This window comes from Lepidochelys olivacea, assembly GCF_965140295.1.
Source record: "Lepidochelys olivacea isolate rLepOli2 genome assembly, chromosome: 11".
Taxonomy (NCBI): Eukaryota; Metazoa; Chordata; order Testudines; family Cheloniidae; genus Lepidochelys; species Lepidochelys olivacea.
Genome location: NC_140421.1, coordinates 67566340 through 68685787, shown reverse-complemented (window position 1 = coordinate 68685787; position 1119448 = coordinate 67566340). Strand labels below are relative to the sequence as shown.

Below are 1119448 nucleotides of genomic sequence, written 5' to 3'. Positions count from 1 at the left end.
ACTGATAAAGCTTGAGGATGACTCTAAACTGGGAGGGGTCACTAACATTTGGAGGACAGGATTAGAATTCAAAATGACCTTGATAACTTGGAAAATTGGTCTGAAAGCAACATGATGAACTGCAATAAAGAAAAGTGCAAAGTGCTACACTTAGGAAGGAAAAATCAAATGCGCAACTACAAAATGAAGAATAACTGGCTAGGCAGTAGTACTGCTCAAAAGGATCTGGGGCATAGAGTGGGTAAAAAACAGAATATGAGCCAACAATGTGATGCAGTTACAAAAAAGGCGAATATCATTCTAGGGTGTATTAACAGGACATATTTGTAAGACACGGGAGGTAACTGTCCCGCTCTACTCAGCACTGGTGAGGCCTCAGCTGGAGTGCTGTGTCCAGTTTTGAGCATCACGCTTTAGGAAGGATGTGGACAAACTGGAGAGAGTCCAGAGGAGAGCAACAAAAGTGATGATAGGTTTAGAAAACCTGAACTATGAGGAAAGATTAAAAAACTGGGTATGTTTAGTCTTGAGAAAAGAATACTGAGTGGACCTGATAGCAGTGATCAAATATGTTAAGGGATGTTATAAAGATGACTGTTCAGTTGTTCTCCAGGTCCGTTGAAGGTAGGACAAATACTAATGGGCTTAATCTGCAGCAAGGGAGATTTAGGTTAGATATTAGGAAAAAGCTTTTGAATTGTAAGGGCAGTTAAACTCTGGAATGAGCTTGTAAGGGAGGCTGTGGAATCCCCATTGTTGGAGGTTTTTAAGAACAGGTTAGACAAACATCTGTCAGGGACGGTCTAGGAAGTGTACTTGGTCCTGCCTCAGTGCAGGGGGCTGTATGAGATGACCTATCAGGGTCCCTTCCAGCCCTACATTTCTATGATTAGGGAATGACTCACAATAGTGAAGATGTGCATATGCGTAAATGTTTAAAGGGGTATGGCTTAAATAGACAAGTTAGAGGCAAAGAGAAGTGATGTGATTTACCCAGCATCACACAGGAATTCAGAAGATTTTAGAACCCAGCTTTCCTGATGCTCAATCCAGCATCCTGTCTATGGGATCAATTGCCTCTCAGATTTATGGTGACTTCAGAAAGGATCATTACTAGCATCACCTGTTGGGTTATAGCATGGAATGCTAGAGTTAAGCTAAGCATTTCTTGACTGTATGTTGTTCAAAAGCTGCTCCACACTAAACAGGCCACCAGCTTTCAGTAGCTAATTAACAGAGGTTTATTTAGCAGCTGTGCTGCGGAAAAGACTAGCTAAGTGTAGTCCATGGTAACCAGAGAGGCCCGAAAGCTGTAATTATTTTACAGTTCCTCTATCCATTGTCTATCCCTGCGCAAGTGTGCCGGCACCCAGTGCCGAGAGGCAAAACAACAGCTGGGGTTGGTTCGCTACGCGGTGTGCTTCACCCAATAATCACAACGGGGTGGAGAAGCAGAAAAGTTTATTTGAAGCTTCAGAAAGGTACAGGGAGAATAGAATCTCAAATCCTGCACACAGAGCAGGAAGTTACACAGGCTTTTATACATCCTTTCTTCAGCATACTTATCCAATAACAAGCCGCCCTAAGTATCCATATAGCCAGCCAATCCAGTTATCAGCTAGTTCCCTTGTTTTTTGTATCATTTGTTAAACTATACATAAAGCTGCTTTATTCAGCATTTTTCTTCCATATCTGCCCTGTTTGGCCTTGTTTAGTTTCAGGCAGTCTGACTCTGCAACATATTGTTGCAGATCCTCAGCATAACTGCTGCGAGCGCCTCCAGGGGGGGGCCAAGGATACTTGGGCCTAGTACGCAGAGCTGCTGCAAGTGCCTCCAGGCCGGGGGTGGGGGGGCAAGGACACTTGGGCCTAGTGCGAGGGGGCTTCATCGACACTCGTGGTCTTCCATCCCCTCGAGTTACCTAGTGGCCATGCCCCAGTGTCCCCAACACAAGCAATTCTTGTGATTCTACCTTCAGTTTATCCTCAGCAGTTGATAGTGACTCAACTCCTCTTTCATTCATCAGCATAGGCTGACCATTCTGCTAGCTGTCCTTGGCACGTCTGGCAGCAGGATCACAAATACAACTGTGGTGACTAGCTTGTCAACAGCTGAGTGTTGCTCTTCTAAAGCAATTTAGGCCAGAATTTTCAAAAGCACTCAGCACCCACAGCTGAGACCAGATTTTCCGAAGTTCAGCTTCTGTTTATGCACCAAAATAAGCGCAGAGGAGCTGAGCATCCAAAGTGAAGAGCTGTTTGGAAAATAGGCGCATACTTTTGTAGAAAACAGTACAGACTAGATAACATCTACACTTGCTGTTGGAGGAACTGCTACTGACTTCCTGAGGTCTCTTCCAACCCTGATCTTCTATGATTCTCACAAGACAGGCAAAGCATGTAAAGAACAAGAGCGTGTGCTAAGCAACAGTGCCACCTGTGGGCATACTGCCGTCCGATATTTTTTATGACACATTCATCTTTGGCGCTTTTAGGTCAGTTTGATTTCTGGGTCTGCTTCCAAGAAGAAAGCCACTTCTATGTAACCCTTCTGCCCGTCAGAGTTGGCAGCAACAAGGGCCGGGTTCAATATCTAGGGGATCCATTCCAATAACACAATGCAAACCGGCTCGAGCCCCCACCCAGTGACCTGGGACAAATATATACCACCCCCGCTGGGCACCTCCAAGAGGCAATACTTCCCCTCTCGCAAGCACAGAGTCTGAGTGTAGCAAAAAGCCTTTTAATAACAGAGAGAAACAATGTGGCATTATGTTGGGGAAACACCACCAACAGGATTCATAACACAACCCATGAGCAAAAAAACCCACCCCAAGCAAATTGGGGCATGCCCCTTTCCCTTTGGTTCTTGAGTCCAGCAACCCCAAATCACCCAAAGTCCCAAAAGTCCAATGACCCAAAAGTCTCTGTCCCTGGTCAGGGCAGCCCCAGAGTTCGAAAGTTTATCTGCGGAGCTTTACCTCCCAACCTGGGTGGAGATGGGACGGGGGTAAGAGGCACCTTACATGATCTGAAGCTGACCGCCCCACAGCTCCATAGGCCTTCACTTCGCTCCGCTCCGCCAGCCGCCCCACGAACTCTTTCGCTCGGCTCCGTGGCCCACAAGCACCTCCCACCGTCCCACGAACTGCTCCACCAGCCGGTCCACAAACTGCTCCGCGTCTCACCAGCAGCTCCTGCCGTCCTACAAACTGCTCCACCAGCCTGTCCACAAGGCACTCCAGCCCTCCCGCAAACTGCTCCACACTATCTCTTCAGGCTCCCCCACTACTTAACACAACGCTCAGTGATTTCAGCTCTTAGTCAGTTCAGCTCTTTGGTGAATTCAGCTTGTAGTAGGGGAGCCTCAGTGCTGGTGCACCATTAGCCCAAAGTGAGCTCAGCAGCCTGTAACTAGACTCCTAACAGAATCAAAATTAGCTCTGATATTCCACAGTGGAGAGAGGAGGAAGTGCAATTAGCATGGAAGGCCCTCACCAAGGGGCCCATGCCACCACGTATTAATACTTGTCCCCAGCCTCTCTCAATTCACAGAGTTTAATGTTTAAAACCCATGACCCTTGCCTAGCGAGTGCCACTTAGTTGATGGTGAGTCCCTCCATCATAACAAAAGGCCCAGTACAGTTCCAAGCACAGTTCCCATAATCAGGGTAATAACAATTTATTCTTCCTGCCCCAATAACAGAGACACTGGGGATCCCACAGCAGCCAAAGTGACCATTTGGGCAGCTATGGCCTCATTCTAGGCGGGGTGGGTGTGCCTATGCAAATGAGATTGGCCCCTGAAGTTCTTTTCCACAACTTGCCACGCCTCACCACCAGATGTCAGGGTGGAGCTCATCCTGCCACTGCTTACATCTATTTTCAATTGTGCTAGCGTACCATCCGATCCCCTAAAGAGGTGGTAGTGGTGGGGAGAATGGGACAAGGCAGGATGTACTAAGCCAAACCTGTGTTCTTCCCGCCCCCCACGCAAAAATGGGCTAAAAAATTGCATCTGAAAAACAACAATTCAGTCATCTAAAGCACCAGCAGGTTAGTTATGAAAAACAGCCCCATTAGAAAAGGGTAGGTTGTTTAAATGGCCAAATTGAAAAAGGCACAGTTGAAAGTAATTTGGTTCCACCGCCTTTAGTTTTGCAACAAAGAAAAAGCACCTTGCCCAGAATTCTTTTTTGGGAGCTCAAAAACAAACAAAAAGGCAGTTTTGTAATTATATTTGTCCACTAAGTGCAGAGACCTCAAACACCACCCCTCACTGAACGGAGCTGAGGCAGGTGCTAATTATTTCCAAGCTGCAGAGTTTTGATGCTAATGGTTCTCATCTCATGGTTCCTAACTTGTTTGTTGCATCCCACGGATTAGTGAAGGAGAAAAATTGTAGCTCAAATCCCTCCAGGGTGATTTGTTAGCTTGGCTTTCGCATTACCTTCCTACACACTCCGTTATTTTATTTTAAATTCCATGAGCAGAAGTCATCGCTATACACCAATTTGTATGCAGTGGTCGGAAGGGTTTTTGTTCTGAAGTCATTTGATGCTAACGATAAAGCTGGCGATAATTTGTGGGGCATTTTTTTTTAAAGATAAATAATTACAAACAATTACATTACAAATGACTTGTTAGGATTCAGCCTGTTTACTGTTTTAACACCCTCTCTCTGTAGGAGCCTTCACCCAGTGCAAAAAACTGCTGCGGTAATTCTGAATGCAAATTGGAAGCACAAAAAGGAAAGCGCTAAGCGGGGTTTAAAAATAAGAGCCATTATCTCTTGTTTTCCTTCAAAATGGAGCAAATGGCCATGGCTGAATAACCAGGCCACAAGTATCTTCCCGCAGCCTGCATCTCAGAACAGCTATGGAACTACTCCACAGAAGCTGAAGTAGTCTCCATGAGCAGTGATGCGCCCCACCTATGGGCAGAGAGGATGGAAGGACTGTCCCCTCGGTGCGGTGACTGATACTTCCTAGGACCAGAGAGCCATAAGCAGCAGTAGGGAACAGGAAGTAAAGTGAGGCCAAACTATGGGTCTGATGAGCCACGTTTCTTTTCCAGAATGAACTTAATACATTCAAGGGGTAAAATTCTGGCCCCTTTGAAATTAATGGCAAACCTTCCATTGACTTCACTGGAGCCAGGAATTCACCCATAGAGGTTCAGACCAGCAAAGATCATTGTGATGATCTAGTCTGACCTCCTATAGACCACAGGCCACAGAATTTCACCCAGATTATTCAGTGTATTGTAGTATTGATTATTTTCTTCTCCGTTTTTCTTGCACTGAAGAAATGAAGAAAGTTGTTGAATATTAGCCACATAATTGTGCCCTTGGAGAAATATCCAATGACATGCTAGAGCGGAGTCGGTTTATCAAAGGGCAGAATGTGGCTGTATTTCATTGACTAGTTTAATGGAGTTAAAATCTGACATTCTAAGGACAGAATCCTGTACATTTTTATTGATGGTATATAGCATTTAGCTAGGGAGTCTGATGATAGCAGGATTTTTTCACCCAATGCTTAAAAGCAAGGTAAACTTTGGCAGAATCTGCAAAATGATGGTTTGCTTCCAACCAAAGTTAGTTGACCCAGGCTGAGCACACTGGTACAGAAAAACACAATTAAAGAAAACATTGAAAAAAACAGGCCTTAACCCAACTAAGAACAGATTAATCACAATAGGTCCGATAAGCATCTTTTAAAGGTAACCTGGGGACTTTCTCTATTCCAAGTCTATTCCTAAAGTGCTAAAATCCTGCAGCCAAGCACCATCAAAAACTATTGGATGCACAGGATTAGGTGGTTAGTGACCACTTATTGCCTATAGTCTTAAATTTAGATAATAAACCCTTCACGACAGGGACTGCCTTTTTTATAGTATTGTACAGTGCCTAGCACAATGGGATCTGAGCGCTAGGTGCCACCTTTATACAGGAACAAAGTTAACAGACATGCCTGGAAGTTAGGAGTCCTGGGTTCTATTTCCAGTATGCATCCGATGAAGTGAGCTGTAGCTCACGAAAGCTTATGCTTAAATAAATTGGTTAGTCTCTAAGGTGCCACAAGTCCTCCTTTTCTATTTCCAGATTAGGCACAGAGTTTCTGTGTGAATCCTGGGCTAAATTCTACCCTGATTGTAAGTGCACTGAAATTACTGTCAAGTATCCGAGGGGTAGTCGTGTTAGTGTGTATCCACAGAAACAACGAGGAGTCCGGTGGCACCTTAAAGACTAGCAGATTTATTTGGGCATAAACTTTCGTGCATTAAAAAACCCACTTCTTCAGATGCATGGAGTGAAAATTACAGATACAGGCATAGATATATTGGCACAAGAAGAGAAGGGAGTTACCATACAAGTGGAGAACCAGTGTTGACAAGGTCAATTCAGTCAGGGTGGATGTGGTCCACTCCCAATAATTGATGAGGAGGTGTCAATACCAAGAGAAGGAAAATTGCTTTTGTAGTGAGATTACTGGTGTTACAGCAGGGATAAGCTTAACCTTCTGCATTTTGTGTTGTATTCATAGTTTAGATTTTCTCCTCATTTTTCCAGAGCGTCACCCAACACTTTCTCTGTTCTATACATATTTTCCTAAACAGGGCTCAGTCTCATTACAAAAAAAGAAAAACTATACCAATTGCCCATCTTCTCACAGACAGATAAGTGCTTCTGTTCTCGGCAGAGATTTGCATAGCATTTCCAGGGAAGCCTGTCCTTTTCTTACTAAACCACTCACCTGCATAATTCCTGTGTGCTGCATTTGCAAACAAAGCCTCATCTTCAGCCCACTGAAATCAATGGAAAGACTCCTATTAACTTCAGTGAGCTTTGGATCAGCTCATAGAGCACCTCCATCAACCCCATATCTGTATGACGGGGAGTCATGTTTAGTCAGACAGTCCCTAAGGGTATAATAATATAGGCAGATCATGGAAGCAAGCAGTGCTGGCCATGCTTTGCTTCTAGTTCCCAGAGCAAAGGGGAATCCCCAAGGAAAGCTATCAGACAAGAAGTGTCAGCAGCAACCTACAAAACCAGTAGCAGCAATGGGAGGTGATAAGGAAAATCTAACCTGCAATAAAAGGGACAGAACCTGCTCTACTTGCTGTCACTCAACAGCATGGGCGTGCATCTTGCTCTTTCTGGAGTCTTCAGTATGGGGAGTAGTTGTCTAAGCAACTGCCCATGAAATTACCAGATACTGAAAGAGATGTCAGTGGCTTCAACAGTTTACAAACTCTGCTAGACCAGTTTTCTGACCCGCTGGCATTTAGACTGACTCACAACCCTGAAATTCACGTTGTTACAAGGCTGAAAGGAGACTGAACTAAACAGGGTCCCAGTGACGCAACAGAATGCCTGATGTCATCTGATACAGCAGCTACGGGATAGAGTAGAAACTATCTTCTCTCTGCCCACGCTCTCCAATCCTCTCCTTGCCTTTCCAACTAACAGCATGATCAATTTTCCTGTCTCCACTGCCAGAAATTGAGCTGTCATTTTTGATCAGCAACTCTTGTTTTTAATCTACTCCCAGTGTTGCCAAATCTTGTGGTTCGGCTGTAAGTCTTGTGATATTTGGTGTGTTTTTTCCCCTTAAAGTTTCAGCTTTTAGAGTCATATGAATACATGAGAATCTTAGGCTTCCTTTTTAGAAGAGTGTATTTCTAGCCCTTGCGGCTGCAAAAAGAAGTTTGAAAAGATAACCCCAAAAGGTTCAAAAACCCAGTAGATGAATAAAAAGATAGCTTATAGTTCATAAGCTGCAACATTATTTGAAAACCCATGACATGATTTTCAAGGCCCAACTGATGATTTTTGAAGCGTGCCGACGCCACTCCTCCCATGCATGTATCTCATGAACGCTGTATACATCCTCAAGCTTCTTACTCCTGGCAGTGCTAACATGTTAGTTTTCTGCCCTCAGCCTTCGCAGCGCTACCCGCCCTAGTCTACCCAATTCCATGCGTCGGCTTGCTCTGAATTATGCCGCACACCTAACTTTGTGATCTACCTTCCAACTCACAGACTTACCTCCCTGTGTTGTTGCTTTCAGGTTTGTACCTGTATTTTCACTTCGTCCGACTTCTCACACGGACACATACCGCTCTTCCCTCAGCACTCCTCACTCTCTTCCTTCCTTCAGTTTTTCAGAACCTGATCAGAGTTCAGATGCAGAGGGCTGTCCCTAAACCTCATGCTCCAACTCTGCTTATTGCTTGTCTCATTTTCAGTTGAAATCCCCTCTTAACCCCTTACTCCTTCGCATTTGATATTTTACGTTTTATTTCTGTCACTTCCGCCTAACGATACTGACTTTCCACCTCTTCCCCATTCCGTAGGCTGGGATGGAATTTGGATGGGGCGCTACCAGTTTGTTGGTTTGGGCTGGTCTTTCAATTGCGTTTTTCGCTGTGTACGTCATTGTTTCCTCTGCAATCCTTGCCCAGCGAGATGATAGTACAGGTATTACGCAGATAAATATAAGGTAAGGCGATGCAGTGCTCAGGATTAGAAATGGACAAAACCAAGAGGGTTTTGCGAAAGTCTTGTCAGTCAGGTTTTGGTTTGGTTTCAGGCCTCATTATTCTTTGCTGATGGTAGCGCCCACTATATGCTAGGAGCTTTCTAAATGTGCAGTTCTCCCACTCCAAGATTGGGCCCTGGGCTACAGTATCCTGTGTGTTAGGGCTTGTCTACAAGTACAGCGCTGCAGGGAAGATAGTATCTCTGCTGAAGGGAGAGCTTCTCCTGTCAGCGTAGGTACTCCACCTCCCCAAGAAGCAGTAGCTATGTCGATGGGAGAAGCCCTCCTGTCAACGCAGTGCTGTCTACACTAGGAGTTCAGTCGGTATGCCAGGATTGTTGATTTCCACACCCCGAGCAACATAGTTATACTGACAAAAATTTGTAATATAGACCAGGGCTTAGTCATTCTTATCCTGACTTCTTTCCTTTGGTAGTCTTAGATCAATGGTGAATTGAGTGACCAAACAGCGTTCTTAAAACGAGAATATTGTTTATATTAATAGTAGAAACAAAGCTTTAAAAGGGGTTTTTTAAAACGCAGTCTGCATGCATGTCTATTTTACCTAAAATCTTACTTACCATCCCTTCATGGTAACCTCAGCCAGCCTAACTTCTTCAGACAGCTCCAGTAGATGTCATCTGTCTCAGTCTGGTTCCTTCAACAACTCCCCTCCCTCCACTGCTTGAGACAGAGTCCTTTCAAAGGCCACTATAATTATTTTGATCTCTTGTGTTCCTGTCTAGACTTTGGCTCTTAACAACTCTCAAATGTTTGCTCCTTTCCTGCTTGTGTTTCCTGACTGTCCCCATTAAACTAAATCAATATATTCAAACAGTAACCGTCCCAGTAACCAATCAACCTACCGTATTCATAAATTATTACCGAGCAGCTCCAAACCCATCACAGATGGTCCCTTCCCAGAGTGGCTCACAGTTTAAGGCAGACAGACAAGAGACAGGTGGGCTGAGGTTATGGGGAAGAGAACAGGGAATGATGGATGTAATTTGCCTAAGTCAATAAAATTGTTCAAGAAATGCAGGAAATGCAACTATTCTTATAGCTGGTTAAGCAAAACAATTAAAACATTCAAAATATTTGAGCCAGCTCTTGAAGGCGAGAGGATTCCCTGTAGACAGTGTGGAGAAAGTGAGCTTGTCAGAGGGCTCTAACTGCGGAGAGGGCAGGGGCTTTTGGGGTGAGCTCAGGGAAGTCTTACGATGCACATGGGACTGTGCCTAAGAAGGCACAGAGGTGGTGGTGGGAGAAGCTGGCATGTAGGCAGAGAAGGCTGGGAAGCAACACAACGCAACAAGGGCAAGTAAGCAGTAAGGGTGACGTATAATATGGATGGACAGTACTGTGTAGTAACTGCCGTATATACTCGTTCATAAGCTGAATTTTTTTAGTAAAAAAGGGAAGCACCAGGGAAGGGGGTCGGCTTATGAACGCGTATAGAGGGGGAGAGGTGGGACACAGCCCCCTCCCCAAAAAAGAGGGGGCAAGGAGAGGCAGCAGAGTCAGAAGGGAAGAGGCGGGGCCAGAGTCTCTCCGCTTCTGGCCATGCTGCTCTCCCCACAGCCTCCAAAGCAGCTGCCGCTCCGGCTGGGCCAGAGACATCCTCCTCTGGCCCGCCCCAGGTAAGGTGGGAAGGAATGGGATGGGGAGAGTGTGGGGGTTCCAGGCTAGGGGTGGGGCGGGGAGGGGTTACATGGGGAGGGGTTATGTGGGGAGGTCCTGGGTTAGGGGTGGGGTCATGTGGGGCGTGGTCACAGGGGTTACTCTCCTGACCCCCTGCTTCTCCCCACTCCCCAAAATTTCCCCACCAGTTGGTGCTCTGGCCTGTCAGGGTAAGCCGCTGGTGGGCCGGGACATTTTGTTTACTTAGGTTTACCTCCGTGCCTCCGGACGCTCGAGGTAAACAAACTGTCTCGACCCGCCAGCGGCTTATCCTGATGGGCCAGGAGCCAAAGTTTGCCGACCCCTGAATTATAGGGTCAGTTTATGAATGGGTCATAAGAATTTTCCATTTTTACTTATCCATTCTGGAGCGGGGGGGGGTGGCTTATAAACGAACCGGCTTATGATCGAGTATATACGGTACTTACAAGGAATTTATATATGGAAGCCTCACTTATAATGTAACTACTCCAAATTTCTGTTTTACTCCTCATGTGCGTAGCACTGTGGGATGCACTGTAATAAGGCCTATTCCAGTTTTTCAAAATAAATCTGTCATCCAAAGTTAGCTCCACCATCAGGGTGAAGTTGAAACTTACCTCTCAGATTTTAACATGCATATTAATCGACTCACTTTAAATTTAAAAACAGTACTAGACCAAAAAGACACAGATGTTATTCAAATTAGCAACAACATGTACAAGGTAAAACAAGACTTGAATAACCTTATTCATGATGAGGTATGAAATACTGATTTCCCACACTTGGATAGAAATTGCACTTAAGGCTTTGCTTGTATTACAAGGTGTATAGTTTTGGCTGTGTTAATTATGTATTGCCACTTACACAGTTTATTAAAACTCTTTAAATCACTTATAAAGGCTCTCACCACTGGTCCCTCTATTAATTTGGCAAAGCTGTCTCCTTGACTATTACAATCATCAAGATGACAAGCAGGGGCCTGTTGACCAATATATGCTGGCTAGCATATATATAATAATATTAATAACGTGTAATATCTGCACCATATATGTATTAAGTATGCATTAAGCACAAATAGCATTAAGCACAAATATTATAGCAGTTATATAGCCTAAATTGGCGTATACATTTCCTATAATCCTATTCACTTATGCTAAGTATCCTATAACACCTTGCATTAGCTGAAGTAAGCTTTGGCGTAAGTAGATAGGAAAGTCAGGTCCAGAATATATGAGTATTTTACTATGGCAGCAGGTAGGGAGTTATTCTCACGGGCCTGTACTGGAATGTCCCAAAAGGAGAGGACAAGACATATGAATGTCTTTGCCAAGATGATCAGTGCCGCAACCCTGTGCTCTGGGTGTTCCTAAACCTCTGACTGGTAGAGGCTGGGATGGGACAACAGGGGATGGATAAGTTGATAAATTGCCCTGTTCTGTTCACTCCCTCCAAAGCATCTGGCACTGGCCACAGTCGGAAGACAGGATACTTGGGTAGATGGCCCATTGCTCTGATCCAGTACGTCCCTTCTCATGTTCTTGTAAAGCCTAGTTTTACCCTAGTACAAACCTAGGAGGTGCCTTCACGTCCACTGATACCTAGAATATTCAGAAAAACAAGGTAGAAAGTCGATTGGTTAAATCTAGTTTCTGATGATGTACCTGGTAAATTTTACTTCTAAACGTGTAGGTTAAAAAAGATGACTTAAGAAGTGTAACTCTGGGAGCACACCGTCTATGTAAGGTGAACGTAGCAATGCGGCACAAGACGGCATCCCGGAGACTGGTATCATATAGAACCATTTTCCTGTACTATATTATTATGGTCTGAGGTTGGTTATTTGGTCTCTTGGGTATATTTCCTATTGAACCAAAATGTGGTCAGGCAATTGACTATACAATTTATCAACAGGTTTGATAGCGCTTTGGTGCTGGTGAAAATATGCTTTAAGCCAGGGGTCTCAAACATCCGACTGCAGAGTTATTTGCTGTGGCCTGCCAAGCTCCCTTCCCCTCCCACCCCCCCGGAGTTATTTCCTGTCCCCGCCAAGCTCCCCTCACCCGCCTCCCCCCCTGCAGCGCTCCGCATCCACGCTCCTCTGCCTACCTCCAGGCGCTTCCCACCACCAAACAGCTGTTTGGTGGCACTTAGCGCTTTCCAGGAGGGAGGGCGGAGGAGCAGGGAGTGCGTGCTCAGGGGAGGAGGCGGAGAAGAAGTGGGGCAGGGATTTGGGGAAGGGGTTGAAATAGGGACAGGGAGGGGGTGGAGTTGGGGTGGGGACTTTGGGGAAGGGGTTGGAATGGGGGCGGGGAAGCAGTGGGAAGAGACGGGGCAGGGGCGGGGCCTCATGGAAGGGGTGGAGTGGGGGCAGAGGCAGAGGGGCAAGCATTTGTATCTTTATATGAAAAGGTGTCAGTGATGCGGCCCTCGGGCCAATGTGCTAGTCCTCATGTGGCCCTCGTGGTAATTTCAGTTTGAGATCCCTGCTTTAAGCCAATGTGATAGTGTATGAAGGATTCAAAGAGGGGAGTTACATGGTCATACTGATGCACAATAGATGCACATCTTTCCATAGAGTGAAAGATGGTGGTTGTTGTTGTTTTTATTAAGGAACTATGTTCTGTCCATCTGTATTATTTAATGTAGGGCCTGATGTTGTTCCACTTAGAGTCAATGATAAAACATCCACTGAGTCACTGAGATGTGGGATCCAGTCCTTAGAGTTCTCAGAAATCAAGGAAAATCTGATACCACTACCAGCTAATTAAATAAGTGCATTGATTTCCCCAGTTAGGCAATTAAAAACATGAAATGCTGCATTGCTAATTTCTTTCTTAAAATTAATTTTACAAATGTTTGTTGATTCAAATGAAAGGAAAACTGTATTGCTCAAAAGGAAAAGGCTTTATTTGGTAAAAATGCTCCAAAATTTGAGAATATGTTCTTGCAGTCTGCAGATACTGGTTAGTTTAAATCCAGTGCAAATAATTTAATTCTGTTTCTCTACCTATTTTTTACACCATCCCACAATAATACATTCTGCATGGGAAGATATTAAAGGGGATGATGGCAATTTGGGATGTTTCCCAGTAACTTTTATAATTCTTAATAACTATTAGGAATAGCTCCATCAGATTCATATCCCAGTCATCAACAGCCTGAAAGACAGGTCACAGCCAGGCTTGTCTGCACCTGTGGATGGAACTAATGTGTCTTTGCACATGGTTGACTGTACAACAAAGAGTCAAACACATACTCCTCATAGGCACTGACTCTGTGGGTGCTTCAATGATCTTTTTTCCACAAGGAATATGGAGGAGACTCATCAACATTCCTGGAGAAAAACATCTGCTAATCCACCCATATTGGTTAACAGGTTTAACCCCTTTCTTGATAAAACCATTAGGCCCTCTCACTTCATTGCAGATAATTGTGGAGTGCGGGGGCAGGGGGGCACTACGGGAGCAGCTAATATAGTGCCATTTCCAGCTGACTGACAACATTAGAACTTGGAGCCCACACTCCTCTCAAGCATAAAGGAGACTGTCATAAATATAAAGGGAAGGGTAAACCCCTTTAAAATCCCTCCTGTCCAGAGGAAAAATCCTCTCACCTGTAAAGGGTTAAGAAGCTAAAGGTAACCTCGCTGGCACCTGACCAAAATGACCAATGAGGAGACAAGATACTTTCAAAAGCTGGGAGGAGAGAGAAACACAAAAGGTCTGTGTCGGTCTGTGTGCTGCTTTTGCCGGGGACAGAACAGGAATGGAGTTTTAGAACTTTTAGTAAGTAATCCAGCTAGGTATGTGTTAGATTATGATTTCTTTAAATGGCTGAGAAAAGAGCTGTGCTGAATAGAATGACTATTCTTGTCTGTGTGTCTTTTTTGTAACTTAAGGTTTTCCTAGAGGGATTCTCTACGTTTTGAATCTAATTACCCTATAAGGTATCTGCCATCCTGATTTTAGAGCGGTGATTCCTTTACTTCTATTAAAAGTCTTCTTGTAAGAAAACTGAATGCTTTTTCATTGTTCTAAGATCCAAGCGTTTGGGTCTGTGGTCACCTATGCAAATTGGTGAGGATTTTTACCAAACCGTCCCCAGGAATTGGGGTGCAAGGGTTGGGAGGATTTTGGGGGGAAAGACGTGTCCAAACTACGTTTCCCAGTAAACCCAGATAAAGTTTGGTGGTGGTAGTGGAAATCCAAGGGCAAAGGGTAAAATTAATTTGTACCTTGGGGAAGTTTTAACCTAAGCTGGTAAAAGTAAGTTTAGGAGGTTTTCATGCAGGTCCCCACTCTGTACCCTAGAGTTCAGAGTGGGGAAGGAACCTTGACAGAGACATAAAGGAATTATCTGTCTTTCACATCCATGGCAGAGCCGCTGAACTGTGATCAAGTATCAAATGCATCTCAAGGCAGCCGATCAAAGGCAGCATCCAAGCTAAGACTGGATCCCAGTGTTTTCAACTCCTGAAGCTATTACCAGCTTCTTACCTTAATTGATGAGGAGGTGTCAATACCAAGAGAGGGAAAATTGCTTTTGTAGTGACCTCCTCGTCAATTATTGGGAGTGGACCACATCCACCCTGACTGAATTGGCCTTGTCAACACTGGTTATCCACTTGTAAGGTAACTCCCTTCTCTTCATGTGCCTGTATATCTATGCCTGTATCTGTAATTTTCACTCCATGCATCTGAAGAAGTGGGTTTTTTCCCATGAAAGCTTATGCCCAAATAAATCTGTTAGTCTTTAAGGTGCCACCGGACTCCTTGTTGTTTTTATGGATATAGACTAACACAGCTACCCCACTGATCTTTGAGTATGGTTTCTCAACCATTTATACACCCACCTTATGGTATTTTCATCTAGACCACGTTTCTCTAGTTTGCTGATGAGAATGTCATGTGGGACGGTGTCAAAGCCTTACTAAAATCAAGATATATCACGGCTAATGCTTCTCCCAATTCACTAGGCCAATAACCCTGTCAAAGAAGGAAATTAGGTTGGTTTGGCATAATTTGTTCTTAACAACTCCATGTTGGCCATTACTTATTACCCTGTCTTCCTCTAGGTCAGTGGTTCCCAAACTTGTTCCACCGCTTGTGCAGGGAAAGCCCCTGGCGGGCCAGGCCAGTTTGTTTACCTGCCGTGTCCGCAGGTTCGGCCGATCACGGCTCCGAGTGGCCGCAGTTTGCTGTTCCAGGCCAATGGGAGCTGCTGGAAGTGGCGCAGGCCGAGGGACAAGCGGCAGAACGATTTTGGGAACCACTGCTCTAGGTGTTTACAAATTGATTGTTTGTTTATTTGTTCTAGTACTTTACCAGGTATTGAAATTAGGCTGACTGGTTTATAGTCCTCTAGGTTCTCTTTGTTCCACTTTTTAAAGTTAGGTGCTGTGTTTGCCCTTCTCTAGTCAACAGGAACCTCACCCCTCCTCCATGAGTTCTCAAAGAAAATCGCTAGCTCTTCTGACAGTGCTTCAGCTAGTTCCGTAAATACCCGAGGACGAAGTTTGTTAGGCCCTGCTGACTTGAATACATCTAACTTATTGAAAAATTCTTTAATTTGTTTGTTCCGTATTCCGGATTGTATTCCTTTCCCCTGGTTGATAATCTGAATTGTGTGAAGTATCTGGCCTGCATGCTGTCTCACAGCACCATGCACCAACAACTGGTATCCCCTCACTTCCTCTGTTCCCTTAATATTCTTCCATGCTGCAAAACCTACTGTGACTTAGGTCACCTTTCACTCGGAAGGCTCCCAGAGTGCTTTAAACACTTGGTTCTGATCTGGCAATGGGGCTCTTGCTCGGCCAGTTCTCACTGAAGGAGAATGGCCTAACACAAAGCATCACTGAAAAGTATCTTCCCTTTGGTTGGCAAGCTACTCTGAGTGGAAAAGCAGCAAGCACCATAGTGAAGAACAGTGGTCACAGTCATCAGGGTAAAAGCTGAATTGGTTAAAAACATAACCTGATACAAAGAGGCCATGAAGAAAGTAGGCTTCCTACAAGAGCTGGTATGGAATCACATTTTGCATTGACATTTGTAGAGGGCTGGGTGAGGCATACATAAATCATTTGTTGGTTCATTATGCCTATTTTTGTCATCATGAGTAGACCATTATAAGTAGGCTTGGAAGGATTCGATTTTTATTGGTACATGTCAGTCAATGTTGGCTTCACCGCACATGCACAAACGGAAAACAAATATTTCCATCAATAATTGAAATGTACAAATAGGCAAAGTAAGAAAAATGCTGCTTTAGAACTTCTTAGAGTTTGTTTTAAGGATATGTACTTCGTATAATTTAACGTGATGCTGAGAATTGGTGTCTTAGCAGTTGTAGGGCTTTTACTTTTTGAATCTCAACATCTAATGTAATTAAATAATTGTCTGCCCCCCTGCCTCCCTCCCAAATTTCCCAGAGCTATGAAAATTTAAATAGATAAAAATAGAAAAAATGCTTAAAATAAACATTGGTATTATCCATTAAAATTATAAAAATAAAAATCAAATTCTGCTAAGCTGAATGATTAGACCATGATTTTTGCAAATTTACTTTGTTCAAAATTATTGGTTAAATTATTCCTACAAGTAATTCTGGATTGGCAACTTCTTTGAGAGCAGTTCATTACAAATCAGCATTGTGCACATAGGCCACATGGTATGTTTCTGCTTCCTATTGTATATGGGTAACTCTTAGACTCAAATTTCTGTTGCAAATGCTGGTGATCATGAGTTCAGTATTTCCAGCTCCAAGCATTCAAAAATCAGGCCAGCAAAACCATGAGATTGGCCTAAATATTTTAAGATTTTAAAAATGTCATATTTTTTTTTGCTTTCTGGTATTTGAGACTTTAGGGTTCACATTTTCAAACTTTTCTCTGCAACCAATAGGGCTAGAAACTTACTTTTTCTTTTAATGGAAGCTGACGTTCTCACTTAATTAAATGACTCCAGGAGTTGGGGCTTTAAGAAGAACATCAAATATTGCGAGAGTGGGCAACAGTGCAAATTCAGAATTTGTTTTATCAGAATATTGTGCACTAATTGCTTGGCGTTCCCTTTTTCAGTAGCTTTCTGCCAGTGCACTCACTGGAAGAGCGTTTGCTGACAGGGAACACTTCAAGAAGTGCAAAATAAACTTGGTTAAAAATTCAGATGCATATTTGGAGCTGTTTTGTTTTCAATATTCACCCTTCTTTAGCTGCTAGAATATTCCTGATGCTCTCTGCTAATCTGGCAACTCACGTAAGAGTTATTTTTCTTAAATGGAACAGTACTGCACTTAACAGGGCTTTAAAACTGGACACTCAAAATCACTTTTTCCCCTCCCTCTCAGAACATCCCAGGTCCTCCTGGTTTTGCGGGTATTCTGTCTGATGGAATAATTTCTACAGGCGTAGAACAGTCCCATAGACAGCTCTGATAGTCTTCTTTGGCTTTTTCCATAATGTCTTCCACAGGCACCTGCGCTGAGCAGTTGGAATGAGATGTCACCATCAGTATTTTCTTTGTAATCCATATTGATTTTGATAATTGACAACAGAGTCCAGGACAATGGAAGTAGCATGGATAGGATGCTGCTTTTACAAGACTTGCCCTAGTCCCACTCTCCAATATCCGATCTCTCTATCTATGATAGACTAGCAGACTCAGCTGCCGGCAAGATATCTGCAGCTCCCTCCCAGTAATAATGAACTTGGGGTGGCATCTGCAGGTACTCAAGAAACAGCTTGAATCTACAAAGGAAAAGCTTAGGGGTAGAATTGCATTTTTTTAAGCGGTTGCTGAATGCAATATTTTACTACCTTCACAGTGGGCATTGCAATGTAGGTACTTTAAATCCAGATACTATTCATTAGCCATGTCTGTTTAGAATAACATCTGGCATCAAAAGAGAACACAAAAAGAAATCTGTTAGCTCAGCAATAAAATACAAGGCGTGCCATGCTAAAGATCACTAGGCCAGATAGATCATTTAGGTACAAAGCTGTAGGCTGATTTATGCAATCATTTGAAGGTGGTGATGTTCCGTGACACACTCCCTGTCATAGATAATTACCTTTGAAGATATTTTTGAACAGCAAACATATTATTACATACAAAAATACAATTCCATAACCCAGGATAAATTAAATTAAATTATGCACATAGTAAGAATTAAGCCTTTTAAAACTAAGTTTTCTTGCGCTAGACAGAAGCTGGTCTTAGAACTGATTTTCTTTTTGGTTTGTTGCTTATTTGGTATCTGTTAGTTTTCCTGTATGGAATAGAAATGAGCAACGCTCATTGTGCTTCTGCGAAAAGGAGTGAAGTCAAGAATACAAGCTAGCCCAAGCAGCCCAATGCACATCATTTGGTCAGGTGACCTGTGGCTTTCAGAGTCTTGTATGAGTTACACTACAGTCCAGAGTAAGAGAAAGGTGCCAGAGACTTTTGAATATGATCACTGTTTTAGAAGTAAAGGAAGCTAGATTCTGTGGTTTTACAAGGAACCTTCCCTAACTGGAACTACAGCTTTTAAAGATGTTTTATGCTGCTCCAGCCCTTTTACATGATGTATAGGGGCTGTAGTGTGGACAAGGGTCTCACTCCAGAAATTTAAGGCTTGGTTCGTCACTGTGTTACTCCAGTTTTACCCTGGAGTAACTTACACTGGTCTCCAAATAACTAGCTTTTGTTAGGGGACTTGAATCCACAGAGTGATTTGAAACTATTCGAGCAGAAGAGAGCCACTGGGAATATCCCACCCCAGAGCATTTTTTCAGTATTTCCAGATCCATCATGATTTAACTGAGCTTAGTGCAAGATTAAGACAAACTGACAGTTACTGCTCTAGAAAAGATACGCTGGATAAGACAGTCCTTATGGAAGCCCATTTCTAAAATTTGCCAACTACATCTTAATATCAGGGGTTCTTAAATTTGGAAGAAGAACTAAACCTTAATTATATGGGAGATGGGTGGTATGCTGCATTCAAATAGGTTTCATCTATTTCATATTATTTATAACACTCGTACATCTAGATTTCTTCATACTGTATATCTCATGTCTGTGCAATGGCCTTCTTTCGTAAGAAGTACCTCCACTCGGTGTCAGATGACTGTCAAGAAGAAATATCTCCATACTGTATGCTTTGGTTATGCAATAACTTCTGGGAAGACGCCATTTCCCAGATCTGGGGCATAAAATCATTGTGATCTCTGTTTCCCCTGAAAGATCTTCACTGTAAGTATCTCCTCAGTCTCAGGGCAGTACAAATGGAGGTTGCTGCTTTTACTGTCTATTTTGTAATGAGCTTGCACATAGCACACGGGCACGCTATGAAAGCACAGGCGTGAGGGCCCCATCCTGAAACCAGTTAAACATGTGAGTAACTTCACTCCCACAGATTGTTCCATTGACTTTCATAGCACTAGTCATATGAGTCACGTTACTCATGTCCTTAAGCGTTTTCAGCACCAGGCCCCACAATTGGAAGTCAGCCATCGACGGTGCCTTTTAAAGGATAGATTATTCTTTAGGCACAACTCTGAGCAAGAAGTGGTACCTAAACTGCACCTCCCCAGAAGCAGCTCCTGGAGGGGTGCCACAAAAATTTTCAATTAAAAAAATTCATTTTCATTTACTTTTTTCACTGAAATTTCGATTTTCAGTGGAAATTTGAAAACTAAAATATTTTGACTTGGAAATGCCACACTGGTGCCTTATGGGAGTTGTATTCTGGGTACCTTAAACTCTCATTCTCCTCTAGAGGTTGGGGCCTGGGTTCCTTGGCTGGACTACATCTCCCATGATGCACCATAGACTCCCCCCTCTTGGAGAGCAAGTCACTGGCAATGGTGCACAATGGGAAAGGTAGTCCGGGAGCGAGCCCAGCTTATAGGGGAGAATGGAGATGTCAGGCAATTGAACTACAGTTCCCATGAAGCACTGTGGCAGCATTTCCAAATAGAAATATTTTAGTTTGGGGGCATTCCATTTTTGGCAACAAAAAAAGTCAAAATTTTCCAGAGAAAGTGGATGATTTCACAAAAAATTTTACTGTGTCAAAACCCCAATTTTCTATTGAAAAAGGTTCTGTCCAGGAGTCATTGTTCCTCAGAGGCACGATTCCTTCCAGCTTCCCGTTTGTACTGGGAAGGGGGACTGGGTTGTAATTTGCTGTTGGCCATTACCAGGAGCAAAACACCCCCTATACATGACTCAGTCACCCTGGCTGGTACACTGGGGAGGCGAGGGAGTTGAAGTCAAGGGTCCTGCCACTCCCTGACTACCTGCCCTTGGAGAGTGGAGGAAACAGTGAGTGCCCTGTGCTCACACCCGCATGCTCTGATGCAAAATCCAGGTGTCTCACAGAGGTGCTCAACTGGGATTCTTACTCCCCTGCACAAGTGCATAGTCCTAGTCACAGTCTCGGCCTTAATCCACAGTGTAATCTTGCCAGGGATCAAGAAGATTACACAGGTGTTAGCCTTAGAAAATTAGGCCTCAGCTAACTCGTGCCAAGGGACCCAATATCCTGGGTGAACTCTCCTCTTGCATGAGTTCCGACACCAGAAGAGCCTCTGCTTGCTTGTGGATCATGATACAGACTTTGAATGTTTGGCTTCATATAAAACAAAACAGGTGGCATGAGCAAGGCCTGCGTGTGGCAAAAATCTGGGACATTGGTCTCATGCTGGGTCCTCTGCTGAGGGGTGAGTTTTATCCATACTAATGATCAGTGATTTTCTCAGGTCATTACAGCTGGTCAGAGACAGGGCTAGAACAGAATCTGGGTCACCTGCTGACTCCAAGGGCATGTCTACACTGCAACTGCAAGGTGTGGTTGCAGCACATGTAGACAGACTGATCTAGCTAGCTCAAGTAACCATAGCAGTGTATGCTATCTACATATGCTGCGGTCACACCTCCCAAGTGCAGTGTAGGCATGCCCCAAGTCCTGCTCTCCTCTCCGTTACGCCATACTGCCTTCTCCCAACACACTGTGTTTCCAACCCTTCGGGGGTGAACATGCTTCTCTCTGGGAAGGATCGGTTAGTCCCTGGGGAAGTATTTTATCTGATTTCACCAGACTAGGCGCTCTTTCCTGCACCACTAAACTGACCCCCACATTTGCCAGGCCGGCACAGGGCAGTTTCTGTGGTGCCTTGCTGGTTGCTCAGGGATCCAGGTGGTGCAGTTCCCTTGGGGTGCCTGGCCTCGGGCCTCTGTCCAGACACACATGTCGGGCATGTGGTGATGGGTTCTGAAGGTCTTGTTTCATCGTGTGGAAGAGGGGGTTCTCCTGATCCTGGGGGGCCGGGCCCCAGATCCAGGTCAGGTGATGGCTTGGATCTTGCCTGGGATGCACGCTTGTGGTTGGTTCTTGTTAACTAGACTAGAGTTTGTTGGCGAGGGGAGAGCAGAGAGAGTGTTGGTTGGAGTATCGGTGTGCATGCAGGCTTGCATTTGGTTCTTGAGGCACACAACAAAAACACTAACCCAGGAACCTATCCTTGCAACAAAGCCTGTTGCCAACTGTGTTCACATATCTATTCAGGGGACACCATCATCGGGCCTAATCACATTAGCCACACTATCAGAGGCTCGTTCACCTGCACATCTACCAATGTGATATATGCCATCATGTGCCAGCAATGCCCCTCTGCAATGTACATTGGCCAAACCGGACAGTCTCTACGTAAAAAAATAAATGGACACAAATCAGACATCAAGAATTATAACATTCAAAAAGCAGTCGGAGAACACTTCAGTCTCTCTGGTCACTTGATTACTGACCTAAAGTCACAATTCTTCAACAAAAAACCTTCAAAAACAGACTGCAAATTAATTCCAATTCAGCAGTCTCTCATTGGAAACTGGACACCATTAAATTAGGCTTGAATAAAGACTGGGAGTGGATGGGTCATTACACAAAGTAAAACTTTATTTCCCCATGTTTATTTTCCCCACCTACTGTTCCTCACAAGTTCTTGTCAACTGCTGGAAATGGCCCACCTTGATTATCACTACAAAAGGTTTTTTTTTTTTTTTCCCCTCCGCCCCCTCTCCTGCTGGTAATAGCTCACCTTACCTGATCACTCTTGTTACAGTCTGTATGGTAACACCCATTGTTTCATGTTCTCTGTGTATATAAAATCTCCCCACTGTATTTTCCACCGCATGCATCCAATGAAGTAAGCTATAGTTCACGAAAGCTTATGCTCAAATAAATTTGTTAGTTTCTAAGGTGCCACAAGTCCTCCTTTTCTTTTTGTGGATACAGACTAACACGGCTGCTACTCTGAAACTTCACATTTACCCTTGTAACTCCCACTTTGAAACCTTCCCTTCACACCACACCACAGACCTCTATGACCTGAGTCAGAAGATGGATTCCAGTGTCTTGGAGGGGTAGCAGGCAGCTCTCCTCTGTAGATGAATTAAAGAGGGGAGATGCATACCACTTGATGAATAGTGGATGACATTAGCATTGCTTATCTATAGTTTAGAGACCTGCTTGAAACACCCTCTGAATGGGAGCAAACCTTCCAACCACAAGCATTTATATTCACGCTCCCCATTCACCTACAGTGCCTAAAGGCCTTTGTGAAATGATCTGCATACACACATCCTCTTGCAGTGGGTGAGCTCAAGCTTTGGGAAGTTGTCATGCAGCTTAAACTTGTGCAATTTGCACTTAGTCATCAGTATAGTCCATTACAGTTTGCAAATAAGGGTGTGTGTTTAGATAGCTAATTTTGTAATAGCACCCAGCTACCATGGTGATGGACATCTAAGAAATCATTCTAACAACAACAACTTATAAATGCCACATATCTGCACTCAGTGTTGTTGTAGCTGTGTGGGTTATTACAACAATCTGTAACCTACTAACAGCCCTCTCCAGCTGCTTCTCCCCCAACCCTCTTCAACCCTATAACGGGAGGGGTATTCACCTTGAACAGTCCTTTGAAATGTGTTAACTACTTATGCTAAACAATCTGTTCCACCTTGTATTTAGCAGTGACGCTCCTGAGTTAAAAGAAAAGGAGGACTTGTGGCACTTTAGAGACTGACCCATTTATTTGAGCATAAGCTTTCGTGAGCTACAGCTCACTTCATCGGATGCACCCTGAGTTAGTTTCCCAGACCTGAAGAAGAGCTCTGTGTAAGCTGGAAAGCTCATCTCTGATCCAATAAAAGATATTACCTCACCCACCTTGTCTCTCTACATATCTGCACCACATTTTGACAGACCAGTTTTTTTCGAAATGCAGTTTTAGCTGTTAGAGGGTCAAATGGCTTCATGAGCCATATCACATTCACTAGTTCTTTTGGTGATGGATTTTCATATCTGGGAGTTTTTTTCCATATATCCCAGTCCTTCACTCTAGAAAACAGCCTCTAGAAAGTTCCACCTCCACGCAAACTAGAGGATAAAAAGAGGTTTTATTATCCAGTGAAATGTGTCCATACATATAATGTATCCGCTTTGATCTGCACAAATCCATATTTTGTTTGGCTTTGTTACAGTAACCACACTCTTACCCTAGTTAGATGGTTTCTGTATTAGCTCAATAACATCTAATTTCACCACCCGTTCAATTCCGCTTCTACTCGTGCGAGACCCTTAGTGCGAGACCCTTGGGATCAAGAAATGAGCTTTGTGGTGGTTTTTCTATTCTAGCAGCTTGGACATACGGTGCCTTAATCTTTTGAGCGCGTTTCCTCGCTGCTTCTGTGCTTGATTAAGCTATATGGGCTTTTCCAGTAATTTGACTGCAGCAGCACTGTAACAGAAATACCAGTGTGGCTGGTTACAGATGCCATTAAGTTTCTCTTTGTTATATCAACATCCTGCTGAATGGAGCTGGCTTCTAATTCACTGGGCCATGGTGACAAGACGGTAAAATTCTTTTCATTGTAAAAGGTTGTTAGAGAAAAAAACATTTTTTACTTTGGCTGGTAATTTGATTTGGCTGATGTATGTATTTTTGGAGGCACGCTGGGATCAATAGAAATGTGCTGTATTCTATCTTTGATGCAATCACGTCCATTGGATACCTAATCAATTTCTTTAAGAATACTTTTCTGGAGGCAAGTTACACTTGCTGACCCGTTTGATCATCAGTAAGGCGTAAGTTTTGACAGGAGAGTAATTAACTATTGGAACAATTTGCCAAGGATTGTGGTGGCCATTTTTAAATCAAGAGTGGACGTTTTCTAAAAGATCTGCTCTAGGAACTATTTTGGGGCAATTCTCTGGCCTGTGGTAAACTGGAGATCAGACGAGATTATCACAATGGTCCCTTCTGGCCTTGGAATTTATGAATCTGCAACTCACACCCCTCTGCTACCCGGCTACATACATCGGACTTCCTAAACCACTATCTCAAGCTGCGTTGAGGGTTTTCTGCCCTTATGTAGATGTGTGCACTACCTGGACTGATTTTGTGCCCAGTATATGAAGCAAGGTTAAGTTTCTGTTTAACAGTGGGTGTTCCCTAATTATTTTGTACCGAATACACTTTCTGTGATTACGTTACACTTAGCTCCAAGTATCTGTTGTGGAATACACTCTTTATTCATTTATTTCCAATGCCCCAAAGCAATCTCTTGCCTAGCCTTGCCTAGCACATTTGTTAAAAGACTTCATAAAGAACTCTATCTCTGAATCAGCACTATCAGATCTTTGTCCTCCACCCCTATGTTGATGGATATATTTTATATTTGTGTGTTTTTTTTTGAGGGGAACACACTTTTATAAGAGGCTTTTATTGTAGGCATGACACCACACGCCTGATAGCGATGAAGACCTTTGGGTAATGTTGAAAACTCCTCCATATTTCTCACAAGCAAATCTGGCTTTTGCCACTTAAGCCATGTACTAAGGGTGTGGTGAAATCTCCATGACTGGCAACTTTTAAATAAAGATTGGGTGTTTCCCTGAAAGACATATGCTCTAATTCAAACAGGAATTATTTTGGGGAAGTCCTATGGCTTGTGTTACACAGTGGCCCTCTCGGGCTTTAGAGTAGATGAAACTATGAATTTCTTTACCCTTGTAGTCTGTCTGTATGTTTTTTAATTAAATGCAGTTCAGTTTTTTTGATTGCTTACTGCCACTTTTATTTGGGAACTATCATTCTATGCAATGAGGAGAAAGATAGTCCAGAAGAGGATCTTGATAAATGGAGAGATGCGTTGGAGAGACATGGCCTCAAAATCAGCAGAGAAAAAAATAGAATATATGGTATGTAATTTGAATAATGTAAACACTGAAGAATTAGCCCTGAAACTAGATAGGCAGACAATACCAAAAATGCAAAGTTTCAAGTGTCTGGGTTCCAGAATCTGGGGAAATGGGGAAACCGAGGACAAAATTAGAGCTAGGATAAGAAGTGCCTGGCACAAATGGAGAGAGAGCAGTGGTGTAGTATGTGATTGGAAGATACCAGTAAGATTAAAAGGAAAAGCCTATAACCAGTGGTCCATCCCATTTTAATGTATGGTACTAACGTTGGGTAAAAAAGAAGAAACATGAGCAAATCCACAGAGATGCGAATGTTGATGGATGAGGGGTGTCAGCAAGAAAGAGCATGTGAGGAATGTGCATGTTAGAGCTCAAAGTAGGACCCCATATGAAAATATGGGGGAGTGCAGGCTCTGATGGTTTGGTCCTGATAACGGTGTGGGTAAGACAGTCCAACAGATCAAGGCTGAAGGAAAAAGACAGAGGCCAACCCAAGAAGTAGTGTTGGGATGTCATAAAGGAAGATATGTTCACATGTGTTGTGATAAAGGATACAGCATTGAACTGAGCACTTTGAAGGGAGAGGAGTCTTAGAGTGGACCCCATTTGCTGGGATTTACACAAGGAAGATGATGACTTTCATTTTGGAAGCAGTTTTCACCGGCCCTGCAAATATCACTCGGACCGTCCCTGAACACAGCTGTTGCCTGGGACACACCTACTCTTGTTTTTGCAAGCTTTTACAACACAGAGACTTTACCATGGCAAAGCCTCAGGCCATCTCTTTGTATTTAAAGGGGACCCTCTGGGACTATAGAAGTCTCAAAGCCCCTGAAATGACCGTATCATCTGGCCAAACAGCCAACTGCCAGGGCTCCAACACCTTCTGATACAACCCCCACCTGGTGTGTCCTCCCTTCCCCTCATCCCAGCATATCCCACATTTCCATAAGAACTGGAACACTCCAAAAAGGCTTTTCGGGAGCTGGTTCTGCCTCCTCATCTGACTTCTCCATCCTTGCTATCGCTTCACAAGCTTCTCTTCCAACCAGCCCTCCAACGATGCCCACCAGGCCCCCTGCTGATGGCACTGAACCCACACTAGAATCATACTCTGGGTAAGACCCTGTTGGTCACTCAGAACCTGCTGCATCTTTTGCAGATAAAAATGAAAATTCAAGGTCCTAAAAAGACCACCTCTGGGTGTTTCATCTCCAAGCCTCCATGTTCCACCTCTCGACAGACCAGAGACCTCTTAATGGATGGATACATCTTCCATCCCCGCAACAAGAGGCAAAACAACCCCATCCCGTTCCCCATTCACTGGGCTGAGGGTGGCATGCACGCTCTGAGCAAGTGAAGGAAGAGCAGAAGCAGGAACTGATGTATCATTCACACTCTGTAGACCAGGGGGGCCAACCTGGGGCTCCGGAGCCCCATGCGGCTCTTCAGAGGTTAATCTGCGGCTCCTTGTCTAGGCGCCGACTCCAGGGCTGGAGCTACAGGGGCCAACTTTCCAAGGTGCCGGGGGGTGCTCACGGCTCAACCCCCGGCTCTGCCATGGGCCCTGCCCCCGCTCCACCCCTTCCCGTCCCTTCCCCTGAGCCTGCCGTGCCCTCGCTCCTCCCTCTACCCCCCCACCCGAGCCTCCTGCTGGCCACGAAACAGCTGATTGGGAGGTGCGGGGAGGGAGGGGGAGGGAGGTGCTGATCTGCGGAGCTGCCGCTGGGCGGGAGGCAGTGGGGGCTGGGGCTGGAGGGACCTGATGGGAGGCTGCTGACCTATTACTGTGGCTCTTTGGCAATGTACATTGGTAAATTCTGGCTCCTTCTCAGGCTCAGGTTGGCCACCCCTGCTGTAGACTATGGAGGGTCCAAGCCAGCTCCTCCATTGTTCCATCACCCACTCGCCCAGCTCCAGGGCCCTTTCCCAATTCTGTCTTGCAGTTGCTCCTTGCAAGCAGAACTCTGCCCCCCACCTTCCTGCTGTCTACTGTACAGTCCTTCCAAAGGAGGGAATGCTGGATCATTGCCACCCCGTCCCACTCATCCCCCAACCATAATGCCTTACTCTTTGTCAAATTAACATGGCTCCTGACAGTTGCTCAGACTACTGGACGTAAGTCCCCAGCCTGTCATTCTCCTCACGGTTCGTGACCATGACTGATGTCATCCACAAAAGCTACAACCTGAGGGAAACTGACATTGACATGGACCTGGCCCTGGCCTTCTACCCCCCGACCCCCAACTCCACTATCTGATGCTAAGAGTCTAACAGTGGGATCCACGGAGAACCCCATGTGCTTAAAGAACAGCCCAAACCTCAGGGGGATTGCCTTCTGCCCAAGCCAGCCACTAACCAAAGGGTAGATAATCACTCCCTTGCACGGTATCTGCAGCCAGGAGATACAGGACTGGGGATCCCATAGTGCTGTAGTACATCACACAGATACTCATGCCACACTCGATCAAAGGCCTTGTTTTGATCCAGGGACTACATGTACCCTCACCACGCACCTGCTGCCCCGCCTCAAACACCTGCCGAGGATTACACACTGAGTCTGTTAGCAGCCTGCCCTTGTCTGCACTGGCCTGGGCTAAAGGATCAGGGTTGGAGCCACCTTACCAAGCCTCTTCAGGAGCACCTTTGCTAAGATTTTATAATCTGTATTCAAGAAGGTGAGAGATTTTCAAGTTTTCTAACAACCACCCGTCTCCCCATTTGGTCAGCAGGATCAACAAGCCCTTGTTAAATGATCTCTCCAACTCCTACCTACTCAGTGCCTGATTAAACACAGTGGTCAACACCCAGGTGAAAACCTCTGGGAAAATCTGGTGCAATTCACTTGTCAACCCATCTGTGCTGACCAGGAAGAGGGTGTGGTCAAAGCTGGGTCTGTGAGGGGATCCTTCCCATAAAGAGTGACTACTCTGAGACTCTGCAGCCTCTCTTGAGGATATAACACAACCCTTCTTTTAACTCCACCATTTCTCTACCCAGGGCCTCCTCCCCCCATCTTCCTGCTCCGTCTGTGCCAAACAGTCAGTATCTCTCCATTTTCTGAATCTGCCTGTTGTTGGCAAGATTCCTGAAAAACCGCTTCATTTCCTCCTTCCTATTTAGCCACCGGCTCGCCAAGGAGGGGTATGCCTCAGTTACGGTCTCTGAATTCCTAAACTGAGCAAGGAAATGAAAACCCAGGCCTCTTCCCCTTGCTCACCCAGTCACTGCCACTCATTACTTCCATGAGCCTCGGATTCAACTTCCAAATTCCCTTCCCAAAGCGAATGACTGTATCCAAATGCCAAGTGACCTGCACCAAGAAATGATCTGAAACCTTCAATGCAATGGTCCTAAACCCTACACACTTTACTCCCTTCTGTATGTACAGTCTATCAGTTCTAGTCCCCCTTGCCCCTCTAAAAACATGTGTATCCACCACCCTTCTCACTTCTGGGTTGAGGTGTCCAAATCCCCTTTCCCCACCTGGTTTAAAAAGACTGCCTTCACCACCAGCAGCAGAGCAGGCTCTCCCAAGGCACTGGTGAGTTACTGAGCACCAGCACCCCACCACCATGCTTGCTGCTCCCTCCGTCATCCACCTGAGTGGCTCCTGCCAGACCTTGTGACTCAAACTCCACCATCAGGGCGGACAGAGAAAGCGGCCCAGCTCATGCCCCTCTCCTCCTTCCACACTCCCTAGCTTTGCCTGGTTCTGTTGTTTTTCCTACGCCACCATGTTCAATGACGCCTGCTTGTGGCTTTTACTACTGTCCAGCTCTTTGCCTTCTCCTGGGTCTTTTCCCCCAACCTTTCCAAACTGCCTGCCCTCCTGAATCCCAACATTCTTCCCTGTCCTCTAATATGCTCCCTGCTCTCAGAAGTCTTCTGGTCTACTAGCTGCAAGAACTCCTCCTGGTGGGGCAGGCTCCCTAGAGAAGCCCTTCTCCCCACCCCCAGACTTGGGAGAGAGGCCCCTTCTCTCCTGTCCCAGCCCTTCTGGATTGGCCCAAACTACTCTCCATACCCTCTGCTTTATGCCCTTGCACTTCTGCAATGCCTCCTTCTGTCCTCCTCCCTTCTCTTCTTCCTTTTTCTCCCCTGCTCCTAAATGAGAGCCTAACAGGAGGGATTCAGGCCTTCCTTGCAAATCCCCTGGGTGTCCTCCCTGGAGCTGCCGAGCAAATGTAGCCTGCCCTGACTCAGCAGCCACCTTGCTCCTCTCATCCAGGTTCACAACTAGTTCTCTGAAAGGGTCAGGGGCCTAGCCTACCTCTGACAGGATCTACAAGGCTAGGGGAATGAGGCAACTTCAGGTTCACCTGGGACTAGTTAACACCTTGTGTTACTGGGAGCAGGTAATTAGGCAGGAAAGCACCTGGGTAACATAAAAGAAAACTGCTCCCAGGGGGTCCTCATTAGAACCAAGCCTTCTGGGGAGAGGAACAGTCCCCAGGGCACAGAAAGAGAAAGCTGCTAAAGAGAGGGCTTCTCAGGAGGAAGCTGGTGAGCGGGACTCCCCAGCAAAGGAAGAATGCTCCTCAGTAGGGGAGTTCCTGGAAGGAAGGGACTGTAGATGGTATGTCTCAAAGAAACTTGACTCTGATGAAAGACTTCACCTGGTAACAGCAGATGCCCAAGATTAGAGGAATTAGATGCTGTCTTGAGGAAGGGTCCTTGTGGCTTGGCTTCCATGCAGAAACTTGGCTCCTCTTTACCTAGTGCCAAGAGGTCCCTAACTCCAGAGAAGGGTTCTGGGTCATGAAGGCCTCACTGGTAAAGGACCACCTTGTCTGCAACTGGGGTTGACAGACTAAGGTTAACTTAGACCCTTCAGATAGAGATGCTGAAGGGGAAACCTATTTGTGTAATGTTCTGCCATTGGACTCGCCTAAACTAGAGTGCTGAAGGGGTGCTGTTTGGGGAAAGTGAGGCAGAGCTGCAAAGGTGGTGCTGTGCTGGGTATCCTGGAAGCATTCCAGGGGTGAGGGGCCCCATTACAGGGGGTAGATAAAGATTACACTCCTTGCAAATAGATGGCGGTAGCTGCTAGTCATAGAAGTAGCTGTGTCTTGTTGAAGAGCAAATGAAGGTGGATTTGACTTGGGAGCTGGCATCCAGTGATAAAGAGCTGACCAGCCAAGACTGGTGACTGTGCAGTAAAGCCAAGCAATCAAGCGTATTATTTATTTTGCCTGGCCCTGCTTAATAAGCCTCTGAAGCTTTAAAGGGTCGGCTTTTCATAAGTGCTCAGCTTTGGTGTCACTCTGACTGGATTGGAGTTACCATTAACTTCAGAGGAATAGCCAATAATGAGCACACATGAAAATCCCACCCCAGATTTTTCAATCCTGGGTGCCTGAAATGGAAGCTTGGATAGTCAGCACATTTGAACATGTGGCCACTTTGTTTTAGATGGCCACGTTTAGGCACTCAGGTTTGAAAGCGTTGGCCTAAAACTCTCCCTCAGACCGAGGGCTTCTTCTCTAAGGCAGAGTTGATTGGAATCACTCTAAAAAAGAGCAGCTATCCGAGAGCTTGATCCCACAGCCAATGCTACAGCTCCCTTTTCTCTCCTGTGTGATGGATGCTTCATGGGGGAACTCTTACAACTTCCTTTTAAGAGAGAGAATTAAAAGGAACCCATTATTTTGCCCCCAAAACATAGGAAGACACCTGGTCCAGTGGCAGTGTGCTACCATTGTGGACCAAGCTGTTCCAAAGTGACTGGTGATTTTGGTGGCCTCCATTCATGGGTGCCTAGGGCGAAACATTTTAAGGGGCTTGACTTCAGAAAGTGCTGAGCACCTGTCCTCAGATAATCAGATCCCTTGCAACTGTCTCAGCTGGACACCTGAGGCCCCAAAGCCATGAGTCACTGTGGGGAAAAAGCCTCTGATTCCCATAGGGGAGACTTACAGTGCCAGACACTTGCTGTCTGCTCACAAGGAGCTTGGAGTGACGCATCAGGCCCCTTTATTCATCCTCTGAGGGGAAGGAGTGCCTTGGGTTGCCCAGCAAAGCCTTTTATGCTAAATAGCAAGCAGCGTTCCTGCTCCGGTAGCATAAAACTCTCACGCCTCTTCAGCATCAACTAAGTGATTGCCCCGAGAGATCAAATACTCCTGCAGAAACCTACCCTGCATAGGAGGAAGACAGCAGATTGAAGGTGGCTGCAGGTCCCTTAACTTTGATTTTCCTCATTGCTGCAAGGGCATTTAATACTAATGAATCAACTCTTTCGTTGCTGTGCTCTGCTCCATCCTCTCTGCTGTGGTAGAAATGATCTTGGTGCTGTGCTGTCTGGCACATGGGATATCTTTTTGAGCTCAGTCCTGCAGGCAATCCTGCCCCAAGCCAGCACAGCACTTAAGCATGTGCTTAACTTTTAAGTATGTGAGTTGACCCAGAGCGCTCAGCACCTTGTGGCGCTGAGCCCTAACTGAATCTTTCCCTAAGTCACTGGTAGATTATGCAGCAGTCAGAGGGTTAATGCTTTTTGCAAAGAATGTAAGAATGTAGAGAGACTTTTTTTGTGCAAATAAGATGTCTGCCATTGTATAATGCTGAAATCTGATCGAAGACGGTGTCAAATCCAAGTGAAAAGAACAATGTACACTGTACATTGGCCAAACCGGACAGTCTCTATGCAAAAGAATAAATGGACACAAATCAGGCGTCAAGAATTATAACATTCAAAAACCAGTCGGAGAACACGTCAACCTCCCTGCACACTCAATTACAGACCTAAAAGTTGCAATTATTCAACAAAAAAAACTTCAAAAACAGTCTCCAATGAGAAACTGCAGAACTGGAATTAATTTGCAAACTGGACACCATTAAATTAGGCTTGAATAAAGACTGGGAGTGGATGAGTCATTACACAAAGTAAAAACTATTTCCCCATGCTAATCTTCTCCCTACTGTTACTCACACCTTCTTGTCAACTGTTTGAAATGGGCCATCCTGATTATCGCTACAAAAGTTTTTTTTCTCCTGCTGATAATAGCCCACCTTAATTGATTAGTCTCGTTAGAGTTGGTATGGCAACCCCGTGTGTGTGTGTATATATATTACATTAGTTCCAGGTTAAGCAGTTCCCTTTCCCTGGGTAACATAACAGGGACTATTCCAGAACACTCAGGAACTTTCTAGAGCTAATTAAGGCACGCAGGCTAATTAGGACACCTGTAGCCAATTGAGAAGCTGCTAGAATTAATTAAAGCTAATCAGGACACCTGGCTTAAAAAGGCTGTCACTCCAGTTAGTGAGGTTTGTGCGTAAGGAGCTGGGAGTGAGAGAACTTGCTGCTGGAGGACTGAGGAGTACAAGCATTAACAGACACCAGGAGGAAGGTCCTGTGGTGAGGACAAAGAAGGTGTTGGGAGGAGGCCAAGGGGAAGTAGCCTAGGGAGTTGTAGCTGTCGCCCAGCTGTTCCAGGAGGCACTCTAGACAGCTGCAGTCCACAGGGCCCTGGGCTGAAACCTGGGGTAGAGGGTGGGCCCGGGTTCCCTCCAAACCTCCCAACTCCTGGCCCAACACAGGAGCTTCCACCAGAGGTGAAGGTCTCTGAGCTGGTCCCCGACCCACATGGTGGATCAGCAGAAACTGCGGGGATTGTTCTTATTCTTTTTTTCCCCATGCTATATTCAGTTTTCAGAAACTTCAACCCCTCCTTGGCCGAAGACCCATCTTTCTCAGCTTCCAAGAACTCTGGCCTCTTGTGTCTGTCTAGTGATGGGTGCCAAAGATGGCTTGTCTTTACTTATATCTTCCAAAGTTCAATGCCTTTTTTCAAGAGGCAGGATGCTGTTTTCCCCTTCCTGTGTGCTTCCATTCACCTATCTGTCAATGGGGCTTCCATTATTTTGATTCAACCATAGGAGACAGGTACATATCTCCACCCTGTTTGGCCACAGACTGCAAAATATAGATCAAGGATCAATATTTCCTCATACAGTGCTAATATAGGCATTGTACCATGATATTAATCACCATAGTGTCAGTAGCTTTCAGAAAAGACCTCTCTCTACGCTTTTATAATACAGTAATATTGTATACAGTCAGTTAATTCAATTGCTTATCACGTGTGGTTCCGCCCCCACCCTGCATCTTTATAGACCAGTAAACCTTTGCAATGTATTCTTTGAAGATTAAAACCGAGACCCAGTGTCTCTCTCCTGCTGGGCATAGATGCCATGCTGTCTCCTTCCCCACTTGTTAGCTTGATTTCTTTGTTTGCCTGATAGTTGTTGGATCTTCATTGTCTCTGCCTGACAACTATTCAGAGAACCAAATACACATTCCTTTGTCTAGGGCAGATCTGTTTACCAATGCCCTCTGACATACCTGGCTTACACACATTTTAGTCCTCATTCCAGCATGTATCCATAACTCTTAATACACACTACATACATGCATCGTGCCAGGATATTAACTATCACTGAGTTATTAAGTTTCCAACGATGCCTCACAAGGCACGTTTTGTACAAAGAATATTACAATCGTGTGTAGGCTGTGAATTTAGGGATAGTTAGGGTCACTTCCACCTTACTACATGCTCTCGTGCTCTGACACGTGTAGTGTTGGCTCAGTCCTGCAAGGTGCTGAGCACTCTGCTGCTGCTCCAACAGAGAACTTAAGAACATGCTCGGCCTTTGGCATGAACACCAGTGAAGACCACTCAGTAGTTTTTCATTCTGTCCTACTTGGGCTTGCTAGCTCTCTAGGGTATGCCTACCATGCAAGTGGTGGTGTGATTGTAGCTCAGATAGGCAACCAGTGCTAGATTTAATCTAGTTAGCACAGGCAACACTAGTAATGTAGATGTGGCAGCATGGGTTAGCAACCTGAGTACACGCTCCCTGGGAATCCTAGGGACCCTTAGTTTCTCACTACTTTCCAGTGCTATCAGTCCCAAACACATAAAGCTACATTATTTAGGGCCAGTAGGCAAGTATATGGAACATGAAGATGCTCATTTGCATTCACTAGTTTATGCACAGACACCTGTATTTGCATGAATAAAAACTTCCCAAACAAAATCCAGATGCGTGAATGTTTGTGGGAAAGCAAACTAAGACAAACAACTGTTTGGATGAGGAACTATCGTTTTGTTCTGGGTTTGTACAGCGCCTTGCACAATGGGGTCCTGGTCCATGACTGGGGCTCCTAGGTGCTACATAATATAAATAATAGTAGTAATTAAAAAAGGTGCACACCTGGATTATGCTGAATCATGCTTCAGAACTCACAAATGTGTTTGCAACTCGCTTTCCCCACTCCTTGCGCATCTCCATGTTCACAGGAACAGATTCTGCTTTTCACTCCCGTGTGAGTGAAATTGGAAATCAGAATCGGCAGTTTGCACTTGAACCCAGAATGGCAGAAACGTCATTCTCTTCTGCTCTTCAACAAGTTACCCTCTGGCTGCCTCCCACAGGGAGTGTTTGAGGACTCAGTTCAAAAAGGAATGAAGGAAATAAATTTGCTTGAGACAATTATTATCCTAATCACAATGTTCTTTTTAAATAAGTGTTTGAGTAAATACCAAAAGGGAGCAATTAAACTCTTGCCTCATAAGACCTTGGCAAAGCGCTGAATGGTGAAGCCATAACTCCATTCCCTTTCTGGAATTTATTCAGCTCGAGAGTAATGGAGTCAGATTGGTAAATGGCAATCGGACAAGAAGAAGTTTGCCATGCTAGAGTCTCATTCACATCGTTAAAATTAGAGTTGTATTCCCAGTGTTAGAAAATGCTGTTGAAACACACACACAAATGATACTTTTCTACTCACAGCATAGAGTAGTGGGCAACTTGTGCACAGATTTGGGAAGTGGGGACTAGAGCTGGCTGGGTAACATCTTTTGGACAAAATGTTTTTTTTGTGTGTGTGAAAAAATGTGGATTCCCATTTCCCAAAACATTTTATGAATTTGTGTTGAATTCATCAAATTGTTTCGGTCAGGGAAAAAAGATCCCCCAAAATCTAAATGTTTCATTTTGACATTTTCGTTTGGATTTTTGTATTTGAAATGACATTTGGTTTTGAATTTTGTTTTTATTTAAAAGGTTAAAAAAATCTCAAAGAGGGAAACAAAATGTTTCATCTCAGTTCAAACCAAACATTTTGTTTGCCCCGAAACACTTTTTTTTTTTTTTTTTTTTTTTAACTTTTTCATGTCACAAAATTTTCATTTCAGGTTGACTCAAAATAAACGTTTTCCACAATTTTTCAGTTTGAGCAGAGAACCAAAAAGAATCAGTTATTTGCCCAGCTGTAATGGGGACTTTTCATCCTCTTCCTAATTGTTCTGTGACTGGCCAGAGGTATGTTCTTTAAGCTGTCTGAGCCTCTGTTTCCCCTTCCCATCCTTTGCCCTGTCTGTTTACATTGTGAGCTCTTCTGGGCTGTGGTCCCTTAAAGTCTTTGGAGTATCTCCTTCACAGTTCCTGAACGCACACACTCCTCCTCACAGCATTCCGAACCTCTGCAGGGAAGGCGCATCACTTCTGCAGGCAACAGCTCCATCTTTGTTATTTCAACGCCATTGGCTTGTAGTTGCTCTGCTACCTCTTCCAGTTGTTTCTGGCCATTAGAACCGGCTCCAAAGTAAGGAGAGGGGAGGGCCTTTTTAATTGTCATCTTGGCTTTGCAAGTCACAAAGCTGGCTCAAGTGTGGCAGAAATATCTTTTTCACCCCACGTGAGTTCCCAAATTTTCTAGTGAGAGGAGAAAAGACCCATTGGCCCAATGATAAAATAAAAGGTGGGGGACAGGAAATGAGGCTCAAGGCAGGCTTTGCATGTTGAATTCACCCCCTGTTCCATGACATTATTATAAAGTTCTCTTTTATTTCAGCAAGTGTGAAATGTGGGTGTCTCAGTGACAATTAAACCAGCTCATTAAGCGATGCTAATAACTCATGGGCAAGGCTGATTTGTCCCTTCTGTTGCCCTATCCCATCCTAAATGCATCCTTCCATTTTGCCAGCTAGCCCAAAAGAGCTTGGTAAGACTGTCTGAGTTAGGTAGGGGGTGACTCCTGCTGAAAGAGATTCGAGGCGAGAAGTCGTAACCAAAATTGCATGCACGTTGCCTTGGAACAGGCAGTCAAGATTGTATTGTGATTATTGTTAGAGGAAAGAAAGAAAGAAACTAAAAATTCTGCAGCTTATTCCATGGTGTTTAACTCTGCTTCCTTCCCCAGACCTGAAGAAGAGCTCTGTGTAGCTTGAAAGCTTGTACCTTCCACCAACAGAAGTTGGTCCAATAAAAGCTATTACCTCACCTACCTGGTCTCTGTCATATCCTGAGACCTACAACAACACTGCAAACTGTGTTTAACTTCTCCACTGAGTAGCTGGGGTTCTCTCCCCATTTATACATGCCAAAATTCATAGAGGCCAAGGCCACAATGGTGTTAGTATGTGTTGGCGTTACGTATTATATGTGTAGAGTTGGATGTAGGCAGTTGTAGGTTATGTTCTCATTTTAGGGCGTGTTTGACAATGTTGCCTTGTCTGATCAAATCCAGTTTCATTTATTGTTTTGTTAGGGTCACCACAGAGCTTTGTGCTTGGACCCCCAGGAAGTTAGATCCTCAGCGGGTGTTAACCACCTGAGCATCTGGCCTGTTGTTTTGAATATTCTTCTGCAGGAGGATTAAATGGAACACTGCAAAGTGCTATGCTACGACTCAGCGTGATGGAAAACTGGGTCAGACTTTTTGTCAGCCCACAGACCACTTTCCTTTAAGGACAATGAAAACACTGGGGAGCTGCTAATGCATTCAGACACTGATCAAGGGCAATCAGGCTATTTCAAATCACACCTATGACCAGGCTCTAATCCCTGCAGTGAAGGTGTTTTGTTCAACCCTGAACAGTAGAGAAATGAGATATTACACACAGGATCTCAAGGTTGGCCTGGTAATCCAGTGACATCGCAATGCAGAGGACACATCCTAGCTGGGCTGGGGAATGTACGGTCGCAGCCCAATCAAGCCCTGAAGGAGAGGAATAATAATACTTTGCACTTACATAGCATCTTCCACCCCAGCACCTCAGCTCTCTTCACAAGCATTAATTAGTTAAGCAACAGGACTGGGATGTAGGCGTTACTATTCCCGATCTATAAGTGGGGAAATGGAGGTACAGATGGAGTAAACTACTTCCCTAAGGTTAGATGGGAAGTGTTGTGACAGAGGCAGGATTAGACTCTTGTATCTTCTGACTCTTAGGGTGGGATGGGGGAATGGGGAGCCTCATAATCATAGTGGGTTTATAACCATATTTGGTAAATCAGTGGAGCTGGTTGGAAAATGTTTTTTGTCTCCCATGGAAAATTATGATTTTTTTTAAAAAGAGGAAAAGTACCCAAAACTGGAAAAAATGTCCAAAAACTGTTGGGGAAAAAAATCCCCAAACTACTGGATACCGGGAAAAAATTGACCAAAATTTTAATATTTTTTTCAGTTTTTGGCTGAAAACTTTCTGGGTTGGGGTTTTCCAGTAGGAGGTTGAAAGTTTTCAAGGAAAGCTGTTACTTTCTGCAAAACTTCTCATCTTGTCAAAAATCATTTTTCAACAAAAAAAAGTTTCAGGAGAAAATTTTCACCCAGCTCTATGTCAGATCTAAAGCGTAGGCTCTCCCCTCCAAATGTGACTGTCACCTAAATATGAACGCTGGCCTGCTGACTGGTTAGAGAATGCTGATAGACATAAGCACAGTGCATGGTGAAGGCTAAGCTTATGAAGAGTAACAATTTTACATAGAGCCTTCCCTAGGGAAGCATCGCAAGCTGGTTTTCTTGTTGACCCTCATATGGGAACCATTCTTGCAGCTCTATGGGGAGTAGAACAAAGGGGCACATCTGCACTGCGGGGGAAAAAACGACCCTGGGGCAGCAAATCTCAGAGCCTCAGGCTCTGAGCGTGGCTGGCGGGTATTTTTTGGGTTTTGTTTTTCGGAGACGTAACCTGCATCCTGCACTAGTGACACAACACAACCGTTTTTAGGAGGGGAAATGGAAAAAAAACCCTATTGATTTTCCAAGGGGCGCAGCCAGTTGAGTTAGGAGACGTCTCTTGGAGTATGGATGCTGCAGATATTATTATTACTACTTAGTATAGCCACAGTGTGGAATAAAGCTGTGATAAGCATAGTGCTCTACTGACCGGGGACAGCACTCCATGCTTAAATGCAGTAAAGGCAAGGATTTAGACAATTGTTATCGCATTGTCACACCTGATACGGAGTCTGTAGTACTCATTATTTCAGGGAAGAGTCCTCTCTGAAGTGGAAGGATTTGGCTGAGCTCTTGAGCTTCAAATTGGCTTCCTCTTGGGAAGGGGCAGGTCCAGATTAGCTGCAGCCTGGAGGTAGTTTTGATTGGCACCAAGACCGGCTGAGGGGGAGAGGGGGCATGAGTGATACTGAATGACACCTGTATATAACAAGGAATAAACAAGCAGAATCTTACAACAACTAGACACACAAACCATCGAACTGGAAGTTGACACAATGTTGCTTGCTGGATTTCTGGCCTTGTGCATTATAAGATGTGCTTTTATAAGGTGGTATATCTAAAATTTATCACCAGAAGTGTACACATTTTAAAGCAATACAGATTAGGATTAAATATCCTGTGTCAATTCATTTCTCTCTCAGCAAGGAAACAACCCACTCCTGGAGCTAAATCCTGTCTAATCTACCTATTTACCAATCCATTTCTACAGCACTCATCACCATGATGAGTGACAGTGGAAGTAATTAACCACTGGAACAATTTACCAAGGGTCATGGTGGATTCTCCATCAATGACACTTTTTAAATCAAGATTGGATGTTTTTCTAAAAGATCTGCTCAAAGAATTATTTTGGGGCAGTTCTCTGGCCTGTGCTATACAGGAGAACAGACTAGATGATCACAGTGGTCCCTTCCAGCCTTAGAATCTGTGAATTTATGCAACTTCCTGACGGCTTAGAAGCTCCCACAATACTACATCATAGCTCTGAGTGTGTATCAGTTTGGAACTGTACAGCTGATTAGTGGCTGACTAGAAAGAGAGAGAGATGTCATACTTTAATGTGCTTGCAGTGTTCTTTTAGCCATGTTGGTCCCAGGATATGAGGGAGACGAGGTGGGTTAGGTAATATCTTTTATTGAACTGGTGAAAGAAACAAGCTTTTGAATTCTTGGAAATTTGAAATCTTGTGTCTTCCACCACCAAAAGAGACAAACTCTCTCATACTTCTAATCTAACAGATATGGAAGACTATCTTTTAATTCAAGAGCTAGAAGCCTGTGGTTTTGGTAAGAAGGGACTTTCATGGTTATGAACACTGTGTGAGGTATCCAGATCATGTGGTGATTGGTGTAGTACAAAAATGTCAATACATAGATGGGTCCTATTCCCAAATCCACATTTATTCAGGTCGCTAACAATCGTAGTGACTTATATGTAAATGTGGAGATGAGCAAAACTTGATGTGGTCTTGGTTTACTTGGTAGACTTGCTTGACATATAGACTTTGCAAAACTAAAACAAGGAGTATTTCAAATCCAGCTCCCATGGAATCCCAAGCCCCAGACTTTAGGAGAATTCAGATAACTGATTTTGATTATGGCCCAACTTTATTTCTAAACCTCACTGATTAGGTTATGGTTTTGATTGAGTGAGAGGGTATGTGTGTGTCCCATTTTACCTGAAAATCCTCAAGATTTTGTAGTAACAATGATTTCAGGTCAAAGATTTTACTCTCAACTTTTCTTTAGTAGTGGCCTTAGACTATAATAGATAAATCCCACTCACTGTTTAACTGCACTGCTGTTCTCCCAACTCCTGACTATGGGACTGAGTTGTAGCTATTTGAGAATGAACTCAGCCTTACAAGGCAAGGTATCCAAGTATATGTGTGTGCAGTTGCCCTCTTTTACATAGAATCAGAGCTGCTCAGATCCTCCCACTGGCTGAGCTGTTGAGCTATTCCAACAGTGGTTGAATTTTACAGGCAATGGATGTATTTTTCCATCCTTACCATTCTTATAATAATTTCCGTTAAATTGAGATTTGATAGAGAACCCCCATGTATACACAGCTAATCTGACTTCAGCTAAGCAGAGAATGCACATTTCGCTGCTGCTGGTTTTGACTCCCAGCCATTGCGTGTGTATTAAAGGAGGGCAGAGAAATATGATCCGTCATACGGGCCTGGCAAGCAGCCGAGTCATGAATTTTTTATGACACCTCTTCTTCAGGTGCTATGTGTGGGCAGATAGGTAGTTTCATCAAGGCATGTAGCAACTTCAGCAGACGCATCTTGGAATGCCACCCATTTTATCACTCAGGGACTGAACAAAGCACAGTTAAGAGAGACTGGATATTATAATTAACATAAGCCACTACAGGCTGCTGCGTCTGTCTCCGCACCATTAGAAGAATAACCTGTTGCCTTTGCTAGGAGCTATTGCAGTGGAGAAGGGAGCTAGATTTACTGAGAATACAGCAGCTATGAGTGGCTGAGGTAGCTGCTCCAAAGCTATGCTGTGGGGAGGAGGAAGGGGCTCGTATGCTGGACGCAGCAAATCTGGTTGGGTCAGAGCATAAATTTTGGCTTTCTGAGACTGAGGGGAGAAAGAGGAAGCGGCTCGTCTGCTTTTGCTTGGGCTCTCCCAAGGATGGCTTCACTCTTTCAGCACTTGCGGATCCTGCTGTGGAAAAACTGGCTGAGCGTCAAGAGGCAGCCTGTGAGTATGAAAATGAAGCTGCTGGAGGGGTGAGGAGAGAGAATGAGGCAATGGAATGGAGGGAAGGGGAGTTCAGTAGTTTTTAAAGCCTTTGGGAGCAAGTGACAGGTGTAGAGAGAGGAGGAGGACTGGAAGTGAAAACTTGTATTTTTGCATCAGCTGAAGTCAAAGGCTCTGATCCTGCATCGGGATCCACCAGTATGGACCCTGGGCATACAGGTGGAGTTCCATGGAAGTCAGTGGGGCTCTACAGGGGTCCAGAGGTCCATGCTGGGAGGACCTGATGCAGGAACATGGCCATATCTGGTATTTTCACTGTCTGAACTAAGGACTTGATCCTACCGCTAGCTCCAGGTGAGCAGAGTGCAAGGTACAGAAAAGGGCAACAAAATGATTAGGGTCTGGAACAGCTTCCATATGAGGTGAGATTAATAAGATTGGGACTTTTCATCTTGGAAAAGAGACACCTAAGGGAGGATATGATTGAAGTCTCTAAAATCATGACAGGTGTGGAGAAAGTGAATAAGGAAGTGTTCTCAGAACACAAGAGCTAGGGGTCACCAAATGAAATTAATAGGCAGAAGGTTTAAACAAACAAAGGGAAGTATTTCTTCACACAGTGCACATTAAACCTGTGGAACTCTTTGCCAGAGGATGTTGTGAAGGCCAAGACTATAACAAGGTTCAAAAAAGAACAAGATACATTCATGGAGGATAGGTCCATCAATGGCTATTAGCCAGGATGGGCAGGGATGGTGTCTCTAGCCTCTTGTTTGCCAGAAGCTGGGAATAGGCGACAGTAGATGAATCACTTGATGATTACCTGTTCTGTTCATTTCCTCGGGGGCACCTGGCATTGGCCACTGTCGGGGACAAGATACTGGTCTAGATAGACCTTTGGTCTGACCCAATATGGCCATTCTTATGTCTGCAGCTAATTCTAATTCTGTCAAAAGAATGCTGCTAAGGGGAAACTTCTTGAGGATGGTGAACATGGGGCCATTTTGGCCCCAAACTCTAAGGAACAAGGACTTGTCTATAGAGAGAAACTCAGAATGCATTTCCTCCCATGGTGCACCCAGCAGCCCTGCAGATCTTCCTAGCCTCCTCATAAGCAGCAGTGTTTATTCGTCTCTCATTGATTCTTGTGCTGCTCCCAACACCCTGGCCTGCAATTACGTTGCAGGAGTTTACATTAGGAATACCGTGTGTGTGTGTGTGTGTGTGTATGTGCACAAGGTATTCTTAATTAAACAACATGCATCAGAGACTTGATTGCAAGGGAGGAGGAGAAAGTGGGTAATAATATAAAAGGACTATTTTCAGTGACATGTTGGTGTTCTAAATAGCACAGAGATGAAAAGGCATGTAAATCAGTTGTCTGTACAGGCTCAAATGTTGCTGAATGCTGAAACTGTGCAAATAGCCGCTGAATGGGAAGGAGCATTTTCCTGTGTCTGGTTTGGTGGAGTTGTTTCCCCCATTGGACAATGCAAAGACTCTCTGTCCCACTCCTAGAAATCAGCTCTGCTGTCAGTTACACGGGCGTAAGTCCACATGCCCCATTGCCCTTGCTGGAGTTCCTCTGATCCATCCTCCCTCTGATGGTGTATCTCAGAGACGAATCAGGCTCCTAGGCAATGGGCCTAACTCTGGGTTTTCAGTAAAGAGAACATTTCATCACCTTTTGGAAAACTGTGTGGATAATATCTTTTTTTAAAAATTGTGAATATTATTGAAAAATATGTTTAAAATGGGTCGGCTTTGAGACAGTAAAAGAATCCTCTCATGCTTTGACTTCTGGCGTAATATCCACCATCCCAGGAACTTTTACACTCCTGCCATTACTATTATCTAGCACTATCTCAAGGTGTATAACATTATCTCCATCTAAGAGATGAACCTTCCTGTGTTTCGGTATTTCCAAGTGAATCACCTTAAGGTCATTTTGCAATTCTATTGCCCTTATAAATACTACCTGGTTTTTAATAGTGTACATATAATAGTAATACCCAGGTTTTATCATCAGTAGATGTCAAAGCACTTGGAGGTCACTATTCTCATCTCCACTTTACAAATGAGGAGGCTCAGAGCAGCGAAGTGATTTGCCCAAGCTCACCCAGCAGCAGAGTTGGGAGTAGAACCCTACTTTTCCATATCCCTGTTCTAGCTACTAAGGGCTTTTCTTCACTACAGCTGCTGGTTAATCTAAGCTATGCAATTTGAGTTACGTTGGTAGTGTAACTCAAGTCGACGTAGCTTAGATCTACTTACCGTGGGGTCCACACTATGCTATGTTGACGGGAGAAGCTCTCCCGCTGACATTGCTTCTGCCTCTCGTTGAGGTGGAGTACAGAAATCGATGGGAGAGCGCTCTTCATCGATTGAGTGTGTCTTCTCTAGACCGGCTAAATCGATGTCGCTGCATCGATTGCAGCAGTGCCAATTTTGCTCATAGTGAAGACGAGCCTGAAGCAACACGGCCTCTCAAAACAAGACAACCACTATTTACAGCATACTATTTATGATACATACCTATTGGTACTTGTACTTTCTAACCAAGTTCTGGTGCTCACCAATACCACCAATATAACAAATATGCCTTTATTCCTGTTTTATAGCTTTGGTCGTTCACCTTAATTTCCTGGCCTTTGATTGTTTTTATAATCCTGGCTATTGTCCGAATCAAATTCCCTCCGGAACCACAACCAAACTGTAAGTAACTGGAACATTTCTATATCTTTGGGATTTAGTTCCCATTTCAGTGACGGACATATTACTTTTAAGTATTTGGTTCCTTTACATGTACAATTCTTTATAGTTTCCAGATGAAATTTCCTTAGGTACAGAATGCTGCATACAAAATGTCTGCTTTTCTGAGGTTATTTTTGTTTACAGGTCTTTCATATTATCTTCATAGTTAGAAAGTGGGGTTTACACATGTTCCCCATTGAGATCTTCTCGGGTACTACTCTAATGGGGGGCAATATAACCCCCTAGATAAACAAAGGGAGAGAGGGCAGTATGAGACAATCAGCCTGCTAAACCCAGGGTTGTGAGTTCAATCCTTGAGAGGGCTATGTAGGGATCTGGGGCAAAAATTGGGGATTGGTCCTGCTTTGAGCAGGGGGTTGGACTAGATGACCTCCGGAAGTCCCTTCCAACTCTGATATTCTGTTCAGCAAAGAAAGTAAGTACAAAGCTATTGGCCTGTGCTGAGATCCACAAGGGTATTTAGGCTTCTAACTTCCACTGTAATCAGAAGTTAGGAGCCTAAATACTTCTATGGATCTGGGCCCATACCCTTAGCTGGTGTAAATGGGTGAAAGAGATCTGCCTCTTTATGCCAGCTGAAGATCTGGTCTTAAATGTATTCCATTTGGTTTGCACATAACCAGTGTTGCCAACTCTTGGGATTTTATCATATGATGAGCAATATTTGCTGTTTTGTTGTAAAGCTTCACCTCTGGGAGTCATGTGACTATGTGGTCGGCTTTCATTTTTGTAAAAAAGTAGGTTTTTAGTTCTTGTAGTTGCAGAGGAACACTTGGAAATATGGGGTGAAATCCTCCTCCCTGCTGTGGCCCTGTTACAGCACGGAAAAGGACTGTAGCCCTGTAAAGGGCCCTAAAACCCCTGTATCTGGCCAAAGCAGGATTCCTTTGGTGCAGCCACCACAGAAACAGCCATAAGTCTGCCGGCTAAGGACCCCCTTGCAAGTTGTGATGTAGTGTGCATGGCGGGAGTAGGACAAGGAATATGAGAGAAATGTCAGGGGCAGGGCTACAGCACCCCATGCTTCCTGACCAGCTGTAGTGCATATTTTTAAGGATGCAGTCACTAAGCGTAGGTAAGGAATTGTTTACAATCACATTGCGATGGACAGATTATTACATGTAGCTAGCACAGTCAGGAAAGAGAATAAGCTGCAGAGAGATAGAACGAGCTTCTCAGACACCAACTTTTGTATGCTTAAAGATTCTCACGGAAAACCTCAGTTTAAGAACATAAAAGTACCATGAGATCTGCAACTATGTCCAGTCAAGACTAACACAGCTCACATCTTAATATCAAATTCTCCATAGGACAGGCTCATATGCAATCGACAGATCTGGAATAATTCAGTAACCAATGTTCAATAATGAATAAATAGATTGTGAGATTTTTGGGGTAAGGAGTATCTTTTTTTTGCATATCTGTACAGCGCCTAGCACATACTGATGCCTCTAGCTGCAACAACAGTACACATTGTAATAATAATGTGCTGTTCACAGATAATTCAGGAACAGAAAAAGAGCTGAAATGGGTCAGGTACATTATTTGCTATGCCTAGTAAAATATTCACTCTTGGAGTGGAAAAATTAACTAGTTGGTACAGTAACTATGGAAAAAACATCACTCTGCGCCATCCAGGCAGCCCAGATGGTTTTACAGGTCATGGGAACGTGTACAAGATAGAATCTATCCCTAAGGGCTCAAGCCACTCAGTCTGCCGAGGAACATAAATTAAACTCCTCGCCCTGACTGGCACTTGCCTGACCCCACCAAACCTTCCTGTCCCTCTCCTCCACCTTTTTATTCTACTCCTTTCCTTTCCTTTCAGTTGCCCCCTCACATCTTTCTATTCTCAGTATATGCTCTCCCTAGGAGACTGATCCCTGTCTTCTATTCAGTGCATGATGTCTTGAAAACCACAACCAGATTCAAACAACTGTTTGATATTCTTACTTAGCTGCCCAGTTACAATGCACCCATCACTGTAATGCCAAGTGCAAGTACATCGCTCTCCAGTTAGACCATAAGCTCCGCTCTTCCAATGACATGGACTTTCTGAGGAATCGTGCTCGACACAGTTTACAAAGGAGATGTCACTGGGCTGATTCACAGCCTGCTTCGCCGAGGAAAGGCCTGTGCACAAAGCAGAACCATGCACTGTGTGCTCTTAATGTGTCAGGAGCGTACCTCATTTCTGCCCTGAAAGGGTTCCTCATCTGGGGGCCCTCCATGAAGAATGCTCTCCTCCCTGCCCCACTTTCCATCATCCAGCATGTCTCTGGTTTTGACACTTGTAATCTCGGGGGTAGGGTCTAGTGCAGAGAGAAAGATGATCCTTGTGCTGAAAGCCAGTCTTGAGTCTAAGCTCTGCCCAGACACATTTGTATTGTAATGTACAAAGCGGGAGGACTGTGCTACCCATGAGCAAGGACCGGGTGGGTGGACACTGAAAGCCCACCGAGTATGGAACTCCCATTGGCCTCAGAGGGGAGTACTGCTTGCAGGATTGGGCTCTAAGTTAGTAACTCAAGAGGGAGATGATAAGGCATGAGATAATGATTATCGGATTAATACTGGAAAATGCCACACCTCCGTTTAAAAGTAGAGGTTATACAATTTGCCTGTGGCACATGAGCCAGGATTTACCTAGGGTCCTACTAGTGTAGCAGAAGCAACAGATACATATATTACATTTTTAAAATAACAGACATTTAAAAAGCCCTGAACAGTTTCACTCTGGGGCTAGGAAGAGAGAAAGAAAGAACCCCAGGTGACAGATGCGAGTCACAAAGGCGCATCTGGAAAGCGCTCAGGTACTACAGAGAGGACGATCATATCTGAACACGAGTAGAACGGATCCTGCAAGGTGCTGAGCATCCTCAACTCCCATTGACTTCATGGGTGGTACAGGGGAAACCTGCACTTCCAATGCAGCATCATTCATGGGGTGAAATCTTGGCCCCACCGAATGGAAGTTTTGCTGCTGATTTCAATGAGCCAGGATTTCACTCATGATCCCTAAATTAGCTGGTAAAATGAGCTTCCAGACACTAAGGGCATGATCCTGTGTTTAACGTTAAGCTCATGAGTAATCCCATTGAAGGCAATAGGACTAAACGTGTGTTTAAAATTAAGCACGTGCTTGAATGCTTACGTGGGTCGGGGCTTTGCTTCATGTTCTCTTCTATATTGGAAAGCTTTGATAAAAGGTTACATTTTTGATCATTTTGAAGTTTTTCTTTTCACAAACGATACTTTAAAAAAACTTCTTGTGACACAGGAGGGAAGAACCTTTGCCCCAGGGCAAAGCAGATCACAAACACCCTGAAGGACAGCACGCAGACAAGTCAATAACTGCTACCTAAGCAGCCCAGGTGGCTATAAATTGCACCAAGGGATGAGTCTGCCTCAGGATCAGCTGGCTAGATTGGTTCTTTAAGGCCACCTTTGCTCCCTGCCCTGGTTCCCTTGCCAAGCACAGTTCAACCGAACCTGAGAATTGGAATCTATAGTTTAGAAAACTTGTTTTGCGTTTTCAGACTAGTTTACCTCGTTCTCCCGCTAAAGAATTTGGCAACCCCCATCACATTTTTAGGGAGCTAGTTCAGGGCTCATTGATGTTGCAGGTTTCCTTCTCTCTTTGCTGATACAAAACTGTCACGCAGGGACGGCCGATAGAGCTAAGCCCTGGCCTCTCTGTGGGACAGGGTGCCAGTTAGTATCGGTTTTGATGGTGACTTTTGCTATGTGGAGACCTGCCCATTAGGCACTGGATTGAGATCACCACAACGAATGGTTGGTATGAGGCTACCAGCAGACTGTGCTCAGGCAGAAGACCAAGTGGGAGCCAGCTGGCCACAGATGGCACTAAGAAAAGGAGTACTTGTGGCACCTCAGAGACTAACCACAGATGGCACTGATATCGTGGCTGTGAAAATGAAGGGAAAAAGCCTTAGTTAGAGTGGGAGTTCTAAAGAGTCGGCACCGACCTCACTCTGCTCCCATTGAAGTCAATGGTAAAACTTTTATCAGTTGGTGACGCCTGCTTGTTTCTCCTGGGCCAAGTTCAGTCTTGACTTTTGGAGAGATGCCAACAACTCTGTTGTCAATATGTCACAATACACTAAACTGCTGGCAGCAGAGACCAGCTGGTAAACATTTTTAATGAAATCCTTTTCCCTGTATTCATGTGCAATATCTTATTACCAGATTCATAAAGCTAGGGATGGACCAGTCAGTTATTGGGTCATTCAGCAGATAATTCTGAAGTTGTTTGATTTTTTTAATATGTATATTTGGTGTCAGAGCTACATTTCGGAGAGATGCCAATGGCTCTTATGTCAGTTGTCCTTAAAGGCCACATAGTTGTCACTAGGGCAGAACTGGTCAATATTTTAACAAGACTCTTTACCCCATGTTGATAGTGTTGGGGTAATGCCTCATCACTCAATGTACCGGTAAATAAAGGAGGGATAAGCAAATGAGATTTGGTAAAATAGGAACAACCTCAGTCTTCTATCCAGAGCGAGATTCAGATATTTTCTAAGGATTGAAGGAATTCATTTAACTTTCTTTCCATTTCTGTGCACTTCAGTATTTTCTCATTCAGCCTGTGAGAGGCCTGCTCCAAGGCCCTGGATCTGAAAACCCCAAACTTTAGGAAATTCTGGATCTTGTTTAGTGTCTGGCCCTCATGCTTATAATGGAGTAAATTGAAACCTCATATTCATACTGGTACTTTTAGCTGAATAGTTGCCTTTAATTTGGGAAGGTTCAGATCTTGACTCATCTGGATCAGTTGATGCTACCTAGTTGATACTAGACATGGGTGTATAGATTCAGATAATATAAGGATTTTGATCCCGTTCAACTACCATTGAAAACCTCAAACCAAATCTTTTTTTGGATATTCTACTTTTCTTTCATTATATTTCACTTCTGCCACTGTTCCGCATTTCTGGGTTTCAGCTGGATGTGGAAGTGCCAAAATAAAATTAGAGAGGCTGTTCTTGTACAACGTCCAGCCCAGCTGGAAGCAGATGAATCTTGTTTCTGTAGATCCAACATGTCAGGATTCCCTGGATAAGGTTGGGAGAAGCATCCACGTGGATGGGCAAATATTTGAACAAAACTTCCAATTTTTTCTTTAGCTTTCCCAATTGCACTCTAATAAACAGTCGGATGCCAGGCCCGGAGGTTAATAGTTGCATTTGGTACAGAGTTTTGTCAATTTATTCTTCACAATTAAGTTTTAGTCACCAATTAAAGGGATAAACATGGATTTGGGGAAAGACTGGGAAGTTCTGAGGAGCTTTCAGGTCACACAATGAAATCTTCTAAGGAAGATGGCAGAAGTACCACTGGAACGATATATCCATTAAAAAGCAATCAGACAGTAACTACAGTCCTGGCAGGGGGAAGGAAGAAGTTGAACAAGGAGGAATAATTCAGTAGTGTAAGAAGAAGCACATAATGCACCAGTCTGAATTAAAAGCTACACGTTCTCATATAGTCCATGAGAAGGCAAATAAGCAAAAATGGACTCGCTGGAACAGCGGTATTAGGTTAGTGGTTTCTAACCTCTCCTCACTCCCTAGCCCCCTTTTATCACCTCATGATGTGCCCTGGCACAGATTCTCAATAAGACCTGAATATAATTGGTAATTTGAGAAGAGGGTGAGGTGAGAATTATTAATGGGTTACCCCAATTCCTGGTTATAAACTAAATAGAAGAGGTGGTGTAGGTTGCAGAGCCAAGAGTGCAACGATATATCTAGAAGTAGCCCTAGCCTGTATCAAATGAATATTTCTCAATGGAGGAACATGAGGTAGAATCTGTGCTTGTGAAAATATGGGGGAGTGTGTATTACCAGCGTCCTGATCCAAACAGTGACGGTGTGTATGAAACACTGAGAGAGCTTAGAGAGGCTACAACAGCAAACAATGGCTGATGTGAATGTAACCGCCAAGTTATGAACTGGCTTAATGTTGGTTTGGGGTGTGGTTTATCTGAAGCTGGGAACAACAAATTCTGGAGCTTCACCAAGCAGCACTGGGCTGGAGGCACGGAGTTGATGGTTTTCACAAAGGGTGTAACATTAGCCACTGGAGTCATGTGTCATGAGACAGGGGTCTTGATCTTTATCTTCCTGACCATGGCCATATGACTGGGCCAGGAAATAAAGTCACAGTTCCTTGCCAGCATAAGGGAGGGACGTGATAGGGATGGGAGCACAGAGTGAGAGAGGGAATGGTGTCTGGGGTAAGGGAGAAGATGGCATGCGCAGCAGATTTAAACATTTTGTGTGGAAAAGTCCAACAAGGTCAATTTTCATGTAAATATTTTTACTATACATTTTGTAAAATTTTAGTAACTACTGTATAAACGACAATAGACATCTAATGAGTTCCGAATGACAAAACACCATTCGGATTAAACACAGTGCTTTTTAATGAACAAATTTATCCACAAATACGTTTAATGCACTATTTGGCAGGCTGAGTGTTCTATGGAGTCCACGTGTCTTATGTATGGAGCATGGGAGGACCTGATAAGGTTTATAATATGATGGCATGATATGGCAAAGTTGAGAGTAAGAGAAGTTTCTTACCCCAAGAAAGTGGTAGTTCTGTGAGGAAGGGAGAGAGGGCGGATGGACCAAAAGGTCATAAAAGTTGCCTGAAACAAATAAAGAATGAATAGGGGGAGGAAAAATATTCTTAAATGGCAAGGAGCAAACATTTTTAAGGCCTGAGAAGTAACCATTCAGACTCCATCCATCTTGTAGTACAGAATATAAACGTTGGCAGGTGCTGCAAGGTAGAAGATGAATACAGAGAACGTGAAGTGAAGCACTAAAAACCAGAAATACAGGATGTAGACACGTAAGATGAAATTAATTAAGGACAGCAGTAGTAGGAAGCCAGTGAGTAAGTTAGCAGAGCAGATTCAGTCCTGGTATAAATTGGCGTAACTTCCAAATGGGAGTTGCATATTCTTATGCCAAGGCTGCATTTTAACCAGGGTTGGAGAATGCCCAATCAAAGAGAATAAGGAAAAGGTAGAGAAGTGTATTGGTCAACAGATTACATGCCAGATCCTCAGCTGGTGTAAATCAGCTTCTCTCTGTGGGTTTACAACCAACTGAGCCTCTGGCTCTATGTTTGTCATTAGCATTTACCATTATCTCATGCTCCTGTGCTGGTTTTTCCCGTACAAAAATTAATAAGTAAAGGAGACAAACCTCTGGAAGTTTAAAGTAGAAAATGCAAGATATGTAAGTTTGATTTCCTTTGCCTGGTGTTGGTAATGATGGCCCTGATCCTACAAACACTTAAGTGCTTGCTTACCTTCCCTCACATGAGCAGTCTCATTGACTTCAATGAACATTCTCGCATGAATATTGTTAAGCATGTCATGTTTGCATCTCAGGGATCATGGCTGTATTCCTCTGGGCCCCAATCCTGCAAGAGGACTCCTGTGCTCATGGGAAGCGCCAATGAAATCAGCAGACCAAATCCTCATCTGATGCAAATCCGTGTAACTTTAGTGGCTTTAGTCTAGTAGAACGGGTTGAAAAATTTTCGATGGAACAGTTTTCCATCAGAAAATGCCGTTTTGTCAAAACCGAAACATTTCATGAGAACATATTGATTTTGACAGACTTTAAGGTGGAAAAGTGTCAAAATGAACCATTTTGGCTTTACTGTTTTAATAACGTCAAAACATTTGATTTTGATATCGTAGAAAAGTTTCTTTTTAGACTTTGTTGTTTCAAGATATTTTGATTAAACTTTTATATCCTATTAAAATATTAATTTTAATGTTTTATATATAGTCGATAATAATTTGTAATGTTTCAGCATAATCAAAGCAAAGTATTTTCATTCAATCAAAATGAAACCTTTTGATGGTTCCAAATCAATTTTTTCTTTTGGAATTTCCATTCTGCAGGACATTTCAAATTTTTTGACTTTTTGTTCCAATTTGGAAGTCAAACAACTGTCAAAATGTTGGAATTTCCTGGGGAATTGGCATTCCAGTGCCCAATCAGCTCTATAATCGAGCTATACTGATTTACAGCAGCTGCAGATGTGGCCTACTATCTCTCTCTGTGGGTGCGGACGCCTACCCAGATGAATCCAGGCGTAGGTCTGCATCTCATTGCGCTGTGAGTTTTGTTTGGTTGGGATTTATGTACTTTTCTTTAAGAGTTAGTAAAGAATTAAGAAACCTAAAGCAGTTTTAGAGAGGGAACATGGTTTTGCCTGAGAGGGGTGTGAATGCGCTGGCTTTCATTGCTAGCAAAGGCAGAGTGCCATTGGATGTCTTATTAAAAAGATCAGACTCTGGCTTCTGAACCACATTGTCAGAGTGGGTGAATCCACTTGGACACGAAGATGCTGCTGTAAACTGCCCTCATCGCAGCAGGGGAAAGACTAGGGCAGGCGTTTCCTTGGACGTGTTGCTGCACGCTTTCAGTGACAGCGAAGGGCTGCCACTGCTTTACATTGTTTCCCCCACAAAGCCAGGGGTTCTGTGAGGTACAACTCCTGCCCTGAGTGCCCCTTGGGGCTGGGGGCTTACCAAAGGCCATATGGCCAGCCAGAGGCAGAGTTGAGGGTGAAAGCTCAGAACTTCCTGGTTTCTGCTCTGCGATGGATGTGGTGATGCTTTGTAACCACCTAAGAATACTGGTATGGAATCTGGCTACTAAGGGCATGTCTACACTATAAACTTAAGTCGACCTATGTTAGGTTGACTTACAGCCACCGGCGGTGATTCATCTGCCCGCACTGCCTTTCTTCTGTCGGTGGTTCGTGTCCTCACCAGGACCGCTTCCACTGACTTAAGAGGGGCAGTGTGGGGGGCTGAGAGACCGGGCTCTCGGCTCTGCGCGCAGCTCCCTGCCAGTAGCCCAGCTTCCAGCTCCCCACCAGGAGCCTGGCTGCCCCATCTCGGCTCCCTGCTCCCCACATATAGTTTGTTGTTTTAAGATCTGTTTTCTCTGAAATCCTTTTGTCCCAAATAAATAATACTTGCCCTTAAGAAGGCCGTTGGTTACCACGGTCATTGCCCCAGAAGGAAATGAACTGCGGGTACTGAACAGAAGCCGGGTCTGCTGGGAATCCCGGTTAATCACAGGGGTTGGTGGCCTGGTCTAAGAGTGGGAGAATGGCATGATTCCATCCTGAGAAAGGTGACAGCTAGAGGGATGCTCTCAGAGAGACCAGGAGTGGTCAGAGGTGGATGAGGCACCATTTGAAGAACTTGTCCTGCTTGCCTGGTAACACGCTCCACTGGCATAAAGAGACTGTAAAGATGGCAGGGAATGCCCCCAGTGCCAGGGGCTCTCTGGGTGGCAGAGAGCTGCCAGGGCAGCTCTCTGTAACCGACCCTTGCAGCTCCAGCATAGAAGACCTGCTAGAGGCGAGCTGGGGGAACGAGTAGATACGGCAGCTGCGCATCACATTCCAGCTGTGCTGGGCCGCAGTACAGTCCTTAGTTACCCCTAACCTTGTGGCTGCTGTAACTTACCTGGGGAGGGGCTGCAAGTCAAGGAGGTGCAAAAACAGCTTCAAGGCACCTTTGCTGTCCTCTCCCCATTTCTACACCAAGGTCCAGGGTAGTGGACTGTGCCTTTAAGGGAGCAGATCAGCAATGGCACACATCAGGAAAAACAAGCGGCTGGATCCAGGGCAGTTGCAACAAGGATCTGTTTGTTGTAGCCGCCAGCAATGGCATAAAGTGGGTGGAATACAGCCCACAGCTGGTGCCTTTGCGACATTGATATGAAGGCAACCAGCCTCTCCGGGTGCTGGTGTGCGAGTCACCATCATGGCTGAAACACTGTGGATTGACCTGGGAACCTGCAGAGCTAAATGCACGAACCACTACACCTTGAGCTAAAGGGCCCAGGCTCTATAGGTGGGGGCAGCACAATGTATCCTCTGTGGATTGTCACAGCAGGGCCCTGTAACACACACTGCCCCGAGGGTTACCCTTGCAGATGAAAACCTGGGTCCTGGAATGCAAGGAAACCGTTCTCTTTAGATTCCCTGGATTTAAATGTATTTATCCCATTGACTCAGAGCCAAGTATGTTCCAAGTGTTTGCTATGTTGCTAACACTGATGTTACCACTGGGACCGTTCAGGCTGTCGTTTCAGCTTTGCAGGCATTGCTGACCGCTAATACACTTAATAGGTCTAATGCTCGGGCCCAAAAAAGAGATGGAGAGAAAGTGGTGAGCAGATCAGGAAAAGGTGTGACTGGTCGTCTGTTGTGGTTAAAGGAGAAGCTAATCAATTGCCACTACAGGCCACACAGAGTTTCCAGGTGGCTGACTCATTTCCGTATAAGAAATAAGAGCAGCCTTCTTTGCCAGGTGTTTTTTATTACTTGTGCATCTCTTCTCATATGCTGTGATTAAATTAAAGAGCTTCAGGATTTACTAGAGGTGCCGTCACTGAAAATAAGGGTCTTTAATGAGCCATGTTGGCTGGCAAAGGGCAGGGCAGGGCAAACTGTATTTAAAATGCTGGCCTCTCTAATCACATAGACCCCATTAAATACCATTGAGGATCTGGGTCTTTGGATATGACTACACTGCAGTGAAACATCCGAGGCTGGCCTGGGTCAGCAGGCTTGGGCCTGTGGGGCTATAAGATGTCAGTGTAGATGTTCAGGCTTGGGCTGAAGCCTGGCTCTGGGACCTTCCTGCCTCACGGGGTCCCAGGACCCAGCCCGACCCCAAACATCTACACGACAGATTTACAGTCCCACAGCTCGAGCCCTGTGAGCCTGAGTCAGCCGACATGGGCCAGCCACGGGTGTTTTGTTGCAATACCCTTAAGCTCAATTCTGGCCCTGGCTATGGGCTTGCACAAGGGAGGAAGGGGACATAAAGGCACCCACTCACTCCCCTGGGCTGGCTACATGGATGATGGATCACTGAACACGGGATGTGGGAGAGTGGGAGGAATGCAGCCACTGTGAGGCTGATACTGCCTTTCCCAAACAAGTTGAGGCCAATGGACAGGCATTGGTAGCTCCATCCCCCTTTGTGCCTAGATCAGCACAGACGAGCCAGCACACTAGGGGAAGCCGTCTGGTTCCAGATCTGCTCCTGCACTGCCCCATCTGTGAAGCTTGTAGCAAAAGCCACAATGGAGTCATTACTTCACTGGGAGCTGGATACAGAAGCCAGTGGTCCTGCAAAGAGGTTGTCCCAAGCAAACCCTGAAGATCCACCCTGTGATTATGGATGTTTAGCCATTATGCTGGAGCTAAGTCCTGCCTTTCAAAAACAGGAACTAGCCATCACAGTTCTATGGCTTTTCTTATCTTTTATATATTCATCTTTTTCCCATTTCTCAAAAGCTTGTATTGTGTGTGTACTGACAAAAACCTTAGTAAAAATAAGGAACACTGGTTCCCATTTACACTAAGGCCCCTTGTCATGGTTCTGGCAGGCTAAAGGAGCCTTAACATAGGCAGACATGTCCTTCACAAGTACCAAATGAGAATCAAGCCAAAGCTCCTGAGCTTAGAAAATCATTATAGATTCAAATGAAGAAAACACCATGTCACAAGAATTAGATTAAAAAAAAATATTTTTTTCAGGTTATCTAGCTCCTCGGAACCTCCCCAGCGCTGGTTTTTTCCCATTCCTACAAACCTTGCTCTGTGATTCAGATGCCAAGTGCAAGGACACACCATACACACCAGAAGATCTGTTACCAAGACTTCCTGGCAACTCCCCTCTCAGACGGTAAGGGAATATGAAACTGCCTTGTTGTTATTGGCTATGGAGCCAGCCATTCAGTGACGTGTGGGGGCAAGCATGCATGCAATTTCTGTGCATCGCTCTCAGTGAGTGGTAGACCAGTTCTAGGCACTACAGTGCTTTAGAAACGTGTGTAAGAATGGGCAAATTGCCCACTGGGCACGTTAAAAATGTTTCTATTAAAATAATTATAGAAGGAGCTGGCACCAACATTATAATTCCCTGATGCTTTCCACGATAAGAAAATCTTCCAACACTCAATGCACACACACACACACATGAGGGCTGAAGTAAGGTTGCCAGAGAAATACAGGGGTGGCGCAGATCCCCACTGCAGGGGTTAAGATTTTACGAGCAGGACCTCTGTGCACTCATCTTTTGTCAATATTCCCTAAAGCAGCGGTTCTCAACCGGGGGCCCCTGGTGGGCCACGGGTGGGTTTCAAGGGATCCACCAAGCATGGCTGGCATTGGACCCGCTAGGGGCCAGGGCAGAAAGCCAAAGCCCTGCCATGCAGGACTGCAGCCGAGGGCCTGCAGCCCCATCACCTGGAGCCTGAGCAACTTAACTTTATGGTGCCCCCTGTGACGTGGGCCCCTGGACAATTGCCCTGCTTCCTACTCCCAATGCCAGTCCTGGCTTTTCTATGCAGAAAACCAGTTGTTGTGGCACAGATGAGCCATGGAATTTTTATAGCATGTTGGGGGGGCTTCAGAAAGAAAAGGCTGAGAACCCCTGCCCTACTTTGAGCCCTAAAAGATGCTCTTGGTAAATCAGCTCTCCTAGCTCAGAATGATGATCTATCACCCGAGGCGGGTGGGCCAGATACTCAGCTGGTGTAGATGATCTGTCATTCCATTGAAATCAGCAGAACTTTGCTGACTTACACACATGATGATCTGGCCCAGTACCTCTGGGGTGACACTGGGAACTTTGTGTTAGAGTGACTACTATCATTTCTACTGGGCTAGTGTCTAGAGGCCCCAACCAAGAGCAGGGAACCATTATGCTCCGCATTATACGAACACACTGTAAGGGTGTGTCTACACTGTAGGGTGAGCCTGGGTCTGTGGGTCTCAAGTCATCAGGCTCGGTGCTTCTAAGCCTGCGCTTGAGTGTTCACACTGATAGTGACCCTGGGTTTAGAATTTCTGAACCCTGATCTCACACCCTCGATCACACGTCCCCACTGCCCTTCACAGACCAGAGCCAGACCAGCCTATCCCAGGTTTCTTAGTGCACTCCCCAGCTGTAGCCCTTTGTTCGTGGTGCACTGTGGGAAAACTTGACTGTCCATTCCGTGGCACTGTACCAGAAACCATCTCAGCCTGTCAACACATCCAGCTGAGCCATCTTTCGGGTCTGCATGCTCCCGGCAACCAGAGCCAGCAACATGGATGAGGCCCCATTTGAAGAACTTGTCCTGCTTGTGCTTGCACTCCTGTTTCGGGAAATGGGCAGAGCACGGCAGAAGTACCCTAAGTAACAGTTCTTGCACTAAAAAGTTTGCTACCTAGGTAGTAGAGCTGGTCGGAAAAGCTCTGATGCAACATTTCATAGAGACGGTTTGATTTTGTTGAAATTGTGATGGAACCCAGGCAGGGCTCTGATGGAATCCTGCCTGCCAGGTTTCTGAAACCTGCCTCATTTCCTCACCTGCCCAGCTCTTTGACAGCTGAGAACCTGAAAGCACTAGGAACCCGAGCTCCGAAGCTCTTTGGCTTCTCAATTCTCTGCAGTTTTCCTGACGGGCAGCTGTGGAGTGGGTTCTCAGCGCTCCCAGCTCTCTGTGTGTTTATCGAGTTGCCTGATAGGGAGCCAAGACCCAGGAAGTCTTGGGAGCTGCAATTTCCAGGGGAGCTCGGGGGCAGACCACCAGGGGAACTGCCCTAGAACTGGAGCTCCATCCCCTTTCACCTAGAATTTCAAAATTTTGGGGTTTCGTTCCAAATGGGAATGAAACCAAATCTGAAAATATTGAAATCCTGCATGAAACAGAATTCCCTTTCTCCTCACAGCTCTGCTAAATAGACCAAGCGCTGGACTTGCCTGAGGTCCCCTAGCAGATGAGTAGCAGAGCAATGAATAGAGGCCTGGTCTCTCGATTCCCGGTCCACTGCTCAATCCGGTAGACCAGGCCGCCCTTGCTGTTTTGGCAGTCATCATTTGTGCTTCTTAAAGAAGGTGGTTAATTAGGGATCAAGAAATTATAACTCTCAGGCCCAAAGTTGTTTCAATTGTTGCCATTCCTCCTAATTTGTCTTTTATTGTTTTGTGGAAAGAGTGCCAGATAAGGTTTTATTTTCCCAGCAGAAAATTTTGACAAATGTGGAAAAAAACTTGAAAACTCAAAAACTGATTTAAAAAATAATAATAATTTGGCAACTGAAAACCAAAATATTTTGGCCAAATTGTAGCACCCCTGCCTCCTCCCCCCAGTCATTTGGATTGTTAATCAGCTTCCCTGTCACTGGTAATGTTTATACATTGCTTTGTACAATATAAAACGAGTGTATCTGTATGTGCTCATGCATTTGTGTATGCACGCTCGCATGTTCATTGATTAGATGCTTAATTTATCCATTTTACAGGCTGTGAAAGCCTAACTGAAAACTGTAGGGTATGTGATATCAGCAAAAGGGTTACTTGGAGCAAAACAACATCCGGAGGTCTCTGATTTCAGTTATGGCTCTAGGGTAGGATCAGCCAATGGGAATTTGTTTTGATTACGTAACACTTCTATCTTGGTGTTTCACTGGCTGGATGTGTTGCCACTAGACATTTTTCTGGAGGATTTTAGGGGAGTCACATTGAGAAAACTAAGAATTTGTCTCCTATTATGCAGCTTGGTTAAACTTGTCATTTTGCTAACTTACCTCTGAACTGTTCATTTCTATTGCTCCAAACACAGTAAATAAGCCAGTTTCTCAGCTTCAGTTCCATCTCACTTCCGGAGCAATTGAATGTCATCTGGCTGCTGCTAGCCAGCTGAGATTTCCCTCAGTGAAGTGAAACTGGTTCCCATGCCAACACCCTTCTCTCCTCACTCCCACCCCCAGTTTAGGAGATGATTCACAGGATGGAGGTAGAGCTCTGGTACCCTATGGTGATTCTCAAGAGGAGTATAGTCCCTTAGTGAGCACAGCCTGTTGTCTTAATTTAGAGTAGCCCCTAGGTTGCTTTAACTTGCAGTAGAGCCTGGGCAACTGTAAAATCAGGGAAACACAATCAGCTCCTTGGTGTCCCATCCCGGTCTTGTGCCGAGCATGTCTTGGGCAAAGGACAGAATCTGGCGTGATTATGTTTAGCCCTTCATTCAAATACAGGACATTAGATAGAGATTGGACCTAATTAATGCCAGATGTAATTCAAATGTAGTCAGTGGGGCTACATAAGGGGTGAATTTGGCCTTCTCTTTGTATTCAGTATCTGGGCCTGCCACTGGAGTCAATGGTACTGAACCAGAACTTCAGCGCAAACTTCAGCGTAGCATGAATCAAAACCCCTCATCCAACCAGCCCTGAAAGTCAGCTCCAGCTTTAACCTGAGACCATCTCTAGTTTAGCATAAGTTCAGTTTTAAGCAACCGTATGTGGAGTTACAGGTCTTGTCTCTTTCTTTATAGGAGAAAACAGAAAAGGTCATCTAACCTGGGGAAGGCCATCCATCCATCACCGCAGAGTGCTGAGGTTCCAAAAAGCAGGAACGCTTCACGAGGTATGTTATTCAATTCTATTAGTGTTTAGAGAGCTCTCGGTGTGCTGCATGGAAAGGTCTAATCTTTTAAAGGTTCATCTTTTAAAGCTCTCCTGACAGAGATGCAATTCCTAGAAGAGTGCTGTTGAAATGATGGATATGTTCTCCATGGCCGCTTGAGTGTACTAGTGCTATTATTTTAAACTCGTGGGAATAATCACAAATAAATGTCTTTACAAAGCTCAAAAATTTCTTAACCCCTTAGGGATCAGAGGTTAGGCCCTCCTAGAGCCGAATCCGGTGTTGGAATGTGGCCAGAACACTAAAGTTTTCTTCTAAGGAATGCCATGAGATCTTTGATGCCCACTAGGGCCATCCAAATATTTCATAAATAAAAATGCATGTAACTAATATTGCCTTTTTCCCTGTTCAGAACTCGTCCACAAACTGACTATGATTTTTGCAAATTTCTTATTCAAAATTCTTCAGCAGATAATTTCTGTGAATAATCCTTTCCCTGTAGCTCATTTGTGGCAATGTGAATATTTAATCTTTGAGATGTTTTCATTGGTCACAAGTTTCTCTTTCACTGAAGGAGTACTGTATATCTTAGGTTTCAAGTATAAATAATCATAATTATTATTATACAATATGTGCTAGGAGTTTCCCAAACATTCAGGATGGACATCTCTGTTCCAAGGAGCTCTAATTCAATTATGAATTCACAATTCACATTCTGTAATATCTATTACGTATTCATAATGACCAGAGGTGGTCAGGAAGGCTTAAGTTTTACATCTAATTCAAAAAATTACAGGTCAGATGTAAACTGGCATAACTGCATTGATTTCATTGAACAATATAGTTGCGAACATGTGAATGTATACAAATTAGGTCTGTCAAGCAAGTAAAAACATTAATTGTGATTAATCGCACTGTTAATAACAGAATACCATTTATTTAAATATTTTGCATGTTTTCTACATTTTCAAATATATTGATTTCAGTTACAACACAGAATACAAAGTGTACAGTGCTCACTTTATAGTTATTTTTGATTACACGTATTTGCACTGTAAAAAACCAGAGAAATAGTATTTTTCAATTCACCTAATAGAAGTAGTGTAGTGCAATCTCTTTATCATGAAAGTTGAACTTTCAAATGTAGAATTATGTACAAAAAATAACTGCATTCAAAAATAAAACAATGTAAAACTTTAGAGTCTACAAGTCCACTCAGTCCTACTTCTTGTTCAGCCAAATGATCAGACAAACAAGTTTGTTTACATTTGCAGAAGATAATGCTGTCTGCTTCTTGTTTACAATGCCACCTGAAAGTGAGAACAGGCATTCTCATGGCACTGTTGTAGCCGGCATCACAAGATATTTACATGCCAGATGCACTAAAGATTCATATGTCCCTTCATGCTTCTACCACCATTCCAGGGGACATGTGTCCATGCTGATAATGGGTTCTACTCTATAACAATGCAAAGCAGTGTGGACTGACGCATGTTATTTTCAGTATCTGCGTCAGGTGCCACCAGCAGAAGATTGATTTTCTTTTCTGGTGGTTCAGGTTCTGTACGTTCCACATTGGAGTGTTGCTCTTTTAAGACTTCTGAAAGCATGCTCCACACCTCGTCCCTCCTAGATATTGGAAGGCACTTCGGATCCTTAAATCTTGGGTTGAGTGCTGTAGCTATCTTTAGAAATCTCACATTGGTACCTTCTTTGCGTTTTGTCAGATCTGCAGTGAAAGTGTTATTAAAATGAACAATATTTGCTGAATCATCATCCAAGGCTGCTATAACATGAAATATATGGCAGTATGTGGGTAAAACAGAGCAGGGGACATACAATTCTCCCCCAAGGAGTTCAGTCACAAATTTAATTAACACATTTTTTTTAATGAGCATCATCAGCATGGAAGCATGTCCTCTGGAATGGTGGCCGAAGCATGAAAGTGCATACCAGTATTTAGCATATCTGGCACGTAAATACCTTGCAATGATGGCTACAAAAGTGCCATGCAAATGCCTGTTCTCACTTCTGGTGACATTGTAAATAAGAACAGGGCAGCATTATCTCCTGTAAATGTAAACAAACTTGTTTGTCGTAGCAATTGGCTGAAGAAGTAGGATTGAGTGGACTTGTAGGCTCTCAACTTTTACACTGTTTCGCTTTTGAGTACAGTTATGTAACCAAAAAAAAAATCTACATTTGTAAGATGCACTTTCACAAAAAAGAGATTGCACTACAGTACTTGTATGAGGTGAATTGAAAAATATTATTTCTTTTGTAAAAAGAAAAGGAGTACTTGTGGCACCTTAGAGACTAACCAATTTATTTGAGCATGAGCTTTCGTGAGCTACAGCTCACTTCATCGGTATGCATCCGATGAAGTGAGCTGTAGCTCACGAAAGCTCATGCTCGAATAAATTGGTTAGTCTCTAAGGTGCCACAAGTACTCCTTTTCTTTTTGCGAATACAGACTAACACGGCTGTTACTCTGAAACCTATTTCTTTTGTTTATCATTTGTTCAGTGCAAATATTTGTAATAAAAAATAATATACCTTTTGATTTCAATTACAACACAGAATACAATATATATGAAAAAGTAGAAAAACATACAAAATGTTTAATAAATTTTAATTGGTATTCTACTGTTTAACAGTGTGATTAAAACTGCGATTAATCACAGTTAGTTTTTTTAATCACGATTAATTGTTTTGAGTTAATCATTTGATTAACTGCGATTAATCGATAGCCCTAATACAAATAGTTCTAAGAATGTTGACTTCAGTGCAGCCATGCCGATTTACATTTACAGTTGAGGATGTGCAGTATACCTCAAGTAGGATAATAAACAGTGCCACCCGGTGAATCACTGAGTTCACTTCCTGCAGTGCTTTGGTGTTCCTTAGAGATGTCCCACCCAACCACAGGCCCAGCCTGACCTCCATTACCTAGTAAGACCTTGTAAGATGACTCCACCAGTGTGATGACTGCAAGACTGAAGACCCAGCATGAAAGTAAATGTGAAGACCCAATAAAACATTCAAATGGATGAGTTTTAAAAGGTTACAAAAGGAAAATGTGACCCTTAGGATTTCATTAGATCAGATAAATCCCTTAAATATTTGATATTGACATACGTCGTTGAAGATGGAGTAGTGACTAGAACTTTTTGGGAAATAGTTTTCATGAGAAAATGCCACTGTTGAAGCCAGAACTTTTTACAGAAATGGGTTGGTTTCGACCAGTTTTTCAAGTTGAAAATTTTGGGGGGGAGGGGAAAGGAATGAGACTGTCGACATGTTTTGTTTCGACATTTTTGAAAAAAGAAGTTCAGCTTTTTTGGTTTGAAATTAATTTTTGTTTTAAAATTTGAGCTAATTATTGTAAAAATGAGGTGTAATGGTCAAAATCAAAACAAAACATTCTGAAATGATCAAAATGAAATGTTTTGAGAGCGAGCACACCTGATTTAAAAAGAAAAGTTCGGTTCGCAACCAATGTCAAAATTATTACTTTTTGTCCCAGTCTGGGAGGAGAAATGTTTTGATACAATTTTTGTGCAATGGGAAAACTGTTTTCCGCCCTGCACTGTTACTAATCACACAAGCAAAGACGTAGCGTTGCTAATTGTGCTATTGCATGAGGTGGTTTACTCGAGAGGTTAAGAATCATGGTCTTATTTGTGTCAGAACATTACATTAAGTATAGTGTTTGAAAATTCTCATTATTACAGCGATATTGGATTCAGTAGCTAACCTGAAAAGCACCTTGGAGGACATTTCATCACCGTCCAACTTGAGTTCCAGAATAAACGTGCTCAACAAAATTCTAAGTTTGGGAAAGGTAATTTTTGCACCCGTGGCGCAGTGCCGTGGAATGAATTTGTTTTTGTTTAAATAACAGAGTTTTAAGCGGAATGGGGCCGATTCCTAGCTGGTGTGAATTGATTTCAATGGAGTTATGATGATCGTGACGCCAGCTGACAAGCTGCCCCTATCCTTTGAACATGTATTTTATTTTAGGAAAGGGAAGATAGTTACGGAGGATGGGTTGTTAAGTGACTATGGTAAATTTACAAAAAGAAAAGGAGTACTAGTGGCACCTTAGAGACTAACCAATTTAGTTTTCCTCTAAACATAACCAGCAAGTATTATGTTAGACATCCAAATTACTTTGCCACTTCACAGATTACCAAATACCAACAGACCATACCCTGATATACGAGCACAGGACTTTTCTATTTTCTTCAAAGCAAGGGCACTCCATGAGGCAAAATGTATATCCTCTTTCACATTCAACTAAAATACCATGTCACAGTCATTGCGATCATAGTCAGCATTTGCCAACAGCTACCACACGGTGGTTTCAGAGATGCCCCAATATCCGTCTGTGATAATAATTGTTTAGGGATGTGAGCTTTTTGTCAGTTAATGTACAACACTATTCTCTGGACTTTGTCACCCTTTAATTGATGAATTATAAACTATAATGAATATATTAATGTTTTTATGTTACGGCCCCAATCATGCAAACACTTACCCATGTGCTTAACTACAAGCGTGTGAATAGACTCAGAGAAGTCGGTGGCACCATTCACATGTATAAAATTAAAGTATGTACATAAATGTTTGTGGGATCAGGGCTAAATTGTTTAACGTAATTACCACCAGTCACAATTCCTTATTGCTTTGATTAAAGTCACTGTCAGGAAAACCCTGTTTTTATCACCACTAAAGTTAAATTTCCCTTTTAGGTGCAGACACAGGATTCATCGGCAGCAAACATCAAAATTGTTATCTGTGAGATCCTGTCACCATATATAGCCTCTTCTGATCTCCCCTGGGAAAGCATGGGAGCAAATGTTCACAGGACGTTTTGTTTTACCAACTCGTCTCTTTTAGAGTCATTTTTCCAAGCATTCAGAAGTCAGATATCTCAGGTGACTAGCCACCTCCTCTTGTCTTGTCTTGAGAATATTAATAATGGCTATTATTATTCTGATTGTTGTATTGGGGTAGTGCCTGGGAGCCCTCCTAATGGACTAAGATCCCATGTACAAGGTGCTGTACAAACACACAACCAAAAGATGGTCCCTGCCCTAAATAATTTGCATTCTAATTCCTTAGGAACAAGGATAATGTAATTGCTTATGGGTCACATTCTTCAAAGCATCTATTGGAATGAAGCACTCAATGCCCATTGAAAAGCAATGAGACTTAGGTGCCTAACTTACTCCCACTGGTGTTTTAAAAATTTCCATAATAAAGATGGTTTGTTTCCTCCTGTTATTAGTCTGCCTGCTTTAGTAAATATAGGGATCTGCTGAGAATATTAGTAGATTTTTAAGGCCAGAGAGATCATCATGACCATCTAACCTGACCTCTTTCATAGGAGCCATATAATTTTACACAATGTCAATCCCAATAATTTGTGAAAGAGCATATCTTTCAAATGGCCATATAATTTATCACTCAAAACAATTATATCTTAAATAAAGTGTATGCTCCCTATTTATCAGGACAAGGGCTGGTTTTCACTTGTCTTGCCTTCTCATTCTCAGTCTCATACAGAAAGCTAGACTAGGTGACACCCATGAGCAGAGTTCTCCGAACGAATCGCCTGATGGAGTCACAGCCCGTGCTGCACAGATGCAAAGTCTTTAAAACTAGTTAGACCGCAGGGATCTTATGCTTTGACGCATTCATACTCCAGCACTGAGATGCGTCTAATAAAGGAATCCTGGTCACGGCACTCTGCCACTTAGAGCCAAATGGTCGGCTGATGTAAAGATGCTGCTTTGTTGACTTACATGGATTTCTCCCTGTTTGCACCATCAGGGAATTGGGCCCATGTTATTTTCTCACCCCCCCCCCCATGGTTCTCGTTTTACCACCTGTCATCTTCCCTACGTCCATTGTTTTATGATCTCTGCTGTAGAACCTTGTTGTTCTCGGTCCACGAGGGAATCCGCAGAGAGGATTTCATGAAGGAGAACAAGTTATTCCACCACGCTGTGCTCATCAGTGACTCACCGCGGAAGGACTAGCTAGAGCTGGACTCCTCCCAAGACCTGTAACAGCTTAAACAATCGCTTGAAATGGAATTTAGATAGGCTGGCCAAATTCATCCATGGTGTAAACCCATTCATTTCAGCAGAGTTACACTTGGGAGGAATATGATCCATTGACACAACTGTAGGTACAATAGGCAGAATCACCCAGATATGAGATCTGCTGAATGCCTGCGCAGGGGAATAAGGAGGCGTGTGGAACCTCCTTGCCTACAGAGTGTACCTGCATTGCCAGATCCTAAGTGGAGGGAAATCAGTTGCCAATGGACTGCTACCCTCCCTGCCTGCACAGGTTGGTGAGGAGTGGTTTGTCAGGTGTGTGGAATGAGCAGAACCCCATAAAGCACCAGGCAGCACAACTAAACTGTCTTAGAGGGGGTCGTAAACTGTGCTAGAAAAAGGGAGGGGGCATCTTACTTCCCCACAGAGCAGAGATTGAATTGTGACTCCATGTGACCCCAATCTGGTTCCTTCTCATGCTCTTGGGTCATTGCAGTTGTGTGTTATCCCTTGCTGAGGCTGGATTGTAAGGGTACAGCCTCGCTCAGAATAAATAGCGTACTCAGCCCACAATTGTATTACATTCAAAAATATTTTCCAATTTTAATTTTCATACAACTGGTAAAGGCCTTCCAAAAGTGTCCTGGGGTTACCAGAGTTTAAAATGCTCTGGTACGAATTCTAGATAGCTGTACCCGTTTGTATGTGCAATGTGAATATTTTGGTTATGTGGTGCAGCTAGTTAACAAATATTAAATTCTTCTTTACCCCTTAAATAATTTTATCTTGTTTTTATGGTTTAAGTTGCAGCAGGACCCTCAGTACCAGATGATGTTTGTCAAAGAAACCGTCTCGTTCCTGTCACTCATTTCACGAGTGCAGAATGATACCTCTCTGTGGCATTTCCTCTTGATGGCCCCAGATGTGGTCCAAGGCAGTCTGAGGATGAAGGATATATTTGCTTTTCTTCAAAACACAAACAGGTAGGAGAACAGCAGGGATGGGAAGGGCGCTGACGGTAGGGTGGTTATGCTTGTTATTGAGCAGCCAGTTGTGATGTGGCAACTCAAAGCAACAAAACCTGAGTTTTGTTGGTGCAGGGCTATCTTACTATATGTCTGAAGGTCTCTAAGGATAGTGGGTAAAACAGTGACTTTCAGTGAGACTCGAGCCCCTATGGGTACACAGCCCGCAGAAGTGAGCCTTTCAGCCTGAGGTTAACAGACTTGTGTACTAAAAACATCACTGCAGACATTCCAGCTTGGGCTGGAGCTCGCCCTCTGAAGCCCACCCGGACCTGCAACTTCAAAGTTCTGTCTACATGGCTAATTTTAGAGCACTAGCACAAGCCCTGCTAGCCCAAGTCTGTCAACCTGGGTTGGAGGGCTTGCTCCTATGGGTGGTGTAGACATACCCGATGTCGCTAAATCACTTGTGAAAGTGACTCCTGTGCCACTCAAGCACTTTTGCAAATTTTACCCAGTGTCAGCTGGCTGTCAGCCTGTTCTGAGGCATAGTCGGTATGCAGCTATCATTACCATGTGGAAGTTGAAACGCTAGGTAACTGACTGTCCAAAATGTCAGATGAAGACAAATCCTTTCTTCAGTGCTCTGCGATAGATTTTTGATGATGATATTAGCTAACCAGCTCCTTCCAGAGGATCTCGGGGCCAGATGCGCTGGTATACGCTAGCGGCTTTGTACCACTCTCTGAATTTGGCTTAGAAGAAATCTTAAATGAGGTTTATGGTTACTTCGCATTGCTACATTGGCATCAAGCAGCCAGACCAGAGAGGTGAATCTGGCTTTTAGAGTTTTGTGGCTTTGAAACTATAGCTCTAGGTAGGAAGAAGTACCTTTGGCATGATATTTGTTGCTCAACAGTTACAGAGAAAATGGAGGGGACAAAACAGAGACTCAGACATAGGCTTTATTGCCCCGATTGAAACCTTTGACACTATCTTCAACTAGGATTGTGAAAACTTTCCTTAGTGGGCTCAGTCCTGAAGTCCTTTCCCAATTCTTACTCAGACAAAACTCCCATCGAAATCAAAAGGACTTCAGGATGTGCCCCAAATTGGGGTATCAGGAGAAATTTGTGCAACTCATCCACTGGCTGTGTGACCGAAAGCTGGATAGTGTATCTGCAGAGATCATTGTCTCTGGTCCACTTTATAATATCCAATGGAGTCAAACCACGTATCTCTTTGCCAAGTCTCTTTCCAGCAATGATTGATGGAGATGAGGCTGGCAAGCTGTATTTAATATCAAACACCTGCTAAGCTCCTTAACTTGAACAGTTTGAAGACCCTTACAGAAGTTGCCAAGAGGGTTGGTTGTGAACCTTTTTATGGAGCTGATTGTGATCTTGGAGGACTCACTCTTGCTCATCATTAACAAGAAGCAGAGGAAACTAAAAACAATCCAAGTGCCATTAGTCTGGAGAAAACTGAGATAATGTCCTAACCTGCGCTTGGGGACGCACATGTAAACTCTAGTATCCCGATCCTCAGTGGAGCCACTCTCAATGTGATAACAGATTTCACTTCCTTTGAAGGGGTTTTGTCAATGCTACTCTTTTTAATCAAGGAGTTACCTGTGAGTGTCCACATTCATTAGATTGCTGCTTCCAGACCTGTAACCAGGACTATATCACGCAAGAAGACATAACATTCACTATGCTATTCCATCTCACAGGGACATGTTATCACCTGTACATCAAAGAGCTGTGCAGAATTTTGTTCGTGGCACCTTGGAGCTGGTATACCTAGAAAGTGGCATGATAAATGCAACAATAAAGGGTTTCTGCAAAGAACTTGCACAAATACAATTCGAAATTATGATTATGAAAGTACGTCTTAGCCAGACTGGGCATGTCCTCTACAGGAAAGATGAGGTTCTCAAGAAAATATTAAACAGTAATCTTTTTATAGGTGAATGATCAAGAGGCACACAAAGAACCTCCATCCATTGTGACGTTGATATTAACGTATGGGAAGCTGCTGCACCAGAGCAGAGCAGTCAAGTAACATCTTGTGCAGAAAGTTTTGGAGTAAATTTTATTACCCCACAGGAGAAACTGAGGCCTTGCAAGCAAAGAAAACAAGAATTATGGATAGGGTTGCCAATTTTGATTGGACATATTCCTGGAGGTTTCATCACATGACGTAATAATTAATTAAAGATTAATCTTTAATTCCTGAAGACTCCAGGACAATCCTGGGGGGCTTTGGCAACCCTTATTATGGACACACCTAGTAAGCATTCCTGTTTTTTAAATTTTCCTGCCCAGCCAGGAAATTAATAATTGGACTCTTCAGCTACCTTCAAGACCACAAAAGTTCTTGCAAAACTATTCAATGTCGAAATAAAAGACAAACAGTTTCTATTTCTACTACCTACTCCTTTACAAAATTTTTGCTCACTTTTGGCAATCCATAGCATCTAGTGCCCTCACTATTCCTTTCCTGATGCTTTTGGCACAATGAGTCAGGTGCAATTTTTATGCATGTCCCTGCAGCTCCTTCCCCTTTTGAGGCTCTTGCTGCTTACTCTTTCTAATGTGCGCCTGGGCAGAATGAAAATATTCAGGTTAACAATGAGGGGAGAAAACCTATCCAAGAACATTACAATAAATATGGAGATGCAATAAGCAGCATACTTCGTCCTTGCTCTGGGGCCATTCTTGCAAGGCAGTATGTGTTCGTCCACACAGTACAAATCAGCTCTACTATGCTGTTTGCATATCTCTTGCAGTATGTAAACAGGGCAGCAGTTGTAACTCCACATGCAATGCTGCACTGCAAAATGACTCCGCACCTACCATAAATTTTATACATGCAGAACATAGAGGGCCTGATCCAGTGCCCATTGAAGTCAATGGAAAGCGTCCCAAAGATTTCAATAGTCTTTGATATATGCCGTGTTGTTGTAGCTGTGTTGGTCCCAGGTTATTAGAGAGACAAGGTGAGTGAGATAATATCTTTTATTGGCCCAGCTTCTGTTGGTGAGAGACACGAGCATTTGAGTTTATGCAGAGCTCTTCTTCAGGTCAGGTTCTTCAGGTTTTTCAGGCCTGCGTAAGCTTGAATGCTTGTCTCTCTCTCTCACCAACAGAAATTGGTCCAATAAAAGATATTACCTCACCCACCTTGTCTCTCTAATGGTCTTTGAATCAGATCCATAAGACTGTGAATATTGAATAGCTATTTTAATGGATACCACTGTAATACAATCAACCTAAGTGACAGCTTTTTCTTTTCTAAAAGAGCCCTTGTTTCCCTTCGGTCTGAATGTTTTAGAGAAAAAATGAATTCTCTGAAATGGCCACACGTTTCCCATCCATTTATCTTGTCTTCTGTGGATTCCCACTTTATCTTGATCCTTACCTGCTCTATTTCTTAGTTTCTTTCAGGATAAAATTCACCCTGCACAGTGCACCGCCAGGACTGTGTGTCACTTTTGTCCTACTTATGCCTTATTTTGAGAAGTTAAGTAGTGTATAGGTTTTGCTTGAGCTTCTTGATAGGAGTGAATGTAATGAGTGTAAGGTGTTACACATTTCTGCTATTATACTGCTATGGGTTTCCTTCAAAGCCCTTTGTTAGCATTTTGTGCAGGATCAAACACATAATTAAACATAAGGGCAGCGTCTTTTTTGTCAAGTATTTTAAGAATGGTATGCCGCACTCCAGCTATTTTCCCCCGGTCTTTTGTTTCTCTCTGTAAACCTGGAACTACAATTTGTTATCATTGTTTTTCCCCCGTAGTGCTCTGATGGCATCTCAACAGATTTCTCCTCCAGTAATGAGTAATGATGGAATCAAACCTATCCAAAAAAGGGCTTTGCGTCTTTTGTATTCCCAGAACTGTTCAGAACAAGGTAAGATCCTTCAAACTAGCTGTATCTTTGTTGAAAAACTGCAGTACCAAGGAGAAACATACTGTGAGCTTGTAGGCAACCGGACCAGTCCTGTGCCATTCAGCTTAATGAATTGTCCCTTCAACTTTTAACAAATCTAAATAAATAAATAAAATGTCTCATTGCCAATGGAAACTTAAAACTCTTCCTCAATTAATCTGCTGCTACCAAAAAAGATATGTTTTTACAGCGTGATAATTAACATGAATTAGCTTTCTCAGTGTAATATCTTAGTGGAGACAAAGTGCCGTAGTTTTTACCTCAGTGTAACTAGGCACGGTCAACCCCAGGTGGAGAGTATGGTATTGAACTCAGGTAACTATGTAGAGGTGAAAACTGCAGTGCCTTGTCTCCAGTTGGACTTTACAGTGAGATAGCTATCTCAAGGTAGTTGTCTTGCATTAAAAACAAACTTATTGGCAGTGAAGGCAAAGCCTTTGAAACTTGTAGGGTATAGTCAAGTGGGATTACATGAGTGGTCAGGAGGGAAATAAAACATATTTTATATATACATATACAAAATATGCTATTCTCCATGTGCTCCTTTACCTAGTCCTAATCAATTTTCTGTTGTCTTGTTCAGTATGATTCATGGATAGTAGATGTTGGCATTGATAAGGAGGTTGTGGGATTAGTACAGGGTGGAATTCCATGCTTAAGGTGTGGTCTGGAAAAAAGCATGAAGTCAACTGGTGGGAGAAACAGACAGGGGAAGAGGTTCGAGGTCGCAATGATTGCAGAGCAGAGGGTATGGGAGGTGGTGCAAACAGAGATAAGAACAGACAACTGAGGGAATTGTGAAGGGCCTTGAAGATGAGCACAGGAAGCTGAACAAGCAGGCAACATCAAGTTGTATTACTGGCAGCAAGATTCTGGTAGTGCTAATGGAGTACCTCTGCTAGCAGCCAGATGTTCATGATCCCAAGGTGTTCCTCATATGGGGAAAACATAGATAGGGAAACCAGGACACTTATTTAGCTGCTTAAATATAGATTTAGGTGCCTAACTTTAGACATCCAAGTTTGCAAATATAACCATAATTTTCAGTTCAGTTTCCAAATTAACATATGCATCTTCTTTATGCTTCCATTGTAGGCAAAAATAACAGCTCAACAGTGGCTGATATTTGCAATCTCTCCATTAACTGGAAAGACAACCAAAGTTTGGTATCTCAGATGGAAGAAGTTTGGAGGTAAAAAAGGACTTACAGAACCATGGAAAATGACAAAAATATCATTGAATCTGCATTTATGTTTTCACTTAAACTGATTTCATATTTTCTAAAACACTTTTCTTTCTTTTTAGAAAAATCAAATTACCGGAGTTTGATGGAGAAGACTTCAGAAGAGCTATTTTCTCAAAGGATTTAGAAAGCATACAAAAGTCCCTATATCTTTTAAAGGGCTTCCAACAAAATTTTAATAGAAACAAATCAGAAAACGTAAATCCATTCACAGATGTTGAGAATGAAACCATTCAGCGATTGTATGAAATTCTGAAGTTGGGAATGAATATCCCCTTTGACAATAAATTAAGGAAACCATTAAGTAAAGAAACAATTGATGAAGTCTATAACTTCACATCTCTTCTACTTCAGAAAGACTTTTACGGGACTTCTATTTTCAATACAGCAGCCCATTGGAAAGAAATTCAAAGTGCTTTTAAATTAGCTACAGTGATTTGGGATCTAGAACTTTTAAATAAGATTAATTTTAATACAGTGAAGACATGGGATATCATCAAAATGAAGATATCTCATAGGATTTCATCATTCCCTGAAGACATTAAAAACTCTATCTATACAATGCAAGAAATCCCATCTTTGTTTTCAGATTCTTTTCTTAAACCTACTATCAATGAAGTCTTTCAGGAGCAGTACTTTATTTTCCAGAAAATCTTTACTAATGTGATGAATGTGAATATGATGAGTCAGTACTATCTATTGAGAAACGTTTTTGAATTTATGCAGATAATCCAAAATTCCACTGATGAAGATCTGTGGAAGGAGCTGAATGCCAGTTGGCGTACTGTTGAAAAACTAAGATCCACGAAATGGAACAACACTGACATCATTGCATATGGGCAGTTTTTAGATATATTTCACAACCTTTTATATACATTGAATAATGGGTCAGATGTTCTTTTCAATAAAGAATTGGAACAGCTGACAGAATTTGCTACCCAAACGTTACAAGAGTATGGTGGAGAAGCCTCCACGGTGGCCAATATCTCAATGACCATAGAAGCCATACAAAAAACCCTGTACGTATTAAAAGATTTGCAGCAAAAGTTTAATATTAGTCCATTAGAAACTATTGATCTAGTCTTTAATTTTAACAATAAAAACACTGGTAGATTTTTGGAAATATTGAGGGCAGGAATGAAAATCCTTTACGACAACAGATTGGGCGAAGCTTCCGACAAAGAAAAAATTGATGCTGTCTATAATTTCTCGCATCTGCTACTTCAAAAAGAATTTAACAAGACTTTCTTACAGCACAATACTTCACTGGAAACAAAAGTGTTGGATCTCTTGCATTTAGTCTTGACTCCCTTTCTCGTGGAAAATAACAATCGTAATGAAAAGCCACAGAATTGCTCTGTCCAAGACATTCTTCACATAATTCTTCAGATGTTGCTTAAAAATGTCACACTAAGTGAGTCCTTACCAGGAAGCCATTGCAAATTCCTGTTTATTTCCATGGATATTCAGACCAGAACAATGGAAAATCAAACATTTACTGAATTGTTTCAGCTTGCAGTAAGAAACCTAGAGCAGACTCCAGAATTTGCTAGCATCTTCAAAAACAATAATGAATATTTTTCAAGGGAGCTGTCATGTATCATCCAGTCATTACAATTTTCTTTTAGTTTTCTTTCAAACTTAAATACTGTCTCTAACTTTAAGAATCTTTGGATAGAAGAAAAGTATCAGACTCTGACAGCCATCTCTAAGGAGCTTCCCCAGAGTAATGCAACGTGCCTAGTACCAGCCTTTCAGAATCTGGATAGTGTAGTTAAATCTTATCCTTTAAACATTTTGATTCCTATTATTTTGAATGAAACAGACTTGAAGTCACAAAATTTCTCTGGCAGTTCACTGGACTGGAATAGGTTGCCTTTGTCTACTGCCAGTCTTCTGCCAACTGTTCCCCAGTGGAATGCCAGTATATATGAATTGGTACAGATGGTCCAAAATGCCTCCAACCAGCCTGAATTGAGACTTTTCTCAAGAGTCTGTAAGAGCATTGGCAATCTGATGATCAGCAAATGGAACCTGACAGAAGTGGATTCCAGTGTGAAACTATTGGAAATACTGAAAAAAGCTCTCAATGTTGTTGACATTGGATTAGCTCCCAGAAAAGCAAAAGCACATCAGTTCCTTCATAACTCTAGCTTGGGAATGAAACCCGCAGATTTGGAAGGTATATTTAGTTTGTTAAAACACTTCCTCAACTCAACTTCTGCCACAAAGAACAAACCTGACTTGCAGAGGATGTTTAAAAGATTTGCCCCATCAAATGAGATCCCCGCTGAAAGACTTTTCTATACTAATCCCTATTCAGAGGAAACGCAATGTTTTTTAAACTTAACTAGAGTATTTTGGTATAAACTCATAAATAAAGAGCTTTTATCCCTCCAAAAACTCCTTGCTACCATGGCAAAGGTGAACATAATTCAGCATTACCTATTGATCTCTTCCCTGCCTAAACTAATGCAGTATATCCAAAATTCCACTGATGGAGCTCAGTGGAATGAGCTCAACAGTTACTGGCACATTGCTGAAATACTGCGGTCCATGAAATGGAGCAGCACCGATGTGATTGCCTACAAGTCACTTTTAGATGCATTGCAAAAAGATTTACATACAGTGAAAAATGGCTCAGGTCTCCATTTTAGTAACGAATTGGAGCAGTTGATAAAACTTGCATCCCAAGAGTATGGTGGAGAAGACGCCAGAGAAGCGAATGTCTCAAAATATTTGCAAGCAGTACAAAGGAGTATATTCATTATAAATGACTTGCAACAAAAGTTTAATATCAGTGAATTGGAAACTATTGATCGATGGATGAATTTTGACAATAACTCCACCCAGAGATTGCTTGAAATATTGAGGGTGGGAATGAAAATCCTTTCTGACACCAGATTGGGTGAAGCATCCAATAAAGAAAAAATTGATGCTGTCTATAATTTCTCACACTTGCTATTTCAAAAGGAATTTAACAAGACTTCCTTACAGCACAATACTTCATTAGAAGCGAAAGTGTTGGATCTCTTGCATTTAGCTTTGAGTCCCTTCCTGGAGGAAGGTAACAATGACAACAACAAGCCACAGAACTGCTCTGTCCATGACATTTTTTACATAACACTTCAGATGCTGTTTAAAAATGCCACACTACGCGAGTTCTTACCAGGAAGCCATTGCAAATTCCTGTTTACTTCCATGGACATTCAGACCAGAACAATGGAAAATAAATCATTTACTGAATTATTTCAGCTTGCAGTAAGAAATCTAGAGCAGACTCCAGAATTTGCTAGCATCTTCAAAAACAATAGTGAATATTTTTCAAGGGAGGTGTCTTGTATTATCCAGTCGTTACAGTTTTCTTCTAGTTTTCTTTCAAACTTAAATACTGTCTCTCAGTTTGAGAATCCTTGGATAGAAGGAAAGTATCAAACCCTGACAGCGATCTCTAAGGAGCTGCCCCAGAGTAATACAACGTGCCTACCACCAGCTTTTCAGAGTATGGATAGAGTATTTAATTCTCATCCTTTAAGCAGTTTGATTGCTTTTATTTTGAACGAGACGGACATGAATTCACAAAATTTCTTGAGCAGCTCAGTGGCTTGGAAGAACTTGTTCATTCTCTTCAGTGATGTCCAAGCTGATGTCCAGCGGAACTCCAGCGTGTATGAACTGCTACAGATGGTCCAAAGTGCTGCCAGCCTCTCTGAATGGAATAATTTCTCCAGAGTCTGGGAAGCAGTTGACAACTTGCTAAGCACCAAATGGAACCTGACCAAAGCGGTGGGGTATGTGAAGCTGCTGGAAGTGATGAAGAGGGATCTGGCTGACAGCGAATTATCTCCAGGAATAATAGAAGCTGCTTATTATGTTCTTAAGAAACTGAACTCTTCTGATCTGCCAATTTTATTGAAAACGGACCTCAACCCAGAGTCCGCCCCTAACAGAGCTGATTTTAATACTGTATTGGACAGTGTTGCTCATCCTTTCAGTGTTATGGCAAAAACCCTTTTCAATAAGAGCCTGACTTGGAATGAAGGAGAACAAACCCTGTTTCCTAACAATTTGGTCGCACAGTAAGTTAATTTATTTCCAATTTCATAACTGTCACAATTTCTTGTAGAATCTACAATGACCTCTGGCTTCCAGTTTATTTTATTTGGCTATTAAAGGAGCAACATTACACTGAAGTTACATGAGCTACACCTAGCTAGGGACATAAAATACAATAAGAAAAGGTTCTATAAATACATTAGGAGCAAGAGACATATGAAGAAAAATGTAGGTCTCCTACTTACTAGGGAAGGATCGCTAATAATGAATGGCATCAAGAAGGCTATAATGTTTAATATGCCTGTTTTGCTTCAGTCTTCACTAAAAAGGTAAATTGTGACCAGATACTCAACACAATTAATATTAACAAGGGGGAAGAGCCGCAAGACAAAATAGGGGAAGAATAGGTTAAATAATATTTAGATAAGTTAGGTGTATTCAAGTTGGCTACAACTGATGAAGTTACCCAAGGGTACTTAAGATACTGGCTGAGGCAATCTCGGAATGATTAATAATGATCTTTGAGAACTCCTGGAGGACAGGTGAGGTCCCAGAGGACTGGAGAAGGATAAACGTAGTGCCTATCTTTAAAAACGGGACCAAAGAGGACCTGGGGAATTATAAACCACTCAGCCGAAGTTTGATACCTGGAAAGATACTGGAACAAATTGTATTAAACTGTCTGTAAGCCCAAAGAGGATAATAGGGTTATAAATAATAGCCTACAGAGATTTGTAAGAACAGATTATGCCCAACCAACCTAATTTGCTTCTTTGTCCCTAGTGGATAGTAAACACAATATATCTTGATTTTAGTAAGGCTTTTGTCACCTTTCCACATGACATTCTCATAAGAAAAACTAGGAAAGCATAGTCTAGATTAAATTGTTACAAGGTGGGTGCAAAATTATCAGAAAGACTGGACACAAAGAGAAGTTATCAATGGTTCGCTATCAAACTTGGGGAATGTGTCCAATGGAGTCCCTCGGGGGCTGTTCTGGGTTCAGTACTATTTAATATTCTCATTCATGACTTGGATAATGGAGTGGAAAGTATGCTTGTAAAATTTGTGGATGCCCACAGGTTTGGAAGGATTGCTAGTGCTTTGGAGGAGAGGATTAGAATTCAAAACAACCTTGACAAATTGTTGAATTTGTCTGAAATCAACAACATGAAATTCAATAAAAACAGGTGCAAAGTACTGCAGTTAGGAAGGAAAAAATCAAATGCATAACTACAAAATGGGAAATAACTGGCTAGGCAGTAGTGCAGCTGAAAAGGATGTGGGGGTTACAGTAGGTAAATAATTGAATATGAGCCAGCAATGTGATACAGTTGCAAAAAAGGCTAACCTCATTCTGGGTGTATTAACAGGAGTGTCGTACGTAAGAAATGTGAGGTAACTGTCCTGCTCTGCTAGGCACTGGTGAGGCCTCAGCTGCAGCATGGCGTCCATTTCAGGGTGGCACACTTTAGGGAAGCTATGGAGAAATTGGAGAGAATCCAGTGGAAATCTACAAAAATGATAAAAGGTTTAGAAACCCTGACCTATAAGGAAAGGTTTAAAAAATTGGGCAAGTTTAGCGTTGAAAAAGAAGACCAAGGGGCGGACCTGGTAACAGTCTTCACGTATGTTAAGGGCAGTTATAAAGAGGATGGGGATCTATTTTTCTTCAAGTCCACTGAAGATATAACAAGAAATAATCAGCTAAATCTGCAGCAAGGGAGATTTAATTCCGATATTAAGAAAAAGTTCCAGTTATAAGGGTAGTTAAGCTCTGAAATAGGGAGCTTGTGGAATCTTTGTCATTGGGGGTTTTTAAGAACAGGTTGGACAAACACCTATCGGGTTGCTCAAGGGTTATTTGACCCTTCCTCTGTGCAGGGGGCTAGACTAGATGGCCTCTTGAGGTCCCTTCCAACCCCCCATTTCTCTGATTCTGTGTCTGAGACCTACCGCCCTTATTTATGGTTCCAATCCACACAGACATTGAGAACATGGGGGTGAGGAAGATTTCATAGTCACTAAACCATACGAACACTGGGAGATTTTCAAAAGTGCTCAGTGTTGGCCTATCTCTGTTCCCATTGAAGTCAATGGGAGTTTTAACCATTGGCTATAGAGAGAGAACAACCAAATGCTAAATGCTTTTGAAAAATCTCACCCTAGGGAAACTAAACTCCTTTGCCTCTTCCCCCTAGTTAAATGACTGCCACCTGCTTCTTAGTTTTCCCTACTGTGCCTTTAAAATCAGTCACTTTCATTCAAATGAGTGACCATTTAACATACATTTCCTTTTGCTCATTGTCTCAGAGTGAATTTCTGCAGAGGACTTCTCCTGTTGTTGGTGAGATAATGGCAAAAGAGATCAATGCAGTAAAAAGCAGGAGCATCTTCAGTGATTAAATATCACAGACTAGATCCTCAACTGATGTAAATTAATTGACTTCACTGAAGTGATGCTGATTTACACCATCTGAAGATCTAGCCCTAGTGCTGCTGACAGGTTACTCAGTAATGCCCCTTGTTTCTTTTAAGCCGAAAAGGACTTATTCCAGTCTTATTTTTCAGGTTTCTGGTTTTAGAATTGGAAAATGCCATCTTACAGGTGTCAGCCGATAACATTTACAAGCCATACTTGATCTGTTTAATGAATGTGAGTGGAAGGCAAGACAATGAGTTGACAGGTAATAATTATTTCATTAACTCTGTGGGAGTTATCTGGTAATGTCTTAAGCCTATCTTTTTAAAATGCTGCGTGTAATGACATGAAGAAATGGTGCTGCGTGTTATCAGTGTGCTTGAAAGTCCATTGGAGCCATGAGAGCTCAGCACCTCTGAAAATGAGGTCCCTTTTGATTCGTCTCATGGATTTTTATTTTTTTGGTCCTTAGATGTGTCACGGTATCAGTGTAATTTGTCCACTCCAGTAATCATAAAAACATGGAACACTCTTCCCTTTGTGGTTGCATGGCTAGTAAAATGTATGCTGCTGACTCCTCAATAGTGAGTCCTTAGTAAAATCAATCTGGTATTTCCTCCTCTGCTGTGTACTGCTGCAGCTTCTACAATCCTTTAAAGTGGCAGCCATTATCCTGAGAGCTAAGCTTCCATTGGTATAATGGTGTTTCATATGGACACGCTTGGTACATACTTACAGCAGCGCCGGAGTTGCTTGTTTGCCTCACATACGAGGTGTTACCGACTCACTAGGTCTCGTATGCTTTCATGAGTGTTGTTTCCATTATGGGGTATGTTTCTGGATTGGGGGGGGGCGTTATCTTGAAGGTGATCTCTGAAAAATCTTGGCAGACTCATTAAGGGTTTTAGTAAAAGGGCTGATGCAGATTACTTCCCCCAGAGCAAGAAGGAAGCAAGGACCAGCCTGTGACTCTCGGTTCCTACCCTGCTCCTGGGCAATGCTGCTATGTGAGGGCTTCTCGGGATGTCGTTTTATGGCTGTCTCCTGCCATGCCTGTCCTGGGGGAACTCTCTGGCTGCAACAGGGGCTCTTAGAGCCCCTTTATATCACTCTGTCCCTTTAATGCCATGTCGTAAAAGGGTCCAAGTGGGGGTGAGGCTCTCACAAGCTGGACTATAGGGGTACAATCCAGGCCTGAGAGCATGACTGCAGAGGTGCTAAGCACCATTTGAACTCAATGGGAACTGCGTGCACTCAGCACCTGAGGAAAGCAGGCCCCTGAAGAGGAAGTTCAGTTTTCCATTGTGCAGGGTTTCTGTAAGATCTTGTGTGTCATCTAAAGTAACTTATTTTCCCTTGCAGAAAACATAACACGTCTTCTGAACCACGGTCAGCTAGAAGAAGCTCCTTTCACTCAAAATGGCATCTATGAGAAACATGCATCTATTCCAGAGATCCTACAGTCAAAGGTAAGTCTGCTTAAAATGCTGACTCAGAGGAACCCCGCACTGATACTACATCAGTGTGCAATGAAGCGTTCAGGAAACCAGCATATAGAAAACAGTTTTTAAAACACCTGACGTGAGCTAGAAATGGAGCTCGATCTTACTGCAGCTGCCTGTGCTTTGGGGTTACCATTACCCAGGTCAGAGAACACTCTTTCCCACATGGTCAGTGCAAATGCCCCATACATGTTTGGGAGCAAAGGGAGGTGCTCAGAGTCTGCCCAGACTGACTCCGAACTACAGTGGTTTTCATCACCCCTCTGGAAGAGGCAATCAGTGCTGTGTGGCTTGTGACTGGCAGTTCATTTCCTTGTTGGATGGATGGAAGGTTTATCCATATTTTTAAGGCTCAAGCCACTCGTGAGACTTTCATAAGTGCTTAGTGAAGTTAGGGGCACCATTCCCATGAGACTTGTGGCCCTAACTCCCACAGGTGCATTTGAAAAATCATGCACGGGGAGATTTTTCAAAGGCACAAATGACAATTCAGCACTTAAGTCCCACTGAAAGTCAATGGGAGTTAGGCATCTCTAACTGCCACTGGAAAATCTTCCCTGTAACTAACAAGACGTGCACCTTTGGCGTTCTGCTGGCATATTCCTGTCTATGATTGCTTGTCTCATTAGATTGTAAGCTCTAACGGGTAGGGACTCTCTCTAAATATGTTTACACTGTACCTAGCAAGGCAAGTCTTTATGCTGATTGGGGTCCCTCAGCACAACTGGAACAATAATATAATAATAATTAATAATAAATAATTAACAAATAAGAGTTTTCATTGCTGGAGATCCTGTCCCAGGAATTAGTTAGTGCCAGGGTTGGCATTGTAATGCCAGTGTATCATCTTTTCTTGTGCTGATATGTCTTTCTTGAAAATAAAAATAGCCAGTTTTTCCCCAGACCACTCTGGAAGGGCACAGCAGAAACACGGGTTTCAGAGCCTGAGCTCCAGCCTGAATGGTAATGTCTCTGCTGCTATTTTGAGCCTTGTGCTGCTAGCCACACAAGCCCGAGTAAGTTGACCCAGGCTCTGAAACCTGCTGCCACAGGATTGTGGGTTTTTTTTTTCAAAGTAGATTGACCCAGAACTTGCAGACCAAGAGGAGAGTGGGCTAGAGTAACTGTCTACCACCATGCCTACAATAGGGGACTCCTCCGTGGCTGCAACCAGGGTTTCTTTATGCCACTGTAGCTCTTTAAAACAGTATCAAGGAACCAGAGCAGGTGTGGGGCTTTCACCACAGGTACCTGAAGTTAGTGTCCTATATTTAAGTTTAAACACCTAAATATTATTGAAGGGGTCACAGAGCACACACTCAGAATTATTTACAATGCTTAACTTTTATTGAAAATATATGAGAGAAGTCAAATACACTGTGCAAAATCACAAAAGTGGTGTAATGGACATCATGATGTAACACTGTAGTTAATTGTTTCTCTTACAACAGCACCTATAAGCCCCAGTGAGCTAGGCACTGTACAAACACATAGTAAAAGATAATCCCTCCCCTAAGGACTTTACAATCAAAATAGACAAGGCAGATAAAGGGTGGGAGGGGAAGCCAGAGTCAGGAAGAGACGTGACTTGCTCAAGGTCACATAAGACAGCAGCAGAATTAGGAGCTGAGAATTCCAGGTCAGGTCCCTGGACCTTTCTGCCTCTCCAGGGCTGGGAACAGTCACTGTGAATTTCAGTTCATTTTAAGACCTTTTGAACTAAAGGGCTCGAAAGCTGAATCCTGAATAAAATCAAAGCAATGTCTATATCCTTTAGCCTAAAGACCACTTCTGATCATCCTTTTCTTTAACTTGCGTCTGTCTCTCTTTTTTTAATTTAAAGACATCTCGCCTCCGAAGCATGATAAAACTTCTTTGTGACTACAAGAGCTTTAAATCACTGCAGCGTATCTGTCAGCTCCCTACTGTTAGCTTTGAAGCACTGTGTGAACAAAGTCAATTTCATGAGAAGCTCCTTCACAGCTTTGAGTTAAGCAATCACCTTATGACAGATGTAGTTCATCACAACAGGGTTTTTCGAGAACTTGGAGATATACTGATTGGGGATCCCACCAAAATCCAGTCACAAATGAATTGGTAAGGACTTCTCTAAGCTCTTCTACACCAGTGTTTCTTCCTGAAATTATTAATGTGGACCCTTTTATTTTCTTTTAATGTTCCCATTTTTTAAAATTTAAGGATTCAAGAAAATGTAGCGCAAATTGATTATTTTCAAGATATCCCGCGGTATATGGCTATAATGAGTTCCATGATGAATACCACTGAGAATGCAACAGCTTCTCAAAAGCAAGGTAGTTTTACCTGTTTACTTTAAAACCTTGGTTTATAAGAATGGTCGCTAATTTACTTGTTGCTGTTGGCCTTTCTGAGGCAAATTTCACAGATTGTCTTATGAAAGCTATATGGTGACGGAAGTAAGCATGTGCTATGTCCATTGGCTTCTTTTCTAGGACAGGCTGTAGGCCTACGGAAGTCAGTTACAAAACTCCTAATGAGTCAAAGTTGCTGGCTCAAGCCGTCAGAGGTCCGAAACGTATGTACAGGCAAACTGTGCTCGGTGCAGGCCCCAAAAGCTATGGCTCCAAAAATCCCTAGGTCTGCCAGAGGCTTACAGATTGACAAATGGTCCATCCAAATTCAGACATGTTTGAGCACACGGTAGTGCTCCTCTCAGCCAACATGCACAACATCTTCAGTCTGGGCAAAAATGTTTCTCTTCCGCTGTCTTAACATAGGTGCTCTGTGCATAGATATATAATAGTTCTGTAAGTATGGAGAAAACCATTATATCATTTTTTGGTTTTTTATTTTAAAGAAATGCTAATGGCTATGTTTAAAAATGTCGACCAGCTCAAAGAGGAGCTCAGAAATGAAGCAGGAATGTCCACAGCAAGTATCAAAGCCCTGATGGAAATGCCTCTCCCAGAAAACACAACTCAGGTAAGTTTTATCCTAATTCTAGCTGAAGGTCCCTTTAAATTGGGCACTCAAATAATTAAATCCAGGGGCTATTAATGAAAGCAGCTCAGCAACTCTCTGCTCCTGTGGGAACGCAGAGGGAGATACATGATCTTTAAGGGACACAAACTCTATAGTGCTTTATAGATCAAAATAGACACCCTGAGTTGTAACTGAAAGAACTTTGTAAGCCAGAGCAGCCTCTGGAGACCAAGAGCAGTATGTTCTTTGACTGACACGAGTAGCGGGTGGGTAGTCACATAGTGGGTGATTGCTGAAATATTTAGCTAGTGCATTGTGCATTGCAGTAATCCAGTTCAGTGGTCACAAATGCGTGGATATTTTTGGTGAGGTCCACACTGCAGAGAAACAGTGGCAATGCAGATGGAAAAGGGCATTTCTGGCCACTGATGCCACCAATAATTACAAGAGCTACCCCTGGGATCCAAAATGTCCTTGCAGACAATGAATCTCAGCTAAGGATGGACACGCTATCCTCAATGATTCGGCTCCAAAGACTTCTTCCCCTAGCCCTGCCTCAGAGCCTCACCATCATCTTGTCTCGTTTCAGTCTCAAACAGCTCACTTTTATCCAACCCCCAGCTTTGTCAATCACTGGGAAAGTTAAGCTGTCGGGTCATTTCAGCCTGTGCAAAATGTGTTAAAGCACTACCATTCTGCTTTGATTCTCCATGCAGGAATAATAGGGAGGAGAAGGTATGTTTCTTAGTCTACAGCATTGGAAAGTGATGTTGGGGAAGAGTTTAGAAGCAGTAGTTTAACCCATGCATGTTGGAGTAACCTAATAATGTACCAATCTCCTGCTTTTTGTGCAAATACAGCTCGTTTCTTGGATTCTCCAGCTGGAGTCGTGTGACGTCCGTTCCATCGACCCAAAGCTAGACGCAGTAGTAAAGGAGTTCTGCAACCTATCACTCCCAGAAAGGACCCGCCAGTCTTACATTCTGGGGGTCATATTCTTACGTCACTTAGACATTTACAATTTTCTGTACAAGGTTTGTGTTGGATTTTTAGAGCACTTTTCTGGCTTTTATTAGCTACTGTAGCTAAGATCCTCATCTGGTATACCTGTACTGGTATGGAGCTAGGCTGCTTCCCACCAGCTGAGGATCTGGCCTTGTGTATGAAATAACAAATAATGTTATATTGCATACCTATGCTGACATATACATTAAGACAACTGTCCATTATAGAGCCAGCTGGTGTAAATTGGCATGCCTCAGTTGTAACCATTGGGGCCACACTGATTTACAGCAACTTAGGACCTGGCTCACAAGCTACTCTTGCCTGGTACACCATCCAACCATCCTAGCCTAGGTCAGGATGTGAACCCAGGTTCCAATGAATACAAGACACTGGGCTAAGGCTCACTGTACCAATTAGCTATCCCACTAAATCCAAAACTGTAAAAGGTTCTGTGATATTTAATTGCCCAATCCATAATAATGTTGCAATTGCTGTTATGGCCAATCAAATATTCAATATGTGTAACTACGGTTGGTGACAACCATATGCTAAAATAGGTATGATTCGTCAACAAGTATGTTTTCGATACACCTTTAACAATGCTGAAATAATTGTCCTTCTGAACAATGCAATCAAATGAGAATGACAGTGAACTTGGCTCTGTAGTGATTGACACAAGGACATAAGAACAGCCATACTGGGTCAGACCAATGGTCCATCTAGTCCAGTATCCTGTCTCCAATAGTGGCCAGTACCTGAGCTTCAGAAGGAGTGTACAGAACAGGGCAATTTTGGAGAGATCCCCCCCTTCTTCCCCTCCCAGCTTCTGGCAGTCAAGGTTGTCCTGAGCATGGGGTTGCATTGCTGTCCATCTTGGCTAATAGCCACAGGTGGATCTAAGCTCCATGAATGCATCTAGTTCCTTTTTGAACCTGTTATACTTTTGGCCATCACAACACCCCATGTCAGTGAGTTCTACAGGTTAATTGTGCACTGTATGAGAAATAACTTCCTCTTGTTTGAATTAAATCTGCTGCCTAGTCATTTCATTGGGTGGCCCATGGTTTTTGTGCTGAGGGTCTTCTACTGTATTCCAGCCATCCTCAAAACAAACTTTCCCACATTTTAACTGTTCAGAGCCAGGTTCTTTAGAGCTATACCTAAAGTTCCAGAGTGGAATTTTCAACAAGTGGATAAGTGACTTGGGAGTACAAGTCCCATTGATTTCCTATGGGATTTGTGCTCCTAAGGCACTTAACCACTTTTGTAAATCCCACCTCTGACCCCAAAGAATTAGTGCTAGATAGGTGTGTATATGCTGACAGTTATTTTCTTCCTTCCTCTGTCTTCTAGATGTTTTTCCCCAAAGAACTGCAGAAATCAATGGACAAGATGTTAGGCCTCCTGAAAGAGATGGAACATTTCAGGAACCAGGTGGCATCTGGCATGCGCCCGCTGTTAGAAGCCATTAATTCATTCAAAAAGCTACGGCAGTCTAGAAATGTGCCCCTCTCCAAGGTGTGTATTAGCATGGGAATGGTCCTGAGCTAAAATGCCTTTGGAGTACTTACACAGTGTTGCCCGTAGGATCTCTAAGTACATCCAGGGAAGTAGCTAGAGGTCAGCAAGTCTCTGTCAGGGTACCTAGAATGTTCTTGTTTGGAATGACATAGGTAGCAGTCACATGGTCAATATGGGCAAGGGGAGGAATGAAAACACAAAAGACTTACAGCTATGTTGAAGTGGGGTAACTAAGAAGGAGATTAAAGGAGACCTGCAGCCACATTGAAAAGACCCAACAAGAGGATAGTAAACACAGCACGAGAGCAGGGGTGCTGGAACAATTCGTATGGGGTGTGGGTGCTGAAACCAAACAGTGAACTCTCGATATGATAGAAACCACTTCAAGCCAGGGGGTGCGGCAGCACCCCTAGTTCCAGCACCTATGCTTGAGAGTGACACGGCAAGAGCCTGATCGGGCTGCTTCCCTGAGACCCCACTGCTTCCTCCATTCCACACCTCACCCCCAGGTCCCCGCTGCTCGCGGCATCCCTCCTCCTTGGGATGGGGGAGTGAGGAGGAGGGGACGTGGAGAGCCAGCGGCTAGTGGACTGAGGAGGCTCGGCCCGGCACTGGGGCTGGTCTGGCTCTTGGGGGGTTGGCGGCTTGGCTCAGCCGGATGCTGGAGCCGGTAGCTCGGTGGGGTGGGGGCCCTTCAGGAGTGGGAGGAGCTAACGCTTGGGTGGCCGGCAGCTTGGCCCGGGCTGACTCTGGAGCGGGGGTGGAGGATGGCCCAGCGCTGGGGGAGGCCAGCGGCTAGGCCCGGCACTGGTGCCAGCCTGACTCTGGCAGAGGTGGGGGTCGGGGCAAGGGGGCCGGTGGCTCGGGTTGGCTCTGAGGCTGGGCTGGCACACAGGGAGGCTGGTGGCGCAGCCTAGTGCTCAGAGGGGGGGAGTCAGGAGGGGCGGAGGCTCGGCCTGATGTGGCTGTGGTGGGCAGACAGGGGCTTCTTCTTTTATGGTGGAAGGGGGGGTTTGGGGCTCCAGCGTGTCTGCGGGGGGGGGGCGGGCCTTGGGCAGAAGAGGCAGGGCTCGCGGGTTCCCCAAAACAGGGGTTCACCCGCTACCATGGGCCTGATCCAAAGCCAACAGAAGACCATAGAAAGTCTCCCATCAACTTCAGTGAGCTTTGGCTCAGGCTGTAATCACACTTATCATTGTGATTACACTTATCAGCCAACTGGCTGGTCATGGTACCTTACGCTATCCCTAGGGCTGGGTAACCATCCTTCTGCAGCTCATCTCTTGTCCTGTCATTATGCATCTTTTGCATTATGGGAGTAAATCTTGCTCTACATACTCCAGGGAATAAACCACCTTGAAATTAATGAGAGTTGAGGATGCTCTGCACTTTACAGGAGACCTCCAGCATGTCTCAAGATTGGGTTCTCAACTCCTTTCTATAAATTTGCCAACCGCTAGCACATATCAGCACAAAGTATCCTTTGATATTTATGCTTTTCATTCATATTTATGCATAAGCATGCAAAGGACCAAGCCAGATAGTCTCAAGGTTTTCCAAGTAAAGTCCCTTGTTTTGTACACAGATGAACTCTCATCCAAAAGCCAGCATAAATGTGGTTTACTTCTCCCACTGAGATAAGATGCTTTAAACATGCAGGTGTGTCTTTTTGCTTTTGTTTTTTGTCCCGTAGGCATTGTTTAAAACAACCAACATAACAATAGCTCATGGATCATTTAAGTCCATTTCGAAAGCTCTCTGCAATGAGGAAATCACACCCTTGTTTTTTGAATCTTTGCTGCCTAATTTTGGAGATACAAAAAGACCTAGTTCTTCTATCCAGGATGAAAATATACAGAAAATAATGCGGAAATATGGCATTCCCCCGGATCCCAGTGAGTTTGCGGTGAAAGACGCGCCACAAGAGAAAACACTGAAACTATTCGCTTTCTCAGAGAATGTAGTTAGACTTAAACAGAAGGTCAGCTTAAAAATGTGTGGGCTAGATTCTGTTCTCTTTTGCACTAATTGTAAACTGGCGTAACTCAGTTAACTTCAATGGAGCTTCCCTGATTCATCATGAGAATCACTCCCTTCCTCCCACCCCCCGAGCTGGTTGAAATTTTTCAGACAAAACTTTTCATTGAACAATTGCTTGCTTTTTTTTCATGAAAATTTTGTGAAAACCTGTGTTGACATCTTTAAAATTTTTCATTACTTTTTCCCTTGCATCTTTCTGATGCCACTAGCTAAATGGGGTGACAGTTTTTTGGTTATTGAAAACTCTGGGTTTTGGTAAAGTAAATGTTCTTTTCGTGGGTTCCTTTCTAACCTTGAGAAACAATTGGAAAAATATCTTGAAATTTTTTGCAGTTTTTTAAAAAAAGGTTTTGAACAGCTCTAGCCCCTACAGGTTTAGCGGCACACAAATGCTTCAGACCAAATCCTCAGCTGGGTTAAACTGGCAAAGCTGCATGGAAATCAATGGTGCTATGCCGACTTCCACCAGCTGGTTATTGTATCAATTCTTTGTGGAGCACTGATTGATTGATCATGGAACTGTAATGTTTCCTGATGTAGCAGTTTGTGTGGAATGTGATGTATTATTTTGTGCAAGATGCTGCATGATATGACAGCTTGGGTTGGGGTATCCCTGCCACTTCTGCAAGTGGAGACGCCTTGGAGCTGGCAGATCCCGGTGGAGAAGTGGGGAATGCAGCCTTCATGGCATTGTCCCTCTCTTCCCCCAAGCCTGCAGTAGCCCGTCTGTGGGAATCAGGCTCCAGAAGCCAGGTGGGAGTCGATGTGGCTGGGGGACACAGCTGCTTTCCACAACTCTACGGGAACTCATGAAGTCCCTTTTCTCGACATAGGTCTTGCTCCTCTAGGCATCTGTCTTTTCCATTTTATGTAACGAAAAAGAGCTGCTTGTTTGTTTGAACACTGGGACAGAAACATTTGGGAGCTGACCCAAGCATTTCTGATTAGATCCAGCGAGCAGCTGTTCTGGGCCAAACCCTCAACTGGTGCAAATCTGCATACTTCTGTTCAATGGAGCTGTGCTGATTTACACCCGCTGAGGATCTGGCTCACTATGCTTATGGGTGACTTATTTTCATAAAGTTTAAAAAGGCTTCTGAGTGGAGTAGGGTGGCGGCTTAATGTTCCCTCATCTCCCAGTTCCTGTGGTGGGCTGGTTTTAGGACTTGACAGGTCAATGCTTTCATCCTAATGTGTCATTTTTCCAGCTGCACTAACATTATTAGCTCCTCCTCATTCACAAAAGTCCATTTAACCTTAAAGCAAAAAACGCTCTGCTAGAACAATGAGAATCTTGTTGTCTTGATTTCAGCAACAGGAGACCTTGGGGTGGATTAGCTCTGTCAAGAGGTATTACGTCAGTCAGTGCAGAGAGGGTTATGCAGACATTAATCGGACACAGCAACAAAAATACTCTTGGGGAGTTTTGTGCGTCTACTTTATTTGTGCTATTTGGTTTTTTTTTGCCTTGCAGCACCTTTCTGCTTATCGTTTTATCTGGATTTGGTTAGTACCTCTACTGGAGCTTTAATATGGTCTTTCCTCAAACCTATGCTGTTTGGGAAGATTCTGTATACACCAGACACCCCAGAAACTCGAGCGATCATGGAAAAGGTATGATGTTGTGAATAATGAGAGGGGCTCCGGTCAAGCAAATCCCAATGAGAGAGCTTCTTGTTGAGTCTCCAGCGCAGGCTGGCTTTTTGGAGAAGTAGCAGAATACTGTGCTGCAAGTATTAGACTTGGTTGATAACCCCCTCCCGGGAGAAAAATGAATCTTGACACATTACTGTAGAACATAGCTGATGTGGTCTCAAACTGGGGGTAATCTAAGGCTTCGAAGACTCTTTGAGACGAAAGAAGAATGTAGATCAGTCATCAGCAAAGAATTGTTTAATGCATTTAAATTCAAAATGGGAGTGAGGTACTGATTGTGGGGTGTTGGTTGGGACCAACTGAAATTACGGAAGCTGGATCACAATTTGGTGAGTATTCAGAGCTCGGGGTTTGCTTTGGACCCATCGCTGATTGGGTTATCCCTAAAAATAATGAGGTTAGATAAGCTTGCAAACCCTTCGGAACTTGTTTCCAGTGCGCCGTAGCTTTGTATTTCTGTTTGTGGGAAGGCACTGCAGAGAGAATCCTGATCTCCAAGAAACGAAAATACAAATGAAAGTGAAAGGCAGCAAATTTAAAACTGGGGAATAGGAAGCGTGATTTCACACAATGCACAGCCTCTGGGGCTCTTTGAGACCAGCTTTCATTGAGGCCAAGAGCTTAGCAAGATTACAAAAAGGACTGGACATTTAGACAGATACCAAGAATATCCAGAATTATAATAGAATGTAAAAACAAATTATGGTGAAACCCTGTGTCCATTGAAATCAATGACATCACTGACTTCCATGGGGCCAGGATTTAACCCCAAGAGTTTTGGAAGTGATGGAGACACTCACTCTTCAAGGCATAAACCAACCTCTAATGAATGGGGGTAGGAAAAATATTTCCCTGTGCTCAGATTATCCCATAACGATCTACTGCAGGGGTTTCTTGCCCCATAATCTGAAGCAGTTGATGCTGGCCACAGTCGGAGACAGAATGTGGGACTGAATGGACCCCAGGTCTGATACATTCTGGTGATTCCTATGGTCTACAGGTCAATTGAAACATAAAATTGTTAAAGAGACAGCGACGATTTGTAATCTACCCTTTGTGACTGTGGTCAATAGTTTCCTTTGCATGAAAAATCCAAGCAGCACTAGAAATGTGAGGGGCATTACGGGGTTTGGAAGCATTTCTCTGCAAAAGGCCTTAGACCCAAATGAGTCCTGGCATAAGCAGCAATATCTTCCATTAATCATAGAATCATAGAATATCAGGGTTGGAAGGGACTTCAGGAGGTCATCTAGTCCAACCCCCTGCTCAAAGTAGGACCAATCCCCAACTAAATCATCCCAGCCAGGGCTTTGTCAAGCCTGATCTTAAAAACTTCTAAAGAAGGAGATTCCACCACCTCCCTAGGTAACGCATTCCAGTGCTTCACCACCTTCCTAGTGAAAAAGTTTTTCCTAATATCATTACTCCTCATTCTGTCATCTGCTACCACTGAGAACAGTCTAGATCCATCCTCTTTGGAACCCCCTTTCAGGTAGTTGAAAGCAGCTATCAAATCCCCCCTCATTCTTCTCTTCCGCAGACTAAACAATCCCAGTTCCCTCAGCCTCTCCTCGTAAGTCATGTGTTCCAGTCCCCTAATCATTTTTGTTGCCCTCTGCTGGATGTTTTCCAATTTTTCCACATCCTTCTTGTAGTGTGGGGCCCAAAACTGGACACAGTACTCCAGATGAGGCCTCACCCATGTCGAAAAGAGGGGAACGATCACGTCCCTCGATCTGCTGGCAGTGCCCCTACTTATACAGCCCAAAATGCCATTGGCCTTCTTGGCAACAACGGCACACTGTTGACTCAGATCCAGCTTCTCGTCCACTGTAACCCCTAGGTCCTTTTCTGCAGAACTGCTGCCTAACCATTCGGTCCTAGTCTGTAGCGGTGCATGGGATTCTTCCGTCCTAAGTGCCGGACTCTGCACTTGTCCTTGTTGAACCTCATCAGATTTCTTTTGGCCCAATCCTCTAATTTGTCTATGTCCCTCTGTATCCTATCCCTACCTTCCAGCGTATCTTCCTTTCCTCCCAGTTTAGTGTCATCTGCAAACTTGCTGAGGGTGCAATAATCCCTGCCATCCTCCAGATCATTAATGAAGATATTGAACAAAACCTGCCTCAGGACTGACCCTTGGGGCACTCCACTTGGTACCAGCTGCCAACTAGACATGGAGCCATTGATCACTACCCGTTGAGCCCGACAATCTAGCCAGCTTTCTATCCACCTTATAGCCTTAATGTCAATGGCAGTTGCTCTCCCTTCATCAGGACTGACTTTGGTCCTTCATCACAGCGCGCTGTGTAACCCAACAGGAAAATATAGAGAGTTTTGTGACTGCACCAAATTACTGCTTTGTGCTAACTCGATAAGGAGCTGAGGTCAATAACCTTTAGTAGCTTCTGAAGGAGTTTTCAGGGAGGAAAATGGTTGATTCTTGATTAACAGAACTGGACTTTTATTCTTAGACATAGAGGAAGTCTACAGTTAAAACACTTTAAGCTTCTCCCGCCGACATAGCACTGTCTATGCAGGGGGTTAGGTTGCTATAAACTACGTCGCTCAGGAGTGTGGACTTTTCAAACCTCTGCATGACGTAGTTATAGTGATATAGGTCTGTAGTTTAGACGAGACCTTCGTCATAATACTTAAGGCCCCAATCCAGCAAAGCATATAAGCAGGTGCTGAAGTCCAGCTCTATTCAGCAAAGCCCTGAAACATAGGCTAAACGTTAAGCACCTACATGTGACTGAGGCATGTGTTGAAGTTAAAGACATGTTAAAGTTAAGCACATGCTTAAGCATTCAGCAGAACAGGGATGGACTGCTGAATCGGGGCCTAAAGAAGGAAAAACTTGCTCAATGTCATGTGAAAGGACCATGGAAATATTAATTTAGCTTTTTGTAAACAGGTCAAATGGATTTATTGTATGTGTTTGTTTTGATTTGTTTTTTTAAGTCTAATGCAACCCTGAAGCAGATGGCTGATCTAATGCAAAAGTCCCAGGAATGGCTGGACAAGTCACCGTTGATCATGAATTCACTGACTACATTAAACGAAACAATTCCAGTTGTCAAGGTATTATTATCTCACAGCTAACAGGGTTCCTTTGTCGCTCAAGTTAACAGAAGGCTGGGGGCAGATCCTCTCTGATATAAATTGTCATAGCTCTATTGACATCCACCAACAATACAAACACCAAGAGATTCTAAAGGGGCACCTTTTCAGAGCTAAACCCTCCTTCTGAAATGCTTACAGTACTTCCTCTAAAACTTCCAACACACTGAGGACTGATGGTTGGCCATACAAAGGGGAGAATTCTCTTAGGTTTGTAAATGCAATTGCCGTCTGCTTGACGTAGCAATCAAAGCTGGGTGACTCATCACAGGGCTCACCCCAGCCTGAGATACCAAAGAAGTGGTTCTCCTCAGGAAGCAGAAAAGCTGGGATAATACCTAGTTCTCCTCATTAGAAAAGTGCTGGAGAGCCTAGAGGATGAACGAATGCCATTCTGCCTTTGTAGCTCAATGAGGAAAAATATTTAAATATCAAGGTAAAACTTCAGACTCTCTCCATGAGGAACAAGTCACTGTTCAAACCTGGAAAGCTGTAACGTGCCTCCTCTTTCTACTCACTCTCCGTGCTTAAGTTACTTTGAGGCACTTGGAGGTTACTTTGAGTTACTTAAGTTACCTTAGCAGCAGTGATTGGCTTCTTTTTGGTGAAGAAACAGAACACAGCCTGTTATAGAAAGGATATCTTGGGAACACAGAGTAAATATTAACTGGTCTCAGTGGGAGAAATTCACCACAGTGTATATGGCATAGCTGGACTCCTGGAAAATCCAGGACGGAGCGGGTGAGAGTCAGCGATGAAACATTCTCCACTGAGCGGACTCCTTTGTGGAATGAGCTATTAGAGATTCAGCTAAGCTCAAACCTGAAGGCCTGAAGCTCATTTACACGCAGGCCACTGTGCTCTGACAGCGTACAGCGCCCTTACAGGGTCTGTCTACACAGCATTCTGGAGCCCGCGGGTTCGAGCCTCCCAGGAGGGTCGACAGACTCGGGCTAGCACGGCTCATGCTAGGGTTCTAAAAATAGCTGTATAGACGGGGCTGGACCTTGGGCTCTGAAGCCCAGGGAGAGGGGTGGGCTGAAGAGTCCAAACCACAGCATCTAAGCACTGGCTGTATGTCTAGTTTCAGAGCGCTAGGGTAAACCACACCTGCTGACCTGGGCTGGGACGCTTGCTCCTGCGGGCTCCAAAACTGCAGATACACCAAAAGTTGGTAGAAATTACATTTGCACATACTTTAACGTCTCTGTGTCACTAAGCATCCAGGCCTAAGTGCTTTCCAGAACCAGTCCGATGCCCAGTGAAGTCAATGTGATCGTTTTCCGTTGGATCAGGCCCTTAGAGAGCTGTAAGACTGTCACTGGCTAAAGTTTTCTCTCCGTAACTGAAATCAAGTGAAGAGAGGAGGCTCAAGAAGGGCGTAAGTAACATGGAGGGGATCCAAACAGGATGAATGTCACTATCTCTCTCTCACTCTCATTTGATAGAATACCCTGCAGAATCCATTTGTGCAAGTTTTTATCAAACTCATGGTGAAGCTGGATGCTGTCAAACTGCTGAGCGAAATAAATGAACTGGGTAAGTTGCTAGTCATACACCTCCTATTTATATAACAGTGCTCAGAACATCACAACTGCCTCACTGCCTTAGACCATTGGTGTAACGATTCCTGCTGGCCAGTAGCTGATGCATTAGTGCCAGTCAAGCTCATCCATAGTGTATATTTGCCTGGAAAGATTCCTCCTTCACCTTCTTAAAATATCAGCATATGTCCTGAGCAATGTGGTTTGAGTGCCCACATTATGGATGGATAAGACAGATGGGGGGAGAAAGGGAGCATTGAGCCTTGTTTTAGGCATAGAGGGATTAAGGCATAGAGGGATTAAGTGATTTAGCCAAGGGCACACAGGAATTCTGTGGCAGATTTTGCCTTGAAGTGCAGTCTCCTGAGTCCCAGTCTTGTACCTTAGCCCAATGCCACTCATCCTCTCCATAAATATGTCTTATGTGGCATCCAGTGTGTAACACAAAACACATTATCAGATGCATAAGCCAGTCTTTTAGCTGTGGGATCCCTGAAATGTAACCTGTTACTATGTTGTTGTTTTTAAAGAAGCTAATGTCAAACCAATATTTTTAAAAAAGGTAAACAGGATGATGCAGATCAGGCCAGTTAGCCTGATAGTGATCCCAGGAAAAATTTCAGGAAGGCTGATGTGGGATATCATCAGTAAAGAATTAAAGGACAGTAGCATAATTAATGCCAATCAACATGGTTTTATGAAAAATGAACTTGTCAAACAAATGTACCTCATCATAAACTGATCACTAGTTTGGTCGAGAAAGGTAACTGTGCTGAGATAATAGATTTCTGTGAGTCATTTGACTTAGTCCTGCATGACATTCTCATAAAAAAAATTAACACTATACAAAATTCCTGTTTTCCATATTAAATGGATTAAAACCTAGTTAAATAATAGATGTCAAAATAATTGTAAATGAGGAATCACAGAACCCTAGAAGTATAAGACTGGAAGGGACCTTGAGAGGTCATCTAGTCCAGTCCCCTGCACTCAAGGCAGGACTATATAAAAACAAGACCATCCTTGGCATGTGTTTGTTAAAAACCTCCAATGATGGAGATTCCAGAACCTCCCTAGATAATTTATTCCAGGGTTTAACCACCCTGACAGTGAGGAAGTTTTTCCTAATATGCAACCTAAACCTCCCTTGCTGCAATTGAAGGCCATTGCTTGTCCTATCCTCAGAAGGTAACGAGAACAATTTTTCTCCCTCCTCCTTGTAACAACCTTTTATGTATTTGAAAACTATTATCATGTCCCCTCTGTCTTCTCTTCTCCAGACTAAATAAACCCAGTTTTTTCAATCTTCCTTCACAGGTCATGTTTTCTAGACCTTTAATAATTTTTTGTTGCTCTTCTCTGGACTTTCTCCAATTTGTTCACATCTTTCCTGAAATGTGGCACCCAGAACTGGACACAATACTCCAGCTGAGGCCTTATCAGCACGGAGTAGAGCAGAAGAATTACTTCTTGTGTCTTGCTTACAATACTCCTGCTGATACATCCCAGAATGGCATTCCCTTTTTTTGCAACAGTGTTATACTGTTGATTCATATTCAGCTTGTGATCCACTATAACCCACAGATCCCTATTCACAGTACTCCTTCCTAGGCAGTCATTTCCCATTTTGTATGTGTGCAACTGATTGTTCCTTCCTAAATGGAGTACTTTGCATTTGTCCTTATGAATTTCATCCTATTTACTTCAGACCATTTCTCCAGTTTGTCCAGATCATTTTGAATTTTAATTCTGTCCTCCAAAGCACTTGCAACCCCTCCCAGCTTGGTATCATCCACAAACTTTATAAGTGTCCTCTCTATGCTATTATCTAAATCATTGATGAAGATCTTGAACAGAACTGGACTCAGAACTGATCCCTGTGGGACCCCACTTGATATGCCCTTCCAGATTGGCTGTGAACCACTGATTGATTACTCTCTGGGAGTGGTTTTTGAACCAGTTACACACCCACCTTATAGTAGCTCCATCTAGGCTGTATTTCCCTAGTTTGTTTATGAGAAGGTCATGCAGGTACCTACTTGGAGAATAGACTTCTGATACCAGACGACTCTTTAATTGATCAGAAAAAGGCTTTAAAAGCTCCAATGGTTGGAAGCTGAAGCTAGAAAAATTCAGACAAGAAATAGGGTGCAAATTTTTAACAGTGAGGGTAATTAACCATTGGAATGACGTGCCTAGGGATATGATGGATTCTCCATCACTTGATGTCTTTAAATCAAGACTGGATGTCTTTCTAAAAGATAAGCTAGGGCTCAGACAGAAGTTATGGGCTTGATGCAGTGTTTACTGGATGAGGTTCTATGACCTGGGCTACGTCGGAGGTCAGACTAGATGATGATAATGGTCATGTTCCAGTACCGGATATGGACTGGCAGCAGAGCCTGCTTATACACATGTGACGTGTTCATCATAAGTTCCTTTAATGCTCTGCCAGGTATGGCTGAGGTTTCTTTAAATCAATGGTCACCAACCTGTTGATCCCGGAGCCTCGGCCAGTCAATCGCAATCTCCGGGCCGCTAAAAGTCCAGTGGGTGCAGGGGCTCAGCCCTGCCTTCCTTGGCCCCACGCCACTCCCAGAAGCGGCTGGCTGCTGGCATGTCTCTGCGGCCCCTGGGGGAAGGGGAGGGTGAGACGGCTCTGTATGCTGCCCTCGCCCCTTGCACCATCCCCGCAGCTCCCATTAGCTGGAAACCGACCATTGGGAACTGCGGGGGTGGCGCTTGCAGGTGCGAGCAGTGCACGGAGACCTGCTGCCGCCCTCCCTCCAGGGGCAGCATGCAGAGATATGCCAGCAGCCAGCTGCTTCTGGGAGTGGCGTGGGGCCACAGCAGGCAGGCAGCCTGCCTGAGCCCTGCTGTGCTGCCTGTCCTGCCTGGAGCCTGCACCACGCCGCCCCATGCCCAGCCCAGAGCTCTCTCACAGACCCCACATCCCGACCCCTTGCCCCAGCCCAGAGCCCCCTCCTGCACCCAAACTCCCTCCCTGAGCTTGCACCCCAAGTCCCTGCCCCAGCCCGGTGAAAGTGAGTGAGGATGGGAGGAAGGACTGGAGGGAGCAGGGCCTTGGCGAAGGGGCGAGGTAGATCCTGGGTTGATCTTAAATTCAAAATGTGATCTTGTGTGTAAAACGGCTGTAAATGAACACGGTGCCACCTAATGGCTGAATAGTGTAATATGGGTTAGCATTCCATTATAATTATAGTCCCTTCCAGCCTCAAAATTTATGAAAAATAGTCTTAAAAACCATAAGGCCTAGTTTAAATGACTCCAATCCTGAATGTTAGTCAAATAGACATTGCAAGAGAATCTCTGCAGTAAATTGTATTAATCCCCTCTGGCCACCAGAGGACACTGTTCAGACATAATTATTCACCCAAATAGTGAATTGGAAGCCTGATGGGAAGTGATTTTAATAATTCACTCACATCAGAACTGGAGTTTTGCTTTAAAGTTTTCAGGTCTCTCAGGTCCCCCTCTCCTCCCTACTCCCTCAGTGGAGTAATGTAGCAGCCACTTTAATAACATAAGAACAGCGATACTGGGTCAGACCAAATGTTCATCTAGCCCAGTGGCCAATGCCAGGTACCCCAGAGGAGATGAACAGAACAGGTAATCATCAAGTGATACATCCTGTCGCCTATTCCCAGCTTCTGGCAAACAGAGGCTAGGGACACCACCCCTGCCCATCCTGGCTAATAGCCATTGATGGACCTCCATGAACTTATCTAGTTCTTTTTTGAACCCAGTTATAGTCTTGGCCTTCACAACATCCTCTGGCAAGGAGTTCCACAGGTTGACTGTGCATTCTGTGAAAAAAATCTTCCTTTTTAAACCCGCTGCCTATTAATTTTATTTGGTGACCGCTGATTCTTGTGTTCTGAGGAGTAAATAACACTTTCTTATTTACTTTCTCCACACCAGTCATGATTTTACAGATCTCTATCATATTCCCCCCCGCCCTTAGTCGTCTCTTTTTCAGGCTGAAAAGTACCAGTCTTACTAATCTCTCTTCATACAGAAGTCGTCCCATACCCCTAATAATTTTTGTTGCCCTTTTCTGAACCTTTTCCAATTTCAGTATATCTTTTTTGAGATGGAGCGACCACATCTGCACTCAGTATTCAAGATGTGGGCATACCATGGATTTATATAGAGGCAGTATGATATTTTCTGTCTTATTTTCTATCCCTTTCTTAATGATTCCCAACATTCTGTTTGTTTTTTTGACTGCCACTGCCCATTGAGTGAACGTTTTCAAAGAGCTATCCACAATGACTCCAACACAGCCCTTGTTTGTGCGAGTGGAAGCTGATGTAGATCAGGAGTGAGTCTAGCTCATTGCAACCCATATCAGCATGCTGTTTAGAATGAAATGAGTGCAAATAGTCACCTATTGGGTGCAATCACCTGTCCTAACTGCAGCAAAACCATCATACTTGTGGCCGCTGTTCCACATTAGTTACACTGCATTATGTAGTCACAATGTACAACAGCCAGAAGACAGCAGTACTTTTATTGGCTGCATTAACAGGTCTAATACACACAGCACCATGGCAGACCTACCTCCTACTTGACGGGCTTGGATAAAATAGATTGTGTTCACCACTGAGCTAAAACAGATCAGCAGACATGGCGATTACACTGAAAATCACTGGACGTGGAACGAATGGAGAACATCATACACAGTTTAAAAAACCAGCAGATTAGCAGTAACCTCTGGTTTGAAATGGTTGTCACATTCCATAGTTGACATTCTCCCAAAGACAAACTGATGAGCGTGTAAAAAATGATTAACCTAAAAATTGGGTCAACCACATGCATTCATTGCACTGATAAATGCAGAATAATATTTTACGATTAATGTTTAGTGTGATTGTTTTTTTCCATCGTTATTAGCAGTAACAGCATAATGAAGTGATGGTTCTTTTGCTTCATTCCCTTCCCCCTCACCCCAGATGATATAAGGTTGGAATTGCAGAACAACGCTGACATCATCAATCAACTGAACACATTATCTACCCTGGCAGTAAATGTATCCTCCTGTGTGTCGTTTGATCGCATTCAGGTGGCAAAAAACAGAGAGGCGCTGGAAATGGTAGCTAAAGAGCTTTTTTTGAGGAATGAACTTTTTGGAAGTAAGTGCCATGTTCAGTTACAGAAATGCCCATGTAATTAATGAATTAACCCTTTTTTACCCTGTTATCATGTGCAGTAGCCAAAGTGCAGTTCATGAGTCAAGTGCTATACCCAGAGTTCTATACTAGGAAAACAATAGGTCCCAGCAAACAATGCTCAACCTGCAATCTTCAGCCAATCAGCCATGACATATTGCATGGCCATGCCTCCTTATCACAGATGAGAGTGGGCTACAATCTGCTCCTTTTCATGCAGATAGGTGTAGGTAGCCCTTGGTATCCTGGCAAGGTGCCAGTAGGGTCTTCTGTTGAGCCACCTTGGGAACCCCTGGTGAATCTCCAGGATACAGAGCTGTCCTCCAGATAGGCCTGTAGAGGGAAAGGGATATGTAAAGCAAGTAATATGAAGAGACCACACCTTTCTTTAGCAGATCATACTGTTCTTAAAATGCTTTAATGAAACCAAATAGTAGCCCATTATTGTAGGAGACATATATTAGCAGATGAGAACTACATTCGTAAAAGTCAGATGAATTTGGCCCATTAATATTTGGCTATCATATCAAGTAGGGAAAAAGAAAGGATCTTATGTGTGTCCTTCGTTTAATTTTTAAAGGAATTGGAATGCGAGCTCAGGACTTTCTTGAAAGTCCCATAAACTGTTCTTTTTTAATATCCCATAATTCAAGCCACCATTAAAAACATCTCCCTTATCAACAGAAACTCTACTAACCTTAATAATGTGATGTATCAGTAGTTATTAAAACTGATTTCTTGTACCTCTATCATACATGAGATTTGATAATCTGTATATGGAATATTTATAGTTTTCCTAGTCGGGTTAGATCTAAGACCAAGGTTTTCCAAAAGTGACTAGTGATTTTGGGTACCTCCAATACTGAGTGCTGATGTAGGAACAACTTAAAAGGGTCTGCTTTTCAGAGGGTGGGTTCTTGGCACCCAGAATCACCAGTCAGTTTTGGAAATGTCAGCATAAATACAGTGTGAGCAACAACAGCTAACTCTGCTTTGACATGCGTGATAGTGACAACAAATTGCATATCTAGCTGAGCAGTAGGCTCTTCAGTTAAAAGACGGTTGGGTTTTAATATGCAAAAGGGTTATAAAAATGAGGAGTTCAGATTTGATACTTATACGTGGCACTATCCTACTGCAACCATTGTTGACTGAAAAATAAATTTCACTTTGTTTTCTCAAGGTGTCATTTTCAATCTACCATCAAGCAGTAACAGACAGAGGAGAGCAACTCCCGACAGTCTCTCCCTTCCTCCACTAGTCAATTATACCATCCGAATGAGCAGCAGGATTTCCCAAACGACAAATAGGATCAGGGAGAGGATCTGGACCGTGGGCCCACATAATTCAACCTCGCAGAGCCAGATCTACAGCCGAGCCTTTATCTATATCCAGGACAGTATCGAGAGAGCAATCATTGAGTTGCAGACTGGGAAGAGTCCAGAAGAAATAGCTGTTCAAGTCCAGGCCACTCCCTACCCCTGCTACAATAAGGACATGTAAGTTCATGAGCCCTCAGGAAGTCAGCAAATCCATACCCTTGCACTGAGGCAGGACCAAGTAAACCTAGACCATCACTGAGAGGTGTTTATCTACAGTGTTCGTAAAATCCTCTAGTGATGGGGATTTCACAACCTCCCTTGGAAGCCTGTTCCAGAGCTTAACTACCCTTCTAGCTAGACATTTTTTCCTAATATCTAACCTAAATCTCCCTTGCTGCTGATTAAACCCATTACTTCTCATCAATGACAATGACTTGCAGAACGTGTTATACATTAGCAGGATAATTACAATGGTTGGGACTTACCGGCTTCCTCAAAGAAGAAAAGAAATGAAAAGATTTCTCCCATGAAAAGAAAATCATAATAGAAAAGGAAAATCTATATGAAGATTTAAAGAAATATTATTTTGTTTTAAAGGATCCAGGATGAGACTCTGGCCTTACCGAAATCAATGGCAAAACTCCCAGTGACTCTAGTGGGGTGAGGATTTCACCCAGAGTGCCTTGTCTCATCATTGTACTATAAATATGTGAATCGTCATAATTCCCATAGGTACTACTGTAGGTGAAAATTACTACCTCCATTTTAGAGACAGGGAAACTGAGGCATAGTGAGTCACTGGCGGAGCTGGGATTAGACTTCAGGAGTCTTGGCCTATTTCAGTAGGTGTATAAATCCAGATAGTAGCTTAGATAGTAGCTGAGTAGCAGATAGTAGCTTATCTGTTGAGGAAAAAAAAAGTCCCTAAGTTTACGAGCCTAAATATGAGCTTTAAGTTACTTGATATTACTTCAAGTTGCGGTATTTATTTTTTGTTCCAGCAATTCCAGTTTAGACACCATTCATAGTGTACAGTTCTGCTACATATGCCTCTCTCTCTCAGGGGTTGCAAGAGCTATAGAGGAGATGAGGTTGTAACTCTCCTCTCAACAATGTTGAGGGGAGACAGATGAGATTCCAGTGCACTGAGCAGTCAGGGTTAACTGCCTGCTATACCAAGTGGTGCAGTATGAATGGTGTATGAACCAGAGTGAGTCTTGATAAACAGACTGGCACAGGAGTGAGGAGTTTTGGATTCTGCTCACCTTGAGCCAGATCTCAGTGGGCGTAAATCAGCATAACTCAGCTGACTTCAATACAGCCATGCCACTTTATACCAGCTGAGGATCTGGCCCCTGGGTGCGACAGTTATGATAAGAAATGGGATCCTGGGTCTGTGATGTCTCTGAATTATTACAGGGACCAGAGGCAGCATCCAAGCTGGGTAAACACATGTGTGAAAAGCCATTTTCAATGTATTTTACAGCAGTGAGGGATGTTCAGCAAATTGCACTGTTGGCTTGGACACTCATTCTACAGAGGGCAGTATAACTGACTCCACTCGGGCAGACCAAAAGAGTTGGGCAGGGACGGTGTCCCTGGCCTCTGCTTGCCAGAAGCTGGGGATGGGCGACAGGGGATGGATCCCTTGATGATGACCTGTTCTGTTCATTCCCTCTGGGGCACCTGGCACTGGCCACTGTCAGAAGACAGGTTACTGGGTTAGATGGACCTTTAGTCTGACCCAGTATGGCCGCTTTTAATGCAGGACATTTCATTCTCAAAGCATGAGGTTGTGCCACCTGAACTAAAAAGCTAGCTGCATCCTGTAGGGCACTTGTTAACCTTATAGGTCGATCAGCCGAGAGAGAGAGAGTTGTATTCTCCTAATGTAGGTTACAATAGGATAATTCACATGCAAAGGTCTGCCACCTTATTGTGACTGTGAAGTGGTCAGGAATAGTTCAGACAATATGTCAATTATTTACAGCAAAAATACAGATTATTATTGTTAAATCATTGTGTACTATGATGAACTATTTCCTGGAGGCACTCATTATTGAGCTGTAAGCTGCTTTTCTCGCACTCTTGCTGCCAAGAAAACAACTCACCTTCACAATTCTCTTTCCCCCACCTGGAAAGTTCAGAAGATGAAATTTCATTCAATCATTAAAATACCCAGGAGCTGTGGAATGACGCTGCAGTAGAAGCTGCTATAAAATCAACATTCATCAACTGATACCGCTTAGTTACCATTTTACAGGCAAAGTTGTGGCAATCTCATATGTCATTGTACCGTAACATTTGGAAACTGCTGAAATTTGGAGACCTGGTTGACGTTCTTTTTAGTTGAAAAATGCAGTTTCATCTAAATCAAAACCTTTCATGAACGTGGGTTGATTTTTATGACGTCTTTGAGTTTCCAACTATAACAATTCAGAACAAAATTAAATTTTAATTTCGCTTGAAATAGTTTCATTTGAGACTTTTTGCAGAAATAGTACTGGCTTTTTTCATCAGAAAGGGAACATGCTATATGTTCCTTAAAATTAATCTACTGTGGAAAATCAATCAGGTAACAATCTTGTTTTCAAATACAGTAGGCTCAATTTACTACCACCACTACTTCCTTTTGAGTGGAAGGAAAGTCCCCTGGCTAACGCATAGGGATGAGGATCAATACATGTGGATTCTAATACCAGTTCTGTCACAGTCTGACACTGGGCAAGACACTTGGGTCACAGTTTGCAAATGTGGGTGTCAAGTCAGGCACCTGAATCCATATGTAGGCAGGGAAATAAGCAGCCTGATTTTCAGAAATGGTAATTATCTGCCGACTGTATTGACTAACTTTATTCGGAGTCATGAATTCCCAGCACTTTGGATTTAGGTGCCTAACTTTAGGCGTACAGTTTTGAAAATGTTGGCTTTAATTTCTCTGTGCTACAGTTTTCCCAGCGGTTAAAATCAGACGAATAATACTTACATGGTAGCAGGGTAAAAAGGGTTAATTCATTAATATTTTTAAACTGTTTGGAAGGTCCTATGTAAGTACAAAATATCCTTATTCTAATAATTATACTCTACATTTAAAAATATGAGCATGGTTTTCCTCTGCAAAGAGTATTAGTTTGAAAAGTATATTCTTCATAAATCCCAATCCAGCACATTTTCTATTCAGCTAAATCCTGCATTTGTCTTTTACAGGTTCTTAAGCAGTGTGACCTACTCTCTTCCATTTGCTCTGATGGCTGCTTGGTCACTGTTTATAGCTGCTTTTGTGAAAAAGCTTGTTCAAGAGAAAGATCTAAGGCTATATGAGGTACAGTAATGAAATTATGACTAGATTTTCTATCTAGAAGATAATGTGACATTGACTGGAGCAACATAAGTGTTAAAAGCCCCGTTTTCAATGTATAAAATGCACATGTTAAACATGTAAATGTATGGAGTCAATGAAATGAATGAATTGTAGTTGAAGGGAAATCACTTACTTTCTTTGTTAAAATGAGAGCTGGCGGCTGACAGAGTTTCTGCAAATAAACCAACTCCTGACAGAGTTTCTGCAAATAAACCAACTCCTGCTGCGTGTTTCCATTTAGGTGGGTGGGGATGACAAGCTGTCGATGTGTTGTTAGTGGTTTTATTCAGTGAGGAATGGGGGACAGCTATATGAAACGTTCAACCTAAAATCAACTTATATACAGCCTGGTTCAAGTTTAACCTGTGTTTCTGAACGTGCTGCAATGGTTTGCTGGAACTGCTCTGTTTGTGTAAACTGTCTTGCAAATCTTCTGTTATCTTGACTTTTTCCTGAAAGGTCGCTCAGGGCAATCTAGTCACATAAGTCTCATGGCTCGTCTCTTGTGTTCCTGATTGGACCCATACCCCGTGTGATCAGGAGGGGTTTGCAAACTCAGGAGACACAATGTTCCCTGGGTATCTAAAGGAGAGGCTGAAATTGGGGCAGGCCCCCAGCCAGTACAATGCCCCAGGTGTTGTATTTTACATCATCTCTTGCGAAAGAGAGCTCTTGGCTCATTGCGCCTACCAGAGGGAAAATAATAGCATTGAAAGCAAAGTGAAGTTCTTTTCCCTGCCATAATTTAATTGGATTTTCAAAGTGAACATGGACTACAGCCTTGAGAGCCAAAGAGCTTTTGCAAGCCTAACCCTCAGCAATCAACAAGAACTCAGACAGATCTGTTCCTGTTACCATTCCCATGGAAACAGCTGCTGGATCACCAAAAAATGTCTTAAACTAATGGACACTTACAAAAATTGAAGGAAATTTCATGAGTTCTTTTCTTAAAACAACCCAAAACCAATTAATTGATTGATCTAATTGATCGCAGCTTTCATGCCATTTTCCACAGGAACCAGAGTAGCGGCAGGCTTGTTAGAAATGTAACCAGTCGCATCAGTTATAGAAAAGAGCTGTAAATGTGGTTTCTCTTGCAGCACATAATATTCTTAGGCTACTAAAGCTGAGAGGGCCAGGTTCACAGCTGATGTAAATGAGTGAGCCTTTGTTGCAGCAGTGTCTGTTTATACCAGGAGGCTCTGGATTTCTAGTGTTAGGTAAGAGGGAAATGAGGAAATTGACTTTTTCTTTTACAATGAGGTCCTTGGTTGAGATTTTAAAAGTGTCTTTGCAGTAAAACCACTCAATAGTCTTTTAAAATATACTCAAAATGTTTTAGAAAAGCAACGAATACTATAGGCTTATACGAGAGGCTAATGTTAGTATTTGCGTTGGATTTTGGGGGCCATGTATACCTTCTGGGACATGTCACTCTTTTACTGGACTGTTCTGCAAACACAGGATAGTCCGAAGATGCAAATTTGCTAGGCTACACTGGTTTATAAGTAGAGCATATGCCAATATTAGAGAGGGCATGCTCTAATTTCATGCACTATCCAGAGTGTGAGAAGAGAGAGAAGTATTTCAGTGACAAGTATATAATCAGAAATATCTCTTAATAAACAGCTGTCCCTTTTCTGCCTTCTTTTCCATAGTACATGAAGATGATGGGTGTCAACTCCAGCAGCCATTTCATTGCCTGGTTCATTGAAAGCGCCACCTTCCTTCTAATCACAGTCATGTTTCTCATCATTATACTGAAAGTTGGCAACATCCTGCCCAAAATCAATGTGGTGATTCTGTTCCTGTACCTCATGGACTACAGCCTCTCCATCATAGCCATGTGCTACCTCATCAGTGTCTTCTTCAACAACACCAACATCGCCGCCTTGGTTGGCAGCCTTATCTACAGCCTCACCTTTTCTCCCTTCATTGTGCTGCTGGTAATTGAGAATCATTTGAGCTTTTCAGTGAAGAGTCTGCTGGTAAGTTTTTTTTCTCATTAAAATAAAGGGGTGGGGGTGTCTGGCAGCAGACATTTGCTTCTGGTGCTCCCGAGGGTCACAAATGAATGTGAGCTGAGTGGCTTCATTCTAGACTCTGCTTAGGGACATCACCAAGCCACTGCACAACGTGACACAAGGTAGAATTCTCCAGGTTCTGATCAAGAGCTACCCACAGCTAGACTAGCAAGGCTGTTATGGATAGAAATGAGGGATTCTGTCAGCGCTTTAAGGGAAGGTTGCTGACTTCATTACACCTGGCGCTGCCAATTCGGTGATTGCACAAACCTCAAATTCCCCTTTACATAGCAATGAAACCAGACCTCAAGAATTATAACGTAATGCTTGCTCCAAAAGAGAAAAAACAAGATCAGATATCAGTTCCTTTCTGAACTGAGATATGGAATAAAAGGATTTAGCAGGAGGGGCAAAACATCTCACTGGCTAACGCATCTCTGTCCTGCAATGGAAACCTCAGATCCTGCACTCCATTGGGATCCCACAATGTAAAGCAGTTACACCCAAATCTTCAAATACATTTAGGCTCCTAATGTCCACTGCTTTCAATTCAAATTGGGAGCCTAAATACCCCTGGGGATCTGGGCCTTAGTGTCATTTTGGCATACGGGAGTACCTTTCTCATTGCTTGGACTGTATAAAGTCAAGGTATTAGTCTCATAAGTAAAAACCTCTGACTGGAGACAAAATTTTCTCTGGAATCATAGATGTTTAGGTCCCAAAAGCAAAATTCATTGCTTGCATGAGCAAACATAAGTCCACAGAATTCAGTGGATTAATTTTGCCCCGTGCTTCAAGTAATTCTGACTGACTGATTAACTTGCAAAGTTGCAATTTTTCAAAATTTTGTATCGGCCAAAATCCTCTCTTTGTGAATACTGCTTGCGTAAGATATTGAACTGTCTGATTTTTGTGTACAAATGCATGTTTTTGCACAAAGAAGCAACTGCATATGCAAAATCATAGGGGCACTTTTAGAGACCACCACTGAAAATTTTATCAATAATGTGTTTGATCCAGTGCTCACTGAAGTCAGGGGAAAGATTTGCTGCCACATCTCTGGCCACTGGATCAGGCCCAGTGAAGGTTTTTTTGTGAATTCTTCAGTAATTTTGTTTTCCAATTTGTTCCACAGAGCCTGTTGTCCCCAACTGCATTCAGTTATGCAAGTCAGTACATTGCTCGTTATGAGGAACAGGGCATAGGTAAGTAGGGGACATATGAAACTAAGTTTTGCTCCTTCATGACGGTGATACTTCATCAACATATTTCACACTATATTCTCTATATCTTTACTACAGGCCTGCAATGGGACAATATGTATAGCTCACCCATGTCTGGCGACAATACTTCTTTTGGCTGGATGTGCTGGCTAATTCTGATAGACTCTTTCATCTATTTCATTCTGGGCTGGTACATTAGGAATGTTTTCCCAGGTAAGAATGCCAAGTATTACAGGCGACTGCCACACAGTCTCCCTTGAAAATTATAAATCAGCCCTGGCGGATTCCAGAATTCATGGGAGTGGGTAGATCTGTCCTCGGCAGCGCCCTCCACTTGTAGATCAAGGAGGCGTGATTTGCTTTTTAATTGTATGTGACACACAGTAATAGCTTAGGGGGTGTCCCTGGGTTCCAGTTGTGACTGGGTATCTGAGAGGTGTAATGAAACTGTGACAGGGTGACGCAGCAGCCCAGAAAGGGTTAGGGGGTCCCTGCCGGTCACATGGCTAGGTGGGCTATATAAGAAGCTGTGCTGGGAAAGGCTGCGTATCTTTTCCCCTGGCTGATGGAAGCCAGGGAAAAGCCTTTGGGGATGTAGCCAGTATTTGTCAGCATAGGAGCCGACTCCGTGGGTGCTCTTGGGCTGGAGCACTCACGGGGAAAAATTAGTGGGTGCTCTGCACCCACTGGCAGCCAAGCTCCTCTCCCCCCCCCCCTCCCTTGAGCATGCCATGTCCCCGCTCCTCCACCTACCTCCCAGCGCTTCCCCCTGGCCGCTACCAAACAGCTGTTTGGCTGCTCCGGGGGTGGGGAGGGAGGGAAGGAGCGGGAACATGGCGCGCTCAGGGGAGGAGACAGGGAAGAGGTGAGGCCGGGGCAGGGATTGGGGAAGGAGTCGGAATAGGGGCAGGGAGGGGGCAGAGTTGGGGCAGGGACTTTGGGGAAGGGGTTGGAATGGGGGCAGGGGTGGGGGCAGAGGGGGATCAAGCACCCACCAGTGGGAGCAGAAGTCGGTGCCGATGTTTGTCAGTGGAGTTGTTTTATTTTGTGTCCTACGGCTCCTTTCATTTCACACAATAACTCATGCCCTGAGGCAAGGGGCTTTAAAGGACTTGGATGTGGTGTTTGTTTCCCTTCCCTGGCTGGTGAAATGGTCTATCAGTGTACAGACACCTACAGTGGGCCTGGGAAGAAAAGTAAAGTGCTCCTTCCATCTGACTATGAAATTACTCAGGATAATATATTACACAATACTTCCTACTATGCAAGCGGAGAAAAATCCTATACAGGAGTTACCAATCGTACACGTGGGCATCAAGGCGAGGATAAACTCCTCCGGACTTTATCTTTGCTATTCACCAGTGCGCAGTCGCAGCCAGTACTTTCTGTAAGATGTCAACGAGCATACACTTCAATTTGCTTCTTTCCTCCTTTTTCCTTTTGTTTATGGTTGCAGGAAAATATGGCATGGCTGCCCCATGGTATTTCCCATTGCTTCCCTCCTACTGGGCCGAAAGCTACGGTGACAGACCATTATGGAATGAGAAGAGATGCGGACTCCTCTTCACCAAACTCTTGCTCAGAAAAGAGGCTGCATTCGCCAGTAAGATGTGTACGTGCCTACTAGAATTGTTAATGATGGTAACCCCGGCAAGCGCTATATGAAGCTAAGTTTACAACGGGGGCGCCATGTCGTGTGTAGGCAATGTTTGTCCAGAGGAATGGACAGTACAGGAATGGACTTGTTAAATACTTAACAAGTCCATTCCTGTACTGGAGAGATTGCTGGTTGCAGTGGTAGCCCAGTTGTTAAATGTAAGGGATAACTCTGAAACCTTTCCTTATCTAAAACCAGAATGACCGGGTTAAGTACACCCGCTCTGCCATGTCTATGTGCAAACTTGACACTGGCCCATGCAATCTTAGAGGGGTGCAATTACTTAGTTTGGGCATGCAAATGCAGGTTTGCCTTTGACAAAAGGGATGCCTGTATTTAAAAGCTTGCTAGGTTTACCTAAGGTACATAAATATGGTTTGCTTGAAGAAAGGGAGTACTTGTGGCACCATAGAGGCTAACGAATTTATTTGAGCGTAAGCTTTCGTGAGCTACAGCTCACTTCATTGGATGCTCACGAAAGCTTATGCTCAAATAAATTGATTAGTCTCTAAGGTGCTACAAGTCTTCCCTTTCTTTTTGCGAATACAGACTAACATGGCTGCTATTCTGCAACCTGTCACGGTTTGCTTGGTATTTTTAGCATGCCCTATGCGTGTTTTAGGGAATACCTTCAATTCTGGAAAGCTGAGCTAATATTATTTAGTTAACTACAAGCTTAACAAAAAACCCCTTACATTGACGTCAGGGAGTGATGGATCCAATCCCACAACTGCTATCAAGCCTAGTGCTTACTGCCTTGAGAAATCATATGAAAACCAGTTAGACTATTCTCACTATGCTTTGTAGCAAGTGTTTTCAGGATCAGGACCTAAGGCGTTATCTCAGACAAGTGGCAAGGGATTAAGGATGGCAGGACATAATTCCATGTCTGTTTCTTTTTAATCAGTTTGTAACATAAATTTCTTTAGTTTGTCTTCTTCAGAAGCATCTGAGCACAGAGCCAGGATCTGCTGAGTTTTAGTCCTCGCTTTTACTCCCTCTGGGGCCTAGGGCAAGTCACTTCAGCTCTTTGTGAGGCTGTGTCTACACTGGAAGCCTTACAACAGCGCAGCTCTATCGCTGCAGCTGTGCCACTGTATGGTTTCCCATGTAGCCGCTCTGTGCCAATGGGAGAGAGCTTCATTAATTTAATATATAATTGAATTAAACCACCCCCAATGAGCGGCGGTAGCTATGTCGGTGGGAAAGCGTCTCCCACCGACACAGCTCTGTACACACCGGTGCGCCTGTCGGTGAAAATTACGTTGCCTGGGGGTGTTTTTTTCACACCCCCGACCGACAAAAGTTTTACCAATAAGAGTGCTAGTTTAGAGAGAGCCTCAGTTTCCTTGTTTGTACAATGTGTTTAGCACTGTAACCCTTCCCTACCTTCCTGATAGGGGTGTTGAACAAACTGATTGATTAGTGAAGACGGGTTAAACGCTTCGTTCTTATATAATGCTTCTCGTGTTCATAAAGTGCTTATTATTTCAAATAATGGCTTTTTATAATATGAACAGGAATAGCAGCAGCTAAAATAATGAGAGTACAATGCAGACAGTTAAATTAGCATCATTATTACTACTAATGATAATAATTAATTTTTACAAAAAAGTGCCTAGAGGCCCCAACCACGATTGCTCCCCCACCCCCAGCGAGGCCTAATGAGAGACAGTCCTGGTCCGAAGGAGCTCACCCTTCAAACAGACAAAACAGACAAGACAGACAAAGGGAGGTGGGCGGGGGGAGAGAAGTAGTGGAAGTGTCTTGAGCAAGGTCATGGACAGGTCAGTCATCAAACCATGAATAGAGCCCAGGCAGGGGCGGCGAGTTACATGGGCCCATGGTGCCCAGGCTCCAGCAATATTCAGGGCCCAGGGGCCCAGCTCCACCAATGTTTGGGGCCAGGTCTCTCTCCCAGCCCCACCTGCTGCCCCCACGCATCTCCTCCAAGTGTCTCCCGGACCCCACTTGCTGCCCCGGGCGCCTCCCCTGGACCCCAGAGCATCCCTGTCTCAAGCTGGTGGTTGCCCCCTGCAGCTCCACCCTGTGCTCTGCTGTGCTGGCTCCAGGCATCAACTGCTGCCGCAGGGTCCTAGTGACCCCCTTTTAGGGCCAGGGCAGGCTGACCCTGACCCTGCCTTTCCACCTCGGACCCTTCTTTTTTCTTTTAGGTACTTAGACCTATTCTGGGCACCACCAAAAATTATACAAATGTGCCGCCCCGGGTGTCTTGACTCCCAGTTAAGTACCCTGCCACTCGACACACCCTCCCTCCTCAGACAGTTGTGTATTTATTGAGCATTATTTGCGTTAGGTGGCATGGGCATGGGGCCACTTATAAACTGATTAATTTTTACTGGTATGTGTTGTTATAAGCTGTAGAGAGACAAGGTAGAGGAGGTAAGATCTTTTATTGGAACAACTTCTGGTGGTGAGAGAGACAAGCTTTCGAGCTACACAGAGCTCTTCATCGGGTCTGGGAAATGTACTCCGAGTGTCACAGCTAAACACAAGATGGAACAGATTATTTAACATAAGTAGTTCACACACATTTCCAGGGGCCATTCAAGGTGAAACGGCCAATTGACAACCCTCCAGTCACAGGGAGGAAAGGAAAGGGTGTGAGGAAAAGGCAGCTTGTCGGGAGGTTGGGGAGGGGGCGGTTGTGTGGATTGTAGATTGCTGTAATAAGCCATAAATCCACTAGTGCCTCTGTTCAGCCCGTGATTTTTAGTGTCTAGCAGAGTAATGAATGTAAGCTCCCAGGCTCGTCCTTTGAAGGTGCTGTGCAGGTTTCCTTTGAGGACGAGGACTGAGAGGTCCGATATAGAGTGATAGTTTTGTGAGAAATGTTCAGCCCAGGTGACAGGGTGTTTTTTCTTTTCTCATTTTCCTGTGAGAGTTCATTGGAGAGTGCAGTGATTGTCTGGTTTCACCCACATTGTTGGTAGTGGGGCATTTAGTGCACTGGATGAGGCACATCATATGTGGTGATAGGCATGTGTAGGACCCATGGACCTTGAAAGGTTTGTTGCGGGAGGGTGTTGATCATCATAGCAGTGGAGCTGTCTGCAGGTTTGGCATCTGTTGTTCTGGCAGGGTCTGGTGCCGCTTTGAGTTGCTGTGTGCTGGTCTCTGGGAAGCTTGCTTCTGATGATGAGTCTGGAGAGGCTGAAGGTTGTTTGAAGGCCAGAAGAGGGGCTTCGGGAAAGATGTCTTTTAAGATGTAGTCCCCATCGAGTAGGGGTTGTAATTGTTCAATGATACCCTGTATGGGTTCCAGTGTGGGGTGATAGGACCAACACATCTACAGCACCACATACAATCATGGAAGTTTGAAGCTGTAGGAAGTTAGAGGGAGAAATATTGGAAAGTTCAAAAATGATGCAAATACCAGGGAATGTTCCCAAGTTTTCAGCTGACAAGAATGTATTTCTCTTTACTGTTCTTTATAAAAAGCCCTATACCTTTTCTCGATAAAAAGGTCCATAGCCACATATATAAAGTCATAAGTTATCTCTTCTGGTTCTTTTTTTAGATGTCAAAAGTGCCCTTCCTCCTAACCTCGAGCCTGAACCCCCCAACCTCACCGTGGGAGTCTCTCTTCATGGAATAACAAAGACCTATGGCTCCAAAGCTGCCGTTGAGAACCTCAGCCTGAACTTCTATGAAGAAAACATCACCTCCTTGCTGGGGCACAATGGAGCTGGAAAAACAACGACAATGTATGTCTCTCTTGAAGAGTGGTTATTAGACGCTGCGTCAAATGGGTCTGTGTTGCGAGTGGGGATGAGTGAAAGAACAAATGGGAGTTCTCAGTGTTATAAGGTCTGGATAAGATGTCTTCTTTGATTTGGTCTTTTTGTAATTATCGTACATGGTGTACCTTGCCCCTTGTCCATCCCCCCTGTGATAGATAAGGGTGTTTTTCTACTTTGGAGTCTGACCGTACTGGTTTAGAGCATTTTAACAGGGGAAAGTGATCTCTCCTGATATCGAGGAAACAGAATTAAAAGCCATAATAGTCATTGGGTGCGTCCTAATCTAATGGAATTCCTATAATATTATATAGCACAGCAGTGACTGCAAGTTCCATGGCACTTTGGTGCCCATGGCAACTTGCTCTCAAAAGCAGCGGTTGATTGGCTCATATCCCAGGCTGCAGCAGTATTGGGAAGAAGCTTAATGGCTGCGTATTTAAATGAAAAGCAAATGAGTCTGCTGGGCTGGGAAGAGCAATGGGTTAATCTATTTTGGCCTTTCAGTTCTGCCAGGTTTGCATGTTTTCATTATTAGGATTTTAAAATAATGAATCTTAGAACAGACCTGTAGGACTGGATTTCCCCTGCGTCCAAGCTGTGCTCAGCACTAGGGTGGGATGATGAGCCCCCCAGGAGCTGTTTACACCTCCGGCGCTGTGAACTGGTCTGTGGAGAATCCAGGCATGCGTAAAAGCAGCAGGAGTTAGAGCAGCCTAAGGAACCCTACATCACAACAAGAGCAATGTAGCACAATGGAACTCCACCCCACAATTGACATCCATCCTAGCTCCCCAAACATGTCCTCTGTGGTGCACTAGGCTGGGGAATGACTGTTCCAGGAGCAGCTCCATCAGTCACACAGGTGCCTAGGTTAGAGAGTATGAAACCCAGAGTTCTCCATTGTAAGCCCACCTCTCTGGAGTCCTATGCTGCAGACTTAACACAAGGCCCTCCTTCCCTTCCACAGCACCCCAGCATTAGAGCGATAGGCACAGCATACCAAACCTTGCAACAACTGAAAGGCCCAGGAATGACGAACATGTAGGTGTTACCCGGACAGTACATTAAGCTGATAAGTAAAGAGATCCCTAGGAGGACTGAACCCACAAAGGCAGACACACCTTATGACTCTGGATTACTAATTCATCCTGTATCCGCCGAGGAGATCACAGAGAGAGATAGTGTGAGAATAATCATAGTGACTTTCTGGAACTTGAGAGCTCTGGCAAATTCTGACGGGGATGAGCAGGGGTCACAGGTTCCTTTCTTTTCCTTTTTTAAATGCAATTAAAGGAGGGTTTGGAGTCCCAAGGGAATGAAGAGCTCTTGCTCAGGGCTTAGCAGCAGCTGGAAAGGCCAAGGGGCAGCTTGAGAAATAGCTTCTCCTTTTAAACCCTACAGGAAGTCTCTGAAAGCGACCTATATTGCATTAGTAGTCATTCTGGGGAGAAAGTACTTTCCTCAGTTCCACTGGGTATTACTGGGTAGGTAATTATTTGCCTGAACTAACCTACTGGATGGAGACCTGAACTACATGAGGTGCTCACTGTAGGTATTTTGTCTGGAAGTCTACGATTTGCTCTTTTTCTTGCTAAGAATGGCAGTGAACTCAGTGAACTCTCACTTTCAAAGCCAATGTGGTTACCAGCAATTTGGAGGTCACTAGATAGTGCAGCTAAAACTCTCTAAAATTTAGAGTGATCTTCACAATGTGGTTTTTCAGTAACTAAACAGCAGCTCAGGGGTCCATATTTATCTAAGTGTGGGGTAAGCCCGGTAGCCTGATGGCAGAGCAATGTGCTTCCACAAAGAGGATCTGAGTTCAGAACCTGAGCTTTGGCCCCTTGACTCTGGGCCATCAGACCCTGAGCGTGTTGCTGTTATAGAATAACCCTCTTATGGGCTCCCCAGCAAAGACACAGAGCTGACAGGCTCTGAAGGGAACTGTCTTGTCCTCATTGGCGGAAAGGAGCGTTGCCATGATGTGGAGCCTTTGTGAATGGCAACAGGGGAGGGATAAAAAGGTGAAGTGGGGATACCTCTTGCTCCCTTTCTCTTTACCTGGCTGCACAGGTCAGTCCAGTCTTTCCTCATGCTGTAGGCCCCCAGAGCTGTCTGGGACTTGCCCTTGGCAGCTGGAATGTGGCTGCCTTGCACTAAATCAAGGAGAGTTATATTAGGAGTCCCGCTAGGGGAATTCTGCTAGGCGCTCAGCGAGCCCCTGGGGAAGAGAATCTCCGCATTTGTTTACGCCATTTTCTTTTTTCTCCCAGATCTATTTTGACAGGGCTGTTTCCTGCATCATCAGGCACGATATTTGTTTATGGCAAGGATATCAGAACCGATCAGGACCTCATCAGGAAGAACATGGGTGTCTGCATGCAGCACAACGTGCTATTTAGTTGCCTCACTGCCAAGGAACATTTGCTGCTCTATGGCTACATCAAAGTCCCGCACTGGAGTGAGCAGGAGCTGGATGAGGAAGTGAAAAGGTCTGATAATGCGGATGCCACACTCCCTCAGCATGTGTCACCTACAGTGTTCTCGCATGTTAATGCAGAGTATGGCTGTAATAGTCACCACAAGTGGTTGGACTCAATGCAGGAATCACTGGGTAAAATTCTACAGCCGGTGTTAAGCAGGAGGTCAGGCTAGGTTACTATAGTATCCCTTTTGGCCTAAAATCTTTGGAGCTAGGAAAACATGGACCCTGTCCCAAGGAACTTACAATCAGCTGTAGATATTCTTCTTGATGAGATTCCCCAGTATGGTTCCAGGTACTTTGCACCACTCCAGAGACAGAGCTCCAACGAGCCAGCTAAAATGGGATTAGAGCTGCTTTGTGTCACCAAAACATGCAAAGACCAGGAACCTACCAGTGAATCTGGCACTTTGTGTTCTCCAGCCGCAAGATCCTGCCCTTAACCTTGACATGTCAGATGGAATTTTTGAAGCATCCTAAAAAACACCCCCCCTGTGTCTGAGCTACATGTTAAACTATCGTGCTGCATTATGACAATTCTGCGTGGCAGTTCATGCCTGAGCAGTTTTTCATTTGTGTTAATGTTGCTTGATGCATTCAGATTCCCTTCCTTTTGCTAAATAACTGAACTGCAGCCTTTGGGGGCTTTTTTGCGTTTTGAAGGACTCTGAAGGATACTGGCTTGTACAGCCATCGTCACAAACTAACTGGCTCCCTGTCGGGAGGGATGAAAAGAAAGCTGTCTATATCGATAGCTCTCCTTGGTGGATCAAGGGTCGTGATCTTGGATGAACCAACCACTGGTGTGGACCCATGCTCTCGGAGGAGTATTTGGGAGATTATATCGAAAAATAAAAAAGGTACTGCAAAGATACTCGGGGTAGCATTTTTTAAATGCACCCAAGTGATTTAAGCTCCTAAGTGGCTACATCACTTTTGAAAATGGGGCTTAGGGTCCTTTGTTGCTTTTGAAAACATTACCCAAGATTCTTACACATGAAAATCCAGCAGCAGTAGCCACAGTTAGAAATGGGGGCCCTGGCAGGTAAAAGTTGCCCTTGCTGCTAATGGCAGGATTAGGGTTGGTTGGAAAATGGTTGGATGTTCAAGAATGGGTACGGACAGGCTTGGCCAAGCAATTGTGTCCCTCATCCAGGCTCTGATCCAAAGCTCATTTAAGTGAATTAGAGTGTTCAGTGGGTTTTGGACCAGGTCCCCAGTCCTTGAAAAATATTTCCAGAAGAATTATAATACATTTATCAAGGAGGGAGCAGTTTTCTCGAAGTCTTAATTATTGTAACAATTTCATGAAAGGGGCCTGACTGACAGTCCACATGATTCATGCCCGATCTTGTACTAGCACCCAAGTGACTAGTCTGAGGGCTGAATGGTTCAACCAGGCCAGAATCCTTCTCCCTGGGCTATGAAGTAGCAGCAGGACTGCTCCCTGGGCATTACTCCAGCCACAGGGATGGATGAAGCTCCATAGCCCAAGCACCTCTGGATCTATAGCTGGTGGAAGATCCATTGGTACCACCTTTTTCTGCCTCTCTAAAAACCTCCATGGACTATGAGATATGGAGACCACAAAGAGCTGGGCTTTATGGGGAATAGGGTCTTTTGAGACCCTCGATGGGCTCCTGTTATCTTCCGCTAAATTCACTTTGAAAAATTAACTCTGCCATAGTGCTTAGGGGAGCTTTCAGTTTCTTCCTAATATTGCCTCTTAATCAACTCCACTATTAATTCTAGACATGTACATATGATATTCAATGCACTGTCTGTAGCCCTCATTTGACTGTCTTTTGCCTGTACCACATATTTCAAAATCTCCATTTATTCTATCATGTGTCTTTTGTTTTGTTTTCATATGCATTTTCCAGGCCGAACAATTATTCTCTCTACCCATCACTTGGATGAAGCGGAAGTTTTGAGTGATCGAATTGCGTTCCTGGAACATGGAGGACTCAAATGCTGTGGGTCTCCATTCTACCTCAAAGAAACGTTCGGTGATGGATACCACCTGACTCTCACTAAGAAGAAGGTTTGTAACTGTGTTGGGAACTGAAGAGGTTTAGGCTGAAATTTTCAGAAATAACGAGTGGTTTTGGTTGCCCAATTTGAAATACCTTCAAGGGGCCTGAGTTCCATCGTAAACAGAATTGAGAAGAGAGAGGCAAATAACGGCATCCCATGAAAATCAAGCACACTGTGGAAAGGTTGGTAGAAGGTGTTATCTACATGGTGGAAATTGACCAGAATAGCTATTCTGGAATAATTCTCATGTATGGACCCTTTTTCCAGATTAAAAATGATATTAGTCCAGAATAAAGTCACTTTTATTTCAGAAGAGTTCCCACTTGGGGAATTATTCTGGAATAGCTATAGTGGCCAGTCTGAGTTTCCCCAGACATGCCATAAGTGGTGGAGTGAATCAAAATGAAACCTTGAGTCCTGATTCAGCACTTAATCACACTGGGAAAAGATAAAGGGTTTATGGGTAGGGTGACCAGATGTCCTGTTTTTAAAGGGACAGTCCTGTTTTTTGGGACTTTTTCTTATATAGGCACCTATTACACCCCCACCCCCGTTCCGTTTTTCCACAGTTGCTGTCTGGTCACCCTATTTATGGATGCCTTCCAGTCACATGGCTGCTCAGGTGGGGTACAAAAGGAACAGGAAGCTGAGTCAAAAGGGGAATTTAGGGGAAGGGTGAGTCTTCTCTCCTCCTCGCTGTCTAAAGCAGGGAAAGCCTCTGGGAATCTTGGCCCAGTGTTTCTCAGCTTTCTTAGCTTGCAGTCATGCTTATCCATAAAGTAAGCTTGAAAGAGATTAAGCAGATGAAGGTCCCACATTCAAAATCAATGGGAGTTGTGGCCCTGATCCTTCTTGATGCTTTTGAAAATCTCAGCCTCGGCCAATGGGGCTTAAGCACTTGCTTAAAGTTAGGCACGTGCTTGAAGTGCTTTTCTGAAAGGGGGCCTTTGTGTGCAAGGTTTTAGTCTGATGTGCTAAGGGACAAGAAACAAAATAGTGGGATGTAACCAGAAAATAGAGAAATTTCCCAGTGGATGGGGGTGGGGGATTTCCTTGGCCATGGCATCTCCACTTCTGATTACCAAGTAGCTGCTCTTATTACTCCTGAGGGCATTCTGTGCCAAAAATTAAAAATTCTGCCCCAGAAAAATAAAAATTCTGCACACAATATTTTAAATTTTTGCAAATTTTAATTGTCAAATAAATGTGGAGACTCCAGCATAGCATTGGGTATCACTGGCTGCACAGAGGTGGGAGATCATTGTGCAATGCCCACGGGACATGGACTCAGCGGTGAGACCGCACCCAACCCTGACACAGCTCAAGGACTGGGGTTACCCCAGAAACACCCCAGAGCCCTGCCCCTCTGTGCCAGGTGCACCAGGCAAGCTCAGCAAGGCAGGATCCAAGTGTGGAGGGGCTTAGTGTGGGGGGATCCAGGTGTGGGTTGAGAGGGTTCTGTGTGGGGCAATCTGGGTGCGGGTGGCTCAGTGGGGGATCCAGGTGCAGGGGGGATCTGGATGCACAGGGACTTGGTGGGGGGTTCTGGATGCAGTGGTAATGGGACTCTGCAGGGGTGTCCCGGTGAGGGTGGTTGGGGCTCAGTGGGGGAAGGGTGTCTGGATGCGGGTGGAATAGAGCCCAGCAGAGGGGGTATGGGTGTGGGAGGCTCAGTGGGGGGTCCAGATGCAGCTGGTTCAGGCTCGGTAGGGTGGGGATCTGTGTGCAGATGGCTTGTCTGGGTGGTCCAGGTGCAGAGGGAGTGGGGTTTATTGGGGGGGGTTCTGAGTGCGGGGGTGAGGCTTGGCAGGCGGGTCTGGGTATGAGGGGGTCAGGATGCATAGGGGTTGGGCGAATGGGGGAGCAGCTCCCTGTACAGGAATCCCTCCTCCTGCAGCGGAGGAGTGATGGGTGCGGGAAGCGGGGGGGGGGGCTGAGGGGGAGTTTGCAGAGCTCCCTTCAGCTGGGGGAGAAATCTGGTGGTAGATCTGACCCAGCCCCAGATGCTGTGCAAGGGAAGAGGAAGTCCCATCCTCCACAGCCCAGCCGGGACTAGCAGCTGAGCCCGCAGGGTAGGAGCCATCAGCCAGGTCTTCGTCAGTCCCTCCTCCTGCCCCACAGTGATTTACCTCTCTGCTGGCTGCCCTAGGCCCGCAAAACATACTGCTGGGGAGGGTTGCATGACTGCTCTTGGTGCTTTGCTTTGCGTCCCTGTTAGGAAGTCATTTTTCTGTGGGGGAAGCAAAGAAATCTATACGGGACATAAATTCTGTGCATGTGCAGTGGTGCAGAATTCCCCCAGGAGTAAAGTCTTACAGAGGTTCTGTGTTCCTTCTGACAATGAGACCTTCAGTCTCCTCACTCCACGCTCTGCGCCTGTGTTGCGGTCTATGATGGTTTACCAGAGTAAGCCATACCATCCACAGAGAGAGCTGGCTGTCAACCCTGCTGCTATTTATAAATGATACTGGACCAGCTAAACCCCCCATGGCCCAGGGGCTGAGTGCTGGGCCAGCTCAGGGAGGAAGAGACTAACAAGGGGCAGAGGCCTTGAATTTGCCTTAGAGCAGAGAGTTCTCTAACTAGGCCATTGACCCACCCTCTTTGCCCCCCTGAAAGCTGAAACACAGACGTCCTCCATTCGAAAAGAGGAATAGGATATCATGGGAGGTTAAAGGCAAAGCTGCCTGTCGAATGTAAATTCAGCAGTTGGGAGAGAGTCCATGGGAAATGTCGTCCCTGGAGCCGAGTGTTCTGCCACTTCACAGAAGAAGAAATCTGCTATTGATACTATGGTATCATCAGAAGCCCTGCCAGGTAGGGTGCTTTGCAGACACTTAGTGAGAGCCACTCCGTGCCCCAAAGAGGTCACAGTCTAAATAAATAAGAGAGACAAAGTGAGCAGTATTAGCTCCATTTTACAGGTGGGAAATGAGACACAGAAAGCGTAAGGCTCAGCTCCTCAGAGGGATATAGGTGCAGAACTCCAATTTAAATCAATGGGAATTAAGTGCCTACCTACTTTTGAAGATCTGGGTCTAAAGGTATGTCTACACTGCAGCGGGGAGCGAGCCGCCCAGCCTGGGTACACAGACTAGCACGAGCAGGCTGAAAATAGCTGTGTGAACATTGCAGCTTTGGCAGAGACACAAGGGGCCGGGTGAGTTAGAGCTCAGGTGGCTAGCCTGAGTCTCTGCTGGAGCTGCTTCGTACACACACAAACAACAAGGAGTCCTTGTGGCACCTTAGAGACCAACAAATTTATTTCAGGGGAGGGATAGCTCAGTGGTTTGAGCATTGGCCTGCTAGGGTTGTGAGTTCAATCCTTAAGGGGGCCATTTAGGGATCTGGGGCAAAAAAAAATTGGGGATTGGTCCTGCTTTGAGCAAGGAGTTGGACTAGATGACCTCCTGAGGTCCCTTCCAACCCTGTTATTCTATAAGTTTTCGTGGGCTAGAACCCACTTCATCAGATGCATGGAGTGAAAAAATGTAGGCAGGTATAAATATATAGCACATGAAAAGATGGGAGTTGCCTTACAGTTGGCGCTCAGTGTTAAAGAGGCCAATTCAATTAGGGTGGATGTGGCCCATTCCCAACAGTTGATAAGAAGGGAATGGGCCACATCCACCATGATTGAATTGGCCTCATTAGAACTACAAAAAGTAATTTTCCCTCTGTTGATATTTACCCCTTCTTGTCAACTGTTGAGAATGGACCACATCCACCCTAATTGAGTTGGCCTCATCAGCACTGACCCCCCATTTGGTAAGGCAACTCCCATCTTTTCATGTGCTGTATATTTATACCTGCATACGTTTTTTCAATCCATGCATGAAGTGGGTTTTAGCCCACGAAAGCTTATGCCCAGATAAATCTGTTAATCTCTAAGGTGCCACAAGGACTCCTCGTTGTTTTTGCTGTTACAGACTAACACGACTACCCCTCTGAAACCTATCATACACACAGCTATTTTGAGCATGCTCGTGCTTGTCTGTCTACCCAGGCTGGGCAGCTCACTCTCAGCTGAAGTGGAGACATACTCTAAGTGACTTGCCCAAGGTCAATCAAGTCTATGGCAGAGCTAGGCCTTGAACCCAGATCTCCTGCAGCCCAGTCCAGTGCCTCAGCTGTAAGACCATTTCATCTGCCTTTGATAAAATTGGAATCTCGTGTCTTGAAGACGGTTCACATAACACTCGCAGATAAAGTCGTGGGTTAGGAGGCTGGCACCCCTGACTGATATTTGATCATCAAGAAACATCTTCTTTTCCTAGTGTCCAAACCAGAACCTGGCAGAGGAGTACAACACCTCAGCAGTGACCTCCCTGATCCAGTCACACCTCCCAGAAGCTTATCTCAAGGAAGATGTTGGTGGAGAGCTTGTGTATGTGCTTCCACCATTCAACTCCAGAGTCTCTGGAGCGTATCAGTCTCTCCTGAGGGCTCTAGATACTGGCTTGAGTGATCTCCACATTGGCTGCTATGGCATTTCAGACAGCACCGTGGAAGAGGTATGAGTTTAAAATCTTTTAGTTTTAATTAAATGATATGGAGAGTCTGTGATTAACTTTCCCAAAGATCTATAATTCTGCTTTGGGGCCAACCAGTGACACGACTGGGTGGGAATGGTGTGGTGTTGGTTTTTGGTAGGTTAGTCGGCTGGTGCCCCCCTCCCCCCCCGCCCACTGGGTTTTGTGTTTTGTTGTAGTTCTATTTTTTTTAAAGTCCAGCAATGAGAATGTTCTGGCTCACCAAAAAATTCCCACCTTGCTCAGTGTTTTTCAGTATCTTCCCAGGAAAAAGAGATGATGGGCCGGGGGGAACGGGAGTGGTGCTGTGCTACTTAACTTCTTTTGGCAATCCCAATGAATCAGGGTGTTTCGGCTGAAACAATCAGAATGAGAGAGTTCATAATATCTACATTTTGTATGTTGTCCATTATGCTTCAGGGTGAACACCATATAGGCCACTCAGAATGACTGTCTCCGTCTGTCTGTCTGCAAACCCACAGAGAAAGTGCTGCATCGTTTCCCATTCAGAAGCTTTAGTTCACTAACATAAATGTTTTCAGATGAAAGAGTAAATTCTTCAGAAACTGATAGGGGCTGCTGGAGAGGCATTGGTCCAGGTGCCCAGTCTGACCTGTTGGACTCTAACCCCCAGAAAGTGTGTTTTCTCTATCCTAGCCAAAGTCACTGTGAGGCTAGTGTTGAGAATCTGCTGACATTTCTTGTGAAGAAGATTTATTTCCCACTGCTGAATCATTAACTCCCACCAAACACAGGCATTCAGCGAAACATAAAGAAATTTTAAATATTAAGGGCTAGGTTATCACAGCCCTTTCCTGGCAGTGCAGTAAGGGGGCAAAAGGCCACCATTACCCCCTTGAACAGATCTCCTGGACTTGTCTTCACTGCAAAGTTAATTTGACTTAACATGGGTGTTGCCCATCCCCACAAAACCCCCTAACTTGAGTGCTTTTAACTTGGCTGGACCAAGAGGCTGTGTCTTCAGTAGGCAAAAAGGTGTGTTCTTAAGTTAATTAACTTGAGGTAAAATCCTAGCAAGGACAAAGTAATTTGTGGTTTTCACATGGGTCAGCAGGTCAAGTTAAAAACTAGGCTTCCCAGTAATCCTTAATGCGACTTGCTGACTTGTGTGAAAGTCACAAATTGCCTAGTCTTCACTACAATTTCACCTCAAGTCAAGAACACACCATTTTTGCCTAGTAAAGACAAGACTGAAGCGGGTATAGGGTAAAACCTGAGGGAACGCAACTTTTCAGTTGACAACACAACCATTCTGCCGTGCAGATACAGCCTACTGCCACGCGAGTGCTGTTAGTCTTCCAGTGCCTTTCCACAATTCCCCCCATGTGCCCAGACAAGTTCTTCTGTAATTCACTGGGAAAAAGTGTAACAGCAGCACTAAGAATCATGGGATGTGTCCCCAGAAGTCAGAGTGCCACACATAAGTCAGTGCAGACACAGCAACTCGAGTGTTATTTCACAGCATGGCCTCTCACTCGAGTGTAGATAACTCGGGATAACTCCGCAGTGAAGGAAGGCCCTCTCAGTGGGGTGAGCAAAGGCTTCTTGCTCAGTACGCCCCACTGCAAGTGAACAGGCAGAGAGGGAACCTGGGTGGGTGGAGACTCACTCACTAGCCAAAGTAGCTGATAGGGTGCACAGTGGAGAGGAAGCCACTCCATCAAAAGCAGCAAATTTACACCTCACCCAGAGCAAGGAGGACAGCAGGGAGGGGACTTTAATTCAGAGGGGTGTCTCTGAATCTCACAATGTCTCACGAAGGCCAGGGGCACAATTGGATGATAAGAAGACAAGCTGAATGGTTGTTCTGTTTTGTTGTTATGCTAGGGAATGATTGTAACTTGGAATATTCTTCTCTTTTGTTTTCTTGTCCTGTAGGTATTTCTTAACCTGACTAAAGACCTGGAGAAAGACAAACAGCATGATCCTGGATTGTCCCAAGAGGCCAGTGGACTAATGGACACCAAGGAGATGTCTCTGAGCACGGATAGCGTCACTGAAAGAGATGGTACTCATTTAACGTGATTTTATTCCCAATTTATACCAAGTGTAATTAATGACAGCTAGGCTCAGCAGTGAACACACTGTCTCCTTTCTTTGGTTAAATACAGACCAAACTTCAGCCAACCAATCATCATCTGTCCAATACAAGTACAGTACATAATAGTTTTATAATAATACTGGTTTCTAATTGTCTGAATCACAAAAAATGTTCTCAATATATTTTTTTACCCACCTTCTGATAAATAAGTCCTTCCTTAGAACACAGGATTGGGATTCAAGAGAACCAGGTTCTATTTCTGGTTTGGTCCTTGGCCTGATGGGTGACCGTGAGTAAGTTACATCACCACCCTATGACTCACTCTTGTCATATGTAAATGGAGACAATTAAACTGACCTCCTTTGAAAAATGCTTTGAGCTCCATTGATGAAAAGTGCTAGATAAGAGCTGGGTATTATTATTATTATTTAATCCAGTCAAATACAGCTCTCGGTAAAGATGCAAATGTGCATCTGAGTGTAAGCACTGTAACGGATGCAGATGATTATTTATAAAAATTAGACCAGCCTCAAAGAAACTACCTGGAAAGACCTTTAATTTTGTGTAGCACAAACGCAGCTAGGGGAGAGTGAGCTGGTTTCAGTTTCTTTCTGTCATAACCATGCTGGCAGATTAGAAACCTATCTTTTTGCTTGTAAATGGACCCTGTAAGATAGAGAAGTAATTGAGGAGATACAGGCTAGGTATTAGAAAAAACTTTTTTTTTTTTGGATTTATAATTTTTTATTAATTTTTCCAAATACAACAAATATACCAAAATACCAGCTTCATCCTAATACACAAAGTAAGTAAAGAGGGGTAGATTAAAGGGAGGGGAAGCAACATGTCTATCTTCAGGGTCTGCATTCATCATAGACCTCTAAAAAGTCAGCCCAAATAATTTTGGGGATGCCAGAAGCTGGGAATGGGCAACAGGAGATGGATCACTTGATGATTTCCTGTTCTGTTCATTGCCTCTGGGGCACCTGGCATTGGCCACTTTCAGAGGACAGGATACTGAGCTAGATGAACCATTGGTCTGACCCAGTATGGCCGTTCTTATGCCCCTTCTGCGGAATGCCAGTTGTTAGGAAAAACTTTCTAACTATAAGGATAGTTATACACTGGAATGGGTTACATAAGGGGGCTGTGGAATTCTGGAGGTTTTTAAGAAAAGATTAGACAGATACCTGGTCTAGGTATACTTAGGGTATGTCTACACTGGAACGCTCCCGCAGCAGCACTTTGAAGTGCGAGTGTGGTTGTGCGCGGGTGCTGGGAGAGAGCTCTCCCAGCGCTCCTCGTAATCCACCTCCACGAGGGGATTACGCTCCCAGCCTGTCTACACTAGCCCTTTAAAGCACTCAGACTTGCTGTGCTCAAGGGGGTGTTTTTTCACACCCCTGAGCCGGCAAGTTAGAGCTCTATAAAATGTAAGTGTAGACAAGCCCTTAATCTTACCGTAGTGCAAAGGGCTGGACTAGATGATGTAGGATTAAGTATAAACTCAATTCCAGCCCTGCATTTCTATGATTTTATGTCCCTTCCAAAGGAGAGCACTGAACATTATTTGCTTGGTCCTGTATTATATATGTGGTAATATTTCATTCATGACAAAGAAAACTCTGATGGACCAAATAGAGAAGAATATCTGGTACAAGCATTTGTCTCCATTTTTTATGTATTCTGTGCAATTATCCATTAGTTTACATGGCAGTTCCTATGCCTTGTTCCTTTTCTTCATTTGCAATTTTCAGATAAGTTTTATTATTGATTTGTGTGTCTAAGAAGCTATTTATTAAATGATGAAAACATCAAACTTGCAAATATGAACAGCTGTAAGTTTCCTATGCCAGTTACAGTTGTACATGTAAGCTATTTGTGTTTTGCCGCTAGGGTAAGGAATGAGGAAGGATGATTCAGTGGTTAGTGCACCCCCCTGTGAATTGGGAGACCTGGGTTCAGTTCTGTGCTGTGGCATTGCTTTCCTCTGTGACCTTGGGCAAGTTACATTGGCCCAAATCCTGATTTGAACAGAAGTTAGGTGCCTAAATACTTTTGAGGACCTTGGTCTTAGTCACACGGTGCCTCAATTCTCTGACTGTAAAATAGGGCTAATAGCACTTCCCTACCTCACAAGAGTGCTGTGAGGATAAATACATTAAAGATTGTGAGGTGAGCAGATAGCACAGAAGGAGGGGGGCAGCATATAAGTATTTAAAACAGGTAAAAGGCTCACTCCCTCTCGCACATAGGCAGGCGTCTGTGAGAGAGAGGGGTGATGTAGTGACCTGATCTAGGAATGCCTGAGTTCTAATCCCAGCTCTGGCCTTGGGTAAATAATTTAGCCTCCCAGCTCCAATTCTCTCCATCTGTAAATGGGAACAGTAATATTTACATACCTCACAGAGGTGTTGCGGGGGGGTTGATTCATAACTCTGAAGTGTTTTGACAATGACAAGTGCTAAGTGGGGTTCTCTTTATTATGCACAGACCAAGTCCTGGTTAGATCAAAAAAGGTGACCGGTTTGCCACTGCTGCTCAAGAGGACAACAGCCGTTTTCATTAAGAGGTTCCACCACACCCGACGGAACTTGAAAGGCTTTTTTACTCAGGGCATCCTACCCGTGATCTTTGTGACAGTAGCCATGGGCCTCAGCACATTGAGAACTGAGGTGGCTGAATACCCAGAACTCCACCTTTCTCCCTCCCTGTATGGTTTCTCAGGGCAGGCAGATTTCTTTGGGTAAATCTCTCTTTTTTCATTATTATTAAACCTGTTTTACTGATTGTTTATAAAATGGCAGATTGTGCTGTCAGGAGAGTGACTAAGCAAATCCAGTGGAAAAGTGTTACACAGAAAACCATGTAATAATAAAGTCATATTCCTAGCTTGTCTGCCTGGGAGAACAGTTTTGCTAAACCCAGCAATCTGAGAGCTTAAAAAAATAGCTTGAATAACTTAAAATCTCTCCCTAGGAATTAACTCGGAAGTATGTGCTCCAAGGTTTTAATGGTATTTGTCATTGAAATCCACTGCTGACAGCAGCCATCTTGCCCAAAGGGATATATTTCACTTCCTTTTTGTAATAAGAAGAGGGGGTGTACCTATTCCCAACCCTTGGGCCTTCAGCTCCAGGCTACTAGATTATAGGTCTGGGACTGAATTCTAGCTCCCAACTCATGTTGTGGGCCCATCTGCCTCTCTCTTCCCATCTTCATAAAAAAGCAGAGGCTCCATTATCTAGGCCTCACTTAACCAAACCTCTCAGTTACCCAAAGGTTAGTCATGTCTCCTCTCCCACCCCACCCCTGAGGTTTGATTTCAGTACGTAAGCCCTTCCCTATTGAAGCCTGGGGATCTTCCTAACCATAAAGACTTAATTATGCTTAAAACCAGCCCTTGACTTCTCCAAAACCTCACCCAAATTAATGTAATGTGCAGCTTTCTAATTCAATAATGAAGTTTCCTGGCTGTCTCCAGTAGACCTGGTCTTTCAGTTAGGAATACCAAATTCAGCTCAAGCCTTCTCCCCGCTGCCTTGTTGCTCTTAGAGTTCTTACCTTAGCACTGCTCATGTCCTCTTCTTCTAGCCAACTGCTATCTGGGTGGGGTGGGGAGGCAGAGCTACCTGCCTCAGTGAGTCAGCAGAACTCACGTCCTCCATTCCCAGCATGACCTATTCCTGCTAACAGGGTGGGTGGTTTAAGGCAAACACTGCCAAATGGATGGATTTGGAGGGAGGCTCTTCTTTGAGCGGACTAGAGTTTTTTGGCTTCACAGAAGACGGGGGGAATTGATGGAGGTGAGAATGTTGACATGTACCTGTTCTAACTACATTACCTGAAACCACAGTAGATGGCTCTCATTTGGAACGAAATTCAGAACTGCCATAATCGTATACGCCATAGCGACCCCTCCCACCCCCTAGGCCTGAATTCAGCAAAACACTGAGGCATGTATGTAACTTTAAGCATATGAGCAGTCCTGTGGAAGCCAGTGGAACTACTCTTATCCTTAAAGTTACACATGTGCTTAAGTACTTTGCAGCACCAGGGCCTAAAATAATTTATTTCCAATCCTTATTTCATGCAGTGGATGGGTTTTTACTACTGGGTCCATACTGCAAGTATCTTGAACACTTCTCTCTTTCTTTGTTAAATCTTAGGAACTTTAATGAGACCACAGATGCTTTAGTTGCTTCGATGCTTTCTTTCCCTGGAACAGATAACACATGCTTGAATGAAAGCAATTCGTAAGTAGTTCTTCATCTCCTTCCTTTTAAATTCCTAATCTGCAAAAAGGAAATGACATAAAATTAATAGCTGTTGGGTATTAATAACATCCTTTGATCAGCTGCAAAGTTTTCATACCCTGGAGTCACATCAAAAAAGGCTTCGTCTCTTGCCAGAGTTCCCAAAGATAGACTCACCTCTTGAAGCTATCTGATTTTAAAACTCCTTAAATTTACAAAGAAAATCAAACTTGTCTAAACTCGGAGGACTAGATTGTGCAGCCCACACACGCTATGGTGAGCGCTTACATGAGTAGTCCACTGACTTCACTGAATTTACTCACATGAGTAAGTTCTCATCATAGGTGGTAAGGGTTACCCTGTAGTAAATATAGACCAGAATGAACATCTTGGGTACTACTCAGCATAAGGAAGCCTATCACAGTCTAGCCCCGGAGGCCGGGTAAACATCCAAGCTTGAAGGGTCTCGTATCTTTTGGCTGAGTGGGCAGAGGGTGAGGTTTCCTGGGATTTTACTGCTAAATCTTCAGGGGGTCGGTGCAGTAACTGCTGAGAATTCCTGAGTGACTTCGTACATTGTTTGCCGTGCAGAGAAATATTTGGGCTGCCTAGACACAATTTGTCAGCCATCAGAGGACTATCCAATTAATGCAACACCCCTGAGAGGGGGGGTTATGTTTCTTTTGTAAGATAATTTTGTCCTCTTCATGTTAGCTTCTTAGGCTGCTTTCTACGGGATTTGAAGCAGCCTCACCAGGCTCTTTCTTAGAAGTCTCACAGCGCAATCACTAGAAACAGATCTAGCAAGAACCACTAAGGAGCAAGGCCAAGCACCACATCAGCAGAGCTGAGCAACCTGAGCCCCCAGTGAAGTCAGCAGGAGCTGAAGGATGCTCAGCACCTCCCGAGAAGCACCATGAGAAACATCAGTCTCTGCAATGTGTTACCTGTGCTCTGTCATCTTCAGTCCATTCACTAGAACTCTGCCATTGTGCAATTACAAGTCACCTGCTTGCCGGTATACAGAAAATCTCAGGGTAACGTGTGCTCATTTTCAGGGTGTGTTTGAACGACAGCATGCTTGGCCAGTGGGTATTCCATGGAAACCAGAGTACTAGATATTCTGCATGCAACTGCACAGCCAGCAGCCAGGTAAAGTTAAACCTTAATGGGGGAGAGTAAATTTAAAACACTCAAGAGGTACCTAGTGTGCTGGAGAAACTATCCTGTGGGACGGCTCACAGGCCTGGCATTGTGACTCGGGAGTCATTACCGCCAGGTCGCTGCTTCAGATTCATCCTAGCTTGTGTTACAGTCAGTAGCTCCTAGAGGCCCTAACTGGGATCAGAGTCTCCTTGTGCTGGGCATGATGCACAAACGTTGTGAGAGGCTGTCCCAGTGAGCTTTCTGCCCAAGGCCCTGCTCAGGCAAACATTTATGCGTGTGTTTAGCTCTCCTACCGCAAGTAGCCCCAATGATTTCAATGTGTTTGCAGGAACAGGACCTAAATGGGCAAAGGGTGGAGGAGAAATAGGTCTGACGAAGTGATGTGATCCCTTGTAGCTTTAAACTCCACAAATCGGAGGCCCAGGGATGTGCTTAGCTGAATAGGGGTAGACTTAAGCCTGTGCTTAAACTAAGGCACACGTGTAAGAGTTTTGCTGAATTGGGACACTAATCAGAATGTATGGCCCAACACTACAGAGCACCGGACTCCTGTCTTTGTGAAGAATTGACCCTTGGGCGGGGCGGGGGAATATAAATTTTGCCTTGTGATGTTTTTAATTAAAGGAACAATTTTTAAAACTTGTTTTCAGACTTGTCCAAAGATTGACTTCTCCCCACCTCACAAAAGAACTTTTTCCTCTCGGATGATTTATAATCTTACTGGGCATGATGTGGAAACGTACCTTCTAGCAACTGCCAAAGATTTCCTCCAGAAAAGGTTGAACATACCACGATTTCTTCTCTTTCTCTTTGTCCTATGTCTCGCTGGCCAGTGGCTTCTTACGTGTTTGATTCTCCTTTAGGAAAGCAGCCTTTTTATATTCATTTCTCACATTGCTTATTGCGATAGGCCCAAGACGGTTACTTTAAAGTGTGGTGGGACTCCATGTTGGTTGCACTGAGCACTCTGCTAAGTTATATCGTACAGCGTATGCGTAACTACTGAAAGGTGCAGCTATTAAGGGTCAACTCCCCTCCCCTTTACTCTGATAGATTTTGAAGAAAAGCCTTTGTCCAATCTAGAAACTTAAGGAAAGAAATCTGGCAGAGTACCCAGTTAAGCAAGCCTTGTACAGAGATTGTTGAATCAGATTTTGGGTGCACACAGTATCTAAGTGGGTGCTTCATTTTAAAATGCGTGCTTCAGTCCACTGAAGTTAAGATTAGGTACATGCTTAAACCGGCTAAACCAGGGCCTTATGCTAGCTGGTGCTGTATAGCACAAGCTGGGTTTGTGTGTGGAAAGTGCTAAGGTGCAAAAATAAATGTACAGTTAAATTAGTCAAGGGAAAACCTACTCTCCGTACTGACTGAAAGGGAACTGTTCATCTTCCATGCAAATCTTCCACAAATGTGGAATTGTACCACTAAAGAGGGTAGAAAGATAGCTTGACTCTGCAGGAACCAAAATGCATCTCATCTCATCACCTGCACCTGTGTGAATCCAGGGTGACACCTGTGATGATCATTCGTTGTATAGTGCTTGGAGGCCCCACGAGAAATTGACGCACCTCCAGTGACTTCAGCGGAACTAATGCTGCTTCACACCTGCCGAAGATCTAGCCCAGCCTCTTTCCAATGACAATAATGCATTTTGCTGTATTATTTACCATGCAGATATGGCGGCTGGAGCTTTGGGTTGCCTTTGACTACTGACCTCAAGTTTGATATACGCCCAGTGCCTGCAAACAGAACGCTAACTAAGGTAATGAATGCCTCCTGCTGCAATGCAGCTGTAAAGTCAGTGCCGAGTGGACAGGCGCCTGAAACGTCCATTGCTAAATGAAGGTGAAGCAAGATTAATGTCCTTGTGTGTTTTAGGGGCGTTACTGAGTAAGCACAGAACTCTTCATTTTACCGTTAACAAAAAGGAAATACATAGAGAATTAAGGAGGGAAAAAGAAATTGAAGGAACTGGATTCATCTCCACTGGTGAAGGGAGGGACACTGTACCCCTCAGCTCCCCCTAACTCTGTTACTCTTGCTGCATCCAGGACCTACACCACCCAGAGCCCAGCTCTTCACTTTCACAAGCTCTCACTCTCCCCAGCCGCTGCTGCTTTGCTCCAGTAATGGCTCACCTAGCCTGGCCTCGCTAGGACTCCTGTCCTCTCCTCCCACCTCCACCCCATTCCCTCACTCTGCATCCTCTCCGCCAGGGGAGCAGCACAGAAGGTGCACCCAAGGGGATCCAGAATGACAGCAAGAGAGCCCTCTAGAGGGGTCTTTCAGTGCTGCTCAAGCCATTATATCCTGCCATCTAGCAGTGCTGGTCAGGCATAGGGATTCAGTTCTAGACTGCTCACGCACCATCTGTTATGAGGGTGAGCTGGGGTTTCTCCTCCCAGTAACAGAAGCAGTCCCTGGGCTTTGCCCAGTGTACACACTTCTCCCCTCAGCTCTACCCTGGTCATCAATCAAACTCCTACGCAGTCTTTCCACGCCTCATATTAAAAAGCCTTGTATGGCCTTCACTTGAACTGCCCTGGACAGTTTGCCTCTACTGTGCTAGAGGTCTGGCATTACAAATGCAACTGTGTCCGTTCCTTTAAATCAAGCATTGCTACAGATGACAAATGCCCTGCCTCCTAGAATACTACCTAACAGAGTGCCAGATATGCACCAGGGAGTTCATGTGAATAGACCTATAGACTCCTCGCTGGGTGAGTAACTGCTCACCAGTGTGAGTAAAGGGGGCACAATCTGGGCGGTAGTGCAGAGTCATTTGTACTTAGTCATGGGGCTGCTTGTTTTTCAATGTAGCAAGGTAGAGAAGGCCAACTGAATATTGGGCTATTTCAGAAAATACAGTCATCTTTTCTGGTTTGCATGCAGGTAGTCAATCCATCCCGAAATCGGCAGCTTGCCTGGGCCAAAGAACTAAAAAATATCTGTTTCCTTCCCTTATTTTGCTTGTCCCTGTCTTCTCTTTTCTCCGTCTTCCCTCTCTTAGTCATTATGGGTATTACTAGTTGTATTTTTTCCTACCTACTGATGAGTGGCAAAGCCACGCTAACAACACCATCTGCCCTTTGAGGGAGCGGGATGGACCCTCACTGCAGCCGGCTTGTTTCTTTAGTGCACTCAGATTTACCCATTGCACTTTCTCATCTCTCAAAAACGTTGTAACAAGTATAAATTGGCATAAAAAAATCCATGGTTGGACTCTGAAATAAAAGAGGCACAGTATGAAAACTGTCAAGATCTGGTAAATTCATGTACATCCTTATAGCCATGACAGTGTTCCTTCAAGCACAGTTCTGCTCTGAGATGTGGCTTCGTACAAAATGGAATTGTGCTGTTACATAGTTTATTGACTCAGTAACTTTCAGAGCAAACCTGCTCTGCTTGCAGGTAAAAAAGATGCTTTTATCTAACCGCCAGCCCATCAGCCTGAGCTGGCAGTCTGAGAGTTAGTGCTGTTTGTTGTTATTCATCTTGAGGTAACACTTCGAGACCCCGGTCAGGTATTGGAATCTCATTGGCCTGGGCAAAGACTCCCAAAGAGTTTACAATCTAAGTGTAAGATGAGAAAACCCAGGCTGGGTCATTCAACATCCCCAGAACCTCCAATTCAGCTGTAGATCAAGTGCAGTTGAGATGTGCACTGATTTTACTGCCCATCAACGGGATGTCTGGGCACCTTCCATGTAAAATCAAGAGCAAAATCCTTAGTGGACTTCATGGAGTCTCTGGCATGTCTCATTTTCAGGGTGAAAACTCTGCTAGGGGTAAAGGTGGTGGGTTTTTTATGTTTGGCTGGTTTTTTGTAGGGTTTTAGGAGTAGAAAGGGCACCATCTCTAGGTAAAGTCTCTGCAGTTGGAATGTTGGCAGCCATCCTGCACCGAGCCCTCCATAGATGGACACCTGAAGTTGTTGTGGGTCTGTACAGAGCTCACTTCAGGATCTGGGCCCTTGTTAACAGGTCTGGTGAGAGTGCACAAGCCCGCTCCCTTTTCCCATAGCAGCATTGCCTCTGCAGGGCTAATGGGAGTAAAAAACGTACGTGTCGCTAACGTAAGCAGATAGAACGTGTAATACACAAAGTGTGTATTCCATATTCTGTTCTCCCTTCAGTTCCTCTGGATTTATACCAGTGAAGTGAGAGCAGAATTTATCCCAGGGGGCACAGCTGTTAAATAACAAGGTGCTGTTTTCACAGTGTTTTCTACCCTGGGACAATTAGGTGCCCAGTAGGCACTTCACTTCAATAGGCCTTTTAGAAAATACCAGCCACTGACATTGCTGAAATGCAAAAGCACCTATTGTGGAAAAGCAAAGTGTCAGTACATGTGATGCCCCAGGCACCATTAACATAAACCATTAGCAACGGGCGTGTCTTTCTTATCTTTCTGAAGTCAACCGAACTAGGTCTTCTAGAAGTCGATGGGACTAGTCACAGGCTTCGGCACAGTGTAGGATCCGGGCTAATGCACTCAGAATCTTGCATGATTGGGTCGCTGGCCCGTAATTTGTAGATGGCCCAGCTTTAGCAAATGTTTTTACTGCTACTGTTTTTGAATATGAGTTACGGACGCATTCATTTGTGCAAATGGAAGAAACCAATGTTCTTGGTCACGATTTTCTGCCTGTTGTTTTTGTTTCCCAATGGGGTACAGGTGTGGTATAATCCAGAGGGGTATCACAGCCTTCCAGCCTACCTCAACAGCCTCAACAACTTCATTCTTCGAGCGAACATGCCGAAAAACGAGTCTTCCAAATACGGTGGGTGCTAACCAATCCTTGACACAGCTCATGCTGCCCCATGTGAAGGGGGCCCAGTTCTCCACCTGCAGACAGAAGACAATAGTGGGTGGGCCAGATTCACTCCTGGTGTAAAATGGAGCTGTGCCCATTTAAACTAGAAGGAAATTTATCCTCTGGATGAAATCCTGGCCCCACTAAAGTCAGTGGTGAAACGTCAATTGACTTCAATGGGGCCATGTCTGCTAATGTTGATTCAATTCACTCTCCTTTAAAGGGTGTCAGTATTTCACATGTCTGTTTCTAGAAACAGAGGAGGGGACAAGGTAAAACCTTAAAAATAGGCTTTCCTTCTCCCACAAGCAACAAGGGCTTCTGCCTAGTATTGACTTCCACGTCAGCATCGAGATAGCTGACTGTAAAGATGTGACATTTCTATGCAAAGAAAGGCTACTTTAGGTTGCTTCCAGTGGGGTGTTAGATTTAATGTTTTTCTCCCTCTGAGCTGTTCATTGTTGGACTTGTGGTAATTAAAGCATTTTATTTTACAGGTGTATACGTTGTGGGGAGGGATACAAACATATTCTCTCACACCCCTGAAGTCATTTGGTACACACCAAATGCAGGGTGGTGAAGTGGAGCGTAAAGGTTTATCAGCGTTCATTTGGAATGACCTGCTTAGCTTTGCCTCACTGATACCATGCAGTGTCCCAAATTCATGCTGATAAACCTTCATACTCTACTGCACTGTTTGTTCCATCCGCATTACATGTGTAATTCAGGCATACTGGTTTGTGCGGGTGTGTGTTTGGCTGTGGCCGGGTCTACACTACAGACTTCTACTAGCATCCTCTGTATAGCTCTCATAGTCAACAAAGAGGTGTTTTTACCAGTGTACAGCTTGTTCCACTCGTGGGGCGGGGCTTTACTACTTTGGTCAAAGTGCCAATTTGTCAAGATAGCTATATCCACAGTAGGAGCACTTTGCCAGTACAGCATAACCATATTGCTTTCCAGTAAACCATGCCTTGTGTCGATACCGCCGGTTATCTGTAGAGTGAGAGAGAAGAAAGTCTTATATTCGATTATGGGGCCTGACAAGAGTTCAGAACTCACCTATCAAGTGACTTGCTTCAGCAAACACCAGCCATTCTGCCACATTCTAGTCTCTCCTGGCCTCTCTCATGTCAGACGGCTTGTGTTCCTGCTAAAGGATCATACTCAGGGGAAACGGGCTGGAAAGTCATTTGGCTTGTCAACATAAAGCTCTTTATTGACGGATGAATTAAAAGGTAAATCCAACAGAGAAGGAAGGCCTATTTGAAGCTCTAGGCCTCCTTGACAATAATTAAAAACACGATTACTATTATAATGATGTATTATGTGTATTAGCACAGCGCATAGGAGCCAGAGACTAGGGCTCCATTGTGCTAGGTGCTGTACAAACGCAGCACAAAAAGATGGCCTCGTCCCCAAGGGGCTTACAATCTAATATAATCCTAAGCAGAAAGGCAAAACATCTGCACAGATTTCTTTCCCCATCACCACATCATAATCACCAGCCAGTGTTCATGTGGCAAACTCCCTCAGCACTCATCTTCTCGCGAAGCAAAACCAACTCCCCGGCCCCACAGCCACCTCCACCATACCTGAAACACCCGCCTCTCGGGTCAGCAGGGCCCAGCTATTCCACACTCAGTGTGGGAGCAAATCCCCAAGTGGGAAGGGGCCAGCTGGCAGCCCTCTTTTTAAAATACAGATGGGCTCCAGCTCCTCTTTGCTGCCGCAGTATGGCACAGAGCCACAGGCCATCTCCCCGGCAGGAATGTCCCTGACCAATTTAGTTGTCAAGGGGTGAATCCTGGCCGTGGAGAGGAGTGTGGTGGTGTGCTGGGGAAGATTCCCCTACCCAATCATCAGTGAGCTACTCAAGCTGAGCTGAGTATTCCACCAGCAGCGCCTTCTCATCAAGCCTTATCCAAAATAGAGTGGCCCGTGCCATGAGTGGGAATGGGCAGACACAGTCAGAGGGTCCCCCACAAATGTACCTTTCAACATGCCAAGGCCCCAGCATGGGACATGGGGTGAGACCCCAAATGAGGGATGCAAAACTTATTTGAGAAGGAAACCCAAAGTGCTGCAGGATCTTTCCCTTTAACATGAACAAATATCTGCCACCCCAGCGTCACCATGCTTTATTTCTGGTTTAAATAATTTTCAACATGAAAAGGAAGGGCATGCCGCATATATGTGGAAAACAGGTACCTTGGGGACTAAAATGAGTGACGTCCTTCAAAATGAAGGACAGTTGAAGCATATTTCCCAAACCGCTCTTCTGCTCGGAGAGCCATTTTTCCCTAATCTGTCCCCAAGCTTTCTGGAGATGGCCTTTTATGTTTGTTAGAGCAGATCAAACCTCGGAATGCCCATTCCAGGGGAAATCCTAATATTTTAACATTTCATTCTGGATTATAATGAAACAAAAAAAAAATTCCTGTGAGATGAACTTTTCCAGCACAATTTTTGAAAAAAAAAAAAAATTAAATCAGGTCAAATGAAATACTTTGTTCTGATTTTGACTTTTTTATTTTAAATTATGTTAAAATTTATCATATGAAATAAACTTTCAAACAAAAAGTCGCTTTGAAACGAAAAAAATCAAAACCTTCCCTTCTGGTAAGTTTGACCTTTGTTTCAGACTTTTTCCCCCCTGAAACAAAATTTCAACGAGGTTGACACATTCCCATGGAAAGTTTCAAGTTTGACAAAATGGCATTTTCTGATGGAAATATGTTCTGCTGGAATATTTTTGAACAGCTCTAAAGTTTGCACTGCATCTAGCAAGTTCTGGGTGTCCTTGGAAACAAATGAATGATAACAAATGACCAGATTGATAATTCCCAGGTCCCCCTAAGGAACCTGTACTCAGTACAGGGAAAATAAATGAATTGATGAGTAAAGCTTAACAGGACTTGTATAAACTGGTCTGAAATACAACTGAAGAGACCCTTCTCTGCAGTAGTTTGCTGGCAGCGGAAGCCATTTGTTGCTGTGACAAATAAATGACAGTTTAAGAACCATTGAAGTGGCCAGATAAAAGCATAGTCATTTCAGCAATTTGAAAGAGGTGCCAATCCTGCTTTTGAGGTTTGACTTAAACTTCATATATTTAAAAAAAGAAACACATAAAAGGAGCTTTTTGCCCTGTCACCAAGCAAATCATAATAGCTTTCGACTTAGGTATACTGGGCTTCCTTTTCTCCACACCTCCCGCCCCCGCCCAAAAAGAAGTATTGAAATGGAAATTTTGACTTCAAGCTAAGCCGCAGTGAAGGAAAAATGGCTTTATTCTGCTGCATTAACAGATTAGTCAGACTGGATCACCTTTTTTTTTTTTACAGAAGGAAAACATTTTCTAGTTGTTTGTACATCGTTATTAGCAACTGGAGACTTATATTGAATCCCTCAAGAAAAATATTGCTCTCGAATGACACCGCTTTTGTTTTCCTTAAAATGAACTGCAGACCAAATCGCACCATTCCACGTGCTTCAATGATACAGACTGAATAGAGCACATAAAACAGAGGCCACCATCTTTATACAGCATTATAAATTTAGGCACCGAATTGGAAGGCGGCTGATTTTCAGGGGCATGGAGTACTCTCAGCTCCTTTTGAATTTAACGGCACACTCTGAGAATCAGGCCACTTCAGTGCCTAAATATGGATTTAGTTGCATAATTTTAGGCATTTAAAGTTTGAAAATATTACCTTAGCCTCTTCCAGGTCCAAAAAGTCATGGAAGCTGGTCCCCTCTTCCATAGAACTTCACTGGAAATTGGAACTGATCCACTGGGGTTCAGTGGAGTCCCTCTTTTTATTGTATTATGCTGCAGAAGTCTATAGAAAAGAAGCCGTAACGAGGCCAATCAAAATCCATCCTCACAAAATAGTATTTGCCAGGGGCTGATGCCACAGATGGCTCATCAACGGCACAGCTCCCATCCTAGAGCAGGGAGGCTGTAGAATGTATAAAGCGACATTCTGCAGCTATGTTAAGTCCTCTTCGCCTTGGGAACCGAGAGCAGCTTCCTCCACTGCACAGCCTAAGCTCATTATTTCCATGGAAAGAATGGCCTGTGAGGGCCAGCAATTCCCCGCCTGCATGGCCATTGACACCAGTACAACGTGAGTGTTAAATGCTGCCAAATAGGATGGAAATTTTTTGCACCAGCTTTGCTCTTACTGTGCACAGATGTAAACGACAACTCGGGGTGCAAAGCAGTGGAGAATCAGGCCTGGAGTCTTATTAATACTGGACCAGGCCTCTGAAGACATTGCTGTGGCAATCACAAATGTTTCATCAAGCTGATTCTTTTGTGGATTTTGTACAAATATGTTCACTCAAAATCAGTAATCATGAAAACAAGTAATTGTACATGTTATGGAGAAAGAGAAAGGAGAACTCTTGATGATTTTTCTCCTTCATACGAATTAAAAAAAAAAGTGACTACCTCTGGCATGAATCTGAGCATGATTTGGCCAAAGAAATAACCTTTGCACGAACTCTACAGCTCTTATAAAAACATGTCAATTAACTTTTCATTCCCAGCATCAGTTTCTAATCTATTCACGGGGCTCCCCCTAGTGGCTAATTTAGCAAGTGACAAATGTTTTTCTCCTAGAGGAACTCGACATTCTTCTCTCAAAACAGGCTATTAACACGTAGGCTTTTCCATATGGAGAATATAGATCTGCAATAATACAGGGCCTATTCTGATTGATCCCAAAGCACCTTTACAGCACTCTGCTAGTGTAAAAGGAGTCTTAGTATAAGTGAGAATAATGGCCATAGACTTTGGTAAGGTTGTGGGTTCTAATCCATTTATGATTGTCCTTGCACTGCTGGAATATTTTTTTCTCTCAGTGCAGTAGATAAATAGATTCTCATTGCTTCTAAACAGAGCAAAAGCCCTTCATATGTGATATAACCCATACTGCGGGCTAGATGCTGGCTTTGGAAGGGAAGTGTTTAAACCAAACATTTTGGCAGATCTCTGCATGCCATATAATGGTAAGAGAATTCCTGCCACCCACTGCCATTTGATTGTCACAGACCTGATTTTGTGAATCTGATTGGGAAAGACTTGAGTTTCTCACAGGGCTAAAACCAATAGTCAGACCAATTTCTGGAGGCTGGCTGTTTCTTTTGGTCCAGGTGCTTCTTTCTTGCTTCACATGACAGAACTGTTCAGTTTAAACTTTCTCATCAGAAAATATACTGATTGCCTTCCTAACTGCAAACAGTGTTATCTGAAGCTTATTCCAATGTCTGCTGAAAGGCTGGAGACCCAGTGGAGAATGTGAAAGATGATTCCACACTGGGTTATCCAAGATAATACTTATCAGATATGGGGCAGCTCATCAAAAATGGGCAAAAGTATGTCCTAGAATCACAAGAGCTGCCTATCACTCCAGTACATACTTAGTGATAGTGGTACTAATAGGGAGAGGGCTGTTCAAGTGATCTAGTGAGCACCTGACTTGTAACAGGTGAGTTAAAATCCTGACTCTGTATCAACTCCTGTGGTGGCTTTGGCGTGTCACTCGACCTCTCTGCCTTTATCTTCCCCTGCTTTGAAATGGGGATAATGCTTAGTTAATGGTGTCAAGGGTTTTGCAGATAAAAAGGACCCTAGGCTTGATTGAGTGCTCTTGGAAATCACTGGGTCAGGCAATTCTCAGCTGAGGACTTGGAGTCTGAATGGGGCCACTGGAAACGGACATATTAAATAAGTCTTTGTACCAACATAGGATGGTGTTCTTTCCAGGGACAAAGGGTGGGTGAGTGCTATCCACCTTCTACAGATGTGGAAACCGAGGCACACAGACATTAGGGCCAGGATTTTAAAATGTGGCCTCTGCGTGCTTCAGCGTTGGGCCACCCAACTTAAAGCACATGGGCCCTAATTCAGCAAGCTATTTAAGTACATGCCTAACTTTAAGTAGGTGAGTAGCCCTATTGAAGTCAAAGGGACGAGTTACACAGCTAAAGGCGTATGCTTGGGTTCCTTGCTGAATTCAGACTGCAGGACTTGATTTTTCAGGGCTGCTGAGCATCCACAGCTCCCACTGACTGCAGTTGTAGGCACCGAACACTCCTGCAAATTAGGCCTTGCAAGAGCCACTCAAAATAGTTGATGGCAATTGTGAAAATTCTGCCCAAGATGACGCCATGAATCAGTGGCAGAGAGCAGAACCCCCCTCCCCCTGCCCCAGATTCCCTTCCATAACCGGTAGCCGGCATTACTTCCAGCCTCCACGCCTAACAAGGAACTTCACCATACATGTTACAAAACTACTTCTCTTCTTTTTGTAGGTATTTCCATTGTGAGTCATCCCTATCCCGGTGGACAGAGTAAAGAACAAGTCATGTAAGCGGTTTAATTTGGCTGATACCTGCTGCTCTGATTCATTTAGTGGCAATAGGAGCAAAACAGCTGCCCGGAAATCATGAAACACCTAAATTGGTCAATAACTTTTTCTGAACGATCTAATTGCTCTTTTCACAAAAGCAAACTGTCTCCCCCATGTCTACAGCGCTACTGATTTCCCTTTGAGTTTCTTCCCAGAAGGCCTGATAAATGTGGGGACATTATAGAAACAGCATCAGTTTTGGAGCACGGCCACAGCAATGATAATAACGTATTTTTCTTTCTGCCTTTCCAAACAATCTGCTGTCACAGTCCCCCACCCTGCAAAGCCTTTCTGCCAGCCTTAGTGGGTACCACCCTGAATGGTCTCTACAACCAGTAGGGAATGTTGGCAGGATCAGGCCCTTGATTTTTTTTAAGCTATGAATATTGTCTTCTAAATCAGGGAGATCAAACATTGACTCTGTCTTTCTTCCCCTTTTCTCCTCAGGCTCAGTAGCTTGCTTGATATCCTAGTCTCAATGTCTGTCCTGATTGGCTACTCCATCACAACAGCCAGCTTTGTGCTTTATGTGGTGAAAGAACATCAAACCAAAGCCAAGCAACTGCAGCATATTTCAGGCATCAGCGTGACAAGCTATTGGGTGACTAACTTCATCTACGACCTGGTAAATTACTTAACTTTTATGCACAGAGAACAGGATTCTAGAGTGAAAAATCCCCACTTCTGTTTGTTACCTAGACTTATTAATATCATCACTACCAAAAGAGCTAGGTCTTGTTCTCAAAAGCATTACCGATTATTAATTGTGAACCATAACACTGGGGTATGTATAAACCTCAGCAGATTTATAAGAGATCAACATGGCAAAGACCAAAACTTGGCTTAGTTTTTAACATGTAGATGCCAAATTGCCTTTGAAGTTAGATTGCAGAGGTGGAATTCTTGTTGTCATCCAGGATTTATACATCTGGGTAAGGCTCATGGACCTGATCCTGCAGCTCCTACTCCCACGAGGAAGGGCTGCAGGATATGACCCATCTTCAGAACTCTACTGCAGATGGCAGACACTCTTGGAACCTTCAGAATACAAGATCCTACATTTGTAAACATCTCTTGGTGGAGATTTGCAAGATTGGAAAAAGCCAACTGGTGGGTTAAGTAATATAATATATAAAGGTTTCCAAACTCCTGACATCAAAGAAAAGTTACCTTCTGTTACTGTTAGTCAGGTCAGGGGTGATGTGCTGTATATATCTGACTTATCTGCCTCAAAAGGATCCCGCGCTTTTTTACGTCTTTTGAAAATGTCCCTTTCAGGATTCCATAGTCCCCTTTGTCTTATGGTTTGTGAGCCATTATGGTGCTCAAAGGTCACATTTTCAAGGTTTTCTCCTCAACCACAAGGAGCTAGGAACTTACTTAAAAAAAAAAAAAAGGTGAGATTCTCACCTGACTCCAGAAGCTGAGGTTTTAAGAAAACCAGCAAGCATTGCAAGGCTCACAACAAAATCATGACGACTGAAAGTGCTGAAGATAACCTCAGGGGGGTGGCAATGAAACAGAACCTTTTCACCCAATAGATGATCCCCCAGCTCATCTGAGTTGATGTTTATCTGACAGCATGAATTTGCTTTCTCTTTTGTATTGTTCAGGATTTCCCCCCACAAGTTTGTTTGGCTCGCCATGTAACTGATTCTTATTTTGGTCATCAGGATGTCAGAATTCTGGCACCCATTGTAAACGTTATCCTTTTCGTGCAGCTTCCGCTTCCCACCCCCCATCTCCCTCCCACACCACACACACTAACTTGGACGTGTCCCTCAGTCAGGCTCACACAGCTTGTGGCAGAAACTGCTGCGGGCCATGTCTACAGGGAGAGGGGTTTTTTGGGTTCTGTTTAGCTACTGGCATGGCTACCCTGGGAGTTAGGGTGCTAGCCAGAGACTTTGGAAACCTGGCTTCAGTTCCCTCCTCTGCCACAGAGTGTGTGGCCTGGCGCAAGTTGTTTAGCTGCTCTGGGTATGTCTACACGGCAGCTGGGCAGATAGCATGGAGCCAGCGTGCTAAAAATAGTAGTGTGGATGTTGCCGCTTAGGCTAACCATCCAGGCTCCAGGCTGGGAGGGCTTGAGCTTGGGTGGCCAGCCTGAGTGTCTCCTGGAGCAGCAATGTGCCTGCTCACAGCCATTTTTCGCACATTATCTTGAGCCCTGTCTACCTCACCTGGGAGGTTCCCACCCAGCTGCTGTGTAGTCATGCACTCTGTGCCTCAGTTTCCCCTCTGCACAATGGTAATAATAGCACAGCCTTGCCTCACAGGGTTATGGGAAGGGTACATTAATGACTGTGGGGCACTCAGGTACCATGGTGGGGGTGGGAGGGGGCGGCATATGAAGCACCCATGACCTGGCTCTTAGCATAGACACTCTTTGCAGCAGTGCAGCTTGAATTGTGCAGGTGCAGCTTACCTTGGCTTGCAAGCTGCATCAATGCAAACTGTGCTGTGCTGATGTCAATGTACCTATATTAGCAGTTTGCAATGCGGCTACACTGCTGGCTAAATCCCAGGAGAGGCAAGGCTTTAAGATTTGATTAACTCCACATGACCCTCTGGGGGCAGGAGCCGTCTTTTGGTTCTTTGTTTGTACAGCACCTCGCACAAGGGGGTCCTGGCCCATGACTAGGGCTGCTGGGCACCACTGGAATAGGAATAATAACAACAGAGCCAAATATTCAGAACTATCCGCCTAAACCTGCTCATGGAGTTGGGCAATGGAACAAGCAGCTCCTGGTTGTGAGTGCAAACGAGGGATTTGAACACACCATAAATGCAGCCAGGTTTGAAGAATTGGCGCTGAGTCACTAGTCATACACCTGTGACTGTGACTCTGGCCTACCTCTGCTTTCATGCTCCGGGCTCTCAAGTTGGTGCCGCAGATTTTTAAATGAGCCGATCGAAATAGCCCCGGCATTCTAACTGCAATCACTATTCAGCAGGCTGAAACTAATCCAGAGCTCTCAGCAACCGGATATTTCTCACTGAACACCTACTAGCAAATTCTCTGAAATCCCAAAGTCAGGGAAACCAGGAACCGCTTGAGGCATCTACTGTGTAGATCCCTGGCTTGACAGAGTATTGTAAACAGCATAATGTGACTCTCTAATAGGAAAGGCACGGGACATTTCTCATTCACATCTAGGCCTTTCATGCCCACACTTCCTAGGGTTCAAAACTGGGATGCTCCGGAGGGCCAAACAGAATTTAAAGTCTCCCCTCTCATTGATGGACAGCTTACTGCACCTCTAGAGCAAAATTGACACCTGGTGTCATACCCTCCCCTGTACAAGCTGCATGTAGCTCTATTAGAGTATTAATTATTCTGACTACGATAAACTCTTTAATATCATTTCACAGGTTCTTTTTATGGTCCCGGTTGCCCTCTCAATAGGAGTTATTTCAGCTTTCCAAATACCTGCTTTCTTCAATGATAATAACCTCGTGGCTGTATTTCTTTTGATGATGATGTTCGGGTAAGTGTGTGGCTCAGTTATTTGAATATGACTCCATGGTGGGGTGGAGGGGGATTTGCTTAGGGTTTGGAGTCCTGACCAAAGCTGTACGACTCTCCCATCACCGCTACTGGGAATCCTCTCTCTTGGCAGAATAGGAGAGGCAGAACTGACCCCGTAATATAGATAGCACTTGATAAACATTAACTAGTTAGCCTTCAGAAGGCTTGGGAGAGATGTGGCAAGAACTGTTATCCCCATTTTAGACAGGGGTGGACCAAAGGTGACCGCTTAAACTGTAGAGATTACAGAGACCCAAGACACCATGGTTGGGGTGGATGATGCATGGTTGTCTTTATTTCCTGTTTACACAGACTTTACCTGAATAGCAGCTCTAAATGTTCGTAACTAACACCAAAAACCGATATGCTCAAGGTCACAGAAATAGCCTGGATTGTAACTACAGCTGATTGAAACTATTCAAATGTCAAAATATCAGTGACACTCCCAAATTTAAAAAAAATCAGGAAAATTTAATAATTCTCCCCTGCCTCAGAGCAGCGTTGTGAGGTTAAAAGGTGGTGAAGAGATCTGCTGATGAAAGGCGCTATATGAGAAATAGGCATCCTTACGACTATACCCGCCTGTGTATAGCGAGTGAGGCAGAAGTGCTTGAGCTGAATTATTTTGTTGCCAGTTTTCACCACTCTTTAAATTACTTTCATATTCTCTCTGCTGCCGGTGATCTACAGATATGCAACGTTTTCATGGATGTACTTGCTGGCTGGGATCTTCAAGGAAACAGGAATGGCCTTCATAGTTTATGTCAGCATCAACTTGTCCTTTAGCATTAATACCATCATTACTCATTCGGTTGTGTTTCTACTTTCCCAAGAAAAGGCTACTGATCAGGTAAGAGCTCACTAACACTTTGGGCTTGTCTACATGATGAATCAGTCTTCACTAAAGGAGTGTAAATTCTAGTGCACACTAGTGTGTTGCGCATTAACTGGCCTGGGTGGACCCTGCTGCTGGCATGCACTGAAAATTTCCTAGTGTATGCTAATGTTTCCCGTTTTAAACAGTACTACTAATGCACCATGTAGAGAAGCCCCATGTTAACTCTTAGAAAACTGATTGGTTTCCAAGTCTGTCTAACACACGTTGCGGCCTGAGTCAAAGGCTACTGAAGTCAGTGGGAGTCTTTCCGTTGATCTCAATGGGTTTTGGATCATACCCGTGGACTTCCATTGTTTTTCAAGGTTTTGAGGCAGGTCAAGTAGGGGACATTACTCTAGAGATCTGGTGAGGTTCTCTAAGGTCCAAACATGGGGCAAATGAGACTCTTTCTTCTCCATTTAATTTACCCAAGCCCCTCCCCCCTGTGATTAAGAACTAAGGGTGGAGAGAGAGGCAGATGGGAGTGGACATCTGGGAGGGGGAAATCAGATGCATGTGGGAGAGATCAGGGAATGAATGCGGGTCCACTTTTTTGAGAAAGATGGTTGTTTTGGGAGTTAAGTTTCCCTAGTGCAAATTACTGAGGCTGAGTACTAAATCTCAGTGCCCCAAGGGCTACATCAGCAGACGAACCTTCTGTCATCTAACTGTGAAACAAGTGATCTCTACAATGAATTCCTGTCCATACAAAGGGAAAAGTGCCTCGAAGGCACTGACATTTCCCTAAAGTGGAGCACTGCTCTTTAATAGATCTACTTCTCGTGTGTCTTAGAGAATCCGTCCTGGCTAAAATGTAAGCTTTGGTTTTTTTTGTTTGTTACAAGGACAATTCCTTAATTAAAAAAAAATCAGCCCTTGTCCCATTGTCAGGCAGTACCTGTTTACTAAACCCTTGGATCATGTCATTTGTAGTTGTCTAGCCACATCAGGATGGAGACAATCTCCTTCCATGCTAATTTATTGCATATCCAATGTGCTATGTGTAATGTCAGTAGTGTTCAGCAGTCTTCACTGCTAGTGTTAGCGAATAACGATATTATACAGGAGCTCTTCACTGCTAGGCTCGGTGCTTGGCTGTTTGTCATGCATTAGCAACTCCCTGGGCCAAACGTGTCTCCTTGTCAGTGGGCATGGAGCTGCTTGACCAAGAAGAACTGATGCGCTTGTGCTACAGAAAGCAAGAAGAAGGATTTGGGTACTACCTGTGTCCCTTTGAGCTTCATGGAGATGCCCTGCAATTCAGCATGCAGCGGGATGGATCCACAGCTCTGAGGCTCCATGGATGGGGAGCACATGGGCCGCAAGGGTTAGCGCAGCTAGATAGCTACCCCAACTTCATGAAGAACACCAGTCTGCAACCTGCTTACTCAGCTTTACCTCACCTGTGCATTCCCTGCATCAGGAGAATTCCCAGCTGCAGCCTCAGAGCACCGTTCTGGTGGTTGCCTGCTACCTGAGCAGTGCAAACAAGCTGGAATAAGAACTAAGGATCTGTACCAGGAAGTATGATCACTGGGTGCTGGCTAGAAGGGTGCCATTTCTAAAGCACCTAAGGGAGTTAGGCACCAACTTCCAGTGACTTTCCCACCCTGAATTCCTTGCAATTGTGAAACAAACCGTTTCGGAGCTCTTTGCTGTTGATTTATCTGTGGTTTGAGATAGGCCAATAAGCCCAAACAGGCGTCAGTCCCAATGCCGTCCCAAGAATAAAGTCACAATGATCATTGGTGTTTCTCTTCTTTCAGGGCTTGCATGATCTCTCTGAAATCTTGAGGCACGTTTTCCTGATCTCTCCACAATTCTGCTTTGGATATAGCTTGATTGAATTGTCTCAGCACCAGGCGCTGATGGGCTTCTTAAAAGCCTATGGCGTGGATTACCCTGACAGAACCTTTGAGATGGACAGAATAAGCTCCAAGCTGCTTGGCATGTTTATCCAGGGCACTATATTCTTTGCAATTCGGCTCTTAATGCATGACGGGATGATTCAGAAAGTCTGGTCTAGTATATTAGAGTAAGTAACATCGGTATTCCTACAATGGATGTAGATTAAAACAGAGCTCAGTGCTTTTGTCGTTGACATTGTCATCGTTATCAATTATAATTATTTTGCATAGCTCCATAAACTTACGCAACGCTTTGCAAACTCAGTGTAAGCTCTCTCTGCTGGCAGTTCCCATATCTATCTGTGGTTATAGTGATGACTAATGGAAATGTGTGCACCTTAATTTTTTGTTGCACCTCCCTCTCTATGGGCATTGGGAGTAATTGCTTATCCTGCGCTAATTCTGCATGTGCCGGACAATTCCAGTACCCGGGAAGGGAGAGGTATTCGTTGTTGTAATACCTGTGTAGGCCAGTGAGTTCAATTTCAAAGAACAGGCCTGGCTGACTGTATCCATTCTGTGTTGGAAAGGCAACTCAAAGGGCTGCCATTTCAGGTCTCCAGTGCCACGGGATGCTGATGGGTTGATCGGAAGAGTGGCTCTGGGGCCAGCAGATCCAGAGCCCCTTCAATTCATACAGGGGCACCTTGAGCCCAAGCTGATTTGGGTTCAGTTCATGCATGATCTGCCCCCCAAATTCAAACGGTAAAAACTGTCATCAAAACTGAAAGCTGCCCTGATGTAGGACCGACACCAAAAGCAATGCATTTGTTGAATACAAGGAAAAGCTTCATAAAGAAAGAACATTTGTTTTTAAGCTTCGTACATGGAATAATAATAGCAGAGAGTTTTAAATTAATATAATGAGAGCATATAATAGGATCTCATTTCAATTTTACTGAAAAGACACTAAGTCCTCTGCACACGCAGATCTGGAATGTAAAGTCACCTGTCTCCTTCGCCTTCAGATTCCTGTTCGACAAAGTGCATGGCAGGCCACCGCTTCTGCTGGAGGCAGCTGATGAAGACAAAGACGTTCAGGCTGAGAGGGAGCGGGTTGAGTCTGGCCGAGCAGACGTCGACGTGGTACAACTCCAGAGCCTCTCCAAGATCTACCATCTTCCTCTCAGAAGGATCATGGCAGTCAAAAATGTCAGCATTGGAATCCCAGCAGGAGAAGTAAGCAAGCAGGCTATGGCAGTAGCAGCCTCTCCTCTAGAAAATGTCCTCCAAGCCACTTCCTCATTGTCTTCCCAATCCCTGCTTAAGACTCAGGGAGACCATCTGACAGCAACTTATTGGACAATAACTTGCTTTACTGGTACCTCATCCTTCCTTTCTTCCCTCTGGTATTCGTCACCTCCATCTATTGAGTATCATTGATTATTTGTATTATAGTAGAGCCCAGAGAACCCAACTGAAATCAGAATCCCCTGGAGCTAGGGATAGCATGGACATAAAGCGAGAGATGGTCCTTGCCTCAGAAAGTTTAAATAGACAAGACAAAGGAAAGGTGGGAGGGAAACTATGATAATCTAGAGAATGCACTCCAGCAGGGACTATCTTTTTACTGTGTGTTTATACAGCATCTAGCACAGTGGGGTCTTGATCATTGGTTGTTTGTCTGTCATGGATTTACAGTTACCATTAGAAATGTAGTCATGACTCTTTATTCAGACTGCATTGGGCTTGGAAAGTGGGATGGGCAGTTAGAGAGGCAGTGTGGGCCAATGGATGGGACTAGGAGACCTGGGTTCCGTTCCTGTCTCTGCCACTAGCCTGCTGGGTGATCTTGGGCAAGGCCAGATTTTCAGAATTGCTGAGATCCCAGTTTGACACCAACAGCCAGATTTTCAGAAGAGCTTAGCATGCTGGGAAAATGGGAGCTGACACTCTTTGAAAATCTAGCCTCTGATCTCAGTGGGGGAGATTTTCAAAGGCATAAATGGCAGATACACCCTAAATCCCATGAAAGCCAGTGGGAATTAGACTCCTAACTGCCATTTGTGTATTTGACTCTCTCTCCCTCTATACCTTTGCTTCCTCTCCCATCTGTCTGCGTCTGCAGGACCAGGGCCTAAGAATGGTACTGAGTGTCTGTACAGTGACTAGAAAAGGAGTACTTGTGGTCTGTCTACACTGCTGTAGGAGGTATGATCTGAAGCACATGTGGACATATTGAGTTAGCTTTAATCTGGCCAATGCAAGTACCAATGACAGTGATGCTGCAGCAGCATGGGATTGCAAGAGTAAAATGATCAGGATTTGATCCTTCACATGGCCTACATATGAAAATGCACTTTGCAATAAAAGGAAGGCTAGTGTTATAGACACATCCATTATTTCCTACTATATTAAACAGAGGAGCCTAATACACACTGCAATACACTGCCCAATAAACAACCACCATTATAATATTTATATGCACTTTGACTGCCTGAGGCTTTTCCATAATTCGTCTTGCTCAAGGGCCAGGGGAGGAGAAGTGTCAAGTCGCGTTGAGCACTCGCTGCATAGCAATACGTTAGCATTAAATGCAGCATGCTAAATGTCTCTCTTTCTGTCTCATAAACCAGTGCTTCGGGCTGCTTGGCGTGAACGGTGCCGGAAAGACAACTATCTTTAAAATGCTAACAGGAGACATCGGGGCTACCAGTGGAAGATTGAGAGTCCGGGATCAAACTGGGTATGGAGGATTAGCTATCCAGAAGTGATGTATCAACAAGGCTGTCTGGAAAACAATTTGTCATTTGCCCTGGCTTGGATGAATCAACAAAGCAAATTAAAAAGAGTTAGACTTAATAAAAAGCAGAAAATTCAGCCATTTAAAATATTATATTTATTTCCTCGGGTCTTGAGTCTCATTTCACTGACAAATTTTTATGCTGGTGCAACTCTGTTGGTGTCAATGGAGTTTCTCCAGATTTACACCACTGTGAGATCAGAATCTGGCCCTCAGTCATTAAGAGCCTGATTCTGTCACCCTTTCTCTTGTTGAATAATATCACGCTCCACAACTGGTTCCACTGAAATCAGTGGGTCTGATGATGGAGTAAAGTGCTACTAAACATGAGTAAGGTTGCAAGTCTGTCATGGAGGTCATGGGAGTCATGGATTCTGTGACTTTCCGTGACCCCCATAACTTCCGCAGCTGCAGGGCTGCCCAGGGGCCAGTCACACTGGCCGCTGCTGGAGTGGCCCCAGGACCAGCTGCTCAGGCAGTCCCCGGTGCCAGCAGTTGGCCCCGGGGATCACCCAAGCAACAGTCCTGGGGGTGGCCAGAGCAATGGCCCCAGGGAGGGCCAAAGCATTGGTCCCGGGGGCGGCCGTGGGGACCACTGGAGCAGCAGCGGTCCCGGGGGCGGCCAGAGCAGCGGCCCTGGAGGCTTTCAGGAGAGCGGCCTCTGTGGGCCTTGGAGCAGCAGGCCACTGTGGGGCAGTCAGCCTCCGCTGCTGGAACGGGGCCCCACAGCACAGAGATTTAGTCATCATGGGCATTTATAGTAAAAGTCACGGACAGGTGAATTTTTGTTTATTGCCCATGACCGGTCCGTGACTTTTACTAAAAATACCCATGTCTAAATCTTAGCTTTAAACATGAGTAAGGCCACTGGAAACTGGCCCATCAAAACCACTGGACATACAAGCAGTGTGAGGTACTACTCAGTGTGAGACGCACAATCCTTCCTTTTAGGAGCTAAGAATGTCAGATCTGCACAGGCCTTGCTATCATGAACTAAAAGCATTCCTGCCCCAGTGGGGGATACGTTTCCTTCCTGTTTAATAGAGCATATAGGAGACTTACGAAGTGTTTATAAAATGACCTTTCACCTTTCCTGATCCAGATCCCTGAGTGACATTGATGACACCCACTGGTCGCTCTTCGGCTACTGCCCTCAAGAAGATGCCTTGGATGACTTGCTGACAGTGGAAGAGCACATGTACTACTATGCTCGGCTACACGGCACCCCAGAGAAACAGATTAAAGGAGTGAGTAGACCCATTTGACTGAAGAGTTCCCTTGGGACCCAGTCAAGTCAGTGAGAGTCTTTGCATTGACTTCAGTGGTCTTGATCAAGGCCATTATGTGTAATAATAAACAATGAGGATGACAATCATGAATTTCCAACCTGGGACTTCATTGCTTTGTGGCTAGATGGTTGTGGGATGGTCACAGAACTTAACTGTTTTGTAACACGGGGTCACATGAATTGACTTAGAACTGGGCCATGCTGTTAAAACTCTCCCTTCATAGACATCTGTGCAAATACTCCCATTGACTTCAGTAGTAAGTGTTTACTAGATCAAGTCCTAAATGAACAAGTGAAGCTGGAATTTGTAAAAGGGATTAGTAAAAGTTGTGTCCCTGATGTTTTGATCCCAAGGGGTCTTTGTGAAATCGTTGAACTCCTATGTATTTTAACGTGTATTTGAAAGCAAGTCTCCACACTTCAAAGACTTCTGTGGAGTGAAACCCAACCTGGCAGCAATATGCTATTTCAAAGGACATTTAATTATAGTATCTGAACCACCAGAGACTGAGGGCTAGATCCCTCCTGATGTAAATCGGTGTAGCTGATTTGCACCTGTTGAGGATTAGGTCCTGAATTGTTGGCAAATACATACTTGTTCCAGATATTCTATGGTTGGTGTAATTCTCAATGTAAACCAAGTTTTTATTATTATTATTATTTGTACCCATAGATTGTACATCAGCTTCTTCATAGACTTAATCTGATGCCGTACAAAGACAGAGTCACCTCGATGTGCAGCTATGGCACTAATAGAAAGTTATCAACTGCTCTGGCCCTCATTGGTAATCCATCAATTCTATTGCTGGTAAGAAATCAGAAATTTTGCAATGAAAAAATGCGTAGCTTTTAAGGCCAGAAGGAACCATTCTATCATCTATTCTGACCTCCCGTCCATAGCCTTGGATAATTTTAAAGTGCAAATTGCATCAGTCACTCATCACAGGTTCTTTTACTCAGCAGCTATGTAAGAAATGTTGCTGAGTTGGAGATTGGTGAAGCACACACACAAACTTTGGACTTTAGTTAGTAGAGACAAATATAACTGAAATGATAGAAAAATCAATATGCATAAGTACAGCAAAGTGGTTTACTGCATTGTGCTTACTTGCAACCTTATGGAGGCCATTAGATGTGAAGATGGAAAGAAAAATAAGTGGTGATGACGGTTTTGGCTGTCGCTAACTGTGTCATTCTGATGATCCCAATTAAAGATTGGATTTACACCTTATTTTATGTCTCAGACCTTCTTCCCCTGAATACCCACACATGTCCCATGAGCATGGTTAGATCATTTTCTGGCCTTCGGTCCATTTATGGGTTTCCAGGAAATCATAATTGCTGTTATGATCGTTGATATGGCTTTTTGCATCAATACTTTTCCTAGTGTTTCCAATATATTCAAGAAGTTAACCTCATGGTTACACATACTAAAAATCCCCTAGAAGTTCATTAGCATTCCTTTAATTTGTTCTTTGCTGTGCACTTGTGTATTGTAATGCACTCGTTACTAAATCTTATAACCCTAGGTCACTCATAACTAATAAAAGCAATTTTATTACATGCAATATTTTATACCTATATATCAAGCTTGGCTTATAACCTCTGTAGGGTCTGGTCAGGAGTCACAGGTCAACATGTATAACACAGGTCTTGGGATTTCACCCAGTTACCCTTGTACTGAGCCTAATAAGTTGTGTTTGACTTAAGCATTTCTTCCGGAAAGGCATCAAGTCTTCGTTTGAAGACATCAAGAGATGAAAAATCCACCGCTTCCCTTGGTAGCTTGTTCCAATGGTTAATCAGCCTTGCTGACAAATTTGAGCCTTATTTTTCATTTGAATTTATCTGGTGTTTACCTTCCAGCCATTGGTTCTTGTTATGCCTTTCTCAGCTAGATTAAAGAGCACTTTAGTTCCCACTATATTCTCCTCAGGAGGGTACTTACATATTTTAATCAAGCCACCTCTCAATCTTCTTTCTGGTAAGCTAAACAGATGGAGCATTTTAAGTCTCTCACTCTAAGGTATTCTTTGTTCCTGTCGTCACATTATTTAGTGGCTCTTCTCTGAACCCTCTGCAATTTTCCAATAGCCTTTTCAAAATGTGGACACTGTATGAAGTATTCCAAGCGTGGTCTAACCAATGCTGTATACGGAGATCATTATCCTCCTGACTGTACATGTCTGAAACGCCCCTACTTCAGACGAGCAGCGGTAGAGAGAAATCCAGAGGCTCTGCATGAGTGCTCCTTCACGAATACTATATGGTGTCTCCCTATTGCTCTTAAAAGGAAAGGAACCGAAAATGCCATCACATTATTCCATACTTATTGTCTATCTACAATGTCCATATCAGATTTAAGATGTGATCACGCCCTCCCTGGAATAGCAAGAAGGGGATGAAAAGAGCAGATAGTCTGTACCAGTGGCCCCAAATTGCCATGGGGTGAAAAACAGAACCAGAACAGTAGTGTTCCTTTAAGATACAATCTAGAAAGCATATATCTCTTGCCACATGGAGGATATTAGAATGTTTCACCTAAATGTAGCTTAACATTTTCTTCTTACATTATACTGGAGTTTTGCTCTGAAGTAGGATCATAACTACAAATGTTCTCTTTGAGCAAACTGCCATTTGCTGGTGTCAAAGAGATGCCTCAAGCAGTGGGTCTGGCTTTGATGTAAGAGTCACAGGGGTTTCTCTCTCGAGGGTCACCCACAGTTTCAGACAGCCAGGAAAGGACGCACACAAAACATTCCATACATGCACGCCCAAAGTCGCAGTTCAGATTTCCCAGTCAGGCTTTTCAGCTTGCAGTTCTCCAGGGCATAGCCCTAGCACACCAGGTTTAGTTCACTCGGCATCCAGAAGTGGCCAATGTTTAAATTACCCCCATACCATCTAAGCAATTGCTTTTCTCTGGCCCTGCTCCGATTGGCCTCATTCTCTGCTTTCCTCAACAAGCCTCACCTGGCCTTTCAGGATTAAATCAGGGCAATTAGACCCAGTCTTTTCTGCCTAATTGTTGTTAAGGCAACCAGCCTTATTCCCACATGTCAGCACTCTTTGGGCTCGTAGGAAAGAAAAGGAAGTGTGAGAGGATCAGAAAAATGTTTCAGCATAAATAAACATAACAGAGAAGGGGGGGGAAACCAAGAGAAGATGATCTTTCAGACGCCATTCATAGCACATTCACTCAGTCACACCACAGGCAACATGGTCTTTTAAACTGGAGAAACCAACCCCACAAAGTACCAGACCACCTGCCACTGCTGTGTTGTAAATTCTGCAATACTTAGTGATCAGTTTTCCAAACATTGGGCCAGATGAGTACAGCTCTGATTTACACCCGTTGAAGCGCCACCCCTAAATTTATATAATTCCTTCTAACTTCTCTTCTTACATATAAAATCTCAATAAAAAGGGAGAAGAGGAGGTTGTCTAAGCAGAAGCTGCTTTCTGAATAACAAGCTGTTTTCTTTCTGCTTAGTATAATACATTGTCACCAACAATAACAATTTTACAATAGGAAGCTGGCTGGTAATTTTGTTGATGATGAATGTGGTGGGGCACGACATACTGTTACTTATCTGTAGCTTATTGTCTATGGAATCCTGAAGACAGAAAACTTGTTTTGTCCGTAAATGAAGCAGATATTACCCAAAAGACAGATAGGTGTGGAGACAAAGAGCCAGTCTGGTATTACCTCATGTTTGGATCACAGCTACAATTTACTAATAAGTTGTTATTTATAGAAGTGTGAAATAGAACATCTACATAGAGGGATGTTTATCAGAGTCAGTTTTGCGCTAGGAAGAGCAAGGCTGAGATTTTCAAATCAATTGATATTTTGAAATGAATGGGAAGTGCGTTTCCAAATCCTCTAGGCAGCCAGAGTGTTTCTAAATTAGTTTAATGTTCAGATAAGGTCCTTAGCTGTGGAGAGGGCTCTGCCACAAACCTGCTATGTGAACTTGGGCAAGTCACTTCCCCTCTGTATCTATTTAGTTTGTAAGCTCTTTGGAGAAGAGACTTCCTCTTAGTATGTGTTTGTACAGCGCCTAGCACCAGGGGGGTCTCATCTTAGGCACTGCCATCATACATACAAATAATACAGACCAAAAGCTCCATATAAGAGCTAAGTGGTTGTATTGGTAGCTGTATTGTCTGTAATGACCATTCTAAACAAAGAGCAGATATGGAGAGGAAGAGAAATGACATTTTCTTTCCTATTGAAACTTACAATCTGTTTTTTGTTGTTAAAGGATGAACCAAGCTCTGGAATGGATCCTAATGCTAAACGACACCTTTGGAAAATCATCACTGAGGAAGTCCAGAACCAATGTTCCGTGATACTCACTTCCCACAGGTAGAGTTTACTGGCTGCCTTTATGCTTTATTAAGCCCAAACTAAAACTGCACTTTGGAACACCCTAGACCAGCGGTTCCCAAACTTGTTCCGCCGCTTGTTCAGGGAAAGCCCCTGCCGGGCCCGGCCGGTTTGTTTACCTGCCACGTCTGCAGGTTCGGCCGATCGCGGCTCCCAGTGGCCTCAGTTCGCTGCTCCAGGCCAATGGGAGCTGCTGGAAGCGGCGGCCAGTATGTCCCTTGGCCCGCCAAATTTCAGTGCCCCCAATGTTCCCTCGGTACTTGGAACTTTGGGGGCACTGAAATTTAAATACATTTCCAGTTCCAAGTTTTCCAAGTCTGTATAATGGACTGAATCCTAATTCTGAATCACAGCAGCAGAAAAATGTATCTGGATCTGCATTATGCTGCTTGAGCCCATCTTTAGTAACATGCACCTGCAATAACATGTAATAAGAAAATCCAGAAAGATCATCCAGGAAATGCTGAACACTTCCTGGAAATGTGTGATTGCTTTGCACTGAATGGATCCTTGGCCCAGATCCTCAAAGATATTTAGGCATTTAACTCTCTTAATTATCTTTGAGGACCTGGGCCCTCCCTATTCTAGTGGAATAAGAGCCAGATAAAGATTTGAGGTGAGGTGATTAAGATGATGAGTTACAGGTTAATCTCCTGAGTAGCTCATGGGAAACCATTAATGTTCTGGCCATTAGAGTTTCTTTTATTCCCATTCAGTGACTGTATAGAGCATGGGTGGCCAAACTTACCGATCCTCTGAGCCACATATGACAATCTTCAGAAGTTTGAGAGTCCGGGCATGCCTGCAGGGGATTGGGGCTTCTGCCCCGCAGGAAGCATCTGCCGGGGCTTGGGGCTTCAGCTCCACTCCTGCTGAGGCCCCGAGCCATTGGAGGTGCACCCTGCCAGACTGAAGCCCCGAGACTCCCCTTCCCGACAGGGCAGAAGCCCCTACTCCACCACCCTGTTGTAAGGCAGAGGTCCTGAGCTCTCCCCCCCGCCCCCCACAGTGTGGTAGGTTGAGAATGGGGGAAGCAGGAGTGCTCAGCGAGCCGCACTTTAACTATAAAAGATGAGGCTCACGAGTCACAGTTTGGCCACTCCTGGAATAGAGTTTCTTTGTTTGCTTTTCAGCATGGAAGAATGTGAAGCTCTCTGTACCAGGCTGGCTATTATGGTGAATGGACGTTTCCAGTGCCTTGGCTCTTTGCAACATATTAAGACCAGGTCAGTAAAATGTATCTACTATCCTTTCACTGTATTGCATTTAGAGCCAGATGCCCAGCTAATGAACAACAGTGGAGCTCCACTGAAGGATGCTGATTTACGTCAGCTGAGGATCTAGCTGTGTGTATTCAGGGCATTAACACGAAGCGAACAAACCCTGTACGTCACTGAAAGCCTTTCTGTCTTTTGTTTCTGAGAATCTGTGATAAATAATGGCAGGGGGCTGGCTGGCAGAGTTCTGTTTTGTGATAAATGTTGGGGTTTTGGCATTGGGTTTCATTCTGCAGCTGAACGAAGCCGAGGCTTTTCATCATGTCTGAGAGTGAGAGAGTCCCACCCCAGACTAGCCAACGCTCAGCTGTAGTGAGGGGGACCAAGTTCAAGGGCCTATTCCACAACAGGCAGATCAGGGTCTTGAACCAGGGTCACCCCATCCCAAGTGAGTGCTCTAGCCACTTGGCTTTTCTGAGGTTGGTTGGGAGTTCTCTCTCCCTCTCCCATCCACCCAGGACCTGAGAGCATTCTACAAATCGACACTTGCCAACAAAAAAACATTTTGTTAACAAACTGTCAACCGGCTCTCTCAATAATGCATGTTCTGCCTCCATGAAGCTTTTGTTCAGTGTTTGAGAGGCATGTTCCTCTACACAGATGACACAATAACTTGGTCGACTTTAATATGGAAATTAAAAACATATGATATTGATGAACTTCACAGCTTATTAATGATCACCCTGACTGGATTGCTGATCCAGATTTATTCCTAGCATGACGCTGTTGACCTCACTGGAGTTACTCGGGGGCTGGCTTTGTTTCACGAGAGCTTCCAGCAAGGCTACTTGACTCTCTTGTGTCTGTTCCGTACCTGCTGTGCAGCATGCATTCTGATTTTCTGTCTAGGTTTGGAAGAGGATTCACCGTGAAGATGCACTTGATGAGCAGCGAGGTCAGCACGGAGGCTCTGACGGAGTTAATGCAGTCCCACTTTCCAGATACGTGCCTGAAGGTAAGCAGGATAGATCAGACCAGATGCTGGGGGAACTGAGAATGGAATCCCATATCAAACCTGTTATATTCACAATGGATATCTTGTAAGCTTCTTCTGACCACAGCTTTGACTCAGCAATAGCTGCCCAGAGCATTATGCTCTCAAAGCATAAGGGAATTGTACACCCAACTCCTTCTTCCAAAGCAGAGGCAAGGCTCAGATTTACAGAGCTGCCAAAAGGGTTTGGACACCGAGGTCCAATTAATTTCAATGGAATTAGAGCATCCAGATTTCCTAGGTGGCTTTAAAAACACAGCCAAATGGTAACAGTGAGCATGCAAGAGAGGAGTCTAATCTGGCAACTCCTTACTCACTTGAGTAATCCCACTGATGTCAGTGCTACAGAAGGCTGGAGTTAGAATCATAGAATATCAGGGTTGGAAGGGACCTCAGGAGGTCATCTAGTCCAACCCCCTGCTCAAAGCAGGACCAATCCCCAGCTAAATCATCCCAGCCAGGGCTTTGTCAAGCCTGACCTTAAAAATATCTAAGGAAGGAGATTCCACCACCTCCCTAGTTGTCTAGCTCCACTTGTTTTCAGTGGGAGCTGGGATTACTCAGTGCCTCTGGTGATAGAATTACATTGGCATCAAGGTGGAGTAACACAGTGTTGAAGCAGGACCAGCCAACCCTCTAGCGTAACGCCAACTTTCAAAGTCATCCATCCAAACGCTAGTCCGTCATGCACTTTAGTCTTCCCCAAAAGCCTAAGATAATAGAAGTTTTAGTTGGATCCTCACATAGATTCCAGAATATACCTGATATTTGTTGCACAACAATATTTCCCATGCAAGAAATTTCTTCTCCAGCTTTCTCAGTCTTCACTGAGGCTAGCTGACATTACAGAATGGACTAACTAGCACGTCAGCTGGGGAGTAGCTTTACCAGCCAGGAAAGAGAAATAAAGCTCCAAACCCCTGTTCCTCAGGGCTTGTTTATTGGCCACCAAAGAGTACCACAAACATAAAGTAACTCACTGGAAACACATGAGGCCAGCGGTCCTCAAAGTGTGCGTCATGACCCCAAACTGGGTTGAGACCCCATTTGGATTGGGTCACCAGGGCAGAAAGACCCAGCCCAGAGCTCTGGGGTTGGTGGTGGGGCTGAAACCCTAGCCCGCAGCTTCAGAGGCGGCAGTGGGGGGCTGAAGCACTTCTTATTTAAAATACTAACTATTCTGAGTCACCCAGGGCACTGGGGTTCGTGTAGTAATTTTTTTTGTCAGAATGGGGTCACGGTGTAATGAAGTTTGAGAACTGCTGCACTAGGCAGTCATTGCCCATAGGCTTTTCTCACTTGAGTGAGTCAGAAAGGGAGAAGACACATCCTCCCCCTTAATTCCGTTTTGAGTCAGCTTCCCCTACCTTTTTATACTACACCCAAGCAGCTGTATGGCCTGCCGGGACCTTTTACAGGTGGCAGTGACTTGACTTTGTCACTCTGCTCTTGTTCCCACAGGACCGGCATCTCAACATGGTGGAATATCACGTGCCCATCTCCGCAGGAGGAGTAGCAAACATATTTCATCTTCTGGAAACCAACAAAATAGCCTTCAAAATCAGGCACTTCTCAGTGAGTCAAACCACTCTAGAGGAGGTAAGAAATTCAGCATACGTTTCAGACATGAACTGATTAACAGACACATTGGACCACATATTGAAAGGGGCTTCATTCCGCTTGCCTTTTGAGTGTGCACATCTGTACGTGCATCTTCTCACACTTCTGTCTCCAGATGCGTATGGTAGCGCTGGTAAAATGCATAAGCAAAGTTGTGTGTGACACACATGAAAACATGGCACAAAGGACTTAGTCTGCCCTCAGTCACGCCGGTTCAGTACTGTTGATTTCAGTGGGACTATATAAGTGTAAATGAAGGCAGAATTTCAACCCACATTTTTCCGAAGTGAAGAGTGGTCTTGTGGTTAGGGACCCAGGCTGGCAGTCAGGAGCTGTGGCTTCAGTACCTGGCCCTGCCATTGACTTCAGAAGTTATTCACTCTCTCTCTGTGCTTCATTCCCTATCAGTAAAATGATAATATTCCTTTCTCCCAGCTTTTGCTTGTCTATTTAGACTGCCAGCTCTTTATGGCTGCTCTTTTCTTAGTATGAACTAGATCTTCAACTGATGTAGGTTGCCATAGCTTCATGAACTTCAGTGAAGCTGCGTCAACGTATGCCAGCTGAGGATCTGCCTCTATATAGTTATATAGTGAGGCCCCGATCTCAGGTGGGGCATCTAGATTCTGTTGTAATACTCATTTTGTTTATGATTGTTTGTAATGTGGGTGCCATAGTTACATTCCCTCCATTTCCACTTCAAAACTTTTTTCACCAGTATACAATATTGTAGGAGAAACCCAAGTTTAAGGGCTACCTTGAGTTAGGCCTGCTTGGACCATCCCATTGGCAGGGGATAGCTGGAGCACTAGGCTCTGCAGTCATGCCCCCAAGATGACCCACTTTTAGTCCCGGTGGTGTGGTGGAGCTATCTAGTTTTTATGCCACCTGGCGATTCCTCTGTGACAGGTGAATCCTCAGCTGATCCAATAGGGCAGCTGTCCAGCCCCTTTGTGCCAGCAGAGTAGTGCAAAGTGAATGGATCTGGAAGCAAAACTATTACCCTGCAATCCTAGATACAATTCTGAGAGTGAATTGTGTGTGTAGATATGTGTAATAGGGTGTGTGTGTGTAGAATGGAAGGGTGTGTGTATATAATGTAGATGTGTGTGTGTGTGTGTGTGTATATATAGGATTGCGCATGTACACCATATAAATATATAGGTAGATGTGTGTGTATATAGGTATACATGTGTATATATAAAATATACATTAAAGCTGGGCTTTGCAAAGCAGCCCCAGACATGTAAGTGCCCCAATCCCATTTGAGACCTAGGTTTCTCAGACTCCTTTTGGAAATCCCATCCCAACCACAGAATCCCTCCCTCCCAGGGCTATGGTCCATAGGAAAAAAAAGGCTTTTTTGGCAATTTCTTGACTTATTTTTTTAGGTTTGTCACATAACCAATATTTTCCTTTAAACTTTTAGGTTTTCATCAACTTTGCCAAAGATCAGACTGGGGCTGACAATGCAGATGCGAGTACAGATGAAGGCTCAGACTGCTCGGATACAAGTAGCCAAGATACCAACATAAGCGCCATCTGTTAAAGGGATATTGCGGTGTTAAAAAAAAATGTATTTTTCTAAACAATGGGTTTTTTTTACTTATTTTGTTATTAGCAACCTGGTAAACATGTAAAACTGGCATGTCAGATTGGTCTTGCCCCAGTCTTACAGTTCTTGTTCTAGGTTTATTTTATATCTATATTGCGAAGTTGGTGACATCTCCTGATACTTGCTGTTCAAATACGCTGGAAGCTCTTCGCCATTGGCTGTCACCAAGAAGAACAGTGGGGGATAGAGCAGAGCGGCTGCTCTGGAGTCAGGAACGTAAGTGAGAAGAAGGACGGGACAGTCGTTCGGACGCTAGCTGGGCCCTCAGGAAACCCGCGGTTCAATGTCCTACTTTGCCACAGACTTCCTGTGCGACCTTGAGCAAGTCACTTGAAATGTCAGTCAAATGGGGGGATCACAACACTTTCCTGCCCCCCAGAGGTGTTGTGAGTCTAGATACATTAAAGGTGGTGATTCTCCAGCAATGGAGTCCATCTTAGATAGCTATGTAAAGCTTTTCTCTGTATGTGGATTATGTCAGTATTAATACAGTTATTTAAAATCCATGCTTCCTGTTGTTTTTGTTTGTTTCTGTAGTTTGCACCAACTCTACATGACCCCTAGTACAAATCTCCTGGTCCCACGCAATTTTCCCCTACCAATACTCCACAACTCTGCAAACCCAACAGCTTGACCACAGGAAGCATTGTACCGAGCAATATTGCCCAGTCACACTCCAATTTAATCACCACCTCTCTGCCACCAACTGAAACACGTTAACCCGGCCTCTCCCAGAACAACCAATCACCCAATCCCTGCAGAACTCCGCCAGGTTTATCCCTCACCCCACAGGGACGACACCTCCTGGAGGACAGTGCTTCCCAGCTGGGGTGCTGCACTTCACGCTGCCAATTGCTCTGTCTTCCCCTTTGGCCTGGGAGGTTCAGCAGTATTCAGGGCCTGGCAGGGTTGTTTCCGCGAGGGTGAGAAATCAGTGCTGAGTCAGGTATAGTCTTATTTATTTCTCCTCCCCGCCCCCAAAAAAACCTTACACAAAGTCCTGTTGATCTGAGTCCAGTAGAAACAAACAGGAGCAGGCTGTTTCCTTGCTCAGACATCCCCAAGTCTACCTCTCAAGCGAGCTCTGTGCACAAGCAGCCCTGTCTCTCTGCTTCCTCTTGGGGTCATGCCCACAAATCCTTCTGGCTTTTGCCTTCACCACACACAACCTGCTAATGATATCCTAGCCGCTGCATTTGCAAACAGAGAAACTCCTCCCTCCCACAGCTTAGCTCAGCTCTGCCATGCCACCTATTACTTTGGGTTATCTCCCAGTTGTCTGCAGCTGCTGTTATGTCATTGGCTTTAATGAGGCTTGTGACTGGATCTAAGATCCTGCTGATTGACAGCCATTAGCACCTTTCAGCAGAAAAACAGGTTAAAAACCCCAGCATTGGATCTCACTGCTATTTTCCAAGAGTAGTTGGTGTTCAAATGAGGTCAGAGAATATTATACCTGTATTATTTATTTGTATTTCCATAGCATTGAGGAGCCCCAGCCTTGGACCAGACCCCATTCTGCTAGGTGCTAAACAAACACAGAGCCAAAAGGTGGTCCCTGCCCCCGGCGAGCTTGCAACTGAAATACTGGTGTTGTTGTACGAAAGGGGATCCCCAATAAAGCTGTGTGAAGCCTCCATTGCAAAATCTGAAATGAGGTGAACCTCGCTTGGTTTCAGGGTCACGTACAACATTCAAACGGGCGGGGGGGTTGTTCAAACTCATTTTGGGCCAAGGGAAAATTTGATGAGACCTGTGATATATTTTGCTTTGATCTTTAGGGAATGAGTTTCCCTAGTTCAAGTTTGATTTTGAGGCTTGTTGCAAAAGTCACACAGGGGCAGGTATTGTTCATAACTAGTGTGTTCAGGATCATATTGTGGGCTTCAGCCTCATGTAGTTTGGTTGGTCCAGAAAGGTCATTGTCTACCCTTGATCTTTGTGCAAACTTCCTGCTGACATCACTGGGTTTCAATGGTAGCAGCTGGCCCTAAATTTAGAACCCAACCCACTGATCATAATTAAAACAGGAATTCAGTCCTTTCTACAGAACGCACTTCACACCCTTAACTTAGAAGTAACTGAAAATGCCGCCAAAGCATTCGTTGTAACTTTTATTTATTATTGTTGCTTCTGCCCTGTAAAAGGCTGCCTTTTCTCATTTTCATGGCATGTATTATACAGATCTTGGATGAAATTAGTCTTGTCTTTGATGGAGGTCTTGCTTTCTCTGCAAAGGATTCAAAGCATGTCTACGATTTAAAACCTATCTGGAATTCCAATCAGAGTATTATTTTATTATGTCAATTGCTTTGTATGCTGCCCCTGGAAGATGGATCTTCAATGCTGTGTCCAGATGTACTTTATATTTAACTGCGAGAGGCTGCGATACAGATGCTTGTGTTTCTTTAGATTGTACAGATCAAAAAAAAAGGGAAATGATTCTTTAGAATACTTCAGCAAGTTTTAGTGGGCTTTTTTTAAAGGCAGAACTTTGAGTTTCTATCCAAGTCTAGCCATTGTACCTGATGGGCCAGGGGTACGATATATACTTGGTGGTAAAAGTAAAATGTCTGTTACCTCAGTCAAATCTGTAGGTATCAGTCCAAACAAGCAAAAGTTACACGCTTCAAGTAGTTTATTGGTAAACCTTGGAGAGGTGGTTTGAATTGTTTTGGCAAATAGATCAGACAGATTATAACAGATACAGCCCAGATCTGTGTTAGCTTTTCTGTGGCTTCCTGCAGAGCCCCCACGCCACAAGCACAGCTGTCTCTGACTCCTGCAGATCCCTCTGGATCTACCCATGACTTTCTCTGGTGGAGGAAAACTCCAACCTTCCTCTCAATGGAATGATATGGGAGACTCTGTCAGAGGACCTGTTCAAATCCACCATAGAGATTTCTTTTCGCTACACTGATGGGAGGGCATACTCTGGTCTCACGTTTGGTTGGGAATAAGAGAGAAACTGAGATGCCAATTGATAAAAATTCTGACTTTAAAATCACCTGACAAGCCTGAATTTTGCCCAGGCAATATCAGGATAATATGGACTATTATATTTTGGTGCTTTAAATGCCAATCTCTTTAATTGACACAAATGGACTCATCAAAATGGGACAGTGAGCAATTAATGTGTGACTTACATTGCAATGGAATCCTACACACTTTAACCACTTATCGGTCAGCACGAGTCTATTTTCATGCAAACTGGTGGCTAGTTTATGATGAGGTGTGGGGATCAGTCCATGCTGACAGTGTTGGAAAATAACAGGTGACTTGATCTGAGGAATCACTCTGCTTATTTGCAGGTACATTTTCACTCATTCTGTCTCCGTTTAAACCCCTAGCTCCCACTTTTCCCTTTATAATATCCTCTTGAGAGGGCTAGATTTTCAGAAGAGCCTGGTGGTAGATTGTCAAGGACTCAGCACCTGAGCTGGTTGGGAATGTTTCGATGAAACGTGTTTTCACTGGAAAATGGCAGCTTGTCAAACGGAAACTTTTTGCAGAAATATATTGGTCTTGACAAAAAATTTTGTTGGGAAGTTTTCTCAGATTGAGAGCGGACTGTCCGCTCCAAAGGAGCGAGCAACCAGAATAGCCAATAGCCCAGTGGTTAGGGATCTTACCTGGGCAGCGGGAGAGTGGGTTAAAGACACTGCTCAGAATCAAAGAAGGAACTTGAGCCTGTGTCTCCCCCTGTCGGGGTGAGTCCCCAGCTGCAAAGTGCAACAGCTCCAACAGAGGAGTGTGAGAATGCCTCTACAACCCAGTGGCTAAGGCACTCATCTGATGTGGGAGACCCCCCAACTTCAAGCCCCAGCTCTGTCTGATGCACTCCCTGCTTTGCACCCATGATTACAGGCAGGTTTTCAAAAAAGCCCCTCTCCCATTGAGGCACCTACATAAGGGCAGCCGGCAGCTCCCGGGGCGACACTTGTGGCCAAATGTCCCCAAGCGTTCAGCACCCGATGTGCATCCGAGAGGCCGAGCTCTGATTCCGGCCCCTGAATGGAAGCTAAGCTCTTCGGAAAAGCTGGCCCCCGTTATGCCTTTTTGGTTTGTCTCCGAGGGAGAAGGAGCTGCCTGAGTACCACGGCTCATCAGCTCTCTGTGGGTGTGAGATGAACTCCGAGAGCAGGCCTTTGACCTCTGCTCACTCACACATTATCTTTTCAGCCTTCATAATGCCAGCCGATTTTTCAGAGAGTAAAGACAAGTCCCTGTTGGATGGAGCATGTGGCTTATACATGCTAATTAGAACTGCATGGTCCTCAACTGGGCTTAATTTGAGAAGGCTCCTGAAAATTACAGAGGAAAGTGAAAAGCAGTCATACACTACGTAACGGCTAAAATAGTCTGGGGCCAGGGAGTCAAGTAGGAATTTTATAATTAGTTATGTGGAGTTGTGAGACTGATTCAAATCAATTTCATAATTGGCAACGTGGAGTTAGAGACACTGGCTCAAATCTCTTTCCCGTCTCTGTTAAATTAAACACTTCGGGGAGCTGTTTATTTTGTGACACAGCTCCAGGCTCAGACTTTGCAGACGAAGCTTCTGCTTTTAGCAGAGACATTGAATTCTGCTACTGTGTCTTCCATCTTCCTGGATCCAAATGCAAGGCCTTTATCTGAATGAGGCTGACTTCAGCAATGGGGTGAAATAGATGGCACCTGAGTGGTAAATTTGCAAAGTGAAGTTCATGCCAGCAAGGAAAACATCAGTCAAAGGGCACCATCCAATGAACATCTCTGATTTGCCTCTAGTTAGAATATAAAATCAAACTCTAGTGGGTTTTTTGTTGTTGTTGTTTATTTGCTTACTTGCTTGTGTAAGAAAAACTAGCTTTTGTGTCATTTCAGTATGTGACTAATTTTACCCACATGAGTAGTTGGACTGACGTGTCATTGGGACTTCATGTGTGTAAATTACTCATTGGCAGGCTCAAGCATGTAGCAACAAGTTCCCAACTCAGACCCCAGGCCTGCAAACACACGGGTGTGTAATTTTATTCATGTGAATAATGCAACTGGCATTAATGGGATTACTTATGTGAATAAGATTTCTCCTGGGATAAACTGTTTGCAAGCTCAGAGCCTTAGCTGATAATACTGTCACCAAGATTTTCAAAAATGGGTGCCTAAAGTTAAATGACTTATGTCCCTATGTAGGCCCCTAAAGAAATGGCTGGGTTTTTCAAAGTACTGAGCAACCTGCAGGACCCTTTGAATTCAGAGGAGCTTCAGACAGTTTATTTAGGCACCTAAAGAAGGATTTAGAAGCCTTATTTTATGCCTCCTGTCATAAATATAAAGGAAAGGGTAATAAACACCTTTAAAATCCCTCCTGGCCAGAGGAAAAATCCTTTCACCTGTAAAGGGTTAAGAAGCTAGGATAACCTCGCTGGCACCGGACCAAAATGACCAATGAGGAAACAAGATACCTTCAAAGCTGCAGGGAGGGAGAAACAAAGTCTCTCTCTCTGTCTGTGTGATGCTTTTGCTGGGGACAGAACAGGAATGGAGTCTTAGAACTTGGTAAATAATCTAGCTCAATATGCGTTAGATTATGATTTCTTTAAATGGCTGAGGAAATAAGCTGTGCTGAATAGAATGGATATTCCTGTTTTTGTGTCTTTTTGTAACTTAAGGTTTTGCCTAGAGGGGTTCTCTATGTTTTGAATCTAATTACCCTATAAGGTATTTACCATCCTGATTTTACAGAGGTGATTCTTTTTACTTTTTTTTCTATTAAAATTCTTCTTTTAAGAACCTGATTGCTTTTTCATTGTTCTTAAGATCCAAGGGTTTGGGTCTGTGGTCACCTATGCAAATTGGTGAGGATTTTTTATCAAACCTTCCCCAGGAAAGGGGGTATAAGATTTGGGAGGATTTTGGGGGGAAAGGCGTTTCCAAACGAACTCGTTCCCAGTAACTGGTGTTAGACGTTTGGTAGTGGCAGCGAAAGTCCAAGGGCAAAAGGTAAAAGAGTTTGTACCTTGGGGAAGTTTTAACCTAAGCTGGTAAAAGTAAGCTTAGGAGGTTTTCATGCAAGTCCCCACATCTATACCCTAGAGTTCAGAGTGGGGAAGGAACCTTGACACCCCCATTTTTAAAAGTCTCAGGCTAGAGGTTGTTTAGCCTGCTGCCAGATCCCCAGCAAATGTAAATTGACATAGCTCCACTAAAGTCAAGTGATCCAGAACAATTTACACCATCAGAGGATTTGGCCCAGTTTGAGGTTTAATTACATAATAATTTGCAATAACATTTTTTATTAAATTAATAAAAAAGTTGACTTCAACTGATTCTTAGTATTAAAACGTATAAAAATGTGGATTAGATAGGAAATGTAAAAATTGTTTGAGTCACATTTTTGCTTAAAGCAGTCGAAAAAAATTACAGGACATGTCCTCAGATGGTATAATTCAGCGTAGTGCAACTGAAATCATTATGCTGATTTATACCAGCTGATGAGCTGACTCTAGGATTTTTTTATGAACAGAGAAAACTTTAAGTGTCTGCACTTAATAGAGGCAATAGGTTTCGTAAATGGGCTGCACACAAAAAAAGATCATTGGAAGGCAACTGAACATAGGATGGGGTTTTTTTTTGTTTTTTTTTCTACTGGACAATAGCTGTGATCTTGTCATGTAACAAAATACGAACAGAGTATTTAAAAGAAAGAGGGGGTGATGAACTGAGAAAGGACAGACCCTAAATCCACTGGAATCATTAGCCTACAATGGTTTTTAAATAAGATTTGCTGTAGTTAGTTTATGGTTAGGGTAGGCCTCGTCCAGCCGCAGCTCGCACCCAGCCCCGCTTCGCGGCCCAGCCCGACCGTCCCAGCCCTTAGAGCCAATCCTTATCCCGAAGTTACGTATCCGGCTTGCCGACTTCCCTTACCTACATTGTTCTAACATGCCAGAGGCTGTTCACCTTGGAGACCTGTAGTTGTTTGAGGAGCATGTGGCAATGGGGAAGACGGCACTGAACCAGTGAGAACAACATTAGTATGGAAGAGCGGGTCCCTTAACTTTCTGTTGTCTTTGCTACTTATGAGGTTTGCATACACAACTTCATGAATGAGAGAGGCCGGATCAGCCTATCCACTACTAAAGTATGATACACACTCTAAATATGATCCTGGATGAATTCACCTAGGGCCTCATCTCAAGGCCACTGACATTTAACCGCAGTTAGATACGAACGCTTGGCCCATGCCAGCTGACTTGGCTCACAGGGCTTGGGCTGCAAGACTGCTTAATTGTGGTGGAGATGTTCAGGCTCGGGCTCCAGGGATCTTCCCACCTTGCAGGGTCCCAGAGCCTGGACTCCAGCCCAATCCTAAATATCTACACCACAATTGAACAGACCCTTAGCCCGAGTCAGCTGGCACAGGCCAACTATGGGTGTATAATTGCAGTATAGATATACCCTTCAGGAGTCTTTCCACTGGTTTTAGTGAGCGTGGGATAGGCACTTAAGGTGCACCCCTGAGCAATGGGGGGCCGGATCTCACTCCCACTCAAGTCAATGGAAAGACATAAGTCAGAGGGAGTCGGATTAAACCATAGGGCACTATGTGGCATAGATCCCACCCTATTGTGTGGTGTGTAGGCTGTCTGCTGGTCCCCCTATCCCATGGAGAATAACTTCCTTATTCCTGTTCTCCTAAATCTGCAAAAATATATAGAATCTGATCGTTCCCTAAGTGGGAATCACCCACCCAGTGAGGATGGAGAGGGTGGGAGTGGACAGGAAATACCGCATGTTTCACACAGGGATTTTCCATCCCCTTAATATCCCTGTAACTCTGTAACATGCACTAGAGGGTTGGCCTCTTAAACCTGAAGTTGCCTCAGAACTGCAGGCATCTTGGGAAGCCCACCAGAAGCCAGGGTCATCCATGTGACTTCCTCACTGCGCCCCCTCAAGGTAGCATCTGGCCCACCCCCAGCTCTGGCCTGTCTCCTCCTGATTCACTCAATCATGTTGCTCTGGTAGAGGGACTGCCCCTGCAGAAGTGGAGGGTGTTGCTGCAGAGCCAGCAGCCCCTTCACCTTTCGCACCCTTAGCCTGGAATCAGTGGGTCTGGGTCCCCTTTGCTCACAGACATGGAGGGGACAATCTAGCTCTGGGTTTTTAATATGCAGCAAGTTATTATAATGTGCAACAGCTGCATTTCATTCCTGTGCCTCATGATTTCTAATGAAGGCACAGATGCTTTAGGCTGACGTTTTCAAAGAAGCCTAGTAAGAGCTTGTCTACATGGGGAAATTATCCAAAATAGTTTTTTACTGTGCAACCAGCTATTCTTCAATAGCTCCTTGTGTGGACCTGGTTATTATGGAATAGTCATATCCCACAGGGAATTATTCTAGACTAGCTATGGTGCTTTAAAGTTACCTTATTCCGGAGTAACTTCTCCTGGGTTGATAAGCCCGTAGGGAGCTGGGCACCAAAATCTGGTTACATTTCAGTGGGATTTGGGTACCTAACACAGTCTCCTTTGAAAATCTCAGCCTCTCTCTCCATGATGCTTAGAACTGGTAACTACAAGTTGTGACAAACCGAGTTCCGTAAGTGACTATTCGGATAGAAATAAACGGTGAGAGGCTGTGAATGTCTGAGGCGGCTATGCTAGGATTCAACTGACAATTAAGCAAGGGGAAGCAGAGATGCCCGGGGGGAGAGTGAGAGAAATGATCATCCAGCCTGAAAGACCCACACTTCAGCCTGGGCCAGGAATGTCTACCTAAATGATTGCATCCTATGAAGTGGGTTTTAGCCCACGAAAGCTTATGCTCAAATAAATTGGTTAGTCTCTAAGGTGCCACAAGTCCTCCTGTTCTTTTGCGAATACAGACTAACACGGCTGCTACTCTGAAACCTACCTAAATGTTAATGACTTGTAGTCCGCTGGCGGGGAGCTGCCCTTGGGTAAAGCGTGAATAATCTGGCACTTGGCTGTGGCTTATTTCACCAGCTGGATGTAGGCTGAGCACTTTTGAACTTGCTCGTGTCTCATAAATGCAGTCAGAAGGTAATGTAAAATCCCATCCATATCTTGGTCATGGTGCGAGGCAGTAATAAACTCTCTCAAAGGGACTGGGTGGGAGGAATAAAACTGCCCATGTACAGTGCAGCTCAAAAGATGACTTCCTGTCTAGCACGGCAATACATGACGCGCACCAAAGTGACAGGGCCGCTGACAGGCCACGGGAGGGAAGGGAGAGTTTCACTGACAGAGGTGGGCTTCTTTGGCTTCTGTGACTGCGGGTTGTGACCTGAATGGCAGGAGCTGGGGATTTGGGTCTGCAAATGATTTTTTCCCTATCCATTAACCTTCAGAAAGAAAGGTTTCAGAGTAGCAGCCGTGTTAGTCTGTATTCGCAAAAAGAAAAGGAGGACTTGTGGCACCTTAGAGACTAACCCATTTATTTGAGCATAAGCTTTCGTGAGCTACAGCTCACTTCATCGGATGCATACTGTGGAAAATACAGAAGATGTTTTTATACATACAAACCATGAAAAAATGAGTGTTTATCACTACAAAAGGTTTTCTCTCCCCCCACTCCACTCTCCTGCTGGTAATAGCTTATCTAAAGTGATCGCTCTCCTTACAATGTGTGTGATAATCAAGTTGGGCCATTTCCAGCACAAATCCAGGTTTTCTACCCACCCTCCCCAACAAACCCACTCTCCTGTTGGTAATAGCTTATCTAAAGTGATCACTCTCCTTCTAATGTGTGTGATAATCAAGGTGGGCCATTTCTAGCACAAATCCAGGGTTTAACAAGAACGTCTTAGGAAGGGGGGGTAGGAAAAAACAAGGGGAAATAGGTTACCTTGCATAATGACTTAGCCACTCCCAGTCTCTATTCAAGCCTAAGTTAATTGTATCCAATTTGCAAATGAATTCCAATTCAGCAGTTTCTCGCTGGAGTCTGGATTTGAAGTTTTTTTGTTGTAAGATAGCGACCTTCATGTCTGTAATTGCGTGATCAGAGAGATTGAAGTGTTCTCTGACTGGTTTATGAATGTTATAATTCTTGACGTCTGATTTGTGTCCATTTATTCTTTTACGTAGAGACTGTCCAGTTTGACCAATGTACATGGCAGAGGGGCATTGCTGGCACATGATGGCATATATCACATTGGTGGATGTGCAGGTGAATGAGCCTCTGATAGTGTGGCTGATGTTATTAGGCCCTGTGATGGTGTCCCCTGAATAGATATGTGGGCACAGTTGGCAACGGGCTTTTTTGCAAGGATAGGTTCCTGGGTTAGTGGTTCTGTTGTGTGATATGTGGTTGGTGGTGAGTATTTGCTTCAGGTTGCACGGCTGTCTGTAGGCAAGGACTGGTCTGTCTCCCAAGATTTGTGAGAGTGTTGGGTCATCCTTCAGGATAGGTTGCAGATCCTTGATAATGCGTTGGAGGGGTTTTAGTTGGGGGCTGAAGGTGATGGCTAGTGGTGTTCTGTTATTTTCTTTGTTCAGCCTGTCCTGTAGTAGGTGACTTCTGGGAACTCTTCTGGCTCTGTCAATCTGTTTCTTCACTTCCGCAGGTGGGTATTGCAGTTATAGAGACCAGCTACCCTCTGTCAAGCCCCATCATGGCTGTTAATGAGGCACAGGTGGACTGGACCAATTGCCTTTTAAAGTGGCCACCCTGTGTTAAGTATTATGGGCCAGATCCTCAGCATAGTATAACAGCTGTAACTCGATTTGCACCAGCTTAGGGTCTGGCCTTTAGTGTCCTAAGCAATTTGTAGAGTCTCATTCTTGTGTTCACCAGCAAAGAATTCACACATTCATCACTTTTCAGGCCAGAAGAGACTAGTCAAGCACCTAGTCTGACCGCCTGGATAACACTAGCCATAGAAATTCACCCAGTTATCCCTGAAAGCTTACATTCTTTTGTGAGTAGCAGGGGTACAATTGCTTTTCATCAAATGTTGCTATTATTATGATGATAATACCCGAGGGCTTGACTCAGATTGTGCCTCCCACTGTACAAATAGACAGTAAGAGACAATCCCTGCCCCAAGGAACATGCTATCCAAATAGGCAAGCCAAACAAAAGATGGGAATGGAAACAGAGAGGTGAAGTGATTTACGCATGGCCGCCCAGCCAGGAGCAGCACCCGGGGTCTCTGGATGTCCAGCCCAACGTCCTATCTACGATAGTATCTGGCTCAGCTCGAGATGGTGACTGAATTTTCAGATCCATGGGGAAAAGGCGTTTGTCTTTCAGTGTGTCTACACCCAGCTCAATAACCCCACTTCAGGAACACAACATTTTAAATTATTTCAGCAGGAATGTTCCCAAAATAGGTGTTGGCTGGAAAGCAAATTTGCCATGGGAAGTTACAGCTGTTTCTGAAGGATGAGAGTTCCAAGGATATCAATGAGGCTAGGAAGTTCCTGTCTTCCAGAGCATATTCAGCATCTGTGAGGTACATTATGAAAGTTGAAGAGTTTGAGTTGCTACACTTCAGTGGATGGCACCAGTGGAAAAGGTTTGCATGCTGGTTATCGAACACTAGTTTTCTTTGTCATTTTCCATGGGACAGTCTACTTTTCCATGGATGGGGTTTTTGACTAGGATTTTCAGAACTTATTGGGCCATTCTTTGGGACTATTGAATTCAACAGAGTTCTACCAGTTTACACCAGCTGAGGATCTGGCCCCTCTTCAGACACCCACATCTGAAAATTGGGCCTTGTGTGCTAAAGAGCTGAAATATAACTGAACCGCTCTATAGTCATGTCTGTGTATCATTTTTACTGTTTGGGCCCAATCCTGCCCTATTGAAATCAGTGTGAGTTTTGCCATTGATTGGAGCAGGATTGGACTGTCTGTTTGTGAGACTGAGTGCATGTGACTATTGGAGCTAGCTGAAAAATGGGGGAAGGGTGTCCCAAAACTATTCAAAATATCAAAGTTGTTTCTGTTTTGCAGGGTTCCAAATGGACCCATTTTCCATTTTTTGGTGACATTTTCTCATATGTTTTACCAAAAATGTTTTTACATTTTTTGCTAACCCAACCCTCAATTTTCAGTAAGAAAATTGGAGCTGGGGGGGGGGGGGAAGGAATTGTACAAAAAACATTTAAAAAAAAATCCTGGAAATTCTTAGTTAAAAATGGCAGAACATTTCATGCAACAGGGAAATTTTTGATAATGTAGGTAATTTTTTTGCTAAAAGTTTCGTTTTTGGGAAAAGCACCATTTCCTTCATTTAAAAAAAAACGTGCATGCCAAAAATTTCAACCCAGCTAGTGCCTATGGGAGTTAGGTGCCCAAATACCTTTGAGGAGCTGGGCCTTATGCACACAGAAGACTAAGTCACTTGAGCACTTTTGAAAACTTTACTCCATATATTTAGGCTTGGCAGAATTCAATTGTAGTGTTTTTATAATTTCAACAGAGCGTACCAAAGTTTATTTTTAAGCATTTTATTCTATTTTTATCTATTTACATTTTCGCAGTTGTGGGACATTGGGGGGGATCAGATACCAGAGAGAAATCAGACTACAATTATTAATGACAGTAGACACTGAGATTCAACAAGTTAAAGTTTTATAACCAGTAAAATGCAGATTGTCAAAATATACAAAAGTAAATACCCTTAAATCCATCTATAATAAGTTCTCAAGCAAGATTTTTTCTTTCTTTGCCTCTCTGTAAATTTCAATTATTATCGATGGGAATATTTTTTGTCAGTATGTGTATTTACTGTGAAATCAACGTTTACCGACATGTACTGATAAAAATCCCAGCTTCCACACATTTTAACACGTAGCAAATTATTAGCCAATTTATACCCCAGCTGGGTATGCAGGCAATCCACAGAAAACCCAGTGACAGGTGGTGTGTACGGGGAAAAAGGGTTAGGACACACATCTGTTTGTGTCATAAGTCATTTGCTAGAAGCATCAGCAGGAAACAGCGTCCATATTGAAACAATTACAGAAATCCCAAATGCCAAACCAACATCATTACTGGCAGCCAAGCTCTCCCCTCCCCACCTCACCTCCTCTCCTGAGCGCGCCACGTCCCCGCTCCTCCACCTACCTCCCAGCGCTTGCTGCCGCCAAACAACTATAGCAAGCTCCGGGAGGGATTGTATCTTGACTGTCAGAATACAGTAAGTAGTGATAGGGAGGGAGGAGCAGGAATGTGGCATGCTCAGGGGAGGAGATGGGGAAGAGGCGGGGCTGGGGCGGGGATTTGGGGAAGGACTCGGAATGGGGCAGGGAGGGGGTGGAGTTGGGGCGGGGACTTTGGGAAGGGGTTGGAATGTGGGTGGGAGGGGGCGAGATATGGAGTCGGGGGAAAAGGAGGGGTCAAGCACCCACCGGCGCCAGAAGAAGTCGGCACCTATGACAGCAATATAGGTTATGTATTTACCGTTCTTCCTTTCCAGGCAGTCTTATTTATCTCCTAGCCAGCTGTACCATACTCCTCTTTGGTTTTTTGGAGTGATGAATAATGTCTTTCTGATAAGGAAAACAACGAGGAGTCCGGTGGCACCTTAAAGACTAACAGATACATTTGGGCATAAGCTTTTGTGGGTAAAAACCCCACTTCTTCAGATGCATGGAGTCCAACTCCAACACTTGGGCGGGTTTGTTTTCCTCCTCAAGTATAGCCTGTATGATGTTTCAGTAGCACTGGCTATCACTACTTACTCTATTCTGACAGTCAAGATACTGACTCATGTGGTAAAAGAACAAAATGGCAGCACATTTCAATCACTGGTGTGGCAGGATGGTGGGTGCCTGCCTTCACCTTTAACCCAGTCAATAGTTTGGGCCAGTGCCTCAGGTATGTTGGAGTAGCACCTGAGGAAGGAAGGAGGTCATGATGGGTAAATTTTGGTTTTCATGTAGGCCTCGTACTTATCTTAGATACTTACGTGGCCCCCATTACCACAGTATCTGAGCCTCAGAAACTTTAATGTATTTATTCTCAGTCATGTAAGGTAGGGAAATACTATACCCCCATTTTACATGTGGGGAACTAAGGCACAATGAGTAAGGGCTTGTCTACATGAACAATTAGTTTGCAGCAAGCTGGGGTCTGAATCTCCCTCCGCCCCTCAGCCTGCTGTACACTAACTGTCTGTGAGGGCCCTGCTGACACTTATTAACAGTAGGTTAATGTGCTTTGATCTAGTCCTCTTTGAGATGGGGCTAGATCAAAGTGCATTAACAAACTATTACTGTGCGTTGGCAGGGACCACACAGTTAGTCCATAGCAGGCTAGTGAGGGGTAGATTCAGACCCCACCTTGCCGTGACCTCCATGTTCATGTAGACAAGCACATGGTGACTTGCCCAGGGTCATACAGGCAACCTATGTCAGAGCAGGAAATTTAGGCAAGATCTCCTATTGCCCTAAGTTAGCATTAGAACCGGTCAGAAAAATTCAGACAAAACATTGTTTCATCTGCATTTGCTGCTTCAGCAAAATTGACATGTTTTGTGAAGACGTTTCATTGCACTGAAATTCTGATGGAATCCAGGCAGGTTGCTGGGGAGCCTGGGCTCCCAGGGTCCATAGCTCTGGGGCAGACTGCCATAAGAACTGCCCCAGTGCCACAAACCCCAGGATTTCCAGAGTCCAGGACTTCAGAGAAGCCCCACCATGAAGACTGCCCTGGTGCTGGGAACCCCAGGACTTCCAGGGTCTGTGATCTCAGGGCAGCTTGCCTAGTGGACTACCCCAGAGCCAGGGCTCTATTCCCTTTCACAGAGAATTTCAAAATTGGAGACTTTTGTTCCTAATCAGAATGGAACCGAAATGCTCCACGTAGCCTCCATCTTTCTCCACCCAGCTCCAGCTAGTAACATCTTTCCTCTCATCTGGAGCTTGTTTGCCTTCTGGGACAAGACTGACAGCTGCTCCAAGTTGGACTCAATGTAGCAGAGGAGAGCTGTGGGGAAAGGTAGCTATAAGCAAACTTTTCACACCCCCACCCCCTTGATGCTGGACCAGTCAGAGGCCAGCTCGTGAAGTAATTCAGAGCAACCAAAGGGGCGCACTGGAAGGGACGATGCCTCTGTGAGGTATAGTGTCTCATAGTGCTATAATTGACATTGTCCTACATTACATAGCTTGTGGAGGGTGATGAGCATAGAAGTTACTATCAAGCCTGGGCCTTAATGGCATAGCAGAACCTTGCAATTAGAAAGTTAGAATTCTCTGGCAAAAGGGAACAAACAAAATGAAAACCAAATCGCTGGGTACATTTGTATTCCTCTGTTAGCTATATTAGAGCTAGTTCAGTGTATAAATTAGAATTCAGTCATCGGAGACTTTCTCACCAAGGATTTATAGTGTTGCCTAAAAATACAGGAAAAAGGAAAGCTTGACTTTCCTTTGAAATTTGTAATGGTAGAACTGCAGAACTGAACTGAATATACTGTAAATAAGGATCATTAATCATAAGCAAAGCAGTCTGTGTTTGCTGTTGTTTACTGAAACAACATCAATCATGAGTGGTTGCTTTGGTATTAATTTGGATTTAATATGTAAATCTGTAGGAAAGAAAACCATTCTTACCTGTAAATACGTAGGGATTTTTTTTCTTAGTGTTCTCTTGCTAGCAACTGAGTCAGGAAAAAAGTTTTAGCTACATAAAAGTGTTGGTATTACAATTTTCCAGACCTAGTCACAGACGTAGGGAATGATGGTCTTGGGGTTAAGGCTTAATCTGGAAGAGCTGATTTAATGCCTGGCTGGTGTTTTGTGTGAGTTTAGGTAAGTCCATTAGTAAATGTCAGTTGTACAGGAGTATATATCCCTATTGCAAACGGGTGCTAGGAGTCTACATTATTAAAGTCTGAGGTGCTCAGATACCGGGGGAGGGGGCCATATGGATACACAGATGTGGTTTCAAAGTGTGGGTATAGTAAACCCTAAATATTACATTCATACTTTCAGAGCAAATTCTGAAATGTTGAGCCCATCCTCTACCTAGCTTTTCTTCTCCCCAGTGCAGCTCATGAAGCAAGCCTAGAAATAGCTAATGGTTTCCAGAGGCCTTATAATACTCCCCTGCTTTCTCTGGGGCATGGCAACCCCAAGCAGCAGCAATGAGTCCCTGGATCGCTCCCCACCAAATTGGCTCAGTGGATGAGAAGGCGTAATAAGGGCTGATTCCAGAGGTGAAAAGTAAGCCGGTCCGGTCCGGCGTACTGGCAAGAGCCAGTACACCGTGCCAGACCAGACCGGCTTCCCCAGGCTGGCAATTTAAAGGGCCCAGGGCTCCGTGCAGCGGCTGGAGCCCCGGGCCCTTTAAATCGGCTCCCGAGCCCTGATGCCGGAGCCCTGGGGTAGTGGCAGCAGGGCTCTGGCGGTGATTTAAAGGGCATGGGGCTCCAGCCACTGCGGGGAGCCCCGGGGCTCCCAGCTGCTTCTGCAGCTTGTAGCTCCGTGGGTGATTTAAAGGGCTGGGTATTTAAAGGCCCCGCCTCTTCTGGTTGAGGCCCCGCCTCTTCTGGTTGAGGCCATGCCCCCTACTCAGGACTCCGGTGTACTGGTATGTCCTTTAAGTTACTTTCACCCCTGTCTGATTCACCTCTAAGAAGAGACCCACTTTAATAAGTAGGACTCCATTTATCTCCCTCTCAGTGCTGTTCTGTAATGTCTGCAATCAGAACATAGGAATTGCCAAACTGGATCAGACTAGTGGGCCATCCAGTCCAGTATCCTGTCTCTGACTGGCCAACCCCAGCTGCTTCAGCCAAAGGTGCAAGAAACCCTGCAATAGGTTCTTATGGGTTAACCTGCGCTCAGGGACACTTCTTTCTAACACCCGGGCATTAGAGGCTGGCTTATGTCCAGAAGCATGAAGGATTTAAATCTCTTCTAAGATTTCTTTTCAATCCAGACTCTGGGTGCTCTCATTTTCCATACAAATGGTTGCTCCTTCTTATAAATCCTGCTAAGCTCACACACGGCAATGAGTCCCACAGCCTCACTGTGTGTTGTGTGAAAAATCATTTTCTCGGATCAGTTTTAAATTTGCTGCCTCAGCCATCATAGTCATTGCCTCAGGCCTGGGAACAAAGGTAGGAACTGATACATCCTAAATGTTTATCGCCCATCATAATAGGGATTTCATTCACTTAACATTTAACTCACATTTGTGGATTAGTCATGTTTTTGGTGTTTATGTAGCGGTGAGAGACTCCTTTAATCAAGGGGTTGCCAGAGCCTGCTGGTCCCCATTGAAGTCTGTGGGTCGGTTCTCAAGTCCCATACATTCCCTATCATAATTCAAGTAGCAAACAGGAATTTTAGAAGCATCTGTGCAGAAAGGAGGGCCGTGCTGCTTTTGCGGGAGGATAATTCAGTGCATGGGGAAATTACGAGCAAGAATAAATGTTCCTTTCTAGTACATTCCTTTGTACTAATCAGGACCTTTGGGAAGCAATAAAAACAGGATGGTTACAATACTATTGCTTGTGACCTTATCCTGAAGGCTGCATCTGTGTGAGATGGCGCTGCCAAAAGACAGTGCTTTGTGGATGAGTTAATGCTGCTCCAAATTACTGAAGCACAGACTTCCAACAGCAATGCTTCCTCTTTCATCTGTTGAAAAAGGCATTCTAATATGAACGAAAGGCTCATTAATTCCCACATGCTTCAGGACTGCACACTTTCATCCCTCTTGCTTTATGTTTCTTCCTTTTGACCCGTCTCAGAAAGATTCTGACCAAAATATCCAAAAGAGCTGGGCTGACTGAAGATTTGGTCCACACAGTAAAATTCTGCCCTAGGATTGAAGCCTTTGGGTGAACTTCTGGCCTCATCCAACCCCGAAGGGATTTTTGCTTTTCTTATTAGAAGAGCAAACACACGTTGGCGATCAGAATTTGCATCCCCCTGTATTCCTAATTTCTTTAATTCTATCTGGGCAGATTTTCCCTGCTCCAGTTAATGTAGCCCAAGTTGTTCAAATTATAGCAACAAAAAGGAGTGAAGGTTTCTTATTAACATGTAACATCACTTTTATCTGTGGAATCAACCCCGCAGCTGCGCTCACCATTGTTTTACCTTGATGAATCTGAGGGTACTGATCTCTGATTGACAGTATAAGGATCATTGACCTGCTTACAGCACATATGGCAATCAAAAAGGCAAATTGAAAAGGCTGGAACTTGAAAGGGGAATACTGCAGTACATGTTCAAAAGGAGGCATACTGGAAAAAAGGCAATTAAACCTTCACCAAGGCACCCTATCTGTCTAAGAGGAAGTTTAATGTATTTAGAGTTTTTAAAAAGCTTACAATGTGCAGAGCATGATTATTATTTATTTGAATTATCATAGCTTCGAGCAGCCCAGTCATTGTCCGGGACCCAATTGGGCTAGTCATTGTACAAACACAGGACAAAACACTATTATAGTTATTTATTACTTGAATTATGATAGTGCTAAGAGCAGGCTCCCATTGTGCTGGGTGCTGTATAAACATATAGTAAGAGACTATCCCTGCTCTAAGGAGAGTATGATCTAAATGGACAGGACAAATGATGGGAGAGGAAACAGAAGGGAAGTGACGTGGCCAACGTCACACAATAGGTCAGTGGCAGAGTCAGGAACAGAGCACATACCTCCTAGATCCTACTCCAGTGCCATATCACACTGCCTTTCTAGGGGTTGATTCATAGGTCCATGTGCCCCTCCTTGGCTAGACTCTGTTGAGATTACTTGTGGTGTTGTTGTGGACTACAGTTGGTTAGCAAATTATTTTTTTCCTCACAATTTTTTCCCCTTGAAATGTTTTGGGGGGTTTTATTGAAAAACTAAATTCTAAAAACACTTTTTGTTTATTTTTCCAACCCCTCCCCCCAAAAATTGTCCATGAAAAAAGAAAATTACTGGTGAAGATTTCCAGTCCATTTAAAAGCCATTTTCCTTTAAAAAAACATTCTGACAGAAAGTTTCCTACCAGCTCTATTATTGACGCCTAGAACGTGTTGAAAACCTTGTAGAACCTTTGGGTGTGGAGAGATCTCAGCTGGTTACTAGTGGAGTTCCTTAGGGATCAATCTTGGGACCAATCTTATTTAACATTTTTATCAATGACGTTGGCACAAAAATTTGGAGTGTGCTAATACAATTTGCAGCTGACACAAAGTTGGGAAGTATTGCCAATATGGAGAAGGACCAGACTATCATACAAGAAGATCTGGACAACCTTGAAAACTGGAGTAATAGACATGGGATGAAATTTAACCGTGCACAGTGAAAGGTCATGCATTTAAGGACTAACAAGAAGAATTTTTTGCTATAAGCTGGGGTCTTATCAGTTGGAAGTGACAGAGGAGGAGAAAGAACTGGGTTGACTGGTCGATCACAGAACGACTATGAGCCGCCAATGTCATGGAAAAGGGCTAATGTGATCCTAGCATGCATCAGGGGAGGTATTTCCAATAGGGATAAGGAGGTTTTAGTACCATTATACAAGGCACTGGTGAGACCTCACCTGGAATACTGCGTGCAGTTCTGGTCTCCCATGTTTAAGAAAGATTAATTCAAACCAGAACAGACACAGAGAAGGGCGACTAGGTTGATCTGAGGAATGGAAAACTACCTTACGAGAGGTGACTCAAAGAGCTTGTCTTGTTTAGCCTAACCAAACGAAGGCTGAGGGCAGATATGATTGCTCTCTATAAATACGTGAGAGGGATAAATACAAGGGAGGGAGAGGAGTTATTTAAGTTAAGGGCCACTGTTGACACAAGAACAAATGGATATAAACTGGCCATCAGCAAGTTTAGGCTTGAAATTAGACAAAGGCTTCTAACCAACAGAGGAGTGAAGTTCTGGAACAGCCTTCCAAGGGGAGCAGTGGGGGCAAAAACACCTAACGAGCTTCAAGAGTGAGCTTGATAAGTTTATGAAGGGGATGATATGATGAGATTGTCTACAATGGCATGTAGCTGATCTGCGACTGCTAGTAGCAAATATCCCTAACGGCTGGTAATGGGACACTAGATAGGGAGGGCTCTGAGTTACTACAGAGAATTCTTTCCCAGGTGTCCAGCTGAAATGCTAAGGGTCCCACTGACTGCCATATTTTCCCAAATTGCCAGAGACCTTGGGAGTTTTTTTGCCTTCCTCTGCAGCATGAGGCATGGGGTCACTTACAGGTTTAAACTAGCGTAAATGGTGGATTCTCTGTAACTTGGAGTCTTTAAATCATGATTTGAGGACTTCAGTAACTCAGCCAGAGGATAGAAGTCTATTACAGGAAGAGGGGCAGGGTCTGTGGCCTGCAATGTGCAGGAGATCAGACTAGATGACCATAACGTTCCCTTCTGGCCTTAAGGTCTATGAGTGTAAGACAACAGAATGGAACTCCCCTTCCCCCCCAAACAACAGAATTATAGCCCTCTAGTGGGTTTAGTTTGTACACCAGGCCTCCTATGCGTGGACTAATTTCAACCCACAGCGAAAGCCCTAAGAGCTCCCAGACATTACTCTAGTATTTTCACAAGCATCTTAGTAACGTCAGCCTTTCAGGCTAGTGTAGAATCTTAAGATGATTTGACTCATAATTGGTTCAGGCCCACTAGAACAGAAAATTTTGAATATTGAGGGATTTGTTCCCAAAAGGAAATTAAAAAAAGTCTCTTACACTCTTCGTCTAAGCAGCAGAGTCAGCATCAAATTATTAGTCTACTCTCAACAGCAGGAACATCTGCTGGAGTTAGACATGGCATTTTTAATTAAAGTCAGCAGCAAAGAAGCTTGTGGTTCATCAGTTCTGCTTTCACTATATGAATCGCTAAATCCAAAGGGCACGTCTACAAAGGATTTTGTCCGCGTGCACTCTCTGAAACCGAAATAGAAAAATAGCAAGTTAAAAAGTGACTAAAATGACAGATTATTTGCATTTGCAACCACGGGTTCAATCACTCATTGAAACCACTCTGTACAGATCGGAGAATCCCAAACTAATTTAAGATCTTTATGAGATTCATCTTTTGGTTCAGTGCTGGTTTTTTCTTCTTTCTGTGGAAACAGGAGGGGCAAGAGGAGAGATTTCCTATGTAAAGCCACAACAGAAGAAAATATAACACGAACTGCCCCCAACATGCACACAGACACGCTACAAGATGTAGTTTCAAGGAAAATCTAAATACTAATTTCTTAGGGAAGTTCTGAAGCTTTCACAACACTCAGCTCTTCTGTGGGTTCTCTCCCACAATTACTGATCAGCATTAATGAATGGCAGATAGGCCATAGCCATTGCATTGTTTTTATAGTAGAATTTTACCACACTGTTTAAGGAGAACTGAAGCACTGTCACTTAGCTGGAGCAGATTTCTCTTTCCTGTCATTGGCGGTCTCGTGAGCTTTCACACAAACCCTGATAGCTAGCTTTTATCTTTATAGTCCCAAGGTCTTTACTGGTCAGTAGGCAGGTCACCAGGAAGCATTGTGTCTCTGATCCACAATCCTCCTAGGGCTCCACTTTGTGAGGAGTAATTACAACAGCCTTTGGGCGCAGCTTCCCTTGTCTGGTGTATGGGCAGATGGGGCCATGACTTTACCTGCTCCCTGCCCTCTTTCATCCACTGACTCCCTCACCCCACAGCCCTTGCACACTCCCCTGGAGCTATGATCCGTGTAGCTCGTCTAGTACAATCAGATAGGGCCGAGTGGGAATCTTTACATGATTTTTCAGAGGTGGAATTGGGCACCATATCAACCATCAATCAACTGGGGGGAGGGATAGCACAGTGGTTTGAGCATTGGCCTGCTGAACCCAGGGTTGTGAGTTCAATCCTTGAGGGGGCCATTTAGGGATCTGGGGCAAAAATTGAGGATCGGTCCTGCTTTGAGCAGGGAGTTGGACTAGATGACCTCCTGAGGTCCCTTCCAACTCTGATATTCTATGAACCATTCTGAGCATTTCTGTGGCACATCTTTAGAACTGCTGCAGGACCCAGTTCCACCTTTGACATGGTGTTTTTGAGAGGGAAGAGGAGTTATTTAAAGAGCTGCTTGGTACCTGATTTAAAAGGGAAAAACTCTCACTGGTTCATAGTCTCTCAGTGTGGGGAAAGCAACCTGACTTGTCAAACATAAGGGCAGTTGCCTTTATTTATCACTGTCATTTTTACTGTGCCTGGTGCTGTTACATGATGAATAAAATAATAATTGTAGCTATACTGAAAATCAGCGGGGAACTTTGCTTAATGAATAAAATATCAAGTACTGGTGTATTTACATAAAATGGGCATTACCACATGGGCAGCGCTCTGTTTTAGCACAAGGTAGAATATGATTTTCCCTTCCCTGTCAGTTGGGAACGTTGGCACCATACTTCACCCTGAGCTTTTCTTTGAAGAACCACATTGTTAAGAAATCACATTATCAATTTAGCAAGGCTAAGAGCATTGTTGTCTCGGCAGGATATGGAATACTTGATTCATGCATGTATGGAACTTGACTATCTCACTATATCACACCACTACGGAAACTATTTTACTGGCTTTCTGTCACATAACAAATTGATTTTAAAATACGTGGGCCTCATATAGGCCAGAATTCCTTTGCCTGTACTTTAAATACTGCATAAACCAAATTTAGTGATCTGTTTATTTTTCACTCCCCTGTTGTCTGCAGCATTTTGCTTCTGACTCGCCAACGGTCTGCAATAATTCACTGTAGAGACAGGTGGTTCTTATATTTTCAGTGTCTGCAACGCCTTAACCTTACAAAATTGGGGATAATGAATCACTCACGACTTTTATAAATTTCCTGAATAAAAATATTTGTTAGCTCTTAGCTGCCTGGGGCAGTGGTTTGTCTTACGTCTATCTTGGTTGTAAATATTTGTAAATCTGCAAATAATGTTTCTGCACAATGGGGGCTATGTTCATATATACTGATTTATTGGGAAGGACTCCGAGCATATTTCAACTAGTGGAAGGGAAGATGAGGTACTTAGCTGTTTTATTGTCCTATACAGTATATATTGGCATCACATATTTTTCTAATGTAAATGCCAAGTTCACAAAAGAGCTCTATGGATCATATGTTGTTTGTAGCCTGCGCTGAACGTTTCAAATTGGGATTACTTGTTAAAGGCTCATTCTCTCAGGAAGACCTTTAGCAATGTTCTAATCCTTATAACCCGATCAGCTGGACTCCAGTTTTTGTGTATTGAGCACGTGGTGCATAAATCATAAGAAAAAGGAGCATGAAGCAAGGGATCAGCTTGGTGACTGCTCATATTTAGTGACTGAGTCAGCAAATAGAACATTACTTTAATTCCGGATTCTTACGTGGGTTTTCGAGTTTTGAGGAGGCAGATCCTTACCCCGGCTCCATCCCCTTTGAGAAGCGGGATGGGGAGCTGCGCTAACAAGGCATTGCCCTTGCATAGGGGACCCCCACATGGCACAGAGACTTCACTGCCTGTTCTTCAACTTCCAGTGCTGACCCCGCTGGCATCTTGGCCATCTGAGGGGATGTGAGTGCTAGTTTTGGCAGAAGGACAGGCTGGGAGGTATAGCCAGAGCATGCTGCTCTCCAGTGATCCTTGCCCTGTGGTTATATATCACTTAGAGTTATGGCTTGCTCCTCCGGTGTGCTTGCATTCTGCTAGATTCACCTGGGCAGGGGAAATAGGGGACTTGCTGCCACTCTTCCACTGCCTTGATCCTGAAGGCAAGCCCAGAGGGCTGCTCAAACTTGCACTGGCTAGAATGGGGCCCCCGTGGGCGTTGCTGCTGTTCTGTCTCACTGATGGCTGTGTTGCCGGCACCCAGTGCCGAGAGGCTGAACAACAGCTTGAGTTGGTTCGTTACCCGGTGTGCTGCACCCAATAATCACAACGGGGTGGAGAAGCAGAAAAGTTTATTTGAAGCTTCAAAAAGGTACAGGGAGATTTGAATCTCAAATCCTGTACACCAGAGCAGGAAGTTACACAGGCTTTTATACATCCTTTTTCCCAGCATACTTATCCAATAGCAAGCTGCTCCAAGTATCCATATAGCCAGCCAATCCAGTTCCCAGCTAGTTCCCTGATTCTCTGTATCATTTGTTAAACTATACATAAAGCTGCTTTATTCAGCATTGTTCTTCCATATCTCCCCTGTTTGGCCTTGCTTAGTTTCAGGCAGTCTGACTCTGCAACATACTGTTGCAGATTCTCAGCATAACTGCTGTGTGTGCCTCCAGGCGGGGGGGCCAAGGACACTTGGGCCTAGCACGCAGAGCTGCTGCGAGTGCCTCCAGGCAGGAGGGGGGGGCCAAGGACACAGGGGCCTAGTGCGAGGGGGCTTCATCAACACTTGTGGTCTTCCATCCCCTCGAGTTACCTAGTGGCCATGCCCCAGTGTTCCCAACAGCTGTATTTCTCCTGCCCTGCCCATGCTGAGGCCTCACTTGTGTTTTGTTTTTTCCCCTGAGTCTGTTCGTTACTGTGTCGCTGCTTGATGAGATATCCCCAGGCAGGGGAGAAATCTGGGCTTCACACATCCATGATTTTTGTCCTTTTCCGCTGCATACTGGGTATTGTAATTTCTGCTGATCTTGCCACTGCTTGGAGCAGTACAGACAGCATCAGAGGAATCGCCGGCATTCTTCCTTACTAGCCCCTGGGGCCTCTTTCATTCCACTAGCAGGACCTCCTCTCCATCACCTGTATGTGCTTTTTCTTTTGGGACACTCTTCCTGCAGTAAGATGGCGGCCGCCGCATATAGCCCGCTAGTGCCTCCTGATCGCGGCCATTCCATGACGTGACCTTCCTGTTCCTCTGCAGCAACTGGCCCTGCTGCATCACTGGCCTCATCCTCATCATCTTCTCTCTCAGAAGAGGAAACTCAGCCATGAGTCATCCCCGAAGAAAACCTCCTGCCTTCCAGATATGCTGTCCTCTTCTGCATCAGTGTGGCCTAGTGGGTAGAGCACTGGACTGGGACTCAAGAGAGCTTGGGGGGCGGGGGCGGTCTATTTCTGGCTCTGCCACTGGGTGACCTTGGGCGAGTGCTTCAGAAGAGCTAGATAATAATAGTAATCTGCGCTAGAACAAGAGCATTCATCACATACTCTGTATTCAAGAAGCTGCTCCCTAATCCCTGGCTTCCAACTTTTCCCAATCAAATCATGCAAATAAGATTGATGTTGTGGGATAGCTGTTCAGGGAGGTCACTCACTGCCAGAAATGCCTTGTGGGACAAAACGATGCTGGTTGCCAGCCTGTTGCCTTGACTATGCAAGGGATCTAAACATCTCTTCTTTCAAGGTGCCCACTTTTGTTTTCGCTTCCACTCTTGGTATGACTAGATCATTTATTCACTGCGGGTGAAATTCAGCCATGAGGCGATGGCCAGCACAAAGTTAACACACCACTTAAATCGCACCACTTGTGATTCCAGGCAGTTACTAAAGGGATACTGCTCAGTATTATTAACATAGTGGGGCGTGTTTCCCAAGCCCCAGAAACAGGCTATTACAGAACTCTAACCACGCTTTTCACAGCTGGAACCTAGTTCACAGATGTGACTACCATACTGCCAATGGCAACAAAGGGGGGGGCCTGTATTTTTGCACATGCAGAATGAGGTGCAGGTGCAAATCAGAACGCCTGCATCTTTAGCTCTGTGTGTTGTAGCTCACGAAAGCTTATGCTCAAATAAATTGGTTAGTCTCTAAGGTGCCACAAGTCCTCCTGTTCTTTTTGCATTTTAATAGCCAATGCAGATTTTACTGATGCCAATTACACTTGCAAAAGATGGGTCATTGTTTTTTATATCAGATTCTCAATGCATCTTCATTGTTTCTTTCCTCCCTGGGGGGATAAGGAACAAGTGTTATCTCTAATACAAAGACAATGATTACCTTTTCAGAAAGATGCATTGTCATGTTCCCTGATTTATCTAGGGCAACCTAGATTAGGAGGCATAAATCTTATTTATTGAAGCCTGAATTTGCTAAGGTTGAAATTCATGGGGGGTGATATTTTACCCTACCAAATTTCAAATTATTTTGGATGTCAATAAGGACATTTTCTGAGACTTTGAGGACGCTAAGAGATTTCTAGACTCCAGATCCCGTGTGAGGCTGAGAATCCTACCCTAAGTGGAGCAGTACACTGAAAATGGTGCTCTAATTAGTTGATTTGAAGACGATTATTTAACCTTATGCAAACGGTTGTGGAGGGCCCTCCCAAAAGCACAAAATATCCCCCAAAACTGAGGAGCTACTGTTTGATTCTTTGCCCATAACTCCTTAGCCACATCTACAGGTGCCACATTTTTGTCATTTAGCAGGAATACACAGCTGGCTCCTGTGTTCAGTTTTGCACCTTCTTAAATTAGCTGCTGAAACAAAACTCATCTTTGCTTGAGTAAGGGAGAGAGTGAATAAAAAGGGTTCTGCTACAAATCTTTGTTAAATATCACAGAAAGATCTGCCCCAAGGGCAACAGTGGATGCTGCTAACATTGTCCAAACACACTCAAGAAGAGACAGTGCTCTGATACCAAAATGATAGGCAAGGTATAGGAATCTGAATTGAATAGGAAATTTTTTTGCCACACCATTATCCCTAAGACACAACATGCAGGCCTTGGTTAGAAGAGCACTTAAGCACCTGCTTAACTTTAAGCAGGTGCTTAAATGTTTTGCTGGATTGAGGGGACACAGTGCAGTTATCCAATCTCTAACTATGGTTGGTAACATTGCTACAGCATTGCATACCTTGCATTTCACCCTTACTTAGCCCTAAGCCCAAGTGTATACAGATTTTGGATACCTCTAAAATTGTCCTGAAAACTAGCTTTTCATGTTATGTGGAGAGTAAAAGGGGAGAATGCGATTGAAGAGAGGACCATATCCCTCTTCTTAGGGATCATACTTGTGCTTTTCCCTGTGTTATCCCACAAGCTAGCCACCCCTTCTACCAAAAGCGCAATTTCTCCATATTAAACCCCAAGCAAACTCATTACGATACATTTTAAACCCAGACTTAATAGTCAACAGAAATTCTCCATCAAGCAGCAGTTAAAAGTCCCAGAAACAAGAGCGAAAACTTGTTCCCTAACAATTAAGTGTTGTAATATATCTCAACCACTGGAGAGACTGTCAGTAAAATAAAGGGTTTATGGCAATAAATGCCATTTTATAGTTATTTTATGGCCCCTATTCTGGAAGGTACTTAAGCATATGCTGGGACTACTCATGTGCTTAAAGTTAGGCACATGCTTAAATACTTTCCTTGAGTAGTGGCCGTTATGGGGAGTACCATATGATAAAGTAGTGTATGTGATCATAAAGATTGTGGGTGCTGAAACACTACAGTCACAAACGTTGTCTTCACAGCCGTGGGCCGTCAACTGCTCCCTTGATACGAATTGAAATTACTGCCTGAGTTCTGATGGAGCTGATTGCAAAATTTTAAAGTACAAAGGAAAATGGAATGGGTGCCAGGGTCCGTGTGCCAAAGGAACATTTTACTCGTGCCCAAGCAGCTGCTGAAAAACCACTGAAATTTAAAACAAGCTGTTTGTACATTTTACTGACAGCTGTTCTCCATGATTTTTGTCAACCAAATTTTGCCGCTCTGCACCACAGAATTCTTTTATTATGAAGTCCCTCCCCCACCCCAAAGAATAACTTGCTTGCTTTAATCACATTTGCTCAGAGATTTATGACTTGATGAGTATTCACTAGGAGAGTTTCTCGACATGAAATGTCAGTGAGCCTGTTATAAATTGCTTCTGGCATTCCTACTCTATCTTTGATTTGGCTGGGAGTATTTCTACCTGAAAGTGATAAATTCCTGCTATAACTGCTTTATGTGCTTCAGTAATTACACTGTGCAGAAAAGGGGGAGGGAGGGGCTTCTACAGAGATATCCTTTAAAAATAGCAAGCAGTAAAAGCAGTGGAATGGTTTGAACTCTGAAGTGTTAGTGAACAAAAAACAATGACCAGTGAAATATCTGTGTCGGATTGAATTTGATAAATGATCAGGAAATAGAAGAGACACAGAAACCTTTAAGGCCACTGTGTGAACATTTTAATATTGCCGTGTTGTGATGATGCACATTTTTGCTTGTTTACATACACAGCAACTCAAAGACCACTGGCCTCGGCTTGCTACCTTCACCCCATCTCTCTCCACAACCTTTCATGCTTTGACTGCATCTGCAGAGAGTCTTCCAGGCTGGAGAATTTAACGATTACAGCAGAGCCCAATCATGCCATCATTACAGTATTTAATGTGTTGGCATTTCCATTACGAACTCCACATTTTAAACATTTTATAACTTTCCTCAGATAGCTAGGTAACAAACCTTTGGCGTGGGCAAAGCAAGTGCAGTTCCACAGGGTGGAGTTTCATGACTGTGCTGTTAGGTCCCCACAAACACTACAATCACAAAAATCTTGGTGTCATCCGACTGAGGAAGATTTAAAACTCATCTCTCTGATCTGCCAACTTGTTTTGGTTTCCTTTTCAGTCTGTATAACATGTGTATCATATGTGTGTTGCATTCCCCTGCAGTGGCTAGTCTACACACAGGGTACTAGCCTACTACTGCTCCCAGCCAATGAGATCACCCATTAGCTTAAATGGCAGAGTCTGTGTTTTGGTAATGGAAAGTCCAAGTTTAAAACCAGTTTTGAGGGTTGTTACATAAGGTGAAAACATAAGAAATGGACCCTCATGGAGCTTCCTCTTCTAATTCTTGTTCTGCGCTTGCTGATTCTCTATGCAGAAGAAATGGGGCAATACCATGATAGGACTTGCTTTCATTGCTATTCCCTGACATCATAGTAGCTGTAGTATGCAATTCAAAAGGAGAGAAATGTTGAGGCTAAATTCAGCTGCCTATTGATACTCAATATGCCTTCAGATCATTGAAACCATATTCAGTATTCCAATAAGAAAGGGTTGCCATGATGCCTTCAATTAGGACAGGGTCAAGAAAATAAATAGAGAAGGCTCAGTTTTAATTTTTCATAAGAATTTGTACATTGACATGTATAATGAAATATCCCCTAATATGCATGTAAAATCTAATTAAAGTGTCCTACAGAACAGAGGATGTGGCAATGTAGCTCCATTTATCAGTTTAAACATTTGCCTACAGAGCACTGAGTATTCTAAGTGCGAGAATTATTGAGGTTTGAAATAGGTTTGCACAGATAGTTGTATGTATCCTTATCAAAGCAAGAGGCAAGTGAATTACAAAATGGCATTACTCAGCAAAGGATTAATCTTTTCTATTTCCCTTAGCCGAGACTAAAAATTCCTCCTGCCTCCCGCCTATTCCACCTGAGAGAAAGAAGTTAAAAACTGCTACACGGCCTGCAGATTGACGAGGCACGGGCATGGAATTGGACAAATTTGGAACACTTCAAATAGGAGGAGGAATGCATTGGGCCAGATCCATAACTGATATAAAACGTAGCTCCACCGTTTGCAATGAGCGGTGCCAATATAAACCAGCTGAGGACTTGGCGGCAAGTGATCAATGGGCCAAATGAAATACTCAGCCAAGGTGGATCACAATCGAGACAGAACGGCAGAAAATTAACTGTGTACTCCTTTTCGCTCTCTCTTTTGACAGCTGAGTGTGGCTTCTCATGTTCTATTGCCCTTGATCCATCTGACTGACAAGTAGATAAATCTCATTATGAATGTTTTTCCGTCTTAAAAAGACATTGCCAAATGGTTTAGGCTCACAATTTGAACGGCTTTATAAGAACACTCCCAAAAGCTACACGTTTGACGAACATTTTGTCTTCTAATATGCTAGAAAAGCCCATGTGATTCTATAAAATATTTAATTACTACAACAATAATAATAATAAAAAAATAACTTTCTACCAAGCATTGTGCTTGCTACTGTAAGTAGTTCCATTAAGGTCACCTGGCTTGATTATACTCTTTACATAAGTTGGGTGGAATTCAATTATTATTATTTTATAATTCTAACAGATACTATTGCTATGTATTTTTATGCATTTTAAATATTTTTTCATGCATTTAAATTTCCACAGTTTTGCAAATTTATGGGTTTCAACATATTTTGTGGTTTTTATCTATTTAAATGTTCACAGTTGCAGGAAATTAAGGTGAGCGTCAGGCAATAGGGGGTTCAGAAAAGTTGTTCTGAGATTCAAAAAGTTAAAGCTTTTTAACTGTTAAAACAGATTGTTAAGATCACATCAAAATATTCAAATACCCTTAAACTCTAGTAAGTTCTCAAGCAGCCTTTTTCTTACTGTGCTGATGTATAAATTTCAGTGGAAACACTTTTTTCATCAGCTTATGTGTGTATGGCGAAATCCACATTTCCCAATCAATATCGAATCCTTCCAAGCCTATCTATCCAGAACTGAACTTGATGAGGAACAGAATCAGAACAGTTTCCGTTACAAGGAGTGGAAAACTTACCATTTTACTTTTTAAATGAACACAACTAAAGAGATGAAAGGGAATGAGAAATACAGAGACGTGGGAAGGCCTTAATATTTTAATGTATAAAAAATTGAACAAATAGCCTAAGGAAATCCATAAAAAGCTTAGTTCTGTTTTCTTCAGGAAACATACAGACTTGTTCCTGTGGCGAATTACTTTCCAGCAACTCTGCAAAAACAAACAAAGTGTCTGATCCTGCAAACACTGCCATGAGAAACCAGTCAACTGCACGGAAATCAATGGAACTAGGTAGTATCTCTTTGCAGTACTGAGCTGAGAATGCATAGACCATTGCACTGTACATTTGAGTACGCTATTAATATTGCTTTTCTTGCATAGAAAATGCCAGCCCTGCCTCATGTATATTTCTGTGCTCTGTGCTGCAATTCTTTAACTGAGTAAATTGTGTAGTTTTGAAGCTGTAGACTTTTTTTCAGCTGCTGCGACACTTGCAGTTGGTTTAAATGGCCCAATCCTGCAAACATTTACTAAAATGTGCAGTGCTTGCCAAATGGATTGGTTGGACTATCGTTGCTGGGAGATCATGCTCTCAGATTTGCAGTTAGAGACCTCCCATATGCAGAAAAGGCTGGCACCATCCCTCCTTTCTTTGAACCTAGTGGAGTTGATGGGGCTGGAGATCTTCACAAGTGATGGGGCCTGGATGAGGAGCAGGGCAGCCAGAGGCGGGGCCAGGGAGTTGTGGGCTGTACGTTGTCCCCTTCCCAGCAGAGATCACAAAGGAGATGGTGTCACTTTTCCCACTGAGCTCCCACAGGGCAGGGATGACCCATAATGATGGACCCACTGCAGCTGTGAGAGCCTTGGCCCAGCTGCTCCTGGCTGCCAACTGAGCCCCAGGACTTTTGTTGTGTGTGGCCCTGCAATGCGGATGGCCACAACAGGGGAGAGAAAATCTCTCATCCCCCAGGGCAGGGGGGAGAATGGGGGTGTCTCAGCCCTGGCCCCCAGGGTGATGGGAGTGGAGGGGAGGGAGTCTCGGCCTTGCTCCCCCAGGGCGATGGGAGTGGAGGGGGGAGTCTGAGCCCTGATCCTCCCCCTCAGGGTGATGGGAGTGGAGGGGGATGTCTCGGCTCTGCCCCCGAGAGGGAGGGGAGGGGAGGGGAGGAGGGTGTCTCGGCTCTGACCCCCCCCCAGGGCGATGGGAGTGGACGGGGGTGTTTAGGCTCTGCCCCCCAGAGGGAAGGGAGGGGAGGGGAGGGGAGGGGGGTGTCTCGGCTCTGACCCCCCCAGGGCGATGGGAGTGGACGGGGGTGTTTAGGCTCTGCCCCCCAGAGGGAGGGGATGGGAAGGTCTCGGCTCTGACCCCCCCCCCCCAGGGCGATGGGAGAAGAGGGGGGTGTCTCAGCTCTGGCCCCCAGAGCGATGGGAGGGGAGGGGAGGGGAGTCTGGGGCCTGACCCCGCCCCCCCCAGGGCGATGGGGATGGAGGGGAGTCTCGGCCCCGTCCCCGGGATGAGAGTGGGCGGGGCTTGCGTCCAGGCCCCGCCCCCGGGGAGCGGGCTCCAACCGGGCAGTCGCTCTCCTGCCTGATCCGCCCCGCCATCCCCAGACCCTGCGCCAGCGGCCCTGGGGCGGGGCTCCGCGCTCCTCGCAGTCCGTGCGCGCGCCCGGCCACGCCCCCCCCGAGCCGACGCGCGCATGCGCCGTGCTTCGGGCGGGAGCCGGCGGTTGGTTTGAGCGGCGGCCGGTCCCGCAGTAGCGGGAAGATGTGGGCTGCGCTGCGGGCTCGATCCGGCAACCAGCCGGCTCCGGCAGGGAGGCCCGCGCCCGCGCCGCGCGGCATGGAGCGGCCCGCCGGCAGCTGGGACGGCACCCGGGCCGCCCTGCGGCAGCTGGAGGGGCGGCTGCGCTGCTCCCGCTGGTAATCGCGCCTGCCCCGGGGCCCGCGGGCTGGGGGGGTCACCGCGACCCTGGGGCAGACTGAGCGGCCCTTCCCCCGGGACAGGTTCACCCCCCGACAGGATCCCGCCCTTCCCCCCGCGGAGAGCCTGACCCGGCCCCCCTGGGGCTCCCCCCCGAAACACTCCGCCCCCCCGCCGCGGAGAGCCTGACCCGGCCCCTGGGCCCCCCCCGAAACACTCCCTCCCCCCTGGGGCCCCCCCGAAACACCCCGCGCCCCCCCCCCGCGGAGAGCCTGACCCGGCCCCCCCGAAACACTCCCTCTCCCCTGGGGCTCCCCCCGAAACACTCCGCCCCCCCGCCGCGGAGAGCCTGACCCGGCCCCTGGGGCCCCCCCGAAACACTCCGCGCCCCCCCCCCGCGGAGAGCCTGACCCGGCCCCCCGAAACACTCCCTCCCCCCTGGGGCTCCCCCCTGAAACACTCTGCCCCCCCGCGGAGAGCCTGACCCGGCCCCTGGGGCTCCCCCCCCCGAAACACTCCCTCCTCCCTGGGGCTCCCCCCGAAACACTCCCCCCCCTTTCCCCCCAAGAGTCCAGCTAGCCCATCTGATGACACGCCTGAGGCCTAAGTGTTGTTAATGTGTAGGGACTTTGGGAGACAGGAATTATACACTGTTCTGTTCTTGAACACTTAACAATAAATATAGTGAATAACCCCCCTTCCTCAGGCCCCCTTAGTGCTTCCTGTTTAAAGAGCACATTTGACCTCCCCACCAGACACATTAAACCATCGGAAACTGACATCCTGTTCTAGTGGAGGGTTCTATGTAATTTTGATGTAATTGCATTGCCATGGTTAGGTGGTGTGATCGCTCCCAAAAGGACATCCACCTCAGTGGGAGTTGATACCCTATAATGATTGTATTGTAAAACTGCTGTAAAAATGCCCTTGATTTTCCCAATACTTGGCTACTGTGGTAATGGGCTTATACATCCCTAGAGAGATTAACAGTGAGCAGTGCTAATGTAGTGAAGCAGAACTGTGTTTACTTGTTTCAGAAAACTGCTGTTGGCAGCTTGATGAGCTGCTGTATGGACAGAGCCTAAGGAAGCTGGTTGTGCAGTAAATCCATCTACACTGGAATCAGAACCATGCTAGCTGTCAGTGGGCTTAAAAATGTGTTGCTAGCAGGATTCTATCATGATTTCCCTGATTATTATGGAAGGAGACATTTTATCAGAGAACCATGCTAGCTACACTGTATGCTACTTTCCACTGATTCAGTAGTGTGATTTATAACACTGTCCTCAAACAGAATATCTCAAACTCATCAGAAAAATCATGCTAGAGTCCTGCTGGCAATAATGTTTTAACTGTAGACACAAATACAGATGCCTTCAGACTAAACTAATTGGTTCTTTGATGTTCTAGGAGCTAAGACTTTTTTTAATCGTTAATGCTTTTCTTCCTCTCTGAATAGCATGAACATCCTTAAGGAACCTGTGTGCTTGGGAAAATGTGAGCATGTCTTCTGTCTGTAAGTACCATATTTACTTAAAATGAAACAGCTATAAAGAAAAGGACCCTAGTCCTGCAAACAGTTATGTATAATACCCTTAACTTTACATATCTGAGTAGTTCAGTTGACATCAGTGGGACTATTCTACATGTGCTTAAGTTTTCCTGATTTGGAGACAGTGAGGTCAAAAGAAAAAGCTAAACAATTTTAAAAGAGAGTAATATTTGAAATTCATGCTGTCCTTATTCTCATAGTCGTTCTGTGGGAAAGGAGGGCTTGGGGAATACAACAGGGAAAATTAGATGTGTAAATGTTTTTTAAAAAAATAAAAATCAGGCTCTGCCTGATTGGGTCTTCGCAAGGAATCACAAATCTTGGAATTAAGGCCTTAGTCCCACAGAGGTCTGCCCAAGCAGAGAGCCTTGTGGCTTTAGTAGGGATCCAGGTGGGTGCAGAGGTCTGTCTGAATGGAGATTTTAGCAGGATCAGTGCCTACATATTTAGGGTTTTAGTTCATAGCTCATTGAGTTGTATTTGTAAGAGGCAAATTCTCTGAACTGTAAGGCTAAAATTATCTTCTTTATATTTGAATTGTAGTGCTGAGAATACCAAGGGGAGCCTTACAGTTACAGGAATTAGTCTGGAAAGATTCAGTAGTTTGTCCACGCTGTGGTACCCTCATCTGAAAGAACAATGTACATATTGGACAGGCTGAAGTATTCATAGGTTTTATTGGCATACCAAAGCGCAAACAGAGGATTTAATGTATCCAAACTAGCAGGAAAGGGAGAACGCTGTCTGTTTTCACTGTTCAGAAATTCCCATATAGCATGCAGGATCAGGTTACAGATGGGAAGATATGCAAGTCCTTAGCTTAACAGTTTACTTGATGTCAGTTAATTTGCATATCACCGTAACCTCTTGTTAATACGGTAGACACTGTGCCCATAAAGGTTTACATGATCAATATATTCTCCCTCATGTGGGGCTCTCCCTGTTTCACTGTAGGTAGGAGAGTGGCAGACACCACCAATTTGGTCTACTTAATGTATCCTCTCTTCACACAGGCACATCATTTGAAAGCTTATTATGTCTATTTTAAGATGAGGTATGATGTGAGGCTGTCACACAGTGTTGTTACCATAGAAATTGGTATAAACAATGGCACCATCAACCGGTTCAAATATTTACATTCACTTCCATCGGTTTAAAGACTCAGTATTGGATTTTGTGACCTCAAAGCATCACAACAATGGTCCAAAGGATAAAACAAAATCTAATAATAAATGTGCACAGGTATCATTGAAATGTAATAGTGCTGATGACATTTCTGGTCAACTCCATGGTCATTTTGTTCATCATTATGGTCTCGGTCAAGAGCGTGGGAGTTGCCACAGTGTTTGTTGCCTTGGCACATACACAGTTTTGTGCAGGGAAGATTGTTCTGACTACAGACGCAGTTGATCATGCAGTGACGCATGCTGGTAGAGACACAAATAAAGTGTTACAGAAGCTTAGATGTCACTGGGCCCTTGAAGAATATGGGAAATAGTTCATTATCCACATTTTTCCATCCAGCTTGCAATGGTGATCCAATATCTGGTTTACCTATGTTGCATAGACATCCAAATCTTTGTTTGATAAGATGCCCCTTTGACATGCTCATCAAAACTTCATCATGTGACAGCAGTTTGGCCAATGACTTGTCCTTTCTGATGGCTAGTTTGAGGTGCAAGCAATTCAGGTCTCTGTGGGTCTCCTTTTCTTTCTTGTTCTGGTCATACAGCACTGCTACAGTAGTTGTAGCATATGCTGAGTTACAGCAGTATGAGTCTCTTTAATAATATGTTGTTAGTGTCTTCAGACTCAAACATCTTTTGAGTGTTAGCTAACGTTTCCCTGACAAATGCTGGAACTGCAAGAGTATCTCCTCACTGATCACGCCATTAAAGAAATGAATAAAGTTTCAGAGCACTCAGATCCTCAAACGCCAACGTCAAGCCATTTTGAGCACAGTTGAATTGCTTACCAGCAGACATTTGATCTGCAGTAGAAAGCTGCATACACATCAGGCCTGAACATCTGCTTTGTAATTTTATAGCCCTGCGAGCCCAAGTCAGCTGACCTGGGCCAGCCGTGTCTGTGCTGCTGGTCTTTTATCGCAATGTAGCCTTAAGGGCCTTGATGGGAAAATGGTAGCAACAGGCATTTTCTGATTCTTCAGGGCTAGTAAGTTAAAGGGCAGCAATTACACACTTTCCATGGAGCTTCTGGCAATATCTTTCCCCATTTAAATCTGTTGAAAAGGTCCCAAAGTGACCTACTTCCACCACAGCCACTGTTTCTCTTCCAGATGTTGTCTACAACTTCTTTGGAACCTCACATCCCTCTTAAATCACTGTCTCTCAGGCTCTGTTGGACTCCCTTTACCATGTTCCATTTAAACCATCTTACCACAGAGTATTTGATGCTCTGCAAAATAATCTTCAAATTTAGTCTTGGTCAAGAGACTTTACTATGTGTAGGCTATATCATTGTTTTAATAAAAGCAGTTTTGAGAGGTGGTAATATGGATCATTGGGAAATAGTAATAGGAATTTTTAATTGAGTTAATTGGCTGGTTGTCAGACATCTAAAACATAGTAATTTAGTTTTGGATAACCCCACTCTAATTTGGAGAACAAATCTTCAAAGATTTTTGGATATTATTATTGAAGTAAGATTTTTTTTTTTTTTTTTAGAAAAGCTTTCAGAACATCAAAAGATGCTCTAATCTGAGTTGAGGGTCAGGAGGAGTAACCAATGGACACCTTAGCTTTTGATAAAGGCTGCTTTTTTCCCCTCCAGGTCTTGCTGCTAGAAAGCAAATAGTCTTTATTACTAATCGGTTTCAGAGTAACAGCCGTGTTAGTCTGTATTTGCAAAAAGAAAAGGAGTACTTGTGGCACCTTAGAGACTAACCAATTTATTTGAGCATGAGCTTCATGGTCCTTTATTTATTCAGTGATGAACTAGTTTATTATTCGTCTATACCTTCTGATCATTATTTCCAATCCATTTCCTGTGGTAGCTTATTCCTGCATAGTGGCTGTTTGTTTTATTGAACTTTTATATGATGGTTTAGGCTATTCAACTGTAGTTTGTTTCCAAACAAGCCAGCAAGAGGTCAGGTCAAAGTCTGACATGAGGTTATTCTGGTCCATAGCCCATTAGAGAAAACTATTAATATATTAAAAGGGTGGGAGGGAAACAGGTGACAATGTTGCTTTCACACATTTATCTTTATACAAGTGACCTGCAGTAATTGGGTCATATGTTGGAGACTTTTCTATGGGCTGTGATATTTATTATTTGAAATCCATCCCTGTAGTATGATCTGATCCAAAGTAATTTCAGGTTAACAACAGTGAATGGATGTCCTGCATCAAGATAATGGAATATATACGGGAATGTACAGTTAACAGATTGACAGCCCCTGCCCTGAATAGTCTGGAACCTAAATAAATACATAAGTTAGATACAGAGTGGAAGAAAGATCCCCATCTGTAACATGGGATATCAGTTTCTGAGGATAAGAGAGAGAACAGTTTAACTTCCAAAATACTCGGCACCTGGCAGCTCCCACTAAGAACAAAATCAGCTGGGTGCTGAGCTCTTCTGAAAACATGCCCATAAGTGACTTGCCCAATGTTACACAAGGAGTCTGTCTGAGCCAGAAGTTGAACTGAAATCTCCTTAGTCTCAATCCAGTGCTTTAAGTGCAAGACCACTTGTTCTCTCAACAACGTAAAGTTCATGGGGGAAGAGTTTCAAAGATACAGAGTCAGGCATCTAACTGTCATTTGTGCCTTTGAAAAAATCTTCCACCTTGAAATCAACAGAGAGAAGTATACCTTAGTGTGGTGGTTTTGGAGAGACTTAAAAAACCCCACAGTGTTGACCTAACTGCTCCCATAGGTCAGGTCTATGGAGACTTAGTGCATGGCAAGTCAGAGTACGAATCTAGAGAACACTAATCCGATAAACATGAGAGCGGTGTTTTTGAGAATCCCACCTGATAACTTGTATGATGGACCCAAAAGTCTTTTCGCTATAGTAATCAAATGAGTGAATATAATTCTGTGGAGGAGGATGGAAAAGTAGTACTTGGAAGCTACAAGTTTGGGTTTAAGTGACCTTTACAAAGCAAACTTGTTTCTCCTTGAGCTGTTCAGAAATAAATGCTCTGAAAAAAATAAAGTGATAAAATAATTCTGACACCTGTGTATTCCTAGGGGACTTCTTACTTAGAAATGGTGAGAGGTGTGTAACTTAAAAGTACCAAGACAGTTTTAATAACAGACAGGTGAAAGTGATAGCTTACTATAGATTGGATTTTCTATCACACTTGTAAAAAGGAATGCTGTTGAAAAACAGCACTGTTTAGTTGAGGGGACAGAAGAATCTAGAGTTAAGCTATTCAGAAATGTAATGCCAATGTGTAGAAGTGAGGCTTTGGAATATTTTAAATTTTGATTAACATGGGTGAGTGTGAGATTCAAAAGTTTATTAAACAGTTTTGATGACACAGCTTCCTGATAAGACTTTTGCTTAATTCTGGCTTGTAATTTGCCAGGCCAAATATTTGATTTCCTTTTCTGCAGTGATAAGTGAATTTTAAGTAATTCTTGTAGTCTTTGCATGGTCAGCTTTTTGGAATTAAAATAAAAAAGTCTTGCCTATCAACTACTAACATAGCTGGATACTGAAGAGAATATGCCAGTTTACTCGTGTTGAATGACTTGTGTTTATACATGCTTGACTTTCAGAGCTTGTGTGGGGGACTGTATTGGCACAGAATGCCCAGTGTGTCACACTCCAGCCTGGGTACAAGATGTGCAAATAAATAGGCAGCTAGACAACATGATCCAGCTGTGCAGCAAACTGCGTCATCTACTGGGCAAGGACTTCACAGGTGAGACGAGATCTGGTCTCCCCACATTGTGCTCCCTATTCAAACTTGGGTCAATTTCATATGCTTTTAAAGGACAAGAAAACTGTCTTTAAAAAAGATTCTGAAGGGTTATATCAAATCATATTTGGAAAATCAGCATTTGAATGGAACAGTTGCTGGGTTTATCTCCTTCATCAAATCTACATAGATCTTTATTAAAGAAAGGGAAAAAGTCTAGAATTGCATTAGTCCACAATTCATTAGAATCTGTCTGCTAAATTTAGAGTTAAAGATATGTAACATTCCGAAGTCACATGACAGTGAATTACAAGTAGGAAAATGGCAAGCACTGTCGTATCCTATACTCTACATTTGTGAGAGCATGTAATGTTCTAAGGCTTAATTCTTCAGTGAGCCCTATACAAGGCAATCTCATTGCAGGTTCAGGGTTCTTTTCACTCACCATCGTCGTGTTGTTGCCGTCCTATATATAATGTGTCCAGTAGTTTTCAGATTAGGTTGTTGTACATGTGAAATCTTATGCTTTCTGCTTTATGATGGGGAGGGAGAGAGGCAAGTCTCAATTCTCTTGGATTGTCAGAACCAGAGTGACACAACTGTACCTATTCTCTGTTGTGAAAATCTGTCATTTCTGACCATTGTGGTGGTGACTGTGCTACAAAACTGCAGAGTTGCTGATCTAGGATTTCCCTTCCATTATTTCCTTGCCAGACTTTTGGCTGAATGACAAAGAAGGGAAGATTGAGGCAAAATGATTGTCTCTTGAGTAGTTATCACATTTTAGAAAACACTCATTTAGCTGTCAAATACAGATGAGGTACTTTTTTCCCCTCATTGCTTATTTCCAATATTAATCTAAATAGAAGATTCTCCTTTATCAACCAGATTCCCTCAGAAGGTTCACATCACGATCACTTCTATGGTAGTCCTTTTTTGACATCCAAACACTGGATTGTGATATCACTGAAGCAGCGAGGCTAAAGGATGTCTAACAGTAATAAAGAGTTTTTCTTATGCAGCTGAAATCTCTGGGTAATCAAAAGCTATGAGTAAGATAGAAAATGTGGATGACAGTTTAATAGGGTTAGGGAAAATATTTAAGTGTGGTATAAGAGTACACACTTTAAGAGTATAATGGGAAGGGAGGGCTTTTGAAGTGATTGGCTTGAGGCACTTTTATATAGTGTTGAAGAATAATAGTCAAAGCTGAGAAGCAACCTTTTATGGTTATCGAGTGAACTTTAGTGGTACTCCAAATGTCAAAGTGAATGGAGAAAATCATGCATGAGGTTCTTTTGGTCTGAAGTGAAGTTTCCCTATATGGTGGCTCTAATTACAAGAAGAATGGAATGAAATGTATTTTAAAATAAGGTTCATGCAGTGCAGTGGAAACCAGAGTAACAGATGAAATATTTTCCTGAAATTATTTTAAAGGTAAATATATTCAGCTTTGAGAAACTTGAGCTTTATTGTGTCTAATCTGTTTTTTTTAAAACCACTACAGTATTTTTACAAGCAATTTTTCAGTACTACTGCAGCAGGAGAGTGCTAAAATTTAAAGTGATGTGGTGATTGATTTTTTCCATTTTTGGAGGATTCCTCCCCTATTAAGTATTAGTGACCTTTTATTAATCTCATTCCTGACTTAAGGAAAAAGCAGTTCTTGAGGGATGTTGATAGTGTATTGTCATAGATGCTATGGATGACATAACTAGGTGACTAGGCTTGATCAAATGAAAATAAAGACATTATTATGCTACATCTAATGACGAATGATAGAAGGCTGCAGGAATTGAAGATTTACAAATTGTGGTAATCTAGGTTGTTTTGCCACTCCTGCTCGCGCTTGGAAATTAGTCACTTCCTGTAGATGTGTGTCTAGTGGAACTACCTCACAAGTGTTAAGTTGAATATGTCTGTGCAGGATCAGACCTTTCTGGTTATGATGGTAATTTGCACAATGCAGATCAATGTATTTTTGCAGGGTTCCAGATGGGTTACTAAAGACAATACAAATAACAATTATAGTAAAGCCACAAAAAAGTAACCCTTCATGCCAAGGCTTACTTTCAGCCACATTTTTGTCCTGTGGCAATAAGAAATGGACAAATTTCTATTTTTGTGGTTTTGCCCTTTGCATTTTTTGTGCATGTAGCAAGGCAAATTGAGCAAGTCAGCATTCTGCTTCTATATGCGTATGTGGAGTAATTTTGGAAGGGGCCTTCTCCATGTAATTGAGGATGGGTGGAAATCAGGAGCAAACTGTGTTTGCAGGCAGAGATTTGGTAACACCAGCATGGCGGACAAAGATGAGTTTTGGGGCAGTCTTTGTGAGTGGAGGGCAGGAAGATGGTTATGCTGGAAGGCGTATCAGACTCAACTATTGCACATGGATGCCAATCCAGGAAAGTACTTAAGTGTGTTGGGGGACCAGCTGTTTTTGAGAGAGCCTGCAAGACACACACAAAAAAGTGTCTGTCCTGGACTCCTGCTGTTGGAGCCTCAAGTGAAAAACTGGATCCAGAATATGGGGGTCTCTTTTGTTAGGTAGTGCGCATATTCCTCAATGGTGATCTGGGCCCCATTGTCCTTGTTGCTATAAAGGCACCTAGTCTGATAACCCTTGTGCTGAAGATTCTCCAGTCTAAATAGACCAGATGGGGGGGTTGGGAGAAAGGAAGGGGTTTTTTTAACCCTCATTTTAGTTATTGAGCGGCCTGAGGTCCGAGGCAGAACTAGGGGTAGGACCCATGACTGATTTCCAGTCCAGTGTCTTAAATGATAAGACCAGCCTTTGTATGCAGTGTAGTTGTAGCTGTGTCAATCCCAGGATATTAGAGAGACCAAGTGGGTGAGGTAATATATATATAATTTTTTTTTGGACCAACTTTTGTTGGAGAGAGACCATCTTTTAATATTTACACTTGGGATCCTGCATTTGGAGCCAGTCTTAAGCAACATACAAGAAAACAAAGTAGTCAGATCTCTGCAGACTTTTGTTGCCCTTGAGTATAAGTGACTGGTAGTACGTACACCTAAGTGGAGGACTTTCATTTGTTGGATTTGAGCTTGGCTCTCTTTCTCTCAAAAAAGTGCCATCTCTTTAACCACCTTTTTTATACCACAAATATGGAGAAGAAATCTGCAATTGTAAAGTAAGATCTGCATTGTGTAGACTTGAATCTGCACATCTTAAGAAAAATTAGTTAATACTGGAATTGTGTTATAAGAAATAGCCTGCAGGTGGCAATACAGTTATTAAATGTGTTAATGGGACAGTTAAATTTTTAATTCACATGTAATTTAATTCAAAATTAGAATACCTTAAGAATTTATCTTGTTTAGCCAGCATTGAATCTATGATGCTGCTCCTTAAACAATTAAAGTATTTTATGAAATCTTGAATACAAGTAATTGCGACATAATAAGAGCTTGATTATACCCATATAGGGCACAAAATGGAGCATATAATAGAAAATCAACTACTGTGCCTGCATACCAATTTCCATCTCTTCTATCTGTGCATTAAAGCATGCCATATGTCTAGTAGAATTGCACCTTAACTGTGTTCTTGTCTTGATGTTCTCTAGATTTGTACTCTCTGTATATTATGAAGAATTGAATTTTTTGAAGACATCTCCTAGAGCTACAAAAACGTTTCAGTACTAACCCCTTCGCCTGAAGTATTGTGTATGTTGCTGCAGTTGCTAATGACTTTCAGAACTCTTCTCCCTTCCCCAAAATACAAAAGTCCTCTTCTCTGCTGGGAAGGAGGAGATAAACTGCTCCTCTGAATTATTATCGTTAACAGCTCTGTCATCCCCCATAGTTGCAAGACTTTTTTGTCTCACCATTTTTGACAATTCCCCTTCCAAGTGAACCTTATTACCTGCATTTACTAGAAAGTATATAATTACTGTAATTAAGGTGGGTAATTAGGAAGAACTTGTCGAATCATGGACATAATGTATGGCATACTAGAGATAAAGAAGCCTGATTTACAGTAATACTTTTCAAAATTAGCTTCTAAATACTTCAGTAGATTTTCTCAGTTCAATGTACTTGAAAGAGAAGAGATTCTGTCATAAATTTTCCTGACAACCATTTATAGATAATTTTATCTTCTTCTTCATAACACAATATACCTTAAACTAATAGTTAAATTGAGGTTTTTTTAAATTCTTTCCATTTTTATATTAAACCAGACTTTACAGCTGTTGGTCAGATCCTGTTAAGCACGCGTTGATGCTGGTGGGCAGCAAAATAGATTACCTTTGATTAGCCTTTATAGATCACAATTTAGTTTCCATATTTTATGTGGAGGGAAACATATCGGATGCCTTCTGTAACAGATTACATTGCATTTTGTGTGTGTTGTGACATTTTTCATAATAGCGAAAGATGAGTGTTTGAATAGCTGGAATTTCTCTCTCCCTCCTACCCCCCACCCCACCCGTGCTGAATACTTAACTTGCAAAATAATCATTCTTCAGTGAAGGCACTAATGTTGCACAGATGGTACCAAAGCACTTCCCTTTGATTTTTAATAAGGGACTAGTTTGTCAAAGAGATTTCTCAACTTCTGTTCTGAAACCCATAATAGAGAATAATTTGAAAGACACACAATGTGCATCATTATATTCCTTTGATGCAGATTAATGATAGCTAAGACACATTTTCTAATTGCTTCTTTTTCCTCTACAGTTTATTATTGCATTACAGCAAAAACTTGAATATGGAGCTCTTTAGCGATAAGTTTCTCTGTACCTCATAATATTTTTGTCTGGTCTGAATCATTTTACAGTCCACAGAATTGATTTCTATTAAATGTCAACGTTAAGAAACTTGGCTTTATTATGTGAAAATAAACCAGACTTTGTGAATAGAGATGATTCTGTTTGTTTATCATGTATATGAATATTGTGTTTAGCATATAGGTAATCAAGACCAAATTTGCTGGAGTTATTATAGGCTGGTTTTAATATGGGTACAGTGGGTTGTTTTTTTACATTATTGTAATTGCTTTAGGTAATCCAGAATTAGCAAATTCTGCTGTGTTGGTCTGTCTGTCCTATTAAATAGATAATTTTTAAATTTTGGGGTGAGATATAAGTGGAATTAAGAATTAACTTTTAAACACATACAACTAACTTTCTTCTTTTACATTAACGTGCAAATTGTATCAACTTTTTGTTTCTATCTTGGAAGCAGCATATGATTCCTTTGGATCAAAATCTACTTGCAACTTTTTCTGACGGAGGCTTAATTGAGTGTTCTTAATTATTGTAATGGCCTCTGTATAAATGACTGTGAGAACTTCCTTTTTGTAGCTAATATACAATTCTTAAATTGTAACATAGATCCATGTGAATGTCCTTCTGCAGATAGAATAGAAGGAAATCGATTGTCTTCCACCCCTACTGAACACGTGTTAATCTGGGATGGGGTTACAGAAAGGAGGAGTTGAGGGTTCAGTGTCTCAGGTGTGTTTCCTCTCTCACAAAACTCTGAAAGCCTCTGCATCTGCATCATAGAATATCAGGGTTGGAAGGGACCTCAGGAGGTCATCTAGTCCAACCCCCTGCTCAAAGCAGGACCAATCCCCAATTTTTGCCCCAGATCCCTAAATGACCCCCTCAAGGATTGAACTCACGACCCTGGGTTTAGCAGGCCAATGCTCAAACCACTGAGCTATCCCTTGCCCCCTAAAAAGGAGTAGAGTTGGCACTTGTCCTAATTGTCTTTTCTCCCCCATGTGAGAGTCCCTAAATAGGTAGGAGAGTGAGTGTTGTTGCTTTTTTCCAGTAGCCAGGTGGAAAGATTCACCTGTAGCTGATACTACTAAGCAATGGTTCTTCTGAAAGATGAAGCCTCTGGAGAGGATCCAGGGACAATACCTTGTAAGAGTCTAGTAGTCCCCTTCCTAGAAGCTAGGTAGGTGGCTAAATTTCTATGGCTCATCTTTTATATTGGCCTGTGGCTAGTAAGTGTCTGGAAATCTGGGAATACTCAAATTTCCTCAGAGTATAGACCACATTTAATAGTCTTTTGAATGTATCTCCTCCTATTAATAATCATGCAATATCCATATAGCAACTGAAGCAATTGCTTATAGGAAAAATACTAGGGAAGTATTCAGTGTATTTTCAGCATTCTTTTAATGCAACTAATCTAAAATTGAGGAGTCTGACTTCTATATGACCAGCCAGCCCTCTGTTTACTGTCAGTAGTCCACAGATCAGTTTGAGAATCTCTGTAATCCATTTTCCAAGCACTACTGATGTCACAAGTGGTACATCTGAAGCATAATGTGCTATGCAAATGTTTAATTATATTAATATTGCTTTAGAATTTGTACTACTGAAAGATAGTGCCTGTCATCACGATATCTCTAGGACTTTTCTCTTATTGTGCTATATGTGTTAAAATAATCTGGGCTGGTACAAAATCTCTACACACATGACTCTTGCAAATTTATAAAAAGAAAAGGAGTACTTGTGGCACCTTAGAGACTAACTCATTTATTTGAGCATAAGCTTTCGTGAGCTACAGCTCACTTCATCGGATGCACCCGATGAAGTGAGCTGTAGCTCACGAAAGCTTATGCTCAAATAAATGGGTTAGTCTCTAAGGTGCCACAAGTACTCCTTTACTTTTTGTGAATACAGACTAACACGGCTGCTACTCTGAAACTTGCAAATTTATTTAACTCTTGTTCTCTAGTCCAGTGCTTCTCAAGCTATCTGATGTGTGGTACCGGCAATTTTTTTCCCCAATGTGCACGCAGACCAGCAGCTGATGGCTCATGGACCGGCATCGGTCTGTGGACCACCACTTTGAGTAGCACTGCTCTAGTCCATAGAGATGAATGGTAGTTATATCAAGGTAAATATTTTAGAGTAGACTCTGCTAGTTGTGTAAACAGTGAAGACAAGATGAAAGTAAATATCTGCATTTTATATTGTGCATCTGTTTGCAATCAAGCCATTCCTTTTTTAGATACAGTTATTAAAACAAAATTGGATCTGAGATCTTTATAAAGGTTAACTAGTTACAGGATTTGTCTCAATTTTAACTTTCCATCAAACCCATTCCTTAAAGTAAGTGGAGAATCTATAATGCTGTAGTTGACAACCATCATGCCTATATACCGTAGCTATTACTGGATATTTAAATGATTGATCAGCTAGCCTGAGGTTGTATTGTTTTTTGAAGTAAATCTCAGCCTAATGCCGTATGTTTCTCTTTTTTTTTAAACTGAATCTCCACATATTTAACTACACTTAATTGGAGGGATACGTAGGGTAATTTAGCTAAGGATAGGAAAGCCTTCTATCTTGAAATATCATTTTTGAAGATTATTGGAAGTATTTGTTTTGGTGTTTGACTGGTATACTGCAGAGTTTTTAGTCAGATCTATCTTTGCAATTTTTCATGTGAAGTTTGTTAAAAGTGAAATTATCTCAAATTCCTTTCTGTTGGAGAGTGGGAAAGTAGCATGCCTGTCTGGTATCCATAAACTTACTACTGCTTGAGTTAGCGTGAGTGCTGCTACTAATTCTAAAAATAGAAGATATGGAGAAGACAACATTATGGCTGGAAATTGAATGCCCTGAAATAGAAGTAATACATTTATTACAATCTCATGACAGGCTTCCATTTTTAATATTCAGAATTTTGATTTAGTTCTATTTCCAGAATGGTAAACAGCTGATCTTGGCCTTAAAGCTCATTTTTAAAAATCCCTGTTTCCTACCAGATTCTGCAGAAGACTTGTTCACATCAGTAGGTCCTGATCATGAAACAAGAAGTAAGAAGAGGCAAATAAAAATGTGGTTCAGCCCACGCAGTAGGAAGATCAGGTGTGTGCTAAACAGCAGTTCCCTTCAGAAGCAGAATCAGCTGGTGACTAATGGTGGCAGCATTCACCAGGGCCCATCTTCTACTTTTGACTTCCTTCCTTCTCCTCCTCAAGAGAAGCCTTCCAAGATGACCAAGGAACCACCACCACACAGATCGAAGAAAAAGCTGAAGAAAAAGAGTCTAGCGCACATCAACCAAGTATGGGGTATAGAGAAGGAAAAGCAGAAAGAGGGCAGTGGAACTGAAGGGGAGACCCAAGATGAATTTAAAGAGAAGACTGTGACCTTTTGCAGCCAGCCATTAGTTTTATGCAGTCCCGAACCAAATAATATGGAAGAGACAGTAGGACAGGAGTCTGTAACGGAAACCGACCGTAAGGATGGAAGTGTGTCCCACTTGGAAATGGCCACACATGTAAAACCCACAGAGGATAAAGATAGCTCTGCACAAGTTAACACAATGAATACAGAGAAACCTCTGCCATCAGAAAATGAAATTACTCCTTTAAAGCGCAGAAGGCAGCAGTCCATATCTTCCACTGTTTGTCATTCTAAAAGACTGAGAAGAAGTGACCAGAGTGCTGATACACACTCAGTCAACCAAGGTGTTTGCAATCCTGCGGTAACTGCCATGAGCACTATTAAAATCTCACCAACTATTAAACATGGAACTCCAGTTCATATCTCCTCTCCTGCATTGAAACGTACTGGTGGCACTGTATCAAAGACAAGAAGCTCTGCAATTTTTCAAGAAATAAATAGCCCTTCACTTTCAAAAACTCCCTCTACCCCATTCACTTCAAATACTCATAATCAAATGGAAACCACACACAGTCCTTCCCTCTTGAAGAAGTCTCCTAGTAATAACACAACTACCAAAAGGAATCACAGAGGAGAGACCTTGCTCCATGTTGCTTCAATCAAGGTAGGACTTTCTTATTTTTCTGGTTTGAGACAATGGTTCAATGGTTACGTTAAGACAAGTGCAGATGTTTTTCAGACTGTCACTTTCAAATTGCAACATTAGTTCCATATCTCATGTTTTTCTGGGGCAGGGCCAATTTTTATGGTTTTGCTGTTGTATAGATCACCAAGTGTAATGAGAGTGTGTTAACACTGCAAAAACAAAACAAAAAAAAAGCCTTATGGCAGTGAGTCTCGGAGCTGGAGGTCAACTGACTCAGCCTTGTGGTATGGGGCTACAAAGAACAGTGTAGATGTTCCCACTCAAGTTGGAGCCCGGGCTCTAAGAGTATGTCTACACTGCAATTAAACACCCATTGCTGCCCTTGTCGGCTCGCTCCAGCTTGGGCAAGAGCCTGTTTAATTGCAGTGTAGACATTCAGGCTCAGGCTGGAGCCCAAGGTCTGGAGCTGTCCCTTCTTGCAAGATCCCAGAGCCCGGGCTCCAGCCCGAGCCTGAATGTCTACAGCACAGTTAAACGGCCCTGTAGCTTGAGTCAGCTGGCATGGGCCAGCTGCAGGTGTTTAATTGCAGTATAGGCATACCCTGAGACCCACCCCCTTTGCCAAGTTTCAGGGCCCGGGCTCCAGCCCAAGCGGGGACATCTGCACTGCTGTTTTCAGGCCCACGGCGTAAGTCCTGCAAGCCTGCTTCAGTTTGCCCTGGCTCTGACACTCGCTGGGGTACGTCCTCCCCTCTGGCCCCTCCACCCCCCTTTTTTTTTCCAGTGTAGAAATACCATGGGTTCTCCAAATTGATGTCAAAGGTGTGGTTCTTGCAGCTATTACCCTTGGAGATTTCAGTGTATACTCCAAGATCGGCTAGGATTGTCTTGCAATGACTTCCAGAAAGTGATATCAGTCTAGGCTTTGTTCTAAAGATATTGTATATGCCAAAAAGTTGAATGTGTGATTGACATTGTCATTGGGTTTATTTTGGATATTTCAAGTCTACCCTGCTAGGTGGCCTTATCAATTAATTGGTTGGCTGTTCAAAGAGCACATCAACACTGGAGCTAGATTATTTAAGTATAATTAATGTTGCATAAGACTACCTGAATACTGGTATTGCCTAGGTTTTGAGATCTTGACTTTACAGCACTAATAATAATCTTCTAATATCACTTTTTAGATGGACTTTTTATGGTTTTCTTAAACATAATTGAAAGCAAAAATTCAGTCATAACTGGTAGACAGAGGTAGATTGCTGCATATCAGGATTTTTGTACTATGTTCCTGTCTCTGGGAGGAGAGGGGATGATCTGATGGTTATAGCAGGAGACTGAGAGTTAGGATTCCTGGATGCAATTTCATTTTTTTAACTATGCTTTGCATTTACACAGTGCTCATTCATCTGTGATCAAACCTGCCAGTTTCCTTGACGTTTTACAGTCAGAGTCCCTCTGTCAGCTTCTGTGGTGTTACAGTGGCATGCTCCTATTTCTTTAAATGGATTTTTCCTCTCCCTTGTTGCTGTGTGAAAGACCCACACAAACAGGAAAAACTGTCTGTACTTAGTTAACTGTTTCCCCCTGTGTAGTCATTGTTGTCAAATTCACTAAATAAACAAGAAGGGGAGGGATATTTTTTTCATTCTCTTTTTGGCTATAGTAATCATAGGTGTTCTAATAGCAGCTAAAACAGTTTGACATAAATGACCTTTTTAAATTTGTGTCCTCTTGAGAGGGTGTTCTTTGTTTTCTGTTGTACAGCTCCTCAAGTTCTCTTTCGGGGGATCAGACAGAGAAGTCTCACATATGGAAAATTTTGGTAATGTTATCTAGGGTCATTTCAAAGAACTTGTGCTTTGTGCATAAGCACTTTAAATATATTTTATATTAAATCATACATAAAAGATATAGTCTCATCAATAAAATGCCTGTACCTCTAGAATTGATATACCTGTAAACATCCTGACATTGACACACAACATTTCTATTTGCAGAGTCAAAGAATTTCCTTGATAAATAACTGTTTTCTTCCTTTCATGGAGGCATTATAGCAATTCTCACCTGCTGCTTATGAAACAATTCTTCCATTTGATTAAATGGAAGTAGAGCCTATGGGTTATGAGTACAAATCCTCTGTTTGAAATCATTTATACTTAATTAGTCATGGTAGAGAAAATTATATACTGTAGTTACAGAGTAACAGCCGTGTTAGTCTGTATTCGCAAAAAGAAAAGGAGGACTTGTGGCACCTTAGAGACGAACCAATTTATTAGAGCATAAGCTTTCGTGAGCTACAGCTCACTTCCTCAGATGCATATCGTGGAAACTGCACATTCTGCACATACTGTAGTTAGTGACTTGAGAGCTCTAAGGATGGTCCGGCTATTACTCCAGTTCACAGATTCAGCATACTCATCTTTTTTATTATTAAAATGCTGCTTACAAACTATCCCTGTATATTTCCAGGAGGATTTTTTAAAAGGATGCTGTCAGGATTGATTGTCCTAAAATTGGGCCTATCTTGACAGCTTTCCCACACTTTTCCTTCAAGATTGCGGTATGTTCAATGTATTTTTGAGATGGAAAAAGAGCAGCTTTATCGTGAGATTCATAGTAAACTAAGAGAAGTCAATAAGGTGCAATTATCAAGGTACAGTTTTCTTGATGTTTATAGTGAGTGAGCTAAAAATGGAAATCTGGTGCTGTTCCTCATTAGTACTGGTACAATTTTTCTCAATTTTCTTTATTTGCATTAAAAAACCACCCAGTATTACTAATTATTGGTTTAATTAGATGGGGCTTCTCCATTGCCCTAAAATAGAATGTGACTGCCTTTAAGTTCAACAGCTGAAAAAAGGGAGAATGATCTTGTGTTTAAGACGTGCAACTCAACTGAGAAGACCTGGGTTCAATTCCCAGGTCTACCAAAGATTTCTTGTGTGACCCAAAATGACTAGTTTAGAGTATGTCTGCACTGCAATTAGAAACCCACGGCTGTCCCATGCCAGCAGAATTGGGCTTGGGGGGCTTTGGCTAAGGGACTGATTAATTGCAGTGTAGACATTCAGGTTGGACCTCAAGCACTGGGACTCCCCCACCTCATGGTGTCCTAAAGCCCACGCTTCCTTCTGTGCTCAGAGATCTACACTGCAGTTAGATAGCCCAAGCTCTGCGAGTCCAATTCAGCTGGCACCGGCCAGCCTGGTTTTTAATTGTAATGTAAACATACCTTTTATCTATCTGTGCTTCACTTCCCCTTCTGTAAAATTAAGATAATACTTTTTCTTCCACACTTGTCTTATGTATTTAGACTGTAAAATCTTGAGGGCAGGAATATCCTGTATTAAGTGTGCATACTGCTGCTAATGCAGTGCTCTAGGAACTCCTGTAATGCAAGCTGTGGTGTATTTAAAACTCTTTAAAATTACAAGCTATGCTTTAAGTTTTAAGGGGTTTTTGAGTCTTGGTTGAAGGCAAGAGTGCACATAGGGAAGCATGCGATCTGGGTCTTCAGCAGTCGGTCTGTAAACAGCCAGGTGAGCTGAATTATGCTTCTCTGTCTTAGGGCACAGCCTGCTTCGTTTGTGTGTGTTGATTCTTGTGTTTTATGGTTCTGGATTCAAAGAAGTAAAATAGTGTTATCTTGCAACCTTTGAGCAAATGATTGTGTGTGTGTGTATACAGTGAACTGAACATAACAAACAAAAAGGGGAATTGAATAATCTCTGTACTTGACTTCTCATGTAAATTAGGCTAAATTAGAGAATTTTAGACTGTAATACATGTAAGGTAGCCCAGTCAGTGATTTTAGTTCCACAAGCAGAATGAGTTTTTCTCAGTCTTTCTAACGTTTTTCTGATTTCTTCATTCACCCATGTTTGTCAAATTGTCACTGTAATGGAAACAGTCTTCTTAAAAAAAAAAAAAAAATCAGAATTAAAACTAAATTCTCTGGGACTTCATTAATTATAAAATCTATATTAGTTTCATTAGCATGTAGACCCTAATACATTGCACTTAATGAAAGTTAATTGAGTTTTACTTTTTTTGTCTTTTTAAAGGAGATAATTAACAACATTATCAGGCATTAAAATTAAGTATATTGTGCTATTCCAAATCAATCGAAGCTGGTAGAGTGTGCGGCTGTTTCCCATTTTACTACTTCTACACTAATAATAAACATACTAAAAGCAAAATGGTTCTGAAAAAAGGTTATAGAGTGGATGAGCTTCATGCTGAACTGCATTCATAAATTAGAATGAACGTAGCTATTTGCCTAGTGAACTGAAATCATGTTTATTACTCTCCATACTCATTAAAGGTAAAATTTCCAAGTAGTTAAAGTGCAAAATGTGGTCTTTTATACTTTTAAAATGATCTAAACGGTTGGGGAAAGCCCCACTCCATCACAGTCCTCCCACATCTTAATTATCTAAATTCTTCTATTACCAAACATTAGATCAGAGAACTACTGCCCTTCATATGTGGTGATCAAAACATGGGAACTTGCACCTCTTGGCTTATAATTACACAGGGTTTTAAATTTGGCCTGGAATTAGAGAATCCTGTAAACTTCTTGCATAAACTTCCCTTCAGATAAGATTTTGCCTGTGTTTTTCCTGCAAGCTGAAGGGCGACTGGGAAGGAGAGAATGTACGGAAGGCTTCCTAAGCAAAAGCAGCACTAGTATAAAGTCCAGCAAGAGGAAAGAATGATAAACCATGGGGTGGGATGAGGACAACACAGATGCATAGCACATTTAGTTTGGAAGAGAGTTTGAGCTTTATGCCATAAAGTTTGAGCTTTATGCCCGCTCTCCGACTCTGGGAGTAGGAAGCAATTTACATGTATTTAGGTGACTTTATTTTAATTGAAGGAACAGTGTGGGACAATCAGGACTTGCTTTGGGTGTTAGTAAAAAGATTACTTGGCATCTATCCTCTCTATTCCAGGGATCCTCAATTTTTGTGCATCTGTCTGAGTTTAGTCTGCAGTACTGGACCCTTTACTTTCATGGTACTTGCATTTAGTGCAGTCAGGACTGTTGGGTAACCCCCTCTGAGCACCTGAGCTTTATCATGTATCCTATAGGGCTGCATTTCTAGAGAGATTCAGACACATAAGGTATAAACCTCCTTTCACAGTGTTCCTGAGCCTAAAGTTACTATGTCCACACTCCAAACTCCTCTATAAAGTGACTTCTGGATTCTGTTTCAACAAGTTCAATTTACCAGTCATCTGTCCCCAAAACCTCAGTATTTTTACTGAGGACAACTAGAGTGGTTAAGTTTTATGTAAAAAAGGCAATCAGTTTAAATACCTAAGCCACATAAAGCTTTTTCACACAGCAACAGTGAAGAAAGATCCAGTTCTTTAAGAACTGGAAACTGATTGAAAAACCCCAGGAATTGGCAGGGTAACTCAGAAGCAGGTGCAATACCTGCTACTGCCTTTAATTTGTTTGAAATTGATTTAATCTCTTGATGTCGATTCCGCATGAGGCAGGGTAAGGCCGCAACCACCCCACTCCATGTGCCATACATAGCAGAAGAGATTTAAAGTTGATTGTGTCCTTTTAAATCTAAGTGCTGTAGTAATACTAAGCAGACTATTGTAGACAATAATTTCCAGGTTTTTTCAAATGAAATTTACACCTGATGGCTTAAATGTATTTCAGACAAATATAAAAGCCTCATAACTACTTAAAATATTGAATTTAGAAATAAAAGAATTGACCATGATCACAGCAATCTTTCCCAAATATTAGTGCTGAATGTAAAATTGTTTCCAGTGTTCTACAAATATTGCTTTTTACAGTGCTCAGTCTCTGTGACTTGTTTTAGTTATGAGAGGGGAGCTTAACTCTTCTTGGATGTTTTATATTACAAATATATGTGCTGAACCACCATGCTCATTACTCACTAAATGATCTGCTGGTGAGGAAATTAATTTTAGAGAAATCAGAGGTGATTATTTTCTTTAAAGTTTCAGTCAGAGCATTCACAATTACTATAAGTTCTCTAATTCCTTGTCATTCTCTTTCTCCGCTTAATACAAGTTATAAATAAGATGTGGGAAAGCAATAAGAGCTGGTGGGGGGGAGGAGGGGAAATTGGGTTGTTTAACAATCAAGTAGTTCAGTCATTAGATCAAGGTATTGGGTTCTTTTGTTTGACTTGCAATATAGTAAAATCACGTGGAGCTTTAGAAAATAGAGAGGGAGTAGAATTCTGTGGACTTATTCCCTGGTCTCAGCTTCAGTCTTCTTCATGCGATACTCTAATTCTCATTGTACTTCATTTTTTCCACCCTGGCACTTAATATTACCATTAACTGTAACTCACTGGTTATTATAAGGATGCTGCAAAATATCTTTAATAGAAGTAGAAAAGGGGGGAAATTTTATAAAATAGTTAAAGGGTTGCTGGCTGCTTTTCTTAACCATCTGTCAGCACTAGCATTTGATACAATTGATATTAGGACTTGAAAAAAATCCACTTGCCCATGCCAAATGGGAAGCTTTTCTGGGGAAGTGCCATCAGCATCTGCAGAATCTAAGGTTTCATTAACAAAGGGAAGGAGGGGACCTGGGGCTGGGGGTAATGGTTTTGAAAATATCCTTTTCCTCGTAAACCAATGCAATGCTGTCTTCTAGATTTGCAGATAGGTGGCTCCAGTGCCTTTCATGCTGCTGTGCTGCTTGGAGCTTTCCCAACCTGCAGCATAGTGAAGGCTCACCGGAGCTGTGTAATTTCTCATTGCTGCTATTCACAATCTTGATAATGGCTTAAAATGGCCTTCCCTTGGTCTGTCTCCAGCAGATAATGGTGCCCGCACACCCTGTGATGGTTTTCTTCCTATACACAAACTAGTTATTTCTTTGGGGTGTTATTCACTCTTTAACAATAACCCCACCCCCCATTAATTTACAATATCAGCTTTAGCTAGCTAACCTCTTTTCCTGTGTCAAACATATGAACATCAGGCAGTATCCTCCCAAGTAGGAGAATCCCAAGTCTTTCCAATAAATTTGTTGGGTAGAGGCCTATATTCTAAATTGACCAAGGTCAGAGAAGTCCAGCTCAGTGAGTTACATAAAATTACTCAAAGTCAGCAAAAGTGAGAGAGACTGAATTAGTCCAGACTAAAAGGTCTACTCGTGTCACCCAAAGGTTAAGATCATAACTAGTAAACAAAGGAGAATGGAATCGGAAATTAACAACACAAAATTGGTGGGTTGGAAACAAGGTCTAATTGGTGGACAAAAGAGGGGATGGGCTATCCTGTCCATTAACCCCCAGGTCCTTTCGAAAGACTTCTGGGGGATCTAATGCTGAGAAATGGGTGGACTGTAATGAGTGAGCTTTACCATCATTACTGTTACGCCATCATCTGCTGGGACCCAAGAATCCATCATGACACCATTGGACATCTACTGTCCTGCTCCTGAGAAATGTCCTAAACTGACCAGGCAGGGCCAGAGAGACGGACCCAGATGACATTGCCACCTTCACAAACTTTGGCTAAATCCTGAGCATCACCCGGATCATGAGATTTGGGTTTCTGTTGTCAACTCCCGCATGCCATGTTCCTTCCTTGTCCATCTTTTTTTCTTTTCTCATCACTCTTTTGCCTTTTGTTTAATAAGTCTGGCTAAGCCACCCAAGAAAGAGATTTACAACACTGCTGTGAGCCTGCAACCAGAGAGGCAGCTCTAAGTAATGTCTTAAACAGCCTGATGCTGAGATGCTGATACAATTTTGTCAGGTCTCAGAATGGCTGGTAAGACTGTGTGCTGCACGTGTTTCTCCACAGCCAGGGTAGCAGGTAAGCGTGAACACCACAGAAACTCCATTTTCTATCTTTGTGATTCTTTTCTATACCCTTTTGTGGCTATTTGTCCTTTTTTTTGTCGAAAGGAAGCAGGATCGGATTTCAACATCAGCTCCAGCCCATCTCAACTAACTTTTTTCTCTTCCCCAGATGACCATCCCCGGTTGTTACCATAATTAATACTATCTAAAAGAATGTCATACAAGGTTTTCCTTCTGAAAAAAAAACAACTGTATACAACTAAAAGGAATAAGAAATATTGTTAAAATGAAATTCTTACTTAGTACTTTACAATTCAGATGCTTTAATTATTTTTCCTTTTTTCTGTAGCTTTAATAAAAGGTTATTAAGGATAGCGCTATGGGACAAAGCAGGCTGAGGTGGCTATACTTGAAGCCCCAAATCATATTTCAGTGTTTAGTATTATGTAATGACAGGGTCATGTTAACACTTTTGACTCTTTGGGCCCATTTTTTCCATTAACCTTAACATAACAAGCCCTTGCTAGCTTAAGCTCAAACAGGCACAAAATATTTTAGTAGTATCATACCTCAGTGCAAATATTGTGTGATAGAGGGATTGATGACTTATCGTAGTGTCACAGAAACATGTAGAATCAAGCAAATAATTTTGTATCTGATCTTGAGAAATTTAACTTACTTTAAAATAAAAGCCAAAGCAAGTTTTCTGTGCTTTTTAGTTAAATGAGTACTAGATGGTACTCTTGAAACAAAAAATATGTATAGATGGAGCTCCTGTTGTGTTTTCTTTGCAGCCGGTGAAAACTGTCAAAAGAACATTAAATTATCACTCATCTTCCTGATTCCTTCCAATTGGAGATGGACCATATATAGAATCAGATCCTCAATTGGGGCTCAATTCTGCCAGGTGCTGAGCACTCTGGCCCTGACCCAGCAAAATGCTTAAGGCACTTGCTTACCTTTTAAACATGTGAATTATCCATTGAGGTCAATGCTTAAAGTTAATTATGTTGTTAAATGTATTGTTGGAGCACTGTCGGGAGCTTGGAACCTAGCAAGATTGAATCCCTAGTATATGCCAGTTGAAGATCTGTCCCCACCTATTTTTTCCTTGCATGTTTCTTTTTTCAACGAGTATTCACTGTGAAGTAGTTGAGTGCATTTTCAGAACCTCTTAAAAGTTCAGGGTGCAGAAGACATAACTTCCATGGGTCTACTAACATGCCCTGCAGCTGTAAATTTAAACTTTAATTTCTGGCTGTATTTCCTCTGTCAGTCTCTAGGCCACAAACAGCTTTCTTAATGCATCACTTCTAATCCTGATTGACAGTAGCTGTTCAGTCATTGTGCATGTGTGTAATCAAAATGAAAGCTTCTCTCCCATTCCCTCCACTTTTATTGTGAATTGTAAGTGGTTAAAAAGAGAAGTTCAACCTCGGTAACAAAAATGGATTTTTTTCCTCATTTCCAGGGGGGAAAAAAATCCCACTTAACTCCATTGTAAACTGAGAAATATAGTTTTCTAGTTTTACTCTAACACTTTTTCATTCTGTATATGTTGACAGTACTTCTAGTACTTCTACAGAAAAATTTTACTGTAATAAAAATTAAACTAGCATTTTATGGATTTGTAATATGAATGTTAACATTCTGAGCAGTTAATGTACCTAATGCCCACACCAGATTCAAATTATTTGTAACGGCTCTAAGGGAACACTGCAAAAATATCAACCACTGTTATACATGTTTGCAAACTTAATAATTTTAAAAGAGAAGCTCAAATATCACTTACCGTAGGTAATTCTTTTTATCCATGGGAAAAGCTCTGTTGCACTGATCACTGTGTCCAATGCCTGTGAAGATTTTCTCTTTGAACATGGTTTCCACTTGTCTCTTTCCTTGAGACCAAAAAATATTCTAACTAAAATAGCTTTTTCTTTAATTGCTTAAAATATAACATTTTGCTGGGGTTGTGATTATAATGCATGGAACATATCTCTGTTATATAAATTCAGTTGACTGATATAAAACCAGAGCCTTTCAGCATTTTATGTGAATGTGGAGTTAATATTTCTTTTATCAGTTGCTGGTTATTTTTCTGCTGAACAGAGTTTGTTGTCTTGGAAGAGTTTTCTTTGGTTGTAAAGAATGAGGATTAATGCTATTCTACATTGTCTCAGAAATGTTCCCTGATATCATAGAACAGGTTTGATGCTTTCCTTCATTTGGTTTATTACTGTGCTCAATTTTGGGCCTCATATTTGTTGTTCCTAAAAAAAAGATGTGAATTCTAAGTTATGTAGTGGGATAATGATCGGGATCTCTTTCAGTTAATATACCTGATGGCATGAGAATTACAGCTATCGCATTGTGATTCAGGTATTAACTTCTTCCACAGCTTTTTGTTGAGAGAGAGAGAGCTGCTGGTTTTTAACCTTTTTGGGTTCCCTTTCTCTGTTTTCAATAGATCTGCACTTGAAGCCCTTCCTTGTTTCAGCTTTTGCCATGGGGGCAGGAGATTTTGTTTTATTCCATATTGTTTCTCTCTAAGTTTGCAGTTCTGTCTTCCACTTCCAATTATTTTTCTCTCCTTTCTTTGCCATCCGTGTAGCCTTAGGTTTCTTGGTACATGGAGTTCTTACTTCTCCCTTGTGGTTTTTCCTACCTTGTCTCTTCTTCCATAGGTCCCTCCTTCTTTCTTTCTCCTCTTGCCTCGTTTTTCCCTCTTCCCATCTTAGAGTTTGTAGCTGGCAGTACAAATTTTGCCAAGGACAGTTCTAAGACTTCCCTGGGAACTGTACCTTGACACAGTGGGAAGCCTTATGTGTTCCAGTGACCGAGAGCTATGCTGGTGGGAGTTTTAACTCCTGGTAGGGCCATCAAGCTGGACAAGTGAAAAGATAGGAACCAAAAGAACCACAGTCAACTGGTCCTCAAGGTTGGGGTTGAGTGATAGGGCAATAACATATTCTCATAAAAATATTAAGCGATAGAAGCACAACAAAGAAGCCATTCCAGCGAACAGCATTATAAACAGGGGTGAAGGAGCCTTGTTCATGCTCTAAGCAATGTCTGACTGCACAGGTTCAGAATTCTAATAAGCAGGGAGTTTGGGAGCTGTTAAGTCACCCAACTTTAACCAATTTTATGTGTATTCTGGTCAATTGTAGCTTATATTTTTCTAGGCTCCTCCTTCTACTCCCCATAATTTCTGTCTCAGGCATTCCCCTTTCCTTCCTGTATTGCTTCCACCTCTGTGCCGTAGCAAAACTTGAATATCTTGTTGTGTTCTGCCAGAATGGAAATGAAATTATGATGGTAGCATAACTGCCAATGATATAAGGGTGCTGGCAGTTTTAACATGCATAATAATTGAAAGATTAAATAGAAATACTTTCTCTTTGCTTTTCTTTCAATATTTTAGTCATGCAAGTTGGATGTTTCTAAGACAGGCATATAAATTGGGTTCACTTGTGCATATTTCTAGCTAGTCATTTAGATTAGTTTGACAAAATTTTTGGTTTGAAGGACATGTACCTGGTCTTAATCCTTGCAGTCAGTCTTAGCCAATAGATTGCAGTCTACGCACACTTGTCCAGTTATGTATACTGAATTATTTATAGTGTGTGAGATGTGCCTTATTCAGTCTGCTCCTGACTTAAATAAAGCTTTTAGGTGTTTCTGACTACACTATACTAATAAACAGTGTTTTTTTTAAAAACAAGGAGTAAAATTTGTCAGGTTGACATTGTCTAAATGAAAGTCTTGATTTAATTGTAATCAAAATGATGCAGCTGCTTATTGTTCTCTCCCATTTATTTTTCTCTTTGTTCTATCTATCCTTCCTAAGATGTTTAGCAATGATTTTTTTCCCCCTTCTAGGGTGATGTATCAGCCGTTGAACACTTACTGAAAAATGGAGCAGACCCCAATGTTAAAGACCATGCTGGATGGACACCATTGGTGGGTGTCAACATTCTTCTGATATTTTCATTTTTGTCTGTTGTCCTTTCCTCCACACTTCCATTTTTTACAGTTTGTTCTTTCCTGCCCCTATCTTTATTGTATCCAAAACGTAAAGAAGACTGAAAGAATGAGTACTTGTGGCACCTTAGAAACTAACACATTTATTTGAGCATTACAGACTTAAAAGTCACAATTATTCAACAAAAAAACTTCAGAAACCGATTCCAACGAGAAACAGCAGAACTGGAATTAATCTGCAAACTGGACACCATCAAATTATGCTTGAATAAAGACTGGGAGTGGATGAGTCATTACACTAAAAAACTATTTCCCAATGCTAATCTTCTCCCTACTGTTACTCACACCTTCTTGTCAACTGTTTGAAATGGGCCATCCTGATTATCACTACAAAAGTTTTTTTCTCTCCTGCTGATAATAGCCCACCTTAATCGATTGGTCTCATTAAGAGTTGGTATGGCAACCCCCATTTTTTCATGTTGTGTGTGTGTGTGTATCTCTATATCTTCCTACTGTATTTTGCACTGCGTGCATCTGATGAAGTGGGCTTTAGCCTATGAAAGCTTATGCTCAAATAAATTTGTTAGTCTCTAAGGTGCCACAAGTACTCCTCGTTCTTTCTGCTGATACAGACTAACACGGCTACCACTCTGAAACCTGTCATAAAGAAGATGATTATGAGAAATAGTCTTCATTATGGCAATGCGAGAGTGCTCTTCCTGTAGAATCATCCCACCTCTCATCAAGTGTCAGTATTCTCTATCACTTTTACCATCATATTCACCTATGATTTCTTAAGTGTGCAAAATGCTCTCTTTCCAGGTTAGAGTGCAAGTACAGTTTTTTGTAAGTCTTGTCAACTGTTAATTAGATCTGTAGTTCCCACCATTTTGGGTACACATTAAATAGTGGAGTTTGAACTTTGGTTACCAACAGGTATACCTTAGATATATTTTTGTATTCTTGCATGCTTGAATTTCATTAAAAAATTTATAGGTAGTGAGTGCTAATCCCTTTTCATCCGCTGCCTTTTTCTCCCAAAGAGCATGTTTGACCCTAGTCGATAGCTTGGAAGGCATTCCTTTATAGTCGTCTTTGCACACCACATGGTCTGTGTTCAGTTCCTCTGTGCTCTTTATCAATGCCATGTTTGAAAAGATAATTACTCATGATGGCCATTGCATTGTCAAAATTGAATAGTATCTCCATATCATGCTGCCAGTCTGAGAGATGCTATGAAAGTGAATGCATTAACTCATAGTGACAAACATCCATTATTAAAAAAACATTCTGTACTTGCATTAGAATTTTATGTCTTTTTTTTTTTTTTCCCCCGTGTGCTTCTTGTCAACATCACCGGCTAGCATGAGGCTTGTAATCACGGGCACAGGAAGGTGGTGGAGCTATTACTACAGCACCGGGCATTGGTGAACACTACTGGGTATCAGAATGACTCACCGCTTCATGATGCTGCCAAGAATGGGCATATGAGCATTGTTGAGCTGTTGCTCTCACATGGAGCCTCCCAGGATGCAGTGTGAGTAGCTGTGTGATGTTGTTTTGTAATTGACGTCTTTATTTCAAAATTGATGTTGCTGGTGAAAGTCCAGGATGTAACATTGAGTAAATTTTGATCCAAAGCTCTTAATACAAAATATATGGTTTATTCAATGGGAGTTTCTTTTTGTGTTCAATTATACAATGCCCCTTTCTAACTTGGATGTTATCTTTTTTGCTTAGGCTTCAGGATTGTCCTAAGCTTTTCTTTATGAAGTTTGGAACAAATCCCAAAGTTTGGGCTTTAAAAAAATAAATTAGCATTAAAAAAAAAATCTGAGTGCATAAGGGAGATTATTACTGAAATTTTAAAAAAGTACTTCCATTTTAGCTATGTATATTTCTGGTGAGTTTGCTCTATTGATAAGCATGTAGCAAACATCTGGAGTTGTAATGTGATGGATACTGACTCAAACACACAATAATTATTCATGGATTTATCTTTCTCGTTGTCATCACATCAGTTGAATGAGATGCTGGGTTGTTCATGTCATGCTACAATGGCAGTAGCGTTGCTATTTGTATCAGCAGCTACTGTATACAATCTGTAATCTGGTACCATGCATGTTGTCGTAAATGGCATGTGCACATTACATGCTTGTAGAATGTAGCCTTGTTCATGTCTGACTTGTTTGCTGACGTATGTACCTCCTTGGCCATAGTGTGAAGTGGGGATAAGGAAGCTTTAGTAAATTAGCTAGTTTCAAATGTTGTAAACTTGTTGAAGTTCTGTTACAGAATGGAGGTATTGGATCAGAAAATACTTCTAGTTTACATGAAATGTCAGGATATAAAAATAAATCAGAAAAGTACAAAAGGAATCGTTCCCTTGGCCTGGCAGCATATTTTAAAAAAAAAAAAAAAATAGGATAGTACATCTGCTTCCTCAGGTGTCAGCTTTTCAAGATAAAATGTTCACCAGTTGGGTATTGGTAGCTGCCTGCATGATTTTTACAACTCTCCTGGGTTTCTGAAAATATTACACAACCAACCAATTTGGGCATAAATCTTTTTGATAGCAGCCAAAAGACTGGAGAAATTGTACAGTAGAACTTTAAATTGGCAATACTAAAATTTTTAGGTCAGTCGTCTTATTAGCCCACCGTTTTCCGTTAGCCATACTGGCAAATATATGACCACCTTTGGTCAAAAAGTCTCCTCCTCATTTCAAAACAAGAAAATAGATTGAAGTCCAGTTCCATTCAAAATGTGAACTGACAAGACATAGTCTAGTGTGAATATAAGCAATGTTCTAATATTTATTGTAGCAACAATGATATCTGAAACAGTGTGATATGGGGTATCCAAGACTACATCCCCTCTAAAATCAAATGTTTTATGAGACTGGCTACAGGTTGTATCAGCATACTGCCTTTAGTGGTACAGAAAAGGTCTCTGTTTGAATTTTTAAATGGGCAATGTTAATAACGGGGAGGCACTATGACTACAGAATTTCCAGGGTATACAAAATTCATTTATAGTTTCTTAAGTGGCTTTACACCTAGCAAGAATTTTTAAATGTACCTTGCCAAAGGCTTCTGTAAAGCGAGTGATGTCTGAGAATAATAATGCTAGATAATTCTCATGGAGTAATTTATACTGTGATTTATTCAAACTTTATTAAAATCTTCTGCGTACAAATTTAGCATTCTTTGTGTTTCATCTCTTGCAAATGCCATGGCAAGTGTTTAGTGTTATGCCACTTGGTAAGTGCCACAAAAAAGATTTAATTTTCCTCATCTTGTATAGTCCTTCTGTATCTGTTGCTGAGATGCTGTTGTGTAACACACTACTGTAGTAGTTGCAGAATTACATCAAAGAACTTTTCTTCCCATTTGGTAAAAGCAATTTGTCCTCTTACTCCAGTAGATGAAGTTACTCCCATGTTGTAATGTATAGAAGAATGCCACCCCTTCTTTGATGTCAGGAGTAAGTCTTCAATGTAATAGTACAGTGTAAGCTAGGTATTTTCCATCTGTAAATCCCAAAACGCTTTGCAAAGAGGCAATTATTATAATTGCTATTTTACAGATGTGGAAACTGAGGCACAGAGAAAATTAAAATTCAAACAAAACTTCTAAGTCGTAGAAATACTTCTCTTATAACGCTTGCTCTTACTCCCAGTGTGACAGCACCCTACAATGAGACTCCTGCAGTTCCCTCCACCTCGCAGCTCTTCAGTCTTCTTCTTTTTGGCATCCCTTGCTTCAATTTATTTTCAGTGAAAGCATGACATAACACGACGTCACATAAATTCTGACTTTTCTAATTGCCTTTGTAGCAATAGTTGTGACCAAGCTGGTAATATAGAGGTTCAAAGCTCCTTATTGATCAAGGCAGGATGGTTTCTTAACGCTGAGTTGATAATCCCATTGTCTTTCAGGCTGTTTATGTACACATCTGCCATGGGATTTCTGTCACTGTCAGCCAGGTTTTTGAAAGGGTAGAGATTTAGTACTGAGTTTTGAGCAAGATCTGAAGTTTTACTAGCTGCTTAAGAGTCTACTAGACGGATGCACAACTTGAAATGGAATAAGTTTGTGGTCTTAGGCTGTACTGCTCAAACTGCGTTGCTGTTTTCTTCATCTCAGTTCATCTGACTAATATTCCAATTTTCTACTAGTTTTTGTTCATTCCCATCTCCCCAGGCTCTTGAGAAGTTTAAAACTTCCTATTAAAGAGAGCCCTCTTTGACATGGGATATAAGTGGTTCTTAATTAGCTGATTAACCTTTTAGAGCCATATAAAAGCCTGAATAATCAGTTTTCCTGTATCTCTCTTAGCCCACTAAGTTTTGTCAACATGTTAAATGTGTTCAAACCGTATTTAGGCCCCCTGTATAAATATATCCATCATTAAGCAAAATGTGGCTTTTGCAGTCAAACACTTTTATTTTGAGTGCAGAATTATGTAAACCAATATTTTCTTTTTAACAGTGTGCATTAGTAATTTGGGGTGTTGGAATAAAAGTGATGCCTGAGTTGAATTTAGGGTATTTCTACATTTGAGAGCGGGAGCTTGAGAAGACATACCTGCACTAGCTTTGGTCGAGCTAGCACAGTAAGGATAGAGTGTAGCCATTGGGGCACAAGTGATTTGTACCTGGCATCTTGGGCAGGCACGTACTTGGGGTGGCTAGCTCCTGCCACTGCTTGCGATACGATGACAACGCTGTCTAGCTCACTAGCTTGAACAGAGCTAGTGCAGGTGTATCTTCTCCTGCTCGAAGTGTGGGCATAACCTTAGAGTGCGAGTTTGAAATAGTTCTATATGACACTTTGTAAAAAGTGTACTATAAAATATAGTAACCTAGTTTAATGCTGCTTTTTAGGTATTTAGTATCTAGTTTACTGTAGTGCCTAGAGGTCCCAACTGAGATGAGACCCACTGGGTTAAATTCTGTAGATATACATGGTAAGACCTGAAATCTTATGCTTTGTCTGCCCTGTCTGTTTAGATTGTAAAAGAGGAAGGAAGTCCTTTTATCCCCATTTGACAGATAGAGAACTGAGGCAAAGACTTGCCCAAAGTCACACAGGAAGTCTGTGGCCATGCCAAGAATTAATATTTTAGCTGTCCATATACTACTCATATATAGAGAGTCTTTGTGAATTTTTAAAATTTTACTTTTCAAAACCTTTAAACAGACATCTGATGTACCGTAGAAGTAAACTTTACATCTAGTACATCTCACCTCAAAAATACCGTCAGATTTTTATCTCTGTGATTTAAGTATAGGAAATAGCTTTACTATAAAAGGAAGTGTGTGTACATATTTTGTAGGATGAGAACACAGTTCAGAATTGCTTTTATTTTCCAGAAGACAAATCATAGGATTTCAATTTTCCTTGGCAATACTTTTTTGAAAATCTGCAAGATTAAGCAGTTAGAGCATGTTCTTTGCTGTTCAATTTTTTTCTGACTAAAAAAGATACGAACTGCAAATGGAAAATATTATATGGACCAGTGGACCTATTAATTGCCCGGCTGGTCTAGTTAATTTTTTTAGGTTAATCTCCTACACATTTATGTTTTCATGTGCTTGTTCTCTTGAGTTCTGTCTTTTTTTTCCTTGCTTCACAGCAAGCCAAGTGACTTGAAAAATTAGATCTATTGCATTTGCAATTTCACAGTTGTTCATAAATGCTTCACTCAAATGGGCTATCTTGCCAGTTCCTCATGCACAATAAGTTTAACATTGGTAAAAATAGTCTCATTGCCTTATTTCTTCTAGGTGTGTTTTAGCCTTCATCCAGTTGGTGCAAGTTTGAGTGTGAACAATCCCAGGTAAATGGGAATATTTTATTTAGAGGTAGATGTGCCTCTAGGTGCAGATGTGAGCAAGGCATGGGCATATACTGCTCCACCCCATGAGTATCCCAGATCATATTGTGCCTCAGATACTCCTCAGACACAATTCCTTCCTTGCTTCCCCCTTCCTTGAGTGCTGCTGGAGGTATGTATTAATTGGCTTGTTGCCCTATACCAGCAGCAAATCATAACCCTTCCCACTCCCAACCCAGCTTAATTAGTGCTGGCTGATGCACTGGGGAGCAGAGCCAAGGCTCTACCCATTCCCCATCCACCTACTCCCAGGGGGAATAAACAGACCTGTTTGTTTGTGTACTCCCAGATCCAAAGTCTACACCGCCAATGCCATGATATAAGAAGAGGGTTCTTACTGTTCACTATATAGCGTAAGTATGAACAGTGAATCGGTTACTCACAAGTGAAGGCGGGTGGTGGTGGTCGGGGTCTCTCTCCTCAGGGGGACTGAGTCATCTATCTGCCGCCCTGACTGGAAAACCGAGAAGTCTGCTGCTTGCCAGGAAATCTATCTGCCGCCCTGACTGGAAAACCGAGAAGTCTGCTGCTTGCCAGGAGCTAGGATTCATGAGATGACGGAGAGACTGCCGAGACTCATCAAGTCCTCTGCTCGCTACCCCCTTCCTGCTTCTCCATGTGGGCACCAATGATACTGTCAAGAATGACCTTGAGTGGATCACTGCAGACTACATGGCTCTGGGAAGAAGGATAAAGGAGTTTGAGGCACAAGTGGTGGTCTCGTCTATCCTCCCCGTGGAAGGAAAAGGCCTGGGTAGAGACGGTCGAATCGTGGAAGTCAACGAATGGCTATGCATGTGGTGTTGGAGAGAAGGCTTTGGATTCTTTGACCATGGGATGGTGCTCCAAGAAGGAGGAGTGCTAGGCAGAGATGGGCTCCACCTAACGAAGAGAGGGAAGAGCATCTTCGCAAGCAGGCTGGCTAACCTAGTGAGGAGGGCTTTAAACTAGGTTCACCGGGGGAAGGAGACCAAAGCCCTGAGGTAAGTGGGGACATGGGATACTGGGAGGAAGCACGAGCAGGAGAGCCCAAGAGGGGAGGGCTCCTGCCTTATACTAAGAAAACAGGACAAACAGTAAGTTATCTCAAGTGCCTATACACAAATGCAAGAAGCCTGGGAAACAAGCAGGGAGAACTGGAAGTCCTGGCACAGTCAAGGAATTACGATGTGATTGGAATAACAGAGACTTGGTGGGATAACTCATATGACTTGAGTACTGTCATGGATGGATATAAACTGTTCGGGAAGGACAGGCAGGACAGAAACGGTGGGGAAGTTGCATTGTATGTAAGAGAGCAGTATGATTGCTCAGGGCTCCAGTATGAAACTGCAGAAAAACCTGAGAGTCTCTGGATTAAGTTTAGAAGTGTGAGCAACAAGGGTTATGTTGTGGTGGGAGTCTGCTATAGACCACCGGACCAGGGGGATGAGGTGGACGAGGCTTTCTTCCGGCAACTCACGGAAGTTATTAGATCGCAGGCCCTGGTTCTCATCGGAGACTTCAATCACCCTGATATCTGCTGAGAGAGCAATACAATGGTGCACAGACAATCCAGGGAGTTTTTGGAAAGTGTAGGGGACAATTTCCTGGTGCAAGTGCTGGAGGAACCAATAGGGGCAGAGCTCTTCTTGACCTGCTGCTCACAAACTGGGAAGAAGTAGTAGGGGAAGCAAAAGTGGATGGGAACCTGGGAGGCAGTGACCATGAGATGGTTGAATTCAGGATCCTGACACAAGGAAGAAAGGAGAGCAGCAGAATATGGACCCTGGACTTCAGAAAAACAGACTTTGACTCCCTCAGGGAACTGATGGGCAGGATCCTCTGGGAGAATAACATGAGGGGGAAAGGAGTCCAGGAGAGCTGGCTGTATTTTAAAGAATCCTTATTGAGGTGAAAGGGACTAACCATCCCGATGTGTGGAAAGAATAGTAAATATGGCAGGCGACCAGCTTGGCGTAACAGTGAAATCCTTGCTGATCTTGAACACAAAAAAGAAGCTTACAAGAAGTGGAAGATTGGACAAATGACCAGGGAAGAGTATGGAAAATATTGCTCGGGCATGCAGGAGTGAAATCAGGAAGGCCAAATCCCACCTGGAGTTGCAGCTAGCAAGAGATGTTAAGAGTAACAAAAAGGTTTCTTCAGGTATGTTAGCAACAAGAAGAAAGTCAAGGAAAGTCTGGGCCCCTTACTGAAGGAGGGAGGCAATCTAGTGACAGAGGATGCGGAAAAAGCTAATGTACTCATTGCTTTTTTTGCCTCTGTCTTCACGAACAAGGTCAGCTCCCAGACTACTGCAGTGGGCAGCACAGTATGGGGAAGAGATGACCAGCCCTCTGTGGAGAGAGAAGTGGTTAGGGACTATTTAGAAAAGCTGGATGAGCACGAGTCCATGGGGCCAGATGCGCTGCATCTGAGAGTGCTAAAGGAGTTGGCAGCTGTGATTGCAGAGCCATTGGCCATTATCTTTGAAAACTCATGGCGATCGGGGGAAGTCCCGGACGACTGGAAAAAGGCTAATGTAGTGCCCATCTTTAAAAAAGGGAAGAAGGAGGATCCTGGGAACTACAGGCCAATCAGCCTCACTTCAGTCCCCGGAAAGATCATGGAGCAGGTCCTCAAGGAATCAATTCTGAAGCACTTAAAGGAGAGGAAAGTGATCAGGAACAGTCAGCATGGATTCACCAAGGGCAAGTCATACCTGACTAATCTAATTGCCTTCTATGACGAGATAACTGGCTCTGTGGATGAGGGGAAAGCAGTGGACGTGTTGTTCCTTGACTTTAGCAAAGCTTTTGACACAGTCCCACAGTATTCTTGCCAGCAAGTTAAAGTAGCATGGGCTGGATGAATGGACGATAAGGTGGATAGAAAGCTGGCTAGATTGTCGGGCTCAACATGTAGTGATCAATGGCTCCATGTTTAGTTGGCAGCCGGTATCAAGTGGAGTGCCCCAAGGGTCGGTCCTGGGCCCGGTTTTGTTCAATATCTTCATAAATGATCTGGAGGATGGTGTGGATTGCACCCTCAGCAAGTTTGCAGATGACACTAAACTGGGAGGAGTGGTAGATACGCTGGAGGGTAGGGATAGGATACAGAGGGCCCTAGACAAATTGGAGGATTGGGCCAAAAGAAATCTGATGAGGTTCAGCAAGGACAAGTGCAGTGTCTTGCACTTAGGATGGAACAATCCCATGCACTGCTACAGATTAGGGACCGAATGGCTCAGTAGCAGTTCTGCAGAAAAGGACCTAGGGGTTACATTGGACGAGAAGCTGGATATGAGTCAACAGTGTGCCGTTGTTGCCAAGAAGGACAATGGCATTTTGGGCTGTATAAGTAGGGGCATTGCCAGCAGATCGAGGGACGTGATCGTTCTCCTCTATTCGACCTTGGTGAGGCCTCATCTGGAGTACTGTGTCCAGTTTGGGCCCCACAATACAAGAAAGATGTGGAAAAATTGGAAAACGTCTAGCGGAGGGCAACAAAAATGGTTTGGGGACTGGAACACATGACTTATGAGGAGAGGCTGAGGGAACTGGGATTGTTTAGTCTGCGGAAGGGAAGAATGAGGGGGGATTTGATAGCGGCTTTCAACTACGTGAAAGAGGGTTCCAAAGAGGATGAATCTAGACTGTTCTCAGTGGTCGCAGATGACAGAACGAGGAGTAATGGTCTCAAGTTGCAGTGGGGGAGGTTTAGGTTGGATATTAGGAAAAACCTTTTCACTAGGAGGGTGGTGAAGCACTGGAATGTGTTACCTAGGGAGGTGGTGGATCTCCTTCATTTGAGGTTTTTAAGGTCAGGCTTGACAAAGGCCTGGTTCCGATGATTTAGTTGGGGATTTGTCCTGCTCTGAGCAGGGGTTGGACTAGATGACCTCCTGAGGTCCCTTCCAACCCTGATATTCTATGATTAGGAATTTTCCACATAGGGGTAAATGGTAAAAATATACCACTGGGAGCTGATCTTTCTTTTTCCAAGAAGGTCTGGAAACCAGGGGAAAAAATTATTTACATTGGCCTGCTGAATAAAAATACAATGGCTAGAGGTGTTAAAATGAGGCATTTAGAACAAGTATTATTTATGTTGGATATACATGTGGATACAAAAATTTAGCATTTGACTGCCTAAATTGGAGATGACAAACACAAAATCAGCCTTCTCAATGCTTTTGAAGCTCTCCTTAATTCTGCACACATATTTGCCTTATCATACATTCTTTCCTTTTCTCTGATTCCTTATTTCCTGACTAGCAGGTTGTCCTTTCCCCTCACTACACTTTGCTGTATTGTTACTGTTACCCCATATGCTGGAACTGTATCTGTAGGCTTGGTAAAATGTGTTTTGGATTTTTTTTTTTTAATTTCAGTGGATATTATCAATGTTTGTTTTAAACACTTTTTTCTGATTTTATTGGTTTAAAGTTTTCACAGTTGTGGGAAATGATTGGGATCAGAAAAAATAATTATTTAATGACAATAGAGGTTGAGATTCAGAAAGTTAAAGCTTTATTACTCTTAACACACACATTGTCAGCACCACATGTCAGAGTATATGAAGTAAATATGCTTAAATCAAACTCAAAGGAGTTCTCAAGCAGCATTTTTCATTTGCCTGTCTGTAAATTTCAATTATTATCAATGGAAATTGTTTTTGTTGGTTTGTTGTGTACAGTGAAATCAACATGTACTGATTTTTTTTTAAAAAAAATTTGAATCCTTCTAAAGCCTCTAACTCCATGACGGAGAAATATTCTCAATCCCCGTTGTGCCCTACCCTGAGGCTGAACACTGCTCCCTGCACCAAGTGCACTTGTTTAGCTTGAGGCCAATGTCAAGCTCCACCTGTTGTGGTCAGCCATGTCACCCTCATCCCTCAGTAACCAACATCCTTGGAATTTTACATTAAGATCCCATTAGACTGGCAGTAGCCAATGGACTCCCAACGCCCTGGAGTTCAGTAGTGTCGCCCCATCAAACAAACTCCAGTGCTAACGGTCATCAGCTGCTGTTGAGGAGGTCTTTGACTTTGTGGTCCTGCAAAATCCAGCATGGAAGGTCCTGAGGGGTCAGCTGCAGTATCATATGCAGCATCACTCTCCGTATTCATTTAAGCATCAGGCTTGAGGTGCCTTCGAAGGTCTCTGTTCTCCAGCACAGTGATCTTTCCAATGTTAGATTTAGGCTCTCTTTAGCCTGGAGTGTTTTCACCATCAGTCAGTACTAAGATAAGTAGCTGATAGGCTTTTTGCCTCAAAGGATACATCTGGCTCTTGTAGACCTAAATTAATCTTGAAAAGTCTAATTTCACCCTCATTCAAGAAGAGGTATTTATTGGAGCACTTCTGGACTCTGGATTAGCAAGAGTAGTACATTTATCTTACCTAAAAAAGATGGAGCCTCTAACTTCAGGATTCTATCAACAAAGAATAAGAGGCTAAAGTTAAGGTTGAGGAGCTCTTTGTTTAAAAGGAGATTCTTCTATGTACTCTAAACTTGGCATGCTTACATGGATCACCTCGAAATGTGGTGTGCCTTAGTGAGGGTGATCTAAATTTGGAGTTATTTGAGCAAAAGGTCCCCAAGATAAAGTCTCTTCCTGCCCCTCCCCTGGGGGGGGGAAAAAAGCTTTTCTCAGGGTTGATTTTACTTAGTATTTTCTGTTTCAGAGTAGCAGCCGTGTTAGTCTGTATCCACAAAAAGAAAAGGAGGACTTGTGGCACCTTAGAGAAATTTGTTAGTCTCTAAGGTGCCACAAGTCCTCCTTTTCTTTTTTACTTTTTTCTGTGCATACCTGGGGGTCAAACCATGGCTCTGATTTTGCCTAAGGTGTCTCAATCACTCAACACTTGCCCCAGTTAGTGACAACCACTGCCCTCTTGGGAAGGCAACACTGAAGATGTTGTTCAACAAAGTCTTAGGTTTGAGCCTAAGGTTTACGCACCAAACGGATTACACTGCACATGTGTAGGCAAAGTATGCAAAAGGTTGCTACCCAGCCCATTTTCATATGACCTGGGTGGCTCAAGGGTCCGTGCTGTGGCCATTAAACCATAGCAACACCTGGGTATTATATGTTCAGAACCCACCCTTGGCAGAAATCTGAAAATGAAATGTATGCATGTTGCTCCAATCTGCCTTTGTCAAAGGGTTGGTTTTTGTTTTGGGGGGAAGTGGGCAGGGAAATGTAATCTGAATACAGCAGAAAATTCAGAAATTGCTCAAAGTATATTCAAAAAGAAAATAAATTACACATGCAAATACTTGCTCGGGGAAGGAGAGAAGAGTGGAGTGCATAGGAGAGGGGTTGTGGGGCACAGGTCAAGGGATGGGACACTGGGAGTTGGTGGCAGGTTGAGTAGACGGTATTAGGGGTGTGGGGCCCTGTCATGCTCCCATTCCTTCCTGTGTCTGTGCTAGGATCTGGGGGCTCTGCCCCTGCGCGGTCGATTTGAGATCCTCTTCTTGCTCCCCATATGTGTGGGCCAAGATCTTGGGAGGCCCTAAGGTAACACAGATTTAAACCTGAGAGTACCAGGAAATACAAAGTTACATCCCTGTGTGGAGTGGGGGGATGGGAGTGGCCTGGAGGGAAGGTAGACTGAGTGTGGCAGAGGAGCCTCGGCCAAAGCAGGAGCATAGGGAGTCTATTGCGTGGGGGAAGAGTAAGAGGTGTGCAGGACTCCATGTACAACTCGGGCTACAAAAATCAAGGAGGCAGGCGAGCCTCCATTAATCTGCCTGATGTGTATGCAGCAGCAGGGTGTGCCAGACTTGTTATGTTCTAACAGCTTCTAAAGTGCTACGGATTAATGGGTCAGGACTGGAAGGGTGAGCTGGGAATGGTGGTAGGGGAGCCTGTATGTTGTGGGAGAGGGGGAGTGGAAAAGGAGAGAGAGACATGAGTCTTTGCTTATGTGCTTAGTTACTGTATCTGCCATGTAATGAAACTGTCAAGTTCTTGATTTCTCTCGCTCTCCCTGTTAGCAACTATACATGCAAAACTTTTCAAAGCATGACCATTATCCCTACTCTATTATAGCAAAGTGTATAGAGGTGGGTATTTATGATTTCACACAACCATGTTGGGCCTAGTGGAGAGAGAAGTGGACTGGCACAAGATGCCATTGGGCAACATTAACTCAATTAATTGTTTTTTGTCAATGAATAAAATTTATGGTTTCATGGAAGGTAGCTCTTGTAATCCTGTTAAAAAAAAAAAAAAGACAACGGGTTGATAAAGGCAACTGTGATGTAGTATACTTGGATTTCTACTGGGCTTTGACTTACGACCACATGACATTTGATTTTTTTTAAAGTGTATTATATAGAATTAACAGAACACACATTAGATGGATTAAAATCTGGATCACAGACAGATCTCAAAATGTAGTTAGAGAGATGCCACTGAGCAGGGCTGTTTCCAGCAGGGTCCCCCAAGAATCGGCTCTTGGTCCGAACCAGTCCTTGGTCCAAGTCTGTTAAATATTTTTATTAGTGATCTAGACAATGATATAAAATATTTGCTGGTGAAGTTTGTAGATGAGGTACAGCTTGGTGGGACAGGTTACTGTTGTAGAGCAATCTGAATCCCTTGGCTAAATAATCACAATCCCAACAATGTGTTCTAATCAGTCTAATCAAGGTAATAGATCTGGGAATTAAGAACACAGGTTATCTACAGCAGTGGTTGTTCCAGAGTGTACATCAACTCATCTAGATATTTGCCTAGTTTTACAACAAGCTACACAGAAAGCACTAGCAGTCAGTACAAAGTCAAATTTCATACAATGACTTGTTTATACTACTTTATATACTATACACTGACATGTAAGTAGAATATTTATATTTCAGTTGATTTATTTTATAATTACATGGTAAAAGTGAAAACGTAAGCAGTTTTTCAGTAATAGTGTTCTGTGACAGTTTTGTATTTTTATGTCTAATATTGTAAGCAAGTAGTTTTTAAGCGAGGTGAAACTTGGGTGTACACAAGACAAATCAGACTCCTGAAAGGGGTACAGTAGTGTGGAAAGGTTGAGAACCACTGATTTACAGGATGAGAGATTGTCTTGGAAAGCAGTGACTTAGGGGGATTTAGGGCTTATCATAAATAATCAACTTAATGTGCTCTCTCATTGCAATGCTGGGGCATAAAGATCTTATGGAAAGAAAACCCACAATACTTGCCTCTGAAGCATCACATTGATCTAAACTAGAGATGGGACACCGGGCGGGGTGGACCACCTCTGAGGTAATACAGAGAATCCTTTCTCGGTGCCCAGCCGGTATGTCTTGCTCACATGATTGGCAGGGACCTTGCTGGGGGTGGGGCATACCACCTTCTGTAGATAAGATGTGGTTTGCCTGCTCAGATCATCTGGGCATATCTCACCTAATTATTTCCTGCCATTACAGGGGCCACAGGTTTTGGCCTACTTAGCAAAATCTACAATGTTACAGTTGCACAATTAAAATAAAAATATATATCTCAAAATATTCAGCATGTGTAACATGGCCCACTTGTGAAAACCTGAGGTCTTACATTTTCTAGCATTATTGTACTTCAATTGTTTGACTCTAACATTATGTGAACATCCCTTATTTTTTGTCACTTTGCAATATCAAGCTTAGGCAGTGTATGCACTGGTAAAAGGCAAACTTAAAATGCTCTTTGAGACAAAAAATTCCTAATTGTCATAAAACCCCAATTAAATACAATATGAAGACTGCAACAGTGCAAATGAACAAACTGTGTAATAAGGCATATAGTTGTTCTTTCACTTAATTGTCAAGAGTTGAAGCCCTCAGGATTCTTTTGCAACAATTAATGACATCACTATCACTCTATGAAATAAAAAAAGCATACAAAGTGATATGAAATTTAACATTTTTAAAAGCTAGGTTCAGCCATCTGGTGTAAAGATGATGATTTTAATGCATATGCTAATATTTATTTCTCTTTTGGACCTGTTTGAAGGAACCATCTTACAGCAGCTTGATTTAAATATTGTCCTAATTTAAGGAGAGGCCAAAGCCTACCCTGATGACGCATGACAAAGCAGGAACAGCGTGGTAGTATTTAATGGGCTGCAATTCCCAGGGCTGGACTGAGGTGTGACAAGTTATCTTTTAATCTGCAGCATTTGTAATATGCCAACTCCCAGCATTCAGAAATACAGGAGAGCTAGGGGCTGGCACTATTGTGAAATTAGGGTGTTTTAGCAAAAACCCGTCCAGAATCTTTGACCAGAGATTCTCTCTGTTAACAAGTTGCGTGTACTAAAGAGCAATGAAAAAAGTAGTGGTGCATTTAGGTTAGAATGATCATACAGCTTTGATTTCATTGTTTTTTCTTGGTTAAGATTAATACAAGGATCTTTCTGTTTATGCCAAATCATGTAACTATGCTGAGGTACTTCCACATATGGACTAAAATCAGATTTCCTCCTAGATACAGGCTTTATATGGCAGCATATGGCTATCCTGAAAAGATAGTGCTATAGTGACACAGCAGTTTTTGGACCTCTTTAGCTCTGCTTTTTCTATTACTCTTTACTCTGTAACATGGCATAACCAAGTCACTTCATTCCCATTCTCTTACATTTCCTTTTAAGCTCTAGGGCCATGTAAGGTGGAAGGAAGAGGAATAGCTGTAGTAGACATTATTCCTACAAAGGACAAGGCAGGTACAATGCCCCGGGGGAGTGCTAGTGAGACCAGGCTTACCAACACCAGTTATTGTACCTGTTCTGTAGCTGCAGGCTTTTTCCTCTCTAACTACTGTCCTGCAGCTATAAGGTGGTGTGGGGAGGAGACAGATGTCACAGCCACACTCAGATATGCCCATGGTTCACTACAGGTACAACTATCCAAATTATAGCTGGTGAATTATGTGGGGAGTAGGAGGTTTCCTGCATGCCCCGTAGCATGAGTAATCACCCTGATTTCTCTCTGTTGGCAGATTTGTCACCTGTGACATACAATAGCAAACTGAATAAGAGAGAGACCAAAATTTGAGTTGATGCCTATAATAGAAAACAATCTTGGCTAGCTGTGGGAGCCTTACGCGCATGGGTGTTTTCTGTCACAGTTGTGGTCTCGTTAACAGGCATCTTGTAGTACATCATATAGATCAAAATATGACACTGTTCTGTTTGAATTGTGTTTGAATTCTGGTAGCTGGATTATTTGCTAATGGAATATTGAATGAGGAGAAAATAACATTTACAATAAACCCTTGGTCTTGGCTTGATTAGTATCTCTAACCTACTATATAGAGACTTTCAGTATGTCTTTTATAGTCTGTAGTAGCGAATATGGATTTTTGTACCTAAACTGTGTATTTTTATACTTGCTAGCATATTTTTTTTTCTATATCAGCAGTGTGACACAATGTTGGTGGATTCAAGTGAAGACCTTGTATGCCTGTTTTACCTGTATATTTGTTTGTATTTAACTTGTAATAGTCTGTTGGAACTTTCCATTTGGAATCAACATGCTTTTTCTTCCCTGGTGGCGTGATTGCAATTAAGCGTTACAAAGCAAAATGCTGGCTGTTGTGATAGATATCAATGGGTGAGCAGCAAAACATTTAACAAGGGCTGTGGTTTATTTAACCTATCATTCGGTTGTAAACTCTCTTATTTTTCATGTTGAATGTAGCAGCTTGTGATTCTGAATCCATCTGCCTTTGATGCAATTCTTGAATCTTTTCTGTGTGTGTTAGCAGAAATTGCATATTAGTAAGAAGGTGGAAAAACTATCCAGATAATGCACCCAGTTAGTTAAGAATCACGTCACACATTTTATTTACTTAAACCATCTGTGCTTGTTTTACCAGTAATATATTCGGTCTGCGCCCTGTGGACTACGCAGAAACTGAAAAGATGAAGTCTGTGCTAATGCTACCAATGAAGAATGAATCACATTCATTTAGTCAATGCGGGGAAGTAAGTGTTCCTAAAAATCAAATTCATCTTGTGAGCCCTGAATACTTTGGACCTAGGGTAACTAGGGCATCTGGCTTTACAGACCGGTTAGAAATGGGCTGGGACAAATAGTCCCAGTCAAACTTGTAAAACTCTCCAACATTCCCAAGAAGATTTCTGTAACAAAAATGATATATAGAAGATTTTATATGCAAGACTGTGGGGTCATCTCCATAACTCAGAATTCAGAGTAACAGCCGTGTTAGTCTGTCTTCGCAAAAAGAAAAGGAGGACTTGTGGCACCTTAGAGACTAACCAATTTATTTGAGCATGAGCTTTCGTGAGCTACAGCTCACTTCATCGGATGCATACCGTGGAACCTGCAGAAGACATTATATACACACAGAGACCATGAAACAATACCTCTTCCCACCCCACTGTCCTGCTGGTAATAGCTTATCTAAAGTGATTATCAAGTTGGGCCATTTCCAGCACAAATCCAGGCTTTCTCACCCCCCCCCCCCGCCCCCAACTCACTCTCCTGCTGGTAATAGCCCATCCAAAGTGACCACTCTCTTCACAATGTGCATGATAATCAAGGTGGGCCATTTTCAGCACAAATCCAGGCTTTCTCACCCCCCGCCTCCCCCGGGGAAACACACACACACACAAACTCACTCTCCTGCTGGCAATAGTTCATCCAAACTGACCACTCTCTAAGTTTAAATCCAAGTTTAACCAGAACGTCGGGGGGGGGGGGGGAGGGGAGGAAAAAACAGGGGGAAATAGGATACCTTGCATAATGACTTAGTCACTCCCAGTCTCCCAGTCTCTATTTAAGCCTAAATTAATAGTATCCAATTTGCAAATGAATTCCAATTCAGCAGTTTCTCGCTGGAGTCTGGATTTGAAGTTTTTTTTTGTAAGATAGCCTCAGAAACAACTCTGACATCATAATCAAAAAGGCTGACAAAGGAGGTGCAGTTGTCATCATAAATAGGTCGGAATATGAACAAGAGGCTGCTCGGCAGCTCTCCAACACCACTTTCTACAAGCCATTACCCTCTGATCCCACTGAGAGTTACCAAAAGCAACTACAGCATTTGCTCAAGAAACTTCCTGAAAAAACACAGGATCAAATCCGCACAGACACACCCCTGGAACCCCAACCTGGGATATTCTATCTACTACCCAAGATCCATAAACCTGGAAATCCTGGGCGCCCCATCATCTCAGGCATTGGCACCCTGACAGCAGGATTGTCTGGCTATGTAGACTACCTCCTCAGGCCCTACGCTACCAGCACTCCCAGCTACCTTTCGAGACACCACTGACTTCCTGAGGAAACTTCAATCCATCGGTGATCTTCCTGATAACACCATCCTGGCCACTATGGATGTAGAAGCCCTCTACACCAACATTCCACACAAAGATGGACTACAAGCCGTCAAGAACACTATCCCCGATAATGTCACGGCTAACCTGGTGGCTGAACTTTGTGACTTTGTCCTTACCCATAACTATTTTACATTTGGGGACAATGTATACCTTCAGATCAGCGGCACTGCTATGGGTACCCACAGTATACCAACATTTTTATGGCTGATTTAGAACAACGCTTCTCAGCTCTCGTCCCCTAAAACCCCTACTCTACTTGCGCTATATTGATGACATCATCATCTGGACCCATGGAAAAGAAGCACTTGAGGAATTCCACCGTGATAGCAACTATTTCCATCCCACCATCAACCTCAGCCTGGTCCAGTCCACACAAGAGATCCACTTCCTGGAAACTACAGTGCTAATAAACGATGGTCACATAAACACCACCCTATACCGGAAACCTACTGACCGCTATTCCTACCTATCTGCCTCCAACTTTCACCCTGACCACACCACACGATCCATCGTCTACAGCCAAACTCTGCGATACAACCGCATTTGCTCCAACCCCTCAGACAGAGACAAACACCTACAAGATCTCTGTCAAGCTTTCTTACAACTACAATACCCACCTGCAGAAGTGAAGAAACAGATTGATAGAGCCAGAAGAGTTCCCAGAAGTTACCTACTACAGGACAGGCCTAACAAAGAAAATAACAGAACGCCACTAGCCGTCACCTTCAGCCCCCAACTAAAACCCCTCCAACGCATTATTAAGGATCTACAACCTATCCTGAAGGATGACTCAACACTCTCACAAATCTTGGGAGACAGACCAGTCCTTGCCTACAGATAGCCGTGCAACCTGAAGCAAATACTCACCAACAACCACATACCACACAACAGAACCACTAACCCAGGAACCTATCCTTGCAACAAAGCCCATTGCCAACTGTGTCCACATATCTATTCAGGGGACATCATCACAGGGCCTAATAACATCAGCCACACTATCAGAGGCTCGTTCACCTGCACATCCACCAATGTGATATATGCCATCATGTGCCAGCAATGCCCCTCTGCCATTTACATTGGTCAAACTGGACAGTCTCTACGTAAAAGAATAAATGGACACAAAGAATTATAGAATTCAAGAATTATAACATTCATAAACCAGTCGGAGAACACTTCAATCTCTCTGATCACGCAATTACAGACATGAAGGTCGCTATCTTACAACAAAAAAACTTCAAATCCAGACTCCAGCGAGAAACTGCTGAATTGGAATTCATTTGCAAATTGGATACTATTAATTTAGGCTTAAATAGAGACTGGGAGACTGGGAGTGGCTAAGTCATTATGCAAGGTAGCCTATTTCCCCCTGTTGTTTCCTCCCCCCCGCCCCCCAAGACATTCTGGTTAAACTTGGATTTAAACTTAGAGAGTGGTCAGTTTGGATGAGCTATTGCCAGCAGGAGAGTGAGTTTGTGTGTGTGTGTGTGTGTTTCCCCGGGGTGGGGGGGAGGGGTGAGAAAACCTGGATTTGTGCTGGAAATGGCCCACCTTGATTATCATGCACATTGTAGGGAGAGTGGTCTCTTTGGATGGGCTATTACCAGCAGGAGAGTGAGTTTGTGTGTGTGGTTTTTGGAGGGGGGTGAGGGAGTGAGAGAACCTGGATTTGTGCAGGAAATGGCCCACCTTGATTATCATGCACATTGTGAAGAGAGTGGTCACTTTGGATGGGCTATTACCAGCAGGAGAGTGAGTTTGTGGGGGGGGGGGGGGGCGGAGGGTGAGAACCTGGATTTGTGCTGGAAATGGCCCAACTTGATGATCACTTTAGATAAGCTATTACCAGCAGGAGAGTGGGGTGGGAGGAGGTATTGTTTCATGGTCTCTGTGTGTATATAATGTCTTCTGCAGGTTCCACGGTATGCATCCGATGAAGTGAGCTGTAGCTCACGAAAGCTCATGCTCAAATAAATTGGTTAGTCTCTAAGGTGCCACAAGTACTCCTTTTCTTTTTGCGATAACTCAGAATGGTTCCCAAATACTGACAAACTTTATTCCACATCGTGTGTTGTCTTCCTCTGTTGTTTGTTGTATACACACATCCAGTAAAAAGACACACCTGTTCTTTGCTCTAAATGCTTTTACACACTTTAAAAGTATAATAGGCTATTCCAGTATCTCCCGTCACCCAATAATTAAGATGTTTTCCACTGCTGGGTTATTACATGTCTTTACAGTCTTCTGCCAGAGGCCTTTCAGTTTCTCGCAGCTGGAGATAACAAATTGGCCTCACTGTGCGCCTTAACAGTAACAATTGTAGGACTGTGTGTGGGTGGTGGTCTTATTTACACACACGCCCTTTTTCCCTGCTAGAGGAATGTATAGAGGCTTTAGTGTAAATGAAAATTAGACCTTACATACGTATTTCTCTATGTACCCATAAAATGTAATAAAAATGTTTACTCTTCATTGTTTAGAATGCCCTGCAAGACCTTTGGGGCTGGGGGGAAGGGTGGTGCCTCTTTGGACAAACTGACTTTGTGGCTGTCTTTGATATTGTGTCTTTGTAGAACGGTTTCAACTCTTAGTGCCTCATTACAGTAAAATTTGTATACCATTTGTAAGCTAATGTACAAACATTTATTCATGTGTTTTATGTGTCTGTGTTTGTATGTCTTGTGGGTGTATATATACAAAAATATTATGGTAGCACCCAGAGGACCCAATGGCGGGGGGGAAATAAAAAGCTATGTTGTGCTAGGCACTATACATTAAGGGTGATTTTAAAATCTTTACCCTTTCATGCCCCAGTTTAAACCATTCAGAACACGTTGATTTAAAATGTTCCTGAGTACGTTATGTTCTTCAGTTGCTTAATACTCAGTAATTGCTATTAGTCGGGACTGTGTGGTGAGTTTCTTGTCACATTATTGTGACCTATGGAAGTTAGGCATGTACTACAGTTCCCAAACAAAACACGCTGCATCTTCATCAGCCCGTTTGCTGAAAGCTGCTACTGATTCAAAAGGTCCCCAAGACCGAACTTTTAGTTAATTGAAAATTGCTTTGGTATGTTACATAAATTAAAGAAAGTATCTACAATGCCATAGCATTCCCTCTAGATAGATTTATGTATGTGTCCTGTAAGATGCCATGAATTATTCATTTCAAAGTCTTATTCTTTATTTAATAGACTGTCAAATAGATTAGTTGTTTTCTTTAAGTTCAGTTTAGGAAGGACTTTAGCATTTCTTCCTCTTGTCACACAGCAAGCAAGCCCAGGCCACCCTAGAGAAGGGCCTGTTGTTTTACTGGGAAGCAGCCTCAATTCAGAGCAACAAAAATCACTGAGCAAACTTGCAGCAGTGCTGAAGGCTAGAAAATGTGTGGAGTTTAACAGCACAGGTAAGTAAGCCCACGTTGGAATGTCTCTTAGGTATGTATGTTTTAATGCTCACTTTGTACCAGGGTTATACATTTTAGCTATCAAGATGTTAACTGCATAATGTTTTGTAGATTGAAATAAAACTTCAGGTTCCAAGAATGATATAGTATTTATGCCGCTCATAAGACTGAAGCAATATAAAGTTTCACATCTGTTAGCCCACAGCCTATGGGTGCTCTTTCTGAAGAGAGAGAAGCCTCTGGCACAAGAGAAGATGTGAGCTTGCTGGCAACAAAAATGAGTTGACTAGAAACTTATCCTTTAAAAGGAACCAACCACCAGGATACTAACTCTGAGTTCCCAGCTTCCTAGTGCAAGACAGGCAGAATTCACTAAACGCTTATATTTTGCCCCAATTACGTTGCTAGCAGGGTACCATGCCATTGACGTGGTAGTTTAGCCCTCCTTAGCTTACCTACTGCTCTTGGAACCTTCCACTCAGTTCTTCTGGACCACAGGTGGTGAAGGTACTGCCTGCAGGAGCTCTGTGTGTCTGCCAGTCACCAGTTTGGCTATTTTCATCCATATCTTCATACATCTGAGATCCTTCTCCCATAACAGTCCTTCTCTTCTAGGTAGAACCAGGAGCAGCATTTCTGTTTGTGAAGCTGTTTGCCTTGGGTGCTTGTTGCCTAGTTTTTTGTCTCTGGGTTTTTTTTCTGTTGCATTTCAGCACCAGTGTGGCTGGTGTTTTGCCGCTTACTTCGCACTTTGGCAGCAATTTTTGGGTAACTTATCGGTGCCGGCTTCTGCGTTTGTGCTGGTGTTATGGATGCTTAGCACCCTGTTATTGCTCCTCTAGTTCTGATGCCTCAACACTACAGCTCTAATGCTTGCCATGCTTCAGCACCTGTCTTGGTGCTCCCATGCTGGACGCTGGGGATCTCTGCTCTTGCTCTGATTCCTCAGCTCCTTGCATTTCTGGCACTTCGCTGCATCTTTTCATCTTCTGTTTTTTTCTTTTTTGTTTTTGCGTCATTTCTGTTACATGACCTCTAACATGGAGGAAGGAAGGGACACAGCAAAGCTGCTTCACGCTTGTTAGTACTGCAGGGCCATGTCTATAGTACATAAGGTAGAAAATATGGTTATCTTCCTTGGACTTTACCACAATGTCACATTTTGCCAGATGTCACCCTGAGTACTAAGAAAACATGGGAAAATACTTCAGGTCTGCCTCAACACCCCGGAAACTCCTATCAATCTGCATGAAGCCAGCCTGGTAAACCTGCTGACTTAGGACTCTGTTTTTGTCTTGTTTGCGTTGGTGCTACCTGCATTGGTGCAAACCCAGCTCCCCTCTCCGAAGCCCATCATTAGTGGGATGGCCTCGTCAAAGTGCTTGAAACCACTGCCTTCAAAGCTGAGGCCACAGTTGGGGCTCCTCTGCTTGGAGCCACTGGTGCAGTGCTTTAGCTCATCTTAGGCAGGGCCTCTCCAGAAGGTGAGAAGAGCTAAAGAAGAAGCCAGCAGCATTTCAGCATGCTGTTGTTAAAGTCTCTAACTCCAGGCAGCTGATGTTACTCTCCTTCCTCATTTAAAAGGACAGAAAAAATTCATCACAGTTTTGGTTCTGGCCCTAGAGTTGCTATCTGTTGCACTTTTACTTCATTACTTGAGATGTCTCTTGAGCTTTATTACACTTTTGGAGTGAGAATCCTACACAGGTAGTATCTTTAGAGGAAAAGCAACTTACTGATCTGTAACTCTTCTCTGAAGATAGTATTGTGACGAGTTCTTTTACCTGCCATCTGTCCTCAGAGTTTCAAGTTCATCTTTACTAAGTTGATGATGAATAGTTACATTTGTTGGATATTTTTTTTAAGCATTCTCTTAATCCCTTTTATCGATTCTTATTCCTCTTGAGTGATTTACTACCCATGCAGTGTAGAACTGACTGAAAGATTCTCAGGCTGTGGTTAAGCTGATCATGTGTAATGGAAATGCTTAGAAGGGGCCAGGCTCATGCTCCACCTAACTACTGTTGCATGTTGAACCTGAAAATCTCGAGCTGAGACAATTCCACCAGTCTTGCATTAAGGTACTAACATCCAGTAGTGAGAATCCTATTTCAATTATACCTTTGGAGGAGAAGTAGGTTAATAGATCAGTAATGCTTCCTTCTCTTATAAACTACAAGGCTACACTTACAACAACTAAAAGCAGACAGAAATATTGTGGGTTTTCAGTTATAACACCCACTTGCACAAGTTTATAAAGAGAAGAGTTTAATTGCAGTGAATGAAAACAGATTTTGAGTTTGGGGAAGAATGGCTGCTCATAAATGGGGAGGAAAGAGTTCGTAAATTGGGGGTGACTGGATTTGCAACAAGTCTTATAGATCTGGTTATTTTAGGTTTGTAGGCTTTCTTACATGTGTAACTTTTTATTCTAGTGACTCACGTCATTATCGCTGATGATCCAATGCGAAGTACTATCAAAGGTATGCTGGCCATTCTGGCTGGATGTTGGGTCCTGAAATTTGAGTGTAAGTATTTGAATAGGTGGAACATTTATTTTTCAAACAAATGTATAGTTTGACCTGAGGATTAATATTGTCTGAGAACTTTCCATTCCTGTTTCAGAAACTTGTTTCAAATATGGATATTGGCTTAACCTAAACTATGGGGCTTTTTAAATTTTGAGTGACAAGAATTAATGTAATTAATTGTGATTACGTGTAATTACTCCATCTGTGGAAAATGTGTAATGCATCATTGTTAATCAGATACCAGTGAAATAGTCATCCCCCAAATGTAAGGAGGGGATGAATTTGTTTACCGCTCAGCATATTAGCAGTAGTGCTGGAATGCTCATGGTAAATGTTCCGATGTATGTGTTTAAGCATTTTAAATGGCTGTCGAAGGGCTGATTTGCTATAGTAGTATAAGACTTCCTGATCAGGAGAAATGACAGGATGACTAGTTACCAGCAAAAACCAGTCAAGCTTATGGCCCCATCCTTGTGTTCCTTATGCTTTGCATAGCTCCCACGGAAGTCAATGGAAAATTTTGGTGCTTTAGGGGTATGGGATCAGTGCTTGTAAGCAATATATAAAGCAGTAGTTACACTATCCAAAACACCTCTGCATTCAAGGACTTATATATGCCATCTAACAAAATAGTAACATAAATGAAAGGGCAGATGAACAAATATCTATATAGTATACATCTGACTTTATTAATTCCCCTTCTAATTTACATTGTGAAAACCCTTCTTGTTTCCCTTGACTTCTCTGGGGACGGAACCCCTCTTCCCCCCCTTCCGCCCCCCAACCTTTATAATTAATTTGCGTGCAGTTTGTCTATCAATGGAGAATTCATAGAGAGCTTTCTTCAAGTGGTTTCAGGAGTGTCTTGGATGATTAAACACTAGATATGAAAACTCATCTTTACTCAATAGGGACTCTTCAAATAACTTAGCCTAATTTTTTCAAATGGACTACTGAGTTTGGGTGCCCAGCTTAAAGGGGCCTGATTTTTTTTCTAAAATGCTGAGCATGAGGCCCCTTTAAGGTGTTCCAAGTTGGGCAGCGAAAATCACTAGTCACTCTGGAAAACTTTGGCCATCTGCTTCTAATGTCCATGTAACTTCCTAACATCCACTTGATTTCTTCTCTGTTCTTTTCAAATGGCACATTGGTTAAATGTTCCCTTGGATACTTTGGATATCACTTATTTAAAACAGATTATATTCATCCCATTTATCTATAGGTAATTCAAAAAGAAAAATCTTCAAGGAGTCTTGGTACTGCAATCTGTTACAAGTATGAATAGTTTCTCATTGACTCTCTCTGACATGTGATAAATGTTGGTATGCCCAAACCAACAGGTTGGTTTGGGTATCGAGGACTAGCTTCAGATAGTTTGGCTGCTGAAAAGTAGTGGGGAATTGTGGGACAATTATGGTATTGTAGATGTCTGGCTGCTTAGAGGTTACACGTGGGCAGGAAGATAAAACCTCTATGTGGCTGGGGGTAACAAATTTCTGAGGGGTTAGGAGCCAGACCTGGGTTTGCACAGAGTGCATATGGAGTTTCTTCAGTAATTAGAATTCTGTTTCACTGAGAATATTTAAATCTAACGTTTCTGTGGCAGATCTTGACTTTATCAAAGCTACATACAGGCTGTTCAGGAGGTTTGTTAATTTTCCAGGTTAAGTATCCTCCTCTTCTCCATCTCAGCATTTTACTGGTCAAACAATATAGAAACTAATACATAATGTTGTCACCAGTACAGGATTATCTCTTCCTTCAATTAAGCACTAGGGAGAAGATGGATTTTTCTTGCAGAGGTGAGATTGAACATTTGTGAGAGAACTTGGTTGTTTTTTAACTTTAGAAACGTAACCGAAAAAAGTAAACGCAGTCTGTACAGAAATCTTTTTTCCATGACATTTTAATACACTTCTTTGTTTTCTGTTGAGTTTTATTTAATGTGGTGGTAAAGTACTGATGATTATACTCCTGGGTGCTAATGCTTATAGCTTAGTAAGCAACATACTTTTTAAAAGCAAGTGCTTCTCCTCCCTACCGGGAAATGTTAGTAATAACTCACGGGGTCTGATGCAGTTAAGTGCCTATAATTAACAACACCATTCCATCTGCTCCCACCAGTTTGTTGCTGGTCTTCTTCAGAGTCATTTACAAGTTAAAGATTGTTATAACAAATAATTGGATGCCTGCTGATGAAACATTTGTTAGGAAAAAGGGTTTTACTTTGCTCTGCTTTTCATACTCTCTCCTTATTTATCATTGCTTTCATGGCTTCTGTTAAGTAATTGGTTACATCCATTTAGATGAGACACAAAAATAAACTTTTTAAAAGTGTGCCCTTACTCTGGTGTATTTCTCTTGAATCTATATCAAAGCCATTACAAATAAATTAGACATAAGAGATGTTTGTTTTGCTTAAATTTTTAAGCCAGGAATTCAAACTTGGGGTCCACTTCAAAACTCACTGAGTTAATAGAAAGATCCAGTATTTCACTTGTGAAAATATTCCCATTGCGGCACATGTTAAAATTGTTTTCCAAGTATGTTCTTTAAAGGAAATTTACATTATGGCCTGAAGAGTTTGTTCATGTCACAAAAAAGATACTTGCTTTATACTTTGCAAAAAATATTTTAATAAAAATACGTATTTTTCTGTGTGAACACCTCCCTTACAGCAGCTTTTCATACCTTTGTGTAATAAAAGCAATCTCCTTTCTCAGCTGCCTGAATCATTCTATAGCATCATGCAGTATTGGAGATTGTATATTTATTTTAGAATTATGTGTGATCTCCCTATATACTTGCTTACTAACAAGCTGAATTTGGAACATTCTAGTGAAGTGCACTACTCTTATTTGACCTAGGGACAAGGCCTGCTACTACTACAGATGGCCCAGAAACCTCAACTATTTGAATTCCCTTTTGGCTCTCACTGGAGGCTGATGATGTAAGAGGGGTAATACTGTGCAAGAAGTATCTTCAGAGAGGAAAGATTTCATAGTACCTATTGCCAGTTGCTTATTGTCTATACATTTTATATGTACTTGACACACTATTGGCAATATCTCCATTTTCAGAGCAGCATAAAAATCAATTGAGACACCATTGTCACCCTGCTCCTTGCCGTTGGCCATATCTTTCGTTGCTGTTGTTATTTTATTGCCTTCATTATTTCTGGGACCTTAATAGAGACAGAAAGTAGCATATCCTCATCCTCCAGTAAGTATGTTGAGATTAAGTTTCAAGTATTACTGAATTTCATCTGTTTTTTTTTCCTAAATCAGAATATAATTTGATTAAAAACAGCAGAATTCTTTAATATCTCTGGATTCACTCTTTTCTCCCTTTTTCCTAATAAAAAAAAAAAAAAAAGCTTGACTATTTTTCATTCCCCATTTAAATAGATGACAATCCTGATGCATGTTCTTGTTATAATAGCTACTATGAATGTCAGAATAAATGCATTCAAGAAACATTTTCATGTCAATGCACACATCAGGAATATGTAGCTTTAACTACACCACTCCAATCTCTACCTTGCTTCACAAAAATATGTAATTTTAAGGCGTTTGTAAAACTAATTATGAAAAATGGTTTCAGAAACCTTTTTATGTTTTTCAGTTTGAAATCTGATCTCATGTGTTTCTTCCAAGGTACTCTGGATACTAGTAAGACTACTATGCTTAAGGCGTAGGCCAACCGCTTTGTCAGATTCTGTTAACTGCAAAGGCTGCTTTTGGTCCAGAATTCCTACTTTCTTTTCCCAGTCAATTCACCTAATCAGTTTCTGCTCTATCTGCATAGAGACCCCTATATTTCCATTTCCAGGGTCCCAATCTACAGGTAAGTGAACATTTGCTGTTGCTGCCACAACTAGACCCTGGGCCCTTTGATACTAATTTGGCTGTGCAATAGCAGCAGTAAAGATAAAACGTCACTTAACCTTTTAGAAAGTTTTTTAGGATGGTAGTATTCTAAAAGATTTAGAAACAAAATCTGTGCTTAGTTGTACCTAGTGTAAATCCTGCATAACACCATTAAGGTCAGTGCAGTAAGTTAGGGCTTATGCCACTGTAACAGTGGGTGAATAAAACCATACTCCTGTTACCCTGGCTAATGCAAATAGCTTCACTAAAATCAGTAGCATTGTTCATGTGAGTAAGGGTTGGAGGATTGTGTCCTCACCTTGTAAAATTTACAAATTGCAGTTTCTTAATTTCCATGGCCTGGGAGCTACATGAACATGAAAGGGTAGTAATAAAGGTAAATTAGTGTGAGCATTCAGGCAGATGGTGCATTGGGAATTTGTGGTATTTGCCCCAAATGTGTTGTGATGGGTTGTGGGAAGACTAGAGACAGAAATGATTCAGGGTAAACAAGAGGAACAGTGTGAGCAGCAGCACCTGTATGAAAGAAGTCAGTCTCCCCTTTCCCAAATGTGGGGACATTAACACACAAGCTTACAACTTCTAATATTTAATGTTTATAATGCACTAATGCCTGGACACCTGCTCAGGGCCCCATTTGGTAGATGCTGTGTGCACACAGACAAACGAGTCTGTGCCACAGAGAGCTTAAAGTTGAAATAAGGGGGGTTTAAAAGGACTACTTTTTGAATGGTATGGATTTATATCTTTAGACACTGGTTATCTCCAAGATGAACAATTAACTTTTTTTTATAAGAGCAATTGCGCTTCAACTCGATCCTTCATCAGACAGATTCTCAACATGGTTTACTAAGAAATGGACACCCTGGTGTAGGTTACTGTACCCCTAGAGTATGAGTCCAATCCCTTTGAAGTGGGAGGTATTCTTACTCTTTTGGGTAGCTGATCCAACAAACTTTAGCCACAGCAGTTAGTCATCAGTTTAATGACAAGGATGTCAGCACAGATTGAAAAGATAGATCATCTTTTAAAATTCAGACATCCGTTATGGATTTGTCTTTGTTTTCCCAGGCTTATCAATTCAGGGATGGCCATCTTATTAGGATCTGTTCTAGGGAAGTGAAGTAGCATGTTAATGATGGAGTGTGATGATAATTGCTTTTTAATTGGGACTATAGCTTAATTCTGCTTCGTGATGGCTCATTCAGCCAGTGTCTCAGGATCAAATTCTCAGCTCTGGTCTTTCAGTACGGAAATTGTGAAATCCCAGATCATGTGGCATTTTCAAAAGCACTCTGCACTGGCCCAACTTAGCTCCCACTGGAGTCAAAGGGAGTTTTACACGCGACTTCAGTAGGAGCAGAGTTGGGCCACCACTGAGAACTTTTGAAAATCCTTCTCTACGTATATAAATATAACTCAATTATTTATTCATTCCGTATAGTATTTTATTTCATTTGGTCTCCTCTTAATCAGGATGACTGGCTGAATCTGGTAGAGGGGTTGTTAAAAAGGAAACTACCATGTTATTCAGGCACTCATGCATATTGCTGAATAAAGTGGTTATCATACAGCAGACTGCAAGTTCAGCTGTATAATAGTATTGTTTCGTTGTCTTGGCTTTCCAGTCTATTTGTATTACTGTAGTATATAGCAGTGGTTATCAACCTTTCCAGACTACTGTACCCCTTTCAGGGGTCTGATGTATCTTGCATACCCCAAGTATCACTTTGCTTAAACTACTTGTTTACAAAAATGAGACACACAAATATAAGTGTCACAACACACTGTTACGAAAAAATTGCTGACTTTCTCATTTTTGCCATATAATTATAAAATAAATTAATTGGACTATAAATATTGCACTTACATTTCAGTGTGATATTTGAGCCTGTTTCACTTGTGTGCTTTGTCATGCTGGGAGGCAGTGAATTACAATTTTCACTGTCGCCGCTTTCAGCTCCTCTTTTTAAAATTCTGTCCATTTTGACTTCGCAACCACGTACACCCCATGACAACTTCAACCTCATTAACGTGCTTGCATACCTCAGTAAAGACATAAAATGCCTGTCTAATACAGTGTATATACGCACGTTACGTTACCATATAATTTAGTATATAGAGCAATATAAACAAATCATATGAAATTTTAGTTTGTACTGACTTCGCTAATGCTTTTTATGTAGCCTGGTGTAGAACTAGGCAAATACCTAGATGAGTTGACGTACCCCTTGGAAGACCTCTGCATATCCCCGGGGATACGTGTACCCAGGTTGAGAACCACTGGTATATAGGTTTCAGAGTAGCAGCCGTGTTAGTCTGTATCCGCAAAAAGAACAGGAGCACTTGTGGCACCTTTAGAGACTAACACATTTATTTGAGCATGAGCTTTCATGGGCTACAGCCCACTTCAAGCTTATGCTCAAATAAATGCGTTAGTCTCTAAGGTGCCACAAGTCCTCCTGTTCTTTTTACTGGTATATAGGATGCCACTATGCTAGGCACCGTACATAAAACAGACAGTCCTGCCCTAAAGAGTGTAGAATCCAAGTACCCTGTCTCCTGTACTGAAATGGTAGGTTCTTTAAGAGTAGGAATCAGCTTTCTGTGTAATTTGAACTGTCTACACCACAGTGGGGCTCTGTTCTATAATTGGGGCTTCTAGGTGCTATCACAAAACAGTTGTTCTAATGTTCTCAGAGGTGCAGCCTTCCCTAGAGTAATGTGTTCGGTTCTAATCATCCTAGTTAAAAAAGGATATAGCCGAAACAGTGGTCTAGAGACATGGGAAGACTTCTGTCTGAGAAGAAAAAGATTGAGACTTACAGACTACTCCAATAAGAGGGAGCTCTGATACAAGTAAACATAATTAACACTATGGAAAAGTATTTTGGGCCTTTCTGTTAACTTTTCTCATATTAGAATCTGAGGATATTCAATTGAACTAATTCACTCAGAACAGAAAAGAAATACAAAGTATATGACTAACCTGTGGAACTCATGGTCACAATATATCAGTAAGGCCAACAAGTAAGTAGCTTTAGAAATACTTACGGAGGAGAATGTCCACAGTTAGTGTTTGGCTTATATGCTAAAGCAAAAGAGATTACAATTTTTTTATTCTCACAGGGTTTGGAAGAAACTTCCCCTATGGGAAAATTATTCCATAATTATTTGTATTAGGATTTCTTGCACCTTCCTCTGTAGCATCTGGTCCTTACAACTTCCAGACAGGATACTAAAACAAATAAACCACTTCTCTGATCTAGTATGGCAATTTTAATATTTCCTTCACTTCCTTATGCATTCTTGTGTCTCTGCTGTTATCCTGTGTGTATTGTCTGTTCTCTTCCAAGCGGTGCTGTTTCCTGACCACCTATTAGTCATGCTATTTGACAGTAAAATGACATCTAGGATTTAGAAGTTTGAAGCAGCAACTGACATTCCCGTATTGCTGAGGATTCTAGTAATTTTCACATTGCTTCCCATACACAGACAGGAACAAGGTACGGGAGATTAGAGAAGAGACTTAATGACAGCTGTTCAAAAAGCATCTCAGCACACGTGGTTCTGTAAAACCGTCTAGCCGTGAGTTGTCGAATATTACAAGAGCGATGACTTAAAACAAGTTCTGCTTCAGCATCGTTATAGGATAGACTTTCTCAAGTGGTGGAAGCCTACAGTCATATTATTACAAAGATCACTCCAAGGAGTGGTATATAACCTTAGTGAAGTCAACTCACTTAAAATGTCTGCATTTGAAAGATTTTCATCTGTGCACCAATAACTTATGCCCAAGACTTCTTTCCGTAACTAAGTGTACCGTGTACATTGTGTGATTCTGATAAAGTGGAGGTTAAAATGAATGAGATGAAAAGTCTTCAGACAAACCTTTATTAGTAGGGTGTGTGCATGTGTATACGTTTTAAAAAAATACTTAGCACTAATTCCTGTAACATTTCTAACTCTCAGTGTTGGAGCTTAGTGAAAATGAGATGGGTAACATCAGTATCATCGTCACTATCTTGGTTAAATGTTCTCATGGCAGTTAAAAAATTAAACCATTACAATGACTGCAATTAAATTTTACTGAAAGGATTTATCAGTGGAGTTGCCTGCATGAAATGGGGAGACATAGGTATGCAGAGAAGATTTAATGTACTTTGCATTTTCTGCTAAAATAGATGCCTTTTACCAGTTAGTCACTTTCACGATTTAAAGTTCAGTTATCCTCAGGGAAGTAACTCTGTAAAAAGATAACGTAGTGTTCCATATTCGTTCTGCTTCCTCTTTTGCTCTTATCAAATTTGCTTTGTTTACCACTGCCAGCACTACAAGTTCAAGTTGTCATTTGAAAATCAAGTTGTGATTAATCTAGCCTTGTAAAGCCTCACCTTCCTTAGCAAGGATCCTGGAATTTGAACTTTGCTGGCAGATTGACTGATGCATGAAGCAGAATAGCATAAAGCCTGTTCTCCAACAGGTATACTGGCTCTGCACTGCTAGCAAATAACCCAGATTTGTTGGTAACCCAAACAGAAAATGTGCGGTTGTCATTCTGTTTTCCTGACCAAAGCCGCTCTTTGAAAAATATAAACTGATACTTCAATGTTAATAGTCTAATACTTTTTCAGAGGTGCTGTGCACATGCAACTTTCATTTACTTTATTGGAGTTGTGGGTGTGGAGTATTTCTGAAAATTGAGGCATATATTTTAACATGCATTTTAAATATGGGAAACTTTTAATGTACTTTTCTATAAAAGTAAAAAGTTTATTTGTGGTGATCTGTAGATAATGCAAGGACCAGTCCTGTTTTCAAAGCTAGATCAGGTAGTACATTTCTCCTTTTAATTATAAGTAATACTCATTAACATCCGTGCATTCTTGAGAGGAGGGGAAAAAACCCAACCTTAAGGTTAAGTCCTATTGGGATTTCCTTCTGTCCATGTGCAGTGGTATCAACGTAAGGGTTGTGGGAGTCGTTTTAAAACTATGGTTAGTGCTTGAGTTATGAAAACCTTTGAAATATTTTGTCAGTATTTGCTGCTCTGGGTCTCCAGTAAATACGTGATTTCTTCCTTTTTGAGAAAATAAGTATCTTTTTGGAACCCTTTTTAAATTTTGTGCAAGTTCATGTTAATTTCCCACAAAGGAATTGAGCAGAACACGCACAGATTCAGGCTGGCATGCATAGATGAGAGGGAAAAAAATGTGGAAAACATAGTGTTGTGGCATGTAGACTAGGCCTGTAGAATTTTTGACCTCCCCATATACGGGAGGCCCTGTTTGCAATCAAATATATAAGCACAACTTGCCTCATCAAATTATCATTTGCTTTCATGTAAACAAATAGCTTGGTGAGTTTTTTATTTATAACTTGTCTTAAAATTCAAAAGTCAGAATGAAAATTAAAATCAAACTGATCAGTGGCCTGTTGGAGCACAGTTGGGCTTTCAGGCTCCTTGGGGTTGGCACAAGCTGGAAGATCTCTCTCTTAAGGTTCAGTAGTGCCACCCATCACCATAGCAATGTCCTTCATAGACTTCATGGAATCTCGGGCTCTTCTTCCTTTGGGGGCTAAAAACTGTAAGTAGGGTTGGTTTTTTTTGTCCTGGTTGAGTATTGGTTTTGTTGGTTTCCGATTTTAGGATGGGTGGGGGGCCTGTGTATAATGGAGTGTCAATATTGTGAGTACTACTGAGCCAGTGCACCTTTTGATGGCTGTTAACAGGTTTTATTGATCTTCTTTCAAAAGCAGCTTCACAAATGTGTATTCATGTAGCATTCACACTTGTGCACCTCTAAAAACTCTACTCAAATGCAAATAAATTGGTGAATCTGAAAGGGAAAAGCCAAAGTTAAGGTATTCGGATGTTTCTGTTCTGATTTCAAACATCAACTACAAATGACCTGTTCCTGATCATTTTCATTAAAACAGGAATGAAATGTGATTCCTTATATTAGTAATGCAATACAGAGTCAGCTTTTTATTAGCTTATAACCAGCCCAGGTCAGGCACTTGCTATCGTCTGATGGCTGTTGGTTGGCCTCCAAAATAAGGTTATTTAAGGGGCCAAATGATCAGCAAAGCAGTAGTTAATTGTGACATTTTAAAATGTCTGTTAATGACACTTCAGAGTTCATGCCCAATGGGAGATGGAGTTCATACTTGTCTGTCATTGTTTCAGGCAGCTTGAAGACCTGATGCAATTTTGTCCGTCTGATTTGTATTCGGAAGATTATTTGTGCAATCGTGAGAACTATGCATGGTGGTTGGGTTTTTTCCCCCTAATTGAAATGAAAGCTTAGATTCTGCAGCATGAATGTCCAGCAGAGTCACTTAAATATATCAGGCAGGCCCAGTGTATGCTGTGGATGGAACGTTTGACGCCACTCAGCTACAGTGCTCTACTGCAGTACCTATTCCATCTAGGAGTAGGATTTCATTTTCCAGGGGCATCAAGCTATCATCTTTCAGAAGCACTTCTATAAATTCACTTTAAAGAAATTCTTAGAAATTGGCTAAAGTGGAATCTCTTAGTCTTTGATGTTGCAAGGATTTCCACATATGTTTAACTTGATCTGGTAGGAATAATCCCTTTGACTTCAATGTAACTATTCACAGTATGTAAAATTAAGCACACATGTAATTCTTTGTTGAAATGCGACCTGAATATATGAAGTACTCCTGTGAGTTGGCAATAACAATGTTTTGCTCTGTTGCCTTGACATGTGGCCTAATTGCAGGGGTGAAGGCATGTTTGCAAAGCAGAATTCGTGAACGAGAGGAGAAGTATGAAATCTGTGGTGGCCCACGAAGAGGCAGACTCAACCAAGACCAGCTGGTAGCTATTTTTTTTTAAGTGATCTTTTATACCACTACCACATGCGTGGATAAGAGATTTAATACTTCAGTGTGCACTTATTCAGGTGTTTTTGTGAGTGGTGATTGAATTTATTGTTAATGATGGTCACAAGCTGTTAATGGATATCTGACTTATATTCCCATAAATCTTGCCAAAGCTTCAGAGGGAAGTCTCCGTGTCATTATGCAAGAAGTTGCATGAAACACAAAGGCTGAAGTTTCCTCTAGGATTCTCCAGTCCAGTTTCAGTTGCTACTTGGAATCACTCCCATCTAAAAGGAAGGAAAAATATTGTAATTATTTTTCATTCAGTCTAGGTCCATCCTATCTTTTTAACTAACATCTCCTGATTTAAATGGACTGGTGGTGTGATGTAATTTTATCACTTGTATTGTTGTGGCACCTAGCAGCCCTAACCAAGACCAGGGCCCTATCGTGATAGGCACTGTACTAACAGAGGACAAAGGTGTTCCTTGCCCCAGGGAGCTTACAGTCTAAGTAAATGCCTTTCAGAGACTAGCTTTAATTGGTTGGAAACGTATATTGAGGTTTCTAGAAACTGGAATGGTAACTTGTTGCACAACTTAGCCTATATTTTCTGATGCTCCTATTGAGCTAATGCTTGTTCCTTTGACTTCCCCATCATATGCGGAGCTGTGGAACCCTGTACTTATTCTATTTCTTGTTTTCTTTTTTCTTAGCTGCCTAAGTTGTTTGATGGTTGCTACTTCTATTTTTGGGGAACTTTCAACCACCACCAGAAGAATGATCTCATAGAGCTGGTTAAAGCAGCAGGAGGACAAATCCTCATTAGGCAGCCAAAGCCAGATAGCGACGTGACCCAGACCATCAACACAGTGGCATACCATGCCGAACCTGGTTCTGACCAGAGTTTCTGCACACAATACGTTATCTATGATGTGTCTTCTAAATACAACCCAGATAAAATTCGCCAAGGCAAAGTCTGGATGGCCCCTTCCAGCTGGCTTATAGATTGTGTGACGTCATTTCAGCTGTTACCTGTTACAAAGTGAGTATCCCGGCAGCATGAACAAGTTTCACAAATGACCTCCGAGCCTCTTGGGCAGTTGGAACACACTGCTAGGCAGTCTAGAATCAAAAGCTAAAACCGCTCTTCATTATCCACACTTAAAACCACAGTAGAACCCATTAATGACTGGGAGACTCACTGTGAATTGCTGAATTTTGTGAATAAATGAGCAAGCAATGAAAAATAAGGATAATGCATCAAAAATGTACTTTAAGTTAATTTGACACAGCTAATTTTCAGTTGTTATATTTCAGCATACTAATATATGTTCCATATAGTATTTTGTAATTTATAATGAAGTCTTTGTAACATGAAACCTTTATAACACCCTTTGTTGTTCAAACCTTCCCTTCAAAGTGGATGAAATCACCATTTCTTATGTGTGATGTATAAATTAACAGCGTTCTACCGTAAGTATCACATAGTCAGATTTCCCTTTAAAGCCAAGAATTAAAAAATAGAACCCTAAAGTTAAATGCCTAAAACCATACTCCAGCATCTGCCTAATTTCACTGAGATCTAAGGTAGCTGTGTGCTCAGCACTTTTGAAAATGAATACAGATTTAGGAGTCTAACTTCAGACTCCTAAGTGGTATTTGCAAAACCACCTAAGTTACTTAGGACAAGTCCCATTAGACATTCCATAGGATTTGTGGTCTTAAGTCACTTAGGCACTTTTGAAAAATCCCACCCCTCTATTTAAAAATCTTGACCTAACCTACTCTTAATGTTTCACAACAGCATATGAGTCATTATCAAAACTCATTCCACTTTCATACCTGTAAATATATAATTTAAAAAAATCCTAGCAAAATAGCATCTCATTTAAGGTGTGATTTTTTTTAAAAAAAAAGTTAGATTTAAAGAGTCAGATTACAGCTATCATAAGAATTGTTTTATCCATGCGTACAAATGGTAATTGTATTACACATATCACTGCTATCATAGCCCCTTTAATGGGAAGACTACGGCACCCACAAGCATAAAATCATGCCTTTTAGAAAATAGAGTTTTTATTAAAAATTTATCCTGATTGCATTTGAGTGAAATTTGACATTTTACATATTTCGTTCTAATCACTGATTTTTATTGAATCCTTTATTGCTTTCTTAATTGACCACAGTTTATGTTAATGTCTATAATCTTGCTTTTTTTCAATGTATTCGAATGGCTTGTGAAGCTTTTCATCCTGTAGGTTGCATATGGTATAATCATGACTTGGAGCCGGGTGATTGTAGTGATTGCTATGTGATGATGACGATGGCTGTGTGATGGGATTAAGCCTTTGTGTTCGCATTTTGTATTGCTTGTAATAAAACTTACGGTGCCAATGACTAAAATAATTTATTACGTAAGTTTAGCTGCAGAATAGATATGAAGCTTGTACATAACTTAACGAGAATTTCAGAATTATTTTGCATAAATTCCCGACACAGCAGCTGAGCGCAACAAAGATTCCGTCTGTGGGAGACTCTTCTGCGGGAAGGACAAATGATTTCTTTTCTATAGCCATTGTCACTGGGGATTGTAGGCCATTTCCATTATTCTCCATGGAACTCTTTGTGGAATGTTGCTTTCTTCGCAGACAGTACAATGGGTAAAATTTTCAGAAGCGGCAAAGTGACTTTAGGAGCTGAAGACCCCAGGATGTAGATCTCTCATTTATCCTGGGTAGCCTTCGGACTGTCACCGTATACTAAAAGCAGGTCTCGTGCACTTGGCTTTGTGTGTGCAAGCGTGCGCACAAATTTCACTGATTAACGGAGTAACTGTTGCAAACTGCTGATTTCTGTGAATAAGCAAATGATGTGAGTAAACACTACAGAGGCGAACATGTATCCATTAATTTATTTTGACACTGGTAGTTCAGTTAACAGCGAAATATCAAATCTAAGTAATAGACTATAGCATACTTCATAAAAATAAGACGCATTCATTGCTGTTGTCATGGAGCACAGCTTTACACCAACAGGGAGTTTAACCCTTTAAGGATTTACTAATCTAATCACTCTCCTCAGAATTTTAAGTGGAGAATCCACCATTTGGGGAGGTTTAGGGGAGCTGCAAATTCTAAATCACACACATGGGAATTAAGGACTGAATAGAAGTGAGGTTAGAAACTATAGAATCATAGAATCATAGAATATATAAAGTTGCCACAACTCAATGTCAGGGGATGGGAAAAATAACCACATCCTCCTAAGTTTATTTGGTTTGCTCACAAGTGGACTTTTGTGTTTTTCTGAACTAGATCACATTTCCAAACTGGGTTTCTATGAAATGCTGCATGAACCATATAACATCAGACTGAGTGTTACCTAGTCTTCTCAGCAGAACATACAAAAGTCATAAACTTGGGCCCAGATCTTGCAAGATTTTCTCTGCAGTCAGACTTTTGTTGATTTCAAGGGGGCTCTGTGTAGGTACCAGAATCTGCCTATGGGAATAATTGCAGGATCAGGGCCAGTTTTAGGGCTAGAAGATGGAATAATTCTGTAAAAAATAAATATATATATTTGAGACTACACAAGAATTTTTTAAAATCCGCTAAGAGAACCAGTATAGCAGTATTCACTTTGAGTGTTTCAACTCTAGTACTTAGTATAGTTTACATTTACTGTTAAATTTTTTGACTTGCTGCTTATTTAAAAAAAGCTGTACCCTCACATTAATTTAATTTGATTTCCAAGTGGTTTGGGTATTTGATTCCATAGGATGACCTGGTGAGGTTACTGCTGCAAAGGGAATTATTTATTTGATGTAGACAAAGAATCAAAGATGCAGAAAACAGAAACGCTGTTCAGATTTCACAAAAGTTAGGATTCTGTAGCTTTACTTCTGTAAAAGGCCAAACAAGGGCACGCCTAGAACCCCTTTTGAAGCATTTGGGGCCAATTTTAAACGTTTGAGCTTCCTGGTTCTGAATCTTGATTGCAATCCACAACTCTTACTAATCATTGTAAACAGGTTCAACACCTGTCTCTGCCACAGACTTGCTGTGTGACCTTGGGGAGGTCACTCAGTCTGTTTGAGACAAAGTTCCCCATCTGTGAAATGGAGAGAATACTTCTGCCTCGCTGGGCTGTTGAGGATAAAATCATTGTCTACTGGGTACTCCTGTAAGGGTAATAAGGCCTTTACAAGTGCTTAATCAGCAAAAGCTGGCCTACACAGCTAAATAGACAAGACAGACAAAGAGATGGGAAGAGAAGCATAAAGGTCATGTAGCAGAGCCAGGAACAGAACCTAGGTCTCCTGGTTCCCAGCCCTGTGCTCTGACCACTGTACAGTTCTCATAATTAAACACTTTCCTTTCTGTTGTGTTTGCTTTCAGAGAGTGTTTTTGACTCCATTTAGTTCTTCCAGAAATCAGTGTGCCACACTGATGTTGGGCCACTCTGGATTAAATTCTGTAGCAAAATTTAAATTTCTGCCACAGCGTGAAATAAAATCCAAAGCTCTTTTCCTGAATGAAATATTAATATGGACAGCATAATAGGAGATTGTGTTATCTACATTAATATTCAATTCAATACCAAGGCCTCTGGTTTGGAGTTATTTTTCCCCCATTTATTTTGTGCTGTGGCAGCAATGTGAATTTTTCACACTGCTGATAACATGAACTGCATTGCAGAGGTGCCAGAGGAGGTGGAGGGATTGGCAGCCGGGAGTCAGGCACCGTTGGAGGGACGATTTGGCAGCTAAGAGCAGTATCGTGCTGGGCTGCAATCAGTAAACCAGACAGACATGCCCAAGGTCACGCACTGAGTGAGGCACTGAAAGCAGGAGTTCCAGCTGTGACTCCTGTCACCACTGGACACACCCCTTTTAGAGGCACATCCCGTGGCCTGAATGCAAAGCCCCTTGACATCAATGGGAGTATTTCCACTGAATTCTTTTGGATCAGGGTCTGGCTCCAGAAGCTGTGACTATTGGCTGCTGTTAGTAAGGAAGGTAATCAAGTCAAGTACCTATTGACTGGGCAACAAAGATATATTGTGTTTAAGCCATCCAGAGCCCCCATTGAACAGTTTCCAGATTGTGTTTTAAACTCCACCAACCCTGAGCAATTCTTTTATGGCCATAGGCAGAAGGTTTAATAGAGAAACTGTCATTAACACAAGTGTTAATATAATTTAACTGTAGCGAGGAGACTACAATTAAAGGCTAGGAGGGTCACCCCCACCTCCAAGCCATCAGATTCCCATTTCTTTGCTTTTAACACACTTGTCAAACACAAAGCAGTAAAACCTTTCAGGCATGAAATCACACTGAGCCATTGTTTTCAAATGATGGCCCGCCATGGAAGACCATTTCTAGACATGGCATTTTTAGAGAAATTGCTTGGTGAAAGATATCTTAACTTGCGCAGTGAGAAACACAGGAAACTTCCTGACCAAATAAACCCCGTTCAGGCTCTTGGACATAGACCCGATTTTCCAAAGAGCTTGGCACCAATTTAAACCCCTAATTAAGGGCCAGATTTTCAGAAGTGCTCAGCAGCACCTGTTGCACCATTTACGGCCAGATTTTCCGAAGAGCTCAGCACCCAATGTTCTGGGCTCCATGGAAGATCTGGCCACTTTTTTTGTGCCTCATTGGGACCTTAAATTCTTTGGAAAAGTTGCCCCGGCGTTATGGGTACTGAGCACTTGAAAAATCAGCCCTTAGGAAGAAATCCAGTGCTCAGTGAAGCAAACAGGCTCAGATTGACAGCAATGAGTGTTGGATTGCCCCTTTGAAGGTGTTCTTTTGGAATTTTGAGTCTTCTGGTCATAAATATTAGGAGTGATATTTCAAGGTCCTTAGCATTCTCATCTCCCATTGAAATAGATGGGAGCACCCCGTGAGAACAGACCTAGTATGCTGATGTTTAACTGATAATTGTTTCATTTCCACCAACCCCCAATACATTACTCAGGTGTTGAAGGTGTTTTCCAAGTCAAACTTTGTGTTTTACATGAAAATATGGGATTGCAATCCCTGATTCTTCTTCTAGTAGATGCAGCCATGTATTCCACTTAGGTGTGTGCGTGCTCAGCACACCAGAGCAGGAGAATCTTGCATAGCAGTAGTCATAGAGGGGTGGTGGTCATGCTTCATGGCTATCGTCCCTGCCCTGGCTGTATGAGGCAGTGCTGCCCTGACCCCACTCAGTTCCTTCTTACCGCCTGTGGCTGGAGTCGGAGCTCTGTGTGGTTTAATCTCACAATCCTCCATCTCAGTGATTTTTTTCTAGTTGTATATAGTTAGTGCCCTAGGGTGAGTTAGATTTAGGGTTAGTTGCGTATTTCCCTGGGGATGCCCTCACCAGGCTGTAAGCACTGTCCTTTGTGTCTGGGGGGGAAGTGATTCCCAGCATTCCCCACATGCGGTGCTTGCTCTGCTTGGGCAAGGCTCATGTCAAAGAGCAATGTTCGATGTGCACATCATTCATGAAACAGACTCGGGTGGCTTAGAGACCTTCTCCTAAAGCAGCACCTGCTCCAACAGACCATGCGTCCTGCTTCGGCACCGAGGCCTACGTCAGACCGGAGGTCGCCCTAAGGTTCTGAGAGAGCTGCTGTTTTGCACTCTGGACCTGGCACCTCGCCAAAGAGACAGTGGAGCCATTCCCCATCGAGGAAATGGTTGTATAAGACCTATTGTGACCACTCCGTGACTCTTCTGCCTCCTCCGGACAGCGTATGGGTTGGTGTGGTGTTAATGGTGGCATACAGGTTGGAGCAGCTCCCTGTAACCATTCCCTGATACCGCGTAGGGAAGTGTCCTGTGGGCTGTCTTTACGGCTTGGGGCATTCTGACGATTGACCCATCTGCTACAAGGGTCAACAGGAAATGCCATCTGTTCTACTCTTGCGAGGGCCTTTGTTCAGGCTCCCTCTCTGATGCCTTCCATCTGCGCTGGCATATGGAGCTCCTGAACGCTTCCCCCCCCAAGCCTGATCATTCCACAGGTCAGCCTCAAGCTGAAAATGGATGGGGCCAAGCTCATCCTCATTCCCCAGGGATGGTGAAGAGTTGGTTCTCTGACCTTCTCATGCTGTCAGTTCAGCCTCTCATACCCTTTCTTCTCCATCCTAACCTACCCTCACAGAATCACGGTCATACCTTGCATCCCGGGCTCAGGTCCTTGCATCTCCCAGTGTGGGTGCTTTGTGGTTGAGTGAGGCAGGAGGGCATTGCTTGACAGCCGTCCAACAGGTTCTCCTTAATAATAGAAAGCCCTCTCCCAGAATGGCCTATACAGCTCAGTGGAAGTGGTTTTCAGTGTGGTCATTCGCCCACAGAGTTCAATTGATGCTCGCATCTACCCAGTACATCTTGGAGTACTGGCTACATCCTCAGCCTGCGGGCCTTGCGCTCAGCTCACTGAGAGTGCATCTTGTGCCAATTTCAGCATTTCACCCCTCACTCATGGAAGATCAGTCTTTTCCAATGCAAGATTTCTCAAAGGACTTCTTCGCCTCCATCCACCAATCCAAGAGCCGTTCCAGTGTGAGACCTTAACGTGGTCCTGGCGGCCTTAATGGAACCACCGTTCGAGCCTCTGGCATCTTGTTCCTTCCCGCTTTTGTGTGAGAAACGTGCATGCCTGGCGCGAATAATATCTGCAAGGCGGGTCTGTGAGCTGCAGGCTTTGAGGGCACGGCCTCCCTACACACAATTCTCTAAAGATAAAGTAACTTTATAGCTGCACCCAAACTTTTTGTCTAAGGTGGTCTCTTGGTTTCATTTGAGCTAGGTGGTATGTTTGCTGCGTTCTTTCCTAAGCTGCGTTCATCTCCGGAGGAGCAGCGTCTCCACACTGTAGACGTCAAGTGATGGCTAGCCTTCTACCTGGACAGGACTAAACCATTTGCTGCTTCTCCTCATCTGTTTGTGTCAAATGCAGATTGTATGAAGGGGCAAGTGGTCTCTTCACCTACGATCTCTATGTGGATATCATCTCGTATCAAGACTGCATACAAAATAGCTTTGATGGCACCTCCTCAGTGGGTGCGAGCTCAAGCAATGTCAGTAGTTCCTCAGTGACATCTCAATAGGGGACATCTGAGGGCTGCCACGTGGTCATCGATGCATACATTCATGAACCATTACGCTATTACCACATCAAGCAGAGTGGATGCAAGCGTTGGGTGGGCAGTCCTGCAATCCTTGTTCAGACAGACTCTGAGCCCTGCCTCCTGTGGGCGCTGCTTGTGAGTCACCTAAGTGCTATACATGGCTGCATCCACTAGAAGAAGAAGAAACGGTTACTTGATGCAGACGTGTTGTGCGACCCATCCTCTGTCCCCTCTGCATTGGAGTCTAGTCTCTGGGCATTCAGTGCAAAGGAACTGAAGGGCGGTGCGGGGGAGCTGCCTCATGTAGCCCGGGGAGGGGCTATGGCCATAAGGCATCAGCGCGGCCCCTCTACGGCTACTACTAGGCAAAATTCTCCAGCTCTGGTGGACTGGATGCATGCACACCTACGTGGATTACCCATCTGCATCACATCTTGAAGACCCACCGTTATAGTAAGTTACCGTTTCTTTATTTCTATTATTGTATATGATTTATTCGGAAAGGATTTACTTTAGAGTGTAAATAATTGGTCGCAGACAACTTTAATAGAAGAAAGGGAAAGTCTTGCAGGTGGAGCCAGTGGTTTTAAGTTTGAATTAAAAATGAAGGAGCTGATCCATGCAAAATGTCTGTTACTTTCCCTGTCGCATGCCCTAAAGAGTGATGCTGCAACCTGGAGCACGCACACGGCCGGTGTTTTGAGAGAGGGTGCACTTCAGTTATGAGGGAGCCTGAGGGGTTCGCATTAGGGACTAGACAGTTGGACTTGTGGTTTCACTTCTCAGGCAGGGCTGCTAGACAGAGGAGCAACACCCCAAGAGTGTGTCTAGAGACCCCAGCCGGGGGCAGTGCCTGGACTGCGTTCTGACCCAGGAGACTTAAAGGGCACAAGGAGCCCAGTGAGGTGGGCTCCAAACCCCACAGACTGGGGAGCATCCAGCCAGAGGCGGGAGCACCACCAGACCATGTGTCTGAGACACAAGTGCTTCCATGGTGCAACTGTCTCACACTGACCATGGGGAGGGGATTGAAAGAGGCACTACATGCTTGAGTCCTTGTCCCATAATATGCTTATGTTTGCACACCTTCTTTCATCCCGAAGGATCCCAAAGCATGCTGCAAACAGTGGCCCTGGCCTTGCATTGTGCTTCACTCTTGTGCTTTCGTGGGGCACCAGTGAAGTCAATGGGGATCTGAGCAGACCTCCTGGCATATGGGTCACATTCTGACTGCTTTGCACCACGCTGGCAAGGCAAACCCGACGTGTAGCTGGCCTGACCAACCAGTTAAGATGGATTTATGGCTGCCTTGCTATGCAGTCGGAGTGTATCAGCAAACATGATGATAGGTCAGATGCACTGTGTAGAACATATGCAGGTCTAGCTTGAGCTCTCATTTATACTAAGGCTGCTTTACCCTCCTGCGGCAATAAAGGGGCTTTTAAAGTGGGTCTGAACTGGCCCTTTTCACTGTCAGAGGGGGGTGAAGTGGCCTCAGTGATTGTATAATGCCACTGACCTGCAGCTGGGGTGGCAGCCAGCCAGTGCACGGTGGGGGAGGGGATAGAGAAATTCTGGCCAGTTACACTAGTGCAAACCCCTGCTCTTCTAGAATATCATCTGATCCAAGCTTTAATGCCCCCACACAAGCAGAAGGGGCCTCGACTTTATGGCCTCAGCTAGAAGACCCATCAGCGTTAAACATGGAACTTGATTCACGCTGAGAGCTCTAACCCATCCTCAGCAGCCTTCGTGGGAGGTGGCGAGAGGAGAGGGAGCCGTATTTGACTGAAAGCTATTTGCATTTTGCAAATTGTATCCATTATTGTTGTAATCCACCAAATTACGTGTTTGCGAGCCCATGAAAATCCCATTATTCTTGCTTTTATTTCCTCATCAGTTTGGCTCAGGGCACCAATTGTGTCAGCATGGAGCCTCATTAGTGCCGCTGATGTTAGAGCCATGAAGCAACTTAGTTCTCAAAGCACCTTTCTGAAAGAGACGGTTATGGCAAGCTCTCCGTATGACGGTACCAGCCTGCATCCCTTCCCGGAGCCATTTGTCGGTGCACACCTGCGGCAGGGCGACTAAAGCCGCTGCTGAGTTGTGTTGTCGTCCAGCCCCAGGAGCAGGTTGTGTCTGGGTTAACGGTTCTGAAAATACAGCCCAGAATCTCTGCATATAACAAATTGTCAGCTTCACACAACTCCTGGCTTATCAGGTATTGAAGGTCATGCCACATGTCATTCACAAGGCATATTCCCTAAGATTTGCAGGTCTTCCCTAGTGCTTACTTGGGTAACATACCCAGGGCACTCACACTAAGTATAGGCTTCAAGATCAGCCACTTGGAGTGGAGCAGAAGCCTTGGGGGAGCAATGAGCTTCTGAGGCGGTGAGTGAATAGAAGAGCGAGGTGCAAGAGAGAGCAGGAGGAGGAGAGAAGGAAAGAGAGCGCCTCCATGCTTAAGTGGATGACCCTCAGGAGGTAGACAAAGAGTCCATTTCAAATGATTATTATCATGTTTACTAACATCTCAGTACCCTGGTGACTGGTATTGCACAAAAGGCCCCTAGATAAAGAAGCTGCAAAGGTGGCTTAAATCCTTATTAGTGGTCCGGCTGCAGCCCCAGAAGCCAGGAAGTGCAAGGGTCTGTTGTATTTAGAACTGATGGAGAATTTTTTGACTAAACCTCTCTCTCTTTCTTTCTTTTTTTTCTTTTTTTTTTTTTTTGCCATTGGAAAATGCAGATTTGTGGAATCCAAAGCTGTTTGCGGGAAAGGGTTGGTTTTGACAAAGTTCCTCTATTGGGAGAGAAAAACGGAAGTGAAGAGCGTTGAAATGGGGGGTCTTTGGACACTTTCCCGTTTTTCAGTTCCAACCGACTTTTTCCTTCCACAATGAAATTAATTTAGAACAAACCTATTTAAAAAATAAAAAGGTCAAAAATGGAAACTGTTTGAAATTATTATGAGCCAAAAAATTGGGGCCGGGGAGGGGAGGGTTAGTTTTGGTTCACAAAGATGCAGAGATTGCATCCCGGGTCAGAACAGGAAACATTTTCAAAATCTGAAACATTCTTGCGGGGAATTCCTGCCCAACTAACCCTTTGCTCTAACTGTGCAAAGGGTTGTACGTGCACACGGTAGGAGACCTGAAGATTTCACCGTGTGACTCGACAAGACATAGGCAGCACTGTTCTGATGTTACAGCCAAGGCTCTGAGGCACAGAGAGAGTCAGTGAAATGCTCACGGTCACACCAGCAGGCTGTGGCAGAGCTGGGAATTGAACCTGGATCTCCTGACTCCAAGCCAAGAGCCTAACTGCACCATCTTTTCTCCTTGGCACCTCTTCCCCAGGCCTGTGCTCAGACTGTCGCCCTTGGTGTGTGGTATTATGAAGAATTAGATTCACAGAGTTCATCCTGCGATGTTCCAAATGGATTCCAGATGGCCAATTAAGCTATATTTTGTCCTAGTTTGCCAACAATCTTTCTAAAACTATCATTACTTATGAGGCTAAATCACAATTTCCTTTCAGTCCTGCAGAGCGATAAATCTTTTTACATTTTTTAAAATATTTGATCTCTTAAGTGAAATGCATCTGAGCACGGAAAGCAGGGTATATAATGAGCCCGTAGGATGTGATCCATATACACAAACTTAAAAGTCGATGATGGGCTCTCTGCTTCTCTCACACATGCACACACCTTAGCTGATATTAAACTTAGCATGTTAAAAAACTGAATTATAAATAGATCGATGTGAAAGTGATGAGAGAGAGTGGACGCAGGACCTTCATGAAGTGATTGTTCTTCACTGAAGGGAATCCTATACAATTCCTAATAGTGGGGGGGAAAATACACATGTCTAACTAGTTCACTGTATGGACGACTCCTTTGCAAAGTTAAAGTATTATATTAAAAAACCCTAAGTTAAATGAACATTAAAGTTGTAAAGTCAAGCACTCAAAAACTTAGGAAAATGCAAGAGAGGTAAACTATATGGCCACTTATGTGGGCTGGACAGTCATATTATTTGTGGGGTACTAAATAAGAGAGGATCTTTTTCAAAATCCTCAGTTCTGAGGGCCTTTTAAAGGTCTTCCATACAGTAACACTGTGTTAAACTAAACCTGTGTAGATTTTCTTTATTCAACTTTCTCCTCAAAACGCCTTGCCTTGGGGTACCACTTCTGCATCAGACTTTTGCAGGCTAATTCTCGACATTATGATCCTGCATGTCCTGATTTCCAGACAATGCCGACTAATGGATTTTTGCATTAGTAGCTAGTATCAGGAAATCTACTACCAAAAGGTTAATGTACATCCATTAGTTTTTTTTATTTGTTAGTACAAGACAACCAATTTCTGTAAATTCACAAGGACTTAAAAGGGCATGAAGCACTTGAAATCCTGTATCTGAGACGCGTTTGTGCTATTAATGTTGCTCTGATTAAATATTGTCGATGAAGCTTGATTCATTCACTGCACCTTAAGTAATGTGGTCTCTGCTTTCTGAGACACTAGTCTTAACAATAAAAAATTCTATTGTGTAGATCTTTGAGATTTTGTCTCCCTGGCACAGATCCCATTGGGAATGGCTTTCTAGCTCACATAGGTCCTGGATTACATGAGAAACAGTGATTTCACACATTTAAGTGTACCCCAGTTACATTCCCAGTATGTTGAACAGAAGACAACCCAAAAAGAAATAATATAGCTTGTCCTACCCCATTCTGTGGCCTATGTTGTACGGAAGGTCAGGCAAAATGACATAATACTGTGGCTCACAGACGACTATACCCCTTTCAGGAGTCTGATTGGTCTTGGTGCCCCCAAGTTTCACCTAATTTAAAAACTAGTTGCTTACAAAATCAGATATACAAATATAAAAGTGTCACAGCACACTATTACTGAAATATTGCCTACTTTCTTATTTTTACTATATAATTGTAAAATAAATAAGTTGGAATATTAATATTGTACATTTCAGTATATAGAGCAGTGTAAACAAGTAATTGCATGAAATTTTAGTCTGTACTGACTTCACTAGTGCTATTTCTGTAGCCTGTTGTAAAACTAGGCAAATATCTAGATGAGCTGATGTATTCCCTTAGAAGATCTCTGGGTACCCCCAGGGTATGCATATCCCTGGCTGAGAACCACTGATACAATGGACTTAAACCCTGTTAAGCGAATGGCCACAACCACCAAGCCTCCAAGACAATGCATCAGAACTGTGCCTAATTTGATGTGGTGTTTTAGTAAATTTCATGAGAAGTTGTTTTCTCTAATTAGTGGCTCACTGTCTGGGGCTTTATATTTATGATTCACCAAATCTTAGATGTGCCCTAATCCAACTCCCAGGCTTCAAACCCACAGAACTGTGAAAGGTCAGGAATATTAGCATCTCTAGGCTAATTAAGCTAGAATAGCACTATATAGCTTTATCAGTGGTTAAGGCTTGATTCTGGAAGGTGTTGAATACAATGTCCCTGCTGTCAATGTTGCTTAACACTAAGCACATGCTTAAGCGCCTTAGAATCATAGAATCATAGAATATCAGGGTTGGAAGGGACCTCAGGAGGTCATCTAGTCCAACCCCCTGCTCAAAAGCAGGACCCATCCCCAATTAAATCATCCCAGCCAAGGCTTTGTCAAGCCTGACCTTAAAAACTTCTAAGGAAGGAGATTCCACCACCTCCGTAGGCAACGCATTCCAGTGTTTCACCACCCTCCTAGTGAAAAAGTTTTTCCTAATATCCAACCTAAACCTCCCCCACTGCAACTTGAGACCATTACTCCTTGTCCTGTCCTCTTCCACCACTGAGAATAGTCTAGAACCATCCTCTCTGGAACTACCTCTCAGGTAGTTGAAAGCAGCTATCAAATCCCCCCTCATTCTTCCCTTCCGCAGACTAAACAATCCCAGTTCCCTCAGCCTCTCCTCATAAGTCATGTGTTCCAGACCCCTAATCATTTTTGTTGCCCTTCGCTGGACTCTCTCCAATTTATCCATATCCTTCTTGTAGTGTGGGGCCCAAAACTGGACACAGTACTCCAGATGAGGCCTCACCAACGTTGAATGGGGACGATCACATCCCTCGATCTGCTGGCTATGCCCCTACTTATACATCCCAAAATGCCATTGGCCTTCTTGGCAACAAGGGCACACTGCTGACTCATATCCAGCTTCTCGTCCACTGTCACCCCTAGGTCCTTTTCCGCAGAACTGCTGCCTAGCCATTCGGTCCCTAGTCAGTAGCTGTGCATTGGGTTCTTCTGTCCTAAGTGCAGGACCCTGCACTTATCCTTATTGAACCTCATCAGATTTCTTTTGGCCCAATCCTCCAATTTGTCTAGGTCCCTCTGTATCCTATCCCTGCCCTCCAGCGTATCTACCACTCCTCCCAGTTTAGTATCATCCGCAAATTTGCTGAGAGTGCAATCCACACCATCCTCCAGATTCAAAGATAATGGCCAATGGCTCTGCAATCACAGCCGCTAGTTCCTTTAGCACTCTTGGATGCAACTCGTCCGGCCCCATGGACTTGTGCACGTCCAGCTTTTCTAAATAGTCCCTAACCACCTCTTTCTCCACAGAGGGCTGGCCATCTATTCCCCATGCTGTGATGCCCAGCGCAGCGGTCTGGGAGCTGACCTTGTTCGTGAAGACAGAGGCAAAAAAAGGCTTGATTCTGCCTTGCCCTGTTAGGTATTGCGTGTTCAAGTCAAAAATTCCGTGGCACTTTAATTCTACCTTAATGATTCCTCAATCTATATTTTTCAATTGCGCATAATCTTACAATGATCTTTGGAGCAGTTTACCAACAAAAAGCCTTTGATAACATTCAGGGTGGTCGCCGTGTTAGTCTGTATCAGCAGAAAGAACGAGGAGTCCTTGTGGCACTTTAGAGTACATGTGGCATCCTCCCTTATGTCAGGTATCCAAAAGTCAATAACCCGACAGTATTCCTGACTGGAGAGCTAAAGTCTGATTTTTCAGCTTCCGGACATTATTATACTATAATGATGATTATTTTTCTGCTTGAAAGACGCGTGGCTCATGACCTGGTGAATCCCACAGCATGTTCTTGTATTTCATCCCCACAGCAGCAGCTTTCAGAGCAGAAGCATAGTAGCACTTTGTACCGCTGCACAGTTGGGTGTGTAGTATCTGTTTCACCTAGTGACCTCTTCTATGTGCTGGCGATGGAGGAATAAGGTACTCCCAGTTGTACGTCATCAGATGGTAATTCCCAGATTCAAGCCACACCACCTATCTGGAATGGTTTGCTCATGAAATGAGTGTGTGAATTTATATGGCATTTATTTAGTTCCTGCACATTTTGTGGGTATATTATTTAATATAACGTAGGGTAGATGTGGTGGATAAGATAAGACATTTGAAAAACAACCCCAGTGTCATTCGTATATGCTACAAGACATTGAAAGAGAACTCGATACTCTCTGCCTATCCTGTCCAACGCTCCTTCTTTTGTATGTCCTATTTCTTCTTCCCTTGTCTTTTATCCTTCTCATCTACTCCTCCAGGTTGTCTCCCATCCTGTTCATATTTCCTTCAGCTTGATAATTTTACAGATTGACCCTCAAAGTGCCTCTCCCACTATTAGGGATGGGGCAGAGAGGAGTAACCTTGCATTTTCCTTTAGAAGAAGGTCGTGTTTGGTTTTGATTTCTGATCCCTGAATTAATAAGAGCTGCCCACAGAATATTGAAAAGGTCAAGGCCCCATACCTCCATAATACACCCAATGTGCAGTAACAGTAGGAGACATTAGCATTCTAACACACCATTCCTATGACCAAAAAAAAATCGTAAATAAGAATGGAAAATGGCATAAAATGAAGTCAAACTTCATGACAAATGTTGTTATGAAACTGGAGACATGGAACCAGAGGTACCCATTCTCATTATAGTGCTCACAGTGTAGTGTGACACATGCATTATATTAGCAATGTGTTCCATGAAAGAAACAAAAGGCATTTCTCTTTTGTCCTCTCCCCATCATGTAGCCTATGGGTGAACCTCACTAATGACTAGGAGACACCCTTCAAATGACTGATTTTTGTGAATTACACCCTGGTCTTGCACTATTAGGTCAATGGAAATTTTACTGGTGACTTCAGCGGGACCAGGAGCAGACTATGGGTAAAATTCTCACAGTGCAGAGGCCAGCACAAATTGTATGCACTGCTTAAATCCCATTTAAGGCTTCGAAATACATCTTGAGTGGGACTTATGTGATGCAAAGCCCTAGCACCGTTCCTCTGTAGTGGGGGGGGGGTAAATTCTGCCCAATGTGACTAGCTAGGATATAGTGGGCAGGACATGTCACATGGCTTGAGTTCTATTCCCAACTCATTGCCCTCTTGTCGTGACCATGGGCATGTCCCTTTGCCTCTGTTTGTCCTCCTAGACTTTGTCTGTTAGTAAACTCTACAGGGCAGGGATTCAGAGTAGCAGCCGTGTTAGTCTGTATCCGCAAAAAGAAAAGGAGGACTTGTGGCACCTTAGAGATTTACAAAGGTATTTGAGCATAAGCTTTCGTGAGCTACAGCTCACTTCAGCAGATGCATACAGTGGAAAATACAGTGGGGAGATTTTATATACACAGAGAGCATGAAACAATGGGTGTTACCATACAGACTGTAACAAGAGTGATTAGGAAAGGGGAGCTATTACCAGCAGGAGAGCGGGGGTGGGGAAGAGGGGGAACCTTCTGTAGTGATAATCAAGGTGGGCCATTTCCAGCAGTGGACAAGAACAGTAGGGGTGGAAATAAACAAGGGGAAATAGTTTTACTTTGTGTAATTTCCCCCCCTACTGTTCTTGTCCACTGCTGGAAATGGCCCACCTTGATCATCACTACAAAAGGTTCCCCCTCTTCCCCCGCTCTCCTGCTGGTAATAGCTCCCCTTTCCTGATCACTCTTGTTACAGTCTGTATGGTAACACCCATTGTTTCATGTTCTCTGTGTATATAAAATCTCCCCACTTTATTTTCCACTACATGCATCTGATGAAGTGAGCTGTAGCTCACGAAAGCTTATGCTCAAATAAATTTGTTAGTCTCTAAGATGCCACAAGTACTTCTTTTCTTCTTAGGGCAGGGATTGTCTCTTTTTATGTGGTCTGACTACCTCACAATGTATTCTGTTCCTTCATTTTGACTGTTGTAGCTTAGTGTTAGTGATTCATGGTAATACCACAGGGTATCAGAAAAAAGAAAAACAATATTTTATGCAGTCCTAGGAAGTTTCACAACAGGATTCAGCTATGAAAGCTTTAATGAGAAGAGAGGCAAGGCGATCAATTATATGAATTGTAGTAACATAGCACCGAGGAATTGTATATGAATTGTAGTAACATAGAACATTTAATAATGGGCCCGGACCTCACTGCTCTTGGCCCCTTTCAAACACAGAACACAAGACAGTCCATGCCCCAAACAGCTTTTCAGTTCCACCAATCACAGTTTGTCTTTTGCGCCATGTTGGTTAGTTACATGAATCATCCAATCAGACAAGAAACATTAAAACTAGGCAACACAGCACAAAGTTCTGGGCACACTGCAGACGTTCTCAATGGAGTTTTGGCAGATGAATCCCCTAAGTGGGCAAGTGGGACTTAAGTGGGGCATGGTCTTGAATTTCACCAGGAAAAAATTCCCAAATAATTTCGAAGACTGAATACATTTGATAATTTGTTGACCTGTTTTCAAATGGAAGAATAAAGGCAACATTCCCTGAATAGCTTATTTGTTGCAGTTTTTTCAGGCAACTCTTGAAACCATGGAAGAATGTGACCCTTTACAACGACCCCACTGTTGACATCTTCTCTGTCTTCGATGCACGTGACCCAAGTGGGCTCCATAACTAGTTGATTGATATTTCATACACTTCAGAAACCTCCCAAGTCTGGCACACAAAACATAGGTGCCCCAAGAATCTACAGAAGCTAAGGCACTGGGAGAACTTGAATTACAAGTTAGTCATTCTCCCTTCCAAATAAATCACTGTGAGAGCTTTATGTCTTTGGCGCTTACTGTATTAATTTTATGCATGAGTGCTTTTTTTCTTTTTTTTGTCATGTGAAATATATCACTAGCCTACTAGAGCAAAATATCATTATATCTGAAAAGGGATTTGGTCACTTACACGTTGTCACCGAGGATCATTGCACATAGATTATGTAGGGCTGTACCGTGCAATTTTTCTTGTGTTTATTAAGTGAGTATAAATGTTGAGCAGAATGCCTTAAGGGGACATTTAATGTCTGTTATTGTAGTGACATTTCATTTAAAATATGACCCACCTGGGGCGGGATGTGGCTGCCGGGCTTTGCTCGAGGGGATGTTTTGTGAGCAGGTGTCTATAGCCCTTTCTGGCCTGAATAAGCAGATCTCCTTTGCGTTCCTATGTTTTCTCTGTTGTTCTCATGCATGCATACTGGAAGGTGGCACAGTCTAGTTGTTAGAGACCAGAACTAGACATGAGGGCCTCAGGGTGGGTCTTGGCTACTTCACAGAGTTCCTGTGTGACTTTGGCTAAGTCACTTAGGTTTTTATCAAAGGGTCCTTTGGTTTTGGGAGTCTCCCTTTTTAGATGTCCAGCTACACTTGATTTTCCGACGTGCTGAGCACTCAAAGCTTCTGTTGGTTTCAGTGGGTACCAGGGTACAAGGATGGGCCAGAAAAGTGCTATATAAATATGAAGTAGTAATATTTCCCTTGGAATATTCACCCTAGTATATGTACTTGCACCCAAGGAGGAGGAAAAGAGTATTTACACAGAGTGTATGCTTTTGCATGGTGTGCAGATCTCGTCTACCTACCATCTACTCCTCTCTCTGTGGGAGACAGCAGGGACATTTCGTTGGGGCTTTCCCTGTCCATGATACCCCCCAGCCCAAAACAGCTCTCATGTAAGCTGCCTTCTCCTAAGGAAGATGGCTTCACCCCTGACAACCAGGGTTAGATTCTTGTATCAGAGAGAAGAATTAGAGGTTTCTAGCAGCCCAACCCTTCCCTCCCACCCTGAAGAGGGCTGAGCTATTCCAGCTCACTCCTCTCCCCATCTCGTGATGAGGAGAAGGAGAGGAAGGGGTGGCCTCTTGTCTTCTGAAACTTTTCCTCCACAGTGTTTGCAGGTGAGGACAGTATTTTCCAGCCTGATCTTTTGCTTTCTGTGCCCCCAGCCTTGGCTGCTCTAGAGCTGCCCACAAAGTGACTGGAAATAAGATCAGGGTAACTTTCCTTGTACAATTTGCTGGTGGTTGTGAACAGAGACAGTATTGATATCCCGGACAAGATGTGAATCAAAGCCAGGCTCCTACTTCTTGCTCAGGAGTTTAGTAGTAGCAATGGGGGGTGGGGAGCGGGACATTTGCTAAGTCCTTTGTTCCCTAAAACTCAGCAGGAACTAGAAGTGCTCTGAAGGCAGCAGCAGTCATGAATCCCTCGTTCAGACTGAGACGGACTGATGGCTCGACTGAAGGTTGCTGGGAAATGGGGCCTTTGACAGCCCATGAAGTTAAGTAAACAAGGCAAATGGGGGAATCTGAGATGTCAACACCCTGTTCTCCCCTTCCCCCCCAAATACCCCAAAACAATGAGTCTCTTAACTGTTTGAATCCAACCTTCACAGTACATTCCATAGCTCACCTGAGTACACACAATTGGCATCATAATACTATGCACTTCTCTGACCTCTTCTCAGCCAAGGATCTTACAAACATTAACTAAGCTCTGTAAGTTTGTAAGGTGGCTCGTTGACTGCAGCAGGGAGGTTACTGTACCTTGCCCATGATCACACGGTATCAGTTAGTATCGGAACTTGGAATGGAACCCAGGGGTCCTGTTTCCTGCTGCTCTGATCTTATACTGAATCACAGTCTTTCCCCGGGGCTGAGGGAGGAAGAGCAAGGATGACTAGGATGTATCAAAGAGAATTGCTCCTAAAAGGCACTGCTCTTTCAGAGTGGTTTGCCTTGTTGCTCATATTCTTTGAACAAAAGAAGCAACCGTATCCTATTCCACCAGATGATGAGTCAGAAGATGTGTTACGCTCCAGCTCTGCTACAGATGTGCCTTTGTGATCTTTGGCAAATTAGTTAGCCTCGCTCAGCCAGATTTTCAAAAGAGCTCAGCTCCTATTTTGGTGACCAAATCAGTCGTCAGATTTTCAGAAAAGGTGTTCAGCGCTTTTGAAAATCTGGTCATGTCTCCCTGTTGGACACTGTGCTCTTTGGAAACGCTGGCCCCAAATTGTGCATGCTCAGCACTTGAAAATCTGGCATTTTGTTCCTCAATATCCCCATCTATAAAATGGAATAAAAACGGTTGTCCACATTTGTAAAATGCTTTGAGATCCGGGGATTTAAAAAAAAAAGACTTTTTAGCTGTTAAAAAGTGAAGTGTCTGTGATTTGTTAATCAAAAAGACTGCAGAGAAGGGAAAATATATGACTTCTTATTTGTAGAAAGTAAACAATCTGAATAAACTACCTGCCACAAAAGAAAAACAACTAATATAAAGATATAATGTTGTTGTGAGATGGTTTATAATATATGAACCATGAGAAATGAAGCACAAGTGATTTGTGACCAAGAGTGTAAAAAAAAAAAATCCCTGTATTACATGGTTGCATATTTGTTACTTTTATTAGTTTTATAATATATGGCCGGACCATTTTGCTTGCAAATCACTTTTGTGTAACACTGCATTTTCCTCCCCAAAGTGAGCTTTTCCTATCAGTTATGTGAAACACAATTCCCTGCAAATGGCTAATCCTTGAACTTTATTAATACCTCGTGTTCTTCTAAATGATCTGCATTAGCCCAGATAATAAAGCTCTTGTTTTGCTATTATGTATCCACCTTATCTCATGGGCTTTCCATAGCAGAGGAAGGATGAAAAATCTGTTAATAAAAATAATAATAATCCAAACCATAATATGGTGCATCAATAGTAATGTGATTTTTTTATACCAGCTGCTGCTCTTTGGGAATTTTCAGAGGCCACATACTAATCTAATAATAACCTCAGTCCATATTTTGACGTGATCTATCATACCAATATTGAATTTTCAGCCCTAATCATTTTGATATAGATGGTGCACCGGAATAACAATAGTCTACAGAAAATCCCTAGGTTTACATCCGCACCCTAGCATTTTGATCAGGACACATGTTTTTTTGAGGTTTGTGTCTCAGCTTGACCTATGTTATTTATCACCAATGTATGTAAAAAATTAAGCATTGGGATACTGTAACATTTCTGCTTGTAAGTAATTCAATTGTAGACAATGGGATATTAACGTATGACCTGTAGACACAGGTTCTTCATGTGAAGATTCTTAGCATTGCTTGTATTGAGTTTAAGATCCAAGCTTGCCCCCATTGAAATCAACGCCAGATCTGGCACTAAAAATATGATTTCATCTGAGGTAACTGTGTGCCTCATTAACTTTCATGCCGTTATGTCTGTTCCCCAGGCCATGTAGCCATATGAAAAAACATTTTAATACTTTCTTGTTTTCTAAAATGCTCAATTTCTTTTCTCTCCCTGAACCAAGCTCCCAAGTGTTAGATTCTTCATAACAGAGCCTTTAACAGCTTTTAATGATAAGAGAAAGGCTATGACAGCTCCAGCATCTGCTACAGCAGAGCCCCAGAATTGCTGACCATTGATCCCACTGTATGCATTGGCTCGAGAGTGGAAGTAATTTCCTCCTTTTGATGTCCTTGGGCCTCATAGAGATGGAAAAGCTGGGCCGACGTATTATAGTCCAATGCCCGTTTTTATTCCAGCTCGAAAAACGTGACACAGAGTACTAAAGAGCCCCAGTTACACGGTGAAACCTGCTTAAATGAACAGGTGTGTAATAAAACCTGTAACGAATGAACCTGCTGCACACCTCAATGCCGATAAATCCTGTTACACGACAGAAGATGTATCAAATAACAAAAACGGGTAATCTGACCCTGATAAATGCCTGTTGTGTAATAATTGGTGCCAAGACTATGCATGCAGTGAAACTCTTACACATTTAATTCCAGGTGAAAGAATTGAGTTCACAAAGGAATGTGGGGTTCTCTACACCTCCAGCAATGCATTCAATAATTTTCTCTTGTATAAGGAGATTGAAACAAATCATATTTGTTTGTTCTAGCGGGCAAGGAACCAATGTGTACTAAATAGACTGACAATAAGCACCTGTTTAACTTTTATAGTGTCAGTCATCCCATTGCAATGTATAAAATTAAGCACGAGCTCAATCCTGAATGCTGAATGTTCGGGCCTGTTCCAGTGAAGCACTGAAGTTTGTGACCAGCTTTAAGCGTGCAAGTAGCCCCATTAGCTTAAATGGGATTACTCATGCATTTAAAGTTAAGTGGGTGCTTTGGTGCTTTGCTGGATTGGGCCAGAATGCCCAGCACCTCACAGGATGCCAGCCCCAGAGCTTGCAGGATAGGTGCTGAAATCAGTAGCTTTTCAAAGGTATTTAGACACCTAATTCCCTTTGATCCTTTGAGTTCTAGTGATTTAGATGGGTAAGTGACATTTTCAAAAGTGATAGGCACTTAGGATCCTAAGTCCCATTGACTTTCAGTCTCTGGCCCTGCCATAGCTGTGCAAGGAAATACTACCCCACCATGGGATGCAGGCATAGCGCACATTTACAAAACAACCTAGAACAGGCTGGGTGACTCTCAGCATTGGGCACATAATCTGTTGCACCTAATCTGCACATAATCAGCACTGGGCACATAATCTGGGTGACGCTCAGCAATGGGCACATGCATTTGATCATCACCGGGACATAAAGGGTCACATTTTCAGTAGTGGCTACTGCTGTGGGATGGCTCAGTGGTTGGGAGCTCAGTTTGTGACACTCTGGGCCTGGTTCCCAGACTTGCTCAACTCTGCCAGGTCCAGCCAGTGAGCCCTCAGCAGGTGCCATTGCCACCACACTCACTCAAGTGTAATGTGTCGCCCCGAAGTACTGCCTCACCTCAGGAGCAACCCAGCGGGACACAGGCGAGTGGTCGTGTGCCTGTCCCAATGCTTCGCCAGCTCTGCAGCTCAGCCATTTTACAATGGCCCAATTTGGCTTGCTCAGTGTGGCTCATGTTAGGAGACTACATCTACTAACCTCAGACAGTATCTATTTCCCAGTAAGACACCTTAATGTTCACTTGTCTCAACTTGTTTGAGCCCTTTCTTATGTCTGGGGGGGAAACCTAGTATGAGAGACTTCCTGTTGCTCTAGCAAGAAGAGCCGTCAAAACTCAAGCCAATAGTTAAAGCCAAGATTTTTCAAAAGCAACTAGGGACTTTGGGTGCCTCCATTTTGGGGTGTCCAACGTAAGATGCCATAAAGAGGCCTGATGTTCAGAAAGTTCTGAGCATACACTCTTTTTTGCCACCCCTCTGCCTACAGCCTCTACTCTAGCCTGTAGGTTGGAGCACTGGTCACAGCTGTCTGCCTGACTTGTGTGTGGTGGAAAGTTTGGGTTCCATATCAACCTGGTTACCTTGACTTGTCCCTGGTTGACCCACATTATGCCCTCTGTAATGGTCTCTATGAACTCCCCCATCATCCACGAGTGGCCATTCCACCTACAGTCCCATTAAGGTAATGTTGAGCTCCTTCCCTTTCCACTTTGCAAAACCTTGGTTTATAGCTAAGATGGTGCGACGCTAATGCCATTTTTGTCCGAATCAGAGACTACCATTTTCCTTGTGAACAATGCTGGCCGAACACTGGATATAAAACCCATTTGTAAATGTTGTTACTTTCTTATCAAGGCATCCAGCCCTCCTTCAATATATTGCTGTCATTACCAGTACAAGCAGCTTGTTTCAGGATGGATTAGAGATGCTGTGGGGTCTGAGATACTCTGTGGGTTTTCACACCCTGATGGTAAACGTGTTTCTTTTTCAATGTTTGTAAAGGAAAAGGGGAGGGAAGGAAATCAATCATGCACTGCGTTTTGGCTAGCTATAAAATTAGCAAATGTCTACAGGACTTTAATAGTCCAGCACAGTAAACTTGAATCCAGTGGAAGTTAGGGGAAATTTAAAGACAAGAATTATACACCTGCAACTGAAATAGGTCCCAGTGCTCCCTTTTTGCTCTCAAATTCCTCTCATGCCAATAAAATACTAGAAGAATACAATGGAAGATTGGATCTTTGGGTATTATAGCATCTTGACTTAGAAGTGCTTTAACCTTGGCCTCATGCTTCCTGTGGGGCCTGTTGTCTTTGCTACATAAATACCAGCACTAGCAAGGAGCATGTTGAATTTCATCTAAGGAAAATTAAATATGAAACCATCACAATCCCATTGATTCTGAACATGTGCTATATACGTTAAATTGAACTTAATGGACTGAAAAACGAGCATCTCACCACATATGTGAGAGAATTATTTGTTGCTCACATATTTATATTGGTCCCTTCCCCCTCCTTCAAAATACATGTATCCATCTATGGGGGCAGACAACACAGAAACTATTCTATTAGCCTGCTATGACTCTGTGCCGACTCCATTTCAGATCTTTTTTTTTGTGTGCGACCGATGAGAAATTCTCCTGGGAAGTTCTTTGTCTCAAAAAGCTTTAGTGGTAAAAAATAATGCAATGGAAATACAGGAACAGAGTTGACATCCAGGGACTCCAGCAGGATTGTGCTTATGAAGCGAGCAGATGATGTTTGACTCCATCAAGCCATCTCAATGGTAATAATAACACGTTATTAAGACCAAGTCATTAATTATTAATTAATTAATGGCCCACTCTTAAAAACATGATTAGTATTTTGCTTTGGAAAGGCTATAAACCTCTAATCAATAAGGTTTAGGAAGAAACTTCCTAGTGTTCAAATGATCGTATACCTACCTTGTCTTGCACCTTCTGAATCAGCTAGTGATGACTACAGTAGGACATGCAGCCTGGAATTTCCTATGTTCTTAACGTGAACATCACACTGGTGAGTATTAATATAACCCAGTTCTATCATACTGCTTTAATGTTATTGCCTAGTATCTCTTAGGTGAAGCTTTGCAACTTTTTTATTCAAACTATTTAAGTGTTATATCGTACATATTCTTTATAGGGATTTTTCCTGTGTTTTGTTGACCACTTGCCAGTAACTATCGCTGACCCTGGCCAGCGTCATGGTCACAGGCAGATCAGTTTTTGTAAACCAGTCCCATCTGCAGTAGCCTGGTCTGAAGTGGTTCCATTATCTGGACCCTGTATTTACAGCTCCGTGGTGTTTATCATTGTCAGTCACTGGCTAGGCACGTGTTACTTCAGTCAGCCCACAAGCATTGTCAGCAGCATTGTTTGTGTCCTCAAGAAACAGGCAGCCAATGCCCTCTTTGGTTTTGTTTAGATGTTTGCTGTTCCTCAGGAGTGATAATGTCATATGACTACGTTGGGTAGAATTCAATTTTTTTTATAATTTCGATGGAGAATAGCTTTTTTTTTTTAGCCCTTTTTTATTTTTACCAATTTAAATGTTCATGTTTGTGCAATATTATGGCCATGATGTCAATTTGTAGTGATTTAAATGTTCACAGCTGTGGGGTATCAGGCAAGAATTATTTCATGACAGGAGACACTGCGATTCCAAAAGTTAAAGTTTTATAACCGTCAAAACAGAAACTGTCAACATCACATGCCAAAATATACAAAGAAAATAGCCATAAATCAAACTCTCATAAGTTCTCAAGCAGTTTTCTTACTTTGCTTAGCTGTGAATTTTGATCATTAGTGATGGAAATATTTTTTCATCGGTTTGTGTGTGTACGGGGAAAGCGATGTTTACTGACATTTGCCAGTAAAAATCTAATCTTTCCAAACCTACATATGACCTTCGTGCAGCCAGCATAGCTGCTATCATCACAACCATGTATGTTGCTATCCCTTTTTGCTTGAAATCGAAGTCTCTCATATGTGCATTGAAGGTATAAGTTTGGCACTCACAATATTTTTCCTGTTCTACTTTCCTACTCTGTAGAGTCTTTTGTAATTTTTTCAGGACTTTGGGTCCAGATGCTTGTTAGAGCATGACACTAATTTTTGTTTTCTATCCACCCATAAGTCTGTAGACTGGTGAGCCTAATAAAGCACCATGAGATGCGTGGCAATATTCTAATCACTGCAGAAAGGTCCCAAATTGTATTGGTTCGCATACCACTTTCTTTAAAGAATTGATGTTAGAAATAACATATGCAAATTTCTTCTTTTATGCACATTTATTTTTAGGCCTCCATAGGATAACATAACTATCTGTTGAGTCGTTGTGAAGTGATAGAAACAGCTACAAATATGGTTCAGAGCTCTTTCTGTTTATCACTGGGTTCAATCATAACTGGGATTCGCAATCTGTTATCTTCCAATTTTTAAGTTCTCAGCCATTTGACTTTACGAACTACACCTGTGCCACGTAAAGCTAGAGCAAGGCATATATCGATGCCAGACCTTTGCGATAGCAGCGAGAACTCAACCAATCAGCACCCATAGTCTACAGGGAATTTGCATACAACAATTTCATTGGTTGTATGAGGGAGAGTGCCCAGATGGTGGTCACTTGGCCCAACTGCCAGACACATGCGATAGCATGGGCTTTCAGCTACTAATAGTAAATAAATGCCTCAGGAAGGCTAAAGTGTTCCATTATAACATAAAACCGCTCAGGTATTTAGACAGTTCATCACAAAGAAACACAGTGAAGCAGCCATTATTATTACTCGGCTTTCGTGATACACAGATTACCAGGAACAATTCAATATGTCACACAATGACATTGACACGTTTGGGTGTGTGTCGATGAACTACATTCCGCCGCTTTTAAACGTGTCTAACGAAAGTGTGCAGCTCCTGCTCATTCTGAGCTGGCTCTTTGTTGAACACTGATGAGCCACAGTTCACTTGGCTTCCCTTTTATCGAATTTCAATCAAGGAAAATATGAAGCGTTTTGAGTAGCTCTTGGGGAAAACAAAATGTGGAGTTAATGAGAAGGGAACACGTGTGCGAGAGGGCCGGGGGAGGTTCTGGTGGAGTGGGTGTGTGTATGTAAAAGGCAGGGGTCTCTGGTAGGGGATGTGCATGTATTTCAGGGCAGGGGGCTTAGAGAAGGGTGGAGGTGGGAAAGACTTGGCTGGGTGTCAGGCAGCAGGTTACGCCTCAGAAGCTCGGGCTCCCTCCCAAGCAGGGCTGTCTACAGTGCTGGGTGAACCACTCCCTCTGCTCGGTGGAGGCTCAAATTGCATCCACCAGCTGAAAAATCAAGTCACTCTCCTTAGCCCAAGCTTTTTATGCACGTGAGCGACCATCACCAACCCTCAACTTTCTTGCAGCAACGGGAGGGAATTCTTCCCCATGCATCCCCCGCAGCAGCTTCCTGTGTGGGGACTCAGAAGCTGGATATGAGTGTGCAGTTGTTGCCAAGAAGGCCAATGGCATTTTGGGATGTATACGTAGGGGCATTGCCAGCAGATCGAGGGACGTGATCGTTCCCCTCTATTCGACATTGGTGAGGCCTCATCTGGAGTACTGTGTCCAGTTTTGGGCCCCGCACTACAAGAAGGATGTGGGAAAATTGGAAAACGTCCAGCGGAGGGCAACAAAAATGATTAGGGACTGGAACACATGACTTATGAGGAGAGGCTGAGGGAACTGGGATTGTTTAGTCTGCGGAAGAAAAGAATGAGGGGGGATTTGATAGCTGCTTTCCACTACCTGAAAGGGGGTTCCAAAGAGGATGGCTCTAGACTGTTCTCAGTGGTAGCACATGACAGAACAAGGAGCAATGGTCTCAAGTTGCAGTGGGGGAGGTTTAGGTTGGATATTAGGAAAAACTTTTTCATGAGGAGGGTGGTGAAACAATGGCATGCGTTTCCTAGGGAGGTGGTGGAATCTCCTTCCTTAGAAGTTTTTAAGGGCAGGGGGTTGGACTAGATGACCACCTGAGGCCCCTTCCAACCCTGATATTCTATGATTCTATGACTCTCTGAACTCAGGGCTCCATGTGGCTGCAGGTTTTACAAGTGCTCTGAACCAGCCCTGTTCTGGATGAGAGGAGAGCTGGGGGTGTTTTGCTCATTCACCTCAGTAGCTTGAACTGAGTAAGGCAGGGCCTAGCAGAAAGCCACCCAGCTGCATGCCCAAGGAGCGTACAACATCTGTCTGTACAGCCACTGTGCAGAACACACCACTAAGTAAAACTGCTCTGCCAGCATGGTCAGCAGCTGTTAAGGCTGAAAGCAATCGGGAGAATGCCTTGTGGTTTGTGGGCCTTTTCTCGTGTCCTGCAGTGGGTGTGTGTGTGACAACTGGAGGGAATGTGGGTTTTTTTTTATAAAGAGTTTTTAGTGTCCCACTTCCAACAAGCTCATGTCTGACCAGTGGCATGCACACCACAAATTGGGACCCTCCACACTTTGCCCTTGATTGACATGTTGGATATAGATTCTGTCTTGTCTGCTAACCCATCTGACGGTGCATAGGCAGGGATCGGCAGGCTGTGGATGAACTGATCTATGAAAGAGCAGCGCCAAAATCAGCCTCTCGTGAACTGCGGGCCACCACGTGTTATTAACACCTCAGGAATCCACGGGGGAGCAAGCAGAGCTGGCAAGAGTGAGTATACGCTGACTCCAGCCACCACTGTGCCACTCACTTGACTTATGAGGGGAGGCTGAGGGAACTGGGATTGTTTAGTCTGCAGAAGAGAAGAATGAGGGGGGATTTGATAGCTGCTTTCAACTACCTGAAAGGGGGTTCCAGAGAGGATGGTTCTAGACTATTCTCAGTGGTGGAAGAGGACAGGACAAGGAGTAATGGTCTCAAGTTGCAGTGGGGGAGGTTTAGGTTGGATATTAGGAAAAACTTTTTCACTAGGAGGGTGGTGAAACACTGGAATGCGTTACCTAGGGAGGTGGTAGAATCTCCTTCCTTAGAAGTTTTTAAGGTCAGGCTTGACAAAGCCCTGGCTGGGATGATTTAATTGGGGATTGGTCCTGCTTTTGAGCAGGGGGTTGGACTAGATGACCTCCTGAGGTCCCTTCCAACCCTGATATTCTATGATTCACCTCTATCTGATAAGCAGTGGTGGCAGACAGGGTACGAACTGCATTTGTTTTTTGGTGCCGCAATTTTTGGATGCCTTTAATGGAGCCTGATTTTTGGCACGCACTGAACACCTACCCTCAGGGTTTTCCTTGGCCCAGCCTAGACTCTTTTAGGGTTTTTATCTGTCTACCTACCTACCTACCTACCTATCTATCTAATCTGATAAATGGATGAATATGCTGTAGCTTTTAAACAAGAAATTATCGGCACTTAGCGTCATGCCATCAGAATGGTCATATACTGTATCTCCTTGGTTGTTTTTTATTGGGGAGGGGTGTTAGCTAGCCTTCAGTGCATTGCAAGGGCAGGACTGGTTTAACTGAATATGACTGTAGTATGTAGGATTGTTGTAGCCACGTCGGTCTCAGGATATTAGACAGACAAGGTGGGTGAAGTAATATTTTTGATTGGACCACCTTCTGTTGGTGAGCTCAAAAGCTTGCCTCTCTCTCACCAACAGAAGTTGGTCCAATCAAAAATATTACCTCCCCCCACCTGGTCTCTCCTTGATTGTATGTATTTTTGTCTTTTCCCTTTAACAAGCAGTAAACGGAAGGAGAGTCTTTCATGCTATCTGGTGGATGGACGGTACAGTCACAGTGAGACTTTGCTCTTTGTGCGCATGCATGTTGCTTTATTATGTTTTTCAGACGCACGGCTGAATAGCTTTCACTGCAGTGATTCTGGCCTCCCTGCTGATTGGGCTGACAGCTCGATCCTCAAGAAGGTCAAGTAAAATGGAACTCAAGTCATTATGTGCCATTGAAGCAATTACACGCTGCTGACTCAGGGGCATAGATAATCAGCAGTCTGGGTGCTGACCGCGGTTGGTGGTGGCTGAGGGACGGATGAAGGGAGTTGCAACTTCAATTTGTTCCAGTCTTAGTCTGTTTCAATAAGTGCCTCTCTAATGCTGTTACACAAGGATGAAATATGCCTCATCATGCTTTGCAGGTGACACAAAGCAAAGATCGATTTCCACAGGAGTGTGGGGAAAATAATCTCAAATTCTAGATAACCACATATTAATAAGGCTCTGAAAACAGACAATACTGTGAGGCAAAGCTCCTGGGACTGAAGGAGATGTGAGGTACTCTCATTAAAGAGGCGAGAGAAGATGTATGCTCACACCAGTACGGGGGACAGGAAACCGGAGCCCGTTACAGCTTGAAAAGTTTGAATAAAGCAAACTGTATTTAAATTTAAAAAGCAATAACTTACCAGCTCCCTGTGGAGTTTCCTCTTCTCTCTTTCTGTCACCTAGGTCCCTGTGTGACTTTGCTGCAATTTCTCGGTGGTCATGTTTTCCCTCAGACTCATTTTCTCTACTTATCAGCCTTACGAAAAAATCATTTTTTTCTGTAAAAATCCTACTTGTCTCCCACACACCCTCCCACACGCTGCCTCAGTCTCTCTCTCTGTCTGTCTCACTCACCCCAACTCCATTTGCTAATCTCTCCTATCTCTGTCCTCAGCTCCATTTTTACCACCTTCGTCTCTCTTTTCATTTTCCCAAGCAATGTCCTATGCTCTCCACCAACTCCCCCCCCACTTCCCTCTATCCCCTCAGCTCACCCTGTGCTCCCTTCTCTATCCACTGAGCTCCTTCCTACTTCTCTCCCCTCTGCACTCCCCCTATGTCCCCTCAACGCCCCCAAGCTTCCCCTCCATCCCCTCAGCGCTCTCTCCATCCCCTCAGTTCCCCTGGTGTTTCCCCTCCATCCCCTTAACCCCTGCACTGCTCCCAGGGCAGTTATGAGACCGACGCTATAAATGGCACAAAGAGGAGCAGATCCCCTGCTGCCTGTTCTGAACCTGGCTGTCTGCCATCTTTTATCCATGAGCCTGGGTGCTCTGCCATGCAGGGGAGGGAGATGTCTGAACCCCCTGGCCCCACTGCTTGGGGCTGGTCACAGCCCTGGAACCACAGGGCCGAGAGGCAGGCTTGGCACAAGTGGGTGAGGGGTAGGCAGAGCTCTGGCTCCATAAGCCTGCACACTGGAGCCCGTTCAGAAAGGGCAGTAATCTGTGCCAATAAGAGGATGGGCACGTGCGGCCCCTCTGGAGCAAGGGGGAAGCAGAGACCAGACTGTGATTCTGAGAGTGACACTCGAGTTCCTGCATTGCCCCTTGGGATTGCTGGATCACAGGGCTACAACCCAGCCACTCCATAGCTGCTAGATTGATCTGAGCAGCATCTGCTGACTATGCCAGCTCCTAAATGCACGCCTGTCCAGCTCCCTAGACCTCTCCACCGGAACGCCCCTGCAGTCACATTAGAGATACCTCTCCGCCTTGGGTTTATGGACATACACAGCTCATAGCAAGGATTTACCTTCGCATCCTCTGAGCACAATTGCAGGTGCAGAGCCCTCACTGAAAACCAGGCATTACGAAATCGAGCCATGAGTGTCAGCTTTAGAGGAGGAGAAAGGACAGGTTGATAGTACAGGCTGTGCTCCTGGATCTAATAACGTATGTATCAGACACCTTGCTCTTGAGATAGCAGATCCTGGAAGCCCCACACGAATCTTTCAACAAGATTAAAGAGCTGCTATTAATTGCTATCGATCATGGGTCAAGAAATTAAATTGCATCTGCACCTGTATCTCTGAAAGGCCGAAGAGTAGTTAATGGGTCTGCCTGGCCCAGTGCTGTGATTAATTAAAAGGGGAAGAGAACCACAAAATATTAAAATAAATATATACGTTGAGATGTGTGTGCTTATCTTTGGAAATATACAAATGAAGAGACTAGACAGCTCACTAGAAGGTAAAAGTCTCAGTTTAATGCTTCCTGTCCTGGAAAATTGTTAATAAAACTCACTGTGCACTACATTATTATTAGCATTTATTATCAATGGGGCTTGTGCTCCTAAAACCCTTAGGTGCTTCTGAAAATCTCCCCCTATATGTATTACGCTAGCATCTAACCCAGATCAGGACCCAGATCAAGGTGCTGTACAAACACATACTGAGATACAGTCCTTGCCCTAAAGAGCTTGCAATCTAGGCCCCCATTCAGGAGAGCATCCCTACTCAAGACTGTACTTTATATATGTGCTTAATTTCAATCATGTGCTCAAGTGTGTTCCTGAACTGGGGCCTATGCAGCTGAGCCAGACAATGGATGGGTGGGAACACGGAGGCATGCCACAGTGACTTGCCCAAGGTGACTCAGTTGGTCATTATGCAATGTTGTTGTAGCCAGGTCGGACCCAGGATAGCAGAGTGACAAGGTGGGTGTGGTAATAAAGCTTGTCTCTCGCTCTCCAACAGAAGTTGGTCCACTCACCTTGTCTCAGTAGCTCATTAGCAGCGTTGGGCCCAGAGCCCAGGCATTATGACTCGCCTATCCATTAGGCTGCACCGCCTACTCTGAAGATACTGGAATGCGTTCCTTTTCCACGGCTATTCAAATGTTTAGCTGGCCAGGGATGTTAACATGAGCTGGTCCCGCTCTACTTTGCTGAGATGACTGCAGGTGTGTCCTTCTGTGACGTGCTTCTATCGTATTGAAACTGCTCAGAGCAAAGAGCAGCAGATAGATTACTGTACAATACTATGCAAAATACCGACCGACTAGGGATGAAGAATTCTGGGGCTAGTCAGCTAGGGACAGCATGTGACCAGATCCTCCCCAGTGTGTATCCCCTACTCAGGAGCTGGCTCAAGCACTGCTCCCTGTTCACGCAAAAGGGGGTGGGCAAGAGGCAGGCCCATGGCCACCTCACTATGCAGCTACATATGGGCGCAGACACTTAGCCTGGGATTTTCGAATGAGTGTAAGGGAATTAAGCACTCAGTTCCCACTGGCTTGCCATAGGAATTAAGCATGTAAATCCCTTAGGTCCTCTTTGAATCCAAGCCTTAAGGGCTACCAGTGACTGCATCACCCTTGCTGACAAGGAAGTCTGAGGACCAATGGCACAGATCCGTAAAGGTATTTAGGTGTCTAACTCCCACTGAAATCAGTGGGAGTTAGGCACCTAAATACCTTTTGAGGATCTGGGCCAATGTCTCATTGTGGTGGTGAGGTTCTTCACATGTGACAGAGTTCTACATTGGTGCAAACCTGCCTCGTAGCTACCGGCTGTGACCTGCAGTGTGAGAACGCAAGCAGTCATTCTGTTCACCTGTAGTTCATAATAGATAGGGCTCCCGTTTACTGAGCATGACCCTGCCTTTGGACTCCCCTATCTGCCGACATGGGACGTTTTGAAAGGGGAGGTAGGTAAAAGCTGTTGAGCCCTAGCAGCAAGTCAATATCTTTCTTACTCAGCGTTGGCGATAGTTGGGCTTTGGAGGATCCAAGCAAGAAACCAATTGTCTGACAGTCCCTTTTCATAGAAACTCGTAAGCAATGCCAAGGTGAAGTGGTGGCAGTCCATGGTGCCAGTTAATGCTAGCGAGCAGGGCTGAATGTAACAGATGACTGCCTAAGGATGTGTCAGCTAAATAGTCATTCAGCTGTGTTATTAGTCATGCCCTTTAAGTGAGATGAGCCAGAACCACAAGACACATTAGAAGGATTTTTAGTCTATGTGGTTTTTACATACACCATATTGTGTGACACAAAGAATTTATATCGCTACAGCAAATGCCCGTGTCCATTGAATAATAGGAATAACTCACAGTCTGCACACAAAGGGCTAGATGGTGCCTTTAGACACAGCCCTGAGCAAAAGGTGTTGCCTTAGGCTGCAATAGGACTCAAAGATACCCTGCTACAGGACAACTTCTCCCCTGCGCCTGGACTCATACCAGTAGTAATTACAACAGCCCAAGGATGACTCTGCTGTGTTGGGCCGTGCACTGGAAGGACAGAGGCAAGGTTCTGCCCACCCACTCCTTGCTCATTACTCCATCTCAGGTTGGGGTAAATGACCCGATGTCATCGGCTTACTCCCGTGCCAGTGTGTAAAGGGAGGTAGTTCTAGCTTATGAAGGACTGTAGTGCAAGACACACGCTAGACCCAAATGAGATAGGAGGGCCCAAGGACCTACTTCTTAGACTGCACCATTTGCCTTTTGTTTGTTTTTAAACTGAAGAAATAACCCACAACTCAAAGCATCATGTATTTTTATGTATGTAAAGGCCATGGACCATGGATCTCCCTGCCACTACAGATGGGCACAAGCCCAAAGCCTTTAGATGTAGGAACAAGCTCTTGGCACAGCCCTTCCCACAATAACAATGGCAGAAGAACACCCTGGCACTGTAGAACAACAGGAATAATCCAACAAGGGGAAAAATTACCCACAAGTAACATAAAATGAGGGATGGATGGCAAATACCATCCTTCCGACAGAATTAGGCCTTATTTTGTTATGTCAGTGCCCAGCTAGCATGGATATAATCACTTCAGAAATGTATAAGTGAAGGGCTGGTTCTTATTTAAGCTTGTGTTCCTTTACACCATGAAAGGGGCCACAGTGTAAATGCGGTTCAAGTCCAGCCTATGTAAAAGGCTCTTCCTGGCCAGTCCATTATGTAATCCTTTAAATTCCGTTCTGTGGAACAAAAGCCCTAATTTCACCCAGGATACTGTCATCTGTTTTTCTGATCGCAGTAGCCTCATCAGAAACCAGTGTTACCTCTCTGCTGAGCAGTGACAGATGTCCAGGGCCTTGCAGGTCAGCTTCCCTCAGGAGGAGAACTCAGAGATGTGGGGTCAGGGTACGTGCTAGGTGTAACTTGCTTTCTTTACACTCTCCACCAGTCCTGGAATGGGGTGGTCAAATAGCATGCAGGCAGTCCCGCCTTCCAGGCATCTCAGTCCAACAACAATGCCTGGATCCCATGGAGCAACCCTGTCACAAATATTGACTCTAATCAGAACCAAGGGATAACGCAAACTCTCCTGCTCCTCCCATACCTTCCTCTTACCCGTGTACCCCAAATCCTGCATAATCCCAAACTAGCAAGACATCATGCCTTCCCAAGAGGCAAAACTTGCTCTCACACTAAGCTGATGCCCAAATAAATGTGTTAGTCTCTAAGGTGCCGCAAGGACTCCTCCTTGGTTTTGCTGCTACTAACATGGCTACTGCTCTGAAACCTCTCACACCAAGAACGCTACCTCAGAAGACTCGCTGTAACACCAACAACTGCTGCCACCTGTGATAACAATATCAGCTGCACCGGGCTTTAAGCTAGCTCTTTGTTTCCATGCTACCAAACCGGAACAGCGCTGTGAACGTTGGCTTTGTCCGCTGCTTCCAAGTCAGTTGCTGGGTAAACCATAGTACAATAAAGCTGTCTTGCCTACGAGCTGCATGCTCTCAATTAGCTTACCTCACGATTTTATTTCTTTTGAAACGACTTCAGCCACTGAGCACTCCCTCCCACTCATGGCACAAATTATCTCTGCTGCTTAACATGCCCTGTCTGTCCCTGGCCCTAGGTTACCTCCCCGGCTATTTCCCTGTCAGCCTCACCAGCCTTGTATTACTTTATTCTGCCTCCCAAACCCCAACTTCCCCTTGGGCACTTTCTCGGTGCCTTTCTCAACTCCTTGCTGGTTCATTGGTGGCCTTTCCTTGCTGCAGCTGGGCAGCTTTTGGTTTGGGTGGCTATTGAGCACTAGAGGATACAACTGCAGCCTCTGGAGTGGGCAATGTGTTAGCAGCAATATGCTGCCCGCAGGCCTGCTTTTCACAGGGGCCCACATCCTCAAAGGTATTTAACCTCGTACATACCTATGAGAAGCTCAGCCAGGAGCCTAATACAGGCGAGAAGCTCACTGGCAGGCCCTGAGGGTGACTGCCTCTTGGAAGTGATCAGAAGCATGGCCGGGCTTCACTGTATCTCCCTGCAGCAAAATCCATTTTTTCATAACCTAGGAGCACGGCTTGACTACTAAGTTAAGCAGCTTGTTAATTTCCTCCTTTAAAAGCGCGACACCATTTTTTCCTAATATCTCTCTGCCAAATGATTTTCCAAAATCCAAGTTAGTAGTCCCCGCATTGTTTATCAAGCCACTTCTCAACTGGCTGGGGAAGAGAGACACGGTCAGTCCCGTCAGCCCTTTTTCACACCCAGCCGCCCTTTACTCTGCGAGGTGTCCCACTGAAATCAACCGCACTACTCACGGAAGAAGGGATGACTCCATGCAAGTACTAGTGTGAGAGTCTGGCCTTTAGGAAACAATTAACCAGCATGGGCTGGGATATAGATATGTCTAGTTTAATTAATAATATTTTGCACGTGTATTGCTGTACATGTTCCAAGCACTGTACAAACATTAACTACATTCATTCATCTGCAATTAATTAGTGTAACTACTAATTAGGGTAAATAATGTGCCTCTCCTTCTGTAGGTACCAAATGGTACCAAATTGATTTTGTGAACTGAAAGCAAATTATTCCTCTGATTAGATGGCATCAGGTTTAAAGTGGTACCACAAGGGGAGTGATAGCAGTGGGGTTAAAGGAAAGGCCCAGGCGTCAGGATGGTGGCGTTCACAGCACTACCATAACTTTTCAGTGTGACCTTGGGCAGTCATGTGACCCCCTCTGTGCCTCAGTTTCCCCATCAATAAAAGAAAGATCTTGCTATTGACCTCCTTTGTAAAGCATTTTAAGAGCTGAGTATTTTATTAATGTCTGTTAAGGGGCTCCAAGATCCTTGGCTGGTAATCGCTGAAGAAGTGCCAAGGACAATTACCATTTTGGGACTAGTCAAGCGCTTCCTACCACAGTACAAGACCTATGGAGTAAATCTAGTGTCTTGTGTAATTCGCCATCCTATAGTTTGAATTACTGGGCTTTCAATTCACTGAGCCAGAAACTAACTTTGTCGCACCTGGGGACATAAGTGTGTAGGCTAGAGTTGAAAAGGCACGAAAGCAATTACAAGTTCAGGAGCCATCTTGCAACCAATAAACGAATGTTCAAGAAAAGGCTGCAGCAAAGTGCCGCAGCTGGTATAAATCAGCGTCACTCCATTCACATCAGTGGAGCTAAGCCAGTTTACACCAGCTGAGGATCTGGTGGTTTAACCTACTCCGCCAGAATCCAGGCACTCCTCAGCTATTTACAGCCACCAGGTGAGCTCCTGCAGTCTCTTCTGCACAGTCTTTACTCAAGCAAAACCCCCCGGCGGAGATCCCAACGCCCGTGCTGTCCTGTTTCATTTGGAACTGGAGGAGAGTGATGAGCTGACTTGTAGTTTGGGGGACGAGTGGCAGAGTAAAATACACCAAAAAACATTTTTTTTTGCAGGTTAACACACTTTATATTTAACAAAATAATTTTTAATAATATATTTTTACACATCAAATATTGTTGCTTGAACCCCGTATTTTTACAGTCATGTTTGGGGTTTTTGTCCCATTCTTTTTTCCAGGCACACTGTTGTTTAGAGCGTTTTGAAACTGGCTAGTCATTGCCCGCTAGCCGCTTACAAGTAAGTGTGATGGTCCCTTATTTAACAGTAGCAGGGTACATGGGCCACATTCTCAGCGGGTGTAAATCGTAGCTGACGTCAACAGCGCTATGCTGAATTCTGGCAGCTGCGAATCTGGCCCCACTAAAACCCAAATGGGGAGGAAATAAGAATACAGTGGCAACAGGCTGGTTGCAAACAAAGGATCTGAGCCTCCTACCATTGATGCCGAAGTGGGCCAGAGCCTCAGCTGGTTTACATCAACATGGCTCCATCGATTTCGGAGGAACTGTGCCAATTTAAAGCCGCCGAGGAGCTGTCCCTAAGAGTTTTGCCATTGACTCTAACAAGAGCAGTTTCGGGGCCCAAAGTCTTAACAAAAAATTCATAAATAAAAAAGCAAACCATGGTTCAAAAGCCGTGACCTGGTTACAATAGAACTGTAAAGTGGCATTACTGTTTTGAGCAGGTCTGTCACAGTATTGGGTTACATCTTCAGGAAGATAAACAAACAGGTGTCAGGGCTACAAAGCCGGAAAGTAACTCGCTTGCAGTGAGGAAAAGACTCTCTCTGGTTGCTAACCAAGACCACGGAGCTGCCCTCCTCCAGGCAGCTGCTTTTTGAAGATGGCTTCTCAGTGTATGCACCCTTTGCCCTAGTAAGTCCTTGATATAGCTCTTGGTGTGCTTAGCCTTTGCTGCAGAATTATTACATCTTGGTGTCCCAGTTACATGTTCTCATGCCATTCCCCTAAGAAGGACACGGTAGCTCCTTAATAATGTATACGTCATGGCTCTATTAAAGGTTTTCTCTGTGTTTCCACCCCAGCCACATCATTTATTTTTTATTCCCATGAATGTGAATTTCAAAGCTGACACTAGGCTACCTTAGTGCAAAGGAAACCATGTCTCTCCGTGCACAGAAAGCCTGGAATGCCTCTACTTTGTGTGGGCATGACTAAATCACACAGGGATGCTCATGAATGATTCAAGATCGCATATTATCTATGAATGGCTGCCACAGTAAAGTTCCAACCTGGGTGCAGATCGGTGCTCTGCAGAAAGGGCTCTTGGTGGTCTGCACGATGGCAAAGCTATTTGTACTGCAGGGAAACCAGTTTACTTAAGGCGTTGGAGGGCCAACCCCTCACCACGTTCATTTTAGGAACGGCTCTTGCTGGAACTAGCTGCTTTTAGGAGGGAAGACGTGTAATGTCTGTGGGAGACATTCAGATCCTCTGTCTCATGCTGAGTAGCACCTTGCTTTGTGATTGGGCCCACTGGCTTCAATTGAGCTACACCAGGAGGAAGGTATGACTCAGCATGGAGAGGAGGTTAATAATCTGGCCTTGTATGACAAGTGCTGCTGTAAATCCAGGGAAATATGCCTTTGCAGCCTAGTTCACTGGTAGCACATCACACCAGTCTGAGCCTTGGCCAGTTTCCACTGGAGTCAGTGGGAAGAGTCCCAGGATGAGCTCATTTAAACTTGATCATTTGCTCTTGGGCTGCTAGGGTCTAGGCGTGTCAGAGGTGCAAGGAGCATGCTCACCTCCTGGGAGTGGGGATGTTACAGATGGGTTCCTTGGCCATGTGGGCACAGGCCTTGGGGAATGGTGAGAAAATGAGGGGCTCATTAAGAGTGTTCTCAGGAAACCATATCTTGTCCACTGTCCATAGGACAGGAGAACACACTGGGCAACAGCTCATACCATGTATGTTAGTGAGGGCATAGGTTTAGCTTGCTCTGTGAACAACCAGTTGTCCATTGTCACTCTTTCTGTGGGTGCTCCGGGGCAGTTTTGTGATTTTAACATTTTTTTTATCACATCCAATATTTTAATTCATAACAAAAAATCTCCAGCAAACAGCTGCAGAAATCTCACTGGGGGGGCTGGTCAGAGATGTGTTCAGATCTGCACTTGAAACAGAAACAATGGCCAAATCTTGGTCTCACTGAGGTCAAGTGAAATTCACCACTGACTTCAGTGAGACTAGGGTTTGAGGCAGAGTGGTGATGGCACAGTGACAAGGTACATGCAGACGTAGCTGCATGTTGAAACCAAATCAGAGGGCTAGGGTCAATGCATATTCACAGTGGGTCTGTGCACATTGGGCCAACAGTTTATGCTAGCAGAAGCCACAAAGGGCTGAACTAATCGCTGGTGTAAGGCAGCACAGGTACACCAGGAATGTATGTGTATCCAAAGTGATTACGAACAGCCCAAAACAAAGAGCTTGATCCATGCTGGTGACAAATGGGGCACAGTTTCAACCTCGGCTGCAAATCTAGTGTTTGTCATTTTCCAAATTATTTTGATTTGTGTTTTCCCATCATCTTCATCGGTATCAAGGGAGTTGTGTCCACCTACTGCTGTTATCCGGCATCATTTAGTGATTTGATTGACAGCTTTAACGTATCGGTCGTGATTATTGTGTAGATTTCTTCAACTTGATTGTCCCCACTCGGTGGAGAAAGCGTAACACAGACAGAGTGTTCCTAGCGCATGGCCGATCCCTCTTTATCTAGGCATCTAGCCTGACCTTTCTGTAGTTTACAGTCCAGTTTGATTTATTCCATCTATCCAGCCATCCACCTCCCATCTCTATTTTTAGCATCATGAGACATTTAAAAAGTGTTCATTCTTGTTTTACCCATAATCTTATTACCCAGAAGACCCTGGCTGTGAAAAAGTTTAGGAAGATGCTAAAAAAAAATCACAACAACGAAAATGCAATTCACATTGTAGGAAAAGTTACAAGTTAATTGGCAGGGTGGAGGCATTATGAGTGGAGGAACCTGTGCAGGTATTTTCCCTTCCAAAACCTCAGCTATTGAGTCCCCATCAAGCAAAAGCAGATTAGATATCTAGCTACTGGATATATATTCTGTATACGGTGTGTGAGAACTTTCCTGTTAGCAAAATATTCACTTTTGTTAACCCTAAAAGGTTTTGCTGGTGACCCTATTGCAGCTGGCAGGAGGTTTAACATGTGCAGTGTAGAAGCCGTTACGTTTGCTTTTTAATAGACTTGTCATTGGTTTGGATTTTGCCTCTACAGAGTCTGCTTGCCGTGGCATTCGCGTTTTGAACACTGAGCAGGCTTCCACCAGTCCCCGTTGTGACAGTGACAGATGTTACACTCATCCACTTTCACTTCAATGCCAGCCGGAATTATGGTGGTTCCTGCAAAGCAGTTTGGACCTGGAAACACACATACAAAATAAATAAATAAATTAAAATTGGGGCTGGGTGTGTATGGGAGGAGGGGGGGGGGGCAGGACGCATGGTGGATTTGAGAGTGAGACCACATGAGAATCGTTTACGAGCAGGGAGTCTGATGAAGTCACCCCAAAGTACAACCCCGCTCCACCCCTTCAAATCACCAGGCAGTTCAACATCACCATAGTCCATTAGCACCAGGCAGGAAATCCTGGCCCCCTTGAAATCCATGGCAAAACCCTCATTCACGTCAATGGGGCGAGGATTTTGCCCATTGGACAGTTCAATAACATTTTCGTAGAAGGCAGGAGAGTGCTGAATTGGTTTCCAAGCATAAAACAAAGCTTCAAATGTTTAGCTTCCTTCACACTCCTCCCCTGTTATTGGATACTTTGTCATGGTCAAAGGCTTCCCCTGAGCAGCTGATTGGTAATGCAGTGTCCCCTTCCCGGCTGCAAGGCCGCAGGAAAACATTGGGACGAAATCTTCAGCTGGTGTAAATTGGCAGCGCTCCAGTGAAGTGACTGGAGCCCTGCCAATTTATACCCGCGGCACATGTGGCTGCTAAAACTCCCTCCAGCTCCTTAAATTCAGTCCCTGGGATCCTGAGCTGGTTCCCTGCTAACAATGAATAATTCACAGCATCAATAATTGATTTGTCTCCCAAACAAGCTTGCTTATAGATTTTATTTTATAAAGGGGATTCCTTTAATCTGCTGATCTTGACTCTAAAAAAAAAATCTTTATTAGGCAATTTCAAACCCAAGTTGCTTCTGAAGTCAGCAGGATTTTTGTTTTCTCATGCCCATTAAAGGCCCAACAAAGAAAACATGGCCCAGCTGGTTATGTACATGCAATGCTTCTCTCCCACATACCCACTAGCATTGTGCATGTATGAGTGTAATACCGAGCTTCAGATCTCAATAAAATCAATTCTGAAAAGCCAGCGATGTGAGGTTTAGCCTCTTTGAGGACTGTTGGCTGCATTATCCCAATCACCAGGCGAGCTGATTGTAGAGGTTAAATTAGCTAAACCAAACTGCTCTGGAAATCTGATTGTCTCGTGTATTTGGTATTGCCCAAAACTGTGGCCAAGTGTAACATCATCAACTGTGCTCTAGTTCCATTTTTTTGCATTTGTTTTCCTACTACCGGGAGCGAATTTGCAATAATATTTGAACATCAAAGCACGTGAACCACAGGCTAGCTGTAGCGCAGAGCTCTAAACTAGGCTTAGCACTGTTTGAAGGGAAAGCAGCTCTTTCCAATTGTATTTATTGATCTATCTCGTAGTGCATTTTAAATCTACATTTCAAGAAAAAAAAAAAAAGCATATCTGTAAACATGCGTATATAAGTGACTGTGAAACGGGGAGGCTCAATTGCATTCCAGGCTCTTTTCACATTAACTAACAGGTGGAGCTGGTTAGGCATTGGCCATTGGAGTGATTTTCTAATGGGAAAATGTAGTTTTGGCAAAATTATTATTATTTTTAATCTGGAATACTGATTTTGCCCCAAAACTTGATTTCCCCATCAGGGAAAACCAAAGTGAAATATTTTATTTTGGGTTGTTTCAACCCAAATTAGAATATTTCATTATCAGAAATGACCCAAAATGTTTCCTTTTGAATCAATTCAACAAAATATTAAACTGCATTTTCTTATTGCGGTCCATTGCTTTACAGGAGTTACAGTTCTGGCACTGATTCTCTGTGGTTCAAGCTCCCATGAGAGCTACATCTCTTGTATCAGGACAAAAATCAAATGTTTAAGTGTCAGAATTTCTCACGGGACAGAATTTCAAAACTGCCCTCAATTCTACGTACCGTACCAATGTTAAGAGTCCATTGAAAGTTTATTTCATGCCATTGGCTCGGTGCATGTGGAAATGTTAATATAGTCATTGTTCTCAAGTTGTCATCATCAGTAGCTGTTTCCCATTCAATATGACCCCCAAATTGACATTATTTGTAGTATAGTAGCACATAGCTGCTTTATTGGGGCTCCACTGTGCTGTGTGCTAGTCACACATTAGTAAGAAACAGGCCCTGTCCAAACAAGGGTGCAAGCCAGATGATGGATGGGAGGGCAAATGACTTGCCCAAGGTCACACAGTAAATCGGTGGCAGAGCCAGGTCCAACACCCAGGCTTCCTGACTGTGCGAACAGTAACCCATCCGCTGGACCATCCATTTGCCTTTCTCGGCCAAACCTTTGGAAACCAAAGGAAGTTTTCAAGCGTACATGTGCACAGACAGACCCAAGCACACACTGGAAATGCTCTTCAAGTTTCTTGCGTTTTGAAAGATTAGCCATTTGCATGACATTCCCAAGAAATGGGGACTACTGCTGGAACTGGTAATCTGTCCCAAAACGGAAGAAATCTAAGCATATAAACACTGCATATACTGCAGTAGTCATCTACTTGAAAGGTTACCTCCATTCCATGGACAATGGACAACAGAAATATCTCCATACATATGAATTCAATAAAATAACCTTTCAAGTGACTCCCAGTTAGGCCCTGTGCTTTAACCTCACTACATAGGCAGAAATACAATTCAAAACTTTCTCCCCCTCCCTGCCCCCCACAAATCCATTTGCAGGAATAACTTTGTGGCATCCTATTAAACAAAGGGAGGGCGGTGAACTTCACATGTTTAGCTTAACATTTGCTCGCCTGAAATGTCTCCTGTCATAAATATAAAGGGAAGGGTAAACCCCTTTGAAATCCCTCCTGGCCAGGGGAAAGCTCCTCTCACCTGTAAAGGGTTAAGAAGCTAAAGGTAACCTCGCTGGCACCTGACCAAAATGACCAATGAGGAGACAAGATACTTTCAAAAGCTGGGAGGGGGGAGAGAAACAAAGGGTCTGTCTCTGTCTGTAGTCGTCTTGGCCGGGGACAGAACAGGAATGGAGTCTTAGAACTTTTAGTAAGTAATCTAGCTAGGTATGTGTTAGATTATGATTTCTTTAAATGGCTGAGAAAAGAATTGTGCTGAATAGAATAACTATTTCTGTCTGTGTATCTTTTTTGTAACTTAAGGTTTTGCCTAGAGGGGTTCTCTATGTTTTTGAATCTAATTACCCTGTAAGATATATACCATCCTGATTTTACAGGGGGGATTTCTTTATTTCTATTTACTTCTATTTTTTATTAAAAGTCTTCTTGTAAAACACTGAATGCTTTTTCATTGTTCTCAGATCCAAGGGTTTGGGTTTGTGGTCACCTATGCAAATTGGTGAGGCTTTTTATCCAACATTTCCCAGGAAAGGGGGGGTGCAAGTGTTGGGAGGATTGTTCATTGTTCTTAAGATCCAAGGGTCTGGGTCTGTAGTCACCTAGGCAAATTGGTGAGGCTTTTTACCAAACCTTGTCCAGGAAGTGGGGTGCAAGGTTTTGGGAAGTATTTTGGGGGGAAGGACGCGTCCAAACAGCTCTTCCCCAGTAACCAGTATTAGTTTGGTGGTGGTAGCGGCCATTCCAAGGATAACGGGGGTAATATTTTGTACCTTGGGGAAGTTTTGACCTAAGCTGGTAAAGATAAGCTTAGGAGGTTTTTCATGCAGGTCCCCACATCTGTACCCTAGAGTTCAGAGTGGGGGAGGAACCGTGACATCTCCCCTGAAAACTGGAGCTATTATGGGCAAAGCAAGACATCTGGGCACTCTAAATTATAGATGAGTCTAAATCCGAGGGCCAAGCCATTTAATGGGAAGGAGGTGAAATGCAGTATGTAGCTTGGTAGGACTTACTGGTCCGTGCCTGTCACAGGCATGACTGGGAATGGGGTGGTCTGGCGCCATACCAAAGATGTTTGCATTTTACAGCATCAGAAAACTTTTTTTTCCCCTCTCATTAACTTTATTAGTACCATGACCTTACAGTACACTTCTCAGAGCCCACAGGCCACAAGTTTGACATTGCTGGTCTTAACTACCCAGAAGTAATTTAGATAGTTGTCAAGCAGAATAATTGGTGTTTCTTGGCTATTATTCACATTTAAATCATCCCTCCCTTTAATAAGTGCTGCTATAAATTTTGATCAGCTTTGTCTCAGCTTCTACTGTCCACGCTAATAGAGTCACAATAAAAGCATATGAGTGAGACACCTCTGATGACTTTCACGCTAGCATCTGGAGCTATTATATACGCCCTCTATCTGCTACTTTACTACCATCCACTTTCATACTAATAGGAACCACTTCCTTGTAATCTATGGGTTAGCATAGGCGCCGACTTCCCGTCTTCCCGGTGGGTGCTCGACTCCCCCCGCCGTCCCTGGCCCCGCCCCTTCTCCATCTCCTCCCCCGAGCACACTGCGCCCCTGCTCCTCCCCCCTCCCAGAAAGTCGTAAGTGCCTCCAAACAGCTGTTAGGCAGTGGGGTGGCAGGAAGCGCTGGGAGGGAGGGTGAGGAGTGGGGACACAGTGTGCTGGGGAGGGGGGAGAAGGAGGCGAGGTGGGGTGGGGGGAGCTTGGCTGCCAGTGGGTGAGGAGCACCCACTAATTTTTCCCCATGGGTGCTCCAGCCCCGGAGCACCCATGGAGTCGGTGTCTATGTAGGTTAGTGCATTTGTCTCTGTTCTCCAATTGCCTGGCAGACTGTGGTGGGCTAAGGTATAGCCAAGGTGCATAGAAGTACCATGCTCCATGTTGGGAGAGAAAGGAAGCTCTTGTGACTAAGGCACAGGGCTAGGACTCAGGAGAGCTGCATTCAGTTCTTGGCTCTGTCACTGACTTTGGGCAGGCCATTTCCCACAGGTCCCCATCTGCAAAATGGGAATAATCATTCCTCTCCTGTGGATTTGGACTGCTTCTCAGAGCAAAGGTGTCTCTGACTATGTGTTCGTTCAGCGCCCTGCTCACTGCATTCCCAATCTTAGCTGGACCCTCCGGGCAATCACACAAAGAATGGATAATAAAAATAACCATCTCGTTACCATGTGGCACTAACATTGTAGCAAACAACTTTGACCTTTAAATGGCCACCCAGGATCTCCTCACTAGTCCTTTTAAAGGAGTACTGTGCCCGTCCTGCTACTCTGTGCGCTGCGGCTTTAAGAAACAAGGCAGAGAAGCGCAAGAAGCGTATTGCCTCGGAGTAACTCCGTGAGGCAGAGTCAAGCATCGGCTGCGTGGGCCCTGGTTGACAAAAGGGTACAGCCAGTCCTCCAGAAAGACCCACGAGAGCAAGAAAGGGGCTTCATGGGATCTCAGGCCTGTTTGAAAAGAGCAGGCCTGGCCCGCTGCAAGAAGGTGTGGGCAGGGCCAACTCCATGCACAATGTGATTCCGGCCAAGATGAACGCCTAGAAAAGGGAGCAAGCTGAAACTGAGGCAGCTGCAGTGGGACCCAAGCAGATACGAGCACAGGTTTGGAGGACACTGGTGCTTGTGGGATATATTAATGATCAGAGACCATTGGAATTATTGGGCATCTTTCCATTGAGTTCAGAGGACTTTGGATCAGGCCCTAATAAGTTGGAGTGAAGGCTGAGAGTGCATGTCAGCAATTTACGGTGAAATACGGTACACAGATGTTGAAAATATTCCCAAACCAAGTATGACCATCCCAGAAAATTTAGAGCCAAGGTTAAACTTAAAAGAAATCCAGACATGTGACGGTAAAATGCAGTTAGGACACCCAAATAAGCTAAACTCTGCCCCCTAGGGATGCCATGCAATACCCAGGGGATTATGATTAATGCATTTTAATGTTTGTAATCCAAGATTAGAGTCCCCCACTCATGGTGTCACTACAGGAAAGAGTTAATGTTGTTTGGATGCCTTAATGGAGCATTTCCACTACTCCGCTTTGAAGCACACAGCATTTCTATGGCTGTGTATGTGTTCAGGCCGTATAGCTTTTTGTCCCCATCGAGTGGCTGGAACATGTTAAACATTTATGAGTCTGCTGCTGCCACGCATCTAACAAACTTTAGTTCCAGACACTCATGCTTTTAAGATCCAGAGGTTCTGGGTTTAATCTTCATACCCGACCTGGAACCGTGTTATAATTGATGTAGGTAGGTCTCTCTCTCTCTCTCTCTCTCTCTTCCCCTCCTTCCTGCTAAACCAGAAAAGACTTCAACAAAAGAAAATGACAACATCTGGATTCCCTTTTAACGACCACAATGACTCTGCGCTGTCTAGATAATGCTAAATGCGATTTGCATTCTGCTGTTTTCATGACTTTCATTTTCATTCTTTATAAAATAAAGGCTTTGCTCTCCAGAAGCAGGACCAAATTGCGCTCTCTCTCTCTCTCTCTCTCTCTTTCACCGACACCCCTTGCGTCTTAATGTCAAGAGAGCTGTACACCCAGGGTTTGGCTCTCTTCTCACTCACACAGATTACGGACTCCAGCAGAGTCACCTCTGATTTACACCATTGTGAGCAGAGAATCAGGCCTGGTCTCGGAGGACAGACTTTGGTCTGCAATTTTGCTTAATTAATCAATCACTCCGTATTGGCAGACATATTGTATGTAACATACTGCTGTAGGTTGGGTTAAACCTCATTTAAACTGTGGAGTGTGTCCTCCACCCCTCATTGAAAAGAGCTGTAAGAGACAGCTGCCACCTGAGAGAAAGAGGGCGCAGGAGCCCACCCAGAAATCTGAACTGTGTACATGAGGGAAGCAGGGAGACAGCCTGAGCAGGGTCAGAAGATGCGAAGCATGAAGAAGCTGGCTAAAAGAAAGTTGGGGCTGTAAGCAAAGAAACAATCTCTTCTTTTTGATTCCTCCTGTGTTCAGGGAAACAAGACTTTGTACACAAACAAGATTAAGGACAGAGTGTGGTGCACTTTCTCCACCCAACTGGAAATACCGACAAGATCTCAAATTCTGGCTAGCCACTCACGGTAACAATAACACATATCATGAATAGCAGCATGGTAGATAAAAGTACAATGACAAGATTGTGGCAAAAACGACTTCCCAAAACATCTCCTCCCTAGTACATGAATGTCACTCATCCAACGCTGAATGTTGAAAGCATAATTTAGAACACCGCTTGAAATGTATTTTATCAATTTCAACTCCAGTGATTTACATGCTAATAAATCTGATCCTAAATGAGTACGTTTGGTATTCATGAAAAGATCACTTTTTCATTCACACGGGACCTCTGCAGGATAGATTCTGAGAACCATTTTTGGACCAGGCCTTTTTGAAAGCTCTAGTAAATGAGTTTTGCCGCAGCACAAACAGGGCAGATTATAAACCCAATGTCTATATTTCTTCACCAGCCTGTTGAAGTAATTGTTTCTTCACACAGTAGGCTTACAGACTTCTGCGTACGGCTGAACCAAACTGCTGTCTGTGGTGTTCACAACAGCTTTTAATTCTCTGCTTCATGAAATCCGAGATACGTTGTTGTGTTATGACACCTAGAACAGACTTTTCCATCAAGTAGACTCATTTGCTTCTGTTTAAAGTCCCAGGTCAAACACACTTGAAATGCCACTAATTGCAGCGAGCTGGGTTTAAAGCTGAACTAAGCACCTGTACCTCTTCAGAACAACGGTCTGTTTGCCTGCCAGACTCCTAACAACAAACAGATTCCAAAACAGTTACCAGATCGGGGCAAGGGCTATCTGCCCCCGGAGTACAGAGAAAAGCCCTTTTCATTAAAATTTAAACAAAAAGCTTCCTCTGGAGCTGAGGGTGGCAAAGAAGGGGGAAGAATGTTTTCTCGATTGCTGCCCTAAGGCTGCCTGTTAATCATTTTATTTGAAAATTCAATACTCCCACAACTCCCACACACATGAGAGACGGAGGGATTGCCTGGCACTTAAGGATGTCAGATTTATAGCACCAGGCTCCAATTAACTCTTCTGAATGCGTGAGGAGGAATGCAGCCAAGCTGTGTTGGGGAAGGGGAGGGAGCTGGGATCTTTTAGCGCCAAGGGGTTTGACAGGCTGAGGGAATCCTCTACCTGTCAGCCGCTAGCACAGACTGCAGCCGCTGACCCTGCTTGTCTGCCTCTAGCAGAGCCCAGGTTGGGAATTCTGTGCCTTCCTGCAATGGATTTTGGCTGCGTCCATGGCACTAACATGCAGCAGGGATGACACCGGCAAAGAGCTGCCAAGCTGCAGAACCAGGCTGGAAGGAGAGATGCATTCAGCGCTGGAGAGGGATTCTGCAAGGCCAGGGGGAGGGCTGGATTAGGTCTCCTGCTTTGCTTCCTCCTTCCACACCGGCCTGGCTGTCTGCCCCATTCCCCATCCCACCACCCTGCTGGTGGAAGAGAGCCGCCCAGCTCCGGCCCTGGTGATGGTATGTAGGGCCAGAGCTGGAGCAGGGCTCTCTGTGTTCCACACAGCAGTACTTGGCTCGGCTTCCCGTCTGGGTCCCATATTTCCAGGAGCAAAGCAGGGAGAGCTGATGCAGGGATCGACCCGAGAGGAGCAGACTGGGTGTGTGTAGACCATCTAGGCTGCTTGCAAGCTAGGGGAGCCCCCTGGATCAGTTGTCTCTTACCCCTCTCCCTTTAGTCTGGTCTATTTCCCTACTCCCCCACCCCCCCACATACCTTCTGTTGCTTCCATGCTCCTCTCCCACCTTCCTCTGCTGCCTCTTCCCTCTCCTCCCACCCCTTGTTCCCTCTTCTCCCTGCCCATCTGCTCCCCTCCCACTGTGCTCTCCACAGAGCAGGACTTTGCAGTGACATTGACTAATGGTTAGTCTCATTCTGCCTGTGAGTCAGGGTTGGCTACAGCTGGGTTGTGCTTCTCTCCCTTGGGCTATGAGGGCTGGCTGGCTTCCAGGCCATCAAGCAAACTGCTGGACCATTCCACCCCTCGGTCCCTCTGCACAGAGATTGCAGCAGCCAGGGGGAATGGTAGGGGAGTAGCAGCTCATGGAGGGAAACAGATCGGAGGACAGTGCGAGGTGGGCAGGCTCTGAATGAGAGAGAGGAGAGGGGACAGGTGGGGGAAAGGAACTGGGAGCACAATGCACCCACTGGAAAGGAGAGACAAGGCAGGTGCACCATATGTCGGGCATGTGATGTGCTTGGACCCGCCTTGCACAATAGCAGCCCCACCTGGGTAAGACCTCAAGACACTACCGCAATAGAAATGTGAATTAAATAGTAATAACCCTACCAAGCTCTGCGATTTATTGATCCATTAAGGACCTGACAACTGCCTCTACATCTAACAGGAACACTGCCATGCTTCAAAAAGGGCAGATCTCCTCCTATGTGGTGTAATGTGTCCAAATGAGGGTCCAATCAGCAGCAAAGCGCACTGTTCCAACGACAGCCTGCTTGGAATAAGTGGCTTTCTCCAGAACTGGAAGCCGGGTAGTCACTGGGGAGCTTTCTAGCTACCTGTGCGTTTACACATCTGACAGCTAATCCAGCCATACAAAGGCAGAATCTCACACGAGGGAGCAGTAGGTGGATTTGTGATATTCCCTGGATGAATGTCAACCTGCAAATCAATGAGCGGATTACATGGCAAAAATAAAGTATTTTGATCTGTGGCAGATCTAATCTAGCTCCAATACGCTTCACGTTGTGCGCCCTTTATCCTCACCCCAGTGCTCCGATAAGTGCTACCACGGCCCATGAATGCATACCGCTGAGGACCAGATCTGGCCACCACTGTTAAGCTGAGGCTCTAAGAAAAACACCAAACTATAGCAAACCTAGCAATAAAAAGCACAAGCAACAACGATACAGCCTTTCCCAGCAATCCTGCTTAAAGATCTTCCGTCACAAGGCAACACTGGACGAGGGTGCAAAGAGTCACAGCCTACGGGCTGGTGCCAGCAACCCCTTGCTACCATTCGGGCGTAATACTAAGCACTCCCCGCAGCAGCAAGGATCGGGCCCCACATCGCTATGGGCAAGGCAGTGGGAACTCAGAGGGACGGACCCTCCCGGGTCCTACAGGTGGCAACGGGGCTGCAAATGCTGTGCCGAGCTTCAGGAATGTGGGCTGCTTGCACCAAAGGTGCTGCGCTCTTCTCCGCCTGCTCTGTTCTCTCTGGAGTGATATGTTCCCCTTCTGGGGGGGTGCACTGATAGACTCCACACTCAGAGGAGTCAAGCGACTGCTCCAATTTTAGGAATTAGGATGAGACCTTCATGGTGTGGGGTGGGGGGCAGGGGCGGCAGGTTATTCCATTACTGCCTGTTTCTTGAACTTTGCTTGGAAGCAGCCAGCGCTGGTCACTGCCAGAGACAGGAGTCTGGACTGGATGGACCTTGGGTCTGACCCAGCTGGGTGATTCCTATGTGCTTATGTTGTATGCGACGGGCAGATGGTTTCTCCCCCTGTGCTCATGCATAAGGACCCATTGTAACCAGCTCTTAGTGAGGCATTTAAACCCACAGAGAAGGGGTGGGAGGAAGCGGGAGCAATCAAAGGCCCAAAACTTATTGGGTCAGACCCTCAGCTGGTGTCAATTGCCAAGTTTATACCAGATGTGGATCTTCCCCATTAATAATAACTTAGATTAATAAATGCTAATGACATGGGGCACTCAGGCAGACAGAGTTTTATGCTTCTGGTTTAACACTGACTGAAATGAGTTAAAAAACAGACATGATTTTTTGTTTGATTGCTAAACTAACATTTTGAATGTGCCATAATCCAAGCCTTATGCTTTCTCTTTATGATCCTGGATGAGCACCTGTGTTGATAACAAATGCCAGAGAAGCATCCAACCCGACTGCTGTTGAGCCACTTTTAGAGTAAATTATGACTTTGTCCTACTCCCTGCTACGGCATTATTGAGATGTGGAATAAAACATTAGAATTCAATAGCATCCTGCAAGGATTGACTTAAAGCAAACAAGTAGCAGGGAGCATGTGGTTTAATTTTCTTTCCGACGCTGAGCATATGGCATCGTGCCGACGTTTTGTACATTTTAGCAGTTCAGTGCCAAATGTCACAGCTATTCCTAAGCGATGGGGGCTGCATTCTGCTCTCCGTTACATCTCAGGCAAGCCAATTGAAATCAATGGCTTTGCCGGGGGGCCTACATCCGTGCAGAGCTGAGCCACGTACATGTGAACGAATGCTGCAATAAAAGATTAAACACTATGAGTGAGCAGGAATTACGTAGGGCAGATGGTAACACACTGAATAGTACCCTGCACTACGAGAAGTCCCCTTGGCTTCAGTGGAACTACTCATGGAATAAGGTTCCAGTAAATAAAGTACTTTTCTGGAAAGTAAAGATATCACAATACAGACTTAAATTTCACCCAGCTGTATGGGTCCCCTTCCCCGCCCAATATGGCTAACATCTCCAAAATAATTCAGATAATTGGTTAATCCAAGGGATATATATTGTTTTAGGAAGAGGTGAACAGATACTTTCTTATCTATCTCATGTTGGTTAATTCTTGCCAATTACCTGACATACAGTAAGTACATTTAGACATATTTCCTCTGTCTCCCAAACAATGTGGCACATTCCCAAGGAGCGGAAGTTACATTGTGTAACCACAAGAGGGTGTTGGCTTGTTTTTTTGCTTGAGGTAATAATCCTCTCCTTGACTCCATAATATTCAGAGCTGGGTAGATATTGCAAACATTCCCATGAATATTCATTCAAATGTCTTAATGAATTTGCTGTCAGAGTTTGCGGTCCATGAATATTCTAGCAGAAACGTTTGCTGAAATGGAAAGAGTTTCTGGCAAGTATGGCAGAACCTTCTCAGAAAGCGAATGCCGATTTCCTAGCCACAAATATTCACACCAAAAACCTTGTTCTGAGTTATGACCATCCAATCGGGGAACTAAAACAATAGCATCTGGCCGGCATGTCCAATCCAAACAACTCATATTCCCAACACTGATTATTCACAAAGAACTGACCACACACAAGCTACAGAGCAAGAATTATACACAAAAATAAACGGGGGAGGGAAATCAATCTGCTTGCAGCCAATCCACAAAACAAGAAAGAGGTGACAGTTGTAAAATAAATTATTCATTACAAATTATTCCCCCAGCTCTATTAATATTTATGCATTCACAGCAAGTCTGCTTAATTTCTCACGAGGGTGCCTGAAGTAATGACTGTGGCCCATGTAGGAGCGTATCCAGGGGGTAGAGGGAAGAACTGGAAGTTGGACTAAGCCCGGATCTATTCCGGATTCTGTCACTATAGTCTTGTATATATTATTTTGTTTTCACAATGTATAAAAGAGGTTATTTATTTACCACTCCAGGCACTTGTGTCAACATTTCACAATGCACAACTCAACCATCCCCCTAAACCAAATGCTTGAGAAACCAGTGGGCCTTGCAAGGCAATGGACAAGTTCCAAATCCTGGGTGCCTCAGTTTATTCACTTGTGGAGTTATTATAACAAGGCCTCACAACGCTGTGATATTTTTAAATATCTTGTGCCTGATTCCCAAGGTCTTGCACTTGGCTTAGCCATTTATATTTACACTTGTGCTAAATCACTGCACTATTCTGATCCGGTAAAATTGTCCAGCCATGTCGCACAGCTGGACAAGTCGCATGGCGTGGGAGCTCCTTTGAGGTCTCTCAATGAAAGGAGGCTATAACAGAGCTTCCCTGCCTATTCTTGAACTCGAGGTGACAAGTTATTGCAAGCGTTATAACAAGTGCCAGTCAACATATCCCAGCTCACTCTGTTGCTGTCCAACCTCAATACTCATGCATCACAAAGCTTGGCTACTGAATCAATCAATGCTCTTAAATGCACCAGAATCCAGCCAAAGCATGCTATAAAATAAAGAGCAAAGCAATTGGGTTGGTGCATATTCTCACTGAATTTCCATTTTTTTGTTCTTTTTTATTGCTATCATTGTTTTTGGCGGATACCCTCACCCACAGCTATTTTCCCCAAAGCTTTCCCCCCGCCATCCATTGTCAGACAAGTCAGGAACTATGTGTTCAGCCTGTTTGAGGTTTTTTGTTGTTTCAGGAGGAACTGTCTAATCACATGGATCAGCTATTTCACATACCTTACAGGCTGGAGACATTTCAAATTCCTTGCTCTGCCCACCTGGATGTATCATGAGCCAGGTTCTGATGCCTTGACTCACACTGAATAGGATGTTATCGCACAAGCAGGTCCCTGGATGCCAAGGGCTCTACTTGCAGAGTGAGTTATTACTCAGTGTGACTGGATATCAGAATCAGAACATAAGAACGCCCATACTGGGTCAGACCAAAGGTCCATCTAGCCCAGTATCCTGTCTTCCGACAGAGGCCAATGCCAGGTGCCCCAGAGGGAATGAACAGAACAGGGAATTATCAAGCGATCCATCCCCCGTCACCCATTCCCAGCTTCTGGCAAACAGAGGCTAGGGACACCATCCCTGCCCATCATAGCTAATAGCCATTGATGGACCTATCCTCCACGAATTTATCTAGTTCTTTTTTGAATCTGGTTCCTAATGGACCCCACTTCTGTATGATAATGCCGTTTAGATACGCTGATCTTGCACAAGCTTTTCAGATGTTAATTCCTTTCTCTCAACGCTATTTATACAGCACTCCAAACAACTATTTATAGCCAGTTCAGACTGTAAGAAAAGATCTCAACTTGTGTTCTTAATTAACTTGTCAAAACAGTGAGAGAGGTTTGGCTTCCCCCCAAGATACCAAAACTTAAACTCTTCTTCGGGGCCAAAATGAGGAATTCAAAAGTCAGCTGATTAAGATGAGGTTTGCCTGTCTACAGGGGTAGATTTTAAAATAATGCTCCAGGATTCTACAGTGCTGGTCCAAACCCCCCCAAAAAACCACAGCAGCAACTCCTGTAATATATTGGATAGTAACAATACTAGAGTATTGCTTTTATTAGGCCAGTAACAATACTGTGTTATATTTATCATGTTTATTATTTTTCCCAAATACAACAAATATACCAAAATACCAGATTCATCATCATGCACAAAGTAAAGAGGGGTAACTTAAAGGGAGAGGAGGGGAAGCAACATATCTATCTTCAGGGTCTACATTAATCTTCAACCTCTAAAAAGTCAGCCCTAATTGATTTGAATTGTTCAGAAATTCCCCTACTGCAGAATGCCAGGTGTTTGTTAACTGCAAGCCAGGCATCAATATTTAGCAAGGATGGACTTTTCCATTTTGTCAGGATTAATCTTTTAGTGACCATAGCTGCATGTTGGACCTACGCTGCTTTGTTACCAGGTAACCTGCCGGTATCTGGAATATCTCCAAGAAGGGAGCCTAAGGGGGATGGCTCTAACTGAGCAGCCAGTATCAAACTGGCCCACTGACCCATCTCATACCAGAAATTCTCAACAAAGGGCACTCCAAAACATGAGTGCTAATGTAACGCCAAGGGATTTATAAAGGCGGACCGCTGTTGGAAATGGGAGGCCCTTTATCATTAGCTAGCCAACAGGAGCAGCAAATAGGGGAGTTTGGGGAGGGACTTCTCCAGGTGACCTTTGGGTGAGTTTGTTGTCTGTGAGCCTGAGTGCTTGCTTGCCTGCCCTGTGCCTGCTTGATGGAAGATTACAGTGTGGTCTGTTTTGAGGGGGGGCTGTGAGCTGAGCCTAGCGGCCTGCTAGGCGAGGCTGAGAACTTCCTAACGAGGCCTTAGCCTGCCGTCCTTTGATCCCTTAACCCTCTAGGATCCTGTAGCAAGGGGGCGGGGCTAACTGAGGGAGAACAGGGGTTTAAAAAGCCAGCTCCTAAGCGACCGGAGGAGCTAGCGAACTGATGAGTTTTGTGAGGGAGAGAGAGAGAGCCAGGTACACCTAAGAAACATACTCAAAATTTAAGCCAATAACCACCTCTACTTCCCTTACTCCCCCCTCCCCCTCAAAAAAAACCCATAACCCCACAACTACAAGACAAAAACAAAACCACCCTGCCTGCATTGTTTTGAATCTTGCAGAAGTCCAGCAGCAGAGTGCGGGATATGCAGTGTATTGCACTGAATGCACCCTGCCTTGTGGGTGGACAGCAAGTGAGTGTATTCAGTGCAAGGAACTCATGGCCCACAGAGACCAAGTACGGGCTCTGGAGACCAGAGTGGCTGAACTGGAGGAGCGAAGGGAGACAGAAAGTTACATAAATGATACTTTCGGAGACACAGTAGGGCAGTCCCACCCCTGAGTCCGACAAACTCTGTGATGTTGAGGAGGATCAAAGTCTCAGGGAAGGAGAACATCAAAGCGGAGTGGAGGGAAATGATCTCATAGTTGGGAACCTCCTTCCAAATGTCATGCTATCCTCTCACACTGAGGACACCTCTGAGAGACAGGAGCCCAGTTATTGGGAAGAGACAGGTAATAGTAATTGGGAATTCAATTAGAAATATAGACAACTGGGTTTGCAATGATTGGGAGAATTGCATGGTGAATTGCCTGCAGGGTGTGAAGTTTATGGATCTCTTGAGACATCTAGACTGGCTTATGTGCAGTGCTGGGGAGAAGCTGGTGGTCGTGGTATAGGTAGGTACTAATGACACAGGGAAAGGTAGGTGAGAGGTTCTGGAGGGCAAATTTAGGCTGCTGGGTTAGAGATTAAAGTCCAGGACCTCCGTGGTGGCATTCTCTGAAATGCTTCAAATGCCGTACACTGGGCCAGTTGGACAGGCAGAACTGCAGGGTCTCAACGCGTGGATGTGATGACGGTGTTTGGAGGAGGGATTTAGATTTATTAGGAACTGGGGAGCCTTTTGGGAAAGGAGGTGCCTATACAGGCAGGATGGGCTCCATCTAAACCAAAACACCCAGATTGCTGGCATATAAAACTCAAAAGGTTGTAAACTAAGGGCTGGGGGAAAGCTGACAGGTTCGGAGGAACACACGGTTCAGACAGAGGCATCCCGTAGGGGAGGATTTATTAAAGGGAATACTCTAGATCCTAGTAAAGAGGAGAGAATAGAACTTGATGAAATACAGGTAGGAACAGAAAAGAAACTGAAATGGAAAAGAGTCCCATTCAATTACATCACATGAAGGCAGACAACTAAATACTGACTGATCTTTTAAGTGCTTGTATACAAATGCTAGATATCTAAATACTAAGGTGGGTGAACTAGAGTGCCTGGTATTAACTGAGGATATTGCTATAATAGGCATCACTCCACCAAGTTTCTCTGATGCTAATCAATGGGACACAGTAATACCAGGGTACAAAACACATAGGAATGACACAGTAGCTTTTGCTGGTGGGGGCGTGGCACTCTGTGTGAAAAGAAGCCGAGAGTCAAATAAAGTAAAACTCTTAAATGAATCAAGCTGTACAATAGAATCTCTATGGATAGAATTCCATGCTTGAACAATAAGCGTATAGCAATAGGATGGTCGCTGTGATAGTAAAATGTTCAGGGAGATGAGAGAGAAACAAGAGGAAAAAAACCCCAATAATAATGGGAGATTTCAACTATCCCCATATTATTATGCGTACAAAGGTAATACCAGGAGATACTAACTGAGATCAGGGCCCCATTCTGTATGTACACAGAACAAGAGACAGTCCCTTCTCTACACATAGAAAGGAAAACAGGGACTTACCCAAGATCAGTGACCGAGGTAGGAAGAGAACACAGGCCACTGGTCTGGAAGGCAGGAGGCCTATCTACTAGTCTCTCTCTCTGCTCAGGTGCCCAGTCCCTTCCTCTCCCTGCCAACCACAGAATAACTTCCCCAGGCCAGCAGAACCCTCTCTGAACTATGGCAGCTCCTCAGAGGCGAAATGTGCAGCATCTATTCAAAATATGCTGCGTTCATATCAACGGTCTGTATTCGGCAGTTATTTAGGGTGGGGCAGAGGTGTAAAAAGCGACTAAATTTTAGGTTTAAAATCCACTAAACTGCATCAGTCTTAATGCTTCCAATTAAACCCCGCCTATGGCAGGGAGCAGGGTGTTGTGGTTGGTGTAAATCTCTGACGTGGTCGGCAAAATCTTTGCCAACCCATCTGCCACCACAAATGCTAGTCCTCAAAACTCCACAGCTTGTAAGCCGTGTGCGTTGTATGTAAATATTTTCAGCGTAGGCAGGTGAATCCTGCTTGCTAGCGTAAACAATAAATCCCCTCTTATAGACCCCGAGACGCAGACCTGATTGATTGCAGTCTTGCTCTTCACGTCTAGCTTCCACCAATAGAAGTCCCTGGTAGGAATGCAGACATGCCATCTGGGATCCAAGAAAGTGAGAGCCTTTTGTGTTGAGAGTGGTATGGGTGAGAAAACTGGGAAGTGAAGCAAAGCTGAGCTGTTTTGGCAAGCATCCCCGTGAGAAAGAGGATGCTTCTATCTCTCTGACAGCATGGATTAAATCATTACAAATCCTTCCAAGTTTTTTCTCCAGAGTCTTTGCATTAGAATATTGAGGCAAGAACACGTCCTCCTGGATGAAAACCTTCCACTGTTGTGGGAAAGCCACCAATCAGGAGACGCAGTTGTTCCTCATCCAGCCAAACTAAGTCTTTGTTCTGTGATTAGTGGTTTTTAAAAGACAAACAATGCTCTTGAACAGAGCTGGGTGAGATTTTTAGTCCAAAAGTTCTTTTCCAGCCAAAAAAAGGCATACATGGGTGAACTGAACTATTTCACCAATTCACATCAATTTCAATAAATTGTTTCAATCCAAAAAATCTAAAAAAAAACCAAAAAAACCTGAATGTTTAAACATTTAATTTTGTGATTTTTGAAACATTTCAACTTTTTAATTCAAAATGATATTTTTGTTTCAAAGTTACTTTAATTTTATTTTTAAATGGAAAAGAAAGCTTGAAATATAAAAAAATCATTTTGGTTCAAACAAAATGCTTAATTCAACCTAAAATGTACTTTTTTTTTTTAAGATACACCAAAATTTTGAATAAATTTGTTTTTGGGTGAACCCAAAATGATTTTGGTTAAATTTTGGGAATTTTCAGAGAACTTGAATGATGAGAGATTGACAGCCCTACAGGCTTGCACAGAGTTGGTTGAAAGTTTCTTACTGAAAGATTTTTTCTGCAAATAATAACAAAATAATGATAAAATTAAAATGTTTGCAAAAAATTTTCCATTTCTGTGGAAATGTCAAGATTTGTCAAAAAAAAAAAAAATCCCCAAACTCCAAGACTGTTTCAAGCAACTGAAATTGTTGCTGTTTTGACAAGAACCCAAACAATTTTGAGGACTATATTTTTTTTGTTGAAGGAAGGAAGGAAAGGGAAGGAATAATTTCCCAACCACCTCAAGCCCCAATTCTCTCTTTATTCATGGAACAGGAAGAGCCCAGAAAAGTTTTGGAAGCCAAGTCAACATTTCCTGACTCGCTGGAAGCCCCATAGAAGCTCAATTTCTATGCCCATTCGATCCTTGGCCTCTCTGCTGAAAGTGCTAATAAAAGATGCTAACTAAAGACAAACATGATGATGGTTTTTGTTATGTGACCCCCTCTTCCCTAACAGCTGAGATTTCCAACATGTGTTGAATAGGCCATCACATAGTAATGGATTTTAGCTACTCCTAGTTTGGGTCACATTCATCCTACTGACCAGGGGGTGAAAGACTTAGCGTCCCATTACCAATCTCCTGCCCCATCCAATCCATCATGAAGATTTAAGGCCTGCTACACCGTTGCCCCACACTTTGTGTGATCAGTGCAAGTTGGGGGGTCAAATGTCTGACTGTTTTATATCCATTTTATGCCCATGTACATGACCAGCAGGTGCAGAAGAGTGGGCAGTCAGGCCTTTAGTTTTATCTTTGTTATGTTCCTTTCTGGACACAACAAAATAGGCCTAATCTAAAGCTCACTGAAATCAGTAGAGATCTTTCCTTTGACTTCAAAGAGCTTTGAACTTTCCCTTGACTTCAGCGGGCCCAGTGTTCCAGGTAAGAAACTAATTGAGGATATTGGCGTAAGTGGAACTAAATAAATCTCCACAAACTAATCTTAAATTGTTTTCCCATCTTCTCCAGCGAGGTTTTCTAGCTTTCATTTATTCTGTAGGGCAACTGAAGAAGCTGCTACATAAGAGTTACTATCTCTAAGTAAAAGAATTATTTGCAGTTTCCTTATCTATTTGAAATCCAAGTTGTTTACTCAAATTAAGGTGTAAATCATTAAGAGGAAGCTCAGTCCAATTCCCATTCAAATCTAAGGGAGTCTTTCCATTGACTTAATCGGGAACTGGATCAGGGCCAACAAAGCAACATCGCAACCTTGTATTTGAGGACAGTTAACAAACGCAATGGTCCTGATTCTCATGTACTCTAAGGCCTCTTTGTACTACTCAGGCTGTGTAAAGGAGCTTTAAAATCATGGGATAAGAGGGAAGGTTCTGTCATGGATCAGTAGTTGGTTAAAAGATAGGAAACAAAGGGTAGGAATAAATGGTCAGTTTTCATAGTGGGGAGGGGTATATAGCAGAGTCCCCCAAGGATCTATACTGGGAAAAGTGCTGTTCAATAAATGATCTGGAAAAGGGGGTAAACAGTGAGATGGCAAAGTTTGTACATTTGTATTAAGTCCAAAGCTGACTGTGAAGAGTCACAAAGGGATCTCACAAAATTGGGTCACTGGGAACAAAATGGCAGATGAAATGCAGTGTTGATAAATGGGTAAAGTAATGCCCTTTGAAAAGCAATCCCAACTGTATATACAAAATGATTGGGTTTAGATGAGTTGTTACCATTTAAAGATCTTGGAGTCATCGTGGATAGTTCTCTGAAAACATCTGCTCAATGTGCAGCAGCCATCAAAAAAAAAAAAAAAAGGAAAAAAAAAGCAAACAGAATGTTAGGAATCATTAGTAAAGGGTAGATAAGCCAGTAAATATCATAATGCCATGATATAAATCCATGGTACTCCCACACCTTGAATACTGGGTGCAGCTCTGGCTGTCCCATCTCAAAAAGGTATATTAGAATTGGAGAAAGTACAGAGAAAGGCAACAATATGATTAGGGACATGGAACAGTTTCCACATGAGGGGAGGTTAAAAATACCAGGATTATTCATCTTGGCCTATGTCTACACTAAAGAGCTTATAGTGGCACCAGTGAATATTCACACTCCTGAGCAACGTAAGTGGGAGTGTAGACACGGTCTCAGAAAAGAGAGGACTAAGGGTGGGGGAGGATATGACAGAAGTCTATAAAATTATGAATGGTGAGGAGAAAGTGAATCAGGAAGTGTGATTTACCCCTTCACATAACACAAGAACCAGAGGTCACCCGATGAAATTAATAGGCCACAGGTTTAAAACAAACAAAAGGAAGTACTTCTTCACATAACACACAGTCAACCTGTGGAACTCATTGCCAGGGGATGTTGTGAAGGCCAAAAGTATAACTGGGTTCAAAAAAAGAATTGGGTAAGTTTATGGAGGATATAAGTCAATGGCCATTAGCCAAGACTGTCAAGGACACAACCCCATGGCTTCGGGTGTCCCTAAACCTATGGCTGCCAGAAGGTGGGACTGGATGACAGGATGGATCATTTGATAAATGCCCTGCTCTGTTCATTCCTTCTGAAGCATCTGACACTGGCCAGTCAGAAGACAGGATACTGGGCTGGATGGACCATTGGTCTGACCCAGTATGGCCATATTTATGAGAATCAGGCTCAATAAGCCAAATTCTGCTCTCAGTTACACCAAAGCAACCCACAATGGAGCCAATGATCTGGTGCCTATATGTTTAGTATAAGAACAGCAAATTAATTAGAAGGTTCTGAGGCTGTAGATTCTATGCAGGGTGATGAGCCAAAGTCAGAAGCAGATGTCTATTAACCAAACTGCACGGGTATTGCTTTCATTTTGCTAGAACACTGTTATTATCTCAAATCTCATCTTCCCTATCTTTGTAATTATTAACACATACATGTATGAAGCCTAGCCCTGAATGGCATCAGTTTTCATTGGTTATTCCTCTGCTACGTGGCTTTCACAGAGATATTCTGATGAAGAAAAGTTTCTGAAACAGATGCTAGACCAAGGCACGTCAATGGTGATTTGCCAGGCAGCCTCAAGAGTCCACTGCATTTCAGGCTAATAAATATAGGGGATAAGCGTGCATTTCCTAAATGATGATCTGCCTTCCACTGACACAGATTGATTTAATCTTAGCTGCTTTGCATCAAACTTAGATTACCAATAGCTTGTTATCATTCTTAATCAAGCGCAGTAGTCCCCAAACAAATCAGGGACGGAAGGCATCCTAAGGGAATACACTGCATTACTCCTTTTTATTGATGGCACAGTTACTTAATTTGATGAGGAGACATAAATGCAGGCAGCACTAGATACTGAACCAGAAATGTTTTGGTACAAAGAAGATCTATAGATGCAATTTGAAAGCACTCTGCTTAGGAAGGATGGCTTCTACCAATGGAAATTTTGATTTGAGATGTGCACACAGAATACAGATTACTACTCCAAAAGGAAGTTAAATACAGGCTGCTGCTTTTAGCATTTAAAACAGATCAGCGGAAAATTGCATCTCCAAGTTCCTTTCCCCAGGCAATTCCTGAGCATCATGTCTGAGGTAACATGGCAAAGGCATGCCATCCCTCCAAGCCCAAACGAAGCTGCTCGTGTATTCGGATGTTTCCCACAGGTGTATGACTGTATGATCATCTCCAGCATAGCTATCCCTCCAGATTGCTCAGTTCTAATTAGTGACCCTTATTATGTTCCTGATTGGTAGTAAATGCACTATTCTTGGTATCCATGCACTGGGGTTTCCATTTTTGGAAAAAAAAATGGGTGAAATCTTATGCAAACTAGAGTTGTGTGAACTCTGGAAACCTTCCTCTTCATTGCAGGGTGGCCTTTCACTCCAGCAGAACCTTTTCCCTACCAAGTAATGGCACCAACACAAGCTGCTCCATGGCTCCGCAGCACCACATATAACTCAAAAAGGGACATATTTGCCACCGTTTGCTAGCAAGGGTTATGGCGTTCTCCACCACTGCTGTAGAGAAAGGCAGGAAGAAAGTTGCCTATACATGCACGCTATGAATTAGGGCCACAATTCAGGAGAGCACTAAATCATGTGCTTAAATCCATCCCTGTCCAAGACAATATTTAAGTATGTGCTTAATTTAAAGCATGTCCTTATGTTCCATCTTGAACAGGAATACTTTCCTGACTAGGGGGCTAAGGCTGTGCAAATTTGCGGAAACAGCTCAACAAAAAGGCCAGAGAAATCTCCTGCAAATTCATTTTGCCCATGTTCGTGCCCCAAAATGTGTGCGTTTTTCTAAAATTTCACAAAAATGGTAATTCAGTCGCAAGAACACGCAAAACTGCAACATTTGGCCGTGGAAACAACCCCATTCAGAGCTGATGCTGATCTTTAAAGGAAGCGCAAGCAATTCTGACTTTAGTTGTGTTCTGTTTCATTCTCACATTTTGAATTTCACTCCAATATTTTGCCCACCTTCACGACCAGCATTCCTTCTCTGTTATGAGCTGTAATGGGGCTTGAATCAGAGAGCTAATGGTGACAGCATGACCCTCTGAACTAGATTTGCTGGATCTCACAGATGAGTTTAAGGCCCAGCTTGGAGTTGTGTGATTTCCTTTGTTTTGTTCTGAGCACGAAGCAGGAATTCATGTCTGGGTCCTAAGAGACAATCCTCCAAGAAGCCGAGTACTCTCAACTCAGCTTCTTGGAGATACTCAGCTCCTTGTTGGATCAGGCCTCACATTCATATTATCCTCTTGACTGGTTATTGAGATTTAATTGATGTAAACGCACACATCCCTGCTTTACCCCGGTGTGACTCATCCACCCTGCTTGGCTCCGACAAGTCCCACAATAGGGTAGACAATTTTCAGCTTTAAACCAAGAAAAAAGATCTGATTTTTGTTTAATTGGAGCAAGACCAAATCTTGACCACAGACATCCCATGGGCCACCAATGGGGATCCAACACCAGTTTTGGCCCTTAGTATTAGATATCGCTTGGCATGTCAGGCTCAAGCTCATGCGACTCCCACCAATGTCCAGGGGAATTGTATGGGCAAGGTTGGCCTCTTAATCAAACGGGTCCCATAGGTCTCAACAAGCAAGTGGTTCATGGTGTTAATTTAACCTTTCACGACGAGGCAAACCTGAGAAAAATACAGTAATGGGCCTCCCATCCTCGTTAGCTAGATGGCAGAGGTGCATGGTTTGAGAAGGCTGGGAGAATAAAAATGGACCCAAAGGCTATGTCTACACTGCAGCTGAGAGCGTGCGTCCCAGTACTGGTAGCCAGCCATGCGTTGGCACGGCTTGAGCAAGTGCACTAAAGTTAGCGGTACAGCCACAGCGGCATGGGCAAGCCAGTTGAGAACAAACCCGCCCGGACCCCAGGCTACTAGCCCAAGCCACCATCCGTGTTACCCTGCTACTTTTAGCATGCTGGGCCAAGCAGACCTAGCGCATCTTCTAGTCAGGCTGGGAAGCACTGCAGCTCACGGATACCCACAGTGTTCTTGGGCTGGGTAGTGCAGCCTGCCACCAGCTCTGGAAGAGGCAGGCGCGGCTGTGTTAGGGCTAAAGTTGCTTGGATTTTTAGACAGCGTGGTCCCGCCTCATTCCTTCATATATCCCTGATGCTACAAATAGATTTATCCCAAATGCAATACTCTGTGACGACAGTTTTCTGCATTGCCTTTGGGCCTGACCCAGCTCTAGGATGACCAGATGTCCTGATTTTATCGGGACAGTCCCGATATTTGGGGCTTTGGGTTATATAGGTGCCCCCCATCCCCTGTCCCGATTTTTCATACTTACCTACCCAGCTCCCAGTGGAGAGACTCTCAGCCGCTTCTGTGGGAGCCAATCAGGCTCATGGTTATTCATTGGAAACTTTATCGGGGGGGGGGGGGGAAAGAGGTTTCCTCTCCACAATTCAGTTCCTAATCGAGTTTGAGTCCACAGTGAAGTCACCTTGGTGTTATCGATACAATTGTATTGATAATATCACACCATGCTGTCATGGTAATGATTGTGCTGTCAGCAATACTGCATCATGACTTCCTGGTAGGATGGGTGGCAAAACGCACCACCAAAATCATCACTGGGGAAAAAAACCCCAACATTTACTGTGCCATGGGAATAAAATTTACCATGGCATCTCTGGAGTTCCCTCTCCTCAGAGCAGGAAACACTGCAGTGCAGTAAAGCCTCTCTAAGAAGCGAGTGCAATTGTTCTGATTTTCACATTTGCTCCTGCTTCTCCAGCCAGAGCTGGAAGAAACTGCAGAAGCAGAACATTCAGAAGAGCTGTGATGTTGGACCCCACAGGACCCGCCTGATTCTGCTGAGTTGCTGTTGCTTTGTTATAACTCCACTCCGGAGACTCCAGCCGTCTCATTATGGGGAGGAAGAGGAGAAATGATAATAAACTATCAAAAAACCAGAACACAGGGAATGAATCTTTTTAACGGTCAAAGACCACTGCAGATTATGCAGTACAATTAAACTGATCTGGCCATATCAAAGAAGACATAGCTACCCCGACTGGTGCATTTCACACGCTCTGGTTAAGAGCACATGCCTGAAATAACAATGTTGCCGGAGTTTGGGAGCACTTAGAGCTGAAGTGAATATTTGAACTGAATGAATTTTTCAGTGAAGTTAGCTTCTTTTTCTTCTAGGGCCTGATCCAAAGTCCACTGAAAGCCATGAAAAGATTCACACTCGCTTAAGTGGGTTTTGGATGAGGCAAAGTATTTGCAAACAAACTGATTGCAATGAGTTTGTAAAGCAGAGGTGATGGCTGCCCTACATCTGCCCACTGTGTACAACCAAGGTGCAGAGTGTCTGTCACAGGAACGACATGAGGGGCCGGTCTGGCTTTACAAAAGCAATAACCACAGGTGCTCCTCCTTCTTTCTTCCTCCTTCCCCAAGCTTGCAAAGGATGTGCACAAAACATTCCAAACACAAACACCGGGGGCTAGATCCCCAATGGGATTTAGGTGCCTAGCTGCCACTTTAGGTACCCAATCCAAAGTTTAGATCCTCAAAATCCCTTCTCTGCTGCTGCCTAAATTCCCTAGACACCTAAGTACATATGCAAAGTGAGCATATGCAAAGCCCCCTAAGCTGCTTGGTGCCTCAGGCCTGGTAGGATCCACAAACAAGGCACCCCTCCACCTAACTTGCCTGCAGGACCCAATCTGGTAGACTCCCAGAGACTGGCTGCCTCACACAAAACCCAGCTGAGGAGGAGAGTGGGGATTTGAACCCAGGTTTCCCACACCCTGGCTGAAGGCTCGAGCCACCGAGATATAGTCGCAGGGGGAAGACCACAAAATCACCATCATGGGTTCGTTTGGCAAGAAAGAGCTGATCTGGTTTAAGCATTTAACTCCAGGAGAACATTCACAGCTGGGAGTCCCAAGCAGAGGGAAGCATCTCCCCGCATCTCAGGGTTAGGTACCTAAGTCCTTTTGAGGGGCAGGGAGATGCTTAAGCCACATCCCTCTCCTCAGCTTTTCCTATGGCTAGTTTAGGCAACTCCAGCTCAGGATGCTGGCTTCTGTGAATCCCATTTTTAGGCGCCTAAACTTTTCATTGGATTGGAGCTTGAGCACCTAACTCTGGGCTGTGGATTCCACTAAACAGCAGCGTGCCTAAATCCTAGCCACTGCACCACTGAGTAAGCCCCCTTCGTGGATCTAGCCCCCAAAATCAAAATTCGGGTTTACCAGCCAGGGGTTTCAGCCTGCAGTCCTCCAATGACCAGCCCCAGCATTCAGGTTCAGACTACCTGCAGCTTCCAGCATTTAAACTCAGGAGAGCTGGTTTTATCTGGTTCTTCTCCTGTCTGGATTGGCCCCAGACTCTGCCTTCCTTAATAAGCCTCACTTGGCCTTTCAGGATTAAACCTGGGCTATTAGTCCCTGTGTTTTCTGGGATAATTGTTCCAGCAATCCAACTGGTTCCCAGGTGCCAGCACTCTCTGGGCTCAGTTGACTCCCAAAAGAAAGCAGGACAGGAGTTAGAGCAGAAAAATGGTTAAGAAAAAATAGACCCAAAACCAAGGGGCAGGGGGAGATAGGACAATCTTTCATATTCACTCATCTGTACTCATGCAACATAAGAATTTGGGGTCTAGATCCACAATGGGATTTTGGTGCCTATCTGCTACCTCAGGTGCCCAAGTCCAAAAATGAGATCCTCAAAACTCCTGATCAGCTTCTGCCTAACCCTGTAGGTGCCAAAATTCCCTAAGTACCCAAGTTTCCCACGGTAAAGTCCCCTACCTGCCTAACTTTCTGCCGCTGGCCACGTGCAAAACTGCCAAAATCCTGACATAGGGAAGCTGCTCAGTGCCTACACCCTCACAGGATCTTCACACACCTACCTCATCTGTAGGGTCTAATCTGGTAGGGTCTCACAGTCTGCTTTAGAGTACTCCTGTTGGATTGGGGCCCACAAAACATACCTGAGGAGGAGCCCGCCCTACAGCTCAGGCCTTAGAACACTTACCTGGGATGCAGGAGATTTGCACCAGGCCTTGAACTTGGGAATCTCCCCCTGCCCAGGTGAGTGCGCTAATCACTGAGCTACTGGGGAGGCATCACCACTTTGCCTTCTCCTCCTGCTTGTTTTTTTTCAACAACGGGTCAGTTCCCAGCTGTGAATTCTGAGTGTAGACAGGCACCTTCCTCCAGCCCAGAGTTAGATGTTTAACCCGCTTTGGGAGGTGGGGCCTAATTCCCACCCCTCTCCTCAGCATGTTTTATTGGCTAGCTCAGGCAGCTCCCTGCTCAGCATGCTGGCTATTGCAAAGTCACTGTGCTCTCTCCAGGCTTTGTAAAGGGAGCCTGGGGCCTACCTTGGGGCCAAGGATTCCACGGGGCAGCAGGGTACCTACATGGGGCATTGCATTGAAGCCCTGAGTTCCTTTCAGGGATCTGGCCCTTGTGAACTATAGAGACGTCTCTGAAAAGGAGGAAGAACCCTCCCCTGGTGTACATAATCCCCCAAAGCCCCAGACCATCCTCTCACGCTTTCTCACCTCTCACTGGGATCGTGAGGGTTAATCAGGGTTTTCACACTCAGATCCTCAGGTGAAAGGTGCTAGATAAGTGAAGAGCAGTATTAATAGAATAGCAACACTACACAGGCTGTAAAATCTTGGGGGAAGGGGCTGTCTTTTTGTTCTGTTTGTACAGCGCCAAGCAGAGTGGGCTCCTGGTCCTAAGCATTACTTCAATACAAATAAATAATAACATATTAATATTCCCTTACTTAAGTTGCATACTTCTAGTGGCTGAGCAATGTATTTCACTTAATCAAATGGCATTACAGTGCTGAGCTCTAACAACTCACATCAAAGCTGTGGGAGATCAAGGCCCAGATGTGCAAAGGTACAGAGGCACTGAACTCCCACTAGTTAAAATGGAATGTAGATAATTCATTACCTTTGACAATCTGGACGATGGGAGTAAGGCACCTAAATACCTTTGAAGATCTGGGCCCAAGTGCCCAGCGCTTCTCAGGATCAGGCCCCAAATGGGAGATGAATCAATCTATTGTTTTTATATAAAATGCAGGCTGACATCTCCAAAGTCCCCTAGGGGATTTGCATACCAACTTCCTATTCATTTTAATGGGAACAGGGTGCTCAAATACCGTAGACAGCTTTAAAATGTTATTCTTTATTAAGAAATATACAAGTAGTCAAGATACTTCCATTTGAAAAGCAGCTAATTTCCATGTAGGTCAGCAGCATTACTTTTAAAATCAGATTGTTACTATGCCCACTTAAAAGATATATTTACAAGGCAAACCATCACTCTCACATACCATACAGCTGTCTATTGGTTAAACCACGTGTATTTCAAAATGTGCCTGGATACATAAGTGAGAAGATGTAATAAGATACCTTTGCAGATGGCACGACATTTTAGGTGAAGAATATTCATTTTAAGAATTATTGATAGATTTTAGCTGCAGGCAATAAAAGCTACTTCTGGGCCATTACAACCTTGAAGATAAATAATACGCTTTAAAAAACTTGTCTAAATAGCTCTAGCCTCAAATTAATTCTAATAGCACGGACGGTGCTGATCAAATACGGCAGAGATTTTCTTTTCTTTTTGACTTCATGTAAAGTAAACTAATTAGAAATAAACTAATAAAGTTAACAGTAACAATACAAAGTGGGGCAAAATGAACAACATGTATGAGTAACATTTACAGCCAAAGAAAGGAAATATAAATAAAAAGATTAAACTCTTGGTTCTACTCCTTCAAACACATATACATGTGTGGAATCCTGATTTATGCAAGTATTCCCATTAGTGTCGATGGAATTGCATGTGAGTAAGGATTACTTGTCTGAGTAATATTATGCCAGATAAGGCCATATATCCTTAATATACAACACTGTGTCAATTTATTATTATTCATTATGGACCAGATTCTGCTACCCTTTGTCATTCTGGATAGACTCATAGACCTGAAGGGCTGGAAGGAATCTCAAGAGGTCTTCTAGTTCAGTCCTCTGCACTCAAGACAAGACTAAGTATTATCTAGACCATCCCCTGACAGGTGTTTATCTAACCTGCTTGTGAAAAGCTACACAATCTCCCTAAAAAGAAAAGGAGTTCTTGTGGCACCTTAGAGACTAACAAATTTATTTGAGCATAAGCTTTCATGAGCTACAGCTCACTTCATCGGCAATTGGTTTGAGTGTTTAACTACCCCGATATGTAGTTTTTCCTGAAGTCCAACCTAAACCACCCTTGCTGCAATTTAAGCCTATTGCTTCTTGTCCTAGCCTCAGAGGTTGACAAGAATAATTTTTCCTCCTCCTCTTCGTAACAACCTTTTATGTACTTAAAAACTGTTATCATGTCCCCTCTCAGTTGTCTCTTCTCCAGACTAAACAACCCCCTTTTTTTTTTCAATTTTTCCTCATAGGTCATGTTTTCCAGACCTTTAATCATTTTTCTTGCTCTCCTGGGGATTTTCTCCAATTTGTCCACATCTTTCCTGAGATGTGGTGCCCAGAACTGGACACAATATTCCAGTTGATGCCTTACCGGTGCAGAGTAGAGTAGAAGAATTACTATTCGTGTCATGCTTACAACAGTCCTATTAATCCATCCCAGAATGAGTTTGCTTTTTTTGCAACAGTGTTACACTGTTGACTCATATTTAGCTTTCAGTGGCATTCCTTGCACAGCAAGCAGGGCCGGCTCTGCAGTTTTTGCCACTCCAAGCAGTGAAAAAACCGGCCGCTGCAGATGGCAAAAGGGAGAAGCTGCCACGTATTTGCCTCTGCGGCCGGCGGGACAGAGGAGTTGCTGCTGAATTGCCACCGCGGTTCGAGGACCTGCCGCCCCTTTCTAACTGCCGCCCCAAGCACCTGCTAGGAACGCTGGTGCCTAGAGCCGGCCCTGACAGCAAGGCGCTACTCAGAATGAATAAAGGGAACAGAATCTGGCCCAGTTTTATAATGCCTCATATCAGTGTTGATGTCCCTTTGGTGGTTATATACCAGACCCCCAGCTGTGGTCAGATCCCCAGCTTGTATAAATTGTCAGCTAAGGAGAAAGCTAAAAAAGTGATGTCTTAAACAGAGAACTCGGGGCTCATTTATTACACCAAAGTCAAAACACCACCAGCTGAGCATCTGTCCCTGGGTTTCTAATATTGCTGTTTTAAATGAAGTCCAAAAAGACAATCGTTCACATGTATAATAGCTGATTCACCGAGTTGTCTGCTGAGGTTTTTATACCATGCTCATTATTGTGATATTAATTCACCCTAATATAGCAGCACTAAGGCTCTTGGAAACCATTCACTGCTATTACAAGGCAGGGCCTGCCATTCTTATACAAATGTAGCTCTGACGGAAGTCAATAGCTGTTCCATGTCTGTAAAAATACAAGGTGAAAACCTCACCCACTGAAGTCAATGGCAAATTCCCACTGGTTTCAAGAGGGGGTGGGATTTTACTTGCAAGAGCAATATTACCCATAAAGCAGCAAGTTAATAACAGAGTTAAAGCACTAACTCTGAATTTTCTGGTTCTTTCCAGTTTTAGCCAACTCCTGAGCATCATAGTAATGCATTAGTTGAAAATTTAATGATTTTAATGTCTGTTTTAACACTTTTATATCTTTTAACAAAATAATTATAAATTCAGTAGAAGAATTAAAGTTGTGTTTCCTCCTTTAAATGCAATCATAGATGATGTATGTAAAAGTATTGGCTGCAAGTCAAGTCAGCAGAAAGCCAAAATTGAATCTAACTCCACCGCTACAGCTGTGTATGATGGCTTTTGCAATTTTTTTATATTGGTTATAAATGAGGCGGAAACGGTGATTATGCCAATTTTGGAACAACACAGTTCTTCTAAAACACCAAAAATAAATAAAATTAATTTTAAAAACCAGCGCCACCAGCAGAATTCAGACATATTTATGTGAGCGAACGCTGCATTCCACTGTGTATACCAAAGGAACCCACGCAAACCTTACTTGTTAATGGAACTACAGCTAGTTAACATACTATTGCTTTATGAAGGAGCACTGGTACAAAAGTCAGCGTAGTGATTGATTATCGGTATAATGTGAACAGTAAGTAATTGCCCATGAAGCGTGCAGATCTATGCGAAGGAATGAAAGAGCCCCCTTTCCATTTGGAACCCTAACCACAAGAGTGATAAGTAGAGTTGGGTGAAAATTTTCTGCACAGAACTTTTTGCCATTGGAACATGCCAATTCGTTGAATTCAAAACGTGTCAGTTGTGATAAAATATTGTTAAAGAAAAGAAAAGAAACTAACCGTTCGGATAAGTTGAATGGAGCATACCATTTAAGCCCTATGGGAGCATTTCAATTTTTCCTTTCAAAATGACTTTTCATTTGAAAATGTGTTTTAGCTTACATTATAAATTACACCATAATATTGCATTAAAAAGTTGGAATTGAAACAAAATGTTTCAGTTGACCCCAAACTCAATTTTTTCAAAACTTTTGCTTCATGGGAAATTTTAGAAATTCTCCAGTTTCATTTTTCAGTTTGGAATGAAAACACATTTTTCGGAAATGTGGCAATTCCCACAAAGCTCTAATGATAAGTGTTGCTGTGCGCAAAACCCACAGTCTAGGAAAGCCGGTCCACAAATCTAGACGGGGCAAGGTCTGAGTGATATGTAAATTTAACTGCCAACTGCAATTTAACTCCTTTCTCCACGGTCTTTCAATGCATGCACTTGCAGCCCTGCTCCCCCAGAGAGCCCTGTTGGTGTCAATGCAACTCGTGCGCAGAGGTCTGCTCACACACATCACTTTGCAGAATTGGGGCCTTAGTGTCTGAGTCAAAGCCCACTGAAGTTAGTGGAAAGACGCCCACTGATGGGCTTTGAATGGGGCCTAAATAAAGCAAATTCCCTCCTACCTCTGCAGGTCTCCCAGGACAGTAGACTCTCACTGAGTTGCACTAATGACTGGGGCTCAGATCCTCAGAGATGTTTAGCTGCCTAACGCACATTGATTTTAGTAAAATAAATGGGAGTTAGGTGCCTAAGTGTGTTTGAGGAGACCTGTTATAAATGACTGACTGTGGAGAAGTAGCAAGGAAGTGAATAAACAGAACGAAAGAAATGTACTTTCTTAATTTAGGTTGGGACTCTAAATTTCTGACAGTGATGCCCTAGGAGGGAAAACAAATTCAAGGAAATGAATACATAATAATCCTTCTACTATGAGAAGTACATGGATTTCCTTAATATTTACATTCTTCAGAATATGCATCACTATGTTAATTAAAATGTTAGACAGTCCAGAGTTTTAGGGCAATTCTTAGAGATGAGGCACTCCAGATCCAAACGTCTACCGAACTCTGGAAAAGTTCTGCTCCGCATCTGAATCTATCTGCAACATTTTGCAGCTGGGCGCTTCTCTTGTCAGTATGGATAGCGGGAGCTTGGGGATCACACAATAACATGTACTGCATGGGAATGCAAAAGAGCACAATGTGTGCTGATTAACACATGTCTTCTGGAGTGCAGGCCACTTCAGAGAAACACACACTAGCTTGAAATGAATGAGTGCCACTCTTTACTCTGCCTGCCTATCACCTGTCATTCAGCTGGCTCCCTGAGCTCTGACCACTCTAGAATTGACTCATTTCCACTGTGGAATGAGAGGGAGGCAGGATGCTGTGAGCCAATGCAGAAGTCTGCACCTCTTGTGCAATTTGGAGAGCCAGAAGGGTCAGGCCAGGAATGACGATGCCCTGGCTACCCTGTTCAAGAGGCCAAACATGTCATGGAAGGGTGCACATGGGCTGATGATATTAACACAGTCGGGTTGCAACAGTGGCCTGGATGTGGCACTTTGTGGTCTGAAGGTGGAAGAACCCACACGCCACAACCACAACAGGACTTCCTCCCCATCCCCTTCCCCCCCCGCTCCCTGTGCCAAGTCCTTTTAGTCAGGCTGGTGGTGGGTTTTGCTCCAAGGTCCTGAGCCAAAGCCGTTTGAGATCAGTGGAAAGACGCCTATTGACGTCAATGGGACGCAAATGGTCGGGTACCCCAAGTGAATAGGTTCAGGGTCTATTTTGCCTCAGGCTGGTGAATGTAGCGAACAGACTTCAGTAAGAATGCAACTCATTTTTTCCACCACAAGGCCTTGTCATTTAAATGCAATTAATGAGATTTATGACCTTCGTAGATTGCTGGATTGCAATGCCGCGCAGCGAGTCAGGTTGCTGATCAAATAAACTGAGCATATGCCACTTTCTGGGGGAAGTCGCTGCATTGAATTAAATCACCAACTGGGAACTGGGCACACTGCTGTGTGCCAGTCCTTTTGGGCACCACGACAGTGCAAAAGGGCTGATTTGTCCATGTGAAGGCAACGGATCCCATTCTGAGCTGGTGGGGTTTTATACCCGGTTTGCATTGTAATGAATGATTACCCAAGTTGCAATGCAGTGGAGAATCAGGCTCCCCCTATGATGTTTCTTTTATAGATTTCAGATTATTATTAGAATCCTTCAAGATCTTTTTCTCGCTTGAGAAATTATTCTTGGCTCAACAACATTAACCAACTCAAATCTTTTTGTGGCATTCATACGGCCTCCATTACTTCAGTATCAGAGCACCTTTAACCGCACTGCACTCCTGTGAGGCAGGGCAGTGCTATTATCCCCATTGTACAGATGGGGAACTGAGGCACAGAGAGACCAAGGCCCAGATCCTCAAAGTTATTTAGGCACCTAATGTACATTGAACTCAATGGCATTTAGGTGTCTAAATACCTTTGAGGATCTGGGCCTATGTGACTTGCCGAAGGAAATCTTTTGCAGAGCAGGGAATTGAAACCAATTCTTCTGCATCTAAGGACAGCACCCCAGTCACTGGACCAGCTTGATATTTAGCCAAACTTTTGATGCTTTGTCAGTGGTGAGGAATGAAGTATCACAAAGCCAGATTGTGGCTGTGCAGGGAAGTAAGGGGGTAAACATGTCCCCTTGTTTCTTTGGACTTCCTACCCAAACCACGGGCAGCGGTGCAAAAGCCCCTGGTGGGTGAAAGGTGTAATTGCAGCACCTCTGCAGAAGAAGCTATTATTTTGCAGGGGAAAAACATCTGTGCGGGACATGAATTCTGCTCTTGTGTTTCTTTTGTTAAAAAAGTGGGGGGGGGCATGGTTCTGGTGCCAGTGTGTAGTGGGCCTTCCATGGGCCCACTACATTGCCCCCCCGCCCCAATGTGCAGTTCAGTACGGATGCACCAGTATGTACACTGCCCTAGGTACTGGCCCGGGGTGTGAGGTGGGAACAATCTGCATCTTGGGCTGCCCCTGCAACATCGAGATACCCCTTGCACAGGGCTTGTGGTAAAGCCCCTAGTGACTCCATCACTATTCTGAAATGACCATGCCATTGCAAACAACAATATCCACTCAAGCTGTGAGGCGTTTCACTCCCCTTATAACAAATTATCGTGTGTTTCTTAGATACTCGGTTAGTGCTTTAACAAAATGGTTAAAAAAAAGGTGTCAATTTAAAAGATTGATGTTTCCTATTATATTTTTTCAATGCCAATTAATTACTTAATTCATTAGCAGTGGAACACAAGAATAGGCGTTGAAAAGCCTGTGCTTTGTGTAGATGCCTTTAATTATGGCTAATTAAATACTGTGGAAGGACCTGATTATACCTCTGAGCATTTCCTAAGCTGGAGAAAGAAACAGGGTCTTGTAGTCTTGAATGCATGTAACAAAAGCAGAACTCAACAACTACATGGCTGTAAAAAGAAAGAAGAGTACACATTATCGAGAAACACTGGGGGAAGCATTCCATCCTCAGTACGTGGCTGCCTGTCCCGTGGAGAATTGTAGATGTTACCACTGTTTGTTTTGGATAGTAGTAGAATCTGGAGTAAACTCGAGTAGGAAGCAGTGCATGCAGCCGCTGAAAAGGAACAGCAGTGCCAGTGAGTAAACACAGTCTCAAGGCAAATTGATGTAATGCTCACTAAAGTGAGGAGCAGATTTCCAGATGGCCATTGTACATATGGTTACGGCGGCTGCTCTCGCCAAAACTGCAAAAAAGAGCAGAACACTTTCCAAATGAAATCAGCATTGACCTTGGAAGATGAAAACGTGCCAGCCCCAGAAGTTGGGCTGGTTATTTGGTTTCTTTTCTTTTGGCTTCTTCTCTTTATTCCTCGCCAGTGATTGCACCAAAGATCAGAATCCAAAGAGTTGTAACCAAAACCATCTCTGTCTAACCAAAACCATCTCTGCCGCCATCTGAACCAGTGAAACATTTCTTTTGAAAGACATGTCGTGCTATCACTTTAAGGAAAGCCTTCCTCGAGATCTTGCAGTTGGCCATGCTGGCAAGCAGACTTATTTTTGGAACCCAACGTGCTGGCTGAAGCAGCGTGGTGGTGGTGATGGTGATGGTCGTCGTCGTGGTGGGGGAATAACAATTAAACAAAGTCTCTTCCTACTAGGACACCACAGCCATAGAGCCTCCTCTATATACTGTATTTCATTTTCAGTTCATATTTATGTCAAGAGTGATTCTTCTCTGTGGTCATGTCACTCTTTTGCTGGTAACAAGCCCTTTTGAACGCTATTTTGTTCTGCCTTAATTAAAAGGATCTGACTAGACCTGGGTGATAAAACTGTGCCATGGGCTTTTATTTGCTATTGGCCACTCTTGCCTAGCCGGTTGGAAGCGGACTTTTGCTGCTGGGCAGCCTGATTGAACTTCTTAATAAATGGCAGGTTCTCAAAGTGTCAGCTACATATGTTACAGAACGGGATTGTTAACCACTGTATCACAAGTGAGCAATCAGGCAGCGAGACTAAATACTTCTGTGGAGTGTTGTCTATCCCTGCCGGGCTGTGCAATTCATTCTAATGATCATGGGGGCTATACTGGACTAGCTTCAATGTCAAGCTTTCTAATCTAGAATCTCATTTTGCCATCTTCCTCCTTGTGACATGAAACTGTCACCTACGCTGATGAGCAAACACCTTATGCTTTATAAAATCCTTTCTCTGCAGTTAAATGCTAATCTTTTAGCTAGAAATACACTCAAACAAAGAGTCCAATGGCATCTTCTGAGTTGCATAGAGCCATTGTCAGAGGGCTGTATGCCAGTGAGATTCTATCAAAAGCTCTAATAAGAATTAAAACATGGTCCACAATACAAGACACGCTTGACTACATTTAAAAGCTAAAGTATCAATGGCAAGGTCACTCCTATTGATGATGCAGATATTTTTTGTTTTGTTTTGTTTTTTCTGCCCCAAAAAACTCTCCAGCAGAATGTGCGACATAAATCCTCAATTGCTCTTGCAGTTTTAATCTGGGGAAAGTATGAAAACCAGGGACTTCTGGGTGAAATGCACAACTGCAAAATATGACATGCTGGACAAGGATTGATATGGCTTGGGAACATGAAGCCTAGGGTCATTCATCAAGTCCAAGTAGCTCATGTTGCAAGAAGCTGCCTACAAAGGATAAGGGGCCAGATATATTGTAGCCTTACCCGTTATGGATCCATTTATATATGTGCAAAATGGAACCTTTCTGATTTGGTAACATTCTCCACCCACTCTGCACAATCTCCATGGCCAGTGTAAATGACCGGACAAGGTGCAGCCCCTGAGTGAATGGGGCCCCAGATGGAACTCAATGTAGACAGACCTTCTTGGGTTTAGTCAGCTGTTCGCTACCATTGTATTGGAAGGGAATGGTATGGAGATCTTTTTAGCCCTAAGGTGTCATCAAGCTCCAGTAGATCAATGTTTCCCAACATTTGCTGGTTGGTGACCCCTTATTCAAAGTTGAACATTTCACGGCTCCCCCACCCCCGACATTCATTACGACAATGACAAGCATGTATAATTTCTCTCTCTGTGGGTATGCCACCACTGCGATAGAAATCCCTTGGCACTGAGCCTCAGAGCCCAGCTCAGCTGACTTGGGCTTGCAGGGCTTTGGCTGCAGGGCTAAACATTGCAGTGTAGACTTTTGGGTTCAGGCTTGAGCCTGGAGTCTGAGACCACCCCCCTTCGCAGGATCTCAGCGCCGGGGCTCTAGCCCGAGCCAGGCGAGCCTGAGTCAGCTGACCTGGGACAACCATAGTCCTGCCACAGGTCTTTTATTGCAATGTAGATGTACACTAAGTGTTTCAAGAGGTTGACACAGAATACTTAACCTTGATGGGTAAGGGTGTGCAGGGGGTCATGGAGCGAGCTAGTCAGAGACAATTGCCTCCATGCACATGAAAGGGGCAGAGCTCCTACTACAGTTACTAACATAGTTGACCTCACAAACTTTGAAGGCTTTGGCCACCCCCAAAGAGGTGCTGGATACTTTCTTTTCTTTGCTTTGGAATTTGAATATTAGAATATCGCGATCCCTCCCCAATAGCCTTTCGTGACCCCTTTGAGGGTTGAAACCCATCAGCTGAGAAACACTGCAGTAGATCAATACGGTGCTAGTCTAACTTTGCCATGTATTCCCCAGTGTCACCTTCCCCAGTTAAAACAATCGTTGGCTAAAAAATACAAAGCTGCAGTCAAATCAGCACATTCACATACTGCCGGTTTGCTGTAAACTCTCCTGTGTAACTGTGCCGCTCAGCAACTATGTCCCACGACAATCCACATAGCCTTAAACAGTGGAAGCCAGTGTGCCAGTGGAGACACACTGATTTACACCACCTGAGGATCTGGCCCATGGTTATATAGGAATAAATTTAGCCAGGGCTCAAACCTAAGGAGCTGTCCTTGAAAATATACAGTGGGCCTGATTCTCATTTGTGCTCAGTCCCCTTTATGCTGCCAGAGCAGTACCAAGTGACCATTAATGTAAATGAGAATTAGGCTGCGGTGCATCACTATTATTCTAAACTTCAGCATCCTCCATGCAAAAGGTGCAATGCCTTCAAGCATTATTGCTTTAAAAAAGGCAATTTGGAGGCTGAGAGACGACTGCCTGTTTGCTGAATGCAATGTCTGATGCAGTCTGCTGTTGCATATCTGGAAGTCGAATAGCATCACACTTGGACCTGCCAAGCCTGGTTACTGTTAGTGCTTCCAATTACCGGCCGTCTCCTCCAATCTCATTTTTGGCTTCACAACACACTGATGATTTATTTAACCTGAATTTAGAAGCGGAGCTTTTGTTTGATCAAATGTGAGCCTGGCGCTGGGGTAGAAGGGAAAGGAGCCGGCAACATTTCTGAGATCACACTAAGTGCAAATAACAGGGCCTACACGCATTCAGAAACCTGCTACTGTGTGCAACAGAGAACCGCTGGGTTGGGGCAGCACCATCTGTCATTGGGAACTTCAGGGATCTGGTTAATATTCAGCGTGCAGATCCCTAAAGAGGCACCGCCTGGTTTTAAAAGGTCGTTGCTCTGTTTTGAAGACGCTGTTGCACTACAGCAGTGGGATTCAACCTTTTCCATGCCGTGACACCAGGTCACAGCAGAGAAATGTTGCTGGACTCCTTGCCCATCATTTCAGGCGCCCCCCCCCCCATCTAGCCTTAAAGAACGGGAGGTTAGATTGCAACCCCTCTGGAGCTGTTTGGGACCCACAGGTTGAGAAACCAGGTCCTTCAGCAAGTACCTATGTGGATGTACCACTGCCCTCTATTGGATGGCATTAGAGCTGCTTCTCTGTTTGCAACAGGTCTTATTAGTCTAAGGGTATGTCTATACTACCCGCCGGATCGGCGGGCAGCGATCGATCCAGCACGGGGGGTCAATTTATCGCGTCTAGTGTAGACCAGGCCTAAGCAGCATCCCCTTTCACTCAGATAGTAAGGTCCTGGGCTTTCAAAACAGGATGCTCTGAGTTGCATCCCTGCTGCCACTGTGAAGTTCTGAGTGGCATCTAGGGTGAGTTAGATGCCCATTATTTGTATTGCAGTAGCATCTAGAGGTTCCAGTCAGGGATCAGGCCCCTGTGCTAGGCACTGTACATGCCCATACAAAAAAAGAGACAGTTCCGGCCCCAAAGAGCTGGTTTGTTACTCTGTTAAGTAGCTATAGGCTGCGAATATAAAGAAAAAGCCAGGGGTGAGAACTGATGTAGTCACTTATTTCTAGAAGTCCAGTGCACCTCAAGGCAAACCAAGGTATAGTGGAGATACTGGTAAAGCAGAGAATACATAGGTCCCTGCTAAATAGCCATCGCACTTTAAACCAAAATCAATAAATTGAGGTTTGCTGTTATAAGGTTGCATTTCCAGACTCCTGTGAATTCCCTCTCCAGAATGGGTTGCAAAACCAAGAGCTTTTGACATTAAAATGCAATTTCTGTTGACGCCATCGGGCGCTGCATTATGTAGGTCATGAAATGGTAGGGTATTCCCATTTTCCCACCTGTCTTATCCTTTCTTATCTCCACCACGCAGGGCTACTGCTTCACCTCCCCCTGCTATTCGCTGGTGGCATTAGGACTGGACATGTCATACAGCTCCAGCAGGAAAAAAAGAACAGCTTATTTTTTCCCCTGCAGTGGATCTGGCTTCTGCACAGCATAAAGGGAAAAGCCTTTGGGCGTCATGCTGAAATTCTGTCTTGCAGCCTTTCAGTGTATTAATCAACACAGCGTTCCTCCGGTCTGGAGAGGCAGCCTTTTGGTCCCAGCTATCCTGAATGGTAGGGGAGCTAACCACTAGGGACCCACTCTGCAGCTGATATCAATTGGCTGACTATGCTGATTTCCACCAGCTGAGGACTTGGCCCTGGAAATTCAGCTTTTACTATTTAATTTCAAAGCTATTATAAAATTGGACACAGGGCTGGGTCCTCAGGTGGTGTAAACTGGTGTATTTGCACTGGAGGGAATGGAGCTATGCTAGTATACACCAGCTCAGAGAAAACACAGTTGAAAAAGGTGGCTTCTGTGCTGCGTGTAGTGAATAAAAGTAATTGCCAGTATAACCGAGAGGTTTCTGGTTTTAATCACAGTTTTTCCTCCTCCTTTATAATTACTGCTCATCATTTCCTGTAATGCATTTCTTGCTTGTGTGACACCGCTTGAAAAGTAACCAAAAATTCTCTGTCGAACCTTCACTTGCAGTGTTATCAGGGCACAAGAGCCCTGTGCAAATCAACGGCAGCGTGTCAAATAAAGGCAAACTAAATTCTTTCATTAATTTTTGGCATCTGATGACCTGATCTGTAACCCAGCGAGTATATCTGCAATTACTATGCTGTACTGAACTTGGTAATTTGCCCCACTATCAGCATGCATTCTATTTCTCACTTACTGGGGATTAACAATGAGGCATCAGATCCTGCAGACCTTACTCCTGCCAGCAATCCTTACTCCTGGGAGGTTCCCATCGACTTCAAAGAGGCTGCTCCAATGCCGAACGGCTACCCGTGAGAGTCTGATTTTGCAGGATTGGGCCCTCTGAGAACTAGCAGCCAAGGCTTGCAGGGTAAGAATCTGTATAATCAAACCCATTGATTTAAAAGATCCATTGTGTTCCTCCTGAACTGAAACACTGCAAATTGACTGCAATAGATTTGCTCCACTCTGCTCGGCTACAGAATGAGGAATCAATCAGGGGGATTGCTTGCTCCCAGTTTCTGAGTCTTTTTTTTTTTATGCTAAGAGATGAGAGGGGGAAGGAGGGTCATTGCTTTATTCTGCACCACAAGTGAGAAACTAGAAACCTGGTAAATGCCGTGACTTTGGCTAATGAGATTCAGAAATACAGAGGCAATATTAAACAGGAATTCTGAAACTTACATCTCCTGTCATTTTTCATGAGTTTTAATTGGGCAAGATGTAATTAAAGGCACAGTTGCCGTGGCGCATAATAAAAACTCTTTTCCCAAATATATTCTGAGGCTCCAGTCCTGCAAGATGCCCAATCCTGCAAGTACCCTCAGCTCCCACCAGGTATAATGGAAGAGGAGGAGGCCTGACATCTTGCAGGATTGGGCTAGTTAGATAGAAAGCACACTCCTAGCTGCAGCGTAGCTATAACCAGAGAGAACCAAAGCAGGCTGCATCCTAAAACAAAGAGTTAAAACTCACCTTGCCTTACTCTCTGTTGGCTAGCTGCTGACTGACTGCTGAGACCTAGAATTGCCGGCTTCCCTACAGAGCCCTCTAGCCTGCAAACTGGACCAGCAATCCCCCCCGCCCCGCCACACACAACTCACGCTCTTAAAGTGACAGCTTGCAATTCCAACACAGTCCTCAATACACCAGCCTACCATGGTCATATCATAATAAAAGTTACCATTCTCTATGACTTCAGTGAGAGCTTTTCCCAAGCAAGAACTTGGTGAGGCCTGCAGGAAAAGTCTGCAGGCTCCTGGGGAACTGTAAATTCCTCCATGGGAAGCCCAAATGAAAACAACATTCCCCTCTTCTTTAACCCATGTTTTTATACGCACATTAGGATGACCAAGCCCAGGCAAGATCTGAATCTTGCCCAGCTTTGCTTAGCACAAGTGTGGAGGAATTCACTACAACCTTGTAAAAGGTTTTCCTCTGATTTTTTTTTTTTAAATCAGCCCTCAGTGTGCCAATCTGATTGCACTTTTTGCTGCAGGAACTCAATTACGTGAAAGAGAGGCACCTCAGCATTCTGTTCCGAAAATGACACCTTGACACCGACCACTTATTGGAGTACAGAGCGGATGAAAACATCCACGGGGAGCGGAGGATGATGGGAGCTAACCAAAAGGGCGAGGGGTTGGGCCAACGCTCTAGCACGAAGTCGATGATGATGATGAATTGCAAATGGCATGCCTTTGAGCAGCAATGGTGTGGAATTCCCCATGTTGCCATGTTGGAACTGTCTCTCTTTCCCACCCCGATTTCGTTGTGTGCTTTATTTTCATGTTTTCAGCCTCTCAGGACTGCAATAACTGGTCGGTGTCAAGGTGTCATTTTTGGAACGGAATGCTGAGGAGGCCTCTCTGTCACTCAATTAAATTCCTGCAGCAAAAAGTGCAAATCGCTTGGCATATTAAGAGCTGATGGAAAGAAAAAAATTAAGAGGAAAATTGTCACTTGCACATATACATAGCACAAAGTTAACCACATTCATTCACCTGCAGCAAAGGAGCATCATCTCCACAACTTACTTGCCAATCTTTTCCCAGGGCACGAACAAGTGCTGTTAGAAATTGCGGGTCCCTCTGGCAAACCAGTTTCACAAAGCTCACAAGCTTTCTGCTCTGCCTGGGAGACTATGCTCTTCTTCTGTGAGCATGTCAGGGTTTGGGATGAAAGACGCACCTTAAAAACATGTTTCAAATCCCACTAATCAAGCCAGTGGGAGTTCTGCAAGCTTAAGAACCAAGGATGCTGCTTAAACATATGATAATGTCCAGAACAAGATTACTGGAATGATCTAATTCTAAATGGTGTGTGGGTGGACGAGTGAGAACAAGACAAAAGCCCCAGGTCTGAAATTAGTGACTGCACCAGGGAGTCAGAGTGGATGGAAGGTTGGGGGCAGGAGAAACATGGAGAGAAAACTTCTGAGTGCGTTTTTCATCCTAATTTCTCCGAAACTCACTTAGCTCTAATCTTTAATTCATATTTTTATTCTATTCTCTTTGTGCTAGAAACTCCCTATTTCATGTAAAGAGAGCGCCTCAGACATCAATTATTTGACATGTCAATCCCTTTTACACGTTCTCTGTTCTACATATAAGTAGGCACCAATAAGAGGCATTAAACATTCATAAAATTAGAAATACATGAAACCAGCCTCGGCAGCTCTTTTCATACAGCTATGACTAATAATCCAAACCCTGTGGAGGAGCAAAGTAAACCCTTCTGTAATTCTTTCAGAAAGCTTGACCAGTAGAACATCTTTCATAGTTTGCCTCTCAGTCATAGACATTAGATTCGATGGCCAGATCCTTAGCTAGTGTAAATCAGTGTAGGTCCATTAGCTTCAATGGGGCTGCACTGATTTACACCAGTTGAGGATCTGTCCTAGGTCTCTAAGGCAGCCAAATGGTTTGCAGTAGCATAATTGGATACAAACATCATTCATACTCTTCTAAATTACTGTGATGATTTGATTGCCCTGGGAATAATAATGACATGCCTGCTTTCATTTTAGTACCTTCTGAACTGCTCCGGTTCTGTCAGTTTACCTATGCTCCCAACCTGATCTTGATGTACACGGTCCAGAAGTACTGCCCTGGAGATAGGGAGATGCTGGAATCTGAAGACACTTCTCAGTGTAAAGGATTAACAGTGATTCCCAAGTTTTTACACAAAGTTTCAACAAAGTTGTCCCATGGGCTTTTCTCAACCTGTGTTTCTTATCACAGCAAGGAATCCTAGCATATACTGCAGATTTCCCAGATACTCAGTCTGTCTTTTCTGGATCAGTTCTTTGCCTACCACGCTAATCCACACACTTTTGGTTAAAGCGGATCAATAGGTCAAATCCTTAGCTGTTGTAAATTAAAGCGGCTCCATTGACTGCAATTCACACCAGATGAAGATCTGGCCCAGTCTTTCTTCTGGGTTTTACCCATTCATTGCTAACAATAGTTATGGCTGCCATATACATAAATGGTTGTTTTCTTCTATGGCTTTAAGTGTATGCAAATGTGCTTCCAGAGTGACTGAAGATTATACCATCCCAGGTAGCACCTTGGACTCAAACACCATAGAAGAGTCAGGGGATACCAATAAGTAAAGGACATTCTCTATCTGTTTCCTTTAGTCTTGCCACAGCCCCAGTGAAAAATTAATTTGCCACCTACTACCTAGCCTTTTAAATGGCATCTCTTTCTGTGTGCCCATAACCTGACCAAATATTTAGCGTCTTCAAGATGTTTACGCTAGAAGAAAGGGGTTAAGAAGAAGAAAAAGGGCTAATAATAGTTCTGTAAGAGGTGTGATCTTCCACCAGACCTCCGAATGCTATTTTGCTTCCTTTACCCCACAAATTGTATGCTGAACTCTAAAGCAACCTAATTTCCAAAGGTATCTATTCCTAATGTACATTAATTCAGTTCATCTCTTTGGGGGCTGTCACCTTGTTGTGATGAAGGGGCATGTGTGTTCCAATGATCCTCAGAGCTAAGTTGTCAGGAGCTTCATGTTCCTGGTAGGGTCTCCCAAGGCGAACAGGTCTGAGGGGAGGTCCCAGGCAAAGCTCCGCCCAATCCCCCAAGTCCTCAGTGGTAGATCAGGCAAAAGAGGGTCCTCGGATCTCAACAGCTGTGAAAGTGGATGAAGACTGCAGCAAGCAGAGATCTCCAGTTGTCTCGGACTTTCCCTGCCACTGGGCCACAGCCCTCCAACTTGTCATGATCGTGTGGTTGCTGTAGGCACACCATCTTCCCCAAATTAAAATAAATCATGTGCAGGCTTCTACCATGGGAAATAACATCTTCCCAACCTTCCAAGCCCTGCAGCAACAGACTAGTGGTTACAGGCACAGGACCCAGACTTGCTGCTGCCGGGGAGAGGCGCCTCTCCCCCAGCCCCGAGCTGCTGCAGTGAGAGAGGGCTGGACGGAGTCCTCTCTCCCCACTGCAGTCCGGGCAGCCTGCACCCCAAACCCTTCAGCCTCGCTCCCCAACCCTCTGCCCCAGAGCCCTCTCCCACACTCCGAACCCTTTGGCCCCACCCTACTACATGCATTTTGTTATGTGCACCAATATGAATGTTATGTGTCACACATCACCTCCATATTGGTGCACATAACAAAATACATTCCGCACATAGTTGTCAAAAATTAGAGGGAACACTGGTCCTGGACCTGGTTTAGTTCAACATCTTCATTAATGGTCTGGATGATAGGATGGATTGCGCTCTCAGCAAGCTTGAAGATGACACTAAGCTGCGGGAGAAGTAGATACGATGGAGGGTAGGGATAGGGTCCAGAGTGACCTAGACAAATTAGAGGATTGGGCCAAAAGAAATCTGATGAGGTTCTACAAGGACAAGTGCGGAGTCCTGCACTTAGGATGGAAGAATCCCATGCACTGCTACAGGCTGGGGGCCGACTGGTTAAGCAGCAGTTCTGCAGAAAAGGACCTGGGGATTACAGTGGATGAGAAGCTGGATATGAGTCAGCCTTGTGCCCTTGTTGCCAAGAAGTCTAACTGCATATTGGGTTGCATTAGTAGGAGTACAGCCAGCAGATTGAGGGAAGTGATTATTTCCCTCTATTCAGCACTGGTGAGGCCACATCTGAGTATTTTGTCCAGTTTTGGCCCCCCCCCCACTATAGAAAGGATGTGGACAAATTGGAGACAGTCCAGCAGAGGGCAACAAAAATGATTAGGGGGCTGGGGCACATGATTTATGAGGAGAGGCTGAGGGAACTGGGCTTATTTAGTCTGCAGAAGAGAAGAGTGATGGGGCTTTTGATAGCAGCCTTTAACTACCTTAAGGGGGGTTCCAAAGAGGATGGAGCTAGGCTGTTTTCAGTGGCGGCAGATGACAAAACAAGGAGCAATGGTCTCAAGTTGCCGTGTGGGAGATCTTGGATATTAGGAAAAACTATTTCACTAGGAGGGTGGTGAAGCACTGGGATGGGCTACCTAGGGAGGTGGTGGAATCTCCTTCCTTAGAGGTTTTTAAGGTCAGGCTTGACAAAGCCCCTGGCTGGGATGATTTAGTTGGGGTTGGTCCTGCTTTGAGCAGGGTGTTGGATTAGATGACCTCCTGAGGTCTCTTCCAACCCTAATCTTCTGTGGTTCTATGATAAATTAACTCAAACTCCAAAATAATGAGTAATGAGCGTATATTCTAAGTAAATTAAGAAAGAAGCTTAGGTGAAATGTGGATTTCTATGCAAGGAAATAAATTGTTATTTACATTAATTTGTGCCCATGCCCTCAAAGATGAGGAAATTTTTAATATTTATAGCCTATTAAAATAAATGTACATAATAACTGTGCCGGATCCTGGCCTCTTTGCCCACGTAAAACTCTAGGTGAAATCAATGGGACTCTTCCTTGTACAGAGGAAAGGATCAGACTTTTTATTTTAAAATCTGTATCAACTGTGATAATTTAAAACTTTAATTACAGACGCAGGTGACAGATTGCCTATGAAACATCTTTCTCCTATCCAGTATTTCACCATGAATCTCACCCGTAGTCTATGCAGCTAGTGAATAAGTACAGTTGCCAGAAAGTATTTCATTGCAGATGTGTTAGGTTTCATCTGTTTTGTTGTGTGCAACTAATTACCTTCTTGAGGGTTAGTGGCAACAAAAATTAAATTAAAGTGAAAGCCAGAGCCCAAATCAGAAACGTATAAGGCTTATTTTGCTCATCCCTCCTGAAAATGAAAATGCCAGGGCACAGTCTAATATTTTAGCAACTGCATTAATGTGCATGTAAGTGGGTGAGAAAGCTTTTGCTCTGAAAAGAATTTCACACTTTAGTGAAGAAAAATGTTAACTAGTCTAGGGCTGCGTTTATTGGATTTTTAAATTAATTTCTGTGACATAGGCATGCCACAAAAGCCCCAGTGATGAATTCTTGCTAATGTCAACATTATTTTGGGAAAGAATTTTTAAATAGTGCCCATAATTCATGAGAATAGAGACCTCTGGGAATTTACTGCATAATCTTATTTTGCCCTTTCCTTGTTTTCACTCACAACTACACTTCCCAAACCAGTCTAGATTCTTTTAATTTTAAAATGTATCTGGATTTTTCTTTAGCAGAGCAGTGAATGGGAAGTGGGATGCAAACCTGACGTGGAACTATATCAAGCAGAGCCAATTTAGAGCAGTGGGTAAAGATCACACTGTAGCTAACTCAGAACAGCATAGGAAAAAAACAACCTATCTCGTCTTCCCAGAGGACTATGGTCTATAGCCGAGCTGTTCTCCTTGTTTAACTTTAAAACGTAAGAGCCAAATCCTCAAGTCCTAAGGACTTGGTCCTAGGCAAACAATCCGGTGCATGGGGAAGTTTCTCTCATCTTGTACATTTTTCCCCACGATCCAAAGGCGATAAGAACCCATTTAACTTGGACAGCAGCTTAAATCAGATTAAAAGAATTGGAAGATCATAAACTTAAAAAAAGAAAAAAACGAATGCACTCTGTGCCAGAGTGTATTCAAGAGGATTCAAGGCATCATAAAGAGCAACCTCCCAATTATCCTTAGGAAAGAGCTTTAAAGTATGTCCATCCACTGATAATGAGCTCTGGCTCTGAGACTGGGTCCCTTACTCACAAATCCAAGCACCACTCGCCAACTTCAAGACAGGCCTTTGGTGAGAGTAACAATGGAAGTTGTGTTAGGTGACAAGAAGCAAACAAGGGGACAGACCAATTTCACAGTACGACAGGCTGATTGGGAGACAATTGGCTGGATGCTCAGTTGTATCCAAGGGTGCGTCTCCTGAACAACACTAGCTGCAGTTCTGACCCATAATTAGCAACAAGTAGTGGTGAAAAAGATGGGTAGCGTCTCATGCTGGATGTTAGAGATGGAAGGGTCCAAGAGCACGTGACAAAATACAAGATGAGAAATAACAACACACTCTCATGTGCAGAAAGACCTAGGCGAAAAAGCTCAGGGGACATCTTAGTGGGAATTTGCTTATATAGGCTGCTGCTCTTGCTTCAGTGTGAAATGAGCGGACAGTTTTCTTGTTGAGATAAAGTAAAGCCCATGGGGCAGGAGGGACATCACAGACCAGGGCGGTCTAGAGCTTGATTTAAATAATAACAGGCAAGTTTAAGATCATGTGGAGACAAAAGTTCACAATAGTTGACAGACTTTTATCTGGAAAAGTCAAAATGACCATAAAGAACAACTTGGGGCAATAATTTTGTGTTCTGTCACTCCTGGAGAACTTGAAATCCAGTAACCTTCCATCATTAGTCAAAAACCCTGTACAGTACCTGGAGCCATCACCCTTAAAATGTACTGTGACAATTTGGACAATGGGACATGAAAGAAGGAATGTTTCCTCCCAAATTTTAGCCTTGCAATGAACTCTGCCTACTGTATGTGCAACTCAATTAAGCTGCCTGATATAACAAGCTTTGCAGTCATTCCACTGAATTTTTCAAAGCACAGGATAACAGTTCTATTTCTTTGGACAATTAGGAGTAAATTTCCAGACCCGCTTGTTCAGGATGCATGGGAAAGGAATTGATATTGGCTGCTTATGAATCTTCAGGTCAGGTAGGGTAGAGTCAACACATTTCTGCATTAACCTTCCTTCTGCACAGCGCTTCTGCCCTTGGCAACACATAATTAAGACAGGCATGAAAATCATTCTCAATGTATCAAAAGGAAATTATTCTCCAGTTAATGACAGCAACAGTTACCCACACAAGCAAGTTACACTGCTTACAAAAGAAAGCACAGCAAAGGACATGGGGCTCTATCTTAACCAACAATAATGGCCTTTCGAGCTAAATTCATAAGGAATAACTTTTCAAATGAGAATGTGCATTGCACACTGCTCTGCAGATTTAATCATATCCCCAAATCTCTTTCATTTGCCTTTATAGAACAATAACCAGACAAGCAGTAAGACTGAGCCGAAATCTTTTGATCACAACATATCTTTCCACTGAAATAGTTTTCTTTAATGGAAAACAAAAGCTGTAGGGTGGGGGAAAAAATTGTATCACTCTGTTAAGTGAGATTGTCAAACAGAATGATCCATGAGCGTATTTGTGAAACTTATCTTTAATTGACTGTGTGCAGTGGAGTTTTCAGAAATAAAAGCTTGGTCTGAACATGGGTAGCTGGCTTCTTCTGGAAAGTGATGCAAAACCTCCTTTTAGCATATGTCAGAGGGCTTCGGAGGGTGAGGTGACCCATTCGATATCTTTCTATGCTTTTGCAATCAAGGTACCAAGGATTTCACAGAGCCATAGATTCCAAGGTCAGAAGGGACCATTATGATTATCTAACCTGACCTCCTGTAGATTACAGATCATAGAACTTCCTCAAAATTATTCCTAGAGCAGATCTCTTAGAAAAACATCCAGTCTTGATTTAAAAACAGTTAGCGATGGAGAATCCACCTTGACCCTTGGTAAACTGTTTCCATGGTTAATTACATGTTACACCTTTCTCTGCTAGACTGAAGAGCCCACTATTAAATATTTATTCCGCATGTAGGTAGTTATAGACTGAAATCATATCACCCTTGAACCGTTTTGTTAAGCTAAATAGATTGAGCTCCTAGAGTCAGTCACTGTAAGGCATGTTTTCTAATCCTTTTATCATTCTCATGGCCTTTCTCGGAACCCTCCCCAATTTATCAACATCTGTCTTGAATGGTGGGCACCAGAACTGGACACAGGATTCCAGCAGCCATCACTCCAGTGCCAAATACAGAGGTAAAATAAGTTCTCTGCTCATACTTGAGATTCCTCTGTTTATGCATCCAAGGATTACATTAGCCCTTTTGGCCACAATGTTGTACGGGGAGCTCGTGTTCAGCTGATTATCCATCCCAATCCCCAAACATTTTCAGAGTCCCTGGATCCCAGGATACAGTCCCCCAAGATGAGAGGTCAACTATCAAGATGCCAGTAGAAACAATAATGCCAAACAGGAATGCTCATCATGTTTCCTATAATAACAAAGAGGTGACATGGACAGACAGATAACTGGTGAGCCTTGATCTCCCATATTTCTTCCCCACCATCCTCCCTTGCCTCAGAAACCCACCGTCCTTAACAGACCTGGGCTCTTGATCTTAAATGGCTTGGGGGTGAGTATAATAATCATACCTAGCTCTAACAAAGCACTTTTCATCAGTAGATCTCAACGTACTTTGCAAAGGAGGTCAGGATCATTATCCCATTCCACACAGTGGGAAGCTGAAGCATAGGGAGATGAAGTGATTTGCCCAAGGTCAAAAAATGGGTTTTGGTAAAAAGTTTTGCATTTCCAGATTCCATTTCTGGTAACATTTTTCAGTTTTGGGGAAAAAAAATCTACCAAAAATCTACCAAACCATTTTACTGAAAATATTTTGTTTTTAGTTTTGGCGGGGAGGGGGGTTGGTTAGAGGGGGAGGTGTCAAAAGACTAGAACATTTTATTGACGTTGACATTTTTGTGCAAACATTTTCATTTTTGACCAAAAGCCACCAGGAAAACATTTCAGACAACTCTAGAGATGTGTAGGGAGTGGAAGTTACACATTGATAAGAAGACATGGACATGAACAGCAGGGAGTTTGAGAGTATTACTGAACCTATGATCTTACTGAGTATAAGCTGGTGTAACTCACATGTGAAGTGGGCTAGAAGAAAGTGTAAGTTACACCTGCTTAGACTCACCTCTGAATTTATCCCAATGCATGACTAAAGAGAATGTCTCAAGGGGTGAGATGTGGCAAGGATAGACTGAGTGCCACTGTAGATGCTATTTAGGTAAGTACCTAGCAGAAACGAATGGAGACAAATAATACCATAGAAAGGACCTGAATTACAGTTAGCCTAAGGTTAAGGCTCCGTTCCCTTCCATTCTCCAGTGAACGCATACAGCTACAAAGTGGGCTTTACAAAACAAGGATCTGAGTGGCTGATTCTGACTAGATGGTGTAATGACACCCTAAAAATGCCCATAGGCATAACTCACTGAATGAAGTCATAATGACAGTCATGTTACCGCAGTGGTTAAAGATGCTTTGTATCCTGACATAGGTTCCCCGCTTTGTGTGCTGTTGTTATGGTGATATTATGGCACAAGTAGTGCACTGGGTCTCTGTCAATGGAAGATAAATGCTTGCACCAAAAACGCTGACCAGTGGCAAATAATAACTTAAATCATCGAGGGCCCAACCCCGCTTTCACCAAAACCAGTGGGAGTTTTGCTACTGACTTCAATGAGAGCAAGAGCAGCCTATTGACCTTAGACAAATGTTGACCCCTGTCATCTCAATCTAGAGCCAAATGCTGCGCCCCTTACTCATGTAAATAGTCCAACTGACTTCAAGTGGGACTAAGTGTGGGAGCAAGGTAAGCAGGAATTAGCCCTTGGAGAGCTGAAATTCTCACCTTGATTGATCCTCACTAGTTTCAGGACACATCCTTGCTCGGGTGAACAATCCCATTGAGAAGACTCATGTGAGTAAGAATGTCCTTGAGTTGCATTGATGGAAGTTGATAACGAAAGCACACACACAATGAGAAGGAACAAACATCGACCTTTGCCAGGCAAAGTAGTTTCTGGGCTGCGTGTAGGTAATAAAAAAATCTTTATAGAATTTTGCTGTTATCTCTTCTTTAAAGCTAATACAGTACATTCTTACCATTTTTGCAGACAGGACAACACTGTTCTGGTTCATAGACTGGGTTGACACATTCAGGAACTGCGCAGTCTGCTACAAGACAGTGAACTTCATTGCTGGGCTCACAACGACACCATTCACATGGAGAGGGCTAGGAACAAATCTAAAATTAGCCCATTTCCTCCTGCAGCTCAAACATTTGTAACATTTATATGTTGCTATAAGACAAAACATCTGCGTTTAATACGACTTCACTGCATTCATTCATCATGTGTAACACAAATTAGCCTGTAGGACAAAATAGTAAACTCTGAAATATTTTTAAAAGTGCTAAGGAGAATGCTCAGAATTATATATTTTTTAAGGACCATGCTTGTACTTTGTCCATTGTCACACTTACCTCTCTATTATAAAAGGACCCAGAACAGGTCAGCGGGTCTAAAGCAAGTCACCAGTTTGGCTTTTGTTTGAAGGCACATGAATGCATTGCACAGATCGTGTTCCGTTGCTCATCTGTTGTCTTCTTGTGAGTAAGTCTGGTGTTAAGAGTTATAAGAGCAGAATTCTAGTAAACCTCAGCTCCGTGGCTGTTCTTGGGAAGGGGGCAGAAGGACTGCATGATGTTCAAATGCACATTCATGTCATGTGTAAACTCACAGTTGCAAACCAACCTAATGCCCTGAGTGTGTTGCTGCCGGATCAGCTGGCTCAAAAGCTGGAAATTTCAGTGTTGCAGCCTCAGGTTAGAAGAGTGGATACGTTTTTCGGAATCAAGAAGAATTTCTGTTGCTTTTCTTATAGGGCAGGGATTGTATTTTTGTTCTGTGTTTGCACAGTGCCTAGCACAAGAGAGCCCCGATTGGGCCCCCCAAAGCACCACCACAATATAAATAATAAATAATAATAATAATTTAATTTTCTAGCCCCACCCTGAAGAAGATATTTAAGCATATGCCCAAGATGAAGCTCTGAGTAATACCACTGAAGTCAATGAGTCGCTTGGGAACCAACTGAACTGGTTACATTTTAGGACTGCCAGTCTAAAGGGTGTGCCTTGAACATGGTAGAGAGAGTTGTCTTCATCTCACTTGCCTTCCCTTTTAATGGGGAGTGGAAGAAATATTTTAAAAAATAGAAAAGTCACTGTTTCAGGTCTCCAAAACAACACGTGTGTGCATGCAGGTGAGACAGACACACACACATAGAGAAAAGGAGGGCAATTGAAGAATTAGTGCCTGGCAGGCTGGTGTGTGAAATCTCTAGCAATCGAGCATGCCGTGCACCAAGTGTTCGTGTGGGCCATGCTGCTGCACACTTGAAAATCCATCGTGAACTTTGATCTACTGGAGTTTGAAACAGCATAGCACACGAGGGAACTTCCAGTGAGTGGGAGCAGGGGCTACAACCAGCTCGTGTGCCCCACGCTAGAGTGCTGATGTTACAGCCCAGCATGCCACGCACTAATGCTCCATCCAGCTATGCCCTTAGATAGACTGGAGAGAGGGAGTGGGACTAGGGGTGGGGAAGAGAAATAAAAACGACTAAATTAAGCGCATGTGAAAACCAAATCACTAGAAAATCATTTTATTTGATTACCTGTCAGACACTGAACTCGGGCCTCTTCTGAAACAGCTGATCCCCTCACTAGCAGCTAAACTAATGGGTGGAGGGTACTGGTGCAAACTCTTCCTTCCATCACATAAGGCGAAAGCTGTAATAATGCCATTGAATCCAACGGAATTCCTCCAAATTAAATGAGAGCAGAACGCCGATGAAATGTTTCAGATCATGGTGACGTCTCTCACCAATTCGTACAAGACATACAGAACACCCTGAGTTCTGGTCTTGGCAGGTAAAAAGCTTTTCTGTTCACCTCGAAGGGGCTCCATATGTCTTGAATCAAATCATTTGTGCCCAGGGAATTCATTTCCACCCTAAAATGGACTAATTAAAGCATCCCTCGCTTTGTCTGAACGTCTGCAACCTGTAATCCGCATCAACTCTCATTACTAGTGGCTCTGGCAAATTAGATAAAATCAGCACATCCTGAGTTAGGGAAGCAGTCTGTGGAGGTGGAAATCTTCTGTCTAATTATCTGCCCTCATTCCACTCTGCTTTGATTTCTATCTGCAGCACCAGGAAGCTCAATTCCTTTTACCTGCTTTTCTTATTCAAGTCTATTTAATAACAATAAAAACAACACAGAAGAAACCCAAACTACTAGCCCAGGGATCAATAAGAAAATTGCTGTCTTGTTTTTCCCCAATTTAACCAATAGTTATATGGAATAGTCCAGCTCGATCTTCTGCTATATTGAGACCTTCATTAACACATCCTGGAGAATGTCTCCCGGCCACAAAGTTACACTGGTTTCTGTGATGCTGAGCTGCTAGCCCTGCAAGCTATTCTACTGCATATGACTGAGACAGAAGTGCATCAGCAGATGTAGGAGATGCCCCTAAATGACTCTGCACTGAGTAAATGAGACATGACATGTATATCTTTTGCTTCCGTGTTGTTAGCGTTACCTGAAAATGACACTGTAATAAAAGGTGATGTTATTTGACACTGGAAGCAGCTGTTGGGATGGGAGACCTTTACTCAGTTATAAGATGGAAAGAACTCTTCAGCTTTTCAGAGGATGAACATTCTGCAGAAGATAAGAGAATATTCGACGTTGAATTTCTCTACCAGCTTTCTATTTCCCACCACATCAAGTTCAACCTACTCGTTCTTGCCTTCACACCCATGCTTAACCTTGCCCCTTTATACTCATTAGTCTCTTATTGCAGCACCCACACATTCCTTCGCCTCCACCAATGATGCCAAGCTTGCTGACTACAAATGCCTCAATGCTTTCTTCAGCATCTCACCTTATACAGGGAACACCCTTCCGGAGTTGCTCTGCAAAGCCGCTCCCGTCTTCTGTAGGATCTGATCCAAAGCACAGTGAAATCAAGAGGATTCTTTTTTCTGACATGAATGGGCTTTGGCTCAGAGCCTTAAATTCCTCCTAGAGACACACTTCTTCTGGGATGCCTACAGGAAACTAACTGACTGAGGAGTCTGTTATTTATCTCATGAATGAACTGCTCTTCTGTACAGAGAGATGAGTCAAGTGTTGGGAGGAAAGGCACTGAAACTGAAGCTGGGAATTAGTGCAGGAATTGGGATTCATATGAGGCACCTCCAGGTCTTTTTCTGACTTCTCTATCCAGCCCATCTGTTCTTATTTTCCTCCAGGCATCAGCTACTCTTCTACTGACCCTACTGAAGTTCTCTTCCAGATGCTGCTGCTTTGTTTGCTTTTTATTCCTATGCAAATATCATACATGGTGAGCGCTCTCTATAGTGTGCCGTGCAAAACTCGGACAGTTTTCAGCAGCACCAGGGTTGGGATTTAAAGGTGTGTCACTCATGGAGCATGGCACCGTGGTAAACAGTTTGTAAATTTGCAACCGGTGAAATTCAAAGGGGATGTTCTCCTGTCCTTATTGAAAACCAGTGATGGGAATGTTTGCTAACGCCTGACATACAAAAAGAGCATTCAGTCATGACACTTACTTTTAGACAGAGCAAATAGACTAACCAGAATCTTTTAGAGCTGATACTTTACTAAAAACTCTGAGGAGATCAATGAATTCAGATGAGTAAAGGGTTATGTATGGTACAAGATTTTAGGCAAGATTTTTGACACTATCCTTCTGAACAAGAACAATGTCTTATAAGAGGTCTTTAGGAAAGCATTTTTTTAACAAGACTTTTCAAGAACCAACCCGTGTACGTGTGTGTTAGGACTCGTCTCATTAACAATCCAACCAAAAGAAGGACCATGATTCATGTCCATATGTATATAATACATATGCACACGCTTATGGCAATATCACTTTGATAATATTTTTCAACAGAAATTCTGAACAATATGATGGATCAGGGTCAAATTCTCTACCCCTTTTGCAGGATCTCCAATTAACATCCAGGTATACTAAATTAGAACCCCAGTGAGTGATGTCGGTATAGATTTTCATGTTGTCATTTCCATCAAAGCTCAGGGGAGCTGGTGAAATAATGTAGTGCTTTCATTTTCTAGGGCACTGATTCCAACTCTAGCCAAGGCAGTATGGCGCAAATGTGGCCATCATCTGACTATTGTTCAGAGGCCTTTAAGAACTGAGTTGGTAGATCCAAGTCCGGTGCCTTTCTCACCATCAGTACTGACAATGTTTTAGCTCCCCTGTGTGCAGTCTCAGCAAAGAGGCCTTTCACCGAAAAATCATAGTTCAACTATCATCTTCTTCCTAGAAGTGGATCCCTCCAGCACAGTGGTCGGGCTAGAAGATGTAAGTCTCTTGTCTTGGCAAGTGGTGGACATCTACAGCCACTTTTTAGAAAAGAAAATTAAAAATTGGGATAGAGAATACACACAGCGAAATAAGCATTTTATGTGCAAGGGAGGAGATAAGGATAAATCTGACAGATGTTATAAACCATACCAAGAAGACAACAAAGAGAAAGGAGAGATAAGGATTCAAGAGGAAAAAATAATGATCCTTCCCCAAGATGATGATGATGATGATGATATTTATTTATTTTGCGGGAGAATGTGAAAACCTGTTGGGATTCAAATCCCAATATCCCAGTTCAACGCTCTACATTTGGGTGTCGGTTGGGCATGTTTCCCTGATCTAGTCTGGATGCAGCCAAAGATGGTGGCAAACCTATGACAATAACTAATCTCAAAAGACTTTGGACATTTTTGTCTAAACCTCGCCAGAAGCATTTACAAGAGCTTGGCATTGCTCAGTCTGAACCCTAGACTGGCCTAGACCCTGAATTCTAGAGTGAATCTAATCTAGATATCACCATCACCTCTTTGGTCACTGACTAGCTGCCTAAGCTATCTGCCTATTCCCCAAAACTATGTTGAATACTTGTCTTTACCATGTAGGTTTGCTCTTCAATTGTTTATCACTGGGTATTAAAAATTCTTACTAAAGCATGGAGCAAATATCTGTAAAATAAATATTATATAGTGGCCTCCCTTACAAGTTCTTCAGTTGCCTTAGATGAGTAGCTCTGTCTATTTCTCAATCAATTTTAGGTACTTCTAAGCAAACCTAGTTAGAGTGGTAGATAGGCAGTTATCTAAGACCACTGAAGAATTTTCAAGGTGATGAATGATATTTTTTCTTTACCTGTTTGTTTCATCCTTCAGAGAGATTTTCTCTATTCTCCGCCCCCCCCCCCCCCCAGTTAATACTGTCACAATTAACTAGGAGGCTAACTGCAGCTCTGGCCCTGCCTGGTCTCTCTGAGAGCAGCCCCTCTCAAGTCTTGGGCCTCTAGCCATGACCCGTCTGTCATGGTGGAATTATTTGATTCTCCCCGTCTCAGACCAGGCTGTGGGCTGCAGTCCCCTGGGATCAATTGTGGTTACCGCAGCAGGCTTGAGCTGGGTTCAGTACCTGCAGTTCATTTCCCCGAAGGGCAATGACAGTGGTAACTGGTAACCCAACAGCCCTCTTAAAGCCACATATAATTGATTTAGCACAAAAGCATTTCGGAGACAACAGATCTTAAAAAGAATAAAACAGTCTACATGCAGGCCTGCTTCTCCCTAAGGCTTACATTCCCCTGGACATGGAGAAACACCAGCTCTTTTAGAATCAGACTCCTCTCCAGAGCCTTCCTCTTTGTCAACAGGTCCCCAGATAATCCCTAACTATTCACCTCCACCCCTCTCCACCACTCCTTTCCTGAGAAAGGCTTTTTAACTGTTTGTCATTATTTTGATCTCTGGGCTGCCACCCTGACAAAACAAGGCTTGCATCTTCACTGGAGACAAGATACAAGATCCTCAAAGCTAAGTGCTTCTCCCATTGTCCTGTTTCAGAGTAACAGCCGTGTTAGTCTGTATCCGCAAAAAGAAAAGGAGTACTTGTGGCACCTTAGAGACTAACCAATTTATTTGAGCATGAGCTTTCGTGAGCTACAGCTCACTTCATCGGATGCATACCGTGGAAACTGCAGCAGACATTATGTACACACAGAGATCATGAAACAATACCTCCTCCCACCCCACTGTACTGCTGGTAATAGCTTATCTAAAGTGATCATCAAGTTGGGCCATTTCCAGCACAAATCCAGGTTTTCTCACCCTCCAACCCCCGCCACACAAACTCACTCTCCTGCTGGTAATAGCCCATCCAAAGTGACCACTCTCTTCACAATGTGCATGATAATCAAGGTGGGCCATTGTCCTGTAATAGTCCCCTAAGGGTTTGTTTACAGATTGCTAATCTGGATTCATTGTTTTGCTTCCTTGATTGTTTCTCCCACAGCTCCCTATTAAATTAGATCAAAACATTCATAGAGGGAAAGTCTTACAATCCAATATACAATAACTTCCTCTCACTGACCAGGTCACATACAGTGGTCAGAAAAAGAAAAGGAGTACTTGTGGCACCTTAGAGACTAACCAATTTATTTGAGCATAAGCAGCTCAAGGAAGCTTATGCTCAGATAAATTAGTTAGTCTCTAAGGTGCCACAAGTACTCTTTTTCTTTTTGCGAATACAGACTAACACGGCTGCCACTCTGAAAAGTGTTCAGAAAAGCATTACATCTCAGTATTCTCAGATTGTTTCATAGCAGTTCCTTGTCCACCACAAATACTTAGTAGTAAACGATTGTACAGCAGTGCAAACTTTACAAAAGATAGTTCACAAATATTTTCAAGGTGGCTGGTAGGAAGGTTGCATATCAGGTTATTTTTATCATCTAATTCAAGTTATAGTTGTCTTGTAGTTAAACCATCTATGGTTTGTTCCAGCTCTGTTGAAGGCAATGTGAGTCTTTCCACTGACACCAATGGATCTAAGGTCAGGCCCACGATGCATCTTACAGTGAAATACATGCATGCAAGTTCACGGAAAGGGCTGGATAAAAGGAGGAATCTGATTGGTTGATGAAAATTCCACATGGTTTGGAACAAATAGAGAAATGAACACAGCGGGGCCTATTTTGAAGACACACAATTCCCACTGAAGCCAAGATACATCCACACCTTTCACAACTGCAGAGTAAATTCCACTGTTTTTAGGATAACAACTTTAGTCAGGACAAATTACCTGCCCTGCCCTTCTTTATCCATAAAGAGAATGCAGAAATATATGTATGTTTTAAGTCTAGATTGGAAAAAATAAACATATTCTCAATAATGTATCTGAATATTGACAGATATTGAGTTGCTATTTTTTTAATATATTTTTTGCTATATGTATTTTGTAAGGGTTTTTTTTGGGTGGGGGGGGGGAGGGTAAAGGTTGGTTGTCTTCTTCTGAAACATCAAAGATGGCCCTGGCTGGAGATGGGGCACTGGATGGGGTGGGTCAGGGCTCTGAGGTGGCACGGAGCATTCCTTCTGTCATGTGCTTGGCCACAGGTGCTGGAACAATTTTTACAGTGGGGGTGCTGAGAGCCATTGAACTAAACTGTAAACCCAGTGCACAATGCTCAAATAAATTGGTTCGTCTCTCAGGTGCCACAAGCCCTCCGTTTCTGTTTGCGGATACAGACTGACACGGCTGCTCCTCTGAAACCTGTGTACAATGGAAGCCACTTCAATCCAGGTGCTGCGGCAGTACCCCTAGTTCCAGCACCTATGTGCTTGGCTGGCTGGTTCTTGCTCACTTACTCAGGGTCTAACTGATCACCATATGTGGGATCGGGAAGGAGTTTCCCCCCATGTCAGATTGGCAGTGACCTTGGTTCTTTTTGCCTTCCTCTGCAGCATTGGGTGCAGTACGCTTACCAGGATTCCTAGGTGCCGACTCCGTGGGCACCCACCGGCAGTCAGCTCCCCTTCCTCCCCCCAGCGTCCCTGCTGATCAATTCCTTCCCTTCCCTCCCAGTGCCTTCTGCATGCCGTGGAACAGCTGTTCCGCAGCATGCAGGAGGCACTGGTAGGGAGGGGGAGGAATGGGGAAAGGGCATGCTTGGAGAAGGGGGTGGAGGCGAAGTGCGGGGTGGGGCGAGGCAGGGCGGGGGTGGGGTTTGGAGGAAGGGGTGGAGTAGGGGTCGAGCATCCCCCCGGTAGAGAGGAAGTCGGCGCCTAAGCCAGGGTACATCTCCCTTAATCAATTCCCTGCCATTGCAGTGGCCCCAGGCACTCGTGCACCTCAGTGCCTCTTGTTCTCTGCCTTTGGCGAACAATAATTTAGTCTCCTGTGGGATGGCATGCTTGGGTCTCATTTCCATTGTTGGGTTTAGTGTGCGGGTGCTGGGTGGTGTTGGTGGTCTGTGATATACGGAAGGTGTAGTGGGGGGTGTGGTGCCCCACCACCCCGCAGAGGGAAGAACCTCCCAAGACACCAAAGTGGGCAGAACAAGTGGAACCTGCGCCCGCCCCCCCAGAGGTCAAGGCGCAGGACAGGAAGTATAAAAGCCCAAACCCAGAGCTCACTCGGGCTGCAGCCGCCAGAGAGGCCAGATGCCTGTGACCTGGCTCCGGCTTGGAAAACCCTGACAATCCGCGGCTGACCCAAGGACTGGCCGGGCCGGCTAATGCCGACTGGTGCATGGAGGAGCTGCCAAGCCTACCTGTTGCCAGCTACCCCGAGGAGCTGCCAAGCCTACCCGTCGCCAGCTAGCCGGAGGAACCCATAGTGCTGGAACCCTCCGAGGATACCTCCCTGACCCAGGTACCCTACGAGGGGGAGTCCAGAAGTAGCCTGGGGGCAGCCGACCCTAGTCGGGCTGCAGCACAGCCAGAGGCCATGTCAGTGTGTTGCGGCCAGGATCCCCACTGACCCAGCAGTGGGTCTTTAGCCGCTGCTAGGGCCCCGGGCTGGGACGCAATGGAGTGGGAGGGCCTGCATCCCCGCTGTCACCCAACTCGTGGGTGGCCGTCTTCCCCTCTCCCTGGTCGCTCAAAGCCAGGAGCCTGAGGTTTGCTGTTGAACGATTTGCTCAGTCCCTGCCAGAGGGCCTGAGCTTCTGACTGTTTGTTTGCTGGACCCACCCTGACCCAGGGCCCGGGCTTATATTGTATTGCTTGCGGAGCCCTGCCTGAAGGTCTGGGCCATAGACTGGGTATTCCCCAACCCAGCAGAGAGGGTGTAGCGAGGCGGTGTGGTGCCCCACCACCCCACAGAGGGACGAGCTCCAGCGAGGCCCCTTACAGGAGATCAAACTAGATGATCTGGTGGTCCCCTCTGGCAGAAAATTTATGACTCTATAACTCTATGAAATTCCTCTAACATATAGTTTGTGTGATTGTATCAGTTTCTACTGGAGCCTTTTCAGTTTCAATGCCATGGACTGCTTGGGAGAGAGTCAGATCTCAAAATGGATGCAAGCTGTAAATTCTGGACCCAGTTCCCAACGTTACCAAGGTTCGGGGGCACGTGGTTCTTAGGTTTGGACTCATTTTGACTTGGTTTCAAAAGACCTGCTCTCCATCAGGGATGCTGCTGCCACCCTAGCTGTTCCCACGAAGCAGAGGCAAGATGTGGCATGTCACCAAAGCTTTCATGGCTGCCAATAATTCCATTTCCCTGCTCTCTCATTGTCTGCGAGCCACTGGTACCAGCTCTCGTATAGATAATTGCCATCAAACCTCCTCTGTGCAGAATCTACTGATGGAATCATGCTTTATGCAGAGATAGCAGAAGGAAGTACAGAAAAAGGTAAGGTGACGTCTGTCAAATTGTGCACTGATACCTGGAGCGTAGATGTAAATGTTAATGATGCTAAGGACAATGGCAGTTCTGATGGAGATAATTTTTGTAGCTACAGTTTCAGGTGGTGAATTTATAGGGAGGAAGATGAATAAGATCTGAGCCACAACGGCTTCCACATTACAGCTAAGATAGTAGGTTATAAATGGGAAGAGATGAAAATAAAAAGAGACCATCAACACAGGATGGCATTCATCAGAGGTGACTGCAGGAGTTGAAACTGGAATAATTTTCATTGCTATTTAAATTGCCTCTGATCTCAGGCAGAATAGCAGGGGATTGCAAGAAAGCTGAAGGAGTGCCTTCTCCTAAGAAACTTATCAGGTGTTAAACTATTGAGGACAGACAGATTAGCTTGACATCCACCCTAGCCAAGATAGCAGGATCAATCAGAAAGGATGGAATAGTAGGTTATTTATTTATAATTAGAGGTGGCTTAATATTGCAAGATTCTGAGCAGCAACTTATTACAATACATAATTAGCCCCATTGACTTCAATAGGCAGAAGATATTCAGTGTGAATAAGGGTATTAGAATTATCCCATTCATTGCAAACATCCATTTGAATTCTGACTAACTTCAGTTTGGCCATGCTTGTGCCCTTTTTTATTTGTTATTCATAACTGAGGGTTTTTTTGTTCACCTTAATGTTTGGGGAATGGCTGTTCTTCATACAAACACGGCTATTTGCATGTGAGTATTCATTAGTCACTATTCATTACTTGTTGGTTTATTTTCATTTTAAAAGTTTCAAACATCCAATCAGAGCAGCTACAATATTGTGTGACTTACATGGCCATTCACACAACAGGAATCACAAAGGTTCACACCCTCCTCCATAGGCTGAACTGTGTTCAAATAAACTAGCTGGTGAATATTTACACACAGTAAATACAATCATAGAAAAGAGGACTGGTTCCCAAATGAGTCGTCAATAGATAATAGTGCTAAAATGGTTAGATAATTTATTTGCAATGAATAATTAAATAAATATTGACTGACCCTCTGTAGTGTCATGCGTCACAATATTCAGAAGCACTCAATCCACTTTAGAGACTGATGCAAACAGTAGACAGATTTCAGAAACACTGAGCATCCATAAGTCCAAGTCAACAGGGTGCTTAGCATCTCTGAAAACCGGGCAATATATACAAGGGTTATCATGGTAACCACTGAAATGTAGCAACCAGTGAGGAATTATTTATTCAACCGAAAGAACAGGGGAATAAACATACAAGTTCTTTAAAATAAGTAAAACACTCTCTAGAAATGATAGCCCTGACTCTCAAATCCAGCTGAGCTGTACTCAGTTCGGCACCTGACTAGGAAGCAAAGATGACCTGATTCCACCTTTGACACTTCCACATACAGAAGCTCTAAACAAAAGTTAGAGCAGCCTAACGGCTGCTCTAACTTATGTCCAGCTGCCCGCAGTCACAAGGGGCTGTTTTAGCAGCTAGGAAAAGCCATAACACAGAAGCATTTTGGCCACCCCCCCATGGCACTGAGTGCTGTTGTTAAGGAGAGACATAGAGCTTCTTTGGCAGCTCCCAGCCACGCAAGGATTGCCCCTATGGGGGACACGCCTTCCCTTCCCCTAACTATGCCCCTCCTATAAACAGTGGACTGCATCCCCACCACTGAGGATTCTCCATATGCTGCAAGAATTCCAGGCTAGCCGGTAAAGCTTGCTTAATGGCTGGGGGAGCAGCACACAGGGGTTGTACCATCAGAGCTAACCAGGTCCCATATTTGGTGTAACAGGAGGGTCATGTAATGATTGGCTTTGCTAGGTTTGCTGTATTTTCCATGTGTCGGTCCAGCTGACCGATTTCTAAGGCTATGTACACACTACAGCTTACGTTGGTGTAAGTCATGTTGCTCCAGGGTGTGAATAAGCCACCCCCCGTGACGTAAGTTACACCCACCTAAGCGCCGGTGTAGACACTGCTGTCGGTGGGGGAGCTTCTCCTGCCACCGCAGCTGCCGTCGCTCCCGGGAGCTGGAGTAATTAAGTGGACGGGAGAACTCTCTCCCACCAGCTTAGAACATCTGCATGAGCAGCGCTCCGGCGTTAACAGCTGCAGCTGCGCCATTGTAAGCTCTGTAGTGTAGACATAGCCTAAGACTCCTGGAACTGGTTTTTGGTCTGGGTCGTCATCCTTCAATTAGCGGATAAAAGGGAACCAAATTTCGTGAGAGGATCCAACCTTGGCCTCTCCCAAAAGCCTGCATATCCAGAGTCCGTTATTTCATTGACGGAAGCTATTCAACATGACTCCGCACTTCTCTTCTAAGAGCAAAACTTTATGTAGACACGTGTCTACATCATTTTATTCCTGACAACAGCTGTACTTACAGAGCCCTATGGCTGGAGGGACTAGCGGTTTGTATTACTTGGGTTTGTAATTAGTATGCTTCTATTCCGATAGCTTTTTTCGTTTTGGACCCGCCCACCGCACGTGGAGTAAGTCTCCTTTCTAAAGGTTACCGCTGGGACTAACACAGGGATCAGGATATGGCTGGACCGTGTGAAGTACCGTCGGTTTAGGACACCAAGAGAATGCATAATTTATCCCATGTATCTGCTTCCCGATCCACATTGCATTCTTCAACACCCTCTATTGTTGCATGTGGTCCTCCTGGTGAAGCATCCTTAGGGGGAGGCTTCTTTGGAAGTCTGGGTGAATCCAAAGCCTGTTTGGAATTTTGATTCTTGTTTCTTGTGTTTTCGCTGGGTCTGATTCTGCTGCTGCCATTGCGTTACCCTGATTAGGGACTAATCATGCAATAAAACACTACTGACTATGGGTAAGAGCGGCAAGAGCAGGCCCTCAATGTTGCTAGGCTAAAGAGACTATATCAGGGACTTGACAGTAGCATAACACCAATATGCTGGTTGGTGGGGAGGGTCACAATTCCACCCTCAGCCCCCCCTTATAAGGTAGCAATCTGCTGTCAAAAGCCCAGGAGACCTCAGGTCTGCACTTCCCCAGACTTACTACACTGGGGTCAGATCCTCAGCGAGTGTAAATCAATGTAACTGCATTGCAATCAGAGCCGCTGATTTACACCAGCTGAGGATCTGAATTTATGGCTGATTCCTATGCAGGGCCACAAAAGGGAGATAATCCTTGTTCCTTCAAGCTCCCTCCCGTGAGCCCTTGCATGGGAACTGTCCAGAACGCAGCCCTTCAGCTGAGTTGAAGCAAGTGTTTGGAGTCAAGCATGTTGCAAGGCCTCCTGTCCCTGTATTTTCAGCACTTTGAAAATAACTCAGTGGGGGCGGAGATGGCAGTGGAAATTCTGTGGGCTCACTGTGGTGTGGGTGCAGTGCTTTGAGATTGTGCGGAGAACAGCATCTCCACTGGATCTTTCGCTCTTCTTCTAGGCTTAGCCCTGCTGCCTCTTGAGGAATGCCAACCACACACACATTCCTTCCCCCCCGACCCCCCGATTCTCCTGCTGGTAATAGCTCACCTTTCCTGATTACTCTTGTTATGGTCTGTATGGTAACACCCTTTGTTTCATGTTCTCTGTGTATATACAATCTCCCCACTGTATTTTCCACTGTATGCATCTGATGAAGTGAGCTGTAGCTCATGAAAGCTTATGCTCAAATAAATTTGTTAGTCTCTAAGGTGCCACAAGTCCTCCTTTTCTTTTTACACATTCCTGTGGTGTGAATGGCTCTCTGGGTCTTCTGGTTCACAGTGGCAAAACAAAACTCCTCCTCTTGGTTTCATTTTTTTCTTGGCACCTGCCAAAAGTTTGGTCCAGTCTTATCAGTGACTGGTTTGTCCCTCTCCTCTGAAATTCTAGGGCCAGGAATTCTAGGAATTTGGACCTGAGATTCTTTTGTGCCATTCTGGCTGCACAAAGGGACCATGAAGCTCCCGGATCTGGGCAGCTGAAGATTCCAGTGTTGTGGGGGCAACACTGGTCCCTTTTGGCTTATATGGGTGGGAAAGGTGAACCCAGACAGCTGGTGTACTCCAGTGATCCCTCATGTGGTATAATGGCCCCTTGTGGACTGTTACCAGTGGGACGAATTTAGAGCAGCTCAGCCTAGGGCAGACAGAGTTTTGTCCATTCTTTCTCTGTGGCCCACACTGCCTTGTGTATTGGTTTTAAATAAGTTTGTTGTTGATGGGACTCATTTTTCCTGAATACCGTCCTCTTGTTCACTTACATTCAACTCAGGATTCCCCTGTGATTAAGAATCATGGGATACATTGGTGGCAATAGTTCATTTTGATCCTGGTCAGTGGTGCTGGCTTAGCTTGGCTGTTTCCTCCCCTTTATCTCCAAAGTAAAGGGATGTTGGCTGAGCCAGGGCTGAGGAGAGGCTGGGAGCTGCTGGCTTGCCTTTTCCTTGGTGCTGCTGACAGTGCACCAGCTTGGTGGGGGGATGAATCCGTGTTTACAGCTCTACACACACACACCTTTCAGGGCTTGATCCCAAGCCCACCAAAGTGAACAGAAAGAGTGTTGCTGGAAAGAGCAAGAGACAGCAAGAAAGGGATTAAAACTAGCCCCTGCTGCTGATGGCAGAGAGTGGGCTGGGAAGACTGACCTACTTACCCCCTCTCAATGTCCTGCTCCCTCAGCCCAGGGCACATGGTATGGCTGAACTGCCCTGATGCCACAACTGTGCTTGCCAGCCTGGCGAAAGGGGAGGAGGCAGGTTGGATCCTCCATCTCTCGGGAAAGCCCACTCAGTCTTGCTGCTGCTATGTTACTGGTCGAGGGGGTGAGGGAGGGTGAACTGGGTTCTCCCATCTGCTGATGCTCCATCAGTGGGGTAGATGCTGCTGTTTGGTTCACCACTGCAGTGGGTTGAGGTGTCCTTTCCTGCTGCTGTTCCTGGGAAGGTTGTTTTTCCTCTTCCTTCTATCAGTTTCACTCCCAAAGGTTCTTTCTTTGACTTAATGTTGGTTTTCTGTCAGATTGGTCGGTGAATTTTGAAGCAGAGGGAGTGGGGTGCATGAAAACTCCCTCAGGCAATCCCTGTCCCAGCTCAGCATCACGTGGTCTCCATAGGGGCAGCTCGGACTTAACACCAGATTTTAACCAGCATAACTTCATTGGGCTAACTGAAATCAACGCAGATGTGCCAGATTACACCAGCAGAGAATCTGGCTCCCAGGCTACAGTGGAATTCATTCCTGTTTACACTGGTGAGAGTAAGAGAAGAAAACAGGCCTAGGGTCTTTTAAATGGAAGCAAGTGTTCTTGGAATGACGTAGTGAGAAGGACCCCACCAAGGTTCCAGGTTGAGATTTCTCCTATTTAACTTGCTAGTAAGCAGTTTGGATGAAGGACTAAGTAGCAGGAGATGCAGATGACATGAAGGCAGGAGAGGCTGATGACACTAAAAAGGATGGCAGTGTTGTACAAGAGTATTTAAACAGCGCAGGGCAATGGGTAAAAGACTGGCATGATGGAACTCAGTGTCAGACTATGTAAAATCGGGCACCCAGAAAGAACCACTGAGATGGCGAATATAAATTCTAAATGTTTCCTTAATCAAGAAAACACAGGAGGAAAAGGACCCAGGGCAAGAGTAATAACCAGAAATTCAGGGCACAGGACCAGATTATTACACCAGTGTAAATCCAGAATAACTCCATTGACGTCCTGATTTACAGCAGTGTAACTGAGATCAGAATTTGACACTCATTGTTAGTCGCTGTCAAAAAAAAAGAACAAAACCAAAACCAAACAGAGTTTTAGGATGGATAAGTAGGGGATTTAATTCCAAACCACAGAAGACAATGGTCCCTCTGTACAGGGTATCTTTTAGGCCAAAATAATATGGGTCCAATCCTGCAAGGTGTTCAGTGCCCTCAGCTGTTACTGATTTCAAAGGAGCTGCAGGATCCATCCCTGTGTTGTAATAGGCAGGAACACTCAAGTTAGGGAAGCAAAGAGTTAGCGGTTTGTGCTCAGGACTAGGACCAAGGAGCCCCGACACTGACTGACTCTGTGGCCTTGTGCAAGTCACTTAACCTCTATCTCTTAATGTCTCCTTTGTTAAAATGCTGGTTAATGCTGCCGACAAGACCGGGTGGGAGGTAGAGAGGATCAGTTCGTTAGTGTTTGTACACTTTATATAAAATGCCAACGAATACATTTCGGAAAAGGTAGAGAGGAGGGTGGTGAGGCTCAATTTTATACTGGAATAAAATTCTCATGGGGAAAGTCTCCTTGATTTTAACATAGATTAGTTCAGGAATAGGTAACTACCTATGTTCCCTGTAAGATGCACGGCCACACAGCAGCCTATTAAGTGCTGTGCAGGCATTCAGGGAACCCGCCCGGCCACGACCTGCCAGGGAAGGGGTGCTCCTCCCCTGCCCAGACCTGCTGAGTCTGGGGGAAGGGGAGGGGGAGGGATGCCTATTCCACGGCCCCAACCCAGCCTGGACCTACCATGGCTGGGACGTACCATGGCCGGGGTGCCCTTCCCCCAGCCCCAACCCAGCCCTGGACTTGTCGCTGCAGAGAGAGGCACCTCTCCCCCCAACCCCGCCCAGGTGCTACTGCAGGGAGAGAGAGAGCTGGGGGGAAGGGGGAATCCTCTCTCCCCACCGTAGCCCCTGGGCAGCCTGCACCTCAAACCCCTCATCCGCCCGCTGGAGCCCTCACCCCCAACCCCAACCCTCTGCCCCAATCCTGAGCCTCTCATCCCTGGCCCACCCCAGAACCCGCACCCCCAGCTGGAGCCCTCATACCCTTGCACCCCATCCCTCCATCCCAGCCCTGAGTCCCCTCCCACACGCCAAACCCCTTGGCCCCACCCCCACCATATGCATTTTGTTATATGCACCAATAAGGAGGTGACGTGTGACACTTCACCTCCCTATTGGTGTACATAACAAAATTCATTCCGCACATGGGTGGGAAAAATTAGAGGGAACACTGGTAACTACTCCCTGTGCTCATTCAAATCCCTCCTGAAAACTCAGTCCAGCCAACTCACCTATGGGCAGCGAGGGGAAGGGGCGGGGAAAAAGCAATGCAGCCATGGAGGAGGAGGGCATATGCCTCCCCGCCCCCGCATAATTAGTGAGGTTTCCCCCTCTGTTAGTGATCCTCACTTTTTGGGTCATGGTGAATTTAGGATCGGGGCCCCATTGCAGTAGGTACTGTACCAACCCAGACTAAAAGTCAGCCCATATCCAAAGATTTTACAATCTAAACAACATTCATCACCTTAGTAAGGCACCATCTCTCTGCTCTGCGAAGGGCTGTCAGGGAGGAAAGCTCCATGAGGATCCTCTAGCATAGTTTCTCTCCGATCATTCTGACTGTGAGGATGCAGAGGGCAGGCTGGAGTCTCCCCAGCCTCCCTGCAGACACCCAAGGTGAAGGGGGCACAGTGCCATGAAGGCAGGAGAGCCACATGAAGTTCTTGGGGGCAATCTGGCTCAGCGATAACAGTAATTAATAACAGGTTGGGAGGGGAGGGAGGCATCTAATTCCAACTGCTATTGTTTGAAATCCCTTAGGGAGTCACATAAGGATGTCAGAGAAAGTCTTTTCTGCCCCCAGGGGATGATATTACCTCTGATCATGACTGGAAGGCAAGGAAAGGTCTTTTTCTCTGAAAGGATTTTGGAATTCTTTGCCTGTGTTTAAGAATTGGACTGGTATTTACCGAACATCCAGAGATAGCCCTGGATTAAATTACTGTTAGCAAGATTCCCCTGCTAAAATAGAGGACAGAGATCCTGGCTGTGTGGTTCTTGCCTTCATTATAATCCTATGCAGCTGTTTTGGGGCCCAATTCTCCTCTCACTCGCATGGGTTTTACACTGGCGTAACTCCCTAGGCTCCAACAGAGTTATCCCTGACTTATGAAATCAGAATCACAGTTTAACATGGTCTCTATTTTAACCAACCATACTGAAAGCTGTCATTGAATGATTTATTCAATTTTTGGTTTAAAAACAATCACTAGGCTAATTATCTACTCGGGCATTACTTTTTAATTAATGTAATTCTGTGTAAAGCACTTGCAGCTATCAACACTCCATCAACCCACACGCCTACGCTTTTCAGAGCACTCTATTACAGTACCGAAAACCTTCCATGAATTCTTGCACTACTTTTTCATCTCCTTCCGTAGGAGCTGTGCTCACAGGCTGATGGCAGGATCGGTCCCGATGACATACAGTATGTAAAGCTGTATATTTACAACTCTCTTCATGAATCATGAGATTTCAGCCATATGGTCAAAGGAACTGAAATGTTTTGATAAGACTCATGAAAAAAATGATTAAAAATAAAGAGCCAGATCTAGGCACAGAAGGGGAACCCCCGCTCCTGGAGAGGGGATCAGCTCTTTGTGCCATGGACTCCCCCACCTCTAGGCCTTCATGGAAGGCACTTAGTGAGGGAGAGGGTTGGGGTTGGGGGTGAGGGCTCCGGCGGGGGGTGCGGGCTCTGGGGTAGGGCTGAGGGGACACATGGACGATACCCCATATGATCCTGCCCTTAATCAGGAATGATAATACAGCCTGTGGCTAGGTTAGCTTTTCCATGTAGCCTTCCCTCTGGAGTGCCTGGGAACAGCTGCATGCTAGGTGTTCTTCCCTGGATCTATCCCTAGCAGCGTGGTTCCTGTGGAGATGAGGGTGTTGCTAGGGCCAGAGCCAGTGCAGGCATAACGCCGACAGACCCTGGTCATCAGCGGGCGGGATCGAACCGGGGACTTCTAGAGGTTAGTGCATGAGCCTCTACCGCATGAGCTAAAAGCCAACTGGCTGTTAGTTAAGGCTGTAGAGCAGACTCATTTTATCTCTCTAAGTCGGGGTGGGCAAACTATGGCCCACGGGACCATCCTGCTCGGCCCCTGAGCTCCCAGCCGGGGATGCTAGCTCCCGGCCCCTCCCCTGCTGTCCCCCCTCCCCTGCTGTCCCCCCTCCCCTGCAGCGCTCTGGCCCACTGCTCCTGTCGGGCAGCATGGTAGCATGGCTGGCTCCGGCATGGTAAGGGGGCGGGGAGCGGGGGGGTTGGATAAGGGGCAGGGGGTCCCCGGGGCAGTCAGGGGACAGGGAGCATGGGGCGGTTGGATGGGGCAGAGGTTCGGGGGGGGCTGTCAGGGGACGGGGCGCAGGGGGAGTTGGATGGGGTAGGGTCCCTGGGGGCAGTTAGGGGCAGGGTTGTGGATAGGGGTCATGTCAGTCAGGGGATAGGGAGTGAGGGAGGGCATTGGATAGGGGGTGGAATCCTGGGGGGTGGTTAGGGGTAGGGGCCTTGGGAGGGGGCTGTCAGGGGTCAAGGAGCAGGGGGGTTGGATGGGTCGGGGGTTCTGAGGGGGGCGGGAAGTGGGAGGGGATGGATAGGGGGCGGGGGCCAGGCTGTTTGGGGAGGCATAGCCTTCCCTACCCAGCCCTCCATACAGTTGCGCAACACCGATGTGGCCTCGGGCCAAAAAGTTTGCACACCCCTGCTCTAAGTGGTCTCGGTGCCACCAGATGGGACAGAACACCACACCCAGAAGGTGTGTGGGTTACATAGTGGCACAAGTCTTCTCTGAGCAGATACCTTGTCTTCCAGCAGGTTTGGAAGGAGACCCAGTGGCTTATTTAATGGAGCAGATGTCTCGAGTTGGGCACCCACAAGTCGAGGCATACAAAATGAATGAACACTTCTGAAAATGCAGCTTTTAGTGATACTAGTGATGGCCACATGTTCATTCCTGGGTCTTATTTAGTGGGGAAAAACCCAAACACATGGGCATAAGGTTACAGACCAAATCCTCCTCTGTTCTGCTGCAAGGAGGAAGGATGGGCTTTTGGTTAAGGCACTAGACTGGGACTCACGGGATATGGGTTTGATTCCTAGTGCTGCCACAGACCGTCTCTGTGACCTTGGGCAAGTCAGCTGGGGAGATTTACATAGACCAGGTAGGCCCAACTCCCATTTAAAACCCATGGGACTTGGCCACCTAACTCCCATCTACACCTTTAAAAACTTCCCCCCATGGGTATCTGCACCTCAGCTCCCCATCTGTTAATAGGGATGATGTTTCCTTTTTCAGTCATATCTATTTATATGTTGAGCTCTTTGGGGCAGGAGCTGTCTTTTACTATGTGTATATACAGTGCCTGGCACAACGGGGGCCTGAACTCAGCAGGGGCCTCTAGATGCTACTGTAATACAAATAAATAACAACAACATGAAGTGACTGGAATTATTCCAGATTTACACCCATCTAACTGAGAGCAGCATACACCCCATTTACTATTAGACTTGGTAACAGAAACATCAAATTATATTACAATACTGTACTCGCGTATAATGTAATAGACATTATTATATATACACCGTCAGTACCTAAAAACACAGCACACTTTTAAAGTAGGTATTGTTATAGTTCAGAATATGTCATGCCATTTTACTTTATTATGTATTTTTTGTATAAACTATGACAGAAATACAGTAAGTCAGTAATTTCAGATACCTTTGCACAGACACTGTCACTGTAATTTTGCCAGGAGGGAGACAATAAATCATACCTTTCCATTTGTCTGACATTCTGTTTCCTCTATCTGATTTCAGTGGCTGTGTGCTATCTTGCAAGCTAGCATTGTTCATGGCTCCTTTTATTAAAGGATAGGCACGTTATTGAAATGTCTTTTGTACTATGATTTTCTAGCAGCACGTGAAATTGCTGAACATATAAGAAAAAGGTCTCATTTGTTCAAGCTGTAATGCAAAATCACTGCTGAATGCGTCTAAGAAGGAAAAAAATTATTAAGATTGAGGCCCTGTGCTGACCTTGTTAGTAATCAGTTTCTTGTAATTTACAAACAGGTATCTGAAAATTACTAGTGACTTGAATCACTGGTCAGCACACTGCCAAAAGGTTTTAATAACCTTTGCTCTTGCTATTATTAGCCTCCTTTGATCTGAGTGCTTGCCAGGGTTCAACATGAAACTGACACTGAATGTTCACACTATGAAAGGAGGAGGCAAACTCTGTATGGAAAATTCGTTACCAGACTAATGAAGCTTCTCGGATTTAAGATGTCATATTTCTGTTCTCTTGTGCCACTTTAAAATATAGAATGCTCGTCAAAGCGGCAACTGGACTATTAGATTTACTTGGGAAAGGCGGAGTTTGAGGAGGAATGATCATCGGTTTTCAAATTAAACATGCCGCAAATATTTTCCTCTCTCATCCACACTGCACATCTCTATCACATAGCCTGCACGTGAAATGAGTGCAGAAATCCCTTTGAAATCAATGGGAATTTTGTGCAGTGAAGGAGCTTGGAATGTGCAATAGAAATCCCCACGGCAGTTAATAGATCTGAGAAGTCTGACCTAAGAATTTTAAATATAATGCAGACATTGATTAAACAAACTATAGTTCGAGTGACAGACAGTTTGTATATCAGTTTTGGGATTCATCTTGGTATAACAATATCATACAATTGGTAACAGTCTGCTAAGGTTCCAAAATGTGCATTTAATTAACATTTAATAAGGCTGTACTTATTGTAGTTGCTAATGGTTAGAGAAGGGATCTTGGTGTCACTACATCTGGATTCTGTTTTTGGCAGTCACTGTAGGAAAAAAATCACTTAACTCTCTGCGCCTCATTTTACCCCAAGATAAAATGAACATTATTAATTATTATTAGTATTACCATCATCATCAGAGTGCACAGAACATAATTATAGACCAGGACCCTGTGGTGTTAGGCACTGTACAAACACAGAACAAAAAGACATTAATACTTGTCAAGTCCCCAGGGGTGTCATGAGGATACCTGAATAACGTATGCTGTGCGTTGATAAAAGGTACTACCTAGCTTCCAAAATATTATGAGTACATTTGCATTAACAAAACATTTTTAAAGAGAAGTAACAATGGAACAGACGTTAGTATTCCCAAGTAAATGTTCCCCAAATAAATTAATAATTAATGTTTTACAAAGCCATACTTAATACAGTTATTACTACTTAGTATTTGGATTACCACCCAAAAGGTCCCAATCAGGATTGCAACTCCACTGGACAAGGGACTGCACCAGAAGACATGAACTCTGGCCTGCTGTGTTAAACCCAAGCCAACAGAGCACAGCGGTATATCCATGCATAGTCAACTAGAGGATCAGGGCCAAATTTCAGACATGATACAAGTGAATTTAAGAAGAGATGGGGGAAGTTGAGGTGGGAGGATGAGGCTGACAGTAAAACAGCATGTGTGAAATCCTGGTTCCATTAACATTAGTGGGAATTTGGCCATTAATTTCAGTGATGCCAGGATTCCACATCCTGTGTTAATTCAGTCATGTGCATATCCTGATGGTATGGAAGATCCCACAGTGGTAATGGATTATTTTCACTCTCTTTTTTTCACCCCTTGGTCATGCTTAGTCTAGATAATACTTAGTCCTGCTTTGAGTGCAAGGGACTGGACTAGATGACCTCTCGAGGTCCCTTCCAGTGCTACAATCCTATGATTCTAGGCCCAGTACAAATTATGAATGTTTACTGGCTACTTAGGGATTCTTTTGGGGGATGGGTGTGAGACAATGAGACGAAAGGAAGTGGTGAGGGATATGAGAGTGGGTGAAGTTACATGGGAGTGGCAGAGAACACAGGAGAGGAACAAGGAGATAAGAAATGCTGGGCTGGGGACAGGTATCAGAAGAAGAAGGATAGATAAGGATCTGGAGGATGAGCGGAGGTGGTATGGCAAGGCAGGGAAAGGGTATCAGTAAGAACATGTTAAACAAAGCAGATAGATGTAAGAGTCAGTCAGTAGCTGGTAGAGCCTGAGATCCTGTGGTTGGTGGAGATTGGCTGAGTTGGAACATGAGACTGGGGTAGCTCATCCTGCAGCACACAAGGAGTGTCTGTACTGAGGAGTGGGGAGAGCTGCCCCAAACTCCTGGAGTTCTGGTCCATATGAGTCTGGAGAAGCGAGGCACTGTGCTGGGTAGGCAGGCTTGCCAACCCTCTGAGCAGCTCCTAGGTTCAGAGCATTGGTGGTGAGCTGGTGCCGTAGGAGACATGAATACAAGGTGGGAAGGCCCTGCCATTGGAGCTGTGTGAGTAATATCTGTGTGGGAAGGAGGGGGATCACATAGCAGGACAGTAGGTCTCTGGGCCCCAGTGTCCCTGGAGCAGATCCTCCATTGATATGGAAGTGGAAGGAAGGAAGCAAGACCTACTCACTTCTCTTCCTCATGGTTGCCTTGCCTTAGTACTAACTGATTATTGCACCATATTGGCTGACAGTATAGAGTGGATGGATCATTTATCCCCCAGCAATGAATGCTCCTAAACAGTATTTTTACGTGTTGATATATACACATAGAGAGGAGCACTCTGATGATCAGTCTGTGTCTTCCTATCCTGAGTGGTGAAAGAATCATGGGATGCACAGAAGCTGTTATGGACACACAATGGATTCATCAAAGTAAAAACTTAATAATTTCAAGGATGCTCCTACCTATGGCTATAAATGTATCATAGTCATGCTATAAAAAAGTATTTTAAATAGGGGGGGAGTTATGACTCCTTTTATTCCGTAAATTATGTATTAGAATAAAAAATCACCAAGCACACAGAAAAGCTGCAGTCTGATCTTCTCATGACTCCTTCATATTTGCCTAATTAACACTAAGAGTCATCTGACACATTGTCTCATTAAATCTACAAAAGTGTGTATGTGGAAATGCTAATTTAAAACACTAAGTGCATTTATGACAACCTGAGGCTGTTTCCTTGTTGTCGTTGGGTTCCCCCCTGCATCCCATCCAGTGAGAAACGGGAGAGCTCCTGATCTGTTAGAAGAGTTTTCTAGGTTGGCACTGAATGGCACGGGTCTTGGATATTTGTAATTGAAACTGAAGCCACGGCTGATGTGTGGGGAAGAAAGAAGGTTATCTGACCACTTGGGTGAGGGGGAACAAAAGGCCACCACATGACCTCACAATAGGGTGAACCCTATATTATCTCATCACATGAAGAACGTCTCCACCCTTTGCTACTGCCACCTTCTGACTGCGTGGATGGAGGGAGAGAAAGGAAAGACCAACCTCCACTGGTCATTCTGACGTTTGACCTTGGGAGCAGGGGAAAGAGTGGAAGAAGGCTCTAGAGGCAGCAGCTGTCAGGAAGTGGCTAACGAGATGGGAAGAGAATGAAAAATGAGGGAAGGAGAAAGGTAGAAGGCATAGAGCTCCGCCCTCTTCTCTGAACCCCACTGGAGGTGGTGGGAATTCTGCCTTTTGGGACTAATGCAGAAGTCCAAGGAAGGCCATGTTGGGAACTCAGACTGGGAGAGGAGGGTTTGTTCCTGCAGTAGTGAGGTAAGCTGAGTTAAGACTGGCTCCTCCCAAAAGCCCTGACCTGGTCCTGCCTCCCTTTTCCCCTGCACATTGCTCCCCAAAAGCCATCTCAAAACCCTGGAAACTGGTCAGTTTTGTGGCTATTAAGGCCCAGATTTTCAAGGTATTTTGGCATTGCTGTATTCAGTGTTGTAATGCCTCACTGATTTAGGAGCCAAAATCCCATTGACAGTTGAAATAGACATCTTTGTGCCTAAACCACTTTTGAAAAGCAGATTCAGGCTCCTAAACCAGTCAGGTATTATGATGCTGAGTGCAGCAACACCTAAATACTTTTACAACTCTGTGCCTAAGTGCCTAGCAAGGCGATCCTGGGTACTGCCATCATCTTCAGAGCACTTACTGCATCCCTACCCACTCCCTCCAGATGGGATCCCCAACCCTGGGCTGAAGTTCCATGAAGATCTTGTAAGGTTCACATCAGGGTCACGAGGTCTTCATGGTTTTCTTAAAGGTTATTTGGCCTTTCTATAACATTGTGACCCTAGGCACCCTGTAGTCACACTCTACACACTACTGCAATGCTGTCAGTGCAAAATATGCCTTGTGAGGTACCATATGAAAGATAATAACATGCTGATTATTAATATCACTGTAAAATGCATGTGTTAACTTTATATGTGAAGCGATGAATTTTCTCTATATGATGTTTAAGACAAGATAGCCTAGCCTAGATAAAGATGACAAACAGATCTGTCCTAGACAAAGCAATATGGGCTTACCTCAGTTTACATGTTAGTAGTAAACACAGCTATAGAGTTAAACCAGCAGGGGTTCTCCTGTTCCTGAACTTGAGAGACAGAGAATTAACATGGTTACTGCACTGGACACAGGAGACTGAGTTTTCCAGAATGCCTTCCTGACTTGTGAAACAAAGACATCCCTTTGGGAAATATAAGGAACACAGAGAAACTCTATCTTTATTCTTCACTTTAAGCGACTAAAAAAACCAAATGTTTTGATCTTTGAGATGGATCCTGGACAGGTCAGCCAGGAAAAGTCTGGAAAGGAGACTGTGGATGAGAGGCACCATCTTGAATGAAGACTGTATCTTGCTAGACTAAGTTTGAGACTTTTAGATGAGTGTTTTTGCTTTTAATTGCTTGTAACCATCTCTACCTTTATCTCTCTTACTTGGTATCCTCTAATCCTTGCTCCTTTCTCAATAAACTTGTTTCACTTTTACTCTGGAAGGGAAGGGAGTATTTACCCCAGTTAAATTAATAAACTATGATGCACTGACTCTTTAAAAGAGCAGTGAACTTAATATCTTCTGTGAATGCACAGTGGCATTGCAGAGAAACATCTCAGAGGAGCTCCAGGGCTGGAGTTCATTGGTTGTTTCCTGCTAGGTGAGGTTTGGGCTGGGAGAGCCTTGAGGGGTTTGCTGGTGAGAAAGACAGACTGATGTGGCAGGGAGCTGACACCAAATCTAATCATCAGCAAAACTCTCTCTTGCTGAGGCTGAGAGTTAACACAGTGGCTCACAGCTTTTTTTCTCCCCAGCAGTGTGTAACAAACACATAAGGAGCTTTATAAAGTATACAAACTATTTTTGAAGCTAGATTTGCATCTGAATTTCAGCTCAGCCTTTCTTTTAGGCATGCAAATATCAACATTTGGACAGCTAGTGAGTAGCTGGTACAAATGAGGTGGCTGGCTGTCCACATGCTCATATTTGTGCATAGTTTATTATGGGTGCACAAAAATTATAGGCACTAATTGTGTCCTCAACATGGAAGTCAGATTTTGGAAAATGTGAGTCTTAGTAACAAAGCAATTCGCACCAGGTACCTCTCTTTAACCCCAAAACTAGTCAAATGCCTCTGTACTCACTTAGAGCAACAGATTGAGAAAAAAATTGGATTTCCCATATCTATGGAATTGTACTGCACTGTAAACAGAGTTTAACTCCATAGAAATACCTTGAGGAATAACAGGACTTTGCTATTTCAGTATAGTTGGAGTTTCACCATAAGCAAGCTTCTTGTAAGGGCCACTCTATCTCCACAGTATATCCCCTCTCACTTTCTCAGGAGCAGAGATGAGTGAATAATTGACTTTTCAGTTCGGTGGCTGACTTTGTGAAGTTTCAGTGCCCCTAAAAGTGCACCTTTTTGTGAATTTGCTATTTGCAGGAAAAAAATCACTCCGCTCTACACAGGAACCCAGCTATGAGCAAGAGGAGGCTTGACTGTGATCTAAATTGAATCAGGAGTGTCTCCACTGAAGTCCTGCATTGAGGATTGTTTGATGCGGGGCATTCCTCTATCGGATAGGCTTTTCCTTAGTTGTTGGGTGGTCATGATGATCTTGGAACTCCTCTGTCTACTGATCACTCTCCAGCTAAAAATTTAGCATGAAGTTCAGGTGGGGGTTAAGTTTCAGCACAATAAACAGAGAATCAAATATATCTTATTAATTTTAACTGAAGTTTTGCGCCTCAATCTCAGTGCATAACATTGAAAACATACACCTAGTGTTATCAGTGGTAAAGTACTCATTCATTGTTTCTCTGAGTATAAAGGTAAAATGTGACCATTAGTTCTGTGACAACTTATTTTTTCTTGCACAGGGTTTGTGACATAAAGATCCACTTGGCATCCCTTATGCTCTAGGATCTCTCCTGAAAAGGTTATACATTAATTTAGCCTGTGTACTCGACCCTGACCCAGGAATTACACTAGGCCACTTATTTTTGAAGGCGTCACCCAAAGATGGTAACGTACCATCTTCAAGGGTCAGAGATGATGCCTGTGATAGTAAGTTGGACTAATTTTTCTTAGGCTACCAACATTCCAATATGTTTTTACAGGTCACACCATCAGCAGCCTCATGTCGTATTCTTCTGCAAAGCAAAGGACACACTGTTCATGAGTCTTTCAAGGATATGTGTTGTGACAGGGTCAGGCCAGATGACTACAGGAGAATGATAGAAGGCAGAGATATTAGCCCCAGGTTAAGTAGGTCCCTTTTCCCTGGGTAAGGTAACAGGGAAGGTTCCGGAACAATCAGGAACTTTCTGGAAACAATTAAGGCAGACAGGCTGATTAGAACACCTGCAGCCAATCAAGAAGCTGCCAGAATCAATTAAGGCAGGCTAATCAGGGCACCTTGGTTTAAAAAGGAGCTCACTTCAGTTTGTGGTGCGCGTGTGAGGAGCTGGGAGCAAGAGGCCGGAGGAGCTGAGAGTGAGAATGCATACTGCTGGAGGACTGAGGAGTACAAGCATTATCAGACACCAGGAGGAAGGTCCTATGGTGAGGATACAGAAGGTGTTGGGAGGAGGCCATGGGGAAGTAGCCCAGGGAGTTGTAGCTGTTGCACAGCTGTTCCCGGAGGCACTCTAGACAGCTGCATTCCACAGGGCCCTGGGCTGGAACTCGTAGTAGAGGGTGGATCCGGGTTTCCCCAAACCTCCCAACTCCTGATCAGACACAGGAGGAGTTGACCTGGACTGTGGGTTCACGAAAATGGCCAAACTGAGGGCTGCTGTGAATCTCCGAGGTGAGCAAATCCGCCAATAAGTGCAAGACCCACCAAGGTAGAGGAGGAACTTTGTCACAGTGTCTAATGCACTATGGCACCTTATGAAGCTATTAGGCTGCTTCTAGGGGCTGGACTTCACTACGGGGAGATCAACGCTGCTGCAATCAATGCAGCAGGGATCAATTTAACAGGTCTAGTGAAGACCCATTAAATTGATGGCAGAGCACTCCCTGGTTGCCCAGCTCTCCAAGAACAGTAAGAGAAGTTGACCAGAGAACATAGCTGGAGTAGCATAACTTAGGTTGACTTACCCGATTGTGAAGACAAGCCCTATTCTGACTAATGCTAGTTATGGGTAGATGGGAAATCCCCCATGAAAGAAAAACTAAACAATATACTGTTTACTACAGGTAACAACAGCAAGAGAAGATACTATCTGGAAATAAAGAAGTTCTATCTTGTGTTACTGAAATGCTGGAAAATACGAAGACTGAGGTGAAAGTATTTTCACTGCCAGAGAAGAAAAGAAACTGGCAAGTATATAGAGGGATAAGGCTTATACCCATGAAGAGTCAAAGGTTGCGCTTCAAAGCAAGTCTTCATTATTGAGCTATGAATCTGGAGGCCACATGTTCTAGGACTATAAATTCATGTGTTGGATATAGATGCTACTTGCAACAGCAGTATGGCATTTTCCTTAGCTTAATGGAAAACCTGTAATCTAACTTACTAAAATCACAAATATATGTTGCGTTAATGGTAAAGATTTTTTGAAAGTATGTTTTGGTCTTACATTTAAGGGTTCTTTCAAAAGTATCACTGAGTACTTTCAACCCAATTCTCCCAATAGGAACTTGACAGTTATGATCAATTACTGAGCCATATACTTCCCATTATTTTAAAGTCACCTGCATGGAAATTTAGCTACTAGTGAACTTGATTATCATTATTTAACCAGACACAGCAAGTCCAAATGCTAACGACAGTTACATACTTTGATGTTCTTGTAAATATTAATTCTCTGAGCACTAAACCGGCATTTTTTGTTGTACAAATTTGGGGCGGGATTTTTGAAAAGAGCTCAGCATTGGCTTAACTCTGCTCCCATTGGAATCAATGGGAGTTTTACCATTAACTTCAGTGGGAGCAGAGATAGGCCAATACCGAGTGCCTTTGAAAGTCCGACCACTAAAGTTCATATAACATGCTAGTATTGAATAAATACTAAGATGGCTCATACCTTAAATTCCTCCAAGATTTTGTAATTTTTCCCATGATATTCACAAAAGTTTTTCACTTCTTTGCACTCTGGGCAGCATCCATTGTGTTCCACTTTAGTACACTTTGGGTGGATTTTAGGGCATTCTGGTTGATCACAAATAGGTCCATCCTCAGTACAGACACAAGGACAGTTGGAATGCCCCGGGAAAAATCGTTCTCCCAGTTTGTATACAAAGCCACTGTCATCCACACAGCCTTTCCCTCGATAGTCATCAAAGATCAGATTGTCATTACTTGAGGTCTGGTCGCCTTCATCAGCAGGGTAGTCTTCATGATTGATGGCAGCTGGAGTGACCAACCCAAGTATTAGCAACAGAAGTATGCAGGCTTCATGAATAGGACAAGCCATCCCCCTCCTCAACTTCTGCATACGGTCCCAGTCTCAGATAGAAACAGCTGCTTCCATAGGGACACCAGAGGGGTGGTCTGAAAACAAATATTTAAAATGAGAATAACTTGAAATATTAACAAAAGCAGACGTATGAAGACCATGCTTTCAACCTGTATCTGGAGATACAGTGCTTTCAAAACATACAGATGTTAAATATTGTTTCATTTGAAACAAGTCTCTTATCCTCAATTATTCCGAAGGAGAACAAAGCATACTAAATACGTACATTAAAGCAATCAATTGCATATATATATAGAGAGAGATATAGACACACACACGTGAATGCACACACGGGCCCATATGACATCTCCACTCAAATGCTGACTTACACCGGTGACTAATGTTTGCTTTTACCTAGTTGTATAATTGGGTCATCTGACACACAAAGAAGTGGAATGATTGCCTGCAATCGCACAGTGAGTGGGTAATTCACTGGGACTGAACGCAGGATCAGAACTGTTCCTTTCCTTTTGCTGTAACCACTACCTCTTCCCTGCTACAATACACAGCTCAGTTTCTTAAAATCAAGAGAATAAACAATCAGGAGAAGGCTTAGCAGAAAAAAAGAAAAAAGGTAAAACAATAATAGTATGAATTCTGGTCAGATTTGAGCTTCAATTATGAAAGACACTCCTGTATTTTATTTAGACTTAGAGAGATGGAATGCAACAGTGTTTTAAATGTGGCATTTTTTCAGAGGAAGGTAAAGAGGTTCGGCTGAGAACATCTGTCAAGTCTGGAGTTTTTGTTGTTGTTTTTTTGCTATAGTCCAATGTCCTTATTTACTATTTCTAGACGCTGACTTTTTTCTGGGAAGCAGTATTCAGATTTGTATTAATTTCCAGCTAGGAATTTATATAACAGTATTTTAAAATATCTGGCAAGCGCACAGAATTATCGTAATATATTTGTCTCATTAGGTTAGTGACAGTCTCCATTCTAAAACTTAATATGCCATCACAGCTACGTACAACACTCATACCATTTGGCAATGGAGAGTAAGACTTAAATGGCCAAGATAATGACTGACTGATCTGAAAAGGGAGGAAAGCCTGGCCCTGGCCCAGGAAGAATTAGGCACAAAAGAAAGACTCAGCACATATTTTCCTGTTACATTATTGTCTGTGTTGTGTGTCACATCACTGTCACCAATGCATGCAGTCTCAATTCTTTTCTAAATGCCATTCAGATGCCAGTGTAATAGCAGTAGGAAAACAGTCTCTCACCTGTTTTCAGATAACTGGGCAGGGAATGGCTGTCCTATAGTCAAAAGTATTTGAAGGAAACTTTTTATGAACTGAAAAAAGATTAGCTTTATGTTTATTAATAGTGACGCTTGCAGTATCTGCTAATAGCATACATACAAATACATGAATATAGGTATGTGTATTTACACACACACACACATCTGTAGAAATGCACACATATTTATATGGATATCTATTTCCTCTTCCCTCAAAAGAAACTTTTCCTGTGTTCTCCGATTTTTGGTGAGTATTGATGTTAAATGGTTATATTAAAAAAAATCCGTCAGAAAGAATGAATCTGGAGAAAGCTAGAACCTCACAAGAGAAGCTAAAGGATCTTGCTAAAAAAGGCAGTTTTTCTAAAGCTACTATAGGGGGAGACACCGGATATTACACAAGCTTTGTCAAAATCAAAAGATATCCTCTTAATTCAAGTTCTAGATATGATTTTATCACAAGGGTAAGGTACTGTAGTACCGTCAGCAAGAACTGTTATAACATGCTGTTTGGGGGAAAGGGGGGGGAAGTGTGATGCACACAGATAAGTCTGCATCATAGAACTGGAGAGTAAAGAGTTTTGCCCACCTAGAAGCCACAGGTAGGCATCAATTTTCTAAGCTCAGGTAAGTGGAGATTTAAGGGGGGGGTGGGGTGGGAAACAGCCATCAGGAAAGCAATTGATGTTTGAGGTAATGTGAAAGGATCCAACCAACCCAATAAACCTATCCCCGTTTGCTGGTCAGGCACTACAAATGAACGGATTACATATAAATCCATGCTGGCTTGGTACAGCCTGTGCCCCTCGTTAGATGTTCCACAGCAATTTCAAAGACCCAGGCTAAGGCGTGGGAGGGAAACGGACCCGACTGCAGCTCCCTTCTAGGGAAGGGCTTTCACCAAGTAAACAAACCCGGCTCAGCTACGACTCACTTTAACAGTTCAACTTTTCCATCCTTTCTCGTGACCGGCTAACCCGGTGAGCAAAGGCAGATCTCCCCCAGAGACTCGCGGCTACTCACCTAGCGGGCTCGGGGTGTCAAGCTGCCAGGTGGGGGTCACAGGCCAACCTGGACGAAAAGGTCAGCAGTCTCCTAGCCAAAGCAGCTCCTCTGGATTACATTTTCAGCGCCGAGTCCCGGGCAATCCCTGTCCCTCCACCTCCGGCAGCCCCCGCGGCAGGGGAGCGGAGCTTTCGCCCGGGGTTCAGCGTTCAAAGCAAGCGGCAGCTCCAGAGGCGAGGCTGCCTCGCAGCCAGCCAGTCTCCGGCATCGCGTCCAACTTGCCCCGTGGTCCGGCGGCTCCCCGGCGGCGTTGTTCCGCAGCGGGGCTGGCTTAGGCGGAGGAGCCCGGGCGCGGCAGCCGCCGCCGGCTGGGGGAGCGCAGAGCCAGCCCCGGCTGGACCGCAGCCGGCACCATCCCCCGACGCCGCCTCCAGCGGCTCTCCGGGCGCTGCCCCCCGCGGCCCCGCTCGGGCAACGGGAACAACTTTCCCCGGGCGGGCTTCAGCCCCGCAGCCGCGTGGCCGGGCGCACGGTGCCCGCCGCCGGGGTCCCTTCAGCACCGCGGCCAGCGCTCCGCATGGCGAGCCGGGCGCTGGGCGTGCCGGGCGCGGAAACTAAGAGCCCTTCCTGGGACGGCCCATTGCCGCGGGGGCCAGAGCCGAGACTGCAAGACACGCGTCAGCAGATCGCCCAGGCAGGGGCCAGCCCCCGCTCCCCACCCCTCCCCGCTCCCGATCTGCTCAGTCCGGAGCCGGGGGGCGCTCCCCCGGTCAGCCCGCGGGGCTCCCTGCAGCTACTGGAGGAAGAGGCAGAGATGAGCGGCCAGGCGCCTCTCGCCAGCTCCCCTCGCCCTGCCGGCGATCAACCCGGTCGCTGCAGGAAAGCGGGGGAAAGCCCCACGTTGCTGCATTATTCAAACTTCGGAGCGGCTCGCAGGCTAGAAGGGGGGTTGGGGGAGGTAGGCGGGGAGGACTGGGGGGGGGGGGTGTAGCCGAGCTCTTGTGGCTCTCGCTGTGTTACAGTCAAAACCGGCCTCCTTGCAATTCGTCTGGGCTGGCATTAGGCGTCATTGTAAAGCTACTTCTCCAGCAGCACCCAGAGGTTGCTCCCTGTGTTCAGAAAGACACACTTCAGCACAGACAGTCGGGATTTTATTGGGATCAAAGGCAGAGTTAGATGCATTTCACGCAAATTACGGCTCAGCCAACAATGAGGGCGAAGGCATTTAGCTAGTGGATCGCTGCTGGCATGATGTCCAAGCATCCCCCGCCCCACCCAACCTGAGATGACATCCAGGGGGGCTCACTCAGCTCCAGAGTCGAACAGTTCCATCCGAGCCCCCCGAAAGCAGGTGCTCCGCCTTGTGATCAAAGACAACGCTCTGCACCTCCTCCTCGTGGCCCACCAAGCTGGAAAGCTGCCCCGACTTGAGCTCCAGAGTCTTCACCGTGCCGTCGTTGCTTGCCAGGGCCACGACGTGACCTGGAATTCAGAGCAAAGACATCAGAGTTCTAGAAGGCGACCTGGGGGAGCAAAGGCTCCAGCTGTGAAGTCTGATGCTGTGGACTCTTGCTTGAAATGCACCCACATCTAGCAGGCCACCCTGTCCGGCTCATCTCACTCCTTGAGAGGAAAGGGACATCCTTCAATAATAACAGAGGAGATTTCAGAGTGATTCAGTGAAGCTGAGGACCTGGACTTGCTGCTCCTTGGGAAGGCAGCTATTCTATTTTAATTTTGGTTCAATGAATTAGGGCCAGATTCTGATACTCTGGCTGAGAAGCACTTTAGTCTACAGGTAGTTTCACTCAAACTAGTCAGCACTCCTGGATTAAGGTGCCATGTCACCCAAATGAACCAGAATCCAGCAGACATTAATGTTGATATTCCCAGCATAATAAATAAAGGTGCCTAGGTGAGTTTAGGCATCTAAATTCCATTGGACTTTAGCAGGAGTTGAGCACATAAGTCCCTTGGGTTCCAGTGAAAACTCCCAGCCTAATTAAACAGTCAATATAGAAGTGGATACAGCAGTTAAATGGGGGGCAGAGGGGAGAAGGGGGGCTTAAAGAATCCAAAGCTTCCTTGCACTTATTTTTAAAACAAGCAGTCTCTATATTTTATCAGTCCAAACAAGCCCACTATGTATTTATAAGGTTATTATTTTGCAGTTGAAATAAAAAGCATGGCCAACAGCTGGTAAGTGATACATTTGAATCACCCCTTGTTTTCTCAGCCATCAGATGAGAGAAACTCTCTGCTTCGAAATTAACTGCAATAATCAGGATCTTCACATATGTCCCTACACACAAAACAATAACAGTACCCAACAACAACAAAATCAATACATTCATTTCAAGGCAGATATGGTCTGCTCAACAAAGCCATCATTGTATTTCAAGTCATGATTTGGGTCAAACACCTTTAGCTATTAGAGGCAGGTTCAATATACCCTCTGAATGATTATGGCCCTTTTTTATGTATTGGTACTTTTTTTTTTCCCCTGAAAGCAAAGACATATCACCCATAGAAGCTGAATTAATGGTGGCATTGACAAAGCCAATGCGGTATTGAAGCAAAAGTTTTTGAGGAAGAGTAGGGAAAACAGGTCCAAGTGTTGCCACACTTACTCCATGAATAGCTGATCAGGACTTAGGAGCGAACACAAGTGTGTGGGAAGAATCTGGCCCAAAAGAAAATGTAATTTTAATGATGATGAAGCCACAAGGATTTGTGTATCAGAATCTGATGTAAATTTTATCCTGGAAATATACTGTCCGTCCTTTCAGAATAATTCACGACAATGATGTCTCTTGTTATGCTCACCACAATAGGATGGCTTCATTTGACAGCGTATGAGGTAAACAAATGCCATTTTCTCCATTTATCAAGTGAAACATTCCAGCAAAATAATCTCAAAAATGCATTGAGAACATTTAATCACAGGTTATGCCTGGAGTGGTCATGGCTATTTGTACAAGAGGTGGAAGTATGGAAGTAGAGCTAACCATGATAAATATGCCTTATTTGCAAACCTTTATAACTACCGGGCTTCTTCATCTAAAACAAAGCCTGACACAGCAAAGATCTGTAGGATGGATTAGGGTGTCCAAAGCACCAGATGCGAATATTTATTATAAACTCTCTTTTAGCAAGTCTTTGCAAGTCTTTGCTGACAGAAGCATTACATATGGATTTCACTTGCGACCAGACTCTATAGGCAATTGCTGGGAGGTTTTCCCTAAGAGACAAACAAATGACTTTTAGCTCAGAGTCTTAACGTTGAAACAGCTGGGTAGGGAGTTACTGTCACATTTCATCTTTTTAAAACAGTAACAAATGCATATATTCAAAAGAGAGAGGATTTGGACAGTCCCAGTTAACGTTCGGAAAGTAAAATCCATCCAAATTGATATTTGAAACAATAAACTTATTTGTCTAGTTAAAATTCTCGCTGACTACTGTACAAGGGGAGTAGGACAGGCCCTAACAGTGCATCTTTATAACCTTTGCCAGCTAAATCATATGCCTGAAAGATACAGATATTTATGTTATTTGGTTGGGGTATGTGAATATCTGAAAATGTTAGTAAAATATAGTAACAATTAGCTAGATGGCGCAGTAGTGATCAAAGAAGTATGTGTCTGATAGCTAGTACTCTCTGGGAAAAATGTTTGGGGGTATGTAAGTGTTAGTGGAGAATGGTTCCTTTCACCCACCTTCAATGCTAGCCAATTTATGGCGCATTGCTATTGTGGACTATGAACAAAGCAACTTATTTGCTCTGGAGCAGAAGGGTGTATGAGTGAATGTGTGAGTGAGTGAAACAGCAAATGAGGAACAGAGGGCACATAATGGGAATGTCTCATTTCCGTTACCCTTTATGTCAACACTAATCTACCTGCTCATGACGATTTGCTGATTATAAAGTAAATGTACTCCCTCCTTCCTGCCAAAACAAATTTTTTCTTGTTTCAAAGAAACACAGGACCTGCTTGATTTTGAGATCCCAATGTCAGGAAGCAGGGCTAGCAAAGAGGATGGGAAAGCAACTGAGTACATTAGATCAGGAGTCACAGAGACAATAAGCATGGAAACTCAGACTGCCATTTTTGCAGTCATTGCTCAAAGCAGTTATTTTTGCCTTCATCAGCAGTAATACTCATGAACAGATGGAGGGTACAGGACGGGCAGCTAGACAGTCAATGGCAGTAGAGTACTGGCCCTGGGGATGTGCTAGGAGTAATATGGCTCCAAAAGGGGCACTGCAAAATACTTTGAGACCTCTGGGGTCTGAACTCCGTCTACTCTAGCACTCACTCCACTGTTACTGCTAATGCAGCTACACTGTTCCTGCCTGTGACTAGAATAGGGGTAATTGTTCTTGTTCAGCTGACTGGTGTTAGCACCAATGTGAATCACTGTGCAGACAGAAGGCCACAGGAGATGGGCCAGTTCTTATGACCATGTTAGTTATACTTGCTCCTTGCTTTACAGTGGAAAAAAATGCCAGAAGCCACTAGAGATCATAATGGTGGGACATATTCATAACATTCCCTGTTGCATATGTGTTTGGTGTCTGTTGTGTCTGTTCCTTCCCTCTCTACTGGCCAGCAGCATAGAGCTTAATTCCCCTTGTACAGACCATATAAGGGCTTGCAACAGATATATAATGTGTGGGAGTCTATGACTGTATGGTCACATTTCTTCTCTGTTCTTCCTTGACTTTTGCTGAGTGATTAGGGCCTTCTGAGCCTTTCCATCCAAATGCAGAATAAGGGAACAGAGCATATGGCCTCAGCAGCTGAATTAGCTATCTCCACACTGTTCCCAAATTCCAGTGTACAACAAGTGAAGAGCTGTTCTTGGACTCCAGTTGTAAGCTCCTGCATGGTAGCTTGTCATGCTGCCATTTACAGATTAGCCAAGATCTTTATTTTAGACACTGATTAATTACAAGCATAATCCTGAAGTTTTGGCCAGATCTATACCTGAAAAATGATAAAATCTTGAAGATCATTGCAATTCTCCCCTTGCCCTCTTATCAACATTGCCCTTTTAGAAAGACTGCACATACAAAACATACCCCTGGGTGTTCTCTCTTGAGAATAGAGGTGTAATATCAATCAGTTAGCACCTCAAAAGATGTTATAACTTTTTATTTTATGGGCCAGACCTCATTTGGTGTATGGCCATTGATGGAGTTATGCTGATTTATACCAGCTGAGGATCTGACCTTATAACTTAAGGAATATATGTAAGATTTTGGAGCTAAGGACATTTTATACACATATGGTAATAAGAGACGAACTTCTGATCTTTCGTACACTGATACAAATGAAGAGTAACTCCAGTGAAGTTTATGCACTGGGATAAAGCCAATATGAGTCCAAAGTCACGGCCATTATATGTTTAACTAAATTTGATTTTAAGTTCTATGGAAGCAGGGATCTGTATTTTTATTTCCTTGACTATAAAGAGCCATAAACACCAATGATGCTAAGTAAATAATAATAACAATAATGAAACCACTTTATATAAATACAGTATGAAATCCATCTCATGATATGAATTGTTGGCTACATGTAAAATACTGTTGAAGCAGTTTAATTTAATTTGTTACTGCATGACAGATTTCTTCAGAATACAAAACTAGACAAGATTAATTTGCTGGGCTGATAAAGCCAAATTACCGAGGGTAGAGGGAACAAGACCTGTACTTGTCAAAGGACAAAAAAATTGACAATTCATATTCCAGGAGATCCTAATAGAAATCACAGCAATGATTACCAGCTGTCTTTGTAAAATGAATTCGGAGCGAAGCTCTGCCAAGACAACATTAGGCCACGCTTTACGATGCGACGTATCCAAGTATCCATAAACAATGCCATTTTTGCAATGGAATAGCCTAAAAAGCAGACTGTTTTACTGATATTTGGCTTTGACATTTGATAAATCATGTTGACCGAAGCCTTAGATTTTTTGTTATTAAAGGAACAAGTCACAATCCCAAAGGCTGTTTTGCAGTTAATGTATCAAACAGAAACTGAGCCCGCCGTAGAAAACACTCCAACAGATCTAACCTAATTTGCTTTCTACTTCCCTAGTAAATCCTGCTATAGGCTTAGACTATTATGGCTAAATGTCCACGTCAAACCAAAGACAAATGAAGGGCTGGTTGATTGGAATCATAAGATAATATTTATGTTGAAGCACTGGATTTTTCTTCAGGCAAATGAATGTAGAAATTATACATCTAATTTAATTATTGAATACTCTGAATATTTCTGTTTTAGCAGGACCAAGCTGCCTAGTGCCTCTACAGAATTTTGGTAGGATGAATGCTAAATGCCACACGCAAATCAACCAACCAACCAACCACTTAATGTTTCCTATTAGACTGAGACATTAGTGCTGATAAACCAGAATATAAATAGCATTATTTCTGTCTTTAATTCAATTATTTGTGTAGACCCAGTATTAATTCTTTGGCTTATTTGTGGAACAGAACAAGAAATGCATACAAAAATCATGTAAAACTCTCCCTCAGCCTTTATTCATATAAGTAGTCAATACTTATATTGACTATTCATGAAAATGAAGAATACAAGACTTGGATCATTGTTTCTAATGAAAGAAGGAGGTAATAAAATAATTATATTTCTCACTGAAAACAAACCAAGAGCAACAGGTTTCCCAATTTAACACCACCAGCTCTGCTTAAAACTGTAAGCAAAGAATTCTTCAAAGAAACAAACCCAGTCATTTCATATTTCATTCAAATTACAGGTGTCTTGCATGAATTTTAGCTATTTTGTCTATCGTTGCTGCACAAGGAAGAAGCCTGAAACTATTACAACAAGCAGGAAACTATTGTGTGTAGCATAGATGAAATAACATGTCATAGAAAGAAAGCAAAGCTTTGATCAATCTGAAAATGATTTTTATACACATCAGAACCAATTCAAAGCAATTCTCCGGGATCAATATAGATAGACAGACATGCTTCTCAGCATTTATTACCTGTGGAGGGAATTATTGATTACCTCCATTGATTTCTTCTATGTATGTGGAGAGGCATCTGTTGTTTTTCCAGAAAGATGCCTCAAAGTGAAAAGTATCAAGAAACTACTTATATTTTAAGGATTTACATTAATGGTTCAAGCACTGTCATTACTCAGGACTTTGCAACCCCATTCAAAGAGAGGTGAAATATAATTTAGCTTATTTTTAGCACATGATTGTTAGTCAATACAATGTATTGTAAGAGAAGTTGCTTTGAAACCTTACTTGCAACTCATCTTTTAAAGTACACATTGTACCAAATATGTTTTCACAGCCTGTCCCCTTTGTAAAACATTCCTTTTGTCAAAAGCATTTGGTAAAAAAGGGGGAGAAAAGGGAGAGGCTAAATTCCTTGCTGGTGTAAATAGCTAAAATTTCACTGAAGCCAATGGAGCTACAACAATTTACATCATCATTATTAGATCCTATATTACAACAGTGCCTAGAGGATGCAATCACGGATTGAGTCCCCATTGTGCTAGGCACTGTACAAAAAGATGGTCCCTTACGCAGTTTGCAACCCAACTCAAAGACTAGAAACAACAGGTGGCCAATGGATCGGGCAGTACAAGGTAAAATGGGACAACTGTAAATATAATCATCTGTGGTCAGACGGCCTACCCATTGCCAAAAGCCTTGTAGGCATCATGGTAGGAGGAAAGGACTTGGCTCTAAATTTACAGATCCTTACCTGCTGTGAATTTGAGGAGCTGATTGAAGCCAATTTACATCAGCTGTGGATCTGGCCCACAAAGTTTAAATTTAGTGTGAAATTGCACAAGCACTTATTTTTGGGAACTTTTGGGGAGTAGGAATTAATGGAAGGGAAGGCATCCGAACACACCTGTGACTTTACAGGCAAATGAAGGGCTAGCCTCAGTCAGAGTAGATAAAATGTTTAACAGCTGTTGCAAAGTGTGATTGTAGTGGCTGTAGATAAAATTGTTCATTACTGTCATACCATGCAGAATGTTATTTACCAAGCAACTGATTTGCACCATACGAAAGATGTTTTATATATGTTTTTGTTCTATAAACAGCTTTCAACAAATACAGTAATTATTTCTTGTCTTCCAAACGTAAACTATGTTTTGCTTAGGAATGCACTTCTTTGACATTGCTATAATCCCTAAATTCTAGCAGTACATGAATAAATCCCTTGAAACACTCTTCTCTTGCTAGTAACAACACATACCCCTTCCCCTCACCCACACAGAGCTTTTAGTTAAGTTTTTCACAAGAGAGAATGAAGAGGAATGTTCTCAAGAAGGTGCTAATTTATATGGAATAATTGACAAAATATTATAGTAACTCGGTCCAAGATAATTGGGAAAGAAAGGACTTCAAGACTTTGCTGACACAGGGAATGGTTTTTAATCAGTTGTTACTGAACTAACTTAGTTCCTGTTAAGAAATCACTGATTTTTCTCTCAGAAATAGTTAAGTCAAAGACGCTAGAGATCTGGCAATGTGCATTAGGAAAAATTACAATTATATACAAGCACTTAAACTGCTGAGTCATCTTATTGATGCAAAATGTCCCATTGAATTCAATGCGATTACTCTCATGCGTAAGTGTTTGCAGGATCAGGGCCTTACTTTGCAAATAGAGAAATTTTATTGTGATTCTGTATTTTTTACGGTTTTCAGATAAACCAATTGCAAAATGCATAAAGGGAGAAGGAGACAATCAACAGAAAGAAAATAGAAATACACAGAGTCCCAGGCTCAGGAAGGTACTTAAGGCCTAACTTTAAGCACATGAGTTGTGGTAGGTAGGGGCTTCTTACTATGGACAGATCCACTTTTATTTGGTTCTTTAATCGGACTGAAACTGTTGGAGCCTTGTAAGGGGAAATTTAGCTTTTTATGGTTGACTGAGGGTATATAAAGGCAGGACCCTTTAGGAAAAATCCTAAAGGAAAAATCATGGAGCAGGTCCTCAAAGAATCAATCCTGAAGCACTTACATGAGAGAAAAGTGATCAGGAACAGTCAGCATGGATTCACCAAGGGAAGGTCATGCCTGACTAATCTAATCGCCTTATATGATGAGATTACTGGTTCTGTGGATGAAGGGAAAGCAGTAGATGTATTGTTTCTTGACTTTAGCAAAGCTTTTGACACGGTCTCCCACAGTATTCTTGTCAGCAAGTTAAAGAAGTACGGGCTGGATGAATGCACTATAAGGTGGGTAGAAAGTTGGCTAGATTGTCGGGCTCAACGGGTAGTGATCAATGGCTCCATGTCTAGTTGGCAGCTGGTGTCAAGTGGAGTGCCCCAGGGGTCGGTCCTGGGGCTGGTTTTGTTCAATATCTTCATAAATGATCTGGAGGATGGTGTGGATTGCACTCTCAGCAAATTTGCGGATGATACTAAACTGGGAGGAGTGGTAGATACGCTGGAGGGCAGGGATAGGATACAGAGGGACCTAGACAAATTGGAGGATTGGGCCAAAAGAAATCTGATGAGGTTCAATAAGGATAAGTGCAGGGTCCTGCACTTAGGATGGAAGAACCCAATGCACAGCTACAGACAAGGGACCGAATGGCTAGGCAGCAGTTCTGCGGAAAAGGACCTAGTGGTGACAGTGGACGAGAAGCTGGATATGAGTCAGCAGTGTGCCCTTGTTGCCAAGAAGGCCAATGGCATTTTGGGATGTATAAGTAGGGGCATAGCGAGCAGATCGAGGGACGTGATCGTCCCCCTCTATTCGACATTGGTGAGGCCTCATCTGGAGTACTGTGTCCAGTTTTGGGCCCCACACTACAAGAAGGATGTGGATAAATTGGAAAGAGTCCAGCGAAGGGCAACAAAAATAATTAGGGGTCTGGAACACATGACTTATGAGGAGAGGCTGAGAGAACTGGGATTGTTTAGTCTGCAGAAGAGAAGAATGAGGGGGGATTTGATAGCTGCTTTCAACTACCTGAGAGGTGGTTCCAGAGAGGATGGTTCTAGACTATTCTCAGTGGTAGAAGAGGACAGGACAAGGAGTAATGGTCTCAAGTTGCTGTGGGGGAGGTTTAGGTTGGATATTAGGAAAAACTTTTTCACTAGGAGGGTGGTGAAACACTGAAATGCGTTGCCTAGGGAGGTGGTGGAATCTCCTTCCTTAGAAGTTTGTAAGGTCAGGCTTGTCAAGGTTCCTCCCCGACTCTGAACTCTAGGGTACAGATGTGGGGACCTGCATGAAAAACCTCCTAAGCTTATCTTTACCAGCTTAGGTCAAAACTTCCCCAAGGTACAAAATATTCCACCCTTTGTCCTTGCCGCTACCACCACCAAACTAATACTGGTTACTGGGGAAGAGCTGTTTGGACGCGTCTTTCCCCCCAAAATACTTCCCAAAACCTTGCACCCCACTTCCTGGACAAGGTTTGGTAAAAAGCCTCACCACTTTGCCTAGGTGACTACAGACCCAGACCCTTGGATTTTAAGAACAATGAACAATCCTCCCAACACTTGCACACCCCCCTTTCCTGAGAAATGTTGGATAAAAAGCCTCACCAATTTGCATAGGTGACCACAGACCCAAACCCTTGGATCTGAGAACAATGAAAAAGCATTCCGTTTTCTTACAAGAAGACTTTTAATAAAAATAGAAGTAAATAGAAATAAAGAAATCCCTTTTGTAAAATCAGGATGGTAGATATCTTACAGGGTAATTAGATTAAAAAACATAGAGAACCCCTCTAGGCAAAACCTTAAGTTACAAAAAAGATACACAGACAGAAATAGTTATTCTATTCAGCACAATTCTTTTCTCAGCCATTTAAAGAAATCATAATCTAACACATACCTAGCTAGATTACTTACTAAAAGTTCTAAGACTCCATTCCTGGTCTATCCCCGGCAGAAAACCAGCATATAGACAGACACACAGACCCTTTGTTTCTCTCCCTCCTCCCAGCTTTTGAAAGTATCTTGTCTCCTCATTGGTCATTTTGGTCAGGTGCCAGCGAGGTTACCTTTAGCTTCTTAATCCTTTACAGGTGAGAAGAGCTTTCCCCTGGCTAGGAGGGATTTCAAAGGGGTTTACCCTTCCCTTTATATTTATGACAAGGCTTGACAAAGCCCTGGCTGGGATGTTTTAATTGGGGATTGGTCCTGCTTTTGAGCAGGGGGTTGGACTAGATGACCTCCTGAGGTCCCTTCCAACCCTGATATTCTATGATTCTATGATTTTATGACCCAGATTTACTAGACTCAACTATTCAGGGAAGAGAACTGTAACAGGAATTAATACCAGAGAAAAAAATACTTTTAGGCAAATTCCTCAATAGAAATTTAGGAATGTGTAGGGGGCTTTTAGTGAAGCATTGAATGATCCACCTTGTCACGGTGATGGGTCATCAGGACAGAGTGATGGTGCTGCATCAGAATTGGGGACATTGGTTCCACATCAGCTGGTTATACTTCAGTCCCTTTGCATGGAGGGTTGTCCCTAGCAAGAGATGAGCTTACTATAGGATATATCCATAAGCATTTAGTTTTTGGAGAGTAAGGGATCTGGTCAGCATTTGGCAAATTTAAATGGAGCACACTGTTTAGCTCTGATTATGCTTCTATAAAGAAAACTTGACCTAGATGGAGAGGCATTCTTTCTAAAGCTTGAACAGTTCTCAGAACTTGACAAATTGCTTTTTGGTAAAAAAAAAAATATATATCACTGGAAAGTTACTCAAAGCAGAGAAAGCAGGTATCTGATAGGAGAAAATCCTTTATCCAAAGAGACTTATAAAAGACTTTACAAGATCCTGGACAATTAGTGTACAGTTATTTTTCAGCTGAACATGAATTTGTTTAAATTAGATTTTATTTGGCCTTTTGGTGGTATTTATTGTTTTCAAACTGGTTGCTTCTTAAGAAAAGAAAAGTGGAATATGTTGGAGGACAGTTTTTAGATGTCACTTTTCAAGTGAAGTTGTGAAGACACATTCACCATTCAGCACTAGATCTAGAAGGATGAGCTCATGGCTCACTTTCTACAAACAACCAGTTCTATCTCTTATCTATGAATGGCAGTATTTCATTATCTTTTCTATCCACGTGGAAGAAAAACAAATTGTATTTGCATCTAGTAGGAATAACTTTGTCTAAATATCAATTTTATATATTTATATATGTGCATGTATGGTCACCTGTGCAACTGAGTTTACCAGAATATAAGATTAAGTACATGGCAGATGGCATTCTGGTAAACAGTGAAAAGATCATTAACTCTGCTTAGAATTTCCTAAAGCAGGTAATTGAAGAGAGCAAACATACGTGAGGATTTATAGCCATTTATGTTTAGTTTGTCTAAGTGTTTGGGGTGGAATATCTGGTACTCTTCAATTGCTGTAGTACAAAGAGGGTATTTTCATGGAGAAGATAAAAAGTGCACTATTGAGAAAATAGGATGGAATAGGATCCAATAATGACTTCACACTGCCTTGGTCTCTGAAGCTGTCTCTTAGGCCCAGCTGTTCTGGTAGTAACCACACACAGGAGTTATCCTTAAGCTGAAAAAAATAACAGATCAAGGGTTGGGATATTCAAAGGGACCTAAGGGAGTTGGGCACCCAATTTCCATCGATTTTCAAGAGCAGGTAGGTGTCTAACCTATCAAAGCACTTTAACAAGGTGAATTTGGAGAGGTAAACTACAGAAGCCACTGAAATAGAGCAAGAAATGGATCATCAGAGAAATGAATAGTTTTTAGTTTTTTGGTAGCGATTAGTTAGAACTGTATGTCAACTAAGTGGCATTTCACCTGTACAATGTCCACTGGTATAAACTAATTCAATCTGTTCATCTTATTTCTCAAAATGTTATGGTGATGTATGTATACATGTAAAGTTGCTGGGTTCGGGTGCATTGAGAAGTAAGGAGGCTTTTTATTTTTGCGATGGGGATCTCAACAGAGAAGAAGTGTGGGAGAGCGCCTGCTCTTGCTTTGGGCAACTCAGGAAGATCCTAGTTTCTTTGCATATTGACAGGCATGACTGATACAATTTCTGCACACTGGGAGTGAAATATTTTTCTTGGACAGAAAGGTCAGCAGTTTTATCATGCACAGACCTGGGGGACTGATAGCCAGACATTTGAAATTGGCTGTTAAAACCACTGTAGTGTTACCTCTGTATCTGGCAATTGCCACTGGAGAACTGTGACCAGTTCTGGGGTCCACAATTCAAGAATGATGTTGATAAATTGGAGAGGAATTGAGCTTAACAAAGAGAAGGCTAAGGGATGACGTGAACAGCCTGGAAGTACCTACATAGTGGAACAGAAATTTGATAATAAAGGGCCAGTCTGGCAGACAAAGGTATAACACGATCTAATGGCTCCAATTTAACAGTGAAGTTAATGAACCATTGGAACAACTTACCAAGGGTACTGGTAAATTCTCCATCACTGGAAATATTTAAATCAAGATTGGATATTTTTCTAAAAAAATATGTTCTAGTTCTAACAGGAATCAATTCAGGGAAGTTCTCTGGCCTGTGTTATATGGGTCAGACTAGATGATCACAGTGGTCCCCTCTGGCTTTATAATCTGTGAATCTAAACATCGGACTGGCCCAATAGACATTGGTAATGATCGCACATTTGTCGGAATATTAATGATATTACGATGCTGAGTCAATGGGAAGCAGTACGAAGACATGTCAGAGTAAGGACTCGATCAATAATTGTGGTCTGAGGAACTTCAGAGAATGTGATGTTAATAACATTGCTGCTATAGCCGGCAGGGCAAGGAGATGACAAGAAAATGTCAAATGTTAAAATTCTGCAAGAGTGAAAGGTGACTGCAGAAATGAGTAATGATCAGTATAATCTGCTGATCTTCACAAATGAATTAATTATCATAAAATTATCTAAATGAGGTCCTAAAATGAAACTCCATTCGCAGGGACATTTTCCACAATAATTTCTGATCAAGTGGAAAGTATCCGAATTACTGTTAGGGTTCAAGTTAAACCATCACTTTTAATAACAATTTTTATTCTTCTATTAAAATTGCACAAATGAAATTTCAATTTAAATGAATAAATACTGGACATTGCGCAATACCTTCTCCAAAATGTGCTAGTTCAAGCAACTTTCCTACAACAGTCTGGGAGAAACAAACCCTGATGTGAAATATGTTAACTAAAACATCTTACCTTATCTTTCTGAGTGTTCTGGGAAACCTAGAATAATGTAAGTGCATGTTACAAATTGGAATTTACACTGGACTTCTTTAGAATTGGGATGCAAAATGGCCTACACTATTAGAGGTCAGTATGATGTCCAGCTAAAAGATCAGGGCATTCATATTATTCCAGTTGCAAGAATTCTATATTTTTTTACTGGCCTAAGAAAGGGGTTAAATATCTCAATATATAGACATAGATTTTGTGTCATTTCACAATGCAATATTTCTGTTGCGTTTTATAAACAACAGAAAGACAGCAAGATATTCAAAAACCTGTCTCTGTCTAATAGAAACACAATTTTCAGAAGCACTAGTAGAATATAAAATAACCCTCTTTTTTATTAATATTCTACTCCTCTCTCTCTTTTCGGATGCCTGCAGTCATTCAATACAAGCCTCTCTGATCCTCCTTTCTTTCTCAAGTGATAATATGGATATGCAAGAGGAGTACGAGATCAGACCAGGATGTAAGTAATGACTTGTTTTCCCCATGGATCCCCGTATCTGTCATCTATTCAACCTTATCATTAGCTTAAAGAATGAAGGGCCAGATTTTTAATGGGATTTAGGTACTTTAAGATGCAGACGGGTGCCTAGTGGATTTTCAAAAAGACTTAGGCATCTAACTACCATATTTCCATTGAAATCATGGAAATTAGAGATGTGGGCACTTCTGAAAATACCACTGGATGCCTAAACACCTTTAAAAATCTGGTCCCCATTAGCCAGTGTCCACTACTGAACCTGGATCTTCATGGCAGGGTGCAGTCTCTAACACTGAGGTAATGCACTTCTTGTCTCTACTGTACTTCTAACTGGTTGTAATTAACACCTTCCTCTCTAATACAATTCCCTTGGCTCCTAGAAGAGACTTATAGAGTGCACTGAGCCTAATGACATTTCAGATGTGGCGCTCATTTATGATGAAGGATGTGTGAGATTAAAGTGGAATCAGGTGGTCGAGAGTTGTTGTCAGTTGTTCTGCAGGCGTGGATGTCAAGCTCAATTTTAGTCTTATAAGAATTTAAACTCATTGTAATCAGATGCATATAAATGACCTCAGGTGAAAAGGAGTTTGGAAAAAATAAACATTTTGCTTCACCTCACAAGTTGCAACCTTCGCTCCCAAACATTTTTACCCTGGAGTACGCGCATAGAATAAAGCACTTGTGTTCTCCTCGGGCTGGATTATAGAGGAAGCTGCCGATAAACACATGTTTTGAGCTCTAATGCTTCTAGTATTCATCTTCCATTTGCATCAAATTAGCTGATGAAACAATTCCATTTTGGCTATTAAGTTACTTTGCAAGACCAGAAGTAAATGAATAAAGACGGAGATCGTTATTCATCAGGTTGATCTTGTGTTTAAGGAATGGGATTGAAATACAGAAGACCTTGGTTCAATGCCTGGTTCTGCTACAGACTTCTTGTGTGTCCTTGGGCCAATAACTTATTCCTCATCTGTAAAATGGGGATAAAAATGCTCCCTTTCTCAGATGTTTTGTCCCTTTCGATTGAAAGTTATTCAGGGCAGGAACAGTATCTTACTCTGTTTGTTCAGTATCTAGCACAATGGAGCCCCAAACTGTGTTGAAACCCTGAGATGCTACTGTAGTATAAATAAATCATAATAATTGGTTTAAGAGGTTTCTTTCATGTAGATTATTACGAAATGATTGGCACCTAAATGTTTTGCCCTGTAAACAACTAAAATGTGTTTTACCGTGATAGTGAAAGAACACAGATTTAGAAACTGGGTTTAATAAAACGTTTTCCAGGGAAAAACTTAAAACAGAGGCTCTGCCCTTAACATAAGCATGTTATTGTCAACAGTGGCGCAAGGCGGAACCAGGGAAGGAGATGCGGCTTGTTCTTTTACCTACACATTCCTACTACTGTCATTTTTCAGGTTTGTCATATTCACAGTCTTGACAGTGCAAACACTATTCTGTAAAATCTGTCAAAGAGGCCAGTTGATTTCCTATATCTTCTGACGCTTGCAGCTCTTTAATATCAGGCTGTCAGAACACCTAAGAGAAAGACAGGTGCTCACTTGTTCAGTGCTGTTACTGTGACTGCCATCACACATTCTTTAATCATTAGCCTTATACTATGAAATTCTGACTTTTATACCCTTGGAGTTCCATGCTGTAAAATGATACTAGCATAAATCTATCTTATGGGTCAGCTAGCTCACTTGCCCAGGGAACTATATTTATGAAATGAATCCTTTGTATTTTATGAACTGTATATTATTTTTTCTAAAATTTTCTTCTGTGATCTGTTACTTTCCCTGTTGTTTTTTGTAACTCTTTATTGAATTTATGATACCCACGGGTGAAACTCAGTTGGGTAACAGTCTTCTCTATCTTAAACCAAGGTAGATTAGGCACAGTCATGAGCAACGGGTAGAGCACCAACCCAAGAGTAGCCCTGGAAGGCCCTGGACTCAGAGAAACCTCTCTAAGCCACATCTCCTTCCCTGGTTCCTCCTTGCACCATGCTTATCAGCAGCACAAAGCCACACCCCCTGTGCAGGCTCAGCTCTTCTGGTCAATGAGGAGGGGTGCATTCAAAGCACTACCCATTCCTAACCCAGGTGTTCCAGGGGGGAGTAAGTAGGACCCTCTTCTTCCATGGAGGATAGGTCCATCAGTGGCTATTAGCCAAGATGCAACCCCATTCTCTGGGTGTCCCTAAGCCAGTGACTACCAGATGCTAGGACTGGACAACAGGTGATGAATCACTCGATAATTGCGCTGTTCTGTTCATTCTCTCTGAAGCATCTGGCTGCTGTTGAAAGACAGGATACTGGGCCACTATGATCTGACCCACTGTGGTCATTTTTACTTTCTTATGTTTCATGAAACCTTCCACACCTGAACCGTTACCCCATATATTGTATCTGAGTTGAATTTTAAGTGCTTTGAAGCAGGCACTGTGTATTTTTGTGTGCTCTACAAAATGCTGCATATTTAGCTTTCAGACCTGAATGAGTAGTATTACAAATACTGAAGCATTTTTCCTTATTGAAGTGCAGTAATATCAAGGTATAGCCAGAACAATTATAACAATTCTCAAATTAGTTATTGGGGTGCAACATGCACTTGTAACACACAAGTTCTTTTTCAGGTGGTTGCTTTGAATTAATTAAGAAGATGAAATTGATAAATCACACAGAGAAGCTTTATAAGCTTTTGATAACTGTGACAGGGTGCTGAGTGAGAAGCACTTAGTCAGCCCCTGCCACTCCAGCCCCAATCAAAGGGAATGGATTGGGGCTGATTGGACAGCCCTGTGTCTGCCTGGTAATGGGCAGCACCTGCCAGCCTCCTTAGCCAGGGCTATAAAGGCTGAAAGGAAGCCGGAAGAAGGGAGGAAGAGAAAGGCCAGGCACAGAGTGAGGTGGGAGACTTCTGGTCTGTTGCTGGCCAGGCCTGCATTTGGCAAAGTTGGCTGTGAAACCTGTACGTAGGTGGAAAGTGGTGGCGGGAAAACAACTGTAAATAAAGAACTCTGATATTGATCAAGCTGAGGCATTCCTGACTGATTGGAGAGGGCAACAGGGGCTGAAACTAGAGGGGTCCAGTGTGAGACACGCTACATGTGGGGGCTTGTCTGGGATCTGAAGCCAGCACAAGAGTTTGGTGGCCCAGAGATGGAGGGAACCCTGCAGTAGCTAGCAAAGCAACAGGAGGAGATGCAGAAGGCACTGCAAGCCTTCCAGCACTCCCACCAGCGCGAGAGGCAGGCCTTACTTGCCTGGCAGGCAAAGCAACAGAAAACTCTCCAGGACTTTACAAAGGAGCAGGCCAATGTGCAGCAGCAGCTCCTACAAAGACTGGTGAGACCCCCGGGAGGTGAGGGCACCCGCACAACAGTGTTAGGCCTATGTAAGATGGGCCGGCCGATGACCCGGATGCCTTCCTTTGTGCCTTGGAGTGGGTAGCCATGGTCGCCGGATGGGATAGGGCAACCCGGGCCCTACGACTGGCTCCCCATCTGGCCAGCGAGGCTCAAGCTGCCTGTATGGTGCTGAGCAATGACCAGGCCATGCATTGGTTGCGGCTGGATACCCAAACAGTGGGGGAAATCATGGATCGGGTGATCCTCGAACAGTTTTTACGGGGCCTCCCAGAGAGCATGAGAGTCTGGGTCAGGTGACACCAGCCAGGCACAGTGCAGGCAGTCATTAAGTTAACGGAGGAGTGCATGGAGGTGGACTTCCCCCGAAAGGAGGGTCGGACCTGAGTGGGGAAAAAAACCCTGAGAAACTGCCCCCGGGAAGGCCCGGAGAGGAACTAGGAGGAGACCGGGGAGCCCCCAGTCACCCTGGACAGCTCGTGTACCAGTACATAAAAAGGGGGATTGCCTGGAGATGGACTGTGGCCTAGCTGAGTTTTGCGGCTGGACTAATGTTGGAGGGCAGGGGAATGGGTGAGGACTAGCCACCATTCCGGTGTGAGTGGAAAGGAAGCTCCAGAGGGGCCTGGTGGACACAGCCTCGAATTGCTCGCTTATCTAGAGGGGGCTGGTAAAGCCACATTGGCTTATCCCCGGGGCAAGGATAAAGCTCAAATGTATCCACGGGGATTGGAAGCACTGCCCCATGGCACAGGTGCCCCTGGAAGAACAGGGCAGATTTGCCTGGAAACAGGTTGGGGTAGTGTAGGGGTTACTGTACCAAGTGGTACTGGGGACAGACTGGGCCCCCCACCCAAAAGGGAAAGGAGACAGTGGGAGGAAACCCATCAGCAGGAAAAAGGGAGGGACCCCACAGAAGGGAGGAGAACCCCCTACACTAGTGGACACCGGTGAGGGGGAGGACCACAGTCCCCAGAGAAAACAAGGAACAAGCCTTAGACAACAGAGCACAAATAGGGAAGGAAAAGGAGCAGAGGCCAAGGAGTGCCTCAGAATAGAACCCCCAGGTAAGAAGGCCAGGGCCCCACTGGGGAGGGTAGCAGAACCTGAGGCCCTGGGTGTCCTGGAGGAAGGCAAGACTAACCCTGATCCCCTGCCAGGGGAAAAAGGGGAGCAGCCGGGAGAACAAACCCAAGGTTGTGACTGGTGTGAAGATCTATGGGTGGCAATGGACTTGTGGGGCCGTCCCTCCCCCCAGTGTGCATTGTGTGGGTGGGGGATGAACGATGACTCCAGAGATCACCCAGTGGGAAGAGAGGGACTCCCCCGGAATAACCCCCCAGTACAGGGAGAAGAGGCCGGGCTAGGCCAAACCTAGCGGTTGCTTAAGGGGAAAGGTGTGTGACAGGGTGCTGGGTGAGAAGCACTTATTCAGCCTCTGCCACTCCAGCCCCAATCAAAGGGGAATGGATTGGGGCTGGTTGGACAGCCCTGTGTCTGCCTGGTAATGGGCAGCAGCTGCCAGTCTCATTAGCCAGGGCTGTAAAGGCTGGCAGGAAGCCAGAAGAAGGGGGGAAGAGATAGGTCAGGCACAGAGGGAGGTGGGAGCCCTCTGGTCTGTTGCTGGCCAGACCTGCACTTGGAAAGTTGGCTGCGAAACCTGTACATAGGTGGAAAGTGGTGGCAGGAAAACAACGGTAAATAAAGAACTCTGGTGTTGCATCAAGCTGAGGCGTTCCTGACGGATTGGAGGGGGCAACAGGGGCAGAAACCAGAGGGGCCCAGCGTGCTCCTTGCTACAATAACACAGACAAATGTAACTGAAATCTTTGAAAAATCAGTATACATAAGTATAAAAATAGGATAAGTATAGTAAAGTGGCTTCCTGCACTGTTCATACTTACAATCTTACATTGTGCATAGTTACAACCTTCTGGAGACCTTTGGAAACAAAGATGGAAGAAAATATAAGTGGAGATCACCCCAAGAAGAAAGTGCTGACCTAGGCTTCCTACCTGGCTGTCCCATGTCATCCCCATGTCCTAACAGGCTGGATAACCACATCTTTTATACACCTTTTCCTATTCCACCCACGCACGTCTGGGACCATATCTGATGAGGTTTCGGACCCTGCCCATGTGTGATATTCTGGCTAACCATAGTTAAACTTCCGACCATTATCACCCTCATTTGTGTCAATTGAAGTCCCAATAATTTTGATATGTCAATGCAGTTAGCTCCATAGTTACTTTATTGAAAAAGTTCCCTACAAGTAGGGTGACCAGATGTCCCGTTTTCAAAGGGACAGTTCTGTTTTTTGTGACTTTATCTTATATAGGCGCCTATGTCCCTTTTTTCACAGTTGCTATCTGATCATCCTACCTACGAGGCTATTGGATGTTCATTTCTGGGTTACCTCTTTATCACACAATGCATTGCTAACCTATCACAAGAGACACATTGGAAAGTTTTATAACATAAGATCAAACACATAATACTCTTGCTAGCTTATACCAACTGCCAACTTCTACTGGGCCTCACTTTAAACCCTTAACACTTAATGCTGAAGACATTTAGCAGGCCTATTTTTAAAACACGTATTTTGGTTCTTCTGTTTGCTGTTATAGCTTCAATCGCTTCCATTTTGATTTCTATACACATGCTTAGCAGATAGATTACATTTTACATATCAGGTCAGGGGTCAACAGTCAACAAAATAAATGGATTGCTGTACATTCCTATGAACATTCGGCCCAGCATATCCTAATTAGGTACGTGGGAATCATTTCTAAGCTTGCAGTTAGTCCTGACTATTTTATAAACCCCCTGTCCAATGCAAATTTTAAACTTTTTAAAGAAAATACAGCAACCCAAATATAAACATACACCACCACCACCACAAACAACCCTGCCCTGTCTACTGTTTTGAACTAACCACGGATCAGTCCACAAATAGTGTGTTAATTGTGAGCACCGTCAAAGCCACCACTTTCTGGAACTGGAGCAATTACATTCTCCAATTTTCATGACATGAAAATGAAAGCCCGAGTCACTTCTTTATCTCACTGCTGTGTTATAGGAAGAACACACACAGATATGGGTAATGTACACACTGTCATTCCAAGAAAAGCCAAGGCTGTGTGCGAAGAGCATGGTTATTACACGTGCCCAGCAAAAGAAACAGACATCCTGTGTGCTTTCCCCTTCTTTGCAGAAAAGGCCTTCATAAATTCTTCTCTGGCAAACAAGAGGCAATGATGTTACTACAGAATTGATGGGAAGCATATGTTTCATGTAGAGGAAGACAACGATTCAAGTAGGTGGTGTGCACAGTGATCATCATATTGAAAAAGCTGCTGGTTTAAAGCAGATGAGGCTTGTGCTCTGATATATATAATTTTTTCCCTGTGAATTCTATTCCTAAGATGATATGAAAAACATTTCTCAGGTAACAAGACGTTCCTAAAAGCAACTAATGTTCAATGTTTAATTCATCACTGAATTATCTTGAAATAGATTAGACATTAAACAATATGAAATTTCCATCAAACAACACTTTTGCTGTGTCTCCTTTTCTTCCCATTATAAATGAGTCTTGGGTCCCACTGTCATAGGGCCAAGTCCGCAGTAAGGGCAAATCCACATAGTTTCATTAACTTCATCTCTTTCTTTTAAGAGAGCCCTGAGCTACAAAGTTTGGGTCCAAATCCAGACCTGGACTCACCCAAACTTCTGGAGTGTTCAGATCTGGAGTTCTGGTTTTGCCCATTACATCAGAAGAAGCCAGGCTCAATGTTCTGATTCAAACTTTCCCAAAGTTCACAGGTATTTGGAGCCAGAACTTTGGTATGGTTCGAGGTCTGATTTTCCTTAGACAGTGTTGATGTTAGGTCTATGGAGTTATTTTTGATGTCACAAAAACTTTAAACAAAGCTAAAGCAACCACACAGGGACACGTGAAATGGAATTTCAACAACAGAATCTTTCTTCCAAATTGTTGCTCTGCAATTGAAAAAATGACTTTCACATGGACCTGAAATTGTATCCAGAATGGTCAAAAATTCTGCTGCTTACAGACTAAGGTCGAGAGCCTATCCTCAGATCTGAATGTAGTATCAAATGTGTGAGAGTGCATCTAAAAGGCCTGCTCTGAAGGTTTTGTTTCTTTGTTCTTACTGCTGCTTGCAAACTCAAGGAGAAAATATTTAAAGCAGAGGTCAGATGAAATATTTGTTATGAAAACTCACCATGCAAACTCCATTCAATTTAATATTTTCTGATATCCCCTTGACATCTTGTCAACTTACACTTGAACTGTACTGTTTACCTTTGCTCCCAAGCCCTCTCCACTTCCCATTCTTATAACTGATGAACACATCACTATCTTCCCTCTAGCTCAGACCCTGAGCACCACCTTCGGTTCTCTCCACTCTTTCCGCGCATGCATCCAGGCTGTGTCTAAATCTTACTGCGTCTCCCTTCGTGACATCTTTAGTTCATCACTTCCTGTTCTCATGACTGAGACCTCCTCTTCCTCCCAGACACCTACAGTCCTCCCATCCTCCTTTTCCCAGTACAAAATGCAGCTACTAAGATACTTTTCTTTGCCTGAGCTTATCATGTCACTCTCCTCCACTGCCCACCCCCACCAAATCCAATTCAAACGTCTCATTGTCCAGAGTCCTGCATAGCTCTGTATTACTGATCCACCCATCTCTTTCCACTTTACCCTCTTCCCCTTCTGTTTCTCAGTACCCCATTTGTCTGAATCACATACAACTTCCTCCACTCAGTCTTCCACTGGGAGAATGGAAGAGATCACCTAGGGGAGTTACTCCATTTAATTATTTAATGCAATTTAATTGAACTTCAAAATACAGTCATGATGAAAGTCACAAGGGAGAAGTTAGGATTAATAGAGGGCTGTGTTCAAACAAACTGTCTTGTGGACACCACCCCTGCATGCACTGTTATGCAAACCACAACCCCCTTCCCATTTGCAATTATGAAATATCACTACAGGAATTGGTTATATGGAGTAGCAGATTAAGAAATATGGCAAGTATAGGAATATTAGGAAAGTGATGTCTTTTTAGCTGTCTTTAATGCCATTTAGCAGCTGGCGAGTAGAAAGGAGAAGCCAGCCCCATGTGACCAGCCAGCTTCTTGAAGAATGCCATCACATACTCTGTGGACCCACAATGGTCTATGGAGCTCACTTGGAGATTCGCTGACACATTTCATGAGTTCTAAGAGGAGTTAGCTTTAAGTCTGAGGTTACAGAATTCTCTAAATTAGAATCATAGAATATCAGCGTTGGAAGGGACCTCAGAAGGTCATCTAGTCCAACCCCCTGCTCAAAGCAGGACCAATCCCCAATTTTTCCCCCAGATCCCTAAATGGCCCCCTCAAGGATTGAACTCACAACCCTGGGTTTAGCAGGCCAATGCTCAAACCACTGAGTTATCCCTCCCCACCCACCTGAGTGACCAAGTAGATGGGTTGCTGTGGGTCTAGATGCTAAAGATTACATCCTGTAGAAAACTGCATCTTCTCTTACTCCCTGGAAGATTTGGAGCCCCAAAGTTTAAAAATGTAGAAATTCAGTGGGGCAGTGAAATTGAGTGTTTTGCGCAAGGCCACAGAGGGAGTTGAAGGCAGATTCAGCATGAGGACCTTGATTCCCAGTCTGGTGCTCAAAACGCTCAACCACACCTCTCTCTTCTGACAGTAAATGCCCTTTTGGAATTCTCCCAATACGACGGTTAGTGATATGAATGCAACATCACAAGCCAAGTTCTCAGCTGCGACATTCCACCTTGACAGCAGAGTGCCTCGGAAGAAAGCTCAGGGTCTGACATGCTTTTCACTGCTCTGAGAGACGTACACCCCTCACAAAATGCTCAAGTCACCTCCTATGTTCTGCATCAGCAGTTTCCATTCACTTTTGTCTCCCATATGTGAAGTCCAGAAATAGTTAAACAACATGAAGAGTATTTCTAATGGATCATGTTATTAACATGTATTGAATTGTGCTGGGATTAGTTATGAAATGATAACTAATACCCACATTATATCTGACAGAGATTAAAAGCCTACATGTGGATGAGCCTAATCCACTCATTGCTTTACGGACCCAAAGTCCTTCAGACAGTGTTACAAATCCACCTGTTCCTCAGCATTGAAATTAGAATTTAGATCTAAATTAGCTGAAGATGTATAAAATCACATTTACTCTAGTAACAAGTACATGGACTGTATTATGGTGATGCAATGTGCTCCTGATCCACTAACTTCACAACAGAAAATTAACAGTAATACTGACACACAGGGCTATAGTCTTCCCTTTCTTTTCCAAACATGTCGCCATTTTGGGATCTTCAAGCACAGGTATGCTAGTTACTTAGGACCAGAAGCAGGTCATGGGCCTGAATGGCTTGATGACTCTCTTTCCTATACATGTTTTACTTTATAACTTCTCTCAAACTTTAGTTTTCTACACCAGACATATATGATTGTCTTATCTTGCCTAAAGGGGGATAGAAGTTGCCTGGTTCTACTATAGTTTTTGGTGGAGGCAGCTTCTAGGAACCCAACTGTAAGTGATATTCTGCTTGTGGTGCTACAAGTGTGGGATGTAAGAACAGAACTGGTCAGGTAAAGAGTTTCAAATGTGACTAGTGATTTTGGGTACCTCAAGTTATGGACTCCAACCAGAGACACTTTAACAGGCCCTGATTTTTAAAGAGTGCTGTGCACATGCCCTCTGAAAATAGAGCCCCTTAAAAAGTGTTTCAGCTGAGCCCTCAGAAATCACCCAAATCACTGTTCACTGTTGAAAATCTTGGCCTGAGTTTTAAATGAACCAATACATAAAAGAAGTTGGGTCTGAGTGGAAATTTGGTGAGTAAATATCAGTGAGTTGCTTTTTAAACTCTAGATTGTAGCGACTTCTGAATAAGAAGGGTGGGTACAGGAACTTGAAACTGTTTTGAATTTATCAGCTCGGGTTTTTTCTGAACTGATTGATAATTAACAGGTATAAAGGATAAATTAAGAGGTGCCGACTGGTTTAAACTGGTTTTAGGGCAAGAGCTGAGTGATTGTCCTCAGACAAAGGCATAGGAGACAATACAAATAAATCAAGTTAGCAATAGGTCACCATGAGCTGTGAGAGGACAGAATAGAGGCAGTAATAGAGTAAAGAAGAAATTAAAGGGAAGCGAGTTAGGGCTAAAATGGGCTAGGTGTTGAGTGACAGCAGGGAAACAAGGGACCGGACAGGACAAATAATGTATGTGGAGAGAAGAGAAGTGAATGAATTGCTGATGACTGAGTGTTGTGTTATATTTCTAGCTATTAGACTGTTGATATCAGAGAGTGAATGTGGAGAATTGTTTGGAAATTAGGGCTCGGGAAGAATGACTATGCAGCTGAAGAGTAGAGTCAATAACGTCTCCTGAGAAAGATAAATATGAACAGCTCATTAATGATAGATGGTTGGTGGTGTATTTCGTAGGAGAGTGCACAGAGGGGGAGCAGCAGGTTATAATGAGTTACATAGCAAGTGTGCCATTTAGCACACTGGATTGAATGGTGACAGACAACGTAACAGTAAGGGATGTGGTTGTAAGTAAAATTACATCTGGATTACAACTGTGGGGGAGTGATTTCAGATAGGTTTGAGGCATGGAGTAATTGCTCAGGAAAATGTGGATAATGGGCTTTTGGCATCTAATAAGGGTGGTTAAAGCTGGAGGTAGGGAAGAAGCAATCTGAGGGGAAAAATCAGAGGAGATGATGTTAGGCAGCTTGCAGTGTTATGTGGACAGTAAGTTCTGCCAGCATCCACAGTCAATTGCCAGTCTAATATAAAAGTTTGGAGATGACAGGTAAATTGATGCAGAAAACATGAAGGAACTGATAGAAGTCATATATGATGCTGGAATAAATTACACTGAAGGAAGAAAGCTCCAAGATAAGATTCAATCACTGCTATTCTTGGGGGCCTATTTTTCTCCAGAGGATACAATTAACTCCCATTGACTTTAATAGGATCTCTGGAATTGAAGGAAAGTTGCATTTATCTGGTTGATGTCAGTCACTGGTAGGAGAAGGGGTGAAAATATGAACAGAATACATGAAGATTGGAAATATGTCTTTCTAGTCAAGTGGGCTGGTATCCTGGGATGAGCTATAGCTCAGTCTGCCTGTGGGATCTTACTACCTTCTCCATCCTACAGGCAAATTCTCTCCCTTCTCTTCTTAGCCTTTTTCTTCAGGAAAAATCAAAACTACAATAAAAAAAAAGGCATGAATGCATTAAGCTGAACAGATTGCGCTTAAGTTTCTTTAATGTGAAAGACCAGTTTTCCTTAATACTGCTCAGATCTGAGGATCATAAAGTGCATAGATGATAGAAAACTAAACCAAACTGTTTGCTCATCCTGGGCCCAATCTGAATGTTGTCAAATAGGAGTTATTAATTTTGTAGTAATAGGTAAGTGGGTTGCTGACATCTGAGTGGCTTAGGCAAATTCCTCAACACTATACAAAGCTTTTGCTCCTTATACTGTTTTGCAGATGGATACCCTGTATCTTTTATTTCATATTTATATCTAGAAATCTATGGCTGGGTTTTAAAATGATAACATCACAGGCAAAATACCAGCATTGCCGAATCCGGAATGTGATTGCTGTCTGCTTCTACTATTGTAAAACAGTGAAGTTCAAAATTCCTGGGTGTCTGAGGCCTCATGGCGAATAAATATATGTTCAGTACTTGATTTATTTTTTTCATGATTCAATCTTGTATCTAGGGGGAATGGGAAACATCTACTAACATGAATGTATTTCACGCCACAATGAGTCATGGCACCAGAAGTCATTATTTCTACTGGAAACACTGCAATCACATCTGATATTCCTGTATCAAACTCTTGTGATGGAAATTAAATTCATAGCATGCAGGTAATTATACCTACTCTTTCACTGTGGAGGTGTATGCATTTACAGGCTAGTGTGCCAAAATTTTGCATTTATATTGCCAAAAGATGTGAGAAATTTCCATTGGACTCAGCTATCTTCCAATGACTTTCAACATCTACACACCAGCAGACCTTCTTTCGCTTTTTTATTTTTAAAGATAAATTGCTTGGTTTGCTATCGAAGGATACTTAGAATTTAAGAATAGAACATATTAGCCTGTCATTCTTTCAGAGACACAGGTCTTGAAGAGTCTGAAGTAGTCGTCTTTATATGACAGCATAATAAGGATGTCAGCTTTTTTCCCCCCTCCATCTTTTTGAAGGACATTTTCCCCAGCAGGGAAAATTAATACACTTCAAAAGATATGAAGAGCAGGAAAACATGGATTAGACATCAGTGTGATTTTCTAAAATGAAAGAGTGTGCAAATCACATTCTTAATAGATTTTGGTAAACTAGTTCCTTTTTAAAAAAACCCCAAAACATGGTTTCAAAACACCAGCCTGTGTGTGGCATTAAATTTGCTACTGAAGTGTGGAATATTTCTCTCTTACGTTATTAAATTTCAAAAATATATTCCTCAGGGCTTGTCTTAATTCTGTCATCTGTGCTTCTGGTAAAGATTCTTAACACTTGGACAGCTACCTACCTCCCATTTGGATGCTAACAGCAAATCAATCAAAATGGCAGCTTCTGTATTGGATATAAGCTTTTAGCAAGATGCCAGGAAATGTTTGTACTTCATTACTGTTTAGCTGTTTTTTGTCACCAAATGAAAGTTGTCCATACCACTTTACAAGAAAGACAGCCCCACACTGTGAGAGGGCCATCTCTTTAGGGTCAGACAGAGGTGTGATTATATTCATTGTTTGATCTTTGTGAAAAGAATGGTTGCCATCACTGTAAAGTCAAAAAGCGAGAAAAGCAAAGAAATATAAATAAGTTCAAAACTATAAGAGTACGGAAAAAGACACAAAGATAGAAGAGCAAGAGGAAAGAAAGGGATATACATGAAAGAATGGGGGGAAAGGAAGATCAAAGAAATGTGAATTAAGAGAAGGAAAAGTTAAAGTAAACTTGGGAAAAGAACAAGGAACAAGAAAAAAGGAAATGGAGCAATTACAATAGGTTCAGATTCAGATCAATAAGTTGGGCACCAGCAGTGATAAACATTACTATTGATATCTCTTCTGGCTAGGTGTGTGTGTGTGTGCACGCACGCATGTGTGTATATATTGTGATACAGCACGGCCAGAGGGCAGCAGGAGAGTGCTAGAAGGGAGCCTTCTTCCCTGTAGCGGGAAGAAAGTTTGCTATAAATTAATTAAAGCACCTGAAGCCAATCACCTGATAAAACCCCCCTGCTTCAATCAGACAAGAGGAGGAGTTGAAGCAGAGTGGATTGGTGTTGGAGCAGAGAGCAGTTTGGAGGGAAGCAGAGGAGAGTTTGGAAAAGTGCTGTGGTGGCCTAAGAAGACCAAGACCATAGGTAAAGGGACACCTGGTTTGTGCAGAGGGAGGGCAGGAAGCCTCACAAGCTGAAGGGCAGGAGAGGGAAGTAGCCCAGGGGAAGGAACCGCTAGTTCTTGGTGCTCTTTTGAGGCTGTTCTTGATGTGGGTCACATGCTGTGTAAAATAAGATAATTTCTTGCACTGAGAGGCACTGCTTCTGGTGTTGACTGGATATAGTCTTAGTTTATGAAGAAATGTACAGTCGGTAAATCTCTTGCTGCCGGTGTAGCAGAGAAGTAGGATCTCTTGGCATCCTTCACAGTGGTGGCATAGGTTTCAAGGAATTCTTGTGTCTGACTGTATCAGACCACACTCTTCATCAATACCATTTACGTTTTCTTCCTTCTCGCTTTTTCTGTCACAGGTCCGTTGAAAACCATAGATAGAGGTCTGTGTGAGCAGGAGGGGGTATGCTGGTGCTAGGGTGTCTACAGTAGTAATGAGAGAGCAGGTGTAATACCTCACTTATTCTCTACTCCTTGGCCTGTTGGTTGGGAAGAATTTTCTATAACTAAGATAGGAATCTTGCAGGGCTAAGGGTTATCTGAGGCAGATTATGGTGGTGGTTTCCTTTTGTTATGCAGGAAGTGCTTCCTTCTGTCAGGAGAAAGAAGTTGTTTGATCAGGGCAGGGGTCAGTCCCTGTGTTGCTAATTTCCACATCTTTTAAAAAGAACCAACTTGAAAAATTATTTGGAAGGAAAATGATCACTAAAAATACTGAGCATTAAATTTCTTGTCTTTTGTGAAACAAATCAACTAAGCTGAAACAGTGTTTGGCAACCCTGCTGTGCATTTCTGCATACAGAACGAAGATGGAAGAGAAAAGGATGCAAAAGACTGGCTCTTACTGACAGGTCAGCTAAGGTGACTGAACTAACAGGTTAGCTATAGCTCCAGTATATACAATGTAAGGAAAATTTCCCCTTTCCTTTTAGTTTAGCTTTGAACTGGCAAATTTTGCAATACTGTAATTTATGTCTCCCAACAATACGAACAGTGGTAAGCTTTTATAACAAGCAAGCAAATCTCAGAGCTGAATGGTTTTAATTCATCGATCAATAGAGAGCTGCTGAAAATTACAAAATGGAATGGAAAAAATGATAACTCTTACATTGTGAAAACTATGCTATGTTAAAGAGGTTCTATTCATTCTTAAAAAATTGGACTCTTGTAGAATTCTGCAAGCATTACGTCGCAGAATGATTGAGTTTTATGATAAGATGAGTTTATGAGTTTTATGATTTGTATCTGCTTCAGGTAATTCTTAAAACGTGCATTGGAAACACTTCTTTTGGAATAAAATGAGGTGAATGTCAAATCTCCTACCTCTATGAAAGAGTTAAATCTTTTAAAGATGGGATGAAATTGGCCAAGAACTCCTTTCTCAAGTCGATACTCTGAATACAAACCCACAAGCATGCTAAAATGACATGTAATCACTACAGGGTAAATTTTTAATTTACCATATGAGTAAATTATTAATATTGCAAGGAGTCATACAGTTAACCATTGTAGACTGCAGTGGAAATGTACCTTTTGTTGTACCACATTATGCTAGTTTATATTTGAAGAAAAGATAGGGAAATTACAATTAATTAAAAAACAAAGATGCTGAAAATAATGTCTATATTGGGATGCCTTTGACCCTGGAAGGGGAAAGAAAATCAATGTGGAGGCTGAGAGAGGTAATCCTATAATCACAGCTGTAACACTTACCGTAATCAAATTCTGTATGTAACTCTACTAGTAAATTTGCATGTCATAGTATTTTAATCATGAATAATTACTGAGAAATAAAAGGAAATAATGGTGAGGTAAGAACCAGACCAGAAAATGCATTCAGAACATATACCCACTGATAAAAAAAGATTTAAGATGGTGGCTGCTTTCCCATCATTTTAATTCTGACTTACTAGAACATAATATACTAACTATCGTCTATGCTTCAGTCATCTTGGATCAATATGAGGATGAAACACAGTAACTCAATATTTGTATTTAATCTATTTTAAGGCAATATTAATAGAACAAGGCCCCTGCTCTGGTCATCTGCGGGGGCTGTGCCTGTGATCTCTGGATTTAAAATCATGAGCTGCCACTGCTTGAACAAAAGCCTGGAGCGGGGGTGGCCAACCTGTGGTTCCGGAGCCACACGCGGCTCCTTGCTTAGGCACCGGCTCCAGGGCTGGAGCTACAGGGGCCAACTTTCCAAGGTGCCGGGGGTTGCTCATGGCTCAACTCCTGGCTCTGCCCCAGGCCCTGCTCCCGCTGCACCCCTTCACATCCCCTCCCCATATCCTGCCCTGCCCTCGTTCCTCCCCCTGCCCCCTGGAACCTCCTGCACGCCACGGAACAGCTGATCGGGAGGTGCGGGGAAGGAGGGGGAGGTGCTGATCGGTGGGGCTGCCAGTGGGCGGGAGGTGCTGGGAGCCGGGCGGGGGAGCTTATGGGGGGCTGCTGGACTTGAAAAGTACATTAAGTGTAACTGGATTCCTGTTAATGCTTTCCTTAAAGGACATGGTGCAATGCAAAGTTGTATGCCAGACGATTTAACGTGGATCCTGATAATAAAAGGATAGCTGCTTTCAACTACCTGAAAGGGGGTTCCAAAGAGGATGGCTCTAGACTGTTCTCAATGGTAGCAGATGACAGAACGAGGAGTAATGGTCTCAAGTTGCAGTGGGGGAGGTTTAGATTGGATATTAGGAAAAACTTTTTCACTAAGAGGGTGGTGAAACACTGGAATGCGTTACCTAGGGAGGTGGTAGAATCTCCTTCCTTAGAGGTTTTTAAGGTCAGGCTTGACAAAGCCCTGGCTGGGATGATTTAACTGGGAATTGGTCCTGCTTTGAGCAGGGGGTTGGACTAGATGACCTTCTGGGGTCCCTTCCAACCCTGATATTCTATGATTCTAAAAGAACAAAAGCCTGCAGCACAATCCAAATGGCAGTTGAAATTCCACCAGCAATTAATGATGTTTCATTTTGTCATGAGCAAATCCAACCCTACAATACCAGGATCTTCTACTGAATTTTTAAAAAGGGCCAAATATTGCTGCCTTTATTTACGTAAAACTCCCACTGGCCTGTAATGTTTTAAGTTAAAATACCATTTTAGAGGAACTAAAAGGTCATATTTAGATTTGATGCCATAATGGAGGTTGACTCTCCTAGGGTAACGTAGAAATGATGTGCTTTCAAAGGAGATATATTAATATGAGGAGAATGGTTAAACACAGGCTAAAGAGCAAAGTAACAAAAGAATGGAAAAATCCCCCACAGAATCAGCCTGCAGGATTTTTAAGAACACAACATTAGACATGCTCCTGGTTTCTTTACCTCTGAGTAGAAGGAGAAAAAGTAATAAGAGAGAAGGGTAGAACCATCACGGTTAAGCAGCAAAGTTTACCAGAAGAAAGAAAAGCATCCTAAGATTGGAGCCTGTGTCAGGTAATGTGCAAAGCTGGAAATAAAAAAAAATGGGAAAAATAAGACATGAAGAACAAATAGTCAAGGAAGTTATGGTGTCGGCTGAAGTGCTCACGTGCTGTAATTAATCAGGGGCCACGTTTTGGGCCTCCACACCTCCCTGGCACGGACCCCCCTGGAACTACCAGACCCAGCATGACATTCTTAAGGGAGAAACTACATCAGTGGTAGGTACATGATGCTAGCCAATCCTGTGCTTACGTCCAGGAGTAGAATTCATGGGGCTGATTTGCCACTGTTACTCTGATTGTAGATCAGTGCAACTGCATTGACCGCAATAGAGTTACAATGATGTAAACCCCATCTAATGGAGTGAAGAATCAGGCCCAATGTCACCTTCGCCTCTGGGTGCTGAAAGATGACATCTGGCCCCTCAAAGCCATGAAAAAAAGAGCTGAAGATTTGGTGTCGGTAGAGGAAGATTGTGAACTGTGACGCAAATGAAACCCTTTTCCTGTAAGCACTCTTAAAAAGCACCAGAAATAAAGGAGAAGGGGCAGAAAGTAAGCAAAGCAAATCAGCACACTTTTTTCATGCATTTATATCAAGTAACCTTTCCCTGGCTTACAAGCCTTCCATATAATACTTAAAAGAAGAAGAAGAAGAAGAAGAAGCAACACTTAAAAGCAGGTTTGCTTGGTATTCCAATCTCACAGACCTTTTACATGCAAAGCTCCCTTTAACTTGTGTGTGTGAAATAATGACAAGACCCTTCATGAATTTGGCTTGGTCTTATCAATGCACTTTCACCCACAGTTATGAATAGAATCAACTTGTGCTAATGGGCACTGTACACTTCAGATCTAGGGGGGACACAGAATCATGGTCTCAACTCTCTTTCAAAGACAAAGTTTGTAATTTCCAGTGCCCTCACTTATTTTAAAATTTATTTTAGGCTTCTTAATGTTGGGAAATGCAACCTGTTTGTCTCTAATGAAGGAGAGGCTCCTTTCCAAAGCTGGGCTTCTGATAATCACAGACTGTGGAGGCTGTGAAAGGGCTGTCATTACCAACAGATTTATGTTCTCTAGTCTCTTGGCAGCAGATACTGCCACTGCTGACAGGATATACAGCACCAGGGATGGATGAGAATGCCTTTCTGGTTTGGGACTAGAGAGGTTTGTCAATCCTTCAGAAGCATCTGGAGGAAGCTCCAAGACAGAAATCCGCTTTTTGGATGGTGACAGAATCACTACATGGAGAGACAGTAAGAAACAAGTGATGGACAGGCACGTGGAGGATAAGGAAGTCAGAAACAATGGGAAAAGAGGTGGAAATGGAAGATACCAAGAAATATACGTGTTCACTGGTGTGAAGAACTGTAGCATTTCAAAGAATTCTACCAGTTGTTATGATAGCTGGGATGGAAATTTGTAAGGGATCTCAGCCCTTACTTTTCAGGACATAAGCCAGTCACTACATGCTTGAGGTTAGCCAGAAACTTCCCCAGTGGGCATGTTATTGCTAAATTGTCTATTATAGGGGTTTTGCACCTCTCTCTAAAGCATCTGGTCCTGGCTACTCTCTGAGGCAGGATGCTGGACTAGATGGACCATTGGTCTGATCTGTTATGACAATTCCTGTGTTTTCTACATATTTCTAGGCTAAATTCAGGTTTCAGTTTGGCTTCCTGATTCACCTTACAAAAGGATGAATATTACATGCATAAATAAGGAAAAAGCAGAGGGTATGTACCGGTCCAAACTATTATTCAGCTCATTCAGTTTTATACACAGCATCACTGCCTGATTCAGATATAAAAAGTATCTTTAGAAATGAGTTTAAGCAGAATCCCAGTACAGCTACACTAAACAGTAGCCTGCATCAAAGTGGAATGAAATAAATATTCCTTACATATCCATCTTACCGGATACACAAGATTAATTATTTGGATCCCCTTTTAGAAGCTACACTGGAGCTAGCCAGAAAATGGAATGCCCCTCCTGCAAAACCCCCCAACCCTGGATGAATATTAAATCAGCTAGATTGACAGTGTCAAAAGAGGTCCTTTCAAGAACAATGATAATTTCTCTCTCGGGTTTAAACTTGTAAAGGGGACTGAATTATTTCAGAAAACCTGAAAACTCTTTTGATTGTAAATCCTTGTAAAGCAAAGTCAAGTGAAGCTGTCATTATAAGGGAAGTTTTGTTTGAAATTCCTCAAAGCTTGTAACATTCTGATTTTTAAATGTTAAACCAGTGAAGAAAACACAGGTTTGTTATACCCTATTCTTCCATAAAAAACAGCCAATCAGATTTGAGGCCAAACTTAATATGGAGACTGATATTTACAGGGAACCCCTGGGATATTAAAAGTCTCTAACTCTGCCCACTTCTGAAATGATTTCTTACTGGAATTTGGCTCAGCTTGAATTTCCCAGCACTGGACACCTGTGCAGAAGATGACTGATAATTCTTTAGTATATGAGAATACAAAGAAGGGTATTTCTCTTTCCCCTTTGCTGCCTGTGTTTTGCAGAAGAACAAGCAACTCTTATGCCAAACTGATTAATTTCTTCTACTTTATTTTAGCTCTAAGGATTATAGCACTCTGGACAACATAATTTCTAATGTAATATTGATAAGTGTGGGCTAGGTTTGCCACAGTACCAAAGAGCTATATTTTTGCTTCTTTCAGGAAGAGGGAGGGATTATGCTAATTAGCCTAATGTCTATTTTAAATAGACAAGCACATTTTCAGCATTGAAGTGCACATTACAACATTGCAGACTCTCTTCTTTTTTTAATAAGTAACAAATAAAATTCCTGTCTCACCTCTTGCTTACAGGTGGACTCGTACATAGTGACGGTTAAAATGCACTGCTGCACAGAGGGCGATGTGATACACAGGAACATAGTTCTGCATCTGCAATGCCTAAATAACTTCTTCCACCAACAAAACAAAACAATCACCCTTCAGCTATAATCACACAGCTCCAGTAAGAAGGTGTAAGATAGGGCAGAGGGCTGTGGCCCCAATCCAGCAAAGCATTTAAGCCCGTGTTTAACTTTGAGCATAAGTAGTCTTGTTGACTTCAGTGAAACTACCCACATGCTGAAAGTTAAGCACATGTGTTTTGCTGGATCAGGACCTGAGGGATATGAAACTGCTTTCTCTTATGCCCTCTTGTCAGTTACTTTCCCTCCTACCGCCTCACCCTTTACAGATATACTCACTGACTGATATGTAACTTGCATCACCTGTGACTCTATCAGATGAAGTTAGGTGGCTGGGTGATAAAATCCAGGATGTTTGATTACTTCATGTCTATCATTCATTTAATTAGCCTTCCTCCTTTTCAGAGATACAAGAACAAGGACCACACAAATTCAATGACTTTCCTCCAACACACAAGATGGAAGAAGGCTTTTCCCAGAGAGTTCATGTTCAACACAGTATTGATCTAGGGCTGACATGTTTAGGAGCTGGCAGATTTCCAGTGCAAGGTGATTCATCATTTTGCAATCAATTGAGATAAATGAAATTGCTCATCTGAAATTATTTCTCCAACTCCCTCTATGATGAAAACATCGGGAACCATGACCCTCACTCATAAATACTATTTCAGTGACCCATGCAGTACACATCCAGATCTGAGCAGGACCAACGCACATGCGAGAAGGTCCCTTTTGAGAGCAGTATCTGGCACTATATGAGCAACTATTGGGATTGAACATGGCCAATTTCTCCAGGAAAAGTGGATATTTTTCAGTATCAATTGTGGTTTCTGCACATTATTTGGGTTTAAAAAGATGCCTATCTTAAGCTCCAGGCATCCTTGACATAAGTGGCAAAAAACAGAATAAATAACCAGCAGCAATTCCCACAACAGCCAACAGAGTATGGGATCAATTCTACAAGGTCAAGTACAATCTGGCCCCAATCCAGCAAAGCACTTAAAGAAGTGCTTCACTTCAAGCACATGAACAGTCCCAATAAAGTCAGAAGATCGAGCCCTATATGATCAAATATTTGATATTTGCAAGAACGGATCCCACCACTCCACCTCCAAGTTATCTGACTACACAGTTAAAATCTGTATAGTGACCATAAAATCAATATTGTATATATGAGAATCTGGGTACTCCATCCTTGTTGCAAACTAGCCAGATCCAGTTGGCAAAGAGCACTCTTAGCCACCAGCATCACTTGGAATTCCAGGAACTAACCAAGAATTTCCAAATTCTGAGTCTTTTGGATAAGATCCCAAGGTCTAGAGCTGCCTCTGTTTCCTCAAAAGTCTGCTTGTGAGATTTGTCAGGTCCCACTACTGACATTGATGGGGAGCACCTATACATTTCCCTGCAAGTACTGGAGGCTTGGGGGTAATGTGTACATATTGCCCAGGGGTCCCAGTGCAGCCATTATGGTGGAAAGGCATTGGTGGTGGCATCCACGGGTGTCCATACCACCCCTGAGTATGAGGTCTGGAATGTAATTCTGACCTAGTACTTCCTTGTATGGGTGATCAGAGTTGGGATGAAAAACTTCCTCTTCCTCATTGCCTTCCTCCTCTCTGGAGAAGGGAGGAGCAGATCTGGTTGGTAGAGTGTGAGGAGGTACTGGTGCCAGGAGGTGTGACTCCAGTGCAGCGGCCATTCTCAAGTCCCTGTGCACAAGGAAGTGTTGTGGTCTCGGTACCGAGGGTGGTACCTGTATTTATGGCGGTACTGGGAATTGTTGTGGTGCAGGGAGGTGGTGTGGTGCTGGGAGAATCGTTGCCAATGTTGTCTGCCTCAAGTGAGGCATAGCAGGCTATAGAGGTATATGCAGCAGAGAGCCAGAAAATGGCGCCCTGATCTGAGAAGCCTTAGAGGTACTCTGCAGCTGCGAAACACTCAGTACCAACAGCACCAGTGTGGAAAGGGCAGTCTTTTCTCTGCCTTCCTTTAGAGAGCCTGCCCGCATAGGGTCTTTGGCTTTAGTGGTACTGGAAGTCCCTGCTGACTCACAGGTACTTAGCTGGGTCACGGTCGGTACCGCTGATGTGCAGCAAGTTGGGGAACGCTTCTTTTTTGATGAAGTCTTTGTAAGAGAAATGGTAGCTCTCCTCTTTGCTTGCCTTTTAGGAGACATGTGGCGTTGACAAGGGAGGGCTGTCAGAAGTCAAATTAGGCGATCGGTGGCCAGGAGAAGTTTGTGGTCCCGGGTCTGAGGCTGGGTGTAGAGATTTTTCCATAAGTATGAGTTTCAGCTTAAGTGCCCTGGCTTTCCTGGTGCGGGCCTTAAGATTGTGGCAATGTGTGCACTTTTGGGGTACCTGTTGTGACGTTATGTCCCACATTCTTTATAGAAATATGCTTGTAATATGAATATGGCATAACTAAGATATATTTAATGCAAGATGGGTCATGTGCGGTATCATTGGAAAGGTTATGATTTACTGAATACAATTATAAAATTTGTATTCCTGTATCATCTCTCAGAGTAACAGCCGTGTTAGTCTGTATTCGCAAAAAGAAAAGGAGTACTTGTGGCACCTTAGAGACTAACCAATTTATTTGAGCATAAGCTTTCGTGAGCTACAGCTCACTTCATCGGATGCATACCGTGGAAAGTGTAGAAGATCTTTTTATATACACACAAAGTATGCTTCTTCTACACTTCTACACTTTCCACAGTATGCATCCGATGAAGTGAGCTGTAGCTCACAAAAGCTCATGCTCAAATAAATTGGTTAGTCTCTAAGGTGCCACAAGTACTCCTTTTCTTTTTGTATCATCTCTGTATCTGAAGTTATGAACATTGACTAAGTAACAATTACAATTGTATGTATACTTGGGGAACACCCACCAGACAGTACACAATCAGCCTGGATGGGCCATTAGGAAAGACAATGGGTCTTTGAAGATGCTGATCTCTCATCTTCCTGGAGTTCCTTCCTGTGGACGTTACATATAAAGCTTGTCTCATGATTGCTTCAACACTGCAAGGTCATGTGATAATGTCACCTGGTTCAGAGTACCACCTTAGACACTGCTGGTATTTTTCCACTGGAAACAAAGGATTCCCGCCTTATGTAAATCCTGTTTAAGGCTGGGAAGGGAGTTAATCAGGGCTCTTCTCCACTGCCTCCCCTCTCAAGAAGGAAGACTGCTGAAAATACCTGAAGAAACAAAGGAACTAAACTGGGGAAAGGCAAGGGCTGAGTCCAGGCTGAGACAGGGGTCAAACCTGTGAAGAGTAATAACTGGAACTCTGAGCTGAAGAAACTCTGCAGCCTGCCTAAGACAACATTTAGGGTGAGAAATTACTATTTGTAACCTGTTTCTTAGTGTATTAAGCTTAGTATGCATGTTTTGTTTTATTTGCTCAGTAATCTGTTTTGTTCTGTTTGCTATCTCTTATAATCACTTCAAATTTACCTTTTGTAGTTAATAAACTTATTTTTTTGTTCATTCCAAAACCCAGGTTGTGCAATTCATAACTGGGAGTGTGGTGGGGGGGAGAGCTGTGAATATCTTCCTCCACACTGAAGGAGGGGGCAATTTTTATGAGCTTATACTATGTAGATCTCTATACAGCGCAAGACAATATAATTCTGGGTTTACTCTCCAGAGGGTGTGTACACAGGAGTTCTGGCCATTCCCCTTGCTGAGTCCTCCCACAGAGAGCTGATTGCAGACTCTGTGTGATTCTATAGTATGGTTTGTGTCCCTACTCGTGTGTGTGCTGGAAAGGGGCTTGAGAGCCTGTCACAGCAGCACAGAGTAAGGGAAACCCAGGCTGGTGGGATAGGCGGGCTCAGTGTGACCCCAGCACATCTGGTGGCACCCCGAAAGGGGGGTCCAACCCATCACACCTGTGTTTCCCCCAAGCAACAGACACACAGGGAATGTCCACTCGAAATTGGAATTTCCTCTTGGCAGGAAAGGCAAAATTTAAAGCCTGGAGATCCAGGCATTCTTGAATGGAATTATCCCAGAGAGGGATAAAATCATATAAAATCATTTGTTTTGAAACAGGGAGAAAGAAACAGGCATAGAAAGAAAGGAAAGAAGTCTTAACTAACTATTCTAACTACTATTCTACAGCTAATCTTAACTCTGTTTCTGAGGTGAGTCATGTGGAAGCACCGCTGGAGCTCCAACTTGGACCAAGAGTGGTTGAGAAGGAACTGGAGGGGTGGCCGCACAGCGCTAGTTAACTGCCTCTATGAGAGCGAGATGGGGAGCGTGCATGTGCGGCCCACTGGGTACTGCTGTCGAAATTCTGCGACTAGAGGCCTGGGTGAGGGGGAGGGAAAAACCCCAGGTGGAGCACCCAAAGGGACATCACGCAACAAATAAAGTACAGATACAGAATGAAAAATTGCTCAAAAGGAGGTTCACACAAAGCTGAGACCCAAGATTTACCCTTCAGGGCAAAGCAAAGGAATGGATAATTTGGCTAACTGCACATTCTTCAGAAAGCAGAAAATATTAGTTTGGGATCCTAACAAGACTCTCTTAATTACTTCTGCTAATGGCCCTTATCATGGAAACATGAATGCTTCGAGAGCCAAGTCCTAGAGCCTAAACAGTCTATATTGTAAGAATGCTAGTATTTTAGATGTTTGAATATGCCTTACACTGTGCCACTCCAAAAAGAACAAAACAAGAAGGCTCCCATGGTCTGAAAGACACACATTAACAGAGCTCCAGTTCCAACTTCCTCTTTTCTACTCAGATCTTACAAAGCAACCAGGACTGTTACTTCAGCTAACTCACCGATGGGAAGGACTGCTGCAGGTCTGAGGACAACAGAGAACTTGCCAGGAACTGAGCTGCTGCTTGTAGGAATCCATGCTGGAAATCTACTGTCCAGGCCAGATGTCTTTAGATTCGAAATTAGAAAAATTACTGTGATCATTGCAGAGACTGAGCGAAGAATCTCCTTTGCAGAGGAGTGTAAGGATTTTCCAGTTATTTAGAAAAGACCAGGTTTTTTTATAATAAAACCAAAGACTTGGAAAACAAGTTATGATGTTCAAACCTAAGAATACTTGGTATTGCAGAAGAAGCTGAAGGCAAACAGTTTATTGGTTTTAAAACCAATCTGATAATAGTTATGGGGCGGGGGGAAACGCATTCACTCACAAAACAGAAGTGAAGAGAGAACAAAGGCCCCTCCAGCCATTACCCAAACAAGAGGACAACCACGTGGCCATCACAAAGACAAATAAGAAGTTTTAGCACATGGTAGGAAGCATAGAAAGTTTCTACATCTGTTCAGATATGGAGAGCAGTAAACCTTGTTGACAGTAATACCTGTCTCAGCTATACCTCATTTCAAGGCATGCCACTTAATGTAGACTATGTTTACACTGGTGACTGAACACAGGTCCAAGCACGTGGTTCTGCCAGTACCCTCTTATCATTCACATTTAAACCTCAGAAACAGGAGTTTCAAGGCATGTATGGGGCAAGAATGCTAGCACACCTGAGGTTTGTTGGTATGAACACACCTTGGGCTGTAGAATGGTCATTTATCTATGCCAGTTTGTAGTGTGGATGCGGGTAAGGGGCATGTCCTGTGTCCAATACTCTCCCAGCCCTATGCCCACAATGCTCTGACCATTACCCAATTCTATAAAGGTCCCTGTCCCACAATTTTCACTCACAGTAGCAAGCTATGCTGACCATTTCACAATACTGCACTCTTTTCACCCAGTACACACGAACATGAAACATGCTGAGAGAGCAGCCACCTCGTCAGCTGAGCACAGGAAGGTCGTAATAAATGTGTGATCAGAGTCCACCATCCTCCAGGACTTCTCCTGCAGCACAAGAAACTTACATCTGTACCAGGATGTTTCAGAATGGCTGGCACAGGAGATGATTCACCATGTTCCAGTGCTAGAAACAAAAAGCATCTGAGGTTCAAAAGCATCTGGAGGACAAAAGACAATGGCAAACCTAGGTATTTCTGAAGACATTTTGCTTACGTAGTGCCATTGTAATTCTTTTATAATTATAAGAGTTTTAACTGTGACATGCTTTTTGGTTATGACAATAATATTTCAGAGCTCAATCTCACATTGCCAAAAAACAAGACTGCCTCCTTTATAAACAGGCTTTTACAACAGTATACTTTGCAGAGTGCAGGTATGTGCTTTTGTGAGGTCACCATATGTTGGCATTATCGAGGCTTAAGGAATAAAAAATTGAAAAAGAACCATGGGGGGCGGAAGAGAATCCTAAGCTGTTCTGTCCCAGCAGCTATTGGACATAGAGAGAAAACCAATACAGATGAGGATGGTACAGACAGGCCAATGTGAAAAAATACAAAAAGAAAGTTCCACCTTGGCATGGAGAGTCATAGAAACATTCATACACTAGATTACAAATCAGAAGTGTTAGGTAATAGCTTTCCTGTCAATCTGCATTTCACCTGTTGCACCAAAAATAATCATCATATTAGCTGAAGATGGCAAAGCATGTGTTCCCCATAACTGACTCTCAGCTGTGTATGGTGCAATAATAAATCAGACCCCTTGTCATGTACTTCCATCTCCTTTTAATGTCAGACATTCTTGCCTTTCCTTTAGTAATGCAAGTACATAGCCAGAATAAGACACAATCCTGGACTAATGAATAAAAAAATGCCTTTGGCTTTGCTGATGGCCCTAAGCATTCCATTGTGTATACCAGGATATGAGCGTGTAATCAGGAGTAATATCCTTGTTTTATGACCTCCAGTTTTCTTGACAGAGAAACACCTAACAGAGTTATAAGATAAAGGTTCAGAATGATTTTTGAGGCCATAAGGCTTTTGAAAGTCACTTTTATTTCATTTTTTTAATGGCACAAGAAAGGAACAGGAACAACACAGGTGCAATAAATGACTTTGTAAAGAATCTTTCCTGATCTTCTCATCCTAGACTCTCTGTCAAAACCACAATTCTAATATTTTTATTCCTTGTTTTAGCTTTGCTAAAACGGATTCTGTTTTGGGGAGGGAGGTGTTATTGTCTTTGGATTATTTCTTCTAAACTCATAAACTTCGCTGTTCAAGGAGGATCCTGACTCAGTTATGACTTTCTTGTCAGTATCATTATGTCTTGAACTAATTTTCTCAAATTTGTATCAATGAAGGTAATTGCTTCCGGCATGAAATTCGATCTCCTCTTTATCACATTATTATCTGGTGATAGAAGTCTTCAAATTCACTGTAAACTGGAATCACTCAAGTTCACCAAGAGAGGAGCTAGGATTAAATATTTGGATAAACCTCAGATGGAGCAATTCTAATTTCAATATCCCACAGTTTAATATAAGCAGCCTGAGAAATCTTAGTTTAAATTATTAACAGTAAAAACATTTTTGTTGTGCCATAATTTTACATTAGGCTTTGGAATAATAGAAAACGACACACTCCTGTCTGAAAACACACGAGACAAGCTAACCCTCGAAAAGACTGCACTTCAGGGAGAGAGGGATGGAAGGAAGGAAAGATTCCTGGAAGAAATGGATTTCAAGCAGGGATCTGAAAGGGAGGTGGAGTTGGCAGATTCTCATAGACTCAGAGACTTTAATGCCAGAAGGGACCACTGTGACGGTGATACTGCACCCATATTCTTCATAGAGATATTATCATGATATGATTATGGCATAACTATGATGTGTTTTATGCAAGATAGGTCATGTGAGATATCATTGAAAAGGTTATGATTTACTGAATATGATTATCCTATTTGTATGCATGTATAATTTTTGTATCTGAAGTTAGGAATATTGACTATGTATCTGTATTACAAATGTGTTTACACTTGGGGAATGCCCACTAGACAAAAGGCTCTCACTGGAGATGGCTGGCTGAGAAGGGCCCATTCAGGTTAATGAGCCATTAGGAGAAAACAATAGGCCTAAGAAGAGGCTTACCTCCTGAGGATGCTACAGACAGCCTCCAAGTTATGTCTGCTGTAACACTACAGGGACATGTGACCAGGTCACTTGGTGCTGGTCTCCGTCTTGGGATAGCAGTAATTTTCCACTGGCTGGCGTGGGAACTAAGCTTGGAGACAAAGTCACATGCAAAAGCTATGGAAGGCAGGGGAATGACATCATTGTGGCTCTTCACTGATTCCCCACCCAAAGAGACTCCTGGAAACACCTGAAGAACAAAGACTGAACTGGGGGAAGTGCTGGACCAGGCTAAAGTGATTTTTAGCCTGTGAATGGAACACCTGGGGCTTCTAAGCTGTAAGCCAGTGCAGCTTTCCCCTTAAGAATCTGCAGCCTGCTTGCATCATCATTTAGGGTGAGGATCTGCTATTCATATCCAATCTCTTTAGTATATTAAGCTGAGATTGTGTTTTTCTTTATTTGCTAGGTGATTTGTTTGTTATCCCTTATAATCACTTAAAATCTATGTTTTGTAGTTAATTGTAATTAAACTTATTTTTGCTTTGTCTAAAACCAGTGTGTGTGGGAGTCATAACTTGGGGCAGAAAGCTGTTGTATATTTCCTCACCACATTGAGGGAGGGGGCGAATTTCATGAGCTTATGCTGTACAGTTCCCTGTGCAGCACAAGATGGTATAATTTTGGGTTTACACTCCAGTTCCTTAGCTGGAGCCTTCCCATGCAGAGCTGATCACTGCGTCTGTATGTAACTGCAGCTGGGTGTGTCACTATCTGTGTGTGTGCTGGAAAGGGCTTAAGAGCTTGTCACAGCAGTACAGTATAAAGGGAGCCCAGGCTGGTGGGACAGGCAGGCTCAGTGGTACCCCAGTTCCAGGTGGCATCCCGCGGGGAACCCATCACAATCATCATCTAGTTTGACCTCCTGCAAATTGCAGGCTACAGAACCTCAACAACCCCCTTCTGTAATAGACCCAATAGACCTCTGGCTGAGTGACTGAAGTCCTGAAATCATGATTTAAAGACTTAAAGTTACAGAGAATCCATCATTTACTCTAGTTTAAATCAGCAATTGACCCATGCCACAGGCTACAGCGGAATCTGAACCCCCCCCAGAGTCTCTGCCAATTTGACCTGGGGGGAAATTCCTTCCTGATCGCAAATATGTCAGTCCCCCATCTAGTGTCCCATCACCGGCTGCTGGGGATTTTTGCTACTAGTAATTGCAGATGGGCCCTGTGTCTTTGTAGGCAGTCTCATCAAAGCATCCCCGCCATAAACTTCTCCAGCCCAGTCTTGAAACAAGTTAGGTTTTTTGCCTCAACTGCTCCCGTTGGAAGGCAAATCGGAAGTTGGAGACTATTACTATTATAGGGCAAGGCCCCTCCCCTTCCTCCTCTTTCTCTCACCATTTTAGCAATCTGTGGATCAGCCACCACTCTGATTTCTGGGCCCTGATAGAAGGTGCAAAAATTAAGAAGGTGAGAATGTGATTAAGAATAGAGACCTGTAAGGCAAGAGGTTTGGGAGATCTAGGGAGTAAATGAGGGAAATTGCTGCTCCATGGATAAAGATCTTAATAAGACACCTGAAAAATATGGTGCCACTCTCAGCTAGATCCCATTCATCTCTTACCTACCTATCTGCTCTCTACATTACTATGGTGACTGGTGGCTTATACAGGATTAATAATGCCGCATTTTAAGGCTCACAATAGTTACAAATGTAACAAATACAAATAAAATAGCATTAATATCACTATCACTTAATAATCAACAATATCAGTAATAAGCATTTGTGGTTTTTATTTTCAGCACTAAAAAAATCAGTTACTAAAAAAAAATCAAGTGTAAGATGCTACAAAATCTTACTTGCGTGTGGGCAGAATTACTATATTAACATTGTTAATAGGAATTTGGATATGCAGGAAAAAAAGTAGGTGTTTTCCTAATATTTGGGGTGAAATCCGAGCCTTATTAAAATCCCTGGGCATTTTGTCATGGATTTCAGTGGGGACAGGATTTTATCTTTGGAGGCTGATCAAGTACAACTGATGTCAAGGGGAGATTTATCAGCACTGGATCAGCCCTCTGATTTGCACAAGGAAACGCCTATTTGCTTGTGCAGTTGGAGTAATTACGACCACAAGGAAAATGTATATTGCGCACACATAGAATCATAGAATATCAGGGTTGGAAGGGACCTCAGGAGGTCATCTAGTCCAACCCCCTGCTCAAAGCAGGACCAACACCAACTAAATAATCCCAGCCATGGCTTTGTCAAGCCGGCCCTTAAAAGATGGAGATTCCACCACCTCCCTAGGTAACCCATTCCAGTGCCTCACCACCTCCTAGTGAAATAGTTTTTCCTAATATCCAACCTAAACCTCCCCCACTGCAACTTGAGACCATTACTCCTTCTTCTGTCATTTGCTACCACTCGGAACAGTCTAGATCCATCCTCTTTGGAACCCCCTTTCAGGTAGTGGAAAGCAGCTATCAAATCCCCCCTCATTCTTCTCTTCTGCAGGCTAAACAATCCCAGTTCCCTCAGCCTCTCCTCATAAGTCATGTGTTCCAGTCCCCTAATCATTTTTGTTGCCCTCCGCTGGACTTTTTCCAATTTTTCCACATCCTCCTTGTAGTGTGGTGCCCAAAACTGGACACAGTACTCCAGATGAGGCCTCACCAATGTCGAATAGAGGGGAACGATCACATCCCTTGATCTGCTTGCAATGCCTCTACGTATACATCCCAAAATGCCATTGTCTGGCCCCACTCTCTGTGGGCCTACTCTCTGACTTTAATTAATAGAAGAATATAGAATCCAGTCAGTCACATGCAATATAAAAGCTCACTTGTGGTCACATAATTATGTTCCCGCAAATTCCCTCCTGTTTGAAATGAGATGTGCTCACCTCACAAAACCACCACGCAAACTGGGACAATTGGAGTTCTTCACCCCGGACTGCGATATTGAGTGCATTTCAGTTCACCACTCAGCTGCGCTGACAGGGCTGTGTAGAAACATTTACCTCTCATGCCTGTGCTGTGTGCTGTTCCAGACAGTCAAGCTGGGCCATCACTTCTGTGAACACTAAGTCAGACCATCACTTATTTTTTAAACCTGTTGGGTTTCAGTTTAATTATTTTCGCTTTAGAGATGATTATGTCGCTTCAGCAGTTTTCTTGCATTCTGCCTCTAAAATTTAAAACGCTTTCAGATCTAAGGCATGAAATCTGGACATATTCAAGAAAGGATGGCCCAGTAATTAGGGTGCCAGCCCAGTCTTTGCTTCATCACAAGCTTCTTGTGTGACTTTGGGCAAGTCACTTAGCTTCTCTATGCTTCAGTTCCCCATCTTTAAAATGGGGATAACAACTATTTCTCTAACTCATATGGGTGTTGTGAGCAGCCATACATTAAAAATTGTGAGATGCTCAGATACTGTGGTAATGGGAGCTATATAAGGACAACAAACTAAGAACAGCGCAGGAAGGTGACCTCCGTAGAAAGACATTGGAAGGAACACAGAGCACTGTGAATGGTATCTATAGAAATGCTGTATGCACCAATGTAAGTTAATTCTTAAGATCTACCGGACTGCACCAAACTACATCACATGGTTGCTACCTATATAAACAGACTTCCAGCATACATGTATGTGGAACACATTGCCACAAGATATCACTGAAAGGATTGAGTGTTTACACAGATAACAAAAATATCCAGAGTTTAAAGATTAAAAACAACCAAGAGTTCTGGAAGGGATATACAGCCACTTAATTCAGGGCATAAGCCAACCTCTGACTAATGTGGGGTAGAAAGAAGTTTTACTCTCTGCAAAGATTTTCTGGTGCCATCCTTTGAAACAACTGGTGCTGGCCACTGTGGGTACTGGACTAGATGGACTACGGGTCTGATCCTGCCTAGCACTTCCTATGGATGTCTGCAAATCGAATTCAGATTTAGTTGTAAAATAATTTATATTCTTTTCCCCACTGTGTTAGGCCATGTCTACACTAGCACTTATGTTGGCAAAACTTTTGTCACTCGGGGATGTGAAAAAAACCACACTCCTGAGTGACATAAGTTTTGCCAGCATAAGCACTTGTGTGCATAGTGCTATGTCAGCGGGAGACACTCTCCCGCCCACAGAGCTACCGCTGCTCGTTGAGCTGGTTTTCTTATGTTGACGGGAGAGCTCTCTCCCATTGGCATAACATGGCTCCATGAGTGCCCTTACAGTGGCACAGCTGTGTCGGTGTTGCTATAATCTTGTAACTGTAGACACGGCCTTAGTCCTCATTCCATAGTAGAGACAGACAATTAAGTTTCACGTAACTTTCATACAAAGTTCACTGTGGGAAACTGAAAAACATGTGATCACCAGAGAATGCAAAGCTTTTTCTGCCAGCGAGCCAAACAGCAAGAAAACGACTGATTGTATTTCACTGTGTATTTTGGATCGCCATTTACACAAACCCAGAGAATGTAAGGATAAGAGCTGTACAGAAAAGACACATGAGTTAAGCTGCATAAAGTCCCCAGTCACTTCCAAAGTAATTCCAAAAGGTGAGTCTTTCATTTTAATTTATATATGAGCTGAATCTTTTCCCTGGGTGCTGGGATTTTAGATAGCCTAAAAGTTTACAGTGTCTGTATTTCAAGTCTGAAAAAGCTTTGTCTGATTAGAAAATGTACAAGTCATTTTTTGGGTGAAAAATAAAATGACAACATCCACTGGAGATGGATCCCACAATGGGCTAGTGTATGTGACTGTCCTTTCAGAAACATGTGTCTTTCAACTTGTTAACTTTTGGAACAACAGATAGGATTTAGGTTTGGGGAAGCGTTTCAGTCCCTGCCTGACAGGAGCTTCAGTGCTAGCAATGAACTGATCCAGAGACACAGTTAGGTCCAGAGATACAGTTCGAGTTCAGAATAAAGTGGATAAATATATCAAACTTGAATAAAACATCAACCCATTTTTAAGTGTGTTCTTTCAATCCTTACAGGAAAAAATGCTGTTTCAGAACAGTGAAACATCAGTGCTAGGAGTCCATCACCTACACAAAATTCATGCATTTACTATTAAGACCTTGATTCAGCAGACCAGCCGCATTCAGCAAAATACTTAAGCGTGGGCTTAAATGTTTTGTTGATTAGAGATGAACTAAAACACATGCTTAAATGCTTTGCTTAACTGGATCCTCAATGAATAAAATAAAATAAAATAAAAAAACCCTGAAAAAAATCTCAAAAAGATATGGTGGGAGTTTTATTATTACTATTATAATTTTTATGATGATTGCAGCTAGAAGTCCCAGTCAGGGATCAGGGTCCCATTATGCCTACATCGTACACACAGATAATGATAATGGGATGATAATGGGATGCCAGCAAAATGCTATGATGCTCTTACTGGACAACAAGCGTTGTTTTTATGACTTTTAATAGTATAATCTGTAATGTGTTATCTCTTGGAGGCCCCAGATCAGTGATCAAGGCCCCATTCTGCTGGGAAATGCACACATATATAACGACAGTGGGATTTCAATAAAAACATCGCACTATTACCATACAGTAAGACTATACTGGTGATATTTAAGATTGCTAAATTAACATAATTTTCGAAAGTAACTACAGCAGTGTGTTTAAGGATGCATAAATAAGTCTTCCCCACTATTAGCCATAAACACTGCTGCTAGTGATGCAAATGTGTCTTGTATGCCAATTGAGTTTAAAGATTACTGCACTCCTTCTCTTAGTCCTACAAACTGCACCACCTTCTAATCAGTAAGACAACTACTGCTGGATATTCTTTAACAACTTTGTCAAAAAGTTTATGGATCACAGGCAAAAGTTCAATATTAGTAATGTTTACATAAAATACTTTTACCAATGCTTAATGTTCCCTTCCCTTTCTGTAAAATTAACTTCAAGGTAAAAAAATAAAAACAAAAATACTGGTAAATAAGTGATTGCTCCTTTGTTGCCCATGCATCATATAATTAATACCATGATGTGATCTAACATGTTAAGGAAATAATAATTTGCAATCAACAGGCTGAGAGAAATTTGTTTATTAGTTTACTGTGATTCAATTTATGAGAATGTGCTTCATTGATCTTTGCAAAAGGACTTTAATTGGAAATGAATATCGCAATCTATTTACCACACCACTAGACCCAAGCTGCTGCTGTTCATTAAGTTCTACACCTGCTACTTAACTTTCCTGCGGGAGAAAAAAATTCTTGATTTAATACAATAAGGAGCAGCCCACAAGTCGGTTCAAAAGACCACTGTTTTAATCAAGGAATTCCTTTGTTTTCTACACTATTTAAATCACAGCTTGCATTTAGATATTGCAGATTTTTATGAGTGCTATCAGCTTGCCCAGTCATTCTTCCATTGGCTGGCAAGATCTGAAATAAAAGAATCCATATCCAGCACTCAAGGTTCAGAAGCAGTATCTGAACACTTAGGGACACCCTGCCCCGCCCTAGAGCAAGGATATAGGCGGGTGCAAGGAGCCTTTCCCAACACCAAAGTACACCCCACAGAGAGGGCAGAAACAATTGTAAGGCCCAAATCTGGAGGAATGTAGGCATTCTTCTCCTCCATGCATAGCTGGGGATGAAAATCAGGGCAGGAAGGGAGAGGGCAGGGCCAGACCCTTCCTCCCTGCCTTGGCCTATGGGACTTGCTTGGTGTGTTAGAGGAGCAGACCACACCACCAGAAGGGATGGAGCAGCATGCGTACTCATTGCTCTGTGTGTGGGAGTTTTTGGAGTAGTCATGTCTCCTGACGAGCCACCTCTCCTGCTGGGTCGATGAAGTTCTTCATGGGCCCCTACTCAGGGACTAAGTTGCAATCCAGCAGGCAAGCAAAGTCATGTTGGTGGGCAGACGGAATGCTTCCAAGTGCAACAGACTGGGCTGATATCTACTGTACCTACTCTAATGAGGCACTAAGAGGAGGCATAATGGGGCATGAATAGCTGGAAAGGAGAAATGGCTGACTCAAAATCCTACTGACCACATAAACTGCCTCAGTAGCAAGCACGCCCTATCAGCAGCTGATTAAGCACACTGCTTCCCTGCGAGAATTAGTAAGTACCCCAAGCATGGTTTGCCAACTCAACATAAAACATCTTGCCAGGCAATGGCAGTCCACTGTGATACTAGATGTGTAGCTGGCTATGTGTTGCTACCCACACTGCACATCCTTTGGGTAGAGATGATTGAAAAATTCACTACAAATAAGGGGGCTGATTCAGATCTCACTTTATACCAATTGTACATCATTACTTCAGTGGAGTTATTCCTGAACCTTAACAAATGTGTAAGTGAGATCATAAGGCTCAAAATTGAATAAAACTTGGGGAATTTTCCATTGAATAATTATTTATTAATAACATTTTCCCCCATTATTCAGCCATTTCTGCTTTTGGCTGTAAGGATAGGATTTAGTCTTTATTTACTATTGATCTTCATAAGTGAGTTTGCCACAAATTTATAGCTCTCCCTGATGCAATATGTTTGTCCTGATTAAAAGATGCCAGCAAAATCCTGTACTCTTCTTTATAATGTTCTATTTCATTTTAACATTCTGTCCAATTAAAAGAATCCTATGAATGCATTTATCTGCTGCATAATAATTCAGAAGACTTTGAACAAATTAATTTTTCTATAGTTGACGGACAGATCATTAGAATTTTCCATTTACCATTTTTTTTAGGGACAACTCTTACCACATGCCTTTCGATTGACCCAGACGAGAACATTATCAGTTTGTTGGTTCATGACAATTTTCCAGATTTTGAACTTTTGTCCTGATTTTGAATAAGAACCATTTTCAAAATTGCAGACATTTTCACAGGATTGGGAAATTGCTTCCCACCCAGCCCATTCTGCACCTCCTGCGTACAGCAGAGCAGTGCTCCTTGGATATGTCCTAGACTGCAGTTGGGAAGGGAAATTCCCACCTCAGGCAGGGATACATACTGTTAGGATATAGATATTCAGGCCTGTCTGTAAAGGCCTATACTCTAAGAATTTAGGTGTATTCCTATCACTTGGCTAGTTAGAGGTATAAAAGAAAGAATCAAAATCACTGTCTGCCAGTGTAAGGGCCTTCTCTTACTGTGACAGTCTGAGGCCCTGTTCTTAGGCTAAGGCCTTTGGCTAAGCGACAGAGGCAGCCATAAGCTGGGAAGCGACCGGTCACATCCTCACATTCCAAACTAGTCACATTGAAATAAGGTGCTATTGGGCTGTTAGGAATTTAATCCTGTCCTTATAGTGCCTATCACCTCCAGAGAAAGGGAAGTGCCTAGAAGCTGTAAAAGGAAATTGAGGTTGATAGTTTTCTGTCTGGTAAGAACTCACTTATCAATAGACACAGCTGGGAAACTCTTATGTCTTTACAGATGTAGTTGTGAAATCCTCACTTCTGTATTGTTTTGTCATTATAGTTCCCACTTTGCTATTGTTTATTGGCATGGTCTCTGTCTGGTTCTGTGATTGCTTCTGTCTGCTGTATAATTAATTTTGCTGGGTGTAAACTAATTAAGGTGGTGGGATATAATTGGTTAGCTAATCCATGTTAGGATTGGTTAGTTAAATTTCAGTAGAATGATTGGTTAAGGTATAGCTAAGAATATTACTATATAAATTAGGGGCAAACAGGAAGTAAGTTGGGATTCGGAAATAAGGAAAAAAGGAACTTGTATTTAAGCTTGCTGGAAGTTCACCCCAATAAACATCGAATTGTTTGCACCTTCGGACTTCGGGTATTGTTGCTCTCTGTTCATGCGAGAAGGACCAGGGAAGTAAGTGGGTGAAGGAATAAGCCCCCTAACACACACACTAGCTCTGCCCAAGCTAGCATGCTAAAAATAGCAGTGTGGCAATGGCCCCATGGGCAGCAGCTCAGGCTGGCCACCCAAGTTGTACTGAGGACTTCAGACAAACCCCTAGGAGCTAGTTTGTGTGTGTCTATCTGAACTGGAAATCACACCTCGCAGCGGCTGCTGTGCAGACATCCCCATGAGGAGGTTTGAGGACAGGGCCAGCGGTTCCACCACAGCCAGATCCACTGAGTGTGGAGGAAGTTCAATGGCCTGTACCACCGCTCATGGGTTGCACTAGGGCTCCACAGCATGAGAGAAAGGGATTCTGTTAAGAAAGGCCCTTTTCTTCAGCCTTTGTCCGTGGTCTAGGAATTGAACCTTTATATTCACTTTCCAACTCTTAAATTGTTCCCTCCTGGCTTGGGGAAAGTCTGATTAATATTCTTCAGGAATCCCTTATTAATTCTTCATTATGGTGTAGACTCAGAAAAGGCAAGGGGAATATTACGTCTGGCTTCCTGCACCTCACCAACCATTTCAATAAATATCCTAAAAAACAGACTGTGTGCAGAGAACGAAAACTACTGGGGACTGCTTGTATTCCAAACACTACTAGATATATCACCAAACTGTCTGCTTTAATAAAAAGCAATATAGCACACAGCTAAATCCAGGAATTGGATGCTAAAAGATACAGTGTCATGAATTTGCCTTAATATATATTCAGCATATAGATGTATATATATGTTATTTATATTAGCCATAGAAAGGCCATAGGAGCCTTTTGTATGCTACAGTGTTATACTAAATACTGTGGTACCAAAATATAAGTATGTATGATATTAAAAAATAATGACAGGTTTCAGAGTAACAGCCGTGTTAGTCTGTATTCGCAAAAAGAAAAGGAGGACTTGTGGCACCTTAGAGACTAACCAATTTATTTGAGCATGAGCTTTCGTGAGCTACAGCTCACTTCATCAGATGCACCTTGCATGCAGTTTCCACGGCATGCATCTGATGAAGTGAGCTGTAGCTCATGAAAGCTCATGCTCAAATAAATTGGTTAGTCTCTAAGGTGCCACAAGTACCCCTTTTCTTTTTATTAAAAAATAAAGTACACACAATACATGCAATCTATAAATAAAGACTATCCTATGGAAATATATGAGCACTAAAATAATTTACCTGTGAATAAGAAGAATATAACTCACTTGTAGTTATAGGGCTCTTGTGTTATTAACTCAAACATTTTATTCAAAAAAAGAAAAGGAGGACTTGTGGCACCTTAGCGGCTAACCAATTTATTTGAGCATAAGCTTTCGTGAGCTACAGCCTAATCACATCAGCCACACTATCAGAGGCTCGTTCACCTGCACATCTACCAATGTGATATATGCCACCATGTGCCAGCAATGCCCCTCTGCCATGTACATTGGTCAAACCGGACAGTCTCTATGTAAAAGAATAAATGGACACAAATCAGATGTCAAGAATTATAACATTCACAAACCAGTCGGAGAACACTTCAATCTCTCTAGTCATGCGATTACAGACATGAAAGTTGCGGTATTACAACAGAAAAACTTCAAATCCAGACTCCAGCGAGAGACTGCTGAATTGGAATTAATTTGCAAATTGGATACAATTAACTTAGGCTTGAATAGAGACTGGGAGTGGCTAAGTCATTATGCAAGGTAACCTATTTCCCCTTGTTTTCCTAACACCCCCCTCTCCCCCCATTCCTCAGACGTTCTTGTTAAACCCTGGATCTGTGCTGGAAATGGCGCTCCTTGATTATCACACACATTGTAAGGAGAGTGATCACTTTAGATAAGCTATTACCAACAGGAGAGTGGGTTTGTTTGGGGGGGGTGAGAAAACCTGGATTTGTGCTGGAAATGGCCCACCTTGATTATCATACACATTGTTAGGAGAGGGATCACTTTACATAAGCTATTACCAGCAGGAGAGTGGGGTGGGGGGAGAGAAAACCTTTTGTAGTGGTAAACACCCATTTTTTCATGATTTGTGTGTATAAAAACAAACATCTTCTGTATTTTCTACAGTATGCATCCGCTGAAGTGAGCTGTAGCTTACGAAAGCTTATGCTCAAATAAATTGGTTAGTTTCTAAGGTGCCACAAGTACTCCTTTTCTTTTTGTGAATACAGACTAACAAGGCTGTTACTCTGAAACCTGTCATTTTATTCAAAAGTCTTCTAATATCTTCTGGGTACATACTGCATTTCATAGAAAGTTTTCCACTGTGCCTGCTTCCTCTCTCACTCCCTTTCCTCCCTGTCATGCCTTAAATATACTAGAGGCAAAAATCTTGCCCTTGAAAGAGGATGCTGGAGTAGATGCTGGAAGATGTAACAGGTGTTTTTGAAGTTCTAATTCCTCTGGATTTTATCTTTCCCAGTTCCTGGTCCTGTCTGATCCAAATGCCATTGTAATCAATGAAAATCTTACCATTGACTTCAATGGGCTTGTTGGATGAGGCCATGTTTGTCTTACCTGAAACCTGTATTCTTCTTCTAGTTATTCACAAATGCAAAAGGAAGGTATTTTTCAAAGGTCCTTTATTTTATTTGAGAACATTTATTATTTTGATTTAAGTCAATTTAACAAAAACAACTGCTTTTAACTAGGGCTGTGAAGTGATTAAAAAAACTAATCGTGATTAATCATGCGATTGAAAAATTTATCGGGATTAATCATGCGATTAATTGTGCTGTTAAACAATAATAGAATATACCATTTATTTATTTTGAGATGTTTTCAACATTTTAAAATATATTGATTTCAATTACAACACAGAATACAAAATATAGAGTGCTCTCTTTATATTTATTTTTTATTATAAATATTTGCACTATAAAAAAACAAAAGAAATTGTATTTTTCAATTCACCTCATATAAGTACTGTAGTGCAATCTCTTTATCATGAAAGTTGAACTTACAAATATAGAATTATGTACAAAAAACAACTGCATTCAAAAATAAAACAATGTAAAACTTTAGAACTTACAAGTCCAGTCAGTCCTACTTCTTGTTCAGCCAACTGCAAAGACAAACAAGTTTGTTTACATTTGCAGGAGATAATGCTGCCTGCTTCTTGTTTCCAATGTCACCTGAAATTGAGAACAGACGTCTGCATGGCACTGTTGTAGCCGGCGTCGCAAGATATTTACGTGTCAGATGCGCTAAAGATTCATATGTCCCTTCATGCTTCAACTATCATTCCAGAGGACATGCATCCACGGTGATGATGGGTTCTGCTTGATAACGATTCAAAACAGTGCAGACCAATGCATGTTCATTTCCATCATCTGAGTCAGATGTCACCAGCAGAAGATTGATTTTCTTTTTTGGTGGTTTGGGTTGTGTAGTTTCCGCAGTGGAGTGTTGCTCTTTTAAGTCATCTGAAAGCATGCTCCACATCTCGTCCCTCTCAGATTTTGGAAGGCACTTCAGATTCTTAAACCTTGGGTTGAGTGCTGTATCTATCCTTAGAAATCTCACATTGGTACCTCCTTTGTGTTTTGTCAAATTGCAGTGAAAGTGTTCTTAAAATGAACAACATGTGCTGGGTCATCATCTGAGACTGCTATAACATGAAATATATGGCAGAATGAGCGTCATCAGTATGGAAGCATGTCCACTGCAATGGTGGCTGAAGCATGAAGGGGAATACGAATATTTAGCATATCTGGCATGTAAATACCTTGCAATGCCGGTTACAAAAGTGCCATGTGAATGCCTGTTCTCACTTTCAGGAGACATTGTAAATATGAAGCGGGCAGCATTATCTCACATAAATGTAAACAAACTTTTCAGTGGTTGGCTGAACAAGAAGTAGGAGTGAGTGGACTTGTAGGTTCTAAAGTTTTACACTGTTTTGATTTGAGTGCAGTTATGAAACAAAAAAAATCTGCATTTGTAAGTTGCACTTTCACGATAAAGAACTTACACTGCAGTACTTATATGAGGTGAATTGAAAAATACTATTTCTTTTGTTTATCATTTTTACAGTGCAAATATTTGTAATAAAAATAATAATATAAAGTGAGCACTGTACACTTTGTATTCTGTGTTGTAATTGAAGCAATATATTTGAAAATGTAGAAAAGCATCCAAAATATTTAATACATCGCAATTGGGATTCTATTGTTTAACAGTGTGATTAAAACTGCGATTAATAGTGATTAATTTTTTAATTGCAATTAACTTTTTTGAGTTAATCGCGTGAGTTAACTGCCATTAATCAACAGCCCTACTTTCAACACACGAATCTACTGCGCTGCAGTGATGATTCTAGGTTGTGTCTTTTCACAAAAGCTTTAAAGATACCTTTGCACTCCCTGCTCCAATTGTGAGAATTATTCCTCAGCCACAAGGAGGGACAGGGATGTAAGGGTCAGATTCTGCAATGCCCTAGAGCATGGGCCTAACTTTAAAACACAAAGAATTCTAAATGCCACCATCACCTAAAGCTAACCTGTGCTTAGAGTTGCAGCCATTCTACCAATAAGCTGTTGAACAAATCAGATAATGATTTATTATACAATACGTACATTTACACACACCACATTGATTTTTGCTGTGTTCCGAGACCATTAAAATGAGGGGAAATGGTCAAAAAAGGAGGCAAACCCCCCCTTTAAAATGAAATTTGAAAATAAAGTATAATTCAAATTTAATAATATTTACAGCGGTCATTCACCTAAAGAGATCAAATCATACTACTATAAAGCCATTTTTATTGGGTCTGATATATTTGCCCCTCACCTACTAATATCAGCAGGAATTTGGGCCCAGATCTTTGGCTAGACTAAAGGACACAGACATTGATTTTAAGACTCAGTCTAGAATAGTTGCATTGATGTTTTTAAGCGAAGGAAAACATTGCATACCTTTCTGAATGCTACCTGGATTCAGGAAAAGATTACCACAGTTTGTAGGAGTGCAAATTAGAGACTGCTATAAAACCTGACTGATCTGCTAAAGCACTGAAGTGCTGGCAAAGCCTGCTTTGTCTAGAGACAGTGATGGTGGGAGGGGGTGTGTGTCTAATGTAGGAGGTTCACTGTTTAGGGAACTGGATAAAATGTTTGGGAGATGATGATCAAAACTAGGTATGCTCAAGTTAGCCCTAGTGACAGGATTCTACAGTAAATAAACATTTTAAAGCAGTGCTGGGGAGTCTAGAACTTACCTGCCTAGAGAAGAAGTTGACTCAGCCCCATTAGAAGTCTTCATCTGCTAAAATCCTATTGGGATTGCTGTAGAGGAAGTTGCTACTTTATGAATAGGGTTGGACTGGATGACTCAAGAGGTCTTTTCCAATCCTAACATGAGATTCTACATAAGAATATATCGCTGTTCTTGTGGAGTCAGCATGACATGGGTTGACTACACCCAGATAAATTACAAATGTTAAAAGGGGAGTAACAAAAGAAATCCACCATGAGTAAAGCATTGCAAATAGTCTAGATATGTTTGACATAACAAAATGATGCAGTGATCAGAGTGTGTTGTTTAATTCTCCCAACCCATATCCTCTCTTGCTCCATTCCTTTCACAGTGGTCACTCACCTCTTCACTTGCTCTTCCCTGCCCTGCACAGCTCCCAACTGCTCCTTGTCCCCCCATCCTATTTCTCTTCAACTAGTCTTTTACCTGCCTTATCCCCTCTTTGTATCCCCAACTGGTCCACACTGACACCCTTCACCTGATCTCATCCCCAAATGGTGTCTCTCCTCTCCCAATCACTATCTCTCTACATCCTCTCCACCACACCACGTTAGTGGCTGTAGTAAGAGGAAGAGGGAAGTCTGTGGAAACCTCCTACTGGGGAGGAGGAGGAAGTGGTGAATTGGTGCTTTCAATGATGCTTCAGGGTGTAGTGCCTTGGAAGGGATGGTAGCTTTCAAAGAACCCTGCACATGACCACAAGAAGGTGAGGGGATCAAAGTTAAAGGTTGTGTGGGAAGTGGCCAGCTGTATCTCCTGATCCCTGCGGTCTCCTCTCATTCTTCCATCGAGAGAATGATGGATAAGAGGAGAAAAGTTCAGGACTCAGGCATACAATATGAGTGCCATGACAGATCTTCATTTCTGTCTTCCAAACACATAGGAGATAGAATAGGAAGAACACCAGCAGTCTGAAGTCCTTACATTTGCCATACATTTTAAGTGATTCATTAAGTCTTCTAAAGATCTATGAAAATTGCTGCAATATTATGTACATTCAGTATCCAGAGCTTTATAGATAGTCCTGGTTGCACAAACTATGCTGATACCGTGGGATGCATTGGTTGATTTCCCAGCTGGAATATAAGTAGCTGGTATGCACTAATTACTAAATTTTTAAAAAGAATCTTTGAAAATAAAAATTATAGTCAGAGGGGAAACTTTTATTCTTACTTTGATATAGTGGCATTAATCTTGTAATTTTTGAGGAAGCACTGTAGTTCAGAAGTTAAAAAATGCAGTCATAGATGTAAAATTGGAGTCATCTCTAAACATGATGATACAGCTTCAGTACTGTGCTTTCTCTCTATATAGACTCACAGAAAAGACTTATTTCATAACCAGTAACAGACTCAGTTTTGAATGACTGATCTCCAAACCAGTGCATAAAATGGTCAGAATGAATGTAACAGCCAAATCTGGTATAGCACAATTTTATGGAAATAAATGTAAAGATGACATCCCAACGATATATGAAAAGAAGTGCAGCTTTAATCAAAGAATCAGAACAACATAATTCAGAAATATTCATTTATGGATAAACGTAGGTAAGGGTCTTAGGCAACATTTTGAATTTGGGTAAGTTGCACAGGTTTATCTATCTGATAACAGATAGATATCTGTTCCAAGTAATGGGAAGCTCTATCATTCCCAGTAGAAATGTTAGAGAGTAACAGAAGACATCCTATGTAATTCAAATCAGCATACAAATCAGAGGAAAATAAATTATGATTCCAAATCAAATCTGAATTAACTCAGGGAAAGCAAGAATTTTTGGCTCCTCCTACATTTCTGATCAAGAGAATTGGAACTTCCATTTATAAAACATAATTGAAACTAAATGTACATTGGATTTAAATTTAAAACTATTCCAGTTAAAATTATCCAAAGCAGAAATATATTTAATATCAAAGGTTCAGGTTCCAATTACCTTACTCATGTTGAATAGTACTTTCCTCCACAAATAACCTTCCTGAAGTCAATAAGACTATTAATGGAATAAAGGTATCAGAGTTTGGCTGAAAGTTACTTACAACATGATATGAACATATCAGAAATGTTTCTCTGGTAAAGATTTCTCCCTAATACATGCAGCTATGCAATAGTGAGCATTAGCCATCCTAGCTTTGAGTACCATTCACAGCAGAGGTTGGTGTCAAAAAGAGCTCCTCGTGCAGCTGCAAGGTGGAATATGTCTCTCATACTATCAGTAAAATAATTCAAAAAAAATGAAAAGCTTATGTGCTCTGGCTGTCAACATAAAGTCCCATCAGCGCTGTTGAAGACCAAGACTTAATGAGGATTTATTTAAATTAAACTACTCACACACAAACTGATGGGTTTTAAATTAGTTGCAACCTCTCAGGGAAAGATCTAGGAGCCATTGTAGACAACACACTAAATTCCTTGGTTCAACACACAGAAGTCAAAACTGCAAATCAGACAGGCTGCATGATACAGAGAAATACAAATATACTAGCAATGAACATATATGTGCATATCTTAAATGCTACATTCGGGTTTGGTCACTCACGTGGAAAAGATCGCAGTGGAACACAAACACTCCAGAGAAGATCAATGAAAATGATTTTAGGCATGGGGTATTGGAACTCCTATCCTAAAAGAAATTTAAAATGCCAGATGATTAACAATAATTTGGAATATGTGTATATGATGGAAGTATAAAAAGTAATGAATGCAAGATTCATTTCTGGGTAAGCAATTCATCTCTGGGTAAGTGATTGCTTCTGTATTTTCAATCCTGCTTTGTTGACCGCATAGTCATCCCAGCAGATTTACTAGTGTGCTAGGCACTGGAGGAGAAATTTTCAAAGTGCTTTGTGTTGGTGTAACTCTATTCTTATTAACATTAGTGGGAGTAGAGTTAGGCCAATGCTGAGTGCTTCTGAAAACTCCACCCTAAAAACACTGTTAGTCATAGGTTCAGATCACTGTGCTTTAAGACACCATGACAGGGAGAAAAATGAAGGGAGCTGCCTAGAAGGAGAGTGACAAGGGAAGAAGGGTCAGGGAAAGAGTGAGTTTGCCACAGATTTATAGATCTCCCCGATTCAATATGTTTATCCTGATTAAAAAAATAAGACTACAGCAAAATACCGTACCCTCCTTTGTAATGTTCAATATCATTTTAACACTGTTTAATTAATATATAATATATATATATTATATATATATGCGCTGCATAATATTTCAGGAAACTCTGAACAATAACATTTTTCTATTGGTTATCACAACCATTACAGTTCTCCAGAGAGGGAGGGGTCCGGAAAACAGAGAATGACAACAAAAACGATGCTCCCCCAGATTTTCGTAATTGGTGGGCATGGTATAGGGACAGGCAGTTGAACCTTCTGATTTACACTCTCCCATAATGTAGGAATGAGGAGACTCTTAATAAAAGGCAATACATTTAAAACACAGAGGACATACTTTTTCCACCCAACATATAAATTAAACTGTGATACTCACTGACACCGGACATCATTGAAACAAACAGCTTAGTGAGATTTCTTTTTAAAAGGATTGGATATAGATGTCAGAGGAAAGTCATATGCAATTGCATTATACTAGATAAAACACTACAAAAGTTATGAATCCCAATATTATGGAGCATAAACTGACCCTCAACAGGAGTCAGGAAGAAATTTCTCGTATCCAGCTGCAATAAGGCAGTTTAATGTGGTATAGGCATTTGATAGAGCTTATAGACCACCGGAGGACATAGAAGGTTGAATAGAAAGACTATTAGTTATTGCCTTACCAGAATACACTATGAGCTTTATAAGCCTCTTCCAAAGTTAAAGTAAGTCAGTGGGATTCCTTCCATTGACTTCAGTGGGCATTGGAACACGTCCTATACACATATCCTTTAAATTTGCCTAGGTTTGCCATTTTAGAGCACTATATTCATTTGTTTAACTTGTTTGCAGTCACTGAAGGCTGCTAAAAATTTATCAAGATTCATTTGCCACCAAACTTTTTTTGAGGGATTGCTGACTTTAATGTCTTGGACCAAATTTTACCCTCAGTTACGCCAGTACAAACCCTCATGACTTCAGTGAAGTTGCAATGATGTAGCTGACAGCAGAATTTGGCTCACTGTGTGGTTATTTTTGTATAGAAACCAACCTCAAGATACACAAAAATAAATGTATCAATAAATAAAACTCTGCAGGTTTTGCTGGGGTGTCAGGGAATAGAAATTCTAGGCTGGTACATGCATAAAAGATTAAAAGACAAATGCATGGGGATGGAGGAAAGTGGGGGAAAGAGGTGATTTTTTAATGTCTTAGCAACAGATGCCAGGAAGGCAGAGTCTGTGGGCAATGAAAAGAAAAAGTAGATTTAAAAGGTGCAACTAACAATATTTTGAATTGCTAAAGATATCATTTTCAGCTTGAAATAACAGTTTTATCATACACATTAAAATGTATGATTTGTTTCATTAATCACGCTCATTTCCCTTCCAGAGCTCCTGATATGAATCATACCTTATTTTACAAGACCAACGTAGAAAGGTTGAGTTTTTCCTTTTTACTTGACTGTTCAGCCTGATTATTGTGAAAATCATTTCCACCTTGAAATGCTCAAATGCTTTGTCTCTGAATGTGGAGGCTGCAATTACTAGCCGCCTCCCTTCTCTACCTGCAGTTCCATTTTCTATTTTCCCCTCATTGAAATCAGAAAGGATACACAGAGTGAAAGAAATGGTTGCAGATTTTTGACTCAGAGACAGAGAAGCCATCATCAGTCAGAGAGAGAAAGAGAGAGAGAGAGAGAGAAGTAGGTATACTTACTGTAGCTATCTGGACTTAAAATAACACATATTCTCAAGGAGAGAATAACTAGATAAATAGGGATGAAGGGGGAAAAGATTTAGAGAAATTCAATGACCATTGGACTTTCTGGGTTTGAAATTTTACAACCCACTCGACACATTTGAGGTCTGAGTCTATTTTATTGTGATGTCAAGACCAAGGGATACTTGTAATGACGAAGCTCAGAAACACAAAGTTCAACGATATCATGGTCTAAATCCTGCTCTTGGATTCACACATGAAGCCCATATACTACCACAGAAGCTTCTTGTGCATATGCAGGCAGAAATTAGCTTTCTGCAGCTAGCAAGAATGAGTTGCAGAAGAGAGGTGCTGATAGTGAATAACAATCAAGAGAGGAAGGGGAAAATTTAAAGTCTATGTTCTTGAAGGGCTGCCTGGAAAAGGAAGATATTGTATCCATAAAAATTAGTTTGTGATTAAGAACAGATGTGCCTTCAAAAACTGTTGCCTCCTGATTGTTAATCAATCCAGCCAAAATTACTTTTACAAACGGAAGACAATCCAGAGATATTAATCATTAAAAATATTGCATATTTAGAAAGCTGAAGAAGATCAGTGAAAAATGGCTTCGGCCAGGAATTGATCATTGGAGTCATGAACATAGGATACTCCTTATTAAAAACAACCCCTTTTCTGACAACAAATAATAAAAAAAAGGGTCAGATTTTCAACTGGTATAAATTGGCATCACTTCCTCAACCTCATTAGTGTGATTCTGATTTGCAGCAGTTGAAAATCATGGCCCAGGATTATTATTTTGCTACTCATAGCTTTTACTCTTGCCTTCAATCCCTGACCCTGGGAAAGCACCATGTCAGGTGTCATAAGAACATAAGAATGGCCATACTGGGTCAGACCAAAGGTCCAACCAGCCCAGTAGCCTGTCTACTGACAGTGGTCAATGCCAGGTGGCCCAGAGGGAGTGAACCTAACAGGTAATGATCAAGTGATCTTTCTCCTGCCATCCATCTTCACCTTCTGACAGACAGAGGCTAGGGACACCAATCTTTACCTGTCCTGGCTAATAGCCATTAATGGACTTAACCTCCATGAATCTATCTAGTTCTCTTTCAAACCCTGTTATAGTCCTAGCCTTCACAACCTCCTCGGGCAAGGAGTTCCACAGGTTGACTTTGGCTGTGTGAAGAACTTTTCCTTATTCACTTTCTCCACACCACTCATGATTTTATAGACCTCTATCATATCCCCCCTTAGTCTCCTTTTTCCAAGATGAAAGTCCTAGCCTCTTTAATCTCTCCTCATATGGGACCCATTCCAAACCCCTAATCATTTTAGTTGCCCTTTTCTGAACCTTTTCTAATGCCAGTGTATCTTTTTTGAGATGAGGAGACCAAATCTGTATGCAGTATTCAAGATGTGGGCGTACCATGGATTTATATAAGGGAAATAAGATATTCTCTGTCTTATTCTCTGTCCCTTTTTTGATGATTCCTAATATCCTGTTTGCCTTTTTGACTGCCGCTGCACACTGTGTGGATGTCTTCAGAGAACTATCCACGATGATTCCAAGATCTCTTTCCTGATTAGTTGTAGCAAAATTAGCTCCCATCACATTGTATGTACAGTTGGGGTTATTTTTTCCAACGTGCATTACTTTACATCCGATGAAGTGAGCTGTAGCTCACGAAAGCTTACGCTCAAATAAATTTGTTAGTCTCTAAGGTGCCACAAATACTCCCTTTCACTTTACATTTATCCACATTAAATTTCATTTGCCATTTTGTTGCCCAATCACTTAGTTTTGTGAGATCTTTTAAAAGTTCTTCACAGTCTGTTTTCGTCTCAACTATCTTGAGCAGTTTAGTATCATCTGCAAACTTTGCCACTTACTGTTTACCCCTTTCTCCAGATCATTTATGAATAAATTGAATAGGATTGGTCCTAGGACTGACCCTTGGGGAACACCACTAGTTACCCCTCTCCATTCTGAAAATTTACCATTTATTCCTACCCTTTGTTCCCTGTCTTTTAACCAGGTCTCAGTCCATGAAAGGATCTTCCCTCTTATCCCATGACAACTTAATTTATGTAAGAGCATTTGGTGAGGGACCTTGTCAAAGGCTTTCTGGAAATCTACATACACTATGTCCACTGGGTCCCCCTTGTCCACATGTCTGTTGACCCCTTCAAAGAACTCTAATTGATTAGTAAGACATGATTTCCCTTTACAGAAACCATGCTGACTTTTGCCCAACAATTTATGTTCTTCTATGTGTCTGACAATTTTATTCTTTATTATTGTTTCAACTAATGTGCCCGGTACTGATATTAGACTTACCAGACTGTAATTGTTGGGATCACCTCTAAAGCCCTTTTTAAATATTGACGTTACATTAGCTATCTTCCAATCATTGGGTACAGAAGCTGATTTAAAGGACAGGTTACAAACCATAGTTAACAGTTCTGCAATTTCACATTTGAGTTCTTTCAGAACTCTTGGGTGAATGTCATCTGGTCCCAGTGACTTGTTACTGTTAAGTTTATCAATTGATTCCAAAACCTCCTCAAAGGACACTTCAATCTGTGACAATTCCTCAGGTTTGTCACCTACAAAGGATGGCTCAGGTTTGGGAATCTCCCTGACATCCTCAGCTGTGAAGTCTGAAGCAAAGAATTCATTTAGTTTCTCCGCAATTACTTTATCGCCTTTCAGTGCTCCTTTTGTATCTCGATCGTCCAGGGCCCCCACTGGTTGTTTAGCAGGCTTCCTGCTTCTGATGTACTTAAAAAACCTTTTGTTATTACCTTTTGAGTTTTTGGCTAGCTGCTCTTCAAACTCCTTTTTGGCTTTTCTTATTACATTTTTACACTTAATTTGGCAGTGTTTATGCTCCTTTCTATTTACCTCACTAGGATTTGACTTCCACTTTTTAAAAGATGCCTTTTTATCTCCCACTGCTTCTTTTACAAAAAGAAAAGGAGTACTTGTGGCACCTTAGAGACCAACAAATTTATTTGAGCATAAGCTTTCGAAAGCTTTTGCTCCAATAAATTTGTTCGTCTCTAAGGTGCCACGAGTACTCCTTTTCTTTTCGCAGATACAGGCTAAAACGGCTGCTACTCTGAAACCTGCTTCTTTTACGTGGTTGTTAAGCCATGGTGGCTCTGTTTTAGTTCTTTTACTGCATTTTTTAATTTGGGGTGTACTTTTAAGTTGGGCCTTTATTATGGTGTCTTTGAAAAGTGCCCATGTAGGTTGCAGGGATTTCACCCTAGTCACTGTACCTTTTAATTTCTGTTTAATTAACCTCCTTATTTTTGCAAAGTTCCCCTTTCTGAAATTAAATGCCACGGTGTTGGGCTGCTGAAGTGTTCTTCCCACTACAGGAATGTTAAATGTTATTATATTATGGTCATTAGCAGGGTGGTCACCCTGCTCCGGCCCTGAAGGGGTTAAAAGCAGCCCCTAAGAGGGCTGCGACTGGGGAAAAGCTGAGTGAGTAGCTGACCACAGATGTGGCCAGCTCAATCAGGGCCCAGCTGGCCCTTATAAGAGGGCTGGGGGCCAGGAGCTGAAGGAATCTCACTCTACCCCTGCAGTGGGAAGGGCTAGCTGCCTGAGAGTGAGGTACCTTAAGCAGAACAGAGCAGTGCTGGGGAAGGGCAAAGGGAGCTGGGGAACTCCAGCCTGGAAAACCCCCAGGCTGCAGGCCTTGGTAAAGGCCCAGAAAGGTACTGGGGTTGCAGAGGGGCAGCCTGGTGATAGGCAAAGGCAGCAGGTCCTAGCCCCTTGCCAATGATGAGTGGTCATTACACTGCAGTCTGCCCCAGTGAGTGGGGGCTAGCTGATGACTAGCAGTAGCCACTGAGGAAAGGTGGGTTTAGAGGGCTGGGGATTCCCCTGGGAGGGGAGACCCAGAGTGTGGGTACTGCTGGGGCAGAACCCTGAGGAAAAGGGCACTGGGGACTGGGAGGGACACGGGGCCAGCTGGAGAGCTAATTCCCTGGACGACCAGCAGGTGGCGCTGTGCCGATGAACCTCGCTACAGGTCACTATTTTCGAGTGGTCCTGTTATAGTTACCTCTTGGACCAGATCCTGCGCTTCACTCAGGACTAGATCGAGAGTTGCCTCTCCCCTTGTGGGTTCCTGTACCAGCTGCTCCAAGAAGCAGTCATTTAAATTATCGAGAAATTTTGTCTCTGCATTTTGTCCTGAGGTGACATGTACCCAGTCAATAAAGGGATAACTGAAATCTCCCACTCCCATTGGGAAACCGAGTGCAAGAGGAGCACCAGCTCAAGGACTTGACCCCATCAGACACTGCTCCTGTTGCTCTACTAGGATCTGCAAATTTAGTATGTCTGAGCATTGCTTGTCAGCTTTGATTTTTCATAAATAAGACCAGAATGTACGGGCATGAACCTCACTCAGCTGGTGTAAATCACCATTGCTCTACTGACTCAAATAGAGTTACTCTGATTTACACTAGCTGATTTACCCCGTGTGTGTATATAGATCATATATTTGTTTCTTACGTCAAACCTAGTCACTGATATGGGTCTTTACACTGATGTTTGCATTGCTGACTGCTGTATGCCCCACATTTATGAAAGCCTTTTTTCCTCCTTATGCTCAAAACATTACAGACTAGATCCTCAGCTGATATAAATCAGCGTGGCTCCATTGAAGTCAAATACATTTGACTTTCTAGGGACAAGATGATATTTAAACAAATAGGGCCAGATACTCAGCTGGTGAAGATCAGCATGGCTCAGCTGAGATCAATTTACCAGTTTACACCAACTGAGAATCTGGCCCTATTTGTTTATAAGTCCTTTCACCCCAAGAAGAGTCAAGTCTGCATGAAACTGATATTTCTATGTCTCCCACAGCAATTGTCTTTAGCTACATGTCTTTAATCGTTAACATTAGGCATGAAAACATGTGTGATACTTCATTTTAAAATACCATATGAATGGCCTAGCTTACTGGAGGGCTCCAAAGCTCTTAAATCAACAGGAATCATTCAGATTAACCAGTGTTTTGAATGACTTTGCATCTTGGGAAGTAAGTTCCTGCCACACTTTCAATTAATTTTATTTTACTGAATTTCTTTTCTTCCCACTGGTTCTTTGTGTGTGTGTGTGTCTACTCTGCTAACTCCTTTAGGTATCACATTTTTATTTTTATGGTAATTTAAATGGCTGCTTATACAAAAAGGCCAGTATTGGAATGATCGCAAATGTAAACAGAGTTTACTCAAATATTTTCATCCTCAGCGCCACATTGGTAGGTGTGCTCTTAAAGCATTTTCCTCATTAAATGCAAATGTTAGAGCAGTATAAAAAGCTGCCAATAATGTTCTAATGCATCACTAGTTTGGAATAAAGCTTTTTTCAATTTGAGCTCAATTGGCTAGGGTTTATTTGACTAATTAAAAAAAACATTAAAAAAGCCCCCAAAACAAACCTGCCACGCTTGCAGGAGAAATATTGCAAAATATAATTATAATAATCCTGTAAGTTAATAAGACACAGTATGTGAAGAAAAACAAGCATAACATGAATTCAAGAAACTCAAAATCAGATCAATCTGTAGTCAGAAGAATGGTGAGTAATGGAATCATTAATAATGCCGCATTACCATTCATTGTAAGATATTATTCTGTTGTGAATGGTTCACGTCTGCTCCTCCATACACGAAAATATAACAGTACTGAGTGCTAATATCTATGCTATACTAAGTCTGCAATAGGCTCAATTCAACATATTCTATCAATTTTTCATCTACCAGCTGCTATGATCATTTTTGTCTTCCTTTGGCTAACCTTTCTGTCCAAGGTAAAGCTTGCTCTCTTGATTAAGAATAGCAGTTATGCAGCCACTTGACGTATTACATAATCTATCAAGATGAAAGCGAGAAACCCAACAGGTGTCTGGAGATCTTTGATCTATTTTAACATTTGGTATGTGTTCTTTACATTCTCTGGAACCATATTTGATGTTCTTAAAGTTGTTATGTAAATGTCTCCTTTGGTGCAACAAGGGAAAAAACATTCTCAAGCTCATATGTGATATGAGTAATACCTAGCAAACGTGAAGGTCTAGGATTTTGTTACATCTGAGTGAATAATGCAAACTGTTTTCTGAGAATGCTCTATGAATTTTAAACTAATTCACCAAGGTGAATTAATATGAAAGTTTGCGTTTGCTTTCTATGAATGTTCAAGCTACCACAGATTTATGAGTCAAAGTATTGCAGAAAAGCGATTTTCAAAGTTTCAAGTTCACAGGAACAAATATTCACGCCAGAAGCGCTTGTGTGTGCTCAGCCAACTAAGGCACCGGAAACAATAGCATGTGACTCATCTGACTGATCAGAGGTAAGCAAGATATGTTGACTGTATTCATCATGAATCCAGGAAGTAAAAGATTTGAAAATCAGAATAATTCATAGAATCATAGAATCATAGAATATCAGGGTTGGAAGGGACCCCAGAAGGTCATCTAGTCCAACCCCCTGCTCAAAGCAGGACCAATTCCCAGTTAAATCATCCCAGCCAGGGCTTTGTCAAGCCTGACCTTAAAAACCTCTAAGGAAGGAGATTCTACCACCTCCCTAGGTAACGCATTCCAGTGTTTCACCACCCTCTTAGTGAAAAAGTTTTTCCTAATATCCAATCTAAACCTCCCCCACTGCAACTTGAGACCATTACTCCTCGTTCTGTCATCTGCTACCATTGAGAACAGTCTAGAGCCATCCTCTTTGGAACCCCCTTTCAGGTAGTTGAAAGCAACTATCAAATCCCCCCTCATTCTTCTCTTCTGCAGGCTAAACAATCCCAGCTCCCTCAGCCTCTCCTCATAACTCATGTGTTCCAGTCCCCTAATCATTTTTGTTGCCCTTCGCTGGACTCTCTCCAATTTATCCACATCCTTCTTGAAGTGTGGGGCCCAAAACTGGACACAGTACTCCAGATGAGGCCTCACCAATGTCGAATAGAGGGGGACGATCACGTCCCTCGATCTGCTCGCTATGCCCCTACTTATACATCCCAAAATGCCATTGGCCTTCTTGGCAACAAGGGCACACTGCTGACTCATATCCAGCTTCTCGTCCACTGTCACCCCTAGGTCCTTTTCTGCAGAACTGCTGCCTAGCCATTCGGTCCCTAGTCTGTAGCTGTGCATTGGGTTCTTCCGTCCTAAGTGCAGGACCCTGCACTTATCCTTATTGAACCTCATCAGATTCCTTTTGGCCCAATCTTCCAATTGGTCTAGGTCCTTCTGTAGCCTATCCCTCCCCTCCAGCGTATCTACTACTCCTCCCAGTTTAGTATCATCCGCAAATTTGCTGAGAGTGCAATCCACACCATCCTCCAGATCATTTATGAAGATATTGAATAAAACCGGCCCCAGGACCGACCCTTGGGGCACTCCACTTGATACCGGCTGCCAACTAGACATGGAGCCATTGATCACTACCCGTTGAGCCCGACAATTTAGCCAGCTTTCTACCCACCTTATAGTGCATTCATCCAGCCCATACTTCCTTAACTTGCTGACAAGAATACTATGGGAGACCGTGTCAAAAGCTTTGCTAAAGTCAAGAAACAATACATCCACTGCTTTCCCTTCATCCACAGAACCAGTAATCTCATCATAAAAGGCGATTAGATTAGTCAGGCATGACCTTCCCTTGGTGAATCCATGCTGGCTGTTCCTGATCACTTTCCTCTCATGCAAGTGCTTCAGGATTGTGTCAGTTTGAACAATTAAATCAGGCAGAAAATGAAGAGCTGAAATACAATGCATGAAACGTGGAGTGATATGGCTAAGTGACTTAGCTGAAGTATGACTGGTCAGCTACAACTGCAACTCCTAGCCAAACTGTAACAACAAAGGTTTGTCTATATTTCACACGTAAACTCCTGTTTTCTAGAGTTATACAAATTGGCTGCAGGTAAAACTCCCTATATAGAGCTGTGTATGCTCAGGGTAGTCAGCAAATCTCATTAGCCAAAAAGCATGCGTTTCAGATGTGGGCATTTGCGAGGCTAAAAGAGTGACAGCAATTGACGTGAAAAGGTTGATGAAAACCCTCAGGCAAAGCACAGACACGTTCACTAGCAACCTGACATTTCCTGCATCCCTAGTTCCTCAGGGAAGCATAAAACATCTTATTTTATTCCTACATCCTCTCAGCTATTGGTCACATGCTCCATACCATAGAAGTCATTAGCATATAAAATATAAAATCCCTTTATAAGGGGAGTGTTTAAAATCACTTCTTAATACCTATAAAATATGTGTTTAGGAACAACCATAACCATATGTAGCATGTAAAAAACACACCATAAGTAGACTTGAAAAACAACCCTCAAAACATTCCTAAACTACCAAGTTATAAGCACTAACTGACAGGGATTATTTCAAGGAGAACATTTATGTAATTGCAATAGGAAGCCCTGCATGTAATTCACATACAATCATCACGTTATGTGCATTTTTATAACAACCGATGAACCCATACAGATAACCGGTTCAACTTATGTGATGGGTGAAGGGAGGTCTGGATGGTTAAGGGGCTTGGTACTTGATTACAGAGTCTTTCTTCTCTAGGGACCTAGTCCAGAGCCCATTATAGGCAGTGCATAGACTTCTGTTGACTTCAGTGGCTTTTGGACCAAACTGTTAGTCAGTGGCTTAAATCTTGCTCAGGTCAGTAGTGAAGCACACTGGTGAAATATGTGAAATGGGTTGGTGATCTCAATCCAATTCCAAGTGAACAAGCCTCCACATCACAAAAATCACTTATACAATGGGTACTAATATACACGTTTGGAGATAAACAGAGAATACCGATTGAACAGATGCAGAGAATAAAATGCGGTATATCACATATAGACCATAGATCCGGCTTCTTCTCTGTTTAATGACAACAAGAGGCAAGCTTCTAATTGAAAGCAGCAAGAATTGAAATAGAGTAATCACTTAAGCATAGCTGTAAGCTCTTGGGGCGGGGGGGGGGGGGAAGGAGCATGATTTAGCACAATGGAACCCACATTTTTACTGGAGCATTGGGGTGCTACTGTAACACAAATATAAACAATAAAAGATAGATAGTTTGACCTCTTTGCCCTGCTCCAGCAACATCAAAGGGATGGAAGCTTGTCAGCTCTCCCTAGCTGACGATTTCTCAGGTATAGGGACTTCTCCAACTGAAGTATAGCCAACATAGCTGACTTACGAGAGGCCATGCCAGGAGTAGGAATGGGCATAGTTAGAGTTGTTGCACTCCAGCCATTCCCAGCTTCCTGAAAATCCCTTGAGAGCTACCACTAGCTGGTGTACTCTAGAGTAACTGCAACTGGCTGTTAGAAAAGGAGGACTTGTGGCACCTTAGAGACTAACCAATTTATTTGAGCATCAGCTTTCGTGGGCTACAGCTCACTTCATCGGATGCATACTGTGGAAAGTGTAGAAGATCCTTCCACTGAGTAGAGCTGAGAATCTGTGTCCTGATATTTGTTATAACTTGTAGCTCTCTCCCAAAATTGTTCCACAGTGGGTCAGAGAGGACAAATAATTTTCCTAGCGTTGGATGACACACTACAATACATACAGTACTTCTTAAAATGATCCTTATATACTTCAGGTTAGAATGCTTACATCTGTACAAAACCAAAATGAATGCCTAGTATTATATTATCAAGGTAATACCCCAGAATCCCCATTAAGTTCAATCATTATTTGATATAAATATGTGTGTGTTTGTGCACATGCTGAGAGAGAGACAAAAGGCATAAATGTTCTTTTGACTTTGAGTCACTACCGTGACTCTCAATTTTATTTGTCTTCACAACCTTGCAAGTAAAGTAGAAAAAGGTTACTCAAATAATTCATTGCATGTATAGTGGCCACAACTAAAAAATTCAATATACTGTATGCCCTGAAATTCTGCAGGTTCCATGAAATGCTTGCTATGTGCACTGTAACTCAGAACGGTTATGATTTCATTGTTGGATTTCACACATTCTTAAGTCCTTCCCATTAGGGAATTGCAATTTTCAGACGTTGTCATATGTGTTTCAATATTAAATAGAGAGTAAACTATTCTGAATGTTTTTCTTCCTGTTTTAACTAAGCTCAAGATTTTATCTACTTACATTTTCTTAAAAAATGCATAGAACTATGAATTAAATATATGCATCACTCATATTTTTTATCTACTGCACTCATTTTATATATACACAATTAGATTAAATATTCATGTGATCCTTCTTCCTTGCAAAGTACTATAACTTTTAGTTACTTATTCTCACAGATTTTTCTATTAGCTTTGTATAAATTGAAGACCATCTAGGGATAATATCCTAGGGGAACTTGGCCTAAAAATTTAACATTAAACGATTTCTAAACTAGTAGTAGTGAGTTGTCCATATGCTTGTGTTAAGCCTGAAGGATCTTCGATTATCCCTTAGTTTGTAGTTATGCAGCCTTAATGAAGTTTAGATACATTCATAGCTGTTAATAGCTCAACACACTGAGACCTTGAAGAATAACAACCAAGGTTACTTAGTAATGTAATGCAGTAAAATAAACCAGACTTCACCATCTATGCAAAAGAAGTCAGTAAACACATTGCTGATTTTAAGACATATGCTTCTTTAAAGTGCTCAGAACAAAAATTATGTAACTACCCCCACCCCCATAAGCCAAATTTATTGCAAACATTGCAAGCTGCAATAAGCAGGTAAAGACATAAATAGTCAGCAATTACAAATTTGCTGAAGAGGATAGTTAGGGGAATTATGCTAATTTAGAGAGATGAAATGCAAATATATAATCCTTGCATGTATAGGATAACCACACCTGTGCCCTCACAAAACCACTAAATCAGCAAGCATGAGTCAACAATCAAACCAGGAGGATGCAGATCACAATGGAGCAGTAACAATCTTGGGGCTTAATTCTGAGAGGTACTGAGCCCCGAGAGTTCCCTCTGACTTTAGTGGGGATTGTGTGTACGATCAGCAACTCTGAGGTGCAGGCCCACAGTAAGAGACTGTATGTATTAAGCTAGAACAACATGCTAACAATCAGTTACTCCTCCAATAGCCCTTCCAACAGCAAGACAAAGACACTTTGCAAAAGGTTGGTCTCCAAAGACCTCCTCTCAGTATCTCCTCAAGAGTTTTCTCACATGTCCTGGTTTCTCATTATACTGAAATATTATGGCTGTTAGCTTAAGAAATCACTAGTACTTTAAGAAAGGGCTGGCCGGCTATAACTGAATTATCATTAGCAGAAACACTACTTCAACTTTTGGAGATTATGATTGAATGAGGTGCTTCCTGGAGGGGCAGGTATCCAAATTCCCACTCTACCTATGGTTTAGCAAACATCTGCACGCACTCAAGTAGATCTTTGCCAGTATACTCAGAAGAGCCTGATATGTTGTTTCCCCAGGGCCCCTCTGGGTCAGCTATGGGGTGGCAAATGGTTGTAGAACAGGAGTGTGGCCCTTTAATGGCATGCAAGGCATAGGGGAGCCCGAGGCCTAAGCACAGAGCCGGCTCTGTTCCATCTGCACAGCAGGTCAGGGAGCATGCTGGGGCGGGGCAGGGTCAGTCTGGAAGAGGAAAGAGGTGGATTGAGAGGTAGGAAGAGGTAAGCCTCTGCCCCTGAAACATCCCCTAGGGATCAGCAAAGAAAGGGCACAAATTCAGGCATCCTTCGCCTGAGTCAGCAGTCTTAGTGGCCACTGCAGCCCCTCTTTCCTGCCCTAACACCAGGACCTGTGTCAGCACGGGGACGAGTCGGGCCCAGCATCTCCTGGTAAGTTTTGCAGATGCACTTCTGTTTGGTTGCCATTTGATTAAACTCTGCAGGATGAACGCTGTGTGAAAAAATAGCTCCCGCTCTAGAGGTTTTGTTTACATCCTTTACACTATCCCCGTGGTTAACTTGTCATAATGCAACACTATTCACGTTCACTTCAGCCGTTGTTAGTTGATTCATGCAGGTCTTTCAAATTTCCGATTGAATGAGACATGGCATTCAACTGAGGCAGCTGTTGGAAACGTGCTAACTATGGTTCTGAATCAGTCTGTAGCTGAAGCAAGCTGTGTTACTAGCTAGCCATAGGAAAAATCCATTCAATGAGCCCTTTGAACAAATCCATGCTCAATTGATGTAGCTCCTCTAAAACCATGACAGTGTTTGTGCTCTAACAAGATGGCTAAGACACATCACTGCTACCAATCATTGAATCTATTTCCCTAAGTTCAGTATCCTCACACCTTCTTGTCAACTGTCTAAATGGGCCATCTTGATGATCACTACAAAAGTTTTTTTCTCCTGCTGATAATAGCTCATCTTAACTAATTAGCCTCTCACAGTTTGTATGGCAACTTCCAACTTATCTGTATGTATATATATATCTTCTTACTATATGTTCCATTCTATGCATCTGATGAAGTGGGCTGTAGCCCACGAAAGCTTACGCTCTAATAAATTTGTTAGTCTCTAAGGTGCCACAAATACTCCTGTTCTTTTTGCGGATACGGACTAACATGGCTGCTACTCTAAAACCAATCATTACAGGAGAGCTCCTTCTCCTCAGGAAGTGGTGTCGGTCCAGGAAGACCGCACAATCAACAGCAGTAAGAGAATATGCTAGGGAGTGTGGGATAAAAGAGGTAAGATCAAAATTAGTAACCTTATTCCCTGACAACCAGAAACTTCTATCGTAAACGCTGTACCATTTTTTTAATTTTAACATCATCTTAGTAAAATTCTTAAATTTGAAAGGCTCAGTGGGAGAATGAGAATTTGCTGAGAGAGGATGAAGACATCAAGGTGAGAGATTGAAGGAGAAGGAAAGAGAACAGCGTAGGAGACCCAGAAAGCTGAGGGAGAGGAAAAAATGGAGAATTCCTAGAGGAAAAGCAGAGTAGAGACTTGAAGGAAAACAGAATTCAACTGGGGAACAGGGATCAAGTTGAGACTGAAAAGAATGGATGGCTAGAAGGAAAGGGAGGAAAGCATAACAAAAGAGAGAGGTCTAGCAGGGACTGAAATAAGAGAGTCGGAAGTGGTTGGGTTACTGGGAAGGGTTTGGAGTTACAGGCCAGAGGAGAGAGTTGTATTGTAAAGAGATAGGGAGTCAATTAGGAAATAAAGAAGCTGAACAGCTGATCCAGATGGTAGGGGATGCTTGGGAGAAGGATCTATTGCAGACTGTGGAGAGAGAAGGTAGAGAAAATAGTTCTGGAGGAAATGTAGAAAGAAATAAAGCCAGAGAGATGGAAGTGTGAGAGGCAGACAGTAGAGGATTTTGAAGCCTAGGAGGAAACAAAAAACTCCAAATTGCCAGACCTTGAGCTGGTGTAAACTGACGTAGCTCCATTAAAAGCATTGGGGCTATGCTGATTTACACCAGCTGAGGATCTTGCACCAATTACTTCCCCCCCCCACAATATTATTCTGTTTGTTTTCCCATATAAATGCTCCCTGTCTCCTGCTTACACATACTTTAGCCTCATCTTTCAGAATTCTGCCATGGTTTGACAGATGATCCATGTACCCAAACCTTTAAAGTTGGGAGCATTCGGAACCGGAATCTGAAATTAAGAAATGTGTTGTGAAACAAATGCCCTTTGTAATCTGGTTACCACCTGCAGAAACTCCTCTTATTTAATAGATTTTTGAAAGAAGAAAAAAGGCTAAACTGAATTTTAAAAGTGGTAGTGGAGAAACGAGGGGAATAATGAAAATCGGGAGTCTCAATGATTATAAAGGGAGTGTAAACTTGTCTACTGCTTATAGTAAGGGACAGAAAGTCAGGTTCAGCTTTGCCACCAACCCATTACGTGACCTTTAGCAAGTCACTTAACCTCTCTGTGCTGCCGCTTCCCTGTCTGTACAACAGATAGGACAATACTTACCTTACAGATGTATTTTGAGGCTTATTTAATAATTGTAATATGCTCAGAAAAGTGCTATATCCTGTAAATGAACAGTGTTGTTAAAATTTTGCTTCATAAACCAATCATAACAAGGATTGTATGCCCAGCAGTTATTGTACCAAACCTTAAGGTCCTTGTTTAACCAGCAAAACTCCCAATGACTTAAATGGACTGAGATGGGATTGTGGAAGAGATCAGGAAAGAAGCTAGTAGCACCGCTGGCAGGAACACGTCTAAGTACTCCAGCTGTGGGACCATTATGCAATGTACCCATTTCCCGGCCTGACTGCTCCCACACAGGGAAAAGGGAATTAGGAGGAAGATGCATTTGGGACTCTCAGTGACACACACAGTAGAGAATGCACATTTGAGGTGGGCTGGACATGTGATAAAAATGGAAGAAGAATGACCAGGGGAAAAAAGCATGGGAGGAAGAAGACAGCAAGAGAGGCCATGGAAGACCAAGGATATGATGGAAATAATCTGTCAAGAGACGCTTGAAGAGAAAAGGGCTGGAACTCCAAGACCTATGAACCTGGGTCATAGACTGGAAAGAGTGACGAAGAATCATCGGCAGCTCTGACCTCATGTAAATGGGAAAAGGAGTTGAGAAGTGAAGTTTTATGTATATGTATACACACACACACACACACACACATATATAGCCAGGTCTAGACTCGGAAAATAGCTTGTATTTAAAGATATGCTAGTTAGCACTTTTTAACTAACATGTTTTTAAACAGTAGTATAGACAAGGTAAAGCAACTTTTAAAACATTAGCTGGCCACGATCAACCCCACCAGCCAATATACTTTTAGCAGTGTCTGCACCAGAGTTTCGAACATTTTAACTAACATGTTTTTAAACACAAGCTATTTTCCTAGTCAAGATGTAACCTGTGTAGGGAGTATATTCTAGTTATTCATGTGGGAATCTAGGGGTGCCTCTCTAAATAACTGTGGGCTGAATGTTGAGATTAAATATGACATACTGGAAATCCCATGGACAAAGGACACTATAGTGTATGCAGTATACACTATTGGTTGTGATTAATGCATACATTCACATCTACTGAGAGGCTATGTTAAGAATGTCTCATCGAGAATCCTGAAGGCACCAAAAATTGAGGTGGGTTTGGTTTCCCTTCCCTCTGCCCCCACATACACACTATTTGTCTATCTTTTCTATTCAGGTGGTAAGCTTCTGGGGACAGGGACAGTCTCTTTTTGTGTGTGTAAAGTGTCTATCATAATGGCTCCCAATGCTGGTTGGAGCCCCTAAGTGCTTCTCTAATATAAATAACAATAGGTGCATCAATATTTGGCATATTTAGACAAATACTGTTCCAATAGTCTCTCCCCCATGCCTTTAAAGCTCACAAATTAGCATAAACAAAGCTTTCTTTGCATTCTGGGAAAACAGGACATAGGAAAATCCCTGCAACCAATCTGAATTTTCTCCTGTTAAAATTGAATCTGTTCTTACGGTTTGGTTTGGTTTAGTTTTATCATTGCCGAGATTCATTTTGTATTGTGCTCTTTCCCCATAGATCTATTGGGGTCTTTCATCAGCCACAGCCTGTCCAAAAGTTCTACTTAACTCACAAAGTAAATGCAATGTTTGGTATAGTATTTCAAACAGGTCACATTATGATTCCTAGCTTAATGGCCATTCATTTTGTTTCACATATGTTTAAATTCACACTTTGTGGTCAAGGGCAGTAATGCCATGCACAAAATAAATAAATAAAACAGAAATGCTCCTGATATGTGGCTTTTGAAATATGTTTTATATATGTGGGGACAGATTCTAATACCTGTAATGAACAGCACCTTATGGCAAGCATAGTCCCACTGAACACAATAGGCCAGATTCTGATATCCTTAATTTATGAATAGTTCCACTGGCTCCTATCTATACTGGTATTTATATCGCCCTATCACTGGGGTATCTGAGTGCCTCACAGTCTTTAATGTACGTGTCCTTACAAGATAGGGAAGTTCTAGTATCCCTATTTTACAAAGATACACAGAGGGGCTAACTGAGGGTATGTCTATTCCACCCGCCAGATCGGCGGGCAGTGATAGATCCAGCGGGGGTCAATTTATCGTGTTTAGTCTAGATGCAATAAATCGACCCCCAAGCGTTCTCTTGTACTCCACTGCCGTGAGGGACACAGACAGAGTTGACGGGGGAGCGGCAGCAGCCAACTCACCACAGTGAAGACACCACGGTGAGTAGATCTAAGTACGCTGACTTAGCTACGTTATTCATGTAGCTGAAGTTGCGTAGATTCCGCCCCCAGTGTAGACCAGGCCTACTTATCCAGTTTCACAGTCCGCAGCAGAGCAGGGATTTGAACCACGGTCTCCCAAGTCTTAGGCTAATGTCCAAATCACTGGGCAATCCTTCCCCTCTGTAGTATCTTCATCTACAAATAGTTCCATTCCATGACTATTTATGGAGTAAGTTACTTTGCAATTGGTCTGGGTTCAAAGCCCATTGAAGTCAATGGGAGTCTTTCCACTAACTTAAAAAGATTTTGGATCTGGCCAAATGATGCAAATATATCAGCAGCTGTCTCTTATAGTCAAAATACCAGCACTAACCATGAGTAAATAAAAAAAAATACATTCAGAGTAAGGCAACTTTCCTTTGAGATGGCAAAGTTTAAAACCTAACTTCTGTCTTTTCACGGGAGCACAATATGGCCTACCAACATAATGAAGTGTGACAGTCAATTTAAGGAAAGCACAGCTCAAAAAGATATTTGTTTTGGTGAAAAGAAATCATGTTTTCACTGTCCTAATCTTCACAGGAATAGTTTTGTTTCCCCTCCCTTCTAAAAAAAAATCCTTTGAAACCAGTTGAAGGATGTAGGCCATTTTTCTGCAGCCTGAATTTTTTTTCATTTCCTAAGTGGCTAGGTGGGTTTATAGCCATGTTACCCACATGAGTGAAACCACATTTGGAGATTCCCCCATATATAGATTTTAATGCAGTAGAACTGATGTAAGTGGCTCCCCTCTCAAAGGATACATCTGCAGGTGCCATTAAAATCTTGACATTTACCACAATACAGTATTTACCTTATCTATGGCATTTACAAATATTCCTTATGCTTAGAATGGGGAACATTGCAAATGCCAAAGCGATTTTATCTATTGCAAACAGTAAATGTCAAGAGTTTCAGAGCACCCACTGTATACATGCTCCAAAGGGTCCTCGATGTGTGTGCATTCTAGCAGAGGTCAGTCCTATGTACAGATCCCTTTCATATTCTGTTCCTACCAAGAGTTGGAATAATTTGCATGGGGGTCAATGCATAGGGACCATTGCTTTGCCTGGGTGTTCACTGATGTATGTATGTATATACAAACAAATTATGTTCAGTTATCTATGGCTAAGGCCTGATGCTCCCCAACATCTTAGTTGTGGATGCCTGGCATGTGGCAGTCTTTTCATGTCTCTCTTGAAGACACCGAACTGGTATGAGCACCTTTTGCAATTTGTTCCACTGTAGCTCATGGGGCTTCTTCTGGTGAGCAAACCTGTACAATCTGATGGAATTTAGCTCAGAGCATTGTTTCTCTAACTGAAGTCCAGAACAGTATTGACAGCATTTTTGTTTAGCAATTTTGAATCGCTCATATCTATTTGAAATTATTGTCCTTCAAAACAGTCCTAAACCTGGGAAATTAGATATTGAAGATGACTTATGTATCAAAAATTGCACAACTCCAGCATTGTCAATTTCACAGATCTATGAATCCTAACTTATTACAATTTCCTCTTATCCAGCCCAAGGACCTAACCTCACTCAATTATAACGGAAGAACAAGTAGTCCAAATATAATTTTAAATAAATAAATTGAATACCATACCTTTCACATTATATTAATGAAATGGAATGATACTATATGCAATGAAATGTCACAGGAGATGGATCAGCAAGCTTGTATAAAATTATACAGGCATGAGTACCTGAACTGAAATCCAAAAAGTAGTTTATTTTGGATTAGCTTTCTGTATTAATCTGTTATTTAAACCAGTGTGTACATACAAGTCTGTTCCTTTCCATTTCCTGTTAGTATATGATAAAGGTGATATTAATTTCAAAGAAATGCATGCCGGTCCCATATTCTCATAAGAAATGCCCTAATTTACCATATGATACCTCTAATCCGTGTTTCACTTCTCATATGTAGCATAACATTGGGTCACATTGATTTCACTATGGATTACATATAGCATGTCTCCAGTCACATGTATGCTTTACAGGAGGATTAAGCTACTGGGGTTAGCTCTGTGGGATGGTTATGAATTTGTGAATAATGGACAGACATGAAAGACTGTACAAACATTTAATCTAAACCCAAACCCCACCCCACATCAGAGTGGGTTTGGTTTGTAGCCAAACTGACAAACATTAACCCTGGGTCTGTGAATTTGTGGCAGATTTGGGCTAGTCTCCCATAGCACCTCTCCCTTGCCACCATGTTCAGGCCCCATGGCTGGTCCTCCCTCATCTCTGTTGCTGTCTGTCCCCTTGGCCCCTCAAAAAAACCTGACCTGAAGCTGCTGGGATTCTTTCCATTGACCTCTTTGTGCTTTGGAACGAGCCTTTAAGCACTGGACCTCCCTGAGTCATTCAGAGCCACGGGGTGGCTGTTTTCACAGTTTTCCCCTGGGATCACCTGCTAGCACCACTGGCTGGGATCACCTGCTAGCACCACTGCCTTCTCCAATCCACCACATTTGCAGAGAGATCACGAGCTGGCATGACTCCTCCTCAACCCAACAGGCAGCAGTGGAGTAGGAGGAAACTCCCCATTCTCTACTATCTGCTACCTCCAAAGAGCAGAAAAACACAGCTCACACAGTACAGAGTAGATATTCGGGGGTGCTACCGCCCTTTGCTAATCAGGGTAAGGAGTGGTCAGCAGCAATGTTTCCCATTTAATGGTCTATAAAAGATGAAAAGGAGTACTTGTGGCACCTTAGAGACTAACCAATTTATTTGAGCATGAGCTTTCGTGAGCTACAGCTCACTTCATCGGATGCATGCCGTGGAAACTGCAGCAGACTTTATTTATACACAGAGAATATGAAAAAATACCTCCTCCCACCCCACTGTCCTGCTGGTAATAGCTTATCTAAAGTGATCATCAGGTGGGCCATTTCCAGCACAAATCCAGGTTTTCTCACCCTCCACCCCTCCACACAAATTCACTCTCCTGCTGGTGATAGCCCATCCAAAGTGACAACTCTTTACACAATGTGCATGATAATAAAGTTAGGCCATTTCCTGCACAAATCCAGGTTCTCTCACCCCCTCACCCCCCTCCCAAAAACCACACACACAAACTCACTATTCTGCTGGTAATAGCTCATCCAAAGTGACCATTCTCCCTACAATGTGCATAATTGAGGTGGGCAAGTTGCTTCCACCCCCCAAAGAGCATGTGGCTCTTGTCTTACCTCACCCCCAAAAAGAGAAAGAGGAGTCAGTGAGTAAGACCTGGGTATGGTTGTGACCCATGAACCCCTCGGTGCCAGCTGGCAAGGGGGTTATACGAATATCCTGATCCTGGTTTATACATTCTGGTTCAGCAAAGAGTATCATGTCAGGTCTTCAATGAAAGCCAGGGTCACATTGGTCAGTAATATCATTGTGAAATGTTTGCACAGATATTATGCAAAGAGATACATATGTATGCCAAAAAATGTTCTTAAAGTCTGTATCAAGGTAGAGTCAACAAACAGGTTTTGTGCCAGACAAAACATGTGTATTTACCTCTCTCTTGCTCAGCATATAAATTAAGCATTGTAAGCCGACACAATGCAAGCCTCATTTACCTACAAAGTCAACAGGGGAATGTTGAAATCAACTGGGAAGAAGCAGGACTCAGAAAGAACAAGCAAAGGGAGGGTTTTACTGTCCCTGAGGGCAGAAAATAAACATTGGGGATACAAGTAGAATGCAAAAATACCCCCCCTTATCCTGACGCTAGGCAGCAAATGGACAGCATGTTATATTCATGAAAATGGGATCTCCACCAGGCTTGGTTAAAACACTGCAAAGGATACTTGGGATGAGATAAACTTCTTTAAATAGGAGGTTAGCCTGCTAAGTTAAGTTTAGTCTCTAGACATCATGTTATGATTTTGTTTTATCTGTAACCCCTTTGTTTCTATTATCTTTAATCACTTTCTCTTGAATCTCGAATCTTTGATAATAAACCTTGTTTTCACTATAAATCAGTGCTGTGGGGTGACGCAAGGAGCTGATCCTGAGTTGAATCATACTGGCTGGTGTGTACACTGTTCCCTTGGGGACAGCAAGCCTAATATTTCTGTGAGCATTCAGTGGATAAGGGGCTGGACTCTACAGGGGAACAATTCAAAGAGGTTCAGGGATTGGTGTGCACCTAGTGGTAACCTGAAAGGCAAAGTAAGGGCTGGCCTAGCCCGAGGAGAGTGCTTGTGTGGCTAACGGGCTAATGGTATCAGGGAACTGACACCCAGTTAAGCGAGTCTTCCTCTTGCTGAGGTGGGTAACGAGGTGACACACAGTCCTGGGTACCCTGAGAACTGTCACAATGGGCCAAACAGATCAGGCAACCCCAATCCACACAAACAGACAGCAATGGTTAGGAGGATTCCAGGGACATGAGTTCTTAGTGGTTTGGGTTCTGTAGGACTTCTACTTACAAGCAAACTGCAGGGGTTGGCCTATTGCCAAGCCGGCTAAACAACCCTTTCACCCTTATGGACCAGGCACTGGAGGGTTCATTCAAGTTCAATATGTAATACAGGACCAGGTCCTTTTAATGGCAAGAGTAGGTGTTTCCCAGAAGTCAGACATTGCCTGTGAAAATCTGAATACTGGCCTAAGCAGCTGCCTGGTGATATTTTATACACTAAATGTACAAACTATTTACCATATGATGGAACAAACTTCTTTACCTTTCAAATAAAGTTTTTTCCCCCTAAAAAACGAATTGCAAATTTTCTCAGAAGTTACTTTTCCAAGTCAGGACTACAACAGTTGTGATAAATTACTTCTTCATTTACTCTTTCCTCCATTGGGACAAAAGCTTTCCATAGTGTGGATTTTAATGTCTTAATGATATTTGCCAATAAACAGAGAGCGTAAACTAGAAATTAGATGCATGGCCGTCTTTCACCACACTTTTTGTGTACAATTAAGCATTTCAGAAATCACCCAGTGCTGGTGATCATGACAATTCTATTCATTAGTTACACTCTAGCAAGTAAACTTGAAGCCACACTGCCAATTAAAACTACTTAGTTGTGTTTGGAAGTTAATTAATAGTAGATTAAAGTTCTGATTTTCATATGGATTTCTGATCCATGCTGTTAAGTACACTGAATGTGTCTGATGGTGGGAACAATTTTCTGTCAACTTATTTTCGTCTGAAAACAAGCTACTAAAATTTTCTTTATGCCTCATTTCTTGGTGACATTGAAGAAGGTTGTTTATGTTCTTTTTTCAAGTATTTTGAAGGTGTTCTTTTTCCCCATTCCAGTAAATGATTTTTATGTGTTAGTTGGTTTTGGATAGACTGCACAGTCATTAAAACTATACCCATAAAGAATTTAAAAATAGCTACTAAAGCTCCTATTTCCCCCCATCGTAAACCACTTTGAGCTCATGTTTTTGGCATACTACAATTTTTTGATAGGAATGGGATTTCAAGGTACAAGGTAATGCACTGAAATGTGATTAATCTAGGACGAGGAAGAACCTAGAAGCCAGTGGGGTATATTTGAGAGGGCATAGATTCAAATAATAAAATCATTATAATATATGGCAACAGCAAGTTGGGATGACATATGCAATGTGATACAAAAAAAATGGTGAAGAAAAGTCAGTGAAATAAAAAGGAGAGGGTTAGAATTATATAAGGTGTTTAAATGACAATTAATTGATCAACATTTTTGTTTCAAAAGCTTTTTATCTTATTTACCACTTGCAGTTAGTCAGATTTCTCAGGAAACCAGTTGCCTATATATATTATTGAGGCCAGTGAATATTTTATAGTCCAGATTCTTGGTTCTATTCTGGCAACTTTGTATGATTCAGACACCATAAAGTGACTCAATTCTGGCCAGGAGAGGCCAATGGAGAATCCCCCCTAGTGAGGGGAAACTCTCTACTGGCTCAAAGCTGATTGAGCTGGCCCCTGAGCCAACTATCCTGTACATCCCTGAAGTAAGGAAAACATTTCCATGGAAGCAATGGAGCTCTGCTTTGTTACATTGGATTTCCAGTGGCAAAAGGTCTTTTAGTGACCTTATACTATTGTATGTACACACACAATGCTGAATGAAGTGCTACCTGGTTTGTTTACTCAGTCATGGAAATTTGTCAAGACGGGGCAAAATCAATGCAGCTATTTGTTAAGTGTCAGAGCGCTCAACACTGCTCTCAGTTACACCTGTGTAAATCCAAAATAACTCAATTTGAGTTCATTCTATTATGCAGCCTCATTGGATTTGAAGTCAATACTACAAGTTTACCCCACAGAGCCATTATAGGTAAGGCCATTGACTTCAATAGAGTTGGATGGCCAATGAGAGCAGAAACTAGCCCAGTGGCCATAAAATGTGACTGAAGATTGAAAACTGCTCGTTATTTCATTTCTGACATAACTGATGACAGATCCAACTAGGGGCTCAATCATATTTCAACTGGAATCAATGGGAGGAATGAGAGATTTCAGATAAAATCATGTTACATTATTCAGCATTTTGGTTTGGGGAGTAATTTAGGTTAGCTGTGAAAGCAGTCCCAAGTTTTCATTAATGTGGCTGTACTACTAATTCTAAGCAATCTGTGCTGCAAACTGCAGTTAAGAAATGTTAATTTAGGACAAAATCCCCCTCTACATTCAATAGTGTGGCTCTCTGTTTTAAAGTCTGGCACTCATTCTATGCCTGGGATTCCTAAGGACACCTATTGCACATTTTACATGTGAAACAAGTGTACCATATGCAATAGAGATTCAGAGAGGATAATGTTGTCCTTAATTTTGGCTTGCTTGGCATTTGTGCTTTTCTACTGAAAGATTTTGGGTGGTGTACATGACTTTATATGGCAGTGAAATATACAGACTGAACCTAGCATAGATGTAAGTTGCTGGTTTGCTTTAGCTGTTGCCTGCAAGCTTATGCGATGTGACAGCTAGTAGTTTTAGTTCTTTAACATGGTGGACCACTGTGCCCATTGAAGCTCCTAAGATCTATATCATAATGGGACCCCTTCTCCACACAGAGTCAGAATGAAATCAGTGGGCTTCTTCCAGGCAAGGGGTCCACTCACTGCACCACCATGCAGGATCACAGTTTAAATAGGGCTATACCCTATTTTAGAGTGATTTTTTCCCCCAAATACTGAGAGAGTCTGGAATTTTAGACACATCTGTATCCAGAATATCTTAAATACCCTCTTTTGTCACATTACCTACTTGTTGCTAGTGGTAATCTAGAAGTCAGTGTAAGTTACTGTGGTGTTTGATGCATGAAACTGATCATGAACCTTAAATTGCTAGCTTTTCTTAAACAGAATATGTCTGAAGTGGCTGTTTGATGGCCAAATTCTTTTTGCATATTTCACTGAGTCAGCCTGTTAGGAAGGCATGAGAAATACGGCAATCGTAAGTCATTAGTTTTTTGTGGTGTCAGTTTAAAATAATGCTTTATCTGGTTCTGTTACTACATTTACTGTAATTAAAACACATTTATCACCATACATTCTCTGCAATATTTGAGACAGGGAAGTCAGTTTTTCCATGGTCTATTGAACATTCTAGTTCTTTGAGTGGCCAGGGACATGACCTATACATACCTATGATAGTCAGAAAATTCTACAACTATATACTTGTGCTTGTTTTTCATTAAAATTCAATGGACCCTGATTATGCTTGATGAAGGGCAACAGAGGGTCATTTATATCAGTGTAAAGTGGTTGTACTAGGCTCCCAAAGCAGAATGGGAGTATGCTATACTCAGTTTGCAGCAGGGTAAATGACTATACATACTACAGGACAATGAAGAATAAGGACCAATATGTTTTGTCTGAATGCCAAGTTAAGTCCTGATTCTGCTACCCTTACTCCCGGTGAGTAGTATCACAGCCTGCTTGGAATTCACCCCTATGAACACACAGGATCTACGCACCACTTAAGACCCATCTAAATTCCCTGAGGGTGAGGTGAATTTCACCCAGAATGATTGTGTATCATGTCTAGCAATCTGATGGCGAGACAGGGTTAGTGATAATTTCTTCTAGTAATCCGAAGGTTTTTAAAATCAGAGAAATGCAGGCCTGTTGTCATGCTATGGAGACTCTGCTAGTATAGGACGAGTTTCAGGGTTTTTCAAAGTGCACCAGTGAGGCCCAAGGCATTAGAATATTTTTTTATCCCTCTAACACTGCATATCGCTCATGATTCAGTCATGGAGCCTTGAATGGACACTATTAACTTTAAATCTAGTCAACATAAACAAACATGAATTCAAAGTAGTTGAAGGTACTCACCTGCCCAAATTTGTGGCTTTACAATTTTACTGTTTTGAAATGACCACCCCCTCCAAATTAATACCTGATGGGCTACACAGGGGAAACAGTGAAGCTGGCTATGCACACAGCATTGTTCGATGCACAAAGTAAACACACTGAAAACAGGGAAACGTAAGGCTTTTCTTTACTCTCTCTAAATTATCTTGGCGACTACCTCTAAGAATAGGAGGGGAGAAATGTTCAGAAGTGTGATGTTTAAGTTGACTGTGTCCCTTTAAAATGCTGCCTGCCCAACACAAAGTGAATATTTTTTTTACAGGAACTCCATGTTTTTCAATGGAGTTCACCTAGCAGGAAAACTTCTCCAGAGCAGGTGGTGTTTTAACACTTAAAGACTGCATGTTGCTTTCACTTCTTCATGGGCAGTGGCATTTACTCTTTTGCCATTCTAGACAAGGGCATGAGGCTTTCATGGCTCTTCTTCTAAACTGCCAGTTTTCCAGATTAGTCATTTCACAGATGCAGAGTAAGTACATCTGACAGGGCTGACGTTCTCCTTTTAATACAGCTGGCTGGAATGATAGGAGTGAGAAGATGGGCTGGTGCATGGCAACCTTTTGCCCAGGAAAGTGAGAGTATCACCTATGAGTTGTCCCTCTCAGCTTCTGCAGATCACAAGTGAACCATAACTTAACCCTACTGCTTGACTCTGCAATTTGTTGTGTACTGTGCCAACAGACGGTTATTATTTACTAATTTATCAAAAGTAGCCTTCACAGTGTGATGTACAAGATTATATACATCAGAGCACAGAAATACTTGGAACGTCTCATCTAAAGTAACGAGATGGAAGGAATTTTTAACATTTGACCTGAAGCATTTTGAGAGTATAATCTGACTTCACACACTTGCAGTTAAATGAGAGAAAATGCTATACCAGGAGATTGCAGAGGGCATACATGGTACAACAAGGGAATTATCTGACCTGGAAAATACGGCTTTGCACAGGGACATAAACATTAATCATCTTACACAGATTCGATGGAGCCAAGGAATGAGGAACCTTAAATACAAATAATAAAGGTGGGGTTTTTTTTGCAGGATAATGGGTAGCCACAATAGGTGTTTGAATAAGGGCCTGATGTAGGAGTTATACAGCAAAGAAATAAATGAAATGTGCTGTTGTGTTCTGAATGGATTGTAAATATGTAATGGATGAGGCAGATAGACCATACAGAACCACAAGACTATTACAAGAGTGTAAATGTGAGATTATAGGACTGTGAATCTATATCTGAACTATTTACCTATGATTTTTTAACTGTTACATTATTAATAAAGACTTTATAATGGCTGTTGTACTGTTTTTCTGGAGTCACTGGTTGAGTCTTAAAGGTGAAATGAAAGGTTTAAAACAACAAATAATATAATCTAGCACTTTTCCTCTGTGCATCTCAATGTGATTTACAAAGCTGTGTATTAGCATCACAGAGGGGGATACTGAGGGACACACAGGTTATGTGACTTGTCTGAGGCCATGCAACAACTCTGTGCCTGGGAGTCTAAGAGAGGCCAGGGGAAACCAGCAATTGGGAGGGTGGGGAAATGTTCAGTATTACTGAAGAGGGGCTTTTGGGAGGTTGTTGGTGTGGGTGAGCATTTGGTATCTTCATCGTTGGTTCTTTAAGGGGTGCAGGGGTGTGTGGGGGGGATTCTCCTAAGCCCATGCAGTAAATGTGCATGCTGACACTGGAAGTGCTTTTATGCAGGAAAAACAAACCGTGGCCCTTTCAGAGTCTCTTCAGACAAGCAGGGCCAAATATGTGGCTATAAACAGCTATCATTTTAGGAAGATGGAAGCAACACAGCTGGTTTCGTGTAGGTGTGGAGGCCGCTGTCTGATCTATAAAGACTGCCAAATTCTGCAGCTTCACAATGTGGGTCTGACAGTATCATATGAGCCTAAGTGCACAATCCTATTACAAAGCCACGTTTTTAAAGAGCATTTTATAGGAGCAGCAGACCATGGACATGAACAGTGCTGTGACTGTCAGCAACTGCTCTGTGGGGCCCTTATTGTAAAGGCATTGAAACGCTTCTGCCGAAGAACAGAGATACGGTGCAGTTTGAAAAGCGAAAGAATAAGCTAGCACTGGGAGTAACATTTGAGTAGCTCAACTGTAAACACCTGTAGCGAGAACCATCTCACCAACGTACAGGAGACATGTGGTACCTGCTGAGGTCAAAAGGGAGGAACTGGGTCCACGTAACCCACTAAACCCATCATGCTGGATTTGAGGCTTCCCCTGGAAGACCATGCACCTCTCTTGGTTTTGTCTAATCCCATACCTGTTGAAGTCAATGGCAGACTCCAATGGACTTTCGATCGGGAATCAGGTGCACAATTAGGTGAAGGAGGATGGACTGACACCTGTGACCAAGAATACTTTTCTCATGCCCCTGCCCACCTTTTCTTGGGTCTGCGTCTGCCTCAGCTGTGCGTAAATGCAGCGCTCCCGGACTGCGCTTGCCTGCCCCCTATGTTCAGGTGAGCACTCATTCTGGATAGCTAATACTGTTCTTTGCCTTCTCTAACCCATCCAACAACGGTAAGGACATTTTTATACAGTACAACTTATTTCAATGTACTATTTGGGCTAAATCCCGCTTGCCTTATTGATTCAAAATTTGCTGCTGAACTTAAGCAAGATTTGGACATAGATGAAAAATTAGACAGAGAAAATAAATGAGTGGATGAAAGAAAAATATATTTTTAAGATGGGGATGCTAATCTTTTGTTACAAGGTTTTCTTGAGGTATAAACTATAGAAATAAAAGATAAATCTGCACCATGATATCAGCCACTGTAGTAATATTTTAAATTATTCAAGGTCAGATTAGGCATTATCTTTTAAAGAGAAAATGTAAATAACAAGAAATATACTAGCTTTATCAACACTTCTGTATGCAAAGAAGTGGTTTTCTTTCAAGGTCACTGGCACATACATTTAAAACAATATGATAAAACGTGATAAAGAAAATGTGAAATGACTTGTGTTCCTACAGTAGAAGTGCAACATTTGTTTACTTTTGACAGTTAGTTTTTTAAAAAGAAAAAGTGATACGTGATATATAGCATGGTAGCATGAGGCAGAACAATGCTGCAGTTTATGCTGTCAGAAACAAACAAGGATGCTGGGAAGATCTCTGGAATTTAAAATGATTTTTTAAAAAAATCATGAATATGGAACCACCTACTACAGTCGGTCAATAACACTGCACTCTGCTTTCCTTGTATAGAGAAAATAAAAGCAGAGTTTTAAGTACTTTCCTGACAAGGGAACTATAAATAAAATAACACTTTATTGTAAATATCATTCTTTGATTTAGTGAATTGCAAAAACAGTAGCAGCAAAACATAGGTCCCTTGACCATCACTGTATTTTAAACTGATGAACAAGATAAATACAATTTTGACATTTAATTTGGTCCTCTCTGCCCATTGCTGCAGAATCATGTAAGTTGAATTTTTAAACAAATCCCATGTTATCTCTTTAAAAGAATTAGATTATGCTGATGCAACATGCTAGTGCAAAATGTAGGCCTTGTAGGCAAAGTAATAAAGTATACGGCAAATTGAGTTTCAAATCAACAGAGTGAGTACAACAGCGGTTCAACAACATTCTGTCCCAGGTTCATCTATCTTTATGCACATGGACTCTACAGCTCTAGAGGACGAGGAGAAGATGACCCTAGGAACTAATTGATCTCCATGGTTCCCAGCAGGCCCAAGCAAACATCCAATTGGAAATCTGCCTGGAAGTTATATCTGGAGAAATAAGCAGAAAATGCTGTTCCATGGTTGCAAACTCTCCATCCCCTAAGAAAGCCTTTAGGTGCAGCCTCCATCAGGTACTAGGTGGAAATCCAACAGCTCATGGATCTGTGCTGTCAAGAAGTTAGTGAGTTGGTGGAAGACTCTTCTACCCAGAGGCCCTTATCCTTTGTAAATGTCTCAAGAGGTGTATGGATTTGGGGACACCTGTGAACTTGGGGGATGGAACTTCCTGCCAATTCTGGACAGTGGAAATCTCTGTTCCTCTCCCAGTGAGATGATTACAAAGTAGCTTAATGCGGAAACTGGGTATCCTAATTCCTTCCCAGGTTTTCCTTTTCAGGAGTTGCCTGTGACCCTTAAGGATTAGTCTTGACTAAGATTTGGAAGATATTAGCTAACTCATGTTAGTTAATGTGTAAACCACTAACATAGAAAAGTCGAAGTGCTTTTAACATGTGTTAAGTCAATTGAGTTGAACTTAGGTAGGCTTTAACCTGACCAGCCTGATACAGATCAAAGACACTCTGACTTGTCTACACTAGACTGTTAATATGTGTTAGCTAACCCCTTCCCAATCCTAGTTTAGACAAGGTCTACAGTAGCATAACACCTGCAATAACGGGTTGAACTCTAACTCTGTAGGATCAATAACAAACCTTTCTTTAATTTAAAAATGCAAACATTGACCTTAGAAAAGGCAGCTTTTATTTTTGTACATTTGACATTATGTAGAAAAATAAAACCAGTGACCCATCCTTATGCCATGCTACTAATTGTTCTGCATCATTGGCCAAAGTCAGCCCAGAAGTAAAGCAAGTGCAACTCCACTGGCTTCATCAGGCCTGGATCTGAAGCTACAGACCAATAAGGCTAATTAAAAGCCAGGACAGTCGACGTTAAAAATCTAAGCCAGGTCAGATTTAACTTGCTGCTCTATACTATTGCGTCACTTATGACAGAGTGGATCACCCTCTCTTTGGAGATTCCTGCAATACCTGAATCTACCCTCAAATTCCGTACTTAATTCTGAATATCGTTGCTGGGAGGTTTTTTTTGGTTTTTGTTTTGTTTTGAGGTAGCTCTCCCAGGGACCCAATGTTATGGGAGGGGACTCTTTTATGAAGGGACTCTTTTATGATTTTAAAAAAACCAACCAAACCCCGGAGTGTACATTCCCAGAAGTGACTGACTGTGATCTTGGTCCTTCTCTTCAATACCTTCCTGTAGAAGTGGCTCTACTACACATTCCAATCCACTGACCAGGTTGCACTGTGTCACCAGAAAAAAGTTACAAACCTCCCCCTAAGGCACAGTGAGGCTGTGACAGCCCAGGCTTCACCGAGGGCTAGCCACCCAAGTAATAACACAGGATTCTGAGTGGGCTTGTGAACCCTGCACTGAAGCCCATCTTGCCACAGTTTCACTGCTCCAGTCCTCAGGGCAGCTAGATTAAAGATAGCTCGGATGTGTTTACATGAGCTGCACCCACACCCTGTGACTGCAGTGTAGACATATCCCCAGCAACTGGTATTTCTAAGATGCCTACAACCAAAGTACAAAGACACCCAATAATAGCAATTATAATGAAGCTTGTCTGGTGTGATATTTTTTTTCTTAGCTTGTACATAGAAATTATTTGATCACAAGTTAGGGGAAAGAGCAGATTTGTAATCACTTACCCGGTGATTGTTTGGGAACAAGCATTATTACAAATTGTGCTGACCTAGCTGATTTTGTGGCTTATGAAAGGATATCCCCCAAATTACACTAAGACACTCTAAATCCTACTTTAATAAAACAGAAGCCTTGAAGAGCAAAGCAGTATTCAAAGAAGGTAAATCTTTAAAGGGCTGAGCAATGCCTTTACTCAGCAGGTATTTAACAATGTTAAAGTAACAGCTTCTTATGGCACCACATTTTCTGTGCCATGCACAGTAGTTATGTCTGTGAATAACAAACCCGGCAGGCCAATTACTAGCACATTGTCCAGATTTTAGTTTGGCTGGAAAGGACTCAAGAGCTCCATTACGGAATGCACTTTCAGACAATCACTGTGTTATTCCACAGCCCGCTGGCTAACGAGGACGAAAGCTATTAAAGGAAAAGATAGAAAAGAATATCTAGGACAAAAAGAAAAGGAGGACTTGTGGCACCTTAGAGACTAACAAATTTATTTGAGCATAAGCTTTCGTGAGCTATTTTTATGTCTCATTTTGAGTACTGTACTAAGCAAGTAGTTTTTAAGTGCGGTGAAACATGAGGTACACAAGACAAATCAGACTCCCGAAAGGAGTACAGTAGTCTGGAAAGGTTGAAAGCCACTGACCTAGGATAATGAAATACCAAACCATGTTGTGGTCTTATGGGCTAAAATGCCAAAATTATTCATGTGCAATAAGTCTTTGAATTAGAAAATGTAGAACAGTAAAAGTGTGCCGTGATTTCTCTTCAGTCACGGAATCTTCGATCAAGAAACAAAGTTGAAACTCTTTATTGCCATTAGAGGGTGGGGGGAAGAAACTGTCGATATAGTGGACCCAGTGTTGCATCATAGAACTCAGTGGGCATCTTAACACTGATTTCAGTGTGATCAGGATTGGCCCCAGTAGGGTTACCCTGATGAACATATTTACTCGTTATTGTGAGAAACTCAGATGATCCTTTCAGTGGTATTTCTGAAATCATTCAATAGACTGCCTAGCACAGAAGGGTGGGACAAAAAACCAGTTCATCTGCTTATTGAGATCAACTCAACTAGATTCTTGCTGCATTTTGGAAGTTACTCCTTTCATTTCTGTGCCTCACTTTCTAAAGCACACTCATTGCAGACAGCTGTAGGGCTCCTGCAATCCTCCCTATTGCGAATTTAAGGCAGGAGGGCTGTGCTTATTAGCTGTACCGATCAAGCAGGAGCTCTAGAAGGCATTGTAATCAGGGGCGTGTGCTCTCTGCTTCACCCCTTCATGGGCTGTAGGATGCACTCAGCCAGAAAATACTGACCAATGTGGAGGCGATGGGACCACATCCCTGTTAAGCAGCTAGTACCATTCACTAATGCAACTGTGCTCCACGACCTCTTTACAAAGGGAGAGGGGAGTTTCCTTGCCCTCTTTCTTCCCATTTCCATACGCACAAAAGCCAGGCACATACTGATTCTTAGTGTTGACTATAAAAATATTAGCTCTTCTTTCTTTTCCTCAGCGGAAGGTGTGCAAGCCTCCCATAATGCCTCTGCACAGCTTCTGCCTCCCATAATGCAACACTAGCTACAGTTCAGCTCTACTGTGGTTTACAGCCACAGCCTGAGTAGGGGGCACCATAACAAGAGATCTGGGAGCCCCAACCCCTCAGTTACCCACATTGCCCTGCAGGTCTCCCAAACATCACTCCTGCTTGGGGTGAGTTGTGCCTCACGAGTTTTAGCAGAGAATAGTCCCTGCACTCAGGAGAACAAAGGTATTGCATTTGTGGCCTGCCCCATGAGGTGGCTTGATCTTGAGTCCACCTCCCTTGCACAGGGACCGCTCACAATCTGGCTTACACTACTGTTGCAGTTCCCAGTCTCCTGGATAGTTGCACAGTCTCAGTAGAGTCTTTCAGGCTTGGACATCTTACTTGTTATACAGTTTGAGGAAGAATCTTCATTTGATAAAGTAAATGCACTATCTAATGTGAGGATCATTGGAAACATTTTCCTGTATTGCAGCAGGTTACGATGCAGATTGGAGGAATTTACATGACAAGGATCTGTCTTGTTGTTGTAAAAAGGTGCTGCAGGAAACATAATGCAGGAGAACATTTCACTCTCCCTGCTGTCGCTTGCTGAGTTTGAGCAACCTATAAGAAGTTATTCTGTGTGAATTCTAAAAGACCAGCTGCTATAATGTGTGCAGCCACTATGTGCTATTTCTAAAAATAGGGCACTATGGAGAACAAAAAAGTGGAAAAATAGAGAGTTACTGATGGAAATCCAGCCCTAAGTGTTCCCTTTTTCTATATTAAGTTTGTCTGAACAGATAATTTCCACAAGAAACACAGAAACGCTGCCACTTTCTAAGGTTACTGTTAGACGGTATGGTCCAGGGGATCAGCCATTAGCCTCCCATTTAGGAATCTGGGTTCTAGTCCTGACTATGCCTTGACATGTTGTAGGACTTTAGACAAATCACTTATCTCTCTGTGCCTACGTTTCCCATCCTGCCCTTTATCTGCCTTGCTTATTTTGATTGTAAGTTCTTCAGGAGAGGAAAAAATCTCATAGCATGTGTATATACAGGGCTTGGATTTTATATCTATGCACACTGGAATACCAATCATAATACAATTCAGATATAAGTACCTGTTTTGCCATTAGTGTAGCTATCCTACAACAATTCCCACAAGATACAAGTGTGGATCGAGAAGTAGCAACATCCTGATAAGTAAATTTACAAAAGTTAAGGACATATTAAAACAGAATAGAAAATATTGTAGGAATCCATGTGATAAACATTCATATATGTATCTGTAGTAATTATATCTTGTTTCTTATCTGCTAATGTAATTTATAATTAAAAACAAACAAAAGAACATATATAATGGAAATCTTGAATATATGTGAAATTTGAAACCTCCCACAACAACTCCCTTCCTTCAACCAGTGTAGTGTGCCTGGCTTGGGCTTTCTTATACCACAGCAATCCCTGGTTGCCACAATGGCCCCTTGGGAGCTTGCAGAAGTTAGAGCAGTCTTAAGGCTGCTCTAACTTGTATCAGGGGCCTTGCTGGTGCATAGTGGCCTTGAAGGAACAGAAAACTTAAAACCATCTTTGCACCCTACCCTTCCTGAGCTGTGCAGTGCTCTCTTTGGCTGCAGTCCCAGGATGGGGGCCAATACATCTTCATTTATCCTCTTTGGAAACTGCTTCTTAGAATGTAAACAAATGTATAGTTTTAAAGATTGGCTCCCCTGCGCCATCCCAACAATAGATACATAAAAAAGAGTTAATTGATAAATGGTGCCCTGAAGTTCTGGAACAAAAATGCAAAATAAAATGAAATAAAAATAAAATAAAAGCATAAATCTACATTTTAGAGTAAGCCTGGAATATAGCTTGAACAAAAATTACTATCTTTCTAGCCCCCATTAAAGTCAAGGATAAAGCCATCATTATGTCCAGTAAGAGCAGGATCGGGCCCTAAATTGCAACATAATACTTGGCACAGTATGTACTGTATAGGCATAAAAATCATCATTTCGCTACCATCGACCATTTGAATGTTGGGGGCTACATTTAATTTTCATATTACTTGTAATAAAATCAAAAGTACCTTAACCAACATTTTCATTGTGTAGCTACTAAGGAATGTCAGGTTAAAATGGAAGCTTTAAACATTGTTTTGTAGCCTGAAAATACAAATTTGAACATTTTTTAAAAAGGGCAGTAGATTTTGGAAGCAGGAAATCATAGCAAATATCTGTCCCTCTACCAGTTAGCTGCTGGAGGCATTGCTCTTCCTAACTTCTCCTGTCATTATGAAAGCCTGTTGATGCTTTGATACGTGAATTTGACAAAATATTTGAGAGTCAAAAGTTGAATATAATTTGAACTAAAGAATATGATCACTGAAATACTTAATCTTCATCTGCCCTATTGTAGAAGAGGTTTTAATAATATCAGTGATCATATTCTTTAGTTCAAGTTATACTCAGCTTTTGATTCTGAAATTCTTTATGAAAAAGATTCCAACTCTTCATGGTGAACAGAACATTCTCACAGCAAAAATGTTCAATGGCTAATAGAATATCTTCTGTCAGATGGTAAAGCAACCACATTATGCTCTAGCTTCTTGTTGAGGGGAATATGTAACCCATAGTTACATATTGCTAGTGAGGGGTTTTCCCTCAGCTCATTATTACGCAGAATGTCAAGGAAAACATTAGTACAACCCTGTAGAGCATAAAAGGAACTGCACTACCATGAGCAGAAGCTTCTTTTCAATAGTATACTTGAAATACAGCTGAGTGGATGAAAGAAAGGCCACTTACTAGTGGTTCTTTGGGAGGACCACACCACTCCTCGTATCCCTCACCTCTATACTGCAGCACTTCAGGGACCCTCTAGAAAAGCAGAGCCCCGCATCGCAACCAACATTCAGGGTTGATCCTGTAAGCCATGTGGCTCGCCACCAACCCCCTTTCCTTCTGTTAAACCCCATTGTACAGAACAGAACTCTGAGGAAAAGGGGGAGGTGGACAAGTAGCATGAACACGCAGGGGTAACACTGCAAGAACTACTGTGACTGGTAAGAAACCTCTCTCTTTTTTCTTCAAGGTGGCTTCTGCATATCCTCCTTTGCGGAAGTCTAGGTCGCAGCAGCACCCAACAACTGGGGCAGGCTGATTAAACAGTTTACAGGACTGCTCTCTCAAAGTGAATATCAGATATAGATGTCAATAGATTCCATGACTGGATGTAGCAATGAGAGAGGTGACTACTTTATTTCAGCTCTTTTAGAGGAGGCAGAAGAGTGAATTAAAGGATTGGGCTTCTCAGCTTTGGTGGTCCCCTGACCACCAAAAGTTGAGAGAGCTCGCTGCCAATATAGAAATATCAGCCATGGGGTTAATAGAAGGAAGACAAGGAAGAGAAGTCTGCATCAAAGTGTCCCAGGGAGCCTGAGAGGTCCTTTCTAGTAGAGCCCAAGAGGAAACATGAACCCACCGAAGGCTCAGCTCCCTTGTCTCAAGAACTGTCCCAGTGAGCCTCCAAGCCCTTCCTGGGTGAGGCCAAATCCAAACCCGACAGCTTCCAGAGCACAGTCTCTAAATCAGGAGTTCCTGGTACCTCTCCCAATTTGAAGGAGGATCTCTCCTGGATTCTCCCAGAGAGAAACCAGTACCATGCATAAGATGATGTACCCGTACTGATGAACCTGCACCTTCCTCAAACAATAGAAAGTGAGACTGAGTCTTAGTTTAAGTATCCCTGGTTCCTTCAGAACCAAGGAAGCAGGAAAGGAGATCTTCAGTCCAAGAGATGTTTCTTCTTCCTCTGCAACTGCATCACTTATCCCAATAGGAGGAGACACTCTGTGCTCTGATTCCTCTTAAACTTATGCCGTAGGGTAGAAAAGAGCAGAACTTAGGTTTTCACAAATGTTGGGCCCAAATGAGACATCAGATCCCAGGAAAAATTGACACTGACAGCACTCCACTTTGAGAGAGACTTTCCAGAATTGAGACCCATTCCAGCATGGAGGAACTTACAAGAGCTCGTTTCTTCCTAGAAACAGATGCTGCTAGAGTCCCTGATATCAGAGATGATCCCTGGTGGCTCCAGAATCAAATCATGGAGCCAGTCCTCTCATTGCCAGAGCAGCCTTGGAACTGGATTCAGAATGTTCCTCTTATTGCAGGTTTCAGAGTAGCAGCCGTGTTAGTCTGTATTCACAAAAAGAATAGGAGTACTTGTGGCACCTTAGAGACTAACCAATTTATTTGAGCATGAGCTTTCGTGAGCTACAGCTCACTTCATCGGATGCGTAAAAGTGGACTTATTGCAGAAAGTCCCAGCACTGAAACCTTTTTTTCTCATTTCAGGGAAATTCAAAACCAACAAAGGCTAACTCTGTCCCTGCATGAAAACAGGGTCTCGACCCATGGGGAGATCTGAGGTTTTGGCCCAAAGGCTTCTAGCACAAAGAAGACCTGGAACTGAGTGTGCTTGTCTTTCTGGGACCAAGGCATAAAGAATCAACACACTGATCAGCAATGTGGAGAATAGCCTTTTCCAAGGCACATCAGGCCGTTGGTGTGTGCATCAGAAGTCTGGGAAGACAGAGGGCGCATGAAAACACTGTGCTTAAACCCAGCCTTTTCCCCAGGGTATTTAGGATCTGGATCAGATTTGATGTCTCAGAATGGAGCTGGAGATGGATGTGGAATCTGCACTGTGCAAAGTTGCCTTAAATTGCCTAAAAACGTATTTAAAAAACTCTAAACTGTGACAACTCTAACAAGCCACAAACAATTCAGTGTAAAGCCAAGAAAAGGCTCTGTGGACTCAGAGAAAAGGTCTTTAACACCAGGAGCTAGCCATGGAAAGAAAGGACTTAGGCAGCCGGGGGCTCCATAGCTTTATATAACCTCGCAGCTGAATATTCATTGCTGTGAAGGGTATGGCTTTTCTGTCAGGTTCCTGAAGCTCAGTTGTGCCAGGGGGTGAATCCCAGAAGATGAAATGTGCAAAGGTCATCTTGAAGAAAAAAGAAAGTATCTATCTGTGTTAATAAATGGATCCCCATGACAACGCATGAATGGAAAATTATCAATTGACGCCATCACAGAGGAGAATGGAATGGAAACAACTTTTCAGCATCTAACACGATTTCCTTTCTATTAAGGTAAAAAGCAGGAAAGCTCATATAATTATTGTTTAGAAAGAATAGTTTGGGGCTTTAAAATACACTTTGGCTTAAATAATGCAAAAGGGTTACCAGAAAGTTTTAAGGAACACGTCTGTATTTACGACCAAGAGATGGAAATCTGCTGATGTGTCTGTGTTTTACGACTATTTAGTACTTTAGTCATAAATTGGAAGATACACATTATTTTTTAGACATTGATTTCTGTTGCTTTTCTTAACTTAAAGCCAGGTTTATATTAAAACTTCAGATTTACTGTTAGTATGCTCTAAATCTTAGAAAATGCCAATATTTTCTTCACTTTCTTCTTCATTTGCTTCAGCATGCTTATTTCTTTCCTTTTATCTGCAAGCCTCTCACAACTGTTGGAAAATAAGCAAATAGCCCAGTATGAGGACAAATCACTCTAATAATGAGTCGTGACGATTGCTGGTGGCTCAAAACTCCGACAGGGAATGGGCTGTATTTTCAGAAAAGGTTGGATATTCTTTTTATTTTGCTTTCAGGGAATTGGGAGGAACAAGACGGCCAAGTGAATTGCACGTCACTTATCACAGTTTATGCAAGGGTGTTCCAAATGTCTGGACCAGGCTCTGCCATGATTGACAGAGCCAGTTTAAGATCTTTAATACTCTACTTCCTCCCACTTTCAGCCAACTAACCTATATCTTATCTTCGTGGATAAAAAAGTACAGCAATTTAACCTGTTCAGAATAGGCTTGTCCTATTAATAGACTACAGAAATAACTTTGAGGCTTTAAAGAGTTCTCAGAGTTCTGACTCTGATGCTAGACTAGTTTAAAGAATATTTAAACTCTGCGGGGCACAGACATATATTAAAGACTAGGTCCAACATAACAGAAAGAGTTGGAAAGAACTCTCTTTACAGTTACTGTTCAGCTACTGATAAGTCTGACTTTCTTGCCTTTTTTTAATTTATGTCTTTGATGCCTTTTTTCTGGTGTCTTTCTCTGTTTTGCTACCTGTCTTGCTGTCCATTCACAATGTAACTGAACAGAACTAAATACGAGGGGGAAAGGATCGAAACAGAAATACAGTGATGACCTAAAAGAAAAAGGTCAAATGTCTTGAAGTTAATCCTTAGTAATAAAGAATGTAATTTCATTTGATAGGAATAATATAATTTATTTTCAAATGAAATTCATTGCACTTATGTATTTGACTCAGCTGAAGGGACTGCTACAATACAAATACTTTACAACTAGTAAATCAAAGATACATTTCCAGTGTTCATAACATTCCATAGATCATGGAATGAATGTACATCAGTATATATTAAGCCATTTGATGATCTGTTAATATTCTGATGTGATTACTTTTCATAATTTATATAAAATCACATTTTCCCCTTGAAATAGATTAGTGATTTTGATGTCCATTTAAGACTGGTAGTTTATTGCACCATAGATTAATATGCTAAACATGGTAAATTATTTGGAAAACTGCAAACATTGTTGCTTGGTTTGCCCAACTCCAATCTGAATACATTCTAATACCAACAAGTAAACTCTCTTACTCTGCTACTCAGACTGACTTATGACTTATATGACATAAACTCATGCACTCTGTCAAAAAAAGTTAAAAAAAAAAAGACAGAGAAAGTTTATTAACCAAAGCCAAACATGTGCCACAAACAGATAATGATTGGAAGAGAAGTATAGATCATGAATCTAAACTGCTTGTTACATTAATCTAGCAGACCCACTCTGCTAATTAGAATGCACACTTGAAGCATCTTACTTGACAGAGTTGGTGAAAGATTATTTCCTTGCCAGGGCATATTCAATATTCAATTATTTTCCGTTTAATAATTTATCCAGTATAATAGAGAAAACACTGTAAATAACCATCTGTCTCAAGGAACAGCTTTTATATTCACAATAGGTAGGCCATGCAAAGAGTCTCAAAGTGGGCTCTCAAATTCATGGCATGTTGCAAGGAAGGACATTCTGGTTTAACCTTTAGAAATCTGGAATTTTGCAGATTGCCAGCTAAACTGAGGTTATAGACATATTCTCCATATCCACAGTGAATTTTCAAGATTACAGATGTAAGTAATAAATTCAGGTGTTGTGGAAAAATCCAGGCAAACATCAGCCTTTCATTATATAGAATTATCCTCATTAAAAAGTCCACATTCCCCAATAACTACGACACCACAGTCTCTGACATTCTATGTGCTGTTCAGGTTCTTACATCAGTCATCACCGTAGTAACTGAGCACCTTCCAGTAGTAGATTACACAATGTGACTGATGATACAAAGTTTTTCTAAAAGATGTTCTCTAACTCCACCATGATTATTCGATTTGAAGAAGGAATTAAGCAAAGACTTGTTCTGCCGCTTGTGCAGGGAAAGCCGCTGCCGGGCCGGGCCGGTTTGTTTACCTGCTGTGTCCGCAGGTTCGGCCAATCGCAGCTCCCACTGGCCATGGTTCGCTGCTCCAGGCCAATGGGAGCTGCTGGAAGTGGCGGCCAGCATGTCCCTTGCCCCGCGCCGCTTCCAGCAGCTCCATTGGCCTGGAGCAGCGAACCACGGCCACTGGGAGCCGTGATCGGCTGAACCTGCGGACGTGGCAGGTAAACAAACTGGCCCAGCCCGGCAGCGGCTTTCCCTGCACAAGCGGCGGAACAAGTTTGGGAACCACTGGTCTAAGGACTTTGACATAAGAATCAAACTCATGCTAGCCGTGAGTCATCACAATGGCCAATGCTAAGAGAGAAGACAAGCATTTAAAAAAGCTGAGCCAAATTTAGCATCTTAAGTATTTGCCAATCACTTGCTTCAATGGATTTGCCCCTGCTTACCTCAGGCTCAACTTGGTCTTTCGAACTTTTTTGTTTTGTTTGGTAATGGAGCTCTAGCTCCGGTCAGGCACTGGATCTTTGTCCAGCTGTAGGTAAAAAGAAACAGCTGGTGAAAGAGAAAAGTAAAGAGGGAAAAGAAAGAAAGAAAACATTTCACTGCCTCAGAGCACCCCAGAAAGATGCTCCATATATTACCAGCTAAATTCCCTCTGAATTGAGGTTGCAATGATTTTTTAAAAAACAACCAACCCTCTCTGCATCTATTAGAATGTAGCACTAGGACTGTTGCTTTTTTCCAAAAGACGCCAGAATGGAATGACCCTGAAGGATTTAAACCTCAGGCGCAAAGGAGTGGTGTCCTGCAAGCCAATGAAATCTGCTTAGCACGGCTGGTACTGAACTCAGCCTGCAGATTCCTCTCTTCTGAAGTCCCGTTCCTCACTGTTTACAAGAATTAAATTCCCCACTTTAACAAGATGGCTTGGAATACAGAAAGGCTTAGTAGTTATAACTGTAAACCCCAGCTGAGACATTAACACCAGAAATATGCACAAAATGAATTTAGACTTAAAGTGGCTTTAAAAAAATGATTGGGTAGAGAGGAATCTGACATCGCAGACACATATGTGTCTGAAACAGGGACACAGAGTAGCCAGAAGAGTCTGTTATATGCCTCCAGTTTCTCAAATGCATTACATTAATTTTGCCACTTATTTCCATTATTCTTTTCCTGCTTATTCCCAGGGCCAATTAAAATGCAAACAGGAGATTTTGAAGGCTTGAGTTTGATAAAAGACAGCAAGACAAGTGAGGCACGGGACAGAACTGAAATATGCCTGTTTAATGTGAGCATATTAATAGAAATAATTGGATTTCTAAAGTTCCACAATCACAAGCTTTACCTCTTATTGCCCATTAAATCACCTGATGTCTCGCACTTGTGATTTCAGAAGTGTTAGTCTTCTTTCAAAAAGGGCCACTCTCATTCAGTGTTCAGCCAGGAAAGTTTGTTGAGTTCCATATTAAAATATGTGGCAGTCTCCCATTCTGGGGCATTCTTCAGTGTTCTTTAACAAAGACAAAGGGTGGAATCCTGGTCCCAACAAAGTCAATGGGCAAACTCCCACTTACTTCAATGGGCCAAAATTCCATCCAATAGATTTTAGACTCAAGCGAAGTTCATTATACTTCATTAGCCTTCTTGTAGTCATTATAAAATAAATTAAATTATTTAGCCTAGGATTTTCAAAAGAGTCTACTGGAGTTAGGCATCAGGATTTTTTTAAATTTAAGCAGGAGTTTGGTGCCTAATTTCTTTGAAAATCCCACTCTTAATGTTTATTTCTGAATTCTGGAGATTAGAAGTTCATCATCTTTCATTCCATACAGATCCAGGGCCACAATTCTGATTCACCCTTTCTTGGTTGTCAGCAGAACACTAGGTACAGCTAGGCTGCACATAGATGGGATTTTCAAAAGATGCTCACCCACTTTGAAATTAAGTTAGGCCAATGATGAGTGTTATTAAGTGCTGAAGGCTGGAAGTCGTTGCCTCTGTAACTCTGTTTAGGCTGCTCAGTGCTTGGAGTTTCAGTGATAGTACTAACAGCAGATAATGCAGCCTGTTTATTCAGCAGACACTTATGTTACTCATAAAAGACCATTGGCACAGTTCAGTGACAAAGTCACGTGGTCAGGTTTATTGCCCTCAAGGCACAGTCCTAGTGCCCTGACTCCATAGTTACAGGTACTATAACATGCATGCCCAGTGGCAAGAAGTTACTCAGTCAGCAGCGGAAGTTGTTGCTGTTCACTAGGCCACACAAAGAGTTAAGGCAAGACTTACAGACTGAAACAAAGAACTGGATTAAACAATTTACGTACCTCCTTATGTGTTTAATGACATCTGTTTGTTACCTTCCCTTGTTCCTGATATCTTGGACAAAATATCCCTATTCATTAGTTTGTCAGACCATCTTATCTTGTATTACATTGGAATGTATCTGTACTAGTTGGAATAAACTTACATAAATATCTAGTGGCTAGAACAATATCAATAATTCTGCCAAGTTCACATACTGAACAGTGAACTTTTAAGCATCTGCTTTAATATCTGGCTTTAATGGCCTGACTTTGGTTCACAGCCTCTGGTACAGGCCTCAGACCTTGCACCAGGCCCAGTGCTCCAGGCTCTCTCTCTCTACTACATTGAACACTTATTAAATTCCGAGGCCAAGAATTTAAGGCCAAGATTTTCAAAGCTAGGTACCTAAAGTTAGGTTTCTAACTTTGCCTAAAATGATGAACAACCAGCAGCCTATGAGGTCACTTAATATGTCAGCACTGCAAAGAAAAACCTGCAGTGTCGAATTTCAGAACCCAGGTCTACTGACTTGGGGTTGCAGGGCTAAAAATAGCTATGTAGATGTTCCCACTCAGGCTGGAGCCCGGGCTCTAAAACCCAGCAAAGGGGTGGGTCTTGGGGCCCAGGCTCCAACACGTGGGGGAATGTCTACACAGCTATTTTTAGCCCCGCAACCCGAGCCTCACTAGCCCAAATCAATTGACCCGGGCTTGGAGACTCGGTGCTGTGTTTTTCTTTGCAGTGTGGATGTACATTGAGTGAACGAGGAGTAGAGCTGAGTGAATAATTGATTTTTTTGGTTCAGAACTGACAATTTGTTTCAAAAATGATGTTTTGAAATAAATGGTCAAAATGATTCTTTTAGAAAATATCAAAGCGAAAACTTTCAACATTTCCCAAAAGACATTTTTCCTTTCTCCCCCTGCCCAAAAACCAATCACCACATTTTTGGAAATGATTTTGGTGCCCCAAAATGTATTTTTCTGTAATGTAATTTACTAATCGCTGAAAAAAGTCTGCCCAGCTCTACTAAGCAGCAACGTCCCATTGAAGCTGAAAGGGAGTTGTGCTCCTAAGACAGTCAGGTGCATTTGAAAATCCCATAACAAACTTTAGGCTCCCATTTTTTAAAAAAAATATTGGCCTACGTCTTTATACCCATTTATTTTGACTTATGAGGAGAGGCTGAGGGAGCTGGGATTGTTTAGCCTGCAGAAGAGAAGAATGAGGGGGGATTTGATAGCTGCTTTCAACTACCTGAAAGGGGGTTCCAAAGAGGATGGCTCTAGACTGTTCTCAATGGTAGCAGATGACAGAACGAGGAGTAATGGTCTCAAGTTGCAGTGAGGGAGGTTTAGATTGGATATTAGGAAAAACTTTTTCACTAAGAGGGTGGTGAAACACTGGAATGCGTTACCTAGGGAGGTGGTAGTATCTCCTTCCTTAGAGGTTTTTAAGGTCAGGCTTGACAAAGTTAGCCTGTTAAATTCCTTTAACTGGGAATTGGTCCTGCTTCGAGCAGGGGGTTGGACTAGATGACCTTCTGGGGTCCCTTCCAACCCTGATATTCTATGATTCTATGATTTTCTTTTGCTTATTCCCAGATTTAAAGCATGATAAATAATCTTTTATATTTAAGCTTCCCTACAATTCCTGATCACTTTACTTATGTAAACAGTCATATTCACTTAAATTGGACCAACTGGCTTGAGTAAGGTAAGAAGGATCTGTGCCCAGATTAGAGGTAGCAAAATAATATATACAAAGAAAGTCAGAACCCAGCTTCACTGGCATGCTCCAGCTGTTTCGGGCCTTTCCAGTGAAGTAAAATAGCTGTAAACCTGGTTTAATCACCCAGGTTTAGGGCGGTTTTGCTTCATTGGAGTGGCATCATTTGAGGAAAATTATATTTTTTAAAAAAAATATTAAACTGATCTGGGGCCATAAACACAGAAATTCATTAATCATAATTGTACACCTATGGCATGATGTAACTACAGGGCAGAGTTAAGGTTGTTTGCATTTCCATAAATTAGTATTTTTACAGTTCTTTTATATGTAAACATAGCTCTGAATTTCATGTGTTTGGAATGTTTATTTTTTACATAATTACAAGATCCCAGTAATGTTTTTTTCCCCTAAAGTGACTGATACATACTCTCAACCTTGTTTCCATTTTAACACAATTTCTGTTTGGGAATATATATAGTTCTCCGTCATAATAGTTCTGAATTAGAATTATGATTGGAGCACAAGATTCAGTGAATTGGTGCTTATACAGATTTGTATCTATAGGGTCAATTTTTCAGATGTAGATGCCTGAATTCTTTTTTTTGCAAAATTTAACTCACAGATGAATTGCACACAGAAAGCATGTATTTGCATACACAGAATGGATAAACATCTACCTGTGTGCGGACGAGTGCTTTATTTTCTTGTGCTACAGGTACGCATGCAAAATCTTTCCTCCAAAAGCAATTAATTCATCTCCCACAATCAATTATTTCTCCTGTCTCAGAACAATCCATTTGATGCTTCAAAATCATTCTGCCTTCACAAAAATCAATTCATTCTACACTCCCCTCCCCCTTCTTTGCAAGGCTTCTATATAGATTTTGCTGGTTTCACACTTCTCCTAGGATCTCAGCTTCCCACCTCCTCTACTCCTTGCTCCCAGACCCATCCTGTGAAAAGAGCAGCAGCTCCAGCCTTCTGCCCCATTGACTCCCCTCCTCTTCTGCAAGAAGGACAGAAGAGCTTCGGATGACGTGCCCTGTTTCCCCCCTTATTAAGGAAGCAGCATCCCCTGATGAGCAGCATGAAGGGGAGTCTGTAGGGGGAACACCAGCTGGAATTCCTAGCCAGAGCTAGGGGCCTGTCACTGGGGCAGGGGGAGAAAAAGCTAGGGTAGACATATCCCCTTCATAGACTCTGTAGTTTGGTATGATCACAATGAAGTGCAGCTCAGTGGCATAAGAGGTCTATTGGGAGAAACTCCAGACTCCTACTTTGTCACCCGATGGACGCCCTCTATGGCCTTGGTAAAGTTATTAACCACTCTGCCCCAGTTTCACCATCTGTAAAATGAGACTAATACTTGCCTTCCTCAGAGGCCATTTTCATGGTTACTTGGTTAAGGTTTGTGAAGTGTTATACATATGCTATGAATCCTCAGAATGCATATAAACCCCTCTAGTAGCTGAGGGCCTAGCATGCCCCACACCGTCAGCTTAGTTGGATATTTCCCCCTTGCAATACTCTAAATGTTGACAACTATGCACAAACAGTGGGGATCCACTTGTCTTACAGTAGAGGCCAGGTTGTACCTGAAGATTCACTCCACCCATAAACCCTACCAAATGCATGGACACACAAACAACTGTTAAATAAAATGAGCTAGCTAAGTCTGGATGCTTTCAAAAGGGTCACCTCACTAACCCCATAATGTTCATGCCATCCCTTCACAGTACAGATGGGATCATGACAAACAGCAATCAGTTTGATTAGACATGACAAAAACTTGTTTCTAAGGTTCACTCCAAACGCTAAGGCTGCTTAAACCAACATCCCAATGATTTCTTCTGCTTATAGTTAATACTCTATGGTTGGCATCCCTGATTGTAAGCAAAGATCTCCTTGAATGATGAGAAGTTTTGCACTTTATCAAAAGAGTCAAATTCAAGCTGGCCATAAAAACTGAAAGAGCAAGTCTGTAACAATTTAACCCCTGAACATGCCAATAGGGTTGCCAACTCTGACTGAAGCTATTCCAGGAGATATTTTCCCCCCAACATGACATCCTGTCATTTTCTTAAAATATCCTATTAAAATCTCCTGGATTACTTTCAATGGTCACCGGGAGATGGATGCCAATTCCGTGAGACACCAGGCCAGTCCTGGAGGGTTGGCAACCCTACAGGCCAATGGAATCATTTTAACTCTAAAATTATGAGAATAAGTTCAAAATGAACTTTGTGGACTGATTGTACTTTCAATTTCTTCCAATTATAATGTTTATTTGCCTACATATATGTTTTTACAGCAATAAATATGAGCAAACAATGAATATTCATTTACAGTAGCAAAAACAAGTCTGAAACTCTGAGTATGAATTTTTAAATACCATTTATTTGTTCCCAGAAACCCTGTTGAGTGAAGTCAGGTTAATTGCTTCTGCGTCTCTTTGAATAATGCTCCAAAACTCAGTATTGACAGTTACACCATTCTTCTGTTACCAATGTATCCCACAGCCATAGCAGTGTATAACTGTTACTCATTTTGGCTTTTAGATCCACATGCTAGGTTAAAAGCCAATATCAAACACTCTTGCTCTGCCTTAGATTTTTAATCACCTTCTTATCCAGTGTGTATACATTTTGGAGGCATTATTTAATCTAACATGCAGCAAGAAGATTGCTGGCTCATTTTCCTAATATATTCCCTCAAAATTATCATCTTTCATGATGGTAATGGTGTCTTGTCTCCATACGCTACACTACTGTTGTTACCCAATATTCTGTTCAGCATTTATCAGTCGATTGCAATCACACTAAAGCTTAAAGGTAAACAGGATTCTGAGTTTTCCACAGTGTAGCAGCTCCAAAATTACTTAGCAGTCCATTAAAAAAGACTCCTATCAGCAGAGATGGGAAAGTTAAGGTTGCCCAGTGAAGTATTCATACATCAACTGGTGGGATCCTCTGGTTTTTAAGTAGTTGTGTTTTCATGGGTTATTGCGGGACAGCATGGAATCCTGGACTCATGTCCTGAGAGGCAAGGGCAGGAGAAACTAATTTTCAAACAAAAATGTATTTAGTTGCAACTTAAAATTTATCTAGATACAAAAACAACAAGGAGTCCTTGTGGCACCTTAGAGACTAACACATTTATTTAGCCCATGAATGCTTATACCCAAATAACTGAGTTAGTCTCTAAGGTGCCACAAGGACTCCTTGTTGTTTTTGCTGATACGGACTAACACGGCTACCACTCTGAAACCTGTTACCTAGATACAGTTACTGATTCCAGATCTTAAAATGTTTTGTTTGAAGATTCACAATTCATCATGAAGACCTACAAGTGAAAATATTTTAAGTTCACTCTCAAAGTGTTTGCAACTTTTACTCACTGTTCTATCAAGCAAAGACATCACCCAGCCAATGAAAGAACAGACTACAGTGTATGCAAGCCTAATAGATAAAAAAATCATATCAAAGCAAAAATAAATAAATAAATAAATAAATCACAGCAGCTTTCTTTAAGCTACCTTTGCTGTGCTCTTCATATCCTGCATCTTTCTGCATTTAGACTTTCTCACAATAGAAGGACCTCTATGGAACACTAAAAATATTTTGAAGCGTGGCCTTCTAAAAAGGAAAAAAAAATGGGAACATTATTTCCATGACTGGCATTTAAAAGCAGTATCAAAACATTCTTAGTTCGATGGACAACAGGAACATTTACAGCCTGAAAATCATAAATGCCATGGAACAGATAATGATAACCTCCACTGACATGACGAATAAGATATATTCAGTTTTTAATGGCTTTTGTGATTTTTCTTACGTGAGCTGCATGTAAAATGTATTTTAGTCCTCAGTACTTGGGAGCAAGATATCCCATTATTATTTCACATTAGCTCCATTTGCTGACTTGATGACTAAAGGCCTAGTGTCCAGATGCACATTCTGCCTTCCGATGTTAATCTAACAAGCACAGAAGCCATGAGCCTGTCATTCTACAGTCAGAAGCTTGAATGAATCAGGAGAATCATTTCGTAAAGTACTGCGTAACGCTACGCTAGATGCAGTAATTATCTGGAGGAAGCTCTCAGTTCTGTATGAGAACATTTATATTAATAATAAAGAAAATGGTCTTATTTATTAAGATAAATCACTTCACCATAAAGATACTTGTTTTTTTCCCAGTCAAAAATTTTGCCAGAGGGCTTGATCTGAGAAGTTGTAGAGCGCTTTAGCCTTCAGCCACAAAGCACATGCTTAACTTTAAGCAAGTATGTAGTTTTAGTGAAGTCAATGGGGTTACTCATGTGCTTAAATTTGAGCATATGAGTAAATTCTTTACTGATGCAGACTAGAAGGCACGGAAGATTGTTAATTCTCCCAACACCAGTCACACTGGTATAATCTGATGTACTCTAGCTCAAAGGGATGAGAAATATTGATTTAAAGCTGAGTGGGTTTCTCCTGTAGCTTCCTGATAATAGTTACTTCCATAATAAATACACTTCCCTTGTTCTGAATTTGCTAATAATTGCTGGTATTTTGCCTAAGAATTTGGGTTTTAGTTACGTTGTTTAATAGACTTTCATCTTTGAATAATGAGAGCTGAAACAAGTAAAGGTGAAAGACTATTACAATTAGTATTCAGGACCATAAATGTGTAAATATATGGGTAAGGAAAGCTTGTGAATTAAAGCTGTCTGATTGCTGGAGACTGGTGAAATGTTAATTATATCTGAATAGAGCATGCATTTATATGAAGATGCTGTATATGGTTCAAGTGTCATAATATCTTTTACTCAAATACAGAAAAGACCTTCAGATTCATTTAATTAGCAGTTATTCACATTATGACATTCAATACTTTATTTCTTCCTAAAAACAGGTAGGTTAAAAAAACACAAGAAGATATATACCAAAACCCCCACAATTTATATATATATATATATATATATATATATATATATATATATATATAATACTGTCATGCTTCAGTGCCTCAGCCAACCATGAGCTGATGTGGTTAGGACGAAACTTGCCTAATGGGCAAGTTGTTGCTTAATTGATCATAATGGGGTTTCTTACACCTGCCTTTGAAATAGCTGGTATGATCAATTTTGTAAACAAGATACTGGACAAGATGACATATGGATTTAATCCAGTACAACTCTTTCTAAGATTCCCTGTTCTGCAATTCAAAAGGACCCACAAGTCTCCAATTGCTGAAAATAAAAATGTTTCATTTTTAAATCCAAGTTTTTTGGTTTACAGTTGACAAAAGCCTTGAAAATGTGGAAGAAAAAAAAATGACAAAATGAAAACATTTATATTTTCCTCATTTTTTGCAGGATAAACAAACAACATTCCCAACAGCTCTGATGCAGATATAGATATCCGTGTGCAGACACGTGCATGTTTCTATTTTGCCAATATCTAGAATATAAGAATTCAATCTCATCATGCCTTATTCAACCTGCTGTTGAGAAGCAAAAAGACATTTTCTACTAATAATAAATGCCTGCACAGGTAACATGTAGAAGGATTAAAACTTCACACCCAAAGCCGCCCCATCTGCCCTCCCTCCCTTCCGACCACACGCACCTGTTTTTTCTCTCTGGCTACACAAAGGATACTACATTCACAATATCAAGAAAATAAAAGTATCTCAATAAAATATTATCTATAGCAGAAGTAGAATCAGTAAAGACCTTCTGTCAAGGTTCCTCCCCCACTCTGAACTCTAGGGTACAGATGTGGGGACCTGCATGAAAAACCTCCTAAGCTTACCTTTAACAGCTTAGGTCAAAACTTCCCCAAGGTACAAAATATTCCACCCGTTGTCCTCGGACTGGCCGCTACCACCACCAAACTAATACTGGTTACTGGGGAAGAGCTGTTTGGACGCGTCCTTCCTCCAAAAATACTTCCCAAAACCTTGCACCCCACTTCCTGGACAAGGTTTGGTAAAAAGCCTCACCAATTTGCATAGGTGACCACAGACCCAAACCCTTGGATCTTAGGAACAATGAACAATCCTCCCAACACTTGCACCCCCCCTTTCCTGGGAAATGTTGGATAAAAAGCCTCACCAATTTGCATAGGTGACCACAGACGCAAACCCTTGGATCTGAGAACAATGAAAAAACATTCAGTTTTCTTACAAGAAGGCTTTTAATAAAAATAGAAGTAAATAGAAGTAAAGAAATCCCCCCTGTAAAATCAGGATGGTAGATATCTTACAGGGTAATTAGATTAAAAAACATAGAGAACCCCTCTAGGCAAAACCTTAAGTTACAAAAAAGATACACAGACAGAAATAGTTATTCTATTCAGCACAATTCTTTTCTCAGCCATTTAAAGAAATCATAATCTAACACATACCTAGCTAGATTACTTACTAAAAGTTCTAAGACTCCATTCCTGGTCTATCCCCGGCAGAAAACCAGCATATAGACAGACACACAGACCCTTTGTTTCTCTCCCTCCTCCCAGCTTTTGAAAGTATCTTGTCTCCTCATTGGTCATTTTGGTCAGGTGCCAGCGAGGTTACCTTTAGCTTCTTAACCCTTTACAGGTGAGAGGAGCTTTCCCCTGGCCAGGAAGGATTTCAAAGGGGTTTACCCTTCCCTTTATATTTATGACACCTTCCATCTCCTGTGTCAAGGTTTCTTCCCCACTCTGAACTTTAGGGTACAAATGTGGGGACCTGCATGAAAGACCCCCCTAAGCTTATTCTTACCAGCTTAGTTAAAAACTTCCCCAAGGTACAAACTTTACCTTGTCCTTGAACCGTATGCTGCCACCACCAAGCATCTTACACAAAGACCAGGGAAAGAGTCCACTTGGAGACGTCTTCCCCCAAAATATCCCCCGAAGCCCTACACCCCCTTTCTTGGGGAACGCTTGATAAGAATCCTCACCAGTTTCTACAGGTGAACACAGACCCAAACCCCTAGATCTTAAGAACAATGAAAAATCAATCAGGTTCTTAAAAGTAGAATTTTAATTAAAGAAAAGGTAAAAGAATCACCTCTGTAAAATCAGGATGGTAAATACCTTACAGGGTAATCAGATTCAAAAAATAGAGAATCCCTCTAGGCAAAACCTTAAGTTACAAAAAGACACAAAAAACAGGAATATACATTCCACCCAGCACAGCTTATTTTACCAGCCATTAAACAAAAGGAAATCTAATGCATTTCTAGCTAGATTACTTACTAACTAACAGTTGTAAGCTGCATTCCTGATCTGTTCCCGGCAAAAGCATCACACAGACAGACGAACCCTTTGTTTTCACCCACTCCCGATTTGAAAGTATCTTGTCTCCTCATTGGTCATTTTGGTCAGGTGCCAGCGAGGTTATCTTAGCTTCTTAACCCTTTACAGGTGAAAGGATTTTGCCTCTGGCCAGGAGGGATTTTATAGTACTGTATACAGAAAGGTGGTTACCCTTCCCTTTATGTTTATGACATCCTGGTATTTCTGAGAAGTGAATTCTTGCTAGCATTCTTGCACAGGAATAAAAAATGCTTTAGCAATAGGTAGAAAACTGTCCTCATTTCTGCATAATATCAGTAGTAAATACAGTGTAAAACAGCCTAATATGAAACACTTTCATTATTAACTTCCCCAGGCAACACAGAAGAAAAGTTTACAAAATGCAGACTGACATATTTCTATGCTCTCCATTCTTCTGCAAAGAAATATTATTGCAAATCAAATAATTGGTTGGGGCCTAGAAAGAAGTGAATTCACTTGCTGCTTGGCTTTCTTTTTGAAATAGGCATGATGTGACCTTTTGAAGATCTTTTACTTGTGTCTCTAGATCAGATACAGAGGAATAAATCAAATCCAACATCTGATCCATCTGTACTAAGGCCTTAGTTGCTAGTGATTCTAAAGTTGTACAGGTGTTTGTTTTTTCCCCTCTCCATTCAAATTGATTAAACATGGGATTGGGATTGCTCGAAGGCCTGAAACCTTTATCTGCTGACTGGAAATTGTAGATGATATTTCTCTCATAGCCGCCATCACAAAGTCTTGAAAAGTGCCCAAGGCACTCTCTCTACAGAAAATCCCATTACATACAGGTAATTTGTGATCTATTCCTAATTAAAAACTCTTCATTAGTCCTTGCCTTGGACTGCTAGATTCACTGGATGGGATGGGCAAAGTCTTTCTTTTGCTATGCCTAAGCATGTAAAGAACATTATACCCAGATCTCTAGGAAGACAAAATATCTCTGCACAAAATGTACCTAAGACACAAATAATTGGCATGCGCAAACAAAAATAGGGGGAAATTACTTCCCAGAAGTGTCACTACATACCCAAAAGGCAACACAGGAAGCAGAACCAGACAGAATGAGTCAAGAGGCAGCTTAAGCATCTTCACATAATAGTGCATCTTGGTAAGTCTAGCACCAATATGGATAGCAACGTTGTTTAGGTAAAAACTGAGAGAACAATAAAGTAGCCTGTACCCCATCATAGAATCATAGAATATCAGGGTTGGAAGGGACCTCAGGAGGTCATCTAGTCCAACCCCCTGCTCAAAAGCAGGACCAATCCCCAATTAAATCATCCCAGCCAGGGCTTTGTCAAGCCTGATCTTAAAAACTTCTAAGGAAGGAGATTCCACCACCTCCCTAGGCAACACATTCCAGTGTTTCACCACCCTCCTAGTGAAAAAGTTTTTCCCAACATCCAACCCAAACCTCCCCCACTGCAACTTGAGACCACCACTCCTTGTCCCGTCCTCTTCTACCACTGAGAACAGTCCAGAACCATCCCCTCTGGAAACACCTCTCAGGTAGCTGAAAGCAGCCACCAAATCCCCCCTCACTCTTCTCCCCTGCAGACCAAACAATCCCAGTTCCCTCAGCCCCTCCTCACAACTCATGTGCTCCAGGATTTCTAAATTCATTTTATCCCAGGTCTCAGATACCATTTGAAGACATTCAAGTAAATATTGTGCACCACTTACATCTGAGATGTCAAAGCACCACTATTCCCTGTTCTAGCTGTCTAGCCTTAAGTTGAATCAAGAACACAGATGAAGAAATCTGTGACAGCAAAGGGACAGCTGCATCGTGCCCGAAAATTCAGGCACCTCATCCACAATAAAACCATCAGGTGATGGTTTTAGCAGCAGCTAACGTTGCATTAATCAGTGTGAGCTGAAGTTTGGACTCACTGTCCACTGCCGTCTCTGCTTCAGAGAGGATATCCCAGGCATGTCAAGAGGGAAGAGACAAGCATCTACAACCTTAACCTACACCTAAACATCTGATCCCTTCCTGTCTGATCCCTCATGCTGCTATGAAAATGGTGGATAAAAAGCCAGAATTCTCAATCCTGGAATCAGTCATCATGTTGGTCCACTGAGCCCTAGCCACCAGCAGCCAGGTTCCATCCTCTAAGACTTCAAGATTTCATGTTAACCCCATGGACCTTGTTGGACTGCAGCCATTACAACTGGAATCATAAATAATGTATTACAGGGCAGGTTTCAGAAGGAATTCTGCAACTGTTCCCCAAACCAAACCCACAGGAATGCCTGCAGAAGGCCCTCACCTTTTCTTATCCATAAAACACAGCTCAGCTTAAAACAGACCTCATCCTGAGCCCATCCTCTGGCACCTGACTCCTTATGCAGTACATGTCCATGGTCACGGGGGATACCATTCCTGCTCACCCCCTCTGTCAAAAGGCTGAGTCCAGTCCTAAACAGGGGAATCCTAGAATGATCTATTTACTCACTCAGGTCCCTCCCCTTTCCTTCAGCCCTTCCCATCATATGTCCAACAAAAAGAAAACATATAATATGGCTAATAAATGAAGAAATGAGAGCAGCTAGTCACAGATCCCAGCTAGCCACTGTTGACAATAAAGACAAGCTATTAAATAAAGGGTCTTTCTTCAGAAGTCATACAGAAGCCCTATATATGTCTTCCTGGTCAACAGGAGGGCAAATGGGGCACTGAAAATCTCTGACATTAGGGGCAGCAGCTTTCAAAGGTGGCCCCACTGGAATTAATAAAAGATCCCAAACTTTCCCTTGTGTCAGCAGGGAAAAGGCAGGCGTCTTGCCTGTGTCTGCCAGATAAAATGCAACAGCCACTCAGCAGGGAGGCAACATGGGGGTGGGGGGAGGACCAAATTTCAAAACAAAGTCAGTAAATAATATGTCACAGAATGGTAAATAAAGACTATTAAGACAAATAATAGCAATATGTAGCACTTCAGAGTGAAGTGTTTATTATGGTTTGCTTTATGGGCTTGATTACATTCCCATTGCAGTCACAGGAAACACTCCCATTGGACTTTGATAGAGTTGTTCCTATAAGTTTCAAATTCTGCACAAGCATTAATTAACCAGGTAGTTCAATATTCTGCTATATATGGCTCAATTCTACAACTGTGTCTGTGTGGGTGGACTCCTGCACCCACGTGGAGCCCCACTGAAATTAATGGGGCTCTGGCAAGCATAAGGGTTGGCCAGCAATGCAGGATTGGGACCTGTAACGTCACTTGTCGCTAAAATAGAAACACCGATGAGTGAAATATGGACAGAACATAACAACACTGCACTTCCTGTCCTAAGCCATTGTGAAGAATACTGTATCCTACAAGGGGGATTTTAGGCAGGCATGATGTAATTACACAAGATGACCAGGACACCAGGGTTAGCAAATTTACTTTATCAAAGCGTTGTGAGATCTTTAATTACTACAAGTTGTCAGTGATGTTGTAGCTGATGTTGGTCCCATGATACTAAAGACAAGGTGGGTGAGGTAATATCTTTTACTGGACCTACTTCTGTTGGTGAAAGAGACAAGCTTTCAAGCTACACAGAGCTCTTCTGCAGGTCTGGGCTCGAAGAACGTTCAGACCTGAAAAAGAGCTTTGTGTCATTTCTAAAGTGTCTCTCTCACCAAACAGAAGTTGGTCCAAAAAAAGATATTACCTCACCCACCTTGCCTCTCTAGGTGGTCAGAAATTTACTTTTACAACAGATCAGAAATTAAGGGGTTTGGAGTTCCAGTGAATTTGGCAGGGAAAAAAACCATTCTAAATCTGCAATTCAATTCTCCAAATCAAGTTAGCATTTCTTTGAAAGGACTAATTGAAATTGTTCCTTTTTTGAGTCGCCCTTATCTTATTCTCCAGTAACTCTGTCTCTAAAGTTTACATTAAGAGCTTAACAATGAGATAATTAAACTAGAAGTTGGAACTCTTACAGAATTCCATATTCTAAGAATTTTAATACAATCTACAGAGGTTCAATAGAGTTAGAAAGAAATTATGCCACCAACTTAAAAGAAAAAAAAATCAAGTGATTCTTAAAAGCTGACCTCCCAGTCTTATCTTGGAGGGCATATACATCCACTTTGACCCTCAAAATTCAATAAAGAGGTCTAAAAAGCCCATAAGTGTATGTCTGATGTTATTCCTGGTAATTCTGCTTGTGAGATACTTCTGATGATGTACTCAGAGTACTCTAAATCAGAGAATATACATGCCTGTTCTTCACAAGTGGCAAAATGCTAGCCCTAAATGCATAGAAATGCTAAGACAGGGGCTTGAAGATTACCACAAGTTTTTGACCCCATTTATTCCTTTTTCTAAAATAAACCTTAACAAAGTAAAGCTTTTATGCAGTTGCTGATCAGATACTGTGCAAGCAGCCTTCCCACATGGTTTAAATTAGATATGAAAGAATTAGTATCCTAGGTTTGAGAAATGGTTGCCTAAAGGATTCATGCTGAGAACAAAAGAGAGAAAAAAGCTACTGTGGTCAAAGAGAGATGTCAATGTTTTGCAAGGGCTATTATTCAAGACAAAATATAAAACTCATTTAACTTTATGTGCTAAAGTGGCTTAGTCCTCTAAGAAACAGTATATGGATAATAATAACTGTATAGTTTCTTAGAAAAGAAAGAGGGAAAAATAAGCAGGAGAACAGCATTTTTGTGTGGTAAGAGGTCTATGACCTCTCGTGGGAATTCTTCGCATAAGGTGTATATTGCTCCGTGGGGAACAGAAATAGTTGTAAGCAGATGGGCTTGTGCAAGTAGAAACAGCAGTTCCACAAGTAACTGGTTTCTTTAATATATGACAGTTCACATCCACCAGAGCTTTCAGCACCACACTGCTTAATCACTCCTGACATTTTGCCCATTTCATACATTCACAATATGATGGCCAAATATGAAAAATAATGAGACCAAATGGCCGCGTAACCCTCAATGAAAACAATACAGTTTATGCAAAACAAACCACTTTCTTAGGGAACTCTCTGTTTAATGAATGTGAGTCCATCTGTTCACAACAGTTCCTTGGAAAGTACTTGTTTTGCCTACAAAAACCAATATTGACTGTGCTGGGTGGTTTGTTTTGTAAAATTGTGTAACATCTGTGAAAACAAGGTTGTATTAGACCCAAACAGTCAAAACATAAAACTTTAAACTGCATTTCATTATGTTACAAGGTGCATACATTATAAGGGCAATCCTGGGGGGGAATTTCTACTGTTAGCCAGAGAATGACATTGTTTTCTCTCCATGATGAATGGTTGGGATGGTGCAGAGGTGAGGTTCATATGTCTTCTCCATGATTATGAGGAATCAGACAGATATAGAGCCATTAGAGGCTAGCATAGAAAACCCTGTCTCTGCAGACAGCAGAAGTAATGGGCTCCACTGGGCCCCCAGGGAAGCCAAGAGTCATGCTATTAACTTCAGTGGGAGCGGGAGCAGGATAGGGCCCACTGTTCTTGCTTTTTATGATGGTACAAGCGAAGTCCTAATGATCGTTCTGCAGTGTCTGTATTCAGCAAGCAGCTCTGTTCACATAATTGGGTAGTTTATTGTGATAAGAGCTTGTTATCCAGTCCTAGGCAGGGCATCAAAAAAAAAAAACCAAAAAAAACAAACAAAACCCCACCACACCATGTTTTCATAGTAAAATCCCTCGTATCGCAAAAGTGCACTGTACCAGGGCAATATTATTATCTGTGCAACCATACGCGCATTAGTATCTATTCTTTAATTTATAGAAATGCAACTACTGTGTCTTCACTTATTAAATGCCCCTGCTTTTGCCATTTTTGACGACCCCTCCCCCGCCCTTCATAGCATTACTGCGAGATTCACCTCTCTGTCACTGTAACCTGTAAGTCTTAAAGGAGAAGACAAAACAGAAATGGGACCTTTAAAAATTATTAGAACAAAAGGATTTTTCTAATAGGAAAAAGAAATGAAATGTATTTTAAAGTATAACTTAACAATAAAAATGAACTATTATAAAACATGTAGCAAATGTAGCCACCTTTTCTAGTCTGGGGTAGGGTTGGAGAAAAGCAGCTTCCAGGAGTGCTCAGAGAGCAGTGCACAGGCTGGGGTGATTTAAATTGAAACAGGCTGCCTGTGTATCTGGTATGCCTCTCTTACCCCAGAAATCAGCCGATGCCTAACGCTTCCCTTTCTAAGAAACTCCAACTCTGCCAACCAGCTAAGGCCTGTGGGGAGACTTTAGGGGGCATCGTCTTTATTTTTACTTTACTGTGAGTTTTTGAGGGAAGAAGAGTTTATTTCTGCAGGATTGGTTGGTTGCTTTTTTGATATCCTTGTTTCCTTTGCCTGTTCCCTTTCCCCTTCTTGTAATTTACCCTTATCCTTTCCAGGAATAAAATGTTTGTTCGGCCTGATAATCTGCTGGTCCTTGATTTCCTGTAATTATGAACTGTAATGTCCTAGAAGTCATATGGGTTTTCTGTTAGTTTATGCATCTGGGTGTAGGCACCAAGAACAAAGAAACCAGGGCCCATTAAGCCTAAAGTGGACCACTGACCCCTTGTAGAGGGAAGAATTAGGAGTTCTCCCCCTTTACGTACAAAAGGGTAGTAATATTTTAAAGAAAAATAATAATATAAAGAGCTTTTATATTAATCTCTAGGCAAATTTAGACATTTTAATACTCTGGTGAGGGTGACTTAGTGATGCTCAGTTCTGTTCAGTTATGGTCCCAATTAAACAAATTGGACAGTGATTCTCAAAACGATATGTATCAATATCAGAAGGAGTTAGAAATATATGTTGTGACATTAAAATACACACTTAAAAAGACAATTCAGGGAGACACAGACTGATCAAATGGTCATATTTTGTACTGCCACTGGGATTTTCAGTATGGCTCAGAAAGTTATTCCTGGTAATGGAGGTTTCATAGTGGAAATCACAGTAAAACTCATTGGGGCCTGATCCAAAGCCTGTTGAGGTCAATAGGAGTCTTGCCAGTGATTTCAGCAGTCTTTGGATCAAGCCCTAAGAATACATATTTGCAGTAATAAATGAACGGAGCATCGGGAAGCTGAGCTAAAACTTGTGCACTCATTGAAGCAATTAGATGTCATCCTTGACGAAACCTTAATAAGAATCATTTTTCTTCCACACAGCATGTATATCTTTTGTATCCTTTGGGTATACCTGTTCAGATGTACAGGGACCGTGTGTGCAATATACAATTAAAAACACAAACAGCAAAAATGAAAGGTTTCCTCCATTTTTGCACAGGTAAAACCCAGGGGGGAAAAGCTTTTCTTCAACTACTGAAAAGAAAAAAAGACACCTGCAGTTAACTGAAACCCCTTTAAAAGTAATTTTCTGGGACTAGTTTTGGACAGTAATCAAAATTCAGAGTTCTTGTGGCCAGATGCCATAATATGCACACTGACTCATGTGTCAGAACACCACTTTCCCCTCCCCTTGGGTAGCTTGCCTTTTTGAGGTGCAGTCGCTGAGTCCCTTCAAGCCTGGTCACCGAAGATTTAGCTTGGATTTTATGCAGCGGAAGTCAAGGCCAAGGGAAGGATCCTTGGATGCTTCCAGTCCCCTGTACCCTAGCAAGGACCAGGTATAAGCTAGGCTTTGGAGAATAAATCAACAGATTTCCGACTACCACGGGCCAGTAGGTATTGCAGTGTATAGAGATACTTACATTTCCCTATCTCCACAGCTCTAATTGTGACAAGGAGATGTGACAACATTAAAAAGGAAGTGGGATCAAGGACTATGACCTAACATACCCCCTCTCATATGTTATTTTAGTGATCTGTAAATGCACTCCTTGTGAAACAACTATGCTTGAAAAAGCATTACTATTCTGCACCATGAAAGTTTTCGGTAAAGGATTCAATGCTTTTCTCTAGCTACTTAAAGGGCAGGCTTGTAGCTACAGCTAAAATAATAATAAAAATAAATAAATCACCATTATACAGTGCCTACTGTGTTACCTGGGACATTTCAAGGAGGATATAGGCTGAGGCTGGCAGATTTATTAAGGTGAAGGAAAGGGGATATAGACAGTAGGAGTCAGAGACAAAAATTCCAGTTACAAACTTTTTGTTTCCTTTCTTTCTAAAAGGGCAATGCACAGGGTTGTTTTTCTTTGTGTGCCTTTGTTTACTAAGACCTATCTTTGAGATATTAATTTACTGGCAGAATGTTTGAAATTGACAACTCCAGCATGGAATACCCTGAGGAAACAAAAGCTACAGAGGAGCAGGAAACAAAACCCTAGGGTATGAACTACTGCTCACTTTGCCAAGGTGATGGGGGAAAGAAAGAGAAGTCAAAATCCAGACTGGAATTTAAGTTTCACAGCAGGATGACTCTGTACAATAGACCACACCAAACCCTGAATTCAAATAATGCTGTATTTTAGGGATAGGGAGCAGCTTAACTCACAGCTAAACTTTGCATCTCAGACTCACATCTAATAATAATAATAAATCAGATCACCTTACAGTATAAGAACAGATAAATCTGTTGAGGGAAATAGTGACACATTTTCCAATTAGTCAGTTATCAGCTGGGCCTTCAAGATGAAGTCATGTGAGGTTTAAATGCCCCTTGTTTCAAAAGTTTGAAATTTTCTCTATTTTAGAAGGGTTTAAAATCCGTGAATGAATGATTTCTAGCCAGACACATACAAAAGAAAGAGTAAAGGATTGGTCAAATACAATGGGCCAGAATTAGCTCTGGATTATGCTGGTTGGTCCCTGGCATCAGAAAGTATCTCCTCTGGAAGGAGAAGCATCAGGTAATGACAATACATTGGGCACCTGGAAGTCTGGTTATGCATCTGGAGTGTGGCCAGGCAGGTAGGGGAGTCATCACCCAAAGATAGATGTTCTATAGAAGCACATGACAGATTGGCCTCTGGACACATTCTTCATACTGCATCCTGGGGAGCCACCGCGGCACAAGGCCGGGAGGGCCACTCAACTTCCCAAGCAGCGCCATCACTTCGGGAAGCGCAAAAGCAACATGCTGGGAGGGGTCTGAGCAGGTGGATGTGGTGCAGTGGTGCCAATTCAGATTTTGGAGGGGGAGGGAAATTCCAGTCCCAGTTAGTGCCCCCCCATCCCAACAGGTATACCGGGTCTCCTTCGGTCAGGGAGTCTCCCTTATCTCTTACCTCAGCGGACTTCCCATATAGGAACAGACTCTCCATGTGTCAGGCTGCAGCACCATTTGGCCTGGCCACCCCTCTATCTAGACGGAGGGTAAGAGGGGCCATATTGTGTTGGTCATGTGACCATAATGCCACTTACTGAAATTTAGCCCCGTCACCCTTTGTCCGTACGGAGAGACAGCCAGGTCAAATTTCAGTGGCACTGTGACTATGCAGTTGGAGTAATGCTCTGGATGGCTCAGCAGCAGCTACTCTGATTGAGTATGAAACCACTCTTTAAAAGTTGTCAGGCCATAGTCCCACCCGGCTCCACAGCCTACGGACCTTGGAGCAAGTGCAAAAATTGAGGGGGAGGGGGATGGCTCACACAGACCCTCATAACTGGCACCATTGGTGTGGATGACCTTCTTGCTACGTGTGAGAACCACATTGCCTAGGGAAGGATGGTTGTTTGGCACTAGATTTTTGTTCTGGACACCAGAAGGAAGATCCTTCCAAGGAGAGAAGAGATCCCCAAGGTGAGCCAAGTAATACGTAGAAAAACAGACAAAATTAAAAAAAGATATTTAGAGCGAATTATTTTCTGAGCTCTAGCTCCATTGTACTGTGGGGGAATCTAAGGCAAACAAAAGGTAAGAACAACTCCGCCTGGGCCACAGTGCTACAGTGATGTTTCGAATGCAGGAGTCTCTCATTCTGAGTCCTGTGCTTAGTCTACTTAAACTACTCAGCTGTCACTGCTTAGGGTCTGAGGCACCAGTTCACCCTCAGATCACGCAGGGGCCAGCATTTATGTTAGAGCAGAATGGCCTCCCTCAAAGGCGTAGTCAAATCAGTCAGGGCTTTCCACCTGGACTTTGGTTCTTGTGTCTATGAACTTGGGGACTTCCAGTCTTTGGTCAGTTAAATCATTAATTTTTAGAATTTAAAAGTGCTCCCATCTCCTTGCCTCTGAGCTCCTGTATGTACATTAGTAAAAAATAACACTTCACTCAGCAAACCAAAAGTAAAATTACTTACCTACACATTGTATCAAGGCAGGTCCTCCTGGAGCAGCTCCTCATGGCTAGAGGTGGCCCCACAGGTGCCCTGACCTCAGTTTCCTTATTATAAGGTTCCTCATAAACTCCATTTTGGATCTTAGATTCAATAGTGCCCTGGCAGCAGGCAAATTTATTAACATAAATTCTTCAAAATAAACCCCCAGAGTCACATAGTCCACCACTATAACATGAAAGCCAGGCTTTTCCTCCACTTCCTTCTTCAGAGTGTCAGGTTCCCATGCATCTCCCTGGTGTCCCCAAACTGAACTCAAAGCCCAAATGAAAAAGTACAAAATAAACAGTTTCTGCCTGGTCTGATCACAACAAAAATGCAAAGTAACCTAGGTCTGCCCAACCTGGGCTTCAGGTCTGAGTCCTTCCTTAATTGTCCCCAGAGCTGAATTATTTCCTTGGACCTTCCTTCTCCATAGGCTCAAAGAGGTCAGAGAGCAAACTTCCCTTCACTGGTCTCCTGGCCCTGAGCTTTCCCAGCTCTTAGTTCTTCCTGGGCTGGTCCCAGCTCCCTGTCCCTTGTCTGAAATACACTTCACTGGGACTGTTTCCTTGGACCTCCTCTTCTCCCTTGGCTCACAGAGGTCAGCAAGCAAACTCAACTCTGCTGCTCTTCTGGCCCTGAGCTTATTCTAGTTCTCCACTACTGTTCATTCCAAGATGCCCCATCCTACCTCCCCATTGCCACGTGACCCTTTATGTAGGTCGGGTGTGTTCTCTCCCACGGCTAGAAGGCAACTAACGAGGCACAGGTGGACTGGATTTGCTCTCTCTTAATGGGGCCAGTCCCCTTGTGACACCCATAGTTCTCCTACTCTGAAGTGGGCATCTGAATAAGAACATAAGAATGGCCATACTGTGTCAGACCAAAGGTCCATCCAGCCCAGTATCCTGTTTACTGACAGTGGCCAATGCCAAATGCCCCAGAGGGAGTGAACCTAACAGGTAATGATCTAGTGATCTCTCTCCTACCATCCATCTCGACCCTCTGACGAACAGAGGCTAGGGACACCATTCCTTACCCATCCTGGCTAATAGCCATTAATGGACTTAACCTCCATTAATTTATTCAGTTCTCTTTTAAACCCTGTTATAGTCCTAGCCTTCACAACCTCCTCAGGCAAGCAGTTCCACGGGTTGACTGTGCGCTGAGTGAAGAAGAACTTCCTTTTATTTGTTTTAAAACTGCTGCCCATTAATTTCATTTGGTGGCCCCTAGTTCTTATATTATGGGAACAAGTAAATAACTTTTCCTTATTCACTTTCTCCACACCACTCATGATTTTATAGACCTCTATCATATCCCCCCTTAGTCTCCTCTTTTCCAAGCTGAAAAGTTCTAGCCTCTTTAATCTCTCCTCATATGGGACCCATTCCAAACCCCTAATCATTTTAGTTGCCCTTCTCTGAACCTTTTCTAATGCCAGTATATCTTTGTTTGAGATAAGGGGACCACATCTGTACATAGTATTCAAGATGTGGGCGTACCATGGATTTATATAAGGGCAAGAAGATATTCTCTGTCTTATTCTCTATCCCTTTTTTAAGGATTCCTAACATCCCGTTTGCTTTTTTGACTGCCGCTGCACACTGCATGGACGTCTTCAGAGAACTATCCACGATGACTCCAAGATCTTTCTCCTGATTAGTTGTAGCTAAATTAGCCCCCATCACATTGTATGTATAGTTGGGGTTATTTTTTCCAATGTGCATTACTTTACATTTATCCACATGAAATTTCATTTGCCATTTTGTTGCCCAATTGCTTAGTTTTGTGAGATCTTTTTGAAGTTCTTCACAGTCTGCTTTGGTCTTAACTATCTTAAGCAGTTTAGTATCGTCTGCAAACTTTGCCACCTCACTGTTTACCCCTTTCTCCAGATCATTAATGAATAGGTTGAATAGGATTGATCCTAGGACTGACCCTTGGGGAACACCACTAGTTACCCCCCTCCATTCTGAAAATTTACCATTTTAATCACAATAACCTCCTCATTTTCCAACACAGAGGCGCTCTTCTATTTTTTTTTTAATCCCTCTCTAGTCACACCACAATGCCAGCTGGTGGAGCTGTTCACAGAACTGAGTGGCTATGGAACTCAGGCAACTGCCCAAGCTGAGAGGAAAAACTATAAATTCCAATTAATAAACATTATGAAAGATTAGTCATCTTCAGGAAGGATAATTTATCTTTTACCTACTTATTCATCTATTATACATTAAATGGAAATGAAGAGACTTATGGCTAAGTAAGATATCAATGTGAGGGCATCCCAACATTTTTCCATCTCTCTGCAGGAATAGTCCATAAGGGGAAAAAAGGATTGACTGAGATATTTCTCTTCAACTGGAATTCAATGCAAGTTAGATGATGCCTTAGGTGGGGTCTCAAGAAGAACCAGGTGCTCATTTCAGAGAAGGGGGAGGGATAGCTCTGTGATTTGAGCTTTGGCCTCCTAAACCCAGGGTTGTGAGTTCAATCCTTGAGGGGGCCATTTAGGGACCTGGGGCAAAAATTGGGGTTTGGTCCTGCTTTGAGCAGGGGGTTGGACTAGATGACCTCCTGAAGTCCTTTCCAACTCTGATATACTATGATTCTAAGGAAAGAATACACATAGGTAAGTACACTTTATCTTTCTCCCAGAGGGCTGTTGGTACTCCAAGATCTGTTACAACTGGGAAGTAGCCAGCAGTAAAACAATTTTCTACAAATGGGAGGGAAATATATAACATCAAGAAAACTGAATCAAGACAGGGAAAACCAGCTCTTATTTGAGGGTTTAGGGATTTTGAGGGGGTTGCTTCTGTTCTTTCTGTTGGTTTTTTATTTAGTTTTGATTTTTTCTTCCCTCACTATATGAAGCATTTTAATAAAGGAAAATCAAGGAAAAGATTGCAGAAACCTTTGTCCAAAACTCAGACAACACATCTGTTTTAATGTAATAGATAAAAGCATACACTGAAGGTTAGGTAGCCAAATAGCAAAAAATTGCTTGAATGAAGCACTGTGCGGTTCTTCTAAATTTATCAGTCTGGAAATAGTGGATATGAACATTTCACATCCCCTTCTTAGGTCAATGATCTTATCCTAAAATTGAATCCAATTTTCTTCAAGCACTAGTTATACATAAAACAAATTTGAATGTCCCAACTCTATGTAAAGTGTCCAATTTATTCACTTAGTAGTGGAAGGTCTTAAAATTCAAGGAAAGCAAATAGTGAAAACAATAATTTTGAGAGACAGAAAATTCTGGTTCAGGCCCGAGAATCACCTCATCTGGGGAAAAAATGCATGTAAGGATTTCAGATAGCTATAACCCCCAAACTTGCTAGCTCTTCAGTCCAATGTAATTGCTGACAGGAAAAATAATAATGGGAAATATCCAGAACACACCTCCATATATTCAAAAAAAGAAGATTTAGAGATTACCTGAAACTTCAAATCATTGCACTAGTCTCCCAATGGCATCTCTGCAGAGACACAACTTTAAAGTTTTTGGATGTGTGACGTTGCTTCAAAAACAGGCCAGGAATGGAAGGAACATGCTACAAGGCTCTTAACACTGAGACTTTGATCTTCAGGAAGCTAGGACTCAAACCCAGCCAGAGTCCATCTAGAAGAAACTGCAATGACTCAAACCCAGCCAGAGTCCATCTAGAAGAAACTGCAATATATTCCTGGTTGAGAAAAAAATGGGATTCTTGTCCTTTGAAAAACACCAAGATCTCAGAAGCCCTTGAATTGCCAAATTTGTGGACAATTAATAGATCTGAGCAAGAGCTCTCCTCAATAGTCATTCTCTAGAAAGCAAGTCCTTTCAGGTTCCAGGCCAAGTGCCTCAAGTACTTTCAGCCTGGCAGTTTGAGAGGATCCTGAAATAAGATCATGTCACAGACCATGGGGGTTCAATGATGCTGAGTGCCGCCTGTAGGAATCAGAGATTTTGGGCATCTGTGCCACTACCTCCCTGTTTAGGCTTGAGGGGAACTCCAATATAGAGGTCTTGGGCTGCTGGAGTAGACTGCTTTGCAGGCATGGAAGCCTGAAAACATGCACTATGTTTTCTTCTCTTATTGAAGAATGTTTCAGTCCTTCTGGCCCTTGTTCCTTCATACCAAACAAGGATGCTTCCATTCAGAGGAGAATATGACAGTCGGTGATAAGTACTAGTGGAGATGGAATGGCTGTATGGCCACCCCATGTCCTATCCCTAGGCTGGGAGGTGGGAGATGTCAGTCACTCCTAAACCCTGCATTGGTTCCTATTCAGAAGGCCCATTCACTCTCTTCCTTCTGGGGAAACCAAGATAACCCCTCAAGAGCATGGAAGACACAGAGATAGGTCTGTGAGATATAACAAGCCCTCATTAAGCATACGTATGGAGACTGTATTATTAATCCATTTATTTTGCATAACCTCATGGACCACTTTTTGTCCCTGATTAGGCCTTTTAACCCCCTTGATAATTTGTCAATATAAGTTTATGGCTGCACTTTTTATTGTATTTCATTTTAAAGAAGATTACATGCTTATGAAAAGGTGCCAGACTCAAAGAACTGGAGAATGACAACTAGCAGGACTAGCATAGGCAGCTGTGCTGTGCTCTCTCTTCCCTCTACCCTTTGAATATGCTTCATCCCCAAACTAGAGATGCCACCCCTCCCTCTCGACTGAGATCACCAATGGAGGTGTCAATTAGTGCCAGTTATTAGGTTACTAAATGAGGTACGGACAACTTTTCATGAAGCCTACCAGCTCTTTTTGGATTGGTCATCAAAAAGCTGTCAGACTTTTCATCACTGTTGAACTGAGCCAGATTCTAACTACTGACCAAGGGGTGACAATCTCTGTACCCCATTACTAATCTCCTGAGGCATCCTCTTGCCACTGAATGCCTGTTATACCTGACCTATTCTTTGCACTACATTTAAAAAAAAATTATACACACGCGCACACGTACACACACATATATATATAAACCAATTCATTTGATACTTTATTTTATAAATCCCTGATTTTTATTACATTATATAATAGAGTAAGCCTTACTCAAAGCACAAGAACTGACTAAGCTGTTGATCTTTTAAGTGAAGCTTTCATGGAAGAAAGGATAGGATGACCTTCAAGGGATCTTTAGCGTCTGATTGTCTGTAGGAATAAGCTAATCAGGAGATGAAGTCTTGTATCTAAGCCAGACTTTAGATGGAACAGTGCAGTGAGGCTTCCAGAATAAAAGAAAGGAGTTTTCATTAAATACTTGTAAACACATTCAAACTGGAAATATAATAATTGTACCTTTGTGAACTAGAATTAATATAAATTCAAGAACACATGGACTTAATAAAGTCACAAGAGCAGCCAATGTTATAAGAAAACATTTAAGATGTTGAATAGATTTATATTTAAAAATACTTGTGCCTAGTTTAAGGGAGATTTAAAAAAAACGACTGAAAAATTAAATAATCTGGTTTGTCGTTAGCTGCTAGAGAATCAACATTTTGATCAGTTATGTTCCACTTGGGAAGTGCAAACCTCCAATTACTTTCAGCTTGTGTTAGTTTAACACAGGGATTTCAAAAATCATGTGGACATTTCTGGCACACACTCTCAGAACAAACGATTCACCCATCACCAAGTTATGGGCTTAATGCCAGTACAGCCGAGAGTCCTGCTCTGCCTTAAAGAATAATGTTTAACCAGTCAGCTACCGCTGCATTCAACCAGGGGTACTCAACGAAACTAACAAATCAGTATATTGCTCTAATGAGGTACCACACTTGCATCCAGAACTTAGTTTTAGTGTTGGAGATATGCAGGCATGTGAGAAGAGAATATTTCATCTACAGTGTATCTACTTGACAAAAGCTGGCTCTATTAAACAGCTGTCCATCTTCCTGCACTCAGGGGAAGGAAGCACTCCTCCCTAGCAAAGATGAAGAGAATATCAATGGGGCTAATCTCTTCAAAGTGCTAAGAGCTCAAAGCAATTGCCTGCAGTAGTACACAGTCCCCACCTCATTAGCTCAGCAAAGAAAACAGACACAAATATACAAAATACAATCCCACATTTCAGGCAAAAATATAAAGCACTGAATTTCCAAACCATTCCCCCTCTCCTTTCCAAGATACAAATATTTCATACATTTTAAATCATGTGTATATAGTGAAAATGTAGTTATACATATTAAAAACCTCTTCTCCTTCCTTTTTACACATTTAAATAGCATGGACTCTGGTCACATTGAAAAATGTTCATGTCATGGCATAAGTATTGTACAGCATAACTCCCCTTGTTAAACAAAGGAAAATTACTCTCTAGCAATTCCTTCCCTTTGGAAGGCAGCGACAGTAATTAATAGACTGTGTTATATGGCTTCACCTACAAGGACACAAGGAGGCAAAATACCTGTCAATCAGATCCTATATATGAAGGCCCTGGTCCACCCACTTCTTTCCAGTTAGAGAATTTCAGAGGCAAAGGAAGATTCTGAGAGAGAGAAATTAGATGCAATGCAGAAGTCAGGGGAAAAGGATGCATGATGGAAGACAAGAGGACTACAACAAAAGATATGATCATTGAGCAATTTTGCCTTGTTTTACATTCCTGTATTCCTATCCCAACCACTGAGTCAGTCAAGGACAGCCAGTAGATATAGTCAGCAATGCCTGGAGGAGGAGGAGTGTTTATATTAATTTGTTGCTTGTAAGACTTTAAGACCAAGAGAGGCATCCTGTGATACAGCCATACAGCCCAGCTAGGACAAGGAAAGAGGTTAGGGCCTTAGGCCAACAAGACCGTCCACAGTTCCAAAAAACAAAGCTGTCTGAGCACCAGGAGACAAACAACAATACCTCTGAATTATTCTTTGTTATTTTCCTGAGAACACTGGCTTGTTACAGCAGTAACTGTTTGTCCCAATGCTTTGCAAAAACACCTGTGAGCAGGGATCTGACCCTAACAGATTATGTGCAAACACAAGGGAGTTTGGATGATAGAGTTGAGGTGAACCAGGCCATTATTGGTGTTGCCAGCTGGAGACCTACTGTCTGAAAAATATTAAGCCTCCATTGTCTTCATTAGTGATGGCTGAGTCAAAAAATCGTTGAGCTATAAAGTGATCTCCTGAAGAGATACATGTTAGGATACCAACCAGGCACGCAGAAGACATACTCCCAAAAGAAAATGAGCACTCCTTGTCTCCTCTACTCTGTTTACATCTGTGACTGTTGACTATTGGCTGCTCTACTGTCATACATGCTTGTGGAACATTGGGGAATCTCAAGTTTGTAGGACTAGGAAGATAGCCTGCAGTTATAAGAGGTTTATGCTCAGTCTCTGTTGGCCAAAGAAAGACTGTTCTCCTTGACCTCAACTCAAAAAGCTGGCACCTGTACAGCTGGTAATGAGAAGATTTGGGATAGGAAAGAGAGGCCAACTGAAAGTGGAGTTCGGGGAATCACTAGGCAAAAGGAGGACTAAGCTGGCTTGGGAAGAAAGATTCCTGGAGGTAGCGGATAGATTGCCACTAGGCTAATGTTAAGGACTTAAGAGGCCAAAGATGGGCCAGGAATCACATCCACACAGGCTGCAAAATGACTCAGACCCTTTGAAAGACCTATTGAACTAGCTGACTATCTGGATTGCTCCCCACTGGAGAGAGCATCTGAGGACTCTGAGGCAGAGATCCTATCTCTGCTGGATTCATCTTGGATCCCTCCTCAGATTCAGATTCCATCTTTTGTTTTGGCTTCTTTCCTTATTCCTTTGCTAAACAGGTCTGGAAGGAAAGACAGAAGCAGAATTATTGAGAAAAGGAGCTGAAACAGGGACTAGTGACACAAACTCCAATTATTCCAGGCTGAAGAAGGCAAAAGAACTGGAGGGAAGTGGACAGATGAGCTGTTATATCCATGGTTGGTTCACCTCCTTTATTCCTGGTAGGTGGAGCTATAACACTGTCTGTAAGACAGAAAACTGAGAGTGAATAACAACTAGAAGTAGGGATTTTTGGTTTGTCTGAATTTTTACACCAAACTCAGAAAAATGCCAGTGCAATTCCAAAGGATGAGTCAGACAGAACAAGCTATGTTTCCATATTCTCCTTATTTTACCCTAAATGAATTTGAAGCTCAGGCATTGAATGATGAGGGAAAAGGTACCCTGTAGATTTATTAGTGTTGTTATATAATCTGCCTTTTGGATAAAAAGATGCAGGCCAATAGGATGCTTGTAATAAATAAATTCAAATATGTATAAAAATCACCTGCCTTTCAATACAGAATTTAAAGGCATAGGGAAAAAAACCCACAGATTCAGAATATCACTGCTGCAACAAAGGCTAACTTCGTAAATGCTGCATGAGAGTATCTCTTTTTTTGTCAAGTTCTACTTTAACCATAAGTAAGAGGATACTAAATAAAGTGCAATGTAAAAACACCAGGAAAAATGGGGCCCAGATTTTCTCCTGCTCCTGAATTCTAGACTACTCCAGTTTATGCCAGCTGGCGGTGGTGCTCAAAGGCTGAGCATTGGTGGAGTGGAGGTGCATTCTGCCCCAGCCCCATGACCAGGCAGTTAATGCAGGAGAGCTGCATTAAACCAAGTGAGAGCTCTCCCTGGCTGGGAGAGTCTTCAGCTGGCCAGTTAGGACTAGATTCCATTTTGTGCCTTCTGATAGGTGCAAAGTGACCAAGAAGAAGAAGAAGAATATCACTGTCATCACTGCCATTGGCACCAATCTCTCGCAAAGATCTGGACCCAAAACTCCAGCTGAAATTGAGGAAATGAAATAATTTTGGTGTGCTTCCCATTGCAGGATCAGACCTTAAAATACATTTCACTACAAAATATTAAGTAGAAGTAATTATTTGCTTGGTTTCTTTTTTTTTAAAGCACAGCACATAGTAATTTAGCCAGATCTGAATTTATTCTACTAAGCTATTTCTCCTCTTTTTAGCAAAAGGATTATTTCTGTTACACCCTTCTGCAGTTATCAGATTTCTGTGGACTAGGTTATGCCTTCAGGTAATGGATAGTGCAGAGATGGTGCCAGTCCAGGAATAGCCCCCAGAAGCAGTGTGCCTCACAGACCCCCTCCTGCCCCCGAGTCACAGTTACAGTGGCTGAAATAAAGAAAAAAAATGTGTATGGAATTTATGAAAGTGTGGAACTGTTTCCTTTTCACAAATTTCAAAGTGGACACATTTTTCATTTGTCGTGAACGTTTCTGTGCATTTTCCAAAGTTTTAACAGCAATGATCAAAATCGTGTTCCATCACAATTTCAAACATGATTTCAACAGAAAAATATGAACAACAGTGTTGTGGAAACATTCATGAAAAACAAAAAACAGATGTCAAAAATGTTTTACGAAAAGTCTGTTTTCAGAAGGTGGCTATTTTTTACTCTACATTTTCTTTGGGCTAAAATGTCTCCCCAGCTCTAATCACAGTTCCTCCCCTGCTTTCTCCTTGCTCCTGGTTGTAATTTACCACTGATCTAGACGAGGAGTTAATTACTAACTCCTCCACCAGGCGATGGCTCATCTACTCTGGCCAGTGACGGGTCTGGTGTAGAACCAAGGTTCACCCCGACCCTCCCATCTATTAGAGGGAGTGAGCAGGTGAATAGCCCAAAGCCAGGTTAGCCTGTCTATAGAAAATGTAAAGAGGGTTCTTATTCCCTTGTGCTGGTGTACAGCCTAAATCCCAAAGTAGCTCTTAGTACTCCCCCTCTAAAAGGTCAGTAGGAAAAGAGTGAAGAAAAGAATATCAGAGTGACTCCAAAATGCACGCGGTAGAGCTGAAGATTATAGCTATTTCATCACACTGCACGTGCTAGAAAGCCATACTCTACAAGTCTGATTTTCCCAGAATAAAATACTTGCTCCTTTTCTTAAATTTGCACGTTGTTCAGTGAAATAAAAACAAGCTACAGAGGCTTTTATCTTCCACCTAAAATAAAAGGGAGATGGAACCTCTGAGCTCACAGTGTATAAATTGCATTGAAATGTTTGACATGCAGTTTTAGATAAAACAAGGCTAGTAATTATTTCTAGTGCCACCTGAGCAGCCTATGGTCTTTTGCTAATAATGTGCTGTTTGCCCCGGCAAATAAAATGCAGACCAAATTAACTGAAACTTCTATTAAAGGATTATCCCATTTATGAAATCAACCTTACAGATTACAGAAAATGACTATGTATTCAATTTTGCTTGGGCACCTTTTTACTCAATTAAAAATGACTCCAGACAAATCCTTTTTGTTGTTTGACTTGAGCTCATGCAGTATATGAGGACCAGAAGGTTGGAATTATAACAATATTTACTTTAAACCTGCTAGTACAATATTCTAAGTAGCAGAGGCAGTGACCTATGCAGTTAAAGTTGTCTAACATTTCCCATTATAAGACCCTGGTTTTGGTTGCTTATAACTTTTCCAACTTGACATGGTTCAGGCTGACATTTTGCCTTTTGAGAGTCTGCCTAAGGCTGATTCTGGGGGGAAAGTGTCAGCTGAAATGGTTCAGCTGTTTTTCAGGATTAGATTGGAAAACGATGTTGTTTAGCCCATTTTGAAAAAAAAATTCTCTCAACCATTTGTTGTGAAGCTCTAGAGCCTCTATGCTTTGGAGCAGGGACTTGAGATTTGGGAGGTGAGTCACCCTGATGCCAGAGATGTGTCTTTTGCTATCCTAATGAAAATTCATCTTAATTTGGCCAAGTTATAACCTCTGGACAATCTCAAACTGTACATGCTCAGTATAGACTTTTTAGAGTTTGGCAGCTAAATTCTCTGAAGAGTCCATCTGCACAGAGCATGCTTCATCACCTCACAGTTCTATGTGCTGCCTGAATTGCAATCTCCACAGAGTGACTAAGCATCCTCATCCCAGGGATGAGCAGGACTTTCCTTATAATTACTCCTCCTAGCGGTTGTGGGCTGCTATGGCACCCTGACAATATGGAGGAGGAAGCTTCCTGGCTGAAATGTAGAGGGCTGAGTAACAGGAGGTTGGTACGGGGTGGAGATGCTGGATAAGGGGAGCAGGAGCAAGGAAAGGCAAAGGGAGGGGGGCAGAATAGGAACAGGAGCTGGGAACTAGAGGACAGGACCAGATGGAAGAAGTTGCCACTGTGAGTGTTCTGCAATCAGACCCCACGTGTCTCAAGTTGGATACCCAGAAACTGAGGAACATACAGTGGTTAACTATGAAAATGTCGGTTTATGTAACTTGCTCAGCATCACATTCACCTAGGAACTTTGGCAGAGGCAGGGCACAGAACCCTGCTCTCTAAGACAGCATTCAATTGCCTCACTCACAGGACCAACCTTTCACTGCCTCTGGATTCTCACCTCATTTGCAGCCATGCTGAGCTTTCACAACTGCAACTGAGGTCAATAGGAGCTTCAGTCCAACACACACACAGCTATGAAATGCGAGGTACTCCGAAAAATCACCTCCTAGGCATCTCAATGTGGGCACCTAACCTCAGTTGACAGCTTTGACAATATTGGCTTTAATTCCTGTGCTTCTATCCCCCACGTGTAAAATGGGGATAATAATATAACCACACCTCACAGAAGTGGAGTGAAGATAATTTGATGAATGCCTGTAAAGATCTAACATACTATGATGACAGCAGCACAAAAAAGCCCATAAGGGATGACTCTGTATTCAATTAAAGGTTTGGGTGGTGTGCGGTAAATAATGCCTGGGTCCACAAAGTGAATCCTGAGAATAAAAAGAAATATTGAATAGCAACCCACTCAAGGAGTTCATCCTGGGCACTAAATGGGGCAGGGGTCCTGTGAAAAAAATAGCATGTGACCATGTAATTAAAGACTGCACCTTATGCACAAGGGGCCCAAATTAATGTTGGACAGGCAACCTTAATACAGGCATTTCCTACATAAGAACAGCCACACAGGGTCAGACCAAAGGTCCATCAAGCCCAGTATCCTGTCCTCTGACAGTGGCCAATGGCAGGTGCCCCAAAGGGAATGAACAGACAGGTTATCATCAAGTGATCCATGCCCTGTAACCCAATCCCAGCTTCTGGCAAACGGAGGCTAGGGACACCATTCCTGCCCATCCTGGCTAATAGCCATTGATGGACCTATCTTCCATGAATCTATCTAGCTCCCTTTTGAACCCCGTTATAGTATTGGCCTGCACAACACCCTCTGGCAAGGAGTTCCAGAGGTTGACAGTGTGTTGCATGAAAAAATACTTTCTTGTGTTTGTTTTAAATCTGCTACCTATTAATTTCATTTGGTGGCCCCTTGTTCTTGTATTATGAGAAGGAGTAAATAACACTTCCTTATTTACTTTCTCTATACCACTCATGATTCTATAGACCTCTATCATATCCCCCCATAGTCGCCTCTTTTCCAAGCTGAAAAGTCCCAATCGTATTAATCTCTCCTCATACGGAAGCCGTTCTATACCCCTACTCACTTTTGTTGCCCTTTTCTGAACCTTTTCCAGTTCCAATATCTCTTTTTTGGGATGGGGCGACCACATCTGCACGGAGTATTCAAGGTGTGGGCGCACCATGGATTTATATAGAGGCAATATGACATTTTTTGTCTTATTATCTATCCCTTTCCTAATGATTCCCAACATTCCTAACTATTGAGTGCTTGCCTTGGCAAGCTTAATGTTCTTTTAACAGTGTTTTTGGATGTAATACAGACAGAAAGTGAGTCTTCTCATATGTTTAGAAAACTCAGCAAACCTTGCAGCAGAAATCATATAGCCACCATACTGCTTTTACATAGAGCAGAATTTTGCTCCTTTTCCTCAAACTGGGTGTAAACGGAGAAACACTGTCCCATCCCACTGAATCTGCCACGTATAGTAAACTGCTACATTTTCCTGGTACTACTCGCTGATTTCTGCATCTCAGCCATATCCTAAATGTCTTTCCTTACACAACAGGAGATTAGTGTGTGCACCTTAGGGTTCAAAGAGAATGTCCTGCAGCATCTATAGTTCTCACTCCTTACACTAACTGTTGCTATTAACTGTGCTGTTCATCATCTTTTCAGGTGGATTTGCTGGATGGAAACTGTGAAAAACACCCGAGAGCATCATATGCGGCAAGGTTGGTGGGTTGCTGATGAGGAAAGGAGGGGATTTGACATGTGCATGGTTTGTGAATGTTAGGTGTAGTGGTCAATATGTGCTGAGAATAGATATAAATGCCTGGAGATGGTGGTAAACTTACTTACTAAAGGACAGATCTGTTTTTAATAATAAAGGATAAGTCACAGAAATGTTAGGCCACGATACTGCAGAGAGTCGCCCACATGCTTAACTATGAGCCAGTGGGGTACCCACGGTGCACAACGTGAAGTAGATGTGCATGTCTTTGTAGGTCTGACATTAAGCTTGAGCCTGACCAAGTCTCACAATGGGCTGTGCCCTAGCTATCTCAAGGACTGTCTCACTTTCCATACCATAAGCTAGCGTTGTAGTTTCTCTAACTTCGCTCCTCCCCACACACAAACACAAAAACCCCTGGAACTATATTTAGAATGAGACTTCCAAGTAGAGGGGTGTAACATTTTGTTTGCATAGGTTTAAACTGAAGACAAGATCTACACCTAAGAAAGTGATCCAGTGAGAGAAAAGCTCAGGCAGAGAGAGAATAGACTTTACTGTTGATATTTAATCAGAGAAAGATTTAGGCAGATGTGGGGTCTATCCAAAGCCCACTTTAGGTAACTAGGGTCTTTCCATTAACTTAATTGGGCTTTGAATGAGGCTCAGAGAGAAAATGAATATCACTTTACTGGTCATATTCTCAGCTTCTGAAAAGAACTGCATCACAGCGCCAATCAGCACTTCTGCCAACAGTAACATTCAGATAAATAGAACCAGCAAAGAGCATCTTCAGCAGCACCATCTGGTTTCTCCCAACAATGTTACGAAGAAACCAGGCTTTCTTAGTAGCAGCTCTGCACTGGAGAACTTTCAGTAGCTGTCACATTGACAAAGGATGTTCCCATCTTCAGACCAAAATATAAGACCTTTCTCTTTACATTAGATTTCCCACAATAACTATCTTAAACTGGTAGCAAAAGAAAATCAAACAAAAATCTTCCATTAAGTATAATCACGTTGTTTTACAAGGAACGGATTACTTTATTTATGTAAATTTTTATATGCAGCTATCTCGGTGATGGGAACAAAACACATAATTAGATTTTAAGCAATTTGGGGCAGGGACTGTCTTTTCATTCTGTACAACGCCTAATAAAAAGGGGCTGTAATCCTAATTAGGGCATCTAAGCACTACCAGCATACAAACAACAGAGATACAAATACTGTAATATTCTATTGTAGTCAGATATTATTGCTTATGACTGCGTTCTTTTAAATTATGCTTCCTTGTGGTCATTCTTCCCAACTTGGCATCTCTGTTGTGGTTACTCCTGCAGAGAAAAAGTGGATTTTATCCAAATGATGGGAAATTTTGCCCATTCAGACTATCTGAAGCCGATAAGCTTTCTACTGGAAACTTCCCATCTGGCTCAAAATACTGCTATTGCATTTTTCAGGGATGTGACTCCTTTACAAAAGCTCCTACATTACATTCCAGATATGAAAAAGCAAAACTCCTTCAAATCCACATCATGCAGAATGTGAGCTATTTTTCTAAACTCTATATTCTTACATAGAGCAGAGCTGAATTCAGACTTGTGGAAGTAGTAGAAAGTGTATAATGTCAATATAGTTTCTGAAAATGACAATACATTCTTTAGGGATTGAATATAGAGATCTGAAAAATTCCTTATAAAATGCTACAGTGTCCCATGGAACTTTTTATAGGAACAGCAACTCAGTGAAATAATATTCTATATTCTGTAGTTTTTTTACCATTATGACTGTAGTACTATTATTAGTAAACTGCTACTCTCTCACATCTCTCATATTTGATTTAAATGCTTGTGTCTGGCCTCATCAGCACTTAAGTGCATGCTTAAAGTTGAGCACACATTTAAGTGTTGCTCTGAACAGGAGTGTTTTCCAGAATTGGGACCTAAGTTTGTACTGTGATACAACTGATTATCTGCCCCTTGAAAGTGACGATTAATGTCCTAGGTAAAACAAAGCTATTTTTGTTCATTTTGTACAATGGCACCCTTAAAAATATAAAGGAGCAGTCAGTCACAATGCTAGTGACATATTGTAATATATGGCTGATGATGCAAAAAGCGTTGCACTATATATGTATTTCAATTCTTTGTACATAACAGACCACTTATTTCAATATGATAGGGCGCTGCAGGGAGAATAATAGGATTTATCATCGGTGGTTATGAAACACAACTGTTGTATAAACGTATGAAGAAGCAGTAGAAAAGGAAGAGAAATAAACCCCTCTGTTTTCCTCAGACAGTGAGCATTTCTTACCTTTATGTAATTCTTTTTTTGCATCATTGTAAATGTTTGGTTTTATGTAACAACTGAGCATTAATACAATTTGACAAATTGAAATAAGTGTGTGTCACATCATTAGTTGGTATAAACAGGCATCGATTCACGAAAGCCAATTTACACCGGTTGGGGATCTGGCCTCAGAATTTTAAACTCAATTACAAAATGCTTTCAGAGCAAAACACTTCTTTTGATAGTCAGTTTAAGAAAGGATCCTACCGGATGGGTCAAAGACCACCTGATTGCCAGGATGGGGGCCTGCATCTATAGATACCATTGGTGTTACCCTCCGAACATCCCAGAACTTCATCACACCGTAGGAGTCACAGGAAACAATGGTGTCACCCTGCCAAGTATTAAAAAATGAATAAATTATTATTTGTGCTTCAGAGAGGAAGAGAGCACTGTGGCAGACATGGAGCTCATGTGTAATAATGTTAAGAATACTGAGATAGTTACATGTTTATTATGCACCTATAATGCCCAGATTCAATGTGGTCTGTGCATGAAGATGAGAGAATGGCTTCTCAGATAAGAACACCCAAGCACATACGTGAAAGACAGTGGGGCAAACTGTTAGTTTCAAGGATCCTGTCTCCAACCAATTGCAAACCTTGTCTTGCCAAAGCTGGGAGTTACCAGATCAAAGGGCTATAAATGGTGAAAAGGTGACATGATTTGGGGGAAGTGGGGTGATTTGCCAGGTGCTGTCCATGGAGCTGTCAGTGAACCCTGACAGGGAGGCTTTAACAAGCTAACAGAGAGAAAGCCTCTGTGGAGAAGCTTAACGGCAGTTAGTCCAGAGGTCCCCACGTGGAAGATGGTTGAACACCTAATAAACTAGACATGTCCAGATGCTGTTTCCGTGTTTTTAAGATCTGTTTTCTCTTAAAGGATTTTGTTCTAAATAAATAATACTTGCCTTAAAGCTGGCTCTTTGATCACTGATGACCATTGCCATTGCCCTGGAGGGAACAGAATTTCAGGGCCTGGACAAAAGTCCGATCTGCTGAGGTAACCATGGTCAATACACAGGGGACTTCAACTCAGGGCCTGGTCTGAGAGTGGGTGACCTGCCTGATTCCATCCTAAGAGACAGGCGACGGCTAAAGGCTTGAGACCTAAATGGGGGCAGCTTATAGAGTCCAGGAAAGATGCAGTTAGCCTGGTAACTATGAATTTGTAACTGAAATTGTATCTTTAAATGCTTTCATTTTGCATGTTGTTTTGTCTTTGGGAAAACAGAGAAAGTGAATGATATTTTAAAAAAAAATCTCTAAAAAACATAACACAATGGGGGAAAAGTTTATAAAAATTGTCAGGTTGACTTCACATTGATTGCAGATCAATTTTATATGCAAAAGAATATTTAAATGTTAGCTACACTTGAAGTTAAGCAGCACTTACACTTTGATTTTTATAGTTATTTTTATTAAGGGTAACGTTAATATTACAATGCAGAGAAAGCTTATGTGGTTACTGACTGCTAATAAAACTAGTCATTAAAATATAAATATATATACACATACAATATAAATATAATTAGTACAGTACTCTCATTAAAACTCAATCAATATAATACTTAATCTTTCATTGCAATATATCATAATCATAACCTGCACTAGACCTCCATCCCAGACAGTGCTATTGGAGGAATTTAAAGAGGAGCTACTTTCGTCCGTGAGCTTACTGAGCTCAGAAAAAATCAGTGGTTTTGCTGTGACAAATAGTTCACAGAATAGCCACACTTATAATATCTGACGGAAACAGCAAAGAGCAAAGAGGATGTTTCAAAAGGCACATGTATGATAGCGTCCATATAGAGCCTTTTGATGGCATTAGGACAAAACATGAAACCTTTCTGTAAGGTATATTATTAAGAGCTCTCACTCTGTAGACCTTAACCAAATAAAACTCATTTTCTTCAGCGTGGGCCACATGTGAGCAGAACTGTATCCCTATATTACCCTTTTCTAAATAACTGTACAGGTTTAATAAAACCCTATTGTGAAAGGGTTTAAACACCAGAAGAAAAAGTTCACAGGAGGTGTGACACTTCTTGGGGACTGAGTCACCTTGTTCTCCCTGCCGCCAGCATCAGGGAGACATGCTTGTACTTAACTGGGTGTCATCTCCCTGGAAACACCAGCCTGTTAGCCACCCAAGTACTCTCCTCTGGGCTATTCCAGCCCCCACTTAACATTAAAAAGGTTGCAGAGCAGTTTTTAAACTAAGACGGGGGAAAGCCGATTGCTGCAGAGGAGCACGTGGATCGGACAGAGACTTCTCTTAGAGGAGAGTCTATTGATAGAGATTCTCTAGGTTTTAGTCAGGAGGAGAGGATGGATGAGGATAACATATGGGCCAGATCAGATGAGAAACAGTCACATAAAAAAGAATCTGACATATCAGAAAAGGGCAGACAGATAAGCAGTGACAAGTTTATAAAGTGCTTGTACACAAATGCTAGAAGTCTAAATAATAAGATGGGTGAACTAAAGTGCCTTGTGTTAAAGGAGGATATTGATATAATTGGCATCACAGTAAAAATCTTAAATGAATCCACATGTTCCATAGAATCTCTATGGATAGTAATTCTATGCTCTAATAAGAATATAACAGTAGGGATCTATTATCGACCACTTGACCAAGATAGTGATAGTGACTATGAAATGCTAAGGGAGATTAGAGAGGCTATCAAAATAAAGAACTCAATAATAGTGGGGGACTTCAATTATCCCCATATTGACTGGGTACATGTCACCTCAGAACGAAATGCAGAGATAAAATTTCTCGATACTTTAAGTGACTGCTTCTTGGAGCAGCTGGTACAGGAACCCACAAGGGGAGAGGCAACGCTCGATCTAGTCCTGAGTAGAGCGCAGGATCTGGTCCAAGAGGTAACTATAACAGGACTGCTTGGAAATAGTGACCAGAATATAACAACATTTAACATTCCTGTGGTGGGAAGAACACCTCAACAGCCCAACATGGTGGCATTTAATTTCAGAAAAGGGGAACTATGCAAAAATGAGGAGGTTAGTTAAACAGAAATTAAAAGGTACAGTGACTAGAGTGAAATCCCTGCAAGCTGCATGGACACTTCTCAAAGACACCATAACAGAGGCCCAACTTAAATGTATATCCCAAATTAAAAAAACACAGTAAAAGAACTAAAAAAGAGCCACCGTGGCTTAACAACCATGTAAAAGAAGCAGTGAGTGATAAAAAGGCATATTTTAAAAAGTGGAAGTCAAATCCTAGTGAGGTAAATAGAAAAGAGCATAAACACTGCCAAATTAAATGTAAAAATGTAATAAGAAAAGCCAGAAAGGAATTTGAAGAACAGCTAGCCAAAAACTCAAAAGGTAATAACAGAATGTTTTTTAAGTACATCAGAAGCAGGAAGCCTGCTAAACAACCAGTGGGGGCCCTGGACGATCGAGATACAAAAGGAGCACTTAAAGGCGATAAACTAATTGCGGAGAAACCAAATGAATTCTTTGCTTTAGTCTTCACAGCTGAGGATGTCAGGGAGATTCCCAAACCTGAGACATCCTTTGTAGGTGACAAATCTGAGGAATTGTCACAGATTGAAGTGTCATTAGAGGAGGTTTTGGAATTAATTGAGAATCTTAACAGTAACAAGTCACCGGGACCAGATGGCATTCACCCAAGAGTTCTGAAAGAACTCAAATGTGAAATTGCGGAACTATTAACTATGGTTTGTAACATGTCCTTTAAATCACCTTCTGTACTCAATGATCAGAAGATAGGTAATGTAACGCCAATATTTTAAAAAGGCTCTAGAGCTGATCCTGGCAATTACAGACCGGTAAGTCTAAAATCAGTACCAGTCAAATTAGTTGAAACAATAGTAGAGAATAAAATTGTCAGACGCATAGAAGAACATAAATTGTTGGACAAAAGTCAGCATGGTTTATGTAAAGGGAAATCATGTCTAACTGATCTATTAGAGTTCTTTGAAGGGGTCAACAAACATGTGGACAAGGGGGATCCAGTGGACATAGTGTACTTATATTTCCAGAAAGCCTTTGTCAAGGTCCCTCACCAAAGGCTCTTAAGTAAATTAAGTTGTCATGGGATAAGAGGGAAGATCCTTTCATGGATTGAGAACTGGTTAAAAGACAGGGAACAATGGGTAGGAAGAAATGGTAAATTTTCAGAATGGAGGGGGGTAACTAGTGGTGTTCCCCAAGGGCCAGTCCTAGGACCAATCCTATTCAACTTATTCATAAATGATCTGGAGAAAGGGTTAAACAGTGAGGTGGCAAAGTTTGCAGACGATACTAAACTGCTCAAGATAGTTAAGACCAAAGCAGACTGTGAAGAACTTCAAAAAGATCTCACAACACTAAGTGATTGGGCGACAAAATGGCAAATGAAATTTAATGTGAATAAATGTAAAGTAATGCGCATTGGAAAAAATAACCCCAACTATACATACAATATGATGGGGGCTAATGTAGCTACAACTAATCAGGAAAGAGATCTTGGAGTCATCATGGATAGTTCTCTGAAGACATCCATGCAGTGTGCAGTGGCAGTCAAAAAAGCAAACAGGATGTTAAGAATCATTTAAAAAGGGATAGAGAATAAGATGGAGAATATATTTTTGCTCTTATATAAATCCATGGTACGCCCACATCTTGAATACTGTATACAGATGTGGTCCCCTCATCTCAAAAAAAGATATACTGGCATTAGAAAAGGTTCAGAGAAGGGCAATTAAAATGATTAGGGGTCTGGAATGGGTCCCATATGAGGGGAGATTAAAGAGGCTAGAACTTTTCAGCTTGGAAAAGAGGAGACTAAGGGGTATATGATAGAGGTCTATAAAATCATGAGTGGTGTGGAGAAAGTGAATAAGGAAAAGTTATTTTCTTGTTCCCATAAGAACTAGGGGCCACCAAATGAAATTAATGGGCAGCAGTTTTAAAACAAATAAAAGGAAGTTCTTCTTCACTCAGCGCACAGTCAACCCGTGGAACTACTTTGCCTTGCAGGTTAATAGGTGTACCCTGGCCCATGACTCCCTTTAAAGCATTTCCCGGTGATACCCAGCCCCTGACACTAGCTACTCACAGAATTACCACATCCGCTGTCCCCAAGGAAACAGTGTACACACCAGATTGTATGATTCATCTCAGGATCAGCCCTTTGCTTAATATCACAGCACTTAGATATGTTTATAGTGAAGGCAAACATAAGTTTACTACCAACAATTGAAGATTCAAGGGATAGTGAGGAAGGACATTGGAAATAAAAGGTTACATGTAAAACAAGATCATAACATGCTTTCTAGAGACTAAATGTAACTATTAGATTAGCCTCCTGTCTAATGAAATTTATCTCACCCAACGCCTTTTGCAGCTTCTTCTGTTCAGGTGGGCAGAAATCCTGTTTTCATGAATGTAAATGCACTGCCCATTTACTTCCTAGGTTCAGCATGAAGGAATGTCTTCTTTGACTTCTACTTATATCCCCAAAGTTAATTATCTGTACTCACAGTATAGCCCACTCCACCATTCACTTGTTTTTGTGTGTGTTCTTTTCTGCTGACTACATCTCTTTGATAACTTCCTATGTAAATGGTCATCCACTGTGTTAGCTTACATGCCTAATTTACATGTGACAGAAAGGTGAATAAACATCTTTTGTCTAACAAAAGCCTGCTTCTCCATCTGTACTGTGGTACTGAGTCTAAGAACATATTTTAGAGCATAAGTGCTTCATAATATCTGTACACACATTTCACAATGATATCACAGAGCAATGTGACCTGGCTTCCATTTAAGGCGTCACATAACATTCTTTAGTGAACCAGAATGTACATACCTGAATCAGGATATTTTATAACCCTCTTGCTAGCTGGCATTAATGGGTTTTTGGGTCACAGAAGGCCTAACCAAAATAAATAAATACATGAAAATAAAAATCCCCCTATTAGGGTTTCCAGTTTGATAAGGTTGTGAGTCAACCAACAAAACACACATCACCGAAGTCTCTGGCCATAGCTCTTCCTGAGGGAAATCATGAGTTGACCATCACATAGTTTCAGGTATTTTACCCAGTACAATGTACAAATAAGATAAATTTCAAACAACATAAAAGCTGTATCAAGAGGGCAACGCATGTCTATAGAATTCTCTGGTTTTTCATCAGCTATAAAAATAATCCATGCACCTTTTTCTTCAGTACACTGAGGCCCAATGTGTTTTACTGATGCAGCTTGTCATAAAAATAAAGGGAAGGGTAAACCCCTTTGAAATCCCTCCTGGCCAGGGGAAAGCTCCTCTCACCTGTAAAGGGTTAAGAAGCTAAAGGTAACCTCGCTGGCACCTGACCAAAATGACCAATGAGGAGACAAGATACTTTCAAAAGCTGGGAGGAGGGAGAGAAACAAAGGGTCTGTGTCTGTCTGTAGTCGTCTTGGCCGGGGACAGAACAGGAATGGAGTCTTAGAACTTTTAGTAAGTAATCTAGCTAGGTATGTGTTAGATTATGATTTCTTTAAATGGCTGAGAAAAGAATTGTGCTGAATAGAATAACTATTTCTGTCTGTGTATCTTTTTTGTAACTTAAGGTTTTGCCTAGAGGGGTTCTCTATGTTTTTGAATCTAATTACCCTGTAAGATATCTACCATCCTGATTTTACAGGGGGGATTTCTTTATTTCTATTTACTTCTATTTTTTATTAAAAGTCTTCTTGTAAAACACTGAATGCTTTTTCATTGTTCTCAGATCCAAGGGTTTGCGTCTGTGGTCACCTATGCAAATTGGTGAGGCTTTTTATCCAACATTTCCCAGGAAAGGGGGGGTGCAAGTGTTGGGAGGATTGTTCATTGTTCTTAAGATCCAAGGGTCTGGATCTGTAGTCACCTAGGCAAATTGGTGAGGCTTTTTACCAAACCTTGTCCAGGAAGTGGGGTGCAAGGTTTTGGGAAGTATTTTGGGGGGAAGGACGCGTCCAAACAGCTCTTCCCCAGTAACCAGTATTAGTTTGGTGGTGGTAGCGGCCAGTCCAAGGATAACGGGGGTAATATTTTGTACCTTGGGGAAGTTTTGACCTAAGCTGGTAAAGGTAAGCTTAGGAGGTTTTTCATGCAGGTCCCCACATCTATACCCTAGAGTTCAGAGTGGGGGAGGAACCGTGACACAGCTCATGAGGCAATGCCTGGGGGCTAAAGGGTTATACGGTAGGGCTATGTACCTCTTGCAAGGGAGCGTCTGCACATTTTATCACATCTATACAGAATAGGGTTTTTCAGAGGAATATTAGAAGAATTCTGGAAACATGGCCAGGGGTGGGGTGGAGGGGAGGTTACTTGAGGTATGTAGAAGGGGAATGTATTCAATCAGTGTCAAAACTCCTGGGTGAAAATACTGCTCCAGCAAAGATCCTGTGAATCTCAGGCAGCAAGTTGAAAGAACAGGGTAAAATAACTGAAACAGTGCGATGAATGGCTCAAGATTACAATATAGCAATCGAAAGAGACTGAGAAGTGCTGCCAAACTCAGGAAGGCTTTTTTCCCCCCTACTCACTGAGGTGATGCAGAAAGAGTCATAGGTTTTTTTGGTATATTAGGAAAATTTGAAAGGCATGTCTTATGAAGTCTGGGTGTTAAATGTATAAATTGTTAAAACAAGCCAAGGAGTTTTCACAGATCTGCTTATAATAGATTATACAGTCTGGTATAACTTTTTCTCATGTTAGCTCCTCAGCAAATAATAATTTCATTTTACAATGTTGGGCCTGATCCTGGAACCCTGGCTCTTGGACGCTTCTTAACTAGTCTTTACCCATGCAACTAGTCCCATTGACACTCTGGTTTATGTTGTGGCATTTAGCAGCTTAGGGTAGGAAACAAGATGGAGCTGTATTGCCCCAGTGGGAATTCTGTGAGGTACTGTGCCTCAGGAGGAATGTGAATGCTGCATCATCCTTGGACTTCTCTCCTCAGTGGGCTAGATTCATAGCCAGCACAGAGGGACAGGGAGGAAAAAGATCCTGCTTATTCCCCATCCCATATGGGAAAACTTGCACACCAGGAACTGTGGTTGTGATTATGACTTAAGGGGGTGCAAAGGAAAACTCCTTGGCCCTGATCTTCCAAACACTTAACTTCTGTAGGACGACTAATCTGCTTAAAGTTAAGCACGGGCATAAGTGTTTGCAGGACAGGCAACCTTCTTCTCCACTGCTATGCACCAGTTCTACGGCTCAGGACAATCTCACCTTCAGTGGTTGGTTATATGCCTATGTATGGACTATTCATGTGAGTGAGGGTAGCAAGATCAGGCCTCTCATCCTCTTCAATATTAATAATAAGTCCACACAAAAAACAATGGCAAAAGAACTGGGAGGACGCAAAGGAAACCACTCCCAAATCAGTGAATGCCATTGATCAGGTTAACCTAGTATAATCTGTTAACTAGCTGCTGCCACAGCACCAGAAAGTAAAGCATTAAAAATGTTTTTGTATAGTCAAAGGAAATGTCTGTTTTGTCCTTTAAATGTCTTATCAATACAGTCAAAGAGGAGGTGAATACATAATGCTAGCCAACTACAGATGACTACAGCAACACTAGAGAAGGAAGGAGAAAAGCAGATCGAGGGATGTGATCGTTCCCCTCTATTCGACACTGGTGAGGCCTCATCTGGAGTACTGTGTCCAGTTTTGGGCCCCACATTACAAAAAGGATGTGGAAAAATTGGAAAGAGTCCAGCGGAGCGCAACAAAAATGATTAGGGGACTGGAACACATGAGTTATGAGGAGAGGCTGAGGGAACTAGGGATGTTTAGTCTATGGAAGAGAAGAATGAGGGGGGATTTGATAGCTGCTTTCAACTACCTGAAAGGGGGTTCCAAAGAGGATGGCTCTAGACTGTTCTCAGTGGTAGCAGATGACAGAACAAGGAGTAATGGTCTCAAGTTGCAGTGGGGGAGATTTAGGTTGGATATTAGGAAAAACTTTTTCACTAGGAGGGTGGTGAAACACTGGAATGCGTTACCTAGGGAGGTGGTGGAATCTCCTTCCTTAAAAGTTTTTAAGGTCAGGCTTGACAAAGCCCTGGCTGGAATGATTTAATTGGGGATCGGTCCTGCTTTGAGCAGGGGGTTGGACTAGATGACCTCCTGAGGTCCCTTCCAACCCTGATATTCTATGATTCTATGAAAAGGCTGCTCTACAGGGAGGACTCTGGCTGCTGTATGGAATCTGAAGTGCCGACAAACCCAGCAGCTCTATGATACAGCCAAAAGGTGCCAAAGGCACAACTGAGGATGAAGCAGTAGCAGCTACAGCACCAGAAAACTCCTGAACTAGTGAAGAGTCAGGGACTAAGATGCAAAGCAGGTCTGATGTATTATATGATACACCAGCAGTGTGGAGACAGTCGGTGCTGGTGCCCACGTCAGCTGTACTGAATTTAACAGAGCACGCCATGGCCAGAACTGGAGTCAGCGCTATGGGCCTCCGCTGATCTCTGTTTGGTATCGGGGAGCTGATGGACCTGCTCCATCCCATGTGCTGGCAGGAATAAGGGGATGGTCAGCACATCTCTTACATGATGAGGAAGAGTCTCCCTGAACCCTGGAGTGGGACCTCTTTCTCACAACATCAGAGGAGGGAGTATGAGTCCTCTTCCTCTTGCAGAAAAACCCCAGAGTTCAAACATAGAGTGGCATCACAAGCTGGTTCTGAAGATAACTGCCTATAAGACGAGGACCTTAATCCCAAAGTGGGCCTCATTACCTGCTCCAGAAGGTGCTGCTTCAGCTGTAAATCTCTTTCCATCTGAGTCCTCTTTTTGAACAGAAAAAGCACCATTCCATAATGTGACCCTCACTGGGACATAACAAACATCTTATGCAGGGATTACTATTGGGGATTCCCCCTGCTACATGATGGACAGTGCTTGAACCCTGGTGAGGTCATCACACATGGCGGACAACTATTCTAACACTATTCTAACCCTAAACTAAACCTGAGGTATTACTAACTATTATCTAGAGGAAAAACTCTCCACAAACTGAGATTGAAAATGAGAGGTGAAAACAACACACAAAGCTCTGAATGTAGCCGTAGGCAGTGAGAAGGCACTAAAGGGGAGGAGGTTGGGCGGTGTTGCCCTTAGATAGCCAGGGAGGGGCTTGGGGCATAGGGTGCAAGCGCAACCCCGACGGGTCCTGCTAGGCAAAGTTCTCTGGCTTCAGCAGGCGGGGCACACACACTTATCTGGAATACATGGCTGCATGAAGTAGTACTGGAAGTATTATTACATAAGTTAAATTATGACTTAATTAGCATCACAGTGACTTGGTGGGATAAATATCATGACTGGAATATTGGTACAGAGGAGTACAGTTTGTTCCAGAAGGACAGGCGGGGAAAAAGCAAGGAGATGCTGCAGCATCCATCAAGAAGACACACACTTGTTCTCAAGTCCAGAAGGAGGTGGGAGGCAGACCAGTTGGAAGTCTCTGGGTAAAGATAAATGGGGGGAAATACAGGGGCGATGTCATGATAGGAGTCTACCATAGGCCACCAAATCAGGAGGATGAGGTAGATGAGGCATTTCTAGACAAATAACAGAAAAATCCAAAACACAAGACCTGGAAGGAATCGGAGACTAACTACTCAGACATCTGTTGGAAAAGTAATACTGCAAAACACAAAATGTCCAGTAAGTTCTTGGAATGTATTGTTTCAGAAAGCAGAAGTATCATCTAGGGGAACAGCCATTTTAGACTTGATTCTGACTAATGGGACACAGTTGGTTGGGAATCTGAAGGGGGGTGAAAGTGATCATAAAATGATTTATTTTTCGATAAAGGAAAGGAAGGAGTGAGAGCAGAAGAATATAGACAATGGACTTCAAAAAAGTAGACTTTTTACAAACCCAGAGAACTGGAAGGCAAGATCCCATGGGAAGAAAATCTAAGAACTAAGATGGGTGAGGTAAGATCTTTTATTGGACCAATTTCTTTTGGTGACAGAGACAAGCTTTCGAGCTGCACAGAGCTCTTCGGTTCTGGAAAAGGTACACCGAGTATCACAGCTAAATGCAAAGTGGAACAGATATTTTAGCATAAGTAGTTACCACATATTCTAGGGGACAATTCAAGGTGAAGTGGCCTGTTAACATCCCTATAGTCAAAGAACAAAAAGGAGGGTTAGTGGGTTACTGATTGCTGTAAGCCATAAATCCAAGGTCTCTGTTCTGTCCGTGATTTTTAGTGTCTAGCAGAGTTATGAATTTAAGCTCCCAGGCTTTTCTTTTGAAAGTGTTGTGCACTGCATTCAGAAGAGTTGGCAGTTTCTCAAAGAGACAATATTAAAGGAGCAACAGCAAACCAACCTGAAGCAAAGGAAAGATTGGAAGAATAGCAATAGGCTAATATAGCTCTGTCAGGAGCTTTTTAATTACATGAAAATAAAAAGCAGAAACATAGACAAATTGCTAAGGACGAGAGCATGTAGGGACAAAATCAGAAAGGCTAATGCACAAAATGAGTTATGCCTTGCAAGGGACAAAAAAGGCAATATGAGATTCTATAAATATATTAGGAGCAAGAGAAAGATGAAGGATAGTGTAGGGTCTCTACTTATTGGGGAAGCAGGACTAGTAACAGACAATATGAAGAAGGCTGAGTGGTTTAATTCCTATTTTGCTTCAGTCTTCACTAAATAAATAGTGATTAGATTCTTAACACAATCCATATTAACAATAAGGGGGAAGGAATGGAAGCCACAGTAGGAAAAGAACAGGTTGAAGAATATTTAGATAAGTTAGACGTATTAAAGTTGGCAGGGCTTGATGCAGAACAGTCTGGCAGAACAGAATGCAGCTTGTTGACTTCAGTGGGACTCCAGGAATCCAGGATCAGGCTCCAGATTATTACAACTTTAAAATGGGTCAGATTCTGTGTCTAAGGCTTATAACCCTAATTTTCATTTCTTTCCTGGTGCTAATGCATGCAAGAAAAAGCATGGGGTCATCAAGCAAATAGAGACATTTAGACTTGAAGACATCCATTTCCAAAGGAGAAGGTAATGACCTGCAAACCAGTATTAAGGTACAACTACAATGAAATGTTTAGGTTCATTTGCAGGGGATGTAATATTTCAAAACTTATTTCTGGCATATTACAAAGAAATGTTGGAAACAAAATAACGAAAAACGAACAATGGTCAGTCATCATCTACATTTCTCAGAAAGCAATGAGGGACAACACATCAACTTTCTGATTATGAGGTTTTGAAAAATTACTCCAATCACCATAGATTAGATTTTCCAAACTACTCAGCGCTACAGCAGGTTGGAACATTTAGCAAAAGTTGCTGTTTTGTCAAAGGGCCAACATTTTGCAAAGACTTAGCAGTTTCCATGAAACTTCAACTGGGAATATTTTTGGGTCTACGGTAGACTGTCGATACCTGGATGGTTGGGATACTGGCCTGGGATGTGGTAGACCCAGGTGTAAGCTGATTTGGCATGATCTGGGATGAAAAATTGTGCTCAGAATCTAGTAGAGCAGGGACTTGGACTTGGAACCTTCTTTCCAATGCAAAATGAAAACAAATTTTGAAACCTCAAAAGTTGTCACAAAATGTAACTGTTGTCCTCTGTACAGCTCTACTCAGTACCAATAGTTGAGGGCAGGCTTTCATAAGAGTTTATTAACCAGATTTACAAACAATCTCTCCATGCTGAGTACTGAGTACTGTTAAAAATCTGGTCCAATATGTACTCATCTAATTCTCTGTAGTTACATATGGTTCCTTTCACAAAGTTCAGGTTATATAAATTGCAAAGGTGAGTCAGTCATGAAAAATATTACTAATACTTTTCTCAGGTGCAGTAATGACTATTCTCAAATTGCAGATTTATTCTGAATTAAGTCTCAATGAAGCTAATTTTCAATGGAAAAACAATATTGAAACTGGAATTAGCTCTGATGGCAGCCACCACAGACTTTCACAAAGGCATTGGCCCAAGTTTGCAAAACTGGATACTCACTTTGGGTGTCCAACTTGAGACATCCAAGACCTGATTTTCAGAGGTGCTGAACATCCACAACTCTATTGACTGGAGAGTTGTAAGAGCTCCAAATGAGACTATCACATGGTAGCATCCAAAATGTGAGAAGGGATGGGACATGGATGGCTATGAGGGACTTCTCCTTTAAATCGATCCTCCTCTACCCCACTTACAAGGGGAAGCGGTACTGCATAGATCCCCTGGGATGTAGGCTGCTTCAAACATTGGCATTAGGAATAGACCACCACACCTCCACTTCCTCTTCCCTTTTTCTCCCTTTTGTAGGTTATACCCATCAATATGGTCATTCCACTTACAAGAATTATTAGTTTCTATTATATCCAGTATATCATAATCTCTATAATTTAATATGATTTCTAGACCTTTTTGCATGTTGCTTGTGCTTCTGGCATTCTTGTACAGATGCTTTAGTGGGTTAATACACACATTGGTCTTAATCTTTTCTTTCAGAACAGCTCCATCTTCAGCCTTGTTTTGTATATTTGAAGTCTACTCCAAATCACTTGAATTACATGAATGCTTGTTAATTGCTACCTAATTTAAAACTTGCCTAACAAGTATTGTCAGGTTTGAACAAAGGCAATCAGCACCCCTTCTGGTTAAGAGGAACCCATCTAACCCAAACCCAAATAATCTTGGAAGGCATTCTGTAGCTCCAGTCCTTCCTTTCGATATCATCAGTGCGTGCATCAATGGGTCTGTACTATGAGACTTCTCCTTTCTTTATTATTATAATTTAACATCTGAATTACAATAGCATCGAGAGGGCTCAACCAGGCTAGTGTCTCATTGTGCTAGGCACTGTACACACATATAGTAAACGACAGTCCCTGTCCCAAAGTGTTTACAGTCTTAGTGGTAAATTGTGAGCAGGGACAGTGTACAGCTGTACTATTCTGGTGAAAATAATGTGTCCTAAACCTGCTGCAGTTTACTCCTCCCATGAGCCAGTTTAGCTGCACTGGCCAGCACAATGGCGGAGTGGAGTAACTCATAAGCAAGCCCTTAGCTTGCACTTAATACAAGTACATCTAGAAGATGACCTGCATCACTCCTGTCTTAAGTTCTCACCCATGAGGTAATTTGTGGCCAAATCAAAATGGATAGCTTCAAGTGTTATCTATAAGGATCATTACTATTGTTATTATTTACTGTTCGTATTGCGGTAGCAGATAGGAACCTTAGTCATGAACCAGAATCCCACAGTGCTAGACGCTGTACCAGGACCCTACAATCTAAGAATCAGGATCAAATAATTTCTATTACATCAAATGTTCTTGGCAGACTTTTCATGGATACCTACAAAGCTGTAATGAGCTTACTATTCCTTTCTAAAAAAGAACAGGAGTACTTGTGGCACCTTAGAGATTAACCAATTTATTTGAGCATAAGCTTTTGTGAGCTACAGCTCACTTCATCTGTGGAGTTTAGCTCTCCAAGATTTTGATTTTGACATACAACACATTTCAGGAGCTTCTAACAAAGTGGCTGATGCACTCTCCCGTGAAAGTTTCCCAGAATCAACTGGTTACAATCGTCCCTGAGATGTGGAAAATATTGTTAGTTTTTATATACTTGGTAGTATATTTAGAGGTGCATGTGTCTTATTAACTCTGTTTTCTCCTAGAGCTTCAGGAAGAAATCACAGCCAGTGTTTCACCCTATCTGTGATTTGGGGGGCGTGTCATAAATATAAAGGGAAGGCTAACCACCTTTAAATCCCTCCTGACCAGAGGAAAAAACCCTTTCACCTGTAAAGGGTTAAGAAGCTAAAGATAACCTCGCTGGCACCTGACCAAAATGATCAATGAGGAGACAAGATACTTTCAAAGCTGGAGTGGGGAGCGGGGGGAACAAAGGGTTCTCTCTGTCTGTGTGTTGCTTTTGCTGGGACCAGAGCAGGAATGCAGGTCAGAACTCCTGTAAAGGGCTAATAAACAATCTAGTTAGATATGCGTTAGATTCTGTTTTGTTTAAATGGCTGAGAAAATAAGTTGTGCTGAATGGAATGTATATTCCTGTTTTTGTGTCTTTTTGTAACTTAAGGTTTTGCCTAGAGGGATTCTCTATGTTTTGAGTCTGATTACCCTGTAAGGTAATTTACCATCCTGATTTTACAGAGGTGATTCTTTTACTTTTTCTTCAATTAAAATTCTTTTAAGAACCGGATTGCTTTTTCATTGTTCTAAAGATCCAAGGGTTTGGGTCTGTATTCACCTATGCAAATTGGTGAGGATTTTTATCAAGCTTTCCCCAGGAAAGGGGGTGTAGGGTTTGGGAGTATTTGGGGGGGAAACATGTTTCCAAGCGGGCTCTTTCCCTGTTATATATTTGTTAGAAGCTTGGTGGTGGCAGCAATAAAGTCCAGGGGCAAAAGGTAAAATAGTTTGTACCTTGCTGTAGCTCACGAAAGCTTATGTTCAAACAAATTTGTTAGTCTCTAAGGTGCCACAAGTACTCCTTTTCTTTTTGCGAATACAGGCTAACACGGCTGCAACTCTGAAACCGATTCCTTTCCACCTACTCATTAGCATAGTGTAATCTCTATTTACCCCTTTCCTAAATCAAATGAGTTGGACTTTTCAACGAGAGTGAATAAAATATTAGCAAAGGAATGGAGTTGTGTTTTAAGGATGGCTTTTGAAGAAAGAAGTAAGTGACTGACAGGGCATGTTAAACTAAAGCATTCTGCCTCTGGCAATGAGTCTTTTTCAAAAGTTTTAAAAAGAAATCTGGTTTAAGTCTCATGTGAACTTTCGGCATCTTCATCCCTATTATTGTTATTATTTTAGTTATTCATGGATGAAGCCTCTGCCTTGCTCGGTTTTCTTTTTCTTGCCACATTAAAAAGTCTTTTTATGATATATTTAACTCAACAACATGCCAGAGTGTCAAAGCAGTGGAACATGGTTTTCTTGCATGCAGGGGAAGAATGAAATGCCATCTAAGGAGAAAAGTTGGAACTCCGGTACATCAAGGCAAAAATTGTGCTCCATTCTCTTTGTCATGCTTTATTTTGCACTTCAACTGAGGAGGCATCAACTCTGTTATTTCATCTGGTCATACAGATCCATTATGTCTGGATGATTCACAAAGCTGATAAGATAGATGTTGGAAACTTGCTTCTTATATTTCATAAACTATTGTACATCTCGATTAGGTTTTTGTTCTATGGTAATTAAACAAGGAGGATGATCTTGTGATTAAGGATCAACTCTGAGGCACTAAACGAGAACTCAGGAGATCAGGGTTGAATTCTTGGTGCTACCACAGATTCTCTGCGTGACTTTTGCAAGTCATTTAATCTCCTAGAACTTGAGTTCCCCATTTGTAAAATGGGAATAAAACACTTCTGTTCCCCAACTCTTTGTCTTTCTTGCCTGTTTAGACTGAGGTCGTTGGAGTAGGGAACACCTCTTACTATGCATAGAACATACAGTCCTAAAGCACAATGGGTTGCCAGTCTCAGGTGGCTCTTACAGAATACAAATAGTTAATAATTTAATAACAAGAGTGAGTCTACCACTGTCACCAGCCATTTGCAAATATTAATTGATTGATCTATGTTACTTTAAGTTTGAGCTAATTATGCTTTTTCTTTTAGAATTATTGCTACAGTACATTTGTGAAAAATCTTAGTAACAGTGGTAGTAATGTTACCAACTACTTTGTGTAAAGTCTTGTATGTTATTAGATCTTATTAATGATAAAAATATGAACACTTGTGGCTTTCCATTAGTAACAGACCTCTAAATATATGCACAGTAAATCACTAGTGCCTAAAACATAATCAAATGGCTTTATCTAATTCTGATTGTAATAAACTCCTTTGGGGAGCTTTCCCTTGAAAGTCTTAACTCTGAAGGAAACTTATTAATTGCTTTGTGACATTCTGCAGATCTTTTTAAAGGGTACAGTATTAAAGAACATCTAATGTATTTTTCATTATGTTTTTTATCTTGTAAGAAAATTAGACATTTGTATTGAATTCAGATCTGGGGAAAACAAGTACAACACATTTCCAGTCATTGGTGTTGCACTATCTTACACCAGATCTGAATTTGGTCTTTTGTTTTAAAAATTAAAATTATGTACATGAAAAGAATATTTTATTATTAATGAATGATTTTGAGAATACCATTAAGACTTCCACTGACTTCAATGGAAACATGGTCAAACCCTAAGACTCGCTCATGAGGATGAAGTTTTTTTGAGGTTTCCCCCATCCCATCTTCTACTACTGAGCGTCTGACTGATGCCTGGAATGACAAAGTGTTTATAGAATAAACAACTGAGAGTCTGGTCCCTGCAATGTCCAGAGAATTTAATGGTCACATCTGCATGAGGGAGCAGATCCAACCCCCTTATACGTTGCCACAGATGTACTCTGGCACTTGAAGCAGTAAGGTTCTGCTACATAACAGGGGAGGAAAGATAAAGACACCTGATTGGGAAGCAGAAGATCCAAAAGTAGGGGTTGTCCGCTAACACATTCCTGCTAGATTCTAACAGACTTTTGTTGTGACTTTTTGCAAGTCACTGGCTCTCAGTTTTCTATCTATAAAATGGAGATAATGCTTCCTTTCTTAAATGCTTTGTCTGTACTGTCTATATTGCACGCTCTTTGAAGCAGGGAGTGTCTCCTACTATGTGTTTGTACACCTAGCACAGTCAAGCCCTGATAATTGTTAGTAACTGCAGACACTATTGCAATACAACAAATAAATAACAGATGGAGCAGGGAGATAAGAGTGGTACTTTCTCTGTGTGGTGTGAAATCTGGCTTCCTGCACAGCAGTGAGCAGGGGTGGTGTGAGGCCAGAAGATCTGCTGCAGCAGAAGCAGGGGAGAGAGCTTTTAATTTCTCATTAAACTTGTAAAGTATCATATGCGAGAAGAGAAAATGCATCCGTAATCCATTATTAGAATTACGGCTAATCGATCTTAGACCACTTTTCAGGTATCAAGATTAAATCATCTTTCTTCCAATGAAAATAATTTTTCTAGAAATGACTCAGAATTATTTACTGGAGCAAGGATTCTGAGCTATATTGATTACCACTTCAAAAAAGAAGTGGCTCTATTTTGAATACATTATTTTAGTCAGGAGTGTGGATTAAAGGTTAGCTAAAGCCACTTACTGCAAATTTTTCCTCTATCCACCTTTTCACTAGCTTTTTCCTTTTACAGTTCAACTTCTTAATGATGATCACAGTAGGGTAATACCATTTGTCTTAACTATCTGTTACAAAAATCTAGGATTCCAGCAAAAGGATGCCACCACTGTCTCTTGGTATGTCCCCGACACTCTTTAAAGACCTGAATGTACTAAGGCAATTACTGAGAGGATACTTCTTCCCATAGAGGTAATATATCATCCAGGGGATTTTCTTCCCATCATGGCAGACAAAATCATCTGTGAGACTATTACTGTGTTAGTTCTGGGAGAAGAACTCTCTAGGATTGCCAGCAGAGGTCTGTCAGTGCACAACCCCTACTTTTGGCCTGCTTGGCTATCTATTCGAGCTAAAGTTTGGCAAGTGACAGGGCCCAGTGTAAGACACTTACCTGGTTATTTGTGTTATATCTAATGTGGTTAATTATTCTACTCTCTTCATTGAGAATATGGTTCACAGCAGTAATCCCACTCACTGTGGATGCTCTTTAGGACAGGGATGGCTTTCTTTCTATTTTCTCTACAGCATTATGCTCATTGTCACTGTTTGACAAATACTTTATAGAGTGCCCATCACTTTGTCATTACTATTCACAATCACAATGGAATCCAAGACACAGAACTATGTCAAAATCCAGTCAGGAATCTATCCCAAGATCCCACTTACTGTTGTTATCAGCATCTTTATCCCCCCGCTCAAAGAGGATCTCCTGCCAGTGAGCTGGCTGATGTTTTGTGCTAGTAGGTAGTGGAGATCATTCTTGTTCCTACCTCTGTTATTTTGCTGGCTGATTTCCCTTCAAGCTCCTGGCAGCTGAGGTCCATAAAGACCATGGATAAATTAACTTCACTTTATTACAAACTCATTAGGAGGATTATATAGCAATGTGCTCTTCTTTTCTCACATTCTCCCACAACGGGGGTGTGAAAACAGCCACACTGAATGGTGTGCTGGTTTGAAGGGCCATTCATAAAAATGCAGGGTGCCTCCATCAAAATTTAGATGCTGGAACTCGCTATCAAGATGCAAAGTAATCACTGCTGGCTCATGTTGGGAGGTGGATCTTCTTAGCTTCAATTTAATATAAGGGGGGTTGGAGTGTCTGTGGGGCAGAAGGAACTGAGTAATTGGATAGAAGAGATTCTGCAGGAAAACCCAAGAAACAGAAAAGCTTGGGGAGCGGCCTAGACTGAGGTTTAAATTTCATTACTATTCTTCAGATAGGCAATAAAGACAGACCCACAAAGGGGGTTAGAGCAGGGGTAGACACACAATTTGCTTACAGCAGGGTAAAAAGTATCCTATTGAAATGTTTATACCTAGTGATCAATTGTGAGAAGAGTGTTCTGGTATAGCAATCAATGTGCCTACCAGAATAAAATATTGATGGGGTTGAGATGGCATCATGTTGATAGGAAAAGTGGTGGGTGTGTTTATAACATACAAAGGAAGGGGATGAACTGAAAAGCTGAGTCAGATTTGGGTCAGTATTTCTTGCTACCAGCTTTATTTCCTTAGTGTTGTAGGACTCAGTAAAATGATGTGATATACGAATGATGAAAATGCCATGACGGTATTATTTCTGCCTTACTAATTTTACAATGTGGGAGCGGGTGGAAGCTAATAAAGAACACTTTTTGTAACCATGGGTTATAGGGATCACTGTAAATAATAATCAAAGAAAAAGGAAGAGCTTTTGTTTCAGCAAATTTTCTAGTACTACTAACTTTCAAATAATGACGGATCATTGTTCTCTTCCTTTGTTTACATGCACTCCACAGGCTCCCCTCTTGCTGTGTGAAACAGAGGGAATCTCTCTTCCCTTTGCCACATCAAGTATTAAGAAGTTCCTTGAGGTGTTTGAGAACAGCACATGCTAGGCTTGCAGAAGTCCTTTGCATAAATTTACATAAAAAACTGAAGATCCGCTCACTCCCTGCAGAGTTACTGCTAGCCATAGTTGACACTACAATTGAAACAGTACAGCAGAGAAAGCTTCTTCTTCTTCTTTTTTGTAGAGGGGCTTAAGATGATCAATTCTGTTTTTCTTTTTATCCATCAAAGCAGTGCCTTTGAATGCCAGGAGTTGTGCAGCAGGAGGAGGTGAATGCTAATTCCTATTACTTGCTTTTCAGAATATTTTGAAAGATATCATGCCTAAACTAAAGTTAGGTGACAATGTTACCACATTAGGTATTCCCTCTATGATCACTGCTGATCATAATGAACTCATAGCATATTACAATAGATATCATGTGTTTCTCCTCAAGAGTTCTATTGTAATTCAGCTTTTACATACCATTAAAGTAAAGGATTACACATTTAAAAATAAGTGGGCAGTCATTGCGAATCAGTTTTGTATTCACTGTAATAACATTATCACCAAAACTTTATTTTGGTTACTGATGTGTCTGTAATATATGATTCCACAAATTCAGTGATAGTGGTAACATATCAAATGTTCATTTTAAATAAACAGTTATCTATACTAATGCTTAGCTTTAATAAATCAGAAAACATTTTCCATTAAAAACAAACAAGCAGCACTTACCTATACATAATACTTTCACACAATATAAAATAAAGCTGGCTGAAATTTGTCTACCATTTTTTTTGACACACAGAATTTTGCTTGAAAATATTCCATTGTCCTTGATATATATATATATTTGCATTTTCATTTAAAAATCAAACAAAACTTTTTCAGTTGCTAAAAACAGAAATATTTTTGATTTACAGGTGGTCAGTTTGACAAAAAGAAAATCAAAGAAAATTTTCAACAAAATTAAAAATATGTTCATTTTCATCAGAATTCTTCACCAGGAAAAATAATTGCTCTATCAGTTCTAGGTTCAGTAAAAGCCGTGTTATCCAGCATGTTGTGGGAATGGGGGTTGCCAGTTAGGCAAAAATTCCAGGCTCAGGGCTGGGGTGTGGCGGGGGGAGGGGTGCGGAGCATGGGCTCTGGGAGGGAGTTTGAGTGAGGGAGAGGGCTTGGGGCAGGTGGTTGGGATGCGGGAAGGGTTTTGGGGTTCCGGATCCGGGTGATGCTCACCTTGGGCAGCTCCCTACAAGCAGCGACGTGTCCCTGATGCTCCTTGGTGGAGGCATGGCCAGCGCCTGGAGGCAGAGGCAGTGCGCAAAGCCACCTGGCTGTGCCTCTGCCTAGGAGAAGCAGGGGCAAGTCACCACTTGTGGGGAGCCGCTGAGGTGAGCACCGCCCTGATCCGGCACCCCAAAACACCGGTTTCTAGAGTTTTCTGGTTCATAAAGTGCCGGAAAACACAGCTTTTCCTGTAGCAGTAGTAATAATAATAATAATACAAAATTTATCCTCCCAATTTCAAAATATTTTGTAATACAGGGGATGATCAAACTAAAGAAAATTCATCCCATCAATTCAAAGACTTCTTCACAAGGTATAAGTGATAATCTAATCCTTTAAGGACATAATCTTCATTCTGATCCTGAATGTACCTCTGTTTTTGTGCCTGCTATTAAATTTAGGTACTTCATTGCACCCACAATTATTTCCAGGTGATATTACTTAGATGTTTACCTGCAAAATCTGGTATTTAGACAATCAAAATGACTGTGATACCCTGTACCCCATATGACACCCTGTACACCATGTTCATCTCTGCAACCTGATTACAATATATTGTGCACAAAGTGTGCCTTGTGAGGTAACATTTGAAAACTCATAATCTGCTGATTATTATTATCCTGTTCAAACATGTGTATCAATACTGCATGTGAAATTATGGGATATTGCTATATGTTTGTTACTGAAATATGCTATAGTTCTGGGTAACTTCCTCAGATCATTTATCTCAAAAACAGAGATACACTGGCACATCAGCCAGGTGCTAAAAGGCCATTACCTGGTTAATGGGAGATTCATCAGCAGGGGAGTTATAAACAAGAAATTTACAATTCACCTGAAGGACAGTTGGCAGTTCACATATGCCATGGAACTGCCTGATCCCATGACCCAGCAAATATTTTTCCAGTACAAAGCGTCAGAGTAGAAATAGGAGAGACAGTGAACTCTGATCACCTCTCCTACCCCATCTGTACTCACAGCAGCAAGATTGCTTGAAAGACAATAGGAGCATCATTGAACTGGGGGGAATGGTCCTAGCCGGAAGATTTTCCAGTTAGTATGGACTGCTGAAAGTTTTTGGGGAAGAGAAACATTTTTGCTTTCAAATCTTATTTAGCTTGGTAAAGTTTAGGAATTAGCTTCTGTGTTTAGCTTTTTATTTCTTTTCTAACCAACTCTGATTAGATGCCTTATCAGTTATAATTACTTACAATCTATCTTTCTCTAGTTAATAAACTTGTTTTTTGTTTTATCTAAACCAGTGTGTTTCAGTTGAAGTGTTTGGGGAATCTCTGCTCAGGTTAAGAAATGCTGGTGCATGATCATTTCCTTTGATGAAATGAAAGACTAGTAATGAGCTTGCATTGTTCAGTATTGCACTGGACAGCACAAGATGCACATTTCTGGGGTGCAAGGCTGGGACCAAGAATTTGCAGGTGTCACCCTATATGTAGTTCATGAGTGTTTGGGAGAAAATTCATGTAACTTAGTTGGGAGTGACTTTACATGCTAATGGAGGTGTCTGAGCAGAGCATGGAGATGCTGCATTTCAATAGTAAAGCTGTGTAAAAGGCACCCTGAGCTGGAGAGTTAAAGGAACATAGTGTCCAGCAGTCCAGACTGTACCCTGGGGCAGTGGTTCTCAACCACGGGTCTGGGGCCCCCTGCGGGGCCACAAGCAGGTTTCAGGGGATCCGCCAAGCAAGGCCAGGGTTAGACTCCCTGGGGCCCAGGGCAGAAAGCCAAAGCCCCTCTACATAGGACTGAAGCTTGGGGCCCTGAGCCATGTCACCCAGGGCTGAAGACAAGCCTGAGCTCATACTACTCTGAGACAGAAAACCACCTCCATGAATGGCTGAAGCTATGTTGGTGGGAGAACCTCTCCCACCGACACAGCGCTGGGCACATGATTGCTTATGTCAGTGTAACTTATGTCACTCAGGGGGGTGGTTTAGTCATACTCCGGAGCAACATAAGTTATGCCAACATAAACTGAAATGTAGACATAGCCTTAGAAAATTTAAGTGAACAAAAATATAGCATCCATGCAGGTGCATGAGTGCATGTAAATTTGCGTATGTCAGTGGTAAGGAACCTGTCTCATGAGTGTATCAATGAAATATACAGCTCTTAGTATATATATTAAGTTTTAAGTATCAGAGGGGTAGCCGTGTTAGTCTGTATAAAAAAACAACAACAAGGAGTCTGGTGGCACCTTAAAGACTAACAGATTTATTTGGGCATAAGCTTCTGTGGGTAAAAAATCCACTTCTTCAGATGCATGGAGTAAAAATGACAGACACATAAATATATATTGGCACATGAAAGGAAGGGAGTTACCTTACAAGTAGAGAATCAGTGTTGACAAGGCCAATTCAATCAGGGTGGATGTGGTCCACTCCCAATAACTGATGAGTAGGTGTCAATACCAAGAGAGGGAAAATTGCTTTTATAGTGAGCCAGCCACTCCCAGTCCCTATTCGAGCCCACACTGATGGTGTTAAGTTTGCAAATGAATTGTAGATCTGCAGTTTCTCTTTGAAGCCTGTTTTTGAAGTTTTTTTTGTTGAAGAATTGCTACTTTGAAATCTGTTATTGAGTGTCCGGGGAGACTGAAGTGTTCTCCTGCTGGCTTTTGTATGTTACTATTCCTGATGTCTGATTTGTGTCCATTTATCCTTTAATTATTGGGAGTACACCACATCTACCCTGACCGAATTGGCCTTCAGCATTGGTTCTCCACTTGTATGGTAACTCCCTTCTCTTCATGTGCCAATATATGTTTATGCTTGTATCTGTAATTTTCACTCCATGCATCTGAAGAAGTGTTTTTTTTTTACCCACAGAAGCTTATGCCCAAATAAACCTGTTAGTCTTTAAGGTGCCTCCGGACTCCTCGTTATATTAAGTTTTGTTTGTTTAGTGACATAGTGAGTTTAAAAAACAGCTATTGAAATGAAAAATGAATTCGGTTGGGCCAGGGCCCATTATGTAAATCTGCCACAGCAAATCCTAGCATGTTTCGCCAGGAGGTGTAGTTTTTTAAAAATCCTTATTCCTACAGTTTCTGCTTGGGATATACAAATTAATTCTCCTCTCAGAAGGAAGGGCAAAGTCTTCTGCACTGCTTGAATTTTGCATGTTAAACAGCACTTGCTTCTTAGATTATACATACAGAGGGCCACATTCACTGAAGAACATACAATTGAGCAAACAAAAGCACATTAAATGAGATAATCTCTTTTCCTTGTAATTATATTTAGGCATAAATTGGTATGACAGTTTGTTTATTTTTTGCAAATATGAAGTTCAAATATATGAGAAGTATGATTTATGATGTGTTTATTATCTGTTTCTCCCCAGGATCTCTTAAAGGCTCAAACTGGCCTAAGATATATGCAATTCCTTAGCCATACAGAATTGTATTAAGTCAAGGGCAGTTACACTAGATTAGGCATCAAATGTACAGTCAGTCTTATTAAACATTGGAACTGATTCAAAAACAGAATCTCCATCCAGCAGGCAATTCTACTATTTTGACTTTTTTTCAGGAAAAAAAAACAAAACAAAAAGTCAAAAATATCATTTTTTTCATGAATAAAAGGTTCTGAGTTTTTTCAGTTTTGAAATGTTGAAATGTTCTGTTTTGCATTGGTTTGGCATTAATCTGCATCTGCCTGAGCCACTGTGGTGTTGCATAGGAGTTGTATTTTGGTACCTCGTGCCTCAGTTTCCCTGGCGCTCACTGGCAAACTGCATCTCTCGCAACATACCAATGCAGCTCACCCATGGGAGTCGGGCCCCTAGGGTAGAATGGAGGTATGAGGCACCCAAAGAACTGCTTCCATGAGACACAATGGTAGCTTATGTGCACTGTGGTGGAATATACTCCTGGGTTCACACCCTACACACTACTGTAATAATGCTTGTACAAACTATGCCTTGTGATGTACCATTTAAAAACTCATAATTTGCTGATCAATGATATCATGACAAAATGAAAATGAAGTTCTATGTGACGTTATAAACATAAGCTGAAATCATGACTGGTTTTGCAGGTAAATCTGGGGAGTAGCCAAACCAGTTCCTCAGAGACAAAGGGTAAACTAACACCTCAGCCAGGAGTAAATAAGGCTGATGGACTATTACCTGCTAAGTGGCCATTCTTTGGCAGGAAAGGAGGTATGGGCAAAAAAAAATCTACATTTTAGCAAAGGAACAGCATGGGATTACCTTCCATATAAACTGTCTGTTACCTTGCTCCCAGACGGAAATTCTTCTCAAAGGGGCGGGGGGACAGAACTATAAAAAGAAGGGGAAGACACCCCCCTCTCTTCCCTCGCCCATCACAGTCACTGCAGCTGAAGAGACAAAGGAAGCAGCTGTTGGACTCTGGATGAGGGGTCCTGACCTAAAGATTTTGGTCAGTAAGACTGCTGAAAGCATGTGGTGAATTTTGCTCTGAATCTGATACAGTTTGTTAAGCTGGGCACCAGTAAGCATTTTAGCTTTATTTTTCTTGCGACCATTTCTGATTTTGATACCTCATTATTTGTAGTAACTTAAAATCTCTCTTTGTAGTTAATAAACGTGTTTTATTTAAGCCAGTGTGTTCTAGTTGAAGAGTTTGGGTAACTCCTTTTGGGGTAACAAGTTGTGTGCATATTATTCCTTTAAAGGAATAACAGACTCCATATATTTGTATTATCCAGGAGAGGGCTGGGCAGTACAGAACACACATTTCTGGGGGAAAATCTGGGTCTGGGTGTGTGTTGGGGGTAACCCGGTGATAATCTTTAAGGCTTGGTAAGAGACAAGGTGTGGCTGGCTGCAGCACACACACAGACAAAGTTAGAAGTGATCTACATGCTGGAGGCTGTTTGTGAGCAGTCAAGGTTGGACACTAGAGCAGCAAGGCATTGGAAAGGGCACCCCAGGTGAGAGGGCAGGGGTGACCCAGCTACTCACTGGTCTGGACTTGTACTCTGGTATGTCACATGGACAAAGAATAACGTTGACCCCTAAATTTTTGCATTTTCTAGATGGAAAATATTTTTTTTAAAAAAATCCTGCAAAGTCAACATTTTCCTGTGTTGTTATAGCTCTGTGAATCCCAGGACAATAGAAAGACAAGGTGGGTGAGGTAATATCTTTTGTTGGACCAATTTTTGACAGTGAAGGAGACTCATAGAACCATCCTGAATGAGTTTAGGGGTAATCTGTACAGAGCATGGGAATAGCATTGGTGTAGCTCAGGTTTATCATTAGTTCATGGTGCAGTTGTCCAGAAATTCTTCCTAAAGGTCACCCATGAAGAGATTGGCATACTGGGGAGCCATCCTAGTACCCATGGCTATTGTCCTATTTTGGAGGAGGTCCTGGAAGAAGCTAGCTCTTTGTGTGGTGAGTGGTTTGAGGAAGGTTTCTGTGAGTCCTAACATTCCTTCAATAAGAGTACCATTGTCTTAGAATCATAGAATATCAGGGTTGGAAGGGACCTCAGGAGGTCATCTAGTCCAACCCCCTGCTCAAAGCAGGACCAATCCCAATTTTTGCCCCAGTTCCCTAAATGGCCCCCTCAAGGATTGAACTCACAACCCTGGGTTTAGCAGGCCAATGCTCAAACCACTGAGCTATCCCTCCCCCAAATGTCTTAATAAAGACGTTGGATTTATGGCTTATTACAACAATCTGTAACCCACTAACTCCCCTTTTTTTGTCCTATGACTGCAGAAGTGTTAACAGACCACTTCTCCTTGAATGGTCTCTTAGCATGTGTGTTAACCCCTCATTTGGTAAGGCAACTCCCAACCTTTCATATGCTGTGTATATATATACCTCTCTATTGTATTTTCCACTCCATGCATCTGATGAAGTGGGTTTTAGCCCACGAAAGCTTATGCCCAAATACATTTGTTAGTCTCTAAGGTGCCACAAGGACTCCTCATTGTTTTTGCTAAACAATCTGTTCCACTTTGTATTTAGGTGTGACATCTTGAGTACTTTTCCCAGACCTGAAGAAGAGTTTTTTGTAGCTTGAAAGCTTGTCTTTATTACTAACAGAAGTTGGTCCAATAAACTATATTACCTCACCCACCTTGTCTCTCTAATTTCCCTGTGAAAAAAATTGATTTTGCAGAAACCCTGTTTTGCATCAAAAACAAGAATTCTATTAAACAAAGCTTATTTACATAAAAAGTATAGTTTAACTGATCAATTCTGTTTTTCATTTAAAAAGATGCCAATATTTTATTAAATATATTGAAAATTGAAATAATGAACATGGGACATTCCTGTGCAATAGGTAAATAAATTTATATTACTCTTCTCAGAGCAAGTGCATTCACCATTCCAGAAGCACATGGAAAACTACTGACTAGCATCTATAAATCCTTGACAAAAAGGCATCTTTTAAGGAATTTTTATGTTGGCTCCATTTAACCTGTTTCAGAGGCATGCATCTGGTATATGATCCCTGGGGATCCAAAGTAACTATGTATCACACTGGACACCACAGAGAAAAGAGACAAGTTAAAATTCACAGCAAGGATGGAGACAGCCTCCACAATGGTATGTGCATTTATTCCAAGATAACTAATATACAGACAAGGGATTATTCCATTCCCATTTGTTGTGTACTCACTGATCCAACGATATGGAACACTACAGGGATACATCAAACAGTGCATTATTCAAGGAAGAGAATTAAGGTATTAACAGGTTAGAAAAACATAGCAGCTTTTAGTACCTGATACCAGAAGGCAATATCTGCAGAAAAGCAGGCATCAATCTTGTAATGTTTAGTGAAGGGGAAGATTGAAGCCCAAGAGGTGGCTCTACAAATCTCATTATGAAAAGCTATGTTCCTTTCTTTCCCGGAGGCTTCCATGTGAGAGAGAGAGAGAGAGCTCGGACAGTAGAGATAGCTGAAGAAGGAGGGTTTTTAGAGCTGATGGATGGTACAGTCAGCTTCTTTGCCGTTTCTTAGTGGGACGAAGACTTTCTAGCAAGTTTGGAGATCTTTACTGGGTTTACCATTAGGAAGAAAGAGAGACACATTTTGCAAAGAAACAATATTGTTTATCAAGGGTACCGGATGCTCTTGTGAACACCAGAGAGTTGCTGTAATGTGACAACAAAAGAAGAACAAAGAGAAATTTCTTGGTTCAAATGGAAAGTTATTTTAGCTTGGTGATGGATGAAGGAAAAGTATAGAGGATGTGATCTTATCTTGGAAGAATGGGAGATTAAGTTCAAGGAACTTCCAGTTCACCTACTGTACTGGCTGAAGTAATAGCAAAAGAGAGAGAATTTAATGGCTAAAACAATAAAGGAGGGTGAGATTGAAGGAGGTTGCCTTGACCTATAAGTATTTTTGTAAGATTCCATTTAGAGATATCAGTCTTGATAGGACTAAGTCTGGTGAAAGCCTTCAACAAACTAGTAATTTGTGGGAGAGTGGAAGTCTTGTTATATCCAAGATTCCTCAAGTAACTTGAAAGAACTGACTTCTGTAGATTGAATCTTGTTGAGAAAAAATGCCAAAACTTTGTGCAAAGGATAAAGAGAAAAGATTCAATGCCTTCAGCTCTGCCTTTCCACATTAAGAAATAAAAATGTAGTTCTTCTAGTTGATAGTTATGCTCAAATAGACTCAACTTCCAGGATCATATTTCTTCGATGAAAATATAAGCGCAACTATCAACTGGAAGAACTACAGTTTTCTGTTTTATGGGAAAAGGCGGAGCTGAAGGGGGGTTGTGTACTAAATCAATGCTCAGCAAAGAAGGTGTCTGGATTAACATAATCTGTCATAAAGAAGTGAGGGATGATCTTTCAATGTAAGTATTTCAATGGCCTACCTCACCATAGTGGTCAGCTCAATGGATCTGAGTGCCAGATTTCCTTAGGCCCTGATGAAAATCCCAACTCATATATTTGGGGGTTGCTCATAGGTTGGTATTAACAATTTACTGGGTAGCCAGAGGCTGAAGTCAGCCAGGGGGAGTTAAGACACCCTACTATTGAGCTGAACCATAACTGTATTACAAACATTGCTATGTTTATCTTCACAACACCTCTCTGAGACAAGGAAATAGAACAGAGAGCGGAGAACTCAATGTCACATAGGAAGCTGTGGCATAGCTAAGGATGGGACACACATCTTCTGAGTCCCATTCAAGTGCTTTTATTTTAAGACCATCTTGCCCTTCTAGAAGGCAAGAGAATTATGGTTTGCAAGGCTAATACAGTACAATAAGAATTTGCAGGGATGAACTTGGGCTTCCTGACATTCAGAGTATCATCAGAACAAGACAAAAGGCATACATCTAGGGACTTCTCCACAGAAAGAATGCAGAATCCCTCTCCAAGACATTGTGTTACAGTATCTGGAATAAGAGAGCTGATATCTGTGATGGTTCCTGAGGTGAATAAGTTGAGGAGCTTCTGATATTTGGAAGAGTTAGCAAAGAGAATTCTTCTAGTCTAATCTCATAATTTGAGAATCTGATTTCTGAGTTATATGACATGAATATTTAATTTGATCTGGATATATGCTTCAGACATGGATATAAGGATCCTCCTAGGATGGCTTCAGAACGTCTTTTCTGACTGCACCTTAGAATCATAGAATATCAGGGTTGGAAGGGACCTCAGGAGGTCATCTAGTCCAATCCCCTGCTCAAAGCAGGACCGATCCCCAATTAAATCATCCCAGCCAGGGCTTTGTCAAGCCTGACCTTAAAAACTTCTAAGGAAGGAGATTCCACCACCTCCCTAGGTAACGCATTCCAGTGTTTCACCACCCTCCTAGTGAAAAAGTTTTTCCTAATATCCAACCTAAATCTCCCCCACTGCAACTTGAGACCATTACTCCTTGTTCAGTCATCTGCTACCACTGAGAACAGTCTAGAGCCATCCTCTTTGGAACCCCCTTTCAGGTAGTTGAAAGCAGCTATCAAATCCCCCCTCATTCTTCTCTTCCGTAGACTAAACATCCCTAGTTCCCTCAGCCTCTCCTCATAACTCATGTGTTCTAGTGTCCTAATAATTTTTGTTGCCCTCTGCTGGACTCTTTCCAATTTTTCAACATCCTTCTTGTAGTGTGGGGCCCAAAACTGAACACAGTACTCCAGATGAGGCCTCACCAGTGTCGAATAGAGGGGAACGATCACGTCCCTCGATCTGCTCGCTATGCCCCTACTTATACATCCCAAAATGCCATTGGCCTTCTTGGCAACAAGAGCACACTGTTGACTCATATCCAACTTCTCGTCCACTGTAACCCCTAGGTCCTTTTCTGCAGAACTGCTGCCTAGCCATTTGGTCCCTAGTCTGTAGCGGTGCATGGGATTCTTCTGTCCTAAGTGCAGGACTCTGCACTTGTCCTTGTTGAACCTCATCAGATTTCTTTTGGCCCAATCCTCCAATTTGTTTAGGTCCCTCTGTATCCTATCCCTACCCTCCAGCATATCTACCTCCCCTCCCAGTTTAGTGTCATCTGCAATCTTGCCGAGGGTGCAATCCACACCATCCTCCAGATCATTTATGAAGATATTGAACAAAACCGGCCACAGAACTGACCCTTGGGGCACTCCACTTGATACCGGCTGCCATCTAGACATGGAGCCATTGATCACTACCCGTTGAGCCCGACAAACCTTGATGATTCAGATAGGCAACCACTACCTGTGGGATTCTATACAAAGTATTGATGGTGTGAGATGGGGAAAGGGGTGGTGAGTAGTCTGTGTGGCAGAGAGACAGAATCCCAGAGAACCCCTAAAAGGACTGGGGACACAGATGAAGCTCCCTAGCCACTGGAGTTGGAATCAATCCTGCTTGTGACGGAGGGTCTTCCTACAGTTACATCTGCATCTGATTGAATCTCTCTACCTACAGCAAAATGAATGAAAAACTGTATGAGGAACAATTCTGTTTTGGTGCATACTTTCCTCTCTGCCCCACTGTGAGTGAATAGCAATTTCTTTCTCCCTTTGCCTTGATAAGGACACTTCTCAGTCTTTGATTTTTTTTTACTTCTAACTTTCAACTAATAATACTAATATCTGCATTTAGAATGTAACCCAGTTGTGTAATTATATTTCTTATGCATGAAGACAGCAATAAACTTGGAAAAGAGCCTATTAGCCCTTCTGCATGTCTAATTACACATTTGATATTACTAGGTAACCTTTATAAGTGACTGGCTTTGAGCTTATGCAAAGAACTGAACACCCTGAATACATAAACAACAGCAGCAGCAGCAGCAGCAGATCCATGTTTGATTTTGTATTCTGTTCTTTTCTGGTTTCCGTCTGTCAGCTGTAGTCTGACAGCCCTGGCTTTATTTGGCCATCTATGGAAACATCTAAAAGATTTGGCTTTTGTATCATTTGGGTGCAGTACTGAATAAGAACTGACATCAAATATCAATATTATTGGCCTAGCTAAATGGTAGCTGACATCAAGCTGGACTGCTGAAGAGGTAAACAAAATTGAAATTTCGTTTTTGTATAAGAACTGTCTGACATTATTTGTCCTTCAGTAAATCAATGGAAGACTGACCAGAAATGCTGGTTGCATTTCTGCGTGGGGAGGGAAAGCTGGGTGCTGCTATTGAAGTACGTTTTATGAAGCCTTTTGGGCATTAATAATTTCAGAAATACTATTTGTTTTAAGAAAGAAAAGGAGTACTTGTGGCACCTTAGAGACTAACCAATTTATTAGAGCATAAGCTTTCGTGAGCTACAGCTCACTTCATCAGATGCATATCGTGGAAACTGCAGCAGGCTTTATATATACACAGAGAATATGAACCAATACCTCCTCCCACCCCACTGTCCTGCTGGTAATAGCTTATCTAAAGTGATCATCAGGTGGGCCATTTCCAGCACAAATCCAGTTTTTCTCACCCTCCACCCCCCGACACAAATTCACTCTCCTGCTGGTGATAGCCCATCCAAAGTGACAACTCTTTACACAATGTGCATGACAATCAAGTTGGGCTATTTCCTGCACAAATCCAGGTTTTCTCACATCCCCCCCCCCCCACCCCCATACACACACAAACTCACTCTCCTGCTGGTAATAGCTCATCCAAACTGACCACTCTTCAAGTTTAAATCCAAGTTAAACCAGAACATCTGGGGGGGGTGGGGGGGTAGGAAAAAACAAGAGGAAACAGGCTACCTTGCATAATGACTTAGCCACTCCAAGTCTCTATTTAAGCCTAAATTAATAGTATCCAATTTGCAAATTAATTCCAATTCAGCAGTTTCTCGCTGGAGTCTGGATTTGAAGTTTTTTTGTTTTAAGATAGCGACCTTCATGTCTGTGATTGCGTGACCAGAGAGATTGAAGTGTTCTCCGACTGGTTTATGAATGTTATAATTCTTGACATCTGATTTGTGTCCATTTATTCTTTTACGTAGAGACTGTCCAGTTTGACCAATGTACATGGCAGAGGGGCATTGCTGGCACATGATGGCATATATCACATTGGTGGATGTGCAGGTGAACGAGCCTCTGATAGTGTGGCTGATGTTATTAGGCCCTGTGATGGTGTCCCCTGAATAGATATTGGCAACGGGCAACGGGCTTTGTTGCAAGGATAAGTTCCTGGGTTAGTGGTTCTGTTGTGTGGTATGTGGTTGTTGGTGAGTATTTGCTTCAGGTTGCGGGGCTGTCTGTAGGCAAGGACTGGCCTGTCTCCCAAGATTTGTGAGAGTGTTGGGTCATCCTTTAGGATAGGTTGTAGATCCTTAATAATGCGTTGGAGGGGTTTTAGTTGGGGGCTGAAGGTGACGGCTAGTGGCATTCTGTTATTTTCTTTGGTAGGCCTGTCCTGTAGTAGGTAACTTCTGGGAACTCTTCTGGCTCTATCAATCTGCTTCTTTACTTCTGCAGGTGGGTATTGTAGTTGTAAGAAAGCTTGACAGAGATCTTGTAGGTGTTTGTCTCTGTCTGAGGGGTTGGAGCAAATGCGGTTGTATCGCAGAGCTTGGCTGTAGACGATGGATCGTGTGGTGTGGTCAGGGTGAAAGCTGGAGGCATGCAGGTAGGAATAGCGGTCAGTAGGTTTCCGGTATAGGGTGGTGTTTATGTGACCATTGTTTATTAGCACTGTAGTGTCCAGGAATGGTCACAATGGTCACATAAACACCACACTATCAGAGGCTCGTTCACCTGCACATCCACCAATGTGATATATGCCATCATGTGCCAGCAATGCCCCTCTGCCATGTACATTGGTCAAACTGGACAGTCTCTACGTAAAAGAATAAATGGACACAAATCAGATGTCAAGAATTATAACATTCATAAACCAGTCGGAGAACACTTCAATCTCTCTGGTCACGCAATCACAGACATGAAGGTCGCTATCTTAAAACAAAAAAACTTCAAATCCAGACTCCAGCGAGAAACTGCTGAATTGGAATTAATTTGCAAATTGGATACTATTAATTTAGGCTTAAATAGAGACTTGGAGTGGCTAAGTCATTATGCAAGGTAGCCTGTTTCCTCTTGTTTTTTCCTACCCCCCCACCCCCCCCAGATGTTCTGGTTTAACTTGGATTTAAACTTGAAGAGTGGTCAGTTTGGATGAGCTATTACCAGCAGGAGAGTGAGTTTGTGTGTGTATGGGGGTGGGGGGGGGGGGATGTGAGAAAACCTGGATTTGTGCAGGAAATAGCCCAACTTGATTGTCATGCACATTGTGTAAAGAGTTGTCACTTTGGATGGGCTATCACCAGCAGGAGAGTGAATTTGTGTCGGGGGGTGGAGGGTGAGAAAAACTGGATTTGTGCTGGAAATGGCCCACCTGATGATCACTTTAGATAAGCTATTACCAGCAGGACAGTGGGGTGGGAGGAGGTATTGGTTCATATTCTCTGTGTATATATAAAGCCTGCTGCAGTTTCCACGATATGCATCTGATGAAGTGAGCTGTAGCTCACGAAAGCTTATGCTCTAATAAATTGGTTAGTCTCTAAGGTGCCACAAGTACTCCTTTTCTCTTTGCGAATACAGACTAACATGGCTGTTACTCTGAAACCTGTCATATTTGTTTTAAGGAAATTTAGTTACTGTGATTTTTTCCCCTAATTTAGTGCAGGCAAGGTGCGGAGAATATCAGTTATAAACAAGCACCAATGAATGGTGACGCATTCCTCCGTTTATATGCAAGCATTTCTATACCCACACACCAAGGTTCAAACTTTGCTCTAAGTTACAGTGAATCTGAAGTAATTCCACACAGGTAAACAGAGTTACTGTATGATAATGAGGTACAAAGAACGTAAATGCCTGTCAAGTTGGAAAGTGCTGTATGAGAACTTGTTTTAAATGTTGCGGTTTATCAAATTCTTACAGTTTAATACAGGTGTATTACAAAAACAGAGAAGATACTCAAGTTCAATGCCAGCTCAAGTTGCCTGAGTGAAATTTACATTATGCAACTGTTCTGTTTTCCTATAATTGCTGAACACAAATATACATATCAGGTCTGATTTTTCAAAACTCAGAACAAAAATACTATTTTGCAGAACAGACAGTAAAGTGATTGTCCTTTAAAACTGTCCCATTTTGCCTTTTATGTGCACTGACAAGGAAGAGCTGCATCCATGACCCTGCCTCCATATTCTGCGCCAGTGGATATAGCCAATCATGGAAGGGTGCATAGGCTGCACTATGCAAAGTGTCTGTCCTCGATAATACCTAGAGAAGGGATTTTACCTCCAAGTGCAATTTCCCTAGGATCTCCCTCTGATAGGGCACATCAGCACCCCTAGTCAACTGAGCTATGTGGAATCTGTTATTCTGGTGAGTCTTGTGTGTCTTGGGGCCATTCACTCAGAGCCTTTGAAGAGAGTCTGAGTCTGCACTGTAATCTCTAGAGAAATGTGCAAAACTATATCCTCACTTATGTATGTATTTTTGTAAGTAATGAAAGGGCCTAGCCCTGCATGAGAAAAAGCCATCTTGAACATTTTAGGTGATAAATTAGCTGTGATGTAGTTATGGAAAAGTAAGCAAATAAAATATTCACCTTGATTGATTGGTCCTTCAGTTCTCGTATAGATTGCACCAATCACAACACGTCTTCAATTCTTCTCGTACTCTGGCCTTCCTTCTCCATGTGTGGCCATGTCTTTTCAGGATAAAATCTTCCCATCTCTTTGGAGGTCGGCCAAGTGGTCATTTCAGTTCCCATGGGTACCACTCAGCGACAGCTGCAGTCCATCAATTGTCAGTAAGCCTCACAATATGCCCGGCCCATTGCATTTTACTATGCCTGCTCTCAACAATGACGTCCTGCACTCCACTCTGCTGTCTGATCACGTCATTGGGGACTCAGTTGTGGATTGAAATTCCCAGGATTCTTCTTTCCGTCGCCCTCTCCATGACAGACAGCTGCTGCTCCTCTGTCTTCATCAGCGCCCATGTTTCGCTACTGTACAGTACTGGCAGTACTGTTGAGTTGAAGAAGCTGGCACATGTTGCCTGCTGCAAAATCCTATCTCAATGCCTCAAAGTGGCACAGCAGTGACCCTGGCTTCTCTGACAGTGAGGATAGTGGAGTGTATTCTTCAGTAGGTTCAACTATGCTATTAAGCTGTCAGACTACCAACCCAGGGTTGTCCTCCTTCTTGAGGTTGGGTGCTAGCTAAGTTGAGGAGGTAAACACACCACTGACAGCATAGCCAGTGGGTGGATGCAAAAATGGCTAAAACAACACAAATAAACAGGCCCCAGCTCCTTGTGTGCTCCTCGATCTGTTCTACGACAGTGGTAGGGAGTTCAGTTGACAAGAGGCTGTTAAGAATTTCAGGGGACAGAAAAAGGACTGCCTTCTCAGCATGCACCTATAACTGAAGGACACTGATGAGAAACAATTTGATAAACCATGTAATGGAGGAGAAGGCAACGACAGACTGCAACATCCTTGGTCTCTGTGAAACACGATGAAGAAAGGAGATGGAAGTGAAATGGAGAGATGAAAGTACCTTCATGTTGGGAAAAAGAAAAAGCCCAAGAACCATTGGAGGAATTGGCTTCATCATCAACATGGAATGTTCTTCAAAAATCATCTCCTGAAAGTTTAAGTCATCCTGCATTGGGGTGCTACACCTCCAACTGAACAAGAAGAGCACCCTCAGAATTATTCAGATCTATTCTCCCACAAGCACGTGCAAAGATGACAATGTGGAAGAATTCTATCAGGAGCTCGAGGAAACCCTCACTCAAAAATCCACATATACGATCGCAATGGGAGATTTCAACACCAAAGTTGGAAGAGCGAAAGAAAGTGAAAGTTTCATTGGAAGGTATGGCATTGGCGAATGGAATCCACAAGGAGAATGACTGGCAACTTTGGTGGAGATGAAAGAAATGTTCATTGGTAACACCTGGTTTAAGAAGAAGGCTAAGAGGAGGTGGACTTGATCACACCCAATGTGAAGAACAAGAACAAGATTGACTATATTCTGATCGACAAGTGGCACATTGTACAAGACAGCTCAGTAGTGCCATCATTTAACACCAGTAGTGACCATTGCTTGCTCAGAGCATGGCTCAACTTCAACAAAAAGGTGGAGAAGAAAGCGCTACAGATGGCAAATCAGAGACAGTGGCCAAAAATATTCGATGAGGCAATCTTGAAAGTGAACGTTTCCAAGGAAGACTGGAGTCTTTAGATAAAATCTTCACTGATAAATTGAGGCAATGCATGAAATTAGCCAAGAAAGAAAGACCAAAAAGAGTGAAAGGAAGAATCTCAGAGGAAACGTGGAACTTGCTGGAGAAGCGGTGGGATATGAAGTGAAATGATGGTAACAAACTTGAGTCACAGTGAGGGGGAATGGCTCAGAGACAGCAAGAAATAAACTAAGCTTTGTCGTAGGGATGGAGCATTATTGTACGTATAGCAGGAACTTTACATATTATAATCAGTATGTGTGCCTTCACAAACTGTCACAGGATCGTGAGACATTCCTACAAGATACGCAATTTCATGAGGGGGAAATATCTGTTCATGAAGACTGTTTACAAAAGAGATATATGGAGATTTTAAGATCAAGATGGGATGTTTTTCTAAAAGATACACTCTAATTCAAACAGGAATTATTTCAGGGAAGGTGTATGGCCTGTGTTATAAAGGAGGGCAAATTAGATGATCACAATGGTAACTTCTGGCTTTATAACACGGTGACAATGAGAAACCTATCCTTCGTGCACAGAACTTACCTTCATGTTGAATGTAGCATGATTACAGGAATGCAGGTGACCATAAAAAGTCTGAGCACAGAGGCCCTAGGAAATCAACCAAAAAAAAGAAAACAATTAAATGATTTAGAGTTATGTAAATTACAGTATTTCCTTATAAATACCGAGCTTGATTTTACTGTCATGTACAAAGATGCACGTCACTCAACATGCTAAAAATTAGCCACTGCACTTCTGCATTCATGACAAGGAGCAGATTTTTTAAAGACATGTGATGATGCACATCTGCTTCCACAATTGTGCTTAGTAGAAAAGATGCATTAAAATATTGTCAGCTAATGGCTCTCTTACAAAACACTTTTAATGAACTAGACACATACAATTAGAGTCCTTTGGAAAGCAGAGTGCCAGCTTTCAGTGAATGCTTCAATAATGATTTAATAAAGTGTAGTGATTTTATATATATTACTGTGATGCTGTATGATTGAAATATGTCCATTTATATAATGGATATTGCCACTGTTATACAATTGCAACAAATCTTGTACGAAGTACATCATCTAAGGGATCAATGGAAAAGTTACAAGATATCAAATATGATTATCCTGGTAAAATCCGTGTTTCATCTCTGTACCTAAAGTTATGAATATTGGCTATGGACTTATCTTATACATGTAGTATTCCTGGGTAACACCCACCAGGTAAGATTTACATCAAGGCTAGAGAGCTTTGTGTTGATGGTCCATCAAAGACACTTAGCTCTCACAATGGGCCATAGAAGAAACTCATTCCACCCAGATAGCTCTTCCTGCAGATGCCTCAGCCTCTAAGGGGCCAACGGCCACACCCTGTGAGTCATCAAGCCATGTAAGGATATCCAATATGCTCATGTGATCCTGGACTCCATCTTGTGCGAGTAACTTTCCACAAACTGGGCTGTGAGCTTTGTTTGAGACAGTAAAATTCCAGGCACATGGCAAAGGGTAAAAAAGACCTCCGAGATATTTCCATTTTGCCTTTTTCCCACTCTGATTCTCTGGACTCTGGATTTACAACAAAAAGGAGTATTTCAAACTATGGATTGAGGACCTTCCAATTTTTGGAAGTTACCAGTGAGACTTTACAAACTAGTAGTCTATTCCATCACTGCTACAAACCAGATATAAGGACTTTGCAGTTATTGGTATGTATACGATCTATTAATCATTATTAACTCTCTTCTTTTCTTTTATTAATAAACCTTTAGATTTTAGTTACTAAAGGATTGGCAGCAGCATGATTATTGGGTAACACCTGAGTTATATATTGACCTGGCTCCATGGCTGATCTCTTGGGATTAAAGAACTTTATATGTGATGAAAGTGGTTTTCAGTAACCACTCCTCATAGAGTCCAGTGTCTGGGTGGTGAGACAAGGGCTGGAATACCCAAGGACACTGCATCTTTGAATTCCTGTTAACCAGTGTGTTGAGACAGAAGTTTACCTTTGTTACTGGCTTGGTATGGTATAATCTAATAATAGAATAACCACCAGTTTGGGGTAAATTGGTCTGATTTCTCAGCATTTTGTCCTGAATCTAGTATCTCAGCTGTGATCCACTGAGACACGGTGTCAGTTACATATACACCTTTAATGTCTGTCTTAAGAACCCAAAAGCAGTGAAATCAAAATTCATTATCTTCTATTGCCCTCCCCAGTAGGCTGTAGTTGACCTAGGGAGGCCCATAGTATAGGTCAGATGTCATCTCAGATTTCTGACATGTGCTCTGTGGACAGCAGGCATCCAAACTACAATATCTCCTGCCTGGGAAAGAGATGGCCAAGATGGGAGAAAGGAGCTAGTCAACCTATGCTCTCCAAACATGGGAAGCAGCCTACTGGCAAAGAAGTCAGCAGTTAGCAACCTACAATGCCTCGTCCTGGGAACAGATGACCTGGGTCTTCAGGGGATGGAGGACTGGCATAAAAGGCTCCAAGTTTGCCTCCACTATGCCAGCCTGATCCCTCCCAGAGAGATCTAACCTCCCTCCAGTTCCACACACCCTCAACAAACTACTCCCTTCCTCTGAAATCTGGCTCTTCTATACTGGGAGCGTTTACCAGAGCTCTCCCCTACCTTGGAGGGATGTTCTTCTCAAGGGCCTTCCCTGTTGGTAAGCTGGGCCATGGGGAGAAAAGAATCCCCCATCTTAATAAAAATAAGTACAAACTGACCCAAAGGGAAATAGCATTAAAATGCCTTCCATTAAAAATAGCCAAAGGTTTTGGGCAAAGCATCACATGTTAAGAAACCACTCTGCACTTTGGGCAATATTTTACTGGCATTGGAACCAATCAATAGTTATGTAAATGTGACCAACAGCAAGAACTGCTACTGAGGTTGCACCGTATAATACCCCCTCTATTTTTATGCTCACTTTATCTGAAATTCTTATTTTAGCTGAATTTACAATCATTATGCTCAACCCAATGCTGTTATTTGGGGAAAATTTTAAACTCTGTTTAACCATTCATGAGTATGAGAGAGTGAAAAATTACAGGTTTTCCACCGAGGAAAGATTTTAATGTACTCTTTGGGGCATGCATAACTCAAAAATTGTTGAAATTCATAAGACAAACTTTCACAGCAAGGTTAGTCCTAGTCTCTAGGCTAATTTGCAAAGAAAAAAAGTACTTTTATGCATAGTATGGAATTTCTATTAAGTTTATAGTTATCTTACTCCCTTGCTGCAGACATATACACAACACAATACTTCATGCCATCTTAACCCTACTGGTCACTGGTTCCATGACTCAACCAGTCCTCAGTCCTCCTTCCTGGAGCTGGGTTATAATCCCAACAGCCCCTTTACTTCTTGCAGGGCCTGGTTTTTCCCCACGTGGCACTCACCAACTACTGCTTCCTCAGGCCAGCTGCAGCTTCTCAGACTTCCATCCTGCCTGACACTCCTAGCTCTATATAACTGGAGTGTTACAAGCTCCCACTCAACCTCCGCCTCTCCCTTTTGTCCCTAGGCCTGGCCTGAGTTAGTCACATGACCTCATTATTACTCATCCTCCCCACCTGGGAAGGTGAGCTAAGCATGTTGCAGGTGAGGCTGAGGCCCATCTCCCCTTACTGGGCCCAGCCACCCTGTGACAAGGACAGCACACAAAAAAAGTATAATACAGCAGTTGCCCAGTAGGGACGCATCAATTAGAAGTAACGGAGGAGGAAAAGGACCTTGGAGTATTGGTTGATCATAGAATGATTATGAGTCGCCAATGTCATATGGCCGTGAAAAAAGCTAATGCGGTCTTGGGATGCATCAGGAGAGGTATTTCCAGTAGGGATAAGGAGGTTTTAGTACCGTTATATAAGGCACTGGTGAGACCTCACCTGGAATACTGTGTGCAGTTCTGGTCTCCCATGTTTAAGAAGGATGAATTCAAACTGGAACAGGTACAGAGAAGGGTGACTAGGATGATCCGAGAAATGGAAAACTTGTCTTATGAAAGGAGACTCAAGGAGCTTGGTTTGTTTAGCCTCACTAAAAGAAGGTTAAGGGGAGATATGATTGCTCTCTATAAATATATCAGAGGGATAAATACCAGAGAGGGAGAGGAATTATTTAAGCTCAGTACCAATGTGGACACAAGAACAAATGGATATAAACTGGCCACTAGGAAATTTAGATTAGAAATTAGACGAAGGTTTCTAACCATCAGAGGAGTGAAGTTTTGGAATAGCCTTCCGAGGGAAGTAGTGGGGGCAAAAGATCTATCTTGCTTTAAGATTAAACTCGATAAGTTTATGGAGAAGATGGTATGATGGGATAACATGGTTTTGGTAATTAAATATTCATGGTAAATAGGCCCAATGGCCTGTGATGAGCTATTAGATGGGGTGAGATCCGAGTTACCCAGGAAAGAATTTTCTGTAGTATCTGGCTGGTGAATCTTGCCCATATGGTCAGGGTTTAGCTGATCACCATATTTGGGGTTGGGAAGGAATTTTCCTCCAGGGCAGATTGGAAGGCCCTGGAGGTTTTTCGCCTTCCTCTGTAGCATGGGGCACGGGTCACTTGATGGAGGATTCTCTGCTCCTTGAAGTCTTTAAACTACGATTTGAGGACTTCAATAGCACAGATATAGGTGTGAGGTTTTTTTTGTAGGAGTGGTGGGTGAAATTCTGTGGCCTGCGTTGTGCAGGAGGTCAGACTAGATGATCATAATGGTCCCTTCTGACCTAAATATCTATGAATCTATGAATCTACATGGAACTTCATTTGGGACTCAGGAGACCTAGGTACTATTCTAGGCTCTGCTGCTAAGCTGCTGCGTGACCATGGGCAAATCACGTCACTGCTCTGTGCCTCAGTTTCCCTATCTGTAAAATGGGGATAATGATATTTGCGTGTTTGGATATCTACTGTTGAAAAGCACTCTGCTGGAACAAGGTACTATTCTCATGGAAATTTTGCAATACAAATATAGCAATAATAAAAGGAAAAACAAACCATTACAAAATTCCATTATCTAAACTTCAGTTATAGGAAGAAAAAGATTTACAAAATGGGCTTAATGCTCTACTTGTGTTACTCCATTGTCTTCAATGGACACACAGCAACAAAAAATTTGGCCCTATATATTTAAAAGGGTTATAAATAATCAAACCACCACCCATAAACCCTGATAAAAAAGAAAATTTAAATATTCATTACCCAATTATGAATTCTCTCTTAGCAGAGAAACATTATTACACACAATCCCCAGGGTAGATAGTGAGAGATAAATTAAATTTGGATAATAACATAATAGGAGATGGGAAGAGTGTAACCGAATATTCATGAAAAGTCTGGTGAAGAAGAATTCTGAGAATACAAAATCTAGTTTGTGTCCTAGTGGCACTGTCAAGCTACATGTCAAAGCATTTTTTGCATCAGTGTAGTCATGGAAAATATACTTTGGCCCCTTTAAATTAATGTGTTGTTTGGTAGGATGAAGGGCAGTGACTTGCACTCTGATATATATATATATATTTTTTAAAAAATCCATCTTTTCCCAAGCATGGGAATTCAGAAGGAAAAGACAAGAAACATGTGGACACAATCCCCCCGAATGAGCACTTCTTGACTTTCCTTCTAGAAAGATCTCAATCTTTATCACCAATGAATGAAACAGACAATGGTCTTGTAAGGTGTTTCTAAATAGTGTCCCTGAAGAGTAATTACAACAACGCCACTAGATTCATCATAATATGTAGTGTATCAGCAGATCAAATTTAATTGCTAATAATAATTGCAAATAAATCTAATATATTTAATCTAATATTTCAGAGTTTACATTTTATTGTTCCCTTTAGCACCCCCAGTTGTGGTAAGATTTGTACTCTAACTGCATACATAAAAACTATATGACTGCACCTGCAAACCCTTACTGATGAACATAGTGCTTACTACAGTGAGCAGCCCCATTGAGGTCAAGAGGTAATAAGTATTTTCAGGATCAGAGCCCATGGTAAGAAAATGTTACGTTTGCAAAATTGAACACTCAAAAGTGAATTAATGATGCACACACAACCTTAACACTGCCTCCCCCTTGCATACACATTCTGCTTTGGTCTTTAATTATTTGATTGTATATTAGTATATCCTCAGGACCCTGGTCTCATTCAATGTGAAATTTACCCCATGCAGACTGCCTGCACAAGAGGTGTAAGTCCCAGTTAAGAAGTATTTTGAATGCCCTATGTCCAGGGGTGAATTTCCCACTGAGTTAAGAGGAGGAGCCCAGTGGAATGAATTAGGCAGGGGTCCTGCAGAACAGGCTTTTGTGGAGCTCCCACTAAGGCAATGTGGTTCTGCAGTGTCTTCAGGGCAGAGTCCCTTTGCAATTAGCATAATCTGGTCCATACAGTATTAGAAGTAATTGTTAAAGGCGCAAGAATATCCCATAACTCATGGTTACAGCACTCTCCTGACAGCTGGGAGAACCCTGTTCAAATCCATTCTCCGCATCTGGCAGAAATAGGAATTGAATTTGCATCATCCACATCCTAGGTGAGTGCTCTAACCATGAGGCTAAAAGGCTAACACCACCACCGTTTCCTCTGGTCATACTTTAAATGGGACTGGATACAGTAGGCATGCTCAAAGTCTGCCTATCAGATCAGGCCCCGCGCACAACTTAGGTTGCTGAACATATCTAGTCTTTCCCTGGTTTGTGAATTGCTTTGGGGCCTAGGTGGGAGATAAGTGTCTGGGTGCTTACAGTGAGGCAGCAGTGCCCAGAGGCAGAAACTTAAGCACTGAGGGAACTTTTACTCTGAAAACTTAGGCATCAAGTGAGTTTAGGTGCCTTTAGGGTTCGACAAGAGCTTTGTGAGTTGCAATGGAACCAAAACTGGGATTTAGGCACCTCAATCTGAGACTGAGGTGCCTACATTAGAGGTTTAGGTGCCTAAGTTCTATCATGGATCCCACCTACATAGAGCAGATGCAAACATTGTTGGCACTCCAGCACTTTACACCATAATGCCTGGCTTACTGACAGTACTTCTTGCCACCAAGAAAGCAATGAGGATGCCTGATATTTGACAAAACCTCTCCATTTACAAGAGTGTTAGAGGCAAACTCTGGAACACAGTACTTTGCCCCATATAATGAGAGACAAGATCTGTTAGAAAGACAACATCTTATCCCAACATCAATATTTTGGAAGATTCTCCGATTTGGGTCCAAAGTTCCTGAGACATTATTGTCACAAGTCCAATGACCATCAAACTATGTCTCTCCAGCGAGAGAAAAATAAAAGAGCAAACTGTTTATTATAGAATTCCATAGTTTTAAAAGAGCAACAAATTTATCCAGTTCCCCCCTAAGGAATGTATTAATATCCTTGGGTACAAAGCCCAGGAGCCTCACGGGGCACTAAATTATGAAGAATACCATATTCATTTTTAAACTGAGTCACCAGTCTTTTGAGATCTTGGAAATTTAAATTAGTAAAACTGGGTTTTCCTCCACTCTCTTTGAATTACTAGCTGCTAGCCACTTCCTTTTATGTGCACTACTTTCTTCTTTTGTAGCTTTGCCATGAAACTAACAATCAAAGAAAAACACCACAGCAGCAGCATTCACTGAAAGGAAACAAGTATTAAAAGTGAAGCATTTGTTGATAAAAATGGATATAAATATTCTTTTTCATTTCAAAGCTTTAAACTTCTATTTGAATTAGTGTTTATAAATAACACAGAAAAACATCCCTTGGTGCTTATCAAACTGTTAGCTTTCACTAAATATAGCTGTTAATTGCCTGTCTGGGATTAGAGTCATCTGAATGATCTTAAAAGACCCTGATGATGCGTCTATTTTTAAACCTCAGCACAAAAGAAAAGGTAGCTTCAGAAAGCATTTTGCCATTTTCTTGGAGCAGAGAAGCTAAAATAGGTAACCTTGAAGCAATCCTCATGGAACACTGAAACAAGGAACCTGAGTTCAAATAATTTCTTAGGTCTAATTTACACCACGCAAAAAGCCAGGGAATTCAGTGCCATGGGTGAAATTCTGTTCTAATTTCTCCTTGCTATTGAGTGATGCATATCTAGGCAAAACAGGACAAGTTAAGGATAGAGATTTCAGCCCAGCTCTTCATTTCTTTTCATCTATGGAATTAAGTTAGACCATTAACTGCTTACCACAGCAGTTGGGTTTCCCTGATATGTATTTAATTGCTAGTTTAACAAAATCCATTGAGCCATTTTTGATTTACGTGAGTGTGAAAACAATATTGTGCTGCATGTTTTAAGGTGCTGCTCAACCATTTTGAAGGCCTTGATCATTTGAACTCTTTTGGGACTGAGAATGTCATACCACGGGTGATAGACTTCCACAAAGAGCACATCCTTTACAGGGCTGAAAAGTTTGGTTGAGAAGTGTTATAACTGATTCAATATAATGTGCTATGTAAGTGCAGTACATCATTTTCTTTACTGATTTAATCCTTTATGATCTTTTAGATATACACATCTGAGCGTATCTACACACAGCTGCAGCGGCACAGGAGCTAGCAAACAGAGCTGTAAACAGGGGAGTTTGAGTGGGAGTTCTGTTGGAGGAGAAGGTGTTTGTGTGTGTTTGGTTTTGTATTGGTAGTATCTGTATGTGTAGAGGCTTGGAGGGGCTTTGTGCTGGGAGAGAAGCTGAGCCCTGATTGGGGGCGGGGCTTCACTGACTAGGGGTCCTATAAAGGTAGCAGCCAGTCAGGCAGCGGCACAGGAGCTAGCAAACAGAGCTGTAAACAGGGGAGTTTGAGTGGGAGTTTGTCTTGTGGTGCTTGTGTGGGGTTTGGTTTTGCTGTGGGTGGTGGTGTTTTGGTGTGGTTTGTGTTTCCCAGATTAACAGGATTTAGGTGGGAAGGCTATGCCAGATTCAGAGGTGGCAGTGGGAGTGACCCATGTAGCAGATGACACAATGAAGATGACTGGATGTGGAAGCTGTGGTATGTACATGATCCTGGAGGGGGCACCTGGTAAGAGTTTTCTCTGCATGAAATGCCGTCTGATAGAGCTGATGGAGGAAAAGATCAGAGGTTTGGAGATGCAGGTGGAAAGTCTGGTAGAGTTTAGGAAGGGGTTTGAGCAGATTATGGAGCAAAGACATGAGGTATCTGAAGGGAAAAGCTCAGACTTGCAGATGGAAGCAGGACTAGGGAATTCTGAGGGGAGACTGGGTGAGGAAAGTGGTCAGTGGAAGCATGTGACTAAAAGAACTAGGCAGAGGAAAAGACGGGCTAGTGAAGGAGAAATAGAGCTTCAGAATAGGTTTGCAGAGTTGGAAAATGAAGAAGGGGCTCAGCAGGTAGTCACTGAAGGTGATAGGGCAAGGAAGAAGAGAAGAGCGGTTAGTCCTATAGGAAAAGGGGAAGAGTTAATGGAGATTACACCAAATATGAGCCCCAGGAGGATACAGGATGGGTTAAAAAGGATTACAAGGGAGAATGGGAATGGAAAGAACTTGCAGCCAGAGGGAACAGGGGATAGACTGGAGAATAGCACCGTCACTAGGAAAAGGCAGGTCTATGTGATTGGGGACTCTTTACTGAGAAGAATAGATAGGCCTGTAACCAGAGCTGATCCAGAAAATAGGAGGGTGTGCTGTCTTCCAGGTGCTAAGATACGGGATGTAGACCTGAGGTTGAAAAGGATTCTAAAGGGAGCGGGAAAGAATCCCCTAATTATCCTTCATGTGGGAACAAATGATACGGCTAGATTCTCGCTGGAAAGTATTAAGGGAGACTATGCTAGGCTGGGGAGGACGCTTAAGGAAATTGAGGCTCAGGTGATCTTTAGTGGGATTCTGCCTGTTCCTAGAGAAGGGCAACAAAGGTGTGACAAGATTATGACTATCAATAGATGGCTTAGGCAGTGGTGCTATAAGGAGGGCTTTGGGATGTATGGCCATTGGGAGGCATTCATGGATAGAGGACAGTTCTCTCGGGATGGACTTCATCTGAGTAGGGAAGGAAATAGACTTCTAGGATGGAGGCTGGCACAACTGATTAAGAGAGCTTTAAACTAGGAATTTGGGGGAGATGGTTGGGAGATGTCCAGGTAATCTCCACGCCAGAATTTAGCATAGAGTGGAAAGAAAATGAAGTAAGAGTGGATACAGCTGTAGGTAGGAGGAAGGGCAGTGTAGATACAAGTCTAATAGGTTATACTGGTAGTAAAATAACCGTGCCTAATAGGGTACAGAATGTGAGTGAGGCCAAACAGCAAAAATTAAGATGTTTGTACACTAATGCAAGGAGCCTAGGTAACAAAATGGAGGAATTAGAGTTACTGGTGCAGGAAGTGAAACCAGATATTATAGGTATAACAGAGACCTGGTGGAATAGTAGTCATGACTGGGCTACAGGTATTGAAGGGTATGTGCTGTTTAGGAAAGACCGAAATAAAGGTAAAGGTGGTGGAGTAGCATTGTATATCAATGATGAGATAGAATGTAAATAAATAAGAAGCGATGAAATGGATATGACTGAGTCTGTCTGGGCAACAATTAAATTGGGGAAGAAAACTATTAGAGCCTCCCCTGGGATAGTGCTTGGGGTGTGCTATAGACCGCCGGGATCTAATTTGGATATGGATAGAGCCCTTTTTAATGTTTTTAATAAAGTAAATACTAATGGAAACTGTGTGATCATGGGAGACTTTAACTTCCCAGATATAGACTGGAGGACGAGTGCTAGTAATAATAATAGGGCTCAGATTTTCCTAGATGCGATAGCTGATGGATTCCTTCAGCAAGTAGTTGCTGAACCGACTAGAGGGGATGCCATTTTAGATTTGGTCTTGGTGAGTAATGAGGACCTCATAGAGGAAATGGTTGTAGGGGATAATCTTGGCTCAAGTGATCATGAGCTAATTCAGTTCAAACTGAATGGAAGGATTAACAAAAATAAATCTGCAACTAGGGTTTTTGATTTCAAAAGGGCTGACTTTCAAAAATTAAGGAAATTAGTTAGGGAAGTGGATTGGACTGAAGAATTTATGGGTTTAAAGGTAGAGGAGGCCTGGGATTATTTTAAATTAAAGCTGCAGAAGCTATCGGAAGCCTGCATCCCAAGAAAGGGGAAAAAATTCATAGGCAGGAGTTGTAGACCAAGCTGGATGAGCAAGCATCTTAGAGAGGTAATTAAGAAAAAGCAGAAAGCATATAGGGAGTGGAAGAAGGGAGGGATCAGTAAGGAAAGCTACCTTATTGAGGTCAGAATATGTAGGGATAAAGTGAGACAGGCTAAAAGTCAAGTAGAGTTGGACCTTGCAAAGGGAATTAAAACCAATAGTAAAAGGTTCTATAGTCATATAAATAGGAAGAAAACAAAGAAAGAAGAAGTGGGACCGCTAAAAACTGAGGATGGAGTGGAGGTCAAGGATAATCTAGGCATGGCCCAATATCTAAACAAATACTTTGCCTCAGTCTTTAATAAGACTAAAGAGGATCTTAGGGATAATGGTAGCATGATAAATGGGAATGAGGATATGGAGGTAGACATCACCATATCTGAGGTAGAAGCGAAACTCAAACAGCTTAATGGGACTAAATTGGGGGGCCCAGATAATCTTCATCCAAGAATATTAAAAGAATTGGCACAAGAAATTGCAAGCCCATTAGCAAGAATTTTTAATGAATCTGTAAACTCAGGGGTTGTACCGTATGATTGGAGAATTGCTAACATAGTTCCTATTTTTAAGAAAGGGAAAAAAAGTGATCCAAGTAATTATAGGCCTGTTAGTTTGACATCTGTAGTATGCAAGGTCTTGGAAAAAATTTTGAAGGAGAAGGTAGTTAAGGACATTGAAGTCAATGGTAAATGGGACAAAATACAACATGGTTTTACAAAAGGTAGATCGTGCCAAACCAACCTGATCTCCTTCTTTGAGAGAGTAACAGATTTTTTAGATAAAGGAAACGCAGTGGATCTAATTTACTTAGATTTTAGTAAGGCGTTTGATACTGTGCCACATGGGGAATTATTAGTTAAATTGGATAAGATGGGCATCAATAGGAAAATTGAAAGGTGGATAGGGAATTGGTTAAAGGGGAGACTACAACGGGTCCTACTGAAAGGTGAACTGTCAAGTTGGAGGGAGATTACCAGTGGAGTTCCTCAAGGATCAGTTTTGGGACCAATCTTATTTAATCTTTTTATTACTGACCTGGGCACAAAAAGTGGGAGTGTGCTAATAAAGTTTGCAGATGATACAAAGCTGGGAGGTATTGCTAATTTAGAGAAGGACAGGGATACCCTACAGGAGGATCTGGATGACCTTGTAAACTGGAGTAATAGGAATAGGATGAAATTTAATAGTGAGAAGTGTAAGGTCATGCATTTAGGGATTAATAACAAGAATTTTAGTTATAAGCTAGGGACGCATCAACTAGAAGTAACGGAGGAGAAAAAGGACCTTGGAGTATTGGTTGATCATAGGATGACTATGAGCTGCCAATGTGATATGGCTGTGAAAAAAGCTAATGTCGTCTTGGGATGCATCAGGAGAGGTATTTCCAGTAGGGATAAGGAGGTTTTAGTACCGTTATATAAGGCACTGGTGAGACCTCACCTGGAATACTGTGTGCAGTTCTGGTCTCCCATGTTTAAGAAGGATGAATTCAAACTGGAACAGGTACAGAGAAGGGCTACTAGGATGATCCGAGGAATGGAAAACTTGTCTTATGAAAGGAGACTCAGGGAGCTTGGCTTGTTTAGCCTAACTAAAAGAAGGTTGAGGGGAGATATGATTGCTCTCTATAAATATATCCGAGGGATAAATACCAGAGAGGGAGAGGAATTATTTAAACTCAGTACCAATGTGGACACAAGAACAAATGGATATAAACTGGCCACTAGGAAATTTAGATTAGAAATTAGACGAAGGTTTCTAACCATCAGAGGAGTGAAGTTTTGGAATAGCCTTCCGAGGGAAGTAGTGGGGGCAAAAGATCTATCTTGCTTTAAGATTAAACTCGATAAGTTTATGGAGGAGATGGTATGATGGGATAACATGGTTTTGGTAATTAAATATTCATGGTAAATAGGCCCAATGGCCTGTGATGGGTTTTTAGATGGGGTAAGATCCAAGTTACCCGGGAAAGAATTTTCTGTAGTATCTGGCTGATGAATCTTGCCCATATGCTCAGGGTTTAGCTGATCGCCATATTTGGGGTCGGGAAGGAATTTTCCTCCAGGGCAGATTGGAAGGCCCTGGAGGTTTTTCGCCTTCCTCTGTAGCATGGGGCACGGGTCACTTGCTGGAGGATTCTCTGCTCCTTGAGGTCTTCAAACTACAATTTGAGGACTTCAATAGCACAGATATAGGTGTGAGGTCTTTTTTAGGAGTGGTGGGTGAAATTCTGTGGCCTGCATTGTGCAGGAGGTCAGACTAGATGATCATAATGGTCCCTTCTGACCTAAATATCTATGAATCTATGAATCTATACACCTGTTTACATGGACAGAGATTCAAATATGCAGGACTTCTTGGCCTTCCTGGGAGTTCTAGAGCCTTCAAGAAGTGCACCTACAGGGACTGGTGAGTGCACTCAGAAAAGTTTTTACACAGCAAAACACTCATCGGTATTTTCACTGGTCTTTGTGACTTGGAAAGAATGCTATGATCCCTGAGTGCACCTTAAAGAAATACTCATGGGCCAATGAACACATCCTTTCTTCAAATAACCATATGCCTTACACGTCCAAATAGGAAGTCCTAACTTTTGTACACTAAAGTAGAAAACATATGTATTAATTAAAATAATGTCTTGCGCTTACATAACGCTGTTCATCAGAGGATGGACTTTACAAATGATGCCCTGTGAGGTAGGTAATTAGTAGTATTATCTCCCTTGTACAGGTGGAGTAACTAAGGTACAGAGTGATTAAGTGACCTGTCTCAGGTCACACGGGAAGTCTGTGGCAGTGTCAGGAAACAACTATTGGGATATCATCACAAGCAACTATAAATCAAGGCCCTGAAACTGAGACACCCCTCAAAATGCATTCATTGGAAAATTTCAAATGAAGGGGGTTTTTTGTAATGTTTCGCAAACAGTACTGGACTTTGAATGAAAAAGTCCTTTGAAAACCCATGATTAAAGAAGATAAGAAATGTTGACACTAAAGAATCATTGTGTTTTCTGTAACTCCTCCCCCACAAAGAGACAGGGGTATAATGATATATACATATCGAATATGACACTGAAATGTCAAAATGAATAATTGTTAAATGGTAAGGGTAAAAGTTTTGATAGATTGATAGTAATAATTTGTAATAATGGATAGTGGGTGAGTTTAAATGAGGTAACACTTCGGCTCAGTTCTTGCAGGCATAAGTGTAGTTTTGCCAGTTCTTCTTTTACCCAGAATTGCCAATCTGTTTAAAATGATGTTGTTGCTGATGGAACAAAGATAATGTTGTTCTGGAAGTTTTGAGGAAGAAACATACAAATCTGTAACAAGAAGAGATGTTTTACTGAGAAAACCCAGGATATAAAAACAGCAGAAAAAATGCAGGAGTTGGGTAAATTAAAATGTCCAGGTTACATAAAGAATTAAAGGGTGGCTGTGATAGAAGCTGATTGGAGAAAAGAAATATGGAATGTGAAAATGTATAAAAGAAGTGAACAGGGCCCAAATCAGAGAAACAATGGACCGAGAACTGAAGGAACAGGACTGAAGGACCAGACAAAGAGATCAGAGGAGGCAATAACCAGCATGAAATACAAGCTAACTTTCCCAGTGTCCCAGAATTAGGAAATCTGGGCCCTACACCTATTCTGTTTTGTCTGATATTATTTTCTGGCATAAATATATGTTCAGACACTGTAAGTAACACTAATTCTGTCTGAAATTGTATAAATAAAGGCGAGAATTGATTAAGTCTAAATTGGGTGGACTTGTGACTCAGTTCCCCCATTTTACACCCTCCCCCCAACACAACCTACATCTCTCAGCTTTCACGCCCAAGTTTCAATCACAAGACCAGCCTTCCCTTCAACAGGAAAAAAAAAAATCTGCGAGTGAACCGCCAAGGTTGGGAACGTAAGCACAACAAAATTAAGATGCCCATCATATTAATTCTGTCACATTGCACATAAATATTATGGCAAACCCAGTGGCATTAGAGCAATTTTTATAATGACGGTGCTGAAAGCCATTGAACCAAAATGTAAACCTTGTATATGATGGAAACAACTTTAAGCCGGGGGTGCTGCTGCATCCTCAGCACCCGCAGATCCAGCACCTCTGGGCACATCTTTGAATCGACACATACAGCACCACGGTCAACAGATCAGTAAAAATATGGAAGGAACTAAGGTAACTTTGCTTTGGGAGTACTTATTTCTGACTTTCCTCACTCCTGTGCATTTGAACTTCCCCTTAACGTAGCATTAACATAGCTTTTGGATTAAATTATTCTTCCAAGATATAAATGTTCAAACTTATTTTTCTTAATTGGGAAGAAAAATGTGCTTTCAGGCCAAGACCTTGAATGCTAAGTCAGTTCAAAGTGAACCTTGGAGGCTCTCCTGGCAAACCCTGAATACAAGGGTTTGTAATAGAAATGCTGACAGACCCCATTCATGCCTCTGTAATATAATCTGACTCCACGATAAATGTTTCATGAATTAAGAAAGTTGAAAAAGCCTTTCTGTTTGACTTTGTTCTTGAGATGAAAGCAAATCATCTTTTTGTCTTCTCCCCACACTTGGATTTCTAATACGGCAGTCTGCTAAAACCCTAAACCAGAGGCAGTATTTGAACAGACATGACCATGTAGGGTACCCTCTTCTATGAACTCCTGAAGGATTCATCAGCTTCCAACTCAACAGAAAAAAGTTTCAACAAACCAGAGGAATGGAAAAAATATAGTTTTGTGACCTATTTACTAAACATTTACAGAGTTTCGGTGCACTGTTTAAACAACTATCTTCCCCAGAGAAGGTTTTAAAAATAGATGTAATTGAAAAACAGATCGCTGACAATTTGACCGAGGTCTTCTCCACCGTAGGAAGTCTACCACTTTTTGACAAAGGGTGTCAAGAACTGTACAACCTTCCCTCGGGCAGCGTAGGACAAGTCAACGGAATTCAGTACTTGTTGAATAGAAGTTTTTAGCTTGTTTATCCAATATTTATAGTTCAGTCAGCTTTGCTACAATGAGTGTTGAACTCAATTGATCAAGATCACGCCAGAGGATAAACTATTTCCAAAGATCTTGAGGGGGTAGGGTGGGATTCATTTTTTAAACCTATGGCTCATTTTTTCTAGACACACATTTTCAACCAGTCCATCAGGGTCCCACTGGAAAAGAATAGCAGTAGTACTCTCCCATATGCCACCTACATGAGACACCGAAAGGTGAGATCATCATGAGACTCCTCTCACAATAGCTCTTCATATTAAGATCAGCCTTCCCTTACTTATTTGGCTTTACCAGCAGAGAAATAGTGGATAACATTGACTTTTAAATCAACATTATTCTTCAGAGTCAACCACCTTTCTAATTAATAGGAACAGTTTGCATCCCTCTCACAGTTATTGTTCAAGACTATCTGGAGACTCAGCCTCAGGCATTAGTTGTATTAGTCTTTACTTGGTTCATGCTTCTTAGTTTACCCTTGCAGCTAAAAGGGCTATAGTTTAATTTGTGTTTTTTTGTTTACACTGAATCAGTCCCATTGAATGGTAAGGGACTGTGTAATAACAGAGGTGCCATCTTCAAGGTAAGATGTGAAACTGAGGCTCTGAGCACTCATGATCACAAAGATCCCATGAAACACTGAGGTGTGTTAATCAGCTTTTCAGGATGGGGATGCTGAGAAATCAAACCATGCAGATCTAAATTCCACATAATCCTGCTTCTGAGGCTAGCGCTCTTTCCTATTGCTCTTTAGGGCACCTCTGACTGCAAGCCCTCTGCCAACATTTCTCTTTTGTTGTCCTCAAAGGGGCTGGTGGACCGATCTCCTCTGCCTCCAACTTGCTTTTCAGCCCAGGTTGTTCCCCTAATCCAGGGTGCACCAGGTGACCACATCCACTATCATGCAGTTTCAGCGGCGCTAGTGTCTTTAAACAATACATGAGTGTCTCTGGGGAGAGGAAAACCTCCAGAAGGAAGAAGGGTCTGGGACACATGCCGGCAGCCAATGCTGTTAAAGTTAGTGAAGGGTCATAGACACTCTCTAAATCATAGTGCAAAAGCTGGAAACCACTAGTTGTCCCAAATAGTACACAGTTGCTAAGGAACCAGAACAATTTTCTGCCTACCACACTCAGAATTATGGGATGCCTTCATCTGTGCTCTCATTTTAGCAGTACTGGCAATTGAAATGTCTCCAGCAACTACAGAACCCTACGGGGGGAGGAGTCAGCCATTGTCTGCTCCTCCTCCTACTGAATACCAGTGAAGGGTAGTCTGTACCTAGCAAGCTGCAAGACGAAGAAAGTGAGCACACAGTTCCCCCTCCCCCTGGAAGGGGAGCGGGGACTAGAGACGGCCATGTGGCTTGGGAGAGGGAGAGTGTAAGGTTGGATGGACCACCTCTTAAAAGACATCCAAGGTATTTATGGAATATCAATGTCCTTGAAGGGAAGGATGTATGAGGAGCTGTAGCTGGAAGGACCTAAGGATTATACAAAGTGTTTATTCACCTGGTTGATGTCCGCAGACAACACTAGAAACAGAACCCATTCCTTCTTCAAATGGATTCTGAGATCTACATGAACATATCAGATTGCCACTGCGTTAAGCACCCAATTTAGATGATTGTATTCCTCCCCCTGTAATTTTAGTGGTCCACCCTACAGAAGTTCTGGAGAACAATGGTCAATCAAGATGGCCAGTGCCACCCTGCTAATGAGGGTGAGTGTGTCCCTCAGCTCTGCTCACTGCATGAGTGGGATGAGACCCTTCTCTCTCACAGAACAGGGTAGTTTACTTTTATTGTAGCTAAAGGTCACATTAAATGAACTCATGATTCCAAAACTCTGAAAAGCATACAAGAGTTTTCATGAGTTATGTTCAAGTGGTATGGATATAATAGGTCTCTCTCATGTTCAGTCTTCTGAGCCTCAGTTATCTTAACCTAGGAAGGAGCACTACAAAAAAAGATCAGATTAACTGAATTTGCTAATGGTGCCTAATAAGGGAAGTAGTGATCACAGTGAAAGCAGAAAGGAACATTCAAAAGAATTTATGTTGGCCTTATAAATGAGATGACACGAAGGTGGATGTCAATACAAGTAATATATAAGTGGACTTGAATTAAATATAAGAAATAGAGATGAGTCCAAACTGGAAAATCTGCCAATTCTCTTTCCTCCCCAGATTTCAAGAGCAGGAGATTGATATTCAAGTTCCCTGCCTTTAAAATCTTAATTCTCTGTGAAACCAAATATAGAAAGAGTCTTATTTTTTTGGATGTGGTTCAAATGCAGCCCAAGTTTGTGGAAAGCTAACAAAAAGAGCTGATCTCATAAGATGTCCACCATTTCTCCACACCTTCTGTGGTTGTAAAGTCCTTGCATGTGTCCAGTGATTGTATTTTTAAAGCTGTACACTCTATGTCTTCTCTACCTAGGACTCTCAATAAATAAAATACATAAAATCTACAACTCAGGCTGGCACGAATATTGCAAAATCTCTTGAGTTTTCCATTCTATTTCAGTTAAAATCTCTTGAAAAGCGCTCACAACATTTAGGCACATTCAAACGAGAACCATAGCCTTGGTTCAGACTCAGACCCAAACACCAACCCGTTATTTAATTCACACCAGAACAGTACTTATTTGCCTATCTTGAATAAACAAAACTAAGTTGTTTAACTAGAACAAACAACTTAGAAAACATTGCAGGCAACCTATGGAAGAGTTGCCTGCAATAACGAAGGATGGCTCAAGGATAGGGAATGGTTAATAAGCCTCTTCCATTTTCAAAGTGCCAGTGAGAATCCAAATCAGGTCAGTGGTAGCAAAGCTATTACCCATCTGACTGCTATTTTCTTTTTTAAAATCCCATTTTTATTTTTAAAAACTCATTAGTAACAATACTGCATTTACACTGTGCATTCTATTGTCAAACCTGTTATATGGGGAACATACCCCATCCAAGTTTAACATGGCAAATCAATGGAGAAATAAACCAAAAAAAGGAAGATTAAAAAAAGAAGCTATAAACAACCCTGCAATTTTTATTAAAGCTTTCAGTAATAATTTGTGATTGGCATTTTATACTCTTGTGTCTTAGTGTTTGTTCTGTGCAATTTTGGTCCAATAAAATATATGATCTTACCCACCTTGTTTGTTCTGTATCCTTTATTGTCTTCATTAATCTACAAGGTGGGTTGATTGTGCTATAGATTTTCAAATGTATATGTTCAGCTCCTTCACCATCTAATTGCTGTTCCTTGGTTTATGAGCAAATAATGTGTGATCTCAGTCCATTATCCTACTGGGCAGAGAGCCATAACCCCAATTGGCACCCAAATTAGCAGTCTCGGCAGAGAAACCCAGCACTGAATGGGAATGGAAAGTAAACCACTTGCTCATCCAGGGCTTTCTGTCTGAGGAGTTGTGAAAGGTTCATCAAAAATTCCTAAAGTCTGTCAAATTTCAAAATGCTGAATTTCAAATGTTGTCAATGTTTTGAAACTCAGTCAGTTTTAACCCACTCTAATCATTTGATCAGGTTTGACAGATTCTTTGGGCGGAGGGTGGAAATTTTTTCTTAGCTTTTATTTAAAATTTGAATATTTCAATTAAATGTCAGTATAACAGTGACAGGATGGTGCTTCCCATTAAATTTAGTCAGAACCACATCCTGAGTTAATAAATTCTTAGGCCTACGGCCTCTGAATTTGTTCATCCCAGGATACAGTTATCACTTAAAAAGGCAGCATCCTCATGATCATGATTACCATACATTGCAATATATGTGTAGTAAATGTTTTTCGTTTAGATACTGAATTACGGAATGGGTCAGATCCTGGGCCCATTGAAGTTAATGGCAAAATTCCTATCAGTTTTAATCATAGGATCTCATCCTGCAATGCTTGTTTCTACAAAACTCACATGGATTTCAGTGTTGTATTACATATTGCAGTAGCTATCCCAAATCATGTAGGCTCAGATCCAGGAAGGTACTTAAACACACGCTTTAAACTTTAAGCACATGAAATCAATTGGACTAATCACATGCTTAAAGGTAAAAGCACATAGAATCATAGAATCATAGAATATCAGGGTTGGAAGGGACCCCAGAAGGTCATCTAGTCCAACCCCCTGCTCAAAGCAGGACCAATTCCCAGTTAAATCATCAAATCATCATCACATGCTTACGTATCATGCTAAAGGGCAGCTTCTGGATTTTCAAAATGGCTCACTGCTGGCCTAACTCTGCTCTCATTAGATTGCCCACAGTTCACATCAGTGGGAACAGAATTAGGCCAGTACTGTGTGATTTTGAGAGTCCCTTCTACATTATATAACCCATATAACTCTCTGATCACACTGCAGGAAAACAATTTCTAATTTTTATATTTTGTGGTTACTTAAAAATATATGTAATTGAGTTCAGCTTTGTTCATATTTCCCTGTAAAGAATAGTTCTGACGTAAATGGAAAGGGAATTTCTGTTTCATTTTTTGTACCCAGGCATTGTGTTTGATGACTGAATTCACAGGAGTATAAACTATGTAATGACCCCTGCAGTCTTCAAAACCAGAAAATCTTACACAGGCTGTAATGGGACAGCACTAGTGTTGCCAACTTTCTATTTCAAAAACTGAACACCCTAGCCCCACCCCCTTCCCTGAGGCTCCTCCCCCGATCATTACATTCCCCCTCCCTCAGTGGCTCATTCCCCCCACCCTCACTCACTTTCACTGGGCTGGAGCAGGGGTTGGGGTGCTGGAGAGGGTGAGGACTCCAGCTGGGGATGGAGGCTCTGGGGTGGGGCTGGGGATGAGGGATTTTGGGTGCACAAGGGGGCTCAGGGCTGGGCAGGGGGTTGAGATGTGGGCTTACCTCAGGTGGCTCCCGGTCGGCGGTACTGCAGAGCCAAGGCAGGCGGTCTGCCTGTCCTGGGGCACTGCCCTGCGATCCAGAAGCAGCCATCAATTCTGGCTCCTAGGTGGGCGGGGAGGGCAAGAGGTTCCATGGCATGCACTGCTCTCGCCCACAGACCTCCCCCCCACCATTGACCAATGGGAGTACAGAGCTGGTGCTTGGGGTGGGGGCAGCATGCAGACCCCGTGGCCCCCCGCCTAGGAGCTGAAAACCGGATGCCTGTCAGCCCTACCCACTCCCTGTCAGCAACTCCAGTCCCAGCAGCCAGCCAGGAGCTCTCTTTGCTCCCCTGGTCCCTGCTCACACTGAGGATTCTGTCGTCTGCTGCTCTTTCAGCCGGCAATCCAGCCCTCTCCCTTCCAGCTCCAGACAGAAACTAACTGCTGCGCTATTCTGCAGCTCCTTTTATATGGCCCCGCTGGGCCCTGACCGGCTACTCCCTGCAACCTCTCTCATTGGCTGCTTCCCCACAACCACTCTAGGTTACCTGGAGGACTTCTCTTCTGCTCCTCTCTGCGAGGGGGTGTGGCAGGACCTTGAGGCCTCCAGCAGGGGTCACTGGGCCTAGTCTACCCCGTCACATGGACACATCCCATGGCAAAGAAAATATCAATGCCAGTTGCTTTTGATTAACGTTAAACAAATAACGGGATAAGAGGCCATTAATAAAATGAGATGTCAAAAAATAAAAGCTGACCAGAAGCACTTTCTCCTGAAAGATTTCTTGCCTGTTACAGACAAAGTTGTCAAGACAAAAATGAGTTCTCCAAAACCCATTTAGCACCTGAAGAGAATAAGCACTGATGGGCCCACGAACGCCACCTATTCGACAGCAGTGTTCCCAAGATGCTAGTATAGCAAACAAACACTGAGAAGAGTAACACTCCTTGAAGCATTTTCACAGTTCAGTAGTGAAATTGCAGCATGACTTCAAGTTAATTGGAGGGCATGTCTGCATCAGCACTTGCCAAGCTGCAAGCTGGGGTGAATATCTACAGCGTTCCAGCATGCTGCACACTAAGTATCCGCGTGGACCCTGTTGCCGCACACTAAACATTTCCTACTGTGCATGGATGTACTGCAATTTGAAACAACCATATGTCACTGTATATATATGGAAAGAAAAGTTTATTTTTGAAATCTGAGTTTTTTGGACATTTGGGTGGAAGTCTCTGACCAAATCTATTCTGTTTCTGTCGTACACTGTATAAAATATTAGTTGCATTTATTTTAATATTGCAAAATGACAATATTGGCCTGATCCTGCAGTCCTTATTCAGGCAAAGCTCCCAGGGACTCAGTGGGAGTTCTGCCTGAGTGAGGATTGCTGGACAGTTCCTTACAGTATGTAATGGAAAACAGAAAATACACACAGCAAACTCACATTATAGTAGATCTATCATTTTATATAGTCTGCGGACAAAAGAATTTCAGCCTTAGGGTTTTGCGAGTTATTAAAGGCAGCCAGCTCCAAAATTGTTAGTGCAATAATCTCATTGACACATACAAGTTAGGAAATAGAGGTCTCATTAACAAAGCCTCTAGTCTTTATTAGATCATATAAATAACCAAGAAAGCCTGCAAAAGATCGATTACAGCCTTTAAAATGTTTACAGAATTTGTGTTTAATTAAGACCATTTTAATATGCAAATCAAGGCTAATTATCCTCATTTATTAATGTTAGTCTGCCTGGGCTCTGAACAGCTTCAGCTGTGGGAAAGATAACTGCATCCTGTTTCTGTTGTTCTTTCAAAGGGGAACGGCAGAGGAAACCATCAAGTTCTGCCACCAGTATGTACTAAGGCTTTCAAAACTGCATTTCTGTTTACCATTTGGAGATCGAGGTAAAAAAAATGCTCAATGTAGCATAAAATCTAGCTGATGTGTTAAGCACTTCTTCACCCACTATTTTTCTGAGTGCTTTAATTAATGCATTTCCTTCAAAGTATGTGATCCCTCTGGGAGCTTCTTTTGGTGAAAACCTGCCCTTCTTCAGTGCAGTGATTGAACGGATTGGTTTCTAACACAGCACATTTTCAATTAGAAGTTGATATCAGGGCATGGTCAGCCCCCTCCACCCACCGGAAATGGAAGCCTCCTACGTTGAAAAGCCAAGGCATTATAGCAAAGCCCTAGGAAATTAAACATGAAGCAAACAAGACCATGAAGAACCCAACAGCCTTCATCCACATGAAGGGAGAAGAGGCTAGTGGGGAATAAAAAGCAGCAAGGGGGGAAACAAATGTCTGTATTTTGATACCTTTAGAATGAAAATTAAAGCCTTTAAAATCCCACCTGAATTTGTTCCGAGAAAAAGGTAGGAAGAGCCAGAGCTGAGTTCTTGTAAAAATCATCTTCCTTTTTTCCCCTCCCCACTCCACTATTCTCCTGCCTCCAGAGTGAACTCTTAAGACTTCACAATCCAGAGAATCATTCGCCATTGTTCAGTATTGACTTGTTATAGAGGGCATAGGGGTTTTATGCAGTGGGGAAAATGTGAAATGCTTCTGTTTGCCACCTGCCCCATTCTAAAATCGATGTCTCTATTTTCTTTTCTTGTATTGTAAATGGGTGGCCTTGGATAGCTCAGAGGGCAAAAGTGGAGGTTTTCCACCTCTGATTCTTCTGTGATACCATACTAGACACTTTTAAATGTTCTGGGAAAATAAAATCACATAGAAAAAACACAGGCAACCACTGTAGGTTCCTGCTTTTTGAGATAAAGAGATCAGAGCAGGAAAAAAACAAGATTTCACGAATAGTCATGTACAGTCCCCATTCCACAGATCAGAAGCAGCGCTGAGAAGGCTGGTGCTGCCCCCAGAGTCATGAGGGGCTAGGCAATGAGCAGACAAAAGAAGCTGGCCTTTCTGCCTACCACAGAGCTGGTAGACAGACTGGCTAGACAGCTAGAAGGAAATCCAGCTGCCAGCTGTTTCCAATTGGATAATGAGGATGGAATTTGAGAAGGGACTTTAAAGGCTGATGGAGAGGGCACATAAGGGCATATCAAGCCTAAACGGAATCTAAGATCTGGCTTTAGGGGACAGGCCCAAGGAGCAGCATGAGTCATGGTCCCCATGAGCCTGCATCACATCTAAGGATCAGTTCCTGCCCAAAGGGAAGAAAGTGCCTTAATCCGGGACTAATGAGCCATGGCTGGAGGGGTTGTGGAGCCTCTTTGTGACTGATGGAGGGAGAATTCTTTTTAGGCATCTTGGATTTGTGCCAGTCTTCAACTGGCTGTTCTTCGCAATGACACCAGGATTCTGGACGTGCTAAGAGAGCACCGGGACATTTCTCTGTGTTGGAGCAATCCCTGAGGGAATTCCTGCCTTCTGAAAGGTTGCAAGCATTTGAAACAACCTTGTGCCGGATGGGTGCTCCTATTACAGTCTCATTTTCTATTGTAAGTTATTGTTTGTAATTAGAGACTTTGGCACTTTCTGGCCTTTATTACATGAGAATATACGGCTGGGATTTTCAAAGGTGCCTGGAGACCTAGGAAGCCCAAATCCCACTAAGGTTATTTTTACACAACAACTGGGAGGCAACCCTGAAGCATGTGTAAGCCTACCTGAGCCAGCTTGCTAAAAATAGCAGTGTCCTATGGGCTAGCCTCTGAAGTACAATGCCCACCCAGGACTCTAGGTATGTACTCTGGAAGTTAGCTTGTGCTGCCATAGCTACACTACTGTTTTTAGTGAGCTGTTAGGATATAGACATTCAGGCCTGCCTGTAAAGACCTATACTTTAAGAATGTAGGTGTATGTTTATCATTTAGCCAGTTACAGAGGTATAAAAGAAAGAATCTGTGTAAGGGCCTTCTCTCACTGTGACAGTCTGAGGCCTTGTTCTTAGGCCAATGCCTTTGGCTAAGCAGCAGAGGCAGCCATAAACTGGGAAGCGAACGGTCACATCCTCACATCCCAAACAAGTCGATCTGGGGCTGTTAGCAAGGTGATCCGATCTATCACCTCCAGGGAAAGGGAAGAGCCTAGAAGATGTAAAAGGAAATTTAGGTTGATAGTTTTCTCTCTGGTAAGAACTCACTTATCAATAGACACAGCTGGGAAACCCTTATGTCTTTATAAAGGTACTTGTGAAATCCTTACTTCTGTATTGTTTTGTCATTATAGTTCCCACTTTGCTATTGTTTATTTGCATGGTCTCTGTCTGGTTCTGTGATTGTTTCTGTCTGCTGTATAATTAATTTTGCTGGGTGTAAACTAATTAAGGTGGTGGGATACAATTGGTTAGCTAATCATGTTACAATATATTAGGATTGGTTAGGTAATTTTCAGTAGAATGAATGGTTAAGGTATAGCTAAGAATATTACTATATAAATTAGGGGCAAAGAGGAAGTAAGTTGGGATTCAAAAATAAGGAAAAGGGAACTTGGATTTAAGCTTGCTGGAAGTTCACCCAAATAAACATCAAATTGTTTGCATCTTCGGACTTTGGGTATTGTTGCTCTCTGTTCATGCGAGAAGGACCAGGGAAGGGGGAGAGTGAAGGAATAAGCTAGAGAGCTAGCTCCATAAAATCTAGCTCAGGCATGCCTACACATGCTGTCCCAAACTGCAGTGTAGACACACCCTGAGTGTCAGTAGAATTCCCTGTCAAACAAAAAGCAAACTGAGTGCATTTTCACATAATCAATGCAAACCCAAGCTCCTCACAGCCAAGAGGAGAAGCTGGAAGGTAAATTCTACCTACTTTCTAAGTGAAGACGTTTTCTTTCTATCCATTGGAGAGGCATAGCACAGCTACAGCTACTAGATGCTGTCCAACCCTGACTTGTAGGGACCACCTCTGGGGAAAAAGGAGTATTTTTTTTAAATTATTCACTGTTTAGCCATTCTGTGGAAATGCCAGTTATGGAGACTGTATTTGTAATATGGACATTTTTCCTAAAAGAGGATGAGACCAGCAATTCATTTCATGTAGGCCTCAGAACATCAGATAGTAACAGCTTTTGGTCACTGATGACCTTGCCCGGATTTGAACCATTGACATAGACATGAAAGACACCACATTCTAGTACCAGGCTTCTGAACTATTATATCCCCAAATGATATGTTTTAACATGGACTCTGAGACCACTCGCCTTTGAGACCAGTGGAAATCTCCCAGAACACAGGAATTGCTATATCAGATCACACCCAGATTACCCTCTGAAGCATCAGAGACAGGAAATTACAAGTTATAGAACAAGCAGATTGGAATAACCTGCCCTTAGTACATTTTTTCCTAGACCCCATTCTTTCAGGTTGACTTATGCTTGGAAGCACAAGAATTCATATCTCTTCCACACCATTTTTTTTTATAACCCCTTACTAATGACCAGGTCTTTTTTGAATCCTCCTCAGCTCTTGGACTCAATATCTCAAACCCAGCCTGTATCTCCTGTAAGGTTGCCATGTGTCTGGTTTTCAGCCAGAACACCCGGTCGAAAAGGAACCCTCCCCAGCCCGGTGCAAATGAGCGAGTGAGGGTGCATGGGGGAGAGTGAGAGACGGGGTGGGGGTGGAGTGAGCGGGGTGGGGCCTTGGAGAAGGGGCTTGGCAAGAGTGTTTGGTTTTGTTCGGGAACGTTACATACTGTTAATAACTGCCTCCAAAGTCCTTTCTTCTCCTTAGAGTGCAATTGTGCAAATAGGAAGAATGAGCCCATGAATCAAAACCATGAACATGATAACATTATAAGGAGGAGTCCTTGTGGCACCTTAGAGACTAACACATTTATTTGGGCATAAGCTTTCATGGGCTAGAACCCACTTCATCAGATGCAGGGAGTGGAAAATACAGTAGCAGGTATATATATACATAGTATATGAAAAGATGGGCGTTGCCTTACCAAGTGTGTGTGTGGGGGGGATCAATCTAACGAGCCAATTCAATTAACATTAGAATACCAAGGGAGGAAAAATCACTTTTGTAGTGGTAATGAGGGTGGCCCATTTCAAACAGTTGACAAGAAGGTGTGAGTAACAGTAGGGGGAAATTAGTATGGTAAAATCAATTTTTGTAATGACCCAATCAAGTGGGTTCTAGCCCACGAAAGCTTATGCCCAAATAAATTTGTTAGTCTCTAAGGTGCCACAAGGACTCCTCGTTGTTTTTGCTGATACAGACTAACGTGCCTACCACTCTGAAACCTGTCATTATAAGAAGGATATGACATAAGTTTTCTTGACAAACCTTAGTCAAGAAAACTACTTAGCTGATTACCTGTACCACCTTTCTTAGGGTTCTTTGAATTTTGATTGCTTAACTAAAGAAAAAGGACTCAAGAGTTTAATTAAATTTTATAGAGTTTTATGAATTATTCTTAACAACAGCAACAGAGAGTAGAGGATACAAGAGGGCACACATAGTACTGGACTATGATTTTTCCAACATAAACTAGAAAGTTGATAGATACGGTAGCCATCCAGGTTTTCAGAATAAATAATACAACCACAATAGAAAATAACACTTATACTTAATCACTATCCTGAAAAGGTGACTTCGTTCAGATTTTTGACTAAGAGACCCTCAGAATAGGGCCTTACTTGTGCCAGTTGGTTATCAAGTCTGGTGTTGGTAGCACAACAGAGGAAAAAATACAAAACTAAAGCATAAGACAATTTCGTCAACTGCTTACATGCCAATTCACCATGGTCTCCTTCCCAATGGATCTACACTAGCCAACCCTTTACACCCACTTCTCAGCCAACTATATTAGCCTGGGATCTGATTAACGCTCTAACTACCTAATGTAACTCCTACATTTATAACAACTATACAGACTGAGTGCAGCTCAAGAGGCTCGCACACTTGGTCTCATTTTATGTCTGTAAACACCTACAATTTGAAGGTCAGTATGAAACTATTAACTATGGTAGACATATGTACAGTGTTTCACAGTCTTAGTTAGCCTTGGTGACTTGTTCAGTGTCAAAGCTACTTTACAAAAATTTTGATTGCAACTTGTTACAGGACAAGGACACACACAGTAACTGTGTGACAATTTTTACAGCGCACACACAAACATATATATTTCCCTACTAATTAGGTACCCCCTTTCAAGAAGTAGTCAGTTTGACTGATTTGGGTCATCACTCAAAAGAAAGTCTGGGTGTTACTTATCACCAGGTCTTTGCTCAGTCATCAGTAGGAGTTGACACTGCAAACACAGGTGGATTGAAGGATGGACATGACTAGTCTTTTCCTAGTGCACTAGTGGGCAACCCAAATTGCTAGAAAATACAAAGGGACAGTTAAATGTGCCTATCCAAGCTAGGTACTTGATGTCATCAGGAGCATTCCCAGGTGACCGGTCCAAGACCTCAATCTTCTGGGAATTTTCAGTTCTTGGGAAGTGATGTGCTGAAGGAGACAGACCATTTTTTCTCGTTTGTGCTGATTGACCAGCTTGGGTCCTTTTCTTGGAGATTCTGGACTGGATCAATCAGGTAGTGAACTAAACTTAATCCTTCCCTGTGGAATCTTTGTGTGGGGCTACCGGTGTAAAGCAGAATAAGGGCAACGTCGGATCAGGCCCAATATCTAAGCTGGAATTAGAATTCAGGAGTTTGTCTCCTAATGCCATGCTCAGACCACCCCTGATGCATCAAATGGCCAGTATAGTCCCCAAGGATGTAATGCCACCTACCATACAGGACACAGTGGCACAAGGAGTATTGTACTATAAAGAACCCCATTATCTTCATTTTCACTTCAGCTAACTTTGCACGCCAGTGACCTGGGAAGCAGCATGAAATGAGTACATATTGCAAACTGGCTTTTATAAACATTATTTGTTCAAAGAAGGAACTCTCTTTACAATATATGAACCATGACTAATTACAGAGGTCAAGGTGACCTTTGCTCCTCACTGTGTAAAGTATTTTTCTTCTCTAAAGAAGATCATAGTTTAATGAATAAGGTGTCAGGGAACACACACAAAAAAGAGAGACTAAGCAAGAGTACACTCGTTCTTGGGCTCTGCTATAAATAATGCTCTCATTAAAATTCTGCCTTGAAAGAAAGGCAAGTCCATTAGTTTGGCAGCTAATTTTTACTGCCTCCTTAGATGTACGCATATTAAAAATTCAGCTTTTATAATTGCCAGCCATCAACCACCTAGTCAATGCTGTTCTTGGAGTTTTTAATTATTTACTTCATTTGCATAGACACTCCAATTTATGATCAACCATTTAGTTATCAAGGGACAGTTTTAATAATTTCTCTTTTCCATTTTTATTTAGCCCTTTTGTATCCCAGTAAAAGCTCTGAGACAGTCCTTGCCCTGTGCTGAGGACTGTTAAAAATATATATGCTAACAGCACTGGCCTCCTTTTCCCCATTCCAGCCTACTCTGCTGCAGGGCCACCGTTTCTGATTAACATGTGTTAAAAGGTGTGATCGACTCCATAGCTAGGTTAAGTTAACACAGGACCCTGGATCCAACCAGTCATTTGCCCAAGTCCTCATGCCCCTAAACCACTACCAGTGAAACTGAGCAGATTTGAATAGCTGTACTGATGAACACCCCAAATATTCCACCAGCTGCAGCAAGTTGTTGTCTGTCCTCTGCTTCCACCCAGAGGGGAAAACTCACCTTTGATGGTCTTTTTCCTTTTTCACAGGTGCCAGCAAGCTGGGGGAGGAGACACCAAATTCTGTCCCATACTTTCTTCCCAGTAGTCTAAGATTTTTTTCCCCTCTTTCTCTTTATGCTGCTTTTTCACAGACTCCCTCTGTCCCCGAGGACTATGCTGCTGCTAGGCCTTTGCACAGCTTATACATCACACCTAGTATTGTCCCCCTTTTCTATTTGACTCACAACAGCAAGGGTCCGGGACTTTTTTCAAAGGCTTTCCGCCCCCTGCTTTCTGTTTGTAGCTCCATGCCCAGGGCACACACCTTTGTTCTCAGCATTCTGTCTGCACAGGACTTGCGCTCCTTGGATACACACGTGACGTCTGTGTCCTAGTGTGCATGGGAGAGCGCAGCCTCCCAAATGAGACCCTCTACCCTTCTGCAGTGAATCTCACTGACCCTCTGCTCCTGAACAACCACAAAACCCTGTGCAGCGGAAAAGGGCCATGAGCACAATTATTATTTTCAGCACCCTTGGTGTGAATTCTCTCCCACTATGCATCACAGCAACGGCTACAGGATAACAATGCGTCATGAAAGAATAATTGTAGGGCTCTTCATACTCCCTCAGAAACAACTAAACTATTGAACAAAAGAATTGCACTGTGTGTCATCAGGGTTCAGCTTCAGGCTCTGGCGACAATCAAAGTGACTGATTTGTAATCCCAGGTATCAGTGTGCTCCCTCCCTGGGTACTGTCTGGAAGCTTTCTGTGGATAGGATATTGAGGAGTGAATGTGAATAGAGCAAAGCAGCCTTGCCTGGCAGGAAGGAAATTGATTACCAATTCCTCTTTCTGCCAGGCAAAACTTCTTTGCTTCACTCAGACTTTTCAACGGTTTGTCTAAAGATGGCCTCAAGTGGCATTGGGGGTCAGGATGATGACCCTAGAGATTACGAATCAATCATTATTACAGAGCCTTTTATTCGGTTTCTTAGTAGCAAACAGAAAATAAAAATCATGTTCAATTTTTGTCTTCTTTTTCCCTTCACCTCTTTCACTTCCCCTTTTCCTCACTCACCTGCTATTTTGCTTAACTTTGCCATTTTTACTTTCATTCTTGAATTTGTATTTCCCTTTTATATTTGATGTTATCCCTTTACCAAGGTTTTTTTTACCTCTTCCCTCTGCTAATTCACTGATCTCCCCACCATCCATATACACCTGAGATTAATATGAAACATTTCAGACAACTATCAGGTCTTTCCATTCCACAATCTCTTTTCTTCTTCTTTTCCTCTCTCCCACTCAGACCTCTAAAAATTGGGAGTATAACACTAGGGGAGAGGAAGATGTCAGTTATGCTGCTTAATGTTCTGCACAACAGTGCTCAGATACTATGCTTCTGAGTGTGTATAAAAACCTACATAGAATAATATATAAGGCCCATTTGAAGCTTCTTGACCATCCAGCTGTCTCCTTTCAGTGTCCTCACTCCCTCTTCCTACAATGCTATTCTCTGTACAGCAAGAACTGGTGGGGTTTCACTTCAGAGCTTCCATGACACAGCAGTGCTGAAAGTCTAGGCCCAATTCCGTTTTCACTTACACCAGTTTTACACTGGGGATTTGTCTAGACTATTGTCAACTTCACATGTTCCAAAACCATAGTGCCCCCTCTCCCCAAAACGGATATATTTTAAAACACAATTTGGGGGTCATTTTTATTTACCTTCTAGTTTTTAAGCCTTTTGGGTGCACTCTGGTCACATTGCCAAGCTTTTCCCACAACCATGAGGGCTAGCAAGTTTTTTTAGCTTTTTAGTACAACATCAAATTGTGCAAGACTGCAATACAAATCATGAGAGAGGATAACGATGGAATTGCCAATGAACTTGAAATAACTAACACAACTGTAAATGCCGGCCTAGACAGTCCAAAACATTCCAGTGGAGTTTAGCCTAGGGCTCGCCCTTACATTGCATTTCCACAGGCGCTCTCTGCCACTGAGGACTATATTGCTGCTGGCCTTTTCACAGCTTATACTCAGCCTTAGTACTGTTTCCTCTCTCTTCACCTGCCTGGGCATATAGCACCAAGGGCCCAGGTCTTTTAAAAGTGGCCACTTCCTTTCCTTCCTGTGTCCTCTTTTGCAGGTCCATGAGAAAGACAGACACCTGTATTCATAGATTCATAGATATTTAGGTCAGAAGGGACCATTATGATCATCTAGTCTGACCTCCTGCACAACGCAGGCCACAGAATTTCACCCACCACTCCTGCAAAAAACCTCACACCTATATCTGTGCTATTGAAGTCCTCAAATCGTAGTTTAAAGACTTCAAGGAGCAGAGAATCCCCCAGCAAGTGACCCGTGCCCCATGCTACAGAGTAGGGTGAAAAACCTCCAGGGCCTCTTCCAATCTGCCCTGGAGGAAAATTCCTTCCCGACCCCAAATATGGCGATCAGCTAAACCCTGAGCATATGGGCAAGATTCATCAGCCAGATACTACAGAAAATTCTTTCCTGGGTAACTCAGATCCCACCCCATCTGATATCCCATCACAGGCCATTGGGCCTATTTACCATGAATATTTAATTTCCAAAACCATGTTATCCCATCATACCATCTCCTCCATAAACTTATCGAGTTTAATCTTAAAGCCAGATAGATCTTTTGCCCCCACTGCTTCCCTTGGAAGGCTATTCCAAAACTTCACTCCTCTGATGGTTAAAAACCTTCGTCTAATTTCTAGTCTAAATTTCCCGGTGGCCAGTTTATATCCACTTGTTCTTGTGTCCACATTGGTACTGAGCTTAAATAATTCCTCTCCCTCTCTGGTATTTATCCCTCTGATATATTTATAGAGAGCAATCATGTCTCCCCTCAACCTTCTTTTTGTTAGGCTAAACAAGCCAAGCTCCTTGAGTCTCCTTTCATAAGACAAGTTTTCCATTCCTCGGATCATCCTAGTCACCCTTCTCTGTACCTGTTCCAGTTTGAATTCATCCTTCTTAAACATGGGAGACCAGAACTGCACACAGTATTCCAGGTGAGGTCTCACCAGTGCCTTGTATAACGGTACTAAAACCTCCTTATCCCTACTGGAAATACCTCTCCTGATGCATCCCAAGACCGCATTAGCTTTTTTCACGGCCATATCACATTGGCAACTCATAATCATTCTATGATCAACCAATACTCCAAGGTCCTTTTCCTCCTCCGTTACTTCTAATTGATGCGTCCCTAGCATATAACTAAAATTCTTGTTATTAATCCCTAAATGCATAACCTTACACTTCTCACTATTAAATTTCATCCTATTACTATTACTCCAGTTTACAAGGTCATCCAGATCCTCCTGTAGGATATCCCTGTCCTTCTCTAAATTGGCAATACCTCCCAGCTTTGTATCATCCACAAACTTTATTAGCACACTCCCACTTTTTATGCCGAGGTCAGTAATAAAAAGATTAAATAAGATTGGTCCCAAAACCGATCCTTGAGGAACTCCACTGGTAACCTCCCTCCAGCCTGACAGTTCACCTTTCAGTAGGACCCGTTGTAGTCTCCCCTTTAACCAATTCCTTATCCACCTTTCAATTTTCCTATTGATCCCCATCTTATCCAATTTAACTAATAATTCCCCATGTGGCACGGTATCAAATGCCTTACTGAAATCTAGGTAAATTAGATTCACTGCGTTTCCTTTGTCTAAAAAATCTGTTACTTTCTCAAAGAAGGAGATCAGGTTGGTTTGGCACGATCTACCTTTTGTAAAACCATGTTGTATTTTGTCCCATTTACCATTGACTTCAATATCCTTAACTATCTTCTCCTTCAAAATTTTTTCCAAGACCTTGCATACTACAGATGTCAGCCTTTGTGTCCTGGAACAAACATCGGTAGTGTCCTCAGTAGCAATTAAAATCTTGTTAGTTAGTTTGAGTTAATTGGAAATCAAATAAGATCACAAACTCTGATCTAGACAAATTTCAATGATTTCAATGGAGTTACTCCTGATTTACTGTGAGAGCACAGGCTCCATTGGCCTATGAGTCAATGAAGGCCTACCCAGATAGAATTAATAGATTAGGCATTTAAATATCTTTCAAAATCTGCTCCTTAAAGATGTGGAAAGGTGCCTAGTGGGATTTAAACACCGTTTGAAAATTCCGTTAGGAGCCTATCTGCATCTTTGGGTGTCTGAATGCCTTTAAAAATCTGGCCTTAATATGCTCCGTTAGCAGAATGAGACTTCTTAGTTTTGCTTTATGAAAAATCCTGCACTAATACAACTGCACCCTTCTGTTTTATGGCAGCATCCTTCCCATGATCTCAGCAAGGTAAAAGAAACCAGTGCTATTTTGAGTAGGCCCGATTCAGGTTTTTTTATCCATTGTTTTATGGTCCTCCCTTCCTACAACACCATACATTAGCAGGCAGCCTTCAAGCGCTCCCTTTTGTGGGGGAGGAGACACATCGTATTAGTGGTCTGCTTTTATCAAATCCATTCTATCTATTGGATTTGTAGCATGGCTGTTCCTGCTGTATCCAGGCCAAGGATATCTCAGACCATTCAGATGTTCTATTCTATTCAGAAACCCCTGAATACAGGTGCTTAACCAAAGTTTGGAAATCTCACTAGAATCCAGCAGGCTTTCTCGTGAGAGTCACAGTTCTTCCTGATTTTGGCCAAGTCACAAATAGCACGAGAGTCGTCTCTTTTTGTGCTATTTCAGGAATTCCACTTCTGGTCAAGAACAGACCAAACAGTTCACACATCTCCACTCTAGATAGCAGTGGCTGTGCGAGGGGCTCAAATGCCCTCTCAAAAATCAGCATCTTCCACCTGCAGATGAACAATGTTACTTTGCTCCTGTTCTGAGATACAAAGTCACTGTAGCAAACTCACACAGGCCACCGCCAGCCTCACCGTCCTCACCATGCTTAATTCAATATGGATCATCCAGTAAACTGCTACCTCCAATGGTTCCTTTGATTAGCTACACTATTTGTGGCATGAGGGACCAGGTGGTTGAGTTCAGCTTCCTTGCTGTGCTTATATTTAAGCTCAGTTAGCAGAGCAGTTTAGTCGTGCCTTCATCCCAGCACAGTGACAGCAAGGGGAGTCATGCAGCAGCATACTGCAGATATTCGGTGGGAAAACAGTTTTGTATTGTGATCTGTGAACCCCGTATAATCGATGCAGAGCCTGGGCGACACATGGTGAAGCTGACATTTGGCTAAGGCAATGAACATTCTCTAACTCTATCCCCTCCCTCCCAAAACCTCACCCAAACTCAATAAGATGGGGTTGGGGGGATTTTTCACCTCTAAATAACCCTTCCAGGTTGGTATCCTTGCTTATACAACAGCATCCTGAGGTCAAAGTAGTGGAAGACAATCCTATATGCACCTAATTCATATGCTCAATATAAGAGCTATGCTTGCATATCCCTGCTCTATATGCATTAGTTTACAATATGTGGTAGTATTAATTGATAGTTGAATTTAGGGGTATCAGCCTTGTGCCACTTTCCTATTCTTTATTTTACAGGGGGAAATGTACGCAAACACAATTGCATCGATTGAGCTGGCTATTAGAAATCTAAGAGAAAAGTTTTGTTTTAGTTTAACTTTTTGTCATTGTGCCATTTTTGACAGCTGAAAATTGCTGAAAATAAATGACTGGCAATTGTTTGAATACCATTTTTACAGCACATTACTTTATAAGATTATTCTAAATTGCTAAAAACAGATCAATTTATCGAAACAGAATTCTTTAACAACCAATATGGATTAGCATTATACAGTACAGTATGCAGAAGCTCAAAGAATACTGTCTATCTTCTAATTCTTTTCTCAGATTAAGAAAAAGATCTCTATTCAAAAACTGATCAAAATATTGAACTTTATTCCTGAGAATACCTCTAACTGCTTTGTGACATATGGAGAACTTCCTTTACGAAAACCAACATGTGACTCAAACTACTGGATATGAGGCCTAGCTCATTCCGAATGATCTCATATACAGAAGGGTAAAGATTCCTAGAAAAAGAAAGCAAAATCTTGATTTTGCTGTCAGTAAATGCTGGCAGCCAGCCATTCTTTTCCTAATTTTGTAAATGTTATGCCTTTATGCTAGGCAGATGTTTATCTAAATCATTTAACTCACTATCTTCTCCATTTTAGACACATTTAGTATTAAGGGCTGCTCCCTGCGTAACAACATAGATTAAAAGTTAATTAAGAGGAAGCTAAAGAAAGAGAAAAGTAAATACTTTTGTTATCCTCCCCACAGCCCCACCAAGACATTTGTTTCTTTTTGACAGGTTAAAAATGGAATAAAAATGTGAAAATAGGCAATTAAAAAAAAAACAAAACTGTTATTATCCATTTCCTTGTGTGTGATGAGGACACCAAGCTAATTAGGAATATTTGTCCATTTACTACTGATAAATGGGGCTAATGAGTAATGTAAACCAGTTCATTTGGTTAGATTGTTTTGTACAGTTGATCTTTTTAAAAGTTGTACATCTAAATCAAATAGCAGACAATGGTGATCTATAATCACAAAAGCAACCCATTTTGGATCAGTGCTACTTACTATTTTCAGTTTTTCTCATTATCCAGTGTCCAATGATAATGTCTCTATCACTATAGGACTAACGATAAAATAATATATTATTGCAAATGAATTCTGTTCCAGAGGCAGAATAAAATATACCCAGAAAAACTGTGTGCACAAGCATACCTTAGTTGATAAGAATATTTTCATTATCCATTCTTACTCATTTCTACCAAAAACCAGTCTTGCATTGCTGGAAATTCTAAATTCCGAAGGAAAAAAACGTATACAAGAATATGCTTTTTTTATCCTTTAGACTAACGGACCCCATGATTTCCAGATTCAAAAGAAAAGCCCGAAGAATAGAAATACAGTCAGTCTCCGAGGCATATTCATGTTGTACTGTATAAAGCAGGACTATTGTTCTTGCGTGATATAATCCTCAAGATCTAAAGCTATTTGTATGTAAGACATCAGGTCTTAAAACACCTGCATGATAGAGGCATGTATGTGTGCCATTAAGATTGATCAACTGTAGGGGATCCTCAGTCAGCCTCTGAAAGGCAGCATTCTCCCTGAGTATGGCCAATTTACTCCATCTGTGAACTCCGTCAGTGTGGGTTATATTTATGGCTGTAGGCGGGTGTTGGGGAACCTGTGTTTGGAGTCTCTGCTTTCTTCAGGGAGGAACTGACAAAATGTTAATTGTCAATAGCAGGATTAAAAGGGAACTGAGCAGGGAACACACTGCAAAATCCAATGGAAAGCAAATCTGCAGAGGAACAAGGATTCTAGGAAGGGATCAAGTTTGGAAAAAAACCAAAATTATTCTTTATTACCTTTTCAGTGTAAAACAGCCTGGTGTGTTTCTCTCACAATGTCTGATCCTTGCCATCCCTACATAGTCAAAACTCACCCTGACTTCAAATAACATTGATTACAATTTACATGACTGAAATCAATGAGTGTGTCAATGGCAACAACTTGATCATCAGGCCCTAAATCTACTCATTTACTTAAGTCTAGCAGCCCAATTCTATCTTGCTCCATAGCCTCTTACACTATTCAGCGTAACGAAGCTGTAGAGGAGGTAGTTCTGTTTACTGGGGAACAAGCCTAATTAGCGCTTCCCCCGATGTTGCAGCAGAGCCAACTATGGCAGCTCTATGCTACTCCTGTTCTCACCCCTCAAGGGCGGGTCACACTGGGGTGATGACCACTTAGGAAGAGGTATGGTTGGAGCCCTTGGTGCCTCCTGTTCTTTGCCTGTTAAGTCTCCTGAGAGCTGTAATACTTTATTCTAATCCAGTTCTTTGGGCTCAATACAAGAGTAACTAAGGGTATTTCTACACAACAAAATTAGGTTGAATTTATAGAAGTCGGTTTTGTAGAAAGCGCTTTTATACAGTCGATTGTGTGTCCCCCACACAAATGCTCTAAGTGCATGTAGTCGGCGGAGTGTGTCCACAGTACCGAGACAACCATCGACTTCCGGAGCATTGCACTGTGGGTAGCTATACCACAGTTCCCGCAGTCTCTGCTGCCCATTTGAATTCTGGGTAGAAATCCCAGTGCCTGATGGGGCTAAAACATTGTCGTGGGTGGTTCTGGGTACATAGCGTCAGGCCCCCTTTCCCTCCCTCCCTCCATGAAAGCAAGGACAGACAATCGTTTCGTGCCTTTTTTTCCGAGTTACCTGTGCAGATGGCATACCACAGCATGCATGGAGCCCGCTCAGCTAACCGTCACCGTATGTCTCCTGGGTGCTGGCAGACATGGTACTGCATTGCTACACAGCAACAGTTTATTGCCTTTTGGCAGCAGACAGTGCAGTATGACTGGTAGCCATCGTCGACGTAGTCCTGGGTGCTCTTTTAACCGACCACGATGAGGTCAGGGGCGCCTGGGCAAACATGAGAGTGATTCAGCCAAGTCATTTCCCTTTTAAGTTTTGTTTCATGGTGATTCAGTCCTACCGGCAGTGCACTGTCTTTGAATCTGCAGCCAGCAGAAGACGATGGCCAGCAGTCATACTGCACCGTCTTCTGCCGAGCACCCAGGAGATGACGATGGCTAGCAGTCGTACTGCACAGTCTGCTGCCAACAAGATGTATAAAGATAGATGAAATGGATCAAAACAAGAAATAGACCAGATCTGTTTTGTATTCATTTTCTCCTCCCTCCCTGCATGAAATCAACGGCCTGCTAAACCCAGTTTTGAGTTCTATCCTTGAGGTTTTGAGTTCTATCCTTGAGGGGGCCATTCTGTTTCTCACAAAGCCACCCCCTTTGTTGATTTTAATTCCCTGTAAGCCATGTTGTCAGTCGCCCCTCCCTCCGTCAGAGCAACGGCAGACAACCATTCCACCTTTTTTCTGTGCAGACGCCATACCACGGCAAGCATGGAGCCCGCTCAGATCACTTTGGCATTTAGGAGCACATTAAACACCACACGCATTATCCAGCAGTATATGCAGCACCAGAACCTGGCAAAGCAAAACCAGGCGAGTAGGCGGTGTCAGCGTGGTGATGAGAGTGATGAGGACATGGACACAGACTTCTCTCAAAGCACGGGCCCTGGCAATGTGGGCATCATGGTGCTAATGGGGCAGGTTCATGCCGTGGAACGCCAATTCTGGGCTCGGGAAACAAGCACAGACTGGTGGGACCACACAGTGTTGCAGATCTGGGACGATTCCCAGTGGCTGCCAAACGTTCGCATGCGCAAGGGCACTTTCATGGAACTTTGTGACTTGTTTTCCCCTGCCCTGAGGTACAAGAATACCAAGATGAGAGCAGCCCTCACAGTTGAGAAGCGAGTGGCAATAGCCCTGTGGAAGCTTGCAATGCCAGACAGCTACCGGTCAGTTGAGAATCAATTTGGAGTGGGCAAATCTACTGTGGGAGCTGCTGTGATGCAAGTAGCCAACACAATCAAAGATCTGCTGATATCAAGGGTAGTGACCCTGGGAAATGTGCAGGTCATAGTGGATGGCTTTGCTGCAATGGGACTCTCTAACTGTGGTGGGGCCATAGACAGAACCCATATCCCTATCTTGGCACTGGAGCACCAAGCTGGCAAGGACATAAACTGCAAGGGGTACTTTTCAATAGTGCTGCAAGCACTGGTGGATCACAGGGGACATTTCACCAACATCAACGTGGGATGGCCGGGAAAGGTACATGACACTCATGTCTTCAGGAACTCTGGTCTGTTTCAAAAGCTGCAGGAAGCGACTTTATTCCCAGACCAGAAAATAACTGTTGGGGATGTTGAAATGCCAATAGTTATCCTTGGGGACCCAGCCTACCCCTTAATGCCATGGCTCATGAAGCCGTACACAGGCAGCCTGGACAGTAGTCAGGAGCTGTTCAACTACAGGCTGAGCAAGTGCAGAATGGTGGTTGAATGTGCATTTGGACGTTTAAAAGCGCGCTGGCGCAGTTTACTGACTCGGTTAGACCTCAGCGAAACCAATATTCCCACTGTTATTACTGCTTGCTGTGCGCTCCACAATATCTGTGAGAGTAAGGCGGGAGATGTTTATGGCGGGGTGGAAGGTTGAGGCAAATCGCCTGGCCGATGGTTACGCACAGCGAGACACCAGGGCGGTTAGAAGAGCACAGGAGGTCGCGGTGCGCATCAGAGAAGCTTTGAAAACCAGTTTCATGACTGGCCAGGCGACGGTGTGAAAGTTCTGTTAGTTTCTCCTTGATGAAACGCCTCCCCTCCCCCCGGTTCACTCTACTTCCCTGTAAGCTAACCACCCTCCCCTCTCCCCTTCGATCACCGCTTGCAGAGGCAATAAAGTCATTGTTGCTTCACATTCATGCATTCTTTATTAATTCATCACACAAATAGGGGGATAACTGCCAAGGTAGCCCAGGAGGGGTGGTGGAGGAGGGAAGCACCAGGAGGGCTGGTGGAGGAGGAAAGGACAAGGCCACACAGCACTTTAAAAGTTTAAAACTTATTGAATGCCAGCCTTCTGTTGCTTGGGCAATCCTCTGGGGTGGAGTGGCTGGGTTGCTGGAGGCCCCCCCACCGCATTCTTGGGCATCTGGGTGAGGAGGCTATTGAACTTGGGGAGGAGGGCGGTTGGTTACACAGGGGCTGTAGCAGCGGTCTGTGCTCCTGCTGCCTTTCCTGCAGCTCAACCATATGCTGGAGCGTATTAGTTTGATCCTCCAGCAGCCTCAGCATTGAATCCTGCCTCTTCTCATCACATTACCGCCATCTTTCAGCTTCAGCCCTCTCTTCAGCCCGCCACTTACGCTCTTCAGTCCGCTCCCTCTCCTCACAGTCATTTTGTGCTTTCCTGCACTCTGACATTGTCTGCCTCCACTCATTTGTGCTCTGTCAGTGTGGGAGGACAGCATGAGCTCAGAGAACATTTAATTGCGAGTGCGTTTTTTTCACCTTCTAATCTTCGCTAGCCTCTGGGAAAGAGAAGATCCTGTGATCCTTGAAACACATGCAGCTGGTGGAGAGAAAAAAAGGGACAGTGGTATTTAAAAAGACACATTTTATAGAACAATAGGTACACTCTTTCATGGTAAACCTTGCTGTTAACATTACATACATAGCACATGTGCTTTCGTTCCAAGGTCACATTTTGCCTCCCCGCAACGCGTGGCTAGCCCCTCATACCTCACCCCTCCCCGTGGCTAACAGCAGGGAACATTTCTGTTCAGCTACAGGCAAACAGCCCAGCAGGAACGGGCACCTCTGAATGTCCCATAAAGAAAAACACCCTATTTCAACCAGGTGACCATGAATGATATCACTCTCCTGAGGATAACAGAGAGATAAAGAATGGATGTTGTTTGAATGCCAGCAAACATACACTGCAATGCTTTGTTCTACAATGATTCCCGAGTACATGCTACTGGCCTGGTGTGGTAAAATGTTCTACCATGGTGGATGGAATAAGGCTGCGCTCCCCAAAAACCTTTTGCAAAGGCTTTGGGAGTACATCCAGGAGAGCCGCGAATGCCAGGACAAATGAATCATTAAACATGCTTGCTTTTAAACCATGTATAGTATTTTAAAAGGCACACTCACCAGAGGTCCCTTCTCTGCCTGGTGGGTCCAGGAGGCAGCCTTTGGTGGGTTTGGGGGGTACTGGCTCCAGGTCCAGGGTGAGAAACAGTTCCTGGCTGTCGGGAAAAATAGTTTCTCCGCTTGCTTGCTGTGAGCTATCTACAACCTCATCATCATCATCTTCCTCGTCCCCAAAACCTGCTTCCATGTTGCCTCCATCTCCATTGAAGGAGTCAAACAACACGGCTGGGGTAGTGGTGGCTGCACCCCCTAAAATGGCAGGCAGCTCATCATAGAAACGGCATGTTTTGGGCTCTGACTCGGAGCAGCCGTTTGCCTCTCTGGTTTTCTGGTAGGCTTGCCTCAGCTCCTTAAGTTTCACATGGCACTGCTTCGGATCCCTGTTATGGCCTCTGTCCTTCATGCCCTGGGAGATTTTGACAAATGTTTTGGCATTTCGAAAATTGGAATGTAGTTCTGATAGCACAGATTCCTCTCCCCATACAGCGATCAGATCCCATACCTCCCGTTCGGTCCATGCTGGAGCTCTTTTGCGATTCTGGGACTCCATCATGGTCACCTCTGCTGATGAGCTCTGCATGGTCACCTGCAGCTTGCCACGCTGGCCAAACAGGAAATTGAAATTCAAAAGTTCTTTTCCTGTCTACCTGGCCAGTGCATCTGAGTTGAGAGTGCTGTCCAGAGCAGTCACAATGGAGCACTCTGGGATAGCTCCCTGAGGCCAATACCGTCTAATTGTGTCCACAGTACCCCAAATTCGACCCAGCAAGGCCGATTTCAGCGCTAATCCCCTTGTTGGGGGTGGAGTAAGGAAATCGATTTTAAGAGCCCTTTAAATCAAAAAAAGGGCTTCATCGTGTGGATGGGTGCAGGGTTAAATCTATTTAATGCTGCTAAATTCGACCTCAACTCCTAGTGTAGACCAAGGCTTAGTGGGGTTTAGTGGTCTGTGATGTGCAGGAGGTTAAACTAGATGACCTGGCGGTCCTTCTGGCCTTTGATTCTCTGATGCTGCCAGATGATTAAGACACAGACACTATAGGCCTAGTACCCTGACTTCTGGAGTCATGTGATTATGTCAGATTCTCAGCTTTCATTTAAAAAACAAGCCTGTAGCTATCAGCATGATGAAGCAAAGGTTAAAGACATGTCTCTGCAGTGGTTGCACTTGGGACACCTGCCTGCATCTGCAGTCACCCTGGAATATTGTCTCTGAGGGGGTGAATGCCTCATGCAGTTCCATGAGGAGTTAATGTCCAAAGCCACTGCTCTAGGAGGTCCATCAACACCAGCCCAGCAAAGGATTCTGTGCACAGCAGGAAAAGAAAAAAGTAGTAGGCCCTGCCCTGCCACCCACGCATGCACTCTGATACATGTCAGCTGCTGAGGTAAGTGCTAGGGATTCCTCTGCTGCCACCCCTGCCTCCCCAGTGAGAAGGTAGGGTTGCCAACTTTCTAATCGCACAAAACTGAACACCCTCGTCCTGCCTCTTCCCTGAGGCCCTGCCCCCTACCCCACTCCTACCCCATGGCCCCGCCCCTGCTCACTACATTCCCCCTCCCTCGGTGGCTCACTCTCCCCCATCCCCACTCACTTTCACTGGGCTGGGGTGGGAAGGGGTGAGGGCTATAACTCGGGTGGTGGGCTCCAGGGTGGGGCCAGAAATGAGGGGTTCAGGGTGCAGGGACAGAGAGTTGGGATGTAGGACAGAGAGTTGGGATGTAGGAGGGGGTAAGGGCTCCAGCTGGGGATGCAGGCTCTGGGGATGAGGGGTTTGGGCTGGAGGAGGGGGCTTCAGGCTGGGGGATGGGGCCAAGGTTCCTAGCCAATGGGAGTGTGGAGCTGGTGCTCAGGGCGGGGACAGCACGCAGAGCTCCATGGCCCCCATGCCTAGGATCCAGACCTGCTGGCCGCTTCTGGGGTGCAGTGCAGGGCCAGGACAGGTAGGGACCAGCCTACCTAAGCCCTGCAGCATCGCTGACCACACTTTTAATTACCCAGTCGGCGGTGCTGACCGGAGCTGGCAGGGTCCCTTTTTGACTGGGTGTATACTTGGCAACCCTATCAGAAGGAAATGCTGCTATTTTTTGTGCGGGGGTTGTGGGGGAGGAGTCCCCATTGTACTGTCCTTGCCTGTTAGGAGAGATGTGGGGTTTCTCTGCCACTCCAAGTGTGTATGGATAGGCCCATGGCACTGGGATTATGCAGGTGTGGGGGGCAGAGGGGTGTGCCTAGGCCTACACACATTCCCTTATTCCAGTGCTGAATACTGTTTCCCCCTCTAAATATTTATGGCTACCAAAACAGCACCTTGGAATCGTTGCTGCTAAGCCTAAATTAAAGTACGCCCTGAGCCGGGCTAAGAATACAGGGAGGGCCAAAGGTGTTATAAATCACCTCTGCATACATACCCTGAACACCCATTCCTGTTCTGAACGTAGCTTGGCCAGAACAGAGAATCAGGGCCCAGATATTTATTCTAGTCACCAAGAGTGGAAGATCATGTGCACAGGCTTTGTCAGATGGTTAAATTGTGCTCCTTGCATATCAGTTTTGTCCCAATGTTTCTAATCTCTGTGTGACAAATGTCTGTTCTCTTTGAAAGATTATTTCTTCTCTACAAAACATTTTCAGGGCAAAACAAAACAGCAAAACAGAACAATCAGCTGAGTGAGAGACTGGCATGTAAAGCACTATCATTAGCAAAACACTAGCCTAAAATGCCCTTGCAGGCAGAAATCCTGGGTTCAGGCCACAAGAGAGGGAAATAAAAATGAGATACATATCCATATATTTTTGGAGAAAATTAAATGCTGAATAAACCATCGATCTGAAACCAGAGTTTACCAGTAGATCCTTTCTGTATCTGAAAGCTGCTCTAAACAATTCAGGAACCGTCAGGTCTCAGTGGATTAATCAGTGGCACCTTTCTGGCAATGTCTCATTCCTTCTGTGTTTTGTGCCACTACACTTCAAGTCCTGAAACAATTAGTTTTAAGTAGTACTGCAGAAAGCTACTGTCAGAGTTCTGAACTTGAGAGATCAAGCCACATACTGCAATTCTCCTGTTAAAACGTATTCTTCCATCCTAAATCTGCAATCACCTACTAGGCACTCATGAAGTGGAGCTCTGAGATTGCTGTGCTGAATTGAAAACACCAGGTTTCAAACTGATGCAGAAGTGAGAGATGGCAATGCAGCTTCAGGTAGCAATGATGAAGGGATTAGAGCACTCACAATTGGATGCTACATTGGATTGTGTGTGTATGCATGTCTGGGAGTAAGGTATGTTCAGGAAAGATACAGAGATTGACTTGGGGGTGGAGGGTGAGTGTGTGTGTGTATGTGTGTGTGTGAGAGAGAGATGTCTGATTGTGCCATGAAAACTAAGAAGCCTATCATTGCCTCCCACAACAGGATAAAATAGACACAGAAAATTCTGCAAGTGATTCTAATGCATCACCCGCACCTCAGGAAATGTTACAGTCAAATGAAGGAGTCCTGGGGCAAGTGATGATGTTAGTTATCTAGGCAGTTAACTAGAGGGCACCAGAACATGTATGCAGTGTATGTTAACGTGTTAATATCACCGTTTAGAGTACAATCCTGTTGGTGGCTGGAAAGTCAAACTTGGAAAGAAACTGTTGCTCTCTCTTAATCACATCATGTACTTACAGTATATAATTGGGGTGGCCACTATTAGTTGCCCCCAGGATCTTGGGACATCCAGGGATCTCAAGGCATCTGCACAGACAGCTCTCCCCCTTGTAACTTGCTCAGAAACCAAGTTACCATGGGTGGCCCAACTACACACTACCTCCTCTGTTCGGGAAGCTGTGGAGCAGGTGTCAGATTTGCTCTGAGCACTATGGACTCCCAGTGGGTTTTCTAATGGAACATCTGTTGGCCTCAAAGAGTATAATGTTGTATAGAACAGCTGCTCCCTGTTACTCCCCACACCTCTCCTGAAACCGTTAGCATGCCACTGCATGAAGCAGGAGTGATGCTACCTTATATGCTTTGTCCTGCCCCTTCCATGCTTACCAGCCAGTCCGGTTTGGCATTTGCACCAATTTCACACTCTCCAGGCCTCATACTGGAGGAATGGAAGAAAGAGTGAGTGGGGAAGAAGTATGACTTCTAAAACAGAAGTTTCCATGTATTAATTAGGCCATCAGGGCCGTCCTTACCCATATGCAAAGTACGCAGCTGCGTAGGGCACCAGGAAATTTGGGGCACCACATTTCCTGGTGCCCTATGCAGCTGCGTGCTGCTCCAGGCCCTGCTCCGCCTCTTGCCCCTAGCCCCTGCCCCTGCACCTATGTCACCACTTCCGGGAGCCACCTGAGGTAAGCGCCGCCCAGAGCCCGCAACCCCTCTCACACCCCAACCACCTGCCCCAGCGTGGAGTTCCCTCCCACACTCCAGACCCCTCAGCCCCACCCCCAGCCCAGGCCCTCTCCTACACCCCAAACCCCTCATCCCAGGCCCCACCCCAGAGCCCTCATCCCCAGCTGGAGCCCTCACCCCCTCCTGCTCCAGCCCAATGAAAATGAGCGAGTGAGCAAGGGTGGGGGAGAGCGAGCGACAGAGGGAGGAGGGATGGAGTGAGTGGGGAGGCGTAGCCTTGGAGAAGGGGTGGGGCCTCAGGGAAGGGACGAGGCAGAGGTGGGGCAAGGGTGTTCGGTTTTCTACAATCAGAAAGTTGGCAACCCTAGTCGAGACACAAGCCAGTGGCAGAACCAGGAATGGAAGCCAGGCCTCTCAAATCCCAATCCAGTGACCTATATACTAGGCCATGCTGCTTCTGAAAACAGTGTTCATATTTAACAGTGTTGCATCATACTGATTAAAATGAGATCTGTGGTTATCTAATAACCACGGGTGGGAGAAATCTGTGTTTAAACCACAAAGTTTGATGAACTCTTCTCTATGCCCTGAGTTTGAGGGTGTCAGAGCACAGTGCTGGCTCCGAGTCTCTGCAACAATGACAATTCTGCGTGTACCACACTTGCATTTGCAAAATGCTGTTTGGATCAAGGGCCAGAACTCAATAAATTTGGATTGTCACTGCAATTGCTCACTATTCACCAAAACCATGCGTGGGACACTGTCTCTGAAGAAGATCCAAGAGGCCATAGCCCTCTCCTTCAAATCCCTCCTCAAGTCTAGCTTGTCTCATGAGACCTACACAAAACCAGCCAACAAGCTGACTAGTTCAAGGGGAAATAGGTGTAATTTTTGCTTGTAGATTTAATCCTCTGCCCCACCCTTCAGATGTTTCTTGTCTTCTTAATCTCTGATCCTGCAATTGACTCAATGCACCTGTGTGGAGCCCCAGGGATGGCAAGAGAGTTCCTCTGCACGGAAGGAATAAATTGCAGGAATGGAGCCTTAAATTGTAAGCTCTCTGGGGAAGAGACTGTGTTTTCCTATCTGTGTGGATAATACCTAGTGTGAACAACTGCTGTAGCACAAATACGAAATAAATAATAGGGACCTAATCCTCTTTCAAACTCATGTTTTCAGAAGTTCTTAATAATTAGTGCAATGGGACAGAGCTGCTCAGAAAACGGGTGTCTTCCATGGAAAGTTTCAACTATCAAAAAAAAAAGAAAATGCTCAGCCAGCCCTAGTGTGATGCTGGTAGATCAGGTGCCAGCCAGCTCATGCCAAATCCCCAAGCCTCCCTGGATACTTACAAATACACAGATAAGGCTAAGATTTTGTCATGGTTATTTTTAGTAAAAGTCATGGACAGGTCACGGACAATAAACAAAAATTCACAGAAACCGTGACCTGTCTCTGACTTTTGCAGCTGCGGCTCCATGGTTTCCCCTGCTACTGTGGTGGCTGGGAGCTGTGTCGTTCCCCTTCTGCGCGCATGGCAGCTGGAAGCTGCAGGGGGGACCCCTTCTGCTCACGGCAGCTGCAGGGTGATCATATTTCCCAAAGAGAAAACAGGACACCACCAGCTACTCACCTGAAGCGTCCCCCTCCCTCAGTGAATCAGAGAATGTCATGGAGGTCTCTGGAAGTCACAGATTCTGTGACTTCCAGGACCTCCGTGACATAAACATAGACATATGCATATCTGGAAACCAGTCTTGTTTATCTGTGGGTTAGCATTATCAAAACAGATATTAGACGTTATATTGATAAGAATGTGTTTAGACTCTATAAAATGCTTGTAGGATGCTGCATATATTGATCTCACTTATAACTCCATAGCACATGGCATAAAGTAATATTGAGAGTTTTCTTAACTCCCTCCAGGAAGGAGAAACTGACACTTGAAGACATCCCATCAGTGTGGTCTCTGGAGTGGAGGGGATATAAATGTCTGACAAGGAGAAACTAACTTTCCCCAATTCTGTCTGGATTCTGAAATGCAAAGATTCCTAAACATAAGCATAGAGATCCCCATGCTGCTTGACATGGGTTAGTCTCAAAAGACTCTTTGCATTGACAGACTACTATAACTCAGTCACCTTTTGCATCAAAGGCAAACACACTTATGTATATATGCTTGCTTGCTTTAACCTGTAAATAACTCTCATTTCTTTTTCCTAGTGAATAAGCCTTTAGTTTATTACAGATTTGGCTACAGGCTTTGTCCTTGGTGTGAGATCAAAGATACAAGTTGATCTGGGGTAAGTGACTGGTCTCTTGGGACTGGGAGCAATCTGAATATTTTGCGATTTTTTTTGGTGTAAGTGACCACTTATCACTAAGTCCCACTTGCCTGGGGGGCAAGATAGACTGGAGTGACCAGGGGAATGCCTGTGACTCCGTTATAAGTACTTTGGGATTTCACATTTGTTACTGGGTTGGTGAAATCTAATGATAGACCATACTATCAGTCTGGGGTGTTGGCTCTGAGGTAGACACTCACAACTGTGAGCCTCTCCAGATAGCGTGACCCCTACTATGAAGCTTTTACGGCTTGAGATAGAAAACGTTTGCCTCTTTTGCAGTTCAAGTTGCTTCCAACAACACAGTGTTTCTACTCCTATTCTGTCAATGATCTACGAACAAAAAGTCTAAAAAGCCACATACTAAAGGTATGAGAGATTGGAGTGGAAATATCTTTGTTACTTAAGCAAGAATGGTTAGAAGTGAGTAATATTATACACGATGCAATAAATGGTTTCCAGGTTCAGTAAACACCAACATTTTGATTCAGTATTTACCCAGCCTGAAAGCTGTTCCCTGAGAATAGATTATTTACTTTTCAACATTATTGTTATTAGAAAGGAAAATGATTTATAATGTTCCTTTTTTATGGTTCTCTTTGAGAATTCAGTCATGCTACAGCCATCACCTCCCTCAGACTTCCTGATGAAGTTCAGGGGTCTAGTTAATAACTAAAAAACTGAAAATTGAAGAGCTTGGTAAAGGTTTGGCTGGGATGGGGAAAAATATATGATTAGTCAGATAATGGTCCAGGTTTTGAGTTAGAGGTACAGTGCAAACTTTGGATGTGCTAAAGACAAAACTTAATAGCTGTATTCACTGTGGGTGAGACTGTCATTGGTCTAACCTGGGGGAGCATGCAAGTGCCAGTCAAAATTGCAGTATGTGTGCTCAGTGGAGCACGGGCATTGCTCCCTTGGAGCATATCACTCCAAAAAGGAAGGGGAGGAGGTAGGGCTATTCCTTAGTCCTCTCCCTTCACATTATTTGGCAACGGAGATGAGGTGCACGGGGGTGAACCATCTCTAGGGTAATCCACCACAAAAATCTTTCGTGCATGGCTCCCTTCTGTAACCTGTTTTGTTCAATGGATCTATGAAGCCACTGGGAAAGGTAGCGAGGTGGTCTGAGTTGCAGAGCCATCAGCACACAGAAGATATGTAGATCTAGGTATCTTTCCTCATACCTTAACAGTGAGGTGTCTCTTTTCTCAATGCCTTGTCAAGAGTGAGATTTGGATACGAGCAAACTAGTTGAGGTTATCCAGATAAGACATGGGTGATGCTCGTTATCTAGGGAAAGCATCAACTGAATACAGTGGGAATAGTATCTACCCATTCTGAAGGGCTTTGACCATCATATGTCCATAAAGATCATACTGATGGGCTATGTCTGGATCCTCAATTACTCCTAGAATATCTCTTTTTACATAAACTAAAACTAGCAAGTGCAACCATTTCTCCCTGATGTGCATTGTCATCCATGCTTTTGTCACCTCTAGACTGGACTACTGGAATACACTTCAGGATCTCCCAGAGGTACATCTGATACAGAATATGGGAGCCTGCTTGCCAAACTGTCCCAGATTGAGGAAACATTACACCAGTGCTCCAAAAATTTCACTGGCTTCCTATTTGTTTCCATGTGCCATTAAGATGTCACTATTGAGCTATAAGGGCATGTGTACACTGCATCTGGGAGCAAGTCTCCCAGCCTGGGCCCACAGACTTGTACTTGTGGGACTCACACTAGAACTCCACAATAGCTGTGTAGACATAGCAGCTCAGGTTGGAACTTCGGGTCCGAAACCTGTGGGGTGTGTAGAGTGTGCATGAGGGGCTGGACTTGAGAGTCTAGCCTAAGCCGCAACATCAGAGTAACATCTACCCAACTATCTTTAGAGCGCTAGCATGAGTCATGTTAGCACAAGTCTGTGGACCCAGGCTGGGACGCTTGGTCTCAGATGCAGCACAGACATGGCCTAAATGGTTTGAGTCCCAACTACCAAAGGCGGGGCATGAACCACTACAAAAGTTGAGAAGAGCTGAGGTACATAAACTAGAAGTCATTAGATTTAAAAGTCCTGTGATACAGTGTGTCCTGGACTCAAATTCATTTCCCTTCTTGGCCTGACAGAACCTGACTGTGAAGAACTTCAGGGGAGGGCGTACAGTCTGCTCCCATGATTCTCATTTACATTAAGGCCCCTTTATACTGTCAAAGCAGTGCAAAGGGACTTCATGTAAATGACAAACAGGGCTCCTCTAATCAGACATTTGTTACTTTTTGGAGGGATGTATGTTTTATTGCTGAATGCAGGGAAGTTTTTGTCTTGCCTGTTTATCCCCGCTCTACCTGCTATCTCTTAAACAACGGTGATATGTCAGCTCCCACCTCTGCTCTGCAAGTAATACCAATGTGGATTGCCCATTTGGAAAATTTTCCAGCAAGCACATTCATGCATTCTCCCATGTGGCCCCTCATGTGGGAGGAGCTCCATATAAACATCTGAAATGCCACTTCATCGTCCTCCTTCAAATCTCTCCTAAAAACTCGCCTTGCAATACTGTCCACAAATAAACTCTCCAATAGTTAGGCAGTGGGTATGCCGTGAGGTCTGCTTACTAAGCTGTATATAATCATTTCATTATTACCTTGGGCTTCCCCTGCCTGTTCGTTGTGTCTACCTGTTGCCTTTTGTCTCATAATTAGACGGTAAGCTGTTCAAAAGCAGGGACTGCCTTTTTGTTCTGTGTGTGTATGGTGTGTAACACAATGGGACCCTGATCCCTGATTAGGGCTTCTAGATACTACCACAGTACAAATAATAAATGTTGTACTTTTTTCATTAACTGATATACCTGCACCTAGCGACAATGTGATGGGTATATTTAAACTTACACACACACACACAAAATTACTAATTGATGACTAATTTATTTTTTCCTTGCTTCTTCCAATAAAGTGATTAAATTAAAAGCAACCTTTCAGAGATTGTATTTGCAATTCCTTCCATCTTTAATCACTTACTTTGCTTTAATTGCTAAATTAAAAACTATTAAGAAAGCAGCCTACTTCATAATCAATAATTTAATTAGAATTTCAGGGCCAAGAAGACAATGAAAATGTTATTTTTCAGTCAGATCTTTTCCAAGTCCTTTGAAAGAACTTTGCTCCCATTTTGCTTGAAAGTGACATTGGTGACATAAAAATTAATCTCATGGGGACTGTTATATATCATGTACACACATTACAGATATACACTGCCAGTAGGTAAAAAGTTCAACTTCAGGTCAATCCATTTGCTGCCCAGACAGGAATACTGCTTGCTTTTCTCATTCTATTTCCAAATAATCAGTGACATATCAGCACAACTTGACATTAAACATTCCAGTAATACCTACTAGAGATACTGCATGTCAGAAGCCACAAGAGCATAAAAACGTACTGACATCTGCAACCAGATGTGTCTCCTGGCTGTAGCTTAACACACTTTAAATTATACCTTTTTTAAAAGCTCTGTAATTACCTTTAATATTTTCTGATGACCTGCAGTAAATGTAAAACTAATACAATGGCTTTTTAATTGATAAGATCTGATTCTTTTGGTAACATATCAGTTTTCTCCCACATTTCCCTCTATGACTTCTGTTCCCCATGCAACCCTACATCAGCATCTGTGCTACAACAAAGGGAGGCTTCACACACAGATACAAACTGTGATTTACGGTGCTTCATGCCTGAACTATGACCATCCGTCATCCATAATTATAAGTGAGTTGTCACAGCCATGATTTACAAGATTCAGCCACTCTCAATGGTTGAAACGGCTGGCCCAAAAGTAGCTACCAGACACGCAGGGGAAATTGTTCTGTTATTAGTAATATATGAAAAAGAGGAAGTGAAGTAGGAGCCACTAGAATGGTAGGGAACAGTCAATGTGGTATGTAACAAGGAGGAATGTCCTCCCTCAGAGGTGGACGCAGAGGGAAAGCCACAAGCCACCCGATGGGCGAAGCTAGGAGGACCACATCCTGCACGCTGAAAGCGGAGGAGAGGGACAGGAAGAGGAAGTATAAAAGGCCTGCCTAGCAATTCAGTTAAGGAGGAGCTGCCAAAGAAGACAGACACATCTTCCCTGCTGCTGGAGCAGGACGCCAAAGAGAACCGCAGCTGCCCTGAGGGCTTGCGTGAGCTTCCTGAGAGTTCTGCCATTCCCAGTGCTAAGGAGCTGCTACTGCTACCCTTGGCGGTGTACCCTGGGGAGACTGAAGGTGACCCCTGGATGCAAGTATGCCTGAGGGGGAGAATAGGAAGCAGCCCAGGGAAACCAGATAACAGTATGGTTGAGAGCTGGCCTGATACAAAATCAACGTGTTGCGGGCGGATCCCCACTGACCCAGTGGTGGACCACTCCGCCACTGTTAGGGCCCTGGGCTGGACGAGGTGGAGTTGGGTGGGCCCAAGTCCCCACTGCAACCCCACCACTGAGGTAGCAGTGCTCCCCCTCCTTAGACCAGGAGGCCTGCGCTCCTCGGACACTCCTGCCGGAGCTCCATAGACTCTGCTGGGTGCTCTGCTATCACTCTGCCTGACTGTAGTCCAGAGCCTTGACTGTTTCCTACCCTGCCCTGCTTAAATGCTGGGCAAATAAACCTCTTCTGCTTTTTCTGGTTGCAGGCCAGAGCCCAGACTGTTTATGGCCACGCCCCACTTGAAGGCTAAAGCCAACTGAGAACCACTAATTCCCCCACCATTTTTCTTCGCTTGGAGACTACTCTAGCAGAGCATACTGCAAGGAGGCTGGCTTCCTTAGAGGCTGATGTGGAAGGACAGCCACACCAGTTTACAGGTAGCAGGGAAAGCAGGAAGGGAGACACAGCTTTTGTCTGCTGAACAGGTGAGAAGGAGTCTGCACTAGGAACCTTGAGATGGAGAAGGCAACAACAAAGCCATAGGCACTTGAAGCAGGGGAGGGTCAGCAGTGAATGGCTTGCTAGATGGGAAATAGGTAGACAGGTAGTCATGCACCCAAGGAAATATGTGGGCAAGCACAGGGGTAAATGGGAAGTCGCAGCCTAGGAAAGTTGAAGGAGAGAGGAGAGAAGATGTTGGAAGGCACAGGTCAGATCCTGAGCAGGGAAACGATGCAAGAATAAAATCCACAAATATAAAGTAACATACAGGACCAGAGGAGCACGTGCAGGCAACCTGGAAAATACCTTATTGACAGACTTGAAAACTAGTGAGAGACAATCCACAACTAATTCTTCTGCCTCCTCAGCTCTCCCCAAATCCATTCTTCCACCATGCCTTCTGCCCCTGCCCCCAGACCCACTCACCTCCTTGGGTACATCAGCACAAGGATAAACAACCCACAGCTGGCCCGGGTCAGCTGACTCAGGCCAGTCACTCTTATGACTATACAAACATAAAGCTTCGCTTTTATGGTTTATGACACTACCAGAACTTCTTCATGGAATTATAACCCAATAATTCACAGCAGCTTGTTATTTATTCCATATTTCATTGTGACTCAGAAGTTCCTTGCACATCCAAGCCAGGGATTAAAAACACAAGACCTATTATTTACAAGTGAAGAACAAAATAAAAAATAAAATATATTTGTTACTAGTTAATTCTTCATACTATGAATTGGACCCTATTTTTAGCAGAAAGCTTCAATAATAATAAGAGGATAAACCTTTTATGGAAGTCAGAAAATTAAGATGCAGATTAGGATCTAGATAATAATTCCTCAAATTATTGAGGCTATTTGGAGTTGTCAGTTTGATTTGGGCCCATCTGAACTCATGAGGATTGTACTCAAGATCTGAGTGGATGTACATTTTCTAAGAAAACAGGTTATTTTTAAAATATGTGACAGTTTATGTACATTATTAAAGTCTGACCTCTCTAAAACCTGGTCAAAGATTGAAGTTTTCATTACTCAAAGTTCTGTATTAATATGCCTAGTAAGGAATCTATTGATCTAAAAACATTTCCTGAATCTTTTTTGTTGCCTGTATTGTTACAGACATACTCGCTGACAGGTATTTTGAAATAAATTATCAAAATAACTGAAACTGGCATGATTATATTGTGTTATTTTGACAAATAAAATATGCAATATTGTGCACAGAATTTTTATTTTTTGGCGCAGAATTTTTAATTTTTTGGTGCAGAATTCCCCCAGGAGTAGGATTAGTAATTAGGATACATGCTTCAACCCAATTTAACCAAGATTCAGTCAACTAAAAGTCTCAGTTAATTCAGACTCTTTTGTGCCTCTCACGATTTTTATAGCCGAATGACCAGCCTCCAACCCTTCTTCACTATGTTCCAAAGTACATAGGGATTGTAGCTTTTTCAAAAATATATGGCTCTTCTGTTCAGCCAGAACCCTGTTTATCCCAGGGTTGCAGAAATCTCCCATAATTTTCAGAGTTGTGTTGTCAAGGCTTTCACGATCGGTACCTGCTGCAATCCAATGACTCAATCTTGCACTGAGAACCACATCGCTGGACACCTTCGCCCATATGAAGAAACACTGAGGTCAGTGAGCTGTGCGGGGGTTGAAGGATTAGGACGCAATGCAGGTCCCCAGTGACTTGAATACATTACCATCTAGAACTTGTTATATGGCTGTGCGAAATGCAAGGATGAATCAGTCCAGTTCCAGTGTGACGGGACAGATGTCCATACCATAAAAACGTTACACCGTCATAATTGGCACTAATTAGCAATCTCAGCAGACAGCTCAAAAGCTCATACACACAGACACTCATCCCATAATGTTTGCGGCACATTAGTGAGGCAGTACAGGGGGATCTTGTTTTGTTGCAAACCATGCTGCACATGTTCTGTATACAAATTAATGACTTCACTCTCCAGGGCTATGAATCAAGCACCTTTACCAAGCACTAACATTTTACCAAAAAGAAAGAGCTATAACACTATCCAGCATTCTATGTATTTATAATTGTTTTGTTGTTCTATATGGTCTTTCCTTGTACGACACATGCCCTTTTGTATCTGTATTTTCTGCTGCATATGGTTTTATTTTCTCCTGAACAGTGTGTCGTTCCTGTTCACTGAATTTGGTAACCTGGAAAAACTATGAAGTCTCACTAATAAAACCAACAATCTGGCATATTTGATTTTCATGCACCAGCAACTCTGATCTAGATTCGACTCTCTGTAAAACTTGTATGTTGCATGTTGCAAGTTTACTGCTATACACAATTTGCAGACTTTGTTTTCCAAGCAGGCTGTTTAATTTGCTAAGCAAATGAAAACCTCTATATGCCTGAAAACCTCTATATGCCTGAATTAGAACTCCATTTTTTAATCCCGCTCCTGTCCCGCCCCACAATACCCATTCCCACTGGCTTTCGTGTTGTTTCTTGCATTTTTTACCCTGCTCCCTACTTCAAAAACCTTAGATCCCACAAATGAGACTGATTCCTCCATGCTATTAAAAAAAACAAAAACAAAAAAAGACTGGTTAATATATTATAAACAGAATTCAGACAATTTTTACCACTAAAAGAATAAAACAAATCTTGCTTAAACCATGTAAAAATACTTTAACTCCTGTTAAATCAAATCTCTTTCTAGCTTGTTTTACATTGCTGAAATTCTATTTATGACAAACTGATGGAGATGTTAGAGTTTTCCTGAAAATTACTGCACTCTGGTTTTTTTGCCCATCCAATCCCACCCACAACTAAGTACATTTTATCCCACTCCTGCTATTATGGCAGTAGGTCCGGTGGGACCCACCGGATCTCAGTCTCGCTGCAGGCCTTTAGCCTGAATCATATTTTCTCCTGATGAAAGGAAGGCCATAAATTGGCACATGTAACAGACCATGGAGTGTTATTGGTACCAAGTCCAGTCTCAAGATATTCCAACCATTCTGCAGAGATATGTCAATGTACTCCCAAGTTGATGTCCTCTTCTCAGTGCCCCCTCACAGCGAGGAAGCAGCCTCCCTTTGAAATTTACAGTAGTGCTGTTGTCTGGGTTAGGTAACAGGAAACTACATGAAAGCAAGTTTTCAGTAACATGGTTAAATAACATCCATCCTTGCTAACCCATCTGGTCTGGAAACTGAGGGACTATGATCCTGGGTCCACAGGCTCAAAATGTATTTCTTTATTATAAATTTGGAGCTCTTCTATCAGCAGGACAAAATACTGATTTTCCCAGACGCTGGTTCAAGCACAGAACTTGGCTGAGAGATAGTTTTAATTTTCAGTTACAAAGATCAGAGTTGTTTTATGTATGCTGGATATTAACAAATATTCAATAACCAGCTAAGTTCTGTATTTTCAATTGGCTTTGTCCCTGTCTTTTTTCTATAAACCAAGTGGTAATTGGGCAAAAGCAGGCAGAGCAGGTTTCTACTTTTTTTCAGCTGCCTAACTAGAGGAAGAATGGGAAAAACACAGCATAAATTTATAAGGGACAATCCACCCTACTCTGAGAAAACACTATTCTTATAAAAGAGGGGCTGGGTTTCTTCTTTCCCCTAGATTCTCATGGATTATTTATCTTCTTCCCTCTATTTCCATTGATGGGTCCTTGTAGACCTCAGGAGCTAAAAGCCAGCAGGCCAGATCTTGCAGAGCAGACCGAGAATACAGGAGTAAGAAGATCTGACCCCATGGCCACCCTATTACTAATTTTTAAACACTAGAAGAAGGGTTTTAGACAACCCCTGTTCACCCTTTTTCCCTCCCCCCCTTTAGTTCTCATCACTTTCTGATTTCTTCCTTTTTCTTTGTCTCTGAAAGTGAATGAAACATGGCCCTTCAGCACATGCTTGTGGGCTGTCCTGCCCTATTATGTATAGCATGGTGCCATCAGCGGCATGAATCATTCTAACAAGTGTAGAGAAAGAGATATGCCCATGGAAGAGAGGGAAGCATGTTGTCCCTGCACACTTTCCTCGTTCTGTGAGCCAGGATGCTGAGGGAGTGATTTAGCCCTACAATCTCATATGGAGTTCCTCCTTGGGGTGGTGTGCTTCTCTTTGGGGTGAGCAGCCAGATTCCTCTCATGCTTCTCCTAGTCATGAGTCAGCTGGTGGGTCCTATTTTGGAGGTCAGTATATAGCTCTCAGTCAACATCACTGCTTTCTACAGTCACAATGTCTCCTGTCAATATTGTACCACCCACTCCCATACTCCAGGTGGGAGGATCTGGAGAAATTGCTGAAGGTACAACAAGACCAGGAGAAGAAGAATAACAAGGGGGCCTGTATCCTAGAGTTCCAACCAGGGAACTGACTGTTACTTCTGCTATCTACCTCTGAATCCAATCTGTTGGCCCTTGGCAAGGGCGCTTTGAAATAGCAAGAATAGTCAGGACTGTAGACTACAAAGTTTGCCAGCTGGGAAGAGGAGAGCCACCCAAATATATCATGTCAACTTAGGGAAAGTGTGGAAAGAATGAGAGGGGGTCTTCATCACCCCATTATCCTCTGAGACTAAACTCAGCTCCTGTGCCATGATGGTTCCCCAGTCAGGGACCGTATCAATCGGGGAAGGCTTATAACCTGACCAGGAACAACAGACACACAAACTCATCAACACATCCCCCTCTATGCTTTTGGCAACAGCAGGACAGATGCACCAAGTGTTCCACTGTATAGAGACTGAATCTGGCCAGAAAGTCTATGACCATTACCCAGAAATCTGTGGCCGACTGTGTGACAAGAGCTACAGAACATGTTGGCCATGAGAGTTGTTGAGGAGTCACACAATGAGTGGCGAAGTCCAAGAGCTCTCGCCCAAACAGAACCCTGCACAGACTTTCAAAAAATGAATGCAATATTCTAGTTCGACACCTATCCCATGCTGTAGGTTAATGAATTGTTAGAGAGGCTGGAGGCTGCCAGGTACATATCCACCCTTGACCTAACCAAAGGGTACTGGCAGATTCTTTCTTGTCCCTAAATTCAGGAAAAAGACAGCCTTCTTTATGGTCCTCGTCAGTTTAGAATCATGCCCTTTCGGCTGCCTGGGGCCATGCTTATGTTCCAGAGGTTAATGGATCTCGTATTGCGCCAACATAGTCAATACGTGGCCACTTATTTTGACAATATTGTCATCTACAGCTGGACCTCTAACTATCCCATAAAACAACTCAGAGAGCTCCTACAGGCACTCCAAGAGGCCAAGCTGACAGCTAACCTGGCTAAATGTTGATTAGCCAACCAGGAAGTGAGCTACCTGGGATATACCGTGGGCAGGGGAGGCTTATGCCCATTAGTAGGGAAGGTAAAAGCCTTGGCAGAATGCCCTATCCCTTCTATGAAGAAACAAATATGCTTATTTCTGTGGCTAGTGGGTATTATAGGCAGTTCATACCAACTTTGCCACAATAGCTGCACCCTTAACAGACCTACTAAAACAGGGGTGGGCAAACTATGGCCCGTGGGCCGGATCCAGCCCCTCGTGGCTTTGGATCTGGCCCACGGGATTGCCACCACCGGGGGCTCCGTGCTGCTCCGGGAAGCGGCCACACCATGTCCTTGCAGCCCCTGAGGGTGGAGGTGGGGGTGGAGAGGCAGAGAGCTCCGCACACTGCTCTTGCCTGTGGGTACCTCCCCCAAAGCTCCCATTGGCCAGGAACGGGTTACCGTGGCCAATGGGAGCTTCGGGGGAGGTACCCACAGGCGAGGGAAACACGCGGAGCCCTCTGCATCCCGCCCCACCCCCAGGGGCCGTGCAGGGATGTGGTGCCGGCCACTTCCCAGAGTGGCATAGTGCAGGGCCGGGGCTGGGGCAGGCAGGCAGGGAGCCTGCCCTGGCCTCAATGCACGCCAATGCCACCCCAGAGCCGCTCCAGCTAAGCAGTGCCAGGCCAGAGCCTGAACCTCTCCTGCACCCCGCACCTCAACTCCCTGCCTTGAGGCCCCTGCCGCATCCCGCACCCCTCCTGCACCTCAACCCCCTGACCTGAGCCTCCTCCTGCACTCCACAGCCCTCCTGCACCCTAACCCCCTTCCGTGAGTCCCCTCATATGTCCCGCACCCCTCCTCTGCCCCAACCCCTTGCCCTGAGCCCCTTCCTGCACACCGCACCCCCTCCCACACCCCGCACCCCAACCCCCTGCCCCGGCCCTGCAAGCAATTTCCCCACCCAGATGTGGCCTTCAGGCCAAAAAGTTTGCCCACCCCTGTACTAAAAGATACCTCATTCAGGAAGATCTGGCAGACCAAGGCCAGCGACAAAGCCTTCCACCTGTTAAAAAAACAGCTGGTCTAGGAACCCTTTTTATTTCATCCAGACTCTTCAAAACCTTTTATTTTACAAAAGGATGTGGCGGACATTGGTCTTGGATGTGTACTATCACAAGAAGTAGAGGGACAGGAGCATCCCGTCCTATATCTTTGAAGGTAGCTATTTCCCTGAGAAGCCGCCTATTCAGTGATAGAGAGGGAGGCTCTAATGCTAACACTGGCTGATGATGCCTTGAATTGCAACCTGTGGGACCAACCACCCCAGCTAGTGATGGATCACATGTCCCTACGATGGCTACAATCCATGAAGGACCACAACCACCAAGTCATGTGGTGGTATATGTCCCTCAACCATACTGCTTTCAAGTACTGCAGCCAAATGGTAAAGATCATAAAAATGCAGATTTCTTTTCCTGAGATGGGGGTGGTGGTGCGGTGGGGGGCTGTCAACATAAGCAGACCAGTGACTCTGAAATGGAAGGGGACAGTTTCTGATGGGCTATGTGGGGCCCACACTGAACCAAGTCAGGGAATAGAGCAGTACTGGTCTAGGGAATGTCCCATCCCTCAGCAGGTGCAGGACACAATTTAAAAGGATGCTGGTACCCAGGAAAACGGGGAAGGAGCTGCAATGAGGATGATGCTGAGAGCTGTGCCAGGAGTGGCAACAGTTTGTGAGGGCTACTCTAGGATCAGGGACTTGGATTTCCCACCCCCTCTTCTTGGGAGTTGAAAGCTCTAAGAGAGATTGGCTGAACAGTACACGAAGAGACCAAGGAGAGTCTGCTAAGCCTGTGATGGTGCCCAAACCTGAGGAGCTCCAGACTGGAACAAAGTGACAGAGGGAAAACAAAATTTGGGATAGCTCAATGACTGGGCTGGGCACTTTGATAAACCCCTAGGGTCGTGGGTCAGGACCCAGTGGAGTGGGAGGGCCTGGGTCCCTCTACCTTGCCACCCTGCTTTTCTGTAATGGCAGAATCTCATGGGGAGCAACTGGAGCACACGAGGGTGATGAAGCCACAGCCAGGGTCCCCTCTGGGATGACTAGGTCAGCAGAAACTGTAAGGCCACAACCTGAGCACCAGGCCAGCTGGTCATCAGGCCTTCCAGCTATAGGCTCTAAGAAAGTGAGTTAGCATTAATGGGAGTTATTTGATGCTATCAAAGCAGAAGAGTAAGTGTTTTGGACAAGCTCATCCAGTTTTCTTCCTCTTCTCCTGTTATTGATGCCTGCATTATTCATCAAAGACACCACACTACTTCAGAGCTTTCAGCTTTTAACTGTGCTCTTCAGTCCACAAATTAAGTCATTGATAAGGTTTGATGTATAGATTTTGAACACAAGTTTGGCCACTGTAATGCTGAGCTATTTTACCAATGTTTAAGTAATTTTTAACCCAAACAATAAAAATCTGACACGCTTGCTGTCTTCCTATATGAATTCCAGGGACGTTAGCTTCACAGCAGGATAGAAATGGCATCACCTGTGTTATTATTCTAGCATTCTGCTGCAGAACAGTATGGAAGAATAAAAAGCATGTTTGAAATTGGTAGACTACACTGCAAAATAAGTGACAAAGTCTGAAAGCAATCATGGATAATGACATAAATTGTACTACACACAACTGAATTACAGTGGTTGCCACTGAAAAGTCAACATTTGCCAACAATAACTACAGAATGATATCTGAGTTACCTAGTATTTTCCTATAGCTAGAATAAAAAATAAGCACAGTATGGCCCTAATTCTGTAAAGAGTTATGCATGTATTTAATTTTACATGAGTATCCCACTGAAGAGAATGGAATTATTCAGATGGGTAATACTAAGCATATGTGTAAGTTTTTGCAAGATCATACCACAGTGTGTTACTATTAGTAAATGTTAACTTTTTAATGACAACTACTATTACATACCTGTTACAGAATGTGAAATCGCTAGTTACAGAATATGACAATTGTTTTGCCTCAGACAGTACTAAATCAAATATGACTTCACACATATAGACAAATACATGTTCTGATTTTTTGTTTGTTTTGTTTTTATCCAATTTTTTGAAAACTCAGTGTACATGCAGGCTGAGATGACTGAATATTTGGATTTGTGTTTATTTTCTTCAAACAAATTTGACTAGCACTGGAAATTACTCATCAGAATGTGAGAAATACAGATGAATGGCAGCCATCTTATCTTGGACAGAACTAACCATGCAAGTGAACTGTGCTTTAGGGGATTGTGAGTTTCTCACGTTCCGTACATTTAACATTCGATACACATTGCAATTCCCACAAAGAGAAGATGTTTACTCTGATGTGACAGCATAACAATATTCTGCTGAAAAGCCAGAATGCTTGTATTTCTATGAAACTGGCAAAAAGAAAGAAAAAAATTCAGCACCTTTGCTTGACATGAAAATCTTCAGCTTTACTGCCAATAGATTCCACCACTGAATTGTGCCCACACTTGTAATCCAGTGGGAATTTGGCCCAGTGTTAGGATGCTTCCAATTCAAACTTAACAACAGCTTGTGTTTCCTTCCAAAACATTTGGAAAGTTCCACGATCATCTAAATCTTATTTACCCTTTCATAATCTTATTTCCCTGAAAACAACATACTACTTATTTAATGAAAGCATCATGGATATTTCTTCAACCTGTTGAAACAAACCATGCATGCTATCAGAAAAAAAAAAACATGCACATTTAATTCATTTCCAAACTCTGCAAGATGTTTTATAGGTTCAGCTTTGTGATTATAAAGATTTATTTTCCATTCTCCTCCAAAATTCAAAGCTGATGTGTCCATTTGACTTAGACAGAACTGACATGCTGTTCTTTGCATCCATTATGTTTTATAATAGAGAGTTGACTTAGGCTAATGATTTAAGAGCAGGATATGATTAATAATGTGAATAGAAGCTTTAAACCCAACTAATAGGAAAATAAACCAGTGTATAATTTTCATGTTTCATTAAAGAACATCTTTAGATGTATGCCTTAACACTAATTGATCCCAGAGAGGTGGGGAAATGCATTGTTCCAGTCTGACTAATGTGACTAAACTGCTTTTCGTGTTTCTGGAAGAGACCATTAGTATAACCTGATCATTCAGTATTTGAGAAAGAAACAAGGTGTTCATGATGAATGAGTCACTTAGGTGCTATCCAAATATGAGCAATTTATTTGAGATTTGCAAGATATCCCAAGGGACACAAGTAGAATAAACATGAAAACAATTTTAAACAGATACTATGTTTTGGACAAAGACCTTTTTTACAGTAGAAAGCTATCCATTCTTGAAAACCAGTGCAGGTGAACGAATACTGAAAAGGGTTTAATTCCAAGTTTAGTAAAGGGCAAACCATGGTAAGCACTGTATCAGAAACTGACTACTTTTTATAGTCATAGAACTGGAACAGACCTCAAGAGATCTTCTAGTCCAGTCCCCTGCACTGAAGGCAGGACTAAGTATTATCTAGACCATTCCTGACAGGTGTTTGTCCAACCTGCTCTTAAAAATCTCCAATCTCCAGAGATTCTACAACCTCCCTGGGCAATTTATTCCAGTGCTTAAGCACCCTGACAGTTAGGAAGTTTTTCTTAATGTCCAAACTAAACTGCCCTTGCTGCAATTTAAGCCCATTGCTTCTTGTCCTATCCTCAGAGGTTAGGAAGAACAATTTTTCTCTCTCTTCCTTGTAACAACCTTTTACGAACTTGAAAACTGTTATCATAGAATATCAATGTTGGAAGGGACCTCAGGAGGTCATCTAGTCCAACCCCCTGCTCAAAGCAGGACCGATCCCCAATTAAATCATCCCAGCCAGGGCTTTGTCAAACCTGACCTTAAAAACCTCAAAGGAAGGAGATTCCACCATCTCCCTAGGTAACCCATTCCAGTGCTTCACCACCCTCCTAGTGAAAAAGTTTTTCCTAATATCCAACCTAAATCTCCCCCACTGCAACTTGAGACCATTACTCCTTGTTCTGTCATCTGCTACCACTGAGAACAGTCTAGAGCCATCCACTTTGGAACCGCCTTTCAGGTAGTTGAAAGCAGCTATCAAATCCCCCCTCATTCTTCTCTTCTGTAGACTAAACATCCCCAGTTCCCTCAGCCTCTCCTCATAAGTCATGTGTTCCAGTTCCCTAATCATTTTTGTTGCCCTCCTCTAGACTCTTTTCAATTTTTCCACATCCTTTTTGTAGTGTGGGGCCCAAAACTGGACACAGTACTCCAGATGAGGCCTCACCAATGTCGAATAGAGGGGAACGAACACATCCCTCGATCTGCTCGCTATGCCCCTACTTATACATCCCAAAATGCCATTGGCCTTCTTGGCAACAAGAGCACACTGTTGACTCATATCCAGCTTCTCGTCCACTGTAACCCCTAGGTCCTTTTCTGCAGAACTGCTGCCGAGTCATTCGGTCCCTAGTCTGTAGCGGTGCATGGGATTCTTCTATCCTAAGTGCAGGACTCTGTACTTGTCCTTGTTGAACCTCATCAGATTTCTTTTGGCCCAATCCTCCAATTTGTCTAGGTCCCTCTGTATCCTATCCCTACTCTCCAGCGTATCTACCTCTCCTCCCAGTTTAGTGTCATTTGCAAACTTGCTGAGGGTGCAATCCACACCATCCTCCAGATCATTTATGAAGATATTGAACAAAACCGGCCACAGGACCGACCCTTGGGGCACTCCACTTGATACCGGCTGCCAACTAGACATGGAGCCATTGATCGCTACTCGTTGAGCCCGACAATCTAGCCAGCTTTCTATCCACCTTATAGTTATCATGTCCCCCCTCAGTCTTCTCTTCTCCCGACTAAACAAACCCAGGTTTTTTTTCAATTTTCTGTCATAGGTCATGTTTTCTAGACCTTTAATAATTTTTGCTGCTCTTCTCTGGACATTCTCCAGTTTGTCCCCATCTTTCCTGAAATGTGGTGCCCAGAACACAATACTCCAGTTGAGGCCTAATCAGTGCGGAGTAGAATGGAATAATTACTTCTTGTGTCTTGCTTACAACACTCCTACTAATGCAGCCAAGAATGTTTGCTTTTTTTGCAACAGTGTTACACTTTTGCCTCATATTTAGCTTGTGATTCACTTTGACCCCCAGATTCCTTTATGCAGTACTCCATCCTAGGCAGTCATTTCCCATTTTGTATGTGTGCAACTGATTTGTTTCTTCCTAAATGGAGTACTTTGCATTTGTTCTTATTGAATTTCATCCTATTTACTTTAGACCATTTCTCCAGTTTGTCCAGATCATTTTAAATTACAGTCCTATCCTCCCAAGCACTTGCAACCCCTCCCAGCTACATATTGTCAGCAATCTTTACATGTGTACTTTCTATGCCATTAGCTAAATCTTGAAGATATTGAACAGAACTGGACTCAGAATTGGTCCCTGTGGGACCCTACTTGATATGCCCTTCCAGCTTGACTGTGAACTACTGATAACTACTCTCTGGGAATGGTTTTCCAATCAGTTATGCACCCATCTTATAGTAGCTACATCTAGATAATATTTCCCTAGTTTGTTTATGAGACAGTCATGTGGGAAAGTATCAAAAGCCTTATTAAAGTCAAGATATACCACATCTACTGCTTCCCCCCATCCACAAGGATTGTTACCCTGTCAAAGAAAGCTATTAGGTTGGTTTGACACGATTTGTTCTTGACAAATCCATGCTGACTGTTACTTATCACCTTCTTATCTTCTAGGTGTCTGCAAATTGATTGCTTAATTATTTGCTCCATTAACTTTCTGGGCACTGAAGTTAAGCTGACTGGTCTGTAATTTCCTAGATTGTCCTTATTCCCATTTTGTTCAAGAACAAATAAGTGTCCTGATTATCATTTTGTTAGTGAAAAAAGCAATATTGGTGAGATTTCGGTGATAATGTGTTCGGCATTAAGTTATGGTAAAAAAAAGGTATTTTAATATAAATAAAGTTCTTTTTTCCAATTAAGTTTTAACTTTATTTTTGTATTTCAATATTCACTCTCTTTTTGAATTGTTCATTCTTCTAACAAACTTCCTCAGAAACTATCTTCCATATATAAGAACAATGAGTCTTGACTGACTTCATTTTAACTTGTCGTGCTTAATGTTCATGATTCTTATTAAATGACCTTTTATCCTGTCTGTTTCTATGATCCATAAATAGAAAGTGGCTAATTAACTTCAGAGTATTCCACTGTCCCCTTCACGAGAACTTCTCTCTCACATCTAATATTTGCATAACTATTACAGCAATGACTTTTTCTCCCTTCTTCGCATAGTTCTCCCCCACTTTACTTTTATAATTACTTTTCATAACAACATGATCTTCCATATTCTGTGTATATTCAATATTTTGGTTGCTTTATGCTGCTAGAGTAGTGCAAAGGGGCCATAATACCAGTTCAACAGCCTAGTTGAGAATTCCCACAGTGTAGGAGGAATACCATGGTGATAGATGTTCTCTCTGCTTTTTGGCCCAATCCTTTCAGTATTACCATGGAAGATGGAAATCTGTCCCTCTTATTTTATTCCTAAGTGAACTTTTATTTTTTACAAATTGATCTTTTATTGATTACATTCTTTATCAATTAGGATTAGACATTTAAATTGTGGTGTTGATTGAAAGCAACAGAGATCAAGAGGTTGTAATGTACCAAGCATCATGCATCATTCTGTACTGTATACACTGTGTGAATGCCTATCATTCCAGGCGTTTATTTACATAGGAAAAAGTGAGGCTAGGGAACAATGAGATGGAGAGACGTATATTTTCAGCCAGTACCCACAGTGATATATTCCCTTTCTTAAGAGAATGACCCATAACTCATGAGAGGTCAGCAGTGAGTTATGAAGGCCATTCCCTCAAAAAGAAAACATATTAGACCTAGACACTATTGTGTCCTCTATTCCTCCTCACCTCCCAACCATTTTTCACTGCTAAATTTTCTTTATAAATAATTTAAAGTCAATTTTAATGCTTATGAAAGGTACCATACAGAGCTCACTGACAACTGTTCTATTTGCAGAATAAATACAGCATCGCTGTAGCAGGGCAGTCTTCCACACACTGCCTTACCATTGTTTTCAACTCCATTCTGCAGGGGGCAGTTATAAGGCTGGGATTCATCTCTCAGCCTTTCTGCTAAGAATGCCAATAAGGACAACAATTAACGCTAACAGTGATGTTGATGTCTGCGTATTAGCAAATGTCCTTAGATGAACAACGCATTTCAGAGGTCCCCCAAAGAGCTGTTACATGGTGATAACTTTTTGGTCAGTATATAATACCTGAAGATGAAAGGCTCTGTGTTCTACTACCAAGTCCCCTGACAACACACTTGTTGATTTTCTGCACCAGCTTTCACTCTTCTTTTCTTTAATCAACTATTGTATTTGCACAGTGCCACTAACTTCCGTATATTCGGAAAGAGTCCAAAACCACATATTACTCACTGTTCTGGCATCCCAGAGAGATAGGGTCTTGTCTGCAGAGCTGGTGAGAATGGTGTTGGAGAATGGAAGAAACTCTATACTATTGACCGAATCCTTATGTCCACGCAAGGTGTATCTGCATCTCTCACTATAAAAGAAAACAATGACAGAAATATAACTCTTGCAATTAAAGAGAATCAGCAGTCTAGAAGACAATGGCAGTAAAAGAGAATCCGATTTCAAATGGAGTTAATTGTCTCAGTTACTATTTTCAGAGAAGTTAGTACACAGGGGAAAGTTTATTGCATAGGCTAAAACAACCATCATCAAAAGGTTCCCTATGCTTTCTGTAGAGTTATTTGAACTTTTGAAAGGTTGAGCAATACCCACTGCATTGGAGAGAAAAAGAATAAAGATCAAAAGACAGTGCAATAAGTTACCACCTTACTAATATTCCAGAGATCATTTATACAAACTATGGCTAGACAATGACAAAAGGTTAAAACACTAGGCATGTTGAGTCTTGAGAAAAGAAGACTGAGGGGAAACTGATAACCATCGTCATATATGTTAATGGCTGTTGTAAAGAGGACTGTGATACAGCATTGCCAGAGTGCAGCAGGAGAGTGGTTTTATTTTTTTGAAGCAAAAAAAGGCGTTTTTATTTGCATAACACACTTACAAAACAAAAACAACAGCATATGCAATGTGTAACACAGCAACCAATCACAATTGTTTTCTCATTAGCTTCAGGGGAGGGAAGTGTTCAAGCTTGCCTGGGCCCAGAGCGGGGGGGCTTCCTCGACTCTCGTGGTCTTCCACCCTTCCAAGTTACCTGGTGGCCCAGAGCGAGGAGGCTTCATTGACTCTCAAGGTCTGCCACCCCCTCGAGTTACCTGGCGCCACGCCCAGTGTCACCAACAATTCCCTCCTCTGAAAGTATCCAACAAGAGGGGCAGGCTGTGGGGTGGACAATCTGGGGGGAGGCACGTGCACCCATGTGTGAAAGGACCCCTCTAAGGTGGTGGTGTCCGCAGCAGCAATGGCTGGGGCTGGGGTCCCTTACTCTCTCCCCCAATCAAAGGGTCAAACAAAGGGAACCGGACAAGGACACCAAGCAGAGAACCTCGGACAGCACCCACTGCTCCTCAAAAGCATCAAGGGAGTCGGTGGATGCCGCCCAGAGGAACTCCGCCCGGATACGTGAACGGACCGAGGATCGGAAAACGGCCCCACAGTCACAGGAAACTCCATCGGCCAACCTCCTCTCTCTGGTTTTATAGATGTCCGTTTTAGCCAGGGCCAGGAGGAGGTTAACCAGGAGATCCCGCGACTTTGTGAGGCCATGGATGGGGAGTGCATAAATAAAAAGGTGAGGGGAAAAGTGCAACTAAAAATGTAATAGGAGATTTGTGAGGAGCCGGAACAGGGGCTGCAGCCTGGCGCACTCCAAATATACGTGCACCAGGGTTTCCCTCACACCGCAAAAGGGACAAGCATCTGGGATGGGGTTGAAACGCGCCAAGTACATGCCCGTGCTCACAGCTCCGTGAAGGAGCTGCCAACTGATGTCCCCGATGGGCCTCAGAACCAAGGTGGAATATAGGCTGGCCCACTGGGGCTGCTCACCCTCCAAAGGTGGCAGAAGGTCTCGCCACTTTGTGTCGGAGCGGGACACTAGGGTGAGGGCGTGAAGGGTATGGAGCATGAGTGTGTATAGATGTTTCCTTGGCACAGTTTGGAAGCATACCGGCTGCAATTCATGCAGCTGGCTCGCAGTGAAGGGGTGAGGGGGTTGATTGGGTCTGCGGGGCAGGGGTCCAATTAAAAGGTTCGGCTGGCCTGGGGTAGAGAGTGGGCAGGGCATGCTTTCGAGCAGGACCTGGTCAAGGTAAGCTCGAGCAGCGGGCGGCAAAGCGGCCTTCACCTCCTGAAGTACGCGCGGGGGGGTGCGAGGTCTGGAGAGCCCCATTCGCCAAACGAGTGTCAGGGGATCCAGACAGTCTCCCTGGTTGTAGTCCAGGAGGTCTCCAACTCTTGTGACTTCCGCCAGGATCAAGCTCTGGCACACCAAGCGGGACTCCGCCACCTGCACACGGAGCTGGGGGTTGTGTAGCAGAGGCTCCGTGAGGAGATCTGCCCCCGCAGTGGCCGCCACGGACCTGGTCGTTAAAAACAGTTTCCAAGTCCGGAGAAGGTCCTGGTAGAAGACCGGCAGCCCGGAGAGGTCTCGCGGAAGACCTCCCGGACGGAGATAAAAGAGCTGCCGGTCATATTGGAGCCCTCGGATGGGGTACAGGATGGCGTGCACCAGTATGCTCCACGCCGAACTGCCTGCACCGTAGGGCCTGGAGGCGGAAGATGCGGACCTGAGTGTGCAGACACTTCAGGCTCTGTCCTCCTTCCTTCAGGGGTAGATGAAGAACCCCTGCAGGGGCCCAGTGCATTCCTGACCAAAAGAACCCCAGAATCGATGTCTGGAGGTTGGTCAGGAAACCCAGGGCCAGGACCAGGGTGTTGAGCCAGTACCAGAGCATGGACAGGACTAGCTGATTAAGCACCAGTGCTCTCCCTCGGAGGGAGAGACATTGGAGTAGTCCCATTCATTTCCGGAGCTGCTCTAACACCCCGCCCTCTAAATTTTCCCAGTTCTCCAGCAGAGAGGGATGCGTGGCAGAAAGGTAAACACCGAGGTAGAGCAGCGGACTCGCGCTCCACCGGATGGTCTGATGCACGAGTGGGAGGGAGCTCGCCTGCCACCAGTCTCCTACCGCCAAGCCAGAGCTCTTGACTTAGTTGACCCAGGCGGAGGAGGCTGCTGAATAGATGGCCTGGCAAGCCTCCGCCCGCGCCAAGTAACCCAGGTCCTGGACCACGAGGAGCACGTCATCAGCGTACGCCGACAGGACCAGCCGCAGCTGCGGCTCCCGCAGCACCAACCCTGTCAACCTCCTGCGGAGGAGACAGAGGAAGGGCTCGATCGCCAGAGCGTACAGCTGGCCCGAGAGGGGGCTCCCCTGCTGTACTCCTCGCCCGAAGCTGACTGGTTCGGTCAGGGTCCAGTTGAGCTTAACCAGACACTCTGCGGAAGCGTACAGCACCCGGAGAAAACCCAGAAACTGGGTTCCGAAGCCAAACGCCCGCAGGGTGCCCAGGAGGTACCCGTGGTCCACCCTGTCGAATGCCTTCTCCTGATCTAGGGACAGGAGGGTGAACGACAGATCGTCTCTACACCCGAGTTCCAAGAGGTCCCGAACCAGAAATAGGTTATCAAAGATGCTGTGGTTCAGGACAGTGTAGGTCTGGTCTGGGTGGATCACGTCCACCAGCATGGACCCTAGCCGCATAGAGGTTGCTTTCACTACGATTTTGTAGTCCGTACTGAGGAGCGAGACGGGACGCCAATTTCGTAAATTGCAGAGGTCCCCCTTCTTTGGCAATAAGGTGAGCACAGCTCGCTTGCACGAAAGAGGGAGGACTCAGCCCAGACGGTGACTAGGTCTGGGCCGAGGACATCCCAAAACACGCGGTAGAACTCCATGGTCAGCCCGTCCATGCCTGGAGACTTATTAGTGGGCATACGATGGAGAGCTTCTGAGAACTCGGACAGAGTGAGAGGAACTCTAGCCTGTCTCGGTCGCTTGCGCTGACCGTAGGGAGCTCCTCCCAGAGCACTCTGCAAGTGCTAGGGTCGGTCGGATCCTGGGAGAAAAGACTTGAGTAGAAGGCTCGGGCCCTCCTGCACATCTCCGCCGGTTCCGTGAGGCGGGCACTGTCTTTTGCCAGGAGGCAGGTGACGTTTTTCTTGGCCCCCCCTCGTTTTCTCCAGGGCATAGAAGAAGCGGGAGCCGCGATCCATCTCCCAAAGGAGGCGGATGCGGGATCGAACAAAGGCGCCCTGGGCCCGATGGTCCTTGAGGGTCTGGAGCTCCTCCCGCTTCTCCTGGCACACTCCGCAGAGGAGCAGGTCCTCGGGGCTGGCGGCCAGATGCCTCTCCAGCTCTAAGACCTCCCGTTCCAACTGCTCTATCGCCGCATTTCTCTGTCGGCTGCTGCCCCGGGTGTAGTCGTGGCAGAAAAGCCGGGCGCGCACCTTCCCCAGGTCCCACTATCGCTGCGCCGAGAGAAAGGCATGCCTCTGCCCTCGCCAGGCCAGCCAGAATTCCCGGAAGGACGTCATGAAGCCCTCATCCTCCAACAGGCTGTTGTTAAAATGCCAAGAGGCCAGCCCTGGCCTCTCCGCACAGAGGGAGGCAGTCACAGCGGCTAGGTGATGGTCAGAAAATGGGGCCGGCCGAATGCTGGAGGAGTGGGCTTGTGAGAGATGGAAGCGTGATAAATAAATGTGGTCCAACCGGGAGTGGCTTGACCGATGGGCCTCCACCCGGACAAAGGTGAACATGGAAGTGTCATCCGGGTGGTGGTTACGCCAGATGTCCACTAGGAAGTGATGTTCGACTACCTCCCGGAGGGTGTCCGCGGTGGCCGGGCTCTGCTCGGTCCCACTCCTCGAGGGTGGTATTAAAATCCCATCCCAGGACCAGGCACTCGTGAGAATCTAAGGTGCCGAGGAAGGCAGACGCCTGCTGATAGAACTGCAGCCGCTCTGGGCCCGATGTCGGGGCATAGACATTAACGAGGTTAACCACGAGCCCCTCTATATGGACCCGGAGATGCAGCAGCTGACCCGGCACAGCTTCGGCGACCCCTAGCACCTCGGGCCGTAGGTCAGGGGAGAACAGGGTCGCCACTCCAGCCTGTCGAACTGTGGAATGGCTAAAGTAGACCCTGTCCCCCCACTCCAGCCGCCAACTGTCTTCGGCGGTCGGATCCGTATGGGTCTCCTGCAGGAAAACCACAGAGCACCCTCCCTCCCAAAGGAAGGAGAGCACCTGGGACCTGCGGAGAGCCATCCTACAACCCTGGGTGTTCAACGTTGCGATGGTGAGAGGTGTCATGGGGAGGGCCGGGGAGGATCCTCACTGGCAGGGATGCTTGCATCCCCCAGCGGGCCACGCAACAGTCCTTGACCCATCCTGTCGGTGAATAATTGTTCACGGAAGACGCGGACCTGCCAGTAGGTCCCTTTACCTTCCCCCATGAGGGCCCTTGTGGCCCGGAGGATTCGAGAAAAGTCCCCCCATCGCTGGAGAGCAAGCTGTACCTTGTTGCGGGAGCCACGGACATCCTCTAAAATCTTCTGCAGCTCTCCTCGCAGCTCATGGGGGATGGGGTTACGGTTTCCCGGTTGTTCCCTGGAGGGGCCCTTGGTGCAGCCCCATGGCCCACTAAAATGGGCAAGCAGGGTGCGGACCCCCGATGGGGTACCTGATGGGCTGGAGCTTCTAGGCCCACCTCAAGCCCTGGGGTGATAGGGGGCAGTGGAGGGAAAATAGCAGCCCCTAATGGGTCTGGGCAGGAGAACGCAAAGGCCGCTCCCTGGGGTCATCAGTTGGAAAAGGGAAGGAGACAGCCCCGGGGGTGGCGATAACATCACAGGAGGTAAACTGGATAGGGGTAGGGGCAGGGGCAGGGGCAGAGGTGAGGTTCTGGGTTTCGGGAGGCAAGCAGCTGGATGGTGGCGCCTCCCGATCAGGCTTGAGGGTTAAGGGGGTGGGGAGGGACCTCTCAGTAACACCAGGCATGGGCTCTATGGTGGATTTAGCTGCCACAGTGTCAGGAGGTGAATTATCTTCTGTAGGGCCCCCGCCTGGGAGGAAAGTCGATTGCTCTGCACCAATGGGGGGTGCCCCTGGCGACTCGTGTCCTGGCCGCGTGGCGCTGGCTGTCACCTGAGCAGGCTCGGTGGTCGTCAGCAGGGTGCCATCAGCGGCCGGGTAGATGGAGGAGTTCAGGGGCTCCTCGGAGGTGGGAGCAAAAGCAGCAGTTAGGGGGAGGGAGCATGGGGAAAAGAGGGGTGGAGTGAGGTCACCCAGATCGAGGTTTGCTGGCAAAAGGTCGTCCTCCCCCTGGGCGACCGGGGTCAGATGTAGGGCGTCAATCTCCTCGAACATGGAGGAGAGGACACTTTCCGCCGCCCCGGGGTTCTCCCCGATGGCACCCGCCATGACGGTTGCCTCGGGGTTCATTGGGGCTTCGGGTAGTGTCAGGACAGAAGGGGCTTCCTTGAAGGTTTTGGAGGAGAGGGTCTCCCGTGGATGGGAGACACTACCTTCCGGTGCTGCCACGTCTTTCCCGGCTGACACTGGTGGATGGGACGCACTCATGGGCAAAGTGGAAGGCTTGGCATCGGTGCCCCCCTTCCTGGTCTTCTGGGGGGCCTCCACTTCGGATAGATGAGGCGGAGCTTGGGCCTTCCGCTTGCCTCGCTTCCCCTGGACTAGGGCCCAGCCCTCCATGGCATCATCTGGGGGCTGGTTAGCAGGGGTCGTGTCAGGGGCTAAAGGCAATGGCTCAGGGACTTGGGCGGGGTGGGAACGGTGGGGCAGCATAAGGGGGGGAGGATTCTCCCTGGAGCAGGCTCTCTCCCATGCCTGGTGGTATCTCTGCCACACCCTCCTCCATAGGCCCCGCCAGATTGTCAGCAGCAAGGGTGGGGCTCTCTCACTCGTCTGAGAGTTGTAGGGGAGGTGTCCCTTGGGCCTGAGCGGGAGTACTGGTGGTCCGAAGAGGAGGGGGGCAGGTTCGGGCACCGGGCGACCAGGGGCGTTGGCAATGATGAGGCCGATGTCCTGCCAGGTCTCGGGGATCCCAGGTGCCCCTCCTTGCCGGGCTAAGGGGCAGTCCCTCTGGACATGCCCCAACGCCCGGCAGATGTTGCACCAGGCTTCCCCCATGGAGAAGTACACCCGGTAATGGGCCCCCTGGTGGGGGACTAGGAAGGACCCCTTGAGCGCCTCCCCATCACAAGCCGCCGACGGCAGTAGAAGCTGCACTTGCCGGTGGAAGGAAAAGATGTGACGGAGGGTGGGGTCCTTGCAGCCCAACCCTTGCAGCCCAACGGGAGAGGGCTGATAACAGAAACAGGTTTCTCCAGGGTGGAAAGGGCGGGTAACAGGGCAGCACTGGGGAGAAAAGGAGGGACAGAGGTCAGAACCAGGCGGACGCCCAGGTCCTCTAGCGGCTCTAGGGGGACAAACACCCGCCCCACCGCCAGGCCCCTCTCCACCGCTTCCTGGGGGGCAGCCTGCGATGCTAAGAAGACGACGACCTTCCCGTACATTTTGGAGGCCGCCACAATGGCCGAGAGCCCCACCACCCTCGCCAACACCCATACGTAGGTCTCCACCTGGGGCGAGGTGGGCACCAGGAGGCATCGGACACCGTGCTTCCTTGTCATGGTGGGAAAGGGGCCCCGGCCACTATTGATGGTGGCGGAGGTGGTGGGCGGGAGAGATGACAAGGCGGCAGGCGGGGGAGCTACTGCCGCCCGGGCATACGTCCTGGGGGCTGAGGGAGGGACACCCGCAGAGCTGGTGGAGGGGGCAGCGGGGAAGGACGCTGTGGTCGGTGGCGGGGCCGCAGCAGTGGGGGTGGCCCCTGCCATGGAGGGCCTGGTGGTTTTAGTGGGGCCCTTCTCCTTCTTCTTGCCCTGGCCTTTCCCACTGGCTGGGGGGGCTCCCCTAGAGTCTGGGGAGGCGATGGGCATGGGAGCGGCGGAGGTCACCCCGGTGCCCTCCATTGCCGATGCCCCAGCGGGGGCGGTGGCAGGTGGTTAACAGGAGTTGGGGTCAGGTAAAAAGGGACAAGCTGTGGAATGGACAGTTCGGGGGGGCGGGGGGCACATGAACCAATGTACGCTCGTACAGAGAGTCCTGTTTGGTTGGCTGGTGCTTCTGGCCCACATGGTGGAATCAGGGCGAGCATCTGAGTCCAGAGGCAGATATTAAACAGCCGGCAAAGATGGTGGAGGGGGGCAGTGGTGAAGATGGTAGTGTGGGTGTTGGGAGGACACAGATGGATTGGGGGGCAGCTCCATGCCACACCCCCTGTGTCCCTACAAACAAAGTCAAGACACAGTCAAGGCCTCCCCCCACACAAGAGCACTGTTCGAAAGTTACTCAGTCTTAAGGCCCCCTCCACTGCAATTTTTGTAGATTCCCCGGGCGGTGTTCCTCCGGTGGATGGCTTTTTCCCTTTCTTTTCCGAGCTTTCTTTGCAGCTGTAGCATTCCAGGGATGCCAGAGCAGATGATAAGAGACTTTCTCGGCCGGATACGGGTCCACAAACAAACAGCAAGCGGCTGGGTCTGGGGGCTGGGTCCCTCCACTCCCTCACTCCGGGGAGCAGGTCAGCAGGCCCCCCCCTCTCTCGGGGGGGGGGGGGGCTCAGCTGGAGTGGCAGCATCATCCAAGGGCGGGCGGGGGGGGAGGCCGACAGCCAGCTGGCAGCCGACCAGCACTCAAGCAACAGCAGAAAGACAAAAGAAAAAAGAGGGGAGAAAGGGGGAGAGCGTCTGGCCCGGTCAGGGGGGAAGCTGAGAGCAGGGGCAAAAAGCGAGGAAAGCCCAGGCCAGAGGGCAGCAGGAGAGTGCTAAAAGGGAGCCTTCTTCCCTGTAGAGGGAAGAAAGTTTGCTATAGATTAATTAAAGCACCTGAAGCCAATTAGACCACCTGAAGCCAGTCACCTGATAAGCCCCGCCCCCCTCCCGCTTCAATCAGACAAGGAAAGGAGTTGAAGCAGAGTGGATTGGTGTTGGAGCAGAGAGCCGTTTGGAGGAGTTGAAGCAGAGTGGATTGGTGTTGGAGCCGAGAGCAGTTTGGAGGGAAGCAGTGGAGAGTTTGGAAAAGTGCTGCGGGGGGCTAAGACGACCAAGACCCAAGATAAAGGGACACCTGGTTTGTGCAGAGGGAGGGCAGGAAACCCCACAAGCTGAAGGGCAGGAGAGGGAAGTAGCCCAGTTTACCGCTATACCTAGGGCCCCTGGGCTGGGACCTGGAGTAGAGGGCAGGCCCAGGTCCCTCTCTCTGCACTCCCCTCCTTTAGAACACTAGTGGGGTAGTTAATACTCCAGTTCAGGGATGAGAAACGGTGCCCTGAACCCTCCCCAAGAAGAGAAAGCACAAGACCCATCAAAGTAGTGCCAGCAATTTTCCACAAGGACTATGATCAATTGTTCTCCATGTCCACTAAAGGAAGGACAACTGATAATGAACTTAATCTGCAGCAAGAAAGATTTTAGGTTAGATATTAGGAAAAACGTTCTGGCTATCAGGATAGTTAAGCTCTGGAACAGACTTCCAAGGGAGGTTGTGGAATCCCCATCACTGGAAGTTTTTAAGAACAGGTTGGACAAACACCTGTTAGGGGGTAGTCTAGCTTTACTTGGTCCTGCCTCAGCACAGGGGACAGGACTCAACGATCTCTTGAGGTCCCTTCCAGCCCTAAATTTCTATGATTCTCTGAAATAAGTGTCTCAGTTCAGAAGTGCAAGGCCTCTTCAAAATACTGACTTTATTTTATTTTTTTATTTACTTTGCTTTATCAATGATTGACATTTGGATTGGTGATGGTCAGGAGAATGGCCTGGGAAGGGGATATTAGAATTGTAAGCATAGATGAGGTCAAACCAAAAACATTTAACCAACTCTTCTCTGCTCTGGAATTTTTCCAGCACTCTTGCTTCTGGAACAGTTTGGATGGGGAGGATAATGAGTTTATGAAAACCCCAAAGCACAATTCCTTTTTGCCCACATTGAGTTGTTGCATCCTTACTTGCTTGTCAAGCCAGTTTCCAATTTTTTGTTACTATGTAAGATTTCAAAAGGATTAACTTACACCGCCAAAACCCCCCACAGAATTTTACAATTAGTAATGAGATCAATTCTGTCCTGTATGTCCTCCTAGTGCCTCAAATAAAGAGGGGCAGATAAATTAGCAAACAAACAGAAAGCAGCAACCCACCACTGCCCACTATAATTTGCAGTGTTAGTTCAGTATTTTATTCATTGCACATTTGGTTTGATAGCTAAAAACACACCAGTTCTGAGCTGGCCACTGAATACATTGGGCTGGCAAATTAGATTACTGCGGGGGCTCAACTGGAAAAGACCAAATTTCTTACAGTATTCTCTTTAGGAGGCTGTTAGCAGAGGGAATTAAAGATGTTGTGTTGTTTTTTTTTCCATTCCTGCATGATGCCAGAAGACTCATAGAGCTGTTGCAGGGTTTTTTTGTACTAAAAACATTGGAGATCAGATGCAGACCACGAGATCTTAAAGAGGCTTGCCAGAGTCTCGCACTGATCTGCCAGAGAAAAGCGAGTTCCCAGACTTACTTAAGACTCCTTTCCATTTTCCAGGCTAAAACATATATGTTACTTCACATCTGAAGATCAATATTGTCTTTGAAGAAGGCGTGTAGGTGTGTGTGTGTGTATCTGCTTCCAAAATGGAAATTTTACCCAGGAAATACATTTCAAATACACTGTATATTGTACATATTATTCTATTATAGATATTACATCACACTATATATTTTTATAGTATTTATAGTATAGTATGTGTTATTTTGTAACAAGGATTCAAGTTAAAGAATCTGTTATTTATATCATACATGTAGCTTCCCGGCTTTTAGAGATTACTGCACAGTTTGTCTGATGTTCATGATTGTTTGATATATATTATTATGTTTTATATTCCCCATGGTCACACTGCTTTAACCATCAGGACAGATATACATACATGCATGTGGGCATATGTACGTCTCCGTTTTCAAAAGTGACTAGTGATTTTCAGGTGCCCAATCTGATATGCCTGAAGGGGAACTGATTTTCAGATGGTGGGTACCCAACACTTTCTCTTAGAGCTATGTAAGGTGTTGACTGGTGATGCTGAATGTTCCATCTGGAACTTTTGAAAATTTAGGCCAGTTTATATCTTAATGTAACATTATGTTCCATTAGAAGAAGAAAGAAAAGAGAGAGAGAGAGAGCGTGAGCGCGAACAAGAGCACTTTGGGGGATATACTTCTGTACAGTAGAATAATAAGAGGATTTATATCACACTCTTCCCAAAAAGACAGCTGAAAAATACATCTTATCTGTTTGTGGAAAGGGACAGCATAACAGAGAGGTGGAGAGGGGGAGGAAGAGTATTGTTCATGAGTTCATACGATCTAAAATAGGGGCATCCCAGGCAGACTGGCTGCAAGAACAGACTTGTGAGAGATTAATTAGGTGCCATAGCAGGAAGGTCCCATTCAGAATCTCTGAGCAAGGTGAAAATGGCCTAAAGTGATGGACAATAACAGCAACGGAAGGGAAGGAAATGAGTTGTACATTTCCATCAAGCACATAAACACTTAGGCTTGATACAGCTCTCTCTCTCTCTCTCTGCAACCTCCATACCAATGTGTCGTGATGAGAGAGCTTTCTCACACTCCAGATTTAATTTACCACTCTGGTAACCGACTGACTGATATTTCTGAGAACCTCTGACTGCTATATAGAACAAACTCATCTTCCTTTCCAGCTGAGATATAATTTAAATGAGACTGCATTTCTTGCATACAAGCTCCCTTCTAGTTGGAAGGGAAAACTTTTATCTAGATGTTCTACTGTGGCAAAGGAAAACTTGGTTAGAAGCAATATACCAGCAATATACCACCAATGACTCTAGCACATTTTGTACACAATGGGCCAGATTCTACACTTTTGACATGGGAGTAAATCCAGAGAAACACCAAAACGCGTTGCTCCAGAGAGAGCCTGATGAGACAAAGAACAAAATCCTTTCTTTGTAAAACAAACACTCATTATAGATGGGCTTAGGTGCTTCAGAAATTTTTGGGTAGCTCAGAAAATAGAGGAAACCACCTATTCCTAGTAGGTTAGGTATTTGTACCAACCTGACAATTTCCTTAAAGCCTGAGCCACTGGAGTCATAGGAATACATGAGTATCTCAGCTTTCATTTTTTAAAGTATGTTTTTAGCCCTCATGTTAGCAGAGAACAGAATACAAATGTGATCCCAGTGTACCTTAAAGAACATAAGGCAAATGGAAATAACCCAACATTTGTTAATTTTTTAAAAAACGTTGATTTGGGGGGAGGTCCTGACTCATGATGATTGAATATTTGGGCTTGGCAATTGTGGTAGTGTTCAAATACCACTTAGTAAAAATTTCTAAGCAGGCAGCTGGAGACACTTTATTAGCTCTTTGTCCACTTAAACTAAAGAGGACAAACCATCTCCAACACCTTGCTACTTTGTCAGCTATCACCTTACAGACTCAGGGTTGTCAGTTTAAAAGTCTAGCGAGCCATAGACTGTGCGTGCCAGATAATTCCACCACACCCACGTGCAGCCACCATTCTGGATTTGCTGCTCAGAGCAGCAAGTTCCCATGGTCTCTTTTTGAAAATAGCAAAACCCTAGCTGTAGGGTATTAGGTGTAAAGGGATCAGCTGATTATGTTCACGCTAATTAATCCACACAGGCTGGCAACTGAAGGTGTGTCCCTCTTAAAAACAGAATCAACTGCACCAGATTTTTAAATTAAAGAAATGATAAAAAAATGGAATAATTAATCTTAAAATGGGGCCTTGTACAGTAAGTTACAGTTGAAAAAAATGATAATGAAGCACCAACACAACTTTAATCATGTAATCATACAAAGTGCAACTTATCTTAGTCCAATGCCATATTAGGCCTTGATTCAAAAAAGGCACTTAAGTAACGTGCTAAAACAGTAAGCCTCAAACAGCAGCATCTTTCTTATTAATTGTTTTCTCAAATCATAAAATGGAAAATAACACTAAACTCCTTCTTCATATCTATCATATAACATCCTACCATCTGTATTACCTTTGCTATCAACTAAAAACGTGTGGGAAATTTGCACCATAAAGTGATTAACAAATAATCTACACACAGTAGTTCTGTGAAAGTTTTGTAAAATCACATACCAATCTCAACCCTGTTAAGCTGATAGAATGGGACCAGTTAAAAGGAGAATACTATCAACAGAAACACACCCTATCAGTTACCCACTATGTGACTTTATCTCCAAAACGTGTTTAACTCAGGCACAGAACCTTTTGGGCCAAGATCAAAAAAGAAGTATAGCAAATGGGCTGGCTTGAGACATTAAAATGCCAGTTTGTTTTATGATGTTATAAATACACCCTATCACGTCTTTCTATTTTATTACCTCTATTTTATTTCTAGGTAGCTTCACATATGACACATCCAATTATTCATGTCAAGAATATAAAACTACTAGTATTTCAGTAAAAAGTGCCTACCATCACTTATAACAATGATTTTTTTCTTGACCCATTATTTCACTAAACATAACCAGGATTTCATAAGACATTGATGACTGGGGACATATCCTCTATAAAGCATATTTGTCTTAGACAAGGTAGAGATGTGTATGATATTGCCAATATGAGCCATCCAGCTCAATGCAAGATATTCTTTCATTACCTCCCTTCAATAAAATGAAGTTATCCTCTAATTCTGAAAACTCAGTTTACAATCTCTGTGTAATTAATGTTTGTACAGTGCTTTGAAGAAGAAAAGTGATGGAGTACATAGGTGCTTATTATTATTTTTGTAAACATACAGAAATTCTCTTCCCTAATGTAAATTTACATGCACTTAGAAATAGAATGAAGAACAGATAATTGGTTGTATAAATAATTGATATTAATAATACTCAGAACTTATAGTATTTTCATCTACAAAATCCTGGACAAACATCAGTGGCACTGTGCAAATGGATCTGTGTGGGCAGTCCCCTGACTTCAGTGCTGGTTCAGGGGGGTCTACCTGCACGGATCAATTTGCAGAGTCTAGCCCAAAGTCATTAAGCCTCACAACTGCAATTATGTCGCCTTATTCAAAGCTAAATTTTCTCACTGTACACTTTTAAACCACATTGGTGGATAAAATTAAGACTACGTGCCAAATCTCCCATTATTCACATCAGTAATCCCATTGAGCTCAGTGTGACTACTCATGGGAGTAAGCCAAGCAGTGGCTGAAGATTGGCTACATCAGAGCAGCAACCCAATCCTGCTCCCACTGAAGGTAATGCAAGTTTTGACATTGCTTTCAGGGGGAGCTGGACTGGGCCTTAGTTTATCACCATGGGAGGTTGGCAGTCCAAACCCTCGGTCCAATACACAACAAACTGCGCATGTAAAAAGAAACCGACCCCTGAAGCAATACAGACTTGACTGATACATTAAAAATTCTCCACTCTTCCCCACATCCCTTCCTCTTTAGTCTGCTAATATCAAAGCCAAGGCTTACCTGCTAGAAACAACAAAGGGGAAAAAACCTACGAGATGGTATGATGTTTTATTAATATTTTCTAGGTATATAAATAAACACATTTCCTCTGACTCAGCATCTTCACAAGTCAGCAATAAACTATCATTTATATTCTTCTGTTATACCTCTTTGAGAAAAATGAAAATTGATGAGTCTCATAATTTAACTGTGACATCTCCATTCTCAAAGTTCAAACTGCTTCTCGTTTCATTAAAAAGATAAGTCAATTTTAACCGCTTACATTTTGGTCTTGCTGCAGCATTTTAATTTATGCTGATAGGCAGTTTTCTTCTCAGAAACTTGGCAAACATACTTTTCCTGTATTTTGAACGGAGCTGAATTTAACTTGACAGCTATTCATTGACACCAAGTTATAAAGAGTCTTGCCATGACAAAAAACACAATTGGCCCTGCCCCAGTTCACAGTGAGGTCAATGGCAAACTCCCATTGATTTCAATGAAAGCAAGATCAGGCCATTTGTTTACGCAACAATGTAATCTGGTGCCAACATAACCAATGGAGTCATAGCAGTTCTGGCAATATGTTAGCTGTTGGCTAACAGCTACCACAGTACTAGAAGAAGGAATGCAAAATGCTATTTTGGCTCTGCCCTTGCAATGAACACTATGCAGGCAAATCCTTCTGCCCACATAGTATCTCATTCTCCATATGGGGGCCCATATCTACCTGTATGGAGCAGCTCAGGGCATGAGCAACATTTGAGTTGAAAGAAAAGGAGTACTTGTGGCACCTTAGAGACTAACAAATTTATTTGAGCATGAGCTTTCTTGAGCTACAGCTCACTTCATCGGATGTAGCTCACGAAAGCTTAGGCTCAAATAAATGTGTTAGTCTCTAAGGCGCCACAAGTCCTCCTTTTCTTTTTGTGGATGCAGACTAACACGGCTGCTACTCTGAAACCTGTCATTTGAGTTTAACGCACTGCTCAACAGAAACATTCAAAAAGAACAGGAAAATAATCTAATTGTGATGCTAGAGGTTAGTCTTGGAAATTTACTGAACCTTCCGGGATCTTTGCTCCTGGTACGTTTTTCCTGGTCTAAAAATTATCTTTTTGCATTTCTGTAATTTGAAAAAATGCCTCCATTGAACACTACTCAGAGAGGGAAAACTTACAGGACTAAATGGCATAGAGAACACACAAAGAGCGGCCCAGGATAGATAGGGATGGTAGTGCCTTGTTTGTGTCCTTAGTGACATCTGATGGTTCAGGAAGGATTCAGATTGAAAACAAATATTTGCAGATATGTTCACCAAATGCCACCTGTCTTCAGCTGATTTCAAACTTACAATTAATTGGGAGAAAGCAACTCGCTAGTCAGAACAATATTCTGAAATGGGACTGGAGAACATAAAAATACTCCCAGCTCTGGAAACAAGGATTCTATAAGTGCTGGAGAAAAGAAGCACCAAAAGCTTATGCCTTACCTCCAAGACTGAAAAGCTTGTTTCTCAGCTGATTACAAATTTAAGACAGGAATTATATTATTGCAAGAAATAAAAGCAGAAGGCAACACAATATTTCTTAGTGTACACAAGTAATTTTGTGGGGAGAAAAATATAGTAACAGACTTTTGGAGGGGTGCCATTATATGTATATTAGTGGAAACTATATAACTGATTTGGTTCATGGAAGTTTTCAGCATTGGGTGGACACCCAGTAAGAAGACTGCTCAGTCTACCAAGAGGCATCAGTGAAGAAACACTGGTTGCTACGGTGTTGCACATGCATTTGGCTCCCTGATGGTTCTGGCTATCCTAAGATGCAATGAGAACCCCTACCTTCCACTCTTCTGATTGCTGAGCTTGTTTCTATCTAGACTACACTATGGTAGTGGCTGTTGTGTTTTCTAGCACAGAAGACTTTTACAAGTACCTATTGGAGACACCTAGAAAAAGAATATTGAAAAAAATTTGAAATTCTTTATTTTCCGCATGGTGTGTTTTAAATAGTCCTCAGAATCAGGACTTATTTGGTAAATACTGAAAATAATTTCTTATAGATACTATTATTTGACTTGTTTTATGTGACTAAACTATATATCCTGGCATTACTCTAATTAGGCTTTAACAGGAGAGAGTGTAAAGAATCCTAACAGTGTATGACTATAATCTTTGTCACCTGTTCTGTAATGACTTGAAACATTAATAATTAGGCTTTTGCTAATTATCCTAATGAAGGATTAGTCAGATAATGATTTTATACTGCTTTGAACATGTAGAGCACTACATAAAGTGGTAAGTATTATTATTTAGATTATTTTTGGTTTCAGATAAAGGCTTTTCTGGTTTTAAAAGGAGAAAAGATAAAAGGTCTAATTAAAATAAAATTAAATTAAAGCTCCAATCTTGCAGAGACTTAGGGCTAGTCTGTACATAGTTTTGATACTGACTGAACTCTTTCAATTCAGAGTGTGATTTTATTCTGATATAACTAAACTGGCAGAATCCCTCGTTTGAATGCAGTAAAAGCAGCTTTGTATCAGTGTAATTGCATCCATGTTGGTGAGCTATGCTGATTTCTAAATCTATATAGCTGAACCAGTGCAAAATCTGCTTATAGACAAGACCCTATGGGGGTGCTGAACTTCATGCATGCGGATTGGGGGACTAATCAAGGACTTAAAGTTAAGCATGTGCTTAAGTGCTTTGTTGGATCCGGGCCAGAGTACACAGCCCCTCAGAGGAGCCAGACCGAAAACAGCCACAGTAATTAGCACCTGCATTGGTAGTGTCAACAGAAAGCCAACAGAGTGAATGATCATAATGAAGGGAGACAACTAGTTTTTCACGCATACTCCTGAGGCACATTGGCAAGGCAGACTGGGAAAGCCTGGGCTGTTGTACAGCAAGCTGTATCTATTCTGATGTAGAACAGATGATAGGACTTCCGTTCCCAGGACTGCCATTTATTTTTGGCGGGGGAGGAGGGAAGAAATACTTCAAAAATGCCTTAGCTTGTTCAGTGACAATACCCCATGAGATAAAAAGGCTTAGAACATACTACACATTTTTCATACCGGATTTAGATGGATATTTCACTTTCTTTAAAAATATCGACTAAGCTGGCCTCTGTATTTGCTCAGCTTGCTTTAAAATATCCATAGAGAAAGAGCTTGACTGTCAGAGGAGCTGAGCATTCCCACCTCCAGCTGAAGTCATCAGCACCTGCCAGGACTCAGCACTTCTCACAACCAGGCCAAAAATGTTTGCTAAAATGGATACCTTATTTGTGCGTCATTGTGTATTATGAATGGAAACGTATTATTAATAATAGGCAAAAGATTTTCACAATGACTAGTCATTTGGGGGGCCCATACCTGAAAGTGGTCTGATTTTCAGAGGGTCGGGGTTGAGCACTTTCTGAAAATCACACCTCTTCAAATTGGGCACTTAAAAACGGAGGTACCTGAAATAACTAGCCACTTTTGAAAATCTTGGCTTCATTTTATGAAGCAACCATCTCCTATCCCCACCAAGGAAACAGGGGGTGCCACTTAAGTAGTTAAAAATAGCCACAAATAGATGTAAAACATGTAATTAAACCATCGTGAAACACTGCAGTACTAGTACGACCATGCTTCTGCCCACCAGCTCTGTAGCAAAAGAATAAATTATATGCCTCACTCCCTGAGGACAGGTTTCAGAGTAGCAGCCGTGTTAGTCTATGTCCGCAAAAAGAAAAGGAGGACTTGTGGCAGCTTAGAGTCTAACAAATGTATTTGAGCATAAGCTTTCGTGAGCATCCGATGAAGTGAGCTGTAGCTCACGAAAGCTTATGCTCAAATTTGTTAGTCTCTAAGGTGCCACGAGTCCTCCTGTCCTTTTTTCCCTGAGGACAGTGGGCTTATCCTCAAATAACGTATCAGCTGAAATCAGCACTGAATTGATGTCACATTTCGGTAAGCATTTCTTAGGAGGCTTGTACTGAAGCTGCTTTTTGTTCTGGTCTCTAGCACGCCCTTCATATAGGTAAAACTGCTTTTTTCTGATTTGTCTTGGATGACTAAACCCAGGTTTTTCCCCTTAATCCATCCAAGTTGATGTTGCTGCTGGTTGCTACAAGGCAACAGCGTAAAGGGGAAAGCTTCCTTGACTTGTGCTTTGAGGGATCAGATGACTTCCCAAGTGACTCTCTCTTTTTTTTTTTTTTAAAGTATCCTTAAGCTTACTTTAGGCCTGCCTTGTCCAGACACACTCTGCAGGCATAGTTTTGTGTTTCAGTTTTTCAAATAAAATATCCAGGAAAGTTCACTTTCTAGATTTAATGTTCAGTCTTTCCTATACTTTATTTCCAGCAGACTGAATCGCTACAAAGCTGGTTGAATGGATGCTTCTATTATAGCTCCTGTTCTCTTCCATGAGCTGGTATTTATTTTTAGATTTACAAAATGTTTCCATCAGTCATTGGATCCAAGAAGAAAACTGTAAAACAGCATACATCTGTCAGCCCAAACAGATTCCTAAACCAGAATAAATTTTAGCAAGTTTCCTATAATTTCACTCCTCTGGCTAAATGGCTGACAAAGTCCATGTTGGTCAGTTTCTCCATGAATTTGCCTTTTCTCTCAGAACAGGGGATTTTAGCAATTTCAGAACTTCTTCACCAAAAGTTTTTCAAGTTGGGCCTTGAACCCAACAGTGTTTTGCAAATATTTTCAGTTTTGACAAATTGCAAATTTTCAGTCTAAAAATTAAAAAGTTTTGTTGAAAAACTCCCAATGAGCTCTAGTTAGGGGCCAGATTGTAAAAAGTATTTAGGAGACTAAACATGCAGATAAATACCTAGCAGGATTTTCAATCGTTCATAGGTGCCTAACTCCCATTGGCTTTCAAGAACTCCCTTAGGAACTTTTGAAAACCCAACCCTTAGTCTGTATTAAATTGTGGGTGTCTGGCCCAGATGAAAACTATATTTGCAACATCTTTCTTACAGGAATTTGGCATGATTTAGCAGAATTTATAGTTGAAGAGGAAAAGGCTCTCCCCACTGACGAGTTGGAGGGGGCTCTCCTGAGGCCTCTGTTAACGTTGACCTTGGGCTCCATGAAGGACAGCTTCAACTCACTTTTATTAAATGCAAGACTCTATCCTTCTCCCTTGTGAAATGTAAACTGTTTTATCCCTATGGACAGGAGCAAGCAGCTGGACTTCAGTTATATGATTAGGGGACTGGAACACATGAGTTATGAGGAGAGGCTGAGGGAGCTGGGATTGTTTAGCCTGCAGAAGAGAAGAATGAGGGGGGATTTGATAGCTGCTTTCAACTACCTGAAAGGGGGTTCCAAAGAGGATGGCTCTAGACTGTTCTCAATGGTAGCAGATGACAGAACGAGGAGTAATGGTCTCAAGTTGCAGTGGGGAAGGTTTAGATTGGATATTAGGAAAAACTTTTTCACTAAGAGGGTGGTGAAACACTGGAATGCGTTACCTAGGGAGGTGGTAGAATCTCCTTCCTTAGAGGTTTTTAAGGTCAGGCTTGACAAAGCCCTGGCTGGGATGATTTAACTGGGAATTGGTCCTGCTTTGAGCAGGGGGTGGGACTAGATGACCTTCTGGGGTCCCTTCCAACCCTGATATTCTATGATTCTATGATTCTATATAGCCCAACGCCATGGAAAGGAACAAAGACACCCCCTCACACACACACATACACAGGGTTTTTTTTACACAAAAGGACGTATTCCTGAAAAATCAGCTCACTAATCTTCCCAACAATCCATAGGTTGGCCCTGCACAATAGTGAGGAAGGGAAGGTATTGGTTATGGGTGGGGGAAAGACAGACCTAATCTGCTATGTCATTCCCCCAGATTCCTAGATTCTTGAGACAACAGGATGGCGTGGAAATTTTCATATCCCCCCACCCACACCCAGACAAGAAGATTAGTGTGCAATCTGAGTAATTCAGATTTCTCAATATGCACGTAAGAAACTGTACAGTAATTTGCATTCACTGAACTCCTCATCCAAATGCGCAACCCACTGAAAACCACGCACAAGGTGTTAACATAATTCCACTGGAGATCATCCAATTATTCCTGTTAATACATACAAGAAAATGACTGAATCAAAAGCACAGTCAGATAAAAATACTGCAGCATGTCAAATCCAAGCTATGCGGCTGCCGCTGAGTGTTAGTGGCACTTCTTCTTTCTTTGGAAGAGATGCCCTTTTCGTTCATATTACCATAGCACCTCCAAGGCAGGGTCTATTCATCTTTATAGGGGAAGGTTATAGCCTAAAATGCCGAGTTCCAATCTGTGCCAATATTATGCAGTACTAACATACAGAGTTTGGAACCAATGCTGTACTATTGCAAGTTAACATGAAGATATGTATATTGTTGGGGTTCCCCCAACAATAGCTATACAGCTTATTAATGGTTCAGTTTGATCTACTTGGTATAGAGCCGTTATACTCATCATTGGTACCCTGGTCCTCTTTTGACTTGATTTTCTTTCTCATTTTAAATTTGACTGACACTGCTTTCAATCTATGAAATTAGCAAATACTTTTGAAAACAGCACAAAATGGCTGAAACACAATAAATATAAGCACATAAATATTAAAGTGAGTAAAATGAATTTCAGTGTGTTTTCAAATTGGTTTTCTTCAGAGCGGGAGTTTCATTATTTGTCCAAATGAAATGGATTTTGAGTGGGTGGCGGTCTTAAGGAGGCATGCTGCACTGTTTCAATGGCTTTATGAGCTTGGGAAGATATGAATAATGGATTTGCTGTGCAGTTAGACACAGCACCACAACAAATACAATATCATTCTGGTTCTCTAATAAGCAGCTGCTAGAGTGAGGAATAAAAAGCCTTGCCTCCTGGTCTAACCTACAGGTGATATCATTTTCAGTCAGTTTATTTTTCATAACCATTGAAACAAATTACTGCATTGCCTCTGTCTGGTTTTATATGGAGAAACCACTGAAAACACAGCAAATAAGAGGCTGAATTCTAGAGGTCGTCTCTTATTCTGATCTGCGATTTAGCTCTTGAAGGGACCAACCTTTCAAAAGGCAGATGTGCCAGGGTGTGACTAAACAAAGGATACTCCTGATTTTAAGGAGGCGATTTCCAATTGGAAGGGATTGTGTAATTGTTGCCCTAGCTATTATGCACTCAGTTACATAACCATGGAGTCACAAACTTCTAGAAAGGTTTGGGGGAACAATACTGATGCTCTCCTGCTGTTTTAACTTGGGCACAAGCTCTCCTCTGCATTTACAGTTGAAGTGTTGCTGTAGCTGTGTGGTCCCAGGATCCTAGAGACACAAAATGGGTGAGGTAATATATTTTATTGGACTAACTTCTGTTGGTGAAAGAGACAAGCTTTCAAGCTACACAGAGCTCTTACGCCTTTTTCAAGAACAGAATTTGGTCCAATAAAAGATATTACCTCACCCACCTTGTCTCTCTAACCAATATTTAGTCAGGTGGGAAAGTATTACAATGGAACAGCATTGCCAGGAGACAGGAATTAAGCTATATGCAGTTTTGCTGGAACCGTCTCAGTCCCTGGATATTAGAGAGACAAAGTGAGGTAAGGTTCCAAAGTCAAGTACTCGAAAGTTAGGAGATGCTTAAATTAAGGTTGTCTGTGCAATTTTAATTCCCTCCCTCCCTTGTGCATATGTTTATGGTACAGTCTTTAATTATGTGCTCACATACTTTTCTCCCACAGAATCTCTGCTGCAATCCTTCCCACATCCATGGCTCATGTCCTCTCCCCTTCCCTCTGCTCCTGCCCCTCTTATTCCTGTCACCCTAGGCCATCATCTGCCCCCTCTGCTCATGCCTCTGTCCCCACCTCCTGCTCCTAATTCCAAAGCTCTTTTCCCTGTGCCCCTGCCCTGTGTTTCTTCCTCCCCCATATTTCCAATTCCTCATCCTTCTACATTCCGGTCAATCAGCTCCTCCTTCTCCATGCTACCTGTTTACAGTCAGGGGGAGCACTGGGAACACCTTCAAATCAGTGGCACTGCTATGGGTACCCGCATGGCCCCACACTATGCCAACATTTTTATGGCTGACTTAGAACAACGCTTCCTCAGCTCTTGTCCCCTAATGCCCCTACTCTACTTGCGCTACATTGATGACATCTTCATCATCTGGACCCATGGAAAAGAAGCCCTTGAGGAATTCCACCATGATTTCAACAATTTCCATCCCACCATCAACCTCAGCCTGGACCAGTCCACACAAGAGATCCACTTCCTGGACACTAGGGTCCTAATAAGCGATGGTCACATAAATACCACCCTATACCAGAAACCTACTGAACGCTATTCCTACCTACATGCCTCCAGCTTTCATCCAGACCACACCACACGATCCATTGTCTACAGCCAAGCTCTACGATACAACCGCATTTGCTCCAACCCCTCAGACAGAGACAAACACCTACAAGATCTCTATCAAGCATTCTTACAACTACAATGCCCACCTGCTGAAGTGAAGAAACAGATTGACAGAGCCAGAAGAGTACCCAGAAGTCACCTACTACAGGACAGACCCAACAAAGAAAATAACAGAAAGCCACTAGCCATCACCTTCAGTCCCCAACTAAAACCTCTCCAACGCATCATCAAGGATCTACAACCTATCCTGAAGGACGACCCATCACTCTCACAGATCTTGGGAGACAGGCCAGTCCTTGCTTACAGACAGCCCCCCAACCTGAAGCAAATACTCACCAGCAACCACACACCACACAACAGAACCACTAACCCAGGAATCTATCCTTGCAACAAAGCCCGTTGCCAACTGTGTCCACATATCTATTCAGGGGACACCATCATAGGGCCTAATCACATCAGCCACACTATCAGAGGCTCGTTCACCTGCACATCTACCAATGTGATATATGCCATCATGTGCCAGCAATGCCCCTCTGCCATGTACATTGGTCAAACTGGACAGTCTCTACGTAAAAGAATAAATGGACACAAATCAGACGTCAAGAATTATAACATTCAAAAACCAGTCGGAGAACACTTCAATCTCTCTGGTCACGCGATTACAGACCTAAAAGTGGCAATACTTCAACAAAAAAACTTCAAAAGCAGACTCCAGTGAGAAACTGCTGAATTGGAATTAATTTGCAAACTGGATAAAATTAACTTAGGCTTGAATAGAGCCTGGGAGTGGATGGGTCATTACACAAAGTAAAATTATTTCCCCATGTTTATCTTCCCCCTCCCACCCCCCACTGTTCCTCAGATGTTCTTGTCAACTGCTGGAAATGGCCCACCTTGATTATCACTACAAAAGGTCCGTCCCCCGTCCCGTTCCCCTCCCACCCCCCGCTCTCCTGCTGGTAATAGCTCACCTTAAGTGATCACTCTGGTTACAGTGTGTATGGTAACACCCTTTGTTTCATGTTCTCTATGTATATAAATCTCCCCACTGTATCTTCCACTGAATGCATCCGATGAAGTGAGCTGTAGCTCACGAAAGCTTATGCTCAAATAAATTTGTTAGTCTCTAAGGTGCCACAAGTCCTCCTTTTCTTTTTGCAGATACAGACTAACACGGCTGCTACTCTGAAAACTGACAGAAGAGAAAGTCTCCTTGCTCTCAGTTCTTGTGCCTGGCACCATGGTGGCTTCAAGAAGAGCTATTGTAGAGAAAGTCCTGCTTTGTCCCTGCAGCCCTTGGATGAAGCATGCGCGTGGTGGGAATGGTGCATTCACAGTCAGGTCAGACATGGGAGCTGTGAGGGGATGGACTATGCCCAGTGCAGACACAATTTTCAGATAATTTGGCTCCAAACTCTAACAAGTCTCTCCTGAGCATGTGTGAAACAGCTACAAGATTTTTAATTTACAAAGTTAAAAGAGTGTAATTTCCCCTAACCACATTCTCAGAAATTGTGAACTATTTTAGATGAAATTTTCCCAGAAAACTTCCTCTTGAAGAAATGATTTCAATTGACCTGAATGGTTTATATTTGCAGAATTATAAACCATGAAAAACAGAGCAATCTTGACTATGGGAATCTTAAATATAGCTGACAATAACAAAGGTTAATAATGAACACAGACAATGACCAATGCTTTCTTTTTGTCTTTAAGAGCTGCCCTCTTCCATATATTGTCTCTAAGTGTCCTAAAGTTTACTTTTTACAAGTAAACGTCCAGAGTTACCCTTGTTTTCAGTGTCATTCAATGCAATTTGAATGACATTTAAATGAAATTTAAACTGGATTCTGGATTTTACCTCTGTACTTCTCTGAAAAATGGCATTGTGAGGTTCCATGTTCATTGTGTCTCAATAATCCCATTTAAAATGTGCTCTGTTTACAAAATAAGGCTCTTTTCTAACAAGCAGCCCTATAAATTCAACCACAGATCTGAAGTCAACATGGAATATTTCCTTTTCACACATGACTACAAATCAGCAAATTCTTCAGGCTAAATTATGCCTTTTTTTTTCACCTAGGCAAACCACAACATTTTCAGTGGGATTATACAGGTGTTACTGAAGCAGTAATTTGAAGACAAAATGGGTGGCACAAATATTATTCAGGGCAGCATGTGGTCTGCAAAATCTAAGTTACGAGTGTTAATCAATGAGATGAAAGAACAGAGCTTGACTTGTAGATCCCAGATTGAATTTGCAGTTCTGGCAGCTAGAAAAATCATTTTTACCTGTAAACTGAGCAAATTTAATACAGAATTAATTGAGACAAATATACAACCCCACAGTGTTCTATTTACAGTTACTGTTAAGAGTGGAAATGCACTTTCAATTGTGTCTGAGGCTGTACACTAAAACAAAGAGAATACGTTTCATTAGACTATGAGAAAATTACCTAGGCTTTGAATATTAATGACATAAGCAAGGCCCAAAGATTTTCAGAATAGGCAGACGATCAAAACAGATTAAGAATAGCATATCTGAATCTGTTTGAAAGTCAGCTGGCCATTACCGTACAGTAAATATCCATACCTTTATAGACATATGACCAGATCCTGAGAGAGCTGGGCACTTTCAACATCTATTGGCTTCACCCAGAGTGGAGAGCAAACCTCATATAATTGGCCTCTCTGATTATTCAGCACTGATCGTTGTACGTCCACGTTAGACCCGATCCTGCACACACAAATGCTTAACTGTACACATATTAATGGTTCCAGGGGCTTAACTGGGACTAGAGTTCGGTTAAATTTTTCAGACAAATAGTTTATTCACTGAAAAATACACTGTTTGTTAACCTGAAACTATTGACGAATTCACCAAGTTGTTTCAGCCATTTTTTGTTTCTTTGCAAATTAGCTGCCATTCAAAAAACAACTAGAGGAGGCGGCGGCAGAGAATGAGGTGACAGTTGTGCGATGAGAGAGACAGCGTTCAGTGGCCCCCTCTACTTGATGTGGAGAAGGGATTTGAACTTAGGTCTCCCACAGTGCAAGAGAATGTGCCCTCCCTGCTGGGCCAAAGTTATACGGCAGGTGCCGTGACCAGTACAACCTCTTTCTTCTCCTCCTCCTCTAACCATTTGGTGACTCTAGACTTTCACTTTTTTTAATTTATGTTTGGCCTTTATTTGTAAAAATGGCTGAAAACCAAACCAAACCTTTTTTTTTACCAGAAACAATATTTTTGTTGAGGTTTTTTGGTTTCCATTTCGGTTGATTTTTTTTTTTTTTTACTTCCAAGAAACTGAAAACTCAATTATTCCCTTGCTCAGCTCTAATGGAGAAAACTCTCAGGTGTAAATTTATAAGCATGTGCATGAATGTTTCTACAATCAGAGCCTCCACTAGTGGCCCCAAAAGCCAGCTTGGAGTACATGAAATCTAAGATTATAATAAGGTTAACAGGTCAGTGGCTGCTAAGATTTTAAGGGCTGGCACTGTACATTTGGATGTGTCACTGTATAATACTCTCAGTAAAAATGTCATAGAATCATAGACTATCAGGGTTGGAAGGGACCTCAGGAGGTCATCTAGTCCAACCCCCTGCTCAAAGCGGGACCAATCCCCAACTAAATCATCCCAGCCAGGGTCATCTTCTTGTATAATATAAGTGAAAGCTATTTCCATCAACAGATTGTATAAATCCTAAATTGCAGAATGTAATCTTAGTTTGTATCACTGTTGTAGGTGTTGAATATGTAATCAAAGTAATGTCAAACAGTGATTGATAACCTAATAAGAATTATGCAAAAAGTTCACACAGTCAAGATTAGATTTTTGTCACCCCAGAGCACTAGCTGTTAATTTTATACACTGTATAACACACCACATCCTCAAGCTATTATTTTCATCTAAACTTTCAAAATGCTGTTACTTCATATCTATGCTATTACCATAAAAATGAAAGAAACAATTATATCTCTAAAAACCATCCTCTAAGCAGAAAAACCTAACATATTAGTTTAACTGCAAACATCAAATATAGTACTTTATTATGCAGATGATAGGTATAACTTCACAGGTCAGGTACAGTACAACTTCAAATATAGTCATACTTTGCAGTTTAGTAGCCCCAGATCCCTCTATCTGATCTGACTGACAATAGGGGTTTGATTGTGAGCCATTACACACACATGCACCAATGACTAAGGGAATGTAACCATGTTCTTGCCCCCTGCATGCTCTACCACTATTGCAGGGCATAGGGAATTCTTTAAAAAGCCGTTACTCTCCCTCTTGAGTAAAGGTGTGGGCAAGGACAGGGAGTGAAAGGAACCAGGGCTTTCACATAGGGCTTTCACAGATTGCTTTCCCCTTGCATTAATGTCCAATCTGGTTTGTGCTGTGCCCCATAGTCAAGGTTTGTGGCAAAGCCACAATCTAGCCCCAAATGTGAAAGTAAAACTAAAGGCTGTAGCCTACAGGGCTAGCCTGCTTGCTTGCCTATATATCTTTTCTTATAGGTTTCTTAGTTTCTGATGGTTTTGATTATTTGTTTTATTATAATAGGTTATAATTGGTTTATAGGTTTATATTAGAGTATATGCTGGCTGTAATGCAAGGGATCTACAGGCCACATCCTGTATGTTGACCTAAAGCAGAGTTAGCACATGTATGTTTGGGACCTTTCACCTAGATAGTGGTGATGAGCTAAAGCAGAAGGTCCATACCTTTAACATAGGTAGATAAAGGATATGTAGAAGCAGGTTGGAGTAGAGGGCTTCCTAATTTCATACCCTTTGTAAACTTAACAGATACACCACAAGGAAAGAACCAAAATAACCGGGTAGGGCAAAAATAACAAATGTGAGAATGATCTAATGTCATTAATATATGTATGTATATGTCATCAATACATATAAACATACCAGCCCATGGAGTAAGTGTAGCCTAACATTTTGTGGGTGAGGAAACTAAGTTTGGACATAGAAGGAGGGCTCAAGTACTCAAACTCTATAAGAGGGGTGACCCATCATGCCAAGGAGGTTTCTGAGTTCCAAAGCTTCTAAGTTTCTAAGCTTCAGGGTTTCTAAGCTTCAAGTCTTCTTTGTTTGTTAGTCTATTACTTCTTAACTGTAAGTTTTAAGTCAGTTAAGTAAAACTCTACGCTAGCTTGGATAGCTCTTAGCTCTTTAGCTTCTCCTAAGCTCTGCACCTCCCACTCAAGAACTGAGGAACCTGAACCTGAACTCTCTTGGGATGCCAGAGGCAAGGCTGGTCCTTTGTCTCTTACCACCAGGTTATCAAGGAAGGATGTGAGTATATTAATCAAAAGCTTTATAGTATATAATATCACATACATCTCTAGAACAATATTATTGCATTTTAACTGATTATTTTTACAATGTGATTACTATTTGAGTACTATCTATTTATCTCAATAAAAGTCTTTAAGGCTATATTTGTCTCCGTGTGAGCATCCTTATCATATCCCTGAGGGTCCTTGCAAACTCTGTGTAGCCTGATTCTGGGACAAGAACCTAATTATCTTCTGATCAGATTAATTGGCAAGCCTGTAACCCATACTATCCAAATTAATAATATTAACCTCCTAAAATCAGGCAACAGGGCCACATTCTGATACTCTCACTCCCTCCAAGTAGCACCTTACTCTGTGAGTAATCCTACTGAAGCCAGTGGGACAACTCATGGGATAAGGTACTACCTATCATGAGAAAGGGCATCAGAATTTGACCCTAAATGTTTAGTTCTAATTAGTATGGGCCAGATTGTGAAGCGCTTACTCCTAGCGGTGAGTAGCCACTCAGACTCATGTGACTGCTCATGACTGCGTGTAAGGGATTCACAATCTGGCCCTTTTATGTTCCACTACTTATGCTATAACTATGGCTGAGAAGGTACTTTTATTATAGGCCTTATTTTCAGATGCTTAGATCTTTCCAAAGGTGTTACCCTGTGAGTTGAAAATGGAAGGTTGGTTTGGGTTTGACTTGGAATAGATAATTTTAATTCCATTTCACCATTTTCAGTTATCCTGGCATGAAGGGGAGGATGATATACACTGAGCACACTCATCCTGAACTCTGTTGGCAGAATGGCAATTGGGCTTCTTTGATTACATTGAATTAGGTTTTCAAAGATGTATGGTAAAGCTGGAAAGGAAATGGTATTCCTGTCCTGGGAAATTTGTCAAAACCAACCCTATCTATAAATAGTTTCAGTTTTGACAAATAGGCATTTTTCAACTCAAAAAAATTAATCAAAAAAGTCTCTATCAGCGGTAATGCATAGGTCCAATGTGTGAATGCAAATACCATGGCTGCTCACAGAACCTCCATACATAGACATACACGATATTCCAAGTTTGAATTCATCATCATCTCCCTTGTCCAACACCAAGGCTGGGAAGAACTGATATTATGAGCTGATTCCATCCACATCTGTTGTGAGCCACCATTTGAGCATTTTGAGTGGGTTGTCTGGATATATCATGTATACCATGTTAGACCACTGTGTCTCCTTGGACATCCATGGCCTCTCTCACCATGTACTCTTCCACAGAAAGCAAATTACGCAGTCAATATAGGGTCATTCTAGCAACATGGCCAAACTACGGTATGATTATAATCACACATTGCCTTTTCAGTCTTCCACAGATGCCATCATTTCTTAGTGTAATCAAGCTTTGTCACACCTCATTTCAAATGGTTGCAGCTTTTACTCCAGAAGCTTTGTCAGTACCCGTGTTTCACAACTGTAAAGTAACAATGAACATTGTATATAATCTGGTTTTAGCTGTCATGGACACTGATTTAAGGTTCCAAAACATTTTTATTCAGACACACAAACATTGTGCTGGCAGTAGCCATTCAGTTCTCAATGTCATCTTCAGAGCAGTTGTTATGTGTTGTGATGGAAACTGTAGTAGTAGAAACTGTCTACCTTGTTCGATGTCTACACTGCTAATGACTAGTTTAGCCTGTTTCTTGATATTTGATGTTACCATTAATTTGGTCTTTTGTTCACTCGGTTTTAATCCTCATTCTTTGGCTGTTGTGTACAGGTTAATTATGGCTTCTTGGTTGTATTCCTCCATAAGCATTATCATTATGAAATTGTCAGCAAAGTCAAGGCAATTAATAATTTGCCCAATATCTTGCAGCCTCCATCAATGTTACTAAGGGAACTGGATATGATGCTTTTGAGGAATAGAGCATAAAGTAAGAGCATGCACTGCCGTTAGTCTCAAGTTTTCACTTCAAACCACTTTGTCAGTTCTCCATTGGCTCTTACTGCATGCCAAGTTACGATATGCAGACTCTGCAGTATTTGAATCAGCTTGCTTGTAAAACTGTACCAACTGAGTATTTTCCACAGAATTATACCAGTAACATATCTGACACACCTCACACTGAAAATGTAACAATGTGTTTCATTGTTAATAAATACAATGTTAAATAAAATGCACAGAGAAGATGGATAAAGGGGTTTTGTGCCACTTGGAAACAAAGCTCATTCTTCCCTTTCAGATGGTGCAGCTGCAAATCTCTTTCATTCATGTTGGTCCCAATCTGATTTCTTCTGCACAGAGACCTGCTATTCTAGATGACACTTCTGCACTTCATTTTTCAGCACATCCATTTCCAGTCTGTGACACAGATAACTAGACTCTAATAAAACACTCAGCACTAAAGCAAAAATAATAAAGAAGTGTCAAGTGTGTTGCCTTCATTTTTGCATGCCACGGAATATACAGGGTTAGATTGTTCCTTTAAGCTAAGCCATAAGTAGCAGTGCCCTAGGAGAAGCCCCAGGAGGACTTGTGCCTCACAGACACCCCCACTGCATATCAATTGCTTCCCCGCATTAGGCCAGCTACTCTGGCTGCTGTGTAGGGTTCCCCTGTCACTTGTTGACAGTGGGAAGTACTGAGCAAGTAGCCTCTGCTCTCCCCACCCTGGCTGGAGTTACTCTCCTCTGCAGCCAAGAAAGGGCCATGACTATTTACCACACATTGAATAGCTGACCGTCAGTGACATTACGCTAGAAGCTAACAGCTAGAATAGAGTCTCTGTCTAGACGGTACAGACATGTGTGAAAAAAACATTGAAAGGCAAAGGAAGTACAATGTTTCAGAATTACCTGGACATTCCAACACATATACAATGGGAACACTTAAAGGTTTCTACCAGTCCGAATGCTTTGCTGCTGTGGTGTTTCATAAATGGATGTATCTGAAATGGGTCTCAGATTGGTAAATGCTTTCAAGCAGGTAGAAAAATTTGGTTGCCCTGGGGCCAAATTCTTTTATGATATTGTGCCTAAGTACCCATGACAAAACCCGCTCACCGCAGGGGGAAGCACAGAGAAGAAGCTGTCTGCCCAATTCTAGATACCCCCAAAACCTCATGGAGAAAGATGTTCTCGTGACGGGTCTAAGGGTTGGCCCTGGAAGGGGCAATGGGTGTATATACTTCAGCATATACATCCTTTGACCTGACAGTGGTCTCTTCATCCACTCTTCTGTGTGGATCATTCACAGCTCTAGAAGGAAAGATCTGTGAAGAAGGGCTGCTGCCAGTCAGAACGGAATGACACAGAAATAGCAGTCCTTGAGCATACTCATTCGGGGTCATTTAAACTTTGGTACAGAATTCAGCCCAAAGGTATTACAAAACTGTGTTTGAGGAGAGAAAGAGTTGTTGTACTGAATTATATTTATTCACATTTTAAGACGGTACAAAGACAATTCAGTGTCTGCCCACTTCAATAAAGCACCCTGGAGACTTTTTTATACAGAAGAAGTCATTGTTTAAGGGTTTCTATGTGACTCGTGTTCATATTGCAGTGACGCTAATCAAAGATGAACGTGGGCTGCTTTAATAGGATAGTCATATGGTAAAAGACAAGCCTTCTGCCATTCGGGGTGGAAAAATCATTTGACAATACAAGATTTTATGCAAAGCCTACTCTTTCTGAACTCTTAAAAAAAAAAAAAAGATACATCACTGAAGACTGCCTGAAGCCAAAAGAACTACAATCCAAATGAGAGCAATTGATATGTATTAAGGCATTCATTGCAACAATCTTTCCTTTTCCTATCAAATGACCAGCTCATCTAATTTCAAACTAGAATACATTAACAGTTAACAGCAGTTTAGGATTCAGGCAGTTGTGCCTTTCCATGTACTACTGCTTATGAATAATAAGGAACGTGCCAGTTCTTGTCCTCTGACTAGAGTTGTAAGCTATTTGAAATTTTGATCCAACGTCTGTGCTTTTGGGTAACACACCTCTTTAAGATGTACCACATATGGTACATATACAATTTGCACTACCTGGAACTGAAAGAATATAGAGGTGATGATTGAAATACTTCATCTTAATGAACCGTTCGTTGTCTTCAGTGATTAGCAGAAAATTATCTGACAGCTCTCACTACTGTGTGAATCTCTGACAATAAAATTAATTTTTGTTTTGTTTGGGATGCTGTGGGACGACGTTTCCACGAAATGGGGCTGGGGAAAGAAAAGGTTGCAAGTAAGGAGTTGGATATGCAAAGAATCTGATTGGATAAGGAATCCAGTCATTTGGTGAAAGACTGTGCTTTCAGCTAAAATGGACTGCTGTCCAAAGTGCTGTTTATGGCATTATGCATATTATATATAGGGCTATGGAAGCTTTCTGTGGAACTATGTACAATATTTTGCAAGACCCAGAGTTAAAATGTCTCAACATTGCAAATGAGACAAAATATTCTATTCGCAACAGTGGTGTTTAGATACTAAACACGGATGTTTTAAAACTATTCTAAAAAGTGGGCTCGGTTCTCCAGACCAGACCGAGTGTGTTTGGTACAAGTTGGAGGAGGGGCAGTCAAAAGGGGCTTTAAGTCTGAACATTGCTCTATTTAGGGTTGGCTGCCAGTGATCCAAGGCTGAAATCCTCCTGGCAGCCAGTTAAGCCTAGTTTCGGGGATTTTTGCAGTCACCTTGGGGTTGATGCAGAGCAGTGGAACATGCTGATGAATCAGACTCACGAAATGATTTAACAAAGCCATCTTCAAAGGTATCAGATGTTAATAATAAAAGTTTAAAAGGAAACAAAAGAATGTGAACAAAAAAATATACATACCAGGAGAAGTTAAATTACCACTGACAGCTGGTTTCTAATTTTAGTGGAAATCGTATGTACCTAGCTGAGTGTACAGTTCAGATAACAGAATAAAAACCAGATTTATAGAGAAGGAAACTAAGGACTTGAGGAAAACTATTCCTATTTAGCAGTATCTTATTTTTAAATTATCCAGTAACTTGATCAAAATCATAATTATTCCTTAATTAATCCAAAAAATAAAATTGCTGTACATTTCAAGCCTATTACCAGAGTCCAACGGGGTGATATACCCTTATTTTTCTAATAGTTTTTAGCAATTTGAAAAGAACACACCCCAAAAAATACCCCTGCAAATGAACAAATCACACCTCTTTCCTCACTAAAAAGCAGTATATGCCACTCTAATACAAGCTACACCCACACAGGTAGCTCCAGTGAGAATACCTTCCATAACAGGAGAGAACAACGAACCATCTAGACTTGGCTTTGACAGAGGCCAATATGGATGTTTTAATGGAAGTTGTAAAATTCCCATTATGTGCTTTATAATGTAATACTGTGCCATGGAGGGGCATTTCTTCTTGATCCCAGCTGGTGATTAGTTTATGCCCTGAAGCATAAGGATTGATAGCCCTTGTAATTCTAATTGTAGCTAATATAACTTCTGATGCTTCTTATTCCTATAAGTAACTGCTGTCTGATCATTGCTAGACCAAAGCACAGAAAAGTTTAGCTGAAAACTATTTCTTTACATTGTACTATCTTAATGTCAGTTAGAATAATATCCAGTGTCCAGTGATTTTTTAAAATCACTGTTATTATTGCAGCAGTAACCTCATTCCTTCCCAAACAGTTTTCCTTTCTTTCTTTCTTTCTTTCTTTCTTTCTTTCTTTCTTTCTTTCTTTCTTTCTTTCTTTCAGAAATTTAAAGAGAATCCATTTGGACATTTTTTATGTTATCCAAGGGTGAAAAAATAGTGTTTCTAACCATGGCTTTAATGCTAACTCACTGTGTGACCTTGGGCAAATCACTTAACCTTTCTATGTCCCAGTTTCCCCATAAGTGACTGGAGCTCCTGGGTATCACAGTAATAAATAATAAACAGTATCCATCTACCTCACAGAGTTCTTGTGAGGATTCATGAAGTGCCGTTTGTATGTTGCTTTGAAAGAGATGTGAAATATGCTATTTTTATTTTATTAAGATATTTCTTAGTAACTAAGTTCTGTTTTTAAAAATATTTTGTCCTGCTCCTCCAATTAGATATAAATAAGTAAAAACTATGGAGGTGTTGCTCACAGCTCTGTAGTTAAGAATGAGTTGAGTTTTGCACTTAAAGTATAGTTTCATCTTATTTGTTATGTATATCTTCCCCCAAAATTACTACACTTACTCTTTGGGCAAAGAATGCTTTTTCCTTTGTATTTACAAATAAATCCATTAATTGCATTTATCAGTTAAAATTAATTTTAAAATGGGTTCTTTAAGAAATTTAACACTGAGTGTCCTGTCGTTTTGTCTTGAATTATTTCAATAACCGAACAACAAAGACTCTGCAAACTTCCCATGTAGTTAAACCTCTGAAAACTTGTGCATAGATTTTAACATTTTTTAAAGATGTTTTTCCAGGATTAATGATAGCTTCTCTCATTATTCTTTATAACTGAAATTTTCTTATTCAGTGGCAGCTTAAGAATCTATCTTGTGTATGTAGATGGTAAGCCTTTTGGGACAGTGACTGTCGTCCACTCTTTGTTTGTACAGGCCACAGCACAGTGGAATCCCATTCTTGGTTTGTCCCTTGGCACTAGTGTAATAAACATGAGTTGAATTCCACAAAGAATTGCCCTCTTTCAGAATGGCTGGTATCTCTTAATATTCTCAAAGGGACCGAGGCCACACACTATCTTTAAAAAGCCCTACGGTCATCACCATTCATCCTTCACCAGCCCCTCACAGTGCTTGTCTCTACTTCCAGACAGCACAGGGGACCACCATCTTCCTGAGGGCAGCAGGGCTCACTCCTACAGGGAACAAGAAGAGGGGATGGACATTTTAAAACAGGATATTTTATGGCCTCATTCTCACTGAGAAAATGGGAAATGGCAGCCATTTTAAAAGATGGCATGTTAATCCAGGGCAGACTATAGCCACAGTCCTGTTCAGAACACCTAGAGACGGCAGCCACTTTGAAAGTTGGCTATTCTTCATGAGTTTCTCTGAAGGAGAAGATTTTATCCATCAGCCTCTGATGACAGAAAAAATTTCAATTAAGAAAAATAACATTCATCCTAAATATTTCATTTAAAAATTACCCACTGCATCCATTCTGTTCACCAAGGAGGACAAGTGAGTAGAACCAGTGCAATACAGAAGGAAGAGAGTAGAGCAGAACATGAAGGTAAAGGAGGCAGATTGCACACTGGTTGCTTTGTGGTGCACTGGTGATGCAAAGCGGCTGCAATCCCAGTTTAACTAGCGAATTAGGTAATCAAAACAACCTTAACTCTGTCCCATGGAGACACTATAGAAAAATTATAAAAACAATGTACTGTATCTTTTAAAATCACAGTTTAATCTCCCGGGGCTCTGCAAACACTGTTATGATGAGTAAATCATAATTGTACAGCTATCATCCAGTGTCATTACAGGGGCATGTTACGGTGATTAAAGGAGCAGTAACTGTGTAATTCCATACCTTAACATATTTTTATTTCTTTTACATTTATTCTTACATCCGAATCCCCTGAATTCATAACACTGCCTTTGAATAGAATTACAACTGCAGTTCAGCAGTCAGGAAATGCAGACAGTACATAACAGAAGCTAAGGGTATCAGTGAAAAAATCTATTGCCAGTAGAGTTAAGGTCAATAAGAAGGAATTCTGAAAATATATTACTAACAAATAAATTCTTAGCAATGGTATGGATCCGATATTAAATAAGGATGGTAAAATTGCCAGTCATAATGTAGAAAAGGCATTCAATAAATATTCTGCTCTGTATTTAGAAAGATGCATTGTATTCCTATATTACAGTGATAATGAGATACTTTATATTCTATCAGTGACTAGAGAGGACTATTCTTTATCTTCTATCAGTGACTAAACAGCAATTATTAAAGTTAAATGTTTTTAAATTAGCAGGCCTGGAAAACCTGCACCCAAGAGTAATAAAAGAATTGCCAAAGAGCACTTTGAACCAATAATGTTGATTTTTAATAAATCTAATTACACTGGAGAAGGTCCAAAGGATTGGAAAAATAGCTAGTATATAAAAGCAGGGGGATATTGAATTACAAAATGACAAATAATGGCTGGGGAACAGTCAATAGCAAGTAACTGTGGTCCTGATTCTGATACTTTTATTCCCATGGAAGACTTCAAGGGGGTACTATAGAGCCGTTCTTCTCTGAAGGCTGGTTCCACTATCCTTATGGCACTGGAATAGTGTAAAAGTGCATGAGCAAGAATGGAGAATTGGCTCAGTTAAATTTCAGTGTAAATTAGAGAAGAATTTGGCCCCTTTATTTTAAATGTTCTTAGTCAGCACAAATAATTTCTCAAATTAAAGGTATAACATAGTTTTTCCATTTTATATACTGTATACAGCATATGCATGCTCCGTGAAATAACTGTCTGGGTTTACAGTAGGTACTTTAAGCTAAACTTGATTTGCATTTCAGAGATAAAGTCCTGAATCTCTGAAGAGATTTGTAGTCAGATAACCACAATTAATCTTGCCATAATGACTTTGACAGCCCTGGATTTATGGTCAGGGAAAACAATCCTGAATTGTTTGCTGAGCTATTAACATGGGCAGCTATATATTTTCAATCTTAGTTACACTGGTGAATAATAAGAGGGTTATACAAAATAACGATTAGCATCTCCTCTACCCCTCCTCCCTACAAACTACTTTCTATGGTTACTACAGAGAGGGGTATGGCCTGGGAAGGCTGGATATATCTAAATACAACAGTACTTCCATCCAAGCAGGAAGGTTAGGTATCTCTATTTACCTATAGATACTACGTCATTACATAGCTTATGGTCATTTCCTTCAGCACACAGCTAGACCTCAAAGCTCTTCAAAACCGCCACCACTATTTATGCAGAACAGTTAATACTGGGAGGCAACAGTGGGTACTCTCGACAGCAGTTCTTTTATGGCACTTGCATGTCTCTTGGGGGGGAAAAGATGCTGCATTTTTTACTCAAAACAGATCTTTAAATCAAGGGCAAACAGGCACTCCAAGAGAAGAACATTGTTGACGACAAAACTACCTTGCAGTATCCTGATTGTAGGAATGCCATTTATGGCTTGATATATGGCAGACACTTACAAGCTACAGAAAAGAAAAGTGCTTGTGAATAATTTCCATTTCAAAGACCAGACGTTTCAGAACCAGTTTCCCATCCTAACAGTAATAATAGAAAAACAAGCATGTAGCAGTTTCCCAGCTTTCCTGTCACTGACAATTATTATATCTTCTCTGCTTGCAAAATTCTTTACGTAATACTCTACTAAGTTGTGTGTGTTTTAATGTCTTATGGTACATGCATTATATTTTTGGAACTGCTTTGTTGCAAATTCTGAGTTAATTCCAACCAGGGATGGAGAGCCCAATACTGATCTAATTTCAAATGCTTACGGAAGTAACGTTTGTGAGTTAACTGACAGAAAAGATGCAAAAAAGACTCCTGATACCAAATTTACTACCCAGGAAAGAAATTGCCTTAGGCATTTGCAAAAATTATATATTTATTGTGAAGGAGTTCCAGGAATTGCTTTATGAAATCTGAGTTTATTTCTAGAGCGGAACAAAGATTATCTTTCATTACTACGAAATGTGGCCTAGTAGATCAAGCACTGGACTGGGACTCAGGAGCTCTGAATTCTCTGCCTTGCTGTGCCACTAGCCTGCCAGGTGACCTTGGGCAAGCTATTTCTCCTCACTGTGCCTCAGTTTTCCTATCAGTAAAAATGGGGATAATGCTGCTTACATCCTTTTTAAAGCGCGTTGAGATCTACTGATGAAAATGCTATATAGGTACTAAGCAGAATCATCATCAAGGAGAGATTTTCTGCATGTTGCTTATTTATAATGTATCTTCTTTGGAAAGGTGACAGTTCACAGCAGAGGTGACACGTAGCTGTGGCTGGGGGAGGCACAAATGAAAGGTTCTGAGGGGTCAAGTGCCCCCCCTCCCCTCAATTTCTCATAGATGGCCTGCAGTGAGGAGGAAGCACCCCCCTGGCAGAGGCACTCTCAGTGTGTCCATGCAACGCGGGGAGGGAGGAAGCAACAGGGCTGCTGGCTGCTGGCTGCTGGCTGAGCTCCTCCCCCACCACATGGAGCTGCTTCACCTTCCCTGCTGCTGGTGTCCTACAAGTTGCCTCTGCCTTCATTCCCTAACTCACCTTGGTGGATGGACTCCAGCAACGAGGAAGGCAAAGCGGCCCCATGTAGTGGGGAGAGGAGCTAAGCTGACAGCCAGCCACCCCCGTCTGCTTCCTCCCTCCCCACGCTGCAGGGATATGGAGAATGCTGCTGCCAGGAGGAGTGCAGCCTCCTTGCTACTGGACCTCACCACAAGAGGCACCCCAAGAAATGGTGGGGGAGAGAATGTGACCCTGCATACTCCCTCCCCACCCCTCCCCGCGTCGCCTCTGGTTAACAGCCTTGATTTCTGTCTTATGCCTGTAGTATTTTTCAATGTGATGTTTTCCCAAAGTGTTATAATTTATCTAGGACACCCATCTAAGTATGTTAGCAGTGAAAAAACCTCCTTGATAAAAATATGAGTTTATTAATACTAGCAATAACTTACCAGTGGATTAAATTGAATGATTTACCATTGATTACTACGGTAATCATAATAATCCCTCCCCCATCTGATCTTTCTGTTGCATACACTGTTTTCTCATCATACTCCTAGACTGTAAATTCTTTTGGATTTTCATTCCATTCGTAATGGCCTCCTGACCTCTGATTGGTGCCTTTAGGCATAACCACACTACTAATACTATAGGCAGAGCTCTTTACAACATCTGTAGTTAGAGTTGCCTAATTGTCCATTATGGATTATCCATTTTAAAAAAAATAATTTCGCGGAACTTTAACAATTCAGGCTGAAACTTTCCATGCTGGGCGTTAGCATCAGGTTGAATTTTTCTGGCATGTTTCAGTAAAAATAGTTCAGCTGATTCTGAGAATAAGGCTGGGGGGAAATGCATTGTTTTGCAAATGCTTAAAACCGGTCCCCCTTTAAATTGAGAAGTAGAGCTGGGAGAGTAGCGTTTGCCTAAATTAAAAAAAATAAACATAGGAAATTACGTTTTAAAAGCCTAAGTCAAAATAATGCCAAGGTTGTAAAGTCAAGCACTCCAAAAACAAACAAAAAACCCCCCATCCTTGTCCTTTTGAATTATAGTTTTAAATATATGCTCACATTTTCCCACATAAGTCCCCTACCTCATTCAGTGCACAGAGTAGACAGTGCCTTGAGAATAAATCGGGGTTGTGCAGTGAATGAGGCTTTTATCTGAAGGACTTCTGACTTGTTTATTGCAGAAGTTGAAAGGTGTTGAATGAAGCAAGGGACTGCAGGTAGAGAAAGGATGGCCTTGTGGCTAAGACAGCTGAATTCCCTCTGAGAGAATAGGCTGACTATTACATATACATGCAGTACAGTATAGCTGTTATATTTCTACAAAAAAGGCACTGTAATATATTTATTCTCTTTTTAGACATAACGTTTGCTATGGAAAATGGTTCATAATGAAGAAAAGAGGAAAATACATATCAATTTAGCAACAGCAGATGCTTTTAATTACAGTGACCACTGTACTTTTAAAAAAGTGAATATGGTTTAATATCTAACTTTTCTTTTTCCCTTCCTTTAGGCCCCTAGCTTACAACACCATCTGTAAGAACATAAAAATGGCTATACTAGGTCAGACCAATGGTCCATCTACCCTAGTACCCTGTCTTCCGACAGTAGCCAGTGCCAGATGCTTTGGAGGCAATGAACACAAGGCAATTATCGAATGATCCATCCCGTTATCCCGTCCTAGGTTTTGGCAGACAGAGCCTTAGGGGGCTGCATCCCTGACCACCTTGGCTAATAGACCTTGATGGACCTATCCTCCATGAACATATCTAATTATTTTTGAACCCAGTTATGCTTTTGGCCTTCATAACATCCCCTAGCAATGAGTTCCAGAGGTTGACTGTGTGTTTTGTAAAGAAGTACTTCCTTTGTTTTAAACCTGCTGCCTATTCATTTTATTGAGTGACTTCTGATTCTTATGTTATGTGAAGGGGTAAAAATAACACTTCCTTATTTCCCTTTCTTCACAGCATTCATGATTTTATAGAGGTTTATCATAGACCCCCCTCAGTTGCATCTCCTCCAAGGTGAACAGTGCTGTCTTTTTAATCTCTCTTCGTATAGAAGCTGTTCCGTACCCCTAATAATTTTTGTTGCCTTTCTCTATACTCTTTCAAATTCTAATATGTCTGTTTTGGAATGGGATGACCAGACCTGCGTGCAGTATTCAAGGAATGGGAGTATCATGAATTTACATAGTACCATTATGTAGACCCTTCGCCTGTGAGCAGTCAGTGTGGAATTAGGGTCAACTCCATCTGATTGTTTTACAGGATTGGAGCAGTAGGTTGGATCTCCTGTATTAGATCTCATCATGGCTTGCTGTCATCAGATCCCCTTTTCCTCAAGGGGGACTGGCCTACTTTTCACATTCTGTAAAAGGGTACATGTGGAGTATACTGTGCTCTGGATTCCACCTGTCCAATAGTAAAACAAAATCTTTACATCAATCTGCTGACGAGGAGCAGCAGAAGAAGCAGCAGCTCAGTTGTGGGGAAGTGAAAGTGGCTGGCTGATGGGAGTAACACGAGCTGTACTTTCTTTTAGGAAGGTTGAATTGGGAGCTGTAAACAGCATGCGATATAGATTTTTTTTAAAATAAAGGGAAAATGGAAAGTGGCCACACTGTCAGGTTAGTGAGTGGGAGGCTCTGGTGATGGGAAGCAGCACTCAGGAACAGAGAGCAGACTTCTCTTTGATGTTTCCTGAACTCAGCATCACCTGGCTCAGTTCTTGGGCAATTTTCACTAGGGAGTGCACATCAGAAAAAGTTTTATTTTGAGCCATTTGATGGCACACAACTGAAATTTGTCTAATACAGCCAAACCCACTGACAGAGTAAAATCTGAATGGTGTCAGAGGGTCCACACTAAGCTATCAGCACCATGGGACTCCTTCCATTTGTTGGGTTCAGCTCTGACTATACCAGCATAGAGTGGAGCCAGGAAAGGGGCTACTGGATCCATGTTTACTCTACGGCAGTACTCATTTGGAACCTGTGTTCAGATAAATAGGTTCTATTTCAAACACGAAGCATTGAAATGTATGAAAATGTAAGAGGAAAGAACCCAAGCAGCCAAACAGCTGTCTCTCTGTTACTATAGGCAGGGCTGGTATCTTTATGCGGTTGGGATGAAATTTTTCATGGCAGGTGTCTGCCTCAGGCTCTATTTTGGGAGGGAAATCTCAACCAGAACTGTTCAGTGGGATTATTCTGTGGTGATGGCACTAGGTCAGTAGCTTGATGGCTTCCTGGCAGAGGGATGCTTGTTTATGTAATGCATTGCAGATGCATTGTCTGTCAAGATCCACACTGTGGAGTTCCATAGAACAGATAGGAGTGCCGTGCAAGCCAGTGTTATGGGCTCCCTATGCTGTTCCTGATGATATGTGATGAGTGTCACTGTCAGAGAGGGGGCAGGGAATGCACTCCTCCCATTCATACCATCTGGAGTCTCTCCCCTAGCTCATCTCCCTCAGCACTTGAAATAGGACTGTGACCCTCTTTTTCATGTGGTACTTGAATAGGGAGTACACTGACCCCAGCCAGAGTTGTAGGGGCAATAGGTGAAGCTTGGCACCTTTACCGTCCCCTGACTGTAGCTAGGGGTTTGGCTGATCCCCAACAGCAGCCTCTATACAAGGTGAATCTCCAGCTGCCAGTAAGACAGTTTTCTCCCTATGGTACAAAGGACCCATTAAGTTTACATAGGGAGTAGCTTGTTTGCACCTACAGCCACAGCTGAAGCAATGCACGTTTTAAAAAGCACTTCATGTGATCTGTAAGTTCTTTTCGGAAGGGAGGGTGTTTTCATTAGGTCTGTGTGCTCTGTCCAGCATAGTAGGGATCCAAGTGCTGACTGGGGCCTATAAGTGCTTCTGCAATACAAATACTTTCATAATAATGTTATTAATAATATGATACAATGTACACTGAATTCAAGTCCTGTTGTCTTTTGTAACAGAACAGATAAATTATGCACAGAGAATCCTGACTCATGTGGCATGGACCAGTGTGCAAAATTTTAAGGTCAACATTTTCCAACACAATCTAATTTTCAGTGCCTTCCAGGTTTTTTATACCCAGCTTGACGCATTTTATGAGACAAGCAAAATATCCTCTTTTTATGTCTTCGGTAGGGAATAGTAAATACTTGTCTATTTGTGGGGAGCAGTGTTTCCAAATGTCTTCTATACCCGGTTTGTACATACTGTATATACTGAAAATCTTTTCCACAGGACATCATGCAAAGAGATCTAACTTCAGTAGAGTAGCTGGGCAGATTCTTTTAGTGCCTTTTGGACTCAATATGATCAAATTAAAGTAAATAAGCGAGAACGTCGGCTACTGTTATAACACAGAAAAATCAACCAGTGACGTTTCCATGTAAGCTTCCTAATTTAATAACCATTGAGTCTCCTAAGTCTGACCGGGTATATTGTGCCACATTCTCGTACCACCTTCTATTCTAGCTAAGCATTTACACTTTCTCTTTACTTAAGGTTTTAACCATTATGTCATGATAGTCTTTCACATTGTCACTGTGCTGCTTACTTGTGGTTGTATGAGTAGCTGAGTATCACTCATTGCCAAATGCACATCAGACTGTACAGAGAAGGTAGAAAGGCTAGCTCCAAATTAGTGTGAGTGGGAGGCTAGGGTTGGTGGTGAAGCTTTGTGTTAATTTCTGTGACAACAAAAGCTTCCTTGGTGGAGATATTTTAAGATGTTTAAAGCATAACCACACCTAAGCAAATTTAAAACCATTCAGACATAGAATTAAAGCTATTCTTAGCACTATTCATTAGAGGTTACAAACATGTTTTACATTATGCTGAAAGATAATCAAGTTACAAGAAGTTAGGAAGAGAGGCAAGCGATCGATACATGAAGACATGAGAAGTTTCAACCTAATGTCGACCATTCATTCTTGTCAGAAAGACTGCTGCTATAGTTAGGCTGGTAGAACTGCCTCTTATTAAGGTTGCCCAACACTTCCCATTGTAAAAAAACCTGTTTTCGGTTGCCTATAACTTTGCTAAACTTTAATTGTTTGGGCTTAAATTTCACAAGCTGGGTGTGTGCTGCAAAATTTATTTATTTCAGTCATAATAGCCAAGCCAAGGACAAGGCTAGTGAAAAATACAGTGTTTTGTTCATGATAAATTCTGGCAAACTTTCTTTGAAGTGATCTAGGGCCCCTATGCTTTGGCGCAGAGACTTGAATTTTGCAGGAGAGGTGACGTTGTGCCAGGGATGTGCTATTTGCTGTCCTGTGAAAATCTGCCCAAATCTGGACAAAAGTTAAGGCTTTGAAAAACTGCAGTTCAGAGATGCTCTGTAGAGACTTGCTAGACCTTTTGCAGGTAAGGTACAAAACTCTGAAGACTTCATCAGCACTGAACATGCTCCAGCCCAAGACTAAGTAGGACTTTTCCTGCAGTTGCAGCTCTGGAATGCAGCAGGCCAGGCCTAGTTTAGGAACTGAAAATGAAAGCAGAAGACTGTCTCTCCTGTGCTCTCAATGACCCCCGGCTGGGGCCAGGAAGCATGGAAGAGAAAATGGCCTGATTCAAATGCGGAAGGGACAGAAGCTGGATCTGGGGGGTGAGGGAGATTAGATTGGGACAAGGAGTCATACATGCAAATTAAGAAATATATAATGCCACCTCATTAAAGTGGAAGAATTATTAGCTGAGCTGTAGGCAGAAACACACAAGTATTTCTAGAAGTGTCTCCTATAAAGTGGGCTCTAATTTGACCAAAGAAGGAATTTAAGAATATAGGCACAGTTGCCAACTTTCACACAGTAAACAAGCACCCCAAGTTTCATAATAAGCCAAAAATCAAGCTAATCCCATTTCAAAACAAGGCCAAAACAAGCCAATCCCAAAGAACCCCAACACTATGTGACTAGATTCCCATGGCGTGCAGTCTGGGACTGTGTTGGGCCTGCTGTGCACCCCAACTCTCTCCCCCACCCCCTTACCCCTGCTTGCTGGGAGCCCATCAAAAAAAAGAAGCAGCAAGCTACAGCAAGCTACAAGCCAAATAAGAACAAGCTACAAGCCAAAAACTAGCCAACGAGCAACTCACAAGCCAACTGAGCCAAAACCAGGCCCAATTTCTCTGTTTTTTTCCCGTGGGTTTCGCATGTTTCGATATAGGGCATGTATCCTTTAATCAGTCAGAAATCACACTTACAATACAACTAAAATAAGTGAAATATTGTTTAACTGGTCTACTCTTAGTTTAAAAAGTGTTGTGTAGTCATGCACTAGAAACAAAGCCTAGAAAACACACATTTAAGTTTCTGGCTCACAAAGCATTGATCTTGAAAATACACCAAGGAAATTCAGATGCAAAGTAAAACAATCCTGTTCTGAAATACTCTAAATTACCTGCTTCCCAGCTCTCAGCTCACTAAAGCCCTGATCTAGCAAAGCACATACATTCTTAATCTAATGTTGATATCAGTGGGACTACTCATGCTGAAAGCCAACCATGTGCTTTACTGAAATGGGGCCTAAATATATATCTCTACAGGTGACCTAACACATACCACATTTTGCTGTTAATTATAGTTATCAATCAGTTACACAATGATTTTCAATAAGTACACACCTGTTAATGTCCCATATTTTGCTGGTGTTGTCCATGGAAGCAGAAGCCACAAAATCTCCACAGGAATGCCACGAGCAGTCCCAGACTGCACGGCTGTGTCCTTCTAAAGTCAGAATACATTCACCCTTTGTGAAGTTCCATATCCGTACTGTTGTGTCTCCACTTGAAGTGACCAGTTTGGTGCCACTGTTACCAAAAAAAAGGAAGAGAGAGGGGTCATTAGCAAAGATGGAGGGGAAGATTACTTGGAGGCCTTCTGCAAACCATCTTTTTTCTCTATAGGAGTACAGGATGGGCACCTAGAGTTACATTTTGAATAAAGTGTAGAAAAAATGTTCTAAAAAATCTCAGTCCTGTCTTTGAACTGCTTTCTGATACAGATGCAGAGGAAACTGGCATTTTAGTGTGTATTAATGAAGTCATATTGAGAGAAAAGAAAACAATACTTAAAATAACTTTATTTCAGTGGAAAGTAAACATCGATTTCAAAAATACCACTCACTTTTTCTAATTTATTTTTAAGGTGATCAGCAATAAAGTAACTTAAGCGCAAACAATTGCTTTCATAAAAGGGTAAAAGAGGTTTTTCAAAATCCATACTAGTTTTTAACCAATAAATTGTTATGTAAACATTATAATTCTGTCTCCTCTCTCTCAGTAAGGTCGCATTACAGTAGCTAACATACAGTAGCTTCATTATATATTATATAAATGTGTGAAAATAGAATTCCACTCAGATTTTTTGTCAGATCTTGAGCTGATGTAAATAGGCATAGGTCTACTGAAGAAAACAGAGCTTCCCCAATTTACATCAGCCAATGATCTGGCCTTCTATTTTATTTATAAATGCATCAAAGAAAAGAATGCCGTGAGATCACATACAAAATCTAGTACCACAAATGACTTTAATTCAAATGTCTGAACTACTACTCCTGACATCTCACCCAGTGAGAAAACAGCTGTGGAAACACAGAGTCAGAGTTTAAGGCCAGAAGGGACCATCAGATCATCTAAGCTGACCACCTGTGTATCACTTAGCACCCTCCAGTCACCCCCACACACTAACTCCAACAACTGGAATTAGACCAAAGTCTTAGAGCTTTCAGGAAATTAAAATACTGTGTGGGTGGATCTTGCCTTAAAGATCCAGCAAACCCTGGGTTTGTTAGACTTGTGGAGGATGTGTTGTCCAGAGTGGAGGACTCTCTGTTGGGAACATCCTTCCATCAGCCCCTCTGACATGAAAATGTGAGGACTGTGACCAGCTGCAGTACTGACCTCAAGGATCACAGCAGGACATCACTCAGATTGATGACAAACTGAGATATTCAGTCTTCTGTGCCTTGTAACAGAATGGCCTTTCTTACATCTATTACTTCTTCCCGCCCTTTCTTTTCCAATAGATGTCTGACAGATTGTTGCGTAAACGTATGTACTGAGACAGCTTGAAACATTTGTCTCATTTACTGGATAGATCTTAAGGCTCGCTTGGCATTATGAAATATTGCCAAAGGCTATGGCTACACTGCAAAACAAACAACCAAACAAAAAACAAAACAAAACACAGAAGGGAGCCTCAGAGCCCAGGTCAATTGACTCAGGGTCATGCTATGGAGCTAAAAATAGCAGTGTAGATGTTCAGGCTCAGGCTGGTGATAGGTTTCTGAGACTTGACCCCTCACTACATTTCAGAGCCTGGGCTCCAGCCTGAGCCCTAATGTTTATACTGTTATTTTTATCTCCATAGTGTGAGCTCTGCAAGCCCAAATCAATTGACTCAGGCTCTCAAACTCATTACCACAGGTCTCTTTTTGCTGTGCAGATGTACCCTAAGTATAGTTTTCAGCCATTTTTAACACACATGGTTCAACCTGCTATTTCTATCAAAAATCACTGTAAAACCAATTACACCTCATGTTAAGGAGAAAACTTTTCAAAGTTACATCTCCCTGCAGTTTTAAAACCATAGGGCCCAATTCTGCTACCCGTTCTCAAATATTTCCAAGAATAAAAGCATCTAGTATGAGTAAGGGTTGCAGGATGAGATCCTAATTTTGCCAGATTGCTACAAGCAAATGTGTTATTATTAATGAATCATTTGCCATTTTAATAATTCAAGCTAACTCTGAGTTCAAGGGACATATAAAAGCAACACAGTGATGAGCTATTATTCTTTTTATTCATTTATAAAGATCACATTTCAGGTGATGGGAGGGAAATTTACTAAAAAATACGTTCTTGGGCTAAGAACATTGACTTTTTTTATTCAAGAATAATTTTAAAACAAAATTGGGAACAGCCATAAAATGAACGTTATGGAAAATATGATTGATTCAGAATGATTGCCACATTTATGGCCATTGTGATTCATAATGAGGCTTTATTTACTTCCAAACTTTTAAATACACAGTCCTGAAAAAGCAACACGAAACACAAGTTCTTTGGCCCAAATTCTGTCTCTCTTGGGGATGTAAGTTAGACATCTGATGTAAGCTGCCCAGAAAACTGGTATACATAGGAAAGTAGTCTAAATGGATCCCCATTGGCATTCTGGGGTAGGTCAAATAGAGTCTAGTTTTTCTTCCATAACAAGCGGGAGGGCAGAGTGCATCAGTCAAAAATACTGCATGTGAAAGGAAGAGTCCCATGAAGGATAGCTTCTGGTAGTGGTGAGTAAGTGCAAGGAAAGTGTAAAATAAAGGTACCCAATACCACACCTCCTGCAACATTAAGGGTCAGATCCTCACCTGGTGTAAATCAAGTGTAGTTTCATGAAAGTCAATCGGGTTACACCAACTGAGGATTTGCCCCCATCTGTGCCATCCCCAAAACACCTGGCAGCATACTTAAAGCCCACAGTTGACACACATGCTGTGCAGTGTTGTTGGGAATGTCTGTTGTCGCACCCAACAGCATTTCATTACTGAAAATACATTTTGAAGTCATGACACTGGCAAATTTGGACAGCACTTAAATAAGTGATCATGAAAATACACGCACTAAATTTTAAGAACCTAAAGTTAGGCTCCTAAATCAAAAAGTCCTGATTACAAACATATTAACCATGCAGTTGTCAGGCTTAACATTTTTCCAAATTTGTCTTACCAAAGTGCAGCATTCATTACATTTACAGATACTGCGATAACATTTTGTTCTCTAGAGCTAATGACAACTTTTTAAAAGTGTGACCACTCTACATCTGTTTGATATAATATTTATCTTTATACTTGCCTGATTTTAATATCTTCATAAGCTGACATTATATTATACCTATCGCAAATGTTTATCGGTCTATAATATACACACAGGCATATAGATCGATGATGTATTATTTATATTTTTACTGGAATATATAGTAACTATTCAATGCAAAAAATATATTATAAATGCCACATTAATGCTAAGCTAACACTGCCCCAATTATCAGCAGTAATTCCCATTAGGGACTCTACAAGTGTAAGATTTATTCACAGGAGAAAAAGAGCTTTGGTTAATTAGATTGTGGGCTTTCTCTCCCTCTACCCCTTTCATGGGGTAAACAATATTTACATTTCATGGATTACTAGCAGAACCTTATTAAGCCTGAAGAAGAAATATACTTGGACATAAAAAAGTAATTTAGGTTATACATGAAGTTAGATGCTTAATACAGGATTTGTGCTTATGGGCCTGACCCAAAGCACTCTGAAGTCAATGGAAAGTCTTCCATTGCAGCCAGTGCACTTTGTGTAAGACCCTATAAGCACGGGAATTTACTGATCCTCAGATTTGAGAATGAGAAGGAATCTTCACCTGGGCATTTGGTCAGAGACCTTGGAGTTTTTCATCTCCACCGGAAGCACTGACTCAGGCGAAAGTAGGTGTGTTCCACCTGGCTAATTTCCCACAGCTGCAAAATAGGCAGGCAGATGGTGGTGGTGGTTTTATTGTCTAATTCTATGTTTCCAGGTGTTTTTATTCATTTACTGTAAACTGTATTAATAAATTATCATCCATGCATAGACATAAGGGATCACAGTATAGCTACAGGACACAATCCCAAATTTTGCGGTTAGCCCAAACACACGGAAATGTGCGTGCACAATTCTTCATGCCAACTATTACAAATTAAGCCTTATTTTTTTCTCAATCTCTGAAACAGAAAGACTCTCAGCTATAACAGCTCGACACTGATCTAAGAGGGTTTTTTTTTTCTTGTTCAGGATTTTTAGAAGGACCAAAGGTTTATTAGGAATAAAAAACACTTTATTAAGAGTAGTGCTTTACATTTTATCTCCAGTACAGATTCCATTAAAGCTGTAATTCTTTGCATTGTTTCAAAGGCTACATTTCCTTCCTAAAACTACATTTAAAAAAAAAATTATTAGAGCACAGAGAGCTTTTGAACTATCAGTTTCAGCCTCTCCAGATAGAAATAGAGCATTAACTCTTGCTAAATCTTCATAAACCTTTCCCCCACATTCTGCTCTAAATTAAAAGATACAAGATACAAATGCTTTCAGATTTGTGATCAAAGACCAGAATTTCCAGTCCACATAGCATGGATCCAACTATTGCCTCATGGAATAGTGTCCCCAAGACCCTGTGAATTGATTGCCTTGCCATTACCAGCTGCATGTACTTACCTCTGACTACTGGTCTCCACACTTGATTCCCTTTCCCCACCATTCTATTCTTCTCACCTGTTCCCAAGTCTGGTTCACCCCTAACATCTACTTCTCCCATTCCTGCATTCCAAAAAGTTCTGTAGATGCACACCACAGACAAAAGAGACTCCCTACATTACAAATCCATTGTCCCTTCAGCTCCATCGTATTTCCTAGAAAACAGCACTACTAATACTCACTGACTGATTCTTACACACCTACAATTAGGGCGATAGGCATTTTGTGATTCTGCAGCCAGGAGAAAGAGAGAGAGAAAGAGAGAGAGTTTGTTTCCTGAGTCTGCAGTCAACCTGCAACAATGGTTCAGAAAAACAAACAAACAAACAAACAAAAAACCCCTGCCTATTCATCTCCAGGAGGTATTAACTCTCAACTGTAAACAAGGCAACATAAATGCCAGTATTTCACTGCTGATCATTTCCGAGCAGAAACAACAGTTTAATAGGATTATCCCAAGATCTCAAACTGTGTGTCATGACTCCGCCAACTATTAAAAGTCCCTGTCCAGCTGTCAAAACCTTCAGCTGCCAACCTGTATGATGCAGTTAAACATTGTCCATATAAAAATCCGAAGCACAGTGAAAACTCAATATGGGATAACATTAAATGAATGAAATTTAAAATCAAAGTTTTAAAAAAATCATATGGGCCACTGTATTGATTGTATAACTGGTTTTCATATTCAGTTTAGTAAAAAATATCCATTTCTAATTCTAAATAGAGATGCTTCAGAATTTTTAATCAGCTGTAAGAGTGATGTTATAAAATCTAAAACTTCAGCTTTAACTGCAGTTTGCCCAGAAGTACACATTCACTGATAATTTTGTCAACCATGAATTTCATCGGCTAATATAGTGGCAATTCATCTAGCTTTGTGAGCTCTTTGTGAAGTTTCTCACAGTATTCTCTAATCTAGACTAATATGAATAATGCTCTTAGCTCCAAATTTCAAACAAAAACTCTAGTAGATGAGAGAGGCATGATTTATTACAGATAAGAAATATTCTTCCTTTAACCAAACCAAACTATATGTAAATCCAGAAATTAGTAAATTATCATTCTTACCATTCTTATATCAAGAAAGCAAGTTCTAATATATTACCTCAAAAATTTAACTTTAAATAAATGTAGGTAAAATCAAAATAATAAAAAGTATAGGCTTTAATCCGTTTCATATTTCTAATGTAACGTAACAGACCAGATCCCCAGATGGTGTAAATTGGGGCAGCTCCATTGACTTCAACCCACTGAGGAACCATCTAAACATTATATTTTTCCATTAGTGCTACAGCGGCAAGGTCCCACACCAAGACAGATTAGGACGCTGAAGCTACAACATATTAGCTTTTCCTATGCGTTTCTCTCACCACCACCTTTAGCTGTTTTAAATAGATATAAGAATTATACAATCTAGTCAATTCTCTATTTATATATAAATATTTATTTTTTCTCATTTATTCCCTTTTTGACGGGGATGGGGGGGTTAGTGATGTTCCCTGTGGTGGATAGTGCAGCTGCAGTGCGGAAAATTTCAGTATTGGTGTTTCTCAAATGAAATGGAAGTCTTCATGTTTCCTTTTGGAAGGGCAGAAACCCTTTTCATTGGGAGCAACGTGACACCAAATTTTTCCGAAGATGGACGTAACATCTCCATTTTAAATCAAAGCAGAACATGTACATTATTCTGTGGCATTTTAAACCAGGAGGACTATAGTATCAATAGAGAATGAGGAAAGGATGAAAGAAAACAGCAGAAGGGCAAGAGATGGGAATGCTTTACTTCTTTACCTCTGATGTAACCATCCAATCAGAGAGGAGAAGAAAACAAGAAACATGGGAAGAGTGACAACTAGATAATTTATCTAATTTGTCATAATATCACTGGAGATATTATCATGATCCATCACCCACTAATGAGCCATTCATTAGGCAGCTGTGGAAGGAGAAGGGATGGCCATTTTGCGTGTCACAATCTCATTCTCTCGGTAATGATCTGGAGGGGAGGTATATCGGAAAGAAGCAATTATGCGTCAGAATTGTACACTCTGCATTTTTGTGGGTTTCTATTATTCATTTGGGGCTGTACCAGTGCAAAAGAAATGAGTTGGTAATACATGCTTTATTTGTTTGTTTCACACTTGTATAAAACTCAAATAAGGACATTTCTTTCCTTCTTTTTGTAACCTCACTCTCAATCTGGAACCTTAAAAGAGAGTTTTATTTTCATCAGCTGTAGTGTATGAAAGCTCTGGTCAGCAGAATTTGTCCTGGGTGCTATATGTAGTTGAAAACAGTAGCTATCTTTACTAAGAGGTGGAATCAAATGCAGCAGTCTCATAGAAGGAGTTTATAGACATTTTATATTCTGCTTACAGATAAAATGCATTCAAACTGAAAGGTATGGGTGGTGGCAAATTGGAGACGCCACCTTTCTCAACTATGTACACCAAACAGTCTCTCATTGCCAAAATGACATATTCGTGAAGAAGCAGCCTCAGGTTTCAGTGAAATTATTTTATTTAGTTATTGCATCATTGAAAAAAATGAATGAAAAGGAATTCAACATCTTACTAAGAGAATTCCTGATCTCAGAGCATGTCCTCATGTCTCTTTAACATACTTCCTCCTGCCTCTGCACTTCCTGATAGGTACATGCAGTGTCCAGAAGGAGGCACTACGCCATGCTCATTGTGAGGGGATTTATTCTTCAGGGAAAAGCAACCGCAAATCTCCTCTGGTTGAGTTTCAGACAGTGGAGCTTTAACAAAGTTCTGGAGTTGCGGGGAGGGCTCTTGCCTACAAAATGCACATTGAGGTGCACTCTCCTCATATCTGGTCAAATCAAGCAGGAGCATACTGGGTTCACTGTTGGTTGAGACTGTTAAAGCACTGCCAACCCCAAGCAATCAAAAATCATGAATCAACGCCAGTCTACCCCTTCTTCCAAAATCATGAGGCTTTAAAATAAATAACACAGTTATTTTCCTTTGTATTCTGGTTTCTGCATCATTAGGGTGCACTTGGGTCACATTTTCAAGCTTCTCTCTGTAACTACAAGGCTAGAAGCTTACTTTAAAAAAGAAAAAAAAAAAAAGGAGACCTGAGATTCAATGCAATCATTTGTTCCCAGGAGCTGAGGCCTTAAGAAAACCCCTGAAGACCTGCGATAAAATTGTAATAGTTGACAGCACTGTCGTTAACATCTCCTTATTGTAGAGTAGGGTGACAGCTGGACTGGGGACATTTTGATTCATTCAGATGTCCCCAAATTCTAACACTCATGTCTGTGGGTGAAGAACCACACTTGCCACCCACTGGGCTTAAAATTCGTGGCTTCCTTCCACAACCTTTGAGGAAGCAGGAATTAACCCCAGAAATGAATGCCATACTCATGGGGAAACATCGTAGTTATTAAAAAGGACCATTCAAAGGCCTCGAGAGAAAGTAATGCCTAAACCTGCAGCAGTAGCAGGTCCCCATGCTGCAAAACACATAGTAATAATATTTTACGCAACCAAGAGTCCAACAGCCCCTCAGCCCTCAAAGATGGCACCTCCTGCTTCTTGCAGTGGTGTTGATTCTTGGGCACAGTGTGAGCATGGAGTGGTGAGGTTCTCTGTTGTGTAGCCAGGTGTCAATATGCTGGTTAAGGTTTCTTCCATGGGACCTGGGCCACTCTTTTAGCCTGCCTGTGGCTATGCCCGCAGCCTACTCCCTAGGCTGATCTCCTAGCTCCAAGGTTAGGATGAATTTCAGCCTCATTTATAATAATTGCATATTTATACATAGGTTTCAGAGTAGCAGCCGTGTTAGTCTGTATTTGCAAAAAGAAAAGGAGTACTTGTTGCACCTTAGAGACTAACAAATTTATTTGAGCATAAGCTTTCGTGAGCTACAGCTCACTTCATCGGATGCATTCAGACTTATGCTCAAATAAATTTGTTAGTCTCTAAGGTGCCAGAAGTACTCCTTTTATATTTATACATAATAATAATAATAATGAACAGAATGGTTTTTACACAATTATTTCCCCAGTGTGATAGTAAAAATTGATAGTTTAAAATGTTTTCGACTATATATTTTTTCAAAAGCTTTCCATTTGTTGCATGTCTTTGTTTTTACATTTTTAACATTAACTCAATTTAAATTTACCTTTTCAGCTTGTCCCAGCACCACCCCTGTGCCAGCTGACTGGCCCACAGCCAGCCAGGTGGTCTGCAACCAATGCCCTGTCCCTACTTATGCAGGGTGGACATCTTCACAAGTGGGGAATACACACAGTTTCTCTCAAAACGGCTGCCTTTAGGCCTCTGCTTATGAATCCACCTCTTGATGCTGGTGATCCTGCCAGTTGTTGGCCTGTCTCTTAAATTGCCTTTTTAGGTAAAGGTTTTGAAAAAGTTTGGGAGAAGTGAATTATGTCATCTCTGATTCCTTTCAGCCTCCATACATAGCAGTTTCCTTGCTGGATGCAAAAGGGTCTGAACAGCCTTTCATACTATTGGCAAGGAGGTCTTGGCAAGGGCTGAGGGGAGGGATCCTCACAGTGACATTGGGCAATTGAGTTTCTGTCCCAAACGTTCTTGTGTAGGGTTCTGCAAGGTTTATTCCTGTCACCACTCCTTATTCCACATAACATTGAAGGCCCCTTTGTGGGAGAAGAGGACTATTTTGCTTGCATAGCCGTTAGCTCAGTCTCATTTTCATCATAATAAGAGTGTTCCTGAGATGTTGGAAAGTGAATAAAAGCAACTTGGTTGATGCTCTCACTCCTGAGGAGATGCTAGTAAAATTTAGGAAGTAGCTAAATCCTAGAGCACAGATTGTCCCCATATTAATGAAGGGGTGTGCCCATTCTAAAATATACAGGTTCAGATTTTATGACATACATAAACTTAATGACATCTATGCTACTTGCATGTGCCATGGGCATGCATAGTGCTCTGCAGACATAAAACAAGACAAGGTTCCTATCCTGAGGACCTTACAGTCTACTATATAGTAGATGAGCAGAGATTCATAGGTCAGGGTGATAATTATGGGGTCTCCAAACAAGGACAGATAGGGCCAAAGGAAGAGCTTGGACGACTCTTCCTTAAAGTTTTGTTTCATAACTCTAAGAGGGACAATGGCAATGGGGGGAGGGGGCGGCACCTGACTAGAGTTTAACAGTAGAATGTCAGCTGGAGGCATGGGGTTTCCAGGAAGAGAGTGAGGTAAATTTCAGTTAAGTTCATTTTGTAAAATAAAGACAATCACCAACGTAAACCATTCTGAAATACAGTCTAAGACATTTTAAACTATCTATTTTTATCATACTTGAGAAATAATAGCACAAATAATCATGCAATAAAATCAATCCTAAAGTGCAAAAATAACATTTCTGTTAATTTCTATTATTTTATAAGCATGCAACTATTCTAAATCTGGATTTACAGAATTGCTGTACTACTCCATGTGACAGAGCAGGCTACCACTGAGTAGGAGAAAAACATTTAATAGCTTCACCCCTTAGGTTAATACCAAAAAACCTATTTTAGGTGCATTAAAATCCTTCACTGAAACTGTATGGAAAGCCCCAGGGGAAAGGTAGGGAAGAAAAACAAACAATAGCAGGGTGCATACTGCACAGCTGGTTTCTTCCTTCTTTCAGACCTCATTACAAAAGACAGAGACCAGGACACAGCTCAGGAGAGTGGGTATTTGCTGATGGACTCATGTGATGCGGCGTGTGAGTGCTGCTGTTTATCCCATCATATTGTACCACCCGGTGCCGAGAATGTGGGCACTGCAGCTTCCCACTGAGGATGGCCAATCCTTAGTTTAGCTGTTTCTTGGTTCTCATTTAGATTTGTTGTGCATCTTTACATATGTTGTTGTTGATGGGCCCTTATTACTCCTATTTAGAGGGGGAAAGGTGGAATAATGTTTTAAATTAAAGGAAAAACATTCCACAGCATAGAATGGTAGAGGAGGCTGATTGGTTGAAATACAAAAGGGGCGGAGTCAATGGCCGATATAACTTTTCTGCAGCTCCTAAGAACTCAGTCTAGATTAGACTCATAGACTTTAAATTCAGAAAGATCTAGTCTGACCTCCTGAACATTGCAGGCCACAGAACACCACCCACCCACTCTTGTAATAGAACTGTAACCTCTGGCTGAGTTACTGAAACAAAATAATCATTTAAAGACTTCAAGTTACAGAGAATCCACCATTTACATTAGCTTAACCCGCCATGTGCCCCATGCTGCAGAGGAAGGCAAATCCCCACCACGGTCTCTGCCAATCTGACTTGGGGGAAAATTCCTTCCTGACCCCAAATATGGCTATCAGTTAGCTGCTGAGCACATGGGTAAGACCCACCAGCCAGACATCTGGGAAAGAATTCTCTGTAGTAACTCAGAGCCCTCCCCATCTAATGTCCCATTACCAGCCATTAGAGATATTTCCTGCTATCAGTCCCAGATCGGCTACCAGTGTTAGATATCAATACCACTTAGATATCATGTATGGCTTAGTTTCTAGCAGAAATTCTTTTATACTTAAGACTGAGGCTGAAATGTGGTGGTGTATTTACTGAATATTGCTGTTCTGTAAATCAGATTATTTATAATAGATTTTAAAAATTAAAATCCCCTATTTTGATGCATACAATGCACTCCCAATTTCTTTCTGCCTTCTCTCTCCCTCACTTATTCTGTGAGTCTACAGCACACATCTCTCATGCTATAACTGTAGAATGACACTCCTTTAAAAACAAAACAAGAGCCTAGGAAAGAACCCGTTTTATTAACCTACATGGTGTGTCATTTATCCAGGTAGCTGATACCACAGAAGGAGTCAGAAATCACAAACATATGATTTTCCTCATTTATCATCCTCATTTATCATCAAAACTGGGACAAGAATGAATTAAATTAAAAGGGTTCAAACTCAATCCTAAACTGGCATTTTATAAACCAATTAAGAAATTTCAGGTCCAGCAAACACAGCAGCAAGCACCTGCTGGTCGATTGTAGGCACACTCCTTCTCCTCACAGGAGCAACAGATCACTCCAAAGTGCAGGGCTCTGGCCCTCCCTGAGGAATCCAGTCCTAGCCAGCAGGAACCCTGTGCTCAGAGCACACTGGTCTGTTTTCCTGCTCTCCAATGCTATGCTGGGATTGGCAGGGTTTGGCCCCTACTGAGTGCACTCTGACTTTGCTAAATACCCTTAAAAATCAGTTAAAGAAAAAAAAAAAAGAAAAATATGAATCTCTGTCTTTCAGAAAGCTGAAGTTTCAGAGTTCACTGCATTGGGCTAAAAAGATCATGACAGACAGTGATATATTGCTTCCACTAACGTGTTGATGTCGCTTCTCAGTTACTTCCAAACACTTAGTTGCTCATGTCGTACTGAAAAGCCCAAAAGAATGTTGAACACATTCAGATGAAACACAAACCCGCTTTTTTGTTTGTTTATTGAGGGAAGGAGGAAGGACGGAAGAGTTCAGTTATCTATTTTTGTTAATATAGCCTTTGCACCAAAATACCACTAAAAAACTGTTCTCATCGTATTTCTGGCTCAACCAAGTCAGCAATTATTGCTACTTTTAAGAAGGAGGTGACACAAAAACTACCATCTGGAAGCCTTTAGAAATTCTCTCCAAAACTAGTAATGCATAATAAGCCTAGTCCAAATTATAGGTATTTTTTCATCCCACTCTTCATAGTAGTTAGATTCTTTCATAATATGTTTGTGTTTGTCTGTTGTTCAATGACATTGTAATTGGTTTCCTCTCCTCCACTAGCTGGTTGACAAGTGGGTGTGGTGTTGTAGGAAAGCTGTGGCAATGGAAGGGGAATGTTCTCTTTGAGAGCGACCTCTCACCAGTTCTATGGGAGACAAGCACTCTGTGAAAGGACTTTGGCTACATTAAAGGGCAGTTGTACTTGAAGACAACGTAGCGTCTGCTCATTCAGTCAGACCCCCTCATGATACAAGGTGTTTCAGAAATGAAGACTAGTTGGGTATAGTTACATGGCCACTATAATGTAAAAAGAACATGCTCCCACCGCCAGTAAGGTTTGAAAATATAGCACATGTGAGCTTTTGGGAGGATGGAAGGGCTGTAAGTAAGTTTATTGACCAAATCTCACCTGTGCTATGTTTATTTGGTTCTCCACATGTTTAAATATTTTTGTTTTCATTTTCAAGTGATCAGAATACTGGTGGAATATGCTGGCTCAAACAAAAGAAAGAAATTCTCAATTTCACAGAGCAAGCTTTCCCAGCAATGCCACTAGCAGTTTGATTCAGTCATGATGCAAAGGCACACCCAGTATCTTTAGGAGTAAGGACAGTTCAGTCTGCATGCAAATTCAGTCTTTGGTCTCTGCACGTGTTTTTTAATGTCTATAAGGAAATAGACTGCAAGTGCCAGTGCATTTTACATACTGTAGGTCATCATAACATCAACTTATTGCTCCCAAAACAGCAGCCAAGATCTTATGTTACCACTTATCTCAAATAGTGCCTACAAGATGTTGACAGAGGGCACTGCAGTAGTCAGTGTTCAGTGTTTGGCTAGGCTCTCCACATTCACATCTGGGGTATTCCTCAGCCTCTACTTGGTGATATTATCACCAGTCTTTGCTATCTCAGGTCTCGCTCAATTTAGAGTACACAGTGTTTCATTCAAGGTTGCTGTGTGGAGGGAGTTGTCCTGAAGGAACCAAGGTCTCCAAGATCATTGGCCTTTCCTGCCATTTTGTTACTCTGTAGCCTTTCACAGTAGTATTTTGGGGTAATGGATTTTTAGAAGCAAAGCCCTTTCTGGACTTTAGACTCTTGGTTAGTAGTATGTATCCATATACACTGGGTGTCTCAGATCATGCACCTGTTTTTGTCTCCCCTTTTTAGTAAAGGCATCCTGCTGCCTCAGTAATGGTGGTGGAATCCCAATGAGGAATTATAGCAACACCGTGCGAGTTTGTTTCAAGGTCTCTGTTGATCCTATCCCTTTTATGTTGGCCTGTTTCTGGAGTACACAGTTCCTGGAGTTCACTTTCGTTTTTCAGCTTCTTGATGTGCTTTTTGAATGTTTGGTCCAATATGACATCTGGGTACACTGGATGTTCATAATGCTCAAGGACTGGACCATTCCATGATATCTGGAGTTTTTGCTTGGCCTGGTGGTGTTTCAGATGGAAGACACACACTTGTGTTGTCTAGGGTTGGCATTCAGGAACTATGTGCAGTAGTATTCTCCATGTACACTCAGGGAGTCAATTAGAAAATGCTCAATGTCCTCAAATCTCTCTAAGTGGGTAGCAATGCAAAGATCTATATAAATTAATCTTCACATGCCAGGGAATTCTGGTTGGTCATTTGTGCAGACATTAAACAGCAAAGATGATAGCACGGAACTTTGGAGCAATCTAGTCCATTGACAGGTTTCAGAGTAACAGCCGTGTTAGTCTGTATTCGCAAAAAGAAAAGGAGTACTTGTGGAACCTTAGAGACTAACCAATTTATTTGAGCATAAGCTTTCGTGAGCTACAGCTCACTTCATCGGATGCATCATGAAAAGCTTATGCTCAAACAAATTGGTTAGTCTCTAAGGTGCCACAAGTACTCCTTTTCTTTTTGCTAGTCCATTGAGTATGCCATCGACTCTTCTGACCACCCATCTTGACAAACAAATATTGATTCTTGAGCAAGGAGGAGTTGACCTGGACCATCTTGCTATTTCTAAAAATTCTTGCCAGTTTCACCAGAAGTACACAATGGTTCACAGGGGTGTAAGCAGCTGACAGATCAACAAATATAGCCCCTGTAATTTTGCAGGTTTCAAAGTTATCTTCTATGTATTGAGTTAGGTTTGCAACTTCACCACAGCATAACTGTCCTGGGCAGAATTTGGTTTGGTCATCAGTCAGCTGCCCTTCCATTATTGGGGTTATTCTACTTATTATCCACTCACATAGATTACAGGTTAAGTAGAGTAATGATATTGGTCAGTAACTCTTTGCAGAGTTAAGATGTTTAGGGGGTTTGAGTACTGCAACCACTTTAGCCTGTTTCCACCTTCTTGGGTATCTGCATTGTCTCTGTGCAAGAATTAAAGAAGCAGCCACTTCTGTGTTCTTGTTCCAAAGTGTAATAATAGATCACTAGATATACATTTGAGACCAGCTGCCTCTCCACAATTCAGGGTTTTCATGGCTATTGTGAGCTCCTCAATGCTCATTGTGGGCTTTGGTGTTTATGAGAAGTGAGCAAAGTTACTGTTTAACATGTTTAATTCTATGTTTTGCTTTGTGGACTGGTTTACCATTCAGGATGAGCTGGTGTGCAACTTGGTTGGGAGAAATTGCAGGGATCCACTTTTCACTGTTGTCCATCAGAGTTCAGATTGCAGATGGTGGCCCTATTACAAACATGGCACAGGTTTGTTGGTTCAAGCAGGTCTCTCCAGCATTCACACTGCTCTTTTCTGATCTCTCTCATAAGCATTTCCCTGAACCCAATGGTTTCTTCATCAAAGGGATCAAAAGGACAAACAGTTCTGAACATCTCTTATGTTCTTGGCTTGTTTGTTCTGAAACCCCAAGTACAGGGAGTTGTGTCAGATATGTGCAAATTGTGACCCCCCTGTTAAGCTCCCATTACAACTAACCATGGAAGAGACCAAATTTAACAATATGTACCGAGACCACAATAGAAGGGAGACAGACAGACTGTAGGCTGTGGCCTGGGCTAGATTCAAACAAGTCCATTGGCAATGAGTAGCTCTGAGTCCCAGTACAAATATCCTGAGTGATATAGTTCTTTCCAGCCTAGTGCTCTTAGAAATATAAGTAGCTTCCTTCCAAATTCATGCAATTAAAGAATAATTAAATGAGAATTTTAAATAATTTAGGTACCCAGTAGAGGGATGTGTACTTAATACACTCTAATTTGCCTTTTAAGAGGTTTTGGAAGCATCTGGGGTAGGGAATAAAAATGGAAAAGCCAAAAAAAAAAATTAAAAAATTGAAAACCTGCCATAGTGGTTGCAAGTAAACTATCTTCATTTGCCATCTGCAGCTGAGTAGCTGGGAATAGAAATATCTCTTCATGTCAGATTACATTTTGGGATGGTTTAGTTTATCTGTGCCTATTACAAACATTTGGGGCAAATCAACAAATGATGCAAAACACCAGTTTTGATTTAAAGTTTCTTAACACAAAGGGCAGTAAATTGAGGATTACATTTGGAAATTCTCTAATCAGACACATTGTGATGATGTGGAAATGCAGTTAGACGTAATGAATGCTATTTTGTTTGAACAGAACACTTTAGCAACTATGTATGTGCTCACAAGCCCAATTCTTCCATTCTTATGTTGAGTAACAATCAAGCAAGTTCTCCCACATTGACTTCATTGGGAGTAATCAGATAAATTCATAGATTATAAAGACAGAAGGGATCACTGTGATCATCTAGTCTAATCTCCTGAATAACACAGGCCATAAAACTTCCCTGAATTGATTCCTGTTTGAATTAGAGCAGATCTTTTAGAAAAACATCCAATCCTGATTTAAAAATTGTCAGGGATAGAGAACCTACCACAACCCTTGGTAAACTGTTCCAATGGCTAATTACCCTTACTGTTAAAAATTTATGCTTTATTTCCAGTCTGAATTTTGTCTAACTTCAACTTCCAGCCATTGTAACTTATTATACCTTTGTCTGCCACATAGAAGAGCCCTCTATTATCTAATTTTTGTTCCCCATGCAGGTACTTATATACTGTGATCAAGTCATCCCTTAACCATCTCTTTGTTATGCTAGTCATTGTGAGTAAGAGTGGCAGAACTGGTTCTCTTGTATTCAGAAGTAATAAACTGTATTCCATGTCAATACTGTTTTTCCAAATAATTTCAGTCAAAAACTGCTTCCTTCCTATGCCCTATTGTATTTCTACGTAAATTAATACATTTAATCACATAAAGCCGTGCATGCTAACAATCAAGGTTCATAATGCAGTTTGTTTTAAACAGTGCATTATGGTGGGGTTAATACACAAAGCCATTAAAGGGACTAGGGAACACAGCACTGGACTAGGACTGCAAAGACCTAGGTTCTCTTCTCAGTCCTGTCGCTGGCCTGCTGGGTGGCCTTGGGCAAATCACTTCACCTTGCTGTGCTTAGATTCCCTGTTCATTAAATAGGGATAGTAATACTGACCTCCTTTGTAGAGAACTTTAAGATCTACTGATGAAAAGTGTTACGTAACAGCTGAATAATTTTAATGTCAACATAAATCCCCCCTAGTGTGTAGTCTTTTCTGCCCTCCAAATGACTCCATGATCTCAAACTTTGTTGAGGGTTAGAAGAAAAAAAGTGTTAAGAAAGATGTCCAGATATGTGAACTGACAAACTGCATTGTGTACAGAACACAACCCTGATCCTATTGTTATCTGGGCTAATTCTCCTGACAAGGTGTGGGCATTCACTCCCCCTCCCCCCGCCCCAATTTCTTTATAATATAATAATATGAGAGAGTTATTGGCATATTTTTCTGCCCTTTCTAACATTTCTCTTGTGCCGTGCATCATCAGCATGATATCCACAGTCCTGCAGTATTAAGATCCAATGCACATAACTTTAACTCTTTCCCCTTAGCATAGGCATTAGGATACAGTATTTAATTACATTATTATATTACTATTACTTAATGCATGACAATGTCATACACATTCACCTATAAACTAGACACACGAAGAATTTTCTAGTACTGTGTATACTATTCTATATATGTTACACAAACTAGTTTATGAAAGTAATTTATGGGACTATACCTGCCCTCTGCCACTGGGGGATCCCCTCAGCCATGCAGTTAAGGACGTTTGTGGCACTTTGCAGTATCAGGGTTAAGGATCCGGACCAATGAGACTACTCAAATGTATAAAGTTATGGTTTGGGACCCTATATAAGAAATTAACTGTACTGTATATGTACAGAGGACAATTTTCAATAAGTCAGGCCAAAACTACTTTTTACCAGAACTCTCAATGGGACTTCTACGCAGTGAGACCTCTTTTCATTCCAGAAGTGTTCTAGAGTGTACTTTCCCACCCATCCCCATCATGCTGAAAAATAACTGCACTGGTTTTGGTCAAACTTTTCATAAAAGGCATCTTCTTTTCAGGCAGAGGCTAAGTTTGGAATATTTTAGCCTAAAAAGAGAACATTTCTGAAATGTATAAGCACTTGAAAGCAAGGGGTCAGAATAGAAACCTTTATTATAGCAGGCACTTACTGTGATCACTTAAGCCCGAATCCTGCAACTCTATTCACATAGGTGGATCCCTGAGTCCATGAGGAACAAGCTGCAGGATCAGAGCCTTAGCATATATTTTCCACATGGCTTATCTAGAAAACATGTATGTGACAAAGAAGTGGAATCAGGGATTTGTTCTGTACAAAATGGTGTTTTTCAGTCCACGTATCTGGAAGGCTTCCTAAGCCAGCGTATGCTGGAGTTATAGGATGAATTGGAACAAAATATAGGACTGGAGAAATATGTTTGAAGACGAAAGGATCCACTCTATAGGTTCAGTCTAAAATATATTAGAAGAAAAAAATATTATGGGAGCCATCCCCATATGATTAAAAAGTGGCACAACAGAGAGCTTCCCTTTTGTTCTCATTTATGTTTAGAAAATTTTAAATGAAAACTACATTCCACGTTATCACTTCATCTAAAAATCTTCTAATCCTGCACAGAAGAACTAAACAATCCCATATCTTAATCTGGCGAAAAGAGATGTTGCTTTTCACGGCTAAACAGCTGCAGATGGCAAATTAAGATTGTTCACTTGCTTCTACTGACAGCAGGCTTTAAAATTAATCTGTTGGTTGTTCCTTTTTTAATTCCTTACCTTTATATTGTTCCAATCCCCTTAAAAGACATATGGAGAAGCACCAAGACTTCATTCATTTCTTTTTAGGCCTAAAATGTCCTTTGAATGATGGTTCTACCTGAAGTCAGCCATTTAATATTCATCGAATGCTAAACAAAAATAACCAAGAAATGAGCAAACTATTCAGTAAGAATAAAACAAAAAACAAAAATACTACATCCTGACCTTTAGAGGTTCATCACCATTTTTTTTAATGGTAAAAGAACATGAGGTGTTTACACATTAGTTGTGCATATGCTCGAGGTGGCATCTCTAGTGACATAGTAAACAAGTGTTTGAAATTTTGTGTAGCCCACACACCTTCCATTCAGGATTTTCTAAAACTACTCAGAATTGGCCTAAATCCCCTCTTAGTGAAGCAGAATTGGATCAACACTGTACACTTCTAAGAATTTCCCACTCTATGGGCTAAATCTTTCAAGGTGCTGAGTACTTTGGTCCCAATCCAGCAAAGAAATTAAGCACTGTTGTGACAATTGGGCTGAGAAATTTATCCTAACTGTGACCTCAACTGTAAAAATTATATAAACATTTATAAAATATTACAAGAGCCTATATTAATACATGGTAATAGAAAGTAAGCTGAGTTGCTTTCAATAAAGAATGTTACAAACAGGAGCAAAAGAAACAGACAGAGAGATTAAATTAGTCCAAACAAAAAAGGCCATGTTGATATAATTTAAGGACTATTTTGAAATCATGCTTGTTAAAAACAGAAGATGATGTACTGGAAGTTAATGAGCCAAAACTGGTGTGTTGGATATTAGACCTAACTGGTGGACAAAATAATGAAGGGATGGGCTATTCCACTCGACATTCCCTTTGTGGGTACTTAAAGACAGACATTGTGGGGAGAAGCAAAGAGCAAGCTTCACCACTATGGCTGCCCCCTCCCACCATTTCATGTGACCCCAGGCCTTCATCATCCTGATCCTGAGAGATGTCCTGACCAGACCGAGCTAAACAGAGAGGGACCCAGATGACATCGGCACCCCTACCAGCTCCACTGAATCCCAACCACCAGCTGAAACGAAACAGGATCCAACTTTGACAACAGCAGCAACAAAACCAGCTCCTGGTCATCTCAACTAACATCTTTGCTTTTACCCAAAAGAACAATTATTGCCACATCCAATACTAGCTAACAGACTGTCTAAAAAGGGGTTTTGTCCTCTTAAGACTCTCACCAGTTAAAGGGAAAGGGAAGAAGGGAGGTTGTTAAAATGAAAGCCTTATTTAATACTTTACATTTCAAATGCTTTAACTGGTTTCCTTCTTTTCTGTATTTTTATAAAGGACTAAAAGGATTTTTAAATGGTGTGTGCTGTGGTGCTAAACAGGTCACGGCCTCTGTTTACCAAACCCCAGAACTTGTTTAACACTGTGTTGGGCAGTGACCGGGTTATGTTAACACCTTTGGCCCATTTATTTCCTGTAACATAATACAACAGCACATGATTAACTTTAAGCATGTGCATAGTCCCATTGAAGTCAATAGGAAAACTCAGGTACTTAACATGAAGTACATGATTAAGTGATTTGCTAGGATCAGAGTGCTCAGCTCCTTGCAGGGGCGAATTAGGGTTTTGTGGGGCCTCTGGGCCGGAGCAAGTTTTTCCAGGGGGCTCCCAATTGGCCGGGCCCCATTTGCTAATCCGCCACTGTCTCCTTGCAGAAACAAGCCCTGACATCCGTTCTCCCAGCTCCATGCTGTCCAGAGATTCCCCTTCAGTGGTGGGCTGTTTTTTGTGGGGTTACAGCCCCTTTCTGCCTTTGGAGCATGGAGCGGGTCTGTAACATAGTAAAAAACGGGCCAAAATTTATTTTGGGGGCTTTGGCTCTTTACAGATGGCAGTGCTATGATCTCTAAATCCAAAATGGAACAGTTCTAGAAGTAAAAAAAGGAAAGAAACCCGTTTTACACAGTGTTATTAATTTCATTACACTATTATATTTACAATTCGATTCTTGATTGTGAGATCTCAAACATTAAGTTTACCACAAAAATACTTTGGTTCATTCTTTGTGATACGCAAAGTATCAAATGTTCCAGTTTCTTGAAAACAGTAGTAGTTCTACTGTCTCAGCAGTTTTCTTACCAGGATGCAGTTCATATGACTGATTTTGGTTGCATTTTGTTAAGTATAAAACAGGTTAATGTGTGATATGCAAATATAAAATATGTGGACAGATCGATAAATCTATTACATACATTAATAAAGGATACAATTTTAATATCTGTCACAGTTCGGAGCAACTACACCTGCATTGCCTCTCAGTGGACCAGCTAGAGTGCCCGCTCTCAAGTGTCCAGCTCTCCAGCCATTTCCTTTCTTGGGTGGAAACTCGTGTCTCAGACCCTTCTGCCTGGGGTATTCTCAGACTGCACAGAACCCTAACTTCACTGTGATATTCCCAGCAGAGACAGGCTGCCAAGCAGATCTGTTTGCTTTGCTTTCAGAGAGATAACAGAGTGATTATAAATTACCACACTGCTCTTGCTATGCAAGCCTATTTTATTCTTAAAGTAAAAGCACTAAAAAGAAAACCTATTCAAAACAATAAGAAACGACATGCATGCTAATAAGTTTACCAGACATCATCTCAACTTTAATATGGGTTCTAGCAGGAGGCAGTCTTACAGAACCACACCCACGTGGTAGTAAGTTGATCACAACTTCAGCTCAGAACAAGCACACTTATAACATGTTTAGTTCGCCCTTTATACAGTTCAGAGGTCTTCTGGAGTTTCCAGTAGCAGGTAATTAGATGAATAATAAATCCAGAATAATATACAAGCCAGGGCCTGTTTTGAAGAAGGTTAATTCATTTCTGAGAGGAATGCATCTTAAAGAAGGGTTTTCCTCCCCAGGGTGTAGCTTCAAAAGAGTAGATTTGAAGTGGGTCACTTTCATTCCCTGTATCCCCAGGTACTTCCTAGGAAATCCACTTCACACGTATTGTTCCAAAAAGCCCTTTGATGTTCCTAATACCTTCCAGACATTGGATTAGCCAGTCTCCTAGAGAAGATACATATATACATACATACATACAAGTGCACAACAACACATATACAATTGCATTTTTAATACAGTAGACCCCAATGATATTCAAACTAATTCCATAAGGCTTAACTTAATTGAATAAAATTCATTCAGCATATTGCAGGAAATTGTCAGTCTGATTTGCACTACAGTGTGTCCACGTTCAGAGATACCCAACTCTTTCTAAAGGCAGTTTTAATACTTCTAATTGGAATAAACTTTCATTAAAAACGAGTTTCTACTTTTTATATAAAATTGGTTCTAGGTTCTTTGAAAATTTCTCACTTTCTTGTATCTGTTTTGTATCCATATTTTGCCTGTGTAGAGTATGCAATTCATCCTTCCGGTACAGTCTGGAATTGCTTCTTTGAATCCACTTTTATCCTAATATGAAGCCCACCTGGTTAATGATGCAGATTAAGAAAGTGCTCTGTAAAAGTGTTATCCTAATCATATGTACGAACCCTGTTCCCGGAAGTGATTTTTCTCTAATCCAGAAGCTCCTTGTAGGGCTTTAGAGATGCTTCATTAAATGATGTAGTGTCAAAGGGTTTTGCTAAAAAGTCCTTATTGTTCACACAATTCTTCTCCAAAGTTTATGCTTCCAGCTAACTATAGAACATCATCAAACACTGACCATATGTCACTAATCATTATAGCATATACTAGATAGAACTTGTCGGAACACTTTTGGCGTAATGAAATAAGAGGCATGCACGCTACACAGCCTGATGATTAGGGAACTAGCCTTGAATGTGGAAGACCCCAGTTCAAGACCCTACTCTGCCTGACTCAGAGCAGATTTTCATCCTAGATCACTCTGGATCAGGCAGAGAAGGTACTTGAACCTGAATCTCCCACATCCCAGGGCAGTGGCCTCGCCTCAGGCCACACATACTCCTAGCTGAACTGCAAAGCTAAAGTTTCACCTGAAACTTGACATTTTGGCAATTCCATTTTCCAGAAAATGTTGGAAAGGTTTTGGTTTTGTTCCATTTCAAAACCTGAAAAGTTGCTGTCCTCTGGTCAGCAGTAATACTAAATAATATCATCTTAACAGCCCCCTTTTACGATATGCATATTTCAACCATTTCACATAACATGCATACATCACCAGCGACCGCATGGGAAACCCTGAAAGCTGTCCTCAGGAACAAAATAATTGCCTTTGATTCATAAAAGAAAACAGTAATGGACAGAGAAAATGTAATGCCTCAAGATAATTGCACACACAGAAATACCACACAAAAAGATTAAATTAAAAGAGCTGCTCAAATCTCGAGAACAAAAACTGATCAGAACTGAACAACATATTAAATGATAACATGGGAACAGAGCAAATACACTGCTAGCAACCCAAATGAGGAAGCAGCAACCCTTCAACATTCTCCATAATTTCCACCCAGTGTAGAATGAAATAATAATCAACCCAGACAAAAATAACAGCAGCCTTTATTTTGAATAAGAGAAACATCCTTATTTCATCTCCAAAACAGATGTGACATATGCAAATCTGACTTATTTTATTGAGCACCACGCAGCAGCTGTCATACAACCACTGGAAACTGAGGAATTAGATGACATTAAGTTACTTAGAACACAGAACACCCAAGGACTCCAAGAGCAGGGTGCAGACTTCTACAATCCCCCCCTGGAACAAATATGTAACCCTTACAGAGAGCACTCATACAAATTCCAACAAGACAATTCTCTGCATGCTAGTAGCCATCACAGAAGCACCAACGGAGGCAAGGATTTAAGACAGGGTCTCTCTTAGAGACCTTCTCCCTTTTGGATTCAGCCAAGAGCTATGTCAGACCCTCTTAGTGTAACCCCAGATGGTTCCCAAGGCAGATTGTCTTCTAGGGAGTGGGATGTTACAGGGTATCAAATTGTCTGTTCAGTGCTTGGGTATGAAGCCAAATCATGATTAGAGTTTAAGTTTGATTCCCTCGCAAGATGAAAATGTAAGCCTCCAAAGATCAGGTGATTTCATAAGACTTCCATCATCTTCAGTCATAATTTTACACAGTGGCACCCACTGCTCTACTCACGTTACACACAGTGCATACCACTGGCATGGGCACCAAGTCATCATCATTGGGCCCTCCCACCTAAGGGAGCCCCACTGCAGGAACTAGCCCTATGGCAGCAGTGAGGAGGATCACTGCTGGGTGCCCCACTGCCCATGCAGATTTGGCCCCTCGGCCCTCGATCATGACAGCGGGGTCAAACCTGAGCAGCGTTGAGACCCCCATGCATCAGGTCATAATGCCACTCATAGTTTTGGTACTGCTGTCATAATGGAAGGGCCACTAGAGCTAAAGCTGAGTGGGTAGTGGGGAGGCCATAACTGCATCTTCTTGATGCTACCATGGAGCCAGCTCCTGCCCCAAGGCTCCTCCCAGGGGCCTGCCCAGCCTCACCATGCTTCCAGCAGCCCATGTCCCCTCTGCTCTGTCCTCAGGACTTGCTCAATGACAGCCTCAAGACCTGCTACAAGTACAGGGAACTGCAGTGAAGAGGGGCAGCGGGGAGCCCTGGGATGTACCATGTGTAAAACTTCTGGGGATGCCCCAGATTATACAACACTATCATTCACATGAAATTTACAAGAATGACACCTAGCATGAACACTTCTTCTGCTATTAATATTATGTGAAGGCACCCAGATTCTATGGTGATGCACACCAATAATAGAACCCTAAGGTAAGATAGATTGGAACCAGAAGGGGAGGATTGCAGGGATGGATGCAGATCTGCAATTCTAATCTGTACTCCCTATGATATTTGAATGGATTCTGATTCAAGTTCTGTTTCTGGCTAATCTCTGGTAAAAGGACATACTCACTTGGGACTGGGCTGTCTTCTATGGCAGCATTTCTCATTGCACCGCAACTCCCTTCTGACAACAAAAATTACTACATGACCCAGGAAGGGGGATTAAAGGCCAAGCCCCACCGCCCTGGGCAGGAGGGTCAAAGCCGAAGCCCAGCCACCCTGGGAGGGGCAAAGATGAAGCTTGAGGGCTTAAGCACTGGGCAGGGGGGCGGTAAACCCCTGCCACCCAGGGCTGAAGCCCTTGGGCTTCGGCTTCAGCCCTGGGCAGTGGGTCTCCGACTTTGGCTTCAGCCCTGGGCCCCACTAAGTCTAACACCAGCCCTGGCAACCCCATTAAAACAGGGCTGCGACCCACTTTGGGGTCCCGACCCACAGTTTGAGAAGACCGCTGCCATGGTGAAGAAGCATCCAGCACACTGAGGCTTCGTCTACATGATAGACTTATGTTGGTATAACTATGACATTCAGGGATGTGGAAAAGCCACACCTTTGATCAACACAGTTATACCAACCAAACTGCTGGTGTAGACACCACTGCAGCTCCTGCTGACATAGCTACCGCCTCTTGAGGAGGTGGGTTAACTACGTCGACAGGAGAGCGTAGGCAGCATCTTCACTAAGCACTACAGTGGCACAGCTGCACTGCTGTACAGGTACACAAGCCCTGAGAGTGCGTATGAAAATAAATAATAATATGAATTTATTTGAAGGTATGAAAATATAGCTCTTTTGTCTGTTAGCTGGATGAATGGACTTCAGCATTCTGAAGATTTCCATATTATACAGAAATGTATCATCTGCTTTTTTCTACCGTACTGTTATTGTACATAGATTGTTACCCCTTTAGATATTTTCTTAAGTAAATTCTGTTCAGGTTCTACACAGGATCTGATTACTCACAAATCTGATCAAATATGCTACTTTTAATTCCCAGGAGTTTAAAAGTTCAGATCATATTTCTCAAGTGAATTTGAGAAACCTAAAAAACTTTAATAGGCAATATTCAACCTGACACCTACTCCTTACAGCATATGAAGGTAATCACAGAGCCTGCACACCGCTATGGTTAAACTTGACTGGGCAGTCCCAATATCATAGAATCATAGAATCATAGAATATCAGGGTTGGAAGGGACCCCAGAAGGTCATCTAGTCCAACCCCTGGCTCGAAGCAGGACCAATTCCCAGTTAAATCATCCCAGCCAGGGCTTTGTCAAGCCTGACCTTAAAAACCTCTAAGGAAGGAGATTCAACCACCTCCCTAGGTAACGCATTCCAGTGTTTCACCACCCTCTTAGTGAAAAAGTTTTTCCTAATATCCAATCTAAACCTCCCCCACTGCAACTTGAGACCATTACTCCTCGTTCTGTCATCTGCTACCATTGAGAACAGTCTAGAGCCATCCTCTTTGGAACCCCCTTTCAGGTAGTTGAAAGCAGCTATCAAATCCCTCCTCATTCTTCTCTTCTGCAGGCTAAACAATCCCAGCTCCCTCAGCCTCTCCTCATAACTCATGTGTTCCAGTCCCCTAATCATTTTTGTTGCCCTTCGCTGGACTCTCTCCAATTTATCCACATCCTTCTTGTAGTGTGGGGCCCAAAACTGGACACAGTACTCCAGATGAGGCCTCACCAATGTCGAATAGAGGGGAACGATCACGTCCCTCGATCTGCTCGCTATGCCCCTACTTATACATCCCAAAATGCCATTGGCCTTCTTGGCAACAAGGGCACACTGCTGACTCATATCCAGCTTCTCGTCCACTGTCACCCCTAGGTCCTTTTCCGCAGAACTGCTGCCTAGCCATTCGGTCCCTAGTCTGTAGAGGTGCATTGGATTCTTCCATCCTAAGTGCAGGACCCTGCACTTATCCTTATTGAACCTCATCAGATTTCTTTTGGCCCAATCCTCCAATTTGTCTAGGTCCTTCTGTATCCTATCCCTCCCCTCCAGCGTATCTACCACTCCTCCCAGTTTAGTATCATCTGCAAATTTGCTGAGAGTGCAATCCACACCATCCTCCAGATCATTTATGAAGATATTGAACAAAACCGGCCCCAGGACCGACCCTTGGGGCACTCCACTTGATACCAGCTGCCAACTAGACATGGAGCCATTGATCACTACCCGTTGAGCCCGACAATCTAGCCAGCTTTCTACCCACCTTATAGTGCATTCATCCAGCCCATACTTCCTTAACTTGCTGACAAGAATACTGTGGGAGACCGTGTCAAAAGCTTTGCTAAAGTCAAGAAACAATACATCCACTGCTTTCCCTTCATCCACAGAACCAGTAATCTCATCATAAAAGGCGATTAGATTAGTCAGGCATGACCTTCCCTTAGTGAATCCATGCTGGCTGTTCCTGATCACTTTCCTCTCATGCAAGTGCTTCAGGATTGATTCTTTGAGGACCTGCTCCATGATTTTTCCAGGGACTGAGGTGAGGCTGACTGGCCTGTAGTTCCCAGGATCCTCCTTCTTCCCTTTTTTAAAGATTGGCACTACATTAGCCTTTTTCCAGTCATCCGGGACTTCCCCGGTTCGCCACGAGTTTTCAAAGATAATGGCCAATGGCTCTGCAATCACAGCCGCCAATTCCTTCAGCACTCTGATGCAACTCGTCCGGCCCCATGGACTTGTGCACGTCCAGCTTTTCTAAATAGTCCCTAACCACCTCTATCTCCACAGAGGGCTGGCCATCTCTTCCCCATTTTGTGATGCCCAGCGCAGCAGTCTGGGAGCTGACCTTGTTAGTGAAAACAGAGGCAAAAAAAGCATTGAGTACATTAGCTTTTTCCACATCCTCTGTCACTAGGTTGCCTCCCTCATTCAGTAAGGGGCCCACACATTCCTTGGCTTTCTTCTTGTTGCCAACATACCTGAAGAAACCCTTCCTGTTACTCTTGACATCTCTGGCTAGCTGCAGCTCCAGGTGCGATTTGGCCCTCCTGATATCATTCCTACATGCCCGAGCAATATTTTTTATACTCTTCCCTGGTCATATGTCCAACCTTCCACTTCTTGTAAGCTTCTTTTTTATGTTTAAGATCCGCTAGGATTTCACCATTAAGCCAAGCTGGTCGCCTGCCATATTTACTATTCTTTCGACTCATCGGGATGGTTTGTCCCTGTAACCTCAACAGGGATTCCTTGAAATACAGCCAGCTCTCCTGGACTCCTTTCCCCTTCAAGTTAGTCCCCCAGGGGATCCTGGCCATCCGTTCCCTGAGGGAGTCGAAGTCTGCTTTCCTGAAGTCCAGGGTCCGTATCCTATGACTAAAGTCTATTTTCAGGTCACATATTCACACACAGACAGAACTTGGTACACAAGTTACGAGCTTTTAAGAATATTTCTCATTTTGAAAAGTAACAAATGGAACTGAAATATATTTGCATTTAAAGAAAGGCTTAAAATAGCATTTAAGACCACAATCCTGCACTGGGTAGGGCTAGCACACTCCCATATCTCAGATGGACCACAAATGCCTTTAGAGGAACAACAAGGAGTCCAGTGGCACCTTCAGGACTAACAGATTTATTTGAGCATAAGCTTTCGTGGGTAAAAACCCCACTTGTTCAGATGCATGGAGTGAAAATTACAGATGCAGACATAAATATACTGACACATGAAGAGAAGGGAGTTACCTCACAAGTGGAGAACCAGTGTTGACAGGGCCAATTCGATCAGGGTGCATGTAGACAACTCCCCATAATAGATGAGGAGGTGTCAATTCCAGGAGAGTCAAAGCTGCTTTTGTAATGAGCCAGCCACTCCCAACCCCATTCAAGCCCAAATTAATGGTGTTAAATTTGCAAATGAATTTTAGTTCTGCAGTTTCTCTTTGAAGTCTGGTTCTGAAGTTTTTTGTTCAAGTATAGCTACTTTCAAATCTCTTACAGAACGTCCAGGAAGATTGAAGTGTTCTCCTACTGGCTTTTGTATGTTACCATTCCTGATGTCCGATTTGTGTCCATTTATTCTTTTACGTAGGGACTGTCTGGTTTGGCCAATGTACACGGCAGAGGGGCATTGCTCGCACATCATAGCATATATAACACGTCTACTAATGTTCTATACAGTTTTTCAGCACCTTCTAGGACTTTCCCAAGGAACAATTTATTTCATCATGCGATCTATTCACTTTCCCTCAACTGAGGAAAATGCCAGAAAATATTAAAATTTGAAAAAAAAATGCCAAGCAATTTATTTGATAAGACTTATACAGGTGTTGCTCGAGCGATCATACAGTCACTTAAAACCTACTGGGTAAAAAGAAGGCATTTTAACCAATGTGTATTTCCGAAATGGAATAGAATTAAGTTGATATGCTGACAAATCAGAAATAGACTTTTTAAAAAATTGGTAAATACATAGTGATGATAATGTAAATGTTCAGCGCTTTGCAAGTGAACCGTAATCCTCAGCTAGCTGCAAAATTTGATAGCTATTTTCCACTAGTGAGTAAAATACACTGGAGTTTCATTCTACCATACTACCCTCCTTTTAAATGTATACATTTCCAGGGGCTAAGTCATAACTCTAGATAGCTCATAGGACTGAAGGGTATTTTGAAAGTGGTTGTGATGTATCTAAAAACTCTGTTGGAACTGTAAACTGTCAGTTTAAACTGTAAGGGGTTTCCTAGTGCTGTTTGCATGCTAAGGGGTTTTAAGGAAAAGAGTCCAATAGAGTCAGTCTGGAAAGAACCTAGAACAAGGTGGGGTGGGTGATGCCTCAGGGAGCAGCCAGCTTTTTTTTTTTTCTTGCTTTGGTTACTGTGTTATCATCTTGGATTCTAAGGATGAAAGTAGTGTTACATTGCAAACTTCCAGTAAGTGCATCTGCTGTTTTTATCTAACTTCTCTGTGTGGATGCTGTGAACGTAACAGTAGTCCCCTTGGACGCTATCCTCTCCTCTTTTTGTACATTACAACTTTTAGATTAAATAAAACAGTCTCCTCTAGATTAGACTTTACTTCCATCACATCCAGACTGCAGGAAAAGCTCTTCCACTCCGTGAGGTAAATGTCAAAAAACGTACCTTGGGAGTTTCATTGCCAATTGGCATGTGCTTAGTGTACCATTCTCTGGCATGTGTGAATTAAATTTCAGAGGGTGTATGTCTTTTCTGCAGGAATTAATGGGATCTCCAGTTAACGCCCACAGACACACAAAAGGGAACTAACACATTCAGCAAACTGCAAATATACCGATGTCTAAAGAAACCTACCATACATTTCAGTTATTAGAATTCCAGTTGCTTAGTAGAATACAGAAAAAAGCAGCAAAAATGTAGGAAATTCAAATTAAGACCAACACCTCATCCCAAATTTATAACATTCTTCTCCTCCTCCAATCCAAATTTATTGATTTTTTTCAGTTTCTACCTCAACTTAAACATTATTGGAAGCCATTTTTTTCTTATTTAAATCAATATATCCAGATACCAAATAACTCTTTTTTCCAGCTCCAAATGAACCAAAATTTCCTCTTATCTCAATCACGAGTATGTTGCCCAACACAACACACTTAACAAGCCAATCCACAAAATGTTTCTGACACATTTCAGATAAAGACAAACTGCAGTACAATATTTTTAATATGCAAAGGGCACTTACCAAGTACCAGAATTTATTAGTGTCCTTACACAAATTTCAATAGGTTTCAATTATGACTTTCTGAAAATAAATATGCAAAGTCACCCAAGTAGCTAACTTCACAGCAGTCTCAAAGGGCAGCATTTTATTTTAATACAATTCCTTCTTGGAATTATTTGACATGTACATTTGAATTGTTCAAAAGAGTGATTGCTTATTCCCGGTCAGCTAGTTTTCTGCCTTTGACTTTCCTGAACAGTCATCAGCATTCATCTCTCTTGCTGTTTGCTGAATTATTGAAGTGGAGATCATATCAGTGAATCACTCTAATTTAGGGTGGTCAATAATTTCACCAACTGGGGCATAGAAACCAAAGATCATTTTTGCATTAAAGAATCGTCATTCCTGATGAAAAGTGAAGCCTATTCAGTAACCATAGTATGGAACTGCTGATTGTTTGCTTTGAAAATCAATATAATGATAGACTTTTAAGTTTCCTAATCTAAGAAAAATCTATTGCATTTTGTATTTTGTCCTGAAAAGTATTTCTATTTTAAGCGGTTTTCCAAGGACAATTCTATAACTAAGGGATTTGTTTAAAAGATAAAAATAAAGTTGTATGGTGCTTTTTGTTTTCAGCGCCAGGTCTGTCTTTCTCATGTTACTCATGGGTCTAGGCTAGGGTGTATACTTAGGACAGGATGTCCCAGATTTTTGGTTGGCACAACCCCATTTTAATGAAATATTTCCTCCCAGATGCCTGGAGGACACCATTTTGAAGAGCAAAATGGCGTCCTCCTCACAGCATGACCTTGCACATGTGAGGTCATGCTGTGCAGGATGGCATTTTGCAAAGCACAATGGTGTCCTTCATGCATTGTGACCTTGCAGGCACCGTACATGTGAGGTCAGGCCATGCCGAGCAAAATAACATCCTTCGAACACTAGGGATTGCCGTGACCCCATATGCTGATGGTGCAACCCCATTTGGGGTCACGGCCTACAGTTTCAGAACCGCTGATTTAGGGCATGTTCACCAACAAAGGCAGAGAGTATTGATTAAGAGGAATCTGTTTTTGATAAAGCAGACCATTGATAATAAGCTGCTCCCTAGGCTTTAACTCAACAAATGGGGCATGTCTTAAAGTATGAGCTGTCTTGTTTACACCAGACTTTTTGAACACTGCAGTAGGAGATTTGACTGCAGCATGTGGGGGGAGGCATAGCTCAGTGGTTTGAGCATTGGCCTGCCAAACCCAGGGTTGTGAGTTCAATCCTTGAGGGGGCCATTTAGGGATGGGGCAAAAATTGGGGATTGGTCCTGCTTTGAGCAGGGGGTTGGACTAGATGACCTCTGAGGTCCCTTCCAACCCTGATATTCTATGATTCTATGTGTAGACATACCCGAGCTAGCTTTGATCTAGCTAGTGCAGGGGTTCTCAAACTTCATTGCACCGCGACCCTGTTTTGACAACAAAAATTACTTCACAACCCCAGCAGGGGGACCGAAGCCTGAGCCCGTCCGAGCCCCAGGTGAGGGATGTGCGGGGGGGGGGGCAAAGCTTGAGCCTCACCTCTCTGGGCAGGGGGGGCAAAGCTGAAGCTCAAGGGCTTCAGCCCCAGGCAGGGGACCTACAACCTGAGCCCCGTAGCCCAGGGCTGAAGCCCTCGGGCTTTGGCTTCAGCCCTGTACAGTGGGGCTCGGGCTTAAGCCCTGGACCCCAGCAAGTCTAAGCCAGCCCTTGTGACCCCATCAAAGGGAGTCGTGACCCACTTTGGGGTCCCAACCCACAGTTTGAGAACTGCTGAGCTAGTGCAATACCAAACAGCAATGAAGCTGCAGAAACACAGGCTTCAGTGCAGGCTATTCAGTTCTGCCTGGATCCCTGGTACTTACTCATGCGGCTGGCCCACGCCAAAGTCTGTGCTGTTATTGCTGTGTATGCTCACTAAATTAAAACTAATTCAGTGTGTCTATATGAGCTTCAAATCACACTTCCGAAGTCAATGAAGACATACCCTTAATTAGCATGTTAGCGAACAGTTTCTAACAATTCATCTTTATATGCTAGTCTAAACAAAGCCTCAGTGTCCTTGGGCAACTAATTATCCCTGTGCCTCCAGTTACCTATTTTTAAAATGGGCACAATAAGACGCCTTGTACAAGAGAGGTGTTTCCCTTAATGAATGTGTGTAACACACATTAAGCTCCTCTGAGGAAAGGTGCAACATCCTCAAAGAACATTAGCATGATTATAAGTAGCTGAAAGTCCATGCTGTCGCATGGGTGTAATTCCTAAAGACTTTGTTTTAAAAAAAAAGCAAGCCAAAAATGGCTGAGAACTTAAACATTTAATGGTAACAGACTGCACATCCCAATGATGATTGAACCGGAGGATATTCTAAACAAAAAGAGCTCTCAATAATACTCCATTGCTTCACACTGACTCAAGAGACATCCTAGGTTTCAGAGTGATATTTAGGTTTATTGTGCATGGTGGTTGTGTTGTTTTGTGGATAGTTGTGAAGAACTGTTGGGCCAGCTCTCAACCATCTGTGCAGTCTCCCTCACACAACCAATGAAACTGTTGCATGCAAATTAGGTTCAGAGTAAGGTTGATGATTGATTGAGTTGTCCCCGATATTAAAATGGCCTTTGACACTTGTCATGCACACATGCCTTAGCCCTGGTCTATGCTTAAAATTTAAAGTGACCTATCTACGTTGCCCAGGGATGTGAAAAATTCACACCCCGGAGAAACGTAGTTACGCGAACCTAACTCCTGATGTAGATGCCGCTTGGATCGATGGAAGAAAACTTTCTTCAGCTTAGCTACTGCTGCTCACCATTACCTACATAGATGGAAAACCCCGTTTCATTGACATAGGAAGTTTTATGCCTACGCCTGTATGTAGATGTGCTTTTATTGTAGCTGCACACCACAAACAGGAGTAATTTGTAAAGTCAAAATGGCTGAAAACTGAATAACAGACTGCAAAATACAGTGATGATTCAACCTATGATATTCTAAACAATAGAACTGCCCCCCGCGCTTGTAGCTGTTTCAATCACCTCACACTCACTCAACAGACATTCTAGTGACAATCCTGGAAACTTATTATATAGATATTAACCTACTTTTTAAGAGGCCAGCACTAACTGGAGGTCAAGTTCCCTTCCAGCCATACATTTCCATGATTTTTTGACTCTGAGGCATTCACTATGTATATCCTGTTATAGTAAAAACAACCACTGATATACTGTAGTCTGCAATGGTGCATTTTAGGGTGAATCAATCTAAAGAAAAATTATATTTAGCTGTACATATGCCATTTTTGAAAATGGACCGAGATACTTTAATTGATATCTGAGATGTGTCATAGAACACACACATGTGAAATATACCTATGTATAAGAGCACACACACACACACAGGAAAAGCAGAGTGGCTAACCAACAGCTCCATATATCAGCAGCCGATTAGTATGGGTAGCAACATTTGGCTTGTGGGGGCGGCTGGAAAGAGGAAAAAAATAAACATTTTAATCAAATCCATTACCTGGTTATTGATTTCTCTTTGCCAGGCTGATCCTGCAGAATACTTATAAAGCTTTTGACATTGAGACATTTGGCCAAAGATATTGGATTAGTCTAAGCAAACGCTCAGCTTCTGGTGTAATCTCTCATATTTCATTTATATGTGATTTATTCCTTTGTCCAGGAAAAGGCCGTTTTATTGATAAAATTAATGAGATTGAGAATCCCAAAGGGAATTTAACATCCACCCACTCAAGACAGGTTTGTGAAGTAAAAGGAGTGGGGTTTCTTGGTCTGAAGAAGGATTCTGTTACATGCAGTTTGTTTCTTTCTATATGTTGTTGTATAATAAGCACTGGTTAGATTTTCCGCCCACTGTGTATTTACCAATTATTTATTGTTGAAGTTTTAAAATGGACAAAATAAACAATGCTACATTCCAAATACAGGTTTTGTTATACCCAGAATGCAGTGTCAATGGGTGCGTAGGTTACACCTCTCTGCAGCTAAAAAGACATTCAGTCTGAAAGGCTTTTGAAAACAATTTTTTCTTGGGGAAAAAACAGCTTTTTGGGGGGATACGTTCTGTGCTATGACCATTTTCAAAAGCCTCTTGACATGTATCTAGTTTGCCAAGTCCAATGTGTTTTTGCAAAGCCTGTTATGTGGCTCAAATGTAATCATGCCATCTCCCAAAAAAGGGTCAAGTTACTGTTATATTTAATATCTAGTCTGATAAAAGAAGGCTTTGTTGAGTTCTGCGTCTATCAAAACCCTCCATCAATTAATCAAATCAATTTGGCTTTACAGTAAAAATACAAACTTAAGAGTCCTTATGAATATATCAGACCTATTGTGTTTCCATATCAATAATATTTTTACCAGGGATAAATAAGGTATGTGTTTCTGCAGTGAAATCTGCATCAGGTTTTAATGCCTCCACCTTACCTAAAGTCACAAAACAGAATGATTCAATCCCGCTGCTATTTAACAGTCCCTGCTGTGAATATGAGCCATACATCTCTCTTACATTAATACTTCAGAATGAGGTTGTCGTTTTTTCCCTGTGTGGACAGGGGTGTGGAGCTGCACTACTTAGCATGGACGCTCCAGCCAGAAACTCTCCCCACACTGTGAGCGGTTATGTAGGGACCATTTACAGCAGCAGTCCCTGAGATCCCTGCACTCTGACTGCAGAGATTGGCCACTCCTCCCATTGTCAGCAGGCCGACCTTAGGAAAATGGTGCCCTGGGTGAACATGTATTTTGGTGCCCCTGGCTCCTGTGGGCACTGGCCCTCATGGACGCCCCCCATTTGCTCCTGGCCCGCGTGGGCTCCCTAGGCTCCCCGCCTTTGCCCCTAACCCCTGCACCCCCTCCCTATCTGTGCATCGCCCCCACACCACCACCAGTGTTCCTCCACTGGTAGGGTTGCCAGGTGTCCAGCTTTCGACCGGAATGCCTGTTTGAAAAGGGAGCCTGGCGGCTCCGGTCAGCACCATTGACTGGGCCATTAAAAGTCTGATTGGCGGTGCTGCGGGGCTAAGGCAGCCTCCCTGCCTGCCTTGGCTCTGCGTGGCTCATGGAAGCAGTGACATGTTCCCCATCTGGCTCCTATGTGTAGGGGCAGCCAGGGGGCTCCACACACTGCTTCCGCCCCAAGCGCCAGCTCTGCAGTTCCTGGCCAATGGGAGCTGTGGGGGAGATGCCTGCAGATGGGGCAGCACGCAAAGCTGCCTGGCTGCGCCTACACATAGGAGCCAGGGGTGGGGGCATGCCAGTGCTTCCGGGAGCTGCCTGAGGAAAGTGCCGCCCGGAGCCTGCAACCCTCCCTCTCCTATGTCCTAACCTCCTGCTCCAGCCCTGATCCCCCTCCCGCCCTCCAAACCCCTTGGTCTCAGCCCAAAGCACCCTCCTACACCCCAAACCCCTCATCCCCAGCCCCACCCCAGAGCCTGCAGCCCCAGCCAGAGCCCTCACCCCCACCCGCACCCCACCCTCCTGCCCCAGCCCGGAGCCCCCTCCCACACCTCAAACCCCTCATCCCCGGCCCCTCTCCAGAGCCCACACTCCTTGCCACACTCGAACCCCCCGAGCCAGCCCAGGGTGGAGATCGGAGGGCCTTGGAGGAGGGGCGGAGGAAGGGTGTTTGGTTTTGTGTGAGTATAAAGTTGGCAACCCTATCTGCTGGGAGGAAGCAGAGAGTATTTTGTGTGCCTCTCCTCCTCCCATGCCGTGCTCCCCTGCTAGCTGGGAGAAGTTTCTGACTCTACAGTGGCAGCATACACCTCTGCGCTGCAGCACCTTGACTATGGCGCCCCTGGGTGGTCCCCTGGGTGGCCCACCCCTAAGGCCGGCCCTGTTTGCCTGAAAGGAGGGAACAGAGCCAACACCACCCCTCCCTGCCACTGTCCTGTTCCTTAAGAGGAGGAAGGAATGAGTCTCAGTGCTCCCTAGGGCACAGGATTTTCTATTATGAACCTGCTCTCCCCCGTGGCATTAGGAAATGAGGAATGGGGAGGGTTCTTGCTGACCCCTAGCTAGATGTGCGTTGGCCACACACAATGTGGCCCTTACTTGTTATCATAATTCTCCCTTTTCTTTCAGCCCCTTGCTCTCTGACCCTGGTGTCCCTCGCAGTACTTTGCACTTTCAGCAGTGGTTGGCAGAGAGAGGCTTTTCCACAGCGAAACCTGAGAGTGTGGATGATACTGAGATTAGGTCACAGGGCTACTTAAATTCTCAGCCTCTTCCAGCCTCCACCGGGATAAACATTTTGATGAGTCACCTTTTGACTCGAGTAGGTTGAAATTAAAAAAAAAATATGGCACTACTTTAGGCATGATTTTTGACCTCATCGATGCTAAGTGGAGCCTTTCAAAGCATCATGTTCTATTGTCTAGACAGAACCCAATAATATTCTCTAAGACACGATTTATAAACGCCTCTGCTTGTCTCTATATCAACAGAATTTTCCAAGACCTCTAGAACAGCATGCCAAGGTCTCCGCTGAAATTAACAAGACCATCAAATACAGATGAATGCTGTTTTGTTTAACCCGAGCTAAGAAACATTACTTTATAAAGGCATTTAGCAGATCCTGGAGTCATGATTTTGACAGCGTCTGCTTGACCTGCAAACCTTTCTAGCTTCAGAGAATACTCTCAGTGCAAATGATACTCTATGCTTAAACAGATGAGGTGAGTAAGGTAATATTTTATTGGTCCAACAAAAGATATTACCTCCCCCACCTTGTCTCTCCAGTATCCTGGGACTACAGCCTCAACAACACTGAATATTCTAAGCTTAAGTCCACCTATTAAACAAGAGAAAAGATACAATAGCAGGATAATTCATCAGTTGCTTGCTGTATTCGCCAACGAAACATGCCATATAAGACTGATATTAGAAATTATTGAAGTGTTAGGGAGGAACATATTTGCTGTCAGCATAGCTTTTTCAGTAATATTGACACCATGATTAAAGAACCCTAGTCACTGTCAATTTTTCATCAAATCACTTTCCTTTGTTTTTGTTTCACTACTTACTAGTTATGCTTATTATTATGGAAAAATAGTTGCTTTATGCAACCAAATAGAAAACAGCCTAAATATTTTTGGAATCAGATTGATAGAGTGTTTGACTCTCTGTGTGCCCAGTCGCTGTTTCTCACCAAACACTGATGTATGAGGGCATTATCGCTTGATAATGGTTTGATGTGGTTGCATATACCAGTATTAGATCCCTGCTAGCCGGTACGATCTATAGGGAGTCTACAGTTTGAGACATGGAGAATGGAGGGCTGAGCATTGATCTCTGTTTTTAATGCGCCTTGATCATCAAATCAGCTGCATCCTTGTCCTCAAAAATTTGACAATGGTTAAGCCACACCCTATCATGCTGACCAATATTGTTTCATTGTTTCCTTGTAATCCCTATCCGTCTGTCTGTATCCATCTGTTTGCCCTTGCCTTATATTTAGATCGTAAGCTCTTTGGTGCAGGACTGTCTTTTTTGTTCTCTATTTGTACAGCACCTAGCACAATGTGCTCCTGGTCCATGATTAGGACTGTGAGGCACTATGTTGACACAAATAATAAATAATAATATTTCCAGATGGTATTGATAATCCTTGGCCCTTCTTCCACCAACTCAGGTTTCCTTTTCAATTTTTCTGTGGCTGACTATGGGAAATGATCATACTATTTTAAATATAAAATTGCAGTACATTAGAGTCTACTTTCACATATCCGCCACTCTTTGCTACTGATTTTATGCTTCCTCTTTTCTTTTCATTTTCTCTCATTCTTCTTCCCTTCTAATATCATCCTGTGCTTTAAGAAGAAAACCGACTTTGACTATATTGTTTAATCACTTCTTTCCATCCTTGATCCTGACATCACAACAATGGCCAACAACTCTTTTGTCATTTTACCTTCCCTAACATTTGTGGCCACTCATTTCTTCTTAACAACCCTTTCTTTCAGCTTTCCTTGTAAATTCCCAGGGTAGTTATCAATACAGTTAGCTAAGATTTAGTAGATTTAGACCATGAAGAAATCATATATTTAAAACACAGGTTCTAAGATTAATGAGGGTGACTCCACACGTCAGAGTAGGATCTGTTTTAAACCTTTTTGCTCTTGGCTAATTCTAATGATTGACCATGGTTACACAGCCTCAGCAAAGTTCTTTGTCTCCTTCATACAACCTGTTAGCTTTCTTCTGTTGAGCATTTCTCCCAAATGTCCTCTTCCAACTTTCTGCTTTTCTACCACTTCTCTGAAGATATATATCAATGCCTCCAATTCATCTTGGGGGAACCATTTAGACCAGATTACACATGTACATAGGACTTTGGGCCACAAGACTAGCTTACTCATCTTTTGAAGAGAAAGGCTATACAGCTCCTCACAGATGACATTATAGCTATAAATTCCATGAACTACCCAGGAGGCAGATGATCACCCCTTCCTTTGACAAGAAGATAGCTGTGATTTTTTTCACCAACACTTACAAAAAAAATTAAAAAATAAAAGGAGAATTCTCTTGAGAACGTTCAAACTGAAGCACTCAGAGGTGGCCTCAGAAAAAAGTTAGTGATAAATCTTGCCAGATGAGCTCACACTGAAATAAAATTGTTTGTCTTTTCAGATAATAAGATTTTGCACACGAGTAGATAGAGATTTTTTGTTTTCTTTTAATCTGTTAGCGATCCATGAATTACCATTTTCTTCAGATTTCAGGCTCAGTAGGAAGTTCAGTTTTTATACTCAAACACAGTCGCTTTACCTAGCAGGCTACCTATTTGGCCCATAGTTAGAGGATCTTGGATGTTCTGAGGTGCTCAAAAGAAAAAAATTCAAGGCTAAAATTATTGTTAAACATTATAATGCGGAAAAGCTTATAGTCTACCAGGTTAGGCCCTACTGTTCTAGGTGCTGTACAAACAAACAGAAGATGATGGTTCCTGATTCAAAAAGCTTATGAAGCCTTTCACCTGGTAGCGCTCTGGAAGGCATACTGGAAGGAGACCCGGGAACTTGGTTATGAAGTACTTGTGGTGTGTTCTTGCCATAATAAATGTGCAGATATAGACATTCTGATTTTTCGCTTTTCTCAATAATTGTTAGTGATGTACATTTTTATGAACACCAAATGGCTTGACAAATACATATGTGGATTACTCAAGTTCAGTGAGAAAATAGGGCATTTTCTTATATAAAATGTCTCTCTTCAAATGCTATTGTCTACACTGCCAAGTACACTGTTAGTGCTCATCATATAATATTAATAATATTGATATTATTTGTGTAGAATTCATAAATGAGATGCTGAGAGAGTAGAAATAATAAGAAGATATTGGCAATACTTCTGTCCCAGTTCAACAGAATACTACCAGTTCATGAGCCCATGATTTGCAGCACAAGGGTTTGAGAATGAATCAAAATTACTACTCAGATTCAGAGGATCTGAAGTAAAAAGTTCATGTTGTTTCATGGGCTCAATCCCCGTTTTACATGAGAAAGTCTAAAAAATATGTTCCAAAAAGAAGGTACTCTATTAATATTCAATACTATATTAATGTCATTGAACATTATGCTAGCATATGTGGAGAGCAAATAATATAGCATTAAGACACTCCATGGTGAGTTTTATTGGTCCATTAACATACACCTCGGGTACGTGTTGTGGTTTGCAGTTTTAACCACTAGTATTAAGGCTAGTATTAATAGACCAATAAAATATAATACATGCCCTGAAGTATGGTTCTTTAGGTTGTTTTATTATTTTACAAAAAAAACTTTTTTAAAACAGTTTTTAAAGCAAAAGGATAAGTTAAACTAGTACAACAATATTCCTCCACTATTTTTGAATACAATTATTTGTAAATGATTTTTGCCTAACCTTAAGGTGTCCTTCCTCCTCTTCCTCGTCTACATGTTTTGGGAACACTGGAGCCTTTCCTGAGCAGGTTGTGGCCCATCAGTCCCTTTCCCCTTTCACTTCATACTGCTGAAGCTCAGTTGAGAGATGTTCAGTGCTTTAGGTTAAGCAAAGTCCGACTCCTCATAGAGCTTTACTACACAGCATTTATAACTTGCAACAGAATGTGAGAAAGCAAATTGGCTTTAGAACTGTAAAGTACTGTTAAAAGTGTAGAAGGCCACTGGGGAGAATTTTAAAACAACTCCTTTTCCCCATCAGGAACCCCATGCTGCTCATTAACACTGCCGACTGCCAAACCACTTTCAGTTTTAAGTACAGTGGCTGATGTGATGTCTGCACTGCAATCACGGGGTGTAACTGCAGCTTCTGTAGACATCTCTGAGCTAGCTTTAATCTAGCTAGCTTGGGTATTGGAGCAGCAAAGCTATGGCAGCACAGGCTTCATTGTGGGCTAGCCACCGAAATAATTACCCAGGGTTCCAGGCAGTCTTGCAGAACCATGCTGAAGCCCATGCTGCAGCAGCTTCACTGATCTGTTACCCAAGCTAGCTCAATTAAAGCTAGCTTGGGTGTGTCCACATGAGTGGCAATCACACTCCTAACTGCAGTGTAGACATATATGAGACACTCCAAAGGGGCTGTAGGTAGATGGAAATTACATGTCCCTGCACCAGTCTGGACTTCTGTGCCACAGGAAGAATTTCACCCATAGGGAGAGCAGACGCTGATGCAATGACTCATGCTCTCTTTTGGTGTCCACCAGGGATAAAAGGAGAGCAGCTCTAAGTTTTAAGGAGCCTCCCTTGTTGAAGCTAAAGTGATAGACTGAATCCACACATTCTCTGGTCACTGTGATTGGTGGTCAGCCTGTGGAAGCTGTGCTGACTCCCTAGGATCCCACAGGTAGAGAAGAAGCTGCAGATTTTTCCCCCCCCCATCATCAGGGGTCTCTGCCAGACTCGATCCTGTGGTGAATCTGGGTCAGTTTCTAAACAGCTAAATCTAAAGCTGAATGCACACAAGCTTATAACCCAGTTGTACCCGTTCCTCACTGCTCCAGTGAGGAGTGTGGAGCTGAAGAGAGATGTTCTGGGGAGGATTTAGGCAGAGTTCTTCAGAGAGTGCTAGGGGACTACATGGCCTTCCTTGCATGTGCTGGTTAAAGGTGCAGGATGAGTTCCCTCAGCTCATTCTGGAGGCTGCTATCAGGGGTGCAGGGACATGGGACCTTGCCTACAACCCCAAACTGTGGGGACATTCAGAGACATCAGATGTGATTTCTAATGTCGGCGTTCGGCGTTCTGCATGAGACCTCTGTGGATGGCTGTGGAAGGAAGTGCCCCTTCTCTCATCACCCCTCGCATACTCACACAGGATGAGCCAGCATTTAGCCTTAAGTGATTTAAATAAAAAACGAATCCTGAAAGAAGCTCTTTCACCTTCAAAGCACTGTTCAAGCAGAAGAAGCCAGAGTGATTCCCTTTGCAGTTTGACCACTTGTCGCCTGAACTTCAGAAACAACGCATCTCTTTCTTCCTTCCCTCCAGCTGCAGTGCTCCACAGATGATTGGACCTCTCTGAAGTTTTCCTTTCATTTTTTTTAAAAAGCGCAAGGCCAAACTACTCTCAGATTTGCACAGGGAATCACAACACAGACACTCTGTTCTCCCTATATGTATTGTCCTGAGAGTTCCATGTAGATGGTGAGATCACAGTCAGGATCAAGATCCTCGGAGCAGATCCAGGAGCAGAACTGAGCACTAAGTCTGTAGTAGTATGAGATCCAATCACAGTGCCCTCCCACTTAGCAACTGTGTTCAAGAGCACTTCCCAGTATGGGGAGGGAAAGGCTGGGTCTATGCAAATGTTTATCTTGTAAATACACACATCACTCTTGTCGTGATCCACAGAGGATCTGAATCTGCTACAACCCCCTACCTATGAAGTCTGGCTATTTAGCTCAATCTGTAGTGATTCATGGTTTTAGTTCTGGAAGTCCCTGGTTTGTCAGTCAGTATAGCTGTTATCATATATGGATATCTATGGTGCACATGAAATGATGTAGTGATCAAAATAGGTTTGTCATTATACCTCGTTTTCCAAGGGAATTATTTTAAATATGAGATTGTTATCAGTGAAATTCTTACCCAGTTAATAAGAATACAGCTTCAGTCAAGATGGCTTCAAAGTCAAATAGTAGTTTGATTTAGATTAGTACTGGAAAGAAAATTCAATTCTATTTTCCATCCAAATTTTGGTCAATAAGCAGAGCTGGGTGAAAATTTTTGGTCACAAAATTTTTTTCACCAAAACTTGCAGATTCAGGTCAACAAAAATATTTTCTAAATTTGCCGAATTTTGCCAGTTGAAAAAAAAAAAGATGAAAAAATTGAAACATTTCATTCAATCCAAAACAGTTTTTCTTCTTCTTCTTTTTTTTTTTTGGTAGGGTCAGTGAAAAAAATGATTTTTTTGTTGTTTCTGGTCAACTCGGAATGATTTTTTTTCCACACTGCTCTACCAATAAGCTATGTTCTGTTTTTTCACTTGTGTAGAGACTGTTCCATTTCTTTCCCTTTCCAGATATTTAAGACTGGTGAAAAGCTGTACCAGAGGACTGTGCAACTTTGCTTTATGAAAGACAATGTAAAGGTCAGAACAGATTCTTTTCAAGGTTACATTAGCTGTAAGTTGAAAGGCAGCAATTTCCAAGATTTCTGTGGGGAATAATACAAAGAAAGCATTCTCTGTGTCTGCCATAAAATATAAAATTGCCATAGGAACTCAGCAATATAGTTAGTAAATATTTTTAAGCCGCATAATTTTTTCCCGTAGTATTCTGGCGCTGAATGGGATTTTAGGTGAGTACAAAGGAAAGTGTTCTATTAATTTCAATTACAGTTCAGAGCTCGCATGGCATTGCTGAGACACCAGATGAAGCTTTTATTGAATCTGGCCCTTGGGGCAAATTCTCTACGACTCCTAAATTTCATACTGGATTTTTTGGCTTTGTTTTGAAGGCCTTTTGTGAAAGACAATCTAGCCTGTACTGTATCAGGCAACTAATGGCCAACAATAAATTGTGGTTAGTAGAAAAATCCTTATGCTCAGCCCTAAAATAAAATTTCATAGAAAAAATACAAACTTCAGAAAACAATTAAGCAAGCCAATGACACGTTGACATACAGAAATAATACAATAGCAATAGACCAAAGGCTTTTAAAAAAAAATGTTTGTAGTTTTCGTAGTACAAACTGTGTAAAGATCTAGAGGAAAAGGTTACTCACCTTGTGCAATAATTGTGGTTCTTTAAGATGCATATTCCTATGAGTAAAAAGAAAAGGAGTACTTGTGGCACCTTAGAGACTAACCCATTTATTTGAGCATAAGCTTTCGTGAGCTACAGCTCACTTATTGGTTAGTCTCTAAGGTGACACAAGTACTCCTTGTCTTTTTGCGAATACAGACTAACACGGCTGTTACTCTGATTCCTATGAGTGTTCCCCTTCAGGTATGCATGTGCCTTGATTGGAGATTTTCCATTAGCAGTGTCCTTTTGGCCTGCACATGGCTCCCTATGCCTCCTTGTGCTGGAAACCGAGGTTATATAGGGATGCATGGACAAACCACCCTTAGTTTCTTCTCTACCTGAACATCCCATAGAAAACAGTCTAAAGCAGAGGGGAAGGAGAGTGGGTAGTGGAGCATCTGTAGTGGGACACATCTCTAAGAACCGCAGTTACTATACAAGGGGAGTAACCTCTTTTTCTTCAGGTAGCATCCCCATTGGTTCTGCTCTTCAGGTGACTTCCAAGCAGGATCCCCAGAGGGAGCTTCAGAGCTGAGTCTAGAACTGAAGACAGTACTGCAGAATCAAGTGCCGCATCAGATCTGGTAGCACGGATCAAAACATAATGTTTAGAAAATGTATATACTGAAGCCTATGTGATGGCCCTACATATCTCAGACACTGACGAGTTCTCAAGTAATGCTGTGGATGTGGTTATGATCTGGTAGAACATGCTATCACCCTTTCGGGGAGAGGAGGGAAGAATGCTGCGGCATAATAACAAGTGATAATACACCCAGATATCCACCTCAATAGTCTCTGACAAGAGACTGTGGACCCCTTGGATCTACCTGTGATGAAAATAAACAGTCTTGGTGACTTCTGAAATTCGTTTGGTTCTACCTGCTTGACCAATGCCCTTCTAATGTCTAAGGCATGGAAACAGGTCTCCTGCAGAGAGCTATGCAGTTTTGGGAAGAATAGTAGGTGAATGGATTGGTTAAGATGAAATTCTGATGGTATCTTAGGTAAGAATTTGAGGTGTCAGCATAAGGAAACCTTATTCTTGAAGAACACAATAAAGGGGAGATCTGCCATCAAGGCCCCCAATTTCCCAACCCCCCTGGACCAATGTGATAACTACTAAAAAGGTAGTCTTTGCAGATAAGCGGAGCAGAGAGCAGGTTTCCATTGGTATGAATGGAGGTCTCATGAGGTATTTAAGTACCAAATTGAGGTCCCAAGTGGGAGTGGGGTCCCTAATCTGGGGGCAGAGATTCCACAAATCATTAATAAACCTTGATGACACAGGGTGAGGAAATATGGAGAACCCTTCTGCTGGAGGATGAAAGGCTGATACTGTAGACAAGAGGGTCTTAAATCAAACTAACTGATAACCCTGATTTATTTTGATCTAACAGGTAATGCGGGATGACAGAGTGACACAGATGCAGGCACCAGACAGTGGCAATGTCACCAAAGGAAGAATCTCTTCTATTTCTGCAGGTAAGTAATTTGTGTTGACTCATTTCTTACTGTTCAGTAACACCAGCTGCACTTCCATAGAGCAGGAAGATTTTAACTCTGAGAAGACTGAGGATCCAGGCCCCAAGGAGAACCCCTAGATTGGGGTGAAGCACCTGACCTGAGGGGGGGGGAGAGGTGAGGAAAAGTCAGAAGCTTGAATGGCTGTTGGACACAAAGGTGGAGCATGCAAGTGTCTCCACCAGATTGGTACTATTAGGGATAACTCTGGCTTTGTCCGGTCCAATCTTGTTCATCACCCTTAGTATTAGCAGTGCTGGAGGAAAGCATAGAGTGGACCCTTCATCCAAGGTAGGAGAAAGGCATCTCCCAAAGAGTGGTGGCCTAGCTCTCCTCCTGAGTAGAACAGAGGACACTATTTGTTCCTGGTGGTGGCAAAGAGATCCACCTCTGGGAGTCCCCACCTTTAAACTATATTGTGGAGAATTTGTGAGTTTAGCTTTCGTTCCTAGTCCTGGAAAATGCTCCTGCTGAGAAAATTGGTTGTGATGTTCTGAATACCTGGGAGATAGAGTGATGAAATTTCAATCTGATGAGCTATGCATCAGTTCCAGTTTCATGGCTTTGGTGCACAGGGTGGGGGATCTTGCTCCCCACTGCTAGTTGATACAGAACATGCAGAATAGTTTGTATGGCATGATCCTGATTGATTTGGCCCAATGAGGGGTAGGAAATGGAGGCAGGAATTCCTGACAGCCCTGAGTTCAACAGATTGAGTTGTCCGTCTTCCTGAGTTGTGAGGGCATTGAGGTGAGATTCCAATCCCAAAAGTGATGCATCTGTTGATAGAGTTAATGGTGGAGCTGGGCAACAGAAAGGTACATCTTCACAGATGTTGAACTGATCTTTCTACCTATCTATGGAGTTTGTCACTTGTAAAGGAAAAGTCATCTGTCTGTCCAAGGTGTGAGAATAGGTCGTCCTGAGGCAACCCTGGAAGAAGAGAAGGCATGACCAGTCATGAAGGTGCAAGCTGCCATGTGTCCCAGGAGCTGAAGACCGTTCCTTATTGTGGTTCAAGGTCTCCCCTGAATTGCCCAAAGAAGAAGTACAATGTTATGAATCTGTCTAAGGGAAGGTAGGCCCTGGCTGTCAATGACTGCAAAGATGACCCAAAAACTGTATTTGCTGTACTGGGGTTAATGTGGATTTTTCTACATTCAGTTGCAGACCCAACTTCTGGAACAGAGCCAGAGCCATCTGGATGGAAGATATCACTGCTTCATAAGAATGGCTCTTGAGTAGCCAGTCATCGATGTATGACTCCAGACAGCTTGACATGGGTAAACTTGGTGAAGTGTTGCTTACCCTGCTCATTTACCACATTCACCACCAGGGAGTTAGGTAGAGGATGGGAGAACAAAAAGTCAGAGTCCTTAGAGGGAACATAATACTTCTTATCTGGCTGTTTATGTGATAATAGAATAGTAACAGGTGCTTGCCATACAGTGTTAGCTGGATCCAGGAACACCTCACTAATGAGTGACACCAGCATGGATGGTGTTCCTGACTGCAGGATATTCAACAGTTTGTGCTGTGAATCCTTGACTTATTTGAGTGCAATTTCAAGAGCATCAGTCACCCCCTTTATGAGATCTTGAAATTTCCAAAATTGTTGGCCATGAAAGATGGCAGAGGCATAACAGCCTTGTCTGGAGCAGAGGATGAAACAGGTGTTTTAGGGGTGGCTTCTTAATCCACCTTGGCCTCCTGCTCTTCAAATGTCTCCTCCTATCATGGGACCTGGTTGGTGAGGAGAATACTGTAAGACTCTAGCCTCCTTATGACACACTAGCAGTGGTCTGGCAAATTGCTGCCCATAGGCAGCCCCGCAATCCCATTCGGGGGGCCCATGTTGGGATGGCATGCAGCATTGGTTCCCCCACCCTTGCTGATGAGCGCCATCTTCCCTATGACTTTCAAAGAATGGGTTCCTGAAAGGTGAGGTTGGAAAACCCTGAACAGAAATAGAAGAGACTGACTGGATGTTTCCTTTATCCTCAATATTGTCCAACAGAAGAGCACCTGCAGAAAAGGGTGAAGAGTCCTGAAGTACCAGAGGTCAGTGGCTTTCTGGAGATCAGGGTCTCGGTACCAAGAGGTGGTCAATACCCATGAGGAGCAGAGACTCCAGGTTTGTCTATTACAGACAGATCCTTAGTGTATCTGAACTCTTGTGGTACCAAATACAGGATTGGTACTGAGGCAGTAGCCAAGGATGCAGTAGGTGAAGCCGATGGTACCATTGATTGGGGAGGGGCGGCTATGCACTGACGGTATCTGGTGCCATTGCTTGTTTGGTACTGAGGGTGCCAATTGGGTAGGCACCAATGGCAGGGCTGAGCCCAACAGTTCCAATCTATCGTGCTTATGCTTGCTCTCCTTGTCCTTGGTAGAGGGTGCTGAGGCCCTGTTGGAGCCATGTCTCTCCTTTGAGTTCTGGGACTTTCTGGCCATGCTGGTACTGGATGAGGAGTCCCATGATTCAATGGTACCAAGCCCAGAGGTCAAGGCTTCAAAGACCATTGATCTGGCAGGCGACTTTGGCTTGTTCAGAACTGGCTCCTTAAGAAGAAAGTCTGCACCCCTCTTTTTGGAAGTTTTCCATGAAGCCTCCAAAGTCTTTACTTTCTTAGGGAAAGCCTCCACCGAGGTTGAAGGGGAACTGGATCTATCTGGAGACAGAGGTACAGGAGGGGGTCTCCTGACCTGACTCAGAAGTTGGTTGAAGGGAGCATTCCATCATCAAGAATCTGAGTTTAATCTCCCTATTCTTCCTTGCTTGGGATTTGAGGGCCAAGCAGAAGTTGCACTTCTGGGAGATGTGGGACTCCCTGCAGCAATGGACGCACTTAGAGCTGGTCTACGCTAAAGCTGTAAGTCGACCTAAGTTACGCTACTTCAGTTATGTAACTGAAGTCGACATAACTTAGATCAACTTACAGAGATGTCTATACTGTGCTAAGTGAACAGGAGACACTCTCCCTCTAACTTACCTTCTGCCTCTCGGGAAGATGGAGTACAGACGTTGACGGGACAGCGCTCTGCCACTGACTTAGCTTGCCTTCACCAGACCTGCTAAATCGACACCACTTCTTGAATCACAGCAGTGCCAATTTAGCCAAAAGTATAGACAAGTCCTGAGAGGGGCTGTTGTTCATAGGTGTAGCCTCTCAACAAGAGGCAGTGTTTAAAATATGGTGAGCCAGGCACACCCTGCCAGGAGAGTAAGGCTTCCCAAGGGGAGGGAGAGGAACAAAACAATCCTCTCACTACTTATCTTTAACTGACTATAACGATCACTAACAACTACCTATATTAACTAATCCTAAGCAAACTACTACAGGAAAATCTGAATACAAGATAGTCGAGGCACGCTCAAAGCAAACACACTAAGAGTCTGCCTCAGGCTGATGCACATGAGAAGGAACTGAGGGCAGTTTGCTCTCTCATCCTTATATAGTCTATTGTTGTGTAGCACAAGGAGGCATAGGGAGCATGTGCGGCTGATGAAACACTGCTCATGGAAAATCTCAGATCAAGGGTTCAAGAGGCACATATGCACCTGAAGTGGACACCCACAGAGACACTACTTGACGTAGAATGTTTATTCCTTTTGTTTGTAGCAAAACTCTTGTCTTATGAAAAGGAAACCCAAGTTCTAACAGAATTGAGCCTTTAAAAATGTAAGAGAGCTTTGTTTTTAATATCTTATAAAGATAGATTATTATTCATTTGTATTATGGAACCAGCCAGGTTAGGCCCCATTGTGCTAGGCATTGTCTAATATTATTATAAGAGACAGTGCCTTCACTGAAGACCTTAAAATCTTAATAGACAAGACAGACAAGGGTGGGAGAAAGTAGGTATTATCCCCATGTTACAGGTGGGGAACCAGAGCAAAGAGCAATTAAATTACATGCCTCAAGTCACACAGGAAGTTAGTGGATGAATAGGGAATTGAACCCTGGTCTTTGAATCCCCACTGAGAAGCCTTCCTACGGGAATACCCTTCCTCTCAACCTCCTCTGTGAATAAACCATTTATTCATGCAAATAAAAATTAAACTAATGAATGTCTACATTTTAATCGTGACACCCTGTACAAGAACTTTCCACTTACATCTTGTTAATTTCACATCTTGAACATCTGATGTGTAGAAGCCCTAAACTGAAAAAAAGACCGATTAAATGTATTTTGTCCCATTATATTTATTTCATCCATTAACAGCAGGCGCATACTGTAGCGGCATTTCGTTTACTCTTTATATCGCATTCAGCCAGAGTAAATTCATACTGCAAGTGAATAATGATGTACCTTGCTCATTTTAAATTTCAATAATTGAATGAGAGACTGGGAGGCCTATTGAAAGGACTGTCTGCTGGTCAAAAACTAATGAGTTTTTTTTTCCTTTTTTGAATCTGAGTCATCGGTGTCATGGTAACAACGCATTATTGAAATCTGATTAGTATGCCCAGCAGCCTTATAAGTGATAGCATGCTTTTCTAATTGTATTTTCTGTTCTCAGGGAGGAGTTTGATGTTCATAAGAGGTGAGACGATGGCAGTGTTCTGTTTATCTATAAGTTTGATATGGAATGTACTGCAGGCTCCTCTGTTCAATGCAACCTGAGCTGCCATTCATTGAAAAAAAAAAAAAGTCTTCTGTAGTATTTAGGGAAATGGAAGACCCAACTTCCCATTCTTCCTCCCTTCCCTTGCCTCCCCCACCTACATTTTTTAATTCATTCAAATATCAGAGCGATGCCCCTTTGATACATCGTACTGCCTCTAAGTATTAGGAGGGTATTCTGAAACAAAGGCATCATATTTAGGGTCCGAACCTACATTACTTATGCACCTGAAACTCGCAGTTAAGGCAAGGGGAATTTTGGGTACATAAGGAAATGCAGGATCAAGTCTGCAACTTTCCATCTTACTCAATAATAACCCATTTCAGGAAAGCACACAAGCACGTATGCAAGTCCCACTGAAAAAAATGGTACAAGCTGAAAATTAAGCACATACTTAAGTTCTCTCACAAATTGGGATGCATTCCTGCACTGAGGCTTAAAAGAGCACGGCTACTTCTTTTTCCTTTTTAAGATTCAATTAACATATGAGAAGCCAACAGAAGCTTTGAAATTAAAAAGATTTTTTTTAAAATTACTTCTGAAGAACAGCAAAGATAGTGCCTCGCAATGAAAAAAATGCAGATTTGGAGGCTTAATAAGGCTTTAAGTTAAAATTTGGGCTGCGGAGTCAAGCAGATATTCACTATGTTAAAATACAAAGAGCTCTAACTACAACTGCAAGCCATGGTTTACAACATACATCTGATGCAAAATCATTTTACTGTGTACATCTCCAACCTCAGGAGATGAAAAGCTAAGTTTTCCAGAGTACAATTAAATTACATTTTTCTATAGAATAACCATTAACTCTAAATATTTTTGGACTATTTCAGTAGCTTATGACTGTTTCCTGTTCTGAACATTACTTTGTCTGCAAAATCATTTGACTTTCTATAAAAGGGTTGGGGGGAAGCCCACACACCTATTCCTTAGGGAAATTTAAATATTTTAAATAAGATCCACAAAAATGATTAATACAAGGAAGTCAACTGTCCTATACAACTAAAGAACACGCAATGTTCGTCACGGTGCAGGGACACACAGAGAATGAACACAGCTAGACTTAAAAAGCTCAGTACTATTTGTTCGATGCACCGGCATGTGCACCAAGTTTGGGGCGTACAAAATATCCAGAGCAATCAATCTTAAGTCAACACAGTGAAAGCCAAAGGAACGTTTATCTACATGTTTAGAAATTCAGCGGAGAGCACAGGGTTACACTGAGAATAGAAAGTCATCAAAGCAAGCCACCAAGGGACGAAAAGGCAAACAAGCACTTCCCCAGAAGGGATTAGCGCTGGTTGAGGGTACTGTTTGTACTAACCTTGGATGGAAGCAGCAGCCAGAAAGCCAATCAGTGTGGCCTTCGCCTGTCATAATGATGTTCCCATTAGGAAAGGCCCACATCTTCCAGAGGCGGTCATCGCTTGCAGTTACCACAATGTCTTTCCGAGGATGCAAAGCCAAACTACAGAAGAAAAGAAAGACATACAAGAATTTGATTCAATTTAATCTTATTATATCTAAATAAGATATCTAAAGAAATCTAAAGCAACATGATTTGATTTTAGCAATAACAAGGTCTACATTACTATGATTTTGGATGGTGTGTGTAATATTTATGCTCCCAAAAGTTATAAGATACACAAATCCGTTATCTGTTACAGGCCTGATCCTGCTTCTATTGAAGTAAATGGCAAACCTCCCATTGACTTCAGTGGAATCAATACCAGGTTCAAACTCTTAAGGCCCCTATTCAATAAGGCACCTAAACACGTGCTTAAGTGCTTTCCTGAGTTGATCCCCTAAATGAGTGCAATACATAATTTAAAAATATAAATTATGAACCCACAAAAGCAATGTGAACCACTAACACTGTTCCAGAAATAATATCCTCTGAAACATTAGCCTGTGGGCCTTCTCAAGACAGATGGGTTACAGGAGATCAGACTTTGTGCTAGTGTTCTGTGTCCATGAGCTTAAGATCTCCTCAGCACACGGACATTACTGAAATCTGAATTACACTACAGTAGCTCTGGTTTATTGTTAATACTTCAGCCACTACTAGGCTAAGTTAAGTAAATTCATTTCAGTTCTACTCTCTGATTGTTCTACAGGTTTTCCTTTTGTGTAATGAAGTAATGAGAACACAATGGCTAGGACATTATGCATCTATTATAACTCTTAACTGAAAATTCCTTCCAACACAGTCTATTTTTGGTTTGGACATTGTGCACCTACAAAAGAAAATGTGAACCTGTGACAATGAGCATTACCAAATTCTTTTTATTTTGGCTTAACTGTTTGACTTAAATCAGTATAGTGATCAACACTGTGCTTGGTCCTATGTCCAAGAAGGACATAGACTCATGGAGCAAATGGCTTCAATAGACCAACAATACAGTTCAAAATCAAAATGGAATGAGGGATGAGAAACTATTTTTTTAGATGGATGAGAGAGATAACATAAAAATCTCAATATTAGAGTTGATCTAATGGTAGGTTGCACGGAAGAAGTGTTTTATGGTGGGATCAGAATGGAGAGAATGGATACCTAGCAGCCAAGTAGAAGAGAGTTTGACTCATAAGAAGTACATAAATGCTACACCAGAAAAATCTCTTGTTCCTATAGCCTCTTTCTTCTACACATAAATAATCTATTAATAATTATTCCACAGTTTCACAGACCAGCATTCTCTCCTCTAGTAGGCTAAGAATTTAACACTTCTTCAAATCTATCATAAAAACTCACTTTTTCCAGTTAGCTTTCCATCAAGAAATATCCACATATGCTCTCCTATCTCAAAGCACCAACTCATAGTACAGAAGTATCTTCAGTTTCCAGGGATTTAACAATTAGACACTCATTTGGACAAGGATTCTGAATCAAAGGAGGAGGAGATCTTGGCGCTCTTGGACAAAGAGGAGGATTTTGCCCTCCCATTCACTGGGGGAGGAGAAAGAGGAAATGATATTATTCACATTCTACAGTGATGAATATAGAATAATTACATTAGTTAGACTGGTAAGAATTTGGTCTGCAGCTGAGGAGGGAGTAGAAGGAAATGTCACAAGAAAAGAAAGATCTCCAGCCTATTACAAGGCAGAGGAGAGGCGTAATTGGTATGGGTCAACCTGCCTCAACCCAGAATTCTCATTGATATAGGACTCTCCCAGAACACAGGAAAATCTGTGATAACATGACTGTGTCTGAGGCCTTGCAAGGAAAGTAGTATTATTGCCAAAATGGGGGAGAGGCAACCAGGAAGGAGGCCAGAGCTACAAAGGAGAGTTCAGAATAACACCAGTCATAAAGGGGAGTCCATGGAGATCAAAGATAGAGGGGCCCACGAGGGTCTTCTCACCCTCGGAAGACGACATGGCAGGCTGGGTTAAGTTGGAGCTTCCCAGCTGGCAAGCACATGTGGGCAAAGCCATTGGCAGCATGGCAGGCAGGAGCAGAGCCAGTGCACATGTGATGATGGAGCAGACGTCGGAACACAGTTTTCACCAGGCTGCTGCTGAGATTCCTCTGGTGTAGTAGATGTAGAAGGAGAATGGTAGGTGAGAGGAAGAACAGAAGTAGATTCCCAGCAAGGCCTGTAGAAATGAGGTCTGCTCAGAGACAGGAAGTTCCTGCAGTGAAGCTGCTCTACAGCTATATTGCACAAAGCATTTTTTTAGGCAGCACTCGTGCCTGCCTACAATGGGAAAACTGAAAGCCTGAGGCTTTCCGCTTGGTTAATCTCATTGTTGAGAACAGCTGGATTTCACTGCTGTTTAAAAATTACAAAAATATCATTGAATACCTCTTGAAATCTTGATGTCAACCCAAACCCAATACTTTATCTTCTGACTGCCTCTCCCATCTGTAAGTTTGTCTGTTCTGCCTTTCACGGTACTTCCATAAGTAGTTAACTAAGCTGCCACTAGTATGCCTTTTCTTTTTGGGTGTATACAGTGATCAACAGGTTCTGACCTCAGCTATCAATCATCCCTTTTATAAAAGTCTTCCTACACTCTGAGACCTGCTAAAAATCTCATTCACATCACCTTCACTTCCTAAATTCAATTCAAGATTGCTGATGGTTTACTCTAGATTCATATCCACCTCCTCATTCCACTCTTCCAACCTGGCTGCTGCTTCATGGCTTCCCTACAATTGTCCATAGCTGGAAGTTGCTCATTTGCTTATCCGGCCCCATCTGTCTGGAACATTTTCTTCCCTGCCCTCCAAAGCACAACAACACTTCCTTCTCTTCAAAGCCAGCCTTTAGACCTTATTTTCTTCTTAGCATTTCTAAAGTGTTTTGTGATGCTCTTTGTTAAGAATGCTCTGTAAAAAATAAGGTGTATTATATATCAGAAGAAATAAACTCTTGCAATTGGAATGGAACTCACACTGTACATGTTATAGACTTTTCTTTTTAATTGCAGAGCTCCTGTAAAATGATGCTGCGACCCAAGTGTGTATTCCCCCCCACCCCCGCAATGGAATTGTACAGGCATAAAGCTAACACCATTTAATGAACAGGAGGCTGGGTGACATCACCACCACTCAGCTGCTTCTCAAAATGGGAAGCACAATCATCCAAAAAAAGAGTGCTATACACCATTGAGTGCCCTTGTCTTCATTTTTGGCAACCTGGCATTGAATTGATTCTTGTTTCATCTTTGTACACACCGTCTAATTATTTCCATCACAGAAGACTCTGGGTGGATTAGGGTGAAAATCAATAACAGGACGTGTGTTATATGAACGTTCGTTTTCTCCTCCTCTTTTTTTGTGTATGTGTGCATGTGGTGGGAGAAAGGGACATAGCTAGCAATAAGAGAACTCTCAGACATTTGCTGCTGTCAAGTTGTGGAAACAGGTATATTTATATACCCATTTCAACAGCAGAAATCATTGAAATGTCTTCATCACTTGCAGTGGCAGATATGTAGTGCTTGCAGTAATTTGCTTTAAAAACATTCATGTATTGTATTAATGTACCTTGACTGAACAGCAAACAAACATACAGCATCTTAAGGTGCAGGCAAAAGATAATTTCAATGTAAAATACATACTACATAAAAAGCTACATTAAAATAACATTTTTAAGGTTGTGATGTCAAGCACTCAACAGTTAGGAAATGCCAGAATTAAGGTTGCCTGTGCAACCTTAATTTGGCCCCCTTTGTGCATATTCTGATCACAAACTATTATATCCACAGAACCCTGGCCTCATTCAGTGCACAGGATGGACAGAGGTCAGTGAAAAGATAGTTAATGTCACAAAAATATTAATGAATTTATCTTCACTATACTTCTCTGAGGTATATTTTGTCCCCATTGCACAAACAGAGAAAACTGAGGCACAGAAGGATTAAAGACAAAAGTTGCTTATTAATTTTTGGTGGCTTTCTGAGACACCTACGGCCTGATTTTTCAGTGGACTTACATTTTTATAGCACTTTATATGTTCTAAGCACAGCTCCCACTGACTTCAACAGGAGCAGAGAGTGTTCAGCACGTCTTCAAATCTAGGCCCCGGTGCCTCAAGTTGGGCACTCAGAAAACAAGCAATACAAAATTAGTGGCCAATTATGAAAAGTTTGGTTTAAGTAACTTGCCCAGCACCATATGAGAACCTTGTTGCAGAGTTAGGGATAAAATCCAATTCTCCAGGATGAATTCAACTGCATTAGCCATGAGACCATCCTCTGTCTTCCTCAAATCCCCTGCCTCACTCACTACGCACTGCCAATTTCTGCAACAACTGAGGCAGGAATCCCTACAGAGAACAGCCTCATTTACGACACAAAACTGATTCATCCCCAGATTCAGTACAGCCTATGCACTGAACGAGGCAGGGCCTCTGTGAGAAAATAGTATGTGATCATGTAATTGAAGACAGTATCACAGTGCATACAAACAAAGGGGCTGAATTAAGGTTGCATGGGCAAGCTTAATACAGACATTTCCTAACATTTGAGTGCTTGGCTACATCAACATTTTTAATATAGGTTTCTTGGGATGGTATTTCCTACGTTTTTACAAAAACTGAAGTCAGAAAGTCCATCATGTAGGGCCACATTGTGTTCCCATATGGGACATCAGTAGGACAGGGACTTTTCGATCCACAGCCCAATCCTCTATCAGTTGAGTAATGGAGTCACTGAGAGAAGTGGTGAGTAGTCATTCTCTGTGGAACAGTCACGAGACGGATAGGCAATACATCTTTTGCCAGTGGGGTGTCACAGCTATTTGCTGACCACAAAGAAATATTGAGATTCAGGAATCCTGGATCCAGGTTCTGGAAGGGATAATTCTCTAGTGGTTATAAACTCTTCTATCCCAATCCCCATCATCCCCAGCTTCTATGTTCCTCTCAACACCACCACCACAGTTCTTCCTCCTGTTACCCCTCTCTTCTCCTCCACCCCTCTGCATCTGAGACAGGCTTCTGCTCTAGCTCCACCTACGTGCCAGTATGGGAAAAAAGTTTCTCTACTCAGCTCTGATGCCTTGTATCTCAGTGGACCCTGGCATCTGGGAGGAGAAATTGCAGGGAAAGTGCTGCTCAGCCTCTGATGCCCCCAGGATGGTGCATGCTCAGTTATTCCGTGGGGATAGCACATGTGTAGACCAATTGATAAACAGGAGCTGTAGGAGGAGGGAGCATGACTGGTGCAGATGGAATTTAGCTGCTGAGCTCTAATAACCCTCAACTGAGCATGTGCAAACTGTAATTTTCAGAGGTTCATGATTTACCTGAATTTGAATGGATTTTCACAAGGACGGGATCCTTGACACCAGGGCAACCCTTCTGACAAATTTTAAGTCCCTGGTCCAAAGCATGGAGACACTAGAGTTTCTCAATGAAACAACTGTAAGAATTTAACATGAGTAAAACCAGTATATTTTCCCATAATCTCATTCTCAGAAACTTAAAAAAAAGTCAGCCTGAGTTAGACAACAGGACATAAGAACATTAGAACGTCCCTCCAGCCCAGTGTCCTGTCTACTGACAGTGGCCAATGCCAGCTGCCAAGAGGGAGTGAACCTAACAGATAATGATCTAGTGGTCTCTTTCCTGCCATCCATCTCCACCCTCTGACAAACAGAGGCTAGGGACACCATTCCTTAACCTCCATGAATTTATCCAGTTCTCTTTTAAACCCTGTTATAGTCCTAGCCTTCACAACCTCCTCAGGCAAGGAGTTCCACAGGTTGACTGTTCATTGTGTGGAAGAACAACTTCATTTGTTTTAAACCTGCTACCCATTAATTTCATTTGGTGTCCCTTAGTTCTTATATTATGGGGAAAAGATCTCTTTCCTGATTATTTGTAGCTAAATTAGCCCCCATCATATTGTGTGTATAGTTGGGGTTATTTTTTCCAATATGCATTACTTTACATTTATCCACATGAAATTTCATTTGCCATTTTGTTGCCCAATCACTTAGTTTTGTGAGATCTTTTTGAAGTTCTTCACAGTCTGCTTTGGTCTTAACTATCTTGAACAGTTTACTATCATCTGCAAAATTGCCACCTCACTGTTTATCTCTTTCTTCAGATCATTTATGAATAAGTTGAACAGGATTGGTCCTAGGACTGACCTTGGGGAACACCCTTCTCCATTCTGAAAATTTACCATTTATTCCTACCCTTTGTTCCCTGTCTTTTAAACCAGTCCTCAATCCATGAAAGGATCTTCCCTCTTATCCCAGACAACTTAATTTACATAAGAGCGTTTGGTGAGGGACCTTGACAAAGGCTTTCTGGAAATCTACGTACACTATGTCCACTGGGTCCCCCTTGTCCACATGTTTGTTGACCCCTTCAAAGACATGATTTCCCTTTACAGAAACCATGTTGACTTTTCCCCAACAATTTATAGTCTTCTATGTGTCTGACAATTTTATTCTTTACTATTGTTTTAACTAATTTCCCGGTACTGATGTTAGTCTGTAATTGCCGGGATCACCTCTAGAGCCCTTTTTAAATATTGGCGTTACATTAGCTATCTTCTGATCATTGAGTACAGAAGGTGATTTAAAGGACAGGTTACAAACCATAGTTAATAGTTCCGCAATTTCACATTTGAGTTCTTTCAGAACTCTTGGGAGAATGCCATCTGATCCCAGTGACTTGTTACTGTTAAGTTTCTCAATTAATCCCAAAACCTCCTCTAGTGACACTTCAATCTGTGACAATTCCTCAGATTTGTCACCTATAAAAGATGGCTCAGGTCTGGGAATCTCCCTAACATCCTCAGCCATGAAGACCGAAGCAAAGAATTCATTTAGTTTCTCTTCGATGACTTTATCGTCTGTAAGCGCTCCTTTTGTATCTCCATCATCCTGGGGCCCCACTGGTTGTTTAGCAGGCTTCCTGCTTCTGATGTACTTAAAAACCTTTTGTTATTACCTTTTGAGTTTTTGGCTAGCTGCTCTTCAAACTCCTTTCTGGCTTTTCTCATTACATTTTTACACTTAATTTGGCAGTGTTTATGCTCCTTTCTATTTACCTCACTAGGATTTGACTTCAACTTTTTAAAAGATGCCTTTTTATCTCTCACTGCTTCTTTTATACGGTTGTTAAGCCACAGTGGCTCTTTTTTAGTTTTTTTACTGTGTTTTTTTTTAATTTGGGGTATACATTTAAGTTGGGCTGCTATTATGGTGTCTTTGGAAAGTGCCCATGCAGTTTGCAGGGATTTCACTCTAGTCACTGTACCTTTTAATTTCAGTTTAACTAACCTCCTCATTTTTGCATAGCTCCCCTTTCTGAAATTAAACAGTGTTGGGCTGTTGAGGTGTTCTTCCCACCACAGGAATGTTAATTTCAGCCTGAACAGTGACATCCTGGTGAAGTCATGAACAGCTGAAATCAGGGTCTTATAATGGAAATTGTTAGGCTACATTAGCTTCACCTAACAGCTCCACCTATGATAATAAGATTATAGTAGGAAAATAGTACTTCAAATTGGCAACTGGATTCTGGAAAGTTTGTGCTACCAAACGAAGAAATATAGTTAGCGTATCTGCCTGAAAAATATTTGCCACATATTGGTCAAACTATAGTAAGTCCTTTAATTATAAGCCCTTCTAAACAGCTCACTCAGCAAAACAAATCACCCTGTTTATTCATGAGATGGTAACTAAGCCCTCTTTGAAATTATCTGATTAAACCCATGGAATTTGTTGGGGGCCTTTACGGCTACATCTTATGCTTGCTAGGAATTTCTAGGGATGGCCAGAAGACAAAGTCAGTAAGGGCCAAAACCAGCAAAAAGATTAAGTACAGTGCATTCTTAAGTACTAGGAACACTGGCAGTCCTGTTAAAGTCCGTGAAACTACTCACTTGTGCGTGTGTGTAAGAGCTTTGCTGAGCTGCATCTTAAAAACCATGATTTTAGTGTTGCATAGAGGAAGTTTTGGTCTATTCCCAAGTCTCTCAGGTCATTACTAACAAGCAGTGAGCTCTAACAAATCTAACCAATTAGTATAGATTCTAGTAGATAGAATAGCTTTGTTTGGATTGCATGTCTCCCTCCTCTGATGGAAGTAGCTTTTTGCACCCCAGTGGCAAAATTAGACATAGTCCAACTAGGCAGATGCCCATATATATAAGATCACCCCCAGGAACTCCTGTATGTGCATTTACTACTCAAAGTACAAACAGGGACAGTCAGAAGCGGAGACAAGCAGAGGGAGCAGACTGATGTGCTCTCATTGGAAAAGCTATTGAGAAGAACCATGACACATAACAGTCTGAGGCTGCTGAAAATGCAAAGGCTGGGCCATGAGCTCCATTTACTTCCTCCCTGGGAGCACAAGGCTGGGTGAGGTAAAGGTGAAACAGGAGCCCATGTGACAATAAAAATCCCCCTGCTTCCTTCTTCAGCAATTGGGATGGAAGAGAAGCAAAAGAGAAAGTCCTTATTCCCATCCGTTACAGAGGAGAAGTTATTGTCCACATTCACCCCCTCTGAGATTTAGCCTTATTGATAATTCAAAAACAAACCATCAGAAAAACCTCCCCCTTAACAACCCCCTAGACTTTGCAGGTACTCCTGGTGTTCCTCTCTTAAACTACTTCCCTCTACTAGAGGCAGCTCATTCCACCTCCTTTATGTCTTGGTTGGAGCTAATTGGACCCACCGGCCAGCTTACCTCAGCAGTAATTATTACCCTGACTTCTAATGCAGGGGTTTAGAACCTAAACCTAGGATTATTTAGCCCCAAAATCCCTGCATTCCTACTCAGGGCCTCAAAGTCTGCCTTCTTGTTAGAAAGTGGTGGAGGGGAAGAAAATATGGAGTGAAAGCAAAATAAAAGTAAAACAAAAAGTAAAGCAAAACCCATCAACCAGAAAATAAACAATAGAATAGGGCATAGGCAAACCCCACAATGTTCACATAAACAAATCAGATTATTTCATATTCCTATATGCTGGCCTATGTTTCAGGGTGGATCTCAATTATGGGGTTTTCAAAAAAAATATATTCTATTGATATGGTTGGCCCTTTTTTTTATCCATGTGAGTTAGAAATGGGGAAGAAGAAAAGGTGCAAAAAGGTGGTTCTCTGCAGGGCACCAACATACCTACAGCCCTCTCTGCAGACCATCCAGCAATCCTTTGTAGACCACAATTCATCAACTGTCCTAATCTTCCAAAGACTTTCAATCCACTTCTCCAGAGATGAAAGGCTGAGCAAGTAGCCTATGGAGCTATCCAACCCACTCCTCACCTATATCCTGCATGCAAAATCTTTAGTCTCAACTGCATACTACTCATGGATTCACAATTCATATGCACACTCATGAAGCTGCACCTCACTAATCTGTACTTTGTTATCCATCTACATTATAACTCACCCAAATATGGCACCACACTCAACAAAATGTAATAGCGGAGTGCTACATTGCAATGCAGTTTTGTTATCAACACTACATGGTTATACAAAATATTCTATAAATTAGAGTACATTATGAAATATTATCATTAATTGAAAATAAGCTAAAATTATATGAACAAAACTTTTATAGGTTTTTTGTTTGTTCACTTACCTGAAAATTAGCAAAATTCAGTAAGTTGCAATGGACCCCCCAAGTACTTATATGAAGTAGCTAGGTTTTACTGTATTGCTGGTCCAATATATAATCAAACCTGAGTAAATGTCCTATTCAAAGGTATGATGCTGATGTTAAATATGCTGTAGGCCCCGATTCTGCAAAGATTTATGCTCATGGTTAACTTTATGCACTAAGAGTAGTTCCATTGACTCCACAGGGCAGAAAGTTAAGTGACTGCATAAGTCTTTGCAGGACTGGATTCTTGCTTGATTTGGTGGGAGCAGGAAGTCTCCCCACAGAGCCCACAGGTAATATGCAAATTATTTCCATTGTTGCATTCCAATCTATTGTGAACCTCAGCAACATAACTCTTTTGTCCAAATACTTATAAATAATAAATGTGTCATTATTTTACAGCATTATTTTACACTTTTTAGAAAGTCTTCACTGAAAGATTCTTCGCTTTTGCTTATATAGCTTTTGCTTATTACTGATTACCAAATTTTTCTTTGCTTTTAATTCAGATATTATGCATGTTCCAATGTAGCTGTGTAAGTGTGCTCAGCAGAGGTTTTTTTTCTTTCTTAGACCTGCCTTCAGTTGAGATGTCAGGAAGTTGACAGACTACCAGTTTACTTTAGAGAAGACCGTTATACTTCCTTTGTGCTTGCAGCACCTGTGGACACTTAAGTTTTTATTTAAGCTTCATAGTTTAGACTGTGACAAAGCTGTGACTGCCATTATTTAAACAGATATATATTTTTAAACTATACCAAATTTAATCCAAATTTAGGCTAGCAGTTATTCGAACAAGCCCAGAAAAGTCTGTGTGAGAGTAAGTACAAGGCAAGTATCTTGTTATAACCCAAGGATCATATATATATTCCTGATAGACCTAGTAGAGAACAGAGAGTAGGCGGAGTCACTATTGAAAACTGTTCCTCTTCATAAGGCTATGAGCCAAATTCACAGGTGACATAAATGATGATGTAAATTACATATCAGCAGGTCAGTGTGCTGTAAGCAGGGCTGATTTGTACGTCCAAAGGAGAGCAGGGCAGGAGGAACAAACAGGAAGGTACAAGTTAAAGCCGGAGGTAGCAACTTATACCCTCTTGTTACTTCTGTTTTCTGAGACACCTTGCCCTTTGCCCTTGGTGTGAAGGCTATATCTGCTCACATGGATTTACCAGCATGTAATTTATATTCCCCTTGTAAATAAGCTCTGAACGGAGTCTAACATCTGGCACATAATTTTCCTGTAGCCCCTTAGTTCTACTGATAGTTATCTGAGTAATGACAGCCAAATTTCCTTTGTATCTCCACCACCCTGGACTAAACTGACAGTGCAGGAGACATGGGCCCTTCACAGAAAGTAAAGAAGCCGCTTTGCACCCTTTGGAGGGCTCCCAGGTGAGGATTAGATTGTGCCCATTAGACACAGCCCTAAGCAGAGGGCAAAGTGGAGCTGCACCTTCCCTGGGGAAACTCGGGTAGAGATTGCCTCACAGGATCAGAATTCTCTGGTGCAGAAGTGGTGTAGGCAGGTGAGCAGGCTGCATCAATCCCCAGACCTTGCAAAGGTACAGCCTGTTTTCCTCAGTGCCCCATGCACCAATATGCAGGGGAGAGTGGAGCAATGGACCTGTCTCCTCTCCACCATTTTGGGGCAGTGTACACCATGGGGGCCCTTAGAAGTAGTAGTCCCTACACTTCATTTAGCACAGGAACAGTGAATATTCTTTTCCTTGGTACAATCTGACCATGTGCAGATTGCATGGATGTCCCTGGGACTCTCTAAGGATTTACTGGTGCTACCTACTTATTGTAATATCATCACTTACACTGAACGCTCTTTGAGGCAGGGATCATCTGTCTTCTGCATCAAACCTAATAACTGTTGATCCACCTTACTCTTTGGGGAAGGGGTTCTAACCCCAAAAAGGGGACAGAAAGTTGTCTTGTTGGCATACAGCTGTATACTCCAGGGTGCCCAATAGGGCCATGACTGATAAGCATACGGATATTGGACTGGTGGCCACAAAGCAGGATCCAGGGGCCCTGTTCCTGTGAGACCCAGGCATTCTCCTTCTCTATTATTTTCCAATGGAGAAAATAGAGAGGAATATACCTCAAGTGCTCAGGCTACTCTTTCTGGTGGGCTACAATGCTCCTACCCCCTTCTCCCTGGGTTGGGGAAGTAGAAAGTACCAATGTCTCAACAGCTTTGTGAAGTACTCTGATTCTGGTGACTGAAAGCCTTGTTAGCACTGCTGATATTGTATGAACCAGCAACTAGGATTATGGCACCAAGCCCACAGACAGGTCACTCAGTGCTGAATATGCCCCAAGCACTGAAATGGATGGTACTGAGGTGCTGGGTACCAATAACAGTGCTAAAGTGTCTGTGTTAGAGGAATCTGTGGTCTGCAGACTTACTGCAAATACTCTTCGTAGCCCAAACTGAGGCACCAAAGGGACCCACCTTAAGTCATTGGTTGCCTTTCAGCTGAGAGGCTTGAGATGAGTCTAACACATACTGATTCAAGTCTTGGTTCAGAGGTTCTCAGAGAGGGAGATCTATGTCTTGTGTTACCTGTGGAGTTATGCTCCTTCCTAACCCTTCTTGAAAAAGTCAATTTTGGATCAAATTTGACCACTAGAGTCTTAGATGTCTCAACCCCAGAGCTTGGGGTGGAATCATGGCTCGCCCTTAACCTAAATAAAAGGTGCTAATATTGAGGGGCTTAGAAATATCACAGAAGGGGCATATCTTAAAACCTGGAGATTTAATTTTCATGCAGACAACTCAAACCCTGGTATCATGGGGTGGTGTGGAGCTCCAACTTTCTATGACTAAATTTTCTCTCTTTTGAAAGCCAATGGGCAAAATAAAAAGTTAACAACTATGATAACTAATCATTATCACTAACTGCAATAGGGTCACAGAGAAGAAGGCAGATACTGCAGGAGTACCATCTGACTGCCACATGCAGTAGGAAAAAACTGAGGGACGATTGGGCTCCCTCCATTCTTTATGCCCTTGGGTAGGGGGCAGGAGGACGTCGAGGACACAGGTGCAGCCCCAACAGACACTGCTGGCCAAAGGAAACCAATCTCCCATATATGGAGTGCATGCACACCAAGAGTGGAATTCATTTGGACAGGTTTCAGAGTAACAGCCGTGTTCGTCTGTATCCGCAAAAAGAAAAGGAGGACTTGTGGCACCTTAGAGACTAACCAATTTATTTGAGCATGAGCTTTCGTGAGCTACAGCTCACTTCATCGGATGCATACCGTGGAAACTGCAGCAGACTTTATATATACACAGAGACCATGAAAAAATACCTCCTCCCACCCCACTCTCCTGCTGGTAATAGCTTATCTAAAGTGATCATCAAGTTGGGCCATTTCCAGCACAAATCCAGGTTTCCTCACCCTCCGCCCCCCCCATACAAACTCACTCTCCTGCTGGTAATAGCCCATCCAAAGTGACCACTCTCTTTAAAATGTGTATGATAATCAAGGTGGGCCATTTCCACCTGGATTTGTGCTGGAAATGGCCCACCTTGATTATCAAAGACATTTTAAAGAGAGTGGTCACTTTGGATGGGCTATTACCAGCAGGAGAGTGAGTTTGTGTGTGTGTGGGGGGGGGGGCAGAGGGTGAGAAAACCTGGATTTGTGCTGGAAATGGCCCAACTTGATGATCACTTTAGATAAGCTATTACCAGCAGGAGAGTGGGGTGGGAGGAGGTATTGTTTCATGGTCTCTGTATATATAATGTCTTCTGCAGTTTCCACAGTATGCATCCGATGAAGTGAGCTGTAGCTCACGAAAGCTCATGCTCAAATAAATTGGTTAATCTCTAAGGTGCCACAAGTACTCCTTTTCTTTTTTCATTTGGACAATCACACGAAGGACTACCTGACTGGCCACGATTTGGGGAAACTCCTTCAGGCCTTGTGATTTTATTGCATTTGTTTTGCAGTATTTGGAAAGTGAGTTTTTAACATTAGATATTTATTTGTGCTGGTTGTAGGCATCACAAAGGGAGAAAGAGAAAAGAAACAAAAAGCCTTCAAAGTACTCGAAAACACCCAGAATACTCAAAAACCCAGATTCACAGTTGTTTAGGGAAATTAGAAATGGCCCTCAGGATTCCTTTTATTCTGTAACATACACAGCAAGAGAGGACAAAGGAATATGAATAAATAAGAGATTTGTCTATTTGGGGCCATAACTGAAGCTGGGAATAATGAAATATTAAATACCACTGGTATTTCCATAAGTATGAGAGATGCATTTTGTGAATATTGATAATAAAGTATAATCGTCCTCCCCAAAACAAATAAGAAAAACTCATCTATCCAGAAAAGCCCTGCCATTTATCAAGCATGGTAAAGTACTATGGGACATTCAGGGTCACTAAATTCACTGACTATTCCTAAATCCTTTAATGTAAAGTATATCTTGTTCTAGTTGTATGAGAGGGTCCCCATGAATAATTGAAATATCAGACTATAAAAACACAGAGTAAAGATGAACCATTATGCTCTGATAGCTGAATTGTTAGTAAGGGTATCTCTAATTCAGAATTAATCCAAGGAGCATACCTCACAACTATATTGCCTTACAAAGGATTGCACCTTTCTTTTCAACATCAATTTATCTCCCTTCTATTCATTGTTGGTTGCATGAAAAACACTAAGTCATTGGGGGAGGGATAGCTCAGTGGTTTCAGCATTGGCCTGCTAAACCCAGGGTTGTGAGTTCAATCCTTAAGGGGGCCATTTAGGGATCTAGGACCAAAAAAAAAAATTGGGGATTGGTCCTGCTTTGAGCAGGGGGTTGGACTAGATGACCTCCTGATAACTCTTCCAAATCTGATATTCTAAGGACATAGGAAATTTTATTTATCAGAGTTAATTACACTTTAATTCAAGATTCCTCTTCCATTTTATTGGGCGTTTTGTCCCACATAAGGATTTTGCCAAATTAAGAACTGTGCTATGTACTATTATGTCTATATACTTACTATAAAGCACTCCTGGAATACAATTTGAAAAAAAGAGATAATTCAACACAAAAATGTTAGAAACCATCTGTATATATCCTTCTTCAAATATCCCCCATTTCTACACAGTCAGAATCGAATAGACCAAAGTTACCTAAACTACTCATGCCAGACTCATGCCACTCTGTTCAGAATATATCCTCTCCTCCAGCCCCGTAATCATTTTTGTTTCCCTCCGCTGGACTCTTTCCGATTTTTCCACATCCTTTTTGTAGTATGGGGCCCTGTCATAAATATAAAGGGAAGGGTAAACCCCTTTAAAATCCCTCCTGGCCAGAGGAAAAATCCTCTCACCTGTAAAGGATTAAGAAGCTGAAAGTTGGTGAAGCAGCAATGGGAGGGATTTACACCTTCTCCAGGAACTAACATTCTGGACTTTGTAACCAACCTACAAAACACCCTCCGAACCTCTTTAGCCCTTGCTAAAGAAAACTTACAGGATGCTCAAAAAGAGCAAAAAGCCTGGTATGATAAACATGCCAGAGAGCGTTCCTTCAAAGTAGGGGACCAGGTCATGGTCTTAAAGGTGCTCTAGGCCCATAACATGGAAGCATCGTGGGAAGGGCCATTCACGGTCCAGGAGCACCTGGGAGCTGTTAATTATCTCATAGCATTCCCCATCTCCAACCGAAAGCCTAAGGTGTACCATATTAATTCTCTAAAGCCCTTTTATTCCAGAGAATTAAAGGTTTGTCAGTTTACAGCCCAGGGAGGAGATGACGCTGAGTGGCCTGAAGGTGTCTACTACGAAGGGAAAAGTGCTTGTGGTGTGGAAGAGGTGAACCTCTCCATGACCCTTGGGCATATGCAGCGACAGCAGATCAAGGAGCTGTGCACTAGCTACGCGCCAGCATTCTCAGCCACCCCAGGACTGACTGAATGGGCATACCACTCCATTGACACTGGTAATGCTCGCCCAATTAAAGTCCAACCTTACTGGGTGTCTCCTCAAGCTAAAACTGCTACAGACTGGGAGATCCAGGATATGTTACAGATGGGTGTAATCCACCCCTCTGGAAGTGCATGGGCATCTCCAGTGGTTCTAGTTCCCAATCCAGATGGGGAGATACGTTTTTGCATGGACTACCGTAAGCTAAATGCTGTAACTTGCCCAGACAACTATCCAATGCCACGCACAGATGAACTATTAGAGAAACTGGGACGGGCCCAGTTCATCTCTACCTTGGACTTAACCAAGGGGTACTGGCAGGTACCGCTAGATGAATCTGCCAAGGAAAGGTCAGCCTTCACTACACATCTCGGGTTGTATGAATTTAATGTACTCCCTTTCGGGCTGCGAAATGCACCCGCCACCTTCCAAAGACTTGTAGATTGTCTCCTAGCGGGATTAGGAGAATATGCAGTCGTCTACCTTGACGATGTGGCCATATTTTCGGATTCCTGGGCAGAACACCTGGAACATCTACAAAAAGTCCTTGAGCGCATAAGGGAGGCAGGACTAACTGTTAAGGCTAAGAAGTGTCAAATAGGCCTAAACAGAGTGACTTACCTTGGACACCAGGTGTGTCAAGGAACTATCAGCCCTCTACAGGCCAAAGTGGATGCTATCCAAAAGTGGCCTGTCCCAAAGTCAAAGAAACAGGTTCAATCCTTCTTAGGCTTGGCCGGTTATTACAGACGATTTGTACCGCAATACAGCCAAATCGCCACCCCACTGACAGACCTAACCAAAAAGAAACAGCCAAATACCGTTCAGTGGACCGACAAGTGTCAGAAGGCCTTTAACAAGCTTAAAGCGACACTCATGTCTGACCCTGTACTAAGGGCCCCAGACTTTGACAAACCATTCCTAGTAACCACAAATGCGTCCGAGCGTGGTGTGGGAGCAGTTTTAATGCAGAAAGGACCTGATCAAGAATTTCACCCTGTAGTGTTTCTAGGCAAAAAGCTGTCTGAGAGGGAAAGCAACTGGTTAGTCAGTGAAAAAGAATGTTACGCCATTGTCTACGCCCTGGAAAAGCTATGCCCATATGTTTGGGGACGGCGTTTCCACCGGCAAACCGACCATGCTGCACTACAGTGGCTTCATACCACCATGAGAAATAACAAAAAACTTCTTCGGTGGAGTTTAGCTCTCCAAGATTTTGATTTCGACATCCAACACATCTCAGGAGCTTCTAACAAAGTGGCTGATGCACTCTCCCATGAAAGTTTCCCAGAATCAACTGGTTAAAATCATCCTTGAGATGTGGAAAATATTGTTAGTCTTTATGTACTTGGTAGTATATTTAGAGATGCATGTGTCTTATTAACTCTGTTTTTCCTAGAGCTCCAGGAAGAAATCCCAGCCAGTGTTTCACCCTAGCTGAGATTTGGGGGGGGGGTGTCATAAATATAAAGGGAAGGGTAAACCCCTTTAAAATCCCTCCTGGCCAGAGGAAAAATCCTTTCATCTGTAAAGGGTTAAGAAGCTAAAGGTAACCTCGTTGGCACCTGACCAAAATGACCAATGAGGAGACAAGATACTTTGAAAAGCTGGGAGGAGGGAGAGAAACAAAGGGTCTGTGTCTGTCGGTATGCTGCTTTTGCCGGGGATAGACCAGGAATGCAGTCTTAGAACTTTAGTAAGTAATCTAGCTAGGTATGTGTTAGATTATGATTTCTTTAAATGGCTGAGAAGAACTGTGCTGAATAGAATGACTATTCCTGTCTGTGTGTCTTTTTTGTAACTTAAGGTTTTGCCTACAGGGATTCTCTATGTTTTGAATCTAATTACCCTGTAAGGTATCTACCATCCTGATTTTACAGGGGGGATTTCTTTACTTCTATTTACTTCTATTTTTATTAAAAGTCTTCTTGTAAGAAACTGAATGCTTTTTCATTGTTCTCAGATCCAAGGGTTTGGGTCTGTGGTCACCTATGCAAATTGGTGAGGATTTTTACCAAACTTTCCCCAGGAAGTGGGGTACAAGGGTTGGGAGGATTCTGGGGGGAAAGACGTGTCCAAACTACGTTTCCCAGTAAACCCAGTTAGAGTTTGGTGGTGGCAGTGGAGATCCAGGGACAAAGGATAAAATTAATTTGTACCTTGGGGAAGTTTTAACCTAAACTGGTGAAAGTAAGCTTAGGAGGTTTTCATGCAGGTCCCCCACATCTGTACCCTAGAGTTCAGAGTGGGGGAGGAACCCTGACAGGCCCAAAACTGGAAACAGTACTCCAGATGAGGCCTCACCAGTGTCGAATAGAGGGGAACAATCACGTCCCCCGATCTGCTGGGAATGCCCCTACTTATACATCCCAAAATGCCATTGGCCTTCTTGGCAACAAGAGCACACTGTTGACTCATATCCAGCTTCTCATCCACTGTAACCCCTAGGTCCTATTCTGCAGAACTGCTGCCTAGCCACTCGGTCCGTAGTCTGTAGCAGTGCATGGAATTCTTCCATCCTAAGTCCAGGACTCTGCATTTGTCCTTGTTGAACCTCATCAGATTTCTTTTGGCCCAATCCTCTAATTTGTCTAGGTCCCTCTGTATCCTATCTCTACCCTCCAGCGTATCTACCACTCCTTCCAGTTTAGTGTCATCTGCAAACTTGCTGAGGGTGCAATCCATGCCATCCTCCAGATCATTAATAGGGTAGATCTGCAGTGCTGTTATATGCCCCGATCTTCATGGCCTCTGCCACCAGAGAGTTTGGCATAGGCTGTGAAAATAAAATTCTGTTCCCTTGGAAGGCATGTAGTATTTTTTATCTGCTCTTCTGCAGTAGGATGGAATTGTTGCCGGGGTCTTCCAGATGGTCTTGGCTGAGGCCATGACAGCCTCAGTTACTGGGAGGGAAATCTTGGAAGGGATCAAAGTCTGGAGGATATCCAAAAACTTATTTTGGCATACCACAACTTCATCCAGCAGCATCTTCAATGAGTCTGCAATCCTTTTACATGATTTTTGGAATCGTTTAAAGTCATCCCGTCATGGCTGGTGATGAAATGATGGGTTCATCTGGACAGCAGGATGAAAAATTGGCAGCTTGGGTGACTTCCTGGTCTGAAGTCTCTTCCAGTTCCTCAATTGCCTCTTTTTGGGGCTCAGAGGGTCCAGTTACTGAAGGTGATGGAGAATGTCTCAACCTCTCTCTATGTGGACTGGGAGGCTTAGGGTAGTGTTGATAGTACACTGGCCATGGGTCCCAGTAGGGCCACCGTGGTGGGAATGGCATTGGTGGTGGCATCAATAGTTTCTGTACCATCCATGAGTTTCAGGTCTGGGGCGGTACTTATGTTGGTGTAGTGGACCTGGTATAGTGGCTGTCTGGATAGGCGAGGAATGACAGGAGGAATAGATTTCCCCTTCATCACCATTATCCTCCGTGCTGGATAAAGGAGGAGCTGATCTGGGTGGTGTTGCAAGTTGACGTGGTACCGAGCATGCAGGAGTAATGGTACCAAGGTGCTGATGAGACTAGAAGGTCTTTATACCGGTGAAATTGCTGGGCTACTGGGAGCATTGGTACAGAGGTGGATGTTGTCAGCGGTACTGATGGCTTTACCACAGTTGTCGGTATCAAGGGTTGTGCGCTTTGCACTGTGGAGGCAGGAGGTGGTGTCACAGACTGTAGTGCTGCCCAGTTGCTCGGTGCCGCATGTTTAAGTAGATTTGGTGGTACCAAGGCAGGGTTTCCATTTTATGCCTTTGTCTGAGCCTGCCTGCTTAGGGTTTTTGGCTTGCCTGGTACCCACAGTACCGGATGATACCACTGCCTCAGAGGTAGATGGTCTCTGTGGCATCTGTACTGATGGGAACTGATGGGTCGGGGAACGCTTCTTCTTGACAGTTCCTGAGGAGAGGAGATTGGAGCCTGTTTTTTGCTGCCTTTGTGGAAGAGTGCTCCTTCCTCTGAGAGGGTGGAGGGGAACCTCTGTCAGATGCCACCCTTGGAGACCAGTGCTCAGGAGGGGTCCGTCACCCCGGATCAGATGCCAGATGCAGAGACTTCATCATGAGGAGTTTTAGCTGTAGGTTCCTCGCATTCCTGGAGCGAGCCTTCAGATTATGGCAGTGGGAGCTCTTTAATGGGATGCGTGTCTCGCCGAGGCATTGGACGCAATGCGAATGTCTGTCAGAAACTGGGACTGATAACTAGTAAGGCAACATTTAAAACCCAGGGAGCCAGGCATGCCTCTTAGAATAGGGTTTCTCCCATGAGGGATGGTAACTATACTACACTAAAGGGTATACTTATAACTGATTGTTAAATTTCTAATGGGAGCGACAAAAATTTTATTTTATTTTTAAAAATGGGGAAGAGATAGGGTAGTTAAGTATTAACTAACTAAATAACTGGGTTCTAAAACCAGTACTCTAAAGATAGACTAACGATAAAACTCAGAAGTGCTGCCTATTGCTTTGTCTCAAGCCAAGGGATGGTAAAGAAACTGGGGGTGGGGAAGCCGTTGGTCACATAGCGCTATGTAAATGCCAAAGGGGGCATGAGAGAGGGACAGTGCATGTGCAACCCAACCAGGCACTGCTACTTAAATTCTCCGATCACAGGTGCAGGGACGCAGATTCACCTAAAGTGGAGCACCCACAGGGACACTCCTTGAAGATGAATATATATTTTTAAATATATAAAAATTAAAATAGCATAAATGCAATCTTAAGGATTAAATATCAAACAGTCAAAAGTTTGGAAATTACAGCAGTTAAAGCTGTTTTCACTACTTTAACTCAGTCAACTTTCATATCCTATTTTTTGAGGTATGTGTTAACAAGCAGACAATTATATCTTAACATTTACGTTCGGCAGGGACATCAGGAACTGAAAATACTCCACACAAGCAATATGGACACTATATGGATAAACTTTAATGTCTGAATTTCCTGACTTTCATGTGCTTGACATTTCAACTTTAACGTTTCAATAGGTACTTTTGTTTATTGGTTTGGTTCTTTGCATTTTTATTTGGGGATTGGTTTGAGGGTGTTTTCTTTATTTGTTTTGTTTTTGTTTTTTTACAGGGAAGTTAAATGCAAAAATCCCCAAACCTCCAGCACTCTGTAGAGTTTACTATCAACCCTTCTGACATTGCCAAGAGAGCTTGTTAGTTCCTTCATCCTAGCCCTACGCTAAAGGCTTCCCAGATCAATGGCTATATCTCTTGCTGGGCTCATAATCTCTACATGCTCCTGGACCCAGCATCTCTAACAGTAGCCTTAACTGACTTTATTAACATCCTTAGAGAAATTCCTTTTGTTTATGGAGTCTACAAATCCTTATAATGCATGGGAGTTTTACTATGGACTTCACGGGGGCCAGAATTTTAGCCTCTAATTTTAAAACTACTGAAACAATTTTCTTAACACTTCTTTTTTAAGGGTCATTAAAATCTACAGATTCCAACAAACTGAGTCTGAAGTTTCTAGTTCAGCTATTACAAAATTTCTATTCAGAACATATGAGGAAAGTAGTGACTTATTTTTACACTCCAATAATTTTAAAACAGCTGAACTGCTTTCGGTCAAATATTCACCATCAGGCTATGACCGAATATGGAAAACATCAGCCTAAAAGGAGTTTGTCTGAGTAAGTTCTGAGCAACTGAAAAGGACAAGGAACTAGAATGGAAGTTAGATTTCAACTGTAGCTCAAACTCAGTACAGTTAGAGTTGCCAGGCATCTCGTTTTTGACCGGACAACCTGGTCAAAAAGGGACCCTGGCTGCTCCTGTCAGCACCGCTGACTGGGCTGTTAAAAGTCTGGCTGGCGGCACAGCGGGTCTAAGATGGGCTCCCTGCCTGCCCTGGCTCCACAGGGCTCCTAGAAATGGCTGGCACTTCCAGTTCCTGGGCACAAGGGCAGGCGGCCAGGGAGGCTCAGCGAATTGGCCCCACCCCTAGTGTCAGCTCCACAGCTCCCATTGGCTGGGAGCTGGGGGCTAATGGGAGCTGCGTAGGCGGTGCCTGCAAGCACCGGCAGTGCACCGAACCACCTGGTCCCTGTGCCTGAGAGCCAGACATGTTGGCCGATCCTGGGATCCGCACAGAGCTAGGGCAGGCAGGGAGCCTCCCTTAGCCCCGCTGCGCCACCAACCGGGAGCCACCTGAGGTAAGCGCTGCCTGGCCGGAGCCCATACCCCACATCCCCTCCCACACCCCAACCCCCTGTCCGACATCAAAATCCCTTCCTGCACCCAAATGCCATCCTGGAGCCTGCACCTCACACCCCCTCCCACACCCCAACCCCCTGCCCCTGCTCTGAGCCCCCTCCCAGAGCCCACACCCACACTTCCTCTTCTATCCTAACCCCCTACCCCAGCCTGGAGCCCCCTCCTTCACCCTGAACGCCTCATTTCTGGCCCCACCCTGCAGCCCATAACCCTAGCTGGAGCCCTCACCCCCTCCTGCACCCCAACCTCTTGCCCCAGCCTTGTGAAAGTGAATGAGGGTTCAGGAGAACGAGCAATGGAGGGAGGGGGGAAAGCATCAGTGGGGGGCAGGACCTCAGAGAAGAGGGTCAAGGGCGAGGCCTTGGGGAAGGGGCAGAGGTGTTCGGTTTCATGCGATTAGAAAGTTGGCAATCCTAAGTACAGTGTACAATCCTGGCGCCTGATGTAACTTAAAGCGCTTAATTATATACACATTTTCTTTGAGTTCAAATCCCATACCCTTAAAACTTGATGGTAAGCTATTTTTTGTAATTAACATGCTCTTTTTTGAGATAAAAGAACATGTCACTTTTTCACATAAAATTTGAGGGGAAAATTAAAAACGCTGACATTTTACTGGTCACACTAGCATAGCTCCATCAAAGATGTCTCTTCTTAGATCAAAGGCTTCCTGATGTTTACTGTGATTAAAAATCTCACAACAGTACTAACCACTGAATCACAAGTTCTCCTGTACCTCAGCCTATTAACTAACTTGGTTTCAAAATACCACATAATTTCAACAAGACTTCCTAAGCCTTCGGGTACCATTCTACTTGATCCTGCGGTAAACATCTGAAAGTAACATTCCTGCCAGACAGTGTTTCTGTATACTGTGCTGGAAGGGTAAAATCCTACATATGACTAAAGAGATTACTTATTTTCAACAACTGCAATTTTATACAATATTTACCTGAAGGGCTGACGTCTATCTTGCTTCCAAACTGCTTTCTATTCCACTTCAAACTGAGCTGTAATGAAGGATAAGCATCCGCATGAAAGGCCACCGCTGCTTTCCTCAGTGCCCATTAATGAACATGTTAGGAATATGTACTTTTACAATATATTTTAGCAACTGAGAAGCCTCTTTCCTGAGCAGAAAAGAAGGAAAAATAAGTTGTCTTTCATACTGTTATAAGACTCTAGGTCACCATGGTGATTAAAATGATCTCAAAATCAGTCTATACCTTGTCTGAGGAAGGCCTATGGTTTGATATGTGTTTGTTATTGTATATTCAATTCTTAAAAGAAAGTAATAGAAAAGTCTCAAATTTCACCTCAGCTTCACCACTTTTTATCTCAAATCCCACACAAATGCCATAACTAAACTAGTAAGGACAGATTCAAAAACAGCTTCCTAAATATTGCTCTGTAGACCACTGGTGGTCTGTGGAGAGCTAGAGGGCCAAAAGTGGCATGATCCAATGGCAACTGAAGTCAGCCAAAAGACTCCTGTTTAGTTCAATGGGCACTGGATGAGGCCCATCACACTGGCTCTCATCTTGTTCCAAGGTGCTAAACTGCATTAAAAGACAGCTAAGAATACACTAAATACTTCCCTAATGTATGGTTTCAGAGTAGCAGACGTGTTAGTCTGTATTCGCAAAAAGAAAAGGAGGACTTGTGGCACCTTAGAGACTAACCAATTTATTAGAGCATAAGCTTTCGTGAGCTACAGCTCACTTCCTCAGATGCATATCGTGGAAACTGCAGCAGGCTTTATATATACACAGAGAATATGAAACAATACCTATTCCCACCCCACTGTCCTGCTGGTATATATAAAGCCTGCTGCAGTTTCCACGATATGCATCTGAGGAAGTGAGCTGTAGCTCACGAAAGCTTATGCTCTAATAAATTGGTTAGTCTCTAAGGTGCCACAAGTCCTCCTTTTCTTTTTTCACTAATGTATGTTACTTTTCCTATACAAGCAACTGCTGTCGAAGTCACAGAGATGCTATAGGATTATGAACGAGGGGAGAGGTTGTCCGCATGATCCTAAGATCAGTACCCGCGTTCAAGAAAGAAAGTAACTGGCCATCAATTACTCAGGGAGAGCACATCAGAGAGGAGGCCTGGCTGTTCATAACCATCAGAGAGAGGGTCCTGGCAGCCTCCTACAAGGCTGGAAATAGATGAGGATGGGCAGAATTTTCCAGTTGATATCTGGTCCTCAGGTGGAAACTGAGGATCAAGATCCTCTCAAGATCAAGCTGGTCCAAGGGTATGGAGAGATGTATGGGTTGTGCCTGTGGATGGTAGCTTGGCCCAACCATAGGAAAATCAAGTTTGTCTACAAAGAGTTCTCCAGCTGTCCAAGGAAGACAGATGGTCCTTGTTGGGGATTCAATACTCAGAAGGATCAAAAGAACATTCTGCAAGGGACAGGCAGACAAAAGGATGGTGTACTGCTTTTCCAGAGCCAAGATATGAGATGTCACTAAGATTAGATCGGCATTTGAAGTCAACGTGAAAGGATCCATTGGTGATGGTTCATATAGGCGCTAATGACACTGTGTTGGGGGTATCTCACAGATAGCAGATGACTTCAAGGAACTTGGAAGAGTGCTGAAGAAGAATATCCAAGTGATGTTCTCTGAGATCCTTCCTGTCCCATGAGCAAAGGATGACAGAAGGCAGAAGATTCTGGAAGTGAACTGGTAGCTAGGTAAGTGGTTGAGGGTTTTGATTTTGTGGAACATTGGTCCACCTTCTTTGGGAAGAGGGAGCTGTATAGTTTAGATGGCCTCCACATCAGTATAAGGGGGACCAATCTTCGTGGGGACAGCCTGGCTAGAGTAGTCAGGTAGGCAGTAAACTAATAAAAAGAGGGGAGAGTAAAAGGAGAGAAGATAGGAGTACTCAGCACAAAATTGAGATATTGAGAAGAAAATTAATCAAGTAAACAAAGGACATGAAAAGAAGAAATTCTTTAACTGTCTATACATCAATGCTAGGAGCCTGGTTAACAGAGAGGAGGAATTGGAATTGCTCATTTATGAGCACACATTTGATCCAGTTGGTATTACTGAAACCTAGTGGGATGTTAAAATCAATGCTTATAACCTATTTAGGAAAGACTGAGTAAGCAAAAGGGAAGGGGGAGTGGCGGTCTATGTCAAAAATGGCATTACCAGTTTGAATCACTGATAAGTGAAAAGAAAATGGTCTTGAATGCTTATGAATCAATGTCCTAACAGATAAAGCACTAAATGGACTATTAGTTGTTGTCTGCTCTTGTCATAAATATAAAGGGAAGGGTAAACCCCTTTAAAATCCCTCCTGGCCAGAGGAAAAATCCTCTCACCTGTAAAGGGTTAAGAAGCTAAAAATAAAGGTAACCTCGCTGGCACCTGACCAAAATGACCAATGAGGAGACAAGATACTTTCAAAAGCTGGGAGGAGGAGAAAAACAAAGGGTCTGTGTCTGTTGGTATGCTGTTTTTGCCGGGGATAGAACAGGAATGGAGTCTTAGAACTTTTAGTAAGTAATCTACCTAGGTATGTGTTAGATTATGATTTCTTTAAATGGCTGAGAAAAGAACTGTGCTGAATAGAATGACTATTCCTGTCTGTGTGTCTTTTTTGTAACTTAAGGTTTTGCCTACAGGGATTCTCTATTGTTTTGAATCTAATTACCCTGTAAGGTATCTACCATCCTGATTTTACAGAGGTGATTTCTTTACTTCTATTTACTTCTATTTCTATTAAAAGTCTTCTTGTAAGAAAACTGAATGCTTTTTCATTGTTCTCAGATCCAAGGGTTTGGGTCTGTGGTCACCTATGCAAATTGGTGAGGATTTTTACCAAACTTTTCCCAGGAAGTGGGGTGCAAGGGTTGGGAGGATTTTGGGGGGAAAGACGTGTCCAAACTACGTTTCCCAGTAAACCCAGTTAGTTTGGTGGTGGCAGTGGAGATCCAGGAACAAAGGATAAAATTAATTTGTACCTTGGGGAAGTTTTAACCTAAGTTGGTGAAAGTAAGCTTAGGAGGTTTTCATGCAGGTCCCCACATCTGTACCCTAGAGTTCAGAGTGGGGGAGGAACCTTGACAGCTCTAGACCACCAAATCACTCTAGGGAACAGGATGACCAGCTCCTTATGCATCTATTTACTGTGATACACTCAGGACAGACAGCTGCAAGGAGTGGGTAGAAAACAGTCCCAGAAGGTTAAATGGCCCTCCTCTCTACCAACTGAGGAGGGGTGACTACAGGTCAGTCAGGCTCACCTGAGAAGAGGGTTACTGTTAGGATATAGATATTCAGGCCTGTCTGTAAAGGCCTATACTCTAAGAATTTAGGTGTATTCTTATCACTTGGCTAATTATAGAGGTATAAAAGAAAGAATCAAAATCACTGTCTGCTGGTGTAAGGGCCTTCTCTTACTGTGACAGTCTGAGGCCGTGTTCTTAGGCTAAAGCCTTTGGCTAAGCAGCAGAGGCAGCCATAAGCTAGGAAGCGAACAGTCACATCCTCACATTCCAAACTAGTCACACTGAAATAAGGTGCTATTGGGCTGTTAGGCGCTATCAGGACAGGATTGTATTCCTATCACCTCCAGAGAAAGGGAAGTGCCTAGAAAATGTAAAAGGAAACTTAGTTTGATAGCATCCTGTCTGGCAAGAACTCACTTATCAATAGCTGGGATGTGAAATCCTCACTTCTGTATTGTTTTGTCATTATAGTTCCCACTTTGCTATTGTTTGTCTGTATAATCTCTCTGGTTCTGTGATTGTTCCTGTCTGCTGTATAATTAATTTTACTGGGTGTAAACTAATTAAGGTGGTGGGATATAATTGGTTACATAATCATGTTACAATATGTTAGGATTGGTTAGTTAAATTTCAGGAAAATGATTGGTTAAGGTATAGCTAAGCAGAACTCAAGTTTTACTATATAATCTGTAGTCAATGAGGAAGTGAGTGGGTGTGGGGGGTGGGGGTGGGAAATGGGAACAGGGAATGGGAGTAAGGAAGTTGGAATCATGTTTGGCTAAGGGCAGGAATGGGAACAGGGACACAGGTGTAAGGCTCTGTTGTGTCAGAGCTGGGAAGGAGGATACTAAGGAAGGAAACTGGAATCATGCTTGCTGGAAGTTCACCCCAATAAACATCGAATTGTTTGCACCTTTGGACTTCGGGTATTGTTGCTCTCTGTTCATGCGAGAAGGACCAGGGAAGTAAGTGGGTGAAGGAATAAGCCCCCTAACAGTTACCAGAGATCAATTAGGATCAGCTGGAAGGGAATTGCCTGAGGTCAATTAGGATCAGGGATTCCAACTAAGGGCAGCCTGAGACCTTTTTAAACCCTCCCCTGTTCAGAGAGAGAGGGAGAGAAGGAGTCATACTGCCAGTAGGTTAGGAGCAGCAAGACAGTGAGCCACACCAGGAGGGGAGGCTGCATTCCCTCCCATAAGGGAGAAAAAACAAGCCCAAAAGACTGGCGGAGAGAAGGAACGGACTGCTCCGTGCCGCCAAGAGGGACTGTTTTACCCAAGCCCGTCTCGCCAAGGCTAAAAACAGCTGAGGCTGGTGAGACCAAGAAAGTGCCTTGCCACACTATAATGTGTACCAAAAAAAGCTGCATGACTGTGGGGTATTTCAATTTGAGCAACATATTTTGGAGATCTCATGCTGCCAGTACTAAAATATGCTTGGAATTTATAAATATTGTAGATGACCATTTCCTAACTCAAAAAGTGTTGCATGGAACGTGGGGGGAATCCTATACTAGACCTTGTATTGACAGATAAAGAGGAACTGATCAAAGAAATAAAAATTAATGGTAACCTAGGTACAAGAGATCATGACTTGATTACATTTATAATGTGCAAACAGAATAAAGTCCAGACCAGTGGATATATATATTGATAGATATATAGATTAGATAGACATACACACATGCATAGATACACACTTAGTACTTTAAAAGAACATATTTCACAAAGCTGAAAACAATTGAGCCAGATTAGGCGGGAGAAAATATGTAATCAGAAAAATGTGAACAATAATTAGGAATTGATTAAGAACACTTTCTTAGATGTCCAAAAAGCCACACTCCCACAAACTAGGAAAAAAGCTGTATTGGTTAAAAAAAAAAAACTGGCCTGATGGGATGTGAGGGCACCTACATAAACAAATGGAAGAAAGAGGAAGTCGATAGTAATTAATATAAATCCGAAGCTAGTAATTACAGAAAATTGATAAGGAAAGCAACGGGACACAAGCAGTAATCTAGGACGAGCAGAATTAAGGACAAAAAGGAGTTTAAAGTATAGTAGAAACAAAAAGAATCCTAACAACAGTATTTATCCATTACTAGATGGAAATAGTAGAATTACCAATAGTAATGCAGAAAAGGCAGAAGGTGTTCAGTAAATATTTCTGTTCTGCCTTTGGGAAAACAGATGATTTAGTCATATCATAAGATAACACACTTTCTTTTCCACCTCAAGAGGATGTTAAACAGCAGCTACTAAGTTAGACTTTTTTTAAATCAGCAGGTCCAGAGAAACTTGCACCCTAGGGTGTTAAAAGAGCTGGCAGAGGAGCTTGCTAGACCATTAATGTTGATTTTCAATAAGTCTTAGAACACCTGGGAAGTTCCAGAAGACTGGAAGAACGCTAATGTTGTGCCAACATTTAAAAAGGGTAAATGGGATGACACAGACAACTATAGGTCTGTCAGTTTGACATCGATCGTAGGCAAGAAAATAAAGAATTAAAGGAGAGTAATATAATTAATTCCAATCAATGTCTGTTTATGGAAAATAGATCCTGTCAAACTAACTTGATATTTTTGATAAGATTATAAATTTGATTGATAAAGGTAATAGTGTTGATGTAATATACTTAGACTTCTGTAAGACATTTGTCTTGGTACTGAATGACATTTTGATTAAAAACCTAGAAAAATATAAAATTAACCTGGCACACATTAAATGGATTAAAAACTGGCTAACTGATAGGTCTCAAAATGTAACCGGAAAAGGGGAACCATCATTGAATGGGTGCATTTCTAGTGGTGTCCTGCAGGGATTGGTTCTTGGCTCTACACTGTTTAATATTTTTATTAATGACCTGGAAGAAAACATAAAATTATCACTGATAAAGTTTGCAGATGATACAAAAATTGGGATAATGGTAGATAATGAAGAGGACAGGTCGCTGATACAGGTGATCTGGATCACTTAGTAAGCTGGAGATAGGCAAACAATATGCATTTTAATACAGCTAAAGGTAGATACCACAGTATTCTTGCCAGCAAGTTAAAGTATGGATTGGATGAATGGACTGTAAGGTGGATAGAAAGCTGGCTAGATCATCAGGCTCAACGGGTAGGGATCAACGGTTCAATGTCTAGTTGGCAGTCGGTATAAAGCAGAGTGCCCTATGAGTCTGTCCTGGGGCCAGTTTTGTTCAACATCTTCATTAATGATCTTGATGAGGGGACGGATTGCACCCTCAGCAAGTTTGCAGATGACACTATGCTGGGGGGAGAGGTAGATATGCTGGAAGGTAGGGATAGGGTCCAGAGTGACCTAGACAAATTGGAGGATTGGGTTAAAAGAACCTGATGAGGTTCAACAAGGACAAGTGCAGAGTCCTGCACTTAGGACAGAAGAACCCCATGCACTGCTACAGGCTGGGGACCGACTGGCTAAGCGGTTGTTCTGCAGAAAAGGACCTGGGGATTACAGTGGAAGAGAAGCTGGATATGAGTCAACAATGTGCCTTTGTTGCCAAGAAGGCTAATGGCATATTGAGCTGCATTAGTAGGACCATTTCCAGCAGATCGAGGGAAGCGTCTATTCCCCTCTATTCGGCACTGGTGAGGCCACATCTGGAGTACTGCATCCAGTTTTGCCCCCTGCAGTACAAAAAGGTTGTGGAAAAATTGGAGAGTGTCCAACAGAGGGCAACGGAAATGATTACGGGGCTGGGGCACATGACTTACGAGGAGAGGCTGAGGGAACTGGGCTTATTTAGTCTGCAGAAGAGAAGAGTGAGGGGGGAACTTGGTAGCAGCCTTCAACTACCTGAAGGAGGGGTTCCAAAGAGGATGGAGCCAGGCAGTTCTCAGTGGTGGCAGATGATAGAACAAGAAGCAATGTTCTCAAGTTGCAGTGGGGGAGGTCTAGGTTGGATATTAGGGAAAAAACTATTTCACTGGGAGGGTTGTGAAGCACTGGAATGGGCTACCTAGGGAGGTGGTGGAATCTCCATCCTTAGAGATTTTTAAGGTCCGGCTTGACAAAGCCCTGGCTGGGATGATTTAGTTGGGGTTGATCCTGCTTTGAGCAGGGGGTTGGACTAGGTGACCTCCTGAGGTCTCTTCCAACCCTAATCTTCTATGATTCTATGTATACATCTAGGGACAAAGAATGTTAAAGGGTGGGGGACTCTATCATGGGAATCAGTGACTCTGGAAAAGATGTGGGGGTCTGAACATGAGCTCCCAGTGCAACTCTGTGACTAAAAGGGCGAATGTGATCCTTGGATGCCTTAAACACGGAAATCTCAAGAAGCAATAATAAGAGGTTATTTTCTCTTTGTATTTGGCACTGATGTGACAACTGCTGGAATATTGTGCTCAGTTCTGTTGCTCACAATTCAGGAAGGATGTTGATAAATTGGAGAAGGTTCAGAGAAGAGCCATGAGAATGACTAAAGCATTAGAAAACATGCCTTATGGTGATACACTTAAGGAGCTCAATCTATTTAGCTAAACAAAGAGAAGGTTAAGAGGTGACTTGATTATAGTCTGTAAGAACCTACATGTGGAACAAATATTTAATATTGGTCTCTTCAGTATAACATGATCCAATGGCTAGAAGTTGAAGCTAGGCAAATTCAGACTGGAAACAGTGAGAGTAATGAACCATTGGAACAATTCACCAAAGATCTTGGTGGATTCTCTAAGACTGATAATTTTTAAATCAAGATTGGATTTTTTCCTCAAAGATCTGCTTTAGGAATTATTTTGGGGGAGTTCTATGGCCTGTGTTATACAGGAGGTCAGACAGGATGATAACTGTTGCAATAAGATGCTCGTATATTCTAGAGAATGCTTGGGTGATGTAATGGCAAGGCATTAGAATATAACCGGTGACTAGCCTGTGGACTCTGCAGCAGAATGTACTGTAGTGCCAGAGTTTGATATTTTCCAGATGGAGCAATCATACAGCATGCAGGATGATCCCAGGCTACTCTAAATCCAACATACAGAAACATTTTCTAGCACTACTAATGACCCCTGTACAATTATGTAAAAACAGTTCTCGCCTAAGTATGCTAAAATATGAGCCTGGATTGTAATTACAGGATGTATGCATTTTCTGACCAATACTAATTTTATACAATTAATATCTGTGTAATATCATCTTCATTGAACGGGTACCCAATGGACTAAGAGAAAAAATGCTGGTTCCCATAAGTGAACAACAGAAATGATATTAATTTATGAATGCCTCAAAATATACACACCATCATGTCAAACACAGGACTATAAGAATTTAATTTGTTATTAGATATCCAGGAATGTACAAAGGTTAGTTAACGTCATGTAAAATATTAATATTAATCTTTCAGTTGGAAGAATTTTCAGGCTCCTTTTACTTAAATTTAAATGCAATTATTGTTTCTTTCATGTAATTAAGGAAGAGATCTCTTCCAAGAAAAAAAAAAAGGAACAGGAACATCCACCAGCCAAATAAATGGACTAGCAATTAAGTAGAATAAGGGTCTAAAATGAATTTTACTACTGGTGCCACTATTTGTAAAACTAAACTAATATAAGATGTGCCCCATTAGTCTTCCCACCATGTGGAGTAAAAATTTTGCCAACATTAATCTTTAAACTCTGCATTGCACACTTCTACAATTACCATGCTAATGATATATTTTTTCTATGACAAATAGACTATGTAGCTCTGTTCCCAGTCTTATAAAGGGCAACTGTCCAAGAACAGCTTCCTCTACATTGCAGGAAGCAATTGGGATATGAAAATCTGAGACGAGAATTAACTCCCTCTCTTTCTTTAAATAGCAACTGTGCATATGAAATCACCTACAGTAGCTGCTCAGAGCTGTAAAGTGAAGTTAGTTAGTGAATGAGCTGCACAGATGTCAAGGCTCAGACTATTGTGTGAAGGTGACACACAGTACTTTTCTTTCCTATAGCCATTTAGTTCAGAATTATGTACATGGTGTTAGTTTATTAAATATATCGGGATGTAACAAATAATGTGCAAACAATGTGTTTGCAGGCTCCTCCAAAACCATGTAGCCAGCAAGGCAGAAACAAAAATATTGCAGTAAAGAATTACTGACAGTGGAGTGGAGTTTTGCAACATTATTGTTTGACTTGAGAAAATAAGTCAGTGTGTTAACATTCAATACCACACAGCACCAAACTACGCCTATATAGAAATGAGACATCTGCCACCCTCAGTCTCCTTAATATACAGCAGCCATTCCCATTTTTTTCTGGAATGGTTCCAATAAATTCATTTATACTCAGTCTCATCGCAGTACATAAGTGGACAGTGAGGGATACAATTTCCAACTGGTGCATGGGGCTTTAGATGCAGGGATCTCATTAATATAAGTAGGAATCACAGCATCAACTTTTTGTGCATGGCTCCTAAGTCATTCAAATTGACAAATTCTTTGTGACCCTTCTGCCCACCAGAGCTGGCAGCAACAAGGGCCAGGTTCAGTCTCTAGGGTTTCCGTTTCAATAACACAATGCAAAACCGGCTCAAGCCCTCACCCAGTGACCTGGGACAATTACATACTACCCTCCGGGCGCCTCTAAGAGGCAATACTTCCCCTCTCACAAGCACAGAGTCTGAGCGTAGCAAAAGCCTTTTAATAGAGTAGGGAAACAATGCAGCATTAGGTTGGGGAAACACCACAAACAGGATTCATAACACAAACCATGAGCAAAAGACCCACCCGCCAAGTAAGTTTGGCAGTGTCCTTTTCCCCTCAGGGTCGTAAGTTCAGCAACCCAAAAGTCACCCCCCCCCCCAGTTTCTGTCCTTGGTCAGTGCAGCCCCCAGAGTTCAGAAGTTCATCTGCAGAGTTTACCTCCCAGCCTGGGTGAAAGTTGGGAGAGGTATGGGTGGGGGCATCTTTACATGCTCCGCTGGTCAGGTTGACGACCAATTGCCACACCTCTCCATGGGGTTATGCCACAGTCTTCACCGCCAGCTGCACCTCTTCACCAGCCGTCCTACTATTCACTCTTCTCCGCTATCCAAACCTCTCCGCTAGCCATCCTGTTAGCCACTCACCAACTTGTCTTCAGCCCCCACCCCTTAATACATCTCTCAGCAATTTCAGCTGTTAGCAGGGCACACTCAGAACCACTAGCCCAAAGTAGGTCTAATGCTTAGACCTAGGAATCAGTGATTTCAGCTCTGCAGCACCTACCAAGACTCCTAACAGAGTCAAAATTAGCTCTATTTTTACACAGTGGAGAGAGGCAGGGTCAAAGTGGTGTTTAGAGCCCTCAAAAAGCAACATCCAAGTCCACATACCTATCCCCACCCCCCTCAATTCACTGGGCTTTGGAACCCATGTCCCTTGCCTAGCGAGTGCTACTAAGTTGAGGGCGAGTCCTTCCATCATAAAATGTCAAGTACAGTTCGACTGTCCTTGATTCACATCACCAGGATAACAACACTTCATTACTCCTGCCCCAATAACAAAGAGACTGAGGATCCCACAGCAGCCAAAGTGACTATTTGGGCAAGCAGTCCATCATCCTAGGCAGAGTGGGTGTGCCCATGCAAACGAGATCCACCCCTGAAGTCCTTTTCCACAGCTCACCACCAGATATCAGGATAGAGCTCATTTTGACTCTGCTTACATCTACGTACTAAAATGTTATTTTACAGTGCATCTAGTGTATATATATCCTCTTCCATGTGTTTGCCCTTAAGTCCTTACAGCCTGATCCATAGCCTAGTGAAGTCAATAAGAGTATTTTCATGTATTTCAATGGGCTTTGTGGAGACTCTTATTTAGGAAAAAAATTGCCATTAAAGTTCATGGGAATGTGGCCTGAATCAGTACTTCAGGATTTGGCTCCATATGCCAACACACAGTATTTATTTTCTCTCCCTACAAATGACGCTGCTCAGAGGTGCATGATAGGCAATATTGCAATGGGAAACCGCAAAGGTTGCATGAGCCTGTGAAATATCTGCACTTATAGTTGCAACATTATGATTTATAGAAAATCTATTTCAAGTAATTTTTAAAGCTTTCTAAAATGGATTTGTCGGTGTTTTCACCCTTGTAAGCCTGACAGTCGGACACATGTTTCTATGGCAGCCTAGCTTTACAGGAAGGGAGATACAAAAAGCAGAGAAATAACATTTTAAAATGTTTTAAACATTTCTAAAAAAAAAAATCTTGTAAAAAGGTGTTACAAATTAACCACAGTAAAAGTACAGTGAGGTCTAAAAGATTCTTTAGTTCTCATTTGTATGTAAGTTATATAGAGACATGAATATACACTGAATACCTACTACTGGATATACACAGAGAACTTGGACTGAATGTACCATTTCAAAGAGCATCAATATGAGGGCAACTTTTGAATGACAGGGGTGAATCAATGGGAAATGAGAATGGAGGACTGACAGTGTCCACATGAAATGTTCAGTTAGGGTTTGATCCTACAAGGCAAAGCACTTGAGCATGTGCTTCATACTAAAAATGAGTAGTCCTCTGAAGAGCAGGTCACTAGCAAACCAAGACAACCTATTTTGGCGTCACTGGGACCACGCATGTGCTTATGTGCTTTGATGAATTGCAGCTTGAGTGCTCTGTGCCTTACACAGTGAACACTTAGTCCATCAATACTTAAAGATAAATATTATTGTACAGCTGATCCAAGAACTGTACATATGCCTGCATCATCTGCGCAATGGAGCAGTTTAAATCAGGACGACAGTTCTTCTTAAACTGCCCCCCATTGCCCAGCTCCCTCGCATCCATTCATGCGCAGAAAAATGGAAACCCATGGACCTGAAAAGCAATGTCTATTTTGCCCTTGTAAATATATTACCTTGGTTTGCTGTTGCTGCTGGTCTTTATATTTTTGCATAATAAAGGAGAATATTGAATACAAATATCCGTGTAATTAGAACATCAATCATGTTGTTCTTTAATATAAATGAAATATTAATTCACTCCTCCATAAACTCCCTGGCCATAACTAATACAAATCATTAATTAATTAACCACAAGAAAAAGAAACATAGAAAGCTATCAGAAGCACATACATCCCATCAGCAATATATCTTTAAAAAAATAAAAATAAAGGAAATATCCATTTTGGTGATTCATCCCAACTCCCCACCATCAGCCTCAAAAAGTGTACCCAGAGCATTACCAGCTTGAGCAGTATGCCAACTTCAGGCTGTGCTAATATAAAGCAGCAACCTTAGGTTCAACAGCTTCTCTATCCGGCTGTGCATATGGTGCTGCACGTTCTGCTGCCTCCTTGCTACACTGTTCATTAAAGACCTCACCTCTGCATTCAGGTATCATATACAAAATGTAGCTTGTAGCTGTTATAATTACCCCATTTGTCACTGAAATGTCATTGTAGGGGATCAGCTGTCTCCATCTTGCTTTCAGTTTCCCCAAATCACACGCTTGTGTTTTTCCACCAAAGGACAGATACTAATTCATCCACGCATTTGGCAGGTTCAGGATGCAGGGGAAGCCTGGCCCCACACTGCCTCATGACTGCTTTTTAAAATATTCCTTGTCAAGCAAGAGAGAGGAACATTCATCCTGGCCATTACTTAGAGGGAACCAGGGACCAGGAAGTAGCTGTGGGGAAATACCTGGGGAATTATAGGAGTTTCCTAGCTGGCTATAGCAGTTTGATCTCCTTTTCCCCACACTTCTCCTTGGTTCCTATAAGGCTTTTAGAAATTTCCCAGAAGCTCCTGCTTCAGGGAGTTGTGCAGGGAATGGTAGGTACCCAGAGGGCAGCAGAATTGCAGTTGTTTAGTATGGTGATGCAGGCAAAACTGCAATGGAAAGAAAATGGCTAGCATCCAGGCTACAATACCATACCACCAGTTCAATGCTCTAGGGCATAGACAGCCTCAAGGCGCAGACATGGGTTCACCTGAATCAGTGAGAAGTCCCACAAAGCAAATTCCCTAAAGTTGTACAGCAGTCAAATTGATATTTGACTTAAGGTGGCCACCTGGGCTTTGCATTCCAGAAAACAAACAAAAACAGTGTTCCACTGACTCAGCCAAAAAAGTGCAGCCAGACTTAGACCCCTAATGAGGCCGGCTTTCAGGTTAAGACTAAGACCGGAGAGATCCTTCCTACCCACAACACAGCTTCATCCAGAACTGACCTTTGGAAGACGCCGCCAGCCCTTTTTACCTTGCCTGTTGGCTCCTGATTGGTTTCTGTCTGCTCCCAGCCTTTCGAACCAATGGAGGGCCAATTCTCATTGGTTCCACCCACAGCTGATCCTGGGTGGCCTCGTTTGGGAGCTCTTGGAAGTTTAAATGTGCTTGTGTTTTTCCACCAAAGGACATTTTCTTTGGGTGGGGTACGCAAGGTGGCAGGGCCTCCAGCCGGAGGCAACAGATGCCAGGTATAACCCATCACAGGTGCTTATTTCTAATACTCCATTTATTCATGTGTAGAGAGTGAAGTGTATTAATAATCCCTTTAAATTCAATTAATTTATGTTTGGTTGCAGTCTAGAGCTCTGTTTTTGTTTTCTGTTTTTAACTTGTTACTCAAATTGGAATGGTCAGATTTTTTTAAAATTAATTAAGCAAGAGCAGTGTTCTACTTGTTTTCTACCTAAGTCTACCTGACAAGCCCTGCTTGTTTGAATCTAGTAAAACAGTAGTCCATCTGCTTAAACGGAGAGTGGATTTGAGTCTCCATTCATCACTGATGGCATTCTAATCCTCCATGAATCCAAACCTCTCTCCTGTATCATAGCCAGAATTCAGCAACGCACATCAGCATGGGCTTCACTTTAAGCACCTGCCTAAGCCTCATTGAAATCAAGTCTCTTTGAAGACAGTGGGATTTAATTGTTGAATTGTTTACTGAATCAGGGCCTGTAGTTCTGGTGCATATATTTGCTGCTATCCAATAGCAGCTTTTTCTTTATTTCCCTTATAAAACAAGAGTATCACTAAATATTTCCAAGAATATCACCTCCATTGAGCCCCATATTCCAGTCTCTTAAGTCCCAAATTTCATTTTATTCATATAATTGATTCTCATGTTGTTGGCCATAAGTACAATTTTGATAGGCATCCTTCAGGATAACTTGTGTCCCTTTTGTTGCAATAGCCTCCCTGAGAACGAATCTCTCTCTTATACATACACATACCATTATCTATATTTTCCCCAAGTCTATAATCAGAGACAGCTGAAGACTAGACTTTTTTCCCCATCGAAGTAGTGATCTAGTTTGAAAGCTCCTGAGAACATGAAGAGAGTTATTATATTATTGTAAAACTGCATACCACGCTAAGACATATCCCACTGCACAGATACCTTTCCCCTTAGGGACAGTACAATTTTAAATTTCATTTTCTTACTTTTGTTTGCAAGGAAGAGCCTGTTCTTTCCTTCTTCAGCTGTTAGCAGCCAATCAAAAAAAGAATTTCAACAGAGATGTTTTGAAAAGCTAGCGCATAAGAAAAAATGCAATTTCCCCCATAGGATTAGAGTATAATCATCCATTGAAATTTCATTGATATGTGACATTGTGGGTTGCATGTCACATACCGTATTCTTAAAACAACTGCTGGGCAAGGAAAATGTTTTACTCCACATTTTTAACATATCTTCTTTTTTCTTTTAAAAAGAAATTTTGACTAAAAAAAAATCTTACTTTAGTCCCTTCTGTTTAGTGGTTTGTTATAGTTTTTAGAACTTGCAAAAGTTTACATCTCCATTTGCCTCTACAGATAGACTGGACAGTTCCCTCCCTCTCTTTTGAATCAGCAGCATGAAAAACTAGCACCTTATTAGTCATTGCTAATTGAAAAATCAGCAGTTTGCCAGATACTAGGTAAAGGAAGAATCATTTTCCTTCAAAAACAATCATTCAAACAAAAAACAGCAGAGGATGTTGGGATGGGCTATTCTGAGCTAATGCAAATGTGTTCAATCACTAATTTGGCTAATGACAAAGATGGGATTGTTGGGCTCATTCTGACCATAGTTTGTGTTTATTTCAAAAATAAAATGGTCCAATCATCCGGATAGTTTTTATGCACAACTCTCATTGAAGTCAATGTACCTGCAGAATGGCTGGAATGAGAAAGGCCCCAGAAGTATACAATCAGATGTGAAGGGGCATCTTTGCTCAGCAGAGATCTAGGACTTTAGTTTAGAATGGAAGATAGTGATAGAATTATTACACCTAGAACAGGGGTCTCAAACTCAAATGACAACGAGGGCCACATGAGGACTAGTGCATCATTGACACACACCCCGTCGCTGCCCCCGACCCCACCCCCACTCCACCCCTTCCATGAGGCCCCGCCCCTGCCCCGCCTCTTTGCACCCCTTCCCTGACCCCATTCCAACCCCTTCCCCGAAGTCCCCACACCAACTCCGCCCCCTCCCTGCCCCCAGGGGGAGCAGGTGGGGTGCGGGGTGTGGCAGGGGCTAAGGGCAGGGAGTTGAGGTGCAGGAGGTGTGCAGGGTATGGCAAGGGGCTCAGGGCAGGGAGTTGGGCTGTGGGGTGCAGGAGGGGTGAGGGGTGCAGCAGGGGGTCAGGGTGCAGGGTGCAGTGGGGGCTCAGGGCAGGGAGTTGGGGTGCAGGGTGCAGAAGGGGTTTGGGGTGTGGGCTCCGGCCCGGCGCCGCTTACCTAGAGCAGCTCCAGGGTGGCAGCGGTGTGCACCAGGGCCAGGGCTCCCTGCCTGCCTGCCCTGGCCCCGCTCAGCTAGCTACTGACTAGCTGCCAGTAACTGGTGCCCTAGGCGAACCATGCAATCGGCGTCCCCCACCCCCAAACCTCAAGGGCAGATCTAGGCTGAGGTTTTTGGTAAACTGGGAAACATTTTGCCCCTTTTTTCCTTTTAATGTTTTTTAAGCATTTTTTTTAAACAGAGGCTTACTTATTCAGTTTTTCCATCCGTCCATCTGTCCAACCAACGTTTCTGAGATCAGATAAAATAGAGACACAAAATTTTCAAAATAGATTTGTACGTGACAGCTAGATGCTATTTCAGTCCAATTTTAAATAAAATTGCATTAAAATGTTCATTATAATTTTGATTATTACAAATCCCAAATCATCTATTACGCTATCCTGCTTTAACGACCTTTTTCACAGTTATAACCCGACACCGGTTGTTTGGAAAGTAATCCCCTTCCTCACGGTTACCCGCTTGGAGTGTGACATGATCACTTTCATAGTGTATTAAGTGTTAACACTGTTACTTTTCTTTTATGGACCTTATTTATTACACGGAAACCAGTTATAACAAAGAAAACGTTATAATTACACAGCCTGAGAATAATGCTAAGGTTTAATAACGCTTAAAGATACTCACATTTTGGATTTATAATGTTGAAAGACGTTATTCTTTGGCAACAAGAAACACAATTTTTCACAGTATTCACTCAATTCTACCTGTGACGTGTGTTAAAATGACCGTTTGACATGTATCAACTCGCGGTATCTCCGCTCTACATAAATTTCCAGCCATGCAACCTTGATGTATATTCAAGTTAGGTGTCACTAGCATTACAGCTCTTGCCATTGGTGGATGTGTTTCATTGTATCTGAGTTATTGCATATCAAAATTGCGGAGTGGGTCATCTTGACCCTATGTCGCAAATTGAAATTTTTTTTTGCTAAAATATTATTTATTTTTGCAGTAAATATAAGATTTGACATATTAATACATTCTCAGAAATGTAGAGAAATGAATTATAATTCACATTCCCTCCGTACGCACACGGGAATTGAAATAATGACATCTTTGTTATTTTATTTGTATTTTTTTTCATCTTTTTTTTTTTAATTTGATTTTTTTCCTCGAATTTGGTGCCCCATTTAACTTGGCACCCTAGGCAACCGCCTAGTTCTCCTATATGGACGGGCCGCCCCTGGGGAGGAGTGTTGGAGAAGAGATCTGAAAAATCCAAGGAATTCTCTCCCTCACACAGGTAATAGATTCTGTGGCACTATTTGTAAGCACAGAGAGCTGTCCAGGAGTCCTTACCTAAAACTTCCCTTTCCTAAATTATCTGCTGCCCGGCACCTCAGACATGGCTGCATTTCAGTGGTTTGTATGTAACGCGGTATGCTTTGTAATGGGACTGTAAATATCAGGCCTGGTGCAGCTAGCATGAGAAAACAGTGAACATTTTGGCCATTTTGTTTGATGCTTAGGCTAAGTTGGAGTGTCTCCCATAGACTGCTATCAGATCAAAGGCTTGCACCTGCAAACATTTGTTTGCACAGCAGATTGGAAGGGTGGTGTTTGGAATTTGCTTAGCTTTTCCCCCTTAAATCCTCCCCAAGGGAAAGTAAATCTTCAGAAGCAGCAGATAAACCAGCCTGATCTGTACCAGGGTTCCATCAACATCACTGATTCTTACAATCTGCACTGCACAGAGACAGCCACAAAGGGAGGATAAAGGTCCATAAGGGATGTAATGAACACAGGCAGGAGAAGCAGAAGCAGCAGTTAAACAAACCTCTTGGTGTGGTAGGTAAATAGGATCCTTGCCCTTTGGAGCCAAAGCACTACTCATTTTGAGCTGCAAATTCACCAATATCCATGTGCTGCAGTGTACAGACACTCCAAATACATGTTGGGTGTAGAGCAAGGAAGTGGTTTTTAATTAGAGGGCAATGCTTGTCTGAAAAATCTCACTCTATTAGCAGGTGTTGATCCGACTGGGAAAGGATTAAGTGGGATCTGCTGTGTCAGTGATCTCCAGTCAAGATCAAATCACTTCCCACAATGCAAGGTGTAAGGAAGATATTATCAGGAAAAAGCATGTTGGGACCTGAAGAGATCTTGTGAAGGCATCACTCCAATGCATACACAGGGCCAAATTCCATCAGTGAAGTTTCTCCACATTTATACCAGTTTAGATCACTGGACAGCAAAATTTGGTCCTTTAAAAGAAGAACTGAAAAGAATCCCAAATACCTATCAAAAATCAGCAAGGGAGCCAGATGACTGCACGTTTTGCTTACCTACCACAGTTCACAGCTGCTGCCTCTGTAACACTATATCTTGGCCAGGAGAAGAAGAAAGGTTAAAAAGGAACTAATTAAAGATGCAGCATTGATATTCAATTTTACATACATACAATTCCATGCATTCCTGTTAAAATATAGTCCTTAATGTCTATAGTTCAGTAACTCTTCTCCACTGACTTTCACATTTTTCCCCCCACACGATTCCTGAATCTGTCTCCAAGGAGAGAGAGAAAGCTATAATTCCCACTGAGTTCCAAACTCATTTTACTTGCCTCTCAGACATGCAAAGGAAGAAATCCGAAGTAAAATATCTTGCGTTCCTACTTCTATGGCTTGGTTCCAAGAGATAACAAAAGGACCACTAATCCATTTTTGCCACTCAAGCCTCTGATGTTGTCTGTTTTCAGATTACCGAGGGATAATCTTAGCTTTTTATATCCCTTTTTGAGTGAAGAGGTTCAGCACAAAAAAATCTATTTATCAAAATAAACAGATGCTGTCATTTTCACCTGTCATTGTATTTTACAGGCTGTCCATCTTTTCCAAGTTTTCCCATCCTTACTCATTGAGCACGGAATAAATACTGAAAACACATGCAGACAACCTTTCAACCTCCAAGTATACAAATACATGAGAGTGGCTACCATGCAAGAAAGGATGACAAATGGAAAGTACAGTAGACTCTCAGAGTTATGAATACCAGAGTTATCAACTGACCTGTCCACCACATACCTCATTTGGAACCGGAAGTATGCAAGCAGGCAGCAGTAGAAACCAAAACAAACAAAAAAAGCAAATATAATACAGTACTGTGTTAAACATAAACTGCTAAAAAAAACAAGGGAAAGTTTAAAAAAAAGATGTGACAAGGTAAGGAAAGTGTTTCTGTGCTTGTTTCATTTAAATTAAGATGGTTAAAAGCAGCATTTTTCTTCTGCATAGTAAAGTTTCAAAGCTGTGTTAAGTCAATGTTCAGGTGTAAACTTTTGAAAGAACAACTGTAATGTTTTTGTTCTGAGTTATGAACATTTCCAAGTAACAAACAACGTCCATCCCTGAGGTGTTTGTAACTCTGAGGTTCTACTGTATCGAACACTCGTTTCCTCTCCCCCGCCACTCACACAAGCTACAGACGAAGTAACTCCACACTACAGATAGAGAAACAAAGCACATTTCAAAACCAGAGAGAAGTATATGTACAACTAACCTGACAGAGAAGAGACGAAGAGAGAAACACTTTCTAGTCCAAAATCTGAAATACACAGGAGCACAGCAAGGACATTTTTTCAAGTAGTCAGAAATGGCCAAAGATATTTCATCAGAAAGAAATTAGGAAAAAACCAGTTCCTAAGCCTGGGCTTCACACTGCAGAGTAACCTGATCAGAAATAGACACACACAGTAGGACAAAAGAATAAAAACTTCACAAAGTGTACACCCCATCCCAAATTGTATTGGCCTGTGACAGATACCTAGAGTTCAATCTCTTTTACACTTGGGCAACACTTGTACAGCTGGTCAAGCCAATAAAGCATTTTTATTTATGTATTTAAATTTATATGCATATTAAAAATACCGAACCTCTAAGCACTCTTGATGCAATTTAAATATACAAGAAAATCAAAATCCAACCTTAACTAAAGTGCCACAGTACAACTCAATATGCCACCCGCAGATAAGGCAACCCAAAAGCTCAAATCCACCTCTTCTATTAGCCCCACCCCTGTTTATAGATGCCTAAGGGTGGAAAGATTAACTTTGTAGGTGACTCTGTGAGTCATCAGAGCCCCACAATTTTGAACCAAGAGAGACTACTAATTTTGAAATGTGTGTATTGGCATAATTGTTCAAAATCCAGCAAAAAAGAGAAAAAACAGAATTTAGGACTATGTGGATATTTATGTGGGATATTAATTCATGTTTCACCATTTGATAACTTTACCCACACCTTTACACTCTCTCTCTGGGTATGCAAGTCTGGAAGTCACTCTGCATCGAGAATTTTCTTTTTGAGGAATAGCTAGAGCCAAACAAGACCAACACCTTAGTGATATAAAAATTAAAAGGGAGAAGTGCATTTTGTGTTGCCCTCTGGCCAATCCAAATAGGATGGATAAGATCTAGAAAGAGATATATCCTTTGCTGGCTGGAAGAAAGGGCTTGAAAGAATGCTTTGGAAAAATTTACCACTACAATCATCTCTTTCTCTCTCACACACACACACAGAGTTTATTTTTCTTCCCAACCATCCAGATCTTTCCTCCTCCCCTCTCTCTTAACCCATTTCCCCTCACCAGTCCATTTTATATCTTCTACACTTATGATCAGCCAGTCATTGTGGTATCTTCATATCTCTTCCCCAACCCATAGGACCCACCTCTTCAGCCCATTATCAGAGATGCAAGTGGTGATTTTCCACTCAAGGAGTGATATTTCTGCAAGATTCATCTGGCCCATAAAAAGGAGCATTTGGGCTCTCTCTTGTTATAGCAATGCTTGACAGGAGGTGCTGCAAGAAGATCCTGATGCACAAGCTTCCTATAGGTTTCAGAGTAACAGCCGTGTTAGTCTGTATTCGCAAAAAGAAAAGGAGTACTTGTGGCACCTTAGAGACTAACCAATTTATTTGAGCATGAGCTTTCGTGAGCTGCAGCATACTGGTTAGATGGAATCGATATGCATGTGTAGGACTTGCAGGGATGAAGGCTGAAGATGAGGAAGATGGCTGCCTGAGTCTTGTGAAATGCGAAAGACACTGTAGCCATGCAAACAGTGGCAGAGGAGTCCTAGAGGGCAAGAAAACTGGTATGTCACACTAAATCTGGTATCCTAGAGAGATCTGAATACAGAGCATCCTCATATTTCACATAAATTAGAACAGGTGTCTTCTGGCCAGTGTTCAGGGAATTCTGTTGTCGGACTGAATACAGATATCTGTAGAGAGGGAGACCAGCTAGACAGCACTATCTGTTACCTGTTAATTTGAAAACTAGAATTTTTCAGAGATATAAATAGGCCATAGGATGTTTAACTTACAGCAATTTGTATTCTGTAACTGTTCTACGCTGCCTGGAGTCGTGGATAGGTGTCCCATACATTGCATAAATAAATAAATAAATAACTGAAACACTCTATTTAATGAAAGCATATTTCAGAGCTTAATATGTTAAATTTTCATTAATTTCTTCCTCTAGGTCAGTAGCAAACAAGTTACATTTCAGAGTATGTTAATGGAAATTCCCTATAATTTGTCTCTTAGTATTACCTGTAAACAAAAAGATATCTGAAAAGTATTTAAGCAATAAGACATGACAGATAGCATGTTCCTGTGAGAGTATAGTAATTATTGGGTAGAAGTAAGGCACAAGGACAAACCAAATGAATTTACCCATCTGAGCAATGCAATAAGCTTGCTAAATTGCCTGTTCTGTCTTTGGCACTCATAAAAGAAACATATAAAAATAAGGAACTCAATTGAAACTGATCACTTACTATGCCTTAGACATTGTTAGTTATTAATAAATTAAGTGTTGAGCTGGACTTGGTCCTGTACAAGTCACAAATGAAGACAGTTCCTGACCCGAGTAGCTCCCAATTTGAAAGACACCGATCAGAGATGTGTGGAAAGGCCGAAAAGAAGGGGCTAGCTTTTAATGTGTTTCTTCCTCACTTTTCATCCTTCTAAAGAAATGTTGGGGTAGTGAAAACATTTGACTGACATAAGTTAGTGTTGTGGAAGAAATGGGTACAGTACACTGGGTACGCTTGGTACACTGGGATTGGAAAGTCCACCCAGAATGGGAACAATAATAGAAGACCCAGAGACAGGATCAGGAAGAGGATAGAAATAGGACTTTGAGGGAGTCGTCAATGGCACAGCGAGGAGAGAAACGGTAACTAACAAGACATGGGTCAGACTATCACTGACAGCAAATGAGAGAGCCCAAATTTATTTTAATGCCATAATTAACCACGATAGGATATGATTTAGTGGTGCATTAACACATTCCAGGTATAGTTTTATATTTTCAGCTGCCCAAGGTATGCATTAATGGATGAATGAATCATATTTTTAAATGACTTGCCTATTGTTATATGATATGGTTATGTATTTTTGTACATGTAATGTTTATATTTAACTTTTTTTTTCTATTTTGACATCTTCCCCTTCTATAGGAATAGTTCCTGCTAGTTGGTTAAAATAAAATAGTGGAACACAGGTATTCTAAGACTATACTGTATTTTGTTGTTTTTGTTCTTTTACAAATCTTTTTACTTTATTTTTTTAATACAAGTGACTAACTTAGAGGAATTTCTTCGAATTGTGCTTCCAGTTCTTTCTCTGTGTGGAAAATTGCAGACACAGTTTTGCTGGCCCAAAGTATAATACTCACACGTACAGAAGGTTTTTTGTTTTGTTTTGTTTTAATTACTGGTTCCAGCAGTATTTCCCATTGCATGTGCAGGGAATCTCCCACAAACCAGTAGACTCTTGGAAAAACATAAGGAAGTCTTAAAATGCAGCCACTGTGTATGCTTGTCCCCTCTGCTCTCTGGAGATCTGGTAGGCAGAATTTCTCCCAGAGATCCCTAAGTGGCAGGATGGTTACACCAAGCTACAACCCTGCCCAATATTTTACATAGATATTGTGCCTTTCATTCTGATTGATTCCAAAGCGTTTCGTAGATTCACTGTGAGATTCTTTACTGTGCCTCTAAGAAGCCCTGGCACTGCCCAAACTCTTCACAACACACTGCCTAACATGCCACTCCGATCCCCAGCACTTCCCCTATTCCGGGACTTCTGAGGAGGTCCTCGGGAGGCAGCCATACAGCTGTGTAGCACAATATCTGAAGGAGGGAGATCTTCCCTCCAACGGAACTGGGACTTTCAGGAGCTTGTTATTCCACTTCAGCACTTTTATGTGGTGTAAAGGAGCCAGAGTGGAGGTGAGGCTCTCACCCTCTATGCATTTAGCACTCTTGCAAAGCAGCAGTAAAGGAAGTTGCAGTTTCAAACTAAAAATATGCCTATTGTCATTCAGGCAAGATAAATGAAAAAGGGGAACATTGTTGTTCTAGTGAAAAATAGCACTGATGTACAGCTGTAATATAGAACCTCTTAGTTATAAGCATCCCACCAGTCTTGAAATGAACCAGTACCAAGGACTTGATTCTCATCGCCCTGTAGGCCAAAAATAACTCCATTGAACTAAACAGAGTTAGTCTGGTATAAAATGAGTGCCTGCGAGATTGGAATCAAGCCTCAGGATTTCATAAGACCATTACATATCGGAAACACAAACTTTTATTGATTTCCTCAAAGGGCATGCAGTTATGTTGATCAGAGAGGTTTTCTGCAAGCAAAATTGTGTTTTCCTGAATGAGTCACATCAGAGTAAGTGTAATCTCAGTGGCTAAAACTTCTGACTCACAGCAGCACTGAGAGCAGGATACTTAAATTACAACATTTCACTCTCAACTGGAGGCTTGTGTATATTTGTATTATTCAGATCTTCACTAATGACACAGGTGTGAAATATGGACTTGACTCCTGTGTGCTCTGTCAGTATGCCCATCCATCGTGCATCAAAGTGGTATCTCCATCTCATCTGAAAAATGAGCCTGTTACTCTAAATTCATCTTGCGTAGTCCTGCCTTACTCCCAGCAACGAGACTACTGTAATACACTCCTAATTGGATTTACAGAACAGAACTGGCTGTTTGCCTCTTTGGACAGGAGCAAGGGAATCAGTTATGTCCCAGCACCTCCTGTCATTTGACTAGGATTGAGCTTTATTGGTCCCAAGGTCCTCACTTGTAGAATTCTCTCTTGGAAGTCTGCTGGAGTCTTGCTTTTAAGGCACAGTGATGAGTCAATGGACCATCATGTGAGTAAAATTACTCATGTGAGTACATGATAATAGGATCAATCCATTGTACTGTACAGTAATAACATCAAAGGGCAAAATTTAGATCTGCATGGGAGATCTGAGTTCCAACATTATGTTTTTCCGTTTGGCAAACATATCCCAACGGCAGAATAACAGAGTCAAGATCTACTGTAAGGATCAGAGACAATTTTGTACAAAACAGTTACTAATTGACCAGTTCAAATTCCAAAGCAAAAGCCAATGGCTTTATTGCTTTTAACAGGAAATTATCTTGCTACCTTAAAAACAAAATTACTTGAATTCTCGTTTCTTTAGTGTGTGTGTGAAATATGGTCAATCCATAGTTGATCCAAGCATTTTAAGATAAAGGGAATGAGTATCAGATACAAACCCCAACTAAACTATTGAGAGACCAGTCAGCATCCACATTTTAAACAAATTGTGTTAATTCAATAAGAATAAAACCACTGACCTACTTACAGTTACATTCACTTTCTTTGTGTTAGGTTTCTGCCTTTTATACTATTGTATAAAGTGATGTTATATTTTTTTTCAGTTTTAAAATAGCAAGGTTCCCGATTCTGTGACCGTAACGTGGGAAACTGCTTTGTCTTCTATGTAGCTTTTGTATCTTTGAAAAGGAAAATGCATATTCTGAAGTCTTGTGTCTAACAAAATGTGCGTAAAATTGCTATTGTATCTTTTTGAAATAAAATTACAGATCATGAATGCTAAACTGTGTTTTATTTTCTCTAACACACATTTGAATGCTATGAGTTTTTTCTGGATATGTCAAAATTGAAGCTCAGAAAAATGTTAGAAGGCCCTTACTTATTCATTATAGAGATAAAAGAAAAAATAGAAATTAAATTACAAAATACAAATTCTATCAGAAGATACATAGAAAACAGTATGGAAATGTGGCAGTGATATTTATGATATATTAGGACTGTTGTGTACTAACTGGAGTCTACTAAACTATGTAAACTGGAGCTTTGGTTTAACAACAGGTAATATCCCATGACTTTCACCAATCAGTTTTTATAGTATTATAGAATCCCCATGCCCAACTTTGAAAATAATCTTTGGTCAGAAATCTGTAACAGCCTTACCAAATCATTAGTAATAAAAACAGAGGGTAAATATTGCCCCCATGGAAGTCAATGGCAAAACTCCCTTTGACTTCACTGGAGTCAGGATTTCACCTTTGGAGATCAAGGATTTCTGTTTTTTTGTTTTTGTTTTTGTTTTTTGTTTTTGTTTAAATTGAGAACCCTCAATTTAATTTCTCAGTTCTTCCTTTCCCTGGATTTGAGGATCAGGCATAAGTTGCTCTTCTGGCAGACATGGGACTCCCACAAGCAACAGAAAAACTTGGAGGAGCTGTCACTAACAGGTGTAGACTTCTGACAAAAGAGGCAGAATTGAAACCCTTGCGAGCCAGGCATGTACTGAGGTAGGGAAGGGAGAGGAAACAAGTTAATCCCCTCACTACCTATATCTGTCTAACTATAAACAATCTACTAACAACTAACAAAACGAACTAATTCTAAACAAAACCCTCTAGTTACCTCTATAAGAGATTAGCTGAGGCAGGCTCAAGGTGGACACAGTAAGACTCTATCTCCGGTTGAGACATTTGAAAAGGAACTGAGGGCAGTTCACCCACACAGCCCTACACAGACTTGTTGTGTGACATAGGTATGCATAGGTCACGTCCCCGGGTTGAATGGATGCTGCTAACAAAAAAATCTCTGATCAAGGGATCAAGAGGCACATGGGCATCTGAACTGTACCACCCACGGGGACACTACTGAAAGAAGAGGAGGATAATTTTGTTAGAAGCATTTTGATTATACTAGAAGTAGGGTAGATATGAATGATAAATAGGGAAGCTGGAAAGAAAGTGGTTTGTGCTGGGGTAAATTAGAGTGTTGGAGATACCTGCACCTGTGAAGGTGCATTGGCCACTTTGGCAAAGAACATCTAAGACGAAAGGTGACAATCATGTACAAGATACCAAGAAAGAGAGCCATCAAGATGGGAGAGGAATTATGCAAGTGAGGTGTGAAGTAAGATATAAGCAAAGACAAATTTAGGTTGAACATCAGGAAAAATGTCTTAATGACTGTGGAATAATCTTCCAGTAGAGAAAGGCCCATCATTTGGGTCCCTGAAAACTAAATTAGACAATGAACTAGAAAATGTTCCCTAGAGAGAAATCCAACATTAGCAGGAGCCATGGACTAACTTACATCTCTAATTTCTGTTTTGTCTAATATTGTTTATTTCTACTGCATTATTTATTAAGTGCTGACTATGTGCTCTGTGCTGCACAAGACACAAAATAAAAATGGCTCTTGATGCAAGGAACTTGGAGTCTCAAAAGGAAGATGGAAAGAAGACAGTTTATACCAAGAAACCCAGATGAGAAATAAAGCTTTTTAAAGCTATTGACCATCCTCTTTTCAACAATCTGTGGGTCTTAAGAACATAGGAACATATGACAATGGACTGGCAGGGACCTCTTGGGTCTTCGAGTCTGGTCTCCTGTTACTGCAGACAACCCCATAAGATTCAGGAATCTGAATGATTACAAAAAAGGGAAAGGTTCCAAATGATTCCTGAATATCTGATTAACAAGACAAATATTGGTACCTATACTGCAGCTCAGCACACACATCTGCTAATTGAAAAGGGTGATGTTGTCAAAGACAGCTAAATGCTACAAAACTGGTGATCTGTTTATTCTATTGGAATATTTAATTCTCAGTCCAACATATTTTACAGGCAACAAAGAGACAAAGAATTTTTAGTGAATTTTAACATTGTTAGAGTCAGTCAAGTTAAAATTAGATCTTTCCCCCCCCCCCTTTGACTTTTAAACATCTTGTTAGATATAATTATCAGCTGGTTAATAACAGTGGTTTAAATAGATGAGAAAATGTGATCTTTAAAAACTACTCAAATAGAATAACAAGTGAAATAATTTTATCTCAAGGAGCATGTAGCGGGGCAGTTACCCCTCTCCTGGGAGAAAAGGTAGGCTGATTGGGGAAGCGGCCACAGCTGGGGCCACACGTAATCAGGCCACAGCAGGCCCTGATAAGAAGGGCTAAGGGAGGAGCTGGGTCAGAGTCTCTCTCCAGTCTTGGAGTAGGAAGGACTTAGCTGCAGGTGAAGCACAGGGTACCCGAAGCAGTGCAGTGGAAAGGCAAGAGGAGCTCCAACCTGGCAACTCCCCAGGCTAAGGCCTTGTTTAAGGCCTAAAGAGGTACCGGGGCTGAAGAGGTATAGCCTGGGGATAGGCAGAGGCAGATGGTCCTACCCCCTTGCCAGTGATGAGTGGCCATTACAGACTGCAGTCTGCCCCAGAGAATGGGGCTAGATGACAACTGGCAGTAGTCACTGAGGCAAGGTGGGGATGGGGGAGGGGGTTCCCCTGGGAGGGGAGACCCAGAGTGAGGGGGGCACTGCTCTGGAGCAGCACCCCAAGGAAAGAGGCACCAGGGTCTGGGAGAGACATGGGGGGCCTGAGGCAGGAAAGACACCAGCGAGCAGGAGGTGCTCCAAGTGCTGGAATTGAGCTAGTTCCTGGATGACCAGCAGGAGGTGCTGTGGCGGTGAGTGCTCAACCTGTTCCAGACCATTACACAGAACTATCTCAAAGCAGAGGTAAGGCTGCTGAATACAGCATTCCACTCTAGATCATCAGTTCAGACCCCACGTCAAAGGCTAAATTCCGCCCTTTCTGTGGTCAATGAATTACGTGTGCATTCCTTAACTGAAACCACGATTGTATAATGACTACTGACTTATATGAAATAAGTTGATGGCTGGACTGTAGCTCCTAGTGTCATCATAAAAGCTATCATAGTAATGGGCAATGGTACTGGCAGTTTCAGCACAGTGAACTGCTTTGTCATCTCTGAGATAATCCCTCCAGAACAGGGTTGAAGGCAAATTGATAGAATGGCAGGAGGAAGCTTTCACTTTCACTGCCTCCACTGCAACTGTTCTGTGATTAGAGGGCTTCAAGCACCTTTCACAAGCACTGCATTCAAAACAATTGTCTGATTAAAGTACATTTATTATATTGAATATTCAAAGAATTAAAATGGAGGTAAGTATGCATGCTGTGTTCCAATTCACAGGCAGGAAACTGAGGCAGAGAGAGATTCCACTAAAATGGTATGTTCATTGAAGGTGCCTCAATGACTCGGGAATAAATTACTGTCTTGTATTATATCCACAGAAGAAATATGGGAGAGGAAGTGGCAGGACAAACTTTCCATAATTCTTCATCAATAACCTGGAAAGATGACCTCTTGTGTAAAACACTACTTAGTTTTGAAGTAATATTTTCTACTCTGACTGCTAACAAAGACTTTTGTCAGTAGTTTTGGTGCTGAATTAGCATAGAAGCACTTAGGCATCTGTCATTTTGAATCAGCTTTCCGTGTAGCAGGAATACCTGTTCAGGAAATGTTAAATCAGGAACATCATGCGTTAAACATGAAAAGACAAAACGGAACTTTTTGATGTTATGTCTGCGAGATTGGCTGGGAAAAGAGGATGCATTACTGTGTAACACATTTGGTCAGTGTTAAATTATGGCTATGAAACATGGATATTCAAACAATTGATAATAAAGAAATTACAACCCTTCAAATTATGGAGCTTTAGAAGAATTCTGAAAATACCATGGATAGAGTAGCCAATGAAATAGTATTGGAGGTGATTAGAACTCAGCAAATGCTAATCAGAGCTCTTACGAAAAGAGAGATTCAATCTTCATGGCACATTTTAAGAGGTGTACAGTGGGTCATGCATGTTTACAGGCCCTGGAAGGGAAAGATGATGGCAGAAAAACATCTGGGGTGGGTGATGTTGTAACCTGGGTGGATCAAAAGGACTGTTCATCCACAGATTAATGGAGGATTGTTGCCATAAATATAAAGGGAAGGGTAACCACCTTTCTGTATACAGCGTTATAAAATCCCTCCTGGCCAGAGGCAACATCCTGTTACCTGTAAAGGGTTAAGAAGCTCAGCTAACCTGGCTGGCACCTGACCCAAAGGACCAATAAGGGGACAAGATACTTTCAAATCTTTGTGGGGGGGAGAGGGACTTTTGTTTGTGCTGTTTGTTTATGTGGTTGTTCTCTCTTGGGACTGAGAGAGGCCAGACAGAAATCCATCTTCTCCAACCCATCCTAATCCAAGTCTCCAATATTGCAACCAGTATAGGTAAGCCAGGCAAGGCGGATCAGTTTATCTTTTGTTTTATGTGAATTTTCCCTGTGTTAAGAGGGAGGTTTATTCATGTTTTCTGTAACATTAAGGTTTTGCCCAGAGGGGGATCCTCTGTGTTTTGAATCTGAATACCCTGTAAAGTATTTTCCATCCTGATTTTACAGAGATGATTTTTACCTTTATTTCTTTTAATAAAATTCTTCTTTTAAGAACCTGACTGATTTTTTCCATTGTTCCAAGATCCAGGCATTTGGGTCTTTTTTGATGATTTTGTAACCAATTGGTTAGGATATTATTCTCAAGCCTTCCCAGGAAAGGGGGTGTGTAGGGCTTGGGAAGGGGGGATGTTTGGGGGGAAGACATCTCCAAGTGGGCTCTTTCCCTGTTCTTTGTTTAAAACACTTGGTGGTGGCAGCATACTGTTCAAAGACAAGGCGAAGTTTGTACCTTGGAAGTTTTTAACCTAAGCTGGTAGGAATAATCTTAGGGGGTCTTTCATGCAGGTTCCCACACCTGTATCCTAGAGTTCAGAGTGGGGAAGGAACCCTGACAATCGTACAGAGTGGGATACCAGGGTTCCAAGCTTCCAGCAATGGAGATGCCATGTAAGAAGTAGCAGAAAGACAAAATGCTTCTGAAATATAGTTGTAGTGGTTACAGCAGGGGGTGGGGCATCAAGATGTATGTGGCCAAATTCTGATATCAATTAATCTGGACTAAGCCAATGAAGTTATTCTGATATTACATTCAGAGCAGAATTTGGCCCATGGTTGCTATTGCTATTTCTGTCACTTCAGACTCTGTACAACCTTGGCAACTCACTTAGTCTGGGGACCAAACTCATCCCTGCTCCCGCATAGGTCTTCTTGCACCTGGTGAATTCTCTAGGAGGCCAATGTGGCTGCTACAATTGGACTGTGAATCATGTCCTGTGTGTTCCAGTTTCTCCATCTCTAAAATGGGGAGAACACCACTCTACCACCATTGTAAAACTTTCAGATTCTTGGGGTGAAAGGTGCTATGTAAGTTCAAAATATTGTTATTAACAGTATTATACACATTTCCCCAGCATGAACTGTTCAGGACGAGATGACCATTTTTCCTCTTTGGAGAGTGAGGAAGTTAAGATGATTGTATTTCTCAACCTTGCTGTCCAGAAATATTTTTGAAATCTAGCCATACTAGCTAGATAAAACTAATTGTTGAAATCTTGTTCTAAATTAATTTTGCAAGTAAACCATATATCTGACAACCCTTCCTCGTATGCCCACAGGGTGAAAGAGAATCTCAAAGTGAAACCTTGGAAGGAGATTTATTGAGATTTTACATATTTTGACTGCTAATGAGAGGAGAATAGAAATGGAAGACATTTTGAGGAAGATCTTTCTGGAGATGGGAGTAGCTACAAACACACAAAAGAATGAACAGATGGAGAAATCAAGGGCCCAATTCATCCTAGTGTAACAATGGAGGTACACCAGGAACAATAGAGCCTGGAGACTCAAGTATTTAGTGTTGTCTGCCCATTCAAAAAGGATTCTTTTTTAATGTAATCTCTTTACCCCACAATACAGGCAGCATTTCAGTTTTACTTAAAGCTAATGTATGTGTTAGGATCAGCTATTTTATAAGTGTTCAGTAATAGAATTAGGATATGTTGAATATTACAAAACAGACAAATGTAATCTGTGTATTGGGAGACTGAGGAATTAATTTTAAACTTTACACCTGAACTGTCTTGGTTTAATTAAATAGAATAAGCCAGTATTTTAATAAAAAACACTAATAAACATATCAACAACAATAAGCAGATATTTATATAGAAGGCCGGGGGAAAAAACCCTTATTTACTTCTGCTAAATTATTTGGGATGCCAAGAGGTTAATAAGCTGTTTAATTGGCTGGTAACAAGTAACAGTTTTCACTGAACTCAGAAAGAAGCAGGTAGCACTCATTTACATATGCAAATCATTGCTTAATATTGCTCCTAATCTCTCTTCAGAGAAGAACAATATTGAAAATAATCTGTACTCATCTGAAGATTATCTTCAGCCTATTATAAACCAGGATTACTGCCTTTTTATATAAGAGTTATTATCTGTCAGGCACTTTGAGCAACACGTACTTTCCTAGGCATGTATTTTCAAAGCTTATTAGTATTTTGGTTGCCTTCATTTTTAGGCACCCATCTTGAAGGGGCCTGATTTTCAGAGGGTGAGGACCACCCAACTTCTGAAAATCAGGCCCCTGGAAGGTGTCTTCTATTCAGCCACCAAAATTGCTCATCGCTATTAAAAATTTGGGCCTAAATCAATAAATCATGAGGTTGTCTTGAAGAGCTGTCAATTTTTGTTTAATTATTAATCATACAGAACAAATGGCAGAAAGGACAACGAACAGCTCTGCTGTATGCTGCTTAATATCCATGCACCCTTCAAGGAAGCTCTAAGTATGAATATAAAGGTAGTGTCAAGTATCAGGGGGTTGGACTAGATGACCTCCTGAGGTCCCCTCTAACCCTGATATTCTATGATATCTGTGGTAAGCCTCTGAACCTACCCAGTGTGACTAGGATGTTTCTAGAAGCCACAGTAGTCCAAATAAACTGAGTGCTTGTACAGTTAATAACTTCTCTCCTGACTCCAGAGTGCTTATTAAACAATACAAGATGGTGAAAAATTTCTATCTTTAAAATAAACTGAACCACACAGAGAAGCCTATTTTGTCAACTACCTAAAAAATCAGATCCAATCTCCCCACTGTCCAATGAGATTTCAGGGTATTGAAGCATAATACAAAGTTACTCCCTAGGTCATGCCATAATCAATGATATTATTGACCTTATTAACATTGTCATAGATGTTCCTATTTTTAATTCCTCATATTTATTAATCTAAGTCATTCTCAGGCCTAGAAAGAACATTTTTGAAATGATAAAGATTAGAAAAAATACTCAGCGGGAATGCAGGAAAACACAACCCATATTCAACTACTAGAGATTTTTCTTTTTCCCTAGTGTCTATGTACAGATTGTACAGTTATTACTGTACATTACAAAAACAAATACAATTACATGGAAAAAAGAGAATGAATGTTCACTATAACAACTAACTATAACTATATAATATTGTTGACAAAGTATTGGAATATTCAGGTCCTCCACATACAAAGTCCCTTTCAGAATAGTTTGAATGGGGCACTGGCATTGGGCCCATTAGCCAGCCAGGGTTAACATTCACAAACAAACACCTTTCCCGAGGTGTTACTTACACATACACACACCTTTCTAGAGGTTTCCCTCATGCCTTCTGACCAGGAGTGTTTAGAGGTGGGGCCCACCCTTCCTGACCATTATCTTTTGACCTACTAAAATAATGCCTACATTTATTTTAGAGCTGTCCTATTGCAGTCAATGTATGCATACAATTTTGGGCACTGCTGTACCTTTAAGAGATGACTTGTGAAGTACATCAGCCTACCTACACCTCCAATCAGCCCATCATTGTTGGCTCCACCCTTTAGTGGAACAAGGCTTTTTGTCTGAATCAACTGCTATCTGTGTCTATGCTTTCAGGGGTAGGGGCTGGTAGGTAAAATGAACAATGGGACAGCATGGGGTGAATATACAGCAAGCATAAAGAACTGAATAAGAAGGCAAAGTCATCTGGTTTAAGGTAAAGATCTGGGATGAGGGAAGATCATTTGTCTTTTAAAGGCCATCACATGTAAAGAAATACATATTTCTCTGTGGCAATTAGAATAATGCTTTCAATCGTAATCCTAATCTGCAACAATGTTACCTATTTACCTTAGTCTGGTTTTCAACCAATATTTTAGCAGTACTTGATTAGAGGAAGCACATAAACAAGAAAATGGAAATGAAGAACAATGTAAACTAAGCAAATGAGGAAAAGCAAGATTGCAAAAGCAAGTTATTCTGCTCTGCCGTAGAGAATATAACCCATCCCCAAAGAATCAGAGCATGCATTCTCACAAAAAATGGTGAGATTGTTCAGAGAGCTTCATAATTAACATTCTGCTGAACTCTCACCATTTTCCAGGTAGAATCAAAATGTTTGGATTCCAAAACATGATTGTTTTGCTGCTGTTGTGTTTTAAATCTCCTAGGGAAGTATCAGCTTTCCACATGCATGTCAATGTACATTTTTTTTTAAAAAAGGAGGACAGTTCAGATTTTGAAAAGTTTGTGGTTGAGAAATTAGCCAAATTCCATTACCCTTTTAATAAACATTTTGGGGCAGAGATTATTAATTGATTTTATAGTTGTACAGTAACTAACAACACAGCCCTGACCTGACTGAGGCCTCTACATACCACCACAAGATAAATGTTAAATAATACTTATAGCAATAACTTAGTATTGAAGGTCAAGACTCTGGTTCTGTCTGTACTGCAATGTATATGGAAATTAATGTGAAACCTAACTTTGCCTCTTTGCCCTAACCTGCCCTTCTCATATAAAAAGCAGAAAGCCTAGGCAATCCATTCTGGTAATGACATGATAATCATCAAACAGCAGATCCTACACTCGACTCCACTCTCATTGACTTTGCATTGATCAAAAGCTAAATTAAACATTCCCGATTTCCAATTTGTCTCTTATCTGCAATCCTGCTCCCTGTTATCTACAATTTTTCAAAATGAAGTGCTATAGTGCTATTCACCAGTGGAGGAGTACATACTGAGCTTTAGAGGGCAACCACCGCCATTAACAGATGATTATTTGTTATGAAATGTGCCATTCTACATGCTACCACCAATTTATCCTTGAAAGAAAGAAGATTCGGAGCTGGCTCCTAAAATTAGGAAAGCAGTTTTGAGACAGAAGAGTAGAAATCTCCATTTCCTGCCCTTCTGATACGGAACCAGGGAAGTCAACAAGCACCACTAAAGGGTGGAGCCAACAATGATGGGCTGATCGGAGGTGTAGGTAGGCTGATGTACTTCACAAGTCATCTCTTAAAGGTACAGCAGTGCCCAAAATTGTATGCATGCATTGACTGCAATAGGACAGCTCTAAAATAAATGTAGGCAGACTCTGGCAACATTCATCAACATTAAGCCAAGAAATAATATGCCTACATGCTGCAGTTGTCAGTGCTCACCTGAATCTTACACTATCACAGTACATAGGGAATAAAATTACTCCACTTGGAGCACTAGTGTGCTCTGAGATTAGTCCTTGGTTTTCACATTGAAGGCACATGCAAAAATTGAGTCTCTTTTGGCTGGATTATAAAAACCCAATACTATTTTATGCCCTTAAAAGGTGTTTTCGCTGCTTTCCTTTTGTTTAATGTCTTCTCCAATACTGCAGAGCACAGAAACAGCCCCACATTTCAGCAAAATGAACTTGCTCAAATCCTTTTAATGAAAGAAATAAAACTTTTTAGAAGAGGATGGAGAATGTAGCTCTTACGGGAGCCTTTACAAGCCATTATTTCTGACATTTAGTTTCTCAAACCAATAAAGATCTATGTGAAGTTTGTTCTAACAATTGTGCGCATGTACACAGCATATGCCTATGAACCTTGCATGTTACAGACACTCATACCCTTCCTCACTTTTTTCAACATTTCTGTGTATCTTTCTTGCAAACAGTTATTAAAAGGAGAGAATTTACGTTTTACTCCATTTCTCCCTCCCCCAATTTTTTGTGCCAGAATATCATTGAATTTCTCTCAACATAAAGACATTACCGTTACCTAGTTAGGAATTTCCCCAACTGATGGATCAGAATGGCACTAGTCAGAATGAGCCAGGGAAAGTATCCATTTGACCTCTTTTAGCACTGAAGAGCTAGTCAGTCTCCTGGTGTGCTGCATGGTACAATATTAATACTCAGAGCCCTAATCATTTCAGGCTTTCCATAATGGGGCTCAGTTTCTGCCAGCTTCTTTAGTGCCAAGACGCTTTTGGGATGGAAAATCTTTGCATGTAAATTTCCTTACTTGTCGAGACAACGTGGGTGAGGTAATATTTTTTATTGGACCAATGTCTGTTGGTGAGCGAGACAAGCTTTCAAGTTTACAGGACCTGAAGAAGAGATCTGTGTAAGTTTGAAAGTTTGTCTCTCTCACCAACAGAAATTGGTCTAATAAAAGATATTACCCCCACCTCATCTCTCTAATATCCTGGGACCAACATGGCTACAACAACATTGCCTAGTAGTTATGTATGGCATTTTGGCTTTTTCAGTCAATTTCAGGAAATGGACTGTTACTGTTCTAGTTCTTTCTTTAGGATTAGAACATTAATGTAGACCATCACACGTTCTCAGTGCGACAAAAAAAAAATCTCAGTGAAAAAGCTCTTTAGAGAGTCTAAAGAAAACCTTTTATGTGCTGACCTCCACTGATATTCTTTTAAAATCTCAAATTGGAGCATGGTTTCTTTTCTGGGTCAACAACCTTTTTGATTAAGTGTTAAATGGCCCTTCTCATCTCTTTCACATCACAGGATTTCTTTGAAATTTGCTCCTCTAAATTACCATTCAAATTTCTCTCTTTTGCAGGCTGTTATTTTAGGTTACCATTTTCTGAACTACTGCGGGTCTGCTAACTTCTTTAATCTTGTTGTTAGTTGCATCAGCCTATCCTTGCCTCTAGAATTTTATATAGTGTCAAGTATGTGATGCAATTGGCAAATCATTAGGCATCAGATTATTAGCAGCTTCAAATCCCACCTTAGATAGAATCTTCCATTTTAGTACAAAAATGCACTTCTTTTATTCTACCTTTGGGGATTTGTTTTCTCTCTTATAGTACTAATACTAGCAACCATAGTATGGTTTTACAAATCATAAAGCTATATTTAAAGATTTGCTTCTATAGAGCTGGAAAAGAGAACATTAGCACAAATAGGAGAGACAGACAGAAGAGAACATCAGAGGGGAAAAAGAAAATAGGGGAAAAGCAGGAAAAGAAGATAGAGATGGAAAAAAATAAGGATAGAAGTGTTTTCTTGTGGTCCCTTTTTATTGTAAACAACTCGTTCCGCTGAAAATGTCTTTTATGGGAGGGTCCCTGTTATTTAATTTACTAAGGAGATTATTTCACCATGTGTATGTGATAGGTATTGTTACATTTTCAGCCTTATGACCTAGGGTTGATTGAGAAACAGGTTGACAGTCTGTTATAACTCACAGGCATTGCTGTCTTGTATCGAAGAATATATTTATTACAACTCTAGGTGCTCTTTTTAAAATACAGAATGGGATGGCTAAACATCTAACATAATTCATCAAGAATAAGTAAGGTGCAGATGGGCACAAAGAGAAAGTAGAAAGGACAGAGAGAGTATTATTATTATTTGTATTACCGAAGAGTTTGAGTCATGGGACCAAGACCCCACTGAACAAACAGAGAACAAAAAGATGGTCCTCCCTGACCCAAACAGCTTACAATGTAAGTATAAGACAATAAATAACAGATGGATATAGACAGATGGAGAAGTTCAAGTAAACAATAAGATAATACTGGTCAGCATGACATGCTATCGTTTCTGCACCCTATCAGCCTTACCAATATCAACTTTTGTGTAGGCATCATGGGCAAGGGAGAGTTTTGAGAAGGGATTTGAAGGTAGCTTTGTGCATGTGCACAGGGAGCACCTCCCAAGTGTGTAGGGCAACATGAGAGAAAGCACAAAGAAGTGGGCAGTGGTGGCTGGCATTTGGTGCATAAAGCAGAGATGTGGCTGTGGGTCTAAGGGGGAAGTCATTTATCAGGCTGTACAGAAGTCAGCTATTGCCTAGCAGACTAGGGTTTCTCCTAAAACAACTGGGACTGAGGAGGTTGGAAAGAGTGAGGGAATCAAAGTACAAGACAGATGAGAAAGTATAATGAGGCATGGTATGCTTAACTCATTACATGGCAATTGACATGTGCTTCAGGGAGGCTTCAATTTGACCTTCGGAGCTAAGCCCTAAAGAAGCCTTGTGGGAAGATATCTCATTATAACACAGCCCCTACACTCTAACACATCACATGGGAGCTAGGAAATTGATTTGATGCTGTTGAAATGCCAGGAAGGTAGCGTTGCACGATCCTCACCTCTTTGAGAATGACTCCAAGAGATTGTGTGTGTTGAGTCAGAGTCCAAATGCATGTGTGAACAAATGCACCCACATTGTGTGGATGGAGAAGTTTATGGCTTGCGTTTATATTGAGAGTGACCCAGTAGATTTTTCCCTCTGCAGGTATATTTTCTTGACAATTTCACAAGACTGTGATAATGGATTTATTAAGACAAACAAGAGCTGAATTGGACCCCCAGTGGACATGGTGCCCAAACACTACTTTTGAAAAAGTCTTCTTCAAAGTTTCTTTTCTGCTCTGAGAGAATCAAGTCAAAGCCTGTTATGCTTTCCCCAGGAGCTGAAGGTTCAAATAAGGCATCCCTGAGTGGCTACTGCAGTCACATGCAACTTGGTTCACTTCAAGACAGCACAAACACTGAATGTGATTGTGCACAAAAGATGAATGCCATCTCTTGGACATACTTCAGACACTACTGAAAACCAATGGGATCCTTTCTGACATCTGTGAAAAAATAAACCTTGACACTAAACAGGTACAAGAAACTGAGAATTTCTCTCATGTTCCTCCCCTGCTCCTGAAAAAAAAATTAAAAGGTTACTCAAAGTTTTTGAAAGAATAAACCTTGAATGTTGCCAAAGGAAAGGCAACACAGATAAAAGCAAAAACTTAGCTGATCAGCCAAATACCAGGTTCATAAATATAGAGACAAGAATAACAAACAGCTGTAACTACAGCCCCTCAAATGGCAGCACAGAACGTGAACTCATGGCTGTTGGGTTGGTGAGGATGACCATTATACTGTCAGGAATTTGATCTATGGTGGTGCTATCAGAGTTACAGGCTGGGAGCAGCAATCCAGGAGTGGTAACACACTACTCGCATCTGAAGAATTTGAGCAAGAGCTCAAACAGCTGTACTCCCTTGGGTCAAGAGAATCAGAGCTTTAATGACCAGCAAGTGCAGTATAAGAGGATCCATTCAAAACTAATAAAAAAGCAGACTTCTTCTTCTCAGGCACCTATTGAAATATTCAAATGACACAAGTTAGACTATTGGTATTTTCCAACTTAAATTCCCAGGCAGATGGTGGCAAAGTATATTGATATGGGTATATTTTTGCTGATTTGCAAAGTTTCTTTTATTACATGTATTCATGAAGGAAATGTTTTCTTTCTTTCTCTTCTATTCTGCAAATTCTCACAAACCTAAGTCATGAATACTTAAAAACACAAGAGGGTTTTTTCATGCACACTAGGTTATTCTGGGAGGTAGCTTCCCAACCCTCCCCCCTCCCCCCGATTATTTCTGAGAGCTTTGATTGTGCAGAAGTAAATTCACGGTTGAATAAGTCTGTACTTCTGAAAAGACAATGAAAATGCAGCAAGACAGAAAAGGAATTAGCCCATGTGCAAATTTAAGTGTCTGAACGTTGCACTATGTAACTACATAGAGACAGAGGTGGTATTTAGTAATTGGACACAATTTACCTGGTGGTAACCATCAATCAGTTAGGTAGCTTGTTCCACGTGCCTGAACCACAGTAATATTGCGGAAGCTTGTGTAAGGGTCTCATACTTTGCCTTTATAACTTTCTCTGCAATATGTTCTTTCTCTGGCATTGTCAAAAGCCACTTCAGTTTGTTTTAGACTTTGGAGACAGCTAACACACTACTTATAGCACCGCACAGAGGAAATGTATAATTTTGAAAACTGCTTAGAGAATTTAAAATATAATATGATAAAACAGCATTTATTTTTAAGTAATTTAACTGGTGGGAAAACTGGTGGGAAGACTCTTGAATGCACTAAATAGATAGCTAGATATATGTGCAGGAAAAAGCCAAGCCGGGGGGGGGGAGGGGGGGGAAAGAGGGACAGAAAGAAAAAGTTGAGATTTATTTTATTTTCTGATTTTTGGTCTTTGTGTTGATGATGTCCCAAATCAATAGTGCAATAAACTGCACAATACATAAGAGACCGCAAACACTCATATTCAGCGGACAGGGCACAGATTTTGTAATTTCATACATACTTTACAACTTCCTGCAGAGGTTCTATCCCATTATCAGTACATGCTGTTAGTATAAAAGAGAAATAAATGCGGCCAGTTAGCTGAATTTCCATCACAGTATCTAGGTGAAAACCATTAAGACTGAATTCAGGGGAAGATGCTCTGATGCTTTATTAGTGAGTCATATTTTCCTAAACAAAGCAGTTAGGCACAGCAACATGTCACGAGATCTGAACAAAAGATCAATAGGAAATCTTGCAGTAACTTCAAAATTAGTATCATTTTTGTTCCTCATGCATGGGCACTAGTTTTCAAAGACTGATCACCCCTCCAGCTACTCTCATTGCAGAGTAGTCAATCAGTAACACAAAGAAAAGAAGACAGAAAAAATGGATTTCTTAGCTGCCTGCTTTTTTTTCTTTAGGATTCTGGATTCTTTACAAATTGATAAGGTTCTCTTTACTCACAGCTAGAGCAAAATGTTGAAGGGAGCTACCAATCAGCTGCTTCTCCAGAATTTATACTTCCCACAGCAGGTGCTAAGATGCGTATTAGTTCAAGTTAACTTCCAAGCAAAACCGTTTAAACATTCAGCAATGGAATATTAAAATAATTAAAATTTTGCCTTAGGGATATGAGTAATAACTTTGAAACAAAATACTCCAGCCATTTACAGGAATATAGATGCTTGGATAAAGATGGGTAGGATCAGTGGCCTTGATTCTGAACTGTGCCTCTCAGGAGGTGCAGCCTGGAATGGTGGATTCAGGACGCAAAGCTGACTTTAAGACACCTTTGTGCCTCCCAAATTTTGGGCTTTCCTGGGGGTCTTCCCTAAGACCACCTTTCATACATTCAAGAATCTCTGATATTTTAAGGGATTAGGAAGATGTCTGGGCCCATATAAACTAGTGCCTGAATTAGTTCAGTGCTCTGGATTATGATTTATACATGGATGGCTGTTTGAAAAAAATAAAATTGTTGACTAAAGTTTCTGACAGTTTTCCCTTTGTCTTAACTTCCTTTTAAGCAATCAGGCATCCATATTCAATGGCTGTGGGTGCTGGTGGTGTGCTGGACCATGGCAGAGGTACTCTGGTTTCATATGTTAACATCAGTATGGGTTTCAAAAAAACCCCATCGTCTCTGTGTCCAGTATGGTGTAATAAGTATGGAATTTGGCTCATTCTGACCTTCTATTATGTACTTCTCTGGGCTGAAGGGATACTGGATGAAAACATATAGAGGATGTTGTGACCACAGTTGCAGCAGAAGAACGTTGACTGCAGAGTTCATTTATTGGGCTCCCTGAAAAGTACAGCAGGCCTTTCTCTGGATCTCTGGGTATGAGTCTCATTTACACCAAGAACCCTTTACACCTCTGGCAGCGTAAAGCGGCTTTTAGAGTGGACATGTTACATTTACACTGATTTTAAGATCTCTTTTATATTACCAGAGGCCTTAGTGTAAATGAGAATCAGGTCCTCTATGTATCTTGGCCTGAAATAAATAAGATGAAATTCAATAAAGTTAGCTGCAAAGTGCTTCTCTTAGGAAGGAAAAATCAAATGCACAACTACAAAATTGGGGATAATGGGCTAGGTGGTGTTAGGCCTGGAAAGGATCTGGGGGTTATCGCGGATCACAAATAGAATTATGAGTCAACAATGTGATGCAGTTGTGAAAATCATTCTAATATCCTTGTGGGGTGTATTAACAGGAATGTAGTATGTCAATCACAGGAGGTAATGGCCTCCTGTACTTGGCACTGGTGAGGCCTCAGCTACAGCACTGTGTCCAGTTCTGGGCACCACACTTTAGGAAAGATGCAGAGAAATTGGCAAGAGTCCAGAGAAGAGCAACAAAAATGATAAAAGGTTTAGAAAACCTGACCTATGAGGAACGGTTAAAAACACTGGGCATGTTTCGTCTTGAGAAAAGACAATTGAGGGGGGACCTGCCAAGAGTGTTCAAATATGTTAAGGGCTGTTATAAAGAGGACAAAAAGAAAAGGAGTACTTGTGGCACCTTAGAGACTAACCAATTTATTAGAGCATAAGCTTTCGTGAGCTACAGCTCACTTCATCAGATGCATATCGTGGAAACTGCAGCAGACTTTATATACACAGAGAATATGAACCAATACCTCCTCCCACCCCACTGTCCTGCTGGTAATAGCTTATCTAAAGTGATCATCAGGTGGGCCATTTCCAGCACAAATCCAGGTTTTCTCACCCTCCACCCCCCCACACAAATTCACTCTCCTGCTGGTGATAGCCCATCCAAAGTGACAACTCTTTACACAATGTGCATGACAATCAAGTTGGGCTATTTCCTGCACAAATCCAGGTTTTCTCACATCCCCCCCACCCCCATACACACACAAACTCACTCTCCTGCTGGTAATAGCTCATCCAAACTGACCACTCTTCAAGTTTAAATCCAAGTTAAACCAGAACATCTGGGGGGGGGGGGGTAGGAAAAAACAAGAGGAAACAGGCTACCTTGCATAATGACTTAGCCACTCCAAGTCTCTATTTAAGCCTAAATTAATAGTATCCAATTTGCAAATGAATTCCAATTCAGCAGTTTCTCGCTGGAGTCTGGATTTGAAGTTTTTTTGTTTTAAGATAGCGACCTTCATGTCTGTGATTGCGTGACCAGAGAGATTGAAGTGTTCTCCGACTGGTTTATGAATGTTATAATTCTTGACATCTGATTTGTGTCCATTTATTCTTTTACGTAGAGACTGTCCAGTTTGACCAATGTACATGGCAGAGGGGCATTGCTGGCACATGATGGCATATATCACATTGGTGGATGTGCAGGTGAACGAGCCTCTGATAGGGTGGCTGATGTTATTAGGCCCTGTGATGGTGTCCCCTGAATAGATATGTGGGCACAATTGGCAACGGGCTTTGTTGCAAGGATAAGTTCCTGGGTTAGTGGTTCTGTTGTGTGGTATGTGGTTGTTGGTGAGTATTTGCTTCAGGTTGCGGGGCTGTCTGTAGGCAAGGACTGGCCTGTCTCCCAAGATTTGTGAGAGTGTTGGGTCATCCTTTAGGATAGGTTGTAGATCCTTAATAATGCGTTGGAGGGGTTTTAGTTGGGGGCTGAAGGTGACGGCTAGTGGCGTTCTGTTATTTTCTTTGTTAGGCCTGTCCTGTAGTAGGTAACTTCTGGGAACTCTTCTGGCTCTATCAATCTGTTTCTTTACTTCTGCAGGTGGGTATTGTAGTTGTAAGAAAGCTTGACAGAGATCTTGTAGGTGTTTGTCTCTGTCTGAGGGGTTGGAGCAAATGCGGTTGTATCGCAGAGCTTGGCTGTAGACGATGGATCGTGTGGTGTGGTCAGGGTGAAAGCTGGAGGCATGCAGGTAGGAATAGCGGTCAGTAGGTTTCCGGTATAGGGTGGTGTTTATGTGACCATTGTTTATTAGCACTGTAGTGTCCAGGAAGTGGATCTCTTGTGTGGACTGGACCAGGCTGAGGTTGGACGGCCATGCAATTTTAGGGTTTACCGCTATGACAAAGACCCTTAAGCACCGTTCTCCTGGTTTTAGAATATCAACCTTTCATAGTAATTACTTTCTAATTTATTATTTCCTATGTATGAAAATAGCCAAAGTATTTCAATCACTTCACTAACAAAATAGGATTCTTTCAAAAACCTGTATAAAATTTACCCTAGCAAGCTGTTATTTGGTGCAGATTTTTCCACACTATCAAATCTAAATTTCCACAACACAATCCTATAAGAATGAGCTTGTTACACTGGTGAGAAATTAATTCTTCAGGGAATAGAGCCACTGGCCACATGTTCAAGCACACTGTTCATTTACGCAATTTATGGGAAATGGCTTCAAATAAAAAAAAGAAAATCTATTTTCATTCCCAGCAAACCAAACAAATAGTACGGTTTTAGCAACAGTAATCTGATCAAGCCTAAGTGAGAAGAAACACTGGGGGAAAATGAGAGCAGGAATGAAGTTACCAAAAAAAAAAGGCATTTTGTACATAAAAATGAAAGTCCTTGCTATACGCCTACAGATATACACAAGCACCTTATTTTGGGGGCAGATTCACTTCTATACTCTAAGTGCTTTGTGCTGCTCTGATGATACAATACATCTGTAAACCCAACCTAGTCAGCTGGTGGAGCTGTGCTTATGCTGCTTTGCCACAGCTGTGTGATGCAACCAGAACCCCGAATGGATTGGGGACTGTGGCCCATATCCACTGTTGCCGACTCTCATGATTTTATCAGGAATCTAATGATGATTGGTGGTTTTGTTACAGCACCAGCTTATAGCCTCTTTTTTAAAACACAAATTCGTAGCCCTCATCGTGGTATAGAGAAAAGCTTGAAAACATGACTCTAAAGACTCAAAAACCAGAAGACAAATAAAATGAACTCAAGGGTTTTTTGGAGTACTGACATAATTTTTGAATGCTTAGCACTGACAATACTCATCATCATCAAGGTCAATCCCAAAGGGACATAGCCTCCTTCCAGATTGAGTGCCATTGGCAATACTGTATAGTGTTATTGATGGATTCATAAGAATGGCCATACTGGGTCAGACTAATGATGTAGCTAGCCCAGTATCCCGTTTTTCAGTAGTGGCCAAGGGCAGATGCTTCAGAAGGAATGAACAGAACAGGGCAATTATTGAGTGATCCATCCCCAGTTGTCCAGTCCCAGTTTCTGGCAGTCGGAGGTTACTAACATGCAGAACATGGGATTGTGTCCAAGACAATCTTAGCTAATAACCATTGATGGACCTATCCTCCATGAATTTGTCTAATTCTTTTTTTTTTTCAACCCAGTTACACTTTTGGCCTTTTCAAAGACCCCTAGCAAGAAGTTCCACAGGTTGACTATGCATTGTGTAGAGAAGTACTTCCTTATGTTTGTTTTAAACACAGTATTTAGTCAGCCAAAGTTCATCACATTGTGTCTCTTCCTTAAAAAATGATCTGTTTCATCATCAGAACATGCGTATTGAAATGATTAATTCAGATTAAAATGTATACGGTCAGACTCAGCAGTCATTTAGTTTTAATTATGCAAAGTGGCATTTCAGTGCTGAATACAGTAAGGATTTTTAATATACATCCTTACTTTAAGTTTTAAACCTAATTAATGTTACCAATGCAAGAGCTAGTCAAAGCTCCCAACTATGCTACAATTTTCACCTGAATTAATTAAAAGAAAACCATGCCCATCAAATCTTGATCCTCCAAAAGTGAAATGAGATAAATGTTACACTAATAGTTACATGAGAAGTTTTATTTAAAGAATATTGAGTTCAAACACAGATGACATACTCTCTGGGTTATTTATCTTATGCCCCTAATCTGCCAGAGTATTTCAGGTATAAAAAATAACAAAGTGCTTCTTAAGGTTATCTACAAAATACCTTCTCTTTTTAAGGTCAGATAAAGAAAAAAAGAGATTCTATATCTCTTTACTCAACTGGAAAAAATGGTTACATTATTTATTAAGGGTCTCAAACCCTTTTTCACAGGAAGTCAATGGAACTACTTGCATCAGTAATGGTTTGCAGGAACACGCCTTTTAAAGAGGGGATTGTTTCCATTTTGCAGGGCTCTTGTACTTTCCATCCTTCCTTCAAAACCAGATTATACCTCAAACTTCACAGTGACATCCTTTCATCTGGAAGTGATTTCCTTAGGCTTCAAAAGACATCAGGAAAAAAGAAAAACAAAATTGTCCTCCATTTCTTTCTCTAAAACCTCATTCAACTTTACTGGATATATAACGTAACTGGATATAGTTTTTCTTTAAAAAGTAAAGAATGAAAATTATAACTAAGTTATACAAGAAAAGCACCTGTAAGTAATAAAAGAAATCCGCAGGCTCTGAAATAGGATACTATTTCATTTTCAGCACATATTATGCTAATGTAGAAGTAGGTACTATAATTTAGCAAGTAGGAAGAGCTTTACATCAATTTGACAGTCTTATTAGCCCTCACTAGAAGGTGAAAGAAGAGGTAGTTATTGTTGTTGCAAACGAGTTTTTGGTATCTCTCTTCTTCTACCTTTTTAAATCTCACCTTGGGACTATTTTCAAGAAGAGATGTTACTACTTTAAACAAATAATACATTTTTCTTACATACTGTGATGTGTTGTTCACATTTTTGTCTAATTCTTTACCTGCAGCCATTCTTAGGCTGATTTCATTAGTAAATTTCTTACCCCAATAGGTAGCACTGCACTGCTTCTAGCAAAAGTGAAAGTGCAGGAGTAGGCTTGACACAAAGGTTTTTCTAATGGTGTCACCTAATCTTGATCTTTCCTCCCAAAACATCTCCATTCTGCATATTCTCTGACACTGTAGAATATACTGCTATCCTCTCTGGTCTGGGCATCCTATGGTTGGGGAGGGAATGGACAGAACACGGGCAGATCATGCTGCACTCCAGCAATCCAAGTGAATCCCAGGCATGTGTCCTCACTTTCCTAGCACACCTCCACTTCGGGGTCTGAAAGGAGAGAGGCATTCCACTACCTCAGCACCAAGTGCAGAACCCTTTTATGCCAGGGGTATTTCAGAGGTCAGTTCTGTCAGCCCCTTTACACCACTAGAGCAGTCTAAAGTGATCCACTGGAATGGATAATTGGACCCCACAGCATATATTGTTGAAGCAGAGAATGAGGGAATATCCCCTTTTTAAAAACTCAGATATATGGCAGCCTTGGAGCAGAGAGAAAACAAGAGTGAAGGCTGATAAAAATTCCTTGTAAATACATGGGATAGGCAAGCAGGTTTGGGTACAGTAGGAACCAAACCAAATCCACTCTGAGCATTTTCTGAGCTTCATTCCCCCCAAACGTAAAACATTATTTACACTTCTTTCTGTAACTTCTTATTTTTACCTGTACGTGAGGCTACTGAAATACTATGCAAATACTTTTTTCTTGTAGTATTTGAAGCATAACTGAAACAGGAATTAGTGGAAATCTTGACCTACCAAGAGTGGTCATGATAAGTTTGGACACTTTGGTTAAGCTGCATATTTGAACCAAACCTCTGAATCTTTTGAGGTTTTCTCATCACTATTATGTCCTACAGATTAACACTGTGGCCATTAGGGAAGCTAATTGAGGGCCCAGTTCCACAAAACCCTATTCACACAAATATTTCCCTTGACTACTAACATGAGCATCTGGCCCTAAAAGGAATATATGAAATAAAGTCACCAATTCTAGTATTGGTACATCCTCCAGAAGATGAATATTGTATCTGCTAACACTAGCAGAAAATTCAAAGTAGGAGATGAGCAAGGGAAACTTCCAATCATAGAGAGCTTAGAGTTTCTTTGTTCCTTCAAGAAAAAGAGACCTTGTCTGCCAAGTAGATTTTTGCAAGCACTCACAGCTCTAATACTGCATATTAATTTCCTCACTGGTATCTGCTGATATGGAAAGAACGGATCAGGAGAAAGCCTTCTTACTGCTGAATGCAGCCAAAAACTTGCTCTAAAGTCTGAAGTATGTAAAAGTTTAAATGGGAATCATAGACTAATTTCCCCACTTTCAGGATAACCAAACTTTCTGTCCAATAGGGAAACTAATCCCACTAACCCTGGCCAATTTGCTTTTAAATGGCAACATTTTCCTTGGAATTGGTGGAGTCCAATTAATTTTGCAATGTGAAGCTTTATACAATTCTAATTTTTTAAGTGTCCTAATAATCTTTAAAAGGCTTGGCAGACTCTTATTTCCTCTAACAGGATCAAAATAATGGGACTTGTTAAAACTTTAAGGTGGAATCTATGATGGATTAGTAATTTATTTTCCCAGGCCCATCTTTGGAGTGATTAAAGAGTCTCTAAAGCATGACTTAAAGGGTTAAAATTTTGCTCGTTTGGGGGACATCCTCAGTTGCTATATATTGTCATAGCTCCACTGAAGTTAATAGAGATCTGTGGCCCCTTTATTCCCAGGGAAATCAATGGGACTGCTCACATGAACAAGGCAAAGCGCACTTGGCTCAATATACAATAACCAATAAAGAGCTAGACCATTGAAATCTTATGGAATATGTGCTGCCCAACATGAATAAATGTATGAGAATCTGGGACTAAAATCACTACTCGAATGTGGAAAAAGTCCAGGGACCAGAATATAAGCAACTGTAAATTGGTGTAGCGCCATTGACTTCAATAGACCTATGACAATTTATTCCCCCCCCTGAGGATCTGGCCCCAGAACTAGAATTTGAATTTCTGTTTTCATTTGTTCCTCTGAATTTAAAGTAGTAGCACTGATAACTCAAGTCTGTTTTAGTTAATACAAATTTACTTTTACTTGTTCTGTTCAAAGTGACTATAGCTACTAGTACTGTCATTCAAATCTGCTTTGTCTTTCAAATGTAATTGTAAGTGTGATGCTTTGCCAAATTCTGAACTCTTTCTTTCTCCTTACAAATATGAAATGCATCATCTTAAAGAAACACCTTGCTAGAAGACCAAAAATGGCCTATTGTAATACATCAAATACACATCCTATAGACAGCGGATTCTGAAAATAATTCCACAAAAATGGTGAATCTTGAGCACAAGTTCATTGTTACAAAGGGACTGAGATCATTTACCATGATACGAATATTCTGTCTGACAGAAAGGGTTCACGAGGATCAAAATTAATTTCCTTAATATGGTCCTGTGATTTAACAGAAATGTTAAAAAGCCACACAGCCTATAATGGATTGATAACAAAAATAGCGAGCTGATTGTTGCTGCTTTACAAATTATAGAGGATGATTGTTATTGTGAAAGATGATGCTGCTATTCTGGTCTGATAGTTGAAAGTAAAATCTGTCTTCTACGTATTCACTATCGTGGCTTCTGTGTGCAAAAGTAAATATACTCGCCAGGCTCCGAAGAGTGTCCAAGGAATACAATGTTAAGATTTTAAAATGAAACCAATTATTGATGATAACCCAATTTATTCTAAGATTTTGGAATAAACCTAAAATGCCATTGCTCATAATCCCTGAATGTGTGAATATAGAACAACGTGTTCTTGTATGTTTTATATTATATTTGCTGGAGTCACATGGAGGCTAACTTCCTCTTGGCTGGCAGTCTTAAAAGAGTTTACAAAAGAAATGACACCTGGATTCTCTTCAATGGGAGATATTTCCTGTTGCTAAATAACATATTGCTTTCTATACACAGATCACAGCTATTTTAAATTGGTTGTTTAATTCTAGACAGTTTGAAGCAATAGTTTTTGTATCCTCATAACTACGCCGAAAACCCAACAAAGCATACCTGGGGGAGAAAACAACTATTTTGCCTTAGAATGCTACTAATGAGAGGATTATTACTGATATATCAGTAATGCATTAATGGTCTACAGAGCTTCATGACAGGTAAAAAATAGCAAGTAAAAATTAAGCTGCTGGACAATGAGCACACAAAAAAAACACAGACAAGTACGGCACAGGTAACAAAACAAAGGGCTATGCATGGAAGCAACTGCAAGTAAGCCTCATGGAATAGGTGGGAATTAAGAAGTGAAATTTGAAGGAGGAGAGGGAGAGTGATTGATACACATCAACGGAGTGTGCCAGGGCCCAGGACAACTTGAAGGGAGCATGAAGTAAGAAAAGCAGACAAAGGAAACAGTCAGGAGACCTTTGGATGACACTTAGGAGGAAATGGAGGCAGAGAACACTGCCTGGACAGCTTTGCAAATGAAGATATTCTTACATCCTTCATTGAAGCAGGTGGGAAACACATGCAGAGATTCATTAAGGAAGGTGACATGAACTGTGTGTGCAAAATAAATATGATCTTGGCAGCAGCATTTAGGATGGATTAGTGCAAAGGGAATGAGAACAAGCAAGGGAAATTTGGAGAGGAGAAGATTGAAATAATGAAAAAGGTAAATTATGAGAGCATGAGCTAGCATTGTGGCAATACGGATGGATTTTAGAAATATTGTAGAAAACAGTAAAAATTTGAGAGTGCCTAAGTGCAGATAAAAATGAAAGAGTCAAAGATGAAACCAGGGTTGCAAATGTAGGTGACCGGAAGGGTGGTGGTGGTGTCAACAAAGCCAGAGAAAAGGGGATTTATGGTTGTATACTTTTAGACAGCACGAATATTAACTGATTGAAGAGAATATTGATGGGGGGAAGTGTAGAGGGTTTAAGGGGACAGATAAGGACCTCTGCTTTCGCTATGTTAAGTTGTCAGCAAGCCATCGAGGCAGAAATGTTGCAGAGACAGGCTAAAATGCATTTCTGGACAGAGGTAAACAGGTCATGATTTGATAGGTTTTTGAACATCAGCACAGAAATAACACTTGAATGTGTATGAGAAGATGAGGTCACCCAGCGATGAGATGTAGAGGGAGGAAAAGATAAGGCCAAGGAGACCTCAGGGGCTGCCAGAGACAGCCAGAGATAAGAGCGGGAGGGATAGCTCAGTGGTTTGAGCATTGGCCTCCTAAACCCGGGGTTGTGAGTTCAATCCTTGAGGGGGCCGTTTAGGGATCTAGGCCAAAAAATGGGGATTGGTCCTGCTTTGAGCAGAGGGTTGGACTAGATGACCTCCCGAGGTCCCTTCCAACCCTGAGATTCTATGATAAACCTTCAAAAGAGATGCTGAAAGAATGGCTGGAGAGGTGGCAGTAGAAGAATAAGGGGCCTATGCCAAGGATTAAAGGACATCAAGGAGAATTGAGTGAGCAGTGGTATTAAAAAAAGGAGAGAGGTCCAGGAAAATGAACGAAAAGTGAAGGCCCTCACCTTTGACAAAGAAAAGGTCACTGTAGGATAGTGGGAGCAGTTTAAGTAGCTAGGAGAGGGCAGAAACCAGACTAGAGTGCACTAGAGTAGTGAATTAGAGGAGAGGAAGCCAAAGCAATGGTTTTAAACTGCAAATTCAATTAATCTGGAGATGAGAGAGTAACTGGAGAGACAGCTGAGTTTGAGGGTCAGTGTTTTTCAGGAAGTGGGTTATTGTACTTAGAGGGGAAGGAGTCCGGAGAGGTGGAGCGAGTTAGGGTGGGGACCAAGAGCAGGCAGAATCCGGGAAGGGAGGCAGTGAAAGGGACATATGGAGGGCATGTAGGTGGAGTGTAGATAAGATACCACAGTTAATTACAAGAGAAAAGAAGGACATGGTGTTGGGAAGGGCCAGGAGGAAATCTCCTTGAAGAAGTCAGTGAGGTCCTAAGCGGTCGGCAGGAGAGAAAAAAGAGGGGAGAGGACTTGTAGGTATTTGACTTGACAGGTAGAGCTGGTTTGCAAGGAAGAGGGCAGCGGTGTGGAAGGAAAGAATAAATTAGCAGTGAAGGAAAGCTATGCAGTTCTTTCATTTTCACCATAGATGTGCAGTGGCATGAGAACAAGAGTTCAGGAGGTGGGTGCACAGTATGAGTTACATGGATGGGGTTTAGTGGGATGGATGGTGCATTAGAGAGATACATCAATAATGCAGTTGATGTTGTTAACTACAGAATCAATGGTGGTAAGTGTGGAAAGGGATGGTAGGAGGAAACTGCACAGAAGGAGGTTGGTGGGTTAGATGTTATGGATAAGCTAGATAAACGGGTGGGAGCTGGGTGAAAGTGTGCCATGTTTAAGAAAACAGAGTTCTCTTTATCTAACCACCACTTTGTTTCCTTAAACACGGCACACTTTCACCCAGCTCCCACCCTTTTATCAATGGAGTGATACCAATTTACACTAGGCAGGAATCAGTTTCTGTATCTCTTGACTTCCTTTCCTGTGCTCTAACCATCTTCCCACATCCAGAGCAGAAAACCATCCTTCCTTCCCTGCTATCAGGCCTACTGTTAGTTACAAAAGTATTCTTCAAGAGACAAAGTTCCTTTGTTCCATACACAGTGGCTTTCCACACCCTGGAGTCCATCTGTTTTCTTGTTTAAACAAGATTTATTACGGTAGCTCACCTAATGAACTTTTTAAAAGGAATGTAATACTGCAAACATAAAAGCCCCAGTCTTACAGTCCTTCAGCACATTCACTTGAATAACTTTTGTACAAATCTTATTCAAAAACCCTTTCATCACATTAGGCCAGACTGTGCCACCCCGATTCAAGTTGAGCAGTGCCTTTACTCCACGAGTAGTCCTATTCTAATTTACAGATCTACTTGTGGAATAAGGTATTACTCAATGTGACTAGGGGTTATCATAATCTGGCCCATTACTAGGCAGCACAGTCCTTGCATTAATGTATTAATATAGAGAAGAAAGAAAGAAAGAAAGAAAGAAAGAAAGAAAGAAAGAAAGAAAGAAAGAAAAGTTGATTTTTCAGATGACTGATCACTCATGACTATACAATACAAAAAAATACAGATCACTGTGTCCACTTAGGGGCAGTTCAATGAAAAAGTTGTATTTCTGCTTATCAAAAGAAAAAAGATTCATACTAATACTTGAAGAGATAAAACTCTGCTACTATCCTTGCTTGCTGGGTGGCATTTTGACTCCTGTCATTGTCTTTTGAATAAGACATGAAACTGATAGCTTGCATGTCAGCTGATACAGTATAATACTCCACGAGCAAGCTTCTACAACAATATTTATAAATCACTTATGCACTTGAGTCAATCAGATTACATTATCTGCTTACTGACAATATTAACTTGATCATATTGATGCTTACTGTATTCTGTTAGTTTTTAGTAAACATAGTAGTTCAGAGCTTGCTCAGAAATACTGCTGGGTTTTTTTAAAGGCACTTTTCTGGATAAGTTGGTTTCTGACTGGCTGTAGTTTAATTTGTATCCCTTTCTTTCAGTAACTAAGCCTCAGCAATTCAAGAGCATGGCACTGATTTCATTTGGCAGAGTTTTATACCTCAGGTGTTTGGGGCTGCTGAGTTGTGTATTGGATTAGTCTATGTTTCCGTGTGACTAAATGGGGACAATGATGTTCCACATACATTCATTCTAACTTAGGTCCACAACTCTCAGTACTAGTAACACTATGGACCCCAGCGAGTCCCGAGCTATTGTAAATGACCAGGTCAGGCCAGTAGGGGGCAGTTGGGACAGGACAATGTGGCAGGGAAAAGGAAAGGCCCGTGTCTGGGGATAGAAGCAGTTGAGTAAGGACTGCTCCAGCCCCATTCCACTTTCTCCTGTGTGGGAACTCCACATTGTCCCTATGGTGTTGGGTCTTGCCCTATAGAAAGCAGGCAGGGGTGGTCAGCTGAAAGCATTATCAGCAACCTGGACCAGGGCAAAACCAGCCTGGAGTGGAGCACAGCACAGTTTCATTCTGAAGGAGCCAGGACATAAGTGAGACAGAAATAAACAACATGGGGTGCTTCACTCACTTCTGGGGAGCATTTTTAGTGCTTCTGGAATAGCGGGAGGGAGGGGAAGGAGAGGTTGCAGAAAGGTAAATCTCTTTCAGAAGCTTGGAAGGATATAAGAGAGGAAGGGAGTGTGAGGAGGGGAATGGGGCTATTGCAGAGGCAGAGATTGTGAGAAATCAGGCAAAGCACATGTCCCCTCAGCATCTTACTACTTAGGGATACAAGGGCTAAAGCTTTCACTCTTTGACAGACCATATCAATGAATGACAAGTATAACAGTTTGGCTGTTGGTGGGGTGGATTTAGATAGCCATTGTTATCCTTTAACATTACAATCCACAGACAGCTCACTCCTCCTTTATAATTGTAAAGCACGTGCTCCCCATTGCACCCATCCAGCTCTGCTCTGTTCTGCTGGCCCTTCCCCTCCACCTTTCCATGCCCTCATTAGGCAGTCTAGTGCCATCACAGTCACTAATATAGAGCAGTGGCTTTCAATCAGCAACTGCAGAGCTTGTCTGTATTTAGGGGTTATCTGTACCCTCATCCTCTCTTGCACACTTATGCATGTCTGGACTGTCTGGCCCTTGGAGGTTTAGGGCCAGATTCTGATCTCTGTTCTACTGTTGTAAGTTTAGAGTAACTCTGGCTTCTGTGGAGCTACTCTGCATTTACACTGGTATAACTGAATCTGACCATTTGAATTTGAATCTGACTATAGCTTTGTCCAAATCATTTTGTTATGCAGTAGAATCTTGCTAATTGGCACAAAAGAGTAGGAGAATAATTGAGTTTTTTGAATGAATGAATGAATGAATGAAATACACATCTAATACAGCAAGGATAAGTCATCACAAAATCTACTGGGCCACCCATATGCCCTGGCTGCTTTGCTCTACTCCCATGACACAAAGCAGCTATAAAACTCAACTCCCACTGGCCATTTAAACTGGGTTTGCAGTTGTTTGCATTGCTGGAGCAGCACAAAGCAACTGGAGCACAGTGGTGGATCTGGCCCGCCTTGTTCATTTAACAATTGTCATTTGCTTTACAAAAGTGCTGATGCTGGATAATCCTCTAGTAAATGTAGTATAGTATAGGAAGATAATGATGAAATCAACAGGACTCTGAGACCGCAGTACAGCACCCTGCTGTTAATTTTTTGTTGAGCAAGAATAAGAGAGAACCACTTTTACTGTGTTATAGTTATAAAGTGGGACAGTTAGCAAGGGTCTGTTCTAACAAGTATACTAAGGCCAACATGTGGTGCACCTCCCTTGTATTCCTTTTTCTTGAAAAGTGTCCTTTCACAGCTATCATTCACTTCAGATTCATAACCCAGTTTTCTATCCACTATCACTTTTCACAGGACTCTATCTCCATCAAAAAGCTGTTGAAAAAAACTGTATTACATCAACTCCTTTTCCTTCATCTATTATGGAAGTAATGTCTTCAAAGAATTCCAGCAAGTTAGCTAAGCACAACCTGCCCTGCATGTATCCCAGCTGTCTCGCTTTAATCAAATTGCTTTTGCAGGTGTCCTACCGTACATCTTTAATACGCTGCTAAGATTTGCCTCACAGTTATTATTAAACTCACTGCTGTATAGTTCATAATTAGTTTCATCATCATTTTTTAAAATAGTCAACTTTCTTAACATGAAAGAAAAAAAATTAGCAGTGACAAACAACTAGCCACTCAATAACTGTGAGATCTTCCTACACTATCTTTTTAGGGCTGGCTGATGCAAGTACAGAGATACTTTTAAAAAAACAGATTTTTACCCCATTTTGCATAAGACTTCAGAAAACTAGAATGTGTTTCTGAATACTGAATATTTCGAAAAAAACTTAAGTCTTTGCGGGATCAAGGTCCATGACTCTCTTAAACTTTACACAGTTTGATTAGTCCCATTAGTTGATTAGTTCAACTGGATTGATTAGTTGATTAGTTCAACTGGACTACCTCTAGCTAAAATATTTCAGACTAAAGTTTTTTTTGGGGAAAAAATGCAGATTCAATGCGTCAAAAATATTTTGAAAATTTGAATTGGCTTTGTCGAATTATTTTGTTTAAAAAAATCCCTCCCCCATAATTCTGAAAACAAAATTTATTTATTTTTTTTGGTCTGAAGTGATTTTGGGTCAAAATATCTTTTAATTTTACTTTTAAAAAATCAAAAATATTTTAAAATCATCAAAATAAAAACTTAACATTTCAATTTTGTCAAAACAATTTTTTTCAACTTTTCGATTCACCAGAGATGTTGAAAAACTTTGTTTTCAGTTCAACTTGAAACAATATTTTACTTTTATTTTTCGGAATGGCCAGTAAACCAAAATCTGTTATGTGCTCATCTCTAAATGGGACTACTCACAGGCAAGGAGGTGTTGCCTTATTTATCAAAAAGTATACACTTGGACTGAGGTTGAGATGGAAATAGGAGACAGACTTGTTGAAAATCTCTGGATAAGGATAAAAGGGATAAAAAACAAGGGTGATATCATGCTAGGGAACTACTACAGACCTAACCAGGACGAAGAGGTGGATGAGGCTTTTTTAAAACAACTAACAACATAATCCAAAGCACAGGACTTGGTGGTGATGGGAATTCAACTACCCGGACATCTGTTGGGAAAATAACACAGCAGGACACATAGCATCCAATAAATTCTTGGAATGTATTGGAGACAATTTTTTATTTCAGAAGGTGGAGAAAGCTACTAAGGGAGAGATTGTTCTAGATTTGTTTTTGTCAAATAGGGAGGAACTGGTCGAGAATTTGAAAGTGGAAGGCAGCTTGAGTGAAAGTGATCATGAAATGATAGAGTTCATGATTCTAAGGAATCGTGGGAGGGAAAACAGCACAATAAAGATAATGGATTTCAAGAAGGCAGAATTGAGCAAACTCAGGGAGTTAGTAGGTAAGATCCCATGGGAAGCAAGTCTAAGGGGAAAAACAATTGAAAACAGTTGGCAGTTTTTCAAAGAGACATTATTAAGGGCACAAAAGCAAACTATCCTACTGTATAGGAAAGATAGGAGGCATGGCAAGAGACCACCCTGGCTTAACCAGGAGATCTTCAATGATCTGAAACTCAAAAAAAGAGACCTAATAAAAGTGGAAACTAGGTCAAATCACAAAAGATGAATATAAAAAAATAACAAGTATGTAGGGACAAATTTGGAAAGGCCAAGGTTCAAAACAAAATGAAATTAGCTAGAGACGTTAAGGATAATAAGACAATAGAAAACATTCTACAAATACATTAGAAGCAAGAGGAAGACCAAAGACAGGGTAGACCTGTCTCAATGAGGGGCAAAAATAATAACAGAAAATATGGAAATGGCAGAAGTGCTAAGTGACTTTTTGTTTCAGTTTACTCCAAAAAGTTTAGCAGCAATTGGACATCTAACATAATGAACACCAGTGAAAATGAGGTAGGATCAGAGGCTACAACAGGGAAAGAACAAGTTAAAAATTACATAGACAAGTTAGATGTCTTCAATTCAACAGGGCCTGATGAAATATATCCTAGAATACTCAAAGAGCTGACAGAGGAGATATCTGAGCCATTAGCGATTATCTTCGAAAACTCATGGAAGACAAGAGAGATTACAGAGGACTGGAAAAGGGTAAATACAGTGACAATCTATAAAAAGGGGAATAAGGACAACCCAGAGAATTACAGATCAGCCAATTTAACTTCAGTACCCAGGAAGATAATGGAGCAAATAATTAAGCAATCAATTTGCAAACACCTAGACAAAATAAGGTGATAGGTAACAGACAGCATGGATTTATCAGGAACAAATCATGTAAAAAAAACTAATAGCTTTCTTTGACTGGGTAACAAGTCTTGTGGATGGGGGGAAGCAGTAGATGTGGTATATTTTGACTTTAATAAGGCTTTTGATTCTGTCTCACATGACCATCTCAAAAACAAACTGGGGAAATACAACCTAGATGGACACATACAAAATAGGAAATGACCACCTAAGAAGAAGTACTGCAGAAAGGGATCTGGGGGGTCATAAATATGAGTTAATAGTGTAACACTGTTGCAAAGAAAGCAAACATCATTCAAGGATGTATTAGCAGGAATGTTGTAAGCAAGACACAAGAAGTAATCCTTCTGCTCTATTCCATGCTGACTAGGCCTCAGCGGAAGTATTATGTCCTGTTATGGGTTCCACATTTTAAGAAAGATGTGGACAAATTGGAGAAAGTCTAGAGAAGAGCAACAAAAATGATTAAATGACCTATGAGGGAAGATTGGAAAAAAAAAAGAGTTTGTTTAGTCTGGAGAAGAGAAGACTGATGGGAGGCATGATAGCAGTTTTCAAGTACATAGAAGGTTGTTACAATGAGGAGGGAGAAAAATTGTTCTCATTAACCTCTGAGGCTGGGACGAAGCAATGGGCTTAATGGCACTTTAGTTTAGACATTAGGAAAAACATACTGTCAGGGTGGTTAAGCACTGGAATAAATTGTTTAGTGGGGCTGTCATTGGAGACTTTTTTAAGAGCAGTTTAGAAAAACACCCCTCAGGGATGGTCTAGTTAATACTTAGTCCTGCCTTGAGTGCAGGGGACTGTACTAGAAGACCTCTCCCAGTCCCTTCCAGCCCTACAATTCTGTGATGAAGTCATTTAATCATTTACTATTTCTTCATTTCAATTTGGAGTCACTATACCTGCCTACCTGAGAGCTTTCACAAAAGTTAACTCCTAATTCTTAAAACAAAACAAAACAAAACGCAAATAGCAACTGCAATATAATAATTCACTGCCCACACAGCTTTCACAAACACTCACCAATCAATAATCATGTTGTAAAATGTCCCACAGTTCTATCTTCTCACAGTCCACCTCCTCCCAAAATGCCCAAGAAAAACTATGGTCTTTGTGACAGGTTTCAGAGTAACAGTTGTGTTAGTCTGTATTCGCAAAAAGAAAAGGAGTACTTGTGGCACCTTAGAGACTAACCAATTTATTTGAGCATAAGCTTTCGTGAGCTACAGCTCACTTCATCATCTAGAAGGTTAATAAATCCTGGCTTTGGGTGTGTGTATGCAAAAAAAATCAGTTCCTGACCTCAAAGAATCAACATGGCAGGCATATTTAACAAGTTTTCCATTTCTGGTCACTAATAGTCCTTTGTTCCCTCCATCCTTGCCCCACCCCCTTCACTTTCCCATGCTCCCAAAGGAGACTTTGTGATGTTTGTATTTAGGCCAGAAAAGTGAAGTTAATTTAAGGAGACGTTGTTCTATATGAAAGGCGTTTTGCCAGTATATACAGATGTTGTTTACTAATGGTACTTTAAGAGCTGTTAAATTTCTAGTTCCTTACTGATGACCAAATCCCACAATGGTTCAGTCAGCACCAACCCCTACAAGCAGAGTCACAGATCTCAAGTGGAACTGTGTGTGGAAGCAAGGACAGAGACCTTTGTGGGATCAAAGTGTATGGGTAAAACCCTCATCAGTTGCACAAATCCTGTGTAAACAAGCTGTGCAAAGATGAATTCACTGGAGACAGGATGAAGGGGAAACCCACCAACTCAAACCCCTCAGTCGCCAGTCTGCAGTCTCTATTAGGGTTGCCAACTTTCTACTTGCACAAAACCGAACACTCTTGCCCTGCCCCTCCTATGAGGTCCCACCCCTTCTCCGAAGCTCTGCCCCCCACTCACTCCATCCCCCCTCCCTCTGTCGCTCACTCTCACCACCCTCTCTCACTCGCTTATTTTCACTGGGCTGGCTCAGGGGGTTCGGGTGCGGAGGGGTGAGGACTCCATGTGGGGGTGCGGGCTCTGGTGTGGGGCTGGGGATGAGGGGTTTGGGGTACAGGAGGGGGCTCCAGACTGGGACCAAGGGGTTCAAAGGCGGGAGGGGGATCAGGGCTGGGGCAGGAGGCTGGGGCACGAGGAGGGGATCAGGGCTCTGGCAGGGGTGCAGGCTTTGGAGTGGGGCTAGGGATGAGAGGGTTTGGGTGCAGGAGAGTGCTTCGGGGCTGGGATTGAGGGGTTTGGAGGGTGGGAGGGGGATCAGGGCTGCGGTGGGGGTTGCGGAACAGGAGGGGGGCAGGGGTGCAGGCTCCAAGCGGCACTTACCTCAGGCAGCTCCTGGAAGCAACAGCATGTCCCTCCTCTGGCTCTTATGTGGGATGCGGCCAGGTAGCTCTGCGTGCTGCCCTGTCCACAGGTGCCACCCCTGCAGCTCCCATTGGCCATAGTTCCCGGCACTTGGGGCAGGGGCAGCGCGGAGCCCCCTGGCTGCCCCTAAGCCTAGGAGCCAGAGAGGGGACATGCCACTGCTTCCAGGAGCCACATGGAGCCAAGCAGGCAGGGAGCCTGTCTTAGCTCTGCTGCGCCACTGACCGGACTTTTAATGGCCCGGTCAGCAGTTCTGACCGGAGCCACCAGGGTCCCTTTTCAACCGGGCATTCCGGTCGAAAACCGGACACCTGGCAACCCCAGTCTCTATGGTCTCCTCATCCCCAGCTGGGTTTTTGGTCAATTACTTTTGCAAGACACTCTCCCTGTCCCCGTCCCACTCACAAATCCCTCCTTTTTAGTGCCACAGATGAATTTTAACATCACAAGTTTCTCCACATCATAGAAGGGGGTGCACAGTGTCTCTGCACAGCCACTGCGTCACCTGAAACCTGTGTGATAGAACTGTGTTATCTCCAGTGCAGTTTGGGCCAGCATGCTCTTCACACAAGGGATGGCAGGATTCCCCATCTTTGATCACAATGTGCAAGGTGAAAAGCAAATATCTATTAACATTACCACAAACACGGGTACAGACTGACAGAGATCTCCCTATGGCCAGGCATGAAATTCTATTTTATTTTCCTTTAGACAATTACTACCTCTTTCAAAAGTGACTGTGACTTCTTTACAACAGCCAGATAACAATATTAAATGCTGTAGCTCAACTCATTCCACAGTGGGGAAAATCAGCTGGTTTTATCATTCTATCACATTGCCCTTTGGCATCTGTTTTGTATTAGACATTGGTGGAGAATCTGTAAAGTAACTATGAAAAGGGATAATTCTGTCACTTCATTTCTGTTGTGTTTTAATTCTCTGTAGCAATTAAAAAGCTATATTGAATCAATTTCTTTTCCTCCTTTAGGGAAAGATTATGGAATTTGATTTTATAAGCAATAGATCCATCCTCTTCCCACAAACATTATGGCATAGCAAACACATCTGATGGAATCACAAGGAGACAACAAAAGTAATAAAATCTAATAATACTTCACTAAAATTATACTAGTTTAAAATGATCACCTCTTTTATAAAAAGTCCTTTTCAGTTCTATTAATTTCAATGATTTGGGAATAGTTTTGTTAAAAAATCAATGCTCCGTTTAACAATAAGTTACTAAAACATTTAGGAACCACAGCTCATATTCTGCCAATGATTTTTAAGCAGACTCCATTATTGATTTTAATGGAGAGTTCTGCTTAAAAATTGATGGCATGATGTAGTCCTGAGACAGGGATAATTGCAAATAGATCTGTGCCTTTCTGGAGCCCCAATGACTTAAAAGGAAAGGGGGATCTGCCTGCATGGATCCAAATGGAGGGTCAGGGACTACTGATCCTTTATGACAGAGAGTTCTAACATTTCTCATGTGCATGAATTTTATGGTAAATTTCCATTATTTACAGCAGGTACATCTTAATTATAGCATGCATTTCTATTCTTATCTCTTCCTTCTCCATTGTAAATCATTCACTGAGCTATCAGAATCCTATTGACTACTAAATTGCCTAATTCTTCACATGGCGAGCTGCCTTACTAAAATGTAGGGCGGTGATGAATCCCTAAGTAGGGCTCAAATTCTTCAGGATGTACTCTGGGATGGGTCCTCAAATTAGTAGAGCCACCACCCCTTTTCCTCCCACAATTTTTTGTTTACCTCCAGTGTTATCTGTGTGATACAGTAGAAGTCATTAACCTTTTCTAACCATTAACAACCAGTTACTACAGATATCTGCTTTAAGTGAAAAGGCCAAGTACAGTTTTGGTAAATTGTTGAGAATGCTGACCATTTAATGCTGACCACTCTATATACAAAAAAGTTTTGGCAGCAAGTAATAGTTCTATGTAGGGCTGTCGATTAATCACAGTTAACTCACGCTATTAACTCAAAAAATTAATCATGATTAATCGCACTGTTAAACAATAAAATACCAACTGAAATTTATTAAATATTTTGGATGTTTCTCACATTTTCAAATATATCGATTTCAATTACAACACAGAATACAAAGTGTACAGTGCTCACTTTATATTATTTTTATTACACATATTTGCACGGTAAAAATGATAAACAAAAGAAATAGTATTTTTCAATTCACCTCATACAAGTACTGCAGTGCACTCTCTTTATCATGAAAGTGCAATTTACAAATGTAGGGGGATTTTTTACATAACTGCACTCAAAAACAAAACAATGTAAAACTTTAGAGCCTACAAGTCCACTCAGTCCTACTTCTTGTTCAGCCAATCGCTAAGAGAAATAAGTTTGCTTACATTTATGGGAGATAATGCTGCTCACTTCTTAATTACAATGTCACCTGAAAGTGAGAACAGGCATCTTCATGGCACTGTTGCACCCCATAAGGCTTATGTAAAGGTTATGTTATATATATACATTCATAAGCATATTTCCATTAAGCTTTACGGGGTGCACTGTCACACTGGCGTCACAAAATATTTATGTGCCAGATGTGCTAAAGATTTTCATATGCCTCTTCATGCTTCGGCCATCATTCCAGAGGACATGCTTCCATGCTGATCACACTTGTTACAAAAATAATGTGTTAATTAAATTTGTGATCGAACTCCTTGGGAGAGAATTGTATGTCTCCTGCTCTGTTTTACCCACATTCTGCCATATATTTCACGTTATAGCAGTCTCAGAGGATGATCCAGCACATGTTCGTTTTAAGAACACTTTCACTGCAAATCTGACAAAATGCAAAGAAGATACCAATGTGAAATTTCTAAAGATAGCTACGTCACGCAACCCAACGTTTAAGAATCTGAAGTGCTTTCCAAAAACTGAGAGGGATGAGGTGTGGAGCATGCTTTCAGAAGTCTTAAAAGAGCAACACTCTGATGCAGAAACTACAGAACCCAAACCACCAAAAAAGAAAATCAACCTTCTGCTGGTGGCATCTGACTCGTGATGACGAAAATTAACATGTGTCAGTCTACACTGCTTTGGATGGTTATCAAGCAGAACCCATCATCAGCATGAACACATGTCCCCTGGAATGGTGGTTGAAGCATGAAGTGACGTATGAATCTTTAGTGCATCTGGCATGTAAATATTTTGCGACGTCGGCTACAACAGTGTCATACAAACACCTGTTCTCACTTTCAGGTGACATTGTAAACAAGAAGCTGGCAGCATTATCTTCTGCAAATGTAAACAAACTTGTTTGTCTGAGCGATTGGCTAAATAAGAAGTAGGACTGATTGGACTTGTAGGCTCTAAAGTTTTACATTGTTTTATTTTTGAATGCAGGGGTTTTTTTGTACATAATTCTACATTTGTAAATTCAACTTTCATGATAAAGAGATTGCACTACAGTACTTGTATTAGGTGAATTGAAAAATACCATTCTTTTGTTTTTAGTGCAAATATTTGTAATAAAAAATAAAGTGAGCATTGTACACTTTATATTCTGTGTTGTAATTGAAATAAATATATTTGAAAATGTAGAGAAAGTCCAAAATATTTAAATAAATTGTATTCTATTATTAACAGCACGATTAATTGCAATTACTTTTTTTAATCATGTGATTAATTTTTTTAATCGCTTGACAGCCCTATGTCTATGAAACACAGCACAGTTCCCACAGCCATGGGGAAAATGAACAAGCACCATATAATCTTTTCTGGGACTAGCAGTGCATTGGACATACAAATTCACCAGAAGAACAGCTGTGCTGCACGGAGAAGTTTTCAATAGCAGCTATCTCTGGAGTGGAGGGCAGCAACCAGCACTCTGGGCAACAGAAGGGGGAAAAGGAACTTTATGATCGAGGGTGCTATAGTAAAAACTCCTACAAATAGTGCCATGAGATATTTATGTGCATGCAGAGCAGACAGGACTTTGTTGCTCAAGGTCTTATCTGAACAATGTTAATGCAACTCTGTTCAGATATCAAAACAAGGGGAAACAGTGTCTTGGTCTCTCTGTAAAGGTAGTACAAGGTCAAAATGAAATTCAGTTGTTGATATGAGCCCATGAAGACAATGATGATATCAAAGGGAAATAAAGCAGATCACATCTGAGTTCCACAACCCCAAGGATACAGTATGCTACCATTTGTTCCTTAATATTGGGAATGTCTGTTTTCAGAACACGTCCTGGTGCCTGAGCTATTTAATTTCACTTTTTGGAACACCCACCATCACCACCACCACCTACCCACAATGGAGGCTCTGGCTAGAGGCTGAGAAAGTGAAAGTGAAATTGAAAACAGACTGACTTCTTAAGGACCACCTCTTAAGTGCACATGCTTCTTAAGGACCACCTCTTACGAGGGTGTCATCTGTTGTCATTCTGTCCCTAAAACACCTACCAGTGATTATCAGTCACCTAGCACAAGCCCTTGCCCTCATCAGTTGTGCCAGCACCTGCTTGTGCACACCTCTTAGATACCACACAAAAATTTTCCTTTGCATTGACCCCAATCGCCAACACTGGAGCTCCTGTCTTTCACTTTAGTAAATATCAGGACAATGGGCTAAGAATGACAATATTAATTTATGGAGGTGGCATTGCAATGTCAAATCAAGCTTATGGTATCAAGATGAAATACAACAGTGTCAGGATAAATCTACAGCGCTGACAGCATGAAGTCAAAATGGAGGCATGTCACTGTAGATCTACAGAAGTAACATTAAACTGTCAAAATAAAATCAGCTCATTGGAATTTTGCAAGGCTTAATGGTTGTGTGTTTATTTTTTTCCCAAGGTATTATATAATTTACATTCACGCCCTCATCTCGGCAAGCAAGTTGTTTCCCTATTCCCACACAGTAAGTGTGGGTGAGTAAATGTTGTGCTTGGGTTAGAAAATGTTAATGCAATCTACAGTGAGGGAGAAATCCTGCATCTGCCTTTGTGACCATGGAGGATCCCCTACAACCCAAGCAGAACTAGAGTGCCTCTGCTGCACAAGGTGAAAGGTGGGATTAGAGGGTGCATATCTCTGCAATATATTCCCGCATAGCAGCATAGTGGGGGTGGTGCATGGGCAGGACAAAGGAGGAGCCGGGCTTGAGGATACAGTTCTATGGGGATCCAGCTAACCTCTCCCTATGCAAAGCCATGCAAAGCCCTGCAGAATCTACCACAGCAAACCAGTCTATCTAGCAAACCTCTCCGCCATGCAAAGCCCCGTGGAAGCTACCATAGTCACTGAGCAGGAATAAACTCTGCAGCGTGGCTCTGTAGCCACTTCATGGCTTGGAAGAGAGGATTCCTTTCCCCACCACACATCTGCCCAGCACCCTGCCCAGGTATTGAAGTTGGGTGCTGGGCTGTAGCCTTACACCTAAATGCTGCAGATTTCTTCACTCAGTGTAAATTCCTCCTATGTTTCTTCTTCATGACTTGAGGTTGGCTGGTTGCTGATTCCTCTAAACCACCTCAGACTTTGGATAAATATAAATGTTTGGGATGCTCTTGTAACCCACACACCTCCTGTGTGAGGTGCTCTGTCCCACCTAGAGGCACCAAGACCACATACAAAGAGATTAATGATTAATACTGTGTGCTTTCTAGTGGCACCAAGACCACTTAGAAAGAGAGATTAATGAGTCTGCTCTACAACCCTAGCTAACAGCCATAGGGCTTTTAGCTCATGCAATAGAGGCTCATGCACTAAGCTCCAGAGGCCCCAGGTTCAATCCCGCCCACTGACGACCTGGGTCTGTCGGCGTTACACTCTGAACCTACTGAGACAGCGTGTGTGTGCTTAAGATCTAACAAAAAGTAGTTTTACATAAAAACACTCTTATTTGTACCAATCATTTATCAGACGGAGGAGCTGTGTCCCAATTGATTTAGTCCTGACAGCGCCTGGAGAGAAACAGGTTACCACTGCCTTGATTCTGAAAACCTAGGGTAACAATGTGACAGAGAGGAAGTAGCTCTGTAGGGAGCCAGCTCAACTCACTCCCTCTAGCTGTGTAGCACTGCTCCTAACTCTGTCCCACATACCGAGCTCAGGGACTATTTTCTTTGGAGCTCATGAGCTTCACCTGGGAGAAATTCTATCTCTCACGGCTGAAATTCAAGGGAGTGTAGGGACAAATTATTGCAAATCGGCTCCCTACATATCTTCCTCTGAGGTGGAAGCAAAGTGGATTAGGATGAGGCATCTCAGAGGAGGAACACTTACTTTTGAGAGAGAAGCCTGAAAACTGGGGCTAGACGTGCAATTTCTTTTTGGAACAGACAGATCTGACAGAGATTTTCTTTTGTTCTTGACTTTGTGGGAAACCTGGTCTGAGTGAGTGAGGGAAATGGACAACCTGGATAAGGAGTTACCCTGAGTTAGCTTAAGGGTAGATTGTTAGATTTGTTTCACATTTTCTTGAGAGAGGTGGGCTGGATAGCCTCTTGAGTTGAGGAGGGCTCCTCAGGCTTGTATTAGATCTCTTCCCTCTGTGGCGGTGCGTGCATTGCTGGGCTCACTAAGAGGAAGGAGAGTTGGACACCGAATAGAAGAACCCAGAAGTTCATAGGGGATCAGTTACAGCCAGACTAATGATTGTATTTGTGACCCAGTGAAAACAGGTAGCTTAAATTTCCAGTATTAGAAGCATGTTTGAAGAGAGAAGTTGAGAAAACAACTGCTCTGCAGAGGAGGTACAGACCCTTCTTGAGCTGCTGTTGAGGCAGACCGAACTGTGTGGCTCTTTGGGTGTTGGGGGAAAGAGGCAGAGCTCAGCAAGGGATACGCAATCCACCCTCAATGCTCCCTGGAGACAAAGTCCATTGTGAGGCTCAGTGGAGCTGAAGATTAATTCTGGACTTTCTATTTATGTATTTTTTGTAACGGCTGTTTTCGTGATGCATAGATGCATCAAATTAAAGACTAAATGGAACTGCACTAGCTAAAATGCTTTTGTACAATATGTCTGTATATTTTTCCCCATTAACTGAACCTGCAGAGAGATCAGCAGGGTGTCTTGACAGCGAATATTTAAACCTCATCGTCAGATATGAGAAGGTGTATAGATGAAACATCTTGCTAGCATAAATCTATACAGTTTCAGTTGATTGAATCATGAACATAGATGAAACAGACAAAATGCTAGTCTTGTACAGGGCACCATTTCATTTCTCCTACATATTTAGCTACTTTCCACCACTAAAACAGGGTGATGGAGAGCCTTTTTGATATGGCTTTCATTATTAAAAATATGTATATTGTTTTGCATGAAATATTATGTGAATTCTTTGAGACAGTGCAAAAATACCTTCCTGCCCCACCCTCCAACCCCCAAACTAGAGACAATGTAAAAATTGTTGAAAGACAATGGGAATTTCTGCAGAACCCTATGTTAGTGCTTTTTGACAGTGCAATTGATTTTCTAGTAAACTATATTCATTTTTGCTTCAAGTTTGCTAAATGACTGCAGGACCAACACAAATCTGCAGGAAAGTTTGCTAAATAAAGGTGAGATTTTTTTTCCACCACAAAGCTGCAGAAAACTTTGTCATTCATGAGTGATATGGAATGTGTACTTTGGAAGCTATCGCTTTGGAATATACTGTATACCAGGGGTGGGCGAACTATGGTCTGCAGGCTGCATCTGGCCCGTCAGAACTTTTAATCCGTCCCTTGAGCTCCTGCTGGGGACCGGCATTGGGGGCTTGCCCCACTCCACCCACCTGGTGCTCCCCAGCCCCTGACTAACAATTCCTTGTTGGGCATCATCTTCCCGCATGCAGAGCCACACTGCGTAGGGGCCAATGGCACCACTTATCCAGACTTCACCGCACTGTTTCCGGGATCGGAGCCCCGCCCCTACATAGCAGCACGCGACCAATCCCCGAAGCGCCAGCCTCCTCGTGCCAGCCTCTGCCCAAACTAACCAATGATCAAGGCCAGCAGCATCGCAGGATACTGCCCCTAATCGAGTCCAATTAGGAACGGCGAGCTCCTTCATTGACGAATCGCTGAGGCACTGCTCCTCCAAGAGATTCGATTCATTCCTCATCAGACAATCACCATGGCCCAGACCCTTCCAGTCTCCTATGCCCCCACCTCGAGACTCTCAAAACTGCCCGGGGCCACACCCGACTCCGCCTGTGGTGGTGCCTGGTATGGCCGCATTGGTGTCACTGCCAGCAGGGCCCCTAGGAGTTCCTGGTACCACCCCTGTAGAGCCTCCCAGCCACACGCGCCACACCCATGAGTCCTCCGTCCCACCTTGGTAACATCCCTTACTATATACAAATTTGAATGAACACGGATTTCCACAATGAGAATGACACCGGACTTTGATGCCATTGTAAAGAAGAGTGACCAGCTGCATTGTTCACATTAATCAAAGAGGGCGTGGAAAAGGGGTAAGTTTGGTTTAATTATTGTAATGTGTTGTTATGATGGTATATTTATAATAATAAGTAAGATTTTATGTTTATTTCCACTAATACATATCTTTATTAAATAGACTTTATTTGAATATCTCTGAATTGTTAATTCAGTGAGCATTCATGGCCCGCCGTAAAATTTCCATAGCCAGATGTGGCCCTCAGGCCAAAACGTTTGCCCATCCCTGCTGTATACAGACTGTGAACATGTGACTTTCCCAGCTATATTAAAACACATCCTGTGTAAGCTCAAAATTCATGCCTTTATTTTGACTTTATTATCAAATGAACAAGACCATAAGAATGATCAAAGCCTTTCCTCCAGGCTTGGCTACTCAACCCACCCTCTATGTCATCTCTGCTACATAACCAAAATCACTTTTCCTGAGCAAGCCAGCTCTGAAGCCTGTTTCCTCTCTCTAAGCTTGTTATTGCTGGTGGGAATCATATAGTGAGGATAGCCTCAGTCCCTGCCTCTAGGACAGACTATTAACTCCTTCCTGCTCTTTCTGGGGCAGAGATCTGTCATTCCATCACAGATTAAAGAGTAAGACATTTTTTCTGATATTTAAGGTAATGCATAAAAGCTTTTTTAAAATTTATTGGCATGACTATTCCACAGAATTTCCAATATAAAGCTTTTGGCACTATACACTTCGATAGTTTAATTGCCATTACTCGTTTATTTACTGTATTATGAAAATCCTGCCCTTACGTCTAGGAACCACATTGCAGAAGGAATTGATGGTTCTGGCTTTGCACAGAGTTCATGTCAAGATGATGCATGGCAGAGAGAGGCAGAGGAAACATGATGTGATCTTCACCTTATTGCCATTTCAAAAAGGAGCAGTGTGTACCCACCACCAATCAACCTCTTAAGGCCTCATTGTGGGACACAGTCTGCAACAAAGACCCAGAGTGAGGGAATTTCACAAAGTTTGGTTCTCTTGCCTATCTTTAACTTCTGCATGAAGCCATTAGAGGAAGCTGAGAGCCATCACGGGCCCAAATGCCAGCAATATACAGACGGCACATTGCTTTGCATGTTCAAACTCATTGTGTAGTAATACTAAAGAGCATATAGATGCAAAATATAATGTATTGAACAAAAATGAAAGGTTGAAACAAAGATAGAGAAAATTTCCCACAAAGGTGTTTTTCACGTTGTCATATAAATGAGTATAAGTGATTTCAATTTTTTTCCATGTAATCAATAGAACATTTTAATATATGATTACATGTATCAATCCTATTTTATATGCTGAATATCACCCTCTCATTACTTGCAGTTTGCTTAAGCAAAGCAATCCATTCTGCCTCTGCTGGAGAAGAAACAAAACACTGTCACAATATCATTTGTCTTGCTCTTGTTAATGCTACTCATCATAACAAATTGTTGTGATTTTGAGATACGTTCCGTATTTGGAACATTTACTTAATAAACACAAGGTTGGAGAAACGTTTACATCTTCTGGAGAATCTTGTGATTTGCACTAAAGACCAGGGACCAGATCAATTGGTCACTAAGAGGAGTGTAGAGGGTTCATTCTGCGCAGGAAGAGAAGGGGAACAGCCACACCTACAGTATTGTCCTGCTCCCATTGAGTCCTCTTTGTGTAGCAAGGATCTGTTACTCGGGAGGCAGCTTTATGCAGAAGGGGGGAAGACAGGGGTGGAGCTAGGGCATGCACAATATTCCTCCCCCCATGCCCATCAGAAATCCCAATGGAAAGTTAGTGTACCCTGGGGCTGCATTAACTCCTCTACAATTCCTCCATATTCCTAGCAACAGCAAGGCATTTGGAGAAAATGCTCGGTGCCATAAAAAGACTAAAGACTACTCCCCCCTTCTGCATAAAGCTGCCTCCCGAAGTGATTTTTGGCTTGGAAATATGAAAGGACACTACTGACATTCTAAATGATTCATGCAGGCTTTCAGCCGCCTCTGGTCTTGGCATAATCAGAAAATCTCAAAAGAGCAAAAAACAACATATTAAAATATTGACTCGAGTTTTTAACCTGTAAATAATATTTAAAGTATCAGAAGTTTCCAGCACCATTGGTTCCATAAGCTAAAACTAGTGTATTTTTTGTGCTGGTGCAGGTATTGAGAAACAAAATCACATTATAAACCATTATTTGTGGAGTTTATTTGTGGAGTCTGTCAATAAGCTCAATGTTATAGTGCAAATAAATAAATTTTAGATTACTCAAATTGTAGAGTGAGCTGTAGCTCACGAAAGCTCATGCTCAAATAAATGTGTTAGTCTCGAAGGTGCCACAAGTCCTCCTTTTCTTTTTGCGAATACAGACTAACACGGCTGCTACTCTGAAACCTGTCATTAGAGTCTTCTGTGATTTGATGTGAGATGACATTTTGAAATGACAACATAACACTCAATACTAAGTTTCCCATTGCCTATAATTTCCTTAACAGACAGAGAACAAAGAGTCAAAAGTAAAAGCCAAATTCTGCTACTCAGACAAATAATGCAACTTTCATTTGTTTCTGCTCATACCGGAGGGCAAAATATTCAAGTTGCTACATTTGCTTTATTATTTATTACTTGTACTGTGGTAGCTCCTTTGAGACCCCAGTCAGTTTTCTCGCATTACATTGTGCTAGGCATTATGTTAACGTATAAATAAGAAAACCCTGGACCAGAGAGCTTACAGCCTAGAATTGTGACAGGACATAACAGATAGAATAACAGACAAAAGGAAGAGATAAGAGTAAAATGGCCATGCTATGTATAATAAGCAGTGGCCTCAGCTTGCTATCTGAATGGCCATTGTTTGCTTGGAATGCACTCGTGTCCATGAAGTGTTACACAGTTTAAAAAGAAGAAGAAAAAAATGAATTGTTTAAAAAGAATAAAAATATTAGAGCTGGTTGGAGAAAAGTTCTGATGGAGCTTTTCGGGGCAAGGGCAGATTTAACTGATTTGTTGAAATCACAATGTTCTGTGGGGATGTTAGGTGAAACGTTCTGTGGAAATTTCAATGCCAGACAGGTCTTGGTCAGCTATTTGCTTGGTTTTCTAGAGCTTTCCTTTCCGGACCCTCAGCAGCCTGCTTGCCAGGCTACCTTGAAGTCTGAGACCCCAAGGCATCCAGGGTCCATTGCTCTGCAGTAGGCAGCAGCAGGCAGACTGCAGAGGAGCCCTGTGGAATGCCCCGGAGCTGGGGCTCCATGCCCGTTTGTGAAGATTTTTGAAACTTTTCATTTTCATTCCAAATTGGAATGAAAACTGTCCCATCCTTGAATCACAGTCATAGAGAGTTTAATTTAAAGCCAGAATGGACCACCAGATCTTCTAAACTGACCGCATCTATAACATACCACCCAGCACCCACATACCAAACCCAACAATCAAAATTAGACTGAAGTATTACAACCCATGGGAGAGTAAACTATTCTGTGCCAATGGCGGAGAATAGGAAGGATCTAGTTGCACCAATGCCCGAGGCCTCTACAAGGGCAGGGAATTGATTAAGTGAGCTACCCAGATAATCCCAGCAAGTGACCCAAACACCATACTGCAGAGAGAGGTGAAAAAAAACCCAAGATCTTGTGGAGAATTCCTTTCTGACCCCACATATGAGGATCATAAGAACATAAGAATGGTCATACTGAGTCAGACCAATGGTCCATCTAGCCCAGTATCCTGCCTTCCAACAGTGACCAATACCAAGTGCTTCAGAGGGAATGACCAGAACAGGTAATCATCAAGTGATTCATGCAGTCTCGCCAGCTTCTGGCAAACAGAGGCTAGGACACTTCAGAGCATAGTTTTGCATCCCTGCCCATCCTGGCTAATAGCCACTGATGGACCTATCCTTCATGAACTTACCTAGTTCTTTTTTGAACTTTGTTATAGTCTTGGCTTTCAGAACATCCTCTGACAAAGAGTTCTACAGGTTCCTCATGTAATAAAAACTGTCCTATCTTGAACTCAGTTTGCTCCCTACACTGTGTTTTCCCCCTCAAAAAATACTTGCTGCGGCACACTCAAACACTACACTGACAGCTATTCTGAAACCCATTAAACCCCAGTAGCTCTATTCCACACAACAAGATGCTTCTGCCAGAACAGTTACTACAGAAGCAATATAATGATTGATAAGTCACAAAATATTCTTCGTAACTTACACACACATCAAAAAGATCTTGACTGAGGTATATATCATGAGACACAATCTGCAGTATATGTCACATTGCAAAATAATTGGCTGTAACTATTGATAATGAGGTTTATAAAAAATAAGATTTATACCACTGCAGAAGATTTATCTCTTGTACTTGAGGCACGAATGAAAATAATTTGACTAACAAGCTCTTAATAAAAAATATAATATCTGTACATTTTGTAGTCACCACTGACTGGAAAGGCACAGGGTTTGGCCAGGAAAGGAGCATATATTGCATATTGTCTCCTGAAACTCCCACTGGAGTGGTATAATTCTGCCCCTCTCCCAACACTGCACAAAACCAGTATTACTAGGAAGGACTAGATTTGTATTGGTAAATGTTGATTTCACTGTCACGTACACACACCAATGGAAAAATATTTCCATTGGTAATAATCTATATTTACAGAAAGGCCAAGTAAGTAAAATGCTGTTTGAGAACTTATTGGAGTTTAATTTAAGCATATTTCTTTTGTATATTTCGGCATGTGATGTTGACAATGTGTGCTTTAACATTTATAAAGCATTGCAACTTTTATATCTCAATGTTTACTAATTAAATGTCTGATTTGCCCCATCATTTCCCCAAACTGTGAAAATGTAAATTGATAAAAAATAAAAATGCTTAAACTCATAATTTTGCACAACTGTGAAAATATAAATTGATAATAATGGGAAAATGCTTTAAAATAAACATCAATAGTATCCATCAAAATTATAAAAAAATAAAATTGAATTCAGCCAAGCCTAGGCATAACTGAACCCAATAATGTGTTCTACAATATATTTCAGTAGTACCTTCACCATGTCACTTGAAGGTATTGTGTGCACAGAACAGGCATTCGACATTACCAGAAAAAAAAACAGCTGGTAGAATTGTTTGAGGAAAAGGAACTGGGATAATATGAACATACACTGAAAGGGTCTAATGCTTCAAGAGAAACTAATTCAGTGCCAATGACGAGGGAGTTCATTTGTAAGAATTGTCCCTCTTCTACTATCTCCCTTGCTCTCATTTCATAAAAATAAGTTACTAAATTTTGGGACACTATAAACCAATTGCAAAGTTTGACACTGTAGAGACGATCAAGAGGTGTGCCAACTGTAGTTGATTTATGAAACAAGAGGCACCTATGTGAACACTATGAGTGCCTTTGACAAATAATTAAAAATATAGTCTATAAAAACATCAACCCCATAATATATAATAAGGCAGCACAAAAAAATAAACTAAATTCCACTCTCTTTATGTAAAACTCCTATAGAGCCACCTTTTTAGCAGATCTCCAAAAAAGATTTGGCTTGCTAGTCAGCAGATTTGGGCTATTTTGGTCCAAAGGAATTTGATGTTATTTGTGATTTCAAGACTTGTCTACTAGGCTCTAAATAAGATACATTTTTTATCCCCGCACAGGCCACTGAAAGATTATTAGAAGGTAATGACTTCAGGTCAATACTGAGTGGGGTCACCTTACAACCAATGATAAGTGAAAATCTCTGAAATCCATTACTAATCTCCTAGGCTATACTGTCTTTGCACACATATTTTAAATATTTTGGAAATAATTAACCAAATTCTGGTGGGATTTATACCTTGTGCAGCCCCACTGAAGTCAATTAGGTTGCATAAAGAGTAAGTCAATACAGAATTTTGTCAAGTATGTTTGCCAGGTAGACAATTGATCCACAATCTTATTGTGCAAAACTTGATTGTGAAATTTACTCCACCTGATGTATGCAATTTGTACAAAATGTTGATATTGTATTCTGGAACTTTTCAAACCATGAACAAAATTTTGTTATATACATTTACATAGTGGTACACTATAAAAACTTGTATAGGAGACAAAATTAATTTGAAGTAATGTAGTGTCTTGCACAACTTCTATCATTAGTTATGAGATATGAGCAGCACTGGTAAGATTCAATGGATCAATCTGCAAAAATTAATGACATGGTCTCTCATAACCTAGTTTATACTTTGCACCTCAAAAGACTGAGGATCGCAAAGTGCTTTAAAACATAGTTCAGGGACTCTTTCAACACCTCTGTAAGGTACATAACCATTATCTTAACTTTACTGATGTTGAACCCAGGGCACAGAGAAATTAGACGATTTGCCAAATATGATGCAGTAAGTCAACAGTAGAGTCAGAAATATAATGCAGTTCTCCTCAATCCCAGTCCTGTACTTTAAACCACTACACCATGGTCACTTTATTAAAAACAACCACGATACTACAATGAATCTGCAACTTCTTTAATAAATAAAATGACATTACATTAAAAGCATAGTGGAATTGGAAGCAGACTCCATGAAGGCAACCACACTGAAATTTAGTCCCATTTATGGCTTTGTGCGTGAGAGGGAGCCAATCTCACTGGCTGTTTTAAACTAAGAACTTTTTTGCCTGCTCCCACTTACGTTTAAATATATTTGAACACTGCCTACGTTCCATTGTGTTTTAAAATGTAAACCAAGCCAGCAAGGATCTTCTTTCTTCTCATGAAAGAATCCCACGAGATACCAAAAACTCCTACAGTTTTTCCAGACCATCTATTACAATTTTTAAGTGATGGCACTCAATTTCACTAAGTTATCTAGAGGTTTATCTAGCCATTCACCTTCACATGTATTTTATAAGCACAGACATTAACTACAGATTCCAGGATGGGGTTTGGCCTAAGGACAGTAAGTCCCAGTGGACCCTACTATAAGGCCCACCAGCTACAACAGCAGTAGTCAGAATAGGAAGCAGAGGTGAATGCCTAAAATAGTTGAATCCTCAGTGGGCCAGAGAAATCAAGTAAGAATTTATATAAAGTAGAACAGCTTCAATTGCAGAAATTGAGAGAGAAATGCCAAAATAGCCAGTAGCCAGGCACTCACCTGGGAGGCAAGGAGACTTGCTTTCAAGTCCCTGCTACAGAGCAGGGTTCAAACCTGGTTCTCCCATATCTCATGTAATTCTCTAATCACTGGGCATAAGGCGGAGATTAGCACCACCACCTCCTTCTCTTTCATGAATGGTTCATAAATTCCTTTGTGAATCTAGCCTGAATAATCAAAATGCTTCATTTTGATAAATGTCATGATGGTTAATTTTGACTTTTGAAAAAAAAATTTTGTTTTTTCCTTTTCATAGAATCATAGAATATCAGGGTTGGAAGGGACCTCAGGAGGTCATCTAGTCCAACCCCGTGCTCAAAGCAGGATCAATCCCCAACTAAATCATCCCAGCCAGGGCTTTGCAAAGCCTGACCTTAAAAACTTCTAAGGAAGGAGATTCCATCACCTCCCTAGGTAACGCATTCCAGTGTTTCACCACCCTCCTAGTGAAAAAGTTTTTCCTAATATCAAACCTAAACCTCTCCCACTGCAACTTGAGATAGTCCTCGTTCTGTCATCTGCTACACTAAGAACAGTCTAGATCCATCCTTTTTGGAACCCCCTTTCAGGTAGTTGAAAGCAGCTATTAAATCCCCCCTCATTCTTCTCTTCCGCAGACTAAACAATCCCAGTTCCCTCAGCCTCTCCTCATAAGTCATGTGTTCCAGTCCCCTAATCATTTTTGTTGCCCTCCGCTGGATGTTTTCCAATTTTTCCACATCCTTCTTGTAGTGTGGGGCCCAAAACTGAACACAGTACTCCAGATGAGGCCTCACCAATGTCGAATAGAGGGGAACGATCACATCCCTCCATCTGCTGGAAATGCCCCGGCATATACATCCCAAAATGCCATTGGCCTTCTTGGCAACAAGAGCACACTGTTGACTCATATCCAGCTTCTTGTCCACTGTAATCCCCAGGTCCTTTTCTGCAGAACTGCTGCCTAGCCATTCGGTCCCTAGTCTGTAGCGGTGCATGGGATTCTTCCGTCCTAAGTGCAGGACTCTGTACTTGTCCTTGTTGAACGGCATCAGATTTCTTTTGGCCCAATCCTCTAATTTGTCTAGGGCCCTCTGTAACCTATCCCTACCCTCCAGCATACCTACCTCTCCTCCCAGTTTAGTGTCATCTGCAAACTTGCTGAGGGTGCAGTCCACACCATCCTCCAGATCATTTATGAAGATATTGAACAAAACTGGCCCGAGGACCGACCCTTGGGGCACTCCACTTGATACCGGCTGCCAACTAGACATGGAGTCATTGATCACTACCCGTTGAGCCAGACAATCTAGCCAGCTTTCTATCCACCTTATAGTGGATAGAAACAATTCACTGAAATTGACATGAATCTGCAAAATGTTTCAGTGGACCCAAATCTGCATTTTTTGGCAAAAAAAAAAAAAAGTTTCAGCCAAAAAATTTCATCCTGCTCTAGTCCTGATAAGTCTTCAGTTGCTAGCACAATACAAAGAAAGAATAATAATGGTTACATTAATGAAGAGCATTATGGGACTGTCACAGTGTGGTTTAGCCTCTCAAAAATTTGCACTTGCACATGTTGTCAGTTCAGAGAAAAAAAATCAATCAGCAATTGGCATACAGCGATTAAATACTAATAGACAATAACTTTATGTATTGCTGATTCACAGGAAAGAAAATGAAAAGAAATAGTGACAAAAACATACCATCTGATCAAGGAACTGAATTCACATTATGACAACTTACATTAGGGGACCCTCCATAGTTCCCTCCAAGAATCTTGGGAGATTTGTGATAGAAAATGGCTACATACCACTTTGAGCCCCCATAATTCTGTGGCCAGTTGGGGGCCAGTTTGCTCCACCAGAGAAGATAAATTTATACCCCGCTGCAATGGCAGTTCTCCAGTCATGACCCTTCACCTTGATATATCCCCTATGCTGGCTCTGTTCTACTTGGGCATACCTCAGTCCTCAGCTGGCCACTAAGACCAGCTGTAACTGTGTTTTGAGCCAATGGAGTAGTGCAATGCAGACTAGAATCTGGACCTAACTAATGACAGAAAGCATAGAAATATAGGGCTGGAAGGAATGTCAAGAGATCATCTAGTCCACCCCTTCCTGCTGAGGCAGAATCAAATACACTTAGATCATCCCTGACAGAGGTTTGTCGAAGGGTATGTCGACACTGGCAAGTTTCTGTGCAACAAGTGATACCACTTTTATTAAAGCGCTGGAATTGAACCGTCGTTGTGCATCCACACGGTGCTCCTTGTGACGGTGGAGCGCATCCACATTTAGCAGCTCTTGCAACGGCAAAGAAAGCAATGCACTGTGCAAGTGGCCGCAGGGTGCTTTGGGAAGGGTTTGCAGTGCCTCAGGGGGCAGGCACAGCATCGCATGATGCAGGTTTCCCAATCCCATTGTTCCATCCATGGACATCCTATTACATTGCCAGCTGCTTTTCAACTGAAGTTGGGGGAGAGAGGGGGGCAAAGAGTGTGTGACAGGGAGTGTGTGTGTGTATGGTGGGGGATAGAGACAGGGTTCTTTTGGGAGACAGGGAGTGTGTCAGCATGCTGTCTTGTAAGTTCAGACAGTGGCAGGAAGCAGCCAGTCCTGAGGCGGGAGAGAGGGAAACCCCGACATCAGCCCCTATCTCCCTCCCCAGCTCTCGCTCTCTCTGACACACACATACACCTGCCTCTGTCTTCAACAGCACGAGCATTCCACATGAATGGTTTGCTTTGTGTCCCAGAGCAGATCAGCACAGCACCCAATGGCTGTCAGAAACAGAGCTTTGAAAGGGGAGGTGTCACGGTTCCTCCCCCACTCTGAACTCTAGGGTACAGATGTGGGGACCTGCATGAAAAACCTCCGAAGCTTATCTTTACCAGCTTAGGTCAAAACTTCCCCAAGGTACAAAATATTACCCCCGTTATCCTTGGACTGGCCGCTACCACCACCAAACTAATACTGGTTACTGGGGAAGAGCTGTTTGGACGCGTCCTTCCCGCCAAAATACTTCCCAAAACCTTGCACCCCACTTCCTGGACAAGGTTTGGTAAAAAGCCTCACCAATTTGCCTAGGTGACTACAGACCCAGACCCTTGGATCTTAAGAACAATGAACAATCCTCCCAACACTTGCACCCCCCCTTTCCTGGGAAATGTTGGATAAAAAGCCTCACCAATTTGCATAGGTGACCACAAACCCAAACCCTTGGATCTGAGAACAATGAAAAAGCATTCAGTGTTTTACAAGAAGACTTTTAATAAAAAATAGAAGTAAATAGAAATAAAGAAATCCCCCCTGTAAAATCAGGATGGTATATATCTTACAGGGTAATTAGATTCAAAAACATAGAGAACCCCTCTAGGCAAAACCTTAAGTTACAAAAAAGATACACAGACAGAAATAGTTATTCTATTCAGCACAATTCTTTTCTCAGCCATTTAAAGAAATCATAATCTAACACATACCTAGCTAGATTACTTACTAAAAGTTCTAAGACTCCATTCCTGTTCTGTCCCCGGCCAAGACGACTACAGACAGACACAGACCCTTTGTTTCTCTCCCTCCTCCCAGCTTTTGAAAGTATCTTGTCTCCTCATTGGTCATTTTGGTCAGGTGCCAGCGAGGTTACCTTTAGCTTCTTAACCCTTTACAGGTGAGAGGAGCTTTCCCCTGGCCAGGAGGGATTTCAAAGGGGTTTACCCTTCCCTTTATATTTATGACACGCCCCCCAAATCTCAGCTAGGGTGAAACACTGGCTGGGATTTCTTCCTGGAGCTCTAGGAAAACAGAGTTAATAAGACATATGCATCTCTAAATATACTACCAAGTACATAAAGACTGACAATATTTTCCACATCTCAAGGACGATTTTAACCAGTTGATTCTGGGAAACTTTCACGGGAGAGTGCATCAGCCACTTTGTTAGAAGCTCCTGAGATGTGTTGGATGTCGAAATCAAAATCTTGGAGAGCTAAACTCCACCGAAGAAGTTTTTTGTTAGTTTCTTTGACGGTGTGAAGCCACTTTAGTGCAGCATGGTCGGTTTGCAGGTGGAAACGCCGTCCCCAAACATATGGGCGTAGCTTTTCCAGAGCGTAGACAATGGCATAACATTCTTTTTCAGTGACTGACCAGTTGCTTTCCCTCTCAGACAGTTTTTTGCTGAGAAACACTACAGGGTGGAATTCTTGATCAGGTCCTTTCTGCATTAAAACTGCTCCCACACCACGCTCGGATGCATCTGTGGTTACTAGGAACGGTTTGTCAAAGTCTGGGGCCCTTAGTACAGGGTCAGACATGAGTGTCGCTTTAAGCTTGTTAAAGGCCTTCTGACACTTTCCGGTCCACTGAACAGCATTTGGCTGTTTCTTTTTGGTTAGGTCTGTCAGTGGGGCAGCGATTTGGCTGTAGTGCGGTACAAATCGTCTGTAATAACCGGCCAAGCCTAAGAAGGATTGAACCTGTTTCTTTGACTTTGGGACAGGCCACTTTTGGATAGCATCCACTTTGGCCTGTAGGGGGCTGATAGTTCCTTGACCCACCTGGTGTCCAAGGTAAGTCACTCTGTTTAGGCCTATTTGACACTTCTTAGCCTTAACAGTTAGTCCTGCCTCCCTTATGCGCTCAAGGACTTTTTGTAGATGTTCCAGGTGGTCTGCCCAGGAATCCGAAAATATGGCCACATCGTCAAGGTAGGCGACTGCATATTCTCCTAATCCCGCTAGGAGACCATCTACAAGTCTTTGGAAAGTGGCGGGTGCATTTCGCAGCCCGAAAGGGAGTACATTAAATTCATACAGCCCGAGATGTGTGATGAAGGCTGACCTTTCCTTGGCAGATTCATCTAGCGGTACCTGCCAGTACCCCTTGGTTAAGTCCAAGGTAGAGATGAACTGGGCCCTTCCCAGTTTCTCTAATAGTTCATCTGTGCGTGGCATGGGATAGTTGTCTGAGCGAGTTACAGCATTTAGCTTACGGTAGTCCACGCAAAAACGTATTTCCCCATCTGGTTTGGGAACTAGAACCACTGGAGATGCCCATGCACTTTCAGAGGGGCGGATTACACCCATCTGTAACATATCCTGGATCTCCCGTTCTATAGCAGTTTTAGCTTGAGGAGACACCCGGTAAGGTTGGACCCTAATTGGGTGAGCATTACCTGTGTCAATGGAGTGGTATGCCCATTCAGTCAGTCCTGGGGTGGCTGAGAACATTGGCGCGTAGCTAGTGCACAGCTCCTGGATCTGCTGTCGCTGCATACGCCCAAGGGTCATGGAGAGGTTCACCTCTTCCACACCACCAGCACATTTCCCTTCGTAGTAGACACCTTCAGGCCACTCAGCGTCGTCTCCTCCCTGGGCTGTAAACTGACAAACCTTTAATTCTCTGGAATAAAAGGGCTTTAGAGAATTAATATGATACACCTTAGGCTTTCGGTTGGAGGTGGGGAATGCTATGAGATAATTAACAGCTCCCAGGCGCTCCTGGACCACGAATGGCCCTTCCCACGATGCTTCCATTTTATGGGCCTGGAGCGCCTTTAAGACCATGACCTGGTCTCCTACTTTGAAGGAACGCTCTCTGGCATGTTTATCATACCAGGCTTTTTGATCTTTTTGAGCATCCTGTAAGTTTTCTCTAGCAAGGGCTAAAGAGGTTCGGAGGGTGTTTTGTAGGTTGGTTACAAAGTCCAGAATGTTAGTTCCTGGAGAAGGCATAAATCCCTCCCATTGCTGCTTCACCAACTGCAATGGCCCCTTAACCTCACGGCCATATACAAGTTCAAATGGGGAAAACCCTAAACTGGGATGTGGTACAGCTCTGTAGGCAAAGAGCAACTGCTGCAATACTAGGTCCCAATCATTGGAGTGCTCATTTACGAATTTACGTATCATGGCCCCCAAAGTTCCATTAAACTTCTCCACCATGCCATTTGTTTGATGATGGTAAGGAGTGGCAACCAAGTGATTTACCCCATGAGCTTCCCAAAGGTTTTTCATAGTTCCTGCCAGGAAATTAGTCCCTGCATCTGTGAGGATGTCGGAGGGCCAACCTACCCTGGCAAAAATGTCTGCTAGTGCCTGGCACACACTTTTAGCCCTGGTGTTGCTTAGAGCTACTGCTTCCGGCCATCGGGTGGCAAAATCCATGAAAGTCAGTATGTACTGCTTTCCTCTGGGTGTCTTTTTCGGAAAAGGACCCAGAATATCCACAGCTACTCGCTGAAATGGAACTTCAATGATGGGGAGTGGCTGGAGAGGAGCTTTGACCTGGTCTTGGGGTTTTCCCACTCTTTGGCGCACCTCACAAGACTGGACATAGGTAGAAACATCCTTGCCCATTCCCTCCCAGTGGAATGACCCCCCCAAACGGTCTTTGGTCCTGTTCACCCCAGCATGGCCACTAGGGTGATCATGGGCTAAGCTCAAGAGCTTGGCCCGATATTTAGTTGGAACTACCAACTGTCTCTGAGGATGCCAGTCTTCCTGGTGTCCCCCAGAAAGAGTTTCCTTGTATAAAAGTCCTCTTTCTACAACAAACCTGGATCGATTAGAAGAGCTGAGAGGCGGTGGGTTGCTCCGTGCCGCCGTCCAAGCTCTCTGGAGGCTTTCATCTGCTTCCTGTTCGGTCTGGAACTGTTCCCTTGATGCTGGAGACATCAGTTCCTCATGGGATTGTGGACCTAGGCTTGGTCCCTCTGGAAGCGATATAGGGGATGGAGCTGTTTCTGTTGACTGTGAACCGCTCTCCGCTGGTGCACTATGTTGGGATTCAGGCTCCGGCTGAGCCTCTTGTGTAGGGTTATCGGCTGCTGCCAGTTCAGGTTCGGTGGGGCCCTCTGGTGTTGAGGTTGCAAGTACTGGATTCAGTGCTGACACGGGGTCTAGTGTTGGTTGTTTGGCTGGTTCCGGTTCTGGGACTGGTTCCGTCTGGGTCTCCGGGACTGGATCCACTACTGCTGTTGCAGACATTGGCCTGGGGTCCAGGTCCATCACCTCTGACTGGGTCCTGATAGAAGTTTCCGGAACAGAGCTAGGCCTCACGGCTTGTTTAGCCTGGTTGCGGGTGACCATTCCCACCCTCTTGGCCTGCTTCACATGATTGGCCAAGTCTTCCCCCAACAGCATGGGGATGGGATAATCATCATAGACTGCAAAAGTCCACATTCCTGACCAGCCCTTGTACTGGACAGGCAACTTGGCTGTAGGCAAATTGAAAGAGTTGGACTTGAAGGGTTGAATCGTCACTTGGATCTCTGGGTTGATTAAATTGGGGTCCACTAAGGAAGCATGGATAGCTGACACTTGTGCTCCGGTGTCCCTCCACGCGGTGACCTTCTTCCCACCCACACTCACAGTTTCCCTCCGCTCCAAGGGTATCTGGGAGGTATCTGGGCCTGTGGACCTCTGGTGTGATTCCGGTGCAATGAACTGTAATCTGTTGGGGTTCTTGGGGCAGTTGGCCTTTACATGCCCCAGCTCGTTACACTTAAAACATCGTCCAGCTGATGGGTCACTGGGACGAGGAGGGTTGCTGGAGAACGGGGTGGTGGGACGATAAGGGGTCTGGAGGGTTCTTTGGGAGGTAGGTGGGGCTTTGGGCGGCCCCCGGTAATAGGGTGTGGTCTGGGGTGGTCCCTTCTGGTCTCCGCTCCAACTGCGACCAGTTTTCTTCTTCTCTGCCACCTCCACCCATCTGGCTCCAATCTCTCCTGCCTCAATTACAGTTTTGGGTTTCCCATCTAGGATGTATCTTTCTATTTCCTCAGGAACACCCTCTAAGAATTGTTCCATTTGCATTAGGAAGGGCAAATTTACTGGAGATTCAACACTTGCTCCTGATATCCAGGCATCCCAATGTTTTACAATGTGGTAGGCATGTCGGGTAAATGACATGTCTGGTTTCCACCTTAGGGCTCTGAACCTCCGACGAGACTGCTCGGGTGTTATCCCCATTCTGACTCTCGCCTTGGATTTAAACAGTTCATACTTGTTCATGTGTTCTTTAGGCATTTCAGCTGCCACCTCAGCTAAGGGTCCACTGAGCTGCGGCCTCAGCTCTACCATGTATTGGTCAGTAGAGATGTTGTACCCAAGGCAGGCCCTTTCGAAGTTTTCTAAGAAGGCCTCAGTATCATCACCTGCCTTGTAGGTGGGGAACTTTCTGGGATGGGAAGTGGTACCTGGAGAAGGATTGCTAGGGTTTGTTGGTATATTCTGCTGGGCCTTTATCCTCTCCATCTCCTCCACATGCTTCCTCTCTTTTTCCTTCTCCTCCTCCTTCAGCCGCATGAGTTCTATCTGTCTTTCATGTTCCCTTTGTTTTTCCTCAGCCTGAAATTTGGCTAATTCCAACTGTAGTCGAGCTGAGGATTTGGCCATTCTAACCTCTCTGTTTTTAACTAAATTTACACCCGAGGTTTAGAAATAAACAAACAAAACTTGGCTGTAAAATTTTGCTGTGCTGGAATAGAATACCTATTCTCTGATAGTGATTGTCAGCCTACAGAAAAAGACAATTCCCTTGTCTCTGCTCTGGGCCCAAATTAAAGCAAAAAACCTCCAACTACTTGGAAACCTGCTTACCCAGCCCAAAGAAGAAAAAAAATTTCTTTTCAAACCTGTGCTCCTTGTAAAACAAAAAAAAAATCAAAATCCTAAAAAAAAAACCCTGCCACTTTTGTCTCCAGGCAAATGGGTAGAGCACACACCCCCTATTTACTTTTAGGAAGAAAAGAAAAAAAAAAACCTCTGGGTTGGAAGACTGTGAATTTCCCTGCAGGAGTTAAGTACCCTGCCTCCAGGCAAAGAAAACCTGCAATTCACAAGATAATCCCCTTTTGTCTCATATCTTACAGGGGAATTAGATTCAAAAACATAGAGAACCCCTCTAGGCAAAACCTTAAGTTACAAAAAAGATACACAGACAGAAATAGTTATTCTATTCAGCACAATTCTTTTCTCAGCCATTTAAAGAAATCATAATCTAACACATACCTAGCTAGATTACTTACTAAAAGTTCTAAGACTCCATTCCTGTTCTGTCCCCGGCCAAGACGACTACAGACAGACACACAAACCCTTTGTTTCTCTCCCTCCTCCCAGCTTTTGAAAGTATCTTGTCTCCTCATTGGTCATTTTGGTCAGGTGCCAGCGAGGTTACCTTTAGCTTCTTAACCCTTTACAGGTGAGAGGAGCTTTCCCCTGGCCAGGAGGGATTTCAAAGGGGTTTACCCTTCCCTTTATATTTATGACAGGAGGGGTGCATGCCTCCAGGGCAGCCGAGTTCAAAACAATGAGCAGAGCGGCCATTTGAGGGATTATGGGACACTTGCGGAGGCCAATTGATTGCTTTCTGCACTGTAATGTGTTTACACTGCCAACATAGCATTGCAGTCTCTGCGTTTTAAGGGTTACGACTCTTGTCGAGGTGGTTTTTTTGCACCTCTGCGATTGAGGAGTTTCCGCGCACTAAGTGGCTTGGCAGCGTGTACACCTTAGGAGTTACACCGCAGAAAGCTGCTTTACTGCACAGTAACTTGCCAGTGTAGACAAGGCCTTTAATATATTAAGTAACGTGTCTATCTGTGTTGATACTTTATTATTAAATAAGCAAGTGAAATAGAGTGAACTGATTGGCCAATAATCCCAAACTTGACTGTAATCACCGCAACTGACTGCTCAGAGTGTGGAGCTCTGAATGTTACGCTCACAGTTCGGAATTTATGCTAATGAGATTAAAACCTTTTATTAACACAGTAGGCCTCCGGTGTGAGAACTGCCACAATAATTTGCACCTAGTTGTCTTGACAGCACTTTGTTTTGTGGCTTTATGTCAAATAACACAACAGGCAAAGATAAATATAAGATGATTTACACCCTGTCTTGTTTTTCTGCTTAACAAACAATAAAAATACTGACAGGCTAAATCCTTAGTTTTTCTCACACGTCACCCAAGTTAATTCACATTGACTTTAACAGGAGTTTTGCCTAAGAAATGAGTAACAACTGATGAAAGGTCTCTGGAATTTTATACATATTTAATTTAATTTACACAGCATGGATGTACTGGGTACTAAGGTAAAATAAAAGCCTGCAAAAAAATAAAGAATGACAGATTTTAAATACTGTGTCTTAAAAATGCAATACGTCTACAAATCACATTTAATAAATTGATTATCCTGATTTATGCTTACACGTGTAAATGTTGGGCCAGTTCCTTGCACCTTTCCTCCCCACGAGTCCATGTGCTTTGTGCTGATCAGGCTGCTGGAAAGAAGCCTAACGACTCAGCTACATCCCTAGCATAGGGGGATTTCCTGGTGATGTAAAATCAGCTCTACACCACCTTCTTCTTCTGTCCTCCCAGATGGGGCCTGACTGACAGACTGTTGTTGCCAACATAACATAGAGCCCTCCCTGTATTCTAAATTACAGCAGGATCTGAACCCTGGCCCCCAGTTGGCCCCAAGATCCAGGGAGTGGAAAGATGCACCTCAGAGGCTATTCCAAGTGCAGCAAAACCAAACCAAGGGTCCTGGACCCTAAAGTACAAACAGTTATGATATTTGCAGTAATCATCTCTATTGACATTTGTTAATATTTTAATGTCTTTACTTAAATCTTTCTAAACATTAGCTCCGTGACATTTTCCCCTCACTTAATTTTCGAGTTTATTTAATTTATTTGGTTTACCAGATTATTATTTCAAGGGTTGTTCCCTTAACTTCCTCAAACTCATGCCTAAGCCTCACACACTTGATTATCTCATTCTGCCTTCGGTCTATGGCAACAAGATACTATACAAGAGGAAACTGAGAATTTTTATTTTTTTTTTACAAAGGAAAATATTTTGATACGCTGTTATTGTCATGGGGAAAGCCCTGTATTTTACTAGAATGGAAGTATACTCTAGTTGAAGTAATGTGCTTCAAAGGATACCTTTTTGAGGGGACAAACTTTGTTAAGAAATTTCAGCAATAGTGACTGGTGATCTCTACAGGGAGAGTGTGGGGGAAGGGAAGGACTCCTACTCCCTGGACCCAGGATATGGAATTTCCATTCCATGCTTTTCCCCTGGACTGGCAGCATTTGAGGAGCTCCAACAGAACTGGGCTCTACATCACATACATGAGCACAGACCTTGCACATCCTTCCCAAATCCTGCCCCTCTGCAGAAGAACCACACTGGTTCCACAACATGTGGTGCTTGCTGCACCTGCAGAGGAAGTGGCAAGATTTGACCTAAATGGGAAGTTCACACTAACCCAAGAATTAAGTTTGCATACTACACTACACTGAAACAAGATTTCCACTTGATTCACTATGAACTGATTTTTGCTATATCAGAGCTCTGTACGAGGGATCCACTCTGCTCAGTAATTCAGTAAATCTGTGTCCAAATTTAAATGTGCATTGGGTGACATTAACTGTAACAATATTATTTAATTTTTTTAATTGTATATGGGTGAGATAGGTGAGCTAATACATATTATTGAGACTACCTTCTCTTGCTAGGAGAGACAAGCTTTTGAGGTCCAATAAAAGCTATTTCCTCACCCACTTTGTCTTTCTAATATCCTGCAACTAACACAGCTTTCTTGTTTTTGAAAGTTTCATCATACAGTAAACACTGTATACTTCTTCTTAAACTTTGTATTTGTTATTTTACACAAGCTAATGTTATTTTATTGGACATACTAAAACTGCTTCTTACAAACTTCCTCTTTTGTATCTGGAAAAATAAGAGCACTCAGAATAATAAATTCAATCACCTCCAGGAGAGGGGGGCGGGGAAGAAACACCACAAGAAATCAAGGATGTCTCAATCCAATATAGAATCACTTTACTATATGCATTCTGTACCATCAGAAATGAGTAAATTAGGTTATTGCTGTGTAATGCTGTTCTCGGAATATATTGCCTCCACTCCTGGAGCTTGTGTTGTCTCATAAGGACCTTAAAAGCATAGACTTTAGGGGTCCAGTACGTCAAAACAAGCCACTAGTGGGTTCCCAAACTTACTAATTAATCTGCCACAAAGTGATCCACAGGCAAGTGCAGAAGGTGGGAAGAAGCATGTGGATCTGTGGAGGCAATATGATTAGAGAACTCCGGAAGTAACCCAGTTTTTTTGCCACTACAGATTCGCACTCTTGGAAACAGCAAGCAGGAAAGCCCCAGGAGTTGAGTTGGGGAGTCTTCCTAATAAAGGAGAAGAGACTGAAGCAGTGCCCTACCCAACCATTTTTAAAGCTAACCTCCCAAGCCATTGGAAGTCAGCATAAAATTACAAAGAAGTTGCTGTATGGATCCTACCCACAAGGCTGGGGAAAATGTATTCAGACAGCTATGGTAGGCTAAATGCATGTGTACGTTAATCTGCAGCTATTGACAATGAAATAAAATACTCATACAAAGACATGTTCCTTAAAAAAGCATTGCTTGTAAAGAAGCTTTCCTATAAATCCACCTGTCAAAATTCAGAGCTGAAGTTTCTTTCAGTAACTATGTCGATTTCAAGACACCGCTAATCATAGTGACATTTTCTGTACTATTCCATGCATGGAAAATATCCTTGAAACAAGGAAGAAAAGGATCAGGTAAAACATTTGAAGCTCCCTTGCCATCCTGCCAAGGGGAATTACTAGAAGGATTTCTTGAAAAGAAAAATGCATCTTCCATGAAAGAAGAAAGAACAGCCTGCCATCCAAAGAATTATGGAGAACAATAAAGCTGCCCAATAAACTCTAATGTAAGTTTAGTTCAGACTTGCATAACTAAGGACAAAGCTATTAAACAAGCAACAGGAAATAGGGACCTATTCTCATCACAAATGGACCCTTTCCTTTAACTCCATATGCACACGTAAGAGTTGTATGCTCCTAGCATACTCTGATGAAAATCGGCAAAGTGTACAAATGCAGATCCCAGAACTAGTGTGCTATGCAGAGAAACTATGCAGGCTTACAGTGAAGAATTCTGTCTTTACTGGAAGGTGCTTATGCTTATTTTTATCAATTAAAATATTACCCCAGGAAACAGGGTCTCCTATCTAGCTGACATTTACAGCTCAGATCAAGCATGAATATGCTTCTCAAACAGGAGAATTGAGCATGGCCTTGAAGTTTGGCGGGGGAGGGGGAGAACCTCAAGTTAATCATTCAGCTAAAGAACACCTGCTCTGAGCTGTCATAGTTACTTCAAGGATATAAATGACAATGTGCAAGATATCGAGCATACTGAGCCTGGTGTCTCATCACCATGTAGCAAGAAGGGTTGATGAATATGTCCTCTTTTTTTCTATGAGAATCTAAGTAGCAATAATATTTGGCACTCACTTAGTGCTTTACATCTTCAAAGTGCTGTATGAACATTAATCTTTTCAATACCTCTGTGAAGGACAGGAAGTGTTATCTTCATCTTAGAGATAAGGAACTAAACCAGAGATTATTATTGTTGTTTTAATTATTTGTTAAATTCTCATCGTTTATTTGACCCTGAGAATGACACAAAGCAAAACATGGTCTCTGCCCCCAGGAGTTTCTAATCTAAACAGGAAAACTTGTCAAAGGCCACACATTGAGTAGCAGAGCTGGGATCAAAACTCAGCAGTTTCTGGCTTGCAGTCCTCAGCTTAAATCTGTGGTCTAAAATCGACGGTAATTTTTTTGGTGGAAAAATAATATTTTCAGCCAAGAATCAAACACTTTTAGGCTGAAAATTTTATCTGAAACCAAAAATGTTGATTGGGAAATGCCATCCTGGCACTACCTAGGAATTGTATTTCAGATGCCTTATTCTCCTATCCATGGCTTCCTGGCTCATCTCCTCGACCAGTCTACATCTCCCTTGAAAATAAACCAATCTGAACAGAACAGCCAAATCAAAAGAAATTAAATTACCGATGCACAGGTATGCAACTGGTAAACTACCTATCATCTGAATAATGTATCAATCATTAAAAAAAAACATAGATTTCTGATGGTTTCAGTTACTCTCTGATGTGCTATGTCCTGATCTGAGGGGGTTTCAGATCAGGACACAGCACATAGGCAGACCTAGTACTAAAAGATTACCTCCTCCTGAGTACGGGTAGGAAACACAAGTGTTACACTTGTACTGCTAGATCTCTCTTCAGTGTGGTTCTGATGACACACGTTATGTTAGATACCAAGTTTACTGATACCCTTAAAAACACCTGGGATAAATGGACAGCCCTCTCTTTTCTACCTCTCCCCAAAAATATGAGAACAAGGAGAGACAATGAAAGTGATATTTGATAAAGATAAAATCAATTACAGAAAATAGTGCTTCCCATGATGGAGTCCTCCTGTCACTATCTAATGATGTTGTTAGCTGCAATAATGTATTTGTGTCTGCTTTCTAAAAGTGTTGGATAATTTTATGACCATTAATATTTGTTAGTTATATCATGTGAGCTACAGCCAATGTAATCTCACACTTTGGGACATCAACTGACCTCCTTTGGGGCTAACTCCCTTGTAATGTAGAGAATTCGACATGATGAAGTGCATTATGGAGACTGAGCTTTCGTGTGCTTATGAAAATAAATGAAGCTAATGCTGGAGGCAGGCACTGAGCTTGCTGGACCACTGGTCTGAGTTGGTGTGGCTAATCCTACGTTCTTGCTTTGTAAAAGCAAAATCATCCTGGCTAATCCATGGCAGAAATTGCTTTATATCTCTTTTGAGGATCATTGTATTGTTCTAGATCATTGGGGGTTGCAACAAGATGCCAGAGGGTTCCAAACAAACCTGCCTCTCTTATATTACTAAATGGGAGGAGGTCTCAGTATGGAAAAGGTTGAAAACCACGGTTCTATGCTTTAATAGTAATTGCTGCATACCGTGCAACTCACTCACATGAGGCATAGGCTTTTGAAAAAAAGCCAGGTTGTGGCTTTGCCAAATGGAAGAATTTTGCTCTCAACCCACCCTTAGTTCTGAATTCTTCCACCCCATATCTAGTCATAGTGCATTCCACCTCTGAAAATGAATAACAATTGTGACACATTTACTGCAAAGGTGGAGCCATGTGGGAGATGGAGGGACAGATGCATATTTATAGCCACACACATCTGCTCCTAGAAAGGTCACAAAGCAGGCATTAGCAATGAAGAACTTCAAATGGACACTCCCTGGAGGATATATCTCCCATCACCCCATAGATTCAGGTTGGCAACTTGTCAGAGTTACAGTCCACATCCCAGCTGGTTTATGTTAAACCACAGGAAAATATGTATTTATGCTCCTCACATCAGCACACTGAAATGTCAAGAGATTCACCTCTCAGTATGAGGACTCTCAGTAACACCAAAGAAAAGCATCTGACATGCCCCCTGGAAAATCCACACCTTGCTAAGGAACCAAATTGGGAAAGTGATTAGATGGAAATAATAAGCTTGTGTTGATGAGGCAGCGCTAGGTGTGTAGAGTGGATATTCTTATCATGTGCTTATGCTCCTATACAGATAGTGTATTTGCTTTTACTTTACTTTGCTTGGAAAAGCACTGATTTGCTTTTACTTAGTCTCAGACAGCGACCATTTAGTCCCGTATTTCTCTCTCTCTCTCTTTTTTTTTTTTTTTTTGAGTTCTCCACAGTGGTGTCTCATCAGCCTAGGCAAATGAAGCACAGCCCAACCAAAGAATTGAGAAGCTAATTTCTAAAAGCTACACTTTTTGTATATATACAGATTTTTAAGAACTGTTAAACATGTACATTTTAAATAAGTAACGTAAGGCCACCAGAAGTGCTTGCGGTTTGGTTAAAGTCTGTCACATTACTCACTCTGTCTCTGTAGTGACAGGCAATGCCAGAAAATGTAGTGATGTGGGTGAGGCTCAAATCCTGGTATAGGTAAGAGCACCTCAGGAAGCTGCCTTGTTACCATGGCAACTTATCACCCCAGGAGTCAGTTTAAGAGGGTGTTGCTGTGGCACCCAGGGCTTGGTGAGGCCAAAGCAGGACTGCAGCAGTTAAGGGTGGTTCTGAGAGTGGAGCTGCAGGGGGCCCCCTGCAAAGGGCCAAGACACCAGAGCGCAAGATGGAGGTGAGTTTTCAGTCATTCTGGCCTGGTGGAGCAGAGACCACTGGCCAAGACTACAAGGAGGAGGACAAGCCTCCAGCTGCGAGGGAGGCCATCCCACTTCTTAAATGCCTGGGCACTGCTCTGACACTCCTGGGTGGTGAGTGAGGCAGCAGGGCCGTGGCAGCAGAGCTGCAGAGGGCTCCCTGAACAGCCGCAGGGCCAGCGACACTGGATCTCGGCAGGAGCGGGGTGAAGCAGGGAGGCTGTGACACTGGAGAGGCACAGCAGAGACTCCCAACCAGGACTGGAAAGAGGCTGAGGTATATTGGAATTTGTGACACTTTGTGATATGCGCCTCACCTGTCAAAAAGGTCACGAGCCACCACTCGTTCTCCAGGAGAACATTATGTGCCAGATTTCCAAAGAGCTCAGCCGCCAGCAACTCCCATTAATAAAGTTAGGAGCTGAGTGCTTATGAAAATCTGGCTCTCAGTGATTTGTTCTGTTATGTTCGAGGCTTTCACTCAAATCTTGTGTGGTTTTACTCTTTAGCAGCTAGTGATGCAGAAAATGAACCAATGGAAGATGAAGTCCAGATGGTATATAATAATATGGCATATAGGAATGTGTGGCCAGACAACTGGGAACTTCAACCACGGAATAACCAGCTATGCTGTCCATTTGTGCACCTCTATTTTTCACTGTCATTATTAGAATGACCATGATCAATTTTATGGTTATATAAAACCCATCCCTGTAGCATCTATTGATAATTTGCCCTTGATGAGGTAGGAAGAATGTGGTGAATAGAGAGAGGGTGGTTTTGGTAGTGAGGTAAGGAGTAATACAGCAGATGAAAAGAAAAGGAAGGAATTTTGAAGGATAAATGGCAAGTGACAACACCCAAAATCGAGGGGTAAGCAATGGATGATTATAAATGAAATGTATTAACCTCCTGATGCCCAAAATCTGATAGCTATTGGAAGATCCTTGGGGTGATATTCCTGAAAGAAGTTTTACAGAAACTCTTTTTTCTTACTTACAGTCTCTTGAAAAATAACACATTCCTCCATGAAGAGGAGATATCTGAGCCATTAGCAATTATCTTTGAAAAGTCATGGAAGACAAAAGAGATTCCAAAAGACTGGAAAAGGGCAAATATAGTGCCAATCTATAAAAAGGTGAATAAGGACAATCCAGGGAATTACAAACCAGTCCCCTTAACTTCAGTACCCAGAAAGATAATGGAGCAAATAATTAAGCAATCAATTTGCAAACACCTAGAAGATAATAATGTGATAAGTAACAGCCAACATGGATTTGTCAAGAACAAATCATGTCAAACCAACCTATTAGCTTTCTTTGACAGGGTAACAAGCCTTGTGGATAGGGAGGAAGCAGTCGATGTGGTATATGTTGACTTTAGCAAAGCTTTTGATACTGTCTCTCATGACCTTCTCCTAAACCAACTAGGGGAATATGACCTCAATGGAGCTGCCGTAATGTAGGTGCATAACTGGTTAGAAACCTATTCCCAGAGAGTAGTTATCAGTGGTTCACAGTAAAGCTGGAAGGACATATCAATCAGGGTCCCGCTGGGTCCGGTTCTGTTCAATGTCTTCATCAATGATTTAGATAATGACATATAGAGAGTACACTTATAAATTTGCACATAATACATAGCTGGTAGCAGTTGCAAGTGCTTTGGAAGATAGGATTAAAATTCAAAATGATCTGGACAAACTGGAGAAATAATCTCAAGTAAATAGGATGAAATTCAATAAGGAGAAATGGAAAGTACTCCACTTAGGAAAGCACAATCAGTTGCATACACACAAAATGGGAAATGACTGCTTAGGAAAGAGTATTGCAGAAAGGGATCTGGGGGGTCATAGTAGATCACAAAGCTAAATATGAGTCAATAGTGTAACTCTGTTGCAATAAAAGCAAACAACACTCTGGGATGAATTAGCAGGAGTGTTGTAAGCAAGACACAAGAAGTAATTCCTCCACTCTACTCCATGCTGATTAGGCATCAACTGGAGTATTGTGTCCAGTTCTGGGCACCACATTTCAGGAGAGATGTGGACAAATTGGAGAAAGTCCAGAGAAGAACAACGAAAATGATTAAAGGTCTAGAAAACATGACCTATGAGGGAAGATTGAAAAAAATGGGGTTGTTTAGTCTGGAGAAGACTGATAGGGGACAAAATAACAGTACATAAAAGGTTGTTACAAGAAGAAGGAAAAATTGTTATATTTAATCTCTGAGGGTAGGACAAGAAGCAATGGGCTTAAATTGCAGCAATGGAGGTTTAGGTTGGACATTAGGAAAAACTTCCCAACTCTCAGAGTAGTTAAGCACTGGAATAAATTGCCTAGGGAGGTTGTGAAATCTCTGTCATTGGAGATTTGTAAGAGCAGGTTAGACAAACACCTGCCAGGGATGGTCTAGATAATACTTAGTCCTGCCTTGAGTGCAGGGGACTGGACTAGAAGATCTCTTGAGGTCCCTTTCAGTCCTATGAGTCTATGAATTACAAAGAGTGAAGTATGTGACTTAGGGGGAAAACAAACGTGTCATTTCAAAGAAAATAAATAACTTAAAAGCTAATACTGTAAGTTTTAAAAATGCGATACTGAGTATTTCCTAATGAAGTTATCAAGATTTGAAAATGCTTTCACTTCTGTCTTCTTTATTCAAAGACACATAATGGAAACAAGACCATTTATCTTCTTAAATATTTTACTTTAAAAAAAGCAATTGTTTCCCTCCTTCGTATAATTTACTCATCTATATGAGAACCAAAGGACAGCTTTTCAAGGTAAAATAGCATTTAAGGAGATAGAGTGACAGCTCTCTTTTACAGAATGCAGTTGGATCCGAGTATGGGCACCTTGTAGTTATTCGGGAGAAAATGGGCACAATGTGATAAGCAGATTGAATGGTGTTCCTACTTTTCATTTTTATTTCATTTTGCAGATTGAACATGCTTCACTATTCAAAAAAGGAAAGTAACACTTTAGCATTAAACCTGCTTAACAGAAGAAAGCCTGGGATTGTCTGTTTATTATTTGGGAATGCAGTTAACAAAAATGTAATACAAAGGGATGCCAGTTCCCCTATTAAACATGTTCATATTATTAGAAACAGAAGCATTCCAGTAGCGAACAGACCCCTTTAGTATTTGTTTCACTCATTAAATCTCAAGTAGAACTGAAATTGGTATTCTTTCCTTATCCCTGTTTCATGTCATCTCAGAACTCAAAGAATAAAGGGTTCATGCAGACAGCATTTTCCCAAGGTCTGTTCTATTGGCAATACATAGTCACAGTGTTGCAATTCCTGTCTCTTATGCTACCCCCTACAACTTGTCAACACTTGAAACTTATACTCATTTGCAATCCCTTGCAGGCTGCCTGTTATGCTGACCACAGGACTGAGGTACCATTTCCTTATTAAATTGTATGTTTACATCAGAAAGGCCTAGGCTTGGGGCAAAATCGTGCTTCCTCTGAAGCCAATAGTTTTGTAGTTGATTTCAGGGGAACTAGGATTTGGCCCCCTGATGCGGATGACCAGTCTGTTAAGCCTGGATCAGAGGGAGCCCTGTTCTCCTGTAGGCCCCTAGGATGCAAGGATGTCTCATGGGGCCAGTGGCCCTTCAGGGAGAATCAGGAACTAAATGGCCTCTGATGACCCCATAAACTACACCTGGGAGCAGGTTGGTGCTCCCGGTGGTGGCTCATCAGACAATTAGCAAGGAAACAGTGGGGTTCTATAAGAGGACTACCTGAAGAGTGTAAGTAGGCTGAGGCTGCTCAGGTAGGAAGGGAGATCCCAGGTGAGAGGAAGGAAGAGATTTCAGTCCCTGGGGAAGGCCTGGGACTACACGCTCGGGGGATTCGCAGTGCAGGCTCCTGCAGGGGAGGAGCCCTGAGCTAGGGCTTAAAGGTAACTGGGAGAGCTCCCAGAGAAGACAGTCAGATCCCTGGGGAAGGGAGACAGTAGGGGACATCTGATTGTTAGCTCAGGGAAGAGAGCTGGTGGGTGCCTTTGGAGAGTCCCAGCAGTTTGGGACAGGCTGCTGCTGGACAGCTGAGCCGCAGGAGTAGAGCTAGGGGCAAGGTGTCCAGGGAGGCAATCCTGGGGCCAGTGTTTCAAAAGGGAAATGGAATGGAAGAAACCCACAGTGGCTCCTGTGGGGGAGCCCTGATATAGGGACTACAAGAAACAGGGAACAGAAGAAAAGCCCAGCAGGGGTGGAGCATGATTTTATATTGTATTTGGACTTCTAGTGGGGAAAAGCCTGGAGGAGTTAGCACTCTGATAAGTGTGAGAGTGATAAGTTGAGCCCAGGAAGGGTGAAGGACCTTCTGTCTATGTCAGCTTTGATTCGGAGTGTCCCAGAAGGGGGCTGAACTTTATGTGACTTGGCCAGAGGGCCGAGCCACAGAAGACCTGGTGAGAGGCAGACGGGCTGCAGGAAGTGCTAGAGCTGAGACTACCAGTGATGTAATGCACTAATACAAGGGATGTGCTAAGGGTGAGTGTGGATCATTAACAGACAGGTTGACCTTGGATGTGAGATGGGACTTGCAAACTCTGAGCACGACCCTACGTTCTAGCAGACAGATGTGCAACCATGCTTCTCATGTAGTCCACAGGCCCAGAGTCTGCAGACCATCAAGAGTCCATCACTATAGTTTAGGACAGGAGAGGACGTACAAAGGGGACTCTCCTTTGCAGACCATTTTCTTTCTACCATGTTAGGAAGGAGAGTACTAGTTGACGTACACAGAGAAGCATGTCCTATTGATGTCTGGTGGGGAAATACACCAACCTTAACCAGCCCTGCTTGCATCAAAGGTCTAGTCTAGCATGCAGTATTATGAAGTTGCATGAAGCCACATGTACAAGCAGAGCAAGACGCATCCTCACTGTGGTACTTGGGTTTGACTCTAGTTTGGTTATGAAGACAGATGTGTTCTCAAACCTGTCAGAGGTTAACCATGAGCTTGGTGGAGCCCAGGGCAGCCGCTATAAACTTGTGCCTCTGAATGGGAGTCAGTTTAGATTTTTGTATGCTGCTTTGAGAATGAAGTCTTGGAACAGTTAAAGAATGTAACAAATGGCAGCTGACACTTGATGAGTAGTCCTTCCCCAAACTAGCCAATCATCCAGGTAAGGGCAATGACCACTAGCACCTTGGTAAAATCCCTCAATCAATAAGCCAAAGGTAGAACTTGATACTGAAAATGTTTGTGGCCTACCATGAAACTTAGGTACTTCCTGTGCAATATGCATCTTGGAGATTGAAAGATGTGAACCAGGATTCAGAGAGGGAATTATTGAACTTGGAGCTGAACTTCTCTAGATTTGTGGGTAATGTGAAAGTAGAACTTGCAAACAGCACAATTGTTGGGGATGTGTGATTCTCCCAAACCAAGTAAATATTTTACATGCCATCACTAATGGGCATAGCACTCTCCCATGAGGAGCAATACTTAAATGCAGCCAAGTTAGAAGAAGCCATTCTAGTACTAGAAAGATATTGTTTTTCTTAGGAATAAGTTTTTTTTTTTCTTTTTTACCAGAAAGAGAAAACAAAATACCCACAGGCAACAACTAACTATACCATTTAAACAAAGCTGAAAAAGAGCCAGCAATTTGTTGAACAGACAGCGAGCATGAAATGGGGAGAGGAAGTGAGTGACAGTTGGCCTTCTTTGCCCATTTATGCCCTGTGCGACTACAAAGAACACTTCTGGCCAAAAGACTTTCAACTTGGGCACATGCACAAGTGGAATATGCATGAGGATAATCACTCAAAGGAGAAATCAGACTTATTCGCAGTTGCTATCAATCAATGTACTTTCACTGACTTCAATCTGTCCTATTAGCTTTAAGAATTTTTTTCCTATAGGGGGTTAACAGAATTAGTGGCTTGAAAGATTCAACCTTTCCCTCCATGAATAACACAGAGTTTAGCAGAAAATAATATAATGGTTTCCCTCCTGTTTTTTTTCAAATGCCATTTTGAGGAATGTAAACTCTTTGTGCCAAGGCTGTTTTCGGTCACAAAACAATACAATGTTTTTGCCTTTGTAAGTGATGTCACCCACAGCTAAAGCTGCCTTCAGGATTCTCTACTTGTCATGAACATCAGATAGACAGACTATACTGATGCTTCTTATATTGAGCCTTTCTCAAGGTTCATGCATTGGAACCTCAAAGCATCTCCTCCAGTATATTAAGTTTAGTAGATCAGAGAGAAACTTTTCTTTCATATATAGCATCAAAATTACCCAGAAAATCTAGAATTCAAACATTTTAACCCTCATTTAGTTTTCTCAAGTTTTTAGTCTTTTTTCCTATTATTTTTGAAGGGGGTAGATTCACATATTTAGGCGTTTCTTCCACAAAGTCTTTTAAAGCCTTAATCTCAGCCTCCATATGGCTCACTGTTGAGCCCCAGTAACTTGAGTCCAAACCAGTGAACATTTCTGAGACCTTTACTTCCACAGAATACAGAGACTGGATATAAAACATTAAGTTTAACCTTACATTCAAAATCTTTCATTTTAAGGAGTTCCCTTCCCCTCTCCCTGCATTTTCTATACAACAAGATGGTGCTGGGGTCTAGGAGTCTGGGACTTGAAGGAGTCAGCCACCTCAGGATGTGTGTTGCTTTTCCTCATTTAACTGGTAAGACACATCGATCTTGTGGTTCCAAAAGGAAAAGAACAACTTTGGATTTTTGCAGGAAGTCAGGAGAGTTATGTTTCCTAAAGCTGGAATTTCTCTGCTATACATCGGCTCCAGTAGAGACTTGGGATCCCCTTTCCCCAAATAATCATGGTTAAAAATATATTCTAGCAGAACTAACAAGTCATGTACATAACGACTAAGTAATCATGTAATCCTGTTATTGTAGCCCTCATCCTCCCTTTTCCTGTCCCCGCTCCCACTGTTTGCTGCTCCAATTCACTGTATCATGACTAAAATGACATTGTAAACTCCTTTGGGCAGGGTGTATGCCTTTTACTTGATTTGTAAAGCACAGAACACATTTTGGACACAGCATAAATAATAATAATAATATACACATTTCATTTCTAGGCATGGACAAATGCTTTGATACAGTAACTAGAGGAATATATCGATCGCTCTAGGAGGCAGATTAATGAGCAGGGCAGAATCAGATTTAATTAACAGCTGCTAGAATGTATTTATCGATAGGGCAAATAAAGCTTCTCAAAGTCTGTGTCTTGTGGTTTGGTAGTTGACACTTTGACAGGCAACACTGACAGAGCTCTATTTTCAGCTGCCAGTCAAAGATTAGCAGTCTGACACCTAGGGAATTCCGTTAGTCATTAGATTACAAACTCAAACTTCTGCAGAGACAGGTTTTAGTTAGACATTCCCATTTCCTCTACCTGGGTCTGAAGCTACCATTCCCCTGACATTTTTAGAATAGATAGCTATCAGTAATATATAAATGGGAACAAGTAAAATGAGAGTGCACCTGGTTATTTGCCCAGATTGTAAAGGGAAATCTGATTGAAACTAATATTCTTTTCCTAAACTACATTCACATTAGCTAAAAGCTACCATTAGCTGAAAGTTAACATTGCCAGTGCTTCTCACAGCCCCATACCCAGCGGCACTGAGCCCGTCCTTGGTACAGCCAAGGGGCAAGAGACACAAAGGTGGCTAAGCTACTTTTGTACTTCCCCCAATGCTCACAGTTAGCCCAGTCACAGGGCAAGCTCTAATTTATCCAAGCTAGGACAGTCTGCCAAGGACCATTCCAGTGTGCCAGGATTGCCTGAGTGCAGCTATGCTCCCTTCCCTCCGCCCCCACAGCCCATGCCAGAATGCCCCCTACATGGGTTGGTTTCAGGGGAAATGGGTGATTTAAAGCTGGCTTTACACCACCAGAGAGTCATCTACATCAAAGGAATCCCCAGCTGCCCCTTTAGGAATGGTTCAAAGGGTACTTAGCCCTGGCCAAGGATTTTACTCATAAAATGCAGTTCATGTAGTGATGATCCAGCAGGAATGTAGGATAATAAAAACTATTTATTGGCTACTGTGGATTAAAAAGGGCATTTAAAAATTTACTTAGAGAAAAAGTAGTGAAAACATTAATCCAAGAAGATATAATGCAAAAAATAAAACATAAGTATAAAGGAATGAAGACAAAAAAAACAGAAAACATTGTTTGCATGGAGGGATAATACAGTAAACTAAATCAATGTGCAATCATTTTTTCAATACATTATTTCCCCTGTGAAATCTCGACATCTTATTTTCAGAAGGGTTTCAAGAGAAATAGGAAGTAATCTACTGAAAACAGAATAAAATAAAGTTAAATGTGTATATGGATATCTGTTGTTAGGTCGTTTTTTTGTTTTGTTTTGTTTTGCTTTTTTAGAAATGGTATTTTAAAGAGCATTTTCAGTCTTAAGACTACAGTCTGCAACAAAGAGTGGCAATATGAACAGGTGAAGATTAATAAACAGCAGGCTTACTGCACATATATGACAGCAGTCATGCACATGTATGCAGAAAGTGGCTGTAAAGCATTCATGGGACCAGTGGCAATTGAAATTTCTGCAGTTGCCACATGTGGAGCCAGTACTGTGTTGCAAGATGTGGCATAAATAGATGGTGATCCCAGAAATGACCCCTCTTCGTGCACCTATCCACCTTTTCTAGATATATGTGTGTAGCAGGGTGGTCACCCTGGAATCATAGAATGTCAGGGTTGGAAGGGACCTCAGGAGGTCATCTAGACTATTCTCAGTGGTGGAAGAGGACAGGACAAGGAGTAATGGTCTCAAGTTGCAGTGGGGGAGGTTTAGGTTGGATATTAGGAAAAACTTTTTCACTAGGAGGGTGGTGAAACACTGGAATGCGTTGCCTAGGGAGGTGGTGGAATCTCCTTCCTTAGAAGTTTTTAAGGTCAGGCTTGACAAAGCCCTGGCTGGGATGATTTAATTGGGTATGGGTCCTGCTTTTGAGCAGGGGGTTGGACTAGATGACCTCCTGAGGTCCCTTCCAACCCTGATATTCTATGATTCTATGATCTAGTCCAACACCCTGCTCAAAGCAGGACCAATCCCCAATTTTTGCCCCAGATCCCTAAACGGCCCCCTCAAAGATTGAACTCACAACCCTGGGTTTAGCAGGCCAATGCTCAAACCACTGAGCTATCCCTCCCCCCTGCTCTGGCCCTGAAGGGGTTAAAGCAGCCCTGGAGAGGGCTGCAGCTGGGGAAAAGGAGTTAAAACAGCCAAGCTAGGCTGATTGGAGTAGCAGCCACAGCTGTGGCCACCTCAATCAGGCCCCAGCTGGCCCTTATAAGAGGGCTGTGGGCCAGAAGCTAGAGGAGTCTCACTCTAGCCCTGGAGTGGGAAAGGCTAGCTGCCTGAAGGCAAGGCAAGGCAAGGCAAGGCAAGGCAAGGCAAGGCAGGGCAGGGCAGGGCAGGGCAGGGCAGGGCAGGGCAGCTGGGGAGCTCCAACCTGGTAAACCCCCAGGCTGCAGGCCTTGGTGAAGGCCCAGAAAGGTACTGGGGCTGCAGAGGGGCAGCCTGGTAATAGGCAGAGGCAGCTGGTCCAACCCCCCCTTGCTGGTGATGAGTGGTCATTACATTGCAGTCTGCCCCAGTGAGCGGGGGTTAGATGACGACTGGCAGTAGCCACTGAGGCAAGGTGGGTTTAGAGGGTTGGGGGTTCCGCAGGGAGAGGAGACCCAGAGTGTGGTGGTACTGCTGGGCAGAACCCTAGGGTAAAGGGCACAGGGGTCTGGGAGGGACATGGATGCTAGCGGCAGGCGAGACACTGGCCTGCAGAAGATGCTCTGAAGGCTGGAAAGAGCTAATTCCTGAGACAACCAGCAGGAGGCGCTGCACCTGTGACTCGTCACCTTGTTACAAGACCATAAGTTAGATACGCAGTGTAGATCTGAATGCATTATATGTAACTAGGCTTGAAATAATTCAACTTCTATGTATTGATCATTTTGATGGATAATATTGATGCTTATTTTAAAAATCAGCAATTTAAATGTTCACATGTGAAAAATTATGAATTTTAAGCATTTCTTAATTTTTAAATCAATTTATATTTTCACAATTGCTGGAAATTTGGGGGAGATAAGACACTAATTACTTAATGACAGTAGATGTTGAGATTCAAAAAGCGAAAACTTTGCAACTGTTAAAATAAAAATTGTCAACATCACATCAAAATACATAATTTAAATATCCTTAAACTATAATAGTTTCTCAAGTATCAGTTCTCTTGCTTTGCCTATCTGTAAATTTTGATTATAGATGGAAATATGTTTTCATTTGTGTATGTGTGTATGGTGAAATCAACATTTACTGATCACAATCTAATCCTTCTAACCCTATATGTAACTATATGCAGGATTTAAAAAAAAATATTTCCACACCTAATAGGGGCTGCTTAAGCACCACAGCTAGAGAACACACACGTGCACACACATATAATGTGTGTGTGCATGTGGGTGTCTAAACTACAGCTTACTAGTTATGTAAATTTGGGAACAGACTCAAAAAGCTTTTGATATTAGCATTCAATGGATTTCAAAAAATGAAATCTCTCTAAGCAGAATATATCTGTCTAAATCTTGTATACAATGCTGATATTTAATAACATAGCTATATAGTTTTTCATTATGATTTCTATACTATAATCAGATTTGGAATAAATACTTTTGGTTGTTTTGCTCATGCATTAAAGCCAACAACAAAAAATGAAAATGCCCCTCTGCCTTTCAAGGTCACCTCAACCAATTCCTCATACACACTAAAATGGCAAGTTCATAAATCACTGAAACAATGAAGTATTGTAAAATACATCTAGACTATAGAGCTGAATTTTAGTTGCAGCACCATAACCTGTAGTGCATCATCTATGATCAATTAAAGATGACCTTAATTCAGCAAGATCGAATACAGAAACTTATTGATTTTTCTGATTAATAGCTTCTGTATACCTAGAGTTCTTGTAACCATTGCATGAATGTGTTAAATGAAGTGAGGAAATGGATTAATCACTTGTGGGGATAAGGCATATGTTTCTGCATGACTGTAGCACAAATATCATACAAATAGATATTGTGATTAGGGTGACCAGATGTTCCGATTTTATAGGGACAGTCCAGATATGTGGGGCTTTCTTACATAGTGCCTATTACCCCCCACCCTCTGTCCCGATTTTTCACACTTGCTATCTGGTCACCCTAATTGTGATTGTCAGCTAGAATCCTATACTCTTTCCCATGATTAAGACCCTGATTCAGCAAACCATATAAGCACATGCTAAAACACTGAGTCAGGGCCTAAATGTTAATTTCAGTTAAAAAGCATTTTATTAGAGTTTACAACGAAAATGTATCTACATTCAGGCACACTTACTCCCTGTTTACTATGGCTTCCACCATTGTATTCCATGGATATTGGAAAATCTCCCTTCGGGCAAGGTTACATCAGTGCAAGACACCTTAAAAGCCCTATTCACTCCATTGTGGGGCCTGGAGACCAGAAAGTGGTGGATTAGTCAGAAGACGTGCTAATGCAAACACTATCAGTCCAATCCTCAGTTGGAATCAGTCTAAGGTACAACTACCTCTGCTGAGTCAGGAGGGAATTTTCACCCACCTACACACACTTGCTCCTCTATGCATCAGCAGTGAAAAAAGGTAGCCTACCATACACAAATTCCTGAATCTTGGAGCCTACTAAAAATAAGTGAGTTCTGCATATGGTTGAACCCTGCTCTTGCAGAGCAATGAATTTCTTGTAGTTAATATTCTGTGTAGGAAATACCATAATCTGTGAGATGTATTTTTGCCCTTTGGCATGAATTCACTTGCTAAGGACATAAGGAGTTTGTAAAAGGGAAGACAAGAAACACATCCACCTAAGACTTTAAAATATTCTGACACCAGTATTTCCAATGAAAAAAGAAAACTAGTGGTCTTCCAAATTTACAAAATCAAAAACATGAGAAAGGACCCTACAAAACAGGTACAGTATGCATAATCCATCATGACAAATGGCACTAATGATCTTTTAAAAAGTTTAACTGATTTAAAGCATTGTATTAGCCTATATGCTTAACAAGCTATTGATACATACAATTCTTTTGGTTAATATTTTATTTTTCTTGGAAGATATGGAAGGTTAGGAATTTTGATGTCACATAATCCTTTGATGGCCGGAAAGCATTTGTACCTACTCCCCAGCCCCTCTCTCTCATATATATATACACACACACAAACTGAAAAGAGATAAAAAGCATTATCTTTTTTAGAACTAAATCTATGGACTGAAAATCCTGACCCCATTGAAACCAATGTGGATTTTGCAATTAATTTTATGGAGTCAGGATTTCACTCTATAGTGCAGAACCCTCTAGCCTGCCAGGTTGCGGCAGCTTCTGCTTCTGCTTCTTCTTGCATCCTGCTGTTGATTCCCCATTTTCTGCAAAGTTTGAGTTTTCATTAAAATGAATGAATAAATAAATAAATCTCTAGCTTGTACATTAATGACAGAGAAGAGGAGGAGAGGGATCAAAATGTGAAGCCATATGATCTTGTCTACCTGCCCTAAGCTATGCCATTGATGGCAGCACCCGGAGTCTGTTATATAGCTGGGGTTTGCCCAAGTACAACACACTGGCCATTCTTTTGCCATGCCCCTCCAAGGTAGGGTGAGGAAGGAGTGGCACAGAGCCAAGGCTTTCCCAGCTGGCTCATTACACTGGCTTTCCAGCCCTTTTCTGGTGACAAGTATCTGATGGTAGAGAGACTGCTGAGCAGAAGGTGCAGGAAAAGACAATGGCTCCAACCTCCCCTCCACCAGAGTAACTGTAGGCAGCCTGCATAGCCCTGAAGTGGGGGTGCTGGGCTGGCAGGGAAAGAGGCAAAGTGAAGATTGCAGAGGACTGCACTGGTTCCGTACATTACCACTTCACCCTTCACCAGCAGAGCACCTAGGCAGACATTGAAGGAATCGAAAGATACACCTCACTGAGGGATGGTGTCATTGGAAATACAAGCTGCTTTCCCTGGAAAGTAGATTTCCCAGCTAGTTCTGGGAGGGACAGTTTGCACCTCTCTGAGCTTGCAGAAGTGAATGTAGTCTTCTGACAGGTTAGTGGTCTTTTGTTTTGTTTTGATTTTTTTTTTTTTTTACTATGGTGGGGTTGTTTGCTCATTCAAAACACCACACACTGATCTCTCCAGGTACCTGAGACTCTAATGCTCTGAACAGATAGAATGCCTCAGAGTGTCTGCGTCTGATTCAAGCTGCCACTCAAGTGCATACTACTCCACTTAATTCCTTGTGAACAGAGAACTCACAAGCAGGCCACATGCCCTGAGGCAGAGAGGTCAGCCTGAAGAACCGGTGGTGCCATTATCTAGGCACACAGCTCAATCCCAGCCACTGTGTTCCAACTGCTGGCCATCAAAGTTTGAAGCATTCACATGCAACAGGGCATAATGTGATGACTTCCCTCAGTGGCTTCATTGCAAAATCTCTGTTGCAGGGAAATGCCTCTCCTGACTATCAAAGGATCTCTGAAATGCAGAGTTCTGACAGGGCAAAATCCCTTGATTGGCTAACCTTTAATCCTGAAAAGAATTAGGTCAGAGGAATCAAAGAGAACGCATACATTGTTATGTGAGGGGCATGGCCTTTGTTAGAACCCAGCAATCTTGGGTTCTAATAAAGATTTTTTCAAACGAAAAAACGGATGAATCTGAAGAGCCAGGAAATCATGAAAACCCATAAAACAAAGAAGAAGTAATAAGTAAAACCACAAAAAGATGTTCTAAATACAGAGAAATGCAATTCACAATTCCTTCAACTAAAGGAGAAAGAACTATGCAAGAGGTATCATTTTTCATGTAAGAAACTGGACAGAAAGCAAGTTAATCGAGAAAGAGGGATACAAGTGTCTCTAATGGCTAAGCCATTAGAGGGATACAAGTGCCTCTAATGGCTAAGCCATTAGAGAGCTGTCTAGCCATATCCTTGCTCCTTAGAGGAAGAGAATAAGCTGAGCATAGAAAACTGGGACACTGTAATGTCTGCCTTAGGTCACATAGCTGTGGCTCTGGAGAGGGTTTTCAATTCCTAGCTTGTTAGCCAGTTCTGATAAAGAGAGCATTTAATATGACTTTTGCCTTGGGAGGAAACTATTTCTTAGAAATAATCCACCCTTCTTAGTAATTAAAGAAATTAAAATAAAACAACCAAAATCCAACAGCCATTTTTTATGCAAGACCTTCCATGTTTTGATATGATAACAGCTATCCAATCAGTATGTGGCGCGTCAGTTAGCTATTAAAAGGGAACTGCTCTGTCACAATCTCTGATCCTGATACACGAGCACAGGACATGAAAAGGGCTAGCACAACTTGCTTCCACATGGAGCAAAGGGAATCAGGGCCAAAATTGTGATTCTCTCTGGCAGCATTTGGACTCTGCCCAGCTTCTGGGGCAGTGCAGCCACAGGCTGTCCCTTACTCAGGTGGAATGCCAATCAAACCCAATATAGATTAATGCGGGCAGTACAGTCATGGACCCCTAGTCAGCCAAGAATTTGAGCATGTGGTTATGTCTATTCCGATTCAGCAAAACGCTTAAGCACATGTTTAACTTGATTTCAATTAGACTTAAGCATGTGCCTAACATTGAACACATGCTTAAGTACTTTGCTGAAAAGGACTGCCAAATTGGGGCCTTAATCCTGTTTCTTGTACAGCATCATGAACATTTTTGGTGCTTAAGAAATATTAAATAGTCAGATGAAACAAAGGAATGTCATGGAATGACAAAGGAATGTGCCAAATAGAAAGTATAAAACTGGATCAACCTAGTGTAAGAAAACAGTAAACCTAAGGTGCTCTCTACAAATGGAGCTTCAAATCCAATTAACAATGTACCAAGATACTTCAAGAAATGTTGCACAGTCATTCACTTACTGGTATCTATTATTCCCAGCACTTCTGTGATAAATCAGTTTCTGCTTTTTAAATCATAGTATCACCAACAAAAAGATGCAATGTCAATTCCTTCCTGTTATTTGTAGATATTTGTGAACAGACTACTTGAGCCACAAAGCAAAAAGTACATAACTGTGTCCTTCAGATACAATATAACAGCATTTTTTCCCAAGCTTTGTTGTCATTACCCCTGAAGTTCTGTGTATTTATCTGTAAGATCTTCATATTTATTTAATTTTTAAAAACGAGTGGGAACAATATTGTTGGGACCAAAATTAAAAATCAAAATAACTCAGATATTACTGTGACTGGAACCCTATAAACATCTAAGCAGACAAATAGCTAGATTAAAAGAAATCTCGTCTGGAGGCCCTGTAGGATGGTAAAAATGTTCATTAGCTTTTACTCAGGGTTGTGCCTTAAAGTCACAATTGACCCTAAATCTTGACATTCAGGACAATAGCAGCAGCATTTTAGGGATTCATCCAATGGATTAGAAATGAATGTTTTTGCTATGCTGATTAGGTGAGCTTGATAGTGCTCACATTCTTAATATTACGAGCTGGGAAATCTTGTCATCTTTATTTCATACAAGGAAGGAGAAAGCCTATACAAATTGTATGTGTAGCGTTTTTGTAGCTGGGTTGGTCAGAGGATATTAGAGAGACAATGTGGGTGAGATAATAGTATTTATTGGACCAACTTATGTTGGTGAAAGAGAGAAGCTTTTGAGCCACATAAGAGCTCTGTATAGCTCGAAAGCTTGTTTCTCTCACCAACAGAAGTTGGTCCAATGAAAGGTATTACCTCATCCACCTTGTCTCTTATACAAATATCAGTCACTAGTCTGCTATTAGTAAATAGCTGTATAATGAGTTAAGATGTTGTTGTTATAAATTGTCTGTTTGTAAGGTTGCATCCCACTGAATTAGAAGATACTTTGGGTGAAATCCACCCCCCATTGAAGTCAATGGCAAAATTCCCATTTACTTTCATAAAACCAGGATTTCATCCTTTGTAAGCAACTCATTGGTGGTACCATGAAGTGAAGCTTAATGACTCAGTCCTACAGCTGAACCCGACATCACACTACTATGTGTGTAAACTGCAACTTGCTGTAGACAAAAAAAAAAAAATAAAGATTCAGACAAACAAGACAGTAAAACTTTAGTGTACCAGCTTCAGAAGTTAAGGGAAAGATGAAACCTGGGTTACACAGTATATTATATGTAAGCAACGTCAGAATGGGCTCTATTCTGACATCTGGTGGTGAGCTGGAGAAGAGGACTTCAGGGGCTGATCTCGTTTGCATGGGCACACCCACTCTGCCTAGCGTGATAGGACTGCTTGCCCAAATGGTCACTTTGGCTGCTGTGGGATCCCCAGTCTCTTTGTTATTGGGGCAGGAGTAATAAAGTGTTTTTATCCTGGTGATGTCAATCAAGGACAGTAGAACTGTACTTGGCATTTTGTGACAGAGGAACTCACTCTCAACTAAGTAGCACTCGCTAGGCAAGGGACATGGGATCCAAAACCCAGTGACTTGAGAGAGGATGTGGGTAGGTATTTGTACCTGGTAATATGCTCCCTCCTCTCCCTTGTGTAATAACAGAGCTAATTTTGACTCCATTTGGGCTCTTGTTACATGCTGCAGAGCTGAAATCACTGATGCCTAGGTCTAAGCATTAGACCTACTCGGGGCTAGTGGCGCACCAGCACTGAGGCTCCCCTACTAACAGCTGAACTCACTAAAGAGCTAAAGTTACTAAGACCTGAAATCACTGAGAGCTGTGTTAAGTGTGTGTGTGTGTGGGGGGTGAAGACATATTGGTGAGTGGATGGCTGGCGGAGAGGAGTGGCTTGTGGTGAAGACTGCAGCTGAACCCTATGGAAAGGCATGGCAATTGGTTGTTGACACGAGCAGTGGAGCATGTAAGGTGCCCCATACCCCCCCCCCTCCACCCAGGCTGGGAGGTAAACTCTGCAGATGAACTTTTGAACTCTGGAGGGCCCACACTGACCTGGGACAGAAGCTGTGGGAGGGGTGACTTTTGGGTTGCTGGACTCAAGAACCAAAGGGAAAGGACACAGCCCCATCTGCTTGGGGGTGGGTCTTCTGGTTCATGGTTTGTGTTTATGAACCCTAGTTGTGGTGTTTTCCCAATTTAATGGTAGTTAAAGATGTTGTTAAAGATTTTTGCTATACCGAGACTCTGTGTTTGCAAGAGGGGAAGTATTGCCTCTTTGAGGCGCACAGGGGGGTGTGTGTAATTTTCCCAAGTCACTGGGTGGGGGCTCGAGCCAGTTTTGCATTGTATTGTTGAAAGGGAACCCCTATGTTCTGAACCCGGCCCTTGCTGCTGTCAACTCGACCTGGCAGAAGGGTTACATATAGAAACAATTTCCTCCAGTTTTGCTGATGCAAGCACATTTTCTTGAACAAGTAATTAAGAAAGTAACTTGCAAGTAAGTATGCATAGTCTACAGAAGTAAACAACAGGAATTTTTCAATCTTAAAGTGCCATAATTGATTAGACTTTCCAAGAAATTATTTTGTGTATTTTCTTACTCGTCCTGGCAAAATATTCATTAATAATGCAATGTACTATCAAAACAGTTATACTAATATTCATTACCTGAAAGTAAAAGGAAAACTCACTATTCTAAAGACTTAATATAACCCAATCTGTAACTAAAATTATATTACTCTGCTTTAATTAAGACATTATACACTAGTTTTCCTTGGATGCTCACAATCATAATTAGTGAATGTATGGGTGAACCCTTGAATTACTTTTAATAGAATTTAGCATTTGCGCTGGTGTCCCCAAAGGCAATAGCATATGAAAAAAAGCAATGTCTTCTGTCAATGGAAAAAAGGTGGAGACGTGAACCTCTTCTTCATGAAATCTAAACAGAGAACATTAGCAAAACAAAAGTTAGAGTCCCTTTCTCCAATCTTGTCAAGAATACTGCTGCCATAGGCATGCTGTAGCCTTTTCCATTTGATTGGTTATAGCAGTGCCTAAATTCTACTCTGAAAATGCTGCTTGTGTGAAGATAGCCTCAAGTCTCCATTGGTTCCAGATGTGTCAGAATATCATTCACCCATGTAACGTTTTCCAAAGAGGGAGTTCTAAAGGCATTCTTGAGGACAGTTGCTTGTCAATTTGTGCTACTGTTGAAGTATATTCTATGGTAGTTAATGAAAAAATTGTAAAAGCAAACAGAGCACTATCCACTCATGATAGCTTATGTTGTTACAAATGTTTGCCAGGAGCTGATTTACCATGAAACAAACTCTGCGGTGGCAAGAGGCCCGCAACGACGGGGGGGGGCCCAAAATGCAGGACAAATATCTGACAGCCTGCCCCTGAGTCCCAGCTGGCAGTGCAGCCGGGCTCAGGCAGGCAAGCTGCCTGAATGCCATGGCCGGTGGCCCCACGCCGCTCCCGGAAGTGTCCGGCTGCTGGCACGTCTCTGTGCGCCCCTGGAAGGGGCGGCTCCACACGCTGCCCCCCAGGCACCGCACAGAGACCTGCAGCACCCCTCCCCACAAAGGGCGCACAGACGCATGTCAACAGCAGGGTTAAGGCTGCTCCCTGCCTGCTCTGCCTCCCTCCTGCCACTCTGCTTCACTCCCAGAAGTTGCCAGCATATCCCAATAATCCTGGGGTGGGGGGTGTTTCTCTCCATGTGCTGCCCCCGCCCTGAGCACCGACTCCGCAGCTCCCATTGGCCAGGAACTGCAGCCAATGGGAGCTGTGCAGGTGGTACCTATGGACAGCGGCATGCAGAGACCCCCCCTGCCCCACTGCCTAGGAGTCCCTGCTGGAGGGGTATGTGCGCTGGTCGCTTTGGGAGCTGTGCCACCCGAGGTAAGCGCCGCACCCCTGCCCCCCACCTGCACCCCAACCCCCTGCCCCAACCCAGAGCCTGCACCTCGCACCCAAACTTCCTCCCAGAGCCCACACCCCTGCCCCAGCCCAGATCCCTCACTCCTCCTCCCACACCCCTGCCCCAGCCCAGAGCCCACACCCAGCTCCCAAACTCCCTCCCAAAGCCTGCCCCCTGCACTCCATCCTGCACTCCAACCCCTGCCCCAATCAAGGTTCCTCACTACCTCACTTTATTTTCATTTACCTCACATTACTTATAATATAGGAGGAGGATGAAGAAAAAAAGAATGAAAAACAGGGGCGGGAGGGGAGATAAGAGAGAACATTCTTTTTCGTGGCTGGGTCCTGAGGGGGGCCCCGAAAATGAAGCTGCGCACAGGGCCCCACTAACTCTAAATCCGCCACTGCAGTGGAGCAAGCTGTGGCTCATCTTGTTCCTATTTTCATAAAGAATTTAGCACTAAGAAGTGTTCAGAAATACAACTGATAATACTGGAAACTGAAGTCCTTAATTAATGCATGGTATAAACAGCATAAACACTATTAGTGCATGCTTCCTAACACTGTGACGTACTGATTTTACGTAGGCCACTGCCCTCTACTGCATGGAGTCCTACTAGCGCATGTACTTGCTCTCCGGTGAAGCTGGGCTGAAGAGAGGGTATGAGAAAAATGTTTAAAGACAACTGTGTTTGGTAGGCTCCTACCCCTTCTCCCGTTCTACAAAACAAGATTCCACACAAATATTTAAGTACCATCTACCAGGCAGTGGAAAGCAAAAAGACTGTCAAGCGCATGAGGTACGTACAGAGAAACAGGTGCTTTGTAAATAGGTGCAAGCACAATTATGCTAAAAAGAACCTATGTTAAAATAAAGTTATTTTAATCAAGAACTAAAATGTTTGGAAATGCCACAATGAAATTTTCCTATGCATTAATTCTGTTCCGTTCTTGAGTTTTATTGTCCATGCATTTTAGATTAATGATAGAACTATCCATGGCAACATGGTGTTACAACATACTGAGTGGCCATAACCAGTCAACTGGGGACATCTTTCTTAAGATTGCCAAGTGATGCCCTATATTGTCCAATTCTGAAAACAAAATTTAAATATATCAGAATTTAAATAATATTTATTTTCTTTGAAAGTGCAATTTGACAGGATCTTTCACAAAGCCTGCTTACAGAATTAGTTTAATAGAGTTTCATCTACAGTGAGGCCGAGACTGAGCAAAGTATGAAAGATTACAGATGATTCTGGCATTCGTAAGAATTGGAACTTTCCAGTCTGAACAACAGAGGGCAATGATATAGTATATAAATTCATTTGAGAATGCAAGCACCACTCATGAGGTTGAAGACAGAATTACTGTAAAAATATATGTCAAAATTAGAACTACCGAGTTTCAGTTAATCCACTCTAATTTAGCAAAATCAGACTCTACACAGGTGTGGGCTTTTCTCCCTCCAAAAATATTCTCTCTGAAGGATCATTAAATACAGTAAATAAATAGGTGAAAGGACAGGATAAATTAATCTTTAATGAAAATGATACTGCTAGTTGTCACAATTAAATTAATGTTTTTATTTTGTTATATCAAATACTATGTTGAAGCTGAGTCAGCTCTATGGGAACTTTTCTAATATGACAGAAGCATGCTTCAAAACAATTACAGTCAAGCCCCTCAACCAACAAACCAGTCACATTCAATTGTCATCCCCAACAAAAGTGTTAGATTATTATACACAGAAAGCTGAAGCCGATACTATGAATTTGTATTCAGTTCAATAACTTCCCTTATACTATCAAGATCATGCATGACTTTAACATATTCCAGTAATAAAAACACTGCTGTATTTGTTTCATCATGTTTTCTTTGTATATTTCCAAATGTGCTTTGTATATTTCGACATGTTGTAGAAAACAATGTGGGGCTTAAAGATAATAAAGGATAGAAATTTTATCAGTACAGAATATGCTCCAGAGCCCGGCCTTAGAGGCAACACTGGACACAATGAAGAATTCTTCCACTAGAAAATATTATGTAGGAAATGAATGGTATATAGCTGGAGATACAGGCCAAAACAGTCTAAATTGGGCGTTTAATACTAAGCACCTAAATCCATAATTAGGCACTTACATGCTTTGATGAGCAGTGAAATAGTATTTAAAGTATCAAAACTAGCAGTTGAGTTAGCACCCATTTACATTACTGGGGCAGTTCATACCTCACAGCTACTGTTTCAGGTGTTCTGCAAACTCATGTAGACATTGCTTCATTGGTTTCACTCAGATAACGTTAGTATGGTTAAAGCACTGAAGTAGGACTCAGGAGATCTTGGCTCTATTTCTAGCCGTGCCACAGACTACCTTTGTGATAACAGGCAAGTCACTTAATCTTTTGATGCCTCAATTCCTCATGCGTAAAATGGAGATAACATTTCTTTTGTACTGTTTGCCTATAAAAATGGCAAGCTCTTTAGAGGAGGGACTCTTTCTTCCTGTTTGTGTCAGCTCTTAGCACAATGGTGACCAGATACTGAAAACCAAATCATAACCTAGTGGCCTAATTTTCAGAGGTACTCAGCACTCACAAGTCATATTAAAATCAGTGGGTCTTATGACTGATCAGACCTCTGAAAATAAGGGTAGTTTTATTTAGATGCCTAACTTAAGACACCCAAGTTTGAAAAAAATTGGCCTTTACATATATCAGCTTTAGCATACTTCATTTAAGATTTGCACAAATAATTGTACTGCATATCTGGCTGACACAGGTAGATGTCTGGTGTACTAGAAATACTATAAAATATCAGTTGTCTCCAATTTTCTTGCTCAAAACAGTCCCCACAAACCATTCTCTGAGGAATCTCAACATATGACACAGCTACAGAAGTAGCTATAGTACTGAAAATCCAACATTTTTATGGTTGACTTAGAACAACGCTTCCTCAGCTCTCATCCCCTAATGCCCCTACTCTACTTGCGCTACATTGATGACATCTTCATCATCTGGACCCATGGAAAAGAAGCCCTTGAGGAATTCCACCATGATTTCAACAATTTCCATCCCACCATCAACCTCAGCCTGGACCAGTCCACACAAGAGATCCACTTCCTGGACACTACGGTGCTAATAAGCAATGGTCACATAAACACCACCCTATACCGGAAACCTACTAACCGCTATGCCTACCTACATGCCTCCAGCTTTCATCCAGACCACACCACATGATCCATTGTCTATAGCCAAGCTCTGCGATACAACCACATTTGCTCCAACCCCTCAGACAGAGACAAACACCTACAAGATCTCTGTCAAGCGTTCTTACAACTAAAATACCCATCTGCTGAAGTGAAGAAGCAGATTGACAGAGCCAGAAGACAGAGCCTACTACAGAAGTTACCTACTACAGGACAGGCCCAACAAAGAAAATAACAGAATGCCACTAGCCATCACCTTCAGCCCCCAACTAAAACCCCTCCAGCGCATCATCAAGGATCTGCAACCTATCCTGAAGGACATCAGTCTCACAGATCTTGGGAAACAGTCCAGTCCTTGCTTACAGACAGCCCCCCAACCTGAAGCAAATACTCACCAGCAACCACACACCACACAACAGAACCACTAACCCAGGAACCTATTCTTGCAACAAAGCCCGTTGCCAACTGTGTCCACATATCTATTCAGGGGACACCATCATAGGGCCTAATCACATCAGCCACACTATCAGAGGCTCGTTCACCTGCACATCTACCAATGTGATCTATGCCATCATGTGCCAGCAATGCCCCTCTGCCATGTATATTGGCCAAACGGGACAGTCTCTATGTAAAAGAATAAATGGACACAAATCAGACGTCAAGAATTATAACATTCAAAAACCAGTTGGAGAACACTTCAGTCTCTCTGGTCACTTGATTACAGACCTAAAAGTGGCAATTCTTCAACAAAAAAACTTCAGAAATAGACTCCAAGGAGAGACTGCTGAATTGGAATTAATTTCAAAATGGATACAATTAACTTAAGCTTGAATAAAGACTGGGAGTGGATGGGTCATTACACAAAGTAAAACTATTTCCCCATATTTATTCCCTCCCTCCCCTCCCCGCTGTTCCTCAGATGTTCTTGTCAACTGCTGGAAATGGCCCACCTTGATTATCACTACAAAAGGTCCCCTCCTCCCCCCGGCTCTCCTGATGATAATACCTCACCTTACCCGATCACTCTCGTTACAGTGTGTATGGTAACACCCATTGTTTCATGTTCTCTGTGTATATCATTGCCAAAAAAAAACCTGTGACCCAAGTGACACTGGTGAAGCAATGTCTGTCTGAGTTTGTAGAGAGCATGAAACAATAGCTGGGAGGCATAAACTGGCCCCAATAATTATACAGGTACTAATTCAGCTGCCAATAATGCTACTGTTCACTGCTTATCAACGCATGTAAGAAAGGAAAGAAAGCACCATACTTTGAAGATCTACTCACTCCATCTATTCTGAGTGACCACTCATTTTGGCTTGACTTTTAACAACACATGGTGGAGTTAAAGGGTGGAGCAATTGGTTTCATTTTACTGACAGGCAGGGAAGTACTCAATTTTCAAAAGTTTGAGACACTCTACCTGAAGGCCTTCTTTGTAGAGTTCTAAAAAATTTTAAGACATACTTTTTAAAATGTCTATAGGGATTGTGACCTTTTTTCAATGACAATCTAAAACCTCACATGCTTGAAATTTAACCACAGGGCTTCATATTACAGAAAAGCTTAACATAAGATAAATTTTTAAATAAATTATTCAAAATATAAATAGCTGGTTTTATGTTTGGTTGGTTGGTTGGGTTTTTGCCAGAACTCTTATTTTTCACTACACTCAAACACACAAGACCTTATCTCCAACCTCATATTCTTTCAGGAACAAACAACTCATTATAACAACTATAATAGACGTGTCCAGACAATGTGGCTTCATCTAATGGATGTTAGTTAAGGTCATGTATTTGATATCTGTATAGGGTGATCAGGTGTCCCAATATTATTGTAACTTTCCCAATATTAGAGGCTTTGTCTTATATTTGCAACTATACCCCTCCCCCCACAAAAGAGTAGGTGACCAGGGGAGAGAGTACAATTTTTAGCTTCCAAGATTGGAGAAGAGGAACTTTTTTTTTTTTTTTTTTTTTTTTTTTAAATAAAGAAAGCACAAATTTGCAGTTTCTATAGATTTTTCTCTGCCTGGTGTATCTGACATTGAGAATAAATAATTATCACCATGCTACTTGCATATCATATTGCTGCAGCATTAGGAAACAAACAAACAAAATGACAGCAATGATGACGAAAACAAGTTCATGTGGAAAAAATGGACAAAAACACAGCTATCTTAAAAATAGAGTGAGCAATTTCAGTCGCAACACTGACGTAGATAATGACCATTTATGAAAGCTCTTTATTCTGCTTTGCAAATGTTGTTTACACTTCTTTCAGTGCAGACCGAGATTACTCCTATAAACACTCTAGTGCTAGGTCCAGTTTTGGCTGCCCGTTGGAAATTAAAATACATGATGTATATAATTGTCAAAATATGTCCTTCTCATATATCCCTCCTTAAACTGAAGATAGGGGCAATGAGACGCTATTGGTGCATTAGCCTTTTACATAACTTCCAGTAGGGTTAGAAATAAAAGTGAGTTCAGTGATCTCTTCCTAATCCATTACGCAGACATTTATTCTCCGCACAAAAAAACATGACGATACTTTGTGACTAGAAATCTGTATATAGCAGTGGCCCTTGGCGAGGGTAATAGGGAAGCTGCTTGTCAGGATTAAGGTGTATTGGCAGAGTTTCATTAGGAATCTTTTCTGCCCTCTCTGTAATACACTGTGTAATCAGGAAGCTCAAACAATACACCTGGTCCAGACCATGAAATTAATCGTTCCCTAATATATGCACAAAAATTACCAAAAAACCCAATGAAGAAATGATGAGATTCAGTAGATTTTTGAGTGATATTCTAAACAGCAACTGAATTATAAAACTCCTAAAAGCTAGAAGAATGAGAGAACAGCTACTTACCAATAACTGAGTTTCTTTATGTAGATTCGCAAAAAGAAAAGGAGTACTTGTGGCACCTTAGAGACTAACCAATTTATCTGAGCATAAGCTTTCGTGAGCTACAGCTCACTTCATCAGATGCATCCAATGAAGTGAGCTGTAGCTCACAAAAGCTTATGCTCAAATAAATTGGTTAGTCTCTAAGGTGCCACAAGTACTCCTTTTCTTTTTGCGAATACAGACTAACCCGGCTGTTACTCTGAAACCTGTCTTTATGTAGATTGTGGGTCCAACTGCAACCATTACTCCTAGTTGAGCACTTACATGAACAGGCCTGCTGAAGTCAATGGGACTACTCACATAAGTGATTGGTAACATAAGGATTGCACAACTGTGCCCTTTGTGAATAGATACACATCTCCAGTTTGTGCATGCACTCTCAGAGTCCAGGTTGAGACCCTCTAAAAAGCAGTGATTTGGGGGGATGCACAGATGCTCTCTCATGAAACCAAATATTCTGGGAAAGGTTATGAGCTAGATTGTGCTCACACAGGGATGGATAGGGTGATTGGCCCTTGTAAAGGCTATACAGGGAGGTGGGTTTCTTCTCATAGAATAGAATCATAGAATATTAGGGTTGGAAGGGACCTCAGGAGGTCATCTAGTCCAACCCCCAGCTCAAAGCAGGACCAATCCCCAATTTTTGCCCCAGATCCCTAAATGGCCCCCTCAAGGATTGAGTTCACAACCCTGGGTTTAGCAGGCTAATGCTCAAACCTCTGAGCTATCCCTTCCCCCTTCTGCCTTACCCCCACCCACCCCACCGCAAGGGCTAATAAAATTGACCCTTTATGAGAAGCTGGGGCCCCAAACTTCCTCCCCTTTCATCAAAATCCCTAATAAAGGCTCCAATGAATTAGGGATGGAGGGTAGGAGCATGGATGCATACAATCTACTTGAAGAACAGCAGTATTTCTGATAAATAATCTTTCTTTCTCCTCTGAGCATGAGCCTCACTTCTGAGTGATTAAATGGCAGCACTAACTGTCAAAGGATGTAGATGTGAGATGCATGAGCTAAATGAAAATTGAGGACTGCTTTCCAAATTGGGCATCCTATCTAGCTGCTAAATTTAAAGTGCTTAAAGTTTTGACTAGTACTCAGGTAGCAGTTTTATTTATCAACAGTGATAATAAGGCCCCACCGACACAGTGGGGAGGGCTACTTTAGGCTTTGTGGAATGTGTTCTCAGTCCCTGGAACTGTAACAAATGCAAAGTCATAACGACTTGCAAAGCTTGCTCATCTTAGACAATCAGAGCAGAAATTATCTGCTCCCTTGGATTTACCTCCATATGCTGCAAATAATCTACACAATTTGCAAATGGTGTTACTTTTATTTAAATCATAGCCAAAGGCCCTTTTTATTTATCTAAACTATATAGCCTGTACTCCCAACATAAAGTATGCCATTTAGAGAAAAATAAAGGCAAGATGATGGAGTAGTTTACCTGAAAATGAGTAATTGCTTTAGTATAAAATGGTGGCTGCGGGCACAAAGCCACCTTATCTTTATGCAACACTATAGGAATAAGGGAGGTTATCTTTTATATTTAGATCTCTATGACACACCTTCAAGAGGGTCTCCATTGAACTGATAAGAGCTAAGCTGTACTCCCAAGAAGGTGGTGGCCCCTAAACAGCTAGCAAAGTAGGAATCAGTCCTTTGAGGAAATCACAAGAGGGGCCTATAGATATGACCCTATAGTGTGTACGTCTTATTTGGCCCCGATTGTGACTTATCAAACCAAGTCAACTGATTGATGAAACAAACCTGGTGAAACATCAGTTTACAATATATTACCCAAGGTAGCAGAAGTTTGTAATAGCATTCAGCTATGTGTTGCTGATGGTGACTCTGTGTATGGTTTTCCTGGTGCAGGTTGAGACATGACGTCTGTCTGTTTCAGATTGATTGTCAGCCTGTGCCTTTCTGCAGTCTCTGCAAATCTGTCCATAATCAATTCTATCTCTTTTAAAGTAGGTGCCCCTAGAGCACAGTCATTGGCACACAGCCGCTAATGAACAATTGCTTTGAAGACCTTTGTGGAAGATCATACCCTGTTCAGGTGAAATAATTTTCCAGAGAATCGGAAATGTATCTCTTGTAGCAGCATTGAGCATTGCTGCATAGAAGAGATTAAACAAGAATGAACCAATTACACAGCCCTGCTTAATACCATTAGTGATAGGAAATGGGTCAGATAGAACACCATCTACACGGACTCATCTGAGCATTCTGTCATGCAATAGCCTCTGAATGTTGGTGAATTTACTGGACAACCAAACTTACATGATAATTGCCAAAGCCCAGATCTACTTATGGTATCAAATGCTTTATCCAGGTAAATGAAGACCATGTAGCGGTTCTGTTGCTGTTCTCTGCATTTCTCTTTCATCTGACAGGCTACAAATATGTCTCCCATTTCTCACGTTGGCCTAAAACCACATTGCAACCCCTTTGGCAATGAGTAGCGATGTTGTATAGCAGACGATCAAAGAGTACTCTTGGCCAGTACCATTCCAACAATGGAGAGTAATGAGATACTACAGACTTTTCACCTTTCCTCTTGTACATGGTGACAATGGTGGTATCTCTGAAGTCTTGTGACATGTCTTCATACTCCATATATTGAGAAATAGTCCATGAAGTCATCTCACCAGGATCTCGCCTCCATACTTCAATATTTCTCCAGGAACGCCATGAGATCCAGGAACCTTGTAGTTCTTCATGGTACTGATTGCCATGCTGACTTTGTCAAGTGAGGGGGCTGTGTCCAGGTTGCCATTACCTGCTGACTGATCCACTACTCTTGTTAGTGCCTTGTCTGTAATGTTGGACAGTGTGTTCAAAAGATCACAGAAATCTGTCATCACCTCTGAAGGATTTCTCCTTTGTCAATAATCAGTGCTAGGGCATCCACACTCTTCAAAGGCACTGTAGTGGTATGTGAAGGACTATATACTGCTTTGAAAGATGTATAGGTCTTTGGTCTCCTGACAGTTGGCCTAGCACTGGATTTCATCTACCTTTACATCCCACCACTGATCCCACGTATCTCTAAGCTTAGATTGCATGTCATGACAGATTCCAGTATGTTATAATTGTGCGTACAGGGACATGAGATACAAGAATTAGGTGATGCATGTCATGATTTTTAGTGAGTACCTGTTGAATTTCTGGATCATTCTCATAAAACCCATCCTGATAACATCATTTGCTGTACCCATGGTGGCATGAGCAGCTCAGTACACAATGCTGTGAAAAGTCACTGACTCACTCTTTACGTTAGCACTAGTAGTCAAGGCAGCAGGGCCAGACAAAGCTGCTGCAATGCTATTACAGAGCTGCGCTTGTGTAGCTTTATCTTGTAATCACTTTTTGTTGAGCCATCTGACTGGGTTTAGATTTTGAGTTGTGATGTACTGGCCAAATTAATAAAATTAGCTTGGAATGGATCATGCAATGGTCTGTCCAGCAGTCTGCCCCACACATGGCTGAAGTGATCTGTACATCCTGTCTATCTCTCCGCCAGACAATGATGTAGTGGATAAAATGTCACTGTTTGGACCTTGGGTGCATCCATGACATTTTCTTTTTGTTTGGTAAATGGGAAAAGATATCTGTGATCGTGAATTGCCCCTGGAGACGGTCTCTAAGTAGCAGAGTTCCACGCTTTTTCCTGGTCTCATACTGAGCAATGGCATGCAGCCAGATTACTGCATTACTTCCAACCCTTGCATTAAAGTCCCCCAAGATAAGCAGTTTATCCGATGCTGATGTAGACACCATGAGTTTGTCTAAGTCATTACAGAACTTTTCTTTACTACTGTTGGTATTTGTCATGGTAGGAGCATAAGCACCAATGATGGTAACATACCGCTTATGTTTCAGTGGCAACCAAAGAACCATAAGACAATCCCTTATGCCTGTAGGTAGACTTTTGAGCTAGGAAGCTAATGGATTCACTAAAGGCAAAGCCAACACCTAATTTTCATGGCTCTGTGGATGGGTAACCTCACCAGAACAACATGTACCCTGCACCCGACCTCTGCAAGTTGCCCTTCATCAGCACGGCCCTGGTTTCACCGAGTGCAGCAATGCCAACCCTATACCTGACCAGTTCTCTTGCAACAAGTGCTGTGCCTCTCTCAGGTCAGCTGCTGGCAGGGTTATCACATGAAGTCCTAACATTCCACTAAGCTATGCTAATTGGTGTTGTGAGTCGCCTACATGCAGCGCTGCAACGACCAGCAGGGTCACCATGCCTGTCGCTTCGCCACTTGCCCCGCACTGTAAGACTTTCCTCCATCATTCAGTATACGCATGAATTGTTTTCAGTGGTGATGGCTTGCATCACACCATTCACACACTCTCTCACCCATTCGCCTGTGCTCCAATGGCATGCATTCACAAGATGACTGGTAGGGGTGAGGGGGCAGTCTACGGCTGTCGATGTGAAATCATTCCATGTATCCACTATTAAGTCCACCCTCCTGGTACACAGCATCTCCACGGGCAAGACTCCTGAGTGGTACCAACCAGAAACAAGTTCCTTGCACACCTAGTCAAATTCTGCCAGGGATCTCAGAGCAGTACAGGACCTCAGATATGTAATGAACAGGCCTACCAGTGTGTGGAACATGACCTGGCACTCAATAACCCATGCCCTTGGCTAGCAGGTCGGTAGTGAAAACATCCTACAACAGCGTAGCAAACAGACGCAGGCATAGCAGTTGTGGCAGGGGTGATAATAGCAATGAAGACAGAGTAGGCTAGCGAGCAGAGTGCATACCCAGGGCCCATGCTGGGCTTGTATTTTCCATGCTGAAGCCTGAGGTATTCTGTCTTCACTGTTACTGTGATCCGTGCTAGCTGGATTCAAGCTAGCTCAGGTAGGTTAACCTGTGCAGAGCTTTTGCTATGTAGACATACCCTTAATCTTGATCCAAGATAATCAGGTACTTACAAGTGAGATTTTTTTTGTACTGGATAATATAAAATTATTCAGTCTGTCTGATTCTAAAACCAATCTAACAGTTTAGAAAAATGCAAAAAGAGTTCTTTGAAACCAGAACTATTCTTGGAACTCTGCACCTCCCTCAATGCTTTGATTAGCATAAAACTTTTGAATTTAAAAGAACTTCAATTTACTAGTTGAAAAGATTGATTGATTGATTATAGACTAATTCTTGCCAGTGATGCCTCTAACTACCAAAATGATGCTGCTTTATTAAATGGATTTTAAATTAACAAGGCTTTTCTGAGGTGGTAATCATTATTATTACAGCACACAGGCACTCCTGTGTCTGAATACAACAAAAGCATTAAAAGTAAGGAACGTGATTCTTAATATACTTATAGACTCAGACTAATAGACTTTAAGGCTAGAAAGGACCATTGTGATCCTCTAGTCTGAATTCCAGCATGTTGCAGGCCACAGACGCAAACAGAAAGCTATGCACCTACTCTTGTAACAGACCCATAACCTCTGGCTGATTTACTGAAGTCCTCAAATAATTATTTAAAGAAAGTTACAGAGAATCCAGCATTTACTCTAGTTTAATCCAGCAAGTGACCCAGGCCCCATGCTGCAGAGAAAGGTGAAAACCCCCAGGGTCTCTGCCAATCTAACCTGGCAGCAAATTCCTTCCCAACCCCAAGTATGGCAATCTGTTAGACCCTGAGCATGTCAGCAAAATCCACCAGCCAGACACCTGGGAAAGAATTAACTGTAGTAATGCAGAGCCCTCCCCATCTAGTGTCCCAGCTCCAGCAGTCACAGATGGGCCATATGCCATTGTAGACAATCTCATCATATTATCCCCTCCATAAACTTATCAAGCTCAGTCTTGAAGCCAGTTAGGTTTTTTGCTCCCACGGCTCCCCTTGGCAGGTGGTTCCAGAACTTCACTCCTCTAATTACAGGTTTCAGAGTAGCAGCCGTGTTAGTCTGTATTCGCAAAAAGAAAAGGAGGACTTGTGGCACCTTAGAGACTAACCGATTTATTAGAGCATAAGCTTTCGTGAGCTACAGCTCACTTCCTCAGATGCATATCGTGGAAACTGCAGCAGGCTTTATATATACACAGAGAATATGAAACAATACCTATTCCCACCCCACTGTCCTGCTGGTAATAGCTTATCTAAAGTGATTTCCAGCACAAATCCAGGTTTTCTCACCCTCCACCCCCCCACACAAATTCACTCTCCTGCTGGTGATAGCCCATCCAAAGTGACAACTCTTTACACAATGTGCATGACAATCAAGCTGGGCTATTTCCTGCATAAATCCAGGTTCTCACATCCCCCCCACCCCCATACACACACAAACTCACTCTCCTGCTGGTAATAGCTCATCCAAACTGACCACTCTTCAAGTTAAAATCCAAGTTAAACCAGAACATCTGGGGGGGGGTAGGAAAAAACAAGAGGAAACAGGCTACCTTGCATAATGACTTAGCCACTCCAAGTCTCTATTTAAGCCTAAATTAATAGTATCCAATTTGCAAATGAATTCCAATTCAGCAGTTTCTCGCTGGAGTCTGGATTTGAAGTTTTTTTGTTTTAAGATAGCGACCTTCATGTCTGTGATCGCGTGACCAGAGAGATTGAAGTGTTCTCCGACTGGTTTATGAATGTTATAATTCTTGACATCTGATTTGTGTCCATTTATTCTTTTACGTAGAGACTGTCCAGTTTGACCAATGTACATGGCAGAGGGGCATTGCTGGCACATGATGGCATATATCACATTGGTGGATGTGCAGGTGAACGAGCCTCTGATAGTGTGGCTGATGTTATTAGGCCCTGTGATGGTGTCCCCTGAATAGATATGTGGGCACAGTTGGCAACGGGCTTTGTTGCAAGGATAAGTTCCTGGGTTAGTGGTTCTGTTGTGTGGTATGTGGTTGTTGGTGAGTATTTGCTTCAGGTTGCGGGGCTGTCTGTAGGCAAGGACTGGCCTGTCTCCCAAGATTTGTGAGAGTGTTGGGTCATTAACTCCTCTAATTGTTACTTAATTCCATATTTCTAAAACTACCTCCCTTTCTTTAAAAGAAATGCAGTTGAGGAGCTGGAATTCCTACTTTGAAGGAGAGGTATTGTAGAGAAAAGTGGAACAGTTACAGATAGTTCCATGTTAATTGCCCGTCAGGTCAGTTTCTTAGGGTGCAATGTGTGTGATTTAAACAGAAAGCCATACATTCACAAATCAGATATCCTCATCATCTAAATAGCAACAACTTACCTTTATCTAACCTGCACTAAAATGACATCTTTTTTTCCTTTTTAAAAAAATTATTCATCTAAAAGAATAAGTTAGATGTCTGAAAGAAAAGCTAAATCTGGCCTTCAAAATAGAAAAGTTCACTATATTTCAAAGACATGTTAGGGATTAATAGAGATCCATGATAATAATGCTAGTTTCTCTCATGAAGTCATAGAAATGGATGTTGAAATATCTAAACATATAAAATGATGTTTCTGCATACTTGATTGCCAATCAAAACATGGTAAATATATATTTTCTGCACTAAGAAAAGGAGGACTTGTGGCACCTTAGAGACTAACCAATTTATTTGAGCATAAGCTTTCGTGAGCTACAGCTCACTTCATCGGATGCATACTGTGGCTGTACTTTCCACAGTATGCATCCGATGAAGTGAGCTGTAGCTCACAAAAGCTTATGCTCAAATAAATTGGTTAGTCTCTAAGGTGCCACAAGTCCTCCTTTTCTTTTTGCGAATACAGACTAACACGGCTGTTACTCTGAAACCTGCCATTTTCTGCACTGAAATTATTAAATTAGCACATTGGAAGGCTGCATCTTCGCACCATGTTCTGTTAAAAAGATCTTTAAGGCAACATACATAGAGATTACTGTGTATTTTCTTTTGTTTAAAAATGGGTTTTTGTCATGAATGGAGCACCGATGTCAGGTGAAGAGCCACTAATCAGTTTCAAATCTTCAGTATTCTGAAGTTCTCAGCATGAATTAGCCCTTCCACAATTTAGTGCCATATACAGCAGTCCTTTGTAAAGCAAAATTCATGCTGAATATGCACTGACCCTGAGTTTGACTAAGGAATGAAGAATGAATGGTTTTTAAAGACTCTGCTACTTAAAATGGGGAATATTATGGGACCGGGCAGCATTCTGAAAATGAGAATGAACTAAGTGCAACCACCATAAATGATTGAAGTGAGCCACAACCAAAACTCCCATCTGTCCAAATATAGCCTGCCACCCTGATGTTTCTTCTAATGCTTCTCTGATGGCACCAGCTCCTCTGAAGTGAAGACCTTCTCCCATTTTACCTATATGCTTAATGATGCAGGGCATCTTGGAAAATTGTTCCCTTGAAAATTTTTTGACCAGCTGTACATATAAACTACCCCCGACAGGTGTTTGTCTAACCTGCTCTTAAAAACCTCCAATGATGGAGATTCCACAACCTCCCTAAGCAATTTATTCCTGTGCTTAACTGCCCTGACCATTAGGAAGTTTTTCCTAATGTCAAACCTAAACAGCCCTTGCTGCAATTTAAGCCGACTGCCTCTTGTCCTATCAGCAGACATTAATGAGAACACATTTTCTCCCTCCTCCTTGTAACAATCTTTTCTGTACTTGAAAACTATTATCATGTCCTCTCTCGATCTTCTCTTCTCCAGACTAAACAAACCCATTTTTTTCAATCTTCCCTCACAGATCATGTTTTCTAGACCTTTAATCATTTTTGTTGCTGTTCTCTGGACTCTCTCCAATTCATCCACATTTTTCCCAAAATGTGGTGCCTAGAACTAGACACAATACTCCAGTTGAGGCCTAATCAGCATGGAGTAGAGTGGAATAATTACTTCTTGTGTCTTGCTTACAACACTCCTGCTAATTCATCCCAGAATTATGTTTGCTTTTTTTTTTTTCAACAGTGTTACACTGTTGACTCATGTTTAGCTTGTGATCCGCTATGACCCTCAGATTCCTTTCTTCAGTACTCCTTCCTAGGCAGTGATTTCCCATTTGCATGGGTACAACTGATTGTTTGTTTCTAAGAGAGTACTTTCCATTTCTCTTTATTGAATTTCATCCTATTTACTTGAGATTATTTCTCCAGTTTGTCCAGATCATTTTGAATTTTAATCCTATCTTCCAAAGCACTTGCAACCCCTCCCACCTTATTATCATCCACAAACGTTATAGGTGTACTCTCTACGCCATTATCTAAATCACTGAGGAAGACAAGAAACAGAACTGGACCCAGAACTGATCCCTGCGGGACCCCACTTGATATGCCCTTCCACTGATAACGACTCTCTGAGAATGGTTTTCCAACTAGTTATGCATCCACTTATAGAAGCTCCATCTAGGTTGTATTTCCCTAGTTTGTTTATGAGACGGTCATGCAAGAAAGTACCAAAAGCCATATTAAAGTCAAAATATACCACACCTACTGCTTCCTCCCTATCCACAAGACTTGTTACCCTGTCAAGAAATGCTATTAGGTTGGTTTGACATGATTTGTTCGTGACAAATCTATGCTCACTGTTACTTCTCACCTTATTATCTTCTAGATGTTTGCAAATTGATTGCTTAATTATTTGCCCCATTATATTTCCAGGTTCTGAAGTTAAACTGACTGATTTGTAATTCCCCGGGTTGTCTTTATTCCCTTTTTCAAAGTTTGGCACTATCTTTGCCCTTTTCCAGTCCTCTGGAATCTCTTCCATCTTCCATGTCTTTTAAAAGATAATCACTAATGGCTTAGATATCTCCTCAGTCAGCTCCTTGAGTACACTTTATGGCTCTAGCTAATTTAATCTCGTTTTCTGCCAGGGCCTTTTTAATTTTGTCCCTACATACTTGTGTTATTTTTTTTATATTCCTCCTATTTTCCACTTTTTTTAGGACTCTTTTTTGAGTTTGATAATCTAAAGATATCTAATCTACAAATCAATGTTTGGTCCAAGCCAAGAGAAAGATCTCTGGGCATAGAGTGAATCATAGAATATCAGGGTTGGAAGGGACCTCAGGAGGTCATCTAGTCCAACCCTCTGCTCAAAGCAGGACTAATCCCCAACTAAATCATCCCAGCCAGGGCTTTGTCAAGCCTGACCTTAAAAATATCTAAGGAAGGAGATTCCACCACCTCCCTAGGTAACGCATTCCAGTGTTTCACCACCCTCCTAATGAAAAAGTTTTTCCTAATATCCAACCTAAACTTCTCCCACTGCAACTTGAGACCATTACTCCTTGTTCTGTCATCAGCTACCACTGAGAACAGTCTAGATCCATCCTCTTTGGAACCCCCTTTCAGGTAGTTGAAAGCAGCTATCAAATCCCCCCTCGTTCTTCTCTTCCGCAGACTAAACCATCCCAGTTGCCTCAGCCTCTCCTCATAACTCATGTGTTCCAGTCCCCTAATCATTTTTGTTGCCCTCCGCTGGACTCTTTCCACTTTTTCCACGTCCTTCTTGTAGCGTGGGGCCCAAAACTGGACACAGTACTCCAGATGAGGCCTCACCAATGTCGAATGGAAGGGAACGATCACGTCCCTCCATCTGCTGGAAATGCCCCGGAATATACATTCCAAAATGCCATTGGCCTTCTTGGCAAGAAGGGCACACTGTTGACTCATATCCAGCTTCTTGTCCACTGTAACCCCTAGGTCCTTTTCTGCAGAACTGCTGCCGAGCCATTCGGTCCCTAGTCTGTAGCAGTGCATGGGATTCTTCTGTCCTAAGTGCAGGACTCTGCACTTGTCCTTGTTGAACCTTATCAGATTTCTTTTGGCCCAATCCTCTAATTTGTCTAGGGCCCTCTGTATCCTATCCCTACCCTCCAGCGTATCTACCTCTCCTCCCTTCATCTGCAGCTTGCCATGGAAAAGAAGGCACTGAAGCAGCTGGGCAGTGCATGACCTTTTATCATCACCTCAGTCATTTCAGAATGTTTGGTGCCACAAAAGGTTCTCACGCAGTTACTATAAGCTCTGCTTTTCTAGAAGACTCTTGATGCTCATCTGTTCCAAGATGCACATCTCACATGTGGGAATATACAGGAGCCATATAAGAGCCACCTTGAAGAAGATTACATATTATCAGCCACAAAACTCTGCCAGTGTATATATCTCAACCTGTTTTCCTTGGAAAAAAACATCAAAATGTCATTGTGGCCACATTTAGTATTAACTGTTAATGTCAACAGTCTAATAAAACAATGATCCTTAAAGAAAACTAAGTAATACATATAAATTCAATCTGAAAAGAATTATTGGTAATAGCATAAAATCTGACAGATTCATTAAGGTCTATTTTCTGAGCCTTGTTTCGGAGTGCAATTGTTCGTGCAGTCATGACCATTTGATAAGGTCTCCTCTATATAATGTTTCCTAAAAACATAAAGCACAAACACACAAGTGATCATTTCCATTGCTGGGTACCTGGGAACAATGAGAGGGTTATTAACTGTTCCTTCAGGTGGGGAAAATATGAGTCATTGCTATGAATTAGAAAATAAAATTACTCTGAATTTATGAAAAAGTAATCTCCATTGCTGAAATGCCAAGGCTTGGTTTACAAAAGGATTTACCACCCTACAGTGCTAGCTGCTTTCAAAAACTACATAGTGTCAGCATGTTATGAACGCCTCTAATAAAATTTCTGAAATATATTTTCTCCTGATATTTATGCAACACTAAAACCACAAACCACTCTAATCCTTTTGAATAATACTTTGTATTATGTGCAGAAAACATAGGTTCATTAAGCTTTGCTTCTTTTTGGATCCAAATAAAGCCACACCCTCTGTTCATGAAGGCCACGGTGTCTTGCAAAATACATGAATATTCTGACATAATCCATTATGAAACATTTGGATCTTTCTCTTAGAAATGGGACAGCTGGGGGTAATTTAGGTTTTCAAAAATCCTGGTTCAAAAATTTTTGGTTCAAAAAAACCAAATCCATACCTGGTTTTGGCTTCAGATTAACGGTATACAGGAGTGGTGTCCACGAGCTGATTGCAAAGCAATTGTTGGTGTGCCTGGAGTCTGGAGATGGTGGATTGCATGATACTGACTCCTCCTTCTTGTTTCCAGGTATTCCTGCAAGTGCCCAGGCTCTGATTCAGGGGCCCGGTGAACGTGGCTACTTTGTGCTTCCCACCCCAGGTTATTTCCCTTGCAGTCCTCAGTGAAGATCTAATGTTATACACTATGTTTCTTCACCCCTCAGTCAATATCACCTCTCACTAATACTTCAAAGGCACTTGTACAACATCTATTTACCAGACCCCTTGTAATTAAAAGACTTCCTCTCCTTGCACTATTGTCATCTTGGTCCACTGGTAGAATTAGCCAACAAGGAATCACAAAATAAACTCTTTGTAAACTCAGGTAAAGTGTTTAAAACTTGGGGAAGGAAAGTCCCACATCGCACAAGGAAGGAATAAATGTTACAGGAGTCCTCCTTGCCTCTTCTATTGTCAGTCTGCTGTACAATAATTATCAGAAACAGCAAGCTGTGGAAGAGCTCTGATGATACCGGAATTTCAAATGGTGATTTTAGGTGTTGAATCAGCACCTGACAACAGCTTTGCATAGGAGGCAAAACCTACTTGTATCAAAAAGTGACTCATTAGTTATGACATATTAAAAATGATTTATTGAAACTGTGGGCTGGGCTGTGATTTCCATAGGGAGATTATGGATAGTAGTAAAGTTCCAAACATGACTCAGGGCATGTCTACATACGGAGGCTACGGCAGCACAGCTGAGAGAATGGCAGAGCTGGAATTAGAACCAATCCTCTAATTCCCAACCCTGTGCTAAACTGCCTCGTCTGCCTTTTTACATGCTAAACTGGATTCTGGAACCATTACAGAATCACAAATTAATTCCATTCCTGATAATTTCCCATCTGCATATGATTTTCAGGAAGAAGATGTGGCTGCTTGCTACCTCATCATAACAAAAATCAACTATACAATTACTATCTGAAATTTGCATCCCAAGCAAGAGGGAAAAAACTTGCAGGGAGAGGCTTCAGGCTCAGCTGGATGAATAAGCATCTCAAAAAGATTATTAAGAGCAAGCAGAAAGCCCATCAGGAAGAGAAAAGTGACATTGTGGAGGTCAGAAAGTGTAGGAATACAGTGAGAATTGCTACAAGTCAAGTTGCATTAGTTCTTGCCAAGGATATTAAAACAAACAACAAGAGGTTTTTTTAGTTATACAAATAAAAAGAGACTAAGAAAGGATGAATTTGGGTCGGTATGCAGTGTGGATGGGAAGGAGATTAAAGATAATCTAGCTGTAGTGGAAAAACTAAATTAATACTTTCCCTTGGCTTTCAATGATGATGATAATATGAAAAATGTGCATGAAGTCATTAAGGTTGATGGAAATGAATGTCTAGAAATAGAAACTACTACCCCTGAGATGGAAGAAAAACTTAAAGAGCTTAATTCACTTAAATTGGGGGAATCAGATAACTTCCACTCCAGAACACTGAAAGAAATGGGCCATAAGATTACTAGTCTGGTAGCAAGGATTTTACACATCTATTTGAGGGTAGTACCATATGACTGGAGAACAGCTAATGTCATACCTATATTTAAGAAAAGGGAAAAAAAGAAGGTAAATGATAAAGGGGATGTAATGCAATATGGGTTTACCAAAGGTAGATCATGCCAGACTAACATGTTTTCCTTCTTTGAGAAAATAACTGAGTAAGAGAAGTGCAGTAGATCTAATATACTTGAACTTCAGTAAAGCTTTTAACATGGTAGCACATGGGAAATTATTAGTTACACTCGGGAAGATGGAGATCAGTACACAAATTGTAAGATGGATAAGGAACTGGCTAAGTGGGAGAATGCAATGATTTGTGCTGAAAGGTCAATTAACAAACTGGAGGGATGTTACCAGTGGAGCTCCTCAAGGATCAGTCTTGGGACAAATCTTATTCAATATTTCTATTAACAACCTTGGCACAAAAAGTAGGTATGTGTTAATGAAATTTGCTGAAGATATAGAGTTGGGAGGCATTGTCAATACAGAGGAGAATCAGGACATTTTATAGAAGGATTTTGAAGAATGAAATGACAGAATAGGATGAAATTCAATAATACAAAGTGTAAAGTCACGTACTTAGGATCAAATAAAAAGAATTTCTGCTACAAGGCTCCTTAGTTGGAAGTGACAGGGAGAAGAGAGAATTGGGTCTGCTGGTTGATCACAGGATGATTATGAGCCACCAGTGCGATGCAGTTGTGAAAAAGGCAAATGCGATCATAAGATGTATCAGGAATCTCCATCCTTGGAGGTTTTTAAGGCGTGGCTTGACAAAGCCCTGGCTGGGATGATTTAGTTGGGGTTGGTCCTGCTTTGAGCAAGGGGTTGGACTAGATGACTTCCTGAGGTCTCTTCCAACCCTAATCTTCTATGATTCTAAGGCATTTCCAGTAGAGATAGATAAATATTAATGCAACTGTACAGGGCACTGTTACGACTTAATATGGAATCCTGTGTACAGTTCTGGTCACCCACATTCAAGAAAGATTAATTTAAACTGGAACAGGTGCAGAGAAGAGCTACTAAAATGATCAGGAAAATAGAGGGTCTGTCTTATGAGAGGAAACTGGTAGAGCTTGGCTTGTTTAGTCTCGCAAAAAGAAGGCTGACATATGATTGTTCTCTATAAATACATTAGGGGGAAATACCAGGGAGAGTAAAGAGCTATTTAAGCTAAAGTGCAATGTTGGCACAAGAACAGCTGGGTATACACTAGCCATTAAAAAGAACAGGAGTACTTGTGACACCTTAGAGACTAACAAATTTATTTGAGCATAAGCTTTTGTGGGCTAAAACCCACTTCATCAGATGCATGTAGTGGAAAATACAGTAGGAAGATTTTATATACACAGAGAACATGAAACAATGGGTGTTACCATACACACTATAACGAGAGTGATCAGTTAAGGTGAGCTATTACCAGGATGACTATGTCTGGAGATAGGATATTGGACCAAGAGGGCCATGGCTCTGAAATGGCACCGAACATTCTCCCTCTCAGGGCTTGGCTGGCTAGTTCTTGCTCACATGCTCACAGTACAACTGATTGCCATATGTGGGGTTGGAAAGGAGTTTTCAGGTTTGATTGCCAGTGACCTTGGAGTTTTTTGCCTTCCTGTGCAGAACGTAGGTGTGGGTCACTTCCCAGGATTATCTGGGTATGTCTCACTTAATCATTTCCCTGCCATTGTGGGGTCCTTGGGCATTGGTGCATCTTGGTTCCTCCTAATTTCTGACTGTGGCACATAACAGTCTATTCTCCTGTGGGCTGTAATACTTCGGTCTAATTTCAGTAGCTGGGTATTGTGTCAGGGGGCTGGGTGGTGTTCGTGGCCTGTGTCATACAGGAGGTGAGACTAGATGAGCTGTGGGTCCCTTCTGGCTTTAAAATCTATTACTTTAAAACAGTGATGCAAGTAGATTTTAACTCTTACCGGTAAGGTATCGACCCCCCAATCCCACCCCCTCACAAAAAATGTTCCATGACTAGAGCCCTGAGTGGATACAAATTTATACCCACGGATGCAGATATCCATGGATAGAAATCGATATCCATGGAACCACAGGGCTCTCCCAGGAAATGCAGTGGCAAAAGGAGCAGAATGTGGGGCCCACACCGGCAGCTCTTCCAGCCTTGTTTTACTGCCCCAAGCCTTTTAGAAATCCTAAATTAGGCACCAGAATCATTAGTTACTTTTGAAAGTTTAAGTCATGATCTTCTAGACCTTTACGAATTAGAAATGTCCTTGTGCATTTTCATTTCAGTCAGTTTGTGCAACTGACCTTGTCTTGTAGAGGAGCCGTTCTTCTACTGCTCACAAATATTGCTCAGTATGGTAAAAGAGCTTCTGAGACTCTCTTCTAGCAACTTGATTCTTTTATGTTTTCAAAGTTATGTCCTTATGGTATTGTATATACTGATGTTTGAATGTGACAAGAAACTGGATGAAAACAGACTGTGAACAAAAGAATATTTTCTTTGTCTCTATCTGTTTTTTTATGTCTGAACAGCTTATTGTAGACCTGGGCAAATAACTGACTGTTTGGTTTGATGGCAGTTCTGAATTTTTTAAAAAAAAATTGGGTCCAACCTAATCTGAAAACTGCAAAAAATTTCAGCAAATAAAAGAAAATCAATTTGGGGCATTTGTAAAGGGATAGATTTGGGTGATAGTGATGGAGGCTTCCCTTATAAGCGTGAACCCAGTGGTTAGAGCAATGACAGGGGATGTGGAAATCTCTGGTTCAATTCCCCTCTCTGCCCGATGAATAGAAGGGATTTGAGTTTGGGTCTTCCACATTCCTAGTGGCAACTAGTCAACTAGTTCATTGCAGCACTTGGCTCCCACTTCTTTACTAGATTACTCTTTTAACATGACTGTTTGTTTTGACTGTCGGCTGTGGGTGCTAGACAACCTGTGGCAAACATGCAGAAAATGTTTTCTAATGGGCACTTTGTGTGTGGCCATGCATAGCACACAAGACTGATGGATCTTTGCAAGAGGGTATATTGTTTTTTTACTTTTATAAGGATGATGAATAGCTCAAATTAGGCTTAAAGATGAATATTCCATATTTAATGGGGAAAATTAATATTATGTAATTCATTCAATTAGAAGGCGCATTTCAATATGTTCATGTAAACTTGTCACCATCATCTTTTCTGTGTTTATGGTCTCCTAGGCTTTGGGCAATAAAATGATCATTCCAGTAAAATCAGCTAAAATTCCTGTGATTTAAAAAAGAATCTGTATGAAAATACTTCAAATTTTAAACAAAACCCTTAATTAAAACCCTCATCAGTGGGTCTAACAAAGTTCTTCCACCTCTCTTATCATATTTAAAACCTCTTCAGATCTGTGTATAGCAGTGTTTCCCAGACTTGTTCTGCTGCTTGTTCAGGGAAAGCCCCTGGAGTGCTGGGCCAGTTTGTTTGTCATTCGCAGCTCACACTGGCTGCAGTTCACTGTGCCTGGCCAATGGGGGATGCGGGAAGCGGCGCAGGCCAAGGGACATACTGGCCGCCGCTTTCCGCAGCCCCCATTGGCCGGGCACAGCGAACCGCAGCCAGTGGGAGCCGCAATCGGCCAAACCTGCGGATGCGTCAGGTAAACAAACCGGCCCGGCCCCGCCAGGGGTTTTCCCTGCACAAGCAGCGCCCCAAGTTTGGGAAACACTGGTGTATAGTACCATACGTCACATACAAACAAACTTCCAATGCCGGGCAGAGGTAATCGGATGTTAATTTTAATTCCATGAGTAAAAGAAAGCTCCTAAATCATTAGCTTTATAAGATACATCTGTAATGCTGGTAGACCAGGTGCCAGCTCATGTCAGCATCCCCATGTCTCACCTGAACACTGACAAATACATAGCTGGAATCAGTCTGGCTCATTTGTGTGTTATTATTGTTATAATAGGTATTAGAATTTTTAATTTTATTAAATACTTGTGAGCTACTGTGTGCATTAATCTCATTTACGTTACAGTATGGGATACAGATACAATATCAATTCTCAAATGTTATAGTAAGCCTCTGTAATCATATAAATCATCAGGCAAGAGAGATACATTAAACCAGTGTGACATGCCAATCTGCAATCAAAGGTATTACATCCTGCCCAACAGGAAAGGTCCATCGACACCAGGCAGACTATTGTGGAAAATTAAGGCGGACAAAAGATTTTGTTGCACTGCTTGCTCTTCAACCACATGAGAATCCAAAATTCCCTGATATCCTCCACATGGACTCCAGAAGACGTGGCTTGGGAATACTGTCTGTCAAGACCAAGATGGGCAACTACACATAATATGCAAGCAAAGGATTTTCAAAAGATGAAAGAAATTACCCTGCCCATAAAATGGAATTCTCTTAGCTTTTAAATAGACTCTTTTGTAATAGTTTCAAGACTATCAGTCTGATAGCCAATTTACTGTTTTTCCTGTATGTGTTTATCACTGCAAAACTAGATGCAGCTAGCTGTCTTATCAAATTTACAGATCAATCATAGAGCAGGGAATATTAACCAGGATGCAGCTAGTCTTTCAGAACAACTCCAGGAGCCACCGTTTGAGCTCTAACATTATCAGTCGGACAGAGTTAGAATAGATTAACTTTCTACTTAGTGAAAAAGAAAAATATCATCCTGTCAGTCAGATCCATTGTAATGCAAATGCTTACTACTACTCCTGAGCTGACAGGGATGGAAGAAATAAAAAAAACCATTGAACTCAAAGAGATCTAAACTATGTTAACTTGATTTTTGTTTCCTGGTGAGTAAATAGTAAATTATTCCTTACTTAAGCTAGGGAGTTAAACATTAACTAGAGAAACTAAACCAGCCAGTAACTTCTGAACATTATATGGGGTACTTATTATTAGTTTGTGTTAATTCCTGTGAAGGCTGAAGTGAAAAAAATTTACTGAAGAAAATATTTAGAGAAATGAATTTTTATGACTTGGATAAAAAAATTAAGATAAAGAGTGAATATACCATTTTTGAATTAAAAGTGTAAATCATACTGATGAAGCTTAGAAACTTCTGTGCTGTGCATTTATTCCCATGCACAAGTTGCTACAGAAGTCAGTAATGAAGGGGAAAGGAAGATTTGTTGTAATGGAGTAACTGATGATAAATACCACATCATTATTCTATACATGACTAGAAATGAGATTTAGTGGAACCTTAAATATGAGTTGCTACCACGAGCTGCAAGGCACAGGTTGCTGTCTTGGTACCAGAAGAGGAGAAAGAGAAGAGAGAACCATCCACAAAAAGCTAGATCTCCTTTTGTTTATACCCATTGTCTGCAGTGTTTCTTTCTGGGAGTTAATGGGCAGAGGCTGGACCCTACGGAACAGGGCTTCCCCCTTTTAGGGCTCATCTTGCCTTCAGGACTGGCTGCCTGAGCCCAACGCTGTTCTCTAACCTCTTTTTGCCTGGTGCCTGGTTCGTACATTTTGCCACAGTATCTATTAATGTTTATATTGAAAACTGCAGTGTTGTAGCAGTGTTAATCCCAGGATATTAGCGAGAGAAGATGGGTGAGATAATATCTCTCATTGGACCAACTTCTGTTAGTGAAAGAGACAAGCTTACACAAATTTCATCTTCAGGTCACAAGAAGAAGAGCTCTGTGTAAGCTTAAAAACTTGCCTCTCACCTGCAGAAGTTGGTCCAATAAAAGATATTACCTCACCCACCTTCTCTGTCTAATACATTGAAAATAACGTTTAGCCTGGTCACATGCCCTGTCTGTTCATTCATTCATGTCAGTTCATTAGTTGCTGCTCTTAACTTGCTGCCACAGTGGCAAAGTGAGGAAGCAGTAAGGTAACCACATCCCCTTTGAGCATGACTGTTACAGAAAGATTGTAAACCTGGATCATGGGAAGCATGGCTGCGGGGAATCATAGAATCATAGAATATCAGGGTTGAAAGGGACCTCAGGAGATCATCTAGTCCAACCCCCTGCTCAAAGCAGGATCAATCCCCAATTAAATCATCCCAGCCAGGGCTTTGTCAAGCCTGACCTTAAAAACTTCTAAGGAAGGAGATTCTACCACCTCCCTAAGTAACGCATTCCAGTGTTTCACCACCCTCCTAGTGAAAAAGTTTTTCCTAATATCCAACCTAAACCTCCCCCACTGCAACTTGAGACCATTACTCCTTGTCCTGTCCTCTTCCACCACTGAGAATAGTCTAGAAGCATCCTCTCTGGAACCACCTCTCAGGTAGTTGAAAGCAGCTATCAAATCCCCCCTCATTCTTCTCTTCTGCAGACTAAACAATCCCAGTTCCCTCAGCCTCTCCTCATAACTCATGTGTTCCAGACCCCTAATCATTTTTGTTGTCCTTCGCTGGACTCTCTCCAATTTATCCACATCCTTCTTGTAGTGTGGGGCCCAAAACTGGACACAGTGCAGGGGTGAAGAGAAGTGTCTTAGAAGTGAATTCAGAAACCTGACTATAGGACTTATTGGTATGTCTCTTAAAAGTCTGTAGACAGCTCTCTTATGCATCAGATTTGTGCAGTACAGGGGCCTTCTAGTCTCTTCTCTGACATAGCCCATGTTCATATGGTGTCACTGATGTTATTACAGTGTTACCAGCTTTGCCTGTTACTTTGGAGTATGCTCATTTATTAGGGTTACTCTTGGGGGGAGGGGTTCCGGCTGTAATGTCATCTAATAAAGTGGCTGTTCAGTGAATACAGAATTCTCCTGCCCCTCCCCTAACTAAATGGGTTAGAGACCATTCTTAGAGGTCAAAGAACCAACTAAGGCAGTGGTTCGCAAACAGGGGTATGTGTACACCTGGGGGGTACCCAGAGGTCTTCCGGGGGTACATCAACTCATCTAGATATTTACTCATCTAATTTTACAACAGGCTACATGAAAAGCACTAGCGAAGTTAGTACAAACTAAAATTTCATATAATGACTTGTTTATACTGGTCCATATGTTATACACTGACATGTAAATACAATATTTATATTCCAATTGATTTATTTTATAATCATATGATAACCATGAGAAAGTCAGCAGTTTTTCAGTCATAGTGTGCTGTGACACTTCTGTATTTTATGTCTGATTTTGTCGGCAAGTAGTTTTTAATCAAAGTGAAACTCGGGGGTAAACAAGACAAATCAGACACCTGAAAGGGGGACAGTCGTCTGGAAAGGTTGAGAGCTACTGAACTTAGGAATCATCTTTAATGAGTGAAATCCTCTCATAGAAGTCTTTTGTTACATGAGTGATAATATAGTTTTGATCAAAGAGGAAGACCATTTTCAGATGGCAAGTTGTAAAGCATTTCAAATGATCTAAGACTGAGATCAAGATTAGTGACTGTGTAAGCAATGTTGACGCAGTTGGAAATCTTTTGGTTCTCTTAATGTTGCATTTGACAGAACCTAACAATAGGAGCATTTTGTGGACAAACTGACTTTTCACTTGAGCAACAGGGGAATCATGTACCCGTAGGAAATCAATTGTATCCAGTTACTAGAGAACTGCCTTATCTGGAAGCTCCTCCTGATTTCTGAAACATAAGAACATAAGAATGGCCATACTGGGTCAGACCAAAGGTCCATCTAGCCCAGTATCCTGTCTTCTGACAGTAGCCAATGCCAGGTGCCCCAGAGGGAATGAACAGAACAGGTCATCATCATCCCTGTCGCTCATTGCCAGCTTCTGGCAAACAGAGGTTAGGGACACAATCCCTGCCCATCCTGGCTAATAGCCATTGATGGACCTATCCTCCATGAATTTATCCAGTTCTTTTTTTAACCCTGTTATAGTCTTGGCCTTCACAACATCCTTTGGCAAGGAGTTCCACAGGCTGACTGTGCACTGTGTGAAAAAATACTTCCTTTTGTTTGTTTTAAACCTGTTGCCTATTAATTTCATCTGGTGGCCCCTAGTTCTTGTGTTATGAGAAGGAATATATAACACTTCCTTATTTACTTTCTCCACACCATTCATGATTCTATAAACCTCAATCATATCTCCCCTTAGCCGTCTCTTTTCCAAGCTGAAAAGTCCCAGTCTTATTAATCTCTCTTCATACGACAGCCGTTCCATACCCTTAATCATTTTTGTTGCCCTTTTCTGAACCTTTTCCAAGTCCAATATATCTTTTTTGAGATGGGGTGACCACATCCACACACAGTATTCAAAATTTATATAGAGGCAATGTGATATTTTCCGTTTTGTTGTCTATCCCTTTCTTAATGATTCCCAAAATTCTGTTCACTTTTTGACTGCCACTGCACATTGAGTGGATGTTTTCAGAGAACTATCCACAATGACTCCAAAATCTCTTTCTTGAGCGGCAACAGCTAATTTAGATCCCATCATTTTATATGTATAGTTGGGATTATGTTTTCCAATGTGCATTACTTTGCATTTATCAACACTGAATTTCATCTGCCATTTTGTTGCCCAATCACCCACTTCTGAGAGATCCTTTTGTAGCTCTTTGCAGTCTGCTTAGGAGTTAACTATCTTGAGTAGTTTTGTATCATCTGCAAATTTTGCCACCTTACTGTTTACCCCTTTTTCAAGATCATTTATGAATATGTTAAAAAGGACTGGGCCTATTTGAAATTTGAAAATTACACAAATCTTAATTTTTTCTACATAAAACCCCAGGACAGTTAGCTTTCCATAAATTTTGGAAATGGGGTTTATTTATGTCTAAGTGTTTCATATTCCTTATCTTTCTGTTTTGTGTCACCTAATTTATACTGCTTGGGCCAGGGCCTTCTGTATTATACTTTGCTGATTCAGGCTGATGGGTTTTTAACTCCTCCCTTCCATGCTCCCTATAATTCCTCTCACCACTCATATGCAACCTGAAAAGACAAGGTGATAGCTGAATAATTGTATACTGTGAGGTTTCCATACAACGTTACCACAATGCATGCAAACCACCCTGGAACAGACTATCTCCTAGCAAAATCTATTGTTGGTAGCCTAGTTTGGCTCATGACACAATGTTGTTGAATGCATGGTACAATATGGATCAAAGGTCCATGTTAATGTTCCTGTCACTGTATTGTCCCATCCAAGTAAATGGGATCAAAGACTGGCAACAGATTAATTTTGACTTGCAGAAAAAGACAGGCTAACCTCTCTCCTAACTGCTGATGCCTATGCAAGGTGTCTAGAGGTAGCTTGAAATTGTACCACTTTTAGCAAAACCACTGAAGCTGAGGAAAATGGTATGCTGAAAACAGATTCCAAAATAAGACTTATTAAACAATAGCTCTCAACTGAGAATTCAGGAATTTCAGACATTCTTAAATATTACAAAGCATACTAGCACTGTTTTTCACTACCCTGAAACAAACAGGTTAGAAGAGAGGTTTTTTTGAAACGTTAAAAAAAAAGAGATAAACATGTAGGTATATCAGTAAGCCATTTTGTAGCAAATATTTTATATTAAAGTGTCATTCCTCAAGGAACACTACAGAAAATTTCTGCTAATTATTTTTGAACACTGCCCTGGAACCAGATTTTCTTCCCATAGAATGTAAGTGGCAAAGGAAAAAGGAAATAAAATGCAGGTAGAAAAATAATAAAATATGAAAGAAAAAGAGTAAATTCAGATTGAACATTCAGTCTTATACAAGGGAGAGGAAAAAAAAACAGATGTATATAAAGGATGTAATAAAAATGGAACGAAGTCTTACAGCATAAGTGATTAAGAAACAAATCAGTACAGTATGAACACAACGTTTTTATTGGTTAGAAAGTTTTTACTGATTATACTAGCATTCTCTATTAAACACAGAGGAAATATTTCTCAAACCAATAAAAACATTCTGACTAGTAGAACCATTTTAAGTGCGTGACAATAACTGAGACCTTGAAAACATTCTTGTAGACTACAAGTCATGAAGAAATAATTTCACCTTGCCTAGAGGCTTTGCAACCTAATCCTCATGTTACACTGTCTTCAAGTTCTAGAGAGAATATGGACTCTGTTAGTGACAATTCCCAGTAGAGAGTTACTGAAATAAACAGCACACTGCCTAAGAGGCTTAACTGTAAAAACAAAAAGCAATGTGTCTCTTTCTTTCTTTTCTCGGTATAACTTGTTTATATGGCCAAGGAGTTAATATACGACGTATGTTCTAACATGCACCTGTCTGGATACAAAACTACAGAGATGATCAGGGAGCCGTTAAAGCAGTTTATGGAAGCCAATGAGACAAGCTATTTAAATCTCTCTGCTTAGGCACAACAATGGAGTGGGGGAAACATAGTATAAAAAAGTGACTCCTCTGCCACCTGAAGTCTTTAAATCAAGAGCACGTCTTTCTATAAAACACGCTTGAGATCATCCACAGATTATGGTCTGTATCACACAGGAGGTCAGACCGGCTAACCTTAACAGTTCCCTCTGACCTTAAAATCTATGAGACAAAGTTGCATGAGGGGAATGACAATAATCCTGTTGATGTTCTGATGTATACATCAACAGGGGAAACATGTTCTCACTCCTGGTCTGCTCCAATATCTTTTCAGGGGCTGCAGCCCTGCTTTAAATGTCTTGGAATTTTCTTTCTATGCTTAAAGAAAAGTAAAGCATTTGGTTGCAAAAAGGTCTAAGAAAGTGCTGTGTGGTTCTTCAATTCACAGAAAGTTCTTCTGTGGAAAAAACAAGCATCTTGTAACTGTAGTGCAACAGCCCATCTGCTTGGTTATCCTGTGGTCAGATTTGACATTCACATACTGCATCAAAGAACAAAATAACACAAATCTGTACTGTGTAGACCTATATCTCTTATATATATATATATCTCAGAGCTGTGCTGCTATTTCTTTGCTTTAAAGCTGCACCTTGTGATGTCCGAGTTGATAATTTCTGGCACATGAAACTTTAAATAAAAAAAAGAGAACAAAATCCCTATATTAGGCAATCTAATAACTAATGCTAATCACTGATTTTTTTAATTGTTCATGTCATTTATTGAAAAATGGTGACAAACATTTCAAAATGTCTTCAGTATTATAAAACGCAGAGTAGTGTTCAAAGGTATTCAAATGCTGTCCATTTGTCAATGGGTTTATAGGTTCAACAGAAACTAGGAGTGGATTTCAGAAAACTTGAACCTAGCAAATGGCTGTTGTACAGCTCAATATTACCATGCTGAAAATGTGAATGCTGAGAATTCCCCATTTTAGAATGTTCCAGTTATAACACTGCAAGTCTCTTATGCAATTTAAGTTTTAAATTATTGTAAATAGTTTCCAGTTACTAAAGTAGTAACTCCTATATAAAGACCATCTATTTAGTAAATTGTATTCAGCAAAACTATGACTGAATTATTAAATAAATTTAGAAATTCATAAATGTTAAGCATCTTATACTCATAAATGCTGCAAGTAATGGCATTTCGTTGTGAAGTAATTTAAATACCACAGTTAGGACAGGGAAAGTTCAGTTTGGTCTCAGGTATTTTGAATGAGACAAAATATGCCTCAAAGTGATAGGAATGGTATTCAGTTTGTCATTTAAATACTAGCACAGATCAAATATAATAGTTGTCACATTGCGTTAGTCACTGCCTTTTGCGTTAGTTGATATTTCACTGACAGGATCAAAGATGTTAACAGTAAAACACACAGGACTGGTAATGGGATATGGAGCCTTTCACCTCTAGATCAAGGTTTCAGACCCAACTAGGATTGAAAGAAACTGAACATCCTTACCAACGGTGGTCTCGTTTATAGTCCACTGTATGTAACATGAATTGTCAACAGCGAGGCTGAGACCACCAGTCTCAACAACCAGGCTAAAAACTAGCGGACATCAAGAGTGAACATTTGTATCTTAAAAGGTGGTCTTTCCAGAACAGTATTGAAGCCATTGGAGGGGCACTCTGGGGAAGCTTGCACTGCCAGTGCCTGTCCTCCCTTTGTCTGTGGTAAGAGAACTTCAGGTCCCAGGGCAGCTAGCTCAGAAACTTTCACAAGCACTAAGGGTTTGTCTACACTACAAAATTCAGTCAACCTAGTTTAGTCGATGTAAAGCCACTGCAGTAATTTTGCATATCTAAACTTTGCTCCTTGTGTCAGCGGTGCACATCCTCACCAGGAGCGCTTGCATGGATTTACCTGTCAGTGTGGGGCATTGTGGGAAGGCTTCTGAAAAACAGCAACAGTCAATGTAAGCCACACAGTGTCTACACTGACACTACGTCAACCTGACTAAATCGACCTAAGCACTACGCCTCTCACGGAGGCCGAGTTATTAAATCAGTGTAGAGGGCAAGTTACATTGGTGGGAGCTACATTTTAGTGTAGACACTTACAGAGTTAGGTTGATGTAAGCTGCCTTATGTTCTTACAGCAACCTAACTCTGTAGTATAGGCGAGGGCTAATTTAACTACTTTACTTTGTAAGTTTGTTAATTTACTGCAGTTCTCACTGCAGGTTTGAGGCTTTAAATTATAAATGATAAATTAGTGACATTATAAAAATTTCCACGGACACAGACAATGGTGCCTAACTATAATAATAATACCTAGTCCTTATACAGTGCTTTATACCAGTAGGTCTCAAAGTGATTTACAAAGGGAGCTAAGTATATACGATAATGACTTCACTGCAGGAACAACCAAAAGGAAAAGACGAATTGGGAGGGAGAAAGACTTTAATAAGGGAACATTAACTTCAATAAATAGCAAAAAGGGGAAAGATAAATATACTAAGTACTTTTTTGTGTGTAAATGTTCTTTTTCAGGTTTGCTCCTGTATGAAAATCCCTGGGTAACAGTTACTTAATGTAGTGACCACTATAGTTTAAATTTGCAGAAACCATTACAATTATTCCTCTTTATTTCAGCTGATCATAATTTTCCCCAAAAATACATTTTTGGGTTGAGCATCTGCATCCATGATCTGTGCTCTCAGTTTGTTTTTCACAGGGCTGAGAAAAAGCTATTTGGTTTACTGGAGAATGAAAAAAAAAGAAGAAGAAGAAACTTCCCCACTATAAATACATCCACTCTTTTTAAAAAATGAAACTACAAAAAACTAAACTCTGAATTTCAGCATACACACAGAGTCCTCAGTGAGGAGTGAGGGCTTTTTCCCAACTATGATAAAAAACTGGTTTTGACTTTTGACTGTGGAAACATTGTCACTCTGGGCACGCCTGGCTGAAAATTTTATGAAGTTGCTAGTTGTGCACAAAAATTTACACATTTTATATTACTAGACTGTGTTCTCACACCTGTGTGCCTTCTTATGAAGAAATAACCACCCTGTAACCTGAAAATAAATGTTACCACTTCAACTTGCTAAAGAACAAGACTGCATCTCTTCATTTACGGTACTTGCATATGTTGCTACTTTTATTAAACAATGTAATATTATGATGTGCTTAAATGACAAAAGACAAAGGTTCCCCTGTGAAAAAAGTTATTTCCACAGGGAAATTTACTCTTGATTTATGAAGCCTTCCTTGCTTAAATAATGTGACAGTTAATGGGGTAATTGAAGAGCACAAAATGACAAGCATACTTTTTACCAGGATCTATCTTTAATCCACAGTTCTCTTCAGTTGGAAGGAACAAGAAAGAGTAGTGAAAGAACAAACAATGTCTTTTATGTGCAGCTAAACTATATCACAGGACACCTGTCTAAACCTCTACATTCTTTCAAAGACTCACAATTTCATTTTGCTATTGTTTTAAGGCATTGCTAGTTTGGTAATACTCCATTTAACAACTTAATGTATATGATTTTCTTCAAAAAGAGCATGAAACTTTGTTCTTCATTCTTATTTACACGTCACAAAGTACAAATGCACCAGATATACCATAATCCCTAATGGCAAACACAAACCTAAATACACTTTGTCCCGGTTGTATTAATTTTGGTGGGATATATGGTCCAAAGGTATTAACATAATCCAGTTGTTTAACATAAAATAGTTTTAAACAAGGTTTGGGGTTAGATTTCTTAGTACCTTGGCAAATACACCATCATTTTTTAATTTTTTTTAAAGATGTTATTAAAGATACAGAAAAGAAAATAGTTAAGGCATTTGAATTGTAAAGTATCAAATAAGTAATAGCTGGAGAGAGTTTTTAGAAGGGAAAAAAAACCCCATTTGACAGTCTTTTAGGTGTTAACTGGTTCTGAAGTGGGAGAGAGAAGAAGTTAGTAGAGATGGGCTAGAGCTGTTGCTGGCATTGCGAAAGTCCATTTTTGATTTTAAGGTGGCAAAACAAAATGAACACACACAAAGGGGGAAATAAGAGAACAGCAAAACTTGGGACGCCGCTAACAATGTCACCAAAAATTGTGAATGATGTCAGATATGTGGGCAAGGGAACAGGGACCTGATGGTTCAAAAGAAATCATATACCCCATCGCTATGTAAGTTGAAGGATAAAATGATGGAGAGGAAGGGGTAGGTAACCGTAGCAATAAGCAAGAGAGAGCTCTATTGTTTTTTTATGTTAGTAACCTACTAATGACCCCCTAGGACTAAGTTAAATGTTTCTCAACAAGTTTGAGGTCACTCTTCCATGTTATAATTTGTCTTCGCTGACCGTTAACATTTTTTTCTTTGATTACTTCTTTGAATTAATTGACTTTGAGAAAAAGGTGAAAGCAAAAATCACAGGGAATGGAAGGTGAAGCTACTCTAATAATTTTCATAAGAGGTCGGAGTCTTTTTGGATATTGCACTGAGATCAGAGAAAATGCTTCTATCAACAAACCAGGAGGCTTTGATAACCTGATGTAAAAGGGCACAAAACAAACAGAGGTAGTAGGAGGACATGCATCTTTGGAGGAGAAGTACAATAAAAATAATTTGTATAGAGATACATTAGACATGTGGATTTCCCCTATATGGGTTAACATGTCAGTGTTTGTGACGGTTCATCCTGTCTCATTGCTGAAAACAAGCACAGCATAGCGGAAGGTGGAGGTAGGGAGAGGGGGACCACTGCTGGTTACTCCCTGATTCACATCTGCCCAGCCCTGACACAAGATAGAGCTGCCTCCAGTGAAGCCCTAATTTATCGCTCTGGAGAACTGGGCATAGCAGAGCTCTTCTCTGCCATTCCATCTCCTCTTTCCACCCATATGCCAACAATACCCCAGATATGTTCCTTCCTTTCTTGTAGGTAGGGAGTGGGGAGATTGGCACAGTCTCCTCCACTAGTTTTTCTCCATTAGAGAGCTCACCTGTGCAGGAGAAATTCCCCAGCAACTACCTCAGGATAATTTAAGGCCACTTCCACTTTTCAGCGGACGGGAGAATCCAGTGTGTGGCTTCCAGACTCATTACTTGGACAATACCCCCTGTCCAGCTACACTTCAGACTGCACTGGGGGAAAGAATGTGGCAGATTCAGAGATCCAAATGACTCCTTGAAACAAGGTTCTCTCACCACTGGGAGCACCCCTCGTGGTTAGGTCTGGGAACCAGTTCTCATCCAGGCTAGCCCACCTTCCTCCATCACTTGCCCTGCAATATCTGTTGCTCTCCCAGACTCAGGGTGCTCTCACTTCATGACTCAGACCTCCAGCTAGGTCACTACATAATCTTCCCCTTCCGAGGTATAAAAGTCCCTCTAGACCACTTGTCCATATACTGCCCTTGACAGTCCTCTGTAACAGTTCCCAGTCTGGTGTCACTTCCCCGGGGGCTGGTAGGGGAACCCAGGCCCACCCATTACTTAAGGTTCCAGTCCAGTGACCCTATCAGTAACAGCCAAGGTCTACACAGTCTCAACCCTTGCTGTTCTTTCTCTGAACTTCTTCCTACTCTGCCTTCCACAGGCTTTCTTCCGCGCAACTCCTCTGGGTACACCCCTTCTGTCAGTGACAGGAGCCCAGGGCTTTGCTGCCCCCCAGGTTTCCTTCTACCTCCCTCTCCTTGCCCTGAGAGCAATGGCAGACTTTCTCCCTGCAGCCCCATTGGTCTTCTCAACTACTGGCTTTATACAAGCCCAGCCTGCTGCTGCCCAGCTGGGCTTCATCTTCAGATAGTGCTTATGAACCAAGCCTGACTCTTCTTCAAGTGCAACCTATAAGATTAATTGGCCCCTGTGACATTGCACTCCGTACGATTTTATGAAAATATGCTAATGAGTGTGAATATAATGTAACTGGAATATGCTTCATGCACAAGGTCTCTTGTAAGGTATCATTACAAAGCTTATACTCTACTGAGTGTGATCATCCTATTTGTATAAATGTATTTATCCTTGTATCTGAAACTAGAAATATGAAATATAACTCTGAGGTCCTATTGTAATTATGCAAAGTGTGGGCCATTAATAGTGGTTTGGAATCTTGATGGCTCCCGTCAACTAGGACAATTGGTTGTAAATGGCTCTGTTTACTTGCAAACCTTCCTGTGAATCAGGCCAGGAAGGATGAAGGCTTGGGGTCTCACAGGACATGTCACTATTTCACTATTTGAAATAGGTGACCATGTCACCTGGTACTGGAATCCATCTTAAACCTGGTGCTTTTCCATTTAGAAGGAGGGGGTGGGGACCCAGAGAGACAAAAGATTCCCGCCTTGTGTCAAAGATATATAAGGGGGTGGAACAAAACAAAAGAGGTTCCAGTCATGAGAAATCCCCTAGTTACCACATGGGCTGGAGCTAATAAGAACTGTACCAAGGGAAAGGATTGGGCCCAGACTAGGAAGGAGTCCAGTCTGTGAAAGAAGCTTATTGGAACATCTCTGAGGGTAAGATTTTATCTTAATCAGTTTTTTAATGTATTAGGCTTAGACTTTCATGTTTTGTTTTATTTTGCTTGGTAACTTACTTTGGTCTGTCTGTTATTACTTGGAACCACTTAAATCCTACTTTTTATATTTCATAAGATCTCTTTGGCTTATTAATTAACCCAGAGTAAGTAAGTAATACCTGGGGAAGAAAACAGCTGTGCATATCTCTCTACCAGTGTTATAGAGGGTGGACAATTTATGAGTTTACCCTGTATAAGCTTTATACAGAGTAAAACGGATGTATTTGGGGTTTAGGCTCCCAGACAGACTGAATACTGGGTGCTGGGAAAGTCCCTGTTAACTGAGAAGACCCTGAGCTGAGTGGGTCTTAGTTTCTGTGAACTGCAGGGGGGCGTGGCCCAACCTCTCGGTCTGTGCTGTAGTTGATTGGAGTGTCTAGCTCAGCAAGACCTGAGTGGAGGGAAGCCTTCTCTGGCAGGGGGATTTGTTCTCAGTGGTATCCCAGCACATCCAGTGACAGTCTTGAGAGAGTTTCTGTGACCCAACCCATTACAGCCCCCTCTGAGCCATCTTAACCCCTTCAGGACTGACGCGAGGTGAGCACCCCATCACATACATTTACCCACTTTTTTTTTTTTTACTTACAATGGTGCAGACAGACCCTCAAAATCAAGAATCAGGGCACATATCCCTGATTATCAGTCTCTTGCTTTAATGAAGAGACCACAGTCTCTATTTTACTTGAGTTATTTTCCTCACATGTTCAAAAGATATTCTAGCCATGTTTTTTCTTTAGCATTTTATTTTCCTCTAAAAGGGTGTGTGCTGAAGTCCAAAAAAGAAAGTGTCTTTTGCAAAGATGAAAATTGTGTCTTTCTAGAGTGGAAAGACGTTATTTTGCCTGCCTAGGAAGGTCGGGCAGATATAATATATCACAAATACTAAAGCCTTTTTAACTTCCCAGGAATGACAAAGGAAGAAACTCAATATATCAGCACAGCAATGTAGATGCATGCAACTTTCCTACCCTTTGAAAATAAAGGACTTTGTCAAAATATACTCATTTATCATGCAGAGTTCTACCAAATGCTGAAAAAAGCCAAGGTCAAAACTTATTGTGCAAAGCCCTCATGTATGTAATCCACATGCTTGCACTGCAGCTATTGATTTTCTTTAGTCTAAAGAGGGGCGAGACGATCAGAGAGACATGTGTGAGTGTGTGCCTGCTAAGGTACACCTTTGCACTGATAAACATATGCAACAGCAATAAAGTTGGGAAATCTGTGTGGGAAAATACCAATGGAGTTATTGCATACTAGCTGTTTAAGAAAAGGTATAATGAGTATTCCAAATGCTCATTGCTTATATAACTATATGGTACTTTCAGCAACTTAGTTCTGTGTAAAATTTTTCTTTACTCTTCTGACAAGACTGAGCTTTGGCCTGCGCTTCAGCACCAAAGCAGGCTGAGATACAGGAAAAAGTGTTATACATAATATAGTACTCTCTTAACCAGTTACACATACATACGCACTGAGGAAATTATGGTGCTTCCGTGGCAGGTGTGCAGCCCTCTGCTAATGTACATCCTAGAGAAGAGGAGTTACTGTCTGAGTTTAAAAATTGGTTTACAACAGTGGAAGAAAAGGCAAAAGATCACCCAACAACCACACAAACATATGTCAACAATTCCACTCCTCTGGCAAAATGGAATTTTCTACCATAAAAATAATGCTCACGTGAGCAGGAGACAGAGCTTTCTTGCTCTAATAACTAAAGACCACCACAAACCTCATCACCTTCTGGTCAAAGAGAAATTCACACCTCTTCGACCTTGCTTTCTCCAGTATAAACACAGAGAACCCTGTATGTGTTAAAAAAATCCTCAAAAGCAAACCAAAACATTCCACTGCACACACACTTCTCTTATGGAGAGGATGAGAGAAAGAACAAACAGATGGCAGATGTTAGTCACACTGTTTAACACACTGTTGGAAGGTGCTCAGATACTACAGTGATAAGGGCAGCTATGAAGATTAGGGAAGATAACTGACCAGATTTTCTTGCTGAATAAACTTTTGGTATCTACTAGCTTCAGAGAGATAAAATTCTGCCTCCTTTTCCAGAGATGAATGCAATACAGGAACAACTATCAGCTAGTCATACTCCATAAAGCTTTTCCAGTACTACTGCTGATTTACATATGCCTGAACAGAATGTGACCAGGAAATGTGTATCATCCAGGAGGCCATTTTGCACTGGCGGAGTGAATCAAATCTAGGAATAATGAAAAAACAAATGTGAGATGGATATCACAGGAAAAGAAGCTGATTCTCTGAATCATATGTGAATTCCAAAGATCAACAATGGACATGAATTGATTAACAGAATTATGAGAAGTCAGAAGCTGCCCACAGAGCAATTAAATATCTTCACTCATTAACGTGAGCAAGTTTCCTCAATGTGGCCAGATCACAATCATGGAGGAACTTCTGGAGATTAATTGTGGTGCTTAATAATGGTCAGAGATCAAGAGCAGTACTGAACCCAAAGCCCATGTCATAAACAGTGGGCTACTGGACCTTTCCTTCATTCTGCGCAGAAAAATCAGCAGTGCAGGACCAGAGGGAAGTTAGATGTAAAATAGCTGTCTGAGACCTGAGCTGTCATGAAATAGTATAAGAATCCATCTCCACTGACTCTTAAAATCACTTAACACCCCATGTCATAAATATAAAGGGAAGAGTAATCACCTTTAAAATCCCTCCTGGCCAGAGGAAAAATCCTTTCATCTGTAAAGGGTTAAGAAGCTAAAGGTAACCTCGCTGGCACCTGACCAAAATGACCAATGAGGAGACAAGATACTTTCAAAAGCTGGGAGGAGGGACAAAAACAAAGGGTCTGTGTCTGTCTGTGTGATGCTTTTGCAGGGGACAGAACAGGAATGGAGTCTTAGAACTTAGTAAGTAATCTAGCTAGATATGCATTAGATTATGATTTCTTGAGATGTCTGAGAAAATAAGTTGTGCTGAATAGACTGAATATTCCTGTCTGTGTGTCTTTTTGTAACCTAAGGTTTTGCCTAGAGGGAGTCAATATGTTTTGAATCTAATTACCCTGTAAGGTATTTACCATCCTGATTTTACAGAGGTGATTCTTCTTTTTCTTCTATTAAAAGTCTTCTTGTAAGGAAACCGAATGCTTTTTCATTGTTCTTAAGATCCAAGGGTTTGGGTCTGTGGTCACTTATGCAAATTGGTGAGGATTTTTACCAAACCTTCCTCAAGAAGTGGGGTGCAAGGGTTGGGAGGATTTTGGGGGGAAAGACGTTTCCAAACAACGTTTTCTCAGGAACCCAGATAAAGTTTGGTGGTGGCAGTGGAAGTCCAAGGGTAAAATAGTTTGTACCTTGGGGAAGTTTTAACCTAAGCTGGTAAAAATAAGCTTAGGAGGTTTTCATGCAAGTCCCAACATCTGTACCCTAGAGTTCAGAGTGGGGAAGGAACCTTGACACCACAATACACCAAAAAACAGAGCACAGGATGCTAATATTATAATTATTATTTATTTGTACTACTATAGTACCTAGAAGCTCTAGTCATGAACTACGACCCCATTGTATACCCCAAGAAAATTACTAAATTAAAACGTATTTTATCAAGAGGAGTGTATCAGGATTGCAGCATGAGAGGACCTCTGTCTGCCAGTGATGACATGTTACCCAAAACAAACAAAGCTGACAAGGCCAAAGATGAAAGTCAATTGTCTACAAAACCTGGTTTCAGTCCATTAGTGTCAGATTCAAAGAACTGACCTATGTCCCAAGATTCTGTTTGTGATGACAGAAGTTGCTGATTTTAGAGGACAGAGACATTGTGCTGGAAGCTAGAGTAGGAGAGACCACAGAGGGCATGACATAGCTGCAGCAATTGACAATATGGAAAACACAGTCAGTAGAAACAACATCAGAATCAAGATGTACCTGCAAGATGAAGCAAGAGGAAACCTAATTCATTATGAGCAAACCTTGATTAATGTTCCATTCCCTCAATGCAAGGCTGGTAAGAGACAAAGTCAGTTGCGAAGTTTCACAATTACCTCTAAAGAGACATGATTCTGGAAACTGTTAGGGACTTACCTGAACTTTTATTCCAAGTCCAAAAGCTTCAGTTTTAATGAGATCCAAAAAACAAACTAAAAAAAAAGAACATTAAAAAAGAGAAAGAGCTGGGTGAGATTACATCAGGGCCTTGAGGGGCCCAGTGACCCCAGTGGTGAGGATTTGTATTGAAACTCGCATTCTACTTTCAGAATCAGTCGTATACAGTAAAAGACTCTAAAAAGAGGGGAGCCAAACAATGTTTACTTATATGAAGACATGCAAGAATATTCTTCAGTGACAGGAACAGAGTAAGAGCTAGTGAAATAATGGTGGCAGATTGTGGAACTCAAGGAAAAAAAGGGTAGAAAAAAAGAAAGAAGAAAAGGCTTAAAACAAGGAATGTCACTGACAGATGTAGAGTTGTTGAAGAAGTGGAGGCTTTAGATAACTAAAGATTAACCAGAAGAAGACTGCCTGTTAGGAATAATAAAAAAACCCAACCGTAGTTACGTTAATAAGAAAAATATTATGTAGGTCAGAGTGTTTAAATGAGGTAAACCAAATTCTTTATAATTGCAGTGCTGAAAACATTTTTAGCTACTTGAAATTGGTACCAAACATTAAATCATGCAAAAAGTCACTTAAATCACAGAAACACTCACAGATTTTATCTTCCAATGAAAACCAAGTCAGATTTCCATGTGTGGACACAAACCAATGAGAAAGATGTATAAGATGAGCCCCCACAAGAATTGCTTATATAGGAAGTATCCGCTGTAACTCCATTGGTACAGATGAGTCTAGACTTGCTTTTTAAGTCATATTTTCTACCATCCACTCACTTTCAGTTGGAATAAATTATTTTGTGTGTGTGTGTGTTCCAAATGGGGTCTGAGAAGAGTTTGGGATTTTTTTTCCCTTGAGAACTTGGGAAGTGTAGGTTAAAGGTGTTTATATGTTACTTAACTGAAAATTCCATGTGCTTTAATGTCTCATGATAGTATCTGCCACCATGTTCTCAGCATTGTCTTCTTTTAGACAGTTCTCAATATTTCACACACACAGATAGTTCTATGTACACTCACACAGAGGTGTTCATCCATTCAAAGGGCATTTTTCAGGAAAAAAGATTTAGGAATCTTTACCTTCCTAGAGACTGAGACAACGAAGTTGGGGAAAGATTAGAGAGATAAACCAAGAGGTAAACTATGGTAGTGGAAACAAGAGTGGGGAATATATATTATTATTAGGATCCCTTTAAATGTAAATTTTATATATATCAATTTACTGATTGCTTTCAGCAGAATTCCCACACCTGAAGAGTAGGATAGCTAATATTCCCATAAAAAACATTTATAAAACTCTGAGTTGGGAGTACACAGTACTGAAAACTGTGCAGTAACTTTTTTATTTAAAGCATTTGGTAATGTTATTAACATATAACCTAGTGGTAACATATTTTCTTTTAATAGCTGCTTGGGGTACAATAAAATACAGTTAGAAAATGCAGGAATGAAAAAAAAAACGATAAAGTGCCCTGTCTTCAGAGAAACAAAAACAATATAAGCTTTCTCCTTTTTCCTTTGCCAAAAAAAATGATTTAATCAAGGGTTTCTGTCAAAGTCACAGAAAATTACAATTTTTAGTATGCAGAAATGAATTCAGATGGTGAATGTATCATCCAGATTTACTGAGGTGAAGAGAAGTTCAGCAAAGTATATATAATCAATAGTATCCATGTATCTGTTATTACCCTGGAACACCAGTTACAATTATAGCAATTGCTCAAATAGTTCAGCACACATCTGAACCACTCACCATATTCTTTAATAACTTCAAAAACTAGTTATGTAGGAACTCTGAACTAATTCAGTTTGGTCACACAAACCAGGAATAGACAATTTTGCTTAAAAGCTTTTTCTCAAAAACGTTTCTGTAAATATACAGACAGACAGACACATACACCACTTGTCCTGCGGCAGCAGTGCCATCTGGATATTCCACTTTGCAAATATGGTGCTTTTAGCATACAAGGGAAAGCTACTGGCCACACCACTACTGAAACTTTCCCCTTGATTATCCTACTTACCCTCGGAATTTCAATTACCACTGGAATCAAACAAACATCCAAAGTATGCCAAATCAAATTGACATCAATAGAAGCTCTGTGAGTGTATAGTGGGGTGGCTGCCCCACTCCTATCCTAGATGGGGCTTCAGCAGGCCAGGGAGGCGGTACAGGTGGTAGCCAATCAGAGGCTGTGTTAGAGACAGCCAATCAGAGCCAGACTCAGCCATATATAAAGGCTGACCAGGAAGGGTGTGGACAGTCTCTCCCTGGTGGTCAAGAGAGGAGGACTGGCTCCTCTGCTGGAAGGTAGCACCTTGGACAGAGCTGTGCTGGGGAGCTTCGACCAAGGAAAACCCTAGGCTGCTGGCCTAGGCCAGGCAAGTGCATAGAGCCGAAGGGGAAGTGGTCCAGGGACAATAACAGGGCAAGGGGAGAGAATGAGGGCAGAGAGGCTGCCACTATAGGGTCCCTGGGTTGGGACCCAGAGTAGTGGGTGGGCCTGGGTCCCCCCCTTCCCCTTCAGCTACACTGGGCTGAAGAGGAGCATGGCCTGATCCAGGCTGTGGCTGGGCCCTGTAATAAGGGGCTAGACTTAGAGGCTGCAGCCGGCCACTACAACAGGTGCAGATTGTGGACTGTGATAACACCAAACCCCCAGAAGGGGGTGAAATTGGAGCAGTGGGCACTGCTGGAGGGCAGTGTCCTGAAGAGGACACTGCTGAGTGAGGAGCAATGAGGGTCCCCAAAGCAGCAGAGCAGATGAGGGGCAAGGCACCACACAAAATAGATGCTCTATGACTGGACAGAGCTAATTCCTGGAGCAACCAGCAGGAGGTGCCAGCGGTGGTGAGTCCTAACCCTGTCACAGAGTGAAAGAAATATACAATATAGTGCACAACATAATTCTACAGCACAGAGTGAGAGCATTGTCCTTAAGCTGTATATTTGTATCAAGGATTTTTATGGACATAGCCAGATGCTTTAAATACTGATTTGCCATAACAGTGTGGGCAGGGGTGAAGCTGTGCTGGTACAATCCCAAATTCATCACGCTTGGCCATCCTGAGCTATAGATTATGTGATTGGTCTTGGAGAAAATTACTGTTTAGAGATTCTCCCACCTCCAGACACCAGTCTGACTGTAAGTAACAGGAGGCAAAGTTTGCCACTCTCTGTGTATCTGAAGCTGCAGATGAAACTATTCACAACTTTTCCTGCAGGCAGTGTAAGATCTCGGCCTACAATAAGGAACCATGTTGTTGAATTAGATTAAATACTGCATATAGAGAGTTAGTTATTTTAAAAAAAACAATAGAAACAGTTTCCACTGTTGCAAATGTTTACTTCTGCTTATATTTACTTTAGGGCCAAGCTTTAGATCCCAAACAGCTATTCTTGCCATAGTTTTTGGCAGCGAAAGAGTCTTTCTAAACAATGCAATCTTAATTTTTGTACTGTTTTTTATAGAAGTCTCACTAACATTAACAAATCTGAAGAGCTAATGCTATACTCTGTTGCAGTATAGTAAATGAAATTAATTTGTAATATATAGGGCTAGATTGCGCCTATCAATCCCGGCTCCTCATAAGGTGGAGACAGCCATATGATAGTAAACATCCTTGAAGGAACTGTGGCTGACCACGCCGGAATTGTTTGGGTGTTTCAGGGAATGTGCAGTACAACAGCTCTGCCACCTTTTTGCAGGCGCTTCTTGTGCTGCCCTCTGCACCTAGTCAGCTCTGGTGACTAGTTTAGAAGTAATGCTCCATCTAACCTTTCATCCTCTTTTCCACAGGGAGGGGGTCACCACTAGAAGAAAAAGGCCAATGAAAGCTAAATCTGTGCGCTTGACTGTATTGTCTGTAAAAGGGGGCAACTCCTGCATATATAACTCCCTGTTTCAGTGTGTTATGCATGTATGCATCATCCTCTAGTAGCTGGTCCATAGAAGACAACAGCCTATTGTATTATCATTCCTATTTGCAATAAATTAGCACCTGGGAGCCCTAGTCATGGACTAGGACCACATTGTGCATGGTGCTGAAAAAACACAGAACAAAAAGCCCTGACCCAAAGAATAGTTACTCCATTATCTCAAGTGGTAGAGGCCCGTTCTGAAAGTCCATGGTTCAAACCCTGCTGATGTCCCATGGGGGAGGATTGTTATAGTTGTGTATAATAAAACTTTTTTAAATTTGGGGTTTTTCCCTTTTTTCTTTAAAAAGAAATACAAAATTACATTAACACCACCGATCTTAAAAGAAGATGATTAAGGTTGCTAAGTCAAGCATTGCCAAGTTGGGAAATGACAGACCCATGCAACTTGTATTTATTCCTTAATGCTTATGCATTATCTATCATTATCCTAAGTACATGATCAAATACTATTTCTTCCACTGATACATATACAAATCACATTTCCTTCTGGTGGTATACTGTATTTAATGTACTGTATTTATTTTAAAGAGGCTATTTATCATTATGGCTCGCTATTTGTATTTGGGAGCAATATATAGTTCTTGTGACCTGCAAAACAAGAATCAGTTCATAATGGAGGGCAAAAAGCAAGTCCAGACTGAAAATTAATCCAGTGAGGTTGTGAGTAGACGTGTCCAGAATACAAGAATTCTGTTTTGTGGAAAGTTTTCAGGTTTCAAAATTTGTGTTTTCTTTCACACCGGAATGAAAACAAAACCGTTTGAATGTTTTTGCAAAAAAGTTTTGCCGAAATGTCAGTTTTTTACACTGAAACCTGAGTATTTTGAATCGGGAAGGCTTTTGGGAGGGTCCAGGGCTTTTTGGTCACAAAGAGAGGCACTCTGTAGATAGGTGGTTAGAGTACTGTCCTCAGATGTAGAAGAGCCATATTCAAGTCCCTGTTCTGCCTGATTCAAAAGCAGTGTGTCATCCCATAGACGGACATAATATGCCATGTTTTGTTATAGAAGTAGGCCTCAGGGAAGGAGGAAAGATACAGAGACTCTTCAGTATCATCACTGAGAGGAAGGCTAGGAAATGGCTCCCAAAGTTTATTTCCTTTAGTGAGATCACCTTGCTGTCAACAAAGGAAGTACTACACCTTCCATGTTCTCCCTTCTGTTTTGCAGCCCACCAGTCAGATGGGGGATCTTTATATTTCTGTTTTTCCCTAGAAACAAAACGAGTGGATGAGGAAGAAAGAGGAAAAATCCCCATGCTCCCAAGATGGAGGACACAAAGACCAACAAATGGAGGGGGCAGACTGAAGCCTACCAAGGGAATTCTGACACTCAACTCCTTTGCTTCCTTGTGTCTTGGTAGGCAGAGCTATACTCTGTTGCAGTATAGTAAATGAACCAACTGTTCCTGTCTGCCTCTCCCATAGGATGGGGCAGAGAGAGCCATATGCAATAAAAGTCCATTTTATTATAAGAGAAAAGAAATAGGGTATTTCCAATTATTAAAATGTAGCAGAGAAAACACATTAGCTTTCTTTCAAACCCTTTGTTAGATGTCCTAACAGTCAGCATTTGGGGAAAGCACTTTTTCAGACTGTAATTAAAATGATCATCTAGACTGAGGTAAATAATAAAATACCTAGCTCAATCTGAGCCCACTTCTTATAAATAACCCTGTACTTGTAATATACAGACAGGCTTGTGCCCACTTTTGTTGAGACCCCTTCATTCCCAAAATGTGTTATGAATGAATTAATATAATTTTCTTTCAATTGAAGGATTCCAATGAGTCCCAGAAGATCCCAGGATCTGTCAATTTCCTCTCATCCTTCTACAGCCTTCTTTTCTAATGGAAGACTCTGGATGTTTCTCCCACCACCAAAATCCATTAGTACTGTTTTCATTCCCTTACTAAACAGTTATTTAAAAAGTGACAAAATTTGCTTAGTCCCCACCAGCAGCAAACATGCTGCCTATAGGTTATCACTACAACTTGGTCCCTGCTCAGATTATCTCACTTTTTGAAGATAATAGTTATATTTTCCCCCAAATTCTGTACCACAAAGTGTCTGTAAAATGTATTTTAAGTTATCCAAGCAAAAGAGTGCACTCAAAAGTCTTTCTTTTTTACTCAAACTCAAAAAAAAAATGCTAATTCAAATGTTACAAAAATATTTGCTCCCAGACTCAGATCCTTCATGCCACATTTCAGCACAATGAATTTAACTGTGCAAACTATACGTTTCTGAAATGAGGTAATAAAAACCCCAACAAGGCTTAGCTATAGCGATCTGAGTGATGACACTAATATATTTTCATATTATACACATTGCAGAAAATGGAAATGTCAACTGGTTAGTTTACAAGGAATCTGAACATCCCCAACAGCTGTAACAGCTTGTCAATAGCAGGTGCATATGTACTTGATGTTAAAATGCATTGTCAAGAAACACAGGAGAAAGTACATGAAGGTCAAATAAAAATTAAAAGAACAATCAATAGTAGAGAATCATGTTACCTACATATATTTACATTTCAAATAAAAAGATATTAAGATAACATTTGTCAAAAAATAAACTAGCGCAATGCCGCTTTTTGCTTTGATCTAATACCACAGTCACTGTGCTGTGAAATTTGAAGTCAGAATGAGATTAATAATCTACAAGGCTAAAGCTTCTTTCTAAAATAAAAAGGCAACTTTATTATCTATTACACACAGAAAAACTACCTTCAAAAAACAATATTAAGGTTGCCAAGTCCAGGAATCAAAATTAGTAAATGACAGAAATGATGTTGCCTGTGCAATATCAGCTTGGCCCCCTTGTGTGCCAGCATTATGATAAAGTAATTACATGATCAGTATTTATCCTGGAGGACCCCGCCTCATTCAGGGCCCAAGATGGACTGTGCTCACAAAGTGAGCAGCTTTTCAATGTTTTGTTTTATCCTTATGGTTCAGTGTGGCTCCAGGCCTTATTCATTGCACACTACACTGCTCTGAAGAGAGGATTATTAACCTCCTCATGGGTTTTTCTATGGCATTCATCACTATAGTATCTGAGCGCTTCACAGACATTAAATTAATCTATCTTTAGGAACACCGCTCCAACCCCAATGAGAAGAGGGGGGGAAGTACTACCCCCATCTTACAGTGGGGAGCAGAAGCACAGTGAGTTTACAGTTAGAAGGATCCATTTATTTTGGGTGCCTAATCTGAGATGTCTAGGACCCGAGTTCTCAGAGTACCTATATTATATAGCAGATTGAGGGAAATTATTATTCCCCTCTACTCGGCACTGGTGAGGCCACACCTGGAGTATTGAGTCTAGTTTTGGTCCCCCCGCTACAGAAGGGATGTGGACAAATTGGAGCGAGTCCAGCAGAGGGCAACATAATGATTAGGGGGCTGGGGCACATGACTTATGAGGAGAGGCTGGGGGAACTGGGGTTATTTAGTCTACAGAAGAGAAGAGTGAGGGGAGATTTGACAGCAGCCTTCAACTACCTGAAGGGGGGTTACAAAGGGGATGGAGCTCAGCTTTCTCAGTGGTGGCAGATGATTACAAGAAGCAATGGTTTCAAGTTGCAGTGGGGGAGGTCTAGGTTGTATATTAGGGTGCTGAAGCACTGGAATGGGTTAACTAGGGAGGTGGTGGAATCTCCATCCTTAAAGGTTTTTAAGGCCCGCCTTGACAAAGCCCTGGCTGGGATGATTTAGTGGGTGTTGGTCCTGCTTTGAGCAGGGGATTGGACTAGATGACCTCCTGAGGTCTCTTCCAACCCTGATCTTCTATGATTTTATATAGTTAACCACAAGTCTGATTGACATCAGCTGCAGCTGTGAGAGCTCTGGTCTTTGACAAATTGTACCCCAGAGCCTCAGTTCAGGTGCCCAGAAAATGAGGAACACACAATTAGTGACCGCCTGTGACAAATTTGGTTTAAGTGACTTGCCCAGCGTCACATAGCGACTCTGTTGCAGAGGCAGGGATGGAATCCAGTTCTCCAGGACAACACTCAACTGCCTTACCCATAAGATACTCTTTTCTCTTCTGTAGAATCTCTGCCAAGTTTCAAGTCCCACCAACAAAGCATGCAGGCACTAGAATGTTTCAAAGTGAAGATCTCAAGGTTTTTTTTTTAACACGGGCAAAACAACGCACTAACCTGTTATGGCTGAAATTCCCTCTCCCACAAAAAAAATATCAGCCCGTGGCAAACACCCAGTCTGGAAAATTTCCGCCCAAATGATTAAAGCTGGGCAAAGTTATAAGCAACTGAAAACTGGGTTTTACCCTGGGAAGTGTCTGGCAACCTTAATAATATGTGGTGCTACCAGCCCCACTTATAATTAAAGTTTAAAATCGCACACTCTATTTATTGTTATATTTAAATTTAAAGAGATGGAGTGTAAATGTTCAATGGAATGGCAGTAGGTCAATAAGGCCTACAACACTCAAATTACTAATTCAAGACATGGCACATTGGTGGGGTCAGAATTTAACGGGTAGCGCTAAATTTCCAGATTTTCCAGTTTTGCTTGTGTTTGTTGCATTTGGCCTAAAGACCAGATGTGAAGAAGCAACCTGTAATTTTGTATGTGAGTTTAACAATAATGCTTGATCTGTCCTGTCTCTCCTAAAGCCATAATATCCAACCCTACTGATTTAAGCACTGGTTTGTTGTTTTGTACCATAATTGCTTACAGTGCCAATTTGAAAGACCTACTGCCTTTTCCTCTTATTGCCTCAGTTACTATTAATTTGACGGCTCCACAGCAGGGAAGTAACACTGAAGGCAGCAGCATCTCATGCCAATCCCTGACAGGGAGCCTAGTCTCTGACAGTGTTGATTCAGCACTGCTTGGGAACAGAAGAGCAGAGTGGAAGCAGTAGGAGTGGCAGAACCGGTGGCTGTATTCACTCAAAAACCAAACCGTTCTTTAAAGATGACATTCAGGAGGCCCACATAAAACAGACTCCAACGAGAGACTGCTGAATTGGAATTAATTTGCAAACTGGATACAATTAACTTAGGCTTGAACAAAGACTGGGAGTGGATGGGTCATTACACAAAGTAAAACTATTTCCCCATGTTTATCACCCCTTCCCCGCTGTTCCTCAGTCATTCTTGTCAACTGCTGGAAATGGCCCACCTTGATTATCACTACAAAAGGTCGTCTTCCCCCACCTCTCCTCTCCTGCTGGTAATAGCTCACCTTACCTGATCATTCTCCTTACAGTGTGTATGGTAACACCCATTGTTTCATGTTCTCTGTGTATATAAATCTCCCCACTGTATTTTCCACTGAATGCATCCGATGAAGTGAGCTGTAGCTCACGAAAGCTATTGCTCAAATAAATTTGTTAGTCTCTAAGGTGCCACAAGTCCTCCTTTTCTTTTTACTTAAAAGCTGAGTAATTGGGATTTATCAGAGCTTCCTGTAGAGGACTTGGAGGGAAAAGGAAACTCACTGCTAGACCTGAGGGCAGGCTGCATGACTGCAGAGCACCAACCCATGCCCCAGCCTCCAACCCACAGTTATCATTTGTGGGGATTATCAGTCAGTGGCCACCCTTGATGCTTCACCTGTCCATTTGGTGCTGGCAGAAAGCACAGCTTGCCAGTATGCAGGCATTGCAAAGATACCACTGCATGACTTCCACACCTCTGCTAGGCAGCCACTAGGCTTCCACAGTGCAGGCAATGTGGGTGTGTTTCATCCAAAATTCAGAAGTATGGAGCAAATAAAAGGGGATGCTGGTAGTGGAAAGAAGATCAGAAGAGAAAGAGTAAAGGAAATGAACTGTGAAACAAAATATTAGCTATTTTGCTTGGTCAAAAATGAATAGTGAATGGCAACATCCCATAGGCTGAATCAAGGTAATTGCAATAATAGACAGAAATTTCCAATACATCAGTGGGGCTGTTGCAGATCTTTAGTACTTTGAAAATACATCTGGAAGATGAAGAGATTAGCACTTCAAGAAAACAAAGGGCCAAATGCTCCTGCTTCTCACTTTCTAGGGATATTAATGCCCTCTAATTATGGGAAAGGAGAGAAGATGTGGACAAACACCCTTCACAATCCCTCAACCCCACCCAAAAAAGTTCCTGAGACAGTTGAAGGCCCACTGTACAAACAATGCACGGCTGGGGTCTCCACAAACCCATGAGCAAACCCTGTAGGTAGAATACTCCTCTAGCAAGCTGACATATTACATACCTCAATCCACTTCAGATATTAACATTCCTTTTTTCATCTTTAGTGTCTAATCTTCAGCCTCCACATCTCATGCAATTCGTGTGCGCATGAGAGTGTGAGAGAGATACAATGGGCATATGGCCACTCAAAAAGCTGTAAAGTCAGGCAAAGTGTACCCTGTAAAGAATGCACAGGGAGCTGGTGCTCAATATAGTTATCCAACAGATGCCTCATGGTTCCTTTCATGCTACATGATTAAGAGACTAAGGCCCTTGTATGGTGCCACTAACCTTTCCCACTGTGAGGATACTATATCAGGTTGTGCGAATGGTGGACTTTTGAATGGACCATTTCCTGGTCTATGGGTTTGTGAAAGAACATTTGGGCCAAAGGACTTATGAACAGATATTTTCATAGTAACTTTTTAAGTCTCGCTGGTGTAACTATTAAACAACCGTGCTTCATCTGGGACTTTTAGTCTTAATCAAGACCTTATGTTATGTGAATTTTCTATTAGGTCTTTTTCACAGAAAACAGAAGTTAAATATCACAAAAGGGACATGGTATGACAGCACTGTTATAGAGTATGAGGGAAAGACAGAGAATTGAACTGGCAGTGAAATCAAATTACTTTTCCCAAAAGAAAGAGTTCCCTCCAAGTCATAATTAAAACCATTGATGCAGCAGAGATTAGCAATGTTACCAACTCTCAAGATTTGGTTTTGTGGTACCCAATTTTTGCTGCCCACAGTACACCATTACTCATGAAAACAATTACTTCACACTGCTACTGGGCTCATTTTCTGGTTTGAAATAGAACTGATTGAATAGTGTTGGTAGCAGGAAAGAATCACTTCTGTAGCAAAGAAACAGATTTTTTCTTGACTTGGGTTAAAATTTGATAAGTGTGTTTCTTTCCGAGAATATGGTCTTGAAATTGAGAAAGCAGCACAAAAATTCTGTGTGTTTGTGTATGGTGGGGTTTAGTAGATCTAACCTAAAGAAGAAGAAGAAAAAAATTTCCAAAGACTTTCCCAACTGCAAGGGTCATAAAGAAGGAAAGCCAATAGGGTACAAAAGGACACAAATATTTAAAGACTAGATTATTCCTTTTAGGCACAGTCCCAAGATGCAAAATCCTTCCCTGAGATCTCATGGTCCTAGCTTTAGTAGTGTCTGCCCCCACTGCACAAGACTCAGGTATAATTTGGCCCAAACATATGATACCTAAAAAGTAGACTAAAATACACAGGGTATGCATAGATGATGAAACCCCTCTAGTAATATTGATTCCTCTGCAGTCACAAGGCTTTCTAAATGCACAGCATGATGTTACAGTATCCTGTAGTCCGAGTGGGTTATGCACAACAGCAACAATATACTTGGTATATTTGCTGACATTTTTTTTCTTAAATCATCCCAAGGAAATTGAAGAAATGAAACAGCAAACTGGCATTGCAAAATGTTCATCTTCACTACTCCAAATTAGCACTATTCAGATGACATTCATTTTAAAGATTTAGCTTTTAAAATAAAAAAAATAACAGTCAAAAGGTACTGTGTTAAGTATTCAATAATTTAGGGATATATTCCTATCTAATAAGAAACCAGAATATGGCCTTATTATTTTACAAAAATTGGTTAATGTTGAAATTCTAAATTCAAACTGTGCTTCAACTTGTATGTACTGAGTGCAACATTCTATATATTAAAAAATTAATTCATGCCCAAACAAAAGCAAAAGCTTCCTACATTGTTCTGTTGGATCTGAAAAATTCTGCAGTCACTGTAATTGCATAGATAAACATAAGTAAAGGAAATTTATAAGAAACATCTTTGTCAAGTATGACTATAGTCTGGTGATTTCAGAGATCCTGAGTGACTCCATCTTGTATCCCTGGCATCCATTTTGAATAAGCAAAAGCCACTCCACCATTAGATGGAAGCTGCAGGTCACATAGTGCAAAATATAGAATTGGTGGGAAAAGGTGGTAAACAACGATTCAGCCGATCATAACACTGTGAAGTAAATAACAATCGCAAGTCTAAAAATGGAATTGACAGCAGAAGAAAGTAAACTAGTAGAATGATGTCACGTGTCTAAATATAGAATTGAAAAACAGTTTAAAGGTCCGTGGCTTTTATGGTGCTGTGTGATGGTGATGCAATGGTGATAAACTCCAGCCAGAGAAACAGATTCATCCTACTGCAGCAAGTATGCCTTGCCAGACCACCCAGCAGGGAGTGAGATTTTATTTGCTGTAAGTATAGCATAGGATTATATATTTAGGTCCTGTCATAAATATAAAGGGAAGGGTAAACACCTTTAAATCCCTCCTGGCCAGAGGAAAAACCATTTCATCTGTAAAGGATTAAGAAGCTAGGATAACCTCACTGGCACCTGACCAAAATGACCAATGAGGAGACAAGATACTTTCAAAAGTTAGAGGGAGGGAGAAACAAAGAGTCTGTCTGTGTGATGCTTTTGCTGGAGACCCAACAGGAATGGCATCTTAGAATTTAGTAAGTAATCTAGCTAGATATGCGTTAGATTCTGTTTTCTTTAAATGGCTGAGAAAATAAGCTGTGCTGAATAGAATGGATATTCCTGTCTTTGTGTCTTTTTGTAACTTAAGGTTTTGCCTAGAGGGATTCTCTATGTTTTGAATCTAATTACCCTGTAAGGTATTTACCATCCTTATTTTACAGAGGTGATTCTTTTTTACTGTTTCTTCTATTAAAATCCTTCTTTTCAGAAACCGAATGCTTTTTCATTGTTCTTAAGATCCAAGGGTTTGGGTCTGTGGTCACCTATGCAAATTGGTGAGGATTTTTACCAAACCTTCCCCAGGAAGTGGGGTGCAAGGGTTGGGAGGATTTTGGGGGGAAAGATGTTTCCAAACAACGCTTTCTCAAAAATAAAAGCCGGTCAGACGTTTGGTGGTGGCAGTGGAAGTCCAAGGGCAAAAGGTAAAATAGTTTGTACCTTGGGGAAGTTTTAACCTAAGGTGGTAAAAGTAAGCTTAGGAGGTTTTCATGCAGGTCCCCACATCTGTACCCTAGAGTTCAGAGTGGGGAAGGAACCTTGACAGGTCCTATTGTAGTTTTCAATACATTGTTAAAACCACCTGGTCTCTCTCAAACTTGACTGAATTGCTCTGGGGGAAGGGCAGTTCATAACACTTTGAAACCTGATCTTAGTTGTACACCTCTACAGGGTTCAAATTCTCATTTGTTTGGCATTCTTCCTAGTAAGTATCAATACAGAGCAGTCAACATTTTATACTCCAGTGAAGCTGGCATCTGGCAGTCTCTTTTTCTGCATCCTACCCAGTCCCATCCAACTTGACATATTTATTAATGAAGATTAATTCTGTTACTTCAACATATTTGAAAACTATTCAGTGTGTAAGAATAAAATATTGTCATTGTGTTTGCTACTCTGCCCTTTTGCAAAATGATATTTGATTAAGATAATTTGCATAATTCTGAATTAAGAATATCCTTCTGTTTAGAGATAATATAGTGACAGTTGTCACAGTTGTACTGAGACGAGGATCTGTGTTTTTTAGTTATTCTACTTTTTTTGCTTAGTCCAGACACTGCTTTTGAAAGCAGATAAATTATTAGACAAGAGAAATGCTAATAAAAATAAAAATAAAATTTGGAATGAGTGCAATTGGCATTCACTATCTGTATAAAACTTTATATGTGGATTAGTTACACTAATTTCATGCATATTTCTTGCCTACTGTACCTAAATAAGATATTAATTCTATCCAGGCATACTGGCAATATTAAACTTAGATAGAGAATCCCTGTTCCTCAGGCGTACCAGAGGTCTGCTCAGTAGAGAGGAAGAAAGGGAAGGTAAAGGTATCTTTTTAAGCTACCTTTGCACACCCCTGATCCTAAGTGCTAGCCAGTTTGTTGTGTAAATGAGAGTAGCCTCGGGACTGCTTTCCAGAGTGCAGCATACTATATCTATCCTGCATCTCGCCTTAACATGCACCCAACATATCCCTACTAGGGTTGGGAGAAGGAGTTGATTAGAGCCAGCTACACCACTTGTATGCCAGCTGAGGACTCCTGCTGGCTGATTAGGGCAGCCTTTGCTACTCTTTCGTGACACTAAATCAACATCAAAGGGACAAAATGGAGGCCAGGACTTGAACGTAAATGAAGAATTTGGACCATTTTTGGCGAGAAGGAACCAAATTCTGCTTTAACTTAAAATAAAGTAAATCCAAAGCAATCCATTGACTTCAGTGGAGTCACTCTAGGTTTACATCACTTTAGCAGAGAGCAGAATTTGACCTACAGTCATTAATATGAAGAAATATATGCTTAGCTATCATGTCTTCTTCCTCAGCTCTTTCCTGTGTATGGGTGTCCCTTCCCAACAAAATATTTTCCCTCTGGTTCATGCAGTAGCACTCTCTGGGCTTCTAACAGTGCTTGATAGGGAGCCCCCATCCCAACCTTGGATTCGCTCCCTCTCTTGTTGAGGAATTTAGTTTGAGGTCCTTCAGGGTATCGTGTAAGGGCCACCTTTTTGTTTTCTTCAAAGCTGAAAAATAATATGGTGTGAAACACTGGGAATGATTTATCTGGAGAATGCTCTTTCTTCCTTTGCCTTTAAAATAGGCTAATAGGTATTGGTTCATTTTTAGATTGTTTACATGGGCCACAAGATGTACAGAGAAACACTATAGAAATCTAAATATAAATCAGATTAATTTATGCAGGATAGATCTGCAACTTTAAGCAGAAGTAAAAGAGCAAAGATTCCTCCTGCTTTCCATGAATACAACTATATTAGCCAGCGCACTGTAGCTATCAATAAAGTGATTGCTACTTATGAGATTACAATACACATTTTTCACACTGGTATCATGTGACTTAATCAGTTTGCTATAATCAGAATGGAAGAATAAAGAAATGATGGGAATAGTTTACAGTCATTTTGTAATCTGGCAGGGAATGGCAAACCAATGTATCTTGTGAAGATTGACACCTGATGATCATTTACTTCCAGCCAATTACTAATTAATGAAGCACGAAAGCACACTGATGAAATACACAAGGGTGATTACAGAGCACATTTCAGTATCATATTACTGAATAATTAATGCTAGGAAAACTTGAAGTGCAATTTCAGCATAGGGAAATAAGGATAGCCAGAACCTTTCAATAACAAAATGCCTGCTTGCTGCATAATAATGAATGATTGTTTCTGGTTAGCAATTTAGGGCTTTATCCTGCATTCCTAGTCCACCAATAACTCACACAGAAGCCTCTTTGAGAATTTTGCCTCAGCAAAGGATACATGATTAGGATATTGAGGATGAATTTCTAGATTATATAATATTACAAAGGGGTGAAATTAAAAATCTTCTAGAGTTAGCGGTATTTATTTCCAAGCTTTGTCATGGCTGTATTTTGCACCAAATTGATAGCCCAAGAAGAAGAAAACTTTCTATTTTTTTCTAAATCTCTCACTGAAGATTAATACAGATGTCTGGTTTTCAGCTATTTATAACTTTATTGGGTTGCTATGAAGATATTTATCTTTATAACAGGAAATAAGCAGTGGCTCCCATTAGCTCATCCAACAATTGTCCTCTACAACTACTTTTTTGCCTCCTGTTAATCAAAGTGCTGACAGTCCCCCCCACCCCAAAGTTTCTTAAGTAAACCTAAAAAGTGCAGAAAGTGTCAAGTTTGATGTATCTAAAAAGCAAGGCTGCATTTCTTCTTAAGCTAATTGACAGTAAACAGACTTGCCTGTCTATCTGTCTTTGTCTAACTTTTTCCAGCTGGATAAACCCAATTGCTATTAAACTTGACAAAAGACAATGGTATTATTAATGAAAGCAGCTACATGATGTTAGACTTTTCATTACAGTCTCCTAGTGAGCTTCAATTAATTGCAGGGCTGTTGTGCCTAAGAAGGCTGCAGATGGGAAGAAGGGTTATGAGAGACAGCACTGATGGATTGTTTTACCGCTCACTTTCAGTAGGGTATCTTATCCATCATTTTTCTGCCTTGAAACTTTAACTAAATTATGTTTCTGAAGAGTTATCTGTAAATTACCCATATATTTTCCACTCTTCTGAATAACATATACGCTAGCATACACATTTACATATGTGGATCATTTAGACATACCTTGTTGCAATGAATGGTCACATCCTGGCTTTGGTAATGTGGTGTTTAATTAACAAACCTAATTTTAAACACAAACAATCTGAATGGGGCTAACAAACAATGATGCATGCATGTATTACAGGTTTGCTGAGCACAACAGCACATTCATACAGTCACTGTTCTGCTTTAGAGGGGGAATGGAAATTATTTTCTGGGTCATCTAGCCTATCCTTGTGAACAAGCACATGAGTTACTCTATCCTACTAACATTAAATCTAATTTTCTCTTAATTAAAATAAAACAATGATACTTCAATGACTTTTCTTAGCACATTACTTCATTGCCCAATTAACTTCATTTGTAGGCTTTCTAGTTCCTAAAACTTCACTTGAGTTTTCCTTTCTCTCTATTCAGGATTTCACTCCTTACCTTGTTGCCTTAGACCCCACCAAATATTTCTCCTTTTTTTCATTACTTCAAGATTTTTGCATCATTATTACTATTGATTGAGTACTCTCAATGTTCATAATCCTGAACAAATATCAAAGAATCCCCAGGGGCTTACAGTCTAACTCGATTGCTTGATGTCCCTCTATATGTCTTTTTATGTCTCTTTTAACTAGGACTTATCCAGTTGCTTCAGTCTCTCCTACAGAACACTTATTTGTGTAGCCCTTTATTAGACTTTTGATTTTATCTGTGTCCTTTCCATTTCCAGGCGCTTGAAATAGAATTCTCAAAATTGACTCTGCTCTTGTCATCCTATGGTTCACCTGTTTATTTAACTTGGATTCCCCACTACTCCTCCCTTTCTTTTCTCTTCTTCACCTTCATTCTTCCTACCCCCTGTTATTGTGGGTAGGTGTGAAGAATGTGAGAGTTATCTGTGTTACTTTTATTCAAGTTATTATATAACTCTGTGGGCTTGGTGGTTATTGTATTGCTAGCTATGGGATAACTAAAAGTTAAATCAGTCTTAGTTAACATTGCAGGAACCAAAAATCAATGGCCATAGACAGCCCCAGTGGCTGGTACTAAAACAATGAAGATGATAATTCCTTTGAAACTTATGTGGAATTAGGATCTGCCTGGTCCCACAGGAAGGGAGGAGGAGAGATTCCAGCTTGAAGGGCTTTTAGGCAGGAGCTCTGAAATAAAGATCTTCAAAGCAGCTAAAAAGCTGACCCTCTGAACATGCAGGAGATACAGAAGATCTTCAGAAAAGCACATTCTACTTCAGGAACACTACAGAACAGGAAGGTACGAAGGTTAATTCAGGCCTACCTACTTGCATGAAGTAAATGCTGAATTTAGATAACACAATATGCTTTTGTTGTTTTAACCCTTTTCTCTCTGCTTATCATATTCTATGGATGAATAAATAATACATTGTTGTGACAAGCTGCTCTCTATCACCACATTTTCAACTGATCACAGCTTCTAGGGAGAAATTAATAGCAGGGACCAAAGGGTAATATTTTTGGTAAACAGGGGTGGTGATCCACTCTAAAAGTGGAGTGAATTGTGGGATTACACTACAAGAGAAATGCAAATTCTGACAAGATAAATAAAGTATCAAGAGCCTACCTCCTGCTGCATAATGTTTAACCTTTGAAGGTGAAAGTTGCTCTATCCCCAATGAACCAAAATTGTTTTGCTAGATTGTGGATAGAGAGACAGTCTGATAGTCTGGTGCCAAACCACCAAGGCCCTTGAAGATTAGTACAGGGAGCTGGAAATAGGATAAGATAGTGGAGAGTGCAGAGAACTTGTGTAATGTTCCTGCAGCAGCTATACCCACTCAAGAGATGAAATTTTTAAATGACAAAGCCTGACAGTCCTAACAAAAGTGTCAGCTTTGGATTGTTCAGTCTAGATGTGACCAATACATGGATTATGATTCCTAAATCTACAACAGACATCATTAACTAAGCTCCTTGATCGTTTTTGTTGCACTTCTCTGAACATTCCCAATTTGTCAATACTTTTCTGGTAATGAATTGCCCAAAAATGAACTTAATATTCCAGGTGCAGTCTAACAAAATACATATATAAGGTGTATAGTGGGCCTCCTTCCAACCGTCCTCTGTCCCTTCTCTCTTCCAGCTAGGCTGTGTGCTTCTGATGGTCTGAGTCTCGGTAGCAAAACTTGCAGTCCCCTAGTGCAGAGGAGGCCATTCTGGCCAGCCTTTAAACAGGAAAAGCAATTTGTGAGAAGCCCCCTGGTTCTCCTCCTCTCAGCCCCGACCCCGAGTCAAACAAAAGCTGGCCACAATTGAGCCATTAATCAGGACTCACTCATTCCACTCCCTTTCCTGATGTTCCTCTAGATGCAGCACCTTATGTCTCTGACTGACAAAAGATGCTCTTTCTGGCAGGAGGGTTTTTCCACTACTTCCTTTATCCTTCTGTGTCCAACACTTCTCAATTTTTGCCTCTTCCCCTGTTTTCTGTAAGGCTTCAATCTCTGACAGGGACTCAATTCCTCTCCCCTTTCATGGAAAATATCTCCCTAGCATACAGATTCTATTCCCCAAACAGCACAGGAAGCTCTACAAAATCAGGGACTTTCCATGCAAAAAGAGCTTCATGAATTATTAATAAACAATTTTCTTTCCCACAAGCAGCCCGAGTACTAAAATGCACTTAAATACCTTGAGATGAACCAGTGAAAGAATTGTGTTCCCATATTTCCAGATCCTGCAGCTACAAAGATGAGTGAAACCTCTTGGAACCCATGCCCTCCCATTCTCAGGATTGGTTGACCTGCTGCAAGGCCTGTTAACACCACAGTCTAGGACTACCTTACCCTTTGCAACTCTGTAATATAGGGACCAGATTTGCCAATAACAACTTCTTTGCTAATAAGAGGAATTTGTGCTTTTTCCTGGATTCTATTTTTGCCAGGGTTGAAACATAGCGGTATAAATAATGGATTTTCTTCTGAAAATACTCAGTGAATATTTAATAAAACCCTTTTCCCTCCCATCTGCAAAAGGACCAATTCATAGAGTCATCAATCCCTGGGTACAGGGACTTTGAAGTGATAATTGAGAGTATCATCTGACAAGGTGCCAGAAAAACAAAAGGAAAATATGTAGCATCTTCACAGATGGGTCAAGCCCCTCTGAACATGCTTCAATTTGGAAAATTAGCTTTAGAAATGGCGATATTAGACTTGTTCTGCAATTGATTCATCAAGCCCCGTTCCACGTGGAGATCCCTGAATCACCTTGCCAGCGTATCACACGTCTTCCTTTGAATATGTAATTTTCCCAAACAATCTCTATGCATACTTCACAACTAGCACTTTTCATACTTGATTTTTCATTTCAGAAACTCTTAGAAAGAACCATAGAAACAATAAATAAATGATCTTATGGCTTCTGCATTAATCATCAAGTAAGTTTTCCAGGAGCTACTTATTGCTACATGGAGTATACATTGTGTTATATCAATACATGCACAGAAGAAAACCTGTTACCATTCATGCCTTGGCATCAGGTAGGTAGGTCCCTCACAGAGAAAACAGCAGGCCCCTCTCCTGAGAATGTAGACATGACATAGGAAAATACGAACGGGACATGTAAAAATAAGGTGCAAGGTTTATAAAATCTTGCAAAGACTCAGTATAACACAGCACCGTCTAATAATGAGAGGAAGGATGGTCTTCTAACAAAGGCACTGGACTGGGACTCAGGAGATCTCAGTTCTATTTTATAGTGTGTGTCACAGAATTCCCATGTGAATTTGAGCAAGTCACTTAAATCTCTGTGCCTCAGTTTCCCTCTGTAAAATCGAGACAATATATGTTCCTACCTTACAGGGGTGTACTATGAATACATTCAGTTATGTTAGTGAGATGCCACACAGATGGGAACTACAGAAATACCCAGACAGAATGAAGAGTAAACGAGGCTAGCAGGGTTGATTTTGAGGCAGCTACTATTCATCAGAGTCTATAATCTTTATAAAATGATACCCATTTGCCCCGTACTTCATACCTTTTCCCGTCTTTCTTTCAGACATGGGAATTTCTCTATTACAGTGGTGTCCCACTTGTCCTTTGAACCGGTGTAAAGTGGATATGTAAGCACTATGCTGGCCAGCTGGGGTGCATTAATGAACTACGACTTGGAGGATTTTAACATGATAATCTATTTTTTCTTATTGGGTTCATTATTTACTCCTAGCACAGGGATGGACATATGTAAGTTAATGAAATCCACAGGAGTTTTTGCACGGGTTGGGACATCAGGCCTCAAAAATCTGTAAAATGGAATGATGACATCACACGTGCACACCCCTCCTCTTGGAGGCACTGCTTAGACAGTATTTGTCAGATTAGTTTGTTATAACTGTGCTATGAAGTTCCCATTTGTTAACATGGAGCCTGATCCTGTATTCGTTGAGCATCCAGAACTCCTACTAAAGTTAATTACAGTTTTGCACTGAGCTTCATGTACCATATAAACAGTTCTTTGTAGTATGGCATACACGTCAGAAAACCCTGCCTTTATTACTCCAGCACTTTTTATTTCTAATTTTGTTATTGGTCTTAACATGAATTCTTTGAAGTTAGACCAATTTAAAATATGGAAAAAGCTAAATTACATCAACTAGTATATACTTTTTAAACTATGCTATTATGTTAAATAGTCTTTTTCATCAAGTAGTAGAACAAATGTGGGGTTCAATGTGCACAATTAAGTTTGTGAATCACTTGTGGAAATAGAGGACTGATGCAGAATACGCTTAGTAGGGAGTCGGCTATAGTATAATTAAGAACTATGGTAAAATTTCCTACATACGCGTATATTATTACACACATTTAAAGTGCACTCATCACCATAGTATCTGGGGGCTCTTTACACAAGTCAAGTCTCAAGTACACCAATCATTTCCTCAAACTCAGGATCATACCCATCATGGGTGAAACACTGACCATATTGAAGTCTTGCCATTGACTTCTATGGGTCCAGGGTTTCTCCCCAAGACTGTACTCCACAGCACCAAACTAACTTCTTCAATGACATCGGGGATGGGAAAACATCATAGGAGGTCTACAAGACAGAACTGCAATTAATGGGACGCCTGAACTGGAAGCTGAATCTTATAATATGCTATAAAGCTGCCCAGGCTCAGACTCTAAGGTAAGTCCAGCAGGAGCAAATTTCAAAAGCAAAAGTCTTATCACTAAGAACCACTTCTCCGCGCTCCTGAAATCTTCACCTGTGGGACAGCCAGCCAAAATGTTCTTGACAAAGCCATTGCTGATGTGGCAGGGACAGGGCGAGCGGTGACCCCTGAGATAAGTAGGACCTAGACAGCTATGGGGTCTCTGTACATAACCATACCTTCACTTTCAGCCAGAAATGACTTGGCAGTCAGTGTATGGAGCAGAAGTATAACATGATCTCTTGGGTCAGCCCTATTCCGAAGACATTTACATGCATTTTGTACTAGCTCAAGCTTCATAATAACTATTTTAAATGCAAAACTTAACAAACCCTTAACTGTGAAGCTGCAACTGGAGAGATCATAATAAATTGACCTCTTAGTGGCCTTTAAGGGCAGCCTTAAGGTAGAATGTATCAGAACAGTCCTGAGGTAACAGAGTTATGGGTGATGGTGGCAAGGTCTACATCTGAAAGGAAAGGATGCGATTTCTTGACCAACTTAAAGGTGGCCAAAAGCATTTCTGGTCAGATATGGATCTTGCCATTATTATTCATTCATTCGCTATTTCTAAGGCACCTATTGTGGAGTCCAAGCACTAAGTAACATTTACAGGCAGCAATGAGGGTGCCTCAAGGGGCAATATTCTCACTGCTCCGCAGGGTGAGGTGTTTTTATTAGTGTTTCCTTTTAAGTTTTTTTTATTTGTTTATTTTCTTCTCCTCATCGGTAATTCTTCAGTCTCTCCACATTTTCACACAACTTTCTCACTGTAGGCTGGTACGGAAAACAAATGCTGTTGCTTCATGAGGCCCTATGCAAAAAGTTGCAGGAGTCTGGCATTTAGGTCTGAAAATGATGAGGCATGGGCTTGTTCAGATCTCTCCTGGGAAGGTGTTCCACAGTTGAGGTTCCATTCCAATAGATCCTGTCTGCCAGACAGGTTTCAAAACCTGTCTGATTTTCTGCCAGCTTGCCCACCCAGGTCCTTAGCAGACTCCCTCCCAGGCTCCTGGCTCTTTGACAGCCTGGGTGCCCAGGGTCCTTGGTTCTGGGACAGCCTACCAAGCAGGCTGCCTCAGAGCTGGAGGTCCCAGGGTTTCCAAGCTCCCCAGCTCTGGGGTGATCTGCCAGTCAGGCTGTTCCAGAGCTGGGACTCCCTGGACTTCCAATTCCTGGCTTCTCAGCGGCCTGGAGGCCCTGTGAGCCTCAGACTCCCTAGCTTCCAGGGCTCCAGGCAACAGGGAACTTCAGAAACTTGTAGAAAAGATGACAATGAGCTGTCATTTTGACTTTTTCTAAACAAAATTTGGAATTCCTGTTCCCCCTTTCAGAATGAAAACATTTTTGACATTTTGGAATTTCTCAGAATAGGAATCCTAGTTTCTGGTCAGTTCCATCTAGCACTTTAATATCTGGGCACCAGAAATATTAAATGCAGCCACATCCAGTCATAAGGACTGTGCTAACTGAGCCTTACCTGTATTGCACTGTTAAGGCACGTGAGGGAGTTTCTGCATACAGTCATGGTGACTGTTATGGGGAGGATGTTGCAAAGAGAGGAGTTTTACATTTCATTTTGAACATGGTGAGGTCTAAGGACATCTTGATTTCTGGAGGAAGGGAAAACTACAACTGTGGGCCTCAAGCCCCTGTGAACTCTGCTGTGGGCACTGTCACCTTCAGAGTGCATAATAAAGCTCGCTGTCATGGAGGGCAATGGAGATTCTGTCCCTGAGACAATAAAGGCCCAGCCTATTGCTGGTTTTGAAAATTAGAACCAGAACCATGAAGTGGATCTGGTACTTGGCTCGGGAGCCAGTGTAGAGAGTGAAGCGCTGATATTATCTGCTCCCATTGACCCATGCTGCTCAATAAATATGATGATGTAGTTTGGACTAGCTGGGGCTTCAGCATGTCCCCTCCCTTCAACCTCCAGCAGCATACATTGCATGGGACCCAGGTCCATTTGTAGGTCAACTGCTGGATTTCACAGGAGAAGGTATTTAGTACAAGAGTGCAGCTGGCAAACAGGTGCACACTGAGCCTTCCTGAACCAAGTGCTGGGCATTACAATCTCTCTCTCTCTCTCTCTCTCTCTCTAAAGGATAATCAGTCTAATGTATATCTTCAGCTAATTCACAGAAGGTGTGGTTTTCTATCCCATCACACTGACTGAAATTTTGGGTGCAAGAATCCATTTTTATTTAAACCCACTTATATTTAGTTTGGAAACAAGGGTGACATCATCCTGGCTTAGGCAAAGGGCTGACTGATATCAATACATGTATTTACTGTATCAACTGGACTAAATGGCACATTATGAAAATTTCTTTCTTTCTCACACAGGTAGAAGTATTTGACTAGATATACATTTTGTTCTGTTTTTCATCATATTTGCTGGATTTTCTTGAAATAGTCAATCTAGCTAATGAGATAGAACATTATGGGTATCTCAAAATAAAGTATTTCATTCTTGTGATCAAGAACTACAGACTCTCATTAAGACACACTTTTACTAATTGTCACGCTGGATAATTCACACTCAAATAAATAAATAAATACAAAAAATATATATAAACCCTCCTTGTCTTCTCAACAAAGCTGTAATAAACAGGATGGCCTAGTAAGAGGTCATATTACATGTCTAAAGCATCTCCAGGTTTTCAGAATAATACATTATGAACTACTATAAATAATGTAAACTAAAATATCTATCTAAATAAAGGCTAGAGTATGAATAAGGTGCAATTCATTGTTATGCTGTTCCTGGAGCATCTCAGGAGAATGTCAGAATCTCCTTTCTGGTTCCCCCTTTGTTTCAAAGCAGGAGTGCTGGAAGCTCCTTAAAAGTGTGGTGGGGGGACCAATGCGCAAACCATGACCCCACTCCCTACTCTACCTCTTCCCCCAAGGGTCGTGCCCCCCCCACTCATTCCTCTCTGCCCCTCCCCCATCACTTGTCCTTAAGGCAGGTAAAAAGTGATGGGGCCATGGCCCATCCTGTTCAGGTGTCCCTGCTCCAGAGAGGGAATAAACTGGGCTGGATCTACATCTAGTGCAGTCATTTGTCTGATGCTCTGCCATGACTATGTTGCCCAGTGCATTGAGGATGCGAAGCCAAGGCTCTGCCTTTTCCCCATCCTATTCGTACACATCCTTCCGCCCACTTGCATGACGTGGAGGAGGAATTCTCAGTTCTTCAGAGGTTGCTTTCACTTGGGAAGGCCTGCCTTTCTACCTGTTACGCGAGTAGCCAGCCCAGAGGCACACAGGGGCCCCTTGTGCCCCGTTACATTCTTGTGCTCCTGCATTAGCTGGGTCATAATCTGGCTCTAAATGAAGAACATGCATTTTGCTTTATTATTGTGCTCATTCACGTCCTTGTCAATTCCCCAAATTCAGTCATTTGAATTTATTGGGTTTTCTCAGTCAAGTGTGAATGAGTGGTGTTCTCTTATACATCTACTATTCAGTCATATAACTTACATTTTATACTCATTTTTTCTTCCATAATAAAAATATCTTTGACAGAGATTTGGTGACCAGTGAATCTGTATTCTTAGCCATTCAAATGAAATACAGAGGAAATGGATGTTAAGCATTACACAATGCTATCTTTTCACAATAGTGAATTTTATTGTACAGCATTTTCATGAATGTTGGATAAGGGCAGCACAGTGCTGCAAAAATAACATTAAAAGCTTTCCAACTGTCCAAATAGCACAGTTAATGAATGTTAGCATAGGTCTTCATTTTGATGGGCTATATTAAATTTCCTGTTAAAAAAAAGCATTATATTTCTATGAGGAGGTCATCTTTTTGATAATAATAAGTAATGGAAGATACATCAAAGCTCTATTAAAGTATAACAAGGGAAATGAAATAAATGAAGGTATTTTAAATCACTTGTGTGCCATTTTCATGATTTCAATGCAGTACTTACTTCAAAACACTTTATTTCATAAAGTGCACACAGTTTGTTATTTAAAACAAATGTCCAAGGAAACTATTTTCTTTCTTTATTTTTATGACCTTTTTTGTGATTAAATGCAGCAAACTTGAAACATCATAAAAGGAAAGTGGTAGCTAAAACTTGTCACCTTTATGTATCCTTTAGGTTAAATAACTGACTTTGCTAGAAAAATCTCTAATATTCATGCTCACAAATCCTACATACATATTTCTCAACCTTTTTAAGCACAAGGGGTAGGAGAGTGAAGGGGTTAAAAATATAAGATGGATAGGGTTGCCAGCTTTCCAACTGCACAAAACTGAACACTCTAGCCCCACCCCTTCCCCGAGGACCCGCCCCCCACTCATTACATTCCCTCTTCCCCCACCTTCACACATTTTCACTGGGGCAAAGAGTTGGAGTGTGCAAGGGGGTGAGGGCTTTAGATGGGGGTGCGGGCTCCAAGGTGGGGCCAAAAAGGAGGGGTTCAGGGTGCAGGAGGGGGCTCCAGGCTGGGACAGGAAGTTGGGGTGTGGGAGGGAGGGAGGGCTCTGGTTGGGGTTGCGGGCTCTGAGGTGGGGCGGGAGATGAGATGTTTGGGGTGCAGGAAGGAGCTCCAGGCTGGGAGGTGGGGCCAAGAGATTTGGGGAATGTGGGAGGGGGCTGGGGTGTGGGAGGAGTGAGGGGTCTGAGCTGGGGCTGAGGGGCTTGGGGTGTATGAGGGGGTGACAGGCTGGGACCGAGAGATTCGGAATGTGGGAGGGGGCTGTGGGTTGAGGCACGGGTTTGGGGTGTGGGAGGGGTGAGGGCTCTGGTGTGGGGCCAGGGATGAGGGGTTCGGGGTGTGTGTGGGGACTCCGGGCAGGGGTGCAGTGGGGGTGAGGGCTTTGGGGTGCAGTAAGGGACTCTGGGTTTGGGGGGGCTCAGCACTGGGGGTTGGGGTGCAGGAGGGGGTACAGGCTCTGGGCTGGGGGTGTGGGCATTGAGGTGGGGCCGGGGATGAGGGGATTGCGGTGCAGGAGGGCTCTGAGTTTGGAAATGCTCAGGGCTGGGAGTTGGGGCTCGGGGTTGAAGTGCGGGCTTACCTCGGGCGGCTCCCAGTCAGCGGTGCTGTGGAGCTAAGGCAGACCATTTCCAGGGCTCAGCGCAGTGTCCAAGGACAAGTAGGGACTAGCTTCCCTTAGCTCTGCAGCACCATTGACTTTTGACGGCCCAGTCGGCAGTCCTGACCAGAGCGGCCAGGGTCCGTTTTCGACCGGGTGTTCCAATCAAAAACTGTACACCTGGTCACCCTAAACACGGATGAGGCCCAACAGAACTTAGTAATAAACAACTGTAATAATAATAATAATAATATAATAATACAACCACCAATTTGGATTGGTGAAGCGCTCTCATCTGATCTCAAAGCTCTTTACAGAGAAATAATGAAGGCTCACAACATCTATTAAGGTAGGTAACTGTTATTATTCCCTTTTTACAGATGTGTGACTGAAACACAGCGAGATAAAATTACAGCTGAAGACTGCATTGTAAGTTAGTGATGGAGCTTAAAACATAACATTTATCCCAAGTCACTCAGAAGTTCCCTCTTTTGTATCCGCCACAGAATACACAGAATTTCAGTTGGTACTCAAATACTAACTATTCCTTATCTTCACAATTCAAAAAAAATATCTCAGAGGAAGTAATTACAGTGATGTAAGTTTAGGCCTTCATGCTGCAATCAGATTCATGTGGTTGACCCCTTGTGCCTTTGAAGGCCTCTAAGGTTACAGGACTGGCACCATAAGCTCTTTGGGGCAGGGACATACGCTTTGTTCTGTGTTTGTAAGGTGCCTAGTACAACAGGGTTGTGGTCCATGACTGGGACTGCTAGGCACTACTGCAATACATAAATCATAGTAATCATTTACTGTACTCTTTCCCCTTTTCATTCCTGACTCTTTCACTTACCTCTGTCCCCACTATCAGAATTCTCCAGCTGCAAGTTTGAAGGTCCCTAGGTTGGCTCTACTACTAGGAGTATTTTTCATGCAAGTTGTTTGTTACAGAGGTCACCCATAAAAAGTGTTCAGTTGCCTTTGTAACTAACTAAATAAATGCAGTATTCTTTATACAAATTCTAGGGCATACAGGAAATACCACAACAGCATTACTAGTTGCCAAAACAAAGATGAGAAGGTTTTTAGGGTGACCACTGTGTAATCTATTATATTACTGCATAGGTTTGAGTTAGAAGACTCAAGAGAAGATGAACAGCGTTGGAAATTCAAGTAAGCCAGTGATTGACTAGCTTAGCTGTTGAATCATTTGGAATGTAACTCCCAGGGTGGGTTTAAATTTAAGTATTAATTACCCTTTTCTTTAAAAAGAATCTCTGAAGTAATTTGGCTAAGTGAGCCTATGGACTCACAGCAATGGGATACATGAGTAAAATGCACCTATTCCCTAAGTGATCTCTAAAATGATATAACATAACTGAACTGTAGATTTCAGTAAATTAATCATTCATAAAATACAATAATATGCTGTGGAGGTGATTAGCTAAACTGCTTATACTTGCACAAACATGCAGGCATACATTTGCCAAAAGCTGTCCCCTTTAATCTTGCTAGACACTGTTTCATTGTCATGGACGACACCAATAACTCAACTCTGCTCTGACAGCTCTGGAACTTCAGAAGATGATTTGTGGAAGCCAAACTTATGCAAATAAGTATGCTTACAAATTAATTTATTTAATGGCCAGAGAACATATTTTTAACTCTCTTAGAACTGTAGCTTTCCTATTCCAAGTTGAATGAATATATTGCATAGTCTACTAGCCCAACAAAGCTATAGCATCTGTAATGATAAATCTGCAGATGGCTCCTCATTAAAAGAGTCCAGAGAAATCCTGTTACTATAGAAATTATTTCAGAGGGACTCCACACAGATGCAGGGATTATAGTAATGGATCCTGATGGGGGGAAATAATTTAATGAAAGGAATAGTCTACTTATTTCATTGCATCTAGCCAATGTTTCTATTTTTAAAAAGAGCTGCTGTGGTGTTTTTTAGTCTACTGTAGAAACCAGTTCTTCATAGGTGGCACACTGTGAAACTTCTGAAATCCATTCATGTACCGTCAGGGCTTTTTCTGATTTCCTTTGTTGTGTCACACAAGAAAAAAAAAACAAGTGTGCAGAGATTTCTGTTTGTAAGCAGAAACAAATGTCTTCAAGAGGGGGATACTCAAAAGAAATATCTTCTGAGCAAAGGAGATTTTTTATTCTATTCCAGCAGTTCACTGGTGGTTGTACGTTTTCTAGTATTTTTGAAGGATGGCACAGTTCCATTGTATATGCATAAAGTTAGCATTTTCTGTATTTTACTCCCACATTTGTTTAGCTCGGCTACAGGGTTCTGTTTCAGTTTTTTGGAACCCTGCAAACTATGCTGCAAACTATCTTTCCTTTTGTGAAAAGTCTGTTTGAAAGGGAATATTTAAGTTAATAGAGTAAAAAAAAAAAGCATTGATTCCTCTGAGGTATGAGTTAAGTTGAGTCACAGAAAGGTTAAGTGATGTGCCCAAGGTCACACAGCAAATCAGCGCCAACATTAGAAACAGAATTCCTAATTCCCAGTTCTATGTTTTAACTATTTAAGCCATGCTCACTCTCATAACATTAAAATATCATTCATGAACATTCACTGTCATTTCATTACAAGCCCCTTGTTGCCGTATCATGATAAGATGCCCCAGGAATAAAGTAAAGATACATTAATTAATTGTATATGGTAATTAATTACCGTATGTACATAAAAGCAAAGTGCATGCTTCAGATGTTCCAAGAGACTTTTTTTAAATCTAAAACTCTGAAGATATTACTTTAGTTGAAAGGAAAGAATGAGGTGTTCTATTTCATTGGGAAGACCATGCTAGGTATGAATAATATGACAAGCCCTGTACATAAAGTCTGCCAGAAGCTTTCATTATACCTTTGAAATTATCTCAAGAGAATATGATCATATATTGATATGTAGTGAACCAAACACACCAGAGATTAATTATATGATTAATAAAACCATGACAGACATTCAATGATTAAAAAAAACCCACAGAAAAGGTTATTATACTATTTCTCAGTACTGATACAGAAGACATTTTTCATGCTAATCTATATAGCATGAAATAAACCTGTAAGCCACACTCATTCTAAACACTTGTTATTCAGCAACATCGGTATCCTCTGACTTCACAGGAACTTTTTTATTCTCTGCTTATGAAACGTATACAGGAGCAAGCAACAAAGACTGCTGTTCCGTGGTGCTGAGGGAAAGGAAAAACAATAAATATTCAAACAAGTTACCAAGGTCTGGTGTTGCTGTAACTGCATTCAATTTCTACCTGCAACGTCACAATTACTTCTTTTAAAACCGGGAAAATAGATACTGAACAGAGTAATGCTGGATAATGGAGACAACATGACAATGAGATCCAGTTCTGGAAATAAAAGCAACTTCCAAAGATCCTCTGAAGCACGCAAAAACTGAGTCTGTCTTCTTTGATCAATTGATTTTTCCCTAGTGTTACAGCCCTCCTACATCAGGGCTTTGGATTTACTTTCAGTATCTATCGGTTCAAGTGTGGGTGTAAAAATACACACACACATGAACCTACCACTATATTGGCATCTACAACAGAAGAGCAAACAATTCTGTATTGATTTAGCTAGCTTCACTATATGCAGGGCCCCATGTATTCTGCAATTCTTCAGCTGTAGAATTTGCTGTGGAATATAATCTTTATTGCGGAACTGTACTTCAGAATCAAAGTTTCCATATTTTAGTGTTTTCTTCTCAATATGCAATGGCTTTGAGGAAAAAAAGCAAACAAAATATTTGGAACCATAAGAAATAGGATGGGAAGTAATAATGAAAATATGATAATGTCATTTTATATTTCAGTGGTACACCAACATAAGGAGTAGTGTGCTCATTGCTGGTTATTTCATCTCAAATACTGCATAATAGAAATAGAGGGGGTTCAGAGCCAGGTGAAGTAAAATTATAAGAGCCATGGAAAAACCTTACATATGAAGCTTCTTGGAAGGAAAAAGCAAGTTGCACAGTCCTAAAAGGAGACAAGCTGCACTATGCCTCTTCCCAGGGAGAGAGCACAGAGAGGGAGCACACCTAGGCAAGGTGAAGTCTTCCTCAAGGAGAACTTCTCTTTCGTAGCTATCCTGCGTGATCTGCATTTGAGAAGGAGCTACTCATCTGTGTTGCGCCAGTGGAACTAGGTCCCAGAAAACCCAACTGTATGTAGTCAGTATAAGAATTATAAGGAACTGAAAACTGTAAACTTAGGAACACTGCAATTGAATTTAAGAGCAAAATAAACAACACAGGGGCTACTGTACTGACTGTATTACTTATTTTCATAATTAGAGGCCTTAACTGCAGTTTTAGCTTACTACTGAGCACATGGGGACCCGACTGTTACCCTTCTTCAACTGACATACTAGTATTCAGAAATACAATTCAAGCAGGAGATCCACATGCAAAGACAAAAGTGATTGGGCATGTTCTTTTTAATCATTTATAATAGAACAAGTGATCATCACTTCCCTTCTAACATTACAATATTACACTCTGAAGTAAGACAAAACATATGGAGACATGCAAATTTTTGACCCCAGTTACATCTCCACTGCTGTAAGTGGAGTTTCATGGATGTGACTGAGGGGAGAATTTGATTCAACACTAAGCCAGATCCGGTTTGCCTGACTTATCCAAGTTCTCAGTGGGAAATGCTGGAAGTTGGGCATTTCTCTTCTACCTGAAGACATATGAATTTTGTTCAACCATCACCTCAAGCCATTTCCTTATTCTAGGTAGAAGCCAGGAGCCATCCTCCTCAAAAATCTGAGAAATAATTAAATGATTTAATAAGAATTTTCATTCAGCCTCTTGTGACCATTATGTGATCAAGGATCAAATCATTGCCCTGTCTGCATTTTTCTAATAGTTTTAATTCAGATTTAGCTGTTACAAGTAAAATAGGGGAAAAAAAGGAGTACTTGTGGCACCTTAGAGACTAACCAATTTATTTGAGCATAAGCTTTCATGAGCTACAGCTCACTTCATCGGATGCATCCGATGAATTGAGCTGTAGCTCACGAAAGCTTATGCTCAAATAAATTGGTTAGTCTCTAAGGTGCCACAAGTACTCCTTTTCTTTTTGCGAATACAGACTAACACGGCTGTTACTCTGAAACCTGTCATTAAGTAAAATAGGAATGACAGACAGTGACGCATCCTGTAAAACAATGAATGTCGGAGGCATTAAGTAGACTTAGGAATTGATTATATAAATTAATGGGAAATGTTCTCTAAGTATTTTATACATCTAATAATGTTCTGAAAAGCAACTTGTCACTTAATGACTACCTAAGCTGTTTTCAGAAAAAATAACCACTTTGGAGGCTTGTTTTACTAATGGCAAACGTGGAGGATACTTTATCTGAGTCAGACTGAATGACTTCTATTTTTATTATGATTAATATTGATCAAATAGGAAGTAATTAAAGAATAAAGGAAGAATAATTTAGGAATAACTTTAAAATTTACAGAAGTGACTGAAAGCTTTTTATAGCTAAAGAAATTACACCATAATGAGAACTCTAGTAATTAACCATTTACTGCATCTATATTGGTATTTTGAAGGCCCCTTTCACCATAATAATTGATTGACTAAAACTTGTCATTAACTCGGCCAAGGTTTCTCAAACATCATTGCACCACAACTCCTTTCTGACAACAAAAATTACTATGTGACCCTGGGAAGGGGGATTGAAGCTTGAGCCCCAGTGCCGGGGGGGGGCGGGGGGTGAGGTGGGCAAAGCCAGGAGGGAGGCCAAAGCTGAAGCTTGAGGCTTCAGCCCAGGTCTGGGCAGGGGAAGGAGGAGTTGTAACCTAAGCCCCACTGCCCAAGGCTGAAGCTGAAGCCTGAGCCCTGCCCCAGCCCCAGCAAGTCTAACACCAGCCCTGGCAACCCCATTAAAATGGGGTCACGACCCACTTTGCAGTCCTGACCCACAGTTTGAGAACTGCTGAACTAGGCCAATAGACACCAAGAGTATGACATTGTAAATACAGTAGTAAGTAGCCAAAATAATTTATTTTATTTTTTGCATCAGTGTTGTGAACTATGAAGAACATGCAGTAAAAGTTTGAGATCAGTATCCTTTGTAGTCTATATGCTGCCTTTAGAAATTAAATAGTACTTGAACTGAAAATTTTGATGATCTCTGAACACAATAAACATGGCATAATGTCTACAAATTGTTGGCCTTTCTACAAGTGTAGATCAGCCTGTTCAGTAACCACACAGAATCTCACTTGTTAGATAAATATTTTGAGAGCATAGAGGTCGAGAATGTTTCTCAGGTCCCCTTTGGTTTTGGGGATCATAAAGCAGGAATAAAAAAACAACTCCAAAACTGTGTGGGAACCTCCTTAAAAGTCCCTAGGGTAAGCAGCAATGGTTGAATGTCCAGAGCTATTCCAGAATTTCATAACCACAATGCCAGTCTTTTTATAATTGCAAAGGTCTGAGCCCTACAAGAGGCATCTGCAACATCAAGTGCCAACTGGAGTGAAGTTTTCAGTGAATGTCACAAATGTGAACTTGCCCCTTGCATCCTCCAGGAGCTTGGCAGAGAACTTAACCATTGTCTTCCAACTATAGAGATCATATTTTGCTAACAGTGCTTGCTGGTTCGCTGTCCTCATCTGGAGCAAGGCAGTCAAATACATTTTCCTAACAAATCCAGCCTTTTCAGCCCTTTCTTTCTGAGTTGCTTGGACCTCCGCTGCTGAGACTTCTCATTGACAGCTCTGACTATTAAAGAGTTAGTCAGTGCATGTGAATAAAAATGTTCAAACCCCTGAGCAGGTACATAATGCTTATCAATACATTTAGCGGTCAGGGGAAGTGAAATAGGGATTAACCATAAAGCCTTTGCAGGTTATAATACAAAATTTATTGGGAGGACAACCCTTCTCAGAGTAAGGGTCCAATAAGTAAAGGTAGAATGTCCAGTAAGTTGTGGGTATTTTCCTGGACTTGTTCAGACTATATACCCAGAGCTGAAGCAATCCTTCAAAAAAGGTCCTGGTAAAATTTAAAATCCTCTGGAAGGGGAGATGAGGAATCTGGGACTCCTGGATCTTCCAGAGGTGGCAGGAAGAGAGATAGCATAGCCAAGGTTATCTCCCTAGTGGGAGGTTGCTGCTTGGGCTGGGGCTCTGGAGGATGGACATTTTTGAGCGGGGGCTCTCTGACAGCAGGGAAATATGCTTCCTGGCTGGGGTGGAGTCCTAGCTCTACATGAATGGGAAATCCCAGGAGGGCCACTGCGAAAAAAGGAATGACACAGGAAGCCAGTATATCGGAGGCCAAGATAGACTGTCCTTACTATAACAGTGTGAACACTCTTGATACTGATGTTTCCTCCGCAGGGCACTTAGAGGATCTGTGACATGTCTTCCACCATGATGGAGAAGCGCTAGAAAATTCCATGTCAAAATCTGATGAACCCTCTGTGGTTATGGTGGAGCCAACCTAGGTGGGGCTAAGGGCACCTGGCCTTGTCCATAGCCCAGGAAGAAAAGGGAAAACTTAGTCCCAAAAACAGAAGCATTGTCGGTACTAGCCATGTTGCCAAGAGGCACAGGAAATTGTATTTTTTTGCTTCCTGGCAGGATAAGGAATCAGTGCAGGCTCAGAGAGGAGTCTGGGTACTGACATCCTCAGCACCAAGGTGAAAAATATAGACAGTGCCACAGGGGAGGAGTGCACTGGTGCCGAATCCGCAGTCAGCTGCTTTAAAGATGGTGCCCATTTTGTCACCGGTACCAAGGATGTTGAGGGCATTAACCTCAGCCCCATTTCTGAAGAAGTTGAAGGGCCTGGAATAGCAGGCCTTATTGATAGTCTCACTGACTCCTAAGGTAGTGACAAGGTTGGCACGGATAAACAGAGCTACTCTGTTGCTACCACACAGGCCTGTGGGGTCGAAGGTACCGAAAGCATTGGTGATGCAACTATGTCCGTAGATACCAGATTTGACAGTCGTCCTCAGACAGATCCGGAGTCAACAGTGTGGTACCAGACATCTTCCTCCCCAATACTGGGGAGACATGGATTGACTGCCTGACTCTAACCTTTGTACCAGTCCATCTTGTGGGTCTTCTTTCGAGGCAGTTCCTGAGACGTAGAGCAATCCCTTTGCCTCTACCGCCACTTCAGAGGTGGAAGAGGACAGTGTGATCAGACCCGAAAGCAGGCCAGCCGACAGCAATTCTGGGCCCCAGGGCAGAACAGTCAATGGGCCCCCTAGAAAGCCCATGCAGGGCGGGCTGGAGCTGGGCCCCACGCTGCTGCTGGACTAGCATGGTGTTGCCACATGTGTGCGGAGCTGGCAGCTGATGCATGCACGCATAAGCCGCGGACGTGGTCCATCTGACATTTGGGTGGTGTTGTGCATGAGCTGGTTGATGCCCAGTGAGCTGCTGCCGACTGTGCTGCTGGTGCCCAGTGAGCTGCCAGCTGCGCTGCCGGGCATGCTCTTCCGGCCTGCGCAGGGCTTCCACATGCCTGCCTGGCTGCCACCCTGCACGCGCCTAGGAGCCATGCAGCCCGCCTGGATGATTTAAAAGGGCCGGGGGCCCCTGGGTCCTTTTCAATCATCCAGGCCCCTGGGCAAATGCCCCATTTGCCCCCGTCCCCCATCAGCGGATCTGTCTGCAGGCTGTGGAGGGTTCCAGTGCAGACATGGACCTCATAGCCTGCTCCAGAAAGTGCTGCTTTAGACACAGTTCTCTTGTGATCTGTTTTCTCTTTTTAAAAGAACAGCAGATGCTACACCTTTCTTTAATGCGACCCTTTCCTAAGCAGAGAAAGCAGCGAGTCTGTGAGTCACTGCTTTGGATGGAAACCCCACACGGCAGGCAATGTTTGAAACCTGGAGAACACTCCATAACTCCCAGCGCCGGGCACGACAATACAAGACTAATTATTAAAACTACACTAAAAACTAAACTTAACTATGGAGACTACTACTAGCAACTATTAAAATTATTTACAAAGAGAAAAACTTAGCAAAACCAGCATGACTCAGAGAGGAAAAAACTGTAAGGAGAAGTCTCACACATAGCGAGCTTCAACTAAATTCTCCGGCAGTTAAAGGGAACTGAGGGGGGTCAGGGAACTGCCACCCTTATAGTGCTGTTGTGAGGGTCATAAGGAGGCATGAAGCATGTGTACTGCTCCAGTGGGTACTGCTAAGGGCAAAATCTCTGATGCTGGTGCACTGGGTGCTAACACACTTGAGTGGAATATATGTCTGCAACCCCACGCAGAAGAATAAATAAGCCAGATCGATGCGCTTTGGTTATTCTATAAATAAGTACCACACTATACTCCCACCACAAGGAGCCAAGCATATGACCCAGAATTCCAAATTTCCAATATTCCACTACAGACTTTCAATTAGTTGTGTAACCCACGGGCAAACTGTGTGTCAAATCCCCCTCTAGTGTACTAACAATACTTCTTGTAGCTGAAGTGATTGGGTTGTGTGCTGAAGGTCCGAGGTTCAAGTCCTGCCATCAATGTAAGAAGGATGTCCATGTATGGATGAGATCAAATTGGTTTTCATAGAATCATAGAATATCAGGGTTGGAAGGGACCTCAGGAGGTCATCTAGTCCAACCCCCTGCTCAAAAGCAGGACCCATACCCAATTAAATCATCCCAGCCAGGGCTTTGTCAAGCCTGACCTTAAAAACTTCCAAGGAAGGAGATTCCACCACCTCCCTAGGCAACGCATTCCAGTGTTTCACCACCCTCCTAGTGAAAAAGTTTTTCCTAATATCCAACCTAAACCTCCCCCACTGCAACTTGAGACCATTACTCCTTGTCCTGTCCTCTTCCACCACTGAGAATAGTCTAGAACCATCCTCTCTGGAACCACCTCTCAGGTAGTTGAAAGCAGCTATCAAATCCCCCCTCATTCTTCTCTTCTGAAGGCTAAACAATCCCAGTTCCCTCAGCCTCTCCTCATAACTCATGTGTTCCAGACCCCTAATCATTTTTGTTGCCCTTCGCTGGACTCTTTCCAATTTATCCACATCCTTCTTGTAGTGTGGGGTCCAAAACTGGACACAGTACTCCAGATGAGGCCTCACCAATGTCGAATAGAGGGGGACGATCACATCCCTCGATCTGCTCACTATACCCCTACTTATACATCCCAAAATGCCATTGGCCTTCTTGGCAACAAGGGCACACTGCTGACTCATATCCAGCTTCTCGTCCACTGTCACCCCTAGGTCCTTTTCCGCGGAACTGCTGCCTAGTCATTCGGTCCCTAGTCTGTAGCTGTGCATTGGGTTCTTCCATCCTAAGTGCAGGACCCTGCACTTATCCTTATTGAACCTCATCAGATTTCTTTTGGCCCAATCCTCCAATTTGTCTAGGTCCCTCTGTATCCTATCCCTGCCCTCCAGCGTATCTACCACTCCTCCCAGTTTAGTATCATCTGCAAATTTGCTGAGAGTGCAATCCACACCATCCTCCAGATCATTTATGAAGATATTGAACAAAACCGGCCCCAGAACCGACCCCTGGGGCACTCCACTTGACACCAGCTGCCAGCTAGACATGGAGCCATTGATCACTACCCGTTGAGCCCGACAATCTAGCCAACTTTCTACCCACCTTATAGTGCAATCATCCAGCCCATACTTCTTTAACTTGCTGACAAGAATACTGTGGGAGACTGTGTCAAAAGCTTTGCTAAAGTCAAGAAACAATACATCCACTGCTTTCCCTTCATCCACAGAACCAGTAATCTCATCACAGAAGGCGATTAGATTAGTCAGGCATGACCTTCCCTTGGTGAATCCATGCTGACTGTTCCTGATCACTTTCTTCTCATGTAAGTGCTTCAGGATTGATTCTTTGAGGACCTGCTCCATGATTTTTCCGGGGACTGAAGTGAGGCTGACTGGCCTGTAGTTCCCAGGATCCTCCTTCTTCCCTTTTTTAAAGATTGGCACTACATTAGCCTTTTTCCAGTCATCAGGGACTTCCCCCATTCGCCACGAGTTTTCAAAGATAATGGCCAATGGCTCTGCAATCACAGCCGCCAGTTCCTTTAGCACTCTCGGATGCAACTCGTCCGGCCCCATGGACTTGTGCACGTCCAGCTTTTCTAAATAGTCCCTATCCACCTCTTTCTCCACAGAGGGCTGGCCATCTATTCCCCATGTTGTGATGCCCAGCGCAGCAGTCCTTGTTAGCTGGGAGCTGACCTTGTTAGTGAAGACAGAGGCAAAAAAAGCATTGAGCACATTAGCTTTTTCCACATCCTCTGTCACTAGGTTGCCTCCCTCATTCAGTAAGGGGCCCACACTTTCCTTGGCTTTCTTCTTGTTGCCAACATACCTGAAGAAACCCTTCTTGTTACTCTTAACATCTCTCGCTAGCTGCAGCTCCAGGTGCGATTTGGCCCTCCTAATTTCATTCCTACATGCCCGAGCAATATTTTTATGCTCTTCCCTGGTCATACGTCCAACCTTCCACTTCTTGTAAGCTTCTTTTTTATGCTTAAGATCCGCTAGGATTTCACCGTTAAGCCAAGCTGGTCGCCTGCCATATTTACTATTCTTTCGACACATCGGGATGGTTTGTCCCTGTAACCTCAACAGGGATTCCTTGAAATACAGCCAGCTCTCCTGGACTCCTTTCCCCTTCATGTTAGTCCCCCAGGGGATCCTACCCATCCGTTCCCTGAGGGAGTCGAAGTCTGCTTTCCTGAAGTCCAGGGTCCGTATCCTGCTGCTTACCTTTCTTCCCTGTGTTAGGATCCTGAACTCAACCAACTCATGGTCACTGCCTCCCAGATTCCCATCCACTTTTGCTTCCCCTACTAATTCTTCCCGGTTTGTGAGCAGCAGGTCAAGAAAAGCCCCCCCCCCTAGTTGGCTCCTCTAGCACTTGCACCAGGAAATTGTCCCCTATGCTTTCCAAAAACTTCCTGGATTGTCTATGCACCGCTGTATTGCTCTCCCAGCAGATATCAGGAAAATTAAAGTCACCCATGAGAACCAGGGCATGCGATCTAGTAGCTTCCGCGAGCTGCCGGAAGAAAGCCTCATCCACCTCATCCCCCTGGTCCGGTGGTCTATAGCAGACTCCCACCACTACATCATTCCTGTTGCTCACACTTCTAAACTTAATCCAGAGACACTCAGGTTTTTCTGCAGTTTTGTACCGGAGCTCTGAGCAGTCATACTGCTCCCTTACATACAGTGCTACTCCCCCAGCTGCCTGTCCTTCCTGAACAGTTTATAACCATCCATGACAGTACTCCAGTCATGTGAGTTATCCCACCAAGTCTTTGTTATTCCAATCACATCATAATTCCTTGACATCACCAGGACCTCCAGTTCTCCCTGCTTGTTTCCAAGGCTTTGTGCATTCGTATATAAGCACTTGAGATAACCTGCTGATCGCCCCTCATTCTCAGTATGAGGCAGGAGCCCTCCCCTCACAGACATTCCTGCCTGTGCTTCCTCCCGGTATCCCACTTTCCCACTTACCTTAGGGCTTTGGTCTCCTTCCCCCGGTGAACCTAGTTTAAAGCCCTCCTCACTAGGTTAGCCAGCCTGCTCGCCAAGATGCTCTTCCCTCTCTTCGTAAGGTGGAGCCCGTCTCTGCCCAGCACTCCTCCTTCATGGAACACCATCCCATGGTCAAAGAATCCAAAGCCTTCTCTCCGACACCACCTGCGTAGCCATTCATCGACTTCCACGATTCGACGGTCCCTACCCAGGCCTTTTCCTTCCACAGGGAGGATGGAGTTTTGTTTTAAAATCTAGTTTATTTCATTCAGACAATGAAATGACATCCTTTAAATAGTTTTTTTTTTAAATTGTAATCTATCAATTATGTCCCCACACTCTGTCCCGATTTTTCATACTTGCTATCTGGGAACCCTAGTGAAACGTAATCAAATATAGGCTTTCTACACTTATTTGTCAGCCATTTTGGGTATGTCTACACTGCAATTAAATACCTGCAGCTGCCCCATGTCAGCTGACTCGTGGTTGCTGGCTTGAACTACAGGGGTGCTCAATTGAGGTGGATATGTTTGGGCTCAGGGCCCTAAAGCCCAGGCTCCAGCCCAGCCCTTAATGTCTATCCCACAGTTAAACAGCCCTATAGACCAAGACCAAGTCAGCTGACATGGACCAGCCGTGGGTGTTTTTATTTGCAGTGCAGACATACCCTTTGATTACTGGTGTCACATGTTGGTAGGTTTGAAGATTGAGTGGCAATTTGATGACAATTTGTGGAACACTTATATTTGAACATAAAGGACAGTGCCCAAATAAATACTTCAGAAAAGTATTTCAGGATGGATTTTCCTGAATAATTTTTAACAAATTTTTACTTGCTTTTAATGATAGTACTGATTCCAGTGCTATTACCTACTTTAAGTATAGGGAATCTCTCAAGTATAGGGAACCAGTAAAAGTTCATTTCATTTTAAAAGATATATAAAATGTGATTTTATAGGCTAGTGTAATATTAACAAGACAGAATAATAGGGTGTACATAGAGTTGTAACAGACTTTGATTGCTATATTCCCAATGACTATCTATCTCCCTATCAGCCAGAGACTAGGACCAGTCCCTGGTAAAAGTTAGAACCCAGAGGGTCATGCCAGAGATCACTGTGGGGTACTGTGGCAGGGCAGGGGTAAACCCCTTGAATGCCCTGCTAAAATGCTGGCTAAGCCCTAATTTCTGGTAGGGAGGCCAGATACGGGGGGGGGGGGGGGGGCAGGCAGTCAGCAGAGAGCCCAGCTGCAAGCCCTAATGAGGGCTGGCTCACTGCTATGAGTTGAGTTAAGTAACGACAGCTGGGCTGAAGAGGAGAGGGCTATAAAAGCCCTGGGGAAAGCTTAGTTGAGAGGCTAGCCTGGGAGGGGATAGGAGGGTTACATCTCTGTCTCCTCACCCAAGGAAAGGAGCCTCACGGGCCAGCAGACCCTGGGAAGGGTCTGGCTGGGGATAGCTGTTGAGGGGGAAAAGGGGGATAATACTGTTGCACTGTAAATAAAGATACAAGGGTGAAGCACCGAAGAAGGCGTGGGGTCTCTTTATTTAACCAGCCAACACAGGGCACAGGCACAACAGAGTGGAAACCTGAGCAGACCCTGTGACAGGTACCCATCCCCTAGCCACATCCCCTACACTAGAAGCCAGTAGGACAGGTATATAAGAGTTGCTACAGCCACTCCGTGTCACCTAAGGATTCCCCTAGATAGGAGTTCTTTAAGGATATGAATATAGTGGTTTTACAGTTGCATTGCACCCCCTAGGATATTTTTCAAACATGGGGCAAGCTTTTCCAACATTCATACACACAAATCCATCCAACTCTAATAACATGTTTGTCATTGCCATGAAGGTATCATTGTACTCTACCGGATGAACAATCATTTAATTTTGTTCCACAGATCATTATTCAGATGTTGCACAAAAATAATTAAAGATTCTAATTGATTTTCAGTCAACAGAGGCTAGACCAGATGTTCTGTACTGAGTTGAGGTCATTATCCTTTTGTCAAAAATTACTAAGAATGGCAATTTGCTCATAATTATAATAAAAAAGCTATGAAATTTAATTTAGCGCATGGCCTGCTTAGCACATGGTTGAATACTTTTGGTACAATTTCTATTCACTCAACAAGCCCTCTCCTCTAATCAGACATGCCTGCTCCTGCTTAAAATTGGTAGCATGAACTGCAATCAACTTAATAAAAGTAGAAATAAGAGCAATTCATTTCACTCAAGATCTCCAGCTATCTATTTTATAAAACTAAATAGAAATAATGTTGGTGTCCCTGCCTGGTTTTGGCAATACTGATTATGATGATACCTGCTCATGCCAAAGCAGAATCGGATTCTGAAAATCCTGATTTACACATACACAGCTGAGATCAGAATTTGACCCACAAGGTGGTATCTTGGTGTATAGAAAAGAACAGTGTGGGAGTTATTTACAATGATTGAAACTGTTATTGGTGTAGTACTATACCAGCAAATAAGGATAAAGTATAGCAAAACTAAGAAAAAAAACACAAATCAGAATATTATATAAAGATACTCGAGGAAGAAGACTTCTGACTAGAAGCTGCTGGGCTTGTTTTGTTTTGTTTTGAAACAAAATTCCAATGGAGCCTTGCCAGCTTTCAACAATTATTGGGTAAAGCATTGTGAATTATGGGATTTTGTGAAAAATAGGCATTACAACACTTTCCCAGTTGGGAGCAACTGTAGGCTAACAGACAATTAACTGGGAGTCAGGACAAATGGATTCTAACCTTACAATCTAGTCTGACTTTAGAAAAAGACACTTGGGGACTGATCCAAACCCCACTAAAGTCGATCAGTTCCTTGGAAGGGATTTTAAAGGTGGTGAGATTGGCACGCAGTGCAGAGAAAGGTTTCAGAGTCGCAGCCGTGTTAGTCTGTATCCGCAAAAAGAAAAGGAGGACTTGTGGCACCTTAGAGACTAACAAATTTATTTGAGCATAAGCTTTCGTGAGCTACAGCTCACTTCATCGGATGCATTATGCTCACGAAAGCTTATGCTCAAATAAATTTGTTAGTCTCTAAGGTGCCACAAGTCCTCCTTTTTTTAGTGCAGAGAAAGGTGGTCTCTTTGGGCCACGGTAAATACAATACAATACTAATTTTTGGAAGACAGCTCTGAAATTCAGCCCTAACTCTGCCCCTTCGTTACAAATTATTTTCCCTCTGTCCAGAGGAGAGCACAGGCCTTGGGATTTTCAGAAACATCCAAGTGGCACCCAAGTGTGCACAAGGAATGCTACTGGGCGTAGCACACTTATTATTGTGTGGTGAAATGTAGTAAATGAGGCTTTGTAAGGCAAAATACACACACCAGACAGAATGTAAAAGTGGCATACCTAGGCATAAAAACCCCATGTGAACAAATAGAGTGTGTCAGCACTTCCGTACAACAATCACAAACCTAGCTCATGTGCACTTTCATTCCAGACATGCAGGAAGTAAAGCACGCATCTCTCCTCTCTAACCATTAACAGCCACAACTTTATAAACAAAGTCACACGTTCACATAGACAGACCTTGGCATTGTGCAGCAGCAGCAATGTCATGAAGGACAGGGCAGTTGCTCTGAGTTATGCACAATTCATCACTGGCAGATTCTGTACCTCACAGTTACAGTGAAAAGGTGGCTCATGCATCACTGGTGAAGCTACATTGCTATACTGTAGTCTGTGCTTCCCACATTATTACCAGCGTACACTGCAGACAGCACAAGGCAGGGTATCTAGGATGCAAATGGACTGCAGTGGGCCAATGAGGCACAGAACATTCAGCATTTCCACAAGCTATGCTAATTATCCTATGGCTGACTCCAGCCCAACCCTGCCTTTAATCTCCTCACGACAATATTAATGGCAGTCATTTAAATATGTTCCTTATCAATTTGCACACACATTTTGAAAACAAATATCGTTGCATCGTATCTACTTCAGTGACATCAGAGAGCACAGTCAACCAATGAAATTACTCTTTATTCACACTATTCAGTGAAACTGATAACACTTTAGAACCAAATTTCCAAAGACATCTGTGTAACTTTCCCAAAACTTTGCACTTATATGATAGCTTTCATCTGATGACATTAGGGCATTTTACAAGCCATTCCTCATACCCATTTTAGGTAATGATAAACTGAGGCACAGAGAGTTTACTTGACTCGCAGAAGGTCAAACATTTAATCACTAGTAAAGTCCTTTCTCCCAGTCCCCTGCCGTAGCCACTATTCTGAACTGTACTGGCAAGTAAACAAGAGCACAACAACACAGTCTTAGGCAAAACTCCTATTAACTTCAATAGTTTTGCTTGAATATGGACTATGTGATTGGGCCATAGAAGTGACTCTGATTTTCAAATCTACTTTTAAACTTCAGATATATTTGCAATTTTTAAGTCTGCATATAATAATTGTGGGATGTTTTATTTATATCCGAGTTCCTTAAAGAGTATGATCTAAAAGCAAGAATGCAGGAAATCTAAACATTTTCTGTTACTTGCAAAATAACTAATAATAATACTAACAATAATTGAGACTGTGTGTGAAAATAAAAGGCTCTCTTAACAGACTTTAAAAAAAAACCTTTGTATTATCCATGAAGTTTCTCCTCTTGCATAGTAATCATAGACAGAAAAATTAAACAAACTAAGGCTTTCAAAATGGTTCACACTCACTTAGGAATAGAATTCATTGTGTATTGTATTCACATAGTTTCCCTGATTTCATTTGGAATTTATGTACTGAGATGAGATTTGTGCTGGGATGGTCTTAAAGACTATCCTGTAACGTTATACAAGTAGCAGTAGTGACTATTGTGGCATTTCTGGGTTATTACTAATAAAGCACTTTCCTGTACCATAACCGCATCGGCCTCCTTGCTTCTGCCTACACCAGAACACAAAATTTCAAGCACCCAAAAGTTAACTATGAAAATTATAAATAAAAACCTGACATTAATGCAATACTTAATTTAAATGATTTTCTAAGTATTTTCTGATGTAGCATTTATAAGGAAGAAGATAACCTAAAACCCAGCCTGGGAATAATGTAAATTTTTGATATTTGATGTAACTGGTACATAAGTCACCTGTCAGGACCACACCTCTCAATTCATCCTTCGGGTTTACATTAGACAGATATAGATACAGATTAATAGTTCCTAACTGGATAATATATTTTTCTAGAGGGTTGCAATACATTCTGCTGACCTCTTGCCTTCCATTCTTCATGTTTCTCTTACTGTTTTCTCTACCATGGAAACAATAATAGAACACGTTTCCACTAAGCATGCTGATGTACTCAACAGTAATTGTGTTTCTGGCCGAGAGAATCTGCATTAAATTATGTTAGCATTACAGTATTAGAAGTTCATTTACTTGCTGACCTTACAAGTGGAGATGAGATGAATCTGTGCTTGGAGAATTTCACTTGGAAAACTTGTAGATTATAATTCACAAGTGATCCCTGCAGTCCCAAAGCTGTTATATTGCTTTAGAAAGATTGAACATAAAAGATTGGAGCCATTGTTTGGGGGCAAGGGAAGATGGTAATACAATATTTCTATTCTTCTGGTGTTGAGTTAATAGTTTGTATGATTAAAAAGCAAAGTTGCCTGAGGACCAGAGATGTCACACCTTTTCAGAGTTTACATTTTACAAAACTTAATTTCTGTGACTAAAGAGTACCACATATTTTGTTAAAGCTAAGTAACCCAAAGTAATTGTATCCTTTCCTGAGGCAATATTTAATTTTGATTCATATATTTTACAAAATCCTACATTGACCTCACAATAAAACTCTTTCTTCAAAAATGTTGTCAGTTTTCCTTGTGTAAGCCATCATAAAAATACAAAGCAAGAAACCAGGATAAGAAAATACATTAAACTTGATAACCATAAGATATCATCAGAACAACTCAATGCTTGTTTAGAGTCTAAAAGCTCAGTTACCTATATAAAAAATTGGAGAAAATGCTAGTGCCACCTCTTGGTGAAAACATTAAACTGCCAATAATTCTTTCTAATTTGAATAAGGTAAAATAATTTACCATGAGGGAAAATAGCCAATAGGTGGGGTTTTTGTTTGTTTTTACAGTTTTCAACGTATATTTCAGGTTAATAGCTATTATATTTAGTGTATGTTTTGGATAAATTAGTCACCATAACACTGAAAGCAATGGAAAAGGGTAAGACTATGAATGTCAGAAAGACAGAGATGCACATATTGATAGCAGAAGTATAAGAACACAAATATCACAGAAAAAAAGCAAATTCAATACTAACACAAGGTAATACTGCTCTACAGAAGTCTTTCAAGTATGAATAAATAGTGGTTGCATTTTAACCCAAGGCTTAATACATTTGAGGGACATTTGGAAGAGCATCTGGCTCTGCAAAGTAAACAATTTATTATCCCCTGGATTGTTCAATAAATATCTTGAAGAAAAAATGTTTCTATCTGAAACTGCTAATATCAGAGAATGCTCATAGGGATAGTTCAGATCTTTTGCATCTTCTTTGTGCACTATAAAAGTGCAAACTATGGTAACCTTAAATTTACATTCAGAATTACATTATAATCCTAATTGTCCTGTGTTTACCACTTTACAAAAAGTTTTCCTTCTGTCTCAAACATTCTATGATCTGGCTCATTTCAGATATGAATTGTTTGGAAAACCTGAAGAAAATCTCTTCAAACAGATTGAGTTATAAAAGATTGAAACAAACATTTTTTGTGTCTTAAATAACAGTTTCCGTTTTAAATCACATTCCACAATATACTGCTAAAATATTTTAAAATTTCAGTCACAAAAAGAATAAAGGTTTAAGCATTTTCCATTACGAAAGCTATGTCTACACTACCGCAGTAAGTCGACCTAAGATACGCAACTCCAGCTACATGAATAACGGCGCTAGAGTTGACGTAGCTTAGGTTGACTTACTGCAGTGTCTACACTGCGCTGGGCCTACAGAAGACACTCTCTCATTGACTTACCTTACCCTTTTCATTCCTGGTGGAGTACCGGGGTCGACCACTGATTTAGCTGGTCTTCACTCGACCGCTAAATCAATCCCCGGGGCATCGATTGACGAAGCATCAGTCCGGCTGTAGCCTAGACAAGAGGTTAGATACAGCCACCAAAACCTAAATGGATGAGCTCCTGTCCTTTTAATCTAGCCATGCAGGAAGCATAATTTTAGTATTACTTTGTAAAGCTGTCCTCTATGGGCAAACTAACAATCTGAAATTGGGATGTGTCACTCCTTAGGTAATTCTGCCCTGAATTGTTGCTTGTATTTTCCATACCTAGCTTTCCATTCCACCTCAGCAGCCCATCTTCTCCCCATTCAAAACTTCCTCAGCATCTAGTACAAATAACAGTGAAATTCTGAATAAAATGCTAACCTTTCTGTAACTGTTGTGCTTCAAGATGGGTTGCACATGTCCATTCCACTGTAGGGCTGTGCGCAGTCCAGTGCACAGTAGTTGGAGACTTTTTACCCTTAGCAGTACCCATTGGGGTGACCTGTGTGTACTTTGCTGTTATGTGCACACCGCACAGATATAAAGGGCCAAGCTGCATCAGACCCACCTCAGTTCCTTGCTAGAATGATGATTCCGATAGAGAGGGAAAGGAGGGTCAGTTGTGGAATGGACATGTGCAACTCATCTTGAAGAACAACAGTTATAGAAAGGTTAACTATTTTTTCTTCTTCCAATGATTGCACACGTCCATTTCACTGCAGGTAACTCCTAAGCCATCCCATCTGCAGGTAGGTTTGAAGTCTGTATGAACAGGGACTGGAGGAACCTCTCCTCCAAATTTAGCATGTTCCCTAGATTGCTGAGAAATTGCTTAGTAGGAGGCAAATTTGTGACATGATGACCGGGTTTCCACTTTGCAAATGTCTAACATGGGCACATGAGCCAGAAATGATGCAAAGGCCACTTGGGATATAGTCAAATGACCCAATACTTTATTCAGCAGCTTCATGTTAGCCAATTAGTAACAAAGGCAAATACAATCAGATATTCATGACAAAATCCTTTGCATGGAAAACGAGGTGCCCTTCATTCTGTCCACAAATGCAACAAACAATTGCGATGAAGACCTGAAAGGTTTAGTCCATTCCAGATAAAACGCTAGCAGTCTTAACATCTGGAGCGTGCAGTGAATCCTCTCCCTTATTACTGTGAGGCGTTGGGAAGAAAGTCAGTAAGAATATTGCTTGGTTCACATGAAAACAGAAGATCACTATCATAAGAAAACTTGGATGAGAATAAAGGTAGCCTTTATCTGCATAAAAAAATGTAAATAGAGGATGAGATACCTTTGAGGAAGTTTACTTTTGTTGCTGGTTTGGTACATCTCGTGAAAGAAAAACCACCAGTTTTGAGGTGTGTCTTCCCTTTTTCTAAGCAGCTTGTCCTGAATTTGGTATTCTCAGTTGTGACCCACGGAGGCACAGTGACAAACACTGAATCAGGATTTTAGGCCCTGATCTAGCAGAGTACATTAAGCAATGAGCAGTCTCACTGATGTCACTGGGACCTTAGTGTAATGCTAAAATGGTGCATTAGTGTCGGTGTGGGCCCCCTGTATGGGGTCAATGAATAAATGTCTGCTCCATCAATGTATAAAGCCCAACTTAAACAACTTTCATTCTAAATGAAGGTGTTTTTCCTTGCACTTTTATGCTTCTTCTGTTATCTTCACAAAATGAGAAAAAACACAGAAGTTCAGAGTTTGATAAAAAATGTTTTGGAAAAAAAATCCACTGTTTAGATCCATGCAAATTATTCTCTTGTTTCATTAAAAATGCTAAACATGAAAGGTAAACTTCAAAACATCCAGAAACTTCTAAATCAGAAGCTAATTGTAACAGTTTGTGGGATATAGAGGAATAACACTTCTAATTCAGCTCCCAGATAAATGTCAGCACAGCAACCATGTAACTCAGTGTTTTCAGTAGGTTCATGTATTCAATGACACAAACTAAGGACCAAATCCTGAGAGATGCTAAGCACCCGCATCTGCCATTTGAAAGCAATAAAAGCTGCAGAAATGATACGTGCCAAAACTGATATGACTTTCAACAAGACACACAAAGAAAACAGAACTCCCTACAACAACAACAGTGTCTTCATTTTTAAATGGTGCATTGGGGAATAGGCAGGCAACTTCCACTAAAGTCTATGGGATCATACAGATAAGGGGAAGGATAACTCAGTGGTTTGAGCATTGGCCTGCTAAATCCAGGGTTGTGAGTTGCAATCCTTGAGGGAGCCATTTAGGGATCTGGGGCAAAAATTGGGGATTGCTCCTGCTTTGAGCAGGGGGTTGGACTAGATGACCTCCTGAGGTCCCTTCCAATCCTCATATTCTATGATTGCTTCTATGATAAAACCCTTCCCACACTGCTTAGGAAGCTGAGGGGTAAATGGCTTCTGAACATTTTAACCAAAAGTCCTTTCACTCTTTACAACTGCACAAAAATGTTATGATGATATACAGTATGTTTTTCCAGTGAAAGTTTTAATTCACAGGTGTGGTGGACATAAACTAGGGTGTGCCACATTAGCAGATAATTTATTATACAAGCATTATAACACCAAATGAATATTTAATAAAATTTATTCAGTAATATTCAGATATTACCATTTATAAAAAAGTGTAAGCTTACATCACACTGCACAAAAACTGATTTGCAAATAAATATTTATGAATATTACAAATAAATAATGGGTTCCTGCCTAGAAAAGAAACTTACAGTCTCTATTCACCATCAGGTACAGTACAATACAGAATAAACACAGAATCATGTGTGGTGATTAAAACAGGAACGCTTCATGTAAAAAACAATCTAATTTCCTTCTTTGACAGGATTATTGGCCTCGTAAAATGGGGGTCGGGGGAAGCAGTAGATATGATATACCTTGATTTTAATAAGGCTTTTGACATAGTCCCACATGACATTCTCGGAAGCTAGCTAGAGAAATGAGGTCTAGATGAAATTACTATTTGGTGAATACAGAGCTGATTGAAAGAACAAACCACCAATGGTTTGCTGTCAAACTGGAATCCCACAGGGGTCTGTCCTGGGTCCAGTACTACTGAATATTTTCATTAATGACTTGGATGAGGGAATGGAAAGAAAGCTTATAAAATTTGCAGATGAAACCCAAAGGGGCTGCAAAGCACTTTGGAGGACAGGATTAGAATTCAGAATTATCTGGATAAATTGGAAGGTTGGTCTGAAATCAATATGATGAAATTCAAAAAAGACAAGTTCAAAGTACTAAACTTAGGAAGGAAAAATCAAATGCACAAATATGAAATGGGAAATAACTGGCTAGGCAGCAGTATTGCAGAGAAAGATCAGGGATTATAGTGGATCACATATTGAATATAAATCAACAGTGGGATGCTGTTGCAAAAAAAGGCAATGCAATTTGGGATGTATTAAAAGGAGTATTGCATGTAAATCACAGGAGGTAATTGTTCTAATCTACTCAGCATGTGTGTTGGCTCAGCTGAAGTAGTATGCCCAGTTTGAAGAACCACACTTTAAGAAAGATATGAACACCTTGGAGGTAGTCCAGTGGAGAGGAACAAAAATGATAAGGGGTTTAGAAAAAACACGACCTATGAGGAAAGGTTAGAAGAATTGGGCATGTCTAGTTGAGAGAAGAGGAGGCTTGGGGGGACATGATAACAGTCTTTGAACATGTAAAAGGTTATTATAAAGAAGATGGTGATCAATTGCTCTCCATGTCCACTGAGGGTAGGACAAGAAGTAATTGGCTTAGTTTGTAGCAAGGAAGATTTAAGTTGGGCATTAGAGATAACTTTCTAACTATAAGGATAGTTAAGCACTGGAACAGGTTATCAAGGGAGATTGTGGAATGTCTCTCCTGGGAGGTTTTTAAGAACAGGTTGGACAAACACTTGAGATTCCTTCCAGACCTAGAGCATGAGACAAAAATTGGGTGCTTTTTTATTGCCCCCAATATCAAACTCTAACCTAACGTCACATCAGTAAACCAATCTTAATCATAACAAACCAGAAACAATTTTGTTAACATTCTGTTCATAACAATATTATTCCTAGTAGCAATCATAGTGTGCAGTTGACCTTGCTCTTGCTCAGCGATCTTGAGACACTTTACTAGTGACATAGTTCCTTCTCTCACAGTAACGACCTTTACAGAGTTATTAGTGATTAATATGCCTATTTCAGAAGCATGTTTCATTCTAGAAGCATGTGCTCTTCTTTATTCCTTAATTACAACCTTTTTAGTCAGAACATTTACTCCCTAGGACTTTCAAATTACTGTATATGGCTTTATCATTTACTGTATATAATTACAGTCAGTGCATTTTTTATAACGTAAGATGTTCAAAAACCAAATTTCATCCTCTATGTGACCTTAGCAGATGGAGCTTGGTTATTACTCCCTGAAGCTTTCGAATGTATAGGACAGATTGGATCACTTTCATCATTCACCTTTTGCGTTAGCCAAAGTTTTGGTCAGCTATTTTTGACCCACAAAAGGCCAATTTTTATGGCTTTTATGTATTCCCATCTCTACCAATGAACATATAACAGACGCTTCATGGAAGGAATGGGCCTACTGTGTCCACAATGCACCTTTTCTCTTCAGTTTAACATTCATCAAGCCATTGCTAAAATCATTAGTAGTTGTGATAAGGAGGAAGGCTGCATGATATGATAGGCAAATTTTTAGTACGTGTTCACGAAGCACAGCTCTTCACTTTGCCTCATTTACAGTGAACAAATCTCTCTTCCCTGGCTCATTGCTACCAGAAGACTGTCAAAGGCTGGCAGCTTGAAGAATGAGTTAGCTACGGTGTGCTACATTTATTAAAACTATCGTCAAGAAAGAATCTGAGCTACCTAACTCAGGTGAGAAAAAGAATATTGCACTGAGCAAATACTAGAACAGAAAATATTCCGAGAGAATTACATGCAGCATTACTAAGTGAAATGTTGTGATACGTAGTGTATCTTGTATTGTTTCCTACCCGATTTACATAATGTAGACAAAACGATGCCAAATTTTTCGTTATGAATATCTGTAGTCTGTAGATTGCTCCTGCTAGTTTTGGGGATTATTATATGACACATGTAGTAAGGAAGTCAGATAGTCACACACACAAAAAAAACCCTTATCCTTATGCACGTAATTGTTGAGATTTTAAATTCAAAGTTATGATTCCTGCAGCAACTTGAAGTTCAATCCTTTTGAACATGTGTGGAATATTGCATTACTGAACATGTTAACATCAGTGCCTCCCTACTTGGGTGCAATGTGTCCAAGTTATTGTGTCAGTCATGCTAGGGCTCAGTAAATACATCCCAAATATGCAGTAGATCATTGTATTATAGAATCCAGCTTCAGTGCCTTTTGGTAATTCTAGTTTCCCCATATGAGGTACTGGAGTGAACCCTTAAACTGGTAAACTGTTTCCAAGGTTTGTGAAGGCATTACCAATAATCAGTTTTTGACAGTAGAACAGAGTTTTAGTACATATATAACACAGGAAGCAAAACACAATCAGGCAAATGTTCAAGAAATTTCTGAATACTTGTCGACCTGACTTCTTATGGGTCTCATCACAAATCTAATGGCACAACAGCCATAGTGACATACTTTTCTGGTAAAAAAAAAGAGTATGGAGTCAATGTAGGCACAGGTAAGGAATTGTTATTGGTGCTTGTTAGCTCAAGTGTCCTATATTTTCTGAATCTGACAAAAAAATCTTTGTTTTACTTTAAAAATTTTGGTGAAAAACAAAGTATATGAATTCTGGAATACATGTGGTACAGTAAAATGAATTCTATGAATTAGGAGTATGGATAACTATAAATTCTCCACAGAAACACACCATCCTAAATACATAAGCTTTCATTTTGCTTTTTAATGCTGCTGTGAGTTAAGGAAAGAAATCCAGCCCGGATTCAGAACCACAAAACTCTTTGATTTTCTCAGTTGAAGATTAAATAAAATAATGTAGGGCTAAATGCCTCATGTTGTATGGGTGTGATGCAGAACAGAGAAGGATGCTGTCATCAAGTGCACCCATACAGCAACAAGATGCGATACCATCGTGTACTCTTAAGCACTTGGGGTGGGAGGGAAGAGCCCAAGCTAGCATAGCCGTACATTCTCCAGAGCCTCACAAATATGTGGTCTGTCATTTTGAGAACATAGTCAGCCCCCATTTTGAGCATGTCTGTACTGTAGGAGGCAGAACCCCCAGCACAGGGCCCTTTGTGCCCCTTTCAGGAGCAGCAGTAAGTTTCATCTTAATGTGCTTTTTTCCCATGCCCTTCTGTACTGCTTTGGTAAGATGGCTCAGTGTGTGGCCAGTATCACTTCACTCCTCTGCTGCAAAGCATAACACCAGGATTTTACCCTCAATGCAGTTTTTTGTATTACAATACCAACTAGCCTACAGTATTACAATTATAAAGAACTAATCCAAGGTAATGTCACATTGCCAAGTGCTGTGAGACCTCCTACTCAAGTTCCATATACAGCCCATTGCTAGGAAGAACAGAAATACAGTATTGGTAGCCTTGTACATCAAAATAACAAGTACATCACCAATTAAGAGAACTGCAACATTAATTTCATGCCCCGTTTTTAAAAAAAATATCCCTGAGTCACGATTGCTCTGGGGCTTAGGCTTGCAATTCCATTAATGATTCTTATTTCATACAGTTCATAGTGTATTGAACCATACTGTGCTAATGGGAAAGCTGTAATAATTTACTGTGTGTATTTGCTGCTGTCTAATGTAAACATGACATGCAAGAAGTGTCAGAGTGTAAAAATAAAAGGCAGGTAATGGGAGGGGAAAAAATAAGAAGAGAATGACAATTCCATAATTCTTCTTAGAATGTTTGCCTTTTGGGTGAATAGAACGGCATTAAATGGTTAGTCAGAAGTATGACACTTCTGAAAGCTTATCTTCATTTATTTTCAACAAGGATTTGATGACTTTTACATTAATATTTTATTCCAATTCCCTTTTAATGTACTTACTATGATAGGCATCCAGCCAACTTTCTATATTCTAATGTGCCATATCCAGCAACAACTGTTTGATATGCTCATTATAATTTTTTTTTAAATTGGATACATGAGGTTAGTGAAGCATTTATGGGATAGATGAAAAATTAAATGGCTTTTCATAGGCATCTAAAAATAGGTTATATCATTTTACTATTTACTTGTCAATTGTTTTGGCAAGCCTTTCAGTAAGAAAATAAATGGGAAACATAAAAGTTAAAAATTAGAAGCTTTCAGGTATCCAATAAATCCATTTGGCTACACTTGCCTACCTAGCATGATATGAGGTCCTTTCTCAGGTAAAACTCCCGTTTAAGCCAGGGAAAACCTAGGCTGACATTTGTGTCTTGTAATCACTGGATTGTCTTTTGGCAATAAATCAAGGCACACAGAAAAGTACAGTTCCAGCAGTCTACTCTAAACTACAACTAGACTAATCTCTAGTAGTGCTATGCCCCTCAGGTTTCAATACAGTGGCCTTTAAGGGACACATCAATATATGGACCAAATCCTGCAATCTCCAAAACAAAATGCAACTAAAATAGATAACAAAAATTGATAATAAATATATATATATATATATATATATATATATATATATATATATATATATATATAAATGTAGTTATACAGAAAGTTTCCAAGAAGCACCAAAGGGCAGATTTACTCATGGGAAAAGATGAAAGGCAAAACTTGTGAAGGAATCAATAGTACAGAAAAATAAAAGCTGAGAAATGTCACTGAAATGTGAGAGATTACTAAATTTAGTCAAGTTGAATTCTGAATCCAGTGGAGAGCCATCAGTCAGAAGAAAGGAACAGCTGGTCAACAATATGGGCAACTTCAAGTGTTCAAAAATCATGATTTTTTTTAAAAAACCAATACATTGAGTCCTTTTTATTTGCCTTCTCGTCATAGAGCCTTTCTCTGCAACCCCCAGAGCTAGAAACTTAGAGTTTTTATCATATGAGTCAAAGAGCTGGGGCTTTAAGAAAGACACCAAATATCATGAGATTTCTCACAATCTCCATAAAATCTCAAGTGCTGGCAACACTCGGAAGATAACATTTTTCAGACAGCTGGCCAAAAACTTTCAGATAAGTAGTTTATTCACTGAAAAAAGCAATTTAGGTTGACAAACTATTTGTGAATGCAGGTGGAATGTGGCAAATTGTTTTAGCCAACCAAAAAAAAAAAAAAAAGAAAAAGTCAGAACATCTTGAGTTGACATTTTCTAAATAAAACATTTTGACATTTCCCTTCAAAATGTTTTGTTCCAAAATCTAGATAGATTTATTTTTAAAATGGGGGTAAAAATACCCCCTGAATCAGAAGCAAAAGAAAATTGGTTTCTCATTTCAGCAATGAAAGCCACAAAATTCCATTTGGGGTAAACCCAAAACAATTTTGGGGGGCTTTTTTGGTTCAGCCATGTGATAAATGAAGTGTGTGTGGGGGGGAATAACTCCCTTTTATGGACACCCAGCCAGCCAGTAGTTATAAAATCCCTGTTAGTAGCTGTTCTCTACTTGCTTTACCTGTAAAGGGTTTTAAAAGCCCATAGGTAAAAGGAAGGGAGTTGGCATATGATCAAAAGAGCCAATGGGAGGGCTAGAACTTTTTAAAATTGTGAATAAAACTTTCCCTTAGTCTGTCTGTTGTTGTTTTCCAGGGAGAGGAGACACAGCAGCGACAGGGCTGGGACTATGCTGTAAGAGCTTTGAGCCAGGTATGGAAACCATAAGATCATACCTAGAGCTACTCATTGAAACCCAAGATGTGTAAAGAACAGGAGTACCTGTGGCACCTTAGGGACTAACAAATTTATTAGAGCATAAGCTTTTGTGGGCTACAGCTCACTTCATCGGATGCATAGAATGAAACATATAGTAAAAAGAGATCTCTCTCTCTCTCTCTCGATCTATATATATATCTATATGTAGATATATATACACATATAGAGAAGGTGGAAGTTGCCACACAAACTGTAAGAGGCTAATTAATTAAGATGAGCTATTATCAGCAGGAAAAGAAAACTTTTGTAGTGATAATCAAGATGGCCCATTTAGACAGCTGACAAGAAGGTGTGAGGATACTTAACATGGGGAAATAGATTCAATATGTGTAATGACCCAGCCACTCCCAGTCTCTATTCAAACCCAAGTTAATGGTATCTAGTCTGCACATTAATTCAAGCTCAGCAGTTTCTCGTTGGAGTCTGTTTTTGAAGCTTTTCTGTTGCAAAATTGCCACCGTTAAGTCTTTTACTGAGTGGCCAGAGAGGTTGAAGTGTTCTCCTACCGGTTTTTGAATGTTATGATTCCTGATGTCAGATTTGTGTCCCTTTATTCCTTTGCATAGAGACTGTCCGGTTCGGCCAATGTACATGGCAGAGGGGCATTGCTGGCACATGATGGCATATATCACATTGGTAAATGTGCAGGTGAACGAGCCCCTGATGGTGTGGCTAATGTGATTAGGTCCTATGATGGTGTCACTTGAATAAATATGTGGAAAGAGTTGGCATCGGGCTTTGTTTCAAGGACAGGTTCCTGGGTTAGTCTCTCACAGATCTTGGGAGACTGACCTGTCCTTGCTTACAGATAGGCCCCCAACCTGAAGCAAATACTCTCCAGCAACAACACACCACAAAACAAAAACACTAACCCAAAACAAAAATTCAGCTATTCACTCAGCTCTAATTGATAGCCACAGTTACTCAGCAGTATTTCCCTCTAGTGGTGAGGAAGTTTAAGTTTTTTTTAAATAAAGGAACATACTTAATCTGACATTGCTGGTGCTGCATGTCCTAGCTGTATTTTTGGTACCAAAGCAAACCGGCTATACTGCCTCTAAGGGGCCCCTTACAGTCCCTAAAAAGCATCCTGCTCTTGTAGAGCTTTCCAGTCACCCAAAATAATGAGGAGGGCCCTAAAGATTGAGAGTATGTCTACACGGCAATCAGAGGTGTGACTGCAGCATGTGTACCCATCCGTGAGGTAGTCTGACCTAACTACCTCAGGTAGTGAAGCTGAGTGAACTGCCACTCAAGTTCCCAAGGTCCCCAAGTGGGTTTGTACTGCCATTGATGAAACCCATGCTGCTACGGGTTTTGGTACCTGCGCTAACTAAATTAAAGATGGTTCAGTCCTGCCAATATATACTGCATTCACATACACTGACTGCAATCTAGAGAAATCCTTAGCGAGAAGCCCGAAAGGGCCTCCATTTTTTGACCAAATCAAATGCTACATAGAGTTTTCTGTTACGGGTACTTCAATCATAGAATCACAGAAGATTAGGGTTAGAAGAGAACTTGGGGAGGTCATCTAGTCAAACCCCCTACTCAAAGCAGGACCAACCCCAACTAAATCATCCCAGCTAGGGCTTTGTCAAGCTGGGCCTTAAAAACATCTAAGCATGGAGAGTCCACCACCTCCCTAGGTAACCCATTCCAGTGCTTCACCACCCTCCTCGTGAAATAGTTTTTCCTAATATCCAACCTAGACCTCCCCCACTGCAACTTAAGACCATTGCTCCTTCTTCTGTCATCTGCCACCACTGAGAACAGCCTAGCTCCATCACCTTTGGAACCCCACTTCAGGTAGTTGAAGTATGCTAACAAATCCCTTCTTACTCTTTTCTTCTGGGGACTAAATAAGCCCAGATCCCTTAGCCTCTTCTCATAAGTCATGTGCCCCAGCCCCCTAATCAATTTCATTGCCCTCCGCTGTCCAATTTGTCCACATCCTTTCTGTAGTGGGGGGGGGGGAACTGGATGCATTATTCCAGATTTGGCCTCACAAGCGCCAAATAAAGGGGAATAATCACTTCCCTCGATCTGCTGGCAATGCTCCTACCAATGCAGCCCAATATGCCATTAATCTTCTTGGCAATAAGGACACACTGTTAACTCATATCCAGCTTCTCATCCACTGTAATCCCCAGGTCCTTTTCTGCAAGAAGTGCCACTTAGCCAGTCAGTTCCCAGCCTGTAGCAGTATATGGGGTTCTTCCGTCCTAAGTGCAAGACTCTGCACTTGTCCTTGTTCAACCTCATCAGATTTCTTTTGGCCCAATCCTCCAATTTGTCTAGGTTACTCTGGACCCTATCCTTACCCTCCATCTTATCTACCTCTCCCCCCAGCTTAGTGTCATCCATGAACTTGCTGAGGGTGCAATTCATCCCATCATCCAGATCATTAATGAAGATGTTGAACAAAACCGGCCCCAGGACTGACCCTTGGGGCACTCCGCTTGATATGGGCTGCCAACTAGACATGGAGCCATTCATCTCTTCCCGTTGAGCCCTACGATCTAGCCAGCTTTCTATCCACCTTATAGTCCATTAACCAATCCATACTTTTTTAAACTTGCTGGCAAGAATACTGTGGGAGATCATATCAAAAGCTTTGCTAAAGTCAGGAGATATCACGTCCACGACTTTCCCCCTATGCACAGAGTCACTTATCTCATCATAGAAGGCAATCAGGTTGGTTAGGAATGATTTGCCCTTGGTGAATCCATGTTGACTGTCCCTGATCACCTTCCTCTTCTCCAAGTGCTTCAAAATAGATTCCTCGAGGACCTGCTCCATGATTTTTCCAGGGACTAAGGTGAAGTAGTTCCCTGGATTCTCCTTCTTCCATTTTTTAAAGATGGGCACTATATTTGCTTTTTTCCTATCATCCAGGACCTCCCCCGATCACCATGAGTTTTCAAAGATAACGGCCAATGGTTTTGCAATCACCTCAGCCAACTCCCTCAGCACCCTCGGATACGTTAGATCCGGCTCCATGGACTTGTGCATGTCCAGCTTTTCTAAATAGTCCTTAACCTGTTCTTTCACCACTGAGGGCTGCTCACCTCCTCCCCATACTGTGCTGCCCAGTGCAGCAGTCTGGAAGCTGACCATGTCTGAGAAGACCAAGGCAAAAAAAGCATTGAGTACTTCAGCTTTTTCCCCATCATCTGTCACTAGGTTGCCTCCCCCATTCAGTAAGGGTCCCACACTTTCCCTGATCACCTTCTTGTTGCTAACATACCTGTAGAAACCCTTCTTGCTGCCCTTCACATCCCTTGCTAGCTGCAATTCTTCCCCATAGCAATTCAATCTCCAATAACAAGCAGGAGAACAGACCCCTATTGTGAAGCCTTCCCCTTCGAGAGTATTTACATACAAATAGTGAAGGGTAAAAGTAAGAAATGTGTTTAACTCATCTAACTTGTTAAATTTATCACACAAGTTCTCTCTTCTTTTTCTTTTTTCAGGATTGGAAACTGATGTTTTTCTCCACTCTTAACACCTTTTGTGCCATTTAATTCAGAAAAGATCTCAAATGCCTTGAATTTCTAAACTGTTCTAAATAACAAAAGAGCTTTCATTTCTCAGCCAATCAGCCTTCAATCACACTACTCTATTACTTGCAAATGCAATAAAAATGAGTAAAATACTTGATGGGGTTCATAATAGAGTGGAATAAGAACAGTATTACAGCTGATACCTCTCTACCCAGGAAAAGCACTCGCTGATTGCTGGTAGATAAGTGTGTCTATCTGGTAGGCTGAAAGTGTTGGTCAGTCTAGTCAGTAAGAGAATCCATACCTCAGGACCAGAGAATGTTGAGAAGAGTTACAGGTGCCTCGAGAAGGTTGAGAAGCGTGTATGAAAACAAAATTTAAATCTAACTTTTAGAGGTAAGGCTGCTCAACAGCTTTTCTTAACTACACAATCACTAAAACAAGGATTTTCCCAGCTAAGCCAACACCAAAATTATTATTTATTTGTACTAATGTAGTGCCAAGAAGCCCTACTCATGGTGCATGGCTCTGTACCGGGGCGGGCAAACTTTTTGGCCACATCGGGTTTCCAAAATTGTATGGAGGGCCAGTTTGGGGAGGCTGTGCCTCCGCAAACAGCCAAGCGTGGCCCTGCCCCTGCCCCCATCCGATCCCCGCCCCATCCCCTGACAGCACCCCTAGGACTCCTGCCCCATCCACCCCTCCCTGTCCCCTGACCGCCCCATCCAACCCCTCCTCTCAGTCCTGACTGCCCCCCTGGGACTCCTGCCCCATCCAAGCACCCCTTCTCCCTGACCGCCCCTGGAACCCCTGCCCCTGACTGCCCCACACTGCCCCATCCAACCCCTCTTCTCAGTCCTGATTGCCCCCCAGGGATCCCTGCCCCCATTCAACCCCCTGCTTGAAGCAGGACCAATCCCCAATTTTTGCCCCAGATCCCTAAATGGCCCCCTCAAGGATTGAACTCACAACCCCAGGTTTAGCAGGCCAATGCTCAAACAACTGAGCTATCCCTCCCCCTTCTTCTACCCATCAGTCACCAGACTGATAGGGCGTAATTATTCTTCATTGTAAATCATTATACCAGTCATCCAGTTTTTGAATTCCAAGCTGAATCCAGCTTTCCCCTGTTTGTAGTATTTAGCTCTTTATTTCCCCAATTTCTAAACTCTCCCTCAAAGCCCCATAAAAAAATTAACAGGTACACAGAGGAGCCATGAAGGTAATTAGCCCTCAAATTTTTGAGCTCTGATATCCTATTACTCTAAACCATTTGAAAAGCTATGATTGTGACATAATTATAAATTGCAGAGAGCTGAAGAAGCAAACTATGTAATAGATCAACTGTGCAATTATGGCAAACAGTGTAAGTATGTACCATACCACCAACTCTTCTACTACAAATCTGTCTTCCATCAGCTGGTAAAGTATAACCGTCATCTTTCAAAAGGCACAATGCCAATCTACTCATGCTGTTATACTGATAATCAGAAAAATGCCAAATATTTCATAAGTAGAATACCATCTTAAATTATCTCCAAATAGATTACCATCTGATAACTCATAAAAACCCCTTTAATTTGTCCGTTTGCTTTATATCATATTCTTAGATCTAGGTTTTCAACAGTGATTAAAATTTCCAACATTATTGTTGTTGTTATACATTGTTACACAAAAGGCTATTAGTGGCTCACCGCTCTGTCAGCAACTTATCAGACCTGACATACTCAGTACACCTAACATACTGTTGTCATGATACTATAACCAAAGAGTGGCATTTGATATATCACTGGAAAACTAATAATTCACTCATCATTAATATTCTTGCATGGTATATGTACCAGGTGTGTCCAAAGAGTTATAAGCATGTGATAGAATTATGTTCTTGAAACGTGTTTGGCAAGCAATGAGTAAGCTCAATCTGCCTTAGACAAAGAAATTTGATTGTCTGACCAGCCTAGTTGTCAGAGACAATGAAGGTACATTTCCAAATATGGTATACAAAGCTATCACGCTAACAAGCAGGGGTGGTGGGAAACATGGTGTCTACATCCCAGGAGAGAGAAAAATTATCAGAGAATACATTTCCAAGGTTTACTGATCTGTAAAGACAGGCCGTCTGAACTTCAAGTGATAAGCAATTGAATCAACTGATTGTATACACTATTATTGTATTATAGAAGTGTATCAAAAAAGTCTTTTGTGAAAGCCTGTGATACTCTGGTGATTAATATCATTGTGAAAGGTATGCATTAATACTATGTGAGGAATTATTAATACTATGTGAGGAATTATGGTTACTCACTGATAATGTGATTTAAAGTCTGTGACCAAACACAGGGAGAAACAGGTTTTCTTCCAGACTGGAGGGAAGGAAGCTATCTACCCATCTCCCCTGTAAATTAAGCATTGTGGAATCAAAACAATGGAATCCCCATTTACAAACAAATCATCAGGGTGATGGGACGTCAACAGGGAGGGAAAAACAGCAGGAAACCTTCCTGCCTCTTGTAACCAAGTCAATGAACTTTGGGAGATATAAACATTTTGGTATCCATCACTTGGGGGACTAAAGGGCCCAGAGCTCCTGAAATCACAGAACACCAGATCCTTCAGCCAAGGCGGTTGATGTCTTTTGCGAACTGAGTTTAGGTAAGAAACCTGATTAGGCAAAGACTGTAATTTGTTGAAATTAAATATTAGTCTTAGAAGCACATTTTTACTTTTGTTTGCTTGTAACCCTTTCTATCTGTATTCCTTATATTTGGTATCACTTAATCTTATGGCTTTTTGTTAAATAAACTTGTTTTACTTTTACTATACATTAATTTAATGCTGCAATTGAAATAAGAGTGTTTGTCAAAACCCCAGTTAAGCTGCTGTTACTATCTCTTTAAAGGAGCAGCGAACTTAACTTCTGTGAGTGTTCCAGGAGAAAGCTGGACATTGCCGGGTGCAGTCTCTGGGGAGCTTAGGAATTGGGGTTAACTGTTTAGACTAGCAGAGTTCTCAAGAGTTTGCTAGCAACACAGACAAGCTGGTGTATCAGGGAATTGTCACACAGCTTAGCAGTCACAAATCTCTCACTTGCTGAGGCTGAGACAGGTCAACACAATAACTCACAATTCTGAGAACTGCATTGACAAATGGCTCAAGGGAAATTCAGGACTGGGACTCTGCAAAAAGTAACTGGGCGGTGGAGGCCGGGCTGTGACTTGCATACTTGTAAGGCTGCTTCCTGGTGCCAGAGCTGTAAATAACAGCTGAATAGCATTTAAGGCACCCAGAGTTGCAGGGCGGGGGCGGTGACACAATCCCTCACTGGTCTGAGTTGAACCCCAAAACATCACAATAATCAAGCATTTTGTGTTAGGTGTCGCCGCAGTAGGCACTGATGAAATATATAGTTATATGTTTAATCTAAGAAATCTTTTGGGGTTTCAGTTGTTGAATATCCGTTTGCTTTTTTGGATAATAGAGCTGCTACTATGGCCCATGAACATACAGAGATGTGCAAAGCAGCTTGGGCTTTGTTCTAACACAAGAACCAATTCACATCTTCATCAACACTCAATATTTTTTAGACTAGTCCACTTCACTTATTTTAAGTTAAGTTCCTTTTCAGGAGTAACAGCCACGGAATTTCACCTTGGAATGGGAATGTCCCCCAGTGGACTTTCACTCTATAGCAGTCATTGCAGGGCATGACTCGGCAGCTTTCCCAGTGGTCTCCACTGCTGTATCCCTCTGCAACTGTAGCTACATGTAAAGGTATCTCTAGTCCTGATGACCTGAAAGGGACCAAACACTTCTATCCTGTCCTGCTATGCTGGTTCTTCAGGACTCACCACCACAGCAAAACTGAGGCAAAAGTAACCTGTTCAGGAGAGTCCCACCGCTGTCTGGCTGAGCTAGCACTTCATGGTTCTGGAGGCTGTTTAGACATATTGGGCCATAAACAGAGGTTTGACAACTTTCTAACCATACAAAATGGAACACCCTTGCCCCACCCCATCCCTGAGGCCCTGCCCCTTCTCCAAGAACCTGCTCCACCCACTCACTCCATCTCCCCTCCCTCACTCCAAAGAACCATACCATAGAATCTCAGGGTTGGTAGGGACCTCAGGAGGTCATCTAGTCCAACCCCCTGCTCAAAGCAGGACCAATCCCCAATTTTTGGCCCAGAAGGATTGAACTCACAACCCTGGGTTTAGCAGGCCAATGCTCAAACCACTGAGCTATCCCTCCTCCCTTGCTTTGTAGGCTTCTGTGAGGGGCACTACATACAGAACCTCAGCGAGCACACCCAAAACAGCATTTCTACACAGCCACATTTAGACAGCATTTCAAAAAACAAAGGAGGGGTTTCCTGAGATGAACGCTCCAGTCCACAGAATCCAGCCACCTGGGCACGGGTGGAGGGCTCATGCAATGGTGAAGGGGAGCAGAGGCTGCCCTTCTGATGGCAAATGGGTAAAGGGAAAGCCAGTTCCACTGCAGAGGGGAGGAAAGCGTTCTACACAGTGGCACACAGAAAGGGACCTGTAAACCTGGCTGTTAAGATGTGATCTGCAGTGTGGCAAACTAGGAGCCTGGTCCAGCTCCTCTCTGAACAGCCCCAAACAACTCAGCCTCTTATTCTCCTGCATGCCCAAGTGAACTCCTCAACCTGCTTTGAGGCACTTCTTCGCACTTCCCAGAGGGTCGTTACAGATGGGCTCCTCTGGGACAGACCCAGGCCCTGCTAGCTCTGCTTAGAGAACCATCCCTGGGAGCAAGAAGTTAGGGCTCACCATGAAATTAAGCTCCTGCATTCTGTGTGCCACATGGAATGGCCTCATCGGCATGCAGTGAAAATGTACTATGCAAAGCAGCGGCACGGGGGGCTGATCAATAATAAATGACTCGGGGGAAGACAGAAACAGAAGAAGAAAATGATCCCTTAGTTAGGCTGGAAACATAGAGCATCCCACTCTGCATCCCCGCAACCCTTTCCTGGCAGACAGGACCATTCATGGGGCTAAGGTGGATGTGTAGATCTTTCCCTGCTCCCATCGCAGATCAGAAGGGGTGGAAGTCATGCTGGGGCGGTGGCCCAGTGACTCGGTTCTGCATTTCCAGCTTTCAGTCACTCAGGTCCAAGTGGATTCCAGGCTCTCTGTGACCAGTATGTTTAGCTGAAGGGAGGGGCACTCTCCCCAGCTATCATTCTAGGAGCATCAAACACTGTGCCCCTTCCTGTACGAGTATGGAAAAGTCAGGTCGGCACAGGAGGGTGGGTGAGGCACATTGCTGCCTGGGCCCCTGCTGATGGACAGCTAAGAACCAGCACATCTTTCAGTGACAAAAATCTGTAAGGCTGGGGCTGGGGGTTAGGGTGGGGGGGGGCTTGGGGGTGGGGCCAGAGATGAGGGGTTTGGGATGCAGGACGGGGCTCCAGGCTGGGACCAAGGGGTTCGGAGTGCGGGAGGGCCTAAGGGATGGGGCAGGGGTTTGGGGCATAGGGGAGGGACTGAGGGCTCTGGGGTAGGGCCAGGGATGAGGAGTTTGGAGTGCAGTAGGAGGCTCAGGGTTGGAGCAGGGGGTTGGGGTGCAGAAGGGGGTATGGGTTCGGGAGGGGCTCAGGGTTGGAGCAGGGTGCGGGCTCTGGGAAGGAGTTAGGGTGCAGGCGGGGGTTCCGACCTGGGGCAGGAAGTTGGGGTGTGGGCTCCAGCCTGGCTGCATGTTGCCCGTGCCCACAGGCGCCCCCCAGCTCCCATTGGCCACTGTTCCTGGCCAATGGGAGCAGCAGAGCCAGCACTCAGGGTGGGGGCAGCGCGTGGAACCCTCGTGGCTGCCCCTGTGCCTAGGAGCCAGACATGCCGGCCGTTTCCGGGAGCCACACAGAGCCAGGGCAGGCAGGGAGCCTGCCTTAGCCTTGCTGCATTGCCAAGTGGACTTTTAGTGGCTCAGTCAGCGGTGCCGACTGGAGCTGCCAGGGTCCCTTTTCAACCGAGTGTTCCAGAGTGGCATAATCAAAACTCTTAAATATTTAGTCTCAATCTGCTCGCAGGAAGGAATGTGAGTAATGCATATAAACTGGTGGAGGACAACAAAGATGGAACTGACTGTAAGAGTCACTAAGGGGACTACACTGTCAACTTCAGAAGTCTAGCTCTAGGAATTCCTGAAAATAACACACTAGGAGCAAGGACCCAGGAAGTGTGAATCCATTATTATGCATCTTTGAAGAAACTATTGAAGTGCTACAAAGACATGTTTAAAGTGAAAATAAGGCAAAATATATTTCATGCTGACACCAATCTTTGTAACAGACCATGTTTTTTGGAAAAAATGCATATGAAAGATCTTTTATGACCATCACAAAAATTTCCTCTCTTACTAGGGAGACACATATTCTATAGTGACTTTTTTCTGCAATCTAATACACCAGCAGTTCTCCATCATTCTTGCTTTTGTTTTTTGCATAAATTGTAATATAATCATGAAAAATCTCTCTTGCCCTCAAACAATCTAAACTCATCTTGTTTTAAAACACAACAACAAGTATTTTTCAGTGATTCCCTTCTCGGCCCTATCCCCACCCACTCAAAATCCTAGTAAACAGAGTAAACCTTAGTTATACAGAGAAAATATTCAGAAATAGGTGGGGAAGAGAATCTCATCCCTGCCATAGTTATGGGATTAGCTGCACCTTTGTTCCCCTTCTGGTTTCTCCGAGTGCATCCAGCTCAGGTGTTTGGCCTCTTCCCCTTACTGTCTCAGAGTATAATCTCATGATTCTTTCAATCTTAGCCCAGGATCTCTTGTGAACCAACTGCTTTTCATCTTATACGTGTGACTTGGTTTCAGAAGCCTGTGTTTCTTCCCTTTGGGAGCCTGTGACTAGTGAGATTGACCGACAGCCCTCTTAAAACAAAGTATTTTTTATTTAGTAGCTGAAAAAAAGCATTAGAGAAAAGGATTCTAAAACAACAAGCACCCTACACACACATTTAGTCTCATTTAATCTTATGCATCACTCCAAGCTACATTAGATTGGCTTTCCTCTTCAGTTACAGGAACAGAACCAACCTACATTCTCTTAGCAAGGCCAGATCTTCCTGACCAGTATATACCAGTACCTATTTGAGAGGAGTGTTTTGAGGATTAGTTCCTGTTTGTATGGTCTGTTTCAAAATGCAAGTCACTATGTAAACACTAAGTATTTTATTTTATTACTGTTACTGTCCCTGGCCAAATCCTGAGGTCCTTCATCAAAGCTTCTTTTTCTCTTATTCAGGTATAATAAGTGCAGTGGAATGTTTTAAATTCACAGAATTTCTTACTCATGTTACTCTGGGGCATGGGAAGCGTGGTTTCCAACCTGCATGGAGTTCAGATTGCACCCCCTTAACCCATGGTCTTTCTGGTTCTTTAAAAACCAAAGTAGACAAGAGACTTCTGTGCAGATGTTCCTGACCTCTGGCTGTGCCTGCCGTTCCCACTGGCTCTTGTTGATCATAGAAGAAGCCATTCCTTCATGGCTCTCCTCAGATGCCCCAATAAAAGAGAGAGGGGACAAAAGCTCAACTTAAAATATGATCCAGCATCTCTCTCTCCTGGGCCTGAAAAGGAAAGAATCCATAGGAGCCCCAGACAACTCCTGCATCAACTTCCAACAACTCCACACAGCTGGAACACCAAAGTGGGGCTTCCATTAGGTCTGAGGATGGGGTGCGGCACAAGCATGGATTTCTTTCCCTAATGGGGGCACAGATTCACCTGCATTCAGATAAAGAGATTATGTGACCCTATTTTTATGTAGGGAAATTCACATTGAAGTCAATGAGAGTTTGCCTGAAGTACTGTAAGGAGGAAATAAAATCTGAGTAAAGACATCAGAAACTGATTCCATGAACATCAGGAATATACAAACTGATTTGGGCAAATAACAAGCTAATATATCTCCATTTCTCCGACGTAACCCTAACCCTGAGTTAAGAGAGATGGAGCCAGCAGGAGAGCTAGTCAAAAATCAAACTTTCCCATGGGAACATGTCAGTGAAATTTTGGTGAGAAAAAAAATTGAAACAAAACATTTAGATTGGGACAGAATGTTTCAATTTTTCATTTTGAAATTTATTTTAAATTATAAATTATTATATCAAATAAAAAGGCAAAATCAGAACATTTTGATTGCACTGAAATTAATTGTTTTCAAAAACTTTCTTTTGCAGGAAATCATTTTTGTTTGTTTTTGTCCCAATTTCAAAATATCAGAACTTCCCGCAGAATAGAAATCCAAAATTACACCAGCTCGAGTCATCAGGATGTTGCTGCTTCAAGACAAAGAGGAGAGTAATCTATCCGGAGTTTTCCTGTTGGCACTATATGTTTATCTAGCTCAAAGGTCAAATAATATGTGTGGTTTAGCAGACAATCAATCAATTCTAGATTCAATGATAAAGATTAAGGTCAAGTGAAATGGGTGAGGGTTCTCTCCCCAGAAGTCCATCCTGGACCCAAGGAAAGTTAGCCAAAACTAATGCAAACCAGCCTTTTCCAACAAAACATTTAATCAAAAAATTTCCTTTCAGCATTTAGGTACCCAATGGTGACTTTCAATGGAAGCGGGGCTTCTAAAATGCCCTTTGTGTCTTTGGAGACCCTTTGTGACAGCACTCAAACTCAAGTTCAACATTGTTCCAACTCAGCATAGCATGCCCAGCTTAGTAAAGGTCTTTCATTCATCTAGAAGGGATGCCTTTCAAACAGTTGATCATCCATCAAGATGCGCTGCAAGCTACAGAACAGAGATATTTTCAATAGTACAATGGACAGTTAGTAGGGCTGGCCAGAAAACAAGAGTTTGGTTTAGAAAAAAAAAATCTGAGGTTTAGAAATGTGTTTTCATGCTGGTGTGGGACAAAAATGAGACCTTCTGAAATTTTTAATGAAAACACACACGAGAGGGGGAACCAATCCAGTCAGAATAGCCAATAGCCCAGTGGATAAGGTACTCGAGTGGGATGTGGGAAAGCCAGGGTCAAGTCCTTTCTTTGAATCAAGCAGAGCAGGGACCTGAATTAAGGTCTCTCCCCCTTCCCAACTTACCTCCAGGCTACTGGATATTCTGGGGTGAGGGTTCTCTCCCCAGAATTCCATCCTGGACCCAAGGAAAGTTAGCCAAAACTAATGCAAACCAGCCTTTTCCAACAAAACATTTAACCAAAAAATTCCCCGCCAGCATTTAGGCACCCAATGGTGACTTTCAATGGAAGTGGGACTTCTAAAATGCCCTTTGAGTCTTTGAAAATCTCCCCCTAAAAAGTGAGTACTGCAGCATTAACAAAACCACAAATCAGGTAGCTATCTCAGTCACTAATAGAGCACTTTGCCTCTTGCTACCACGCAGGTCTATGTTGCTTGCTCCTTTCTTCAGCATAGCATGAGATGATGTCAGAACTAGCCTGAACCCACCAACAGTGAGGAAAAGGAATAGGGATGAAGGAAGGGCAAGTAAGTGAAACTTCTCTGCAATGAACTTTTTTTGCTTTTCCCCAAGCACTGGATCATCCCCCACAACAGGGCACTGAAAGAGAAAGAGGAGAGACAGCAGAAAGGCAAACAGAAAAATCAGATGTAACAGAGAAAGTGAAGTCTATTAAGAGGAGGATCTACAAACTGGCTGCAGGCCACAGACAGATCACTTGCAGCAAAAGGGCCCATTCCCACAGCAGCAGTTAGGGAGGAGGCCTTCTTGAAAGGAGCAGTAAGAGCTCTCTTAAAGGCACATGATCTTTAGGAAAAATCTTACAAAGAGTTTGTAATGGAACGTAAGTTCTTTTTCGGAAGTAATGGAGCTAATGTGTCCTATAGTCTCTCCAGAGATCTTCAATTTTGCTGTTAAATCAGCACTGTCATAATGAATAGGCCATTGGAATAGTGATATTCTACATCAGGACTTGTTCATGAGGGTACTGAACAAATTAATGTTTTCTCTGCACGATTGAGAGATGATGCAGATGATCTACTGTTGACATCGGACTTAACTCAAGATCAGAAGAGTATGTATGAAACTGTGACATACACTTCATTGGGAAACTTGAGCTATCCCCACTGAATAACAAAGGCATGCAAATGAGGATGCAAATTTCAATGCAATGAGATTCTGCCAAAAAGCTCACAATGAGGCACAAAGCAGAGGCTGTGGGAAACTGAGAAAGAAGATTATGGGGATAAATAACAAAGCAGTGAAAATGATATGTGGAAGATGTTATAAGGCACACCAACACTCCTTGTAAATGTGCCCAGCCTGAGAAGCTGAATACTATACATGTCAGAAAAAATGACACTGTATAGGTGATGTACACTGAAAGAGAGCAGCAAAAAGAATCAGAGAAAGAGGAGTTTTCCACAACAATCACAGTGACAGAGCTTGCCAGTATTTCAACCTAAAAGTGATAACAGCGAAAAATAACCACAGAGGAAACAATGTTCCTTGGTTAATTTACACAATACACATGGAGACGGAGCTGCTAATGTTTGATTATGGGACTGCTGAGAATGAAGTTACAGCACCTTTGTCACCACACCCTACTGAGGAGTAGTTTACCAAAGGTTATAACTGTAGCTCAGTAGCGGATTCAGCAGTAAATTAAGACGATTTCTACATTGAAAACGTACGTGAGCATACCTCTGAGGGGTGTGAAAAAACCACGCCTCTCAGAGACATTGCTATGCTGACCTAACCCCCAGTTTAGATAGCGCTAGGTTGACACAATAATTCTTCCATCAACCTGGCTACTGCCTCTCGGGGAGGTGGATACCCATAGCGCTGGGAGAGCCCCTGCCATTGCAGTGTTTACACTGAAGCACGACAGCAGTGCAGCTGCAGCTGTGCCACTATAGCATTTTAAGTGTGGACATATCCAGAGGTCCGGTTTACACTGAAAATTTGTATCGGCACAGCTACGTCTCTGAGAGGCACGGAAAATCCACGCTCCTGAGATGTAGCTATGCCAACCTAACCCCCACAATAGACAGCTCTTGGTCAAAGGAAGAATTATTCTGTCGACTTAACTACTGCCTCTTGGGGAGGTGAACTAAGTACAGCGATGGGAGAACTCCTCCAGTCGATACAGTGAGTGTCTATACCAGGGGTCACAAAGCCCCGGCCCGTGGGCCAGCTGTGGCCCGAGAACCTCCTCACTGCGGCCGCGGAGGAGAGACGCATGTAGCCACGCCGCCGGCTCTGTCTGCAGCAGGCACTGCCTCCCCGCCCCTCCCCCCGCAGCTCCCATTGGCTGGGGGAGAGGGACAGAGATACCATCACTAGTCGCCGGGCAGAGTCAGCTATGGAGGCAGCATCATTAGTCGGCCATGGAGGCAGCGTCACTTTTTTCCAGAATGACTACAAACAAGTCAAAATACCGAACACAACGATCTGATGCCCACCTTGCTGCAATCCTGAAGGTTTCAACTGCTCAGTCACTGAGGGCCAAACATCAACAAAGTGACAGAACCGAAGCGTTGCCAGGTGTCTGGCAAACACTAAAAACTCTCTGGCAGGCGAAGAATTGAATAATGTTCTATGACTGTTTTATTAATTCTAAGAAATTCAAAATAAACAATACAATATAAACATTTTCTTTTCTGACTACCATTTTCAGTGACATTATTGGCCCACTGGGAGGATTTGAGGACTGGCACTGGCCCTAAGGTAAATTCAGTTTGAGACCCCTGGTCTACAATGAAGTGCTGTGGTGTTTTAAGTGTAGACATAGCCTAAGACTTCTGAACTTGTGCAGAAAACAGCAAAACTATCTCACTGAATGGATGAGAACCAGAGTTTCCTTGCAAAGATTTTGGTCCCATTTTGGGTTCCGAAGAGGCCAGGCCAATGAAGACCTCACAAACTGCTGATGATGAAGGCAGGAAGAAAGGGTTTATGAATATACTTGGGCATCTAGAAGCCCCTTCTTAGGCTGGCCTCCAATGCCACCCATTCTGTCAGCCAATCTGATGTCAATGTGGCTTCCCCCCACCACCACACATGGTGTGCAGATGTTCTCCCTTTGTGTTTGGGTGAATTTTCCCCTTAAAGTTTTACTTTGAATTGTTTCTCTTTCATTTTGTTGTTCCTAAATCTTTGTGTTACCAAAACATTCTTTAATTTAAAATATATTTTATCTAGATGGGGAACAGAGGAATTAATATGGGTGGATGTGCATTATCTTTACTACATCTCCTGTGAGTTTTTGTCTTTCCTCCATCAACTGATAATGTTTAGTTTAGTAAAATTTGGGATAAATTAGAAAAACATTAGTCTCAAAATCATTGAAAACTTGAAACATTTTTGGCTGTTTATCTTGGAGGAACACAAGTAATATTCACACAAGGAGCTCTCAAAGGGCTATGTTAATTAATAGATCCAAGTAATTTAAAAAACTAAAACACTGCTCATACCATTTTGTAAGTACACTTACCTCATTAACAAAAACCAATTCAACTTTCAAGAATTCCTATAGGACTTATAAGAAAGATTATACAAATATTGCTGAGGTACTAACACAAAACATGTATGGCAATTTATCATCAGAGTAGTGTCTTCTGAGCCTTTCGGCTTGTACTTCTAAAATAAACTGCAAAATGTATAAAAAACAATGGCTATGTACCCTACATTAAGTGTGGTTCATCAAGAGGTGTTGTCCACGTGGATTCCACTACTAGTGTGCATGCGTTCAGATTCTTTTGGCCAGCAATGTACACTGGGGTCAAGTCTGCATCCTGGATGCCCCGAACGCCACCTCCCCCACCCCATTTAGGACAGAACAGGTCCAACTGTCGCTCATTTCCTTTGCCAATACAGAATCCAGATGGCATAGGACTTTGGAGTAGTGAGGAAAGAAGGCAGGTCATGGAACCCACGTGGGCAGCATGATTCATAGATTGTAAGGCCAAAGGAATTATTGTCATTGTCTAATCTTACCTGCCAGGCCATAGGACTTAACTGTATTAATTCCCACTTCCAGTCTATTAGCTGTGCTTTAACTAGAGTATATCTTTTAGAATACCTTTCAGACTTGGGCAGTTGCAGAAGCAAACTTCCAGGGCTGCTGTTGGGCATGTACATTGAGAGAGACTGCTGTTTTTCACAGATACAGAGCTGCCCAACCCCTCTGTTAGCAGGGCAACCAATCCCAGCACCAACCCAAAGCCAGGACATGCACCCCTGATGCCCCAGGCTTGGCAGTGGCCTTGCACCTTGCATCAGTGCTGCATGAATTTTACTAGCACCCCGTTTGCTTCCTGGTTTGGAATAGGAATTTTTTATTTTTAAATCTCAAAAATTCTCAGTGGATGGAAAAAATATTTCCCACCCAGCTCTATTTGAAATGAAGCAGCATGCTGGGACTTCCTCAACAACTATGTCATAAGCCTTGTCTACATTAGGTAAGGTCTACAAAAATATCCGCCATTGCTAGCACTAATTCAGTTGCTCTGATATTAGCAACACGGAAAATCCTCGCACAGAAGGCAACTTTTCATCACCATGTCAATCATTTATCCCTGGGTATGTAAGCAAATTATTTTCAGATTGGGAAGTTTGAAAAGTGAAACAAATAAAGGTGTTACTTTACAATAAAGAGTACTGATCTCTTTCATACAAAAACAGTACACTTACCATATAAAAATTCCGATACCACATTTGCAAATACACAGTGAATTGTGTATTTGCAACCCTGAGGGACTTTATTGTAAAAGCCATTTCTAATTCACTACTAATGTATCCTCTTGAGATGCTGTTCAATTCCATCAAACTCCCAAACACTTTACACCTAAATTCTATGATCTACGATTATAAAGGCTATCTGTAAAAATTATTTTTCCAGGGGAACACTGAGTAAAGATTATATTTTATATAGATATGTAAATGGTTAATTATATCAATATATAGATATATAAATGGTAAATGGAAGAAAGCTATGAAAAACATGCATGAAATATAATTATGCAATAAACAGACAAATGTAATATTTAAAATGCATGGTCCTCAGATAGCAAATAGAATAATCAATGGCCTATCTGTTATAATACAAGGCTATAATGCAATGTTACTTTCATTCACTGATGTAGGAGTGCCCACTATTTAACTTGTCTGGACACAGGTTATGATTTTTTTCCCTCTGTTTAACAGGATAAGGGACCTAATGAATTCACTGCTGTATCTCTTGGAGGGATATAAAGTCAAAGCAGTACTTTTGTTTCGATAACAAGTGACAAGATTTTTATCCCTTTACTCCCGCCAGGCAGCATCTTACTACACAAGGAGCCCCATTGACTACTTTCAGAGTAACAGCCGTGTTAGCCTGTATTCGCAAAAAGAAAAGGAGTACTTGTGGCACCTTAGAGACTAACCAATTTATTTGAGCATAAGCTTTCGTGAGCTACAGCTCACTTCATCGGATGCATCACGAAAACTCACGAAAGCTTATGCTCAAATAAATTGGTTAGTCTCTAAGGTGCCACAAGTACTCTTTTTCTTCTTCCATTGACTACTGATGATGTTGTTACACTGCAGGTCCAGCAGCTCTGCTCCCATGTAACTTCCATGGACAGCTACAGCAGCACCTGCCACAGCTGCTGCAACAAGGGATGTACCGTGAGAGACTGTGCAGTTCTTCACAGACACAGAGCAGCACAGTCCCACTCTGTTTGAAGGGCAACCAATCCCATCTCCTCCCCAAAGCCAGGTCATTTGCTCCAGATGCTCCATATTTGGCAGTGGCCTTGCACATCACCATGGATGGTGGGGGAGCATCAGTGCAAGAAAGCATAGAATTTAGCCCTAAACACTTAGAATTACAAAATGTCAGACTACCGTTCCCTCAAAACATAATAGGGTGGATTTCTCAAATTGTCAAGGTATACACAGAGAGTAAAGACAGAAATATCAATCACATTCTGTCATTAAGCAAGTGCCCTTGCATTTGTTGTAAATTTCACCAGAGATTTAAAAAAAAAACATAGATGTATAATATTTACAGTTTTGACAATGCTATAAACTCAACACATTTGTATTCAGTAATTTAGCTATATGGTGAGTTTGAAATATGTTGACATTTGCAGCACTTCAGATAGTAATCCATAATTCCTAATAATACTTCAGAGATTCTGCGAATCAGTGCCGTATTTGCCTTTAAACATGAATTGAGATAATTTGTTAAAAAGTTTAAGATCACCAAAGTTACAAACTATATAGAATCATAGAAATGGAGGGCTGGAAGGGACCTTGAGAGGTCATCTAGTCCAGCCCCCAGAACTGAGGCAGGACCAGCTTAACCTAAACAATCCCTGCCAGGTGTTTGTCTACTCTGTTTTGGAAAACTTCCAGTGATTTGCCCATATCTTTCATAAAGTATGGCATCCAGAATTGGACACAGTACTCCAGCAGAGGCCTCATGGGTGCGGAATAGAGTGGGACAATTACCTTCCCATGTCTTACATATGACACTCCTGCTAATACACCCCAGAATGATACTAGCCTTTTTTCACAACTGTATCCACCTGTTGACTCATAGTCTATTCGTGATCTACTCTAACCCCAATATCCTTTTCAGCAGTACTACCACATAGCCAGTTATTTTCCTTTTTGTGTTTGTGCTTTTGAGTCTTCCTTCCTAAGTGTAGTACTTTGCACTAGTCTTTATTGAATTTCATCTTCTCAGTTTCAGACTGATTCATCAAGGGTTGTTTTGAACTCTAATCCTGTCCTCCAAAGTGCTTGCAACCTCTCCCAGCATGATGTCATCTGCAAATTTTATAAGTATACTCTACTCCATTATCCACATCAATGAAAATATTGAACAGTCCCTGACACCTGAAGGACCCCACTTGAGACACCCTCCCAGTTTGACAATGAACCATTGATGACTACTCTGAGTTCAATACTCTTAGTTGTACACCCACCTTAACATAATTTCATCTACACCACATTTCCCTAATTTGCTCATGAGAATTTCAAGTGGGACTGTATAAAAACCATTACTAAAATCAAGCTATATTGCTACTGGTTTCCTCTTATTGACTAAGCCAGTAACCCTGTCAAAGAAGGAAATTAGGTTGGTTTGGTACGATTTGTTCTTGACAATTCTGTGCTGGCTATTCCTTTTAACCCTATTAGCCTATAGGTGCTTACAAATTGATTGTTTAAAATTTGTGCGTGTATCTTTCCAGGTATTGAAGTTAGGCTGACTGGTTTATAATTCTCCAGATTCTCTTTGTTCCACTTTTTAAAGATATGTACTATGTTTTCCCTTTTCTGCTCAACAGGAACCTCACCCCTCCTCCATGAGTTCTCAAAGAAAATCGCTAGCTCTTCTGACAGTGCTTCACCTAGTTCCTTAGTACCCTAGAATGAATTTCATTAGGTCCTGCTGTCTTGAATACATCTAACTTATTGAAATATTCTTGAACCTTTTATCTTTCCTTGTTTTGGCTTGCATTCCTTCCCTCTTGTTAATATTAACTGTGTTCAGTAACTGGTCACCATTAACCTTTTTAGTGAAGACTGAAGCAAAATAGGCATTAAACACCTCAGCTGTCTTGATGTTATCAGCTCTCCTTCTTCACTAAGTAAAGGACCTACACTTTACTTTGTTTTTTCCTTGCTCTTAACATATTTAAAGAATCTCTTCTTATTGTCTTTTATGTCCCTGGCTAGGTATAACTCATTTTGTCTCTACATGCTTGTGCTGTTCTTTTGTATTCCTCACTAGCAATTTGTCCAAGTTTCCACTTTGTGTATAATTGTATGATTACTTTCTGAGTTTCTCCAGATGGAGCTATAATTGCCTCTTACTATTCTTCCTATTTTTCCTTTGTTTTTGACTAGTTTGCAGTTTTGCCTTTATGTATAGCTTTAAAATCTTATGTACATTTTAAGTTGATTAATCATTTCTTGTTCTTTACATACAAAGATTTCAGTTCAGAGTTTTTGCTTCCCTTATAACAGTTGATCAGATCACTAAATTGATACTGTCTAGCATGTACTGCTCAATGTTCTTGAGCTGTTTTTTTTTAGTTGTTGTTGTTTCCAAAAGGCTGATTACTCTGTCTTTTTTAGTCTCCTCTCTTACTTAGGTTCCATAATTCTACCCTATCCTGGTTCTTTTCCTCTTACCTTTCTGATAGCAGTATCATTTTTGAGCAAATCTAAGTTCAGATTTGAAATACCTGTACTATCTGAAACCACAGTGCTTAGTTTAACTCAGAGAACAAAGGTCTGAGTTCCATACAGGTTTACTGCCTGCAGACACTTTTGTAGAAATGCTTATGAATATATTACAAAATCAAATGTCTTCAGAAAGAAAAAGATGTGCAAATGGCAGCATTTAGGAAAGACCTTAAATGGTTACCACTCATTAATTCTTGTAAAATTTTACTGACAACCTTAAAATTGTAGCGATTGGTTAATTTACAGATGTTTAGACAGCTTGTATTATGATGTTTGTTTTTCTGTTACTTTCCCACCATAATTTGTGAATGTGATATTATCAAAAATATTTCAAAAATGTAACAGTGAGCATAGCCATTGATTGCAGGCAGCAAAATTTTTAATTAAAAAGAAATGCAGGGTGAAAAACGAAAACCATATAAATGAGATTTACAATTCAATTCAAATGAGTCAATGCAATGAGCCCCTACCGGGGATACTGTACTGAAACATTAACTAATTTAAATGAGCTGAAAAGCATCTGACTAAATAACTCTTTTATCTGTGTTCCCCTGAAACAGTATTAATTAGTTTTCTTCATAACTCACTACACTACACCCTTAATGGGTCATTAGCATTTTTGTTATGTATACTATCCTTAAAGCTGATGCTCATCTGTGCTTTGTAAATTTTCCCTTTTGAAAATAAATAATTTCTATAGCTGCTTTCACTGAGTGCTATGTGAAACCATAAAAAGATAAGGCTGGAACAGATCCACCAGACCATTTAATCCACCCTCATTCATTGTTGTACTGTACACTGTCTACTCTTGAACATTGGTAGTGATGTTGTCCCTCACACCCTACCATGCAACGTTATTCAGTCGTCTAGCTCACCTTGTTATCAGATGCTTTTCTCCAGATCTAGAATATCTCCCTTTTGATTACCTCTTGTTATGGAAGCCCAGACTCATTTAGACTAGATTGGACCTCCAACCTGACATCTAGTCCCTCCAACACAAGACTGAAAGGACTGACTTAATTATTTCTAAACCATCAGAAAGGATCCAAAATGTTTTCCTAAATGTGCCAAACCACAGGTTTTCTCTTTTAAGTACCACAAATAACCGGAAAGGATTTTACTGTCCCTATGTTTAGATTCAGTTTTAAAACAACAAAGCAAAATAGTGAAAGTAGGACAGAGTAAGCTGGCTGCAGATGTTTGGATAACTATGAGTCATAAACTTGCATAAGGGAAATTTGTTTGGTTAGTCCCTGGCTCAAACATGTCATTTTATACAGGGGCAAACAAAACAAACAAAAGAATTATTGACACCTAAATAAAGCCTGATTCCTTATATATAGTTCTGACTTCACAAAACTTCATCACTGAAGCAGCTCAGACTGTAAATAGGTTGGAGATGTCGTGACCAAATGCACCTCTGTATTTGCATCCTACACATTACTATAATCTTAGTACAAAATATGCTTTGTGAGGTATCATTTGAAAACTGATAACTCACTGATCAATAATATCAGGGTGAAATGTATTTAGCAACATTATACATAAATTATGAATTGCCCATGACTGATGTTAGTAGCACATGTTTAAACCCACAGAGCCCTGATTAGGCAAGAGTTGTTATGCAGGTCTATCTTAAACAAAGGAATGTGTGTTCACTTCAATTTACATATAAATAGTAAAAAAAAAAAAGGGGGGGGGGTCCTTGACACAATGAGAAAGACAAGGCAAATCTGCATTTCAGCATACACAGGGGAGAAGAAAGAGTATGGGTGGACCTTCACCCCCAGACTATGTTGCCTTCTTTATCATTTGAATAAAGAAAAGGAGTACTAGCGGCACCTGAGAGACTAACCAATTTATTTGAGCATAAGCTTTCGTGAGCTACAGCTCACTTCATCAGATGCTTATGCTCAAATAAATTGGTTAGTCTCTAAGGTGCCACAAGTACTCCTGTTCTTTTTGCGAATACAGACTAACACGGCTGCTACTCTGAAACCTGTCATTTGAATAAATTTTGCTTTAGGGATAATCCTCAGAAAAATGAACTTCATAGGGTAATTGGACTATAGAAGTGAGGGGCAAAAACACCCCATGTATTCTCTCTTTTTATCTCTCCCTATCTCTCTCTCTTTCAGCTAAGACAAGGGAATCAGCCATTTTGACTTTGGGAGAGATCCTTACCTGAAATTTGGTCAGCCCTGTTGGTGGAAACCTGTGGTAAGGCTTTTACCTTGACCTAAGTCAAGTTTGTTACATTTTAGTACAAGAAAATATTTTATTTTTATTTCTCTGGTACTATTTCTGACTTCAATGCCCTTTACTCCTACTCACTTAAAATCTCTCTTTGTAGTTAAATGAACTTGTATTATAATCAAACAAATCCAGTGTTATGTTTAAACTGAAATGTTGGGTAACTCCACTTAGAGCAGCAAACTGTTGTATATTGACCCTTTACCAGGGCAATAGACTCATAATACCTGAAATGTCGAGGAGAGGGCTGTGCAGAACACACATTTTGGGGGAAGATTCAGGACTGAGAGTGTGTTGGGGTCTTCCTGCAGGTAGTAACCCAGGCTGGTGGGGTCAGTATTGGTAGCAGGCTGCAGCTATACACAGACACTCAAGCTGTGATGTGCATGCTGTTTGTAAGATACCCACATTGGGAGCTACAGCAGCAAAGCATTGTGATACACCCCAGGTTGCAGAGCAGGTGGTGACAACACCTCACTGGTTTAGATTGCACCCCAGCATGTGACAGATACATAGAAAACTTTAATTTTCAGTACTGCAGTCTATTAACTTTCATGAGTATGAATGCTTACAACCAGCCAACCCACCCATGATCATAACTTTGCACAGGCTCTGGTAAGAATGACTTTTTCCTTTTGCAAACTCAAGTGCCGACACACGCATAAATGGGACAGATTAGGACTAGAGCGTGCCGTCTATTTTGATTTGATTAAAAGTTTAATTTATAGATCTCATTTGTTTTGAAACAAACAAAAACAGAGATGATAATTTTGCAAATACCACTGTAGCCTTTGGTTAGTATCAATTAGCTTAAAATGCAAATGAAGATGATCTTTTATCTGGTTTGACAGGATCAGTTTGTTACTTGTTCATCTTGGTAGACTGCTTCCTTCTACACTGTTGATTTTTAAAAAATCTAAACTATGTCATTAGTTTCAAATGTAAAGCTAATAAAAAAGATCAAGAGTACTCAGCATTCTCAACTGGGGGCAGATTGTCAGAAGAGCTGGGCTCTCAATAAGGCACCTAAGTGAAATGGAAAGATTTTCAAAAGTGCTCAGCGTCCAGTAGCTCCGATTGTTTTGTTGGGTATTGAACATTTTTTTAAAACTCTGGCCATTTTATTTAAGTGCCTAAATGGGAACTGAACTCTTTTGAAAATGTGGACATTATTTGGCTGCCTAAATGGGAGCTGTTTTGAAAATCTGATCCTAATATTAACCTTGGATATGAATGAAAAACAATGCAAGTTGGATACCTGTCTTAGGCATTTTTGAAAAATCTCGCTCTTTGTAAAAGGAATCAAACAGATGAAAACATTTCTTATAAGATAAGATTACATCTGCCACATGGCTACTTCATTTTCTTCCCAAGACTTATATAATCTTCAGCCAGTTAATTCCCTACTGTAGGCCACAGAATGGAAATATAGAAAACAAGAGCATGGTTGCCAATGTGTTTTCAAAATATTTCAAAATAATTTGTTTTAAAACTCCTAACAAAACAATCACAAACCAAAATGTATGACTTTTAGCAGTTGATTAAATATCCTCTGAGAGATCCAAATTAGTTAGATTTAATAAGTTAGGAACAGAATCTTCAGGTATAGATACAAGAACAAGAGTGTTGTCAGTATAAAAGCATGACCACGTGGTCCATTTGGCCTAGCCCGATGTGATGCATATATTGATTTGTACAGATAGCAATAGCTAAACAATAGCTAGGAGTAGGTCAAACAGCAAAGGCAAGAGGAGGCACACCTTGCAGAACATTAAAAAGACCTCTACTGTTGACCTATGATTAAGGCTGATTCAGCAGAAAATTATATTTCTGGCACACTGGTCCCAGCATAGGTTACAATGCATGGGCCTTGACAAAACTGACTATTGATGGAGATGTCTCCCAGAGTCACACTGGCTCATATGTGTTGGGACTGTCCCGGGATACAATCCTTGTGGCAAGAAGTAGGCAGGAGGATTAATATAATGCATACACCTCCTTAAAAATTACTTCCCAGAACTGTGTTTTTGGAAATAACACATTATCTTGGAAACCCTATAATTCAGATAGTTAGGTTCCCTGGAGCAGTGATTATAGCGAAATGAGACATACAGCTTAGCAACAAGGGCAGGCTGCCTCCAGGGATAGAATCCTGGCACAGCAACTTGGCTGCCCTGGCAGCTACAGAGTGGCTGACAAATCAGACAAGACGTTAACCACAGACACATTTGAAAAGATTTGGTCTGATTTTTTAGAAATCGTTAATTACTTCCTAGTGGATAGAAAGAGATGTCACTCTCCTTTCCCCCACCCTGTCCTCCTTCCTTCCTTTCCTTCCTACTCCTTCACTTTTTTTTGTTTTGTTTTGCTTTTTTGTTTTGTTTTGTTTTTTATCCCCTCCCCAGCTTACTTATTGGGAAAAATAAAAATAAACTAGTCACACAACCACATGCTGTACTATGAAATACATGCTGCTTTCTGAAAACTTAATCTGGTCCCTCTATAATTTTAGAATATATAAATCAGAGATGTAATCTGGGATCAAATAGTGGCATGTGTCATTTAACAGCATTTTCAAAGGTTTATCAAATTGTCAACCACATTGTAACCACTGTGTATAATATAACAGGTTTCAGAGTAGCAGCCGTGTTAGTCTGTATTCGCAAAAAGAAAAGGAGTACTTGTGGCACCTTAGAGACTAACAAATTTATCTGAGCATAAGCTTTCATGAGCTACAACTCACTTCATTGGATGCATTCAGTGGAAAATACAGTGGGGAGATTTATATACACAGAGAACATGAAACAATGGGTGTTACCATACACACTGTAAGGAGAGTAAAAAGAAAAGGAGTACTTGTGGCACCTTAGAGACTAACCAATTTATTTGAGCATAAGCTTTCATGAGCTACAGCTCACTTCATCGGATGCATGTAAGGAGAGTGTGCTTCATAATATGTGCTTCATAATAAGGCTGCTTGCAGGAACAGTTTCAAAAAATTCTAACACTCCCTTTAAGACAAACTTAGTCCCTGGCAATCTGATATTTTATAAAGAGAATAAATATAATAATATGAGTCAAATGGCATTGAATAGACTTCCCTTTTACATCTGAGATAACAACAACTAAGAAAACAATGTAAAAGAAAAGTACTGGAAGGGAGCTCCAACTTGATTTTGCAACTCTCATACAACACCCATTTATTCTATCAATCTTTAAAGGGCCACATTCCATATGAATCTTTTTTTTTTTAAAGTTGCCTTATGAGGTGGGCCTGTCATAGTGCTGCTACACTCAAGTGTTCAAAAATGATGAGTCAAGGCCCCAAACATTGCAGGATTGGCTTAAAAATAAGTAATATATTTAGGGAGGTTTTTTTATTTGCTTTCTGCTCCCTGAGCCTTTGTCGTAATAGTGTAGGCCAAATTCCCAGATCAGTAGATACTAAGAAACAAAACATTTCTGGGAAAAAGTTGCTAAAATTATTTTCTGTCATAATTTGAATGTGCTGCATCTGAAAATGATGCTTATCAAGCTATGTTTTGAACTTTAAGGTAAGTAAAAACAAAAGAAAATGGCTACCATTTGTAACTTAAAAAAATAAATAGAAAGTAATGGAGAGGGACTAAATATGGAATACATTCCTAATTTGCAATACTGTGCTATCAGAAAATGCAGGGAGAGATCTCAGTTGAAGATTGTACTCTGCTTCCTCTGGTCAAGTGATGATATTCACTTTGAAGAGAGCTGTAGCTCACAAAAGCTTATGCTCAAATAAATTTGTTAGTCTCTAAGGTGCCACAAGTACTCCTTTTCTTTTTTGCGGATAGAGACTAACACGGCTGCTATTCTGAAACTTTAATTTTTGTTGGTTTTGCAGTAAGGACAATTTAAGATTAAGTAAACTAACCACTTTTCAGGTATTTTTGATTATGTGAAAGCATTAAATGCACTGCTGTACATTATACAAAGTATCATACACAACATAACAGGTATCATTAAACAATTACAACCCATACTCGATGGGGACTATATCCTGAAAGAAATCTTTCCTAACCCCCCTCTTCTGGCCTTCAAACAATCCCCCAGCCTCACCAAACTCCTCATCAGAAGCAAGCTCCTCACAGACCAGGACACATCAACTCAATGCAGCATCAAAACCTGCCATAACAGATGCAAAACCCATAGACACATCACCATTGCTACAATGATCAATACCCCCCAATGCATATTTCAAGATCTATGGATCCTACACATGCCTATCACAACATGTGGTGTACCTAATCCAGAACTCTAAGTGCTCCAATAACAACTAGGTGGGTGGAACCTGACAGTCACTACAGCTCTCGAATGAACTCAAGAAAAAAAGTAATAATGCCATATTGACTGTGGACGAACACTTCTCACAAAACAATCACTTCATCTGTAACCTTATCCTCAAAGGAAACCTGCACAACACCTTCAAAAGATGAGCCAGGGAGCTTAAAATCATAATTTTGCTAGATACTAAAAACCATCGACTTAATAAAGATACTGGATTTATGGCTTATTACAACTATCTAACCCCTCCCCCCACCTTTTCTGTCTTCTGACTGCAGACGTGTTAATGGGCCACTTCATCTTGAATGGTCCCTTAGAATATGTGTTAACTACTCATGCTAAACAATCTATTCTACCTTGAATTTAGCAGTGACACTCGAGTACCTTTCCCAGACCTCATGAAGAGCTCTGTGTTGCTTGAAAGTTTGTTTCTTTCACCAACAGAAGTTGGTCCAATAAAAGAATACATCACCCGCCTGTCTCTCTAATAAACTACATCACACTGTGCATTTCCATAATTTCTCCTCTATTAGCCCTAACCACTAACTTAACCTAAAGCTTACTCTTGGTTACAGTGTAAGGGGGTTGAGTATTGATTTAGATACCTGTCACATAAGCTACATCACCTTGATCAATCAAACCTTCAGCCCTCATTTGGTTGTGCTGATCACAACACGTCTTCCATTCTTCTCTTATCCTGGCCTTCCTCTTCCATGTGCGGCCATGCATTTTCACAATAAAATCTTCCCATCTCTTTGGAGGTCAGTCGAGTTGTTTCAGTTCCCATGGGTACCACTTGGTGACAGCTGTAGTCCATTGATTGTCAGTGAGTCTAACTATATGCCCACATTTTACTGTACCTGCTTTCAATAATGTCCGGCACTCCACTCTGCTGTCTGATCACTTCACTGGGGAGTCAGTCGCGGATTGAAATCCCCAGAATTCTTCTTTCCATCGCCCTCTCCGTGACAGACAGTTGTTGCTCCTCTACCTTCGTCAACGCCCATGTTTCGCTGCCATACAACATTGCCAGCAGTACTGTTGAATTGAAGAAGTTGGCACGTGTTGCCTTGTGGATTTTTCCTTGGAGAACATCCCTGATAGAATTGAATGTGTGCCAGCCAGTTTTCTTTCTTCGTGAGACTTTGCCATCCTGATCGTGGCGCACATTAATTTCTTGGCCCAAATAGTCATAGTTGTTCAACTTCTTCTATTTGTTCTCCCTTGACTATTATTTGGGCTTTTGGCAAGGCATAAGACAGCATACATTTCATTTTAGGGCAGTTCACTTTCAGTCCGTCTTGGCTGCTTTTTTTGTTGAATTCTCACAGCATTTTCTGTAGTTTGATAGTGTTTTCGGCAATCAACGTGATATCATCCGTGAATCTGAGGTGGTTTAACTGCTCTCCATTGACACTGATTCCACCCTTCCAATTCATCTGCCTCATTACCATTTCAAGGCAGGCTGTGACGAGTTTCGGTGAAACCATGTCTCCTTGCTTCACACCTTTTTTGACTGGGATAAGAAGGGGAGTGTATAACAGAGTTATATCCACAGTGCAGTCAGAGTTTACTTCCTTTAATAGTTTGATATAATTTGTGTTGATGCCCTGTTCCGCAAGAGCTTTCAGCACTGCAATGAGCGCTATGTTGTCAAACACATTTTCATTGTCAGCGAAGGCAATGCATAAAGGGAACACACAAATAAGCTACATACTGGTAAATATGTATAATTTATTTGTTTTAAAACAATATTCATGTAGTAGTAGTTATATTTCTCATCAGGTATTCCATAGATGAAATATGAAGGCCGTCTTGAACCTGAACATCACTCAACAGGATCTTCTGAACAATGCATTATTTGCCAACTAGTGAAAAAGGGCACTGTTTTTGCTTTAGTGAACAGGAATTGTCTACAAGAGGCAACCAGTGCAAGATACATTTGGATTTTCAAAATAGGGATGCAACTGATTGAAGACCTGTTAGAATTCTGTCTGAATGCAAGCAGTCATTACCTTGCTGCAAAAACCCGTTATACAATGTTTACACGAGGGTAAAAGTAGCAGACTTTGTAAATCTTTTCATTTCAGCACTCATACATGAGGCTTCATGATAAGATGGCAGCTCCCATGAGTGGAGCACCAGCACTGAGGGAGATAACTTGTTCTGGAAGGATATATAGGGGGAACGGAGGAGGTGTTGTACTGTATGTCAAAAACATACACACTTGCTCTGAGGTCCAACAGGAAGTGAGCAGTCGACATACTAAAAGTCTCTGGGTGAAGATAAAAATGTAAAAGAATAGTAGCAATGTGATGATGGGGGTCTATTATAGACTACCAAATCAAGAGGAAGTGAATGAGGCATTCTACAAGCAGGTAACAAGATTAGCTAGCGTATATGAGCTAGTATTAATGGGGAATTTTAACTTCCCTGATATCTATTGGAAGACTATTACCACAAAACATATGTCCTACAAGTTCCTGGCATGTGTAGGGGACAACTTTCTGATTCAGAAAGCTCAGGAAACAAGGGGTCATCCATTTTTGATCTGTTATTGACCAGCAGGGATGAATTAGTTGTGAACGTGAAGGTGGTCAGAAATGTTGGAGGAAGTGATCATGATCTCATAGAATTCAAGATCCTAAGGAAAGGAGGACATGAGAACAGCAAAACAAGGACACTGGACTTCAGAATGGCAGATTTAAACGAACTCAGTAGGCAAGATCCTATGGAAAGACTAATTAGGTAGAAAAAGATTTGAAGGAGATGGGCAGTTCCTAAAATATGTAATACTAGGAGCTCAACATCAAGCTATTCCAATGCATAGGGAAGATAAGAGCCACAGGACGCCAATGTGGCTGCACAAGGAACAATCTAAAATTCTCAAGGGATACATACAGGAAATAGAAACAGGGGCACATCACCAAGAAAGTATACATGGGAACAGAGTGAGTATGTAGGGACAAAAATCAGGAAATGCAAGACAAAGAATGAGTTACACCTGACAAGGAATGTGAGAGACAGGAAGGGGTTCTTTAAATATGTCAGACAAAAAAAGATCAGGAACAGTGTGGGTCTGTTGCTGAATGAAGACGATGATAGAAGGGCAGAGCTGCTCAATGCCTACTTTGCTTCAGTCGTCTCACAAAAAATAGCATGTGACTGGACAACTAGGACAATAAAGGGGAAGGGATACAGATCAGGATAAGTAAAGAACATGTCAGATCTATTAATTGAATGATGTCAGATTGGAAGGAGGTCTCAAGTGGGGTTCCACTGGGATCTGTTCTGGGTCTGGTGTTGTTTAACATCTTTATTAATGACCTGGATGTAGGAATAGAGAGCAGACTGATCACATTTGCAGCTGATACAAAGCTAAGGGTGTTGCCAACACTTTGGAGGGTAGAGCTAAGATTCAGAGGGATCTTGACAAATTAGAGAACAAAATAAAATTTAAAGAAATGTAAGGTACTACACTGAGGGAAGAAAATCCAAATGCATGATAACTGGTGTTGCAGCAGCACTGCTGAGAAGGATCTGGGAGTTGTGGTGGATTACAATCTCAATATGAGTCAACAATGTGATGCTGTTGCAAAAACAACAACAAAAACACAAATGCAGTTACAGATTGTATTAACAGAGGCATAGCATGCAAGTCACAGGAGATGATAGTACCACTCTACTCGGTGCTGGTTAGGCTTCAGCTGGAGTACTGTGTCCAGTTTTGGTCACCAATGCACAGAAAGGATGTAGAGAAACTTGAAAGGATCCAGCAGCAAGTGACAAAGGTGATCGAAGGGATTGAATGCAAGCCACATGAGCAAAGGCTGAAGGAACTGGCTATGTTTAGTTTTGAAATAGGAGATTAAGGGAGAACATGATAGTGGTCTTCTAATACTTGAAAGGCTGCCATAAAAAGAAAAGATGGAGAACAGTTGTTCTCTCTTGACACAGAGATTCAAACTACAGCATAGCAGATTAAGATTAAATTTTAGGGGAAAATTCCTAACTGTAAGAACAGTAGGACAATGGAACAGGCTGCCTAGGAAGGTCATGGAAGCTCCTTTACTGGAGGAGTTCAAAAAGAGCCTGAATAGCCATCTGTCTTGAATGGTATAGACACAACAAATCCTGCATCTTGGCAGGGGGTTAGACCAGATGACCTTCATTGTACTTTCTAACCCTATGGTTCCATGCCAGCCTGGTGCTCTATTTGCTTACTGGTATACTTGCTGGTACACTGTAACCACAATTCACCATTTAAAGAAGTACAAGTTATGCCAGTTCCCCCCCCCCCCCAGTTTGGCATCAGCTGTGGTTCCCTGAAACTCGCCTCTACTGCAGGACAAAATTATTTTTCATTAAAAAGAATAACAGCTGCAAACAGAGACTTCATATTACTGTTGACATCAGTGCTTTCTTCTGCTTTTGATAGTGCCATGTCTTCTGCTGCTTTTAAGGGTATGTGTGATGATTCATTCCTGCAAATAGGATTGCTAAAAAGGACATCCATATCCCTCAGTTCATCTTCAATAAGTGCATTACAAGCCTTTCTGCTAAACGTTTGTTCCTCTTCAATCCTGTTCAAAGCACGTATTTCTCCATACTTAGCCTCTGCATTGGCCATTGCCACCACTTTCCCGTCCATTACTGCCTCTCTGAAGCAATTTATGAACTCCAGCTGAGCCAGCCAGTGTGCAGGAGTAAAATCAGAATTTGTTGCTTTTACCTTTTAACGCAACACATTACACACATTTTCAGTGTAGCACACCGAATGTCATATGCCTGGGCATCTTTGGGTCAATGCACTCAGTTTATTTTCCATGCAACATTCTCGGTAAGAATGACTGCTTCATACAGATTCTCACCTGTCTGACATGTTGAAACTGTGCTTAATGGATGTCCTTGGGCTTATCACAGAGGAAGCATCTGTACTCAAGATGCATGCCATGGGATCTAGTATAAGGCAAGTCTTTCCGACAGCTAGCACTTGCCCCAGCATCTTCAACTTGTTCCTGGTTCTTGATGTAGTTCCTCTCCAACTTTGCCAAGTTCAGTTTATGGGTGCACTTCTTAGAGCATGTAAGGTGCCAACACACATCATGTTTAATCAAATTCTACACAGTGGTATTCTCCAAAGTTTCAGCTACTAGTTGATACTCTGTCTCCCTACTGATGCATAACAATGAGCAAGACCAAAGTGAAACAAAGGACTTTGTAATAAATTATTTTGGGATTGTAATTATGTTATATAATGTATACTATGTCCATACCGTTTGCAGATGGATTCTGGGAATTTCTTGCTGATGTCTTAACCAGTGCCTCATTACAACTTTTAGAATAATAAACAAATCTGATAATCAATACCATGTCTCAGCTTTTTTGCAGATGATGGCATATCAGCTTGAAGCACTCCTTCCATTTATATAATCTAACGTTAAAAAATTAATCTGGTATCATGTTCTGAGCATTAACTGTACTGTCAGTGGACAGCTCCAAGTTAACTTTGTGAGGGCTGCATGTTTGACATGCCTGTGTTAAAGTATAATTAATACATTGTTTTTTAAACCTTTTATTGAATATATAGCTACATAACTGTTCTGGGTCTGTCATGTTTGGTACCATTGTGTTTGTGGGAAAAAGAGCTTTCGAATGATACCCAAGCTGACCCGTTTCAGGCCACCCTATATTATCAAAATTTCCACCGAGAGACCTGGATTGGGTGGGGTGGGGGTTGGGGGGGCGGAGTGAGTTCCCCCCCGTTGCACGCTGCAGAGGATGACACAATTTAAATTTATGTTTCTGTAGATTTTTATGACTCAGATGACACTTTCCTCTCCTTTCCATCATTTACTTGTCCACAGAATTACACTTGGTCCCAGTCTGAATAGAGGAAAAAAACATTTTCCTAGAATCTTACAATCCCAATGATCTGAAAGTTTACTTCTAACAGCTATACAATTTTCAGAAAGAAATGTGATTGGAAAGTCGACTGTGTCCCTTTAATAATCATATGTTAAGACAGCTTGATAAAGTGATAGGATTTACCTAGGGTCCCATGAAAACAAACAATTACAATAAAAAAAATGAATGTAATGCACACAAATCTTTTTGACTATGGAAATATCAATAATGATGACACTGAACTGCCTATGAGAAGATAAGCACTTTATTGCAGTTTGGCAAACTTTTACCAATCTGGGGACTAAAAAGTTATGCAAATACATGTTAGAAAAATGTGATGACTGTATATTCAAACAGCAAGCAGAGATCGATTTTGTCTACTTTAGGGTTTGCTACCTAATACCAATACACAAAATTCCCACTCAGTAGAATGGGTTACATACCTGTTGCATAATATGTTTAATACTATTACTTACAATGAGTAAGCTCCACCTCAACATGAGGCCCAACATAAGGAATATGCCACATAAGAACAATACTGCCTTAGCATGGTAAGGGCAAGAGGAACTAAATACATGTTTTCTGTTACTAATTTCTATGGTTGTACATGAATAATACCATGTAACAACGTGTCAGATACGTGAGTTTTTTTCTTCAAATGCTCCAAAATTTCACTTGGTCTTAACATTAAACTAACGGGAGTCCTTTGCTTTTCTTTTAGAAGACTGTTTTTATTTTCACTACATCATTTATCAGAGACCTTTGTCCAAAAGAAGCAACTAAATATAACTGATAAGGATGCTAATCATTTCTCAGATAATTCCTTTAATACTCTGGTGGATTTCACCTGGCCCTGATTCTTGTAAGTTCATTTCCCCTACAAAGTGCTTAATTTTTTAATAATTGTGCTACTTCCATCATCTGCTTTTTCCATAGTTAATTGGCAAAAAGTGTAGTCTTTCAGCCATTTTTTGTCAATGGTTCTTTCTTGCTCTAGATATATTTGGCCTAGTTCACTAACGAATGCCTCCAGTTCTTCCCCAGATTCTCTCCTGTGCTAATATCCATGGGAGGCAAGAGATGGTGGAGGATCAAGAATTTGTTGCCACTCCATTCTCTGGGCCAATCTGTGTTGACCATGGCACAGGCAGGATCTGCTATAATTTATGACAGCTGGTTATAGTCCTCAAGGGATTTTACACCAGCTGGGATGGCATAAACCTAGAGCAGGGATAGGCAACCTTTGGCACGTGGCCCACCAGGGTAAGCCCCTTGGCGGGCCGGGCCACTTTGTTTACTTGCCGAGTCCGCAGGTTCAGCCGATCGCAGCTCCCACTGGCCGCGGTTCACCATCCCAGGCCAATGGGGGCTGCAGGAAGCAGCGCGGGCTGAGACATGTTCTGGCTGCCACTTTCTGCAGCCCCCATTAGCCTGGAGTGGTGAACCACGGCCAATGGGAGCCACGATCAGCTGAACCTGCGGATGCAGCAAGTAAACAAACTGGCCCAGCCCGCCAGGGGCCTTACCATGGTGGGCTGCATGCCAAAGGTTGTCGATCCCTGACCTAGAGTAATGCTGAATCATGCCCATTATCTAAATAAATCTACTGTCACAACTGATCACATTCATGCATCTTTCACTAGTTCATGTATATTTATCATATGGTAGGGCGCTTTTTATGGCATGCTAGCATATTTACAAACTGGGGAGAGAGAGGGGAGAAGGGGGAACAAAACCTTAGTCTTATATGCAATACACAAACTGTTCTTTATACAGTATCTTTTTTAAAAAAAACCAAGTGTTTTAAAAATGCATTATTGAATTTCTAAATGTGAAATATTATGTCAAGTCCTGTCATCAACATCAGGAAATAAATGATTATTGCACCTAAAATATGCCTAAAAATTGAGACTTTGTACAGAAATTAAATGATTATTTTTAAAAAGGAATGATAAACCATCCTGAAGAAAAATCTAGAGTGTTCTGTTTCACTTACTTTCCTGATGGGTGTATTTGGACAGTTAAAACTATAATGTTAGAAGATCTCCAGAGAGATATATTTTTTGAAAGACTAAGAAGGCAATTCACTGACAGAGGAACTGGCAGAGAATTGTGCTGGGAAAAGTCCAACAGTGAATTTCACCTGTTGGACTATTTCAGCATTATATCAGTTTCAACATTCCAAGTCAAACTCCAAGGAATTTATTTTCCTCTTGAACAGCTTGTGTCTATTTTTCGGTAATTTTTAAACAATTTCACTATCCTGGTTAGCATCGTATGTTCTCTGTTAATCTTATCAACATGTGGACAGCTCATGGAATTTACGAAAACGGATGTTTTAGGGGTTTAAGCTAAAGAAAATGTATTTGCAGTTAAGATAAATCAAGTAAAATATAATCAGGAGTGGTACTGTATCTTTTTAAAACAATTCTATTTTTATGCATTGTGAACATACTCACAAACCCACCATCATTAACTACACAGGGTCTCATTCACTCTTTACTGAAGTGTAATTCTGTGAATTTCAATGGAGTAAGAGCAGTGTAAACCTGGACCAGTGCAGTGGAGAAATCAGACCCATATTTGGTGAAATCAATATATCTAACAAATCCAGCAGTTAGTTCATTGAACAGTCATTCAATGATTGCGATGAAAAAATCAACATTTAGCAATATTAGACAGTTGCCAGGTATTTCCTTTCTAAAAGTAGGAAAACCAATGGTATCTTAGACATGGGAGAAGGGGGGTGGGGGTGTGGATGCCTTCAAGGAGGCACAATTGATACAGATGCTCTGATGGGGCAATCTCCTTCCACTGGAACTGAAGCAGAGGTTGAGGTGTGCAGCCCCAACTCCCTGCCCCCTTTGAGGTAACATGCATCCCTGCAGTCTCAAAGAGGAAGCAGTCCCTACACTCGCCAAAGCATAGGAGTTGCTATTATCCCTGTTCTTCGTGTAAGGTGCATAAGGTAGTGGAAGATTCCCTGAGCCGTCTTCTCTACACAGCACCTATGAAAAGGTCCATCACAACCTGTCTCATTGTGTGGGCAAACACTGATTTTATTAGTAATTTAAAGGTTGCTCTATGACACATATAATATCTGAGTAGCTCACATATTAGATATTAAGGAATTTATCTTCGCATCAGCTACTCCTGAGTAGAAACTTATTGTGAATGATTTGAGGAGCACTTTGCATTACTCTTGTAATTATTCCATTATTTAAGTTACTCAGTTCCATATTTGTATTGCTTACATTTTATTTATGTCAGTGGAGTGCCCTCTTTTTGGTAAGGCACCTCACTTTCCCTTGTCTTTAGTACTCTTTGGTTTTGATAAATGTCATAGAATCAAAGAATATCAGGGTTGGAAGGGACCTCAGGAGGTCATCTAGTCCAACCCTCTGTTCAAATCAGGACTAATCCCCGATTTTTGCCCCAGATCCCTAAATGGCCCCCTCAAGGATTGAACTCACAACCCTGGATTTAGCAGGCCAATGCTCAAACCACTGAGCTATCCCTCCCCCCAATTCAACAATGCTGTAAACGTCCCAACAATACAACCTTTGTATTTGTCCAATTATATTACACACACACACACGCACACACACACGCACCCTATACATGTAAACTTGACCAGAACTTCTACAGGGTATACATATTTGCATGTTTCCTTTCTCTAAAGACCTATGGCAGTCACTGCAGATCAAGTACTATGCTCACCTTAATGGCAGAAAACCAGTTTAAAATGCTCAGACAATGACAAATGGCTGAACAGATTTTTCTCAAATTTTTCAAACACTTTTATTTCATGGACAAAACCCACATGAGATGCATCAACCCAAAATATATTTGGGAATAAAGTTGTGTACAACTGAAATGCCACTGCTGGTGTGCTGTATTATAAAGAGACAAATTTAAAACCTTAAATGTATTTATGTATGACTGGACTTTAATGAAAAGTTTGGGTTCTCTGTGTTTGTTTTTACCATTTTTTACCACTTTTTAATATATGCATAACATTCAAGTAAACTGTCAGATTAATAAAAACAAAAGCCTGAGGGCATTACCAAATTAATTTTCAATTTGTACAGTAAAGCCTCAAAGAAAGTGCTTTACAGTAGAAATTACAAAGCAATTATTGGCAAATCTAATCCATCATTAAAATAATATAGACAATTGTGTGCATTATTTTTGAGTAACAAAAGTATTAAGAGCACTTTGCATTACTCTTGAAATAATTCTATTATGTAAAAAGAACAAGAGTACTTGTGGCACCTTAGAGACTAACCAATTTATTTGAGCATAAGCTTTCGTGAGCTACAGCTCACTTCATCGGATGCATAGAATGGAACATATAGTAAGAGATAGATAGATAGATAGATAGATAGATAGATAGATAGATAGATAGATAGATAGATAGATAGATAGATAGATAGATAGATAGATAGATATAAGTTGGAAGTTACCATACAAACTGTGAGAGGCTAATTAGTTAAGATGAGCTATTATCAGCAGGAGAAAAAAAAAACGTTTGTAGTGATAATCAAGATGGCCCATTTAGACAGTTGACAAGAAGGTGTGAGGATACTTAAGGAAATAGATTCAATATGTGTAATGACCCAGCCACTCCCAGTCTCTATTCAAACCCAAGTTAATGGTATCTAGTTTGCATATTAATTCAAGTTCAGCAGTTTCTCCTTGGAGTCTGTTTTTGAAGCCAAGCTCTAAGATACCACCGCATTTGCTCCAACCCCTCAGACAGAGACAAACACCTACAAGATCTCTATCAAGCATTCTTAAAACTACAATACCCACCTGCTGATGTGAAAAAACAGATTGACAGAGCCAGAAGAGTACCCAGAAGTCACCTACTACAGGACAGGTCCAACAAAGGAAATAACAGAACGCCACCAGCTGTCACCTTCAGCCCCCAACTAAAACCTCTCCAGCGCATCATCAAAGATTTACAACCTATCCTGAAAAATGATCCCTCACTCTCACAGATCTTGGGAGACAGACCAGTCCTTGCTTACAGACAATCCCCCAACCTGAAGCAAATACTCTCCAGCAACCACACACCACACAACAAAAACACTAACGCAGGAACCTATCCTTGCAACAAAGCCCGATGCCAACCCTGTCCACATATTTATTCAAGTGACACCATCATAGGACCTAATCACATTAGCCATGCCATCAGGGGCTCGTTCACCTGCACATCTACCAATGTGATATATGCCATCATGTGCCAGCAATGCCCCTCTGCCATGTACATTGGCCAAACCGGACAGTCTCTACGCAAAAGAATAAAGGGACACAAATCTGACATCAGGAATCATAACATTCAAAAACTGGTAGAAGCACACTTCAACCTCTCTGGCTGCTCAGTAAAAGATCTAAGGGTGGCAATTTTGCAACAGAAAAGCTTCAAAAACAGACTCCAAGGAGAAACTGCTGAGCTTGAATTAATATGCAAATTAGATACCATTAACTTGGGTTTGAATAGAGACTGGGAGTGGCTGGGTCATTTCACATGTAGAATCTATTTCTCCATGTTAAGTATCCTCACACCTTCTTGTCAAATGTTTAAATGGGCCATCTTGATTATCACTACAAAAGTTTTTTTTCCCCTGCTGATAATAGCTCATCTTAACTAATTAGCCGCTCACAGTTTGTACGGTAACTTCCAACTTATCTGTATGTATATATATCTTACTATATGTTCCAATCTATGCATCCGATGAAGTGAGCTGTAGCTCATGAAAGCTTATGCTCTAATAAATTTGTTAGTCTCTAAGGTGCCACAAGTACTCCTGTTCTTTTTGCGGATACAGACTAACACGGCTGCTACTCTGAAACCTGTCTATTATGTAAGCCACTTATTTATCTTAAGTATGATTTATTTATTTTAATTTAGTGTCCTCTTTAGTTTCCCCTTTTCTCTAGTTTTACTATATCATATATAGAAAATTCCTGGGTTCTGATGAAATTTCATTCAAGAATATTTTAGACTTCCCCAAAGTACAACCTTCCTTCATTATTGGCAAGCTGTATGTATGCTGACTCAGATATACATTTAATCATCACTGTTCTCTCTTTGCTCTTTCCGAAGAAATATCTCATTTTCTTATGAATCTCAACATCCAGAAATTTGCTGCCAAGTTTAAATGATGGCAACTGAAATCAAAGCAAATCCTCTTGGATATAAATTCCACTTTGTGCATGTCTAATTAAATGGATAGCGTTAAACAGATACAGTGAAACTATTCCATTGCTGTTCAATCTGGGACTTCGCTGAGTGATGTTCAGACATTGGTTGTGCCATACCACATAACAGGGCAGAACACAAGAAGGTGCTTCTGAAAGCAAGCACACCAGAACAACAACAACAACGAGACCTACCCCTCATTTGATATATAGAATGAAAGAAGTGACTTGCAATCACTACTGACCTCGATTCAACCAGTCAACTTAGAGGTCTTCATCATGTCACCTAGAGGGAAATCACTAGTGTCAGAAGTTGTCTACACAGGCATGAAGAGTAGGTATTCCAAGTCTTACAGGCCTATGATAACCAGAAACCTTCTAGAGCAGAGGTTCACAAGTCGTGATCCACATAACACTTGTGGATGATGCATGGATTGCTAGCTCTTTCTCCTTATTAAAATGACAGCTAAAATATATCTGGCACTTTCCTAATATTACTTTTCCATGTAAGCAGTTGTCATAGGTAGAGCTGGGTGATATTTTTTGTTTTTTGGCAAAGAGAAAGCCCACATAAAAATGTGGGGATTTTGGAGGGTGGGAAGGAAATTCTTTCAGGAGTGAGGCACCATTCACAAAACAGCTGGAGGAGGTGATGGTGTTGCTGTCTCCCTTTTAAGCTTCAGTCTAACTGTTAGGGCAGTCATCTGCCACATGGGGAAGACTGGTTCAGTCCCCCCTCAGCCTGATATAGAGAAGGGACTGAGTCTCCCACATTGGAGGACAGTGCCCTAGTCTCACCCCAGAGGATATACTGGGTCTCTCTCAGTCTCTCCTGTGGAAGTTGTTCCACTGTGTATAAATAATTAAATAGTAACTGGAGCAGAAACATGAACTTGGGTCTCCCACTACCCAGACAAGCTCCCTAACTACCAGGCTAGAGAGTCATTCTCACTATCTCCTTCTGGCCCAGTGACCTTCTTCAGAAAGATATAAGGGATAAATCAATCTTCTATTATGCTTGGGGTTTCTGAGTTTTTTAAAATGTTGGTGGTAGGAGAATGAAAATTCCACTTCTTTAAAGAAAATCACATTTGACAGTTCTTCATCAAGGGCAGAAAAAAAAAAAATGACAGCCCAGATGGGGAATAAACGGCATTTATAAAGGCATGGTCATTGCATTTCTTAAATTGCAAAAACTGACACTTTAAATTATTTTAACCATTAAAAAAGTAACTGAACAGGATAGATAAGAGCACAAAATTAATAGGGTGAAAAAACAAAAAAAACTTACTGAAAGCACAAAGACTGATCAGCCTTTCCCTGCATTAACTCCTCAAAATGGTTTCATAGATGATTTAAAATAGAGTGACTGTGAAAAGGGTAAGATCAAGGCAGAATTTAAATATTTCTTCTCTATTTTCCCATTTGAATCAAGTTTTGTTTTTGGAATAGAAGAAACTATTCAAAATGCAGGACCGTAGCTCAAGAAGATACTATATAACAGATTTTATTATGCTCTGCCTTTCAAATCTGGAAACAGTAGCATTTTCTCCAAAACTTGCCTCACAAGTTGTATTAGACTTTTCTTTCATATTTCTAAAGATAGCATTTGAGATTCATTTCCAGGGGCGGGGAATGAATCCTCAATTTAAACTGTCTATTTTTGTTCAGCTGACATTAAAGTGATCATCATATAAAAAAAAGTTATTTCTGAACGATAGGGGGTGAACCTCTGCATGCACCACTGAATACCAAGCACAAAACTTTGTATGAAAAAAGATTGAAAATGCAAAGAGAGAGCAATGCTCAACTAAAACAGTTGAGGAGAGTTGGGATGACCCCATAGTGAATTGACATTACTTTTTGCTGGAGAACATTTTGGAGCTAGATCCTAAGTCCCTCCTGACCCCTGAAGAGATTAAGACGATAGGAGAGCCCCAGTGGACATAGGGGACAGAGACTTTCTTGCATGCCTCTCTTCCCATAGAGATCTGCAGCCATGTCAAGGTCCACAAAGGGGCTCTAAGGTCCAGCCAAGAAGGTCCATAAGAGGGCTCTATTTCAGCCATGCCATTACAAGAGTAAACTTTAAAAAGGATTAAAGATTGGGGAGCCCCTGAACCCATCAAAGTGGGGAAGCTGAGTCAATGCAGCAAACTTCTCCTGCCCTAGAAGACACCCCAAATAAGCAGAAGGTGGTGGGACTTTAGGAGGTTAGGAGATGCTGGCCAGGATATGAGGGGTAGAGAGTGGGAGTACTTACTTTAAAGAGTAGCATTTCCACCTTAAAATTCGGCAGCAGTTAGTGCTGCTAGTGTTAACCTTTTCTCCATGCAGTCTGCTCACAGAGGGAGTAGGGTAAAGGCACCGTCCGCATATGGTGGCATGACTCCTAAAAAATACTTGTGCTACCGATGGGAGAGAGAACCTAGAGAGCCAAGTGGACATCTGTGCAGCTGCAAATTATTTCTCCTGAAGATGTGTAAGGATCTAGGGGGCTGGGAGGCCACCATCTCTGACTCTTCCATTTCCCCCAAACTTCTCTCCTCTGAAGGGAGCGTGGGAAGGAAATTCCATGAGGCGAACTGCGTCTTGAGCCCTTTGTCTGCTACCTCTTACCACAGGAGAGTACAATAAGATTTTATGTTCCTAAATCACTGTAGGCAGGGACACACATTTGAAATGTCTCCTAAAACTAAAATATTGATCTATTCATACAATTATAAGGATCAGGCTTGAGTCTAAATCTCACAATGAAATTTTTAAATCCCTTTCATGCTGCTAGATGCAGAAAGACTTAGTGAGTTGGAGGACTGTCTAATCTGTAAGCAGGTTAAAAAATATATATCTCATATTGTTGTCTTGGACCCCAGGATACAACGATTACTTTCTACAGCATCCAACTTTGACATTTACTCATTGTGGAAAAACATGTACTACTTTTTGAAATAGGTTTTTCTCACTATAATCTCACCACAAAGGCACTTAAGAGTCTGAAGGTAGTAGTGAAGATAAAATAGAACAATGCTGAATAGACAGTCAAGTATCAAAACACTCTTGCTAAAAGTTTGAACATATGTGTGCACATGTGAGTGCGAAGGCATACATGAGCTAATATTTGTATATACTCCAGCCATCTCTGTATCAAGATGTTAAATCCTAGGCCAAAAAAAAAGTGTTTATGAGTCTCCAAAGGCAAGAAATACAATGCAGCTGGCACAGGCATGAAAGTGTATTAAACCTTACCAAGACTCTTCAGAAGTAGACTACAGAAAATTGCATCATCAGTGTAATGTTATGTGGAGCTGGCTTGTTATGCAAAGCAAAAATATTTCTATTTTACTTCACTTAAGATTTGTTTGCAAAGGCAATAAAGTAAGCTTTAAAATTCTCACACTGCAGGCATTATATGCCCCTGATATATTGTAAGGAGAGAGCATTAGAGTCAAAACAGTCTCTTTCTTTGGTCAGGACTAAGGCTAGCTGGAAAACCTGTATTCGATTTTCAAAAAAATTGAGATATTGAAATTTGTTTGTGTTCTGATGTGAAATGCAAATGAGACTTTTCTTTCTTTCTTTCTTTCTTTCTTTCTTTCTTTCTTTCTTTCTTTCTTTCTTTCTTTCTTTCTTTTTTTTTTTGGTGGAAAAACAGAGACCCACAGACCCACCCTACAGTTGTCCAGTGGTTAGGGCAGGCCCTCGCCGGGCATATGGGAAAAGAAGCTTTTGATTCAGGCAGAGCAGGGACTCGAAACTGGTCTCCCACATAACAGGCAAGCGCCTGAACCATCAGGTTATAAAGTTAATCTCTCCTGTTGGAGCTGTTCCACTTTATATAAATAATTAAATATTCAGTCAGCCAGAGTGTGAGAGGCTGACTCCACAGCCTGGTAGTTACAATACTCAGCTTGGATATGGGAGACCCATATTCAAGCTCTTGCTCCAAAATCAGGCAGAGCAGAGAGAAACCAGGTCTCCTGCATCCCAGATGAGTGCCCTAATTACTGAGCTTTTGGTTATTCTGGGATCACTCTAGTTTTGAGAAGAAATTCCATCCTGGACCAGAGAAACATTCCAATGAAAGTTTTGTCAAAACCAATGAATTTCCATGAACCTTTTCCTTTTGACATACCATTATTTTCCAACCAAAAAGCCCCACAACCCATGTCAAAAAATTCCCAGTCAGCTCTAGATGTGACCTGAGGGTCAGCACTTTCCTTTGCTTCATGCAAGGGAAAGACTCCACACATCCTTCACCAGGAAGAGTAGATAAGAGTGGTTTCAGAGTAGCAGCCGTGTTAGTCTGTATTCGCAAAAAGAAAAGGAGGACTTGTGGCACCTTAGAGACTAACCAATTTATTAGAGCATAAGCTTTCGTGAGCTACAGCTCACTTCCTCAGATGCATATCGTGGAAACTGCCTTTTTGCAAAAAGAAAAGGAGGACTTGTGGCACCTTAGAGACTAACCAATTTATTAGAGCATAAGCTTTCGTGAGCTACAGCTCACTTCCTCAGATGCATATCGTGGTGACTCACTGGTTCTGTGACTGGACCCACTGCCACTTCCACTGGGGCTGGAAGGAAACTGCATTCCCCCAAAAGAAGAATTAGGAGGAAAGTAAGTAAATTAGCATTCACAAAGTTTCCATTCCCCTAATCCAGTTGTTCCCATGATGAAGACCATGAGGCCCTTTTGTAGTTGTTACACATATTTTTCAGTAAAGATTCAACAAGTCATATTGCATCAAAGAAATTTTCTGGGGCCGAGAGGGGTTTTGCAGATTAGATAATACTTTATGAATATAATGTACACACACTGTTTCTACTTAGGTGACAGTCCTTAATTATCTGACAGAATCCTAACTCATTTCTCAAACAGCTGTAAAAAAGCACAAGATTTGGGAACTTTAAAAATGAGTTTCTGTATATTAAAGAGACTGACTGTCAGGTAGATGGCTCATATATCAAATGGTTGTCTGGTGCCATGGGATGTACAATTCTGCAAAGTGTTAGCTAAATTATCCTCTCTCATTCACGAGAACAATGCCCAGGGCCTTCAGTGGAAGCCCCGAAAGAATGTCTGAAGGGAAAGTTTAAGTTCAATACCATTTTAAGTTTACAGCAAATGGATGACCCTTAGGTACTTCTAAGGTACTTATTTAAGTGTGGAACTTGCTTAATCATTATACTGATTGGATTATCTAATTTGTAGTTGCTCAAATACCATTTACTCAGTTTTGAACTCTGTAAACAGTAATAGCATGTTAGGTGATAAAGACCCTGAAAAATCCATGTTAGAAGTCTGGGTTTCCCTATATACCCAGAAGGTGTCATCACTGCTCCACAGAGGTTTTGTAAACAGCATTTACCTTTACCTAGAAGCTAAAATGCTTGGCTCTTAAAGGAAGAGGCTTATAACTGACAATGAGCAACGCTGTCTTCACATCCTAAACACTCAAGCAGTCTGAAGTAGATTCCATTTAAAATAAGAAAACCACCTGTAAATTGGATGATGAACCAAACTATAGCATTGACCTTTTAATTCTTCAAAACTAGACAAGTATAAAGCACAGCAGACCACTGAGCCTTTGCAGATCTCAATGCAGGATTGGAGCCTCAATGTGTAATTTTAGAATGAGGGGATGTTAAAATACTGTCTGCAGCAAGTCAACAGGTCTGAATTTTCAAGGAGATTTTAAAAATATCTTCTCTGGAAGCCACTCATAACAAATGGGGAAACCTAGTATAATTAAATATAATGATGAGTTAATCCTTGGAGGAAAACATATCTTTGACTGATCCCATCAGGAAAACCTTGATAATCTCACTAAATCGTTTATATTTGCTTTCCTTTATTATCTCTAAAGTCATATGGCAACAGTGGTAGGCATAGCTGTTTAAATCTGTTCTTTACACTACAGAGTATAATGTAGGGCTAAAAGGATGTAGAAGCACCCACTTCCATGCAAACAGGAATATATGTTTTTTAAAGAGTGTATGTAGCTACAGTTAGGGTGTTTGGGTGTCTCCCCAACCCAGGAGGTATTAATACTAAGCCCAGAGTTTGTTCAGGCCCTTTCTTCAGGGTACCATTTACTGGTTGCACTGACCATCTTTAGTAACCCCCAAAATAAAACACTTCAAAATAAGCCCAACAGCTACTTTCCCCCTGACTCAGAGGCTCCCTTCTCAGAGCTTCCCTGCCCCCTGGCCTACCACAGGAGTCAACCAGTTTCCTGTAAATCCCACTACCCACCCTTCCAGCCTCCATAGGAATCAGATGCTCATCAGTCAGTCACCTCATCCCTTTATAGCAGGACCTGATAATCCCCTCTACAAGGTCCAAACACCAATTTTTGAAGTGGCTCTGCTTCTGAACAGAATTGGCTGGCCTTTGAGGGGAAGACTAGCCTGCTACAACAAACAAATGTATGTTTTAAATAATATTGGGCAATACACCTTCTAAATGCTTTTGCGAATGGATCACTTTCCCTTCTAGTGTGCACAGAGGGGCATGAGGTAGGATCAGTGTCCTCCTAAAATCCTGGCTGTACACTTCTGGGCAAGGAATATTAGTAACTCCCCTACGCAGACTGCAGAAAGAAATGAGACACAGTCACACCCAGTTATCTTCCCTCACTGGATCAGAGACCCCATGCAGTATGCAGCTGTACCAGAGAAAATAAGTCAAAATGTTGACATTAGAACTTAAGAATATAAGAACATAAGAACGGTCTTATTGGGTCAGACCAAAGGTCCATCTAACCCAGTATCCCATCTTCCGACAGTGGCCAATGTCACGTGCTTCAAAGGGAATTAACAGAACAGGTAATCATCAAGTGATTGATGACCTACCCTATGGGGTAGATTCAGCAAATCACTCATATGACTAAACCAAGTCCATCGAAAGCCAGGCAGAAATTTAAAGAACTACTGTGAAAATTTGTCAAAATGGTTTAGCAGTCATTCTAATAAAACCAAATAAGATTTTCATGGATTTTCATGAAACATACTCAGATTTTTGAAAAACTGTTTCCAGTTTCACAAACAAGAACATTTTCGTACAGGGAGCTCTTGGCAGACCAGTACAGTGCCTGAATCACTACTGCTTATTCCTAAAAGTAGGCAAGCTAGCAGGCCATAAGAGGGCCTACGTAGCAACCTTAGCATAACCGAGTCAGGAGGGGAGGGGGTTTGGGTGCCACAGAAAGGGCAGCTTGACCCCGGTGTCCTTCCTGATGAGATCTCTGTTGAAATTGCTGAGATAGGCATTTTAGGAAAACAGGAAGCTTGTCTATATATGCCCTCAGGGATGTGTCTGTCAGAGCCTCAAGGCATGCAAACTCTGAAAAAACACATCTGGCTCATTGATGATCAAAAGGAAACCTCTTGCTTGACCTTTGAAATTGCTTGCTTAACAAGTTTTCTTTGAGTGACGTGTTATTGTAATACTAATGAATAAATAAGGGAAGAAAGTTTGGGGTAGTTGGACTCTTCGGGGATTCTCCCTGTGGACACATCTTGGGGTCCCTACTGGCAGATGGAAGATTGGCCATCGGAAGACTTGAGAGGCACACCCAACTTTGGTAATTATTGAGGGTTGGGGGTGTTTTACTAACCTGTTGCGGACATGAGTAAGTGCTTGAGACTAAGTAAAGTATAGCTTTAAGTGACAGCATTTTTGTGTTGTCCTGTTTGTGCCAGCCATCTATTGGTCAGACGGCCATGTCCCCCTTGATTTATTTCCTGACACCACCATGCACAGCGTAAAGTTACCAAGAGTTTTGGGTTGAAAGAACCGCAGATAACAATTTTGACCAATACAAACCTCCTTTTGTTAGCAACATTGTAACCAGCTCTACTTGTTGTATATTGCGTATATGACAGATCCTCATAAAAATATATTGGGTGTTTCCCCAATTTTTCAAACACTGATTTTTGGGAAGACCTTCAACTGACATTTGAGAAACCACATTACTAAAAATACAAGATCTAAGAAAAAATGTACTTTGGAGAAAACTCCATGGATTTAACAAGAACTTTGTGAAATTAAATGAGGAAAGACAATGTGTCTTTAGGCTGATAACTTTAGTAGCCTTGAACCTGTAATATGGCTGCAATGTACACAGTACAAAACTGTTCCAAAAGATCTATAAATAGCAAAAGAAATGCATCTGGGTGGGTTTCAAACATGTATTTACAAAGAAACACACCTAGATAATTTGTCAGAAATTTCTGAACTTTGCTGCTAGCTGTAACCTATTTTTAAAGATGACTTTCACGTTTACTCTTCCTCAGCCCAAAGCACTTTAAGTGTGCAAATTTAAAACTTAATACTTTGACCCAAGGAAATGGGCTGCAAACAACTGCAAAAACATTCATTTTTTATCATTCAGCCTACTAGAACCTGAGTTTACAATCATCTTCACATAAAAGATTGTCATTATAAAATATTATTAAATACAAACCTGCCAACCAAAAGGAAACCATTTTTGTCCACAATGGAGAACATTCAGCTTCCCCCAACACTTCCTTTAAAGTCCTGTTATGGTGGTAAAAGCATGTGACTTTAGGAGTCCATCCACAACACCCCAGCCAGAGTGCTTTTTGCAGAACAGTGCTACCAGCTTTGTCAACTTACACCAGCTGAGGACCTGGCCCTTAGATTAAAAACATAGCTTAGCTCACAAGTGGACATGAATTTTAGCACATTTATCCTTGCTCATTTACACAAAACTCACAAAATCACTACAAATTTGGTCCAAATTACAGGTCTTTCCTCAAGAGTAGATGAAGAATGGAGCAAAAAAAGATGATGCAAACTCTGATGAGCATTACCACCATACTGATCTATTATTCCTTGGCAATCCAGTTCTGTTAGTTTTATTTCTCATGAAGACCAATTTACACACTCTTTAAATGTCTATAAAGAATGGCTGTTAACATTAGAGGTACATACTGTCAGACTCAACTACCATACAGATTCTGTATGCCAAACTTCCAGCTATCTTTAATGGATATATTGAGAATGTTGGTCCATCACATATGCTTTTCAGCTGGTTTGAAAATCCACTATGACAAAATGGACTAGGACACAGACACCAGAATTTAATATTATCTAATGGCCAGATTCTGTTCTCAGTTACATCAACTACTAAAAGCGTCTATCTAGAGGAAGTCATTGGATTCAATGAATTTATTCTAGATTTACACCAGAGTAATAGAGATCAGAGTATGGCAGTAAATATGTTGCATGGGAATCTCAGAGCAACTGCTCTGTACATTTTATAGACGAGGGTTAGGTCTCTTAGCAAGGACTCTGCATAGTCCACTTGGCCTGCACAGTGCTTTTGACAATTGTTTCAGAAGTTTAACAAGAACAGTTCCTTCACCACTTTCAGCAAATTGTTCTCTATGACCTTTTGAAAGATAAAACTCAATGATATACAATGATAAACTGAAAAAATTGTTAAGGTTCCTACCAGCTGACTGCTAGATCATGGACTTTTAAAGTGCTGCTCAGCCTGTATACTCCAGATTTCAATGGTCGGGTGCATTCCTTGGCACGAGAAAGAAAAGGGTTCACTTGAGTATCTATGGGAAATTCTGAATCCTAGGAAAAAAGAAAAGTATTCATTCTTGGGATTACGGCACAAGTTTGTGTAACAAATTATTTATCAATTTAATTTTGCATGTATACAGTTTTGTCTATTTTTTCCGTTGCTCACTATTGGTTCTTCACCATTGCTTCTCGTAAACTGCAGTCAGCCTCCAATCCTGCAAACACTAATGCATGTACTTAAAGCTATGCACAAGTATGTTTACAGCATTGGTGTCTATAAATGATTACCCTGAATATACTCAAAGACCTAATTATTTGTTTCTTTAAACGCGTGTTCCATGGAGTATGTTTCTGAAGCAATGTTAGTTCTTAAAAGGAGCCCAAACCCCACCCTTCTCTAAATCTGAAGCCTGCATCTACGCTGCTCAACACAGCAGAACATTTTCAAAGTACGATGCAAATGTACACTGTAAATACTGTGAAATATAATGGAAAATGATGACCGAGGTCTGCTGTCATTTATACCCATCCAACGTTACTGAAGTTTATGCAGGTGTATGGACGTAAATAAAAGAAAGAAATGGGTCTCATGCTTTAATTCAAATTGCCATTTATGAACCTGCTTGGGGCGGCATATATGTTGCTGAAAAGTGAAATTTGTTAAGCCAGCAGCACAGCAACACAATAGAAAATGTAACCAAAATTCTATATGCCACAAATACTCGTTTCATAAAGCACAAGGTGAACTTCAGAGTACAACTTGTTATGCAACATGTTATTATTTAACCAATAGAAATCTTTTTATATTGTTTAGCCAGCACTAGAGCAAGAAGTTTAAGGACGTTGCTAATTTGCTAATTTAAAAACCCTGGATTCAGTCTAGGGTTGCCAACTTTCTAATCGCATAAAACAAAACACCCCGCCTCACACACCCCCGCCCCGCCCCTTCTCCGAGAGCCCGCCCCCCACTCGCTCCATCCACCCTCCGTCTGTCGCTCACTCTACCCCACCCTCACTCACTTTCACCGGGCTGGGGCAGGGGGTTGGGGTGCGGGAGGGGAGTGAGGGCTTTGGGCTGGGGGTGTGGACTCGGGGGGGGGGGGACACGGCGATGAGGGGTTTGGGGTGCAAGAGGGGGCTCCAGGCTGGGGATGTGAGCTCTGGGGATGAGGGGCTTGGGGTGCAGGCGCGGGCTCAGGGCTGGGGTGTTGGAGAGCTGTGAGGTGCAGGCTCTGGAAGGGAGTTTGTGCGTGGGAGGGGACTCCGGGCGGGGGCGGGGGTTGGGGTGCAGGGTCCCAATGGTGTTTACTGTGGCTCCCAGGAAGTAGCCATCAGGTCCCTGCAGCCCCTAAGCTAATGGGTGGCCAGGGAGGCTCTGTGCAGGGCCCTCGCTCTTGCAGGCACTATCTCTGCAGCTCCCATTGGTCGCAGTTCCCAGCCAATGGGAGCTCCAGAGCCGGCACTCAGGGTGGGGGCAGCACGCAGAACCTCCTTGACTGCCCATGTGCCATGGATCCACAGGGACCTCATGGCTGCTTCTGGGAGCTGCGTGGAACCAGGGCAGGCAGGGAGCCTGCCTTAGCTCCAGGCCCCCACTGCGCTGCCAACCGGACTTTTAATGGCCCGGTCAGCAATGCCAACTGGAACCCCAGGGTCCCTTTTCAAAAACCGGACACCTGGCAACCCTAATTCAGTCCTGCTCTGTAGCAAACTCATTTTCAGACCAATGTGGCTTTAAACCACCTTTACACCTTCCCCATTCTTCAACCAATATCGTCTCCAGTGTAATTTAGAGCTGCATTTGCACTATAATTTGCGCGCTGGCTAAAGCAGTCCTACTTATGCTGTTCACTTTTTACTTACTCCTGTTAATTTATTTTGGGGGAAAATTAGGTCATTTATTTTTTAGGTACCAAGGGCCAGATTTGCAAGGGTCTGTCGGTGCCTAAAGATGCAGGTAGCTTCTTTTGAAAATCCCACTAGAAGTCTAAGTGGATTAGGTGCCTAAATCCATTGAAATCAATGGAATGCAGACACCTAATCTACTCAGGCACTTCTATAATTCCCACTAGGCACCTATCTGCTTCTTTAGGCACCTAAATAACTTTAAAAAATCTAGCCCTAAGGCCCTGATCCAAAGCCCATTGAAATCAATGGAAAGAATACAACATTGACTTTAATGGGCTTTCAATCAGATCCTTAAATATAGTGTTATATATACCTATCTTTCAGCATCCAAGACTGAACTTTTTGGCAGACATTTAGATTGTATGTGCAATTTGTTATAAAGCAAAGATACCACAGGAATGATAAAAACTTAGATTAGACTAGTCTGCATTGTATTAGACAACCAGTACAGAATTGTAGTACAGAGATGGGTTCAAATGCACAACCAGGACTGGATTTCAAATGCCGAAATGTTCCATGGTGTTGAGATTAAGGATTTAGGTCTGACCATTGTAAGGATGGGACCAGTAGCAAAATTTTAACCTGACACAGATTTCAAACATTCCAAGGATTAGGATGTGTTGAGTCAGGGATTTTGTCTAAGCCCATCTTTAGTAATAAATTCGTTTTTTTAAACAACTACCAGAAAAATAAAAAAGGATTACTATTTACTCTTCAGAAAAGCATATTTTTTCTTTATCTAGGACAATACTGCTAAACAGTTGATATGTCTCTATATCCATATGGTTTTACAACCTCACTTCTCTGATCAATGTAGACTCTCAAACGTTTTCTAAAGACTAATCAACCAGCTAGAAGATTTATTACCTGCTCTAATTAGCCTGGCTACATGGGCTTTATTAAAAACAGATTGTCATTTAAGAAGTTCAGGAGAGTACTAATCTTACACAATATACATTAAGGACTTAAAAAAAAGTCCTTGTATCCTTAAAGGAATTCTAAAGATTTAGCTGACTGTACATGTTTGCAACATTCATAGAATATCAGGGTTGGAAGGGACCTCAGATCCCTAAATGGCCCCCTCAGAGATTGAACTCACAATCCTGGGTTTAGCAGGCCAATGCTCAAACCACTGAGCTATCCCTCCCCCAAAGAAAGTAATTTTTCACCCCAGATGGGACTTGAACTCACAATCTCTGGTTTAGGAAGCCAGTGCCTTATCCTTTAGGCCACTGGGGCCCTGAACAGTCCCAAAATACACTGGTGAAAAGAAGTTTCATACAGAAGAATAATTTATAGTGTTCTTTAAAATTCCCATCACCCAATAAGATTAAGAATGGAACAGGATCCACATGTTATTATCTGAGTATTATCTGAGTATTATCGCAGGGTTACGGACATTCTTTTTAGTGTTTGCACTAGTTCTTGAACTCAGTCAGGATTAAATTGAAGGAATAAGCATCGGGCAATTAAATTCCAAAACTGCAGAATATTAGGAGGGTATCATTTTAATTCACATTTTAAAACCACTTTATAATTCATGTTTCTTGTTACAGAGTTCTCTCACCACTTGGTATCCCCTCATGGTCAAGAATGACATAGCTGTTCCTCACTGTACTAGTGCCCCTTGTTGACAGTCACTCAGGTGCTGTGGCAGTCGGGGTCTCAAACACATGGTCCACGGGCCACGAGTTATTTGCTGCGGCCCACCAGCAAATAACTTGCACAACCCACCAGGTGTGGGGACCTGGAAATATCTCGCTCAGAAAAACCTATACTAACAACTATAACTATACTAACTACTAACAACTACAAAACAAGAAAACAAGAAGAAGAATTAGACTAGGTAACTACACTAGGGGAACACTTGCAAAGCAAACGAGTCACTGTTCCAATGGCTGCCACGGACGGTAAGAAGGAACTGAAGGGGGGCCGGGTCAGCAGGGTCATATATTGAGCGCCATGAAGGCGCCACTCCAGGGTGCTCCCCAGCTGACCCGACAGGAGGTGCTAAGGGAAAAGGTTTCCGATGACCATGCACGTGGCGCATGCACACCTGATTGGAATCGATGTGAACAAACACTTGAAGAAGAACAGTCATTTATCAGTATCTCTTAAGCTGTTTTTCCAGAGAAATACATGGACAAAACTTTACCAACATAGTTTATTTTAAGGATTTCCTCTTTCATTCAGGCAAGGTCTACACGGTCCCACAGTGCAGACTATGGAGGTGTGAACTGCAGAGCACACCAGAGAGTTCCATTCTAACTACCCCATGTGGATATGGTACCTAGCTCACATTAGCATAGTCCTGTCTGAAAGGGGACTATGTTAACAGCAACCAAGTACCAGTTTGCACCAGCAACATCCATATGGGGCACTTATAGTGCAACTCTTTGGTGCACTTTACAATTCACAGCCCCACAGTCCACACCCATAGACAAGTCCAAAATCTGTTACACAGTTTTTCATGTGACATATCTTCAGACTTTTAAAAGAAAGTTTAGATACTACTTTCACAGAGTATTGGATTTTACTCTCTTTAATACACTTTTAAACTGTTTCTTTAAAGAGTGAGAATTTGTCCCCTTCTATGCAAGACCTGTTCCCTTATTGGCCTACAATGTCCCCTTTCTTATCTCATAAGAGATATTGTAGCTGCCATTGCAATTAAGCATCACTGCACTGTTTCCGTCCTAAGATTCTCCCATTGCTTAGGCCAGCATCAACTGGCACGAACTCTTCAGTCAGAGTACATTAGTGTGATTAATTTAACCCTTTAAATGCTTCACTCCTTAACAGTGTGAATCCTGCATTATTCTGGAACATGAGATTCATCCTTAACTATGAAGATCCTATCGCACCTCAAGGTCCAGGTGGTGAAAATAGTGGTATTTTCACTGATGTCCAATTGAAATATGATTTCAGGGGAGCTACCCCAATTTACATCAGCTGAAAATCTGGCCCTCTAATATAATCAATCAGATTTACTACTGAGGTGACTACTTTGCATGGAGTTCAGAAATGGAAACAGTTTTGGGTTCTGCCTAGTGCAGTGAACATTTAGTACTGAGCATTTTGTTTTGTTTATTAACTTACACAGAATAATACTTAGCTCTTAAATACTGCCTAACATCAGTAGATATCAAAGCACTTCATAATCTTTAACGTATTTATCCTCACATGATGGGCTAGCTCAGTGTGGAGTTTCTGAGTCCTGGTTCTGCAAAAGAACCCAAACTTGCTCCCTTTGAATTCATAGGAGTCAACTGAGATCAGGATTGGACCCCAAGGTAATTACAGTTATTTAACATTGTGAAATAAATACACAATCCTTATATGGAGAGTATCATTCAACAAAAATGTGACAGTTGAACTGTGCTTTCTGATTGGAAGGTGCATGCCAACAAGTTTTGGCAGAGACAGGAGCTCTTCATTGTCTAATCCTCATTCTGTGTTCAAGCACTAACCCTCAGAGCAGGAGGAAATCCTCAGTGCAGCACAGCTGAGATGTAGCACACTGAGGATTTCTTGCAAATGCAAACATTAACTGCAAAAACGTATGCTATTTCAACATCAACAATAAGAATTTGTATTCACAAAAGTCAAAGAAATGGAAACGTTAAGATTGCAAAGCAATGTGTACTTATTATTATGTATTATTTTTGTTTGCTCTAGCATCCACAGTGTGCTAGACATTTGTATTACATTGCACATTAAAGGCCTTACGCTTCTCTCTCCACATTATCTACAAGACCAGAATAATGCATTTCCTGCCTGTAAACATCCTATTACTTTATCATTAAAGGCGAAGAACACTGACTTCTAAATAGTGCCCATGAGAGAATCTCCATGTCCTTGGCCATTCTGAGCACAATGGCCTTAGTCTCTGCTGATACTGAAAAAAAATGACCCCAGCTATATGCCCAAAGTGTCATTTACAAATCACAGTATCTTTGTTATTTAAAATTACACAGTGAAATGGATTGTGTCAGCCAATCGCAATACCAGGATGATGTCAGATATTAAGCTCTTATATAGTGGTGCCATAGATCTCAAAACATCTTACAAAGGGGAGGAAGTATCATTATCTCCATTTGACAGATAGGGAAATTGAGGCATGAGGAAGTGAAGTAAAATGTCCAAGGTGTCTCAGCAGGTCTATGAGAGTGCCGGAATATAATCCATGTCTCCCAACTTCCAGTTCAGTGCTCTACCCACTATTCAATATTATTATTTATTTGTATTACATAAGCACTTAGAAACCCCAACTGTGATTGGGAACCTATTGTGGTAGGCACCGTACACACAAAAAGAGAAAATCCCAGCTCCAAAGATCTTTCAGTCTAATAGACAAAACAAAGAGTTGCAGAAAAAATATTTTCAGTTTCCCATCTAATTTTACAAATGGGAAACTGAGGCATACAGAGGCTAAGTAATTTGCCCAAGGTCACCCAGGAAAGGTATAGCAGAGCTAAGAATTTTGACTCACATCTCCTGAGTCCTAGTACAGTGCCTTAACCATAGGACCATCCTTCCTACCAAGATATTAAGATACTTATCTGCTTATTAACCCAATTTACAAATCTGCTGAGGTACCTAAAGGGGTTCTTCCTTCTCTGTCCTGCATCTTTACTGTGGAGAAACATTCCCACCTCCAACAGCAGCACTCTTCAGGACAACTTTGTGGCCCTCAGTCAGGATTTTTGTGAGAAAAAAAATTATGGGGCCCTCCCTTACACTAACAGAATTTTCAGGAGTGAGACTCCACAGTAATTTTAGATAGGAAGTTTGAGTACCATCCCAGTAAGATTAGCTGCAGCTGCCTGAATGCAAAGTCCACCCATTTTTCTGCCGTGTCCTGCTGCTGCCTGGTTTGAATGAATACTTGTTGTCATAAATATAAAGGGCAGGGTAACCACCTGTCTGTAAACAGTGCTATGAAATCCCTCCTGGCCAGAGGCAGAACCCTTTCACCTGTAAAGGGTTAAGAAGCTAAGACAACCTCGCTGGCACCTGACCAAAATGACCAATGAGGAGACAAGATACTTTCAAATTGGGAAGGGGGGGGGGAACAAAGGGTTCTCTCTCTGTCTGTGTTGTCTTTTGCCGGGACCCGCGCAGGAATGCAGGTCAGCACTCCTGTAAAGGGTTAGTAAGCAATCTAGTTAGATATGCATTAGATTCTGTTTTGTTTAAATGGCCGATAAGTTGTGCTGAATAGAATGTATATTCTGGTTTTTGTGTCTTTTTATAACTTAAGGATTGCCTAGAGGGATTCTCTGTCTTTTTGATCTGATTATCCTGTAAGGTATTTACCATCCTGATTTTACAGAGGTGATTCTTTAACCTTTTCTTTAATTAAAATTCTTCTTTTAAGAACCTGATTGCTTTTTCCTTGTTCTTAAGATCCAAGGGTTTGGGTCTGTGTTCACCTGTATAAATTGGTGAGGATTTTTATCAAGACTTCCCCAGGAAAGGGGGTGTAGGGCTTGGGGGGACATTTTTGGGGAAGACGTCTCCAAGTGGGCTCTTTCCCTGTTCTTTGTTTAACACGCTTGGTGGTGGCAGCATACAGTTCAAGGACAAGCCAAAGTTTGTACCTTGGGGAAGTTTTTAACCTAAACTGGTAAAAATAAGCTTCGGGGGTCTTTCATGCAGGTCCCCACATCTGTACCGTAGAGTTCAGAGTGGGGAAGGAACCTTGACACTTGTTCTAGGGCTTCCACTTAAGATTAGTTTAACAACCCAGAGTGCACAATATGACCTAGAAGTTCCAAAGCACATAAGCTCAGGGGTTTCAAAATACACTGTGTACTCTGGAGATCTACTATGCGGGGAACACCAGAGTACACAGCGGAAATAGGGGAGAGCAGACAGGCTGGCAAACACCTCTGTCAAAACTTACAGAAGATAAATGGTGTGTAAGCGGAATTTACCTAAATCAGTCCCAAAATTCAAGAAAGGTTTGACATGGTGTAAGAGATATGTGAAATATTAGGAAGTATTGTGCATCTAAATCAGTACGTTCATGTCTAATCTCAGCCTTGTCTATATCTATGAGGCTAAAATGCTAGGATTCTGCTTTGCCAGCTAATGTAGATGGAAGTCTAGGCAGTCAACTTCACTAGGCAAATGTCAGCAGAGTCAAACTTGTTACCTTGCTTGCAAAACGTGAGAGCATTATTAAGAGGGAGATAGCCAGAAAGTAACTCAGTGACACAAAGATCCCTGTGGTGAGGAGCAGGAATCTATTTCCATTTCAAAAAATCATTTGACAGCTCTGCAACATCAGTTTGTAGCTCTGCTTTGAAAATTACATCTTTCTACATCTGCAATGATGTTAGTCACTGACTTGCAACTTCCAAACTTTTAAAAATGGATCAGTCATTGAATCATAGAAACACAGAGCTCAGTACTTAACTATCATTAGGCCATGTCTACACTGACCGGCGGATTGGCGGGTAGTGATCGATCTGTCAGGGATCGATTTATCGTGTCTAGTGTAGACGCGACAAATCGATCCCCGATCGTCCTGCAGTCAACTCCAGAACTCCAACAGGGCGAGAGGCAGAAGCGAAGTCGACGGGGGAGCGGCAGCCATCAATCCCGCGCTGCGAGGATGTGAAGTAAGTGATTCTAAGTCGATCTAAGGCACGTCAACTTCAGCTACGCTATTCTTGTAGCTGAAGTTGCATATCTTAGATCGATCCCCCCACCCCCAGTGTAGACCAGGCCTTAGTTATAAAGCTTTTCCTAATAGCTAGCCTAAATCTCTCTTGCTGCAGATTAAGCCCATTACTTGTTGTCCTACCTTCAGAGGACATGGAGAACAATTGATCACCATCCTTTGCATAAAAGTCCTTAACATAGCTGAAGACTGTTATCAGGTCCTCCCCTCAGTCCTCTTTTCTGACGACTAAACTTGCCCAATTTTTTTTTAACCTTCCTCATGCTTCCGGTTTTCTGAACCTTTTGTCATTTTTGTTGCTCTCCTCTGAACTCTCTCTAATTTATCCACTTCTTTCTTAATCTGTGGCACCCAGAACTGGACACAATACTGCCGCTGAGGCCTCACCAGTGATGAGCAGAGAGGGACAACTATCTCCCGTGTCTTATGTACAATTCTCCTGTTAATATATGAATGATATATTTTTCATAACTGCAACACATTATTGACTCATATTCAATTTGTGATCCACTCTAACCCCCAGATCCTTTTCTGCAGTTCTACCACCTAGTCAGTTATTCCCCATTTTGTAGTCATGCTTCTGATTTCTCCTCACTAAGTATAGTACTTTGCACTTATCTTTATTGAATTTCATCATGTTGATTTCAGACCAATTCTCTAATTTTTCCAGGTCGTTTTGAAATAGAATGATGTCCTCCAAAGTGCTTGCAACCCTTCCTGGTTTGATGCCATCTACATATTTTATAAGCATATTCTCCATTCCATTATTCAAGTTATTAATGAAAATATTGACTATTACTGAACCCAGGACTGACCCCTGTGCAACTCCATTAAATACACCCTCCCAGTTTGATAGGAAGCCATTGATAACTACTCTTTGAGCAGGATCTTTCATCCAGTTGTGCACCTACCTTATAGTAATTTCATCTAGACCAGATTTCCCTGGTTAGTTTATGAGAATATCATATGGGACTGTGTCAAAAGCCTTACTAAAATCTAGATATATCACATCTACTGCTTCCTCCCTATTCACAAGCCAGTAACCCTGTCAAAGGGGAAATTAGGTTGGTTTGGCATGATTTGTTTTTGACAAATTCATGTTCCTTATAACCCTATTGCCCTCTAGGTGATTACAAACTTTAATAATTTGTTCAAGTATTTTTCTAGGTATCAAAGTTGGGCTATAATTCCCGGGTCCTCTTTGTTTCCCTTTTTAAAAAGAGGTACTATGTTTGCCCTTCTCCAGTCCTCTAGAACCTCACCTGTCCTCCATGAATTCTGGAAGATAATTGCTAACAGTTCCAAGATTGCTTCAGCTAGTTTTTTTAAGTATCCTAAGATGAATTTCATGAAGGCCCACTGACTTGAATACATCTAACTTATCTAAATATTCTTTAATGTGTTCTTTCCCTATTTTGGCTTGTGTTCCTTCCTCTTTGTTCTTAATATTAATTGTGTTAGATATCTAATCACCATTAATCTTTTTAGTCAAAACTGAAGCAAAAAAAAAACAAAAAAACCCAAGAGGCATATCTTGTGAAAGGCAATGATTGCTTCTCTGTATGTATAAGTTTATTCATTTTAAAAGGAAATAATGAGACATGTTAACAAATGAATGGGGGGGGGGAGGGAAGAAAGGGAGAATTATGAAGCTTAGTTCTTATTATTTATCTACCGTATATGTCCAAATACCCTCACAAAGTGCTTACTTGTCTGGCTGCCCGTTTTCACTGTACGAAATATTCTTCTCTTGGATGTCACCCAAAATGAAGAATGACTATGTATTTTTCCAATTGGAAAAGCACCATTTAGATCAGCTATTTTAACCTTACTCTCATTCCATTAAAATCAGTTTTTACTTCTTGCAAGAAAAGAGAGAGACAAGTGCATCTTCTTTTAAAAAGGGTTCTTCATGTCACTGTTTTAGGAAGGTGTTTATATGTTTTGTAAGTGCATTTATATTTTGGAGAACACAATTGCCTTTAAAAGAAAAGTTATCTATATACAAGCAACCCTAGTTGAAAGTATCAGTACTGACTACAATAACATTGTGACATCTTCTCCAGAAAAACTGCTTTTGCAGCAAAGGCGCCTCATAGCAATTTGGAAAGTAGGTTAGGTAGTCCCTGTATTTGATCCACTCGCAGGACAGTTTGAAGATTCCTAGATCTTTAAAACCAGTGCAGCCCCTCTCTAGTATGAATTTAGTGAAGTAAATATGTAATCCTTAGAAGTGTCAATTTGATGCAACATGTTAAAAATGTATTTTCTATTCATGGAATTATAATATTTCATTTTCTATTCTTGGAATTGTAATATTTCATTTTCTATTTCTAAATGCCACATAAAAATAATAGAGACAAGGTAGATGAGGTAATATATTTTATTGGACCAACTTCTATTGGTGGAAGAGAAATTTCAAGCTTCACAGAGCTGTTCTTCAACTGTGGAAAAAGTATTCAGTGTCACAGCTAAATACAAGCTGGGACAGACGTGTTAACCTCTTATGTTTAACAATGTCACAGGAGACCCCCTAATTGCCCCCTTCATTTTAACAATTCTGCAGTCATAGGACAAAGGAGGGCTAGTAGGTTACAAATTGTTGTAATGAGCCATAAAACCAGCATCTCTAAGTCCATGATTTTTAGTGTCTAGCAGAGTTATGAATTTAAGTTTCCAGGCTTGGCTTTTGAAGGTGTTGTGCAGGTTTCCTTTGAGGATGAGAACTGAGAGGTTATTCCATTTTCCACTTTTCACAATTTGTAACCTACTAACCCTCCTTTGTCCTACAACTGCAGAGGTGTTAATTGCCCACTTCATTTTAAGTGGTCTCCTGAAACATTAATTAACCCTTTATGTTTAACAATCTGTCCCACCTTGTATTTGGCTGTGACTAAACCTACAAATCGGTCACTGATTAGGGCCAGATTGCTAGATTAGGGCCACAGAGGTCACAGATTCTGTGATTTTTCATGACCTCCAGGACTTTAGGGCTTGGGCTATCAGCCCCCCCCAAGCCCCTTGCCAGTAGCAGGGATCAGGCTTCCGTGAATTCTTGTTTATTGCCTGCAACCTGTCTGTGACTTTTACTACAAATAACCAAAATAAAATCTTAACCCTAGCTGTGACACACTGATTACTTGCCTCTGTCATATCATGGGACTGATATGGCTACAATAACACTACAAACATAAAAATGATTACTTATATTTTCAAAAGGGACTGGTGAGTTAGCATACTTCTATTTTTGGATGTCCATGTTGTGATACCTTATGAAGTGCTTCAGAAAGTGGTGAGCACTTCCCCATGAAAATCAAGACGTTTTAAGGAGTCTCAAATTGGACACCCAAAATTGAAACACACAAACTCACCAGTCACTTTCTTTAAATTTTCCAATGGAACAACGCAAAGCACAACTAAAACACACCTGACAAATATTTTGTTGGAAAAGAGTAGAGGAAGAATAAAAGAGCTTAAGAAACAATACTGGAAGCCCAAAATCTGACAATACTCAGAAAGATTAATATTTGTACTCCTTTGAGGACAACAAGTGCTTTATAAGTAGCTGGTCAGAAAATGGAATTTCCATCTCATGGAAAGTTCCGGCATTTTGAAATTTGTTTTTGTTCTGAATCAGAATAAAACGTTGAAATTTCAATAATTTTCAAATTCTGAAAAGAAAATTGATTTGGAAACATCAAAATATTTTGTTTCATTAATGTCAAAATATTATAATATAATACAGTACATAATAGTACATATATATCAAACTATTATAATACAATATAAAAGTCAAAATGGAACAATAAAGTAAAAAATAGTTTTTACCCTATTGAAACAAAATGTTTCAACATTAACAAAATGAAATTAAAAGCTGAAATTATTCATTTTGACACTTTCCCTTGAAAAAATTTCCTGCAAAACGCTTAGATTTTGACAAAACTGCATTTTCCAATGGCAAAGTGTTCTCTGTAAAATATTTTGATTAAAAATGTTCAGCATTATTACCAGTTACTATTATGAAGCACACAGTTACTTATGTATGTTTATTAGGGCTGACAAGCGATTAAAAAAATTAATCACGATTAATTGCACAATTAATGACGCTGTTAAACAATCATAGAGTATCATTTATTTTAAATATTTTTGGATGTTTACTACATTTTCAAATCTATTCATTTAAATTACAACACAGAATACGAAGTGTACAGTGCTCACTTTATATTTATTTTTATTACAAATATTTGCACTGTAAAAAACCAAAACTATATTTTTCAATTCACCTCATACAAGTACTGTAGTGCAATCTCTTTATCATGAAAGTTGAACTTACAAATGTAGAATTATGTAAAAAAACCTGCATTAAAAATAAAACAATGTAAAACTTTTGAGCCTACAAGTTCACTCAGTCCTACTTCTTGGTCAGCCAATAACTCATACAAACAAGGTTGATTACAATTTGCAGGAAGAGATAATGCTGTCTGCTTCTTGTTTACAATGTCACCTGAAAGTGAGAACATGCATTTGCATGTCACTGTTGTAGCTGGCGTTGCAAGATGTTTACATGCCAAATATGCTAAAGATTCATCTCTCTCTTCATGCTTCAATCACCATTCCAAAGGACATGCTTCCATGCTGATCATGGGTTCTGTTTGATAACAATCCAAAGCAGTGCGGACTGATGCATGTTCATTTTCATCATCTGAGTCAGATGACATCAGCAGAAGGCTGATTTTTTTTTTTCTGGTGGTTTGGGTTCTGTAGTTTTGCATCAGAGTTTGCTCCTTTAAGACTTCTAAAAGCATGCTCCACACCTCATCCCTGGACTTTACTTTTGTTTTGAACTGTGCTTCAGATTCTTAAACCTTGGGTCAAGTGCTGTAGCTATTTTTAGAAATCTCACATTGGTACCTTCTTTGAGTTTTGTCAAATCTGCTGTGAAAGTGTTCTTAAAATCAACACGTGCTGGGTCATCATCTGAGACTACTATAACATGAAATATATGCAGAATGTGGGTAAAACAGAGCAGGAGACATACAATTCTCCGCCAAAGGAGTACAGTCACAAATTTAATTGATGCATTATTTTTTTAATGAGCATCATCAGCATGGAAGCATGTCCTCTGGAATGGTGGCCGAACCATGAAGGGGCATACAAATGGTTAGCATATCTGGCATGTAAATACCTTGCAATGCTGGCTACAAAAGTGCCATGCGAACACCTGTTCTCACTTTGAGGTGACATTGTAAATAAGAAGCAAGCAGCAGTATCTCCCGTCAATGTAAACAAACTTGTTTGTCTTAGCGATTGGCAGAAAAAGAAGTAGGACTGAGTGGACTTGTAGGCTCTAAAGTTTTACACTGTTTTGTCTTTGAGTGCAGTTATGTAACCAAAAAAAAATCTGCATTTGTAAGTTACACTTTCACAATAAAGAGATTGCGGGTCAGTACTTGTATGAGATGAATTAAAAAAATACTATTTCTTTTGTTTATCATTTTTATAATGCATATATTTGTAATAAAAAATAATAATATGAAGTGAGCATTGTGCACTTTGTGTTGTGTTGTAGTTGAAATCAATACTGAAAATGTAGAAAAATATCCAAAAATATTTAATAAATTTCAAATGGTGTTCTATTGTTATAAGTGTGATTCATCACGATTAATTTTTTTATGAGTTAGTCACATGAGTTAACTGCAATTGACAGCCCTAATATTTATTCAAAACAGATGGCTATTTTCAGGTGTTTATAACACCTGCCAGGCTGAAATCTGACAAATTTGATCTCTGCTTGAAAACATTCTTTCTTTTGAATGTTTCAAAATGGCCTCATTCTCAAAAATAACTTTCAACTGTTTCTGAGACTGAGAAAAGTGAATAAAACCACATTTGTCATTATAAAAAATAGTTACTTAAAACAAATAGTTGCTGCATATCAACTGGAAGAAGAAACTTACAATTTCTTTTGGAGTTGGCCCTTACTTTGCATATATATGCCTTCCAATGGCCCAATAGGAACAGATTTTCTTTATGTTGAGAGACAATGGTTTTTTAAAAAAAACATACATTGTGGGTATGCACTGAATTTTGTTCTAAGATCAATAATCTGCCACGATAGTCCATTTACATGTCACATTTGCATGATTGTAAATGGATTCGATATGTCCATTGAGTAGGTGATCTCACAGCAGTCTACTCAAGTTATGCATGAACGAATAAAAAAATTGAGTTAAAATTTCATTTTTAGGCCCCCAACTGTGCAAACAGCTCCAGATAGATCAATCCCTGTATCTATGCGGAGCTCCAGTCTTTTCAGTGGGACTCTGTGTGGACACACAAACCCACCTGCATAGAGCTCATTGGGGCCTTAATGCATAAAAGAATGTGGAATATGACCTGTGATGATACCTATGAAAAAGAGAATATAAAAGGATGCAGATCATCTGATCCCAGCCTCATTTTACAGGATATGTTAAAACGTACCTGGAAGGCATGCAAAATATCCTGTCTTTTTGCAAATTCGCCCCAAAATAAAGGAAGCAAAAAAGTCAATGATATAAAGCTAGATAAAAGACAAAGTAACTAAGAAATAAATAAAGATGTTATATAAATACATGCATATATTTAAAAGAGAAAAATTAGTGGGCAAGATAAAAGTAGCACAAATACAGACCCCAGTCCATCAAAGCTCTTATGCACATGCTTATTTTTAAGCCTGAGAGCTGTCCCACTGAAGTCAGTGGGACTACTCACAAGCATGCTTAACTTTAACCATAAGGATTTTGCTAGATTAGGGCCTTAGTGTCTCAGCAGAACCATGCTGTAGAGGTCAGTATTGCATACAAGCCCCAACTGCTTTCAAGATGATTCTAAGCTCACTAAGAACCCACTCAGTCCAATAGTGGGGATATACATAAAGAAATTCTTTGAAAATCCAAACGTGTGCATCAAAGAAAGGGTAAAAATCATCTTAATTGCATCTCTGTTTATGATGGGTGATCTCCAGTCAGTTCAGTACCTCAACATTTGAATGCTTTTTATAAAGTTACTAATACTTCATAAGTGGGCAAAATAAATAAATAATAATAATGAAAGGAATAAGCTCTCTCAAGAGATTTCCAACCTCTTTCTTATTACTCCTGCACCTCCACTTCTTGTCTTCAAAAAAAAAACAGAAGGTGCAGGTTCTGAAGCACATAAATAATGACGCACTGACTAACTAACTAAGATAGATTTAAATTAGCTTGAGATTTGAAGAAAGGTTCAGGTCAGTTCATATTTTCCCCACACCCTGCAAATTCTGTCCCCACCCTCTTGACCCACACAAAGTCAGGTGACTTAGCTTTGGTGCTGAGGAGATGGTTTGATTCTAAATGTACCAACTATTAAGCAGGAAACCATTGAATTTTTGTATGTCTATTCATTATATTGCAAGCACCACATTATATAAGTGTAAAATATGACAACCCACTACTGTTCCAATTTGTTATTTGTCCTTTCCACCCAGACCAATTTTCCATTCTTCACTGATAGCCATGTGTGCAAGAAACTACAATCTGAGCAATTCAGAAATATATATATGTAAAATAAATGGAATGTCATTAATACATTCCCAATCTGTAGTAATCTTGTATGATCCCTAATATTCAAGAAACTTGCTTTTCAAAATGTCACTGGGTTCATCAGTATATCATAGTACGACACGTTACACGTTTTTTATTTTAATCAGAAGTACAATTGATTTTATAAGCATCTGAAATATCAGGAAAAAAGTTGAAAGCAATACCAGGAGAGCTCAGTTTTATTGCGCACTACATCTTGCTTAGCTTGTTAATAAAACTCATAAAAATCACCCACAACGGTTGTGGCTACATAAATCTCCCTTATTCCGCTTTATAACCCTGATTTTTTTTCGTTTTCTTTTTTTTTTTTAAACATAAAGATAATATGCAATAGATAGTAAAAGTTAGATTAATTAAAAAAGCCATTGTAAAACTGCTCTTACTTCATCTACAGGACTACTGTGTTCATCAAACTGTTCAGACACAGTTTAAGTACTGGTGCCAAGAGTAAATTTAAATCTGAAAGTGCTCCTTACAATGTTAGTTTTAAGGTTCTGCCAAGGCAACTTCTTACAGCAGTTGACTATGCAGCAAAGAAAATAGGTATTGTGTTTACAGCTGTTTCTCAGGTGCTTAATGATACTTTCCTGGCTCAGAAATGAACTTACTGTTCACCATAAAAAAAGGAGCATAAGGTTTGAGAAGAAATGCTGCTGGTTTTAACTAGTAGTGTATTTATTTTATTACAGTAGTTAAAATTATACTTAGCATTGTTTAGTATATCAGTGGAATTAGGGAATAAGAACAAAATTGGAAACCATCATATATATCAAAAAGATTACATTTCTGATACTAAACAAGTGTACAATTCAACAATGTGCATAATGGTGTTTAGTACTCTTTTTTCAGATCATTACCATTATTTGACTATCCTTTAGTGCCCTTAATACAGACGGTAAAGTAAATATCAAACTAAGGAATGCTTCTGAGCATATTTTATGTGATTCGTACTGTATAATCCTACAGAAACAGAGGCAACTCTTGCACAGTTCATGCTCCGGCTCCTGTTAAACTCTGCAAACATGCTGGCCAATATCTGTGTCAATCACATATCTCAATTAATCATATACATTCAAAACAAATGAACTATATATGTAAAGGATCCAACACAAAATCATACACCATCAAGGTAACATGTTTATAATGACTCAAGGACAGATTCTGTCAGTCACCTAGGGGCTCGGCATTGAGGGTAATGGAAAGTGGCACCCAACCAGGTGGAGCTCTGAGACAGATTGTGCCTCCCCCATCTCCCTGGCACCACACGAATGTACAGGCTGCATCACTCATCATTTGTGCCACTCTGAATTAATTTATTTGCCCCTACTCACTGCAAAGCACAGACAAATTCATCCAAAATACCCATTACGTAAGCCCTATAAAAGAACCGAGTGGGGCTTCCACTGGGAGAACAGCTACACCAGGGTGCCTGTGTATGTGCTGCCCAAACTGGAGCCACATAGGCATTTGCAGAATATCACAATGGGAGTGGCCACAGACACACATCCATGTGTAACGCCGATAGACCCCCGTCATCAGGATCAAACCTGCGACCTCTGAAGCTGAATGCATGAGCCTCTCCTGTATGAGCTAAAAGCCATACGGCTAAGGCTGTAGAGCAAACTCATTAATCTCTCTCTCTAAGAGGTCTCGGTGCCACTAGATGGGACAGAACACTACACCCAGGAGGTGTGTGGGTTACATACTTCCCATAGCTGAGGAACCATGTCCTGAGCTCTAGAGACTTCCCAGTTGAAATCCGGGATGATCTCCCACTTGTAACACCGACAGACCCCAGTGGTCAGCGGGCGGGATTGAACCTGGGAACTTTGGAGCTTAGTGTATGAGCCTCTAGTCACTAGATTTTTTATAAGGGGTGCGAGAACATAATTTGAGAATCAAAGGGGTGCAAGCTGCAGTAAAGGATAAGAACCCCTGCTCTAGTGCACAAGCTAAAAGCCATATGGCTCTTAGCTTAGGCTGAAGAGCAAACTCATTAATCTCTCTCTCTAAGTGGTCTCCATGCCACTAGATGGGACAGAACACCACATCCAGGAGGTGTGTGGGTTACACATGCAAGTACAGTAGCTCAAAACCCCACACTCCACATGTATGGAGGGACTGTAACCACTACCGCAGCTCATTGGTTGGTATATGTGGCTTGGAGGGTGAGGGCTGGGACCAGCACAGAAGCCGTGAACCCAAACCCTTACTTGAGAAATGGATTTAATTTCCCCAACTGCTCTGCATTCACACAAGTGACACAAGTATGGTTTTCACCCAGAAGGAATAGCCTTCACACTATGCTAAGCATAGGGACTGCTATCTGTCCTTCTCCCTGTCCCTTCTGTGGGATGTACAAGGTGGTGGGGGCAGGGGGACGACTCCTGCATCCTCTTCCATTCATGCACTGGAGTAAGGAAAAATTTGGTTCTCAGACTTCAGGTTCTGTGTAGTCTTTGTTCAGCTGTGAAGGACAGTAATGCAGCAGAGAAACTGAATTATTCCTGGAATAGCTTACACAGTGGACATATTCACAGCTCTTTTGGAGCTAACTCTCATCTCACATGCCCACGTAGTTCCACTGAAATCAACGGGACTACTCACCTAAGTTAGGCCAGCAGGACTTGCTTTTTAATTTTTACAGTATCGAAGTTGTGAATGAGTGAACAAGTCAGTAAAAGTCAAGGACTATCCTGAACCTCAGTCCAAACATTCAATAATTCTTTAGGAAGAGTTAGATCGGTTTGGATAAGAAACCCCTTGCCTGATCAAAGGTATTTTTTGCCCATACCTTTTTCCCCATCTTTGTGAAAATCATGCCATATCATTGTGCAATATAGCACATCTAGCAATCTCCTCGAGGTCAATAAATTGAGTCGCTGTGAGCTCAGACAGGATGCTGTCAAGAATTCAGTTCACTATATTCAGTTACAGTCTCCACACTACATAATGATTACCCAATTGTTTTATTACTCCTTGGTATTAGAAATAAGGATATTGTTGTGACTCTTGGATCTCAAATGTGGGCCCACAGGGTTCATGGAAGCAGCCATGCTCCAACCCTCCACCTGGCAACCTATCGACAACTGCTTACCTGGGACCAGCAAAGACCAGGCCCAGCATGAAGGAGTCCTAGAGCAGCTGGTTGTCCTGCTGACCCTATTTAAAAGCCAGCAGCAGGAACAAGAACCTGTCTGAACAACTGGGCCCCGCCCTGCTCCAGATTGTGTGCCTATTGCCCCTCGGCCTGATTTCCTGGCATTCAGACCTGGCTTGTCTCCTGGCATCTGATCCGTGATTCCTGACCTTCAGTGGGCTCTTTTGGTATCCTGACCAGCCTGACTCTGGTTCCCAACTCATGGTCCTGATCTCCAGTTTATCTCCTGCTTCTGTCCTCCCACTATCCTAGCCCAGCAGACTTGACTCCTGTCTCATGACTGGAGACTCTGGCTCTGACTATAGGGTCTGGCTGCCCATAACCTGGCCCATGCCCATAACCTGGCCATGACAGATATAAGTAAATATGCACATTTAATTGTCATCCCTTGAATAGCAAAATTGTTTCATTCCATATTATAAATATAGGATGCACAGAGTCTATTTTTCTACTGATGCCCTTGGATTTTGGATTTTACACACCTAGCTCCCATTAACATTAGTAGGAGTTAGGTATATAAATCCCCACCAGAGATGGGAAAATAAACTCTCTAATATTTTATAACTAGTAATCTTCAGTGTGTTGATACTGATTCTTGTTGCCAAGACATCACTCAGTTATTATGGTAGAATATGCTCCAGCATATTCGTCAAATATATAATTACCCTGAATATAGCAAATCACTCCCTTTTGAGATGCAAAACCCTATCAATTTTTCCCCACTGTGTAAATATACACTACAGCTACACAGTTGCGGAAACGTCAATGATTTCAGAGAAAAGACATTCTGAGAACGTGGTTGCAAATTAAATCAGACTTGCGAAATTCCACTTCCAAAGGGAAGAAAATAGTGTTAAAAAATACTATCATCAGTCATTTTGATAAAACAGATGCAAGTACATTTTATGCTTTGACTTGTACATTTTCAAGACAATTTTGGCATGTTACTCCTGAGGACATTACCTGTCTCATCCTCAAAAAAGGCCTACATTGGAGAAAGCGACTATATTTATGATTAACTATAAAATAAACATTGATGTAAAAATATGCAAACTTATGCAACATAATTTAATTTTGTAGATTTAAATTTTGCTTAGGGTTCTACCAGACTTCAGTGATATTTTAAATGACAGCAACACATGGTGCATAGCCCATACAATTCAATTAGGTATATTAAAATAGGCAATTTTGATTATACGATAGACTTCTAGTTCAGCTTTGTAGAGCACTTTATAAATGTTGCAGTTATGAGCCAGACATTTCATCATTTTTAACATATATTAACTACGAGAGATTATTATGAACTCTCTTTACTGTGCAGAGATCTGCTTAGACCTAATTTTAAAGCCGAACCTGAACTGACTACACCATAACAACCCAAACCTGACACAATCCTGAGTGAGTCAAGACATTTTCAGACCCAGCCCAAATCTTTGTCAGCACCACCACCACCTCATTCTAGGGGCTCAGCCTGGCTGGGGATTTCTGGTCCCCATGCCCACAATCCATCTCTGGCTGCTTCCTGCCTGTGGGGTTGGTGCCCCACTCCTGACAGCCACCACCACCTTGCTGCCCTGTATGTGCTGCAGATTGAGTATGCTGACAAGTCACAGAGGCTCTCACTCCGCAGCATATGAAGTACGAGGCAGTCGCAGCTGGCAGGAGTGGGTCATGCAGCCACTGCGCCAACCCGACGGGCAGGAGGAGGTGAACAGGTACTACCCAAACCAAGCCCAAGAATCACAGAAGATTAGGGTCGGAAGAGACCTAAGGGGGTCATCTAGTCCAACCCCCTGCTCAAAGCAGGACCAACCCCAACTAAATCATCCCAACCAGGGCTTTGGGTTGGGTTGTTTTCAGACCAGATCCAACCTGACCCCAACGCTTGCAGTCATGTTCCATCAGGTTCTTGTTGAGTTGCAAGGGTCTAATTCTTTGTATATACAACTCTGTATCCTGAACAACTTATCAGCCCTATTTACTTCTTCATTTCCTTGGGATAGCCACATATGTCAACTGACTAGGCAATTTAGGCCCACATTTTCAAACCTGGGTACCTAAAATGAGGGTCCTAGATCCCTAAGGTGGACATAGGAACTTTATTTCCATTGATTCACTGGCTGTGTCAATCCTTTAAAGGCAGGGAGCCCATCATGCAATAGATTTGTGTGCCCTGAGCAGCATTAGAAGCTCCTGTACGCTCCTGCAGCTACAAGCTTTAATTTTTCCCCTGAAGTAGAGGGTCTGAGTCCATGCAGACACCACAGCTGGCACTAATTAGCACCCTTGTTGACTCTCTCAGCTGAAATGCCAAGTAGTGAGAGATAAAGAAAACTACCCTGTCATCACATTTGTAAGCTTGGGAAACAACTGAATTGGTCTGAAATCAAAAGGATGAAATTAAATAAAGACAAGTGCAAAGTATAACACTTAGGAAGGAAGATATGAAAATGGGGAATAACTGGCTAGGTGGTAATACTGCTGAAAAGGATCTGGGGGTTAGAGAGGATCACAGACTGAATATGAGTCACCAACGTGATGCAACTGTAAAAACGGCGAATATCATTCTGGGGTATATTAACAAGAGAGTTGTATGTAAGACATGGGAGGTAGTTGTCCCACTCTACTCAACGCTGGAGTACTGTGTCCAATTCTGGGTGCCACACTCTGGAAAAGTTGTGGATAAACTGGAGAGAGTTCAGAAGAGAGCAACAAAAACGATCAAAGGTTTAGAAAACCAGCCCTGTGAGGGAAAGTTAAAAAAACGGAACATGTTTTGTCTTGAGAAAAGAAGACTAAGGGGGGACCTGATAATCTTCAAATACATTAAGGGCTGTTTTAAAAAGGCTGATCAATTGCTCTCCATATCCACACAATGGGCTTAATCTGCAGCAAGGGAGATTTAGGTTAGATATCAGGAAAAACTTTCTACCTAAGAATAGTCTCCCCGCCCCGTCCTCGCCATGGAGCCGCGGAGCTCCCATCACACGGGCTCGCACAAGGAGCGCTCCCTGGCCTGCCAATGGAAAGCAAAGCAGCAGTGCCGGAACCTGGACCAGATCCATGGGGACCTGCAGCCGGACATCACGGCCAGGCTGCTGCACCAGGAGCCGGACCCCGACATGCCTGGAAGTGCGCAGCACTACTGCGTGCAATACTTTGTAGATTTGAATAGCATGAAGGAACATTTCAAATCTAAAGTTCACAAAAGAAGACTGAAGCAGCTGAGGGAGGAGCCTTATACCCAGCAAAAGGCAGAGAGAGCAGCTGGGATGAGATCCTACATTCCTCTAAAGAAGACAGAAGTACAGACTCAACCCCTTGTGATGGAGGAATCTGGCTGAATAGGGAGGACCAGAGATTGTGGCAGCTTCAAAAAAAAAAAAAAAAAGGGGTAAGTACTGGACTAGGCTTCCAAGGGAAGTTGTTGAATCCCCATCACTGGAACTTTAAGAACAGGTTAGACAAACCTCTGTCTAGCTATACTTGGCCCTACCTCAGCATGAGTGGGCTGGGCTAGATCAGAGATGGATTAAGGTTTCCTGGGGTCCTGGGCCACAGCATCTGCCGGGTCGGGGTCGGGGGGCGGGGGTGGAGGAGCGCACTGAGGCTTCTGCTGGAGATGGGTGCAGAGGGGGTAGGGGATCCGTCCCTCGGCTTCTGATTGGGACTGGGGGGGGGGAGCACGTGGAGGCTTCCCCCATCCCACAGCTTCTGCCAGGGGACTTCCCCCGCCCAGCCGGTGGCTGGGGCTCTGGGCTTCCGCCGCCCAGCAGCAGAGTTTTTCCAGGGCCCCCCAGGTGGCTGGGGCCCTTGGGCACAGGCCCTGTCTGCCCAGTGGCTAATCCGCCCCTGGGCTAGAAGACCTCTCAAGCTCCTTTCCAGCCCTACATTTCTATGATTCTGTGAACAAGGGTGCACGTGAATAAAAGAGGTCACCTTTTAAAATTTGACCCACAAAGACTGTAATAACTAAAACTACATTGCATTCAAGTGTTTGACAAGTTCACTTTTGTCTCCCATTCTGGTGTACTGTGTTTTGTTGCGGTTTTCCCACAAACGTATGTAATTGTCAAAGTCTACCACTACTTACTACACAGTAGAACCTCAAAGATACAAACACCAGAGTTAGGGACTTATCGGTCAACCGGACACCATGTGGAACTGGAAGTAATCAGGCAGCAGCAGAGACACACACACACACACACCACACAAAAAGCAAATACTTTACTGCCTCGGGGCATTAGCCCTGGGGCTCAGGGCCTCAGCCGGGGGAGGGAGGAGCTGAGGCTGCAGCTGCAGAGTGAGGGGGGTCAGAACTCCTGGCAGAATACTACACTTAGGAAGGAATAATCAATTGCACAAATATAAAATGGGAAATGATTGCCTAGGAAGGAGTCATGAAGAAATGGATCTGAGGGTCATAGTGGATCACAAGCTAAATATGAGTCAACAGTGTAACGCTATTGCAAAAAAAAATAAATAAATAAAAATAAAAGCAAACATCATTCTGGGATGTATTAGCAGGAATGTTGTAAGCAAAACACAAAAAGCAATTCTTCTACTCTACTGAGCACTAATGAGGCCTCAACTGTGTCCAGTTCTGGTTGCCACTTTTCAGGAAAGATGTAGACAAACTGGAGAAAGTCCGGGGGGGGGGGGGAAGATAAAAGGTCTAGAAAACATGACCTATGAGAGAAGATTGCAAAACTAGGTTTGTTTCATCCGGAGAAGAGAAGGGTGATAAATTGTTCAGCTATCCACCGAGGACAGGACAAGAAGCAAGGGACATTTAGACATTAGGAAAAATTTCCTAACTGTAAGGGCAGTTAACACTGGAACAAATTACCTAGGGAGGTTGTGGAATCTCTGTCAATGGAGGTTTTTAACAACAGATTTGACAAACAGCTGTCAGGGTGGTTTAGATAATATTTAGTCCTGTCTCAGTGCAGGGGAGTGGACTAGATGTCCTATTAAGGTACCTTCTAATACTGCATTTCTATTATTTGATTCTATGTATCACTTTACATGTGCCTGTATTAAAATGCATATTGTTTACTTGCCCCCAGTTTACTATGCGATCCAGATAGCTCTGTATTGGTGACCTGTCCTCTTCATCATTTGCCTCTCCACAATCTTTGTGTCATCTTCAAATTTTGTCAGGAATGATTTTATGTTGTCTTCCCAGTCATTGATAAACATTTTAAATAGAGCAGAGCTGATAACAATCTCTGCAGGGCCCACTCCATGTTGAAACGAACTCAATGATGATTCCACATTTGCAATTCCATTTTGAACCCGATCAGTTTGCCAGCTTTTCATCCCTTCATGTGTGCCGTGTTGATTTTGTATCATTTTAGTTTCTTAATCAAAATATTGTGTGGCACCAAGTCAAATGCCTTACACAGGTCTAAGTACATTACATTAACACTATTACCTCTATCATCCAAATTTGTAATCTCATTCAAAATTGTATAAAGTTAGTTTGGTAAAATTTATTTCCAATAAACTCATGTTGATTGGCATTAATTATATTGCCCATCTTTGATCCTTTATTAATCAATTCCTGGCTCAATTCCTTAGGTGCTTAGGTGTAAAACTCAACTTTCAGTCCCACTTGCAGTCGGTCAACTTCAAGTTTACAGTACTGAAGAATGGAATTAATTTTTGCCAGCTTGCTCCTAAATAACACAATTGCAATACCATGTGTTTTTGTAAGATATCATAACTGCAAGTTATTATTCAATTTCTGAACCCATTCTAAGATCTCTAGACAGGAAGATAATTTATTTATGGGGGTTAGAACAGATGGCATGGTGACTTAATGCAAGTTTTACTCTGAAAAATGGCACTGACTTAACTCAATAGATCTGTTTATATGTATTCAGAATCATACCCCCTGAAATGGGTTAAAGTTTTTATGGCTTTGTATGACTCTTCACCCTTCAAAACCAACATAGTTCTGAGAGGAAGATAGATTCTAGTTGTTCTTCTACAGTCACTTTTAAAAGTAGAACTACACTTTAATATACACTAGCTTTTTCCTCTGCAGATTTTTATTTTTCAAATCCTAACTAAATTACAAGGGTCACCTGAACCTAATCTGCCATGGCTGTTCATCCATATATAAAACACACATAAAATTGGCACAAACCTCATCACACTTTCACTACAAATCTAGAGTAGTTTTATGGTGACCCTAAACACTGGTGAATGCCTAGGTGCTCTGCTCATAGGTTACAAAGGGGTGTCTGTCTGGCAGAAGAACTAGCTGGTGCAGTATTGGATTGGGTGCAACAAGCATGATTATGTTAGGGGTGTAAGGAATGCAGCCAGGACACCCATTGTGCCAAAGCTATTCCCTGGGCCATATAGGGTATGTCTATACTGCACATTAAGCCTAAGTCTGTGGGCCCCAGGCTTATGGACTTAGTGTTTCCAAGCCTGCACTTAAATGTCCTCACTGCATCATAAATCTTGGTTTACAACTCCTGGACCCATGTCCCAGAGACCTGCTAACATGTCCATACTGCACTGTGCAGACATTCTGACTCAGATCTGCAGCTTCACCTGCATCCACACTGCAAAATGACAGGGCTTGAACCCAAGTGATAGAGGGAGTTGTGTTCTGACTGACCCCGCAAAACAGGGTCCTAGGACCTGGGTCCTGAGTGCTTGCTGACCAAGTTAGACTTATTTGTGTGTGGACGGAAGCAGGCTTGGGCTCAAACATGAATCAGAACCTAGACTTAGTGTGCAGTGTGTAGACATACCCACCAGTTCCTTAGATGTAATAGCAGCTAGAGTACAAGTTAAGGCAGCCCTCAAAACTGCCCTAATCAGTGCCTGGGGCTGAACAAGCCCCTGACATCACAAGGGTTGGACAGGTTTAAACCACACCACCTCTGCCCATCTGAGAGCTAGGTACCTTCTTGCTTCTAATGTATTTGCAAAATGTTTTCTTACTAACCTTTGTGTCTCTAGCTAGTTTAATCTCATTTTGTGTCTTGGCCTAATTTTTCCCTCCATACTTGCTTATATTCATCCTTTGTAATTTGACCTAGTTTCCAGTTTTTTGTAGGACTCATTTGAGTTTCAGATCATTGAAGATCTCCTGGTTAAGCCAGGACGGTCTCTTGCCGTACTTTCTGTCTTTCCTATGCAGTGAGATAGTTTGCTCTTGTGCTCTTAATAATGTCTCTTTGAAAAATTGCCAAGCTCTCTTGAACTGTTTTTCCCCTTACATTTACTTTCCATGGGATCTTACCTACTAACTCCCTGGGTTTGCTAAAGTCTGACTTCTTGAAATCCATTATCTTTATTGTGCTGTTTTCCCTCCTACGATTCCTTAGCATCATGAACTCTACCATTTCATGATCACTTTTATCCAAGCTGCCTTTCACTTTCAAATTCTCAATCAGTTGCTCCCTATTTGTCAAAATCAAATCTAAAACCTCTCCCCTAGTAGCTTTCTCCACCTTCTGAAATAAAAAAATTGTCACTAATATATCCCAAGAAATTGTTGGTTAATCTGTGCTCTGCTGTGTTATCTTTCCTAAAAGATGTTTGCGTAGTTGAAGTCTCCCATTACCACCAAGTCCCGTGTTTTGGATGATTTTGTTAGTTGTTTAAAAAATAGCTTCATCCACCTCTTCCTCCTGGTTAGGTGATCTGTAGTAGACACCTACAGGGTTGGATCACAGAAACCCCCTGGGAGCTGCCACCTGATGTGCCAAGACTACTTCTACTCCTGCTTTCTTGCCCAGTCAGCTTAGGACTTCAGTGCCCTGCCTGGTTAGAGCCAGACCTGCTAGCCTGCTGCAAACTCAGACCCAGGTCTGAACCACATCTCCTAACAGCTGTAGGCTTAACTGAAAGCAGCTTACAGAAGTGTTCCTATCCTTGACACTCAGATGCCCAACTCCCAATGGGGCCCAAACCCCAAATAAATCCGTTTTACCCTATATAAAGTTTATACAGGATAAACTCATAAATTGTTCACCCTCTGTAACACTGATAGAGCAATATGCACAGCTGTCCCCCCCCCCAGTATTAATACATACTCTGGGTTAATTAATAAGTTAAAAATGATTTTATTAAATACAGAAAGTAGGATTTGAGTGGTTCCCAGTAGTAACAGACAGAACAAAGTGAATTACCAAGCAAAATAAAATAAAACCCACAAGTCTATGTCTAATAAAACTGAATACAGACAAAACCTCACCAGTTCCAGTAACGTTCCTTTTACAGACTAATCTCCTTTTAGTCCCGGTCCAGCAATCACTCACACCCCCTGTAGTTACTGTCTTTTGTTCCAGTTTCTTTTAGGTATTCCTGGGGGTGGAGAGGCTATCTCCTGAGCCAGCTGAAGACAAAATGGAGGGGTCTCCCAGGGGTTTAAATAGACTCTCTCTTGTGGGTGGAGACCCCCTCCTCTCTCCTATGCAAAGTCCAGCTAAAAAATGGAGTTTCAGAGTCACATAGGCAAGTCACATGTTCCTGCAAGACTGAGTTCCTTACCAGTCAAGCCACATTTCTGGGAAAGCTCAGATGCGGATTGGTGTCTTCAAGTTCTATTGTCTGTTAAGTGCTTCTTGACTGGGCACTTAACTTGCACATTCCTTTCTCAAGAAGCTGACCAAATGCTTCTTACTAAGACTATTTAGAAATCAAACAAATATACAGCCAATATTCATAACTTCAATTACAAAAATGATACAGGCATACAAATAGGAGGAATAGATTCAGTAGATCATAACCTTTACAGAGATATGTTACATGTCATATGTAGCATAAAACATATTCCAGTTATGTCACATATATACATTCATAAGCATATTTCCACAGAACTTTATGGGGTGTACCATCACACCTACCATGACATCACTCTTGTTTTTTAACCCCTCTATCCTTACCCAGAGACTTTCAACATGTCTGTCTTTTATTTCCATCTCAACCTCAGTCCAAGTGTATACATGTTTGATATAAGGCAACACCTCCTCTCTTTTCCCTGTGCATGTTCAAAGTACAGTTTTCACAACCCTATAGTCAGTCAAATCAAAAGAAGTTTTCCCTGGCATTGTTAAAGGCACTTCTCTTCATTGTGGGACTATTAACCAGCCTAATTTAAAGTTTGTCTAGTTAAATAGCTAGTGCTATTTAAATGTATGCCATTCATAGATCAAATGTTACACATACACACTCAGAGTATATATTACATATAAAACATTTAATCTTTCAGGTCTTATCTCTTTTGTAAAGTTTGAGCAAAAACCATTCTGCCATTTTGAAATGGAGACTGAAAAACACTTTCCCATTATTTTTAAAAGGGTTAGATTTTGGCCCTCCATTGAAATAATTGTCACCTATCATCTGATAGCAGCCACAGCATATGAACACTGTGAAGAATGTGGGAATTATCTCTATTAATTTTTGCGGGTGTAATCTATATCTATACTTATCTCTCTGGGTTTGGGTGGTTATTGTATGACTGGCTAAAAGGTAGTCAATATTAAATCCTCAGAAACCCACAAACTCTGGTTGTAGGCAGAATTCAATTTCCTGGAGCTGAAAGGGACAATACCGGCAATCTACTGTGGGAAGAATAACTCCAATACCTCTGGAGAAACACATGAACTTGTTCAGGTTCAGATGCTCTGCTCCAAACCCCAGGAGATCTTCAGGCAGAAGTCTGAGCAAAATGACTTTACAATGATTCACAAGACAACCTGTGACTTTAAGGGGAGAGAGAGTCACTGACTGATAGAGGCTGCAGGAGTGCACTCTATCTTGCCCATCCCAATGCTGTGACTCTATCTAAAATTGGCCCAGAAAAATCAAAGTTTAGGTAAGATAGTATGGATTTCAGCTTTTGTTATTTTAACCCTTGTCAATCAATAAATAAATCATACTTGTTTTGGAAAGCTGTCCTAAGTCACTGCAATTCCATACTCGTCATAAGCTCCCAGACAGAATTCTGCAGCAGGGTCCAAATTCAGTTGGGCTTGGAGAGGTAATACGCTTCTGGGAACAGAAGTGCTGTAATCTGGTGAACCAGTCTAAAAGTGGGCTGAACTGGAAGTTCTGCCTGGAGAGAAGGGCAGGCACAGACTGGTGGCTTGTAAAAGGAGCTCATGGGAGTGAATGAAAGGGAGGCCAAGGTATAGTGCACACTGGGAACAGTAACAACTACATACAAAGTTTCATAGACATAATGGGTTGAATCCTGGCCCCGTTGAAGTCAATGCCAAAACTCCCATTGACTTTAACAGGACCAAGATTTCAACCAATCTGACTACATATATACACAGATATGGCAGCACTTGATTCTGAGGCAGACCTTTTATCAACAAGCAATTACAAGTTTAGAACAAATGTCTCAAGAGACATTAAAAAGCATTTATCTGTATATATGATCCAATGACATCCTCTGAGTAGGTTAATTGAGTTTTAGATTATTTACCATTAATATACCGTGGGAATCTGTCCAGGCACATGAAACTGATTTTGAGAAGGAGAGAAACTTGCTTGTTGGACTTACAGAAGACGAACATACTAGAAAGATGAGATAAAGGCACTCCTAGGGCCAGGTTCTAATCTCTGGTGCATGGCAAACATTTAAAATAGTTCAGAAATTCTGCTTCTAAACCTCTGCACTCAGGACTACACAGTGCCATCACCAGATCTGCACTGTAGAGCCTGAAATCTGATCTGACATTCAAGAGGCTGACAGCAGCTGCAGCGTTTAGTTGAGGACCACACTGCATGCTACCACCCAGCAAAATGAGTGGTCATCTCCATAACTCTATGGTGTGTCTTGCCAAAAGACATGCAAGCAGCACAAAACACTACAGGACTAATCTAAAGCCACTGAAGTTGGTTCAAAGACTCACATTGGACTTTGGATCAGGCCCTAAAATATATGCCATCAGGAAAAAAAAAAGGAAGAAGGGAAAAGCTGAGTACAAATCTATTACATTATTGGGCTTTTCAGTCCTAAAGGAGCGTGGTTATTTATTGGCAGTCTAGTTACAAGGTATTCTATTCATGTTATTTTTATCCATTTTTTAAAAGAACAGTTGTATTTTGACTAATAGAATAATAATTATTTTTAGACACTGAATTAATGTAGATTTTTGCGTCTTACAGTTATTTGTGTGTTGCAGTAGTGCCCCGAAAATGCCAGATGGTATCTAAAAAGAGTCCCTTCTCCAAAGAGTACATAGGTAAAGCACGTTTATGTTTATGAGACAGGGATTTTTTTTTTTTAAAAGAGGGTCAAAGACAAAAGCTTCACAGTTTACAAAAGGAGGAGGTATCAGAAACTGCAGGAATTTTCAGAGATCAAAATGATCCTAGTGATTTATAAGCCCAATATTCATCTTCTGTAGCTAAGTGTAACTCTGATCTACATGGGCTGGTGGAAGAACACCACTTTCCTAGGGAAGAGTTTGATCCATGGGAGGCAACAGGACTACCAGTGGCATCTTCACAGGTCCAGGACCCTGCTGACACCATAACCTCCTTTGCCTAATTGAACTTCAGACTTTCTGGTGTGAAGACCTTTCCACTGTTCAACTGGGATCCTCCTTGACCCCTTGGCACCACCAAAGAGCATGGGGAACCCCTGAGCCGCAGTGGTTCTATAGCATCAGATGGACTAGGTGCCCTGATGGGAAAGAAGAGGACCAACCATCTGGTGGTAACAACTATGAACAGCTTCTTAATGTTCAATTAAAATACACTAATTTGAGAGTTCAGGTGACCACCTTAAAATCTGATCAAATATAACTAATATTGGAGGTAACTTCCTTTAAATGGATTGTGTCTTCTTCAGCGTGTATATATGCCAATCAATTTTCATATCCTTATCACAAAAAGAAATGCTATTCTAACTCCTTGACTATCTGTTTTAAAGACATAGCACTAAAAATGATAAAAAAACATACTGACTTCACAGAGCCTCCTGTTTTTTCTAGCAAACATGTATACAGACAGGCAGTGCTAAATATAAACCAAGAAGGAAAGATGATCTTGAGCTTAAGGCATTGCTCTGGAACTCAGGGGAGTTGGATTTAATTCCAGATTTTCCAATCGACTCTCTTTGTGTCACTGGGCAAGTAATTCAGCCTCCCTGTGTCTCAGTTCCCCATCTGTAAAATGGGGATATTACTGCTTTTCTCCCACCCTTTGTCTGTCTTGTCTATTTACAGTTTAAGTTCTTAAGGGACTCTCTTAAAAATATATCTACAGTACCTTGCACATGTGCCCTGATCTTGGTTTGGGGTGCAATGTATTATCACAATACTGCTACTAACAACAGAAACTGGAATAATCCATAAAAACACAATAAATATGAAAACACAGTATATTTTGTACTTAACAGTCAGGACATCATGTTCCGATAACTTATCATGAAAATTTTGCTGAGAAGAGGAATTCAAAGATACACTTAGATGCCCCATTTGTAGAATGAATGCACTGGGCAAATCAGCTATTAGAAAAAAAACTTGAAAGTGTGTGCTTATTTGATTACAATCCTAAAACGGCACAGTTCCATCAGGGGAATAAAACTGCACACACAAAGAATGCAAGTACAGTCACCTTGTTCATTCTTCATCCGCTGAGACTGTCAAGTCACTGTTCCCTGCAGATAGCTATTTTAATTCTGCACTCAGAATTCTTTGCACATACACTAGGAGAAATGAAGCATGCATGCACTGGTGGAAACCATGTAACTTTCCAAATTCAGTCTATAAAACTTGAGACATTTCACAGAAGTAAGCTAAAAATCTTTGTCATTTAATAGCGCGAAAATCATCCTAGGATGATTACCATAACCAAACAGAATATCACCAGAAAGTAATGAGAACTCTGCTAATGCAAATAATCTGACCAATATTAATCCCTTTTGCTGCAAGAAATTTTGATTTTTTTCTTTCAGATCTGATATTTAAAGTAGCATGTGCACATGGACACTGTAACACTAGCAGAAATAACCCTGCAAATTCAGTGGACTAAGCATATTTAAACTGTCAGTGTTCTAGCACCAATGAAGTACTTAAAAGCTTCTGAGGAGTATGTGGGAAACGCCTATGCTTTCTGCTGCAAGCTATGAATGGATAAAAGAGCTTCCACCTCGTCCTCTCTGGTGACAACTGGGGATACAACTATCACCCGTTAAAAACTGGAAGTTTGTTGCAGGCTAGAAAGCTGCTGTGTGACTACTGTTGAAAATAGAGAGCTTAGCCAACCAGATGCAAAAGTGAGGCTGGAGAAAGGTCTCCAGGGAAAGTCTCTTTTTGTTCCTTTGACCTAGGCAACACAAAGCTGTACTTGAAACTTGGTATTATGAAAGAAGAAATAAACTAATAGAAGTGGTATAAGAAAAAGAAATGAGAAAATTATTAATATTGTTTAGAAACAACTAAGTACACATTTTCTCTAGTCAGGATTTGGTAGAAGCTGGGTCAGATATTTGATCTTTCCTGGGCTTTTAAATTTTGTTCTGCACATACCACAAACTCTATCTAGAAAACCAGGGAAATGAACAAAGACCCAGGCTTGGCCAATTCTAGAATATTCAAGTCCCACAACTGTGACATCACAGAATTCCAGGATATTTCAACCAAAAACGTAGCTCTTACTTCTCGCAGGCTAAACAAAACTGCTCACATAATGTGTACTTTTAGCCAATCTACTATGTGCTTTGTATCTCAGGTTCTCCTTAGTATTCAAATTTCAAACCAGCTACAGACCCTCAAGTGCATAGAGCTGGTGCCTGAAAAAACAATGCTGTGTGTCCCCAGCCAGACCTGGAAATCTCATCAGATTCTGAACAAGTATGTCTTTCTATGTCCACAAAAGACCTGATAATCCTTGTTCCTGCTCCCATCCACGAACGTTCTGCTCTACCTCCCAGCTCAGCCTGTCTCCAGCCAGCTGAAAAGGGTTTTGCTTCCTTATTGCTATCTACCGTAGAACTGTTTTAATTCATACACACATTTCTCACTCTGTAACACCTCCCACCAATCGCTATTCATAGTTTATATACTTCCTCTCTTCCCCAATCAGTTTTTTCTCCTATTCATTTGCAACTCCTCACATCCTGCCAACATTATCCAAGGCCTTAAGAAAATAACCACCTCTCTTGATTTCTTTACTTCTGCTGTCATTCATTGTTGTACCCTTGCCCTTGCTTCCTCCATTTCCATATGTGGCAAAAAACTTTCTCTGATAGCTTCCCCAACTCTTCAGAATCTGTCATGGTTCATCCTCTTCTCCAGAATCCTCCTTTAACTATGACACTCTAGCCAGAAATCTATTTCTAACCGTCTTTCAGCAGTACTTGGGAAGGTCTCTTTTTCTCTTATCTTCCATAACAACCCACACAGCAATATCCATGACCAATTTAAAATCGGGGTTTCGCTGCCCCTTTATTACGGAAAACATTTTTCTTTTTGTAAGCAATGACCACCTACTCTCTGCTCCTGATAGCACCCCCTCCTTGACTTTAGTAGAGGCTTTAATGCTGTGGACCACTCTATGGTATCTTGCCTTGTCACACATCTAGCTATACAGGATGTAGACATTTTTAGTTTCCTTCTGTCATGTTTCTGCTCTTACCTAACTCTTCTACCGCTGGTGAGGACTCCAGGTTGCAATAATACCCTCATGCATCCCCAAGTGCAAAGTCAGTGTTGATTTGGGGAGGGGGCGGTCTGCTCCTTTTACCATTCAAAAAGCCAATTCTAAATCATAAAACACTCTCTCCTTACACTTTCCTCATACACAATACATGCTGCCTTCCTCCCTTCCTCCCAATTCCAAGTTTCTAATGGTTTTGTCACAATTTACTCATCACTCATAATCCCTGTAGTCTCTGCCCCTCTCTCTCTTCCTCCCTTTGTGTTCTCACCCACCTATAGCACGTCTGCCAGTGACTGGGAAAAGAGATCACCATTGTCATTTGCTACTGCCCTGTTTCTGTGTAGGTGTTACTTCCATGTATGATTATTAGTCCATGGGGCCGGACGAGTTGCATCCGAGAGCGCTAAAGGAACTGGCGGCTGTGATTGCAGAGCCATTGGCCATTATCTTTGAAAACTCGTGGAGATCGGGGGAAGTCCCGGATGACTGGAAAAGGCTAATGTAGTGCCAATCTTTAAAAAAGGGAAGGAGGAGGACCCTGGGAACTACAGGCCAGTCAGCCTCACCTCAGTCCCAGGAAAAATCATGGAGCAGGTCCTCAAAGAATCAATCCTGAAGCACTTAGAGGAGAGGAAAGTGATCAGGAACAGTCAGCATGGATTCACCAAGGGAAGGTCATGCCTGACTAATCTGATCGCCTTCTATGATGAGATTACTGGTTCTGTGGATGAAGGGAAAGCAGTGGATGTATTGTATCTTGACTTTAGCAAAGCATTTGACACCGTCTCCCACAGTATTCTTGTCAGCAAGTTAAAGAAGTACGGGCTGGATGAATGCACTATAAGGTGGGAAGAAAGTTGGCTAGATTGTCGGGCTCAATGGGTAGTGATCAATGGCTCCATGTCTAGTTGGCAGCCGGTGTCAAGTGGAGTGCCCCAGGGGTCGGTCCTGGGGCCGGTTTTGTTCAATATCTTCATAAATGATCTGGAGGATGGTGTGGATTGAACTCTCAGCAAATTTGCAGATGATACTAAACTGGGAGGAGTGGTAGATACGCTGGAGGGCAGGGATAGGATACAGAGGGACCTAGACAAATTGGAGGATTGGGCCAAAAGAAATCTGATGAGGTTCAATAAGGATAAGTGCAGGGTCCTGCACTTAGGATGGAAGAATCCAATGCACAGCTACAGACTAGGGACCGAATGGCTAGGCAGCAGTTCTGCGGAAAAGGACCTAGGGGTGACAGTGGACGAGAAGCTGGATATGAGTCAGCAGTGTGCCCTTGTTGCCAAGAAGGCCAATGGCATTTTGGGATGTATAAGTAGGGGCATAGCGAGCAGATCGAGGGACGTGATCGTCCCCCTCTATTCGACATCGGTGAGGCCTCATCTAGAGTACTGTGTCCAGTTTTGGACCCTGCACTACAAGAAGGATGTGGATAGATTGGAGAGAGTCCAGCGGAGGGCAACAAAAATGATTAGGGGACTGGAACACATGACTTATGAGGAGAGGCTGAGGGAACTGGGATTGTTTAGTCTGCGGAAGAGAAGAATGAGGGAGGATTTGATAGCTGCTTTCAACTACCTGAGAGGTGGTTCCAGAGAGGATGGTTCTAGACTATTCTCGGTGGTGGAAGAGGACAGGACAAGGAGTAATGGTCTCAAGTTGCAGTGGGGGAGGTTTAGGTTGGATATTAGGAAAAACTTTTTCACTAGGAGGGTGGTGAAACACTGGAATGTGTTGCCTAGGGAGGTGGTGGAATCTCCGTCCTTAGAAGTTTTTAAGGTCAGGCTTGACAAAGCCCTGGCTGGGATGATTTAATTGGGGATGGGTCCTGCTTTTGAGCAGGGGGTTGGACTAGATGACCTCCTGAGGTCCCTTCCAACCCTGATATTCTATGATTCTATTCCAGGGTTGAACATAGTGGGAACAGCAAGCAGGGAGATCAACTGGTAGGCACCTTCAAAGGGCCTGCTAGCATTATTTGTTCCATCCGCAACAGCAAAGGGAGCTTCCTGGAGTGATGTTGGGAGTGGTTTTGGACCTTTCCCCTCCCTCCTGTGGGTCTTCTACTCAACCCTGTTACAGCTCCTGATGCTTTTCCCTGCCCCATTGGTCCCAGCAAATGAATCGGACAGCTGAAGGGAGGACCATGGAGAGTCACTCTTCTGCTTGAGGAAATGGCACCTCTGAAAAATCCCTCTTGGATTTTGCAGAAAGAAAAGGAGTACTAGTGGCACCTTAGAGACTAACCAATTTATTTGAGCATAAGCTTTCGTGAGCTACAGCTCACTTCATCAGATGCATTCAGTGGAAAATACAGTGAGGAGATTTATATAAACACAGAACATCCAAAAATGGGTGTTATCATACACACTGTAAGGAGAGCTATTACGAGCCGGGGTGAGGGGGGGGAGAAAACCTTCTGTAGTGATAATCAAGGTGGGCCATTTCCAGCAGTTGACAGGAACATCCGAGGAGCAGTGGAGGAAATAAACATGGGGAAATAGTTTTCCTTTTGTAATGACACATCCACTCCCAGTCTCTATTCAAGCCTAAGTTAATTGTATCCAATTTGCAATGAATTCCAATTCAACAGTCTCTCGCTGGAGTCTGGATTTGAAGTTTTTCTGTTGTAATATCGCAACTTTCATGTCTGTAATCGCGTGACCAGAGATTGAAGTGTTCTCCGATTGGTTTATGAATGTTATAATTCTTGACATCTGATCTGTGTCCATTTATTCTTTTACATAGAGACTGTCCAGTTTGACCAATGTACATGGCAGAGGGGCATTGCTGGCACATGGTGGCATATATCACATTGGTGGATGTGCAGGTGAACGAGCCTCTGATAGTGTGGCTGATGTGATTAGGCCCTGTGATGGTGTCCCCTGAATAGATATGTGGGCACAGTTGGCAATGGGCTTTGTTGCAAGGATAGGTTCCGGGGTTAGTGGTTCTGTTGTGTGGTGTGTGGTTGCTGGTGAGTATTTGCTTCAGGTTGGGGGGCTGTCTGTAGGCAAGGACTGGCCTGTCTCCCAAGATTTGTGAGAGTGTTGGGTCATCCTTCAGGATAGGTTGTAGATCCTTGATGATGAGTTGGAGAGGTTTTAGTTGGGGGCTGAAGGTGACGGCTAGCGGCGTTCTGTTATTATCTTTGTTGGGCCTGTCCTGTAGTAGGTGACTTCTGGGAACTCTTCTGGCTCTGTCCATTTGTTTCTTCACTTCAGCAGGTGGGTATTGTAGTTGTAAGAATGCTTACAACTACTACCCAAGATCCATAAACCTGGAAATCCTGGGCACCCCATCATCTCAGGCATTGGCACCCTAACATCAGGATTGTCTGGCTGTGTAGACTCCCTCCTCAGGCCCTCCGAGCTATCTTCGAGACACCACTGACTTCCTGAGGAAACTACAATCCATCAGTGATCTTCCTGATAACACCATTCTGGCCACTGTAGATGTAGAAGCCCTCTACATCAACATTTCACACAAAGATGGACTACAAGCCATCAAGAACACTATCCCCGATAATGTCACGGCTAACCTGGTGGCGGAACTTTATGACTTTGTCCTTACCCATAATTATTTTACATTTGGGGAAAATGTATACCTTAAAATCAGCGGCACTGCTCTGGGTACCCGCATGGCCCCACAGTATCCCAACATTTTTATGGCTGACTTAGAACAACTCTTCCTCAGCTCTCATCCCCTAATGCCCCTACTCTACTTGCGCTATATTGATGACATCATCATCTGGACCCATGGAAAAGAAGTACTTGAGGAATTCCCCCATGATTTCAACTATTTCCATCCCACCATCAACCTCAGCCTGGTGCAGTCCACACAAGAGATCCACTTCCTGGACACTACAGTACTAATAAACGATGGTCACAAACACCACCCTATACTGGAAACCTACTGACTGCTATGCTTACCTACATGCCTCCAGCTTTCACCCTGACCACACCACACGATCCATTGTCTACAGCCAAGCTCTGCGATACAACCACATTTGCTCCAACCCCTCAGGCAGAGACAAACACCTATAAGATCTCCATCAAGCATTCTTACAACTACAATACCCACCTGCGGAAGTGAAGAAACAGATTGATAGAGCCAGAAGAGTTCCCAGAAGTCACCTACTACAGGACAGGTCTAACAAAGAAAATAACAGAATGCCACTAGCCGTCACCTTCAGCCCCCAACTAAAACCCCTCCAACGCATTATTAAGGATCATAGAATCATAGAATATCAGGGTTGGAAGGGACCCCAGAAGGTCATCTAGTCCAACCCCCTGCTCAAAGCAGGACCAATTCCCAGTTAAATCATCCCAGCCAGGCCTTTGTCAAGCCTGACCTTAAAAACCTCTAAGGAAGGAGATTCTACCACCTCCCTAGGTAACGCATTCCAGTGTTTCACCACCCTCTTAGTGAAAAAGTTTTTCCTAATATCCAATCTAAACCTCCCCCACTGCAACTTGAGACCATTACTCCTCGTTCTGTCATCTGCTACCATTGAGAACAGTCTAGAGCCATCCTCTTTGGAACCCCCTTTCAGGTAGTTGAAAGCAGCTATCAAATCCCCCCTCATTCTTCTCTTCTGCAGGCTAAACAATCCCAGCTCCCTCAGCCTCTCCTCATAACTCATGTGTTCCAGTCCCCTAATCATTTTTGTTGCCCTTCGCTGGACTCTCTCCAATTTATCCACATCCTTCTTGAAGTGTGGGGCCCAAAACTGGACACAGTACTCCAGATGAGGCCTCACCAATGTCGAATAGAGGGGAATGATCACGTCCCTCGATCTGCTCGCTATGCCCCTACTTATACATCCCAAAATGCCATTGGCCTTCTTGGCAACAAGGGCACACTGCTGACTCATATCCAGCTTCTCGTCCACTGTCACCCCTAGGTCCTTTTCCGCAGAACTGCTGCCTAGCCATTCGGTCCCTAGTCTGTAGCTGTGCATTGGATTCTTCCGTCTTAAGTGCAGGACCCTGCACTTATCCTTATTGAACCTCATCAGATTTCTTTTGGCCCAATCCTCCAATTTGTCTAGGTCCTTCTGTATCCTATCCCTCCCCTCCAGCGTATCTACCACTCCTCCCAGTTTAGTATCATCTGCAAATTTGCTGAGAGTGCAATCCACACCATCCTCCAGATCATTTATGAAGATATTGAACAAAAAAGGCCCCAGGACCGACCCTTGGGGCACTCCACTCGATACCGGCTGCCAACTAGATATGGAGCCATTGATCACTACCCGTTGAGCCCGACAATTTAGCCAGCTTTCTATCCACCTTATAGTGCATTCATCCAGCCCATACTTCCTTAACTTGCTGACAAGAATACTGTGGGAGACCGTGTCAAAAGCTTTGCTAAAGTCAAGAAACAATACATCCACTGCTTTCCCTTCATCCACAAAACCAGTAATCTCATCATAGAAGGCGATTAGATTAGTCAGGCATGACCTTCCCTTGGTGAATCCATGCTGGCCGTTCCTGATCACTTTCCTCTCATGCAAGTGCTTCAGGATTGATTCTTTGAGGACCTGCTCCATGATCTACAACTTATCCTGAAGGATGATCCAACACTCTCACAAATCTTGGGAGACAGGCCAGTCCTTGCCTACAGACAGCCCCCCAATCTGAAGCAAATACTCACCAGCAACCACATAGCACACAACAGAACCACTAACCCAGGAACCTATCCTTGCAACAAAGCCCATTGCCAACTGTGCCCACATATCTATTCAGGGGACACCATCACAGGGCCTAATCACATCAGCCACACTATGAGAGGCTCGTTCACCTGCACATCCACCAAAGTGATATATGCCACCATGTGCCAGCAATGCCCCTCTGCCATGTACATTGGTCAAACTGGACAGTCTCTATGTAAAAGAATAAATGGACACAAATCAGATGTCAAGAATTATAATGTTCATAAACCAGTCGGAGAACACTTCAATCTCTCTGGTCACGCGATTACAGACATGAAAGTTGCGATATTACAACAGAAAAACTTCAAATCCAGACTCTAGCGAGAGACTGTTGAATTGGAATTCATTGCAAATTGGATACAATTAACTTAGGCTTGAATAGAGACTGGGAGTAGCTAAGTTATTATACAAGGTAACCTATTTCCCCTTGATTTTTCCTACCATCCTCCCCCCAGACGTTCTTGTTAAACCCTGGATTTGTGCTGGAAATGGCCCACCTTGATTATCATACACATTGTATGGAGAGTGATCACTTTAGATAAGCTATTACCAGCAGGAGAGTGGGGTGGGGGGAGAGAAAACCTTTTGTTGTGGTAAACACCCATTTTTTCATGGTTTGTGTGTATAAAAAGATCTTCTGTACTTTCCACAGTATGCATTCGATGACGTGAGCTGTAGCTCACGAAAGCTTACGCTCAAATAAATTGGTTAGTCTCTAAGGTGCCACAAGTACTTCTTATCACTACAAAAGGTTTTCTTCCCCCCCGCTCTCCTGCTGTTAATAGCTCATCTTAAGTGATCACTCTCCTTACAGTGTGTATGATAACACCCATTTTTTCATGTTCTGTGTGTATATAAATCTCCTCACTGTATTTTCCACTGAATGCAACTGACAAAGTGAGCTGTAGTTCATGAACGCTTATGCTCAAATAAATTGGTTAATCTCTAAGGTGCCACTAGTACTTCTTTTCTTTCTGAGAATACAGACTAATATGGCTGCTACTCTGAAACCTTTTGGATTTGGTGGTTGGATCCTGTGGTTTCTCCTCCACTCCAACACCTCTAATCAAAGGAGTCAAACAGGACCGAGTGCTGGCAAGTTCTTGCATTCTCTGCTATTCTTTATTCTGGTCTGTAAGCTACCTCTAACCTTAGCTAGCACATTTATACAGAGGAGACTCAGCTGTGTATGTCTTTCAATATTTTCAAGGCACACAGATACCAGAGTTATGTGCACGATTTAAAAAACGACATGGATAGTAGGATTTAATGACTCCTCTGTCTTAAGTTAGAAAGCTTTATGTTTCTTCTCCCTCAACTAAATATCTCAAATATAGCAGCTCTTGTGCAATCCTCAAACACAGCTCACCTCTTCTTCTTGACCCAGGCCTCCTTTTTCCTCCCACTATCTGTTAACTTTGGCATCATCAGGAAGTTACCTTCTGTACCCACACCTACAAATTTCCTGAAATGAGTGTCATGATTTCATTTTTTCTGACTTTGATTATTTCAGTTCCTTTATCTCTGGCCACTCAAAGTCCCAGCTCTCCATACTCCAGCAGGTGTAGAACTGTAATTGCTCACTTTTATTCACACAAAATAAAATCCACAACCACCCTGTTCTCAGACTGGCTCCCCATTCATTTCTAAATCAAGTTGCAAATTGCCCTCCATTTATTTAGAACTTCCTAAAGGCTCTCTCCTCTCACTTGCAGACCTCCACTGTTTTTACCCTCCTCTTTTTCCCTTTCAATCATCTAGCACTGACCTCTTCTCTGTCACTTTACAACCACATATCATGACATGCAATACTTTGTGCCTCCTGCCATGCAAAACAGAAGTCATCCTACTCTCCAGCTTTTCACACACTCCATTTTATATCAAATCTCAGCTGAAATTCTCTCTTCTTCCTATCATTTTCTCTCACTCTCTTTCTCCTTTCATTATTACTGTATAACTAACTGTGTGATACATTAAACCAAGTAAAGCTGTATTGCATTTTTGTATTAAGACCATTTGCATATCATTATCATATTTCATATCGGTTATATTTATGAATTTTTGTCTTCTTTGGTGTCAGGATTTCCCATTCTAATTAATTATGTGGGTGCCAAGAATGTGCTTGCCTATCCTTCATTTTACTATTACTATCAAAGGTGCTTTACATTTTGCTGCGGAAAGCCTGAAGTACCCATGATATTTTGTTTAGAATCATTAGGAATCAATCTTCCCTGCACTGTGGAGAAGAATATTTCCAGAATTACTGTTAAACCCTGTGTGTATTTTTCCCCCACAATATTCACAATCAAATGCATGTTTGTCCTTTTCCGATTGTTGAAAAAGCCTGACAGGAGTTCTCCAGTGCTGATGAGTTTCAATCAAGAGAAAATCATTAGCCCAGATTTAGTTTTTCTCTTGTTTCTTTTTCTATAGCTATGGAACCATTATTTCAGCTGATTAAGCTACATTATAATGCAATGGTACCCATACAGTATGTATTATTGTGGATGCTCAGTTGGATTTTTGAGGTGATATATTCTATTCTGTGTAGGTGGCATGCTAGAATCATAGAATACCCAGGAGACTCCCTTCAAGGAGTGTGTGTATCTTGGCTGGGGAACACTCATACATATAAATAAGGAAATAGTGGGGAGAAAGAATGAGCGATGGAGTCTCCTGAGTGGTAAGTGCACTCATGTTCAACAGACCAGTTTACAAGTTGGATAGAATTTCCCATTTTCAGTGGTTACTTCCATTAATCTGTAGAAATCTCAAACATAGGGAGATTCCATTAAAAAAATGAGTATTTACCACACAGTGGAATTGGAAATAACCCTTTTTTCTTATTCAAAATAAATGTACAGCTATGTTAAACCATTGCTAAGAGGTAGCAAGCAGTAAGGAAGGGGATAACCAATACCATCCTCCAAGGTTTGGCATACAAACTTAGTAATGGAAACATGTATATATGAAACATTGTTATGTAGCACACAATTTCAGTATTCTGCATGCAAAGGGAAGATGGTGTGCTCTGCCAGTGCACAGTTTGAGTGCCTCATTTGAAATGTATTATCTTAACTCTGTAGTTCCTAACATTAGTATTTTGGATTTTTTTCAAATCTAACATTCTTGACCGGTAATATGCACTCACATAATGCTATGTGCCTGTGATCTTGCCACCACTTTAATGTTTTTTGTATAAAGAGATCTCCCTCCCTTTATTCTCTGAAATAGAATCTGAGGAGAACGAAAATGAGAGACAAGGATAATTCTCCTTCCACATAGAAACTCACAATAGATTTAGATTTTTTTTTTTGAAGATTTGATTTTTATTGTTTAACTTAGAGCAGGGGTTGTCAAACTTCATTGCACCATGACCCCCTTCTGACAACAAAAATTACTAAAAAACCTCAGGAGGCGGGGGGAGGAGGGGACGGGGGTTGAAGAGCCCAAGCCCAAAGGGTTCAGCGTCGGGGCAGGTCGGCGGCCCTGTATCCTGAGCCCCTCTACCCAGGGCTGAAGCCTGAGCAGGCTTTGGCTTTGGCCCCAGGTGGTGGGGCTTGGGCTTCAGCAAGTATAACGCCAGCCCTGGCGACTCCATTAAAATGGAGTCCCCACACACACAGTTAGAGAATCACTGACTTACAGTCTATTCACACAGAAGCTGGGAGCAAGCTTCCCAGCACAGGTAGACAGACGTGCTATCTCTGCTTGAGCTGGCATGATAAAAATAACAGTGTGGATCATAGAAGATTAGGCATTAGAAGAGACCTCAGGAGGTCATCTAGTCCAACTCCCTACTCAAAGCAGAACCAACCCCAACTAAATCATCACAGCCAGGGCTTTGTCAAGCCGGGCCTTAAAAACATCTAAGGTTGGAAAGTCTACCACCTCCCTAGGTAATCCATTCCAGTGCTTCACCACCATCCTAGTGGAATAGTTTTTCCTAATATTCAACCCAGACCTCCCCCACTGCAACTTGAGACCATTGCTCCTCATTCTGTCATCTGCCACCACTGAGAACAGCCTAGCTACATCCTCTTTGGAACTCTCCGCTTCAGGTAGTTAAAGGCTGCTATCAAATCCCCCCTCACTCTTCTCTTCTGCAGACTAAATAAGCCCAGTTCTCTCAGCCTCTCCTCATAAGTCATGTGCCCCAGCCCCCTAATCATTTTCATTGCTCTCCGCTGGACTCTCCAATTTGTCCATATCCTTTCTGTAGTGGGAGGACCAAAACTGGACACAATACTCCAGATGGGGCCTCACCAGTGCCAAATAGAGGGGAATAATCACTTCCCTCGATCTGCTGGCAATACTCCTACTAATGCAGCCCAAGGTGGCGTTTGCCTTCTTGGCAACAAAGACTCATATCCAGCTTCTTGTCCACTGTAATCCCAGGTCCTTTTCTGCAGAACTGCTGCTTAGCCAATCTGTCCACAACCAGTAGCAGTGCATGGGATTCTTCCGTCCTAAGTGCAAGACTCTGCATTGTCCTTGTTGAACCTCATCATTTTTTTAGCCCAATCCTCCAATTTGTCTCGGTCACTCTGGACCCTATCCCTATCCTCCAGTGTATCTACCTTCCACCCAGCTCAGTGTCATCTGCAAACTTGCTGAGGGTGCAATTCATCCCATCATCCAGATCATTAATGAAGATGTTGAACAAAACCGTGCCCAGGACAGACCCCCGGGGCACTTTGCTTGATACCGGCTTCCAACTAGACATCAAGCCATTGATTACCACCTGTTGAACCTGATAATCTAGCCAGCTTTCTAGCCACTTTATAGTCCATTCATCCAATCCATACTTTTTTAAACTTGCTGGCAAGAATACCATGGGAGACCATATCAAAAGCTTTGCTAAAGTCAAGATATCTCATGTCCACCACTTTCCCCATATCCACAGAGCCAGTTATCTTATCATAGGAGGCAATCAGGTTGGTCAGGCATGACTTGCCCTTGGTGAATCCATGTTGACTGTTCCTGATCACCTTCCTCTCATCCAACTGCTTCAAAATGGTGGCGCACGGGTACTGGCTTAGGCTAGAGCTCCTTGAGGTTGGACCAAGGGGATCAGGTGCGCTTGGACTCAGGTGGCTACCCCATGCCATTGCCAGTGCTGCAATGTCCTCACTGTGAGTTAGCACAAGTCTGTCTTCATGGGCTGGGAGCTGCAGTGTAAATATTCTAGATGGATCTACAAGGTGTTTAGTTAGAACATTTGTATTATGAAGGACAGGGAAAAAACAGGATATAAACATCTGGGTATGTTTTGAGAAGGAAAATCTGAGCTATCAAAATGGTAAAAAGTGGGTGCAAGCCAGTTTTCATAATGAGAGTAACATCCCTAGAAATTATATTAGGGACATCATTAGGGACATCAAATGGTCAGACCTAGAAAGAGGGCTAAAAGGAGCTGCGTGGACTGAATGGACAGAAGAACTTGAGTGAGAGGCACAAAAGTTTCATTACAAAGGTTTATATGGTATCCTTCTTTGTAACATCTGAGTGCACTTTACATAGCTTAGACGCAAGCAAGACTACTCCCTAATGAAAAAAAAGTAAAATACAGTGATCCACACAGAATCACATTTAGTTACTCCTGGGGGAATTCTGAACCACTGCGCATGCACAGAATTCATATTCCCCTGCAGTTTTTTTTTTCTGCAGCATATAGATTCTGTTGGAGAAACACTGAAATTACACCTTTTGCCCTACAGGGGCTGCTGTGGCACCAGAAGAGAGGGCAATCATTCCGAGAGGCTGTGTTCCTCACAGCGGGGCCAGGTGAGGTAGCACTGGAGAGACAGAGTGGGACATGCAGGGCTGCTGGGGGGTTACAGACTGTGGTTCAGAAGGACTAGTAGGGTGGGGGGGAAGACTGGGGCATGGGCTCAGGAGCTACTGGGGTGACAGCATTGAGCCAGGGGCTAATGGAAGAGGGGCTGCAGGGCCACCTGGGGACAGGGGTTCAGGGACACATGGGGATGGGAGCAGATGTGCCTGACTGAATGGGAGAGGCCAGGGGTCAGCCATGGTCTGGCATAGGGGATGCTCACCAACTCCCTAACACTCCCTCCCCCTGCAATAAACCTGTTCCATACTTCTCACCCCCACACCCAACAAGCCTCCAGGTTCACTCCCAGGCTTCTTCTCTCTCCCTCAGCTCCTCTGCTACCCGTTTCCCCCCAAGCCTTTGCACTGCTTCTGAGAAGTGCAGGAAACAAGTTTCTGTATTGTAGTTTAAATGAATTACTCAAAGTTCTGTATTAAAATGCCTAGTAAGGAATCTATTTGTCAAAAAAACATTTCCTACATCTTTTCTTTTCATCTGTATTGTTACAGACATACTTGTTGACAGGAATTTTAAAATAAATTACAAAATAATTTAAACTGGCATGATTATATCATGCTATTTTGACAAATAAAATTTGCAGAATTTTAAAATATTGTGCTAAGAATTTTTAATTTTTTGGCACAGAATTCCTCCAGGAGTTAATTTAGATGACAGAGACTAAGGGGGAAAAAAAGCTCAGAGTTGGCAAAATATTTTTATTTTTTGTACTATTGTCCAGGCTCCTAGGCACCACAAAGATTTTCTGAGGAAAACTGCTATATAAGAGCAATTGCTATCTGAGACATCTTCATTGCCATATAACTAGCTCCTATATAGCAATTTTCATCAGGAAATCTTTTAACTATTCATTGCCAGACATGTTAATATTTTTTTTGGGGGGGGGATGAAGCAAGGGGGAAGAGAAGTGTTAAAGATGCACATTATTTGAAAAGCAATATTGGAATGGATAACAGTTGGACTCCACTGAAACATTTTTAATCTTCAGTCTTGTTAATGATATTTTTGAATGTCAATTCCTCAAGGTTTTGAATTAAAAACACAGTTTAAAAACCTCTGTTTCTGTATAAAGTCCACAATCTCTCTTCTGAGGCCTATAAGAGCAGGGCTCCCCTCAGACTTGCTAATGTATGTCAATAGGAACAGGTGGGATGTAGGGAGATATACCTGGTGTGAGATGAGGGTAGTGAACAGTGGAAGGGAATGGAAAGGGAGAAGGTAAATCCACAGTGAAAACTTTGAGCCCTTCTCCTATCAAAGTAGCCAGTTCATCTGGCTTATATGGTTAAGAAGCTTGACTGTGGCCCTTAAGATCATGACTTTGAGTCTCGCGCACTCTCACACTGAAAAGCCACCACCAGTTCACCCAGCTGCAAAATGGGTACATGAGCCATTAGGACACTCAAAGACAGCTGGATGTAAAGCTGGCCACATCATTCTCCTATGTACCACTGGCTATGAATCTGAAGTGTATTCTATTTTGCTAAGTTTAAAATGAGGGAGAGTTTGTCTTACTGTGTCCTTCGATAGACATGTCTGCCAAGTGCCTAGCACAATGGGGCCCTGATCTTTGATAAGGGTTACTAGGTACTACACTACTGCAAATTAAAAGATAACACTAATTAACATTTACCACACCCAGTCTCCTGCACCTCCTTTATGTCTCTCTACCCCTTACCAGTTTCTTCCCCCAGCCATATATTCCCTCAACCTCTCTCCCCCAAAACCCCGCATGCCAAGACCAGGTATAACAGCTCCATACCATCCAACCATCCCTGCCCATCCCTGTGTTAACTGTATTTGCAATTGGAAAAGAAAAGAAGAAAAAAAAAAAACACAAACACAAACACAACACAGTTTGGCTACTGTTCCATAATCATTGTTGTTTGAATTTTAACACAACACAGATATACCATTTTAAGTCTTCACCGAGCCCTTTATGAATGCGTTTATGTGCTGTCTCCAAGCTGGTGTATCCATACTATACAATGACTTTTTTTTTTTTTTTTAAAAAGAGAAATGTCAAGGATCAAGCCTGGAAATTTCTTATGTAAGATCACTCTACTGTGTATTGTTATAGCGTGAGAACTACAAAGAAAAGCTAAGCCTCTCTCTTATGCTAAGGGCATGCAAGACACAAAGAGGTACTGCAGCTATATGCTTTATTGCTAACTGATAAAGTTACATTACTTAGTTCTGTTAAACATTTAATGGTATCAGTACATGCTATTTAAGTCTCCCAGTATGTAAGTGGGATGGATTTAGTCCTATTATGAAGGGTGTCACACACATGAAGTATATATATGTGAACAAGTAAGGAATGGTGCTCTGACAATATTTTTAAAAATCCAGTAAGTCTGGAATTCCCCCACCCCCACCACTTTTTTTTTTGTTTATTTCTTCTTTTGCTTGTTAACCTGTGAAAATTCCTTACAACTGATTTAAATCACAGCAGACAGTCTCAATTTTTGCCCTATTACTTAGTAAGATTTGTTTAGGAGTCCTGCAGAAACATTTTGTGGGATTTGTAATGCTTGTTTGCTTTCTATTGTTTGAGTGAGGCATTCCTGCAAAAATACAAGATCCTTGTATGCACAATAAATCACAATTTTGATTGACTGATCTCCTTTAGATGACTTCCAATATGCAGTACTTTATCTGCAGTGCACAGACATTGGTACTAAATGATAAAAAGGAAAACTTCAAAAACAAAGAAATGACAAACTAGACACAAAAACAACATTTTAAATTGAATCTGTCATGCATGAAATAATATCACCCCTACCTGAAGCAGCAGTATTCTATTTTTAGCTAGCATTTTTTTATAAACAAAATGCTACACCAAGAGACTTTTAAAGGTTGAGGGGTCATTTCTTTTTTAATGCAATGCACGAGTAGAAAGGCCTTACTGTGTTATGGAAGGGGGGGGGGGAATAGAAAGCCGGAGCATACAAGACAGGAATAAGACTGAATGAAAGAGGAAAATTGCTAAAGCAGCAGCAGGATGAGATATGAAAACACTAGTGAGTATTAAAAATCCCATGGCACTTTCTGCTTAAAAAAATCCCATTAACTTCACTGGGACTACTTGTGATGTACAATGATTTCACTGGAGTAAAACTACCACTATCTGGCCCCGTGTAAATGAGATCATCTGCTGATGGAGCAGGTGATGCATTTTGCAGGTGTTTTAAAGACAGTGATGGGGTTTATAAACCACATACTATAGAGGAAGGGGTAAAGGAGCTGCTCTGGGCCACCATACCTCCCATGCATGCACAGACTGGAGGAGGGGCTTGAAGGGGAGCAAAGTGAAGCGGCTGGAGGCAAAATGCCTCTCTCAGATACCAAATACTCAGGACGAGAGACCCCATATCCTAGAGAGTCCCAAGTCCAGGCTTCATCTGGCCAAAGTCCTAAAGCCCCTTGCTGGGCAGCAGAACTAACCTTTCTCTGGACCCTCTACATACCCCTGAAGGGGTGGACACAACTTGTAGCCCAGCTGGAGGGCTAAGCCACAGAAGGGCACAGACTGCTATAGGGCCAGAGGGGCTATCAACAGGGGGCTCCAAGGTAGAAGGCCACCTGTCATGCCCTCGCCCAACTACTAGGCAGAGTCTGGGGGAGCAAACCTCTTCACAGGCACCATCAATTATTTTGGTTCTGTATTTGGGAAAGCCAGATGGATGCATTGGTATCGTACAACTATATATTTTCTACTCCAACAGTAACTACGGAAGACGTTAAAAAACAGCTAATAAAAACAGACATTTTAAAATCAGTACATCAAGACAACTTGCATCCAAGTATTTTTAAAAAGCTGGCTGAGCCGAGGCGCTCTCTGAATTATTAATATTGATTTTCAATAAGTTTTCAAACACTGGTGGAATTCCAGAGAATGGTAAGGCGGCTAATATTGTGCCAATATTTTAAAAATATCAAGAGGACACTCCAGGTCAGTATAGTCCTGCCATTCAAATAATGGAACAGCTGATACAGGCTCAATTAATATAGAATTAAAGGAGAGTAACATAATTAATGCTAAACAACATGGGTATGTCAACCTAACTGATTTTTTGGGGGCGGATGGGGGAAGATGTCATGTTTGGCTGATAAAGATAGTCGTGTTCATGTAATACATTGAGACTTCTGTAAGGCACTGACTAGGTACTACATGGCATTTTGATTAAGGAACTAGAACAATACAGAATCAACATGGCACACATTGAATGGATTAAAAACTGGCTAACTGAAAAGTCTCAAAATGGAAGTGTAAACGGGCTTCTGTGCCTAAATCAACCCCATGGTGCAGAGGTTGGCACGCTCCTCCCCTTATTCAGGGGTTCAGGCAAACTGCAGCTTATTTTAGTCGGGCTTCCAGCTCACCCTTGGAGAAGCTGGTCTGTTCTTTTCCCCTTCCTCCTCCCCCCCAACTACTAAGCTTCCTCCTTTTTTCAAATCTACACCCAGCCCTAACAGTCAATGCAGATGCACCTGGAGAAGGGCTAACGGAGACTCTGACTGCAAGTGAACTGCTTCCAGATCAGAATGGGGATTATATACCATCACAACCATATACAATAGTGTGTGTATATATTTATACAGACATTTAAAACTGCTTAAGCAAAAACTACTTGTTTTTAAAAGATACAGCCAACATCTCAATGGATCATAGCTGCAATGGTTTGGGGAATAATCTGGTTATTAATTCATAAGCTATTTGGAGTGTAACCTTAGCATTTTCTTTCATTTAACACCTCCAGTATATTCTACCCAAAGCAATTAAGACTTTATTTTTTACTCCCAGAAGTCAAGTATACAATGTAAACAACACAGAATAGGATGAATAGCAGAGCTAATACCATGTTTACGACCAGGATGCTTGTGGTATATTAGAGAGATTCAACATTTACACTTAGACTTCATGAAAAATGAATTTCATTTTTCTTAAGGAGATGTTTGCATATGCAAAAGCTTTGTTTAAATATTGGGGGAAAGATTTAAGAGTGAAAATATATGATTCAACACAGAATTGTTAATTTCAAATATAAATACTACACTAAATGAGCACCTGAGCCCCTTCCTCCAGACTTTAGGCTTTTGAGTGCTTATTTTACATTTCAATCACATTTCTGTAAATTGAAAGGGATCCAGTATTATGCATGAATAATTAAAACTGAACTACATTAAAATGGAAAAATAGAAAAACAATTAGTATTGCGAACTATGGTCTCATTCAATTTACATCAATTTTTCATTTTGGTAAGTATAAAGTACTGTAGCATGCATACTCTCTTTTTAACCATATCCCTGACCACTAATGTAGAACAACTACAGAATTCTGTATTTAGAATGGTTTCAGAGTACCAGCCGTGTTAGTCGATCAGCAAAAAGAATAGGAGTACTTGTGGCACCTTAGAGACTAACATTTATTTGAGCATAAGCTTTCGTGCGCTACAGCCCACTTCATCGCATGCACAGAATGGAACATATAGTAAGAAGATATTTATACATACAGAGAACATAAAAAGGTGGAAGTGTAAGAGGCTAATTAAGAGGAGCTATTATCAGCAGGGGAAAAAAAAAACTTTTCAAGTGATAATCAAGAGGGCCCATTTTGGACAGTTGACACAAAAGGTATTAAGAATGTTCATTTTGGAAGAATATTACTTTAAAAATATATCCTGGGTGATTATTCTTCCTGTTCAAATACATTTTTTCCTTTTCAACATTTTGATATAATTGTGTATGGATCACAAAGTCAAGCATTATTTGTATTATAGTGGCACTTAGATACACCAGTCAAGATCAGGACCCATTGTGCTATCCAACTGTTTATATGACACACTTGAATTGTGATGAAATGCATCACTGTAGACTAAAATTTATTCTGCAAAAATCTTAAATAAAATAAGAACTTAACGTTAAAATTATGTTTTATTGGAATTCATGTAACACCTCCGAAAATTAATTTTCTTTCCAAAATTCTATACCTTTCAAAATAATGCAACTGTTATCAGGTCTGGAAATAAGCAGTGAATAGATTCAGCAAGTTTTCCTCTGCCATATAATTTTTCATCATTGACTTACACCGACCTCAAATATATAATCAAAGATCAAGACATGCATACAAACATCAGTGCATATATTGTGCCGCAAAGTGAATAAGGCAAACCTTTGTGTCAGATTTTTTGATTTTTTTTTTTATTATTTTTTGCGGCTCCTAAGGGTCCCAGGAGAGGGGCTCTCTCCTCCAAACCTTGTGTGGAGCACTAAATAGTACATTCCTGCAATTTTTAGTCTTTTTGCTTTCCTTTAAAGATAACAAAAACTGGCTACATTGGAGCCCTCCCCCTTAAACTTCATTCTGGCTATACTCATGATACATGGAAGTTACCTGGTAAAAAAGGCAGCACGGTTCCAATGTGCAGCTTTGGTTGCTAAAAAAATGGATCCTGAAAAAATAGAAAAGTCGATCTCCACCAAATATTGATGCCTGGCTCAATGATATTGTTGACCTTGCAACTAGCAAATGCCTGGCATTCCACAGAAGGAGAATGCCCAAAAAATTCAAAGCAATTTTTGATGTCTTTTGAGAGGTCTAAGCTTAAAGTAGATAACCATAAAGATAGATATGTCACTTTCCCTCCCCTCCCTTTATCCTAACCCTCTTTACTTAGTATACTATGATGAATCTGGTATTTTGATAGATTTGTTGTATTTGGCAAAATTAATAAAACATTATAAATATGAAAAAACAAAAACCTTAGAAAAATCTCAGGAAACTATGTTGAAAGAACATTCAAACTGGAAAAAAATTGTGCTGATACTCTCTCTTTTGCTGCCTTTTCATGTTAGCATGTAAATATTATCGGTAGAAAGTTTAGATATTTATCTAATTATTTTAAAACATAGAATTCTGCCAAGCCTGCTTATGAGACTGTACGTGAATGACCACACGCGAGAGAGAGCGCGTGCGCCCATATACAATTGGACCCCATGAAGGGGGTTGGACTCCCCACTTGAGCACCTACTTGTGGTTAGACATGATGTAGCAGCGCTCTCCCCATCTGGTGCCCCCAGCCAATGACTACCCTTCACATGATCGAGTGGTCTGCCTCTTCGCATGACTTGGCCTTCAGGCCAGGGCACAATTTAGTCCACACCTTCTGGGGTAACAAAGTCCGACATAAAACAGTAATGTCCTTAGAAAATGGTCTTCGGCCCTATCTCTGGGACTCATGGTCCTCACACCCTTTTCTCAGTGCCTTCGCCCCCTTCCCAAGGACCAGGATTCTCAGGTGGTCTACACTGTAACTGGGAGCAAGCCTCTCAGCCCAAATAGACAGATTTGCGCTAGTTCTGCTTGAGCTAATGCACTAAAAACAGCGTGGACAGCTCAGGATCTCAAGTCCACCCAGCCCCATTGGTCTGAACTCAGCTGGCTAGCCTGAGTCTCCACCGAGCCACAATGTCCACACTGCTATTTTTAGCATGCTCACTTGGGTGATGCTAGAGCAAGTGTGTCTACCCAGTCTGGGAGGCTCACTCCTAGCTACAGTGTAGACATACCCTTCAAGCTGTCCTCTGAATCCTCTAACAAAAATCCTAAACAAAAGGTATATAAACTTAAACCTCCTATCCCTTTCTGCTGCTCTATTCCTCCACTGAGCACCTCTCAGAGCTCTCACCTAGCAAGTTCAAATACAGCCCTTTTATGGAGGCTTGCCAATAGAGCCTGCTACACACCCAGTGGCTGCTGTCTGTCTCTCTCTCTCTTTTGGCCTCTTGCCAGACTCCCCAGGACTCTTGCCACACTCCCCCTCCCCAACCTTGGGAGAGGATCTCTGGACAAATTTCTCCATGGGTTCTTTCCTCACAACCTAGTCCCAGACAGTGACTGCAGAGTTCTTCACTTTCTACCTGCAGCTCCCTTTTCCACTCTCAACTTTCTTCTGCTTTCATCACTACTCAGCTCCTCCCCGTGGGACTTCCTCTCTAATTAAGGTTGGCACTCTTCTCCTCCTCCTCCCCGCCCGCCACATAATGTAATTGGCCTCTCAGGCCCTCATTAACCCTTTCAGGGCCTGTGTGGGATCCACACTCCATCACAGAGCCCAGTAACAATATCAATGATACAAATGATTTCCTAGGGTTTTTTTTAAAAAGGCATTAGCCACTTCAATTAAAATAACAAATCATTAAGACAACACATTTAAGTCCTCAAAAGCCAGGCAATGCTGAAATGAACTGTAGTTATGCAATTCGAGCTCTGCCACTCTCATATGTGCATTCTAATACAGCCTCTCATTCCCTTAGCATATATTATTTCTTAGACAATAGGCTACCAAATCATAGGCCTTTGCCTAATTCGTTGTTTATCGTTAGGGTGTACATTGAATGAAGCAGAGTGCTATAGGTGCCAAAGCAAAGGACTTACCCTTTCCATGTGGCTCACCCACAGCAGAAGGATTCCTGATTTTCCCTGTACAAGGGAGCCTCCCCTGGTTTGACGGAGAGGACACCATGGCCACCTTTTATCTTTTTGCGACAGAAGTGTTCTTGCTTTGGCAGAGAGTAGATGAGTAAAGCTGCTCAATGTAACCCTAAATGAGCTAATAAGATTTTTAAAGTCAAAAAAGTGTGGTGAGGTATTTAAGTTGCAAATCATTGCTGTCACATACCAAAAGTGCGGGGGGAGGAGGGGAGAATGTCGTAGTCCTGGATGCAGTGTGTGGGTCTTTAAGAGGACCCTTCTGACTGACAGCTCTTGGCTGTCTCCAGCCTGCCTGGCACAGAACCTACTCTTAGACTAGACTCCTGGACATGCTTTGACCGAGGATGCTTCACTTAGTTTGAGCTGTAGATCACCACATGTATAGATCTCCAGCAAACAGACTAGGACTGCCTGCAAACACTAAGGAGGGGAAAAGGTGGACAAACTAAGACACATCCTGACCTTTTCTAAAAATGTGTCTAAGCTGAAGAGTCTGGCAGAGTCCCAAGTCAGTAGAATTAAAATCACAACCTGTCCTTGCATTTCAAAAATGGCAAAGTAGGGATTGCACATCTGGCTGGTGATAAAGCTTTCAGATACATACCACTATCAAATAAGGACAGTACAAGTAGTTTAAACACTCTTATGCTTACATTTTTTGTTAAAATACATTTTAGCTCCTAGATACTCTATCATAATTAAATTGCTACCTGTAGAATTCGGTGCCAGATATCTTGCCATACCTACCCTCTCAACTGTCGTGGCCACCAAAACACTGACACTCCAAAGAAGGATCACAAAACCCCACCCAATATCAATAATGGGGAGGTTCATAGTAGAAAGTACATATGAGAAAAAATGACATCCTAAAAATCAGCAAAATCTTGATAGGCAAAGAACAATTATGATTCCTCACACTCCACCAGATTATAGACAATGTCCAAAAAAAACAGATTGCAAAATCTATCAATCCTCACTGAGTCCCAAGAAGCAGGTAGGAAGTTACTACGAAGTCCACAAATAACATCTTAACATTCTTCATGTTCCTTGTTCATGGGCACCCTTCCTAATCTTGGGTTAGGTTCGGGGTCATCGTGAAAGCTTAACATATGCCTATTTTTCTCACTGCATAGTGATGGTATCCTTTTTATTGAAGGTTACATGCCGGTTATTCTCCGAAATGGTGAGATCTCAGGTGAAGTGGAAGAACGGCATGAGATCACCATATCAGACCTGATGCCTAGCAATTTAGCTTTACAAGAATCAAAACTATGAGATAGCCAAAGAGAAGACCCATTTTCCACATCTTCATGGAACTGAAACATATGCATCTGCTCCACTGTAAGTGACTCCTGAGCAGCAGCCACCACTGGAGGCTGGGACTTCTGTAGAGGGCCCCATACGCAAAAGTACGCAGCTGTGTAGGGCACTAGGAAATTTGGGGCACCAAATTTCCTGGTGCCCTGCACAGCTGCGTGCTGCTCCAGCCCCTGCCCCGCATCTTCCCCATGGCCCCTGCCCCTTCTCCACCCCCGCCCCGCCTCTTCCTGCTCCTGTTCCACCCCAGTCCTGCCCCCACTCCCCTGAGGAGTGCAGCAGGACCGGGCCTGCACTCACCGGCTGCAGGAAGTGCAGCAACCCAGACCCAGCCGTGTTGCCAGTGAGTGCTGTAGGGCGGTTCCCCCTTGCCCCACAAGCCAGCTCCTCTCCCCCCCCCGCCGAGGCCTGGGGCCCCACACCCCCTCCCTGTGTGGGGGACCTGCATAGGGCCCCAGAATAGCTAGGGATCGCCCTGCTTCTGTGGATTCTGTTACTAAAGAGATTACTGTGGAGTTGAAGATGGCATCAGAGGCTGAATTTCCAGTGATCACAAAATGTTCTGCGAAAGTGTGCGCAGAGGCCCAAGTTGCTGCTCTGCAGATTTCCAAGATCCGTCACATTCCTTAAAGATGTCCCTAAGTAGAAATTGACCTCATGGAGTGTGTATAGACTCTGGATGAGTTGTACCCTTAATAACAGTGATAATGCAACCAGAGATCTCTTTGGATAATGCTTGAGCTGATATTGCACAGCGTTTGGATCTTTCCATGAGTGAAAGGAAGGAGTTTAGGGGACTTCCTGAAGTCCTTAGTCTTGTCCAAGTAGAATGTTAGTGCTCTTCTAACATCTAGCTTATGGAGAATTGCCTCGCTGATATCACAATGTGGTTTTGGGGGGGAAAAACAGGAAGATAGATCTGTTAATTCATATGGAAAGTGGAGGCAACTTTAAGGAGAAACTTGGGATGCGGCCTCAGTTACTTTTTTTAAAGACAAAGACCATACTCGGTGGGTGTGCCATCAGGATTGCTATTTCTCCGATACAGCTAGCTCAGCTGATGGCAATTAGAAATGCTGTAGTCATGGACAGGTGAGAGAGAGAAAGTTGCCATGGACTCAAATAGAGGTCTAGTCAAAGCCCTGAGAACTAGGTTAAGATCCCAGGCTGAAACAGGTGGTCTCACACATGGAAAGAGATTCCCAATGCCCTCAAGAAATCTATGCATCCACGGGTGAGCAAATACAGGAGTATCTCTCTACCTGGCCGTGGAAAGCCGTTTTCTCCACGATATGTACCCTAAAGGGAGCTGAGAGAGAGTTTTGACCTCTTGAGATCTAAAATGTAATATAAAATCAGACGGAGGGAAGATGAGGTTGGGTTATGTGTTTAGAATGACAACAAACTCGGAATCATTTCCATTTTGTAGGTAATTACGTCGAGAGATCAACTTCTGGCTGTGGAGCAACATGTTTTTCAGCTTGTCAGAGCATTTTGCCTCTAAGCCTTGGAACTAAGCCTGAAAGTGTAGGACCCACCAGTTGGGGTGAAGGATCAGCCCGTTGTTTTGAGAGAGCAGGTAAGAAATGGGCTGAAGAGGAACCAGATGACATATTGCCATCTGTGTCAGGTAAGGGAACTAGACTTGTCTTGGCCAGGAAGGGCAATCGGAATAACTCTCGCTTTGTCTTGTTGAATTTTCAACAGGACCTTGGAAAGAGGAAACTGGGAAAAGGCATACAAGAAGTCCCTGTCCCATGGGAGGTTGAGGACATCTCCCAGTGAATGTTTCCCCAAGACCAGCCCTGGTGCAATAACAAGGACATTTATTGTTCCGGTAAGCAGCAGAGAGATCCTTAGTCAAGGTCCCCCAAAGAGCGAATATCTCTCAAAGCACCTCTGACTTCAGTTTCCATTCGTGGTCATGAGAAAAATTATGACCGAGATGGTCAGCTGTCACATTCTGTATCCCTGGTAGACAGACAGCCGAGATGAGCACATTGTGATGATGCACCAATTCAAAAGTTTGAGTGCTTCTGTGCAGAGGGAGGGAGATATGACACCCCCTTGATAATTTATGTAAAACCTTCATGTGGGTTTCTTGATGAAAGGCAGAAAGTGTGCACAGGTGTTCCTGACAGCCCTTGGCTCCAAAAGAGTGATATCGAGAGTCACTTCTGTGGAAGACCACTTGCCATGAACCTTGTGGTTATGTAGATGAGCTCCCCAGCCTATTAGGGGAGGCATCTACATAACCGTGTCAGCACCAGAGTCCCCTGGAGGCTGAAGTGCCTTCTCCAAAAGGAGCTCCCAGTTCCTGTGAGACTGCAGTTTTAGCTGTGGCAGGGGAACACTTCTGTGGGACTCTCCCAGGCACAAGACACAGGGAGAGTGTCTGGCCATTACAGGAATCGACTCCTTGCAGGAAAGGCACCTCCTAGAACCAGGCATGCCTCTGGGCCGGGGGCTAATATCCTCTAGCAGTGAGGAATGCAGAAGAAAGGTTTTCTTTCCTCTTCCTCCTCCTCCTCTTCTTTCCCTTTAAATTTTTTCAGTTAAAAAAAGTCTTCTAAATGCCTGGGGGAGGGGGAATCCCCCACACATAGGGCAGGAAATGTAAACTAAAGTTTTTTTCTTTTCCTTTTCTTTTTTTTCCTTTAATCCCAACGGAGTAAAAAGGAAACAATAACTATTAAGGAGAACAAAACAAACAAGAACAACAACAACTACTTATGCTAATGACACAGAAAAGGAAGGGACGACTGCTCGCTCTCCAGGCCAAAGGCAGTTGAGAAGGAACTGTGGGGGGAGGGGGGATGTCCACTTGCACAGCGCTAGATAGCCTCGAAGCCGACCATGAGGGAGGGAGAACACATGTGTGGGCTCAATAGACACCGCTACCAAAAATCTCCGATTAGAGGCACTCGGGCACACATACACGTACAGTGGAGCACCCATAGGGACACTACTCAAAGAATAAATCTTATTTCTATTTTTTGTTTTTAATTTTTCTCACACATGGAAAAGGCCCACTGTATATCCTAAGAATGAGGCCACCATCAGCCACTACAAACAGAATATTGCATGCATTCACTCCAAGGAAAATGCAGGGGAACCCTCCTACAATGTAAGTTTCTCCCCTATTCCCCCAAATCACTATAACTGGAGTTGCAAAAGTGAGGGTTTACCTCACAGAAGATCTCCTCCTCCTAACCCCAGGATGGTGACAGACTCGAGTCCAGCTTCAAAGCCCATTAAAATCAATGGAAAGACATCTATTGACTTCAATGGGTGGTAGAACAGGCTCTTGATGCCTACATTTGCAGAAACGCAATAATAGCTTGACATTGTTGAGGAGAGAGATGTGAGTGGTATGAACATCCCCTGGCGGGAAGCAGGAGTAAGAAGGGAGATAGAAATTCTTCCTAAGCCCACTAAATGGTATCTCAGAGCAGAGACGAAGGGGAATATGATATCGTTGAAATACAATTCTTATATAAAAGACCACCACAGGTGCTGTGTAAATTCCTTTGGAAAAAACATTTTGCAATAAAAAAGGTTTTTTCTTGCTCCACCGATTTATTATGCCTTGAATATTTCAGTAAAGATAAGAATTATAAGGTTACTATGTAGCAATACCTACATGAGTCACAGAAACAGTTTTAAAAGTCTGATTTCCCACTCCTGCAAATACACGTGCATATTGGTAACTACAGGCATGTGAATTGAACTCAAGGGGCCAGATCCTAAGCTGGTCGAAACTGGCATAGCTCCACTGAAGTCAGTGGAGCTGTACTAATTTACATCAGCTAAAGATCTAGGCCTAAAGTGTTATTTATTTACATACATGTTTGCAAGATCAGGGTCTTCGTTTTTTCACTCTATTTTTTGTACCTTTTACAAAGATCTTTTCAGTTCTAAGGAACAACTCAGACTTCTTACATACATGCACGCACATATCATCTTATCAAGGAACATAGACCTAATAATTACAAGAGCTGTTATTCCTATCAGTATTGCATTTTATTTCTCTAAACAAATTTTTTAAGTGTCATTTGCCATCATTTTCAACCTCTGTTCCACAGTGGTAGAAAATATCTCAGCCCCAGACCTTTACAATGCATCTTTCAATAAAGTTTTGCACCTAATAAAAACTTTAGAAAATGAAATTACATCTTACAGTAAATTACTGCCAGAATACAGACAAGAATACAAGCTGAAAGTGCTTTGCTAATTAAAATAAAAACACACAAAAATACAACTACGAAGTGCACTCTATCTGAAATCAGACATGAATTAATAAGAAAATCAATTAATAAAATCTACTCCAGATATATATAGACAATCATATTATCAAAGGTTGTCTGAGCTGTAAGAGTTTTTTCATTAAAATAAATGTCTTATGGAAAATTAGATTCAAATGCTTAACCTATGAGGTATTGATGCAATTGATATAGGAAAATTACAGAGTAGAGATTTTGATATTGTTTCCTCACCTGTTATTTTATGACCTAATTAAGTCTTGAAACAAAGCTTTTGGAACTAGGAGAAGGCATTCCCTGCACAGAAATCCCTTGCTGCTTTTTCACTGTTATTGTTATAAAACCTACAAAGACACCTTAGGTTTTAAATTAAAAATCAGCTTTTATAAGACATTGGGATACTGAAGTGTTTGACTATCCTTGGAGAAAACTTGATAACTCAGCTACTGGCCATATTTGTAGCTAGTTGACACTGAGCAAATCAAACCAAGAGATCACTGTTTAGCAGATGGTTGGACCGCAGTGTTCTCAAAAGATTTAAAAAAAAAAACACTTTAATTGTTAGAGCTCACTCATGTTTGAACAGTAAATTTAATACAAATATTTTCTAATTTTTGTACCAAAGACACTTCCTGAGTGGTTTGTTTTTTTTCCCCTTTTTTTAAACTGGTAATAATGTAATAAAGGTGGCTATCCTTGAAAGTATAAGATCTCTTACTAATTGTAGATGAACAGTTCACTGTCTCCGACTTTGGCTAAGCTTTAAACACTCTGAGCCCTCCTGAAAAGTTATTGAAAACATTCTTTTTACAGTCAATTCTATTTATATCTCACATGGTTTCTTTTATGTCTCTTTCCCTCTTTCATGATAAAGGACAGGATTATTAATTTGTATTGATCCCTATTGCTTACTCCTCTCCTGATTTATGAGGCCTGATCTGTATTTACACTAAGACCCCTTTACACATCCAGAGTAGTAAAGGGGCTTTACAGTGAATGTAACTTTAATTTACGTCCACTTAAATTCCCTTTATACCACCAGAGCACTTAAAGGGGTCTTAATGTAAATAAGAATCAGGCCCATCACGTTATCTGTGACATTATCTTCAGCATAAATTGCAATGTCAGGAACAGACCATGACTAAGTGAGGGACCAATCTGCTTAAGATCTGGCATGTTTTACCAGGCTTTTCTGCTGCAAACAATGCAATTGAGGCAACCTCCACTGGTCTGATCCCCATCATCATTATAGTGGAGATCTAACAGGGATAAAGCAGTCAATCAAAGCCTAATCTTTCCCACTTGGAGGAGGCACCTACGAAATTTAGTAAAAGTGTAATTATTAGAATCACTTCTCAAAGTAGAACTGTATTTCAGTAGATATGGGGGAGGAGAATTACAAGACAGAAATTATTATGGAGAGACGGTAGTCTGATATAAATAGCTCTCTGATATCACCAGCTTCCTGTTTTAAAGCAGATTTTGGCTTTCCCCCACCATCTCCAACTTGGCCAAAAATAAACAATGCACCTATAGTTTCTCATGCATGCTTTTCCACCAAAGGAAACATTTTGGAACAATATAGTCATAAGATGAGATTTTTTAAAAATCAGATTTTTCACTCTTGGGAAAAAATATCTAACTTTCTTTCCTAAAATGCCAGATTTGGTTTATTTTGTCACTTCAACAAGGAATAGTATACTTGACTATTCCTAGAATATTTAGTAGGCTATTTTTGGACTTATTCTCTAGTTTTCTAAACTAGCTCCAGGAGCCAAAAAAGACTTCAGGGTACCTGGATAGGATTCACCTGGGGCTTATAAAATCCATTGCAGCAGAGAAGCCTGCCAGATCCAGTCAATTAGCATTGTAATGTAATAGGAGAAGAAACCTTATAATTCCCAAGGGTGAAATGTTAGCCCCACTGAAGTCAATAGTAAAAGTCCCTTTCACTTAAGTAGGGCCAGGATTTAATCTTTACCCCAGTGCTCTGTGGAGTTCATGTATCTCTGACCTGCCAGGCTGAGAAAAATAGAGTTGCCCAGCAGCCAGAGATAAATACAAGTGCTTTCCAGGTAAGTCAAAGGATTAAATTTCCTGACCACTGGAAAGATTCATCGAAGGAGACTGGGCCTGGGCTGAGTGTGGCATGAGGCACAGCAGTATTCAGATAACAGGAAGGGAGACAAGCCAGAACTGACCTGCCTCAGGTATACAGCAAGGAGAAGGACCGAATAGAGTGATAGAACTGAGCTGTTACCCAGAGGAAGGGGTAGAAAGAGGAGGGAAGGAACAGAAAACTAAAACTAAGCACTAGTCAGAGTGGAGGGACCTCGCTGATGTCAACCACAGAAGCAAGGTCTTTGCAGAATAAGAGATGGAACCATGCAAGGAATTCACTGCTATGCAAGCTTAATCAGAAGTCTGCGGAGATAGGGAGGGACAAGACTGGGGCTGGACTTTCCAGCTACATTCAGGTAGTCAAAAGCCTCTCTCCCCCAAAAAGGCTCCAACAGTTGCTGCCAGCCAAGCAAGAGTAGGCTGCTGTAGCAATTTTAGTGCCTTACATAGTTTTAGATATTCGAATTTTTACTTTAATTTGGGGAAAAGAAATCATTGTATGGTCCCTCGCTATGACTCAGTCTCAGACTGGTGAGGACCATAGTATTTTAGTTAATATTAAAGTGAGGACAAAAAACTCTCCACATAAAATTAAGTGAAATTAAAACACATTAAAATCAAGAGACTAAAAATGAGAAACCCCAGCACAATAATCCAAGCAAAACAAGAAAAATCTGAAGAAATCCTCTTAGACAAGCATAGCAAAAAAGCAACAAAATTTTGTTTTAAATTATTTGGGAGGAGACCACAGCCTGCAAACTCGAGCAACTGCATATCTTGTTGAACACCAGCTTGGACATCTTAGCTGATCAGAAACAAGCAATCAGATTTTTCCACTCCCCGCCCGCTCCTGTCCCCTCTCTGTAGGCCGATACCTGGAACAACTCTGGTGTTTCTGACCCCTGAAGGCACGAAATGAACAGAACTGAAACTCTTGCAAAGTTTATAAGCCCTACAGCATGGGCCAGGATCCCTACGAAGAGCATGTGATACACAGAAGTAAGACTGCAGTCAGAACTTCTGCTTAGAGTTTTGAACTGCAGTATAGTTTCTAGTGCAGCTTCTGTGCACTCCCTATCCTAGTGCACTCACTCACTGTCACCCACCCAGTGACTGGGCTCCCGAGGCAGGACTTCTGACCCAACCTCACTAGTCCTGTATATTCTTACAACTCCATTCAATTATCTGAACTATTCTGTTTTGTATCTGAAAGATACAAACTCAGGAGCTCTTTAATGGTTAGATGTTTACCCTACATACATTTTCTGAACATGTGAGAATAGAGAGCCAGACTCTGCTCTCAGTTACATTGATTCACTATCTTTCCACTAACTTAGTAAAACACAGAAGATTAGTTTAGATTCAATGAGCGTTTCATACCTTTGAATACCTCTTGCCCTTCTGCTTTGTTGGATCTTTGGCAGGATCATATGGAGCAACGCCAGCATACAGATATTTTTGCTCCCTGTTTTCTTGAACAGCTTTCTGTGTAGGACCCTGTCTTCCATCCTCCCTTTCACACCTATGACCTGCTATAAAATAAAAAACTATTTCATCCTCTTAGAACTTATTTCTCTTGTTATTCTTAAAAAAAGAAAATTTCATTTACCTAGCAATAATCCCACTGTGAAAAAACTAAACAGAACTGGAAGCTGAAATTCATGCAAAGTAGGTCTTTGAAATAAAGTGATATCCAAGTAATCAAGGTTGCACGTATCAATAACTCTAAAATTATGCATACGACTCTTCCACTCCGTTCAGCCCCTTTAATACAAGTTCTGAGTGTGAATCCACTTAACTTTTATTACAATGCCCCAGAATTTCAGCATGCTGCAGATTCTGGTATTGAAAATATGAACAACACTGTAGTAGTCAAAGAAAAGCTGCAGGGTTTGGTAACTAGATAGGGGAGAATTGTAATTTTTGGCATCCAATAAGGTGAGGAAATTATTTTGGAACCCAGGAAATAGCTGCGGAGGAAGGAATGCGCCTCCTCTTTCATTTCCCACAAATGTAGAGAGGGCGTACAAAACGTACAGAGCGGGCGTTTGAATTTTCACTCCAGCACAAAAAGCTTCCCCATTGTATTCCATCCCAGTGTCTGCCATTGCCTCCCAAACCTGACACAAACACATTTGCTTGATGTTTCTGCTAAAATAATCAGCAGTAAGATAGTTAATGTTGACATTTAAATTGTCATCAGATTTGACAGTTACTGCTTCACTGAGATGAATGGGAAATTTCATAGTCTTTCAGGTTCTCCACAGACTAAGGCAGATAGGATTACATTGGTTTACACCTGCTTCATATTTAGAAAGTTTCCATTGCAATCATATGGGATACTGTGCATGTCGGTATTGCATTGGGATGGATCCTGCACCCCTGGAGGAGTAAGAATGGAACACTGAATTTCCATGGGATTTAGGCTCTTAAGTCTCTTTTGCAAATCCCAACCTTAAAACATCACATGTAGAACTGGGCAAAATTTTTCAGCTGATTTTTTTTTGGGGGGGTGGGGGGGAGAGGGAGGAGGAAGAGGAGAGCAAAAAAAATGGTAGATATGACACGCTGAAATGTTTTGACAAATTGTTTGTGAAAAACAAAACCCACAAAAGTTACAAAATGTCAAAACAAAAAACATTCAGAAATTCCATTTCAAAATTTCCTTCATTTTTTTGTAAATATAAAAGATTAAAAGGCTCTCAAAATCAATACAACACATTTCATTTGGGATCTAAAGAAATGTTTTGTTCAACCCTATTTTTTTTTCCCCCAGGATTGCTAGCGAAACAACACATTTTATTTGTACAGCACTAAACAAATAAAATAACTAGGCTGAAACAAAATTAAACATACACATCTAATAAAATCTGCTCTTTGTAAGTAAAGTTCAGTTCAGTTGTGAAATTCTAACTCTCAAAAAAACAGGATGCGTAAGTTGGATTAAATGAGGATCAAAACCTTCTGTATGATGAACTCCAATAAAAGCTACAAAAAGGTGAAAAGAACTGTGTCTTACAAAACAGACTAGCCCTATTATCAATTCTTTAAAAGTGAAGACGACTACTGCAGTAAACGCTATGAATAACATTTCCTGAAGTACTATATAATGCAGAATTGTTTTATTCATGTGGAAGATTTCCCCCTCACTCAATAACTATCACCCACTCGCAATTATGATGCTCATGGGACATTGGGTTTGTTTGCGCTTGTGAAATATACATATTTATAAACCACCACAGAACCATGAAAGTTAAAGAGCTTAAAAAGTCAGTAACTGCTTGAAAGAATGACCAAAATCTAAAGGATTGTGATTACACTCTATAAAATGGTAACAGCTCATGTTTCCCATTCTGACTGCCTTGTGCTTGGAAAAGGTCAGTCAGGTCTAAGTATTTCAACTAATGCCTTTGAAATTTCCTTTTCCATGACATCCTGAGAGCAGTTACATCAGATCAAGGAAGGAGGAAACATGGTAACAGGCTTAGAAGTGAGTTAATTCAACCACGAAGAAAGTCATTGAGTTAGACTTCATAATTGAATAATAAACAGCTGCAGATTCCAGAGAATACAAGAAATATACTGAGCTGGTAACAATTTCATTGCATGGTTTTCTGAACCAATTCTAATAGCAGTGCTGGGTTCAAATATATATGTAAGCCAGAACAATGATTACTTAGAACTTTGGGGTCAGGAACTGTCTTTTTGTTCTGTGTACAACACCTACCACAATGGGATCCTGGTCCATTACTACAGCAATACAAGCAAATAATAATTCAGTGAACAAATATTAGCCCTTCTCTGTGTAGGCTCCTAGTTCAAATTTTGGACAGGGCAGGTTAAAAAGAAGTTCGTATTCAACATGGGCACATTTTTCATTAATATTTTCACAAAATAGCCATCCCTCTTCTCAATTAAAAAATTCTCAATTTACCTTTTTTTTTTTTTTTTCCTTACTGGCTCTAATATTGTATCCTTTTGAGCCCTGGTCCCAGTACAGCCAAACTCTTTAGCATGTGAAGAGTCTTAAAAGGAAGCATGAGAGTAGGGACTCCAGTTGGCATGCACACGCTTGAAGTTAGTTGAGCGCTAAAATGCTTTGCTCAATTGGCCCTTTAAGAAGATTTCCAATTACTAACTTGTACTTATTTATTTAGGAAACCGGAGGAGGGAATCATACTTATACCTAATAGTTAAAAAAAGAGCAAACATCTGATGGAGCTACAGGCAGAGTGTTAAATAACTTTAACAGCTGCAAATTCCAGGGCAACCGAGGGACACTGTCTTGGTATCCACTTTGGCCCTTTCTCCACCATCCTTCTAGTCTGTTACCTGAGCGGGTGCTGTGGTAAATCCAGACAGAACACAAATCAGTTCTGCAGTTTTGTTTTAATTCTCTCTTGCAGTAGGTGCTGGATTCCACTGCCCTGCCAGTAGCTAGAGGATACAGAACACAACTGAGGACTCTCTGGAAGGTGGGGACTAGTCCCTCAGCAGCTATCCATCAGCTCTGATTCTGTCCCCTACAGTTACAGACAGATGGGGACAACACTGAAGCTATTTCTACGCTACAAACACCACAGGAGCACAGCTTCAGGTACACTGCTATAGCACTGTAACACAGACACTTGCTATAGCAAGAGAAGGGTGTTTTTCTGTTAAGGTAGCAAATCCACCCTCTCAAGAGACTGTAGCTAGGCCTAGCAGTGTCTGTAGTTTTTCCACACTCCTGAAAGATGTAACTAGGTTGACCCAAGTTTTAGGTATAGATCAGGTTGGATGATCTGTGGAGCTAGCTCTGAAAGAGAAAGGCCAAATTCTGAACTTTCTTATGTTGCATGTTCGGGCCAAAGCGAAGAGAACCTCAGCATTCTTGCTGCACCAGTGGCCAAAACAATAGGGAGTTCATACAGAGAAATGCTGTACATCCATTCCATACTGTAGATGAGTGCTCCACAAGGCATCAGAGAAGGGGAAAATGTGTATATGTTTGGAGCATGCATAACACAAATCCACAATATGCAAAATTAGCATATGAGCGGAGGACCGACCTTGTTGGCTACTTCCCAAAACCCAGTAGCCGCACATAGCAAGTCTGCATGTATGTTCTGAATTAGAAAGATGTGTGGAGGTTGAGAATGCTGTTTCCAACCTCTGCTGAGTCTCACACAAGCAACATTTTGTTTCCCAGCGCTTGACTCCCCAAAAGAGCAGCTGTACATACACTATCATGTTAAAAAAATTGAAAGGCAAGTAACTCAACAAAATTAACATGACAACTGAATAATCAGAGAGATCACGGATCACTCAGATTTTTGATGGAAGTCTGGGGAACACATTTTTATCATGATGTGCAAAGGGGTAGATCGACAACTCCTTTATAACATCTTGCTGATCATGGATTACATGTCCGACAGCTTTAATTAGGACGCGTGAGAGAGCGCTATTGATTTGCAATGGACACTGGGTAAAATAGACTCGATGCAGTAAGTAAACATTACTCCACATCTCCCTTCTACTGCACCTGGACTTCAAGTGGTTGTTGAGCGAACGAGAGCAAAAGCAGACTTCACCCTTTTATTCCTCCCACCAGACAAAATAGCAGCCCTGTGCTCAGGGCGTGCAGGATGTGTTCTATGTGTGTGCCCCTATACGGCAGGAAGGGGTCTTGCTCCGTCCATCCCACTTTCACCCTGGAACTGGCTAAGCACACATGAGGTTGGGGCAGGCTGCACCCTTCAAAGGGACGTGCACTCCTCCTGCTCTCTAGAGACCTGAGAGATTATGCCTCCCCATCCTGAGGCACACCACGCAAAGTTTCCCAGGGATGACAAAGCTCAGCACTGCCAATAATGTGTGGCACAATCTGGTCTCTAATTTAGGACACCCATTTTAAATCCATGGGACCCAGAATTTAAATATATAATTGACTTGAAATTGTCATTCTCCGACATATCAAAATGTATAAGTGTATTTTAGGAGTTTGGATGCAGATGGTAGAAAATAACTATCACTCCCTCAAAATGTGTAAAAGATTGCTTACATGCTATATTCTATCAACTCTGGCATGCCCATAAATGGAGAGAATGACATTTACACATCAAGTGTGGAACAGGCAAAGGGCAAGCACCTCTTCCCTCACATTTAGAAAGTTCAGTTGAAGCACATGGTTGCTAAGGTTAGTCACACACAATTTTACATTTAAGTTCTCTTCACTTTATTTATTTTATGTTGTTCCGTTACAACCAGAAAATAATGTGCAAGGTTGAGATGCTAGGTCATGCAGCCAAAGACAATTGTAAAAAGTATTACAATACAAACCCATATAGTTATTTAGATTTAAAAATTCACAAAAATGGGTCTAAGTACCTTTGGCATCAACTAAAAACAGTCACATAAGAGACTGAGCAGCAGAGGTTTCTCACCCCAAAAAGTCAGAGAATAATAGACCAAAGATTAAATCAACTCAACCCATGTTATTTGAGTGACTAAATTTTACCTTGCACAAGTACCAATCCTTATAATGGCCATGCATCTGCAGAAACCAAGGTAAAAACATGGGCTTTTTGGCATACCCTGAAGATCACACAGATTTGTAGAGCAAATGACCATTTGTATTACCCTTAAGCAAAATAGAAGAGGACAGAAAAGGAAGGCCCAAACAAAGAAGTGTTACTTACCAGTAATTGGGGTGTAGGATGATTGTCTGTCTAGATCCAACCTTGGGGAAATATGCAGATACCTTGGGCCTGATCCAGTGTCCATTGAAATCAGTGGAAAGACTTCTATTTGCTTTAGTAGGCATTAGATTAGGCCCCATAAGTGCCAAGTCAGAACACTCTAGAAGAGCACTGATTGTTGGGACCACACATGAATGCAGACACACTTGCAAGAGATTAAAACAGCAGTAACAACCTTGACAGGAGGTAGGTCTGCGAGGAACTAGTGCCTTAGAGCAGGAATCATCCTTTTAAAGTATTTGGAAAGCACTTAAAACATAGTGGGTGTTACCGCCAATAAATAAATAGGTAAATAGTAAATCTCAGACAATTTTCCTGAATTGGGCATCAGATCTGGCTGCCAACTTCAGAAAATAGTTCCGTAATCTACTATGAGTGTTGCATATTTGAAGGAGACAGAGGAGGTATGGAATAGTCTGACCAACAATGAAGAACCCCTTGCACTGAGCTACCTACCATCCAGTATGTCATAGAGAAGCTAGTAAAGCCACTTTCTAGCTCATCTAGCCAAAGCCAATCTGGTCAGGTCAGGATATGGAATGGAAACAGCATTAGTGGCACTGATGGACAATTTCCTTCTATCAATGGCTAGAGGGCCGAGAACCACTCTTTCTCTTGAGCCTTTCTGCAACATACCACACAGTTGATCATGAGATACTACTGTCCTTGCTAAGAGATGCAGCAGCAGTCCAGGGAAATGTACAAAAGAGGTTTGAGAGCTAACTGTACGGACACACACACAGAGGACAGTTATGGGAAACTGTACTATACCAATTCAGTTTATAGGGGCATGAAGCTATCAGCCCTGGAGTAACTACAGCTAGTACAAAGTGCGCAATGGACATCCTCAGCTACACAGGCTACTGTGAGCACATCACACATGCCCTCCACTCAGTATGCTGGCTCCCTATAAGCGATCATGAAATTCAGAAAAAAACTGCCACCAACATTTGTCCTGTTTACATCTGTGCATAGGTCCACCTCTCAAGATTTCAAATACATCATCCCCAGAAAAAGCTTTTGATGACATGCTGCAGGATATGCTACCATCTTTCAGTATGCAGTGCAGACTGACTGAATAAAAACACACTGCCCATTGAGACATGAGTGAGACCAACACAGAGCAATAAAAAGCATGAGAGCCAATGACGCTAGAAGGAAGTGAAATGAAATAGCATTTGCAAGGTGAAGTAGTGGGATGGTAAATCAAAGCTTGTGTGGGCGTGTGGATGACTGATGAGTTTAATAATTTGTACTGGATATGTAAAGTGATTTTATTTATTTATAAGTACTCCCCTGCTTGTCACTTTTTTGGTATTATCAAATGCTCAAGATTTTGGGACAATAAATAAGTGTGTGTGAATAGCAGGACAGTGGTTCTCTGAATCACCTAACAAATGAAAGCTTTGTATAATATGAAAAACAGATGGAGCACTCATAATACAAAGCACTAGCACAGAAGAGGAACCCATGCTCCAGGCCTTCAGGCAACAGCACCTACCCACCCTAAACTGGCATACAACAAGAAGCCTATACTCCATTTCCTGGCCTGAAATGTGACAAAGATGAACAAGGACCCCTCCACTGGCACAAAGGTTTACACATTTATTTGCAACTTAAGATCTCCACAAGTACTCCTCGTTCTTTAAGATTTAAAGTGGACTTACTGATGAGTAAGGTACTACTGCATGTGAGTAAAGGTATCAGAATCTAGCCCTAAGAAAATATTTCAGACAAGTAAAGAAAGGTTACTGATTTGTAACCAGCGTTCTTCAAAATGGTTCTGCATAATCATACTTATGGGTACTGTGCTGTCTTGTGATGCTGTATGGTAAAACCTTCTCCCAGCAGTATCCATTAGAGCACTCTCTCACCACCAGTCCCTTCCCCTTCAGGATTTCTGAACATCCTGAGAGCAAGGCTATATAAGGAGTGGAGTGCCTTCTACCTCCTCAGTTCCATCCACTGCAATGTCGGGGAACAAAAAGCAATTAGACTCTGACAAAGACAGGACACTGAGTGGGGAGTAGGACTATACAAAGCCATCTTGAAGAACTGGAGTTACAAGTAACCTTTTCCTGTTCAAGTGGCTCTACATATTCCCACTTAGGGTAAAGACTCATAAGCAGTGCTGAAAATAACAACTTGGAGGTGGGGACAGAGTCCTAACTCTATAGAGACTGAGGTGCCACTCTACCAAAAGCAGCATCTGCCCTAGAGGCCAAGTCCAAAGCACAATGCTTACTGAAAACGTGAACAGATTTCCAGGTAACAGCTCTTCCAATCTCCACAGCAGGGACTTGTTTAAGTCAAGCAAGAGACGTTGCCACAGCTCTAATGAAATGTGGACATATTGTCCCTGGAAGAGAAGTCTCTGCCAAAGAATAAAACATTCAACAATACATTATTTAAGGCACCTAGAAATGGTCTGGGAAGAAACCATATATTCCATGCAATTTTTAGCATAAAAACAAAAACAATCTGGATGATTTACAAAACCTTTTAGTTCTGTATAATAATAAGCAAGGATTCGTCTTTCATCCAAAGTAAAGCTGAATCACCCTTATTATAACGTGGTTTTGAAAAACAAAACCCACCAAATCAATGAAATGATTGACATAAAAATCAGAAACCCACCTTTGGCAAAATCCTGAGGTCAGGCTAAAGAACCACTTACGTTTATGAAAAATGATGAATGGTGGGTCAGTCACAAGAGCATTTACCTTCTGGCAGATGGCATATCAATAAAGTAATAGATAAACAATGCAAGGAACACTCAGCAAAAGATTCAAAGGGTAGTTTCATCAGCATGGCTAGAGCCAAATTGAGATCCAAGAGGGACAGGATCTCTCAAATGACTATACATATTAAATAAGCCCTTCATAAAGCCTCTTAATTGTATTAAACACAGTGATTACCAGCAATTAAGGTATGATAAGCAGAAATGGTTACCAAATGAATCCTTAACCACTTCATATTTTAAAAAGATGGAATATTCTCTAGAACATAGGGCGTGGATGCTGAAGCAGAAAAGACGCCCTTCCTAGTCATCCCAAGTCACAAATCTGGTCCATTTTGATTTGTAATGTTGTCTGGTAGACTGATTCAGATTAGATACAGTTGATCACCCAAGCCATCAGATGCAGTGTGGGAGGTCTCAGTTGGGATGAAGAAACCTCTTCCTGTTCAGATAAGAGATCTAGTGACAGAGAAAGACACACAGAGACTCTGCTAGACAGTCGGAGGACACAGTATACTATTGTTGGTGTGACCAGACTGGGACAATGATCATCATCCTCACCATGTCCTTATGTACCATCCTTGCCATTTTCTGGATCAATGGAAAGGGGATAAAAGTCATACTGCAGGCTCCTTCCCCACTGCTGTAGAAAAGCATCTGACAAAGACTGGCTGTCCCTGCTGGCTCTGGAGCAGACAAGGCAACACTTCTTGTTGCACATTATTGCCAATAGGTTCAAGTCTGGTCGACTCCTTCTGGCAAGTATGTGGTAAACCAATTAATCCTTCAAGGACCACTCATGTTTGAGACATGTCTCTGCTGAGACACTCTGCAGTCACACTGCTCTCCCCCAGCAAATGCAGGGTTACTGGAAACACATAGTGGAGGATGCACCAATCCCATAACCTTATTGCTTCTGCACAAAGAGGAGAAAAAAGTGAACACACACCCCCTGCTTGGTGACATAGTACATTGAAGTACTATTATCCATTACTACTTACACCATCCTTCCATGCATGTGAAAAGAGAATGATTGATAAATGATAAACAAATGGCTCTCAACTCCAACACACAGATGTGCAGAATCTTTTCCAGATGAGACCAATGTCCTCGAAGCACCCGATGATTCAGATGTGCCCCCCCACCACCGTTTGGCGCATCTGAAGTTAACATCACCAATGCTGCCAGAGCATCAAACTGGACACCTCTGAAGACATTTGTTCTCATTAATTACCACTCCAGTGAAAGAAAGATGTGTGGAGGTATGGTGACCCACAAGTGCAAATTGTTCCGGACTTGGACAGTAAACCTGAGACATCCAGTGCTGCACAGGTCTCATTGGGCTAAGGAGTTACATAGGTAGTGGCCACCATGAGAGCAAGGAAATAAGATTACTCTTCAAGTCAGACACTCCTCGGCATTGAGAATAACCTCCCTCAACCTCAGAGACCTGTCCTCCAGCAGAAAGGCTCTTTCTTCCACTGAGTCCAGTGTGGAACCTATGAACACAATTCTGTGAGTTAAGCATTGATTTGATTGTTGAGAAGACCCAGGTCCAAGAGTAGATGGATTGTAACTGCTAATATGGCTTAACAGGTATTCAGACACAGCAACCTTCATTAGCCAATCATCTAAACTACCACAAAGAGGCATTTTGTAGAAACTCTGGGTGCTGTTGAGAAGCCAAATGGCAGCACCTCATATTGGCAATGGCAACCCACCACCACTAAATGAACGTATGTGATGAAAGCAACTGTCATTCTGGGGTGCAATCCTGAGCAGTGACGGGTTGTCACCACCTCCCCTGTAACCCCGGATGCCTCACAATGCTTTTCTGGTTTAGGTCCTAACCTGGGCCACTCACAAAACAGACTACCAGCATGCAAGTCACACCCTGAGTGTCTGTGTAGAGCTGCAGCCCTAGCCCAGCAGCTCTGACCCAAGCAGCCTGTCAGAAAAGCACCAGTCACACTCTGGCTTCCACCAACCTTTGTTATGACTTGCAAGGTGACTCCAACACACTCCCAGTCCCAGATTTTCCCAAAACATGTGTTCTGCACTGTCCAGGCCTCTAGGGGACAGTTCAGATATTAAGATCTGTTGCCCCTGTAAGAAGTCAACAGTTTGCAACTTTAACAGGCGTTATCAAACAGTTCCATTTAAACACAACACTGGATTGGTTTAGATTAAAGATAAAACAAAACAAAAGAAGACAGGATTTTAAATAAATTCAAGTATAAAAGTTAGAAATGGTTACAAGCAAATGCAAGTGAAAACATGCATCTAAAAAAGTCTAAAATGTAATCTAGCAAATTCTGGTTCAAGGCTTTGTTCAAGATGGCCTCTCACCCACAGTCTTCCAGCAAGACAGTGAATGACTTTGGTCAGGATCTCTCCAAGAGGTCTAAAGATGTTGGTGTGTTTGTCTTCTTAGGTGAAAGAGATAAAGAAAGGGGCAAAGAACCCCATGTTAACAGTCCAGTGAACCTTTGAAGTGGATTCTTCTGAGGGTTACCCTTCAAAGTAAAGCTCATTCAAGCAGTAAAGGTGGCAATATGGAGTCTAATGGTGAAGGAAGCTCCAGGAGCTTTTCTGTCCCACCTTTGTGTTTGCTGAAATCCAAATTGTTCTCTTCCTGCTATAGAATCATAGAATCATAGAATATCAGGGTTGGAAGGGACCCCAGAAGGTCATCTAGTCCAACCCCCTGCTCAAAGCAGGACCAATTCCCAGTTAAATCATCCCAGCCAGGGCTTTGTCAAGCCTGACCTTAAAAACCTCTAAGGAAGGAGATTCTACCACCTCCCTAGGTAACGCATTCCAGTGTTTCACCACCCTCTTAGTGAAAAAGTTTTTCCTAATATCCAATCTAAACCTCCCCCACTGCAACTTGAGACCATTACTCCTCGTTCTGTCATCTGCTACCATTGAGAACAGAACTATCCTCTTCCCCCACTGCCTTTAGTATCCTGTTTACTACTTACATGTCAATTGAGGTAAATGCACACCCCTATGTTTATAATAGACCTGTTTAACAACTTTTACCTAGGAAGGGCTGTGTGGTTTTGAATGTGTGCTAGTATTATACAGGGAAATTCATAACTTCACTTATAATATTGCTACATACATTTCACCACAATATTATTGACCAGTAAGTTATTATTTTCAAATGATACCTCACACAGCATTTTTTTACAAAGATTATTACAACGGTATGTAGGGTGTAGATACAGGGGTGTTCAGCGTCACTGCAACAAACTGAAATGTGAAAATATGCATCCTTTAAATCAAGAGTCACAAACCAAACCATGACCAAAAGGGAAGGGATTTATGGCAGTGAAGAAGAGGACTGCTGTAATGTCTGCATTAAGAGTTAAATAAAAGTCATCTCAATAGTTTAGGGAAATACTTGCTGTCCCCTTCACTCAAATACAGGAATTCGAAAAACCAAAAAGTTGAAGATTTGGCTATTAGTTCTTTCCAGACCTTGTTTCCCCTGAAGTAATTTTAAAAAGCACAGCATGGGATATAAAGCACCTAAAAGGACATTTTTCACACAGGATGCTACAAAAAAAAAAATCACTGAATATTTACACTAATTTCTTCCTTTTGTCAAAATTACAGGGTAAGTACTTCTTTTAGATACAGATATAGGTGTTATTCCAGAAGGTATTATATATCCTGTATTATTAAAGGCCTCCGCTGAAGATCAATATGCTAGAATGAGTTGTTGAGCTCTACAATACCAGAATTTTTAAAAGCTCTCAGGACATCAAATTCTGCCAACCTTACACTGAGTTAGAGGAGACTGCTCTCCTGCTTATGTTCTACACAGTGAACCAGATAGCAGAATCAGATCCAAAGTTAGGTTTCTAGGTCATGATCCCACCACGCTTACTCAGGCAAAGTAGTCCTTACTGATATGTGTAATTTCATTGTCCTCAGTAGAACTAAATGTGAGAATAAGTATTCAGTGATAAAACTACAAAACTGAATCCTTAGTTTGTAGCTGTCACTAAAACAGCTAGTAACACATATTAAATGCAAGGACAGTAGAACCACTATTTTATGAACTAATTGGGGATTGAGGAGTTCATAAAACTAAACTGAGCTTCTTAAAATTACAGTTGGTATCGTGCATAAGTTGCAGTATGATGCATTGCATCACTTTCTTCTTGTCCTTCAAACCACTGCAAGGCAATTTTCAATGCCTTGAAAGCACTGGAATGTGAAGGGATGTTGACTTGTTCTTCAATGACATCCTTTTATTATGTGATTATCTTTTTCCCCACCTGGACAAATGGTTTGTATAACTTGTTGTTCACAAGACTGGTGTTTGTAAAATCAAGGTTCCACTTTATTTCAAACTTTGTATTATATAAGGTTCTGAATTAAACTAAATGCCTGTCTCAGAGTCTGTGCACATTTAACAGAATGTTTTACCTCCAGTCACAGGGATCTCAATGGCACGCCCAGATTCTAAATTTTGTAATGTAGCTTGTAAACCTGTAACCTAAAGAGTAAAAATAAAGAACAGTTATGAGGACTTTGCTTTTGTACCCTATAACTATCAGTACAGAAGACAGAACACACATGAATAAATAAGCAGTAAATACCATGTGCAATTACTGATTTATCTAACTTGAGATCTCTGTTTAACTATATAACTATTTTAAAATTACTCATCTCACTCCATTCCTTTTCAAGAAATGGCTTGAATATAACTCATTTTTAAAATATTTAATCCAACGATATAAAATAATCTATCCAGAATTTCTGGTGGGAATTTTGCATATTTATTAAAACAATCAAATATAGATAATGTTATGGCCATATTGTGACATCAACTTGTAATCATAATTTCTCATTGAATTAAAAGTTAACCTGATGACACAATATGGCCCATAGCATTGTCACAATAAAACTGATCACACAATATGGTACTGTAAATTAAGGCATGCCTGTCATTCTAGTAGCCTAGTAGGTGGTAAACTGACCGGTCATGTATAAGATCTTTCATTTTCTTTGCACCAGAGGATGATTTTGCAAGATAAATCTTATTATGCATTTAAAATGATTGATCCCTTCCTCTGGGTGTCAATGTATTGGCCGTAACCCTTCTTTTCCTCCAAGACATTTTCCTTCATGTAGACATTTGTTCTCAACCCATCCCTGTGCTAAAGGGGCAAGATATCATCTACACCAATCTATAGATCAGATGAAACTAAAAGGGCCAGGGACGAGCAAAACACAATCTTTATCTCTCCATTTGAAGTACAAAGGTGTCTGTCTCTTGTACCTACTACTTCAGGAAGCAAGAGTTTTAAGATCATTCCCAAGTAGAAAAATGCACTGTTTAATTCTCTAGCATCTGAGCTAAATTATTTGAAGGTTTGCAATGATCTTAGAAGGCTTAGATCTTAGAAGCTTATGGATACTGCATCTCTACAGGCATGTTTTGAAGTACCTGAAACTATTGGAGATAAATTGACATACCTTTCTTTAAAGCTTTTTGACTGACAATATTTAATTAAAACTATTGGGGCAGCTAATAACCTTTAAGGATGGTTTCCTGTGCAGTATCCATAAAGGATAACGAGAACCCTGCGTGGATATAATACTTGTATCCATATCTGATCCACAATCCACAAACATGGTCCACAGATGTCTGCAGATATCCACAGATTTGCAGGGCTCTAAGGATTAATAGATCATCAAAATTATAGTACTTTGATAAAGTTTCAGTGTAAGTCCTCTGACTAGGTCATAGTTCTCTGATGTTTCATTCACAAATATGAAAGCTGAAAGAATGATTAAAAAGAAGATTCCAGTACGCCCATTCCTGTTGATAATTTAACACAGTCCTTCGCCCAAGTAAAGGCCCTGTTCAACTTAAGGTTGGCCTATTAGGGAGGACAAATTCCAGTCTGTATTAGTGATTTTGTCTCACTGATACTGAGCTAATTGTAAGTACTTCCAATTTAAACCATTAATAAAACGTTGTCTCTTCAGCTACACAACATCAGCAGGGCACTTGAAGGCAGATATGACTTTAATATTCTGTCTGGGTACATTAAACTAAAGCATCAAGATTCCTATAAAAACTTCAAAAGTATTTGTAAATAGTCACATGAAACTCAGAAATAATCTATCCTACTCTTATTTAAAGAAAAAATATGAATCAGCTGCCTAGTGAGCTGTAGCTCCTGAAAGCTTATACTCAAATAAATTGGTTAGTCTCTAAGGTGCCACAAGTACTCCTTTTCTTTTTATGTTTCTGCTAGTGTAGTTGACCATGTTTTTACCTGACCAACTGCTCTGTCTCTCTCCAAGCTGGTTAGCATTTTCTGTCTCAGTATAGTCTGGTATTTTTCAGTCAACTGCTTCAACATTGGCTCATATGATGCATAATGTGCCTTCAGCCTATGAACAATAAAAGCCAAAATGTATTTTAAAGGATGACTGAGTTAAATCAGCAATTTCCACCTAAATAACTTTTTCCCCATGTACTATAGAGAAGAATAAAATGTAGGAAGGTCAAAACACAGCTAGTGTTACTTAGCATGCAACCACCCCGCTGGAGTGCCAAGGAAAAAAATAAGTATATATCAGTTTTTCAGTAATAGGATCTGTATATCCTGCCACCAAAACCTTTTGAAGTAATCTATCCAGTTTTGTTTTCTGTTTTCAGCAACTCCCCTAATCTTCAAAATACTTTAAATTTGTTACATACATTAAACTTTATTAATCTTTGCTTCCTTCTTGTAGATGGATGTTATTTCATTAGGAGAAAGAAAAATGCAGATAGGATTTGACAACCAAGTAGGCTACTAATTTAGAGAAATCAGCTACAATATAAAATTTTGTAGCATTAATTACAGTAGAAACTACATTTGGATCCCTTCATCAAATTAACAAGAAGCTAAGTCACCCATACCAACTCATGAATCAAAGTATGAGAATGCTTTATTTTTCAGGAGAAATTGTTCAGCTCAATACACAACAAATTAACAACTTCAAGTATATTGTGTTTTGCCAGAATGCTGGCAAAAAGACAAAACTGGGAGTTTTCTTGCAGTAAGATAGACTGTAAAGTTAAAATGCATATAAATGTGAGTCAGCCAAAATCATGAAAGGTGTTGAGAGGTACTTAATTAACATCTGCAACCCCAGGATTTGGCCCAAAGCTTGTTTTAAAATTGATCCACTCAAGGAAGAGATTCTAAAGAATTATCACTGTTGATTGGTGATCACCTACAACGTAACCCCACCCCCCGCCCAAACAAAAAAAAAAAAAACACCACAGATCCCTGCAGCAGTGGATCTCAGAGCCCTGGTTAACTGACTTGGGCTCCTGGGACTCACACTACAAGCCTAAAAATAGCAGTGTAGACATTTCCACTTGGGCTGGCCCCTGGACTCTGAAACCCATCCAGGGTGGGTGAGTCTCAGAGTCCAGGCTCCAACCCAAGGGGAAACATTTACACTGAAATATTTAGTCCCATAACATGAGCCCAACAAGCCTGAGTCAGTGGACCTGGGCTCTGAGATTTGCTGGCAAGTTTTTTTTTGCTTTTTTTGGTTTTGCGGTATAGATGTATTGGTCAGTAACCTAACCTTGGACAGCAAAGAATGGCAGGTAATACTAGCAAAGGCAGAGGAGCACAAAGTTCCCAGGAGCAGCAGCTATTATGTAATGATGAAATTATGGAAATTAATACTAAAGAACTCATAGGGAATATTCATATAACAGTTTGGGTTTATTTGCACCCAAAGCAGTTCAAATCCCAGGTAGAAAGCTCAAGTTTCAGGAGACTATTAACAAGGATAGAAAGACTAATTAATGAAAAGACCACCTCAAAAGGGCCTGATTCCCAAGGTACAACAACTTGTTACTGACTGATTTAGAAGATAAGACTACCTTGGTAGAAAAATTGATCTAAAAACCAGATATCACTTTGTAACAATGGGAAAATATCCAGAGGAAAGCCAATAGCTCATCTATTTGTTTAATCATTAAGGAAAATTACTACACAATACTTTACCAATAGTACTTCCCTCCATTTAAAATAAGGATAATATACAAAAAAGGAAATCATAAATCCTGCAGAAGATGATGTGGAGGAATTAGGGACCTCTCTCTATATATGGTGGGAATGACCTAGGACTTTGTTTACACTTGGGATGGTGCGTAGGGTTCACATAGCTACATGCTGCAATGAAAGGCAGGCAGCATCCCTACTCACTGCAGTGTGTAGCTACATGTGGCAGTGAAAGGCTCCAGAAGGGGGAGGAAGCATGGAGGGCTCCAGTAGTGGGGCATGACCGGAACCTTTCCCTGCTGCTGGAGTCTTTCACTACAGCAGAGAAAGGCTCCAGCAAGTGGGAGGCAGCAGGACACAACGTTGCTAAAAATAGCAGTGGAGACATGGCAGGCACTGTTCGGGCAAGTAGAGAGCCATGTAGGAGATATACCCTAGGGTTCAGGTGGGTAGGGCCCTATCACCTAAGCAGTGTCTCACCATCTACATTGCTATTTATACCCATGCTAGCTGCGCATGCAGCATCCGTACGCTACAGGCCACCATAAGTGCAAACATACCTTAAAATGATAGTGATTGCGATGAAAATGGTACATAGAAATTTTCAAGGTAACTAAAATTTAGACCACCCAGAGAACCTGTTCTATTAGGTCACAGCCCAAAGGAGGTTATTGCTTCTGAAAAGGACACATTAGCTACACAATTACCACTAGCAGCCAGATGCTCATTTTTGGAAAATAATGGATCCCCAGCGTTAGAGGCATGGAGGAGTAAAGTATTAGAAATCCTTTGAATGAATACAGTGACAGACAGCCTTACATCAATATCAAATAGATTTTATAATATATAATTACCATTCGTTTAGACTTTGAACAGAATTAACACACAGAAAATGATAAGAGATCGACCAAACACTAATGGGTCTTTTGAAGGTAATAAATAGGATTAAATACTTCTATGGAAAGTTCATATATGGTAATAATGATAAAATAAATTAAAAAAAATCTAGGGCCAGACTTCAACCCATGAACTTTAGCCACACAGTGATAAGGTATCATAGATCACTCCAAGGCACTTCACACAGAACTCGATGGGACAAAGTTACTTTGTCAGCTGTAATACAGCACCTGCAAGAAGGTATGTAATGTGATGCTCACAGATCTCTTCAACAAATTCTTTGACAATATTGAAGCTCCACCAAAGTATTTGTTTCCCACTCGTATCTTAAAGCTACTTTTAAAAACATCTTCCTGCTTTATCGGATATTTTGTTGTCTATCGGTTAGAACATAGGGCTATGAGCCACAAGACCAGTGCGAAATTTCCAAATCTGCCACTGACACGTTGTTTGGCCTTGAATTACTCACTCAACCATTCTGTGCCTCAGCTTCTCCATATGTAAAATGGGAATAATATTGTGACCAAAATGCTCGCCTATATTCACTCCCTACACATTACTGCAATGATACTTGTAGAAAATATGCCTTGTGAGGTATCATTTGAAAACTAATAACTCACTGGTAAATAATATCATGGTGAAATGTATGTAGCAACATTATATGTAAAGTTATTAACATAATCTGAAATTATGACAAATGTGGTTACCAGACAAATCTGGGGAGTGGATAAACCTGTTTCTTAAAGGAAAAAAAAAAAAAAAACACACCAAGCTGGTGCCTCTAGTCAGATGTCAAAGTTGACAATCACCTGCTAAGTGGTCATTTTTTGGCAAAGAAAGGGATCAGTAACACATCGATCTACACTTTAACAAACAACAGCATTGATCCTTTTTCACCATGAGACTCCTAGTCTCCATCCTCACAGCAGGAAGGAATTTTATCTAGGGGTAACCTGCAGGAAAATGCATTTCACAGGGGGAATTGACTATAAAAAGTGAGGGGCAAGAACACCCCAAAGCTTCCCTCCCTACCTATCTCTCTTTCTTTTTCACCTAAGATGACGAAGGAAGCAGCCATTTGACTTTGGAAAAGATCCTGCCCTGCAATTTGGTCAGCCCTGTTGCTGAGAGTATGTAGTAAGAATTTTACCTTGCACCAAGTCTGGTTTGTTAAATTTAGTTAATAAGAAAGCATTTTCTCTTAATTGCTCGTCACCAATTCTGACTTTAATGCCTTGTAATTGTACTCACTTAAATACCTCTCTTTGTAGTTACATAAATTTGTTTTATTCTTTAATCAGAACCAATCTAGTGTTGTGAATTATTTGGGTAACTCCAACTAAAGTAGCAAATTGTTGTATATTGTTTCCTTACAGGGGCAATGGATCTAAAAATATTTGAATTGTCCTGGAGAGAGCTGGACAGTACAGAACACATGTTCCGGGGGGAAATTCAGGACCAGGAGTGTGTGTTGGGGATCACCCTGCAAGTAGTAGCCAAAGCTGTTGGAAGCCAAAGGGTGGCTGGTGTGCTGCTGACAAACTAAGAGTTGCTGGACAAAATTGGAAGCTACAACAGCAAAGTACAGTGAGGCACCTAAATTTTCAGTGGTGACCCAGCCCCGCACTGAATAGGATTGCACTCCAGACTACCATAAATATCACCTGCCTTTTGGGAAACATTTTGAGCTGTTCATATGAAAGATGCTGTTTAGGTGCAAAGTACTATTTGCTTTTATATATTTCCAATCCTTCTCCTCCATTCTACCTATCAAGAGGGCCTACTGATCCTTCTCTAAAATACAAATGTAGCTTAAAAAAAAAAGCTAGTCAAAATGAAATCCTTTCTTTCAAAGGAAGGAAGGCAACATGGAAAGCAGAGATGATAAAAGTTACAACTATGCAGTTTTTTGTATACATTAGTACAGCAAAAATGCCCAAAAGAAACAAAAAGAAGCAGATCATGACATTCTACAGATTAGCTCAACTCATAGACAACAACTGTCAAGAACAAGAACTAATGACATTTTAAAAAAAGAAGATTGATTTAGTTGTATCTAACTCAAGTTGAAACAAATAAGTGAGCTTGTTCAATCACCATGAAAAAAAAAAGGAATTGACAGTCAAGGAACGTTACATGCTTTATGTACCAAAAATAAGTCTATGTATGTATGTCTCCTTTCTCTGCATCCCAGGAGGTTTCCTCCAATTTCTGAAACGCTGGAGACATTTGAATTTTAGAGGCCTAGGTTATCATTTCTCGGCTTTCAAGGATGGGCAGAACTGCCAATTACCAGAACTGCTTTGGTCTAACAATTTAAAATTCAGCCATGACATAACATTGCCAAGTAACAACTCAAACTCACTTAGCTTTCTGTTAAATGACAGTAAAAAAAAAAAAAGATCAGTTTGCTTACCTTTTAATATCACTAATGAGCCTGTTTTTTTCCTGGGCCACTCGCTTATGGTGCATTCGATGGAAATCACGTTCTTTCTGTATTTTTTGCAGAGCCTCCTTAGCTTTGCTGCATGAAACCACAATGTCAAACTCTATTACAGACCTAAAAGTCGCAATATTACAACAACAAAACTTCAAAAACGGACTCCAACGAGAGACTGCTGAATTGGAATTAATTTGCAAACTGGACACCATTAAATTAGGCTTGGTAATAGTTCACCTTAACTGATCACTCGTTATAGTGTGTATGATCACACCCATTGTTGCATGTTCTGTGTGTGTGTGTGTATATATATATCTTCCTACTGTATTTTCCACTGCATGCATCGATGAAGTGGGTTTTAGTCCATGAAAGCTTAAGCTCAAATAAATTTGTTAGTCTCTAAGGTGCCACAAGTACTCCTGTTCTTTTTGCGGATACAGAACAACACTGCTGCTACTCTGAAATGTGAAACTTGTAATTCCATCTCTTGAAGACAGGAACTTGGGAGACTGATTTAAGAGATGGATAATGGAATACAGAATTTTTAACTCTAAGTCTATGTCTACATTGTCCAGTAATTGAGACTACAGTTCTGTGAATAGCAGTGTGTGCTACATTGTAACTCCTCCATGTGGATGCCGCAGGGGCAAACTAGGAGGTTCCTTGTTCACATTACTGTAGTCCTGTTTGAAGAGGAATACGTTAAGTAGAAACCTTTTAGTTTCCCCTTGTGGATCCTGCAGGTGTGGTTACAGTGCAGCACTTCGGTAGCCACTGCTATTTACACTGCCCTGGGATTAGGACTACAGGGATGTGGAGAAACCCTAAATCATGGATTCAAATCCATCCCAGACTGGTAGTGACTGAAATGAGAAGAAAAAGTTGGTGGCCTCAATCTACTTTCTCCTGAACTGTGTCTGCTCAAAAAAGAACACCATCACAATGCTACTCAGATGAGAGACTGAAGACTTAGCTGTCAAAGACCATTTTTGTGAAAATGATCCTTCCAGGTCAAAGTAGGTAGGTGGTTCAGATCCCACTCTCTTGGTGGCATTGCCAATTCTATCCCTTTTGGTGGGTACATATGTCAGAGATTTTAGTGTAAGGGCTGTCAGTCTTGCTCCCTTCACAAGCAGTTAGCTAAACAGAATTAGAGAAAAAAAGCAGGGCTATTTGTAGAACTAGGCTGGGATTGTCAAACTTTGAGCCATCTGTAATATAAAGAGGAACCTTTCAGAAACCACACATTCTCACTTACACCAACGTCTTGCCTTTACCTACACACTGTATGCAGCACATATCATTGTATGAAGTGCTGCACATAATAAAACAAAAAAAGGTGTTTTTCTCTGTGGCAAAGGCAAGCAAATGTGTATGGGCTTTTGGTGCAGTGGGAAGGAAGTCAAGCAAGGGTTCTCTTTTTTAAATGATCATCAATTCTGAGGAAGGTTTTACACTTTGACAGTCAGACTTCAGCTGCAAACAGGGTATATAACTGTATGCACAGTTTTGAAAGTCAGGACCCTAATCTCTTGTGCCACAAGTAGATTAGATTCTGATCTGTAAAATAAGAATAATGGATTTCCTCACATGGACACTGTAAGGCTAGTTTAACCGACGTTTGTAAACCATGTAAATGTAATCAGATTTAAAGCTCTGGTATTCACTGGTAAGTATTACTACAATGCATACACAGATCAAAGATCTATACATCCAGCAATCATCACAGCTGCCGAATACATTCCCACCACATGAGGCGCTAGAAATTTTATAACTCTTTGCAATACATAGTGGTTGGGGTTCTCTGTGGTGAAGGGCACATTAAATCTGATTACCGTTAGAGATATGCACACACAGTCCATAGCCTCTGTTTAAACAGTAGGGGAAATGATTTAAAATATTTACAGCTGCAAGTAAAACACAGGATTATAAGACTGGAGGTTCCTCTGAAATCAAAGGCCAAAGCCTAAAGAGATTTGAGGCATCTCACATCACCAGGATAACAAGATTTAATATTCCAACTGGCTTTGAAACCATGATATACAACTTGATTGAAAAGTAACTAATATACAAAGAAGGTCATATCTTCAGCAAGGGTAAATCATCACTCAGAACAATGGAATTCTGCTGCTTTACCCTAGCTGAGATCAAACCCTCCATGTATATGTTAGTTAAATAGATGGATTTAAATTAACAAATAAATCAATGTATTCAAATACATTGTTTCAGAGTTCATGTTTTCAGCATTTCCTTATTCGTCCACTATACAGCTAGAGACAACATCCTTGCTATAGCAAAAGAAGTGTTACAGCTGAAGACAAAGCAACTGCCTTGCCAACCAATCAGAACTTGACTTCAATGGAACTATACTCATTTATACAAAGCCTAGGATTGTGTCCGGAAAATACAAGGGATAGAAGGAGAATGAAGATAGTTTGGGTTTTTTTCCTCTCCACATTTCTACAGTCTTCAAAATAAACGCAATTTTAAGTTTGATTTCCATGACTTTCAAATGTTTAATTTTTAGAACTAGAACACTTCATTTTAAAAAAAAATTCCCTAAAATTAATAAGCCTAAATTTCAATTTAACAAAGTTTTTGCATGGTAATTAATGTTTGCGGAGGTATTGTTGGAGTGGAAGGGGCATTTCTGCACACATGCTGTATTTCTTTTAATGTTTTCCCTAGTTATTTCAGTAGGCAGATAGAGGCTTTCAGACTTTGGACAGCCTATTAAAAATGTATTATTTATTGTGCACAGGAATTGAAACTGATCAAGAATTTCTTTTTAAATGTTGAAAATCCATGGTGAAATGTGTCTGAGTAACAGGTAGGAATCTAATAAGTGTGTCTACAGTTGCCGTACAATCATTTTCATACTGTATTAAAACAACAAAATTAGATTTAGTTTTAGACACTATCACTCTTCCCATGATAGTTAAACAACATTAAAGCAGAAGGAAATTGGTTTGCAGTCTCTTACACTGGGCCCCCATACTGGTGGTGTCACAACTAATGTCCCTTTTCAGCAAGAGGATTGTCAACAGCAGCAAGCTCAGAAGCAACTAATTTAATTAGAAGCTATTTTCAAATACATTTCACAGCGATGCATCTCACCATGAAAACTTTCTGTCTGATACACTGAGTATAATGAGTATTATCGTCTAATCAGCACTCCCCCAGTATGTTCAGCTGGAAGCATTGAAAAATAAAGCTTTGTATCACCAATGGGAAAAAAGGCTGATCATAGAAATCTTCAAATGAAATATGTGGTATAGTATATTTCACTCAGCACTGGGACTTGGGATGTAAGGGATAGAGCCTCAGCTGATGTACAGTGTCAGTAATCCACTGCAGTCAATGGACCTGACAATTTATACCAGCTGAAGATCTACCCTGATGAGCCAGAAGTTCATTATTACACTGTGCAAATGAGGAGCATTCTTTCTTCTACAGAGGAAAAATCTTTAGAAGATACCAGCAAACGGACAAAAATTTCAGAGGGCTAAGGTTTTGCTTTTCTTTCTTTGACTGCAGCTTGTCATTCCTCCCCTACCTACTTAAATGGGAGTAGCTAGTTGCCTGGTCCTCCCTTCTCTCCTCCACCCCCAAGGTTCAGGGAGGCTGCACAGAAGAATAAAGGGATGGTTTTACTCACAGTTCATCTCCCAATAAAGCCCATTAGTTGTCAGTGCAATTCAACATTGAACACAAATGCAGAAAAGAGTTAGCAAAAAAAAGACTGCAGTGTAGCTCACTGCTGCATCTCTCCATTATACAGTCTGAATGTAAATTACTGAGTATCTTGTAAAATCAGCTACTGTGGATCCATATGCACAGACACAGTCAATAAATGTAAACATATATATTTACACACCTACCTACTAAACAACCTAAAAACAATAGAAGTTTTACATTTGAAAGGACTACAGGATCAGGTGTTTAATAAGGAATTATTCTTCTCCTTTACATGCCAACTTGTTGCAATATGACAATTTGTAGCATTTTGATGCATAGCATTATATGGTAATTTTTCATCTATCCCTACATATTACATTTTCATAATCCTGTGGAGTATTTTGTTGAGACTATTGGATTTTAAAATATTATCAACTAAAGCCAAACAAACTGACACAAAAGAAATTCAGACTCAGCTCTCTAGACAGAGCTGAGAGATATTTGGCAATTTCATTCAGCACCTCATCCATAAGTGAGAATGTGCAGAGGCACAGAGAAAATAGAAATGTATTAATTCCATAAGGAGTTTGATTTTATTTTATCTGGAGCATTTGCTGTTTAAAAAAGGAGGCAGTAGCATGCCTTTAAAACTAACATACCTGGCAGCCAGTTTATAGTTTTCCAATTCCTTCTTTAATCTTCTGTTCTCCATCTCCAAATGCTGATTGTAGGTGTACATATCTGGGACAAATCCAATATCTTTACATTCAATTGCACCTTTCTGCATCAGTTCATACCTAGAATAATATAAATGGGTAGACGTTTTACTTTAAGTTCCTTTACCCCCTCCCCAGTGTTTTCCTTCCCATGTTCATGTTTACATTAACTATAATCACTAACACACAAAGCAGCCTTGATCAAAAATTCTCATTTATACTCAGACTTAGTGATATTACCACTCTATGTTATGCCCTATTTTGGTCCCCTTCATTTTAGCATTTTTTCATAACATTTAAAACACATCTTATTTGAGGCATACTGCCTTAACCTCAACAATTGTTCTTTTCCTGCCTTTCTTCTGGTCTATGCTTTCAAAAGAAAGCTTAAAGAAAAAATATTCACCTCAAATTGTACCCCTTTAAAAGTAGCAGTTTCCAAAGATACACACAGTCCTTTTAGGTCATGTAGTCTCTAACACGCTTGTTTTTCTGAAGGCCTCTAGGACTCAAACAAAGCTATGGAATATGTGGATGAATGACCCTATCAATTGTCCCAAGCATGGAACTCATAGTTTACCTGGAAAAATGTCCCCATAAACATCTTGTCCTTCATTTTACTAATAGCACTCTTTCATATCAGTATTACATTTTTCTCCTTCATTATTTTGGAATCAGCTAATCACAAACACATTTCCCATTGTTCAATGTGATATTTATACATTTTTGTTACTAGCCGGCCAAATCTTGAGCCTACGAGCTTCTGTGATGTAGAACTCTATAACCTGTTCCGTGCTCCACAATTGCAGACCGAGCCATACCTTAGGCAGTGAACAGTGCTTCTTAGGCAGCCACGTACATTTGCATAGTACTCATGCAGCCTCTCAGTCATTCTTGCAACAGTGTCTATGACTTTACCCAGTCTAAACCTCCAACTCTTTAGAGCAATTCAGCTCATGGGTGCGTTGTTACCGGAAATATAGAATCACCCAGCAGAAGGGCAAATTCCACTTTGGCTTGCTGACACTATGAAAAGATAGATGATGCTATCCACGAGAACAGTATCTCCTACGTGTTTGCTTCTGTCAGAGTTCTAGCTGAGCTAGGAGAGAATATGAACTTCAAGATTTGCCAAGACTTTTAAAAAACACATCCATACACAAACTCAAGATCCTATGGGCCCCAGTTAACCCAAGGTGCCTCTGTACCAGTAGAGGTTGTAAAGAAGTTTCCTAGGTTCCACAGCCACAGAGAGTCCTCCCTAGTGCACAGAGGTACAGTACATTGCTTTCTTGGATCTGACTGGGTAACCTGACTCCATTCTCAGGGACAGCGGAGCAGATCCTCAGCTGGTGTAAGTTGCCATAGTTCTTTTGAGGTCAGTGAAACTATGCTCCAAGGAGCTGTGCCAAATTACAACAGCTCAGCATCAGCTCAATGGAGCTGCATCAATTTACACCAGTTGAGGATCTATCCTAGAATCCTTGGGTCTACCAAACCTGATTGCCATAGAAAGATATGTTGGGGCTGAACTTGCTAGTGGAAATCATAACAGCATGTTTTGCTGCACCAAAAAGGCAAATATACTTTTTATGAATCTGTTTTATGCAGTTAGTATGCCTGGCAACAGCAGCCGAAATTAAAACTAGGAAGGATATACTGTACACTAGCTCCTGAACTGGACCCAAACAGCAGGTTTCAAATGAATAATTGCAACATTGCTATGGTTTTCAGATCAATAAAACACATTTGAGAAAGCTAGAAGTTCTGTAGACCATCCTACAAGGGGTGTAAACCATCTAGATCAGCTATCTCAGCAATTGAAAAAAAATATGGCTGTTTCCAATGGGAGTAAAGTTTCAAAGGATGAAGGTGAATGTTAGAAATTATTGTTTCCATGTGTATGTGCTCTGCCTAAGTCAATTGCTTATCTGTGACTTCTGGGTTACCCACGGTTCCTCAGAGGAGTAGGCACTGCCATTCATAGCTAGGAATGAGACGGTCACTCATGCATCTTTTTACCATCAGAAAAGTGATGGGATTTGTGTTATCTTTGAAAATATTCAATAGTATTTAACCAAAGCTAAAATTAACACTAGCATCACTTTTAGTTTTCATACCCAAAATAAGCTTTTGATATCAGGTAGGCTAACCACACTACCCAAGTTATCCTACAAAGGAACTATGACCATATCATTTCATTGTTTAAGTAAAGCTCTCATTAAAATCAAGGGCTCTTTTTGCCAAAAGCAATCTCAGACCATGTATGGTCTTGTCATTTGATGCTAATAAAACATTGGATAATCTAGTTTGTTAATACTTGCATTTTATATTGTGAAAACCATGTTTCAGGATGAACTTTAAGATGGCACTAAACAGCTTATTTTAACTCTCAAACCTCCATTTTGTCCTGGTCTTTTAAGTTTGCCATGCAGCACAAGGCAAGGCTTCCCCTTTTCCTCATTATTTTTTCATTTAGCACTAGAAATCTTGGCAGTAACCACACAGAGTAGCTTTCTAATCCAGTGGGGAAGGGAGTCAGAGTACCAAAGGAAAGATAATGTTTAATATGAACCTCTTTCTCTTCCTTCAGTTAATAAGCAGTGTAATATCAGATTACTCCACTCACTGGTCTTTTTCCTCTATGCACTTTCTATCTAGTTGTATTAACTTTTCATTCTCATGGCTTGAGGAAGACCTGAAATATTTAGAAATCATTCTAAGAAACCCATTTTTCCCTGCTTTCTGGTGAGGTAAAAATGAATCTTAGAGCTCCCTTTTTCAGTTTGAGTAGAGGTAGAGGAAGAGAACAATTGGTCTCATTATCTTGGTTGCATCTAAAATTATCTATGACACTAATATATATATTCATTCTCAACATTCTCCAACAAGAGTGATATTTTCAAATGTATTTAAGTGATTTAATAGAACTTGTGTTCTTAAGACATTTACACGCTATTGAAAATTCCCACCCAAAAAATCAATCAGGACCATACTGTACTTTCATTTTTAATCAGAACTCTCATTGGATTTCAAGGAACATTATGTCCATTTTAAACAAGGGAAGAGCAATGTATACCGAGATTATGGTCTAATGGCCTCATTTTCAAGAGTCATGGCTGATCTGGAGTCATGGCTAATCAGTGCATCCGAAAAATTCAGGCCCTGGATGTCTCAGGATGGGCACCCAAAATTAATGATAGCTTTTGAAATTGTAGGTCTAAGTCACAAAGGAAGTGCCTGGCAAAACCATGAATTAATACCAGATCTCCCGAGCCCCAGTCCAGCACCTTAGACACAAGTTCATTCTTTGGTGTTTCACAACTTCATGTTTCATATTCAAACAAAACTCAAAATCTCAAATGAAACTAAGCTGCATACCACCAAAGTATAGACCTTGTTTAATCTAATAGCTGGAAAAGTATTAATGAATTTATCCCATCTAAATTAAGCGTATGAGTAGGGCACACTATGAACAGCCATTATTAAATCCGGGCCCAGTGTGGCAAGCCCTTCACATGAGTTGCCCCCAAGTCAAGGTGTACCATGATACCCTTTGATGCCCAGTTAGATTTGCCGGCAGGTACATGGTGCGAGAAGTACAGCCATGGCCTCTCCCTTTTCTGCCCTCTTGATCATGATGGGAAAGTGTTAGGTGCCTTTCCCCCTCTGCACCTAGAGCTGCAATCTGTACAGCACCACCACCACCACTGGACAAAGGAGGAGAATCTTTACTCTTCTGTACTGCTCTCCAAGGCTGTGTGTTCGGGATAGACTTGATAAAAAAAATAAAGAAACCCTATATATCTCAGATCATTGCATAACTGCTGGCTACACTAGCTAGAAACCTATGAATGTCATGGGGTAAAACCATCAATATCACCAGTTGGAGATTCAATTTATATATGCTCCTTTTGTCAAGCAAATTTCTCAACAGAACGCCCTAGTATGAAAGCCATCAACTTTCTATATGAAGATACATAGGACATGGATAATTGATGAAGTTAGCTTCTAGCAGAGCTAAGAACCCTGAAAGAGATTTTTCAGAATTAATTGTATTTCATTAAAATTAACATGCTCTTCTCCAAGACAACCATTAAAAACCCATGTCGCATTACTTTTTCAGTGAAAAGGGGAAAAGCATGCTGCCAAAGCAGAAAGTGTGGTTAGGTCTTACTATGTTAAATTTGGCTGGTGAAAATTCATAGAGTATTTATAGCTAGATCGTTCTCGCTCTTTTCTTTTAAAATTTTGAAAGGAATTGTGAAACAAATTAAAGTGTGGTTAGAGCCAAATGTACATAGTACAGGTGGGCATTCTTCAAGCTCTTCACCACAGTTTAACTCGAAATAACCCAAGTACCTACGACATGAGATTCTCAAGAAGAGAGACCACCAACTGTAAGGTTATGATTTAAAGCCCACTGGTGTCTTCCCTGAAATCATGAAATTCAATATGCTTGCAATACAAGCCATAAAACAGATTCAGGTCCCCACAAAAGTTTTGAAGGAACTGGGTGGTGTGATGATTCTGCAGTTGTTAGCTAATGGATGTGGGGATTGATTGATTAGCATGATACTTTATCTTTGGATATCAGATAAAATGTTCAACACTTTGAATATTTAAGATGACATGCTGTGTCACTACCATTCTTATTGGAAATCTCAGTAGCAAGGCCAAGAAAGAACAGAGCATAGAAGTTTAATTATCTCTTTATCCTCAGAGTAGCCACTCCAACCTATCACGAAGGCAAATTAGTGGAGACTTGCAGTGCCATGCTGTGCCTGTCTCTTACACACAGAGATTCAGTACAGCTGTATAAGACTTATATATCCATTAACTGCAGTGTACCATAGCAGCCTTACATTAAACACTCAGTAGCATGAGTTTATATTTACAATACAGTGAAAATGTAATATGTACTGACGACTATATACTCACTACTAGGGAAAGATTTTGTTTACTTCTGATTTAATATATGTAAAGTGCACTCTGACATTAAAGTTATAGGTGCTCTACAAATGCATAGGGTTACAAACAAATATATAGATAAAAGACATGGCCTTAAAGATCAGAATGGGTTCCCCTCTGAATGCCCTCCAATGAAGCAAGCAAATCTTTGTCCTTTGTTGTCCTTCCATAGGGCTAGATTTTTAACGTATAGTCTGGCCAGCATAAAGGGCAACACATTGTTGCACTGCCCCTTGAATAGCCTGGGTGGGGGATTGTGACTCCATCATAATCTGCCTCCAGGTTTCTCTGCTGCTCCAGGAAGGAATGATGCTGCACTAGGTCGATACTCAGTTTAGTGAATTTCCCCTCAGGGTGCTGGTACAACTGCACAAAAGAGAATATTGCAACCCTACAGAGTCTGCTTTCCACTCACACTGCTATCCCATAATACCTGTAGCCTATACAAAAGAGAGGGCATACTTTGCACGCCCCGCCCCCCCCCCCCACAGTCTGGCATGGCCACACAAACCAGTCTATGCTTTTGTCCATACTAAGTAAAGGTAGATTAGCAAATTAAGTACTCTATTGTCTCAAGTTGCAATATAAACACTAATAATTTTGTCTAATTTAATACAGCATTAGATCTTAGGCAGACTATTACATTTAAGTGGATCATTTGATAAATTAGTCAAGCTCTTTTGGTGTAAATGGGAGAAGTTCTCAACTCATTATTTTCTCATTTTAAATCCCATTAGGACTTGATCACAGCATGGATCAGCTGTACATTAGCAAGAGGAAGGTACCAGTTCAAAGAAGAACTTGATAACACTAATCTGCTCTCACCTCATTAACAGTGTAAATCAGCAATTTAAAACCAGTTTAAAAAACCACTTGCTAGTATCATAAAAATATTACAAAGGAAGTGCCTTAATTCCCTAGGACTCGATCCTGAAAATCCTTACTTATACAAGTAGTATCAATGAAGTTAAAGGTATTGTCCATGTGAGGAAGAACTACTCATGTGAGCAAAGGTTTGAACGATCAAGCCCATAAACTAGGGTCTGATCCTCTTCTGTTTAGAGTCAATGGGAGCTTTGCCACGGATTGAATCTGAACAGGATGTGACACTTGCGAAGTTTCAGTTCTATACAAATTTGTCATTTATATCGGTCTAGTATTAGCTGTCTTTTGCCATCAGAGTTACATATCTGATATTAATCATCAACTGCTTACCATCTAAGAGTTACACAGGCTCCTGAATGGTGCTCTTTCTGAATGAATGTATTTAAAATAATGACATTGTATACAGTGTATAAACCATAACCTCTACAGGCAATGCCTGCCTTTGGAAACTCTGTATCAGTAACACCAATGTCTTACAAGTGGCTGGGGCTTGGTCCAATGAACTAGACACAGTGACTCGGAGTAATAAAACAAGCAAGAAGTTTCAAGCCTTAAATATGTGTTTCTAAAACGTTAGGCTTTTCATTATGTGAAAAAGACAACTTTTTTTTCAAATTGCATTTTTCCAAAATAGCTTGTCAATCAGCCTAAAAACCCAAACAAAAACCCCCAAAGAATTCCCCCTGGCCTTAAAAGCAAGACTTAGACATTTCAGGTAGATAGGATCCCCACCTCCCACCCAAATTACTTGGAGGGCTTGAAATGGGCTAATGGAAGCTGTATCATTAGAAGCTTGCCAGCAGAGTCACCCCTAGAGATCCATAACATGCTCTCTCCCCCCCGCACAGAAGCTGTGTCATTCTGACAGTTAATCAGTAAACAAATTATATGACTTGGAATATATATTTTAAAATTAGTGCATGGAACTCCTATACAGTTCCTCTGCTTGAAAATTGTGGGACAAAAAAAATCTCTACAAGCCACTTAAAAATACAGAGAAGAGACCAGAGGTAAGTAATCACAAGGTCACTCTTCTAAGCAGTATTTGACTTAAACTAAAAAGAGAAAACATACAAGGGTAGCCATCACAATTTTCTAACCAGATAAAATGATAAAAGTTGTGCTCATTCTGCCTCAAGAACTGAAGTAACTACACAATAGAACATGCTCCAAACATTTAGACAAGGAAACTGCTATATGCTAGGAGTCCTGTGGCACCTTATAGACTAACAGACGTATTGGAGCATAAGCTTTCGTGGGTTGATACCCACTTCATCGGATGCATGCATGCCACTTTTACAGATCCAGACTAACATGGCTACCCCCCTGATGCTTGCTATATGCTGGGTTTTCAAAAGTGCCCAGATTTTGAAAAGTGAGAACAATAGAAGCTTATGGGTTCTGAGAACTTGTGGTCACTTCATTTAGGTGTCTAAACTGGAGCTGCTGGGGTTCAGCTCTTTTAAAAAATCTGGCCCTAAAATGATTGTGCTTCAAAAGTCAAACTTTACTTGGAGAAACCTACTTTTCAAGAAAATAAGCTTAAGTTGAGAATGGAAACAAAGAGGCTGGATTGTCTACATTTATTCCAGAGTCCTCACAGTTAAATGGACATTTTAAAAGTTTTACCATTCAGTTTGAAAGCAGTCAAGGGTTCTAGCCATCCCCATTCTGACCAGGAAATTGCAAAGAAAGTCATCCACAACTTCAGGTGTTTCAGACACTGAATGCTTAGAAGTCAGAACAGATCGCTGAGCCTGAAATTAAAAAGTTTAGTATTTGTTATTGTAAATTTGTGCAATCCCTGAAAAAGATACAAGAACCCATTAATTCCTAGCCCAGTGGGTCTCAAACTTGTTCCACCGCTTGTGCGGGGAAAGCCCCTGGAGGGCCAGGCCGGTTTGTTTACTTGCCGCTTCCACAGGTTCGGCCGATGGCGGCTCCCAGTGGCTGCGGTTCGCTGCTCCGGGCCAATGGGAGCTGCTGGAAGCGGTGATCAGTATGCCCCTTGGCTCACGCCGCTTCCAGCAGCTCCCATTGGCCCGGAGCAGCGAACCACGGCCACTGCGAGCCGCGATCAGCTGAACCTGCAGACGCGGCAGGTAAACAAACTGGCCTGGTCCGCCAGGGGCTTTCCACGCACAAGCGGCAGAACAAGTTTGGGAACCACTGTCCTAGCCTATAATCCAATCCCAGGGCCACCCCTCCATCCAATAGTCATTGGAATAAAACAATTCAAGACATCTAGACCATTTGCGTGAAAGTGTGCTGCTGTGTATAAGAAAGGTGACCATTTATATCACTGTTGCACTTTATATAAGATTTATGGAAATTGTGCATCATGTAAGGCATCAATGGAAAAGTTACAATCAAGTATAATTATCCTGGTTAAATCCACATATCATGTTTGTATTTGAAGTTATGAATATTGGTTGTGTTGTATTCTTGATGATTGATATCCACCAGAAGGATTTACATCAAGGCTAGAAAGCTATGTATTGATGGCCCATCAAAGACACTCAGCTCTCACAAGGAGCCATTGAAGAAACTCATCACTAGTAGGCCTTCCTACAGATGCCTCAGACAGCACAATACCAATGACCTACCCCTGTGATTCAGCAAACCATGTAAGAACATGTGATATGCTCAGGTGACCCTGGACTCCATCTTGGGCCAGCAATTTTCCACATGCAGCTTTGTTTGGGATAGTAACATCACCACCACCACACCGGGTCAGACCAAAGGTCCATCTAGCCCCATATCCTGTCCTCCGACAGTGGCCAATGCAAGATACTTCAGAGGGAATGAACAGAACAAGTACTCATCAAGCGATCCATCCCCTGTCACCCATTCCCAGCTTCTGGCAAACAAGGCTAGGGACACCATTCCTCCCCATCCTGGCTAATAGCCATTGATGGATTTATCCAGTTATTTTCTGACCCGTTATAGTCTTGGCCTTCACAACAGCTTCTGGCAAAGAGTTCCACAGGTTGACTGAGCATTGTGTGAAGAAATACTTCCTTTTGTTTTAAACCTGCTGCCTATTAATTTCATTTGGTGACCCCTAGTTCGTGTGTTATGAGAAGTAGCAAATAACATTTCCTTATTTACTTTCTCCACACCAGTCATGATTTTATACACATCTATCATATCCCCCCTTAGTCATCTCTTTTCCAAGCTGAATATTCCCCATGTTATTAATTGCTCCTCATAGGGAAGCAGTTCCATACCCCTAATCATTTTTGTTGCCCTTTTCTCAATCTTTTCAAATTCCAATATATCTTTGAGATGAGGTGACCACATCTCCACACAGTATTCAAGATGTAGGTATACCATGGATTTATATAGAGGCAATATGATATTTTCTGTCTTATTATCTACCCCTTTCCTAATTATTCCCAACATTCTGTTAGCTTTTTTGACGCCTACTGCACATTGAGCAGATGGTTTCAGAGAACTATCCACAATGAATCCAAGCTCTCTTTCTTGAGTGGTAACAGCAAATTTAGACCCCATCATTTTATATGTATAGTTGGGATTGTTTTCCCAATGTGCATTACTTTGTATTTATCAACATTGAATTTCATCTGCCATTTTGTTGCCCAGTCACCCAGTAAGTTTCCAGGCACGTGACAGAGGATATAAAAGACCTCGGAGAGATCTCTATTTTGCCTCTTTCCTGCTCAAAATCTCCAGTCTGGGGATTTACAACTAAAAGGGGCATCCTGAACCATGGACTGAAGACCTTCTAATCTTTTGGAAGTTACCAGAGAGACTTTACAAGCCAGCAATCTATTCCATCACTTCTACAAACCTCATAAGGACATTGCAATCATTTGTATGTATATAATCTGTTAACCATTTATAACTCTTTTATTAATAAATCTTTAGTAGCTTACTAAGGATTGCCTGATTGTGATATTTGGGTAAGATCTAAAATATATATTGATCTGAAGGCATGTGTCTGATCCTCTGGGATTAGTAAGAATCTCACATATGGTGAATTAGGTTTTCATTAACCCCTCACCACATTAGCTCCCATCCAGATAAACAGGTCTAAGTGGAATGCCTACAGGGAACTGTTTGGCTTCTAGTTAATCAGTGGGGTACTGCAGAAGCTCTTTTGTTACTGGCTAGATGAATATAGTTATAGAATAAGCCACCAGTTTTTGGTAACTGCCTTCTCTATTTCTTGCAGTGCAGTGCACACAGAGAGTGCAGTGTGGCACTCTCAGTGTGGCCCATTCCAAGAACCCGGTCACAGAAAGCTATTACTAAAAAGCAATTTCATTGTTGTTTGGGGGAAGAGGCTATTCATATAGATATGAAGTAGAATGTCAAAATGGCCTCTTTTCTGGATACAAACAAAAATATGTACATGGCAAGTAACTAGAGATGTAGCTTTGCCATTTGCACTTTGGAGTGAAAATTTTAGCCTTAGAAGGTGTATATGATCTTTTTTTAAAATAAAGTAACCACACAAGATTATAATTGTGATGCAAAGGATCCCATAGAATATTTTAGGAGTTTTACAACAAAATTGCAGTACAGCTGCCCATTTGGGCTATTTTCAGAGACAGAGAGAAGTTTGAAACAGACAGGATTTTAGACTGAGATTGCTCTATTCCACGGGCACTGTAAAGTAATGCTCATACCTGCACCTGTCCCTCCCAATCAATTAGTACTGCAATTAATAGTCTAGAGTAGTGGTGGGCAACCTGCAGCCCGTCAGGGTAATCCGCTAGTGAGCCGTGAGACGGTTTGTTTATATTGACCATCCGCAGGCATGGCCGCCTACAGCTGCCAGTGGTTGTGGTTCAGCATTCCTGGCCAATGGGAGCTGCAGCCAGCGCATGCTGCTTTCTGCAGCTCTCATTGGCTGGGAACAGCAAACTGCAGCAACTAGAAGATGTAGGTGGCCATGCCTGCGGATGGTCAATATAAACAAACCGTCTCACGGCTCACTAGCGGATTACCCTGACGGGCTGCAGGTTGCCCACCACTGGTCTAGAGCCTGGATAGAAATAGGAGGAAAATCCCCACACAACCTCCCCTAAATCTCATATGATATGAGCTGCATCTTTATATTCAATTAATACTACCCATTTAAATTAAAGAACCAAGGTCCTCAATTATATGCAACAGGCTATAATTAATAGTATATGCTTAGTGTCAATACACACTCCAGAATAGTAGTATTTTGACTTACTAGAGATGTATCACAGACAGATACACTCTAGTTGTGAGAATGCCATGGCTTTATAGAATAAGTCTGCTGTCATATAAATGGTCTCCTTTCTATGCTCCTACTGTTCTGTTGGCCCAGTTCAAGTAAATGCTCAACTGACACATCCAAAGGCTACTTAGGAGGGCGAGGCACCTCACAACCACCTGCTCTTAGCATGTGGAAATCTTGTTCGTGCCTGCTGTGCAGGCACAGCATGCTGAAGAATCAAAGAGTGCAGAACGGGGAAGAAAATTGGCAGCATGTGACCTCCAGAGAAGAAAGAGGAGAACCCATGTATCCACATTGCAGATAGAGGTAAGAAACCATTTTCAGGCTCTCTGCACAGATACCACAGCAGAGAATGGTTTGGAAGAGTTATCGGAGGGAAGAGATCAGAAGGAGACCCCATTGATTGGAAGGCATGAGATGCATTGTCCTAGGGATGAGGATTCCATGACCACCACTCCCCAGAGGAGGAAATGGGTGACAGTGGTCGGAGACTCCCTCCTAAGGGGGACGGAGTCATCCATCTGCCGGAAAGCTCAAGAAGTGTGCTGCTTGCCTGGAGCTAGAATTCAAGATGTGACAGTGTCTGAAGTCTGATCAAGCCCTCAGACTGCTCCCCCTTCCTACTTCTCCATGTGGGAATTAATGATACTGCCAAGAATGACCTTGAGTGGGTCATTGCAGACTATGTGGCTCTGGGAAGAAGGATAAAGGAGTTTGAGGTGCAAGTCGTGTTTTCATCCAGCCTCCCCGTTGAAGGAAAAGACCCAGGTAGGGACCATCGAATTGTGGAGGTAAATGCATGGTTGCACAGATGGTGTCGGAGAGAGGACTATGGATTCTTCGACCATGGGCTGTTGTTCCAGGAAGAAGGATTTCTAGGAAGAGATAGACTCCACTTAACAAAGAGAGAGAAGAGCATCTTCGCAGGCAGGCTTGCTAACCTAGTGAGGAAGTGTCGAGGTTCCTTCCCCACTCTGAACGCTAGGGTACAGATGTGGGGACCTGCATGAAAACCTCCTAAGCTTACTTTTACTAGCTTAGGTTAAACTTCCCCAAGGTACAAACTATTTTACCTTTTGCCCTTGGACTTTCGCTGCCACCACCAAACGTCTAACCGGGTTTATTATTGGGAAAGCCGTTTGGAAACGTCTCCCCCCCACCAAAATCTTCACCAAAACCTTGCACCCCCCCCCCTTCCTGGGGAAGGTTTGATAAAAATCCTCACTAATTTGCTTAGGTGACCACAGACTCAAACCCTTGGATCTTAAGAACAAGAAAAGAAGCATTCAGTTTCTTACAAGAAGAATTTTAATAGAAGTAAAAAGAATCATCTCTGTAAAATCAGGATGGTAAATACCTTACAGGGTAATTAGATTCAAAACAGAGAATCCCTCTAGGCAAAACTTTAAGTTACAAAAAGACACAAAGACAGGAATATCCATTCTATTCAGCACAGCTTATTTTCTCAGCCATTTAAAGAAATCATAATCTAACGCATATCTAGCTAGATTACTTACTAAATTCTAAGACTCCATTCTTGTTCTGTCCCCAACAAAAGCATCACACAGACAGACCCTTTGTTTCTCTCCCCACCCAGCTTTGAAAGTATCTTGTCTCCTCATTGGTCATTTTGGTCAGGCACCAGCGAGGTTATGCTAGATTAACCCTTTACAGGTGAAAGGGTTTTCCTCTGGCCACGAGAGATTTTAAAAAGGTGTTTACCCTTCCCTTTATATTTATGACAGGAGGGCTTTAAACTAGGTCACCAGCTGCTGGCGAACCTAAGTCTGGAGGTAAGTGGGATACCGGGAGGAAACACAAGGAGGAGGGTGCAACAGGGGAGGTCTCCCGATTCATACTGAGAAAGTAGGGCAATTAGCTAGTTATTTCAGGTGCCTGTATACGAACGCAAGAAGCCTGGGAAACAAACAGGAAAGATTGGAAGGCCTGGCACAGTCAAGGAACTATGATGTGATTGGAACAACAGAGGGGTAACTCACATGACTGGAGCACTGTCATTGATGGGTATAAGCTGTTCAGGAAGGACAGGCAGGGAGAAAAGGTGGAGGAGTTGCACTGAATGCAAGAGAACAGTATGACTGCTCACAGCTGCAGTATGAAACTGGAAAAAAGCCTGTTGAGTCTCTTTGGGTTAAGTTTAGAGGCAAGAGCAACAAGGGTGATGTCGTGGTGGGTGTCTGCTATAGATCACCAGACCAGGGGAGGAGATAAACCAGGCTTTCTTCAGACAACTAACAGAAGTTTCCAGTTCACAGGCTCTGGTTTTGGTGGGGAACTTCAGTCACCCTGACATCTGCTGGGAGAGCAATACAGCAGTGCACAGACAATCCAGGAAGTTTTTGGAGAGTGTTGGGGACAATTTCCTGGTGCAAGTGCTAGAGGAACCAACTAGGAGGTGGGCTCCTCTTGACCTGCTGCTCACCTGCTGAAGAACTGGTAGGGGAAGTGAAAGTGGGTGGCAACCTGGGCAGCAGTGACCACGAGATGGTAGAGTTCAGGATCCCGACAAGAGGAAGAAAGGAGAGCAGCAGAATACGGACCCTGGACTACAGAAAAGCAGACTGACTCCCTCAGAGGACTGATGGGCAGGATCACCTGAGAGGCTAATATGAAGGGGAAAGGAGTCCAGAAGAGCTGGCTGTATTTTAAAGAAGCCTTATTGAGGGCACAGGAGCAAGCCATCCCAATGTGCAGAAAGAATAGCAAATATGGCAAGCGACCAGCTTGGCTTAACAGAGAAAACTTCGGTGAGCTTAAAACACAAAAAGGAAGCTTACAAGAAGTGGAAACTTGAACAGATGACTAGGGAGGAGTATAAAGATATTGCTCGAGCATGCAGGGGTGTAATCAGGAAGGCCAAAGCACAATTGGAGTTGCAGCTAGCAAAGGATGTGAAGGATAACAAGAAAGGTTTCTACAGGTATGTTAGCAACAAGAAGGTGGTTAGGGAATGTGTGGGACCCTTAATGAATGGGAGAGGCAACCTAGTGACAGATGTGGAAAAAGCTGAAATACTCAAAACTTTTTTTTGCCTTGGTCTTCACGGACAAGGTCAGCTCACAGACTGCTGCACTGGGCAGCATAGCCTCGGGAGGCAGTGAGCAGCTCTTGGTGGTGAAAGAACAGGTTAAGGACTATTTAGAAAAGCTGGACGTGCACAAGACCATGGGGCCAGATCTAATGCACCCAAGAGTGCTGAGGGAGTTGGCTGATGTGATTGCAGAGCCATTGGCCTTTATCTTGGAAAACTCATGGCAAGTGGGGGAGGTCCCGGGAGACTAGAAATAGGCGAATATAGTGCCCATCTTTAAAAAAGGGAAGAACTACAGACCGGTCAGCCTCACCTCAGTCCCTGAAAAAATTATGGAGCAGGTCTTCAAGGAATCCATTTTGAAGCACTTGGAGGAGATGAAGATGATCAGGAACAGTCAACATGGATTCACCAAGGGCAAGTCATGTCTGACCAACCTGATTGTCTTCTATGATGAGACAACTGACTCTTTTGATACTGTCTCCCACTGTATTCTTGCCAGCAAGTTAAAGAAGTATGGATTGGACGAATGGACTATAAAATGGATAAAAAGCTGTCTAGATAGTCAGACTCAATGGGTAGTGATCAACGGCTCGATATCTAGTTGGCAGAGTGCCCCAGGCGTTGGTCCTGGAGCCAGTTTTGTTCAACAACTTCATTAATTATCTGGAAAATGGGATGGGTTGCACCCTCAGCAACTGGGGGTGGGGGGAGAAAAGAGGTAGATAAGCTCGAAAGTAGGGCTAGGGTCCAGAGGGACCTAGACAAATTGGAGGATTGGGCCAAAAGAAATCTGATAAGGTTGAACAAGGAGAAGTGCAGAGTCTTGCACTTAGGATGGAAGAACCCCATGCACTACTACAGGCTGGGGACAGATTGGCTAAGCAGCAGTTCTGCAGAAAAGGACCTGGGGATTACAGTGGATGAGAAGCTGGATACAAGTCAGCGTGCCCTTGTTGCCAAGAAGGCTAACGTCATCTTGAGCTGCATTAGTAGGAGCATTGCCAGCAGATTTAAGGAAGTAATTATTGCCATCTATTTGGCACTGGTGAGGCAAAATCTGGAGTATTGCATCCACTTTTGGGGGCACCCCACTACAGAAAGTATGTAGCACTACTTTTCAATCCTTACTCTCTGTATAGGTTAACAACAATTGGCTCCTGTGCTCTTTTAAATCATCCATGGCCCTGGGCAATTGCCCCCCACACATCAGCAGGCTTAATTACATGACAGCTTACAATGTAGAGCTGTGTTCTAAGGTATGTATGTGTAGATAAAAAAATTTATCAGAGAAGAATAATTTATTATTCCAGAGGGCATTCTGCACCAAAAAGACAAAAATTCTGTGCACAATATTTTAAAATGCTGCAAAATTCTGCAAATTTTGTTTGTCAAATAAACGTGGAGGCTCCAAAATGGCATTGGGGAGCCCAGAACACTGGCTGCATAGATGTGGAAGATCACTGTGCAGCTCCTCCTAGGACATGGACTCAGCAGTGAGGCTGCACCAAACCCTGAGACAGCACAAGGACGGGGCGTGCCCCAAAAACACCCCAGGGCCATGCCCCTCTGTGCCAGGTGCACCAGGTGTGGGCAGGATGGCTCAGCAAAGCAAGATCCAAGTGTGGAGGGACTTAGTGCGGGGGATCCAGGTGTGGGTTGAGAAGGTTCAGTGTGAGGCAATCGGTGTGGGCAGCTCAGTTGGGGAACTGGGTGAGGGGAGGGAGGAAATCTGGATTCACAGGGGCTTGTTGGGGGGGGGGGGGTAAAACAGTAATGGGACTCTGCAAGAGGGGCCCGGTGAAGGTAGTTGGGGTTCAGCAGTGGAGGAGTGGGTGTGGGGGGAAGATGGAGCTCAGCAGGGGATCTAGATGCAGCTGCTGGATGGGATGGGGATCCACGTGCGGGGGGAGTGGGAAGAGGGAACTGTGGTTCAGCAGAAGGGTCTGGTTATGAGGGGGTCTGTATGCACAGGGTGTGAGGGAACAGCTCCCTGTACAGGGATCCCTCCCCCTGCAGCGGAGGAGCAATTGGTGCAGGAAGTGGAGTGTGCAGAGCTTCTTTCAGCTGGGGGAGAAAACTGGGGTTGGGTTGGGCCTGGCCTGGCCCTGATGCTGTGCAGGGGAAAAGCAAGTCTTGTCCTCCCCAGCCCAGCTGGGACTAGCAGCTGGGCCTAGTACAGGGTAGGAGGCACCTGCTGGGTCTTCCCCAGGCCCACCTCCTACCCCACAGTGATTTACCTCTTCGCTAGCTGCCCTGGGGCCCCACAACATAACGTTGGGGAAGGCTGCATGACCACTCTTGGGGCTTCTCTTTGCTTCCCTGTCAGAAAGTCATTTTTCTGCAGAGAGGCAAAGAAATTTACAGGGGACAGATTGGGCACATGTGCAGTGGCATATTTTGTTTTGGGATACTAAAATAAGACATTTTCTCATCTCCTACAAGAAAGCTTACTCCAAGTTCTTCCCGCAGCATTTTCACCCACTTCCGTGGAGACCCCTTCTCACAGGATCAAGCCCACTGGCAGTTTTTCCATACAAACTGACAGAATACTTAGAGGGTCATCAGTACCCAAATATAGTTTCAAAAGTTCATTAACAAGCTAACGCCTGAAGTTTTCATCTTCAAAGATTCCACAATCTTTCATTAGCATTCATCTCAGACTAGTGAGTGGGGGTTCATTGTGAAAAGACAGTTACCTTTTCCTGTAACTGGAGTTCTTTGATATGTGTTGCTCACGTCCATTCCATATTAGGCATGTGCGCTCAACACATGCACCCGTACCTTAAGTTTTTCCCCTCTGCAGTATCTGTAGGGGACCAGCTCTGGCACCCTTGGGAGTGGCACCCTCATGGCGCTGTATAAGGGATACTGCCAGCTCCCCCCCATCCTCAGTTCCTTCTTGCCAGAACCTCTGACCCTGGGGAAGGAGGGCAGGTCATGGAATGGACATGAGCAACACATTGACGAACACCAGTTACAGAAAAAGGTAACTGTCTTTTCTTCTTTGGTTACTTGCTCATATCCATTCCATACTAGGTGACTCCAGTAGCCCTGGAAGTGGGTAGGAGTTCACGGATATGTGGATTGCAACACAGCTCTGCCGAACCCAGCATAGTCCCTGGCCTGCTGAGTGATGGCATAATGAGAGGTAAACATGTGCACAGAGGACCACGTTGCGGCTTTACAGATGTCCTGGATAGGGATGTGCGCCAGGAAGGCCGCTGAAGATGCCTGCACTCTTGTCAAGTGGCATCTGAAAAATCGGTGGTGGCGGAACCCGCACCAGGTCCTTATGCATGAGGTGATCCAATTGGAAATCATAGAATATTAGGGTTGGAAGGGACCTCAGAAGGTCATCCAGTCCAACCCCCTGCTCAAAGCAGGACTAATCCCCAACTAAGTCATCCCAGCCAGGGCTTTGTCAAGCCTGACCTTAAAAGCTTCTAAGGAACTGGGGGGGGGGGGCAGCGGGGGGAAGGATAGCTCAGTGGTTTGAGCATTGGCCTGCTAAACCCAGGGTTACAAGTTCAATCCTTGAGGGGGCCATTTAGGGATCTGGGGCAAAAACTGGGGATTGGTCCGGCTTTGAGCAGAAGGGGTTGGACTAGATGACCTCCTGAGGCGCCTTCCAACCCTGATATTCTATGATTCTAAGGAGATTCCACCACCTCCGTAGGTAATGCATTCCAGTGTTTCACCACCCTCCTAGTGAAAAAGTGAGGACACTGGGTGACCCTTCATCCTATCCACTATAGCGATGAAGAGTGGAGTCGATTTACAGAAAGCCTTGCCCAATAAAAACCATTCTGACTTCTTCACACCTAGGGTCTGTCAGGATCTGCTGGTACTCAGGAATTTTCTGTCCAAGAAATGCTAAAAGAGACTCCAAACAAGATGGGAGGTGGTAGAACAGAGACTGTCAAGAAAATGCATTAGAAGAGATTCCTTCTAAACTTATTCAGCTGGAAGCAAGGAAGGAAGAAAAACAAGAAAGTGCTGAAGATTCCTTTTTCCATATGGAAAAAGCTACAGTTACTTTTGACAGCCATTACATTCTGGGATCACCCACCACATTACTTTATACTGTCCAAGACACTGTTCAAGGCAAGGACAACAGCCAATGTAATGAGGTGTAACAAACAGGACAAATTAGTACTGAAACAAGGATGGCAGCTAAGGAATCCCCCTTGGGCAGGGGAGCTCTGCATGTAAACCACCAAACCACTCCCAAAATAGGGGTGAAGCAGCATGATAGGGCATAGTGGAGCTCTGCTCTATCTTCTGTTGGCAACAGGTCCCGAGAGCTTACACCAATGGTGTAAGTTGAGCTGCTCCATGCAGCTCTAGCTTGCACTGGAACTGTGCAGTTTAGGATCCAGGAGACACACCTAGTTCCCTAATTGGCCCCTATTTCCAGTGTACTCAAGCAGAAATCTCAAAAAGCGGACAATCTGCCCCTTATCTCTTGCAGGAACACACGTTTAATCACAGCCCTAGTATTTTCCTTCCCCCCCCCCCCCCAAGATGGGGGATGCTAACACATCCTAGCTGTTTGGCACATAGTAGTCTTGGTTTACTGAAAGTGCGAGTTATTCAAATTAAAGACAATTTCTTCTCTTCTTGAGTTTTACAGCCTATGTTTGATCTTCTTAGAGAAAATGAAAGCCATGGACACCAACTCTAAATAACCATGATTTCTAAATTCAGGGTGTGGGCTGTGTAATGCTTACTATACTTTTGGATACCTACTTGATCTATGCACCACAATTGCATAAATACTGCATTTCCTTAAAGTCTGCATTTAAATAGTGGATGAAATTCTTTTATTATGGAACCGGGTGTAAAATATACAACAATTGAACTGAAGTTACAGGGGAAGTGGAGGTGTGCCAGGACATTAGTTTATGGTGGAATTTAGCCAAGACAGAGGAACTACCACTTGTAAAACGTGCCAGGGAATCTCATGGCTACAAATATTCATTGCTTCATTTTGCTTCAGATAAAGATGCGTTTTTTAGCACAGCGTGGGGATATTGATTCAGTAGGCAATCGGAGAGAAGACTAGTACTTGCCGAGTAATCAAAACCACTTGCTTCAACACCTGGGTTATCTAGTAAATGAGCACTGAACAACCTAGCAGATACTCCTCATAAAATATGCAGCAAACATTATGAAAGCATTAAGGCAAACAACAAGTGTGATTAAAAGTAAGTTTGTTTTGCACTACAGATCCTACCATCTAATGAAAATGATTGACATACTGTTGCCAAAAAACTATGATTTACAGGGAAAATTGTATTAAATATCTCAATACCAAGTCCAGAAGCAAAGAGAAACCTTTTAGCTTGAACACAAGAAATCATATTGAACTTGAGGCTAACTATGCACGTGGTGCGTTTTGCTATCAATGCTGCAGGAAGCTTCAGCACACACACACCCTCAAGTGTACCATATATCAAGTGTTTCTGTGTAGCAGTCTTACAATTCAATAAAGACTTATCACACAGCTGAAAGATCAGGCAGTTGTACTCTGTCAAAAGATTAGACTAGTAAGATTCTCAGTTGTTCTGGGGTGGTTTTTTTACTATTATTTTTAAGTGTCAAGGTACATAGTCAGATGGTAACTACAGCAGATTTCTGAAGAATTTCAGTTTAAAACTTTTTTTTAAGAATTGGAAATATTTGAATCTGCTTTCAGATGTACCTCTTATTTTCAGATTTCTTCCATCCAAGGTTTAATATTGACCACAGAACTGATGAGTTTACTTACACACACAAGCACACGATGAAGTATATCTTCCCTCAGTTGTCACTGAGAACTAGTCACTTTCATTTAAAAAAAAAAAAAGTTATATTCATTTGCCTTTGCAGAACAAAGATTGACAATCTCTCACTGCATAAAGGAAGAAAATATAAAAAGTTGATGGTATAATGGAAAGGAAAGATACCTTACTATGGGATTATAGTAAGCCAAACCAAGTAATTTTTCTGCAACTGGAAATAGCATCTGAACTCACTCTGACATACTTAAAAAAAAGTAACACCGAACCACACCCCACTATGTTCAAGTTGTGATCAATTCAAATTCTCAGGGGTTTTCTTAGTCCCGCCTAAAGGTGGGTAGCTGGCTGGCTCTGTAGGGAAACACATGATCTGGCCCTAGCAGCAGGATAAGTTTTCATAGAATCATAGAATATCAGGGTTGGAAGGGACCTCAGGAGGTCATCTAGTCCAACCCCCTGCTCAAAAGCAGGACCCATCCCCAGTTAAATCATGCCAGCCAGGGCTTTGTCAAGCCTGACCTTAAAAACTTTTAAGGAAGGAGATTCCACCACCTCCCTAAGTAACGCATTCCAGTGTTTCACCACCCTCCTAGTGAAAAAGTTTTTCCTAATATCCAACCTGAACCTCCCCCACTGCAACTTGAGACCATTACTCCTTGTCTTGTCCTCTTCCACCACTGAGAATAGTCTAGAACCATGCTCTCTGGAACCACCTCTCAGGTAGTTGAAAGCAGCTATCAAATCCTCCCTCATTCTTCTCTTCTGCAGACTAAACAATCCCAGTTCCCTCAGCCTCTCCTCATAAGTCATGTGTTCCAGATCCCTAATCATTTTTGTTGCCCTTCGCTGGACTCTTTCCAATTTATCCACATCCTTCTTGTAGTGTGGGGCCCAAAACTGGACACAATACTCCAGATGAGGCCTCACCAATGTCAAATAGAGGGGGACGATCACGTCCCTCGATCTGCTCTTTATGCCCCTACTTATACATCCCAAAATGCCATTGGCCTTCTTGGGAACAAGGGCACACTGCTGACTCATATCCAGCTTCTCGTCCACTGTCACCCCTAGGTCCTTTTCCGCAGAACGCTAAGAGCCAGCCTACAGTAGGGAGGGATGAGGTGGGCTTCTCTTTTAGTGAGCCCCCTGCTTTGTGTCTCAGCATTTTGGGGTTCTTGGTGTTATTTTGAATTCTAAGAAAAAAAAATAGTGTCACATTACAGCCTTCCAACAAGAGTATTTAGGTTTTTAAAATTAACTTGTGGGTGTATGCTGTGAACATAACACTTACAATCCCACCACACCACTACGTGGTAGTCTATTGCGGTTTAAAAAAAAAAATCAAATTCTAAAAGGTAAAAGTATCTAAAATACTAGTTGTTAAATGAGTGATAATTTGACCACAGCTCTCATTCGGCCAAGCAACTAGGTATATACTTTTGTTTTTTTAATTACAAGCATGTGAGTAATTCTATTCCTATTCAGCAAAGCATTTAAGCGCATGTTACATAGTGATTAAAGCACATGCTTCAATGGAACTTAAACATATGGGTAAAGGGCTTGGTTTAATCAGGGCCTAAATATTTTATTTAGCTCATTCCATTTAGAGAAAAGGATACTTAGACCACATTTTAGTGAATTAAGTCTACTATTTTCCTTAAAATATTGAGCAATGCATGAAATATACAACAAGACAAGCAAACAGTGAATAGAGGAGTATCAGGGTGGATGGAAATGAATTCATTTAAGCATTGTTCTCACAGTGACATCATATATAAAATGTTTCTAGAGATTTATGCCATAAGAAATATAAAATGCTCTATCTATACTTATATTCAATAATTAAGCGTGTTCAATGTCTAAACTTTAAGCCGATAGAAATCAGTTTTATTACTGATGGATTCTTAACAGTATTTTGAAAACTCTTACTATAATTTGTGCATCTTCAGCCTGCTCCTGTATTGTCTGTAAAGCCTTTACCAGATCTTCATCACCTTCCAGGAGACTAATATCATCATCTGCTGGAACCTAAACCCAAATATAAATGAAGTCAGATCAATGAATATTTTAAATGGATTGTACTTTCTTCCAGAAGATAATTAAGTCCCAACAGCACACAGTTAAAAATAAAAAGTCTTATGCTAGTAGCCATATTAGGAGCTTGGTGTTATAATTACACAACTGATTATTGTTCTACTTGGTACTGAAGCATACAATTTAAAAAAAAAAAAAAAAAGGAGGTATCACACACTCAGTGATATCCTTGCCCTATGTAAATCAGTGACAAAACTCCATTGACTTCTTTGGGGATAGACTTTCAACCCTGATCTCTTGGCACTTGATCCAAGGCTCAGTGGAAAGATTCTCATGGATTTCACCTGGCTTAGGGTGAGAGCCTGCTGTCTGACAGTGTAGATTCTGGGGGGGGAAGAATAGACTCACTGCTGGCACAGCCCAGGATAAAAGTCTCTCCTCAGTAGCACTTTTAACCACTGCTTCAGTCCTACAGTGGCGTCATCTCCTCACAACTTGGTCCTCCAGGCAGGTCCCTTAGAAGTCTCACCCTTTCAGAGGTATCACTGTCTCACATGAGCAGTATCCCACACATTTTAATTACCACCATAGTATTTTCTGCTCAAACTAGATTCCTTTACAGTCCTACTTCTCTCAGAGAAAGAAATTCCCAGGTCTCCCTCAGCCTTCACCAACAAAGCACAGAAAATCCCCGAGAAACCAAACCTCAATAAAGCAGCTTCTGTCCCTCCAGACTTCATCTTTTAATCCCACAAGGTTCTCCCCAGCATCCTGGTATAGAACACCCACACTACTTCTCCTATCCTAAGCACAAAATTAGTTCCTCTCCTACAGCCACCCTATGATTCCTTTACCCTCTACTCTAACCCTCACCCATGCACCCCCTCTTGTAGTTTCCACTTCCCTGCTTTATGAGAAGACACAGCTCCTCCTCAGCTGGGTCTGATAACAAATCAATCCTGACACACCCTCCTAGTGCTCTCCAGCTCCTACTCACACTTTGTTCACCAGTGTGGGGTTTACAGTTCTTCACACAGCTGCTATTCAGAAAGAGATCGAGCACAGGCTTGAGTTAGAGGATTTTGTTTATATCAAAGACCAAGACATTAATATACTGAAAACAATATCCAAGAAAGCAAAGATATATTATATGATAATAAAAACATATTTAAATAATGAGTAAGCTGAAATTAGCTCACTATGAATAAGCTGAAATCAGCTAAACTGAGTTACTGTTACCTTTTAAAAATTATTTAAATGGAAATAAGACATAATAAATGAAATGTTACTAGTTCTTTTTATTAAATGAAAATATATGCTTAATATCAAGCATATTTTAAAGTATGCTTCATAAAAGAGGATTTACTTCTTTGGTGCTAAGATACAGTATGGTGCATTTAAATAAAAAGAGATGGTTACTACAATACAGATCTTTCTTAAGACTATCTCCTAAGTTTTGAGATCTACTTTTGAAAGGTACTATAAAAGAAAAAGGTATTATTATTATTGGCAATATTATTAAGTAAATTACCTCTTCATATTGATAATCATCTTCTGAGTCTTCTGTAATGGTAACTTCTGTATGTTTTGTCAAGTCTAAACCAGCTGACGTATTTGGTGCTTTCCAATGAGAAAACAATTGTATATGACCATTAAAAAAAACACAGTTATTCATAAATCAGTCCTTATCAGCCTCTCCCCTGTTCTACGTAAGGCCAAATTTCACATATTTAGGGCTAATTTTGGCTCTTGGATGCCCAGTGAAAGGCATGTCTCTGCATTCAAGAACAGAATTTAGCACTCAAACTTTTCATTGCAGGACTGCACAGCACTAAAATACCACCTATTTGCTCTGCTATAGCTAGATACCAGTTGCTGTGCTTCGTATAAACAATAAGCCAAACTCTACTCTCAGGTACACAGTTACAGTGGCTATATTGTACCAGGAGACTTTCATTGTCCTTATGCCTCTGGGTGAATTTCATCCTTTTAGAAAACTAACCATTTTTTATCAGGTTTAGAGATCAGACGTGGCAAATGCACATCTGTGGATCCACGCTTTGGGGGAAAATAACAGTAAATTGAGCATTGAAGCTTCTGTTATGTTGGTTTAACAGTCCTACATCTCCTTTAGCTACATGAGGGAAAAAATGGATTAACTGATTTTAATGGGAGGATTGAGAGGTATGTGTTTCAATGAATACTTTACAATCTCCTTCTGGCAAAGTGGTCCATTGAGTTGGGCAGGGAGAACATAGCTGAGAACAGTTGCACTTTGCAGAGGACTTTGAAGAGCTCCTCCTGAAGAACTGAAGCCCTCACTACCCTTCCAAGACTTTAGCAGCTGTCTGGCTCCTGAGTCTCAGCTCCCCACTCCCAAAGGCAAATACTGGAGGCCTTACATCATCAGCTACTTCTGTTCTTTTTATGCTCTTAAGAAACTACTAGTGGTGCCTGGATTCGCTGAGCCTTTAACTGGAGGGGGGCAGGGGAGAAGCAGGCAGCAAAGTGGTCCAGGGACCACTAACTGTATGCTAGAGGGGCAGAAAGAGCTAAGTGGCTGCAGCTGCTCTAGTGTTTACAAGATGAGACAGGGAAGGAGAAGAGTTACTTCTGACCTATTGAACAAGAACTGGGAGCAAAATGCACAACAGGGAAACCACTGTTTGTTTGTTTTTTTAAATGGCTCTGGAGATTGGTAGGGAATAGTAAAAGCAGAGGAAGTCTAGTGGCAGAAGAATGGATTTTGGAGGTCAGGAGTTTTGGTTGATTGAGTTTGGTAAGTAGTCTAAGAATCATTTTTTTAAAAGCTAAACACTCTATGATTAATTCAGTCTTCATTCTTTCAATGTACCTAAAGTGACCATGATGCTACTTTATGTCTGGGGCAGATATCTTGTGAATGAGACTTTAAAAAGTGAGGTCCTATTTGCACAGCATGGATACTAAGGCCCAACTTTTTTATAAAGGAGGGGCCAATGTATGTGTTCCACTTCTGTATTTATACCTACTCTGTGATTATGTGCCTGAATCAGATATTTGTATACCTGCTAGTGTCTCCTAAAATCCATGGTTTATTTGGAAAATTGCCCTTGGCTATATTATATTTTGTCTATATATTTAGAGAGAGAGGCAAGCAAAGGAAAAAGTTAACTATGTTATTGCTAAAGGATAAGGCTTCGTTAGCTGAAGCTACAAAAATCTTTTGCTGATTTAAAATAAGCATTTAAGAAGAGGGGTTATTTTAAATTTCTTATAGCATTAATTTTTAAATTTGCCTCAGTTATACACACCGCAAAGTATGTAGTAATTTACATGTGAGGTTTAGAAGGCTTGCCCCACAAATGCTTTTGAGCTATTGGTAAGCCAAAGAAGTCTTAATATGCTGAGAACACTTTTCTCCCCTCTCTCCAGTAACAAAAGATCATGAAGGGATTTTGTTCCAGTTTTAAAAAACAAAGCAAAAACAACAGAGCTGAGAATAGTTTCAGCCACAAAGGACTTTTCAGAAACCTACACAGGTGCATGAACAAAAGTTTATAATAGAAATCACAGTGTAACTGCAACTGCTTTAATTATATCAAATGGTATAATAAAAAACATTTGAGGTATGTATGATCTAGTCATCTGGGACTTAGAAATGTTTTGAGTTCTAGTCCTGGCCCTGCTACTATGGTGTTGTGGGGCCTTGCGCAAATCAGATTAAATGTCTGGTCCTTAAAGTCCTTTATCCATTGAATGGGGATGATAAATTACCTACCTTGTTGGGTATATAACAATTATGATTATGAAACCATTAATTAATTAGCACCATAACTGAATGGTACTTTATTTAAAGTTTGCAAAGTACGCAGAAGCTGAAAAATGTACTAAGTATCATTTTATAAAATATCTAATAATAAAAGACAGGATAATGTCACTGCAATTAATTAAGTAGCCTTTTGGTACTGTCATACTGTAGTAGAAGAGGTTTGAATGTTTATAAGGTACAATTTAAATACAATATTGTGTATCCAGCAATTTGGCTAAAAACATTTCTCTCACTGGAAGCTTAATTGTATAATGAGAGACAGATTTTTGTCAACCTGTTTTACATATGTGCAATACGTCATTCCTTTTTCTCCATATTGACAGTTCTATTCTACAGTTGTAGAATATTTTACAATGTGGACAGAAATGTCACAATGTCATATCCACCAGTCATTCCAAACTAATGCAAATGATCTTGGTGATTTAGGTGCTTCCAAGAAGGTGAGTTTGCTGTTAGTTTTTTAAACTAACTCAATAGCCCTTATGTGCCATTATGGTCTAGACTACTGTGTTGTTGCAGATGCTATGCATGTGGAATAAAACCTCATGTTAAAAATCTTGACATGATTTTTGAAAAATCATATTTCAGATGCACAATCTTTTAAAGACAATTCCTCATTCAACTACATTTTTGAGCAAACATTGTCTACAAATTTTATTTTCAATGTCTTTTATAATATAGACACTCTTCTGTAACAGCCGTGTTAGTCTGTATTTGCAAAAAGAAAAGGAGTCCTTGTGGCACCTTAGAGACTAACCAATTTATTTGAGCATAAGCTTTCGTGAGCTACAGCTCACTTCATCGGATGCATACTGTGGAAACTGCAGAAGACATTATATACACAGAGACCATGAAACAATACCTCCTCCCACCCCACTCTCCTGCTGGTAATAGCTTATCTAAAGTGACCACTCTCCTTACAATGTGTATGATAATCAAGGTGGGCCATTTCCAGCATAAATCCAAGTTTAACCAGAACGTCTGGGGGGTGGGGTAGGAAAAAACAAGGAGAAATAGGCTACCTTGCATAATGACTTAGCCACTCCCAGTCTCTATTTAAGCCTAAATTAATAGTATCCAATTTGCAAATGAATTCCAATTCAGCAGTTTCTCGCTGGAGTCTGGATTTGAAGTTTTTTTTGTTGTAAGAAAGCGACCTTCATGTCTGTAATTGCGTGACCAGAGAGGTTGAAGTGTTCTCCGACTGGTTTATGAATGTTATAGTTCTTGACATCTGATTTGTGTCCATTTATTCTTTTACGTAGAGACTGTCCAGTTTGACCAATGTACATGGCAGAGGGGCATTGCTGACACATGATGGCATATATCACATTGGTGGATGTGCAGGTGAACGAGCCTCTGATAGTGTGGCTGATGTTATTAGGCCCTATGATGGTGTCCCCTGAATAGATATGTGGCCACAGTTGGCAACGGGCTTTGTTGCAAGGATAGGTTCCTGGGTTAGTGGTTCTGTTGTGTGGTGTGTGGTTGCTGGTGAGTATTTGCTTCAGGTTGGGGGGCTGTCTGTAGGCAAGGACTGGCCTGTCTCCCAAGATTTGTGAGAGTGTTGGGTCATCCTTCAGGATAGGCTGTAGATCCTTAATAATGCGTTGGAGGGGTTTTAGTTGGGGGCTGAAGGTGACGGCTAGTGGCGTTTTGTTATTTTCTTTGTTAGGCCTGTCCTGTAGTAGGTGACTTCTGGGAAGTCTTCTGGCTCTATCAATCTGTTTCTTCACTTCCGCAGGTGGGTATTGTAGTTGTAAGAATGCTTGATAGAGATCTTGTAGGTGTTTGTCTCTGTCTGAGGGGTTGGAGCAAATGCGGTTGTATCACATCCTATCCTGAAGGATGACCCAACACTCTCACAAATCTTGGGAGACAGGCCAGTCCTTGCCTACAGACAGCCCCCCAACCTGAAGCAAATACTCACCAGCAACCACATACCACACAACAGAACCACTAACCCAGGAACCTATCCTTGCAACAAAGCCCGTTGCCAACTGTGCCCACATATCTATTCAGGGGACACCATCACAGGGCCTCATAACATCAGCCACACTATCAGAGGCTCGTTCACCTGCACATCCACCAATGTGATATATGCCATCATGTGCCAGCAATGCACCTCTGCCATGTACATTGGTCAAACTGGACAATCTCTACGTAAAAGAATAAATGGATACAAATCGGATGTCAAGAATTATAACATTCATAAACCAGTCGGAGAACACTTCAATCTCTCTGGTCACACGATTACAGACATGAAAGTTTGCGATATTACAACAAAAAAACTTCAAATCCAGACTCCAGGGAGAGACTGCTGAATTGGAATTCATTTGCAAATTGGATACAATTAACTTAGGTTACCTTGCATAATGACTTAGCCACTCCCAGTCTCTATTCAAGCCTATTTCCTATTGTTTTTTCCAACCCCCCTCTCTCCCTCAGACGTTCTTGTTAAACCCTGGATTTGTGCTGGAAATGGCCCACCTTGATTATCATACACATTGTAAGGAGAGTGGTCACTTTAGATAAGCTATTACCAGCAGGAGAGTGGGGTGGGAGGAGGTATTTTTTTCATGCTTTGTGGGTATAAAAAGATCTTCTGCAGTTTCCACAGTATGCATCCGATGAAGTGAGCTGTAGCTCACGAAAGCTTATGCTCAAATAAATTGGTTAGTCTCTAAGGTGCCACAAGTACTCCTTTTCTTTTTACTCTTCTGTAGTGTCTTATCAGCCACAGGGCACTGAAGAATTTCTGTTTTAAGGAAACAGAAACTGAATTGCAGAGAAGTGGCTTACATAGGGTCACAAAGCAAGTCAGTCAGTACCAAGGTTGAGAACAGAATTCAGATCTCCTGAGTGCCAGCCTCTAAATAAATATACACTACAGAAAAACAAAACAAAAAACCTGCAATCACTAATTTATAGTTTGCCTTTGCTCTTTTTAAAACTGAAAAGGAGTCAAACTGATTGTTTCTAAATGTCATAACTCAGAAATAAACCTTCTAAATTGCTGCTCTGCAATCTAAAATTCCTATTTTACTTGTATAAACTACTCAATTAAAAATAGATTTTTAGGGAATGATTGGATAATTCAGGCACTAGATGACAGAATTTGAGCCTTTCGCTCTAGGTCAGTGTTTCGAATATTGCTAAGTGGAGGAACAAGCAAATGTGGATTACCTTCTGATACGTATTTAGTGCCTTATGGAAAAGGCTTAGAAAAATTTACCAGACGCTTGCTAGAGGGAGACAAGTACAAAAAGGAGTAAGAGGCAACAGCTCCAGGTCTTCAGTTGTTGCTCACAGCTTTCCCGAGTAGCAACGGAAAAGTGAAATTGTTATGGTTCTTGTTAGTTTCACCCAGGGATTCTAAACAACAACAGTGGATCTTGACAGCACTCCCAAATGAACAAGACTCTGGACAGTCCCACTGTTACTATTCAGAACCCCTAGGTGAAACTAACAAGAATCAGGACAATTTCACTTTTCTGTTTCCATAGGGGAGGCACTGGAGTCATCTGTTTGTAGATGCAGCAAGATGGCACTGCATCAAGCTACACTCAGTTCACATTGAGAAGGTATTCCTCTTAATCATGAGGCCTGGAGGCTTAGCTGTCTTTGTTCAAATTTAAAAATTAAATTCTGCCCTAACTTATCGTTTTTTCCCCGGCAGTTCCCAGGGAAGTTCACTATTAGCCAGCAGCAAGTAGGGGAGTGTTGGTAAAATAAATTGGTAATCTCAACTTTTCCCCACCATAATTATGTGATTTTTGGCCTGGCTCCCACTGGGCAGGTCTGTACCTGGCAAATACAACTGTAGGGGCATCGAGTGAAGCCTTTATTGAAGGTGCCACTGAGCAGCCTGGCTGATGGGCCAGAGAGAAGGTCCTTCCTCAATCCTGGGCAGAGCTCAGGTGACCGCGGTGGCGGGGAGCGGCACTGACCCATGCAGAGAACGAGGGGACCCCAGCACTCCCCACCCCTCCCCACGGCTTGAACTTGCCCGGGACTCCAAATCCCCCCCCCCAACTGTTTGTTTTTTTCTCAAAAAAAAAAAAGGCTCCAAAACCCCCCAGAGGCTAGAGCCCAACAGCCCGCCCCGCAACGTGAGCCCCCTCCCCCCAGCTGAAACCCCTGGCTGAAGCCCCCCAGAGGGAAGATCCCCGGCTCCCTCTCCCGGGGTGAACCCCCAGAACCTCCCGCCCCCAGAACGAGGAGCCCCCGGCGTGAACCCTCAGCAAATCCCCCGAGCGCCCCCCCCCATCCCCAGCGCGGCTCCGCCAGGAGCCGCTGAGGGGGCGCGGGGAGAGGATACGCTGCAGGCAGAAGGGCCCCTCGGCTCCGGCCGCCGCCGCCGCCGCCGCCCCCTCCATCGCCGGCTCTCCGGGTCGCTTGTTTCCCCGCCGCTCTCGCCGTTGCTAGGGTCCCCCGGAGAACCTCTCGCGAGAACAGCTCGCTCCTTCTCTCCACCTGGCTCTATCCCGGCTTCACGGGAGAGCGCGCGCGGCTGGAGGGGAGGGGGGGTGGTAAGGCAAGGAGTGGGGACGGCCGGACGCGTCCCGGTCGCCATAGCAATCGTCACTCCTCGGTTACGGAAAGGTCCAATGGCGCTTCAGTAGAGCGCTACCGAGGGACTAACTGGCCAATCGGTGCAAAGCAGAGGGGCAAAGTCCCGCCTTCTGGCCCAGGCTCCCCCACAGTGGGCAGAGAAGGGGGCTCCGATGCGGCGGTACAGCCCCTCCCGTGAGCCCCCTCCCACCCCCCCCCCCACACACACACACACGGGGCTGGGCCTGCGGCACAGATGCGGCCCTCAGTCCCCCTCTCTGGGGGCGGGGCATAAGGCAGGACCCCCACCCCCGCAGGGAGACCCAGTGCCCCCGGGCTTGCCCTGGGATCCGAGCTGCTGGGGAGAGCAGCACTAAGCCACGTGCAGCCTGCCAGGTGTCCTGCCCTAGAAACCCCAGGAGCCGTGGTGCACGCTATTGAGCACCATCTGCTGTCACCTTCTCTGGTCACCGACAATATGTCTGTCTGCTAGGGCTGTCGAGCAATTAAAATAATTAATCGTGCTGTTAAAGAATAATGGAATGCCATTTATTTAAATATTTTTGGATGTTTACCATATTTTCGAACATATTGATTTCAATTTCAACACAGAATACAAAATGCACAGTGCTCACTTTGTATTTCTTTTTATTCTAAATACTTGCACTGTAAAAACAAAAGAAATAGTATTTTTCAATTCACTTGATACACGTACCGTAGTGCAATCTCTTCATCATGGAAGTTGAACTTACAAATGAATCTTTAGCGCATCTGGCACGTAAATACCTTGCAATGCCAGCTACAACAGTGCCATGCGAACACCTGTTCTCACTTTCAGATGACATTGTAAACAAGAAGCAGGCAGCATTGTCTCCTGCACATGTAAACAAATGTGTTTGAGCAATTGGCTGAACAAGAAGTAGGACTGAGTGGACTTGTAGGCTCTAAAGTTTTACATTGTTTTGTTTTTGAGTGAAGTTATGTAACAAAAAAACCTACATGTGTAAGTTGCACTTTCACGATACAAAGATTGTACTATGGTACTTGTATGAGGTGAATTGAAAAATACTATTTCTTTTATCATTTTTACAGTGAAAATATTTGTAATAAAAATAATATAAAGTGAGCACTGTACACTGGTATTCTGTATTGTAATAAATATATTTGAAAATGTAGAAACTTCCAAAATATTTAATAAATTTCAATTGGTATTATATTGTTTAACAGTTTTATTAAAACTGATTAATCACGTGAGTTAACGGCTGTTAACTCAAAAAAATTAATCGACAACAGCCCTAATACACACACACACCCACACACACCCACACACACACACCCCTGTGCCCGCATTCCAGCTATTTCTGTTTAAGTCAGAGCTTCCAAAACTCTGCCAAAATAAGGAAATGTTATTTATAAAATGGACTTTTATGAGAGAATTTTCAAGTAAAGCAAAGTTTGGGTCTATAACAAAGGTTTGTTCCAATTCCAGGGATTCCTAGTCAAGAGGAAATACAATGTTGCTAACTCATCTAAAATCTAGATTTTTTTTTTCTTAAAATCCCAGCTCAGTGAAGTGATGTGATTATATGAGACCCTCAGCTTTCATTTTAAAAACTAGTTTTTAGTCCTGATGGTTTCAGAGCAAAGTTTGATAATGTGTATCCTAATGGCTCAAGAACCAGAAGGCAAAAAGAACCCTGAATGTATTTAAAAAAAAATACCATGATTTTTAAAAAGAAAAAGAGTACTTGTGGCACCTTAGAGACTAACAAATTTAGTAGCTCACGAAAGCTTATGCTCAAATAAATTTGTTAGTCTCTAAGGTGCCACAAGCACTCCTTTTCTTTTTGTGGATACAGACTAACATGGCTGCTACTCTGAAACCCTGATTTTTAAGTGAACCTCAGATTTTTAGGGTTGACTCCAGGGTGACCAGATGTCCCGATTTTATAGGGAGTGTCCAGATATTTGGGGCTTTTTCTTACATAGGTGCCTGTTACCCACTACCCTCTGTCCCAATTTTTCACACTTGCTATCTGGAATCACTAGTTGACTCATGGTTTTTGAATCATTGGGGTTGGCACTACTGAAATAGTTCATGGTATAATTATGTGCAATAAATAATATTTTGAATTTTTATAGCACTTTTCATCTCAAGGACTTTATAGATATGAAATAATTGTTACTTTGTGATAGATACGGTATTATACCCATTTTAAGTAAACTGAGCCACTTTGCCACAGACTTTCTGTGTAACTTTGGGCAAGTCATGTAACTTGTATAAGGTCTCACAGTGAGTCACTGACAGACCCAAAAGTAGAGCCCATGAGTTACTCTGAATTCTAAATATGTTTTATACTAACTTGAGATATTTTTGGTGACCTTTCTATGCAGGTAATATGACAATGTGTGTGAAAGAATAAAATGAGCAGAAAGGAAAGTAAACTATCAATGTCTAAGCCTTTTAGACTGGTGTTAATTATCCCTTTAGAGAACGTAAGATCTTTTTGAAGCAGAAACAGATGTCCTGGAGCAGATGTTGCACCATAGCATATCCTTGAAGGAATTAGTTGTTCAAATTATGTTTCTATGGTATGCTTTTTCTCTGTAGTTTGTTTAAAAATATGGGCAAAGATTTTGAGGTCATAGTATATCATGTACTACATTCTTAAGGTTATAGCATATTATATATTAATGATCTTGAGATGCCTTAGCTCAGGTTCTTTGGAATCGGTAGAAGACTTTTTTTCCATTGACCTCGGTGGGTTTTGGAATAGCCCATAGGGCCCAGTCCTAAATTCTCATATTCTCACAATGGGGAACTCAGGGTTGGTTGAGCGAGAGAGGTTATTTGCATTTGTGCACAACAACTGGAAAAGAAATTCCTTGAAAGGATTCAGGAAGGAGAACTGCCAGCAGTCAGACTCAAAGGAGATGTGCTGATTGTGCTGGCCAGATGTGAGAGTATCTCAGGCAGTTAAGCGTACAAAGAGAGGCTCACACAAGTTAGAGATGGAAAACCATGCATTCGATCATCAAATCCAGTCCTGCAAATGCAGGATCTAATCAGAATGAGGACCTATTGCATGGGAGCCATAAGATGCTGCAAACAGAAAGCTCACAGTGGGTTGGCTGTCCTTTTCATTTGTAGAGGCAGAAGTTTGAGGGAACTGATTAGATTTGCCGTTCCAGTGTCTCCAAATTGTAGTGAGACAGGGGTTGAGAGATTTGACAGGATGTGTGAGACGCACGATGGTCTGTGTAGTGCAAGTGTGTGTTATGGTGCTATATTTTCTTTAACAGTAGTGAGAGTGTGTTTGTAATGCTTTACTAATTCTCTGTGTCATGGCCTCTTGGCTAAGAAGACTTCTCTATAAGTAAGGGTTGGAAATTGCAGGGTGTTAAGTGTGTGAATTCAGACTGTGTTGTTGCTTTCTTCTTGTGTTGCAGCAGGAAAAGGGTTTTTTTATTTCTTCCCTGAGGAGGAAATGATCTGCCTCAAATATGGATGAGGATGCAATCCTGGGCTGTTTGAGTGAAGCAGTACTTGAAGAAATAAAAGGTACACAGTGTTGCCAAATGGAAGAATTCAAAAATCATGAGCCAGAACCCCCAAAATTATGATTGGCTTAAGATATTTTTTAAATGTGAGGTTCTTTTTATTTGCCTTTTGGTTTCTGAGTTTTTAGGGTGTACTTGCTGCATGCTTTCTAGCTCTTCTTCATGACGAGGAGGGTGAACAACTTTTTCTTTTTCTTTTTTTTTTAATTTAGTGAAAGTTGCAATTCTCCTAGAAATTCTTGATTTCAGCAATTGGGACATTCAAAAAAACACTATAAATCATAGACCCGGTGGGTGAGATAATATCGTTTATTGGACCAAGCTCTGTGTCAGCTTGACTCTCTCTCACCAAGAAAAGGTGGTTCAGTGAAAGATATTCCGTCACCCACCATGTCTCTAATATCCTGGGACAACACTGTATGCTATAAATCATGACAGCTGGCAACAGGTGAGTGAGTATGCACATATGTAAAGGTCATAGAGATGCAGCTACTTTTGCTCACATAAATTAATATTGCTTTTTTTGAGGTGGGGGGGGTCCCAGAAGGTCTCTTTATTTGCTGCTGCTGTAGTGCTTTCAGTGCTTAGAATATTGAAGACTAGTTGACTAATTCTTAGTGATCTTTTACTGACAAACTGAGGTTGAACAAATCCAGCTCCCATCCATATCCTACCCTCGCTCTTCCACCCGAACTGGAGCTCCACCTACCTCCTCATTCCTGCCAATTCCTTCTCTCCTCCACTTTCACCACCCTCGCCTCCCATAAGACCCACCCTCCCCAATGAGCATCAGAAGAATTCCACTGTATATGAGAGGAAAGCGTCTTGCTTTCTGCCTACCTTCATCCCCTTCACAGTTGATCCTGTCTTTCCCCCCCCGCCCCAGGGCATTAGGTTCCACTCCCAGGCTCTCTCCTACACTGTCACCAGTGTAATCTCCCTCTGCTCATTCTTATTTTAGAGGATGGGTCAGGAATTGGCAGCCATCTGGAAGAGGCTGTCATTTGAGGAGGAAACTGTGTGGGAGGTAGATTATGGTAGGAAGGAAGCCAAGCGGGTTAGGATTGGGCCCTCCCAGGAGTTCTAACCTGTTCTTTAGCCAATAGCTAGAATGTGTCTGACAGAGGTGGAGCAGCTTTGTGATTCATCTCAGTATTTTTAGATTTAATACTCTTCTGAACACTGTACATGATCTGGTCAGTGAGGTGAATTTACTACTGTATATTGGATTATAAAACTTTCCTGTAGAACATATTGATCTAGCTCAGTGGCTCTCAAATGATGGGGTGGGCCTCCCAAGTCTGACATGTGGAAATGTGTCAAGGGAGGCATGAGCTGTGTTTGGATGTGTTTGTTTGTTGTTTGTTTTGTTTTTTAAAAGAGCTCTGGCTGTCAGCCCCAAATGGCTGGGGCTTGTGCAGAAGGGCCATGCGCACCTGTGAGGCAGGGATAAAGGAGACAACTGCAGCCCCGCTGCTCGGGCTCTTCTTTCCCCCACTCCTAATCCCTCACCTGGAGTTGGCGGGGCTCTGGCTGTCAGTCCCAAAATGGCAGCAGCAGCGATGAAGTAAGGGTGGTAATGGGGAGCTAAGTCTGCGGTGAAAAGTGATATTGATGATCACTTTTCATATTGTCACCCTTACTTCTGTGCTGGTGTGGTGCTGCCTTCAGAGACGGCCGGCCAGCAGCCACTGCTCTCCACCCTGGTGGTGGTATATATACTTGGTGAAGGAGCCGGGGAGGAGGAGGATGTAAATGACTACAGATGCAAAGAAGGGAGGCCTGATCAAATAAGTTTGAGAACCACTGATCTAGCCTAATAGGGGGTTGTGGGAAAGACCAGCAGGAAAGAAACACAATAGCTGTACACAAGCAAACTTCCCAAGAAACCATGTGAGGGGGCACTGACAGGACAATAGCCTACTTCTCTGCTCCAAGCCAAAGTGAGACAGCTTGGCTGAGAACCGTCTTAGGAGAGGAAGAGGTAGGTAGGTAGGGTGTGTCTGCGTGCCTGAGCCTGTTCAGGGGACTCTGGGAAGAGTTTAAAGAAGCTGTGTTTTCTCCCATATCTAGAGTATGGTAGCCTTAGGGAGAGACAAACATGTATATAGACTAGTGTTTTATTTAAAGATCTGTTCTCCCTTAAGTGCTGTACTTCTAAATAAGTGTTTTAAGAAAGCTGTCTGATCACTCGTTACCATGGTCATTGCTCCCCCAGGGAACAAAACCACAGGCCCTGAAGATAAATCGGGCCTGCTGAGGTGATCACAGTTGACCCCAAGAGTCCAGTGCTTAGTATGACAGTGGGAGAATTGTGTGACTCTACGCCGATGGAGAGGGGATGGCCCAGACAGGTGCACTCGGAGAAACCAGGAGGGGTCAGAGGTACAGTTAGCCTGTTAACTGTGACAGCCTCTCACCTGAACATCACAGCAAAACTCATCCCAACAGTGGCCATTTCCATCCCCCCGGAAACTTTCTAGTCCCCAAAGTATTGAAGAAATGGTGCCCGAGTCCCTTCTCACTTCCACTAGTATGCATCAGGAGTAACTCCACTGCAGCCAGGGAGTTGTACTTGTGTAGCTAGCTGGCATTTTACATCCCTGGACACAGAAGAAGATGGGTAGATTGTTACTTCTAGGGGAAAAAAAGAGAACCAGGAGGAATTTCACAGTGCTAGAAGTATCCAGCCTTCTGTTCTCAGCACTGAAAATGATCACGACGTCCTCACATTTGGTGTGTGCAAACAGAAAAATCCAACCCAGTAATATATGTGGTGGTCTAAGAGCTAGTTTCACAAAGCCAAATCACTTGGAACAAACAATTTTAAATAGAAAATCTTTATGATAATTAAGAACACGTTACTAGATGCCCCAAAAGCCACAATCAAGAAAAAAGGCTACGCTGGTTAAACAACCTGGCTTAGAGGGGAAATGAAGGCAGCTATAAAATAAGAAAACTGTATAAAATGGGTAAAAGGGAAAGTTGACAGCAATTAATATATATTAGAAGCTATGAATTGTAGAAAATTGATAAAGGAAGCAAAATGACACAAGGACAAATTTGTGATCAACAGAATTAAGGATAATCAGAAGGAGGTTTTTAGTAGTAACAAATGGAATGCTAACAATGATATTGGTCCGTTACTAGATGGCAATGGTAGAATTGTCCATAATAACACAGAGAAGGCAAAAGTTTGATAAATATTTGTTCCATATTTAGGAAAAAAGGATTGTGATGTATTTGACTACATACCTTGCATGACAATAGTAATGGAGAATGTTAAACAGTAGATACAAAAGTTAGACCTTTTAAAATCAGCAGGTGCAGATAACTTGTACTCAAATGTTTTGAAAAAGCTGACCAAAAATTGGGGGAGTGATATATAATGAACAGGATAGGTCATTAATTCAGAGCGATCTGGATCACTTGGTAAGCTAGATGCGAGCAAACAATATGCATTTTAATACAGCCAGATGTAAGGTCATCAATCTACAAACAAAGAATGCAGACCATGCTTACAGGATGGTGGACTTCATCCTGAGAAGCAGCGACTCTGAAAAAGACCTGGGAGTCATGGTGGATAATTAACTGAGTTCCCAGCATGACACTGTGGTCAAGGGTTAATGTGATCCTTGAAGGTACAAAGAGCAGAATCGTAAGTGGGAGTAGAGAGCTTATTTTACGTTTGTATTTGTCATGACATGATCGCTACTGGATGCAGTTTTGGTATCCATAATTTAAGAAGGAAGTTGAAAAATTGGAGAGTTCAGAGAAAAGCCACAAGAGTGAGTAAAGTATTAGAAAACATGCCTTATAGTGAAAATCTTGAATAGCCCACTTTGTTTAGCTTAACAAAAAGAAGGTTAAGGAGGAACTTGATCAGAGTTCATAAGTACCTACATTGGGAATAGACATTTGATAAATAAAGGACTCTTCAATCTAGCAAACAAAGGTCAAACAAAATCCAAGGGATGGAAGTTAAAGCTGGTCAAATTCAGACAAGAAAAAAGGTGCAGGGTTTTTATTTTTATTATTTTATTTATTTTAAACAGTCAAGACAACTCTCTAAGAGTTTTGGTGGATTATCCATCACTGGAAACTTTTTTTTTTAATCAAGATTGGATGTGTCAAGGCTTCAGGGTAACTGCATCTGTGACCCTTTCCTCTGTGGTCTACTCCAGGAGTTCCCAATTAGATGTCAGGTCTTCTCTTGACACCTGTCTCTTGCCCTCCTCCCTCCTGACTAGGGTTCTGCGGATCCACTGCTCCCTGCTTTACAGTGTGATATTCCCAGCAAGTCAGTCTAAAGGTCAGCACCTGTGTTTTGGTTTCTCTCCAAGGACGATGAGTAGTGTGTTACTAGCAGTTACAAGTTACCGTACAGCTTTCTAAGCAACCACATTTATTCTTAAGTTAAAAGCATTACAGAGGAAAACTTATAAAAACAATAAACAGATTTAAACACTAAACTTACCAGGAGTCACACATCAGTCTTATGGGGCCCTAATGGACCAAAGTCTTTCCAACCCTTCCCCAAGGTGGGGGCTCCCCGTGGACAGAAGGTCACGTCTGTTTGATGGATCATAATGAAGGCCATGAGTCTGTTCAAGTTCATCTTTTTATACCAACAGCCCTTTCTTTGTTTTCTAGTCTCTGGAAAACCCAGCCTAACCCAATATATGCAAACCACCCTGTCAAGGCTGAATCCCCACTCTGGCACTTCAAGTACAGAAGTTGGGTGTGGGGGGGCTGCAAGGATTTTAAAAATTAATACTTGCCACTCCAGGCTTGTATTACACTCCCAAGGTTACAGCTTTAAAAACCCCCTAGAGCCCAGGAAGGAAAACTTGGGAATTCTTCCCTGTGGGGTACCCTCAAGCCCTTTCAGCCCCCTCCAGAGAAGAGCTGAGAAAGAAAACAAAGGAAATTAGCTGTTGCCACCAGCTAATCAAACAACATATGTACAAACCTCTTAGGACACCAAAAATCCAATTCTGTTCTTAAGGTAAAGTTTTATTTAAAAACAAAATGAAAGAAAATACATCTGGAACTTAGGCTTTCGCTAGATTTTTTTAGAGGAGCAATTCCAAAATTAAGCATTAAGCAAAAATAGCTTTCTTGGGGGTTCAGCTTAAAGGTTACAATCAAACAAAAGCATCTGGGGTTAGCACAGAAGAGTCCACAAACCAAGAAATAAACAGAAATATACCTAATTGAGTCTTTCTAAACATTCCTAATCTATTTACACATTTGGGAGTTCCAAATAAGTAATTCTAGGTATGATCTGATGATTTTTTTGTTCATACCTGGCTTTCCCGGAGACCATGACAGAGAAGTTTTCCCCGATTTTAAAATGTTCTAGCCCTCCCTTTGGCTCTTTTGGTCAGGTGTCCACTCTTTTTTTTAAACTTGGGGGATTTTTAACTCTTTACAGCTAAAGCAAGCAGCTACCAAGAGGGACTTCATAGCTAACTGGCTGGCTGGGTCCATAAAAGGGAGCTCCCCCCTTCATTTATCACTTCCCCCCCCCCCCAGGAGGTGGAACTTCTGGAGTCATTTACAATCTCAGGAGTAATCACCCCTGCAGTTCCCGTAGAAGCTGTGGTGACTCTCCACTATGGAGTAGGACACAGTCCAACATAAACCATTCAAAATTTAATGTAATGGCCCCCCAAAATAGTACATGACATTACAATATTTGCCACAAAATGCTCTTCTAAAATATATACTCTATTTCAAACAGGAATTAGTTCAGGAAAGACTTGTGATCTCTTCTCTGCAAGAGGTCAGACTAGATCACAAGTGGTCCCCTCAGGACTTGCAATCTATTTTTAAAAAAAAGATAATTGAGAGCATAATCAGGCCCACTGTATGGAGATTAACTGGTATTCTAAAGGTTAATTTAAAAAAAAAATCAGTATTTATTTTAAAGTTTGTCCAGTGTCTGTCTGTTTGTTATTCTTTAACATATTGCCTCTATATAAATCTATGGTATGCCCATATCTTGAATACTGCATGCAGATGTGGTTGCCCCATCTCAAAAAAGATATATTGGAACTGGAAAAGGTTCAGAAAAGGGCAACGAAAATGATTGGGGTATGGAACAGCTTCCATACGAGGAGAGATTAATAAATCTGGGACTTTTCAGTTTGGAAAAGATATGACTAAGGGGGAATATGATTGAGGTC

The 1119448-nt window shown here is 42.1% G+C and overlaps 4 protein-coding genes across 14 annotated transcripts; 2 read left to right on the top strand and 2 right to left on the bottom strand.

The window, feature by feature from the left end:
- Positions 1-41144: 41144 nt before the first annotated feature.
- On the top strand, positions 41145-160605 carry ABCA12 (ATP binding cassette subfamily A member 12; the record flags this gene model as incomplete). The annotated part of the gene is made up of 54 exons (XM_084643782.1): positions 41145-41213; positions 43835-43928; positions 55614-55761; positions 59405-59493; positions 63228-63337; positions 64248-64433; positions 66369-66547; positions 70334-70446; positions 71581-71677; positions 71791-75807; positions 78356-78471; positions 79569-79675; positions 81552-81805; positions 81908-82020; positions 82545-82669; positions 83530-83703; positions 85028-85192; positions 86889-87090; positions 88710-88849; positions 91856-91975; positions 93463-93553; positions 98535-98714; positions 99934-100249; positions 103280-103394; positions 105092-105421; positions 106593-106662; positions 106759-106893; positions 108137-108292; positions 111879-112065; positions 114375-114593; positions 115247-115443; positions 116467-116627; positions 120910-121134; positions 123052-123181; positions 125708-125960; positions 127384-127470; positions 128529-128622; positions 129288-129415; positions 130315-130402; positions 133318-133423; positions 139781-139835; positions 140326-140503; positions 143254-143369; positions 144101-144260; positions 146054-146322; positions 147163-147373; positions 148771-148880; positions 150040-150184; positions 150899-151033; positions 154494-154597; positions 155752-155844; positions 156745-156850; positions 158351-158488; positions 159939-160605. The coding sequence occupies 54 exons, from the start codon at positions 41145-41147 to the stop codon at positions 160056-160058; spliced, it is 11826 nt and encodes a 3941-aa protein (XP_084499908.1). The 3' UTR covers positions 160059-160605.
- A 31658-nt stretch (positions 160606-192263) lies between these two features.
- BARD1 (BRCA1 associated RING domain 1) lies at positions 192264-256822 on the top strand. Of its 2 annotated transcripts, XM_084642941.1 has the most exons (11): positions 192264-192486; positions 193947-194003; positions 198794-198939; positions 206699-207726; positions 219411-219491; positions 220877-221049; positions 236262-236370; positions 241017-241152; positions 243588-243680; positions 254323-254420; positions 255142-256822. In XM_084642941.1, exons 1-11 carry the CDS (start codon positions 192332-192334, stop codon positions 255472-255474), a joined length of 2409 nt encoding a protein of 802 aa, XP_084499067.1. In that variant the 5' UTR covers positions 192264-192331; the 3' UTR covers positions 255475-256822. The 2 variants fall into 2 exon arrangements, with proteins under 2 accessions (XP_084499067.1, XP_084499068.1); XM_084642942.1 differs by lacking the exon at positions 198794-198939 and having other exon boundaries at positions 192346-192486.
- On the bottom strand, positions 254450-378481 carry VWC2L (von Willebrand factor C domain containing 2 like). 5 transcript variants are annotated; one of them, XR_014713540.1, is made up of 5 exons: positions 377579-378481; positions 374881-375347; positions 346052-346181; positions 289329-289544; positions 254450-254712 (listed from the first exon to the last, which is right to left on the bottom strand). XR_014713540.1 is itself a non-coding variant. In XM_084642943.1 (5 exons), exons 2-5 carry the CDS (start codon positions 375289-375291, stop codon positions 295178-295180), a joined length of 735 nt encoding a protein of 244 aa, XP_084499069.1. In that variant the 5' UTR covers positions 375292-375347; positions 377579-378481; the 3' UTR covers positions 291960-295177. The 5 variants fall into 5 exon arrangements, 4 of the variants coding, with proteins under 4 accessions (XP_084499072.1, XP_084499071.1, XP_084499069.1 ...); XM_084642943.1 differs by lacking the exons at positions 254450-254712; positions 289329-289544 and adding exons at positions 291960-295326; positions 314971-315015; XM_084642946.1 differs by lacking the exon at positions 289329-289544 and having other exon boundaries at positions 254454-254712.
- Positions 378482-378693: 212 nt separating this feature from the next.
- SPAG16 (sperm associated antigen 16) lies at positions 378694-1109655 on the bottom strand (the record flags this gene model as incomplete). Of its 6 annotated transcripts, XM_084643191.1 has the most annotated exons (16): positions 378694-379042; positions 515848-515974; positions 553254-553319; positions 619492-619618; positions 664264-664449; positions 715153-715296; positions 992232-992362; positions 1055495-1055646; positions 1068038-1068107; positions 1069900-1070017; positions 1074950-1075057; positions 1079311-1079448; positions 1086853-1086980; positions 1101227-1101325; positions 1102863-1102909; positions 1109464-1109655. In XM_084643191.1, 16 exons carry the CDS (start codon positions 1109519-1109521, stop codon positions 378867-378869), a joined length of 1875 nt encoding a protein of 624 aa, XP_084499317.1. In that variant the 3' UTR covers positions 378694-378866. The 6 variants fall into 6 exon arrangements, with proteins under 6 accessions (XP_084499317.1, XP_084499315.1, XP_084499316.1 ...); XM_084643189.1 differs by lacking the exon at positions 1109464-1109655 and having other exon boundaries at positions 1102863-1103006; XM_084643190.1 differs by lacking the exon at positions 1109464-1109655 and having other exon boundaries at positions 1055495-1055643; positions 1102863-1103006.
- Positions 1109656-1119448: the final 9793 nt, after the last annotated feature.

What these genes read in the sequence shown, in the direction of transcription:
- BARD1 (XM_084642941.1), top strand. Translation starts at nt 192,332, where the DNA reads ATGTGGGCTGCGCTGCGGGCTCGATCCGGCAACCAGCCGGCTCCGGCA. An exon ending in TGTGAGCATGTCTTCTGTCT is followed by an intron (nt 194,004 to 198,793) that starts GTAAGTACCATA and finishes CTTGACTTTCAG; the next exon opens with AGCTTGTGTGGGGGACTGTA. An exon ending in GGAGCCTCCCAGGATGCAGT is followed by an intron (nt 221,050 to 236,261) that starts GTGAGTAGCTGT and finishes TTGTTTTACCAG; the next exon opens with TAATATATTCGGTCTGCGCC.
- VWC2L (XM_084642943.1), bottom strand. Translation starts at nt 375,291, where the DNA reads ATGCAGAAGTTGAGGAGGGGGATGGCTTGTCCTATTCATGAAGCCTGC. An exon ending in TTGTCCTGTCTGCAAAAATG is followed by an intron (nt 315,016 to 346,051) that starts GTAAGAATGTAC and finishes CACATTGAGCAG; the next exon opens with ATGTTTTCAGAGAACTATCC. An exon ending in GACTCCAAGATCTTTAAATG is followed by an intron (nt 295,327 to 314,970) that starts GTAACAACTCAT and finishes GTGTGTTTCCAG; the next exon opens with GTCCAAACTGCTTTGCAGGA.